We start from the raw sequence: 1,153,433 nt of genomic DNA on the forward strand, positions 1-1,153,433 counted from the left end.
GCAGAGGCACAGGGCAAGGCCGGCCATGCGTAATCTTTTCTTCTCTCACAGCTCTAGCACCAGGCCCCAGGTTCAACCAGGCTCCACCTCCAAGACCTGTTTCTACGGAGATGGTTGCTACAGGTGCAGGACCCATGGATCCACTGAGGGGAGACTGAGACCTGAGATTTCCCCACCCAAAGACACCGGGCCCGCTCGGTATCGGCCAGCACACTGGGAAGATCAGATCTCTGTGCCTGCAGGAACCCCAGCCCCAGGCGCCAATGCTCCAATCCCCCAGGGAGAACCTCCATGTCCACCTACATGTGCAGTTACACCTGCCCCTGCTCGGGCTTTCGCAGGAGAACCTGAGTCAGGTGATAAGCTACCACCCCTGCAAGCAGAGTCTGCCCTGGCTGCTGCCCAAGACTCACACGTGCAGGATGACTGACCCACCCCTGCAGGGAGAATGGGCCCCTGCTCTGGACAGAGACCCAGAGCCCTTTCCAATTCCATTTCTGGAAACACCGAGTCCAGGGGAGGGGTTACTTCTGCATCCTCTGCTATGCCCACGGTCCGGTTCCCCAAGACTGAGAGAATAAGACGCTCACAGCAATGCAAAAGCACAAAGGGGTTTTATCGCTCGCTCGAGCTAGGGCTCATGTCTCATCCAGCGCAGGGGAGTTCTGACAAGAGCCCCGAGCTCCGGATTACACTGCTTATATAGCGTGTCCTCTCGGAAAATTTGAGAAACGGCAGTTTCCGGGTTGGGGGTCGTCTAATTGGTTACCTTCTGTGCAAGGGTTAGGTGTTGGCTTCTGATTGGTTTCCATTTCCCAGCCTGGCCACGGGTGCTGATTTGCTCATGGGTGGTGGGGTGAGGTCAGGGGATTTCCAAAGGCTCTTGGATTCCCAAAAGCTCTTTTCCTGGAACCTTACAAAATGGAGTTTTTCTGTTAACAAAATGGAGGACCTTAGGTCCTTCATGCTCCATCCCTCGCTGCCCCACCCCCTCACCCCCCGCGGATGCTGTCAACTTTCCCTCAGCCAGTGGAGACTGAGTTCCCTTTCCTGAGCTTCTCTTCATTCACTTTCTCTGTATGTTCTTGACTTACACGCTGTTCTTCACAGACTTGTGGACTGTTTTCCTCTAAGTGTCAAGCCATAAAACCCACGGTCGGCGGTACATTTCCAGAGCATTAAGGGCCTTCACAATGCTGCGCAGCCCTCACCACTCTCCAGTTGTTGGGGGCCCTTTCATTCTCCCCGCCCCCACCCTCCACCCCCAGCAAATCCTCTATTCACCTCAAGCACTCCCTGTTCCTCCCTCGCCCCTGACAACCTTCAATCCTCTTCTATCTGAGTCTCTTCCCCTAACCTGGATGTCACCAGTCAATGCCAATGAACAAAATCATAGTAAAGGGGGTGTTATTAGACTCCACACATATTTTACGAGTAGACTTGGGAATTCTTGGTTCTCTATTTCCTTTCAGGCACCCTTTGTGTATCGGAAAAGGGCAGGGCAGGTGATTTCAAGATTCCATCGGCAAAACGAGACCCTTATGGCAAATAATCTCCAGCTGGGCACTACTGTCATGCGACGTCTCAGCCAGAAAAGAAACACTGAACTCTTCCTCAGGCACAAACAAAGTCACCAAAAGAAGCCAGGACAGACAGTGGGTAAAAGGAGCACATCAACAACCGGAAAAGCGCTGTCTCAACCTCATGACACAAGGCTAGAGGAAGACCCAACATCCTTGTGGACCAAACGCACTCTGGAAAATCAATCTACAGTAAAGAAGACAAGCAAGCTCTGAAGTTGCAAGAAGAGGCAATGCACACGGCCAGCGCAGCCTAGACCTGCAAGCTAGACCTGAGAGTTCTAGCCTAGGAGACATGGCCCAGACGTTGCATGGGGAGGCAGTGCACACGGCCTGACCACTCCGAAGAGAACACGCACCAGCCAACGACAACCCTTTGGAGACAGCAGTGACGGTCATCCCCGTGGGCCGTGTCTGGACTGCTGACAGCCTTCCCTGGGCAGCCCACGAAAGACCAGATCCCCAGCATGTCCACAAAAGAGGGCTCCCGGCAGGACCCTCCAGGGGCCTCCGGGACATCTCCTTAGCTGCAGTGGCGGATTTCAGATGGGCTCTCACTTCACCTGCGCTGCAATGGATCCTGTCAGGGTCAACGCCCACCTGGGGGCCCCAAAGGCAAGGTCGCAGAGGCGCCTGAGACACCAAGTCCTTTCAGCCCCTCCTCACTGGGATGCCTAAGGCTGTGGCGCCCAGAGGGGAGAGCAGCACTCGCCTCAGAGGGCCCCACCCTCTGGTCAGTGCTGGAAGTGCAGGCTGCACCTCACTCCCCTTCACAGGGTCCCTGTTGGCAGCACTGGGTCAATCTACTACAGGGCAGAAATCCAAACTGAAATGCAACCACACCTCCCACAAGGCCTCCAAAAGTGTGCAGGAGCGATGAACTGAAAAACGGAGGGGGTGACATGAATGCCGATGGAAACTGGACACTTTACACCAAATTCCCTTCAAATTTTCCTGAGACCTATTCTCCCTGCCAACCGGCTCACAAATCCAGAAGAAACTCGACCAGAGGCTAGGCATGAGCTTTCAGTCTTCACACACAGTACAGAAAGGCAGGGCACAAAAGGGCGATCCTGCCGACTGTGTAAAATCAAAGGTCTCTGCTCTGCTAAACACCTTATGAAAAGACAGCAAACGACACGTCACACACTGGCAGACACATACTTCCAAACGCACAGCTGATAAAGGATTTGTCTCCAAAGAGAACACAAACAAGGCTCCTAAACCGAGAGAAACGGCTAAAGGGACAGCAGGCCAAGAAAGGTACATGGAGAGTAAACCGAATGATGCCCAGCACCGAGGGCCTGAGAAACCCCGTCTAGCTTTGTGTCAGGGACCTCGGCAACGGACCCAGGAAATGATGTCACTTCCCGCAACAGAACCCAACAGAACCCGGAACCTGGGTATCCAGGCCTCCACAGCGGAGAAGAGCCCCCAGCCAGACTGCTCGCTGCCAAGATGTTCTGCTGTTTGCCCCTGCCCACAGGCCGAGGCCTCAGCAGACCTCAAAGGGAGAGTGTGTGGGAACGCAGAAGACGCTGGCTCAGGGACCACCTCCCCCCGCCCCCACGCCGGGCGAGAGGCATCTGGCCTTTTGCCCAAAGGAACAGAAAGGGAACACGGGAGCCCCAGGCCGGGCCAGGCCACCTCTCCCGTCCCACCCGGCTAACACTGAGTCCTTTCTCTGTGAGTCTGGGGATGGGTTTTCTCGGGGTATGTCTGCCTCAAGCAAGCCCAGGCAGATGGGGGTCACAAGCCTGTGGGCCGGGTGTGTCCACACCCCAGGGGAGAGCGGGCACGGCGGGATGGGGAGAGTCCAGCCAGCGCCGGCTGCCCAGGCTGACCTCACACCCTCACGGAGTCTCCACCCACCCCGGGGCGGTACGGGGGTGTCACAGCAGCCATGCATCTCTGCTCATTCTGGAAGCAGAAGTTCGACTGTGCAGAAGCAGCAGCCACACTGGCCAGGCGCAGCTTGCCAGCAGGGCTGACTGACGGTCAACGTCATTGCAGAGCTTCCCACTGGATCTGGCCGATGAGGGAGACATCCCGACCACCACCCCCCCGCCCGTGAGGCCCAGTGCAAGCTCCAGGTGAGCGTGCCCGAGGAGGGGTCAGCCCACTGGGAATGAAGAGAAAGCAGGCAAGGCCTGCTGCCCAGATACCACCCAGGACACACCCCGGGGACCAGTCTGAGTCTGCGACACGCCTCGGCACACCCGGCTCTGACCCAGAGGCTCGAGAACCCCTGCCTCTGAGGCAGGAGGAGGACCTGGCGCCCAGCACGGCAGAGCACACAGGTGAGGAGGCTGGGCCTGTGCATGTGAGTGTGTGGGGAGGGGGTGCTGACCTACACAGCGTGGGGTACCCCAGAGCTGGGGCTGGGCCGGGACCAAAGGCTGGCCTCACATCACCCATCTTTCACACTGCAGTCCCAGAAGGCATCCTATTGTGACTTCCTCGAGTGGGACTTGTCTTCAAAGTTCAGGGAAGAATTCTGTCTGCGCAGAGGCACAGGGCAAGGCCGGCCATGCGTAATCTTTTCTTCTCTCACAGCTCTAGCACCAGGCCCCAGGTTCAACCAGGCTCCACCTCCAAGACCTGTTTCTACGGAGATGGTTGCTACAGGTGCAGGACCCATGGATCCACTGAGGGGAGACTGAGACCTGAGATTTCCCCACCCAAAGACACCGGGCCCGCTCGGTATCGGCCAGCACACTGGGAAGATCAGATCTCTGTGCCTGCAGGAACCCCAGCCCCAGGCGCCAATGCTCCAATCCCCCAGGGAGAACCTCCATGTCCACCTACATGTGCAGTTACACCTGCCCCTGCTCGGGCTTTCGCAGGAGAACCTGAGTCAGGTGATAAGCTACCACCCCTGCAAGCAGAGTCTGCCCTGGCTGCTGCCCAAGACTCACACGTGCAGGATGACTGACCCACCCCTGCAGGGAGAATGGGCCCCTGCTCTGGACAGAGACCCAGAGCCCTTTCCAATTCCATTTCTGGAAACACCGAGTCCAGGGGAGGGGTTACTTCTGCATCCTCTGCTATGCCCACGGTCCGGTTCCCCAAGACTGAGAGAATAAGACGCTCACAGCAATGCAAAAGCACAAAGGGGTTTTATCGCTCGCTCGAGCTAGGGCTCATGTCTCATCCAGCGCAGGGGAGTTCTGACAAGAGCCCCGAGCTCCGGATTACACTGCTTATATAGCGTGTCCTCTCGGAAAATTTGAGAAACGGCAGTTTCCGGGTTGGGGGTCGTCTAATTGGTTACCTTCTGTGCAAGGGTTAGGTGTTGGCTTCTGATTGGTTTCCATTTCCCAGCCTGGCCACGGGTGCTGATTTGCTCATGGGTGGTGGGGTGAGGTCAGGGGATTTCCAAAGGCTCTTGGATTCCCAAAAGCTCTTTTCCTGGAACCTTACAAAATGGAGTTTTTCTGTTAACAAAATGGAGGACCTTAGGTCCTTCATGCTCCATCCCTCGCTGCCCCACCCCCTCACCCCCCGCGGATGCTGTCAACTTTCCCTCAGCCAGTGGAGACTGAGTTCCCTTTCCTGAGCTTCTCTTCATTCACTTTCTCTGTATGTTCTTGACTTACACGCTGTTCTTCACAGACTTGTGGACTGTTTTCCTCTAAGTGTCAAGCCATAAAACCCACGGTCGGCGGTACATTTCCAGAGCATTAAGGGCCTTCACAATGCTGCGCAGCCCTCACCACTCTCCAGTTGTTGGGGGCCCTTTCATTCTCCCCGCCCCCACCCTCCACCCCCAGCAAATCCTCTATTCACCTCAAGCACTCCCTGTTCCTCCCTCGCCCCTGACAACCTTCAATCCTCTTCTATCTGAGTCTCTTCCCCTAACCTGGATGTCACCAGTCAATGCCAATGAACAAAATCATAGTAAAGGGGGTGTTATTAGACTCCACACATATTTTACGAGTAGACTTGGGAATTCTTGGTTCTCTATTTCCTTTCAGGCACCCTTTGTGTATCGGAAAAGGGCAGGGCAGGTGATTTCAAGATTCCATCGGCAAAACGAGACCCTTATGGCAAATAATCTCCAGCTGGGCACTACTGTCATGCGACGTCTCAGCCAGAAAAGAAACGCTGAACTCTTCCTCAGGCACAAACAAAGTCACCAAAAGAAGCCAGGACAGACAGTGGGTAAAAGGAGCACATCAACAACCGGAAAAGCGCTGTCTCAACCTCATGACACAAGGCTAGAGGAAGACCCAACATCCTTGTGGACCAAACGCACTCTGGAAAATCAATCTACAGTAAAGAAGACAAGCAAGCTCTGAAGTTGCAAGAAGAGGCAATGCACACGGCCAGCGCAGCCTAGACCTGCAAGCTAGACCTGAGAGTTCTAGCCTAGGAGACATGGCCCAGACGTTGCATGGGGAGGCAGTGCACACGGCCTGACCACTCCGAAGAGAACACGCACCAGCCAACGACAACCCTTTGGAGACAGCAGTGACGGTCATCCCCGTGGGCCGTGTCAGGACTGCTGACAGCCTTCCCTGGGCAGCCCACGAAAGACCAGATCCCCAGCATGTCCACAAAAGAGGGCTCCCGGCAGGACCCTCCAGGGGCCTCCGGGACATCTCCTTAGCTGCAGTGGCGGATTTCAGATGGGCTCTCACTTCACCTGCGCTGCAATGGATCCTGTCAGGGTCAACGCCCACCTGGGGGCCCCAAAGGCAAGGTCGCAGAGGCGCCTGAGACACCAAGTCCTTTCAGCCCCTCCTCACTGGGATGCCTAAGGCTGTGGCGCCCAGAGGGGAGAGCAGCACTCGCCTCAGAGGGCCCCACCCTCTGGTCAGTGCTGGAAGTGCAGGCTGCACCTCACTCCCCTTCACAGGGTCCCTGTTGGCAGCACTGGGTCAATCTACTACAGGGCAGAAATCCAAACTGAAATGCAACCACACCTCCCACAAGGCCTCCAAAAGTGTGCAGGAGCGATGAACTGAAAAACGGAGGGGGTGACATGAATGCCGATGGAAACTGGACACTTTACACCAAATTCCCTTCAAATTTTCCTGAGACCTATTCTCCCTGCCAACCGGCTCACAAATCCAGAAGAAACTCGACCAGAGGCTAGGCATGAGCTTTCAGTCTTCACACACAGTACAGAAAGGCAGGGCACAAAAGGGCGATCCTGCCGACTGTGTAAAATCAAAGGTCTCTGCTCTGCTAAACACCTTATGAAAAGACAGCAAACGACACGTCACACACTGGCAGACACATACTTCCAAACGCACAGCTGATAAAGGATTTGTCTCCAAAGAGAACACAAACAAGGCTCCTAAACCGAGAGAAACGGCTAAAGGGACAGCAGGCCAAGAAAGGTACATGGAGAGTAAACCGAATGATGCCCAGCACCGAGGGCCTGAGAAACCCCGTCTAGCTTTGTGTCAGGGACCTCGGCAACGGACCCAGGAAATGATGTCACTTCCCGCAACAGAACCCAACAGAACCCGGAACCTGGGTATCCAGGCCTCCACAGCGGAGAAGAGCCCCCAGCCAGACTGCTCGCTGCCAAGATGTTCTGCTGTTTGCCCCTGCCCACAGGCCGAGGCCTCAGCAGACCTCAAAGGGAGAGTGTGTGGGAACGCAGAAGACGCTGGCTCAGGGACCACCTCCCCCCGCCCCCACGCCGGGCGAGAGGCATCTGGCCTTTTGCCCAAAGGAACAGAAAGGGAACACGGGAGCCCCAGGCCGGGCCAGGCCACCTCTCCCGTCCCACCCGGCTAACACTGAGTCCTTTCTCTGTGAGTCTGGGGATGGGTTTTCTCGGGGTATGTCTGCCTCAAGCAAGCCCAGGCAGATGGGGGTCACAAGCCTGTGGGCCGGGTGTGTCCACACCCCAGGGGAGAGCGGGCACGGCGGGATGGGGAGAGTCCAGCCAGCGCCGGCTGCCCAGGCTGACCTCACACCCTCACGGAGTCTCCACCCACCCCGGGGCGGTACGGGGGTGTCACAGCAGCCATGCATCTCTGCTCATTCTGGAAGCAGAAGTTCGACTGTGCAGAAGCAGCAGCCACACTGGCCAGGCGCAGCTTGCCAGCAGGGCTGACTGACGGTCAACGTCATTGCAGAGCTTCCCACTGGATCTGGCCGATGAGGGAGACATCCCGACCACCACCCCCCCGCCCGTGAGGCCCAGTGCAAGCTCCAGGTGAGCGTGCCCGAGGAGGGGTCAGCCCACTGGGAATGAAGAGAAAGCAGGCAAGGCCTGCTGCCCAGATACCACCCAGGACACACCCCGGGGACCAGTCTGAGTCTGCGACACGCCTCGGCACACCCGGCTCTGACCCAGAGGCTCGAGAACCCCTGCCTCTGAGGCAGGAGGAGGACCTGGCGCCCAGCACGGCAGAGCACACAGGTGAGGAGGCTGGGCCTGTGCATGTGAGTGTGTGGGGAGGGGGTGCTGACCTACACAGCGTGGGGTACCCCAGAGCTGGGGCTGGGCCGGGACCAAAGGCTGGCCTCACATCACCCATCTTTCACACTGCAGTCCCAGAAGGCATCCTATTGTGACTTCCTCGAGTGGGACTTGTCTTCAAAGTTCAGGGAAGAATTCTGTCTGCGCAGAGGCACAGGGCAAGGCCGGCCATGCGTAATCTTTTCTTCTCTCACAGCTCTAGCACCAGGCCCCAGGTTCAACCAGGCTCCACCTCCAAGACCTGTTTCTACGGAGATGGTTGCTACAGGTGCAGGACCCATGGATCCACTGAGGGGAGACTGAGACCTGAGATTTCCCCACCCAAAGACACCGGGCCCGCTCGGTATCGGCCAGCACACTGGGAAGATCAGATCTCTGTGCCTGCAGGAACCCCAGCCCCAGGCGCCAATGCTCCAATCCCCCAGGGAGAACCTCCATGTCCACCTACATGTGCAGTTACACCTGCCCCTGCTCGGGCTTTCGCAGGAGAACCTGAGTCAGGTGATAAGCTACCACCCCTGCAAGCAGAGTCTGCCCTGGCTGCTGCCCAAGACTCACACGTGCAGGATGACTGACCCACCCCTGCAGGGAGAATGGGCCCCTGCTCTGGACAGAGACCCAGAGCCCTTTCCAATTCCATTTCTGGAAACACCGAGTCCAGGGGAGGGGTTACTTCTGCATCCTCTGCTATGCCCACGGTCCGGTTCCCCAAGACTGAGAGAATAAGACGCTCACAGCAATGCAAAAGCACAAAGGGGTTTTATCGCTCGCTCGAGCTAGGGCTCATGTCTCATCCAGCGCAGGGGAGTTCTGACAAGAGCCCCGAGCTCCGGATTACACTGCTTATATAGCGTGTCCTCTCGGAAAATTTGAGAAACGGCAGTTTCCGGGTTGGGGGTCGTCTAATTGGTTACCTTCTGTGCAAGGGTTAGGTGTTGGCTTCTGATTGGTTTCCATTTCCCAGCCTGGCCACGGGTGCTGATTTGCTCATGGGTGGTGGGGTGAGGTCAGGGGATTTCCAAAGGCTCTTGGATTCCCAAAAGCTCTTTTCCTGGAACCTTACAAAATGGAGTTTTTCTGTTAACAAAATGGAGGACCTTAGGTCCTTCATGCTCCATCCCTCGCTGCCCCACCCCCTCACCCCCCGCGGATGCTGTCAACTTTCCCTCAGCCAGTGGAGACTGAGTTCCCTTTCCTGAGCTTCTCTTCATTCACTTTCTCTGTATGTTCTTGACTTACACGCTGTTCTTCACAGACTTGTGGACTGTTTTCCTCTAAGTGTCAAGCCATAAAACCCACGGTCGGCGGTACATTTCCAGAGCATTAAGGGCCTTCACAATGCTGCGCAGCCCTCACCACTCTCCAGTTGTTGGGGGCCCTTTCATTCTCCCCGCCCCCACCCTCCACCCCCAGCAAATCCTCTATTCACCTCAAGCACTCCCTGTTCCTCCCTCGCCCCTGACAACCTTCAATCCTCTTCTATCTGAGTCTCTTCCCCTAACCTGGATGTCACCAGTCAATGCCAATGAACAAAATCATAGTAAAGGGGGTGTTATTAGACTCCACACATATTTTACGAGTAGACTTGGGAATTCTTGGTTCTCTATTTCCTTTCAGGCACCCTTTGTGTATCGGAAAAGGGCAGGGCAGGTGATTTCAAGATTCCATCGGCAAAACGAGACCCTTATGGCAAATAATCTCCAGCTGGGCACTACTGTCATGCGACGTCTCAGCCAGAAAAGAAACACTGAACTCTTCCTCAGGCACAAACAAAGTCACCAAAAGAAGCCAGGACAGACAGTGGGTAAAAGGAGCACATCAACAACCGGAAAAGCGCTGTCTCAACCTCATGACACAAGGCTAGAGGAAGACCCAACATCCTTGTGGACCAAACGCACTCTGGAAAATCAATCTACAGTAAAGAAGACAAGCAAGCTCTGAAGTTGCAAGAAGAGGCAATGCACACGGCCAGCGCAGCCTAGACCTGCAAGCTAGACCTGAGAGTTCTAGCCTAGGAGACATGGCCCAGACGTTGCATGGGGAGGCAGTGCACACGGCCTGACCACTCCGAAGAGAACACGCACCAGCCAACGACAACCCTTTGGAGACAGCAGTGACGGTCATCCCCGTGGGCCGTGTCTGGACTGCTGACAGCCTTCCCTGGGCAGCCCACGAAAGACCAGATCCCCAGCATGTCCACAAAAGAGGGCTCCCAGCAGGACCCTCCAGGGGCCTCCGGGACATCTCCTTAGCTACAGTGGCGGATTTCAGATGGGCTCTCACTTCACCTGCGCTGCAATGGATCCTGTCAGGGTCAACGCCCACCTGGGGGCCCCAAAGGCAAGGTCGCAGAGGCGCCTGAGACACCAAGTCCTTTCAGCCCCTCCTCACTGGGATGCCTAAGGCTGTGGCGCCCAGAGGGGAGAGCAGCACTCGCCTCAGAGGGCCCCACCCTCTGGTCAGTGCTGGAAGTGCAGGCTGCACCTCACTCCCCTTCACAGGGTCCCTGTTGGCAGCACTGGGTCAATCTACTACAGGGCAGAAATCCAAACTGAAATGCAACCACACCTCCCACAAGGCCTCCAAAAGTGTGCAGGAGCGATGAACTGAAAAACGGAGGGGGTGACATGAATGCCGATGGAAACTGGACACTTTACACCAAATTCCCTTCAAATTTTCCTGAGACCTATTCTCCCTGCCAACCGGCTCACAAATCCAGAAGAAACTCGACCAGAGGCTAGGCATGAGCTTTCAGTCTTCACACACAGTACAGAAAGGCAGGGCACAAAAGGGCGATCCTGCCGACTGTGTAAAATCAAAGGTCTCTGCTCTGCTAAACACCTTATGAAAAGACAGCAAACGACACGTCACACACTGGCAGACACATACTTCCAAACGCACAGCTGATAAAGGATTTGTCTCCAAAGAGAACACAAACAAGGCTCCTAAACCGAGAGAAACGGCTAAAGGGACAGCAGGCCAAGAAAGGTACATGGAGAGTAAACCGAATGATGCCCAGCACCGAGGGCCTGAGAAACCCCGTCTAGCTTTGTGTCAGGGACCTCGGCAACGGACCCAGGAAATGATGTCACTTCCCGCAACAGAACCCAACAGAACCCGGAACCTGGGTATCCAGGCCTCCACAGCGGAGAAGAGCCCCCAGCCAGACTGCTCGCTGCCAAGATGTTCTGCTGTTTGCCCCTGCCCACAGGCCGAGGCCTCAGCAGACCTCAAAGGGAGAGTGTGTGGGAACGCAGAAGACGCTGGCTCAGGGACCACCTCCCCCCGCCCCCACGCCGGGCGAGAGGCATCTGGCCTTTTGCCCAAAGGAACAGAAAGGGAACACGGGAGCCCCAGGCCGGGCCAGGCCACCTCTCCCGTCCCACCCGGCTAACACTGAGTCCTTTCTCTGTGAGTCTGGGGATGGGTTTTCTCGGGGTATGTCTGCCTCAAGCAAGCCCAGGCAGATGGGGGTCACAAGCCTGTGGGCCGGGTGTGTCCACACCCCAGGGGAGAGCGGGCACGGCGGGATGGGGAGAGTCCAGCCAGCGCCGGCTGCCCAGGCTGACCTCACACCCTCACGGAGTCTCCACCCACCCCGGGGCGGTACGGGGGTGTCACAGCAGCCATGCATCTCTGCTCATTCTGGAAGCAGAAGTTCGACTGTGCAGAAGCAGCAGCCACACTGGCCAGGCGCAGCTTGCCAGCAGGGCTGACTGACGGTCAACGTCATTGCAGAGCTTCCCACTGGATCTGGCCGATGAGGGAGACATCCCGACCACCACCCCCCCGCCCGTGAGGCCCAGTGCAAGCTCCAGGTGAGCGTGCCCGAGGAGGGGTCAGCCCACTGGGAATGAAGAGAAAGCAGGCAAGGCCTGCTGCCCAGATACCACCCAGGACACACCCCGGGGACCAGTCTGAGTCTGCGACACGCCTCGGCACACCCGGCTCTGACCCAGAGGCTCGAGAACCCCTGCCTCTGAGGCAGGAGGAGGACCTGGCGCCCAGCACGGCAGAGCACACAGGTGAGGAGGCTGGGCCTGTGCATGTGAGTGTGTGGGGAGGGGGTGCTGACCTACACAGCGTGGGGTACCCCAGAGCTGGGGCTGGGCCGGGACCAAAGGCTGGCCTCACATCACCCATCTTTCACACTGCAGTCCCAGAAGGCATCCTATTGTGACTTCCTCGAGTGGGACTTGTCTTCAAAGTTCAGGGAAGAATTCTGTCTGCGCAGAGGCACAGGGCAAGGCCGGCCATGCGTAATCTTTTCTTCTCTCACAGCTCTAGCACCAGGCCCCAGGTTCAACCAGGCTCCACCTCCAAGACCTGTTTCTACGGAGATGGTTGCTACAGGTGCAGGACCCATGGATCCACTGAGGGGAGACTGAGACCTGAGATTTCCCCACCCAAAGACACCGGGCCCGCTCGGTATCGGCCAGCACACTGGGAAGATCAGATCTCTGTGCCTGCAGGAACCCCAGCCCCAGGCGCCAATGCTCCAATCCCCCAGGGAGAACCTCCATGTCCACCTACATGTGCAGTTACACCTGCCCCTGCTCGGGCTTTCGCAGGAGAACCTGAGTCAGGTGATAAGCTACCACCCCTGCAAGCAGAGTCTGCCCTGGCTGCTGCCCAAGACTCACACGTGCAGGATGACTGACCCACCCCTGCAGGGAGAATGGGCCCCTGCTCTGGACAGAGACCCAGAGCCCTTTCCAATTCCATTTCTGGAAACACCGAGTCCAGGGGAGGGGTTACTTCTGCATCCTCTGCTATGCCCACGGTCCGGTTCCCCAAGACTGAGAGAATAAGACGCTCACAGCAATGCAAAAGCACAAAGGGGTTTTATCGCTCGCTCGAGCTAGGGCTCATGTCTCATCCAGCGCAGGGGAGTTCTGACAAGAGCCCCGAGCTCCGGATTACACTGCTTATATAGCGTGTCCTCTCGGAAAATTTGAGAAACGGCAGTTTCCGGGTTGGGGGTCGTCTAATTGGTTACCTTCTGTGCAAGGGTTAGGTGTTGGCTTCTGATTGGTTTCCATTTCCCAGCCTGGCCACGGGTGCTGATTTGCTCATGGGTGGTGGGGTGAGGTCAGGGGATTTCCAAAGGCTCTTGGATTCCCAAAAGCTCTTTTCCTGGAACCTTACAAAATGGAGTTTTTCTGTTAACAAAATGGAGGACCTTAGGTCCTTCATGCTCCATCCCTCGCTGCCCCACCCCCTCACCCCCCGCGGATGCTGTCAACTTTCCCTCAGCCAGTGGAGACTGAGTTCCCTTTCCTGAGCTTCTCTTCATTCACTTTCTCTGTATGTTCTTGACTTACACGCTGTTCTTCACAGACTTGTGGACTGTTTTCCTCTAAGTGTCAAGCCATAAAACCCACGGTCGGCGGTACATTTCCAGAGCATTAAGGGCCTTCACAATGCTGCGCAGCCCTCACCACTCTCCAGTTGTTGGGGGCCCTTTCATTCTCCCCGCCCCCACCCTCCACCCCCAGCAAATCCTCTATTCACCTCAAGCACTCCCTGTTCCTCCCTCGCCCCTGACAACCTTCAATCCTCTTCTATCTGAGTCTCTTCCCCTAACCTGGATGTCACCAGTCAATGCCAATGAACAAAATCATAGTAAAGGGGGTGTTATTAGACTCCACACATATTTTACGAGTAGACTTGGGAATTCTTGGTTCTCTATTTCCTTTCAGGCACCCTTTGTGTATCGGAAAAGGGCAGGGCAGGTGATTTCAAGATTCCATCGGCAAAACGAGACCCTTATGGCAAATAATCTCCAGCTGGGCACTACTGTCATGCGACGTCTCAGCCAGAAAAGAAACGCTGAACTCTTCCTCAGGCACAAACAAAGTCACCAAAAGAAGCCAGGACAGACAGTGGGTAAAAGGAGCACATCAACAACCGGAAAAGCGCTGTCTCAACCTCATGACACAAGGCTAGAGGAAGACCCAACATCCTTGTGGACCAAACGCACTCTGGAAAATCAATCTACAGTAAAGAAGACAAGCAAGCTCTGAAGTTGCAAGAAGAGGCAATGCACACGGCCAGCGCAGCCTAGACCTGCAAGCTAGACCTGAGAGTTCTAGCCTAGGAGACATGGCCCAGACGTTGCATGGGGAGGCAGTGCACACGGCCTGACCACTCCGAAGAGAACACGCACCAGCCAACGACAACCCTTTGGAGACAGCAGTGACGGTCATCCCCGTGGGCCGTGTCAGGACTGCTGACAGCCTTCCCTGGGCAGCCCACGAAAGACCAGATCCCCAGCATGTCCACAAAAGAGGGCTCCCGGCAGGACCCTCCAGGGGCCTCCGGGACATCTCCTTAGCTGCAGTGGCGGATTTCAGATGGGCTCTCACTTCACCTGCGCTGCAATGGATCCTGTCAGGGTCAACGCCCACCTGGGGGCCCCAAAGGCAAGGTCGCAGAGGCGCCTGAGACACCAAGTCCTTTCAGCCCCTCCTCACTGGGATGCCTAAGGCTGTGGCGCCCAGAGGGGAGAGCAGCACTCGCCTCAGAGGGCCCCACCCTCTGGTCAGTGCTGGAAGTGCAGGCTGCACCTCACTCCCCTTCACAGGGTCCCTGTTGGCAGCACTGGGTCAATCTACTACAGGGCAGAAATCCAAACTGAAATGCAACCACACCTCCCACAAGGCCTCCAAAAGTGTGCAGGAGCGATGAACTGAAAAACGGAGGGGGTGACATGAATGCCGATGGAAACTGGACACTTTACACCAAATTCCCTTCAAATTTTCCTGAGACCTATTCTCCCTGCCAACCGGCTCACAAATCCAGAAGAAACTCGACCAGAGGCTAGGCATGAGCTTTCAGTCTTCACACACAGTACAGAAAGGCAGGGCACAAAAGGGCGATCCTGCCGACTGTGTAAAATCAAAGGTCTCTGCTCTGCTAAACACCTTATGAAAAGACAGCAAACGACACGTCACACACTGGCAGACACATACTTCCAAACGCACAGCTGATAAAGGATTTGTCTCCAAAGAGAACACAAACAAGGCTCCTAAACCGAGAGAAACGGCTAAAGGGACAGCAGGCCAAGAAAGGTACATGGAGAGTAAACCGAATGATGCCCAGCACCGAGGGCCTGAGAAACCCCGTCTAGCTTTGTGTCAGGGACCTCGGCAACGGACCCAGGAAATGATGTCACTTCCCGCAACAGAACCCAACAGAACCCGGAACCTGGGTATCCAGGCCTCCACAGCGGAGAAGAGCCCCCAGCCAGACTGCTCGCTGCCAAGATGTTCTGCTGTTTGCCCCTGCCCACAGGCCGAGGCCTCAGCAGACCTCAAAGGGAGAGTGTGTGGGAACGCAGAAGACGCTGGCTCAGGGACCACCTCCCCCCGCCCCCACGCCGGGCGAGAGGCATCTGGCCTTTTGCCCAAAGGAACAGAAAGGGAACACGGGAGCCCCAGGCCGGGCCAGGCCACCTCTCCCGTCCCACCCGGCTAACACTGAGTCCTTTCTCTGTGAGTCTGGGGATGGGTTTTCTCGGGGTATGTCTGCCTCAAGCAAGCCCAGGCAGATGGGGGTCACAAGCCTGTGGGCCGGGTGTGTCCACACCCCAGGGGAGAGCGGGCACGGCGGGATGGGGAGAGTCCAGCCAGCGCCGGCTGCCCAGGCTGACCTCACACCCTCACGGAGTCTCCACCCACCCCGGGGCGGTACGGGGGTGTCACAGCAGCCATGCATCTCTGCTCATTCTGGAAGCAGAAGTTCGACTGTGCAGAAGCAGCAGCCACACTGGCCAGGCGCAGCTTGCCAGCAGGGCTGACTGACGGTCAACGTCATTGCAGAGCTTCCCACTGGATCTGGCCGATGAGGGAGACATCCCGACCACCACCCCCCCGCCCGTGAGGCCCAGTGCAAGCTCCAGGTGAGCGTGCCCGAGGAGGGGTCAGCCCACTGGGAATGAAGAGAAAGCAGGCAAGGCCTGCTGCCCAGATACCACCCAGGACACACCCCGGGGACCAGTCTGAGTCTGCGACACGCCTCGGCACACCCGGCTCTGACCCAGAGGCTCGAGAACCCCTGCCTCTGAGGCAGGAGGAGGACCTGGCGCCCAGCACGGCAGAGCACACAGGTGAGGAGGCTGGGCCTGTGCATGTGAGTGTGTGGGGAGGGGGTGCTGACCTACACAGCGTGGGGTACCCCAGAGCTGGGGCTGGGCCGGGACCAAAGGCTGGCCTCACATCACCCATCTTTCACACTGCAGTCCCAGAAGGCATCCTATTGTGACTTCCTCGAGTGGGACTTGTCTTCAAAGTTCAGGGAAGAATTCTGTCTGCGCAGAGGCACAGGGCAAGGCCGGCCATGCGTAATCTTTTCTTCTCTCACAGCTCTAGCACCAGGCCCCAGGTTCAACCAGGCTCCACCTCCAAGACCTGTTTCTACGGAGATGGTTGCTACAGGTGCAGGACCCATGGATCCACTGAGGGGAGACTGAGACCTGAGATTTCCCCACCCAAAGACACCGGGCCCGCTCGGTATCGGCCAGCACACTGGGAAGATCAGATCTCTGTGCCTGCAGGAACCCCAGCCCCAGGCGCCAATGCTCCAATCCCCCAGGGAGAACCTCCATGTCCACCTACATGTGCAGTTACACCTGCCCCTGCTCGGGCTTTCGCAGGAGAACCTGAGTCAGGTGATAAGCTACCACCCCTGCAAGCAGAGTCTGCCCTGGCTGCTGCCCAAGACTCACACGTGCAGGATGACTGACCCACCCCTGCAGGGAGAATGGGCCCCTGCTCTGGACAGAGACCCAGAGCCCTTTCCAATTCCATTTCTGGAAACACCGAGTCCAGGGGAGGGGTTACTTCTGCATCCTCTGCTATGCCCACGGTCCGGTTCCCCAAGACTGAGAGAATAAGACGCTCACAGCAATGCAAAAGCACAAAGGGGTTTTATCGCTCGCTCGAGCTAGGGCTCATGTCTCATCCAGCGCAGGGGAGTTCTGACAAGAGCCCCGAGCTCCGGATTACACTGCTTATATAGCGTGTCCTCTCGGAAAATTTGAGAAACGGCAGTTTCCGGGTTGGGGGTCGTCTAATTGGTTACCTTCTGTGCAAGGGTTAGGTGTTGGCTTCTGATTGGTTTCCATTTCCCAGCCTGGCCACGGGTGCTGATTTGCTCATGGGTGGTGGGGTGAGGTCAGGGGATTTCCAAAGGCTCTTGGATTCCCAAAAGCTCTTTTCCTGGAACCTTACAAAATGGAGTTTTTCTGTTAACAAAATGGAGGACCTTAGGTCCTTCATGCTCCATCCCTCGCTGCCCCACCCCCTCACCCCCCGCGGATGCTGTCAACTTTCCCTCAGCCAGTGGAGACTGAGTTCCCTTTCCTGAGCTTCTCTTCATTCACTTTCTCTGTATGTTCTTGACTTACACGCTGTTCTTCACAGACTTGTGGACTGTTTTCCTCTAAGTGTCAAGCCATAAAACCCACGGTCGGCGGTACATTTCCAGAGCATTAAGGGCCTTCACAATGCTGCGCAGCCCTCACCACTCTCCAGTTGTTGGGGGCCCTTTCATTCTCCCCGCCCCCACCCTCCACCCCCAGCAAATCCTCTATTCACCTCAAGCACTCCCTGTTCCTCCCTCGCCCCTGACAACCTTCAATCCTCTTCTATCTGAGTCTCTTCCCCTAACCTGGATGTCACCAGTCAATGCCAATGAACAAAATCATAGTAAAGGGGGTGTTATTAGACTCCACACATATTTTACGAGTAGACTTGGGAATTCTTGGTTCTCTATTTCCTTTCAGGCACCCTTTGTGTATCGGAAAAGGGCAGGGCAGGTGATTTCAAGATTCCATCGGCAAAACGAGACCCTTATGGCAAATAATCTCCAGCTGGGCACTACTGTCATGCGACGTCTCAGCCAGAAAAGAAACGCTGAACTCTTCCTCAGGCACAAACAAAGTCACCAAAAGAAGCCAGGACAGACAGTGGGTAAAAGGAGCACATCAACAACCGGAAAAGCGCTGTCTCAACCTCATGACACAAGGCTAGAGGAAGACCCAACATCCTTGTGGACCAAACGCACTCTGGAAAATCAATCTACAGTAAAGAAGACAAGCAAGCTCTGAAGTTGCAAGAAGAGGCAATGCACACGGCCAGCGCAGCCTAGACCTGCAAGCTAGACCTGAGAGTTCTAGCCTAGGAGACATGGCCCAGACGTTGCATGGGGAGGCAGTGCACACGGCCTGACCACTCCGAAGAGAACACGCACCAGCCAACGACAACCCTTTGGAGACAGCAGTGACGGTCATCCCCGTGGGCCATGTCAGGACTGCTGACAGCCTTCCCTGGGCAGCCCACGAAAGACCAGATCCCCAGCATGTCCACAAAAGAGGGCTCCCGGCAGGACCCTCCAGGGGCCTCCGGGACATCTCCTTAGCTGCAGTGGCGGATTTCAGATGGGCTCTCACTTCACCTGCGCTGCAATGGATCCTGTCAGGGTCAACGCCCACCTGGGGGCCCCAAAGGCAAGGTCGCAGAGGCGCCTGAGACACCAAGTCCTTTCAGCCCCTCCTCACTGGGATGCCTAAGGCTGTGGCGCCCAGAGGGGAGAGCAGCACTCGCCTCAGAGGGCCCCACCCTCTGGTCAGTGCTGGAAGTGCAGGCTGCACCTCACTCCCCTTCACAGGGTCCCTGTTGGCAGCACTGGGTCAATCTACTACAGGGCAGAAATCCAAACTGAAATGCAACCACACCTCCCACAAGGCCTCCAAAAGTGTGCAGGAGCGATGAACTGAAAAACGGAGGGGGTGACATGAATGCCGATGGAAACTGGACACTTTACACCAAATTCCCTTCAAATTTTCCTGAGACCTATTCTCCCTGCCAACCGGCTCACAAATCCAGAAGAAACTCGACCAGAGGCTCGGCATGAGCTTTCAGTCTTCACACACAGTACAGAAAGGCAAGGCACAAAAGGGCGATCCTGCCGACTGTGTAAAATCAAAGGTCTCTGCTCTGCTAAACACCTTATGAAAAGACAGCAAACGACACGTCACACACTGGCAGACAAATACTTCCAAACGCACAGCTGATAAAGGATTTGTCTCCAAAGAGAACACAAACAAGGCTCCTAAACCGAGAGAAACGGCTAAAGGGACAGCAGGCCAAGAAAGGTACATGGAGAGTAAACCGAATGATGCCCAGCACCGAGGGCCTGAGAAACCCCGTCTAGCTTTGTGTCAGGGACCTCGGCAACGGACCCAGGAAATGATGTCACTTCCCGCAACAGAACCCAACAGAACCCGGAACCTGGGTATCCAGGCCTCCACAGCGGAGAAGAGCCCCCAGCCAGACTGCTCGCTGCCAAGATGTTCTGCTGTTTGCCCCTGCCCACAGGCCGAGGCCTCAGCAGACCTCAAAGGGAGAGTGTGTGGGAACGCAGAAGACGCTGGCTCAGGGACCAACCCCCCCGCCCCCGCCCCCACGCCGGGCGAGAGGCATCTGGCCTTTTGCCCAAAGGAACAGAAAGGGAACACGGGAGCCCCAGGCCGGGCCAGGCCACCTCTCCCGTCCCACCCGGCTAACACTGAGTCCTTTCTCTGTGAGTCTGGGGATGGGTTTTCTCGGGGTATGTCTGCCTCAAGCAAGCCCAGGCAGATGGGGGTCACAAGCCTGTGGGCCGGGTGTGTCCACACCCCAGGGGAGAGCGGGCACGGCGGGATGGGGAGAGTCCAGCCAGCGCCGGCTGCCCAGGCTGACCTCACACCCTCACGGAGTCTCCACCCACCCCGGGGCGGTACGGGGGTGTCACAGCAGCCATGCATCTCTGCTCATTCTGGAAGCAGAAGTTCGACTGTGCAGAAGCAGCAGCCACACTGGCCAGGCGCAGCTTGCCAGCAGGGCTGACTGACGGTCAACGTCATTGCAGAGCTTCCCACTGGATCTGGCCGATGAGGGAGACATCCCGACCACCACCCCCCCGCCCGTGAGGCCCAGTGCAAGCTCCAGGTGAGCGTGCCCAAGGAGGGGTCAGCCCACTGGGAATGAAGAGAAAGCAGGCAAGGCCTGCTGCCCAGATACCACCCAGGACACACCCCGGGGACCAGTCTGAGTCTGCGACACGCCTCGGCACACCCGGCTCTGACCCAGAGGCTCGAGAACCCCTGCCTCTGAGGCAGGAGGAGGACCTGGCGCCCAGCACGGCAGAGCACACAGGTGAGGAGGCTGGGCCTGTGCATGTGAGTGTGTGGGGAGGGGATGCTGACCTACACAGCGTGGGGTACCCCAGAGCTGGGGCTGGGCCGGGACCAAAGGCTGGCCTCACATCACCCATCTTTCACACTGCAGTCCCAGAAGGCATCCTATTGTGACTTCCTCGAGTGGGACTTGTCTTCAAAGTTCAGGGAAGAATTCTGTCTGCGCAGAGGCACAGGGCAAGGCCGGCCATGCGTAATCTTTTCTTCTCTCACAGCTCTAGCACCAGGCCCCAGGTTCAACCAGGCTCCACCTCCAAGACCTGTCTCTACGGAGATGGTTGCTACAGGTGCAGGACCCAGGGATCCACTGAGGGGAGACTGAGACCTGAGATTTCCCCACCCAAAGACACCGGGCCCGCTCGGTATCGGCCAGCACACTGGGAAGATCAGATCTCTGTGCCTGCAGGAACCCCAGCCCCAGGCGCCAATGCTCCAATCCCCCAGGGAGAACCTCCACGTCCACCTACATGTGCAGTTACACCTGCCCCTGCTCGGGCTTTCGCAGGAGAACCTGAGTCAGGTGATAAGCTACCACCCCTGCAAGCAGAGTCTGCCCTGGCTGCTGCCCAAGACTCACACGTGCAGGATGACTGACCCACCCCTGCAGGGAGAATGGGCCCCTGCTCTGGACAGAGACCCAGAGCCGTCTCCACTTCCATTTCTGGAAACACCGTGTCCAGGGGAGGGGTTACTTCTGCATCCTCTGCTATGCCCACGGTCCGGTTCCCCAAGACTGAGAGAATAAGACGCTCACAGCAATGCAAAAGCACAAAGGGGTTTTATCGCTCGCTCGAGCTAGGGCTCATGTCTCATCCAGCGCAGGGGAGTTCTGACAAGAGCCCCGAGCTCCGGATTACACTGCTTATATAGCGTGTCCTCTCGGAAAATTTGAGAAACGGCAGTTTCCGGGTTGGGGGACGTCTAATTGGTTACCTTCTGTGCAAGGGTTAGGTGTTGGCTTCTGATTGGTTTCCATTTCCCAGCCTGGCCACGGGTGCTGATTTGCTCATGGGTGGTGGGGTGAGGTCAGGGGATTTCCAAAGGCTCTTGGATTCCCAAAAGCTCTTTTCCTGGAACCTTACAAAATGGAGTTTTTCTGTTAACAAAATGGAGGACCTTAGGTCCTTCATGCTCCATCCCTCGCTGCCCCACCCCCTCACCCCCTGCGGATGCTGTCAACTTTCCCTCAGCCAGTGGAGACTGAGTTCCCTTTCCTGAGCTTCTCTTCATTCACTTTCTCTGTATGTTCTTGACTTACACGCTGTTCTTCACAGACTTGTGGACTGTTTTCCTCTAAGTGTCAAGCCATAAAACCCACGGTCAGCGGTACATTTCCAGAGCATTAAGGGCCTTCACAATGCTGCGCAGCCCTCACCACTCTCCAGTTGTTGGGGGCCCTTTCATTCTCCCCGCCCCCACCCTCCACCCCCAGCAAATCCTCTATTCACCTCAAGCACTCCCTGTTCCTCCCTCGCCCCTGACAACCTTCAATCCTCTTCTATCTGAGTCTCTTCCCCTAACCTGGATGTCACCAGTCAATGCCAATGAACAAAATCATAGTAAAGGGGGTGTTATTAGACTCCACACATATTTTACGAGTAGACTTGGGAATTCTTGGTTCTCTATTTCCTTTCAGGCACCCTTTGTGTATCGGAAAAGGGCAGGGCAGGTGATTTCAAGATTCCATCGGCAAAACGAGACCCTTATGGCAAATAATCTCCAGCTGGGCACTACTGTCATGCGACGTCTCAGCCAGAAAAGAAACGCTGAACTCTTCCTCAGGCACAAACAAAGTCACCAAAAGAAGCCAGGACAGACAGTGGGTAAAAGGAGCTCATCAACAACCGGAAAAGCGCTGTCTCAACCTCATGACACAAGGCTAGAGGAAGACCCAACATCCTTGTGGACCAAACGCACTCTGGAAAATCAATCTACAGTAAAGAAGACAAGCAAGCTCTGAAGTTGCAAGAAGAGGCAATGCACACGGCCAGCGCAGCCTAGACCTACAAGCTAGACCTGAGAGTTCTAGCCTAGGAGACATGGCCCAGACGCTGCATGGGGAGGCAGTGCACACGGCCTGACCACTCCGAAGAGAACACGCACCAGCCAACGACAACCCTTTGGAGACAGCAGTGACGGTCATCCCCGTGGGCCCTGTCTGGACTGCTGACAGCCTTCCCTGGGCAGCCCACGAAAGACCAGATCCCCAGCATGTCCACAAAAGAGGGCTCCCGGCAGGACCCTCCAGGGGCCTCCGGGACATCTCCTTAGCTGCAGTGGCGGATTTCAGATGGGCTCTCACTTCACCTGCGCTGCAATGGATCCTGTCAGGGTCAACGCCCACCTGGGGGGCCCAAAGGCAAGGTCGCAGAGGCGCCTGAGACACCAAGTCCTTTCAGCCCCTCCTCACTGGGATGCCTAAGGCTGTGGCGCCCAGAGGGGAGAGCAGCACTCGCCTCAGAGGGCCCCACCCTGTGGTCAGTGCTGGAAGTGCAGGCTGCACCTCACTCCCCTTCACAGGGTCCCTGTTGGCAGCACTGGGTCAATCTACTACAGGGCAGAAATCCAAACTGAAATGCAACCACACCTCCCACAAGGCCTCCAAAAGTGTGCAGGAGCGATGAACTGAAAAACGGAGGGGGTGACATGAATGCCGATGGAAACTGGACACTTTACACCAAATTCCCTTCAAATTTTCCTGAGACCTATTCTCCCTGCCAACCGGCTCACAAATCCAGAAGAAACTCGACCAGAGGCTAGGCATGAGCTTTCAGTCTTCACACACAGTACAGAAAGGCAAGGCACAAAAGGGCGATCCTGCCGACTGTGTAAAATCAAAGGTCTCTGCTCTGCTAAACAACTTATGAAAAGACAGCAAACGACACGTCACACACTGGCAGACAAATACTTCCAAACGCACAGCTGATAAAGGATTTGTCTCCAAAGAGAACACAAACAAGGCTCCTAAACCGAGAGAAACGGCTAAAGGGACAGCAGGCCAAGAAATGTACATGGAGAGTAAACCGAATGATGCCCAGCACCGAGGGCCTGAGAAACCCCGTCTAGCTTTGTGTCAGGGACCTCGGCAACGGACCCAGGAAATGATGTCACTTCCCGCAACAGAACCCAACAGAACCCGGAACCTGGGTATCCAGGCCTCCACAGCGGAGAAGAGCCCCCAGCCAGACTGCTCGCTGCCAAGATGTTCTGCTGTTTGCCCCTGCCCACAGGCCGAGGCCTCAGCAGACCTCAAAGGGAGAGTGTGTGGGAACGCAGAAGACGCTGGCTCAGGGACCAACCCCCCCGCCCCCGCCCCCACGCCGGGCGAGAGGCATCTGGCCTTTTGCCCAAAGGAACAGAAAGGGAACACGGGAGCCCCAGGCCGGGCCAGGCCACCTCTCCCGTCCCACCCGGCTAACACTGAGTCCTTTCTCTGTGAGTCTGGGGATGGGTTTTCTCGGGGTATCTCTGCTTCAAGCAAGCCCAGGCAGATGTGGGTCACAAGCCTGTGGGCCGGGTGTGTCCACACCCCAGGGGAGAGCGGGCACGGCGGGATGGGGAGAGTCCAGCCAGCGCCGGCTGCCCAGGCTGACCTCACACCCTCACGGAGTCTCCACCCACCCCGGGGCGGTACGGGGGTGTCACAGCAGCCATGCATCTCTGCTCATTCTGGAAGCAGAAGTTCGACTGTGCAGAAGCAGCAGCCACACTGGCCAGGCGCAGCTTGCCAGCAGGGCTGACTGACGGTCAACGTCATTGCAGAGCTTCCCACTGGATCTGGCCGATGAGGGAGACATCCCGACCACCACCCCCCCGCCCGTGAGGCCCAGTGCAAGCTCCAGGTGAGCGTGCCCAAGGAGGGGTCAGCCCACTGGGAATGAAGAGAAACCAGGCAAGGCCTGCTGCCCAGATACCACCCAGGACACACCCCGGGGACCAGTCTGAGTCTGCGACACGCCTCGGCACACCCGGCTCTGACCCAGAGGCTCGAGAACCCCTGCCTCTGAGGCAGGAGGAGGACCTGGCGCCCAGCACGGCAGAGCACACAGGTGAGGAGGCTGGGCCTGTGCATGTGAGTGTGTGGGGAGGGGGTGCTGACCTACACAGCGTGGGGTACCCCAGAGCTGGGGCTGGGCCGGGACCAAAGGCTGGCCTCACATCACCCATCTTTCACACTGCAGTCCCAGAAGGCATCCTATTGTGACTTCCTCGAGTGGGACTTGTCTTCAAAGTTCAGGGAAGAATTCTGTCTGCGCAGAGGCACAGGGCAAGGCCGGCCATGCGTAATCTTTTCTTCTCTCACAGCTCTAGCACCAGGCCCCAGGTTCAACCAGGCTCCACCTCCAAGACCTGTCTCTACGGAGATGGTTGCTACAGGTGCAGGACCCAGGGATCCACTGAGGGGAGACTGAGACCTGTGATTTCCCCACCCAAAGACACCGGGCCCGCTCGGTATCGGCCAGCACACTGGGAAGATCAGATCTCTGTGCCTGCAGGAACCCCAGCCCCAGGCGCCAATGCTCCAATCCCCCAGGGAGAACCTCCACGTCCACCTACATGTGCAGTTACACCTGCCCCTGCTCGGGCTTTCGCAGGAGAACCTGAGTCAGGTGATAAGCTACCACCCCTGCAAGCAGAGTCTGCCCTGGCTGCTGCCCAAGACTCACACGTGCAGGATGACTGACCCACCCCTGCAGGGAGAATGGGCCCCTGCTCTGGACAGAGACCCAGAGCCGTCTCCACTTCCATTTCTGGAAACACCGTGTCCAGGGGAGGGGTTACTTCTGCATCCTCTGCTATGCCCACGGTCCGGTTCCCCAAGACTGAGAGAATAAGACGCTCACAGCAATGCAAAAGCACAAAGGGGTTTTATCGCTCGCTCGAGCTAGGGCTCATGTCTCATCCAGCGCAGGGGAGTTCTGACAAGAGCCCCGAGCTCCGGATTACACTGCTTATATAGCGTGTTCTCTCGGAAAATTTGAGAAACGGCAGTTTCCGGGTTGGGGGACGTCTAATTGGTTACCTTCTGTGCAAGGGTTAGGTGTTGGCTTCTGATTGGTTTCCATTTCCCAGCCTGGCCACGGGTGCTGATTTGCTCATGGGTGGTGGGGTGAGGTCAGGGGATTTCCAAAGGCTCTTGGATTCCCAAAAGCTCTTTTCCTGGAACCTTACAAAATGGAGTTTTTCTGTTAACAAAATGGAGGACCTTAGGTCCTTCATGCTCCATCCCTCGCTGCCCCACCCCCTCACCCCCCGCGGATGCTGTCAACTTTCCCTCAGCCAGTGGAGACTGAGTTCCCTTTCCTGAGCTTCTCTTCATTCACTTTCTCTGTATGTTCTTGACTTACACGCTGTTCTTCACAGACTTGTGGACTGTTTTCCTCTAAGTGTCAAGCCATAAAACCCACGGTCGGCGGTACATTTCCAGAGCATTAAGGGCCTTCACAATGCTGCGCAGCCCTCACCACTCTCCAGTTGTTGGGGGCCCTTTCATTCTCCCCGCCCCCACCCTCCACCCCCAGCAAATCCTCTATTCACCTCAAGCACTCCCTGTTCCTCCCTCGCCCCTGACAACCTTCAATCCTCTTCTATCTGAGTCTCTTCCCCTAACCTGGATGTCACCAGTCAATGCCAATGAACAAAATCATAGTAAAGGGGGTGTTATTAGACTCCACACATATTTTACGAGTAGACTTGGGAATTCTTGGTTCTCTATTTCCTTTCAGGCACCCTTTGTGTATCGGAAAAGGGCAGGGCAGGTGATTTCAAGATTCCATCGGCAAAACGAGACCCTTATGGCAAATAATCTCCAGCTGGGCACTACTGTCATGCGACGTCTCAGCCAGAAAAGAAACGCTGAACTCTTCCTCAGGCACAAACAAAGTCACCAAAAGAAGCCAGGACAGACAGTGGGTAAAAGGAGCACATCAACAACCGGAAAAGCGCTGTCTCAACCTCATGACACAAGGCTAGAGGAAGACCCAACATCCTTGTGGACCAAACGCACTCTGGAAAATCAATCTACAGTAAAGAAGACAAGCAAGCTCTGAAGTTGCAAGAAGAGGCAATGCACACGGCCAGCGCAGCCTAGACCTACAAGCTAGACCTGAGAGTTCTAGCCTAGGAGACATGGCCCAGACGCTGCATGGGGAGGCAGTGCACACGGCCTGACCACTCCGAAGAGAACACGCACCAGCCAACGACAACCCTTTGGAGACAGCAGTGACGGTCATCCCCGTGGGCCCTGTCTGGACTGCTGACAGCCTTCCCTGGGCAGCCCACGAAAGACCAGATCCCCAGCATGTCCACAAAAGAGGGCTCCCGGCAGGACCCTCCAGGGGCCTCCGGGACATCTCCTTAGCTGCAGTGGCGGATTTCAGATGGGCTCTCACTTCACCTGCGCTGCAATGGATCCTGTCAGGGTCAACGCCCACCTGGGGGGCCCAAAGGCAAGGTCGCAGAGGCGCCTGAGACACCAAGTCCTTTCAGCCCCTCCTCACTGGGATGCCTAAGGCTGTGGCGCCCAGAGGGGAGAGCAGCACTCGCCTCAGAGGGCCCCACCCTGTGGTCAGTGCTGGAAGTGCAGGCTGCACCTCACTCCCCTTCACAGGGTCCCTGTTGGCAGCACTGGGTCAATCTACTACAGGGCAGAAATCCAAACTGAAATGCAACCACACCTCCCACAAGGCCTCCAAAAGTGTGCAGGAGCGATGAACTGAAAAACAGAGGGGGTGACATGAATGCCGATGGAAACTGGACACTTTACACCAAATTCCCTTCAAATTTTCCTGAGACCTATTCTCCCTGCCAACCGGCTCACAAATCCAGAAGAAACTCGACCAGAGGCTCGGCATGAGCTTTCAGTCTTCACACACAGTACAGAAAGGCAAGGCACAAAAGGGCGATCCTGCCGACTGTGTAAAATCAAAGGTCTCTGCTCTGCTAAACACCTTATGAAAAGACAGCAAACGACACGTCACACACTGGCAGACAAATACTTCCAAACGCACAGCTGATAAAGGATTTGTCTCCAAAGAGAACACAAACAAGGCTCCTAAACCGAGAGAAACGGCCAAAGGGACAGCAGGCCAAGGAAGGTACATGGAGAGTAAACCGAATGATGCCCAGCACCGAGGGCCTGAGAAACCCCGTCTAGCTTTGTGTCAGGGACCTCGGCAACGGACCCAGGAAATGATGTCACTTCCCGCAACAGAACCCAACAGAACCCGGAACCTGGGTATCCAGGCCTCCACAGCGGAGAAGAGCCCCCAGCCAGACTGCTCGCTGCCAAGATGTTCTGCTGTTTGCCCCTGCCCACAGGCCGAGGCCTCAGCAGACCTCAAAGGGAGAGTGTGTGGGAACGCGGAAGACGCTGGCTCAGGGACCAACCCCCCCGCCCCCGCCCCCACGCCGGGCGAGAGGCATCTGGCCTTTTGCCCAAAGGAACAGAAAGGGAACACGGGAGCCCCAGGCCGGGCCAGGCCACCTCTCCCGTCCCACCCGGCTAACACTGAGTCCTTTCTCTGTGAGTCTGGGGATGGGTTTTCTCGGGGTATGTCTGCCTCAAGCAAGCCCAGGCAGATGTGGGTCACAAGCCTGTGGGCCGGGTGTGTCCACACCCCAGGGGAGAGCGGGCACGGCGGGATGGGGAGAGTCCAGCCAGCGCCGGCTGCCCAGGCTGACCTCACACCCTCACGGAGTCTCCACCCACCCCGGGGCGGTACGGGGGTGTCACAGCAGCCATGCATCTCTGCTCATTCTGGAAGCAGAAGTTCGACTGTGCAGAAGCAGCAGCCACACTGGCCAGGCGCAGCTTGCCAGCAGGGCTGACTGACGGTCAACGTCATTGCAGAGCTTCCCACTGGATCTGGCCGATGAGGGAGACATCCCGACCACCACCCCCCCCGCCCGTGAGGCCCAGTGCAAGCTCCAGGTGAGCGTGCCCAAGGAGGGGTCAGCCCACTGGGAATGAAGAGAAAGCAGGCAAGGCCTGCTGCCCAGGTACCACCCAGGACACACCCCGGGGACCAGTCTGAGTCTGCGACACGCCTCGGCACACCCGGCTCTGACCCAGAGGCTCGAGAACCCCTGCCTCTGAGGCAGGAGGAGGACCTGGCGCCCAGCACGGCAGAGCACACAGGTGAGGAGGCTGGGCCTGTGCATGTGAGTGTGTGGGGAGGGGGTGCTGACCTACACAGCGTGGGGTACCCCAGAGCTGGGGCTGGGCCGGGACCAAAGGCTGGCCTCACATCACCCATCTTTCACACTGCAGTCCCAGAAGGCATCCTATTGTGACTTCCTCGAGTGGGACTTGTCTTCAAAGTTCAGGGAAGAATTCTGTCTGCGCAGAGGCACAGGGCAAGGCCGGCCATGCGTAATCTTTTCTTCTCTCACAGCTCTAGCACCAGGCCCCAGGTTCAACCAGGCTCCACCTCCAAGACCTGTCTCTACGGAGATGGTTGCTACAGGTGCAGGACCCAGGGATCCACTGAGGGGAGACTGAGACCTGTGATTTCCCCACCCAAAGACACCGGGCCCGCTCGGTATCGGCCAGCACACTGGGAAGATCAGATCTCTGTGCCTGCAGGAACCCCAGCCCCAGGCGCCAATGCTCCAATCCCCCAGGGAGAACCTCCACGTCCACCTACATGTGCAGTTACACCTGCCCCTGCTCGGGCTTTCGCAGGAGAACCTGAGTCAGGTGATAAGCTACCACCCCTGCAAGCAGAGTCTGCCCTGGCTGCTGCCCAAGACTCACACGTGCAGGATGACTGACCCACCCCTGCAGGGAGAATGGGCCCCTGCTCTGGACAGAGACCCAGAGCCGTCTCCACTTCCATTTCTGGAAACACCGTGTCCAGGGGAGGGGTTACTTCTGCATCCTCTGCTATGCCCACGGTCCGGTTCCCCAAGACTGAGAGAATAAGACGCTCACAGCAATGCAAAAGCACAAAGGGGTTTTATCGCTCGCTCGAGCTAGGGCTCATGTCTCATCCAGCGCAGGGGAGTTCTGACAAGAGCCCCGAGCTCCGGATTACACTGCTTATATAGCGTGTTCTCTCGGAAAATTTGAGAAACGGCAGTTTCCGGGTTGGGGGACGTCTAATTGGTTACCTTCTGTGCAAGGGTTAGGTGTTGGCTTCTGATTGGTTTCCATTTCCCAGCCTGGCCACGGGTGCTGATTTGCTCATGGGTGGTGGGGTGAGGTCAGGGGATTTCCAAAGGCTCTTGGATTCCCAAAAGCTCTTTTCCTGGAACCTTACAAAATGGAGTTTTTCTGTTAACAAAATGGAGGACCTTAGGTCCTTCATGCTCCATCCCTCGCTGCCCCACCCCCTCACCCCCCGCGGATGCTGTCAACTTTCCCTCAGCCAGTGGAGACTGAGTTCCCTTTCCTGAGCTTCTCTTCATTCACTTTCTCTGTATGTTCTTGACTTACACGCTGTTCTTCACAGACTTGTGGACTGTTTTCCTCTAAGTGTCAAGCCATAAAACCCACGGTCGGCGGTACATTTCCAGAGCATTAAGGGCCTTCACAATGCTGCGCAGCCCTCACCACTCTCCAGTTGTTGGGGGCCCTTTCATTCTCCCCGCCCCCACCCTCCACCCCCAGCAAATCCTCTATTCACCTCAAGCACTCCCTGTTCCTCCCTCGCCCCTGACAACCTTCAATCCTCTTCTATCTGAGTCTCTTCCCCTAACCTGGATGTCACCAGTCAATGCCAATGAACAAAATCATAGTAAAGGGGGTGTTATTAGACTCCACACATATTTTACGAGTAGACTTGGGAATTCTTGGTTCTCTATTTCCTTTCAGGCACCCTTTGTGTATCGGAAAAGGGCAGGGCAGGTGATTTCAAGATTCCATCGGCAAAACGAGACCCTTATGGCAAATAATCTCCAGCTGGGCACTACTGTCATGCGACGTCTCAGCCAGAAAAGAAACGCTGAACTCTTCCTCAGGCACAAACAAAGTCACCAAAAGAAGCCAGGACAGACAGTGGGTAAAAGGAGCACATCAACAACCGGAAAAGCGCTGTCTCAACCTCATGACACAAGGCTAGAGGAAGACCCAACATCCTTGTGGACCAAACGCACTCTGGAAAATCAATCTACAGTAAAGAAGACAAGCAAGCTCTGAAGTTGCAAGAAGAGGCAATGCACACGGCCAGCGCAGCCTAGACCTACAAGCTAGACCTGAGAGTTCTAGCCTAGGAGACATGGCCCAGACGCTGCATGGGGAGGCAGTGCACACGGCCTGACCACTCCGAAGAGAACACGCACCAGCCAACGACAACCCTTTGGAGACAGCAGTGACGGTCATCCCCGTGGGCCCTGTCTGGACTGCTGACAGCCTTCCCTGGGCAGCCCACGAAAGACCAGATCCCCAGCATGTCCACAAAAGAGGGCTCCCGGCAGGACCCTCCAGGGGCCTCCGGGACATCTCCTTAGCTGCAGTGGCGGATTTCAGATGGGCTCTCACTTCACCTGCGCTGCAATGGATCCTGTCAGGGTCAACGCCCACCTGGGGGGCCCAAAGGCAAGGTCGCAGAGGCGCCTGAGACACCAAGTCCTTTCAGCCCCTCCTCACTGGGATGCCTAAGGCTGTGGCGCCCAGAGGGGAGAGCAGCACTCGCCTCAGAGGGCCCCACCCTGTGGTCAGTGCTGGAAGTGCAGGCTGCACCTCACTCCCCTTCACAGGGTCCCTGTTGGCAGCACTGGGTCAATCTACTACAGGGCAGAAATCCAAACTGAAATGCAACCACACCTCCCACAAGGCCTCCAAAAGTGTGCAGGAGCGATGAACTGAAAAACGGAGGGGGTGACATGAATGCCGATGGAAACTGGACACTTTACACCAAATTCCCTTCAAATTTTCCTGAGACCTATTCTCCCTGCCAACCGGCTCACAAATCCAGAAGAAACTCGACCAGAGGCTCGGCATGAGCTTTCAGTCTTCACACACAGTACAGAAAGGCAAGGCACAAAAGGGCGATCCTGCCGACTGTGTAAAATCAAAGGTCTCTGCTCTGCTAAACACCTTATGAAAAGACAGCAAACGACACGTCACACACTGGCAGACAAATACTTCCAAACGCACAGCTGATAAAGGATTTGTCTCCAAAGAGAACACAAACAAGGCTCCTAAACCGAGAGAAACGGCCAAAGGGACAGCAGGCCAAGGAAGGTACATGGAGAGTAAACCGAATGATGCCCAGCACCGAGGGCCTGAGAAACCCCGTCTAGCTTTGTGTCAGGGACCTCGGCAACGGACCCAGGAAATGATGTCACTTCCCGCAACAGAACCCAACAGAACCCGGAACCTGGGTATCCAGGCCTCCACAGCGGAGAAGAGCCCCCAGCCAGACTGCTCGCTGCCAAGATGTTCTGCTGTTTGCCCCTGCCCACAGGCCGAGGCCTCAGCAGACCTCAAAGGGAGAGTGTGTGGGAACGCGGAAGACGCTGGCTCAGGGACCAACCCCCCCGCCCCCGCCCCCACGCCGGGCGAGAGGCATCTGGCCTTTTGCCCAAAGGAACAGAAAGGGAACACGGGAGCCCCAGGCCGGGCCAGGCCACCTCTCCCGTCCCACCCGGCTAACACTGAGTCCTTTCTCTGTGAGTCTGGGGATGGGTTTTCTCGGGGTATGTCTGCCTCAAGCAAGCCCAGGCAGATGTGGGTCACAAGCCTGTGGGCCGGGTGTGTCCACACCCCAGGGGAGAGCGGGCACGGCGGGATGGGGAGAGTCCAGCCAGCGCCGGCTGCCCAGGCTGACCTCACACCCTCACGGAGTCTCCACCCACCCCGGGGCGGTACGGGGGTGTCACAGCAGCCATGCATCTCTGCTCATTCTGGAAGCAGAAGTTCGACTGTGCAGAAGCAGCAGCCACACTGGCCAGGCGCAGCTTGCCAGCAGGGCTGACTGACGGTCAACGTCATTGCAGAGCTTCCCACTGGATCTGGCCGATGAGGGAGACATCCCGACCACCACCCCCCCGCCCGTGAGGCCCGGTGCAAGCTCCAGGTGAGCGTGCCCAAGGAGGGGTCAGCCCACTGGGAATGAAGAGAAAGCAGGCAAGGCCTGCTGCCCAGGTACCACCCAGGACACAACCCGGGGACCAGTCTGAGTCTGCGACACGCCTCGGCACACCCGGCTCTGACCCAGAGGCTCGAGAACCCCTGCCTCTGAGGCAGGAGGAGGACCTGGCGCCCAGCACGGCAGAGCACACAGGTGAGGAGGCTGGGCCTGTGCATGTGAGTGTGTGGGGAGGGGGTGCTGACCTACACAGCGTGGGGTACCCCAGAGCTGGGGCTGGGCCGGGACCAAAGGCTGGCCTCACATCACCCATCTTTCACACTGCAGTCCCAGAAGGCATCCTATTGTGACTTCCTCGAGTGGGACTTGTCTTCAAAGTTCAGGGAAGAATTCTGTCTGCGCAGAGGCACAGGGCAAGGCCGGCCATGCGTAATCTTTTCTTCTCTCACAGCTCTAGCACCAGGCCCCAGGTTCAACCAGGCTCCACCTCCAAGACCTGTCTCTACGGAGATGGTTGCTACAGGTGCAGGACCCAGGGATCCACTGAGGGGAGACTGAGACCTGTGATTTCCCCACCCAAAGACACCGGGCCCGCTCGGTATCGGCCAGCACACTGGGAAGATCAGATCTCTGTGCCTGCAGGAACCCCAGCCCCAGGCGCCAATGCTCCAATCCCCCAGGGAGAACCTCCACGTCCACCTACATGTGCAGTTACACCTGCCCCTGCTCGGGCTTTCGCAGGAGAACCTGAGTCAGGTGATAAGCTACCACCCCTGCAAGCAGAGTCTGCCCTGGCTGCTGCCCAAGACTCACACGTGCAGGATGACTGACCCACCCCTGCAGGGAGAATGGGCCCCTGCTCTGGACAGAGACCCAGAGCCGTCTCCACTTCCATTTCTGGAAACACCGTGTCCAGGGGAGGGGTTACTTCTGCATCCTCTGCTATGCCCACGGTCCGGTTCCCCAAGACTGAGAGAATAAGACGCTCACAGCAATGCAAAAGCACAAAGGGGTTTTATCGCTCGCTCGAGCTAGGGCTCATGTCTCATCCAGCGCAGGGGAGTTCTGACAAGAGCCCCGAGCTCCGGATTACACTGCTTATATAGCGTGTTCTCTCGGAAAATTTGAGAAACGGCAGTTTCCGGGTTGGGGGACGTCTAATTGGTTACCTTCTGTGCAAGGGTTAGGTGTTGGCTTCTGATTGGTTTCCATTTCCCAGCCTGGCCACGGGTGCTGATTTGCTCATGGGTGGTGGGGTGAGGTCAGGGGATTTCCAAAGGCTCTTGGATTCCCAAAAGCTCTTTTCCTGGAACCTTACAAAATGGAGTTTTTCTGTTAACAAAATGGAGGACCTTAGGTCCTTCATGCTCCATCCCTCGCTGCCCCACCCCCTCACCCCCCGCGGATGCTGTCAACTTTCCCTCAGCCAGTGGAGACTGAGTTCCCTTTCCTGAGCTTCTCTTCATTCACTTTCTCTGTATGTTCTTGACTTACACGCTGTTCTTCACAGACTTGTGGACTGTTTTCCTCTAAGTGTCAAGCCATAAAACCCACGGTCGGCGGTACATTTCCAGAGCATTAAGGGCCTTCACAATGCTGCGCAGCCCTCACCACTCTCCAGTTGTTGGGGGCCCTTTCATTCTCCCCGCCCCCACCCTCCACCCCCAGCAAATCCTCTATTCACCTCAAGCACTCCCTGTTCCTCCCTCGCCCCTGACAACCTTCAATCCTCTTCTATCTGAGTCTCTTCCCCTAACCTGGATGTCACCAGTCAATGCCAATGAACAAAATCATAGTAAAGGGGGTGTTATTAGACTCCACACATATTTTACGAGTAGACTTGGGAATTCTTGGTTCTCTATTTCCTTTCAGGCACCCTTTGTGTATCGGAAAAGGGCAGGGCAGGTGATTTCAAGATTCCATCGGCAAAACGAGACCCTTATGGCAAATAATCTCCAGCTGGGCACTACTGTCATGCGACGTCTCAGCCAGAAAAGAAACGCTGAACTCTTCCTCAGGCACAAACAAAGTCACCAAAAGAAGCCAGGACAGACAGTGGGTAAAAGGAGCACATCAACAACCGGAAAAGCGCTGTCTCAACCTCATGACACAAGGCTAGAGGAAGACCCAACATCCTTGTGGACCAAACGCACTCTGGAAAATCAATCTACAGTAAAGAAGACAAGCAAGCTCTGAAGTTGCAAGAAGAGGCAATGCACACGGCCAGCGCAGCCTAGACCTACAAGCTAGACCTGAGAGTTCTAGCCTAGGAGACATGGCCCAGACGCTGCATGGGGAGGCAGTGCACACGGCCTGACCACTCCGAAGAGAACACGCACCAGCCAACGACAACCCTTTGGAGACAGCAGTGACGGTCATCCCCGTGGGCCCTGTCTGGACTGCTGACAGCCTTCCCTGGGCAGCCCACGAAAGACCAGATCCCCAGCATGTCCACAAAAGAGGGCTCCCGGCAGGACCCTCCAGGGGCCTCCGGGACATCTCCTTAGCTGCAGTGGCGGATTTCAGATGGGCTCTCACTTCACCTGCGCTGCAATGGATCCTGTCAGGGTCAACGCCCACCTGGGGGGCCCAAAGGCAAGGTCGCAGAGGCGCCTGAGACACCAAGTCCTTTCAGCCCCTCCTCACTGGGATGCCTAAGGCTGTGGCGCCCAGAGGGGAGAGCAGCACTCGCCTCAGAGGGCCCCACCCTGTGGTCAGTGCTGGAAGTGCAGGCTGCACCTCACTCCCCTTCACAGGGTCCCTGTTGGCAGCACTGGGTCAATCTACTACAGGGCAGAAATCCAAACTGAAATGCAACCACACCTCCCACAAGGCCTCCAAAAGTGTGCAGGAGCGATGAACTGAAAAACAGAGGGGGTGACATGAATGCCGATGGAAACTGGACACTTTACACCAAATTCCCTTCAAATTTTCCTGAGACCTATTCTCCCTGCCAACCGGCTCACAAATCCAGAAGAAACTCGACCAGAGGCTCGGCATGAGCTTTCAGTCTTCACACACAGTACAGAAAGGCAAGGCACAAAAGGGCGATCCTGCCGACTGTGTAAAATCAAAGGTCTCTGCTCTGCTAAACACCTTATGAAAAGACAGCAAACGACACGTCACACACTGGCAGACAAATACTTCCAAACGCACAGCTGATAAAGGATTTGTCTCCAAAGAGAACACAAACAAGGCTCCTAAACTGAGAGAAACGGCCAAAGGGACAGCAGGCCAAGGAAGGTACATGGAGAGTAAACCGAATGATGCCCAGCACCGAGGGCCTGAGAAACCCCGTCTAGCTTTGTGTCAGGGACCTCGGCAACGGACCCAGGAAATGATGTCACTTCCCGCAACAGAACCCAACAGAACCCGGAACCTGGGTATCCAGGCCTCCACAGCGGAGAAGAGCCCCCAGCCAGACTGCTCGCTGCCAAGATGTTCTGCTGTTTGCCCCTGCCCACAGGCCGAGGCCTCAGCAGACCTCAAAGGGAGAGTGTGTGGGAACGCGGAAGACGCTGGCTCAGGGACCAACCCCCCCGCCCCCGCCCCCACGCCGGGCGAGAGGCATCTGGCCTTTTGCCCAAAGGAACAGAAAGGGAACACGGGAGCCCCAGGCCGGGCCAGGCCACCTCTCCCGTCCCACCCGGCTAACACTGAGTCCTTTCTCTGTGAGTCTGGGGATGGGTTTTCTCGGGGTATGTCTGCCTCAAGCAAGCCCAGGCAGATGTGGGTCACAAGCCTGTGGGCCGGGTGTGTCCACACCCCAGGGGAGAGCGGGCACGGCGGGATGGGGAGAGTCCAGCCAGCGCCGGCTGCCCAGGCTGACCTCACACCCTCACGGAGTCTCCACCCACCCCGGGGCGGTACGGGGGTGTCACAGCAGCCATGCATCTCTGCTCATTCTGGAAGCAGAAGTTCGACTGTGCAGAAGCAGCAGCCACACTGGCCAGGCGCAGCTTGCCAGCAGGGCTGACTGACGGTCAACGTCATTGCAGAGCTTCCCACTGGATCTGGCCGATGAGGGAGACATCCCGACCACCACCACCCCCGCCCGTGAGGCCCAGTGCAAGCTCCAGGTGAGCGTGCCCAAGGAGGGGTCAGCCCACTGGGAATGAAGAGAAAGCAGGCAAGGCCTGCTGCCCAGGTACCACCCAGGACACACCCCGGGGACCAGTCTGAGTCTGCGACACGCCTCGGCACACCCGGCTCTGACCCAGAGGCTCGAGAACCCCTGCCTCTGAGGCAGGAGGAGGACCTGGCGCCCAGCACGGCAGAGCACACAGGTGAGGAGGCTGGGCCTGTGCATGTGAGTGTGTGGGGAGGGGGTGCTGACCTACACAGCGTGGGGTACCCCAGAGCTGGGGCTGGGCCGGGACCAAAGGCTGGCCTCACATCACCCATCTTTCACACTGCAGTCCCAGAAGGCATCCTATTGTGACTTCCTCAAGTGGGACTTGTCTTCAAAGTTCAGGGAAGAATTCTGTCTGCGCAGAGGCACAGGGCAAGGCCGGCCATGCGTAATCTTTTCTTCTCTCACAGCTCTAGCACCAGGCCCCAGGTTCAACCAGGCTCCACCTCCAAGACCTGTCTCTACGGAGATGGTTGCTACAGGTGCAGGACCCAGGGATCCACTGAGGGGAGACTGAGACCTGTGATTTCCCCACCCAAAGACACCGGGCCCGCTCGGTATCGGCCAGCACACTGGGAAGATCAGATCTCTGTGCCTGCAGGAACCCCAGCCCCAGGCGCCAATGCTCCAATCCCCCAGGGAGAACCTCCACGTCCACCTACATGTGCAGTTACACCTGCCCCTGCTCGGGCTTTCGCAGGAGAACCTGAGTCAGGTGATAAGCTACCACCCCTGCAAGCAGAGTCTGCCCTGGCTGCTGCCCAAGACTCACACGTGCAGGATGACTGACCCACCCCTGCAGGGAGAATGGGCCCCTGCTCTGGACAGAGACCCAGAGCCGTCTCCACTTCCATTTCTGGAAACACCGTGTCCAGGGGAGGGGTTACTTCTGCATCCTCTGCTATGCCCACGGTCCGGTTCCCCAAGACTGAGAGAATAAGACGCTCACAGCAATGCAAAAGCACAAAGGGGTTTTATCGCTCGCTCGAGCTAGGGCTCATGTCTCATCCAGCGCAGGGGAGTTCTGACAAGAGCCCCGAGCTCCGGATTACACTGCTTATATAGCGTGTTCTCTCGGAAAATTTGAGAAACGGCAGTTTCCGGGTTGGGGGACGTCTAATTGGTTACCTTCTGTGCAAGGGTTAGGTGTTGGCTTCTGATTGGTTTCCATTTCCCAGCCTGGCCACGGGTGCTGATTTGCTCATGGGTGGTGGGGTGAGGTCAGGGGATTTCCAAAGGCTCTTGGATTCCCAAAAGCTCTTTTCCTGGAACCTTACAAAATGGAGTTTTTCTGTTAACAAAATGGAGGACCTTAGGTCCTTCATGCTCCATCCCTCGCTGCCCCACCCCCTCACCCCCCGCGGATGCTGTCAACTTTCCCTCAGCCAGTGGAGACTGAGTTCCCTTTCCTGAGCTTCTCTTCATTCACTTTCTCTGTATGTTCTTGACTTACACGCTGTTCTTCACAGACTTGTGGACTGTTTTCCTCTAAGTGTCAAGCCATAAAACCCACGGTCGGCGGTACATTTCCAGAGCATTAAGGGCCTTCACAATGCTGCGCAGCCCTCACCACTCTCCAGTTGTTGGGGGCCCTTTCATTCTCCCCGCCCCCACCCTCCACCCCCAGCAAATCCTCTATTCACCTCAAGCACTCCCTGTTCCTCCCTCGCCCCTGACAACCTTCAATCCTCTTCTATCTGAGTCTCTTCCCCTAACCTGGATGTCACCAGTCAATGCCAATGAACAAAATCATAGTAAAGGGGGTGTTATTAGACTCCACACATATTTTACGAGTAGACTTGGGAATTCTTGGTTCTCTATTTCCTTTCAGGCACCCTTTGTGTATCGGAAAAGGGCAGGGCAGGTGATTTCAAGATTCCATCGGCAAAACGAGACCCTTATGGCAAATAATCTCCAGCTGGGCACTACTGTCATGCGACGTCTCAGCCAGAAAAGAAACGCTGAACTCTTCCTCAGGCACAAACAAAGTCACCAAAAGAAGCCAGGACAGACAGTGGGTAAAAGGAGCACATCAACAACCGGAAAAGCGCTGTCTCAACCTCATGACACAAGGCTAGAGGAAGACCCAACATCCTTGTGGACCAAACGCACTCTGGAAAATCAATCTACAGTAAAGAAGACAAGCAAGCTCTGAAGTTGCAAGAAGAGGCAATGCACACGGCCAGCGCAGCCTAGACCTACAAGCTAGACCTGAGAGTTCTAGCCTAGGAGACATGGCCCAGACGCTGCATGGGGAGGCAGTGCACACGGCCTGACCACTCCGAAGAGAACACGCACCAGCCAACGACAACCCTTTGGAGACAGCAGTGACGGTCATCCCCGTGGGCCCTGTCTGGACTGCTGACAGCCTTCCCTGGGCAGCCCACGAAAGACCAGATCCCCAGCATGTCCACAAAAGAGGGCTCCCGGCAGGACCCTCCAGGGGCCTCCGGGACATCTCCTTAGCTGCAGTGGCGGATTTCAGATGGGCTCTCACTTCACCTGCGCTGCAATGGATCCTGTCAGGGTCAACGCCCACCTGGGGGGCCCAAAGGCAAGGTCGCAGAGGCGCCTGAGACACCAAGTCCTTTCAGCCCCTCCTCACTGGGATGCCTAAGGCTGTGGCGCCCAGAGGGGAGAGCAGCACTCGCCTCAGAGGGCCCCACCCTGTGGTCAGTGCTGGAAGTGCAGGCTGCACCTCACTCCCCTTCACAGGGTCCCTGTTGGCAGCACTGGGTCAATCTACTACAGGGCAGAAATCCAAACTGAAATGCAACCACACCTCCCACAAGGCCTCCAAAAGTGTGCAGGAGCGATGAACTGAAAAACGGAGGGGGTGACATGAATGCCGATGGAAACTGGACACTTTACACCAAATTCCCTTCAAATTTTCCTGAGACCTATTCTCCCTGCCAACCGGCTCACAAATCCAGAAGAAACTCGACCAGAGGCTCGGCATGAGCTTTCAGTCTTCACACACAGTACAGAAAGGCAAGGCACAAAAGGGCGATCCTGCCGACTGTGTAAAATCAAAGGTCTCTGCTCTGCTAAACACCTTATGAAAAGACAGCAAACGACACGTCACACACTGGCAGACAAATACTTCCAAACGCACAGCTGATAAAGGATTTGTCTCCAAAGAGAACACAAACAAGGCTCCTAAACCGAGAGAAACGGCCAAAGGGACAGCAGGCCAAGGAAGGTACATGGAGAGTAAACCGAATGATGCCCAGCACCGAGGGCCTGAGAAACCCCGTCTAGCTTTGTGTCAGGGACCTCGGCAACGGACCCAGGAAATGATGTCACTTCCCGCAACAGAACCCAACAGAACCCGGAACCTGGGTATCCAGGCCTCCACAGCGGAGAAGAGCCCCCAGCCAGACTGCTCGCTGCCAAGATGTTCTGCTGTTTGCCCCTGCCCACAGGCCGAGGCCTCAGCAGACCTCAAAGGGAGAGTGTGTGGGAACGCGGAAGACGCTGGCTCAGGGACCAACCCCCCCGCCCCCGCCCCCACGCCGGGCGAGAGGCATCTGGCCTTTTGCCCAAAGGAACAGAAAGGGAACACGGGAGCCCCAGGCCGGGCCAGGCCACCTCTCCCGTCCCACCCGGCTAACACTGAGTCCTTTCTCTGTGAGTCTGGGGATGGGTTTTCTCGGGGTATGTCTGCCTCAAGCAAGCCCAGGCAGATGTGGGTCACAAGCCTGTGGGCCGGGTGTGTCCACACCCCAGGGGAGAGCGGGCACGGCGGGATGGGGAGAGTCCAGCCAGCGCCGGCTGCCCAGGCTGACCTCACACCCTCACGGAGTCTCCACCCACCCCGGGGCGGTACGGGGGTGTCACAGCAGCCATGCATCTCTGCTCATTCTGGAAGCAGAAGTTCGACTGTGCAGAAGCAGCAGCCACACTGGCCAGGCGCAGCTTGCCAGCAGGGCTGACTGACGGTCAACGTCATTGCAGAGCTTCCCACTGGATCTGGCCGATGAGGGAGACATCCCGACCACCACCCCCCCGCCCGTGAGGCCCAGTGCAAGCTCCAGGTGAGCGTGCCCAAGGAGGGGTCAGCCCACTGGGAATGAAGAGAAAGCAGGCAAGGCCTGCTGCCCAGGTACCACCCAGGACACACCCCGGGGACCAGTCTGAGTCTGCGACACGCCTCGGCACACCCGGCTCTGACCCAGAGGCTCGAGAACCCCTGCCTCTGAGGCAGGAGGAGGACCTGGCGCCCAGCACGGCAGAGCACACAGGTGAGGAGGCTGGGCCTGTGCATGTGAGTGTGTGGGGAGGGGGTGCTGACCTACACAGCGTGGGGTACCCCAGAGCTGGGGCTGGGCCGGGACCAAAGGCTGGCCTCACATCACCCATCTTTCACACTGCAGTCCCAGAAGGCATCCTATTGTGACTTCCTCGAGTGGGACTTGTCTTCAAAGTTCAGGGAAGAATTCTGTCTGCGCAGAGGCACAGGGCAAGGCCGGCCATGCGTAATCTTTTCTTCTCTCACAGCTCTAGCACCAGGCCCCAGGTTCAACCAGGCTCCACCTCCAAGACCTGTCTCTACGGAGATGGTTGCTACAGGTGCAGGACCCAGGGATCCACTGAGGGGAGACTGAGACCTGTGATTTCCCCACCCAAAGACACCGGGCCCGCTCGGTATCGGCCAGCACACTGGGAAGATCAGATCTCTGTGCCTGCAGGAACCCCAGCCCCAGGCGCCAATGCTCCAATCCCCCAGGGAGAACCTCCACGTCCACCTACATGTGCAGTTACACCTGCCCCTGCTCGGGCTTTCGCAGGAGAACCTGAGTCAGGTGATAAGCTACCACCCCTGCAAGCAGAGTCTGCCCTGGCTGCTGCCCAAGACTCACACGTGCAGGATGACTGACCCACCCCTGCAGGGAGAATGGGCCCCTGCTCTGGACAGAGACCCAGAGCCGTCTCCACTTCCATTTCTGGAAACACCGTGTCCAGGGGAGGGGTTACTTCTGCATCCTCTGCTATGCCCACGGTCCGGTTCCCCAAGACTGAGAGAATAAGACGCTCACAGCAATGCAAAAGCACAAAGGGGTTTTATCGCTCGCTCGAGCTAGGGCTCATGTCTCATCCAGCGCAGGGGAGTTCTGACAAGAGCCCCGAGCTCCGGATTACACTGCTTATATAGCGTGTTCTCTCGGAAAATTTGAGAAACGGCAGTTTCCGGGTTGGGGGACGTCTAATTGGTTACCTTCTGTGCAAGGGTTAGGTGTTGGCTTCTGATTGGTTTCCATTTCCCAGCCTGGCCACGGGTGCTGATTTGCTCATGGGTGGTGGGGTGAGGTCAGGGGATTTCCAAAGGCTCTTGGATTCCCAAAAGCTCTTTTCCTGGAACCTTACAAAATGGAGTTTTTCTGTTAACAAAATGGAGGACCTTAGGTCCTTCATGCTCCATCCCTCGCTGCCCCACCCCCTCACCCCCCGCGGATGCTGTCAACTTTCCCTCAGCCAGTGGAGACTGAGTTCCCTTTCCTGAGCTTCTCTTCATTCACTTTCTCTGTATGTTCTTGACTTACACGCTGTTCTTCACAGACTTGTGGACTGTTTTCCTCTAAGTGTCAAGCCATAAAACCCACGGTCGGCGGTACATTTCCAGAGCATTAAGGGCCTTCACAATGCTGCGCAGCCCTCACCACTCTCCAGTTGTTGGGGGCCCTTTCATTCTCCCCGCCCCCACCCTCCACCCCCAGCAAATCCTCTATTCACCTCAAGCACTCCCTGTTCCTCCCTCGCCCCTGACAACCTTCAATCCTCTTCTATCTGAGTCTCTTCCCCTAACCTGGATGTCACCAGTCAATGCCAATGAACAAAATCATAGTAAAGGGGGTGTTATTAGACTCCACACATATTTTACGAGTAGACTTGGGAATTCTTGGTTCTCTATTTCCTTTCAGGCACCCTTTGTGTATCGGAAAAGGGCAGGGCAGGTGATTTCAAGATTCCATCGGCAAAACGAGACCCTTATGGCAAATAATCTCCAGCTGGGCACTACTGTCATGCGACGTCTCAGCCAGAAAAGAAACGCTGAACTCTTCCTCAGGCACAAACAAAGTCACCAAAAGAAGCCAGGACAGACAGTGGGTAAAAGGAGCACATCAACAACCGGAAAAGCGCTGTCTCAACCTCATGACACAAGGCTAGAGGAAGACCCAACATCCTTGTGGACCAAACGCACTCTGGAAAATCAATCTACAGTAAAGAAGACAAGCAAGCTCTGAAGTTGCAAGAAGAGGCAATGCACACGGCCAGCGCAGCCTAGACCTACAAGCTAGACCTGAGAGTTCTAGCCTAGGAGACATGGCCCAGACGCTGCATGGGGAGGCAGTGCACACGGCCTGACCACTCCGAAGAGAACACGCACCAGCCAACGACAACCCTTTGGAGACAGCAGTGACGGTCATCCCCGTGGGCCCTGTCTGGACTGCTGACAGCCTTCCCTGGGCAGCCCACGAAAGACCAGATCCCCAGCATGTCCACAAAAGAGGGCTCCCGGCAGGACCCTCCAGGGGCCTCCGGGACATCTCCTTAGCTGCAGTGGCGGATTTCAGATGGGCTCTCACTTCACCTGCGCTGCAATGGATCCTGTCAGGGTCAACGCCCACCTGGGGGGCCCAAAGGCAAGGTCGCAGAGGCGCCTGAGACACCAAGTCCTTTCAGCCCCTCCTCACTGGGATGCCTAAGGCTGTGGCGCCCAGAGGGGAGAGCAGCACTCGCCTCAGAGGGCCCCACCCTGTGGTCAGTGCTGGAAGTGCAGGCTGCACCTCACTCCCCTTCACAGGGTCCCTGTTGGCAGCACTGGGTCAATCTACTACAGGGCAGAAATCCAAACTGAAATGCAACCACACCTCCCACAAGGCCTCCAAAAGTGTGCAGGAGCGATGAACTGAAAAACGGAGGGGGTGACATGAATGCCGATGGAAACTGGACACTTTACACCAAATTCCCTTCAAATTTTCCTGAGACCTATTCTCCCTGCCAACCGGCTCACAAATCCAGAAGAAACTCGACCAGAGGCTCGGCATGAGCTTTCAGTCTTCACACACAGTACAGAAAGGCAAGGCACAAAAGGGCGATCCTGCCGACTGTGTAAAATCAAAGGTCTCTGCTCTGCTAAACACCTTATGAAAAGACAGCAAACGACACGTCACACACTGGCAGACAAATACTTCCAAACGCACAGCTGATAAAGGATTTGTCTCCAAAGAGAACACAAACAAGGCTCCTAAACCGAGAGAAACGGCCAAAGGGACAGCAGGCCAAGGAAGGTACATGGAGAGTAAACCGAATGATGCCCAGCACCGAGGGCCTGAGAAACCCCGTCTAGCTTTGTGTCAGGGACCTCGGCAACGGACCCAGGAAATGATGTCACTTCCCGCAACAGAACCCAACAGAACCCGGAACCTGGGTATCCAGGCCTCCACAGCGGAGAAGAGCCCCCAGCCAGACTGCTCGCTGCCAAGATGTTCTGCTGTTTGCCCCTGCCCACAGGCCGAGGCCTCAGCAGACCTCAAAGGGAGAGTGTGTGGGAACGCGGAAGACGCTGGCTCAGGGACCAACCCCCCCGCCCCCGCCCCCACGCCGGGCGAGAGGCATCTGGCCTTTTGCCCAAAGGAACAGAAAGGGAACACGGGAGCCCCAGGCCGGGCCAGGCCACCTCTCCCGTCCCACCCGGCTAACACTGAGTCCTTTCTCTGTGAGTCTGGGGATGGGTTTTCTCGGGGTATGTCTGCCTCAAGCAAGCCCAGGCAGATGTGGGTCACAAGCCTGTGGGCCGGGTGTGTCCACACCCCAGGGGAGAGCGGGCACGGCGGGATGGGGAGAGTCCAGCCAGCGCCGGCTGCCCAGGCTGACCTCACACCCTCACGGAGTCTCCACCCACCCCGGGGCGGTACGGGGGTGTCACAGCAGCCATGCATCTCTGCTCATTCTGGAAGCAGAAGTTCGACTGTGCAGAAGCAGCAGCCACACTGGCCAGGCGCAGCTTGCCAGCAGGGCTGACTGACGGTCAACGTCATTGCAGAGCTTCCCACTGGATCTGGCCGATGAGGGAGACATCCCGACCACCACCCCCCCCGCCCGTGAGGCCCAGTGCAAGCTCCAGGTGAGCGTGCCCAAGGAGGGGTCAGCCCACTGGGAATGAAGAGAAAGCAGGCAAGGCCTGCTGCCCAGGTACCACCCAGGACACACCCCGGGGACCAGTCTGAGTCTGCGACACGCCTCGGCACACCCGGCTCTGACCCAGAGGCTCGAGAACCCCTGCCTCTGAGGCAGGAGGAGGACCTGGCGCCCAGCACGGCAGAGCACACAGGTGAGGAGGCTGGGCCTGTGCATGTGAGTGTGTGGGGAGGGGGTGCTGACCTACACAGCGTGGGGTACCCCAGAGCTGGGGCTGGGCCGGGACCAAAGGCTGGCCTCACATCACCCATCTTTCACACTGCAGTCCCAGAAGGCATCCTATTGTGACTTCCTCGAGTGGGACTTGTCTTCAAAGTTCAGGGAAGAATTCTGTCTGCGCAGAGGCACAGGGCAAGGCCGGCCATGCGTAATCTTTTCTTCTCTCACAGCTCTAGCACCAGGCCCCAGGTTCAACCAGGCTCCACCTCCAAGACCTGTCTCTACGGAGATGGTTGCTACAGGTGCAGGACCCAGGGATCCACTGAGGGGAGACTGAGACCTGTGATTTCCCCACCCAAAGACACCGGGCCCGCTCGGTATCGGCCAGCACACTGGGAAGATCAGATCTCTGTGCCTGCAGGAACCCCAGCCCCAGGCGCCAATGCTCCAATCCCCCAGGGAGAACCTCCACGTCCACCTACATGTGCAGTTACACCTGCCCCTGCTCGGGCTTTCGCAGGAGAACCTGAGTCAGGTGATAAGCTACCACCCCTGCAAGCAGAGTCTGCCCTGGCTGCTGCCCAAGACTCACACGTGCAGGATGACTGACCCACCCCTGCAGGGAGAATGGGCCCCTGCTCTGGACAGAGACCCAGAGCCGTCTCCACTTCCATTTCTGGAAACACCGTGTCCAGGGGAGGGGTTACTTCTGCATCCTCTGCTATGCCCACGGTCCGGTTCCCCAAGACTGAGAGAATAAGACGCTCACAGCAATGCAAAAGCACAAAGGGGTTTTATCGCTCGCTCGAGCTAGGGCTCATGTCTCATCCAGCGCAGGGGAGTTCTGACAAGAGCCCCGAGCTCCGGATTACACTGCTTATATAGCGTGTTCTCTCGGAAAATTTGAGAAACGGCAGTTTCCGGGTTGGGGGACGTCTAATTGGTTACCTTCTGTGCAAGGGTTAGGTGTTGGCTTCTGATTGGTTTCCATTTCCCAGCCTGGCCACGGGTGCTGATTTGCTCATGGGTGGTGGGGTGAGGTCAGGGGATTTCCAAAGGCTCTTGGATTCCCAAAAGCTCTTTTCCTGGAACCTTACAAAATGGAGTTTTTCTGTTAACAAAATGGAGGACCTTAGGTCCTTCATGCTCCATCCCTCGCTGCCCCACCCCCTCACCCCCCGCGGATGCTGTCAACTTTCCCTCAGCCAGTGGAGACTGAGTTCCCTTTCCTGAGCTTCTCTTCATTCACTTTCTCTGTATGTTCTTGACTTACACGCTGTTCTTCACAGACTTGTGGACTGTTTTCCTCTAAGTGTCAAGCCATAAAACCCACGGTCGGCGGTACATTTCCAGAGCATTAAGGGCCTTCACAATGCTGCGCAGCCCTCACCACTCTCCAGTTGTTGGGGGCCCTTTCATTCTCCCCGCCCCCACCCTCCACCCCCAGCAAATCCTCTATTCACCTCAAGCACTCCCTGTTCCTCCCTCGCCCCTGACAACCTTCAATCCTCTTCTATCTGAGTCTCTTCCCCTAACCTGGATGTCACCAGTCAATGCCAATGAACAAAATCATAGTAAAGGGGGTGTTATTAGACTCCACACATATTTTACGAGTAGACTTGGGAATTCTTGGTTCTCTATTTCCTTTCAGGCACCCTTTGTGTATCGGAAAAGGGCAGGGCAGGTGATTTCAAGATTCCATCGGCAAAACGAGACCCTTATGGCAAATAATCTCCAGCTGGGCACTACTGTCATGCGACGTCTCAGCCAGAAAAGAAACGCTGAACTCTTCCTCAGGCACAAACAAAGTCACCAAAAGAAGCCAGGACAGACAGTGGGTAAAAGGAGCACATCAACAACCGGAAAAGCGCTGTCTCAACCTCATGACACAAGGCTAGAGGAAGACCCAACATCCTTGTGGACCAAACGCACTCTGGAAAATCAATCTACAGTAAAGAAGACAAGCAAGCTCTGAAGTTGCAAGAAGAGGCAATGCACACGGCCAGCGCAGCCTAGACCTACAAGCTAGACCTGAGAGTTCTAGCCTAGGAGACATGGCCCAGACGCTGCATGGGGAGGCAGTGCACACGGCCTGACCACTCCGAAGAGAACACGCACCAGCCAACGACAACCCTTTGGAGACAGCAGTGACGGTCATCCCCGTGGGCCCTGTCTGGACTGCTGACAGCCTTCCCTGGGCAGCCCACGAAAGACCAGATCCCCAGCATGTCCACAAAAGAGGGCTCCCGGCAGGACCCTCCAGGGGCCTCCGGGACATCTCCTTAGCTGCAGTGGCGGATTTCAGATGGGCTCTCACTTCACCTGCGCTGCAATGGATCCTGTCAGGGTCAACGCCCACCTGGGGGGCCCAAAGGCAAGGTCGCAGAGGCGCCTGAGACACCAAGTCCTTTCAGCCCCTCCTCACTGGGATGCCTAAGGCTGTGGCGCCCAGAGGGGAGAGCAGCACTCGCCTCAGAGGGCCCCACCCTGTGGTCAGTGCTGGAAGTGCAGGCTGCACCTCACTCCCCTTCACAGGGTCCCTGTTGGCAGCACTGGGTCAATCTACTACAGGGCAGAAATCCAAACTGAAATGCAACCACACCTCCCACAAGGCCTCCAAAAGTGTGCAGGAGCGATGAACTGAAAAACGGAGGGGGTGACATGAATGCCGATGGAAACTGGACACTTTACACCAAATTCCCTTCAAATTTTCCTGAGACCTATTCTCCCTGCCAACCGGCTCACAAATCCAGAAGAAACTCGACCAGAGGCTCGGCATGAGCTTTCAGTCTTCACACACAGTACAGAAAGGCAAGGCACAAAAGGGCGATCCTGCCGACTGTGTAAAATCAAAGGTCTCTGCTCTGCTAAACACCTTATGAAAAGACAGCAAACGACACGTCACACACTGGCAGACAAATACTTCCAAACGCACAGCTGATAAAGGATTTGTCTCCAAAGAGAACACAAACAAGGCTCCTAAACCGAGAGAAACGGCCAAAGGGACAGCAGGCCAAGGAAGGTACATGGAGAGTAAACCGAATGATGCCCAGCACCGAGGGCCTGAGAAACCCCGTCTAGCTTTGTGTCAGGGACCTCGGCAACGGACCCAGGAAATGATGTCACTTCCCGCAACAGAACCCAACAGAACCCGGAACCTGGGTATCCAGGCCTCCACAGCGGAGAAGAGCCCCCAGCCAGACTGCTCGCTGCCAAGATGTTCTGCTGTTTGCCCCTGCCCACAGGCCGAGGCCTCAGCAGACCTCAAAGGGAGAGTGTGTGGGAACGCGGAAGACGCTGGCTCAGGGACCAACCCCCCCGCCCCCGCCCCCACGCCGGGCGAGAGGCATCTGGCCTTTTGCCCAAAGGAACAGAAAGGGAACACGGGAGCCCCAGGCCGGGCCAGGCCACCTCTCCCGTCCCACCCGGCTAACACTGAGTCCTTTCTCTGTGAGTCTGGGGATGGGTTTTCTCGGGGTATGTCTGCCTCAAGCAAGCCCAGGCAGATGTGGGTCACAAGCCTGTGGGCCGGGTGTGTCCACACCCCAGGGGAGAGCGGGCACGGCGGGATGGGGAGAGTCCAGCCAGCGCCGGCTGCCCAGGCTGACCTCACACCCTCACGGAGTCTCCACCCACCCCGGGGCGGTACGGGGGTGTCACAGCAGCCATGCATCTCTGCTCATTCTGGAAGCAGAAGTTCGACTGTGCAGAAGCAGCAGCCACACTGGCCAGGCGCAGCTTGCCAGCAGGGCTGACTGACGGTCAACGTCATTGCAGAGCTTCCCACTGGATCTGGCCGATGAGGGAGACATCCCGACCACCACCCCCCCCCGCCCGTGAGGCCCAGTGCAAGCTCCAGGTGAGCGTGCCCAAGGAGGGGTCAGCCCACTGGGAATGAAGAGAAAGCAGGCAAGGCCTGCTGCCCAGGTACCACCCAGGACACACCCCGGGGACCAGTCTGAGTCTGCGACACGCCTCGGCACACCCGGCTCTGACCCAGAGGCTCGAGAACCCCTGCCTCTGAGGCAGGAGGAGGACCTGGCGCCCAGCACGGCAGAGCACACAGGTGAGGAGGCTGGGCCTGTGCATGTGAGTGTGTGGGGAGGGGGTGCTGACCTACACAGCGTGGGGTACCCCAGAGCTGGGGCTGGGCCGGGACCAAAGGCTGGCCTCACATCACCCATCTTTCACACTGCAGTCCCAGAAGGCATCCTATTGTGACTTCCTCGAGTGGGACTTGTCTTCAAAGTTCAGGGAAGAATTCTGTCTGCGCAGAGGCACAGGGCAAGGCCGGCCATGCGTAATCTTTTCTTCTCTCACAGCTCTAGCACCAGGCCCCAGGTTCAACCAGGCTCCACCTCCAAGACCTGTCTCTACGGAGATGGTTGCTACAGGTGCAGGACCCAGGGATCCACTGAGGGGAGACTGAGACCTGTGATTTCCCCACCCAAAGACACCGGGCCCGCTCGGTATCGGCCAGCACACTGGGAAGATCAGATCTCTGTGCCTGCAGGAACCCCAGCCCCAGGCGCCAATGCTCCAATCCCCCAGGGAGAACCTCCACGTCCACCTACATGTGCAGTTACACCTGCCCCTGCTCGGGCTTTCGCAGGAGAACCTGAGTCAGGTGATAAGCTACCACCCCTGCAAGCAGAGTCTGCCCTGGCTGCTGCCCAAGACTCACACGTGCAGGATGACTGACCCACCCCTGCAGGGAGAATGGGCCCCTGCTCTGGACAGAGACCCAGAGCCGTCTCCACTTCCATTTCTGGAAACACCGTGTCCAGGGGAGGGGTTACTTCTGCATCCTCTGCTATGCCCACGGTCCGGTTCCCCAAGACTGAGAGAATAAGACGCTCACAGCAATGCAAAAGCACAAAGGGGTTTTATCGCTCGCTCGAGCTAGGGCTCATGTCTCATCCAGCGCAGGGGAGTTCTGACAAGAGCCCCGAGCTCCGGATTACACTGCTTATATAGCGTGTTCTCTCGGAAAATTTGAGAAACGGCAGTTTCCGGGTTGGGGGACGTCTAATTGGTTACCTTCTGTGCAAGGGTTAGGTGTTGGCTTCTGATTGGTTTCCATTTCCCAGCCTGGCCACGGGTGCTGATTTGCTCATGGGTGGTGGGGTGAGGTCAGGGGATTTCCAAAGGCTCTTGGATTCCCAAAAGCTCTTTTCCTGGAACCTTACAAAATGGAGTTTTTCTGTTAACAAAATGGAGGACCTTAGGTCCTTCATGCTCCATCCCTCGCTGCCCCACCCCCTCACCCCCCGCGGATGCTGTCAACTTTCCCTCAGCCAGTGGAGACTGAGTTCCCTTTCCTGAGCTTCTCTTCATTCACTTTCTCTGTATGTTCTTGACTTACACGCTGTTCTTCACAGACTTGTGGACTGTTTTCCTCTAAGTGTCAAGCCATAAAACCCACGGTCGGCGGTACATTTCCAGAGCATTAAGGGCCTTCACAATGCTGCGCAGCCCTCACCACTCTCCAGTTGTTGGGGGCCCTTTCATTCTCCCCGCCCCCACCCTCCACCCCCAGCAAATCCTCTATTCACCTCAAGCACTCCCTGTTCCTCCCTCGCCCCTGACAACCTTCAATCCTCTTCTATCTGAGTCTCTTCCCCTAACCTGGATGTCACCAGTCAATGCCAATGAACAAAATCATAGTAAAGGGGGTGTTATTAGACTCCACACATATTTTACGAGTAGACTTGGGAATTCTTGGTTCTCTATTTCCTTTCAGGCACCCTTTGTGTATCGGAAAAGGGCAGGGCAGGTGATTTCAAGATTCCATCGGCAAAACGAGACCCTTATGGCAAATAATCTCCAGCTGGGCACTACTGTCATGCGACGTCTCAGCCAGAAAAGAAACGCTGAACTCTTCCTCAGGCACAAACAAAGTCACCAAAAGAAGCCAGGACAGACAGTGGGTAAAAGGAGCACATCAACAACCGGAAAAGCGCTGTCTCAACCTCATGACACAAGGCTAGAGGAAGACCCAACATCCTTGTGGACCAAACGCACTCTGGAAAATCAATCTACAGTAAAGAAGACAAGCAAGCTCTGAAGTTGCAAGAAGAGGCAATGCACACGGCCAGCGCAGCCTAGACCTACAAGCTAGACCTGAGAGTTCTAGCCTAGGAGACATGGCCCAGACGCTGCATGGGGAGGCAGTGCACACGGCCTGACCACTCCGAAGAGAACACGCACCAGCCAACGACAACCCTTTGGAGACAGCAGTGACGGTCATCCCCGTGGGCCCTGTCTGGACTGCTGACAGCCTTCCCTGGGCAGCCCACGAAAGACCAGATCCCCAGCATGTCCACAAAAGAGGGCTCCCGGCAGGACCCTCCAGGGGCCTCCGGGACATCTCCTTAGCTGCAGTGGCGGATTTCAGATGGGCTCTCACTTCACCTGCGCTGCAATGGATCCTGTCAGGGTCAACGCCCACCTGGGGGGCCCAAAGGCAAGGTCGCAGAGGCGCCTGAGACACCAAGTCCTTTCAGCCCCTCCTCACTGGGATGCCTAAGGCTGTGGCGCCCAGAGGGGAGAGCAGCACTCGCCTCAGAGGGCCCCACCCTGTGGTCAGTGCTGGAAGTGCAGGCTGCACCTCACTCCCCTTCACAGGGTCCCTGTTGGCAGCACTGGGTCAATCTACTACAGGGCAGAAATCCAAACTGAAATGCAACCACACCTCCCACAAGGCCTCCAAAAGTGTGCAGGAGCGATGAACTGAAAAACGGAGGGGGTGACATGAATGCCGATGGAAACTGGACACTTTACACCAAATTCCCTTCAAATTTTCCTGAGACCTATTCTCCCTGCCAACCGGCTCACAAATCCAGAAGAAACTCGACCAGAGGCTCGGCATGAGCTTTCAGTCTTCACACACAGTACAGAAAGGCAAGGCACAAAAGGGCGATCCTGCCGACTGTGTAAAATCAAAGGTCTCTGCTCTGCTAAACACCTTATGAAAAGACAGCAAACGACACGTCACACACTGGCAGACAAATACTTCCAAACGCACAGCTGATAAAGGATTTGTCTCCAAAGAGAACACAAACAAGGCTCCTAAACCGAGAGAAACGGCTAAAGGGACAGCAGGCCAAGGAAGGTACATGGAGAGTAAACCGAATGATGCCCAGCACCGAGGGCCTGAGAAACCCCGTCTAGCTTTGTGTCAGGGACCTCGGCAACGGACCCAGGAAATGATGTCACTTCCCGCAACAGAACCCAACAGAACCCGGAACCTGGGTATCCAGGCCTCCACAGCGGAGAAGAGCCCCCAGCCAGACTGCTCGCTGCCAAGATGTTCTGCTGTTTGCCCCTGCCCACAGGCCGAGGCCTCAGCAGACCTCAAAGGGAGAGTGTGTGGGAACGCGGAAGACGCTGGCTCAGGGACCAACCCCCCCGCCCCCGCCCCCACGCCGGGCGAGAGGCATCTGGCCTTTTGCCCAAAGGAACAGAAAGGGAACACGGGAGCCCCAGGCCGGGCCAGGCCACCTCTCCCGTCCCACCCGGCTAACACTGAGTCCTTTCTCTGTGAGTCTGGGGATGGGTTTTCTCGGGGTATGTCTGCCTCAAGCAAGCCCAGGCAGATGGGGGTCACAAGCCTGTGGGCCGGGTGTGTCCACACCCCAGGGGAGAGCGGGCACGGCGGGATGGGGAGAGTCCAGCCAGCGCCGGCTGCCCAGGCTGACCTCACACCCTCACGGAGTCTCCACCCACCCCGGGGCGGTACGGGGGTGTCACAGCAGCCATGCATCTCTGCTCATTCTGGAAGCAGAAGTTCGACTGTGCAGAAGCAGCAGCCACACTGGCCAGGCGCAGCTTGCCAGCAGGGCTGACTGACGGTCAACGTCATTGCAGAGCTTCCCACTGGATCTGGCCGATGAGGGAGACATCCCGACCACCACCCCCCCGCCCGTGAGGCCCGGTGCAAGCTCCAGGTGAGCGTGCCCAAGGAGGGGTCAGCCCACTGGGAATGAAGAGAAAGCAGGCAAGGCCTGCTGCCCAGGTACCACCCAGGACACACCCCGGGGACCAGTCTGAGTCTGCGACACGCCTCGGCACACCCGGCTCTGACCCAGAGGCTCGAGAACCCCTGCCTCTGAGGCAGGAGGAGGACCTGGCGCCCAGCACGGCAGAGCACACAGGTGAGGAGGCTGGGCCTGTGCATGTGAGTGTGTGGGGAGGGGGTGCTGACCTACACAGCGTGGGGTACCCCAGAGCTGGGGCTGGGCCGGGACCAAAGGCTGGCCTCACATCACCCATCTTTCACACTGCAGTCCCAGAAGGCATCCTATTGTGACTTCCTCGAGTGGGACTTGTCTTCAAAGTTCAGGGAAGAATTCTGTCTGCGCAGAGGCACAGGGCAAGGCCGGCCATGCGTAATCTTTTCTTCTCTCACAGCTCTAGCACCAGGCCCCAGGTTCAACCCGGCTCCACCTCCAAGACCTGTCTCTACGGAGATGGTTGCTACAGGTGCAGGACCCAGGGATCCACTGAGGGGAGACTGAGACCTGTGATTTCCCCACCCAAAGACACCGGGCCCGCTCGGTATCGGCCAGCACACTGGGAAGATCAGATCTCTGTGCCTGCAGGAACCCCAGCCCCAGGCGCCAATGCTCCAATCCCCCAGGGAGAACCTCCACGTCCACCTACATGTGCAGTTACACCTGCCCCTGCTCGGGCTTTCGCAGGAGAACCTGAGTCAGGTGATAAGCTACCACCCCTGCAAGCAGAGTCTGCCCTGGCTGCTGCCCAAGACTCACACGTGCAGGATGACTGACCCACCCCTGCAGGGAGAATGGGCCCCTGCTCTGGACAGAGACCCAGAGCCGTCTCCACTTCCATTTCTGGAAACACCGTGTCCAGGGGAGGGGTTACTTCTGCATCCTCTGCTATGCCCACGGTCCGGTTCCCCAAGACTGAGAGAATAAGACGCTCACAGCAATGCAAAAGCACAAAGGGGTTTTATCGCTCGCTCGAGCTAGGGCTCATGTCTCATCCAGCGCAGGGGAGTTCTGACAAGAGCCCCGAGCTCCGGATTACACTGCTTATATAGCGTGTTCTCTCGGAAAATTTGAGAAACGGCAGTTTCCGGGTTGGGGGACGTCTAATTGGTTACCTTCTGTGCAAGGGTTAGGTGTTGGCTTCTGATTGGTTTCCATTTCCCAGCCTGGCCACGGGTGCTGATTTGCTCATGGGTGGTGGGGTGAGGTCAGGGGATTTCCAAAGGCTCTTGGATTCCCAAAAGCTCTTTTCCTGGAACCTTACAAAATGGAGTTTTTCTGTTAACAAAATGGAGGACCTTAGGTCCTTCATGCTCCATCCCTCGCTGCCCCACCCCCTCACCCCCCGCGGATGCTGTCAACTTTCCCTCAGCCAGTGGAGACTGAGTTCCCTTTCCTGAGCTTCTCTTCATTCACTTTCTCTGTATGTTCTTGACTTACACGCTGTTCTTCACAGACTTGTGGACTGTTTTCCTCTAAGTGTCAAGCCATAAAACCCACGGTCGGCGGTACATTTCCAGAGCATTAAGGGCCTTCACAATGCTGCGCAGCCCTCACCACTCTCCAGTTGTTGGGGGCCCTTTCATTCTCCCCGCCCCCACCCTCCACCCCCAGCAAATCCTCTATTCACCTCAAGCACTCCCTGTTCCTCCCTCGCCCCTGACAACCTTCAATCCTCTTCTATCTGAGTCTCTTCCCCTAACCTGGATGTCACCAGTCAATGCCAATGAACAAAATCATAGTAAAGGGGGTGTTATTAGACTCCACACATATTTTATGAGTAGACTTGGGAATTCTTGGTTCTCTATTTCCTTTCAGGCACCCTTTGTGTATCGGAAAAGGGCAGGGCAGGTGATTTCAAGATTCCATCGGCAAAACGAGACCCTTATGGCAAATAATCTCCAGCTGGGCACTACTGTCATGCGACGTCTCAGCCAGAAAAGAAACGCTGAACTCTTCCTCAGGCACAAACAAAGTCACCAAAAGAAGCCAGGACAGACAGTGGGTAAAAGGAGCACATCAACAACCGGAAAAGCGCTGTCTCAACCTCATGACACAAGGCTAGAGGAAGACCCAACATCCTTGTGGACCAAACGCACTCTGGAAAATCAATCTACAGTAAAGAAGACAAGCAAGCTCTGAAGTTGCAAGAAGAGGCAATGCACACGGCCAGCGCAGCCTAGACCTACAAGCTAGACCTGAGAGTTCTAGCCTAGGAGACATGGCCCAGACGCTGCATGGGGAGGCAGTGCACACGGCCTGACCACTCCGAAGAGAACACGCACCAGCCAACGACAACCCTTTGGAGACAGCAGTGACGGTCATCCCCGTGGGCCCTGTCTGGACTGCTGACAGCCTTCCCTGGGCAGCCCACAAAAGACCAGATCCCCAGCATGTCCACAAAAGAGGGCTCCCGGCAGGACCCTCCAGGGGCCTCCGGGACATCTCCTTAGCTGCAGTGGCGGATTTCAGATGGGCTCTCACTTCACCTGCGCTGCAATGGATCCTGTCAGGGTCAACGCCCACCTGGGGGGCCCAAAGGCAAGGTCGCAGAGGCGCCTGAGACACCAAGTCCTTTCAGCCCCTCCTCACTGGGATGCCTAAGGCTGTGGCGCCCAGAGGGGAGAGCAGCACTCGCCTCAGAGGGCCCCACCCTGTGGTCAGTGCTGGAAGTGCAGGCTGCACCTCACTCCCCTTCACAGGGTCCCTGTTGGCAGCACTGGGTCAATCTACTACAGGGCAGAAATCCAAACTGAAATGCAACCACACCTCCCACAAGGCCTCCAAAAGTGTGCAGGAGCGATGAACTGAAAAACGGAGGGGGTGACATGAATGCCGATGGAAACTGGACACTTTACACCAAATTCCCTTCAAATTTTCCTGAGACCTATTCTCCCTGCCAACCGGCTCACAAATCCAGAAGAAACTCGACCAGAGGCTCGGCATGAGCTTTCAGTCTTCACACACAGTACAGAAAGGCAAGGCACAAAAGGGCGATCCTGCCGACTGTGTAAAATCAAAGGTCTCTGCTCTGCTAAACACCTTATGAAAAGACAGCAAACGACACGTCACACACTGGCAGACAAATACTTCCAAACGCACAGCTGATAAAGGATTTGTCTCCAAAGAGAACACAAACAAGGCTCCTAAACCGAGAGAAACGGCCAAAGGGACAGCAGGCCAAGGAAGGTACATGGAGAGTAAACCGAATGATGCCCAGCACCGAGGGCCTGAGAAACCCCGTCTAGCTTTGTGTCAGGGACCTCGGCAACGGACCCAGGAAATGATGTCACTTCCCGCAACAGAACCCAACAGAACCCGGAACCTGGGTATCCAGGCCTCCACAGCGGAGAAGAGCCCCCAGCCAGACTGCTCGCTGCCAAGATGTTCTGCTGTTTGCCCCTGCCCACAGGCCGAGGCCTCAGCAGACCTCAAAGGGAGAGTGTGTGGGAACGCGGAAGACGCTGGCTCAGGGACCAACCCCCCCGCCCCCGCCCCCACGCCGGGCGAGAGGCATCTGGCCTTTTGCCCAAAGGAACAGAAAGGGAACACGGGAGCCCCAGGCCGGGCCAGGCCACCTCTCCCGTCCCACCCGGCTAACACTGAGTCCTTTCTCTGTGAGTCTGGGGATGGGTTTTCTCGGGGTATGTCTGCCTCAAGCAAGCCCAGGCAGATGTGGGTCACAAGCCTGTGGGCCGGGTGTGTCCACACCCCAGGGGAGAGCGGGCACGGCGGGATGGGGAGAGTCCAGCCAGCGCCGGCTGCCCAGGCTGACCTCACACCCTCACGGAGTCTCCACCCACCCCGGGGCGGTACGGGGGTGTCACAGCAGCCATGCATCTCTGCTCATTCTGGAAGCAGAAGTTCGACTGTGCAGAAGCAGCAGCCACACTGGCCAGGCGCAGCTTGCCAGCAGGGCTGACTGACGGTCAACGTCATTGCAGAGCTTCCCACTGGATCTGGCCGATGAGGGAGACATCCCGACCACCACCCCCCCGCCCGTGAGGCCCAGTGCAAGCTCCAGGTGAGCGTGCCCAAGGAGGGGTCAGCCCACTGGGAATGAAGAGAAAGCAGGCAAGGCCTGCTGCCCAGGTACCACCCAGGACACACCCCGGGGACCAGTCTGAGTCTGCGACACGCCTCGGCACACCCGGCTCTGACCCAGAGGCTCGAGAACCCCTGCCTCTGAGGCAGGAGGAGGACCTGGCGCCCAGCACGGCAGAGCACACAGGTGAGGAGGCTGGGCCTGTGCATGTGAGTGTGTGGGGAGGGGGTGCTGACCTACACAGCGTGGGGTACCCCAGAGCTGGGGCTGGGCCGGGACCAAAGGCTGGCCTCACATCACCCATCTTTCACACTGCAGTCCCAGAAGGCATCCTATTGTGACTTCCTCGAGTGGGACTTGTCTTCAAAGTTCAGGGAAGAATTCTGTCTGCGCAGAGGCACAGGGCAAGGCCGGCCATGCGTAATCTTTTCTTCTCTCACAGCTCTAGCACCAGGCCCCAGGTTCAACCAGGCTCCACCTCCAAGACCTGTCTCTACGGAGATGGTTGCTACAGGTGCAGGACCCAGGGATCCACTGAGGGGAGACTGAGACCTGTGATTTCCCCACCCAAAGACACCGGGCCCGCTCGGTATCGGCCAGCACACTGGGAAGATCAGATCTCTGTGCCTGCAGGAACCCCAGCCCCAGGCGCCAATGCTCCAATCCCCCAGGGAGAACCTCCACGTCCACCTACATGTGCAGTTACACCTGCCCCTGCTCGGGCTTTCGCAGGAGAACCTGAGTCAGGTGATAAGCTACCACCCCTGCAAGCAGAGTCTGCCCTGGCTGCTGCCCAAGACTCACACGTGCAGGATGACTGACCCACCCCTGCAGGGAGAATGGGCCCCTGCTCTGGACAGAGACCCAGAGCCGTCTCCACTTCCATTTCTGGAAACACCGTGTCCAGGGGAGGGGTTACTTCTGCATCCTCTGCTATGCCCACGGTCCGGTTCCCCAAGACTGAGAGAATAAGACGCTCACAGCAATGCAAAAGCACAAAGGGGTTTTATCGCTCGCTCGAGCTAGGGCTCATGTCTCATCCAGCGCAGGGGAGTTCTGACAAGAGCCCCGAGCTCCGGATTACACTGCTTATATAGCGTGTTCTCTCGGAAAATTTGAGAAACGGCAGTTTCCGGGTTGGGGGACGTCTAATTGGTTACCTTCTGTGCAAGGGTTAGGTGTTGGCTTCTGATTGGTTTCCATTTCCCAGCCTGGCCACGGGTGCTGATTTGCTCATGGGTGGTGGGGTGAGGTCAGGGGATTTCCAAAGGCTCTTGGATTCCCAAAAGCTCTTTTCCTGGAACCTTACAAAATGGAGTTTTTCTGTTAACAAAATGGAGGACCTTAGGTCCTTCATGCTCCATCCCTCGCTGCCCCACCCCCTCACCCCCCGCGGATGCTGTCAACTTTCCCTCAGCCAGTGGAGACTGAGTTCCCTTTCCTGAGCTTCTCTTCATTCACTTTCTCTGTATGTTCTTGACTTACACGCTGTTCTTCACAGACTTGTGGACTGTTTTCCTCTAAGTGTCAAGCCATAAAACCCACGGTCGGCGGTACATTTCCAGAGCATTAAGGGCCTTCACAATGCTGCGCAGCCCTCACCACTCTCCAGTTGTTGGGGGCCCTTTCATTCTCCCCGCCCCCACCCTCCACCCCCAGCAAATCCTCTATTCACCTCAAGCACTCCCTGTTCCTCCCTCGCCCCTGACAACCTTCAATCCTCTTCTATCTGAGTCTCTTCCCCTAACCTGGATGTCACCAGTCAATGCCAATGAACAAAATCATAGTAAAGGGGGTGTTATTAGACTCCACACATATTTTACGAGTAGACTTGGGAATTCTTGGTTCTCTATTTCCTTTCAGGCACCCTTTGTGTATCGGAAAAGGGCAGGGCAGGTGATTTCAAGATTCCATCGGCAAAACGAGACCCTTATGGCAAATAATCTCCAGCTGGGCACTACTGTCATGCGACGTCTCAGCCAGAAAAGAAACGCTGAACTCTTCCTCAGGCACAAACAAAGTCACCAAAAGAAGCCAGGACAGACAGTGGGTAAAAGGAGCACATCAACAACCGGAAAAGCGCTGTCTCAACCTCATGACACAAGGCTAGAGGAAGACCCAACATCCTTGTGGACCAAACGCACTCTGGAAAATCAATCTACAGTAAAGAAGACAAGCAAGCTCTGAAGTTGCAAGAAGAGGCAATGCACACGGCCAGCGCAGCCTAGACCTACAAGCTAGACCTGAGAGTTCTAGCCTAGGAGACATGGCCCAGACGCTGCATGGGGAGGCAGTGCACACGGCCTGACCACTCCGAAGAGAACACGCACCAGCCAACGACAACCCTTTGGAGACAGCAGTGACGGTCATCCCCGTGGGCCGTGTCTGGACTGCTGACAGCCTTCCCTGGGCAGCCCACAAAAGACCAGATCCCCAGCATGTCCACAAAAGAGGGCTCCCGGCAGGACCCTCCAGGGGCCTCCGGGACATCTCCTTAGCTGCAGTGGCGGATTTCAGATGGGCTCTCACTTCACCTGCGCTGCAATGGATCCTGTCAGGGTCAACGCCCACCTGGGGGGCCCAAAGGCAAGGTCGCAGAGGCGCCTGAGACACCAAGTCCTTTCAGCCCCTCCTCACTGGGATGCCTAAGGCTGTGGCGCCCAGAGGGGAGAGCAGCACTCGCCTCAGAGGGCCCCACCCTGTGGTCAGTGCTGGAAGTGCAGGCTGCACCTCACTCCCCTTCACAGGGTCCCTGTTGGCAGCACTGGGTCAATCTACTACAGGGCAGAAATCCAAACTGAAATGCAACCACACCTCCCACAAGGCCTCCAAAAGTGTGCAGGAGCGATGAACTGAAAAACGGAGGGGGTGACATGAATGCCGATGGAAACTGGACACTTTACACCAAATTCCCTTCAAATTTTCCTGAGACCTATTCTCCCTGCCAACCGGCTCACAAATCCAGAAGAAACTCGACCAGAGGCTAGGCATGAGCTTTCAGTCTTCACACACAGTACAGAAAGGCAAGGCACAAAAGGGCGATCCTGCCGACTGTGTAAAATCAAAGGTCTCTGCTCTGCTTAACACCTTATGAAAAGACAGCAAACGACACGTCACACACTGGCAGACAAATACTTCCAAACGCACAGCTGATAAAGGATTTGTCTCCAAAGAGAACACAAACAAGGCTCCTAAACCGAGAGAAACGGCCAAAGGGACAGCAGGCCAAGAAAGGTACATGGAGAGTAAACCGAATGATGCCCAGCACCGAGGGCCTGAGAAACCCCGTCTAGCTTTGTGTCAGGGACCTCGGCAACGGACCCAGGAAATGATGTCACTTCCCGCAACAGAACCCAACAGAACCCGGAACCTGGGTATCCAGGCCTCCACAGCGGAGAAGAGCCCCCAGCCAGACTGCTCGCTGCCAAGATGTTCTGCTGTTTGCCCCTGCCCACAGGCCGAGGCCTCAGCAGACCTCAAAGGGAGAGTGTGTGGGAACGCGGAAGACGCTGGCTCAGGGACCAACCCCCCCGCCCCCGCCCCCACGCCGGGCGAGAGGCATCTGGCCTTTTGCCCAAAGGAACAGAAAGGGAACACGGGAGCCCCAGGCCGGGCCAGGCCACCTCTCCCGTCCCACCCGGCTAACACTGAGTCCTTTCCCTGTGAGTCTGGATGGGTTTGCTCAGGGTATGTCTGCCTCAAGCAAGCCCAGGCGGATGTGGGTCACAAGCCTGTGAGCCGGGTGTGTCCACACCCCAGGGGAGAGCGGCCAGGGCGGGATGGGGAGAGTCCAGGCAGCTCGGGCTGCCCATGCTGACCTCCTCAGTGGGGTCTCCACCCTCCCCGGGGGGCGGGGGAAGTGTCAGAGCAGACATGCATCTCCACGCATTCTGGCAGTAGAATTTGGGCAGAAGGAGCTCCTCGCCGGCAGGGCTGACTGACGTCTCTGGCATTGCAGAGGTTTCCCCTGGGTCTGGCCAATCAGGGGGACTCCCCGTCCACCTCCCGGAGGGATGGGTCAGACCACCACCCCCGCCCGTGAGGCCCAGTGTAGGGCCCCGGTGAGCGTCCCCACAGAGGGATCAGCCCACTGGGAATGAAGAGGAAACAGGCAAGGCCTGCTGCCCAGAGAGCATCCGGGACACACACCAGGGACCAGTCTGAGGCTGCCACAGGGCTCGGCACACCCGGCTTCAACCCAGAGCCCCGAGAACCCCTGCCTCTGAGGCAGCAGGAGGACCTGGAGCCCAGAACGGCAGAGCACACAGGTGAGGAGGCTGCGGCTGTGCATTTGAGTATGTGGGAAGGGGGTGCTGAGCTACACAGCAATGGGTCCCCCAGAGCTGGGGTTGGGCCTGGACCAAAGGCTGGCCTCACACCACCCATCTTTCACACTTCATTCCGATAAGGCATCCTATGCTGGGTATTCTTTTGGATTCTCTGGGAAGCTTTGTATCCTCAGATACGCACATCACAATGCTCGCCATGGTAACCTTTTCTTCTCTCACAGCTCTAGCACTGGCCTCTAATTTCAACCAGACTCCACTTACAAGTCCTGTCTTTACAGCAGTGGTTGCCTCAGGTGCAGTACTCAGAGATCCACTGAGGGGAGATCGAAACCTGAGACTTCCTCTCCCAAAGATACGGGCCAGCTCGGTACTGGCCAGCACCCTGGGCATATCAGACCTCTGTGCCTGCAGGACCCCCAGCCCCAGCACCGATGTCCCACCATCTCAGCGAAAACATCCTCCTCCACCTGCACCTATACCTGCTCAGGCTTTGGCAGGAGAACCCAAGTCAGGGGATGAATCACCACCTCTGCAGGGAGAGGCCCCCATGGCTCCTGTCCAAGACCCAGATGCCCACACTGACTGACCCACTACTGCAGGGACAACGGGCCCACTCTCTGGATAGAGACCCGGAGCCCTTTCTGGAAACACCTCATCCAGGGGAGCAGATGGCTCTGCAGCCTCCATCCCTGCCTGCTTCCTGTGGATGCCATCAACTCACTCCCCACCCAGGGCAGATTGAGTGCCCTTTCCCTGTGTTTATCTTCATTTCGTTTGTTTTCAGCTTTCTTGTGGTTTTTTTTATTTGGCTTTATGTATTTTTTCTGCTGTTTTTGTTAATAAATTTTACCTTAATTGATGCAATTTGGGAATATTAAGACCTTCACAATGCTTGTAATCATCACCACTGTCTACATTTGCACCTTCTCATTCCCCCCACTTCCCAGCAAAGCCTGGATTCATGTCAAGCACTGCCCATTCCTCCCTCCCCCACCTGACAACATTTCGTCTTCTTCTTTTCTCCATTTCTTCTTCTCCATTTCTTCTCCATTTCTTCTTCTTGGGGTGTCTGCAATCAATGCCGATCACTGAAATGACAGAAAACTGGATTTTTTTCTGACTGTGAAAGTTATAGTCATAGTCGCTTAGTCTTGTTAGATTCTTTGCAACCCCATGGATTTTATAGTCCATGGAATTATCTAGGCCAGAATACTGGAGTGGGTAGCTTTTCCCTTCTCCAGGGGATTTTTCTGACTTTCCACCTACTGTAAGACTAAAGTTGAGAATTCTTGTTTTATTTCTTTTGAGATAGGCTTTGTGTATCTGAAAGGCAGTGTAGGTACCTTCAAGATGGCATCTGCAAAATGAAGCCCTTTCAGCAAATGTGGTCAGAATCTCCAGGTAGGCATTGCTGTTTTAAGTGTGACATCTCAGCCAGAGGGAGATGCTGAGCTCCTCTAGCACAAACAAATTCACAGAGTAAGCCAAGAAAGAGAGCTGGAAAAATGAATCACCCCAATAACCGAAAAGCGATCCTCACTGGACAAAGCTAGAGAAAACCCAACATTCTATGGCCCAAAAACCCTCTTGGAAATGAATGTTCAGTAAAGAAGAGAGGAAACATGTGAAGGTCCAAGGACAGGCCATGCCCATGGCCAGTGTAGTTTAGAGACGGCCTGACCGCTCAGATGAAGACACACGGCAGTGTAAACCCTCTGCAGACAGCAGCGATGGTCATCACCGTGGTAAGTGTTCAGTGTGGTAACAACCTGCCCCGGGTACCACACGAGGGAGCAGACCTGGGTCTCTTCCTCTGCCCCCACACCACTACTTCATGAAGGCAGGTCAGGTGCTTTCGGGACCTGCCTGCCTGTCTGGCTCATCTATGAGCTGCAACCACTTCCAGGGTAGCCTTCACCTTCTCCTCTCTGTTCACCATGATCCTGCACATCATGGGCCTTCAGAACCTTAGGAGACTCATGCCATTCCCATTATAGCCAGAACACTCCCCAGGCATTCAAACAGCTGTGGAGTCACTTTGGCCCAAGCACTGGTTCCAGAACCCTGGAGGCTACGACAGCCTCTACAGTGTGAAGAGTGAGGTCTCTTTTTACAGAGCTTCTGGGCTGTCAGATCTGAGCTGTTGTTTCATTGTCAGCTCTGTCCCTCCTGTTACAGCCACATGGGCCATGCTGCAGACAAAGGAGCTCAAAAGCTGAGTTTCAAGGGAGGTATGGAAAGGACAGCGATGTCTACAATGTGCTGCAAACTGAGTGATGGTGGAAAAGCCCTGTGGTGTGCAAGTACTCAGGAACAAAGGCCCTTGGCCTCCTGCAGCAGCTCCAGATGGCAGCCCATGAACTTTAGACAGCACATGCGGTCACATGAGGGTGACTCTGTAACTTTCTCAGATATCAAGAGAAAGGGGTCAGTGTATGTGGGAATCTGGAGGATGTGGCGGGGTGGATGAAGGGAGGCGCCCTTCCTCTCTTCAGTGCAAACTGCTTTTGTAAGTCTCAAAGCTACCAGATGGCAGTTACCAAGTCAGGCCTCGACAGTATCCAGTGTGGGCTGGGTGCCATAGCCCCTGTCACATGGATAACCCACACCAGTGGCTTCCCCGAGTTCAAACGGCAGGATCTGGGGGTTCTGTGTGGGTACACACCTCCTTGCTGTAGCCAAATTGCCTGTTTCTCTGAGCACCAGTTTCATCATCTAGAATGAGGACATCCATTGCTACCTTAGCAGGTTGCTATCTTAATCCTGTGAAGACTAATTCGGGTTATCCTAGAATTAATATCTGACCCGAAGAGATATCATCTGAATCCAGATTAAACTGGAGTCTCCCAGTGCCATCTGGCGTTTCTTCCCTGAAGCCAGCCAAAACCCACACACTTGCATTTCCACGGTCTCCACTTAGCCCGCTGGACAGAAAACCCAGCTGGTTCAAACAAGTTGACAGACAAACAGCAGAGGACTCACAGGCAGACGGCTTCCCTCAGGTCTCAGGTGGAGCTCCGGGACCACAGCAGGAACCGGCGCTCTCAATCCCTGGGCTCAGCAGCGCCCTCATCCTCAGGCCGGCGGCTCTGCCCTAACGGGAGCAGAAAGGTCACCAACCGCCCCAGGCCGACTTCACGCCCCTCCCACTGCTGTAGCCTGACCTAATCGGCCCCGCCCCTTCCGGCAGAACGAGAGCGCCTCTTCCCCTTGATTCCAGCCTGAAGCCCGGCCCTGGGCCCTGATTAGTCACTGCCCTAGTCCTGAGCCAATCACAGTGGCCAGGGAGGACGGAACACACGGATTGGCCAGGTCCAGGTCATGCGACCGTACTCTTTAGGACACGTGAGAGCTGCTCACCCTGTGTCAGGGGTGGAGACAGCATGATGCCGCAAGAGCAGGGCTGAGAGTCCAGTCACTGTGTTCTGGGATGTGCCTGCGAATCCTCTCTACGCACCACTTTGTTCTCTGCAGACAAAATGTTCGTGACACACATCTTCCCTTCCCAAGCCCTATTTAACGCACCCTCATTCAAGGGAGCAAGGCCTCCTATTTCAAAATAGATTTGGATATCCTCTGCTAGCCTCTTGGCTTGCTTTTTGTGTCATATTGGAATAATTTATTCAGTCAAAAAACACGTACCGGCACCATCACATTCTGTTCCATGTTTTCAGGACTATTAGCTGTTCTGAGTAATGGGTATGGCCCAGGGGCCTCCCAAAGGGAGTGAATTTTGTCCAAGGAAGCACCTGAGACACTGAATCACGGAATCACTTTGCTGTACACCTTAAACTAACAAGTCATTAAAAATCAACAACATTTAAATTTTTTTAAAGATATTCATGCATCAAAATTGTTCTAAAATTTGTCAAGTTTTTCTTTGAAGTGTTGGTTCTTGGTATGTGCCTAATCTTTGGTGGTGTTATGTGAGGTATGGATTCAACTTCCTTTCCCAACGGATACCAAATAGTCCCCACGGGCCTCCTTTCTCCATTTACATATTATGAAACATTTTTCAAAACCTAAAGTAGCAAGGACTGCAGATCTTTGGTAATTTGCAGAGCACTCCAGAGGCAGGTGTCCTTTTCTGTGTCTTCTCCTCGCATTTGGCCATTGCCAGTTTCTAGTATACACAAGTGCCCCAGAAAGTTATCTGTAGTGAACCATGTATGTTTCTTTGAGGACAGAGAATGTGAGCATGGAGGAGAGACTGAGTTCATAGTGACCACTAACCATGCTGAGCAACCCCAACATTAAGTCTGGCTGAGACTTCCAAAGGCAAGATCTGAGTTTCTTCCTTTGGTGTCTGGATGTGCACAATAAAAGTTGGTGGATTGGGACTTTGGTCTCTGGGATCAGCAGTGTGGATTAATCTAACCAGCAGATTAGATTCACAGCCTGATTTTCCATTATATTTCCACCATGTGGGCTCTCCTGAGCTGGTATGGAGATATTTCTGATACATTTCTGCTAAAGGCCTGAAAGGTAGTCAGTCCTTCTGCTTCCCATCCCCTGCCTTGTCTGTACTTGTCATTTTTAAAAATATAGTTCATTATCAATGTTGTTAGTCCTTGTATCATTCTGACAGTCAGGCACCTGTGGCTTAATAGACCTCCAACTCCCAAGAGCTCTTTGCCTGGTGGAGACATGGAGAACTCAGGGAGTAGCACCACATCACACTAGAGCCTGGACCAGAGAGAAGGTTCTTGACAGGAAGATGCCATCCCTGCTGTTGGGGGGTTTGGGGTTATCACTTCTGATTTTGCATCCCCCAGTCCTTGGTTCAGGCCCCACTTTGAGTTCTGGAAAGAGGTGGCCTCCCTCCCTGACCTACAACTATTATCATTTTTGTCCTGGTCCTGGTCCAGCCCCTTCTGGCTGCCCAGCTCCACATTGTACCCTTGCCCACAGGATGAGGAGAGCCCAGCTCCAGAGAAGTTTCACACAAGGAGAGACTGCTGGAGACACTCCAACCCCCTGGTCTAAATAAGCATTTCCTTTTAGTTTCACAACCCTGGGAGGAGGTACTGGTTTTGTGTCCATTTTGCAGTTGAAATGGTTGAGCCTCAGATCATTGTGTGATTTGCCCAGGGTCACTCAGCAGGTTATGGAGTGAGCAGGGATTTCAACCCAGAATTCCTGTTTCGGAGTCCATGACTGTGCAAGTCGTTCAGCTCCTGGTTTACATTTATTTCAAGATATTTTCTTCTTTTTGATGCATTTGTAAATAGGACTGTTTTTTTAATCTCGCTCTCTCTGATGGTTCAAATCCTATTATCTTGATGAATTTATTAGTTCTAATAGTTTTCTCGTGGAGTTTTTAGGGTTTCATATAATATCATGTCATAATTGAATAGTGACAGTTTTACTTCTACTGTTCTAATGGGGATGCCTTTAGTTTCCTTTTCCTGCCTAATGGCTCTGGGTAGAACTTCCAATACTATGTTGAATAAAATTGGCAAGAGCAAACATCCTTGTACTATTCCTGATCTTTTAGGGAAAACTTTCAAGTTTTTACCTCTGAGTCTGATGTCAGCTGTGGTCTTATATAGCCTTTAGTATGTTCCATGTATAAACACTTTATTGAAAGTTGTAATCGTATATAGATATTACACTTGATCATGAGCTTTTTCTGCAACTATGAGGTGATCATATGATTTTTATTCTTTATTTTGCTCATATGCTGTATGACATTGATTGATTTGCAGATAATGTCATCCTTTTATCCCTAGAAATGATTCCATTTGATTATAGTGTATGCTTCTTTTAATGTATTCTTGAATTTGGCTTGCTAATATTCTTTTGAGGATTTTTGCATCCATTTACACCAAGATCAGGCTTCTCTGCTGGTTCAGATGTTAGAGAATCTGCGTACAATGTGGGAGACCCAGGTTTGATCGCTGTGTCAAGAAGGTCCCCTGGAGAAAATGGCCACCCTCTCCAGTATTCCTGCCCAAAGAATTGTTTGGACAGAGGAGCCTGGCAGGATACAGTCCTGGGTCACAAACAATCGGACATGATTGAGACTAACACACACAATAGTCCCTCTTGACATTCTTTAAATTTAAAATGTTATTTCAGTGAAAAAGTATAGTCAAAGGAAAAATTACACAAGTAAACGAGTCCTTAGAAGCGAATGACCATAAGGCATAACAAATGAGAAAAAAAAAAAATTCTCAAGTAATGACGTTTCATAAGACTTTTAGATCTTCAGAGGAATTCTCTTTAACCTGAATTTAATGTGAAAGCTCTATATTTAACTATAAACCTATTTTGGTATTATATTCCTAGATTGAGACTGAAATTTTTCTATTTTATACAAGATATTAAGGAATAGTGTATAGCTATTAAAATCATATTTTCAAAACCTTTAAGGAATGAATAAGCACTTATATATAGTGGAATAGAGGATGATCCCATATAGTTTAGATGACAGTACAGACTTATTGAGTAAGAGTTTTCAATTTATTTATTTTTAGTTGAGGAATAACTGCTTTACAATGTTTAGTTGCTTTCCCTCATACAACAACATGAATCAGTTGTAAATATATATATATCCCCTCTTTGGTGAGCCTCCCTCCCACCTTCCACCATCCCACCCTTCTAAGTCATCACAGAGCACTATGTTGGGCTCCCTATATATATAGCAACTTCCCACTAGCTAGCTATTTTACATATATAGTGGCTATTTTTCCATGCTATTCTCTCAATTTGACCCACCCTCTCCTACCCCAGATGGGCAGACAAGTCTTTCCTCTGCATCTGTGTATCTATTTCTGCCTTCCAAAAAAGTTCACTAGTACCATTTTTCAAGATTCCATTTGTATGCATTAATATATGATATTTATTTATATCTTTCTGACTTATTTCAGTTCAGTTCAGTCACTCAGTCGTGTCCGACTCTGCGACCCCATGAATCGCAGCACGCCAGGCCTCCCTGTCCATCACCATCTCCCGGAGTTCACTCAGACTCACGTCCATCGAGTCCATGATGCCATCCAGCCATCTCATCCTCGGTCGTCCCCTTCTCCTCCTGCCCCCAATCCCTCCCAGCATCTGAGTCTTTTTCAATGAGTCAGCTCTTCGCATGAGGTGGCCAAAGTACTGGAGCTTCAGCTTTAGCATCATTCCTTCCAAGGAAATCCCAGGGTTGATCTCCTTCAGAATGAACTGGTTGGATCTCCTTGCAGTCCAAGGGACTCTGACTTGTTTCAGTCTGTATCAAAGGCTCTAGATTCATCCACTTCAGTTAAACTTACTTGTATTTGATCCCTTTTAAGGCTCAGTAATATTCCATTGTGTATATGTTCCACAATTTCTTCATCCATGCATCTGTCGATGGATGTCTTGGTTGCTTCCATGTCCTGGCTGTGTAAATAGTGCTGCAAAGAACATTGGGGTACACATGTCTTTTTTCGTATTTTTATCTCAGAGTATATATTCAGGAGGGGATTGTTTGGTCATATGATAGTTTTAGTCCTAGTTTTTAAAGAAATCTCCATAGTGTTCTCCATAGTGGCTGTATCCATTTGTATTCCCTCCAACAGTGCAAGAGGCTTCTCTTTTTCCCATTTCCTGTCCAGCACTTATTGTTTGTAGAATTTTTGATGATGGCCATTCTGACTGGTGTGACATGATACCTCATGTAGTTTTGACTTGCATTTCTCTAATAATGAGCAGTGTTGATCAGGAGAAGGAAATGGCAACCCACACCAGTATTCTTGCCTGGAGAGTCCAAGGTGCAGAGGAGACTGGTGAGCTGCCATCTATGGGGTCGCACAGAGTCGGACACAACTGAAGTGACTTAGCAGCAGCAGCAGCAGTGTTGATCATCTTCTCATATGCTTGTTGGCCCTCTTAATGTCTTCTTTGAAGAAATGTCTGTTTAAGTCTTCTGCTTATTTCTTAATTGGTTGTTTGTTTTTCTGATCTTGAACTGTATGCTCCACCTAGAAACTTTGGTGATTAATCATTTTTCAGTTGCTGCATTTGCAATTATTTTCTCCCATACTGAGGGTTGTTTTTTCATCTTGTTTATAGTTTTCTTTGCTGTTTAAATACTTTTAAGTTTAGCTAGATGCTAAACCTTTGTTTATTTTTGTTTTTATTTCAGCCACTCTAGGTGGTGGGTCAAAACAGATCTTACTTTGATATATGACAAAGAGTGTTCTGCCCCTGTTTCCCTCTTAGGTCTTATAGCTTCTGGACTTACATTTCGGTCTTTAATCAATTTTGCATCTATTTTTGTGTATAGGGCTAAGAAGTGTTCCAATTTCATTCTTGTACATGTAGCTGTCCAGTTTCCCCAGCACTACTTATTGAAGAGGCTCTCTTTTCTGTCTTTTATCCATTGTATATTCTTGCCTCCTTTGTGAAAGAAAAGGTGCCTAAAGGTGCATGAATTTATCTCTCAGCTTTGTGTCTTGTTTGTTTGGTTTATCTTTCTGTTCTTGTGCCAGTAACATACTGTCTTGATGACTCTAGCTTTGTAGTATAGTCTGAAGTCTGAAAAGTTGAAACTTCTAGTTCCACTTTTCTTTCTCAAGGTTGCTTTGCCATTAGGGGTCTATTTTTTCCCATGCAAATTAAAAAATTACATGTTCTAGTTCTTGGAGAAATGTCATTGGTAATTTGATAGGAATGAATGGAATCTGCAGATTGCTTTGGGTATTATAGTCATTTTCACAATATTGATTCTTCCAGTTCAAGAACATCATATACCTGTTTGTGTCATCTTTGATATCCTTCTTCATACAGCATTTCTGTCTGCATGCACAAGTTTTGTCTCTTCAGTTCAGTTCAGTCACTCAGTGGTGTCCGACTCTTTGCGACCCCATGAATTGCAGCACGCCAGGCCTCCCTGTCCATCACCAACTCCCGGAGTTCACTCAGACTCATATCCATCGAGTCATTGATGCCATCCAGCCGTCTCATCCTCGGTCATCCCCTTCTCCTGCCCCCAATCCCTCCCAGCATCAGAGTCTTTTCCAATGAGTCAACTCTTCCCATGAGGTGGCCAAAGTACTGGAGTTTCAGCTTTAGCATCTTTCCTTCCAAAGAAATCCCAGGGTTGATCTCTTTCAGAATGGACTGGTTGGGTCTCCTTGAAGTCCAAGGGACTCTCAAGAGTCTTCTCCAACACCACAGTTCAAACACACCAATTCTTCGCCGCTCAGCCTTCTTCACAGTCCAACTCTCACATCCATACATGACTACTGGAAAAACCATAGCCTTGACTAGATGGACCTTTGTTGGCAAAGTAATATCTCTGCTTTTCAATATGCTATTTAGGTTGGTCATAACTTTCCTTCCAAGGAGTAAGCGTCTTTTAATTTCATGGCTGCAGTCACCATCTGCAGTGATTTTGGAGCCCCCCTCCCCCCCCAAAAAAAAGTCTGACACTGTTTTCACTGTTTCCCCATCTATTTCCGATGAAGTGTTGGGACCAGATGCCATGATCTTCGTTTTCTGAATGTTGAGCTTTAAGCCAACTTTTTCACTCTCCTCTTTCACTTTCATCAAGAGGCTTTTTAGTTCCTCTTCACTTTCTGCCATAAGAGTGGTGTCATCTGCATATCTGAGGTTGTTGATATTTCTCCCGGCAATCTTGATTCCAGCTTGTGTTTCTTCCAGCCCAGCGTTTCTCATGATGTATACTCTGCTTAAGGTAGGTTTATTTCAAGATATTTTATTCTTCTTGCAGTTGTGAATGGTATTGTTTTCTTAACTTCTCTTTCTAATTTATCATTGGTATTATATAGGAATGCAAGGGATTTCTGTGAATTAATTATGTGTCCTGTGCTTAACTAGATTCACTGATTAGCTCTTGTAATTCTCTGGTTCTATCTTTAGGGTTTTTTAAGTATAGAAACAGGTCATCTGCAAACATGTGGAGTTTACTTCTTGTTTTATAAACTGGATCATTTTTATTTCTTTTTGTCTGATTGCTCTGGCTATGACTTAGAAAACTATATTGTATAATAGCAGTGAGAGGGCCCCCTTGTCTGGTTCCTGATCTTAGAGGAAATACTTTCAGGTTTTCACCATCAAGAATAATGTTTGCTGTGGGATTGTCATATATGACCTTTATAATGTTGAGATAGGTTCTTTCCATGCCCATTTTCTAGAGAGGTTTTTTAAAATCATAAATTGGTATTTAATTTTGTCAAAAAGATTTTTCTACATCTTTTGAGATTATCATATGATTTTTATCTTTCAATTTGTTAATATAGTGTCTCATATTTTTTGATTTGCATATACGGAAAATTTTTCACACCCCTGGGATAAATTCCACTTGAACTTGGTGTATGATCCTTCTAATGTAGCATTGTTTTTTTTTTTCCTTCTTGTGTTTTAAGATTTTTGTGTCTATGTTCATCAGTGATACTGTCTTGTTATTTTCTTTTCTGTGTGGTATTTCTGTTGGCTTTGGTATCATGGTGATGGCAGCCTCACAGAATGAGTTTGGGAGTGTCCCTCAGCCTGCAGTTTTTGAAAGACTTTGATCAGGGTGCATGTTAGCTCATCTCTAAACCTTTAATAACATTCTCCTGTGAAGCTCTGGGCTTTTATTCATTGGAGGCTTTGGATCACAGTTATTAATTATTAATTATTTATACATGTTATTAATTATTGATACATAGAGCTTGTGATGGGTGTTAGTGACAGGCTCACTCCCAAGGAAAACGAGTTCCAATTTCCACTTCTCATCCCAGGAGTAGCACTTTGTCTTCAGAAGGAACGTGTTTAATCATAAAAATAAGGACAGCTTTATCTGCATACCACCCATGAGTTGTGATGCACTAATCACATATTGAGGAGAAGGCAATGGCAACCCACTCCAGTACTTTTGCCTGGAAAATCCCATGGATGGAGGAGCCTGATAGGCTGCAGCCCATGGGGTTGCTAAGAGTTGGACACGACTGAGCGACTTCACTTTCACTTTTCACTTTCATGCATTGGAGAAGGAAATAGCAACCCACTCCAGTGTTCTTGCCTGGAGAGTCCCAGGGATGGAGGAGCCTCGTGGGCAACCATCTATGGGGTTGTACAGAGTCGGACATGACTGAAGCAACTTAGCAGCAGCAGCAGTAGCAGCAGCAGTGGATCACATATTGAAATGATAATATTTTTGTATACTAGATTAAAATATAATTTGAAAATTAATTTCAGCTTCTTCAGGTAGATATATTCCTAAGTATTTTATTCTTTTCATTGCAATGGTGAATGGAATTGTTTCCTCAATTTCTCTTTCTATTTTCTCATTATTAGTGTATAGGAATGCAAGGGATTTCTGTGTGTTGATTTTATATCCTGCAACTTTACTATTAGCTCTAGTAATTTTCTGGTGGAGTCTTTAGGGTTTTCTATGTAGAGGATCATGTCGTCTGCAAAGAGTGAGAGTTTTACTTCTTCTTTTCCCACTTGGATTCCTTTTATTTCTTTTTCTGCTCTGATTGCTGTGGCCAAAACTTCCAAAACTATGTTGAATAGTAGTGGTGAAAGTGGGCACCCTTGTCTTGTTCCTGACTTTAGGGGAGATGCTTTCAATTTTTCACCATTGAGGATAATGTTTGCTGCAGGTTTGTCATATATAGCTTGTATTATTTTTGAGGTATGTTCCTTCTAATCCTGCTTTCTGGAGTTTTTATCATAAATAGATTTTGAATTTTGTCTGCTGGGCATACACACCGAGGAAACCAGAGTCAAAAGAGATGCGTGTACCCCAATGTTCATTGCAGCACTGTTTATAATAGCCAGGACATGGAAGCAATCTAGATGTCCATCAGCAGATGAATGGATAAGAAAGCTGTGATACATATACACAATGGAGTATTATTCAGCCATTAAAAAGAATACATTTGAATCAGTTCTAATGAGGGAGATGAAACTGGAGCCTATTATACAGAGTGAAGTAAGCCAGAAAGAAAAACACCAATACAGTATACTAACACATATATATGGAATTTAGAAAGATGGTAATGATAACCCTGCATGCGAGACAGCAAAAGAGACACAGATGTATAGAACAGTCTTTTGGACTCTGTGGGAGAGGGAGAGGGTTGAATGATTTGGGATAATAGCATTGAAACATGTATAAATCATATATGAAATTAATCACCATTCCAGGTTCGATGCATGATACTGGATGCTTGGCGCTGGTGCACTGGGACGACCCAGAGGGATGGTATGGGGAGGGAGGAGGGAGGTGGGTTCAGGATGGGGAAAACGTGTATACCTGTGGCAGATTCATGTTGATGTATGGCAAAACCAATACAATATTGTAAGGTAAAAATTTTAAAAATATTTCAGCTTCTTCCTTTTGCTTTTTAAATGTGACTACTAGAAAACTTAGAGGAAAACAACAGAATGGGAAAGACTAGACATTTCTTCAAGAAAATTAGAGATACCAAGGGAACATTTCATGCAAAGATGGGTTTGATAAAGGACAAAAATGGTCTGGACCTAACAGAAGCAAAAGATATTAAGAAGAGGTGGCAAGAATAGACAGAAGAACTGTACAAAAAAGATCTTCACGACCCAGATAATCATGATGATGTGATCACTAATCTAGAGCCAGACATCTTGGAATGTGAAGTCAAGTGGGCCTTAGAAAGCATCACTATGAACAAAGCTAGTGGAGGTGATGGAATTCCAGTTGAGCTGTTTCAAATCCTGAAAGATGATGCTGTGAAAATGCTGCACTCAATATGCCAGCAAATTTGGAAAACTCAGCAGTGGCCACAGGACTGGAAAAGGTCAGTTTCCATTCCAATTCCAAAGAAAGGCAATGCCAAAGAATGCTCAGACTACCGCACAATTGCACTCATCTCACATGCTAGTAAAGTAATGCTCAAAATTCTCCAAACCAGGCTTCAGCAATACGTGAACTGTGAACTCCCTGATGTTCAAGCTGGTTTTAGAAAAGGCAGAGGAACCAGAGATCAAATGGCCAACATCCGCTGGATCATGGGAAAAGCAAGAGAGTTCCCGAAAAACATCTATTTCTGCTTTCTTGACTATGGCAAAGCCTTTGACTGTGTGGATCACAAGAAACTGTGAAAAATTCTGAAAGAGATGGGAATAACAGACCACCTAACCTGCCTCTTGAGAAATCTGTATGCAGGTCAGGAAGCAACAGTTAGAACTGGACATGGAACAACAGACTGGTTCCAAATAGGAAAAAGAGTATGTCAAGGCTGTATATTGTCACCCTGCTTATTTAACTTTTATGCAGAGTACATCACGAGAAACGCTGGACTGGAAGAAACACAAGCTGGAATCAAGACTGCCGGGAGAAATATCAATAATCTCAGATATGCAGATGACACCACCCTGATGGCAGAAAGTGAAGAGGAACTCAAAAGCCTCTTGATGAAAGTGAAAGTGGAGAGTGAAAACGTTGGCTTTAAGCTCAACATTCAGAAAACGAAGATCATGGCATCTGGTCCCATCACTTCATGGGAAATAGATGGGGAAACAGTGGAAACTGTGTCAGACTTTATTTTTTAGGTCTCCAAAATCACTGCAGATGATGGTTGCAGCCATGAAATTAAAAAACACCTGCCCCTTGGAAGAAAAATTATGACCAACCTAGGTAGTATATTCAAAAGCAGAGACATTACTTTGCTGACTAAGGTCCGTCTAGTCACGGCTATGGTTTTTCCTGTGGTCATGTATGGATGTGAGAGTTAGACTGTGAAGAAGGCTGAGCACCGAAGAATTGATGCTTTTGAACTGTGGTGTTGGAGAAGACTCTTGAGAGTCCCTTGGACTGCAAGGAGATCCAACCAGTCCATTCTGAAAGAGATCAACCCTGGGATTTCTTTGGAAGGAAAGATGCTAAAGCTGAAACTCCAGTACTTTGGCCACCTCATGGGAAGAGTTGACTCATTGGAAAAGACTCTGATGCTGGGAGGGATTGGGGGCAGGAGGAGAACGGGACAACCGAGGATGAGATGGCTGGATGGCATCACTGACGCGATGGACGTGAGTCCGAGTGAACTCCTGGAGATGGTGATGGACAGGGAGGCCTGGCGTGCTGCAATTCATGGGGTTGCAACGAGTCGGACACTACTGAGCGACTGAACTGAACTGAACTGATGCTAATGTACTATGTATTTACCCCAAACTCTCTTCAAGTTCTGCCTTTTGGCTCAGAACCTACTTGATAAACCAGTATGATATACTCAGATATTGTTCCTCTAATCTATGTAAATAAAACTATTTGTATGGTGATCTGCCCTTCTTCAAGATTCAAGTTAATCATTTTATGGCCCAAGATGAACCATTTGGTGCCAAGATTATCCCAAAATGCATCTTATGGGTGAGGGGCCTGGTGCCATTCTGAGTTTTAAGACATTCCTTTCTTTCATTAACAGACTGCTGGTGACTATATAACATCCTGCTGAAGACTAGCAGGGAGGTACTCTTTCTGCCCCCTTCTGATGCCTATGTCAGAAGCTTTCTCTATTTCCTTTATACTTTGATAAAACTTTATTATACAAAAGCTCTGAGCAATCAAGCCTCATCTCTGGCCCTGGATTGAATTCTTCTCCTCCTGGGGCCAAGAATCTCGACATCGTGATTCAACAACAACCTTTCAGGAAGTACCCTGAGATAAACCAAATACGTACTCAGAACCATACAGAGCAAGATGATTGGTCAGAAAACCTGAAAGCAACACTGCATATAAGTGATTTAAGCCACCACAATGGTGAAACATCTTTCTGAGTGAACAGTTTTGTCTATTTACATATATCATTTTTTGACTTAATAAACATTTTACTTGTTTCAGTACTTTCTGCTTCATTGTGGAAATTCATTTCTAGAAAGCCTTGTCACTGACCACTGGTCTAGTGGTTAGGATTCAACTCTTTCACTGCCATTGCCTGACTTCTGTGTCTGGCTGGGAACAGAAACCCTAATTCAGGCAACGCTGGTCAAGGCTTCCCAAGATCAGAAACACTCAGACTCTTTTAGATATCCTCGTGTCCAGGCAGATAAAGGAGTATGAGGGTCCTTCTACCCCAAAACCATCCCGAATCCAGGCCCTAGGGGGTTGAATCAGGATGGGGCTGTCTGGGCCTCTGATCAGCAGGTGAAAAGAAGGGGGTGGGCCAGTCCTGAGGGCAGAGGTTCCCTAAAGTATGTGAGCTATGGTGTCCTGATAGGACTTATTCCCGGGGTGGGCACAGGCATAGCTACCTTGGTTCTCTTTTTAACTGAAGAACCTCTGATGAAGCCATTGGAGTGCTAGGTTCAGAAATCTGGTGGTGTCTCAAACTCTGACACAACAGCTTTACAAGGAACAAGAGCATATGCTTCAAAACCTTCAAAAATGATGATGAGAAAAGTGAAATTCAAAGGTGACCCTGAGGAGCTTTTCCTACAAAGTATACCTTTGCACTCAGCTTTCAGTTTTTTTGCTTGTTCTAGGTTTTCTCTTTGGCCATGCTTCTTGCTGGATATCAGTTTTCCAACCAGGGATTGAACTCTGGTCACAACAGAGAAAGAGTCAGATCCTAACCATTATGCTACCAGGGAACTCTTTCATCATTGGTTTTAAGCATTGCTCTGGCCACCCCGCAAAAGTGAACATTTAGCAACAACTAAGACACCATTTCTCAGATTACATCATGAGAAATGCTGGGCTAAATGAAGCACAAGCTGGAATCAAGATTGCTGGGAGAAATATCAGTAACCTCAGATATGCAGATGACACCACCCTTATGGCAGAAAGCAAAGAAGAAATAAAGAGCCTCTTGATGACAGTGAAAGAAGACTGAAACATTTGGCCTAAAACTCAACATTCAGAAAACTAAGATCATGGCATCCGGTCCACCACTTCATGGCAAATAGATGGGGAAACAGTGGAAACAGTGACAGACTTTATATTTTGGGCTCCAAAATCACTGTAGATGGTGGCTGCAGCCATGGAATTAAAAGACGCTTGGTCCTTGGAAGATAATTTTTGACCAACCTAGACAGCATATTAAAAAGCAGACACATTACTTTGCAAACAAAGGTCCATCTAGTCAAAGTTATGGTCTTTCCAGTAGTCATGTGTGGATGTGAGAGTTAGACTATAAAAAAACTGACCTCTGAAGTATTGATGCTATTGAACTGGGGTGTTGGAGAAGACAATCAGGAGTCCCTTGGACTGCAAGGAGATCCAACCAGTCCATCCTAAAGGAGATCAGTCCTGAGTATTCCTTGGAAGGACTGATGCTGAAGCTGAAACTCCAATATTTTGGCCACCTGATGGGAAGAACTGACTCATTGGAAAAGTTCCTGATCCTGGGAAAGATTAAGGGCAGGAGGAGAAAGGGATGACAGAGGATGAGATGGTTGGATGGCATCACCAACTCAACAGACGTGAGTTTGAGTACAAACTCTGGGAGCTGGTGATGGACAGGGAGGCCTGGCAGGCTGCGGTCCATGGTGTTGCAAAGAGTCTACATGACTGAGCAACTGAACTGAACTGTTTATAATAGTTTTACTTAAAATAGTCAAAACTTGGTGGGTAAAGAAGCAATTGCTCAACAGATGGACAATTTATGTCTAAACAATGCAGAATTCACTTAATAAGGGAATGAACTGCTGATACCCTTAAAATTAATAAATATCAAAACATTATGCTTAGAAATCAAAGATGACAAAAACAAATGGAGAGATACACCATGTTCTTGGATTAAGTGAATCATATTTTGAAAATGACTATACTTCCCAAAGCAATCTAGAGAGTCAACACAGTCCCTATCAAATTACCAATGGCATTTTTCACAGAATTAGAACAAAAATTTTCACAATTTGTATGGAAACACAAAAGATCCTGAATAGCCAAAGTCATCTTGAGAATGAGAAATGAAACTGGAAGAATCAGCCTCCCTCACTTCAGATTATACTACAAAGCTACAGTAATCAAGACAACATGACAGTGGCACAAGAACAGAAATAAAGATCAATGGAGGCTGAAACATAGAAGACGATTTTGATGTCTTCCAAAGAAGACATACAGATGGCCAAAAACCCATGAAAAGATGCTGAACATCAGTCACTATTCTGTCAATATTAGAGAAATGCAAATTAAAACTACAAATGAGGTATTATCTCACACAAATCACAACGGCCATCATCAAAAAATCCACAAACAATGCAGGAGAGGATGTAGAGTAAAGGGAAACCGCTTGTACTCTTTCTGTGAAGGTAAACTGATATAGCCACTACGGAGTGCAGTATGGAGGTTCTTTAAAAATCTGAAAATAGAACTATCGTATGACACAGCCATCCCACCACTTGGCTATACCCTGAGAAAACCATATTTTGAAAAGACACATGCACCCTATTCTTCATGGGGTTGCAAGGAGTCAGACAGAACTGAGCAACTAAGCACAGCATATGAAATCTAGAAAAATGGTACTGATGAATCTATTTGCAGAGCAGAGAGGTACACACATAAAAAACAAACTTGAGGACACAGCAGGGGAGGGAGAGAAGGGGACAAACTGAGAGAGTAGGACTGACGTATATACACTACCATGTATAAAATTAGCACAAATTACTAGAGCTCATCAATGACTATAGTAAAGTTGCAGGATATAAAATTAACACAGAGAAATTCCTTGCATTCCTATACACTAACATTGAGAAGACAGAAAGAGAAGGAAGTTAAGGAAATAATTCCATTCACCATTGCAACAAAAAGAATAAAATACTTAGGAATATATCTACCTAAAGAAACAAAAGACCTATATATAGAAAACTATAAAACACTGGTGAAAGAAATCAAAGAGGACACAAATAGATGGAGAAACATACCATATTCATGAATGAGAAGAATCAACACAGTGAAAGTGAGTATATTACCCAAAGCAATCTATAGATCCAATGCAATCCTTATCAAGCTACCAATGGTATTTTCCAGAGAACGAGAACAAATAATTTCACAATTAGTATGGAAATACAAAAAAGAAAATCCTTGAATAGCCAAAGCAATCTTGAGAAAGAAGAATGGAACTGGAGGAATCAACCTGACTTCAGACTATACTATCAAGCTACAGTCATCAAAACAGTATGGTACTGGCACAAAGACAGAAATATAGGTCAATGGAACAAAATAGAAAGCCCAGAGATAAATCCATGCACCTATGGACACCTTATCTTTGACAAAGGTGGAAAGAATATACAATGGAGAAAAGACAATCTCTTTAACAAATGATGCTGGGAAAACTGGTCAACCACTTGTAAAAGAATGAAACTAGAACACTTTCTAACACCACACAGAAAAATAAACTCAAAATGGATTGAAGATCTAAATGTAGGACCAGAAACTATAAAACTTCTAGAGGAAAACATAGGCAAAATACTCTCTGACATAAATCACAGCAGGATCTTCTATGTTCCACCTCCCAGAGTAATGGAAATAAAAGCAAAAATAAACAAATTGGACCTCTTTAAACTTAAAGGCTTTTGTACAACAAAGGAAACTATAAGCAAGGTGAAAAGACAGCCTTCAGAATAGGAGAACATAATAGCAAACGAAGCAACTGACAAAAAAATCTCAAAAAATGTGCAAGCAGCTCCTGCAGCTCAACTCTAGAAAAATAAACAACTCGATCAAAAAGTGGGTCAAAGAATGAAACAGACATTTCTCCAAGGAAGACATACAGATGGCTAACAAAGACATGAAAAGATGCTCAACATCACTCATTATCAGAGAAATGCAAATCAAAACCACAATGAAGTACCATCTCACGCTGGTCAGAATGGCTGCTATCCAAAAGTCTGCAAACAATAAATGCTGGAGAGGGTGTGGAGAAAAAGGAACCCTCTTACACTGTTGGTGGGAATGCAAACTAGTAGAGCCACTATAGAGAACAGTGTGGAGGTTCCTTAAAAAACTGGAAATAGAACTGCCATACTACGCAGCAATCCCACTGCTGGTCATACACACCAAGGAAACCAGAATTGAAAGTGACACATGTACCCCAATGTTCATCGCAGCACTGTTTAAAATAGCTAGGACATGGAAGCAACCCAGATGTCCATTGGCAGACAATTGGATAAGAAAGCTGTGGTACATTTACACAATGGAATATTACTCAACTATTAAAAAGAATACATTTGAATCAGTTTTAATGAGGTGGATGAAACTGGAGCTTTTTATACAGAGTGAAGTAAGTCAGAAGGAAAAACACCAATATAGTATATTAACACATATATATGAAATTTAGAAAGACGGTAATGATGACCCTAAATGTGAAGCAGCAAAAGAGAAACAGATATAAAGAACAGCCTTTTGGACTCCATGGGAGAAGGCGAGGGTGGGATGATTTGATAGAATAGCTTTGACGCATGTATATTACCATATGTGAAATAGATAGCCACTCCAGTTTCAATGCATGAGACAGGTTGCTCAGAGCCGGTGCACTGGGATGACCCTGAGGGACGGGATGGGGAGGGAGGTGGAAAGGGGGTTCAGGATGAGGGACATATGTACACCAATGGCTGATTCATGTGAATGTATGGCAAAAACCATGACAATATTGTAAAGTAATTAGCCTCCAATTAAAATAAATAAATTTACACACAAAAAAATATGAACACCATGGACAGCATAAATAAGCAAAGTGTTATACATTTATTTCTAATGAATGTTATAATGAATAGAGACATTTCCTTTTCAGGAAAAGACCTGAAGATTAATGGAAATAAATTAAGGAAATTTAAAAACAAACAAAAATCAACAACAGAAAACTTACTATGCCAAACAAAATATGTCAGATACAAAGGGAAATACATGAACCAATCTGTATAAAATCCTTGAGAAGTAGATCTAATCTCTGGAGATCAGCAGATTATTGGCTGCCTGGGGTTGATTGAAGTGGTTGGGAAAGGGACAAGAGACTATTTTGGGTGATGGATAAACTCTGTATCTCTTACATATATAGGTAACCCTCAAACAACACAGGTGTGAACTGCACAGGTCCTCTTACACCTGGATTGTTTTCGATAAATACATACTATGATATGACCCATGGTTTTTGAATCTATAGATGTGAAGCTGAGGCTACAGAGGGCTGACTGTTAAGTGTACACATATTTTTTGACTACATGGAGGATCTTAATACTTTTTTGCTTTCAAGTAACTAAATTTTCTAAAGGGAATGGTGCTCAGAGATGCAAATTTTTACATTCATCTCCACCTGCCTAACCCCCATCTTCATGCTGATATCTAAGAGATGCCTCAAGCTCAGGCAAGTCCACATCCGTGACTTGTCCCTTCCCATCTTTTCCTCCAGGGGCCTTCCCCATAGTTGTCACTGCTTCTTGTTTCTCAAGTCCAAACAACGGTGTCATTCTTGGCTACTTCCTTTCCACCAATTCCAGATATGAAGGCATGAATTGAAAAATAAAGCAATTCTGTACTTCAAATGTATCTAGTCCTTCCCATATATGAGCACTTGCTTTATTACACTACTATTACCAGTCAGCAGTGAAGTGGATTTTAAGTCAATGGTGCTTTATTAACTGCCCATGTAGATGAAATAAAATCAATCCAACAAAAGTCAGTTCCAAGTGAATAGTGAATCTAAATGGAAGGCAAGAAAAACCGGAAGATGACATGGGGGAATATCTTCATGATCTCAGATAGGCAAAAATCCAAGGATGGGAAACTGCTGTGTTCATGCTGTATCTCCAATGTAGATGCCCAGTATTTACAGAAGGAACATAAAGGAAAGCGCAACAAGATCTGTAGACATCTACACACATGCAAGTACTTGGGTCATTGTGAAGACACACAGTGTTCTGAATGATCAGATTGAATGTTAGAAATGTCACTTCTTATTAGTCTAACATCGAATGCAATCCTAATTAAATAACATTCAGGCTGATTTTTCAGGATAAACTGAATCTAAGCTTCACATAGAAAAACTGAGCAAGAATAACTCAGGGAATTCCTGAGGAAAAAAAAAAATCAGGTCAAGCGATGAAGGGTGATAACAACTACCAGGAGATAAGAAAGATTTTAAAGCCACAATTATTATCATTTTGTTGAAGAATCCAGGCCACTATATAGGACAAGGTGCATTATTGGCTCATGAACCACTACTGAAAATACTGCCTATTATTAAGCCTCCCCATTCAGAGATCTCAGAAGTGTGAAGACACCTCTGCCTTGGACTGGCCTTGCTGCATAGATTTTCAGAGAGATGAAGAGAACAGTGAAAAAGCCAGATACAGACTCTCAAACATGCATAATTTTAGAAGAATATTAACATATTTCAGATAGTTGGGAAAAGGGAGATCTTTTCTTGACTGATAGAAAACTAGGTAGTCATCTAGGAAAGAATATTTTGTCTCACACTTTATACACACACACACACACACACACACGCACGCACATGCACACATACACACACCCTACAGCTGGCCCAAAGGTGTGCAACCAAAAGCCAAGAGACAAGCAGTTGGATAGAAACTAAGGGATAACAATTATTAGATTATCAGAATAGGAAAGGCCTTTCCAAAGAGTCAAGAAGCCACACAAACTGATAATCTGCATAAAAACGAAACCCAGTGGTGAGGCCAACCCTGTCCCAGAATTGAAGTCAAAACACAAAAGGAAAGCTGGGAGGTAGCCTAGCCCCTCGCCCCAACCCATTGTGTTTTCAGGGTCCTCATGTCCCCAGAACCCCACCCACATGGCTGGTGCTGTTCCAGTTTATGGGATCTCAGTCAGTTCCTAGAAGAAGAGGGTCACTTTATATAGAAAGCAGGTTGAACGGTGTCGCCAAAAGATGTGTGCCCCAGAAACTGTGAAGGGATCTTGTCTGAGAAAAGGGTCTTTGATATCAATAAACTTGCTCCACAAAGGGCTGCTACCAAACCATCAATTTGTTAAAATCTTTTTTCCCAAGGGACCGATGTGTGAAGGGCAATAAATCAAGACTCAGTAAGCCAAGACATGCCTGCACTTAGTGCAGCCTAGAAGGACGCCTCTGTGCCCCTTACCCACTGACCTCACAGAACAGGATCATTCAGCATTGCAACACTGAAATCTTTTGGAGCTGGTCTATGCTCTGCCTCCCCTGATGACCTACAAACTCTTCTGCTTTTAAGGGGACTTAAAGTAACAGCTCTATTGAGATAAAATTCATATTAACATACAATTCATCCATTTAGAGCTTACAATTCAGTGGTTTTTATTATATTCAAAAATAACCGCTACATTATGTAATTTCAGAAACTTTCATCACCTCAAGATGAAAACCAGGGACTTCCCTGGTGTCCCAGTGGTTGAGAGTTTACCTTATAATTCAGGGGACTTAGGCACTGGAATCCCAGATGCCATGAAGCAACTGGGTCTATGCCACAAAACTACTGAGGCCTGCACACTCTGGAGGCCATGCGACACAACTGGAGAGTCTGTGAACCACAGCAAGGGGTCTGGCAAAATGCAGTGAAGATCCAACATAAGACTCGACAAAACCAAATACTTAAAATTAAAGAAAAGAAACATCATAGTTAAGACTGTTTAAAATTTTATTATTTTTATAGAAAGATTTTTAAATTCTAAAAGGTGCTCTACAATTTTCAAAAGTTTCACACGATTTCACCTTATCTCCTACATTCCCATAATAATGTTTTTTTCTACCCCACCCCTATATTGCTCTCCCCACCACTACATTTTATAGATATACAAAATCATGAACTCTGAAAAATATATGCAAAAAAAAAAACTAATGTAGTGTGCCATCCTAACAGGGCAGGGTGATGCTTGACTTCCCTAGTGATTAGTGAGGCTGAATATCTTTAACTTGTTAGACATTTGTGTGCCTCTGGAGAAATGTCTATTTAACTTCTTTGCACATGTTCTAAACAGGTTATGTTCAGTTTTAGGAGTTCTCAATGTAAGAGGTATAAATCCCTTATAAGATGTGATATTATCACACTAGACTTAATGTTGCTCAGCATGGTCAGTGGTCATTATGGACTTAGCCCCTCCTCCATGCTCATATCCTCTGTCCTCACAGAAACATGCCTGGTTCACTACAGAGAACTTTCTGGGGCACTTATGTATACTAGAAACTGGCAATGGCCAAATGTGAGAAGAAGACACAGAAAAGGACATCTGCCTCTGGGGTGCTCCAAAAATTACCAAAGATCTGAAGTTCTTGCCACTTGGGATTTTGAAAAATGCTTCTTAATATATAAGTGGAGAAAGGAGGCCCATTAGGATGATTTGGTATCCATTGGGAAAGTAAGTTGGATCACTACCTCATAAAACACCACCAAAGATTACACACGTACCAAGAACCAATACTTAGAAACTTGACAAATTTTAGAACAATTTTTGATGAGTGAATATCTTTTTTTTTAATTGAGGTATTGTTGATTTTTAATGATTTGTTAGTTTAAGGTGTATAGCAAAGTGATTCCGTGATTCAGTGTCTCAGGTGCTTCCTTGGACAAAATTCACGCCCTTTGGGAGGCCCCTGGGCCATGTCCTCTAATCAGAAGACAAAAGAATCCTGAAAACAGAGAGCTGGAAGTGGTGGCGCTGAGCGGAGGGAGGGGAGGGTTGACTGAATAAATTATTCTAATATGACACAAAAAAACAAGCCTAGAGGATAGCAGAGGATCTCTAAACCTATCTTCAAACAGGAGGCCCTGCTCCCTTGAAAGTGGTTGCGTGAAACTGCGCTTGGGAAGGGAAGTATGTCACGAGTATTTTGTCAGCAGAGAACAAAGTGGTGTGTGAAGAGGATGGGCAGGCACGTCCCAGGCCACTGAGCACACAGACACAGTGACTGGACTCTCACCCCTACTCTTGGGGCATCGCAAAGTGTCCCACCCTTGACACAGCTCAAAAGTAAGTCCTGGAGAGCGGTCATATAACCTGGATCTGGTCAATCAGTGTGTTCCATCATCCCTGGCCACCGTGATTGGCTCAGGACTAGGGCAGTGCCCAATCGGGGCCCAGGACCGGGCCTCACGCTGGAATCAAGGGGAAAAAGAGCGCTCACTCTGCCGGAAGGGGCGGGGCCGGTGAGGTCAGGCTATAGTAGTGGGAGGGGCGTGAGGTCAGCCTGGGGCAGTAGGTGACCTTCCTGCTCCTGTCACGGCAGAGCCGCCGGCCTGAGGATGAGGGCGCTGCTGAGCTCAGGGATTGAGAGCGCCGGTTCCTGCTGTGGTCCCGGAGCTCCACCTGAGACCTGAGGGAGGTCGGCTGCCCGTGAGTCCTCTTCTGCATGTCTGTCAGCTTTTTTGAACCTTGCTGAGTTTTCTTACAAGCTAGCTAAGTGGAGACTCTGGAAATGCAAGTGTGTGGATTTTGGCTGGCTTCAGGGAAGAAATGCCAAATGACACTGGGAGACTCCAGTTTAATCTGGATTCAGGCGATATCTCTAAAGGGCTAGATATTAATTCTAGGATAACCCAAATTAGTCTTCATAGGATTAAGATAGCAACCTGCTAAGGTGGAAATCGATGTCCTCATTCTAGAGGATGAAACGTGCTCAGAGAAGGGGACATCTTGGCTACAGCAAGGAGGTGTGTACCCACACAGAACCCATAGATCCTGTCATTTGAACTCAGGGAAGCCACTGATGTGGCTTTTCTCTGTGACAGGGGCTAAGGCACCAGCCCACACTGGATACTGTCCGGGCCTGACTTGCTAACCGGGCCATCTGGTAGCTTTGAGACTCACAAAAGCAGTTTGAACTGAAGAAAGGAAGGGCACCTCCCTACATCCACCCCACCACACCCTCCGAATTCCCACAAACCCTGACCCCTTTCTCTTGCTTTCTGAGGCAGTTACAGAGTCATGCTCATGTGACCACATTTGGTGTCCACTGTTCACAGGATGCCATCTGGAGCTGCTACAGGAGAGGCCAACGGCCTTTGCTCCTGAGTACCACTCTTCCTTTGGACCTTGGGGGCCCTACTCCCCACTTGCACACCACAGGCCTTTCCAAGTATTGTGGGGACCCTCACTTAGTTTGAGGCATGTGGTATCCATTGCTGTCCTTTCAATGCCTCCCTTAAAACTCAACTCCTGAGCTCCTTTGCAGTGTGGCCCACCTGGCTGCTACCAGATGGTCAGAGCTGACAATGAAACAACAGCTCAGATCTGACAGCTCAGAAGCTCTGTAAAAAGGGACCTCACTCTTCACACTGTAGAGGCTGTCATAGCCTCCAGGGTTCTGGAACCAGTGCTTGGGCCACAGTGACTCCACAGGCGTTTTATTGCCTGGGGAGGGTTCTGGCTATAGTGGGAATGGCTTGAGTCTCTTGAGGTTCTGAAGGCCCACTGTGTGCAGGTTCACGGTGAACAGAGAGAAGAAGGTGGAGGTGGTCTGCCCTGGAGGTGGTCGTGGCTCATCTCTGCTCCCTCGTGTGGTGCTCAGGACAGGTTGTACCCGACTAAACACTTACTAACACGGTGAAGACCATCACTGCTGTCAGAAAAGGGTTTACACTGGCATGTGTCTTCCTCTGAGTGGTCAGGCCGTCTCTAAACTACCCTGGCCATATGCACTGCCTCTCCTTGGAACTTCCCGTGTGTTCTGTTCTTTGTGGAACATTGATTTTCTTCAGGGATTTGGGCCACAATGATGTTGGGTCATTCTCTAGCCTTCTCTCATGAGGAATGCTTTACCAGTTAAAGTTGTGGTTTCTTTTTCCAGCTCTCTTTCTTGGCTTTTTTTGTGAGTTTGTTTGTGCCACAGGAAGAGCTCAGCATTTGCCTTCTGGTTGAGATGTCACACTTAAAACAGTAATGCCTGCCTGGAGATTATGACTACTTTTGCCAAAAGGGCTTCATTTGGCCCATGATATCTTGAAAGTAACTACACTGTCCTTTCAGATACTCGAAGGTACTTCAAATGAAACAGCAACAAGAATTCTCAAATGTAGTTTTACAATATGTGGGGAGTCAGAAAAAACTACTTCTATCATTTCACTGATAGTCATTGATTAGGGACACCCAGAATATAGGAAGAAATGTAGAAAGAAAAAGATTAACGTGTGTTCAGGGACAGGGAGAATGACGAACAGGGACATGAATACGGGATTTGTTGGGAAATGGGGTGGAAAGATTGAAAGGGTCTGACACTACAAAGTGGTGATGGTTACACAGCATTTTGAAAGTCCTAAATGTTCCCAAATTGCAACAATTATGATAAAATTTATTAATAAAAATGTAATGAAAAAATACAGAAAGACAAAAAAAAAAAAAAAAAAAAGCAACACAAGTTCCAGAAAAACCAAATGAAAAGACTCTCAGGGGAAGGGAACTCAATCTCCCCTGGGTGGGGAGCGAGTTGATGGCATCTATGGGGGGCAGACAGGGATAGAGGCTGCGGAGCCAGCCCTGCCCTTGGACATGGTGTTTCTAGAAATGGAAGTGGAAAGGCATCTGGGTCTCTGTCCATAGCAGGGGCCCACTCTCCCTTCAGGGGTGGGTCAGTCATCCTGGGAGTGTGGGTCTTGGGCAGGAGCCAGGGCAGACTCTCCCTGCAGAGGTGGTGACTCATCCCCTGACTCGGGTTCTCCTGCCAAAGCCCGAGCAGGTACAGGTGCAGGTGGAGGTGGATGTTCTCGCTGAGGGGGTGGGACATCGGAGTCTGTGGCTGGGGGTCCTGCAGGCACAGAGATGCCATCTGCCCAGGGTGCTGGCCAGTACCCAGCTGGCCCAGTGTTTTTGGGAAGGGAAGTCTCAGGTCTCGATCTCCCTTCAGTGGATCCCTGGGTCCTGCACCTGGAGCAACCACTGCTGTAGGGACAGGACTTGAAAGTGGAGCCTGGTTGACTTTGAAGGCCGGTTTTAGAGCTGTAAGAGGAGAAAACATTACCCACAGGCCAGCCTTCTCATTGCATATCCAAGGACAGAAAGCTTCCCAGAGAATCCAAAAGAATAGCCAGCATAGGATGCCTTCTCGGACTGCAGTGTGAAAGATGGGTGGTGTGAGGCCAGCCTTTGGTCCAGGCCCAGCCCCAGCTCTGGGGGACCCCTCGCTGTGTAGCTCAGCACCCCCTCCCCACACACTCATATGCACAGCCCCAGCCTCCTCACCTGTGTGCTCTGCCATGCTGGGCTCCAGGTCCTCCTGCTGCCTCAGAGGCAGGGGTTCTCGGGGCTCTGGGTTGGAGCCGGGTGTGCTGAGCCCCTTGGCAGCCTGAGACTGGGCCCCAGGCTGTGTCCTGGGTGGTGTCTGTGGAGCAGGCCTTCCTTGCCTCCTCTTCATTCCCAGTTGGGCTGACCCCTCCGTGGGCATGCTCACCTGGACCCTGCACTGGGCCTCAAGGGCAGGGGTGGGGTGGTCTGACCCTTCCCTTGGGGAGGTGGACAGGGTGTCCCCCTCATCGGCCACATCCAGTGGGAAGCTCTGCAATGACAGTGACCATCAGCCAGCCCTGCTTGGAGTTTTCTAAGCTGGGCCTGGCCAGTATGGCTGCTGCTTCTGCCCACTCGAACTTCTGCTCCCAGCAGAGACGTGTGTCTGCTCAGATACCCACCCCAGATGAAGGAGACCCACCTGAGAGCATGAGGTCAGCCTGGGCAGCTGGCGCTGCCTGGACTCTCCCCATCCCGCCCAGCCTGCTCTCCCCTAGGGTGTGGACACACCCAGCCCACGTCCGCCTGGGCTTGCTTGAGGCTGACACACCCTTAGAAACCCCTGTCCACACTCACAGGGAAAGGACTCAGGGTTACCTGGGTGGGACGGGAGAGGTGGCCCGGCCCGGCCTGGGGCTCCCGTGTTACCTTTCTGTTCCTTCGGGCGAAGGGCCAGAGGCCTCTCAGGGGGCCCCTGAGCCAGCGTCGTCCACGTTCCCACACACTCTCCCTTTGAGCTCTGCTGAGGCCTCGGCTTCTGGGCAGGGGCAAACAGCAGAACATCTTGGCAGCGAGCAATCTGGCTGAGGGCTCCTCTCCACTGTGGAGGCCTGGATACCTCGGTTCTGGGTTCTGTTGGGTCCTGTTGCGGGAAGTGACATCATTTCCTGAGTTCGTTGCTGAGGTCCCTTACACAAAGCTACCGAAGGGAACCTCGGGGTTTCTGACTGCTCACCCACCCCTTAGGCCATGTGCAGACACAGTGACTACCACACAGCCCACCCCTCAGCCTGGGGAGGCTTGGGTGCAGCCAGGGCCTGAGCTCTGAGGACACAGCCATTTTCAGACCAGGCTCATCCTTCTCATAAGTGATATGGCCCTGGATAAGCCATGTGCCCCTCAGGGTTTCCCCAGTCTCTCCATCTGCAGGGTGAGGGTCATTCTCTCATCTACTGCCTAGGTCTTTTGGCCTACAAACAGCTCCAGTGCCTGTTCAGCCTGTGGGCTGGAATCACATGGAGCTCATGCACTGACTCTTCACAGAGGAAGGATTCAATACAGGGCTGACATAGCACAGAACGGGGCAGAAACAGGCCCACATGAGCTCTGGGACCTGGGTAAGGCACTCACCTTCCTGCCTATTTCAAGTGGGTGGACCGAAAGTAAGACTATGCCATCACCCTCTCTATATACAAATTTCTGGTCCTCTTATTAGCATTCATTAAGCCTGGTGTGTCTATATCAGGGCTTCTTTCCTTAGATTGTATTGAATATTTAGGCTCTTTCGTCTTTCCATACACAGTTTGGAATTCTTTCTTTTAATTCCATGAGAACGTCCCTTGGTATTTTAATAGGAAGAGCATGAAAATTATTAGCTTGATATCCCAGTTTAAAACATAACTTGAGACAGACAATTGGATTAATATTTAGAACTAGTTCTGGGATATGTGAGCTAAAGGCAAAATAAAGAAATGGGTTCCATAAAGGGAGATATCACTCAAGCAAGTCCAGGCACGGGATAGTTTTAAACTGCAATACTAACTGTATAGATGTACCTGTTTTAAAGATTTTTAGGGGGGTTCATGTTTGGGAACGCATGTAAGAATTAAAGATTTAAAAAAATAATAATAAAAATTAAAAAAAATAAATAAAGATTTTTAATGCTCTCTCTCAATTGCTCTATTCTCTATTGCCATGCAGAGACTCTACTTATATATGCCTGATACCCAGCTTGCTTGACAAATGCTCAGCCCTGAAACAAATGATAAAGTCAAATGATAAAAGAAAAAAGAGAGCAAATAAAAACATGAATATCCAGGAATTCTCTGGTGGTCCAGGTGTGAAGACTCCACGCTCCCAAAGCAGGGAGCCCTGATTCAATTCCTAGTCAGGGAACTATACCCCATAGACCATGACTGAGACCTAGAGCAGCCAAATAAAAAATAAATAAATAAGTAATACAAATGCCACATACAGCATAAAAAAATAACAGGTATCCATATATTTCTGATAAATGTTATAAAAACTGGGGACATTTCCTTTTCAGGAAAAGAGCTGAAGATTATTAGAAATAAATTAAGGAAATTTAAAAACAAAAAACAGAAAATATATTATGCCAGACAAAAGAAGTCAGACACAAATGAAAACACATGATCCAATTTTTATGAAATCCTAGAAAATAGATCTAATCTCTGGAGACCAGGAGATCATTGGCTGCCTGGTGTTGATCAGACTGGTTGGGAAAAGGACAAGAGAAGATTTGGGGTGATGGAAACATTCTGAATCTTGCCTGTGGTGGCTGTACATGGGTGTATGTATGTCAGAAATCAATATACACTTAAGTTTTATTGCATGTAGACCATACTAAGCTCATGAAAAGATGCTTAACATGATATGTCACTAGAGAAATGCAGTTTAAAACCACAATGAGAAACCACCTCACATCTAAGATTGCCTCAGTGTAAAGATCAGAAGCAACAGCATATAATAAGAGTGGGCGGGACTAACAAGTGGTGGGAGAATGTGGAGACACCGGAACCCTGTGCCTTGCTGGGGAGAACGGAAGATGATGTGGCCACTGTGGAAGAGTTCACAGATTCCTCAAAGAGGTAAACTTACCACATGACCTGGCAATGCTACTCCTAGGTCTCTACCGGAAAGGACTGCCAGTAGAGTCTCCAAAAGATACTTGCACATGAATAGTCATATCAGCACCATTCACAACAACCAAAAGGGTGATGCAACCCAAACATTCATCACTGGGGCAGTGGATAAACAAACTGTGTTACATACACAGTTACCCCTCAAACAACACAGATTTGAACTGCACAGGTCCACTTACAACTGGATTTTTTTCAATAAATACATACTATGACATGTCCTGCAGTTTTTGAATCCAAAGAAGTTAAACCGAGGTTATAGAGGGCTAACTGTAAAGTGTCCACAGATTTTTGACTACATGAAGGGTCTTAATACTTTTTTGCTTTCAAGAACTAATTTTGTAAAGGGAATGGTGCTCAGAGATACAACTTGATACTTTCATCTCCACCTGCCTATCTCCCATCTTCATTTCGATGTCTGAGAGATGCCTCAGTGTCAGCAGGGTCCACAGCCATGACTTTCCGCCTCTACTCTGTTCCTCCAGGTGTCCGCTGCACCATAGTTTTCACCATTTCTTGTTTCTCAGGCCAGAACACCAAATAACCATTTCATTCTTGGATCCTTCCTTTTTCACCAACTCCAGACATGAATTAAGTTGATTCTGTCTTTGAGATATATCTAGTTCTATGCATATATGAGCACTTGCTTTATTACACTACTATTACACTGGTGCTACTAGTACCAGTGACTTCCCTGATAGCTCAGATGGTAAGGAATCTGTGTGCAATGCAGGAGACCCTGGTTCGATTCCTGGCTTGGGAATATCTGCTAGAGAAGGGATAGGCTACCCACTCCAGTATTTTGACCTAGAGAATTCCATGGGCTGAACAGTCCATGTGGTTGAAGAGTCAGACACAACTGAGTGACCTTCATTCATTGACTCTCTGACTCAGTACCAGTGAGCAGGGAAGTAGATTTTAAGTAAATGCTGCTTAATTAATTTCCCATCTAGATGGAATAAAATCAATCCAACAAAAGTCAGTTCCAAGTGAATAGTGAATCTAAGTGGAAAGGTAAGAAAAACCAGAAGATGACATAGGGGAATATCTTCATGATCTCAGGTAGGAAAAAGCCCAAGGGCAGGAATTTGTGCCTCTGTGTTCATGCCGCACCTCCAGTGTAGATGCCCAGTATTTACAGAAGGAACATAAAGGGAACTTCAGCACCGTCTGGAGGAAATGACACACATGCAAGCATATAGTGTTCTTAATGATCAGATTGAATGTCATATAAATGTCACTTCTCATTAGTCTAACATCTAATGCAATCCTAGTTAAGAACCTTTCAGATGGATTTTCAGGATAAACTGATTCTAAGTTTCACATAGAAAAATGAGCAAGAATACCCAGGAAAGCCCTGAGGGTAAAAAAGCCAGGTCCAGTGATGAGGTATGATAAGGCCTACCAGGAGATAAGACAGATTTTAAAGCCAGGTTCATTATCTTTTTTTTTTTTTAAGAATCCAGGCCACAACTATTAAAAGTTCCATCATCGACTCAAGTACCATTACAAAAAACACTACTACTAAGACTCTGACTTCTTAGATGCCTCCCGATTCAGAGATCTCCACTCTTTTTTAGTTTCTTGTTTCTCACTCAGATCATTTATTAAGAGTGAAGTTGGGTCACCCTATTTATGCTTATGCTGCTGCTGCTGCTAAGTCACGTCAGTCGTGTCCGACTCTGTGCGACCCCATAGACAGCAGCCTACCAGGCTCTTCCGTCCTTGGGATTCTCCAGGCAAGAATACTGGAGTGGGTTGCAATTTCCTTCTCCAGTGCTTGAAAGTGGAAAGTGAAAGGAAAGTTGCTCAGTCATTTGTGACTCTTAGCGACCCCATGGACTGCAGCCTACCAGGCTCCTCCATCCATGGGATTTTCCAGGCAAAAGTACTGGAGTGGGGTGCCATTGTATGCAGCATAAAAAGTAGATCAGTCGGTAAAGAATCTGTCTGCAGTAGACCCAGTTTCCATTCCTGGGTCTGGAAGATCCCCTGGAGAAGGAAATGGCAACCCACTCCAGTATCCTTGCCTGGAAAATCTCATGGACAGAGGAGCCTGATGGGCTGCAGTCCATGGGGTCACAAAGACTTGGGCACGACTGAGCGACTAACACTTACTTACTTAACCCTAAAAGTCACATACATACTGAGAGTGTTAATAGCCTCTGTAGGCTGGTCAGAGGTGCCCAAGTGGCAGGAGGAATTAAAACTGCTATTGGTGGACTTTTTTTTATTCCTTTTTTCTCTTAAAATTCTGTGTTGTCATGACAATACCTGCTTCTGCCTGAACTTAACTTTCTTTGAAGTCTTGAGCTTACCAATGCATTTTTCTCCTGGAAATATCTTCCTTAAACTATGTTAATGTGTTTTAAAAAAAAAAAAACAACTACATATTTGCTTGGAAATCTGCTTTTCTTCAAGATTCTGGTCAACTGTTTTATGGCCAGGCATGGCTCAGCTTGTACCAATGCTGTCTCAAAATGAATGTTGACGGTGAGGTGCCTGGTGCAACTCTCAGCTTAGAGATGTTTCTTTTCTCTAATGAGCGGCTTGCTAATAGGTGTATAACTCCTTGCTAGAAACTAGCAAGGGGGCACTCTTTTTGTCCCCTTCTGATGTCTATGTCAGAAACTCTCTATGTCTTTTATACTTTAATAAAACTTTATTACATAAAAAGCTCTCAGTGGTCAAGCCTTGTCACTGGCCCCAGATCGAATTCCTCTTCCCTGGAGGCCAAGAATCCCGGTGTTGTTCACAGCTCATTGCAGCAATATTTCAATACTAAAGAGATCCTTCCAGAACTAAGAGTCTTTCAAAAGTTCAGAGCCATAAATCACAAAATGAAAATACATATGAACCCCCTAACTTGTGTGGCTTCACAGGTGGCACTGGTGGGTCAGGAAGATACCCTAGGGGAGGGCATGGCAGCCCACTCCAGTATTCTTGCCTGGAGAATCTCATGGACAGAGGAGCCTGGTGGGCTACAGTCCATGGGGTCAAAAAGAGTGGGACACAAGTGAAGTGACTTTGCACTCGTGAACCCTAATTTGTCAGGAAATTATTGTCACAGACATTATGAGGAGGCCTGAAATAGAAGTGGTTACAAAATGAACAATAAAAGCAACAAATTTGTACCCCTGAACACTCCGATAGGCAGAATAGATGACAGACATATGAAACAGGAGATATACCCAAGCTCTGTCATTGGGTATATCTTGATGAACACAAAGATGTGTTCATTAAGTGAAGGCCATGGAAGGGCTTGTGTTTGAAGATGCAAGCTCAATGAAAAAGCTTCCTGTAGACATGCCTACACTAAAAAAAGTGCCACCCTGCCCCTGTCTGGATTCCACTTCAAAAAATGGGGTCAACTTCACCCTCCCTAACCAGAAACATGGAAACTGTAATAAAATGGAAGGAACACAAAGGCACCCCTGGTGTACCCGCTCCCCAGGGCGTGATCCGAGCTTACCTGTCCTTCAGTCCAGCTGCCTTTCTCGCCAACAGGGGTGGGACGGCTAATGGCAGGGCTACAGAGCTGTATCTGCTTAAGTCTGGGTCACCTGAATGACCCGCCTGAAAGGGTGAAGTCTCAGCCACAGACCTCAGATCGAGTTTATGTCATGAACGTTCAGAGTCTAGGACAACACATTTCCCACCAGGATGGTGGAACGTTGGACTTTAATCATAGGCTGCTCTATTCTCCCCTCCCATTCATTTGGCAACACTCAACTGCCTTCCCAGCCTTGAGTCCAGCAAGTTGTTTCAGTCTCTGAGAGCCAGGCTGGCCTTGGGAACCTCTGCTCAGTGGCAAGGTCTAGATGACCTGATGCACCCCTACAGGCTGGGTTATGGCTATGCTGCATGTCAGGAAGTGGATGAGCACCAGCCAGGTCAGGAGGGCAAGAGGCTGGTCCAGATGATGCCCTGGTGCCTGGGCAAGTCTTCTTGAATTTCAGTTTCCCCATCTCTGAAAGTCAATGACCAGTTTCCCCAACACCAGTTATTGAAGAGACTGTCTTTTCTCCTCCATTATGTATTGCTTTTAATTCTGCATTTTAAGAAAAGCTCTTAGCTATTAGCCTAGCCCACCTTCACTGAAAACCTATCTATAATCCACATTAATGTGTTTTTCAATTATTTTAATTCATTTTGATGCAATGAAATTTAATACAAAATTTATTCTTCTTGGATACACCTTTCATTGAAGAGTGTTTGTGGTTCTTGTATTAGAAACATATTTCCTGTCTGGCTTCTGACAGATGATACTTGACACAAGTAATTATTATGCAGGGAACAGAAATCAGTACACATTACTACAGAGGAAAGTTTGGAACAGGATTAAAGCGACTTTCATAAAAATGAACTTTCCCAAGATTTACTTGGGCCTGGGGAGGGAGGCTAAAATGTAACACAGTTGTTGCTATTTTGGTCTATGAAATTCCTTTACTGTTTCATTTCAAAGTATTAAGAAAAATACCACCAAATAAAACAGTGTAAGTCAGAAAGAGAAAGACGAATATTGTATATTAATGCAGGGGTATGGAATCTAGAAAGATGTTACTGATGAACCTATTTGTAAGGCAGAGATGGAGATGCAGACATAGAGAACAGGCTACAGACTTGTGGACACAGTGGGAGAAAAGAGGTGGGGCCAACTGAGAGAACAGCATGGAGACATATATATGACCTTATATAACCCCAGGGCAAGTGGGAATTTGCTCTGTGACACAGGGAGCTCAACCTAGTGCTCTGTGACAACCTGGAGGGGTAGGATGGGCAGGGAGAAGGGAGGGAGTTTCAGCAGGAAGGGGACATATATATACCTGTGGCTGAATCATGCTGAGGTACGGCAGAAACCAACACAAGATTGTAAAGTAGTTGTTCTCCAATAAAAAAAGAAAGAAACCTGATGTGGTAAACACAGAATTAAAGGCTACTGAGAAAGAGAGACCATATTGCCTTTTTATTCTAGGAAAACATTTACTGTGTTAACATTTTCACTGCTATGATATCTGAACAAGATTCAAGTAAACCCCTTAGACTGACCTTCACATAGCAACATTATAGGAGACAAAATCTACCTTTTTTTTTTAAATAAAGATACTAAAAAGTGAAACTTTACATTCTTTAATATCCATAAAAATTTCAACTTGTTTAAATATTTTTTCTTTATTAAGAAAAGTATAAAATATTCAATTCTACATTTTAAACACTATTATTTTAAGATTCAGATATCTCTTCATACTGCCAGCATGTTTCCAATACTTGCACAGTACCTTAAATAACTGTAACTCTGAAAAATCTTGAAGTCTGAAAAATAAAAAAACACATATTGAGGTAGTGTGCCATCCTAACAGGGCAAGGTGATCCTTGACTCCCCTAGTGATTAGTGAGGCTGAGCATCGTTAACTTGTTGGACATTTGTGTGTCTTTGTAGAAATGTCCATTCAAGTCCTTTGTGCATGTTCTAATCCGGTTGTTTATGTTCAGTTTTAGGAGTTCTCTATGTTATAGATATTATTCCCTTATGTGGTTTTCTCCATTGTTTATTCATATGGCTCTGTACTGCATATCTGCGTCCAAGGGAACTGGATCAAGGGGTGTATGGGGAATTCCCTATTTGTTCAATGGTTACGACTCAGTGCTTTCACTGCTGGGGACTGGGTTCAGTCCTCTCAGGGAACTAAGATCCCACAACCTGCAAAGCATGGCCAAAAACCAAAATAAAACAAAAATATATTGCAATATATTTACAATTAATACACTGCCACCTAATTGCTCAGGTGTAAGAGGTTACAGTAATTTACACTTCCACCAATTCCATTATATTCCATTATATGCTTACTGGTCTCTCCAGACAACTTAAAAGATTTTTTCTCACTTTTGAATTAATAATTCTAAGATACATTAACTAGAATTTAGGGAACAGATAAAGAATAGAGGCGTGGGGCATGTGTGTGGTTGTGTCCAACTCTGTAACCTCATGGACTGTGCACCCCGCCAGGCTCCTGTGTCCATGGAATTCTCCAGGCAAGAATAATGGAGTGGGTAGCCAGTCCCTTCTCCAGGTATCTTCCCAACCCAGGAATCAAACCTGGATCTCCCACAATGCAGGTAGATTCTTTACCATCTGACCCACAGGGAAGCTCAAAAGTTTCATGGAATTCTCCAGGCAAGAATATTAGAGTGTTTATCTGTTTGCTTCTCCAGGGGATCTTCTCGATCCAGGGATTAAACCTGGGTCTCTTGCATTGCAGGGAGATTCTTTATCATAGGCCCCCAATAAAGAATAAGACCTGACTTATTATGTTAATGGATCTTAGAGATAATGCTTATTGTAATAAACACACTAACAAAACCTAGCTAAGGAAAATAGGCATTTGAAAGTCTGTGAGCTTTTCAAATTTTACCTTTTTTAGTAGGCTGGTACCACTTTTCTACACAGACATTAATGATAAAACTTCCTGGGTTTTCCTTGAGGTCTTCCCCATTTGTTTTCTGTTTCTTTTTTCAGTTTATTTGCTTTGTATCTCTCAGCCATTGAGACAAGATCCTCTGGGACACTCTGAAGCCAATAAATGTCTTATTAGAACTGAGATGATTCCTTTAACATATCAGCTTTTCTATAACATGCTAAAATGCCTCCAAATAGTCAGAGAATCTCCACAGTTGATTGCAGATACCTTCCAAACAGAATGAAATGTGTCCTCTGCATAGTCAACACTGAATTTTCAAGGTATAACAACCAGTCTGGTGGTAAAACCCCCTGTCAGTAGGTACGCAGCCCTCCTGCTCACATGGCCCTTCATCTGCTTCCCAGTGCCTTTATCTGGTGCCATTTTCTCCTCTCGAGGAATGAGGACGTGCCCTGCTTCCTCTACATTCTCCAACCTCCACCCACTGGGCTCTTCCTCAGCAGCGTTCAGTGATGCTCCTCCACATTAGAACATGCTCCCCAGTTATACATTATATTATATCATCATATTATATTATAGCACCTCATCTTTGCCATGTTACGACCCTCAAAACACACATTAATTATTTGCTTAATATCTGTATTCCCTGATAGGCTGTAAGGCCCAGTACTTAGAATAAATGAAACTTGAACCTTATAGAAAATAGAGTTGCATATTCTCACCTGATTTGCTCTTTCTAGAATATTAATTAATTCACCAGCAATCTTCCAATCATTTCTAGTGATAAGGGTAATAGATACCCCGGTCCTCCTTCAAGGGGGGGAAAAGTTAACGTAATTTTATTTATAATTTATAGTAATGATTCAGGTAGCAAAATTGAATAAAACTATAGCAAAACATCAATTATTTCACAAGCCCAACCATGTATGATGCAGTAAGATTTAGCCATTCAGACAAAGAAGATGTAGTACATATATACAATGGCTGAATACTACTCAGCCATAAAAAAAGAATGAAATAATACCACTTGCAGCAACATGGATGGACCTAGAGATTATCACAATAAGTGAAGTAAATCAGACACAGAAACACAAATATCATATGGTATTATTTATACGTGGAATCAAAAATGATACAAATGAACCTATCTCTGAAAGAGAAACAGAATCACAGACATAGAGAACAGACTCATGGTTGCCAAGAGGGACAGATTTGATGGAGAAATGGAGTGGGAGGTTGGGGATAGCAGTGGACGCTTTCACACATAGGATGTCTTACAGCTAGTTCCTACTGTATACAGCACAAAGAACTATAAATATATTCAAAATCCTGTGATAAACCATAATGGAAAAGAATATTTAAAAAGTATATATATGCATCACTGAATCACTTTGCTGTACAGCAGTAATTAACAAAACATTGTAAATCAACCACTTCAGTTTTTAAAAAAACATTTAGGCACTGAAATAGCAATTTGGGATCTAATCTTCAGCTGATCAAACAGCACATCACAGGAGTTTTATGACTCGGCTCAAAGAGAGAAAGCAAAGATCTTCTTTTTCAAGGTAAGGACAGTCTGTGAGAAGAATGAGGGGTATCCCCAGGGTTGGTGGGCAGGCTCCACAGACTTACCCTGCTCTCCCAGTACGTCCCACTCTGTGGACATATTCTTCAATGTTTCGGGGAAAATCATAATTATAGACATGCGTTACATCATGGACATCAAGACCACGGGATGCTAAATCAGTAGCGATCAGTATTCGCACTTTACCTGCAGAGTGAAACCCAAAGAATACAGACACATTCTGGTACAAACCAACCCAAGACATACCTGTCCCCTATTAGCTAATCAGGTGAAATATTACTGCTTTGAATATTAAAAATACTTAAGGAGAGTGCATGGGGAAAGGGTTACTTAGTCTTTCTTTTTTCTGGCCACAGGCATGTGGGATCTTAGTTCCCCAACCAGGGATGGAACCTACACCCCCTGCATTGGAAGTTAAAGAGTCTTAACAACTAGGCCACCAGGGAAGTCCCTACTTCATTTTTTTTTTATTGTATAATCATGCATTTTATTTTAGTTTAGTTTAGTTTTTTATTTTTTAAATTTTAAAATCTTTAATTCTTACATGCGTTCCCAAACATGAACCCCCCTCCCACCTCCCTCCCCATAACATCTCTCTGGGTCATCCCCATGCACCAGCCCCAAGCCTGCTGCATCCTGCATCAGACATAGACTGGCGATTCAATTCTTACATGATAGTATACATGTTAGACTGTCATTCTCCCAAATCATCCCACCCTCTCCCTCTCCCTCTCCCTCTGAGTCCAAAAGTCCGTTATACACATCTGTGTCTCTTTCTCTGTCTTGCATACAGGGTCGTCATTGCCATCTTCCTAAATTCCATATATATGTGTTAGTATACTGTATTGGTGTTTTTCTTTCTGGCTTACTTCACTCTGTATAATCGGCTCCAGTTTCATCCATCTCATCAGAACTGATTCAAATGAATTCTTTTTAACGGCTGAGTAATACTCCATTGTGTATATGTACCACAGCTTTCTTATCCATTCATCTGCTGATGGACATCTAGGTTGTTTCCATGTCCTGGCTATTATAAACAGTGCTGTGATGAACATTGGGGTACATGTGTCTCTTTCAATTCTGGTTTCCTCGGTGTGTATGCCCAGAAGTGGGATTGCTGGGTCATAAGGGAGTTCTATTTGCAATTTTTTAAGGAATCTCCACACTGTTCTCCATAGTGGCTGTACTAGTTTGCATTCCCACCAACAGTGTAGGAGGGTTCTCTTTTCTCCACACCCTCTCCAGCATTTATTGCTTGCAGATTTTTGGATCGCAGCCATTCTGACTGGTGTGAAGTGGTACCTCATTGTGGTTTTGATTTGCATTTCTCTAATAATGAGTGATGTTGAGCATCTTTTCATGTGTTTGTTAGCCATCCGTATGTCTTCTTTGGGGAAATGTCTATTTAGTTCTTTGGCCCATTTTTTGATTGGGTCGTTTATTTTTCTGGAATTGAGCTGCATAAGTTCTACTTCATCTTTTTTAACTGCTGGCAATTTACAACAGAATAGATACCACCATCCAAATGGTTCATTAATCATGTCAAAGATATACACCTTTCAGGTAAATTAAGACAACCATCTCCCACTGCAAATTCTTACCTTGATATCCAGGTTTTAAACATGGGTTGAAGAAAGAGAATCTGATTAACATTTAGAGCTAGTTCTGGGATCTGTTAGCTGAAGGCAAATATTAGACATGGGTTCCATGAAAGGTGGTATCACTCAGAAAGACCAAGCATTGGGCAGTTTTAAACTGCAGTATTAACTGTATAAATGTACCTGTTTTAAAGCTTTTTAATGCTCTCTCTCTATCACTCTGTTCTCTATTGCCATGCAGAGACTCTACTGATATACGCCGGATACCCAGGTCACTTGATAAATGATCAGCCCTAAAACAAAAAATAAAAGTCAGGGGTCTAACTGCTTATTTGAATACCACAATCAATTCATTACTGTTATCTCCCCTGGCAAGAGTCTGAAGTAATGTACATATTTTAAGACATACACCCTTCCCTCGTTTGAAATGATTATACAAATAGAAACAATGCTAAAACAAACACATGACTGATGATTTCAATGTAAAAAATATACTCACACAGCTTTCCGGCTGACAAATATTATGACTTTGTCCTTGGGAGACATGCTCTCGATGAAAGCTTGGATATGTGATCTTTTCTCATCTTCTGTGGTGACAATTATATTTTGTGTCACGGTACTTACAGCCTAAAGGATTCACAGATCATAGTACATCAACATTAATGGGCAAACCCCTTAATGGCTCAAAATCCATCTTACTTCTGTCATTGGTTAAATGTTTTAATAAACTGCCAGCAGAAAAAAAATGGCAAGTTCTTCCAAAAAATCTCCCGTTCCTACTCAAGGATTTAGAGCTTGGTCTTTGACTTTTACCACTTAGTTACCCAAGATAAGCTTGGAATTTCGAATGCTTGTCAATGAGCTGAAAGCAACTGGTTGCTATCATTTGAAAAGGAATAACCATGGGTTGAGGCCAAGCTTACAATAACCATTGCCATAAATTATGGCTATAGCCTTTCCAATGTTCAGCTTATGACACTAAGAGCTTCAATTAAGTACTGTGACAACTTAATACAAAATTTCCAAATATCATTGTTACCATTTTTCTGCCCCCAAGATGAAATAGTTTCTGAAGACTTTATCCTGTCTTTTGTGAAATCTAATAAAATAAGCCTAGGCAACAACTTGTTATTAATTACCACTGATTTAAGTAAAAGGTCAATTTTCATTAATAATTAGTTAAAAGGCCAATTTCAATTATGAAGTGAAAGGCCAATGAACTTTATAATGGCAAAACATTTACAAAATTAATAAGATATAAATAGTAATTAAAAATAAGCTTACGACTAGATCCAAAGTACCAACATACACAATCATGGGCTCTTTCAAATAAGATTGTGCAAGTCTACGAACAGCATATGGCCATGTTGCACTAGAGATAAAATGTAATACAAAAATGTTAAAATGCTTATTAGGAATAAAACATTACTAAGTTTCCCTAAGAATGCTATGAACCAAAGTACCCAGGAAAGACAAACAGTACTTTTTAATGAGGCTGACTTCACAGAAAATATATGGTTCATAATGAACTGCTCAAAGAAGCTACTAGATTAAATCTTCAAATAAGTTTAATAGGTTTATAAACAAAAGTTGAAGGAGAGGTATACCTTTCCCATCTACGGGGACCTAACATGAATTCAGGTGTTAGATTAGTTTTCTCTTGGCCTTTATAAATGGTAAAAAAATAAAAGTAAAAACCCAGCGTTTTTCATACATTGTGTGCGTGTGCGTGCGTGCGTGCGTGCGTGCGTGCGTGCGCGCACATGCGCGCTCTCAGTCGTGTCTGACTCTTTGCAACTCAATGGACTGTAACCCGCCAGCCTCTTCTCTCCATGGGATTTTCCAGGCAAAAATGCTGGAGTGGGTTGCCATTACCTACTCCAGGGTGTCTTTCCAACCTAGGAATCAAACTTGAGTCTCTCGCATCTTCTACATTGGCAGGCAGATTCTTCACCACTGCACCACCTGGGAGCCCTTTTATACGTTGTCGGCAGACAAAACCAAGAGCTTGAGCCAAATAAAAACATTTTAACTGCAATGATGATTGGATATGTAAATTCAGATGTTTCTTCAGTCATATATTATGAAAACAACCACCTTCTGTACTTTAATACTAATTAACAAGGTTTACTTAGGAAACAAAATGAATAAATTTAGTGTATTTCCCCACTTATATACTCTTCCTTGCCTTAGTTTATCCTGGCTAAAAAGTGTTCTGTGATCAAATATTCACCTCTAAGGACAGATGGTTACTTTTTCCAATCTGAGACCCCCTATAGAACAGTTTCCCCAGGATGTTTTCATAAAAATCTTATTTTTAATTCAGGAAACCCAATAGTCATTGTTAAACTGTTGCATTGAGTTGCTATACTAAGTGATAACATATCTTTCCCCAACAGATCTCAAAATACTTTTAAGTAAGGCTCTAATATCAAATGAATTCTGTTCCACTGGTTCTACTTTGCAGACTGGCAAATTAAACATATACCTACCTTGTCATAACTGTCTGCCTGTCTGGACGTACATCTAATAAAATCTTCATTATCTGGGGTTCAAATCCCATATCCAGCATTTTGTCCGCTTCATCTAATACCTGCATTAGAAAGGGCCAGATTAGGGGAATTTCCTGGTGGACAAGTGGTTAAGACTCTGTGCTTTCACTACTGAGGATGTGGGTTCAGTACCTGATAGTGGAACTAAGATCCTGCAAGCCACACAGCAAAGCCAAAAAAGGGCTAGATTAGATGTGGACGGTAGCTAACGTACATGTTCTTTCCCTATGAATATTAAGATAACTTTCTCATTTCCTCCACTACCTGAACTATGTGTACTTGCAACACCATTGATTTGACAACATGTAAGTTTCTAAATATATTCAATGAAAATATAATTTAAATGTCTAAAGTATTCATGCGGAATTCTTTTGTACTTATCTGTATTTTCCAACATTTATAAAATATTAAAATGGAATTATCTTTAAAATGTGTATTTTAACAAACTAGAGGGAATGAGAAGCATTCCTAGGATTTAAAACTATTATGAAATGGATAGCCATTCTAAAAGGTTTGATGAGAGCTTCTTCCTCCCAGAGCCCCAAACCCCTGCTCCAAGATTACCAGGTAGGTTATGCTTTTCAGGTACACAAAGTTATTCATCTGTAGATCATGGAGTCTTCCGGGAGTGGCGATGATAATGTCTACACCTTTTGATAAGTCTTTTATTTGTCCATCTCTATCGCCACCACCATATATACAAACACTTAAAAAAAATACAGAGGTTCATGTTCAGGTGAGGAATACCCCTTCACAATTCAAAATCCCAACGAACCTAAGCCCATTTGGGGTATAAAATTTTAAAAAGTATATAAATCAAAAGTATCAGGCTAAGTATAGTCCTGGCCCCTTTCTGAGAATGATCCATAGCCATCAACCCACACTGATGTGTCCTACAAGGTCCATGTTCAAACCCTCATTACCTGACCCCGCCACCCCAGCTACAGTTAATTTGAATGAGGGGTAATCAATGCCTGGCCACATACTGAGCCAATGACGTCTCATTATGTGTGAAAACAATGAAGAGGATGTCTAAAGCTACAGAGGATTAAAATGCTGGTTCAGGGATGGCCAAAGAAAGCAACTCACCTTTTAAGACCTCTGTATGAGTATTCAGAGCACTCGGCATCCACCTGCAGAGCCAACTCTCGAGTTGGGGTGAGGACTAACATGCCAGGCCCGTTCCTGGCTCTTTGGAGAAAAAGCACATCAGTATCCATCTCAGGCACACAGGACCTTCGTCCAGTGCCTTCAAAATTGGCAGCAATGAACATCTAAGTCATCAACATGCACCTCTCATAAAAAGTTGAGAAATAAAAAGAAAAACAGCCTGATCAAAGAATCCTAGAGCCCAGACACGAGCCTTCTCATGGAACACAGCCAGTGCTTTTCTGTGTCAGACATTCTCAGAGGACTGTACTGAACACGGTCATTGGAATAAACTTTCCAACATCTCACTGTGAAGACTTGTGGTGGATATTACCTGCTGCTTCCTGAAAATGTTTCATCGATTTACATCCACCCACACAACAGAAAGTGATTTTTCTCTGAGATGAGGCACTGCCCTTAGACCAGAGCAATCAAACATTGCATTTTTTGGAATTCTTATCTACTAAACCCCTAAAGAGTACCCAGATGTAGAAATTCTTACACAGGTTGGGAGTCAATATGAATAAATCCAGGCATTAAGTAGGACAATGTCTTCCCTGTTCCAGTCTGGGCTACTCCTATCAGATCTATTCCTTGTAGGATGATTGGCCACGCCTGTGACTAGAACAGAATGATACATATTAAAATAAAAAGTACATTTCTTTCTGTCAAGTATTCCTCCTCTCCCAGTCCCAAACTTCTCAACATTTTGAGTGCTAGGCGGTGGTGGATGTGCTGGGAGGATGCTTCTAAGAGACAGCTGTCCCTGGTGTTATAAGTTCAAATGACCAGAAATTGGCAGGGGGAAGAGGGGAAGCCAGTGAAATGTTAGAATTAAAGAAAGCATACCTGAATTGGTGTTGGCTTTTGAAAACCTGCCTTTTGAATATTTCTCATAACTTCAGGGTAACAGTGAAATGCATCCTCAAAATTACAAGTAGGGTTAGGAAGAGGACGTTTCTCACCATCTTTCAAGTCATCACAAATTATATTATAATTTTCCTTCCTTTAAGAATATAGAACAAGGATTAAGGATTAGTGGCTTTGATCACTTTACTCTCCAAGCAAGAAATTTTTTCAAACATTAAGGGCATATCTAGGAATTCAAAGGCAACTGATTGAAATCAGACTGTTGGTTAAATTATAGTAAAAAAGTAATACAAAAAAGAAGCTAGTTCATCTTTTTTTTACCAGAACAGTTCTAGAGAAGAAAAATAATTACATTGTATGCATGAAAGCCAATGAAAATTTCATGAAAAGGTTGAGAATAGAAACTGAAAATTATATGCTTCATGAATCAAAGTCAGATTTGGCAAACACCTGAGGGCCTATAACATTTCACTCATATTTCCTTAATTAATCCTCAGCAATCCTTTGAAGTGGGAATTACTCTCATTGGACAGATGGTCTTTAGTTATTTGTCCATTGTCAGAGCCCTACCTCAATCCTAGAATAACTGCTCTGTCTGCTGTACCATACTATCTTAGTTTTATAAAAGATATTAACAGGAAAAAATGTTACCATTAGGACTTTTAGTTCCATATAATAAAGATTTAAAAGTAAGAAATTATTCTATTATTCAGATATCAGATCAATTTCTTATGATTCTCAACAGTTGTAGAAATAATTCTGTAAAATTACTGCTGAATATGACAAAAACTAACCATGCCTCTCTTTAAATTTAAACATTAAAATTCAGTTCCTCAATTATATGGGCTATATTTTAAGTGTTTAATAACCATATATGGATAGTAACTACTCTAGATACGAATACAACCCATTTTCCCTCTTTGCCAAAAGTTGTACTGATTAGCAATCTCTAATATGTGATTTCAGACGCAACCAAGTTTTTTTTGAATATGAATAAAGTTTCAAATGCAATCATTTAAAGTCTTTTCTAAGTGAGCTAATTTACTAGCCTAATTCTACAAATACTCACTAAAAAGTATTAAAACTAACCCACCTCCAATTGTCTACTTGTTCTTGTGACATTGAACTTGTTTTTTCTGACTCTATGTAAAAGTTTTTCTTAACTGGAGGCAAACCTGCAGGAAAAAAAAAAAAAAAACAAAATTTAAACTTCGATGAGTAATGAGAATTCACATTTTACTGTCATTTATTCAAAGCAATAGAAATCAAACTAAAATATATATCAAGTTCACCTTGCAGACATGGGGATTTTAGATAGTTGTTCTATACTTTGCCAACCTCTAGGAGATCTCCAATTTTGGTTTGTCTTTCAATTACATTTTTCACCCAAGAAAGAGATCTTGAATAATTAAATACAAAATAAAATAAGCCATGCTTTACAAGACACTCAGTCATCACAACTGACAAATCTTTTCTCATAGCAGATTAATTCTTTGCTTTGAAGATCCATCCCATTAGTGTTAAGGAATAAAATATTTACCCTTATTCTATACTCTGAAGCTACTTTGTTTTCTTTTTTAAATGCTCATCAGGACTCCACCAACTTAAATCCTTTTTCTGTCTCCTGCTGCTGCTGCTAAGTCGCTTCAGTTGTGTCTGACTCTGTGCGACCCCATAGACGGCAGCCCACCAGGCTCCCCATCCCTGGGATTCTCCAGGCAAGAACACTGGAGTGGGTTGCCATTTCCTTCTCCAACCTCTGCCCCAAATCTTCTAATACCTGTGTTGTGATGGCACTGGACAGGCTGACCACCGTAGTCACATAGTAATGGTCACTGCTTAACTTTAAATAAATGGTGTTTACTCTGAAATTCAATGAATAATATGGAACATTATACTTCATACGTAATTCCAAGTGAGAATTTAAAAAAATCTGTTTCCTCAAGAACTGTATGTACTTTTTAAATTTTTTCTCCCTTTTATTTTGCCCTTCTTGGTTAAGAAACTCCAAGATCAACTTTTGCTCAGTCACAGCAAAAGGTTAACTTACAGTTGGCAGGTTTACTCACTTCATTTCCTTTTGTCCCAATTTTCTAATTTTATTAAACTTGTGCAGTGAATTATCTCAAAGAAGATGAGATACCAAATTTTAACCTCCCATTTATAACATAAACCACAACACTGACATAGAAACTATCATGCCCTAGGCACTACTTACAGCATTTCAAATTCTACTGTCATTTTGCATATAGATTTAATTACTAAGAGCAACACTTTTTTACAGAGGCTGCTGCTGCTAAGTCACTTCAGTTGTGTCTGATTCTGTGCGACCCCGTAGACAGCAGCCCACCAGACTCCTCTGTCCCTGGGATTCTCCAGGCAAGAACACCGCAGTGGGTTGCCACTTCCTTTTCCAGTGTATGAAAGTGAAAAGTGAAAGTCAAGTCGCTCAGTCATGTCAGTCATGACTCTTTGTGATTCCCATGGACTGCAGCCCACCAGGCTCCTCCATCCATGGGATTTTCCAGGCAAGAATACTGGAATGGGTTGCCATTGCTTTTGCCATTCACAGAGGCTAAAAACCTCAATTAAGAGGAACAACAATATACTATAGAAAAATGCTGGGATCCAGCACTAACCTGCCCACTTTTTCTCATTCCATTTCAAAATGTTTTCTCGGAATTTATCCCAATCAATCAATTTCTGCTCTCCTGAAACATCCTTCATTGCATCTTTTCCATCCGAAAGTTGGACAGCAGCAACACCTGTTAAAAAATTCCGCATCAGTTTCCAAACAAACCCTACCAATATAAAATCCCAAGCCATTTTACAATTTTCTGTTTTAATAACCCAACAATAATAATGCCTGAAACATAAAATTTAGGAATTTAGTACAACAGTGCCATGACAATTCTGGTCATGGTTTTTCAGTTATTTACTTCAGATTTCTGAAAGGCAAAAAAAAAAAAAAAATACTGGGGAAGATAAAAAGCATGAGAACCTAGTGTTTGCTAATAAATCACACATCACTAAATCTTTATAATATTCCCGTGTGGCAGATGCTACCCCAAGTAAACAGAGGAAATAGTATCTTAGAGGCTTTTTAGAGGTACTTTCCCAAGAAACACCAAGATGCAAGGTTGCTAGCTGAATATACAGCTCTCCTGGAAATGGCTTAATAATGGCTTTCTCTCTAGTCCAAGTATATTTGAGATTTTTAAAAATATCAAATACTTCAGTTTTCAAAGTTAGTCACATTCCAGGGAAATGACCATAGACAGGAGGCTAGGACTAACCCTTGCTCTACTATCAACAGCGAAGTGTATTAAAAGGTTACTCTGTTTTACTCCAAAGTAAAACTGCTAGACTTAACTACAGATATTAAGTGTTTCAGTTTGAGGAAAAGTATTCTGGATTTCACAGAAAAAAAATTCCTTCTATAACATACTAGATTTAATGATGGCAAGCCAAAGCTTTGTTATCAGGAAAAACAGCTATAATATGGCTTATGACACTGAATAAAACATTTAAAATTTTACAGGGCTCTAGGGGGCAAAACAGACTTACCAAGTTTGGGTTCTGTTTTGTATTCTTCTTGTTTTTTAACAAGATCATCTATCACTGTTTTTGCTTTGCACTGCATTGCCTTGGTGCCAAAGATTCTTACTTCTGCTTCAGGACACCCTCTTCTTATCTAGATTCAAGGGGGAAAGCAGGTGAGACAAGTTCCCTTACCATTCCTCCGGCACTCAGTCTCATGTAGTATAAAAATGTAAAGGAAATACAGGATTGCCTTCAATCACCATCTAAGACATAATGAATAGACTACAGCTTAGATGAGTTCTTAAAAAGAACTATGAAAAACTTTGTCAACTTATCCCACCATATGTTAATAACAGGACAGAAATTAGAGTTAGGAATGACTATAAGTCATCCTCTTTAATGATTTAAGAACATAGAAAATTTACCTGTATTTTCGTGTATGTTGAGCTCTGGATCTCTTTTATATTTGACCCACCACGACCTGTTTTTAAAATAAAAGAATTTTTAAAAAATGAAATCAATTACAGGGAACCTACTACCTACTCTGCATAAAGAACCTTCTCCAGTTCTTCCCAAATCATCCAAACAAAGGCTCCCAAGTTTCAATAATCACATTCAGTTTGTTAAAGGGGAAGCAGAAGCTTTCTATTCCAAATTGTGTGGGTGACAGGAGGCCCCTTTCCCTAGATACAAAGAATTCATCATCAGCCTAAGCAAAGACTAACTGGATAAAACAATGTAGATAAACTGGAACCCTTACACAAAACCAAAAAATTCCAATTAAAAAATGTTCAAAGGTCTTGAATAGACCCTTCTTTGAAGATTTACTTATGACCAATGCATGTATATAAAAATGATTAAATCATCAGATATGCAAATCAAAACCACAATGACGTATTACCTGTTAGAACGGCTCATCAAAAAGACAAGGGTTAACAAGTTGGTGAGGATATAGAGAATGGGAACCCTTGTGCACTGTGGACAGGAATGGAAATTGAGGCAGTCACTATGGAAACAGCACGCAGATTCCTTTAAAAACTAAAAATAGAACTACCTATGATCCAGCAATCCCACTTCTGGGAACTTCATACACAAGCATTGAGGGACTTCCCTCGTGATCCAGTGGCTAAGAATCCACCTGCCAATGCAGGGAACACGGGTTCCATCCCTGGTCAGGGAAAATCCCATATGCCTCAGAGCAAGTAATGAGCCCATGCACCACAACTAATGAAACCCAATACTCTACTGAAGCCTGCAACAAGCCAAGAGGAGCCCTCACTCTCCACAACTAGAGGAAGTCCCCACATAATCAAAACTAAATTAATTAAATATATTTTAAAAATCCTTTTGAAAAAAGAATCAAAACTAGGATCTCAGGATGATAGCTGCATTCCCATATTCATTTCAGCATTATTCGCAATAGCTTAGAGGTGGAAATAACCTAAGGATCTATGAACAGATGCCTGGATGAAGAAAATGTGGTGTATGCGTACACTACAAGTTTTCAGCCTTAAAAGGAAATCCTGCCATTTGTGACAACAAAGATAAACCTTGAGAGTGAAATGAGACAATAACAATAACAACAACAACAAAAAAGACCCTGCATATTCCACTGCTGCTGCTGCTGCTGCTGCTGCTGCTAAGTCGCTTCAGTCGTGTCCGACTCTGTGCAACCCCATAGACGGCAGCCCACCAGGCTCCCTTGTCCCTGGGATTCTCCAGGCAAGAATACCGCAGTGGGTTGCCATTTCCTTCTCCAGTGCATGAAAGTGAAAAGTGAAAGTGAAGTCGCTCAGTCGTGTCCGACTCTTCCCAACTCCATGGACTGCAGCCCACCAGGCTCTTCCATCCATGGGATTTTCCAGGCAAGAGTACTAGAGTTGGGTGCCATCGCCTTCTCCAATATTCCACTTCTACAAGGTGTCTTATGTAATCAAACTTACAGAAACAAAGTAGAATGACAATTGCCCGAGGGATGGGGGTAGGGGGGATGATGAGGAAACAGGTGAATGGGGAAATGAATTTTTAATAGGCAGATTCAGTCATGCAAGACGAAAACCTTCTATAGACCTACTACAAAAATTTGTTCTCACAGTCAACAATACTGTAAGTGTATGTTGTTTACCACAATTCTTAAAAGGGGGGAAACCTTAATTCCAATCATTTCTAAATGCTTTTCAAAAACGGATTTGTAAGACTCAATATATACGGAGAAAAACAACCCTGTTTTTCAGCAGATAAATCATACTTAAGTTAATACCCTACACCTTCTTATCTAAATTGGCTGTCTTCTTTGTTGTTCACTGCGGGGTAAGCTGCCAAAGATTTGATCTTTTTTCCCAAAGATTTCATAAGCCTAAGAGTTGGCTCTCCCAAGTCACAGTCTCTATAAACTATCACCTAACCTGCCTCTTGAGAAATCTGTATGCAGGTCAGGAAGCAACAGTTAGAACTGGACATGGAACAACAGACTCCTTTTCCAAATAGGGAAAGGAGTATGTCAAGGCTTTATATTGTCACCCTGCTTATTTAACTTACATGCAGAGTACATCATGAGAAACGCTGGGCTGGAAGAAGCACAAGCTGGAATCAAGATTCCCTGGAGAAATATCAATAACCTTAGATATGCAAATGACACCACCCTTAGGGCAGAAAGTGAAGAGGAACTAAAAAGCCTCTTGATGAAAGTGAAAGAGGAGAGTGAAAAAGTTGGCTTAAAGCTCAACATTCAGAAAACGAAGATCATGGTATCTGGTCCCATCACTTCCTGGCAAATAAATGGGGAAACAGTGGAAACAGTGACAGACTTTATTTTTGGAGGCTCCAAAATTATTGCAGATGGTGACTGCAGTAACGAAATTAAAAGACACTTGCTCCTTGGAAGAAAAGTTATGACCAACCTAGACAGCATATTCAAAAGCAGAGACATTACTTGCCAACAAAAGTACATCTTGTCAAGGCTATGGTTTTTCCAGTAGTCATGTATGGATGTGAGGGTTGGACTATAAAGAAAGCTGAGCGCCGAAGAACTGATGCTTTTGAACTGTGGTATTGAAAGAGACTTGAAAGTCCCTTGGACTGCAAGGAAATCCAACCAGTCCATTTTCTAAAGGAGATCAGTCTTGAGAGTTCATTGGAAGGACTGATGCTGAAGTTGAAACTCCAATAATTTGGCCACCTGATGCGAAGAAGTGACTCACCTGAAAAGACCCTGATGCTGGGAAAGACTAATGGCAGGAGGAGAAGGGGACGACAGAGGATGAGATGGTTGGACGGCATCGCTGACTCCATGGACATAAGTTGGGTAAACTCCGGGAGTTGGTGATGGACAGGGAGGCCTGACGTGCTGAAGTCCATAGGGTCGCAAGAGTTGGACACGATTGAGAGACTGAACTGACTGACTGAACTGATCAACTATCAGTTGCACTCAACGCCATCATTTTAGCAGCAAAGTACGTCAGAAACCTCGGGGTGGGGCTGGGGGAGGGGACTAGCCCGCTCGCTGGCAGGTGACTGGAGGCGAGGTGGGCGGGGTGGGAGTGCCGTAGGCCCCGCCCCGCCCCGACCAGCGCCCTGCTATGCTCTCACCGATCACGGCGCCCACGCAGTCGTTCTTCAGCTTGAAGGAGAGCGGCGGTACTCGAATACCCGCGCCCTCGGGCTGCTGGAGGCCAAAGGAGCCCCTCTGGCCTCCACCCGCGCAGGTCCTTTGGCCTCTTCCACCGCCTTGGCTTGGCTCCTCCGCCGGCCTCGTATCCGGAGCCCGAGGCAGCGCCTCATCCCGCCGGGAAGCAGCAACCCAGGAGGAGGCGTTGGCGCCGGTTTCCTGCCGAGACATGGCTCCGCGAACAAGATCCGGCCCTGCACCCTCGGAGTGCCGTCGAAGGCTGGTCCTGAGGGGCCGCCACGCAGTCGCGGCTCCGGCCCTTGCGCGCCGGCGCCCCGCCCCGGCCGCCTCCCATTGGCGGGTGCCACGCCCTGAGCGGGGCCGGACCAATGGTCTCCCTCCGTTCTTCGCCCCCGCCGATGCGCGAGCGCCGACAGCAGGCCGTGCGCCCGCCTCTGGTGCCTTGGGCCTTCCGCGCTCGCACGCGGCCTGGCCGCCGCGAGGATCTGCATCTCAGTGATACAGACGCAACAGTCATGTTCCCAGTGTTTTTGTTTTTGAAAGCATAATGCACAAGTGTTTAATTATCCCTATTTGAATGGTCTTATTTCTGGAGAATAGCAAGATATTTTGTACTCTTTACATTCTTTAAAGGCTTCCACAGGTTTTGGCAAACACACGTGATCCTTTAGAGTAGTTCTAGGTGTGTCAGTGGACTCAGAATCAACCTACCTCACCAGCGCTTTAAGACGCGTTTAAGGTGGAAGCCATAGCACTCTGCAACTTGCCTAAACTGATGGGGCAAAGGTCCAGGGGGCCGCCAGCTTCTTCCAAGTGGTTGGAGCCTTGCATCAGGCCTGCGAGACACTGGCAGTGCTGCAGTCCAGAGATGTGCCCAATCTCATGGGTTAAAGTCTTACAGACTTAATGAAGATAGTCTGACTTGTTCATATTATTCCTTTATTATCTTTTTTTCTTCTTTATTATCTTTTTAAAGTTAGTGGAATCTGCAGTGATGTCTCATCTTCAACCCATTTATGATACTGGTAATTTGTATCTTCTCTTTTTCTTAGTTTAACCTGGCTAGAGGTTTACGATTTTTTATCCCCCAAAGAACCGGCTTTTGGGTCCATTGGTTTTCTCTTTTGATTTCCTGCTTTCAATTTGATTTTCACTCTTTTATTATTTCTTTTATATTGCTTACTTTGGATTTAATTTGCTCCTCTGTTTCTAACTTCCTAATGTACAGACTTAGATGACTGATTCTAGACCTTTCTTTTCTAATATATGCGTTTAAGGCTATATGTTTCTATCTAAGCAGTTTTCACTGTATCCGACAAATGTTGATGTGTTTTCATTTTCATTTAGTTCAAGGTGTTGTTACCATCAGGACTTCCTTGGTGGTCAAGTGATTAAGACTGCACTTTAGGGCAGGGGCCCAGGTTCTGTCCTTGGTTGGGGAAGTTCCTCAATGCCTCTGGATACAGGAAAAACAAACAAACAATAAAAGCCAAAAACTATTGTTCTGAAACCAAACTTGAGTCCACTCACCTGCCACACACCAAAGCCAATCTACTGACCCTGGGTTATGGTTAAGAAAATTAGTGTTTGTTTGTGGGGCACCAAGTAATAGAGAGGAAATGACCCCTGAATACACTTCGGAAGGACTGATGCTGAAGCTGAAGCTTCAATACTTTGGCCACCTGCTGTAAACAGCTGACTCATTGGAAAAGACCGTGATGCTAGAAAAGATGGAGGGCAAAAGGAGAAGAGAGCGCCAGAGGATGAAATGGTTGGATGGCATAACTGATAGGATAGACATGAGTTTGGGTGAACTCTGAGATATGATGAGGGACAGGGAAGCCTGCATGCTGCAGTCTATGGGGTTAGGAAGAGTTGGACATGACTTGATGACTGAACGAGAAGTAAGGAGAATAGGCAGCTCATGCTTAAAAGGCCTGAACTCCCTGATGACTTTCAGGGCAGAGTTTTTAGAGGCAGTATTTGGAGTGAAAGCTGAGGCTTGTGGAATTTCTCACTGGTTGGTGGTGATATAATGGGGTGTTTTGGGAATCTTAGTCATAACCTTTTGGTTCCAACCTGTCTGGGATCTACACATATTCAGCATATTGTCACCATCCTCCAGCTGGGTGGGGGTATCTTGGTTTCTGCATAACGCTCAAAGATGTTTCAGACTGTTAACCTATATCTCTTGAAGAGGACCTGGACCTATTTTATGGCTGACAAACTATTCAGGCTATCTTGCTTAACTGCTGGTTCTGGTCTTAACCAAAGTCCTGGTTCCTCCTCTAGGAACAAAACAATATGCCCCTTTGAGTTCTTGTGGAGGGACTCAAGCCCCACCCGGGTGGAGGATGGTAAATTACAGGTGAACAGACGATTCCTAGAGTATGACACTGATACCTTACCACCAACCAATCAGAAGAAAGTCATACACCCTGCAGTCCTCACTCCAAATTTTGTCTTTAAAATCTTTCCCCAAAACCATAGGGGAAGTTTGGGTAATTTGAGCCCAAGCCACCCATTCTCCATGCTTGGCCCTTGCAATAAATCTTTCTTTGTTCCAAAGAGATATTTTGGTTGTTTGGCCTCAGTGTGCTAGGGCACACAAACTTGGGTTGAGCAACCTAGGCATGTCTTTGTATTCAAATAGGCTTCTTATAGACAACATAACTGTTGTGTCTTGTTTCTTGATCCATTCTGACAATCTCTGACTAAACTGACCACTTTAACATTAATTGATTGCTGAAATAATTGGTTAATATCTGACATATTTGTTACTATTTTCTGTTTATTGCTGAGCTTGGTTACAGCTCAGGAGCTTTATTTGGTAAACAAAGGATAGGACACCCCCAAAGCATGAAGTGGGCTAACCCTGAAGGAGCGGCATCAACCTGTCTTGGCTCCCTCTTTTTATACTTTTTGTCTCCTGCCTTGCAAGCCTGCCGTATCATCACCAATCAGGATGATAGCGTAGAAGAGGGTGTGTTTGTTTCACCTAAGTTTTCCACTCCTGTCTGGGAAGTTTTCCCTCATTTCCTTTTCACAGGTTTTTCTCCTTTCTTCATTTTGAACTCCTTTTTCTATTCTAACTACCTAACATTGCCATTGTCCTTTATTCTTGTTTTTGAACTTTCATTCTTTTCAACATTTTGTGGTTTTAGTTGTGCAAATGAATTTTATTTTCTCTATCTTAGTTGAACAATTATTTAGCTTATTTTTAATTGAGTTGTTTTATTATTGCAGTCCATGGAGTCACAAAGAGTCGCACACAACTTGGCGACTGACTGAACAAAAATAATTTTATTGACTTTTAACCATTCACTGTCTAGTTTGTATACAAATCCATTATTAGAAATGTGCATTGCAAATAGTTTATCCAAGTGTGTGGCTTGTTTGTTTGTTTTTCTTTAAACAGTGTTTTTCACAACAAAGTTGTGGTTTTTTTTTTGTTTTTGTTTTTCCTGCACTGTGAGGCTTGTGTGATCTTAGTTCCTGACCAGGGATCGAACCTGGGTCTGGCAGTGAAAGTGCTGAAGTCCTAACCACTGAGCTGTGAGGAAACTCCCAGAAATTTTTATTAATTTTTATTATTTTACTTTCTGAAGGATTTTCTTCACTTTGTTCTGCCATATAAAGGCGACATCTACAAACATTTAAAGAAGAAATTGTACTAGTGATCTAAAATCTCTGCCAGAAAACAGAAGCAGGGAGGATAGTTCCTAATTGAGACCAAAATTACCCTTACACCAATATGAACACCAAAGTTGAATATGGGTTTTGAGTGGTAATGATGTGCAGATGTGGGTTCATCATAGTAACAAATGCACCCATATGGTGAAGGATGCTGATGGAGAGGGAGGTCCTGAGGGAGGGGTGGAGGCTTGCTGCTAAGTCACTTCAGTCGTGTCCGACTCTGTGCAACCCCATAGACGGCAGCCCACCAGGCTCCCCCATCCCTGGGATTCTCCAGGCAAGAACACTGGAGTGAGTTGCCATTCCTTCTCCAATGCATGAAAGTGAAAAGTGAAAGTGAAGTCGCTCAGTCCTGTCCGACTCCTAGCCACCCCATGGACTGCAGCCTACCAGACTCCTCCGACCGTGGGATTTGCCAGGCAAGAGTGATTGGAGTGGGTTGCCACTGCCTTCTCCAAAGGGGTGGAGGGTTAATGAGATGTATATGGGAAGCCTCTGCACTTTCTGCTCCATTTTGCTGTGCACTTAAAATTACTCTTTTAGGTCTATTTTAAGTGGAGCTTTGTGTCTGTCCAGCTTCCCTTTTTTTGTTTTGTTTTGAATTATCTAATTCCTTCCCCTTGGGTGTTTGATTAGGAAAATTAACATTCTGATACTGTTTTTTCACTTGGTGAGAGATGGTGAAGAAAGGGACATCTAAGATATTAATTCCAGATAATATAAATCCTTGTACTTTTCTTATATTTGCATTTTAAATTATTCATAAAATACAGCAGAATGCATCCCCACCCTATCTGTGACACTAAGCCTTTTGTAATAACCAACCAGGAATTAGAAGGGCCTTCACTTAAGCAAATAAAAAATCGGTATGATTATGCGGACTTAAGGTGAGGTCTGTCACCTACTTGCCCCCTCTAGACATGGATGGAAAAGGAACAAAAGGGTGAGTTCAAGCATGCTTTTGACCTGAAAGGCCCTGGAGGCTGCACTTTCTTCAGACAGAAATGTGTCCATTGGTTCACACATTGACCTGGAGTATGACAGGTGACACTGACTTCCAGCTCTGGAGTGGGGCAGGGACTTGTCCTGCTCCAAAGGCAAGTGGTGAACTAGCACAGGTCTGCCAAAGTCATACCTGGGCCCTTCTCCACTGCCAAATGCTCAAGCCTCCCAAGTCCGAGGCTGAGAAGCTGTGTGGTGGCCCAGCTGCCAGGGTGGGGCTAGAGGTCACCTCTGTATCAGTCCTAGGACTCAGCAGGGTGAGGAGCCTCTCTCCTACAAGGGGACTCAAATATTTCCTAGTCTCTTCAACACACAGATGAGCAATTCTACTCGAATTTCGGCACACACCAAGGTGAGAACTCAGTGGGAACTGTGATTTTGGAAAACAGACCCTGTAGGGCTTAATTCGTCACCTGGACCAGGGAGAATCATACTGTCTCATAGAGACAGTACCTACCACCAGCTGGGTTCTTCTCATTTAGTTCTTAGAAGACTCCTGTGAGGTGGGTGTGCATGTCTCCATTTCACAGATAAAGAAACTGAAATTGTGGGGCACTGTACTTGAGGCCCATGGGGAGGTGAGGCCCAAGCCAGGCTTGTCTGCAGTGCCATTTTTCTGGCTCAGTTGGTAAAGAGTCTGCCTGCAATGCTGGAGACCTGGATTCAATCCCTGGGTCAGGAAGATCCCTGGAGAAGGAAATGGCAACCCACTGCAGTATTCTTGCCTGGAGAATCCCATGGACAGAGGATCCTGACAGGCTACAGTCCATGGGATCACAAAGAGTCGGACTTGACTGAGCAACTTATACTTCTGTTTTGCCTCTCAGGACCCATGGCAGCATGATTCCAGCTTCAAACTGCAATTGCTGTACAAAGAAAAAAACTATTGTCTTCCTCAGGACAGCTAAGTGTAGTTTTAACGTCATTATAGAATTAGTGGGTTCATTACATATGATTTCAAAAAATAAAAAATATAACCAAGAGATAAATTTATTCCTTCCAAATTTTTTAACCAGGCAAACATATGGAAATTCTGGAAACTGGAAACCATATATTAAAATTTGCACTCTGACTTTCCCCCTTAAATTTTATAAAACAGCATTTTCCCATGTGGTTAGGCATATGATTCTTCACTATATACTTTTCTGCTTATAATTTGTCTTTTGACTTCATATTTCAGAGACAAGGCATAGGTGAATTTTTTTTCCAACTTAAAGTTATAATTCTATATAATTTAGTAAAAACTACCACTGTTCTTTTATAATGACAGCATTTGGAGGATGATCTAGAAGTTCCCCTTTACCCTCAAATTATATAAACTTTGATCTATATACTCATATAACATTGATTTTAAAAAAATTATATTGCCATGTAGTTGATTTACAATGTTGTTTAGTTTCATGTGTACAACAAAGTGATTTAGTCATATATGTATAAATATTATTTTCCAATTCTTTTTCCTATAGGTTATTACAGAGTATAGAGTTCCCTATGCTATAAGTAGGTCCTTGTATATTATATATTTTATATATAGCAGTGTGTATATGTTAATCTCAACCTCTTAATTTATCCCTCCCCCCCTCACCTTTCCCTTTTGGAAACCATAAGTTTGTTTTCTAAATCTGTGAGTCTGTTTCTCTTTTTAAAAAGTATATACATATTTATACATACTTTCTCTGGGCATATATTAATATCTGGAGAAAACCATACTTCAAAAAGATACATGCACCGCTATGTTCATTGCAGCACTATTCACAATAGCAAAGACACAGAAGCAACCTAAATGTTCATCAAACTATGAGTGGATAAAGAAGATGTGGAACATATATACACAGTAGAATATTACTCAGCCATAAAAAAGAATGAAAAAATGACATTTGCAGCAACATGGATGGACCTAGAGATTATCATACTAAGTCAGACAAAGACAAATACCATATGATGTCATTTATATGTGGAATCTAAAAAATGATACAAATGAACTTATTTACGAAACAGAAACAGACTCTAGCATGGCTTTTTATTTTTTGTCTTTATTTTTGGCCACACCATGTGGCATGTGGTACCTTCCCCGACCAAGGATTGCACCTTCCCCGACCAAGGATTGAACCCACACCCCACGTAGCATAAGCACGGAGTCTTAACTGCTGAACCACCAAGGAAGTCCCAGAACTGATTTGTAAAAGATGGAAAATATTTTTGTTCTTTCTGGGGGAAAAAAAAAATCATTTGTGTATATCAAATAGTCATCCATGTTTGTTTTCAAAATGTCCCTTCACTGGTTTAAAATAAGTTTAATTATGTGCCATATACACACATACACATGCATTGCTGTACTTCTGGGCTTCCTATTCTGTTCCACAAAGGCAAGGAGACTGACATGAACTTGTATTTTCAAAGAATGACTGGATGCTCTATGCACAATATGCTTTAAGGATGTAAAGATTTTAGAAAGTTGTAATTTAAGCAGCTGTAAGTCCACAAGAAAGTGATTACAAAGGATGGTGATGGCGTGGACTAGTTTCTTAGCAGTGGAGGTCATGAGAAGCAGTCCTATTTGAGATTTATGTTGAAAGCAGAGCTTACCTGATTTATTTAGAGTTGTAAAATGTGACAGACAAAGAACTGTCAACCTGGTAAATGGGGGTGGCCTTTACTGAACAAGAGAAAACTAGGGGAGGGCAGATGCTGGGTGCAGGTGAAATGAGGGATGCGTGTTACAGTGCAGGTGCCAGATAGAGAGCTGGATATGGTAAATGTTTTACTTCCCTATGATTCTTTGTAGCTTGACACAAAGTTGCAAAAGGAAAAAAAGCAATATCTGAAGAGAGTGAAATGTGTTTGTGATTTTCGAACTAGTAATTCCACATCTGGGATTCTTTCAGTTTTAATGGAAATATTCATAACATGCAAAGAAGTTTTATGTGCGTAGATAGTAGTCATAGCAGGAATTTATTGATTATTTGCTATTTGCTTGACACAATTAAGGGCTTTAAATGCATGAATTCATTTAATCCTCACAACTCTAAGATGGAAGGACTTTTATCACCACCACCCCCATTTATTGATGACAACTGAAAAACGGAGAGGTTAGACATCTTGCCCAAGGTTGCACCCAGCTAGCGAGTGTAGCTGGACTCAGAGATTGTACCACAAAGGGGAAGTGGAAGTGGAGTAGGCTCTGGGATTCAGAGCAACTAGTCATTGTTTTCTGCAGAATGTCACAGGCAGTCTAAGTGTGCAAGTACATCGTCGTGCATAGTAATTATCTGTTGAACTAGGAAAATAGTGTGAGCTGGAAATTGTGCTGAGTTCTCTGCATGCAATGTTTATTTAATCTCCTAAAGGCTCCTACAAGTATCACTATTTTTACTGTCCACATTTTACAGAGGAGGAAGTCGAGGAACAAAGAAGTTACATACACTTCTCCAAGTCACAAATCCAATAAGCAGCAAGGGTAGAGCTGAAATGCACATTTTTCTATTCCTTCCATAAACATTTCATGCCAGGAATGTAGTAGGCATACCTAGAGGTAGAAGACTTGGTCTCAGTTCTCAATGACCTACACCCTATCTGAGCAAACAAAAGCAGATCCAATTGTCCTTTTGATCCCTTAGTCCCAGAGGCTCCTGTGGACTGAGTTGGAAAGCCCGGGGCAGCACCGCCAGGGGCAGGCGGGGCCAGCGCAGAGCAGTCCTCCAGGAACACTTGGGTCCTACGTACAGGGGCTCATCCGCTCGCAACAGGCACACCCTTGAGAATCCCGGCACCCTGGCACCAGGTCTGGCCTGATACTAGGTTACTGGGGTGGTCCAAGCCTTGCGCCAAAAACCCCAGGGCCCCCCTGACCCGGGGGCTTCGAGGGTTCCCACGGGCTGTGGTATCCAGAGTCCACTGTGGGGACACTGTGGGGGCCTCGTCCCAAGAGGAGGAGTATTTATCTGTATTCATGTGTCAGGCACACATCGACCTGCGCCTCCTTCTCGACTGGTTCCAAGGAGAACACTTGTAAAGCAAGTGGTCTTCGACCTGCCCACGGAGCAGGCGGAAGAGATCCTAGGTGAGTTCTAGGCGGGGCACGCTCCACCAGGCCCTCTCCTCCACCTCCCGCGCTCCCAACCTCGGGTACAGTCGTTTTCCCGCTCCCAGAGCAGTCCTCGCCGAGCTCACAACCCAGGCACCAAATCCTGCACTTCAAGCAACTGACCGAGATCCCGCTGCAAATGCAAACTCTGGACCCCATGAGCCTGGCCGGGATCTCGATTTTCCTGCCGCCCTAGAGACAAGCTCAGCCACTGTCCTTTGCAGAAGGAGGCAACTGCTCCTCACCTGAATGTGAGAAAGGGCTGCGCGCTCCCGGCCTCTGGGCAAGTTGAGGACTAGGACAGGTAGGGTGGAGACAAACTGGAGCTGTGGCCTGAGACGGCAGCCCTATTCGCCTTTCCGCGAGGTGTTGGGAGCTTTCCAGGGTTCACGATTACTCCCTCACTCCACCCTGCGCGCTCTGCCAGGGGGAAACAACTCCACAAGGTCCCTGAAGACCTCCTGCAAGGTAAGATGGAAGGGGGGAAGTCGGTGTGTCCCTCTGCCCCGCTCCCACTCTCCTGTGTGTGCTCACTCAGACAGGTCTGCCTCCTTGCAACCCCATGGACTGTATGTAGCCCGCCAGTCTCTTCTGTCCATGAAATTTTCCAGGCAAGAACACGGGAGTGGGTTATGCCATTTCCTCCTCTTCCGGATCTTCCAGGGACTGAACCCGCATCTCTTAAGTCTCCTGCATCATCGGCAGGCGGATTCTTCACTACTGCTGCTACGTGGGCAGCCCCTTATAAAAGACTGTAGACATTTAAGGGAAAGATTTGTCTGTCTTGTCCTCGCCTGAGCCTGGTGTCCCAGTTGCTCCCACCCTCCCTCCTCTGGAAGAGCAGCGGAGGGTTAAACCGGTCTCCTGGTGGGAAGGAGACAGAGAAGGCCCGTTGGCCGCGTCTGATCCTCCCAGATCCTCTGGTCGGTGTAGTTCTCCAGGCTCTTTTGGTTCACGTCCAGTTTTCCGGCCCTTGGGCTATGCTGACAGAATCCCATGCCTGTGAGGCAGATCGGTTTAAAGAGAGTCCCGGACTACTTCGGGCAAGCCTGGGCTCCTGGGAGCCAAGGCCGGTAGCCAGGGCCCACCAAGCCGTAGTTCCCAAATGCCGTTTCCGTCTATAGGTCAACTGGAGAAATTCCCGATCTTGATGTGGGAGCGGCCCGGGTTCAGCGGAAGCAGTCACGAGCCTCCAACGGGTCTCAACGTGGACGCTCCCTGCAATGGTCGCGTGCCCCAGGGAGGCCTCAGGGCCCCGGGTTGCCCACTGGCCACTGTTGAGGGGGGAGGTTAAACACAGCCTCATTCCAGGGCTAGGAGTGGCATTCCGCTCCCCGGCTCTCAGATCTTGAGACTGGTGTGTAAAATGAGGAACCCGTTTTTAAAGCCGGGTCATGTTCCTGCTAAGTCACGTCAGTCGTGTCTGACTCTGTGCGACCCCACAAACGGCATGATGACTCCAGGCCAGGCCTACCTCTTCTCTCCTACCCTTGACCCCAACCTCTAGGGAAACCACTTTCCCTCCAGCCCGTCAGAACAGAAACGCCCTTTTTTAACTCTCAGATCAGCGGGGAGTCCTAAGTAAATCGATTTGCATTAAGAAACAATGAAACCCAAAGCAAAGCCGGGACCTGCGAGCACTTGTTTCCGACTTACTGGGGGCCCGTACAGCTGGATTTGGGGCTTGTAGTCCGCAGCCAGGCTCGCCCCGCAAAGGGCCGGAGGCTTCGAGGGTGCCTCGACAACACGATTCAGTTTCCTCCCAGTCTCGAGGGCTTTCCTGGCCTCCTCCAGTCTGAGCTGCCTGCACAGAAGAGCAGCCAAATTAGAATCAGAAGCACGTGATATAAAGTTTAAAACATGAATGCGACCTCCACATCCCACAGCCCTGCAAAAGGCCAGGAGGCCCCAGTTCCTCCCGCAGGCAGAACTCGGTCCACACGCGGGGTGTACTGATGAACGCTAAATGGTTCTCCCGGAGAGTCTCGGTTCTCAGAGGCGCAGAAGTCAGCTTCAGGCGCTTTTCGGGGAGACAGGCAAAAACTTACCTTCCCACACAGACTTACAAAGAGGCCTGTCCCCTACCCACCCCAAGCCTCTCTCTTGCGTCCTGGCTGCATCGATACCACTTGACCAACACCTGGATAATCCATTGTGTCCTGGAAGCACCTTGGATCTCTCTAGATGAGTGCTGAACCAGCGCTCCGTTTGGGGGAGGAGACCCCACCCGGGCCTGAGGGAGGAGGAGGGATGGTCCGGGAGGCCAGGAAGCAGGCGGCAGCAGAGCTTTGAGGATGTCCCAGCAGCACCAGCAGGCTGTGGTCGGTATGGGGGGGGGGTAGGTACCCCGGGCTACATCTTGAATAGGCAATAGGAGTTTTGACCTGCTCCTGCTCTTAAGTGAAAGAGGCTGTAATACGCCCAGTACTCATGGCTAGCTGTTGGCATGTGGCTCTGCGGGAAGGTGCAGATAGTGACAATGAAGTTGTGGAGGTGAGTAGATGGTAATCAGCTGAGCAAAACAAGGTTCTGACTGGAATTGCTGTCAGAATGATTCAGAGTTGGATGGTTATATAAAGAAATATAAACAAGAGACTTTAGAATCAGCCTGGGGTTTGCTGTTATCTTCAAAATGTCCTTATATTTTTGTGATTCTAATAATCTTGGCTACTTTTACTGAGAGTCAATATTGGCTAATATTTGTTGAACACCTTGTGAACCAGGCACTGTTTTTAAAAACTGCTATGTATTCACTAACTTAATCCTAACAGATATTATAGGTACTATTACCCTCTTATTACAGCCATGGACACAACTAGTAGTTGGCAGAAAATGAATCTAAAACCAAAGCGGTCTGTGTTCAGAGCCCACATTCAGCTGCTGTGCTATTCTATAAGGGTTCAGTGCACTGCTAAGTCGCTTCAGTCGTGTCCGACTCTGTGACCCTATGGACAGCAGCCCACCAGGCTCCTCTGTCCACAGGATTCTCCAGGCAAGAATACTGGAGTGGGTTGTCATTTCCTGCTGCAAGAAATCTAATGATAATTGAATAATTCCCCATTCTGAGCTACTGTTGAAAGCGGCCCTGGGCACCTACGCGGCTCTCTAACCATGTACCATATTCTCCTGCTCAGTCTCTCGGTTCAAACACGGACGGAAAGCTGGGTCTTTAAATCTTCTGGCTATTTAGAGCTCTGTGAGGTATCAGTTTGCTCCCACCGCTCTCCCACCGCAGAATCCCTGCAACCGATAGAAGTAGCCTGATTAGGAGGACAGGTGTTCTGGCTCCGGGAGCCACCGCCTTGGGCAGAGCCCCTTCTCGGCCTCCAGGCGTGGCGGAAACTGCCTGCCCTCCCGGCCCGGCAAAGCGGCTGGGCTGCCAGGACTGGGGGAGGTGGAGAAGCGAGGACCCAGTGGGTTCCCCACAGCCCCGGGGCGGAGAGGCAAACGAGGCCTTTCTGGGCGTGATGGCAGCCACTCACCGCCCAGGGTCAGGTTCCCTCCGGAGAACAGCTGCCCGGTGAAGGCAGCTGGCGAGCAGGTGGATTGCGAGGGGGTGCTGCTCGTGTCTGACAAGGGCAGATTACCTGGGTCTTATGGGTGAGGATAAGAGCAGGGTGCCATCCTGTCCACAGCTGAATTGAACACAGAGAAGGTAGTGAACTCAGCTGTCAGAGAAGAATTCAGCACAAGTGAGTAAGCACTCAGTGAAATAGAAATATTTCTTTCCTACAGCAATGTAATCATATCTATGGACTAGGCTAATAATGCTTTTAAATATTTATTGACTTAGGCAAGTAGCTAGATCTTGCTTTCCTTAAGGTTATGTCTTCCACAGTTGATTAAGTTTTCTCAGCAGTCTTTGAGGGGCGGCCTGGGGACAGAGAGCTGACACAGACTCTGAAAGCCCCATCCCACGTGACCCTATGCAACATGCTTTCTCTCTTCCGGGCTTTTTCCTACCTCGTTCTTAATTCTTTTGCTCAGTATTAATTTTATTTTACTTTTCCCTTAACCATCAGCTCTTGGTGTAATACAAATGCTCAACCACTTAGAATTTCATTTACAGAAGTTATCTATTCCGTATTTTGTCTTGGAGTTGCTCTTTTTCTAAGATCATGTGTTCACTTCACGGTTCCTGTATTTCTTCCAATTATGAAAGACTGAAAGCATTCAATATTGGACTCTAGAGTGCAAGATATACCATTGAATATGTTACTGCTGCTGCTGCTGCTAAGTCGCTTCAGTCGTGTCCAACTCTGTGCGACCCCAGAGACGGCAGCCCACCGGGCTCCCCCATCCCTGGGATTCTCCAGGCAAGAACACTGGAGTGGGTGAATATGTTACTAGCTATATATATATATAATTTAAATATTTAAACTTTAAATTCTGTACCAAAACTATTCCATACCGAAACTGAGAACTATAGCTGTTCGCAGCTATAAGGGAAAATTAAAAATACTATTCATAAAAAGCCTTAAAAACATGGCAGATTTAAACACACAGCATTTCATCAAAAATCCTGCCAAAACCTCTCGAGTGACAGTAGTTGAACCAATTAGCATTCCCACCAAAATGAAGACTTTCTTGATTATTCAGGCACACAATCCAGGGTGTTACTGACCGATTATTTATGAGAACAGTCAGAGCAGTGTCCCCATTGGTTGTTGTTCAGTCACTATGTCGTGTCCAACTCTTTGCAATCCCGTGGATGGCAGCACACCAGGCTTACCTGTCCTACACCATTTCAGAGAGTTTGCTCAAACTCACGTCCATTGAGTCGGTGATATCATCCTCTGTCACCCCTTTCTCCTCTTCCCCTCAATCTTTCCCAGCATCAGGGTCTTTACCAATGAGTTGGCTCTTCACATCAGGCAGCCAAAGTATTGGAGCTTCAGCTTCAGCATCAGTCCTTCCAATGAATATTCAGGGTTCATTTCCTTGAGGATTGACTGGTTTCATCTCCTTGCAGTCCAAGGGACTCTTAAGACTCTTCTCCAACACCACAGTTCAAAAGCATCAATTCTTCAGCGCCTAGCCTTCTTTGGGGTCCAAGTCTCACATCCATACATGACTATTGGAAAAACCATACCTTTGACTAGATGGACTTATGTTGGCAAAGTGATGTCTCTGCTTTCTAATACACTGTCTAGATTTGTCACAGCTTTTCTTCAAAATTTTTTAATGTCATGGCTGCTGTCACCATCTGCAGTGATGTTGTAGCCCCCGAAAATAAGATCTGTCACTGTTTCCATTTTTCCCCATCTAATTGCCATGAAGTGATGGGACTGGATGCCACCCCATTGGTAGGAACCACACAAATAGAAAAGACTGGAAGAAACCTATCACTAACTTTGGCAGAAGTTACTAATTATACCATGTCTGCTATAGATGGAACAGAGATCAGTTTCTCAACTCACTGGCCTGAGTAATGATGGACAACTGCATTGCTTTGGATTCCTTATTGGCTGGTCATGGTGCTGTCTGTCATTGCTCATACTTCTTGTTGTAGTATGTGGTCAATGAAACAGGCAAGATGGAATGGCTATGACTCTCATGGCCTATTGGGTTTGTTCTCTTGGCCTAGCTGGAGCAGGTGGGATACTGGTTCCAAATCTTTTTACAGGAATCAGTAGTTGTTCTTGTTTTTATCTTAGTGGTCATATGTTGATCCACTGTAATTGTTAAAGATAAACCAAAGTGGAGGCCGAGGCCACAGTTTGAATACACCCCTAGACCAAACACTGAAGAGTCATTCAACTAAAACTTAGAACTGTTCTGATTTCCCTGAAATGCTGACTCTGACCTTAAACAAAACTTAAGCTTTATTCATGTTGTTATAACCCAGCTAATCAACTACAGTTAACAAAGTGAAATCCTCAGTCATGTTTGACTCTTTATGACCCCATGTACTGTAGCCTATCAGGCTCCTCCATCCATGGGATTCTCCAGACAAGAATACTGGAGTGGGTTGCCATTTCCTTCTCCAGGAGATCTTCTCAACCCAGGGATTGAACCTGGGTCTCCTACATTGTAGGCAGATGCTTTACCGTCTGAGCCACCATTAGTGCTCTAGAAAGAGTGTAAGTTTCTGGCAATTACAATCACAATACATGGTTGTTCTTCCTCATGCTTCACAAGCTAAGCTGTAACTGCTCAGTGTGGAGCTTCAAGCCTGTTTCTCACTCAGTAAAAAGTTCATCTCAAGTAAAGCTCTCTGAATTTTCTTTTGAAACATTCTATCCAGAGTCTGAAGTGCTTCTACATTCATCCTCTCATCATATGATCTCCATGATGATAGAACAAAAAGGGCAGGCAGATCTTGCAACACAGTTGACCATGAAGACAGAGAAGCAATCTCCAAGCAGCGAAGATCTGGGTCTTCAGCTGTCTCTGAATTCGCCTACCTCCAGTACATGAGAGAATAGTCAAAGCAGGGACCAGGAGTTTAAATATACAGACAATGGCCAGACCAAACATAAAAACGGAATTCTGATTCACATTCTGCAGCACTCAGTACAGGAAGACAAACAATGCCTATGACAATCAACACAAGAGGCCAGGACTTGATTAATGACTAACAGCTTCACTCATTTTCCTTTGGGATCAACTGAGACCCAGCTGGGAAAGTCAAATATGCACCCCTACTCAATCACATACAATGTTCTGCTTCCAGTTAGCCCACCTACAGTTTCCCAGGCCAAGACCTCTTCCTTCAGGCATACCTATTTTTCATTTTATATAAACTTTTCCCTCTCCTCTGTCTGCTTTTGAGACTCTGCCAACACAAATGATGGTAGCTAACTCCATTGCTATAGCAACCTCTTAATAAAAAGCCTTCACTTGTTCCCATTTGGATGATCTTTATTTCCCCACAAGATAATCCATGAGTTGATATTTTTTTGAAGTTGTGGGACTAGTATTATTGATCATTCATTTATGCTATCCTCTCTACCTTTATATATGTTTGAAATTTCCCACAGTAAAAAAATTAAAATATTTCAAAAATGTCAGGGTCATTAAATAACAACAACAGCAGAGACTGATTCTATATTAGTTAAAAATACATTATTGGAAAAAAAACTGGGAAATCGAAGTTGGATCATATATTAGATAAGAGTTTAGACTAATGTTAAATTTTCTGAGTGAACAATTTTACATGGTTACATAGGAGAATGTCTTTGCTTTTAAAAGGTAATGGTGAAGTACTTGAGATAAAGTCATGATGCCTGCCACTTACAGAATTTCATGAAAAAGTATGTGCAGGTAAAGAGAGAAAATAAACTAAACAAAACATTAACAACTAGTGAAACTCAATGAAAGGTATAGAATGTAAATTTAATGTTCTTATATTTTTTTCCATTGGTTTAAAGTTTTTCAAAACAAAAAACTTGGTGGGAAAAGAGCACTATAAAATACATGTATTAGGTTGCTACAAAAGTAATTGTGGTTTCAGACCATGCACTTTAAACCATAAGTATGCTCAAACATCTTTATTAATCAAAATAGGAAGCATTACAATCAACACATTTTTGCCAATGAGAAATAAGTTTATTTCCGTAGCATAAAAATCTGAGCTTCAGAATTCGAAGAGCTCTTGGAAAGGATTTTCTGCCTCCTGCTAGTTGTGGAAGTGTTTTCTCTGCAAAAAGTTGTCAAGATGCTTGAAGAAGTGATAGTCGGTTGGCGAGAGGTCAGGTGAACACAGTGGATGAGGCAAAACTTTGTAGCCCAATTCACTCAACTTTTGAAATGTTGGTTGTGTGATGTGTGGCCAGGCATTGTCATGGAGAAGAATTGGGACCATTCTGTTGACTAATACTGGCTGTAGGCATTGCAGTTTCTGGTGCATCTCATCGATCTGCTGAGCATACTTCTCAGATGGAACACTTTTGCTGGGATTCAGAAAGCTATAGTGGATCAGACTGGCAGCAGACCACCAAACAGTGACCATGATCTTTTTTTTTTTTTTTTTTTGGTTAAAGTTTGGCTTTGGAAAGTGTTTTGGAGCTTTTTCTCAGTTCGACCACTAAGGTGGACACTGCTGATTATCATATAAAATCCACTTTTCATCACATGTCACAGTTCAATCAAGAAATGGTTCACTGTTGTTGTGTAGAATAAGAGAAGATGATACTTCAAAATGATAATTTTTTGTCAGCTCATGAGGCATCCACTTATGGAGCTTTTTCATCTTTCCAATTTGCTTCAAATACCAAATGAGGGTAGAATGGCAAACGTTGAATTCTTTGGCAACTCCTCCTGTAGTTGTAAGGGGATCAGCTTTGATGATTGCTTAACTGGCCATTGTCAACTTCTGATGGCGAGCCACTGTGCTCCTCATCTTCAAGTCTCTCCTCTCCTTTGCAAAATTTCTTGAATGACCACTGCACTGTATGTTTTGGCTTAAAGCTCAACATTCAGAAAACGAAGATCATGGCATCCGGTCCCAGCACTTCATGGGAAATAGATGGGGAAACAGTGGAAACAGTGTCAGGCTTTATTTTTGGGGGCTCCAAAATCACTGCAGATGGTGATTGCAGCCATGAAATTAAAAGACGCTTACTCCTTGGAAGGAAAGTTATGACCAACCTAGATAGCATGTTGAAAAGCAGAGACGTTACTTTGCCAACAAAGGTCCGTCTACTCAAGGCTATGGTTTTTCCAGTGGTCATGTGTGGATGTGAGAGTTGGACTGTGAAGAAAGCTGAGCACCGAAGAATTGATGCTTTTGAACTGTGGTGTTGGAGAAGACTCTTGAGAGTCCCCTGGACTGCAAGGAGATCCAACTGGTCCATTCTGAAGGAGATCAGCCCTGGGATTTCTTTGGAAGGAATGATGCTAAAGCTGAAACTCCAGTACTTTGGCCACCTCATGCAAAGAGTTGACTCACTGGAAAAGACTATGATGCTGGGAAGGATTGGGGGCAGGAGAAGGGGATGACCAAGGATGAGATGGCTAGATGGCATCACTGACTTGATGGACGTGAGTCTGAGTGAACTCCGGGAGTTGGTGATGGACAGGGAGGCCTGGCATGCTGCGATTCACGGGGTCACAAACAGTCGGACACAACTGAGTGACTGAACTGAACTGAACTGGGCCAAATGTGTTGTTGATGTTGTGAGTTGTCTCCACTGCTTTACAACCATTTGAATTCAAATAAAAACTCTTCACTGGAAATTTTGCTTTTTTGTCTAACATCATTTCAATAGTGGAAAATAAATATAAAATAAACAGCAAGTAATAAGTCATTAGCAAAAAAAGACAAAGTGAGAAATGTGCATTAAAATGATATATAACAATCATATTTATTTAAGAATGTATTCCAATATCAAATGGCAAAGTTCAACAATGCAAAATTGCAATTATTTTTGCAGCAATCTAATAATATTACAAGAAAAGTAAAAGCAAAAATTCTCACATTCTTACCTCAGTTCAATTCAGTTCAGTCGCTCAGTCGTGTCCGACTCTTTGTGACCCCGTGAATCGCAGCACGCAAGACCTCCCTGTCCACCACCAACTCCCGGAGTTCACTCAGATTTGCGTCCATCGAGTCAGTGATGCCACCCAGCCATCTCATCCTCTGTCGTCCCCTTCTTCACGTCTTCTTAATGGAAACATGAAAGTGAAAGTCACTCACTCTTGTCCAACTCTTTGCAACCCCATAGAATATACAGTCCATGGTATTCTCCAGGCCAGAATACTGGAGTGAGTAGCTGTTCCCTTTTCCAGGGGAACTTCCCAACCCAGGGATCGAACCCAGATCTCCCCAAAATTACTAATAGTTAACTATATAGGGAAGGAGGGGACAGGATAGATAAGAGGGGATTGCAAACTAGATTTTTCAGAATGTACACTAACCATAATATTTTTAAAATGTACTCTGTAAGTTATTGTTATATTCTAAATAGCTTGTCAGTAATGATTTTCATTTCTTACTTTGCCTGAATATTATTTAGTAGGGTGGTATAATATCTCCTTATTTATTAATTTATCCATCCAGGGGAACCAGTATGTAGTTACTGTTTCCAGATGCTCCTAAGGATTAGAAGACTGTCTTCAACTGTTCAGAACACAGCCTTTATTGCATTCGTTTCCTACATGATTGCTTCTAGTCTGAATGATTTAATATCACCTTACTAGTTCATTCTCCTCATTTTGACCACTTTTTTCTAACTATCTGTGAGGTACATTTTGATATTATTATTTGGTACAAAAAGAAACACATGCTTTGTTACATTTTTCATTATACAGAGATTACATCTTGAGAACTGAAGATTACATGAAGTGAAGAACAGAGATTCTCAATGAGAAATTACAAAACCAGACACTCCCTGGTGGTCTAGTGATTAGGATTTGGCGCTCTCACCACCCTGGCCTGGGTTTGATTCCCCATCAGGGAAGCCTGTCTTCAAGATTTCCTGTTGGCTCAGATGGTAAAGAATGTGGAAGATCTGGGTTCTATCCCTGGGTTGGGAAGATCCCCTGGAGGAGAAAATGGAAACCCACTCCATTATTCCTGCCTGGAGAAGTCCATGGACAGGCTACAATCCATGGGGTTGCAAAGAGCTGGAAACGACTGAGCATCTAATACTTTCACTCACATACTTTATTGACTGGACCCAAATACTCTCAGAATGGTCATTCCAGAGATAAGCAAGAGAAAATGAAAGCAAGTGCAGAAAGTTCAAATAACTCGTTTTCAGTCACACCACTAGAAAATATTAGAGCCAGTATTCAAGTCATGCTCTCTCTCCCACCAGTCAGAGTCAAATCAGCAAGCTTTAAAGGTATAAAATGATGGAACTGATTCACCTTGGCAGATTCAGCTAAATCCTAAAAACCTTGCAATTCTGTTTTGAAGCTGACACGGATCAGCTACTAAAACTCAAAGTTCACCAAGTGTAGGAAACAATGTGCATTCTCTGTATAAGACTGCAAATGACTATACTTCCAAAATAAAACTAAATCAGAAATAAACTTTGCCATCCAGATGGGAATGCCAAAGGAATTTTTCATGACCTTGCCTTTCTCAAGTATGTCTTGACCTAATAATTAACTACCACAAACCAGCCTTGTGGCTAACTCATGCTACATGTAGGAGTCTGAAATTTTTCAGGGATAGAATTTGAAGAGGCCTCAAGTTGGATGCATTCTGAAGAGAATGGCTCAAGGAAATAGATTAATAATTTATAAAAAGATGAAATTATATCTATACTATGCCCAGCTTAAAAAATTAACCCCAGGTGGTTCAAGAATTTTAAAGTTATGGTAGAAACGTGAGCATTCTTAGTGGAAAGTATAGAGAATGCCTTTAGACCTCAGGGCAGAGCAGAACTTAAGAAAGACACAATGAACTTACCTTAAAGACTGATAAATCTGACTATATTAAAATTATGAACTGTATTCCTCAAAAACATCTTAAAAAAGGTGAAAAGACAATTTAAACTAGAAGACATTCACAGTATACATGATTGAAAAATAATTAGTAAGATTGAGGGAGAATACATGAAAAGGAGAACTTACTCATATTACTTTATATCCTCAAGGCTTTTTTTTTTTTACAATATGCATGTATTATTATGTTCATTTAAAAAATTAAACTGAAATAAAAGTATTCAGTAAAGCTAGATTCAATATCTCCTCTTGGATTACTGTTAGGCCTAGATGATGCAGATGAGGGAATTCAGTACATTAATACCATCCCCCTTACGTGAATAATCAACATCTTTCATTAAAAAGATGTAAAAAAAAAAAAAAACACATCCTAACTAATTGTAACTATACAGTCGTTTGTACAGCAGATGCTATCTATACAACAATTACCAAGCAATACTTGTAGAAATGCACTATGAAAAGAACAGGAACACGCGCGGGCTACTCACACAACCTTCAGGACAATAATTTCCTGTGGGGAGAGAGGTAAGGTCTCTAGTGGCATCTGTTTTAAAGAAGAGAGAAGGCAAATGCGGGAAATATTAACATCTTGTTAAATGAGGCGAGGGGAGGGGGTACATGAGCATTAAACAACTTTTTAAACTGTGAGAAATCTTCACAATTTAAAATTTTAACTAAAATTAAGAACACTGAGAATACATGTTCATCAGTACTCGCTGTTTGAGGATTTTGGAAGTAAACGACTGTTGTCTCCACTTGCTACATCTCTTGGAACGGCCATTGCCTGATGACTGCATTTTAGACACGATGCACTTGTAGAAATGATTCTGAAGCGGCAACAAACCAGAGTCAGAATATAAGAGAGAAGATACGGATTCCAGGAGCCCGCCCGCGGACTGGCCCGACCGGGCCTGGACGGGACCCCACTTCATGCAACCACACGATCCGGAACTACGGACACCTCGGTTTCGGCCATTATTCGCCTGGCGGCGCCTCCCAGAGCCTCCAGGGCTCCACGGTGAGACGACGCTAGGGGACCGCGCGGCGCATATGGGGGAGCTGCAGGCGCCCGAATACCGGCGCAAATCCGCGCCCCTGGGCCGCGCTGTGGCTGGGCGCACGCGCACCGGAAGGGGCGGGGCCGGCCGGGAGCAGTAAATGGCCCAGGCTCCGCGCCTCCTCGAGTCCCGTGGGAGCTGCTCTTCTCGCCTGTGGTTGGAGCATGGTCGACGACGCCGGCGACTCCGAGGCCCGCGGGGACAGGCTGCTGGGGTTCCCGCTTCCCTCGCCACGGGTTCGCATCCGGCCGTGGTGGTTTCCTGCGCAGGATTTGAGGAATCCGCTGGTGTTCTTCCTGGAGGCGTGGCTGGCCGACTCGATCTTTGGTGTGCGACCCTGGGCCTAGCGGGCCTCTCAGAGCGGTCGAGGGCCCCGAGCCGCGCCGGGTCCCAGGCCGTCACGTCCCGTCGTGGCCAGCGTGTCCTGCCCCTCACCCGCACTCTTCTCCGGCTTTCCTTTCGTTTTCAGGCCCAGACCGAGCCTTGGTTCCAGAAATGGAGTGGATGAGCCAGGCCCTGCTGATGGTGGACGCTGTTGACGCTAGGAACATGGTCGAAGTCACCGTGTTCGCGCGGCCGGCAGTCCAGCGTCAGGTGAAGAGCGTGCTTCTGAGCCAGGCGTCAGTGCACCGGGAGCAGCGCGCCCGAGGTGAGGGGCTTGGCACACACGCCTGGGAGGAAGGCAGGGGGAACTGCCTGGCCTTACCTGACTTCCTTCCAGCCTCTCGTCTTCCCCAAACTCCTTGCAGTGTCCCAACTCCATTGTGCTGGTGATCCCTGGGCCTCCCTTGAGAGAGGAGTCCAAGCAGGACCCTGAGAAAGCAAAGCTGAGATGTACATTCAGACACCTACCTGCCGGTGCTGGCCTCAGCTTCGTCAGCCCACTAATTTCAGATCCTAGGTTCAGAGCTTCCGGCCTGAGAAATGATACTGCCAGCACACCCCTTCCCCCTTGGAGGAGGAGTTTGAAACCCAGCATTTTTCCTTATCCAGCTGAGAAGATGAAACAACTCGAGGAATTCCTGAAGGCCCAGGCACCGGGTCCCCAGGTGCCCCAGCATCCTGTTGCATGAATGTTGTCGGGAGCGTGAGAACAGTCCTGCTTCTGCTGCTAAAGAGAAGCAAATATCCTTAAATCTCTGCCTTTTTCCCCTGTGTGTCTTGATGAAGTATAGTGGTTTGATTATTTTGCTTCAAACCTGAGTTTGTGCCATTCTAGTTAATAAATTCATTTTTGTCCGAAGGCATAAAGATCTTTGCTTACTCAAAATTAAGCAAATTTATAAAAGACTGTTCATTCATGTCTTGATGTGAGAGGTGGGTAAAAGGCTATTAGGTGATGGGTTTCTTTTTTTTTTTTTTTTCTTAGTTGTTACCATTTTGAAGCTATTAACCCTTTTATGATTTTTATGGTCAGACTCAGGCCCTTACATGCAGAGGCCAGAAATGCAGGGTCAATCAGCTTTGAGTTTCTTTTGCATGACTTGTTCTCAAACTTTAAGAATCATCTTGAGAACTTTCTGTAGCACAGCTTCCTCAGCCCCTTCTGCCCTGATTCTGAGTCAGTACATCAGGCCTGTGAATTTGCATTTCTAACAAGCTCTTCGGTAATGCCAGTGCTTCTCCGATGAGGCTCTCCCTTTTAAGCTAGTATTTGGCTTCAGAATAGCACTCAGTGTGCCATGTGTTTTCTTAGAGTGGAGTCTCTGACCTCAAACACGGGAGGACATTTCAACACGCAAGCTGAGGTGATCAGCATTCCTCTCTTCTGCTGGGGCTGTAATTCAACAGAGGAGCCAGGGTCCAGGGCAGCTGGTACACTGAGTGGTGTCCTTCCAGCCAGCTGTCTCCCCACTTCCTCCCCAAGCAGGTGTCCTGCATGGGCTGAGTTGTTTTTCTGTTACCTGAACAGTGATGTGACCAATCTGTGCAAAACAGCCCCAACCCCATGCTGCTTCCACTTTCAGGAAGCAGAATTGTTGGAGGAATGATTGCCAAGAGCTCCATGGTTTCAGACACAAAGTTGTAATTAATTCAGCTCTGGCAGTTTCTTCACCCCTTGGCAGTAAGGGATAGTAGCACTTTGCAAGGATTTTAAGTACACACACACAAATCTTGGGCTTCTCAGATGGGACAGTGGTAAAGAATCTGCATGCCAGTGCAGGAGACACAAGAGACGCTTGTTTCATCCCTGGGTTGGGAAGGAACAATGGCAATGGTAATATTGGAACAATAGCAAATGGCAATCTGGTATTCTTGCCTGGAAAATTCCATGGACAGAGAAGCCTGGCACCCCACAGTCTATGGGGTCACAAAGAGTTGGACACAACAGCCCTCCCCCCATTCACCCATACACATACACACATATGCAGGCATTAACTTTACTCTTAGTAAAGTCTTCTTTTATCCACACTCAGAGTCTGCAGTGAACCTTCTTTTATAAGCGTATAATAGACTGCAGCCTTTAGATTAAAAGACACTTGATCATTGGAAGGTAAGCTATGATAGCCTAGACAGCATACTAAAAAGCAGAGACATCATCTTGCCAACCAAGGTCTGTATAGTGAGAACTGTGGTTTTTCCAGTAGTCATGTACAGATGTGAGAGGTGGACCATAAAAAAGGCTGAGTACTGAAGAACTGATGCTTTTGAATTGTGCTGGAGAAGATTCTTGAGAATCAGCTGGACTACAAGGAGATAAAACCAGTCAATCATAAAGGAAATCAACCCTGCATGTTTATTGGAAGGACTGATGGATGAAGCTCTAATACTTCACTACCTGATGTGAAGACCAACTCATTGGAAAAGGCCCTGATTCTTGGAAAGATTGAAGGTGAAAGAAGAAGGTGGCAGAGAATGAGATAGATAGCATCACTGATTCAGTGTGCATGAATTTGAGCAATCACTCGAGATAGTGGAGGACAGAGGAGCCTGGCATGCCACAGTCTGTGGAGTCGCAAAGAGTTGGACATGACTTAGTGACTGAACAACAACACGAATCTTTGATTACAAGTGATATTGAACATTATTCTACTTTGCTTCACATTTTTTGTTAAAAGCTTTTTACATTTTTCTATATTCTTTCCTGTCATTACTTCTTTCAACTCTGAAGATAAAGTTTTTTATTTGTATAAGCTTTTATAACAAATAATGGTCCATTAAAACCAATATTGTCCACCCCTTTGCTGCTCAAGATTTTTGCATACAAAAATTTTATTGTATGTAGTTAAACCGATTACTATTTTCTGTGTAATTTTCCCCTCATCCTCACCTTTTACAGTTAAGCTTAGAAGTGCCGACTTTTTCTCCTTTTGTAGAAATTTGATCAATACTCCTACAGGTATTTATTAGTGGGATTTTTATAAAAACTTTTGGATGTATTTTGACTATTCAACATTTAGAGGAAGAAGGTTATGCTTTAAACTTATTCCAATTTTCCAAAAATTATCCAAAACTAAGTTACAAAATGATCCTGTTCTCTATTCTTTATACACATTGACATGTTGAAGCCCTAACCCCAGTACCTCAGAATGTGACTTTGTTTGAAATAGGGTCTTTAAAGAGGTGATTAAGGTTAAATGAGGTCATCTGTGGGCCAGTATGACTTTCATTAATAAGAGGAAATACAGATACAGGTATGTGTATGACCAAAGGAAAGATCAGGTGAGGCCACAGCAAGAAGGCAGCCATCTCTGTAAGCCAAGGAGAGGGGCCTCAGAAGAAACCAAACCTTCTGACACCTTGAGCTTGGGCTTATAGCCTCCAGAAATACTCATTTTAAATAAAATAAGATACTTATTTTATTTGAAAAAATAAGTATCTGTTGTTTAAGCCACCTTGTCTGTTATTTTGTGATGGTAGCCCTAGCAAAATACTGCAATATTCAATATCTGAGGAGTAGTTGGCTCTGTCATTCTAATTTTCAGAACTTGGAAGTAATTCTAGTTATATATGTATTGATAAGAGATTGCGTCACATACCAGACCTTGTGGTAAGCATAGGATGTTTGCAGCCTCAGTAAATTGCTGAGGTCACGCAGCTAGGATGTGGTGATGCGTGAGATGTGAACCAAAACGTTGATTCTAGCATCTCACATCTCTATTATATTTTTCTCCATGGTTGAATTTAGTCCCATTCTCTTTGTGTGCATGCATGTTTTAAGAGGAGTTAGGATACACTTAATTTGTTAAGAATCCATAGTATTTGTTACTCTATTAAGGGACAAGACAATTTTTTTCTAACATGTTGCCAGAATGGAAATACCTACTAGTACCATGTTCAAAAATAGCATTGTTGGTTTTTCTGTTGACGGACATACTTACATCCTCAATATTTTTAAATAAAGGTGATATATAAAGTATTAAAGTAATTACAAAATCTCACTGTTCATATAGTCCCTTTAAGAAGTTTTCTATTATTCCAAATATTTTTCTGTAATTTTAGTAAACATTTTATTGATGTAGAGCATTCCATTCATACCAAAGCCATGTATATCCACAGTGTGAAAAGATTCATCAAACAGAACACATCCATTAAGCCAGTAGCCAGAGGGGAAAAAGGCATTAGTTACACTCCAGAAGCCCCTGCTTGCATCCTCCCCAAGGATAACTACTGTTGTGACAACTATAATTGGACTCATTGTAAGACTTGTTCATGTTGCCAGCAGTTATATTTCCATTGTATGAATAAACCTTAACTTTAGTTTTCCATCCTGTTGATATGTACTTTGATTGTTTCCCATTTGAACTTATAACAAATAGAGCTACTATGAAAATTGTACATAACTGGGCGCATACATATGTGCATTTCTATTGAGTATATATCTAGGATTGAAATTGCCAGGTGATAGGGTGTGTGTAAGTTCAAGTTGTCAAGGTGACTGGACCAATTTCCATTCCTTTCAGCAATGTATGAGACTTCCAGTTGCTCTACATCTTTGTCAACAATTTTTATTTTAGAGAATTTAGGTATTAGTGCTATTGAACTGCAATTTTTAAAAATGCACTTAGTTGGTTGCATAATATAAAAATGTGAGTGTACAATTTACTTTCTTTTTTAACAAACTTTTGAGTTGTGCCACCATAAACACAGGCCAGCTTGGAACTTTTCCATCACTTTACAAAGTCAGTCATCACTCCTGCCTCCAGCTCCAGGCAGTCTGCTGTCTGTCTCCACTAAGTCACATTTTCTGGACATTTAAGTATTGATAGAATAATATTCTGTATAGTCTTCTGCATCTGTCTTTATCTAGTTGGAATATCTCTGTTTTTTGAGTGGGGGATTTAGCCCATTCTGCTGCTGCTGCTGCTGCTAAGTCGCTTCAGTTGTGTCCAACTCTGTGCGACCCCATAGACGGCAGCCCGCCGCGCTCCCCCGTCCCTGGGATTGATTCTCCAGTCAAGAACACTGGAGTGGGTTGCCATTTCCTTCTCCAATGCATGAAAGTAAAAAGTGAAAGTGAAGTCGCTCAGTTGTGTCCGACTCTTCGAGACCCCATGGACTGTAGCCTACCAGGCTCCTCCGACCATGGGATTTTCCAGGCAAGAGTACCGGAGTGGGGTGCCATTGCCTTCTCTGATTCTACTTTAATGTAATTATCAATATGGTTGGATTTGTCTGCCATTTTGCTTTGTTTCCTATCATGTCTTTTTTGTTCTTTTCCTCTTTCATTATTTTATGTTAGATAAATTTTTATTTATCATTTTAACAATACTTTAAAGAGATTTTCCCCCTCTGTTTTACCTTAGGGATTATAAAAATATTAACTTATTATGTCCTGCTTCACATTAATGCAAAGGGTGGAAGGAGGAAGGAAAAACAGCTGAATAAGTGAAGACACTATATTCTTGGCTAGCAAAGTCCAGGGTTGCACATTTGTGGTCGGTCTTCTCAGAACTCAGTGCAATTCCAGTTATAATCACAACTACCTTTTTAGGTGCTGAGGCTATAAGATGAGAGGCTTTTTTAGAGTCTGATTTTACATGTGCTTCAGAAGGACCTGAGAAGGCTGTAATAAAGTTTTTCCTTAGGGTCTAGTGAAAACTTCTGATGCTGTATGTAAATAGTGAAAATATATATTAAACTGAAGCATACAGGTGGACATAGCAGAAGTAACCTGTCACTTATGCTCCATAGCTATATTCCCAAGATTTCCAGAGAATGCATAAACAGCTGACATTGTAAATTTTGATAGCTCTAGTGAGCCCACTGAAAGACACCCTCCACACTAAATGATTCGCTACCAACCTGTTTGCACTGCCCCTAAAGTGTGCAAGCAGGATTCACTGTTCTCAAGCAATCTGCTTTTATCTTTTTCTCTCTCACAAATCCTGTTGTTTTTTGGTTCTTCCTCATGGTTAGATCTAGGTTGTGTATTTTTGGCAAAACTATTGGGTAAATTATACTGTGTCTTTCACAGTGCCTCACATCAGGAAGCACATGTTTGGTTTCCACTGTTAATAGTGATATTTTAAGATGCCTTGTTTTGATCAAAAGTGTGGCGTTAAGGACTTCTGATGAGGGAAATAGTGAAACAGTGCCAACCTCGCACAGCCGAGCAGGAGGGCCTGGCAAGGCTGTTATGTGAGCGCCATGGCTAGCTCAGGCGTTTTCCAGTCTGTCAACGGCGAAACTTTTTCTTTGGTGCCTCTAGTCAGCCTGTTCAAAACCTGTTTAGGCTGACTTTTTTTTTTTTTACTAACCCTGTCATTTTACTTGCAGAAATGTACAAGTCACTGTTTCCAGAATTCTTCAGGATTAAAAAAAAAACTTTTTAGAATTTAAGTAGAGTTGATTTAAAATATTATGTCAGTTTTAGATGTACAACATAGTGGTTCAGTAGTTTTACAGCTTATACTCCATGTAAAGTTATTACAAAATAATGGCTATATATTCCTGTATGGCACAAGAAGAGACTCTTGTTGCCTATCAATTGTATACATAGTAGTTTGTATCTCTCAGTTATATTCCCCTGTCTTGCCCATCCCCTTATCTCATCCTCATTGGTAACCACTAGTTTGTTCTCTATATCTGTAAGTCTATTTCTGTTTTGTTATATATATTAGTTTATTTTTTAGATTCCATAGACAAGTGATCACAGTATTTTTCTCTGACTTAACTCACTAAGCATAATACTCTAGGTCCATCCACGTTGTTGCAAGTGACAATTTCATTCTTATGGCTAAGTAATATATCATTGTGTATGTTTGTACCACATCTTCTTTATTCATTCTTCTGTTGTTGGACAATTAGGCTGCTTCCATATCTTGGCTACTCTAAATAGTGCTGCTGTGAACACTGATGTTGGTGGATCTCCAGTTAGGAGGATTGAAGGATGCAAGTAGAAATTAAAGGCAGCAGTTTGTAATTGAGTAATTTGGGAAACTAATCAACCTCTAAGGGGAGGGCTAAATGAAACTGTAACCATCCTCAGGAAAATCAAGCTGCTAGAAGGAGAAAAAAAAGGTGTATACAATTATGTAAAGTCCAAGTTAAACTGTTGAAAAGTGTGTACTACTTAGAGTTGGAGGGGAGGGGAGGAGGGGAATAAACAATGAGTCTTAATTCTTCTCTGATGTAGCCTCAGTTGGACCTTTCAGTCTGTATTGAGTCTTAAATGTTTAGAGCTCACTCAGCCTTGGCTTCCCTTGGCTCTTCTGAAAATAGTTAATAAAATATTTATAAATTCAGCTTTGCATCTTTATTCCCTCATAAACCAAAAGCTTATTTAAAATTGGAGTGGTCATTAGTAGTGACTAGAGGGTCTATGACAGACATACCACTGCCTGCTCTTTAAAATTGGGTTTCCTTGTATTTTTAAAATGAAAATTTCATAGCACCAAATTGATTTGTGCTTTGATTCGTGGTTTTTTTTTTTTAATCCTAAAACCCAGCTGTTAACAGTTTACTTCTAGTGAGGGGACCAGCATCCCAGTAGGCAGCCAGAAACGGGAAGCCAAACTGATTAGAGATGTTGTATACCTTAAATTTACACAGTGTAACAGGTCAAGTTACATGTTGAAAAAGCAAGCGTGTTCCAGAAAAACATCTATTTCTGCTTTATTGACTATGCCAAAGCCTTTGACTGTGTGGATCACAATCAACTGTGGAAAATTCTGAAAGGGATGGGAATACCAGACCACCTGAACTGCCTCTTGAGAAATCTGTATGCAGGTCAGGAAGCAACAGTTAGAACTGGACATGGAACAACAGACTGGTTCCAAATAGGAAAAGGAGTACGTCAAGGCTGTATATTGTCACCCTGCTTATTTAACTTCTATGCAGAGTACATCATGAGAAATGCTGGGCTGGAAGAAGCACAAGCTGGAATCAAGATTGCTGGAAGAAATATCAATAACCTGCGATATGCAGATGACACCACCCTTATGGCAGAAAATGAAAGAGGAGTGGAAAAAGTTGGCTTAAAGCTCAACATTCAGAAAACAAAGATCATGGCATCTGGTCCCATCACTTCATGGGAAATAGATGGGGAAACAGTGGAAACAGTGTCAGACTTTATTTTGGGGGGACTCCAAAATCACTGCAGATGGTGATTGCAGCCATGAAATTTAAAGACTCTTTGGAAGGAAAGTTATGACCAACCTAGATAGCATATTGAAAAGCAGAGGCATTTCTTTGCCAACAAAGGTCCATCTAGTCAAGGATATGGTTTTTGCAGTGGTCATGTATGGATGTGAGAGTTGGACTGTGAAGAAAGCTAAGCTCAGAAGAATTGATGCTTTTGAACTGTGGTGTCGGAGAAGACTCTTGAGGGTCCCTTGGACTGCAAGGAGATCCAACCAGTCCATTCTAAAGGAGATCAGCCCTGGGTGTTCTTTGGAAGGACTGATGCTAAAGCTGAAGCTTCAGTACTTTGGCCACCTCATGCGAAGAGTTGACTCATTGGAAAAGACCCTGATGCTGGGAGGGATTGGGGGCAGGAGGAGAAGGGGACGACAGAGGATGAGATGGCTGGATGGCAACCCTGGCCTCACGGCTGGGCTGAAACCAAGATTTCCCGTCCCATGTCACTTCAAGTGGAAACATCGCAGGCTTGGAAGGTTTTCCCATGAGGGCAGACTCGCGGACCCTGTAGGTACCTCACCTTGCAAAGCCCGGTGCTCACGGTGAGGGAGCACCAGGGAAGCTCCTGACCAAGGCGGGAGAGATTGAGGCCCCAGGCGGGTGGAAAACTAAGAGCTCTCACCTGTGTATGGGTAGGGGTCCTCCCAGGTGGTGCTAGCGGTAAAGAACCCGCCTGCCAATCAGAAGACGTCAGAGATGCAGGTTGGATCCCAGGGTGGGGAAGATCCCCTAGTGAAGAGCATAGCAACCACCTCCAGCATTGATGTCTGGAGAATTCCATGGAATGAGGAGGCTACAAGTCCGCAGGATAGTAAAGAGTCAGACAAGACTGAAGAGACTTAGCACACATGCATCTAGATCGAAAGCAGTCCAGAGTGATAGCTGCTGCTGGAGAAAGGTGCTTCTCCCTCCACATCTCTCTGCCAGTTATTAATAACAGACGTTAGGGAAATTTGATTCTTTATTAGAACTCTTCAGATTCGTGTTTGCAAACCTTTAACAGGGAGTGGCGGGGACCAGGGAAACCAAAAATCAAAAACGCACACCATTCTTTTCTCAGCTTCTGCAGCAGAACTGGACTTAGGAGAACAGGGTTCCAGGAGGGGCTTTCACTTGGACCTTGCCTGGCTCTCTTGCTTCTGAGCGCGGAACGCCTTCAGAAACTCGTATCTGGATCCTGTGTAACTTCGAGGAAGCTCTGGGTTCCGGCTTCCCGGGCTGCCCCGGGGGACCGCTGGGTGGCCGCCTCGCGGGCTGCGCCGGGGGACCGCTGGGTGGCCGCCTCGCGGGCTGCGCCGGGGGACCGCTGGGTGGCCGCCTCGCGGGCTGCGCCGGGGGACCGCTGGGTGGCCGCCTCGCGGGCTGCGCCGGGGGACCGCTGGGTGGCCGCCTCGCGGGCTGCGCCGGGGGACCGCTGGGTGGCCGCCTCGCGGGCTGCGCCGGGGGACCGCTGGGTGGCCGCCTCGCGGGCTGCGCCGGGGGACCGCTGGGTGGCCGCCTCGCGGGCTGCGCCGGGGGACCGCTGGGTGGCCGCCTCGCGGGCTGCGCCCGGGGACCGCTGGGTGGCCGCCTCGCGGGCTGCGCCGGGGGACCGCTGGGTGGCCGCCTCGCGGGCTGCCCCGGGGGACCGCTGGGTGGCCGCCTCGCGGGCTGCCCCGGGGGACCGCTGGGTGGCCGCCTCGCGGGCTGCGCCCGGGGACCGCTGGGTGGCCGCCTCGCGGGCTGCGCCGGGGGACCGCTGGGTGGCCGCCTCGCGGGCTGCGCCCGGGGACCGCTGGGTGGCCGCCTCGCGGGCTGCCCCGGGGGACCGCTGGGTCCCAGTCTCCTGGACTTTCTCGGGTGACAGCTGGGTCGCCGCCTGCTGGATTGCGCTGGGGGATCGCTGGGTCCCAGCCTCTCGGGCAGCGCTGGGGGATCGCTGGGTCCCGGCCTCTCGGGCAGCTCTGGGGGATCGCTGGGTCCCGGTCTCCTGGACTTTCTCGGGTGACAACTGCGTCGCCGCCTGCTGGATTGCGCTGGGGGATCGCTGGGTCCCGGCCTCTCGGACAGCTCTGGGGGATCGCTGGGTCCCGGTCTCCTGGACTTTCTCTGGTGACAACTGCGTCGCCGCCTGCTGGATTGCGCTGGGGGATCGCTGAGTCCCAGCCTCTCGGGCAGCGCTGGGGGATCGCTGGGTCCCCGTCTCCCGGGCTTTCCCGGGTGACAGCTGTATCGCCGCCTGCTGGATTGCGCTAGGGGATCGCTGGGTCCCGGCCTCCTGGACTGCGTCTGGGGACTGCTGGGTGGCCGCCTCCCGAGCAGGAGCCTTCTCAGAGCCTGGAAGAAGAGCAAAGAGAGGAAGTCGCACCTGTGTCCCATGCGTCCCACAAAGGGGGTTATCCGTTCGGGCTGCAGGGCTAGGGATCCGAAATCTGAGAACAGGAGGTCAGTTCGCTCTTCTAGATCCCTTGCAAAGAGGAAACCCTCTCCCAGGAGAACTAAAAGGATAAGACCACTGCCCAGGCACAGCCGGGAAGCATCAAGACTTCTCCCAAGAACCCGGGGCCTGCCTAGGGTGCCTTTCATGGTTCCCATCCGCGTACTTCGCGCCCGGAGCTGACGGTGATAGTCAGCCAAGTTCATGATCATCTTGGATACATCCTGCTGGTAATAAGGCCGGCCAAATATCAAGATTTCAGCCTCGCCGTTCGGGTCCCACTGATGAACGTGAAGCAGGGTCTGTGACACACACTCGACGTGCGGGATGTGCTCTCCACCCCGGCCTGTGCGGGAAGCAAAGACGTCGTTAGCAGCGGGGGCGGGGGCGGAGGCAGCAGCAGGGGCGCTGGAAGGCAGCCCGGGCCGCAGGAGGGGCCTGCTGAGGACGCGGCCACCCCAGGGCCGAGAGGCGGCCTTGGCTTCCCTTCTCGCGCCCACTCACCGAAGATCGCTTCCACCAGCCAGGCCTCCAGGTGAACTGCCTTCGGGCTCTTCAGGTACTCGGAATGAAACCAGTAGGGCCGCTTGGTGAGGTTACCAAGCACCTCGAAGAGCGTCCCTTCTCGCTGCTCCAGCTGAACGAGCGTCGGAAACCGCCAAGGAGCAGCCATGCTGTGGTCGGCCCACCGCACAGCGCAAGAGCAGCCGGCGCTCCAGCATTTCTAGGGCCTTTGGCCGGTGACGCCCCACCCCGCGCCCTTCTCATTGGCTCGCAGGCCTCGCCTCGCAAACCCGCAGCTGCTGCTGCTTCCCGGCGGGCTTCCTAGGGCTCGCGCCCGGGCGGCGCTTAAGCCTCCCTCTTCCCTGCGCGCCGCGAGGGCGGCCACGTCCCGGAAGCTGCTGAAGCCATAACGGTGGACTCAGGCTGGGACCGTCCCAGAGATGTTAGGGAAGAGCCCACATCGGGACGATCGCTTTCAGAGGCGCGAATCCGTATTTGCAGAGATCCAGGTGCATTTTGGGGGGCTTCCTTGGTGGCTCAGCTGGTAAATAATCCGTCTGCAATGCTGAGACTTGGGTTCGATACCTGGGTTGGGAAGATCCCCCGGAGAAGGGAAAGGCTACCCACTCCACTATCGTAGCCTGGAGAATTCCATGGAGTCGCAGAGTCGGACACTACTGAGCGACTTTCACTTTCAGGTGCATTTTTTCGTGGCCCAGACGGTAAAGAATGTGCCTGCAATGCGGGAGACTCGGGTTTGATCCCTGGGTTGGTAAGATCCTCTGGGGAAAGAAATGACAACCCACTCCGGTGTCTTTGCCTGGAGAATCCCATGGACAGAGGAGCCTGGTGGGCTACAGTCCATGGGGTCACAAAGCGTTAGATGGATCTTCGTGGCCTCGTAGGCACACGCAGGTGCGTTTCAGACAGTTCTAAGTGGACCAGTTTAGCATTCGTGAGGGGTTGGAATAACTTTTTAATGGAAAAATCTAATTAAAGACATCGGAGAAACAAAAATCTGAAGGAATGTAAAAGGTATTCAGAGGCCAAAGTAAGCCCCCCACTTCCTCCTGAACCCTGTCCCTCCCCAGATGCCACCGAATTTCCAGCTTCTGCCTTAACTTTTGAGAGATTGCTGAACACACCCAACAGTGCATGGTCCACGTGGTTTGGATCCCAGAGGAAAATCCCTTGAAACTAACACTATTATACCTCCATTTCTTGATTTTTTGGTCCAGCTTAAAGCATTACCTATTAACCACTACTTGGGAAGATGAAGCTACACAGCTTTCCCATCAGTCACACATTAGTCATTCAGTCAAGTCCAACTCTTTGTGACCCCATGGACTGTAGCCCACCAGGCTCCTCTGTCCATGGACTTCTCCAGGCAAGAATACTGGAGTGGGTTGCCATTTCCTTCTCTAGGGGATCTTCCTAAGCCAGGGATTGAACCCACTTCTCCCGCACTGTAGGCAGACTCTTTACCCACTGAGCCACCTGGGAAGCCCTTCCCATCAGTAGTTGGGTTATTGTGCTCAGATCCAGTGGTTGGAGGTCCTCAGGATTCAGGTAACCTCCTTCTTGTGTGCTCCATGGGAGTTCTGAGGCCAAAGAAGTCCATGAGAAATTCACAGGTGTCTGACAGGGTCTAAAGTCTTGAGACCTAAGCTGAATATGAACTCGGAGCTAAAGAAGGGCAAAATCCATTCCAAGGGGTCAAGGGATAGAGTTAGAAACTTCTGTGGGAAGGCAGAGCAGCTAAGTGAGCATATAACTGAAACCCAAGGATCTGGGCTCCATAGCCATCTTCTCTGGAGGTTATGAAGTCATTCACACAGCAACTAGGAACTGACATGTTAGGTCCTATCAATCTCACCTACAAGAATACAGTTCAGGAAGCATCCCCATGAAAATCTCTGGCGTGCATTCTCTTTCAGTATCAAAATGCTATAGGATGATATTTGTATTCCTTAGTTGGCTTACAAGGGTCCTGTCAGTTCTGTGTATGTTATTGTCACCTGTGTGTGTGTGTGTGTCTTGAGATCTTTTACTTCTTTGAAGTTTCAGAATCGGGTATAGAAATGTTTAAGAGAATTGAAACCATAGTATTAGTCCTTGTATTAAATAATAGCCTCTCATTTATGTAAAATCGTAGAATATGCAAGCTAATCTATAGTGATAGAAGTCAGAGCGTGATTGCCTAGGGATGGGGTAAAAAGGGAAAGGGACTGGAAAGAGACACTAGGGTAGGCTCCTAGTGTTGGAATGATGCAATGGGCATTATCTTGATTACTGTGGTGGTTTCACTGGATGAGTCTATATGTCAAAATTGGTCCAATTCTACACATTTAAATATAAGCAGTTTAGGACATCCCTGGTGGCCTAGTGATTAAGAGTCTACCTGCCAATTCCGGGGACATGGGTTTGATCCCTGCTGCAGGAAGATTCCACATACAGCTAAGCTCTTGCACCACAACTTTCCCATTCCAGCTCTAGAGCCCATGTGCTGCTCATGACTAGAGAAAGCCCACAGGCAGCAATGTAGATGCATTGAAGCCAAAAAGAAATAAATAAATAAAGTATAAGCAGTTTTTTTTTTTTACTTTAGTTAATCTCCAGTGGTTTTAAAAAAGGAAGGAATCCATATATTGGGATAGCAAAAAAGATCATCTGGCTTTTCTGTAACATCTTATGTAAAAATCTGAATGAAGTTTTTCACCAACCCAATACATAGTGTTTTATGTTTCTGTAATATTTTAGATAATTTAACATATTAGACAGATGATTTTGTAATTCCAATTTAAATTATATAATTAATGGGTTTATATGTGTGACTTTAAAATGAAGTCCTAGTTTATATTCAATATACTAATGTTTTATGTATTTGATTTGTAGAAACTAGTAATTCAGAATGTGAAAGTGTTAGTTGTTCAGTTGTGTCCAACTCTTTGTGACTCCATGAACTATAGCCTTCCAGTCTCCTCTACATGGAATTCTCCTGGCAACAATACTGGAGTGGGTAGCCATTTCCTTCTCCAGGGGATCTTCCCGACCCAAAAGTTCTTCTTATTTGATTACTTTGCAATCATTTTGCCATGTATGAGGATGTTTAGTTAATTAAATTTGTCACTGATGCCTTATTTCATTCAGAAGCCATTAAACATAACTGTTAAAACTTTCTAAGCTCATAAATATCATAGTAAGTTTTGAAAATAGAACAAAAGATTAAGAAGGACTGGTGGTTTGGTTTTTCAGTTCAGTTCAGTTCAGTCGCTCAGTCATGTCCGACTCTTTGCGACCCCATGAATCGCAGCACGCCAGGCCTCCCTGTCCATCACCATCTCCCGGAGTTCACTCAGACTCACGTCCATCAAGTCCGTGATGCCATCCAGCCATCTCATCCTCTGTCGTCCCCTTCTCCTCCTGCCCCCAATCCCTCCCAGCATCAGAGTCTTTTCCAATGAGTCAACTCTTCGCATGAGGTGGCCAAAGTACTGGAGTTTCAGCTTTAGCATCATTCCTTCCAAAGAAATCCCAGGGTTGATCTCCTTCAGAATGGACCAGTTGGATCTTCTTGCAGTCCAAGGGACTCTCAAGAGTCTTCTCCAACACCACAGTTCAAATGCATCAATTCTTCAGCACTCAGCCTTCTTCACAGTCCAATTCTTACATCCATATGTGACCACAGGAAAAACCATAACCTTGACTAGACAGACCTTAGTCAGCAAAGCAATGTCTCTGCTTTTGAATATACTATCTAGGTTGGTCATAACTTTACTTCCAAGGAGTAAGCATCTTTTAATTTCATGGCTGCAGTCACCATCTGCAGTGATTTTGAAGCCCCAAAAAATAAAGTCTGACACTGTTTCTACTGTTTCCCCATCTATTTCCCATGAAGTGATGGGACCAGATGCCATGATCTTCGTTTTCTGAATGTTGAGCTTTAAGCCAAATTTTTCGCTCTACTCTTTCACTTTCATCAAGAGGTTTTTCAGCTCCTCTTCACTTTCTGCCATAAGGGTGGTGTCATCTGCATATCTGAGGTTACTGATATTTCTCCTGGCAATCTTGATTCCAGCTTGTGTTTCTTCCAGTCCAGCGTTTCTCATGACGTACTCTGCATAGACGTTAAATAAGCAGGGTGACAATATACAGCCTTGACGTACTCCTTTTCCTATTTGGAACCAGTCTGTTATTCCATGTCCAGTTCTAACTGTTGCTTCCTGACCTGCATATAGGTTTCTCAAGAGGCAGTTCAGGTGGTCTGGTATTCCCATCTCTTTCAGAATTTTCCACAGTTGATTGTGATCCACAGAGTCAAAGGCTTTGGCATAGTCAAGAAAGCAGAAATAGATGTTTTTCGGGAACTCTCTTGCTTTTTCCATGATCCAGCGGATGTTGGCCATTTGATCTCTGGTTCCTCTGCCTTTTCTAAAACCAGCTTGAACATCAGGGAGTTCACAGGTCACATATTGCTGAAGCCTGGTTTGGAGAATTTTGAGCATTACTTTACTAGGATGTGAGATGAGTGCAATTGTGTGGTAGTTTGAGCATTCTTTGGCATTGCCTTTCTTTGGGATTGGAATGAAAACTGACCTTTTCCAGTCCTGTGGCCACTGCTGAGTTTTCCAAATTTCCTGGCATATTGAATGCAGCACTTTCACAGCATCATCTTTCAGGATTTGACACAGCTCAACTGGAATTCCATCACCTCCGCTAGCTTTGTTGGTAGTGATGCTTTCTAAGGCCCACTTGACTTCACATTCCAAGATGTCTGGCTCTAGATTAGTGATCACATCATCATGATTATCTGAGTCGTGAAGATCTTTTTGTACAGTTCTTCCTTGTATTCTTGCCACCTCTTCATAATTTGAAAAAATATTAATTTTCAAAGAAGTTTTTAAATTAGAAATTACAAATTTCTAATTTTCTAAACACTCCTTTGGGTGCACAGAATTCACTCTCGCAGAAATCACTCAGTAACTTTTACTCTGGTCCTCCATCTTACCTGCACACATCAGACCTGGTATCCTGACGATTCACTATACAATTCTGTTAGATCAGTATGCAAGTCTATATTACTACGGCCTTATAAACAATATTCATAGCTATATAGAGTTTATTGCAATTTCTAGCAGCAAGTTTTGTTTTTATTGATGTTATGAATTGAATTTTTGTTCAAATACTACCTTTGCTTTTTTCAAATGCTTATTTTTCTATATACTCCTTCTTTATTCCCAAACTCTCCCCAACTGTGTGTCTCCCCAGTACTTCCAGGCCCTTTATTGATTCATCCTGACAGTATTGCTCCTTCAGTCTTTTTTTCACAAATTTGAGGTGTAGCTGATGTAAAATGTATAAGGTACAGGTATACAATGTAGTGATTCACAATGTTTAAAGATTCTACCCAGCTCCTGCAGACTTAACCAATTTTATCTAAGCCAGCTGCTCTCTGGGACCTGCTGTGGATTACTTACCACCTACTGTTGGACCCCATGACTTACTTTTTGCTGTTTTTGTTTATTTTCATATTTTATAGCAGTATTGATAGCATTCAGGCAAAAGTATTAAACTGATATACATATTGTCATCTTCAAGATGATCGTCATGATATCTAGTGTAAATTATCTCTTTCTTTCTATTTTTCTACTGTTTATGATTACTTTCCAGGATTCTGGGGATGAGCTAACTGAATTCCAAGAAGGAAGCAGATAATCATAAGCAAGCTGAAGAAAGAAACAGACACTTGCAAGCTGATAATGAGACTGGAATATGAAGTGGAAGTATTCAAAATAATTGTGGTAGTAGAAGCTGGTGTCTAATGTTCTGGGTTAGTTAAAATGAGAAATACATTTTTCAGGTAGAGTTTAAGAGCAATGGGCAACAAAAAGATATAAAAACAGCTTTCAAGTGAATTTTTGAAATGAGATGTTTTACTTCATGGAACGAAGGGAAAGGTGGTTTAGCGTTTAGGAGTTCTCTTGGAAGCCTCACAGCTGGCAAATTTCTCCCTATAATGTTTCTAGATATAATATTGCAGTTCCTTGTAATTCTCAATGGCCATCTGAGTATTTGCCAGATAGACTGCTTCATTCTGAAGTTCTTGAATATTGTACCTAGATGTGAAATACGTCATTTTTTTAAGTTATTGTTCATTGTCTCCTCAGTTTGGGGAGTCCAGTTTGGGTTAAAATATTAGTTTTAGAATTTTGGAGAGTAAAAGGATTAACCCCTTTCTTTGCTCTTCACTACCAGCCTTGGTGAAATACTTGGGAGTGTTTCTGTGTCCAGGGTATGGGTGGATTTGGAGAAAGTGGGGGAGGTCAGGTAAGGTTGGGGAACTTGGACTCAGCTGCAGGCTACACGGGGCTCCCTGGCTGCATTCACCTTGAGAACCCCGAGTTTCCCCCACCAAGTACAGGATCTTTGAGACAATGGTTTCATTATTTTAGTTCTCTTCAGAGAGAGACATCCTTACATTCTGATGAAGCAAATAAATCCTCTGTCATTTCCTGATGAAGAGTGCATGTCTGAAAATATTGTCATTCTATCTGCCCAGTTAATAGGACATCTGGCTATATAACTTCTTGGGTGGAAATCATTTTTCCCTCAAAATCTCATTCTTTGCTTCATTGTCCCCTAGCTTCCAGTGGTGTTTTTGAGATGTTTAGGCCTTTCTGATTTTAATCTTTGGGAAATACTTTAAAATTATTTTGTTCATCGTTTTTCCCCTTTTGTTTTCTAGAATCCCCGTTATTCAAAAGTTGGCTTTGAGACCCCAGTGCTCCCTTTTAAAAAAAAAGTTTTATCCCTTTTCTTTACACTGTTTTTGGTTGCCTGGTAAGCACGAAAACACTACTTGGAAGTGGGAGCGTGCGGGTTTTTCTCCGCTGGACCTGCACTGAGGGTGATGTGCGGGCTCCTTGGATTTTCCTGCCAGGTTCACCACTGAGTGGGCTGTCCTGGGTTCCTTGGAGTGTCCCACCACTCACAGTGAGTCCCTGCACTTAGAGCCAGTGTCCCAGACAATTTTCGAGGTGAATGTGAAGACAGGCCACAGTATTTATGACCATCGACTTGGCTGGCCCTGGAACCCCCACCTCCGTCACACAGAGCACGGGGGTGAGGGGTTGGCTCCGGCTAGCAGTGTGGCCAAGGGAGGGAGGGGACAGGAATCGGTCCCCAGCCAGAGCCCACTCCCAGCCTGAACAAGCAGGCCTCCAGAACCCCGGGGGTCCCCTGGGCGGGACACTGCTGGCCACAGGGAGATTGAGGGACCAACCTGATTCTGGTGATGCTTCTGGGCCAGTGTGGCCATTGAGTTCTCTTACTGCATCTCTATCTCTTGAACTGGTCCTTAGGGGCATGTATTTATTTCCCTCCTTGTTTGAGACCGAAGGAAAACACTTCTCAGGTAAGTTTTGCAGTGTGCAGGCAGGTGGTGCTAGTGGTAAAGAACCCACCTGCAAATGCAGGAGATGCAGGAGTCCTGGGTTCGATCACTGGGTGAGGAAGATCTCCTGGTGGAGGGCATGGCAACCCATTCTTGCTTGGAGAGTCCTATGGACAGAGGAGCCTGGTGGACCATAGTCCATGGGATGGCGAAGGGTTGGAGAAGACTGAGCAACTGAGCATGCACTATTAGTAGCAGGACCAGCCTAGAGTGGGTAGAGACTTCACAAAGTCCAAGGTCATGAGAAGGGTGGACTTTGACTGAACTTGGGACATACCAGTGGAAAGAAGCTCTCTGCTGCCCAGTGTGTATTACAGTTCTTATATGTTTAAATACACAGTACCTTTAACCCACTCATTTAGATGGGGACAGCTTAAGAAAAACTCAAGAGAAAGACACAGATAAACAGTTCCAAATAATTTGAACATTTCAAGGAACCTGTTTAAAAATTTAGGAGACCTGGTAATTATGATATAGATCTACATTTATAGGGATGTAAAAAATATATATGTTTGTAGTCTAGTAAGTGAAAAAAAAAGGAAGTTGTGAAACAACATGTATACTATTACTGATATTAAATAGACATAATTAATGCAAATAAACAAGAAAAAAAAAAACAAAACAAACCCTAATGCTCCCTCCCCTTTAGGTTTCCACTCAAATGCAAGGCTCTATGCAGCATTCTCAGGACACAGTACTAGTGATCTCTCCCTCCTTTCCCCTGTTTTACATACTATGTTTAGCAACATGTTATCTCTTCCTGGCCACTAAAAACTTAAACCCCACACGGATGAGCATCCTGGTCTCTCTTATCCCTATTGTGTCCCCAGTGCAGAGCAGGCACTCATCTGCAAGCACCGCGAGGACACGAATCTTTGTTTGTTTGTTCACTGATGCAGCCTTAACATCTCGAATAGCATCTGCATGGAGGAGGCACTGGGTCTGTATTTGTTGAAGAACACACGTCCCAAATGGCAGTTTCCTCGAAATCTGGTGTGTTGCACCTACTGTTAACAGGACTTCTCTGAGTGGAGAAGACATCTATTTGTACTTGGTTAAATTCCAAGGGTACTGTTACTAATTATATGCAATAAGACTTAATATTGCCTCAAAATTAAGCAACTGCTTCCATAGCTATTAAAATAGAATTTATTAATTTAGCTAAGTGTTACTGAAACTTTAAATGCCTTAACATTAATATATGTAATCAAATTTTCATAGATTTTTCATTAAAATATCAAATCAAACATAAATGTGTTTTCAAAGCTTAAAAAGCAGATTACAAACAAATCAGGATGGTTGTAAGGTTTATTATCACAACTATACTTAAATATATTTTCATGCACCCATGAAGTTAAATAAGTTTCATGTAGCCACGAAATTAAAAGATGCTTGCTCCTTGAAAGAAATGCTATGACAAACCTAGACAACATATTGAAAAACAGAGACATTGCTTGGGCGACGAAGGTCCATCTAGTCAAGGCTATAGTTTTTCCAGTAGTCATGTATGAATGTGAGTTGGACTATAAAGAAAGCAGAGTGCCAAAGAATTGATGCTTTTGAACTGTAATGTTGGAGAAGACACTTGAGAGTCCCTTGGAAGGCAAGGGGATCAAACCAGTCAATCCTAAAGGAAATCAGTCCTGAATATTCATTGGAAGGAATGATTCTGAAGCTGAAGCTCCAGTACTTTGGCTACCTGATGAGAACAACTGACTCATTGGAAAAGATCCTGATGCTGGGAAAGATTGAAGGCAGGAGGAGAAGGGGGTGACAGAGGATGAGATGGTTGGATGGAGATTATAATGTGGGTAGGTAAAGTCATGAGTATGGACAGAACTCCCTAGGGTGAATGAGGCAGAGAGGGGAAAAAGGAAAGAGAATGGGAGACCAAGAAAAGCATCAAGTCAGGAGTGTCAAGAAGGAGCAGAAGAAAATCAGTAAAACAGGATAAGAAATGTGAAAAGGAGTGTTGGATTAGATACACAGGGGCCAATAGGAAACTATCTAGAGCAATACTGTCCAATTGAAACATAATGTGTGACACGTAATTTCTAATTTTTCCATGACTACAGTACAAAGAAATGTGAAATAAATATTAATAATATATTTCATTTAGGTCAGCATATTTAAAGTGTTATCATTTAAACATGTAACCAATATAACTTACTAATGAGATGTTTTGCTTACATTGTACAGTGCAGGTCTAGAGAGAAAGAATTCCACTGAAATGCAGAGGCAGGTGCCACAAAGCATTAAGGAGTTAGTGTGCTTCACAGGAGTATGAATTGTTTTTCGGAGGAATTTGGGGAAAAGGAAGGCTGTAGCCCGGGTTACAGGTGGAATGGGAGATGAGTTGAAAGCTGACTATTTTAGGATGAAGCACGTTTCCAGACTGAGGAAAGAAGTCATGAGAGAAGAAAGGACTGTTGAAGCAGGTTCTGCAGAAGGAGCAGGGGGCAATTGGGTCAACTGTGATATAGGGTTTGGCTTTGGATGTGGTCAGGGAGATGTGGGAGGCAAAAAGGCTAGTAGGCGAAAGGAAGCTGAGGAAATGCTTAGATGCCACCACTCTATGGGAGTCTCCTAAGATACGCCTTGTAATGGTTAGTTTCATGAATACACTTGGTTTGCCTATAGTGAAAAGTGAAGTCGCTCAGTCGTGTCCAACTCTTTGCGACCCCATGGACACCAGGCTCCTCCGTCCATGGGATTTTCTAGGCAAGAGTACTGGAGTGGGTTGCCATTTCCTTCTCCGGAGAACTTCCCGACCCAGGGATCGAACCCAGGTCTCCCACATTGTAGACAGACGCTTTCCGTCTGAGCCACCGCTTGATCTTAGCCAAAAGGCCAAGAAGCAGTAGTATCCAGCTACTTATTTAAATACCAATGTAGTTGTTGCTGTGCAGGTATTCTGTAAGTGTGATTAACATCTACAATCAACGGATTTTAAGTAAACAAGAGTATCCTTGATAATATGGATACCCTCCAGAGGAGAACAGGTTTCCCTGCAAAAGAAGGAATTCGGTCACGTCAGCTCAATATTTCAATAATTTGTACATGTACAACTCCGTGGCATTGAATGTTTCCATTACAATGTTCTGTAATCTTCACCACCCAAAACTTTAATCATCCCCTGCCATCCTGCCCTACAGATTTCAGGCCTGCCAAATGCACAATTGCATAAGCCAATTCCTTGAAATAATCCTGTGTGTGTGTGTGTGTGTGTGTGTGTGTGTGTGTGTGTGTGTGTGTCCCCTTCTGGCTCTGTTTCCCTGGAGAACCTGAACTGATGTGCCCCTTCACTGGACTGATGGCCTTACATTCTCCAGCAACACCTTGTGCCTCCTGCTTCCTGCTGCTGTTGCTGCTGCTAAGTCACGTCAGTCGTGTCCGACTGTGCAACCCCATAGACGGCAGTCCAACAGGCTCCTCGGTCCCTGGGATTCTCCAGGCAAGAACACTGGAGTGGATTGCCATTTCCTTCTCCAATGCATGACAGTGAAAAGTGAAAGTGAAGTCGCTCAGTCGTGTCCGACTCTTAGCGACCCCACGGACTGTAGCCCACCAGGCTCCTCCGTCCATGGGATTTTCCAGGCAAGAGTACTGGAGTGGGGTGCCGTTGCCTTCTCCGCTCCTGCTTCCTAGTACCTGTGATACCACTTTGCAATTTCCTGCTTTGTCTTCCTTTCCGTCTTCAGGACAAAGACTGTCTTTAAGAACTATCTTTCAACAGCTCACAAAATGCCTGTCATAGTGGAGGCACTAACCGACTTTTTTGATGAGTGATGGAAGGGTTTTAATTTCTTCTATAAGGGAAGTAGTTTTCAGACTGTGAGTGAGGTCATGGGCGTAAATGAAGGGAAGTTTAGAAGGAACTGGAGCTTTTGTCCTCATCAAGTACCCAGTCTTGTCAAAAACTTGACTTCTTCTGAGAGAATCTTTTTCTTTTTTTCCTATGGAAATTTTATTTTTAAAGTTGATTTATTGATTATAGTATTGACTTATAACATTATATAAGCTTCATGTGTACAATATTATTATTTCTTCTGCATACCCTAGAGTGTGCTGTGCTATGCTTACTTGCATTAGACTCTTTGTGACCCCTGCCAGGCTCCTCTTCCATGGGGATTCTCCAGGCAAGAATACTGGAGTGGGTTGCCGTGCCCCCCTCCAGGGGATCTTCCCAACCCAGGGATCGAAACCAGGTCTCCCGCATTGCAGGCAGATTCTTTACCATCTGAGCCACCAGGGAAGCTCAAGAATGCTGGAGTGGGTAGCCTATCCCTTCTCCAGGGGAACTTCCTGACCCAGGAATCGAACTCGGATCTCCTGCGTTGCAGGCAGATTCTTTACCAGCTGAGCTACCATGGAAGCTCTGCCTTACAGTGTGCTCACCACCAAAATTTTAACTTCCATCTATCACCATACAGCTAGTCCCCTTTACCCATTTCACCCTACCCTACTCCTACCTCTTTGGTAACCACTATTTTGTTCTCTGTACCTACCTGTTCATTTTTGTTTGGTTTGGTTTCTTCATTTATTTTATTTTTTAAAAATATTCCCCACGTGAGTAAAATCATACAGAATTTGTCTTTCTCTGTCTGACTTATTTCTCTTAGCATAATACTCTCAAGGTCCACTCAAGTTGTCATAAATGGAAATATTTCATCTTTTTTATAGCTGAGTAATATTCCCCGAACTCCAGGACAGGGAGGCCTGCTGTGCTGCAGTCCATGAGGTCACACAGAGTCAGACATGACTTAGCAACTGAAGAACAACAACAAATATTCCATTATATATATATAGGCTGCATATACATCCATTGATGAGCACATAGCTTGTTTTTATATCTTGGCTATTGTAAATAATACTGTGATGAACAAAGGGGTGCATGTGTCTTTTTGAATTAGTGTTTTTTTATTATTTTTTTGGATAAATATCCAGAAGTGGGATAGCTGGGATAGCTGGATACCTCCAGCTTTGTTCTTCTTTTCCTCATGATTGCTTTGGCTAATTGGCATCTTTTTGGTTCCATATACATTTTAGAATTTTTTGTTCTATTTCTGTTAAAAATCTCCTTGGGATTTTTATAATGATTGTAATGAGTCAGTCGTTTGCTTTAGGCAAAGTATGGACATTTAAACAATATTAATTCTTCCAATCCATAAGAATACGCTTTTCATTTATTTGTGTCTTCAATTTATTTCAACAGTGTATATTAATTTTCATTGTACAAATCTTTTACCTCCTTGCTAAATTTATTCCTAGATGTTCTCTTCATTTTGTTGTGATCGTATATGGGATTATTTTTTTAATTTCTCTTTACACTAGCTCATTGTTAGTGTATCGAAATGCAACAGATTTTTGAAGGTTGATTGTGTACTGTACTCGTTTCATGTATTATTTATATCAGTTTTTAGATGGAGTCTTTATCTAAAATCATGTCATCCACAAATAGTAACAGTTTTACTTCTTCCTATCCAATTTAGATAGTTGTTATTTCTTTCTCTTGCCTAATTGCCCTGGTTAGGACTTCTAATACTGTGTTCACTTTTAACGATCCAGCTTCGAATACCAGCAGGGCATAATGGTGTGTGGCAGCTAAAGAGGGGTCCCTAGATCAGGACTCACAGTCAGACAGAGTTTGAGATTTTTTTTTTTAATTTTGATTTTATTTAAAAAATATTTATTTATTTGGCTGCACTGGGTCTTAGTTGCAGCATGTAGGATATGGCATTTAACTTGTGGCATTTGAACTCTTAGTTGCAGCAAGTGGGGTCTAGCTCCCAGACCAGGCATTGAACCCTGCCCCCTGCACTGGGAGTATGGAATCTTAGCCACTGGACCACCAGGGTAGTCCCTCTGATTTTATAATGTTATTTAAACTTTTTTGAGATAAGTGTAGATTCACATGTAGTTATAAGAAATTTGACGCAGTTGTAGTATCTTCCACACACTCTTCCTCAGTTTCCTCCCAGTGGTAACATCTTGCAAAACAGTGTCACAGCCAGGGTGCTGACCCTGAGATAGTCAAGACAAACATCTCGCCCTTTTATAGCCTCCCCTCACCACACCTCCTTCTCAGGTTCTCTGGTGGCTCAGATGGTAAAGAATCTGCCTGTAATGCAGGAGACCTGGGTTCAATTCCTGGGTCAGGAAGATCCCCTGGAGAAGCAAATGGCAATCCATTCCAGTATTATTACCTGGAGAATCCCATAGACAGAGGAGCATTATGGGATATCATCCATAGGGTAGCAAAGAATTGGACTTGACTGAGCAACCTTCACTTTCTTTCCACTTCCTTCTGGCCCCATTCCTCTTCAGTTACTGGCAACCACTAACCTGTTCTTCATTTCAATTTTGTTATTTCAAGAATTCTATATAAGTGGAATTATATAGTGTGTCAACTTTGAAGGTTGGCTTCTTTTTCCCACTCAGCATAATTCTCTGGAGATTCATCCAGGCTGGTGCTTCCATCAGTGGTTTCTTTTTTCTTGCTGACTAGTAGTCTACGGTATAAATGGACTGCAGTTTTGCAATCCATTTATCCATTCACTTGTTGAAGCAACTGTGTTGTTTCCAGCTTTTGGCTATTACAGGTAAAGCTTCTATGAACATTCATGTGCAGGTTCTGGTGGGGACATCTGTTTTCATTTGGCTTAGGTGTATAGCTAGGAGAGGAATTTCTGGGTCCTGCGTTAACTCTATGTTTAATCATTTGCAGAACCACCGGATTGTCTCCAAATCTGCTGTACCATTTTACCTTCCACCAGCAGGGTATGAGTGATCTAGTTCTCTGAATCCTCATCAGCTTTGAGGTTGTCTATGCTTTTTTTTATCTTAGTAATTCTGATAGTTGTATACCGTTTTGACTCATGTTTCCCTAGTAGTAAATGATGAGGAACATTTTTTCATGTGTTTATTAGCCATCTGTATATCCTCTTCACTGAAGTATTTTTGCTTATTTTCTAATTCAACTGACTTTTTAACACTGGGGTTTTGAGAACTCTTTGTATATTCTTGATATTAATATTCTGTTGGATATATGATTTGGAAATATTCTCAGTTGTAGTTGCATTTTTTTAAAAGTTGCATGTGGAATGTTAGTTCCCTGATCAGGGATTGAACCCATGTTCTTGGCAGTGAAAACACGGAGTCCTAGCCACTGGAACATCAGGAAATTCCCATACCTTTTCATCTTATGAACACTTTTTTACAAAACTTTCAGGTGAGGTCCAATTGATCAGTTTTTTTTTTTTCTTTTATGGATCAACTTTTTGGTGACAAGTCTAAGGACTCTTAACTTAGCCTTAGTTCCCAAAGATTTACTCCCATTTTCCTCTAAAGGTTTTATAGCTTTACACTTTACATTTAATCTGCCAATACTGCACAGTCTCAATCACTATCGCAGTATTAATCACTATATAATAATAATTAAACTAAATCAGGCACACTGAAGACTTTTTTCCAAAACTGTTCAACTAATAGTTCTTTTGTGTTTCCATTTAAATTTAAAAATAATCTAGCCTACAAAAGAAGCTTGTTAGGAATTGCATTAAGCCTTGGAGAGAGCTGATGGAGGACCAGATGGAAGCAAAGCGGGTTCTGAGTCTCTGAAGACCAGGAACATCTGAGACAGAGAGGAAGCAGTGAGGAATTAAACATGAGGCATTGCACATCTTTGGAAGCACACTGGTTCCTAGAGCCTGAGAATACAGGTGTACCTGAAAGGCACAACACTCTTTGGAGATTGCTAACCAGTTTCCCCAGGCCTGTGATTCCTGCTTTAACCACACCATTTTCTTTTCCTTCTATTTAAAATTTTTTTTTAAATTTTATTTTGAAAGAAAGTAAAGTGAAAGTGTTAATTGCTCAGTCACTTCTGACTCTTTGCAATCCCATGGACTGTAGCCCATCAGGTTCCTCTGTCTATGGTATTCTCCAGGCAAGAATACTGGAATGGGTTGCCATTTCCTTCTCCAGAGGATCTTCCAGACCCAGGAACCGAACCCGGGTCTCCTGCACTGCATGCAGATTCTCTACCATCCGAGCCACCAGGGAAGCCCAATTTTATATTGGAGTATTGTTGTTGAGTTGCTCAGTCATGTCCGGCTCTTTGCGACCCTAAGTCTTGCAGCACATCCCTGTCCTTCACTATCTCCCAGAGTTTGCTTAGACTCACGTCTATTGACTTGAAGATGCCATCCAACCATCTCATCCTCTGTCATCCCCTTCTCCTCCTGTCCTCAATCTTTCCCAGTCAGGGTCTTTTCCAATGAACTGGCTCTTTGCATCAGGTAGCCAAAGCATTAAAGTGTCAGCATCAGTCCTTCCAATGAATGTTCAGGGTTGCTTTCCTTTAGGATTGACTGGTTTGATCTCCTTGCTGACCAAGGGACTCTCAAGAGTCTTCTCCAGCATCATGGTTCAAAAGCATCAATTTTTTGGCACTCAGTCTGCTTAATGGTCCAACTTTCACATCTATACATGACTACTGGAAAAACCATAGCTTTGACTATACATACTTTTGTCATTAAAATGATGTCTCCATTTTTTAATATGCTGTCTAGCTTTGTCTTAGCTTTTCTTTCAAGGAACAAGTGTCTTTTAATTTTATGACTGCCCTCACCGTCCATAGTGATTTTGGAGCCCAAGAAAATAAAGTCTGTCACTGTTTCCTTTTTTCCCCCGTCTATTGCCATGACGTGACGGGACTGGATGCCATGATTTCATTTACTATACTCATATTGGAGTATAGTAGATTTACAATGTTGTGTTAGTTTCACTTTCTACCTTTTGAATCAGGTATCAACGTTTTAAAAATGGTAGATTTCACACACAAAAAAACAGAATACCTGGCAATTCAGGATCCACATCCCTGCATGGCAATTGATTAACAGGAGTGAATAATCTCCTTTTCCTTTTTGGACTGGAAGGAGGGACCTGGCTGGGGAGTGGGGTTGGGTAAGGCAGGCTGTTTAAAGGATCCTCTCCAGTTGAAAAGGGATGGAGCCCAGCACATGCTGCTATACGGAGCTTGAGACAATGTGCGCTAGAAAACTACCTCACACTTTTCTATTGGTTGGTTTTTATCTTCTAGAGGCGGTCTTAGGTGGACAGTTGAGGTATCTATAGGACCACCGCCTTGGTTCTCAAAATGTGATCCATTAACTAGCAGCATCAGCACTACCCAAGAAACTTAAAAATGAAGAATCTTAAGGTCTGCCCCAGACCGACTGAACCTGCATCTCAGTGAGATCCCTAAGAGACTCTTCTGTACATTCAAGCATTCAAGTACATACATTTTCTTCAGATGTTCAAAGGACATTTTGTTTTTGAAAAGTAATCGGTCGGTAAATGGCCGGAGTATTAAAAATTCTCCTGCCCTTTTATCTCTATTTCCTTCAATGTCTTTGTATCTATAAAGGAAACACTCTCAAATACGGTTAATGAGTCTAATGATTTATCCTGTTTTGTTCAAGGCAGGATACAAGTGGAAGCCAACAACATCTGATAGTAAAAGTGGATTGAGTATACCGTAGACGGAACTGTAAGAAGCAACATAAAATCCTTTGTATATAAGATACAGAGTTCAATCCATTCTGTGGGAGAGTTCTCCCCAGACTCTCAGATCGTCCCCTCAGGCAGTTTGCAAGAAGCAGAGGCAGTGCGCTCCGCTCCTGGAGGGTTACATTAAGATCCAAGAAACAGAAAGGCCCGACAGTCGTGAGGGTCTGGAAGCAGCAGAGGTTGGGCAGTGGCAGAGGGGGTCTCTGTGTGCCTTATTGCTCTGGAGTCGGAATCCAGCTCTGGGGGCGGCTGCGTGGCACCTGGGGAGGCGGGGTCGCTCTGAACTGTGGCGTGGGACTGGCTCGCCCGCCCTGGTCTTCCCAGACCCGCCCCACCCCCGCCCCGGAAAGAGCTGGTCTTTTCTGGGTCTGCACAGGGCCAAAGCCAAGACAAAAGAAGTTGAAATGGAAGCGCGCCGGCTCCCGGGCACCCCTTGTCGCGGGAACTGGGTTGGCGCTCAGGGGTGGCGGCAGCCCACGCGCTCACGAGGTCTCTGGGGATGCAATCGGGGGCGTCCCTGTCGGAGCCCGACTTCCGCGGGAGAGCTGGGTGGGGCTTTTCCCAGCGTGGACCTGGAGTCTGGGCCCCTGGTCCCGCCGTTACTGGAGTTTCAGTTCAGTTCATTTCAGCCGCTCAGGGGTGTCCGACTATTTGCGACCCCATAGACTGCAGCACGCCAGGCCTCCCTCCGTGTCCATCACCAACTCCCGAAGTTTACCCAAACTCCTGTCCATCGAGTCGGTGATGCCATCCAACCATCTCATCCTCTGTCGTCCCCTTCTCTTCCCGCCTTCAATCTTTCGCAGCATCAGGGTCTTTTCAAATGAGTCAGCTCTTCGCATCAGGTGGCTAAAGTACTGGAGTTTCAGCTTCAACATCAGTCCTTCCAACGAACGCTCAGGACTGATCTCCTTTAGGATGGACTTGGAGGTAGCTGTGTTTTGAGCTGTGCTTTGGGCTGGCTCCAAGGGCTCCACTCAGCCCTCCCTGAGCCGGCGCTTTGCAGGGCGCGGCTCCCCGCTCGCTCCCCTGTCTTCGAGTTCTTCCCAAGGGGCACTACGTACTTCGGGACTCGACGGGGGCACACCCCTGTGTCACGCCAAGGTTACCACCGTCGGCGCCCGTGGAAGGGCGGGGGCCGAGCGTCTGCAAGTTCCCGCTGCGGGCGCCAGAACAGCGTTCCGCCAGCTCCTCCACCCGCGTCTCCTACCCCCAACTCTGCCCGCCCGGGGAGTCTCCGCTCGCGAAGGCCCAACCAGTCCTCGGGGGCTAAGGAGCTGGAGCCAGGAGGCACTTCCGGACGCACCCACCCCGGGAGGTGCGCAGGAACCCGCCTGCGCGGGGCCGCGGAGATGGAGCCTGTGCGTTCCCGGGGCTGGGCTCACGGAGACGAGGTGCAGGCGCTGGGCGAGTTGCGAGCGCTCCGGGGCGCATCCGCAGGTGAGGGGTCGGGTTTGCTCAGTGCTGGTGAGTGTGTTTCCAGCCACAAACGCCAAGTTCCTGGGAGGTTGTGCCCCGCCTCCGCCGGGCGGCCTTGAAAAGGACCCAAAGGCTGGGCTAGACTTTTAGCACAGGGGCGGAGGGAAGGGGAAGATGGACTGATCATGAATACCTGGGCCTGGGGAACTGCGCCCAGGGCCCGGCTGAGGTTCTTTGGCCAAGGAGCTAGCTGCCCGGCCTCTCTCAGGAAGCAGAGGACGGAATGGGTGTCTCTGGGACGGCCTTTCATGTGGCAGCGGCCCCAGGATTCTGCAGACTCCTCTCCGTTTAACTCTGATGAGGGACCCTGTGGACTGTCTGGGGACAGGGCCCAGTCACAGGCTCTGGGGTCTCCTTGCGCTCACACTGCCATCCAAAGGTTGTACGGCTGGAAGTCCAGGTGGAGTTGACCAGGGCGCGCCCTGAGCTTCCAGAAAGCCCAGAAGGGCCTTGGGCACCTCTGGTTCGGTGTACCTGGCACTTACCTGAGACGGTGGAGGGCATCACAAACTCCCTGCCAATGCCCACTGTGCACCTTCCCCACCCACCAGTCAGCCTTACTTAGTGGGAGAGAGGAAGCAATCCCTTCTGCTTTAAATGAAAAGCTGCTGGCTGACAAGGTTGGGGTTTGAGAGTGAATTTTAAGTGGTTGCCTCTCATGTGTACTCACAGGGCCAGGCTGGGAAGCTAAAGGTGGGCCTGGAGACACATAAACAACTGCTTCCCGGGAGATAACAAAATTAAGATAGGTCTCCCTGTCCCCCAGACAAGAAGGAGCTGGTGGCACCTTTTTCGAGGAGGGCCAGGGAGGGGGAACCTAACTCCCCTTAGTAAATCACCCTACTCTTCCACTAGGGATTTGAATCAGCAATTCAAGGTTCAAATATGTAAATAAGAAAGTAATCCACAGCCACCTCTTCCAGTGGCAAAGCCGAGGGCTGAGCATCCTTGATAGGAATGGGGAAAGGGGTGCTTATAAACGACACACCTGTGCCGATTCTTAATGCTGCACAAACTCTTTTAAAAGTACGTTAGTCATTACTGTTCAAAATTGATAGTACCGAGTTAAGAACAAAAAACCACGATGTGAGAGTTGTAAGTTAACTTTTATTTGGAGTAAAATATGAAGACTATAGCCAGAGAGACAGCATTTCAGACACCTCTGAGAAACTGCTCCTGGGTTATAGTCTTTATTTTGCTCCAAATAAAACTTGACTTGCAAGTCTCACATTGTGCTTAAAAAAAAAAAAAAAAAAGTCAACAGTTTTACAGCAACCATGAAGAAGGGACCCAGAGTGGACGTCTCGCCTTTGCTTCAACTCTACAAAGAACTGGAGCCTTGGTACTAGCAGAGGCCTCTTGTACCCATCTACCTCCTCGGAGCGTCCAGACAAATTTGGGTGAGTCTCCTCTGGTTCTTGGATCTCTCATGTTGGTTGATGATCCTGGGTTTTATTTGGCAGTAAATAAATAAATAGGTAGGTACCTGCCTTCTTCCATTGAAAGATACTGGCAAGGGCCTGGTTGACAGATACCCAGGAATATACACCCAATTGAAAGATACTAGGGGAAGGATTGAAATATTCAGGGGAACACCTACCCAGTGGAATGATACTGGTTGGGGCTTGGTTGAAAGAGACTGGAGAATATCCATCCAGGTGAAAGATATGGGTGGTACTGGTTGAAATATACCCAGGTTTGCTCAGATGTAGGAGACTGATTTGGAGAAGGCAGTGGCACCCGACTCCAGTACTCTTGCCTGGAAAATCCCATGGATGGAGGAGCCTGGTAGGCTGCAGTCTGTGGGGTGGCTAAGAGTTGGACACCACTCAGCAACTTTACTTTCACTTTTCACTTTCATGCATTGGCAAAGGAAATGGCAACCCACTCCAGTGTTCTTGCCTGGAGAATCCCAGGGACGGAGGAGCCTGGTGGGCTGCCATCTTTGGGGTTGCACAGAGTCGGACACTACTTAAGTGACTTAGCAGCAGCAGCAGGAGACTGATTGGTCTGTGCTGATTGATTTGATGCATTTCCTCAGTTTGGCTGCTGTAATAGAATTCGTCTGGATAAAAATAAAGATATTACACGAGACCTTTGCTCCAACGAAAAGGGGACAGCTCCCTGCAGCCAGTTACAGCTTTCTTAGGTGATTGAGAAATTTACAGCAGTGGTGGAGACAGAGACCTCATACCATGCAGTGGTCCCATAGGAAAAACCACATATTAATTAAAACACTTGATCCTCAGGGGGTCGTGAATAAGAATTAAGTATTCAGCCATCCAAGACCCCATGGTGCTCTCAGAACCGCCAAAGGGAGAAACCAATATGAAGGCTGAAACTACTCTCGGGTGATAAGCTAGAGGAGTTGAACTCACAAGCAGCATGCTGACCTGCCACATTTCTGGGTGGGTCATTTCAGTAGTAGATTTTATCTGACAAATTCAACTGAAAATTGGAAATTGAGCCTCTCAAACAAGGAAATAAGGCGCATCACAAAGCCAGAAAGCCACTAACACTCCAGCCAGGTTTATGTACATGCAAAACTCATACTTGCAAGTATATACTTATTTGGGGAAGTTATACTGAAGAAGATCGCAACCTAAAATGGCCCAATTTGGGGGTTCTTTTGATATTCTAAAATTGCTATTTTTGTGTGCACAGTTAGAAAAAGCTGGCTGTTAAGATCAAACACACTGAATGGAATGCTTCCTTTAATTAGTATCTAAAAGCTTCCAAGAAAGGAAATGCTAGAGTAACTTCTTTGCAGGAAATAGTAAATTGCTTGAAACTGTATCAAACTAAATAAGGCTGTTAGCACTGTTTCTGACTTGGTCTCTCCCTCTGCTCTTGCTCACATCCTCTTCTATCTGAATTGCATGGCCCAGGTGCTATTTCTTTTTCTCTTCCAACAACTTTTCCGCCTCCTGCTGCTCCCATTTCCCCAGTAAAGGGGAAAAAAAAATCAGAATTGATTATAGCTCTCTTTAAGGAGAAATCTATTACAGGGAGAGGTGAATCATCCTTGGTGCTTATGAACACACCCTGGACCAGAGCAGAACTTAGAGCTTTAGCCAAGGAATTTCCTGATCTGTGTCAGGGTCCACTGGGATTTGCTAAGGAATCTGAGTTAACCATCTGGACCTACCAGCCTGGGTTGTCAGATCCTTATCAATTAATACAACTGTTAGCTTCTGAAAGCAAAGCAAGGGAATGAATAAAGAAAGCACTATGGAAAGATCACTTAATGGATTTGAACCACTTTCATTCTCACCCTGATTGGAAGAAATTAGCTCAGAGATTACTCGAATTTATCCCAGAGTGTTTTTCCCCAAACAGTGGACTAGACAGAGATTCAACAGTACAAGCAAAAGTCAGATGAATGAATTCTGGACTGTTATGAAAGGTTTGAAATTAACTTTTAAGCAACTTGCTTCCCTCACACCTGAATCATTTTCTAACCATCAAAACAATCCTTCGCATAACCCTGCCTTTTTAGAAGGCATAGATGAAGATTTGACTACTCTAGTCAAAAGATACACTCTAGGTTGGTCCAAGTTACACATAGATGACCTTGTTACACTGGCTGATCAACTTTTCAAGGTGGATCTATGAAAATTATGAACTTTCAGTTGCACCAATTAAGTACACAATGCCAGCTGAAGGTTAACTGACCCTTGTTTAATTCCCAACCAGTAGAGAAAGCTAGGTTGGAGGAAAAACTAATTCTGATCCTTGAGGGATAAGTCCTGTTAGAGAACCTGATTTTTTTCTACCTGTGCCTTGAGACCAGCGCTCTCAGGATCATCTATGTTGTCTAGATCATCTCTAGTTCCTGAGACTAGAGGCAGGGGAGATGATGGAAAAAAATTTTAAATTTAACTCATTCCCTTTGTTATTTATGACTAGTGAGTTTCATACTGTGACAGCTGATTCTGACTAAGAGAAAATGAAGCTATGAGATTTGTTGTTGTGTCTGTCTGGAAATATGTGTTTCAGTATGTGTCTTTGGATAATCTTGCTGAGGTTAATTTGTAAATGAACTCTATTTAATTGGCTTAAGAAAAGTAAATACTTACAAATCAACAATTCTAGATACAAAAGATATTAAGCTAAATGAATTTCAGGTTCATGTGGACTGAGAAATATTCAGTATTAATACCTGGTATTCATGTTTAAGTTTTTTGATCTAACTAATATAGAATGTCTTTAGAGTCATGCACATTAAGTATAAGACTTTTATTGTGCCTAGGTTTACATCAGCTAAATAAAACCTTGCTATATCTGTTACAAATTTGTCAGCAAGGAAAGTAATTCACCTGTGGAGAAACTTTTAAGGAAAGAAAATGCAAATGAGAAAAGTGTTTTGGGTGAATTCTTTAGGAATAATTATATTTTAGGAAAGTCTACTTAAAAATAATCTCTCCAGATATTAAAAAACTTGAAAATTAGATTTGTGCTAAAATAAGTTAAGCAGTGGAAGATTTGTGGGAAGTGGACCCTGAGAAAAGAGTTTTGTGTGTGGTCAGGACTAAGTTTAAAATAAATTAACTGAGTAAATGAATTTTAAAAATAAGCTGGTGCAAAACTTGAAGTTGACTTTTCTCTCTAAGAGGACAAGTTTTCTTAAAATGTTGAACTACTTTGATAACAGATTTGAAGTTTCTTTACTTTTTTCCCCCCTCAGTCCTATAGCAATAACTTATTTTTCTTCAAATGTCAATTTTTCACAGTTTCAATAGTGCAGCAGCAAATTATTCCTTAAAGAAAATTGTGGTCTGTAGTTTAAAACATCTTAAGAGAACTAGAGATAAGTTAGCAAACTTCCAGCACTACATGCAGTTTGGGTAGGGTGGTTTTACCTCAAATCCCAAAGACTGACTGTGGGAACTTGGGGGCAGAGGTTATCTGTGGGATGACTGGGAATTCCTCAGCGCTTCCCACCTACCAGGGGATTCTCCAGCACTCGCCTTCTGTTTATTGGTCCCTGACACTCCCAAGAGGTTTGATGGAGGAAAAAAAAACAAACCCAACTGGTACTGCATAGAGGAGCTTTTGGGAGACTTAAGAGCAAAGCAGAAAGGGTGAGGCCAGCCAGGAGGTTTTGGTTTAACAGAGTTAATCCAGAAGTTGGCACAGCTGGTGTGATTGATAATGGTGTCCTCCATATACCCGCTTAAAGCTGTGAGTTGAATGCCCGGCTCCTATTCTAATAAAGCCTTTTGATATTTTTGACAACCAACTTCCATCTATGTTATTTTTTAGGAGCCTTATAGTTTTGCATTTTACATTTAGCATTTTGATCCATTCTGAGTTAATTTTTGTGAAGGGTGTAAGGTCTGTCTAGGTTCCCTCGCTCGTTCTTTGTTTGTTGAAAAGATTATCTTTTCTACATTGTGTTGCCTTTGCTCCATTTGTCAAAAATCAGGTGAGTCTATTTCTTGACTATGTTCATTGACCTATTTGTCTGTTCTTTTCAGATCCCATGCTGTCTTGAATTACTGTAGCTTTACAGTCTGTCTTGAGGTCAGGGAGTGTCAGTCCTCTGACTTTGTTTTTCTGTGTCTTGTTGTTATGTTTCTCAGTAGTTAGGTAGATCATCTCATATACTGGTAAGTAACTTATTTTCCTTCTCTGTGAATTGCCAAGTCATGTTCTTTGTCCATTTATCTATTGGGATCTCCATCGAGTATTTTTTTTTTGGAAGAATATCAATACTTTGTGGGGTTTTTTTGGTGTTCAAGTATCTTATTCAAGTCTGTCGTCCATTTAATAACTTTGTGATATCATTTTCTAATTTCTTTTCAATTGAGATAATTGACATATAACACTAATTTCAGGTGTATGTCATAACGATTTGATATTTGTATATTTTGTGTAATGATCATGACAAGAAGTCTAGTAAACATCCATCACCACACATAGTTACAAAATTTTCTTAAGAATTTTGAGATCGCCTCTTTAGCAATTTTCAAATATGGAGTGAAGTGAAGTCGCTCAGTTGTGTCTGACTCTTTGCGACCCCGTGGACTGTAGCCCACCAGACTCCTCTGTCCACAGGATTCTCCAGGCAAGAATCCTGGAGTGGGTTGCCATTCCCTTCTCCACGGGATCTTCCTGACCCAGGGATCGAACCCAGGTCTCCCACACTGCAGGCAGATGCTTTAACCTCTGAGCCACCAGGGAAGCCATTACATTATTATTAATTATAGGGCTTCCCAGGTGGCTCTGGTATAGAATTCAGCTGCCAATATAGGAGACACAGGAGACATGGGTTTGATCCCTGGGTTGGGAAGATACCCTGGAGTAGGAAATGGCAACCCACTCCAATATTCTTGCCTGGAAAATTTCATCAACAGAGGAGCCTGGTGGGTTGCAGTCCATGGGGTTGCAAAGAGTTGGACATGACTGAGCAAGTGAGCATGCATGCATGTTATTAACTATAGTCACCATGGTGTACATTGCATCTCTAGGATTTATTTTATGACTGAATGTTTGTACCTTTTAACTACTTTCACCCATTTTCCCCACCCTACCCCCACCTTTCAGTTTAGTTCAGTCACTCATTCGGGTCCGATTCTTCAGCATCCCAAGGACTGCGGCACTCTAGGCTTCCCTGTCCATCACCAACTCCTGGAGCTTGCTCAAATTCATGTCCATCGTGTCAGTGATGCCATCCAAGCATCTCATCCTCTGTCGTCCCCTTTTCCTCCTGCCTTCAATCTTTCCCAGCATCAGGATCTTTTCTAATGAGTCAATTCTTTGCATCAGGTGGCCAAAATATTGCAGTTTCAGCGTCAGTTGTTCCAATGAATATTCAGGACTGATTTCCTTTAGGATTGACTGGTTTGATCTCCTTGCAGTTGGAGGGACTCTCAAGAACCTTCTCCAACACCACATTTCAAAAGCATCAATTCTTTGGTGCTCAGCTTTGTTTATGGTCCAACTCTCACATCCATACACAACTACATTAAAAACCATATCTTTGACTAGACAGACCTTTGTCTCTGCTGTTTAATATGCTTTCTGAGTGACATGTTAAATAGTCCACAGTTATTCAGATTTCCTCATTTTGACCAGCTGTCGCTTTTCTATCCTAAGACTCCATCTAGGATACATTACCTTTAATTGCCATTGTCTCCTTAGGCTCCTCTTGACTGTGACGTTTCCCCAGACTTTCATGTGTTTTGACGACCTTGGCAGTCTTGAGGAACACTTGTCAGGTGTGCTGTCAGATGCCCCTCTTGTAAGCTGTGTGATTAGGTTAGATCAGAGGGATACGTTTGGGAGGAAGACCCAAGATGTCCAGCGCGATCTCCTTCACAGTCTGCGGGTTTCCTTCCCTCTGGACACACTGTTTCAGGTCCAGGAGTGCAGGTCTTACCGCCCCTAGCGGGAACCCTAGGCTCCGCCCCGGGGCTGCAGGTCTCCTCCAAAGGGCAGATGGTTTCTCTGGCCGCGGGAGGGAGAGCCGGGCCTGAGAAGGCTTCTAGAAGGCTGGCGGCTTTGAGGACCGCGGACTCCTCTGAGCCGGCGTGGGTTCCATTCTTCAGTCTCTCCCCTTCATCCCATGGCCTGATTTCCAGATTCCTTATGCCTGTCACCCAGGGAGCCCTACCCTGGGCGGCGTCCCGGCTCGCCCCCCACCCCGCCACCTCGTGGCACGCTTGGGGTGGCATACTTGAGCCTGGTGGGCCTAGGGGTGTTTTCAGGGACCCTTGGACAGCAGAGGACCCCCTAGCTCTTAGCCGGCGACCATCCCTGCACCTGAGCTTCTGCTTCGCCTGGCAGACCACACGGAGCCGCGGCCGGAGGATGGGTGCTGCATGAGGGATGCTAGGCGCTGGAGGCCCGGGACGCGGGTCCGGGCGCGCGGAAGGGGCGGGGCTGGGCAGCCTAAGAGGCCGCGCTCGCTCCTGACCGCCCTGCCCCATGTTCCGCCCCGAGTCCCTCCTGCGCCTGGCGCTTCGTAGCGCCCAAAGACTGAGAGGGGTTAGAGGCGCCGATCACATCCTAGAGGTCGTTTATGTCGAGCTGTGGATGTTACACGCGTTGTTTGGTGAGTGAGCCCGGAGCTCGCGCCCTCTGAAGTCCTGCAGGCTGCATCTCATCCCGTGCGCCCCCGTTACTCCTGGTTTGGGGGTGGGGGTTAGGTCCTTTGTCCAGTGTCCCTGAGGTTTCCTGGAATCCTAGACCGTCCAGGGGCCGGTCTGGGCGGACTCACCCAAGGGCCCCTTTTCCTCCGTGACCCGAACCTCGCTTCCCAGGCCAGGACAGCGAGATGCTGGCAGCCTTCTACGCGTGGTTCAGGGTCTCCCTCGTGGTCAGCGCAGCCCCAGGATGTGGAGTCCTGGTCTTCATCATCGGACCGCCCCTTTACCAGTATGTGACCAAGTTCCTCATCGTGGCAATGTCTTTTCAGCTTCGGATCCGCCGAAATCGAGGTGAGGGGTTTCAGGAGCTCTGGCCAGGAATGCTTCCTTCGGCCAGCGGTCTGGGTAGGTGGACCTCCCTCCGGTTCCTTAGTCTGAGGTCCTGGGACAGTTCTGAAAACAGCCACTCAGTTAAAAAAAACCCCGGCGTGGGTCCTGAGTAGGGAGAGCGAATGGCCTGCGGCTAGACACGCAGATGAAAACCTAGCGCATCTGCGACTCCAGGTGAGAGCCCGGGGCAGCATCCTGAGGGGACGTCTCCCGCCAAATCTCCCTGTTGGATCTGCCCTAGCGCTTAGATATCCGAGGACAGCAGGACCAGCAGAATCAGCATCACCCGGGAACTTGTTAAAAATGCAAACTCTGTCCCCCACCCAAACCCAGAGAACTGGAATCCCTGAGAGGGGTACCAGGCAATCTGGGTTTTCACAAGCCTTCCAGGTGATTCTGATGGACCTCACAAAGCCCGCATTTGACCAGTCGCTTTCTTTTTAGCCAGAGCTCGGACCAGACAGCTGCTCAATTCTACGCGGGCCTGGAGGCGCTAGGGTTAAGGCGGGGCCGACCCTGGCCCCCTAATCCAGAAGACAGGGCAACCACAGCTTGCGCCAATGCTGACCTGGAGGTCTGGAGGCCAAGGCTCCATCCAGTTCTCTTAGCACCATGAAAGATGCCGATGAGGGTAGGGATGGGAGCACCTGTTCTTAATTCTGTCCCTTATGAGTGACTGCAAGCTCAATCTTTTAAGGAAATTTTCTTTGGTTTTATAATAAATGATCTTTGTTGATTTCCTTCCTGTCAGTGTTCTTTCCAGGTCATGATGGAGAAAAGAAAACAATTTCTGGGAGTACAACCCACCCCCACCCCCAACTCCCACTCTGGATGGAGCTCTCCTTTCCTGCCTGGGTCCCTACCTGGAAGAGTGGGGAGCTCCAAGGAGGGAGGTGCCTGTTGTAGGGGTGCTGCTGAGCAACCCAGGCAGGTAAGGACGAACAGTTGCTCCTTGGTTTGTGTGCCCCCAGCTCTCTGCCAGCTTCTTCAGGAACAGCTCAGTTGCAGCTGTGAGCTCTTAGAAGCCAGTTGAGAGTGAATTGAAATGTCTCTGGAGTCTGTCTTGTAGATTGGTTTGGTAAGCAGAACCAATGTTCCTGGATAGTTAAACCTGGGCAAGTTTTGTTGAGGTGGGGAACACAGAAATATTTGGCAATGGAGAGGGCATTGGGTCAAGGGTGAGTTTATTACCTGCTGTAGGAGGCCTCAGGATGCTCCCTGGAGAGATTCCCTCTGCCTGAAGAGAAAGAATACTCACTCCTACCTGTACCTTCTTTGATATGATTATTAAACAGAATTAATAGTAATCTAATAAAATAACACTAAATTCTTGTTACTACCTTCATAACTAATAAACCCAAACTTATGCTTTTACAAATATAATTTGCTAAAAATTTTAAATGATTGAATATATTGAATGAAACTTGCAACATTTGATTAAATCAGAATTTAATGTATTAGATTCTCTTAAATGTCAAAAACATCTACAAGTAGCTAGAACATTCAAAAAACAGACTTTTTAAATCTGAAAGCTGAAGGGTCAGGTCCTGTTCTGATTTAGATGTGTGATATTATCAATACTCAAAACAATGACATAAGATAGGTCTTTGGATTATTCCCTTGAAACTCAGGCACAGGGAAATAAGCAACCTGTGTGTGGTCACACAGGCCATGAGCAGGTCCTGTTCTGATTTAGATGTGTGATATTATCAGTACTCAAAACAATGACATAAGATAGGTCTTTGGATTATTCCCTTGAAACTCAGGCATAGGGAAATAAGCCTGTGTTCACATAGGCCGTGAACAGAAGAGTTGAAAGTGGCGTCTAGTGTCACTTGCCCCTTGATCATTATAGTGAGGACAAAATAGATTATAACAGTCTCATTAAAACTAGTTAGAGACATAATAATATCCTGACTTTAAAATGAGTTTCTTCATTATTTCTATACTTATCTTAACACCTGAGTGGGATGCAATTTGCTCTATATATTCTGAGAGTGCAATAATATTACCAGGAAATACATTCATGCTTTCCTTGGGTTACAGTCAAAACCATCACAGACTGTACATGCTGGTGTTGAATGGATTATGGAAGGAAACTGGAGCTCCGTTCACAGTCTAGTTCTGTGAAACCCCAGCTAACCGTTAGGCTGAGTGCCTTTTAGTAGTGAAGTCTAGCAAGCCACTCATTATGTCTTCAACTTTTCATAGATTTTCTATAAATTTATTTTAATTGGAAGTTAATTACTTTACAATTTTCATAGATTTTACTTAAAACTTTAGGGAATATATAACACATGCCTAGGGTTGAAAATTCAGAAGATGCAAAAGTGTATGTGGTGAAAGGTGAGGCTTCCTTCACTTCCTGACCCTCAGTCACCCAGCCTCTACTCAGATGTTATCTCTGTCTATATGTGCATACTTTATACATACATATATGGATGTAGCTTCATGTGTAGCGTGTCCTTCTGTTGCGACTTGTCTGATGCTTTTTCATGATTAGATGCCAATGCAGTGCTGGGAAGGAGGCCACAGAGATGTGATCACGTGTCCTTATGACATTATATCTGGGGATGAAGGATGTTGTGTGAGCTGCTGGTGGTGAAGGTAACCCTGATCACTTGGCTAAGAAATCATTTGCCTGGATTCTCCACTGTAAACTCGCTGTTTTCCTCCTTGTAATTACTAAGTATTTTGGAAGAGATAGAGTTGTTCCAGAATGGTTTCTGTGGTGTGTCCTTTCAATGTGTATGTGTGTGTTAAGTCACTTCAGTTGTGTCCGACTCTCTGTGACCCAGTAGACTGTACCCCACCAGCCTCCGCTGTCCATGGGATTCTCCAGGCAAGAATACTGGAGTAGGCTGCCATGCCCTCCTCCAGGGGATCTTCCCCATAGGCCTCTATACATGTGCAATAGCACTAAGAAAAATGTACATACCTTAATTTTAAAATACTTTCTTGCTAAAGTATTTTGTCCTGGGGGAAAAATTATATCTGGAAGACAGTCCTCTTCTCTTCTGTCTCCTGCATTGGCAAGTGGGCTCTTTACCACTAGTGCCCTGCCCCCTGGGAAGCCCGTCAATATGTATACATCCTTTTAAAAATTGTGTACACGTCCATCCTTTTTGGCACCACAAGGTGCTAAAAATTCCAAAGAAATACGTTTATAAATGCCTATTTTATTTATGCATATATATTTTAATATGACAATGCATTTCACATATCGATCTGTTAATTTTGGAGATTATTCCACATCTGGACATATACAAATAAGCCATTTAAAAATGCTGAATAATATTCAGTGTATAGATGTTGTATGACATATTTTTATTAGTCTTAGTTGATGTTAACTTTTAATCTTTTGCTACAATAAGCAATGTATGTGAGAAGACATTTGTAGGATGAATTCCTTCCTAACAAAGTGTTCATTGTTGGGTGTTTTTGTTTTTTGATACTTGGCCATTCCTGGAAATATCCGTTTTTTTTATTATGAAATATAATACACAAGTAGAAAAGTGCACAAAGCATGAATGTAGAGGTCAGTGAATTATAACAGTGTGATTATCCATGTAGAAACCATCAAGGTTTAAAAAAATAGACCAGTGTCCACAAGCACGTGGGCCCGCCCATGTGCCCTTCCCAGGCGCTCCCCTTCTTAACAAAATCTTAGGATAATCGCTTCCTTGTTTTTATTTGTAATTTTATCATCTCAGCATTCATTCCTAAACATTATATGTAACTTTTACTTTATGGAAAAGTAGAAAAGTACATGTTGCATGATTTCAAGTCCATTTTTTTGTATTTGCGTTCACTTTTGGGCTTCCCCGATGGCTCAGATGGTAAAGAATCTGCCTGCTATGTGGGAGGCCTGGGTTCAATCCCTGGGTCAGGAAGATCCCCTGGAGAAGGGAAAGGCTACCCACTCCAGTATTCTTGCCTAGAGAATTCCATGGACAGAGGAGCCTGGTGGGTTACAGTCTGTGGGATCACAAAGAGTCGGATACGACTAAGTGACTGACACTTTTTTGTATTCAGCATGCTTTGTGAGATTTATCCATTATGTTGCCTGAGCTTGTGCTTCATTCATTTTTCTCGTTATACAGTATTTCCTTGTGTAACTGTACCATGTCATTCATCCATTCTAATATTGATGAGTTCCCTCCTCCTCCCCGCCACCCCAGTTTCTGGCTATTATAATAAATGCTATAGTGAACATTCTGTACTTATCAGCTCAGGCTACCACCACAAAACACCACAGACTGAATATTTAAACAGCAAATTCAGTTTCTCACAGTTCTGGAGACTGGATCCTAATGGCCTTGGATGAGCTGGGGAGGTGGCGGGCTTGGGGAGGGCCATGAGACTGTTTTGGGGTCTCTTTTTATAAGGACACCAGGCTCCCCCTCATGACTTCACGTAACCCTAATGAGCCCGTATCTCTAGATACAGTCACATTGGGGGTAGGTCTTCAATGTAGGACCTTTTGGGAGAGACATAATTCCATTCAGAACAGTCTCCCAGGACACACACACACTATTTTAGCTTTTGTCTTTGGTGTATAATTTATAGGCATGCATTGTTTTATTGTGCTTTGCTTTATTGCGCTTCAAAGATACTGTTTATTTGCAAACTGAAAGTTTGTGGAAACACTGCTGTTGTCAGGTAATGATTAACAGTTTTTAGCAAGAAAGTGTTTTTAAATTAAGGTATATACTTTTTTTAGAACGATGCTATTGCACACGTAGAGAAGTATACATGGAACATTTATATGCACCAGGAAACCAAAACCATGTGTGTGACTTGATTTATTGTAGTATTTGCTTTATCACAGTGGTCTGAACCAAGTATTTCTGAGCTCTGCTTGTACCTAGAATTTAATAGGAAATCGTAGTAATTTAATTATAGATTTCCACACAGAAATACAGAGTCTTTGTACACTTTCCCCCAAGCTTGCAGGGCCTGGAAGCACCGATCCCCCACACACGGATCTCCTGGACAGGGTCACTTTCCCCTCCCTGGTCCTCAGCCTGTGTTCTATCTGCCAGTGACAGCCCCCTCTCCGCGCCCCCACGCCCTGGCATTGTTGTAAGTACAGACGGCTTCCTGGAGGAAGGTGTGTCACTTTGCAGCCTGTCATCTCTGAGCTGGCACTTGAGCTGCGGCCATGCTATCACTTCGTGTGCCTGGCAGCTCCCTGCAGCTGTGGCATCTGATGGGACCAGGGGTCCCTGGCCGTGTGTCCCTCCTGCTTCTTCTGTGCCATAAGGTGGGTGCCTGGGTTGGAGGTGGTGTTACCCAGGTTCCTGTATTGGTGATGCTGGCTGAGCTCCTGGGGGCGAAATCCCATCTGGAAAACACACCTCTTCCTGTCAGAACAACTTGTTGCCCTTTTCAAGAGGAAAAGGGGGTCCGATGTAGTCAGCTTTCCCCTAAGGGGCGGGGTGGTCTTCTTGGAGTGGTGCCGTACTGGGGACTTAGCTCGGCTCTGTGCTGACAGGACTAGCACTTGGCAGGGGCGGTCACAAGACCAGCCTGGGTGACCGGGAGCCAGGCCGCACAGGCCCACACACAGCATCACTCGCTCCTCCCGGGCTGATCTCTCCACGTGAGCACTACCACGCTGTGGAGGCCAATGACAGCGACCAGCACCAGCTCCCAAGCTGGTTAGTCTGCCTGGCCTGGCAGGTGGGTAACAAACACCAGAAAAGCATGCCTACACATGCATGGATCCAAACACTTACCTCTACCCAGACCTCCTATTTCCTGGCCGCCCTTTGCTGGTGGGATGGACGTTTTCCCAGTTAATAGGGAGGACATTGCCACTGCGTATGAGGCTATATGTGTTTTAACTTTGGCCACTCAGCACAGTGGTTGACCAGGGGCACCATCTGAAGTTCTTGCTCTGGGGGGACTTACCCCTCAGTCTTTAATGGCCACCCTCATGCAGCCAGAGGTGTGAGCAGGGGGATGACGGGGTCTCTTCCAGCAGCTGCCTGTGCCTTCTGGTCCTTATTGCTGACTCTCCAGCCATACCACTCACCCCCGCTATTCAACTTCCATCTCATGAGGGACAGCTACATGGCCCACCTGATCTAATGACCTGGTGGGTCTGAGAGGACCCAGCTCCCGGATTCTGGGTGTGTTGCATGGTCACGTGGTACCCTACAGCCATCACCAGGGCCAGCATGCCAGGAGTGCTTTTCAAAAGGTGTGTGAGTCTGCAGTGCAGATACTGTGGCCCAGGCCCATAGGGTCTGCGTTATGACGTGCCCGCTGGGGTTTGCTATCAGCTCCAAGTGGCGTTGTTTCCCCACCACTGATACCCCACACTATAGGATCTGCAGGGCTGCCTGCATCACAGCCTGGACCTGCCAGTCCTTTTCTGCTCTCAAGTCCCCTAAGTGGAAAGTGAAAGTGATAGTCACTCAGTCGTGTCCAACTCTTTGTGACTCCATAAACTATACATTCCATGGAATTCTCCAGGCCAGAATACTGGAGTGGGTAGCCTTTCCCTTCTCCAGGGGATCTTCCCAACTCAGAGATCGAACCCAGGTCTCCTGCATTGCAGGCAGATTCTTTACCAGCTGAGCCACAGGGAAGCCCAAGAATAGTAGAGTGGGTAGCCAATCCCTTCTCCAGTGGATTTTCCTGACCCAGGAATCGAACTGGGGTCTCCTGCATTGCAGGCAGATTCTTTACCAACTGAGCTATCAGGGAAGCCCCAAAGCCTGTTAGAAATGCAAGTTTTCAGAACCCACTCCAGACCTACTGAGGTGTGGGGGTAGAGTGCTATTGTCTGGGTTTTAACTTTATTGGAACTTTCTTTAACTTTCTGCTGATGGAGTTGTGCCAGCTTCAAGTGTGAACATCTCCGTTATACACTGGGAAGCAGGAGCTGGAAGACGACCACCAGGTGGGCTATGGCTCCAGTGGACCCATGTGGGCAGGACTCCAATTGTCACCTGCCTCCCACAGGTGCACATTCCAGGAGGGGGGCCATGAGGAGCCCGTAGGTATCAGTGTCGTCTAGGACTTTGGGTTGAGTTGCCTGTGATGTTTGGGCATTTCTCTTTTTTGAAGGTCCATTACCTGCATAAGTGACAGGTTCCTCAAGCTGAAGGAGGAGGGAATCATCATCTACAATTGTCAGTGTTCCCAGGTCCTTCCTGGAGGTCAGTTTGAAAACTGGCTTTAGGCTGGAAGCTGGGCAATAGCAAAGCTTTTTACTGTGTCTCTCACCCTCAGCCTCCTGGTCACCTAGCTTGATATTTTATGTACAGACTACACAGTATCCCTAGAGATGCCATATTCCATCCACCCCTGGATGGAACCTTGGGCCCTTGGACCTGGCCACCCACAATTGCATCTTCCTGGCTTCTGAGGGCTGAGTGGCATCTCTGGGCCTCTGTTGTTTGGAGAAGGTGATCACCACCCCAAATGCCCTCAGAGACCTTAGTTTAGCATGGCACCTGAGCCACTTCCATTACCTTACACAGAAACCTTTCTTTGTAAAGTTCTAGTCTCTCAGCAAGTTTGATTAGAGTGCAGTCTTGTTGTTTATATTCACTATACTGTGTGTTAGAACTCTGTGGCTTATTTACTACTCATTATAGGTTTGTACGTACCCTTAAACAGTATCTATCTTATCCCCCAGCCTCTGGTAACTAGCATGTCACTCTGTTTGCATGAGTTTAGGTTGTTAAAATTCCCCACCTGTGGGACTTCCCCGGTGGTTCAGTGGTTAAGAATCTACCTTCCACCGCAGAGGATGTGGATTCAATCCTTTGGTTGGGGAACTAAGATCCCACATGCCATGGGGCAACTAAGCCCTCGTGTTGTAACTAGAGAAAGCTGGCATGTGCAGTGAGGACCCAGGGCAGCAAACAATAAAAAAAGAAAATAAAATTTCACATGTAAGTGATACCATACAGTTCTTGTCTTTCTCTGTTTGACTTATTTCTTTTAGCATCATGTGCTGTAGGTCCATCCACAGTGTTGCAAATAACAGGATATTCTTCTGTCTCATGGCTGAATAATATTTCATTGTTTACACCACAGCTTCTTTATCGTTTGATCCACTGGTGGGCACTGGGGTTGGTTCCATATATTGGCTACTGTGAATAGTGCTGCAACAAACATGTGAATGCACCTGTCTCTCTGAGGAGGATTGTGTTCTTTTTAATGGCTGAATAACATTCGATTGCCTGACTTTGTGCTTTTTGATTCTTTCTTCCATCTTTGGTACCTGCTGGGCTTTACACTTTGCTTAGTGTGATCTATTGTTTTCTATTTCTGGGAGCCATCCTAGTAGTAAGATTGCCTTTCAGGACCCTTGGCAGGCATGAAATCCTCTATCTTGCAGAAGTGCTTGCCAATGGATAAACTCTCCCTAATCCAGTCCTCATTGAAGCTGAATCAAGATTGCTGGGAGAAATATCAATAACCTCAGATATGCAGATGACACCACCCTTATGGCAGAAAGTGAAGAGGAACTAAAGAGCCTCTTGATGAAAGTGAAAGAGGAGAGTGAAAAAGTTGGCTTAAAGCTCAACATTCAGAAAACTAAGATCATGGCAACTGGTCCCATCACTTCATGGCAAATAGATGGGGAAACAATGGAAACAGTGACAGACTATATTTTCTTGGGCTCCAAAATCACTGCAGATGGTGACTGCAGCCATGAAATTAAAGGACACTTGCTCCTTGGAAGAAAAGCTATGACCAACCTAGACAGCATATTAAAAAGCAGAGACATTACCTTGTCAACAAAGGTCCATCTAGTCAAAGCTATGGTTTTTCCAGTAGTCATGTGAGAGTTGGACTGTAAACAAAACTGAGCACCAAAGAATTGATGCTTTTGCACTGTGGTGTTGGAGAAGACTCTTGAGAGTCCCTTGGACAGCAAGGAGGTCAAACCAGTCAATCCTAAAGGAAATAAATCCTGACTGTTCACTGGAAGGACTGATGCTGAAGTGAAAACTCCAGTACTTTGACCACCTGATGTGAAGAACTGACTCATTAGAAAAAAGACCCTGATGCTGGGAATGACTGAAGGCAGGAGAAGAAGGGGCTGAGAGAGGATGAGATGGTTGGATGGCATCACCGACTCAATGGACATGAGTTGAATAAGCTCTGGGAGTTGGTGATGGACAGGGAGGCCTGGCATGCTGCAATCCACGGGGGTCACAAAGAGTCGGCCACGACTGAGCAACTGAACTGAACTGAACATCCAATCTTATGTTCTGCCTACTCTTCATCAGATACCATCAGCATCTCATCTGTTGCATCATCTCTAGGCTCCTCCTGGCACAAGCTGGCTGGTTTCTGTAGCAGCTTAACAGGTAGCACGTGCCCAGCCAGGCTGTGATTAGTTATTGGCTTACAGCCTGTGGGGCAGATCTTGGGAACTTGGAGGGAGGCACATGTTTTCTCTGCTCAAGTAAGTGGAAGATGTTACCTTTTAATAAGGATGGAGGGCTGGGCCATTCCTGCAGGCTTGGAGGAACTGAGAACACAAAGATTTTCTGGGGCATCAACCCAGACATCAGATCCCATGGGTTTTAAACCTTGGCAGAACCATCCTTCTTGCAGTGGAAGCTGCACCCTGGAGCTCAGCTACTGTCCGTGGTTGAAAGCCTGGCCTCAGCTTTCTCTGCTCTCCTGCCACATGTGAGAACCTCTTTTCTGGCAATGAGGCTTCTGGCACTCACACTTGCCTATAATTGTGTGAACTGCATTCAGCCTTTCATTGGTTTCCTAGAGCAGACGCTCTCAATGTGTGGTACCCCAAGGCAGTATAAGCACCACCTGGGAATTCATTAGGGCTTCAGATTATCAGAACCCACCATGTAGCAGACAAACGCTGTGGGCTTGGGATGCCCCAAATTTACTCTTGGTCAGAACTTCAGTGACTCTTAACAGAGTCCTAATTCCCCTGTCGCCCTATTTCCTTGACGTTGAACATAGTTCACCTTGACCAGGATTGGACATCCCCAACTGGATCATGACCTGTGCTCTTGCCAGTGAGGGGTTCAGGCAGTGGTGCTCTAGCATAGAAACCCATCCTATTGCCTGCTGTTTGGGGATCACTTCTGACATGATTATTGCAGATAATTATGGAAGCAGATCTGACATGCATAACGTGCAGATGTTGGTTAGAAAGTGTTCCCAGGTCCCGCACCAGTGGAGGGAGGAGGCAGGGGGGGCAGAGGGGATGTTGGGCTTAGATGTGGGCCAGGTGGTAGTGTTAGCCGGCCCGCAGCCTGCCACCCCTGCCTGGTCAGGTATCAGACTCAGGATGCCTCCTGGGGAAGGGGAGGCGGGGGGAGTGCAGTGGAAGGGGGCAGGGATGCCGTAGGTGGGGGCCGGCCCGCATGGGCAAGCTCTTTCCAGCTGAGGTCCAGCCGCGGTGCTGGCAGAGGAGGGCTTTCTGCTTCATGCTCTCCCCTCAAAAGGGATTCACTCTTTTTTTTCTTTCTGGTTGCACCCCACAGCATGCAGGATCTTAGTTCCCTGGCCAGGGATAGAACTCCACGCCCCCTGAATTGGCAGCATGCAGTCTTAACCACTGGACCCCTAGGGAAGTCCAGGCTGGGGTTCATTCTGGAAGGATGGTTGAGTTGACACATTTCATAACTAAGCACCCATCTGGAGTTTCTTCCTTCATCTGGGACAAAGATGGGCCTGATAATGTGGCTCTAGCAGAGCCTAGAGAGTGAAAGTGAAAGTGAAGTCACTCAGTCGTGTCTGAATCTTAGCGACCCCATGGACTGCAGCCTACCAGGCTCCTCTGTCCATGGGATTTTCCAGGCAAGAGTACTGGAGTGGAGTGCCATTGCCTTCTCCAACGGCAGAGCCTAGAGAAGTGACTGTCTATTTCAAGTGCAAATGAGGGAAGGTGTTTTCATCATCCAGCTCTCTTCCCAGTCCTACATTGAATTTCTGTGTTGCCCATGGAAAGATATTCTTGAGAGCAGAAGTGAGAGAGCAGTGTGGGTTATTACCTAGTCATCACCAATGTAATTTCATGTCACCTATTCAAAGAACTTTTGGGGACATCTCTTTTGATGTATTTCTGTCAGAGTTCTAAGTTTTTCCTTTGTTGAATAAAAAGCAAACAAATTGATTCATCAAGGATAAGCAAGAACCAGGGTCTCCCTCCTGGAGACATTCTGGGGCTCTGGCTTTGGGACAAAGCTGGGAGCAGGTGTGGAATTCTCATGGGCTGCTCACAGGAGTTTTAAGTTTCCCCTTCCTGAGAAGACAATTAGATAAATGTTGTGGTTTTGCTGAATCATGTGAATAAATAAGCTTATTCAGTCTTACTTTTACCTATCCCCTCTATAAATATGGTTCAGTTCAGTTCAGTTCAGTTGCTCAGTCGTGTCCAACTCTTTGCGACCCCATGAATCGCAGCACGCTAGGCCTCCCTGTCCATCACCATCTCCCAGAGTTCACTCAGACTCATGTCCATCGAGTCAGTGATGCCATCCAGCCATCTCATCCTCGGTCGTCCCCTTCTCCTCCTGCCCCCAACCCCTCCCAGTCTTTTCCAATGAGTCAACTCTTCGCATGAGGTGGCCAAAGTACTGGAGTTTCAGCTTTAGCATCATTCCTTCCAAAGAAATCCCAGGGTTGATCTCCTTCAGAATGGACCGGTTGGATCTCCTTGCAGTCCAAGGGACTCTCAAGAGTCTTCTCCAACACCACAGTTCAAAAGCATCAATTCTTCAATGCTCAGCCTTCTTCACAGTCCAACTCTCACATCCATACATGACCACAGGAAAAACCATAGCCTTGACTAGACGGACCTTAGTCTGCAAAGTAATGTCTCTGCTTTTGAATATACTATCTAGGTTGGTCATAACTTTTCTTCCAAGGAGTAAGCATCTTTTAATCTCATGGCTGCAATCACCGTCTGCAGTGATTTTGGAGCCCCCAAAATCACTGATAAGAAGCCAGTCTTATCAATTACGCTTCCAGCTAGTTCTGTAAAATTAACAGGAAAGGCTTCTTGCCTCAGAGTTTTAACACTCTTTCCAAAAGCACTCCAAATTTCTGGAAGTGTAATTGATAAGATTGGCTTTTACCTGGTGGCTAACTCTGGGATCATCTCTTGGGACTAAGAATTGAGCACATTTGGAAATGTACTTTTCTAAAAAGTATTATGAAAAAAAATCATAATAAGCCCACAAGAGGGCATGAAGGCCAATCCATCAGGGGCAATACAGGGTCTTTGTCAGGGCTGTGGGATTCTTGCCAAGGCTTTTACGAAAGTCAATAGAAAGTGACTCTTGTCTTTCTTTTGCAGGAAGGGGGACCCCTTCCAGGGCCCAAAAGGGGGCTCTTGTCTAATGCATGTGAATGAATTATCTGAGGAGACACACATGCTGACAAAGCAAGAGACTTTATTGGGAAGGGGCTCCTGGGAGGAGAGCAGAAGAGTAAGGGATCCCAGGAGGACTGCTGTGCCACGTGGCTCACAGTCTCAGGTTTTATGGTGATGGGATTAGTTTCCAGGTTGTCTTTGGCCAATCATTCTGACTCAGGGTCCTTCCTGGTGGTGCACACGTTGCTCAGCCAAGATGGATGCCGGCGAGGAGGATTCTGGGAGGTGGCTGGACATGTGGCTTCTCCTTTTGACCTTTCCAGTTGGTGGTGGCTTGTTAGTTCTGAGCTCCTTATCAGGACCTCCTGTTATAACTCACAAATGGCCAGGGAGAGTGGTATCAGTCAGCGTGTTTCCCATAACTTTCTACAGCAAAACAAGCCTCATGGAAATTTAAAGAGAGTGGGATGTTTATATAATGCAAGGATTCCTTAAGGAGGACAGTCAGGAGAGTGAAGGAGCTCATGTTCCTGGAGAGAGGGCAGAGTGGGAGCAGGCCAAGGGTCTCACACCCAACCTGGCTATTTCCAGAGTTCCAGCGAGGATGCCTGGGTGGGTGGAGGGGGCTCCCAGGGTGAGGGGAGCTGCTGATTCCTCCTTATACTGCAGTTACCGGCAAGAATGAAACAAATGAGGTAAGCATTCAACTCCAAAAATTAGAGGAAACAGAATCATCTTAAGGAAACAACAATTAAGGAAATAAAATGATTAGAGCAAAAGCCAGTGGAATACAAAACACAAATAGGAAAACCAAAGGCAGAAGCTGGTTCTTGAAAAAAATTAGTAAGAGAGGAATCCATATTGATACAAATAAATGATTGAACCAATAAGTGACAGAGAATAAACAATCGCTTGCAGAAAATTTACAAGTAATTTATATAGATCCTCTGCCCTCCAGGAGGTGGAACCTGACTACTTCTGCTTTAATTAGGTGTGGACACACAGTGCTGCTGCTGCTGCTGCTACGTCGCTTCAGTCGTGTCCGACTCTGTGCGACCCCATAGACAGCAGCCCACCGGGCTCCTCTGTCCCTAGGATTCTCCAGGCAAGAACACTGGAGGGGGTTGCCATTTCCTTCTCCAGGACACAGAGTGACTGACTTCCAAATCTGCTCTCTGCAAAGGAATGTGTGTGTAACTTTCCAGTGGTGAAATCTGACAAGCTTACCTTGGCTAAATGATCAAGGTCAACATCAAGAGAAGTCATGTTGATGATACACACATTTGATATTATGTGATGGCCAATACTTCTCCAGTTTCTTTCCCCAAACTCACAACTCCATTTTAACCATGAGAAAAACAGGAGACGTATGTCAATAGAGGGCTATCTTATAACATTCCTGACCAGTACTCCTTAAGATGATCAGGGTAATAAAAAACAAGGAAAGTCTAAGGAACTGCAACAGCCAAGAGGAGCCTAGGCTGACACAATGATTATACATAGTTTAGGACCCTGGAATAGGAAAAGGATAGTAGGTAAAAATTAAGGAAGTCAGAATAGTGTGGACTTTGCTAAGTCACTGTTGCTAAGTCACTTCATTTGTGTCCGACTCTGTGTGACCCCATAGACGGCAGCCCACCAGGCTCCCCCATCCCTGGGATTCTCCAGGCAAGAACACTGGAGTGGGTTGCCATTTCCTTCTCCAATGTATGAAAGTGAAAAGTGAAAGGGAAGTCGCTCAGTCATGTCTGACTCTTAGCGACCCTATGGAATGCAGCCTACCAGGCTCCTCCATCCATGAGATTTTCCAGGCAAGAGTACTGGAGTGGGGTGCCATTGCCTTCTCCAAGTGTGGACTTTAGTTCATGATAATTATAGGTACTGATTCATCAATATGTTAAAAGCAAAACTGGTGCAACAGACTATCAGAAAGAGAAACAATTTCACAATCACATCACAAGGAATTAAATACCTAGCAATGAAAGTGAAAGTTGCTCAGTTGTGTCCAATTCTTTGCAACCCCATGAACTATACAGTCCATGGGATTCTCCAGGCCAGAATACTGGAGGGGGAAGCTGTTCCCTTTCATTCCCAACCCAGGGGTCAAACCCAGGTCTCCTGAATGGCAGGCAGATTCTTTACCATCTGAGCCACCAGGGAATCCCAAAACTACTGGAATGGGTAGCCTATCCCTTTTCTGGGGGATCTTCCTGACCCAGGAATCGAACTGGGGTCTCCTGCATTGCAGGTAGTTTCTTTACCAGCAGAGCTACTAGAGAACCTTATCGAAGGATATAAAAGACATGTACTCAGAAAACTGTAAGATACTGATGAAATAAATTGAAGACTACACAAACAGATGGAAAGATATATTGTGTTCATGGTGTCAAAAAATTAATATTGTTAAAGTGACCATACCACCCAAGGCAATATACAGACTTAATCCCTATCAAAATATGACTTTTTTTTTTTTTTTTCACAAAACTAGAACAAGTAATCCTAAAATTTATACAGAGCCACAAAAGACTCCAAATTGCCAAAACAATCCTGAGAAAAACAAAGCTAGGGCAATAAGTTTCTAGACTTCAGATTATACTACAAACCTACAGTAATCAAACAGCATGCTGCTGCTGCTAAATCACTTCAGTCGTGTCCAACTCTGCGTGACCCCATAGACGGCAGCCCACCAGGCTCCCCCGTCCCTGGGATTCTCCAGGCAAGAACACTGGAGTGGGTTGCCATTTCCTTCTCCAATGCATGAAAGTGAAAATTGAAAGTGAAGTCGCTCAGTCATAGCCGACTCTTCGTGACCACATGGACTGCAGCCTACCAGGCTCCTCCACCCATGGGATTTTCCAGGCAAGAGCACTGGAGTGGGTGCCATTGCCTTCTCCACAAACAGCATGGTACTGGCACACAAACAGACACATGGGTCAGCGGAATAGCATGGAGAGCCAAGGGGAAAATGCAGGCACCTATGGTCAGTTAATTCGTGACAAAGGAGGCAAGAATGTACAATGGGGAAAAGACAGTCGCTTCAACAAGGAGTGCTGAGAAAACTGGACAGCTACATGTAAAACAATGAGATTGGAACATTCTCTCACCCTGTATACAAAAATAAACTCAAAATGGTTTAAATGTAAGACACGAAACCATAAAACGTCTACAAGAGAACATACGCAAACAATCTGACATAAACTGTGGGAATGTTTTCTTGGATCAATCTCCCGAGGGAAAAGAAAGAAAAGCAAAAGTAAAGTAACAGGACCTGATCAGACTCAGATATGCAGATGACACCACCCTTATGGCAGAAAGTGAAGAGGAACTAAAAAGCCTCTTGATGAAAGTGAAAGAGGAGAGTGAAAAAGTTGGCTTAAAGCTCAACATTCAGAAAACAAAGATCATGGCATCCGGTCCCATCACTTCATGGGAAATAGATGGGGAAAGAGTGGAAACAGTGTCAGACTTTATTTTGGGGGGCTCCAAAATCACTGCAGATGGTGACTGCAGCCATGAAATTAAAAGATGCTTACTCCTTGGAAGGAAAGTTATAACCAACCTAGATAGCATATTAAAAAGCAGAGACATTACTTTGCCAACAAAAGTCCATCTAGTCAAGGCTGTGGTTTTTCCAGTGGTCATGTATGGATGTGAGAGTTGGACTTGAATAAAGCTGAGTGCCAAAGAATTGATGCTTTTGAACTGTGGTGTTGGAGAAGACTCTTGACAGTCCCTTGGACTGCAAGGAGATCCAACCAGTCCATTCTAAAGGAGATCAGTCCTGGGTGTTCTTTGGAAGGAATGATGCTAAAGCTGAAACTCCAGTACTTTGGCTACCTCATGCGAAGAGTTGACTCATTGGAAAAGACTCTGATATTGGGAAGGATTGGGGGCAGGAGGAGAAGGGGACGACAGAGGATGAGATGGCTGGATGGCATCACTGACTTGATGGACGTGACTCTGAGTGAACTCCAGGAGTTGGTGATGGACAGGGAGGCCTGGCGTGCTGGGATTCATGGGGTCGCAAAGAGTCAGACAGGACTGAGCAACTGAACTGAACTGAACTGAATCAGACTCAAAAGCTTTTGCACAGCAAAGGAAACCACTAATGAAATGAAAAGACAGCCTACAGAATGGAAGAAAATATTTGCAAATGATAAAGCTCACAAGGGGTTAATATCCAACTCAATTAAAAAAATAAACCAATCAAAAAACCAGCAGAAGACCTCAACAGACATTTTTCCAAAGGAGATAAACAGACGGCCAAAGGCACATGAAGAGATGCTCAACATCACTGATTATTAGATAAATGCAAATCAAAACAACAACAAAGTATTTCACACCTGTCAGAATGGCTATTATAAAAAAAACAAAAACAAAAACAAGAAATTACAAGTGTTGGCTGAAGATGTGGAGAAAAGGGAACCCTTGCATGCTATTGGTGGGAATATAAATTGATGTAGCTACCGTCGAAAACAGTATGGAGATTCCTCAAAAATTAAGAACTAACATATGGTCAAGCTATCCCATTTCTGGGTATTTATCCAAAAAATATGAAAAGATACACCCTGATGTTCATAGCAGCTTTACAGTAGCCAATATACAGAAGCAACCCAAGTGTCCATCAACAGATAAATGGATAAAAATAAGATGTGGTTCATATATACTATGGAATATTCAGTTCAGTTCAGTTCAGTCGCTCAGTCATGTCCGACTCTTTGCGACCCCATGAATCGCAGCACGCCAGGCCTCCCTGTCCATCACCAACTCCCGGAGTTCACTCAGACTCACATCCATTGAGTCGGTGATGCCATCCAGCCATCTCATCCTCTGTCGTCCCCTTCTCTTCCTGCCCCCAACCCCTCCCAGCATCAGAGTCTTTTCCAATGAGTCAACTCTTCGCATGAGGTGGCCAAAGTACTAGAGTTTCAACGTTAGCATGATTCTTTCCAAAGAACACCCAGAACTGATCTCCTTTAGAATGGACTGGTTGGATCTCCTTGCAGTCCAAGGGACTGTCAAGAGTCTTCTCCAACACCACAATTCAAAAGCATCAATTCTTTAGCGCTCAACTTTCTTCACAGTCCAACTCTCACATCCATACATGACCACTGGAAAAACCATAGCCTTGACTAGATGGACCTTTGTTGGCAAAGTAATGCCTCTGCTTTTCAATATGCTATCTAGGTTGGTCATAACTTTCCTTCCAAGGAGTAAGCATCTTTTAATTTCATGGCTGCAGTCACCATCTGCAGTGATTTTGGAGCCCTGAAAAATAAAGTCTGACACTGTTTCCACTGTTTCCCCATCTATTTCCCATGAAGTGATGGGACCAGATGCCATGATCTTCGTTTTCTGAATGTTGAGCTTTAAGCCAACTTTTTCACTCTCCTCTTTCACTTTCATCAAGAGGCTCTTTAGTTCCTCTTCACTTTCTGCCATAAGGGTGGTGTCATCTGCGTATCTGAGGTTATTGATATTTTTCCCGACAATCTTAATTCCAGCTTGTGCTTCTTCCAGCCCAGCGTTTCTCATGATGTACTCTGCATAGAAGTTAAATAAGCAGGGTGATAATATACAGCCTTGACGTACTCCTTTTCCTATTTGGAACCAGTCTGTTATTCCATGTCCAGTTCTAACTGTTGCTTCCTGACCTGCATATAGGTTTCTCAAGAGGCAGGTCAGGTGGTCTTGTATTTCCATCTCTTTCAGAATTTTCCACAGTTGATTGTGATCCACACAGTCAAAGGCTTTGGCATAGTCAATAAAGCAGAAATAGATGTTTTTCTGGAAACCTCTTGCTTTTTTGATGATCCAGCGGATTACTCAGCCATAAAAAGAATAAAAGAATTCCATTTGTAGCAATATAGAGAATATTATACTTAGTGAAATAAATCAGAGAAAGACATATTGTTTGATATCACTTATATGTAGAATCTAAAATATAATGTAAATGCAAAAAAAATACAAATACTGTTACTCTATATACCAAAGAGAAACAGACACATAGACATAGACAACAAATATGCAGTTACTAAAAGGAATAGAGGGGGAGGATAAATCAGTAATATATAATTAGCAGATACAAGCTATTATACATAAAATAGATTAGCAACAATGATTTACTGTATAGCACAGGAAATTATATTCAATATCTTGTAATAACCTAAAATAGAAAATAGTCTGCAAAAATACTTAATCACTAAGATGTATACTGAAAACTAACACAACATTGTAAATCAACTATATGTTAGGAAACAAAAGAAAGAGGGCCCAATAATAATGGATTAATCACGTGTTCTGAGAAATCAGCTACCCTGCAAATTTGATCCCTCACCTTCTGAGAGATGACTATTTGGTTGACCATTCTAACTTAAAGAAAATGCAAACAAGCCAAGTTTTCAATGATTGTAATAGACCAGATCAATACATAGAATGACAAAGACAATATCATCACCAAAACAAACTTTACAGCTTTACTGAGACAAAGAAGAAACTTGAAGTCTCAAGAATAGAGCAAGTGAATATTGACTATAGAAAGCCTGGGCAACCCAGGTGGTTCCAGCTGAAAACTGCCTGCTCCCCCCCAACCCCCAGGTACTCCCAGGAAGCTGGGGTGGTGGTGAGGGGGCCTGAGAAAAGATGGGCTCGGCTACTCCTAGGGGCTTCCTAGGTGATAAAGAACCCACCTGCTAGTGGAGGAGACCTAAGAGATGCTAGTTCCATCCCTGGGCTGGGAAGATCCCCCAGAGGAGGGCATGGCAACCCATTCCAGTATTCTTGCCTGGAGAATCCCATGGACAGAGGAGCCAGGTGGGCTACAGTCCATAGTGTCGCAAGGAGTTGGACACGACTGAAGCGACTTGGCATGCAAGCACTGCCACTCCTAGTGCTGGTGAGGGCAGAGCCCTGAGCTCTTCTAGCAGTAAGAATAGCCCACGTGGCAGGGCCAGGCTCTGGGAGCTGTCCTAGGTGGATATTACAAATCAGCATTTGTAAGAGTCCATGTGATCAGGTCAGCCTAGGTACACAGAAGGTTACAAAGAAGAGCTCCCCCTGGCAGGTGGCAGCTCTTTGCTGAGGCCTGGGACGAAGCCAGGCCTTTCTTCCCTAGAACCCCCCAGAGTCGTGCCCTAGAGCCAGAGGAGCCTCCTGTCCCCTCGCCTTGCCCTGTGCCTTTGGGCTGGTGACTAACATGGCCCATTCCCCTGAGAGCTGCACCTACTGCCAGAGACAGTTTCCTCAGCCTCCGCTGTCCATGGACTTCTCCAGGCAAGAACATTGGAGTGAGTAGCCATTCTCTTCTCCAGGGGACCTTCCCGACCCAGGAATCAAACCCTGGTCTCTTGCACTGCAGGCAGATTCTTTACCATCTGAGCCACGAGGGCAGCCCAACCCCTCTGTACAAAGCCGTATTCTCATGTCTTGTTTGACCTTAATTCATTTCTAATTAAACATTAGTCAACCAGAGTCTTAAAAATTAGCTAGAGTATATAATTTTGTGGGTCTCCTACAGGGTCAGATGAGAATACTATTAGAATTAGTAAGACTATTAATAAGAACAAAGCAATCAAGGGATCCTCAACTTTGTAGTTTGGATGAAGTGAAAGTTTGCTGTAATTGGATGGGATTTTTGTTGGATTACTAGACTCTGTTTCATGAAAGATTAGTAGTTAATTGACTGCTAAAACTGCAGTTTAAAAAAAAGGAGGATAAAATGGAAGGCAAAGAATCGAATGAGGACCAGAATCCTCCTTTGATTCTTTTGACTAACTTAGTGCCAATGGGAGGAATGGCTAAAACAAAATTTAACATAACTGTTTCTCCTCAAAATGACATTTATACAGGTAACATATAAATGCTATGGCTACTGAAGAAACAGTACACTGATTCTGATGTTCATAATTCTAATAATATGTAAAACCCACACTGCAGGGTTCTTGCTACATGAATAAATAAAAAAAGAACATGGAACCTCCATTTCCATGGGAACAGATAATCCTTAGATTGTTTATATATTGGTACATATGACTTGTATTTCATGTATAATGAATTGCTAGAAATAAATATGTTGTGATTTCATTTGCAAAAGTAAATACAAAGCAGTGGGAATTTCATTATGATATTTGATGGGGACGGTAGCTCAATAAATGCACTGTTAACAATTATGATTAACATCTTGAATTTTCACATGTTGGTCATTACTGTCCTTACAGTCAAAACCCGATGATTTTTTCATTTGATCGCCATGTTTCTATTCCATGTAAGAATATTGATGACATTCATTGCATTCTGTTGTTTATTTTATAAGGGTTTTTTTTTTTTCAAAATCTTCATAAATTTGTAGTGGGCTTGGATTTATTAACATGGTAGAATTAGTTGTGATGTTTTTAATGAATTTTGATGAGTGATTTTGGGTATTTTTTTTTAATATATAGGGTAATTGTTTGTAGTGTTTGGTAATGCAACAGCTATAGCTACTAAGCAAGACGCTGAGATTTGAGTTAAAAAATTGTCTTAGGTATATTTCCTGTCTGTAATGATGGAAATACAGATTAAAATCACAATGCAATATTTGTTCACATTCACCAAACGATTATAATCAAGATCAAAATATTAATAGCAATGTAGAAAATCAGAAATCTTACACTTTGCTTGTGGATATGGAAAGTACAGACTATATGTACAATAGTTTGGCATTTCCTCAGAAAGATAAAAATATACTTAGTGTTTACTTCACCAACTCCACTTCTGGATATACACATCAATGAACTGAAAACAGATGTTTAAACAACAACTGGTACACAAACATTCATAGCAACATTATACACTATAGCCCAAAGGTAGAACCATTTCAACTGTCCATCAGTGGATGAATGAATATGCAAAATAAAGTACATGCAAAAGCTTCAGCGATATTCTACCATACAAAAGATACAGTGAAATGGTGTATCCACTGTGCAAGACATTACAGAAATTCCTCAAAAACTAACGAATGAAGTTAACATACAATATGTCATTTCCAATTCAGGTTATGTACCTAACAGGTTTGAAAAAATGGGCTGAAAAAAATAAACATTTCTACATTCATAGTCACAACAGCATTATTCACACTGGCCAAAAAATGGAGGGAATCCAAGTGTCCATGGACAGACAATTTCATAAACAAACTGTGGTATACACACAATGAAATATGATTCAGACTTTAAAGTAGGTAATTCTGACAATGCTACAATGTGGATGAGCCTTATAGTCATTATGTTAAGTGAAACAAACCAGACAAAAACAGGACAAACATCCTGTGATTCCGCTAGTATGAAATAGTGGAATCATCTCAAACAAGTCAAGTTCAAAGACAGAAAAAGCAGAAAATGATTCCCAGTGGTTGAAAAGAGTTGACGTTTCATGGACGCAGTTTCACTTGGGGAAACTAACTTCCCATGACATCTCTGAAAATTGTTATACAAATAATAGGAAACCATATGCAATCAGATAAAAGTAGAAAGAAATTTTACAGCTTATACCAAATTCACTCAAACTTCTCAACAGACAAAATGCAAAGCTGTATCTATGGTACCTCAGTTTTGCTTATGAATTTTAACAACAACAACAAAAAAACTAAAGTCTATCCAAAAAAAGATATAAAATACATAGTGAAGTCGCTTAGTCATGTCCGACTCTTTGCGACCCCATGGACTGTAGCCCTACCAGGCTTCTCCATCCATGGGGTTTTTCAGGCAAGAATACTGGAGTGGGGTGCCATTTCCTTCTCCAGGAGATCTTCCCGACTCAGGGATTGAACCCGGGTCTCCTGCATTGTAGGCAGACGCTTTACCGTACATAACATGACCTTTAAAAAGTTAAAAATTTAAACTCTGTAAAAGACCTTATTCAGAAAACCTGAACACAAGCCACAAAGAGATACATTTACAAAATACAGAGCTGATAAAGGGTTGTCTCAAATAATACTGAAAAAATCTGGAACAAACAACGTCATTAAAGATGTATAAATCTGAACACCTGGCCAAAGAAAATAAACACAGCTAGTAAATAACCATATCAAAAATACTCAAAAATCATATATCATTAGGAAATTACCAATTAAAACTACAGTGAAGTACCAAACTGAGGGGGAGCAAATGCTACCCAAAATACAGCTCTTCAGCGTGAGAATTACTTGGACCCATATATATATTTTTTTAAGAGGACACATGATCGTCTCTGAAACTCAAATCAAGATGGCTCTTCTGTGAGTCACATATGCAAGAGGAATCTCATTTCAAAGGAAGTTTGTCTCTACACTAGATAGAAGGGGGACAGTCTTGTGAAACTCTTTACCAAAAGGAAAGGCTAAGACGCAAATCTGCAAAACAACCATACCCTTCCTTCCTTGTTTTTATTTTTTTAATATTTCTTTGTTTGTTTATGTGGCTGTGCCGGGTTGACCTTCCTTCAGGCAAGCCAGATATTTAGCTGTGACGTGCGAACTCTCAGCTGTGGCATGTGAGATCTAGTTCCCTGACCAGGGATTAAACCTGCATCCCCTTCTTTGGGAGAACAGACTTAGCCACTGGACCACCAGGGAAGTCCTTGTTTTGTTTTTAGATTAAGATGGTATCTAAGGTGATATCCTGGGCCAATTTCAAGCACTGACTCAATTTCCAGGGCTTCTTCAAATCACACACAAGGGACACATATTACTAAACTCGTTTGCACAGTGAAGGTAGTTCATACTACAACACTGTGTGCTTACAATGGTTTAAATGGTAAATGGCATGTTATCTAGTTTTAATTACAATGGAAAACAAAGAATGTAGTATTGATACATGTTACAACATGAATAAACACTACAAACATCTTTAGTGAAAAAAAAACCATTCAGAAAATGCCACCCAGATCACATATTCACCTTGTGTGCTTTAAATTCACAAGGTTGTCCAAACGACCCAAAATCTCAGTGACACTGCAAACAGAAACTAGTTGAGGATGGGAAAAAAGATATATTTGTACACTTGGACAACTGCTGAAAGCGGAAGTGGGCCTGTGAATTACATTATAATGTGGAAACCACGTAATTTCCTGATTTCGGTGGTTATGTGCTGGTTCTGCAGGAGAATGACACCCATTTTGAATAAAACACATGGAGTATTTTAGGTGATGTGGTAAATGTGAGTACTTTTTACCATTATTAGGAGTTTTTTGTACATTTTCAATTACTGGAAAGTAAATTATTTATCAAAACAACCATGTCAATACACAGAAGAAACTCATAAAATACAAGCATGAAACTTTCTTATAGAGGCCAAGACTTAGCTAGATCAAGTTCAAGGGAAGTTGTGATGCTCACTGCCCTTGCAGGAGTCTACACTGTCAAGAAGCACTGTGAGAAGACTCTATTAGTAGTCATCATGCCTTGGGTCCTCTGGATGATCTACTGCAGGAGAAACAGAGTTTACAAATAAAATTTTCCGCATAACTTCTCAAAAAGTTTTTAGAATATATTCAGTAAAGTTTAATTATTTGAAATCAATATACAAAAATCAGTGGTGTTTGCATACACTCATAATAATCAGAAACAAAAACTAAGAAAATCTAATTTATAATTGTTTCAAAAAGAATAAAACATCGAGCAACAAACTTAACCAAGGACATAAAAGATCAGTAGTCAGAAAACTAGAAAACACTGATAAACTGAAGAAAACACAAATAAACAGAAACATATTCCATGTTTAAGCACTGGAACAATGAGTAATTAGACTGTCCATTCCAACCAAAGCCATCAGCAAATGCACTGACTGCAATCACAACATAATATCCAATGGCATTTTTCATAGAAATAGAAATATTCCTAATGTTAACCTGCAACAACTAAGGACCTTGAACAGCCAAAAAGACTCTGAGAAGAACACACCTGGAGGCATCTTCCTCTCTGACTTGAAGCTACATCCTGGAGTTGTAGTAACCACAACGGTGAGGAACTGGCACAAACATCAACACACAAACTACAGGAACAGAACAGAGGCTCAGGAAAAAAACCCACATGTGCATGGCCAGTTAGTTCAGGAAAATCAAGCCAAAAACTTGCAAAGAAGAAAGGACAGTCTTCTCAAGAAACAGTGACCACCCTACACTAAGGAACATCACCTGTCATCCTGTATATTATCAGTGAGTTAGTTCAGTTCAGTCACTCCCTGTCCATCACCAGCTCCCAAAGTTTATCCAAACTCATGTCCATTGAGTCAGTGATGTCATCCAACCATCTCATCCTCTGTCATCCCCTCCTCCTCCTGCCTTCAATCTTTCCCATCATCAGGGTCTTTTCAAACAAGTCAGTTCTTCGCATCAGGTGGCTGAGTTTCTAAAGTATTTAGCCACCTGAGTTTCAGCTTCAACATCAGTCCTTCCAATGAATATTCAGGACTGATTTCCTTTAGGATGGACTGGTTGGATCTCCTTGCAGTCCAAGGGACTCTCAAGAGTCTTCAACACCACAGCTCAAAAGCATCAATTCTTTGGCACTCAGCTTTCTTCACAGTCCAACTCTCACTTCCATACATGACTACTGGAAAAACCATAGTTTTGACTAGATGGATCTTTGTTGGCAAAGTAATGTCTCTGCTTTTTAATATGCTGTCTAGGTCATAACTTTTCTTCCAAGGAGCAAGCGTCTTTTAACTTAATGGCTGCTGTCTCCATTTACAGTGATTTTCGAGCCCCCCAAATAAAGTCTGTCACTGTTTCCACTATTTTCGCATCTATTTGCCATGAAGTGGTGTGACCAGATGCCATGATCTTAGTTTTATATATTATACAGGAATCTAACTAAAAACACACTATTTTCCACATGGAGCTCTTTCCCTTCTGAGTCCTCTGGGATGGACCTCCGGTCAGCACTTAGCTGGACACAGGAAACTACTTCGTCCTCATTTTTCCCTCTCGCAGCACCTCCTTGCTGGTGGGTACTGAGGCAACCCCGCTCCTCTCAGCTTGGAAGCAGCCGGGATATCCAGAAGCCTGAGCCCTCACGGTCCTGAGGAGACAAAGCTCCTGCCGGCTGCTCACGCAGCCAAGTCTGAAGGCGAAACGTCCTGTGCCCGCAGCTCAGAGCGGGGCTTGGCGCCCCCTGTGGGCCACCAGAGCAGAGCGGGCGGCACCGCGCTCGCAGACCCCAGAGGGCTCACGCAGAACCAGCTCTGCTGTGAGCACTAAGACTGGAAACCCAGACTGAAATGGAGCTGAATACCTCCAGACCCTTCTCAAAACGAGGCTAAGAACAATTAAAAACTCTGTTGAATGCAGCCATAAAAAGGATCGCATTCGAGTCAGTTCTCATGAAGTGGATCAATCTAGAGCCTCTTAAACAGTGAAGTATGTCAGAAAGAGGAAAACAAATATCGTATATTAAAGCATATATATGGCATCTAGAAGGATGGTACCGACGAATCTGTTTGCAAAGCAGCAATGGAGACGCAGACATAGAGAACAGACTAACGGACAAGGGTGGGGAACGGGAGAGAGAACAGCATGGACGCACCAACGTGTGTATACAGACAGCCAATGGGAACTCAGTGCTCATACTGAGCTGTATGACTCAGGGAACTCAAACTGGGGCTCTGTCATATCCTAGAGAGGTGGGAATGGGCAGGAGGTGGGAGGGAGACTCGTGAGGGAGGGGACATATGTACACCCATGGTTAATTCATGTTGATGTATGACAAATCAAACCAATATTGTAAAGCAATCATCAATCACTGTATAAAAACCATACGGAATGAAATGAACATAAACACAAACTTTGCAACTGACACCACCATTTAGTTTAAAAATATAAATATTTTAGAAAATAACAAAAGATCTACGTGACTTTTGGTCTGGTGATGGTTCTAACACACACCAAAAAAGTCAACTGACCAAATTTTTAAGATAAATTAATGAAAACACTGACATTTAAAAATTTATACATTCACTCTGTGGAGGACCTTATTCAAGAAAACCAAAAGACAAACTGTCAAGGGAACCACTACCTACCTGCCCTTGCCAGGCACCAGAGAAACCACTTGCAGGAGTCATCTTACAATAGGAGGTCCTGACAAGGAACAAGGATCTAACAAGCTACTACCAACCAGAATTCAGGAAAGGTCAAAAGGAGATAGGAGACTCCAGTCCAGAGGTCCTACCAACCTCCCAGGATCCTCCTCACTAGAATACATCTCGGCTGAGCGATGCGTGTGCCCCCAGGAAGGATCCCAACGCAGAATGACTGGCCAGAGACAAACCAGAAACTAACCCAATAACCATAAAACCTGAGACTGTGAGCCATGTGGTGGAGGCTCTCTTTCCCTCACGCTCCTGCCTTCCACCCCGGCAGCCCTTCCCAATAAAGTCTCTTGCTTGGACAGCACTCGTCTCCTCGGACAATTCATTTCCAAGTGTCAGACAAGGACCCACTCCCAAGCCCTGGAAGGGGTCCCCCTTCCTTCATGAAAACCACAATCCAGGAGAAAATATCTTCAAAACACTGTCTTGCAGAGAAGGAAATGGCACCCACTCCAGTATTCTTGCCTCAGAAATCCCGTGGACAGAGGAGCTTGGTGGGCTACAGTCCAGCAGCAGGGCATTTTGAGGGAGGAAACAGTCCAGGAAAGCTGGGGCGCTCACCGAAGGCCCCAGAGCTCTGGATGGCACAGCCAAAACGGACTGATGACTCCCAGCTCCCAGACCTCTTGATCCTGGCCTCTCTCACCACATATGTGTGTGGGAAATTAGACTCTAAAACATGCTGAGAGCTTTCCCAGGGGCTTAGTGGTAAAGTATCCGCCTGCCAGTGTAGGAGATGCAGGGCTGATGCCTGGTCCGGGAATATCCCTTGTTCTGGGAGCAACTAAGCCCACAACTATGGAGCCTGTGCTCCAGGTCCGGGAAGCCTCAGCTATGGAGCCTGTGCTCCAGGTCCGGGAAGCCTTAACACTGAGCCCACGCGCTGCAACTATGAAGCCCTGAGCCCTACAGCCCGTGCCCCCCAACGAGAGAAGCCACTGCAGCCAGAAGCTCGCACAGCACTAGCTATGGCCCGTGCTCGCCGTAACCAGATAGAGCCCACACACGAAGACCCAGCACAGTGCAAAATATGAAACTGTTTCAAAAAGTGCATATCTGATAAAGAATCTGTACTCAAACGGTCCAAGAACGCTAGAGCAAACAAACCCATTAATAACTGGTGAAGTCTGAAACAGATACCCGGCCACAGAGGAGACACTGACAGTAAACAATCAAACAAAAACATGCCAAAGATCCTGGCGCAGTGCGTGCACAGCCCCCTTTGGAAGACAGTTTTTTCAGTAATCACAAGGGCCAAGCACTGAGTTCAATACATGACAAGTGGTGGAAGCCAGGTGTTTTACCGTTGGAATGGGAAGTTACAGATAAACAAAAGGAAAGGTTACAAAATTCATGTCCCAACGGACCAGGTTGGAGACATCATCATAAATTACCTTTAGCTGAATGTATTCAAAGTTAATCTGGAATACATGTATGTATTTCCATGTATTGTCAGCTGAGCATATTTACCTCCTACATGTATGTTTTTAATATCATTCTCTAATAAAGGGAATAGGAAACTTCCCTGGTGGTTCAGTGGTAAAGAATCTGCCTACCCATGCAAGGGACACAGGTTTGATCTCTGGTCCTAGAAGATTCCATATGCCTGGGGCAACTATGTACCACGTACCACAACTATGGAAGCCTACACGCTCCAGAGCCCAAGTTCTGCAACAAGAGAAGCCGCTGCAATGAGACGCCCAGGAGCAGGAACTGGAGAGGAGCCTCTGCTCACTGCAGCTACCCTGTGTGCAGCAACAAGAGCCGGCATAGCCAGAAATAATTTAATGTTAAAAAAAAAAAAAGAACAGAAACTCTTTAAAGAAATGACAGAGACTAGGATTAAGACAGTAAATACACGAGCCAGGATAATCTTAAAGTTTGAGAAGGTAAAGAAAGACAAAGCAAAAAACCCACAAAGAGAAATGTTATATGAAAAAAAGAGCCAATGGAAGTAGTTCTCAATAGCCAAATCAGAATAAACTAAGCAACCTAATAATGTAGTGCCGGATTATCACCAAATTTATGATAAACTATCAAGTTGTCCAAACTGATAAAAATAGAGGATTACATTGTTTTGCCTGTATACACTAGAAACTAATAATCTGAAAAGGAATTTAAAAAATAATTCCCTTTCAATAATGCCAACATTAATAAAATACTTTGGAATTGATGTAATGAGGATGCCAAGACTGGCACACTGGAAATTATACACCATGGCTGAAAAAAAGTCCTAAATAAATGTAAAGATATTCCATAGTGATGGAAAGACTTAAGATGGCAATACTGTGTAATGCATCTTCAATCTGAAATGAAGATTCAACATGAATTACAAAAGGTCTTTAGGAGGAAATACACATGCTGACCCTAACATACACGTGGAATTACAAGGGGCTCCAAAGAGCCAAAACAATCACATGAGTCTAGAGTACAAAGGTCCTTTGTGTGTGCTGTGCTAAGTCGCTTCAGTCATGTCCAGCTCTTTGCAATGCTGTGGACAATAGCCCGCCAGGCTCCTCTGTCCATGGGATTCTCCAGGCAAGAATACTGTAGTGGGTCGCCATGCCCTTCTGCAGGGAATCTTCCAGACCCAGGGATGGAACTCCTGCATTGGCAGGTAGGTTCTTTACCATTAGCGCCACCCGGGGCAAAGGTGCATAGATGGAGATCAGGGAAACCCAGTGAAGAGAACGGACTCAGGATCAGGAAAGGAAGAGAGAGAAGGAGGCTCCTATCACATTCGGGGAAGCCCAGCAGGTAGTTCTGAAAGTGGAAGAGAAGAGGAAGCAGACTGGAGCTGTGTCGAAGATGAACGAGGGAGCTAAAGCAGGGGCCCCCAACCTCTAGGATCTAACGCCTGACGATCTGAGGTGGAGCTGAGGTAATAATAATAGAAATAAGTGTTAGTCACTCAGCCGTGTCTGAGTGTTTGTGACCCTATGAACTGTAGCCCACCAGGCTCCTCTGTCCATGGAATTCTCCAGGCAAGGATCCCGGAGTGGGTTGTCATTTCCTTCTCCAGGAGATCTTCCCAACCCAGGGACTGAACCCAGATCTCCTACATTGCAGGCAGACTCCCTACCCAACTGAGCCAGCAGGGAAGACCATAGAAATAGAAACAGAGCTCACAACAAATGTACTGTACTTGAATCGTTCCAAAGCCTTCCCCCACCCCTGTGCATCAAGAAATTGTCTTCCACAAAAACACCCGAAGTCAAGGAAGGAACTTCAAGTGTAGTCAGCTATCCCAGGTTGCTGGCTTAGGGAGATGCTGAAGCAGGGGCATCCCAAGAGATAGAGCCTCCCTTGCACTGGGTCCTCAGACCTCCAATAGCCTTGGAGATGATGGGAGAGATTTGCTTCTTTCTTTTTTAAAAAATATCCTTGGGGGATAAACTTAAAACCTTTCTGTTACAGTCCTCCTAATAACAGTTCTCTTTCTTTACTGATCTGTGAAGTTCCAACTGCAAAGACCACTGTTCTAATATGCCTCATAGTGTTGCTGACACTATGGATATAATTATGTGAAACTGAACTTATTCAATAAAAACTAAGAAGCATCTGCCCTGTGTCCGGCACTCTCCTAGGGTTGGGGATATGGCGAAAATGCTCCATAAGATGCACAGCTGGCAGGCACATTCTTTAAAAAAAGCCTTTTACATTTTACCCAATAGTTTATCCTCAGTGTCAACACTTGCTGATTAATGACCATGCTGAGTAGGAAGCTCATTAAAAATGCAGGAGCCAGGGTTCCTGGATGGATATGCCCTTCTCTCTTGGCCAGTCCTCTGCCCTCTCTGGATCTCAGTATCCTCACATGCAAAAACATGGACATCTGACTATAATTCTTTCCTGGAACCCAAGCCTATTGAGGGGGACAGGAAATATCACCCAGGTCTACTCTAAGGCCTGGATGATAGATCAGACTTAAAGAAATGAGATTGAAAGAAAAATATGTCATTACTGGTTTTCAGTCAAACAGACAAATAACAATGAAGGAAGGAAACCTTGGCCCTGTGGGATTTGCCTGGGGACCTAGTCTGGGAAATTCTTATATATCACAAGAATGCTCTGAGCTGGATTTCCACAAACAAGAATAGCCATGCAGAGGACAGTCCAACAGAGCTCTGTGCCCATCAGCCACAGGAAGAGACTGCCTCCCGACAGCCAGCAGCATTTACAAATGACCTCCCATGGCCTTTGCCAAACTATAGGGGCACCTCTGGGTTTCCTGCTTCCTTCCCTTTTCTTGACTCTTTTTTCAAAAAACGCACATTTCATAGAATGCCACAGTGGAAAGGAAATAGGCCTTCAATTTTTAGACCTCAATTTACAAAAAACTTCAGAGGTTCTAGGAGTTTTGCTTTTAAATCAAAGGACCACGTAATTTAAACATTTTAAGCGTTCTAATTATTCAGTTACAAGACACCAAACTCATTGCACAGGGTCCCCGTGGAAAGGCCCCTCTCGGCGGGACAGCCACTGCTTCCACCTTGAAAGGGGAGCAAGGTGCCCTTCTCCCGTCTCTTCTGCCTGGGTGGCCACCAGGTTTCCAGGGTGCAATTCGGGGACCCTTCCCTTTCCCATCCCAGCAGGTGGCCAAGGGCCTGCTGGGCTGCAGAAGTGCCTGAAGCAGGGCTGGGCCAGCCGGCCAGAGTGGGGGTTTCGGGGACCCAGCAGGTGAAATCACCAAGCAGGATAAACCCCTGGACTTCCCAAAGGCCAAGAGTGACTCTCAGAGCAACGGCCCCTCTCAGGGTCTGCAGAGACCTCGCTGGGGGCCCTAGGCTGCTTGGGAAAACTGCGCAGGACAGAGCTTTATGTGAGGGGGTAGGCTTGGGAATGTCCTCAAAGCCTTTACCCCAAAGGTGAGCCCTTTCTGTGACCACTAGGTTAGGGGGCTCGGAGACTGTACCAACAGGGGGTGATACGTGGTTCCCTGCTCCATCCTCTGCCACCTAGCCCCAGTCCCCTTGCCTGCGGTCCGCACCCCTCTGCTCCACTCACAGATGCCAATCAGGAGCTGGGATCCCACGAAATGGGCACTTGCAGCAGCCGCCACCTGCTGGCTCCTGAAACCCCTGCCAGTTCACCTGGGACCCACTACAGGAGCTGGGAGGAGACGCCCAAGTGGGTGCCAGGTGCCCTCCACCCCAGTGCCCAGTTCCAGGAGAGGCGGAGGGGAGAGACTGCCGCGGATTCCCCCCCACCCCTCAGTCCACTCCCGCACTGCACTGCCGGGCTGGGGCACTTGGGGCCTGGGCAGCAAGGAGGAAGCGGCGCCCCTGTAATGCCACTAAGGATGCCCAGGTGACCAAATTTCCTCCTGACGGAGACCATGCCAGGCTGGGCTCACTGAGACCAGTGGTGCCCAAAGGACCGATCGCCTGGTGGACCTGGCTTGGGCCAGGGTGCACTGCAAGCCCCTGCAAACACACACGTTTTTCAAGGGAAAAAAGACTTGAATAGACCTTTTTGTATGTCTTCACCAGATAAGACATACAAATGGCCAACAAGCAAGTAAAAAGATGTTAAAGATGTAAATGCAGATTAACACCATAATACCATACCCTCCGACACCAGAAGGCCTACAACCGAGAAAATGAAAACTAGCAAAATGTTGGCAAAAAATGTAGAGAAATTGAATAGTTTCATGGGCAAATGAATAAGTTGTGGAGCTGGATGGTGAGAATACGTGTACAGCAAAGTGAGTATAGTTAATGCTACAGACTGTACATTGAAATGGTTTAAATGCTCAATATGATATATTTCTAATTGCCATGAAAAGATGAATGAAGCAGTTATGATACCTGTTACAACATGGATGAGCATTGAAGAGATTAAGTCAAATAAGTCATACTCAAAAGTCCACCCAGGTCCTAATCATCCTGTGTGCTTTAAGTCCACAAAGGTTTTGAAAAGGAGGGACAGTGTTACCAGTAGTTGCAGAAAAAGAAAATCGAATCAACGTGGGAAAAAGACTTCCATATAGCTGGGGCAAGGGTGAAGGTTGAAGGGGCCAGTGGATAGGATTATAAGGTGGAACCAGGAAATTTCCTTTTTGGGGGTCCATGTGCTTCTTCCCTGGTAGGGTATCCCAGTATGGGGTAAAACACACCAGAGCATTTTATGTGATATGGCAAATGGGAGTACTTTGTACTGCTGCTTATGCTTATTTATACCCTAGGAATGACTGGAAAGTAAAAATTTTCAAAAGAAACATGTCAAAACCATGCTGTAAAAAAGTGGAGAAGACATCAAATTTCATTACAGAGGAAAAGCTTTAAGCAGATTCATTTAACCAGAAGTGGTGATGTGCCCCCAGTTCCCAAGCTGGAAGTTCATATTTCAGGCCGGATATTCTTTGCCTCACGTTCCTGGGCTAAAATATGGATAAATTCATATTACAAGTTGGAAACTCTGCGGGCTGAAAGGTGGACAAAAGTCCTTTTCACATTATACTATTCCTGAACATTTTACTCCTTTCAGGAGAATTTATTTACATATTCTCATCTAAGGTAAGGTTCACAGAAACACAGAGAAAACTGCCATAAGAAATCACATTTAGTTTCCATCTAAAATAAGACACAGATGGACTTATCTATGAAAGAGAAAGAGACTCACAAATCCAGAAATGAACGGATACCTGTGGGGATTTTGTTGTGGGTATTGCCAGATTGAAATAGAGATTAAAAAATAATTTCATAATTATTTAAGTTTCTTAAAAATCACTATGTATAATTTAAGAATAGTAATAGGATATCATATGCAGCAGAGAGAAATATAGCCATGATTTTTCAGTATCTTTAAATGGTATAATTTTATTCCATGAAAATATTGAATCACTGTGTTGTATCTCAAAGCAAACAGAGTTATATGAATCAACTGTATCACAACTGAAAAAGAAAGAGTGGATGGATGGCTAAAAACACAAGAAATAATCAAGAATGAAGGTTCACAAAATAAAAATGGGAAGTTTAGGAATAGAAACTCCCATCAATAAATTAATTTGGATGGGATTACTCAAAATCTCCATTGGTTCTTCCACTAGAAAGAACAATACGGAGGATCTTTAGAAAATGAAACATGGAAGTGCCTCAGGAAACAGGAATCACGTGTCTGGGCACACAGACAGGGAAAAGAAACATTTTCAAAGACAAGGGTACCCATGCCATCCCTGCCAGACTGGTTTCCAAAGGAAGGAGACTGCTGCGACCTAAGTGGACAAGGACACAGGAATGAATAAAGAAAATGGGTTCTATACACACAATGGCATGTGAGTCAGCCGTCAGGAAGAGTGACACAATGCCATATTCGGGCACCAGCAAGAAGGCAGAGCTGGTCAGAGCAGGTGAAGTCAGAGAGACAGGGAGCGACAGTAGAACATGAGGTCACTCGTTCAGTTCAGTTCTGTCGCTCAGTCGTGTCCGACTCTTTGCGACCCCATGAATCACAGCACGCCAGGCCTCCCTGTCCATCACCATCTCCCAGAGTTCACTCAGACTCACGTCCATCGAGTCCGTGATGCCATTCAGTCATCTCATCCTCTGTCGTCCCCTTCTCCTCCTGCCCCCAATCCCTCCCAGCATCAGACTCTTTTCCAATGAGTCAACTCTTCGCATGAGGTGGCCAAAGTACTGGAGTTTCAGCTTTAGCATCATTCCTTCCAAAGAAATCCCAGGGCTGATCTCCTTCAGAATGGACTGATTGGATCTCCTTGCAGTCCAAGGGACTCTCAAGAGTCTTCTCCAACACCACAGTTCAAACTCATCAATTCTTCGGGGCTCAGCCTTCTTCACAGTCCAACTCTCACATCCATACATGACCACTGGAAAAACCAAAGTCTTGACTAGATGGACCTTAGTCGGCAAAGTAATGTCTCTGCTTTTGAACATACTATTTAGGTTGGTCATAACTTTCCTTCCAAGGAGTAAGCGTCTTTTAATTTCATGGCTGCAATCACCATCTGCAGTGATTTTGGAGCCCCCAAAAATAAAGTGTGACACTATTTCCACTGTTTCCCCATCTATTTCCCATGAAGTGATGGGACCAGATACCATAATCTTCCTTTTCTGAATGTTGAGCTCTAAGTCAACTTTTTCGCTCTCCTCTTTTACTTTCTTTTACTTTCATCAAGAGTCTTTTGAGTTCCTCTTCACTTTCTGCCATCAGGGTGGTGTCATCTGCATATCTGAGGTGACTGATGTTTCTCTCTCTCCAGCTTGTGTTTCTTCCAGTCCAGTGTTTCTCATGATGTACTCTGCATAGAAGTTAAATAAGCAGGTGACAATATGCAGCCTTGATGTACTCCTTTTCCTATTTGGAACCAGTCTGTTGTTCCATGTCCAGTTCTAACTGTTGCTTCCTGACCTGCATACAGATTTCTCAAGAGGTAGGTCAGGTGGCCTGGTATTCCCATCTCTTTCAGAATTTTCCACAGTTGATTGTGATCCACAGAGTCAAAGGCTTTGGCATAGTCAAGAAAGCAGAAATAGATGTTTTTCTGGAACTCTCTTGCTTTTTCCATGATCCAGCAGATGTTGGCAATTTGATCTCTGGTTCCTCTGCCTTTTCTAAAACCAGCGTGAACATCAGGGAGTTCATGGTTCACGTATTGCTGAAGCCTGGCTTGTAGAATTTTGAGCATTACTTTACTAGCATGTGAGATGAGTGCAATTGTGCAGTAGTTTGAGCATTCTTTGGCATTGCCTTTCTTTGGAATTGGAATGAAAACTGACCTTTTTCCAGTCCTGTGGCCACTGCTGAGTTTTCACTTGTAGGTGGATTCTAAAAATGGATATGTAGGAACTCTTTGAGCCAAGATAAACAGTTCACAGACTTAGTGAAAAACTCATCTCTCTTACTGTTAGCAGAGAAGACGGTGTTGGGCATATAGAAATAAGCTACTTGTCTAACATGTGCACACTACTATTTAGAAAATAAGCCCCAAGGACCTACTGGGTAACACCAGGAGTGATACTCCACTTTCTGCCATAATCTGTACAAGATCATTCCTGAAATATAGCATATACACATCAATGTGTGAGAGAATCAAGTGACTATAAAAAAAAAAAAACACCCACTGACTTGTAATTCGCCTATATACTCAAGTTCAAATAACTAGATAAACAATAAATATAGAAACACATGCTGACTCTGTTTCTCCTCATCCCATGATTACCTTGGCTGGTATATCTCTGGAGACTGGGGAGGCTTGAGTCCCAGGCTGGACTGTTTTGGGGCTCAGGGTCTTGGGAGGATATCCAGGCAATGTGACCCCATGACATTTCTGGAGTGCCTCTTGTCCTCCACAGGAGCCCTCAATCTTCAGTACAAGCGAAGTAAATGAAGAAACATATATGTATTCAATAGATGATCCAAAACAAGCTACTGAATAGCAAGTGGACGTTTACTGAACACGCTATAATCACCTAGATGAGAGCAAGAACTTGAAAGAGAGTAGATAAATGTTCATCCATGAGTGTATCAAGTTCCTGTACAACTGAAACACACATAAAATCACAAATCACTTCTATTCCAATATAAAATCACACTGAAATGACTGAGGGGTCAGGGTAAATGCGTGGGGCTGAGTAATGCTGCTGTCTTGATGCCATTTTCTGGAACAGCAGCTTGAAAAGCTGTGCTGATGAACACTGAGTATTCTCAAGGTCAAAGGGTCTGGAAGTCAAAAAACAGCGGATCTCAACAAACGTCCTGGCGGTGGTCATCAGAAAACAATTAAAACAGGGCCAAGTTACAGGAAGCTGCATCGAGAGGTGACCCGAACTCACCCTTGAAATGAAGACGCATGAAAAGAGGTCAATTTTCACTAAACATGAGAAACGCATTTTGAACCCACAGGAAGGAAGCACCTCAAAGCACTCAGAATGGCCGCTGTCAGAAGCTTGACAAACCCCAACTGACGGAGAAGGCGTGGAGAAAAGGCATTATGATGCTGGCAATAGACGCTGGTAAGAGACACTATGAAGGATCGTGGGAGGCTTATTAAAATAAAGAAAATGAGAATGAGGTTCGAATACTCTCTAACACCATACACAAAATGAGCTCCAAATCATAAATATATAGAGGATAGGAGGGATTCTATAAAAGTCTTAAGAAAAAAATATAGACAGGACATGTGATGATATAAACTATAAGGTCTTTTTGGGTTTGTATGACTTCATCGCGAGATCTTTTGAAATCCATCTCCTAGAGCAATGGGAAATAAACCAAACCCAGGAAAATGCAACCTGCTTCAATTTCAAAGCAGGTGTCCAAAAGAGGAAACCTTCAGAAATGAAGAAGGCAACCCAGAATGCAAAGAAATATTTACAAACCAAGATACTCACAAGCAATTCATCTCCAAAACCAACAAAAAGCTCACAGTGTGGTAATATTTCAATAAAGTGGATTCCGTAAAAATATTGCATCCTTCTGCTGTTCGGTTCAGTTCAGTTGCTCAGTTGTGTCTGACTCTTCGTGACCTAATGGGCCACAGCATGCCCAGCTTCCCTGTCCATCACCAACTCCTGGCGCTCACTCAAACTCACATCCATTGAGTCGGTGATGCCATCCAACCAGCTGATCCTCTGTCGTCCCCTTCTCCTCCTGCCTTCAATCTTTCCCAGCACCACGGTCTTTTCTGAGGAGTCAGTTTTTTGCATCAGGTGGACAAAATATTGGAGTTAAAGCATCAGTCCTTCCAATGAATATTCAGGGTTGATTTCCTTTAGGATGGACTGGTTGGATCTCCTTGTAGCCCAAGGGACTCTCAAGAGTCTTCTCCAATACCACAGTTCAAAGGCAGAAATTCCTGGGTGCTCAGCTTTCTTTGTGGTCCAGCTCTCACATCCATCATGACTACTGGAAAAACCATAGCTTTGACTAGACGGGCTTTTGTCAGCAAAGTAACGTCTCTGGTTTTCAATATGCTGTCTAAGTTGGTCATAGCTTTTCTTCCAAGGAGCAAGCATGTTTGAATTTCATGGCTGCAGTCACCATCTACAGTGATTTTGGAGCCCAAGAAAATGAAGTCTGTCACTGTTTCTATTGTTTGAAATATTGCTTGAAAATTTCCATCTATTTGCCATGAAGCGGTGTGACCAGATGCCATGGTCTTCGTTTTCTGAATGTTGAGTTTTAAGCCAACTTTTTCACTCTCACTTTCATCAAGAGGCTGTTTAGTTTCTCTTTGTTTTCTGCCACAACTTTCCCTAAAGTGAAAGTCGCTCAGTCGTGTCCGACTCTTTGTGACCCCATGGATTATACAGTCCATGGAATTCTCCAAGCCAGAATACTGGAGTGGGTAGCCTTTCCCTTCTCCAGAGGATCTTCCCATCCCAGGGATCGAACCTAGGTCTCCCTCATTGCAGGTGGATTCTGTATCAGCTGAGCCACAAGGGAAGTAGGACTGATCAGTGCTGCCACCCTGTGGACAATTTTTGTAACTAAAATTTAATCTCTGGTGTTCACTGGCACCTCAGTTCACAAGGGCTGGGATTCTGTTAATGACAGATGCCCTCAGGAAATGTCCCGGGGAGTGTGTTGGAGAAATAACTCCAAGCACGCCTGACTTTCAGGAACTCAATTGTCCAAATTAAAGTGTCTTGACACCAAAGGAAAAAAAAAAAGACAAAATAAACTTCTATTACAGGACAAGATGCTAACTAAGGATCCCAAATTCCTGCCTGAATGCCAATGAAAATGACAATGGGGAATAAAACCCACCGGTCCCAATCACCATCATCACAAATCTACAAACAATAAATGCAGGTGGGAGCCCGGAGGAAAAAGAATGCCTCTAAGCTCTCTGTGGGGATATACACTGGCAACAGTCAGCTTGATGGACAGTCTCTAAATGCCTGGAAAAAATAAAAACCACCTCAGATCAAAGCTGTGATGTGACAGCCCCACACCTTGGCCTTCTGAGGAAGCCACTGATGAAAACGTGCCTGCATCCCACGTACAGTGCAGCACTGCTTCTGTTCCCGAGTCCTTGCTCGCTCTGCTCGCAAGACAGGCTGATGAATTCCAGAGAGGAGAGGTTGAGGCAGGGAAGAGGCTTTAATAGAGGAGCTAGCTGACCGAGAAGATGTGAAAGAACCATCTTCTCAGGGCCTGGTTGCCAGGCTCTTTTACGGATCAGAGATGAGTGGGGAGGTGAGGAAACAAAGTTAAAATCCTTACAAATGTCCCCTAGAATGGCGCGCCTCAGGCAGGGGAATGTGTTAGTTTCACTTTGAGAGGGTAAAAGGTCAGTTTTTCATTCCAATCCCTAAGAAAGACAATGCCAAAGAATGCTCAAACTGCCACACAGTTGCACTCATCTCATGCTGGCAAAGTAACGCTCAAAATTCTCCAAGCCAGGCTTCAACAGTACTTGAACCGTGACCTGCCAAATGCTCAAGCTGGATTGAAAAAAGGCAGAGGAACCAGAGATCAAATTGCCAACATCTGTTGGATCATTGAAAAAGACACAGCAGCAATCTAAGTGCAAAGCACAGATGCACGGATAAAGAAGATGGGATACCTAGACATAATACAATATTACTCAGCCATTAAAAGGACTGAATAGTGACATTTCCAACCACAGGGAGGAACAGATAAAGAAGACGGGGTACCTAGACATAATACAATATTACTCAGCCATTGAAAAGGACTGAATAATGATGTTTCCAACCACAGGGAGAAAAGTAGAGGCGGTCATTGTAAGCGAAGCAGGGGAGGCAGGGCAAGAAGAGATTCATGCGGTATCACTTCTAGGTGGAATCTGAAAAATGGAGACAGATGAACTTCTTTGCCAAAGAGAAATGGCCTCGCAGACTTACGTTCCCAAGAAGAAAGTTATGGTTCCCAAGGAGGAAAAGAGGAGGGCAGGGAGAAATGAGCTGGTTCAGATTAACATACACACACCTACTCTTTATAAAATCATCCACAAGGACCCACTGCATAGCACAAGTAACTCTCTGTAACACTCTGTTATAACTTACAGGGGAAAATAACCTGAAAAAGAACATAGATATGGCTAGCTATAAATGAATCGAGCCCCCCATCACCCATCACTGTGCTCAGCTGCTCAGTCACGTCTGACTTTTTGCAACCCCATGGACTGTAGCTGGCTCGTCTCCCCTGTCCATAGAATTTCCCAGGAAAGAATACTGGCGTGAGTTGCCATTTCCTTCTCCAGGGGATCTTCCTGACTCAGGGATCGAACTTGCATCTCCTGCAGCTCTCACATCTCCTGCATTGCAGGCAGATTCTTTACTGCTGAGCCACACCAGGGAAGACCCACTCATTATTAAATAAATGCTAATCAAATCTACACTGAGGAATCCACTCCCACCGGTCAGAATGTCTACATGAGAAAGATCTCCCAAGAAGAAGTGCTGCAGAGGACGCAGGGAAAGTGGAATTCTCCTACGCTCTGAGTGGGGATGCGCAAGGGTGCAGCCACGATGGAAAACAGCATGGAGGTTCCTGAAAAGAGTACGCAGAGGAGCCATGGGATCCAGCAACCCCAGTTCTGGGCTCAGATCTGGAGAACATCACAGTTTGAAATGACACTTGCACCCCTGTTTTCAGGGAAGCCCTATTTACAATAGCCAAGACATAGAGTCCACCGAAATGTCCAGCGACAGGAACGTGAAGACTGAGTGGTCCGTCTATATACTGGACTACTCCTCAGGCTCTGGGGTGGAATCAGGATGGGAGAATGTGGGCCTCTGACAAGTGGTCTGTCTATAAACTGGACGACTCCTCAGGCTCTGGGGGTGGAATCAGGATGTGAGAATGTGGGCCTCTGACCAGCAGCTGGTTGGAAGAAGGGAGACCAGTCCCAAGGGCAAAGCGTTCCCTGAAGTCTGTGGACTCCAGTGCCCTGACGGACTTCACCCCCAGTGGGGATGTGGGCAGGGCCCGAGCCCCTTTGATGAAGCCGCAGCAGCACTGGGCTCAGAAGTCTCCTGATGGTGTCTCAAACTCTGACACCGTGTTTTACAAAGGAACAAGAGAATGAAGCTGGGCCTCTGAGCGCCAGTCCATTTGACTCTGAGTTGCTTCCAAAAGACCACCACCACCTGCATGGGTCTGGCTATGACCCACCTGGCCTTTCCTCTTCCTTCCAGTGATGGCTCCAGTGACATTTCCCGCCTGGACCCCCCTCCCAGGCCAAATGCATCTGTCCATCCACTGCCTCCCCATCTCACCCTGGGGGCTAACAGGCCCCTCGAAGGACTGCGATCCTGCTGCTCCCCATGCCCAGGAGGCAACCCCACCTTCCCAGACTGCTGGACCCAGACACCTGGTATAACCAAGCAGGAGCCCATGGGGCCTTCCCAGGACACACCCCGCCGTCCCTTCCTCTGCTATAGCTCCTCTCTGAAGTATGGAGAAAACAGTATCTGATGCACGCTCCCTGAGTTGTTTGACTGATGCTAAACCCCACACTAAATGGAAGAAGTTAAGCTGATGAGCTCAAGTTACTTGATGAGCATGAACATGTAGCCCCCAGAGCTTCCAGTGCCTGAGAATTTGTGAGGTTAGCCACCAGTTACCTCACCAGCCAGAGAACCACGCACCAGCAGATCACATAATCTGCCCCCCTTCCTAGCATGGCCTGTACAGTTGCTTTGCTGAAACCCTCCAGGGAGCTGAGGGTTTAGCGCACAGGCCACCTGTTCTTTCTGTATCGGTACTTCTGTAATTATCGCTTCACTTTCCTTCACCACAACCTGGCGTCAGTAGACTGGCTTTACAGAACTCAGGCGTGTGGACCCAAGTTTGGTTCAGTAACATGGGCGCCTCCCAGGCTCCCACTTCCTTGTGCCCCAGTGACTGTCAGCACTTCCTCCAGAGTCCATGGCCAGTGCCCTCACTAATTCTCCTCTACCCCTAATCCCGTGGTTACGCATTACATCATGGTATTGATGATATCCAGAAGAGCCAGCTATGCAAGGTAGACACTTCTGGACTTGACACTGGGCCCCTTTCCATGGGTATGGTGGAGTGACTGTTCTCATGGGCCCGATGGTGGGAGAGCTCACCTTCTTTCTGATGAAGCCAGGCCTTGATTCTTTTCAGGTGATTCCATGTCTTCATTCTCCCCAGACCCCCACCCACAAGGCTGCTGTCTGTGCCAGTCTCATATAGCTTTGGTACTCTCCTAAAATGAGCATGATTTTATACACAGATAATGCACTTCCCTGGTGGCTCAGATGGTAAAGAATCCACCAGCAATGCAGGAGACCTGAGTTTGATCTCTGGGTTGGGAAGATCCCCTGGAGAAGGGAATAGCTACCCACTCCAGCATTCTGGCCTGGAGAATTCCATGGACAGAGGAGGCTGACAGGCTATAGCCCATTGGTCACACAGAGTCAGGCACAACTGAGCGATTTTCACTTTCAATGGGTTGAATGGTGGCCCCAAAAGAAGTGTCCCCCCAGAACATGTGAACAAGACTGTATCTGGGAATAGGATCTTTGTAGATGCATTTAAAGATATTGAGGTGACCATCTTGTGTGTGGGTAGCCCTCAATCCAATTAGCAGGTTCCTGAAGGAAATGGCAACCCACTCCAGTACTCTTGCCTGGAGAAACCCATGGACGGAGGAGCCTGGCGGGCTACAGTCCATGGGGTCGCAAAGAGTCGGACACGACTGAGCGACTTCACTTTCAATTTTCACTTTCATGCATTGGAGAAGGAAATGGCAACCCACTCCAGTATTCTTGCCTGGAGAATCCCAGGGATAGAGGAGCCTGTTGGGCTGCCGTCTATGGGGTTGCACAGAGTCGGACACGACTGAGCGACTTCACTTCACTTCACTTCATTTTGTAAGAGACAGAAGAAGGGAGACACAGACACAGAGGACAAGTCACATAATGAGGAAGGCAGAGATGAGGGGGAGGGGCCACAAGCCCAGGGACTCCTGGAGCCCCCGAAGCTAGAAAAGGCAGGAAGGACCCCATCCTGGAGCCCCTGGAGGGCTGCACCACCTTGATCTCAGACATCTGGTCTGCAGGACTGTGGGAGGATGAATTCCTGTTGTTTTAACCCACCCAGCTTGGGGTCATTTGTTAGAGAAGCCACAGAGCAGCCACACAGACCCTGCTCTGTAGGATCCTAGAAGTATGGGTTACAGAGTCGGACATGACAGAATCAACCCTGCATGCATAGACACGAGATGTTTTTTTGTCTTGTGGCAAAAACGCTCTGCCCCAGTGAAAGTTGAGTGTGAAGGTGGCGCAGCTGCTTGGCTTGTGGGGACCCTGGTGATGGCGAAATGTGCAGGAATTGCGCCCCCCCCCCCAACATACACACACAGGAGGTATGGCCCTACTGAGTCTGTTTTCAAGCCTCTTGCAGCTGGCGATCAGAAGGCCTCTTTGGCCAGTCTTTCTGTGTAGCTCTGCCCGTCCAGGCACTTAGAGGGCCCCCTTGCCTGGGGTCCTTCTCTGTTGTTCAGCACGTCAGGCACATAAAGGGGACCCCCGGCTGGAGTCCTACTCAATAGATTGGCACGTCAGGCGCTTAAAGGAGCACCCTGGGTGGGGTCCTGCTCTGCTTCAGTGTGTCAGGCGTTTGTTGGGTCAGCCTCTCTTTTTTTCAGCTGCCAATGCTGGCAGGTGGGGGGAGAGAGGCTCTGGTGATGGCTCCATCCCCTACACGTGACTCAGCAGTATCGCCTTGCTTTCCTCCACAGGCATTTCCCACCACAGACTCCTCCCTCACATCCCCTCAATCTGTCTCTCCACAGTCCACAGCAGCCCTTGCCCTGGGATTACTCCACAATCCCTAAACTCCAGTTCCCAGCTGCTGCACCTTCCAGGGAACCCGTACCCCTGTCTGGGGTGTGTGTGGCTGCAGCAAAGACCGTCTGAGTCTCATTCCATTTAGGCTGCCACAGATCACCTGTTTCACTCTCAGCCTTAAATGTTTCTCCTGTGACTCAGACACTTGCCCCGCTGTGGGGACTGGACCCCTACTTCAGTTTCCCCACCTGCTGAGGGCAGGTCCAGTCTTACTAACACTCCCATTTTTTCCCCTAGTTCCTTCATCCTACTGAGTTTTGCATGGGTCTATGTGTTCTTTTCTGCTGGTCAGGTACTCCTCTCCGCTCTCAGCTGGTGCTCTGCATGCACGTCTGTGTCTGGAGGTGTATTCCTGATGTATACCTGGAGAGAGATGCACTCCACGTCCGCCTACTCCTCCGCCATCTTGTTCTCCTGTGTACTAAGGATTTTATAACAACAATGTGCCCTGCTTGAGGACAGCTTCTCTTTCTTGAAAACGTTCTAACTAATCCTGTTATCTTAAAATGTATATTATGGGAGTGTCTGGTAAGATCTTTCTATTGTTAGTTCTAATCCTGTCGTCTTAAAATGTAAATTGTGGGAGTGGATCTAGTAAGATCTTTACAACCTTGAGACATTCTTTTGATTTATTGTAATAACCAATTAAAAAAGTATATAGCTCCCTTGCTAAGACTAGCAAACGGGGGCACTCTCTATCCCCCTCCTGCTCTCTGTGTCAGAAGATTTCTCTGTCCCTTTTTCACTTTTATAAAACTCTGCTACACAAAAACTCTTGTGTGATCAAGTCTGGTCCCTGATCCCAAACCTAAATCGTCTTCATAAATCACGAATCCTTCACTGTAAGCTATCAGTTTTTCCGAGTTAGTGGGATGCCACCTCCTTTTTACATTTGTTTTTATTCTTAATGTTGGGTCATGGCCAATGGTTGGTGTGTCACTTAATATAATGATCGAGTTAGCATTGAGCAGTAATGTGAAGAGATCTTAATTCCCTGCCCAGGAACTGAACCTGGAAAGTCCTGGATGAGAAGCAGGAATCCTTACCACCAGACCAGCAAGGACTAGAGGTTACAAGCTATTTTCCCCCAGATCTTTGCTCCCAGTGAAAAATGTTTTTACCATGGAGGCAGAAACTGGAAGTTCAGTTCAGTCGCTCAGTCGTGTCCGACTCTGTGCGACCCCATGAATCGCAGCACGCCAGGCCTCCCTGTCCATCACCAACTCCCAGAGTTCACTCAGACTCATGTCTATCGAGTCAGTGATGCCATCCAGCCATCTCATCCTCTGTCGTCCCCTTCTCCTCCTGCCCCCAATCCCTCCCAGCATCAGACTCTTTTCCAATGAGTCAACACTTCGCATGAGGTGGCCAAAGTACTGGAGTTTCAGCTTTAGCATCATTCCTTCCAAAGAAATCCCAGGGTTGATCTCCTTCAGAATGGACTGGTTGGGTCTCGTTGCAGTCCAAGGGACTCTCAAGAGTCTTCTCCAACACCACAGTGCAAAAGCATCAATTCTTTGGCACTCAGCCTTCTCCACTGTCCAACTCTCACATCCATACATGACTACTGGAAAAACCAAAGTCTTGACTACATGGACCTTAGTTGGCAAAGTAATATCTCTGCTTTTGAATATACTATCTAGGTTGGTCATAACTTTTCTTCCAAGGAGTAAGCGTCTTTTAATTTCATGGCTGCAGTCACCATCTGCAGTGATTTTGGAGCCCAGAAAAATAAAGTCTGACACTGTTTCCACTGTTTCCCCATCTATTTCCCATGAAGTGATGGGACCAGATGCCATGATCTTCGTTTTCTGAATGTTGAGCTTTAAGCCAACTTTTTCACTCTCCTCTTTCACTTTCATCAAGAGGCTTTTGAGTTCCTCTTCACTTTCTGCCATGAGGGTGGTGTCATCTGCATATCTGAGGTGATTGATATTTCTCCCGGCAATCTTGATTCCAGCTTGTGTCTTCCAGCCCAGCATTTCTCATGATGTACTCTGCATAGAAGTTTAATAGGCAGGGTGACAATATACAGCCTTGATGTACTCCTTTTCCTATTTGGAACCAGTCTGTTGTTCCATGTCCTGTTCTAACTGTTGCTTCCTCTCCTGCATACAGATTTCTCAAGAGGCAGGTCAGGTGGTCTGGTATTCCCATCTCTCTCAGAATTTTCCACAGTTTATTGTGATCCACAGAGTCAAAGGCTTTGGCATAGTCAAGAAAGCAGAAATAGATGTTTTTCTGGAACTCTCTTGCTTTTTCCATGATCCAGTGGATGTTGGCAATTTGATCTCTGGTTCCTCTGCCTTTCAAAAACCAGCTTGAACATCAGGGAGTTCACGGTTCACGTATTGCTGAAGCCTGGCTTGGAGAATTTTCAGCATTACTTTACTAGCATGTGAAATGAGTGCAATTGTGCGGTAGTTTGAGCATTCTTTGGCATTGCCTTTCTTTGAGATTGGAATGAAAACTGACCTTTTTCCAGTCCTGTGGCCACTGCTGAGTTTTCCCAATTTGCTGGCATATTGAGTGCAGCACTTTCACAGCATCATCTTTCAGGATTTGAAACAGCTCAACTGGAATTCCATCAGCTCCACTAGCTTTGTTGGTAGTGATGCTTTCTAAGGCCCACTTGACTTCTCATTCCAGGATGTCTGGCTCTAGATGAGTGATCACACCATCGTGATTATCCGGGTCATGAAGATCTTTTTTGTACAGTTCTTCTGTGTATTCTTGCCACCTCTTCTTAATATCGTCTGCTTCTGTTAGGTCCATACCATTTCTGTCCTTTATCGAGCCCGTCTTTGCATGAAATGTTCCCTTGGTATCTCTAATTTTCTTGAAGAGATCTCTAGTGTTTTCCAGTCTGTTGTTTTCCTCTATTTCTTTGCATTGATCACTGAAGAAGGGTTTCTTATCTCTTCTTGCTATTCTTTGGAACTCTGCATTCAGATGCTCGTATCTTTCCTTTTCTCCTTTGCTTTTCGCTTCTCTTCTTTTCAGCTATTTGTAAGACCTCCCCAGACAGCCATTTTGCTTTTTTGCCTTTCTTTTCCATGGGGATGGTCTTGATCCCTGTCTCCTGTACAATGTTACGAACCTCATTCCATAGTTCATCAGGCACTCTATCAGATCTAGGCCCTTAAATCTATTTCTCACTTCCACTGTATAATCATAAGGGATTTGATTTAGGTCATACCTGAATGGTCCAGTGGTTTCCCCTACTTTCTTCAATTTAAGTCTGAATTTGGCAACAAGGAGTTCATGATCTGAGCTACAGTCAGCTCCTTGTCTTGTTTTTGTTGACTGTAGAGAGCTTCTCCATCTTTCGCTGCAAAGAATATAATCAATCTGATTTTGGTGTTGACCATCTGGTGATGTCCATGTGTAGAGTGTTCTGGAAGTTGTTGGAAGAGGGTGTTTGCTATGACCAGTGCATTTTCTTGGCAAAACTCTATTAGTCTTTGCCCTGCTTCATTCTGCATTCCAAGGCCAAATTTGCCTGTTACTCCAGGTGTTTCTTGACTTCCTACTTTTGCATTCCAGTCTACTATAATGAAAAGGACATCTTGTTTGTGTGTTAGTTCTAAAAGGTCTTGTAGGTCTTCATAGAACCGTTCAACTTCAGCTTCTTCAGTGTTACTGGTTGGGACATAGACTTAGGTAACTGTGATATTGAATGGTTTGCCTTGGAAATGAACAGAGATCATTCTGTCGTTTTAGAGATTGCATCCAAGTACTGCATTTCGGACTCTTTTGTTGACCATGATGGCTACTCCATTTCTTCTGAGGGATTCTTGCCTGCAGTAGTAGATATAATGATCATCTGAGTTAAATCCACCCATTCCAGTCCATTTTAGTTTGCTGATTCTTAGAATGTCAGCGTTCACTCTTGCCCTCTCTTGTGTGACCACTTCCAATTTGCCTTGATTAATGGACCTGACATTCCAGGTTCCTATGCAATATTGCTCTTACAGCATCGAACCTTGCTTCTATCACCAGTCACATCCACAACTGGGCATTGTTTTTGCTTTGGCTCCATCCCTTCATTCTTTCTAGAGTTATTTCTCCACTGATTGCCAGTAGCATATTGGACACCTACCGACCTGGGGAGTTCCTCTTTCAGTATCCTATCATTTTGTCTTTTCATACTGTTCATGTGGTTCTCAAGGCAAGAATACTGAAGTGGTGTGCCATTCCCTTCTCCAGTGGACCACATTCTGTCAGGCCTCTCCGCATGGCTTAGTTTCATTGAGATAGAAAAGCCTGTGGTCCTAGTGTGATAAGATTGACTAGTTTTCTGTGAGTATGGTTTCAGTGTGTCTGCCCTCTGATGCCCTCTTGCAACATTTACCATCTTACTTGGGTTTCTTTTACCATTATTAGAGACACAGCATACCAAGTGGGAGAGCACATAGAGAATGGTTTGTTAAGACAGAAGCGAGGCAGAGAAACGGTGTGGGGCCCCTCTCAAGGAGGGTGAGTACAGCAAGGAGGCAGTTAAGTCATTTATACAGGGCAGCTCTTCCGGGTCTTTGTCTTCCTTTAGCCCTATTATCTGCTTTCTTTTCCCGCACCTGACCTACCCTGGGACACACCCCTGGGTGCAGACTCACCCCTCAGCCAAGATGGATCCCAAAGTGAAGGTTTCTGGGAGGACCAAGACTTATCAGGGCCTGGCATTATCTCTTGAGTTCTGCCTTTCTGTGCATGTGTAGCGTCTCCCTGTCCCATAAGATTAGGCAGAGGAGGCATTAATCCTTCACTCACACGGGCTTTTGCCCGCCCCCCCCCCTTTGTCCTTGCCATGACTGTCACCTTAAGGCGTTTACAAGAGACAAACGCTAGCTATTTACTCTCTGTTGCTACTTCCATTTCAGAGGGCAAACAGGAGGCGGATTGTGAACACCTAGACTGAAGCCCACCTATTTCTTCTCTCAGAAATGCTAACTTGTAAGCATCCAGCCTGGAGTCCATTTCTTGTGTCCCATGAAATTCCTACAGGAGACCAGTTATAAATGTCTAATCTGGAGCCCATCTAGCCCCTACATCAATAACACACTACAATCAACAGACAGTGAGACTCGGGGTCTGTTGGAAGTCAGATTCGCTGCCACTGTGGTCCCAGCTGGTTCCATCTGAGAAGCTTCCTCTCTTCTCTCTAGACCCTTTACCTTAAAGACTTTTGTTATGTCCCGCTAAAGGTGTGAACAGGGCTAAATGGTTGTGAACAAGGACACTCTTATTAAAGGAGGTCCCAGATGCTGCTACAGTACCCCCTGATCCTTTCCTGAGACTACTGAGTGGAGGCGGCATTCAGGCAGCAGGGCAGACAGCTTGCTCTGGATGCTCCTGTGGGGAAGGGGTGCACAGCAACAGGGGCTCAGACTGCAAACCCCAGAACCACTCATATATCGCCTCCAAAACCACTCCTGGAGTGGCAAGAAGGGGTGTCCCACCTACTAGAAATGAAGGAAGGGGTGGAGTTTGCAGGGTTCCTGGAGTGTCAAAGAGAAGGGGTGTCCCACCTATTGGATGTGGAGGAAGGGGCAGGGTCTACAGGGCTCCTGGAGTGACAGGAAAGGGTGTCCCACCTACTGGACGTGGAGGAAGGGGTGGGGTCTGCAGGGCCACCTCATCTCGGGACCTGCGGCGAGGCTCCAGGGCTCAGCACAGGCTGGTGTTCCCACAGCTGAGACAGCGGGGAGGCACTGGTCACTCACCTTGCATCCTGCCTCTCCTCCCTCGAGGGTGTCTAGGGTGTCTCTTCCCCCAGCGATGAAGGGTGGAACCCTGACAGTTACCTCCACCCCTGTCCCCTCAGGGAAGCTCACTAGACACTTGGCTCCCGGCTGGAGGCTGGTCACGTGGTGGTATCTGCCCTCACCCTCCAAAACGCCAGTGCCCAGAAGGGGAGCCGGGGCTCAGCATGAGCCTCAAGGTTAGTGCAAACAGCATAGGTGTAGGGGGCTGCCCCTAATGGGGGGGAAGGCTTTAGATCAGGGCAGGGAACTTTCCACCAGCTGCATGAGCTTCCTGGGGCAGCGGTGACAAACAACCACACACAGATGCTCCGAATAACAGAAGCCTGTCCTCTCAGTCCTGGAGACCAGATGTCTGAGGTCAGGGTTTCCCAGTGCTGCAGTCCCTTCCAGCCAAGGGTGCTTCCTGCCTCTTCCAGTTTTTTGAGCTCCCGGCATCTCCGGAGCCCACACTGTTTCACTGTTTCAATGTGTCCAAAGTGGTTTGTGAAGTTTGATGCTGGCGATTTCTCGTTGGGCGATGTTCCATATGTGGGTGGTGGTGGTGGTGGTTTAGTCACTAAGTCGTGTCCAACTCTTGCGACCCCATTGACTGTAGGCTGCCAGGCTCCTCTGTCCATGGGATTCTCCAGGCAAGAATGCTGGAGTGGGTTGCCATTTCCTTCTCCAGGGGATCTTCCCTACCGAGGGATCAAACCCTGGTCTCCTGCATTGCAGGCTGATTCTTTACCAACTGAACAATGAGGGGAGCCCCAGTGTGGGTAGACGTGTTGAACACGATCGAATAGACATTAACTGAGAACAATCAACATTACACCATGCAGGAGATAGATGACATACTCAAATACCCAGCTCAAGTGTTGAAAATCGTTTGCATTAACCTGGTTAGATTAATCACTTTGATGTTTGGGCCTGCAGCCCTCCACCATCAGGTTTCACTCAGCTCCCAGAGTGTCCCTTTCACAGGAGAGATTTATTTCCTGCTTCCAAGGAGACAGACAGGAGATGGAACCTTTAACCTTACCCTTGAATTGAGCCCTCTAACATGAAGTTGGGGATGGGAGAAGAAATGGCCAATTTCTAGGACCTGCAATGGTCTTTTTTTTTTTTTTTCTTTAAACTTTTCACTAGCTTTGCCTGTTTACTAGGATGTGGGTCAAAGTGGTTCTTCGTGTGTTCACAATTTACTCACTTCAGAAGCCGCCTGGAACCATCAGAGAAACCGTGGATTTCAGAATAGCTAATCAGAAACCCAATGTTCATTATTCAGAATTGTTTACGTTTTTCCTGGAGTAAATAGTTACTGGAAACACAACGTAAATAATAAAACTTAATCCCTCTACACTGTAACATTTAACATGGATTCACCTGGGCTTTATTTTTTTACACACCAACGTGAGCATCTGCCCCTTGGTGCAGGCAGCAAAACCCTTCAGTGAGCTCCTGCGAGCTGTGTGAGAAGTAGGAGCATTTTGTCTGCATTTAAAACACACTAGGCTCGGTATCAGGAATTCACAGGTATTGCGACTCTTAATTATCTGAGCTATCTGTGTTACCGACCCTGGTTTGCGTTCCCCATAGTGCATGTGTGCTCATGTTCGGCTCTCTGTGATCCCACGGACTGTAGTCCGACAGGCTGCTCTGTCAGTGGGGTTTCCCAGGAAAGCATACTGGAGTGGGTTGCCACTTCTTCTCCAGGGGATCTTCCCGGCCCAGGGAAGAGGAGTTAGGATGTGTCCTGTGGATCAAAGGTAAAGGGGAAGAAGTAATGAAACACAAGCCTTTGCGTGTTTGGTGTTTCTCCCGGTCCAGTTCTGTTCAGTGCAGTTCAGTCGCTCAGTCATGTCCAACTCTTTTCGATCCATGGACTGCAGCACGCCCTGTCCGTCACCAACTCCCAGAGCTTTCAAACTCATGTCCATCGAGTCGGTGATGCCTTCCAACCATCTCATCCTCTGGCGTCCCCTTCATCGCTCACCTTCAATCTTTCCCAGCATCAGGGTCTCTTCCAATGAGTCTGTTCTTCGCATCAGGTGGCCAAAGTATTCCACTCTAATTGAAAATCCACGCGCAGGCTTTTCCCTGAGGCGCTGCTTGCCCAAGAAACCAGAGTTGAGCATGAAGAGCTGCTGCCGCCTTGTGGCTACATCCAGTAAAACAACCTTAAAACCTGTTCTCAAGGAGTCTTACTATTCAAAAGGCCCCTGGTGGTTTAGTCACTCAGTCGTGTCCAACTCATTGTGACCCCATGGACTGTAGCACACCAGGCTCCTCTGTCCATGGGATTTTCCAGGCAAGAATACTGGAGTGGCTTGCTATTTCCTTCTCCTGGGGAAATTCCCGACCCAGGGGATTGAACCTGCATCTCCTGCATAGCAGGCTGATTCTTTACTGGCTGAGCCACCAGAGAAGCCTAATTTTATTCAAAAGGCCTGAGAGGCTGTAAATAGCACCTGCCCTTCAAGTAATGTCCCTGGGAAAATCATCAAAAAAGAATTCAAAGTGGAACCCAATTTCAAGAGGTACATTGTACTCACACTGTCTAAAGTCCAAAACGCTTGGGAACATACTTCATATGACTGCCTCCTAAAGTGAGACCCATCAAACCCACCATGAGGGATCATCCCTCACACTGCTCAGAAAGACTAGCATTAAAAAGATCTATTGAAACTAAGTCCCACAGAGGGCTCAGAGAAAAAGGAATCCTCCTTCCCTCTTTGCTGGAATGTAAATGGGTACAGGAAATATGCAACGCAGCATAGGATTTCTTAAAAAAACTGACACAAAAAAACTAAGCATAGGAGAACCTCCTGTGAAATGAAAATACCTCCTGCCATATTAATAAACAAGAAATGTCACAGCCATCAACAACTTCTGGCCTCCAAATGTGAACGAGGGCTCCCCAAACTGCGATCCTGCAGATGCTGCCACCCCATCACGGTGATTGCTGAGGAGCTGGAGGAACGCAAGAAGCAAGGTGAACAAGGAAACGCAATTCGCCCCAGATAGCTGAGATGCATACAAATTCAGCGAGCCCAGAGGCTTGCACCTTCCCATACACAGAATGCTAAATCCTTCAATTTGATACCTGATCTTTGATATTCAGAGTGCCTGCTGCCTTTGTTGCAAATTTTCATGTAGCCTGACTTAACCCTTCTGACTCCTTGCAGCAGTTTTCTCAGAGCTACTGAGATGCTATCTCCTGGGCTCAGAGTCCTAAACATTCCCACCAAATAAAATAACTCCTTCCAGTCTGTGACTATAAGTTGTAGCCGACACTTCTGATTGGGCTATCCCTACTCTTCCACTCCGGGGCTTAGATCCAGAGAAAATCAGAATTCGAAATGACACGTGCACTTCTGTTTTCAGGGCATCATGGTTTACAAGAACCAGTCAGAATGGCCATTGTCAAAACCTCCAGAGACAGTAGGTTGTGGAGATGGTGTGGACAACAGGGAACTCAGCTCCATTGAGACTGAGGATGGAACTTGGTAAGAGCCATGGTAGACGACACTGTGGAGGTTCCTCAAACCATGAAAAACAGGATGAGATGGGAAGACTTGCTAACACTATACACCAAAAGAAACTCCAAGTAATATAAGGTTCCAAGTATAAGCACAGATCCTAGGAAATTCTGGAGGAATATTTCAGAAGGACACACTTTGCCATCAATTACATCAAATACTTTTTACATGCACTTCTTAGGATAATGGAAAATAAACCAGAAATAAGAAAACAGGACCTAATTAATCTCAACAGCTTTTGCACAGCGAAGGAAACCCTAAAGGAAAGACAAAGACAAACCTCAGAATAGGAAAAATATTGGCAAAGATACCCACAATGAATTGGTCTGCAATGCACTCAAAGAGCTCATGCAGCTCCATCAAAAATACAAAGAACCTCCCCGCGGGGGCTATTATTTTGTTGAAAGTTTTCACTTTCATTTCAGGTTCAAAGGATTTGTTAACAAAATAAGCCACTTGTTCTATACAAATAAATAATACCAATATTTATTAGAGAATCATCTAGCTGACTTTCAATATACTAACATTAAAAGAAAAGAGAAATAGAAACAGCAGAGGATACGTCACCAAATTGGGTTTTGACCAACATGCAGACTCAAAGAGTGCTGGGAAGTCCCTTGTCACGCACATTTGGAGTCCCAGTTGGGGAGAGGTCCCAGGCCGTAAGTCTGCTCTCTGGGTGAGAGTTTAAAGATTGCAGTTCAGAGTTCCTGCAATTAATCCCAGAATGCAAACTGATATCTTCATCAATCTGTGACCAAATTGCAGCTCTTGTTTCATGTTAGTGCTATTTATTTTGTCTTGTAAAACTAGTAGGCCAGCTCCCATCCAGGGGCTCAACAATCTCAAGATTTGTCCCTTATTTTATCTGTCTATTTTTAAAAGACATCTATTTTAAAAGACACTTGCTCCTTGGAAGAAAAGGCATGACCAAACTAGATAGAATATTAAAAAGCAGAGACATTACTTTGTCAACAAAGGTTCAGAACAGTTCAGTCATTCAGTTGTGTCTGACTCTTTGCGACCCCATGGACTGTAGCACGCCAGACCTCCCTGTCCATCACCAACTCCCGGAGTTTACTCAAAGTCATCTACATTGAGTCAGTGATGCTATCCAAGCATTTCATCCTCTCTTGTCCCCTTCTCCACTTGCCTTTAATCATTCCCAATGTCAGGGTCTTTTCAAATAAGTCAGTTTTTCGAATCAGGTGGCCAAAGTATTGGAGTTTAAGCTGCAGCATCAGTCCTTCCAATGAATATTCAGGACTGATTTCCTTTAGGATGGACTGGTTGGATCTCCTTGCTGTCCAAGGGACTCTCAAGAGTTTTCTACAACTCCACAGTTCAAAAGCATCAATTTTTCAGCACTCAGCTTTCTTTATGGTCCAACTCGCACATTCGTACATGACCACTGGAAAAAACCATAGCTTTGACTAGATGTACCTTTGTCAGCAAAGTAATGTCTCTGCTTTTTAAGATGCTATCTAGGTTGGTCATAGCTTTTCTTTCAAGGAGCAAGCATCTTTTAATTTCATCGCTGCCATCACCATCTCATTATTAGAGAAATGCAAATCAAAACTGCAGTGAGATATCACCTCTCACTGGTCCCAGTGGCCATCATCAAAAAATCTAAAAACAATAAATGCTAGAGAGGGTATGGAGAAAAGGGAACCCTCTTGCACTATTGGTGGGAATGTAAACTGAGGCAGCCACTACAGAAGACAGCATGGAGATCCCTTAAAAAAATTAGGAATAAAACTTCGATATGCCCCAACAATCCCACTACTGGGCATATACCCTGAGAAAGCCATAATTGAAAACGACACATATATCATTGCAGCACTATTTACCATAGCTAGGACATGGGAGCAGCCTAGATGTCCATTGATAGATAAATGGATAAAGAAGTTGTCTTACATACACACAATGGAATTTTACTCAGCCAGAAAAAGGAATGCATTTGAGTCAGTGCTAATGATGTGAATGAAAATAGAGCCTATTCTGCAGAGTTAAGTATGTCATAAAGAGAAAAGTAAATGTCATACATTATTGCATATATATGGAATCTGGAAAGATGGTACTGATGAACCTGTTTGCAGGACAGCAGTGGACACACAGACATAGAGAACAGACTTACGGACTTTGGGAGTAGGAAGGAGAGGGTGGGACTGATGGAGAGAGCAGCATGGACACGTATACACTAGCCTAGATAAAGTAGATGGCCACTGGGTATTTGCTGTATGACTTAACTCAAACCAGGCTCTGTGACAACTAGAGGGGTGGGATGGGGTGGTAGACGGGAGGGAGGCTCACGAGGGAGGGGACATATGTACACCTATGACTGAGCGATGTTGATGTATTGCAAAACCCAACACGATATTGTAATTATCCTTCAATTAAAAGGAAAAATTATATCTTAAAAAAGTGGAAAAGAAATGCTGGCTCCATTCCCCTCAGGTATGGTGACCAAGGCTGGTGTGACATCCCTGGAGCCTGGGTAGGCTTGGGTCCCAAGGCTGCAGTATCCTGGGTCTGAGGGAGTCCCCTGGGTGCCTAGTCCCTGGTGACGTTCCCACCTCCAGCCTCCTTGCTTAGGGTCACCCCACCTACAGGTGACATCACTTTCCACAGAGCGGTGTTGCAGGAATTGGGACATGTCCAGGGGATGAAAGGTAAGGGAGATAATGTCATGAAACACAAGAAGCCTTAGGTGTTTCTTCTGGAACATTCTGCTCTAAGTGGCAATCCAGGAGAAGGGCTTTCTCACAGGATAGGGGCACTCATGGCTGATTCATGTCAATATGTGATAAAAACCATCACAATATTGTTAAGTAATCATCCTCCAATTAAAAATAAATTAATTTAAAAATAGTCCCTATTTTACTATTTGTTTATTTTTTATTTTTAGCTGTGTCTGGTCTTCCTTGCTGCACTCAAGCTTCTCTAGTTGCCAAGAGTGGGGGTTACTTTTCACTTCATTGTGCACGCTTCTCCTTGCGGTGGCTTCTCTTGCTGCGGAGGGAGCATGGAGCTCCAGGGCCTCAGTTGTTGTGGCTGCGGGCTTCACTGCTCTGCCACATGTGGGATCTTCCTGGACTGCCAGGGACTTCTCTATAATACCGCATTTTTACATGTCAGAAAACCTGCCACTGAGGAATACCAGTTCATTCAGGACCTAAGGGTAATTAATACATATGTAAATGCAGATCAAAATCATTTTGGTGTAAAACCTTGAACATATGAAGATTAACCTGTCAGTAACACTTCAGCAAAGCTGGGAAATCATACCTGCCCCCATGCACTCCACTCCGCTTCCCCACCAGATGTGGAAATTCACGTGCAATAAAAAGGAGGTGTAATTGTCCATATCGGAAGCTGGGTGCAGGGTGCTGGCCAGACACTCAGTTCCTTTGTCTCCCCCCTTGCCCCCTCCTGCTGTGTCGGCTTCATCTCCAGACAAGTTGCAGTTTTTCCCAAATCATATCTAATCATAACCACCAGGAGAAGAAGAGGAAGGACAAACTTCTTTTTGGTCTATTTTAAGAACATTTTAGGCTTCACCTCATTTCAAAACTGGAACACACAGCTATTTCCTAAGTTGATCACTGGCAGCGAAATGAAATTATCAAGAGTAATCTAAGCTGATCAACTGATAATGTCATCACTATAGGATTTTGTTTTTTCTTTACTTTGAAGCCATCTGGGAGCTGAAAATGTTGCTATTGTCAGTCAGAAGTAGAGCTACTGAATAAAAGGTTAATTTCCCTGAGCAGCCTGGGCACCAGAAGCTTTCTGTTTCTAATAGATTGCCTATTTGCTTCAGCACCTTCTGTGACACTGTTAGTGCAAATCTGTGTGCCCAACACAGAGTGAGACCAAAAGCAGAGAAAGATTTGAAGCAGAGAAAGCTTTATTGCAGGGCAGTGAAAGGAGAAGAGGTGGCTCATGCCCTAAAAACCCGGAGCTCCCTAAAGGGCTTTAGCAAAACATTTTTAAAAGCCAGGGGAAGCGGGGGTGCAGGGTGTGTGATCAGTCTGTGCACAATTCTCTGACTGGCTGATAGTGAGGTCACAGGGTGGTGTCACAGGAGTTAACATTATCAGTTCTTAGGCTCCAGGAGGCCTGGGGCTATGTGCTCATGGTCATTAAGTAGTTAATGTCTTCCATTTGCAGGGGGGTTTTCACACCTGTGACTTCCCTTGTGGCTCAGATGATAAAGCATCTGCCTATAATGGGAGAGACTGGGGTTCGATCCCTGGGTCGGGATCTCCTAGAGAAGGAAATGGCAACCCACTCCAGTACTCTTGCCTGTAAAATCCCATGGACAGAGGAGCCTGGTAGGTTACAGTCCATGGGGTTGCAAACAGTCGGACATGACTGGGCGACTTCACTTTCACATCTGTGAAACAACCCAGGAAATGTGCATCAAATACTGTTATCTGGGAACTTCAGAGAGTAGCTACAGCAGAGGGTATAGGGGGGCCTGTCCTGGCAAGGCTCTATAGGGTCCTGTTTGGTTACAATTTCCTCAATCTTCAGGAGAACACATTTTGAACAAGAAAAGAAATAAAGGTTCAGATAGGAGGTTAATCGTAAACTTGATAAAGGCACCACATTGATGATTGATGGCATCTGAGTCTGACATGGCTACTCCATTTTTACTTCCAAAAGCATTTCTCATCTCAACAGCCAAAGAAGATGTCATCATCAGTAATTTTAATGGTTTTCTATATATGAGAAGATGCAAGACTTTGGACTTTCTTCTGAAAATATCTAACTATCTGAAGGCCTGTTCTGCTAATTATTTTTCCCCTGAGCACGGAGTACCTCACTCCTGATCTCCACCACAAACTCCTTTCAGGGGATGCTGAAGGTCAGCAGCTGCAGTGGCGAGGAAGACTTTGCTGTTCAGTCACTCAGTCGTGTCTGACTCTGCACCTCTGTGGACTGCAACACAACAGGCTTCCCTGTTCTTCACCATCTCCTGGAGCTTGCTCAGACTCATGTCCCTTGAGTTGGTGATGCCATCCAACCATCTCATCCTCTGTCATCCCCTTCTCCTCCTGCCTTCTATCTGTCTCAGCATCAGGATCTTTTCAAATGAGTCAGTTCTTCACATCCACGTGGCCAAAGTATTGGAGCTTCAGCATCAGTCCTTCCAATGAATATTCATGACTGATTTCCTTTAGGATGGACTGGTGGGATCTCCTTGCAGTCCAAGGGACTCTCAAGAGTCTTCTCCAACACCGCAGTTCAAAAGCATCAATTCTTTGGTGCTCAGCTTTCTTTATAGTTCAACTCTCACATCCATACATGACTACTGGAAAAACCATAGCCTTGACTATACGGACATTTGTCAGCAGAGTAATGTCTCTGATTTTTAATATTCTCAGTCACACATTTGTTAATGTAAGAAACGATAATTTTATAAGATGGGCAATATAGGTTGTTTGTTGTTGTTCAGTTGCTAAGTCATGTCTGCTGACTCTTGGTGACTCCATGGACATAAATTGTTGCAAATATCTTCTGGTTTGGGCCATATTTGGGAGGGGATATATTAATTCCTTCTTACCTGAAGCCATTCAGAGGTGGGCTGAGTCAGGATGTTCCTGTGAGCTGAACAAAGGTATTTTAGCTTAACATTCAAGCATGGGGATAGGGTTGCCTGAGGCGGTTCATTATGTATGCTTTAAGCTGTAGGCAACATCCCTTTAGTGATCAACTTGCAGCAAAAGCAATAGTATACAAAGGTTAGAGTAAAAGAAACAGATCTAATATGGAGTCAGACTTGTACACTATGACAGTTCCTGACTCTCAATGTCCATTCCACAGTTTTGTGGGGAAAGGGGTGATGACCATTCTTGGCTACTTCCTGCTGTACAGGGGCAATGAAGAGTGATCGTGGATTGGAACTGATCAGCCTTGGGCAGGGAATATTCCTTAGAATCTTTAATAAATAACACAATTCTCTTTCCCTCTTTATCTACAATTATTTGAACCTGATGAAACCCTTGGCGCTGCTGTTATGTAATTTGTAATTGGACTTAGGCTTTGGGTTCCAGTTTCCATACTTCTCTATTGATTTTAACTTTCTGACTGTGTCATAACTATACTTAGGGGGAAAGATTTCCTTAGGAGAAACACAGATTAAAAGCCAGTAATACTTTAGGCAAAAATTTTTTAACCATATTCATCAGTTTACTCAGTCCTATATGACTGATCCTTTTTACTAACATTTATGAATTTGGAGTTTCCATTAATATATCTTACCTAGTTTAACAGTATGATTTAGAAGTTATCAGAAACCTAGTTTTGTCAAAACAAACTGTCTATTATTCTTCTTGAAGATGTAGCAGTTTTGAAAAGTATCAACTTTGCTGACTGTGAATGAGAAAGGTCTTAAAAAGGCAAAGTTAAAGATGTGATTAGAAGTCTTTTTGGCAAGCAAAGATGTTTATCTAAGTTGTTACATATAACATTGTAAGATAACAGCTAAACTTATAACATTATGCCAGAGCATATACAAATTTCAGAAGCTTTATATAGTTTCTAGAATGTCTGTATTAATAGCATTTATTTGTACCATAAAATGGCTTATCACTCACTTCACAATGCTTTCCATGTAATTTAGCATACCAATCAATTCTAGTCAGTTTACTATGTATGCGTGCTAAGTCACTTCAGTCACGTCCAACTCTGTGTGACCCTACTGACTGTGGCCTGCCAGGCTCCTCTGTCCATGGGATTCTCCAGGCAAGAATACAGGAGCGGATTGCTGTTCCCTCCCCCAGGGGGTCTTCCTGACCCAGGGATCTAACTTGCATCTTTTGTCTACCTGTATTGTCAGGCAGGTTCTTTACTACTAGCACCACCTGGGAAGCCCTTTCTGAGATGCCTCAAGGGCCCTCTGAAGCATCCCAAAGCTAGCCAAAGTAAACAAACAAACAAACAAAAAACCACTTTAGAATTTGATAGGAAATTCATCAAAAGTATCAAAAAGTTTTAAAATACATTTGGTCATACAGAATCATAGGTCACTGTGAATATTTAAGAACAAATACAGATCACTAAAAGGCAAGGAAATCTACACAATCTGTTATTAAAAGCTTCTACTAAGTAACTTTATTCTAAGTAAACTTGTTCTGTTAGCAAAGCGGAAACAAATCTAGTCCTGCACAGTCTAATTACTTTTAATAATAAAATTCACTTACTCAATTAAGCTTAATCTAATCTCAGCCCAACTGTGCATAAAACTCCTTTTTCCTCAAAATGTACATCCCACATTTTGAGTAAGATGTATCTACTGTATAGTGAAATGCTTTATTATTTTAGTAGCTGCAATTGCATATTTAGATTAGAATCCCCAACTCTTAAAAACTTTAATTTTTAGTGGAAACCAAGAGGCAAGGAATTGTTACCAAAATCTGGGCTTCCCTGGTGGTTCAGAGGTTAAAGCATCTTTCTTCAATGCGGGAGACCTGGGTTTGATCCCTGGGTCAGGAAGATCCCCTGGAGAAGGAAATGGCAATCCACTCCAGTATTCTTGCTTGGAGAATCTCATGGACACAGGAGCCTGGTGGGCTACAGTCCACGGGGTCTCAAACAATGGGACACCACTGACCGAGCGACTTAGAGATGAGGCAAGAGGTAGATGGACACCCTGGGGGAGTAATTTGAATTCATTGCCTGAGGACAGAAACTCCAAAATATAAATAGCAGGACAATTGAGAGAGGAGGCTGAGTCCTGCCCAGATAAAAGATAAAGCTAGCTCAAAAAGGGAACATCTTAATCAACACTCCACCACAGGTGAAACCAACGCAGTAGGGAAGGATACCCTGGTGTCCTCAAACATGAGCCCTGTATTCACCAAAGATGTCTCAGCTGGTCATTGCAAGCACTGACGCATAAGAAACACATGGTCCCACGAAGAATCAGATGAGGCGTAGCCCCCAGTTCCACCTCCTTTCCCAGACAGAGGCTCCAGAGTGGCCTGGCTCCCAGAAAAGGAGGGACCATGAGTGGCTCACACGTACACGGCATGCATAAAAGCAGCTAAAGCTATAGCCACGTGATACACATACAAACAACAGCTACAGCTATAGCCAAGCACACAGAAAAATCAGAGGCGGCACAGTCTAAAATTCCACTTCTGCTCCCAGATGGAGGCCTCCAAACAGACTGGCCTGGATCTTGAAAGAGAGCAGACCCAGTGCTCACCTGCCACGAAGGAAGCGGCCCAGACGGAGTGGAGAGCATTCCCACCCAGCGCAAGCGAGAGCAGCTCACCTCCGGACAGTGCGTCTAGACGGCAGCCCCAGAGGTTCCTCGGCTCCAGACAGCTTCTCGCCGCGGGTGGCCAGCACCCGTAGGCAACTGTCCCTCGGAGATCCGCAGAATGAAACGGGCTCTGACAGCTGCGCGGAGCTCAGGGATTATTTTATCTTTGTCTAAAGAAAGCTTTCAAGGTTCTGACAGGACCACATTGTTAACACTGTTATGCAAACATCCTCATCACAGGACAGATGGAAACAGGAACAGTCGGAGGCTGGCACTTGAAAATAGCCGCAATGAAGTACTTGGCAGCTGGAGCCTCTTGTGAGGACGTGGTCCTGTCGAGCTTGCCCTTCCGTCTGACAGCAGAGGGGTGGCCCCGTCTAGTTAGATCGCTGTGTGTTCCCTCTTTTCTTCATTTCAACCTGTTCTTCTGAGGAAAGGCAATCCTCAGAGCTTTCTTTCTCAGAGGAGAAAGAAGCGTGTGAGGGCTTAACGGGAAAGTTCCATGGAGGCGGGCAAGGAGAGAGAGACTGGGTGTGGGGTCGGGGAGAGAGGAAGGGAGGGGAGGAAGTGGATAGGATGGCCCTGCAAAGGGTTCCTCGGGGGACGCCTGCATCATCGCATTGCGTGTCTCACGTCGACTGGAAAAAAATTGCGCAACATAAATGTGGAGAGGGATGTTTTATTTTGCGGACAAAATTGAGAACTACAGCCTGAAACACAGCATCTCCAGTCACTCTGAGGTACTGCTCTCAAAGAGCGATGGGAGGAACCAGGATATGGAGGAGACTTGAAACAAAGACCAGGTAGTTAGGAACATCAAAAGACTGCTGCTTAGTGAGAGAAAAACCTGGCATCTCAAGTTAAGGGATTTATAATTTGTTTCTTGGTATGGAGAGATGCAAGAGTCTGGGACCACTGAATTCATCTCTTTGATATACATCCCGGCTACCTACGGCTAGCATCCTGTGCACCATCTTGAGTCCCGTCAGGGTGACCCCTGGGGGTGGCTGCACCCACTGAGGGCTTGACGGTGGGCAAGCTGTTTCCACCCTAGGTTCCCTCTAGGGCTCATCACGGGCGGTCCTGGTGGCTGTAATGTGCTGGGTTGACGACTACACCACCTTTTGTTTACTGATGTGGCAGGTGGCATTTGTTTCGCTGATACTTACGGTGGACCCCACTGCTCCCTGGCTGGGTGTCATCTCCTACCATAAAAGCCCAGGTTATCAAGAGGAGGGTACTGAGGGCCAATTCCAGTGAACAAATACCACTGAGGCAACCACCCCACCTGCAGGAAGGACTGGCCGATAGGCCTCGGTCTCCATGGCTCTCCCAGCAGACAGTCTGAGGGCACCACCTCTATCCTCTGATACACAGGCTGCAAGGAATCCCCCTCTCCCTGGGGGAGTTTATGTCCTGCTTCTAGGGAGATAGGCGGGATCAAAATGACCCTCTTCCTGTGTCCTGGAGCCTGAGAGCAGGAACTACCGAAGCCCGTGCACCTAGAGCTTGCGCTCTGCAACAAGAGACGCCACCATCACGAGCACCCAAGCACCTCAGCGAGCGGGTAGCCCCCGGTCTGCACAGAGATAAAGCCCAAACGCAGTAATAAAGATCTTTCTCAGCTGAAAATAAATACAAAAATAAAAAGGAATGTTTAAAAAAGTCCCTCTTGCCTCAGACATTTCTTAAATTACTTTAATTAAAAATAGTCCAAGTGCCATGATGGCATATTTTGCCCCACCCTGAACCTCAGGATGACATGAAGTAGGTAACTTCAGACAATAAAACAAGGCACACCTTTGAAATTGGCACCCACCTGTCCTTTTGCTCTATTATAATTATACTTTGGTGCCCCCTGGAGGTGAACTGAAAATTTGGAAAACTCAGCAGTGGCCTCAGGAGTGGAAAAGGTCAGTTTTCATGCCAATCCCAAAGAAAGTCGGTGCTAAAGAACATTCAAATTACTGTACAAACTACTGTATTGTACATGCTAGTAAGACAATGTCCCAAATCCTTCAAGCTAAGTTCAACAGTATGTGAACCGAAATCTTCCATATGTACAAGGTTGATTTAGAAAAGGCAAGAGGAACCAGAGATCAAATTGCCAACATCCATTGGCATGTGACTGTGTCGATCACAACTGTGGAGAATTCTTAAAGAGATGGTAACTCAAGATCTCCGTACTGTCTCTGAGAAACCTGTATGCAGGACAAGAAGCAACAGTTAGAATGAGACATGGAACAAGTGACTGGTTCAAAATTGGGAAAGAAGTACGTCAAAACTTTATATCATCACCCTGATTGTTTACTTTATATGCAGACTGCTCCATGCAAAATGCTGGGCTGGATGAAGCAGAAGCTGGAAGCAAGAGTGTTGGGAGAAATATCAATAATCTCAGTCATGCAGATGTCACCACCTAATGGCAGAAAGCGAAGAGGAATTAAAGAGCCTCTTGATGAAGGGGCGAGTGAAAAAGCTAGCTTAAAACTCAGCGTTCAAAAAACAAAGATCATGGCATCCGGTCTCATCACTTTATGGCAAATAGATGGGAAAAAAGTGGAAACCGTGGCAGATTTTATTTTTTTGGGTTCCAAAATCACGGAGACAGTGAGTGCAGCCATGAAATTAAAAGACACTTGCTGCTTGGAAGGAAAGTTATGACAAACCTAGACAGTTTATTAAAAAGCAGAGACATCGTTTTGCCGATAAAGGTCTGTATAGTCAAAGGTATGGCTTTTCCAGTACTCATGCATGGATGTGAGATTTGGACCATAAAGAATGCTGAGTGCCAAAGAATTGATGCTTTTGAACTGTGGTTTTGGAGAAGACTCTTGAGAGTCCCTTGGACTGCAAGGAGAGCAAACCAGTCAATACAAAAGGAAATCAACTCTGAATGTTCATTGGAAGGATTGATACTGAAGCTGAAGCTCCAATACTTTGGTCACCTGATGTGAAGAACCAACTCATTGGAAAAGACCCTGATGCTGGGAAAGACTGAAGGTGGGAGAAAGGGGTGAGAGAGGATGAGATAGTTGGATGGCATTAAAGACTCAATGGACATGAGTTTGAGCAAACCCTGAGAGACAGTGAAGGACGGGAAGCCTGGTGTGTTGCATTCCACGGGATCGTGAAGAGTAGGACACGACTGAGCAACTGAACAGCAAAAACAGGTGAACTGAAAGGCTGCATGATGCTTTCCTGTATCTACAGGCTCGCCTCCAAGATACTGTGGATTTGGGTATAGACCACTGCAATAAGGTGAATATCACAATAAAGTCACACAACCTTTTTGGTTTTCCAGTGCATAGAAAAGTTATGTTTACACTACACTGTAGTCTGTTAAGTGTGCAATGCCTCTATGCCTCTGTGCGTGCACGCTCAGTTATGTTTGATTCTTTGCAACCCCATGGACTGGAGCCCACCAGGCTCCTCTGTCCATGGGATTCACCAGGCAAGAATACTTGAGTGGGTTGCCTTTTCCTCCTTCAGGGGATCTTCTTGACCCAGGGATGTAACTTGTGCCTCATGTCTCCAGCATTGGCAGGGGGATTCTTTACTGCTGGTGCCTCCTGGAAGCCAAGTGTGCAATCAGTTCAGTTCAGTTCAGTCAGTTTTTCTGGCTCCACACGCAGGAGTGGGGTTGCCAGATAACATGGTGACTCGAGCTATAAGTTTTTAAGGGACCTTAAAACTGTTCTCTAATCCTGTTCTCTGCAGTCGCTGCCTAAGGTACTTTTTTTTTATGTGGACAACATGCTTCCATCTGAGTATTATGAAATTTTATCTTGTGTATACGGAGTAACTTTTAGAGACTTTCTAATTTTAAAACACCTAATCCTACAGAAAACTGCTTCTCTGAGAAAGAAGCTCAGAGATCTAGAATGAGGGAAGAATGGACTATTCAGCAGACCTTGCAAGAAGCCTGGCAAGGTAACCAACTCCCCCTTCATCTCTACTCTGGGGGCTCCCATTCTAGTGGTAGGAATAATCCAACAAGAAAAGGTGGTCTAAAATTTGTCTCTGATCAGAAGCCACAGATCTCTGCTCTGGTCCAACAAATTAGTTTAACTTAGTTTCATGTTGGTTATGGATGAGGGCACAGTCTTTGTTTCCTTCTTGGCCAGCTAAGAAGTTCATTTTACTTCCAACAGTTTTTCCAACCTGGTTCACTATTGGCCAGGTAGAATAATTCGTGACTGGTTAACATAAACGATGGGGTTTTCCAGGTGGTGCTAGTGGTAAGGAACCCACCCATCAGTGAAGGAGGTGTAAGAGATGTGGGTTCTATTGCTGGGTCAAGGAGAGCATGGCAACCCACTCCAGTATTCTGCCTGGGAAATTCCATGGACAGAGGAGCCTGGTGGCCTTTGGTCCATAGGATTGCAAAAAGTTGGACATGACTGAAGTGACTTAGCACGCATGCAAAATAAAAGCTGATCTGGCTTTCTAGAACAGATCCAGATGGAATGGAACATGATTTCATGGCCTGGTTTTGAACTCTAATAGACTCTTTCTTTTGCAACCTATTAGTAGGAATTATAATTACTTTGTTTCTAGTAAGAACTTGTATCCTGTCTGATCCTAACTGCTACTGTGCAGTCATAATCTTTTAAAATAATTCAGTGTCTCATCTTGCAGCCAAGGGCACATGGGACTAACCAAAGTGGAGAAACAGACTGTGTTCTCCAGATAACCATGTGGTCAATGGATTCTGATGATGGGATAGTGCAAATCTGGACCCTGTCAATAAATGTCCTCTGTCTAAAAAAGGAGACTGAAAATTAAAAAAACAAAAAAAAAAAACAAAAAACAAAACCAACAGACCCACAAGTTGCAGCAGGAAGTTGGCAGATAAACTCTAACATTTCCTACCAAACATTAATATCTCCTGCAGAATGTTTCACCAGTCAAGACCAATCAGTGACTGTGATGAAGGAGGTGTTGAAAGACCACTTACTTGGTAACTAGGTTTGAAACCAGACAAAGAAATGACATTCTGCAATTAAGACCAAGCAATCTCATTGCTTCTGAAAAACTGTCAAGATAACCACAAATTGCCCCATTTTTACAAAACTGGTCTGCTTATCTAAATGCTCTTAGAGTCATACAGCTGAACCTTATGATAGGCTCCCTCCCAGCCACCTGAGAAAGAGATTCTGCGCTCCTCTCTCTCGGTGCAGGAGACTGAACGGCCCACTTTATCGGCTGGCATGGCCCTGTGTTTGGAGGTTTGCGTGCCCCACAACTCACACATTGATTTGCAAACCTCTAAAGCCATGGTATTAGGGGTGGGGCTTTGGGAGAGTTCCTCCAGATGAAGAATATGAAGGTCCTTCTGAAAGACCCCAAAGGGCTTGCTCGCCGCTTCAGCCACATCAAGACAGAGTGAAAAAGAGGCCATCTGTGAACCAGGGAGATGTCAGTTCGGTTCCTTTTCTCAGTCGCATCTGACTCTTATGCATACCGATGGACTGCAGCATGCCAGGCTTCCCTGTACTTCACCAACTCCCAGAGCTATCTCAAACTCATGTCGATCGAGTCCGTGATGCCATCCAACCATCTCATCCTCTGTCATCCCCTTCTCCTCCTGCCTTCAATCTATCCCAGCATCAGGGTCTTTTCCAATGAGTCAGTTCTTCCCATCAGGTGGCCAAAGTATTGGAACTTCAGCTTCAGCATCAGTCCTTCCAATGAATATTCATGACTGATTTCCTTTAGGATGGACTGGTTGGATCTCCTTGCAGTCTAAGGGACTCTTGAGAGTCTTCTCCAACACCGCAGTTCAAAAGCATCAGTTCTTCAGCACTCAACTTTCTTTATAGTCCAGCTCTCACATCCATATGTGACTACTGGAAAAACCATAGCTTTGACTAGATGGACCTTTGTTGGTGAAGTAATGTCTCTGCTTTTTTAATATGCTGTCTAGGTTGGTCATAGCTTTTCTGCCAAGGAGCAAGTGTCTTTTAAATTTATGACTGCAGTCACCATCTGCAGTGATTTTGGAGCCCAAGAAAATAGTCTGTCACTGTTTCCACTGTTTCCCCATCTATTTGCCATGAAGTCATGGGACCACATGCCATGAACTTAGTTTTTTGAATGATAAGTTTTTAGCCAGTTTTTTCACTCTTCTTTTTCACTTTCATCAAGAGGTTCTTTAGTTTCTCTTGGCTTTCTACCAGAAGGGTGGTGTCATCTGCATATCTGAAATTGTTGGTATTTCTCCTGGCAATCTTGACTCCAGCTTGTGATTCATCCAGCCTTGCATTTCACATGATGTACTCTGCATATAAAGTAAATAAGCAGGGTGACAACATACAGCCTTGATGTACTCCTTTCGCAGTTTGGAATCAGTCTGTTGTTCCATGTCCGGTTCTAACTGCTGCTTCTTGACCTGCATATAGATTTCTCAGGAGGCAGGTCAGGTGGCCTGGTATTCCCATCTCTCTCAGAATTTTCCACAGTTTATTGTGATCCACACAGTCAAAGGCTTTGGCATAGTTCACAAAACTGTAATAGATGTTTTTCTGGAACTCTCTTGCTTTTTTGATGATCCAATGGATGTTGGCAATTTGATCTCTGGTTTCTCTGCCTTTTCTAAATCCAGCTTGAACATGTGGAAATTCATGGTTCACGTACTGTTGAAGCTTGGCTTGGAGAATTTTGAACATTAGTTTGCTGGCATGTGAGATGAGAGCAATTGTGTGGTAATTTGAACATTCTTTGGGATTGGTATGAAAACTGACCTTTGCAGTCCTGTGACGACTGCTGAGTTTTCCAAATTTGCTGGTATAATGAATGCAGCACTTTCACAGCATCATCTTTTAGGATTTGAAATAGCTCAACTGCAATTCCATCACCTCTACTAGCTTTGTTTGTAGTGATGCTTCCTAAGCCCCACTTGACTTCACATTCTAGAATGTCTGGCTGTAGGTGGGTGATCATACCATCATGGTTATCTGGGTCATGAAGATCTTTTTTTGTATAATTCTTCTCTGTATTCTTCCCACCTCTTCTTAATATCTTCTGCTTCTGTTAGGTGCATACCATTTCTGTCCTTTATTGTGCCCATTTTTGCATGAAATGTTCCCTTGGTGTCACTAATTTTCTGGAAGACACCTCTAGTCTTTCCCATTCTATTGTTTTCATCTATTTCTTTGCGTTGATCACTGAGGAAGTATTTCTTATCACCCCATGCTATTCTTTGGAGCTCTGCATTAAAATGGGTATATCTTTCCTTTTCTTCTTTTCTCAGCTATTTGTAAGGCTTCCTCAGACAGCCATTTTGCCTTTTTGCATTTCTTTTTCTTGGGGATGGTCTTGATCACTGCCTCCCATACAATGTCATGAACCTCTGTCCCTAGTTTTTCAGGCACTCTGTCTATAAGATCTAATCCCTTAAATCTATTGTCACACTCCAAGCCAGGCTTCAGCAATACATGAACCATGAACTTCCAGATATTCAAGCTTGTTTTAGAAAAGGCAGAGGAACCAGCGATCAAGTTGCCGACATCTGCTGGATCATGGAAAAAGCAAGAGAGTTCCAGAAGAGCATCTATTTCTGCTTTCTTGACTATGCCAAAGCCTTTGACTGTGTGGATCACAATAAACTGTGGAAAATTCTGAAAGAGATGGGAATACCAGACCACCTAACCTGCCTCTTGAGAAACCTATATGCAGATCAGGGAGCAACAGTTAGAACTGGACATGGAACAACAGACTGGTTCCAAATAGGAAAAGGAGTATGTCAAGGCTGCATATTGTCACCCTGCTTATTTAACTTCTATGCAGAGTACATCATGAGAAACGCTGGGCTGGAAGAAGCACAAGCTGGAATCAAGATTGCCGGGAGAAATATCAGTAACCTCAGATATGCAGATGACACCACTGTTATGGCAGAAAGTGAAGAGGAACTCAAAAGCCTCTCGACGAAAGTGAAAGAGGAGAGCGAAAAAGTTGGCTTAAAGCCCAACATTCAGAAAAAGAAGATAATGGCATCCGGTCCCATGACTTCATGGCAAATAGATGGGGAAACAGTGGAAACAGTGTCAGACTTTATTTTTCTGGGCTCCAAAATCACTGCAGATGGTGACTGCAGCCATGAAATTAAGACGCTTACTCCTTGGAAGGAAAGTTATGACCAACCTAGATAGTATATTCAAAAGCAGAGACATTACTTTGCCGACTAAGGTCCATCTAGTCAAGACTTTGGTTTTTCCAGTAGTCATGTATGGATGTGAGAATTGGACTGTGAAGAAGGCTGAGCGCCGAAGAATTGATGCTTTTGAACTGTGATGTGTGAGAAGACTCTTAAGAGTCCCTTGGACTGCAAGGAGATCCAACCAGTCCATTCTGAAGGAGATCAACCCTGGGATTTCTTTGGAAGGACTGATGCTTAAGCTGAAGCTCCAGGACTTTGGCCACCTCATGTGAAGTGTTGACTCATTGGAAAAAACTCTGATGCTGGGAGGGATTGGGGGCAGGAGGAGAAGGGGACGACCGAGGATGAGATGGCTGGATGGCATCACAGACTCGATAGACATGAGTTTGGGTAAACTCTGGGAGTTGGTGATGGACAGGGAGGCCTGATGTGCTGCAATTCATGGGGTCGCAAAGAGTCGGACATGACTGAGCAACTGAACTGAACTGAACTGTATAATTGTAAGGGATTTGATTTAGGTCATACCTGAATGATCTAGTGGTTTTCCCCACTTTCTTCAATTTAAGTCTGAGTTTGTCAATAAGGAGTCCATGATCTGAGCCACAGTTAGCTTCCAGTCTTGTTTTTGCTGACTGTATAGAGCTTCTCCATCTTTGGCTACAAAGAATATAATCAATCTGATTTCAGTATTGACCACCTGGTGATGTTCATGTGTAGAGTCGTCTCTTGTGTTGTAGGGAGAGGGTGTTTGCTATGACCAGTGCGTTCTCTTGGCAAAACTCTGTTAGCTTTGGCCCTTGTATTCCAAGGCCAAATTTGCCTGTCACTCTTGACTTCCTACTTTTGCATTCCAGTTCCCTATAATGAAAAGGACATCTTTGTTTTTGGGTGTTAGTTCTAGAACGTCTTGTAGGTCTTCATAGGACCATTCAACTTCAACTTCTGCAGCATTACTGGCTGCAGCATAGACCTGGATCACTGTGACAGTGAATGAGTCTGCCGTGGAGATAAACAGAGATCAGTATGAAAAGGGAGCTCTCACCAGACCCCAAATCTGTTGATGCCTTGATCTTGGGTTCCCCAGCCTCCAGGAACGTGAAAAAGACATGCTTGCTGTTTATGAGCTCCTAGTCCGTGGCAGTTTGACACAGCAAACAGTCTGACACAGTGCCTGCCCACAACCAGGAAGGCCACTTGGAAACTTCTGCTTCAGCACCTTCTACCCCTCAACCCTGCCCTGGTTCACACCAGCATATCTGCTCCAAGATCCTTCAGATTAGAATGAAGATACTGTTGAACTCCTGGGCATCAGAGAGGTAAACACAGATCAGATCATTCAATTAGGGTGAAGGGTCTGGGAAGAGCACAGGAGTTGGGAAGGGTTTCCTTGAGAGGAGCTGTGGGTGAGGCCCACCCCTCTGTAGGGCGGGTTGTTCAGTGACAATGTTTAGTGCCTCCCTGGGTTTTTCCTGATTCCTCTGAGCCATGCTAGGATAAGTTCCTGGATTTCCCGCTTCAGAGCCAGCGGGGAGAGTAGCACACGGAGCTCAAGCCGCAGTGGTGGACTGCGCTGGAGCGCTTTACCTTCCCTTTGGAATTTTACCCCGAAGGGGACCAGGAAGAGCTCATCTGGGGAGAGGGGTCCCTGCCCTGCCCTTTCCTCGTCTTTCCCCTCCCCGCCCCCAATATATCCCAGGGCCCTCCCGCAGCTCATTCCCCTGCCCCTCCTCCCTTTTCGCCCCCTCCTCCAGGCCACCTGGACGCTGACCTGCTCCTCCTCGGGGCGCACAGCCAGACCTGCATTCAGCGGGAAAGGGGTTTCGCAGCCACGGGCCTGACGCGCGTCCTCCTCGTGGCTTCGGGGAGTCGCGGCAGTGGCTGTTCCTCATGGTCTGGAGCGTCGGCAGCCGGGACCCTGAAAGCCGGGGCCGAGGTGGGTGACCCTCGACTCGACGGTCGCCTGCATTGCTGGGTGTCCGGGTGCCCCCCTTCTCTCTGCCCCCCCAAGCTCCGGGGGAGGGGGTGCCATCGGGGAGGGATGGAAAAGCCCAGGAGATGCGGCCAGGGAGGGGCGGAGGCCCCGGGCCGGTGACACCCTCAAGGTCCCCTCGGGGTCCCGGCCGGCCGGGGGGGGGGTCCGGTCTCGCCCCGCGCTCTCCCCGCAGGCCTCGAGCTGCTGCAGCTGGTCCGGGGAGCCAGCCGCTGACCACCCGCAACCTGGCCGCAGCACCCGGCCGTCCTGCTGGACGCGCGGGGCCTGTTCCCGTCCCACCGGGGAGGGGGCTCCATCCCCCTTAGGCCCTCCCAGGCCTGCTGTTACCGAACGTTTGGTTGCAGACCCCTTCAGCTTTCATTCTGTGCGTCAAAGGGCCTTGACCTCTGCTGGGCAGTCGAGAGGCAAGGAGGCGTCTGAGGAAAGACCCTACAGGCAGGACCCGAGGTGGAGTCTGTGGTTCATCTTTGGCCCTCGGAGGCCTTCTCGGCACATTTTGGAGATTCACGGAGGCTCGGGTGTGTGAGAGAGGTGCAGTCCGCCAGCATAGATCCAGGGAAACGAGTGGCCCCACGTGCCAGGCCTCTGGGGTGCGCTCCCTGTGGGTGAACGGGTTTGGCGCAGGAGGGCCTCCGGGCGAGTCTGTCCGGAAGGCGGAGGTCTCCGGGCTTGCGGCCCAGGGGAGGGAAAAGGAGCAGGAGAGGAAACTGCTCCCCGGTTGGTCTGGGGGGTGGGGTGGGGGAAGGATGAAAACGCGTCCTTCTAAAGAAGGTCCTTTTCTGGAAGGACCCTGTCCGGTAGACACAGGAGGGGAGAGAGGCGGCAGTGCAGACAGAGGCAGACGGTGGTCCACCCCAGCAGCCCGGGAGGTGGGTGATCAGGCGCTGTTCCCGATGCCCAGCCGTTGGCAGTGAGGCTGAAGGGCTGTTTCTCGGAGCAAAAGAACCCGAGGTCCCTCAAGGGATGAATATGTTGCCTAGCAGGGTTTCCTAAGTTTCCGTTCTAGAACTTTCTAAGATGCCAAATCCACGTTTGTATCTTGACCACCCGTTTGGACTGTGACAGAACTCCAAAGAGTGAGTTTTGAGCGGTTTATACCAATGATGGCAGATATGCGACTGCTGTCATGTTCAGGAATGAGAATGGTGGGCTAGTCTAACCAGCCGTCAGCCAAGGGTTTATATATCCCAATGGGTGCCCTCCCCCTTAGATGTGATCCGGGTGCTGTGTGCTGCCACCTTGTGGACGATGAGAAGAACCACCGGTGCTTTCATCCTGACCAGGAGTCAGCAGGCAGGATGGGAACCTTAGTGATGTCACAGAGCAAATTGTACTCTGCGTGGAGCTACTCACCTCTGACCTTCAGTTATGGTGGATAATAGGATGTCCTCGGGTTTTCTCGAACCTGCAGCCAAATTCATCCTGATAGGTTGCCTGTGGTCGGGTGGTGAGGGTTAAATTATGTTACACCTCTGAAGCATTTGTTGGTACACTGGGCAGTCACCAACCATGAGTTGCTAGGTTTTTTAACTTTTTTTTAAATTTGGTGTTTTCTTAATTTGCAATGTTATGTTAGTTTGCAAGTGTACAGCAATGTGACTCCATTTATAATGTATGAAGTATATATATATAGACTGGTTTTCACAGTAGGTTATTATAGCGTATTGAATAGAGTTCCCTCTGCTACACAGTATGTCTTTGTGTTTTTTTTTAAATTTTGTTTACAGTTGTGTGTACATGAGTTGCTCTTTAAAGTCTGGAATCCCAAGACTGGAGGCCAGTTCTGACTATGTGCTTGGCATTGGTAGGATATAAAGAGAACTGGAGATCAGGAATGTGGTTTTTATGGGGTTCAGGGGCTGGGGAAGGGAGATGAAACCCTTTTTTCTCCTTGGAACTCACAGGGACATGTGAGCAGTCGGGCCTCCTGGTGAAAGGGCCAAGCCTAGGTCTGGGTACCACCTATAGGATCTGAGCCCACGTGTTGGGGAAGGCGGGAGGGACAGAGGGGAGGGATGCTGAGGCCCAAGGGAGGGGACAAGAGAGGGGCTGCTGCTCCCGGTTCTGCAGAAACATGATTACTCACTACCTGGCATCCATTAATTTCTTCTTGATTCTCCTTTGGAAAAGCCCAGAGAACTCTGGGAGAAGTGACAGACCAAATCTGTGACACGTGGTGAGTGAAGCATGAGGGTTACACCCTTCTTGAGAGAAAGGCCTCTGAGATGGGGGTTGGAAGCGCCTGAAAACAGACCAGGACATTCTCATCCATTCAGGGTTCTCGAGCACCTCAGCCTGCAGGGTCTGGTGGGAGGACCTGGGGAATATTTTGAGATGCCCTTCCCCCCTCAAGAAGTTCGTCTGGGGCATTGCAGGTGACTCTGGGCCCAAGTGAGACACTTGGAGCTGATGTTCAGGGCAGGAGATCCATGGTTGGGAGGGGTCCCTGCGTTAAGAGCAGAGGTCACAAAAGAGACCACCTTGGGAGGGAGTCGGGGGCAGAGAAGAGAGAGGCTGGTGATGGGATCTGGGAACCGCGACCATGGAGCAAAGAGAACAAGGAGCTTGGGCCAGTGACTCGGTCTGATTGACCCACTGGATCAGAGACAAACTTGGGAGCAGTTTTAAGAGGAAGGAAGAGTGTTTGCATAGCTGATCGCCCGAGAAAACCAAGAGGGAAGTGCTTCTAAGCAGTCATGCTGACCAGGGCAGAGCTGGCTGTCTGAGGGCTGGACAGATGTGGCTTGACTGTCCTGCTGGCTGGGGGACAGATGCTGGGGAAATGGAATTACCTTCTACAATTTATTGATTGTCGGTTCTAAAGTGAAGGTGAGATGTGGAGATAAAGAGGAAGGTGAAGTCTTGACTTTGCTGGTCTCGGGAGAGGCTCCTTTCTGTTTACAGGGGAAAAAACTGAGAGGGAGGTGCCTCAGATGTGAAGAAAGAGGGGATTGGGATCCAGAGCAAGAGAGCTAGTCTTCACTGGGCACGAGTTTCCATCCTGGAATGGCAGAGGCCTCCCCACCCCAAGTCCTGAAAAGTGGGGTGGTGCTGGATCGTGGCCCAAGGGATTCGGTGAGGACATTCTGGTGCTCCAGAGCATCTGTTGACCTGGGCTGCATTTGATGTGAGGTTGTCACCACTCACTTAGGGGCTGCACCAGGCGAAGGTGTGAACACCTATTTCTTGAGGTCATGGAGTGGGCAGGGGTTGGCAGGGCAGGAAGGCAGTCACACTCAGGAAGGCAAAGGAGAGGAAAGAAGAAGCAAGTGATGGACAGAGATGAACATCTCTAAAAAAGGAAAAAGCTAGTAGGCGAGAAGTGAAGGAAGTAGGTGACCGTGGGTGGGAACCCTGGACCCCAAGGCTTACCTACCCCAGAGCACACTGGACTTGAATTAGGCAACAAAACCGTGATAGGAATGAAGCGAGCGGTGGAAACAGGCAAAGATATATGCCACACCAGTGTGCCTTTGAGTTATCTATTTATTTATTTATTTGACTTCCAGAGCAGTGCATGCACCTAAAGTTTGCTTTGAAATGTAGTGAAAACGTCAGTAACTTGGAGTTAGGTAAACCAGAGGGTAAAGTCTTATTTTAATTAATTAAAATTTTTTTTAATTAAAGAAGCAATTTAAGTGGTTGAAACCAGGATGATGAAAGTAACCACTTCAAGGTCTGGGAACCTACTTGTACAAGTGATGAGGGTGGGGTAATTGTATGTATATTTTGCTTTTAAGCTGGGGTGAGAGATGCTTTAACATAGGTGTGAAGGTGTGTGGAAGCTGTTCACATTTTTGAGTTGGTCAAGCAAGCACATTCCGTGTTTACTTGTTAGTTTCACTAGTAAGTGTCACCTCCCAAAGGTGACGGAATAGGCAGGGACCTGCCTGAGCCAGTCGGAGCTGCGGCGGAGGGGAGGCCCCTCAGGTGACACCCGTTCCCTCACCTCCCTCCATCTAAAGCATCTTTCTTAGGGCTTCCTGGCTTTGTGATCCAGAGTTCCAACATTTTGAAAAGTGAAAGTGTCAGTCTCTGAGTTGCGTCCGACTGTCTGTACCCCATGAACTCTAGCCTGCCAGGCTCCTCTGTCCATGGAATTATCCAGGCAAGAATACCGGAATGAGTTGCCGTTTCCTTCTCCAGGGGATCTTCCCCACCCAGGGATCGAACCCGAACCTAGGTCTCTCGCATTGCAGGCTGATTCTTTACCATTTGAGCCATGAAGGAAGCCCCCACCATTCTGAGCCGCTTTTCAAATCAAATGATTGCACTGGAATTCATCATGGACACAGTGCAAAACTGCCAGTGGAACAGGGGGTTTTTCTTTTTTTGGGGGGGGGCAGAAGGGTAAGACCCCTTTCGGGAGTGCACCCCTCGACCCCCATCTTCTCAGCTTCCCTGGTGGCTCAGACGGTAAAGGCTCTGCCTGCAATGCAGGAGACCCAGGTTCGATCTCTGGGTCAGGAAGATCCCTGGAGAAGGGAATGGCTACCTACTCACTCCAGTATCCTCACCTGGAGAATTCCATGGACAGAGAAGCCTGGCGGGCTACAGTCTGTGGGTTCGCAAAGAGTTGGACACGACTGAGTGACTAACACTTTTCCACCTCCTCACTGGGGAGCACCGGATAGGTGTTAATGGCCATTCTGAGCAGCTGGGGCTCCAGCATTTGGGCACGTGCTGGTTCCCACTTCTTATCACTTATTTAGCAAACCCTTTCATTATAGTTAACATAGGGCTTACATACGCTGGCATCTGCTTTGATATATCAAATAAAAATGTATAAAAATATACAAAAATAAATATTCAGTATGATATCAAATTAATTTTTCTTATGATACCCTCAACAACATCTGCAAATCTTTCCCATCCCAGAGTATCAATGATTTCTTCATCGACATTGAGAAAAGATAATTTTTTTTTTTCGGCTGCACCATGAGGCATGGGGAATCTTAGTTCCCTGACCAGAGATCGAAACTGTGCCGCCTGCATTGGAAGCATGAATTTTGCAAGAAGATAATTGTTAATTTCAACTCCAAATCTGCTTGACCTACTGGGACCTAGTCAGTTCAGAACCAACCAGTTGGTACCAGATGAAAGTAGTCACACTAGCTGTTTATAGATATCTTTTTAATGTTTTACTTTAAAACAAATAATCCTGGTAAAAGAGAGCAAAGGAAATTACATTTGAATGGTAGCTTGAAATGGATATGATATTCCTGATTTATTTGTTTTCAGGAAACAAGACAACTGCATTGTCATATGTGACTTCCAGAACTGCTCACTTAAATGTACATAATTAAATTAAGTTTCTCTTACAAAAACACAACCATGTCATTTTAAGGCAAAAAATATCAGCTTCTGGGGAGATAAGGTAACATTTATTGTATTTTCTCAATCTGGATGAAGTGACCTATTCATTTAGTTGCTCAGTTTCATCATTTCTTATGGTTTTGCTTTGCACACAGGCATGAGAATGAGTCACATTGTGCCTGATTTCCTCCTCTCTGTGAGACTTGTTTTCTGGCAAATTAAGAACTTTCAGAATCACTGAGTCAAGGGGAGGTGAGAAAGGCACCTTAGAACAAGAGAGAAAGACTGAAAAACTCAATCGAGCGTCTTTTACTTTAAACAAAACTTGCTATCTACAGATGTTAATTTAGTTGAACAAAATGCAAACATTTAGATCAGACGGAGCAAAATCTTTTTAGTGAACCTCGTAGAAGGGATGTTTGCCATGAAGGGCTAGCTTGCTCAACCCTACGTACCGGAGGTGGCAGATGGCCGAGGCCTGAGAAAGCCAGCGGTCAATCAGCACTCAGCTAATTGTGCTTCGAGACACTGTCTGGGGCTGACGGAAGGGGCTTTGCTAAGTGTAAGGGAGAGACCCCTCTCAGCTCCCCCGACAGGAACACAGCAGACACAGCCCTACAGCTTCACACAATATAACAGGCTTTCGACATCCAAGAAGTTTTGTGCTGGAGTAAGACAGACACAAAATGGTCATGGCTTGGGTGTGTGAATGCTTCTCCCAGCATGGTTTACCACATCGGGCTGTGATGAACCGTTGGTCATGGGTTTGGGTTTGTTTCTGAATCTTCCATCTTCAGCGATGCCAGATGGACTGGGCTGTGTCTGAGGCCTAACGGGGCCTAAGGCGGGGTCCTCAGTACATTCAGAGTTCCTGCTGCCAGTGGGGTTTGACCCGGACAGAGCGTGTCTGAGACTCAGTGCTACCTGAAAGTTCCGTCCTCTTCTTCAAGTGATACCTGGAGATGGCCTGCTGGCATGGTGAGGGGTGAGTGTGTGTGTGTGTGTGTGTGTGTATGTGTGTGTGTGTCTGTGTTCTCGTGTACAACCTCCTTTGGAAGATGGATCACAAATTTGGAGACATGGCTAGATGAAATGCTGCATTTAATAATTTGACAAAAATTTTATGTTTTGAAATACAAGAAGTGGCTTAAAGAGTTTGAGAACATCTTTCAAACCGGAGTGTAAAATGGATGCGCTCTCTTCTGCGAGTCTCCAGCAGCCAAGTGGAACCTGAAGTTTGCATGCCAGGAGTGTGTGCAGGAGCGTGTGCGAGGATCCAGGTGGAATGAGAGGAGGAATCCTTCCAAATTTCAGTGCTTATCAAAAAAGGACAAGGGTTGAGATGTGTATTGGAGGTGGAGTGGAGAAGTTGCTTACTTGGGGGAGGGAGGCTGGTGAAGAGAAGCAGGAAGCCCACAGCCTGTGGAGGAGAAAAACAGGGGGTCTGGGGTGGAGAAAGCAAGTTGGGGAAGAGAGTGTGGGAGGGACTCGGCAGGTGTCAGGGCCTTGTCTTGCCTTTGGGTGGCTGTTGACGGCCCTGATCCATCCCCTGGCTGCTGGAAAAGTTATCCTGGAGGCAGCAATATCAGGCAAGGAGAAAACTCTTTTTAAGTTTTCCTGTGGCTGGAGTTTAATCCACCTGCTTTCTCACTTCCCCTGGCCCTTGGGTGGTGCTGTTACCTTAGCTGAAATTCTGACGGTCTGGGGTTGCTAACAAGTGGTCAGCTTGGCTTGCTTTCTGGTAGAGATATTTCTTAATTTGTTTCCCTTGGTCTTTTTGGCCACCATGCTGTATTATTCAGTGTTTTGATTTGCAGACCCTGCCAGGGTTACCTGGCTTCTGACTATATGAGCTTGTACCAGGAAACTGAATCAACCATTTTTCAGAGCGGGGGCGGGCAACATTCTTGGAGAGAATAGAAAATGTCCACTACAGTATAAAAAGTAAAGGAGGTTTAGTTTTAGCCTTTCATATGCAAAATGTATGACATGATAGCAAAACACATTCAGGGCATATTAAAAAATAAATACCTTGCAAAACTCTCTGCTTATATATAAGAATAAGGGGTGTTTAGGTAGTTGAATTCCCTAACAATATTTGTTTTTTAAAAAAATCAAGTTCTTTTCTTTTGGTTTGTTTCCCTCCCTCTCATCACCCTGGAGGAGGAGGTCATTTTCTTGAGCATCACTGATTTCCTGGTGTTAGGATTCTTTCTGAGCCATTTCCATCTCTGTCTCATGTCTCCTCCCCGAGAGCCTGCCTGGCTTTCAGCCTCGTAGGAAGAGCCCCTCACAGGCCTTCTGTAGGCAGCTTGCAGGCCTGGGCAGGGCCACTGCCCAGGGCTCAGCCCACCCCCATGTGCCATCCACTCCTTGGGACTCAGTTGTTGCGTTGCGTAGCAGCTGATAGAGCCGTCAGGGAATTTGTTTCCATGAAGTCAAAGGTGTCAAAGAGTCAGCCTATTCACCCCACTGGCCCTGAATTTCATTATTTGCACATTTTCTAACTGAAGAACATTCTTGTCATAAAAAACAAACAAACAAAAAAAAACCATGAAAATGATGTGCAAAATTGCTGGCCACAGCGTTAAGTCACCAAAAGCACACAACTTGACATTCAAATTACACTAGTGATAAAATGGCTGGGTAGGACAGGTTGGCATCTACACCTTGAACAGGCAGCCGTGTCTGATACCCCGATTCTGTGTTACGGGCGACTTGTTAGCAGCTGTCGATGACGGTCACTGTGTCACCTGTACATTATGGCCACAGTTTGAAAAGGAATGCTGCGTTTTATCACCAGCAGAAATGCCTGACATTTGAAGGCGTCAACAGCCATCATTTCAAGACACAGAGTTCGATCTTCTAACAGAGCTGACTTTGACGTTTCACAACCACCCCTGCAGCATGAGCAGGGTCGGTGTCTCGGGATTCTTAACTCAAGGTACCTTACTGAGCGAGGGGCAATGTCGTACCCTGAAGTTCAGCATCCCCTAAACATGCATTTTCATGCAATTGAAAGATAACAGGCTTAGGAACTGCCTTTCATGTACTTCCTGATTTTTGTGGGTTCAACCTTTGAGAAGGGCTTTCCAGAGAGTTCATGCAGCGATGTGTATGGCTAAGGGGCGGCCGGGCCCGGGGGTGGGGGGCAATCGGAGGCCTCATTTCAGCCTCACGTGTGGCCGGCCCAGGGCGTCGGCGCCCCCCGCCGCGGGACAGGAGCTCTGAGATGATCGCGACCGTCCAGTCCTGAGAGAGTCCGGCGCCGGGGCGGGCTCCCGAGCCGGCGGCACCGCGTCCAAGGCGTCTGTCCCAGTGTCCTCCGGACCCGCTGCCTCTTCATCACTGATAAACAACTTGGATTCCCGCCACTTGGGGTAAAACTCTTGGCTGCCCCTGGAGCCGCTGGACTCGCTCCCCGACAGCTGCACGTCCAGGTCCTCGGTGGACCGGGCCAGGTTCTGCGCCGACACCGAGCGGCCCGGGTCCTGGGGCACCGCGGGCCGGACCGACAGCAGGGCCGCCCCGCCCAGGTCCAGGCTCTGGCGCAGGGAGCGCTCCTTGGCCGGGAGGCGGTCCTTGGCGGCGGCCAGGCGGGCGCTGAGCTCGGGGAGCGCCTCCGGGGCTCCGGCGGGGCCGTGGGGCAGCGGCCCGAGCACCGGCAGCGCGGCCGGGATCTGCAGCGTGGCGGGGGCCGCCGGCCGGGCAGCGCCCACCGCCGCCGGGGGCGCCAGGCCGCGCGGGGCCGCCGGGCCGTCTCCCGGGCTCCCGGGCGCCGGCGTCGGCGCGGGGCTGAACGCGTAGAGCGCCTGGGCGCCCAGTTCGCCCGGCGCCAGGATGAGCTGCAGGCCCCGCGCCAGGCCCGCGCTGGCCGAGCGCGGGAGGCCGCCGCCCGGCGCCGGGCCCGACAGGTCCCGGCCGTCGCCCGGGCTCTGGTAGTCCGACGTCTGTTCACATTCGAAGGGCGGGCTTGGGAAGGGGGCCAGCGCGAGGGTCGGAGCTGAGCCTTTCCGCAGCACCTGCTGGTAGATGTCCAGCAGGCAGTCCAGCTTGGCCTCGATGGACTGGACCTGAAAGAGGGGAAAACGTGCACCTGTTCACAAGAGTTTAAGGACTGAAGTTAGGCTGCAACCACTCGGCAGGTCCCGAGTGCCCGGCATTTCGCGGCCTTGACTCAGGACCCGCTTGGGACGCGCGGTCCAGCCGCGGGGGTGGGAAGGGAGGTCTTGGGGGTGGATGCTCTGGCCTTTGCCTGTCTCCACCGGCACCCTTCTTCTCCCCATTCTTTAAACGTGATGTTTTCAAAGACCGTATAAGCCCCTTTAGAAAGGAAACTTCCAGATTCCCCTGCCCATCAGGTTACCCTTCCTCAGCCTCTTCCATGAGGACATTCCCGTACTCTACTGTGCAGCAGGGAGCTAATTCTGTAAGAAACGAAGACCTAGATACGGGGGCTCCCCTTAGCGGCCCAGTGGTTAGGGCTCTGTGCTTCCACTGCAGGGGGCACAGGTTGGATCTCTGGTCTGGGAGGTAAGATCCACCCACCTCCACTCGGCAAAAAAAAACAAAAACAAAAACCACCAACAAAAAAACTCCACAATACAATCCCCTCCCTCCCAACCCTAGATCAATCTAGGCAATTCTAAATTTTAAAATATAGGTATCAAATGCTTGGCATGTTTATAATTAAATCAGAGGAGCATTTTGACTTTAAAAAATTGTCTTTGTATGAGAAGATACTCACTCTCAGGGTCAACAAATATTCAGTGCGTCACCACAGTTATAATGTATGGTTTGTTTGTTTTTAAGAATGACCCAAGAGAGAGACAATGAAAATAACCAAAACACAAATTTAAAAAGTAGATTTTATTATTCTACTGTTAAAATCCATAGTTGTTTAAAGTTCAAGTATTAATAGATGAGAGGAAATTTTCTATTCCTTCTGCGGAAATTCAAGTGTTTTGGAGAACATGGTCTATGCATGAAGAAAGTTTATTTGCTCTTTCTTGATTTTATTCCTTTTAAAATCAGTCACTAAAATACACCCAATTGCTTATAACCAATTTTGATTAAAAAATATTCTGGCTACTTCACTCCTATTAGAATGGCTGTCATCCAAAATACAAGAGACAACAATGCTGGAGAGGATGTGAAGAGAAGGGGGCCCTGCCTCAGTGTTGGTTGGAGGGTAAATTGGTGCAACCACTATGGAGAACAATATGGAGATCCCTTAAAAAATTAAGAATAGAGCCACCGCATGATCCAGCAATTCCATTCCTGGGCACATACCCAGAGGAAACAAGAAATTAACTCAAAAAGATATCTGCACCCTGTGTTCATACAGGCACCACTTAGAACAGCCAGAACATGGAAACAAGTGTCTATGGCAGATCAATGGATAAATAAGTTGCGGTGTACATGTATATATATACAATAGAATATTATTCAGCCATTAAAAAAAAAACTGAGGAAATCCTGCCATTAGCAGCAATATGGATGCACCTTGAGGGCATTATGCTATGTCAAATAAATCACACAGAGAAAGGTGAATACTGGATGATACCAGTTAATATACCTAAAACAAAACACACACACACACACACACACACACACACACACACACACACAATCCCCAAACACATGGGAAAAAAGATCAGGCTTGCGGTTGTAAGAGGCAGGGGGTGGAGGGAGGGAAATCAGAGGAGGGTGGTCAGGAGGCTCAAGGTTCTAGTTATAGAAAAACAAGTGCTGGGCTGTGATTCACAAAGTGATAACTACAGCTAATACTGCTGTGTGGCGCACAGGAAAGGTGTTAAGAGAGCAGATTCTAAGAGTTCTCGTCACAAGGAAAACAACTTGTTTTCTTTGCTTTTCTTTCTGTTGTGTCTCTGTGAGATGATGCATGCTGACTAAGCTTATTGTGGTCATCACTCACAGTTCATGTAGGTCAGACCGTTGTGTTATATGCTTTAAAGTTATACAGGGATATACGTCAACTTTATTGCAGTAAACTGGAAAAAAATCTGCCTAAGACCTTAGGCAGTTTAGTTGAGTTGTACCTGTTTTTCAACTTTGACCACCCGGCCGAGCATACTGAGGTCGTCCGTGGCCTCGTGTTCTGCGGTTATTTTCTCTCTGCTCTTCTTGTCTGATGTGATTTGTCCTTTTCCAAGAATTTGATCCACACTATCAGAAAGAAAGATCCGGTTATGAGTGTGAAAGGTGGAGGCTGCCCCAAACCAGAGGAAGTGTTTTGGAAAGAAAAATACAATTATCTTTAATCTACATAAGAAGAAATAAAATGAACTTCTTCCAGTTGAGATAGTTATTTTCTTCACATGGAAATTACACAAGGTTAATTTTCTCATTATTTTAGGCCGTGATGAAATCTATTATGACTGAGCTTCTGGAGGCAAACCTGTCCTAAACTACAAAGTAATTTGTCTGTTTCCACCTCTGATCAGGCATTTCCTGAATTCAGTCACTTAAAATATGACAAAATCATAATTATTTCATGTTAGTAGAACAGAACATTTAGCTTTATTGACTATGCCAAAGCCTTTTACTGTGTGGATCATAACAAACTGTGGAAAATTCTTCCAGAGATGAGAATACCAGACCACCTTACCTGCTTCCTGAGAAATCTGTATGCAGGTCAAGAAGTAACAGAATCAGACATGAAACAACTGACTGGTTTCAAATTGGGGAAGGAGTACATCAAGGCTGTGTATTGTCACCCTGCTTATTTAACTTAGATGCAGAGTACATCATGTGAAATGCTGGGCTGGATGAAGCACAAGCTGGAATTGCTGGGAGAAATATCAATAACCTCAGCTATGCAGATGACACCACCCTTATGGCAGAAAGCAAAGAACTAAAGAGCCTCTTGATGAAAGTGAAAGAGGAGAGTGAAAAAGTTGGCTTAAAACTCAACATTCAAAAAACTAGGATCATGCATACAGTCCCAACACTTCATGGCAAATAGATGGGGAAACAATGGAAACAGTGAGAGACTTTATTTTTTGGGACTCCATAATCACTGCAGATGGTAACTGCAGCCATGAAATTAAAAGACGCTTGCTTCTTAGAAGAAGAGCTATGACCAACCTAGATAACTTATTAAAAAGCAGAGACATTACTTTGCCAACAAAGGTCCATCTAGTCAAAGCTATGGTTTTTCCAGTAGTCATGTATGGATGTGAAAGTTGGACTACAAAGAAAGCTGAGTGCTGAAGAATTGATGCTCTTGAACTGTGGTGTTGGAGAAGACTCTTGAGAGTTCCTTGGACTGTAAGGATATCAAACCAGTCCATCCTAAAGGAAATCAGTCCTGAATATTCACTGGAAGAACTAATGCTAAAGCTGAAGCTCCAATACTTTGGTCGTCTCATGCAAAGAACTGACTCATTGGAAAAAACCCTGATGCTGGGAAAGATTGAGGGCAGGAAGAGAAGGGGATGACAAAGGATGAGGTGTTTGGATGGTATCACAGACTCGATGGACATGGGTTTGGGTAGACTCCAGGAGTTGGTGATGGACAGGGAGGCCTGGAGTGCTGCGGTTCATGGGGTTGCAAAGTCTGACACAACTGAGCGACTGAACTGAACTGAGTAGAACAAGTCATTTAAGTGAACATTTATTATATATCTGATATGTGGAGATGAGAAAGCTATCGTCTCCATCTTGGGGATTCTAGTTGAAGGGTATATATACACCACATAAGTGAGAAACTCCAGATTAGCTCTGCAAATTCTGTAGTGGTTGAACTTTATAAAAACATTGGGAGGCAACTATACTCAAGATTTTGTAACAACCTATAAGGCAAAAGAGGCTTCCAAGGTGGCGCCAGTGGTAAAGAACCTGCCTATCAGCACAGGAGATGTAAGAGATATGGGCTTGATCCCCTGGGTCAGGAAGATCCCCTGGAGGAGGGCATGGCAACCCACTCTAGTATTCTTGCCTGGAGAGTCCCATGGACAGAGGAGCGTGGTGGGCTATGGTCCATAAGGTCATAAAGAGTTGGATATGACTGAAACGACTTAGCACACACAGACAAAGGAAAAGAGTCTGAAAAACGTAGATATATATGCTGTATAAGTGAATCACTTGGCTGCACACCTGGAACTAATACAACATGGTAAATCAAATATATTTCAATAAAAACAAACAATAAAAAACATTGAGCAAACATATGTCAAGTGGAAAAACTGTTGTTTGTAATGCTTTAGCACTCTCTCCTGGTCGGCTGATTTATGGAAGGTATCAATTTTAAGTTTAAAGATATTTCACTTTCAAAAACATTAATTCCTTCACCCTCAGAAAAATAAAACTTTACCAGAAATACGAGAAAACCATAAATAATAATGGAAATAACTGGATCTTAATTTACATTGAACTTTTGTTTTAAATGATTAATGGATACTATTTATATAAACTATTTCCACAATTGCAATATGAAATGAAATTTAAAGTGCAGATTTTACAGTGTATTTTAACTAGTGACCCTATCCCTATGAAGAAAAATAAAACAAATCACATTTGTAATTAAAAAAAACAAAAGTTAAAACAAAACTTTAAAAGGTAAGGAGAAAAAAATAAAAACAGCCTGGATGGAAGGGCAGTTTTGGGGGGAATGGATAGATGTATATGTATGGCTGAGTTCCTCTGCTGTCCACTTGAAACTATCACAGCATTGTTAACTGTTTATATTCCAACATAAAATAAAAAGTTAAAAAAAAATTTTAAAAAAAATTAGAACAAAACGAGCAAGCAAACAAACAAAAACCCATTGGGAGTCCTAGAAAAGACTTGGAAGACCTTGGCCACTTGGTGAGAGGTTGTAAGAAGATCACAGGTGAGTTAAAACAATTTCCAAGGAGACTTAATCAGTCTACGTTGGAATTAATTTCTTCCCTTTTGTGTATTTTAGAGCTGAATTATCAGGAATACTGACTGCACTTCCCAGCTTACTTTGTGTGCACAAAAGTACAGGCAACCATGATGTCTAATCTACTCCACTGCAAGCTCCACCAGGACTGGCTTATCTGTTCATCTTTGTGTGTCCAGGGTGCCCAGTGCATGAATGGGTAAGTGAAAAATGTGCGATTTCCATAACTAAGGTTTTAGAAGTCGACAGGTGTTTTACTGAGGGCCTAGTATATGCCTCACACTGTGCTAAGTGTGCCGTGTGCATGAACACGTGTTGAAGACTCGGTCCCTGTGTTTGAAGAACTGTTCAGTTACCAGGCTGGTAATTTGGGCCTGGTTGTGAAGCAAGACAAACTGAACTGACTAAATATTTTGGCTTCAAGATAACACAATCAAGCACATGTTTAGAGGAACATACTCATTTCTTTCAGCCGCCCGAGAGGATGCTCACTGGAAAGATGGCGTGTATCCAGCCTGTTGCAGAACAGGGATGAAGGGACAGGCCCAGGCTTGGTTCAGGGCCAGGGGAACAGACGTGCCCCCGGAAGCAATACAGAAGCCAGTACACAACCTCAGGTTCTCTGCCTGGCCTCTCAGTGCAGGATCCCACCAGGAGGGGCGTGATGGTGCCCTGCAGGGGACTCTGCGCGCCACGCAGGGGCAGAGGAGGGAGAGGTCTGTCTTTGTAGGCTGGATGGTGGGTCAGGCTTAAGAAGGAGAAAGACTAGCTTATTTCTAAAGGACATAGAGGATTCAGGCAATAACAAAATGACATCAGCAGCCACTTTGAATGTTGCGCAAGCACTCAGGCCCCTGCTTTAACTCATGCAGTCCCACAACAGTCCTCTGCGGCCACCGCCAACGCCCCCATTTCCATAGGTGAGACACTAGACGCAGTCCATACTTAAAGTTGTTTTTAGTGCCTGATTTATATTTAAATAGAATCTACATTTTAACACAGAAGTCCGGTTGTCCACTAAAAACAAGTCAGAAACATGGAATTCAAGAATCTTCCCTACTTTGGAGAGCTGACTCCAAAGTTTCTGTGCCTGTCCCCTTAGAACAGGTAACCTTCGAGTTGCTCACCGTGTCTGCAGGCTTTTAATCCTGCACAGCATGTCCAGGTGACCAGCAGAGTATTGTTCGATGACATCTTTTACATCGTATGGGCGCAGTGTTTCCTTAAACTTCCGTTTTGCAACATGAAACTTCATAATTCTGTAAGAGTGATGTATTACATATTAATCTTTGTAACTTCCCTAAAAGAAGTTACCCAAACAGCTCACTAACATACAGAGGAAATGCTGGAGGAGGAAAGTCATGCATGAAGTTATTTTAGGTTTCTGCATCTGCAGAAATGCAACAGGAAAGCCTGAGGTTATGTGAACTATCTCCTGTGAAGCACACCTTGAGAGTAGAAAAATACACTACAAAAGAGTTGTTGTTTAGTTGCTAAGTCACGCCCAACTCTTTGTGACCCCATGGACTGAAGCCCTCCAGGCTCCTCTGTCCATGGGGTTCTCCAGGCAAGACTACTGGAGTGGGTTACCATCTCCTCCTCCAGGGGATCTTCCCGACCGGGAGACTGAATCAGCGTCCCCTGCGCTGGCAGGCAGATTCTTTACCACTGAGCCACCAGGGAAGCCCACAACAGAAGAGACTAAATATTAATACTAAATCTTGCACCTTTTTAAAGTCCACTGAAACCCTGAATTAAAATTTAATTAAAAATGCAATTCTAGTCACGTGACACCCTCCACCCCAGCCAGCGGTCCAAGATATAAGGTGGTGTTGCTGCTAAGCTGCTAAGTTGCTTCAGTCGTGCGAACCCATACGCGGCAGCCCACCAGGCTCTGCCGTCCCTGGGATTCTCCAGGCAAGAGTGCTGGAGTGGATTGCTATTGCCTTCTCCAATGCATAAAAGTGAAAAGTGAAAGGGAAGTAGCTCAGTCATGTCCGACTCTTAGCGACCCCATAGACTGCAGCCTACTAGGCTGCTCCATCCATGGGATTTTCCAGGCAAGAGTACTGGAGTGGGTTGCCATTGCCTTCTCTGAAGGTGGTGTTAACCACCCTATAAAATTTAAATGTTGTCAAAATGGTCTTTTATATAGGTATATGCATTTTGGAGATGCAGATATGCTACAGAACTCAGTTCTCTCTAGGGAAATGTACATTTGTATAGAAATTTATGAAAAATTTGCTTCATAAATTATTCCTGCAGAATACTGCTCAATTAGCTACCTAAGTTCTTTATGTTTCAAACATAACACACTCATCACCTAAGTTGGATGTCTAGACTTTTCAGAATCAGAAGTCTTTTTAATTACAATGCCTAACCACCAACATGGACTCATGTTTTAAAACAATATTTTATTAAGACATTTCATGACGCCATGAATAGCTAAGCTGCCTAAGATAACCAGTTGCTACAACAACTTGATATAATTCCTGGAGAAAGCAGAGAAGCATAGCATTTTATTGCATCTGTGTACCCTTACTGCTGCTGCTGCTGCTAAGTCACTTCAGTCGTGTCTGACTCTGTGTGACCCCATAGAGGGCAGCCCACCAGGCTCCCCCGTCCCTGGGATTCTCCAGGCAAGAACACTGGAGTTGGTTGCCATTTTCTTCTCCAATGCCTGAAAGTGAAAAGTGAAAGTGAGGTCACTCAGCTGTGTCTGACCCTCAGCGACCCCATGGACTGCAGCCTAGCAGGTTGCTCCATCCATGGCATTTTCCAGGCAGGAGTACTGCAGCTATATGTGAAACTGGTTGGTGTTTATTCAACTATTAATTGGATCATAGACTCCTGTTATCACACTCATGGGTCCCCGCCTGGGAATCAGTCAGCTAAGCTCTCTGAACCAAAAGGTATTGCTCCTTGGTGGAAACTGGTATGATTGGGAAGAAATGCAGGTTTAAGTGGAAAATTGCCTATCCTAAATGACAGCTGATTGCAATGAATCCAAGTTGTTTTGTTGGTTATTAAGCCCCAAACTCGATCCTATAATTTACTATTGACTTCAGAATGACTGTATTCTAATCATTGCTGAATCATTTCTTTTTTTTTTTTTTCTTTCCGCCTTTTTTTTTTTTTTGGCCTGCACCACTTGACTTTCAGGATCTTAGTTCTCCGACCAGAGATCGAACGCATACCTACTGCAGCGGAGGCAGGGAGTCGTAACCACTGGATAGCCAGGGCATTTCCAAATCATTCCTGAATCATTTGTTCTTAATGCTCTTACCCTCTTCCTCAGCCACATTGGTTTTCCTTGGCCTCCTGGGGAAACATCACACTGCTTAGCACATCCTATAAGGCTGTTGATGGCCTGGCCTCTGCGTACCTCTCTCCTGATTCTTATCCACTTCCTCCTTGGAACTTGTGGGACCACAAACACATCACTCAACTGCATACCACAACTGTCTGTGTATGCTTTTTCCTCTTCCTGAAATCCTACAAGATCGTTAAGACTCAGTTCTAACACCAGTTTTAATAGAAACTTCTGCCATTCTTTCAAAGTAGTCACTGGTCTACTAACCTTTATTAATAAATTCTTGAAATACAACTGCTTCTGTAATTATTTGCTTATATATCTGCTTGCCCCAGGCCGTATGAGGTCCCTGAATGCAGGGAGGAATGGTTTGTTTGTCTGGAGGCTCTGATGGCAGCTCCCTGGTGAGGGGAGGGAGTGACGGACTAGGGGGAGAGCGCCCACCTCCTCTCTCCAGACGCTCATCCCTTGTCCCCATTTGTCTGCATGCAGGCCTATGCCAGCCCTTCTGGATTCTCGAGGAGATTCACTGATGGCAGAGGCTGTTTTCCATCCCAGCATCTCAAATGAGCCCTGGCAAGGATCAGAGACGGCTAGGGACCAGCTCCTCTCTGGTTGTACAAAGCTGTGTATGTTTTTCTGTGACAGGGAACACTCCTGAGATCTTCTGAATAAAACAGATCTGAGTTCTTCCAGGCACATTTCAGGCAGAGCTTAAGGCGTTGACTCTGTTTCATGAATACAAAAAAACTTGCTAAAGTAAAATAAATGTTTATTCATTAATACTTAGGGCTCTGATTCAGCAAAGAATTCTTTAAATAGAACTGCTCCTGAAAATCATGAAAATATAATATTCTTTTCCCTTAAATTACTAATATAACTAGGATTTCAGAGAACAATTAAATCGCAAGTAATAAGATATCATTATGTGGAAGGAGAAAGGAAAGCAAACACTGAAAGTAAGGAAAAAATGACACAATCATTACCCAGTAAGTACCGAACGTAGAGAGAGAGAGAGCTAATAGCAAACTGAAACCGTCCAGGGCAAGGATGGGGAAAGCCTGGTGACTGAACGAAATTTATATATCATAGGGCCATCAGGAAAACAGGGATGAACACATGCGGCTAAAGTCTGAATAGAGTAAAACCTTAGCTTTCTGTCCCTAGGAGATTGCTACAGACGCTTGTGAAGATCCTGAGTGCCAGGCTTGGTTCAGGGGACGTGCTCCCTGGAAATCACGGCCATCGTGTGATGGCTCTTTCTGAGCAAAGACCCTGGTTGTGAAGGTGGGTGATTTGAGATGTTTATACCATCCAGACACCTCGGCTTCCTTCCCTCCACCCAATCCCCTCTCTCTTGCCCCAGGGACTGGACTTGATTTTCATGGGTGAAATCAGAAGGAAGAGAGTGGAAAACCTGGGAGACTGAGCTAAGCCCCCTCGCTTCCCTGGAGACCCCAGGACAACTCAGATGGCTTCTGTCTCTACCATGTCATGAGCTGGACCCGAGGTCCCAGGGTTCCCATCTCCTGGACATGGAGCTGGATGGTGGGATGTGAAGGTCTCACCCTCCCCATCCTCACATGGGTGACTCTCCCACTGCTGTGACCTTGCAGGACGGCTGGCCCTGCACTAAGCCCTTTATCTCCACGATGTTGCATGAAACCCTAAGAATTTTCCACATTTAATATTTGGGTCAAGTGAAGGCTCAAGAGGTAGGGGAAGCCATCCCAGGTCACAGAAGCAGTACCAGGTAGAGTTTGCAGATACCCAGGCCCAAGCATTTACTGTCCTACTAAGCTGGAGCCACTGGGTCGGGCCGGGCAGGCACACTTGTTCAGGTTCAGGAGAACGTTTGGCGGTCCAATCACATTCTCCTGCATCCTCTGTGTGTCTGCTGACACTATCACAAGTAAACTAGAGGCCATGTTAGTCTTGTCATCTCACCACCAACTGTTGTCTTCTTGGGGGTCCAATTCACTCTGCCCTTGAACTGGCCCCCTTCACTCTCTCAGAGGGCCCCTCCCAGGAATTAGGCCATATCCAGTGTGGGTTCCCCTATCCCTAATTATGGCGTTTCCAGTAGTCATGTATGGATGCAAGAGTTGGACCATAAAGAAGGCTGAGCACTGAAGAATTGATGCTTTCAAATTGTGCTGCTAGAGAAGACTCTTGAGAGTCCCTTGGACAACAAGGAGATCAAACCAGTCCATCCTAAAGGAAATCAACCCTGAATGTTCATTGGAAGGACTGATGCTGACGTTGAAGCCCCAATACTTTGTCCACCTGATGCAAAGAGCCGACTCATTGGAAAAGACCCTGATGCTGGGAAAGATTGAGGGCAGGAGGAGAACAGGCCAGCAGATGATGAGATGGTTGGATGGCATCACTGATTCAACGGATGTGAGTTTGACCAAATTCCAGGAGATGGTGAAGGACAGGGAAGCCTGGCATACTGCAGTCCATGCGGTTGCAAAGTGCAAAGAGTCAGACACAACTGAGTGACTGAACAACAACAATAGAAGTTTAATATGATCTACGAATTGCCTGATAGGAAGGAGGGTTTGAGCAATCATTCTAGAGTGAAATTAGAACCTTTATAATGCATGAAATGATTACGATGACAGTACTGCCAGGCAGTACTCTGTAGTATAACAGATGGGGACTCTAGTCAGCTCCATTTTGCAGATAAGCAAACTGAGGCCTGAAGAAGTTAAGTGACTTGTCTGAAGTTAAACAGCATGTCAGTGTGGGATCTGAACCAGTGTAGCTCCAGCGCTGAGCTCTTAATCACAATGTTCTACTCTTGTCTTAGTATTAAGATGTTAATATTTTAACACAAAATAGCAGCAACAGAAACGATACTTTACATGAACTGCCTCTTCAGTCTCATGCCTAACACATAGCAGGTACTGGATAAAATTTTGCCATGTGAGTGGCTTGTTCTTTCCCGCGTTGTTGGAAGGGCCTTGGAGACCAAAAGGTGGGCCGGTAGGTTACTGTCTCACTGCACTCTGGGAGCTCACACTGCAGCAAACTGCAAAAGACCCTCAACCTAGCATCCTCACTGCTGGGGGTGCCTGAGCGGGCCAAGAGTCCAGAAGGAAGTTCCTATTGCAGCGGACATGCCCCGGCATGACCACGAGAGGGAGCAAGAGATTCACCACAAACCTAAACTGGCCCCTGGCTTGAAAAGGGAAGAAATCTGCTCAAGCAGTTCTCTGAGCACGAAGAAATCGCCGCAGCAAGTTAAACTCCGAGTGGAGTCTAGCTGTATATACACCCGACACACGTGCACTTATAAGGAAGGTGCATTTGTTGTGCTGCCATGAGTCACAAAATCTTGCAAAAGTCTTGTCTCCGGCCCCTTAGGTCGGGGTTAAAAACCCTGCGCGTGAATATGCAGAGATGAGACCAGGAAACAGACGCGGAGTGACTGTGGCCACCACCAGACCGACGGATAGGCGGGCAGCAGCCAAACCACGTGCGGGCGGAGGGCTCCGATGAGAGGCGGTCTCATTGGCTCTAAAGACAGCAGCGTCCCCATCAAGCCGCTTAAAACAGGCGGGTGCCCGCTCCCACCTCCAGAAACGCCACTTAATTGATCCAGAGACTTTATAAACCTCCTCTGGAGATTCGAACCTGTAGCCCGGTTAAGCACTACTGACAGGAGGCGGAATTGCGGTGGGGGTGGGGCAGAGTGACCTCAGCGCCCCACCTCCCTGCAAAGGAGTGAAGGCGCATTTGGGTATCATCCGACTCACACAGATCAGGTCCACGAGGTGGTGTGAACCGCGGGCCTGGGTGTCAGGCCTGCAGTCAGAGCGCAGTGCTTCCTGCCCCACTCCCCCCAGGGAAGACCTTAAGTCCCACCAGGAGCCAGCCAACACTTCCCGTTAGCTTCTCAAGGGCTGCCTTGGAAGGGAGAGGATATGCCTGGCGATGGAGCCATTCATCCTCACAACAAACACTCACTGAGCTCCTGTTAGTGTGTGCAGGGGCCCTGGCTCCACTGCGAGGGAGTGTAGAGCCCAAGAGGCCTGTAGGACCAGCTGCTCTCAGTCTCTCCATCTCTGGGGTCTCAGTGGAGGCCACAGTGCCTGTGGCCGGCAGCCCTAACGGGACTCAAGGGTCCCATGTGCCCAGAGCCTGGGCAATCTCGATGAGCTCAGGGTGGCTGCTTCCCTGAGTGATGCCAAAGGATGCTGGTGAGCGGGACCGGGTCATTCATTCCTCACTGGGCGCTCCTGATGTGCCAGGCTTCACGCTGGAGGCCAGGGGTCACGTAGGAGGGTCCCAGACACACAAGAGAGCAGCGTGTAGCCCAGATTCTTCCCGCTCTGCAACCCCATCTCTGGAGACAGATGACAAACTTCTCTGGGCTCAGAAATGGCCCATCGTATTCCAGATCTTATGTTTTTGGTGTGGATTTTCACCGGTGCACTGTGCGGACCTCCTCTAGTGACCTGCATTCCACATCCACTTCTTTCCTGGTTTGGCAAATTCAGTCCCCTGACTTGTTACTCCCATGAGAAGTGCAGCGTCTATCTGTCTGGGGCTCATCTTTGAAGTGACCCAAGGCCTCTGTGAAAATGAAATCTCTTTCTCTCTCTAGCCTTTTAGAGACTGGTCATTTTGTGGTGGGGGCTGATCATGGAACAGATTCGACTTCTAGACAACTAGGCCCGCGGAAGTTGATAATTTGGGTTTCCACTGAAGGTGTGTTGATCACTTGTTTGGATGGTTCACTAATGTTATTTTCCTGTTAACATAGAATCATGATTTAATAATACATTCTGCCTTCGTGTATATGGTATCTAGACTTTGAAACTCTTTAAAACTAGTTGTAGAATTGTACACCAAAACTCCAGTATTCTTGCCTGGAGATTTCCACGGACAGAGAAGCTTGGTGGGCCATGGTCCACTCACAGAGAGTCAGACACCACCGGGTGACTGACACTTTCCTTCTTACTTTTCACACCGAGACTCCTTCACCCTCCTGTCATCTCAGACAGGGCTACCAGCCAGTGACTAAGGAACTCCAGGCGTGAAGAGGAAGCACTGGTCAGTTTCATTTCTTGCTGTCAGTTCTTGATAGACACATAAATCAGCTCCACTATACACAGTCTACCAGATGTCCTCCCTTGAGGGGAAAGCAGATGCCTCACTTGGCTGACTTAGGGGTCAGGGAAGTTTTAGGGTCACATTGTTTCCACCACTGGGAATAGGGTTTTCCTTCTAATGCTTAATATTTCTTTTTTTTTTTTTAAAGGGAGACTCTTTCTCTTTTTTGGCCACACCATGTGGCTTGTGGGATTTCAGTTCCCCGACCAGGGATTGAGCCCAGGCCGTGGCAGTGAAATCTTATCTACTAGGCCACCAGGGAACTCCCTCAGTATTGTTGCACACTCAAAGTCTAGTAGGTTCTTCTGTTCATAGTGTTTGGCTTTCTTTCAGAGAGGTAAGAGTAGTAAAACCCAAGCAAGAACTTCTGGATCCAAGCCAGTCTACAAATGGGTAACTTTCCTTCCTAGAATTTTGTGAACACTAATATGGTAACCATGGATACACTGGGGAATTTCATTTTCCTGGGAATTAAAACCCTACATAAACTTTAAAGTTTGAAACAAATAAATAAGTAAACAAACTGTCCATACATGTTGATTACTCTTGAATCTTTTTGATCTTGGTAATGAATAGGAGATTCAGTTTAAATTATACCAAAATAAAAGGTTAAAAATTAGATGCTGCAAAGTAAGTGCATTTTCAGTGAACACACTGGTTTAATGCAGCCTCAGGGCAAAATGTGGCCACAAGCAATTATCTTCAAAACAGAAACAAACAAAAAGAATATTCCAGGGAGGATATTAGCTGATTAAAAAATCTGTGCTAAATGATTCATAAAATGTTCCCTAGCAGCATCCTGTCCTGTCACGTGTCAGACTTGGCTGGCAAGAATGTCTTCCTAGTGACTTGCAAACAAAGTCTCATCACCTCTGCTAAAACAGCCCAGATGCCATCGGCAAAGTTAAAGAGCTGGTCATGATTAAACAGCTTGCGGGTTTTAATAAAAACCCTCAATGGCAGACATGTGCCTCTTCTTCTCTATTTGTGGAGTATATTCTCGTCTGAACTTTGAAGTGAGATTTAAGGATGCGGAGTTGAGAATGCATTTTAGAGGCTGGTAAGAGAACCTTCTTGCCTAGAAAATCCCATGGATGGAGGAGTCTGGTGGGCTGCAGTCCATGGGGTCGTAAAGAGTCTGACATGACTGAGCGACTTCACTTTCACTTTTCACTTTCATGCATTGGAGAAGGAAATGGCAACCCACTCCAGTGTTCCTGCCTGGAGAATCCCAGGGACGGGGGAGCCTGGTGGGCTTCCGTCGATGGGGTCGCGCAGAGCTGGACACAACTGAAGCGACTTAGCAGCAGCAGCAGCAGCAGCAGCAGCAGCAGCAAGAGAACCTGTGTGCCTTTGAGAATAGAAGAACCCAGGGCGAGAAAACTGGGAAACCTCCTGGTTCAACCTGGGGTTAAGATCAGGTGTGATCTCCACACCCTACTCAGAAATTGACAAGTCATCTGGGGCTCTTCTCTTGGCTGATCAGATCTGAGCAATTTCAGAAGAGCTGATGAGTCTTTGCTAGTTATATTCTTGACGCCTCATCTATGTTCCTACTGGGGAGAAAAATTCTAATAAAAAAAATTGTGCTTACAATCTGGCTCCAACATTTTGGCCTCTATTGAAATTTTCTCCAAATTTCCAGGTGACCTCTTTGTTGCTGATTTCCAAGGACCTTGTCCCTCTTTCTTTTCTTGACCTCTTAGAGTTTAACCACAGAGAACCCTGCCTCCTTCTCCTAAGGCTCTCCTCACCCCTCCTCTATTCCCCTTCCTGGTCCCTCCATCTGGTTGCCCCAGCTTTGTCTCGGTCAGCTTCTGTTCTCTTCCGAGGTTCTTTACAGTTTGTGAACCTGGATTCAGTGTGGACCATGCTCTCTCCAGGATGCTTCTGGAAGCCATCCATATTAGCACCAACGACGACCAAGTCTGTCCTAGTTCCTAGCTGTCTCCTGGGCTTCACATTCAGGGGTCCACCTGCATGCTGGGCCCACCCTAGCCCCCAAAGACACTTGCAACCATGCACGGCACGCCTCTTTCCCACTCCCAGCTGCCCCTGACTCAGCATCAGGGCGTCTCATCGACTCCTCCCACTCCATTCCCTCCTCTCCAACCACTAAATATCCGGTCTCCCGTTATTGTTTACATCGAAGAGCCTTGACGCCCAGTTGTCCTTTGCATCGGAAAAGCCTGGGCCTCCACCCTCTCTTCTTTTCACCGTGACTGTGACTCCGCCCCCGCAAGCCCCAGGGTTTGTAACAGAGTGTGTGCGGTTGCTCAGTTATGTCCGACTGTTTGTGACCTCATGGACTGTAGCCCGCCAGGCTCCTCTGTCCATGGGATTTTTTTTTTTTTTCCAGGCAAAATACTGGAGCAGGTTGTGATTTCCTACTCCAGGGGATCTTCCTGACCCCGGGATCAGAATGGGAGTCTCTTGCGTCTCCTGTTTGGGTTACGACTGTGCCACCTAGGAAGCCCTGTAACAACCAGCGCCTCCTCTTTGCAGCCTGTTTTCCCGCTGCAGTCAGAGTCCCTCTCCCACGTGCTTAGGAGGGTCACCTCCACACGTGGACGCCCCTCGCCTTCCAGGGCGCTGGAGGCCTCCTGCTCCTGTGGTCTGGCCTCGCCTCCCCGCATCATGTCCTCCCAAGTTCTCGGTCACCGCAGTCGCCCAGACACACACTCTGGGACCACACATAAGCCCCTCCCAGTTCTCTGCAGGTCATCTTCCTTCTTACTATGTACCACGGCGAGGAGAAAGTGACTATTTCAGTGTGTTCGGAGGTTTGTGTGGGTGGAGGAGGAGGAAGAGAATTGTGTCCTGGACTCCTGGGAGGGGGGCTTTGGGGGGTTGCAGAGCACCCCGAGGAGCTCATGGCTCGCGTCCTTTAGCTCCGAGTGGCAGCATTGCTCTGGGTGACTCCTTAGCACAGGGCATGGTGAGGGGGTAACTTTAAGGGGAAATAGAAGGCACCTAGGGAAGTGGGAGCAGGCCGACACCAAGATGGGAAAAAGAAGGGCTTCTTTCACACAGCAGGCAGCCTTGACCCAGCAGGGGGAGCTCCCAGAGGAGGAGATCTGGCCTGAGCAGAGTGTGGGCTGGTCCCCAGGGAGCCCAGAGCCCCGGTTAGGATGCTCGCCCAGTGCCCTGGGCCCTGCAGGTGGGAACCCCTGTGATCCTCACCACCACAAAGGTCGGCACTGTCCCCAGCCCAAGTCACCCACGAGGAGGGAAGCTCACAGGGAGGTGATGCGGGTTGCCCCAGGTGGCACAGTGCTTGTTTCCTGGAGCACCTTCCTGAGTACCCTAGGGCCAGGGGAGAGGGGCGAGGGTAGAATGAACCTGTGGGGCCTGGTAAAGTCAGGGTGCAGTTTCACCTACAGACGGGGAGCTTGGGGTTAGCAGATGCAAACTGTTATATTTTGTTGTTCAGTCCCTCAACGGTGTCTGACTCTGTGACCCCATGGCCAGCATGCCAGGCTTCCTTGTCCTTCACTATCTCCTGGTGTTTGTTCAGACTCAAGTCCAGAGAGTTGGTGATGCCATCCAACCACCTTATCTTCAGTTGCCCCCTTCTGCCTTCTAACTTTCCCAGCATCATGGTCTCTTCCAATGAATTGGCTCTTGGAATCAAGTGGCTGAAGTATTGGAGCTTCAACTTCAGCATTAGTCCTTCTATTGAATACTTAGGGTTGATTTCCTTTAGGATTGACTGATTTGATCTCTCTCTCTTAAGAGTCTTCTCCAGCACCACAGTTTGAAAGCATCAATTCTTCAGCACTCAGCCTTCTTCATGGTCCAACTCTCACATCTGTGCATGACTACTGGTAAAACCACAGCTTTGACTAGATGGACCTTTGTTGGCAAAGTGATGTCTCTGCTTTTTAATATGCTGTCTAGGTTGGTCATAGCTTTTCTTCCAAACAGCAAGTGTCTTTTAATTTCATGGCTGCAGTCACTGTCTGCAGTGATTTTGGAGCCCAGGAAAATAAAGGCTGTCACTACTATATACAGGATGAATAAACAATAAGGTCCTACTGTAAAGCACAGGGAACTATATTCAATATCCTGTGATAAACCATAATGGAAAAGAATGTGGAAAAAAGTGTATCTATATAGGTGAGTCACTGTGCTATACCCCAGAAATTAATACAACATGTAAATCAACTATACTTCAATAAAAAATGCACATTATAAAAAAGAATCTTTGAGTTTTTACCCCAGACCTCATTTATCATCTAATTATCTGGAAGGCTGGTTCCATCCAGGAAATGAGAGGTCACGTCTGTGGGAGACAGAGTGAGCGTGGAGCTGTTTAGGTCGTGACCCATTCCCAGCTTCTGGGCCGTCTTTCCTCTGCTCACTGAGCAATCGCCTCCGCCTTGTTTCAGTTCTCCTCACAAGAACAGGCTGCACTGTAATTCTGATTCATTTCTTGACGAGGGACAGAAAACATGGTTATGTATACAAGAACCACAGGTGCTGAGGATCTCATTAGGAGCGGCCTTGATCCTAGATGTGGTGATTCTATGAAAAAATACAGTGAGGAGCAGGCAAGGGTTTCCCCTCAAGTTTCTAACAGACCAAGCTGTTGCCCAGCCACCCGGGCCTGTATATGGGGCGCCTGTGCTGTCTTGCTGAGTACATCTGAGAATTTATCCAGCCCGTGCCGCTACAACCATCTCTTTTGTATTTTTAAAAATGATTTTCCAAGAGCTTTTTATAAATGTAGAGTTTTACTGACTATGACTTTTAACATTTGTTATTTCAAATACATGAAAGTTTAGTCACTCAGTTGTGTCCGACTCTTTGTGACTCTGTGGACTGTAGCCCACCAGGCTCTTCTTGTCCACAGAATTCTCCAGGCAAGAATATTGGAGTGGATTGCCATTATTCCCTTCTCTGGGGGATCTTCCCAACCCAGGGATCAAACCTCGGTTTCCAGCACTGCAGGCAGATTCTTCACCATCTGGTGAGCGTATCTTGATTTGGGGGCGAAAACTGGCCTCAGACTCACACTTACACAGTGTTTGCACTAAGTCAGTGCAAGCCTGCAAGGTGAGCCAGGGAACGTGCTCAGATATTCCCAGATGTCTGATGTTGCAAGGAATATCCGGATAATTAATGGCTTAGTTTTAATTTGAAAATTTTGATATTGTGCTTGAGAAAATACTTTGTGAACAGTGATAGGAAACCTGGTGTCTCGCCCCGTGTCATGGGCTGACTTGTGTCTGCCTCCCACTCCCCCCAGATTCCATGTCAAAGCCCAGGGCCTCAAATGTGGCTGTGTTTGGAGACGGGGTCTTTAAAGAGGTAGATAAGTTAACATGAGACGTTAGCAGAGACCTGAACCCACACTAACTGCTGTCTTTCTAAAGGGAGATTTGGATGCAGACACATACAGAGGAAAGACCGCACGAGGATACGATGAGGAGGTGGCTGGCTGAGGCCATGGAGAGAGGCCTCAGAAGAAACCAGCCCCGACGGGTCTTTGATCTTGGACTTCAAGCCTCTAGAACTGTGAGAGGATAAACCTCTGGTGGTTACGCCCCTGGGAGGGTGGTGCTCTGTCTTGGCAGCCCTAGCACGTGGATATACCATAATACAGGGAACCCTTGACCAACACACGTTAGAACTGCTTTGGTTCCTTTATACATAGATTTTTTTTCGAATAAATATATTGAAAATCTTTTTTGAGATTTTTGACAATTTGAAAAAACTCAGATGAACCATATAGCTAAAGATACTGAAAAAATTAAGAAAAAGTTAGGTATGTCATGAATGCATAAAACATATGTAAGTATTAATCTGTCTTTGGGGCTTCCCTGGTAGCTCAGCTGATAAAGAATCTGCCTGCAATGCAGGAGACCTGGGTTCAGTCCCTGGGTTGGGAAGATCTCCTGGAGGAGGGCATGACAACCCATTCCAGGATTCTTGCCACGGACAGAGGAACCTAGTGGGCTACACTCCATGGGGTCACAAAGAGTCAGACATGACTGAGTGACTAAGCACAGCACAATCTGTCTTTACCTAGACATGAGTAATATTTAATATAAAATTAATAGCATGTTAGCTTTCTTACTGTTTTATAACTTCACTTTCAAAGAATTTCAATACTGTACAGTAGGCCTCTATCTCATAATTGGAGAAACTGCATATCAGCTTACAAGCACAGGGAAGTTGTTTTTAAATCTCATAGAGTTTCAATACTGTATTATGAACCTGATGTGCTGTGTGCCATAAAAATTTTAATAATGAGTCATCCATTAGTGTATAAGGTAAGCTACCATGAAGCAATCATATTGCTGCTTCTTCATCATCAATGCATGAATTGCTTTACCTGTAAATAAACATAAATAAATATGAATTGTTTTTTCATAATATCTTTTCATTTTGGATGTCCATATAACATTTCCAGTGTTTTGTATGAGACAATATTGTAGGTACAGGGAAATGATTCATCTGTAAACCTATTTATAATACAGCTCAATACTGTAAATGTATTCTCTCTTCTTTGTGATTTTCTTAATAATATTTTCTTTACTCTAGCTTGATTTTTGGTAAAAATACTGTATATGTTACAGGTATAAAATATGCATTAATTGGCTGCTTATATTACAGATAGGGAAGCCTTCTGGTGAAGAGCAGGCTATTGGTAGTTAAGTTTGTGGGAAGTCATGTAAGTTACATGCAGATTTTCAACTACATAGGGAGTTGGCACCCCTAACTCTGCGGATCAAGGGTGAATTGTACAATGAAAAGAGAGTGTGTAGTATTTTCAAGAGTTTATCAATTTTCTTGTTATCTGTTTACTTCCCTGCTAATTTCATTTTTATATTTGGAAATTAATTTATATGAGTGGATGCAAAGAAACTTAACAGTGTTTGAATTAAATCATTAACAAGATACAGAATTTTTGTTAAAAATAAGTTCAGTCTTCTCTCCCAGAGATGAGTTTGAAAATGCATTTCCAACAACCTCATGCACTCCAACTAAAAATATTTTGAAAAAAATCTGTGGCAAGCCTGGAGGAACTAAACAAAGTATTTTTCTGTCTTTTAAGGCATAGCTTGGAAATGTCTAAGAATAGCTGCTGTTCACTACTATAAAAAATGATGTCATTCATTAAAAAAAGAAAGTCTCCAAGTGCATTTAGGTAATGGAATTGAAACAGGGGAAAAGAGGCAGGGTACAACCTTTAAAATAATGACATGGTCATTCTTTCTATAGTGTTAGTCTCTTAGTCGTGTCTGACTCTTTGCAATCCCATGGACTGTAGCCCACCAGGCTCCTCTGTCCATGGGATTCTCTGGGCAAAAGTACTGGAGTGGGTGGTCATTTCCTTCTCCAGGGGATCTTCCCGACCCAGGGATAGAACCTGGGTCTCCTGAATCGCAGGCAGATTCTTTACCATATGAGTCACCAGGGAAGCAAGCTATGGCCATAGGGCTTGACTAAAACTGGTAAGAACCAACTGGGTCCAAGATGGTGGAAGATTCGACTTTTAGAGGACCTAGAGCCTCACTATATGCTTACTGTAATATATTAGCTAAGTGACACACCCCCAGGCACCCCGAGAATTCTGAGGTCGACCATCAAAGAGCAAAAAGTGGGTGGTGGCCCAATTCCTGGAAATCTCTGCCCCTTCCCTAAAATAGTTGGAATAAATAGCCCATCGGCTCCTGCTCATGAGCCTATGAAGTTACTCAGCACATAAAAGCTGACCATCCCATATTTCAGGGCCTCTCGCCTTTTGAGATGGCCTACTCTCTATCTGTGCACTGTGTTTCTCTCTAAATAAATCAATTTCTTACCTTGCTTACCTAGACTTCCCTGGTGGCTCAGATGGTAAAGCATCTGTTTCCAGTGCAGGAGACCCGGGTTCAACCCCCAGGTTGGGAAGATCCCCTGGAGAAGGAAATGGCAATCCACTCCAGTACGCTTGCCTGGAAAATCCCATGGACAGAGGAGCCTGGTAGGCTACAGTACATGGGGTCAAAAAGAGCGATTTCACTTTCTTCAGTTCAGTTCAGTCACTCAGTCGTGTCCAACTCTTTGCGACCCCATGAATCGCAGCATGCCAGGCCTCCCTGTCCATCACCATCTCCCGGAGTTCACTCAGACTCATGTCCATTGAGTCCATGATGCCATCCAGCCATCTCATCCTCGGTCGTGCCCTTCTCCTCCTGCCCCCAATCTCTCCCAGCATCAGTCTTTTCCAATGAGTCAACACTTCGCATGAGGTGGCCAAAGTACTGGAGTTTCAGCTTTAGCATCATTCCTTCCAAAGAAATCCCAGGGCTGATCTCCTTCAGAATGGACTGGTTGGATCTCCTTGCAGTCCAAGGGACTCTCAAGAGTCTTCTCCATCACCACAGTTCAAAAGCATCAATTCTTCGGAGCTCAGCCTTCTTCACAGTCCAACTCTCACATCCATACATGACCACAGGAAAAACCATAGCCTTGACTAGACAGACCTTAGTCTGCAAAGTAATGTCTCTGCTTTTGAATATACTATTTAGGTTGGTCATAACTTTTCTTCCAAGGAGTAAGCGCCTTTTAATTTCATGGCTGCAGTCACCATCTGCAGTGATTTTGGAGCCCCCCCAAATAAAGTCTGACACTGTTTGTACTGTTTCCCCATCTATTTCCCATGAAGTGATGGGACCAGATGCCATGATCTTCATTTTCTGAATGTTGAGCTTTAAGCCAACTTTTTCACTCTCCTCTCTCACTTTCATCAAGAGGCTTTTTAGCTCCTCTTCACTTTTGTCTCTCACTGAACTCTTGCTGTGATGAGACACCAAGAATCTCAGATTCACCAGGAACAGAATCCAGATGAATTTGGAGAGTGACCTTAATCATCTTATTTTCAAAAATAACTAGAAAATGTCAGAGGCTTAATAAATACTAATAACTGAAAATAAGAATTCCTACTTTCACCCTTTGTGAATGTAATCATACTATTTTACATGCTGTCATCCTTGCAGTGGAATACGTATTTTTTTGTTACACATTTTTATTTTAATTTGTCTCTTAGGAAAACTATTATTATTAGAGCTACTGGAAAACAAAAGGGATGTTCAAGTTGTTATGTTAAATAATCAAACAACCAAAAGAAAACAAGGAAAATGCCAAAAACAGAGTCGCCATTTCTGAGATGAATAATAGATGGTTCACACTTGCAGTCAGTAACATACATCTAAAATCCTATTTCAGGTGAGCTGTGGGCGGTGGGCGTGTTCTAGCAAAAACATTCCAGTCAATTGATGTTCAGTTTGTTATATAATGAAGCTCAGGAAAAGGACACTTTTGCATATGATTTAGGGACTTTTACTTGCAGACTCCTTTTCAGAATTGCTGATTGCATTGGTTAGTCCTTTAATTCTTAGATATTAAAAGTTCTATCATAAGTCAAAGATTTCCAATTAAGTTATTAACTACTGAGTGTAGCTATTATGTTTCTATAGAAGCAAACAATTTTAAATGGAACTGAGAGGTTATTAAAAACAAAAAACAACCCACTAAGCAGAATCAGGAAACAGGGAAGAAAAACACCACATCAAGAGTTACGAAGTAGCAAGCAGAGAGCTTCCGAAATTCACAAAATGGAAAGATGTGTAAATTATAAAGTCCTGTTAAAAATAAGAACCAGAATGAATTCTGAAAAGCAAGGAAATTCTGCAAAGAACTTTTCAAAAATCAGTCAGGTTGTAAGAGCAAGGTAGAACAAAATAAATTGCAAGCTGCTGCTAAGGCGCTGAGTTGGCAGAATAAACCCATTTCATTTTTTTTTTTCCCCTCACAGCTCAAGATTCTTTGTGTAAATTGTAAGGCAAAAGCAAAAAGCTTCAGAAGGTCTAGGGAAATGACACAAATTGGGTTAAGTATGACTTTTAGGAAACTTAATCTGCTCCCCGGAGATAAGATTTTACTGTATTTGTTGCAAATTAGACCAAGGGTCTCTGACGGCTGTCATGACAGATGGAAAGAATTTCAAGGTCACTTGTAGGCCAGCAAGTCCTGGAGAACTTCCCGCAGTGATGGGAATGCACTGTGTCTCTGCCCGGAGTGGGAACCGTGGCAGCGCGTGGGCCCTGAGTGCTTTACGTGTTGGCCACACCACTGATGAGCTCTGTTTTGCATTTTACTCCATTGTTGTGTCATGCCATGGGCTCAGTCATGTCCGACTCCTTCTTCAGCCCTATAGACTGTAGCCCGCCAGGCTCCTCTGCCTTTGGAATTTTCCAGGCAAGAATACTGGAGTGGGCTGCCATTTCCTACTTCATGGGATACTCCCAACTCAGGGCTTGAACCCATGTCTCTTGTGTCTCCTGCATTGGCAGGCAGTTTCTTTTCCACTGGTGCCACCTGGGAAGCTCATTCCATTGTAATTAATTCGCATTTGAATTACCTCGTGTGACTGGTGGCTACAATGTTGGGCAGTGCAGGAAAGATCCTTTCCATCCATCTAAAGGAGGCCGCAAATAGCATTTATTATATATCCTTGGGTTTTCTGGGATTAAATATTACCCAAGGCTTCTGGGATCCCCAGGGGGCAGTGTGAGCACATAACTGCCCAAACTAGGAGACTTTGAGAAACACAAGGAATGTCAGTAATGGTCACGAAGAAACAAGAGGCCCAGGGCACGCAGGTGCCCTACCACTGGGGTGTTGCTTGCAGGTTCTGGAGGGAAGTGACCAGGCTTAGCTTCACTTCTGTGTGAGCTGTTGCTACAGGTAAAATTTTAGCACCTTCTGGACAAACATTTTCATCATATCATAGGTTTTGTCCCTGCAAATATTTATTAATATCCAAATCTTTATAACTCACCTTTACTCTCCGAGACAACCTTGACCACAGAGTACAGCAATGACTAACAAGATGTTCAAACCAGCAATGCAAAATCAATCACGCTGACGTCTGAGCTCAGACCAAGTACCTAGGTAGCTACACTGGGCTGGATAGTTTCAGCCCTCCCCAGGCTTCCTGGTAAGAGGCAGGAGAAGCCAAAGAGAGCAGAGGTATTCTATTTTGCAGACAGCCACTCGGCATCTGCCACAGATGCACATTCTCCCAAAGGGACTGAACTTGGCAGGCAGAACAGCAGCAGCTCATTTAGTGTGGATCCTGGATTCTTTGTGGAAGTGGGTTCTGGAGATACAAGTTGCTTTGGACACACTCTCAATTTTCCACCATCAGGAAAGAATATGTACCATGGTCAGACTTTACAAATAAATTTCGGCAGGACAGTTGCAACTCCCTACAAAGCACTCAGGCTCCCCATGTTCAGAACTCAACCTGCTTTGAAATAACAAAGAGAGACTATTCTTTGACACAAAGTACAGAACAGGGATTGAATCATCAATCATAAAAATAATTTTAAAAATTCAGTTGTATCTATACACCAAAGCAAGAAATTCACACGATAAGCCAGTTCTCATATGATCCATCTGGAACCCGGCCTGGTTTTTCAAATTCCACTCACCACTTATAACACATCTCATGCTGAACACAGTCAAGTTCTGTATTAAAAAAAAATCTCACAATTTAATAGGCATGTGGATGAACAGGAAGAAAGAAAGGAATTATTCTGAGAGATCCCCTGGTGGCTCAGCTGGTAAAGAATCCACCTGCAATGCAGGAGACCTGGGTTTGATCCCTGGGTGGGGTAGATTCCCTAGAGAAGGGAAAGGCTACCCATTCCAGTATTCTGGCTTGGAGAATTCCATGGACTGTATAGTCCATGGGGTTGCAAATAGTGGACACAACTGAGTGACTTTCACCTGCAGGAAAGAGAACTTAGCAATACAGTGATTGAGACAACGAGTGGGAGGTCTCAGAATCATTTTGTGAAACATTGTCACCAACCTGATTGCCCGAATGACGGTTTTCAGCGGTGGGGTGAGGTCCTCCACGGACACGTCGCACTGGCATCCTTTGTCATCGTACACATCATCGGTGCCAAGTGCTGTGTCAGCTGTAGGAGAAAAGGGCCAGTTAGATGACAGCACAGTGGTGATTTAAAACTCGTTCCCCAGTTGGTCTTTCATAGGGATGGGAGCCTCAGAGACTCGGCTTATAAATCCACACATGTGAGGCTACCAATTGCTTTCCCCAATATTATCCTTTCTCCTTTTCCTGCAAGCTCACCCATTTCACATGACTTGACATGACTACCCTTCTGAACTGTCTACCAGGGGACATGGGGCATTGGCATCCTTTCTTCCCAGCAGTGGTGATGGATTTGTGCTTATCCACATTGCTCTTTTGCTCAGTTCTTTTGAAGCTAATAGCCAGAGTTTAAAAAGCAACTGTTTGGAGTTAGGAAGCGAGGTTTTGGACATTTAATGAACTGGCAACTAGACAGAGGTTGAAGCCCACATCGTGACCCCAGGAGCTCCGCACCCTGAATGAGGGTGCTGAGCATCTGGCTCCCTGCCAGTTACTCGACATGGGCAGAGCTGGCTGATGACAGCAGGGCTGAAGCTGAGAACAGGGTCTCAGACGGGATAAGAAAGTCCATGCCTCAGAAACTGGGCAAGACAACTTTCGGTTTAATTGCAAAGTTTGGAAAAGGAAGCAGGGTTACAATAAACACCAGTTAGTCAGGGCTTATGAAATTAATAAAGAATAGTCCCTTGGACAGCAAGATCAAACCAGTCAATCCAAAAGGAAATCAACCCTGACTATTCAATGGAAGGACTGTTGCTCAAGCTGAAGCTCCAATACTTAGTCCACCTGACGCGAAGAGCCGACTCATCTGAAAAGACCCTGATGCTGGGAAAGATTGAAGGCAGGAGAAGGGGATGACAGAGGATGAGATGGTTGGATGGCATTACTGACTCAATGGACATAAGTTTGAGCAAACTCCAGGAGGTAGTGAAGGACAGGGAAGCATGGCATGCTGCAGCCCATGGGGTCTCAAAGAGTCAGACATGACTTGGTGACTGAACACCACCACCAAGGGACTGAAACTGCTTTCTGTCACCTGGTCTGCTCCGTGATCATCTGCTACATCACAGAAGAAGGGACTTTGAAATGGGCTGTCCTGGTCAGGCTGTAAGCCCTGAATGACTGTAAGAGGCCCATTTATTAGAGCAGTGCTCACATCTGGAACTCAGCTGGTGCATCACTCAATTCAGTGAGACACTGTGTGTTTACTTGGTTTATTGTATGCCAGGAATGGAGTAGGGGGAAAAGATGCAGATGAGTCTTCACAGCTTGTTTATGGTCCCTCTGGCCTTCTGGCCCCCAAGCTTCTTCCTAAGGGGGTTCTCCAGAACCATGACCTCACAATAATGATCATAATAACAACCACTTGCTGAAACGTATGCCAGGCACTTAGACAAAACTTCTGCATGTGTTAGGTTTTTTATTTACAGCAACTGGACAAGTTGGTGATGACAAGCCTGATTTTTAGATACTGAAATCAAGGCTCCGAGAAGGTAAGTGCCTCATTTGAGGCCTCAGCAGTGGTCAGTGGAGCTGTTGTTGTTCAGTCTTTAAGTCGTGTCTGACTCTTTGTTGACCCTGTGGACTGCAGCACACCAGGCTTCCCTGTCTATCACCAACTCCCACAGTTAGATCAAACTCATGTCCATCCAGTCAGTGATGCCATCCAACCATCTCATCCTCTGTCATCCCCTTCTCCTCCTGCCTTCAATTTTCCCCAGCATCAGGGTCTTTGCCAATGAGTCAGTTCTTCCAATCTTGTGGCCAAAGTATTGGAGCTTCAGCTTGAGCAACAGTCCTTCCAATGAATATTCAGGGTTGATTTCCTTTAGGATGGACTGGTTTGACTTCCTTGCAGTCCAAGGGACTCTGAGAAGTCTTCTCCAGCACCAGAGTTTGAAAGCATCCATTCTTTGGTGCTCAGCCTTCTTTATGGTCCAATTCTTGTCCCCTGCATTGCATCAGCAGTGTCAGGACACACACAGGGGGCAGCGGAGGCAGCCTGAAGTTCAGGAGAGCTCGCGGGCACAGCCTGTCTCACTGGCTGGGGGACCCTCAGCGTCTCTTCGTGGAAGAGGGCCACCCTTCTAATGAGAAGGTGCCCATCGACTCTGTGTCGATGGCTGGTTCTGACTCATTGACACCTCGAGGGCAGCTGGCCCAGTTTGCTTGGTTGACCTATTAACCCACATAACCACAGCCCTGTTCACACACAAACTTCATGCCTGAGATTAAACAACATCCTTCCAGGAACTTTCCACATTTCTTCCTTCAGTTTGATCCCAACTTGCTCTTAATTGGGGGCAGTGGGTGGAATGTCTTGCTCCCAAATTTATGTCCACTCAGAACATTAGAATATGACCTTATTTGGAATAGAGATCTTTACAAATCTTCGGCATTGCAGGCAGATTTTTTTACCAACTGAGCCACAAGGGAAGCCCCCAGAGAGTCAAATAGCATAAAAGTCAGGGTCCTTTCATTATTATGAGTTAATGGAAAACTTTTAAAGCAGGTAGGTGCTGTCACAATAAGCACAGATGTAAACAGAGTGAGACTATAAGGTTCACACTGAATGCAAGCGGAACTGGGAATATCTCTGACGATGATAAGACAGCCTTCTCCACCCCCATGCTCGCCCCCGGTGAGACTTTCCGTGTCTCTCTGTCTTGATTAGAACAGGTTGGGCAGAGGGTGGGCGTCACTGTATCCAAGGCATCTCATTAGGGAATTTCATCACACCACTTACAACTTGATTATTCAAGACATAAATGAAGCTCTTGATTAAAAAAAATAGTTTTTCTTTTTGCAAGTTTGGTCAGACCAAACTAATAGGAAATAATCTTTACTGGCATGTGTTGAAGCAAGGGCTGAGTTAGAAAAATTCCCCCTTTATTTCAAAGCCACAAAAATGGGGGGAATGCCATTATTCTGATTCATAAGTGTCTTGAGGTGTCCATATTCTTTTGAGTGAGGTCTTTGTCATGATTCCTAGAGGATTAAAACTCTGCCTGACCTCTGAGGCCCTGGATGTGGGGCGCTGAGCTTCCAGCCACAACTGGTTAGGAGCCATTCGATGACACCGCTGTTCCTCTACCCTGACGTTTGGGGAATGCGGTCGTGGGAACAGGAGCTCACATGAGCAGATCTGAAAACCCCCGTCCTTAAGGACCATGTGCCAGCAGAGTGAGGTGCCCCCCACGCTCTGCTACTGGTAACTGAGCCTCCCATATCTTGAAGGCCTGCCCCCTGCACGTCTCATCTGTGCTGGGAGGAGAAGAAGCTGGAAACATAATCTTCTGTCTCTCCCACCTGCTCCGTCTCCTATTAATTAGCAGGTTCAAGATCTACTTTCAAATACTCTGTTCCCCCATATTTTGGAAACTGTATTCCTTAGTTTTTGGACAGAACCTTTGGGACCTTATAGACTAAAGAGAGAGAGGCATAAAGAGAGCATTCTGGAAGCTTCTGCTACATCCAAAGACCATTTTTTTCCCGTCCCACCATAAATGTTGTCATCAAGAGGCAGGTGTTTGTGTAAAAAAAGAACTGACAGTTTCTAAGTTCTTTATCTTGGTCTTCTGCTCTTATGGATTAGATTTCTTTTACATTGCCTGATGAAATGATTACAATAGTTTTCAACCTTGGCTGCATCTTAGACTCACCTGGGGAGTGTTTAAAAAAAATCTCAATACCAGGACAGGCTGGAACCTAGGCCTCAGAGTGTATAAAAGCTCGCCAAGGAATCTGTGTGACTGGATGTGGAGAATGGTGCCCTCCGTGACCCCCAGCTGGAGCCTAGGCATGTGACTAGTCACCTTCAGACTCAGACTCACCCCCACGTCTCCCCTTGCACTACTGGTGTATTTCGCACAGTTGAGACAGTGTGGGTGCTTCCCAAGACAACCGGAAAGGGTCACATCATGAAAAACAGAAGAAGAAATCCCTTACAAACTGGGGACTTGGGAACAAGTTTCACCGTCTTTTTGTCCAGCCTGGAGGTCTCTGAGTTCCGAATTTTCTAGCCACTGTTTTCCACCCTTCAGCCTTTGAGACTTGCTCTTCCGGGCATGACTCTGCTCTCTTTCAAGGCAGTCATTACAGTTTCACACACAAGGAGCTAGCTATATTGTGTCCAGAGATCAAAATAAGACCAAAGTGTCACAACCTAACAGAAAATATTTGTTTCATCATGTGCAGGAAATGATAAGGGCCTGATGTTTGGTCATTAGGAGAAATCATAAAGGGGACAGCAGACAGCCTTGGTCATGAATGCAGAAAATGTTACTACGTGAAATGGTCAATTATAAAGCAAAGGAAAGTGCTGATGAGGAAAAAGTTAGAAGCTATAAAAAAGCTTAATATTTATAATGTATAAGGAAACATATTTGAACGGATTACAAACCAACAGTAGCAAAAAATGGCAGAAAACTTTTCAACCTAATTAGAAATTTAAAAAAAATTATTTGAAGGTATGGACTTATATCCATCGAATAGTAAACGAACAGCAAAGAGTTTAAAAAAGTTAAGATCAGCAATCTTATAATTTATTACAGTTTATCATCAGAGAAATGATCTTCGGAAAATAATTTCAAAAAGAAAATAAAGATAGGGCTTCCCTGATGGCTCTGTGGTAAAGAACCCACCTGCCAATTCGGTTCAGGAGACACGGGTTTGATCCCTGATCTGGAAGATCCCACATGCGTCAGGGCAACTTGGCCCCAGAGCCAGAACTCCTGAGCCGGAGCTCTAGAGCCTGGGTGCCATGAGGACTGAGCTCACGTGCTACAGCTGTGGAAGCCTGTGCTTCACAACAAGAGAAGCTGCTGCAGTGAGACAGTCCCCCTCACCACAACCAGTGAAAAGCCTGCGCAGTGATGAAGAGCCGGGGCAGCCAGGAATAAGTAAAATTAAAAAAAAATAAGGACAACGTAATAATGACAGAGGAGGAGATGGCTGGACAGCATCACCAACTCAATGGACAGAAGTCTGAGTAAACTCTGGGAGTTAGTGATGGATGGGGAGGCCTGGCGTGCTGCAGTCCATGGGGTCGCAAAGAGTTGGACACGACCGAGCAACTAAATGGAACTGAGCTGAAAAATGTTTATTGCATTATTGCCTATTATAGAGAGATAGTTATATAAATTTCAATGGCCCAAATAGGAATCCATAAATTATAGTATTTGACCATGATGATGTACTACACAACTATGATAAGAATAATTATGAATAGTATATGATACTATGAAAGTATCCGTAAATGTTTAGTAAAATTAAAATATGAGACCAAATCCTCTTGCTGATGAGGACTATGTACAGTGATATATATAAAGAAAACAAGCTATAAGTAAACATGTAAAAATGAAATTAGCTGTGTCAGGGCATGAGATTAGAGGTGATTTACAGCACTTTTAAAATTCTTTATGGAATTTAAAGATTTTTTTCCATCACAAAAATAATATATGGTTTTTGAAGAGTATTTGAAAAATAGGAAAACAATCAGAATGAAGAAAACAAAATCTTCCCAAGTTGCAGAACTTACAGGAAATCACTAGTGTAATATGTTTCTCATAGTAAAAATGTGAGGGCAACAAGTTCACAATACACTTCAGAAATTTAAGTGGACCATGTAATGATTCTATTTTACTGCTCTATAAGGAACAAGCATTAAAATAGCCACTATCAACTAATTTATTACAACTGGTTATGAATTATAATAGATTTTCCAAGGGTTCCTTCCTTGCTACTTGTCTTTTGATTACCTCTTCCCCACTCTCACTTCCTGACATCTTAAATATCATCCTAGAGTCTCCACTTTAGGCATGTGCTAGTTCTCAGGCATCGCCTTTAATTTCGCTAGAGTTTAGAATAATCACCTGAGCCCTGATGCCCAGGGCACAATTTTATTTTGCTATGTCCTTGGTGGGGACCTTTCTTCTGTTCTCTGCTGCGTGCTGCTAGGCCCTCAAGATGCCAATAAGAACTCCAGAAAAAAACCAAAACAAAACCAAAACTCCAGATGATATATGTTTTGCTCTAGACTTTTGCCTTTTCAAATAGTTTTTGGTTTTCTCTCATTATGACAGTAATACATGCTTACTCCAGAAACTTCAAAAATTTGAATTTTAAATTAAATCATGCAGAATGAGAAACATTTGTTTATAGCTCTAACACTCAGACAAATCCTATTAAATTTTGGCCTCTTCCCTTCTAGGATCTTTTCCTTTGCATCAACTGATGTTTAACATCAAAGTCAATTCCTCAGCACAGATTAGAAGTTGAATTGCTGGTTGCCATGAAAGGGGGAGCTTTGTTTTGGTAGCTCGAAAGCCCTCATTCAGCCTCATCTTATTACATGGAGTTTCGTCTCGTGCTGCAACCATACCGGATGACACACAGTTCCTCAAGGTACTGTCTGAGCATTATTACCTGTGGCTGCTCTCCCAAGGGCCACCCTCTGCATGGCCCACTCTCCTTTCTTTTTTTTTTTTTCTTGGCTAGCAATCTGTGGATGCTCAATTTGCAGTGGACAGATGATTCTATACAGGGAGCACCAGAAAAGCAAGAAGCATCCCAAAATGAGAAGAAAGAGAAGAATGTCAGGATACTTATAATAAATCACTTACATTTCAGCATGCATAGAATTTTTGTGCCATGCTGAAAACTAGAATTCGATTTTGCAGTTTGCTTAGCCACTTCAGTAATCTCATACTCTTTGTGACCCTGTGGACTGTAGCCTACCAGGCTCCTCTGTCCATGGGATTCTCCAGGCAAGTATACTGGAGTGGGTTGTCATGCCCTCCTCCAGGGGATCATTCAGACCCAGGGATTGAAATGGAGTTTCCTATGTCTCCTACACTGGCAGGCAGATTCTCTACAACTAGCACCACCTGGAAAGCCCGTTTGCAGTTGAGCAATTCCTATTTAATTTGAGTTATCTGAAGCAAAGAGAGTGAGGGCAGAAGGGCAGAGTTTGAAACCTCAGATCCAGCTTTCCAACTACGAGCCTTTCAAGAGTCTTCTACATCCGGGAAATGTAGCCTGACCCCCAAGACTGACTCTGCCCTGTCTCCTGTTCTGGGTACAAACTCTTATATTTCTTATTTTATTGCTGTTAACAAGCCCCTTTCCTTCGCAGACAGTGAGCTGTGAGGGCAGGGACCACATTCTTCACCCCATGCATCCATTGTCCCTATATCTTCTCATCCAGGTCCCTGCTGCCCCCAGAACACTCAGGGACATGTTTGCTTTGTGAGGGAAGCATTTCCTTCTGACTTCAATAAAGTCTGGATGTAGGAATTTAGGACTGGACTTAGGCCTGTCATTCTCTGGGTCCTTGTGTGTGGGATGGTGCACAAAGATGAGCCGTACTTTAAGATAACACACTGATGGCATATACTGTGCACATTTTAGAGACTCAGGAGCTGCAGCTCCCTGTGAGAAATGACGTAGGTGGGACCTTTAAAATTGGGCTGGAGCAGCCATCCTGGGAGAACTGCCTCACATCCTGATTTCTGACCTGGTGAACTGGGCTGAACTGACAGCATCCCAAGAAGTCAGCAAGGATGAGAAAACCACCCATTGAGGGGATTTATGAAAATGAATGTTTATCTTGTGGCCATTTTGCCTGACTATTCAGTGGAGTGTGAATCTAGTTTTGCTTGTAAGCACCAAGTGACTCTTCTTAAAAACAACCTGCCTCATCATCTCTTCTATTTTTTCCTTTTCATTAAAAATCCCGATTTCATCAGGTCTTTTATAATCAGGTTACTATCTGTGTTTTCACCCAAATTTTGTTGTTGTTCAGTTGTTAAGCCATGTCTGACTCTTTGCTATCCCATGGACTGCAGGATGGCAGTCTTCTCCATCCTTCACTATTTCCCAAAGTTTACTCAAATTCATGTCCATTGAATTGGCGATGCCATCTAACCATCTCATCCTCTGCTGCCCCCTTCTCCTTTTGCCTCAGTCTTTCCGAGCATCAGTCTTTTCTAGGGAGTCCATTTTTCACATCAAGTGGCCAAAGTATTGGAGCTTTAGCTTTAGCATCAGTTCTTCCAATGAATATTCAGGGTTGATTTCCTTTAGGATTGACTGGTTCAATCTCCTTGCAGTCCAAGGGACTCTCAAGAGTCTTCTCCAGAACCGCAATTCAAAAGCATTAATTGTTTGGTGCTGAGCCTTCTTTATGGTCCAACTCTCACATCCATATATGACTACTGGAAAAACCATAGATTTGACTGTACAGATCTTTGTTGTCAAACTGATGTCTCTGCTGTTTTAATATGCTGTCTAGGTTTGTTATAATTTTCTTTCTTTTTTAAAAAATTTATGGCTGCAGTCACCATCTGCAGTGATTTTGGAGCCCACGAAAATAAAATCTGTCACTGCTTCCACTTTTCCCCTTCTATTTGCCATGAAGTGATGGGACCAGATACAATGATCATAGTTTTTTGAAAGTTGAATTTTATGCTGGCTTTTCCACTCTGCTCTTTCACCCTTATCAAGAGGCTCTTTAGTTTCTCTTCACTTTCTGCCATTAGAATGGGATCATCTGCATATCTGAGGTTGTTGATATTTCTCCTGGCAATCCTGATTCCAGCTTGTGATTCATTTAGCCCGACATTCGGCATAATGTACTCTGCATATAAGTTAAATAAGCAGGGTAAATAAGCCTTGATGTACTCCTTTCCCAGTTTGGAACCAGTCAGTTTCACGCCTGGTTCTAACTGTTGCCTCTTGACCTGCACACAGGTTTCTCAGGAGACAAGTAAGATGATATGATATTCTCAACCTTTTAAGAATTTTCCTCAGTTTGTTGTGATCCACACAGTCAAAGTCTTTTGAGGAGTCAATGAAGCAGAAATAGATGTTTTTCTGGAATTCTCTTGCTTTCTCTATGATCCACTGAATGTTGGCAATTTGATCTCTTGTTCCTCTGCCTTTTCTAAACCCAGTTTGTACATCTGCAAGTTCTCAGTTCACCTACTGTTGAAGTCTAGCTTGAAGGATTTTGAGCAGAACCTTGCTAGCATGTGAAATGAACACAACTGGATTCTAGTTTGAGCATTCTTTGGCATAGCCCTTCTTCGGGATTGGAATGAAAACTGATCTTTTCCAGTTCTGTGGCCACTGCTGAGTTTTCCAAATTTTCTGATGTAATGAGTGAAGCAATTTAACAGTATCATCTTTTAGGATTTGAAATAACTCAGTTGGAATTCCATCACCTCCACTAACTTTGTCTGTAGTAATGCTGCCTAAGGCCCACTTGACTTCACATTCCAGGATGTCTGGCTCTAGGTGAGTGGCCACACCATTGTGGTTATCCAGGTGATTAAGACCATTTTTGTATAGCTCTTCTGTGTACTCTTGTCACCCCTTCTTAATCTGTTGTGCTTCTGTTAGGTCCTTACCATTTCTGTCTTTTATTGTGCCCATCCTTGTATGAAATGTTCCCTTCTCTTCTTGAAGAGATATCTAGTCTTCCCCATTCTATTTTGTTCCTCTATTTCTTTGCATTGTTCAACTAAGGAGGACTTCTTATCTTCTTTGCTGTTCTCTGGACTCTGCATTCAGCTGGGTGTATCTTTCCCTTTCACTCCTGCCTTTCACTTCTTTTCCTTCCTTAGCTCTTTCTAAAGTCTCCTCAGACAGACACTTTAGCATTTTGCATTTCTTATTCTTTGGGATGGTTTTGGTCACTGCCTCCAATACAATGTTATCAGCCTCCATCCATATTTCTTCAGGCACTCTGTCTACCAGATCTAATCTCTTGAATCTATTAATCACTTACACTGTATACTCATAAGGAATTTGATTTAGGTCATACCTGAATGGCCTAGTGGTTTTTCCTACCTTCTTCAATTTAAGGCTGAATTTTGCAATATGGAGCTTGTAATCTGAGCCGTAGTCAGCTCCAGGTCTTGTTTTTGCTGACTGAATAGAGCTTCTCCATCTTTGGCTGCAAAGAATATAATCAATCTGATTTCACTGTTGACCATTTTGTGAGGTTCATGTGTAGAGTCATCTCTTGTGTTGTTGAAAAGGGGTGTTTGCTATGATCAGTGTTTTCTCTTGACAAAATTTTGTTAGCTTTGGCCCTGCTTCATATCCAAATTTGCCTATTACTCCAGGTATTGCTTGACTTCTTACTTTCACAGTCCAGACTCCTATGATGAAAAGGACATTGTGTGTGTGTGTGTGTGTTAGTTCTAGAAGGTCTTGTAGGTCTTCATATAACACCTTCAGCTTCATCAGCATCAGTGGTTGGGGCGTAGACATGGATTACTGTGACGCTGAATGGTTTGCCTTGGAAGCAAACCAAAGTCATTCTGTCTGTTTTCAAGTATTGCATTTCAGATTCTTATGTTCATATGAGGGCTACTCCATGTCTAGGGCTTCTTGCCCACAGTATCTACAGTATCTACAGTAGTAGATATAGTGGTCATCTGAATTAAATTCACCCATTCCTGTTCATTTTAGTTCACTGATTCCTAAGATGTTGATGTTCACTCTTGCCATTTCCTGCTTGACCATGTCCAATTTACCTTGAATCACAGACCTAACATTCCAGGTTCCTATGCAATATTGTTCTTTACAGCATTGGATTTTGCTTTCACCACCAAACACAGCCACAGCTGAGTGTCACTTCTGCTTTGGCCCAGCTGCTTCATTCTGGAGCGATTAGTAACTGCCCTCCAGTAGTGTGCTGGAAAGCTTCCTACCTGAGGGGGCTCATCTTCCAATGTCTTTTAATCCTGCCCATCTCGCTGCCAATCTTGCAGCAAGAATGCTGGAGTGGTTTGCCATTCTCTACTCCAGTGGACTATGTTTTGTCAGAACTCCTCACTATGACCTTCAGTCTTGGGTAGCTCCTGATAGCATGGATCATAGTTTCATTGAGTTATAGAAGACCCTTCACCACTACAAGGCTATGGTCCATGAAGGGGGACATACCTGAATACATGTACCCAAATTGCAATTCTTTGATCCCTTTTGTTTTCCTGTTTTTTTTTTTTTTTTTTTTTTTTTAAGGTTGACATCCATAAGGTTAGATGACTTGTCAAGACACAGAGTAATTAAGGGTAAAGCAGTCCTCTGAAAATTGAGATCATGTCTCCCTGGGCACCAATCTCCTGATTTTTTCCAGACTAAAAGTCCAAAGCTTCACCAGGCCTGGAGGATCCTGAGTGCTGGCTTCTCCTCTACCTTCTCATCAGCTCCCTCCAGGAGAGCCTTCTCCAGACCTGGGGTTGCTCCCTGCACTTCACACCCTGGGCTCCCTTTGGGGATGCTCACTCCAGATGGCCTGGGAGCTCCCCCACTCCCAAGGCCTGTGTTTAGCCTCATGTCTCCAGGAGGACCACTCGGACCACCTTACCCAAGGCTTCTTGCTACCCCCTCCACTCATCTGTAGCTCCTTAGTCACCTTACCACCCCCCCCCCCAACCCCACATAGCACTTGTCACCTTCCAACATACTAAAGAATTTACTAGTTTGTGTTGATTTTGTATCTTCCTGTGCTAAATTGCTTCAGTTATGTCTGACTCCGTGTGATGCCATGGACCATAGCCTGCCAGGCTCTTCTGTCCATGGGATTCTCCAGGCGAGAATACTGGAGTGGATTCCCTCCAGTGGATTCCCATGCCCTCCTCCAGGGGATCTTCCCTACCCAGGGATAGAACCTGTGTCTCTAACATCTCCTGCATTGGCAAGCATGCTATTTACCACTGGCGCCACCTGGGAAGCCTGGAGTGCAATCTTGTTCTCTGGTTATCTCAAGAGCCTGGGGTGAAGGACAGGGTTAAGCAATCTAGTATTTACTGAGGCGACAAGTAAGAGTGAGTGATACCTCCAACTCTGAAGTCTGACTGATCACATAGTTTAGCTCACCAGCTAACCTCTGGATTTTTTTTTTTTTTTGTGATGATCTCTCATGACTAGATACACTTTTGAGATCCTACTGTGAAAAACAAAAAAAACCCAAGTTTTCCTCATAGCATTTAATCGCTATAGGATTTTAAAATAGGATTTTCTCCCAGTGATACACAAAAATATTTGAGGTAAAGTAAGTTCAAAGTAAAAGAATGAATAACTTCTATAGCAGAACTCAGGAAATATCTGTTGAATAAATACTGTATACTGAGCTTTTATTTTAGGTTGAGATGCAACCTGTCAGTGCACTTTCAATTCTTGAGTCTATAAATTTACAATCAGTAAATAACAGAAGAATTTTACGGTCAGTACAACAAGCAAGAGCACATCCTCTATATTCACATAACAAAGAAGCCCATCCTTACTCACTTTCCCCTTCAAGAGCAATCTCTGGGAATGGAACGTGAATACATTACAGTGACGCACACTGAGAATTCATGTGGCACCTATGGATCCTTACTTCCTTATGCTTTTCCAAATGTGATTTTTAACCCAGTGCTGTACAGTGTTAGTACTGTAGGGACAAAGTGGGAGCTTTCAGTCCTTTGACTATTGTTCGCTCCATTCTGAATCCTAGGAGATTTGGAGTAAATAGCTGAGAAGTGAGATTTTATTAAAAATTAGGACATCACTTCACTGAATTCTGATAGAAATAAAACATAATGCTATAAGGAAACTGTTCCACTTGTGAACATATTCTCATGAAATTTTTTTCTAGGCTGTATAGTATTAGGAAAAAGTTTGAAAAAAGTTGCTTTTATTGAAAGAAGTTCCAGTATTCATATCTGTTGCCATTGACATATATTGGTTTCAAAATAAACTATCCTTGCCCTATGAAGCAATATTCTAGTTAAAGAGCTAATTTTAATATTTTGAACAGGTAATTGCATTTTCCTATATATTTTTACCAAAGTAGATGCAAATGCTGCTAGCACAATTGAAGATTATATATTGATAGAGAATACATAATTTAGTTGTGCTTGATGTTTGTTGTATTTTTTTGTGTTATAACATTCTCTATGTGGAGGGGAAAATTTGGGACCAAAAACAAAGTTTTTAATACCCACAGCAGAAATGACGAGATACACTCAAATACACTAGCAGAGAAGGTGCAGCTTACTCTCTTTTTCCTGCCTAAAAACAGTTAGATCTAGATTATTCTGTGACTACCACATTCTGAAAAGTATGGCTGTATATACCATGAAAATGACTGTATATACCTTCAGCTCCGTAGAAGACTTTCACAGTAAAGAGAAAATACAATTGGCCTTTGACTGGACCTGACAGCTTTGCTGTTGGCATGGCCTAGCATCAGTTTCCAAATCTGACTTTCATATACAATAAGAAGTACAGATGCATGCACACGGAAGACAGAGGTTCCTTCTGGATTAAGACAGCAGAATGAGTGCACACATCCAATTTGACTTCTCTGAAACTCTCATTAAAAGTATAGTGATGAGATGCTTTTTAAAAAGACATAACCCAGTCTATGTCTGACGCAGGATGCAGCATGCTTGGGGCTGGTGCATGGGGATGACCTAGAAAGATGTTATGGGGAGGGAGGTGGGAGGGGGGTTCATGTTTGGGAATGCATGTAAGAATTAAAGATTTTAAAATTTAAAAAATAAAAAACTAAAATTAAAAAAAAAAGAAAAAAAAATAAAGATAAAGATAGTTTGGCTTATCCAACAAATGAAAATTTATGTCTGTGTATATATGATTTTGTAAGCATTGTAAAATATATTTGAGAAACAAACAAACAAAAAAAAGACATAACCCATAACAGGAAGAGAAGAGGCAGCAGCCACAGAATTTTGAAAGTAGGAAGGCAGATGGGCAAGCTGGGTAGCTGGCGAGCTGACCCCAGAGAGAAACCCCAGCTAAGGCTGGGAAAAGCTGAGAAGCAACAACACTCACATCTCAGACCAGTCAGGACCTGCTAGAACCTGCAAGGTAACTGGGATGAGGAAGGTGGTGTGGAGTCTGCCGGATTCCACTTCTGTACCGCAGGATACTGGCTGCAGGGCTTCAAGTGAGGGGCCGTCGGGGGTGGGTGTCTGGTGACCATATACAGCCCAGATGTAGAGAACCCACTAGCAACTGGTCAAGATCACAACAGCAGCAGGATCTCACCTCCAGGTCGGAGTCTGGAGAAGTTCCCTCTGAGGACTCTGTCCGGCTCAAGAAGAAAGAGTTGAAGGTAAGTGACAGACTTTATTTTCTTGGCTCCCAAATCACCGCAGACAGTGACTACAGCCAGGAAAATAAAAGATGCTTGCTCCTGGGAAGAAAAGCAACGACAAACCTAGACAGCGTATTAAAAGGTGCAAAAGTCCGTAGAGTCAAAACTATGGGTTTTTCGGTAATCATGGATGGAAGTGAGAGTTGAACCATGAAGAAGGCTGAGCGCCAAAGAATTGATGCTTTTGAACTGTGGTGCTGGAGAAGACCGTTGAGAGTCCCTTGGACTGCAAGGAGATCAAACTAGTCAATCCTAAAGGAAATCAATCCTGACTATTCATTGGAAGGACTGATGCTGAAGCTCCAATACTTTGTCCACCTGAGGCGAAGAGCTGGGAAAAGGCCCTGATTCTGGGAAAGACTGAAGGCAGGAGGAGAAGGAGATGACAGAGGATGAGATGGTTGGATGGCATCACTGACTCAAGGGACATGAGTTCGAGCAAGCTCCAGGAAATGGTGAAAGACAGGGAAGCCCGGCATGCTGCAGTCCATGGGGGTGCAGAGTCAGACATGACTGAGCGACTGAACAACTAACCTCAGAGGTTTCCCAGGAAAAGACTGACCCAGATCAACCCACAGAGAAGGTCAAGCTGACCGACACTGGCCATATGCTGAGAAGTTCTAGTCACCCTTGTGCGAGCCAACACTTCAGTATGAGAAAAAATATCTGTGGTATTAGTGAATTCAAAGAGATCAAAATCAACCCAAAATGAAGTAAAAGAAAACACTGTCATTAAAATCTTCACAGAGATAAGGTAGGATACCGTATGTATGAAACAAGAAAAAGCGACACAGTAAACAAGGACAGCAACAATGAAGAACCTTAGAAATGACAGGTTTGGATGATAAAGTTGACCAGAATGTCCAGAAAATAGAACAAAAAGACAAAGAAGTAGAAAATGGGAGAAGGAAGTCAAAGGGCCAGTCCCCATACCCTGCCTCTAAATGATGAATTTTCATGAGACAGCAGAGAAGATGAAGGAAGAGCTCATTAAACACACACACACACACACACACACACACACACACACACACACACACACACCATTCTAGAACGGATGGACATGATTCACCAGTTTGAAATGAACCCTTGAATCTCCACTGTAGTAGACAAAAATACACCCATACCAGGAATTTCATTATGAAAATTTACAACACTCGGGTAAAAGTGGGTTGTACAAAATTCCAAACATAAAACGAGCAACATCCACCACTGGTCACCTTCAAATATCACAATGGCTCTGGACTTAATAGTCCTGAAAATGAGCATATCAGGGTGCAATGCCCTGAAAATTCCAAAGGACATTAGTTCTGGTCGAAAAGCATGTATCAAGTCAACCTCTCAAGCAGCAAGAGGATGGAAAAAAGTCATTTTCTGACACGCAAGATCTCAAACAATATTGCTTTCCTTGTGCTTTTTCTCCAGAAGCCAGGAGGACCCCATGCCGGAGGGGCGGCAGCCAAGAGGAGTTACCCCATGTCCGAGGTCAGGGACAGTGGCCGAGAATGCCAGGCTGCAATGGTGCAGGAATCAGCAAACTGAAATGGATTGGAATGGGTGAATTTAACTCAGATGACCATTATATCTACTACTGCGGGCAGGAATCCCTTAGAAGAAATGGAGTAGCCATCATGGTCAACAGAAGAGTCCGAAATGCAGTACTAGAATGATCTCTGTTTGTTTCCAAGGCAAACCATTCAATATCACAGTAATCCAAGTCTATGCCCCAACCAGTAATGCTGAAGAAGCTGAAGTTGAACGGTACTATGAAGACCTACAAGACCTTTTAGAACTAACACCCCCAAAAGATGTCCTTTTCATTATAGGGGACTGGAATGCAAAAGTAGGAAGTCAAGAAACACCTGGAGTAACAGGCAAATTTGGCCTTGGAATACGGAATGAAGCAGGGCAAAGACTAATAGAGTTTTGCCAAGAAAATGCACTGGTCATAGCAAACACCCTCTTCCAACAACACAAGAGAAGACTCTACACATGGACATCACCAGATGGTCAACACCGAAATCAGATTGATTATATTCTTTGCAGCCAAAGATGGAGAAGCTCTTTACAGTCAATAAAAACAAGACCAGAGCTGACTGTGGCTCAGATCATGAACTCCTTATTGCCAAATTCAGACTCAAATTGAAGAAAGTACGGAAAAGACCATACTAGACCTTTCAGGTATGACCTAAATCAAATCCCTTATGATTATACAGTGGAAGTGAGAAATAGACTTAAGGGACTAGATCTGATAGATAGAGTGCCTGATGAACTATGGATGGAGGTTCGTGACATTGTACAGGAGACAGGGATCAAGACCATCCCCATGGAAAAGCAAGGCAAAAAAGCAAAATGGCTGTCTGGGGAGGCCTTACAAATAGCTGTGAAAAGAAGAGAAGCAAAAAGCAAAGGAGAAAAGGAAAGATACAAGCATTTGAATGCAGAGTTCCAAAGAATAGCAAGAAGAGATAAGAAAGCCTTCTTCAGCGATCAGTGCAAAGAAATAGAGGAAAACAACAGAATGGGAGACTAGAGATCTCTTCAAGAAAATCAGAGATACCAAGGGAACATTTCATGCAAAGATGGGCTTGATAAAGGACAGAAATGGTATGGACCTAACAGAAGCAGAAGATATTAAGAAGAGGTGGTAAGAATAAACGGAAGAACTGTACCAAAAAGATCTTCACGACCAAGATAATCACGATGGTGTGATCACTCACTTAGAGCCAGGCATCCTGGAATGTGAAGTCAAGTGGGCCTTAGAAAGCATCACTACCAACAAAGCTAGTGGAGGTGATGGAATTCCAGTGGAGCTATTTCAAATCCTGAAAGATGATGCTGTGAAAGTGCTGCACTCAATATGCCAGCAAATTTGGAAGACTCAGCAGTGGCCACAGGACTGGAAAAGGTCAGTTTTCATTTCAATCCCAAAGAAAAGCAATGCCAAAGAATGCTCAAACTATCGCACAACTGCACTCATCTCACATGCTAGTTAAGTAATGCTCAAAATTCTCCAAGCCAGGCTTCAGCAATACGTGAACCGTGAACTTCCAGATGTTCAAGCTGGTTTTAGAAAAGGCAGAGGAACCAGAAATCAAATGGCCAACATCCGTTGGATCATGGAAAAAGCAAGAGAGTTCCAGAAAAACATCTATTTCTGCTTTCTTGACTATGCCAAAGCCTTTGACTGTGTGGATCACAATAAACTATGGAAAATCTGAAAGAGATAGGAATATCAGACCACCTGACCTGCCTCTTGAAAAACCTATATGCAGGTCAGGAAGCAACAGTTAGAACTGGACATGGAACAACAGACTGGTTCCAAATAGGAAAAGGAGTACGTCAAGGCTGTATATTGTCACCCTGCTTATTTAACTTCTATACAGAGTACATCATGAGAAACGCTGGACTGGAAGAAACACAAGCTGGAATCAAGATTGTCGGGAGAAATATCAATCACCTCAGATATGCAGATGACACCACCGTTATGGCAGAAAGTGAAGAGGAACTCAAAAGCCTCTTGATGAAAGTGGAAGAGGAGAGTGAAACCGTTGGCTTAAAGCTCAACATTCAGAAAATGAAGATCATGGCATCTGGTCCCATCACTTCATGGGAAATAGATGGGGAAACAGTGGAAACAGTATCAGACTTTATTTTCAGGGGCTCCAAAATCACTGCAGATGGTGACTGCAGCCATGAAATTAAAATATGCTTACTCCTTGGAAGGAAAGTTATGACCAACCTGGATAGCATATTCAAAAGCAGAGACATTATTTTGCCAACAAAGGTCCGTCTAGTCAAGGCTATGGTTTTTCCAGTGGTCATGTATGGATGTGAGAGTTGGACTGTGAAGAAAGCTGAGCACTAAGAATTGATGCTTTTCAACTGTGGTGTTGGACAAGACTCTTGAGAGTCCCTTGGACTGCGAGGAGATCCAACCAGTCCATTCTGAAGGAGATCAGCCCTGGAATTTCTTTGGAGGGAATGATGCTAAAGCTGAAACTCCAGTACTTTGGCCACCTCAGGCGAAGAGTTGATTCATTGGAAAAGACTCCGATGCTGGGAGGGATTGGGGACAGGAGGAGAAGGGGACGACAGAGGATGCGATGGCTGGATGGCATCACTGACTCGATGGACGTGACTCTGTGTGAACTCCAGGAGTTGGTGATGGACAGGGAGGCCTGGCATGCTGCGATTCATGGGGTTGCAAAGAGTCGGACACGACTGAGTGACTGAACTGAACTGTGCTTTTTCTCAAGAATGTCCTGGATAATGTACCCCATCAAAATGGGGATGTAATCCAAGAGTGCGGACAAGCCCGGTGCAGTAGACACAGCAGGAATCACAGGATGAGGATGAAGGAGGCCCTGGTGGTCACTGTGGGCCAGGTGGAGGGGTTCCATCCAGGTAGGACTGGAGTGACCTGTGCACATTGATAGCAGTCAGTGCTACGCCTCCCTTCAAGAAAGACAAAGTCATGGGCTCCTGTAGGTTGGACCCACAGTTTAGAAGAAAATCAGAAGGAAGCCAGAGCTGATGTCTGCAGCAGGCTTGGCAAGCAGCCAACCCAGCTGAAAAGAGGACAGGGTGTCTGTGAAAAACCATAGAGGAACTGGGCCATTTAGCTGACACAGTGGACCTTGCAGACGTTTTTACTGAAGGATGATGAAGATGTGGGAAGAGTTATGAAAGCGAAGCCGGCAAGAATTAGGGCATTCATTTACCATTGGAAAGGCAAGTAGTAGTAATACAACATAATACTCAGGCATAATGTAAATGCTGAGTTTTAACTTAGAAAAACTTTTGGAATGATGGCAGGCTCTGCAGAAGGGAATTAGTGAAAAAAAAAGAGCGAAACCTTCATTTACTAGAATTTTAAGTTAATAGAAAATATTCAAAATCGATTAATCAGAAGTTAGTTGCATGCACCTACTATTGAAAAAAAGATATTGGTAAGTATCAGAAGAAACAATGGAAAAATAGTTCCGGTTGCTTCCGGAAAGGAGGTCTGCAGCGTAGGGTGGGAGAGTTGAGGCAAGTGGGAGGGCTCTTTACCTCTGTCCTGATATAAACAGCTTATGTTGTTTGACTTTTATCATTTTAAACCTGAGATTTTGTTAGTCGCAACTGCAAATTCAAGCACGTAATTGTGGTCATAAAATGGCAACCCACTCCAGTGTTCTTGCCTGGAGAATCCCAGGGACGGGGGAGCCTGGTGGGCTGCCGTCTATACAGAGTCGGACACGACTGAAGCGACGCAGCAGCTGCAGCAGCAGCAGTTGCAAAAAGTAACCCTGGGCTCCTGTGTACCCTTTACTCCATTTCCCCCAGTGATTAACATCTTGCAGAGTTGCAGCGCAGGCAGGATTCTCACACTGTTATAGTCGTGATATGGCTCCATCACCACCAGGAGTTCCTGTGCTGACCTTTAACAGCCTTGTTCTCCCTCCCATCACTCACTCGCCATGACTCCTGGCCACCACTAATCTCATTTCCATTTCTACAATTTCATCATTTCGAGAATGTTACATTAATGAAATCATATAGTGTGCAACCTTTTGAAACTAGCCTATTTTCTACTCAGCATAATTCCCTCAAGATTCAGGCAAGTGGTGCACAGCAAAAGCTTTTGCACCTTTAGAGCTGGATACAATCTTTGGTACATGGGTACCAGAGTCTGTTTAACCATTTACCTACTGAATAGCATCTGTGTTGCTTCTAGTGTTTGGTTATTATGAATAAAGATGCTATGAACATTGATACACACGTTTTCTGTGAATAAAAGTTTTCATTTCTCTGGGATAAGTGCCTAAGAATACAATTTCTTGGTCATGCAGTAATTGCACGCTTAGTTTTATAAGAAACTACCAAGCTGTTTTCCTGAAGGAGTGTATCATTCTACATTTCCACAAGCAACACACGAGAACCCCTTCCTCTGTATCCTCCCCAGCATCTTCTGTTATTGCTACGTTTTATTTAGGTTATTCTGATAGGTGTGTAGTGATATCTTCTGTAGTTTTAATTGGCATTTTCCTAGCAGCAAATGAATATAAACATCTTTTCATGTGGCATCTTATTTGACATCTCTATACCTTCTTCATCGGAATGTCTGTTTCTGTCTTTTGCTCCTTTTTCTAATGCAATTTTTCTTTTCTTTTCTTTCTTTCTTTTTTTTTTTTTTTACTGCTGAGTCTTGAATCTTCTTATCTATGTGGGACATACAATGTGTAAATCATTTCTTTCAGCCTGCAACTTGTCTTTTCTTCCTCTTAATAAGGTAGTTTGCAGAGCAAACATCTTAAATGTTCATGATATCTACTTTGTTAATTTTCTTATCATGGGTTGTGGTTTTTTGCTTAGCTCCAGATCCTGAAGATTTTCTCTTCTGTTTTTTCTAAAAATCCTATAGCCTTATGTTTTATGTTTAACTCCATGATTCATTTGTGTTAATCTGTATTATTTGACTTTTATAACTAGGCAAATTTATTACTTTGGTAAAATAAGAATTCTTTGAAAAATATCTCAAAGGCTCAAAAAACATCTAAAAGGCTCATGAAATAGTATGGCTCCCACTACTTGTGACACATCTTATTTCCTGTTCTGTCTCACCCCACCCATTTACCCCAAATCTCTCCACCTGCCCTGAGTGTGACCTCACAGCCCTCCATCGTAGACTGGAAAGGCCTGAAGACATAGCCTTTTCATCTGGTTCCCACTCCCAGTTTTCCTGTTCGTTGTTGTTCAGAAGTCATGTCCAACTTTTTATGACCCTATGGACTGCAGCACATCAGGCCTTCCTGTCCTTCACCATCTCCCAGCGCTTGCTCAAACTCATGTCCATTGAGTCAGTGATGCCATCCAACCATCTCATCCTCTGTCATCCCCTTCTCCTCCTGCCTTCAGTCTTTCCCAGCATCAGGGTCTTTTCCAATGAGCTGGTTCTTCAAATCAGGTGGACAAAGTATTGGAGATTCAGCTTCAGCTTCAGCATGAGTCCTTCCAATGACTATTCAGGGCTGATTTCCTTTAGGATGGACTGGTTTGATCTCCTTGTAGTCCAAGTGACTCCCAAGAGTCTTCTCCAGCACTTCAGTTTTCCATCTCTTTCTTATTTCTTCTTTTATAACTTCTCCATCATCAGTTCTATCTCAGATGTTTAAAAAAAATCACCCACTGCTCTTTGGCACAAAAGATAAAAACTCTTATTTGTCCCTTTCATGTTCTTCCCTACCATGTGACATAGAAGTGTGTGTGTGTGTGTGTGTGTGTGTGCAGTCTCACAAAAGTTCTAAGTATGAAGGTGGCTCCACACCATCTGAAATAGTTCCAGCCTGGGGAATAAGGGTCACTCTTGTGGCTTTCTCTTTGAAGTTTCCACAGTCACCTCAGAATTAGGACACCACATCCCTATTCTTCCAAAACTGCATTCTTCCCCCCTCCTTCCCCGTGGACATTTTATCAGCAATCAGCACTTCATTCACATTTATCACTGCTGGGAAACAGGATCTCTCACCTTCCTGCTCATCCTACTTTAACGCAAGTCACAACCAATTTTAGGCACAAATATTACAAAACTACATTCTTGTAACCTCCTAAAGTATGATATGAGTTATCTTAACCTTCAGTACAAACTCAGCACACAACTGATGATTCCCAGGAAGGTAAAACGTACTATGCACAATGCCTGCCGACCACGGGAATCTCAAATGGGGAATTCAGTCAAAGTGGTAATCTATGTTTACCAAAAATCTGTGTTTACTAACCAGCACTCTTGCAATTCAGAAAACCTGATTTTTGTTGTGTTTGTTCTCAGGCTTGCTAATTAGCAACATTTGGAAATACTAATTTACCTTAATGAGAGATCCATTATGTAAAACACTTGAGCACTTTCTCTGTAAGATCAAAGATCCCTGTCATGCTGATTGAGTAGATAAATCATGCATTATCAGCATCTTAAATTATGTTAACTATGATACAAATTTCTCTAAGATTCTCTATTAAGGATTGTCAATTAACCTTACTAACTGGCAAGCAGAAATGCTGGCAGAATTTCCTGGATAGCTCCTGACACTTAATTAAAAGAGGTCTTTCTGCTTTGTGTGATGATTTGAAGCACTGGAGAGTTAAACAATGATTAACATTTTTTACTGCTGAAATTGCTGATCACACCATAATAATGCCTAGCTAACTGCCGATATAGAGAAGATGAAAAAATACTTTAAAAATTCTCTTTTAATTGCACAGGTTACTGTATTCACCATCTTTATTCAAAGGGTAACACTGGAGTATGTTTTTGTACTTCTTTTAAAGTTATTGCAACTATAAGGCAATACAGGATTTTCATTATTTTAAAAATCACTCAAATACCATTTATTGAATACCCCAGCATTCAGTGATTCAGCAATAAGCAATTTTAATAATAATATCACATCCTGTGGTTCAGCAATCTCATTTGTGTGGGGGCTTTTTATAATCCCAAAGCAATTTCTATCAAGAGGGTGCATGGATTCACTCCAAATAAATATTAAATCATTTACTTGTTCATTATCTGTTAATTATTCACTCACAATAAATATTTTTTATTTTGAGCAACTATTATGGGCCATGTACTGCTATATAGTAAACTATTATGTCCTATAATATAGTAAACGACCACCTCTCTTCCAGAACAAATGAACTATTTCTGTCATCTTAAATAAAAGCAATGATCCATGATAAAAAATAGTCTGAGATAAAATAAGGATGACTAATTTCTTTCTGTGATTATATAAATTATTTAACAGGAAGACTCCTAAAACTCACTATAAAGAATAGAGATATAAAGTTTGTATGATCATATAATTTTAAACTTTCATTTGTCATTGATAGGGTTTCCGTGGTGGCTCACATAGTAAAGAATCTGCTTGAAATGTGGAAGATGGGTTTGATCCCTGGGTCAGGAAGATCCCCTGGAGAAAGGAATAGCTACCCACTCTAGTATTTTTGCCTGAAAGATCCCACGTACAGAGGAGCCTGGGGGGCTACAGTCAATGGGGTTGCAAAGAGTCAGATACAGCTGACTAACACTTTCACTTTCTTGCCATTGATAGAAATTGCCATCAGGGACTCCTCTGGCAGTCTAGTGGTTAAGAATCTGCCTTGTAATACAGGGGACTTGGGTTCAACCCCTGGATGGGGAACTAAGATCCCACATGCTGTGGGCAACTAAGCCCACATGCTGCAACTACTGAGCCTGTGCACTCTAGAGCCCACGCTCTGCAAGAGAAGCTTATAGCACAGTTGAAGGCTGAAGGCAGCCAGAATTAAAAAAAAAGAAAAGAAATTGCCATTAAGTATTGGAAGAAATGAAGATGAAAACATGAAAATTAATCAAGGCCAGGATATTAACTGATTAAAATTAATGTCGAAATTAGCATTAATGAATTAACAAATAGTAGCAATACATTCAATGCATTGAGGACCTATTCTGTCTTGGGCAAGAATATTGCATGCATTACATCACTACATCTCATTAGAACACCAACAAGCCTATTAGGGAGGTTTGTTCCTTCTACTTTAGAAAAAAAAATGAATGCAAGCACAGTGAGGTTAAGTCAGTGGCCTCCTCTCAGCCAACCTTGTGGGGGTTGTGGCATTTGAGACAAGTTCTCTTTTATTCCAAAACTGTGTGTTTAACCACTGTGTTGGATTAATTTAATTTTCATAAAAAAAATTCTTGAGAACTCACTGTACTCAATTGAAGATGATACCTAGCAGAGGGCCCTGTGGGGCTCCTGGGCACCAAATCTTTCAGTGTCCCCCATTTGTTGATTATAGGAAACAGCCTTCATTCAGCCTCTGGGAGTTCCAAAGGGCAGATTCAAGCAATGCTTAACTAGGGAAGGGGGCAGAGACAGCAAGGGAAGAATACTCAGGAAATAACAGCGCAGTCTTGGGGCAAGGTCCTGATTCCCCCTCCAGGGATACAATATTGTTGAGCTGTTTTGAAGGCACTGAAACTCTCACTAGGAAGGAAAAGCTAACAATTAATGATGGTGTGCTGCCAACAAGCATGAACACCCTAGACCTGAAGGAACCTGAAGGTTGGTGATGCTGACTCCCAGTTACCTCACCATCAACCACTGAGAAAAATGTCCACAAGCCAATTATACCTCCTTTGAACTATGACAATAAAAACTTCTCACTACCCGCTCAAAGTGGGGCACAGTTTTTGGAGACACGAGCCTGTTGTGTTCCTTCTTTGCTTGGCAAAGAAATAAAGCTGCTCTCTCCTCTTAAATTCTATCTCTCTCTATTTAGCACTCATGTACTGAAGAGTGTACTAGGTTTTGGTAACAAAAACAAAGACGTAAACCTCACAGCTTTGTGAAAACATAATTTTTTTTAAACCCATACACACACATATCGACTTTTGTAGACTTTTCTAGTTTCACCAGTAAGTCTCAGTGTTTGCAATAAAAGCAAGGTACGTTTGTAGTCAAGCAGGACTGCCTTTTTTGGAACAAACATTCGGGTAATCCTAGAGAAAGTGAAAGTGAACTTGCTCAGTCGTGTCTGACTCTTTGCGACCCCATGGACTGTAGCCTGCCAGGATCCTCTGTCCATGGGATTTTTCCAGGCAAGAATACTGGAGTGGGTTGCCATTTCCTTCTCCAGGAGATCTTCCTGACCCAAGGATTGAACCTGGGTCTCCCGCATTGTAGGCAGATGAGGAGCCAAGGGATTATAAGAAAACAAAGGCCAACCAGACGCAGGTAATTGAGACAGTCGTGATCCATGCCTACTGACATGGTCTCAGCTGGCCCTGAGCACAGTAAAATAACTGCACTAGGTCAAACTGGAAGAGGTCAATGGATGGCTCCTGCCATTCTAGACTAAGGCAGGCAGTACTTCACTTCAGGGAGAAAGATTCTGAAACATGGCAAAGCGACTTAAAAGAACTTACTTAATCTAACGTACAAAAAGATGAACTCTGTTTCTTTTGAACCATATTCAGAGACATTTGACTTCAATCAAACAGCCATGGTTTGCTGTGGCCCAGCAAACAGCAGAATTACAAATCTGCATTATTTATTAATCAAATCTGTTGGGGAATTCAAAACAGATCTGGTAAACTGTCCTCAACTTTCAGTTCTTATTCGGCGAGCAGTGACACTGCCAGGAAATGCCAATGTGTCACCACTGGTACCATTTGGATGATCTTGGCTGGAGATGGCAACATTTACATGTGGCCTTTCAAAAAATAATGGGAGTTACTGATGCATTACCTTGACATCTGAAAGGATGGGTAAGACTATTTATAGTTTATATAATGACTAATGGGGTATGGCCCAAGCAGATTTGCCATATTAAAAACAGATAACAAAGCATCTGACTAACATTGAACTTACAGCTGATTTAGTCCACATTTCACGTGTTCACTCATTTGTGATATGACTTAAGTGAAAGAACTCCGCTGAGCAGCCCAGCAGCACATGAAGAGCTTTGGAACCATACCTCAGTGCAATTCCAAACCCTGACCCCCTATTTAGCCTGAGCTACATAGGCAAATTATTTAGATTTTCTGAGTCTCAATTTTTTCTTATCTGCAAAATGGCTGTGTGGGGGTTGAAGGAGCCAATAGATGGGAAAGGCTTCATCAGCGCCTGGCATGTATCAGGTGCTAAGGATGCTGTCTTCCTTCTCGTTCCTTCTGAGGTTCTGGAAGTGGAGGAACACATGGTGATCAGACATCAGCTCTGTGTTTGCAAAACCAACTGCACATAAAAAGAGTGGCAGGTGGTGAGTTGCAACACTGGAGCCTCTTTCACTGGACTCCATGTCAGGCCGTCCTGTGACCTGTGACCCTGAGGATGCAGCGACATCACTCTGTGTGAGTCTTAAGCAGAACTTGCAGGTTCTGATCTTGCTCTTGTAACGGAGAACAAGCTTGACTCCATCTTGGATCCATTTCCTTTACTTGAACTTTTGTATTCTATTGCTTTTGCTTAGAGTTAAGAATGTTGCCTATAGCCTGAAACATTCAGAAAGAGCCCATTTTCAAGACTCTGACCTTAAGGGTATAATACTTTTCCATTCACGAAGAGACAAGGTATTGCAGAACAGAGAATAACATTTGTCTTGTTGGAGGTTTACAGGACATCGTGACCTGACCTGGCTTCCCTTGTGGTGACACTAATGGTAAAGAATCTGCCTGCAAGTGCAGGAGACGCAGGAGACACAGGAGACACGGGTTCAGTCCCTGGTTGAAATGGAGGAGGAAATGGTAACCCACTCCAGTGTTCTTGCCTGGAAAATTCCATGTGCCGAGGAGCCTGGTGGGCTACAGTCCGTGGAGCCACAGAAAGTCGACATGACTGAGAGATGAAGCACTGCATCGTGACCTGATTACATGGACAGCTGCAAGAACAAAGATTTCTGACACCAAGATGTCTGCACAACATCTCTCCCTCACCTGCCTTTAAAAATGCTTTGTGAAACATTTCAAGGAGTCTGGGGCCTTTGGAGGACATGAGTGACATGTTCTCCTTACCTGGCCCTGCCATAAACCTTTCTCTGCTCCAGACTCAAATGTTTCAGTATTGTTTAGCTTCACTGTGCATCAGGCACACAGACTTCTGTTGGGTGACACTCTCTAGGGAACCCAGCACCATGAGAACCAGCTGACCTGCTGGAGACTGGGAGACCTCATGCAGCAGAGATGGGTCCTGCCAGCAGCTAATCCCAGGTGCCCAGGTGAGTCCAGCCAAGCCCAAAGTGCTGCCCGGCAGAAGTGCAAGATGAAAGCCGGATGCTGTTTTAAGCCACTACGCCTGAGAAGAAAGGACCATTTTGCTTGAAAATGCAAATGTAAGATGTCATGAGGTCGTGACATTTTTCGATCAAAGCACAAAACCATTGGAACACAGGTTCAAAACAATTTGGGGAAAGCTTAGTCACTGGCTCTGACAGAATGATGTACACCAGTTGCTACTGTGCAAGATTAATGAAAGATGCAAATCTCTCACCAGCGGGAATTCAGGATTTCATGTGCAAATGAATCTTTGTCACTAGAGGTACAGAGATTAATTTTCCCCAGGCAATATTTTTCTGAGGTTTCTATATTTTCAGAGTTTAGGAACTGTTGTTATGTATTGTACATGGCAACAGAGGAAAAGGATGGCAAGAGAGAGAAGCTGGGAAAAACTTGACATTGAAAATCAAATAAAAGCAATTTACAATAATTTGAACTTCATGCTGCATATACAGAAAGCAGAGCCTGGGTAACTTGGCATTTTCCTGGGTCAGCCATTGAAAGGGTCCTGGCCTTTTCTTGTTCTTTCTTTCTTTTTCACCCAGTAGAACACTCCATGAGAGCAATTAAATATAATTTTAAAATTGTGTCATATTGGCTTCTCTTTGTGGAGCAGAAAACTAAGTGTGCCTTTGAAGGAAATAGTCTGAAATATACAAATGAAAAATCACCATGCAGTTCAAAAGTGCTTCCCTTACCTAAGGGATAAATTCGGTGATTCGTGTAATAGCTAACTTTGCACTTATTTTGTGAAAAATGTGAAGGCTGCAGAGTGAGGAAGATGCCTTCCCCCAACACAAGTGCCAATCAGCTGTAACTGGGGAAGGGCTGGTGGTAAAGTTTACAGACAGATGGGTCACATCCACTCAGGTGGCTCCTTCAGTGCCCAGCAGAATGCCAGTCCTGGGCAGTCCCCCCAAATTCAGGTGACTTGAATGGAACCCCACCAGCTGAAGGGAATTCAGCACCCTATGAAGGGTCCACCTTGAGACATGTGCACACACACACACATTATGACAGGTGGGGTGCAGGGGACCCACTTCTTGGGAAATCCAGGAAGTAAAGAGACAGATCAGGGTTCCTGGGGGGAGAAAGCCATGCAAAGTGCTTTCCTCTGAATCAGAAGAGATGAGGCCAGGTTGGGACAGCATCCCTCGAGAGAGGGAGAGGATTTTCTCTCTGCCAGCTGCATGTCACAAAGACATCGAGGAAACAAATGGAGAGGCTGATGTGGGGAAGAGATGAGACTTGTAGGCAAGCACTGTAGTGATCTGGGGACAATCTCCCCACCCCCAGCTGAGCCCTGAGATGACATCAGGACCAGTGAGGGCTTGACTCTGTCTGAGCCAGAATCACTCATCCAGGTTGCTGCTGGCTCCTGACTTTGGAGTGGTATTTGTTTGTAGGACTTGCACAGGACTTGGGGGAAACAGAAACCTCATTCTTGGAGGGGACACATAAACTCTTGTGTGCACCAGGACTCAGGGGAAAGGAGCAATGACCGCATGGAAGACTGAACCAAAACTACCTGCTAAGTACTATATGGTCTCCTTCAGAGGCAGGGGGTGGCTGTGGTCCACTGCAGAGGCAAGGATAATGGCAGCAGCAGATCTGGGAAGAGCTCACTTGTGTGAGCCTCCCTGAAGGCTGCCATTAACCCCACTATAGAGTCTGTAGGCTCCAGGGCTGGGTTGCCTCAGGCCAAACAGCCATCAGCGGGGGGAACATAACCCCATCAGCAGACAAGTTTTATGGAACATGACCTGCCCACCACAGCAAGACCTGGCTCTACCCATCACCAGTTCCTCCCAGCAGGATGCTTGCACAAGCTTCTCCAACAGACTCATCCACCAGAGGCAAGACAGCAGAAGCAAGAAGAACTACAATCCTGCTGCCCATAGAATGAAAGTCACAATCAACAAAGTTAGACAAAATGAAAGTGCAGACAATTACATCCCAGATGAAGGAATAAGATAAAACCCCAGAAAAACAACTAAATGAAGTGGAGATGGGCAATCTGCTGGAAAAAGAACTCAGAATAATGATAGTGAAGATGATCCAAGATCTCAGAAAAAGAATGGGGACAAAGATTGAGAAGACACAAGAAATGTTTCAAAAAGAACTAGAAGAACTAAAGAGCAAACAGACAGAAATGAAAAATAAAATAACTGAGGTGAAAATTATACCAGAAGGAATCGATAGTAGAATAACTGAGGCAGAAGAATGGATAAGTGACCTGGAAGACAGGATGGTGGAAATCACTGCTACAGAACAGAACAAAGAATGAGAATGAAAAGAAAGGAAGACAGCCTAAGATACCTCTGGGGCACATTAAACATACCATCATTCACTTACAGGGGTCCCAAAAGGAGAAGAGAGAAAGGACCTGAGAAAAATATTTGGAGAGATAATAGCTAAAAGACTTTTCTAACATGGGAAAGGAAACAGTCAACCAAGTCCAGAAAGTGCAGAGAGGCCCAGGCAGGATAAACCCAAGAAGGAGAACCCTGAGATACACAGGAATCAAACTGAAAAAATCAAAGACAAAGAAAAATATTAAAAGCAACAAGGGAAAAATGACAAATAACATACAAGGGAAATCCCATAAGGTTACCAGCTGATTTCCCAGCAGAAGCTCTGCAGGAAAGAAAGAAGTAGTATATTTAAAGAAGGGGTATATTAAAGAAGGGAGTGATATACTTTAAATGGTGCAAGGGAAGAACCTACAACCAAGAATACTCTACCCAGTAAGGCTTTCATTCACATTTTATGGAGAAATCAAAAGCTTTAAAGACATGCAAAAGCTAAAGAGAATTCAGCATAACCAGAGCAACTTTGCAACAAATACTGAAGGAACTCCCCCAGGCAGAAAAGAGACTAGCAACTTAAAATAAACTTGTACATATATACACTTCTATATCAAAACCTCATGGGAACAGCAAACCCAAAAACCTCAATAGATAAACATATAAAAAGCAAAACACAACCCCGAACAACACGAAGGATGGCCATTAAACCACAAGAGAACAAAAAAGGATGGGGAGAAAAACAACAAACCCAAAACAATTAAGAAAATGGCAACATGAACACATATTGATAATTACCTTAAATGTAAATGTAAATGGATTAAATACACCAACAAAAGACACATACTAGCTGTATGGATACAAAAATACGGCTCATATATATGCCACCTAAAAGAGGACACATGCAGATTGAAAGTGATGGGATGGAAAGATAATTCCATGCAAGTGGAAATCAAAAGACAGCTGGAGTAACAATACTCCTATCAGACAAAATAGAAGTTAAATAAAGACTGTTACAAGATATAAGGAAGGACACTACATGATGATCAAGGAATCAATCTGGTGACAATTGTAAGTATATATGTACCCAATATAGGAGCACCTCAATATAAGGCAAATACTAACAGCCATAAAGAGAGAGATTGAGAGTAACACAATAATAGAGGGGGACTTTAACATCCCACATTCATCAATGGACAGATCATCCATGTACAAAATCCACAAGGAAACACAGATCTTATATGACACATTAGACCAGACAGACTTAATAGGTATTTATAGAACATTTCATCCAAAAACAGCAGAATACACATTCTTCTCAACTGGAACATGGAACATTTCATAAGACTACCACACACTGTGCCATCACATTAGCCTTGGTAAATTTAAGAAAACTGAAATTACATCAAGTATCTTCTCTAATCACATGCTGTGAGATTAGAAATAAACTACAAGGAAAAAACTGTAAAAACAAAAACATGTGGAGAATAAACAATATTCTACTAAACAACCAATGGATCATTGAAGAAATCAAAGAAAAAAAAAAAACACCTACAGACAAATGACAATAAAAACACAATGACCCCAAACCTATGGGATGCAGCAAAACAGTTCTTTTTAAAAGTATTTATTTATTTGGCTGTATCAGGTCTTAGCTGTGGGATGTGGGATCTTTGTTGCATCATGTGAGAGCTTCTGTTAAGTGCATGAACTCTCTGTTGTGGCTCACAGGCTCATCAGTTGCAGCATGTGGGCTTAGTTGCTCCACAACATGTGGGATCTTAGTTTCCCAATCAGGGGATTGAACCCAATCCCCTGCAATGCATGGCATATTCTTAACCCCTGGAATACCAGGGAAGTCCCAAAAGTAGTTCTAAGAGGAAAGTTTATAGCAATAAAAACTTACTTCGGGAAACAAGAAAATCTGCAAATAACCTAGTCTTATACCTAAAACATCTGGAGAAAGAAGAACAAACAAACCTTCTAACGTTAGTAGAAGGAAAGAAATCATAAAGATCAGAGCAGAAATAAATGAAATAGAGACCAAAAAAAAAAAAAATTTTGCAAAGACCAATGAAACTAAAAGCTGGTTCTTGGACAAGGTAAACAAAGATAAACCTTTAGCCAGACTTATCAAGAAGGAGTCATATTAATAAAATTAAAAATGAAAAAGGAGTTACAACTGACTCCACAGAAATACAAAGCATTACAAGAGACTACTACAAGCAACTGTATGCCAATAAAATGGACGACCTGGAAAAAAATGGACAAATTCTTAGAAAGGTTCAGTGTTCCAAGACTGAATCAGGAAGAAAAAACAAAACAAACAAAAAAACCACCACTACGCACAGACCAATCACAAGCACTGAAATTGAAACTGTCATTAAAAAACTCCCAACAAACAAAAGTCCAGGATGTTCACGGGAGAATTCTGTAAAACATTTAGAAAGGAGTTAATACCTATCCTTCTCAAACTCTTCAAAAAATTCCCGAGGAAGGAACACTCCCAACTCATTCAATGAGACCACTATTACCCTCATACCAAAATCAGACTAAGACACCACAAAAAAGAAAAATACAGGTCAATATCTCTGGTGAACATAGAAGCAAAAATCCTCACCAAATACTAGCAGTCTGAATCCAGCTACACATTAAGAGAATGATACACCATGATCAAGTGGGATTTATCCCAGTGATGCAAGGACTTTTCAATTTCAGAAATGAATCAATGGGATATACCACATTAATAAATTGAAGAATAAAAAACCATATGATCATCTCAATAGATGCAGGAAAAGCTTTCAACAAAATTCAGCTCCCACTTATGATGAAAACTCTCTAGAAAGTAGGCACAGAGAGAACCTACCTCAACATTATAAAGGCCATATATGACAGACTTAAAGCTAACATCATACTCAATGGTGAAAAGCTGAAAGCATTCCTACTATGATCAGGAACAAGATAAGGATATCCCCTCTTGCCACTTTTATCAAACATAGCTTTGGTAGTCTCAGCTATAGGAATCAGAGAAGAAAGACAAATAAAAGGAATTCAAATTGGAGTTAAACTGTCAATGTTTGCAAATGACATGATACTATACATAGAAAACCCTAAAGACACTACAAGAAAACTACTGAAGCACATCAATAAATTTGGTAAAGTTGCATGATCGGAGAGGGCAATGGTAACCCACTCCAATATTCTTGCCTGGAGAATCTCATGGACAGAGTGGCCTGGTGGGCTACAGTCCATAGGGTCGCAGAGAGTCAGACATGACTGACGTGACTGAGCATGCAAAGTTGCATGATACAGAATTAATACACAGAAATCTCTTGCTTTCCTATACACTAACAATGGAAGATCAGAAAAAGAAATTCAAGAAACAATCCCATTTAACTGTTGTAACAAAAAGAATAAAATGCCAAGGAATAAACTTACTTAAGGAGGCAAAAGACCTGTACTCAAAAAACTATAAGATATGATGCAAGAAATCAAAGATGCCAAAACAGAGGGAGAGATATACCACGTTCTTGGACTAGAAGAATCAATATTGTCAAAATGATTGTACTACCCAAGGCAATCTACAGATTCAATACAATCTCTACCACATTACCACTGGCATTTCCCCACAGAATTAGAACCAAAAAATCTTAAAATCTGTTTGGAGACACAAAAGACCCCAAATAGTCAAAGCAATCTTGAGAAAGAAAAATTGAGCTGGAATAATAAGGCTCCTTGACTTCAGACTATACTACTGAGGCTCCCTGACTTCAGACTATACTACAAAGCTGTAGTCATTAAAACACTATGGTACTGTCACAAAAATAGAGATCTACAATAGATCAACAGAGCAGGATAGAAAGCCCAGAAACAAACCCACATACCTATAGCCAATTAATCTACATCAAAGGAGGCAAGATTATATGATGGTGGAAAAACGGTATCTTCAACAAATGGTGCTGAGAAAACTGGACAGGTACATGGAAAAATAAATAAATCAGACCATTCTTTATGCACAAAAATAAGTTCAAAATGGATTAAAGACCTAAATGTGAGACTTGATACTGTAAAACTCCTATTAGAAAACATAGGCAGAACACTCTGACATAAATTGCAACAATATCTTTCTTGATCTGTCTCCCAGAGTAATGGAAATAAAAACAAAAATAAACAAATGGGATGTAATTAAACTCAAAAGCTTTTGCACAGCAAAGGAAATCATAAACAAAACAAAAAGACAGCCCACATAATGAAAGAAAATATTTGAAAATGATGTGACTGGCAAGGGATTAGTATCCAAAATTCACAAATAGCTCATGTTGCATATTATCATCAAAACAAACAACTCAATCAGAAAATGGGCAGAAAATCTAAATAGATATTTATCCAAAGCAAAAAAATAGATGGCCAAGAGGCAATGAAAAGTTGTCCAACATCACTAATTATTAAAGAAATGCAAATCAAAAGTACAATGAAATAACACTGCACACCAGTCAGGATGGTCATCATTATAAAGTCTGCAAAGAAGAGAGTGTGGAGGAAAAGGAACGCTCCTACACTGTTGGTGGGAATGTAAATTGGTAGTCACTATGGAGAAGAGTATATAGGTTCCTTAAAAGACTAGAATTACCATATGATCCTGCAATACCACTGGGCATGAAATACACATCCAGGAGGCATGTATCCAGAGAAAAATACGGTCTGAAAGGATACATACACCCCAATCTTCACTGCAGCACAAGTTACAATAGCCAAGACATGAAAGCAACCTAAATGTCTATCGACAGAGGAATGTATGAAGAAGATGTGGTTGATATATACAATAGAATATTACTCAGCCGTTAAAAAAGAGTGACATAATGCAATCTGCAGCAACATGGGCAGACCTAGAGACTGTCATATTGACTGAAGTAGGTCAGGCAGAGAAAGGAAAATATTGTATGATATCCCTTATATGTAGAATCTAAACAGAAATGATACGAATGAACTTATTTACTAAATAGAAACAAACAGCAGACTTAGAAAACAAAGTTATGGTTGCTAGGGAGGAAGGATTAGGGTGGGGGAACAGATAGGGAGTTTGAGATGGACATGTACACACTGCTATATTTAAATGGATAAACAAGGTTCTCCTGTAAAGCACAGGGAAGTATTTTCAACCTCATGTGGCAGCCTGAATGGGAGAGGGGTTTGGGAGTGAATGGATACATGTATGTGTGGCTGAGTCCTTTTACTGTGTACCTAAAACTATCGTAACATTGTTAATTGGGTATACTCCAATATAAAATGAAAAGTTAAAACAATAAAATCTGGATCCATAGAAAGTGGAAGACGTGGCTTAAAGTTGTGCTCAGAGGTCACTTGGCAGCTTAGAGTCTACCAGAAGGAGGAGGCAGAATCTACCCATAACTCATACCTTAAGCATGGAGCTATTTTCTTCTACCAAGAGGAACCAAATATAATTTTCCCTGTCACTGCAGGGTGGCAACAAACATTGGGTAAGAGCCTAGAGAAATCTGGACAGAAATCCTGTTCTATGATACAGAGTACTTAGATTAGAATAGAAGGCCAGGGTGATCTCTAGTCTGATCAAAATAGAGATGCATTTCCCCAGTAATTAGAAATGAGGAACTGGCATTTTACAACAAGAACTGGAAAAAGCAACCTTACCAGAAATACAATAACTACTTAGTCTCTTAGAGTCTATAAGCAGAGATTGAAAGGGCCTTCCTCTTCCGGCTCCCAAGAGAAATAAGAACCACGGACACAGACACAGACCTTGGGGGACAGGAGGAATGCAAAACCCACAGGGGAGGAGTGGAGTCTGTCTCTGGGTGGAGAAGGGACTGGCTGAATCAGACAAATGAGAAAAGAAATCCAGGGACTGGAACTGAGGTCATTCCGCCAGGTAACCATGTTCACCAAATACTTGGTGAAAGATGGAAAGTGTGTTTCAGATTCCTACTAAATACCCTCCAGGCTCTTGCATAAAATTACGCCAACCATTAAGCTGGGCATAGACTGGACTGTGGACTAGTTTCCAGACTATGGATCCAGTCATTTTCAAGAAATCCTTTCATTTGGTCATGAAAGAAAACCCTTAGGCTTTGTTCTGCCAGGGTCCAGCTGAAGCCCTGAGGGAATATCGCCTTTATGAGAATTAATTCTGTCAACACGATGCAGAGCCGTCATCAGGTAATTTCAGGAAGTGCCAGGGCATATCATGTATTGTGGAAAATGATAACCCGAGCCTAGCAAAAGCTGGGCCATCAGTGCAGAGAGTCAGGAAAAAACAGTAAGTGCAGTGTTGTGTTTGGCATTTTGTGGAAACACCAAAAATGTCATCTAGGGAGACTGAGAAACACACGAGGGAGTAGATGCTGTTGCAGAAGAAGCATAGACGAGGCTCAGCATTAAACGAAAGCCCTGTGTGCGTGGACGAGTCAGGGACAAGAGACTGATGGCCTGTGACTCACACCAGTTGGAAGAAAACGTCCCACTGTGCGGACAGGAGCCTGCTGGTTGAGGCTGGTGGCCGAGTGCTGAAATGCTTCATTTCTGTCAGTGTCCCACGGACCTTACATGGATGATCTCAAACTAGAAGGAGATGGTGGGCTGGGGGCCCAGGGAACAGAAGTTAAGGAAGGGAGGAAGGGGAGGGACTTTTCTATCTTCAAGAGGAGTTGAGAGCAGTGCATTTTTTTTCTTTTGCTAATTGCAGGTGAGACCTGATTGGCTGTCATTCACCTGAAGGGGAAGAAGGGGTCCTGGCCAGCAGCTTGGGGGGTGAGGCATCAGGGGCTGGTGAGGGGCTGGTGAGGGAAGCACTACCTCAGGTTTCCCTGGGTGGCAGCGGCGACAGGAAACGCACAGCCTGGGCTGGTGTGCTATTTAAATTTGATTCATGTCAATGTATGGCAAAAACCACTACAATATGGTAAAGTAATTAGCCTCCAATTAAAATAAATAAATTCATTAAAAAAAATAAATTCGAATTCATTTGTTTTTTTCTCAGGTTTCCCTTTACCCACCTTGTCCTGCTTTTGAAATACCAGGGAGTTAGGCTGGTCTGCACTCATGGTCTCATGAAGATTAGGTGATGGAAGAAAGGATGAAAGAGCAATAATAAGCAGAAAAATCTGGCCTTCAGACACTCAGAGAAACGGAAGTGACAGAAGGGCAGAATATTTGGGAGGAAACATGTTCAGAGGCATTCTGCCTCCTCACCTTCACCACAAAGTGGGAACCGTTTCTTGGCTGCCTCTGACACCACTAGAGGTTTCCTTCCGAAAGCCAGTCTCCAAACGCATAGCTTCACATCTCTTCAGTCACCCCTCCTGCCCCACCTCTTGACCCTTGGGCCACAGGGGACTCTGACCCCAGACCCAGAGCCCACCCTCCTCATCAGCGGTCATTTCAGGCATGAGACCGGATTCTACAAAGAGAGACGGGAATAGACAGTGTTCCTCACAACCCAGGCCGGTCCCCTCCTTGCCTCTCAGTGTCGTGTGTCGAGAAGGTTCTTGTGGGTGTCTTGCTCCCAGCCTGGGGGAAGGCAGCACCCAGACTACAGCTGGGCAGAGGAAAGGGAGACTAGAAAGAGCCCAGAGAAGGGGAGCCAGGGCATGCGCCTCCTGGCTGGGGGCTGCTCTTTTCCCTGTGGTGTTGATTACACATTTTATTACCAGTTAAGGTAACTGAGCTTGCTTCTCTTGTGCCACGGGCTTCCCTGAGAGCTCAGTTGGTCGCCTGTAATGAGGGAGACCTCGGTTCAAATCCTGGGTTGGGATGCTCCCCTGGAGAAGGGAAAGGCTACCCACTCCAGTATTCTTGGGATTCCCTTGTGGCTCAACTGGTAAAGAATCCGCCTGTACTGTGGGAGACCTGGGTTTGATCCCTGGGTTGGGAAGATCCCCTGGAGAAAGGAAAGGCTACCCACTCCAGCATTCTGGCCTGGAGAACTCCATGGACTGGATAGTCTGTGGGGTCACAAAGAGTCGGACACAACTGAGCGACTTTCACTTTCACTCTTGTGCCATGCAGTCAAGTGCACCCTGACAGGTACCCTGGCTTGGGGGCCAGAGAAAGGCAGCAGAGGAGGAGCAAAGAGCTTGCAGCAGGGCCTAGAACAATAGAATGGGCCGTGGGCACCCCACGACTGGAAGCATTTCCCATCTTTTGCCCACCCAGCCTCCACTCAGGGGACCTCCACACGTCTCCTGCACAGGGCTGCCAGTCTTTCTCACAAACATCTGGTGAGGACGCATCTCCCAGAGTGGCCAGCACCGCCCTGAGGATCACCCACAAGACCTAATACTTCCCCTTGAGCAGAGACAAGGTCATACACGTTGAGACATGCTGGTTACATGTGTAGCATGGAAGCAGATTTTTTAATGCTCTACAGGGTGGATCCAACTGCAGCTCCATCTTATCTCACTCCAGATTGCCCTGCCCTTAGAGTCACGTCTGAAAGGCATTCCCAGCACAGTGGGGTCTGTCACCAAAGCCTCTTTGATAGCAAACTAGTTGCCAGAAACCTGGGCTTAGCGCTTCCTAACTTCATTCTTTGGGTTCAGGCTGCCTGGTGCTCGGTGGACTTGCTTCTGCCATGTTTCGCGTGCTCATCATCTGTGTGGACCACCATCTGTCCCCTGACACCACCTCTTGTATCTGGAAACAGATCTCAGATGGCCTCGTGGTTGTCCCCTGGCCTGGGTAAACAGACACAGGCCAGATGGCTGTGGCCCTCAGCCCCTTCCAGATGCCTGATTGACACAGAGACAGGTCGTTGTTCCCAATTTGCCAAACCCTCCACTTTCTGAAGACGATGCAGTTCAGAAGTTGGGCAGTTCAGGCTGGGAGAAGGGTGGGTGGGCCAGTGGCAAAGCTGAATGGTTTCTAAGGGATCTGGCCAAGTGAAGATGGGAAGAGCAATAGTGGGGAGAAGGGGAAATGAAAGATGCTTTAGGGGAAACTGTTAGATATGACATCCAGGGTCCAGCTGCGAATGGGTCCCACAGGAGGAAGGAAGGTAGACTGGAGGTGCCCCAGGCTCCCCGTTCATGGCTGTTAGGTCTGGGCAGGTCTTAGGTCCCCCATTCACAAGACAGAGGTCACAACATGTCTCCCTCATGGGGTACTGACAGAATTAAGGGAAACCATAGAAGTCAAGCATTTAGAACAGTGCTGGCCAATAAATGTCACTTTCATCATTATTCTCATACATTGAGATACCATATAGTTTCTAACCCACTTAATGTTTTTATTGTATTTTTAAAATGAAAGTTGTACATATTTTAAAAGTACACCATGATGATTTGATATACATACACATATAGTTAAAGGAAGTTGTGGCATAAATTATGCAGTGACTCAAAGCCAGGTCTCCCGCATTGCAGGCAGATGCTTTACCGCCTGAGCCACCAGGGAAGCCCAGGGGAGTATTACTCATCCTTAAAAAAGAAAGACATCCTGCCATTTGCAACAACCTGGATGGACCTGGAGGACATTATGCCACTGAGATAAATAAGACACAGAAAGAAAAAAAAAAAAACACAGCTCACATTCATTATATATGGAATCTCAGAAAGTCACAGCCAACCTAATTTTTTAGATTATGTGCACTCATCTCACATGCTAGTAAAGTAATGCTCAAAATTCTCCAAGCCAGGCTTCAGCAATACGTGAACCGCGAACTTCCAGATGTTCAAGCTGGTTTTAGAAAAGGCAGAGGAACCAGAGATCAAATGGCCAACATCTGCTGGACCATGGAAAAAGCAAGAGAGTTTCAGAAAAACATCTATTTCTGCTTTCTTGACTATGCCAAAGCCTTTGACTGTGTGGATCACAATAAACTGTGGAAAATTCTGAGAGAGATGGGAATACCAGACCACCTGACCTGCCTCTTGAGAAATCTGTATGCAGGTCAGGAAGCAACAGTTAGAACTGGACATGGAACAACAGACTGGTTCCAAATAGGAAAAGGAGTACGTCAAGGCTGTATATTGTCACCCTGCTTATTTAACTTCTATGCAGAGTACATCATGAGAAACGCTGGACTGGAAGAAACACAAGCTGGAATCAAGATTGCCGGGAGAAATATCAATCACCTCAGGTATGCAGATGACACCACTCTTATGGCAGAAAGTGAAGAGGAACTCAAAAGCCTCTTGATGAAATTGGAAGAGGACAGTGAAAACGTTGGCTTAAAGCTCAACATTCAGAAAATGAAGATCATGGCATCTGGTCCCATCACTTCATGGGAAATAGATGGGCAAACAGTGGAAACACGGTCAGACTTTATTTTTTTGGGCTCCAAAATCACTGCAGATGGTGACTGCAGCCATGAAATTAAAATATGCTTACTCCTTGGAAGAAAAGTTATGACCAACCTAGATAGCATATTCAAAAGCAGAAACTAAGGTCCATCTAGTCAAGGCTATGGTTTTTCCAGTAGTCATGTATGGATGTGAGAGTGTTGGACTGTGAAGAAGGCTGAGCACCAAAGAATTGATGCTTTTGAAGTATGGTGTTGGAGAAGACTCTTGAGAGTCCCTTGGATTGCAAAGAGATCCAACCAGTCCATTCTGAAGGAGATCAGCCCTGGGATTTCTTTGGAAGGACTGATGCTAAAGCTGAAACTCCAGTACTTTGGCCACCTCATGTGAAGAGTTAACTCATTGGGAAGGACTTTGATGCTGGGAGGGATTGGGGGCAGGAGGAGAAGGGGATGACAGAGGATGAGATGGCTGGATGGCATCACTGACTCAACGGACATGAATCTGAGTGAACTCCAGGAGCTGGTGATGGATAGGGAGGCTTGGCGTGCTTCGATTCATGGTGTCGGACATGACTGAGCGACTGAACTGAACTGAAGAAGCTTAAATACTATTGACTGGCTAAAGGAACATTTCTATCTCTTATTATTATTCATGAGGGTTTCCCTCATAGCTCAGTTGGTAAATAACCTGCCTGCAGTGCAGGAGACTTGGGTTCAATTCCTGGGTCAGGAAGATCCCCTGGAGAAAGAAATGGCAACCCACTCCAGCAGTCTTGCCTGGAGAATCCCTCATACGTTATTGGTCAAAATAAATTTGCTATGGCAACACTACCCTAGTTCCTTATAGTTTTTCTTCCTTTTGCTTTTTCTAAATTTCTGGTGCCAACATTTGCCTGTTACTTTCCACTTCTCAGGTACACATGGCTGTGGAATTTAAAATTGTGCCCTTTTAAACTGTAACATGAAAATTTAATCAAAATTATAGCAAATAAAAACACATGGACTGCCGGGCGCCAGCGTGAGGAACTCCGCCCATGGCAAAGGTCATGAGGAAGATGGCTTTGGCATATGCAAAGGCGGGATCGAGCCTCAGGAAACCCTCTGTTACCGAGCATCAACCCTCAAAACCAGAGTCTGCCTACTTTATTGTTTTATGCTCTCACCTACACCTCTGACTTTATGGGAGGCTATCCCCCATCCCCTCTCTCAGAGAAGGAGTTAACCTACAGCTCCAGTTAATAAAAATTCCTGAGCATGACAAGAGTGTTTCAACTTACGAACTCCTCTGAAGGTTATCTAGCCTGCCTGTACAGGTTCGTCTGGCCACATGTGATTGTTTACAGCCTCCCAACAGTGAGAGGCATGAGATGTTTTAGAGTTACTAAAGGCAGATTCTTTTAGGAAGTTAGAAATTATCAGTATAGTGGGTTGATTAGGAATTATATTGGTGAAGGGTTTTTCATTTGTTGAGCCAATATTTGCTGCCAAGTCTCCATATTCCCTGCGCTTATAATGAATGTAACTAGCATATAGAAGAAATAAGTATTAACCTCTAAGATTAATCATGTTAACCTTAGGCTAAGTAAATTCCTTTCTTAATTGTAACCCACTGCACCCTCACCCTATAGGAATGAAACTATCTGGTACCTTCGGAGGGTGGTGCTTGGTTTAAGAAAAATCACCCCTGGAATATAAGTTTTTTGGTTGACTGACCATTATCAGAAAGAAAGGATCATAAAATGTTAGCAGGCCTCATGGCCAGAAGATGATGTAAAACCCCTAAGACCTCTTTGTATACATTTATATGAAGCACCTGATTTTGATAAAGGTCAGGACTGCTGACCCCTGCATGACTTCAAAATTTCCATTTGTCTCTATGTGTAACAAAAGGTATATAAGCAAACCTGAAAATAAAGAAATTGGATCTGTTTCTGGAAAGACTGATTCCCCCGTGTTGTTCTTTCTTGTTCTCCTATTTTCTGGCTGAATTCCCATCTGGAGTGTGGGTGCTCGCTAAGCCTGCTAATTTTGCCCTGGCTTTTAAGTTCCAAGCAAGAGGGAGCCCAAGGCGGGGCACCGTCCGATATTCAAGTGGGCGCCGGTGGCCTACGTAGGTGGTGCAAGCTTCTTGTCTTGAAGCTTTATTGGTATCCCACATAAACCAAGTTATTCAGCCTCTTTTTCTCCACTAATTTTCCTACTAATTTCTTTCTAATCTCCCTCTATATCTTTAATTAAGCAATTAATTCCTAGAAATTAATGCTGACTTCGTCCCCGCTTCAAATTACCCTGGATCCACTGGGGCTGGGCCCTGGCAATGGACTATTTAATAACCTTTTGTAGGAGTTATTAAGTTATAAAAATAGTATCATCTGTAGTAAATACGTACCCAATGCACAACAGGTATATCAGCTCTCTGAGCATACAGTGCAGTGAAGCACATGTGTGCTCAGTCATGTCTGACTCTTTGCAACCCCATTGACTATAGCCTGCCAGGCTTCTCTGTCCATGGGATTCTCCAGGCAAGAAGAGTGGAGCAGTTTGCCATTTCCTTCTCCAAGGGATCTTCCCTATGCAAGGATTGAACCCATGTTTCTTGAGTCTCTTGGATTGTAGATGGTGGATTCCTTACCACTGCAACATCTGGAAAGTCCTCTGTAGTAAAAGGTATCAATTTTGGCAGAAATTGCTAAAATTTACATGGCTTCCCTGGTAGCTCAGCTGGTAAAGAATCTGCCTGCAATGCAGGAGACCCTGGTTTGATTCCTGGGTGGGGAGATTCCTTGGAGAAGGGATCAGCTACCCACTTCAGTATTCTTGGGCTTCCCTGGTGGCTCAGATAGTAAAGAATCCACCTGCCATGCAGAAGACCTGGGTTTGACCCTTGGGTTGGGAAGATCTCCTGGGGAAGGGAATGGCTACCCACTCCAGTATTCCAACCTGGAGAGTTCCATGGACAGAGGAACCTGGTGGGATACTGTCCATGGAATCACAAAGAGATGGATACAACTGAGAGGCTTTCACTTTTTCAGTTTCAATTTCATTAAGATTTACAGATTAACCTCAATTTCTTTTTTTATGTTATCTTTCAGTTACAGGCCCAATATTTTTCAAATGTAACTTATTTAATAACTTCAAGGCCACTGTAAGTTTTTGTTTTTCTTACTGCTATTCATCCACTTTCCCTGAGCTGTTAGTGGGCACTGAAATACCTAAAATATGTAAAGGAAAAAAAGAAGTAGAAAAAAAGAGCCCCCAAAGTAAATGAGCAAAGAGATCTGAAATAATCAGGAGCTGGATGCAGTATTATATATTATTTTCTATGATAAGTGGATTTTAGAAATACTTAAAACCTGGAAAGGCACCATAAATGAAAATGTATAAATTGAAGTCTACATTTATTTGATAGCTACTTCAGTTTTTTTTTTTTTTTTCTATAAAGAGAATTTCTCTGTTCCCAAGGTCTAATGTTGAGGTGAGTCAGAGGTCATGGTTCTGGGCTGCTGGGTACAATAAGGAGTCGGGGGTCACAGTCTCTTGTGAATAGGTGGGCAGCAAAGCTACTTCAATATGACAGCAGTTGGCCTCTGGTTACTTGGGGAACTCAGGACCAATTCAGTCAGGCATCAACCAGGGAAAAACAATTCCTTTCTAACCAAATGGAAATGCACTTATACAAAATGATGCATAAAGTGGATGGTGGGAGATCTTTCCAATTTGGGATCTGGAGAGTAAAGGACTTCTGTTTCTGTCTGACCTCTGAGGCATTTTTGCAGTAACTTGAAATAGTGTGATGGACAGAGCTGACTCTAGGAATCCTTGAAAAATGCTTTCCCTCTGGCCAAACATGCAAGGAGAATTCATTTTCCATCTGGATTGTATGACATTTATATTTAGATGTGTTCAACCAACTGTAAGGACTTCACAGCATGGAGGCGCATGCTTTCTGAAGACATGTAGGAAGGGTGTGGACTCCCTGGGGCATCATGTGTTTCCACCATGTAGGAACCTAGGCCGGGAGCTGCCCCCTTATCCTTTTGCCTTCAATCTTTCCCAGAATCAGAATCTTTTCCAGTGAGTTGACTCATTGCATCAGGTGGCCAAAGTATTAGAGTTGTAGCTTCAGCATCAGTCCTTCCAATGAATATTCAGTGTTGATTTCCTTTAGGATTGATTGATTTGATCTCCTTGCAGTCCAAGGGACTCTCAAGAGTCCTCTCTAGCATCACAGTTCAAAAGCATCAATTCTTGGGCACTCAGCCTTCTTTATGACCCAACTTTCCCATCCATACGTGACTACTGGAAAAACCATAGCTTTGACTAGACAGACCTTTGTCAGCAAAGTAATGTCTTTGCTTTTTACTATGCTGTCTAGGTTTCTCATAGTTTTCCTTCCAAGGAGCAAGTATCTTTTAATTTCCTGGCTAAAGTCACCATCTGCAGTGATTTTGGAACCCAGGAAAATATATTCTGTCACTGCTTTCACTTTTCGCCTTCTACTTGCCATGAAGTGATGGGACTGGATGCCATGATCCTAGTTTTTTGAATGCTGAGTTAAGCCAGCTTTTTCACTCTCTGCTCTCCCTCTTATCAGAAGGCTCCTTAGTTCCTCTTCACTTTCTGCCATAAGTGTGGTGTCATTTGAGGTTGTTGATATTTCTCCTGGCAATCTTGATTCCAGCCTATGATTCATCCAGTCCAGCATTTTGCATGATGTGCTCTGCATAGAAGTTAAATAAGTAGGGTGACAATATACAGCCTTGTCATACTCATTTCCCAATTTTGAACCAGTCAGTTTTTCCATGTCTGGTTCTAACTGTTGCTTCTGGACCCATATACATGCTTCTCAGCAGACAGGGAAAGTGGCCTGATATTCCTATCTCTTGAAGAATTTTCACAGTTTGTTGTGATCCACACAGTCAAAGGCTTTAGCATAGTCAGTGAAGAAATAGATGTTTTTCTGAAATTCCTTTCCTTTCTCTATGACCAATGAATGTTGGCAATTTGATCTCTGATTCCTCTGCCTTTTCTAAATCCAGCTTGTACATTTGGAAGTTTTTGGTACATGTACTGTTGAAACCTAGCTTGAAGGATTTTTGAGCATAATCTTACTAGAATGCAAAATGAGTGAAATTGTATGGTAGTGTGAACATACTTTGGCATTGCCCTTCTTTGGGACTGGAATGAAAATTCCTTTTCCAGTCCTATGGTCACTGCTGAGTTTTCCAAATTTGCTGACATATTGAGTGCAGCACTTTAACAGCATTATCTTTTAGGATTTTAAATAGCTCAGCTGAAATTCCATCAGCTTCAGTAACTTTGCTCATAGTAATGCTTCCTAAGGCCCGCTTGAGTTTACTGTCCAGGATGTCTGGCTCTAGGTGAGAGACCACACTATCATGGTTATCTGGGTCATTAAGACCATTTGTGTATAGTTATTCTGTGTATTGTTGCCATCTCTTTTTAATCTCTCTGCTTCTGTTAGGTACTTACTGTTTCAGTCCTTATCATGCTCATCCTTACATGAAATGTTCCTTTGATATCTCCAGTTTTCTTGAAGAGATCTCTGGTCTTTCCCATTCTATTGTTTTCCTCTACTTCTTTGCATTGTTAATTTAAGGAGGCCTTCTTATCTCTCCTTGAATATTCTCTGGAATTCAGTTGGATATATCTTTCCCTTTCTTCCTTGCTTTTCACTTCTCTTCTCTTCTCAGACATTTGTAAAGCTTCCTCAGACAGCCATTTTGCCTTCTTGCATTTCTTTTTCTTTGAGATTGTTTTGGTCATTGTCTCCTACACAATGTTAGGAACCTCTGTCCATAGTTCTTCAGACACTCTGTTTACCGGATCTAATCCCTTGAATCTATTCATCACCTTCACTGTATAATCACAAGTGATAAGACTGAGGTTATATCTGAATAGAATAATGGTTTTCTTCCATTTAATTCTGAATTTTGCAATAAGGAGTTCTAAGTCACATTCAGCTCCAGGAGTTGTTTTGCTGACTGTATAGAGTTTCTCCATCTTCAGCTGCAAAGAATATAATCAGTCTCATTTCTGTATTAACCATTTGGTGATATCCATGTGTGACATCATGCAAAATGCTGGTCTGGATGAAGCACAAGCTGGAATCAAGATTGCCAGGAGAAATATCAATTACCTCAGAGATGCAGATGACACCACCATTAGGGCAGAAAGTGAAGAAGAACTAAAGAGCCTCTTAATGAAAGTGAAAGAAGAGAGTGAAAAAGCTGGCCTAAAACTCAGCATTCAAAGAACTGAGATATGGCATCTGGTCCCATCACTTCATGGCAAATAGATGGGGAAACAGTGGAAACAATGATGGACTTCATTTTGGGGGACTCCAAAATCACTGCAGATGGTGACTGCAGCCATGAAATTATAAGATGCTTGCTCCTTGGAAGGAAAGCTATCACCAACCTAGACAGCATATTAAAAAGTAGAAACATTACATAACTTTGCCAACAAGGTCCATCTAGTCAAAGCTATGGTTTTTCCAGTAGTCATGTATGGATGTGAGAGTTGTACTATAAAGAAAGCTGAGCGCTGAAGAATTGATGCTTTTGAACTGTGGTGTTGGAGAAGACTCTTGAGAGTTCCTTGGATTTCAAGGAGATCCAACCAGTCCATCCTAAAGGAAATCAGTCCTGAATATTCATTGGAAAGACTAACGCTGAAGCTGAAATTCCAATACTTTGGCCACTGGATGCAAAGAACTGACTCATTGGAAAAGACCCTGATTCTGGGAAAGATTGAAGGCAGGAGGAGAAGGGGACGACAGAAGATGAGATGGTTTGATGGCATCACCAACTCGATGGACATGAGTTTGAGCAAGCTCTGGGAGTTGGTGATGGAGTTGGTGTTGCAGTCCAGGGGGTCGAGAAGAGTTGGACATGACTGAGTGACCCAGATAATCACGATGAGAACCAGACATCCTGGAATGCGAAGTCAAGTGGGCCTTAGAAAGCATCACTACGAACAAAGCTAGTGGAGGTGATGGAATTCCAGTTGAGCTGTTTCAAATCCTGAAAGATGATGCTGTGAAAGTGCTGCACTCAATATGCCAGCAAATTGGGAAAACTCAGCAGTGGCCACAGGACTGGAAAAGGTCAGTTTTCATTTCAATCCCAAAGAAAGGCAATGCCAAAGAATGCTCAAACTACCGCACAATTGCACTCATCTCACACGCTAGTAAAGTAATGATGAAAATTCCCCAAGCCAGGCTTCAGCAATACATGAACCATGAACTTCCAGATGTTCAAGCTGGTTTTAGAAAAGGCAGAGGAACCAGAGATCAAATTGCCAACATCCACTGGATCATGGAAAAAGCAAGAGAGTTCCAGGAAAACATTTATTTCTGCTTTATTGACAATGCCAAAGCCTTTGACTGTGTGGATCACAATAAACTGTGGAAAATTCTGAAAGAGATGGGAATACCAGACCACCTGACCTGCCTCTTGAAAAATCTATATGCAGGTCAGGAAGCAACAGTTATAACTGGACATGGAACAACAGACTGGTTCCAAATAGGAAAAGGAGTACATCAAGGCTGTATATTGTCACCCTGCTTATTTAACTTCTATGCAGAGTACATCATGAGAAACTCTGGGCTGGAAGAAGCACAAGCTGGAATCAAGATTGCCAGGAGAAATATCAGCAACCTCAGATATGCAGATGACACCACTCTTATGGCAGAAAGTGAAGAGGAACTCAAAAGCCTCTTGATGAAAGTGATAGAGGAGAGCGAAAACATTGGCTTAAAGCTCAACATTCAGAAAACGAAGATCATGGCATCTGGTCCCATTGCTTCATGGGAAATAACAGTGGAAACAGTGTCAGAATTAATTTTTTTTGGTTCCAAAATCACTGCAGATGGGGATTACAGCCATGAAATTAAAAGACGCTTACTCCTTGGAAGGAAAGTTATGACCAACATAGATAGCATATTAAAAAGTAGAGACATTACTTTGCCAACAAAGGTCCATCTAGTCAAAGCTATGGTTATTCCAGTAGTCATGTATGGATGTAAGAGTTGGACTGTGAAGAAAGCTGAGCACTGAAGAATTTATGCTTTTGAGCTGTGGTGTTGGAGAAGACTCTTGAGAGTCCCATGGACTTCAAGGAGATCCAACCAGTCCATTCTAAAGGAGATCAGTCCTGGGTGTTCTTTGGAAGGACTGATGCAAAAGCTGAAACTCCAGTACTTTGGCCACCTCATGTGAAGAGTTGACTCATTGGAAAAGACTCTGATGCTGGGAGGGATTGGGGGCAGGAGGAAAAGGGGACGACAGAGGTTGAGATGGCTGGATGGCATCACTGACACGATGGACGTGAGTTTGAGTGAACTCCGGGAGTAGGTGATGGACAGGGAGGCCTTGCGTGCTGTGATTCATGGGGTCGCAAAGAGTCGGACACGACTGAGCGACTGAACTGAACTGAACTGAGTGATTGAACTGAACTGATGTATAAAGCTATCTCTTGTGCTGTTGAAAAAGGGTGTTTGTTATGAACAGTGTGTTCTCTTGACAAAATTTTGTTAGCCTTTCCCTTGCATCATTTTGTACTCCAAGGCCAAACTTGCCTGTTACTCCAGGTATCTCTTGACTTCCTACTTTTGCATTCCAGTCCCCTGTGATGAAAAGGATATCTTTTTCTGGTGTTAGTTCTGGAAGGCCTTTTAGGTCTTCATAGACTGGTCATTCAACTTCTTCAGCATTACTGGTTGAGGCACAGACTTGGATTACTGTGATGTTGAGTGGTTTGCCTTGGAAATGACCCGAGACCATTCTGCCATTTTTGAGACTGAACCCAAGTACTGCATTTCAGAATCTTTTGTTGACTACAAGGGCTACTTTATATCTTTCAAAGGGTTCTTGCCCACAGTAGCAGATACAATGATCCTCTGAATTAAATTCGCCCACTCCTGTCCATTTTAGTTCACTGCTTCCTAAGATGTTGATGTTCACTCTTGACATCTCCTATTTGACCACTTTCAATTTACCTTGATTCATGGACTTAACATTCCAGGTTCCTATACAATACTGTTCTTTACAGCATCAGACTTTACTTTCAGCACCAGACACATCCACACCTGAGTGTCGTTTCTGCTTTGGCTCAGCCACTGCATTCTCTCTGGAGCTATTAGTAACTGCCCTCTGCTCTTCTCGAGTAGCATATTAGATACCTTCTGACTTGGGGCCCTCATCTTCAGGTGTCATATCTTTTTTGCCTTTTCATACTGTTTAGGGGTTCTCACAGTTAACAGGAGTGGTTTTCCATTCCCTCCTTCTCTGGACCATATTTTGTCAGAACTCTTCACTATGACCCATCTGTCTTGAGTGGCCCTGCATGGCAAGACTCATACCTTGACTTATGGAAGCCCTTTGCTGTGACAAGGCTGTGATCCATGAAGGGGTCTATTTGTAGTAGGAGCTGTCAAGCCTCATTAGACAATTCACGTCCACACACAGTGAAGGGTTGTGCCAGCACCAAGATAAGGGGGAGTTTGGGCTAAGGAGAAGGGTTTGGTGCCACCAGCTGGACCAGTGTGGGGACAGGACCAACAGGAGTGCTGCCAATATCCCACCGTGGGGAAGCAAAGAGGCAGTGTCTGAAAGGAGGGCCCGATTTTTTAATAGAAAACCCTCTTCTGCTTTCTTATTACAAAAGCTATACATGCTCACTGTAGAAATAATAGATAATACAAATGAACAAAATAATACATATGAACAAACATAATACAACTATGATGTCACCACTTGGAGGTAACTGTTCATTCACTGTTGCAAACCTCTCCAGAACTTTTACTATAAACACATGAATTTACACACACCTACACACACACACATACACAGCCAAAATGGAATAATTTATTTTTTGTGATCCTTTTAATATTTCAATTATTTTAGACTTATAGCATCTTTTCTAATGTCTGCTACTTCATTATATTGTATGTATGCTACTTCACTTCTAGTATATGGAATTGCTAGTAATGGAATTAGAAATGGAATTGCAGGGTGGGAGGTGTCCGAGCTCAGGCAGATGTATAGGCTTTGGTGTCTTTTGCCAACTTGCCTTCCAGAAATGTGTGTCCATTTATATTCAGCAAGTCTATTTTGAGTGCTCCATAAGCTTTGTTCTGGTAACTCTCAACTCAGCTGTTCATGGGCTTTCAGCCAAATTCCTAGGAAGGAGAGTATGGAAACCAGAGGATGCTGAAAAGCTGTGCCACCAGTGACTCTGGGTACTTGGGGGCTTGGTGTAGGGTATACAGTTGGAAAGATCCCCTGGAGGAGGGCACGGCCACCCCCTCCAGCATTCTTGCCTGGAGAATCCCATGGACAGAGGAGCCTAGGGGTGGGGGCAGTCACAAAATGTTGCACATGACTGAAGCGACTTAGCATGCAGGCACAGTGCTGGGCAGAGAGCCCTTCTCATCTCAGCACAGTGGCAGGTGGTGGGGAGCCTGGGCAGGTGGGAGAGGGGTCAAGTGTGCAGCGCAGAAGGGAGCTGCAAGCTTCATCAGGAGGGACCACATAGGGTCAGCCTCTGGCACTACTTGGAGGGTATCCAAAGGTGTGCAGAGTGGGAGGTGTCTGGAGGGGACTCTGGGGGATCCCCTGAGAGTGGAGGGAGGGCAGCCCCAGGAGCTCTGAATGGGCTGGGAGGGGCCTGGGCCTGAGGGAACCTGAGGTCACTGTGATCATGACCCAGGTTGTTAATTTTATCCCGCGGGCTCTCAGGGCCTGGGAAAATTCAGGTTCTGCCTCGGGGGTGAGCACAGGGGGCGGATGGCCTTTGCAAGCTTTTATGCATTGATGGAAGATGCGATTTGATTTTGGTCCTCTGCCCAGGATAAGAGATCCCAGGGGGCATTCTTAAAAGGAAAGCCAAAATGAAAAAGAAGGTTTTATTTCATAAACGTGGAAATTATATGGCACTCAGTAAAATGTGTTGGCAAAGGAAGCTTCTGCCACTTAATATAGTAAATAAAATAGCTTAATTTCTTTTGGGAGAAGAACTAGAATTCCAGTTATCATTAGATAAGAACTTTCAACAAGACTCTCTCTGAGGAAGATGAGCAGTTGGCCCTTGATGTAGGGAAAAACAGTGCTCAGTAGAAAAGGACCAGCACCTCCACTGAGTCCAAAAAGACTCTGGCCCTTCTTCCTGCATCACAGGGGTCCTGAGCCCCTGGCCATCTTGGTGAGTTTGCAGGTTGGACACTGCACCAGCAGCGTGGTCCTGTTGACCTGACCCTGACCCACCTGAGAAGTAACGCTATGCTGTAGATACCAGAGAAGAATGAACACCACTGTCTCTGACTTTCTTGCGATGTAGATCCAGCTGCCAAACTTGCCTGCAAAACTCAACTTCTGTACACTCGCCCAAGGCAGGCAATAAACTTCCAAGAAAACAAGCAACAAACACACGGTTCTTTCCCTGGGGTTGCTTCCTGCCCTCTTTCCAAGCGGCACCGGGCAGAATCGGCCACTTGGTCCTTGCGTTGGTGTAAAACGTGGTTATGGAGAGACAGGGGTAACTTACCGTCCACCACTGGCTTGGGCTGCGAGCTCTTCAGGCGCAGGGAGGGCCGGAAACGCGTGCGGTCGTTGAAGCTCCAGCTCTTCTGCACTTTGGTGGGGCTGCCCTCAGCCGTGATGTCCGTGCTGGGGGACCGCCTGTCGCCCAGCGACGCCTGCCTGCTCTTGACACTCTGGCCCCGAGGGCTGGCCATGCGCACGCGCTCCTTAAAGCTGAGCTTCTGGCTGCGGGCGACAGGGGCGGCGTTAGTCCATTTCAGGCAGCACCGCCCACCCACCTGCGTCAATGCGCTGATGCAACTGTACACATGATCGACGGATCAATCACATACTGCATTACACGAAATGTTTCTAGCAAGTAGGGGCACAGTGATACATTTCCCCTTGTTGAAAATTTGAGCTGTCTTTAATCTCTCTGCATTCATCTCCAGCCCATCTCATCCCACGGTTTTGCACACCCTTCCTGGATTCAACAAAGGCCTGAGACCTAGCACAGCGGTTTGCGCACCATGACACTGGAAAGACCTCAGAACTGGTTTGGTGTTCGCCTTAGAGACAGATTTTAGCTTTAACCTCAACTTTTGAAACTTAAAAAAAAAAGATATATTTTTTTTTTTGGGGGGGGAGCATATCTCTGTAATTTCTAAAATATTTCTACAGGAAAACAGAGATGACACGCATGCATACATAGTCTACATGCATTTTATATTCCAGGCAAGATTATGACTTCCAGATCCATGCAGTCTCAGAGCAGCTGGCAGCACTGCAGACAGTATTAGACATACAGCACTTGACACCACATTTATTCTTGCTAGACAAAAACCACACAAGGTAGAACAGCTTCAGCTTATAATGAACCAGATGACGGATTAACGGAACGAGATGTTGTGTTCACCAACACAGACTCCTGCTATTAAACAGGTTATTGATTTGCTGTGGCAGCTCCTGGTGAATTATATTTGTTCATGTTCAGTTCTCAGACGCCAGCTTGGCCTGAACTGTGGTTGGTTGATAAAGGAAGTGATAACAAGGCAGCCTCCAGGCCTTCCTGAGTGTGAGTGGGGTATGAGGTGCTGGGAGGGCAGGCTGGAATCAGAGGCCTGGGTTTGGAGGCCTCTCTTCTAACTCGAAGATAAAAATAGCAACGTAGCTGAGGGACTCTTATGGGGATCAGGTGAACTGCACAAAGTTTTGTGTTCTTGTTCATTTATAAAGCACTGTGTTATTCATTACAAAGTGAGGCTGTGGGGAGAAGAATAGATGGGATATTGGGACCGACATATACACACTACTATATGTAAAAGAGATAACTAATAAGGACCCGCTATATAGCACATGGAACTCTACTCAACTCTCTGTAATGGTCTATATGGGAAAAGAATCTAAAAATGAGTTGATACATATAGAACCGATTAGCTTTCCTGTGCAGCAGAAACTAACAAATGTTTTAAATCAACCCTACTCCAAAAATTTAAAGAAAATAGAGTGAATTTATATTTTTATGGAAAAAAAAGTGATTCCCTTATGGAGTGAGAGGGCCAGGGCTCTCAGGCCTGAAGCAGAGGACTGGATGAATCTGAGGCCCACTGTCCAGATGCAGCCTTTGTGGGACATGGAGACAGAATTCTTATGGATAGGGATTCTCTGGGACCACCTGGAACACTTTCTTTTGTGCTTTCCACCATGCCTACTGTCCCCAGCGGCAGCTTGCCAACAGCAAATGTGTTTAGTGGGTCTACGTCTTGTGGCTAACAAGCACAGTAACATTGATTTTTCCATGCCTAGCTGCTTAACAAATGATGTTCTAGGAAGGCACCGTGTTTTCTGTGTGTTTATGTGGAAACGCATCGAGCAGTGGATTACAGTGGTCAGCAGGTCCTGGTCACGACACGCATGCTGGCCATGCAGCTGACAGCTCTGAGCGGACGGGCAGACACAGGCAGTGTTGCTGGGGCGCGTGCAGAGGGCAGGCAGGGCAGGCGGCTCAGGGCTCATTAACACAGGCAGGGGCTTTCTCTGCAGTTGACAAATGTGCGGTTAAATGATGGATTCATTCAATGACAAGAACGTATAAAACTGCATCTTCTTATGCCCAGGCTCCATTCTCCATGTCATCCAAAGCTCACACTATTTAAACAAATCCTCAAAGGGATGGTGCTCAAAGTGCCCACTCTTTTCAAGCTTTTTTCTTTTTTCCCTTAATAGTAGAAACTACAAACCTCTTTTCAGTTTTGGCCATCTGTTCCATTATTTAAGCGTATAATGATCTGGTTCAGGAACGCACCTATGGCACCTCTATTTAGATTAATGAATGGCTTGTCGACAGAGCTGCCGTGACAAGTGGTCTCATTATACTTTAATCCATTACCTTTTCTGGAACTAACAGATGCTAATTACTATAGAATGTTGGGTTTAGTTAATAGCAAATTATTTCTCAAACTTTCAAGATATTTCTCTTTCCTTTGCCAACTGAATGAATAGGAAACTGATAAAACCATTATAAAACCATTTAATATGAAATTTAGTTTTTTAAAAATTTCAGTTGCTAAAAATGTTTAAAAAATCTAAAATAGATATCAGCATTAAATTTACCAATGTTATTTATAATAACAAAAAACTTTGAAAAATACTCATAAAATATTAAAAAATTGTCCCCATAAAACATTTAATATTGTCTTTAAGAATTAACAGGAAATGGAAATAATATTATTTTCTGAATCTCAGTACTACAAGGCATGAGAGTTGATATAAATGAGTTCAGGGTACTTTTTCCCCTTTTGTCCTTCTAAAGTATGTGAATATTTGCCACACCTAATGTTAAAATATTCTCTAGAATTATTTTGAAGTGAATTCAACACATTAAACACTAAATTAGAAAAAAAAATGTTATGTTTCCACTCTTTCTTCTGACATAATATGTCTTCTGACACAGTATGACTGTTAAGAATCCTAATCCAGAACTTTTTAGCCAAGCAATATTTTCTTTTCCAAGCCAAAGATCTGTTCTTGTGTTTTCCTACAAAAAGTTTACTTTCATTAATTTTGGTAGTTCATTTCCCCCTTGCAAATCAGCAGAGCACCTTGATGAGCTTACTATTAAATGGGTTAGGTGACTGCTATTGAAAACACACATTGATTAAAAAAATACTCTTCCCTAGTCCAGGAATGTTTTCGTTCTTTTTCGGCTTTTTTGTGATATCTATGAATGTGATTTTTGAGAAAGGTTTATGAGACACTGTTTTCTTAGGAAGATTGCCAAAGACTATCCCCAAGAAACAAGGAGGCCTCTCTTTGGAGAAAGTAACCAAAAGGTGACTGCAGTCATTGCCGGTGTGCAGCCCCTGGTCCCCGGCCAAGGGCTGTCTTAGGGCAGAAGGCATGTCCGCCCTGCAGAGGTTCTTGTCACCAGAAGCTCGTGTTCCTCAAAAGGTCAGCGTGCAGTCGGCCCCTGGGGGATCCCTGCCATGGAAGGGGTAATCCTCCTGGACTCAGAAAGCTGTAGTTATTGTTACACTTAATAAGGGCTTCAGCCCTTCACAGGATAAGCTTCCTGCAAATTCTCGCCCCTTGCACAATTCGGCAGCGCAGTGGAGCCAGGACAACTCAGTGCGTGCACAGCTCAGCATCGTCCACTGCCAGGAGGGGCCACTCGGACCTGCCTGTTCATCCCCAGGGCGCAGGGGATCCAAGCAGGCAGCAGGCAGCGGGAGGAATACAAGCAGGCTGGAAACCTCATTCAGGAGTCCTCAGAAGAGTGAGTGTGAGCAGGGCTCAGTAGAGGGCGGGGTGACCTGGTCATGCACCTGAGGTTAGTTGGCATTCTCAGATCTCATGTCAGCAGCTGGGATGCTGGTACCTCTGCTTCCATGAGGTGTGTATTCTGAAGAGCTTCTGCTTATGACTACAGACCTGACTAGGAGTGAGGGGGAGACAGCAGCTCGTTACTAGGCGGTCGCAACTGGGAAAGGGCTCAGGGGCTTCTGGTCTTGAAAAACAAAGCCATTTGGCTTCCTCATTATTCATATGCAAGTACATGGACTATTTAAACACCAAGGACAAACTGTAAATTAATTGTGCTGCTCAAAATGTATGCCATGTTCTTAATGGTTAAGTAGAAATAATTAGATTTGAAGCAGGCTTTCTAAATGATGGTAGTCTATGTCTTAGAATCTGCTGCATACAAAAATAAGAGTATAAATATTTTAGGGTATAGAAACCCTTGTAATAAGTAACAGTGCAACACGGTATAAATGATTGAAGAATAAAATATTCTAGAACTATTAAAATCTTTATATGAATCAATGAAGTAGATAACATTAATTGCTGTGAAATAGGGGCTTCCCTGATAGCTCAGCTGGTTAAAGAATCCATCTTGAAATAAAAAAGCTTTTGATTTGTATGAAACCTGAAGCTGGATCGTCGAAAAAGCAAGCGAGTTCCAGAAAAACATCTATTTCTGCTTTATTGAATATGCCAAAGCCTTTGACTGTGTGGATCACAATAAACTGTGGAAAATTCTGAAAGAGATGGGAATACCAGACCACCTGACCTGTCTCTTGAGAAACCTGCATGCAGGTCAGGAAGCAACAGTTAGAACTGGACATGGAACAACAGACTGGTTCCAAATAGGAAAAGGAGTACATCAAGGCTGTATATTGTCATCCTACTTATTTAACTTATATGCAGAGTACATCATGAGAAATGCTGGGCTGGAAGAAGCACAAGCTGGAATCAAGATTGCTGGGAGAAATATCAGTAACCTCAGATATGCAGATGACACCACTCTTATGGCAGAAAGTGAAGAGGAACTCAAAAGCCTCTTGATGAAAGTGAAAGAGGAGAGTGAGAAAGTTGGCTTAAAGCTCAACATTCAGAAAACGAACATCATGGCATCCGGTCCCATCACTTCATGGGAAATAGATGGGGAAACAGTGGAAATAGTGTTAGACTTTATTTTTTGGGGCTCCAAAATCACTGCAGATGGTGATTGCAGCCATGAAATTAAAAGACACTTACTCCCTGGAAGGAAAGCTAGATAGCATATTGAAAAGCAGAGACATTACTTTGCCAACAAAGGTCCATCTAGTCAAAGCTATGGTTTTTCCTGTGGTCATGTATGGATGTGAGTGTTGGGCTGTGAAGAAAGCTGAGCACCAAAGAGTTGATGCTTTCGAACTGTGGTGTTGGAGAAGACTCTTGGGAGTCCCTTGGACTGCAAGGAGATCCAACCAGTCCATTCTAAAGGAGATCAGTCCTGGGTGTTCTTTGGAAGGAATGATGCTAAAGCTGAAACTCCAGTACTTTGGCCACCTCATGCGAAGAGTTGACTCATTGGAAAAGACTCTGATGCTGGGAGGGATTGGGGGCAGGAGGAGAAGGGGACGACAGAGGATGAGATGGCTGGATGGCATCACTGACGTGATGGATGTGAGTCTGAGTGAACTCACGGAGTTGGTGATGGACAGGGAGGCCTGGTGTGCTGTGATTCATGGGGTCGCAAAGAGTTGGACATGACTGAGCAACTGAACTGAACTGAACTGAAGGTGTAAATATAAGGAATTAATTGTCAGATAGAACATGTTCTTCAGAAGTAAATATTCTAGGTTGCTAGTGTGTAAGAAAAAGAGCATTTTTCTTATATTAACTCTTACAATGTGCTTTTCAAAGACTAAATCCTTTCCTTCGATCAATAAATGTGAACAGAAGAAGAGACTATTTTGAAAAACAATTGTTTTTGCAACAACCTAATCTTTCACCGATAAAGACACAAGTTGACTGTGCCAAAAAAAGAAGTCGTTTCCCTGAATTTAGTTTAACAGCCCATGCAGATCATTCACTGCACACAAAAGAAAGACACATAAATAATGGAAAATAAATGCAGAAGAAATAGAAGAGCACGGTGTTTCGATCAGTGTTGTCGCGTTCTCTCCTGAGAGGCACACTTCTCAGAATCTAATAAAGGCAACTGTGCAGAAACAGTTCCGGCAAAGCACCCTGGGGCCCACAGCACAGGATGTCATGTAGTGAGTCTTGCTTATGCTTTAACTTTTAAGACACGCATCTTTAAACTGTCTCACAAGCACCCGTTAAAGCAACTTTAGAGAGTCTCCTAAGAAGTCTGGCAGGGCTCTCTTAATGCCTCATGACCTGCATTAAGGCGGCTGAACTACAAAGCAGGCATACAGTCACTGAGTGTTGAATAAGCAGACAAGGTTAGCAGAGGCAGGGAGATTTTTGGATAATCCCCAAGCCTCTGATGTATGATCTGTCTTTGGAGCAATAAAACCTTAACAGGTAGGAAGAAGTAAGAGCTTTCTCGTACCACTGTGATAGCTAACTCACAGCCTAGTTAGCTTGGTGGAGGTGGCAGAGAGGAAGGTGAGGATGCTGGATGAGCTTACAGGGACATTCTGTCCTTGTAGAGTGGCCATTTATACCCAAATGGAGAACTGCCCAGCTTATAAAGTGAGTGGGAAAAGTTACTCAGTGGGATGATTAATTAGAATAAAATCAGTAGACACCATTTACCACCACACAGGGGATGAAACCTGTTTCAGTGGGAAGATGGAAAGGAAAAAGTAAACAACTGAACGATGCCCAAGAAGCAGTGGTTTGGGTTCAGAAGAGGAACAGGGCAGGGTCAGCGTAGATGGATGGTGATTCACACCTGACCTGGTACCAGGGTCGCTCTTGTTCAGCTAAGCTTGATTAGCAAGCTCTCCTGGAGGCTGATGTGGTGTATTTTTAAAGATTTTTGAATTGGTCACCATCTTGGGACTGGGTGCCTTTCCTTAGCCTGAGGCTGTGCATGAGTTTTTAGAAACCACAAGCTAAACTCCGTGTAGGAAGACAAAATCTTCTCACAAGAAGGTCCTGCAGCAGGGGACTCAGTTCCCCAGGGGTGTAGATGAGTGTGTAGAGAGAGGCCTCATCTACTGTCCTGGCCCCTCGATGGGGGCAGTGCTGGCTGCTGGGTAGACTCTCGTACACCTGGGTCCCTGCCAGGTCTTAGCATGTACAAAGAGGTCCCTTGAGGAAGCCTTTAGGAGATTCCAGGCTCTGGAGGATAACAGGGTTGGCTGCAGTGTATCCACGCTCCCTTATCTGGATCAAGCGGTACAGCTGGAGCCAAAGCACTGTTACCAGCCAGTCTGAACTCGGGTCCAGCACTCGCCAGCCGTATTCTGGACTCAGAGCTGCTGCTTCCAAGGGAGAGTTATCATCAGGATGCACTTCCTTTGCGCACACTTGCTCAATGGAGGGCAGAGTTGTTACTTTCTGGGCTAGTGCTGCTGTTGTTACTACAACCTGTCTGCATCTGCCATGAACACGTCACTGCCCAGGGGGTCGCAGCGGGGGAAGTGAAGGTCACATTAGAGTGGGACTGCCCCTTATTTCCTTCAGATGACTGAAATGCTAACTTTTCATTTTCTCTCTTTTTATATTCCTCCTCTTGACCTCTCTTGTTGGTCTTTTCTCTCTCTTCGCGTCAGGGGTATTTTATTACGCCACCTGAGAAGTGTTTACGGAGCACATTCCCCGTCACAGCTTCACACATGGTGACATCATATGTGGACTGGCCTACAGGAGACCCCAGTGTGTGCCGGCGAAGCGTGAAGAAAGACGTGTGCCGCACAGCAACATGTGGCGTGTTCACGGTGGTTTTTGCCAAATGTTCAAAGACCGCGGAGAAGCTAGACGTCTCTGTGATTCTCTGAGCCAGCAGTGTGGCTCGGGGGAAGTCTGTTCTTTTGTTGCTTCATCACTAAGTCGTGTCCGATGCTTTGTGACCCTATGGATGGTAGCCTGCCCAGCTTCTGTGTCCATGGGGATTCTCTGGGCAAGAATACTGGAGTGGGTTGCCATTTCCTTCTCCAGGGGATCTTCCTGATTCAGGGATCACACCTGTGTCTCCTGTGTCTCCTGCATTGCAGATGGATTCTTTACTGCTGAGCCACCAGGGAAGCCCCAAGTACAAGTCTACAGGGGGGGTGGGTAATCTTTGACAGACTCAGCCCCAACCATGCAGAATAGATCTTAACACTTTAGGTATATGAACATGGTATATGATGTTCAGGTAAACACCGTATAACGTTTTAGTTATATAAATAACACGAGCATCCCAGCATTTAGAACATTTGGTCATAGTCTGGCCAGTTCGCGTTTGGACAGTGGGACGGCAGCCTGACCCCTAGAGTTCTGCCTGTGCCCTCTGCCTCGGTGAGCTTTGGAGAAGGGCAGAGTTGCCGTCAGCCCAGGGTGGCCCCTCACTCACGGCTATGCTGAAGCAAAACCACCACATGATTTACAGATGTCCCCTCTGGGGGCTGAAACCCAGACAGGTGACCTGATTTTCAGGTCATGTCTGCCAAAGAGGGTCTCTATCCTGAGGACTTGGAGACGATGGGGGTCCTTTTTTTTTTTCACACTGACTATAGATTGACAGGCTCCTCTTTGAGATAATCTGTAAATCGATGCCCTCAAGACAAAGAAAACTTCGAATGTCACTCAAGAGACCAAAACGGCACACAGTGACTATGATTTACTTCGTTTGACTTTGTGTCGAGTAGAATATCCACCTAGGAGGAGAGTGTGGTTGGACACAAGGGGCATAGCTGCTCAGCCCACCTCGTCCAGTGTCTAAAGCCCAGTTCTTCTCTTTGAGCACAAATACCTCTAAAGTGAAGAGCAACTCTTTGAGCCACTAAAACTTTCTGGAAATACCACCTGGAGAGCACTGCCGCTTTCTGCTTTTATTCTGTATCTGCCACGTAAAAGAAGCATCTCCAGTGCCAGAACCCATGTGGACTTCCCTACCCGGACAAGTGGGTACGTCCAATCACATCTACCTCTCATCACAAACGAAGGTTTCCTTGCGTCCGTTTATAATCGTTTTAAGTGTTGAGATAACGCAGAAATGGATGACCCAGAGACTCATCACCTCTAGAGAGCTCGCAACTCTGATTTCAGGAGTGAATAGATACATCATGATAAATATATAACGGACATTCATATAACAGCACAAAGCTAATGACACAATCCCTGGACCCCCGTTGGCTCCCCACTCAGGGGCCAGCCCGGGCAGGGGGTGCCTGTGTTTCTTCATTACTGGGATGGGTGGTCATGACTGGAAAAGCCTTGGATCCCTCATGGGAAGGAATCGCAGGGGCTGGGACTCCCTGCTGGTTCTCCTCTGTCCCTCCTCACCCGATCTGGGCTGGGATCCATGCAGCTCTCTCCTTCCGGGTTCTGTTCCCAAACCCAGATCCTTCTTGGCAGTCGCGAACTCAGGTTAAAATGTACTCTTTCAGTTCCTGTTCCCTCTGGGTCTAGCTTTCTACTACTTAATCTGATAAAGCATTTCCTTCTGAGGCACGGAAGAATGACCGTTCAGTGAACTTCATTTGGTGACGTGTCCGGGAGGATTATCTTCTTCCTAACTAAAGGATTAGGGCGCCTGAGTTCTGAATGAGCTGGAGACGTCACAGAGAGCTTGTCCTTACCTCCTGAACACAGTGTTCCTTCCCATCCCCTGCCCCAAACCATGCAATTTCTCACTCTAAAAGAAGGAGCCTGCTGAAGGGAGGAGATCCTATCCTACTTCATGGGATCTGAATACTCAGTCAGACTCTGGGAAAACAGCAGCAAGGAACAACCAAAGACCATAATTATTATTTTTTCCCCAGACTGTCCCATGCTCTGCAGATTGTAAAAAGCACTGAGTGACTTAGGGAAAGATACTCCCAAGGGGGGAAAAATCAATACAACAGCAACCTTTGCAGGCAATCTTGTGAAAGGTCACTTTTAATCACCTTGCATTTGTTGATCGATTTTTCTCACATGAGACACATTTAAAACATAGGTGAGGGGTCAGATTTACCAACAAACACGTAGCAGAACAGAAATTACAGACCTGCTTGAAGCTTCCCCTTGCTCTTTCCTTCCGGTGCGTGCAGACAGAAGAAAAATGATGATACATGGTGAACACATTTACAGCACTTGATAATGACCAAACGAGGGAATCAGGTTCCTTGATTAATCCTTTCTTTTCGAGCAAGAGCCATGGAAGCAAAACACTTCATCATAAACGTATCCAAATTTCTAACTTGTGTTCTTTGTGGCACAGACCCGAGATACTGCCCACATGTGACCGAAAGCTATAGTCTTCATCAACCAAAGTTATCCAGGGTTTAGGAAAAAGTGGTTCTGATCTAACCAGCATCAGTAGAGACTCTTAGAACTGCTGTGCTGGTTACACTGAAGCTGGAGTCCCTGTGGTTCAGGCAGACTCTGGGGCTATTTAATCTGCTTTAGTTCATGTGTGACTGTGGTTTTGTATGTTAATGACTTGTTGAGGCAGATTTGTTTTTTTTTTTTTTGAATGTGAATTCCTTGCAGGAAATTAGGCACATAGCCAATCTAGCTTAGTGTTGGGTGGTCTAATAAACCGTTTTAGCAAATTCGGGTCTACCCAACATGGTGTAGGGCCCCTACTCTTTGTCAATGAGCTGTGTGTCCTTGGGCACATGGTTCACTTTCTTGTGGGTCTCAATTTTCTCATGTACAAATCGAAGGCCTTGAAGTTGAAAAACTCTAAATTCTAACTCCCTAAGGTGCCACGTGGCCCCGGGGAGCTTGATGATCCACACAGTTTCATAAAGTATCTGACTCATTTCCCCAAATAGCACAGTTACCAGTGCTTCACCCCCTGCACAGCCTTCACTCTCTTTGAGATGAAAATCAAGAAAAGTGTTCCTTCCCTAAATCCTTCTGTCATTAGAACAAAACTTTGCAATTGCTAAGACCTCAAAAGTGCATGCAGCGAATGAACTGGATCAGAAAGGAGAGTGTCCAGAAGGTCCGAGAAGCATCTCTGCCCCTGCCCCTCACAGCCGTTCCATCATCCTTCTCCCTGGGATAACGATGAGCAGTCAAGGCAGCCCATGGTGTCTCTCACTGGGAGGACAAGATCCCAGGCTTCGGTCTCTACTGATAACAAAGTCATTGTTGCTGCTCCTGCTGTTGACAATATAATCTCTCTCCTGACCAGCTATTTAAAATCATAGCCTCCAATGCCCCCCTAATTCCTCCTCGACTTTACTTTTTTCTTTAGCTCTTAGCATCATCTACCCTATTACATATTTTGCTTATTTATTTTTACTGTCTCTTCCCAGTATCTCTTGCATTTAGACTCCCTGAGCTCAGCCTAAGATTCTCTTGGGTTTCTTCCTCCACCATTGCTGCATTCCCTGTGCCCAGAGCAGCACTGTGACCAGTAGGTGCTGTAGGGGAGCAGAATGTGGCACCCCAAAATCTGGCACCTCAAAGTGTGTCTCTGGCATGAGGATAAATTCAGGCTGATTATTATTTTCTTTCTTTATTTTAATTGAAGGATAATGACAATATTGTATTGGTTTCTGCCACCGATCAGCAAGGATCAGCCATAGGGATACATATATCTCCTCCCTCTTGAGCCTCAGGATGATTATTTTTTTTAAGAAATAGAAGTCTTAGGAAGTTTTTCTTGTTATCTTTCCCTTAACGACCTAAAATAATTTAGATAAAAGGCCTGTTGCCCCAGAATAGGGCTGTCACCAGAGAGGTCTGTGAGGGCGATGGGCCGGGTGCAGTGGGGACGCTCGGCAGGGCCTGGAGGTGACTGTCTCCACCAGAGTCCTCTCCATGTCCTGCCTTCTCTGCTAGTCCAACCAGCAGAGGTAACTCCTTTACCAGGCAGCTGCTTCCCCGTCTCCAGGTGCACTGCCTTCCTCCCAAACCAGACCCGACCGCCTCCTTCGTCTTCAGCTGAAGGTGGTGTTTAAGGAGAGGGCTTTGGCACTTTTGTCGAGTCACTCAGTCCTCCTGGGTCCCTCTCATGTGAACGCATTGCTAAACACTTGATTTTCTCCTGTTAATCTGTCTCACGTCAACTTACTTCTTAGACCATCTGGAAGGACCTAGAAAGGCAGAGGGAAATCCCTTCCTCCTGGACTGTGCTCAAGTCTGCATGAACCCATGAATGAGTATATGAACTTACCCTCCAGAGATTCTTAACCTGAAACACTCTAGGAAATTCATGATGTGAAGAAGAAGTTTCGATCTGTTTCTTACTACATCACTCTGCAGTCAGCAAGCCAGTTAGTTACGAATGTAAAATCATCCCTCTCAGTCACTGTAAATTAGCCTCCTCACAAACCTACACATTTGATTAAAGCAGGATTGTTCCTAAAGCAAAGGTTCTGAACTTGTCTTCGGTGAGTTTGTAAATACATTAAAACTGTAGGCAAAATTTTGATTTTGGGGCGTTGAACATTTTTCTTGAGAAAGAGTCCATAATTAACCATCATGTTTTCAATGGTTTAACAAAAAACGACAATAACAGCAAGGATTAAGGACCATGCAGTTTGGGACAATAAACTATGAACTGAAGGGAGAGGAGCTTTGCAGTGGCTGTTGTCCTCCTGGGCACACACCTGTCATTCATAAATAAGGCTGAGACCCAGAGGCTCCTGGGGGTCAGGGAGAAGAGAGGGAGGGGAGGGTGCTGGTGGCCACAGTGGGCAGGATGAAGGCAGGTATGTGCACAAATTTCTCCACTCCCACTAAAAATAGGGGAAATCTCAGAAAAAAAAGAAGCCATGGGAGGAAAACAAGAATTTATGCACTGCAAGAATTTGACTCATTACTGAATAGCTTTTCCAGGTTTCAGGATGGCTTTGAAACCAAAAACGGTAGGAAGTGGGAAGCCAAATAATCACACATAATAAAATAATAGCCCACGCTCTCCTGTCACTCGAGAGCCTTCTTCTTTTGTTTTGTTTTCCTTTTTTTTTTTTATCCCACTTGCCTACCTCTTACACATTCCCCAGCAACCTTCCTGGAGATGAGACACACACTTTCTATACAATTCCCGTTTTTGATTCATATATACTCAAGGCACAGATGGCACACCAGTTATATTCCTTTTTTGTTTTAAAATACTAAAACTTTGAAAGAATCTAATACTGAATAAGGGGAATTTCACTGAATTCTGAGATTTGAATGAAAAGTGGATTCTATCCCCACTGAGACTGCGCCCCCTCCAGCATCCTGGGTCAGCACATCTCTGTCGCAGGTGTTGGCACAGGTGTGACCCTGACCTCCCCCGTAGGGTCAGAGGTGACCTTGGCCAGCTCTCATCATCACCTATGGATGTGAACCCCAGGCTCAGGGCAGTGCAGGGAAGCATTGTCACAGATCCCATGAGTTAACAATGGTCCCACAGATCTCCTGGGAGACAGTGGCTCCAGGGAACCAGCTGTGAGGGCTTCCCCAGCTGATTCTCCTGCACTCTGTAAGAAGAGTTTTCTCGGACCATCACAGTCATCAGCTACCTCCAATTCCACGAGGCCCCTGGGACTAAGGCTTTAATGGGCTCTGAAAGGAGACAGCAGGTGCTCAAATGCACTCTGAACAATCCAGGGACTGACCACTAGTCCAGCGGGTGACTCACAGGGAGCCCGTCTCTGGCTTACCAGCTTTGCTAGTTTCACTGAGGATTTCTTTAATCAGATGGTGATTATGGTTTAGTGTGTCAGCTGAACCAGAGTCCAGGCTTCTGGGACTAGGGATTGTTTAGGAATTAAAGATGCTGTGGCAGCCCTCAGTCTGTGCAGCATCTTCCCAGCCGCCTCCCTTCCAAGCACAGGGGGTTGCAACTTCCCTGTGCTGAAGCATAGCCAGGTGACCTGTTTGGCGGAGAACATATGAATGGAGGTAAGGTCTCTTTAAATTTAGAACACTAACCCCAAACTGTACTGGAGTGCTCCCCTCACCTCACTGTGCCCACTTCTCTTGTTTCGTGACTGATGTCTGTTTGATGTGCAAGTGAAGCTCAACACCTGTCCTGTAAGGGGTCCCTCAGGGAGGAATGACCTTGAGGGCCTTAAATGTGCAGACACAATGCTTCCCAAACAGCCTTTTGTTGGGTCAGGTGATGGGGCGCGTTTTAACAGTCACTGGTTTTTCCAGAACCACAGCACTTACCTTAGGAATTCTGGTGGGCTTTATGAAATGAGATGTTAGAAAATAAGCATGAAACAGTAAAAATAAATCTTCATAAAGTTTAGATTCTTTTCACCTTTAAGCCCAATCTGTGGATGGTGAGCAATAATGCTGAGTCCATTCAGTTTTATACCTGAGCTGTTGTTACCAAATAGGTTTGAATTTCAAAAAACAACAGAGAATAAGACACTCCTCGAATCGACAAGTTGTATATATGTGTGTTTATGGGTATGTGTGTGGTTGTGTGTGTGCGGTTTGTTTCACAAACTTAAGGAGACTCAGCTACAGCACCGACTGTCACACTGACACCTACTTGGTGGGGCTGCAGGTGTGCAAGGCCTTCAGGTGCGGCTTCCAGGTTGCAATGGAGACAGATTTCTCATCGGCTGCGTAACTACGCCAAACGCACTGCACACGGCACACATGGGGACATAAGAAAGAAAAAAGAGAGAAGGGGAGAGAATGCGATGAGGAGGAGATAAGCAAATTCATACAGATGAAGCATCTTTTCCTTGTCATGTTCAGCCCGATAAACACCTGAGTTGAAGAAGACTCTGGCATTTTTGCCTAACTGTCATGCATACTCCATCACATCTGAAGAACTGCTTTTCAAAGTAACTCGTATCAAAAGTAAAAGCACTGCAAAGCTTAACACAGGAGTTTTGGGACTGGTTGGGGGGGACATGGGAGGTGACCATGCCTCCTGGGAGCACACACTTCATCACCCCTTGTGAGAAAAAGGACATCCGTAGTCCAATTGGTAAATTAATTAGTAAGCTAGCTGGTTAACTGCTGACCACCAGGGCATGTTAGTGATATACTGAAATCCCTTGAGGCTGAACCACACAGTACTTCTAATGCTAACAATGAAGGCACTGTTAAACAAGGTGGGGCAATGTATTTTCAGGAATATGACCACAAAGCACACAAGGATTTAATGCTGGCATCTAAGAACACGTTCATAGCTCTTTGACATAAAACACAAGCTTGGTCTACTTCACATAATTATACCCCATACATATGATACGAAGTATTTTCAGGTAACTCTCACAAATTGGAGTGTGGGTTAAGACCCCTATTTTGTAAATGAGAAAATAAAGGCTCAGAGAAATCAAGAAGTTAACACAAGGTTGGCAGAGGTGAGACATCATCTCAGGTTGCCTGGTTCTTGGTCTTAGCATCCCTCCCTGGTCCTTGCTGCCTGCTTGGTGACTGGTGTTGGAAGCTTCCCTCTGAACTATCAGTGAGATTGCCTGAACTTACTCGACTACAGAGATTTTGGTGAATTTCTTCCTTTGCAGTAAGTCTGCAAACATCTCTAGGGACCAAGTGTTTAATCTATTCTCCTGAGAGGAAAATTTTAAAGTCATAAATCAAAACATTCTATTTTGCATGGCAAATTCATATAAACAGGTCATAATCCTGCTGTCTGACCCTCATTCATGATTTTGAAACCTACAATGAAGAAAACAGTAATCTAATAATATTCCTTTCCATGAGATGATCATTGAATGAATGTGTGCAGAAAAAAAGACTTAAAATTGATATAACTAATTTGGAAAACTTTGGCCATATTTATTCAAGCTGAAGTATAAATACCCTATAGTACAGCTACTCACTTTTATATCTATATTTAACAGATATGCTTATAAGTTCATCAAAAGAGGTACACTATAATGTTGTAAACAGCACTATTTCTTTTTAACCTTAATATTAATTATCCTATTTATTTATTTATTGAAGTAAATGGCAAATAGATGGGGAAACAGTGGAAACAGTGGCTGACTTTATTTTTGGGGGCTCCAAAATTGCTGCAGATGGTGATTGCAGCCATGAAATTAAAAGATGCTTGCTCCTTGGAAGGAAAGTTATGACCAACCTAGACAGCATATTAAAAACAGAGATATTGCTTTGTGAACAAAGGTCCGTCTAATCAAGGCTATGGTTTTTCCAGTAGTCATGTATGGATGTGAGAATTGGACTATAAAGAAAGCTGAGTGCAGAAGAATTGATGCTTTTGAACTGTGGTGTTGGAGAAGACTCTTGAGAGTCCCTTGGACTGCAAGGAGATCCAACCAGTCCATTCTGAAGGAGATCAGTCCTGAGTGTTCATTGGAAGAACTGGTGCTGAAGCTTAAACTCCAATACTTTGGCCCGGAAAAGACCCTGATACTGGGAAAGATTTAGGGCAGGAGGAGAAGGGGACAACAGAGGATGAGATGGTTGGATGGCGTCACCATCTCAATGGACATGAGTCTGAGTGAACTCTGGGAATTGGTGATGGACAGGGAGGCCTGGTGTGCTGCAGTTCATGGAGTCTCAGAGTTGGACATGACTGAGCGACCGGACCGAACTGAACTGAACTGAAGTTGGTGCATAATATACGGGTATACAATATAGTGAGTGATTCACAATTTTTAAAGGTTTATGTTTCATTTATAGTTATAAAATATTGGCTTGGAGTTCCCTGGTGGCACAGTGGATAGGAATATGCCTGCCGATGCAGAGGACACAGGTTAGATCCCTGATCCGGGAAGATTCCATGGAGCAGCTGAGCCATGTGTCACCGCTTCTGAGCCAGTACTTCAGAATCCGTGAACTGTAACTACCGAGACTGTGTGCTGCAGCTCCTGAAGCCCGAGTGGCTAGAGCCTGTGTTTCGCAACAAGAGAAGCCACCGGCAATGAGAAGCCCCTGCACTACAAACGGGAGTATCCCCTGCTCGCCGAAACTACAGAAAGTTGGCGCCAAGCAACGAGGACCCAGCGAAGCCCAAAGTAAATGAGTAAACAAAGAAATAAAATTATAAAAAATAAACTATCGGCTATATTCCCATGTTGCACAACACAGCCTTGTAACCTATTTATTTTATACATAATAGTTTGTACCTCTTAATCCCCTACCTTTATCTTGCCCCTCCCCTCTCCACTGGTAGCCACTATTAATATGCTGTTCTCTCTACCTGTGAGTCTAACCAGCTCTAGCCCTTTAAAAAAACTGAAGTAGAGTTGATGTACACTGTTGTGTTAGGTATCGGAAAGTAATTCTGTTACACATATATCTAGTTATTTTCAGATTCTCTTCCCATACAGGTTATCACAGAGGACTGCGTGCAGTTTCTTGTGCTATACCGTAGGTCTCTCTTCATCTATTTTCTATATAGTATCATGCATATGTCAGTCCTAAACTCTCAATTTAATCCTGCCCTGCACCTTGCCCCTTTGGTAATCATAGGTTTGTTTGTTTTCCATATCTAAACAGTGTATGTGCAGGCTAAGTTGCTTTTGTCGTGTCCAACTCTTTGTGGCTGTATGGACTGTAGCCCACCAGGCTCCTCTGTCCACAGGATTGAGAGGGTAACAGGCAGGAAGGCCAGGGGTCTCCAAATGGAGGAAACAGCCTGCAAGTGTCAGACATTTTTCTCTCTCTTAAGCGGCAGGAGGAAACAAAGTAGCGATATCTTTTCCTTCTCTATACAAATTTAAAAGGAGGTTTCTCTTAAAATTCTGTGTTGCCATGACACCTGGTTTCACCTGAAGTTAACCAATGCCTTTTTCTTATGGAAATGTTTATCTTAGGCTATGCTAATATACTATGCATTTACCCCAAACTCTGTCTTCAAGTCAGTTCCGCCTTTTGGCTCAGAACCTACTTGATAAACCAGTATGCTATACTCTGATATTGTTCCTCTAATCTATGTAAATGACACTATTTGTATGGTGCTTGCCCTTCTTCAAGATTCAAGTTAATCCTTTTATGGCCCAAGATGAACCATTTGGAGCCAAGATTATCCCCAAATACATCCTATGGGTGAGGGGCCTGGTGCCATTCTAAGTTTTGAGACATTCCTTTATTTCATTAACAGACTACTGATAACTATATAACATCCAGCTAAAGACTAGCAGGGGGTACTCTTTCTGCCCCCTTCTGATGCCTATGTCAGAAGCTTTCTCTATCTCCTTTATACTTTAATAAAACTTTGTTACACAAAAGGTCTGAGGGATCAAGCCTCGTCTCTGGCCCCAGATTGAATTCTTCTCCTATGGGGGCCAAGAATCCCGGCGTCATAATTCAACAACAACCTTTCAGGATTCTCCAGGCAAGAATACTGGAGTGGGTTGCCATGCCCTTCTCCAGGGGATCTTCTGGACCCAGGGATAGAACCCGCGTCTCTTATGTGGTCTCTTGCATTGTCAGGTGAGGTTTTTTTTTTTTTTTTTTTTTTTACCACTAGAGCCACCTGGGAAGCCTTCCTAATAAACCAAAGTCAGGAATGTTTAAGCAGCTGTCAGGACAATGAACAGGGGGGCTGTGGTATGTTAACACAGTGGAGCATCACACAGGAACCATCCACTATAACTATGCCCAACAATGCGGATGAACTTTACATGAATACTGTTGAGTAAGAGAAACAAGACACAGAAGGGTACATACCGTGTGCTTCTACTTCCCCAAAGTACAAAAGCAGGGCAGCCTATCGTTGCTGTTAGCAGGCAGTGTGGAGCCTCCCTGCGGGAGGGGGGACCCTGGGGCCCTGGAGTGCTGGCCTGGTCTGCCCTTCCGCTGGTTGCTGGGGACAGGCAGCGCAGCTTTCTAGGAGCTGTGCTGCCTTCCTCAAGCACCTTATACTTCAGTAATATGCTCCAGAGTGATAGAAAAAAGCGGGGAAATATATAGTAGGACCCGAGGGGTTTTATGTTATTGAGAAAGGTTTAAATAATTGATGCTACTTCCTTGCCCAGAGCCTTCCTCACACAGCTCATGCTGATATAACCTACAAATCTCTCAAGACTTATGCTTTGCATCATGGCATCTTATAGAGAACAAAGCAATTACTGTATCATCTTGAAACATTGATTTTGGCAAATACTGTACAAACACAATCTACAAGTGATATAGAGTAATGAGTAATGACACATGGTTTTATTATTGCAGCCGAAGAATTGATGCTTTCGAACTGTGATGCTAGAGAAGACTCTTGAGAGTCGCTTGGACTGCAAGGAGATCAAACTCGTCAATTCTCAAGGAAATCAACCCTGAATATTCATTGGAAGGACTGATGCTGAAGCTGAAGCTCCAACACTTTGGCCACCTGATGCAAAGAGCCAACTGACTGGAAAAGACCCTGATGCTGGGAAAGATTTGAGGCAGAAGGAGAAGCGGGTGACAGAGGATGAGATGGTTGGATGGCGTCACCGACTTGATAGGCATGAATTTGAACATATTCTGGGAGCTAGTGAAGGGAAGCCTGGCGTGCTGCAGTCCATGGGGTCACAAAGAGCTGGATACGACTGAGTGAGAGAACACCAACTTCTACAGGGAAGGCTCGTGAAGGCCATCCCCACCCACGTGGCTTTAATAAGACAACTTGCATGGAAGGAGTCAGAGGTATGTGAACTCAGATACTTTGGAAGAAGGACTCATGTAGAAGTAAGAAGTATACAGCAGGTCTGAGCATTATTAGATAAAAGTGAAAAAAATCTGAAACAACAGTACGACAAAAAAAAACAAAAGGGACCAAGACATTACCTGCCAATGTTATAAAGAACGAGGGGCAAAAGAGGCCACTTTTAGAAAATTGAACATTTTCTTAAAAATGAGATCTGGCTTCTTACTCTTTTTCTATCAAATTTATCTCAACAGCTAACCTCTATTCCCTCCATTATGCTTCTCCTGAAAATATATTGTAAATGGGAGAACAGGGAAGCCAGTGGGCCCTGCCTGAGGGCTGATGCTAGTCAGCAGTTGAAGTGGCAGCAGAGCGGGTCTATTATTCTCACCCTCCAATACCTCTGTCCTCTCCTCAGCTCTTCCTCAGCTAATCGCTTCTTGGAGCTGAACCCAAGGCGACAGGCATGTGATCCAGGAGCCAGTGCTCCTCTCTTCAAGGCTAAAATGACACGGCGGTTAGCAAGAAATTGCCCTGAGGGACTTAATTTATATGGCACACACGCACTCTCACGGATGAGTCAGCAAGAAGCCAAATGAAAACCAGGTTTACCGTTTACCATGCAACCCGAGGCTTGAGGCAGCCAAACAAGTTCAAACGTTGGTCTCTAATGATGAGCACCATGCCAGTGTAATTATGCTTTAGGGAGGATTTAGTAGTTTGTACTGTCTGGAGTATTATAGCTATGGCACATTTAATTATTTCTGGAAATCTTAATTGTGGCTGATCATCCAAAGGTATAACTAACATGGAACAATTTTTCAAGGTACAGAATTTAAGAAGCTGGAGAACAAAAATATTTAGGGTAAAAACCAGTCATCTCTTTTTCTTCCCAATGTACTTCTTACACATTTTTGTTCTTTAATGGCAATCCCTTCAATTTTTATAGCTTTTGCTTTTAATTTTAAGAATCCTTATTTTAGGGATTGCTCTCATATCTCTTTGAGGTTTTTTAAAATTTTCTTACCATAGAAGATAATGACATAGCCATGTACACGTGTCCCTGTTCTCATCCTACCGACAATTTTTAGTTAATTCTAGTTAACGTTCAGTTATGCTTGCATTACTTGACCACATAACTATGGTTCCTAGCTCAGAAATGTGATGTACCGTTGACTACTATTTTCTTTCCTGTATAATTAATTTTGGCTTTTTGTAGAGTTCAGTTCAGTTCAGTTTAGTTGCTCAGTCGTGTCCAACCCTTGCGACCCCATGGACTGCAGCACACCAGGCCTCCCTGTCCATCAACCAACTCCTGGAGTTTACTCAAACTCGTGTCTATTGAGTCGGTGATGCCATCCAACCATCTTATCCTGTGTTGTCCCCTTCTCCTCCTGCCTTCAATCTTTCCCAGCATCAGGGTCTTTTCCAATGAGTCAGTTCTTTGCATCAGGTGGCCAAAGTATTGGAGTTTCAGCTTCAGCATCAGTCCTTCCAATGAATATTCAGGACTGATTTCCTTTAGGATGGACTGGTTGGATCTCCTTGCTGTCCAAGGGACTCTCAAGAGTCTTCTCCAACATCACAGTTCAAAAGCATCAATTCTTCGGTGCTCAGCTTTCTTTATGGTCCAACTCTCATATCCATACATGACCACTGGAAAAACCATAGCCTTGACTAGATGGACCTTTGTTGACAAAGCAATGTCTCTGTTTTTGAATATGCTGTCTAGGTAGACTTTGTAGAGTTAGTATTACCCTACTTTAATGTATTGATTTGCCTTTATGTATCTATGAGGCAAAACAGCAGTCTAAAATTCTACTCATCAGCTATGTTGAGAAAGCTGTGAGTCCACTGTATCTCCCTGATGACTTGTCCCCAGGCCCGCCCTGAGCTCCCTGGCTCCGCGGCTCTCCTTCCTGTGTGGGATCTCTTGTTCCCTGGATCCCATGTTACCTTCCTCTCTTGGTTCATCTCCTTGTTTTGGAGGATCAATTCAAGCACCTTTTCCTTCTCCTTCTTTTTTGGACTTCTGCTTTATTGAGGCATAGTTGACTTATAAAATTGTGAAATCTTCAAAGTTTACATCATGACGGTTTAACGTACGTATACATTTTGAAAGAATCTCCGTCATCTAGGCAATCCATCACCTCACATATTTGTCTCTTTTTGGTGTGGAACATTTAAGTTCTATAGTTGTAGCAAATTTCAGTTATACAACATGGTTATCAATGACAGTCCCCATGTTTCACATAGATCCTTAGAACTTATTGATTCTTATAGCTGAGAGCTTGTACCCTTTTATCCTATTTCCCCACCTTCCAGCTACTGGCAATCACTTTTTGCTTCTGTTTCTAGATGGACATTAAAAAAAAAACCTCTGGATTCTACATATAAGCGAGACCATGTGTATTTGTCTTTTTGCCTGGCTCTCTCGCTTGGTATAATAACTAGGTCCATCCGTGTTGTTGCAACATATATATATATATATATATATATATATATATATATATATATATATACACACACACACACACACATATATATGTATATACACTGCAAAGAAAACCAGTATGGAGGTTCCTCAGAAAATTAAAAACAGAACCGCCATATGATTCAGTAATTCTACTTACAGCTGTATAGCCAATTCAGGTTAGTTCAGTTCAGTTCAGTTCAGTTCAGTCGCTCAGTCGTGTCCGACTCTTTGCGACCCCATGAATCGCAGCACGCCAGGCCTTCCTGTCCATCACCATCTCCCGGAGTTCACTCAGACTCACATCCATCAAGTCCATGATGTCATCCAGCCATCTCATCTCCATCCCTTCATTCTTTCTGGAGTTATTTCTCCACTGATCTCCAGTAGCATATTGGGCACCTAATGACCTGGGGAGTTTCTCTTTTGGTATCCTATCATTTTGTCTTTTCATACTCTTCATGGGGTTCTCAAGGCAAGAATACTGAAGTGGCTTGCCATTGCCTTCTCCAGTGGACCACATTCTGTCAGACCTCTCCACCATGACCCGCCTGTCTTGGGTTGCCCTGCAGGCATGGCTTGGTTTCATTGAGTTAGACAAGGCTGTGGTCCTAGGTATAGTCAATTAAAGACATGGAAACAACCCAAGTGGCCATCAACAGATGAATGGATAAGGAAAATGTAAAATATATATATTGGCTTCTTGCGTAAGGGTAAATGGTAGGTAAAATGTTGAGATTTTGCATATCTGAAAACGTCTTTATATGACTGTCACACTCTATGAATATTATGGCTGGATAAAAAATTCTACATTGGAAATAATTTTCCTCTACAATTTTGAAACTATTGTTCCACTGTCTTCTAATTTTAAGGTTATTAATGAGAAATCCATGCACTATAGATTCAGAACCCTTTGGGTATGTTCCGCTCAGAAAGCATTTAGGATTCACTTTCTCGCAAGAGTTCTCATATTTCACAAGGGTATCCTGTGAAGCTTTTTGTTATCAGTGCTGAGCCCTTGCAGGGGTGGGGGAGTCTTTTATTGTGGCCACTCCTGTCCTTCAGTTCTGGAGATCCAGAATATAAAATTTTTTTGACAAAATGCCACCTTCAGTTTCCCTGTACTCTTTGTGAAGTATTTATGTTGGCTGAATATTTGATCTCCTGGAGTGGTTATCCAAATTTCCAACTTTTTTGTTTCTTTTTTAACCTCTTTTTATTCTACTTTTCTAGGTTTTCAGTTTTATCTCCTTTTCTGTTTTCTTCTTTTTCTGAAGTCATGTTTTTCATATCTAGGATGATTTTTTTTCAGCATCTGTCCTTCTTTATGACTGCAGCATTACAAAAGACGTACAAGCTCTGTGTCAGTGGTCTGAGTTTACTTTAGGGGCGTCACCTTAGGGTAATGGGATAAAGCCTCAATTCTTTCATGGGAGGGAGCCAAAGTTTCAACACACAGTTTGTTTTCTTTGGGGCCAACTCATTTCTCCAGAACAGCATCTTCTTTTATATATATATATATATATATATGAAATTGCAATTCTTTTCTGAAAGTGTTTTATGTATTTCTTAACTGTGCTGGGTCTTTGTTTCTGCACAGGCTTTTTCTAGCTGTGGTGATGGGGAACTGCTCACTGGTCGAGTGGTGGAAGTGCACAGCTGCTCATTGCAGTGGCTTCTGCTGCTGAGCACAGCCTCTTGGGCACGTGAGCTTCAGCTGTTAGGCACACGGGCACAGCTGCTCCACAGCATGCAGAGTCTTCCCAGGCTAGGAATAGGGCTGGCATCCCCTGCACTGCAAGGGGTGCTCTCAACCACTAGACCCCCAGAGAAACCCTAGAACAGCATCTTCTATCTCTTCCCTCAGGAAAATAAGCCCCCTGTCAGCATTCATTTCACATGCTTATTTCATCCACCTGTCTCTGTTTCCTACAAAGTACCTTGGCTCCACCCTGAACTGGTGCAATCTCTCTAGAAGGAAACTCCTCACATGGAACTTCTGAAGGACCTTGAAATACTAATCCCCAGCCTTCAGAGACATATCTATGAGGCACTGGATACATCCAGTACAGTGGAATTCAGATTCCAGAGCACTGAATTCAGATTCCAACACCAAGGACTTGAGTCCTACCTCTTTCTAGGCTTGTCCTGGGGATCAAGTGACAGAATGGAGTAGAAACACACTGCACCGCAAGAGGCACATCACAAGTCTCAGACATTATTAATATGAGTGGTGACATTGGGTAGGTATTCTAAACATCACTGATAGTTGCTTTCTTTTCCCAGACAGGTCTACTTGAAAGGAAACGTTAACTTAAATGAATCATGCAAAGACACTGATGCAACTAAATTTGTTGCAAGCTGCTGAAGTTTTAAACTTTTATATAAAACCCTGAATTGCTGTTAATTTAGTTGCCTTGCTGTCCGAATGACAGAGCATTCTGGGCCTCTCCAGTGCCCTTTACACAGACAGCAACTCTGGCCCCAAACAGATGAGACTGGTCTTGGCCTTGATGCTTCGTGTGATCAGCAAACCAAGGTAGGTTAATTGGGTAAGAAAATGGATGGATCAGCAAGTGAAGCTTGCTTTTTAATCTAAAGCATGCTTCAAATAAATTCCAATAATCTATAAACAAAGCATAAAGCCCTGACTAGGGGTTACAGCAAGGAAAAACAATGAACATATTCAATAATTTTATTATTATTTTTGAATCTAATAAATTAATTCAAGCTGAATTTGGAAAAGGCAGAGGAACGAGAGATCAAATTGCCAACATCCCTTGGATCATCAAAAAAGAAAAATTTTGCTTTATTGACTACGCCAAAGCCTTTGACTGTGTGGATCACAACAAACTGTGAAAAATTCTTAAAGAGATGAGAATACCAGTCCACATTACCTGCCTCCTGAGAAATCTGTATGCAGGTCAAGCAGCAACAGTTAGAACTGGACATGGATCAACAGACTGGTTCCATATTGGGAAAGGAGTACGTCAAGGCTGCATGTTGTCACCCTGCTTTTCTTAATTTACATGCAGAGTACATCATGCAAAATGTCAGGCTGGATGAAGCACAAACTGGAATCAAGATTGCCGGGAGAAATATCAATAATCTGGAATATCAGTAACAGATGACACCACCCTTATGGAAGAAAGCAAAGAGGAACTGAAGAGCCTCTTGATGAAAGTGAAAGAGGAGAGTGAAAAAGCTGGCTTAAAACTCAACATTCAGAAATCTAAGATCATAGCATCCAGTCCCATCACTTCACAGCAAATAGATGGGGACACAATGGAAACAGTGACAGACTTCATTTTCTTGGCCTCCAAAATCACCGCAGATGGTGACTGCAGCCATGAAATTAAAAGACGCTTGCTCTTTGGAAGAAAAGCTATGACCAACCAAGAGAGCATATTAAAAAGCAGAGACATTACTTCACCAACAAAGGTCCGGCTAGTCAAAGCTATGGTTTTTCTAGTAGTCATGTATGGATGTGAGAGTTGGACTATAAAGAAAGCTGGGTACTGAAGAACTGATGCTTTTGAACTGTGGTGTTGGAGAAGACTCTTGAGAGTCCCTTGGACTGCAAGGAGATCCAACCAGTCCATCTTAAAGGAAATCAGTCCTGAATATTCATTGGAAGGACTAATGCTGAAGCTAAAGCTTCAATACTTTGGCCACCTGATGCAAAGAATTGACTCATTTGAAAAGACCCTGATGCTGGGAAAGATTGAAGGCAGGAGGAGAAGGGGATGACAGAGGATAAGATGATTGGATGGCATCACTGACTCAATGGACATGAGTTTGAGTAAGCTCCAGGGGTTGGTTGATGGACAGGGAAGCCTGGTGTGCTGCAGTCCATGGGGTCTCAAAGAGTTTGACATGACTGAGTGACTGAACTGAACTGAATAAATTAATTACAGTTGGACTGAATAAATTAATTACATTTGGACAGGGCAACAATTGCTTTTTAAATTGGTAGAATCCACTTTGATTTATGAAACTATGATTAGGTTTAAAGGTATTCTTCAACATTTAGAGCTTTTCATTTTAAATTCTGTTTTGTTTAGAATAACACATAGAGCTTTAAGTTATTAAAAAAAAAAAAAAGGATTTTACTCCATTGTTGCCTATCTTGGTACAAGTTCAATTATTGATCACAGTATATGTTACCTTACTCTGTTCCATAAAATAGAAACCTAGAAATTTAAGTAAACTTTGCAATCAGCTCAGCCCCGTTGCTTCCTACGGGTGACATCCAAGGCTGTTCTGGCCTAGCTTTGTATCGCTGTTGGCATAGAAATGCCTCTGGCCCAAAGATTTCTTGCAGGAAATGTAATCTGTTTTCAAGTTCAATTGGAAATTTTTTCCCCCCACAATTTATTAGTTAATAATGATGAGTTAGGCCAGAAATTCCCTCCTATTATTCTCTGTATCTGTCTCATACAGTACGATAGCCAGCATCTGGCTAGTGAACACCTGAGATGTGGTTGGTTCCATCCAGGAGCTGAAATGTAAGCAGCCACCTGCAGCTACTGGCAACTGTGTTGGGGCACAGCTGTCAGCTCTGTCATCACAAGGGATCCGAGCCTCAGAAACTCGGCAGGGGCCTCATATTCCAACAGGACCAGGGATGGCCCAAGATGTTTTCGGACAGAGTCCCCTTTCATATCCACAAATATCAAGGATCTGTACACAGAAGTGTCTACTTTGAACACACGTTGATTGAGAAAATATACAAAATAAAAAAGCGAATAAAACAATTTCACAAGGATCTTCAATAAATTTGATCATTATCCACGCCAACGGCATGGCTGTGCTCCTGAGATCAGGTGTGTGTAACACGTTCCCCAGGTGGACAGGGCTTGTGCTCAAATGGATGCAAGCAACCCAGGGAGTAATTCTGCACTCACAGGCTAGAAAGCATCCTTCAAGAACTGAAAGATGAATACATGAAAGAGGAGTCGAAAGAGAAAAGCAGCAAGGAGAAAAATGCGTTAGACATGTGGGGACACCTTATGGTCAGTTAAGCTCCACAGGGTGGGGGCTTGCTGTTGGGTGTTTTCTGTGTGCTCTGGGGTGCGGACACTCTCCTTCACCACCCGTCATCATTTGGCCTCAGATCTTAAACTCCTGCTATTCAGGGATCTTTCCTTCAGGAAAACAGAGTTTACTGTCTCTTTGGTGCCCCTTTAAAACCTGGAAAGTTTGAATCAGTTCTAAGGAGGTGGATGAAACTGGAGCCTATTATACAGAGTGAAGTAAGCCAGGAAGAAAAACACCAATACAGTTTACTAACACGTGTATATGGAATTTAGAAAGATGGTAATGATAACCCTGTATGCGAGACAGCAAAAGAGACGCAGATGTATAGGACAGTCTTTTGGACTCTGTGGGAGAGGGAGAGGGTGGGATGATTTGGGAGAATGGCATTGAAACATGTATAATATCATATAAGGAACGAGTCGCCAGCCTAGGTTCGATGCAGGGTGCAGGATGCTTGGGGCTGGTGCACTGGGATGACCTGGAGGGATGGTGCCGGGGGCGGGGGGGGGGATGGGAGGGGGGTTTGGGATTGGGAACACGTGTACAACCGTGGCGGATTCATGTTGATGTGTGGCAAAACCAATACAATATTGTAAAGTAAAAATAAATAAATAAATAAAGAAAAAAACCTGGAAAGTTAAAAACTAGAGCCCCTCTGTGGTTCGCATTAGGAGTCACGAAACAGCTTTGTTTAAACACTGACACCCTGATGTCACCACAGAAACAGATGGACTCCCTTCCTGATGTTGCTGAGCCCCTCCTCCCCTCAGCCCACCTCTGCAGGAGGTGCCAGCATCACAGCCACAAGCAAAGGCTGCAGGAGGGCTGCTGTGTTGTGGTCGCTGACCCCCTCGCTCTCCCAGAACCCACAGTGTAAGTGAGAACAACGTGCTTGTTCCTGTTGCGGAAACCACAGCCACCGCCCCAGAGCCTCTGGTTCTGTAGCTCTGGGTCGTCTGCTGCCTGGCAGGGAGGATATTACATAATCATTTCTGCTGTAATTAAATATGAACTCCACAGCATGGATCCAGAGGAAAACATATTTAGTGAAATTTTAACCTGTTTTCCAGGGTGGTTCTGCTCCCCAGAGATATGGAGGAAAAAAGAGAAGCATTCCTTTACTGATGAAGCAAACCCTGAGTTATTGAAAAGGAGATTAAATGCCGAACAACCTATACATTATGAGTTAGCTTCAAGTAAGGTGCTCAAGGGCTTCCCTTGTGGCTCAGCTGGTAAAGAATCCACCTGCAATGTGGGAGACCTGGGTTCGGTCCCTGGGTTGGGAAGATCCCCTGGAGAAGGGAAAGGCTGCCCACACCAGTATTCTGGCCTGGAGAATTCCATGGACTAAGTCCACGTGGTTGCAAAGAGTCGGACATGACTGAGCGACTTTCACTTTTCAATGTGCTCAAACACTGATGGACTCCATAACACCAGTTTCTAAAATAAGTATTTCTAGTTATTGCTGTAGACAGCATTAAAAGTGATCCCCCAAGTACTAAACGTTGACATTCTGAATAAATGTGTTCTTCAGACAGCCACACACACACCTGGCCGCAGAAGGTGAGTACAGTGCAGGCTTTCTGCCCCATCCTGAATGATCAATGGTGTTTCACCAACTAGTTCATGAAACTAGGCCATTCCAGGAGCAGCACGGCCTTGCTAACATCTGTGTGGCCTTTCTTCTTGTTGTTGCTGTGTAGTGGCTAAGTCGTGTCCAACTCTCTGTGACCCCCATGGACTGCAGCCTGCCAGGCTCCTCTGTCTATGGGATTCTCCAGGCAAGGATACTGGAGTGGGTTGCTATTTCCTTCTCCATGGGATCTTCCTGACCCAGGGATTGAACCTGGGTCTCCTGCATTAGCAGGCAGGTTCTTTACCACTGAACCACCAGCAAAGCTCTTGTGGCCTTGCTGGCATGGTTAATGGATGCAAACAAAGCACGGATCATTGACTGAAAATAGATATTACTTTTTCTGTTTGGGAGTGGGGAGCCCGTGACCAAATCCAAGACTGCGCAATAAGTTCTAGCTTCGTGTTTAAAAACAAAACCAAAGGGTAGCTCTTGCAAGTGAGGCCACAGAGAGCATGGTTCCCCACCCAGTACCCCTGCAGGGAGGGCCGTGTTCCTGGGGCACTGACATTTACCTGAATGAGGTTGGCAGCTGGGTTCCGTCTTTTCTCAAAATGTTTCTGGCGGTGCTGTTCTTGTACTTTTAATGCAAAACCTGAGCCAAGAATGCCCTGTCACAAAATACAGAAATAGTGCTTAAAAAAAAATTCCCCCCAAAGCATCATTAAATAATACAAATATTTTAAAAAAAACAACCCTTTAAGAAGAGTCTGAGAAATGACAAACAGTATGCGACCTGTCCATAATCTCATTACTTACTAAACAAACATGATTCCCTCTATTATTATGCCACTGTCCAATGGCAAGTGGTTGGACAAGAAACAGGTCTTGATGTCTGTCCTTCAGGAAATCACCAGGTGCTGCACTCCAGTCTCCTAGGGTGTAGGAGGAGGCCCCACAATTCCAAATAAAAAATGCCTTTGCGTGGCCCTCTCTGTGGCATCTCTTCACACCTAAGTTAGAGAAAACAGGCCTATCCAGTGACAGACGAGGGGGATTTAAAATCGGGAGCTGTTACTGTCTTGTGGATGCGGACTTGGGAGCTATTTTAGCATGCTAATGGCAACTACTACAGTTTATACTTCCCGTTCATGAAAGGGTGGGGGAATGATCTTATTAAATTTTAAGATCTGTTCATGATGCTATAATTCTGCGCCTACCAAAGGAAAGCAAGTGCGGAAGGACAGTTTAGATGAGCCACATAGACACTCAGGCTTGGAGATGTTTCCATTTTGTCTATTTGTCCAGTAAAGATGAGAGCACGGGTCAATGCGAAGCACATACTTATCGTCCCAATTCTTTTTTTTTTAAAGTTGATTAATTCACTCATTAGTTTTTGTTTGTGCTGGGTCTTCATTACTGTGAGGGCTTTCTCTAGCTGCGGCAAGCGGGGGCTACTATCTAGTTGTGGTTCTTTGTCTTCTCATTGCAGTGGTTTCTCTTGTTGTGGAGCGTGGGCTCCAGGCCCGTGGGCTCGAGCCCAGGCTCAGTAGTTGCGGTGCACGGGCTTAGTTGCTCCTTGGCACGTGGGATCTTCCTGGATTATGGGCTGAACCTGTGTCTCCTGCATTGGCAGGCAGATTCTTTACCACCAAGCCACCAGGGAAGCCCCTCTCCTGGGTCTTAATCCTCAGAGTCTTAACACTCGGAGCATGCCTTGCCTTCTTGGTTTTGGCTCACCCATTAGGTCTGGGGGCTGGTGAAACTAGGCCGATCCTTCTGCGTTTATACTGGCTTTTCGGCTGGTTTGCCTTTTTCTGCATCATGTCTCCGTCTGCCAAAATCCTGCTCTCTTGATTTGTCCCCTATTTTCAGTTTGCTTTGGTCTAAATTTGTGGAATCAAGATGCTTCATGCCAGCCTCAGGTCGAGGCTGGCTTCAGAGTTCCCTCAGCTCAGTCTCTGGGCTTTGTCTCTCAGCCTCCACTTTATTGGTGTGGGAAGCAGAGGCCCTCTGCTTTTGAGTCTGGGATTGTACTTGCTAGCTATAAATTATTAGCTTTTTATTAAAGGAATCTAACCCTTAGGTTATAGCCAGGTATCTTACGAGCTGCGAGTCAGTTCCTTGCCGTAGGTAAGGGACGGCTGTTTTTCTTTTCTTTATGTGTTTGAAGTCACTCAAAGATAGTAAGAGCTGTCTGAGGGGGTGGTATGTCTCATCCTGTGATGTGTTAGGTCTCAGTGGATGACAACTTGATGAGGATATTTTGGAGCTCTAGATAACCTTTACTCTTCCTCCTTATCTTGAGGCAGTTTAGTCGCTAAGTCATGTCCGATTCTGGTGACCCTGTGGGCTGTATAGCCTGCCAGGCTCTTCTGTCCATGGGATTTTCCAGGTGAGAATACTAGAGAATTCTCCTTGAAATTCCACAATTCTGAGTACCTCTGTGATGATAACCAGATAATAAATAACTCAGTTATGTTTAAATACAGTTATACACTGATACTATTGCCGTTAATGAGCGGTGACAGACTCCCTCATCAATCAGGACGCACAACTGCACTGTGAAATTAGAAACAACGTCATAGGGTCTGTTTTCCATCGCTCTTTCTCAGCGACTGTCTGATCCTGTCTGAGGTTCTCATCTCACGCAGGTTGTGACTGAACAAACGAAGCTTTATGAAAACCTGGTTTGTAGGGTTTTATTCGTGGATTTTAACATCTCCCTCCATTTAGAGGTTATAAAAATGGCCTTCTGTTTCCAAATCCAAATCAACTCTTAGTTAGTCACAACTCCAAAATTTCCTTCTGTTTCTTAAGACCATTTAGGAAAGATTTATTTATTTTTCTTTTAATGTCATTTTTCATGAAGCTTAAACACACAAGAGACTACGAAACAGCAGAATTTATAGCATATATTTATATTATGTATTTATATTACATGCATAGATGTGTATAATCCACTCATAGGAAGCATAATTTAGTTTTTGTAGAAATTGAATTAACAGCAATGGCTACTATTTTTGAGCATTCATTATGTAAATATGAGGTTCAGAGTTAAATCCCTTTTGGAAAATGAAGACAGGCCCTGCATAACACAAACTGAGCACCTGCCAAGCAAGCTAAAATGTGGTGAAAATCACGCTGGCATTGCTCAGATACACACACTAGTGGATGGCACACGTGGGCTGCAGGCCTCTTGAGCCAGACTGTACATCACAGCAGTCATGACACCATCTCTGCTCATCGTCTGCTCACGGCTCCTGTCCAGTCCTCCGCCATCTCCTTCAGCCCTCAGTTCATATACAGAAACACAGGTCTGTTAAAAATAAAGCCTGCTGTGTAAAACACAGCTAACGTGCCATCCCTTCCAATATCGAGACCGACAGAGACACATTCTCAGAAACTGAGTTTTGTCTTAATTCATTTCCTAAGGTGAGATAATCTTCGAGGTTTTAAGTTTTAGAAGTTCTCCATAAACGTCAGATAGAAATAAGACATCTTGGCAAATATGTAAAATATTTACCCTTGTTATCCTCCAGGTTAAAAGAGCTGATTTGTACCCTGTACTTGGCAAACAGGTTAAAGATATTCTCAGCAAGAGGGAAGCGAGGGTCCGTAGGTGGAGACAGTCCCTCCAAGGCAGTGGGGACTTATGCCACTCATGCTTCTCGGCCGAGAATACAGGAGAACTCTCCTTATCTTGAGGCCCTGGGATGGGGCCTCAGGGAAACAGACCCCAGCCGAGGTGGTGGCTGGCATGCCTGTGTGATGTGCAGGAGAATGCCTCTGTGGTGTACAGGAGAATCCTACTTCCAGGGAAAGACAGGGAAGGTTCTTCTCTTTCTTGGCCCTTTCTTTTCTGGGTGGAAGGCAGGCCCAGCATCCATTCTGACTTTCTTAGCAAAGTGCCCCTGTGTTCCCCTAGTTTCAATCCGACACCACTGCAGCCAGCAAGTGCACTGGACATACTGGTGTTTCTGGCCACCTTTTTTTTTTAAATTTTTTATTAAAGGTAAACATGAACCATCTTTCATTCATTCAGTAAGAACCCAGCACCTACCGTGAGGCTGCAGTGAAATTCTCCATGGTAAAGTCTACTCTGCTTGGCCCTGTGAGGGGATGCTACGGGTGAGTGAGACTTTGATTTCCAACATAAATTGATTTAATTTGCATAAAAAAATCTTAACACTTTATTGGGAAAGCTTCTCAGGAATGATTAATTAGTCTCTGCCCCTTAACCTAACAGCAATACAACTGACTCTGCCATGATGGTCCAGGGTTTCAGGATGGAGACGGGCAACCTGCTGGATGAGATGCAGGCAGTGCTTGGAGATGGCTGACCTTCATGTGAATTGGCCCAGGCCTTTACACCTTTGAACACTTGTCTCTGCTCTCTTCTTACAGGCTCTTTTTTCCGTCCCTTGCTATTATCTCTTCCTGGTGTAGTGTCTGTTCTGCCAGCCTACTTTCACATTGCTGGTTACAATCCTTGAAGAAGTGTGAAACTACAGAACTCACCTTATCAGACTTTCCTCTAAATTAAGCGAAGGTAATGAAAGACTCCGATCTCTCCCGGGAAGACAGCAGACGCTGTTGCCCTGCGAGTGAATTGCCCCGACGTGGCCTCCGCCATGTCTGCGATTCTTCGAGGGATCACATGGGCTGTTACACGTGTGGCCTCAGGATGAGTATTAAACCCAACAGCGACAGATCTTCGGTGCCATCATTTTGGGAAAAAAAGCACAAGACTGCATTTTGCTGTTTGTAAGGTGTTTTCCAGCAGAGAATCTGGCTGTCACGTGGGTGTCTGTTCTACATGGCTGACGTTGTGAATTCACGTGACTCTGAATGGACAGAGGCTTTCTGTCTTTTTTTCCACTTTGTCTCAGCAGGAAACACACATATATTGTAAAAGTTTTCTTCATGACAAACACTTGACTTATGTTATATAATTGATCTTCAAAAACTTTCTTTGGGTGTAATAACTCTTCATATATGACATTAATAAATGTACTCAGGGTCTGTCACGGGCTGACTTGTGTCCAAAATTTACAGGTTGGAGTCCTAATCCCCAGGCCCTCAGGGTACGACCTTATCTGGAGAAAAGGTCTTTACACAAGTGATCAAGTCACAGTGAGCTCATATGGCAGGCCCGAACCCAGTGTGGCTGGTGTCCTTTTTGGAGGAGACTTGGACATGGACAGAGGGAGACACAGGGAGTAGACGGTGTCCATGAGGCCTGGACACATCTCTCCTTTGGGGCCCTTGGAAAGAACCAGCCTTGCCAGCTCCTTGGTTTTCAACTTTCACCTCTAGAACCATGAGAAAGAAAGTGAAGTCGCTCAGTCGTGTCCGACTCTTTGTGACCCCATAGCCTACCAAGCTCCTCCATCCATGGGACTTTCCAGGCAAGATTACTGGAGGGTGTTGCCATTTACTTTTCCAGGGGATCTTCCTGACCCTGAGATCAAACTCGGGTCTCCCACATAGTAGGTGGACGCTTTACCATCTGAGCCACCAGGGAAGTTCCAGAACCACGAGACAATTGAACTATGTTAGGTCAAGCCAGATAGTCTGTGACACCTTGTTACAGCAGTCCTAGCAAACCAACACAATCACACTTGGGGAGCATGAGACCGAACCCAAATTCAAAGTGAGATCTGATACCTGAGCTCATGCATGGTCCCTGGGGACCCTTCTCTGACTTTGGGTGGTCTGGGGTGCAACCACCTAGTCAGCCTGAAGCTGAGCACTGCTTCATGGGAGGGACAAAGGGCTCGGGCAGAGGTGGAGCCCCAGGAACCTCAGCCTGTGGTGCTGAAGGCCCCACCCCCTTGGCTCCTTGGAGGGGTGCCCTGGGGTCTCTCGGGCTGAGGCTGAGAGGTGAGCCTTCCTGTGTCTAGAGCAAGACGGAGGCGCTGGTTCCTTAAGCAGCATGGCGACCACGGCTCTAACACTCCTGCTCCTGGGCTCGTTTCCCCCACGAGGGGTGGAGTGAGCCAAAGAGAGAGCTTGAGGATGGAGGCAAATTGTAATAAATATTTTCACGAACTGCCTTTGAAGACACAAGAGGATAAAACAACCAGAAAGACAGGCTTCATCCACTCAGGGGAAAATAATCAGAAGCTTAAGAGAAGATAAGTGTGCTCTTCATTCTGATACGATACAGAAACTGGTGGTTAACAAAAATCAATGATGACACAAACAATAAATCATCTGACATTTTAAAGACCCTTTAAATCCATGTGCTTCTCACTCAAGTGGATCCGAAGAGGTAAACACTCCACGTGGGCACATGAATCTCTTCAGTAGCTCACATCTCACACACTTAACTGGAGCCATCAGTTTAAGAGGAGGACAGCTTTAACTCTTTATACCTATTTTCAATGTATTAGGAGCATGTTGACTGAGAGGTGATGCCACCTGGATTATTATCAGATCCTAAAGCCCCAGCTGGTAGAAAACTTTTGGGTTAAATGTCTCCAAGGGAAGACCATTTTTATAAATTATCCAACTAGCTATATGTAGAAAAGTCAACATTATATCAGAAAAATGATACCAGTAAACATATAGCTATGTTCCAGGGCATACTGTTTAAAGGAAGCTCATGCTAGTAAACCTCTACAATCCAACTGGAAGTGCTTAATTTTTGCAAAGATACTCACAGCAGGAAGTGCAAAAAAAGAAATGCCCAGGAGTGCGAAGCCTGCTGACAGCAGCCTTCCCAGCCACGTCAGGGGGGTTTTGTCTCCATAACCGATCGTGGTCAATGTTATCTAAAAACAAATAAACAGGACGTGCAGCTTAAGTACTTGAGAGGAAAGTCAGGACTCACGAACAGTTTCCACTAAATCATTATTCAAGCAGTCTGGCTGGCGCATTTTATTACTGTGCTTTAATTTTCCATGACACATAACAGAACCCTTTGCTTAAGGAAGGGAGTAACCTACATACTTGTTCCTCCCTTATAACACGATTTTCCATCTTTCCTAAGTGCATTCAAAGAAAGGCTAGATTAGCAAGTGGATAACCATCAGTGATACAGGAATGATAGCGCCATGGCTTTCAGTTCAGTTCAGTTCAGTTGCTCAGCCATGTCTGACTCTTTGCGACCCCATGAACTGCAGCACGTCAGGCCTCCCTGTCCATCACCAACTCCTGGAGTTCACTCAAACTCATGTCCATCAAGTCGGTGATGCCATCCAGCCATCTCATCCTCTGTCATCCCCTTCTCCTCCTGCCCCCAATCCCTCCCAGCATCAGAGTCTTTTCCAATGAGTCAAATCTTCGCATGAGGTGGCCAAAGTACTGGAGTTTCAGCTTTAGCATTAGTCCTTCCAAAGAACACCCAGGACTGATCTCCTTTAGAATGGACTGGTTGGATCTCCTTGCAGTCCAAGGGACTCTCAAGAGTTTTCTCCAACACCACAGTTCAAAAGCATCAATTCTTCAGCTTTAAGACTGGATCAGTACACAAAACAATAATTTATGTTAATTAAGTCTATCCACTCATTTCCCTGGCAGGCATTTCCTGAAGGCCTGGTGTGTGTAGGGTGCGTGCTTTGATTTGTAGTGGAACAAAAATGAGAGGTGCATGGCTCCTTTCCTGAGACATTTAGGGCATAAGAGGGGAAGTATGTCACACACAAATCATTAAAACACAAAATAGGGCAAGACAGGTATGCTGGAAGCACAAATAATCTGCTGCTCAAATTCAGAGATTAGTACTAGCTTGGGCGAGTTGCAGAAGCTTTGTTGGGAAGATGTCATCATACCCAGGCTTTGAAAGAGGGGTAATATTTTGAGAGATAGAGATGATAGAGTGATCCAGGGAGGGGATACAGATGAACAGCTGCACAGCAGTGGGATAAACAGGGTGGGTTTTGGAACGTGCACTTAGCTGCACTGGAGCTACGCTGATGCTAGACCAGGGAGTGTCTGAGAAATGATCTCTGGGTCTTGTCTCCCTAATGATAAACTGCTCCAGGGGCTGCTTGTGTGCCTTAGAACAGAGTTCTGGCTGTACTCCAGGACAGACGAGGCAAGCCTGACCTGGTAGAATGATGGGGTGATTGACTCAGAACAGCGGAAGTGGGATGGTACGAGGTGGAGCATATCCATTGATCATCCAGAAGGAAGGTGACGACCAAACCAACAGGATTTGAAAATTTCAAGTGAAAAATGTGGCCCCCTAAATAGAAAGACGACAACAAGAAGGAGAGGGTTTGGGAGCAGAGATGAGTGACTTTCAATGACGGCTTTTCAAATATCAGTATGTGGTTGATCAAGACATTCTGTGTGTGTGTGTGTGTGTGTGACCTCAGTCATGCCTGACTCTTTGTAGTCCCATGGACTGTAGCCCACCAGACTCCTCTGTCCATGGCATTTTCCAGGCAAGAATACTGGAGTGGGTTGCCCTGCTCTCCTCCAGGGGATCTTCTCGATCCAGGGATCAAACTCTTGTCTCTAAAATCTCCTGCTTTGGCTGGTGGGTTCCTTACCGCTACTGCTACCTGGGAAGCCATATTAGCAGGGAATTAAGAAGCAGAGCCTGAGTCAGATGTGGGTTTTGGAATCAGGTGCTGGGTGACTGTGGAAGCAAGAGTGTGAAGAAGGGGTGCAGGACACCTCCTCAGGAAACCCATGCGTTTAAGGGGCAGAAGGAAAAGGAAAGCCAGAGGAGTATATTGTTTCAAAAGTAGGGGGCTAGGAACGGGTTATGTAAATGGAAGCTCAATGGAGAAGAGAGCTTCACAGAAGACCAGATGAGCCCTGGTGTCACAGGCTCATGGAAAACAAGGAGAATGAGGACTTAGAGAGTTAGACACAGGGACAGGGTCACCAGCGGTTTCTAACAGCAGCAGTCTTGGTCATGTCACCTTCTCCAGCTTTCGGAGGAGGGAAGCCTTTTGAGAGGCAGAAATGGTAATGGAAGGGACACTTGGTGCTATAAACCCTCCAAAAGCATCCAGCTCAGCTGACCACCCTTCCTAGACTCCCTTCTTGCCTTACTTTCATGGTTTTCCCTTTACATCTTTGTTGTTGCTGTTGCTCAGGCATGTCCAACTCTTTGCAACTCCATGGACTGCAGCATGCCAGGGTTCCCTGTCCTTCACTATTTCCCAGAGTTTGCTCAAACTCATGTCCTTGAGTGGGAGATGCCATCCAACCATCTCATCCTCTGTTATTCCCTTCTCCTCCTGCCCTCAATTTTTCCCAGCATCAGGGTCTTTTCCAGTGAGTCGGCTCTTTGCATCAAATGGCCAAAGTAAAGGAGCTTCAGTCCTTCCAATGAATATCCAGGATTGACTTCCTTCAGGATTGACTGGTTTGATCTCCTTGCAGTTCAAGGGGCTCTCAAAAGTCTTCTCCAGCACCACAGTTCTAAAGCATCAATTCCTTGGCTTTCAGCTTTCTTTATGGTCCAAATTTCACATCCGTACATGACTACTGAAAAAGAACATAGCTTTGACTATATAGACCTTTGTTGGCAAGTGCTGTCTCTGCTTTTTAATATGCTGTTTGTCATAGGTGCATCTTTGGCAGCGTCTTTTACGTGGCTCATCCAACACCAGTCAACCTTCGAATATTAGATTCTTAAGGTTTGCTTCTGGGTCTTTTTCTCTTTTTTGAAAAATTCTGTTCTTCAATTTTTCCTTTCTCTTCTATCTCTTCTTTTCTCTCTCTCGCCAGGTGATCTGAAATGCTCTCAAGATTTAAATGCCATTTTTATGAGGAACACACTGAGTTGCTACCTCCAAATCGGACCACTCTTCTGAGCTCTGGATCCACATTATCTGCAACTGATACTTCTCTTTGGATGCTGCCCAGTCATTTAAACGGAATATATTTAAGACAGAATTTCTATTACCCCTAGCCTGCTGTGCCAATTACATCCCTTCCCAATCAAGAACACCGCTGTCAGGAATTCCCTGAGGGCCCCAGGTTCAATCCCTGGTTAGGGAACTAAGATCTCACAAACCTCGGGTGTGGGCTGCTCAGTTGGAAGCCTCGAGGAACCCTTGCTGCTCCTTCCCCACAGGTCCCTCTCTGAACCCCTCAGCAGGTTACGATGCTCCGATATTCCCAGTCCACTCCCTTCTCTCTATCCTCATGGACACCATGGTAGATCAGGCTCTGTAGCAGCCTCTTTTTTACTATACTTTTCCCAGTTTTATTAAGGGATGGTTGACGTGCATCACTGTTCAACGCATATAGCTTGGCGGTTTGATTTACATTTGCTGTGAAATGATGACCACAGCAGGGTTAGTGAACATCCATCATTCTGCAGAGATACTATAAAAGGGTAACACTTTTCGTTTTGTGATGAGAACTCGTAGGATTTACTCTCTTCGCTTTTCTGCATATCACACAGCAGAGTCACCTACAGTCACCTTGTGGTACTGACATCCCTGGTGTGGGTTTATCCTCTAACTGGAAGCTGGTACCTTTTGACCATCTTCTTCCACTCCAAGTCCCATACCTGCTGTAACCATGAATCTCATATCCTTCTGTTTTTAAAAATTTATTTATTTTTAATTGAAGGATAATTGCTTTACAGAAGTTTGCTGTTTTCTGTCAAACCTCAACATGAATCAGTCATAGGTATACATATATCCCTTCCCTTTTGAAACTCCCCCCACCCCCTCCCCCTCCCACCCCTCCAGGTTGATACAGAGGCCCTGTTTGAGTTTCCTGAGCCATACAGCAAATTCCCATTGGCTATCTATTTTTCCTATGGTAGTGTAAGTTTCCATGTTACTCTTTCCATACATCTCACCCTCTCCTTCCCTCTCCCTATGTGCAAAAGTCTATTCTCTATGTCTGTTTCTCCATTGCTGCCCTGTAAATAAATTCTTCAGGACCAATTTTCTAGATTCCATATATATACGTGTTAGAATATGATATTTATCTTTCTCTTTCTGACTCACTTCACTCTGTATAATAGGTTCTAGGTTCATCCACCTCATTAGAGCTCTCAAATGTGTTCCTTTTTATGGCTGAGTAACATTCCATTGTGTATATGTATCATAATTTCTTTATCCATTTATCTGTCGATGGACATCTAGGTTGCTTCCATGTTCTAACTATTGTAAACAGTGCTGCAATGAACAATGGGATACATGTGTCTCTTTCAATTTTGGTTTCCCTCAGGGTATATGCCTAGGAATGGGATTGCTGGGTCACATGGTGGTTTTATTCATAGTTTTAAAAGGAATCTCCATACTGTCTTCCATAGTGGCTGTATCAATTTACATTCCCACCAACAGTACAAGAGCATTCCTTTTTCTCCACACCCTCTCCAGCATTTATTGTTTGTAGACTTTTTGATGATGACCATTCTGACTGGTGTGAGGTGAGATCTCATTGTACTTTTGATTTGCATTTCTCTAATAATGAGCTATGTTGAGCATCTTTTCATGTGTTTGTTAGCCATCTGTATGTCTTCTTTGGAGAAATGTCTGTTTAGGTCTTTTTCCCACTTTTTAATTGGGTTGTTTGCTTTTCTGGTATTGAGTTGTATAAGCTGCTTGTATATTTTGGAAATTAATCCTTTGTCAGTTGTTTCATTTGCTATCATTTTCTCCCATTATGAGGGCTGTCTTTTCACCTTGCTTATAGCTTCCTTTGCTATGCAAAAGCTTTTAAGTTTAATCAGGTCCCACTTATTTACTTTTGTTTTTATTTCTATTACTCTAGGAGGAAGGTTATAGAGGATCTTGCTTTGATTTATGCCATCGAGTATTCTGCCTATGTTTTCCTCTAAGAGTTTTATAGTTTGTGGTCTTACATTTAGGTCTTTAATCCATTTTGAGTTTATCTTTGTGTGTGGTATTAGGAAGTGTTCTAATTTCATTCTTTTACATGTAGCTGTCCAGTTTTCCCAGCACCATTTATTGAAGAGGCTGTATTTGCCTCATTGTATATTCTTGCCTCCTTTGTCAAAAATAAGGTACCCATAGGTGCATGGGTTTATTTCTGGGCTTTCTATCTTGTTCTATTGGTCTGTATTTCTGTTTTTGTGCCAGTGCCATACTGTCTTGATGACTGTAGCTTTGTAGTATAATCTGAAGTCAGGAAGCTTGATTCCTCCAGCTCCATTCTTCTTTCTCAAGACTGCTTTGGCTATTCAGGGTCTTTTGTGTTTCCATATGAATTGTGAAATATTTTGTTCTAGTTCTGTAAAAAATGCCATTGGTAATTTAACAGGGATCATATTGAATCTGTAGATAGCATTTGGTAGTATAGTCATTTTTACAATATTGATTCTTCCTACCTAGGAACATGGAATATCTCTCCACCTGTTTATGTCATCTTTGATTTCTTTCATTACTGTCTTATAATTTTCTGTATACAGTTCTTTTGTCTCCTTAGGAAAGTTTATTCCTAGATATTGAATTCTTTTTGTTGTAATGGTGAATGGGATTGATTCCTTAATTTCTCTGTATCATTTTTCATTGTTAGTATATAGAAATGCAAGTGATTTCTGTGTATTGATTTTGTATCCTGCAACTTTGCTAAATTCACTGATTAGCTCTAGTAGTTTTCTGATACTATCTTTAGGGTTTTCCATGAACAAATCATGTCATCTGCAAACAGTAAGAGCTTTACTTCCTCTTTTCTGATCTGGATTCCTTTTATTTCTTTTTCTTCTCTGATTGCTGTAGCTATGACTTCCAGAACTATGTTGAATAATAATGATGAAAGTGGATACTCTTTTCTTGTTCCTGATCCTAGGAGTAATGCTTTCAGTTTTTCACCATTGAGAATAATGTTTGCTTTAGGCTTATCATATAGGGCCTATACTGAGGTAGGCTCCTTCTATGCCCATTTTTTAAAAACACATATAAGTGAGATCATACAGTATCTGTCCCTGTCTGACTGGTTGCACTTAGAAGTCAAGGTCCATCCACCTGGCTGCAGTTGGCAGAGTTTCTTCGTTTTCTATGCTGAGTAGCAATCCCCTCATGTGTACAGCACACCCTCCTGTTGACCCATTGTCATGACCCTGAGGTTGTTTCCATGTCCTGGCTCTTGAAGATCATAAGCCGTCGTCTCTCAATTGCCTTTTCTGTTTTTGCTCCTGGTTCTCTTGTTTCCTTCTCCACAGGGGCTATTTTCTTACTCCTCTCTAGAAGCCTTGCAATGGCTATTCACCAAATTCAGAATAAATTCTAAGCTCCTAGCTGTGGAGCACATGACCTCGTCTCCGCGGCACCCCCACACTGCCCTGGGCTTCACTTTGCTCACTGCACTTTGACCACAGTGTCCTTTTTAGCTCCTTGAACAGGCGAGGCCATCCTTCCACGGAGCCCTTGCACAGTGTCTCCCCTCAGCCACTCCCCCTTGCCAGGGCTCCTTCTCATTCTGCGATCTTGTCCTAAGCCTGCTGTCCTCAGAGAGGCCTCCTACCCCCACTGTCCACGGCAGGGCCTCTGGTTTCTCTCTGGCCTGCTCGTTTCCCATCGGCTCTTATCATGAGGGGTGGTCTACTCTGCTTTCCCTTGGGCTGCATTTCCTCAACTGTTTCTTTACTCTTTGTTTTCTAGCATGAAGTTTGCCACAAAATAAGAAGACCTCAGTAAGTGTTCAGTAAACAAATAAAGAACACTTTCAAGAACATTGGTAACAACAAACAGAGTGAGAAACTGGGGTGAGAACTCCTGGGAATCTCTGACGTGAGGTGGGGATTTCTAGGATGGATCTGTGCCTGTCTGCAGAGAGGCCAAGTCTGCAGAGGGGAGCTGGGAGCTTTGTGGGGGGTACCCGAGAAAGGGGCTCCTCTGGTGGCTCAGACGGTAAAGAATTCGCCTGCCAATGCAGGAGACTCAGGTTCAATCCCTGGGTGGGGCAAATCCCCTGGAGAAGGAAATGGCAACCCACTCCAGTATTTTGCCTGGGAAATCCCATGGACAGAGGAACCTGGCAGATGAAAGTCCATGGGGTTGCAAAGAGTCAGACATGACTCGGTGACTAAGCAGCAACAGCGAGCCGAGGGGACGGGCACATGGTGGAGGGCTAGCCTTGGTCGTGTGGATGAACGTATCCTCCACAGGGTGGAGACTGTGTGGGCACAACATGAAGAGGGAGCTGGGCTGGAAAAGCTCACGGTGGCTTCATTACCTGCAGTGAAGGACAAGGAGGATCACCCTTGGGGAGAGAAGGGCCTGGAATGGGGAGGGCTCATTTGGGCTGTGAGGATGTGAGAAAGAACGTGCTCTGCAAACCAGCAGCCAAGCGAACCAGATGCCACCGGCAGTCTCGGAAGGGATTCTGATTGCAGGTAAAACACTCCTGGCTACATCTCATGACACGTTCATAACCGTAAATATGCAGGAAGGAGTTTAATTTACCACAAATTTCTGCAAAAGAGCTTAACCCTTTCCAGTAGTTTATTAACAATAATAAATGGAAGAAGAAATTTCATGGTCTGGTCACAGCAATAATGTTGCATTTCTTTGTCTGCTTTCCATTCCAGTCACACATCTGAGCTGTTCTCCTGGGCCTGGGGCTCTGAGTGGGTTTTAATCTCCTGCCTCCAGACACAGCAAAGCAACCATGTTCTCAGTCCAGTTAAGAGTGCTGCGCCCTCCTTTTGAACTCAGGGCTGCCCCTCTTACAGCGCTGGTAAGGAGGTGTCATGAACCCTGAGAGTCACACCTGGGCTGCATGGGGTGGAGAATGGTGAGACCCTCCCACCTACTTCTTGGGCCACCAGGGCCAGGCCAGGAGGAACTGGAGTGGCCCACAGCCCAGTCTGTAGCAGCCACTTCCTCCACCGGATCTTACAGTCACTGGGCTGTTGCTTGGTTGAGGGCTGAGGGGCTTTTTGTTGATGGTGAGGCTGAGGAAGGATCTAGCACCAGGATGCCAGGAAGCGTGGGCGAGGGTTCGTGTTTTGTGCCTGTGGGGTGGATCATTTTGCTTCCTATGGCTGCAAAGGGGGAAACTGGGCCTCCTGCTGTTATCAGGGGGCATCACACTGACCCTCCTGCTTGACCTGGCTGCCCCCTTTCTAAGGCAACCTCTGGTTGTGCAGTGCTTAGTTGCTCAGTCATGTCTGACTTGTTGCAACTCCATGGACTATAGCCCACCAGGCTCCTCTGTCCAGAGGGATTCTCCGGGCAAGAATACTGGAGTGGGCTGCCACGCCCTCCTCCTGGGGATCTTCCTAACCCAGGGATTGAACCCAGGTCTCCTGCACCACAGGCAGATTATTTACCATCTGAGCTACCAGGGAGCTGCATTCCATCAAACCATCCTGAAAGAGGGCTGCAGGAAAGTGAAAGTGTTAACCTCTCAGTCATGTCCAACTCTTTGTGACTCCATGGACTGTAGCCCAGCAGGCTCCTCCGTCCATGGGATTTCCCAGGCAAGAATACTGGAGTGGATGACATTTCCTTCTCTAGGGGATCTTCCTGACCCAGGAATCAAGTCTTGGGTCTCCAGTATTGCAGGCAGATTCTTTACCTTCTGAGGCACTAGTCTGCAGGAAGGCTGCTGATTTTCCGGGCTCTTAGGTCAAGCTGTCTTTGAGGTACCCCAGTGCAGTTACCTTGTGTTTCTTCCCTTTCCCCAGTAACTGGAAGGCCCTGGGAAGCTTTCTCAGTTGGTCCTTTGCACATGAACTGAGTATCCTTTCGGGGTCTCCGCTCCCACACTTGTGCTCAGCAATGCACCCACTTCTGTGTTCCAGAAGCCACGTGCAGCTCCAGTGATTGAGCTGCAGTTAACTGGTCTAGTTTGGATGTAAAGCTAGATGAAGGTGGGGTCACAGAAAGCCCTGAAGACACCCTCTTCCCTGGGAGCTTCTGGCAGGAATTACCTGCTTATAGTTGGCATCTGTGATCTTAAGAAGTTGGCAAAAATCAGGCCTGGAGGAAATCCACTGTACTGAGTGTCATTCCATTTTCTGACTCCTTCCAGAGCCCCTAGGATCTATGCTCTTAACATCTGCTGGTTAGTGAAATTTTGAAAATTTATGTATTTATATATATATTTACTTATTATTGATTCATACTCATTGACTTTTGACTATGAAATGTCATAAAGTTTTGAATTCAAACAATTAAAAGATACACTTTTAAAAAGTTCCAGTATCTCTTTTGGACTCATTTCGACCCCATGGACTGTAGCCCACTAGACTCCTCTGTCTATGGAATTCTCCAGGCCAGAATACTGGAGCGGGTAGCCATTCCCTTTTCCTGGGGATCTTCCTGACCCAGGGATCAAACCTAGGTCTCCTGCTTTGAAGGCAGATTCTTTACCATCTCAGTCACCAGGGAAGTCCCTAACCAATTAAAAAACACATTTTTTAAAAGTTCCAATATCTCTTGCAGTGTTGTTTTAGCAAAATAATACTTTAATTGGTTGTCACGCTTCATGCCTAGAGGTGGAAGCCGGCAGACCAGCCTGACGGGAATGGTTGGGACCAGAAGGACAGGCCTGCATCCCCTGCGGCCTCATCAGGTGAGCTTGGTGGTGCCTGCGGGTTGTGCTGTCCTTCCAGGTGGACATTTACTGGAAGGGCTGCAGCAGGTGGGAGCAGCTCAGAGGAAGTTTTGCCTTCAACTGCAGTCATGCAGGTAAGGAGAGATTTTCTGAAAGTCTTTGGGTTGCAAATATTGGCAGAAAGGAGTAATGGTAGCAAAGTCGGAGGTCTGCTCCAGGCCCCTTAGTGGGTTCAACAATCAAGTGTTTTCTCCCTCAGGAATTATACTGCAAAACAAATGTAAACTCAGGTCCAAGCTTTCCTCAATATTTTTCTTTAATGGGAGGCAGGTGCTGTGTTCAGATTATAATTTAGACATAGGTTAAGCTACAGTTAATTGTTTGTTTTCAATAGCACAATTAATTGGAGACCAGGAGATATAAATCTACCTTCTTTTCTTCCAGCAACAAATCAACAGATATTTACTGGTCTGGTTTTGAGAACACAGGTATGAATAGCTGTTTATAGCTAATGCATTTATGTGAGCATATTAAAATAGACTATTAGTAGAATTCCACAGTACAGTATAATTTCCCCCTAAGGGGGGGGTCCCTTTAAAATTATTTTTATTTTATTTAATCTTTTTTTCTTCCAGTTTTACTGAGATATAATTGACACACAGCTTTGCAGAAGTTTAAGGTGCACAGTACAATGCCCTGACTTGAACACGTCATGAAATAATTAACACTATAAGTTCAGCGAACACCCATCATCTCATATAGATACAGCATTAAAGAAATGGATATATATATTATTTTTAAAACTCTTAGGATTTACTCTGTTAGCAACTTTCATATATAACGCACAGCAGAGCTCATTATACTTACTGCATGGTACATCATATCCATGGCACTTATAGCTGGAAGTTTGTGCTTTTTGACCATCCTCATTGAATTCCTCCACCTTCCACTCCCTGCCTCTGGTAAACACACATCTGGTCTCTTTTTCTATGAGTTTATTTGTTTGTTTTGAGCCATAATTGACCTAAAGCCCTTTGTTAGTGCCTGTTACACAACACAGTGATTTGGTATTTCTATAGCATTTTGAAACCATCACCAAGGTAAGTCTAGTTACGATATCACCATACAAAGACATTGTACAGTTACTGGCTGTATTTCCCACACTGTACCCTCTATACTTGGGACTCACTTAGTTTTCACCTTTCAGTCTCCCTCACCTATTGCTTCCCTCTCTCTCCTGCTCTGCCCTCTGGCAACCACCTGTTTGCTTTCTGTATCTGTGGCTCTGTCTCTGTTTTGCTGTGTTGGCATGTTTGCTTTGTATTGTAGCTTCCACATGTAAGTGAAAGGATATGGTATCTGTCTTTCTCTTTCTCACTTATTTTGCTGCGTGTGATAATCTCTAGGTCCATCCATGTTGCTGCAAATAGCATCATTTCATTCTTTTTTATGGCGGAGTAATATTCCACTGTGCATATAACCATATCTTTATCCATCCATGGGTTGATGGGTCCTTAGGTTGCTTCCATATCTTGGCTATTGTAAACAGCACTGCTATTGTAACTCTTTGCTATTGTAATAGAATATGAGGTGCATGTATTTTCTCCAGCTAGTGTTTTTGTTTTCTTTAGGGCAGAATTGCAGAATCATGTGGTAGTTCTATTCTTAATTTTTTTTGAGGAATAGCTGTATTGGTTTCCATAGTGGGTGCACAACTTACATTCCCTCCAGCAATTCCTAAGGGGTCTCTTAAGGGGGAAGATTCCTGTCAACAGTTGTCAACAACCTCCTTCTCCCTCCCCACTCTTTCCTTCTCTCTGCTCTGTTTCTCTTCTTTCTAGTCTCTTTTCTTCCCTCTTCTCTTCTCTTAGCCCAAGTAATCTCTTGGGCTACTTTCTGAGCATAGGTAGTCATAGAATCTATGAAGTTAATTTTGACATTTGGTCATCTTGAACTAGTAGGTCAGAAAGATTTTCAGTCTTTACACATTGGAAACTCCATGGCGGTGGCATCGCGAAACTCAAGCTCTGCTGTGGCAGGGGCTCAGGGCATTAGCACTCCCTACTTGTTCTCCCAGGCTTGTGGTCAGATAAGCAAGAACAGTGGCAGTCACAGCTATCTAGCATTGGATAAAGTGAATCCACACGTCCTAGTCTCATTTGAAACACAGAGCAACTTTGTGTTTGGGTACTATAATTTTTTCAGTTTTACAGCAATATTAAACAATTGCTTAATATCACATCTCTACTAACACTAACGATGGGGTTGGAACCCTGGTCTCCTGACTATAATACTGTGTTGTTTTTTTTTTTTTAAATACAGCATGTGCTCAGTACTATTAGAATAACACTGAACAAAAGTGTCCAGAGTTGCACGTGTGCCAATTTTAAGAACAGATGTCTTAGGAAAGAGTTCTCCAGGGATTCATGCCCAATATACCCCATAAATGCCCCAAAGGTAGGCATGGGGCTTGGAGAGGTTAATAACCACTAGACTGTATGGAAAGCATCGCCAAGGGTGTATGTCTCAGTTTTCACTTGGTTGTTAATAATCCTGAATAGTTGGAAGTAAAACTTCTGATTCCATCAGGTCACACGTTGGTAGTAAGGAACACTTTTATTTGTGGTACCAGCAGACTTACTGAGTCAGAAACCGATAGCTTCTAAGAGGTGGCAGAAAACACTAGGTCCTGGTAAACCTGATGGAAGGGGGGTTGATTCTCAGAAAGGTGACAAGTGTCATCAAGGACAAGGGTATCCTTCCTCTTTCCACAAATTGGCACCGTTTCCTACTCTTAGATTTTGTAGGGGGATGAATTCATGGCATACATATGGGCTGCATGACCTGTTGAGTGTGCATTACATACCGAGCCTTCCATATTGTTGCTTGGGAAAAGTGTGAGGTCTCTAAGAGCACATTCTAGGACTAACTGGCCAACACCAAATCCTCTACATGCCTAAAGGAATCATGTCAAGCACAGGTCTCAGGTGGAGGCTATATTCAGAGTAGGTTTATACCTCAAGAGTAAGTTCATACTATCTGCTGCTGTTGCATCTTTAAAGAAAACCCATAACACCATCTTCAACACAGTAAGAGTGGTTAAATTAAAAAAAGGACAAGTTGGCCTTCAAGGATAAGGTCATTACAAGGCAAAACTACTTTAGGAGGATGGGATCTTAAGTTACTTCAGAATAAATCTAAATCAAATCAAAAGGAGGGAAGATAATAACAGGAAAGAAGGAGCTCATAATAAAAAATGAATCCAGGAAAACCTGTTCTTTGATTACTTCAGAATAAACCTGAAGTAACTGAAAAGGAGGATAATACTAATAGGAAGTGATGTTAAGCAGAGCTCCGCTATGCAATCAGAAGACCCTGTCCTCCTATAGCTGCCTGGCCTCAGCAACATTCGTCATCAATGCCTCTTCAGTTGCTCATTCAGAGTCCAGAACATTGTTCACTGAAACCTTGATTCCCAAAGCCCTTCTTCCCTGAAGCTGTAGGTTTGTTCTGAAGGTCTGTCAGGAAGGGCATTGGTCTCTGCTCCTTTGCTGTAGAGGTTCACCATATCCATTCATGCAGCCCCCATCTGTGGTTGGGTACCTGTCAGGGGCTTAACACCAGCCCTTTCTATGGACTATGGGCTGAATAGTGTCATCTATTATTATGGGAAGAGTTTCCAGGGACCAAAGTTCTCTGAACTGCTATTGCTTTGAGCAGTGCTGATCACACTACGCATTCCTCCTAAAGTTGGTTTGGGAAAAGTATCTTCTTCATGGAATAGTTTTGCATATAATATTTGGAATTCACTGAATGCTGTATCCATAGACTATAAATTGCATTTTAAATTATATATCACTACTTCAGGTTTTTTTCTTTTTTTAATAAATGGGGATTTCTTTTTTTTTCACCAAAGCCCAGCACTAAGAAACTCATCAAATCAGGATTCTTTCATTTCCTTCATTCCCCTATATTCCGGATGTTTCCTTAGTTAGCAAGGTATGCATTACATGCAAGATGGACAGTTTTAACTAGAAAGATTTCATTGAGGTCTTCATTAATACATAATAAAACATAGAGTATTCCATGGGCTTCCCTGGTAGCTCAGCTGGTAAAGAATCCACCTGCAATGCAGGAGACCCCAGTTTGATTTCTGGGTCAGGAAGATCCCCTGGAAAAGAGATCGGCTATACCCTCCAGTATTCTTGGGCTTCCTTGCTGCCTCAGCTGGTAAAGAGTCCGCCTGTAGTGTGGGAGACCTGGGTTCAACCCCTGGGTTAGGAAGACCACCTGGAGGAGGGCGTGGTAACCCATTATAGTATTCTTGGGATTCCCTGGTGGCTCAGGTGGTGGAGAATCCACCTGAGTCGGGAAGATTCCCTGGAAGAGGGCATGGTAACCTATTATAGTATTCTTGCTTGGAGAATCCTCACGGACAGAGGAGCCTAGTGGGCTACAGTCCATGGGGTTGCAAAGAGTTGGACACGACTGAGTGACTAAGCACAGTGGAGTATTCTATATTTGTTTTACTTCATTTTGGAGACCTAGTATATGTTCTTATAAGGACAGAACTAGTAAGTTCTCTTGTTTGCTTTTTATGGCTTTAGACAATTTCATTAATGAGTTAGTTAATATCAACAAACCCACTGTGGACCAACAAGGCCTTTTTTTTTATTCCTAGAAGCTCAGTATCTTAGAAAATTTTTGCTTCTGTAGTTAAGACTAGTTTTTTTTTTTTTTTTTTTTAGAAAGAGATATAATTCGGCCATTCAAAGATTCTGCTAAATACAGATTCAGTTCAGTTCAGTTCAGTCACTCAGTCGTGCCTGACTCTTTGTGACCCCATGAATCGCAGCACGCCAGGCTTCCCTGTCCATCATCAACTCCCAGAGTTTAGTCAAACTCATGTCCATTGAGTCAGTGATGCCTTACAGCCATCTCATCCTCTGTCGTCTCCTTCTCCTCCTGCCTCCAGTCCCTCCCAGCATCAGTGGCAGTGAAGCGAAAGTCACTCAGTCGTGTAGAACTCTTTGCGACCCCATGGACTGTACAGTCCATGGAATTCTCCAGGCCAGAATACTGGAGTGGGTAGCCTTTCCCTTCTCCAGGGATCCCTTGGTTGATCCCAACCCAGGGATAGAACCTAGGTCTCCCGCTTTGCAGGCAGATTCTTTATCAACTGAGCCACAAGGGAAGCCCAAGAATACTGGTGTGGGTAGCCTATCCTTTCTCCAGGGAATCTTCTCTACCCAGGAATCGAACCAGGGTCTCCTGCATTGCAGGCAGATTCTTTACCAGCTGAGCTACCAGGGAAGCCCTAAGTACAGGTTAAACTTCAGTCGAATAGCACTGCTGTGCTGAAATCAATGAATAGATGCTGCTTTTCCCTGAGAGGCACAGAGATGACCTTTGGAAACCTGCTACGTGGGTTATTCTGGCAAAGAAACAAGCTGGTGACTAAGTACATGGAGAGTTTCCCCCACACACTCAACACACAATGCAGTAGGCAGGGGTTAAGTAGGAAGGAGAGTAGTAGGAAGATGGATGGAAGGCTAGAGAGGTGCCAGGTGGATGCACCAGCAGCTGCACCTCAGTACAGAAGGGCGCCCACGGGTCTCAGTCATTCAGCCACATTAGGATTTTCACAGCGATGCAGAAACTAAAATTCAAATCGCTGTCTTCCCCTTGCTGGCTAGAAAAACCTCCTTTTCGCTCAGTTTCCTCAGTTTATCCCCACTATGAGTCATACATTTTCACTTGTTCTCAACACATACAAAGTATTTTAGGCATGTCAGATGACAGCTCTCTTCTGGGTTTTCCACTTTCCTTCTTTCAAAGTGGTCATTATTGCTTGTGGGGGAGGGCAAGGAGTCGGAAACCAAATTATGAAACAACAGGATGCTTTGTTATCAGTGACACAATCTTGTAGACATTTAGCTCTGACAATCTAAGGAAAAAGAATCTTAATCTTCAAACGACTATACTTCTGATTCTTACTCATTTTATTGCTGCTAGGCTATACCAGGTTCTGCTTACTTCAAGCCCTGATGAGTTATCCTCGTCTTTGATGACAATTCTAGTTCTCACTGATGAGCTTCTGACAAATAGGGGAAGAGCGCAGCAGTGAGCTCCACGGGGCAGACTGGCTAACAAACTTACTAATGCTTCAATCATAGTTTAAGAAGATGATGCATTTTTATTTTGGCAACAATCTAACACTCAAGAAATATTACAAGTGCTTTATAAGACAACAAGTTTGCTGGACCAAAGAGACTCTTCAGACAACTCTAACTGCTGTTGTATTTTCACCCTTTTGGCACATATTAAGGAATAAAATAAAAAGAAATGCAGTTTACACATTGTATAAAGCATTCCTTTATCTTAAAACATTCTTATTAGGGTACACAATTCAATGACTGCTTAATAAATTCTTTACAATAGAAAGACTTTGCTTCAGTGCAAAACTATGTGTTGTTTAGAGTATGTTCTTCTAGGTTATCGATTTCTGATTTGATGGGGTGGGGGGGCAGACTCTGTACCTTTCATGGCCTTTGAGCTATTTTAGGATTGTGTAAGTTGCAGCAGGAATGCAAAATAATTCTTGTCTATAGATATGTAAAGAAATTCTGTCTGGTGGGGGCGCCTCTGACTTCCTGCTTTCACTGTGGAAGAAGCCAGGTTTGCCTCTGTTTGCAGATTCAATACTCCTAATCTTTACACACTTCTGTTCTGTGGATAGTCCTCTGAACTGGCTGTAACATCTTCTTAGTTCCTTCACTGATAATGACTTAAAATATTTACACATGCTTTATTTTCTATGTGTACGAGAGTCATGTTTTAACTTTTATTTGTTTGGAAAACCATCCTTTAACAACAATATAAAGGAAAAAGAGTAGAAACATTTGAAACACAGTGTCTGTAATCTCTGATCTCACAGATGGTTACCACTCTTTTCTCTTTCTCTTTTTGTACCACAGTTTTACTCATAGCTTTTGTTCAGCTACTATTTCTTTTTTTAAAGCCTCAGATAAACTTTCTGATGAGTGACAAACAACACAACAATTTGTACTTCAAAGCTGCGCTCCACAAAGTTAAATAAGTGAGCTCGTGAACATTTTAATCAAGGTTAAAAAATTATTCATTTTTATTTTGCAACAGACTGGCACGCATGAAGCAGTAAGTTGATTTGTAAGAGAACTTTGTTAGACCTAAGCCGGTGAGGCAACTCTTCAGATAATTAAAAGTGCTGCGTATTTGCACAAAACTAACTTCCCTTTTGGAAGTTCTTTTATAGTTTTACTGAGACCACTCATGGGAATCACTGCACTGTATTCAAAGGAAACATCTCACAACATCCCATAAATAAAACCGGATTTTCCCACTCACCGTGCCCCACCAGAGAGCATCTGCGTACGTAGAGAACTCCTTATTAGCATCCTTTTCCACCAGATAGACAAGGAAAGACGAAAAAATCAGAACCAAAAATCCTATGTACCAAGCTGTGATTAATTCCTAGATATAAAAAGAATGAGAGATGTTTTAGAGGTGAAAAATACTCGAAACACAAACAAAAACAAAATCTAAGCATGATTTCATGTCTTTGACTACTGCTTGGGTATGGTGGTGGTGGTGGTGGTGGTGGTGGTGGTTTAGTTACTAAGTGGTGTCTGACTTTTGCGACCGCATGGACTATAGCCTGCTAGGCTCCTCTGTCCATGGGATTCTCCAGGCAAGAATACTGGAGGGGGTTGCCATTTCCTTATTCAGGGGATCTTCCCGACCCAGGAATTGAACCCGGGTCCTGCATTGCAGGCAGATTCTTTACCGATTGAGCTATGAGGGAAGCCTTATAGATATAAAAAGAAAGAGAGATTTTTTAGAGGTGAAAAATACTTGAAACAGGAACAAAAACAAAATCTGAGCATGATTTCATGTGTTTGACTACTGCTTGGATATTTATGGTGACTTTTACATAATCCACATTGTGTCCTCGCATGGCTTTAGTCAGTTTCTGAAAAGCCCAAGTTTGCTTTCGAAGAGTCTGGCGACCAGGGCGGCCGCGGGGGCGGAAGGTGCGAGCTCACCTTGCTGTGCGCGTAGACCACGGAGCCCAGCAGCTTCCAGGTGCCGCCGCGCCGGTCCATACGCACCATGCGCAGGATCTGCAGGAAGCGCAGGCTGCGCAGCGCCGACGTGGCGAAGATGTTACCCTGAGTTTTGGCAGAAACGACCGCTATGGAGGCGATGAGGACAATGGTATCTGAAAGAAACAGGTTGAAGCAGCCGTTAAGTCGCACAGCCAAGAGGTTTTCGTTTCCCAGAGAGGATTTCAGAACGCGTCACTTTGGCCCTATCCGGGGCCCTGGGAGCAGGACTTGAGCTCCAGGCTGGCGGCTGCCACGTGAGCTCTGTGACGGCCGAGGAGCGGAAGGTGGAGGACGGGGCCTTCTGCTGACTCGTTCTTACCCCTCGGCCATTCTCTGCTTTAGCCATCCTGTTTGGACCACTTCCTGTTTAACTTTCGAAGACCTGGACGTGGCCTTCAGAAGGTCTGGTGCTCTGGGGCGCTTAGGGGCTGGGGGCACCCTCCACTGCAGTCCTGGCGTCACGGTTGGAGGGGGGTGTCCTGCCGGCAGGAGCCCCAGCCCCAAAGCTTCCCCGATGATGCCGTGGAGGCATCATCTAGGCTGTGAAAGTGCTGCTTGGCACAATGGTTTCCTGTTTTCTTGCCCCCAAAGCTTGTCGCTCCTTCCTACAAAAATTCCACTTCTGTTGTTGTGTCTGCAGCTTTGCAGACTGAAAGAAAGGCCTCAACTAAGCTAAATACTTCAAGCGCTCTGGGTAGAGTCCTTTCTAAACTGCTGTCAGTCAGTTTTGTGTAACTTCTGCACTCAAGTTAATTGACATTCCGTTTGTTATAACAGAGGAGGCAATTGTACACACTGTGCATGGGAATGGAGATTTAATGTCTGACATATTGACATTTGGCTTAAACCATACCTGCTAAAAAGAGCAGCTAAGGAAAGCACAGAAAAGACAAAGGAGGACTTAATCGCTCCAAGGGTAAATATTGGAGTGACGGAAAGTAGCTTTGAAGCGGGAGGAGTGAAGTGGGATGAATAGCCTCCAATGGCGATTTTACGGTAAGTCAGCTTGACCTGCTCATCCTCAATAAAATATCCTTTCTGCGCCAGGTGGGCGTGCAAGGCCAGGCAGCAACACTCAGACCCCTCAGGGTGCAGCATTTACTATGTTTCTGTGGTCCTCAGGGTTAACCGCTGAGTGAATGTGGATTTTTCATTCAGCCCAGTCCTTCATGCTCGCAGGAAGCTCTGGCCCCTGGATGTGGACTGTGAGGATCTTTAGAGTCACTCTCCTGGTGCCCTCTTGGGTCACGACTTGGAGAGAGGGTTGGAGGTTGGCACACAGGTCAGTGGAAGGCATTTCTACTCTTAGATCTGTAGGCTGAGTGAGTTTGTGGTTGGGCCCACAGCCAGCCACAAACGAATCCTTTTCTTTTTCTCTGTAGCTATTGGAGAGGAGAGGAAAGTGAATATGTTAATACAAACACCAGGCACATTAAGTGACTAGAAATCAGTTGCAAAGCAGAATGTACAGTGTAGTCTTACTTAATAAAAAATACATTATACAACTAGGAAAAACATGTGAGGATATACATAGAATATTAATTCTCTCTATGGGTAGAGAGGCGGGATGAGAATGTGGATAAAGGACTTTTCACTTTTGAAGTTATTAATTTCATTAATCTTGGCGTTTTATAACAATGAAAACATCTTTTGAAATCAGGAAAAAAACTTGAAAAAGAGTTACGTGTGAAAACATCTCGGTTTTCATCATTCAGAGGGATTTTCTTCTGAGACAAGTGGTTTATAGACAAAGAAACATTCCTTAGATGGCCCTGCTGGACATACATAATGCTTCTGTTTCTCATTGTAGTACTGCTTCCTCACAAGTGTACAAAGAAAAAGAGACAATACCCTACTTACTATGCTAAAATATTAGAAATAGTTGAAATAAATAAATGACTAGTGTGGGTGCAGAAAACACAGACTTGAAATTTACTTTGCGCAGGCATTTTCCTTAGTGTGACGTTTTTTACAAATGTCATATTATTTTAGTCCTTGTAACACCAATATCGGTTAGATATTCTAGATGGAAAACGTGAAACACAGAAAACACATATTGTATCAGTCTTAAAAATTAGCTATAGAGCGGTTACACTACAGCACAAAAGTATGTTTTTAGTGACAAAACCTAGAGGGAGTAAGAGAAGCCCTGTAGGTCTGAGACAGTTTCAAAACCTATGCACACAGTGAATCATAAACTAAAGATTTTAGGTCACAAAATATGCAAAGGTAACCACAGATTTGATTTAACACCCTTATTGTAATTCAGATCAGAAAGTCAGAATTCAGTGAAATGAAGTCATAAGTGAGCAACCAAATGGCATGGTGAGTCAGCAACAAAAACACTTCTGCTTGGGTTATAGTCATCGGCTGGAGTTTTGCTGTCGGTATATCTAGAGATTTCCCAGGTTAGTATTTTAGAAGTTATGAGTACTTTTGTCTTATTTTTATGTAATGTATGTATTATTTTTGTAGTCCATTACTTAGGAGACTAGAGCTTCCACAAGGTTGGATACTTGTATCCCAAGTACCTAGAACAGAGCAGGCACTCAGTAAATGTTTACAGAATAAACTCAAGTTAATAAACATTTAAAAGTAGCTTGAGCTTTCTTCTCTTACCACGTCAGTGGCTTAATAACTGGAACATCAATCAAAAATACTCTTAAGTTAATCAAACCAGCACAGAATTCTACAGCAATGTAATAATTTATAGCCGTCATTCACTGACATTTATAAAAAGCAATACTCACTAAGGTTTACCTTTTAGAAGTATGGGTAGGTGTGGCCTTTAAATATGGCCTCACAGGAGGCTCCTAACTGCCCTCCTCTCACAGAAACACCACATGAGCAGCTACACATGCAGAAATTCCCTCTGGAGGAAATCCAGAAAGAGAACGCTCACATCAAAACAGCAGGAGAGGCTGAGACGTAGTCACCATAAACCCCACTCCTAACATAGTGCCAGACACACAGGAGGGACCTCAAACTCCTAGTTTCTCCCTGAGAGACTGAGAGTTTGAACCCCACATTTAGCACCCCAATTTTTAAGTCTCCTACCAGGGGGATAGGTCCCCCAACCGCCTGGCCCTGAAAGCCGTGAGGCTGGCATCCATGAGACACACGCGGTAGCCGACAGGAAAGCAGGCGTCAGTGAGCGTGAGCCCGGGGCTGTAGCAATGCCCATCTCCCTGTCTTTTCCTGAGAAGATTCTACTTGCCTCCTTTACAAGCTACTGCCACAGGTCAGGCCTCTAATTTAGATGCATCTGGAGAGTGACTGCAGTTCTCTCCTGAGGTCACAGGAGCCAGTGGACATATCTCCTGCCCTCTCCCTCTGGCCTGCTCCAATTTGCCAGTCTCCTTCTCGAGGAGTTTTTATACATATCTGGTGGCCCAGCTTTTGAGGCTGCTGGGAGAAAAACCCCTGGATCACTTGGCTTTGACAGCCAACAGGGCTTGCATCCAGGAGTCCTACAGGGCTACAGCAAAGAAAGTTCTTGATGGGTTCAGGACCCCGCAGTCCCCCGCCCCCACCTCATGGCTATATATTAGTAACTGGGTCCAGCACAGAGGGAACTGGAGAAGGGAATGGCAACCCACTCCAGTGTTCTTGCCTAGAGAGTCCTGTGGACAGAGGAGCCTGGTGGGCTGCTGTCCGTAGGGTCGCACAGAGTCGGACACAAATGAAGCAACTTAGCGTGCACTGGAGAAGGAAATGGCAACCTACTCCAGTGTTCTTACCTGGAGAGTCCTGTGGACAGAGGATCCTGGTGGGCTGTGGGGTCGCACAGAGTTGGACACAACTGAAGTGACTTAGTAGCAGCAGCAGCACAGAGGGAGCAGGTGAAATGCCCACCTCCCAGTTTCTCCCTGGATAGGGTCTAATCACATACTTTCCCAGATGCTGCCTGAGGGTCCAACTTCCAACTGGCATTCATCCAGAAGATGACTGTGACCCTCTACTTGAGACACTGATGAGTCTTGGCACATATTTGACCACTGGGAGCCACTAAGAACACAGTGGTTAGACAATTACAAACGTTTCAGAGACAATGAGAGGCTAAGGCTAGGCTAATTGATGATGTTCATCTCCTATACAAGATCTGTCAGTCAAGACTAGCACAGGTGGCTAGTTTTATCTGATGCACAGAAATTAACAGAGAGTCAAGGAAAATGAAGAAATAAAATAATATGTTCCAAACAAAAGAACAAGACAAACTCCCAGAAAGAGATCTTAGTGAAACAGACAACCTGGAAGAAATAGTTAACTTACTAGAAACATACAATCTAACAAGGCTATATCAGGAAGAAATAGAAAATTTGAACAGGCCAGTCACTAACAAAGAGAAGGAATCAGTAATCAAAAACCTCCCAGTGAACAAAAACGTCCAGGACCAGATAGCTTCAGTGGTGAATTACATCATCTGAAGAATAAATACCAATTCTTCTCAAACTCTTTCATAAAAAAAACAGAAGTAGAGGAAGCATTTATGAATTCATTTTACAAGGTCAGTATTACCCTAAAAGGCTTCCCTGGTAGCTCAGTTGGTAAAGAATCCACATACAATGCAGGCAACCGCCTGCAATGCAGGGCACCTGGGTTCAGTCCCTGGGTCAGAAGATCCCCTCTGGAGAAGGAAATGGCAACCCAGTCCAGTATTCACGCCTGGAGAATCCCATGGGCAGAGGAGGCTGGCAGGCTATAGTCCATAGGGTCGCAAAGAGTCGACTGAAGTGACTTAGCACTAGCACTAATCTAATATCAAAATCAGACAAGGTTTTGGACCTTGTCCGAAGATAAAAGTACACATCCGTGATGAACATAAATGTAAAAGTCCTTAACAAAATCTTAGGAAACTGAATTCAACAATACATTAAAAGGATCATATACCATGATCAAGTAGGGTTTATTCCAGGGATGCAAGGATGGCTCAGTATCTGCAAATCAGTGTGATACACCACATTAACAAAAGAAAATTAAAGTGATATAATCAACTCAATAGATGTAGAAAAAGCATGTGACAAAATTCACACACTTTCATGATAAAAGCTCTCAATGAAGTGGATATAGAGGGAATGTACCTCAACATAATAAAGGCCACAAAGCAAGCCCATAGTGAACATCATATTCAGTGCTAAAAAACTGACGACTTTCCCTGTAAGAACAGGAACAAGTTCAGGATGCTCATGCTTGCCACTTTTATTCAATACAGTATTGCAAGTCCTAGTTAGAGCAAGTAGGCAAGAGAAGAAGTAAAAATCACTCAGATCGGAAGGGAAGAAGTAAAACTGTCATTACTTGCAAATGACAAAGCATTATGCATAGAAAATCCTAAACATTTGACCAAAACAAATGTTGGAAATAATGAATAAAGTTGTACAGCACAAAATAAATAATTCAAAAATCAGTTGTGCTTCTACACACCAACAACCATTTATCAGGAAGAGAAACGGAGAAAAAAGTCCCATTCATAGCCACGTCAAAAAGAATAAAATATTTAGGAAGGAATTAAACCAAGGAGGTGGAAAATCAGGTCAGTGAAAACTACAAAACATTGATCAAAGAAACTGAAGAAGACACTAATATGGAAACATACTCCACACTGATGGAACAATTCATATTATTAAAATGTCTGTACTACCCAAAGCAACGATTCAATGCAATCTCTATCGGATTAAAGTGTTTTTTTCTCCCCCCACAGAAATGGAACATTAGTTCTAAATTTGTATGGAATAACAAAAAAAACCCTGAATAACCAAAACAACCTTGACAAAGGAGAACGAAACTCGAAACATCACACTTCCTCACTTCATATTATAATACAAAGCTGTAGTATCAAAATGGCATGAAACTGGCATAAAAGCACACAAAGGTCAACGGAACAGAACAGAGAGCCCAGAAATGAAGCCACACACATATATGGACAATTAACTGATGACAGAGGAGCCAAGAATACACAGCGGGGAAGGGAAAGAGCAGTCTCTTCAATTGATGGTGTTGAGAAGACTGAACAGCCACATGCAAGAGGGTGAGACTGGACACTATCACATGCCGCTCATAGTAATTAACTCAAAATGGATTAAAAACTTGAATGTAACACCCGAAACTATAAAACTCCTAAACGAAAACAGGGGGTAAGCTTCTTGACATTGGCCTTGGCAATGATATTTTGGGTTTGACATCAGAAGTGAAGGCAAGAAAAGCAAAAATTAACAAGTGAAACTATAGCAAACTGAAAACTTCTGTATAGTAAAGGAAACCATTAACACAATGGAAAGGCAATGAAAGAGAGAAAATGTTTTCAAATCACATAGCTGAAAAGAATTTAATATCCATAATATACAAATAACTCATACAACTCAATAGTAAAAAAAAAAAATTAAAAATTGGGCAGCAGATCCAAATAGATATTTTCCCAAAGAAGACATACAAATGGCAGATGTATTGAAAAGGTGCTCAATATCACTGATCATCAGGGGATGAAAACCAAAACCTGTTAAAATGGTGATTATCAAAAAGGTAGGAGATAACACGTGTTGGTGAGGGTATGGAGAAATGAGAACGCTTCTGCTTTGCTGGTCAGAATGTAAACTGGTGCAGCCACTATGGAAAACAGTATGGAGGATCCTCAAAAAATTAAAAATAGAACTATCAGAGCAATCCTATTTCTGGGTTTATATCCAGAGTTAACTAAAACAGGATCTTGAAGAGATACCTGCATCCCCACGTACATTGCAACATTATTCTCAATAGCCAAGATATGTAAGCAAGTTGTGTCAATGAATGGATGAATAAATAAAGAAGATCTATCTATCTTTATTGAAATATTGTTCACCATGAGATAGAAGGAAATGCTAATGTGTGCAAAAACATGGACTGACCTTGAGGACAATAAGTCAACTGAAACAATTCAGATAGAGAAAGATAGATACTGTATATCACGCATACGTGGAATCTCAAAAAGTAAAACTCAAAGGAACGGAGACTAGAATCATGGACTGGAGGAAAGTAGGGGGGAGAAATGGGGAGAGCTTGGTGAAAGATTACAAACTTCCACTTATAAGGTGAATGAGTTCTGGGGATCCAATGTAAAGAAGGGTGTTTATAGTTAATAATGCTGTATTATATATATGAAAATTGTTAATAGAGTGAATCTTAAATGTTACACCACAAAAAAAGAAATGGTAATTATGGGAAATGATGGAGTTGTTAACTAATAATCACTTTGCAGTCTACCAGTTCAGTTCAGTTCAGTCGCTCAATCGTGTCCAACTCTTTGCGATCCCATGAATCACAGCACTCCAGGCCTCCCTGTCCATCACCAACTCCCGGAGTTCACTCAGACTCATGTCCATCGAGTCCGTGATGCCATCCAGCCATCTTATCCTCGGTCGTCCCCTTCTCCTCCTGCCCCCAATCCCTGCCAGCATCAGAGTCCTTTCCAATGAGTCAACTCTTCGCATGAGGTGGCCAAAGTACTGGAGTTTCAGCTTTAGCATCATTCCCTCCAAAGAAATCCCAGGGCTGATCTCCTTCAGAATGGACTGGTTGGACCTCCTCGCAGTCCAAGGGACTCTCAAGAGTCTTGTCCAACACCACAGTTCAAAAGCATCAATTCTTCGGTGGTCAGCCTTCTTCACGGTCCAACTCTCACATCCATACATGACCACTGGAAAAACCATAGCCTGCACAAGATGGACCTTTGTTGGCAAAGTAATGTCTCTACTTTTCAATATGCTATCTAGGTTGGTCATAACTTTCCTTCCAAGAAGTAAACGTCTTTTAATTTCATGGCTGTAGTCACCATCTGCAGAGATTTTGGAGCCCCCCAAAACATAAAGTCTGACACTGTTTCCACTGTTTCCCCATCTATTTCCCATGAAGTGATGGCACCAGATGCCATGATCTTGGTTTTCTGAATGTTGAGCTTTAAGCCAACTTTTTCACTCTCCACTTTCACTTTCATCAAGAGGCTTTTTAGTTCTTCTTCACTTTCTGCCATAAGGGTGGTGTCATCTGCATAACTCAGGTTATTGATATTTCTCCCAGCAATCTTTATTCCAGCTTGTGCTTCTTCTAGTCCAGCATTTCTCATGTACTCTGCATAGAAGTAAAATAAGCAAGGCGACAATATACAGTCTTGAAGTACTCCTTTTCCTATTTGGAACCAGTCTGCTGTTGCTTCCTGACCTGCATATATGTTTCTCAAGAGGCAGGTCAGGTGATCTGGTATTCCCATCTCTTTCAGAATTTTCCACAGTTTATTGTGATCCACACAGTCAAAGGCTTTGGCATACTCAATAAAGCAGAAATAGGTGTTTTTCTGGAACTCTCTTGGTTTTTCAATGATCCAGTGGATGTTGGCAATTTGATCTCTGGTTCCTCTGCCTTTTCAAAACCAGCTTGAACATCTGGAAGGTCACGGTTCATGTATTGCTGAAGCCTGGCTTGGAGAATTTTGAGCATTACTTTACTAGCATGTGAGATGAGTGCAATTCTGTGGTAGTTTGAGCATTCTTTGGCATTGCCTTTCTTTGGGATTGGAATGAAAACTGACCTTTTCCAGTCCTGTGGCCACTGCTGAGTTTTCCAAATTTGCTGGCATATTGAGTGCAGCACTTTCACAGCATCATCTTTCAGGGTTTGAAATAGCTCAACTGGAATTCCATCACCTCCACTAGCTTTGTTGGTAGTGATGCTTTCTAAGGCCCACTTGACTTCACATTCCAGGATCTGGTTCTAGGTGAGTGATCACACCATCGTGATTATCTTGGTTGTGAAGATCTTTTTTGTACAGTTCTTCTGTGTATTCTTACCGCCTCTTCTTAATATCTTCTGCTTCTGTTAGGTCCATACCATTTCTGTCCTTTATCAAGCTCATCTTTGCATGAAATGTTCCCTTGGTATCTCTAATTTTCTTGAAGAGATCTCTAGTCTTTCCCATTCTGTTGTTTTCCTCTATATCTTTGCATTGATCTCTGAGGAAGGCTTTCTTATCTCTTCTTGCTATTCTTTGGAACTCTGCATTCAGATGCTTGTATCTTTCCTTTCCCCCTTTTCACTTCTCTTCTTTTCACAGCTATTTGTAAGGCCTCCCCAGACAGCCATTTTGCTTTTTTGCATTTCTTTTCTGCGGGGATGGTCTTGATCCCTGTCTCCTGTACAATGTCACGAACCTCAGTCCATAGTTCATCAGGCACTCTATCTATCAGATCTAGTCCCTTAAATCAATTTCTCACTTCTGTACAATGTCACGAACCTCAGTCCATAGTTCATCAGGCACTCTATCTATCAGATCTAGTCCCTTAAATCGATTTCTCACTTCCACTGTATAATCATAAGGGATTTGATTTAGGTCATACCTGAATGGGCTAGTGGTTTTCCCTACTTTCTTCAATATAAGTCTGAATTTGGCAACAAGGAGTTCATGGTCTGAGCCACAGTCAGCTCCTGGTCTTGTTTTTGTTGACTGTATAGAGCGTCTCCATCTTTGGCTGCAAAGAATATAATCAGTCTGATTTCGGTGTTGACCATCTGGTGATGTCCATGTGTAGAGTCTTCTCTTGTGTTGTTGGAAGAGGGTGTTTGCTATGACCAGTGCATTTTCTTGGCAAAACTCTATTAGTCTTTGCCCTGCTTTATTCCGCATTCCAAGGCCAAATTTGCCTGTTACTCCAGGTGTTTCTTGACTTCCTACTTTTGCATTCCAGTCCCCTATAATGAAAAGGACATCTTGTTTGGGTGTTAGTTCTAAAAGGTCTTGTAGGTCTTCATAGAACTGTTCAGCTTCAGCTTCTTCAGCATTACTGGTTGGGGCATAGACTTGGATTACTGAGACATTGAATGGCTTGCCTTGGAGACAAACAGAGATCATTCTGTCGTTTTTGAGATTGCATCAAAGCACTGCATTTCGGACTCTTTCGTTGACCATGATGGCTACTCCATTTCTTCTGAGGGATTCCTGCCCGCAGTAGTAGATATAATGGTCATCTGAGTTAAATTCACCCATTCCAGTCCATTTTAGTTCACTGATTCCTAGAATGTAGACATTCACTCTTGCCATCCCTTGTTTGACCACTTCCAATTTGCCTTGATTCATGGACCTGACATTCCAGGTTCCTATGCAATATTGCTCTTTACAGCATCAGACCTTGCTTCTATCACCAGTCACATCCACAACTGGGTATTGTTTTTGTTTGGCTCCATCCCTTCATTCTTTCTAGAGTTATTTCTCCACTGATCTCCAGGAGCATATTGGGCACCTACTGACCTGGGGAGTTCCTCTTTCAGTATCCTATCATTTTGCAGTCTATAAGCACGTCAAATCAATAGATTGTACACCTTAAACTTACACCATGTTTATGTCAATTTCATGTCAATAAAGTGGAGTGGAATTTGGGTAGAACAATTTAAGCTGCACAAGTAGCTATTTGTCTAAAATGTTTTTCTTTTTGCAACATAGGAGCATTTAAGAGGAGACAGAACATTTTAGTACACTGTAGCAAACAGAGACAGCCTTGAGGCTCATTGGCTTCAGCTTCCTTTGTTCATCTCTTAGTGTGTGAAGCAGTTAATTAAGGGTCAAGCATTGTCTTAGACACTTGCATTAAAATAAGTATTCATTCATTCATTCATTCATCTGATCGTCAAACTGTTGCAAATATTTATCATGTCCCATCCGTGTACCAGGCATTGCTAAATGCTTTATGTGCACCAGTGTTGTCAAAGGGGAAAGTCTTCCTCCCGGGGGCATTTTGCAATGTTTGGAGATGTATTTGGTTGTTGTAACTGGGAAGGAGTTGCTACTGGCACCTAGTGGTAGAGGCCAGGGTTGCTTCCTAACATTCTGCAATGCCTGGAACAACACTCTGGGGGGTTGGGGGGCGGGAAATGACCTGGTCCCAGTGTCAGTAGTGCCAAGGTTGGAAAGCCCTGCGGCCCATCATTTCATTTAGTCCTCCAAACAGTGCCATAAAGCAGACAGTATCATTGCCATGTCCTCCTTAAAAACAAAGAACTGAGGCTTGCGGGGCTCAACTAGTCAAGGCACAACACCTACAAGTGGCTGTGCTGGCCCTTACCTGAGTCCCGAGCTGTGCCCTTGAGAGTCATGGCGCATCACTCCTTGGATAATGAAAATCAGGGTGAAGTAAGTGCAGGGTTTGTGGTCGGGGGAGGGAGAAAGGGGTCGGCTGCAAAAGCAGGTGGAAACTAGAGCAAGAATAAATTTGTCATTGTATAAAGTGCTCACGAAAGAGAGAAATGCTGGGAAATTAAAGCAGAAATAAATTATATTAAAAGAGACAGTACTTTTATGGATAAGTCCACAGAAAATGGAGTTAGAGAAAGAAATAAAGTGCTAATAAACAAGAAGAAGCACCAAATGGCATGGAAAAATAAAAAAACAAGTAATCTTAATTTCAAGCTCCTAAATGCCCCTCCCACCAGAAACAATTTTGGAAGTGGGGAAGAAACAATTATTGATTATAATTATCCCATTAGAAATGTGGAATAGAGGCTTACATGGTATTAGGAAGTAGGCTCACATACTCACTGAATCACTTAGTGATTTATGGATTAATTCTTGAGATTTGAGGAGACTGCAGATTTGAACACTGAAACTTTGCTCTAGTATTAGCAAAATCAATACAAATTGATCACACTGGGCCCTGGGTAGAAGGGATTAGTCACTGAAACACTGAAAAATCCTCATTATAAGGTGGATTCACATCCAAGGTTATCCTGTTATGGAGTGACAGCTGGGTTAAAGCAACATTTGAACTTGGAGGCCTGTTTTGTTGCTACAATTACATGACACAATTCACCTATTAGGGAGTATATTTTAGTACACTTGGCTTAATTTAAAATCATAAAGGGAAGAACTAAATCAGATGTATAAAACAATGCACAGATGAACACTTCTAAACTAGTAATTATTAGGAGAGAGAAATTTTCTAGAGGCAAATCACAAAGAGGGTTCATCTTGACATTTATAATAGATTAACTGTCTGGAGACTTTAGGCTTTAAGGTTTTTTGTAAATTATGACAGTGTCTCAGAAAGTTTCCTGTAACAGCTAACATTAATTTCCCCTTGCAATGTAAGCTCATTTCATCTTGTTGCCTCTGGTCAAAACAGAATTGCAGCAAATACTACATTCCTGGTGATTCCATCCTCTCTCACCATGTTTTCTGTTCTAATTCCTTGAGCTCTTTTCAGTAGCGTCACTATAAGCTAAACTTTGGAATAGCTGCTGTAAAATATCAAAAGTTTAGACATAAGTATAAGGTAAGAAGTGCTGGCGGCTGCAACTGGTGCACATAGCGCAGCCGAGAGGAGCTACCCCACGTCCGAGGTCAGGGGCGGTGGCTGGGAGGAGCTACCCCATGTCCGAGGTCAGGGGTGGCAGCTGAGAGGAGCTAGCCTGAGTCTGAGGTCAGGGGTGGCGGTTGAGAGTGCCAGGCTGCAATAGCGCAGGAGCAGCAGAGAGGAGCTACCCCATGTCCGAGGCCAGGAGCAGAGGCCGGAGGGAGCAACCCCACATCCAAGGAGCGGTGGGTGCGCGGGCACCCGAAGGCCTCGAGGAGCTATTCCACGTTGAAGGTCAGGAGGGGTGGTGGTGAGGAGGTACTCCTCGTCCAAGGTAAGGAGCATCAGAGGGCAGACACACTGAAACCATACTCACAGAAAACTAGTCAATCTAATCACACTAGGACCACAGCCTTGTCTAACTCAATGGAACTAAGCCATGCCCGCAGGACAACCCTAGACGGGTGGGTCATGGTGGAGAGGTCTGAAAGAATGTGGTCCACTGGAGAAGGGAATGGCAAACCACTTCAGTATTCTTGCCTTGAGAACCCATGAACAATATGAAAAGGCAAAACGATAGGATACTGAAAGAGGAACTCCCCAGGTCAGTAGGTGCCCAATATGCTCCTGGAGATCAGTGGAGAAATAACTCCAGAAAGATGGAGCCAAACAAAAACAATATCCAGTTGTGGATGTGACTGGTGATAGAAGCAAGGTCTGATGCTGTAAAGAGCAATATTGCATAGGAACCTGGAATGTCATGTCCATGAATCAAGGCAAATTGGAAGTGGTCAAACAAGGGATGGCAAGAGTGAATGTTGACATTCTAGGATTCAGCAAACTAAAATGGACTGGAATGGGTGAATTTAACTCAGATGACCATTATATCTACTACTGTGGGCAGGAATCCCGTAGAAGAAATGGAGTAGCCATCATGGTCACCGAAAGAGTCCGAAATGCAGTGCTTGGATGCAATCTCAAAAATGACAGAATGATCTCTGTTTGTCTCCAAGGCAAATCATTCAATATCACGGTAATCCAAGTCTATGCCCCAACCAGTAACGCTGAAGAAGCTGAAGTTGAACGGTTCTATGAAGACCTATAAGACCTTTGAGAACTAACACCCAAACAAGATGTCCTTTTCATTATAGGGGACTGGAATGCAAAAGTAGGAAGTCAAGAAACACCTGGAGTAACAGGCAAATTTGGCCTTGGAATGCGGAATGAAGCAGGGCAAGGACTAGTAGAGTTTTGCCAAGAAAATACACTGGTCATAGCAAACACCCTCTTCCAACAACACAAGAGAACACTCTACACATGGACATCACCAGATGGTCAACACCAAAATCAGATTGATTATATTCTATGCAGACAAAGATGGAGAAGCCCTATACAGTCAACAAAAACAAGACCAGGAGCTGACTGTGGCTCAGACCATGAACTCCTTATTGCCAAATTCAGACTTAAATTGAAGAAAGTAGGGAAAACCACTAGCCCATTCAGGTATGACCTAAATCAAACCCCTTATGATTATACAGTGGAAGTGAGAAATCGATTTAAGGGACTAGATCTGATAGATAGAGTGCCTGATGAACTATGGACTGAGGTTCATGACATTGTACAGGAGACAGGGACCAGGACCATCCCCGCAGAAAAGAAATGCAAAAAAGCAAAATGGCTGTCTGGGGAGGCCTTACAAATAGCTGTGAAAAGAAGAGAAGTGAAAAGGAGGAAAGAAAAAAAAAAAAGGAGGAAAGGAAAGACACAAGCTTCTGAATGCAGAGTTCCAAAGAATAGCAAGAAGAGATAAGAAAGCCTTCCTCAGAGATCAATGCAAAGATATAGAGGAAAACAACAGAATGGGAAAGACTAGAGATCTCTTCAAGAAAATTAGAGATACCAAGGGAACATTTCATGCAAAGATGGGCTTGATAAAGGACAGAAATGGTATGGACCTAACAGAAGCAGAAGATATTCAGAAGAGGTGGCAAGAATACACAGAAGAACTGTACAAAAAAGATGTTCACGACCAAGATAATCACGATGGTGTGATCACTCACCTAGAGCCAGACATCCTGGAATGTGAAGTCAAGTGGGCCTTAGAAAGCATCACTATGAACAAAGCTAGTGGAAGTGATGGAATTCCAGCTGAGCTATTTCAAATCCTGAAAGATGATGCTGTGAAAGTGCTGCACTCAATATGCCAGCAAATTTGGAAAACTCAGCAGTGGCCACAGGACTGGAGAAGGTCAGTTTTCATTCCAATCCCAAAGAAAGGCAATGCCAAAGAATGTTTAAACTACCACAGAATTGCACTCATCTCACATGCTAGTAAAGTAATGCTCAAAATTCTCCAAGCCAGGCTTCAGCAATACGTGAACCGCGAACTTCCAGATGTTCAGCCTGATTTTTGAAAAGGCAGAGGAACCAGAGATCAAATTGCCAACATCCGCTGGATCATTGAAAAACCAAGAGAGTTCCAGAAAAACACCTATTTCTGCTTTATTGAGTATGCCAAAGCCTTTGACTGTGTGGATCACAATAAACTGTGGAAAATTCTGAAAGAGATGGGAATACCAGACCACCTGACCTGCCTCTTGAGAAATGTATATGCAGGTCAGGAAGCAACAGTTAGAACTGGACATAGAACAACAGACTGGTTCCAAATAGGAAAAGGAGTACGTCAAGGCTGTATCTTGTCACCCTGCTCATTTAACTTATATGCAGAGTACATCATGAGAAACACTGGACTGGAAGAAACACAAGCTGGAATCAAGATTGCTGGGAGAAATATCAATAACCTGAGATGCGCAGATGACACCACCCTTATGGCAGAAAGTGAACAGGAACTAAAAAGCCTCTTGATGAAAGTGAAAGAGGAGAGTGAAAAAGTTGGCTTAAAGCTCAACATTTAGAAAAGGAAGATCATGGCATCTGGTCCCATCACTTCATGGGAAATAGATGGGGAATCAGTGGAAACAGTTTCAGACTTTATATTTTGGGGGGCTCCAAAATCACTGCAGATGGTGACTACAGCCATGAAATTAAAAGACACTTACTCTTTGGAAGGAAAGTTATGACCAACCTAGATAGCATGCTGAAAAGCAGAGACATTACTTTGCCAACAAAGGTCCATCTAGTGCAGGCTATGGTTTTTCCAGTGGTCATATATGGATGTTAGTGTTGGACTGTGAAGACGGCTGAGCACCGAAGAATAGATGCGTTTGAACTGTGGTGTTGGAGAAGACTCTTGAGAGTCCCTTGGACTGCAAGGAGATCCAACCAGTCCATTCTGAAGGAGATCAGCCCTGGGATTTCTTTGGAGGGAATGATGCTAAAGCTGAAACTCCAGTACTTTGGCCACCTCATGTGAAGAGCTGACTTATTGGAAATGACTCTGATGCTGGGAGGGATTGGGGGCAAGAGGAGAAGGGGACAACCGAGGATAAGATGGCTGGATGGCATCACGGACTCGATGGACATGAGTCTGAGTGAACTCTGGGAGATGGTAATGGACAGGGAGACTTGGTGTGCTGCGATTCATGGGGTTGCGAAGACTCAGACACGACTGAGTGACTGAACTGAATTTAACTGAACTTTGTCCAAATGACCTATAATAAGCCTTTGCTGCTTTTGTAATGAGAATAAGTGGAATTATTAGTTATTTAAAATAGAAGCTATTGGCCCAGGACGGCTGGCCACCAGCCAAGTGAGTCAGTGGTGAGAAGGGGTGTTTGCTGGTGTCCCTGGTATACGGTCTTAGGGTGCTCAGCGAACGGAATCGATTCCAGCCCGTCTCCATAATAGCCTTCTGTGGAGGTTCATCAGTGTGGACCTAGTGAGACAGCCCAGGTCCTCCTAGTGCTGTCCTTTCCAGGGTGTGGACCCTCGGGCCTACTGACCTTGCCGAGTCTCAGAGTGTTCACTTAAAAGTAGGGAACAGAGCCATTTTCCCCTAGGGCGGTTGTGGGGATTCAGTGACGTAATACACAGAAAGCCCGTGTCTGCCTCATTGTGCCTGACAGCAGGTTAATGTCTTGGCTTAAAACAATATTTTACACAGACACACACACACACACCACACTTTACAGATGAGTAAATTGATACCAAGAAGTTTCAAGAATCGTATCCAAGGTATTAGCTAGTACATGGGGCCAAGAATCAAAGCCATGGTTTTGGCTTTTTATATATCTGGTTCTAAAGTGCTTATACTTTATTCCATGCTTCCTTCTTGATAACTTTTCTCTTGTAAAAGGATCAGTAAACAGGGATATAGGCAAGGCTTAAATGTGAAAACCCATGGAGTAAAGGATTACTAAGGGTAGGGAATAAAGCTACTTGTAAATGGTGAACATTCAGGTAAATTTAGAAGAAATATTATATTAACCATTTTTTTAATCCTTTAGGTTGTCCCAATAGGACAGAAGACTAACAGAGTAGTGGTCAGCTATCCTGTCTACATGGACAATTTCTGCATGAATTTGTAAGTTTTCAGTGTACCATCAGTTCAGTTCAGTCGCTCAGTTGTGTCCAACTCTTTGGACCGTGTGGACTGCAGCACTCCAGGCTTCCCTGTCCATCACCAACTCTGGGAGCTTGCTCAAATTCATGTCCATTGAGTTGGTGATGCCACCCAACCATCTCGTCCTCTCATCCCCTTCTCCTCCTGCCTTCAGTCTTTCCTAGCATCAGGGTCTTTTCCAATGAATCAGTTCTTTGCATCAGGTGGCCAAAGTATTGGAACTTCAGCTTCAGCATCAGTCCTTCCAATGTATATTCAGGACTGATTTCCTTTAGGATCGACTGGTTGGATCTCCTTGAAGTCCAAGGGGACTCTCAAGTATCTTCTCCAACACCACAGTGTACCATGCCAGATGCTTTATTGCAAACAGAACATCCAGACAAGGAGGAACTGAAACTTTGTGGCCTCATTGAATTTTCCTTGTGAATCCAACATTCTAACCTCTCAAAAGGAACAGAGATGTAAAGTATTGAAGCATAAGAGGCTTGAGCTGTGCTTGCTTCACCATCAGTTCTCTTAAAGCCGGATTCTCTGTCTTCACAGTGAGATGGACTGAACTGGGAAGGGCCCAAGATGCTTCCTGACTCCGGTTTCTATAACTCTAGGCAATACATTCTTTCTTCGGAGACTAAATGGTTCAGTGACGAAGCATCAGCAGGAGTTTTGGAAATGAGCTTTCTTAAGTGTTAAGGCAATTCATTCATTCAGGCAGTAGTTCACCCATCAAACACCTTTCAGCGCATGTCTATTATGAGCCAAACACAGGGGATGGAGCAGTGAAGAAAACAGATGTTTTTCTGTCCTCAAGGAGTTAATGTTCTGTAACACAGTGTAGACTGATATTGTCCAAATGAATAAGGGCAGAATCCAAGATCCAGGTGCGACAGAGAATCCTGAGAGATAGCAAGCAGGGCAAGGGGTGGGGTCACAGGGTAACAGGTCACAGGGGTGCTTTTGGGTCTGGGGGGATGTCTCAGAGGTGATGTCATATGAATCCAGGTCCAGTGCAGTGATGGGGTGGCCATCGCCCCATCTGGGGGGAGGTGCTCCAGGCAGGAGGTGCAAAGACCCAGAGGTGGAAGTGTGGTCACATGCTTGAGGGGAGGTGAGGGGGTGGCTCTGGCCCAATCAAGGCAGCTTTAGGAAGAGCTTTAGCTGTCCTTCCACGTGTGGTGGGGTCGGGGTGTGGGATCAATCACACTTGTGTCTTCCAAGGTCATTTTGGTTGCCTTTGGGAACCAGATCCAGAGGGGGCTGGATGACATGAGTGGAGGTCACAGGGCCAATTAGGAGGCCACTGGCGTGGTCCAGCCCGAGGGCGAAAGCAGCCTCAGAGGAGCCAGGGGAAATGAGGAGGACCCAGGCAGGGGGCGGACTTGGGACGTGAGAAGGAGGAGGTGTCAGGACCCACTGCAGGGCTGATCGTGGGGTCTGACACAAAGAAGGGGCTCTGAGGGTGACTTTAGGATTTCTGGCCTGAGAAACTGGGTGGGTAAACTGGCCTGTCGGCTGAGGGGGGGGCTGTTGTCAACAGAGGAGGCAGAAAGGGGGGCTCTTGGAGGGGTATGGGTAACAGGGCTGCTTGAGATCCCTCCAGACACCGGAAGACAGTGCAGTGAGGCTGGAGCGTGGGCAGAGGTCGGGGGTGCAGACTCAGTGTGCTGAGGTCTGATCTAGGCCTGCAGTGCCACAGGACTAGCCTCACACTGGACCTTCCGCGGCACAGCGTGACCACAGACATCTCAATTCAGAGGTGGGTGCAGCTGGGAGGATGTGCGGAAGCTGTGCTTCTGTGTTTATGAAGCAGGGAAGAAGCATATGTCCTCTGAGAACTGCTGTGAATGAGCAGGAGGCAAACACATCCTACTGAAGGCACCCCGAGGGTCCTGAGTAAATCATCTGGGTGTAATCCCATGAGCTCTCCATCCATCAGGAGGATGAAACGTCAAGAGTATTTCTGGATGATTCAGAATGTGTTCCAGGGCCGTGACCTGTTGGCCTTATGTGGTGTTCCTTTATATAGAAAACACGAGAAGGAGTTTCAGAAACCGCAGTTTTGCACACATCTGAGGAAGTCGTGTAAAACCATCACCTGGTACCTATTTTCATGCCCACCAGACGGCAACCCTGCAGTCACTTCCAACTCAGCAGGGCCCACACCGGTATTTGACTACAAGTCTAAAAAAAGATTTGGATTGCCACCAATGAAAGGTCAGGGCTGAAACTTCTGCTGGAATTCCCCTTTGCCCCATGATGAAATCTGATGCTCGGATATCCTCTTCAGTGTGGTAACCTGAGTGTTTATGCACCAAGAGCGAAACAATGATGTCATTACAGGTGTAACTTTACCAAGTGAAAACAAAATACCCAGCATCCCTTTTGGTTCCTACTCTAAGGCATTACATGATCCTGACTCTTCGACTCTTGGCAGCCAGTTGTGTTTACTAGCATTGGGAAATGTAATTTTTCTTTGACAAATCTGATACTTATTTTCAGATGGCACACAGGTTTTGATTAATCATCACCTACTACTAAAATTTCTGAAAGCATGTCCTCCGGAAGTTCTTTGAACAGACTGCTATTTGGATTTTGCAGGTGGAGATGCCATTTCAGTAACCAGATGTCAGTAACCAAAAGACACCTGTGGGTGGGAACTGATTTTGAGTACCATCCAGGGATTTTGAGAATTACCCAGTACACTTGACTTTCAGTCTTTTTCGAGGCACTAAATAAGATTTTTAGAAATAAGAAATAGATACAGTTTAGGCTGCTGGATAATCCTTAGGGATAAACACTGGGGTGTGAAAATGGACTTTTCCTTCTGTGAAGAATGAAAAAAAAAATAGTGCTTTAAAAGAGTGAATTTGAGTAAATATAAGCCATAAATAAACACTTGACACGCATACTTTTGAAAATCCTACTTGTTGCCATGTGCAGATTATATCCATCTTTTTAGGGGGATTATTAGTCAAATGGACCATGATTAATTACAGACCTAAGTTCCATCTTTAATGATCAATGCTTGGCAAAACTCATCCTTGTTGGCACCAGATAAAGGGCAGGTTTTAGAACTTTCTAATTTCATATTTGCTTTTATGAAGTCTATAAAGTATACTGCTGTTCTTATCTGTGATTAAAAGGAAAGAAATGGAGTTCAAGGCTGGTATAAGATGCAGAATAAGTTATTCCCAGAGACAGGGTTAGAACTCATGGTAATGACATGAGCCTCAGCTCTGACTGTGGGACGAGTTGGTTCCCGACAAATCCCGAAGTCATGAGGATGGATCCCACTCTGGGCTCTCTTTCTTTTTATTATCAATCCCTTCCCTACCATCAAGAGCTTTTTGAACAAGACATGCTCTATTTAGAGGAGAACAAAAAACAAGGTTTATTGAAAACATGTGGTGATACCACCTTGGGGACACATCGGGACAGAAAAAAATGGTTTCAGATGTGCACACTTTAATGTTGTGACCAGTAAAGATTCCAGAAAATCACAGAAACTTGATAAGAGGTGGATTCTGAAGTTACACGATGGCAAAGTCCTGATGATTAGCGACACTACTTTGATCTTCACATTCCAAACACAGATTCAGAGTCTGTGGTAGGAGCTAAAATCAACTATTTCAAACATTTTGTAAAGGCAGAAGTAAAAAGTTTGAGAAAACAGTAGCAGAAGATTACCCTGTTGAGGAGCCTGTAATTACAAGCATGAAAAATAAGCACTTTATTAAAAAATCACATTCACATGACCAAATGAAGCAACTACATTAAAAAAAATACAGGCAAAAATTATCTTTCTGAAAACTCCTGTTAACTGAGGTAAAGGTGCTACCCTTTCCTTGCATTGCTCGGATAACTGCCACTGTTCTGCTTCATTCTTTATATCATGTTCACCTTGTGTATGTATAGGGTGGGACTGCGGGGGAGATGAGGTTGTGCAGGTGAATGCCTCATAGCTTGCGACTGTTTTGAACTTTTTATTCACTCAATACACACTTATTGTGGTCAGAAGCTGCTGGGACCTGGGCTTTTGATAGTAAAAGGCATAGGCAGGGTAGACGAGACCAATGCCCTCCACCCACACGGAGCTGAAAGGATAGCTGGCAAGATGGACTGAGGAGGTCACCACAGCCAGGGTGGTGCCTGTTCAGATGGCAACAGGGCAGGCGCAGGGAACCTGGTTCAGGGCTGAGGAAGCCCTTCTGGGGGAAACGTGGGTTAAGCACAATGAACAGCCAGTCAAAAATAAAGCTACAACCACCCCTCCACCTCCTGCCCTGAATATCCTTCAGGGACTGTAACACAGCCATTTCTGAAATGATCACATCTAAAGAGCTCTAGATATGATCATTTCAGAAATGACTGCTACGGACAGAGGAGCCTGGTGGGCTACAGTCCATAGGTACAAAAAAGAGTAGGACAAGACTTGGTGACTAAACGATGACAAAGAAAGACCTCTAGACTCAAAAATACCTACAGTGGTTCCTTCCCCTACTCCTCCTCTTTTAAAATGAAATTTATTCTTATTAAAGACACGTGGACTCAAACTCTAAGAATTTATTAGTGAGGGAGATGATTTAAGAAAAAACAATCAACAAAAAACCTAACAAGAAGTCTTACTAAGTTGGTAATTGTTTCTGATTGTCAGTTCCAGGATTGTTCACTTTGTTTCTATTTAATATCTTTAGCTGAACATTTTTATTCTGAAAAAAATCTTCCATTTTTTTTTACAAATAAATGGATAAATAAATAGCAATGTATCTACCTTATTTTTCTCTTACACAAAATGTAGCACACTATGTATGTAATATTGCAGCATTTTTTTTTCTTTCAATTAATACATCTTGGGTCCTTCCGTATCTAACCAAAAGATCATCTTTATGTGTTCACAGTTTATTCAGCTCTATTCACTACTTACTACAGATTGATGAGACTGTCAGGAAGGAGAGTTCCTGGGGCACAGAGTAAACTCCATGCAATTTTGGTAGCAGTGACACTTTCCATAAGGGTGACGTCACTGTGCATGCCTGCTTCCTCACCGTCTCACTAAAAAAGTAACTGAATTTTGCCGATCTGACAGGTGAGGAAATGCTGCCTTTTGTATTTCTTATGAGCGAGACTGTGTTTACAAGGCACATGGGTATTTCTTTTACTGGGAACTGTCTGTTCATATCCATTTGCTATCTTTTATTTTCCTCTGGGTTGCTGGATTTTTCTTCTGGATTTCTAGAGCTGCTTATAGTTTAAGATGATTAGCTTTTTGTCTCTGATAGGTGTTGTACATATTTTCCTACATTTGTCTTTTAACATTGCTTGTTTTACTTTATCATACAGTATTTTTGATTTTATGCAATCTAATTATATCTCTAAAAATTTTTCTGTAGCATAAGTTTATCAGTGTTTTCTTCTATGGTCTCTATATTTTTAGTCACAGTTAAAAAACTAAAAAGCCTCTTGATGAAACTGAAAGTGGAGAGTGAAAAAGTTGGCTTAAAGCTCAACATTCAGAAAAGGAAGATCATGGCATCTGGTCCCATCACTTCATGGGAAATAGATGGGGAAACAGTGGAAACAGTGTCAGACTTTATTTTTGGGGGGCTCCCAAATCACTGCAGGTGACTGCAGCCATGAAATATGACCAACCTAGATAGCATATTCAAAAGCAGAGACATTACTTTGCTGACTAAGGTCCGTCTAGTCAAGGCTATGGTTTTTCCTGTGGTCATGTATGGATGTGAGAGTTGGACTGTGAAGAAGGCTGAGCACCAAAGAATTGATGTTTTTGAACTGTGGTGTTGGACAAGACTCTTGAGAGTCCCTTGGACTGCAAGGAGATACAACCAGTCCATTCTGAAGGAGATCAGCCCTGGGATTTCTTTGGAGGGAATGATGCCAAAGCTGAAACTCCAGTACTTTGGCCACCTCATGCTAAGAGTTGACTCATTGGAAAGGACTCTGATGCTGGGAGGGATTGGGGGCAGGAGGAGAAGGGGACGAGGGAGGATGAGATGGCTGGATGGCATCACCGACTCGATGGATGTGAGTCTGAGTGAACTCCGGGAGTTGGTGATGGACAGGGAGGCCTGGCGTGCTGTGATTCATGGGGTCGCAAAGAGTTGGACACAACTGAGTGACTGAACTGAACTGAACTGAAAAAGACCTTCCTGGTTTCAAGATTATATGACAATTTATCCATTTATGCCATCCAATATTTATTTAAATCTTTGATTTATTTAGAATTTATCTTGGAATATGATAAGAAAAATATGGATCCAACCTGATCTTCTTCCAAATGAGTAATTAGTTGTTCTAACATCGCTTAAACCCAGAGTGGTGTTGGAGCTGAAACTGATGAATGTGTGGGGTTGTTACTAACTTTTGAGAAAATGACTTTGCTGTTGATTATGATGGAAGATTCACTGGGAGATTTTGAGAGGGGTTTTGAAGGTTTTAAGAATAGTTTTAAGAGTTGCGTGTATGTTTTTTTTTTTTTTAAAGCTACACTATTATCCTACAGTCTCATTCCTGGGCAAATATCCAGAGAAAACTCTACTTCTAAAAGATACGCATACCTCAATGTTCATAGCAGCACTATTTACAATAGCCCAGATGTGGAAGCAGCCTAAACGTCCATCAGTAGAGGGATGGATAAAGAAGATGTGGTGTGTATACACGATGGCATGTTACTCAGCCACAGAAGAGAGTGAAGCAACGCCACTGCAGCAGCGCGTGTGGATCTCCAGATGATGCTACTGAGCAAGGTGAGTCAGACAAAGGCGAGCATCAGACGGTGACACTTATGTGCGAATCTGAACAAATGATATAAAGGTACTTATTTACAAAACAGAAATGGACTCAGTCCCAGAAAACAAATGCATGGCTACCACAGGGGAAAGCGGGGAGGGGTAAATTAAGAATGTGGGACTCACAGGCACACACTACTGTATATAAAATAGATAAGCTATAAGGACCTGCTTATAGAATAAGGAACTATATTCAGTGTCTTATAATAATCCTTACCAGAAAAGAGTCTAAAAAAAGAATAAATGTATTCTTATATATGGGCTTCCCTGGTGGCTCAGACGGTAAAGAATCCACCTGCAATTCAGGAGAACTGGGTTCGATCCCTGGGTTAGGAAGATCCCCTGGAGGAGGGCATGGTAACCCACTCCAGTATTCTTGCCTGGAGAATCCCACGGACAGAGGAGCCTGGCAAGTATAGTCCATGGATGGATTCACAAAGAGTCAGACATGACTGAGTGACTAAGCATAGCACAACATTTACATATATATATATATATATCTGAATCACTTGGCTATATACCTGAAACTAATAAATCATTGTAAATTACACTTCAATAAAAATGGTTAAAAAAAGAATAGGGGATTTTTGAAAGGTGTGGGATCAGGGAGAACAAATGTTTGTTTACATTACATCAGGACTATGATTATTGGGTCCAAAGCTTGGTGACAGCTTTAAGCATTTTATACTGAGGGATTCAGATTTGAGGCTTGATGTGATTATAAGTATCCTGTAGCACAGGGGTCCCCAACCCCTAATGGACCAGTACTGTTCAGTGGCCTGTTATGAACATGGTCACACAGCAGGAGGTAAGTGATGGGTGAGCAAGTGAAATTTCATCTGTGTTTACAGACACTCCCCATTGCTTGCATTACTGCCTGAATTCTGCCTCTTGTCAGATCAGTGGCTGAATTTAGATCCTCATAGGAGTGAAAACCCTACCGTGAACTGCGTATGTGAGAGACCTAGGTTGAGCACTCCTTTGAGAATCATCTTGAAACCATCAGTGAAAATATTGTCTTTCATGAAACTAGTCCCTGGAGCCAAAAAGATTGGGGACCACTGCTCTAGCAGGAAAGTATAATTACTATTTGTTTTAGTAAAATTTGCTTGAATAAGGATTTCCTACTAAGTAAAGTTAGATTTAGGTAATGGTCCTTCAGGAATTTGTACAGTATTGGTTTTTTACATTAATTAGTTTCTCAACACTTCATCTACATAAACATCAAATTTGCATTCATTTATTAGAGCATGAAGAACTGCTCCTTAATGGACTATATTTTCACTTATTTCTTGACCCAAGTAATCAAATATGAATTTCAGAAACTTCTGCTTATTAGAAAATAATTTTCATAGAAAAATAGAAGTAGAAACACATTTTCTATGAAAGTAGTGAATGTCATTTAAGTCAATATGGATGTAATTTACTGTCGTGAAGTATTCTAGGTATTTCTGTATTTTAAAAGAAATAGCTAGACACTGGAAACAGTTTGGTAGCTTCTGATAAAGCCAAACACCATTGGAGCCAGTAACCCCACTCCTGGGTATCTATCCTAAAGAAATAAAAACTTATGTTCATACAAAGCCTCTACATAAATGTTCATGGCAGCTTGATTTATAAATAAAAACAACCTGACCATCTGGTCATCTGGCCAGATGACCTTTAACAGGTAAATGGATAAACTGTGTAATCCATCGCATGGAATACTAGTCAGCGATAAAAAGGACTGAACTACTGTTATTTCCAATGACTTACATGGATCTCAAGAGTATTATGCTGACTGAAAAAAAAAAGCAATTTTAAAAGATTGAATTTGTATGTGTGTGTGTGTGTGTGTGTGTAGTGGACTTTTGGACTCAGAGGGAGAGGGAGAGGGTGGGATGATTTGGGAGAATGGCATTGAAACATGTATACTATCATGTAAGAATCGAATCACCAGTCTATGTCCGATGCAGGATACAGCATGCTTGGGGCTGGTGCACGGGGATGACCCAGAGGGATGTTGTGGGGAGGGAGGTGGGAGGGGGGTTCATGTTTGGGATCACATGTACACCCGTGGTGGATTCATGTCAATGTATGGCAAAACCAATACAGTATTATAAAGTAAAGTAAAGCAAAAATAAAAAGTTAAAAAAATGAAAAATAAAAAAATTAAAAATTAAAAAAAATAAATAAAAGATTGAATTTATGAGTGTATGGTTGCATTTACACAACAACCTAAAAATGACAAAATTACAGTGATGAACATATCAGTGATTCTCAGGAGCTGGGATTTTTTTGGGAGGAGTGACTTTAAAGGGATAGCACCTCGAGTTTGTTTAGGGGGTGGGAAGGATCTGTATCTTGATGGTGGTGATGGTTCAGTTAACTGTATCCTGCATCGGACATAGACTGGTGATTCGATTCTTACATGATAGTATACATGTTTCAATGCCATTCTCCCAAATCATCCCACCCTCTCCCTCTCCCTCTGAGTCCAAAAGTCCACTATACACACACACACACACACACACAAATTCAATCTTTTAAAACTGCTTTTTTTTTTTTTTCAGTCAGCATAATGTGGTAAAATTTCACTGACTGCAGGCAGAGACTGGTGAAATCTGAAGAAGGTTTGCAGTTTAGTCAGTAACACATCCAATCCACTTCCTGTTTTTGGTAACTACACTAAACTCACGTGAGATGCCATCAATGGGGAAGCTGGCTGGAGGATAGTTGGGTGCAGAGCAACTCTCTCTACTCTTTTTGAAGCTTTTAAGTAAGTCTACAATTATTTCAAAATGAAAAGTTGCAAAAAAAAAAGGGGGGGCAGATCTTAGGAAGAGACTGCTGGGGAAAGGAACTGCATTTTTTGATACTAACATCTATTTTCTTCTTGGCTTGTTTCCAATGGGCACAGGACCCAGACCTCATCACATGGTTTATTTATTTCTTCCTGTTGCATTGCACGTGAGTGACACAGGGGGATAACATGGTACCATAGAAGTATGTCCTGAGCATATCTCACTCTCTTGCTCTTTTTTGTTGTTGTTCTGACTGTTTTGCTTATATGCAGTGTGACCCTTGATAAGACCATTAATCTAAGGCTCATGTTTTCAATATGTAAAATGGAGATCATCATCTTTTTCAATTTTAATGAGAAAGTCAATCGTAAAGGAAATCAACCCTGAATATTCACTGGAAGGAGTATGCTGAAGCTGAAGCTCCAATACTTTGCTACCTGATGCAAAGAGCCAACTCATTAGAATAGACCATGATGCTGAGAAAGATTGAAGGCAAAAGGAGAAGGGGACGACAGAGGATGGAATGGTTGGATGGCATCACTGACTAAATGGACATGAATTTGAGCAAATACAAGGAGATAGTGAAGGACAGAGAAGCCTGGTGTGTTTCAGTCCATGGAGTCACAAAGAGTTGAACATGACTGAGCAACTGGACAACAATGAGGGTTATATGAGATAGTTCATAAATATGATTTATACTTTAAACCATAAAATTTTGTGTTCATGTAACATCAAGTAGCCCAAGTTCTAACCTCCTGTTATATTCAGCTTTAAAGGCAGATTTCTTATCTAAACACACCTCTTAAACTATTGTCTGTTTTGTAATGTGTGTGTAGGAAATAGACAATAGATAGTCCAGCAAGTTCACAGCCACCATGGATTGGTGTGAAAGTAATCAAAAGTCAACAATGAAGCAAAGGCTCACTCATCTCTTGTTTCAAGGAAGGTGGTGAGTTGAGCATTTAATTCAAAGTGCTTGTTTCTTTTGACCCAAAGGAGTGTTGAGGGGAAACTATGCACTCTTTTTTGCCTCTTATGATTATCGTTATTTTTTTTAAAAAGATCTATAAGTTTTATTTCTGACAAAACTGTGGTTCTGCAGCATTTTCAAGTTGAAGCTTTACTTATGTGTCAAAGTGAGAAGAATCAAGCAGTCCTTTGCCAGCTGTGGCCGTGGCATCAGGATCATCTCTCACGGCAGGAAAATTGCCTGGAACTCACTGGAAAGCTGCATCTCAACAGGAAGTTTGCTGATCTACAACACGTGGGCTCCTACCAACCTGCTAATAAACTCATTTTTCCTGCTCCCTTGTTATTCTTCCGTGTGTAGATTAAGTGGATTATACTGTAATTAAATTTGACTCTCCAGAGATGGTGTGTTAGAGCTGGGAGCCAGGGGAAGTCAGCTTTCTGCCCCAGCCCTGTGGCTGACTTGGGGATTAAGCAGGGAGCACTCCCTTCATGGAGCCTCAATTTTACTGTTTCTTGTGAGAGAGAGGCAATGTCTCAGAGGGACACAGTGTTGCTTGATGAGCTCTATCTTCTAACTGAGCTCCGAATTACGTTATAGGAACATACTCTTTGAAGAATTAAAGATGCATTTATACTGCAGTTGAGCCTCTTAATAGGGATGAAGCTTTAAAATCTAATTTTAAAAGCCGCCCACTACACAGCACATTATCCATGCTCTCAAATGCTGTACTCAGCTGTGCACGGGGCTGCTCGCTCTGTGGTATTTATTAAAAATAAAACACAAGCCCTGCAAAGATGTGCCAGGAACATCTCCACAGCCGCACACAGGGGCTGAATTGCACAACTTCCACTGGGGTGAAAGGGGCTCCTGCTGGCAAATTCCAAGCAGCACTCAGAAAACTGACCTTATAGAGACAGTAATGCCTCCTATTGATCATAAGTCTTCAGATAACAGCTCAACGCAGCAAGGGACCATTTCTCAAAGGAAATAAATCATCTTTAATGAAATAAGTCTGCCTCACAGCCATCACTGAGTGGATGATGCAAAGTCCTTCGCTCAGAGGCCCCCTGGGAACTGCTTCCTGGTGAGAGTTTCCAAGGGGAATGTGAGAGCTCTCATCACATTCTCCCAATTCCTGCTGCTCACAGGAAAAACACATTTTCTTTTCAGTTTGGACATTTCATGTTTCTATATAGATGGGCAGGTACATAGATGTAAGGGTAGATACACAGATGGGTCAAAAAGTCAGAGGGACAGGTTTATATTTTTCTGGATGGATAATGATTTATATATTCCGATATGGAGTTCAAACAGGCATAGACAGATGACCAAGAGACCCAGGGCCTTATATAGCTATACTTCTTGTTGCCTGATCAAAATGTTGTGTTTTTAACCTAAATATTTATCATTAGGCCCAACAGTCATCTATTGGACCTCTGCCTAGTGGCCCATCTTAGACCCTGCTTCATCTCAGGCAACTAGATGGCCTCATGTGGCCCCCGCGGCCCCTGGGAGTGGCTGTCTGTCCATCACCTTCCACACTGAGCTCACTGAGCTCTGGCCACAGTGACCATGTGTCTCTGCCTGGTACAGGCCAAGCTCCCTTGGTCTCAAGAACCTTTGCATTGCTTGCTCTCCGGCCTGGAAAGACCTCTGCCCACATCGTTTCATCAATGGCTCCTGTAATACTCAGGTTGACTTGAGTGTCCACTCCTTAGAAAGACTCCCTTGGGCCACTCAATCTAAAGGAACTCCTAATCTCTCTGTTTAGTTTCTTCATTGCACTCTCTGTAGTTAACACTATCTCGTTTTTCAAAAGTATTTCTGCATATTATTCTTCTCTGTCCCCTGGAATATCAGCTTGACGGGAAAGAGGACACTGCCCATTTAGAGCAACATAGCATCCCTGGCACTGAGAACCACACTTGGACATAGTATAGATGTTTGGTGGGTGACTGAGCTCAAAAGCCAAGGGACCTTTCTCTCCTTTGTTCAGTCGGTCATGGTGTTCTACACCCTTCTGTCCATGACTCCTGCCTCCATCAGCTTTGTTCTAAATCAACATAACTAGTCTCCTCCCTGCTCCAAGGGCACAGGCGCTCCTCCGCTTACAGGCAGGGATCGTGTTTTATTAATCATTGTGTCATTGGCACCTAAGATCTTGTTTGGCACATTAGAAATAAATGCTCTGTCTGTGAGTGAATTTTCTTATGTAACATTTGAAGGTACAGGATATTAGCACCATGTATCACAGTGCTCCACTCAGGTTTATTGAAGGAATGGGAAATAATCTTTAGTTATTCTTTTTCTCCAGGCATATTCTCCCTATGGCCCAGACTTATGAGCTAATCAAGCTATATGACACTCAAATTTGCACACCAGGTCAAGTGACCTAAACAGGTCTCCAGCAGTCTATAGTATGAACTACATGTGAATGCATTTCTGAGAATGATGTCATTTACCTGGAGACGTCTCAAGTTAGGACACACCCAGGGACCTCAGGAAAGCCTTGCTCCGGAGGCCATGCAGTCATAGAAAAGGCCAATTCGTCTACTTCAGAGCTTAATTTCTTCTTTCGGTTGGAGAGCAGCAACAAGTAACCTGATCTAATTGAAGTAATAAGGCTAATATTTAAGGCTGATATTGATGCCATTTTGTGAAGTCTGACTTATTATTCAAAGAGTTTAGGTGACAAATGATAACATTTGTATGCAACTAATGGATATTACAAATGTAAGTTGATGACAATGGACAAGGCTGATTAAATTCAATTTAAAAACACTAATAAACAATAAGAGCAATATTCTCACAGTTGGGTCGTGTGGTACTCTGGGGAGTAGATACCTGGTCATTCTCCTGGGTTCCTTGTACAGAGCTCCTAGACTTTGGGATCTCTGGCATGATAAATGCCTGTCATACAATCATCAGATGACTGTTGGCTAGGGGTCCCTATTCAGCTTCCTGCATACCAGGAAGACCCGGGACCTCCTGGGAGAGAAAGAGTTCAGTCACCAATAGCCAGTGACCGACAGACATGCTTTTGTAGAGACAGCGCCACAGCTATCTCTAAAGCGTGGGGTTTGGTGAGCATCTGGCGGACACACAGGTTCTGGGAAGTGGGGCTCTTGAAGGGGCCCAAAATCTCCATGTTAGACAGCCCTCTGCCCCAAATATCTGTCCAGTGCATCTCTTTCACTTGGCTGTTCTCAGATTGTAGCTTTTATAATAAATATAAAAAATATAATGTGATATAATGTACAGCAGTTTCCTGAACTCTGTGTCATTCTAGCAACATGGGGGGCTACTGGAAACCCTAGATTGCCATCGGCCAGGCAGAGTGTGTTAGCTTGGACACCTCTCTGTGGCTGGTGTCTGAAGTTGAGGAGGGAAAGTCCAGTGAGACTAAACCCTGGATTGGCGGGGTTTCATACTAATACCAATTGTTAGTGTCAAAACTGTATCGAGTTGTTGGCTCAGCTGGTAAAATATCCACCTGCAATGCAGGTGACCCTGGTTCGATTCCTGGGTTGGGAAGATCTGCCGGAGAAGGGATAAGCTACCCACTCCAGTATTCTTGGGCATCCCTGGTGGCTCAGATGGTAAAGAATCCACCTGCAATGTGGAAGACCTGGGTTCAATCCTGGGTTGGGAACATCCCCTGGAGAAGGGAACTACTACCCACCCCAGTATTCTGGCCTGGAGAATTCCATAGACAGAGGAACCTGGTGCACTATAGTCCACAGTGTTGCAAAGAGTCAGACATGACTGAGCAACTTTCACTTTCAAGGGTATACAGAAAGTTGGAGAACTGGTTGATGTGAGGGAAAATCCCACAGATTTGATGTCAAAAGTGTTGTGAGTAAAAGGAGCTCATCAGGTAGGCTTATTTTTCTAGACTGAAATCCTAGTTCTTTCACCATCTTTCTAACTGTGGACAAGTTTCTCAAACCTTATCTGACTTCCTCATCTTTAAAAAGGATATTATAAGACTTCTGCAGGATTAAATGAGACAGTATTTACAGTTCAAGAGCAGCACCGATAGAGCAGCAAATTTCAATAAATATCAGCTATATTCACTATAGAGACTGAAACGGCTTTATAGTTCTGTAGTCAAGCAAGTCAAGAAAGTCTAACAGTCCTCAGATGGTCCAGTTAATCCCATGGAGATGACCATATGCATGGAGTTTGGACATCCAGACACAGAAGGAGGCAGAGAAGAGTACACAGCTGACAGGAAACAACCCAAGAGAAATAGCTTTCAGTAAAGGGCAGAGATTAGAGGGGGAGAAAATGAGCGCAGCTGAAAAGAATGTCTCTTGTAATGAAAGACGGAGAGGCTGGAGAGGTAGAAAAACGGTGCCTCAATCATCAGTTTAGGGGCCAGTGGCATCCAAGTGTCTCTAATATAGCTTCCCAACACATTAGCAGCTGAAGCTGTTTTCAATAAGATGAACTCGCAGATATATTAGAGTGGCCTTGGCTGTGTGGTTGATTTTAATAAAGGCTCCAATTTTGTTGTAGCTAGGGAAGACACTGGTTATTTTTTTCTCATTAAAAAAATATATACATTTGCTAAAAGGCACATGTGCTCAGCTAATGGGGGACACCTCTGTGCTCTGCTTTGCCTCTTTTGTCTTCCTGTGGAAATAATACACAGAAGGAGAACTGCTAAAACAGCAATTAAAAAATCAACTTATATTTAGCATCAAGTACTGATCCAAGGTTAATCACAGGCTAGTCTTTTCTGCTTTCCTGAGATGACTGAAAACTACGGCCTTGTTCCATCTGTCTCTAGAAGGAGTTACCAGGGATCCAAAAAGTCATGGTTACAAGTAACTTGTTGACATTCTAACACGTCAGGCTCATTATCATAATCTAAGCAGCAGTCTTGGGTACGTTTGCAATTTTCAGGCAGGTCATTAATGAAAGCTGGGAAAGGAGTGACTGTGAGCTCACTCTTTGAGGTTATTTACACGTTCTCTATGCGGAGGCCACTGAGTGAATGAGTTGTGTTTGACAGTAGAGAGATCAGAAAAGAAATCAGAAAGTCCAGACAAATGAGGGCAACTCATCAGTCATCCACACACACATTCAACTCTTCAAGTAGCACAGTGATTACTGGCCACAGCTGCAGACATGTTATTCCAACAGCGTCTTAGGTGAGAGATGTAACTTGGAGGCACGCTGCTGCTAAGTCACATCAGTCGTGTCTGACTCTGTGCGACCCCATAGACGGCAGCCCAACAGGCTCCCGTCCCTGGGATTCTCCAGGGAAGAAAACTGGAGTGGGTTACCATTTCCTTCTCCAGTGCATGAAAGTGAAAAGTGAAAGGGAAGTCGCTCAGTTGTGTCTGACTCTTCGTGACCCCATGGACTGCAGCCTACCAGGCTCCTCCGTCCATGGGGTTTTCCAGGCAAGAGTACTGGAGTGGATTGCCATTGCCAAATTGAAGGCATAGATATAAGAATTTTGCAATTCAAGATAAGCTTTTACCAGTTTTCAAACTCCCCAAATCAAGGAGAGATAAATCAGTTCGGTAAAGAAAGAAAGCATCTAATTTTTAAAAAATGAATAGATTTTCCTTCCCTTTGGTTACAGATGTCTAAAAGATGTTTTTCAAACACAAGAATATAATGATTTTATGTTTTCTTAAATCAACAATATTTGGAAATGCTCTGGCTCCCATGCAGGTGTGGGGAGTGGGCAGGTCAGGAGGGAAGTTACGATTCCCTGGGAATGAGCCGGTGGGCCCCATGAACCAACCTGTGTCCAAATAGGATCAACTGGTCTGCAGAGCTCAGTCTTGCCCAAGGCGACAGCTGAAGGGGCTTTGCTCTGCTTCAGCTCTATTTTACAGGGTGCTCTCAGAAGGCATTCCCCACCCTGCAGGCACACAGGCTGCCAGTCTCCTCGGGGCCCTTTCTTGAATGCCCAAGCCTTCTGAAAATGTTTGGGTGTGCGGCATGTTCAGAATAACCAGATCTTACAGATATGTGGAGTCTTGAGAGAGCTTAGCTACATCGCCAAACGCACAGCAGTTATCAGCACATCTTAGTCCTTTAATCTCCCTCTTCCTGTCTTGAATCCTTCTGGGACTTGGTGCAGCACGTGGTTCTGAAGATGGAGTCGTGTCACCTGTAACCCGGCCACCTTTAGGCCTGTCAGCAGTGGCCTAACAGATTCAGTGCGATGTGCTGCAGGCGTGGCTGTAGTGGGCAGAGGAGAGATGACACCTCTTTGTCCACTTTGCCCCAGTCAATTAGGTCAAGCAGGGAGATCCAGGGCTTACTTTACATTGCGATTGCTCATTTTACCCCTGACATCAATCATTTTTTATGGCCCTATTAAGCATGGCTTACAAAGGGCTTCAGGAGCCATTTGGGATATGCTGCTGCCTTCCAGCAGGTGACATTTGGTTCCTCTGTGTAGGTTACATCTTACCCACCTGGTCCAAAAGAGTCACATCTGAACACGTTTCACTATTACGTAGGTTCAGCTGGACCACGAATCAAATCATTACACATATATCAAATAAAAGACAGAAGTGCATAGTTACCTTAAGTGTGACTACAAATATTGCTTTTGTTCTAGTGGGTGTTCATTATATGTTTATCTGCGAGGTTTTCTTCCAAAGAAGCTGATTTGGTAGAGGTAAAATAACAAACGAAGAAAAGGCCTGAAGCAGTAACTAAGCTCCAAGCACACCTACACCACGTCAAACAGAATCTGTAAAGTCACAGCTGACAGGCCTAAAGGTGGCTGAGTTACAGATGACACAACACCATCCTCAGAACCACATGCTACACCAAGTCCCAGAAGATTCAAGAGAGGAGGAGGAAGGTTAAAGGACCAAGATGTGCCACTGTATCTGCAGCTGAGAACAGCTATCAAAAGGCAGCAAACACATGGGAAAGAACCCGCTCTTTAGCTTAGAGGCCAGAAATACACTGGCATTGCCTCTGGAATTGGAATAAAACCAATTTTTCAGTCAGTTCAGTTGCTCAGTTGTGTCTGACTCTTTGTGACCCCACGGACTGCAGCACGCCAGGCTTCCCTGTCATCACCAACTCCTGGGGCTTGCTCAGGCTCATGTCCATGGCGTCAGTGATGCCATCCAACCATCTCATCTTCTGTCGTCCCCTTCTCCTCCTGCCTCCAATCTTTTCCAGCTTCAGGGTCTTTTCCAAGGAGTCAGCTCTTTGCGTCAGGTGGCCAAAGTATTGGAGTTTCAGCTTCAGTATCAGTCCTTCTAGTGAATATTCAGGACTGATTTCCTTTAGGATTGACTGGTTGGATCTCCTTGAGTCCAAGGGACTATTAAGAGTCTTTTCCAACACCTCAGTTTAAAAGCATCAATTCTTTGGTGCTCAGCTTTCTTTATAGTCCAACTCTCACATCCATACATGACTACTGGAAATAGCTTTGATTAGATGGACCTTGGTTGGCAAAGTAATGTCTCTGCTTTTTAATATGCTGTCTAGGCTGCTCATAGCTTTTCCTCCATGGAGCAAGTGTCTTTGAGTTTCATGGCTGCAGTCACCATCTGCAGTGATTTTGGAACCCCCCAAAATAAAGTCTCTCACTGTTTCCATTATTCCCCATCTATTTGCCACAAAGTGATGGCACTGGATACCATGATCTTAATTGGATGCCATGATCTTAATTTGCTGAATGTTCAGTTTTAAGTCAACTTTTTCACTCTCCTCTTTCACTTTTATCAAGAAGCTCTTTAGTTCTTCTTCCCTTTCTGCCATAAGGGTGGTGACATCGGCATATCTGAGGTTATTGATATTTCTCCCGGCAATCTTGATTCTAGCATGTGTTTCATCCAGGCTGGCATTTCGCATGATACACTCTGCATATAAGGTAAATGAGCAGGGTGACGATATACAACCTTAATGTGCGTCTTTCCCTATTTGGAACCAGTCTGTTGTTCCCTGTCCAGTTCTAACTATTGCTTCTTGACCTGTGTACAGATTTCTCAGGAGGCGGGTAAGATGGACAGGTATTACCAACTCTTGAAGAATTTTCCACAGTTTGTTGTGACCCACACAGTCAAAGGTTTTGGTGTAGTCAACAGAACAGAAGTAGATGTTTTTTTCTGGAAATTTCTTGTGTTTTTCATGATCCAACAGATGTGGTTCCTCTGCCTTTTCTAAATCCAGCTTGAACATCTGGAAGTTCACAGTTCACGTACTGTTGAAACCTGGCCTGGAGAATTTTGAGCATTACTTTGCTAGTGTGTGCTGCTGCTGCTGCTAAGTCACTTCAGTCGTGTCTGACTCTGTGCGACCCCATAGACAGCAGTCAACCAGGCTCCCCCGCTCCTGGGATTCTCCAAGCAAGAACACTAGAGTGGGTTGCTATTTCCTTCTCCAATGCATGAAAGTGAAAAGTGAAAGTGAAGTAGCTCATTTGTGTCCAATTCTTAGCGACCCCATGGACCACAGCCTACCAGGTTCCTCCATCCGTGTGATTTTCCAGGCAAGAGTACTAAAGTGGGGTGCTATTTCCTTGTCCATGCTAGTGTGTGAGATGAGTGCAATCATGTGGTAGTTTGAACATTCTTTGGCAATTTTTAATTGGTTTTAAAGCCTGAAACGGGACATTCCTGCAGTTAGCTGTGAACCAACTTTATCCTATAGAAGCTGAATGAGTCCTGCTAAACTGTTTGCCTTGTGAATTGTTTTGTTTGGGTCCCTTTTAGTACTGGAAGGTCTTGTGCCATAATTTTGCACTGAGCTACAGTGTTTCGTGGTGTAGCTTGAGTGGGGATTCAAAAAGAGAGGAGATCTCCAGAGAAAAACCAAGTGCCTGCATGGATGTGCCCTGGGGGCCAGGTGGGCCCCTCGGGGGCTGGGAGCTGGTGCCCAATTTCCTCTGTACTTTATCTGGCAGAAGAGGGGCATTTGGACAAACAGACTGCATTAGTGAAGGCCGAGCAAGGTGTTTTAAGGTTGATGTAGCTTAGAATTGCACTAGAGTCACTTCTGTAACTGCGGTGCTTTGGAAGCAGTCACATTTCCACAGAGTCTGGTTGAATGAATGGAGGCTCTTGAAATATGCAGGTGTGTGGGAAGCCCACCCGCTTCCCCATGCTCAGGACATGTGTCCAGGACGTGCACACAGCTCTGGCATGAAAGATGGAACAAAGGATTCCTCTGACAGTCCCGGTGGAAAGGGTTTCTCCACTTCCTCCTTAAGAACTGGGTGAAGAAGGTACCTAAAGATGCTCAACCATTTCTGAAACAGAATGGAAAACCCTTTGTTGATGAGGAGCTTAGCCTAAACTAGCTTGTAACTAAAACCCCCAGTTTCTCAGGTTGGAAACAGTGGAAATAAGGACCCCACCAGGAACTTCCAGCATCTGGATTTGAGTGGCTGCCAAGGAAGTAGGAAGGAGAAAAGAGCAAGGAAAGCAAATGTAACTATTGAATAACAACTACAACATCCACAATTACAAGAAGCTACGGTACACAGGGTTTTACTATTCTTCCCCCAAAGGAATAAAAACATTCTATTTTTTAAAAAAATAGGTCAAATTCTTCAAAAATGTCAGTGTTGTAAAAGACAGAAAGGCTGAGGAACTGTTCTAGATAAAAGGAGACTGCAGAGACCTGATGACTAAACACCATGTGTGACCCTAGACTGCACGGGAAAATGCTACAAGGGCATTATTGGGTCAACTGGCAAAACCAGGATACAGCCAGCGGATTGGATAAGGGGTTGGACTAACATCCAATTTAAGTACAGAAGATTATGCAAACTCATAGTCTTCTTTTTGAAAATCCATACTGAAATATTTAGGGATAAAAGGCCATGATGTAGGCAGCTTACTTGAAAAAATAATTAAAATTTGAGATATAATTGACTAAAATTTTCAATTTGATGATACACTTTAAAATATATCACTGCGAGGTGCCAGATCTTAACTCTGGAACTTTTTATAGTTTCAGGCTGGCACCCAGGTGACTGGGATCTCTTTGGAGCGACAGCAGCCAGGGAGTTGTAGAGATGTGATATTTGTTCAGGGACTGTAGGGTGGGGAGCCAAATTTCAGAGGGGAAAACACTTTATCAGGTCTCATGGTTACAGTGAGTATAATAAGCCATGCATGTAATTATTCTTGAGGCCTGCTCATAAGTCAGCTTTACCAGGACCGGTACACTTACATGTTTCAGCTGACCGACAGCCTGAAAGCAGTACTGCTTACACTGTACAACAAAAATAGATCCCATACTTATGGAAATCAATGCTTCCCCTAATTCAGAGTGATGCTCGAGAACCGTGTATTTTAGCACAACTCAACTTGACATGAGGGTTCCAGAGCCAGGCCCTCTGGCTCAGTCCCAGTGCCACCACTTACTAGCTGTGAGACTTTTGCAACTCACTCCACCTCTCTGTGCCCCAGCCTCTTCATCTGCAAAACTCGGACAATGAAAATACCTACCTCACTGAGCTCTGAAGCGGATTAAATGAATTAGCACGCTCAGATCACAAGAGAGCCTGGCCCATGGTGAAGAATCCATGAATATTAACTTTTAACATAAACCAAATGTAGTAATACCAGAGGCAGAAGAAGAAAAGGATGTAGTGTCCCAAACCTGGGCTTCCAGGACTCTGATACTCACCTATGACACAGAAGGGCTTTCGAGCGAATCTCAGTCTTCCCTGCCATCCGCGGTACCGGCAGCAGCAGCCTGCAGACCAGATTCGAATGATGAACTCCAAACCAAAGACGACGATCATCACGAATTCCTGAAACATCAAACAAGGCATGTCAGGGAGAGGCATTACCGAGCAGACCAGAGCAGGAAGCTCCATGGGTATTATACAGTCAGGCACTTCATCTAAAACATCTGGTTGTTAAAGTCGGAAGCTAACATTTCCTTTTCTCCAAATCAAGGTAAACCCAGAGAACATCGGAACCCCACGTTGTTTCCTAGTGTGGAACACTATTCCTCTTCAAGTCTCTAATTTCTTGCAAATTTAGGAGTCAGTTTTAATTCTAAAAGTGCAGCCTGAATTACAGATTCCTCTTGCCTGGTATATGCAGTCCCTTGGTATCCCCAGGAAACTGGTTTCAGGACCCCCTGGACACCAAGATATGTGGATGCAAGTCTCTTATGCAAAATGGAGTAGGGCTTGCATATAATCCATGCACATCCTTGCACATACTTTGAGTCATCCCTAGATTACTTATAATACCTAATATAATCAAAAGTTTTGTTAACTGTTTCTGGCACACTGTTCACATTTTGCTTCTTGGGAATTTCTGTTTTTTTCCCAAGTATTTTTGGTCTACGGTTGGTTGAACCTGTGGATGTGAAACCTGGAGATAAGGAGGGCTGACTACATAGTTCAATTGCCCTTAGTTACCCAGTAACGTGAAATATTTGAAATGAAAGAGTGAACTCCAAAAATACAGTTTACAGTTTTACAGAAAGCAGATCCTCATTTTGCTGCAAGGAGTGACTTAATCCCTGAGCTCTGAGGAGTTGTTCTGAGACAGAGAGGTAAATATTTAGGAGTATAAGGAGTTCTTTTGTTATGATGTAAAAAATCTCCTTATAAGACAGCAAGTTTTGACAGCGTTATCATGTGTAGCACACACATCCTTTGCCAGAAATGAGATCCTAAAGCCTCTAGAGATGAAACTTGTTAATTACTAGGCTGCCCTTTGGTGAGAGCTGCCTAGAAAATAACACTTGTTCCAGCAGAAAGGCTTTGAGGTTTTCTAGGAAGAGTTGTGAGTGAACCCTGGAAAAGGCCAACTAAAGAGGCTCATTAAATAGTGGGTCACAGAATGTAAACCACTGGAATTTGTTAAGAAAGTGTCTCTGGAGCAAATTTTTCATAGTCACCTTGTCATTCCTTGACTGAGGCAGGCACAGAGTTTATCAACATTTGTTTTCCTTTAAAAATAATATTTCCCTTTTTTGTTTTTAAACAAGTTTTGACTCAGCACTTAAAATGTATTAATAGAACAGTATTTATTAATTGAGGCTTCCCTGGTGGCTCAGGTGGTAAAGAATCCACCTGCAATGCAGGAGACCTGGGTTGGGAAGATCCTATGGAGGAGGAAATGATAATCCAGTATTCTTGCCGGGAGAACTTCACGGACAGAGGAGACTGGCAGGCTACAGTCCATGGGGTTGCAAAGAGTCAGGCATGACTGAGCGAGTAACACACATACACAGTTATTAGTTGATCTTTGTTATAACTGCTTAATATAAAAGTTATACATGCTCTTTATTAAAACCTCTAAACATCACAAAAGTGTTGAACGTAGAAAGTGAATGTCCTAATCTACTCTCCATCCTCCCGCCCCACGTCCCAAGACAAAAGCCATTATCAGATTTAGAAAAATGGCATTTTTGTTGCAAGTTTCAGGGAAATGTCTGTTTCTTCAGTTAGAGTATGTGATGATATGCTACACTTTTAAAATGCCTAGTAGAGATACAGCATTCTCTCCTTCCGTTATTTTGCACTAAGTAACCCGCAAATATTTCTCATGATGGGAGATAAATCTCCAATATTATGGCTACTACTTACAGTGACTTAACACTGAAAGTGAAAAGTGAAAATGAAGTCGCTCAGTCGTGTCTGACTCTGCAATCCCATGGACTGTAGACCTCCAGGCACCTCTGTCCATGAGATTTTCCAGGCAAGAATACTGGAGTGGGTTGCCATTTCCTTCTTCAGGAGATCTTCCTGACCCAGAGATTGAACCTGGGTCCCCCGCACTGTAGGCAGATGCTTTACCTTCTGAGCCACCAGGGAAGTCCTGCCCATGGCTAAATCTCCACAGATGATTTCATGCAGATAACCAAAGCATGGTCAGCACACACTCATTCAGGATATGAGGGTTTTGTTTTGGTTTTCTTTGCTTTAGTTTTCAGTATATATCTAAGTGGCTTCCTTGGTGGCTCAGACTGTAAAGAACCTGCCTGCAATATAAGAGGCCTGGGTTCGATCCCTGGGTCGAGAAGATCCCCTGGAGAAGGGAATGGCTACCCACTTCTTGCCTGGAGAATTCCATGGACAGAAAAGGCGGGTGGGCTACAGTCAAAGGGGTCACAGAGTCAGACATAAGTGACTAATGCTTTTTACACTATATATCTAGGTAGTTGAGTTTATTCACTCTTAAGGCGTATGAAGTGCCATGTTAGGGAGAGCTGGGGAGGCAAGGCTTCTTTCAATCTTCCTCTATCCTCACGCAGAGCCTGTTGACACCTGTCGAGCCTGTGCTTAGTGGCAAGTCTACTTTTATCCCTGTCTCTTCCTCCTACTTGAGCCAGGGAGTCTGGTGCTCTACTGGTGGGGGGTTCTATTGTCAGGGATACTAAGAAAACTCAAATATGGCCTGAGCAATGAGGCACTACCACATAAAGGTTTTCCTTTTCCATGGGAATAGCTGCTACCAGTAGATGTATGGCCAATATTCTTTAGAACAAAGAATATTAGAATAAAGTAACATTCTATTAGTATAGTAAGGTAGGACCTCAGTAGATCTATAGTCAATATTTTTGAGAATAAAGGCTATAGGAATAAAGTAACATTCTATTAGTATAGTAAGGTAGGCCCTCAGTAGATATATAGCCAATATTTTTGAGAACAAATATTACTGGAAAAAAGTAATATTCTATCAGTATAGTAAGGTAGGTCCTCATTGAATTATTTCTATGTTGTATCCTGAGGCAGATACATTATAGATTTACTCAGGGCCACTTGTTCAGGAATATTGTTTACTGATTTTTTTTTTCAAACAACATTGGGAAAAAGCCTTCATTTCCAAATAAAACAAGAGGAAGTTGTAATTGGATTTTACTACAAGGTCACAGTTTCTGCCTTGGAGGAGTAAGACTGGGGTCAGAACTCTCTCCTACTAGAGCATTCCTTCGTCTTCTTTATGAGGGCCTGGTTTTAGACTTGGCAAACAGTAACCTCAAGCTCTCTGGTCACCAAGGGAGCATTAGTGAGGGGACCGTGGAACACTTCTCTTCACAACCCAGAGCTGCAGGCCATGAGAATGTTCCCTTCCAAGACTTGAGCTCATTTGATTGGGAGCAAAAGCACGAAAACCATTTTGACCAGATTTTGTCTTTTGTTTCATGAAACTTCTATCTTATTTCAATTAAAAGGAACAAAGTTCTGTGGAGAAAGAGAGGGAAAGTATTATAAATCTAACCGAACTGGAAGGGAATGAAATTGGGAGAAGATCACCTTTTTTTTGCCCCTTTTTCATTTCCAAGCTTTGTTGAGGTATAATTGGCAAGTAGAAATTGTGTATATTTGAGCTGTACATACACACAATGTACAAATACATGAGGTCCTAATGTATGTATACATTGTGAACTGATTACCGTAATCAAGCTAACATATCCGTCACCTCACATAGGTAATATATATATGTATTTTTTTGGTGATAGTGAGAACACTTAAAATTTAATCTCTTAGCAAATTTCTAGTACACACTAAAACTACTGTTACCTTCAGTTAGCGGGCTGTTCATTAGGTCTCTAGGACTAATTCATCCTGCATGACTGGCAGTTGGTGCCCTCGCTCTAGTGTATCTCTTTCCCCTCATCCTCTAGTTACTGGTAGTTACTCTACTCTGTTTCTTGAGTTCAACTTTTTAGATTCCACATATAGGTGAGATCATGCAGTACTTGTGTTTCTGTGTCACACTTATTTCATTTATCCTAATGTCCTCCAACTTCACGTTACTGCAAATCACTTTAAGACTGACTAATATTCTCATATGTTTCTGCCAATGTATCTATCTATCTATGTCACATCTTCTTGGTCTGTTTGTCCATTGATGGACACTGAGGTTGCTTCCATACCTTGGCTACTGTGAATAGTGCTGCAATGAACATGCAGGTGTGAATATCTCTTTGAGATCATGACTTTATTTCTGCTGGATTAGATGGTAGTTCTAGATTTAATTTTCTGAGAAACTTCCATACTGTTTTCCACAATTTACATTCCAACCAGTAGGGTAGGAGGGTCCCCTTTTTTCTTCATCTTCATTCACACTTGTTCTCTTATGTCTTTTTGGTAATAGCCTTTCTAACATATGTGAGGTGATATCTCATTGTGGCTTTGATTTGCATTTCTGATGATTAGTGATGTTGAAGATCTTTTTGTATACCTGTTTGGTCATTTGTATGTTTTCTTTTGAGAAATGCCTATCCAGGTCCTTTGCTCATTTTTAAATCAGGTTATTTAACTAATTTTTGTTATTGAGTTATGAAATGTCCTTATATATTTGGATATTAACTTCTTATTAGATATTTGGTGTGCAAGGTCTTCTCTCATCTCAAAGGCTGTGTCTTCACTCTGTTGATGGTTTCCCTTTATGCACAGAAGATTTTTACTTAGATGCAATCCCACCTGTTTATTTTTGTCTTTGTTATTTGTGATTTTGGAGTAATATCAAGAAAACCATAAGACAAATACTATATGATATCACTTACATGTGGAATCTAAAAAATAAAAATAATCAGTGAATATGACAATAAAGAAGCTGACTCACAAATACAGAGAACTAACTAACTAACGGTTATCAGTCAGGAGAGGGGAAACAGGAGGGATAAATGAGGGGAAGTAAGAGGCACAAACTACTAGGTATAAAATAAATAAGCTACATGGATATATAGTATAGGTACAACAAAGGAAATAAGCTGATATTTTATAATAACTATAAATGGAATACAACCTTTAACAATTGTGAATCATGTTGTACACCTACATTTTATATAATATTGTATATTAACTATATCTTGATAAAACCCCCCAAAAACACATTGCCCAAACTAATGTCAAGAAGCTCCTTCCCCATGTTTTATTTTAATAGTGTTATACTTTCAGTTCAGTTCAGTCACTCAGCTATGTTTGACTTTGCCACCCTATGGACTGCAGCACACCAGGCTTCCCTGTCCATCACCAACTCCAGGAGCTTGTTTAAACTCATGTCCATCAGGTCGGTGATGCCATCCAACCATCTCATCCTTTGTCGCCCCCTTCTTCTACTGCCATCAATCTTTCCCAGCATCAGGGTCTTTTCCAATGTGTTAGATCTTTGCATCAGGTGGCCAAAGTATTGGAGTTTCAGCTTCAGCATCAGTCCTTCCAATGAACACCCAGGACTGATCTCCATTAGGATGGACTGGTTGGATCTCCTTGCAGTCCAAAGGACTCTCAAGAGTCTTCTCCAACACCACAGTTCAACAGTATCAATTCTTTGGTGCTCAGCTTTCTTTATAGTCCAACTCTCACATCCATACATGACTACTGGAAAAACCATAGTTTTGACAAAATGGACCTTTTTTTTTTTTTTGCAAAGTAATGTCTCTATTTTTTAATATGCTGTCTAGGTTGGTCATAGCTTTTCTTCCAAGGATCAAGCATCTTTGAATTTCATGGCTGCAGTCACCATCTGCAGTGATTTTGGAGCCCAAGAAAATAAAGTCAGCCACTGTTTCCATTGTTTCCCCATCTATGTACCATGAAGTGATGGGACTGGATGCCATGAACTTAGCTTTTTGAATGTTGAGTTTTAAGCCAGCTTTTTCACTCTCCTCTTTCACTTTCATCAAGAGGCTCTTTAGTTCCTCTTCATTTTCTGCCATAAGGGTGGTGTCATCTGTGTATCTGAGGTTACTGATATTTCTCCCAGCAGTCATGAGTATACTTTCAGGCCTTACTTTTAAGTCTTCCACCCATTTTGAGTTAATTTTTGTACACTGTGGTGGATAAGGGTCCAATTTCATTCTTCTAAGTGTGGATATCCAATTTTCTCACTCATGATAAAAACTCTCAGCAAGTTAGAACTAGAAGTTTGCGCTCTCAACTTGATAAATGTCATCTACAAAACCATTAGAGTTAATGTCATACCTAATGATGAAAGAGTGAAAGCTTTTCCCAAAAATCAAGAACAAGGAAAGATGTTAGTTTCATCACCCTTATTCAACATAATTGCATACTATAGTCACTGCAATAAGGCAAGTAAAAGAAATAAAAGGCATGCAAATTGGAAAGGCAGACATAAAAAGTCTATATTTGCAGATGCATGATTGTCTAAGGAGAAAATCACAAGGAATTTATCAAAAACCTCTTTGAACTAACCAGTGAATTCAGTAAGGTTGTAAGTTATAAGATCAACATACAATAAGCAAACACATTTCTGCATACTAAAAAAAATGTGGGGAGCAATATTTAAAAGCATAATATTATTTATGACCATTCCAAAGGAAATAAAATGTTTAGCTATTCATTTAACAAAATCTGTACAGGATATGCATACTGAAAATTACAAAATGTTGATAAAAGAAATTAGAGAAAACCTAAGTAAATGGAAATGCCATGTTCAGTAATTAGAAGGTGCAACATGATAAAGATGGCAGCTTCTCCCAAATTGATTTGTAGTTTTAATGAAATTCTTATCAAAATCTCAGCAACTTTTTTTTTGTAGATGTAAATAAACTTATTCTAAAGTTTATATGGAAAGGTACAGACTCTAAAATAGCTTACAAAAAAAAAAAGAAAAAAGAAAAGAAACGAAAACTCCCAAGAAAGAGAAAAAAGTGGGAGGAATTACTTTATCTGATATGAAAAACCTCTATGTAGCTCCAGAAATCCAGATTGTGTGGTCTTGGCAGAGGGACAGACACACAGAGAATGATGGAACACAAAAGAGAACCTAGAAATGTATTCAGACAAATATGCTCAATTGATTATTTGACAAAGATAAAAAAGTAGTTCAACAGAGGAAGAAATAGTCCTTTCAGTAATCAGTGCTGGGGCAATTTGACTTCCAAATGCAATGAAATGAACCTCTATATCTCACACTTTATACAAAAATTGATCCAAAATGGATTATGGGCTTAAGTGTTAAAACCATAAAACTTCTAGAAACAAAACATAAGAGAAAATATTTAGGATTTAAGCTAAGAAAAGAGTTCACAGACTTAACACCAAAAGCATAAGGAAAAATTGATAAATCAGACTTGTTCAAAAGTACAGGATGAAAAGACAAGCTATAGACACACACACACACAGAATATTTGACAAAGGACCAGCATTGAGAAAATATAAAAACTCTCAAGAGTTAACACCCATCCTTCTGAAATTCTTCCAAAAATCATAGAGGAAGGAGCTCTCCCAAGTTCATTCTATGAGGCCACAATCATCTAGACACCAAAGTGAAACAAAGACATCACACACACACACACACACACACACACACAAATTACATGCCAATATCACTGATGAACATAGATGTAAAAACCATCAACAAAATACTAGTAAACAGAATCCAACAATACATGAAAAGGATCAGGCATCACAATCAACTGGGATTTATTCCTGGCATGTGAAGATTCTTCAATATATGCTAATCAATGTGATACACCACATTAATGAACTGAAGAATAAAAAGCATATGATCATTTCAGTAGATGAAGGAAAAGCTTTTGACAAAATCTAACACTCGTTTATAATTAAAAACTATTCAGAAAGTGGGCATTGAGGGAACCTACTTTAACATAATAGAGGTCATATATGACAAACTCACAGCAAACATCATTCTCAATGGTGAAAAACTGAAAGCATTTTTTCTAAGATCAGGAACAAGACAAGGATGCCCACTCTTGCCACTACTATTCAACATAGTTTTGGAAGTCCTATCCACAGCAATCAGAAAGGAAAGAAATAAAAGGAATTCAAATTGGAAAAGAAGAAGTAAAAGTGTCACTGTTTGCACATGGCCTGATACTACACATAGAAAACCCTAAAGATGCTACCAGAAAACTAATAAAGCTTATCAGTGAATTTGATAAAGTTGCAGGATACAAAATTAATACACAGAAGTCACTTATATTCCTATGCACTAGTAATGAAAGAGGAGAAAGGGAAATTAAGAAAATAATCCAATTTACCATTGCATCAAAAAGAATAAAATACATAGCAATAAACCTACCTAAGGAAGCAAAAGACCTGTACTCAGAAAACCACAGGATGCTGATGAAAGAAATCAAAGATGACAGAAACAGATGGAGAGATATACCATGTTCTTGGATTGGAAGAATCAATATTGTCAAAATGATTATACCACCCAAAGCAATTTACAGATTCAATTCAATCCCTATCAGATTACCAATGGTATTTTTCACAGAACAAGAACAAAATTTTTAAAAATTTGTTTGGAAACACAGAAGACCACAAATAGCCAAAGCAATCTTAAGAAAGAAAAATGAAGCTGGAGGAATCAGGTTCCCTGACTTCAGACCATACTACAACGCTACAGTAATCAAAACACATACACAAACATAGAAACATATAGAAATACATATGAAAAGAGAAATATAGATCAGTAGAATAGGATAGAAAGTCCAGAGATAAACCCACAAATAAACTGATCTATGGAGAAGGAAATGGCAACCCACTCCAGTGTTCTTGCCTGGAGAATCCCAGGGATGGGGGAGCCTGGTGGGCTTCCGTCTCTGGGGTCGCACAGAGTCGGACACGACTGAAGCGACTTAGCAGCAGCATGGTCATCTAATCTATTATGACAAAGGAGGCAAAAATATACAATGGAGAAAACGACAGTCTTTTCAATAAAGGATGCTGGGACAGCTACAAGTAAAAGAATGAAATTAGGACATTCTCTAACACCAAATAAAAATAAACTAAAAATGGGTTAAAGATGTAAATGTAACTCTTAGAGGAAAACATAGGCAGAACATTCCTTGACATAAATTGTAGCAAGATCTTTTTTGATCCACCTCCTAGAGTAATGAAAATAAAAACAAAAATAAACACATGGGACCAAGTTAAAGTATTTTGCACAGCTAAACTGAAACTGAAGTTGCTAGCCAGGGAAACCATAAATAAAATGAAAGACAATCCATAGAACAAGAGAAAATATTTGCAAACGAGTAACTGACAAAGGATTAATTTCCAAACAATGCAAACAGTTCATAGTGCTCAAAATTAACAACAACAACTACTCAGTCAAAAAATGGGTGGAAGATCTAGAGATTTCTCCAAAGACGACATACAAAGATGTTTTAAAACCACAAGAAAACATGCTCAGCATCACTAATTATTAGAGAAATGCAAATCAAAACTACAATGAGGTATCACCTCATAGCAGTTAGAATGGCCATCATCCAAAAAATCTACAAACAATAAATGCTGGAGAGAGTGTGGACAAAAGGGATCCCTTCTACATTGTTGAAGAGAACATAAATTTTTATAACCATTATGGAGAAGAGTATGGAGTTTCCTTTAAGAAAACGAAAAATAGAGCTTCCATATGATGCAGAAATTCTACTCCTGGGCATATATCTGGAGAAAGCCATAATTCAAAAAGACACACACACTCCAGTTCCCAGCAGCACTATTTACAATAGTCAAGTCATGGAAGCAACTTAAATGTCCATTGACAGAGGATAGTATAAAGAAAATGTGGTATATATGTATATATATGCAGGATGGAATATTACTTAGCCATAAATAGAATGAAATAATGCCATTTGTAGTAACATGGATGGACCTATAGATTATCATACTAAGTGAAGTAAGTCAGATAGCAAAAGATAAATAATACATGATATCACTTAAATGTGGAATTTAATAAAAATGATACTAATGAACTTATTTAAAAACCAGAAACAGACTCACACACCTCAAAACCAAACTTACAGTTATCAAAGGGGAAATGTGGGGGAAAATGATAAATTAGGAGAGTGTAATTAACATATACACACTTGTACTATATATAAAATAGGCAACTGACCTAGATGTTCATCAACAGATAAAGAAGCTGTGGTACATATATACAGTGTAATATTATCCAGCCATGGAAAGGAATGAATTTGAGTCAGTTCTAGTGAAGTGGATGAACCTAGAGCCTGTTATACAGAGTGAATTAAGTCAGAAAGAGAAAAAGCAAATATTGTATACTAATACATACATATGGAATCTAGAAAAATGGTACTGATGAACCTATTTGCAGGGCAGGAATACGGACTCATACATAGAGATCAAACTTACGAACACAGGCGGGGAAGGAGAGGGTGGGATAAATCGAGAGAGTAGCATTGAAATATATACATTACCATATGTAAAATAGATAGCTAATGAGAAGTTGCTGTATAACAGAGGGAGCTCAGCCTGGTGCTCTGTGACACCCTAGAGCAGTGAGCTGAGGTGGGAAGTAGGAGGGAGGTTCAAGATGGAGGGAATATATGTATACCTATGGCTGATTCAATAGGCTTCCGGGTGCCTCAGATGATAAAGAGTCTGCTTGCAATGCAGGAGACCTGGGTTAGATCCCTGGACTGGGAAGATTTCCTGGAGAAGGCAGTGGCAACCCACTTCAGTATTCTTGCCTGGAGAATTCCCTGGACAGAGGAGCCTGGCAGGCACCCATAGCATCACAAAGAGTTGGACATGACTGAGCAACTAACACATACATGGCTGATTCGTGTTGATGTATGGCAGAAACCAACACATCATTAGAAAGCAATTATCCTACAACTAAAAGTAAATAAATTTAAAAAGATAACTCATAAGAACATGCTGTATAGTACAGGGAATTCTACTTTATATTTTGTAATAAACTATCTGTGAAAGAGCTGAAAAATGAATGGATATATATATATGAAGTGAAGTGAAAGTTGGTCAGTCATGTGCAACTCTTTGTGACCCTACATTCCATGGAATTCTCCAGGCCAGAATACTGAGGTGGGTAGCTGTTCCCTTCTCCAGGGGATTTTCCCAACCCAGGGATTGAACCCAGGTCTCCCGCATTGTAGGCGGGTTCTTTACCAGCTGAGCCACCAGGGAAGTCCATATATATATGTATATCTCATTTACTTTGCTGTACACCTGAAACTAACACAACATTGTCAGTTTAAAAAGAAATATAAAAATCCTCAAAACTAAACAGTAAAAAATAATTCAGCTAGAAACTGGGCAAAAGAAAAGAAAATGATGGATGGCAAATGAACACATCAAAAAATACTCATCATCAGCAAATGAAAATTAAATTAAATTTGGAAAATGTAAATTAAAACAAGATAACACCACACATCTATCAAAATGGGTAAAATTAAAAATAATGCCAACACAAACTACTGGGGAGAATGTGCAGAAACCTTATTTCTCAGGCATAGCTAGTGTGGATGTGATATAGCCTCTCTGGAAAGCAGCTAGACAATTTCTTTTGTCTTTATAATTTATTGACAATTTCTTTTAAAATTGCATACTACTTGACTCAGTAATTGTACTCTTGGGCAGTCATACCAGAGAAGTGTAAACCTACGTTTGTACAAACACCTGTACATGCAGGTTCATAGTGGATTCATTCATAATGACCCAAATCTGAAAAGAGCCCAGATGTCCTGACCATAGGAATGGTCAAACACGCTGTAGTCCATCCATATCATGGAATACTACTCCATGGTGAAAATGAACCAACTATTGACACACCAGACAACTGGATGAATCTCGGGGGGAAGGGGCTTAGTGGAGAAAGGCAGTCCCAAAGGTTACATGCCATGTTATTCTGTCTACATAACACTTTTCAACTGAAAGATTTTGGAAGTGCAGAACAGATTAGTGGTTCCTGGGAGCTGGGGGATGGGGGGAGGATGGAGTATGGTGGGGAAGATCACGTGGGTGTGGTTACTGAAGGACGACCTGAGAAACCTTCACATTGACGGAGCTGTTTGGTGTCTTGACTATTAGCAGAGTTAAAACTGTACAGAACTAAATACCCTCATACAAACACATCTACATAGTCACCTATACACACCCCATGCAAAGCTGGGGTAATCTGAGTACGATCTGTGGACTGTATCAATATTATCCTGGTTGTGATATTACATTATAGAGAAGCTAAGTATACATAGGATATCTCAATATTAGTTCTTATGACTATGTGTGGGTCTACAATTACTTCAGAAAAATTCAGTTAAAAAAAGTCATTGCTTGTCATCTAGCTCAGGGGGACAGGCTCCAAAAAGGAAATGTTCTTTGTCAAGTCCACTGATGGATCTGACCTCACTGTGTTTTGGTTTTATGGCTCTAAATGACCCTTTGTATGGGTCTCCTTATTTTATTTTCAAATGAGTTAAAAATACAAACATTCATCATGCTCATTTGAAATGGTTTCGATCTGGGATGAAGTTCTCCTGACCTTTTCAAGGCGACCAAGACACAGTTTCTGGTGCCTCTGCCGCTGTACCTCAGAATAAATCAGCTCATTTTCTCTGGCTAGCTTTTAATTTAAATAAAATGCCCTGTGTTTACTCAAATGGTTGCTAAAGACATTAGTGAATAATAATCAGAATACTTGACCTACTAGGAGGAAGCCTGTGATGTAAAGCTGGTGTTAATAACTGTGGTTCTGTGTTTCTATTCTTGCAGTTGCTTTGTGAGTTACTCAAAGAGATTTCCTCACTCCAGTACTCTTGCCTGGAAAATCCCATGGATGGAGGAGCCTGGTAGGCTGCAGTCCATGGGGTCGCGAAGAGTCGGACACCACTGAATGACCTGACTTTCACTTTTCACTTTCATGCATTGGAGAGGGAAATGGCAACCAACTCCAGTGTTCTTGCCTGGAGAATCCCAGGGATGGGGGAGTCTGGTGGGCTGCTGTCTATGGGGTCACACAGAGTCAGACACGACTGAAGCGACTTAGCAGCAGCAGCAAAGAGATTTTAGGTGCAGATTGACTGATTTTTTTTTTTTACAAATTCAGAAGCCTAACAGCTCATGTTCTCGTTGTTTTCTCATTAATTAACAGCATGGTTCATTAAAACACAGTGACCTTTGTCTAATCTACAAGCTGTCTGCTGTGACCATTAGTTATTTCTGTTTTCATGCCATCAAATAGCATTTTTTGTGAAGATGATACACTGACATTGTAAACCCCATGACATTTGCACCAATTCTTGAAGAGCTGTGGCTAATTAGACGTAGAAAATTGGAAGTACTGCCCTTATTCTGAATATCAACATCATCACTTTCCAGCTGTCTTTGCTCTGCTTTTTGTATGTATACTTTAAGTAATACAGGGCTAGCAGGCCAGCATGCCTCCTCATACAATCCCTACAGGGAAAGGATCTGTGATGTCAATGGAGCTGTAAATTGTAAAGAAAGGCAGCAGTCAGAAGGGGTGCAGTTATAATTCTTTGTAATCTGGAAACCCCTATTAGTGTAACACTGTAGGGAAAGAGCAAACTAGCAAAGATGGCGGTGGTCACGCTACTTCACTCAGTGGCCTTTTGCTTTCACCCCACATTTTGTAACGATTATGTAACAGCTGAGATGACTTAGAGCACTGTGTATGTGGGTCACATGGTACTTGCTTGGCCACGGGCTACTTTTGTCCTGTAAGCATATATAAGCTCGACCTGGTAAAGCCCTCGGGGCTATGTTACGGCTGCATTATGGTGGTGAGGCTGCATTATGGCTGTGTCCACTGGGTCAACCACAAAGGAGAGAATACAGCATGTCTGCTGCTATGGCTGCTGTGCCAGTCAGGAGAGAATAAATGTGTCTGCAGTTCCTACGATTCCTTGAGTTTCCTTCCAGCTTCCCTGCTCACATCTTACCTACTCTGGGTTCAACGGACAGTGCCAACAGTGAGATGCAGTGAGATGACTGGCGTAGTCGGCAGGATCAGCGAGACAAATACGTACTGAGGAAATGAAGTTAGGATCAAGTAATGGCACAATGCTGAAATTGGAGTGTGGAAATAAAAATACAAAAGTAAATCATCTTTTGGATTTTCGTCTCTTTGCAGGGCAGAAAAAGACCCCAAACCCAGACTTACAGACTCTTACCCGGAGGCCATCATGCACCACCATCAGCCTAGTTCGATTTCACATTCTCTTTACTGTTGAGGGGATGGTATGTTAACTGTTAGTGAATTGGAAGAGATGGGAGGCAATGAATGTTTTTACCACAGGGATTGATTTGACTTGAAGACAGGATCACGCTTATACTGGGGATGGTGGTGTGGATGTGGCAGCATTCACTGAGGAGACACTGAGTGGGGTGAGCAGAGGAGGGGCATGGAAGTGGGAGCAGAATGAGGATGAGGCACTGGTGGTTGAGATGGTTTTGAAGCCAGTAACTGGGCTGTGCCTCACTGGCTGGGATCGAATCCTTAGGAAGACTCTGGAAAATGAAATTGTTTCAGGACTACCAGGAAAATTTAGGTTTCTTCCTTGCTGGTTTTTTGATCCTTCAAATTTCTCTATACATAACTTATCCTTTCAAGTTTCCCACATTTTAAAAAAATTAATTTATTTATTTTAATTGGAGGCTAATTACTTTACAATATTGTGGTGGTTTTTGCCATACATTCACATGAATCAGCCATGGGTGTACATGTGTTCAAGTTTCCCACACTTTTAAAATTAAAATCCCTATCTGAAAAATGATTCATTTATTCACATTTATACACTGATGTTCATTTATTCAGAGGTTTCTCAGAGGGGCACGAGGAAGGGAGTAGTTTGAAAAGGTCCCATCCCAAATGCCAGAATCATATTTTGTTGCCTAAGAAGGACCAGGGGCAGATTTTCATCAGGTGTTGGGGCCACACAGCAGAAGGTGGGTGCCCCTGTGCTGGGGAGTCAGGACCAGATGACATTCTTCCTAGTTGCTGGGGGGAGACCTTGAGGAGGACACTCCCTATAGTGAGTTTAGACACTTAACGATGGGCTAGTTGCTGTCAATTGCTGCAATGCCTGCCTGATGTGAGGGAACCACCAAGGGACCCTTCTGGGTTCCCCCTTCACCTTCTTAAAGTCACAGTAACATCAGAACAAAGCATGCTTAGGCCCTGGAGGAGGATGGGGTCTGTCTGCAGGACACAGCACAGCGGTGCTCTCTACTGAGGCGCCCATGTTGGTGGTACATGCAGTGGAAATGAAAGACAGCCTTACCCATGGCTTTTTGGTCCTCCAAACTCTAGCAAAATTACACATTAGTTTGTTTAAGGTTTATATACAGGTGTGTCTGTATGCAGCCGTGTGTGTACAGACGGAGTTAGAACAAAAACACTGAGGCATGAGTTCCAAGCTAGAAAAATTGGAAACAGCTTGCAGCACGTTGAACTGAACCCAATTTTCATTCTGCTAAGGTTTTGCCAAATTATCACAAAAGAATCAGTTCAACTTGAAACTGAAGTTAGAAGTCCGGAATCGGATTGAAGTGGGAACACCAAGAGTTTCCCAAATGAGTGAAATCAAACCATGTTTTCATTTGATTCATTTTGGTAATTTGTTAATTTATCATTATCCTATAGGCTTTTCTTTCTCTCAAGAACTATAGGAACTTACCTTCAAAGAATTTAAAATTTAAATGATTATTAATAAACACCTATATATGATAGAAACTCTCCAGAAAGTGGACATAGAACCTACCTCAACATAATAGAGGTCATGTATGACAAACACAGCAAACATCAGTCTCTATGGTGAAAAACCGAAAGCGTTTTCTCTAAGATCAGGGATAGGAAAAGGATATCCACTCTCACCACTACTATTCAATACAGTTTGGGAATGGCAATCAGAAAAGAAAAAGAGATAAAAGGAATCTAAACTGGAAAAGAAGAAGTAAAACTGACACTTTTTGCAGATGACATGATACTATACATAGAAAACCCTAAAGATGTTACCAGAAAACTAATAAAGCTCAATGAACTTGGTAAAGTTGCAAGATACAAAATTAATACACAGAAATCACTTACATTCCTATACACTAACAATGAAAGATTAGATGGATATGACTTCGTCAAAAAGAATAAAACACTAGGGAGTGAAAGACCTGTACTATAAAACTATAAGTACACCATGCTTACAGTATACTACAAAACTATAAGATGCTGATGAAAGAAATCAAAGATGACACAGATGGAGATATACCATGTTCTTGGATTAGAAGAATCAATATTGTCAACATGACCATACCACCTAAAGCAACCTACAGATTTAATTCAATTCCTGTCAAATTACCAGTGACATTTTTCACAGGATTAAAACAAATTAAAAAAAATGTATGGAAATGCAAAAGACCACAAATAGCCAAAGCAATCTTGAGAAAGAAAAATGGAGCTGGAGGAATCAGGTTCCTTGACATCAGACCATATTCCAGAGCTACAGTAATCAAAGCATACACACAAATACAGAAATATGCAGGAATACACACAAAAACAGAAATACAGATCAACGGAATGATACAAAGTCCAGAGATAAACCCACACACCTATAGTCATCTGCTGCTGCTGCTGCGGCTAAGTCGCTTAATTCATGTTCAACTCTGTGTGACCCTATAGACGGCAGCCCACCAGGCTCTGCCTTCCCTGGGCTTCTCCAGGAAAGAACACTGGAGTGGGTTGCTATTTCCTTTTCCAATGCATGAAAGTGAAAAGTGAAAGTGAAGTCGCTCGGTCGTGTCTGACTCTTCACGACCCCATGGACTGCAGCCTACCAGGCTCTTCTGTCCATGGGTTTTGCAGGCAAGAGTACTGGAGTGGGTTGCCATTGACTTCGCCAATAGTCATCTAATTTATGACAAAGGATGCAAGAATACACAATGGAGAAAAGACAGTCTCTTCAATTAGTGGTGCTGGGAAAAGTGGACAACTACATGTAAAATAATTAAATTGGAACACTTCCTAACACCATACACAAAAATAAACTCAGAATGGATTAAGGACCAAAATATAGGGCCAGATACTATAAAAGTCTTAAAGGAAAACATAAGTAGAACACTCTTTGACAAAAATTGCAGCAAGATTTTTTTGATCTACCTCCTAGAGTCATAAAAATGAAAACAAAAGTAATCCAATTGAACCTAAGTGAAAGGAAACTGTAGCGAAATGAAAAGACAGCCCTCAGAATGGTAAAAAAGCATACTTGAATACAAAGCAACTGACAAGGGTGTGATATCCAAAATATACCAGCAGCTCATGCAGGTCAATATTAAAAACAAAACACAAAAACAACCCAATCAAAGAATGAATAGAAGATCAAAATAGACATTTCTCCAAAGAAGACATACAGATGGTTACACATTTGAAAAGACGCTCAATATCATAAATTATTAGAGAAATAATAAACCCAAAACTAAAGCTAAAGTGTTTTGCAAACCAAAACTAAAATGGGATATCACCTCACAGTGGTCAGAATGGCCATTATGAAAAAGTCTACAAACAATAAATGCTGGAGAGGGTGTGGAGAAAATTAAACCTCCTACACTGTTGGTGGGAATGTAAATCGGTGCAGCCACTATGGAAAACAATGAGGAATTTCCTTCAAAATCTAGAAACAGAGCTACTGTATGATCTAGTAATCCCACTGCTGGGCACATATCTGGAGAAAACCATAATTTGAAAGGATACATGCACCCCACTATTCACTGAAGCAATATTTACAATAGTCAGGACATGGAAGCATTGTAAATGTCCGTTGACAGAGGAATGGATAAAAAGATACAGTACATACCTACAATGGAATACTACTCAGCCATAAAAAAGACAAATGAAAGCCGTTTACAGCAACACAGGTGGACCTAGAGATTATCATACTGAATGAAGTGAGTTGGAATAAGATGACTGTTATATGATATTGCTTATATGTAGAATCTAAAAAAATGAATTTATCTACAAATAGAACTAGAGTCACCAGATACAGAAAACAAACACGGTCATCAGTGGGGAAAACTGAGGGAGGGGTAAATTGGGAGAGTGGGATTGACATATACACACAACTATGGTGGATCAGAAGGTAAAGAATCTGCCTGCAATGCAGCAGACCTCAATTCAATCATTGGGTTGGGAAGATCCCCTAGAAGAGGGCATGGCAACCCACTCCAGCACTCTTGCCTGGAGAATCCTCATGGACGGAGGAGCCTGGCAGGCTAAATTCCAGGGGGCCATAAAGAGTTGAACATGTCTGAGCTGCTAAGCACAACACAATATGTATAAAGTAAATGACTATTAAAGACCTTGTTCTCACAAGTAGGAGATTCCCTACTTTCCAAAGAGATGCCCCTCCCTTCTGCGTTTGGGGCATTTGGTTTGTTTAGTATGACCAGCTGCCCTGTGACAGCTACTTCACTGGTAAGGGTTCTGTTTTTCATGAGTCACTTTGCAAGTGTATACTGAAGAGCATAGCGAGGCAGGACACCAAGGTGAGCAGCATGTCTGTCCCCAAGAGGAGGTTTCAGTCTGTTTGGGATGATAAGATATACTCATGAGAAAACTCATATTTGAGGTGCTGTGAGGTCACCCAGTGCACTAATTCCCTCTCTATATGCCTCTTGAAGTTTCCTTAGGTTCAAAACTTTAGCTTCAGCAAGCACTAATTTGCATACTGCTTTATCAATCCATTAAAATCACTGTTCTGAGAAAGAGCTAGCTAGAAGAAAAATTGGAAGGAACTAATTGGCCCGTGGTTTTTTCCTAAGCTGCCTATCCAGCATTATTGACACTAATTGCAATTGCAGAGTGGCTTGTCACCACGAGATGTCTGGTGTCAATGGGCTTGTTCTGATAAATCTAAACTGGAGGACATTAACAGTAATTACCAATCTCACTCTTATGATTTATAACGATTTTGTTTTCACTGGGGATCATGTGTTGAGATCTCTCCTCTTCTTACTATCTCACTAGAACAATAGGATTTTTTCACCATTGGCTAAGGAAGGTTCTTAAGACAGGCTGGGAAAATAAAGAGACAGTGAAGGGCAGTGTATTCCTTTTATTTGAACACATTTTAGGCAGAATCCCGAAATGTTTTGGTTTGTGAAGGACATGGAACTTCAGAGTGGAGCCACTGTGTCTCCTGAAGGCCCAGCAGAAGCAGCTAGGGTTTTATTTACTCAGGAACAAGGAGGCAGAGGCTGTGCTGATGGAGGGAGTACCCTGAGACCCTCACGGTCGAGCTGTCCAGGGAGACAGTGCTCAGCTAGCTGGCAGGTTGTGAGAATGCGGCAGGGTGATGGGAGGGGGGTCCACCAGGAATCAGACACCTTTTTGCTTTCCTTCCATACCACGCCACTAATAGAAGTGCGTATCAGCTTTCTGTTCAATCTCTGATAAACACAAAATGTTAGTTATCTCCAAAGTAAATCCATGGCACTGTAACAACATTCCATTAATAACACTCTTTGAGTGGAAGAAAAATTTCAAGTTTTCTGCTCTTTTGAACATTCAGATCTTCAAAAAATCAAACTTATGCAAGATCATTTATTTTTATAACTTCGATTTTATTAACCATGTGAATCTTCACACTGTATCCTTTAAGAAGCCTGTCATGATTCTGAAATGTTTACTTACATCTCTAATTATCCATCGGAATCATTCAAGGCCTGTCATGCTGTAAATCAAGTATGTTGTTCTTAAGTTGGGAAGATGAAGAGCCTGTTCCTTGACAAACTTGAATTAATTTACTGAGAGCCTCTGCCTGTTTTTCCTTTGAATCATTAAGCAATAGGGTACTAAAGCATGTGTCTTCTCTGCTGCTTCTGCTGCTGCTGCTAAGGCGCTTCAGTCGTGGCCGACTCTGTGCGACCCCATAGACGGCAGCCCACCAGGCTCCCCCGTCCCTGGGATTCTCCAGGCAAGAACACTGCAGTGGGTTGCCATTGCCTTCTCCAATTATGTCTTCTCTACCCCGGGCTTAATAAAAACTAGAGTTGAGAATAAAAACAAGAAGACTACTTGGAAGATTTCCAGGTGTTTCAGAACACTGACTTTTATGATCTCTAAGCATACGACATAGCACAAGGAGGTACTTATTGATTTGATTTAAAGGTGAGTTATCCTGACAACTGATTTCAAGGAATCCTTCGGGGTCTTGCTTGTTTCTATAACAGTGCATGCCTCCGCTGTGTCATTCACCAGGCCGTGTTCCTATCCTCGTCTGTTCTTCTGGTCTCCCTGATGGCGAGATGACACCTCCTCTTCTGCATCTAGCATGCACCTCAGACAGAGATGGGTCCTGTTGTACAGAATCATCTCTCTTACTTGCCCTCATTGTGATTTCTGCCAAACGTCTCTGTTCCCATCGTCAGCATAGCCTAATTAATACACTGCTGCCTGCTGGTTCCCCATCACACACACCTGCCACACAACCTCTGATGAACAATGGCCCCCATCCGCCTGACACATCACCATCCCCTGGACTGACAGGGAAAGTCACCCAGGGTTACAGGGGCCTGATGGGTCATAGTAACGTGTAACACTGCTCTGCTCTCCTGCTCTTTTCTTCGGTTGCAGATGCCATCCTCTCTGGCAACATGACGCTTGATTTGGAGACTCGTGGTAACTGAACCACACGTGAGAGGATTGATTCACAGTGTGAACTAATAAGGCATCCTGTACACAGTTAGTGACCAAAGCTGTGGAAATACAGACCCATGAACTTGTCTGGACTTAAAGTAGGCCCTTGAGTGAAAATAACAGTCTATTCAGAAGCAAGGCTTTGCCCCTCAAAGAATGCTCGGAGGAAATACCCTCCTTGCCACTGTCTAGGCAGCATGGAAGCCTGAATGGAGGGAATGCGACACAGCAGTCATTGGACCCTCTCTAGAATCTAGACAGAGGAATTAAAGCAGCGAAGTGTGAGGAGAGCAAATTTACTCAGTGAGGGGTGGAGGGTGGGGCCAGGGTGAAGGGTGGGGCCAGGCTGGAGGGGCTAGGTGAATCAAGGAGGCCCTGGGAGTTTCCTTGGCTGCCATGGAAATGGTTCTCTTCTCTGGTCTGCATCCCCTTTTCATCCTGGCTCATCTTCCAGACAGATCCATGAGGCCTCCAGTGAGGAAGGGCCATCTGGGCCCCTCAAGGCAGCCTCACTGTGCACGCTCTGGTCATGGCTGAAGACACACTGGTACCGTGTGCAGGTGTGGGCGTGGGGGCGCTCATCTGCTGCTCCCCCGCCCCCCGAGAGGCAGAGCAAAGAACTGTATTAAAGCGGGAATTTACACTCCCCTCCCCCATAATAAAGACTGTTTAAGAGTCACTGCAGGTAAGGTTTTCAAAGACTAACATATATATATATATATTTCTATATATACCCCAAATCAGCACCTTATTAGAGAACAGAAATTGCTTATAAATACTGTGAAAGTCCCTATTTTCACTTCTTCTACTACTTTGCTTATCTGCATACTAAATACAGATCCAGTGGAATCTTATCTTCCTCAAGAGCATAAATACAGTTCAGCACTTCCATTTATACTCCACTAATTCAAAATTTGTGATAATTCTGCTAGAGTTTGGGTAACACTTATTTTGTACCATTTTAAAAAAGGATTTACTTGGCAAATTAAGAAGAGAAATAAGAGGATAAAAGAGGAAGTTTAACATATTTAAGAGGAAATCATTTTCAAGATCCTTAATAGAGCTTTTTTTGTATTTAAACGATTAATGGAATAATTACAACCAAGCCATCTCATTAATTAAAGGAAACCCAGCAGGGTCTTTATTTGGCAACTGTTTGTTAGCAGAAATATGCCTCCTCCCAACTCTAATTACCCCCTTTCAATCATTGTGATTGTTTCCCCAACATGGAGGCGATTGCTCCAACCAGCTCCTTTATAAGATGCATAAAGCCCTATGTGAACACGTGTCAGTCTGTCTCACATGTGCTTTACGTGATCACAATCCCTGGGATTGTTGGGAGAAGCCCTGGCCCAGGAAAGGTGCACAAGAAGGTGGGATAAGAAGGAGGGTCTACAGTTGACCCCACGATCTGAGACTCATTTCCACAGCCTTGCGTCCCCTGTCCTGTTATGAGGGTACATGTTCTGTTCTGATTTCCTCACATCTCTGTATGACCTGCCCCAGTAGATAGCCTATTGCCTCTCTCTCCTGGATACCAGCCCTTGGACAATGAATGGGCTGCTCTTTCCCTTCCAACACAGTCCCTTGATCAGGTCACTGTCACTCACTAGGATCACTCATGTAGTCACAGTTGGATGTTTAGGAAAAAGTGCAGAAAATGGAGATTCCACCGTGTTTCATTCATTCATTCATTGGCGAGCATGTGTCAGAAGCATGGAGGAGCCCGGCCACATGTCAGCTGTGTGACTTTGGACAAGTTAACTAACCTCACTGTGTCTCACTTTGCTTTTGTGTATAATGGAGGTAAAACTCCTTCTTTATAGGGTTGTTACCAGGGTTTAAATGACTTAATATTTGTGCACTGCTTAGGACAGTGTCTGATGCATACTACTAAATAAAATAAATTCATTCTTTCAATGTTTATTGAGTGTTTCCTATGTGCCAAGTAGTATTCCACATGGTGGAAATACAGAAGTGACCCAAGAGTCAAAAATCCTTGCCCACTCTATGCCTGCTTGAGGAGGCAGAAAATAATCCTAATAAATAATCATGCTTTACCACTAGGAGGTGAGTGCTGTGGAGAGCTATAAAGGCAGTGCTGGGCAGGGCAGGCAGCCAGCCTCCTGTAGGATAGCAGGCCAGCTTTGCTGCACGGCTGGACATGAGGAGGTGTTGGATGGGAGAGGCTGCTAGGTTGGGAGAGGCTCCGATGCAGCAGCTCAGAAAGTGAGTGGATGGGGAGTGGGAGGGAGATGCAGGGAGGGGAGAGGAGAAGACAGGGTGGAAGGGAGCTGAGGGCTAGACTGTGGAGGGGCTCTCAGGTCCTCTGAGAGGAGTGGGGGTCTGCCCAGGGCCAGAGTCTCCGGGAGGCCTGGCTGTGCTGTGTCCTCACACGGTGGCTGTGGCCATGCACCAGGTTTTGTAGGGATGAGAGTCTTTCTGGGAGGAACTGGGTGCCCACAGGGGTCCAGGCAGGGGCACTGAGAACTGGGGCAGGACCCACGTCCCATGTGTCTCTTCCAGGCAAGAGGAGAGGAACGCAACTGCAAGCTGAGAAGGCTTCCCTGCCACCTGCGACAGCAGAAGCCTGAGGCTGCGAACGGGTCATGCCCTCAGGAGAGGGTTTCCCACACGATCAGTATCCCCAAGCGGATGCTACTCTGCCCACACTGCCTCGCTCTCGGTGCTCACTGCGGCCCTGAACTGACAAGCTTCCGGGTGGCTCCCAGGCAGTGAGAAACAGTGTGAGATGTGACATCATTTATTGGCAGAAAAGGAAAGAAAAACAGCAGGAGGAAAGAATCATCTCATATTTGATTTTTATACTTTCCAAGATAAATTTAAATAGAAATTTATTTAATGCATGAAATGTTTTAATTAACTCCTTGGTTCTGTATTTAATACTTTAATTGAAGTCTGAGGTTAAGACACAGCGATCTGATATTTTATCATTACAAGATAACACTGTGGTAACTTTGGTGACCTTCCATCACCATACAAAACTATTACGATGTTATCGACTCTGTTTCCTGTGCTGTACATTATATCCTGCGACTTATTTACTTCGCAACTGGAAGTTTGTATCCTCTTAATCCCCCTCATCTATTTCACTCATCCCCCAATGCCATCCTCTCTGGCAACTGCCAGTTTTTCCTCTGAGTCTGCTTCCGTTTTTTTTTTTTTAAATTTTTGTTTTTAGATTCCACATATAAGTGAAATCACATGGTATTTGGCTTTCTCAGCCTGACTTATCTCACTTAACACAATCCCCTCAATGTTCATCCAAATTGTCACAAAAGGCAGGATTTCCTTCTCTTTTTTACAGCTGAGTAGTATTCTACTGTGTGTATATCTATCTACTTTATCTAGCCATCATTTATCTACCTCATACTTTTACCCATTCATCTATCAATGGACACTTGGTTGCTTCTATATTTTGCCTATTATAAACAATGCCACGAATTATCGTACAGGTGCATATATCTTTTTGAATTAGTGTTTTTGCTTTCTTTGGAAAAATACCTGGAAATGGAATTGTTGGATTATATGGTAGTTCTACCTTTAATGTTTTTAGGACCCTGCATACTGTTTTCAACAGTGGCTGCACCAATTTACATTCCCAACAAGACTGCATTAAGGTTCCCCTTTCTCCACGTCCTCACACAACACTTGTCATCTATTGTCTTTTGATGACGGCCATCTTGACAGCTGTGAGGTGAGATCTCATTGCGGCTTTGATTTGCATTTCCCTCATGATTAGCGATGTCGAGCATCTTTTCATGTGTCTGTTGGCCTCTGTACGTCTTCTTTGGAAAGTGTCTATTCAGGTACTCTGCCAATTTTTAATCTGGTTAGTTGTTTTCCTGATATTGAGATATATGAGTTCTTTGTATATTTTGAATGTTAACCCCTTATCAGACATATAATTTGCTTGCCTGGAGAATCCCATGGACAGAGGAGCCTGGTGGGCTACAGTCCATGGGGTCGCAAAGAGTCGGACACGACTGAGCGACTTCACTTCACTTCTCCATTCAGTAGTCTGTTCTTTCATTCTGTTGACTATTTCCCTCACCATGCAGAAGTTTTTTAGTCTGAGATATTATTTGCTTATTTTTGTTTTTGTTTCCCTTGTTGGAGGAGATGTATCCAAAGAATATTACTAACATTGATGTCAAAGTACTTATTCCTTGTGCTTTCTTCTAGGAGTTTTGTGCTTTCAGGTCTGACATTTAAGTCTCTCTCATTTTGAGTTTATTTTTGGATATGGTGTGGAAAGTAGTTGTGATTCTTGTGCATATAGCTGTCTAGTTTTCCCACAACCATTTTTTGAAGACATTGTCTTATTCCTATTGCTGATTCTTGCCTTTTTTTGAGTAGATTAACTGACCATATAACTATGAGTTCATTTCTGGGCTCTCTGTTCTGTTCTGTTGATCTATGTGTCTGATTTTGTGCTAGGATCATACTGTTTGATTACTGAATCTTTGAGGTATAGTTGAAATGAGGGAATGTGATACTTCAGGCTTTATTTTTCTTCCTCAAAATTGTTTTGGTTAGTCAGAGCCTTTGTGTTTTCACACAAATTTTGGAATTAGTAGTTCTGTGAAACATGCTAATCAGAATTTTGTAGAGATTTTACTGAATTTATAGATTGCTTTATATAGTCCAGGTATTTTAACAATATTAATTCTTCCAATCCATAAGCAACATATATCATCTAATTTGTTTCTGTCATCTGAAATTTCTTTCATCAATATATTATAGTTTTCCTAGTACAGGTATTTTATCTCCTTGGTTAGATTTATTCATAAGTACTTTATTATTTTTGATGCTATTGTAAAATGGGATTGTTTTCTTAATTTCTATTTCTGATAGTCCTTTGTTCATTCAGTTCAGTCGCTCAGTCATGTCCATATCTTTGTGACCCCATGGACGGCAGCACATCAGGCTTCCTTGTCCATCACCAACTCCCAGAGCTTGCTCATTGTTAGTGTATTGTGTATAGTTCATTGTTAGTGTATAGAAATGCAACAGATATCTATACCTTAACATGTATCATGCAACTTTACTGAACTCACTGCTTAGTTTTAACAGTTTTTTTTTTTTGATGGCCTCCTTAGAATAGTCTAATTATGAATAGTCTAATTATAGTATCATGACATCTCTAAATAGTGACAGTTTTACTTTTTCCTTCTCATTTGGATTCCTTTTATTTCTTTTTCTTACCAGATCAGTATGACTTGGACTGCCAATACCATGTTGAATAAAAGTGGTGAGAGTGGGCTTGTCTTGTACCTGATCTTAGAGGAAATGGTAAAAGCTGTGGGTTTGATATATTGCATAAGACTCTTGAGAGTCCCCTGGACTGCAAGGAGATCCAGCCAGTCAATCCTAAAGGAAATCAGTCCTGAATATTCATTGGAAGGACTGATGCTGAAGCTGAAACTCCAATACTTTGGCCATCTCATGAGAAGAACCAACTCACTGGAAAAGACCCTGGTGCTGGGAAAGATTGAAGGCAGGAGGAGAAGGGGATGACAGAGGATGAGATGGTTGGATGGCATCACTGACACGATGGACATGAGTTTGAGTAGGCTCCGGGAGTTGATGATGGACAGGGAGGCCTGGCATGCTGCAATCCATGGGGTTGCAAAGAATCAAACACGACTGAGTGACTGAACTGAACTGAATTGAACTGAGGGTTCTATGTGGCCTTTACCAGGTTGAGATACATTAATCTTTGTTTCATTAGATAGCCTTGTATAAAATTCCCTCTTAAAGCGCTTTTGTTGAATTCCATAGAGTTTGAGTTTTTGCATTATCATTTTCCTTTGTCTCCAGGTGCTTTCTGATTTTGTCCTTGATTTTTTTCAGTGATACACTAGCTGTTCAGTAGCACACTGTTTAGTCTCCATGTGTTTGAACTTTTTGAAGTTTTTTTTTCTTCTTGCAGTTGATTCCTATTTTTGTATCACTGTTATCAAAAAGATGCTTGATATGATTTCAGTGTTCTTAAATTTATTTAGACAGTTTTTGTGGTCTAGCATGTGATCTATCTTGGAGAATGTCCCATATATACTTGAAAATGTGTATTCTAATGCTTTTGGTCAAATGTTCCACATATATATCTATAAGTCTGTGTGATCTTATGTATCATTAAAGGCCAATATTTCCCTATTAATTTTCTGTCTGGATGATCTGTTCATTAATGTAAGTGGAATGTTGATGCCTCTCTACTGTTATTACTCTCAATTTCTCCCTTTATGTTTGTCAGTTCTTACTTTATGTAATTAGTTGCTCCTTTCTTGAGTGCATACATATTTATAATAGTTATAGCTTCTTGTTGGATTCATCCCTTTATCATCATGTAATGTCCTTCTTTTCTGTTGTTAGTCTTTGCTTTAAAGTCTATTTTGTCTTATATGAGTACTGCTACCCAGGTTTTTGGAGAAGGCGATGGCACCCCAGTCCAGCACTCTTGCCTGGAAAATCCCATGGATGGAGGAGCCTGGTAGGCTGCAGTCCATGGGGTCGCGAAGAGTCAGACACGACCGAGCGACTTCCCTTTCACTTTTCACTTTCATGCATTGGAGAAGGAAATGGCAACCCACTCCAGTGTTCTTGCCTGGAGAGTCCCAGGGACGGGGGAGCCTGGTGGGCTGCCATCTATGGGGTCGCACAGAGTTGGACACGACTGAAGTGACTTAGCACCCAGGTTTTATTTCCATTTCCACCGGCATGAAGTACCTTTTTCCATCCTCTTCACTTTCAGTCTGTGTGTGTCTTTAGAACTGATGTCTCTTGAAGGCAGCATATATATGGGTCTTGTTTTGCATCCATTTAGCCACTTTGATTGTATAGCATTTACTCTATTTACATTTAAAGTAGTTATTGATGACTATATATTTACTCCCATTAGTTCATTGTTTTTTGGTTATTTTTGTAGTTCTTTGTTTTTGTAGTTCTTATTTTTTCTTTTTTTCATCTTTGCTCTCTTTCTTTGTGATTTAATGACTATCCTCAGTGTTATGTTTCAATTCTTTTCTTTCTCTCTCCATTTTTGGCATGTGTATCAGTTATAGATTAGTGGTTTGTGGTTACTGTGAGGTTTATTTACAACTATACCTTTATAAATGTATATGATTATGTGGGTGATCACTTGTAATGCATTCTAAAACTATGTAATTTTACCTCCCTCTGTGGGGTGCATGGACCCTTCTTTTGTTGTAGGATCAACTACGGGGGTGTGCTGGTATACAGCAGCTGGCCCTTATACCTGTTGGCTGCAAGGCTCTGCCTCATGCCTAAGCCTCTGACATCAAGTCTTCATCACATACTAAGCAATAAATATCAATAAAAGAGTTCAGTCACTGGCATCAACATCTGCATCATCAAAACAATTTCAAAGGAAAATAATTTTTAAAAATTGTTAAAGTTTTAGCTTACCTGAATATATGTAAACTTTTTGTCATCAAATGATAGCTAAGAATTAAAAAAAATCAAACTTTGGGATTTTCAGGAGGCAAGATGAGGAAAACCAAAGAGAAAAATTAATTGCTTGGGAAAATCTCCAGGAAAAATCCATCTGAAATGAAGGATTATTCTCTCTTCATTTTGTAATATTCAGAAATATAGAGGCATGAAATAAAATTTCGAGATGATTTGTTCCTAACAAGAGCCAGAATTCATTTTTATGTTTCTACTGACGACCAACAATTTTATTTTTTTAATCATAAGGTGGAAATTTTTAACAACTGTGGTGACTAGCCACTTTTTATGATTGACATTTCAGATGAACAAAATCATTATTTAAGTGGGTTCTCTTTCCATTAGATAGAAAAAAAAATCACCAAAGCCAATAAGCACACTCAACTTGTGTGAACATGCCCCAGTCTGAGGATGCTAAGATCCTAGAAGCATCCTGCATGCCAGGGTCACCCACTACCTCCTTTGCACAGCTCAGCACTTCTGAGCTCCTCAGTGCTCAAAGATTCCAACATTTAAGTCACATATCAATAAGCCATATGCTTTCATTAACATCTGGGGCACTCAACATTTCGTTGAGAGATGGGGACAATAGTACTATTTTATCCCTAAACTCTTCAATAATATTCTCACCTTATGGTCACTCCTTTACACTCAGCTCTGTCCTCCACTGTTCCCTCCCTATTCCAGTGACCTTCCAAGGTGCAGGCAGAGTTATTTTTCTCAAAAACAAATTTGATGAGGTTATTGAGCTGCTTATAGACCTCGCATGGTTTTCATCACTTACAGCATAAGTTCCAAATGACTTTAGTTTAGAAAACCAGGTTCTTCTCTGTCTGGTTCTAGCCCTTCTCTGAGCTCTGTCTGTCTACCGGAACCCTAACAATTTAGCCAGACTGATTCAGATCTTTGTGACTCTAGATCTCACTTAAAGGTCCCCACCTCTGGAGCCTTCCTCATCTTGCAGTGGAGAAACAGTCACATCTTCTGTTGTAACCAGTGGTTCTTTTACACATTTCTATTATGTCATCATATTTATGGTTCAAATCATCTTTAATTCTGCTTACTTTTTGTTCTTTTACTCACTTTTGATTCTTTCTCTCTCCAGACAAGACACTTGGTCTTTTAACTCAGAATATTATTTGAAATTTTACTTTAAATTGAAAGTGGGAGAAAACAGAATAATCCAAATGAGATTAGGGAGGAAACTAGGGTGTAGAGCCTAGAACATAGTAGGTACTAAAGAAATGCTTTTTAATGTACGTTTTTAAAAAAATTGTGTCAAAAGTGAAATATAAATAATGCTTTGCATGAGGTCTAGGAGAGAGTGATGAAAACATCTTAGTTTGAATAGGTGCAGTTGATCTAAAACACTATTGTAGGAAGCTGTTTAGAAGCATTAGCTCCTATTGCTTTTGCCTCTAAAGATCATTAGCGAAGGAGTAAGTCACTGGTAAATGAATTTATAATTAAAATATGTTAGTGTTGAGTAACTGACTGGGTCATGGCAATAATTCTCTCTTAGCACATAACCCTATTCATTTTTAATGTTGGCTACAGACTCATATTATATGATTATTCTTTAATGTTGGTGATCAGCTTGCTTTGATATTAGGCAAGAGTATTTGTTTTAATAACATAAATATTTGATGATCCCAGATTCAGAAGGGCAACTGAAGCTCAGCAGAAGATGAGGATGAGTGGGGAAAAAAGAGGCAACAATTAACAGATAATCATTTTATTTTAGATCTTGAAACTTGTGCCTAACACTACTTAATCATACTTGCCTCTTTACAGATCTTCCAAAGGATGAAAAATTGTTTTTGGAATTTTATACTGCTAAAATTAAAAGATTAATTAGAGCCAAGGTATTTTAATATCTTCATGGAGGCACTGAATTTATACACTAATATCTGGATCTAGTCATTTGTTTTGCACAGTTGATAGTTTTATTTTGCACCTTTTTTCTCCCGGTCATTGAGCACCTTTTTGTTCCAGACATTAGGGTAGGACTGATGAACAGGGCAAGACCCATTCTTTTTTTTTTTTTTTTTGGCAAGACCCATTCTTAAGGAGCCTGCATTATGGGGACAGAAACCACAGTCACGAATAAGCAAAAAAAAAAAAAATCATGATAATGCTATAGAGCTGACAAAACAGGCTGCATGTGGAGTATATAACCAACTTCTTTGGGCTGGGCAGCTGGGTCACATGTGTTTTGAGCACTTGCCACTTGCTAGGCCCTGTGGTACAAACTAGGAAATACAGAGATTACTAACATAAGGTCCCAATTTTTAGGTAGTTTTCTGTCTAGCAGAAATGAAATGTTTGGAAATTGATGATCTTACTGGATACCATAAACGCTGTTATAGACCATCCACTGCTATAGCCTGTCCTCTGGGAGCTGTTCTGTATCCGAGAACACAGAGGGAGGAAATGTAACAATTCCTGGGGAGGGCAGGTCAGGGTAAACTTCCAGGGAGTGGGTGTGAGACCTAACAGGTGTGTAAGAATTACTAAGGTGGTGGTAGAACAGGGAAGTTGTATAAACTGGGCTTTCAAGTAGAAAAAGTTCACTTATGAAAATACAGAGGCAGTGTTCCTGGAAAGCGTCAATGGTTCGCTATTGCTGGAGTATAAAGTGTGACTGTGTCTGTGAATGTGTGTGTGTGTGTGCCTGTTTACACACATGCACACAGGTATGCATGCACATGATGCTGCTTGTGTGGACACCTTTAAGGGTAATCCATCCAGTACTCTTGCCTGGAAAATCCCATGGACGAAGGAGCCTGGTGGCCTGCAGTCCATGGGGTTGCTAAGAGTCGGGCACGACTGAGCGACTTTACTTTCACTTTTCACTTTAATGCATTGGAGAAGGAAATGGCAACCCACTCCAGTGTTCTTGCCTGGAGAATCCCAGGGACGGGGGAGCCTGGTGGGCTGCCGTCTATGGGGTCACACAGAGTTGGACACGACTGAAGCGACTTAGCAGCAGCAGCAGCCGCAGCATGTAGAAATAAGCCTAGAGAAACAGGAAGGACCAGAGAGATGTGGGAAGAAGGTCATGTGTGGCAAGGTTAAGAACTGCATCTTCTAAGTCTATAAATTATTTGGAATTTTACTTTATGTTAAAGGCAGAAAAAGATAGAACATAAATGTTATAGATTTTACATACTGAGAAGGTGTCAAAATCCATAGAATTAATGTGAAACATTAGGTTTATTGCTATTAAATCAAATTGTCTTATATTTTAAATAAAATATTCTCAATTTTCTCTATTGTAACAGTCTTAAAATTTGTTTTTATTTGCAGAAACATTATTTTTCTATCTAAACTGCATACAAATTTCCTTTATTAAAATTTTGACTAATTAAAAAAATTGTGAACCTTTCATGAACAGGTTTGTAAAGCTTAAAGATTTAATATAGTTTGAGAAAAGGGAGAATAAGAAACTTTGGATGAAGAATAAACCATCATCTGACACAGGTTTTTATCCCTCTGGTTCATCTGACCTAAGAATGACATCTCCCATGTCACCCTATGACTTAAGGACACACTGATGCCTTTCACTTAAAAAGACCATTACATCAAGCAGAATGCAGCATGTATTTCTGGACTAGCAAATGGATAGTCTTATCTACTTATACCAACTTTTTTGCCACAGTGCAATAAATGAATTGATGAAATGCTGGATAAGGTGTGGAGAAAGAGAAACTCTCCTACACTGTTGTTGGGAATACAAATTGGTGCAGTCACAATGGAGAATAGTATGAAGGTTCCTTAAAAAACTAAAAACAGAACAAACATATGATCCAGCAATCTCACTTCTAGGCACGAATGTGGAGAAAACTCTAGTTCGAAAATATACATACACCCTTATGCTCGAAGCATCACTATTGACAATAGCCAAGACATGGAATCAACCTAAATGTCCAATGACAGAGGAATGGGGTGCGTATATACAATGAAATACTATTTAGCCATGAAAAAGAATGAAATAATGTCATTTGCAGTGACTTGGATGGACCTCAGGATTATGATACCAAGTGAAGTAAGTCAGAAAGAAAAAGGCTTAGTTATATGATATCACTTATATGTGGGATCTGAAAAGAGATACAGATGACCTTATTTACAAAACAGAAATTGACTCACAGACAGAAAACAAACTTGTGGTTATACAGGGGAAAAGAGGAGGAGGGATAAATTGGGAATTTGGGATTAACATATATACACTATTATATGTAAAACAGATTAACAACAAGGACCTATTGTATAACACAGGGAATTATATTCAACATCCTATCACAAACACAATGAAAAGAATAATATATATGTATATATACATATACACACATACATATATGTGTATATATATAACATAACTGAATCCTGAAACATTTTGCTGTACACTTGAAACTAATGCATTACTTTACCAACAAAGGTTTGTCTGTTCAAAGCTATGGTTTTTCCAATAGTCATGTATGGATGTGAGAGTTGGACCATAAAGAAAGCTGAAAGGGAAGTCGCTCAGTCATGTCTGACTTTTTGTGACCTCATGGACTGTAGCCTACCAGGCTCCTCCCTCCATGGGATTCTCCAGGCAAGAGTACTGGAGTGGGTTGCCATTTCCTTCTCCAGGGGATCCTCCTGACCCAGGGATTGAACCCAGGTCTCCCACATTCCAGGCAGATGCTTTAACCTCTGAGCCACCAGGGAAGCTGAGCACTGAAGAATTGATGCTTCTGAACTGTGGTGTTGGAGAAGACTCTTGAGAGTCCCTTGGACTGTAAGGAGATCCAACCAGTCAATCCCAAAGGAAATCAGTCCTAAATATGCATTGGAAGGACTAATACTGAACTGAAACTCCAATACTTTGGCCACCTGATGTGAAGAACCGACTCGCTGGAAAAGACCCTGATGCTGGGAAAGATTGAAGGCAGGAGGAGAAGGGGATGACAGAGGATGAGATTGTTGGATGGCATCACTGACACAATGAGCATGAATTTCAGTAAACTCTGGGAGTTGGTGATGGACAGGGAGGCCTGGCATGCTGCAGTCCCTGGGGTCTCAGAGAGTTGGACACGACTGAGCAACTGAACTGAACTGAACTGAAACTAATGCAACATTGTAAATCACCTATACATCAATTAAAAAATAAATGCACTGATGAAAAGCCAGGTTTTAGGTAACCTTGCTCCATAAAAAATCAGGCCTTATGATAAAAATAGAGCTAGGCCTTTCTATCTTGTTCCTTTGGTCTATATTTTTGTTTTTGTGTCAGTACCATACTGTCTTGATGACTATAACTTTTTAGTATAACCTGAAGCTAGGAAGCTTGACTGTTTCAGTTCCATTCTTCTTTCGCAAGACAGAAAACAGCCAAATTCTGTAAAGCAATTATCCTTCAATAAATAATAAATTAATTAAAAAATTAGAACTAGGGTAAACCACTCTGATGCTGGGAGGGATAGGGGGTGGGAGGATAAGGGGACGACAGAGGATGGGATGGCTGGATGGCATGATTGACTCGATGGACATGAGTTTGAGTGAAATCTGGGAGTTGGTGATGGACAGGGAGGGCTGGAGTGCTGCAATTCATGGGGTCACAAAGAGTCAGACATGACTGAGCGACTGAACTGAACTGAACTGAAATCACTCGATCCTGTGGAACTTTCACAACAGATTTAACATAAACAACAAACCTAACAAGATACCAGTACAGTTAAAAAGACATGTCAAGTTCTAACAGGGAGGTGCTGTGAAAGTCCTGGCCCTCACTCACATCAGTGTGGAGAGAGCCTGATGGGGGGTGTCAGGAGGGTTCAGGCCACTGGGTTTGGAGACAGGGGCCTCGCATCACAAGGCACAGGTAGAGAGGTGCAGGCTTCTCACTAAATATGGTGCTAAAGATGGATCCCTTTTCTCTTGTGTGGTTGCAGAGACTGGAGAGAATCATGTGACGGGCACTTCCAAGGCAGAGCACGTGTCCAAAACAGAGAGCAATGTGACTGCACCCCTCCAGGCTTGCTGTATTCAGCCCAGATCATGTGCTTTATACTCATCATGATGTGGGTGCGTGCTGTGGTGTCCAACTCTGTGATCCCATGGAATGTAGTCCACCAGGTTCCTCTGTCCATGGAGTTTCCCAGGCAAGAATACTGGCGAGGGGTGCGGTTTCCTACTCCAGGGGATCTTCTCTATGTTCAGCTGCTGCTATTTAGGAAAACTCATCTATAACTTCCATGTTACACTGACATCATTACCCAATTGATCATCACGTGCTAAGTCACTTCAGCTGTGTCCAACTCTCTGTGTGACCCTATGGACGATAGCCCATCAGGCTCGTCTGTCCATAGGATTCTCCGTGGACACGGGTTGCCAACCCAAGTCATGGTTGCCATAACCTTCTCCAATTGATCACCACATCTGAGGCAATTTGCATCACGGGACTGTGAAGAAAGAGAACTGCATGTGCATAATACTCAAAACTCTCCACCTGATTTAAGTAGAAAAATGGTTTTGAGGAACTTCGACAGACAGGTGGGGACTGTAAGTGTCAAGTATACAGCTGGCATGTCACATGGATAGTGCGTCTGGCTCAGAGCATTCCCAGGAGGTGCTGAGTGAATATTCCATGGGTGAATAAATGGATGACTAGATAGATGAGCAGCTTTAGGTCAAGATGTCCTTCAGGATGCAGAGGGGCCTTAAGGAATCATTTGTCCTCTGAACAGCCTGGCTGGATGCTCCCTCTTTCTGACCCCAGCCTACAGCTCTTTTCCTGGGCTCTACGAACAGACAAGCCTCCCAACCTGCTCACACATCGCCTGCATGAGCGCGGGGGCCTGCTCATCTCTGCCTGGCTACAGTGACCCTGAGGACACAATTATCCACTGCAGGGGACCCCAGGCCAAAGCCAGAAAGTGACTGAGGAAGGAGCTTGCAGGAGAGACTCAGACCGGTTGACCAAGTGGGGCCCCATACTCACAGATGTGTAATCAAGTCACAAGTTCCCCAGTTATTACCATCATGATCTCGAAGAGGCCAAAGAGGCAGGAGGCTCCCCATCTCCTGCCCGCAGTGTGCAAGATGCCTTCTGATCAGGCTGGGATTGCTCTCTTCTTTTTTTAATTTTAATTTTTCTTTCTTTATTTTTGGTTGCACTGGGTCTTCCTTGCTGAGCACAGGCTTTCTCTAGTTGCGCAGAGCAGGGGCTGCTCTCTGTCGTGGTGGGCTTCTCTTGTTGCCGAACACAAGCTCTAGGTGCACAGGCTTCAGTAGTTGCAGTGTGCAAGCTTAGTAGTTGCAGCCCGCAGGCTCTAGAGCATGGTCTCAGAAGCAGTGGTGCACGGGTGTACCACTGTGCAGTGTGTGAGATCTTCACAGATTAGGGATTGAACTCATGTCCGCTGCATTGCAAGGAGGATTCTTTACCACTGAGTCACCAGGGAAGTCCCTGTTCTTTCCTTTGAAGGCTGCATTTGATGGTGATAAGTACCTGATTCCATCTGATTAAAGAAAATAAAGTTCAGGAGAGTCAGGGGTGGGGAGTGGGGGCCAGAGTGAGTCCTCCCTCCTGCCTGACCACCCAGGGCTGGTGTTCCCCTCAATCTGGGCCCCACCCAAGGGCATCTTTGTTGAGGTGCTTCAGCTCCCGAGAGGAGGGCTTCTAGGCTTCTCCTTTCAGCACAAATCGCCTGCAGCCTCCAGTAAGGCACAGCTGGAGGGCCTGTGACACCTGCAAGTCTCACTTCTGTTTTCCATTTTCCATTATGATCTGTGGATTCATTATGATTTCCAGCCCCAGAGGAAGTCAGGCCTGCAGCCTTCTCCTGGAATCCAGCCTGTAATGCTGTTTGTCAAACAGCCATCTATAGCTTGGAATTTTTTTCTCTACTTTGCAAAAGCACTGATGTGTCTTTTTACCTTAATTGTGACCCCTGATGTAGGCCTGCAGGGGAAAGAAGACCCCCATATTCCAACTCAATATTCAATATCTGAGTGGGATGTAGGTTGCATGGGAACAGGGGCTACCTCATTGATTCCAGCTTTGGGTTTATATAGTTCCAACCCCAAATTCCCCATGTAAGGGTGATCAGTAGACCTATATTGAAAGTAGCTTTTGGTAATCACATCTGTGACTTTCATGAGAAATCAATGACTTGAGATAGGTTTATTCCCTCATGTCCATATACCTTCAGTTCAGTTCAGTCACTCAGTCGTGTCCGACTCTTTCAGACCCCATGGACTGCAGCATGCCAGGCTTCTCTGTCCATCACTAACTCCCAGAGTTTACTCAAATTCATGTCCATTGAGTCAGTGATCGGAGAAGGCAATGGCGCCCCACTCCAGTACTCTTCCCTGGAAAATCCCATGGACGGAGGAGCCTGGTAGGCTGCAGCCCATGGTGTCGCTAAGAGTTGGACACGACTGAGCGACTTCACTTTCACTTTTCACTTTCATGCATTGGAGTAGGAAATGGCAACCCACTCCAGTGTTCTTGCCTGGAGAATCCCAGGGACGGTGGAACCTGATGGGCTGCCGTCTATGGGGTCGCACAGAGTCGGACACGACTGAAGCGACTTAGCAGCAGCAACAGCAGCAGAGTCAGTGATGCCATCCAACTTCTCATCCTCTGTCATCCCCTTCTCCTCCTGCTTTCAAACTTTCCCAGCAGCAGGGTCTTTTCAAATGAGTCAGTTCTTCCCATCAGGTGGCCAAATATCTTAAGTGGGTATTAAAAAATGTCAAATTAATCCATTTTTCTTTCATCTCCTAGTTTCATCATTTATTCTTTATAGACCCATGATCTCAAGGCTTTTCATTTTTCCTCTGTCAGTCAGAGGCTGTAGACAGGAATATGCTAACGGGTCTGCTACTAGGGCAGGGTGGTGTCTAACTCATGTCTGGGACTCCAGTCCCTGGGCTGGAAGGTAGGAAGCACTTCACATTTATCTGAATTAAAACTGCAGTGAATTAAGGCACCAGGCCTGGAGCAATGAGGACAGGAGGGAGGCAGGATCCAAAGAAATTTCTGGAAATCCATGGAATTACACAGGATCAGAGACCAACCGGAACATCCAGAACCGGGGTACACAGGTCAAAGGAAGATGTGGGTCTAAGCCAGAGAGGCAGTGAGGAGACCAAGGGTAGATGAAGAGCCTAGACAGGCAGGGAACATTTGAAACGGGGTGTACCCTGCAAGCAGCAGAGGGTCTCAGTTCTCCCGCAGCGGTCTGCGGGGCCCTGTCCAACCACACAGGATTTGCAATTTGTATTCCTCTAGGGGCCATGTCCTTGGTTCCAGTCCACCCCTACCCTGGGCTTATCAGACCTCACATCTGCCTTGTAGTCCATTAGGTTTTCTGTTATTTTCCATCAGGTTTTCCACGAACGATGCTGATGGTTCCCAGGGAGCTGCCCCTTTGTGACTCCCCTGCTCCATCCAGTTCTTCTAAGTCAGGCGCTGCATCAGGGTTTAATTTTGGTGCCATATCCATGAGAGAGTGAACGTTTCAACATTAATCTTGTGCAGTTAAACCATCAGCTGTCTTTTCTCATCAAAGAAGATTTCTTGATAACTTGCCACCAGATCCCGCTTTACTAGGCGTTGCTGCTGAGTCAGCGCCCACCATGCCTCAGTTTCCCCAGCCTACATCACCCTCTCCCTCAGCTGGCCTGGTCGTCTTACCCTCCTGAGGCTCAGCTGGTGAAGTCCTGCCAGGGCTCTTACCCTCCCCGCTCCATCCACCTGAAAAGCTCTTTCCTCTAATCCCTGCAGGGCTGGCTGCCTCACCTCACTGCAGCCTCTGTTGTGAGTCTATCTTTCTTGGCAGACCTGTATGAACACACAATTGAAACACTCCGTAATTATCTATTCCCTTTTATTCCTACTGTTATTTTTAACACTTGTTTTGCTAACTTGTCTACTCTATGTTTTCCATGAGGACAGAGATTTTGCTGTTTTGCTTACTGGTCGTCCAGTTTTGCTGTTTTGCTTACTGGTTTTGTACACTGATCGTCCCCCTCAAAACCTCATCCATGCTGGGAGCTGTGGAAACACTCTGGCATCCATGGAGAAGGGAGGAGACACACCTTCAGACTTGGGTGCTGCAGGAAGTCAGAGGGAAGAGCCCGTTCATTCTCCGCAGGAGGAGGTGTCTAAGCAGGTCTCAAATGATAGAAATTATTGAAGCCTGGGACCATGGTAAGACAAGTTGCTGCCCCTCCTGGACTCTGCTATTTTCTAGGCCTCCTCTAGTGCTTCCAACACCACCATGTTCCCCACCGCGCCTCCTGCTGAATAAGCTTCTGTGATTAGAGGACACAGCTGCTGGCATCAGAGTGGCCAGGCTCAGGGCTGCTCATCATGTCAAGACACAGAGCCGCGTGGAGCAGGTCTGTGACACACGCTGGACACCCTGATGAAGACCCCGGCATTCACATCTCGGGAGCATGGAAGGTCTTGGCTGCCTTAATCGCGGGTGGAGACATGGCCTTGATCGGGCATAATTCAACGTGAACAACTCTTCCCTCTGAATCTCAAGTACGTTTCACAGAGTGCCTCGCCTACTCTGTTATCATCCTCAGCGAAGATTCAGTGTAGGTGTAAACCGCTCCTGCTTTTTCTTTTCAGTCATCAGCAGATTGATGAGGGTCATTAGTCTCCATGAATCATTTTAAAGTTTGCGTTTGCCGTGATGAAAGACAAGCAAAGGAAAATAATTGCAGTTTTCAGTGTGCCTTGGGATCTTCTGCTTGCTTTCTGCGGTACATGACAGGGATGTGATAAACAGAAAGGAGCATCGCTCATTCCTCACTTTTGATCATTTCACATCTTCTATCCACAGAAGACTGAAGACCTTTGAATGGATCCCTGTCCTGACGTTGTTATCCTGTTTTGCAGTGTCCATGCCAGCCTTTAAATGTAAAGATGCAATGTCATCTTGTATATCAAATCTACGTAATTTTATGTGTAAGTGTTTCTACTTTGGAAGGACTGGTAAACGTTTCTGGGGCTGACTTTCCCTCTGCCAGTAGGATAGATGGGAAATGGTAGCAACATTCTTCAGTACAGTGTTATATAATGGGTAGTTTAAAGTGATTAAAAAAAGAAAAAACCCACATGTACCCACATTAGAGGAAGAAAACAAACATGTAACACAGATTAATTATGTAGTTATTAGCTTTTCAAGGGGACTCTTCGCTTTACAAAAGGATTCACTACAGATTTGCTTTAAATAGTAAGCTCCACTAGTGCATTGAGGATACAATTAGATCTGCCTAAATTGGATTTGTACACATTTCAGGAACTGATTCATTGTGCGCAGAAACAGCAAACCCGTGTTTGCTTTGCGACATGGAGCACAACCAGCAAATATGCATATGCTCTATCCAGAAGGTGCCAAACAGCCAGATGTTTGGGAAAGCCTGGATCTCTGACCGTGTGTTTGAGTTATGTCCAGATGCTCAGCACAATCCATTGTGGTTGGGAGTCTTTCCCACACAGGAGGAGGAAAGTGAAAGTGAAGTCACTCAGTGGTGTCTGACTCTGCAACCCTATGGACTGCAGCCTACCAGGTTCCTCCATCCATGGGATTTTTCCAGGCAAGACTACTGCAGTGGGATGCCATTTCCTTCTCCAGAAGGAGGGCAGAGGAGCAAATACACTGAGACATTCTCTTCTTGCTGAAACTAAGAATGATGTTCTTTTTACTGCATATGGGTCAGCCATCTTAGAAATGATCACCTTCAATGAAAATTTTGCAAATGATATACATCATTTTCATTAAGAGGAGAGGTCATCAGGGGAGGGTGTTGCACGAAATATGTACAAATCATCAACACGTTGAAGAGTTTATGTTTAAAGGCCAAAATGAATACTTTAAAATTAATGTGGAAGACAAGAGGTTATCCAATAGAGAGGAATTGGGCTCCAAGCAGCATTGCTATTAAGAAGGTGAGATATAGATGCAGAAACATACAAACTGGAACAAAACTTTCCACACTAGTTTAACTGAAAACAGGAGAGCTCCATTCACCAGCAGGTGCTCAGGTCATCTGCACAAAGGAGCCGGGACTGTTGGCACCCCAGATGCAAGCTGTTGATTGTTCACCAAATCGGATTTGTAATTTTTGATACAAAGCACTGCTAGTGGCGTGAAGGGATACTCCCGTTTGTGACAACTTTGTAAACAGACCCTTTAAGAAAAAAGAAATGAATTTAACCTAAATAAAAGGGTTTCAGGACTCACTCTTGGCATATGTGGAACCACAGGGAAGACTTGGATGGCAGAGCTTCCCTGAGCGACAGCAGACTCACTGGGCTAACGTGTTGGTCTCAGCTGAGGGGGAAGAGAGTGCGAGGTGGCAGCTGGGTCTGGGGCGCAGCCTGAGCTCTGCCTTACACTTCGTGTGGTAAAACGGGAGGAATGATGCTCATATTGCAAGTTTTCAAAAATGTCTTTTGCTTTAATAAGAAATCAGTGAGCCTGATATGTGAAAGGTAGTTAAATGCTAGTTCCATTTCAGTTCTGACCAGCTTTTTGTTGTCCTTGGTGCTTTGCTCTGTCCTCTTGAGCTCATAGGTTCTGTCCTGGGTGTGGGCCAAGTAAGCCTGTCCCCCAGACCCTTGCTGTCCCTCACCACTGCTCCACTTGCCCATTGACAATGAAGGGAGAGCTTTAACAGCCACGAGCACGGTCATCAGGCCCATTCACCAGGGAACTATAGCAGTCAAAATCTGTTTCCTTCATCACCAAACACAAATGGTTATTGTGCACAAGAGCCAGGCCTTAAGTGGGCATCAGAGTCACTTCTGGGTGGAGGGATAAGTCGATGCAAAGAGTTGCTGTAATGTACAGTGTTTGTGGTGAGAAAACTCTTGCAAATACAGTTTTTTTTTTTTTACTATTAGGAAAGTATGATATGTTCCCAAATGCATCCCTTTTCAAATATTCCTGGTTCATTGGCCCCCAGCAGGCCCCACTGCATGTCGAAGTGGAGTGACCATCATATTTGGTGCCTTCTTTGCACTGAGCTTAGCACTGGGGTTTAATCCTCACAACAGCTTTATGAAGCAGTTGATGTTATTACCCACTTTTAACAGACGAGGAAACTAAGGCATAGAGAAGTGGTTCTCTAAAATTACTCAGCTAAAAAGCGTTAGAAGTGGAATTTGGAGTTCTGACTCCAGAGTCTACATCACACTCTTCATTCTGGGCTCCGTGGTCCCCATTTGGCTTGTAACCAAGGCCAGTAAGCTGCAGGTTTACACACAGCAGGCGAGTGCAGTTCTGGATGACAATGGCCAGATTTTCCCCTTGGGGTGGGGGACACAGTGGAGTACTCCAAGGGGACCCCGGGAGATGAGGAGGTTGTGGCCTGTCTCTAACTTGCTGGTGCTCTCAAGGAAAATGTGAGAGTCAAGAAGGGCCATGGGATGCTTGTCTAGGGACCAGTTTGCGTAAAGGTGCTCCCTATCAGACGCGTGAATGTCTTTTACTTGCCAGAAACAGAATTATTTAGAATGTGGGTATATCTACTGAAATGTTAAAAAAATGAGACAGAGTTATGGAAAAAATACACTTGTGACATGTGGTTTATATATATATATATTTATATATATAAATTTACTCCTTTGGTGTTGTATTTGTGACCAAAAATATAAAAAAGTGACTTTATTATAAATTTTTGCAAACATTTAAACACAAACTTTGGATGGAAATTCTTCAGACACGCATCATCTTGGGAACTAAAAACATTGCCAGTCAGAATTGTGTTCTATGAATTCTGTTTGATTAGATATTCAGAGGGTCGACAGACTTTGAAATCAGATTGTTTTTAAAATACATGCAATAAGAATAAATACAATATTCTCCAAGTAATTAAGATTTCTCTTGCCTTTTTTCAGTATTCTACAACTGACTGAACTTTTATAATATACTATGTTAACTAACTGTGAAAAGAATTATTTATATGCATGCTTTTCCAATTATTACTAAATAAAAATAAAAAAAGTAAAGGTCATACTTGGTATTTTTGTTCAAATAAAGCACAGTCTTTGGAGAAAACAATGATGAAAAGAATAACATCAGTAAAAGCTTAGACCTGCAACACAGTCCAGTTATTTTCAGGTGGGTTTTAATATTGTACTTCTGTTTAAGTATACCTTGACAGTTTATCACTAGAGCACAAAAAGAGGAGACCTTCAGAAAGCCAAGTAGCAACAGCTTTCAGAGACTATCTACACTGCTTAGTACAAAGGCCACATGTACATAAAAGGACTGGTTTCAACTTTGTCAGAGCTACAGGCATTTGAGATTGAAGGATACTCCTACACTGTTGGTGGGAATGTAAATTGGTGCAGCCATTACGGAAAACAGTATGGAGGTTCCTTAAAAAACTAAAAATAGAACTACCATGTGATTCAGCAATCTCACTCCTATCTGGAGAAAAACGCAATTCAAAAAGATACATGCACCTTAATGTTCACGGCAGCTCTATTTACAATAGCCAGGATCTGGAAGCAACCTAAGTGTCCATTAACACATGAATGGATAAAGCCGATGTGTATACAGTGAAACAGTATAACCATAAAAAAGAACGAAGTGATGTCATTTGCAGCAAAATAGATGCACTCAGAGATTATCATACTAAGTGAAGGAAGTCAAAGAAATATCATATGATCGTGCTTATATGTGTAATCTAAAATATGATATAAATGAACTTATTTACAAAACAGAAACAGACTCACAGACATAGAAAACAAACTGATGGTTATCAAAGGAGATGGGGAGTGGGGAGCGGGACAGATTAGGAGTTTGGGATCAGTAGATACCAACTGCCATACACAAAATAAACAACAAGGCCCTACTTGTTGCATAGCACAGGGAACTATATTCAACACCCTCTAATAAACCATAATAGAAGAGAATATAGGAAAAAATATATATATATTGGAATCATTTTGCTATACACCAGAACTAACACAACACTGTAAATCAACTATACTTCAGTTAAAAAATATACAAATGAATATCAAAACTGTCATGTTGAGTATAAGAAGCCAAACACAAGACTCTGTATAATACCTCATTCCTTCGCTCAACACAATGACATACGTAATTTCATATATATGACGTACTTTGTTATACAGCCCTAAGCAACTAATACACATGACACACAATAGGTGTTTGTCAAAACTCATGAAAGTAGACACTTAAAATGCATGCTAATTATTCTGTGTAAATTGTATCTTAATAGACTTGATTAAAAACAAGGGAATTGGAGAAAAAAAAGACTGAGGGATAAAAGAAGACTTACCAATGGCCAATGGGTACACAAAAAGCCCTCGACACCACTAATCGTCAGGGAAATGCAAGTCAAAACCACAGTAAGATTTCACCTCACACCTGTGAGAATGGCTGAATGAAAAATCGAGGGATCAGTGTTGAGGAGAATATGGAGAAAAGGGAACCCTCCTACACAGTTGGTTGGTTGGAATGTAAAATGGGTGCAGCCACTGTGAAAGACAGTGTGACGTTTCCTTATAAAACCAAAACCAGAATTACCATGTGATCCAGCAACCCTACTCCTGAGTATTTATCTGAAGGAAATGGAATTAAGGTCTCAAAGAGACCTCTGCACCCCCATGTTCACCGCAGCACTGGTCACAACAGCCAGGACCTGGAGACTATCTACCCACGGTACATACACATGAAAATGGAATACTATTCAGCCCTAAAAAGAAATCTTGACATTGTGACGGCATTGGCAGTTCTTACGCTAAGTGAAATAAGCGAGACAGAGAATATGGCATGATCTCACTCACACGTGGGATCTAAAAATCAAAACTCCCGACCTCACAGAAACAGAGTAGCGCGACTGTGCAGGCGGGGTGAGGGAGATGGGTGAAGATGCTCAGAGGATATGGGCTCCCTATTACAAGACGAATGAGTTCTGAGGGTCTAACATGCAGCGTGGTGACTGTAGGTAATATCCTGTACTGTATATCTGAATGTTGATAAAGGAGTAGATCTTCAGCATTCTCATCACACAGACACACACACACACACACACACAGAGGTAACCATGTGCATGATGAAGTGTTAACTAAATTTACTGTGGCAGTCATTTTGCAGTATATATGTATATAAAATCATCACACTATATACGTCAACTTACACAATATATGTCACTATATCTCAATAAAACTGGCAAAAACAATGAGAGGTATAAAACATCTACATTTTTATATATTCACATACACTTTAGTTACTGAACTCTGGTTAGTTGTCTACTGCTCAGGAAATTTTAAAAATCATGACATTAACCAGCTTTTGCCTTTTTAATAGCATACATAGGTTTCTTTGAACTATTTAGAAACTCTTTAGCAAGGACTGAATTGCTCAGACCACTTGGTGTATGAGGCTAAAAGCCCACTTTCTACCCCAGTGGAACCCCTGGAAATGGAACAAATCCCCAGTGGGCTCTTTAGCCTATTTGCTGTCTGCCCGGGATTTAAAATAGTAACCTTGATGTTAGCAATATATTGCTGAGTACAATTCGTATGGAAACAAATTGGAAAAGATTCATTCCAGGTTCGAAAGTGATTTCTCCTTCATGTAGGATGGAGTCTGGATGAAGGCTTGGTAACTCCACGCACAAACCAGTCTCTGACAGAGCAAGGTAAAGAGCAGCTCTCCAGGTTATATGAGTTGACGCTTTTCACTTCCTGCCTTCAAGGTAAGAGTACTCTCCTTTATAAAATGTTCACTGCTGTGGATAACCAATTTCTGTTTATTAGGGCACACAGTCATCTTACTCCAGCCCCCTCTTTCTATCTTTCCCTCTCTAGTCCACCAAATTTTATGGAAAAGTAAGTTGTTCCAATTTATAGCTCATTCAGACAGTTTTGAGACTGTCAAGTCTGATACTCTGGGACATGGTGAGTAGGTCAAAATGGATGTAAATGAACCAAACTTTCAATCAGCTGTGATTAAATGAACCAAACTTTCAATCAGTTGTGATTTAAGTATACAGTGCTATAGTTCAGTTGTAATAGAATGGATAAGAGCTGAAAAGGCCCAGAATAATTCAGACTAAAATATCTTGTGGTATTTTTCCATTTTAAAATGAATTGAGCAATTCTCTCTGGTTGAGGATTGACAGCATAATAGAAACAGAGCAAACTGCAGAATATTTCACCAGGTAACTGCATTAGCAGCAAAATTCATAATACAGTCTGTTGGTTGAAGAAGAGCATGAAGTCTTCTGTTTTCTTATGAGGTGCTATATTCTCACAGTTCTTGGCCAATTATAGTAGCTATATTGCCAAATTGTGGTTATCAGAAAACACTGTCTAACCTGTAACTTTTAACAATATTATGAGAGACTGCATGGATGCTGATTCTCCTTGTAATTAATTGTGGGGGAGAAACATAATTAAAACTGCTTCCAAATATTGCCTTCTATTTAGGAGGCAACAATCACATAAGATACTGCTACATAACAGCAATCTGGAATATTTCCATGTATTCTAGAGGACTGACTAAAGATTAAAAGAGCGGGCAAACGTTTCAGTGACATTTGAGACTTTCATACTGCACAGAAACTCTTGTTTTTCCTAGAGATATCTTTTTGCGGGACAAAATGCATTGCATAAATATTATAGACAGTCCACATATTATGTAAACTTTACGTACACATTTGTTTTTATGTTTCACTTACCAGAATCAAGAGGCAACTTGAAGCCAATTTGGTGTGCTCAGGGATGGTGGAAAACACTGACAAAATCAAGCAACCAAAGACGAGGAGAAAACTGTAAAACAACAAAATAAGAGAAATCCGATGAGAACCTGGCCTTAGGATGACAGACTTAATTTATTTCTAATGGATAAAGTACAAGATCCATTTGAACTGACATTGATTAAATTGTAAAAGCTCTAAAAGTGGCTAGCCATTTTAAATATCAAAGTACAATGTGATGTCCATTGCACGTGGGGCTCCTTTGTAACTTTATTGATGAGGGGTGTGTGTGTGTGTGTGTGTGTGTGTGTGTGTGTGTGTATTGTGTGCTATGCTTAAATGTCCTCCCTTGGCTAGGAATCTGTAAATTTCCTACCAAGAGCTCTCCTGAGCAGGCATCCTGAAAGGCTCAGAAGTATGTTTTGCTTTCCTGTTTGGAGCACAAACTGTAGCCACTCTGCTGTCAAAGGAGCAGACTCACCCTCCTGTTTGGCAGCTTTGGTGAATCGTCAAGCGTTCTGAGTGGTTACTAAGCCATTGGCTCCTTTTTGGAGTCCAACATTGCTCCCGGATTCTCATTTGTCATTTCTTTATTTTAATAATAAGAACAGAAAGTGACTTCTTCTACCCACATGCTTTCCATTCCTTTCCGGTCAAACCCTTACAGAAATGCCCCCCTGCCCAGCTTCATTTGCGCTGTAGTGACAGGGAGCATGTCTACCAGTCAGTTTGCAGGCATTTTGATTCCTAGAAATACTGAACCTCTGGGGCCCCAGGGTGGGAAACCAAGTTCTCAAAGTAAATGTCTAATAAAACTGGCAGGCTTTGTTTTAACGTTGAAAATTTACTTATCCTGAAATTTGGAAAAAAAAAAAAAAATCCCAATAGCTGAGCTACTTGCTCTAAGTCATATTTTTTCACTTTGAAAATAATTTGATTATACATAGCTATATTGCCAAATTGTGGTTTTCAGAAAACACTGAACAATATTATAAGAGACTGCAAGGATGCTGATTCTCCTTGTAATTTATCGTGGTGGAGAAACAAAATTAAAACTGCTTCCAAGGATTGCCTTCTACTTATGAGGCAATGATAACATAAAATACTGCTACATAATAGCAATCTGGAGTGTTTCTTTGCATTTTAGAGGACTGACACATAATTTCATCTCTTACTCAACAATCTCCTTTAAAACATCAGCTCTGTGTTCTTTAGCATCGTGTGGATCTAGCCTTTGCCCCCTCTTGTCTTCCCCTGACAAGTCTGCATGTCTTTCTATTACACTGAACTGGGGCTCCCAAGAGTTCAAAGCCAGGGATTGGTGACTTATGGACAAGGGACAAATCTGGCCCTAATGTCTGTTTTTGTACATAAAGTTTTATTGGCACACAGCCACACTCATTCACTTGTGTATTGCCTATGGCTGCATTCATGAAAAACTGCAGAACTGAGATTTGTGTCCTAAGCATGAGGCTGGGATGTTTACTCTGTAGCCTTTAGAGGAAAATTTGCTGACTCCTGATTGATACCAAGCATTCCTTCTTTTTCTTTAATTTTTATTTTTACTTTATTTTACTTTATAATACTGTATTGGTTTTGCCATACATTGACATGAATCCGCCACGAGTGTACATGAGTTCCCAAACATGAACCCCCCTCCCACCCCATATCATCTCTCTGGATCATCCCCATATCATAAGAGACTACTATCAGCAATTATATGCCAATAAAATGGACAATGTGGAAGAAACGGACAAATTCTTAGAAAAGTACAACTTTCCAAAACTGAACCAGGAAGAAATAGAAAATCTTATCAGACCCATCACAAGCACAGAAATTGAAACTGTAATCAGAAATCTTCCAGCAAACAAAAGCCCAGGTCCAGACGGCTTCACAGCTGAATTCTACCAAACATTTCGAGAAGAGCTAACACCTATCCTACTCAAACTCTTTCAGAAAATTGCAGAGGAAGGTAAACTTCCAAACTCATTCTATGAGGCCACCATCACCCTAATACCAAAACCTGACAAAGATGCCACAAAAAAAGAAAACTACAGGCCAATATCACTGATGAACATAGATGCAAAAATCCTCAACAAAATTCTAGCAATCAGAATCCTTATTTCTATACATCCATTTCGGTCCAGAAGCGAAGTGGAACTGCTGCTAATTACTCACATTCAGAGGTTTCCTATAAGCAAGACACTGTGCTAAGTCCCTTTCACATGCACTTTCCACATTATCCTCTCAAATTTATGGAGCAGAAATCTCATTGCTCCTGTTTCGTAAACATGAAAACTGACCGGAAGAGGTTTCGAGCACTGTCTGTCCTGGGGTCACCGAGCAGTGTTGCTGAGGAGCAGGGAGGATAGCAGTGATGGTCTGGCAAGACTCTTGGAGGTTGGCGGGGGGTGGGGGGGGACTTCTCTCTCTCTTCCCACTGAGAGGGAAATAGTTACCACTCTGAATAGCAGAAGCCTTCAAGAAGGACTTCAGGGAAGGACGCTACTAGGGAGAAAACTTGGTGTCTGAGTTAATAACCACTCATCATACTTTTGACTCATGTACTTCGTGATTCAGGATTCTTTCAATTCTACTTTCAGTTGGCCCTAACAGACTGGGAATTGTAAACTAGAAATCAAATTCCAGCACACCTACACCTTGAAGTACTCATCCTTCATGAATGAAAGTGAAACCCAGGGATCACTAAAGTAGCTCGGAGGATGATATGGCATCACATACAGACAGTGACAGATGTTTCCCTGGTGAGTGACTGCTATCTATAGATGCCTCCCGAGTCCAGGGTGAGCCAAAAACATGCAGAGCAGCAAGCAGGGGATGGCTCAGTCACGAAGACACCGTCTCCTCCAAGAGCATCTCAATAGTGGCTTCATGACCCCCATGTGTATTTTCAAAACAGACCTACATCACTAGCCCTTTTGCTAGTGCCTTCTTCATTAACAGCTGGGTGTTGCTTAATCTTTTTCCTTCAGGTCACTACTTTGCCCATTCTCTCTCTTGAGCTGATCTTACCCTCCTTTTTAACACGAGTAGTTTCTGTACTAGAAATCTGTTATTTCTATGGGAGCCCAGCTGAAGACAGAAAACCAAAGACCTCCACTGCTCTGGCTGCCCAAGAGGATATGGATGAGCAACTACATTTATTAATTCCCAAATTCCTTCCTTCCTTCAACCATTCATCCACTTGTCCAATCAGCAAATACTGATCAAGCATATGATACTAGGCTGAGTCACAGGGATATAACAGCAAACAAGACTTTCTTTTTCTGCCTTGGCAGAGTTTATGATCTGTTGAGGCATACAGGGTAGCAAACAGATGTAAAAAGTAAATGAAAATTCTGAGTGATGACTGCAAAGATAGGGAAGATGCAGGGGATGACAGGAGCATACGGGAGAGGAGGAATCGCACGGGGCTGGTTACTCGGTTTGTGGAGTTGGTGCACAGTGAACATGTAGGGACCCTTTGTTAAAGGTTATGCAGAATTTCAAGGCAATGACAGTGGAGCATGACACCAAGTGTGGCACCCTTGGGTTCTGGGCTCCATGAGACTGCACAGGCGGCACACCTACAAAGTCAGACCTGGGGTTTGGGAAGACTTCTTGGAGCAGGCAAGGACTGAAACGAGCCCTGAAGGCCCAGGAGGGTTGGTCTGCATTATGGTTGTGTGGCTGGGGAAAGGGATGCTCTAGGCCATTCAACTGCGTGGGTGAAGGCCAGGTGCTGCTGCTGCTGCTGCTGCTAAATCGCTTCAGTCGTGTCCGACTCTGTGCGACCCCATAGACGGCAGCCAAACAGGCTCCCCCATCTCTGGGATTCTCCAGGCACGAACACTGGAGTGGGTTGCCATTTCCTTCTCCAATGCATGAAAGTGAAAAGTGAAAATAAAGTCGCTCAGTTGTGTCCAACTCTTAGCGACACCACGGACTGCAGCCCACCAGGCTCCTCCATCCATGGGATTTTCCAGGCAAGAGGACTGGAGTGGGGTGCCATTGCCTTCTCCAAGGCCAGGTGCAAGCATCACCAAAATTCACTAATTAATCAACAGGGTAGAGTTAGTGAACTCCTTCTAGCTAGCTTATTCTTTGGTGGTTCATGAAAAGTGTAAAGCAAGTCATTCCTGCAACTTCATTTTTTTTTAACATAGGAATCATCTTGGCTCCATTGAAAGCATGTACTGAGTACCCTCCATGAAAAACACCATGCCAAGCATAACTGAGAGATGAGAATAAACCAAAGTAGACCCTATCCTTAATGAGCAGTGTAGGGAGTAAGGGGAACACACAAGACAGTCATCATGAAGGCAGAGACAGATACATGCTGGGAGAAATATCACAGGGCCTGAAAGGAAGTGCCGGGGTGGGGGTGGGGGTGTTCTGTTCAGTTGGGAGATGTGGAAGCATGTCAAGAAAATCTCCAAAAGTGGGTGTTTCTGGAGCTGGTCTTTGAAGGAAAGGTTGGGCTTTGACAAGAGAAATTTCTGGAGAAACACATTCCAGAAGGAGAGTACAGTAGGAGAGAGGCAACAAGCCAGAAAATGGATGAGATAAAGTATCTGCTCCCTGTTTCATGGAACAAGAAGTTACTGAGTTTAACTGTAGCATGGATGGGACAGGTGGCTTGAACTGGGAGTCTGTGGCCATGATGGATAATACTTCAGGGTCTGTCTTTAGTTCAGCAGACAGTGGAGGCCACTGAACAGGAAGTAGCCTTTGTTTCTGAACAGGAAGCTCATCTCATCAGAGGTGCCCTCTGGGAAGATCAAGTCAGCAGCCACGTGCGTTAGGACGTCTCTGAGTAGCTGAGAAATAGGGTCAGGAGTAATGGTGACTTGGGTTAGGCTGAGAGCTTGCTGGCAGAAATGAGGCAGCTGGAGGGATGTTGTGAAAGCAGTAGCTCTCTCACTTGGTAGCTCTTGGCATTGCAGGTAGAGTTTGGGAAGGGGGTGGGGGCTGAGAAATCCAAGGTCTCCATCCGCACTTACTGGTGACATTCTTAACAAGTCAGGAGGGGAAAAGTCAGGGAGTGAGGAGGAAAACGAGATTCTGAGAAGACCCAATCTTGGACACCCACATGGAACTGTGGGTCTGAATCTTGGGCACAAGGTCTGGCTGAGATACAGGAGTGCCCTCCTCTGGGAGGAAGCGAATGAACAGAGAGTGCAGAATGAGCACAGAAGGTTTAAATGGCATCCAGGCTAGCTGGGGACACTTCCTGATCTTGGAGAGTGGCATCATGGGAGCAACAGACACACGCTGCTGTGAAGTAGCTCTGGGTGGCCCTGCCAGAGACAGAGCCCTTGGCTGCAGAAGCACTGGGCCGACAGCATCCCCCCCGAGGGGACTGCCTGCACTGCTGGGTCTGAGTGTGGCTCTGCTGACCTCACTGCTCCTGAAGGTCCCAAACACCCGTGTGCAGTCTGAAAACGACCCTACTCCACCTCTCTGCAGGCTGGATAGAAGTGGGAGCAGAGGCAAGAGTCACTGGACATGGGGGGTCTTTATCTAGGGTATACAAGTCCCCAAGGGGTCTGTAGGTAGAATTTCAGGGAGGGGTGAATGCGGATGGGAAAAATTATATCTTTGTCACAAATCATGGAAAAAAAAAACCATGATGGTATCATCAGGACTAAAACACCACGATGATATCAGCAGGACTCATGAATCTGTCACTCATAGAAACCACATATATTTTCAGACCCCATTCTACAGTTTTAGATGAACCATTTGTGTTTCACCTTAAATGTTGATTTTGCCTCATCACTATTTCAAGATTATGGTAGTTATTAGACCCACTGATGGGAATTGTTTTTTCTTTTTTTTTTTTTACCTCATCAATAAAGAAGCATATGTATAATTCTATCAGACACTTTAATCTTTTAATAATAGCATTTCAAGTTTAATTTTTTTCTTTGGTAATCATCTTCATTTTATGCATTTAAAACATTTTTCTGAGGAAAAGCTCACAGGCTTTACCAGACTGCTGAAGGTTCATGGCACACAAAAATTAGAAACCTGTGGTAGGAGATGAGTCAGGGGCTGGGGAGTGGAAAATGACCTGTTAGGCATGGGTCACCAACTTACTCAGGAAATGTTTCTTTTTTTTAATCCTAGAGCATTTTAGATATTTATTTTCATGTATTTAGTCCTAATTGTTTATTTTCCCCCTACAGGTAGATTTTAAAATAATTTTTTAAAAATATGAATATTTTTTCTCTTATAATTAATTGTGTAATATCATAACATCTGTATTCCTAGAAAATCATTCTGTAACAACTATTGGCTTTTACTTTGCCTGAAGCAACCATCTATATCTTGTTTCTTAGGAAATTCACTTTGATGTGGACTTTCTGTCCTTTAGAACGCACAGATTATTATAAGAGGAAAAGAAGGGTATTTATGATACAAAATATTGTCAGTTGAAAGACCTCTATGTTTATCCCAGAAACCTACCATCAGCTTTTGTGGGCTTAAATTAGCCCAGTTTGTCACATTTACTGTGGTGCGTGCATGCTCAGTCCCTTAAGTCGTGTCTGACTCTTCACCATCCTGTGACTATAACCCACCAGGCTCCTTTTACTTTGGGAGAAGGGTCTACTTGGAAATAATGTGGGTGTTTGTGCAATAGATGACGTCTGTGACTTGGGAAGCCAGTTTACGCTTTGAGCAGGGGTTCATTCGGGAAGAATTAAAGTGATGGGAGAAATCTGTATGCAGGTCAGGAAGCAACAGTTAGAACGGGACATGAAACAACAGACTGGTTCCAAATAGGAAAAGAAGTGCGTCAAGGCTGTATATTGTCACCCTGCTTATTTAACTTCTATGCAGAGTACATCATGAGAAATGCTGGACTGGAAGAAACACAAGCTGGAATCAAGATTGCCAGGAGAAATATCAATAACTTCAGATATGCAGATGACAACACCCTTATGGCAGAAAGTGAACAGGAACTAAAAAGCCTCTTGATGAAAGTGAAAGAGGAGAGTGGAAAAGTTTGCTTAAAGCTCAACATTCAGAAAACAAAGATCATGGCATCTGGTCCCATCACTTCATGGGAAATAGATGGGGAAACAGTGGAAACAGTGTCAGACTTTATTTTTTGGGGCTCCAAAATCACTGCAGATGGTGACTGCAGCCATGAAATTAAAAGATGCTTACTCCTTGGAAGAAAAGTTATGAGCAACCTAGATAGTATATTCAAAAGCAGAGACATTACTTTGCCGACTAAGGTCCGTCTAGTGAAGGCTATGGTTTTTCCTGTGGTCATGTATGGATGTGAGAGTTGGACTGTGAAGAAAGCTGAGCACCAAAGAATTGATGCTTTTGAACTGTGGTGTTGAAGAAGACTCTTGAGAGTCCCTTGGACTGCAAGGAGATCCAAACAGTCCATTCTGAAAGAGATCAGCCCTGGGATTTCTTTGGAAGGAATGATGCTAAAGCTGAAACTCCAGTACTTTGGCCACCTCATGCGAAGAGTTGACTCATTGGAAAAGACTCTGATGCTGGGAGGGGTTGGGGGCAGGAGGAGAAGGGGACGACAGAGGATGAGATGGGGGGATAGCATCACTGACTGGATGGACGTGAGTCTGAGTGAACTCCGGGAGACGGTGATGGACAGGGAGGCCTGGTGTGCTGCGATTCATGGGGTCGCAAAGAGTCGGACACGACTGAGCGACTGAACTGAACTGAACTGAACTGAAAGTGATGGGAAAATAACGCAAGTCATGCAACATCGTTCACACAAACACACACCTCAGCCCCGCAGGGGCTGCGGTGAATAACATGGTGGAGAAGGAGAAGAGGGGCTGAGGGAGACAGCATGCTCTGAGGCGGCTGAGCTCAGCCAGCAGGCCGACTTAGAGCACAGGCTTCTGTGGTGCAGCAACCGCACACTCCTACCTAGAAGGTGCTCTTGGCAAGGAGTTTGGGGGATGATATGCTTTCCACGCGTAACTGTCCATGTGAGTCAAGTATGTAGGAAAGTTCTGGGGTAGGGTGATCACAAATGTCTGAAGGAACTCGAATTGTGGAATTAAAGAATGACAACAGGAAGTAGATAGGAAGTTTTCAAAGAAAACAGTTCTTTAGAAGAAACTTCTGAAGGAACTTCAACCCTGCCTCTGACTTCTCGTGAATTTCTCAGTACTGCCTTATTAGAGTGTGTATCTGAGGCAAGACCTCAAGGTGCACAGTGAGTCACAAGGCCCGGAGCGCATGCGACGGGATCAGCGGCCACAGATGACCTGCCCGCTGCCACCACACTTGTCTGAGGAAGTGCTGCCTGAGAAATCTGGAAAGAAGGCTGAGAAATCTGCCTAAGGAAACTGGAACCCAGTGTTTTGTTTTTTTCCCTTTGGCATCCTAAATTTGCCTTTATTTCTAAACTTGGCACTTTGCAAATGTCCTTCTTGTATAATTTTTCCATAAAAGGGCATTTTGCACATGAAATCTATCCACCACATGCCCTAACTTCCATTGCAAAGCAATGGAAATTAAATACATTTTTGGTGTCTTTAAAGGTGGTTTGGTGTCTTTAAAAGTGAGAAAACTCTGTAAGGCTTGTGTTTTGAAGACAAGTGAAATCCCATGATCCATCAAGCTAAAGCACCATCTATTGCTTCTGGGGAAAATGCTGAGGTTTTACTTTAAGAAGGCAGTAATCTTTCAACATATTTGTCTCCTTGCCTTGGCTGCTATGAAGCTTGGTGGTGAATTTGTGACTTGGTAGTAACGGCACAGATCCTTCTGGCAAGGATTAAGGATTAATGTCACTCCTGACTTCTTTAAATTATCCTATCGTCTCACCTTTACTATATTACTTCAGTCACTGCGTATTTACTGGCACTGCGCACTTTGGCATGGTCTGTGCTTAACAGGGCCTTCAGTTTAGTGGGGCCACAGACCTTCGCTTATTTTTATCCACTTATACCATATGTGTTTTGTTAGCAGCCTCGAGTACTTTCTGGATGATGCAGGGTATCCAGGGTGTACTTCATAAAGATATGATTTTGTCCGTAACTTCTCTTTCCTTGAAATAGAAATATTAATGCAGCCTAAAATTGTACTCTTTTTAAAGAAGCAAATGACACCACCGGTTCAAATTTAACAATGTAAACTAAATCTAAATTTCTCTCACTTAAATTTCTGAAAAGCTTACATTTACTGCTTTTACATTTTATTATGTTAATCTTGATTCATTTATTCCTAACATGAACTACCAACTCCCTACTCCAAGAATCCCCAAATGCACCGTGCTTGTCTTCAGAGGGAACAGAACACCGTTTCCTAAAGGGCCCGAGGCTGCAATTCGGAAACCATCAGTCAGGCCCTTGCCTCGGCGAGCTCTGTTTCTGCGTCCTTTCCAGGAGACACCGAGACACAAAACTAGTGTAGACAGTCAAGAAATAATGAATTTAAAATAAAAACAAAACCAGTCTTCCTACTGTCGTATGTTCATGCATGAAGCCGGACATTCTATTTGATATTTGGTATGGTTTCCCTGTTGCATTTTCCTCTGCAAATAACATCAACTGGAATTCTTATTTGCTTGTTCATTTTAGTCTCTTCTGCGAGAAAGTAAGCTCCACGAAGGCAGGAACCTTCTCTCTCTGATTTGCTACTAACCACTAACTAGAATCAGGTCTGGTGTAGGTACTAGTAAATTCATTTACTCATACAACACATATTACTCAGAATTTGCAATGTGCCAGGCAGCGTTCTTGGTGCTGAAGGCACCGCACTGTATAAAATAGACAAAAATCTCTGTTGTAGGATAACCGGGTTGCAAACAGTGTCAACAACTAAAACGCATATGTTAGAGAGTGATAACTGCTAAGGAGGTGGAAAACCCCTACACAAGCAGGGGAGGACAGGGTGGAGATGAAGTTTGGACAGAGTGCCCAGGAAGGTCTTATTAAAAAGGTTAACATTTGAATTTCACAAGTGATAGCCCTGACCCATCAAGCCGAAGCAGCGGCACACTTGGAATTCAGCCTGGCGCAGGCCTGCTTTTGTCACGCCAATTTCCCGTCTTAAAAGGTACGGTTCCTTTCTCTTGTTGTCACATCCAAACTCCTTTGTTAGGGTTTTAAGATCCCCACCGGAACATTAACTCCACCATTTTCCAGAGAGACCCTCTGGGCAGCTCTGTTTCCGTTCTATTTTCTGCACGACATCATCTGTAATGTAATAATGGGAGTAATAACCAAACTACATCCTTCCGCAAGCTGCTGCGTCTGAGTCAGTCAGTCACGTGGCAGCTGGTCCCCGCCCAGCCACCGCCCCCCCCACCACCTCGTCACCCCCCGCCTCTGCCCCGTCCATACACCTCACTGCATCTCCCCTAGAACTGTTTTAAAGACTAAAAGAGGATGCATCAAACTCAGAGTTGGTGTGTTTTAACCTAAAAACCAAGTATTTAAATACCAAATTGAGTTAAAAATGCCAACTGAGCATCCCACTGACACACAATTGCTACACAATTTCCACCAGTTTTACTAACAAGGATGAAATCATGAAAAGAATTAAAGTGACTGATTATTTAAAACCCCTGCTTATAAAGGAAGCCATCTGAAAACGTCTCACATGTAGCAATGCCCAGCGGGGCCTGAGGGGCTCAGGTCACCTCATGCTGTGTCTAGGTGAGCCCACGTGAATGACAACGTGACCTTGGGCTGGAACTTCTGTGACCACCTTCCCCAGGCTTACTAGTCACAGTGCCTTCCTGACATACAACAGCCGTGGGCAGCTGGACCTCCGTGTCCAGTCGCTCATTACTCCAGCTTCTGGAAAGGACTTGAGGCTGCTCTAAGTTAACGGGCGGCAGCACTGAGAAGCTGCTGGGCTGCAGCCTGTACCTGGGAAGGAACCTTGGTGGAATTGACTAGACAGAGATTCTCCCTTAAAATGAGCTCCAAGAACTACAGGCCAGATTGCCATGCTGATGAACAGGCCACATGCGGTTGAAAAGGCCTTAGAAGAATAACATGCTAATTACAGTCATGAAAGAAGTAAAAGTTGTTTGCGAAGGTTAAGAAAGAGACAATGTTGTACAATCTATGTGAATGTGGCTTTCAAAGGCATCTTTTCAAGAGGTAATTTTGGGGCTGACATCATGGAAAATGATCCAGACTAATAGTTTTGATAATATGCACCCATGTGAATTAAATTTTCCATGCTTTGTTTCAAAAGGTCTGTTTATGCAAGAAACTGAGCTATGGCAAAGGTTGAAAACATATGTTAAACGATGTTTGACAATAGTTGTCTGGCCTGAATGATTTTTCCATAAAAGAAATGGTTAATATAGTAGGCAAATAATAACTTAATTATTGCAATTTTCTATGAATATATGATAATAGCCATTACATTATCTGAAAATGAGTAACAGAAATTCTGAAGTAACTTAAATATTTTTACTGGGAACAAAGTGAAAGGGGATAAAAATAGGCTTTAAATTTATTTTTCCCTGCAAGCAAAAAGCTATTTTAAAGTACTATATTTGATAATAAAAAATCAATTATGAATTTGGTTTCTTTCAACTGATTAGACCCATATGATCCACTTACTTTAAAAACAGACTTTCCTTGAAAGGTTTCCTGAGAGCAATCACATTACATGGGAAATCTCAGTGCAACTCTTTGTTACAAATAAGCCAAAAAGACCCATCACTTCCCATGAAATGAGAGTATTAAGCTTCGCAAAATAAAAACTTTCAACCAATGGAGCCAGGTTATTCTATGGGGGCCATGGAGTGGGGAATTGCTACTGATTTTCTCTAGTCTATTTGGCCTACAGAAATAAATTTTTAAAGTGACTAAACTAGCAGTTAAGTTTAGTACCCTTGGCAAGTTAAGTACCCTTGGCAGTAGACTTTATGATGTACAACATCAGGAAAAACTAAACCCAGCAGACAGATGTTTCCAGAGAGTAATAACCATAAACTTTGAAACTACTGCGCATGTAAGTACCTGCCCAAGGGGTAAGGAAGATACCTTTTTCTTTGGGGACTGGCCTACAATGGTTCTTGTGGCTCTTGGTGACCCAGGCTGAAAGGAAGTTGAAAGCCAGCATTATACTGACTGGAGCTGCTGAAGAGTTTATGGAACAAAACAAAAAGAGTTTATGGAGCAAAGTTGGAAAGTAGTGGACAGACTGTACAGAACATTCCCACCTCTAAAAATATATTTGCAATCAGTTGTAAAAACTATAGACACTCCTCTGGGGCTGCTAAGTAAGTAAACATGTCTGCTTTCTCTTTCTGTTTCTATGTAAGTAAACATCAAGAACATTTTTTGTTTACAAAGCATTGAAGTTGGTGATTCCACGTATATGATAAACAAAACTGAGGTGAGTGTGGTCAAAAGGGTGGAGCAGGAAAACCCTGAGTTCACCTTCCCCCATGGGCACACCAAAATTACAGCTGTTTACACAGCAACTCTCCACAAAAACCACCTAAGGACTAGCAGAAAAAATTTCCCACAACTAAAGATATAAAGAAAAAAACCACAAGACGGGTAGGAGGGGCAGAGGTACAGTTTGGTCAAGACCCACACCCTGGGGTAGACGGAACAAACAGGAAGACGATCACAATTGTAGAGGTTCTGAATCCCACGTTGGGCTCCCAATCTCAGGGACCTTGCACTGGAAAGACAGGCCCCCACAACACCTAACATTAAAGGCCAGTGGGGCTTAGGCATAAGACAGCCAGAGGACTGTAGGAAACAGACTCTACTCTTAAAGGGAGTGTAGAATATCTCACGAGCTCCGAGTCCAAGTTCAGAGGCAGTAATCTGAAAGAAGCCTAAGTCCTAGCTGCTTGCTGATCTCAGAGCAATGCCTAGAGAGGCAGGAGGCCACTGGGACTCCCCCTGGTGACACAGATGCTGCAAGCAGCCATTCTAGGGAGATCATTTTATCATAAGGACACTGATGCAGGCACGCACCAGTTGGAGTTTTTCTTCCAGCCTATTAGCACTGGGCGCTTACCTGCCTCCTAGCAGGCCAGAACCGAACCTGGGTTCGCTGGTTCCCACAGTCAGTCCTGGTGGGATCTGGCCCTGCCAACCAGTGGACCAGTAGTCACTGCACAGTGCAGGGCCTGGTAGCTAACTGGCCACCTGATGGGATGAGCTGACTCATTGGAAAAGACTCTGATGCTGGGAAAGATTGAGGGCAGGAGGAGAAGGGGGCAACAGAGGATGAGATGGTTGGATGGTATCACCCAAACGATGGACATGAGTTTGAGCAAACTCTGGGAGACAGTGAAGGATAGGGAAGCCTGGCATGATGCAGTCTATGGAGTTGCAAAGAGTCGCGCATGACTTATTGATTGAACAACAACAACTACATATACAATGGAATATTATTCAGCCACAAAAGGCATGCATTCTTGCCATTTTGACTAAATGGATGGACCTATAAAGTATTACACTAAGTGAAATAAGTGAGATGGATAAAGATAAGTATTGTAAAATTTCATTTATAGTTGGAATCTAAAACTAATAAAAAATACAGAAATAGACCCAGATATAGAGAACAAACTAGTGGCTTGTCAGAGAAGAGGAATTGGGGTAATGAGTGAGACAGGTAAGGGAGATTAAGAGGTATAAACTTGCAGTTATGAAATAAATAAAGCATGGATGTGACATACAACATTTGGAATATAGTTGATAATACTGTAATAAGTGTACGGTGACAAATGGTAACTAAACATACATGGTGATCATTTTGCAGTGTATAAAAATATTGACTCACTATGTTGTACACCTGAAATTAATATAATACTGTAAGGAACGACAGACTGGTTCCAAATAGGAAAAGGAGTACATCAAGGCTGTATATTGTCACCCTGCTTATTTAACTTATATGCAGAGTACATCATGAGAAACGCTGGGCTGGAAGAAGCACAAGTGGAATCAAGATTGCTGGGAGAAATATGAATAACTTCACATATGCAGATGACAACATCCTTATGGAAGAAAGTGAAGAGGAACTAAAAAGCCTCTTGATGAAAGTGGAAGAGGAGAGTGAAAAAGTTGGCTTAAAGCTCAACATTCAGAAAACGAAGATCATGGCATCCAGTCCCATCACTTCATGGAAAATAGATGGGGAAACAGTGGAAATAGTGTCAGACTTTATTTTTGGGGGCTCCAAAATCACTGCAGATGGTGACTGCAGCCATGAAATTAAAAGACACTTACTCCTTGGAATAAAAGTTATGAGCAACCTAGATAGTATATTCAAAAGCAGAGACATTACTTTGCCAACAAAGTTCTGTCTAGTCAAGGCTATGGTTTTTCCATTGGTCATGTATGGATATGAGAGTAGGACTGTGAAGAAGGCTGAGCGCTGAAGAACTGATGCTTTTGAACTGTGGTGTTGGAGAAGACTCCTGAGAGTCCCTTGGACTGCAAGGAGATCCAACCAGTCCATTCTAAAGGAGATCAGCCCTGGGATTTCTTTGGAAGGAATGATGCTAAAGCTGAAACTCCAGTACTTTGGCCACCTCATGCGAAGAGTTGACTCATTGCAAAAGACTCTGATGCTGGGAGGGACTGGGGGCAGAAGGAAAAGAGGACGATGGAGGATGAGATGGCTGGATGGCATCACTGACTCGATGGATGTGAGTCTGAGTGAACTCCAGGAGTTGGTGATGGACAAGGAGGCCTGGCGTGCTGTGATTCATGGAGTTGCAAAGAGTTGGACATGACTGAGTGGCTGAACTGAACTGAAGGCAATTATCCTCCAATGGAAAAAAACAAAAAGAGCCACAAACACAAAAAGTGAGACGGAATGTGACTGTGTCTAATTTAACATTATATCCTTCACTGACAGTTCTAGAGATGTTTACTTTAATTCTGTTGTTGTTGTTTCAGGTGCATAATTGAAACTAATACATATTAAGTGGTTATGGAAAATTTAAAAAAAACAGTGAAAGTGGTTAATAGTTGATCATTTTGCTCCAAATCTTCAGTTTTCATGGGCGTCCATCCTTTATCTTAAAATGGAAATATATTTCAGTTTCTCCATCAGAAAAGTGACAGTGATGCACTAAAGAAGCCCTACTATCCTCCTCAATGTAAAGTCTAGTTGTTTCTGTATACTCTGATGTTTCTGCTTCTATTCTGAGAGCAGTGGCAGGAAGGCTGTGCTAATGAAGAGCCAGAAATGTTTATGATTCCTAGGCCCTTCAAAATACACGCGGCTGGCAGGGACTCAGAAGTATCACCTGCAAAGTCTAGGGAGAAAATATATTATTTCCTCTTCTTGCCATAAGAGAATCTAGGCTATGTCTTTTCCCACTAGTTATTTCCCTTTGCAGTAGAGGAAGGGAAAGAAGAAAGATTTACATCAGAGTTTGGCAAACTTTCCTTGTAAAGGACCAGGTCATAAGTATTTCAGACTTGGCGTGAGCCATAAGGTCTTTCTTGGAACTATTTAGCTCTGCAGTTGTAGCACAAAAACAGCCACAGACAATACTCAAAGAATGGTGTGGTTGTGTTCTAATAAAACTTTATTTACAAAAGCAGGCAGTGTACCAGATTTAATGGACAAAGGTTCTAATGTTTTCTTTCCACTGAGTAAAATAAAATTAGTTTTTAAAATAAAAATTTTTAGGTATGGATCTTCTCTTCCTAACTAAAAAGTTTATAGCCCTATCAATAAAGTATGACTGTGATAGACAGTAATCTATAGCCGCTAAACAATAACTGAAGGCCATGTGCTGTTGAAAGCAGGATACCTTTTTTCTGCTTATTTGGGGTATCAGTGAGTGAAGATGATTCCTTTTCAGTTTGATTTTCATGAACCAAGGGAGTTTGTTCAACTAACTAGTGTTGGATTATGCATTTTAGAAAGCCTGGATTTTAGCTTAGCTTCACTACTTCCGAGCTTGGGACCTGTGATGGCTAACCTGTGATGTGTCAGCTTCACTGGCCACTGAGTGTCTAGGCTGAAAATACTATGTCTGGCTGTGTCTGTGAGCTCGGCTGCAGGTAAGATTAGCATTTGAACTGATGGACCAGTAAAGTAGACAACCCGCCCCATTGTGGGTGCACACCATCCAGTCTGTTGAGGAGGAATTCACCCTCTTTTGTGCCTCGTTGCTTGAGCTGGGATATGCACTTCATCTCATCTCTTCCTGCCCCTGGTCTGGGGTTTATATCAATGCCATTAGCTACCCTGGTTCTCAGGCTTTAGGAATGAACCACACCATTATCTTTCCTGGGTCTCCAGCTTGCAAATGGTAGACTATGGGACTTCTCAGCCTATATAATCACATTAGCCAATTCCTCACAGTAAATATTACATTACATATATATTGCTGCTTCTGTGCTGTGCTCAATTGTGTCTGACTCTGCGACTTCATAGGTTATACCCTCTATGAGATTTCCCAGGCAAGAACACTGGAGTGAAGTTGCCATTTCCTTTTCTACGGGATCTTACTGATCCAGGGATCAAACCCACATCTCCTGCATTGGCAGGTGGATCCTTTACGCACTGAGCCATCAGGGAAGCCTAAAAAAAAATATATATATATATATATATATATATATATATATATATATTTATATACACCCACACACACATCCATCCTCTTGGTTCTGTTTCTAAGGAGAGCCCTAATACAGAACTGTTGGCCAAATCTCTTATTTCCTTTGTGCTTTGATTTTCTCATCTGCAAGATGAGAAGCCTAATATCGGCCATGCTGAGGTAGGACTTGATTATATGTGTGATGAAATGAACATACTGTACAAATACATGGGACTCTTGAGAGGATTATGAAGTCCTTGAGAGCAGGCCTTCGTCTTACTTCTTTGAGTTCAAGAAAAATTCATTTAATACCTACTAGGTGCCAGCATTACCCACCAGATCCTTATACAAAGAAGCCACTGAAATAATTATTCATTGACTTGTATTAGTTAAAAGCTATATTTAATAGCAAAGAGAGATTCATCTATTCATTAGTGAAAAACTGAAGGCCTTTCAGAGACTACGTTAGATTTCTGAAAGAAGGAATCCAAAAACCAGCTCTCTGGCAAGGCAACTTACATTCAGATAGTAGTAGCAGAGCTAAGTGAAGGTCGTTACAGTCGTGTCCGACTCTTTGTGATCCCATGGACTATACATGGAATTCTCCAGGCCAGAATACTGGAGTGGGTAGCCTTTCCCTTCTCCAGTGGATCTTCCCAACCCAGGGTTTGAACACAGGTCTCCCACCTTGCAGGTGGATTCTGTAACAGTTGAGCCTCAAGGGAAGTAGCAGAGGTACGGCTGTGGGAAATGGTTATAGAGAAGAATTTTTTTACCAGTAGATAGGAAGGCAGTGCAGCCTTTCAAACCACAAAAAAGCCATAACAAACAACTGCTCCTGTTTCTATGAAAATATGTCTGTTATAAAACTCATTAGATTATATTTAGCACCTCCTGTGAAGTCTAATTCTCCTCAACTGGGTAATTAGGGTTGGTATTACTGAAACCACATGTGGAGAAAACCACTGCAATTTTCTATTTTCAGATTGTTGTGTCAATATTGTATACATGTGCGTATGTAATACACACGTGGCAATCCATGGAAGCTGGTAGTTATTCTGATTTTTAATCACAGTGGGGGCCAACAGAGAAGGAAATACAGGGGACAAAATAGGAATAAGTGTGCTGGAGTTATTAGGGAGTGAATATTTTCTTGATAGCATTTGTCCTAGAGACAGTCTTCTATAAAAGCCTTTAGCACTCCTGTCAAGCAGTTCAGTAGACATCAGGTAATCAGAGGCTATTCTATCTGGTACCTGAATTTCTGGGATCATCCAGATGCTCTTAGACAACATTAAGAGTCACAGAGATGGTGACAGAAGACAGAGGAGGGAACAACAGTATCTGTGTCTATTATACTCAACCCAAGAACCTCCTCTGATCTTTTAAGTCTGAGAATTTGCTGAACAAGAAGTAGATAAGCATATAAAGATGCCTATAAGTAATCAGCCTGTCCAGTAATGTTTAGGAGACAGAGAGAGATACAGAGTAGAATGAGCTAGAAGTGGGGGAGACCAGAAAAATCCTGCCCCGAACTGCAAATGTGACAGAAGCCGCAGCGCCCCCTGACCCCACCGCTGGCAAACTGTCTGCCCAAGTGAGGAGCCAAGCTATAGGGCTATGTTTATAGATGTAAGACACAATTGCCATTACTGGATTTCAGGGACAATCAAATTTCTGCAACTTTACATGTTATTCTTGTTATCCTTACACTTTGCTGCATGTATGTGTGTACATTTATATACACTCAAGTTATAAAAACAAAAGTGCGAATATATCGTTTTCCCAGATTCAAAAAAATCCCTTTCACAATATCTTAGGAAGATGAATGGAAACATGGCTTTCCAAGCAGACAATAGTTATAAAATAGTTCCTCTGTTTCAAGGGTTTTCAGTTCAGTTACTTTCAAACTTGGATATGTTTTCAGATCAAAAACGCACCTTGTGCTTTAGGCATAAGTAGCTAATTAAATGCTAAAGGACACTTTAAAATAAGGTGCACTTGAAAAAAATGAATATATTGAAATTGAGGAGGAATTGTAAAGTTCAAATTGGCTACTTTTTGCTTGCTCTTCGGTTTATTAGCTTCAAGTATAAATTCATCACATATTGATTGGGTTAGCAGCCAAGCCTACGCTGTTTTTCTTCATCCCTGCAGTAGCACCCTTGAGAGAGGCATGAACTCTAGGTACTAACTACCTTGCAACACCAGCTGACCTCACTGTTTCAACATTTTTGGCCAAGATCGTGTATTTGCACCTGTTTGTAAATATTGTATGTGCATGCACATAAAATCACAGAAGTAAAGATATAAACAAGCACACAAATAACACAGAAATGTGTAACTTAGCCAAAGTTCCTGGTAATCACTGTTGGCACATTTGCCCATTGCCCTCGCAAATGATCAGTCAACAGTTCGGGAGACAGAACCTGAGTTTTCCCTTTCTCACCTCAGCCCTCCACTGTTTTCAGCTACACTTCTATTTCATGCTAAATCCCACCTCCTGAAATGCTTTTCTTCACCAGCCTACGGCACAATGATTTTTCTGTTCTCCACACCCACAGTGCTTTGAGTTTGCATTCATACAGTCACCATAAAATATCTTTGGAAGCTCGGAATTTAGAATTTCCCCAACTTTTTGCAGCTGAATGCCACTGTCCCAAAAGACTTCCACAGGTCCAACCCTTGAAACTGTTTCTCTGTTAAAGACAAAGGGAAAGCTGGGTGCAGCAGGAAAACACAGGGTTCTTTACCATGAGACATGGGGGTGGGGAATCGTGGGTACTTGGGGTTCCTCATCACTAGATGCGAGGGGAATGCTGGATTCAGTGTGAATACCCAGGGCTCCTTATGGTGATATGCAGAGGGAACACGGGGTCCAGGTGAAGTACCTGAGGTTCATTATCAAGAGACTTAGAGCTGTTCGGCATGTAATGTGAATGGTGCGGCTGGGGTAGCTTTTAGTGTCCCTGCGTCTAAAATCCTGATGGAGGAACTGCAACTTGTCAGTCCTCCTGTTGCAAGCCTAAGTGACCCTTGTATCTCTTTGAGCATAATGGGGCTAACTCCACATTCTTGACAGCAGAGAATACATTCTTTTTTTTTTTTTTAACATTTTACCTTTTTTTTTTTTTAAATTGAACAGTTTATTCCTTTAGAGACCTTGTAGTGCATAGCATGGTCTGAAGGTACTAAAGTACCTCCATATTATCTGTTGAATGCTTCATAGAGTTAAAGGAAAATAATGAGAAAGGAATGAAAAAATGTATCAAAACATATGTGCTAAAGGCTTTCACCATACTTTTTTCTTATTAATTTATCTTTAATTAATAAAGGGATGTCTTTTGTTTAGAAATAGATGTTAAATTTATGTAATGTCATTATCTTCCACTGTGCAGACCAAAAGTCACAAAGCGGACGGGACTTGTTATCACCTTGCTTAGAGAACTCGAAAAATGTGTTGACTGAAATTTTTAAAGGGCTTCCCTGGTGGCTCAGTGGTAAAAAATCCATGCACCAATTCAGGAGACACAGGTTTGATCCCTGGGTTGGGAAAATTCCCTGGAGAAGAAAATTTCCTGGAGAAGAAAACAGCAACCCACTGTTCCCTGTTCCTTGCAGGGCAAGGAATGTGTTTTCTCCCAAAGAGGTAATAAAAAGGAGGAAATAAAACCCTAAAATTAATACCATTAGGTTTATAGTATTCCATTTCCTATGTGTGAAAGGAGACTTTCATCTTAATTGTGGGTTTTCTCCCTTGTCACTGCTGAAGGGAGCCAGTGCTGAAATTCTGCTCCATATAATACAATGCATAGTAGGAGAAAAATACTGTACCTTACTTATATCTTTGTTCTTGTATATCTTCTTCTGACTACTACAAGACATGAAACAAATCAGTTCTCATTGTTTAATTTCACCAACTCTTTCCAAAAACAACAGTTCTCTAAAGCACAATCAAGTTGGTTTTATTGAGATCAGCTGTTGGTAGACCCTGCCAATCACCCGCACGGGATACTGAGTCACTGGGGAAGCACTGGGCTCTGAACGCTGTACAGAATACATTCTTCTCAAAACATTTCCTTTGCATTATTTCCAATGGTGCCTTGATATACCTGCTCAGCATTCAGGTTTCAAACTGAACACAATTAAGTTTCTGTTTAACTAATGAAAGTTAAGCTTTAGTATAAGCCTTTTAGTGTCATCACAAAACAATAGAAGGGTAACTTTCAAAATATTGCTTGGTTTCCTAAAATGAAAAGATAAGCTAAAATTTCGGATCTAAGTTAATCAGGAATTTCTGACTTCTAATTATAAAATGTGCATAAAATCATGAAGAAGAAAGGTCATATGTTTACAAACTAACAATTTCCCCTGGGGCTTGAGATGAAACCTCTAAGTAGTAAAAATGTCTCCTCTCCTCTGCAGTTGGCCTCCAGAATCACAGAAAGGGTGATCTGATGGGGGCATGCATTCACAAGATGTACAGGCAGCACCTCCCAGCTCTGCCTCAGCATACGGCTTTGAGCAGTGTCAACTACAAATTAGCACTTGCCATTGGCAGTTGCCATCTACCTCTTGAAGGATTAAATCAGTGCTGCTGCAGCTGCTCATTTTTTTTTTTTCAACACCCCTGAAAGGAGTGCAGGGTAGAGAGCAGCAATGAGGCACTCTGGGCTTGGAAGAAAAACTGGCAAGATATGCCTTCAGGTAGATAGATGTTTTCAGCAGCTGATTTTATGAGCCCAGTTCTTGTAACTCTTCATATCTAGAGAAGCACTAAAATCCTTTATGGTGACAACTGCTCCTCGTGACTAGCAGAAACCTTCACAACACTAGCAGAAACCTCTGCAAAAAATGTGTGCTTGACTGCATGCACTCACCCTTCACTAAAATCATATATATGTATGTACTGACCTCTCCCCCTGCCCCTGCCTCTTTGGAGCACTTTCTCAGAGCTATCTGAAAAGCTGTCTCCTGGGCTATAGTCCTCATTTTCCCTCAATTAAACTTAATACACGACTCTCGTGTTGTGCATTTTTTTTTTTAAGTTAGCAGTGAACACCCTAACCTCTCTGGGCTTGGCATTTCCCTTCTGTGGAAGCACAGGATGGCTGGCATAAGCTCAAACATCATTTCCAGCTAAATCAAATCCATGACAATAACTCCATGTGAAAGCATGCTTTAGCCTCTCTCAAGACATAAAGTGTATTACTCTCTATTTATTGATACATAAGGCACCCTGCTAGGTGTTGCAGTTCCAAAGCCTTGAACTACATAGTATTGACTTCAGTTATGAGCCTTTCCTAAAATTTTAAATGAACAGTGTCATTTAAATGAAACTGAGCAGGACATTGTGGGGCTCCTGGGTGTGGAAGTCTTCATTTCTCCCATTCCTTACTGTGGGAAACAGACTCTAGCCTCTGTAACCTTCCCTGAGTTCCAAACAGCAGATTCAAACAGTGGCTAATCAGAGAAGGGAGGGAATGCAGAGTCAAGGAAGGAGTAGTCAAAAAACCATCCGAGGCCAGAAAAGGGACCAGAGAAACTCGTCAAGATCAGGAAGCCACCTGAGGCCAAATTAAAGGAGGGCAGTCCTGTGCTATGCTGGGCTTACCTGGTGAATCAGATGGTAGAGAATCTGCCTGCAATGCGGGAGATCCCAGTTTGTATCCCTGGGCAGGAAGTTCCCCTGGAGAAGGGAATGGCTTTACCACTCCAGTATTCCTCCCTGGAGAATTCCATGGACAGAGGATCCTGGTGTGCTACAGTCGATGGGGTCTTAAGGAGTTTATTGCTATAAAACTCCTCACTAAAGCCTCCCAGGTTGGGGCACAGCTCTGAGAGCAGGAATCTGCTCTGTCCCCTTTGCCTGGCAATGTAATAAAGCTATTCTTTAATGCTTCACCCAAAATTGTGTCTCTGAGATTCAATTTGGCACTGGTGAACAGAGGTCGAGCTTTCAGCATCAATGATGTCTAAATCCAATAAGTTAAACTTCAATGCAGTCTGATTGTTGAAATTTGGAGGAAAAAATATGCATGGTTTACAATTCTGGAGACTCCTGGGCTACCTTCTTCCTGCACATTGTTTGAAGCTGTGGGTCAGTGGATAGTACAGCAGAAATGTGCTCAGATGACACGCCTCACCTTTACAGTCAGGCTGGGATGGCTCACAGTGAAATGCTGGGAAAGTGGCTTCCAGTAAAGGGAAAGGATATTTGGTTCCTCTTGTTGTTTGTGGTAGTTGTATGTTTTATGCAGTTCCTGTGAACAGTGGGTCAGTGAGTCCTGAACCGCTGCCCAGAAGGAAAGGAGACTGACTCCTGGAGCTCTGGTCATGAACCTTTCCCATTACGCAGTCCGTAACTTTGCGTTACCTGTGTTACTGTTTCGAGATGCCTCACTTAATGCGCGCTGCTTATTCACTCGCACTGAACTCCTAACCAGCAGCAGCACAGCTGATGACTGAGGGAGGCTTATCTCATTCATGGCCTTTCTCCATAGGGCACATCAAAGCTCTCTTGGGATAGAACCCTAGACTGCACTTCAGCACCAGCCTGGGGGCCATTTTAAATAGTGAAATTATCAACAAAGTCACAATAACGTGAAAAATGTCATAGCAAGTAGGCCATGAGAGGAATACAAGGTTCAGTCGAGCCGTGTCCCACCTCAGCTGGAGACATGCACCTTGGAGACGAAAATCCTTCCTGCTCCACCAGCGACCAGAGAAGCGCCACAGGGACTGACTTGTGTCTCAAAACTAAATTGTAGTTAGCAAATCTATAAACAAGGAACTCATGGGTAATGATGATTGACTGTGTGTATAAGCTGCACGTAAATTCAAAATATGAAAATAGCTAAACATAACTTCCTTTATTTAAGAAGCAAATAATGGGATTACTGTCATCAACTCATGTAAAATAGGAGTCTAAAAAGAACAGTTTCTTATAAATATGGAGTATACAAAATCAAGAAAATATTTATAGTTCACATAAAATAAAATATTTCTGTACCTTCATGGGAACAGTGGAAACTGTGGCAGACTTTATTTTTTGGGGCTCCAAAATCACTGCAGATGGTGACTGCAGCCATGAAATTAAAAGACTCTTTTACTCCTTGGAAGAAAAGCTATGATCAACCTAGACAGCATATTAAAAAGCAGAGACATGACTGTGTCAATGAAAGTCCATCTAGCCAAGGCTATGGTTTTTCTAGTAGTCATGTATGGATGTGAGAGTTGGAGTGTAAAGAAAGCTGAGCACCAAAGAATTGATGCTTTTGAACTGTGGTTGGAGAAGACTCTTGAGAGTCCCTTGGACAGCAAGGAGATCCAACCAGTCCATCCTAAAGGAAATCAGTCCTGAATATTTATTGGAAGGACTGATATTGAAGTTGAAACTCCAATACTTTGGCCACTTGATATGAAAAGCTGACTCATTTGAAAAGACCCTGAGACCCTGATGCTGGGAAATATTGAAGGTGGGATAAGAAGGGGACGACAGAGAATGAGATGGTTGGATGGCATCACTGACTCAATGGACATGAGTTTGAATAAACTCTGGGAGTTGGTGATGGACAGGGAAGCCTGACATGCTGCAGGCCATGGGGTCACAGAGTCAGACATGACTGAGTGACCGAATTGAACCCTCTTGCTTATTTTCACTGTGGATGAAAGTTTTAGAACCAATAAATATACAGGTATTATGACATGAAACTCTACGGTGGCTGCAAGGACTCAGAAACTGGAGGTAACGAAAGGCTTCCTCATAGTGCTGATTGACCTGAATCACCTGGCCACATGCTCACAGCGATCCACAAACCGTTGTAAAGGGCAGAAAGAGGAGTAAAATGAGCCACTTAGATGATACTGTTGTTCTTAAAGTTTCACAGTGCACACTTAAGAGCCTATCAGGGAACAATTCCAGTGACTGAGTCCATTGATTGAAGAAGTACAGAGCTGCCAAACACCCACCCCGACTTGAGAACTAATGTTGTAAACTGGCCAAGACAACACTGTTGTAATCTATTTAAGTGGATATCTGTTCTTTTTAATTTTCCCAAACAATGGATAATTGTGGGAACACAAACACGACACTGAAACTCATCATGACTGACTTGACAAAGAATATAAGCTGCCATCTTAAAAATGAGAGCTGTGATTAAAGCCACCACGATCTAATTGGAGGTTTCAAATTCAGCCTTTAACAAGAGTGTTTTCTACTCTCATTTAAGTGATGTATATTCACTGAACAAGACTCCTTTAAGATTTTAAGCATTTTCATGCTATTAGAAGTGCAGAAATAAACTGTTTTTTTTGTGGTGTTTAGTAGGAAACAATAATCATATATTGAAATAAATAATAAGTTTAATTCCAATAAGACTAAGGAATTCTACATATTGTTCTGTGAAAAACAGGAGTTAAAATATATTAAATCATACTTCACTCCAGCTTTTAAAAAATTTATTAAAAATAAATTTATTTATTTTAATTGGAGGTTAATTACTTTACAATATTGTTTTGGTTTTGCCATATTTTTGCCTGTTTTAGGTCTTTGTTGTGGTGTGGGTTTTCTCTAATTGTGGAGAGTAGGGGCTATTATTTAGTGCTGTTCATGGGCTTTGCTGGAGAAGGCAATGGCAGCCCACTCCAGTACTCCTGCCTGGAAAATCACATGGGCGGAGGAGCCTGGCAGGCTGCGGTCCATGGGGTCGTTGAGCGTCGGACACGAGTAAGCCACTTCACTTTCACTTTTCACTTTCATGCATTGGAGAAGGAAATGGCAACCCACTCCAGTGTTCTTGCCTGGAGAATCCCAGGGACGGGGGGTCTGGTGGGCTGCTGTCTATGGGGTCACACAGAGTCAGACACGACTGAAGCGACTTAGCAGCAGCAGCAGCAGCAGCATGGGCTTTGCACAGGCTCAGTAGTTGTAGTGCAAGGGCTTAGTTGCTCCATGGCTTATGGGATCTGCTGGGATCAGGGACTGAATCCATGTCTCCTACATTAATAGGCGGATTCTTTGCCACTGAGCCACAAGGGAAGACCTCACTCAAGCTTTAAATAGATTATTCACAAATATGAGTTTCATATATGTAACGCATGTATTGCATTGTGGTCCAGCAAAGAGGTGCTTTTCCCATCTCCACTGGATAACTTTCAGTTTTTTAATAAACAAAGATAAGAAGCCCTTCTAAAATACATTACTTTAAACCAGTTTTACTGTTCCCAAAAGAGACTGACTGCAAAATGTCTGCAAATATCTCCAGTCACTTAAGCTCAACCAGTTACAGAATGCTTTTTCTTCTGTAAACATCTAAGTTAACCTTTGGGCTTTCCTGGTGGCTCCAATGGTAAAGAATCCGCCTGCAATGGAGGAGACTCGGATTCAGTCCCTGGGTGGGGAAGATCCCCTGGAGAAGGGAATGGCTACCGTCTCCAGTACTCTTGCCTGGAGAATCCCATGGAGAGAGGAGCCTGGCGGGCTACAGTCCACTGGGTCACAAAGAATGGAACATGACTGAGGGATAACGCTAATACTACTACTAAGTTAACTTTTATTTTTGAATAATATGTGTAACATTTTAGTTTGTAAATGTTAGAATCTGGATGAAACTGTATCTCCTAAGATATAGATCTCATTGCTTTAGAGAAAAAATAAAAATAATGTCTTTAGAATGATTCTAAATGCTCAGGCGACAAACTCTGGAGATGCAAGATCGTGTTGTATGCTGTTGAGCGTCACGTCGTAACACAGCTACCGTCCTGTGCAGGGACCGGGTGTGGCCCTGAGAAGTGGTAAAATTAGCTCTGTCCAGTCCAGGCTCTCTGAGCCGCACAGCTGGAGGCTGCCATCAGCTTCTTACGAGCCTCTCGGGCTCCATGTTTTCTCTCCTGACATGTAGGCAATAAACTGCCCCTATATCCTCCTTTGAACTTTCTCCCTTCCAAGAGCCTTCAGGGGCCCCCGCTGTTCTCTTAAACCCAACAAGGTTTTGCCTGCCTCCCAAGCCTTGCTCTGTCCATTTTCTGTCAAGCCTTCTTCTCCACACATAAGATTCTTTGGCTGGTCTCCCCATTTTCATGCTCATTTGGCCTCTTTTCTCAAGTTCTTACCTGAAATACTTTCTATCCCATCATCTCAGTCCACCCCTAACCCTGCCAACTCCACTTCTCCCGTGCTCCCCTCTCCACATTCCCCATCACCTGGTATAATGCCAGTGGTCTTGCAGAGTTTGAAGTGAATATGTATATATGTATATGTTATTATCTAACTTTTCATTTGTATCATTCTGGTCCATAAGGAGATGACGAGGATCAGCATCACCATGTTTTACAATTTCTGGTTCACTAAATTTCATTAGCACTAGAAGTGAATTACAATGGAAACAGTGAAAGACTTAATTTTGGGGGCTCCAAAATCACGGCAGATAGTGACTGCAGCCATGAAATTAAAAGACGCTTGCTCTTTGGAAGAAAAGCTATGATCAACCTAGACAGCATATTAAAAAGCAGAGACATTACTTTGCTGACAAAGGTCAGTTTAGTCAAACCTATGGTTTTTCCAGTAGTCATATGTGGATGACTATATATGGTTTTTCCAGTAGTCATATATGGATGACTATATATATATAGTTTATACATATATATACTATGGATGACTATGGATGACTTTCTTTATAGAAAGAAAAGAAAGCTGAGTGCCAAAGAATTGATGCTCTTGAACTGTGGTGTTTGGAGAAGACTCTGAGAGTCCCTTGGATTGCTAGGAGATCCAACAAGTCAACCCTAAAGGAAATCAGTTCTGAATATTCATTTGAAGGACTGATGCTGGAGCTGAAACTCCAACACTTTGGCCACCTGATGGGAAGAACTGACTCATTGGAAAGGACCCTGATGCTGGGAAAGATGGAAGCCAGGAGAAGGGGACAACAAAGGATGAGATGGTTGGATGGCATCACTGACTCGATGGACATGAGTTTGAGCAAGCTCCGGGAGTTGGTGATGGACAGGGAAGCCTGGCGTGCTGCAGTTCATCAAGTCACAAAGAGTTGGACACCACTGAGCAACCGAACTGACTGAATTAATTAATTAATAAGGATAGTCACATTTTTTGCTTCAAATGATAACATATCTGTATAAAGTAACTGACTCGGGACATTGGAATAGAAAATTGAGGGAAACAAAATTATTTATGTAAAAGTTTAGCAAGTGAAAAAATATGGAGGTAGTTGATAAATATTTTTATAAATAGACATCATGAGTAGTTTAAAGTTTGTCTTAACGGCCTACTATCAGATCCAACTGTAGGTCCATTGGCCCCCCGGCTTCCCCTCCCCCCATGTTGTCAAGCTTCTTTCACTGTGACCCCATCTATCACAGATGAAAACTCAACGTACAAAATCATATGCATCAAAGCATTCCTTTCACTCTGGTCCAAGGCTGGCAGGCTTTCAAAAATCCTTACCAGTGCAAAATCACTCTATATTACATTTATTTGTTTTAGAGCATTAGATGAAAAGAGCTATTGCTGAAAGTTTAGCTAAAAAGTTAAACACACTCAAGACACTTCCCACACTTTTGTGCTCTGGAATGTCATTCCTGTAATTAGATTTGAATTGGATTGTGAATCTCCTAGACCCTCAAGTTTATAAGTAAGCTTTTATTCACCAATAATTTCAGTCTGAGATTTTCCCAATTGAAACAATCATAGGATTCATGTCAATGTATGGCAAATCCAATACAGTATTATAAAGTAAAATAAAGTAAAAATAAAAATTTAAAAAACATAAAACTATTGCTTGTCTTATAAACTCTGAAAATGAAAGTGTGATTTATTCATTCCTCCTCATTTATGAAGAAGCATTCTTGTTTTCCTTAACATTTCTGCATCTCAGGGCTGCCCAGAATATTACATAACCAAAATAACATTGCTTGTTACTCTTCAGATGCAGATGTGCTGTACTAACTAAATCTTGTCTCCTAAAATATGTTCATGGCATCCTTAACTGGTACACAATTCTAGAATTAAAGGTGTGTTGTTGAGTGCCTTTGTAGTAACTGTATATATGTGTGTTTTCTAAAAATACAGAAACCTGAAACTTGACTGGGAGCTTTGTTCCTTGGAAAGTTCCTCAGCTCCAGCAACTGGTAAGCATCTTCCTTTTCTTGCCCAAATATGACAGTTAGTGTTAATTTGATGCATATAAATTAAATAGCAAATATGAGACAGCAAAAACAAGAGCCAAAAAGGCCCTGGGCAAGATTCCCAGGCAGAGAGTCGAGAATTCAAGCTCTGATTTGCAGGATCATTATTGCCCAGACCTTGCCTGAAAGCTAAGCGCATTTTATTCTGCTTATCCATGAAGGCTCTGCCTCATAACAGGACCAGAGATTTCTAAACTCATTTTCTCTTGCAAAAATATCTGATTTAAAGTTCACATTTTCAAATGGGAAAGCAAAGTAGGAGCTGGCTGGCAGCATCCTGAGTGTACAATGTAACTCAGGAGTACAGGAAAAAAGAGGAAGACAAGCACAGTTTTAAACCCAACTCTTCATTTTTCCTGCAGCAAACAGGTTTTGTGTTTGTTTGTTATTAGTAAAATGAGTCCCAGCCATGGTACACAGATGTTAACGTCTCTAATGTAGCATTAATGATGATCACCATGGGTTTTCCTGTTTTCAGATAATGTATGACACTTTGATGTAAGAAATGACATTTCAATAGTGCCATTAGGACAATTCTTCCATGATGCTGATGGAACTGTTACCTGATTCTTGACTTTAATATAAAGCGTGTTTAACATCAATCTAACACATGTATGGATGTGAGAGTTGGACTGTGAAGAAAGCTGAACACCGAAGAATTGATGCTTTTGAGCTGTGGCATTGGAGAAGACTCTTGAGAGTCCCTTGGACTGCAAGGAGATCCAACCAGTCCATTCTAAAGGAGATCAGTCCTGGGTATTCATTGGAAGGACTGATGCTAAAGCTGAAACTCCAATACTTTGGCCACCTCATGCGAAGAGCTGACTCATTGGAAAAGACTCTGATACTGGGAGGGATTGGGGGCAGGAGGAGAAGGGGACCACAGAGGATGAGATGGCTGGATGGCATCACCGATTCGATGGACGTGAGTCTGAGTGAACTCCAGGAGTTGGTGATGGACAGGGAGGCCTGGCGTGCTGCAATTCATGGGGTCGCAAAGAGTCGGACAAGACTGAGCGACTGAACTGAACATATATTTATTATGTGTCCTCACATAATAGGGTTTTCATATTTTGTTGTACCTTAATATATCAGCACGAAATATATTATTATAAATTCCCTTATTACACTGTTCAATAGAGGTAATATTTGGCTTTAACAGCTGAGAGACAATTGAAAGCACATTGTGATAGAGGAGAGGGTTTTGTTGGGGCCCACGGGTGTGTGGGGAGAGAGTATAGTGTATGTTTCTGGGGTTAGACCTCACATGAAAAGCAGCAGTGTACATAAATTGAACACAACAGTGGCTTTGTTTTCCTCCTAACTCTCTGAGTAGGTTCTTTGAGACCACATCCATCCTTGATACTTGATTCCAACAGATTGACCCCTCATTTTCCAATGGGTCAGCCTGGGGTCTGGGTGGAGAGGTGGAGGCACTGAGCCCCTCAACTGCCCATTTGTTTCTGTTACCTTCAGACTGTTCTCTTGTCACGGTTAGCAGAGGCTTCACGAGGGAACTGAGTTCACAGAACATTATTCAGAACTCAAGCGTCCACTGGCTAAACTGGAAGCCTCTCATTTATTAAAAAATCATGGAGCACCTCTTAGGTGCTAGGTACTCTGTGTTGGGCCCCGGGTCAACATCAGCTCATACAGCACATAAGACCCTAAGAAATCTAGTCAAATGATTCAGTAATTCTAAAAAAGGGTTCAGAAGTTTTCTTTTTCACAGTTCGGGAGACTGAATATTGAAGAATTAGTAGAAAATTTGAATGATTTGGGGAAGGAAGATGAGAACAAGGATGAACTATTTTTCTGGGGAACCCCCTTATGCATGAGAAAAAGGCCAAACAGGCGATTAAATCCACGCCATGGGCAATACAAATGCTAAGAGTAAAACATTTTTAAATGAACCGTCCCTTAGCTCTGCAGCAGGATGGCTGAGACATTTAACAATGTCCTAATTAGCATCTCTGTGACTAGACAACCCTGGCTTTAGAAATGGAAGGCCGTTGGGCTGCATATTAAATGGTAGAATTCAGATAAACCTTTAGAATTCACAACATATTAGTCTATATTTTTACTACTCTAACTTTCCGTGATGATTCATTGTAATGTAAAACATGGGAGTCAACTGATATACCTCCTTCAAGCCTCAACTCTCAAAGGAAGCAAAATCTTAAGGACAGAAGTAAAGGTCCTCAATAGAAAACAAACTTATGGTCACCAGACGGGAGGAGGGATGAACACATTAGGCATTTGGGATTAACATACACACCCTACTATACATAAAATAGGTAAAATACAAGGACCTAATGTATAGCATAGGGACTTCAACTCAAAAATCTGCAGTAACATGAGAAAAGAATCTGAAAAAGGATAGGTATGTGTATATGTAAACTGAATCACTTTTCTGTTCACCTGAAACCAACGCAACATTGTAAATCAACTATGTAAAGTGTTAGCCCCTCAGTCGTGTCTGACTCTTTGTGACCCCATGGGTTGTAGAATTCTCCAGCAAGAATACTGGAGTGGGTTGCCACTCCTTTCTCCAGGGTATCTTCCCAACCCAGGGATTGAAACTAGGTTTCCTGCATTGCAGGCAGATTCTTTACCATTTGAACCACCAGGGAAGCCCACTCCAATATAAAACACAATTTTAAAAAAATTGCAAAAAAGAACGTCCTCATCAGCATTTCAATGGGTTTAGAAATGGAAGATCATCCAAGCCGTACATGAGAATTATCCAGTGAGTGTTTAAAAACATTCACATTTAGGCTTCATCCAAAGATGAAGACAGCCTAGACTCCTTGAGGGTGGGGCCTGGGTACTGAAATCTTACAGAATTTTCTATGTAAGCACAGAGAGGGCTGAGACCCAGGGCTCTAGGTCAGCCCTCACTCACCTCCAAGCCTGGAAAGCCCAGGTACACAAGGTTAAGTGAGGCGCTTTAGATCACACTGTTGAGCAGGGGCAGAGCTGAGCGTCACATCCATTTCTGGACACTGTGATGCAAGCTATCTGAACACAGGGCTTCAAACACCTGCTTTTGTCCACAGTGACTTTTGAGGGACTTTTGGGTGATCTGCCAGCAGTCATTCTATTACACATTCAAAACGTCTGACATCACGTAAAATGTCGAGACGTCAAAAGCTCACCTTGGTGGGAATGGGGAAAGCCAGAGTCCCAGGAGTCCAGCCTGCCCTACCCCACCTCCTGCAGAGTATCTTTCTTCTCATCAGTTTAATATACAGGTTTTCCCTGTAAGGTTTCATGTCAAGAAAAAAAAAGCTAAGAGGGACCATAAAAAACACCAAAGTCTTCACTGTACCCTCAAGGAGTATGTTGAGTTATTGTTTAGAAAATGTGCAAATTATGGCTGGTATCCTTGAAAGAGTATTTATGTATGAGAGAGGGATAGACATTAAAGACATTATATGTGCCTGTATAACCTAATCACTTTGCTGAACACCAGAAACTAACAGAGCATTGTAAATCAACTATATGTAAAAAAAGGAAAAACCCAAACCCAGTGTTTTGTGTTTTGTGAAGTGTGTGTTTAATACTTGTCAACTTCATTCCCTTGTCTGTGCAGGTAGTTGATGAGTTGTAGCATGGGAAAGTTTCTATGAAATGATGACATAGGCTGATAGCTAAAGAACTTAGCATTTGAAACATTTAAGAGTGGCCTTTTTTTGATAACTATTGTTTTTGTGTCGTATCTTTAGAAAATACAAGCTTAAGGAGACCCATGCTTTTATGCTACTTTGGTTCATCACAATGTTTCTGAATTACAAAAAGCTAAAATAATTATTTTGAGGTCATTACTATCTGAGACACTATCCAAGAGCCGGATCTTAATTCCTTCCACATAAACCCATACCATTCTCCAAGTAACCCAACCAAGCTAACGTGGATTAAATCACCTATAATATGCATTGCCTTCTTTTTATTAGAGGCACTAATTTCCTACTTGTACTTATAACAGATTAGAGTGAGCCTACAATTTGGAAACATTCAAAGCAATTAACAATGATTTAAAAGGCAAAAGGACAAAATTACCTGGCATGAAATACATCAAAGTAATCTACTTGTTCAATTTTTTATTTAATCAATGGCCTCCATTTGACTTTTTGTATTAACTTTAAAGAAGTGTAAACCAAAGAGTTCAGAAGGCCCTTGGCTGGTTTATTCATGTTCTGTCATCATGTTTATGTTTCCAGGGTAAATTTAAATTTCACAATTACTCAGACTACACAATGATAAGTATAGACCGGGGGCTTCCTTTAGGAGGGATGCTTGTGAGTGATCCTGCTCAGGGCAAAATAAAGGGATGAAAAAATCATGGAACAACTGCCTATGAAAATAACCTAAACTAATGCTTGGATCTGCTTTAGTCTGCAACTTGCTGCCAAATTTCCAGGATGCTACCAACTTCACTGCCTTTGAAGAACTCTGCCAAGAGGCTTCTCCTATCTGTAAGAAGAAAACAAAGGGAGACCTTTTCCATGAGCTCAGAACAAATCTCAAGTTAACAGGATCCAGATAACAAGGCTGCAACAGCTGACAAGACTGGGAAAGTGTGGGAGACGATGGGATTGTGTGTGTGTGTGTGCACACACACCCACAGCGTTGTGGCCCCGGATTCCCCCAGGTTCAATGCCATGGTTTGCTCTTCCTTCCAAGCACTGTGCTCATTAAACAGATGTCAGACACAACCTCATCACTGGTTTGAAACCAGCCATTCACACCAGCCTACTATGCTAAGTGTGTCTGGGAGAAGGATTACATTTCTAGAAAGGCGCTTTTTATCACCTTGTCATGCTTTCAAGTTAACCCCCTGCCACTCTTTAATACAGATGAATATTTTCTATAACGGATGAGATAGATTAACAAAAAAGGTTATTCTTACTTTATCAGGAATGAGAGTTTCCTCCACAGATACACACACACACACACACACACACACACACATGCACACACACAGTCTTGGAAAAATCTTCTGAGAATACAATTATACCCTAATTCCTTGTTCACAAAAGTATAACTGAATTAATAACACTTCTTTAAGTGGATACACTTTCATAGGAAGAAAATTTTGGTTTAAAGTCAGTTGGCTGCAAGTCAGGGTGAAATCCACTTAGGAAAATGTTAACTGATCAAGGTTTTAATACAAATGTATGTGTCTCTACTGGATAAAAAGTGTGTCAGAAGTTATAATGAAAGCTCATTACTGGGCTGGAAGACCTGTGGAGCAGGTTTCACTCACCTGGTCAGCCCTAAAATCTATTTGCTCTCAGGACTATGCCTGGAACACAGAATCCCTCAACACATAGTCACTGAGTGGATGGATGGCAGGATCTTGGGGATGAGCCCCTTGCAGAGTGGTCAGGAAGCAGTCATCCATTTGAGAGTACATTCCTGGGTCTCCAGAAGAAACAGAAGATAGGGTGAGAAGACAAGCCTGCTTCTGGAATTTACAATCTAGATGTAGCATATGAATTTATGACTTTTGATTTAAAACAATAAAATTGGCTTATTTAAAGGAAAATAAAAAGCCTCAGTTAAAGAACAGTTTTGGGGACAATTTTTTTTTTAACTTTACAATACTGTATTGGTTTTGCCATACATTAACATGAATCCACCACAGGTGTACATGAGTTCCTAACCCTGAACCCCCCTCCCATTACCCTCCCCATATCATCTCTCTGGGTCATCCCAGTGCACCAGCCCCAAGCATCCAGTATCCTGTATCGAACCTAGACTAGCGATTCGTTTCTTACATGATAGTATACATGTTTCAATGCCATTCTCCCAGGGACAATTTTTTAAATCAGGAAATAAAGATCTTGACCCTAAAAAAAAAAAAAAAAAAGAACAGTTTTGGCAGGTGGATTAAAAGGGAATGAATCGTAGAGACAGATCTTCAACTGTTTTGCTAATAGAAAATTCCTGAGAAGGAAGGAGTTACTATTAAGTGGAAAAGAAAATTTCAAAGAAGATGAAATCTGATAATTTGGCTTAGAGTCTCACCATGTCTAACTCCAGTTCAAGCTGGTAAATAATTTACAAAATGGACTTAGGTTTAGAACTCAGCATTGCTGTAAGAGGCCAATACATTTCTGTCAAATTTCCAACTTTATTTAGAGGATTTCACATCGCTGTAGAAATAAGTTCTTTCTAAAATTTTGCAGTTGCAAGACAGATTCTAGAATAAAGGGCTCTAGAAGGAGAAGTTCTGTGTACATTACAAGAAGTATGCAGTGCAAGATCTTAGATCGAATCTAGCATTGTGTCCAGTAACATGTCTTTCCAATGATGTACGTGTATTTGTGTCTGTGTTGGCTTTCTGTGTATTTGTATACATGCACATGTGCGTTTTCTTGGAAAGTATCCTTTGAAGTCAAACTTTCAAGTTGAGTCCTTCATGTAACACAACAATGGCCTTTATTCAGAAATACTTTCTTAATCTCACTGAATCCTTCTTCTTTGCCTGCATTTCACCACCCACCCTTCTAACTTACTTCAACTTGGCAAACTTACAACAGTCATTTTCTTCTCAAGGACAAATTGTTCTTAAGTAATGACTTCGGTTGTCAGGCACAAACACTATCTGTTCACATCTCGCCCCAGTTATACAAGCCAAACTACTTAATTTCAGAGATATGGCCCACATTTTATTTGGTGAAATATTAACTACGTTTCCACCCAGTTCCTTGGATCTCTCTTTTAATTTAATGGATTAGGATAGAATATGAAGTTCTAAAAGTACATTTCTCTGAACTCTTCAGGAATGAGGTCAGCTTTGTCATGTATTAAGAACTAAGCTTCGCCCTTTGTTCTAGGTACATCATCCTCAACCACAGAAGCTATTTGCTCTCAGGGATGTTCTGTAGGAAATGGGAGTGGATTAGCATCAAAGCATAAAAGGTGAGCACAGGTGTATATTTTCATGTTTACTGACAGGATGCATGTTTTAGAGGAGGACATGGGTTTCTATTTGAGAAGGCCCAGGGTTTAAATTAAGGAAGAATAATTTTTGGCTAAAGAGGATATCAGAGGAACAAGGAGTTGAAAATTTGAATCATGGGGAGAGTCCTTCTTTTACTCCAAGTTCAAACCCTTCCTTTGCGTGTAAAAATACTCAGGTTCTCAACACTGGTTTTCACGATGTGGGGAGCAGCATGTTTGACGAACTGGAAACCAGGCTCAAAGTTTGCAGAAAAACAATCTACATTCTCAGAGCTAAGAGGCAGCAACAGAAAAGGCTACAAAAGATTGTTTGAAGGTCTTGGAATTGGATATCTAATCTAATCTGCAATAGGGAACTTGATTTCACACGACCTTTTGTAGAGTGCAAAAAGTTACATTTGGACGATCAATCCTGATGACATCATCATAGGTGGAAAGAGTTAATATTTGAGTTTTCCCTCCTACGATATGGGCTTCTTCCAAGCTCTGAAAACATATTCTGAGAATTCAAGACGGATCATGCCAGTCTGGGATCATTCGACTGCCCCAGCCCTGGAAACCCACTCTCCCTTCATGGCTTCTGAAGGACACACAGCTCCGGACCAACCGCCTGCAAGGTGTGGCCAGCCTGGCTGCAGGCATGAGCGTCCTGGCCATCCCTGCCAGCAGGTGGTGCCGGGCACGCAGCTGGCTCAGCCCCAGGACAGGCAGGACCCAGTGCCACCTCGGCTCCTGCAACTAACGGGAGACCAGACACAGCATCTTGCCATCCTGGGCGTGTTTCTTTCATGCACCTCACAGGTTGGCAATAATCAGTTAGGATTTTCTGCCCGATTTTTGACTAAATATTTTAGTTCTCTTTCTTGTGAAGCCATAGCCCCATCAACTGCACTCAGTGACGCCAATGGTGCTCTGAGTCCAGACAAGTGAACCATGGAATTCTGGGTGACAGATTATCTTTTTAATCAGTTTGTTTACTACTGGCTGCTAGTGGCCTTTCTATTGAATACAGATGACTATCAAAACAGACTCTGAAAAAAAAACAATAAGGGAAAAAATTTTATAGGGCCCTTGAGGGCATAATTTTTAGTTTTGCTTAGCTATTCTTGATTTTTAGTGGTCTGACTTACCAGGAGAGTTGTTTAAAAAATAAATATTCAAAAGAAATATCTGTGTTACTCTTATACTAATTGTGCTCCTGAAAGAACAAAAGCAAATTTCTTACACCTCCTTTAAAAAGAGCGAAGTTTTGAATAAAAAGATTGGCAATTTTGACTAAAAAACAATCTGAGAAAGTCTTTTTTTTTGGGGGGAAAAAAAAAAGAAAGAAAAGTTCTTATTTTCCCCTCATGATTAAATATGGCATTAAATTGGTAATCATTTTTCAAAGCAAATTTAGTTTATTGGGGAGAGGGCAGGGTAAAGCAAACATTACCCTTGTTCCCCAGGATAATTTTGGTGAGAGTACCAGCTAGACTTATTCCAATTATGATTTATGAAAAAATGGCAAGAATGGTTTATTAATCACTACAGATGTGTCTATTGATAATCCATTGGACAAATGTGCCAAAATTGGGTACTGATAAGTGAAAATGAATACAACATAAAACTTTTAAAGCTATGCCACTTTTGTTAAATTTCTTCTGTTCATTTTGTAATACTGACACCATAAAATGCTCATGGCGTTAACAACTCAGGAAAATCTCACATTGCCAAATGTTGATGCTTCATAATCAATTTCAAAGAAAAGGGAGAGATATAAAAGACCTGGCTATTTACAGCTGTCCTTGCCCATCACGACGTCCGGAGTCTCTGCTCCAATGTGGGGACCTGGGTGTCCTGGTTGGAAATATTTGCCACGTGTAATCCTATTCTGCATTGTTGGACTCCAGACCGTGAAAAACAAGTATCACTGTATCTCCAAGAGAAGAAACAATACTTCTACCCTTCACATGTTCTCAGAGAGCACACAGCAAATGATTTGTGTAATGTTGTAGAGAATTAATATTATATGCCAGCGAGGCTTTAACTTTCTGACTTGGAGCACACTTTAGAGAGAGCCAAAACCTGTGTCTGAATTTTAACTGTACTGTGTTAAAAATACAAGTGCTCCTTTCTGCTTTTTCTGAGTCAATATAGGTAAATACGGGTACTGTCAATGAGAAGCAGTTTTGATCCAATAGCAATGCTAATGAGCAAAGAGAGAAAAGAACAGTAAAATGGAAAAGTGGTGAGGGGTGGTGATTAAATGAGGCTGTGTATGTGCATTTAAAACTGTTTAAGGCCGCTTAAAACTTCCATTGATCCACACATCTGCTATCATCTCCTCCTACGGAATTTCAAGAACATAATGCTGGTAACACTGATTATTAAAGTAACTGTGTATAAAATCTTCATCTTTCTTGATAAAACAGACTCAGGTCTTTTCTGAATTTGTTTAAAGAAAACTAAAAGGAACTGTTAGCATGGGTTTATTTGTATAACAAAAAATTTAGCTACATTGGTATGGCTTTAGGAGTTTTTATATTGTATTCATTTTCACTTTCCCTTCAAATCCAATATGCGAAGTAGCTTAAATACTGAAATGCAGACAATAACTCAAGAGAATATTTTTCATAAATATAAAAACATTACTTGGGATAACTGGGAATCTTATAAAGATAGTATACTATTAATCTCCACTTGCTCTTTTCTCTTAAGACCTTGAGAGGAAAAATTGGTATTTAAAATCCATTAAGAGGAAAGAAAAGATTATCCATTCCACTTGAGAAAGGAAGCCAAAACCGAATAAAACCCAGCTTATATGGTGATCAGAGAACCAGTTTTCTGCTCACGCCTCACAGGGAGGCAGCCAGCAAATTCAGAACAAGTTATTCCCATGATTCTAGACTGTGAAGTATGGTAACGACAGGTCAGTTGTATTTGCAAGCCAGCTGGTTTTAGAAAGGTCTTGGCTGTTTGTGAAGTCAACCCACTTGTTTTTTTTTTTTTTTTTTAATATCGTAAGAATGACCCCAGGAACAGTAACAATTTTCCTTCAAATTTGTGGTATTGGCAATCAAAGTTCAGTCCAGCAATTATTTTAAAATTAAGGACCTGACTGTCATGAAATCTGACCCTGATATAGTGGGGAAAGTTGATAATTGCTTTTTAAACTGATGTGGTACTGCGGTAATTGATTTTTTGGTGTTCTGGGAAAACCCCAGATGTTGGTACCTCTTCATAACTTCGTGTAATTGGACCCTTAGGACTTTCAGGAAGCTTTTAGAAAAAATGGTTGTTTATATTCTTACCATATGTAAATTGTAAAGAAGCCAATGTTCTAGTTAAAGGATTAAGTATAAGACAAAATGAACTACAAACTATTTTCATGTAACTTATCATATAGCTTTCCAAGTAGACCTTTCCTCTGAGGCTTCAATGATAAATCTCATTATTTAATATTTGACAAAGAAATGTGGCTATTACAGATAGAATGATGAAGGCGTGCCACGGAGCTTCTTTATAAGATAAATCTCATTGTTTTGCTTCTTGAAGTACAGACAGATAAGACAGTGTTTCTGGATGAGGTGAAATTGTATCCATTAGGATTTTATACTAAGACTGAGAAAGTCTTTAATACTTTCATTTAGGTTTCATTAGAGACACTTCCCTGACCTTGGACATCCTAATCAGTACAGAGTAGGTTCATGCCCTGTTAAATACTCAAGAAGTCTCATGTCTCAGCTACATCTACCAGGCCAAACCCCACCCTATTACTATGAAATATGGGATGTAATAAATATTATTTGATGATGATGACAACTTTAGATGCTCCAAACTTTCCCGCCCAACTTAGCGTCCAAAGAGCAAATTAAAAACTGCTTGACCTCAGATTTGCAATATGAAACAACGCCTATTTAATATTCAAAGCTCAGGAGAAACAGCATATCAAATGCAGAATATTTATTTGCTTTAAAATTTTACCTGTTTGTTTTCTGAACATCATTATTATTAATTGGGATCCATGAGGACCTAAGAACAAGGCTCTGACAGCTCATTCATGCATGTGCTGCAGTTAATGCCAAGGTTCAAGGGCTATTGTGGATGTTCGTTATCTGGGAACTCAGTTAAAATGATCACTGGTGGGAAATTCAAAGCACATAACCCAGGGATATGAAGAGTCGTAAAACTCTGCCTGGCGGAGGCCGCTAGGCCACCAGCCTCCAAGTCTGGACACTGGGCTTGGTGACAGCTTGCACAGCCTCTGCATAAACCTGGCTGGTTTCATGTTCACTTGGAGAAAATGAGAGGAGGGAATCTTCCTCCTTTGTATATTGTAAATGAGACAAGTGTATTTCAGATACTTTAAGATTTCCATATGCCAGTAGTTCTAGAATTGATGCATACTTAGCAGCAGGATCAGGCACTGCCAATCAACAAGTCCAGACTGACTTCTTTTTCTCCTTGCTTTGCCAATTAAATTTAATAGACATTTACTAATGAATAAACAAATGTGCTTGGTGTTTTAGAAGGACTAAACTCAAAGTCATACAAAATATCTAAAGCCTTTTGATTTTTTTCCACTTTCTACAAATGGATACAAAAATGTTCCAGGTCAGTACATTTCTATTGAAGTTACAATGGCTAGTGAGCTATTAAATAAGAAATGTCTTGCTTCGCTTGTATTTCAGTTATGTTTTCCAGCCCAAACTCTGCTCTTCTGGGAACTACAGTGAAATATTATTTGATGGGTGCTACCCAGGTGGCACTACTGGTAAAGCACCTGCATAAGGGACAAGGGCTTGATCCCTGGATCAGGAAGATCTCTAGGAGGAAGGCATGGCAATTCACTCTAGTATTCTCGCCTGGAGAATCCCATGGACAGAGGAGCCTCATGGGCTACCGTCCATAGGGTCACAAAGAGTTGGACATGACTAAAATGATGCAACATGCATGCATGCACTATTTGATGAAGATGGTGACTTTAAAAGGTGTATCATATGTTCCCCATCCTGAACCTCCAATTAAAATAAATAAATTTACATTTAAAATAAAGAAGTAAATAAAATGAACAATAAAAATAAATAAAAGGTATATCATGACATGGATGGGAAAGTTGCTAATCTCATCTATGCTGATTACATTCTTTTATTCCTTTTAATGGATCATCAAGTGATTTGTTAACAAGGAAATACTTCATTTGATAATTGACTGAAAATAATTGTGGATTGCAAAGAGGGAGACGGTGGGATGATTTGGGAGAATGGCATTGAAACATGTATAATATCATATAAGAAATGAATCACCAATCTAGGTTCGATGCAGGATACAGGATGTTTGGGACTGGTGCACTGGGATGACCCAGAAGGATGGTATGGAGAGGGAGGTGGGAGAGGGGTTCAGGAGTGGGAACTCATGTACACCCGTGGCGGATTCATGTTGATGTATGGCAAAACCAATACAGTATTGTAAAGTAAAAAATAAAATAAAATTAGAAAAAAAATAATTGTGGATGGTATTAATTCAATGGTTTTTTGAGGAATTACAAGCAGGCATATAGAGATACTTCTTTCTGCTATTATTGTTGTGATATTTGTGACACCAGAGTCTATAAAGACAGTTCATAACCTCTTTCTTCTTTGAACAGCAGTGGTCTTGTAATCACAGCTATGATATCTTCTCAGGTAAAATACTGTGATTTCACAAAATACACAAGGCCTTTGGACACTGCCTGTTTCTGCTACTGCAGTGAATTTGGGCCAGATCCATGACTTTCCTGAATCTCTGTTTTCACGTGTTTAAATGAGGTTCAAATGTACTTATTTCCAGGGCTATTGCAAGAGTTAAAGAAGATTTAGTTCAATTCAGTTCAGTTGCTCAGTCATGTCTGACTCTTTGTGACCCTGTGGTCTACAGCACACCAGGCCTCCCTGTCCATCACCAACTCCCAGAGCTTGCTCAGACTCATGTCTATCGAGTTGGTGATGCCATCCAACCATCTCATCCTCTGTTGTCCCCTTTTCCTCCTGCCTTCAATCTTTCCCAGCATCAGGGTCTTTTCTAGTGAGTCAGTTCTTTGCATCAGGTGGCCAAAGTATTGGTTTCAGCTTCAGCATCAGTTCTTCCAAAGAATATTCAGGACTGATTTCCTTTAGAATGGACTGGTTGGATCTCCTTGCAGTCGAAGGGACTCTCAAGAGTCTTCTCCAACACTACAGTTCAAAAGCATCAATTCTTCAGCACTCAGCTTTCTTTATAGTCCAACTGTCACATCCATATATGACTACTGGAAAAACCAAAGCTTTGACTAGATGGACCTTTGCTGGCAAAGTAATGTCTCTGCTTTTTATTTATTTATTTTCTTTTTAAAAATATATAAATTTATTTATTTTAATTGGAGGCCAATTACTTTGTGCTGCCTAGGTTGGTCATAACTTTTCTTCCAAGAAGCAAGCGTCTTTTAATTTCATGACTGCAGTCACCACCTGCAGTGATTTGGGAGCCCCCCATAATATAGTCTCTCACTGTTTCCATTGTTTTCCCACCTATTTGCCATGAAGTGATGAGACCGGATGCCATGATCTTAGTTTTCTGAATGTTGAGCTTTAAGCCAACTTTTTCACTCTTTTCTTTCACTTTCATCAAGAGGCTCTTTAGTTCTTTATCGCTTTCTACACTAAGTGTGGTATCACCTGTGGATCTGAGGTTATTGATATTTCTCCCAGCAATCTTGATTCCAGATTGCACTTTATCCATGCCAGCATTTTGCATGATGTACTCTGCATATAAGTTAAGTAAGCAGAGGGACAATATACAGCCTTGACATACTCCTTTCCCAATTTGGAACCATTCTGTTATTCCATGACCAGTTCTAACTGTTGCTTCTTGACTCACATACAGATTTCTTAGGAGGCAGGTCAGGTGGTCTGGTATTCCCATCTTTTTAAGAATTCTCCAGTTTGTTGTGATCCACACAGTCAAAGGCTTTGGTGTAGTCAATAAAGCAGAAGAAGATGTTTTTCTGGAACTCTCTCATTTTTTTGATGATCCAGCAGATGTTGACAATTTGATCTCTGGTTCCTCTATCTTTTGTAAATCCAGCTTGAACATCTGGAAGTTCACGGTTCATGTACTGTCGAATGATAACTGATCTTTTCCAGTCCAGTCCAGTACATAAAGGAGATTATGTTAAATTTTTGAGTGGTCAATGTACATGAGTTTCCTTTCTCCCTGTCATATCTTAAGGCTAGGTCATCGAATTGCAGAATAAAGAAAACTCCTCCTTTAAATTTTTAGAGAAATAAAATTTCTATAAACTTTTCAATTTCCCTTCAAATGATAAAATGACTAAAGAATCATCTTGAATACTAATATTTTATAATAATGAGTTGTTTTTTCTTGTATACTCAAAGGATATCATCTGATATGAAGTCTCCCCTAATGCAGCTAATCATTTCACAAGATACTGACAATATGAGAAAATGGAAGATTTGTTAAAAAACTAAGTACACAAAGGAAACAACATAAGCAAATAAGATGAGCATCAAATTCTGTTCTCATGGCTTTGAAATCCTCAGTTGTTGCTTTTCTCCAGCAGTGATGGGGAGAGCAGGCTGACCTGTGACCTACCTCTTCATAGTCACCAGAGAGAAACAAGGCCAGTGCATTCTCTCCATGGATGTAGTTCTCAGAGATCCTGAAATGCCTTTCCTTTTTTTTTTTTAATTTATGGAAGTTAAGTTGATTACAAGATTGTGTCAGTTGCTTCTGAACAGCACAGTGAATCAGTTATACATACATGTAGTCTTTGCTAGATTCGATTCCCATTTAGGTCACTATAGAGCTTTGAGTAGACTTGCCTGAGCTATACGGTAGGTCCTTATTAGTTATCTATTTTATGTATAGTAGTCTGTAGATGTCAATCCCAAACTCCCAGTTTATCTCTCCCCACCTTTCTTCCAGTAACCACAAGTTTGCTTTCTACATCTATGACTCTGTTTTTGTTTTGTAAATAAGCTTATTTGTATAATTCTTTTTTATATAGATTCCATATATGAGTGAAATAAAAATTAGAATGAGGTATCACCTCACACTGGTCAGAATAGCCATCATCAAAAACCTATAAACAATAAAGCCTGAAGAGTGTGTAGGGAAAAGGGAGCTTTCCTACACTGTTGGTGGGACTGTAAATTGGTGCAGCCCTATGGTGAACAGTATGGAGGTTCCTAAAAAAATAAAAATAGAACTGCCATATGATCCAGCAACACCCAGTTCTCAGAAATCCTGAAATGCCTTCTCTTTCTTTTTCTTAATATTTGCTGGAGTATAGTTAATTTACACTGCTACATATATCTGGAGAAAAACCATTGATAAGATACATGCATAACAGTGTTCACTGCAGCACTGTTTACAATAGCCACGACAGGGAAGCGACCTAAATGTCCATCAACAGATGAATGGATAAAGAAGATGTAGTACGTATATACAATGGAATATTACTCAGCCACGAAAAAGACAAAATAATGCCATTTGCAGAAATATGAATGGACTAGAGATTGCTATATTGAGTACAGTAAGTCAGAGAGAAAAAGATAAACATCATATGATGTCATTTAAATGTGGAATCTGAAATGCCTTTTCTTAAGCACTTGGGGGAAAAGTTAGTGACACAGCTGGTCATGACCTATGTGATACATCACTTTGATAAAGTCCCAAATGCTTAATCGTGGAAAATTTCAGTTTTAGTCGAGGTGCTGCTTCCCAGGATTGATGGCTATAGTGGCAACTGAGTCAATGGCAAAATGATTTACTGCGAGAATCCCATGGACAGAGGAGCCTGGTGGGCTATAGTCCATAGGGTCGCAAAAAGTTGGACATGATTGAAATGACTTCGTGTTCAACTTTTTGTGACCCTATGGACTAACAGCCTGCCAGGCTCCTCTGCCAATGGAATTCTCCCAGTAAATCACCACAGATGGTGGTTGCAGCCCTGAAATGAAAAGACACTTGATCCTTGGAAGAAAAGTTATGACCAACCTAGACAGCATGTTAAAAACCAGAAACATTACTTTGCTGACAAAGGTCCATCTAGTCAAAGCTATGGTTTTTCCAGTAGTCATATATGGATGTGAGAGTTGGACTGTAAAGAGAGCTGAGTGCTGAAGAATTGATGCTTTTGAACTGTAGTGTTGGAGAAGACTCTTGAGAGTCCCTTGGACAGCAAGGAGATCAAACTAGTCAATCCTAAAGGAAATCAGTCCTGAATATTCATTGGAAGGACTGATGCTGAAGCTGAAACTCCAATACTTTGGTCACCTGATAAGAAGAACTGACTCACTGGAAAAGACCCTGATGCTGGAAAGGATTGAAGGCAGGAGGAGAAGGGGAAGGCAGAGAATGAGACGGTTGGATGGCATCACTGACTCGATAGGCATGAGTTTGAGCAAGCTCTGGGAGTTGGTGATGGACAAGGAAGCCTGGCATGCTACAGTCCATGGGGCTGCAAAGAGTCAGACACGACTGAGCAACTGAACTGAACTGAAGTGACTTAGCACAGCACAGCACAGAAGTGCTACGACAGCCAGGACCCTGCCAATATAGTTTTCTGCTGAATGTCCTAGAATAGGTTCTGGAATATGGCCAGGCACATAGTAGATGTCTTATCCCTATGTATTAGGTGATTTGTAGAAAAAAAATAGAAGTGAATGATTTAAAAAAAATTGACATGACTATTTCATACTCTGGTGTGTGAAATTATAGAAACAAAAAAGATGTGATACATTTCAGTATATGTTGACCCCAAGATAACCTTACCAAATCCCATGAACATAGCTAACTACGGTGTAAAAATATTAAAATTTTTGTGACCTTTAATATATTTAATGCAATAAAAGAAACAAAGTACTGTAAAATAAGGTTTAAAATTTTTAGAAACCAATAATAGTAATTTGTGTTCATTGAATATTTATTAGAACCATACCATGATCTAAGTGGTTTATATAACATATATAAACTCATTAAGTAAGATCCCTATATTGATGTGTGCATCAGGCATTGCAGGGCAGTGGCTGAAGATAGACTTCCAGGGTAGACAGCCTGGGTCTCAGTCCAGACCCCGGCACTAGGCTGCCTCTGGGCAAATTGTTTTACTCCCAGTTTCTCAGTTTCCTTATCTGTGAAAAGAAAATCATAGAGCCCATCTCATACAGTTGTTGTGATTATATGCATGGTTGATCCCAGATCAATACAAGACATGTGCCATCTATCTGCCATCTCTCTCTCTGCCTCTCTTTCCCCATTTGTCTGTTTTTGCACAGAACATGCCTGGTGTAAAGAAGGAGCTACGAAAGGGTGAGCAGTCACTGTGTATTATTATTTTCATCCCCATTTTGCAGAGGAGGAAACTGAGGCACTGAGAAGTAACTTGCTCAGGACCCCATGGTTGGTAGGTACTGAAGGCTGGAAATAGCTAGTTTAACACTACAGCTTATGCCGTTAACCTTGATGCCAAAACATCTCCTCAAATGAATGTACTGAAAATGCAGCTAATTCGTGCTTCGTAAAAAACTGATCCCAGAATTTATTCAATGATTTTCCAATGATACTTTGACACTCCTTGACTAGCATACCATTTTGAAGATTTCTGATAAATAAGTACAGGTGTTTCTGAAGGTTATTAATAAAAATATGCTGTTATTAACAGTTGCCTGATTATGAGCCAACACACAAGAAAATGACTGCTATTTTTTTTTGTAATTTTGAATTCAAAATTGGTAGTAACTAAAAATAAACCTCATCTCGGTGAGACCTGCTTTACATTATTTGACACTAAAAATCTCTTAGTGTTCATTCCCATCTGAGGTGACAAGTCCCCACAGGAGCTGTAGCTGAGGTTGTTTTCAGGCAGATTCTGTATGGCTCACGGAGGGACAGGTTATATTTCAGTGACTGTGTAAGGCTGGAACTTCTGAAAACAGCTGAGCCAAACTTTTAATGAAAAAATAATAATCATGTGGGACAGTAATACATATCACTAAGAAGGCAGATTGTGCTTAAGGGTGAAGGAGGGATTTCCTTTGTGGTCCTAGAGGTTAAGAACCTGCCTCCCAATGCAGTGGACATGAGTGCAATCACGCACGCTGCAACTAAGACCTGATGCAGCCAGAATAACTAAACATTATTAATATTATTATTTTAAATAAGAGTGAAAGAGAAGACTCTGTATTTGTTTAAACGTCCACATATCTCTTGCGTCATACTCACGGTATGATCATGGAAAAGACAAAACATATCGATGATCAAATTTCCAAATCTCACCTCAGAGTAGTTTAACTTTGTAAGTTTAAACTGCCTGTGAAACCTGGCTGAGTGTGTCAAATGTATTACTTATAAAGACTGAAGCTTCAAAAAGGTCTTTTTCCATTAAAAGCAACAAGGATTACCCCTCCTAAAATTAGCTAAATAGGCGTCTACACAGTAATGCAGGCCAAGGTTGAAGTGATGACCTCTATGGCTGATTTAAATGGCCATTTTAGTGCTACACGCTACCTCAACTGCTGGCGTTTCACGGCACATTTGAACCCCTACCGAAGCACAGTGAACATTCAAAGAAAAATGACTTTAAAGGAACCTGTATTTCTACTTGGAAAACTCAACTGTACTTTCGCAGCTTCAAATCTGTATTCAAAATTTCCCCAAATAATTTGAAAAGTTAGAGGAAGTTAGTATATGGAAAGCAGAACCTCTTTGCAACTGAGGTTATGATTCCTTTAACTCAATTATCTGTCAATCTCTTTAATTTTTTTCACCTGTAAAATATATTTTTGAGTGTCTTCCAGACGCCTACCTGCCAGCTGCAGAACTGAGGTGTCAAGAATGACTCCACATCTCAAATCTTACAATCATAAAACTCTTGACAAATGTTTGGCTCTGTAGGGAGACTCCCATGGACAGAGGAGCCTGGTAGGCTGCAGTCCATGGGGTCGCTAAGAGTCAGACACGACTGAGCGACTTCCCTTTCACTTTTCACTTTCATGCATTAGAGAGGGAAATGGCAACCCACTCCAGTGTTCTTGCCTGGAGAATCCCAGGGACAGGGGAGCCTGGTGGGCTGCCATCTATGGGGACACATAGAGTCAGACATGACTGAAGTGACTTAGCAGAAGGGGATAATTAGTGATAATTATATTTACATGAATTTATGTAGAAGAGAAATAGTTTTAATTTTAATATTCCAGGTCAATTAGTGAATCAATATATATTTTGAAAATGAATGATTCTCTAAGTGAAAAAGAAACTCTTGTTTAGAAGTGAGTCACAAGCTACTGTCTGGTTACAAGCAAGACAAAGTGACTTTTTGCTAGATGTTATGACATTTTCCCCCAAATCTTTCCAGTGCATCACTGGAAAAAAAATACAGGAAGATGAATGAAGAGGGGCACAAAGAAAGGAAAAACAAACAAAAGAAAATAACAGGAAGGAAGTTTAAATACTAGGCAAGGGACAGGAGCTACTATTGTTGAGATCTACCCTAGTCCAATCACTTGATAAGTATCTCAGTTTGGCCTTGTGAGAACGTTGTTAAACAGATTTTGGAACTTGTTCCATAACGCAGCACCCAACCCCAGCACCCCTTAAGTTATACCACATTTCCTTTGCCCATTGAAATGCCCGTTTCTCTGTGGCTTGACTGTGAGCTTGCTCCATGTGCAGGTATAGCACACAGGTAACTTCCCTGAGAGCTCAGCTGGCAAAGAATCTTCTTGCAATGCATGAGACCCCGGTGCGATTCCTGGGTCTGGAAGATCCGCTGGAAAAGGGATAGGCTACCCGCTCCAATATTCTTGGCCTTCCCTGTGGCTCAGCTGGTAAAGAATCTGCCTGCAATGTGGGGAGACCTGGGTTTGATCCCTGGGTTGAGAAGATCCTCTGGAGGAGGGAAAGGCTACCCACTCCCGTATTCTGACCTGGAGAATTCAATGGACTGTATAGTCCATGGGGTCACAAAGAGTCAGACACAACTGAGCGACTTTCAGTTTCACTTTCCAGTAACACTTACAGAATGTTTATCACATGGCAGGTACTTTTCAGAACAGTTTGCTTAGACCACCTCATTTCATCCTCCAAACGGTACTGTTACTGGTCTCGTTTACCTAGGCTGAGAGTCACTGAGTTAGGATGTGCCGAGTCATGACTCCAACCCAGGAAGCAGAGACTCAGAGCCTCGGTGCTGATCATGGCTTCTGACTGCCCCCTTGTGTGGAGCAAACATGTGACTTGTCTGAGTGCCCACTTTTCTGGCCAAAATGGTCCAGCTGTACATCTATACCAATGTCCCCTCTTCCCTCTCTGGGGCACTGACTGACAGCTCGGAGTATCACAGAGCTCTCATCATACCTGGTCGCACCCGGCCTGTCTTCCCAGTGGCCTGAGGACCACACCACCTGGGAGCGGACATGAGAACCTAGGTTCCAGAGGCGCCAGGGGACGGACGCATGCCCCAGTCAGACGAGATTCTGCCCAGACTGCACGACCCCATGCTGGGGATGGAAGCAAACAGGACTGGGCAAGAGATTCTTCTCGCTGAAACTTTAATACTTCGACTGAAATGATAACCCTTTCAATAAAAATGCACACATAATTCAGCTGGATAAATTGGGTCCTCTGCTAGGCCACAAAGTTGTTAAGCTTTTCTGGGGAAAAGTTGGCCCCATTTGGTTCTTCTTCAAACCTGCACTTCTCTCTGCCAAGCTACAGGCTGAATTTTGGATATGTTTCAGAATGTCAAAGAGTGCTTAAGTTCAAAGTGGATTTAAGTCCAGGGAGGTTACAATAGGAAAAACTGAGGCCCAGAGGACGGTTTAAGATGAATGAATATTTCTTTCAAGCCTCTCTTTCAGAGAGAAAGACACCGCAGAGAAAACATTTTTCACGAGCTACTCTCACATTTAGCTACCAGTTTGGGAAACTCAGGAAGTAAATTTGCTCTTACTCTTTTTACTCATTTTGACAGAAGTGAAAAGGCCCACCTCTCTCTGCTAAAGGGAGCTCATGCCTATGAAGTTGCTGGGGCCCAAGTACCAGGTCTCATCTGGGAGATGTCCACAGGCTTATGAGGTTTAGTGCCAGAGATATCATCTGACTTTATAAGTTTGCATCAATGTTAACTAGGTAATAAGGCCCATAAGTGCTTGCTGCGTGGATGAGGGAACACACAAACTGGTCAGCGAGCAGGTGTGGGCTCCTGAGCATGGGGTGGGTAACTCAGGCTGGAAGGATATGACCTCCAGGGGCAGCCCAGGGGTGGACACAATGGAAAGTTGTCTCTCCAAGCAGGATTTATCTCTTAGTGGAAAAGGAGATCAGGGGCTTAGCAGATAACAAAGACAACTGCTGGAAATAAAAGAGAACATGGAAGAGGTGGGGTCCAAATTCAAACCTGAGTGAGGGAGTCCTTCCCACCTTCCTAAAGCAGAAAAGTGTCTCTGGAGACAGATAGCACAGTCTGGAATCCCACTCCCTCTTTCTAAGCAGAGCAGAGTTCCCAGCTGGGTTGTGTCTGGGGTTGCCACTCACCCAGGCCCTTCTGTTCTGTCTGACCCGTGATGTTGTAAATGGCAATTCTACAGTTATTAGCACTTTAACAGAACTGTGCAACCATCATCACAATCTTATTTCAGATCATTTCTATCACATTTGAGGGTCTTCACACCCATTCTCACCCCTAGTCCCCAGCAACCACTAACCTACCATCTGTCCTGTTCCCTCTTGAAGCCCTGCGCCTGGGGAAACATTAACTGCCTGCTGCAGCCATGAAATTAAGAGACGCTCACTCCCTGGAAGGAAAGTTATGAGCAACCTAGATAGCATATTCAAAAGCAGAGACATTACTTTGCCAACAAAGGTCTGTCTAGTCAAGGCTATGGTTTTTCCAGTGGTCATGTATGGATGTGAGAGTTGGACTGTAAAGAAGGCTGAGCGCTGAAGAATTAATGCTTTTGAACTGTGGTTTTGGAGAAGACTCTTGAGAGTCCCTTGGACTGCAAGGAGATCCAACCAGTCCATCCTGAAGGAAATCAGCCCTGGGATTTCTTTGGAAGGAATGATGCTGAAGCTGAAACTCCAGTACTTTGGCCACCTCATGCGAAGAGTTGACTCATTGGAAAAGACTCTGATGCTGGGAGGGATTGGGGGCAGGAGGAGAAGGGGACGACAGAGGATGAGATGGCTGGATGGCATCACTGACTCGATGGATGTGAGTCTGAGTGAAATCCAGGAGTTGGTGATGGACAGGGAGGCCTGGTGTGCTGCGATTCATGGGGTCACAAAGACTCGAACATGACTGAGCGACTGAACTGAACTGAACTGAATTGAGGAGCTCCATAGGGTTGCAGAGAATTGGACACAACTGAAGCAACATAGCATGCATGCACGCATGCAGGAACTCCACAGAAGTTTGTTCAATCAAAGTCTTCTTAACTAGCTAAAGGGGCACTAGGTTCAGGGCACTTTCTAAGGAAATCCAACTGTTTTCCGTACACCAAGTGCTTGAACATGGACTCACACTTCATTAAAACAACTTGGAAAGTGGTCAGCACAGGATTTGCTTTCTGAGGATGAAAGACGAACATAGAGGAATCAGTGCTATGGTGCCACCAGCCCTGCCGAAGGCAAAGCTGTGCCTTTGACTCCACGGCCAGTGATCACTCCATGCCAGACAAAAGAGGTGACAAAATGTTGGGATCTGGCTGCTACATAAATATATTTGGAAATTTTACTGAAAAGAAAACTTCCCACTATTTCCCGCCTTGAATGTGTTTGAAGTAGTATAACAAAAAATATTTTTACCTCAAAATAAGCTTTATAGATGCTAAATAACACAGAGACCTGAAGAAATTATGTAGGGTTTCTAAGAGCACACATTTTCGGGTCATCTGGCTGAGTTCAAGAGTGTGCAACTCTCCCTCACCACCCCCGGACTCTTTGGGTGGCTGGCTGTACAACCTCACCCTTCATTTTGGGTGAGGAGGTGTGATTTACACACTTCTACAATCATAGTGACACAGGGAAAGAATTATTAAAAGGTGTGCAAAATAAAAGAAAATTGCTTTTGGTTAAAATATACTTTTTAAACTTGATCAAAATTATCCTATTTTCCTGCATGTGTTTTACAAATGTAGAAGTCTATAGCAGAAACAAGCATGCATGTGCCAGGTCGCTTCAGTCATAAATATGATAGGTGTTCAGTGGTTTCAAACTCTTTGTGACCCCATGGACTGTAGCCCACCAGGCTCCTCTGTCCGTGGGATTCTCCAGTCAAGAATACTATAGTGGATTGCCATTCCCTTCTCCAGAGGATCTTCCCGACCCAGGGATTGAACCCGGGTCTCCTATGTTGCAGGCAAATTCTTTATTCTCTGAGCCATCAAGGAAGCCCAGAAACAAACATAACTTCCTTTAAAAGTGGTCTAGTTGGTGCACATCTGTGGAGGTTTGCTTTCTTGTCCCTCAGGGCATATTCTTGTTGGTTCAAGCAAAGGCTAACATAGTTTCTTGCCTGAAATGACCTGGGCTTCAGATGGCAGCTAAATGTGTCCTGGCCTCATAGACTATCTCCCAGGACTTTCAAGTCTTATTGCCCTGAATATCCCATCAAACAAGGGGAGGGAGAACTTCTCTGGACACCCCAACCCATAATTCCCCCTTTATAGAGCATTATTATAAATTACTACAATAAAATTTTACTTTTCTCCTTTAACATTCCAGTTTGTCTGTATAATTCATCAATATGAGTAGTTATTTTTATGAGTTGGCTTATTTTGCATGTGTTCTCATCTCCTCAGGGATGCTTACAGCCCCAGTTACAGCTACAGTCTTATCCTAATTATGCAAAATGTACAATTGAAAATGTGGAACAGAAATGAGTAATAATAAGATGAAGTCAGAGAATTTGATAGTTGAAAGTCACCAAATCTAAGGATAAGGAACTTAGGGCCAAGAGAGATTAAATAATATGTAGGAATTAAAGAGGAAAAGTGTGAAAGGGAAAGTGTTAGTTGCTTTACAACTCCAGGGACTGTATAGCCCGCCAGGCTCCTCTGTCCATGGAATTCTCCAGGCAAGAATACCATAGTGGAGAGCCATTCCCCTCTTCAAGGGATCTTCAAGACCCAGGGGTTGAATCCGAGTGTCCTGCATGGCAGGCAGATTCTTTACCATCTGAGCCACCAGGGGAGACCATAGAGAGGCAAGCAGAGGTTTTGACCAAACCTAAACAGCCTCTTGATGAAAGTGAAAGGGGAGAGTGAAAAAGTAAGCTTAAAACTCAACATTCAGAAAACTAAGATCATGGCATCTGGTCCCATCACTTCATGGCAAATAGATGGGGAAACAATGGAAACAGTAAAAGACTTTATTTTGGGGGCTCCAAAATCACTGCAGATGGTGACTACAAGCTATGAAATTAAAACTCTCTTGCTCCTTGGATCAATGATCAATGCAAAGAAATAGAGGAAAACAATAGAATGGGAAAGACTAGAGATCTCTTCAAGAAAATTAGATATACCAAGGGAACATTTCATTCAAAGATGGGCACACTAAAGGACAGAAATGGTATGGACTTAACAGAGGCAGAAGATATTAAGAAGAGGTGGCAAGAATACAACAGAAGAACTGTGCAAAAAAGATCTTCACGACCCCGATAATCACAGTGGTGTGATCACTTACCTAGAGCCAGACATCCTGGAATGTGAAGTCAAATGGGGCTTAGGAATCATCACTACAAACAAAGCTAGTGGAGGTGATGGAATTCCAGTTGGGCTATCACAAACCGTAGAATATGATGCTGTGAAGGTGCTGCACTCAATATGCCAGCAAATTTGGAAAACTCAGCAGTGGCCACAGGACTGGAAAAGGTCAGTTTTCATTTCAATCCCAAAGAAAGACAATGCCAAAGAATGCTCAAACTACCACACAACTGCACTCATCTCACATGCTAGTAAAGTAATGCTCAAAATTCTCCAAGCCAGGCTTCAACAATATGTGAACCATGAACTTCCAGATTTTCAAGCTGGTTTTAGAAAAGGCAGAGGAACCAGAGATCAAATTGCCAATATCCACTGGATCATTGGAAAAGCGAGATAGTTCCAGAGAAACATCGACTTCTTCTTTATTGACTATGCCAAAGTCTTTAACTGTGTGGATCATAACAAACTGAAAAATTCTTCAAGAGATGGGAATACCAGACCACCTTACCTGCCTCCTGAGAAATCTGTATGCAGGTCAGGAAGCAACAGTTAGAACTGGACATGAAACAAGAGACTGGTTCCAAATTGGGAAAGGAGTACGTCAAGGCTGTACATTGTCACCTGCTTATTTAATTTATGTGCAGAGCACAGCATTAGAAACACTGGGCTGGATGAAGCACAAGCTGGAATCAAGATTGCTGGGAGAAATATCAATAACCTCAGATATGCATGTAACACCACCCTTATGGCAGAAAGTGATGAAAAACTAAGGAGCCTCTTGATGAAAGTGAAAGAGGAAAGTGAAAAAGCTGGCTTAAAACTCAATTTTCAGAAAGCTAAGATCATGGCATCCAGTCCCATCACTTCATGAAAACAGATGGGGAAACAGTAGAAATAGTGACAGATTTTATTTCCTTGGGCTCCAAAATCACTGCAGATGGTGACTGCAGCCATGAAATTAAAAGTAGCTTGTTTCTTAGAAGAAAAGTTATGACCAGCCTAGACAGCATATTGAAAAGCAGAGACATTACTTTGCCAACAAAGGTCCATCTAGTCAAAGCTGTTTTTTCCAGTAGTCATGTATGGATATAAGAGTTGGACTATAAAGAAAGCTGAAGGAAGGTGAAGGAAGGTGAAGTCGCTCAGTCGTGTCCAACTCTTTGCGACCCCGTGGACTGTAGCCTACCAGGCTCCTCTGTCCAGGGGATTCTCCAGGCAGGAGTACTGGAGTGGATTGCCATTTCCTTCTCCAGGGGATCTTCCCAACCCAGGGATTGAACCTAGGTCTCCCGCAATGGAGGCAGATGCTTTAATCTCTGAGCCACCAAAGAAAGCTGAGTGCTGAATAATTGATGCTTTTGAAATATGGTGTTGGAGAAGACTCTTGAGAGTCCCTTGGACAGCAAGGAGATCCAACCAGTCCATCCTAAAGGAAATCAGTCCTATATATTCATTGGAAGGGCTGATGCTGAAGCTGAACTCCAATACTTTGGCCACCTGATGCGAAGAACTGACTTAGCAGAAAAGACCCTGATATTGGGAAAGACTGAAGGCGGGAAGAGAAGGGGATGACAGGATGAGATGGTTGGATGGCATCACCAGCTTGATGGATATGAGTTTGAGTGAGCTCTGGGATTTGGCGAAGTACAGGGAAGCCTGGCGGGTTGCAGTCCATGGGGTTGCAAAGAGTTGGACATGACTGAGCAACTGAACTAAACTGAGGAATTTGCTACAGAATTTATATTTTAATAATTAATTAGATTTATTAAATAAAAACATATTATACATATAACTGAATTATACAAATATACTTTATACATTATATTTAGTAAAATATAATAAACAGATCTGCTATGATTAGAATATCAGTTGTAAGAGCCTGAAGAAATGGTACATTTATCAGCTCAAATTTGCATGTGACTCATTTTAATACAAGCCCCCATTTTATGGTCCTTTCTTTCATTCTAAGAAAACCTGTCAGGTGGATTTAAAAAAAACATATTTATTTTAATTGGAGTCTAATTACAATATTGTATTGGTTTTGCCATACATCAACATGAATCCACCGTGGGTGTACACGTGTTCCCCATCCTGAACTACCCTCCCTCCTCCCTCCTCTTACCATCCCTCTGGGTCATCCCAGTGCACCAGCCCCAAGCATCCAGTATCATGCATCGAACCTGGACTGGTGATTTGTTTCTTATATGATATTATACATGTCTCAATGCCATTCTCCCAAATCATCCCATCCTCTCCCTCTCCCAGAGTCCAAAAGACTGTTCTATACATTGGTGTCTCTTCTGCTGTCTCGCATATAGGGTTATCATTACCATCTTTCTAATTTTTGAATTAGCTTCATGGTTGAAGTACCTAATCTTTCATTCATCCATTCATTTTATAATAAATATGTACTGAGTGCCAGTGATGAAGCAAGCACTGATCTCTACTCTGGGATGAAAACCAGAATAAGTCAGATGGGTTTCCTGGCCTTTTGGAGTTTATGTTACTGAGGAGGCAAACCGTGCACAATGAATCAATCAGTGAGATAGAATTCCTTTTAGTGGCACGCACAACGGAAACAACCTAAGCGTCCATTGACAGAAGAATAGGTAAAGACGATGTCATACATATATCCAATGGAATATTAGCCATAAAAAACAAAATAATGCCATTTGCAGCAGCATGGACCTTGAGATTATTATACTAAGTGAAGTAAGTCAGACATAGAAAGACAAATAACATGTAATATCAGTTAATAAGTGAAATTCAAAAAATAATCCCAATGATTCTGTATATGAAACAGAAACAGACTCACAGATGTAGCGAACAGATTTGTGGTTGCTGAAGGGGTGGATGGTAGGGGAGGAAAGGAGCGGGAGTTTGGGGTTAGCGGATGCAAACTGTTATTCAGAGGATGCATAAACTGTAAGGTCCTACTCTAGAGCACAAGGAGCTATAGTCAATATCCCAGGATCAACAATAATGGAAAATAATATGAAAAAGAAAGTATGTGTAACTGAATCACCTTGCCATACAGCAGAATTAACACAACATTGTGAATCAATGATACTTTAATTGAGAAAAAAAATAACCCAGGGCGATAAGATGGGAACCAGTAATGGCAGTGGGGGAGGGGACAAGTGAAAAAGAGAAACAGGCAGACTTGAAATATTTTAGAAGAACAGACAAGATTTACTGATGGACTGGATATGGAACAAGGAAACAGGAAGAATCTCAAATGCATGTTGTAAGGATAAGCAACTGAGTGGAAGATGAGGGCTACTGAGACATGGGTCACTTTCTAGTGATCTAGAGGCATCATCTTAAGGGCATGATATCAAGAGATCTCCTGTGGCTGTGCTAAATTTCAACTGACTATCAGACAAATAGGGTTTCCGTGATAGCTCAGTTGGTAAAGAATCTGCCCGCAGTGTAGGAGACCCTGGTGTGATTCCTGGGTTGGGAAGATGAACTGGAGAAGGATAGGCTATCTCCTCCAGTATTCTTGGGCTTCCCTTGTGGCTCAGCTGGTAAAGAATCCGCCTGCAGTGCTGCAGACCTGGGTTCAATCCCTGGGTTTCGAAGATCCCCTGGAGAAGGGAAAGGCTACCCACTCCAGTATTCTTGGGCTTCCCTTGTGGCTCAGTTGGTAAAGAATCCGCCTGCAATATTGGAGACCTGGGTTCAATGCCTGGGTTGGGAAGATCCCCTGAAGAAGGAAAGGGCTACCCACCCCAGTATTCTGGCCTGGAGAATTTCACGGACTGTATAGTCCATGGGGTAGCAAAGAGTCGGACACCACTGAACGACTTCAACTTTCACTTTCATCAGACAAATAAGTGGAAATGTCAAGGAGTCCTCTAATCATATGAGCCTGAAGGTGAGGTAAGAGATGCAGCAGCCACTAAAAGGTGGGCACTACCCTCCTAGCTGTGGGCTTCCCTGGTGGCTCAGAGGTTTAAGTGTCTGCCTGCAATGAGGGAGACCGGGGTTTGATTCCTGGGTCAGGAAGATCCCCTGGAGAAGGAAATGGCAATCCACTCCAGCACTCTTGCCTGGAAAATCCCATGGATGGAGGAGCCTGATAGGCTACAGTTCATGGGGTCGCAAAGAGTCAGACACGACTGAGCGACTTCACTCACTCACTCATCCTCCTAGTGAAGTGAAAGTCGCTCAGTCGTGTCCAACTCTGCGACTATACTGTCCATGGCATTCTCCAGGCCAGAATACTCCAGGCCATCCCCTCCTCCAGGGATCTTCCCAACCCAGGGATCAAACCCAGGTCTCCCACATTGCAGGCCAATTCTTTACCAGCTGAGCCACCAGCTGAGCCTCCTAGAGTTGAGATTTAATGACAAAGCATCCACAGGAAATTTGAAACTAAAGGAAACCTGATGCTGTGTCCTGGGTCAGTCCTAAGTGTCAGTCAGCTGTGTTCACTTGCTCAATCATGTCCATTTCTTTGCAACCCAGTGGATTTCAGCACACCAGGCATCCCTGTACTTTACCACCTCCTGGAGCTTGATTAAACTCACATCCATTGAGTCAGTGATGCCATCCAACCATCTCATCCTGTCATCCCCTTTCCCTCCTGCCTTCAATCTTTCCCAGCATCAGAGCCTTTTCCAGTTTGTCAGCTCTTCCTATCATGTGGCCAAAGTATCGGAGCTTCAGCTTCAGCATCAGTCCTTCAGTGAATATTCAGGACCGATTTCCTTTAGGATGGACTGGTTAGACCTCTTTGCAGTCCAAGGGACTCTCAAGAGTCTTCTCCAACACCACAGTTCAAAAGCATCAATTCTTTGGTCCTCAGCTTTCTTTATAGTCCAACTCTCACATCCATACATGACTACTGGAAAAACCATAGCTTTGACTATATAGACCTTTGTTGGCGAAGTAATGTCTCTGCTTTTCAATATGTTATCTAGGTTGGTCATAACTTTCTTCCAAGGAGTAAGCGTCTTTTAATTTCATGGCTGCAGTCACCATCTGCAGTGATTTGGGAGCCCAAGAAAATAAAGTCTGTCACTGTTTCCATTGTTTCCCCATCTGTTCTCCATGAAGAGATGGGACCAGTTGCCATGATCTTAGTTTTTTAAATGTTCAGTTTTAAGCCAGCCTTTTCACTCTTCTCTTTTATCTTCATCAAGAGGTTCTTTAGTTCCTCTTTGCTTTCTGCCATAAGGGTGGTGTCATCTGTATATCTGAGGTTATTGATATTTCTTCTGGCAATCTTGATTCCAGCTTGTGCTTCTTCCAGCCCAGCGTTTCTCATGATGTAATCTGCATAGAAGTTATATAAGCAGGGTGACAATACTCCTTTCCCAATGTGGAACCAGTCTGCTGTTCCATGTCTGGCTCTAACTGTTGTTTCTTGGCCTGCATATATGTTTCTCAGGAGACAGGTGGTCTGGTATTCCCATCTCTTGAAGAAATTTTCACAGTTTGTTGTGATCCACACACAGTCAGAGGCTAAGTGTAGTCAATGAAGCAGATATTTTCTGGAATTCTCTTGTTTTTTATATGATCCAGTAGATGTTGGCATTTTGATCTCTGGTTCCTCTGCCTTTTCTAAATCCAGCTGGAACATCTGGAAGTTCTTGGTTCACATACTGTTGAACCCTAGCTTGGAGGATCTTGAGCATGACCTTGCTTGCTAGCATGTGAAATGAGTGTAATTGTGCTGTAGTTTCAACATTCTTTGGCATTGCCCTTCTTTGGGATTGGGATGAAAACTGACCTTTTCCAGTCCTGTGGCCACTGTTGAGTTTTCCAAATTTGCTGACATTTAGTGTAACACTTTCACAGCATCATCCTTAAAATTTGAAATAGCTCAACAGGAATTCCATCACCTCCACCAGCTTTGTTCGTAGTGATGCTTTCTAAGGCCCTCTTGACTTTACACTCCAGGATGTCTGGGTCTAGGTGAGAGATCAGGTCATTGTGGTTATCTGGGCCCTTAAGATCTTTTTTGTATAGTTCTTCCATTACGGTTGCCACCTCTTAACATTGGCTACCTCTGTTAGGTCCATACCATTTCCCAAGTATAGAAGAAAGTTAGAGAAGAGGAGCCACTGAAAAGGCCGAGAAGGGTTCTTCCAGCAAGGAAGAGAAAACCAGGAGATTGTGGCACTTCAGAATGTAGCAAAGGAGGGTTTACAGAAGGTGGCTAGTCATTTGCAGGGGATCCTGCCCTGAGGCGAGTGTGAGGAAAACAGATAGATGCCAGACAACTGAACTGAGAGATGTGAGGCTTTTGAATTTGGCAAAAGTGGAGACAAAAGCTCAGTGGGAATGGATTGGAGTGAATGGAGGCTAAGGATATGGAGGCAGCAAGTGGAGATCATTCCTTTGGGGAGTTTTGCTGTGAAAAGGAAGCGAGAAGGAGGAGAAATCTGAGATCTATTTTGCTTTCTTTCTTGTTTTTAACAGGAGATCTGTTGATAAGAATGTTGCAATAGAAAGGAACCAACTAAACCTGCAAAGGAGACAACTTGATGAAGCTATCCTGAGCGTGGGAAGTAAATTTAGCAGGGCTGTGAGAACCCAGTGAGACAAACGGCCTACCACTTCCACTGACACAACAGCCTCACCATCCTCACCATCCCCATCGTCACCATCTCCCTTCTCCTCACCGTTATCTTTGTCATGCCCATCATCAGCACCACCGTCATCATCATCCTCACCACGGTCATCGTCATTATCATCCTCAGCATCACCCCCAGCATCACCCCCATCATCACTGTTGTTATCACCATCTTCACCATTGTCATCGTCATTACCAACATCATTGTCAGCACCATCAGCACCACAATTATCATCATCGTCATCTGTGTAGAGGTTCTTATCATTTACTTGGGGCCTCTGTATCTGCTCAACGTGGAGTATTCTGTCCCCAGATCTTCACCCAGAGGTTATCCAGTCTTCATTTCAAATGTTACCTCCGTGGATAATCCCAGTCACTCAAACTAAAAGAGGACTTCCTGACACTCTATTCCTAAACACCCAGCTTTATTCCTTATGGTATTTATGACCATCTGGAATTATTTTTTTATGGGAGATCTATAATACATTTATTTGTTTATTTATTGATCAATTTAATTGCCTCTTGGAAGAAAAATTTCTATGAAATCAGGCACACTGTCTAAAGATTAGAGCAAAGATTTATTTATAGTAAGTGAATTCACTCACTTATTTATAGTGAAAGTGAAAGTTGCTAAGTTGTGTCAGACTCTTTGAGACCCCATGGACTGCAGCCTGCCAGGCTCCTCTGTCTGTGGAATTCTCCAGGCCGGAATACTGGAGTGGGTATCCATTCCCATTCTCCAGAGGATCTTCCCAACCCAGGGATGGAACCTGGGTCTCCCGCATTGCAGGCAGATTCTTTACCATCTGAGCCACCAGGGAAGCTCAAGAATGCTGGACGGGGTAGCCTATCCCTTTTCCAGGGGATCTTCCTGACCCAGGAATTGAACCAGGTGGATTCTTTACCAACTGAGCTACCATCCTTTACTGTTATTTTTATTATTGGCAGGACATTTGTGACCACAATACAACCAATTTAAAGAAAGAAATAGTTTGTAACACAAACAGAATGCAATTGAATACACTGTACTTTTGAAGCATGATTTTTCTATATTTGTTTTTGAGAGAAGTCTCAATACTTTAGAGCTATGGAGTAGAAGACAAGTACTGGCCAACTCCTTAGACCTGGTGTGAAATAACCAAGTTGAATTAATTACCTGTGACCCAACACAGACAATCATTAGCATGGTCACAGGCAAGGCATGATCTCCAGAAGGATGAGTGTACGGCTGCCACTCCCCTACCCCAAGCTGGGAGCTCACCCTGTAAGTTTCATGGACCGGAACCAAAGGCATCCTCTTTGAACAGATGATAGAAACTCACCTGACTTAGGGATGAAACATTCTGGTCAGGAAAGATTAATCTCACAACTCCCTTTGACTCTCATTTACAGTTTTCATAATACCTCCCAAGATAAACCCTAATCTAATTAAAATTTTTAACTTAAATTCTTAAGATACTTAACATAGTAAATTCTGTCCAGAATTCTTTCCAATCTGAGCATCTGAAGGTGCCTTTCATTTAACATAGTCCAAAATATGTTGACTCATTAAAATTCAGATTTTTCTCCCTTCTTGCTGCTTTGTTGAGGATATTTACTCTAGAATGGCACTGCATTTGTTTTTTTCATGCTGAAATCTGTTTTAAACCAAATTACTGTTTGTGTTTCATATAATTCATAGTCAATTGACATATTCTTAGTTAAGAAAAACAATGTTATATGTAATTCATGACAATTAAAAAAAAATTACCTGGGCATTCTAAAAAGTAGTTTTCGTGTAAAATAAATTACAAAAAAACTGCAATGCTAACAAATAAACCATATAGGAAATGAATTCCAGGAAGCAACAACAATTTAAAATGCAAATTTATAAAATTTGTCTTAAATTTTATACCACATATAATTCACATTTAGTGTAAGATACAGAAGCACTTTTAGCTATTTGATATGATGCAGCTTGGGGCTTTTCAACATGATAATTGCTAGGGCGACATGGGTCTTAAGATGACAGGCAATCAAGAGGCTATATATGAAAATGAACAATAAAGGACAAACCCTAGGAATTGGTAAGGAAAGAATAGCAGCTTTCTCTTGCTCTCCTTAATGTCTGTTTTTATGTAAGCATCTATTATAATTTTAAATTTAGGCTTTTTTAAAAAAAGGCTAAGTGATGCTGCATACAATTAAGAGTCACATGTTTTTCTGCTCCTAAACCAACTGCTTTCAAGTCTGATAAAAAATAATCTAAGTAAGATACCTTTTTGCTGCTTCTTGTTTTTTCAGACATTATTTACGAACTCTTATGAGAATGAGGAGATAGCTCCCTTTCATCTCATTTCCTGGCCCCCTCATCACACATACACACACACACACACACCCGTACAACACACACATATCCTCACCACACACACACACACACACACCCTCACCATATACATACAAACACACATCCTCATCACACAAACACACATACCCTCACTACCCACACACCCTCATCAAACATACACACACTCTCACCACAAACACACATAGGCATACACACCCCCGCACACACACACACTTCCTGTGCCACAGCTCTCATTCTCTTAATAGAGAGAACTGGGACACACTTTGGTGGAATTCATGTTCAGAGTTTCTATTAGGCTCACACAGTCCTGTCCTCAGGGTGGAGCCTCCAGGATGACAGAGCTCCACGAGCTGGTTGGCGTCTGTGGGGAATTTCTCCCCCAGCTTGTCACCTCACTGGGGTCAAATCTTCCTTTCAGGCTATGGAAATTCCCCAGGGAAGGCATTTTCAGTACCTGGGATGGGGATGTAGTCCTTTTGGTCAGGGTTTTGGAGTTGGGATGTGTTAACCACGGGCTTCCCAGGTTGTGCTAGTGGTAAAGAACCCACTTGCCAATGAAGGAGATGCAGATTCAGTCCCCAGATGGGGAAGATCCCCTGGAGGAGGGCGTGACAACCACTTCAGTATTCTTGCCTGGAGAATCCTATGGACAAAGGAACCTGGTGGGCTATAGTCCATAGAGTTGCAAAGAACCAGACATGACTAAAGCAACTTAGCATGCATGCAGACGTGTTAACCATCTCCCTGCCTGTTCTCAGTACACTATCCTTCCCCCTCTCCACCAGGGTGCTGGGACCATACCACAGTCTGCATTTCTCCAGTATTCTTAGCATGGGGGAGGGTGAGCTACCTGCTATGTGGACTTGGAGGGATGGCTCTGGGGTCTAATGGCTGCTTTAACAAACTTACGAGAAGCTTTCTGTCTTAGCCTCTTCCTTTCCGCGTCCAGAGGAATGTTTTGTCCACGTCATATTATAATCCCCTCGCTCCGTGGCTCTCGCAGCTGCTTTAGGGTTTCACTTTCTGTTAAATCAGTTACCACTTGTCCATATGCTTTCCAGCCTTGTTTGTGTTCTTTTTTTTTTTTTAAATTCCTGTGTCCTAGTGTGTTAAGACCTTTTAAAAACTCTTTACATTCAATTTATTGGGATTTCAGAAAGGGATCAGAGGCGAATGCATGCATTCAATCCACCATCTTGATTCAGACATCCTGAAATCTGATTCTTCACAAAGGTGTTTTAAATTGCATTTAAGAAAAATATAGGTTTTAATATGAGATATTCTACTAGGAGAGTATTAGCACAGTATATTGACCAACATGATGCAGATTGTGGGGAACAGACTGATGGAATAAAAAAGTAAAATTTTGCTTTAATAAAAGATGATTTCTATTGTTTAAAAATGTTATTTGGAATAATCTATAGGAATCCTCTCTCTAAACACAAACTTTAGTATCCAATTAAAAGTGGGCCATGGGAACTATATTCAAAATCTTATAATGGAAAAGAATCTGAAAAAGAATATGTATATGTGTGTGTATAACTGAATCACTTTGCTGCACACCTGAAACTAATATGACATTGTAAATCAACCATACTTCAATTAAAAAATGAACCAAATGTAAATTGGTGCAGCCACTATGGAGAACAGTATGGAGGTTCCTTAAAAAATGAAAATCATAGCTACCATATGATTCAGCAATAACACTCTTGAGCACATATCCAGAGAAAACCATGATTCAAAAAGATTCATGAACCTCGTTCACAATAGCCAAGACATGGACGCAAACTAAATGTCCATTGACAGATGAATGGATAAAGAAGATGGGATACATACATACAGTGGAATATTACTCAGCCATAAAAGTGAAATTATGCCATTTGCAGCAATATGAATGGACCTAGAGCTTATCATACTAAGTGCAGTAAGAAAAAGAGAAAAACAAATATCGTATCACTCATATGTGGAATCTAAAAAAGTAATAGAAATGAACTTATTTACGAAACAGAAATAGACTCACCGACATAGAAAACAAACTTATGACTACCAAGGAGGAAAGGTGGTGGAGAAGAGGGATAAATCAGGAATTAGGGAGTAACAGATTCATACTATTATATATAAAATAGATAAACAATAAGAATCTACTATATAGCACAGGGGTCTCTACTAAATATTTTATAATAACTTAGGAAAAGAATCTGAAAATATATATAATTGAATCTGTTTGTCATATGCCTGAAACTAACACAACACTGTAAATCAACTATTTAGTTCAGTTCAGTTCAGTCACTCAGTTGTGTCTGACTCTTTGCGACCCCATGAATCGCAGCACGCCAAGCCTCCCTGTTCATCACCATCTCCCAGAGTTCACTCAGACTCACGTCCATCGAGTCCGTGACGCCATCCAGCCATCTCATCCTGGGTCATCCCCTTCTCCTCCTGCCCCCAATCCCTCCCAGCATCAGAGTCTATTCCAATGAGTCAACTCTTCTCATGAGGTGGCCAAAGTATTGGAGCTTCAGCTTTAGCATCAGTCCTTCCAAAGAAATCCCAGGGCTGATCTCCTTCAGAATGGACTGGTTGGATCTCCTTGCAGTCCAAGGGACCCTCAAGAGTCTTCTCCAACACCACAGTTCAAAAGCATCAATTCTTCGGCGCTCAGCCTTCTTCACAGTCCAACGCTCACATCTATACATGACCACAGGAAAAACCATAGCCTTGACTAGATGGACCTTAGTCGGCAAAGTAATGTCTCTGCTTTTGAATATACTATCTAGGTTGGTCATAACTTTCCTTCCAAGGAGGAAGCGTCTCTTAATTTCATGGCTGCAGTCATTTTGGAGCCTAAAAAAATAAAGTCTGACACTGTTTCCACTGTTTCCCCATCTATTTGCCATGAAGTGATGGGACCAGATGCCATGATCTTCGTTTTCAGAATGTTGAGCTTAAATTGAAGAAAGTAGGGAAAACTGCTAAACCATTCAGGTATGACCTAAATCAAATCCCTTATGATTATACAGTGGAAGTGAGAAATAGATTTAAGGGTCTAGATCTGATAGACAGAGTGCCTGATGAACTATGGACTGAGGTTCGTGACATTGTACAGGAGACAGGGATCAAGACCATCCCCATGGAAAAGAAATGGAAAAAAGCAAAATGGCTCTCTGGGGAGGCCTTACAAATAGCTGTGAAAAGAAGAGAAGCGAAAAGCAAAGGAGAAAAGGAAAGATATAAGCATCTGAATGCAGAGTTCCAAAGAATAGCAAGAAGAGATAAGAAAGCCTTCTTCAGCGATCAGTGCAAAGAAATAGAGGAAAACAACAGAATGGGAAAGACTAGAGATCTCTTCAAGAAAATTAGAGATACCAAGGGAAAATTTCATGCAAAGATGGGCTTGATAATGGACAGAAATGGTCTGGACCTAACAGAAGCAAAAGATATTAAGAAGAGGTGGTAAGAATGCATGGAAGAACTGTACAAAAAAGATCTTCATGACCCAGATAATCATGATGATGTGATCACTCATCTAGAGCCAGACATCTTGGAATGTGAAGTCAAGTGGGCCTAAGAAAGCATCACTCTGAACAAAGCTAGTGGAGGTGATGGCATTCCAGTTGTGCTGTTTCAAATCCTGAAAGATGATGCTGTGAAAGTGCTGCACTCAATATGCCAGCAAGTTTGGAAAACTCAGCAGTGGCCACAGGACTGGAAAAGGTCAGTTTTCATTCCAATCCCAAAGAAAGGCAATGCCAAAGAATGCTCAAACTACCGCACAATTGCACTCATCTCACATGCAAGTAAAGTAATGCTCAAAATTCTCCAAGCCAGACTTTAGCAATACATGAACCGTGAACTCCCTGATGTTCAAGCTGGTTTTCAAAAAGGCAGAGGAACCAGAGATCAAATTGCCAACATCTGCTGGATCATGGAAAAACAAGAGAGTTCCAGGAAAACATCTATTTCTGCTTTATTGACTATGCCAAAGCCTTTGACTGTGTGGATCACAATAAACTGTGGAAAATTCTGAAAGAGATGGGAATACCAGACCACCTGACCTGCCTCTTGAGAAATCTGTATGCAGGTCAGGAAGCGACAGTTAGAACTGGACATGGAACAACAGACTGGTTCCAAATAGGAAAAGGAGTACGTCAAGGCTGTATATTATCACCCTGCTTATTTAACTTCTATGCAGAGTACATCATGAGAAACGCTGGGCTGGAAGAAGCACAAGCTGGAATCAAGATTGCCGGAAGAAATATCAATAACCTCAGATATGCAGAGGACACCACCCTTATGGCAGAAAGTGAAGAGGAGCTAAAAAGCCTCTTGATGAAAGAGGAGAGTGAAACAGCTGGCTTAAAGCTCAACATTCAGAAATCAAGTATACTTAATAAAAAATAAAATTTCAAAAGTGGACCATGAAGAACATTGTTCATGATGTAGTTTGTCTATTTTTGTATAAGGATCAGGCGTAGTCCTGATAGTATGAAAAGCACATATCAATCCTGCCACAGTAAAAGTAAACCGCAGTCAATGGTCACCCGACTAGAGAGAGGAAAGACAGCAGATAAATGTGGAGGTTCATGGCTCTGTTGCGTAACCAAGTTTGACTAGACAGTGATTACAACTGTGTTCGTATGAGCATCACTTTACAAGTATCTTTTATAACGTGTTAAGATATAGGACAGCTTGAGACAGCATTTCATCAAAACAAACACACCAATGGTTTACTCATTTATTGCCTTCAGTCACTTCCACAGCTGGTATGAACATTTGTTAGGTCACAGATTAACAGAAGCAAGAGTGTGTTGCAGTAATTAACTTATGCAAGCAATCGATGGAAGCAACACATGCATGAACATTCTCACCCGGTAGTGCATATGGTTAATTACAGTTTGACATAAATTAGATCTATTTAACCTAATTTCAAGGACCATTGGCAGCTTTTTGTGAAATGCCCATATGTCCTAACTAAGGTGATTAACTGCAATTTAGTAATGACCTCTGGAAAAAAATAGCCAAATCTTCATGGTTTATTACTTGGTTAGCAGCAAACATGGCTCAAATGCTCTGTTTGCTTTCAAGGTGATTCAAAAAGTCAAGACTGGATAAAACACAAAGAAGCCAACTCAAGGGATCAGTCTCTCTGGAAATAATTGATACATTTTTATACTTAAAGAAAAATTTTTCTTTGTTAATTGTAAAATTATAAAATAGACCATAATTGCTTCTCCCAGATGCAATAGACTTGAATTGCTTTAAGTAAATTGCTTGATGTCTGTTTCTCTTTATTTACTTTCTAAATATGATTCCACAGATAAATTAATACTTGATGTGGCCAAGGTATGTCATGCTATTCTACATAAAGACCCCCATTAACTTTGTGAAATGTAGGTTCATATTTTTATTATGAATTTAATATTTTATTTTTCTTATTATGCACACTTTTCTGCAAAGATGATTTAAAACAGCATATAAAAATGGCCACAGATCTAATGAGATCAGTGCAGAATAAGAAATCAGATGTAAGAACAGGAGGGCAACACGAATTGTTACTATTCATAGCAGGTATGACTATGCCTCAGGCTTCACACTGAACTTACTAATACTCAAGACAAAATGTTTCCCCAACAAAAACAAAAAAGTAAGTTAAATGACATACATTTCATCTAAGAAAAGAATCAAATATGGCCCCTGCCCTTGCTGCTTCTTGTCGTAAGGCTGTGTCTAATGTGAACAGCTACCAAGTGTGTTCTTGATGTCCTTCCTTAATCATTTTGTCAACATTTCTGCTTCATCAAAACTATAGTTAACAAGTTGTACACACTCTGAATTATCCTAGATAAGATGAAAATTTGTGATGCTCTGGGTTTTGCATATTCTTATCCTGAGCCACTCTCCTATGCCCTATTAAACGTCTGTCTTAATCTAATGTATCCTAGTTACACCCAGCAAAACTCAGGGTTTGCAGTTTAAAGTTTCATGAAACACATGGAGTTGGTTTTGCAATTTCAAAAGGTAAAATTTTAACTAATATACTTCATATTTGAATAAATAAGAGACCATGCCAGAGACGTCCTGGCGCCCAGACAAGCGAAAGCGCCGTGCGCGGCGGTGACGTTCTGTGCCTGGGGTGGCTTGTGCAGTTCATGCTGTGCATCTGGTCTTACTCCACTGAATATTTATTTTCTCTGCCCTTTGATTAACTGACGCAAGCTTTTATCCCTCCTTCTGCATCCACATCAGTGTGGCAGTCAATCAGTCATTACCCTCAACTCCTTCCTATAAACACAGGAGGGGCCTCAGTTTGAGCACCACATTCTACCACTCAAACTTCTCAAGGCATGTGGGAGGAGAAAGGATCTCCTGTTTATGGTTCTACAACTAGACAACCTCAGTTATGAGTCAACATTTATGAAGTTATGTTTTTTAAAATATTGCTTCCATAACTGATGGATTATATGATCACAAGGGTCCTCCTAAACTCATATCCACGTGCCCCTCATGGAGCTCTGGACACAGGACTGAGGACTGGGATCATGCCTCAGGATGCTCTTGGAGTATCTGGTGGCAATGACCGAGTCTCATTTATCCTTACATCTCCAATACTAAGTCAAAGTGCCTGGCACAGCATGTTCAATAAATGTTGGTTGATTAAGAAATTAATAAATGAAAAACCAAAAGCTTATGGCACCCACAGAGTAGGAAACTTTGTTAGGAATATTACCAGTTCATCCTAATGTCTATTTTCCAAGGCAATTAGAATAACTTTTCTGCAGTGATACAGGTTTAGACAGACATCAGTTAGAGTTTACTCTCTATCTATATTATCTATCTAGGAATTTCTTTTTTTTTCTACATTAAGCTTAATTTGAAAATAAAATGAAGGCTTCTCATGCTACCATGGATCTAAAATATTCCAAGCCTTCTGTTTGTATTCTCTGATGTTAAAATTAACTTCAGTTCAGTTCAGTTCAGTTCACTCGCTCAGTCGTGTCCGACACTTTGCGACTCCATGAATCACAGCACGCCAGGCCTCCCTGTCCATCACCAACTTAGCCTACAATTCATAGGGCTGCAAAGAGTGGGATACAACTGAGTGAATAACACTTTCAAGGAAATTAAGAAAATTTCCTTTAAGGTGGTTAAAGGATAATGGAAAGTTATTTAATGGTAAGAGTCTTCCTATGGGGAAAATATATTAATACAAATATAATCCATGGAGTGATTATGAAGCACACACTGGAATCTCCAAGGTTCCTCCGGGTCTTTTTGGAATGGGTTCTTTCAACTGTATATAGTCCTCATAACATTGAATGCTTGCGCATATTTTAGATCATCCTTTCCCTAAATTCAGTGAAGCACCCAATACAATTTTTGACCAGTCAGACTGGCTAAAAGCAAAGTTGTATTTCTGATTTAGCCAGTTAACTAAGAATATCACAAGCTAAGAACTTTGCAATCTTTTGTGTATCCAAGGAATCGATTCATGTTAGAAAGATTAACGTGAAAGCTTTGGTTTCTTCTCAAGTAAACTTATCTATCTGCATTCCTTTGTTTTATTGGGATAAGATTGACATAAACCACTGTATTATTTTAAGCTGTATGACATAATGATTTCATACACATACACACACACACAAATTGTAAAATGATCCCCACAATAAGTTTAGGTAACATGCATAGTTACAAAGTTTTTCTTATGATGAGAACTTTTAAGATCTGTTTCTTAGTAACTTTCCAAGGTATATTTGAAGCAATTTCATTGCTTAAAGAGTTCTAAGCAATATATATGTTTTAACATTCCATTTTTTAGATGCTTTCTCCTTTTCATGTATTTATTTCCTGGACTAAATCTTTCAAGGTCATCCTTTTCTTCCTCTGATCCTTTGAAGTTCTCAGGTATAGGAATGGGAACAAGGTTTATTGAATAGCTGTGACCAGGAATTGCACCTGCCTAGAGGGCTGTGAGTTCCGAATCACCAGCTCAAAAACAGGTGGAAAAACATACCCGCATTGTTCACCTATGAATGACTGCAACTTAATATCAATATATTCAATTAAAGTAAGACAAATTCACTGGGTCCCAGCTCAAGATGGCAATGTAGCGAAATCCTGAGCTTCTCTCCTCTCATGGATGCACTGAGTCTACAGCTATGCATGGAATGGTTTCCTTTTTAAAAGAACTGAAGTCCGGCTGAGCGATGACTCCACACAGAGCGATGGAGAAGAAAACCACATGGAGGCTGGGCCTCCTCTTGCCATAAACCCTGCCTCTTGCCCAGTGACGGGAGCTCCTCCCTAAGGAGCCGAGGTTTCGAGCCCCAAATGGGGCACCTTGACTTTTAGGACCTGTGTCTGAGCCCCTTAAACATCTAACTTTGAGAACCAATGAGGCTTCTGTCCTGAGAGCAAACAACAAACAGCTCTTAAAGGGCTTGTGTGCTTGAGCTCAGCTGCCCCAGGGCCCAGCTTAAAGGCAGCTGATCACGCCCAGCTCAGAGTGAAGTAGGCTCAGCTGCTATAGTAAAGAAGGCCCTGAGCTGGCGTCTGGCTCCACTCAGCACACTCCTGGAGCCTGCTGGCTACTCTCCTGGGTGGAGACAGGTGGGCGCCATCCCCATGCTGTCTCCTTGCTGTTTCGGGGGGAGCACCCACGTGTCTGGTTCCCTGACGTCTGTGGTCACCACCAGGTGACACCGCTCAACTGCCTTGCTATGGAGGTCAAGAGGGCTTGCATTCCTGGTCCCATGAGACTCTGATGGTTGGTGTTTCCCCACAAGGAGTCCATACTCCTGTCTGGTCCCCTGCTATTTGCTGCTGCCTAGGGACACCCCTATGTTGCCTGACTGTGGTGGCCAGCAGGGTACTGTAGGACCACAACCAGTGGAGAAAGGTTTTTTAAACAGCTGTCTCCACCAGAGCACAGCAGGAGGCAACAGACCCAGGAAGCTGGTCTTTCAGTGAAGAAGGCTGATTTGCTAATCCTCATGGCTGTGGTCCAAGGGGTAGGCTTCTAACTATTCACACATCTGGGGCTGACTGTAATCCTTTTCAGAGACCTCGGAAGGTGGGTAATATCTTCACCCTCTCCCTCTGCTGGGCCCCAGGGTAGTGTCTCCTGGTGGGGAGCTGTATATGTGACTGGGGCCCGGGTTTTTAACCTGTGGTGCCCCAGTTTTGTGGCTGGCTCTGGTGGCTGGTCGGCGGGGGGACTTGCATTCCTGGGCCCCATAGGACTCTCCTTCAGAGAAATGTTTCTCAAGAGACTCCCACCCCCAGGGCACCCACCTCCCCAGGCCAAGTCTTTCTGGGAAGGAGGCCTCTCTGCCATCCTGGAACTTCAGGTTTGGCCCATATATCTAGTGGTGACAGAGTGGATCTCAGGAACACAGGCTCTGGATGCTGCCTTGATGCCCTCCCTCTCTCTTGCTCCAGACTGCTGGTGTTTATCAGAAAAGAGCTTATATATTCCTCTGGGGCCCCAAGTTTTTGCAACTGCCACCAGGGTCACCTCTATATTTCCTGGCTTGGGTGGCCAGTGGGACTTACACTAACGGTCCTACAGGACTGCATTTATTTTAAATACATACTTAAAAAAAAGTTGTTGCCTGCCTGAGGCTCTGTCTTCCAATCAGCCTGAATGAAGTGCTGAGATCCTTTCATTAGGGATACTATCAGGTCTTGGGTTAAGTTTAAGGGATTAAGGGTTAGTTGCTCAGTCATGCCTGACTCTTTGCGACCCCATGGACTGCAGCCCACCAGGCTTCTCTGTCCATGGGATTCTCCACTCAAGAATGCTGGAGTGGGCTGCCATTTCCTTCTCCAGGGGATCTTCCTGACCCAGGGATTGAACTTAGATTCTTTACCAACAGAGCTACAAGGGAAGCTATCACGTCTTGGCACACCCTCAACTACTATGAACCATTGACAATGTAATAGGCTCTTGGAAAATCACAAAGATGTGAGAGAAAAGAAAGAGCTGAGGCAGGATTGAGTGACAAGGTTCATCTCCTATATGAGGCCACTCCTTCAAGGCTGGAAGAGGTTGGTGTTTCAACTACTATAGAAGCCAAGACAGAGTCAAGTACAATGAAGAAACAGAGGAATATTTTCCAAATGAAAGAATAATATAAAACCTTAGGAGAATACTTTAATGAAAGTGATGTCATTTACCTAAAAAAGAGTTCAAAGTAATGGTCATAAAGATGCTTACCAACCTGGGGAGAAGAATGAATCAGGTCAGTTAGTTCAGTTGCTCAGTCGTGTCTGACTCTTTGTGACCCCATGAATCACAGCACGCCAGGCCTCCCTGTCCATCACCAACTCCTGGAGTTCACTCAGACTCACCTCCATCGAGTCAGTGATGCCATCCAGCCATCTCATCTTCTGTTGTCCCCTTCTCCTCCTGCCCCCAATCCCTCCCAGCATCAAAGTCTTTTCCAATGAGTCAACTCTTCTCATGAGGTGGCCAAAGTACTGGAGTTTCAGCTTTAGCATCATTCCTTCCAAAGAAATCCCAGGGCTGATCTCCTTTAGAATGGACTGGTTGGATCTCCTTGCAGTCCAAGGGACCCTCAAGAGTCTTCTCCAACACCACAGTTCAAAAGCATTAATTCTTTGGTGCTCAGCCTTCTTCACAGTTCAACTCTCACATCCATACATGACTACTGGAAAAACCATAGCCTTGACTAGACGGACCTTAGTTGGCAAAGTAATGTCTCTGCTTTTGAATATGCTATCTAGGTTGGTCATAACTTTTCTTCCAAGGAGAAAGCATCTTTTAATTTCATGGCTACATAACCATCTGCAGTGATTTTGGAGCCTAAAAAAAATAGTCTGACACTGTTTCCACTGTTTCCCCATCTATGTCCCATGAAGTGATGGGACTGGATGCCATGATCTTCATTTTCTGAATGTTGAGCTTTAAACCAACTTTTTCACTCTCCTCTTTTACTTTCATCAAGTGGCTTTTTAGCTCCTCTTCACTTTCTGCCATAAGGGTGTCATCTGCATATCTGAGGTTATTAATATTTCTCCCAGCAATCTTGATTTCAGAAGAATGCATGAACTTCAATAAAGAGATGGAAAACATAAGAAAGCACCAAATGGAAGCCACAGAGCTTAACAATGCACTAATTGAACTGTAAACTACACCAGAAAGACTTAAGAGCAGACTAGATGAAGGCATGAAATTAAAAGACACTTGCTCTTTGGGAGAAAAGTTATGACTAACCTAGACAGCATATTAACAAGCAGAGACATTACTTTGCCAACAAAGGTCCATCTAGTCAAAGCTATGGTTTTTACAGTAGTCATATATGGATGCGAGAGTTGGACTGTAAAGAAAGCTGAGCACCGAAGAATTGATGCTTTTGAACTGTGATGTTGGAGAAGACTCTTGAGAGTCCCTAGGACTGCAAGGAGATCCAACCAGTCCATTCTAAAGGAAATCAGTCCTGACTATTCATTGGAAGGACTGATGCTGAAGCTGAAACTCCAATACTTTGGCTACCTGAGGCAAAGAACTGACCCATTTGAAAAGACCCTGATGCTGGGAAAGATTGAAGGCAGGAGATGAAGGAGTCGACAGAGGATAAGATGGTTGGATGACATCATGGACTCAATGGACATGAGTTTGAGTAAACTCCGGGAGTTGGCAATAGACAGGGAGGCCTGGTGTGCTGCAGTCCATGATGTCGCAAAGAGTTGGACATGAGTGAGCAACTGAACTGAGCTGAACTGAAATGAGATGAAGCAGAAGAAAGCATAAATCAATAGAAGACAAGATAATGTAACTCATCTAATTGGGGCAGTACAAAGAATGAAAAAAAAAAAGTGAAAATGGCTTAAGAGACTACCGTGACAATGTCAAACAGATATTCATATCATAGGGCCCCCAGAAGAATAGATGGAGAAAGGAAAATAAATTTTATTTGAGGAAATAATGCTAAAATCCTCCTTAACTTGGGGGTAGGAAACAGACATTTAGATCCAGGAAACCTAGAGAGTTCCAAATAAGATGAACCCAAAGAGATCCATATACCAAGATACGTTATAATCCAAAAATTAAAAAGTTAAAGATGAGAAAATATTAAAATGAACAAAAGAAAAACTACTTGTTATGTATGAGGGAACCCTCATGACTATCAGCAGGTTTTCAGCAGAAACTTTGCAGCCCCATACAGAGTGGCATGACATATTCAACACATATATATGGAATTTAGAAAGATGGTAATGATAACCCTGTATGTGAGACAGCAAAAGAGACACAGATGTATAGAATAGTCTTTTGGACTCTGTGGGAGAGGGTGAGAGTGGGATGATTTGGGAGAATGGCATTGAAACATGTATAATATCATATGTGAAACAAATCACCAGTCCAGGTTCGATGCAGGATACAAGATGCTTGGGGCTGGTGCACTGGGATGACCCAGAGGGATTGTATGGGGAGGGAGGTGGGAGGGGGGTTCAGGATGGGGAACACGTGTACACACGTGGTGGATTCATGTTGATATATGGCAAAACCAATACAATATTATTAAGTAATTAGACTCTAATTAAAATAAATTTATATTAAAAAATAAAATAAATAAATAAAATAAAATTTTTTTAAAAAGTGCTGAGAGAAAATAAAACCTTCCAACCAAGAATACTCTATCCAGCAAAGTTATCATCCAGAATTGGATGAGAGAGAGTTTTGTAGACAAGCAAAAGCTAAAGGAATTCATTACCACCAAATTAGCCTTACAAGAAATAATAAAGGGACTTCTTTTAGCCGAAAGACAAGGGTGCTATTTAGTAATAAGAAAACACTGGAAAAGTAAATGTATAGTAATAAAACACTGGAGTAATCACTTATAAAGCTAGTATGAATGTTCATAGACAAATTAATAAAAATAACTAGGAGTAAAGTAATTAGTTAAGGAATGCTGCTGCTGCTGCTGCTGCTAAGTTGCTTCAGTCATGTTGACTCTGTGTGACCCCATAGATGGCAGCCCACCAGGCTCCCCAGTCTCTGGGATTCTCCAGGCAAGAACACTGGAGTGGGTTGCCATTTCCTTCTCCAATGCATGAAAGGAAAAGTGAAAGGGAAGTTGCTCAGTCATGTCCGACTCTTAGCGACCCCATGGACTGCAGCCCACCAGGCTCCTCTGTCCATGGGGTTTTCCAGGCAAGAGTACTGGAGTGGATTGCCATTGCCTTCTCCAAGTTAAGGAATACATGAGACAAAAAGGTGTGAATAAAATGTTGATCTGTAGAGTAATAAATTCATAAATGTAGTACAATCCTAGATAAAAATTTAATTAATGAGAACAATAAAGTATGCAATGTTAATGAAAGGTACAGGCTATGGTTAAGTTGGCATTCACACTATTCGCATCATGATTTCTAAATATTTTCTTCTCTCTTTTTTTTTTTTTCGCCATACCACAAGGCATGTGGAAAGCGTAGTTCCCTGACCAGGGATCAAACTCACAGCCTCTGCAGTGAAGCCCTGAATCTTAACCATTGGATCACCAGGGAAGTCCCATTTTATTTTCTAATAGGGACAAATTAGCCAGATTTTCATCCCTTCCTCCCAACTTATCATCCATTTTATCTAGATGAAATGATTATATATTTTGAGACACTGGATTTATTTGCAATGCCTACTGTCTTAGTCCCATTGTCACCTATTTGGCTTAAAATTCTTTGTAGAAATCTCTAAGCTCTCCAGAGTCAGATGAGGCCACATGAAACAAACAAACCATAAAATAAGAGATCACTTGCTTCTTTGATTTGTAGTATACACAAAAGTTTTTCAAAGTGAGATATAAACAAGTTGTATTTCCTAAAAAAAATTTAAACTTGTTATAGTTGACATATCTGAGGATCTCGGTGGAACTTAGTCCAGGGACATTTGCCACATATTAAAACTACAGAATTCTGAGTTATAAACATTTTAGCATTTCCACATGGCTAATAAAGAACCACAAAGTACTACTGAAACTGCTATAAAATTTCCTGCTGTGAGACCAAAGTTTGTAGAACTTTGTAGCTAGTTTGTAGAACTCAATTCCTTGTGTCAATGTTTTCTGAGGCTCAGGTTTTTTTTTTTTTTTTAATTAATGAAATCTCTGAGTCCTGACTGTCTTAACACTTACCAAGTGGCTATGGTCTTGGAAACTTGTTGCATCACATCATTTGACCCTAAATATTTTCAATTAAAACATTTCAATAAAATATTTTCCTTAAAATGCTATACAGAAGAGATTTTGAACTTTCACAGTTAGAAATATACTCCCCCCCCCACAAAGAATTAAAAGCATGATTCTAAGGAACATTAGGGCTGTTGGCACCTCTTATATATTTCTCATTGTCTTTTAACATAGTTTGGGGCTTAGGAAACCAGAAGTAATAATTTTAGTTGAAAATATGTGATTTCCAGAAACCAGAATACAGTGTAAAAAGAGAAAGAAGAGAAAGGAAGAAGTGCCTCAGAAGACACTGTGGACAGATGCTTCTCATAAACAATGTGAGCAGATTGGTTTTTAATAGACAGTGTAGCTTTTCATGAGCTGGTAATTTCTTGCAGCAGTAATATTAATTAATCTTTTTCTATGCAGTGCTGGGTCCCAAACCAACACAACTCTGTGGGCAGAGCAGTTTATCATCTTCCCCAGCAGTTAGAGAAATGAATGAAGGTGGATCCCTGAAGGCAAAAGAGAGAGCCCGCCGACACGCCATCTCTGCTCTTACCAGTCTCTTTTCTGAAGGGGACACTGTAGGACTGCGCCGGCTCAGCCACGTGGCTGAGACGCAGCTTCTTTTCGCTTTCTGCCATTTCTCTTGCCTTTCCATGTTTGTTTCTGCCAGGAGAGATGGAGTAATCTTTACCCACCATCCACAGAATCACACATCTAAGCATGGAAGTGTCAAATCTTTTGTGGACTTCTGACTACAGTTCAGGGCTTCCCTAGTTCCAGTAGTCATGTATGGATGTGAGAGTTGGACTGTAAAGAAGGCTGAGCGCCAAAGAATTGATGCTTTTGAACTGTGGTGTTGGAAAAGACTCTTGAGAGTCTCTTGGACTACAAGGAGATCCAAACAGTCCATTCTGAAGGAGATTAACCCTGGGATTTCTTTGGAAGGAATGATGCTAAAGCTGAAACTCCAGTACTTGGACCCCACATGCAAAGAGTTGACTCATTGGAAAAGAGTCTGATGCTGGGAAGGATTGGGGGCAGGAGGAGAAGGGGACGACAGAGGATGAGATGGCTGGATGGCATCACTGACTCAATGGATGCGAGTCTGAGTGAACTCTGGGATTTGGTGATGGACAGACAGGGAGGCCTGGCGTGCTGTGATTCATGGGGTCGCAAAGAGTCAGACATGACTGAGCGACTGAACTGAAGTGAACTAGTAGCTCAGATGGTAAAGCATCTGCCTGCAGTGCAGGAGACCTGGGTTCGATCCCTGGGTCAGGAAGATCCCTTGGAGAAGGAAATGGTAACCCACTACAGTCTTCTTGCCTGGGGAATTCCATTGAAGAGGAGCCTGGCGGGCTGTAGTCCATGGGGTCACAAGAGTCGGACAAGACTGAGAGACTAACACACACACACACACACACACACACACACACAGAGTACATTTCATATGAAATACAAAGCCTCCGTCTCAGCTCACAAGGCTCTGTGCTATAGACGGCTGTTCCCTGCAGCACTACCTTGTCTCAGTCTGCAAGGCTCCAGCTGAAACCTTTCCCCTGGGTTCCCTGAACTACTGAGCAAGCTCCTCCCTCCCACAAGCTATTCTCTACCCCAAATCCTCCTCCCTCCCCGCCTGGATGATACCACCTTCAAATTTCAATAAAGCCACCTGGCTTTTTCTTCCTTCTGTGGTTCCGTTTCCTTTAAAGCTTATATCATGAGTTCTAATTGCATGTGTACATTTGGGTATTTGTTTTTCGTTTGTTTCTTTTATAATCCTAGTGTCATATAAACTCCATGAGGCCACGCACCTAGGCTGTTTTGGCTGGAACATGCCAGAAGAGCCACTGGCACACAGTAGGCACTCCGTTAAAGAATGGTTGGATGCATAAGGACATGGTTATTTGTAGATCTAGTCTCTTTTAAAAAATTAATTAATTTATTTGACTGCTTTGGGTCTTCGTCATGGCATGTGGGATCTGTTTTCCTGGCCAGGGATTGAACCTGGGCCCCCTGCATTGGTAGCATGGAGTCTTAGGCACTGGGCTACCAGGGAATTCCCTTGTAGATCTATTCTGATGATGTTGGTCTCTTAGGAATATATTTGGCTGGCCAGGAAGATCGTTTGGTTGGGAGAATGGCATTGAAACATGTATACTATCATGTAAGAAACGAATAGCCAGTCTATGTTTGATGCAGGATACAGGATGCTTGGGGCTGGTGCATGGGGATGATCCAGAGAGATGATATGGGGTAGGAGGTGGGAGGGGGGTTCATGTTTGGGAACTCATGTACACCTGTGGTGGATTCATGTCAATGTATGGCAAAACCAATACAGTATTGTAAAGTAAGATAAAGTAAAAATGAAAAGTAAAAAATAATAAAAGACACATTTCATTTTCACCAAGAATTATTTTGAGACAACATATTCACCATTTTGTTCCAATACCTTCTGCCATTTTTCAGGTGACTTCATAATTACATTTTCCCTCAAATTTTTTATCTTTTTTGAGCAAAGAGCTATTCCAGGTATCCTTTATAGTCTTCCAGGGAATACATTTTTTTTGTCCATTAAGAGAATTTTGTGAAGATCAAAATAAATGGAAATCCATAGGTATAATGTTTGGAGAATACAGTGGATGAATCCAAACTTCCCAGCTAAGCTGTAACAGTTTTTTTGCTGGTCATCAAAGAAACATGTGGTCTTGAGTTATCCTGATGGAAGATTATATATTTTCTGTTGACTAATTGTGTACACTTTTCATTGAGTCTGCTTTCAGTTGGTCTAACTGGGAGCAGTACCTGTTGGAATTAATTCTTTGGCTTTCCAGAAGGAGCTCATAATAGAGTACTCCCTTCCAATTCTACCATATACACAACATCGCTTTCTTTGGATGAAGACCAGGCTTCGATGTGGTTGGTGATGGTTCACTTCGCTTGTCTCATGATCTCTTCTGTTCCACATTACTGTACAGTATCCACTTTTCATTGTTCATCACAATTTGCTTTAAAAATAGAATGTTTTCATTGTGTTTAAGTGAGAAATTGCATGCGGAAATACGGTCAAGGAGGTTTTTTCACTTAACTTATGTGGAACCCAAACATCAAAGTAATTAACATAACCAAATTGGTGCAAATGATTTTCAGCACTTGATTTGGATATTCTGAGTATGTTGGCTACCTCCCTTGTGGTATAATGTTGTTTCTTCTCAATATCTTGATTTGATCTCTATCAACTTCAACTGGCCTATCAGACTGGAGTATCATCCAGAGAGAAATTTCCAGCATGAAGCTTCCAAAACCACTTGTGACACATTCAGTCAGTCACAGCACCTTCTCCATACACCGCACAAAGCTTTTTGTGTTTCAGTTGCATTTTTACCTTTCTTGAAATAATAAAGCATAATGTGACAAAAATGTTGCTTTTTTCTTCCACCTTCAGTTCTCAAATGGCTACACAATAATTCACCAATTTTGATAAGGGTTTTTTTTTTTTTAATGCACACTGAAATGACAGCTGTCACAATACAATCTAGTGGCTCAGATGGTAAAGAATCGGCCTGCAGTGCAAGAGACCTGGGATCAATCCCTGGGTTTGGAAGTTCACCTGGAGAAAGGAATAGCCACCCACTCTAGTATTCACACATGGAGAATTCCATGGACAGAGAAGCCTGGTGGGCTATAGTCCATGGGGTCGCAAAGAGTTAGACATGACTGAGTGATTAAAACACACACACACACACACACACACACACACACACACAGGCTGCTAGAATCACAGAAAGAGATGAAAGAAATCCAGCCCCCGCCCCCTCCGCCAATGTACTACAAGGACTGTATACCCCTTAGCCTGTCATTCATTTTTATGCATGATCATCCACTCTTCATCAAACCCAGCAGAACAGCACACAGGTCTGTTTTTCTCTCTTTTTTTTTTTTTTTGAGTCTTCATTTCCATATGAAGGGTCTCAGGTCCTGAGAAATTTATATTAAAGCAATTTATGTGCTTCCCCCCCCCCCGTTAATCTTTGTTAGTTTATTTTTCAGACCTAGTCAGGGACTCTAGGAAGGTGGTGAAAACTTTTCCCTCCCCTCCAGGACGCCCCCTCCCCACCGGTAGTCACTTTATCTCATTTTGAAGAGCTTACTAAGCAGTTTTGACCTTTATATAATTACTGACTCCATAGTAACACGACATTAATTTCAGCTCAGAAACAATTGCTAATTACGCTTTATGGTTTCAAAAAACCTGTCATGAATTCATATCTCAGGTACATGGGAAGTTGTTTAAAAAGAAAAGAAAAGAAAATGCTAGTAAGTCTCAGATAAGCAAGTTATAATTAGAAGATGAACTACAAGAAAAAGACAAAGATGAACTTCAGTATAAATAGTCAGTATAAACAGTATAAATATTTCCCCAATGAGTGTTTTTGATATTACCTATGAAGTATTAAAAACTGTTCTAATTTAGTAAACTGTGATTGAATTATATTAGTACATTTTTCCAAACTCATCCTGACCTGAAAAGGAAACCTCTGTGTTCAAAATCGAACCCACAGACAAAAACTGTGTTTCTAGGTCTCTTTTATTTGAAGATCATGTAAGGAAGTAGAGTAGCATATACTAGGTAACTAAAGCACAAGTAGGGAGTGTGCTCTAGTCTACTAAGTAACCCACCAGAAATGATGGCCTTCACTGTATGCTTAGAGTCCTTAGGAGGCTTATACATACAATAAGACCACCAGTATGGAGTCAGTCATAATACAGAACTGGGGCTGGGTCCTCTGATACTGTCTGAGTGAACTATTAAACCATTGCCATTGTCTAGTAAGCTGTCAATGGAGGGATTTTTCTGGCATTTTTTTTCCCTGCAAACTGCCCCCAACCCCAGACCCTTTCGGAGGGACATACTTTGAAAGTATCAACAGTTTCCAGCTGAAGGATCCATGTGTCTTAAAATTTTCTTTACATCCTTAACTGACAAAGTTACTACCCATATTATGGTCACAAAACCAATTTAGGTTCAGTGATTCAGTGAGTTTTGAATTCTTGATTCCCAGTTTTGATTTGCTCCACTTGGAGACTGACTGTCAGGATGTTCAATTCAAGGTTCCCTAGGATGAAAGATTAGCTAACAGATTTTGAGTATTTAGTAATAAGTACTTACTAAGATTCCCTGGTGGCTCAGATGGTAAAGTGTCTGCCTGCAATGCAGGAGACCCAGGTTCGATCCCTGGGTTGGGAAGATCCCCTGGAGAAGGCAAAGGCAATGCACTCCAGTACCCTTGCCTGGAAAATCCCATGCACAGGGGAGCCTGGTAGGCTACAGTTCATGGGGTCGCAACAGACATGACTGAGCAACGTCACTCACCTCACTTCACTTACTAAGCATTATATTTATTAAGAATTTAATGTGGTTTATTTAGCTCATGCAGTTCTTGGTACAGCCTAGAGTAAGAGAGTCTCTTATGTTTCTGTCTCTGCAGATGCACAAATGGAAGCACACAGAGATTCTCACGTTCCAGCAAGATCCTAAGTTCAGTAACAAGCAGAGCTGAGACTTCACCCACAGTTCCCGGCCCCACCGTCCTGCTCTTTGCCAGTCACTGACCACCTGGGGCTCCAGAAATGCCCCGGACTTCTGTTTCTTGCTGGTCTCCCACTTGTCCCCAAACATAATGTGCTGTCCACCCCAACCCCATGGGCTTTCTAAACGTGCCATGCATGAATCTTTGTTCTCACATTTGACCACTGGTTACAGGAAATGGTTGACCCAAATATTCACGTGTAGCCAAACCACTATGCTTTAAAAAAAGAAAACATACTACACATAAATATAAAAAGTACTGGCTAAGATTTAGTAAGAAAAATATTTCTAAAAGACAGACTGGAATCGGGTGAAGAATTGGGACCATTAACAGTGTTCTGAGCAAAAATGTAGAAGGTAGAAAAGGCAAAGGACATCGGGCTTTTTCTTCACTGAAATGAGCTTCAGGGAATTAAAGCTTATGATTTCTGGATTCTGAAGTAACATCCGAGGTGCAGGGAAGTCTTTAAGAAGTAGCTTTCTCTGCCCCATTAGCAGCAGAACGAATTGGGAAGTGTAAATGACCCACACAGGTCACAGCTGGTCTGACGGGTGGAGTCCCGCTCCTGTCACACTTGAGGGGTCAGATTTCCATTAAAAAATATATATATATATATATATATATATACATATATTTATTTATTTATTTTTAGTTGAAGGATAATTGCTTTACAGTACTGTAGTGGTTTCAGCCATATATTCACACGAAACAGCCATATATTCCCTCCCTCTTGAAATTCCCTCCTACCTCCCACCTCCTCCCAGCTATCTGTGTTATCCAGAGCCCAGGTTTGAGTTCCCTGAGTCATACAGCACATTCTCACTGGCTATCTGTTTTACACATGGTGGAGTATACGTGGTGGTCCATGCTGCTCTCTCAATTTGTCCCTCCCTCCCCTCCCCCCGTGTGCACAAGTCTGTTCTCTGTGTCTGGGTCTCCATTGCTGCCCTGCAAATAGGTTCATCAGTACCATCTTTCTAGATTCCAAGCATGCTTCAGTTGTATCTGACTGTTTGTGCCCCCACGGGTATAGCCTTCCAGGCTCCTCTGTCCATGGGATTCTCCAGGCAAGAATATTGGAGCAGGTTGCTGTGCCCTCCTGCAGGGGATCTTTCTGAACCAGGGATCGAACTCTCATCTCTTATATCTACCCGCATTGGCAGGAGAGTTGTTTAGCACTAGGGCCACCTGGGAAGGCCCTATATTCCATATATCTGTGTTACTATATGATATTTGTTTTTCTCTTTCTGACTTACTTCACTCTCCATAATAGGCTCTAGGTTCATCCATCTCATTAGCACTGACTCAAATTGTTCCTTTTTATGGCTGAGTAATACTCCCTTGTGTATATGTACCACAGCTTCCTTATCCAGTCATCTGTTGATGGACATCTAGGTTACTTCCATGTCCAGCTATTGAGAATTGTGCTGCAATGAACACTGGGATACATGTGTCTTTTTCAATTATGGTTTTCTCAAGGTATATGCCCAGTAGTGGGTCTGTTGGGTCATATGGTAGTTTTACTTTTAGTTTTTAAAGGAATCTCCACACTGTCTTCCATAGTGGCTGTATCAATTTACATTCCTACTGACAGTGCAAGAGGGTTCCCATTTCTCCACATCCTCTTCAGCATTTATTGTTTGTAGATTTTTGGATGATGGCCATTCTGACTGGTGTGAGGTCATCGGTCTGACCACCTCCTATATTAATGGAAATAAAAATCAAAAATAAACAAATGGGGCCTAATAAAACTTAAAAGCTTTTGCACAGCAAATGAAACTATAAACAAGGTGAAAAAAGCAATCCTCAGAATGGGAGAAAACAATAGCAAATGAAACTTTTTCTAAAATATACAAGTGGCTCATTCAACTCAATACCAGAAAAACAAACAGCCCAAGCTGTGGTACATATACACAATGGAGTATTACTCAGCCGTTAAAAAGAATTCATTTGAATCAGTTCTGATGAGATGGATGAAACTGGAGCCGATTATACAGAGTGAAGTAAGCCAGAAAGAAAAACACCAATACAGTATACTAACACACATATATGGAATTTAGAAAGATGGCAATGACGACCCTGTATGCAAGACAGGGAAAGAGACACAGATGTGTATAACGGACTTTTGGACTCAGAGGGAGAGGGAGAGGGTGGGATGATTTGGGAGAATGGCATTCTAACATGTATACTATCATGTAAGAATCGAATCGCCAGTCTATGTCTGACACAGGATACAGCATGCTTGGGGCTGGTGCATGGGGATGACCTAGAGAGATGTTATGGGGAGGGAGGTGAGAGGGGGGTTCATGTTTGGGAACGCATGTAAGAATTAAAGATTTTAAAATTAAAAAAAAAAAAGTGGGCAAAAGACCCACACAGACATTTCTCCAAGGACACACAGATGGTTAACAAACATGTGAAAAGATGCTCAACATTGTTTATTGCTGCTGCTGCTGCTAAGTCGCTTCAGTTGTGTCCGACTCTGTGCGACCCCACAGACGGCAGCCCACCAGACTCCCCCGTCCCTGGGACTCTCCAGGCAAGAACACTGGAGTGGGTTGCCATTTCCTTCTCCACTGAATGAAAGTGAAAAGTGAAAGTGAAGTCTCTCAGTCGTGTCTGACTCCTAGCCACCCCATGGACTGCAGCCTACTAGGCTCCCCCGTCCCTGGGACTCTCCAGGTAAGAACACTGGAGTGGGTTGCCATTTCCTTCTCCAAGTGCAAATCAAAATTACAAGGAGATAGCACCTCACACGTTCCTTTGATTAATTAGTGGATGAGGGGGACCCTGGTGCTGACACAGGCACACAAGAGGGTGAGGAGGTGGACATCGAGGGCCTCAGGGAGCAGTTAGGATAGGATTCTGGGGACCTGTGCCTCCCCCTGGCCACACACTGACAGCTGGAAATGGCCAGTGAACTCACATGGAGCATGCCCGTGCTGGACAACAAAGCTCAGGCACAGACCACACAATGGGTCTGCCACTACCAGCAGGCCTTTTTGATACCAGTCCTTTCTCTGAAAAACAAACCCACCTAGGACAGTTTGTCAAAATCTGGGCATCTAACTGAAGTAATTAATAAGCTTTCACTTTCTGACTTTTTTTTTTTCCCCCCCAGAGAAGATGCTCAACAGAGTAACTAAAAGATGGAGCCAGACACCTGGGTGGGATTCTTGATTCTGTCATTTGTTAGCTGCTCAGTTTGGGGGACTTCTCTGGCTCCTTGTTCCCTCACCTGTAAAATGGATGAAATAATGATGTCTACCTCACAGGCTTGCCATGAAAATTAAATGAGTAAATGACTGAAAAGCATTTGGAAAAGCACCTGACATACATGAGTTATGAGCACAACTACTCAACATATGCTCGTTGTTGTTATGATGACAATTTATGTCAGTATTGTTGGAAACTAGGCATAGCAGTGGGTAGAAATAGCTACGTTGTGGGGTTCCTGTCTCACCAATAACCTTGGCCCTTACAGCCTGCAGAAGGGGCAGGTCCCAGAGACCATATAAATATTCTGTGCCTGCCTTTTTCCCCTTGGTTGCAGAATCACTAGCCCAGAGGCAAACACCTGATCCAGGGCCAACTAGTCCTTCAGTTGACCATGGATACTCAAGTCATTTGGGGAAATGTTTTATAGAATCAGGGCCAACATCAGGCCAATGCCATGTGATTTTCAGTACTCTGTGTTAACTTGAACTTGTTGACACGGGTTTTATTTTTCCTGTAACCTATTTTACAAAGTCACAAATAATATACCCGCCTGCGTGTGTGCTAAGTCGTGTCTGACTCTTTATCATGTAAAACTCTTAGTGACCCCATGGACTATAGTTTGCCAAGCTCCTCTGTCCATGGACGTCTCCAGGCAGTAATGCTGGAGTGGGTTACCATGCCCTTCTCCAGGGGATCTTCCTGACCCAGGGATTGAACCTAAGTCTCCTGTATTGGCAAGCAGGTTCTTTGCTACTAGCACCACCTGGGAAGCCCAAGTAATGCACCTAGGGACCCACTGAATAGATAGGACCCCCGAATTTTCCCTGGAGGCTATTTGTCCCAGGTATCATCATGTACTTATCCCCGCCCCCCGCACTGTCTTCATTGGTTTGGTTGGGTGCTCTAGGGGAAGGAGCTGTAAGCGCCCAGTTTCTCTGGCAACTCTGATTGGGAACTTGGCAGATGGCATTTTTCTCCATTGCTCTGACTCCCTCCCCCTCACCCTGTTCTCAAAGATTTGGAAGGAACAGAACTCACCTCTCCCCATAAAAGAACTCTCTCTCATGACTCTGAAACATATTCACAAAAATGGTTAATTTCTTGTTCAGAGATTTTTTTTTTTATTCCAGAGATCATTAAAATAATAACCACCTCAACGAGGTTCTGCCAGTTAAAGACCATCCAAAGCATCTTTCAAGGATACACAGCTTTACAAAATACCTACAGATGCTGGTGGAAAACAGTAGTACCATCCTTAACTAGATTCGGCTTGGGTTTAAACAGAGTCAAGCAGGACTGAGAGATTTTAGGCTGCTACTGTGCTCTAGGAATCCTTAAGAAACAGAGAACCCAATGTGGAAAGCTGAACCTAGATCCATGGTTCTCAGTCAAAGACAATTTTGTCTGTCTACCTCCTCCACCCTCCCTGGGACATCTGACAGTGTCTGGGGACAGTTTTGATTGTCACAACTTGGGGAGTGGAGGGGTCACTACCGAATTGGTGGACAAAGTCTGCTCAACATCCTACAAAGCACAGGGCAGGCACCTACAACAAACAATGGCTGCCCCAAATGTCAGTAGTGCTGAGAAAGAGAAATCCTGGTCTAGATTAGAGTAACTTGACCTGTCAATATCAGCAGTGACTTGAGGAGGTTGTTCTGGGCTTCCCTGGTGGCTCAGATGGTAAAGAATCCACCTGCAATGTGGAAGACCTGGGTTTGATCCATGGGTCAGGAAGATCCCCTGGAGAAGGAAATGGCAACCCGCTCCAGTACTCTTGCTTGGAAAATCCTATGGGTGGAGCATCCCGGTAGGCTACAGTCCATGGGGTCGCAAAGAGTCAGACACGACTGAACGACTTCACTTGGGGCAGTAGGGTGGGAGGTAGAGGTGGGAGCAGGCTCCCTTCCACAGCTTTCTTTCCCAGGGCACAATACCTTGTGAAAAGCTCTAAAATCTTCTAGAAACTGTGCCATAATAAATTTCCTGAACGTCTCCAATGTCTCTAGTGCAAGGGGATGCTTTTTTTCCCCCAAATCTCTCAGTCCTATTATAGTTATTCTTTCAAAACTGAGCCCCCTCAGGACACTCCCCTGTCACCTCCTCTGGACCATGTCTCCCTGAAACCCTGGCATGTCATGGAGTGGTGGCCCTCTGAGATGCCTGGAAAAGGCATCTTCACCAGGGCCAGTATAACCACTGCTCATCCCTCCCTCTGCAGAGAGGCAGTTGGCTTTCTCTGGCTAACCACTGGGGCCAGTCAGCTGTATACAGAAAAGTGATGTTCCCAAGGATCAGGCGGCTCTTGAGAGATATTAAGCATTTGACATTTCCCCCATTTTCTTCCAGCTTAAATGAAATAAAGCAGGACCATACTTACAATCTGCTCCTTAATATGTGTTATGGTCAATTTTTTTTTTTGGTAAATAAAAGCAAACTGATTCAATCAAATCTTGCAGAAAACTGTAGTTGTGTAGGAAAACTCTTCTGATTTACGGAAGGGTGAGGTACTAGAAATACCAGATTGTATGGCACTGAGGTAAAGAACCCGCCTGCTGATGCAGGAGATAGAAGAGATTTGGGTTCAATCCCTGGGCCAGGAAGACTGCCTGGAGGAGGAAATGACAATGCACGCAAGTATTTCTGCTTGGAGAATCCCGTGGACAGAGGAGCCTGGTGGGCTACAGTCCATGGGGTCTCAAAGAATCAGATATGACAGAAGCTACTTAGCTCATGCACACAAGGTACTAAAGGGAAGCATCCATGTACATCACGGTGGAAATGACCACAGGAAAACGTTTTTCCTTTCAGACTGGGGAAGGCTGACAGCTAAGACCAAAGGCAGGAGAACTCAAGCGGGATGCAGGCTCGTTCATATCCCTGGGTTCTTAGGAGGTAGCGGGTCCACAGAGCTCTCCCAAGGAGGGCGAATGGTCCCTATACCATGGCCCTTGTGCATCTCCTACTTCCCTGTATCATCACGCAGGCCCTGTTGTGTGGTCGGTCCCTTCTGCCTCACTGACACCTCCCCTGAAAGTTCTAAGAGAGCATGTGCTAGCTAGCATCAGTTTCACCTTAAATATTTCCAGGCAAGCATGATATCTGGAAGTTACTGGGTTATGGCTGCATAATGCTCAGGGAAAAGCTTGAATTGTGTTTTCTTTGTATTAGGAATTAATACCCATCACTAATCCTGGATAAACAATAAAGTGGCTGGAAAGAAAACATAAAATGAGAAATCGCTGCCATAGAAACTGCCGACGATTGCGTTGTCACTGTTTTTTGGAGTTCTGTGAAAGAGCTCAGTTTTAATTATCTAACATTAAAAAAAATGAGTTTTCTTTTAAAAAAACTGACTCCATAGCTAAGTCTCAGTTCCCCAAGATTAGCTATCAGGGATAAAACCAAAGCCACTGAGTAACCAAAGTCTAGCGTGTGTGTGTGTGTTAGTCACTCAGTCGTGTCTGACTCTGCAACCCCATGGACTGTGGCCCGCCAGGCTTCTCTGTCCATGGGATTCTCCAGGCAAGAATACTGGCATGGATTGCCAATCCCTTCTCCAGGGATCTTCCCAACCCAGGGGTGGAACCCTGGTCTCCTGCATTGCAGGCAGGTTCTTTACCGTTTGGGCTAGTCTGGGGAGGAGGTCAATTAACGAATTTGTGTGTGGGCTTTGTTTGCACTTGAATTTCTGTGCAAATCCTGCCTTACCTCAGGACCTTGATCCTGCCTGTGATCTTTAGAAGTGTCTGCATGTCACAGACCTTACATTTCAAGTCAGATTCCTTTCTATGTGCTAATATTCCAGCAGGATCTTTTTATATAATTATACATGCTTAGATGGGAAAGCAGAAGTACAGTGAATGAATTTGTCACTTTTCTAATGATTAGAAGTTTTTTGACAGCAATTAAAATTTAGTCTGTGTTTCTGTGGTTATACGTGTGTACAGTTGAAGTACATCATCACACAGAAAAAAGGTCTGCTTTTCATCTTCTTTACCCTTTAATCTTCAAGCTCTTAGCAGAGACACATACATTTCTTATTTTAAAGAAATAATGTTTCATAAAATATGAACACTTAAGATTGTATCTGCTATTTTCAGGGAGATTCAAGGAATAGTTATTTTAGGGGAATTCAAGAAAATTGCTCAATATATATGGAAGCCACTTGATCAATTTTTCTGATTTTTTGCGGTCTTTTTTTAGACACGCAAAAAAAAATGTGGATTTTCTTATTTGGGAGCAAAGAACCAACGGTTATTTAATCTTTTTAATATAAATTTATTTATTTTAATTGGAGGTTAATTACTTTACAATATTGTATTGGTTGCTTGGGGCTGGTGCACTGAGATGACCCAGAGGGATGGTACGGGGAGGGAGGAGGGAGGAGGGTTCAGGATGGGGAACACGTGTATACCTGTGGCAGAATCTTTCTAAATTAAGAGGTAAAGCATCTTTGAAGCCAGACTGTATTATCATCAGCCAAACTCTACACCCCTCTTAATTAAAACAGACACCCCTGTAGCCTCACAGTTCTTCCTCCAGTCTAACCTAAATACATGTTACTGACACCTCTGGCTACTTCCTATTATGCCTCAGTAGTTAAATTAAAAAAAAAAGAAGAATAGATTTGCATTTTTGCTGCACTTTTTTTTTTATACTAAAATCAAAGTATTAAGTCATTCCTTTGGTATCTTGACTACATAACCCCAGCTCCTCAACCTCTTCTAAATTAACAGGTTCTATTTTCTGATTCTTGCATTATTCTAGTATCTTTCCTCTCCCAGCTTCTTGTGAAAAGGTAGAGCAGCAGAAAAGGCAATGTTCTCAACCAGCGAGTGGGGTGAACAAGCCAGGGACAGCTGGCCAGGCGGGATGATCCGGTCTGGATTCTGTGTGTTTCCTTTGACTAGGAGACCTGCTGAGTTGCAGTTTCCAGAGGCTCCACCCCGCTCTCTGCAGGTACTTAAATCCAGAGCTGCCCAGTCCCAGCTGGAGCCTGAGGGCAGGGGGTCAACTCAGGCTCTCCTGAGGCCACTGCTGCCCCTCCCCGCCAACCTGGCCTCATAAAACACTCTCCTCCACCAAGAAACTAAGATTCCTCAGCTCTTTTGTGCCTTCTTTTATCATTGCATTGGGAGTTCTCCTTTTTAAAACCCGCTTTCATTGTGCTTTATATTTGTTTTTGTATTTTCACATTTTTCAAATGGGGAAAAGAACCCCGTGGCCTGGCAAATGTGGCTGTGGGAATCTGGCCCTTCACACATGAGACCAAATCTCTATATGTACTTCCCCCCATCCGCACCAACAGGTGAGTTCACACAGGTGACCTGGTCCTGGAAGACAGCACCTCTGTGAGCCCTGACAGCCCCACCCCTGAAGTGTGTGTGTGCATGTGCGTGTTTGTGTGTGTCAGTTGCTCAGTCACGTCCAACTCTTTTTGATCCTAGACACTGTAGCCTGCTAGGCTCCTCTGTCCATGGGATTCTCCAGGCAAGAACACCAGAGTAAGTACCCATTCCCTTCTCCAGGGAATGTTCCCAACCCAGGGATCGAACTGGGGTCTCCTTCATTGCTGGCGGACCCTTTACAGTCTAGGCTACCAAGGAAGCCCCCCGAAGGGCCTACTTCAGGTAGTAAAACACATTTGCAGGGCAAAAATTATCCTGTTTCCCTTTCCCCATCAATGAAACAAGCTTATATATCCTTCCTAGTTTTTCTCTAGCACGTTTACTTTATTTTTTGCAGTTTTTATTTTATATTCCCTGATGGCCCAGTGGTAAAGAATCCTCCTGTCAGTGCAAGAGACTCAGGCTTTATTGCTGGTCTTGGAAGACCCCCTGGAGAGGGAAATGGCAATCCACTTCAGTACTCTTGCTTGGAGAATCCCATGGACAGAGGAGCCTAGTAGGCTATGGTCTACAGTGTCGCAAAGAGCTGGTAATAACTTAGCCACTGAACAACAACAAAGAGCTCATTAACAGGGCTGTGTTAGTTTCATGTGTACAGCAAGGAGATTCAGTTCTACATATATATTTATTGAACAGCATTCCCTCTTTGATACAGTCGATCCTTGTTGGTTATCTATTTTAAATACAGTGGTGTTCTAGTATGTTTATTATTCTATTTTATAAAGTTCATCCTTGGCCTAGCTTGGACTGAGTAAATAACCTCTCCAGATGCCGCCCGGACAGGTCAGTCTCTCTGCTCTAAACTGCTATATTCTAAGTCCTTGACCTTCAAGCACAAGTAAAAATTGAAAGTGTCGGTCGCTCAGTCATGTCCGACTCTTTGCACCCCCATGGACTGTAGACCACCAGGCTCCTCTGTCCATGGAATTCTTCAGGCAAGAACACTGGAGTGGGGATCCATTCCCTTCTCCAGGGGAGCTTCTTGATCCCCAGGTTTCCTGCATTGCAGGCAAATTCTTTACCATCAGAGCCATCAGGAAAGCCCCTTAAAGCACGAGGCCCCCTTCAAGTCCCTTCAAGTTTGAAGGCTCTATAGGAAAGTAGTTGTATTTTATGCAGCTGTGAGTTAAGAAAGCACAACACAAAATTACCCAAACTCTCTAGGGCTTCTGAATGAGATTTTCTAATCACAACAGCATCTGGGTATCCTTGGAAAATATCTGCAGACATTGATGAGATAACTAATGTTGGTTTTCCAGTAGCGTTGTTTAACAGTGGATGCACACAACCCTTGCACACACAACAGGGACCCCTGCTCCAGGGAATAATCAAGTTGAAACGTACTGTTCAACTCTCATGTTGATCCAATGCCGTTGATTCAAGTTCAGGTCCGAATTTCTGTAATTTTACTGCAGGGAATGCATTGAGAATTTTCCAAACTTGTCAGGCATCAATACCACCACTGATTAAGATCTAACTGGCATCTACTGGTAGGGAGAAAAAAGAAAGTGGAAAAACACACCTGGAATTTCCGAGTGCTGCTAATATCCCAAATATTTCCATTAGCGTTTTATCTAAATTAAATTAAGCTTGAAGTTTAGATCATGAATGAAGAATGAAGAACCATGCATCGTGTTCAGAAAAGTTAGACAACTGGTACACAGTTGCCCAACTGAAGGTTCCATGACTTGAATTTATATCTGAATTAGTGTAACCATCAAGCCTGAGCATTTTGCACCACATGAGGCTACAAACTTCTCTGATAAATTTAGCATAAAGAAAACACTTGTGGCCATTTCTGGGAAATCACAAACAGTTCTGAAACTAAGCAAGAGGGATCCTGGATTAACGAGGAGGAGGCAAGCTGTATTTTCAAGTGAAGTATCTATAAACTTAGTAAATAGATCTAATCCATTCATGGTCATTAGGAAAAAGTTATGCATTAATATACTCATCAATTCTTCTATGTGCATAGCTCTGTGTTGCCAACAACATGTAATTCCCTCCAGTCACTATTTTCAGTGATGATGAGTATTTTGGCTCCTATCCAAGCTTAATCTGTCAACATTTTAGGATGAGAATGCCATCGGTTGATAAAGATGCTCTGCAGCCACTCACCAGGTGCGCACCTGCTTACTCTCATGTTTGCGCTCCAGCCTCTTCCTCTCCTAGATGTCAATTATTAGAAATCTTACGTGTTTGGACCTTGCTGTGAATAAAGAAAGGAAAATGTGCCCTGGCAAACGGGGAAGAGTAAAATGCATGGGCAAGCCTTCCAAAGCACAGAAGCCATCAGCAAAACTGCCAGCTCAGAAGTAACACAACTTCAGTGGTTAGAGTGCAGCATCTCCAAGGAAAGCAAACTGCCAAAAGGATAATGCTTTTCTGTCTAACAAAATACAAGACCTCCTTTGCCCTGGATTCAGCCTGCAGCATGGATGTTCTTAGGTTCGCAGACTCGTATTGGAGACTTCATTCTAGGGCAGACTCTATGATGAGCCACATGCTGGCCCAGTGAACCCTTTCCTTACTTGGATTTCTGCAGCAGCAGGACTGGTCTCTCCACCACAATACACTCAGGACTCATCCATCCAACCCCTCTTATTGATTGGGCACTATGTTAGGCACTCGTCCGACTCACCACTCGCATGATGGACCCGTCCTTTCCCATCCTTCACATGAAAGCCAGAATGATTTTTCTCAGACCAAAATCGAGTCATGCCATTTTGCTGCTGTGAACTCATCTTGGGCTTCCCCTTGTCCTTGGGGTAAAGTTCAAAGCTTCTCAGTCAGTGTAGCTGGCAATGCTGTTCACACCTAAACTCGGCAGAGCTAGAGTCACAGGTGCAGGCCTTCCCTCCCCAGGCCAGTCCCACCCAGTCCTGCAAAGATCCGAGACAAGGTGTGTCTTCCATTTAGAGCTTCTTGTGAGGAGCAGTTGATGAGAAGTTGATTAGTCTCTACCTGCGTCAGTTCTGCTCATGCTGTAGGTACTAAGTCACATTTGCATTCAGCACTTGACATGTATTTTACTCATATTGATCAGTTTATCATGTAGGAAGCTGCCTGGGGACTCAGAACTTTCAAATTTAGAGTTCAATGGTATGTGAGTAAGAGGATAGGAGGTCTAGAGACAAGGTGAAGAAGCAGGCTTAGAATAGTACATAGGGAATAATGAGTTACCAGACTCAAACAGATAAAAAAAATCCTTTCCATTCTATAAGAATGATTATAAACAAAAAATTTAAATATTAAAATGTCTGCACAGTGTTCTTGCCTGAGAAATCCCAACAGAAGAGCCTGGAGGGCTAAAGTCCATGGGATTGCAAACAGTCAGACAGGACTTAGTAACTAAACAATAACAACAACATATTAATCAACTATTGAGGTGAAGAGTAATAGGTAGGAGAAAGCTTCACAGGTGATAGTAATAAAGTTTATTATTCCATATATAAACATTGATAGAACCAGAGATCAAATTGCCAGCTTCTGTTGGATTATAGAAAAAGCAAGAGAATTCCAGAAAAACATCTATTTCTGCTTTATTGATTACACCAAAGCATTTGACTGTGTGGATAACAACACACTGTGAAAAATTCTTCAAGAGATGGGAATACCAGATCACCTTACCTGCCTCCTGAGAAATCTGTATGTAGGTCAAGGAGCAACAGTTAGATCTGTACATGGAACAACAGACTGGTTCCAAATCGGGAAAGGAGTACATTAAGACTCTATATTGTCACCCTGCTTATATAATTTATATGCAGAGTACATCATGTGAAATGCTGGGCTGGATGAAGCACAAGCTGGAATCAAGATTTCCAGGAGAAATATCAATAGCCTTAGATACGCAGACAGCACCACCCTTATGGTAGCATGAGAAGTGGAATTAAAGAGTCTCTTAATGAAAGAGAGTGAAACAGGTGGCTTAAAACTCAGCATTCAGAAAACTAAGATCATGGCATCTGGTCCCATCACTTCGTGGCAAATAGATGGGGAAACAATGGAAACAGTGACAGACTTTATTTGTTGGGGCTCCAAAATTACTGCAGATGGTGACTGCAGCCATGGAATTAAAAGACGCTTGTTCCTTGGAAGAAAAGCTATGACCAGCTTAGACAGCATACTAAAAAGCAGAGACATTACTTTGATGACAAAGGTCCATGTTGTCACAGCTTTGGTTTTTCCAGTAGTCGTGTATGGATGTCAGAGTTGGAATAGAAAGAAAGCTGAGCACCAAAGAATTGATGCTTTGGAACTGTGGTGTTGGAGAAGACTCTTGAGAGTCCCTTGGACTGCAGGGAGATCAAACCATTCAATCCTAAAGGAGATCAGTCCTGAATGTTCATTGGAAGGACTGATGCTGAAGCTGAAACTTTAATACTTTGGCCACCTGATGTGAAGAACTGACTTCTTTGAAAAGACCGTGATGCTGGGAAAGATTGGAGGCAGGAAGAGAAGGGGCCGACAGAGGATGAGATGGCTGGATGGCATCATCGACTTGATGGACGTGAGTTTGGGTGAGCTCCGGGAGTTGGTGATGGACAGGGAGGCCTGGCGTGCTGCAGTCCATGGGGTCGCAGAGAGCTGGACATGACTGAGCGACTGGGGACTGACTGACATAATCTGTGTGTGTACTGGCAGATGGTTTCCTTTTCTATCTCTGTCATTGCTGAACAATAAGCGTAGACTTAACTTTAAAGGTTTTACTTCCCGAGTTGTAAGATGAGAAGGTAAAAGAGATGAACTTTAATCTCACATCCAACTCTGGATTCAACACTTTTATTGGCATTTTATTCGAAATGTGTAAGGAATAAAAACAATGATATCTAGTGCTTAGTGTCATAAGCGATCAGCAGATTAGCTTATGGTAAATACTATTCCTGCAATTCAGGTTTATTACCATTATGTAGCAGTGATGAGCCATATCATGCAATTCAAGTAAAAAAGTGATTTCTATCTGGTAAAGGGATTTACATATTTTCTTACAATTTATTATTAAAGATATGACTCTGCATCAAGAAAATTCAGCAGGGTTTAACACTAAAAGAATAATCTGGAATTGTGCTCACTGACGATCACCTTTTACTATAGCCACTGAATATAAGCTTGCCATCTGGAGTTCTGATGGGATGTCCTAGACCTCTGATCTTACCAAATGGAAACTGTCTGTGATGGTCAGTTCGGAACTGTTTACTTTCTGTATTAGCCACAGCAGGTCTATTTAGAAGAGCCCAGACATCCTTTTAGATATCTTTGCTTTACATAGTTTGTCTTCAATATTGAGGAAACTAAGAAATATCCAAGTAGGTGCACGGTGTCTTTCACACAGGAGTATTGTTGTCACCGCAGTCCTAAGGACCCTGCTCTGGACTAGTCACAATGCAGGCTGGTTGTCTATGCATCTAAGGTGACTTAGCCTCCATTCATGAAAACAGTCTGCTGTTGGCCAAATATCATCATTCTCACTTTGGAAAAATTTACATGTAGTGCTTTAATGTTCCATCAGATTGATCAAGGAAAAGCTTGGAAACTCTTACATACTATCCTCTGATTTGATCTTTTCTTTAATTTTGCTCTTTCTCTTCTGTTTTAGTTCTAAAACCTCATTCAGTATCACACCTCATTTCTCCTCTGTCTGCCCCAAAGACATTTTCTCTAGAGAACACAATCAGTTTTTGCTTGATATTTCTCACAATCATTAAATCTTATTATCTGTAACTTTCTTCCTTACATGTACATTTTTCTTTTGAGAGATTTAAAATCTGGCTATGCCTCAATAACTTAACCCTTTTTTGGAAACCTCCCCAGGAAATATTACAGCATTAATTTTAACACATGCAAGATTTAAAACATCATCAGGATGTGTAGGATTTTTCTACTTTATGTACCAATTTCATAAGAATATTAAATTATGTGTATATATATATTTTAATTGCAGGCAATGAGGAATATGTGTGAAATTAGATGTGTTTTTCTCAACTTACATAAAGAATGTTGAACAGGAGGGTAAAGTACAGGTGGTATATTCAAATTAGCCAATCTCTTTAACTTTAAAAAGGAAGATAGAAAGGTTTGTAAGAATTTCTTCACTCCCTGATTCTTGTCCAGGCTCTGAAATTAAGTAACCTTTAATATCATCGTATATCAACTTAACAGAGTCTTGGTTCTGCAACATGAATTTTTTCCTCCACTCCTTTGATCTCCTGTTGTTGAATAATTCACTACAGCTTGTTGCATTCAGTGCTACTCAAAACCCTCTTCAAGTTCCAAAAAGCTTTTCTTAATTTGAGAAAGTCCATATGCTTAGCTTCTGTTGATAAATGCTTTCTGGAGACATAGTCGAATGGAAATGGGTATGGAAAATCTGCTGTGGATAAATTATATTCTTTCACATATTTTTAAATGGCTAGGGGAAAATAAAGAATCCAAATTCTGGGTGATAGAAATGTTAAACAAATGCACATACTAGGTAAAGCACTTGTGGAAGAAAATGTCTTTGTCATCACATTTCTATTAAACATTACTGGCTCAGACAGGGCTATGTGGTCCTTTCATTTTCCAGTACAAGAAAATGCACGTATCTCTCCTGAATGAGGATGAGGAAGTACTATGACTCTGCCTCTAGGGGCCAAGGGATCCATAACATGGGAAGGTATGAAGGCTGTAAGGCACCACGATTAATGGCATTCAGGAGCTGCGGAATCAAGCTTAGCTTTGCCACTGGTGGCTTCATCTGCCTGATCCAGTCCCTGCTGGGGATTCTTCATCCTTACCCTCCTGCAGTAAGATGTCAGCCTGGCTCTCAGGCAGCTTTAGAACCAATCTGAGGGCGAACAATGCTCAGGATATGTGTTATTGAAAAGATTGCGTAGAAAGCAATTTAGGAGACTTGTCTAAAAATAATACTGTGACAATGTTCCCATATATTAAAATTTCAAAGGTCACGATAATTACTTGTCATGGTTCACTGTATGCACTAATCACTTAGGAAAAGAAAAGCCTCCTTCTCCACTGGTGTCACAATGTGGAGGTGCTTAGAAGTAACTACAGGGGAAAGACACCACTAAGCCTTTATTCTCTAACAACATGGGTTTCACGGACTATGTCTTCTAAGTGACCTCCTTCTAAAACTCACCTTTTATAAAAAATTTTTACTTGATTGCTTAGAACTCTGAACTATCTATTTTGTGCAAAAAGGTTTTAGTTCAGAACCTCTATTTCAAGTGAAATATAATAAACTGACTTGTCATAAACTGTTCTGAAAGTTCACATTTTTATCAAAATATAAAGTAGAAGAGGGTCTGCAGTGTCATTAGGGTATATAAACATGTCACAGAAGTAAAAGAGATAGTTGGGAATGAAACATACACAAAGGTCATTTTACTTACAATGAAGGAAATGTCACAGTTAGTGGGGAAGGGAAAGATTAATAAATTACAGGACGGTGGCTGTTTATGAGGCAAAAATAATGTTAAATCTCTGACTCACATAGTTCACCAACAAAAAGAAATTCAACAGATATTGGGGCTAGTTATAAATAACCCAAAACATTCTAAAAAATATAAATTGTTAATATAGAAAATCAATAGGAGGGTGCATGTGCAAAATAACACAGTAGAGTGCCATCATCAAAAAGTCTACAAATAATAAATGCTGGAGAGGGTGTGGAGAAAAAGAAACCCTTCTACACTGTTAGTGAGAATGCAAATTGGTACTGCCATTATGGAGAATGGTATGGAGATTCTTCAAATAACTAAAAATAGAGTTACCATGTGATTCTACAATCCCACTCCTGGTCACATATCTGGAAAAATTCCTAACTCAAAATGTACATACATCCCAATGTTCATAGTAGCATTATTTACAATAACCAAGACATGGAAACAACTTATCCATCCATCAATATATGAAAGTATAAACAAGATGCTTTATACACAATCACACACACAGTGGAATACTACTCAGTCATAAAAATGGAATCATGCCCTTTGCAGCAACATGGATGGACCTAGAGATTCACATACCAAGTGAAATAAGTCAGATAGAGAAAGAGAAATATCATATGATATCACTTATATATGCTATCTAAAAATAGGGTACAAATGACAAGATAGAAATAGAATTACAGATATAGAAAATGAGCTCATGGTTACTGGGGGGAAAGGGTAAAGTTAAGAGATTGGGATTGACATATACACACTAATATATATAAAATAGCTAATAAGGACCTGCTGCTGCTGCTGCTGCTAAGTTGCTTCAGTCATGTTCGACTTGGGGTGTTTTATGTGTTCTATGGGGTTCTCTGCAGCCCCATAGACAGCAGCCCACCAGGCTCCCCTGTCCCTGGGATTCTCCAGGCAAGAACACTGGAGTGGGTTGCCATTTCCTTTTCCAATGCATGAAAGTGAAAAGTGAAAGTGAAGTCGCTCAGTCATGTCTGACTCTTAGTGACCCCATGGACTGCAGCCCACCAGGCTCCTCTGTCCATGGAATTTTCCAGGCAAGAGTACTGGAGTGGGTTGCCATTGCCTTCTCCAATAAGGACCTGCTGCTGCTGCTGCTGCTGCTGCTGCTGCTGCTAAGCCGCTTCAGTCGTGTCCAGCTCTGTGCGACCCCATAGACAGCAGCCCACTAGGCTCTGCTGTCCCTGGGATTCTCCAGGCAAGAACACTGGAATGGGTTGCCATTGCCTTCTCCAATGCATGAAAGTGAAAAGTGAAAGTGAATTCGCTCAGTCATGTCCAACTCTTAGCGACCCCATGGACTGCAGCCCACCAGGCTCCTCTGTCTATGGGATTTTTCAGGCAAGAGTACTGGAGTGGGGTGCCATTGCCTTCTCTGTAAATAAGGACCTACTGTACAGTAAAGGAAGTCTGTAATGGCTTATATGGGAAAAGAATCTAAAAAAAGAGTATATATATATTTATATATAACTGGTTTACTTCACTGTACACTTGAAACTAATATAGCTCCAGTAAAATTTAAAAAGATAATAATGCAAATGAATCTATATAAAAATTAGAAATAGACTCACAAACCTAGGAAACAAATTTATGGTTTCCAAAGGGGAAAGGGCGGGGAAGGGACAAATTAGCATTATACAATAAACCAATACAAACCACTCTACATAAAATACATAAAGCAACAAGGATTCACTACACAGCATAGGGAATTATACCCAAGATCTTATAATAGCCTCGAATGGAATATAATCTGCAAAAAGCAAAATCACTATGCTGTACACTTGAAACTAACACGATATTGTAAATCAAATACACTTCAATAAAAGAAGTTATATTGCTGTGAGACCCAAAAGAATATACTGAAATCAAAAAGGTAGATCTCAATCTGGTTTGAAAATATATAGTGCTGTTAACAATTTGTCACAGGTACAGTCTACAAACTCCTTCAAATGTTTAAGACAAACACTGTGGTCCCAATTAGTCAACAGGCTATTAGACAATAGCAGCCTTACAAAGGAGGAAAAAAGACAGGTGAATAGGTTTGACTTGCCTAGTAATCAAAGTGACGTAAATGAAGAAAAATAATGTATTTTGTTATCAAAATAAGAAAACATGATAATCAATTATATACACTACTGCTGAATATATGTAAAGAGTACAAGTCTGTTTTCAAAGTAATTTGGAAATACATATCATGTGCCTCAAAAATACTCATGCTGTTTCATGTAAGAGTTAACTATTATGAATGTATCTTGATAAATAATTTGAATAAGGAAAGCCTTATGCATAGCGATATTCATTTCAATATTATATGTAAGAGAAAAATAATCTTAAGTGTCTCAAGGAAGAATGATGGTTGTTGAGAAATTTCAGTACAGGTTAACTTGAACAGTATATAGTTATTAAACATAACTTTTGAGAAAGACATGAAATATCAGGAGAAATTGTTGCTGGAATGTAAGAGAAAAATCAGGACACAAAATTATTTGCTCAATAATAGATGCATAAGAAAACAGACATTCCCCCTCATTGCCATTATTCATTAATAAACAAAAACATACTTTGCACACACTTTAAATTAAATAGCAAATTGTTACTACTTTATCATTTATCATTGAAGAAGAACAAAATATTCCAGGAAACTATTACTACCTTACACTATACTGGTAGTATGGTCAGGAGAGACAAGGTTTTTGATGTGTAGACGGGACAGAGAGAGCCTCTTTTAAATAAAGCCTTATTATCAGGTAAGAGTACTCCCTGTGTGCTGTGTTGTGCTTAGTTGTCAGTTGTGTCTGACCCTTTGAGACCCCATAGACTGTGGCCCGACAGGCTCCTCTGTCCATGACATTCTCCAGGCAAGAATACTGCAGTGGGTTGGCATGCCCTCCTCCAGGGGATCTTCCCAACCCAGGGATCAAAACCAGGTCTCCTGCATTGCAGGTAGATTCTTTACCATCTGAGCTAACAGGGAAGCCCCCTAAGGAATTTCATTTAATCTTTAAGTTAATCTTAGAAAAATTTCCACTCATCCTCTGCCTCCCTGCCAAGAGTCATGAACTTTGGCCGTGACCCTGGGTCTCCTCACATTTCAGGGTCTCTCCTGGTGCAGCCTCTTTGTCTCTTATGAGACAAGGCTGCACAAAATGTTTATACATTTTGTGCTTTCTTTCTTCTTTTCTTTCCTGTTCTTTTTTTTTTCCTTTTTTAATCTCTTCCCTTGGTTCTATTTTTGTTAACTCCCATAACTCTCTAAAGGGTCCCCAGCCTTTGTTGTTTGGGGTTAAGGTTTGTGTAATCTCTTAGTTGACCAAGAAAGAAGAAACCAACATCAGTTTCAGCTCTGACAGGCCTTCATCTTCTTACAAAAATCTTCAATAACTCCCATGACAGGTACAGTGAAATTCTGATTCTTTTTTTAAAATTGTTTAATTTATTTATTTTAATTAATATATTTTAATTGGAGGCTACTTACTTTACAATATTGTAGTGGGTTTGCCATACATTGACATGAATTAGCCATGTGTGTACATGTGTTCCCCATCAAAAGAACATTTGAACACTGAGTAAATTCCACAAAACAACTTCTGAATGCCGGCAGAGGACATCAGGCACCCAGAAAAGCAGCCCATTGTCTTCGAAAGGCGGTAGGAAAAAATATAAAAGTCAGGAAATTCTGGTTCTTTTCTCCCACATCTTGGGCACCAACGTGAACGGATCTGACACGCTCACCGTCTTTCACACCTGGAATACTATGCATTTCTCACTAGCTTCTGCTCGCTGCATTGAGTGTCTTATTCTTCTTTCCATTTTTCTTGGAACGACCTCCTAAGCTGCCTGTCATTCCAGAACATGGGTTTAAGAACTCACAGGGAAAAAAAAGAAAAGATGCAGCATTCCTCAGTGACAGAATTCTAAAGGAGATTTCCTTGACAGTGACTTCTACAGTACTTCTAAAATATTACAACACTTCCTGTACATTTCTGAGAGGATGCTTGGTGACCAGGACATAGCTGAGGGTGCCAGTGACTACTGGGGGAGGGTGTGCCTAAGAATTCTAGCAGCATCATTTTTATCTCTTGGGAGAGTTTAGGGAATTTCAGGCACTCTAAACTTTAGCTGACTGCAATTTAGCATTCAAACTATCACACTAAGAATAAAAGTGAGTGTTTTTAAAATTTATACCAGTAAAACAAGTGAGAAACAAAACAGTCTTAGACAAATTGTTATTGCTTCTTACTGTGTATCTGTTAAAAATACAGGCTTCTGGATTTCTGAGTTTCTGAGTATGAGTCCCAGAGCCTGCACTTAAAAAAAGACTCGTTAGTTTCTTATCAATTGATATTTGAAAACTCCTACTTGAAAAGGGTTGTTTTTTTTTCTTTCTAACACCTAGGTATTTCTTGGTGATTCTCTATAGAATATTCCTCTAATATATAATGGAGATCAGCATCAACATATTTTTTAAAGTATTCTAAACAGGGTGCTTTTTGGGTACAAAATGCATACAGACTTGAAACTTGCTTTCTGGCTGACATTTTCAGCAAAGCTTTTATACCCACAATAGGTATTCAATTTAAAACCTTGATTTAAATACTGTAATTTAGAAGCATTGTTTTTTACTACTTTTCAGGGCAATTATATAACATTTCAATTACAATATAATCATCTTTACCAATTCTTATTGGATACATTATTGTAACTTACAAATAACATTGTTTCAATTTAATAGACTCACTAAAAAATAACATTGTTTCAATTTAATAGACTCCCTAATAAATGAACTATCAGAACTCAAAGCACCTCTACATTGAGGAGACCATATGTTTTGTAACTCAAGCACATTGTTTTAAAATAAATGAAAAATTTCTGCAGTGTCTGACCCTTTAGAGTTTGGAATTTGTCCAACTCACCTAGTAAAGATCTTACTGAATTTTCTAATAAGTAAGTAGTTTTCTGAAGTAGATACAAAAACTTTGAGTTGTTAAGCTTTATAAATCCCTTGAGAATTAACAGACTGTTTTGGATGTAAGATAAAAGCCTCAAAAGTCCTTTATCCATTCTTGAAAAAGACTAACAATTTCAATATATGAATACATAGTTATATATTAAATAAATGCATCAGACCTATTACAAGTAGATTATAAATAAAATTTGTGTTCCTTTAGAGAACCTTCATAACTGCATGCTGTCCTTTTATTCTTCTAAAGATCCTGCTCTCTCTCTCTGCCCACCACTTAAAAAAACAATAAAGCTCTCAATAGCATATATGTGAATTGCTCATGAGATGCACGGGCAGAATTCCTGTCGTTTGTAGCCCAGCTCAAGTTTAACTAGCATATTCTGTGTTGGTTCTTGACCCAGGACAAGCATCCACATCATCATGGAATTTTTTAAAAATATGAACTCTGGAGAGGGGCTGGAGAAAAGGGAAGCTTCCCGCCATCGTCAGTGGGAATGTGAATTGGTGCAGCCACTATGGAGGACAGTGTGGAGGAGTGTTTTGTTGTGTATGTGCTTTCAGTTGCTAAGTCATGTCTGACTCTTTGTGACCCCATGGATTGCACACGTCAGGCTTCTTCGTCCTGCACTGTCTCCAGGAATTTGCTCAAATTCATGTCTGTTTAGTCAGCGATGCTATCTAACTGTCACACCCTCTGCCACCCCCTTCTCCTTTTGCCTTCAATCTTTTCCACCTCCAGAGTCTTTTCCAAGCAGTCGGCTCTTTGCATCAGGTGGTCAAAGAATTGGAGCTTCAGCTTTAGTCCTTCCAATGAAGGACTGGTTTCCTTTAGAAGTGACTGGTTTAGTCTCCATGCAGTACAAGGGACTCTCAAGAGTCTTCCTCAGCACCACAACAAACTAAAAATAGAGCTACCATATGATCCAGCAATCCCACTCATGGTCATATATCCAGAGGAAACTCTAATTTAAAAAGACACATGCACCCCAATGTTAAGAGCAGCACTGTTCACCCCGGCCAAGACATGGGCTCATCAACAGAGGAATGGGTAAAGGAGACGGGGCACACATTCACAATGAAACGTTACGTGGCCACAAAAATAGTGAAATTATGCCATTGGCAGCAACATGGATGGACCCAGAAACGATCATACTAAGTGAAGGAAGTCAGACAGAGAAAGAAAAATATCATATGATATTGCTTATCAATGGAATCTTAAAAAAGTATACAATAACTTATCTACAAAACAGAAATAGTCCCACAGACACAGAAAACAAACTTATGGTTACCAAAGGGGGAAGGATAAATCAGGAGTTTGAAATTAAAACATATATACTACTATATAAAAAAATAGACAAGCAACAAGGACCTACTTGGTCCTTGCACAGCACAGGGAAATATACTCAATATATTGTCATAACTTATAGTGGAAAGAAATCTAAAACCTGTATATGTGTGTATAACAGAACCACTTTGCTGTATACTTAAAACTAACACAACACTGTGAATCAACCATACTTCAGTAGAAAAACAAAAAATAAACTCTGAACCCCACCCTCAACCTCCCGAGTCTACACGCGTGTTCTCATGGGAATTGCAGGTGACAAGCAGTGCCTGCCCTTCTTCATTAAGGAGGAAACCGCTGATGGCAGTTGGCATGGCTTAGCTGACAGTATCTGATTGCTTTAGAGTTTAGGTTTAAGTTTCCGGGGGAAGATCCAACTCAAATCCCTGTCTGAACACAAGTGGGTTGTGTAACCATGGTACTTACTTTCTGAGTTTAATTGGTACTCTGAGGGTATCATACCAAATTCAAAATGTTAAGTTTTTGGTACTCAATATAAGACAATCAACCTAAAATACCCGAATTTCCTTCAGCGTAAAACAAACTTTCTTCTTTAGCCTCTAAAAGGAATGATTTTATGTGAGTAAAATTCTTCACACAATATCCTTATGCTAGTTTTCACTTCATCTGACAGTCTCCATGAAAAATAAAAGCAATCAACCTTATCCCACAAGAACTGTCAACCAAGACAAAGAGGGAAATTCATTTCATCTCAGGATTTTCTTTATAAAGAAATTTGCTTTTGGTCCTTTCTCACCTTCAGAATAAAAACTTCAGTCAACCTTTTGGAAACAATTTGCATATGGTTTCTAACAAAGACGTTAGGACAACCTCTCAAAGCTCAGTGCCACTCAGGCTGCTGAGCAGGACACAGATCCCCAGAGGTAAGGTTGATAGCTGTTGAGTTGAATGCTAGCCAAGAAGCAGGAAAACATCAAGGCACTGGGTAACTGATGTCCTCATCAGTTTTCTAACTCTCTTCCTCTTAAAATGTGATAATGTTAATCCCATGGGAGGGAGAGCCGTGTGTACAATACGTGATTCCTAGGATGCATCAAGGGCAAAATGTTCAAGTGTCAGAATAATTGCTTTGACTCATTGAAGTCAAGAGAAGACAGAGGTTCAAGGGACCCTGCTTCTTCCCGGAACACTCTTCCTTCTGATATTTATGCAGCTTATTTTCTCACTGCCTTTCATGTCTTAGTCGAGATGACTAAGTCCTTTTTAGCAAGACTGTTCACTGTGATCACCTACTTAATCCCTGTTTGCTCAGGGACTTTCCAACTCTCTACCCTTTTGAAATGTTTCCACAGCACTTAGCACTTTCTAAAGTCCTTAAGTTACTTGTGTATTCTGTTCACTATTTCCTCCTACACACACGCAGAATACACATGGACTGCGGGCTCCAAGCAGGCAGGGATTTTTCTTCTTTTGCTCACTGCCATATTTCTGATGCCTACAAAAGGGTGTCTGGCTTTAGTTGGTTGCTAAATATCGAATGAGGGGGATAGATGGGTAAATGAAGAAGCCTTTAAGAATGCAAGCTGACAGGAAAGCAGGGCACACCTTAAATGGCCAAACGAGGAATATCACCAAGGCTAGGGCGACCAGGAGATGGTTACCATCTGGGAGAACTGAGGCTCACACTACGTGGACTAACAGTGGCATCAGGGTTGTGTCACTATGTCAGCGTTCCCCTGATCCCAAGACCAGATGCACTTATGGGTCATCACAGCCCCATTCTGGGCCGCCACGCTGAGGCCACCAGAAGAACTCAAACCGAAATCTGGTCACGACACTCATCTGCTTAACATCCTTCACTGGTCTCAGTCCTTTTAGGGTAAAGTCTAACAAAGTGCGTGAAACTCCTACTTGTGGTCCTCCACTTTCTCCTCAACACTGCCTGCCTTCTGAGCACTGAGTTGTACCCAGGTATTCATTGGAAAAGACTCTGATGCTGGGAGGGATTGGGGGCAGAAGGAGAAGGGGACGACAGAGGATGAGATGGCTGGATGGCATCACTGACTCGGTGGACGTGAGTCTGAGTGGACTCCGGGGGTTGGTAATGGACAGGGAGGCTTGGAGTGCTGTGATTCATGGGGTCACAAAGACACGGACATGACTGAGCAACTGAACTGAACTGAACTGAACCGAACTGACTTGCGGTTTTTCAAAAAATGCTGTGTTGGGGCAGTTGCTTTCTGTTATCTGTTTTACCCTGTTTATCTGGCCAGCGCCTGGGATCCCTCAATCCCAGCACTAGAATCAGCTTCCTTCCATAATGCCTTCTGGGAGTTGCTGAGGATGCCTGGCTACACTTGACTTTTAGCATGCTGGATTTGTCCATTTCTTTTTGCAGTTCTGCCAGTTTTCAAAGTTTTGTTTTGTGCATCAACCCTCTTTCTCTCTCACAATGTTTTTTCTTTCAAAGTTACTTTTGTCTGCCTTTAATATACTTATACCAACTTCCTTTTGGTCAGTTTTCTCGGTATATATTTTCTCATAATAATTTTCTTTTCAGTATTACTGTGCTATATTTTTATAGGGAGTTTTAAAAAATCTGTCTATATTTGTCTTTTAAGTAGAATATTTGGTCTATTTTATTAGGTTAGCAACCTAGCTGCTATGTGTTTTCCAGTGTTTCAGTCATTGTTACTTTCTAATGTTACTTTTAGTCTTGTAGATTAGTTTTTCTGTCTACTAGCTTTTGAATCATACTCTTGAATTCTATTATTTCAGTGCTTACTCTAACTTTTAATTTGCATATTTAACTTAGAGTTTAAATTGAGTCAGTATATTTACCCTCCTTTGGAATAATACCAGGGCCTTTGAGCACTTCACCTCTGATCACCACCCCCAGTAAGAACAACTGATGTATCTGTTACCCAGGTTTTAAATTATTTTATTTAATGTCCAAATTAATGCTACTTTTAATTATTTGCAGCCAAAGATTGCTTAGATTTACCTTATGCTTTGCTCACCATTCTTTTTTACATCTCAAATCTTCCCTTGAAGAAAACTGTCCTTCTTTTTTGAAACAACTTTATTCTGATAATTCCCTCAAAATGTATTTACTATTGTTTTTTTGGTAGTTTTAATACTACGAAGTTAGCTTCCCCCCGCCCTCTGCTGCATTGCTTATCTCTACCTAATTATGCTTACCATTCTTCCTTTTTATTTTTAGGCAAGATATGTCTTCTGGGATAATTTGCCTTTTTATTTAAGTATATCTTTCCAAAAATACATATGTGAGAGTGTCTTGGTAAGAAATTCTTTTGTTTTAGCTTTTTACATTTTTTTGGAATGAATAATAATGAAATTGTTTTGCCTTTCTTCTTGAAATACATATTAGTCCAATTATACTTGTCAGTAATTTGTCCCTCAGAATTTTAAAATCATTATTCCATTGTCTTCTCTGTTGCATTATTGTTGTTGAGAAGTTTGTTATAGTCTAAATGTCATTCCTTCTTAGGTTATTTACTGTGCTCTTGATTTGGGCTTCTTATAAGAATCTTTTATCTTGTATAGTTTGTCTATAATGTGTATGGATTTCTCTGTTTTATTCATTTTGGGATAATGTGGCTACTTAAATCAGAAAGTTGGCATCTTTCTCCAATTACAGAAATTTCTTAACAATAATGTTCTGGAATATTTCCTGTTTGCTACATTCCTTATTCTTTCTGGAATTCTGATGAAATGCACCTCAACCCTTCTTTCTAAACTGTTCATACTTTTCCCCTTAGTACTACATTTCTTCGTACTTGTATTCTACTTCACTAATTCATAGGCTGTGTCTAAAATCCTGTCTCATGGTTATTACACACACAACATACACACTCACATGAAGACATTCCATACACATCCTGAAGTTCTGTTCATTCTTCATTCAAATAAAATGCCTGGTTATGTTTAATCTTCCTTAGTCATACTTGTGGAATCCTCTTATTTCTTTAAACAGATTTACATGCCTATTTTATATTTTGAAACACCAAAGATACAATACCTGGAACGTCTGAGGGTCTGATTCTGGCATTTGTTTTTTCTGTTTACTCTCATGTCCACTCACACTCACTCAGGATATAATGCGAAAATTCCTGGAGTCCTGGAGGGTTTGCTTTTTCTTTTGTCAGGTAAGAACTTAAATTTTGGAAGAACACACTCACACACACACGCTTCCTGTAAAAGCTGGCTTGTCATTCTGAGTAGAGACTTTTTTATTCCTCGAGTGAGAGCCATTGCTATAACTAATTTCTTTAGTCTTGGACTTTGCAGAGTGCCTGTCCCTCCCCATTTTACTATTTCTTCATGGCAGCTGTCCTTACAGAGTTCTTTCTTTGCCTGGGACACTCCCACCAGCTCCCTAGGACTTGCTTCCTTTCCCTGTGTAATTCAGGCTCTTGGCCACTAAGCATTGCAGAAGCATATGGCTGATGCCAACTACCTTCTCTATGGACTTATGATTTCACCTTACTTTTGGTCTTTGATGAGCTCCTTGACTTTATTACCAGTTCAGTTATAGACTTCTAAGTGACATTTTAGGAAGGATTTTCAGGGTACCTGTTCTATCATTATTGTTAGAAAGTAAGTCCCTCTTTCAGTACTCTGAATTATTCATTGGATAGCATTTTTTTTCTTTTGTAAATGGCAATGAACTTTTTTATCTATCCAAGTTGATCATGCTCATCCTGGCCGCAGGAACTGTTTCGTACCATGTACTAATTTATTCAGTCAGGAAATATTATTCAGTTTCTATTATTAACTCTTCACTGATGTGTTATTAATTGTATATACAAAGGTGATCTAAATTGAAGTTGTCTAACAACATAAAATAAAAAATGCTAATGTTTGTTGAATCATTTCTAGTTCAACAAATGGCCTATTGTTCTGATAAGTGCTTTAGTTTATTATATGATATTAATCTTCACAGTTACGCAATGAGTTTGCCATTATTGCTATTTCCTTCCAAAGACAATAGCACTGAAGCTGAGAAGAGACTCGTATGTGTTGAGAGAAGACAGTGCCAATTTATGATAAGCTGGTCATGATGCAGTTTTAAAATTTTTAAATAATCTCTTACTGTTGAATTCTTTCAGTGATTGCCTGCTGCTGGAGACTCACCATTATACACAGGTTTCAGAGATTCACTTGAACATAATTGAAGGAAAGTGGGGAGGTATCCTTGAGGATGGACCCAGCCACAAGTGCTAGATTATGTCCTGTATCAAAGAGTAAGTAACCCCAGGCAGGAACATCATTCCAACCACAGTATAAAACATTTTGCTAAATGAATTCAAACTTCTGTTCTTTTACATGTATCAGAATTTTTAACTGAGTCATATCTTCAAATACCTACTTCATGTGGCAGAGATTTATCTCATCATATAACTTTTGGGAAAATGAAGAAGATATATTGGATGTGCCCTTAATGGTATGGGCTCTTCATTCACATCACACAATGGCACTAAATCTCCGTGCAATATGTGGCTGCATGTGATTTTTAGCAGGCTTGTAGTTTGTCTAGTCTCACTTGTGACTTACACGTAAAGACCCCACTCCGATGACTATGTCTTTTTCTAGATTCTCATCCCTTCCACCCTTTGTTCTCTACACTTCCTTATCTTTCTCTCGTTCTCACTCACTGCCTGCTGTGTGATGAGCTGCACCATAAGAACTTCCTGCAGGTAGCAATGGGAGCTTTCTGTTCCACCTTCCTGCATCCCTGGGCTCTATGCACAAGCAATGCTCTCTTTCTGACATTATCTTGCCCTGTTGCTTGCAAATGCTGTATTCTGAGGGCATTTCCCCGCCCCCTCCCCGCCCCCCCCCAGTCAGCTCTATCCCAAGTGTATTTGTTTCATATTGGATTCTTTTTGTCTTTTTATTTTTTCACTAAACCTTTAAAAATTTTAGCTCTGAATTTTCAAAAGGAGTTTATACAACTCAACAATGGATGCTTCTGTGGTTTTTAGTAGAGCATGAGTTCAGCAGGAAAAGTAGTCTAAGCAGGATTTTTGATGTTGTAGTTTCTCACTTTGTTTTACAAGGATGGTATGCCAGAAAACAAAACAAAACAAAACAAAACACATTGTTCATTTGCAAAAGGAGCCATCAGTTGTCCTAGAAGGAAATTGTGGTACAAGTAAATAGAGAAAAAGAGTGTCAGAGAAAAAACAATCACCTTGTGGAACATTTTGACGAGTGCAGAGAGCACAGGTGCTGTTCTTTCATCAGATCTAATCAGACCTGGAGGGCAAAGGAGGAAGATTGGTGAGTCCAAAGCTCACCACTGCTTGAAATCCCATAGAAGAGTAGGTTTTGGATGAATTTTAGACTTGTGATTAATTACAGACCAAGAACTGCATGAGTCATAACTTGTTAGTCACATGAAAACTCTAAGTCAAATTGAAAATACAGATTTTTTTTCCCACATGGAAAAGTAAAAGTGGTTTCTAACATTAACGAGCATACAGCTCCTACGATGATGCATAGACTGCTGTCAAGCTTCCTTCAGTTCTTCAGAGAAACATCTCACAATCAACATAAACCCAACAGAATGCAAGAGAAATGAATTAAACCACCCCTAGAATATGTACAGTGTGTGCTGTGGAGAGAAGAAAAGAACAATAGGAATATGCCCAATATTCACGATTACTCAAACAGTCTCATAGTGAATTTTAAAAGTACTGATCTTTAGAAAAATGAATATCTGAAAGTTAAAGACAAGCCAATTAAAAGTATCCACCTTTCTGAGTGTTTAACACTATACAATATTAGTGCCTTTTGCTTTCCTTGAAGATGTTAACACTTGATGGATTCTCTCATTTCTCTCCACAACGTCTGACAGAATTTTTCTTGATTTTTATGACATCTTATGTATCCAGAATGGCAACCCACTCCAGTATTCTTGCCTGGGAAAATCCCACGGACAGAGGAGCTTGGTGGGCTACAGACCGCGGGGTCACAAAGAGTCAGACACGACTGAGCAACTAAGCACAAGCACACATGTATCCAGAAGTTTACCTAGGTCAAACCAGAGGGACAGGGTAGAGAGGGAGGTGGAAGAGGAGTCAGGATGGGGGGACACATGTATACATGTAGCTGATTCATGTTGATGTTTGGCAAAAACCATCACAGTATGGTAAAGTAATTATCCGCCAATTAAATTAATTTTAAAAAAAGAGAAAAAGAAAGATTTGCTGGGAGGTGGGAGGGGGGTTCATGTTTGGGAACACCTGTAAGAATTAAAGATTTTTAAATTAAAAAATAAAAACTAAAAAAAATAATTAAAAAAAAAGAGTATGTCTTAGTTGCTGACTGCGCCGTGTTCAGCATTACTAATAATTATGCAAATGAACCTTAGTACCACCCACATCCACTTGTAACATGAACCTCTCTCTGTACAGTAGGACAAAAATTGTCAGTAGTGCTGGACTTTTAATATTTAAATTGGGATATTTTGGCTTTTGAAGTGGCAATCATATATTTTTATAAAATTATTACTTAGGAATATGGGTATACTTCTAGTTTTCTATTCTATTCACTAAAAATATTAAGTGCATGGCCAAGCCTCCGTAGAAATTCATCTGTCTCTATCCTTCTACCTCTTTTATCAGTGGCCACATAATCAAAAAACTAAAAAGTAAAGAATGAATTGCAGAATCACCAGCTGGAAAGTGTATTAAAGTTAATCGAATTTATTCCTGGATTTTATCCCAAGTATCATTTTGCTTACAGTTTTATTTGTAACACTTCTCTTATTCTGCCTGAAATTACAGTTAATCTCATGTTCATTTATCTGTTTCATTATACTGAAATCTCATTCAGGAAATTGTGTCTTTAGGTATTTTTTGAATGGCTCCTCATGCTCAGCACATAATTGGTGCTCAAGAATTATTTGTTAAGTGAAATCTAAGGAATATGGGTTTCTATCCTGTTTTTAAAAAAATCTCCAGAGAAGATAATCAGAGATATAGCCAAGAAGGAAGAGAAAATGAGTTTAAAATGATGTATCTTGGAGATACAGTTCATTACCTCTATTCCTATTCTTCACAGAACAAAAGGAATTTGCTGATTCTAAGGGAGGATTCTGGGGAGAAAGCCTGAATTTGTATCCTGTAGCCACCAATCCCTAGCTGTATCAGCATGAGTCAGTGACTAAATTTCTGTAGAACCCATTTTCTTATTGCTAAGATGGTGCTAGTAGCAGTTACCTTCCTCACATGGTTTGCCTAATGATTGAATGTGATACAAATACAAAATATTTAGTGCAGTTACTTAGATGCAGTAATACTCACTTATAAATGCAGGCTATCATCATTACTGTGGGTTTCCCTGGTGGCTCAGATGGCAAAGAATCTGCCCTCAATGCAGGAGAGCTGGGTTTGATCCTTGGATGGGAAGATCCCCTGAGAAGAAAATGGCAACCCACTCTAGGATTCTTGCCTAAAGAATCCCACAGAGAGAGGAGCCTGGTACGCTACAGTCCATGGGGTTGCAGAGAGTCAGACATGACTGAGAGACTAACACACACACACACATCATCATCATCATCATCACCATCATTACTACCATCATCACCACCATTCAACTGGATTACCACAATCAATACTTTAAAATATATTTAGTTCATTAATTCCTTTCTGTTCCATCAAACTTGATTCAAAACTGTCTTTTTTTGCCCTTTGCCCCTTAAATGCTATCAATCCTACCATTTAACATTGTACTAGAAACACTAGCCAAAGCAATAAGGCAAGAAACTGAGTTGGAAAGTTAGAGAAAAAAAGATGACATGGCCAATATATTTGATCACCTATAAAGAAAGCAAAATTAAAAGATTCTTGTTCCTTGGAAAGACATTACTTTACTGACAAAGATCCGTATAGTCGAAATTATGGTTTTTCCAGTAGTCATATATGGATGTGAGAACTGGACCATGAAGAAAGCTGAGCACTGAAGAATTGATGCTTTTGAATTGTGGTATTGGAGAAGACTCTTGAGAGTCCCTTGGATTGCAATATCAAACCAATCAATCCTAAAGGCAATCAGTCCAGAATATTCATTGTAAGGGCTGATGTTGAGGCTGAAGCTCCAATATTTAGCCACCTGTTGCATGCAAAGAACTGACTCATTGGAAAAGACCCTGATACTGGGAAAAATTGAGGGCAGGAGGAGAAGGGGACAACAGAGAATGAGGTGTTTGGATGGCATCACCAACTCGATGGACATGAGCTTGAGTAAGCTCCAGGAGTTGGTGATGGACAGGAAAGCCTGGAATACTGCAGTCCATGGGGCTGCAAGGAATCAGATATGACTGAATGACTGAACTGAACTGAAATGAAACAAAACCAAGATAATATAAAACTGTCTACTGAAATTAGGTATGCAATTCAGCAGGGTGGCTGGCTGTAAGACTAATTTATAAAAAGAAGTAACATTTCTATATGGTGATCCACACAGTCAAAGGATTTGGCATAGTCAATAAAGCAGAAGTACATGTTTCTCTAGAACTCTCTTGCTTTTTCCATGATCCAGCGGATGTTGGCAATTTGATCTCTGGTTCCTCTGCCTTTTTGAAAACCAGCTTGAACATCTGGGAGTTCACGGTTCACGTATTGCTGCAGCCTGGCTTGGAGAGTTTTGAGCATTACTGTACTTGCATGTGAGATGAGTACAATTGTGCGGTAGTTTGAGCATTCTTTGGCATTGCCATTCTTTGGGATTGGAATGAAAACTGACCTTTTCCAGTCCTGTGGCCACTGCTCAGTTTTCCAAATTTGCTGGCATATTGAGTATAGCACTTTCACAGCATCATCTTTCAGGATTTGAAATAGCTCTACTGGAATTCCATCACCTCCACTAGCTTTGTTTGTAGTGATGCTTTCTAAGGCCCACTTGACTTCACATTCCAGGATGTCTGGCTCTAGGTGAGTGATCACACCATCGTGGATTATCTTGGTCATGAAGATCTTTTTTGTATAGTTCTTCTGTGTATTCTTGCCACCTCTTCTTAATATCTTCTGCTTCTGTTAGGTCCATACAATTTATGTCCTTTATTGAGCCCATCTTTGTATGAAATGTTCCCTTGGTATCTCTAATTTTCTTGAAGAGATCTCTAGTCTTTCCCATTCTGTTCTTTTCCTCTATTTCTTTGCATTGATCGCTGAGGAAGGCTTTCTTATCTCTTCTTGCTATTCTTTGGAATTCTGCATTCAGATGCTTGTATCTTTCCTTTTCTCCTTTGCTTTTCACTCCTTTTCTTTGCATAGCTATTTGTAAGGCCTCCCCAGACAGCCATTTTGCTTTTTTGCATTTCTTTTCCATGGGGATGGTCTTGATCCCTGGTTCCTGTACAATATCACGAACCTCCATCTTAAGAAACCTCTTGAGAAACCTATATGCAGGTCAGGAAGCAACAGTTAGAACTGGACATGGAACAACAGACTGGTTCCAAATAGGAAAAGGAGTACGTCAAGGCTGTATCTTGTCCCTCTGCTTATTTAACTTATATAAAGAGTACAGCATGAGAAACGCTGGGCTGGAAGAAGCACAAGTGGAATCAAGATTGCTGGAAGAAATATGAATAACCTCACATATGCAGATGACATCACCCTTATGGCAGAAAGTGAAGAGGAACTAAAAAGCCTCTTGATGAAAGGGAAAGTGGAGAGTGAAAAAGCTGGCTTAAAGCTCAACATTCAAAAAATGAAGATCATGGCATTTGGTCCCATTACTTCATGGCAAATAGATGGGGAAACAGTGGAAACAGTGTCAGACTTTTTTTTTTTTCGGGGCTCCAAAATCACTGCAGATGGTGACTGCACCCATGAACTTAAAAGACGCTTACTCCTTGGAAGAAAAGTTATGACCAACCTAGACAGCATATTGAAAAGCAGAGACATTACTTTGCCGACTAAGGTCCGTCTAGTCAAGGCTATGGTTTTTCCTGTGGTCATGTATGGATGCGAGAATTGGACTGTGAAGAAAGCTGAGCACCGAAGAATTGATGCTTTTGAACTGTGGTGTTGGAGAAGACTCTTGAGAGTCCCTTGGACTGCAAGGAGATCCAACCAGTCCATTGTGAAGGAGATCAGCCCCGGGATTTCTTTGGAAGGAATGATGCTAAAGCTGAAACTCCAGTACTTTGGCCACCTCATGCAAAGAGTTGACTCATCGGAAAGGTCTCTGATGCTGGGAGGGATTGGGGGCAGGAGGAGAAGGGGACGATAGAGGATGAGATGGCTGGATGGCATCACTGACTCGATGGAGGTGAGTCTGAGTGAACTTTAGGAGTTGGCGACGGACAGGCAGGCCTGGCATGCTGCGATTCATGGGGTCGCAGAGTCGGACAGGACTGAGCAACTGAACTGAACTGAATGTTTTTATATAGCAAAAAATAGCTAAATATGAAAAGAAAATAGAAAAAAACACTATGGCAACAAAACATTTCAGTTTCCAGGCACAAATATAGTAACACATGCATGGGGCTGCGATATTTATTGTTATTCACGGAAGACCAGAATGAATGGCAGTCTAGGTTAAACGCATGGATAGGAAGATACAATATTTTCAGGTAATGTTTCTTTCAAAGTTTTCTACAAATTCTGTTAATTTCTATGCAAACCATAAGTGGTTTTTTTGAAGAGGGTGTAGACTAACAGAGTGATTTAATTATCATATCAAAGAGTATTAGTCCAAGACTACTGGAAAAAAAAAAGAGAGAGGGAAGAGTTTCTCTCCCAGGTGGTTTAAATATACAGTAATCAAGAGGATTGGTGGGCGCAAGGATAGACAAAAAGTAGATCTGTTCAAAGAGTAGTGTCCAGAAGCCCACTCACATGTATGTATGCATATGGATCTTGTTGTATCTCAAGAAGGCATCACAAATCAGCAGAGAAATAGGAAAATGCACAATGAGTATTGGAATAACTGCCTTTGGAAATAAAACCAAAATGAATACAATAGATAAAAATGACTCCAAATGATTTAAAGGCTTAAATGTGGAAAAAGAACTTTAAAAAATCTTGAAAATGTGAATACCATTATTGTATCACAGTAATAAAGGATATCTTATGGAAGTGAAAGTTGCTCAGTCATATCTGACTCTTTGCAACCCCATGGACTGTCCATGGAATTCTCCAGGCCAGAGTACTGGAGTGGGTAGCCTTTCCCTTCTCCAGGGGATCTTCCCAATCCAGGGATCTAACCCAGGTCTCCTGCATTGCAAGTGAATTCTTTACCAGCTGAGCCACAAGGGAAGCCCAAGAACACTGGAGTGAGTAGACTATCCCATCTCCAGCGGATCTTTCCAATTCAGAAATTGAACTGGGGTCTCCTGTACTGTAGGTGGATTCTTTACCAACTGAGCTATCAGGAAAGCCCATGAATTACCTATATTAAAATACAAAACTTCTGTACAATAAGAGATATCACAAAGCTAAAAGTATCTGAAAATATATACTTAACATATATAACATGATAAATATTTAGAACATACAAAATCATTTAGAAAAATACATAGTAGTAATGGGTAATTGGAAAAGACCCTGATGCTGGGAGGGATTGGGGGCAGGAGGAGTAGGGGATGACAGAGGATGAGATGGATGGATGGCATCACTGACTCGATGGGCATGAGTTTGGGTGAACTCTGGGAGTTGGTGATGGACAAAGAGGCCTAGCATGCTGCGATTCATGGGGTCACAAAGAGTCAGACATGACTGAGAAACTGAACTGAACTGAACTGAACTGAATGGGGAAGGATAAGACAGGAAATTCCTTAAGCAGGAACGCCAAATGGCAAATAAAGATGCTTAACAGAAGATGCTCAATCTCACAATCAAGGCAGTGAAAAGCACAGCAATAATGCAGAGTAATTTTCTATGATCAGAAGTGGAAAAATTAAAACATCTGACAATGTGAGGTACTGGTGAGAACAAGTGGAAATTGAAAATCTTATACCCCCTGGTGGAAGTGAAAATTGTCAGCCCACTTTGAAGTGTAATTTATCAATATCTCGTACAGTTAAAAGTGAAGAGTGAATAACCTAATAGTTACATTTCTAGATATAGAACCTAGAGCAACTTTAGCACCTGGTAACAGAGACCTATTTAAGAATATTTGTTTACAGCATTGTTTCTAATAGTGAAAAAAAATTAGAAACACTAAATCTCATGGATAAATAATGATATAGTCATGTTAGGGATTATGATATATATATATATACACACAATATCTATATGATTATATATAAAAATATAATATAGATATATATGGAAAGTCATTGAAAACATACATATACAAAAATGAATGTAAAATAATGTTTTATCTAAGGAAAGAGAAGACACAGTTGAAGCTAAGATGGAGAGAGGAGCTAAGCAAATCATTTCTAATTATACAAAGTTTAGGCATGCTCATAACTTAATCATATAATTGGATATAGCTTATATGATAGATATATTCAAACTTGTGAAATCATGGTAGTATAAAAGGAAAAAGAGAGATAAGGCATTTTATATTAGGACACATTTTAAGCAGACATTATTTATAAAGGTCTGTTTCATAAGCATCTTTAAAAATTGAATTTAAAGTTAAAATGAACTTCCTGCAGTTCACATAAACTTCAAAAAATATCTCCAAGCTCTGTTAAAATGCCACCATGTCTTCCTTCAGTTCCCATAAATTGCAATCTGACATGCACCCCTGATACCCAGATTTTGGCGTCTTTGTTCCATAAAGGGAGCCAGGAATCCTTGAAGAGTAGTTGATTCCCTGTAAAGGGTAGGGAAGATGAAGTTGTATTTGAAATGCATAGCTCTTACCAGAAAGTAAGAATGCTTTCAAAGATGTCTGCAGACAGTACTGCAGGAGAATGTGCCTCCAGAGGTGTGACAATCATAGGACCAGAAGAGAAAATGAAGATTTGGTCAGAGGCCTGAGTTTATAATATTGCTCAAAATGAGCAATAGAAGAGAGGCATCTGTGGATTTCCAGTATCTACAGAAGAGAGAGATATCAGCTACAAACTGGCACTTGCCATCTACCTCTACAAGGATTAAATCATGTGCTGCTGACCTTCCACATACCCTGAAAGGAGTTTGGGGTGGAGAGCAGAAATTACACACTCTGTGCTGGGAGAAACACTGGTAGGGCAGGTCTTCAGATAATTAGATATTTTCAGAAGCTGATTTTATTAGCCCGATTCTTGTACCTCCTCATATCTAGAAAAGCACTGCAGTCCTTCATGGTGGACTGTTCCTCATGACTAGCAGAAATGATCCCTAGACTAGTAGAAATCTTCTGGAAAAATATGTGCTTGATTGCATGTATTCCCCCTTCACCAAAACCACATACATACTGACCTACCACCCTGCCTCTTTGGAGCAGTTTCTCAGAGCTATCTGAGGTGCTGTCCCCCAAGCCACAGTCTTCATTTTGTCCCAAATAAAATGCAACTTTCAAGTTGTACACTATTTTTTAAGTTGACAAATATAGCAACTGAAACTATGTAAGTGTACAGTATTTTATTTTCATCAGTCCCACTAGGAAAACTCAGAGGGTAAAACTTTAAGGAGGAAGCTTTGTTAAAAAGTTGAGTATGAGATGCTAAGGAAAAAATGGTTAAGGATGACCAGTCAGGAATGCCCATGGGACGCACTGTGAGAAACCTTTCCTCAACAATAGGACAAGTGACCCCTAGCAGGAGGACCTACCCCAACAATCACTAGCTCTGTAGCACAATATAAGAAAGCACACTTAGGTTCTTATTTGTTGGTCTCAAATTTCTGACCAGCAGTCTAAATCTATAAACACATCAAGGTCCTAATTCTACAATCTGTAAACTTAATCTCTAGTCGGCCACACATCTGAGGTGGTATGAGGGAGATGATAAGTAACAAGCCAAATTCAGCATCACTTTTATATTATATGCGAGTATAGTAATGACTTGTGATCACTTTGTTAATTGGTATTTATGCTGCTTTTTAAAGAGAAGCACATATAGGAATCTAACAGGAAGGATTTGAGATTTTCATCAAAATATTTAGGAAAACTTAACTCTGTGATCAGTATTTATATACTCAAGACAATCTGACTTCTTAGAACCATCCATTTAGATTTACTGTATGTATAAGCAGCATTTGAATGCTTAGGAAGATTTTATTTTGTTTTAATTTCCTTATGAGTATCTGAAACTCTGACTTCCTTGATATTTAAAGTGCTAGAAAGAATCAGCTTTATCATATTTGAGGTTTTGTTTAAAATGTTTAAGAGAGTTTGCTTAAACTTTCTGCAAATGTTTTTAAGAATTTAGGAAATTTTAGTGTACCAAATGCATAAATAAATTGAATATTAATTCAAATATAGGATACAGGAACAAATACAGGGTAGTATTTTCACTTATTCACAAAAATGCTACTTTAAAAAATAGATTTATAAATTTACTTTGTAATCTTATGAAAAGGTAGGCTTTACAATTAAAATTCTATTAAACAGGATATTAATTTAAAGAGAAGTAACTAACTATAGACATTCTTTTTTGTATACAAAAGTCACCTCTTATTTTTATCTATAAAATAAAAGTAAACATTTGTATTTATTTCCTAAATGTAAAAATTATATTTTAATATAATTGCTTATATTAAAAAAGCAATTGACTAAGTTAATTGAGAAAAGCAAGTTACAGAGAGTATTTAACATATGATGCAATTTTTATAAATGAAGAAAAATAGCAAAAATTTCATATATTATATATGGATTAACATACAGAGAGCAATAAAAAGTATGAGGATGTGAACTGAGAGGAGAATGCAACAGGAAAAGTTTTACTGAGGTTTATTGTCAAAAAAACTAAGATAATCATAAGCAAATGTTAATATTTGTTTATTTTTGGCATTCATATTGGTAATAATTTTACTATTCATTGTGTTTTTAAGTTTCCTCAATTAAAATATCTCTAATGTAAAGAGTCAACAGTACACTCAGTTCAGTTCAGTCACTCAGTTGTATCTGGCTTTATGCGACCCCATGGACTCCAGCAGTCAGGCTTGCCTGTTCTTCACCACCTCCTGGAGCTAGCTCAAACTCATGTCCATCGAGTGGTGATGCCATCCAGCCATCTTATCTGTCATCCCTTCTCCTGTCTTCAGTTTTTCCCAGCATCAGGGTCTTTTCCAATGAGTCAGTTCTTCCCATCAGGTGGCTAAAGTATTGGAGCTTCAGCTTCAGCATTAGTCCTTCCAATGAATATTCAGGACTGATTACCTTTAAAATTGACTGGTTGGATGTCCTTGCAGTCCAACGGACTCTCAACAGTCTTCTCCAACACCACGGTTCAAATGCATCAGTTATTTGGCACTCAGCTTCCTTCATGGTCTAACTCTCATACCCATACATGACTACCAGGGAAACTATAGCTTTGACTATAGAGACCTTTGTCGGCAAAGTTATGTCTCTGCTTTTTAATACGCTTTCTAGGTTGGTCATAGCTTTTCTTCCAAGGAGCAAGCATCTCTTAATTCCTTGGCTGCAGTCACTGTGTGCAGTGATTTTGGAGCCTAAGAAAAATAAAGTCTCTCACTGTTTCCATTGTTTCCCCATCTATTTGCCATGAAGTGATGGGACCAGAGGCCATGATCTTCATTTTTAGAATGTTGAGTTTTAAGCCAGCTTTTTCACTCTCCTTTTTCACTTTCACCAAGAGGCTTTTTAGTTTCTCTTTGCTTTCTGCCATAAGGCTGGTGTCATCTGCATATCTGAGGTTATTAATATTTCTCCCAGCAATCTTGATTCCAACTTGTGCTTCATCCAGCCTGGCATTTCCCATGATGTACTCTGCATATAAGTTAAATAAGCAAGGTGACAATATACAGCCTTTCCCAATTTGGAACCAGTCCGTTGTTTCCATGTTCTAACTGTTGCTTCTTGACCAGCATACAGATTTCTCAGGAGGCAGGTAAGGTGGTTTGGTATTCTCATCTCTTTAAGAATTTTCCAGTTTGTTGTGATCCACACAGTTGAAGGCTTTATGCAGTCAATAAAGCAGAAGTAGATGTTTTTCTGGAATTTGCTTGCTTTTTCTATTATCCAATGGATGTTGGCAACAGTACACTAAAAACCAATAAAAAAAGTAAATTGGACATAGACCTGGGCTATTTAAGTATATTAGCTATGAGGTTAATGTCTGAATAATTAAAATTATAAAAGTAAACATTTGCATTTAAAAGAAAACAACTTGTTTAATATCGTATAAGAAATGAATCGCCAGTTCAGGTTCGACGCAGGATACAGGATGCTTGGGGCTGGTGCACTGGGATGACCCAGAGGGATGGTACGGGGAGGGAGGCGGGAGGGGGGTTCAGATGGGGAGCACATATACACCCGTGGTGGATTCATGTTGATGTATGGCAAAACCAATACAATATTGTAAAGTAATTAGCCTCCAATTAAATAAATTAAAAGAAAAAAACTTAAGGCTGAAAGAAACAAAATTTAAATGGAAAAAAAAAAAAGAATGAAAAAGCTTCTACCAAGATGTCTCCCACGTTCTGAATTGTGAGTGATGAACAATCACAGTGACAACTTGAGATTTGTTGTGTTGTTTCAAGTAGAGGGGACAAAATAATATGTGTTTGAAGAAAATAAGCACTGGTGATGGAACGTGCTATTTCCAATAAAACTAGGAAATAAATCATAAGCGACTGCAGTAGAAACTCCAACATGGAGAAAATTTATCTGCCAAAATCTAAGTGAAATGATTGATGTATTTCTGTGACATTCACAACACTTTTCATGGAGAATTCATAGTATTGGGTAAAATACTCAGTTAAATTTCATTGTGATGCAGAAATCACGCATCTGAGATTTTGTGTGAGCCAAAACCAGAGGATTTTGGGCCACAGCAGCCTTCACGACAATGATACTGTCATAGTGAGTGGCTGTAACAGAGCTTTTGTGCAAATGTTTCATTATCTGCCTTAATCAAAACAAGGTTCTGAGAGCTTTCTCGCTGCTTCTAAACATGAAATCCATCGCTAATGGGCAAAGACTTTTCACTGGTGAAGACTGTCAAGGGGATGTGCAATTCCAGGGCCAGATTCCCCAGTATTTTCATGATGGTAGCATTGTTGGAATAGCTAGGCATAGTTTTATTTGAAGAAGATCAAATGTGACTACAAGTCCTGCTATTTGTTTGTTTTTGAGAAATCTGTCTTTCTGTTTTGCATAAAAAATATATTTTTTTTCTGGTAAACTTTTAAAGACAAGTATTTCTAGGGAATATAAAACTTAATGAAGCCTAAGGGCTATGGATTCAGCTAAGGGTTGAGTTAGTGTTTTTGCTTGCTAAGTGGTCTATGAGACTTATTTGTGTCTGCAGTTGGAGATGGCTGAATTATGGTGGCAACAAGGCAGGACAGTGATGTGGGATACCCATCAGTGTTTGGTTTGTGGCAGACAATGAGAGGTAGCTACTAGACTATGCTGTTAGTGTTTATTTTTACGATATTGTTTAATCAAAAGCCTATCAACTTTTTTTCTTCTCATTAAATTACTCCCATTAAACTTGAGAAATGTTATATTTTTCTGTCTTGGGTTTAGTTATTTTAGTGATTGAAATGAAAATAAATTTCCATGAAAAATCTCACTGCATGATTACTAAATAATTTGCAATTAATAGCTATGTTGATAGACCATATAGGGCCTAGAACTATATTTCCCAACATTTCTGCAACACAACCATTCTACTCAGTTGGTAAGATGATGATATTTACTTTTTCCAGGTGAATGAATGTGTTCACCTATTTTTTTTTTCTAAAAGAACTGCAGCAACCAAACCTATATTTAGCTTATCTAATTTCATTAAATTGATGATAACATTTTCTAGAAATATAAAACTATTAGGCTCTCTTATTTCCCTTCTCTAAATACAGCAAAGCTGAATTGTTTTACATTATTTTGAGAGAATTTTTTATTGAAGGATAGTTGATTTACAATGTTGTGTTAGTTGTAGGTATACAGCAAAGTGATTCAGTTATACATATACACATATGTGAGTACAAATAGACAGATACTCTTTTACAGATTATTTTCCCTTATAGATTTTTTTTTGGTCACAACATGTGGCAGGTAGGATCTTAGTTACTTGACCATGCCCCCTGAAGTAGGAGCATGGAATCTTAACCACTAGACCTCCAGGGAAGGCCCCCTTAGAGGTTTTTACAAAATATTGAGTATAGTTCCCTGTGCTATACAGTAGGTCTTTGTTGCTTATCTATTTTACATACAGTAGTGTGTATATTAGTAGTGTTCTAATCATAAATTCCTAATTTATTTCTCCCCCATTCCCCTTTGGTAGCTAGAAGTTTTATATTAAAATATTTTTCCTACCAAGTAGGAGGAGTCATTCTCATTTGAGTTAAGTAACTACGATTTTTAATGCTTAAGTGATATCATAATCAAGGCACTACATATAATATCAGCTGACTTTAGGGGTACCCTATGTAAAATGAGGAGCTTTAATCCAAAGATACATTTTCAGAGTCTATATATCACCAATGCCGGGAAAGATTGAAGGCAGGAGGAGAAAAGAATGACAGAGGATGAGGTGGTTGAATGGCATCACCAACTCGATGGATATGAGTTTGAGTAAGCTCTGGTAATTGGTGATGGACAGGGAAGCCTGGCTATGCTGCAGCCCATGGGGTCACAAAGAGTCATACCTAACTGAGTGAGTGAATTGAACTGAACTGATACATCACCGAGTGTCATGGTTTAAACTGTCTTCTGTACCATCATGCTATCAATACACTCAATGACTGTTATGAAAGCTTCATGAAGAATATATACATCCCAGGTGGCTCAGATGGTAAAGAATCCACCTGCAATGCAGAAGACCTGGCTTTGATCCCTGGGTTGGGAAGATCCTCTGGAGAAAGGAATGACAACCCACTCCAGTATTCCTGCCTGGAGAATTCCACAGACAGTGGAGCCTGGCAAGATATAGCCCATGGGGTTGCAGAGTCGCACACAACAGAGCAACTAATGTCTTATTATGTAATGTACTTAGATACTTGGGAAATTTAATTAAATCCCAAGATGGCTACTAATATGATTAAGGAGAAAGAACAGCAAGGCTTTTCTAAGCCAGTTAAAGCCATTGTGCCGGCTGCTTACTCAGTAATAAATCACATCTGATATCTGGAAGGAGAAATACCTTGTAAGCATTTCTGTTCTTTTCCTGTCCATAAAAGGAAGGAAGATTGTATTAGGATAAGATTTCTGATGGAATCAAAGGAAGTCTCATCCAGACTGTGCAGGTACCCACAGAAGTGCTTTATTTAGTGGAGTTTGAGGTTGTTTTTGCAAAAAGAGGGAGGGGGGTTCAGGATGGGGAACACGTGTATACCTGGGGTGGATTCATATTGATGTATGGCAAAGCCAATACAATATTGTAAAGTAATTAACCTCCAATTAAAATAAATAAATTTATTTAATAAAAAAAGAAAAAATGATGCTATACTTCAGGGAGGGCATATTATGTTTGTGGTGGATATAACATAGAACCATAAACTACAATCGTTTTTAAATTACCTGAGCTGAAGAGCATAACTTACAAGCTCCAATTAAGTATAAACAACAACAAAAGTCCATTAAACTTTTAAGTATCACCTCCAATTGGTACGTTTTATTTTAGGTTTAATAATATTGATGCCAGAGAGAAAAGATGAACAGAAAAATTATCTGTATATAAATGATCAATAGAGGATGAAAACTTGATCCCTTTTAGAGAAATTGAAAGCTATTATAATTCTAGGAAGATTTAGATTAAAAGGAAAGGAGATTCTACCTCTAAGCATGTAAGCATTTCAAGAAACCTGTGAGTTCTGTCATTTCTGGAGACAATGTAGAACAGTCACAGATGTCTTTCTGATTTTGTTTTAGTAGAAGAACTGGTTGTTAAGTCTACAAGGAGTACATAGGATTTTCCAAAACCTGTATGAATGAATGACTGACTCTCTATAAAAATGACTTGGTGTAAAATAAGGATGCTGATTTTAAGATTTTTTTTTTTCAATTTTGGTCACAGAATACACAATCTGAATACTCAACCGAGATGGTAGTAAAGAAGAGCATTTCATTAGGGGAGCTTTGAATGCAGACCTCCTTGTTTTTGCACAAATCAGGAAATGAAACATGCCTCTCCTGATAAAGTGAAGGCTCTGCTGCTGGAGAGCTTGGCTCCAGGTCCTGACTGTGTGACTTTGGTCTGGTTATTCAACCACACTGGGCTGTAAAACAGGGTTAATAGTGCCTGTCTAAGTGAGGTCTGGACATGGAACAACAGACTGGTTCCAAATAGGAAAAGGAGTACGTCAAGGCTGTATCTTGTCACCCTGCTTATTTAACTTCTATGCAGAGTACATCATGAGAAACGCTGGGCTGGAAGAAACACAAGCTGGAATCAAGATTGCCAGGGGAAATATCAATAACCTCAGATATGCAGATGACACCAGCCTTATGGCAGAAACTGAAGAGGAACTACAAAGCCTCTTGATGAAAGTGAAAGAGGAGAGTGAAAAAGTGGGCTTAAAGCTCAACATTCAGAAAACAAAGATCATGGCATCCGGTCCCATCACTTCATGGGAAATAGATGGGGAAACAGTGGAAACAGTGTCAGACGTTATTTTGGGGGGCTCCAAAATCACTGCAGATGGTGATTGCAGCCATGAAATTAAAAGACGCTTACTCCTTGCAAGAAAAGTTATGATCAACCTAGATAGTATATTCAAAAGCAGAGACATTACTTTGCCGACTAAGGTCCGTCTAGTCAAGGCTATGGTTTTTCCTGTGGTCATGTATGGGTGTGAGAATTGGACTGTGAAGAAAGCTGAGCGCCAAAGAATTGTTGCTTTTGAACTGTGGTGTTGGAGAAGACTCTTGAGAGTCCCTTGGACTGCAAGGAGATCCAACCAGTCCATTCTGAAGGAGATCAGCCCTGGGATTTCTTTGGAAGGAATGATGATGAAGCTGAAACTCCAGTACTTTGGCAACCTCATGCGAAGAGTTGACTCATTGGGAAAGCGTCTGATGCTGGGAGGGATTGGGGGCAGGAGGAGAAGGGGACAACAGAGGATGAGATGGCTGGATGGCATCACTGGCTTGATGGATGTGAGTCTGAGTGAACTCCGGGAGTTGGTGATGGACAGGGAGGCCTGGCATGCTGTGATTCATGGGGTTGCAAAAAGTCAGACACAACTGAGCGACTGAACTGAACTGGACTGAAGTGAGGTTTCAAGAATAGGAAGTGAAATCCTTCATGCTGAGCTCTTGGAAAACTGGCTGGCACAGAGAACTTGATGGACAACAGTCCTGACTGCTGTTTCAGAGCAGTAACTCCCAACATTGTGTTTTCACTGAACCTCACAAGTCAGAGCATGTCCATAGATGCCACACTCCCTGCAGGTTCACTGCCATAGAAGCTTCTACAGTCTTCCTCACTCATGACAAATATCGTATCGGAAAGCAAATTAGCAAAGAGACCTCATTCAGAGATGACTCTGACTCTGTTTTAACTTAAAATAAGAAATGATTTTAAAACCTCAGCACCTGATTCCATTAACAAGCTAACATGACAATACATGTCCCGGTAGATTAAGACACAGTTCTGCTCAGAATTTCTTCTGGAAATTAAGGGAAGAGAAAGGTACTGAGGTTACAGTTCTGGATAAAGCCATTCACTGGTCATCAGTCATGATCAGTTTCTATCCCATCTGTTCATCCATCCACCTGTCTCTCCATCTGTCCGTTGATCTACCCACCCATTCTTCTATCCATCAGGTCTTTGCAGAAAATCTACTTGGGGCTGAAAATACTGAAGGAACTTCAAGAAGCTTGCATGCCTCATTGGAGTCCTAGGTTCCTTTGCTTTGCTATTGTTCTTGGTTTGTCTTGCTTTGTGTTTTACTCTTTAGGGGGAACTTCCTATTTTGGCAGAAGGAAGGAGAGTAAAATTTCTCCTAGTAGGCTCATAATGAATTATCTTTTCTTGTGGTTTATTGAATTTCTTCATAACAGCTGTTCTAAATTCTTATCAGTTAGAATACAATTTTCAAGACTCTGTCTCAGAAAATAAAAATCTGAGGCTGCAGACGAATTCCAGCTCAACCCCAGAGTCTGCTGGACAGAAAGTATTATTGAACAAATACTCAGAAGAGTGGGAGGAAAAGGAAGAGGCATGCCTCTTACAGAATCAGAGTTCATGACAGGTACCTAGGGCAGTTTCTTTGATCTTCTTCCAGCTTTGATTATTCTGTATTTAGTGAACCAGTGAGGTGGCTTTTGGTTTACATTTAGGCTAAATATTATTCTTTGTGGGTTAATACAGTAAGTGTACTTTAGAATATTTTTGTTTAAATTTGCTTGTTACTGCTACAGCAGACTTATTACACTTAAAGTAAAATCAATCTTTAACTTTAGTGGGTAGCTACTTCTTGAACAATTGATTCTACCTCAAGTTTGTTTACTTAACATATTAAATGATGAAGGAACAGGCAGTCATATTCTCACAGTATTTCCCACATGTAGATGTAAATGTACCATAAAGACTGGGATAGAACAGAAAAAGGGGAATGTTAAGAATCTATCTCTGTTTGTTTCCCAGAAGTTCCTGCTCTGCTTTTCATGGTCAGTGGAACAACACGTTACATGGTCACATAAAAATTGGAAGTCTAACCACAGAAGTGATACATAGTTAAATGACCCCTAAATTTTCTCTAAGATGCATGGCGATGATTAGGAGGACAAGGGTCAGGCACTCAGAACTCTGCCTTTGGTGCAGGACCAGCATCAATGACTGCACATGACTGGACATATAGGCAGCAGGCAGACCAACCCCGCGCCAGTGTGTGAGTTCTCAGGACGTCCACTTGGAAACTAGAAAACTTCTTCTTTTCAGAAGTATAGCTCACAGATGGTTAAAACAAAAAAGGGAAAATTAACACAAGAGAAAGTTAAAGCAGCAAGAAATAATCATCATCCTCTTCTGTTAAGTATTTGACTTTAAGAAATCTGTGCATTATTTATAGACTAAATCATCATCATTATGATGATATATGCAACATATGTGAATTACTGGATTATTTGTGCAAGGTATAATTTTTCCCCTGGGTATAAACTTTTGACCTGGTTACATAAAAGGGCATTCAAAGAAATAATACAGTATTTTCAGGACAATAAAATGATGATAAATGTCCACTGCTGGGCATACACACCGAGGAAACCAGAATTGAAAGAGACATGTGTACCCCATGTTCATCGCAGCACTGTTTATAATAGCCAGGACATGGAAGCAACCTAGATGTCCATCAGCAGATGAATGGATAAGAAAGCTGTGGTACATATACACAATGGAGTATTTATTACTCAGCCATTAAAAAGGATATATGTGAATCAGTTCTAATGAGGTGGATGAAACTGGAGCCCATTATACAGAGTGAAGTAAGCCAGAAAGAAAAACACCAGTACAGTATACTAACACATATATATGGAATTTAGAAAGATGGTAATGATAACCCTGTATGCGAGATAGCAAAAGAGACACAGAAGTATAGAATAGTGTTTTGGACTCTGTGGGAGAGGGAGAGGGTGGGATGATTTGGGAGAATGGCATTGAAACATGTATAATATCATATATGAAACGAGCCGCCAGCCCAGGTTTGATGCATGATACTGGATGCTTGAGGCTGGTGCACTGAGACGACCCAGAGGGATGGTATGGGGAGGGAGGTGGGAGTGGGGTTCAGGGAGGGGAAACCTGTATACCTGTGGTGGATACATGTTGATGTACGGCAAAACCAATACAATATTGTAAAGTAATTAACCTCCAATTAAAATAAATAAATTTATATTAAAATGATGACAAATGAGTCTAATAATGAATGATGGCTTTAAATATTTGGATGCATTTTAAGAAAGATGAGGAATGTATTATATTTTATTATATTTTGTCAGCAAGGAATAGCAGGCTTTTCCTGATGTCATGGTGGCCACAACAGAAACCAGGTTATCTGACTCAATGATGTAATAATTATACCAGGATTCCAAATTTTAACATGAAAAAAAAAGTCTAAGAAAATTATAAGCAAAATGCCAACAATTCAGAAATAGTTGTACTTTCCAGAAGAAGCACAAGCAGGTGAAAGTCTGATGTGACCAATTTGATGCTGTGGGCTTTTCAAGGCAGCAATTTTGGCAAGGGAACATTTTGATATGCCCTAAACTATTAAATTCTCAGCTTCTTAAAATGCCAGGTTCTTTGCACAGAAATGATCCCCAATCTTGCCTGAGCCTCGTCACCCCACTCCTGCATTAACTGTCTAGGCACATGGAGCTCATGTCTAGCCTTAGCTACCCCATGGAGGGTATCTTAAAGGATGCACATGTCTTATGTACTTGAAACTCCACCCCCTCCAAATTTTTGTTTTAAATCTTATATCTTAAAATGACTGAATGTCAAAAAGACTGTCAAAATCTTCTGTCTTCAGAAGTGTCATGCTGGTCAGAGATAAGTGAGGAAATCTGAGGAAGAAAAAGCCCTTCTGAATTTATCTCAAGTACGTGTAAAAATGGAAAGACGCAGTGCAGAACAGTCCACATATTACTATAAACTCAGAGGTCTTCAGGATCGGGAAATATCTGGAAAGCCTGCAGTGTAGACAGGAATCCTGCACTCAGGTTATGCACACACAGCTGGTCCCTGCTCCCCTAGGCTGCTCTCTCTCCTGCTAAGAGTCACCAACCCTCCCTCTCACAAGTCCTGGTGCACCTGAGCATGACCACTAACTGGATATTTTCCTACATCTGAGACTAAGCCCTGGCCAGAAGCTGGTTCCTGACACTCACTTGTGCTTGAATCTCTATTTTCATTATCTTCTTGGGACATGGGGGCTGTCCCCTCTCCAGTGGCACCTCAGAACACATTATCAACTAAAATTGATTTTTATATTTTACGTTTTTATTTTGTTAGTTAACTCATCCTTCAGTTCACACAGTGTCCTTGCTGCTGTTGCTGTCGTGGTGAACATATTTAGGATTTACTCTCTCAGGGACTTGCAAGTACAGCACACTGTTGCACATTAAATCCCAGAATTTCATCCTCTCACAGTTGGGAGCTTGTGCCATTGGACCAACACGGCCTTGATCCTCCAGCCCCCAGCTCCTCGCAGCCACAGTTCAGCCTTTTACAGGTCCCACATACAAGTGATAGCATGTGGTACCTGTCGTTTTCTGGCTCATTTCACTTAGCATAATATCCTTAAAGTCCATCCATACTGTTGCAGATGGCAGAATTTCCTTCCTTGCATGGCTGAGTAACATTCCATTATATTCATTTCCCAAATCTGCTCTATCCATTCACCTGCCGACAGACACTTAGGTTGTCTTTGTGTTCTGGTGATTGTGAATAACGCTGCCGTGAGTGTGGGAGTACAGATATGGCTTCAAGATCCTGCCTTCACTTACTCTGGATACATGCCCAGGAGTGGTATTGCTGGCTCTTACAGGAGTTCTATCTTCAATTTCTTGAGGGTCCTCCATACTGCTCTGCATCGTGGCTGTACCAATTTTCATTCCCATCAACAGTATATGAGGGCTCCCTTTCCTCACACCCTCCCTGGCATTGGAAGACCACCTTCTATGGGAGTCCTGCCAGCTTCAGACATTATGTTTCTGATGTTGATGTATAACTGTTCAGCTATAAACCTGGAGCTTCCTGGCTCCTGTCTCCCCCATGACCATGCTCCAGCTATGTGTTGGCCTGTGCCAGGCAGACCACCCATCACACTGCTCTCTGAAGGCAGCATGACATCTGCCAGAATCTGTTTGCTCTGGTGTAGAGAGGCCCATTTTAACAGCCACTGCCAGTGTCAGAGGGAGGGTCGGGTCCTGCCTTCCCAGACGACCTTGGGGAACACACCAAGGGCTCTGCATCTCAACTCGAACATCATTCCCAGTAAGCGCTCATCTAATTGCGGGAGTCTGAGGGGTCCAAGGACCCACACGTTTTTGAGGAAGTACCTTTTATCTTATGAACACCAATAACTAACAGAAATGGAGATGGAAATGGCCACCCACTCCAGTACTCTTGCCTGGAGAATTCCATGGACAGAAGAGCCTGAGCAGGCTAGAGTCCATGGGGTCACAAAGAGTCAGACATGATTGGGCGACAATCACTCACTCACTCAGCTAACAGAAACGGCTGTTTCATACAAGAATTCTCCAGTTATTGGGTAACTGCTATTCTGTTCTGTCTGCAATTTCTCTTCTTTGGGCTAAACATCTCTACTTCCTTCCATGATTTCTCTTCACAAATGTTTCAGGTCCCTTCACCTCTCTGTTGACTTTGGAACATGCTTCCATTTATCTGTATTTTTCTCGAGTGTACTACGAACCAGACACAACACTGCAGGTTGGTTTCACCGCAGTGCAGTGAATGGAGTTCTAATTCCTCTCGTTCTGCAATGTTGTGGCTTCTTTGAAATCAGTCACAGATGGCAGCGAATTGGAAGAAGCTGGCAAGAAAGAGTCTGAGCTTTAAATACCAAGTCCTCTAAGGTAAATAACTACCCAACAGAACAAAACCAAAGTTATGATTTCTTAAGATCATTTCTTAAAAAGGAGTGTAAAGAAAGTTGTCAGTTACTCTGAGAAAGAGCTAAGCTAGTTTTGTGTAATAAATCTGAATAGATTAAGGTTTACTAGCTCTGTTGTTCTTGTTTAGTTGCTAAGTCATGTCCATCTCTTTTGTGACCCCATGGACTGTAGCCCGCTAGGCTGCTCTGTCCATGGGATTCTCCAGGCAAGAATACTAGAGTGAGTTGCCAATTCCACCTCCAGGGACTTCCCTCCACAAAGTAAATGCTGACTGAGTATATATTTTCAAACTATCTTCCTTCAAGTTCCATATATACACATAAATTCAATTACTAAAATAACACATCATCTGAATTCTGAAACTGTTCTCCTGCTTTTAAAGTGATGGACTGATGACTGGATGTGTGGCAAGGACTGAACTAATTAAACTGTCTGACCAAAGCGTGGTTTGGAGGCAGACGTAAGAGTCCAGTCATTAACACAAACATTGGTATCACTTTTTGTGCTTTTAAGGTAGATTAGACTAAGATCCTCATAGAAGAAGCCCAAAAGAGAGGTGAATGAAGTAAATAAGGTTTTGGGAAGGAAAATGGGCATGACGGGGAGATTCCAAGGTAGCATAACAAAGCTGTAAACATGTTTACAGTCCTGACTATCATTTTGCACTGCTTGACATCTGGCCACATTACCTAATTCATCTGAGTCCCAGTATTGTTATTTATGAAACAGGGTTAATAAAAGTTTTTGTTAAATATATATAATGAAAAGCTCCCAGGATACACTAATATCTTCAATATACTAACACACTAATATATTCAGTAAAATGTTTGTTATTATCTGTGTCCCAGGAAAGTTGACACAGGCAATATGGTGCCTGGAAATGTCTACAAGAGTGGGTAGCTGGGTTGAGATCTTTAGTTAATAAGTTTTGTTTGATTCCAATGCTGGTTAGAAACTCTAGCTTTCTTTTTTTTTTTCACTTTAACGTGATGTGCTGTACAGTTTCTGTCAGCACACACAGGAGAGCTGTGTACAGCAGTCCTTTTCTGAAGAAAACCAGTATTTCTCTCTCTTTTTTTCTTTATTCTTTTATTAAAATTTTTTAAAATATAAATTTATTAATTTTAATTGCAGGTTAATTACTTTATAATATTGTATTGGTTTTGCCATACATCAACATGTATCCCCCAACATCCCTCATTACACATTCTGGGGACCTAGACATTAACCACCCCCCCATCCCACACACACACAGCACACAGTCAGAGTTAAATGACTGCTATTGACTGATCTGATGACCTGGAATCCTCCTGGATGAAGGTCCACACTCATAGAAGATATTATGAGTGATCTCCAGTTGTCAGTTGTGAAGAGTGTAACCAGGAACTAAGTAAATGATATGTCCTAATTTCAACACACTGTTGGCTTTGGAATCCGGGCCAAGTTTTCATGACAAGTCTCCATCTGGCATCCCAGTCGTGCTGGTTTTCTGGATGGGAAAACATCCTGTCCAGGATCCCTTATGATCAAAAGAACTCAGCATGGGGATTAGCCTGTCAAAGAGATAATGCACTGAATCCTACAGGGCATAGGGTTGTGACAGGGCCATTGTGTGAGTCTGAGACAGGTTCAGTATTTTGTAGTGAATCTACTAATTCCACTTGATTCCTTTAATTATGATGGATGAGGGAGATTATATCTATGAGATAGTTTGCCCATTAATGTTTTGCATTTTGGCCAAGACTGTCTATCAAATACTTTTTTATGAGGACTTTTAGAAATACTTGCTCTTGAATGCAAACACAGAAAGGAGAGTGAGAACAAAATGGCATGAGAGAACTTGGGGTCAGACACAGAGGATATGAAGTTCAGATCAGGTTTGCACGGACAACTTGTAGGTTTCAAGGTAAAGTTACTTCCCCTCCTTTAGCATCCAGTTTTCTCATGTACAGAAAAGGGGTTACAATATCCACCTCCACAGATGTTGTAAGCGTCTCATGAAGAAATGTTAAGTAATGTAACAGAGACCCAAAAGGTAGAAGGTTCTCAACAAGTGTTTCCTAGATCAAAGGCATGAAATGTTTCTCACTGGTGGTTTTTCAAATAGCAGTAACTTTGAAAGTGAAAGTGTTAGTTGATCAGTTGTGTCCGACTCTTTGTGATCCCATGGACTGTAACCCACCAGGTTCCTCTGTCCATGGGATTCTCCAGGCAAGAATACTGAAGCAGGTAGCCACTCCATCTCCAGGGGATCTTCCCGATCCAGGGATCAAACCTGGGTCTCCTGCATTGAGGATAGATTCTTTACTGTCTGAGCCACCACCCAAACCCCAGTAACAACTTCATAAGCCACTAGTGGAAACAATGTTCAAATATCAGTTCAGATAGGAAAAGCTCTGTATAACTCTTAGAATTCTAGTCTTCCCATTTATATGGAATACATATCAGATCCTCTGATTGAAGGTGTCAAGCATCTGAAACAAACAAGATCAAAACTAGAATTTTGTAATTCAAAATTTATAGAAATATATAAATGAAAAAGAAACGTAAGTAATTAAACTTTCAAATGATGCTTTCTGTAACTGTACAGAATTTATATTTCTACACTATAAGTTATGTTCAAAACTTCATGAAGATGTTTGGGACCCTGTGTGTATGTGTGTGAAACTAAGTTATGTATAGTTGTTATTACTGATAGAAAGTAGTATTTTAAGATAATTCAGCTTGGCTTTGTAAAGTCAAATTCATTCAAGCTTGGGCTACTGCTAACATTTCAATGTTTAATAACTGTCACCTTGTGAGACTATCAGATTATTTTGCAAACAACCAGGCTAACATCTCAGGGGAAAAGAAAGACAAACAGATAAAAGGAAAACGAGCAGCTTAACTAAGGTCAGGTGCTGACCCAGATTTTCTTAGTGAGTAAACACTGCTTCTGGGGGCAGACTTTGGTAGTATGGAATTGGCATTAGGTTATAAAGGATAGTACTAGGATAGCCATTTGTAACTTTATTTAAAATTTATTTTACAAATAAATTTGCATGTACTGCACCTCAAGCAGATGTTAAGTACAAGAGAAGGGGCATAGTAATGAGGAAACTATAAGTCAAGCATACAAGGTGAGAATGATAGTTGAGATTGAGATACAAGCATTTATGCATGTGGGCAGCAGGGTGTGGACCTATCTTTGACATCTGAGTGTTTCATGGAGGCTGCAGCCACTCTACAGTGGATGCAGACACAGTCTGTCTCCTATTAGGAGAAAGTGGTGATCAAAAGAAAGTTCACAGTAATAAATGATACTTGTTTTTCTGTTTCTGACTTACTTCACTCTATATGACAACAGTATGTGAGCCGTGAACTTTCAGATGTTCAAGCTGGTTTTATTTATTTATTTTTAAAAATAAATTTATTTATTTTAACTGGAAGTTAATTACATTCTTGTATTGTTTTTGCCGTACATCAACATGTATCTGCCATAGGTATATACATGTTCCCCATCCTGAACCCCCCTCCCTCCTCCCTCCCCATACCATCAAAGGCAGAGAAACCAGAGATCAAATTGCCAATATCAGCTGGATCATCAAAAAAGCAAGAGAGTTCCAGAAAAACATCTACTTTTGCTTTATTGACTATGCCAAGGCCTTTGACTGTGTGGATCACAATAAACTGCGGAAAATTCTGAAAGAGATAGGAACACCAAACCACCTGACCTGCCTCCTGAGAAATCTGTATGAAGGTCAAGAAGCAACAGTCAGAACTGGACATGGAACAACAGACTGGTTCCAAATCAGGAGAGGAGTAAGTCAAGGTTATATACTATCACCCTGCTTATTTAACTTATATGCAGAGTACATCATGTGAAATGCTGGGCTGGATGAAGCACAAGCTGGAATCAAGATTGCTGTGAGAAATATAAATAACTTCAGATATGCAGATGACACCACCCTATGGCAGAAAGGGAAGAAGAACTTTAGTTCTTTAGAGCCTCTCTTTAGAGCCTCTTGATGAAAGTGAAAGAGGAGAGTGAAAAAGTTGGCTTAAAGCTCAACATTCAGAAAACTAAGATCATGGCATCTGGTCCCATCACTTCACGGCAAGTAGATGGGGAAACAATGGAAAGACTAACAGACTTTATTTGTTGGGGCTCCAAAATCACTGCAGATGGTGATTGCAGCCATGAAATTAAAAGATGCTTGCTCCTTAGAAGAAAACCTATGACCAACCTAGACAGCATATTAAAAAGCAGAGACATTATTTGACCAACAAAGGTCCATCTAGTCAAAGCTATGGCTTTTCCAGTAGTCATGTATGGATGTGAGAGTTGAAGTAGAAAGAAAGCTGAGTGCCGAAGAATTGATGGTTTTGAACTGTGGTGTTGGAGAAGACTCTTGAGAGTCCCTTGGACTGCAAGGAGATCCAACCAGTCCATCCTAAAGGAAATCAGTCCTGAATATTCATTGGTAGGACTGGCACTCAAGTTTAAACTCCAATACTTTGGCCACCAGATGCGAAGAATGGACTCATTGGAAGAAACACTCATGCTGGGAAAGATTGAAGGTGGGAGGAGAAGGGGACGACAGAGGATGAGATGGTTGGATGGCATCATCGACTCAATGGACGTGGGTTTGGGTGGACTCCGGGGGTTGGTGATGGACAGGGAGGCCTGGTGTGCTGTGGTTGATGGGTCGCAAAGAGTTAGATACGACTGAGTGACTGAACTGAACTGAACTTACAACACAGAATACTTGTTTTTGTGTAATATGAATTTGAATGTTTGATATTTTGAGATGTAATATTTTGCTACCATATTTATCCATAGATTTAAAGAAGTTTATTTTTTTAACTAGACACCCTAACAAAATTAAAGAATAAAACTTAAAGAAGTGTTTGCTACATAAACAATTATACCTATATCTGGAAGAAGCTAATGGCCTACTTTGCTGTCCAGATGGAATTTAATAAGTCTTCTTTGGGTCCAGTCCACCTATTCCCGCTTATCTAACATTGAGCTATTTTCAAACATTAGTTTTAATTAGTTCCTAGAATTGTTGTGTAGCTGGCTCCCTTAGCAGGTAAATTTGCCTTTCCCTAAGTCTTTTAGAGTCTTTTCAGTAAAGTGCATAGGGTTTAATGAGAAAAAAAATTGTGCAATCATATGCAAAAACAGGAAATCTAAAAATGTGAATTTTAGGAATGCAACACTGAGAAAAGACAATGGGATCCAAGAAACATTCCCCTGGGTTGGGAAGATCCCCTGGAGAAGGAAAAGCTACCCACTGCAGTGTTCTGGCCTAGAGAATTCCATGGACTGTATATTCCATGGGGTCTCAAAGAGTCGGACATGACTAAGCGACTTTCACTTTCAAAGAGGGTATGATTTGTGGTGTTAGGCTGACTGACACATCTCGCCTTCTGAGGACAGGCTTGTTGGATTCTCTTTGTGTTGAGTTCTCTGGTTACTTCTCTGAAGGATTAATATGTCTAAAAGGGCCTGGAAAAGCTACAGTCTCTCTGTGGGTGTTCAATACAGAGGTACAAACAACGAGACCAGGAAGACTGATTTATCCAGAAGTCTGGGGTATGTTTGACCTCTATTCCAATCCGCCACCTTTAAGACATGCCTGCTTGCTGAGAAATGCACTCTTTGCACATCGTAGAGAGTGTTCAAACACAAAAAATCATGTGAGTCAATCAGCTGCCATGAGCCACTTGCAGTTTCTAGCCTGCATTCTCCAGAAAATAACACCACTTCTCTTTTTTTGGCTATGAGCCTATGAATAACAGCGTAAAGGTATTTAGCTGAGAGGGGAAAGAAAAAACACACACACACACACACAAACTTGTGACTGTCTTTAGATATAAAGAGACATTGGTTGGGTTTTCCCCGAGCCTAACAGAGTCGCTGAAAGGCTGCTGCCACACTGGCGTGAGCTCACGAAACACTGCAAATTAGCACCAACATGTTTTGAAAGCTATTTGCTGAGCATTTCTAAAGTTATTAAATATCTAAACAGAAAGACTGTAGGAAAGCAGAGAGAAAGCCAGCCACGCACTACTGCACTCCCTGGTCCAGAGATCAATGCATCTTGAGGAGGTTACAAACACTGGGTCAGCTTCCCTTTTCGATCCAGTAGATGTGACATTACTGCCCAGTCACTGGCTCCTCCTTAGAGAGGCTGCTTTTCCTGCTCCAGGACAGACCCCCTGGCCCAGAACAGTCCTGCACCCCCATAATCCAGGGCAGGCCTCCCCTGCCCAGGAGAGGCCCCCAGCTGGTCACCGTCGACAGCTGATGGGATTCTGCTGATCTGGGGCTAGACTGTCAGCGCCTGCCTGGAACTGAGTGTCAGGATGATGGGAGTCAGTTATTTGCCTGCATGGGTTTGGTTTGAGAGTTCATGAAGAGTTGGAGCCAAACTCAGCACCACTGCAGCCCACAGGCCAGGCAAGCCCAGGATCTCAGGGTGGGTGGGGAGGCATGGGCAGGCAGGACAGGGGGGCAGAGGGAGAAATAAGGGTGGGCACGGAACCAAGGGCCCACCAGAGATGAGCTCCTTGAGCTGGTTGAACTGAGTTTCTCGATCTGACAACAGCAGGTGAATGCACATTTTGTGGGACCTGAGACATAAACCATCTGGGGGGCCTCTGTTCAGAAGAAGCCTTCACAATCAGGCTGTGAAACTCGGTCCAGGCCTGAAGCTCAGTGACTCCACCTGCACCTCGGCTCACAATCGAGAGGCCTCTGACAGAGGCAGTCAAAACCACACCGGGGGCTCAGAGGGCGTCAGGGCTGAGTCTCAGGGAATCTCTCTTAGAGACCCTGAATTTGGGACAATCTGGTGAGTCCTCCTGGCCACTGAAGTCTGGAAGCCTGGGGCACTCCAGGCACTCCTGGCACTCCAAGGGTGACACCCACTAATTCATCTCACTCTCCCCATGCCCTCTCTGGTTCTCTGACTTTTTCAACTTTGCTGCTGGCCCTCTGAGAATTCACTTGTATTTCAAATTATCCTTTAAAGGGATCTCTGATGTTTATTTTCTGTTTTGGGAATTTTGCTGGTTGGTCTGCCTAGTTGAAACCATCTGCTTTCTTCTGGGTCATTATTAATAAAAAGGGAAATTTCTGAGGCACATACTGTGTTCCTGTTTGGCTGCTTCTCCACTTGGGCCCTTCCAAGAAAGATTTCCAATGATTTCATGGCTACCCTCTACTTAGGATTACTCATAATCCGATGAGCCTGGGGATACTTTAGGAGACTGAGTAGTAATGCTTATGCTACTGTCTGAAAAGGGGAGCTCTTTACCCCGATCTGCTTCACATGAAGCTGCTAGTATTGTGTACGTCAATACCAGTCTCCGTGAAATGAACAGAAAATTCAACCAAAGGGAAAACCACTCCAAGTGGAGTCTGATCCCTCTTCCCTCTCTCTATGCCTCAAAATACACACACACACACAGACACACAGAGACAGAGAGGAAGACAGACACACAGACTACAGAGCCGTGAGGGCAGCAGTGAGCCAGAAATACATTACTACTAACACAAAACAGAATGAAAGATCACAGGAATTGAATTCATATCCTAGTGTATGAAACACGACGTTTTGAAGGAAGAATTCTACCTGGAAAGCATGGATTTTACAGGGAATGTGTGTACTCTTTGATTGACATTCTGACAGTGGAAAACAAATAAATGGATTCTGTTAAAGTCACTAATCCTGAAAAAATTTTTAGAAAGAGCAAAATAATATGCACAGGGATGCATATTAATTAATTTTTAGTTTTGCATTAAATGCTTTCCACAGATTGTTTCATATAATCCTCAGAACTGAGTATTATTATCCTCATTACTTGGCAGATGAGGAAATTGAAGGTTTGAAACGATAAGTAAGTAACAAAGTCAGTCAAACTCACTCACTGAGCAAGAGTGACTGTGAGACTCCATTGCCTGGATGTCAGGGCTTTTAAAAACCATTTTTGCCCAAGGAAGGCCATGCACTTTGCAAAGATCTTGTCAAAATGATCAGTTGGAACTGAAGTTTAAAGCAGACTGGAGCTTAAGTATTTGCGACATTCTGCTACCTTGCAGGTGGCACTTCTGAGGAACGCAGGAGAGAACAGAAAAGGCGGTGAGGCTGTGGAAGGGTCACCAGGTGTATGACACTTAGCGTTGTAAACCTCAGATCATTTTGTCTGAGGACTTGTCTTTCTTTCTCCCTTGGACTTTGGCTTTTCAGAAGAGGGCATCATCTTGCCTCTGTGTCCTAGCTAGTATCCGACACAGAGAAGGAGGTCAATAATCACTTACTGAAGGCAGAGACACAAGAGGAAAAAAAGATTTTTTTTGATCCACAAGAATCCAAAATGGTAAAAATACAGTAGAAGAGGAAGACAAACAGGTTTTTCAAAATAAGTGAGGGAGGCAGGCACAAAGATACACAAATGAGCACAGAGCCTAGATGTTTTAGGAGAAGCAAAGATAAAATCACCTGGGAAGGAGCAATGAATGATGAAGTAAATGTGAAAGAAAAATTGAAAAATGTGGGTAAAATAATCATAAATTGTCAGTGATTTCTATATACAAAAATTAGAAAACTTTTGTTACCCATGTTTTTAAAAACCCAATATTATTTCTACCGTAAGACTCTTTGAGTGCCATTGATGGGAATTTTTTCTTACAACATTTTGTAGAAGGCTAGAAGGCCATAAGTGATTAAAGGGCTTCCCTGGTGGCTCAGACAGTAAAGAATCTGCCTGCAATGTGGAAGATCCCTGGAGAAGGAAATGGCAATCCACGCCAGTATTCTTGCCTGGAGAATCCCATGGACAGAGGAACCTGGCAGGCTACAGCCCATGGGGTCGCAGAGTTGGGTAAGACTAAGCGACTAACACTTTCACTTTCATGTGGTTAAAAGGAACATTTTGTGATTACTATAGGACTCTAATGTAATAAACTTTATTATCATAAGAGAGTCTTGAAAATTTTTAATGAGGAAGTTTATGCACTGAGTATATAAGCCTCAAATTTATAAGGCATAAATGTGCTTAATCTGAAGGAAGAGGGAATGACAAAACACCTTAATTTCTTTCTTTAATTTTGAAATAAGTATAGACTTACAGAAGTTGCAAACGTAGTATTGAGGGGTTCTGTGAACACTTCACTAAGCTTCTCCCAATGACAGTCTTAAGTAACTACAATACTTCATCAAAATCAAATTGACCCTGGCAAAATACAATTAATTAAACTGTAGACACAACTCAGACTTCACCAGTTTTCATGCTGTCTTGAATGTTTGTATATGTAAAAATCACATTTCGAAGGTTACTACTTTCAGAAGACCTGGGAAATTTAAATATGAGACACATCGTGGTCCAGCACACCACGGCTCACAGCTGTGGTGTGGCAGACCGGTCATCTGAGGAGGCCTTACAAATAGCTGTGAAAAGAAGAGAAGGGAAAGGCAAAGGAGGAAAGGAAAGATATCCCCAACTGAATGCAGAGTTCTTTCCAAAGAATAGCCAAGAGAGATAAGAAAGCTTTCTTAATTGAACAATACTAAGAAATAGAGGAAAACAATAGAATGGGAAAGACTAGAAATCTAGTCAAGAAAATTGGAGACACCAAGAAAACATTTCATGCAAACATGGGCATAATAAAGGAAAGAAATGGCCAGGACCTAACAGAAGCAGAAGAGATTAAGAAGAGGTGGCAAGAATACACAGAAGAACTGTACAAAAAAGATCTTCATGACCAAGATAATCATGATGGTGTGATCACTCACCTAGAGCCAGACATCTTGGAGTGCAAACTCAAGTGGGCTTTAGGAAGCATCCCTATGAACAAAGCTAGTGGAGGTGATGGAATTCCAGTCAAGCTATTTCAAATCCTGAAAGATGATGCTGTGAAAGTGCTGCACTCAATATGCCAGCAAATTTGGAAAACTCAGCAGTGACCACAGGACTGGAAAAGGTCAGTTTTCATCCCAATCCCAAAGAAGGGAAAAGCCAAAGAATGCTCAAACTACTGAACAATTGTGGCCACCTCATATGCTAACAATGTAATGCTCAGAATTCTTCAAGTTAGGCTTTATCATTCTGTGAACTGAAAGCTTCCAGATGTTCAAGCTGGGTTTACAAAAGGCAGAGAAACCAGAGATTAAATTGCCAACAATTGGATTCTTGGATTGGATTCCATCAGATCATAGAAAAAGCTAAGAAATTCCAAAAAAACATTTACTTCTGCTTCATTCAGTTAGGTTCAGTTCAGTCATTCAGTTGTGTCCGACACTTTGTGACCTATGGACTGCAGCATGCCAGGCTTCCCTGTCCATCACCAACTCCTGGAGCTTGCTCAAACGCATGTCCATTGAGTCAGTGAAGCCATCCAACCATCTCATCCTCTGCTTCACTGACTACACTAAAGCCTTTGACTGAGTGGATCACACAAACTGTGGAAAATACTTCAAGGCATGGGAATACCAGACCACCTTTCCTACATCCTGAGAAACCTGTATGCAGGTCAAGAAGCAACTGTTAGAACTGGACATGGAAAAATGGATTGGTTCAACAGTGGGAAAGGCTATATATTGTCACCCTGCTTATTTAACTTCTATGTAGAGTACATCATGCAAAATGCCAACCTGGATAAATCACAAGCTGGAATCATGAATGCTGGGAGAAATATCAGCAATCTCAGATATGCAGATGATACCACCCTAAAGGCAGAAAGTGAAGAGGAATAAAGAGCCTCTTGATAAGGATGAAAGAGGAGAGTGAAAAAGCTGGCTTAAAACTCAACATTCAAAAAACGAAGATTATGGCCTCCGGTCCCATCACTTCATGGCAAATAGATGAGGAAAAAGTGGAAACAATGTCAGATTTTATTTTCTTGGGCTCCAAAATCACTGTGGATGGTGACTGCAGCCACAAAATTAAAAGACACTTGCTCCTTGGAAGAAAAGCTATGACAAACCTAGAGTGTATTAAAAAGCAGAGACACCACTTTGCTAACAAAGGTCTGTCTAGTCAAAGCTATGATTTTTTCAACAGTCATATACAGATGTGAGATTTGGACCATAAAGGAGGCTAAGCACCGAGGAATTGACGTTTTTGAACTGTTGATGCTAAAGAAGACCCCTGAGAGTTCCTCAGACAGCAGGCAGATCAAACCAGTCAATCCTAAAGGAAATCACTCCTGACTACTCACTGAAAGGACTACTGCTGAAGCTAAATCTCCAATACTTGGGCTACCTGATGTGAAGCACCAACTCATTGGAAAAAAACCCTGATGCTGGGAAAAATTGAGGGGAAGGGGGCAATAGAGGATGCAATTGTTGGATGGCATCATCAATGCATATGAGTTTGAGCAAACTCAGGGAGCTAAATGAATGTCCGGGAAGCCTGGAGTGCTCCAGTCCATGGGGTTGCAAAGAGTCAGACAGGACTTAGCAACTAAACAATAACAAAAACAAAGAGGTTAAACTCAGGAAAAATTTAACGTGTCAGGAAAACAGCTTTTTTCCTTGAAAAAGCGGTATCAAGTGACAGAGACATAGGAACATTTGTTTTATTGAGGAAATGCAAATTATCTGAAATAAATTTCTATGGACAAAGACATACAGATATTAAGAATAAGACATTATCATTAAGATCATTACTCCAAACACATGGGTGATCAGATTACAGCTATAAAGTGAAAGTGAAGTTGCTCAGTCGTGTCCGACTCTTTACCACCCCATGGACTGTATCCAGGCAAGGGTACTGGAGTGGGTTGCTATTTCCTTCTCCAGGGGATCTTCCTGACCTAGGGATCAAACCCGGGTTTCCTGCATTGCAGGCAGATGCTTTACCGTCTGAGTCAAAAGAGAACTTTAAAAGGCTCACGGGCTTCTACATTTTCATAGCTATTAAAATGTGTATTCATAAACAACAAGGTTTTCTGTATAGCACAAGGAACTGTATTCAGTGTCCTTTGATAAACCATAATGGAAAAACATACGCAAATCTGAGTGAACTCTAGGAGATGGTGATGAACAGGGAGGCCTGGCGTGCTGTGATTCATGAGGTCGCAAAGAGTCGGACACGACTGAGCGACTGAACTGAACTGAACTGAACTGATAATCACTTAAATGTATAGTAGAATTTAATACATTCAAATCAAGTGCGTGTCAATAAAATAACATTTTAAAACTGTCTCTGCCAAGCTACAAAGTGTCTACACTTCATTCTTTCCAGCATAGCCCACCTTCTGCCATAGAAGCTGAACTTGCTTCCTCGAGCTTCTTTGCATTGAGTCATGGACATGCAATCCAATTTTGGCTGACAGAAGTGAAAGGAAAGTATGCTAGAGAGCATTCCAGGAAAGAATATCTATGGATTAAAAAGGAGAGAAAGAGATTGAGAAACAGGAAAAAGATAAAAGCCCTCTCCCCCTTCTTGCTATTGATGTTCTATGAGGACAAGATGCCCAGATATGTAGCAGCCTTCTTGTCACCATGAGGTGAGGACTAGAGAGTCACAGAGAAGCTGAATCCCAGGTTCTGCCTACTGAACTAACTTTAGATATAGACTGTCTGTGAACTTCTTGTTTTGTGATCAAATAAAACGCTATTGTTTGGTCAAGTGTGACCAGACTCTTGCTTGAGAGCAAAGCACTTTGACTGATTCAGTTGCTAAGATCTCTGGAAATGCAGTAGCACTTGCTGAACAGTAGCCAACATGCCACTAAACAGTCCCAACACGACACTATGCCCTTTGTTCAACATCCCCTCCAACAAATTTCTTGTTGAATACACGGACTATAAATGACCAAAAGCCAAGAATGAACCCATGAATGATGGTTCCATCTTGGAGACAGACAAGAATCCAGAAGGAAGTTTTGTTTTTATATACTCAAAGAGTTTATGATTTGGGAGGTGTTGGTGTTGAAGGCAGATGTGAAAGGGAAATGGAGTAATAAAAAATAAAAATGTCAATGTGCATCTGAAGACTGTTTGTAAATATGTTCAATGGCTAAATATATGTTTCAACTATAGAATCTAGAAATATTAGAGATTGGCTCTTTCTTGAAAGAGAAAGGCCATTTTCTGGCTTTATGGTTATAAATGATTCAGTGTGCATGCTACGCAGTTATAATAGACATACACATTAAGTGGGTCTGTGATATTTCCTCTCCCCTGAAAGGAGGAAAAGAGGATAGGAAATTCTGCAAATGTAGGAAAACCACTCCAATTTGGACGAGCAATGGTATTTCTCTCCAGAAATGCTGTTCTTGCACTTTCACCAGAAGTTTGCACTCTTTTGGAGAAAGAAGCTGCATGTATTGAGAAAGGGTGGTTTAAGACCGTTAATCTTAGATGATGCTGTAGAGGGGCAGGACACAGCCAATAGAAACCACTTTCTTCAGTGGCTGTCATGCACCTAACAAGCAGAGAGAATTTCATGATGGTTGGCAAAGCTGCCTTGTATATATTTGATACAGAAAAATTATCAACTATAGGTCGGTATTAAAGCACCATCACCACCACCACCAAAAGGTCTCTATGACTTCTCTGGTGGCTCAGTTGTTGAAGAATCCTCCTGCTATGCAGAAGACCCAGGTTCAGTCTATGGGTCAGGAAGATCCCCTGGAGAAGGAAATGGCAACCTACTCCAGTATTCTTGCCTAGGAAATCCCATGGACAGAGGAGCCTGGCGGGCTACAGTCCATGGGGTTGCAAAGAATCGGACATGACTGATCTACTAAAGCTCCACCAACCACAAAGATCTGTATCTGAAAACTTTGTTTATTCATAAATGAATTTTTCAAAGCAAAAGAGTATTTCAAAGTTAAATGCATAAGAAAATTATAGATTAATTTTATTCTGATGTATCATCCATACATAGTTCTGTTAGCCATGGTTCAACTCAAATTCTCCTTTTTGTTAGTTCCCCAGACTCTCAAGTCCTTACTGTCCGGTTTCCTTTCCTGACTCACATCATTTTCCACTCAGCTACACTTTCCTCACTCATTGCTGTGTGATGCAAGTTCTATGAGAGAGAGTTTTGTAAATTTTGTCCTCTTATGCAGCCCAAGGGTTTGCCCAATGCCCAGACCATGGTTGGCTTTCAGATGTTTATTGAATAAATTAAGGAATCTATGTTATCCTCTAGTTAAAAACTCTTTGAGTGGGTCCATGTAATTCTGTATCATCTCCTGCACTCATTGTGGTAGACTCTGAGGAAATAATTGTTAATAAGCAGACTGAATGATTTAAAACATATGGAGAGAATTCCCATTATTTCAGGTCCCAAGTCAGTGTCTTGGTCAACAAAACTACCATTGCTTTCTCTCCCTGAACTTGTAAATATACAAAGAAAGAAAGAAACAAACAAAAAAATCATGCAGATTATTTCACCGGCAAATGCCTATTTATACTCTAAAATTTTAGCTTTATGCTGAAACCAAAATGCAGATTATCCAGGTCAATATGGTGACAATTGCAAAGGCTCCATCTTATAAACATATTTGATACTTAAAGTGGAAGCCACCAGGGTCAGAAGTGCACAGAGTCGCAAAATCACAAAGTGACCTTAATAATCAAGGGAAAGTTATGACTGACTGTGATATTTCAACAGTTTTGTCAAAACACTCAAAACTCTCTCCTCATCAGTTATATAGGGAAATAAAAGAGAGTAAAACTTTGTTTTTTAGTATCAGTTCAGTTGCTCCATCGCGTCTGACTCTTTGTGACCTCATGGACTGCACACGCCAGGCCTCCCTGTCCACCACCACTCCAGGAGTCTGCTCAAACTCATGCCATTTAAAAAATATATACACTATAATTTGAAACCCTAGAAGGACTTCCCAGCTAGCTCAATGGTTAACAATCTGCCTGCCAAGCAGGAGACTTGGGTTCAATCCCTGGGTCTGGAAGAGCCCCTAGAGAAGTGAACGCTAGGGCACAGCAACCCAGTCCAGTATTCGTGCTTGGGGAAGTCCATGCACAGAGGAGCTTGGCGGGACCACAGAGAGTCAGGCAACACTGAATGACTAAACAATGACAACAACAACAAAACCTTAGAAATGAGAATTGAAGTGTCTTATTTCATTGTAAGAAAACATGAGCACTTTGAATAGTTTTTTCTGTTTCTGCTGGAAACATCACGCCAGCTTCTGGCCTGGGCAGGGCCTCCTAAGAGGAGTGGCCTTGGCAATGGACTTATCTGTCACCTCTGAGAGGTAACAGAGGCGACAGGTGCATGTGTGCACTGAGGATGCTTAAGATCTACTCAATGAAGTTTTTTAAAAAAGAGAGAGAGTTACAGGGGCTGGACACTTCCTCACTGGGAGATCAGGAGCCCCTCAGGGCTTCCCAGGTGGTACTAGTGGTAAAGAACCAGCCTGCCAACGCAAGAAATGCAGGAGATGTGGGTTCAGTTCTTGAGTTGGAAAGATCTTCTGGAGGAGGGCACAGCAACCCACTTCAGTATTCTTGCCTGGAGAAACCCATGGACAGAGGAGCCTGGTGGGCTACAGTCCACAGGGTCACAAAGAGTCAGACATGACTGAAGTGACTTAGCATGCATGCATGCCTGATCTTCAGGGGGAGCATCTGTCCCTGGTCTCTGAAACCCCAGCACGAAGCGGGTGTGAACAGTCACACTGCCTGGGGCGGCGTGGAGCCACCTGCACACTGGCTGTGGGGACTGATGCACTGCAAGGGGCTGGCCTTATGCACACTCTCTCCTCTTGCTGCAGGTAAGTGCTCTACCTCTTGCATCCTTGTCTGTCCTCAAGGATCTTGAATCCCGCTCTTGTCTTTCCCTGGGTGGCACTTACCTGCCTTCTAACCTTGGCCACATGGCCTGGGTCACCCAGTGGATGGTGAAACACGTACAATATGGAAAAAAGCATTTTTTCTATGCCTTGGAAAATCATTACATTGCTTTCTAGGTTTGGGTCAGTGGCCAACATTTTTGCTCTTTGCACTTTCACGGAATGAAACATCGAGAATTCCTTTAACGTGAATGTTGTTTGTTGGTCTCACTTTCTCTGGGTCATCTTCATCTTTTCCACACCCTCCCACCTTCCTCCTGTAGGTTGACAGTTTTGCTTTCCTGAAGTTTACATGGAATGGGGAGGCATCAACAATCCCACAATCAGCCATTTCTTTCATAATTCTATTTATGTTGGATTTGAATTTTACTCCTGGCATTATTACTTTTTATTGCTTGGCTGGATTTTCATTTTTGTTGATATTTTTATTGCTTGGTTTTGCATATATACATGCAGGCATGTATATACTACATATGCTTTGCAGTCCAGGATTTGGCAAAACTATGATTGGCCTACTTTTATTATTACTTTTTCTTAAATTATACATCTTCCAACTATGTAAGAACTTTTGTCTAAGTGACTAAAATTCACATAGTGAATCTTTGAAACTTTTAAGGGAAGAGGGCTCCCTAAATGTTGTCACTCATCTTGAAACATTATGGTAACAACAAAAAATTCAGTGAGTAGATATATATGAGAAAGGTTGTGATCTAAGCCAAAGTTTCAACTGTATTAACTTTTCCAAAGACCTGTCTTTAGAATTCCTGAAGAGGATGAGGAAAGAAGCCAAAGGCAAAACCAATACAGTATTATAAAGTAAATAATAATAATAATAATAAAATAAAATTAAAACAAAACAAAACAAAACAAAAAGAAATGATAGAATTTTTAACCGAAAAAGAGACACCATTTGTATGCAGCTGCGTCTAATAAACATACTTAAGATGCTCATTCAAAATCAAAACAGTTAGTGTGTACACTTTCCTCAAGTCATGAAGAACCAAACCCCTCATTTTAGCTTCTTTGGGGAGGAATAGATATGAGTTACATACTGTAAACTGAATCCTGTCTTATACTCATTAGTAAGCAAATCTCAAGGTAAACTCAAATGTACTGACAGATTCAAAGCAATATTTTTAGTTAAGATTTTCAGAAGATAGGTCTTGAGTTCAAATTTACTTTCTCATCCATACCAGAAGTGGAACTCTGCATGGTGAATTGTATCTCTCAGCTGGTAGCATTCATAATTTCTACAGTTTATTATACTTCTAATTCAAAACTACTTACTTTCAAGTTCTTGGTTTCCATAATAGTATTTATTTCCCAGGGTCTAACAAGAGCTAAAATTTCACCAGAGTGTCTTCCCAGACTACATTAAGCCATATAAATATTATAGAATTATTGGAATAAATGAAAATATTTAACCAAACTGAATAACATACTTGTATTCTCTCTTTGTCTAGATCATGGTACATAAAATTAAGACCTACTTAATGACTGTGAAGTGAATTTTATGTGTATGTGTTAGTATTCATATTGTCAGAAATGAAGATTACCTATCTTTACTTGAATTGTTTTACTAATTGTTTTATTTCTAAAATCCAATATTTTAGTAAAATAATGTGCTTAATTAAACTAAGATTTTATGAAAATTTTCCTCAGTTCAGTTCAGTTCAGTCGCTCAGGCATGTCTGACTCTTTGCTACCCCATGAATTGCAGCACGCCAGGCCTCCCTGGCGGTGCTGGGAGGTGATGCCATTCAACCATCTCATCCTCTGTCGTCCCCTTCTCCTCCTGCCCTCAGTGCCTCCCACCATCAGAGTCTTTTCCAATTAGTCAACTCTTTGCATGAGGTGGGCAAAGTACTGGAGTTTCAACTTTAGCATCATTCCTTCCAAAGAATATCCAGGACTGGTCTCCTTTATTTTTATTTTTATTTTTTTTTTAGTTTTTTATTTTTTAAATTTTAATATCTTTAATTCTTACATGCGTTCCCAAACATGAACCCCCCTCCCACCTCCCTCCCCATAACATCTCTCTGGGTCATCCCCATGCACCAGCCCCAAGCATGCTACATCCTGCGTCAGACATAGACTGGCGATTCAATTCTTACATGATAGTATACATGTTAGAATGTCATTCTCCCAAATCATCCCACCTTCTCCCTCTCCCTCTGAGTCCAAAGGTCCGTTATACACATCTGTGTCTCTTTCCCTGTCTTGCATACAGGGTTGTCATTGCCATCTTCCTAAATTCCATATATATGTGTTAGTATACTGTATTGGTGTTTTTCTTTCTGGCTTACTTCACTCTGTATAATCGGCTCCAGTTTCATCCATCTCATCAGAACTGATTCAAATGAATTCTTTTTAACGGCTGAGTAATACTCCATTGTGTATATGTACCACAGCTTTCTTATCCATTCATCTGCTATGGACATCTAGGTTGTTTCCATGTCCTGGCTATTATAAACAGTGCTGTGATGAACATTGGGGTACATGTGTCTCTTTCAATTCTGGTTTCCTCGGTGTGTATGCCCAGAAGTGGGATTGTTGGGTCATAAGGTAGTTCTATTTGCAATTTTTAAAGCAATCTCCACACTGTTCTCCATAGTGGCTGTACTAGTTTGCATTCCCACCAACAGTGTAGGAGGGTTCCCTTTTCTCCACACCCTCTCCAGCATTTATTGCTTGCAGATTTTTGGATCGCAGCCATTCTGACTGGTGTGAAGTGGTACCTCATTGTGGTTTTGATTTGCATTTCTCTAATAATGAGTGATGTTGAGCATCTTTTCAAATACACAAACCTATGGACACCTTATCTTTGACAAAGGAGGCAAGAATATACAATGGAGTAAAGACAATCTCTTTAACAAGTGGTGCTGGGAAAACTGGTCAACCACTTGTAAAAGAATGAAACTAGATCACTTTCTAACACCGCACACAAAAATAAACTCAAAATGGATTAAAGATCTAAATGTAAGATCAGAAACTATAAAACTCCTAGAGGAGAACATAGGCAAAACACTCTCAGACATAAATCACAGCAGGATCCTCTATGATCCACCTCCCAGAATTCTGGAAATAAAAGCAAAAATAAACAAATGGGATCTAATTAAAATGAAAAGCTTCTGCACAACAAAGGAAACTATAAGCAAGGTGAAAAGACAGCCTTCTGAATGGGAGAAAATAATAGCAAATGAAGCAACTGACAAACAACTAATCTCAAAAATATACAAGCAACTTCTGCAGCTCAATTCCAGAAAAATAAACGACCCAATCAAAAAATGGGCCAAAGAACTAAATAGACATTTCTCCAAAGAAGACATATGGATGGTCTCCTTTAAAATAGACTGGTTGGATCTCCTTGCAGTCCAAGGGACTCTCAAGAGTCTTCTCCAACACCACAGTTCAAAAGCATCAATTCTTTGGTGCTCAGCTTTATTCACAGTCCAACTCTCACATCCATACATGACCACAGGAAAACCATAGCCTTGACTAGACGGACCTTAGTCGGCAAAGTAATGTCTCTGCCTTTGAATATACTATCTAGGTTGGTCATAACTTTCCTTTCAAGGAGTAAGCGTCTTTTAATTTCATGGCTGCAGTCACCATCTGCAGTGATTTTGGAGCCCCGCAAAATAAAGTCTGACACTGTTTCCACTGTTTCTCCATCTATTTGCCATGAAGTGATGGGACCAGATGCCATGATCTTAGTTTTCTGAATGCTGAGCTTTAAGCCCACTTTTTCACTCTCCTCTTTCACTTCCATCAAGAGGCTTTGTAGTTCCTCTTCACTTTCTTCCATAACGGTGATGTCATCTGCATATTTGAGGTTATAATATTTCTCCTGGCAATCTTGATTCCACTTGTGCTTCTTCCAGCCCAGCGTTTCTCATGATGCATTCTGCATAGAAGTTAAATAAGCAAGGTGACAATATTCAGACTTGACGTACTCCTTTTCCTATTTGGAACCAGTTTGTTGTTCCATGTCCAGTTCGAACTGTTGCTTCCTGACGTGCATATAGGTTTCTCAAGAGGCAGGTCAATTGGTCTGGTATTCCCATCTCTTGAAGAATTTTCCACAGTTTATTGTGATCCACACAGTCCTAGTCTCTAGTTAATTTTTATCAGCCATTTTATGCTCCTTAAACTTTTACATTTCAAATAGTCTTACCTTATCTTGTTTAAAATGCTGGATCTTCAAAAAATATTTTGGTTCTCCAAGACATAGATTCATATTTTCCTATTAAAAACATGAACTTGATTTGAATGTTTAATCCTGGTGAGGCTTAGTGAGAATATAATAATTTCCACTGGGTGAGGCTTGGTGCTATTTCTTTTCTAATGCTTGATAACTGATGAAAAAACAATAGCTGCTGATGAGTGAGTGCTTATGTGGCACTTTTCTGTTCCTCTGAATGAAGGAAGAGTGTCATTATCCATGGTACAAAGTGTCAATATCAAGAGCTGTTTGCTCAGTGAGGCCAGGGACATTGAAAATGATAATTACATCTTTTCTTCCTCAAGGCCATCTAATTACAATAGAAAAAATTTGAATCCATAAATAACGATTCTCATCTGGCATGATAAAATTAATCTCCTTACTCTGATCACATATATGTAACATGCTTTTATTTGTGTTTTATATATATATATATTTCTTTATCTATATAGATACACATGCACATGTATTTTTTCTCTTGCCAATTTCTTAGCAAATCATTTAGACATAACATCTGCACACTTTGACACTATAACAGGGTTGGATAGAACACATGATCCCTTAGGGACTGAAGTATGATAAAAGAATCCTTTAACTTATATTCACACAATTATTCTCTCTTTAAAGAATCAATCATGGACACTGGAAACTGCTTTTGATTACTTAAAAAAAGACTTTGACAGAATTTTAGAGCAGCATTGAATGTTTTCTGTATGTACCAATACATATTAACAGTAAAAAGAGACATTTGCATAAATTGCTGCTGCTGCTGCTAAGTCGCTTCAGTCGTGTCCGACTCTGTGCGACCCCATAGACGGCAGCCCACCAGGCTCCCCCGTCCCTGGGATTCTCCAGACAAGAACACTGGAGTGGGTTGCCATTTCCTTCTCCAATGCATGAAAGTGAAAAGTGAAAGTGAAGTTGCTCAGTCGTGTCGACTCTTAGTGACTCCATGGACTGCAGCCTACGAGGCTCCTCCAGCCATGGGATTCTCCAGGCAACAGTACTGGAGTGGGGTGCCATTGCCTTCTCTGGATTGCACCAATTAAGGCTACATAATTTCCTGAGTTTTGCCACCATGGACAACATTCTGATCATCTCATCTTTAGTGTTGTCTCAGTAAAGTGTGACTAAAAATATTCTTTACAGACTTCCCTGGTGGTCCTGTGGTTGGGAATCTGCCTGCCAGTGCAGAGGACATGGGTTTGATCTCTGGTCTGGGACGATTCCACAGACCTTAGTTCCACAGAGCAGCCAAGTCAGTGCACCACAACTACTCGGCCTACATTCTAAAGCCCATGTTCTGAAACAAGAGAAGCCACTGCAATGAGAAGCCTGCATGCCACAGCAAACAGCAGCCCCTGATCCCTGCAAGTAGAGAAAGCCCATGTGCAGAAATGAAGAACCAGGACAGCCAAAAATAAATACATTAAAAATATATATTCTGTGCATAACAGGAGCTGGTTAACTTGAAATTTCAGTACAATCAGATTGAAAGAGATCATTTATTGACATTCATAACACCTTTCCCCCCTCTTTTTCTAACTTTATTAGTTGGCACAGGTTGCTTTTCTACTGCATTGCAAAAATCTGTATTACATTTTAGGAGAACTCATTTAAGAATCCAATTTAAATCCTGAGTATAATGTTGCATGAAGATTTTAACAAAAGCGCTCCTGTTGTACTTTTGCTTAGCAGGTCACTGTAACCTCCCTGCACAGACAGCTCACTACAAAGCAAGCATCGCCACACTCCTATCTTGAGCGGTCCTGGCTGGAAGTGGGTTACACAAAAGGCACACGCATTCCATCCAGGAAGCATAAAGTCGGTTATGCATGCCATTTTACTCTAACATTTTAGCGTACATATCATGCAACTACACATTTCTCTAGTGTCTCTGTTTTACAAGAAACATGGGAATATACTGGGCTTCCCAGGTGACGCTAGTGGTAAAGAACCCACCTGCCAATGCAGGAGACCTGGGTTAAATCCCTGTGTTGGGACGATCCCTTGGAGGAGGGCATGGCAACCCACTCCAGTCCTCTTGCCCGGAGAATCCCATCCACAGAGGAGCCTGGTGGGCTACAGTTCATAGGGTCACAAAACTCAAACATGACTGAAGTGACTTAGCAGGCAGGCACGGGAATATATAAAAGTAAAAAAAAGTAGAAATTGAACTCTGGGGCTGGAGGCACTGCCTGAAAAGGTCCCACTAATGGGTGACTTTGATCAGCTACATGTAGATTGAGAACCTGATCTTCACTGAAGGTTGCTCTTTTCCATGAATGTTGACTAATCTTCATTTCTGCTGCTCAACACAAGGGCACAGATATCTGACTGGGTTGCATATCAGCCAGGCTGCCCCCCAGAATGGCACAAAAATTATATGCCAACATGCAACCTACACTTGAAGCACATTTTTCAGTGTTGCCTGAGATCCTATTTGATGTTTAGATTAGAAAGAAGGCTTAGAATCATTCAATCTCAAAGTACTTTTTACAGGTTTAAAGGTACAATATTGTCCCTTCTTCATTTTCACTAAAGTCTATCAGAAGGAGAGGATAAACTGATATGAAGACTCATTAGAAAGAGACATTCACCCAATAATTTTGTTATGATAGGCCAGCAGGATGGGCTGTTTTTGAGGTGTATATACCACTACCTTGGCCACATTCGAGCTACCACCTTGATGTCGCTAGACGTGAAGTTGGGAAAAAGTTTAGTTCAGTTCAGTCGCTCAGTAGTGTCCGACTCTTTGTGACCCCATGAGTTGCAGCACACCAGGCCTCCCTGTCCATCACCCACACCAGGAGTTCACTCAAACTCACATTGAGTCAGTGATGCGATCCAGCATTCTCATCCTCGGTTGTCCCCTTCTCCTCCTGCCCTCAGTCCCTCCCAGCATCCGAGTCTTTTCCAATGAGTCAACTCTTCCCATGAGGTGGCCAAAGTACTGGAGTTTCAGCTTTAGCATCATTCCTTCCAAAGAACACACAGGACCGATCTCCTTTAAAATAGACTAGTTGGATCTCCTTGCAGTCCAAGGGACCCTCAAGAGTCTTCTCCAACATCACAGTTCAAAAGCATCAATTCTTCAGTGCTCAGCTTTCTTCACAGTCTAACTCTCACATCCATACATGACCACAGGAAAAACCATAGCCTTGACTAGATGGACCTTTGTAGGCAAAGTAATATCTCTGCTTTTCAATATGCTATCTAGGTTGGTCATAACTTTCCTTCCAAGGAGTAAGCGTCTTTTAAGTTCATGGCTGCAATCACCATCTGCAGTGATTTTGGAGCCCCCCAAAATAAAGCCTGACACTGTTTCCACTGTTTCTCCATCTATTTGCCATGAAGTGATGGGACCAGATGCCATGATCTTCGTTTTCTGAATGTTGAGCTTTAAGCCCACTTTTTCACTCTCTTCTTTCACTTTCATCAAGAGGCTTTTTAGTTCCTCTTCACTTTCTGCCATAAGGCTGGTGTTATCTGCATATCTGAGGTTATTGATATTTTTCCCAGCAATCTTGATTCCAGCTTGTGCTTCTTCCAGCCCAGCGTTTCTCATGATGTACTCTGCATAGAAGTTAAATAAGCAGGGTGACAATATTCAGCCTTGATGTACTCTTTTTCCTATTTGGAACCAGTCTGTTTTTCCATGTCAGGTTAGAACTATTGCTTCCTGACCTGCATATAGGTTTCGCAAGAGGCAGGTCAGGTGGTCTGGTATTCCCATCTCTTTCAGAATTTTCCACAGTTTATTGTGATCCACACAGTCAAAGGCTTTGGCATAGTCAAGAAAGCAGAAATAGATGGTTTTCTGGAACTCTGATGCTTTTTCCATGATCCAGCAGATGTTGGCAATTTGATCTCTGGTTCCTCTGCCTTTTCTAAAACCAGCTTGAACATCTGGAAGTTCATGGTTCACGTACTGCTGAAGCCTGGCTTGGAGAGTTTTGAGCATTACTTTACTTGCGTGTGAGATGAGTGCAATTGTGTGGTAGTTCGAGCGTTCTTTGGCATTGCCTTTCTTTGGGATTCGAATGAAAACTGACCTTTTCCAGTCCTGTGACCACTGCTGAGTTTTCCAAATTTGCTGGCATATTGAGTGCAGCACTTTCACAGCATTATCTTTCAGGATTTGAAATAGTTCAACTGGAATTCCATCACCTCCACTAGCTTTGTTCGTAGTGATGCTTTCTAAGGCCCACTTGACTTCACATTCCAAGATGTCTGGCTCTAGGTGAGTGATCACACCATAGTGATTATCTTGGTCATGAAGATCTTTTTTGTACAGTTCTTCTGTGTATTCTTGCCACCTCTTCTTAATCTCTTCTGCTTCTGTTAGGTCCATACCATCTCTGTCCTTTATCAAGCCCATCTTTGCATGAAGTTTTCCCTTGGTATCTCTAATTTTCTTGAAGAGATCTCTAGTCTTTCCCATTCTGTTGTTTTCCTCTGTTTCTTTTTTTTAAATATAAATTTATGTGTTTTATTTGGAGGTTAATTACTTTACAATATTGTATTGGTTTTGCCATGATCACTGAGGAAGGCTTTCTTATCTCTTCTTGCTATTCTTTGGATCTCTGCATTCAGATGCTTATGTCTTTCCTTTTCTCCTTTGCTTTTCACTTCTCTTCTTTTCACAGCTATTTGTAAGGCCTCCCCAGACAGCCATTTTGCTTTTTTGCATTTCTTTTCCATGGGGGTGGTCTTGATCCCTGTCTCCTGTACAATGTCATGAACCTCAGGGAAAACATTATCCTATAACTAAATATCCCTTCACAGGGACATAACAAGGAACTTAGACAAGAAAATTAGAGTTGGACGAGTTTTGAATATTTATTAATTTTACTTTAAATGTATTTTATGTATAAATTGATATATTTAAAATTTAATAGCGTGTGTGGTTGCCAGCTGGCTCACACACGTGCATGCTCAGTCACTCAATAGTGTCCAACTCTTTGCGACTCCATGGTCTGTAGAACAGTAGGCTTCTCTGTCAAGGGATTCTCCAAGCAAGAATACTGAAACAGGCTGCTATTTCCTTCTCCAAGCGATCTTCCCAACCAGGATATCGATCACATGTACTTCCTATACTGGCAGGGGAATTTTTTTTAACCACCGAGCCACCTGGAAAACTCCAACCGGCTCACAAAATTCCTAAAAATTTAACATTCAGCCCCTCCTAGTTGTTGTGAGCCATGTTTAGCACATCACTGGGTAAGGAGACTTTCATTATTTCATTTCATACAAATATAGTGAAGTGTGTCTTAGGCTTAAATTATTGTTTGCATTCTTTATAGTTTTTGTTACAGAGTTCATTGTAAACATTATTAGAACAGTCACAAAGGAACTTGATATTTACTAAAATTTTTCCTGAAGCAAAACAAGAAATGAAAGGGAGAGCTTATTATCCAGCAGTATATACGTATATGTCTATTTATATAAGCAGTGAAAAGCCACCACTTCCCTATAGGTATAGTCCATCATTTATCTACTATGGAGACATACAGATTAATATGGTGAGAATCTATCTTCATTGGTCTACATTTGAATATAAACTGTGTTCTGGAAAAAGCATCTTAATTATTTTCAAGGAAACTAACTCTATAAAATATAATTTTATAAACCCATTCATAAATATTCTTAACTTTATTAACATGTATAGATACCTTTTAAAAAGTATTAATTTCTCCCTACAGTATTTACAGAATAATTTTTATTTTATGTAACTAACTATGGTGAGTGGAAAAAAATTAATGAGTCTCAAATTGATTGAATATGTGTCAAAAATGGGGTTTCGCTGGTTGCTGCTGCTGCTGCTAAGTTGCTTCAGTCGTGTCTGACTCTGTGTGACCCCATTGACGGAAGTACCAGGCTCCCCTGTCCCTGGGATTCTCCAGGCAAGAACACCGGAGTGGGTTGCCATTTCCTTCTCCAATATATGAAAGTGAAAAGTGAAAGTGAAGTTGCTCAGTCGTGTCTGACTCTTTGCGACCCCATGGACTGCAGTCCACCAGACTGCTCCATCCATGGGATTTTCCAGGCAAGAGTACTGGAGTGGGGTGCCATTGCCTTCTCCATCGCTTGTTGCTTAGTGGTAAAGAATTTGTCTACAATTGAGGTTCAATCCCTGAATCATGAAGATCCCCTGGAGAAGGAAATGGCAACCCACTCTAGTATTCTTGCCTGGGAAACCCCATGGACAATGGAACCTGGCAGACTACAGTTCACGGGGTCACAAAGAGTTGGACATGACTAAAAAAAATAAAATAAAATCTGCCATCTACCTTAGGGTAAGGGCATATATTTTGCCATTAACATACCGATTTACTCAAAAAGTGAACGTTTCCATAAATTGCAAGCAATGGCAATAATAATGTAGATGTTAAGAAAGCAAATGGGAATAAAGCTTTACCCAGAGAATTATGATATATTATAAATTGAAGGACCAGTAACCAGACTTGATTAGCTCATAGGAGTCTTTGTTGAGTTGGTCCCAGATTAACAGCTGGAAGTGAGCTCTGGCCCTGACTGCTGAGTGCTAATTAATACCACTTGCTGTCAACACTCATTACAAGAGGCACAAAATTGTATTTTTCAAAAAGTGTCACTGAACTAATAATTTCAGATGGATGTTGACAACCTTAAATAGCAGAGGTTTTTAGCAACTTAAGAAATAAATATGCAAGATTTCAGCAAGTCTATTTAAAATGTGCATATGAATTATTTTATAATGTTTGAAATAGTTGAAAAGGTGATAACAATATGATCTTTAACCTGATAATACATCATTTTAATGCTATGATGTCTTCATTTATTATGGAATTCAATAGGACTTTAAAAAATTTTAATTTCAACTATATATGGACTAACATCTAAGTGATCAACTATTTTTGGGTTTTGAACATCTTTGAAAAAAATCTTCCTGAATGTAAGGAATACCTGTTAGTCAAGAAGAAAGTGCTTTTTAAAAATTTTAATGTATCATGAATCATGAAGATTTGAGGCACTTTACTTGAAAGGGATGAAAGAGGTTAGGAGACACTTAGTCCGTGTAAAATACAATTTGATCTTTGCAGTCTTATCTTCTACTGGACCATGAGTCATGGATGTGTATTAATAAAAGGCACATCAGCTGTCGCACAATGAAACAGCCCCAGGCAAGCATCTCCCAAATAGGAAAACTTGGCTTATTAGAGAAGTTCTGGATGTAGGCTGTGGCCTGGAAAGGCTGCACACTTCCGTGTTTACACAACACATTCATCTGAGGATTTTGCAAACTTTGCAAACACACATTTGTTAATTTTCACAGCACCTCCAGGAACCAGGCAGTGTGAAAGAGGATCATTCGCACAAGAAAGCTGGGAGGTGAGTTTGTCAGGAGTCACAGTGAAATTGATAGAGTGATTTTGCTGTGCATTCATAGGTGCTCAATAAATACCAGTAATGGAGCCGAATCAGAGCCTGAGCTAAGTAGTCACCGCTTTCCCTCTTCCTCCCTTCTTTCTTCCCTCCCTCCCTTGCTTCCTCCTTTTCTTCGTATTTTCACACTATGAAAGTTAATTCTTTTTGCTCAAGGGATCATATTGCAAGCATTAAACCAAGTGTGGCCTTTGATTCCATGAGAAAACCAGCAAAAGTTCTTAGTTTCAAAAAGCACACTCAGCAGACTGATATATTTAGATGCAGAAAAATGTTCTTAAATGTTAGTGTTTAAAATTCTGAGTGTTTATTATAAATTCAAGGATGTGGAGACTCTGGGGTTGTCTGTGAATCTCTGGAAATAGAACTCCCATGAGTGGGGATGAGGAAGCTCCTGAGAGGGTGAAGAGGACACAGGAGGGTCAGTGGTTGGTCAGTGGACTCTCCCACTGCTGAGGAAGGGCTGTCCTGAGAGTGATGGATACGCAGCTTCACCATCTGATTTTAGAACTGCAGAATCTTCCCATCCCCTCTCCTTGGCCCCTTTCCTCAGAACCTGTCTGTTGAGCATTTGGTGTTAACTCCTGTTTCACTATTAGTGTTCCACATGCCTGTGTAGAGCTTCATGGCATTACCTTAAGACTCCCTCTGCTTCCCACGGATCTGTTTGAGAACAGTGCCTCTGGAGGAATCTAGAAGCATCTGCCCCATCTTACACATTTTAACAGCATCGATCCTGGATCATTGTTCTTCCAGTTACTTGAGTATTTAATGATTGCTTTGGGAACACTTAGATTTAATAGTTCAAATTTCAAATTCTGTTGGCTATCTGGCTAGTTAAATTGGACCACTCTTCTTCCTTCTTTCACTCAATACATGACTGGCTGTCTTACAGTGGAGCAGACTCAGAAAACATATTTAATCTCATCTATCAGATATCTGAAGTCAGGAAGGGTGTTCTTATAAGCTGTGTGCTGCCATTTTCCTTTGGTGGGATGGATTATTTGAGTTGCAAAGCCAGGTTAGAATACACCTTTCTTAATTCCTTCTAGAGAAAATTTCTATCCATTAGAAAGAATTTATTTCTAATCTTGTTAACAAAGTACATTTGTGATGAATAAATCAGCACTGATCAATGTAAATGTTTATCAACATTATTAATACAAACTTTTCACTACTGAATTTAATGAATATTAGAAGGTTGTCCTGAGCGTTTTTCAAGAAGAACTTACATGAGGAGGCCACACTGGCCCTTCAAGTGGTCAGCAAATGTCACAGCCCCAATGTCCTTGGCCCCTCCTGAACATGGGCTACACTGCTTTCAGATTCTTCCACTGCAACTGGGTGATTTTCACTGGGGGGTTATCTCTCCTGGTTCTTTTCTATAGAGACACAATACCAGAAATTCATGCTTCTCCTCAGATAGTCCCTGCTTATGATGATATATAATACTGGTTATACAATTAAGTTTAATTTAAACTTCTATAGCTATTTCTAAGCTATAGCTTCCTCTAAAGAAGGAGCTGGCATTCTTTCTGCATTTCAGAGATGGTTTGCAAGTCTCTGCTGACTCACTGGTGAAGAATGTGGGTAGGGGGAACAGATGCATTTCTTGGTGGCAGAATTAAGCTGTATTTTCCTTCTTTAGAAGTTTCTTAATCTCCAAAATATACAAGCAACTAATGCAGCTCAATATCAGAAAAACAAACAACCCAATCAAAAAAATGGGCAGAAGACCTAAACAGTTCTCCCAAGAAGACATACAGATGGTTAACAAACACAGGAAAAGATGCTCAACCTCACTCGGTATTAGAGCAATGCAAATGAAAACTACAATGTAGTATCACCTCACATGGGTCATACTGGCCATCATCAAAAAGTCCACAAACAATAAATGCTGGAGAGGATCTGGAGGAAAGAGAACCCTCCTATACGGTTGGTGGGAATGTAAATTGAGACACCACTATGGAGAACAGTATGGAGATTCTTTAAAAAACTAGGAATAAAACCACCATAAGACCCAGAAATCCCACTACTGGGCATATACCCTGAGAAAAGCCTAATTCAAAAAGACACATGCACCCCAATATTCATTGCAGCACTGTGTACAATAGTTAAGAAATGGAAGCAACCCATTGACAGATGAATGGATAAAGAAGTTGTGGTACATATATACAACAGAATATGACTCAGCCATAAAAAAGAACACAATCAAGTCAATTGTAGTGAGGTGGATGAACCTAGAGTCTATAATACAGAGTGAAGTAAGTCAGAAAGAAATAAACAAATGTCACATATTAACACATATATATGGACTCTAGAAAAAACAGTACTGATGAACCTTTTTCCTGGGCAGGAACAGAGACACCGATGTAGAGAATGGACTTTTGGACACAGAGGGGAAAGGAGAGGAGGGGACACATTGAGAGAGTAACAGTTACATATATACCCTGCCATATGTAACAGAGAGATAGCTAGTGGGAAGCTGCCGCGTAGCATAGGGAGCTCAGCTCAGTGCTCCGTGATGACTTACAGAGGCGGACGGGGTGGTGGTGGGAGGAAGGCTCAAGAGGGACGGGATGTAAGTACATGTTTAACTGATTCATTTTGCCGCACAGCAAAAAGTAACACAGCACTGTAAAGCAACTATATTCCAATTAAAAATAAATTAAAAAAACAAAATAAACATTTCTTTGTGGGGTGCAAATACTAGAGGTGAATCACGTGGCAAACTGCCGTTAGCTAGCACTTTTCTGACATCTGGCACAGAACAAGAATTGAGATCCAGGAAGAAATGAGGGTGCCATTTCATTGGGAGATAAAATAAGGGGAGATTGATGGGGGCCTAATAGGGGTTCAGAAATCAAACTTTCTACTTTGAGGTTTTGCCCAAGACCCACTGCCTTCTGCTGGTAAAATCCTTCAATCCTCCCCTTTTTCTCTAAATCATTGTGCCACCTTCTTACCGTCACCACGAAGACTGAACTCAAGGGCAAGGGGTTTCCCAGGATCCCCAGTCTTGTAACAGCCTGGAAGAAGGACAATCAGTCTCTTTCCCACCGCCTCACCCTCTGCTCCAGCCCTTACTTTCCAACAGGGGGCGGACCTCGAGCAAGGCACGGGTTTTCACACTTGGATCTTCAAAGAATGAGGCCCATTTTGGTCTTGTTGAAAAAACTCATTTATCTAAATGAGCAGGAACCCAACCAGGGCTTCCAACCGAGTGGACTAAACCTTTAAAGCAATTCCTTCATTGCTCAAAATGATTTGGGAAGTGATTAAAGTGAACTGTGACAGAATCCCTATGAATACCTTGGCTCTGCACATTTTCACACTGAGAGGATGAATCTGACTCTTCACAGCCAGAAGTCATCCAGAGCCAACTCTGGTGAGGAAGCTGACCACGCAGGGGGAGTCTTTTTAGTTGGAAAATACGGTGGGAATAGAAAGCCACTTGGCTAAGTCATGTGACCTGTATGCTGACTTAAAGTCAGTCCCCGAGGAGAGTGCTGTAGCTGTTCTGAGAATCCGGGGCAGCACTGGTGCAAGACCTGAGACCAGGGGTCTGTTCTGAGCCTGTGGAAGCATAAAATCGATGACCTGTAACATTTGTTTGAAAATAAGCCTTGTCACTTTACTGTCAAACATATTCTACTGCTGTCTGATGTCTTCCTCCAGGCATCTTCCTCTTCATTTATTTATTGGCTCATTTAACGAGGATTTGCTCATCTACATTCTGTTGATGTTAAGAGAAATACCCAGAGTCAGATTGCCTGGGTCCAAACACCACTCTGACACTTTGGGTTGTGCCACCTTGGGCAAGGATACCTATACTTTCTGGCCCTTGGACACCTCAGCCATGCAGAATATGTATAGCATGAGTCCTGCTGAGTGATTCAGCGATCAATGCACTCACTGCCTGGCGCCCATAGGAAGGACTTCACCAATGTCAGACATCAACTAAGTTTTCCTGTAAACTACTCACTGTGCTGCTGAAATTCCTGGTTTGGGACTGAAATGAATCATAATACTAATGAATAAGCTTAAATACATTCAATAAACATAATATTGAAATAGGCAAGAATACTGGAGTGGGTAGCCATTCCCTTCTTCAGGGGATTTCCCGATCCAGGGGTCAAACCCGGGTCTGCTTCACTGAAGGCAGATTCTTTACCATCTGAGCCACCAGGGAAGCCCTTTCAAACAATACCACTTTGATTATTTATTTAAACTTTAAAATCCTCTAAAAATATTCACAGATTTATCTGGGTAATTATACCAGTGACCGAAACATAACTTGTATGACAATGGTAGATAAATGACAGCTATTTAAAATTCATATATGCTAATGGCCCTGAAAAATCCTCATTAAAAGCCACTGATGCTTTAATCTGAAAGCTCTTAGCATTTCAACTGTAAAAAAGCACATTACCTTCACATAACAATATTGAGGTATGAGCTACAGAAGAACATTTTGCATGAAATCCCATTACTATTCTTCTGGAAATGTAGCACATTGACCAAGAGTGGATAGTTTCACTTATCAAATAATAAGTGAGATGGTGTTCTAATAAGACGCCCTCAAGGATGCTGAGAGCCGAACTCCTATGGCCAGAATCTACGTCTGACTCGTGGAAATGGGATGCTCTGCTGTGAAATTCAGTAGCACAAGGCTGGAGTCTTTTTCTTTGAGTTACCAAGGACTGACGTCCACTCTCTTTTCCCTTGTATGTGTTTCCACATTTATAGTATCCATTTCCTTCACAGAAACAACGCGTCTGCATTTCTCACCAAGTGGGCAGATGTAGAAGTGCCCTCTGGTTAAGAGAATGTTGAAGAATAATAAAGCCTTTCCATAAGGTTTTCGAAACAATAGTTTTAAGAAGGATCCCACCAAAGGTATGATTTCCCAGTTATTTTGGCAGTTGCAATTATAGTGCCTTGGACTTAAATGCTTAATTAGGAGCCTTTGGAAAGTTTCATGTCAAGCTAAAAATATTTCTAATGTACACTCTCTGCTTACTCAAAGCTGTGTGGAGCTGTAATTTACAAAGGAAACTTGTTTCTTTAATTGTTGTGTCAGTCAGCACAAGCACGGGGGGCAACCCAGCATGATCGTGTTTATATTTAGCTGTGCCAGTGGCCGTGAAATGTTACAACCTTCATAGTTTAGGAAAAGGTTGGGGACATTATTTCCATATAACTGATTGCTTCACAATTTGTTTTTTTCTCTAAGTATGTACTTGGAAGAATTTTTATGTCGGATCCTTGCTTTTTTCTTTACAAGGTGCTTTACAAGGTTGGGTTAGTTTCAGGTGTACAGCAAAGTGACTCAGTTATAGATATATACCTATTCTTTTTAAGATTCTTTCCATTACAGGTTATTATAAGATATTGAGTATAGGTCCCTGGGCAATACAGGGAACCTTGCTGTTTATCTATTTTATAAATAGCTGTGTGTACATGTTAACTCCAAGCTCCTAATTTATTCCTGTGTCCTCCTCTTTGGTGACCATAGGTTTGCTTCTTGTTGAGGACTTTTACTTCTGTTCTTACAATTTTCCTTCCCTTCAGAGTGAAGACTTGAAGAAAGTTTATAACTCGATTCCCATATTTTGTGTTACAGTGAATCATCACAGAAAGTTAGATTAACAGAAAATTTACACTAATATGTAGCATATGAATTATAGAGGTTTATTTTATCTGAGTTCTATTTTTATACTGTCTTTGGTTTCTAAAGAATATGTTTCATTTTGGAATAAATGTAGAGAGGAATAAACTGAAGAGAAGTGCGTATTTTCAGGATGACTCACCTATTTGCCAAATGTGAGAGGAGAGAAGAGGAAAAAACAAAGACAAATGAGCAAAGAACAAGGAAGGATGCCTTGGGCTTTCCCAGGACTCCCTGGCTTTCCAGCCTTGCACATCCATGACGCAGCCTTCCCCGGGAGCTGTTCTCATTGGATGAGCTCCTCCTCCAAGTACGGGGGCCTGAGTCACGTCCATGCCAGAGATTTAGATGGCTATGGGCTGTCAGCCCAGCTTTGCCATCTCCAGCAAAGCTGGGAGATGGACTACACAATATTGCTGAGAATCGGGGTCCTCCTCAGAAAATGGGCATGACAGGAAGTGTTCACAGGTTGTCCAGCCACACTTATGAGCCAGCGTCTGCACGCGACACCTCCTCGGGGAGTTACAGTTGTTAATTCTTCTTGTGATCATGGCAGTTGCTATCTACAGCTGGAGGAGACACTCTCCAGCTATCATGTAAAGATGTGCCAAAGAAGCATGGAGACTTGGCAATGAACTTACAAAGAGAGAATGGGGTTTCGCTCTCTTTCTGGAATTCCCTCCAGCAGATGATGTTCACACCTCAGGTCAGGCTAAGTCCCACGCCCCAGTAACTTTCAAGCGCTATTTCTTAGAGCTGACTCTCCTCCCCTCAGAAAACTTTTTGGCCTGATCTCTGATGAACTTCTGCTTTATGATGTGTGGTAGTCTCTAGTTTGTGGAATTTCATTTATACTATTCAGTGAGTTTTGATTAAAATTATTTTTGTACTCAAAAACTAAAAATAAAAACAGCAAAAGACACAGCAATTCCACTTCTGAATATATATAAAAAATAGCAAAACACAAATTTAAAAAGCTATATATACCCCAATACTCAGAGCAGCTCTATTTACAATAGCTAAGATGTGGGAGCAACCTGAATGCTTATCAGCAGAGGACTGGATAAAGAAGATGTGGTCCATACATACAACAGAATATTACTCAGCCATAAAAAGAAAGAAATAATGCCATTTGCTGCAATATGGACAGACTTGGAGGGTATTATGCTAAGTGAAATAAGTCAGACAGAGAAAGGCAAATATTGCATCTTATAACTTACATATGGAACCTAAAAAATATAAAATTAATAAAAGAAACTAGTGAAAGCAAATATAACAACAACAAAAAAAAAAGCAGAGTCACAGATACAGAGAACAAACTAATGGTTACCGGTGGGGACGGTGGAGGAGGGGCAATATAGGGGTAGTTTAAACAGTACAAACTATTAGGTATAAAATTAATTAGCTACAAGAACAAACTGTACAATGCAGGGTATATGGCCAATATTTTATAATTTTAAATGGAGTATAATTTTTAAAATTGCACGTTACAGTATCATATACCAGTAACATGCTTCTGAGCTGTGGTGTTGGAGAAGACTCTTGAGAGTCCCATGGACTGCAAGGAGATCCAACCAGTCTATTCTAAAGGAGACCAGTCCTGGGTGTTCTTTGGAAAGAATGATGCTAAAGCTGAAACTCCAGTACTTTAGCCATCTCATGCAAAGAGTTGACTCATCAGAAAAGACCCTGATGCTGGGAGAGATTGGGGGCAGGAGGGGAAAGGGGATGACAGAGGATGAGATGGCTGGATGGCATCACTGACTCAATGGACGTGAGTCTGAGTGAAGTCCGGATATTGGTGATGGACAGGGAGGCCTGGCATGCTGTGATTCATGGGGTCGCAAAGAGTTGGACACGACTGAGCGACTGAACTGAACTGAACTGATATCAGTAACATAATATGGGACATCAACTATACTTCAATTAAAAAAAAAACCTAAACTAAATATTATTTTTGTATTTTATGTGTATTATTCAAAGAGGTAAGATGATGGCAGTTAGGGACCCCTGGACAACTAAGAGACAAAAGCAATCTTCTAAAAATTATTAACATTTTAATACATTTGTTTTATGCTGTATTTGATTTAAATATCAACATCCTTTTAATGTTTAATAGTAACTGCAGTACTGTATAGAGTTACATGCATGCATACATGCTCAGTCACTCAGTCGTGTCTGATTCTTTGCAACTCCATGGACTGTAGCCCACCAGGCTCCTCTGTCCTTGGGAATTCCCAGGCAAGATCACTGGAGTGGGTTGCCATATCCTCCTCCAGAAGATCTTCCTGACTCAGGAATCGAACCTGAATCTCCTGCGTGTCCTGCATTGCAGCCGGATTCTTTACCCACTGAACTACCTGGGAAGCCCTGTCTGTATAGGATTAACCTATTATCAAAACAAGTGGGCATATGTGTTCTACATCTTTTATGAAATAAGTACTGGAATTCAGTGTTTAATTGGTGCCCTGCATATAAATGAAAGAAAGGGCATTTTCTTACTTAAGCGGTTTGAAGGGAAAATCAGGTGTAATATTGGCAGAGAGAGAGCTTGGGGTTTATGGTGAATAAAAAAGAAATATGGCACTCAGCCTGTAACAATTATAGTCCTAGGAGGGATAAAAATAAGAAAGAATGTGGAAATCTAGAGATATTTCTTTCAGTATCCTAAGTGTTATGTAATAAAGATCTGGTAGAGAGTGACGTGCTTCTAAGACAGAAGAAGGATGAGGACATGTCCATGACACAGTCATAAATAAAGTGGGAAGAATGGGTAAACACAATTTAAGAAGGTCTTTTCCAGCTAGATGTCTTCCCTGTTAGCTCTGTTGGTGAAGAATCCACGGGCAAAGTAGGAGACCCTGGTTCAATTCCTGGGTTGGGAAGATCTGCTGGAGAAGGGATAGGCCACCCACTCCGGTATTCTTGGGTTTCCCTTGTGGCTCAGCTGGTAAAGAATCTGCCTGCAATATGGGAGACCTGGGTTCGATCCCTGGGTTGGGAAGATCCCCTGGAGAAGAGAAAGGCTACCCATTCCAGTATTCTGGCCTGAAGAATTCCATGGATGAGTTCATGTGGTCTCAAAGAGTCAGATACAACTGAGTGACTTTCACTTTTCCAGCTAAATAGAAGTTTTGACTCAATTTAAGTAATAAGTACCTGGCTGGTCTTCACCAACAGAAGTATACAATCAAAACAGAATTTTTACAAAATGAATAGTAATTATGATAGTCTTACAAAAAGCAATCAGTGAGCAATATGCAAGGTAACTGGAAAGAGGGATTACAAGATGTGGTGCCAGCTTGCAAGCTGTGGCTGCAACAGGCGGCAGCTCATTTAAGGTGGATTTGCTCAGCAATTTTGCATTAAACATTGCCATGGATTACTCAGTAAGTGATGGAAAAATTCTCTCTGAATTACTTGGAATTGGGGTTGATTTCTCAATTATTTGAGCGTTGTAGGTGATTATTTCAGAGAAGGTAAGAACCAGGGACAAAAGGAAAACACAACGTTTGAATCTGTGTAAAATGTCACCCGTTGGCTTTCCGGTATGACCGTGTCAATGTAACTGCATGTTTGTGTAGCTTGTTCTCTCAGGGCTGCTGCAGACAGCGGGCTATGACTGCCTGAGCCTCAGGAATCTGTGTGAATTGTAGCCTTCAGGAATTTACCTGTTATTGCAATAACTTTGCAATGTTATTACAATGTTTCTGGAAAATGGAAGTACAATGTTTTGTTCCATGAAATCAATGGGAAGAACAAGGTCCTAAATGAACCTTTTGCAAGAAACTATAAATTCTGGTCAAAATACAGAAATAACTACCTGAAGTCTCTGAAGAGTGAACACAGGTAGGGATATTCTGAAGGGAGTAAAGACCTGGAGGAGGAACTAGCATGAGCTGTGTTCCAGGCTTTTGCAGCCTTACCTTAAGGGTCTCTGGGGCCACCTGCAGAAGGAGCCATAAGAGAGAAAGTGAGAGTCTATGAAGGGGACCCCAAAGCATGGGCAGATTCTGCCCAAGACTCTTCCTAGGCCGTGAAGCTGTGTGTACAGGACATAGCTGAGACACATTCAAGGCAAGCTGGGCTACTAGCCAGTGCAGGCGAAACAGCTGGCAGCATGTGTCTAACCAATCACCACTGACAGAAAACCCTCCACACCCTTTGGAGGAACATAATGGAATGCAGAGTCTCCACAACACAATACTCACAATGTCCAGGACACGATCCAAAATTATGTGAGAAAAAGTGACAACACATGACCCATTTCCAAGGGGAAAACAGCCACCAGATGCCAACCCTGAGATGACACAATTGTTGGAATCCTAAGACAAAGATTTTAAAGCAGTCATTATAAAACACTCAATTGATAAAACAAAATACTCAGGCAAAAATAAAATGATAGTAAACTATCTTGGGGGGAAAATGAAAAGTGAAAACCAGCATATTACAATGATTTCTAAACACATATAAAAAGTATCTGGAGAAAAGGGTGTCTTTTTAAAATTTTTTTACTGCACAAATGCACTGAACGGGCTGCCCATCAAATTCATATTTCTGGAAAATACCTAAAGCTTATTGCTCTTGGAAGGCCATAAAAATAGTCAAAACTTACCCAGGAAAAATTACTTTCATTAAGTCCTTGGAATTAGCCTCATATGACAAGGGAGCTAAAACATAATTTAGCAATGCTAGGTGAGAACTAAAACATGCAAAATTTCCACTCAGTTCCATATTCTACAGACTTCCAGGAAACAGAATAAAGAACATTTATGAAGAGAATAATAGTTATGCAAAGTGGCATGAAGTTAATTTATCACAAATTTTTGGTCCGTAACTATTCTTTCAAATGTTGGTGATTTTTAGGTTGTATAATGAAATAATATACATTAAAATGTATATTTGATGAAAAGTGAAAGTGATATAATCTGTGACCAAATATTTTATCTTCTTTTATGAAGCTATGGTTTGTATCTGTAGTCACACCAATGTGGTAAGAATATTTGTGGATGATTATGGAATTTATTCACTGATTTCTTTTTATATAGTATTGTTTTGTTTATCTCTGCAGGGAATACAAAGGTCTATTTTGTAAGCTGATTTGATGAGAACCTTCTAGCGTACTGTACAAGAAACATAAGAAGCAAAGGAATTCAATCAGTCATGTGCTCAAGAGGAAAGTTACTAATTCTGATGCCTTATGCAGACAATTTGTGCTTGGAGAACTGACTGGGAGCTCTCAGAAAACTTGCTGGCTGTGGTCAGCATGATCAGTCTCTTCTTAGCCACATTAAACCAGACAATAGCATATTCTCCAAATATTACAGGTATCAAGACACTTATATGATTTCTCACATTAACTTTGTTAGGATTAATAATATGAATGTTTTACACTGGCAAAGGAAACTGTTGTAAAGGAAACCCTGTAATATAAACTGAGAGGCAAACTTTATTTCTTCCTTTTCTAAATGATTTTTTGGGGGGGCTCAAGGGATATATACCCATATTTTTACTGTAACCATTCCCATGTATCTTTTCTCCAATGAGGATGGAAGTTCTTTAATACTCATAACTGTGTTACTCTTGTTACTCTTGTAACTCATAACTGTGTTACGTTTCTCTGACATTTCACATTGTACCTTGCATGAGTATTAAATATGGAAGCTCAGAAATAAGAGATATTTATATAAAATTAGGTCTGGACAAGTAACTTGAACTGCCCAAACTAGAGTTTTCTCATCTACCCTGTAAAGGTTTGTATAAGACAGAGCAGGTAAAGTGCATATATTAAGACCTGAAATATAGTAAGTATTAAAAAAAGGAGCGATTGTGCTTATATTATTGTACTTGGTAAAAAAAGTCACTGGATGAATGACCAAATGAACAATGACACAATTTCATTAATGTGAATATTTTGTCTCATTATGACTTCAAAAGATGTGGTAAATGGTTCATTTGTAGTTTTGCATAAAAAGTGAACTAAAACACTATTTGGCAAGCGTAGGTGAGAACTGAAATATGTAAAATTTCCACTCAGTTCCATATTCTCACAGACTTCCAGGAAATAGAACATATAACAGCATTGGTAAACAGAATGCCTGTTGTGAATGTGATGAGCAGATGAATCTTACAATCACTTATCAGCACTTAGAAACTTTAACACATTATCCCAAGTCAAAGGGTAAAATGGAGGATGGAAATATAAAGATGAAAAGACATGATCTTGTTTTGAAAAGGTTTCATTTAGTAACTGAAACAATAGATTATTGGTTTAGACAGTGGTCCCAGACACTGGGACCTAGCTAGGGATTATAAAATAAACCATGCAGTATAAAAATGTATGTATACATAAACATGAGCTTCCCAGGTGGCTCAGTGGTAAAGAACACACTGGTGATGCAGGAGATGCGGGCTTAATCCCTGGGTTGGGAAGATGCCCTGGAGAAGAAAATGACAACCCACTCAAGTATATGAATTTGAGCAAACTCTGGGAAACAGTGGAGGACAGAGGAGCCTGGCATGCTGCTGTCTATGGGGTCACAAAGAGTCACAACTTACTGACTGAACAACAATGATACATAAATGTATATGTATATGCATATATACAGAAGGAAATGGCAACCCACTCCAGTATTCTTGCCTGGAAAATTCCATGGACAAAGGAGCCTCGTAGGCTACAGTCCATGGGGTTGCAAAGAGTCAGACACGACTGAGCGACCTCACTTTCTTTCTTTCTGTAGCTCCTTTTGGAGAAGGAAATGGCAACCCACTCCAGTATTCTTGCCTGGAGAATCCCATGGACAGAGGGGCCTGGTGGGCTGCCGTCTATGGGGCTGCAAAGAGTCGGACATGAGTAAGCAACTAAAGCACACACATACACACACAAAACTTGTTTTGCAAACTTCCTTTACTTCTGCTTTAATAAATATACTCTAATTTTAGATACTTATCTGAGAGTCAGAAAATCATCAGTTTATGCCCCAAAGACTCATTATCTGCTTTGCTATTTGTCATTTAATACATGCTCTGTTTTTAAGATTCAAGCCCATTTTGTTAATAACGTGCAGCTTGACTAGACATTGTAATGAGTCCCAACACTTTTCTCACTTTCTGATTAGACAGTCACCCAAATCTCAACTCACATCGAATTACATGGATAGTGAGGAACCCAACAGAACAGAACATAAGCACAAAAACAACGGGCAAAGAGAACACAAACACCCCTACCAGACTGGTCAGCGATTTGCTAATACATGGTTAACAACTGACTCTAAACAAAACACATGACAAAGCCCTGAGTAGTAGCATTTGCTACTTTCTGTGGCATAAATTCTCCATCTCTGACTGATTGCAAGCTGCCTGTGTAAGACCAATGAAAGCAGAATTAGGGAGAAAAGTGCAGTAATGCACTATTATACTGTCTGCCCACCAGAAAAGTATGGTGGACATAAACAACCTTGAGAGTTATAACAGTAAAGCATAGTAAACAATTAGGACATAATGGACTCAGAGTTTCTATGGCCTTTATTTTTAATGTAATTTATTTAATTTTAAGTTTATATAGCTTAATTGTTAATAGACGCCAAAGTACAAAATTCCTGAAAATTCTTTGTTGGACTTTGGTGAGCCAGTATGAGCCGGCAGCACACCCAGCATGTAGTGCAGTGTTCAAAGGCAGGGCATGGGAGCTAAGGCTAGACTCAGCCATCTCTGGGCATTACTGGTCCAATAACCTAATCAACCTTCACCTCAGTGTTCTCATCTATGTAATTACAGTACCTACTTATAGAGCTGTTGCAAAGATAAATTAAGGAAATACCTGTATGACACATAGTACAATATCTGAAACATAATATATTCACACACTATATTGTTTTAAATTGTTACTACCACAATACATTACCTGTAAAATGACTCTGTTCATGCTGAAATAAAAACACCTTGAAATTTTACTGATATGAAAACATATTTCTTATTTTGTGATGTAGTAAGAGACAGTCAGTTTTGTTTCCTAGACAGCAGATGGCAATCTGCTTCTAGAAATCGAAGGGGGGAAAAAACAAGTCTCAAGCAATATGATTGATGCTGTAATTTATAAGTTGGTTTGAAAAGAAGAAAGGGATTCTCTACATTCTGTATACATGTGCAGTAAGAGGCTTCACCTTAGATAATAATTTTGGCTAGCTGAGAATCAGACTGAAGTTGGATCCTGAGGCTACCTCTAGGCTTGACAGGAGAGAGCACTTTAATATATAAATAATAGTCATTGTATTTAGTGACAGGGAGGAAAGAAACCCTTAAGTCCATGCCTATAAGTTTTGTATAAAATTTATATTGTACACTTCTTGCAAAGAAAAGGAAAAAAATTCAACACAGTCCTGAGTTTGAGACATATTTACATATTTGAAACAGAGGTTGACTGAAATATGGTGATGCCTTTATAAAAAAGATTTCCACCATTTATGGTCATAGAGTAAGAAGCCAAACTAGCTCAGTCCAGCAGATTTGGGGGGGGGGGCACCTGGAAAATGATATAAATCAAATGGGACTTGGAATCAACAGAAAAATCAACATTCCACTTGAAAATCATTCAGCAAAAATAGTGATGGTGAAGTGTCATTGGTGACATGTGTTGATGGAAGTTATGAAAACATTCTAAGAAAAGATTATAGGGTTTGCTTTGGCTTTCCACACAGTGGGACGATCCTATCTCCACATAAAAGAACCAAGATGAGTGGGGTTTTGCAGCAGAAGGTCAATTCCAAAGTTTCCTTAAGGGAATAGGGTAGAATCTATGGAGTCTTGGCCTTATTACCAAGAGGTACTTTATGTTTTGTGGGATGATTCTGACAGATATCTTGTTGCCAGGAACAGTTTCCTCAAATTATAAACACCAATGCCTTGGTCCTCTAAGTATCTTCCAAAGTGCTCTATTTAGAGTCCCTACTTTTCCAAGTTTCTCTTGCCTTGAGAATCTCATGAATGGTGTGAAAAGGCAAAAAAGATATGACACTGAAAGATGAACTCCCTAGGTCAGTAGGTGCCCAATATACTCCTGGAGAAAAGTGGAGAAATAGCTCCAGAAGGAATGAAGAGGCTAAGCCAAAGAAGAAAAAACATCCAGCTCTGGATGTGTCTGATGGTGAAAGTAAGGTTCATTGCTGTAAAGAAAAATATTGCATAGGAACCTGTAATGTTAGGTCCATGAATCAAGGTAAATTGGAAGTGGTCAAACAGGAGATGGTAAGAGTGAACATTGACATTTTAGGAATCTGTGAACTAAAATGGACTGGAATTGGTGACTTTAATTCAGATGACCATTATATCTACTACTGTGGGCAAGAATCCCTTAGAAAATGTAGTACCCCTCATAGTCAACAAGAGTGTGAAATCCAGTAATTGGGTGCAATCTCAAAGATGACAGAATGATCTCTGTTCATTTCCAAGGCAGACCATTCAATATCACAGTAATCCAAGTCTATGCCCCAACCACTAATGCTAAAGAAGCTGTAGGTTCTATGAAGACCTAAAAGACCTTCTAGAACTACCACCAAAAAAAGACCTTCTAGAACTACCCCTATGATGATGTCCTTTTCATCACAGGGGACTGGAATGCAAAAGTAGGAAGTCAAGAGTATCTGGAGAAAGAGGAAAGTTTGGCCTTAGAGTAAAAAATGAAGCAAGGCATTTTTTGTTTGAGAATGCAAAATGGTCATAGCAAAGAGTTTTACCAACAGAATGCACTGGCCATAATAAAACCCTCTTCCAACAACACAAGAGATGACTCTACACATGATATTAGCAGATGGTCAATACCAAAACCAGATTGATTATATTATTTGTAGTTGAAGGTGGAGAAGTTCTATACAGTCAGCAAAAACAATACTGGGAGCTGACTGTGGCTCAGATCATGAACTCTGTATTGCAAACTTCAGATTTAGATTGAAGAAAGTATAAAAAACCACTATGCCACTCACGTATGACCTAAATTAAAACCCTTATGATTATATACTGGAAGTGACAAATAAAGGGATTAGATATGATAGACAGAGGACCTGAAGAACTAAGGACAGAGGTTCATGACATTGTACAGGAGGCAGTGATCAAAACCATCCCCAAGAAAAAGAAATGCAAAAGGGCAAAATGGTTGTCTGAGGGGGTCTTACAAATATTTGAGAAAGAAGAGAAGTGAAAGGCAAAGGAGAAAAGGAAAGATATACCATTCTGAATGCAGAGTTCCAAAGAATAGCAAGGAGGAATAAGAAAACCTTCCCAAGTGATCAGTGCAAAGAAAAAGAGGAAAACAATAGAAAGGGAAAGATGAGAGATATTTTCAAGAAAATTAGAGATACTAAGGGGACATTTTATGCAAAGTGGCACAATGAAAAACAGAAATAGCACGGACCTAATAGAAGCAGAAAGTGTTAAGAAGAGGTGGCAAGAATACATGAAGAACTATACAAAAAAAGATCTTAATGACACAGATAATCATGATGGTGTGATCACTCATCTAGAGCCAGACATCTTGGAGTGTGAAATCAAGTGGGCCTTAGGAAGCATCACTACAAACAAAGCTAGTGGATGTGATGGAATTCTGGCTGAGCTATTTCAAGCCCTAAAAGATGATTCTGTTAAAGTGCTGCACTCAATATGCCAGGAAATCTGGAAAACTCAGCAGTGACCACAGGATTGGAAAATGTCAGTTTCATTCCAATTTCAAACAAAGGCAATGCCAAAGAATATTCAAACTACAGCACAGTTGCACTCATTTCACATGCTAGCAAAGTAATGCTCAAAATTCTCCAAGGTAGGTTTCAACAGTACATGAACCAAGAGTTTCCAGATTTTCGAGGTGGATTTAGAAAAGGCAGAGGAACAGGAGACCAAGTTGCCAACATCTGTTGGATCATAGAAAATGCAAGGGAATTCCAGAAAAACATCTACTTCTGCTTCATTGACTATGCTAAAGCCTTTGACTGGGTGGATCACAGCAAACTGGAAAATTCTTGAAGAGATGAGAATACCATACCACTTTACCTGCCTTCTGAGAAATCTGTATGCAGTCAAGAAGCAACAGTTAGAACCGAACAAGGAACAATGGACTGGTTCCAAATTCGGAAAGGAGTATGTCAAGGGTGTATATTGCCACCCTGCTTATTTAACTTCCATGTAGAGTATATCATGCAAAATGCCTGGCTGAATAAAGCACAAGCTGGAATCAAGTTTGCCAGGAGAAATATCAATAACCTCAGATATGCAGATGACACCACCCTTATGGCAGAAAGTGAAGAGGAACTATCCTTCGATGAAGGTGAAAGAGGAGAGTGAAAAGACTGGCTTAAAACTTAATTTTCAGAAAACTAAGATCATGGCATCCGGTCCCATCACTTCATGGCAAATAGATGGAGAAACAATGGAAACAGAGTCAGACTTTACTTTCTTGGGTTCTAAAATCACTGCAGATGGTGACTGCAGCCATGAAATTGAAAAATGCTTGCTCCTTGGAAGAAAAGCTATGACAAACCTAGACAGCATATCACAAAGCAGAGATATTACTTTGCCAACAAAGGTTGGTATAGTCTAAGCTACGGTTTTTTCAGTAGTCAGGTATGGATGTGAGAGTTGGATCATAAAGAAGGCTGAGTGCCAAAGAATTAATGCTTTTGAACTGTGGTGTCAGAGAAGACTCTTGAGAGTCCAGTGGACTGCAAAGAGATCAAAACAGTCAATCCTAAAGCAAATCAATCCTGAATACTTATTGGAAGGACTGATGCTGACGCTGAAGCTCCAATACTTTGGCCACCTGATGCGAAGAGCCGTCTCATTAGAAAAGACGCTGATGCTGGGATAAAATGAAGGCAGAAGGAGAAGGAGATGACAGAGTACAAGATGGTTGGATGGCATCACTGATTCAATGGACATGAGTTTGAGCAAGCTCCAGGAGATGGTGAAGGACAGGGAAGCCTGACATGCTGCAGTTCATGGGGTCACAAAGTTTGGACACAACTGAGCTACTGAACATCAACAACTTTTTAAAAACTCATTTATCCTAGGAAAAAGACAAAGTTGTCCAATCTCACCACTTTTACTCAACATCGGTTTGAAAGTCCTAGCCACAGTAAACAGACAAGCAAAAGAAATAAAAAATATCCAAATTGAAAATGAATAAGTAAAAGTGTCACTGTTTGCAGATGACATGATACTGTACATAGAAAATAAAAGGTGTCATCAGAAAAATATGGGAGTTCATTAATGGATTTGGTAAAGTTGCAGTATATAAATCTAACACAGAGAAATCTCTTGCATTTCTAAGCACTAAGAATAAAAAAATCAAAAAGAGAAATTAAGGAAGCAATCCCATTTATCATTTCATGAAAAATAATTAAATAACTAGGAATAAACCTTAAGGAGGCAAAGTACATATACTCTGAAAACTGACTCTGATGAAAGAAAGAAAAGATAATACAAACATAAGGAAAGATATACTTGGACTGGAAGAATCAATATTGTTAAAGTGACCATACTATCCAAAGCAATCTACAGATTCAATGAAATCTTTAACATAAAACCAATGACATTTTTTACGGAGCTAGAATGAAAATATTAAAAATTGTATGGTAGTATAAAAAATCCCAAATAGTCAAAATAATCTTGAGAAGGAAGAATAGAGTACTGATTGCCTGCCATTGACCTGATACGGAGAAATCAGTCTGCTTGACTTCAAAGTACATGAGAAAGCTCCAGTAATCAAAATGGTATGGATCTGGTACAAAAACAGATACATATATCAGTGAAACAGGGTAGAAAGCCCAGAAATAAACTCATATTCTTATGTTAAGTCTACAACAAAGGAATGAAAAATGTACAATGAAGGAAAGATAGCCTCTTCAGTAAGTGGTGCTGGGAAAACTGGACAGCTACATGTAAAAGAATTAAATTAGAATGCTCTTTAATACCATATACAAAATCAACTCAAAATGGATTAAAGCCCTAAATGTAAGACTGGATATTAAAACTCCTAGAGGAAAACATACACAGACATCTTTGACGTCAATCACAGAAATATCTTTTTGGATCCAACTCTGAGTAATGAAAATTAAAAACAAATGGGACCTAATTAAACTTAAAAGCTTTTGCACAGCAAAGGAAATCATAAACAAAACTGAAAGATAACATATGGTCTGGGAGGAAATATTTTCAAATGATACTACCAACAGGGATTAATTTTCAAAATATATAAACAGTTCATACAGTTTAATATCAAAAAAGACCAAACAACCCAATCAAAAAATAAGCAGAAGACCTAAAATGACATTTCTCTAAAGAAGACATACAGATGGCCAACAAGCATATGAAAAGATGCTCAACATTACTAATTACTAGATAAATGCAAATCAAAACTACAATAAGATTTCACTTCACACCAGTCAAAATTGCTATCATCAAAAACTCTACACATAATAAATGTTGGAGAGGGTGTGGAAAAAAGAGAGCCCTAGTACACTATTGGTGGAAATGTAATTGGTGCAGTCACTATGGAGAACGGTATGGAAGTTCTTTAAAAAACTAAAAATAGAATTACCATATGGTTCTTTAATCCCACTCCTGAACATATATCCAGAGAAAGTCATACTTCAAAAAGATACATGCATCCCAATGTTCACAGCAGCAGTATTTATAATAGCCAAGACATAGATAAATGGATGTACATATACACAATGGAGCATTAATCAGCCATAATAAATGTAATAATGCCATTTGTAGTAACATTGATGGACCTCGAGACTATCATACTAAGTGAAATAAGTCAGAGAAAGACAAATATCATATGATACACTTACACGTGAAATCTAAAATATAATACAAGTGAACTTATATATGAAACAGATGTAGACCCAGACATAGAAAACAAACATGGTTATCAAAGGGGAAATGGTGGGAGGGATAAATTAGCAGTTTGAGATTAACATATATACACTACTAATATAAAACAGATAAACAATGTGATCTACTATACAGCACAGGGCACTATACTCAATATCTTATAATAACCTATAATTGAAAATAATCAGAAAAACAATATATATATTTAATCTGAATCACTTTGCTGTACACCTGAAACTAACAGAACAGTTTACATTTACTATACGACAATAAAAATGCAAAAGAAACTTTAGAAAAAGTGATTTATCTTACATACATACTTTTTTAAAATTTATTTTAATTGGAAGTTAATTACTTTACAATATTGTATTGGTTTTGCCATACATTAACATGAATCCATCACAGGTATACACGTGTTCCCCATCCTGAACTCCCCTTCCACATCCCTCCCCGTATCATCCCTCTGGGTCATCCCAGTGCACCAGCCCCAAGCATCCTGTATCATGCATTGAACCTGGACTGGCAACTCATTTCATATATGATATTATACATGTTTCAATGCCGCTCTCCCAAATCATCCCACCCTTTCCCTCTCCCACAGAGTCCAAAAGACTTTCTATACATCTGTGTCTCTTTTGCTATCTCGCATACAGGGTAATCGTTACCATCTTTCTAAATTCCATATATATGCTCTAGTATACTGTATTGGTGTTTTTCTTTCTGGCTTACTTCACTCTGTATAATAAGCTCCACTTTCATCCACCTCATTAGAACTGATTCAAATGTATTCTTTTTAATGGCTGCATAATACTCCATTGTGTATATGTACCACAGCTTTCTTATCCATTCATCTGCTGGTGGACGTCTAGGTTGCTTCCATGTCCTGGCTATTATAAACAGTGAAAAATATGGAATGCTTCACGAATTTGCGTGTCATGCTTGCGCAGGGGCCATGCTAATCTTCTCTGTATCATTCCAATTTTAGTATATGTGCTGCCAAAGCAAGCACTTACATACATACTTTACCATCAAAGGAATATCCACAATACTCCAAACTGAACCTCTTACAGGAATATGTGCTACTTCTGAGCAGTACAGGAACTATCAATTTATCCTTATGTAAGAGAAACCTATATGCAGGTCAGGAAGCAACAGTTAGAACTGGACATGGAACAACAGACTAGTTTCAAATAGGAAAAGGAGTACATCAAGGCTGTATATTGTCACCCTGCTTATTTTATATTGTCACCCTGCTTATTTAACTTCTATGCAGAGTACATCATGAGAAACGCTGGGCTGGAAGAAGCACAAGCTGGAATCAAGATTGCTGGGAGAAATATCAATAACCTCAGATATGCAAATGACACCAGCCTTATGGCAGAAAGTGAAGAGGAACTAAAAAGCCTCTTGATGAAAGTGAAAGAGGAGAGTGAAAAAGTTGGCTTAAAGCTCAACATTCAGAAAACGAAGATCATGGCATCTGGTCCCATCACTTCATGGCAAATAGATGGGGAAACAGTGTCAGACTTTATTTTTGGGGGCTCCAAAATCACTGCAGATGGTGACTGCAGCCATGAAATTAAAAGACGCTTACTCCTTGGAAGAAAAGTTATGACCAACCTAGATAGCATATTCAAAAGCAGAGACATTACTTTGCCAACAAAGGTCCGTCTAGTCAAGGCTATGGTTTTTCCAGGAGTCATGTATGGATGTGAGAGTTGGACTGTGAAGAAAGCTGAGCACCAAAGAATTGATGCTTTTGAACTGTGGTGATGGAGAAGACTCTTGGGAGTCCCTTGGACTGCCAGGAGATCCAACCAGTCCATTCTAAAGGAGATCAGTCCTGGGTGTTCTTTGGAAGGGCTGATGCTAAAGCTGAAACTCCAATACTTTGGTCACCTCATACGAAGAGTTGACTCATTGGAAAAGACTCTGATGCTGGGAGGGATTGCGGACAGGAGGAGAAGGAGATGACAGATGATGAGATGACATCACCGACTTGATGGACGTGAGTTTGAGTGAACTCCTGGTGTTGGTGATGGACAGGGAAGCCTGGCGTGCTGCAATTCATGGGGTCGCAAAGAGTCGAACATGACTGAGTGACTGAACTGAACTAAACTGAAAGGGTAGGTACTTTGCAGTCAATTCAAATCTCTTTTTCTATACTGAAGTACATTTAGTAAAATATTTTTTTCTTTCACTTTTAGAGCTTTAAAAACATAGTATAGATAACAATGTAACAAACTTTTATATATTCAGCCCCTAAAGTTCCAAATGTTCACATGTTGTCATTTTGGCTTCTGATCTATTAATTTGGCTATAAAAGAACCAGATAACTTTTGATAAAACTGAGGTCCCTCTTTTTTTCCCAGCCCATCTCTCTGCTTCCCTCACCAGACACAATTATTATCATAGATCAGGTGTGTATCTTTTCAGCCTATAAATTTATACTCTCATTACATTCCTAATCCATAACCCATCTATAGTATTGTTTAATGCTCATTATTAAATTTACATGGTGATATAGTTCCATATGCTATTTGTAACTTGCTTCTTTCAGTCATTCATCTTAATCTTTTTGTGATCTGATGTTGAAAATTATATATATATAGGTCATTTCTGTATTTGCTATGTAGTTATTCCATCACATAAATATTCTATGTTTTACATTTTCTTGGAAAAGAATATTTCATTTTCCCTAAAAGCAGTCCTGAAAAAAAAAACAGGTAATTTATCATCTTCAAAAACATTATTGGTTTCAATTTCTAATTTCAAATTTAGTCCAGTGCAGAAAATCTAGAAATCAATCAAGTGAATAACAAACAGAATCTTCTCCAATCCATTTAAAGTATTAAGTGAATATTGACATTCTATTAATATTTTGATATGGGGCTTTCTAAGGATACATACATTTACAAAAAATGACACGCCAGTGCACGGGCCACTTGTCAAAGGGTTCATGAATATTTTGATTCTTTCACATATTCTTATTCTGATTTGATCACAATGAATTTAAAAAGGCATCTATTGAGAGAAGTTGCAAAAATAAAGTCATATTTCCAAGTGCAGAATCACTGAAAGCCTGGGCAATGCACCGGTGAGCAGGCTAGGGGGTCGATGGCAGGCAAGCTGCACACAGACACGGTCTTCATTTCCCCTGTGTACCTGCTAACACCCTCACAAGGGTGACCATGTGTGAACTCCTTCCTGGTCTCCACCAGTGGTTTTACATGCACACGTTAAACTGAAATTACTTGAAAAAAAAAAAAGGATGCTTGCTTGTTTTGGTGTTAACAATTCGGTACAAAAGTAACATTCTTTATTTTTACTTTTATACACTAATACTTATATAATTTGGTACTAAGTCCTCTTAAGATTCCAAAATGAAAGAAAGCCGCAGCACTATTCATAATCATAGCACCGTTACTCACAACTGTCCAAAAATGGAAATAATCCAGAAATCTATCAATAGATGTAAATGTGCACAAAATGTGTAATATACACACAACAAAATACTATTCAGACATAAAAATCAATGAGATTCTGATGTATGTTCAACATGGATGCACCTTGAAAATATATGCCAAGTGAAACAAGCCAGCCACAATAGGACAAATACTGTATAATTCCATTGATATGAGGTCCCTGGAATAGCCAGATTTACAGTGACAGGAAGGAGAAGAAGGGGGAGCAGGCCCCAGGAAGGAGAACAAGTGAGGTTACTGAGTAGCGGGAACAGAATTCCAGCCTGGGATGGTGACCAAGTTCTAGAGTAGGATGGGGCGATGCTTACCCAGCACTGTGAATGGATTCCATGCCATTGAATTGTACACTTAACATGGAAAACTTTATGTTATATATTTTACCAAAATAAAAAAGAGAAAATCAATCATTCTAAGCGATCATACAAAGCTGGCATTTTTACATTGACTATTTCATTATTTTTTGGTGGGGCGAAACATGATGGAAGAGTTGGAGGCTCCAGTGGGAGAGTCTGTTTTCTGAAAGGATTTCTATTTTTCAGTTCTTGCAGGAGAAGAGAGCCTTTGGGAGACAGTGTTTGTCTGACTAAACAAGATATTGAGGGGATTTTCCCTTAGCAAACACAGAGCAGGATTTTTTCAGCCTCGGCACAACTGACATTTTGGTCCCAATAAGTCTTCTGAAGGGGCATCCTGTGTGCTCAGGATGTTCACCAGCTTGCCTGGCCTCCACCACCTGTACTTTTAACAAAATCCCAGCCCTGGCTGAGAACCCTTGCTGTAAAGCCACTTAAAACAGAAACAATAGTGAAAGCCAGAGCTGGCCATTAAAATTTGGGTAAAAGGTATTAAGACCCTGTTCTCTGTGATTCTTTCAAATGCCTCCTCATCTGTCACTACACAAATGGTAAGCCCCTCAGCCCACACTTGGGGTTGTCCACAATCTGTCTGCAAATTAGTCCTACCGCCCACCACTTTCTCAGAGAAACCTTCTGTCTCATGAAAACGTGCCTCATTTCAAACACCTATTCACTCTCTCACAACATGCTTTTTATCACATCTTCCCTTTGCCTAGAATTCCCAGGCCTTCTCCTCCCCTGATGGGACTTCTATTTATATTTGATGTCTTTGCTGCTGGTTCAGATGCCACCTCCTCCCTGAATGCTTCCTTGATTCTTCGAACCAAAGTATCCTTTCTCTTGGAAGCCCGGTGGCATCTGCTAAATGGCCTAACCTATTCACGTGGCAAATCCACACTGCACAATTTGGGGTGTATATCTTACGAGTTAAAGCCTCTCCTTCAGTTCCTAGCACCGGGACTTCCACATAGAGTGTGTGTGGTGGATGCATGAAAGAGTTACAAGGGGAGAAAGAGCGAGATTTCTAACTATTAAAACGTCATTTGCAAGCGAATCAAAAACCAATACAATATTGTAAAGTAATTAACCTCCAATTAAAATAAATACATTTATATTAAAAAAAGAAGGCTCCTTTACCAGGTTTGTGCCACAGAAATGCTTCCAGCCCCAAACAACTCATCCATCTAACTACTGCATGAAATTCAACTTTAAAAGTTGAATTTAAAAGTTACCTTTAAAAGTCCTTTGTTTTTGTGAGTTTTTTTTTTCTTTTTTCAGATTTTAAGGATGTATTGAAATAAGCAGAGGCTAGTTAATAAGAGTCTCTCTTTAACAAGCCCTTAGCAGACTGTTGTAGGGTCCCTGGGGATGAGAGTATCACTGGAGAACCATGGTTCATGGGAAGGAGAAGCAAGCCAGTGAGACTAGATGCAGGACACACCACAGCTGGACTGATTTACCATGAGTGTATTATATATATACATGCAAACATACTTGTATGTATAAATATATATCTAGCAATGCATAGATATGTGTGTATGTATATATATATGTATTTATTTTGTGGGTTGTATTAAAAGAAGGAATTAAAAAGAACTTAAGATCACAGCAGAAATACTGAAGAGATAATATGAAAGATAAATATGCTCATTTTTAGGCAGATAGGCATTTATGACAGCTGAAATAAAAGCCTTTTTTTTTTTCCTGTTAGAAGCAGGACATATTTCTTTCTATTCATTACTTCTTATAATATTCCTGTAGCTTCAGAGGCAAAAGACTGGTAGAGAGACACCGACTTTCACTCTTTCTAAGCTACAAAAAAATGACTGTTGTTTCTAAATTTAGCTCATTATAATTATCTGGTTTTCCCCCAAACGTGCCTGACTTGCCTGATTAGTCTAATCAGGGGCTCTAATGACTAAACTAAGGGGAAGGATGGCTGGCAACTAATGTATCCCTGGTGTCATATATGAGGATATATCTCTGTGGTGGTTACAGCAGATTAAACTGGTGTTTTCACACTGCAGGCGTGTATTCTACAGACATACCCTGAGCTGGTATATGCAAACCATGGTCCCCCAGAACCAGAGCTCCTGGCAGGATGGTGGAAGCTGTGGTGGGACGTGGAGGAAGAGGAGCCCAAGATTCAGTCAGGCAGCTGTGAGGCTCCCTGCACAGCAGCCACCTTGACCCTGTGGAGGCAAGACATCTAGGCTGGCCTCCTAGATGCTAAACAAGCCTCCTTCGCTTGCTGACTCAGCCTGATTGAGGCTTTCCATCCACAGTCAAGGATAAAGCTTTCCACAAGAGCAACTGACTTCAACATACAAGTGACTGGTGTCATTCATCTATTACTCATTTGTTCATTCATTGCACACATGTAGAACCCATGTGCGCCAGGGGTGGTAGACAAACAGGAGCGACCCTTGCAAATGTCTTCCAGTTGCCCAGGAAGGAGGTGCCTGGGCTAAGTGGACCCCCAGGGTTCACATATTAGCCAGACCACCAGGTCACTTAGGCTTCTATCAAGGGCTGAACCATAAGGCCAGGCGGTTGATGACTCTAATTTAAGCTGCATTTACCACGCTCATCAGACGAGTGAGCCTGTGAGGACAGCACCTGCTGATGCTTCTGCCCCTAGTCTGCACCCAGCCACTCCTGTTGCCTTCGACGCTGCCCTTTGCCAGCACAATTCCAATTGCTGAGGAAATACATACAAAACAGACAGAAAGCTTCACCCTCAGCATTTGAACATTCCAGCAAGGGAGCCAGATGACAAACACACTGTGTAAACACATAAAACACACAGGACTTCCCAAAGAGTCAGTGTGATGGAAAAGCAGGCATCAGGAAAGGGGCAGAGTGCAGGGAGCCGGGTATGGGTCACCATCCCTTTGCAGAAGCAGATTTGGAGGGAGAGGGGGATAAAGAGTCCGAGGGCCTAGAACCTTTCAAGGTTGGGGGTGTGGAAAGTCAAGAAAAAGAGGAGGACCAGGGGTGCATCAGGTCAGCATTGGGGGAGGGCTTGCATTTTATTTTCCCCCAGGCTTCCCTTGTAGCTCAGCTGGGAAAGAATCTGCCTGCAGTGTGGGAAACCTGGATTCGATCCCTGGGTTGGGCAGATCCACTGGAGAAGGGAAAGGCTACCCAATCCAGAATTTTGGCCTGGAAAATCCCATGGACTAGTCCATGGGGTTGCAAAGAGTCAGACATGACTGAGAGACTTTCACGAATAGGGACAGAGTGATGCTTCACTTCATGTCACTTCTGGCTGCTCCTAAAACCAGGTATAACATTGCCCAGAGGTCCTCTAAGATGCTGCAGTTGATGAGGGGTCTTCATTTGTCAAGGTGGGTCCCTCTCCATCCCTGCCACCCAGCGATGCTCTGAGGATCAAAGGAGACAAAAGCTTTGAAAGGAACTTTGAAAACAAGGAACGCTGTCCATGTTGGCAAGAGAACATCACTGCAGAACTGGGCTAGAAATAAGCAGGGTGATGATTCCTGTATCCAAACATCACTGACTACAGTAGAAAGATGAGAGAGGGAGGGAGAGAGAGATGGAGAGATGGCCAGAGAGATGGAGAGATCAAACACAGGCTTGATTCCTCATGAACCTAAGTGCCAACCTGCTTGTCAGCTGACTCTTCTTTCTCCCTTCCTCTCCTACAGGGGAGAGCTCCGTTCCTCTGGTGCAATTTTGCTCCTGAACCATTTGACTGCAAAACCCAGGCTCCATTCTAGGACAAAAATACTGACTTTATCCTGTTAAGTAAATGTGTAAATTGAAAGGCAGGCTAATTTTGCCACCTCTCAAATTACTCAGGCAATAGAGATTAACAATAATTGCCAATTAGAAGAGAAGGAACATGGATGAGAAAAATATGTCTCTTAAGAACACATAACAAGGGTCAAGATTAAATAATAGATTAATGAATAATTTTATGCAAGAAACAAAATTAATAATTTCCTAACAGTAACAGTTTTGTTCTTTAAAAAAATCAAAATATTCATTATTTCATAGATGCCCTCTAAATTTATTAGAGAGCAAGCATTGATAAATTTGAAAACTATTTCTTTTGCTCAGTTACTTCTAAAACAGTAGGTAGGGAGTCTGCAATTAGTTTATGATTCATAAACTTCAAATATTAGTAATTATTTAGAAAAGGAAACTAATTTTCTTAAACAACATGAAAGCTAAACCTTCAATTTTTATCTCATTAGACTGTGATCCATCTTTAAACATAAATTACAGAAAGAACGTTAAACATAATACTTATTAATAGAAATAATTTACAAAAGTTAAAATGAATCTAACAAACACACACGGAGGTATTTTACGTATTATGTACTATGAAGGAAACTAATCATAAGTGTCTATTGACAGATGAATAGATTAAGAAAATGCGGTACCTATATGCGATGGAGTACTATTCAGTTATAAAAAAGAATGAAATAATGCCATCTGCAGCAACACGGATGGACCTATAGATTATTATAGTAAATGAAGGAAGTCAGAGAAAGACAAAAATCATATGATACCACTTATATGTGGAATCTAAAATATGATACGAGTGGATTTATTTACAAAACAAAGACTCATAGACAGAGAAAACAAACTCATGGTTACCAAAGGGGATAGCAGGGGGGGGAGATAAATTAAGAACCTGGGATTAACTGCTCCACACTATATACATAAAATAGGTAAACAGTACTGTCCTACTGTAGAGCACAGGGAACTATATTCAATAACTTGTGCTAATCATAATGAAAAAGAATGTGTATATATAAAGTGAAGTCTCTCAGTCACGTCTGACTCTTTGTGACCCCATGGACTGTGGCCCACCAGGCTCCTCTGTCCATGGGATTCTCAAGGCAACTGGAGTGGGTTGCCATTTCCTTCTCCAGGGGATCTTCCTGACCCAGGGATCAGCCCGGGTCTCCCGCATTGCAGGCAGATTCTTTATAGTCTGAGCCACCAGGGAAGCCCTCTGTGTGTGTGTGTGTGTGTGTGTGTGTGTGTGTGCATGCGTGTATATGTATATAACTGAGAGCTTCCCACGTCGCACTAGTGGTAAAGAACCTACCTGTCAATGCAGGAGACATGAGCGACGCGGGTCAGATCCTTGGGTCAGGAAGATCCCCTGGAGCAGGGCATGGCAACCCACCCAGTATTCTTGCCTGAAGAATCCCATGGACAGAGGAGTCTGGCGGGCTACAGTCCATGGAGTCGCAGAGTCAGACACGACTCAAGCGACTTAGCACACACACACACACGTATATAGTTGACTCATTTTGCTGTACACCCAAAACTAACACACTGTAAATTAGTTATATTTCAAGATTTTTTTTTTAATAAAAGGGATCATAGACAAATGTGGTGGATGAAGTAGATCGAAGCAATTGATCTGAAGGCGGCCTGGCTTCACTGGGTGAAATGTATTTGGGTATATTGTGCTCACCATTCACAGTCTACCCATTACATTTGGTTTCCCAAGTTAATTAGAGGGTTCTTTTTTCCCATCTTCTCTACTTTTGAGGCCTTGAGTCAGCACGCGATTTGGCCATGGGGTGCAGCCTTTGAGGTATGGTCAGCTTACAAGAGGCCTGGGTCAGGGGCTGGGGCACCTGGCACCTGCCAACAGCACGTGGTGCTCCTCCCCCAGCTGCCACTGGCTCACAGCTGGTTATGGGGGACAGTGTTTGTGCCCAAACACCAACAGTGAGAAGAAACACAGGCAGAGTAAGAACGTCCCTGGGAGAGCCTTTTGGAAATGTGACATATTCTTACATGTGAAAATTTTAGGAGGTTCCGATAAGTACCTAGGTGGAATGGATTTGGGCATTTTCATGAGAAAAGATCTTGTTCATTTTTTACTGCTACATACCATCAGTATGAATGAACTCTGTGTATCAGCAGTAATCTGATGTGCAACCACCAGTTTGTGTTAAAATGTCAGAAATATTCTCCCATTAAAACAGCACAGCACAATGCTCTATACTTCATTAAGCAGCTGCTTGCTGTGATTGTAAGAAGCAACTTTCCTTTCTTCATTTGGATATTAATATGGTTATTTTCAGTTCAGAATGTGAAAAGTATTAGACACAGGTTCAAATGGACAAGGAAGTCGAGTTGGGAAGACAGAATAATGCCTGTTAAAGAGGTCCATGTGCTAATGACCAGAACCTGTGATGCCACCTTACATGGCAAAGAGACTTTGGGGAGGTGATTAAACAACGGCTTTTGAGATGAAGAGACTTTCCTGAATTATCAGAGGGGCCCAATGCAATCACGGGGGTCCTTGTGAGAGGGAGGAGGAAGATCTGGGGACATGGGTTCAGGAGCCAAGGAATGAAGGTGGCTCTGGAATCTGGGACAGGAAGGATGTGGGTTCTCTCCTGGAGTCTCCAGAAGAAAGGCACCTTGGCCAACTCCTGATCCTAGCCATGGGACATTTTGGACTCCTGACCTCCAGAACTGTGTTGTTTCAAGCCACTAAGTTTGCAGTTATTTGTTACAGCATAAATATGCAGTAAACACAGGATTTATACACTGATTTGCTCTCCCATTTTCTAATAAGCACTACAGGCTCAGTAAAAACAGAAGATAAAATGTGTGTGTGTGTGTGTGTGTGTGTATGCTCACACTCAGTTATGATTGACTCTTTGCAACCCCATGGATTGTAGCCACCAGGTTCCTCTGTCCATAGAATTTTCCAGGCAAGAAAACTGGAGCAGGTTGCCATTTCCTTCTCCAGGGAATCTTCCCGACCCAGGGATCAAGCCTGCACCTCCTGCACAGGTGGTTTCTTTACCAGCTGAGCCACTGGGGAAGCCCAAGATAAAACTTCAGTTCAGTTCAGTTCAGTCGCTCAGTCGTGTCCGACTCTCTGCGACCCCATGGATCACAGCACGCCAGGCCTGCCTGTCCATCACCAACTCCCGGAGTTCACTCAGACTCACGTCCATCGAGTCAGTGATGCCATCTAGCCATATCATCCTCTGTTTATTTAAGGATAAAAACCAAAGACGTAGAAGCACCTGCCAGTTCTCAAATGCACAGCTTAAGAAGCCACTCTGGGAGCTTCTGTGGATGTCCCTCCGTTGCGATCTGTCACAGGTGATTTTAAACCCTGGGCACAGGGTACAGACCATACTTATGAACATAGCTCAGCAGACACCCCACAAGAAGAGGTGGCTGGAAAATTTTCTAAGGAAACTTTGGCACATGATTCTACACTTAATCAACCAGTAAAAATTTTATTACAAACATTCTTTGTGGTTTGTGGAGAGTCTATAGATAATGCAGTCACCCAGATGACCTTGCATCTGAGCAGGAGCTAAGCAGGTGATAAGGACGGAATGTCTGTGTCCCCTCAGACTTACATGCAGAAGTGCTAACCCCTGTGATGGCATCTGGAGGGAGACTATGGGAAGTAACTGGATTCCAATAAGATAATGAGGGCGAGGCCCTCACAGCTGGATCAGTGCCCTTACAAGCAGAGGAAGAGAGAATAAAAGTGCTTCTGCCATGCAGAAATACAGCTTAAGGCACAGTCGTCAAGTGAGTAAGACCCAGCTGGTACCTTGATCTTAGACTCTAGAGAAATCAGTTTCTGTTATTCATGCCACCCAGTCTATGGTCTCCTGTTACAGCATCCAAGAAATAACGATGTTTCCAATGAGGAAAGGTCACATTGGTGCTGAAGAATGGGGAGATTCAGGAGGCTGCAACCTCAGTCACCTTGGGAATGTGACGTCTCCCCAGACTGGTCAAGAAAGGGCGCGTGCAGGAGGTGGATTTTCCTAGACTTCTTGAGGGAAAAAAAGAGGGCGTCGAGACACATGCTCTCTGCTTTGGTCTCTGGGATTGAGACTCACCAGGAAATGAACACCTTTCCTGAGATTACAGAGAAAAGGCGGAAGTCATGCAAGGGGCATCTCAGTGATGAGACCCTGAATGTAGAGACTGAAACTCCCTGGTCCTAGTTTATTTGGCCATAAGAAGCATTGCAAGAGACACAGAGGGAAGAACTCCAACGTATGAAACAAAGCTTCCTGAAGGCAGTCACGACAGCAACACTCAAGTGCTTCAGTGAGAGGGGACAAAGGTCTCAGAACATGAGAAAAATGGTAAAAGAGGAGTATGGTGTCCAGGGAGAAAATAAGTGGTTTTTAATAAAGTAGAAGTGAAAGAGATAGAGGGACGATTTGAGAGAAGAGTAATGCCAGAAATGACCAGCTGTTGAGAGATGTGGAGAAAACTGTAATATATCTCTTAAAAAATCCCTCAAAACTTCATGAGTAGAGACTCTGCAATAAACACGCTTCAGAAGGAGAGATAAATGACTGTGGCATTTCAGCTGTGATGGAGTATTTAGCTCCAAATGTCTCCCACAATGACAGAACATAATCCATGAAACTCAGTTACAGACAATTTGAGAGGAAGACAAGTGGACCTGTCCCTCAATTATAAGCCTGCTGCAGTCGAGCTTGAGAAGAAGGGCAGTGTGTCCAAGTGTGCAAGTGCTACAGACGAGAACCAGAAGCCAGGACTGAGCTCTGCTGCCCTTCCTGGAGGGGCTGCAAGTGGCAGAGGGTCTGGGAAGGCCTATGGAATGGAAATTGTGGTAGAGAGCACTTTTGTGGGCAGATGGTGAATTGTCTAGAACACTCATGTTGAGCAACTCTGAAGAATATTTTCACCACCATTTACGGAGTGCAGTTTTGAGCCCACCACGTCACTGACGTGGGTCTCACCATTACTGGAAGCTTATCTTTCTCTCCATCCTCATCACAGCCAACCACACAGGCACTGGGGGGCTCCGTCGTTTACCTCTTGGCCCTAGTGCCATCACAACACTCATACTCCCTTTCTTGTCTATGAGCTGCTCTTCCCCAGATGCCCAGCTAAAATCAAGCGACATAATGAAATGGAGCTTTTCCACATTCATGAATGTGGTCATAGCGGTATTAGTGTTAGTTGCTCAGTCATGTCCAACTCTTTGCAACCCCGTGAACTGTTGCCCACCAGCTTCCTCTGTCCATAGGGTTCTCCAGTCAAGAATACTACAGTGGATCGCCATTCCCTTCTCCAGAGGATCTTCCCAACCCAGGGACTGAACCCGGGTCTCCTACGTTGCAGGCAGATTCTTTACCCTCTGAACTACAGGAAACATGCTCATGCCTTTTCCCAACAGTTATAAGATGCACACATCAGACACAACTTGGGAAATGAGTACATTACATGACTACTATAAAAAGCTGCATTCTTAAACACTACATGTGCCCAGCTCTGAGAGTCCCCGGGCACCCAGAGACAGGAAAGGGTAGAGGACAGTCCCACTCAGGACAGAGGAAAGGATATCATCACCAGACATCATCATTTTGGTGATGTCTCCAGGTGGCCTATGTCTTCTTTGTGCGTCTTGTCAATGATTTGCTGCCAGAAAGAGCAGAAACCTGCCATTTTCTAGGAACATTTCCCCAGGTGGCCCAGTATGTCTTTTGGGTTTGCAATGTATCTTATTCTTTCTACTATAGATAAGGGAGCTATTCAAATATTTGACTTATCACATAACATATCTACTCTTTGGAATGTATGTATGCATTCATAACCTATCAAATCTACTTTAAAAAGTAAGGAAAGCCCCTGATGATGATGTGTAATGGGTTAGTAGTTAGTTAGCAGTCTCCTCAGTATTCCACCCGCCCCCTCACCCTTGAAAAGATTTAAGGTAAGTATGTAAGAACGCAAACTTTGACCTTCGACCCTCTGGGTTTGAATCTCAGTTCTCACTACCTAGTGTCCAAGTGACTTACCCTCCCCAAGCCAGGATTTCCCCATCAAGCCAGGTAATGATGGGGAGGGATTCAAGGTGGCAGGGAGTAGGACATGGAGCTCATCTCCTCCCCCAAATACAGGCCATGAGAACAGTGCTTCTCATGCACTCAGATGCCCGGTCCTGTCCAACTCTTTGTGACCCCGTGGACTGTGGCCCACCAGGCTCCTCTGTCCATGGGATTTTTCAGGCAAGAATACTGGAGTGGGTTGCCCTTTCCTCCTTCAAGGGATCTTCCTGACCCAAGGATTGAACCCACGTGCTCTGTTTTGGCAGGTGGATTCTTTACCCCTGAGCCACCTGGGAAGTCTTCATGAGAACAGTATATGCCCTCAAATGGGAGCCGTGAGGAACTCTATGTGGTCAACCTGAACTTGCACACGCTTTGATAAGGGGAGTTGAGAGGTATCTCACTCAAAATATAGAAGGAGACACTAGTCTAATGGGTCTGTGCTGGTGTAGGGAGGAGGGGCTCCAGGGCCTGGATGTGCAGAGTGGAGACAGGAGAGGGGGCACATGCCCGCCAGAGGGGCCTCCGTAAAGGGCATCAGTGAGGCACCAGGCAGAGGACAGGATGGGAGCAGAGGGACCAGAAAGGAAGCCAAAAGAGACCGACGAGCAGGAACCAGGCATAAGAATCAGAACCAGCTGTGGCTACCATGGGCAGACAGATGTGGAGCTTGAGTCACCTACAGAGAAGCTCCAGAAGCACCAGGCCAGCGATGAGCTGATGAAAGATGATGTGTGAGGAGTTACTTCATGAGTAAGACTCACCAGGGGACATAGCTTCCTTCAATGTACCAACTATGGAGGCCTGGACGATGGGCTAGATGGGGGGTGACAGGGAGACAATTGTTCTTGGACTTAGAGAACCATCCACAGGGCCCCAGCAGCTTTACTGAGTATTCGTGTGAGCTTGTCCTCACTGGAGTTGCTTTTGGAATATTAGATAATTCTTAATTTTGCATAGTCTTGGAGAATAATCTCTTGTTATCACATCATTGCAAACTTTTTTTTCCCAATATGTAGGTTGTCTTTTTGTTTTGTTTATTGTTTCTTTTACTGTGCAAAAGCTTTTGAGTTTAAGTAGGGCTCATTTTCCCTTCATAGACCACAGCCTTGTTGGGGTAAAGGGGCTTGCATAACTCAGTGAAGCTATGAATCATGCCATGCAGGGCCACACAGGAGGAACAGGTCACAGGGACGGGTTTTGACAAAATATGGTCCACCTGAGGAGGAAATGGCACCCACTCCAGTATTCTCGCCTGCAAAACCCCATGGACAGTATTAAAAGGCAAAAATAAATCACTCCAAAAGATGAGCTCCCCACCCCCCGATCCAGAGATGTCCAATATGCTACCGGGGACGAGTAGAAGGCGATTACTAACAGTTCCAGAAAGAACGAAGCAATTGGGACAAAGCGGAAATGACGCCAAGCTGTGGACGTGTCTGATTGTGAAAGTAAGTCTGTAAAGAATGATACTGCATAAAAATCTGCGTTACTAGGTCCACGGATCAAGGTAAATTGGACATGGTCAAGTGGGAGATGGCAAGAATGAACATTGATATCTTAGGAATCAGTGAACTAAAATGAAATGGACAGGAATGGGAGAATTTAATTAAGATGACCATTATATCTATTATTGTTGGCTAGAATTCCTTAGAAGCAGAGTAGCCCTCAGAGTCAACAACAAAAGAGTCTGAAATGCAGTATTCCAATGCAATCTTAAAAATGACAGGATGATCTCAGTTCATTCCAAGAGCAAAGTATTCAGTATCACAGTAATCCAATTCTATGCCCAACCACTGCTGCTAAAGAAGCTAAAGCTGACCAGATCTATGAAGACCTATGGGGCTTCCCTAGTGGCTCAGATGGTAAAGAAACTGTCTGCAATGCAGGAGATTCAGGTTCAATCCGTGGGTCAGGAACATTGCCTGGAGAAGGGAATGGCTACCCACTCCAATATTCTTGCCTGGAGGATTCCATGGAAAAAGGAGCCTGATGGGCTACAATCCATTTGGTCACAAAGAGTCAGACAAGACTGAGTGAATAACACTTTCACACACACTCTCACATGAAGATCTGCACCACCTAAAACTAACACCAAAAGAGATGTCCTTTTTATTATAGGGGATTGGAATGCAAAATAGGAAATCAAGCACTATCTGAAATAACACACAAATATGGCCTTGGAGTACAAAATGAAGCAGCACAAAGGCTAACAGAGTTTTGTCAACAAAACATGCTGGTCATAAAAAATACCCATTTCCAACAACCCGAGAAATGACTCTACACATGGACATCACCAGATGGTCAGCACTGAAATCAGGTTGATTACGTTCTTTGAAGCTGAAGATGAAAAATCTCTATACAGTAAGCAAAAACAAGACTTCAAGCTGACTGTGGCTCAGATCATGAGCTCCTTATTGCACAACTCAGACTTAAATTAAAGAAAGTAGGGAAAACCACTTGGCCATTCAGATATGACCTCAGTCAAATCCCTTACAACTATACATTGGAGGTGACTAATAGGTTAAAGGGATTAGATCTGGTAGACAGAGCGCCTGAAGAACATTGGACTTCAGTTTGTAACACTGTACAGGAGGGAGTAACCAAAACCATCCCAAAGAAAAAGAAATGCAAGAAGGCAAAGTGGTTGTCTGAGGAGGCTTTACAAAGAGCTGAGGAAAGAAGAGAAGTAAAAGGCAAGGGAGAAAGGGAAAGATGTACCAAAATGAATGCAGAGTTCTAGAGAACAGCAAGGAGAGATAAAAGGGCATTTTTGAATGAATAATGCAAAGAAACAGAAGAAAACAATAGAATGGGAAAGACTAGAGATTGCTTCAAGGAATTTGGAGATACCAAGGGAACATTTCATGTAAGGATGGGTACGATTCTTTAGGAGAGAAACAATAAGTACCTAATAGAAGCAGAAGATATTAAGAAGAGGTGGCAAGAGTACACAGAAGAACTATACAAAAAGGTCTTAATTAATGACCCAGATAACCATGATGGTATGATCACTCACCTAGAGCCAGATATCCTGGAGTGTGAAGTCAAGTGGGCCTTAGGAAGCATCACTATAGACAAAGCTAGCGGATGTGATGGAATTCCAGATGTGCTATTTCAAATCCTAAAAGATGATGCTGTTAAAGTGCGGCACTCAATATGTCAGCAAATTTGGAAAACTCAATAGTGGTCACAGGACTAGAAAAGGTCAGTTTGCATTCCAATCCCAAAAAAGGGCAATGCCAAAGAAAATTCAAACTACTGTTCAATTAGACTCATTTCACTTGCTAACAAGATGATGATCAAAACCCTTCAAGCTAAGCTTCAGCAGTACGTGAACTGAGTACTTTCAGATGTACAAGCTAGGTTTTCAAGAAGCAGAGGAATCAGATCAAATTGTCAACATTCGATGGGTCATGGAAAAAACAAGGAAGTTCCAGAAAAACACCTACTTCTGCTTCATTGACTATGCTAAAGCCTTTGACTGTGTGCATCACAACAAACTGTGGAAAATTCTGAAGGAGATGGGAATGCCAGACCACATTACCTATCTCCTGAGAAACCTGTATGTGGGTCAAGAAGTAACAGTTAGAACCAGGCATGGAACAAATGACAAGATCTAAACTGGAAAAGGAATATGACAACACTGCATATTATTACCTTGCTTATTTAACTTCTGTGCAAAGTATATCATGTGAAATGCCAGGCAGGATGGATCAACAGGTGGAATCAAGATTTCTGGGAGAAATATCAACAACCTTAGATGTGCAGATGATACCACTCTAATGGCAGAAATTGAAGAGAAATTAAAGAGCCTCTTCATGAAGGTGAAAGAGGAGAATGAAAAAGCTGGCTTGAAACTGAACATTCAAAGAACTAAGATCAAGGCATCCTGGTGCCATCACTTCATGGCAAGTGGGAAAAAGTGGGAACAGTGACAGATTTTATTTTCTTGAGCTCCAAAATCACTGTAGATGGTGATTGCAGCCATGGAATTAAAAGATACTTGCTCCTTGGAAGGAAAGCTATGACAAACATAGACAGCATATTAAAAGGTAGAGACATCACTTTGCCAACAAAGATCCATGTAGTCAAACCAATGGTTTTTCCAGTAGTCATGTGTGAATGTTATTCTTGGACTATAAGGAAGGCTGATAGTCAAAGAAGTGAAGCTTTTAAATTGTAGTGCTGGAGGAGACTCTTAAGAGTCCCTTTGGACTGAAAGGAAATAAAACCAGTCAATCCAGTAATGGAAATCAACCCTGAATATCCATTGGATGATCTGTTACTGAAACCAAAGCTCCAATACTTTGGCCCTATGATGTGAAAAGCTGATTTATTGGAAAAGACCCTGATGCTGGGAAAGACTGAAGGCGAAATGAGAAACTGACAGCAGAGGATGAGATGGTTAGGTAGCATCACCTATTCAATGGATATAAATTTGAGCAAACTCCGGGAGATAGTACAGGACAGAGTAGCCAGGTATGCATGCTACAGTCCATGAGTTTGCAAAGCATTGGACACAACCTAGTGACTGCTCAACAACAGGGACCACTTTAAAAATTTCCATTTATTCTAGATGGTGGATTGAAAACCATTGCTGTAATTTTTTTCAGGAGAATATTCTGCCCATGTTTTCCTGTAGAAGTTTAATAGTGTCTATTCTCACATTTTGGTGTTTAATTCATTTTGAGCTTATTTATGGGTGTGGCATTAAAGAATGATCTAATTTATTTATTTTTTTTACACGTAGCTGTCCAGTTTTCCTAGCACCATTTGTTGCAGGGACTGTCTCTCCAGCATAGTGTAGTGTTGCCTCCTTTGTCACAGCTTAATTAACCATAGGTGTGTGGTTAATTTCTGGGTTTTGCATCCTGTTCCATTGGTCTACACTTTCTTTATTTTGTGCCATACCATACTGTTTTAATGTATGTGGTTACCGTAGCTTTGTAGTATACTCTGAAGTCAGGTAGCCTCATTTCTTCAGTTCTGTTTTTCTATCCAAATAGTGCCTTGACTAGTCAAGGTTTATTTATTTATTTATTTTTGTCTCCACACAAATTTTAACACTTTTTGTTCTAGTTCAGTGAAAAATGTCATTGGTTGTTTGATAGGGATTGCATTGGGTCTGTAGAAAACAGCTCATTACACTTAACAGCATCAAAACAAATCAATCAACAAATGGGCAGAAGGCCTGAATCATTTCTCCAAAGAAGACATACAGATGGCCAAGAGGCAAATGAAAAGATGTTCAACATCACTAATTATTAGTTAAATGCAAATTAAAACTACAATGGGATATCACCTCATATCCGTCAAATTTCTGTCATCAAAAAATCCATAATCAATAAGTGCTAGAGAGGTTATAGAGAGAAGGGAGCCCACCTACACTGTTGTTGGGAATGTAAATTGGTACAGCCACTATGGAGAATGATATGGAGGTTTAGTTAAAAAAACTAAAAACAGAGCTACCATATGGTACTGCAATTCCACTACTGGGTATATATCCAGAGAAAAACATGATCTGAAAGGATACATGTATCTCAGTGCTCACTGAAGCACTGTTTAGAATAGATAAGGCATTGAAACAACCTAAATGTCCATCCACGGAGAGATGGATACAGAAGCCGTGGCACATACACACAGTGAAATATTACTCAGCATTTTACAAGAATGAAGTAAGGCCATTTGCAGCAGCCTGGATGGACCCAGAGCATGTCATACTAAGTGAAGATAGTCCGACAGAGAAGGCGAAAGATCCCATGAGATCCCTATATGTAGTATCTAAAAAGAAAAGACACAAATTCACTTACGTATAAAACAGAAAAGGACTCGTAGAGAACATTCGGTTGTGAGTGGGGAAGAGTATGGGGAAGGGATAGTTGGGAACTGGGGGATTGGACATGTACATACTACTGCATTTAAAATGGGTAACCAGCAATATCTACTGTATAGCACCTGTAACAATGCTCAATGTTATGTGGCAGCCTGGATAGGAGGGGTTGGGGGAGAATGCTCAGTCCCTTCACTGTTCACTTGAAACTATCACAACATTATTAACTGGCTGTACCTTACTACAAAATTTAAAAAAAAATAGCCTTGGAATAAGCATCAAGGTAAATTGGAAGTGGTCAAACAAGAGATGGCAAGAGTGAAGATTGACACTTTAGAACTCAGTGAACTGAATAGGACTGAAATGGGTGAACTTAATTCAGATGATTTTATATCTACTACTGTGGGCAAGAATCCGTTAGAAGAAATAGGGTAGCTCTCACAGTCAGCAAAAGAGTCTGGAACGCAGTACTCGGGTGCAATCTCAAAAATGACAGAATGAGCTCTGTTCGTTTCCAAGGGAAACCATTCAATATCACAGTAATCCAAGTTTATGCCCCAACCACTAGTGCTGAAAAAGCTGAATTTGAACAATACTTTGAAGACATATAAGACCTTCTAGAAATAACACACACACACACACAAAGATGTCCTTTTCATCATAGTGGACTCAAATGCAAAAATAGGAATTCAAGCAATATCTGGAGAAAAAAGGAAGTTTGGCCTTGGAGCAAAAAACGAAGCAGGGCAAAGGCTAACAGAGTTTTGCCGAGAGAATGCACTGGTCATAGGAAACACCCTCTTCCAACAATACAAGAAACAATTCCACACATGGACATCAGCAGGTGGTCAATCCTGAAATCAGATGGGTTATATTCTTTGCAGCTGAAGATGGAGAAACTCTATACAGTCACAAAAACAAGACTTGGCGTTGACTGTGGCTCAGATCATGAACACCTTATTGCAAAATTCTGACTTAAATTGAAGAAAGTAAGGAAAACCACCATATCATTTAATTAGGACCTAAATCAAACCCCTTATGATTATACACTGGAAGTGACAAACAGATCCAAGACATCAGATCTGATAGAGTTCCTGAAGAACTATGGATGGAGGTTCGTAACATTGTACAGGATGTGGTGGTCAAAACCATCCCCAAGAAAAAGAAATGCAAAACGGCAAAATGGTTGTCCAAGGAAACCTTACAAATAGCTGAGAAAGAAGAGAAGTGACAAGCGAAGGAGAAAAGGATGATATATCCATCTGAATGTAGAGTTCCAAAGAACAGCAAAGAGAGATGAAAAACCTTCCTAAGTGATCAATGCAACGAAATAGAGGAAAACAATAGAAGGGGAAAGACTAGAGATCTCTTCAAGAAAATCAGAGATACAGAGGGAACAGTTCATGCAAAGATGGGCACAATAAAGGGCAGAAATGGTATGGACCTAACAGAAGCAGAAGATATTAAGAAGATGCAGCAAGAATACACAGAACTATACAAAAAAGATCTTAATGACCCAGATAACCATGATGGTGTGATCATTCACCTAGAGCCAGACATCCTGAAGTGTGAAGTAAAGTGGGCCTTAGGAAGTATCACTATGAACAAAGCTAGTGGAGATGATGAAATTCCAGCTGAGCTACTTCAAATTCTAAAAGATGATGCTGTTAAAAGTGCTGTACTCAATATGCCAGAAAATGTTGAAAACTCAGCAGTGGCCACAGGACAGGAAAAGTCAGCTTTATTCCAATCTCAAAAAAAGGCAATGCCAAAGAATTTCAAACTACTGCACAATTGCATTTGTTTCACACATTAGCAAAGTAATGCTCAGAATTCTCCAAGATAGGCTATAACAGTACATGAACCGAGAGCTTCCAGATGTCCAAGCTGAATTTAGAAAAGGCAGAGAAACCAGAGGTCAAATTGCCAACAGCCATTGGATCATCAAAAAAGCAAGAGAATTCCAGAAAAACCTCTACTTCAGCTTCATTGACTATGCTAAAGTCTTTGACTGTGTGGATCACAACAAATTGTGGAAAATTCTTGAAGGGATGGGAATACCAAACCACCTGACTTGCCACCTGAGAAATATGTATGAAGATCAAGAAGCAACAGTTAGAATTGAACATGGAACAATGGACTGGTTCCAAATTGGGAAAGGAGTACATCAAGGCTGCATATTGTCACTCGGCTTATTTAACTTACATGCAGAGTACATGACGCGAAATGCTGGACTGGATGAAGCACAAGCTGGAATCAAGATTGCTGGGAGAAACATAAATAACCTCAGATACACAGACGACACCACCCTTATGGCAGAAAGCGAATAAGAACTAAAGAGCCTCTTTTTTTGTATATATAAATTTATTTATTTTAATTGGAGGTTAATTACATTACAATATTGTATTGGTTTTGCCATACATCAACATGAATCTGCCACAGGTATACACGTGTCCCCATCCTGAGCCCCCCTCCCTCCTCCCTCCCTGTACCATCCCTCTGGGTCATCCCAGTGCACCAGCCACAAGCATCCAGTATCCTGCATCGAACCTGGACTGGCGATTCATTTCATTTATGATATTATACATGTTTCAATGTCATTCTCCCAAATCATCCCCCCCTCTCCTTCTCCCACAGAGTCCAAAAGACTGTTCTATATAAAGAGCCTCTTGATATAAGTGAAAGAGGAGAGTGAAAAAGTTGGCTTAAAGCTCAACTTTCAGAAAGCTAATATCACAGCATCTGGGTCCATCACTTAATGGCAAATAGAAGGGGGAACAATGGAAACAGTGACAGACTTTATTTTCTTGGGCTCCAAAATCACAGCAGATTGACTATAGCCATGAAACTAAAAGACGCTTGCTCCTTGGAAGAAAAGCTATAACAAACATAGACAGCATATTAAAAAGCAGAGACATTACTTTGTTGACAAAGGTCTATATAATCAAACTTATGGTTTAGCCAGTAGTCATGTATGGATGTGAGAGCTGGACCATAAAGAAAGCTAACTGCCATAGAATTGATGTTTTTGAACTGCAGTGTTGGAGAAGACTTTTGAGAGTCCCTTGGTCATGAAGGAGACCAAACCAGTCAATCCTAAAGGAAATCATTTCTGAATATTCTTTGGAAGGGCTGATGCTAAAGCTGAGGCTCCAATACTTTGGCCACCTGATGCAAAGAACTGACTCATTGGAAGAGACCCTGATGCTGGGAAAGAGTGAAGGCAGGAGGAGAGGGGATGACAGAGGATGAGATGGTTGGATGGCATCACCAACTCAATGGACATGAGTTTGAGCAAGCTCTGGGAGTTGGTGATGGACAGGGAAGCTTGGCGTGCTGCAGTCCATGGGGTTGCAAAGAGTTGAACATGGCTGAGCAACTGAACTGAATTGAAGAATTAATAGCTTTGATTTTAGTAGTGACTTTATTTTAAAAAAATCGCTTCAAATTACGAAAAAATATGAACCCAATGATGTGATGTCATGATTTCATTTTAAAGTTTTGGTATTTTTACTAACAGATTTGCAATTTTTACCAGCTTTATCACCAGATGAATATTAATTGCCTGTTTATATCATGCACATATCTAACTACTCAGATTTTCAAATCATGAAATGATGGACATCAACTGTCATAGAATGAACAAATTCATAGACATTAACTCTCTTCAGAGTGTGTGGCATATCTAACAAAGCACACACACATATCCAACTGAAGTAATACAGGGAAATAGGAAACAAGTCAACTAATTCTTTATTAAAACCTCTGGCGTTGAAACATGTATACTATCATGTAAGAAACGAATCGCCAGTCTATGTTCGATGCAGGATACAGGATGCTTGGGGCTGGTGCACAGGGATGATCCAGAGAGATGATACAGGGTGGGAGGGGGGTTCATGTTTGGGAACACATGCACACCCGTGGCGGATTCATGTCAATGTATGGCAAAACCAATACAGTATTGTAAAGTAAAATAAAGTAAAAATAAAAATTAAAAAATAAAAACAAACCTCTAAAATCATTGCCAGCACATCAAGGTCGAGAGACTCACCCACCAAGTGCAATATGACACTTCTGGAAAATACAAATCAGATATAACACATCTGTTATAACTAATGCATATAGTTTAATAATGTGAATATTAATGGCAACGTTTATGTAAATTTCAAATTCACTGATCTTAGCTTTCACAAGCCCAATAATCGAAACAGCCACATATGCACTAGGAACACAACTAAAATGAACAAAACTCAGAAAAATACCCTTCCTAAATGTTTCTTCCATGCAATATACTCACTTTGAATAATAAACAAATACAGGTTCTTAAAATTCTTAAAGTCTCTTTACGGTAATAATGCAGTCTGTATTACTTAGTGTCCATGAAATTTATTGAATTGTGAGATTATAATTTTAGAAAATGGAGAGAGCAAGTCAATTTTTAAAATCATCCCAAAGATACATATGAATTCTCAATGGGTCTTTTATCAATCAGCATTTCTTCACATTCAGCACAAGTTTAAATAAGACTGTGTGAATGCTTATTCACAAATTTTCCTAACTCTTGTGATGAAATAGGCTATTCTATACTCCCTGTGAGTTAAGCTTCATTCAAACCGAGCACAAATATTTTTTAAACATTTAACTGATGACTGTAAAAACATAATAATATGTCAGTTTAACGTGCCCTACTGATTTATAGAAGGGGCACTGATTGATTTGTCTGCATCATTCAGTGGGGTCTTGGGGACCTTGGAGCTCTCTTCCCGATTATAACCAGGAGGCTGACATTGGACACTCCAATGTTCCAGTCCAGCTTTAATTCTGCTTCCATGATTATGCTCAATTTTAATGCATTTTCTGAATTACTGTCTCTACTTTTAGACTGTATTTTCATCTGCCTTTGTACTTGTGCTCCAGCAACATGGTGGTTTCATATTTTTAGAACCCAATTTTGAGTAACATATACTCAAGTAAACGCTTGAGTTTGACGGTCTTTGGTATTTAAAACGAATATACTAGATCGTTTTTCTCATATGAACTGAGTCTTCGTTAAATTAGGATAAACTGTACTGTACCCCCACTATTCCTCAGTTACATACAGAGTAGTAAGTGGGAAGACATGTCTTCACCATTTCTATTAATGCTGACAATGTTTATTGTAATAATCACATTTTATACACACAATGGAATACAACTAGGTCATGCAAAGGAATGGAAGATGCCACTTGCAGCAACATGGATGGACCTAGAGATTATCATACTAAGTGAAACAAGTCAAAGACAAACACCATGATACCACTTATGTGCTATGCTCCGTCACTTCAGCCATGTCCGAACCCGCAGTCCTATGGACTGTAGCCCGACAGGCTCCTCAGTCCAGGACATTGCCCAGGCAATGACATTGGAGTGGGTTGCCATGCCCTCCTCTATACCACTTATACATGGCAACTAAAATATGACAGAAATGAACTCATCTATAAAACAGAAACAGGCTCACAGACAGAGAGAACAGACTTGTGGCTGCAGAGTGGAGCGCGGATAGGGGAGGGTTGGACTGCGAGTCTGGCATTAGCAGATGCAAACTATTACATAAAGACCGGATAAGCAACAGAGTCCTAGTATATAGCCCAAGGAATATATTCAGTATTCTGTGATAAACCATACTGGAAAAGAACATGAAGAAAATGTATATATGTGTATAACTGAATCACTTTGCTATACAGCAGAAATTAACACAGTGCCGTAAATCAACTATACTTCAACGAAATAATGAAAATAACCACGTTTATTATAGCATTTGAGTGTGATTTTAGGATGGTGTGGTCTATATATTGGTTCTTAGTTGTAGCATTAGGCAGATCTTTATTATACCTTCCCCAATATTTTACTCTGAAGCAGTTCTTACTCAGCATTGGCAATAAACATGTGTCAGCAGCTCCTGAATGATACCCCAAATATCCTTCTTTAGTTCTCAGATCCACAAAATACTTGTATCGATTCCTACCTTTTATATACAAGACAAGTTTAGGAGGACCTAACCCCTTGCTGAAGGCACAGCTGAGAGTCTGAGTTCCTTTTCTACCTTGAGGAGCCCTTGAGGAGACAGTCTGTTCCTCTCCTGTTACTGAGAGGTGTCCCAAAGGAGGATAGTAAAGTCATTCCGTGGGCAGGCCGGCCACATTTCATGGGCCAACACGAGGCTGGACCCTGACACAGCTCCCCCAGCCCAGGGGCTCTGCTCACGGCCGGTTCCTAGCTGCAGGGGAGACACATCCAACCCCAACCTGTGAACAGGAATCTGTACCCACAGAGCTCAAAACACTGGGACTCACAAGTGTGTCTTTGATCTCACAGGCTATCCCTCGCTTTGGGATCTTTCAGTCCTCACCGCTACTTTTCACAATCAATCCCTAAGGTGTGTGGGGTCCTTTCTTTCAGTTTATAGTTCTGTTGCAGTCTCCATGTTTTTACAAAGTTACTCCAATTTTACTCTTTCCCTCAACTGCCAGGTGAAGTTGATGCCATCTAAGGGAGTGGAATTAGGATCATTCAAAGATCACCATCCTCTCAACATCCTGATACAAGTTTTCCCAGCTCAGGGCTTCCACGTCCTGCCAGACAGCCCTCCCAGATCTCCTACTGGATCTCCCAGCGTGTCTTTCAGGGACATTACTCTTTCACCCTCATTAAGGGTCACCGGTTTCCTTTAGGTCACCAAACTCAGCATCTGTTCTCAGGCTCCGTATTTATTTTCAACAATACAATTCTTGTCTGCACCTTTTCTCCTGCTACTCTCTGCCCTGCGACTTCCTCGACGAGTAAAGGTCTTCACTCCACTGTTCTCCCATCGCCTCTTGTAGGTTCTTGCTCTGTGAAGGGGAGTGTCAGTCAAGGAGAGTCTCCTGTCCATGGGCACTTCCTCCCTTGGCAATTAATTCCAGGGCTTCAGCATCTTCTATATTTGAAGGATCTGCCCACTGGAGATCACTCATGAGTCCTGGCTTTGAATGTCCTGCCAGAACCTTCAGCCTCATAGATCACCCCCTTCCCTGTCAATCCAGCACTGCCTTCTGGACTGCCCGCTCAGTGCTGGCACCGTTGTCTGCCACTAGCACTCAAAATGTATAGCATCAGTGTTGTCTCCCAGGTTCTCTGATCCCCTCCTTCCTAGGCTCATTGCCAGATGAGTCAATACTTACTCTTGCTGTGTTCAATACCAGAAATTTTCTGGATCATTTTAATAATCCATCCCCCTGAAGCACCTTGGGTCCTCATAGCCTAGAGAATCAAATTTCCAAGCCTAACATTCAAAGTCATGATTGAACTGGAGCCTAACTACTTTTTGACCTCCTTTCTCACCACTTTCATTTCATGAAAATAAACTGCTCACAATTACACCCCTGTGTGCTAAATCTTCCTGCCTTACAGCCTTTGCGGGTGGGGCATCTGCCCACAAAGCCACACATCCTGCACATTACTGGGGACTCCATTTTTTCCTTCTCTCTCTGGAACCCCACTGCAACACTCTTGCCTGGAAAATCCCATGGATGGAGGAGCCTGGTGGGCTGCAGTTCATGGGGTCACGAAGTCAGACATGACTGAGTGACTTCACTTTCACTTTTCACTTTCATGCATTGGAGAAGGAAATGGCAACCCACTCCAGTGTTCTTGCCTGGAGAATCCCAGGGACGGCAGAGCCTGGTGGGCTGCCATCTATGGGGTCGCACAGAGTCGGACACGACTGAAGCAACTTAGCAGCAGCAGCAGCAGCTGCAGAATTTTGCATCTCTTAGGGCACCTTTAGAAACTTGGTTTTAACATTTAATTGTAATTTCTCATTTTTATTTGTTCTGAGGACAAAAAGTAAGGAATGCAGACTTTCCAGGTGCCAGGTACGTGTGAGGTTCTTTGGATGTAAAGTTCCCAGGTACACATCGTGCGTTGCCTTCCTGACTGTATAAGCTTCATGAGAATAAAATCTATGATTCTTTTCTGGATCTCCTAAAACACACAGCACCAGGATTACACACACACACACACACACACACACACACACACACACACACACACACGTCATTTAAATAGATGAACCAAAGCTGAATCCCAAGCTTCCTGACCATGGTCCTCTCTCCCACCCCACCCCCTTCCTATGCACACCTGTGCTTGCTATCCACTCTTGGATTTCTGAATTCTGCTGACAAGATTCCATGTGAAAGTTCATGTAAAATTATGAACATCATGCCACATGGTTTCATGCTTAAAACTCTAAACAAGCACTCTCTTCTGCTTTAAAAGAAACACATACAAAACCAGTCAAGGAAAAGTCACACTTCTGCACTTCTTGTTGTGTGGGGGACTGGGTTGGCATTTTTTTACCTTTGCCAAAGAACAAGATAAAGGAAGGCACACCTCCACACGGAGGTGTTCCACATGAGGCAGCCTCCGGATTTCAATTTAAAAATTAATTTACTGCAAAGGATTTGGCAGCTTCCCAGGTGGCGCCAGCTATAAAGAACATGCCTGCATGCATGCAGGAGACATAAGGGATATGGGTTCAATCCCTGGGTCGAGACGATCCTCTGGAGGAGGAAAAGGCAGCCCACTCCAGTATTCTTGCCTGGAGAATCCCATGGAGAGAGGAGACTGGCAGGCTACAGTCCACAGGGTCGCAAAGAGTCGGACATGATTGAAGCAAGTTAGCATGCAAGCATAGAAGGAAGCAAAGACCCTCGAAAACACTCTTGATGGAAGGAAGCCACATAGAAGTTAATGAGTTCAACAGCAAAGATGGAGCTCAACAGACAATACCATGCGAATATGCTAACCCCCTGGCTCAGGTGATGCTCTTCACAGGAGTGAGCTGGGATGCTTTCTAGTATCCAAGGAAACTTCTCAGGACTCTGAGATTAGCAATAATTTTACATTTATTTTAAAGAGGCAGACACAGGGCTGAGGAAAGCTTGAGGCATCTTCCTGAAGTGGCACGATGAGTAGGTAGGAGAGCGGCAGTCTGAAGCCAGGCAACCCGAGCGCAGTGGAGGTGCGAACCGTCCCACAGCCGAGAGCCGAGGGCTGCAGGGGATGGAGCTAATTCACCCCAGGGCCCATCTTTCCTACAGGCACTCTTGTCCTGGGGCGGGGTGGCTCTGAGGTCCTCCACCAGGAACTGGGCATTTCCTGCCTCTTTTGCTGAATAATGCTTGGTGGTCCACACCCTGTGCTTCCTCTCACCTGGTCCCCACCCCACAGGGCTGAGCATCAGTGGCCACTGGGCTGACGGGGCAGCAGCTGTATTGGTGCCCTCTTTCCTGCCTGGCTCCATGGGCTCTGGTGACCACAGCAAGAGCTCCAGGTCAAGACAGTCAGTGGTCCAGGATGTGAGGACCTGCCCCTGCTGCTAAGCATCTGGTGCAAGGGGGCATAGGAAGGTGACTGAAATGAGAGTCTTCACTTTCAAAGGTGGTACAAGAGGTACCTTGAGATACCTGATAATTGCCATCTGATAACTACGAGAAATAGAGGAAGAGGCTCCAGGAGATAAAGGTTATTTCTCTCTTGTACCCCAGGCACAAGCATAGACAAGCAAAACACTGAAAAACCTTGTAAACTCATACGATTGTTACCCAACACTAAGTGGGCTTCAAACATCACTGTTTCCCCCAGTGGGCCGACCTCATTCTCAGGATGAGATCTTCACGCTGGGAGGATCCTAGACGCAAATCTCTGCAAAGCAGGCTATTTAAAAATTTTTGTTTCATTTAAATATGTAATTCTCAGACTGTTTACTTTAGTTACAGGTAGCTAATAAAACAAATGCAATGAACTACAAAAATGAAGCAGACAAAACACCACAATTCCTTATTGACGAATACACAGTATCAGGTGGTGCAGTGGTAAAGAATCCACCTGCCAATGCAGGAGATGCTGGAGACCTGAGTTCAGTCCGGGTTGGGAAGACCCTCTGGAGCAGGGAATGGAAACCCTGGTAGGCTATAGTCCATGGACTTGCAAAGATGTGGACATGACTGAGGTACTGAGCAAACACACACACACACGTGCAATTATATATAGGCTGGATAAACAATAAGGTCCTCTTGTATAGTGCTGGGAACTATAGCCAATGTTCTGTGATAAACCAGAGTAGGAAAAGCATGAAAAGAAATCACTTGGCTATACACCAGAAACTAACACAACATTGTAAGTCAACTATACTTCAACAACAAAAATAGCATCTGTAGGTAAAGAATAAAAAAGAAAAAAAAAAAAGACAAACCTTAGAATGCTTGATTTCACCAGGAAAGCAATCACATTTAGAAGGTTTTCAAAACAGTATACACAATATCATAATATTATCTTATAAGTAAATTCTCACTAGGTTATAAGTCACCTAGGGAAATAAGCATGTTGGTCCATTTAAATAAAAACAAATTAGAAAATTAAAAATGCCCCTCCCTTAACTCAGTAATTCTTATGACAAAGGTTCTGGGCTCAAGCCTGGCATGAGGTTTATTTTGTAGTTTTCTCTCACTTGTTCCTGAAACTTTTGCAAGGTAGCCATGGGATCAGAAATGAAACTTGGGGACAAGTATTAAGCAGTTCTCAGTGGTCTTCCCTTTGAAGCCAGTCCAAGCAGCCTCACTCCTTTCTGTGAGAAGCTAACCAGTCTCCCTGCTTCCATACTGAACCAGAAGTGATAATCCTCGGGCAAAGTGGCTTTTTAGCTCTTTCTCAATGATTCTTATCATGACAGTTTCAAGTTAGCTTCTGCACACGATTTTAGCAGCATGCCTCTAATAGAATACCCGGGGATGGGGTGGTGTGGGGGTGTGGGGAGGGATTATCATTCAGTGAATTCTGACAGCAAATGCTTTTCAGCAGAGTATGAATGGCATCCTGTGGGGGCTCTGTTTAATGTGCTCTCAATCAGTAAACAAGACTTCAGCACCTATTATGGGTAACATGTTCTGTGCACCATAGGAGGAGGGGTCTCAGGATACTGGACATGGGTTCCAGGGATAAGGGGGTCCCTGGAACTTAGCAGCTAAAGGCTTACCATCCAGAGGAGTAGAAAGACTCATCCTTCAATAATCCTAATACATGCTGGCCATAAGATATGCCATGGGAATGCAAAAATGTAACTTGGTTAAATTCTTGAGAAAATGTAAGAAAACTGATGGTGGAAGAATGTGTCCTTTCTCAGTAGGAAAGAGATGTCCACATATATTTATCATTTACAGTATATTTATCCACAAATGCAGGAAAAATAAATTATGATCCTTTCCCAAAAGAGGATGCATAGAATCTGATTAGCTGATGACATTCAAATGAACCTTCTTGAAATTCTCTAGCATTTGGAATTTATTAGAGTTTCTGGGATTCAGGAAACATAAGCAAAGGATTCTTCTGGGAAGAGAAGGAGAGGAAAAAAAAATTCTCCCTCCACAAGTCTTCCTTTCTACCAGAAATATGCTTTTCAGAACTGAGTGTCCACAGAATTTTCCTTTGCTTCAATCTTTGCCCGGGGAATTATCATGGAAGCTCGGTGTCAACTGTGGTAGCTTATTTTGCACTTGGGTTCTGACCTGGCACTTTGAAGCCACCTGGCGAAGTCTGGGCTTGAGCAAAGCCATGTGCAATGATGCCAGGCTTGACCTTTAGGCAAGAAGATGTTTTCTGGCCTTTGTATAAACCCATGGAAATGAACCTCATCTGTTTCTACAAGTGGATGCTCTGTAGGAAGGAGCGCTAGATGTCCAGGTTAGCTGGCAAAAAAAAAAAAAAAAGTTATCGTGTTGCTTTAGAAAATAGATACTAACCCTTCTCAGCTGCAGCTGTGGAAAATAATGTTAACCTGGTGTGTCAGGATGAAAAGCATGTGTTTATGTTTCAGATTTTTTTCCCCTGTCTCCATTCTTAACCCCCCAATAATGCCCAAGCATGCCAAAAGAGGCACTTTATTTTTATAGCCAGGCTTACAGAAAGCCGATGGCACCTGAACCACTTCTCCCCTCTAATTGCTGATGGTCGTAATTTCTACCACTAACATTATAGCAGCTGGGACTGTGTGCAATAGTGAGCATTGCCTTTTTTCATTTTCAAACCCAGAAAAAAAAATAAGAGAACGTGTTCCCTTCAGAGTTGGACAGTGAGAAAGTTTGCTCTCGCTGCTCCTATGATAGGAAAGGAAAAAAGATTTCTGCTCTTTTCAGATAACCAGAAACCGTAGTCTTCCAATTCCCAGAGGAACTCTGTGCCCAGCAAACCAGGATAGGATGTGCATTCTGTGTCATAAAATGTCACAGCAGCTCATGGTTTAGGTCTGTGCGCTGGGTGGTTTTCACCTCGCATCACACAGCAAAGAATTCCTTTAAGCAACACATTAAAGAATACGGCTGGAAACGGACAGTCTCTTTGCTTGAGTGGCAGAGTTTACCAAAGAATTCAGAAAGTGAACAGGAATACATCTGGAGAAAGCATGCACACGGACGGTGTGACATCCTGGTGAGGGGACATTTAGCTGTAGAAACCGCAAGGACTGATGCTCTATTTCAGACCCAGGGAAACGACAGACATGGTTGAGGGCGTAACAGCTACGCGATCGGAGCTTGTTTAATGACGTGTTAGCTGAAGCCTCAAGTGCAGTAAACGTTTACTGCCCAGAGCGTATAATGAAGCAGTGGGCAATGCCTTTCATCAGAGGCTGTTTCTCAATCAGTCAGGGCCCATTAACGGTCACAATAGAGGAAAACAGAAACTGTGACCTGTACCTCTAAAAATACTGCTTATTGGCAACTGCTCCCTGGAAGAGGTATTTTGTGTTCATTGGAACCGTGAGTGTGTGAGTGAAATTTTCCAGCAGTTCACAAAAATCCCCAGACCGCATCAAGGGCACATCTGTGAACTTTAGAAAAAAGTGAAAATCCAGGGAAGAATGAGAAAGCAATCAGTCTCTTATGCGACAGACTGCCTGTTACTAAACCCTCCTTTGCCTTCACATTATCAGGAGTAAACGGTAGGGAAGCGATCTCTGTGCGTATTTCCAACAGGTGTGTCCAGCGCCCGCCCACGTGGTTTGCTGGTTACACATGCGCTCTTTGGGTGCAAGGTTTTGCCTGGTCAACATGGCCGTGACTCAGCATACGTGGTGTCACTTTTGCAATTGCTGTCACTCTCTATCCTGCTCAGGAAATGCTCCTCTGTCACTCCAAGGCACAAGACATAAAAATAATAGACAAAAGGAGCCTTTGGTTTCTCTACCTTTATATCAGTTTATTTTAGGAGGATACTAACAAGAAATACACCAAGGAGATGGCTAATCCGAAGGGCCTGTGCCTCTTGACATCATCCCCTCTTCTGCCAGGGACACGGAGGCTGAACAGGTGTGTGTTTTATGTGGTGGATGTAGGCACCCTCACTGAATATTTCAAACCAAACAAACAGCTTCCATATGTGGCTGCCAGCCCGCCCGCTCCCCCACTATGCCCATCCCCCGCAGGTGAATCTGCTTCCTGCTTCCTATCTTAACTGCGGATTCAGTCATTTGAAGTAGAAAACTCAGAATTATATTCAACAACTTCTTCCTTAGCTTTTCCTAAGGGTCCCTCAAATCAGCCCACTTCTCTCTATGTCCCCTGCCACTAGCCTGGACAAGGCCACCATTGACTCTCCAACTTCCATCCCCTGTAAACTCTTACAGCCTCCAGAAGGATCTTTGTTGGACAAGCATTTGGTTTTCTGCACCTCCTGCTAGCGCTTCCTTAGCAACTTATTACTGTCAGGAAAAAGCCCAGGATAGTAACATTCTTACCTCCCACCTCCTTCCCCACTGCCTTTCTACACAACAGTCACAGGGAATTTCTTCCACTTACCCCCAAGGCACCTGTTCTCCTGCACTAGTGGCTTCTTCTGCCTGGAATGCACTCCTGCTCAGAGCATCTCCTCCTCACACTGCAGGATCCACCCCACGTGTCACTTCTACTGGGGGTTTGCCTTGGTGGGAGCCAAAGAAGGGGAATGTTGGCTGCACATCCCTCTTAACTGTGTAAGGGTAATGATGTACTTCTGTGGTGTGTAAGCTCTGGTTAAAGTAGCGAAAGTGTTCATCTCTCAGTTGTGCCCTCCTCTTTGGGACTCCATGGTCTATAGTACACCAGGCTCCTCTGTCCATGGAATTCTCCAGGCAAGATTACTGGAGTGGAGTAGTCATTCCCTTCTCCAGGGATCTTCCCAACCCAGGGATCGAACCCAGCTCTCCTGCATTGCAGGCAGATTCTTTACCTTCTGGGCCACCAGCAACACCAGCTAGGAGACCTCACAATTGCCTGAGACCTACTGGCAGCAGGTTTGGGATGTGTCCTGGGCAGCACTTTCATAAGGTGGCTGTGGTGCCAAACATTGAGGACCAGCACCCCAGCTCAGAAGGAATCAGGGTAGAAGACAATATGTCAAGTAGAGGAATAATTTCAAAGAACAAAAGATGTCGTTAGGGCCTCCTTGGTGGTCCAATGGTTAAGAATCTGCATGCCAAGGTGGGCAATATGGGTTCAATCCCTGGTCTGAGATTCCACACCTCCTGGGACAACTAAGCCTGCGTGCCACAACGATGGAACCTGCGCCCTAGAGCCTGTGCACCGCGACAAGAGAGGCCACCGCAATGCAGAGCTGTGCAGTGGAGACTAGCCCCACTCACCTCAAGGGAGAGCCCTCATGCAGCAGTGACAGTCCAAAACAATTAATTTTTAAAAATGTTGACATTAGAACACAATTTATGGGTTATAATTTAATACATTTTATCTCCCACTCAGAGAAAAATGATTACTGTGCTAATCAATTATACCTTTGAAACATCTATTCAATTGCTATATACAGAGTAAATACTAAATAAACACAAGGCAAAAATAAAAACTTATGGAGTGCTTACTACGAACTGCTTCCCTGGTAGCTCAGCTGGTAAAGAATCCTCCTGCAATACAGGAGACTCGGTTTGATTTCTGGGTCGGGAAGGTGCCCTGGAGAAGGGATAGGCTACCCACTGCGGTGTTCTTGCCTGGAGAATTCCATGGACTGAGGAGCCTTTTGGGCTACTGTTCATGGGGTCACAAAGAGTTGAACACCACTCAGCGACTTTCACTTTCATTTTACTTTCACTTACTATGAACCAAGTCCTGTTGCATAAATATCATATGTATTAGTAAGAGGTAGTTGGTACATGAATTCAGATATGCTGACATCAAAACACGCATTGCTTGAAAACTCACTCTGTGGACTGATTTAAAGAATTAAACTGTAGGGTTTCCTGACATCAAATATAAACAGACACAGAAAAAATAAATAATTGGAGTCGAGCACTGTATCACACACATGATTGAGATCATTCTCACTGGCAAATCTCATGAAAAATTCTACTTACGGAGTAGAATGTTTACTCTGTATAGGAAACAGAATTGCAAACTGTAAAGCCATCTATAGATGTATTCCCATACAATGGAAAATAAAGCTAAAATTTTACAAAACAATTAAAAAGAAGAAAATAAAACTATAATCAAAAATATAAGGTAAGGAGTTAGAATCAATCCAGTAAAAGCCTGTAGAACAAAAAACTGGAGTTAAAAATAGTGACAGATAAAGTAAAGCAATTGATATAGACTCAGTGCTTAAGCACCCTCAAAGGTCATCTCAGGATGACTCGTATTAGAAATAAAACTTTGTATGAATATTCCTAGACTCCAAGATATTTTGGCTGATGCCTCTCTAACTAGGCTTCCCTGGTGGCTCAGAGGTTAAAGCATCTGCCTCCAATGCAGGAGACCCAGGTTCGATCCCTCGGTTGGGATGATCCCCTGGAGAAGGAAATGGCAACCCACTCCAGTATTCTTGCCTGGAGAGTCCCATGGACAGAGAAGCCTGGTAGGCTACAGTCCACAGGGTCGCAAAGAGTCGGACACAACTGAGTGACATCACTTTCACTTTCACTTTCTTTAACTAGGGAATTAGATATTTGTCCTGCATTTCTCATACTGGTAATTTGGTTGGTAGGTTTATGACTGGTTGCTTCCACTACTGTTTCCTCAAGCTGGTCCCATTTTTCCTCCCTGCTCTATAAACTACTGAACTGGAGCTCACAAGACCTTCTTCCACGTGCACCCCAAGCACTTAAGGGCAAGAGCAACACATGAAAAAATGATGAGTACCTATCAGTTTAGTTCAGTTTCTCAGTTTCGTCTGACTCTTTGCAATCCCATGGGCTGCAGCACGCCAGGCTTCCCTGTCCATCACCAACTCCTGGAGCTTGCTCAAACTCATGTCCATCGAGTCAGTGATGCATCCAACCATCTCATCCTCTGTCATCCCCTTCTCCTCCTGCCTTCAATCTTTCCCAGCATCAGGGTCTTCTCTAATAAGTCAGCTCTTCTCATCAGGTGGCCAAAGTATTGGATTTTCAGCTTCATCATCAGTCCTTCCAATAGGACTGATTTCCTTTAGGATGGACTGGTTGGATCTCCTTGCAGTCCAAGAGACTCTCAAGAGTCTTCTCCAGCACCAGAGTTCAAAAGCATCAATTCTTCACTGCCCAGCTTTCCTTATGGTCCAGCTCTCACATCCATACATGACTACTGGAAAAACCATGGCTTTGACTAGATGGACCTTGTTGGCAAAGTAACGTCTCTGCTCTTTAATATGCTGTCTATGTTGAATATTTAAGGATGAACATAAAAGGAGAAAGCAAAAAGACATAGCCTCTGTCCAGCTCAAAAAGACATAGCCTCTGTCCAGCTCTGTAAGACTCTTAGAAAAACCACACGATCATTAGGAAGAAATAAATAACCAAGAACAAACAGGATGGAAAAGGGCTACTTCTCATTAGTCTGTACTAAATTCTTTTAGATTCTGAGTGCTTATACCCACAAGTATGATGAGGTAATTCACTGATCAACAGATGTACCTGGCAATTAAGTCTTCTTTTAATATTAACATTTCCATATTTAATCTCATGTCACTGTGAAAGGGCACACCACATACCACATTACTGAAGAGCTCTTATGTAAATTCTTTTTCAAAACTCACATTTATACTTGTACTTGAAAACCTACCCCTACTCTGCTACACAAATAGATTTTATAAATAAGACTTTGATCAAAGGAGTGGTGAAAGTATAAACTATAATTTGCTTACAACCCTTTAACAAATCAGTTCTATAATGTGTGTGGATACAGACTTTGGAACAAGCAATATTTATGCTAGAAATCGATCCAAAACAAATAATCTGAGATACACACACACACACACACACACACATACAATGGCTTTACTACAAAGGTATTCACAACTGTAAATTTTGTAAAAGTGAAAAGTTAGAAATAAAATGTTAATCAGTAGGGAAATACCACACAGGAAATTATTCAGTTCATTCACTCAGTCATGTCCGACTCTTTGCGACCCCATGAATTGCAGCACGCCAGGCCTCCCTGTCCATCACCAACTCCCGGAGTTCACTCAAACTCATGTCCATCGAGTCAGTGATGCCATCCAGCCATCTCATCCTCTGTCGTCCCCTTCTCCTCCTGCCCCCAATCCCTCTCAGCATCAGAGTCTTTTCCAATGAGTCAACTCTTCGCATGAGGTGGCCAAAGTACTGGAGTTTCAGCTTCAGCATCATTCCCTCCAAAGAAATCCCAGGGCTGATCTCCTTGCAGTCCAAGGGACTCTCAAGAGTCTTCTCCAACACCACAGTTCAAAGGCATCAATTCTTCAGTGCTCAGCTTTCTTCACAGTCCAACTCTCACATCCATACATGACCACTGGAAAAACCATAGCCTTGACTAGACAGACCTTTGTCGGCAAAGTAATGTCTCTGCTTTTGAATATGCTATCTAGGTTGGTCATAACTTTCCTTCCAAGGAGTAAGCGTCTTTTAATTTCATGGCTACAGTCACCATCTGCAGTGATTTTGGAGCCGAAAAAAATTAAGTCTGACACTGTTTCCACTGTTTCCCCATCTATTTCCCATGAAGTGATGGGACCAGATGCCATGATCTTCGTTTTCTGAATGTTGAGCTTTAAGCCAACTTTTTCACTCTCCTATTTCACTTTCATCAAGAGGCTTTTTAGTTCCTCTTCACTTTCTGCCATAAGGGTGGTGTCATCTGCATATCTAAGGTTATTGATATTTCTCCCGGCAATCTTGATTCCAGCTTGTGTATCTTCCAGCCCAGCGTTTCTCATGATGTACTCTGCATAGAAGTTGAATAAGCAGGGTGACAATATATAGCCTTCACGGACTCCTTTTCCTATTTGGAACCAGCCTGTTGTTCCACGTCCAGTTACTAAGCCATTAAAATGGGTTTTGTGAAGAATTTTCAAGAAAACAGATAAATGACTAATTGCAAAGTTAAATGAATGTAAGGGCTTTCCTGGTACCTCAGAGGGTTAAGAATCCACCTGTAATGCAACCCAAGTAGAATATAAAGTGAAAGTGAAGTCGCTCAGTCATGTCCGATTCTTTGCAACCCCATGGACTGTAGCCTACCAGGCTCCTCTGCCCATGGGATTTTACAGGCAATAGTACTGGAGTGGATTGCCATTTCCTTCTCCAGGGGTTCTTCCTGACCCAGGGATCAAACCCATGTCTCCCGCATTCTAGACAGATGCTTTGCCATCTGAACCACCAGGGATATCCCCAAATGGTCAAAACACACACATTCAAGAAAGATCAGGAGAAAATATGGCAACACGTTAGAAACAGAGGTACTCAGTATGTGGAGTTATGAGCAAATTTTGTTCTATCTTTCTTAATTTTCAAATTTTACCCAATAAATGAATTTTACTTTTTCAGCCAGTAAGGCAAGTGAGCAACCCTATTTTCAAGAGCATCAGATAGATGGTGACCAACCCTTTCCTCAGGGGCATATCACCATTTGCATATTTGCCTGTTTTATTTCTCTCATGGACTGGCTCCACTGACATTACTGGGAATGATGACTGTGTCTCCTTTTATGGTAAAAAAAAAAAATGTATAGTTAAACAATTAGTTCTATCTGACAAGTATCCAATCAATGTCAAGGGGAAAAATAAAGAAAACACTCTTGGAACCTTCCGTTTCTGTCTGGGCACGTGAAATTGTTTACCATCACAGGAGTAGTCAATAAATGAAAATTACAGAAAACCATCAAAGGAAGAGGCAAAGTCACAGTCCAAGATGTTTCTGGCTCACTTCTGCCTGGACCCCTGGTTACCAGCTGCCTCAAGGCAAGAAATAAAGACCCACTATGCAATATCATAAGTAGAATTGGTTCATAATGCTTTTCAGGCCTACTGTATTCTTCTACTTCTATGTATATTCATTCTATTAATTTCTGAGAGTTTGATATTGAAACTCCAACTAAAAACCTTATTTTATGTACTTAAACATTACTACATATAGTGGAACTACATGTAACTTTGCTCTATATTTTCCAAGTATCTTATAAATGTGTTATTTTGACAATTAAAAAAATCCAGAGCAAAGACACGTACAGTCCTATGAATGTGACTAATAAATGCTTTTGCTTTTATTCAAGAGTCCAGGTTTTATAAATGCTATGTTTTACTCCACCCCTAAAATGCATCTACTTAAGGCTGTTAAAGTTATCAAGGCATGACTACTAGGCTTATACATCTCACAAACAAAAGCATTAGTTCTAAGAATAAGAAGAATCTTGGGAAGACCTCTTCAGGAGAATAAAGAAGATGAGAAGGTTTGCAGAATTAAGCATTTAGTCAAGGACTCAATTAAGTTAAAAAGTACCTGTTGATAGTAAGTAGGACCAGTACTTACCAGTGACTACTGTCTGTGAACACACTAGGAATATCTGTTTCTTTTTTCTCTTTTTTTTTAGCAAGCATATAAAATATTCAAAGCATTAGCACAATGCGGCCAAAGCTCCAGAATCTGGGAGGGGAAGCTGGTGTGAGACTAATTTATAGGGCAGATTGAATGCCTGCAGGGACTTTCTGGTGTGGATCCACTGGGCAGACTCGCTCTACTTTTAGAAACTGAAACCGTTAAGCATAAACTCTAGGAAAAGCCTGTGACAGTTAGATCCCTGCAGAAATGCACGCACTTGGCAATTCCCACACCAGATGTGGGGCATGTGGCTCTGAAGGCTCAGTGCACAGGCAGCGTGGGGTTTTTTTCCCCTGTCAAGTGTTTGCTCCTAGTCCAGGTTTTATCTCAAGTTCACTACATGGATTTGGATATGCAAAAACATTAAAATTTTGAAAATAAACCTGTACACAATGCTAGTCTACCCGCCCTCCACTCCTGAAAAGAGTGTCTTTTGAAACAGAGGATTCAATGAGAGCAGACGATAAGAACATAGAGATTCTGTCCAAGGCAAATATGGAGCATGATTCGCCCAAGACTGGCCTCTGTGGTGGCCCCAGGGAGAATGTTAGGGGATTTCTCTGGTGGTCCAGTGGTTAGGACTCTGTGCTTCCACTGCTAGTGGTAAAGAATTCGCCTGCCAATTCAGGAGTCATGAGAGAGGTGGGTTCTATCCTTGGGTCATGCCCTTGGAGGAGGGCATGGCAATCCACTCCAGTATTCTTGGTTGGAGAATCTCATGGACAGCGGAGCCTCGTGGGTTACAGTCCATAGGGTCGCAGAGTTGGACATAAGGGATGTGTCTTACATTGCACACATAGGGAACTAAGATCCGGCAAGCCACATGGTCAAAAGAAAAAAAAGAAGAAGGTTAGAAGGTCAGGTCCTGTTGCTAGAGACAGAATAGACACCCTGGGGAAATCCCTTAAAACAGCTCAGTGATTATCTGTGGGGACTTTAATGCTGGTGCAGCCTGGGGGTCGGCAGGCTAGGGAGAGGTCCTGAGAAAACAGGCTCACTCACTCTGACAGAGAGGTCCTGGTGGGAGTCCTGCCATTCAGCAGAGATGCATATGCAAGGAAGACTCTTACATGGAGGAGAGGCTTCAGGAGGCTGAGCGCCAAGACAGGCATGGGGCAGTGTCACTGCCTGGGTTGCCACTGGGGGTCTGAGTCTGTCTCTGGTCTGTTGCTAACCAATACGTGCATTCTTAGACCCTAAGAGGACCACTCTCTGTGAATCCTGAGGCTCTTTCTAATCCAAATACCTTTAACAAAACAAAATAAAACAAAACCAGAAACAAATACATTTATTAAAAGCATCTTGCTCAATGGTGAAGAAAGGCAGATTTAAAAATGATCTAATCAAGTACTTTCCTGATGACTTAGTGGTATAAAATCCACCTGGCAATGCAGGAGAAATGGGTTTGATCCCTAAATTGGGAAGATCCCTAATCTGGGAAGAAGAGGAGCAATTAAGCCCCTGTGCCGCAACTACTGAGCTTGGGCTCTAGATCCTGCAAGCCACAACTACTGAGGTCTGTATACAAACCCTAGAGCCCACACTATGGAACAAGGGAAGTCCCTGCAATGAAAAGGCCATACGCCGCAGCTCGAGAGCAGCCCCTGCTCACCACAACTAGAGGAAAAGCCTGCACAGCAAGGAAGACCTAACAGCCAAAACTAAATAAATACAATTTAAAGGCGTCCCTGGTGGCTCAGATGGTAAAGAATTTGGCTGCAATGCAGGAGACCTGGGTTCCAGATCTGGTTTGGGAAGATCCCCTGGATAAGGGAATGGCTACCCAATCCAGTATCCTTGCCCGGAGAATTCCATGGACAGAGGAGCCTGGCGGGCTACAGTCCATGGAGTCGCAAAGAGTCAAATATGAAAGGCCTGACAACAAGGTAAACTTGTCGCCACAAGTCAAAACTAAATAAATAAAATTTAAAAAAATTATCTAATCAATATAAACTTTGATTCAGAAATACACAAAAAGTCCATCTTTAGAAATATGTCTTTCTTATATTCATCTTCATGACCAAAACTATAGCTAATATCAATAGAATTTGTAAGCTAAAATAATGCTTACAAATGAGGTCAAGTTTTGCTTTGTCTGCCTTAGGGATCAGTGGTTAACTTCATCAGCACATTCAATTCGAAGAGGATTGTTTATTTTGTTGAATAAAATGTTTGTGTAAACTGAAATTGCTACCATTGTTCTGCTGCATAAGGGATAAAGAGGAGAAATAAGATTCTATTAATTTTTTAAATATAAATATATTTATTTTAATTGGAGGTTAATTACTTCACAATATTGTATTGGTTTTGCCATAAATGAACATGAAGCCTCCAACGGTATACATGTGTTCCCCATCCTGAACTCCCCTCCCTCCTCCTTCCCCATCCCATCCCTCTGGGTTGTCCCAGTATACCAGCCCCAAGCATCCAGTATCATGCATTGAACCTGGGCTGGCGATTAGTTTCATATATGATATTATACATGTTTCCATGCCATTCTCCCAAATCATCCCACCCTTGCCCTCTCCCACAGAGTCCAAAAGACTGTGAAATTCAAGCTGTAGATTGGGGAGTATGGCTGGGGCGGAACTGAAGGTGAGCACCGCTGATAATGATTTTTGAGTCTGACTATTGAGATTCTATGATCTAAAGCACTGATGATAGGGTGCTAATAATCGAAGAAAATCATTTTTCTCACCTGTTTTAATCTGAATTATTTTGGATGGCCCTAAAACACAGTCATTAGGAAGTTTTTACATAATACCTACAGTTAAATAAAATCAGAAATATATATATATATATTTTTTTTTTTCAAAGAAGACTTGATACTTCTTCAGCATCACCTAAAGGCCACAAATCTAAGTCTTGGTTCTGCCACAGAGACGAGCCTGATGAGGCTGCCTTGAGGGCCAAATGGGACCTGCTCAAAGAAGGCTGGTTTTCATTTTCAATCAAGAGCAGAAGCCAGGGCCGACCTGAGGACTCACACCACCGACCAGGACTGTGCCTGACTCATACCCGCTTCTCACTCACTCCAGCTCTGTAGTCCGCATATTTGACCTCCGGACAAGTAACCTGACCATGCTATAGAGAATACAGATTCTGATTCCTTTGTGAGTGGAAGTGATTAACTTAGTTAAATTTACAAGTCTATTTCTTTATTGAATTTATGAATATAATTTAAGTTAGTGAAGTTCCTGGTTTCAGCCACTATGGAGGACAGTATGACAGTTCCTTAAAAACCTAAAAATAGAGCTACTGTATGATCCAGCAATTCCACTCCTGGGCATAAATCCAGAGGAGATGAAAACTCTAACTTGAAAAGATACATGCATCCCTATGCGCATAGCACTGTTTATAATACCCAAGATGTGGGAGCAACCTAACAGTCCATCAGCAGAGGAACGGATAAAGATGCGATACATATGTACAATGGAATATTACTCAGCCATAAAAAAGAACGAAATGATGCCATTTGTAGCAAGACACATGGACCTAGTGATTATCATACTAAGTGAAGCAAGTCAGAGAAATATCATATGATATTGCTTATATGTGCAATGTAAAATATGTTACAAATGAACTGATTTACAAGGCAGAGTCACAGACATAGAAAACAAACTTATGATTACCAGACAGAAAGAGGGGAGGGATAAATTAGGAATTTGGAATTTGGGATGAGTATATATACACCTCTGTATATAGAATAGATAATTAACAAGGATCTATTGTATCGCACAGGGAACTCTGCTCAATGTCTTGTAATAGCGTATAATGGAAAAGAATCTGAAAACGAATAAACCATGTGTGGGATGTGTTTTTAAATTAACAGTTATTCACACAAATGGAAGAGCATGTGTATATACGTATGTGTACATGTAGATACATACACAGATATATACGAAGGTCTTACATTAAATATACACAAACAAGTGGCTATGTGGGAAAATGGGATTGAAAATAGGAGATGAAGTGGAAAAACACAATTTAAAATATTAAATATTCTATATTAAAGAAAGGCAGTCTTTGGGCTAACAATGCCAATGTGCCCTGAACTGAGGGTTTGATCAGTCCTTTCTCGTGCCCCTGCCTGGCAATAATTACATTCTGTACTATAACACGTCTTAGTTAAACCTCATGCCTGACTCTGAAGTATCAGCTTAAAAGATATTTTCAAAAATGTACACTGACTGCAGTTCCTTACATATTAGGATGAGAGGTATCTGGACATACTTGTGAACTTTCAAACACATTCCACTAATGTGAAGTGTATTCACCTCTCAAGGCCTGGCTCAACTTCCAAAACAGTCTTGCTCTGTTTTTGAATGATTAGAGAATTCACTCTCCAAATCATTCACTGGGGATCATAGAATGCTATATATTGTTATTTTTAGTATTTCATGTCTTGCATCCCATCTAGGCTGTAAATTACTTAAGATCAATGATGTTTACATTTGTTTCCCCATAGTGACTGGTTTACTGTCTTGCACGTGGTGACATTCTTATTTCGGCACTCTAACACTGATTTGTGGCAACTAATAATGAAGATAGGAAGTATAGTTCTAACAAAAATGATTATACTAAGAGTTTTAAAAATTGTAAATAGAATCCTAGCAACTGAATCGTGCTGCTGCTGCTGCTGCTAAGTCACTTCAGTCATGTCCGAATCTGCGCGACCCCACAGACGGCAGCCCACCAGGCTCCCCCATCCCTGGGATTCTCCAGGCAAGAACACTGCAGTGGGTTGCCATTTCCTTCTCCAATGCATGAAAGTGAAAAGTGAAAGTGAAGTAGTTCAGCCGTGTCCCACTCTTAACTGAATCCTAGTAAATAGTAAATATGCTGTTTCTTTCTGCCAGAAATATTAGTCAAACTTCTATTTTTACTTTGCTATTATTTATTTACACCATAATCTATGTTGTAGCTAGTGAAATAAGCCACTGTTCTACAAAATTTTAATAAACTTCTCAACACGTAATATATCCCATTCACACAATCAAACTCTCAAGTAAACTAAATAATACCATTATAATAACCTATTAAATATATAGTTAAACTAAATGGCTGAGCTCAGACAGCAAATTGGGATGTAATTATAACAATATAATTATAACAAATGATATCTACGCTTAAGGTTTTAATATATAAAAAATTGACATAGTTCAGAATCATCATGGATTTTTATTTGTTACGCTGTTCTGACAAACTTGAATAGCTAATAAACAGCTAATAAAGGTGAATTTAGGATTAAGTTACTTTGATGCAGCTCTGCTGTGATTCAGTGAAAAATGTTTCTGTTGTCAAAAACAAAATCAGGATTAAAGTGTATTAACAATATCATGTCTGCTCTGTATACTCATTTCCCTGTTTAAGCTAAGGACTCATCTGCCTGAGGATAATCTCATTATATTCAATGAACAGATTCAGCATCAGCTCTTCTTGCCCTTTAATTCTATTACAGTTTCTGTTTGTATTTCAATTCTTGACCTTTGCAAATTTTAAAATCAACATTTCCGGCAAAATTTAATTTTACTGTTTTTAATATGATAGACACCTAATTATGTTGAAACCTTAAATAAACTTCTGTAGGTCAGAAAAAATCAGTTTGATGTCTTCCCCATCATTTCAGAGTCCCACTTAAGATGGACATGCCTCTGGAATAAAGAGGCTGCCAGTAAGGAGGCCAGGCTGTGCACACACGCTCTAGGGCTAGGACGCTCTGCATTGCTCTCTCCACATCCCTCAAAGCTGATTCCCTCTGATGACAAGGACAGTGCCATGACTGTGACCGCAGGTCCAGGGTGCTGCAGGTACTCTTCAAGGTCAGATCACCAACCTGGATCAGCTCTAATGAAGGAATCAGTTGCAGACACAAATGGTGCCCTTGGCTCCCTCTGGTCCCTGCTTGCTCTGAAATGTGACACTGGCTTCCTATTAAGGTCTGAGCTGTGAGAATTTGTCCATTGGGGGTTTGTTTTTATATTTCTTTTAAAGGTATATGTTTTCTGAAATGAACACATATACATTTACAGAGTGATTATTTTCTGCTAACAGGGCACATCAACTGTACTTATATATGATCATGAGGAAAAATAGTATCAGAAGATACTATTTCTTTACGTTGGTGGCTCAGTGGTAAAGAGTTTTCCTGCCAACTCATGAGACTCACAGAGAAGGCAATGGCAACCCACTTCAGTGTTCTTGCCGGGAGAATCCCAGGGACGGGGGAGCCTGGTGGGCTGCCGTCTATGGGGTCGCACAGAGTCGGACACGACTGAAGCGACTTAGCAGCAGCAGCAGCATGAGACTCGGTTCAATCCCTGGGTCAGGAAGATCCCCTGGAGAAGGAAATGGTTACCCACCACACGCTACAGTATTCTTGCCTGGGAAATCCCATAGATAGAGGAGCCTGGTGGGCTATAATCCATGGGGTCATAAAAGAATTGAACATGACTTAATGACTAAACAACGAAGTATCAGAGGAACCAAGAATATAAAGAAGAAAAAGTCAATACACATCTTAGACTAAGTAAGAAGTTACAATCAAAATAAGACTTTAGAAATGATAGCATAGCCGGGAAGTGAAAAAGAGATTTTTTTTTTTAATGGAAACTTTTGATAATCCCTGAGGTCTAGTTAGGTGCCATTCCTGAGATATCTTTGGGAGATATCAAAACACTGAAAGCTTTTAATAAAATTCTGATTCATATTTTACATCATTCCTCTCCAGCATTTTGCTCTGCTGGAAGATAATCAGCTCTCTCAATTAGCAGAACCGAATTTAAAGATGAGCAAATTCTCAAAAATTACTTAAATTGATGGTTTGCAACTACATAATTTACAAAGTCTCTTCAGTTCTAAAATTCCATCATTCCCTAACTATTCATTCTTATGTCTCAAAAGAAAGATGAACAAAATTAGGATTTATGTAACTGTCATATAAGTAAAACAGATTTTCTCAAAATCTGGCTGTTCCTCTCGGGTTGGGCTGCCAGTACTTGGAGGACATGCAATCTCATCTTCTCCAATTTTGATGCATTTGGCCCATGTTCTGCTGGAGTGGAGGCTCCTCCCTCAATGAAGACACATAACCTTGGCCTGGGCACCAGCATCATCATTTCACCCCCTGCCCACAGAATTTGTTTCATGGGTGTGTTACCTGAATTTTTTCAATAAGACACACACTCCCTTTGAAAGTTTTTGGGAAAAGAATATTTCACTCTGCTTGGATAAGGAAAATTTAGGTAAGATGATTCTGTCAACCCACATGTTCAAAGAGTCTACTTGGAGTTAAGTCCATTCAGAGGAAGCACAGTAGAGACCAGAAACGGAAAGAGAGACAGACAGACAGACACCAAGCCAGTAACATCTGAGTCCCTGTGTCCAGCTATGCTGGAAGTCAGGAATACTCTAGGGCTTTCTGTTAAGTGAGCTAGCATGTTCCTTTTTGCTTCAACCAGTTGTATTGGGTCTCTACATCTTGAAACGAAAGGAAACCTAAGAGAGAGGGGTTTGTAAAGATGGAGGTTGTGCACCTCCGGTTTCTCTGCAGTTGGTGCCATGCGCCCCCTTTGCAGCACAGGCACCCTCTCTCCTGAAATCGGCCCTTCTCACTCTGTTCTATTTCTTCTTTAGGCAATCTGCCTCCCGTCAGTGAAAAAGGAAGATGCACAGATATACACGTCTCATTAAGTACTAACCTGTAGCCTTACCTTTGCATTTTAAAAAGAGAGCAACCCATCACCTATTCAAAACTGCAATATGCTTAAGTTGGCAATTATGAAGTGTTATATACTAAAATAATTTTCAAAAGCTTAAAAATGCCTTGACAGTCTCTTATGTCTCAGAAAGACCCTCTTCTGTCAGTCTTCAAACATGATATCAAAGACAGAGTCGAACTGAATTCTGATAAGCTTCAATTTTCATACAGTATTTTTTTAAAATTTTATCAGATTTACAACTGACATCTCTCTTGGGCTCAGCCTCTTTTCTCTCTCTCTCTTTTTTTTTTTTCACATTCTGGTTCACTTTAGAAATTTAAATTTTTTGTAGTTTCTAAATGCCTGGGGTTTGGCTCAGTGGATATACCACTTTTGAAGCAAATCCACAGCTAAAAGTGGGTAGAAACATATGTGCACCATTTCAGTGTTCATGTATCAAGGGTGGATGTGTCCCGGAAGCTATAAATAGGAAGCACAGTGCTGGGTGTGCGCTGACATTCATATGCATATGAATTCTTGCCTGCATCTACCAAGATTTTTTTTTTTCAAATTACATGATAATACTTCTTTGTGAAATTTTCATTAGCTACCATAAATCTGGCTTTGAGACTGTCACTTATTTAATAGAACTTTCAAATAATTTTAACATCCCAGCAACATCAAGAATATTCATCTACTCATTTCCTCATGTTCTCTGCTTCCCATGTATCAAGAGATAGCTCCGACTGTACCACTCCAGTGCCAGGAGACTCAAAGCACAAACAGCATTTCTCAGCATCGTAAAAAAAATGAGATCATGCCTCTGAGGGGCTGGGCACAGGGCCTGACACACAGCAGGAGTTGAAATTAAGGTCAACTCTCCCACCTGCTTTTCCTGCCTTTTATTTCTTTGCACTAAAGTGCAGGCACACAGCAGCCCCCTTCTTCTAAAGGAGTGATGCATTTTAGAATTGATCTTAACTTGATCTCCCTGGTGGCTCAGACTTTAAGGAAACTGCCTGCCAAGCAGGAGACCCAGGTTCAATCCCTGGATTGGGAAGATCCCCTGGAAAAGGAAATGGCAACCCACTCCAGTATTCTTGCCTGGAGAATCCCATGGACAGAGGTGCCTGGAGGGCTAGTCTATGAGGCCACAAAGAGTTGGACATGGCTGAGTGACTAACACACACACACACACACACACACACACACACACTTTTTCTCACCTGACCAAAATTATTTTACAAGGCCCTGCTAACACCCTGAAATGAAATTCATAAGTAATTTGCCTAACTACAATCCCCCCTCCCTAAGTCCATAATATAAAGAAAACACATAAGGAAATGAATTAACAATAAAAATATATTTCCATAGGTCAGTGTTTGAGCAGGATATACTTGATTAGAAGATACCATTCCATAGTGGATGGTGGCACTTAGACACAGACATCCCTGACCATAACTGCTGTAAATGTCTAACTGTCCAGGTGAGTTTCATTGGCAACTCCACTGCTGCAAGCCGTGTTGACATCTATGGCATAATTTTTTTTTGGGGGGGGTGGAATATAAGCCACCTCTTTACAAATAAAACTAACAATGGTTGTTTCTTGATTTACACAGTAGTTGAATTCCTGAAAAATTAAGTATTACAATTGTGTGAAATTACTTTTATGTCTATTTGCAAAATGGAAGTAAGCTTAACTTCAGGTGACTACAAACAGGCTTTCTATCTACAGAAATGTCCAGCAGGATTTCAAAGTGCAAATATGCACTGCAGACAGACAGAATTTCTGATCTCTGCCTAGACACCGTGACAACTGGAAAGCATCTCACCTATATATAAAAAACTCTCCCTGGTGTGGGGGTGATCCTATCCCTACTGAAACTTTTTAGAGTGACACGCTCTATTTCAAACCACATCTTTAGTAATAATAAAATATTTGCCACATATGAGAAAATATTCCGGTGGTGTTGTCCATTGCAATGAAGACATCACCCGTGTTCCTCTGCATTCCTGTATATGTATGGATAATCTCCCAGTTCTGAGTTTGCTGAAATGGCCTTGAAATAAAGACATTAATTACATGCTTATTTGGAGACAATAAGCTTCCTTTGCCAGAGTAATTGGAACCCTGTAGTTACGTTCTCCTGATTATTACACAGTAGCAACAAGTTTTCAGGCACATAAAACACGACAGGCAGGTTGAGTTGCAACGGCATCTCGAAGTCAATTGGGAAAAAAAAATCTAAATTAAAAGAAAAAAAAACACATGAGCAGTCATTGAAATGTTCTGATTCATGACTTTGTGATTACCAGAAGACATCCATTTTAAGAGCCATGTTTATTTAAAGATCTATTTCATTCAAGAATTGATTTACTTATAAGACACTTAGAAAATAATTGACTCCAAAATACTCTACAAGAAGATATCTCTAATGTGTATGTTATTGTGCTTCAAAAGAATGACATAGTAAGACCTTCCTGTATCAAAGCAGAAACAACTGCAACAAGAAGCTTGAATTTAAAGTGACATTTTGCAAAGGTTTCATGATCAGTGATATTGAGAAATAAACGGACATGGTACAAGAGAAGGGTTCTGAGACACTGAAAACAGAACAAAAGAAACAGAATTTAAAGATTCTTATAAGGGAAAACATGGGAAATAGATGGGGAAACAGTGGAAACAGTGTCAGACTTTATTTTTCGGGGACTCCAAAATCACTGCAGATGGTGACTGCAGCCATGAAATTAAAAGACGCTTACTCCTTGGAAGAAAAATTATGACCAACCTAGATAGCATATTCAAAAGCAGAGACATTACTTTGCCGACAAAGGTCCGCCTAGTCAAGGCTATGGTTTTTCCAGTAGTCACGTATGGTTGTGACAGTTGGACTGTGAAGAAAGCTGAGTGTCGAAGAATTGATGCTTTTGAACTGTGGTGTTAGAGAAGACACTTGAGAGTCCCTTGGACTGCAAGGAGATCCAACCAGTCCATTCTGAAGAAGATCAGCCCTGGGATTTCTCTGGAGGGAATGATGCTGAAGCTGAAACTCCAGTACTTTGGCCACCTCATGAGAAGAGTTGACTCATTGGAAAAGACTCTGATGCTGGGAGGGATTGGGGGCAGGAGGAGTAGGGGATGACCGAGGATGAGATGGCTGGATGGCATCACTGACTTGATGGAGGCTGGATGGCATCACTGACTTGATGGACATGAGTCTGAGTGAACTCCGGGAGATGGTGATGGACAGGGAGGCCTGGCATGTCGCAAAGAGTCGGACACGACTGAGCAACTGAACTGAACTGAACTGATAAGGTAAAACACTAGCTTTTACTGTAGAGCCACAAATGTATTCAACAATTTAACTCACCACTGTGACTAAGAATAAAACAGCGGTTTATACTTATAGCATGGAAATAAGTTTGTTTTGTGGCAATCTTCATTTAGACAGTATGTTATATTAATTTCTCTTTCCCACAAAAATATAGAAGCTTTCCTTTATGGGATACTAGCCTTTGAAAATGACTGATTTCCAAATAGTTGAATTTACAAAAGCCACTCAGCAACCAAGCAGAGGCAGGAATCATTTGCTATGACCTTCTTTTTTGAGATTCCTTTGTAAAATTTATTTATTTATTTTAACTGGGGGATAATTACTTTGCAATATCGTGATGGTTTTTGCCATACATCAATATAAATCGGCCACGTGATGACTTTTTGAACCAGGGAGAACAGTGCGCCTTTCTGGAAGCCAATATTTTAAATATTTTCCCAAGTTACATGGATGTGCTTGAGATGGGGGAGGGCATGGTGGCCGGAGAAGGGACTTAGAACATCTCCAAGTGTGAAATCAAGGGAAGATCTCCGTCCTAATTTCCCGGATACTTGCCTAGCTGGTGTCACACTGTTATCATTCAGTGTGTGTGAGTGTATGTGCGTGTGGGGGGGTGGATGCCAGTACTTGTGAACACGCAGACACACACACACCCCCTCTCTTATGCCCTGTGGCCCCTCTGCTTCCTCTCACATCCAATGTGGCTACACTGGGGATTTATGAAAACCACATCTTCTGTCCAACACGCTCTTCCTCCAACTCGTTGCATGGGTGGGTTCTTAGCCCTGAGACCTCAGCCCAGATGTCACTTCTTAGGAGAAGCCCTCCCTGACCCTCTATGGAAGACACCATTCTCACCCATTGCCAGTCATTTTTATCTTGGCTTATCTCCTTTACAGCACTTAAAAAGATCGAAGGAACATGGATGGGCCGAGAGGTTATCATACTAAGCAAAGCAGGTCAGAAAGAGAAAGACAAATGCCGCGTGACATCACTTGTATGTGGAACCTGAAATCTGATACAAATGAACCTGTCTGGGAAACAGAGTCATAGACACAGGAAACAGAATTGAGGGTGCCAGGGGGGAGGTGGGTAGGGGAGCGATGGGTTGGCAGTTTGGGGTTAGCAGGGGCAAACTAGAATACAAGATGGACAAATAGCAAGGTCCTACTGTATACACAGGGGACTGTGTTCAACATCCTCAGATAAACCTTAATGGAAAAGAATTTTTAAAAAAACAACTGCATTGATCTTGTTTGTTGACTATCTGTTCACTGATGATTCCACTACTAGAATGCAAGCTGCTGGAGGGCAGAGTCTCCGTTTCCTCTGTTTACCATTTTACTTTCAGACCTGGAACAACTCTTGGCATTTAGAAGACACTAAAGAAAAAAAAATCGTTGTTGAATAAGCAAAGATTGAATATAATTCTTTGGACCTAAAAGTTCTGTCATTCATCTTCACTTTAGCATTCCCAGATAGGGATAAATGACACAGAGATAAATGACTAAACGAGTTATTTTCCTGTGTTGACTATGTGGCTCAAAGTGATGCGAAGTTGCTATGACGCACCATCAGCTCACGGTGGTTCATGTGATGAACTCTGGCTTCTCTGGGCTCCTCACCTTCTCAAGTACACAGAGGACCTGTCCTACCCTAGGAGCCTTTCTTGTGATGACTCTCATCCTACAGAGAAGCAAACAACCTAGACCTCAAGGAAGAATAAAGGAAAGCTTGTTAAGGTTATGATGCTAAGCTCTAAAGGTATGGCTTTAAGTTGGTAAAGTTTAAATCAACATGTAAAGGAGCTCTGGAGAGACAAGTATGTCAAACATTTATCCTGACACGTGTCCATCTGACCTGGACACTAAGATCCCTTCCACACCATAGTATTCTCTTCTCCTGCACTGGGACCCACCCAAGTTCATCATAACAGGGCCTTCTGTGAAACACAGGCACATCCTGCTAACACTCCTCTCCACCGTTGGGACCCTTCCACCGAGAACCTCCTCCAAAGAAAACAAAAGAAAATGAGAGCCGCACACTTAATTTATCACAGAAATAGCCCCATAAAGCCTTCCTGAGATGCCTTAGATGATTTTGAGTACAATCTGTAACTATCGGGCACAGCCTGTGAACATTTCAAGTTCACCTTTCCATGTGTCTTTCTCTAGTTTTCTAAACAAAGAGAATTTTGCCATAGAGTTAATGAGATCACTTGCCCAAATCAATTGAGATAATAATGTCTGCAGGGGAAAAATAAATCATGGCAGATGGAGAGTTGTACAAATATGGGCTTCTATGTTAGGGAAGGAAAAGAAAGATTCAGAGATTGTCTCTGATTAGAGCTCAGCTCCTGGCTTGGCCACTCACTACTTGTGAGGCCTCAGTAGGTCTACTGACCTCTCTCTGTGTGTCAATTTTTTTTTTCATTTTAAAAACAGGGGCCATAACATGTGGGTACAAGCGGGGAAGGAGAGAGTGGGATGAATTGGGAGGTTGGGATTGACATATACACACTACCCTGTGTAAATTCATAGCTCGTGGGAAGCTGCTTATAACACCAGGAGCGCAGCTGTGTGTTCTGTGATGGCTCAGATGGGTGGGATTGTGGGGCCGGGTGCGGGGGGAGTGGGAGGGCTCTCGAGAGGGAAGGGTATACGCATACACATAGCTTACTCATGCTGTTGTATGGTAGAAACTAATGCAACGTTGTAAAGCAACTCTACTCCAAAAAATGAAAATAAAATTTTTATTGCATTAAAAAATAAAAAAATGGTAACCGTGGTGAATTAACCTCACAAAACAGATCCCATGGTGAAAGAGTTACTATACCTAATTATGAAATGTGCTAAATTAAGAAACGAATTAAACATATACTTCAATGTTTCTATCACTGTTCCTCTCTTGGTATCTATACATTTAAATTAATTTAATCACTATCCCATGTACTCAGTCCTGCAGTTGTGTCTGACTCTCTGTGATGCTACAGACAATAGCCCGCCAGGCTCCTCTGTCCATAGGATTTTCCTTTCAAGAATGCTGGGGTGGGTTGCCACTTCCTCATCCAAGGGATCTTCCCCACTTAGGGATTAAACCGGTTTCCCTGGGTCTCCTGCATTGCAGGCAGATTCTTTACCACTGAGCCACTGGGGAAGGACACCAGAGGGAGGTTTTTCTACATGTCAAGAAAACTGCATATGCTAAGTTTTAGGTTTGGGAGTAGCCTGGACACTGATTTGAAGAAGAAAACCCTGGGTTTGAGCTCTGGGTCAGCAGAGGGCACTGGGCCCATTATTCACCCTCTGGGCTGTGTCTCCCCTCAGGTGTAACTGAGGGTGGGCTATCTCTCCCCTTGAGTGTCCATAGAGGGTGGGACGGCTCAGTGGCTCCTGAGCGGGACTGCATGCACCCTGGTATCATTGGGAAGATAAACCAGGGGATGTCTGATTCCTCCCTCAGACCTGGGCCAGGCGGGGCTGGGACCTGGTTTTTAAATTAAACTCCAATTAAAATAAATAAATTTATATTTTTTGAAAAAGCATCTCTTCAGGTGATTATGATTTGACTGTACAGAAACAGGTCAGGTCAGGGCCCCAAACCCTGGTCCATGGAGGTGATGGCCAGGCCAGAGCTCCTGGCACGCCTCATTGCAAATGGATGGGGCATCTCAGGTATTTATCCACCAGGCTCAGAATCTTGTCACTGGCATCAGGATTCTGAAGCAAATCAGCTTTAGGACTCTGAAAAAAATCAGGTATTTCTTAGTCTATGAGGTTGAAATCTAGACTCTGGGTGATGGTAAAGTTAATAAGACACATGCCTAATTTCGGGGAACTGACGGGCCTGAGGACTTTCCTTCATGATCACAGCCACGAATTCTGCATAGCAGATATTTATCAGGCACAATTAGCTAGTTTTATAATAAGACATTATTTATGCTCTAGGGCAGTGCTGTCTCACATGACAGCCACTGAATTTATATATGCCATAATCATAAAATGCACATGGGATGCTGAAGATTCCATGTGCAAAAATGAAGGCAAAATAACTTATTCATAATTTTTATATGAAATAATAATCCCAATACTTATTATTCCCAACAACACCCAGTTACTTAAGAGATTTTTAAACTCACAATAATTTAAAAAATAATTTTATTCTTTCATCCAATCATTTTATTGTATGTGACAGCAACTCGGTGTAAAAACACAGAATCATAATGATAAATCATCTATTTTTCTGATATTTTATGGCTAATATTTTGTTGTTTGGGTATTTTCATTTTAGAGTAATTCCTTTCCAGGGACGCACTTATCAAATTATATACAATGTGAAAAATATTCTCAGACGTTTATAAGTTGTTTTAATTTACCTGCATTATTGAACTACATTGTTTGCTTTCTTTAGATCTTGGAGATTTATTGTCATTACAGTCCAGATCATGTTACATATGGTGAAATTGTGTGTGTGTGCATATCTTGTATTTAACTATTTAAGCAGTATTATATGTACATTAATAAATAAAATTACATATTTTATTTATAAATTTAAAAAGGAATGTAAAATAACTTGTTAATAATTTATATGAAATAATTTTAATGTTATGTCATAATAATACTGATATAAAATTTAATAAACATGACTTAATCCAATGTTTTTGATATATTAGTTAAAATAAATATATTATTAAAATTAATTTCACCCATTTCTTTTTAACTTATCGAATGTGGATACTGGAAAAATTAAAATTACCTGTGGGGCTAGCATTACATTTCTATCAGGCAAGAGCTGAACTGTGCTAAACCCAGGGCTTTGGCAGAGCTCGAAGTACGGTGGGCTCCACGCAGCTGTCTGCTGGGCAAAGGATGGTACCCTGACAGAGTGGCCACCGTGGAGCAGCCCAGACCCCCACTGCAGAGGAGACGCAAGCAGACCCTGAGGAGCCGATGGACGGGAAGGCTGAGTTAATCAGGGGCCAAGGAGGAGGAGAGATGAGGCGAGCAGGCAGCTTCTTCCGGCCCTGTCTCCTCCTCTTCCCTAGCCGGCCATGGTTCCCGCTCAGCAGATCCGCTCCACCCCACCTCCGGCCTTTGTCAAGGGAAGCTCTGCCCCCAGAAGCACGCAGGGCGGGGGGACTTGGGCCTCCGCCTCCCAGCAGAGAAGACGGCCTGGTTACATTATACAACCTGTGTGTTACTCAGCGGCGTGAGAACAGAAACCCTTCATTACTTTATTTTTTTAAACTTTATTTTCGGCTGTGCTGGGTCTTCATTCCTGCAAGGGCTTTTCTCTGGTTGCGGTGAGCGGGCCGCTTGCTGGTCGCGGTGCAGGGGCTTCTCATCGCCGCGGCCCTTGTGGTGGCACACAGGCTTAGTTGCTTCGAGGCATGTAGGATCTTCCTGGGCCAGGAATCGGACCGAGTCTCCTGCACTGGCAAGCACATTGCCATTGGCAAGCAGATGGCTCTTTACCACTGAGCCATCACGGCAGCCCTATTTTTTTAATTAACTTTTATTGGTATATAGTTGCTTTACAATGTTGTGTTAGTTTTTATTGTACAGTAAAATGAGTCAGCCATACATGTATACACACACACACACACACATATATATATATATATATATATATATCCCTCTTTTTCAGAGTTCTTTCCCACTCAGGTCACCATAGACCGTAGAGTCTGTTGTGCTACACGTATGCACTGCTGATATTACGGATGTGTGCATCATCCCTCAGTCATATCTGACTCTTTGCAACCCCTTGGACTGTGGCCTGCCAGGCCCCTCTGCCCACAGAATTTTCCAGGCAAGAATACTGGAGTGGGTTGCCATTTCCTACTCCAGGGGATCTTCCCAATTCAGGGATGAAACCCAAATCTCTTTATGTCTCCTGCATTGGCAGGCAGATTCTTTACCACTGTATAATACAAATAACTAATGAGAAACACTTTCAGTTCAGTTCAGTTCAGTCGCTCAGTTGTGTCCGACTCTCTGCGACCCCATGAATCGCAGCATGCCAGGCCTCCCTGTCCATCACCAACTCTTGAGAAACACTTTAGAAGATGGAAAAATAAAGTAGAGCAGTTGGTCAGTGGCCTCTGATCACCATCCTCTTTGCTAGCTGATGTGTTGCTCTCTACCTTGTGGCCTTTGACTCTCATAATTTCTGCTTCACTTTGCACAGCCAGTCACTCAGATACAGTGTAGCTTCAGTCCCAGATGATCACAATAAATAGGAATTTATTTATTTAATGGTACTTTGCTTCCTAGTACCATTTTGTCTACAACACAATGTACATACCTTAATTTAAAAATATTTTATTGGTAAAAAAAGTGCTAACCATCGTCTGAGGTTTCAGCCAGTCATGGTAGTAACATCAAAGGTCACTGATCACAAACAACAAGGTCCTGCTGTCTAGAACAGGGGACAATATGTAATATCTTGTAATGAACTGGAACAGAAAAGAATATGAAAAAGGACATGCATGTATCTGTATGCATGTGCGTGCTCAGTTGCTGAATCGTGTTTGACTCTTTGCAACCCCATGGATTGTAGCCTGCCAGGCTTCTCTGTGCATGGAATTTCCCAGGCAAGAATGCTGGAATGGAATGCCATTTCCTACTCAAGGGGACCTTCCTGACTCAGGGATTGAACCTGCATCTCTATGTCTCCTGCATTAGCAAGCAGATTCTTTACCACTACCACCACCTGTGAAGTCCATATGTGTGTGTGTGTGTGTGTATCTCCTTTTTCTGTACACCAGAAATTCAGAAATTAACACATTATAAATCAACTATACTTCAATAAAAAGGTCACTGATCATAAATCACTATAACAAATGTGATAATAATGAAAAAGTTTGAAATACTGTGAGAATTATCAAACTGTGACACAGAGATTCAAAGAGAGCCAGTGCTGTTGGGAAAGTGGTGCTAACAGACTTGCTCAAAGCAGGGTTTCCAGCAACTTTCACTTTGTAAAAAATGCAATAAAATGAAGGGCAGTAAGACGAGGTCTGCCTGAATTCTTTTCCTTGAACTGTTTGCTAGTTTGGCCTTGACCCACTGCGGCTGATTCTAAATCTATAACCATCCGTTTCTCTCAGTGCTGCTCTCTACCTTTGAAGCTGGAAAACTAAGTCCCCAAGCTCTTGGTCTCCCTGAAGGTAATGTTTTCCATGTAACTCCGTTCTAGCCAAAGGCATGTGGGCAGGAATCCCTGGAGAAGGATCTCTCCCCATGAAAAGGCCAAACCTTGTTAGGAACCCGTTGGGCCCTTTGCCACTTGACTGGAATGCAGTTGTGAGGCTGGAGGTGAAGCAGCCATCTTGTGATCATGAGAAGACAAATATGAGGATGAAAGACTGAGGACAGTGGAGTAAATAGAGCTCAGTCTTTAAGGACATTGTGGAGGCTTGACTTCCTTCAGGTTTCTTGTTTCAGAAAAACAAATCCTGAACCTGATAGGCCACTGTTAGTCCAATTTCTATTGCCTTCAGCTATAATAATTTTTACTACTACAGAATGATTATTTATAGCAATATCATAATAAATTTTTTTTTTTTTTTTTTTTTGGCTTTCTGGAAATCCCTCAGTGACCTAGCCTCTCTCACATTTTTCCATTTTCCACCCGGTTGCCTTTCTCCTCTGCCCTCTCCCCACTCTCCTCCCCATCACATCCTGCCTCACCAGATTCAGAACTCCAAGGAAATGCAGCATAAAAGAGAAACAAAGCACTCCTCTGGAACACATGCAGCACTGAGGCCCCAGCACCCACTGCTCCCCTCCCCGCTTCCCCAAGCAAGGGGTCCATCTGAATCCTTGAGTGTCAGGGCCTCGGAGGCTGGGTGAACTTGCCACCAGCAGTGCAGAGGGGAGGGGGTGGTGGCAGTGCCCCAGGCTGGCATGCCGGTCTTAGTTCCCGTGTGCTGAGCCCTGGGGCACCACAGGACATACTTCACCATATCCCGACTGTTCACGGTGACACAGGCTTTTGTGTTCTGTGGTGAACCTGCACACGCCCTGCCAGCCCAGCAGAGCCGCCAGGCTCTAGTTAGAAAAGCATTCCTTCCCACAGATAAGAAAAAGCAGCCTGCAATCCAAAAACAGCCTCAACAAAGGGAAATTGAGAAGACGCCCAGGCAACAGCACAGGGACATATGAACTCAGAGGAAAATGTCTTTTTCCCCCTGAGCTGTTTACTCAGAACTTTCTAAGTAACCAGGTGACATGCATAATGTTGATGCAGCTAAGGTCTCCACTTTTCCTGCAACACGGTGGTATCTACTCTCTTTCTCCAATTTCTTCACCTGGCAATACATACCCTGGATGTTTTGGGTGAAATAAGCCTCTCTGGTTTTCTATAAAAGGCCATATGAGATCAGATGTAGTGGGAACATGCAAAGGCCCATGCCCTAGCTGGGTACCTTTACCCGAAACTTTACCTGAAAGCCTTTTGCACATTTGAGCTCAGTTATCTTATTACATAATCCAAATTGTTCCCCCCAGCCTGATATTTCATCGCAGACCACTCCTGTACTATGATGCCATCATACACAAAGCGTACACATACACACAGAATTTCCAAGTGGGTATTTTTGTCATAAACCCCAGAAAGCGTACCTGGAATCCAGCAGTTCTTTCTGAGAGTCTAATTTACTGGCACGTTTTCTAGGCCAGCGTTAGAAATGGTCAGCTTCTGTTTACCCCTTACCTCTCTACATGCCGGCCTGAAGGACGTCACTTTAGGATGTGCCTGCTGTCCCTGACTCACGGCTGCCTTTGTCCCTACAGAGCTTGAAGCCATCTTTCCCGGCGTGACCTGGGATTCTGTTCAGGTTAGCAGTGAAGGCCCTGCTTCTACTCTGTCTCCATTGACTGGTCACGTCTACTGAGGTTTCGTTCTCTCCATCCTCCGCCCTGTGGTTCTGGGAAGCCTGCCCAGAATCAAGGACTCCGTCAGCGAGCACACTCTTGAGCAGCACCAGGCCCAATGCTTGAAATCACAGAGGATGTACCGAGTAAGGCAGGTCAGAGTCTGTAAGTCCAGACAGACAGACGATAGACCAATGAATCCAAGAACCAACAAGAAAACTCAGGGATGTGTTAAAATCGACTAACTGGAGCTCCCCAAGGAGGGGATCTGAAGCTTGAGAAGAACCTCATCTCTGACCTTAGGATCTGTGGTCTGTCTTGTAATGTTTTCAATTCATCAAACAACAACTGCACAGACCTTGCAGGAATGGATCTGAATGGGGAAGTGGTGCCTGCTTTGTTACTGGGTATTTGGTTTCTGGAGAACAGGACAGCTCTTTACCTTCATGTACATGCTGCATGCTAAGTCACTTCAGTCCTGTCTGACTCTTTGCGACCCCATGGACTGCAGCCCACCAGGCTCCTCTGTCCACGGAACTGTCTAGGCAAGAATACTGGCGTGGGTTGCCAGCCCTCCTCCAAGGGATCTTCCTGATGCAGAGAATCAAACCCGTGTCTCCTGCATCTCCTGTGTCGGCAGGTTCTCCACCACCAGCACCACCTGGAAGCCCATGTACGTCCATATGCACATGCAACCCATGATACTCTAGCTCGTTGGAAAGCCTGAAATGAGCAGCACCATCTGGAGTCAGGGTGGCGGGTGCAGAGTAGGGGAAGCGCTCTGAGCACAGCTGCTTGATCCACCACGTCTCTCTCTTTACAACATCAGGCTGCACGTCCAGCTCTTGCAGGAGGGGTGTGTGTGCGTGTGCGTGTGTGTGTGTGTGCGTGCGCGTGCAGGTGTCTCTATGACTGATGAATCCGAGTAGGCAGCCCCAGAAAACCTCTAATACATTTACATCCAGCTTTTCTCTGTGAAAAATGAATGGTAAACAGAACCAAGCCCAGAGCATCGGGGAAACCGGTAACCAGTATAAGTGATGGGTCAACAAGAAACTGGTTTGCAGAGGAAAGGATAAATGATGCAGAGTTAAAGTCCATGCTACTCTACTGGTAGAATTTAAGCCAATTTTCACTCCTTCTGTTATGTAGGAGTGATGTCTCGATTTTCTCCGGCCAGCTCTGAGATTCTGTGTTTGCCCATTGTGGAAACCCAGTCTCTCTAATACAATGTGAAGAAGCCCCCTTTGTGCTTGGTTGCTCACGTTGCTTATTATGGGCTTCACAAACAGCTCTGATATATCCAGTCTTGAACAGGAGAAGACTCAATCAGCACCTGGGTCAGGGCAAAAGTCAGGCCTGAAGCAGACACGAGCAGTTTCATACCCTTTTGCAAGCACAGAAATTAGTGTCGTGGTCATAAAGTAAATCTTCACTTCACATTCTTACAGGCTAGGTTAAAGAATTCTGTTTTTAGAACCCAAAACATTTAAGGTGTGACAAGAAGATGAAGGTGGAAGCAAGATTCATCCCAGGGAATCCAAATAGGGTTGTCTACTGGGTGTTCATGCATGCTCAGACCCTTCAGCCCTGTCTGACTCTTTTTGATTCTATGGACTTTAGCCCTTCAGGGTCCTCTGTCCATGGGATTATCCAGGCAAGGATACTGGAGTGGCTTGCCATGCCCTCCTACAGAGGATATTCTTGACCCAGGGATCCAACTTGAGTCTCTTGCTTTGCAGGTGGATTCTTACTACTGAGCCATGGGAGAAGCCCATTCTACTGGGAAAGCGTTGGGAAATATAATGAAGGTGTCCTCAGGAGAGCATCAGTCATTAAGGGTCTGTCCTTCAGAAACCATTCTCTTATTTGGACACTATATATATATATATATATATATATATATATATATATATATATCCCTAATAACCCTAAGTGGAAATTTCTGTAAAGAAAGATTTATTAGTTTCCTAGGGCTGCTGTAACACATTACCACTAATGCCTGGGTTAAATACAACAGAATTTTGAATTCTTCCAGTCTGAAGTTTGAGAAGAGGCACCAGCAGTTGTTAGTCCTTCTGAAGGCTCTAGGGCTGAAGTCTTTCTTGCCTCTTCCTGGCTTCTGTTGGGTCTGGCAGTCCTTGGCCATCCCTGGCTTCAAGTCATGTCATCCCAAGTTATCTCCATCCAACATTCTTCTCCATGCATCCTCTTCTCTCCTTACAAGGACTCTGGTCCCTGGAGTTATGGCCACCCTGCTCCAGAAAGACCTCATCTTAGCAACTAACTAGAACTTATTTGGTGGCTCAGATGGTAAAGCGTCTGCCTACAATGCAGGAGACCTCGGTTTGATCCCTGGGTTGGGAAGATCCCTTGGAGAAGGAATTGGCAACCCACTCCAGTACTCTTGCCTGGAAAATCTCATGGATGGAGGAGCGTGGTAGCTTACAGTCCATGGGGTCGCAAGGAATCAGACACAACTGAGCAACTTCACTTAGCAACTAATCACATCTGCCAAGACACTGACCCTGGTTCAAAATCCAGTCCCATTCTGAGGTTCTGAAGAGGTGTGAAATTTGAGGGGGACTCTAGTCAACTCATGACAGGTATCATGAGATCCATGTTTAGATACAAACAGCAAAACTATGAAAAATAAGGAAAACTTGGCCCAGACCTCAGACCTGGGGCCAGTCCTTGCTTCCCTGCTGTTGGCATGGTCCTGAGCGTCTGCTTTCCCTGCCTCCGCCGGCCTGCCTCTGTCCAAGTCTTCCTCTGCCACACTTTAGCCACACTTCAGCTTTAAGACCTTGGTGAGTTACTTAACCCAGCAGTGCCTTGGTTTCCTCACATGTGACATGAGATTAACTATACTCACTTATAGAGCTTCTGCAATGATTGCATCATGGAATCTGCGTCAATCACCCACACAGTACCTGACCCAGAGTAACTGACAGCTCACCGCTTTGATAATGATCAGTCTCTCTGTTGTATTAGCAGACACAGTCCATCCTGCCTGTTACCAGCACGGCCATGTTTCTGAAACTGAAATCTGATGTCCTTTTCTGTAAGACTTTACATGTTTTCCAGCTGATGTCGAGCCAGAGAAAGTTCTCAGCAGACACCACATCTGTGACATCTAATTCCACATCTCACCCGCCCCCACCCCACACTCAACTGTCCCCCAGCAGCCCAGGGGCACTGAGCAAGGATGAGCCCTTTCCTCATGCCTCCTTGCCTCAACACCAAAAGCCCCCGCATGTGGTATATCTACCTGGTGACCACCGACCTGTGCGTCTCTGATATCAGCCCAGGAGGAAGATATTTCCTGAAAGTAGCCAAGGGCCCCTGGTTCCCACTGAGCCCACAGTCTCTCACATTCACTCGAGATTATTTATTGATACAACTTCATTTTTTCCATAAGATTTCCTATGGGTTTTATCTTCCATGCCCAACTGGTTCCTTTTCCTGCCTGCTTTTTTCCTGTTCCATTTCTATCTGCTTTCACCTAATGTTTCTTGCTATTTTTAAACAATTTATTTTATTGAAGTAGAATGGATTTACAATGTTGTATTCATTTTTGCTGTAAGGCAGAGAGATTCAGATACAAGCTTTCATATTCCTTTCCATAAAAATGTTCTATCATAGGATGTCAAATACAGTTACCTGTGCTATATATAGGACCTCACTACTTATCTGTCCTATAGTAATAGTTAGTATCTACTAATCCCAAACTTCCAATCCAGCCCTCCCCTAAACTCCTTCTTCCTGGGCAACCACAAGTCTGTTCTCTAAGTCTTTGAGTCTGTTTCTGTTTTATAAATAAGTTCATTTGTATCATTTCTTTTTAGATTCTGAATATAAGTGATATCATTTGATATCTCTCTTTCTGAGCCTGACTTATTTCACTCAGTGTGACAATCTCTAGGTCCATCCATGTTGCTGCAAATGGCATTATTTCAATCTTTTTATGGCTGAGTAATATTCCACGGTATATATGTACTACAGCTTCTGTATCCATTCATCTGTTGATGAACATATAGGTGGTTTACATTTGACATAACTTCTTTTGTGGATGAAAAGTTCCCTGAGGCAAGGCAAAAATGTCATATTGTCACTCTGACTCCTTGGAGGAAATCAAGCATTTGATGAACAGCATACGTTTGATGTTGGTGCTCTGCCTTTTTACCAGGCGTACAACCTTGGAGAAGTTTCTTAGTTTGCAAATTAGGGTAATAAATGTATTCATCTAGTGGGGCTTAGGTAATGTTTGCAATGCATAAAGCTGATAATTTATTAAGGGATACATAATAAATGCCTTTAATATCCTACTGAAGGGAAGTGAAAGTTGCTCAGTCACGTCTGACTCTTTGCAACCCCATCGACTATACAGTCCATGGAATTCTCCAGGACAGAATACTGGAGTGGGCAGCCTTTCCCTTCTCCAGGGGATCTTCCCAACCCAGGAATCGAACCCAGGTCTCCTGCAAAGCAGGCAGATTCTTTACCAGCTGAGCCACAAAATCCTGTTACCTGAGCATAATTGGAAAAAAAAACACAAAAACATACAAGTCTGGAGATCTTTGCATCAACCATTGAGTCTCCCATTTTAACAGGCTCAGTTTAATCTTCTTTACTTTTATACTTTTTTACATTATTTGGCTTGCCTGCACACCTTTATCCAAACTCTCACTGCTCTCCCAGGACTCTACTTAACTTCATTCTCAGATGATGACCCTAGTAGGAGTACTAGAAAAGTTACATACCAATAAACAAGTGAATAAAAAGTCTGAAACAAGACCTTCATCTCCCTACTTCCCCACCAGCCTTTCCGGGACACACACACACGCATACACTGAAACACATACATGAATATATTCATTCTTCCTCCTTTCTCCCCCTCCCCTTCCTCCGTTCCTTCCCTCCAGAGAAGGATATATTCCTTTACAGCTGGGTGGCAGCCCCTCTGGCTGAGTGCCCCTCGCATCTGGCCTCTCCCCCTCCAAGGTTCTGCCTTACACACCCTCTCTCTTAGATACCTTCCCTTCTGGAGGGTGTCTTACTAGCAGTGTAGCCTATAAATATACTCCCTTTCATGAATCACAGCCTTGTCATGCCAAAGGAGCTTGCATAACTCAACAAAGCTATAAGTCATGCCATGAAGGGCCACACAAGAAGGCGGGTCATAGTGAAATGTTCTGAAAAAATGTAGCCCACTGGAGGAGGAAAGGGCAACCCACTTTAGTATGATTGCCTGGAGAACCCCATGAACAGTATGAAAAGGCAAAAAGATATGACACTGGAAGATAAGCCTCCCGAGTCAGAAGATGTGCAATAAGTTACTGGGGAAGAGTGGAGGGCAATTACTTATAGCTCCAGAAAGAATGAAGCAGCTGGGCCAAAGCAGAAATGACACCCAGTGTGGTTATGTCTGGTGGTGAAAGTAAAGTCTGATGCTGTAAGAAAAATATTGTATAGGAACCTGGAATGTCCATGAATCAAGGTAAATTAGATGTGGTCAAGCAGGAGATGGCAAGATTGTCATGGACATCTTAGGAATCAGTGAACAAAAATAGGAGATTACCATTATACATACTACCAAGGGCAAGAATCCCTTAGAAAAAATGGAGTAGCCCTCATAGTCAACAAAAGAGTCTGAAATGCAATACTTGCGTATAACTTCAAAAATGACAGAATGATATCACTTTGTTTCCAAGGCAAATCATTCAACATCACAGTAATCCAAGTCTATGCCCCAAGCACTGATGCCAAAGAAGTTGAAGTTGACTCGTTCTATGAAGGCATAAAACACCTTCTAGAATTAGCACCACACACAAAAAAAATGGCCTTTTCGTAATAGAGGATTGGAGGGCAAAAGTAGGAACTCAAGAGATACTTGGAATAACAGGCAAGTATGATGTTGGAGTACAAAATGAAGCAAGGCAAAGGCTGACAATTTTGTTTAGAGAACACACTGGTCAGAGCAAACACCCTCTTTCAACAACACAAGAGATGACTCTATACATGGACATCACCAGATCCACACCAAAATCAGATTGATTTTGTGCTTTGCTGCTGAAGATGGAGAACCTCTATATAGTCAGCAAAAACAAGACCTAGAGGTGACTATGGCTCAGATGATGAGGTCCTTATTGCAAAATTCAGGCTGAAATTAAAGAGAGTAGAGAAAATCACTAGGTCATTCAGGTATGAACTCAATCAAATACCTTATGATTATACAGTGGCAGTGATGAATAAATTCAAGGGATTAGATCTGGTGGACAGAGTGCCTGAAGATCTATGGATGGAGGATCATAACATTGTACAGGAGTAAAACCACCCCAAAGAAAAACAAATGTAAGAAGGCAAAGTGGCTGTCTGAGGTGGCTTTACAAATAGCTGAGGGAATAAGAAAAGCAAAAAACAAGGGAGAAAGGGAAAGGTATGCCCAACTAAATGCAGATTTCCAGAGAATAACAAGGAGAGATAAAAAGACCTTCTTAAATTAACAATGCAAAGAAATAGAAGGAAAGCAACAGAATGGGAACAAGTAGAGATCTCTTCAAGAAAATCGGTGACATCAAGGAAACATTTCATGCAAGGATGGACATGATAAAGGATGGAAATTATAAGGATCCAAAAGAAGCAGAAGAGATTAAGAACTGCCTAGAACACAGAGAAGAACTATACAAAAAAGGTCTTAATGACCCAGTTAACCATGATGGTGTGGTCACTCACTTAGAGCTGGACATCCTGGAATGTGAAGTCCAGTAGGCCTTAGGAAGAACTACCATGAACAAAGCTAGGGGAGGTGACATACTCCAGATGAGCTATTGAAAATCCTAAAAGTTGATGTTGTTAAAGTGCTGCACTCAATATGTCAGAAAATTTGGAAAACTCAGTTGTGGCCACAAGACTGGAAAAGTTAATTTTCAATATAACCCAAAGAAAGGCAATGCCAAATAATGTTCATACTATAATACAATTGGGCTTGATTCACATGCTAGCAAGATTATGCTCAAAATCCTTCAAGCTAGGCTTCAGTAGTATGTGAACTAAGGACTTCCAGATGTATACGCTGGATTTAGAAAAAGCAGAGGAATCAGAGGTCAAATTGCCAACATACACTGGTTCATAGGAAAAGCAAGGGAATTCTAGGAAGACATCTATTTCTGCTTCATTGACTACGTTAAAACCTTTTAACTGTGTGGATCACAGCAAACTGTGGAAAATTCCTAAAAAGGTGGGAATACTAGATCACCTTATCTAGTATAGAAAAAGGGTGTTTCTCAGGTCTTCTGAGAAACCTGTATCCAGGTCAAGAAGCAACAGTTAGAACCGGGCATGGAACAACAGACTGGTTCCAAATTGGGAAAGGAGTATGAGAAGTCTGTGTACTATCACCCTGGTTCTTTAACTTCTGTGTAGCGTACATCATGCAAAATGCTGGGCTGGATGAATCACAAGCTGGAATCAAGATTGCAGGGAAAAATATCAACAACTTCAGTTAGGCACATGGTATCACTTTAATGGGAGAAAATAAAGAGGAACTAAAGAGAGGAGCCTGGTGGGCTACAGTCCATGGGGTCACTTTCATGCTTTGGAGAAGGAAATGGCAACCCACTCCAGTATTCTTGCCTGGAGCCTAGTGGGCTGCCATCTATGGGGTTGCACAGAGTCAGACACGACTGAAGCGACTTAGCAGCAGCAGCAAAGAGTCTCTGTTGAGGGTGAAAGAGGAGAGTGAAAAAGCTGGCTTGAAACTCAACACTAAAATAACTAAGATCATGTAGGAGATGCATGAGGCAGGGAACCCAAAGCCAGTGCTCTGGGACAACAACCCAGAGGGATAGGGTGGGGAGAAAGGTGGGAGGGGATTACAGGATGGGGAAGGAATGCATGTATACCTGTGGCGGCTTCACAGTGATGTAAGGCAAAAACCATCACAATATTATAATTATCCTCCAATTAAAATAAATACATTAATTAAACAAACTAAGATCATGGCATCCTGTCCCATCACTTCACTGCAAATAGAAGGGAAAAAGTGGAAGCAGTGACAGATTTTTATTTTCCTAGGCTCCAAAATCACTATGGACAGTGACTACAGTCATGAAATTAAAAGACACTTGCTCCTTGGAAGAAAAGCTATGACAAACCTAGACAGAGTATGAAAAAGCAAAGATACAACTTGCTGACAAAGGTTCATATAGTCAAAGCTATGGTCTGTCCAGTAGTCATGTATCGGTGTGAGACTTGGACCACAAAGTATGTTGAGTGCTGAAGAATTGATTCTTTTGAATCGTGGTGCTAGAGAAAACTCTTGGAGAGTCCCTTGGACTGCAAGGAGATCAAATCAGTCAATTCTAAAGGAAATCAACATTGAATATTCATTGGAAAGACTCATGTGGAAGCTGAAACTCCAATACTTTGGCTACCTGATGAGAAGAGCCAACTCATTGGAAAAGACCCCAATGCTGGGAAAGATTGAAGGCAGGAGGAGAAGCAGGTGGACAGAGGATGAGATGGGTGGATGGCAGCACTGACTCAATGGACATGAATTTGAGCAAGCTCAGGCAGATAGTCGAAGACAGAGGTACCTGGCATGCTGCAGCCCATAAGACTGCAAAGAGTTGAACATGACTTAGCAACTGAGCAACAATATACTAAACAGCTCATTCCAAATAAAACAGACAGCAGCCAAAGAATCTTCCTTGGGTCTGCGTCTGGAAGTTTTCTTGCCTTTCTCTTTTCTCATCCAATTTTTCCAAAACAATCCAGAAAACCAGTCCTTTGTTTTCATCACCAACTTCACTGAAGTCAAGGATAATCACTCAGCTGAAACCACCCTCGCTAAAGTCACCCATATCCTTGATGTTGCTGGATTCAATGAATATCCTTGGGCACTGTTGTCAGTGGCACTTTTCTTAAATTCAAGGCTATTGATCATGCTTTCTAAAACCATCAAACTTCTGTGCTCCGGGACATGATTTTCTTCTAGTTTTCCCAGTAGATTTTTTTTTTACCATTTCATTGAAATTTCTGTTGGAGACTTTTTTGTTGTTGTTCTAAGCACTGTGACTTAGAGACTGGCTTCCTTGGCCTGCCCATCTTTCCACTATTCTCCATGGGAAATGGCATCATTTCCATGACTACTTTATCAGCATCAACTATGCCTCTCATAAGGGTAGTTCTTCCCCAAATCTGAGAGTTGATTATCCTGCTGTCTTTTGAATTTCTCTGACTGAATGCTCAAAGGCATTTTAAATTTTGCTTGTTTAAAGTTTAACTCTATCTTTCTTCCTGTTCCTCTCCCCACATTCTCTATCTTACAGGCAGGTCAATCATCCAGTCGCCACAGCCTGACGTGAGATACCTCAGGGAGGGATTCAAGGCAGTGCCTCTTTTAGGGTACACAACTGTTAGGGCAGCCTCTCTGGAGCTTTTGGAATGAGGACAAAAGCTTTAGAAGCAAATCCTCTTGACTCTGCAGAGAATCACCTTGAAGTTTTCTCTTGATTCTGTGGATACAGGGTAAGAAGGCCCCTCTTTTCCTAGGATGAGTTTTATTTAAAATGCCTTGTCAAACTGCTTCACTTGCTGATCTTCAGAGCTGTTTCCTGGGTGGAGGTGGACACAGTGGGTTCACAGAGACGAGGGATTTTCCACGCTTTTTGGCATCTTCCAAAGACCTACGCTACGATGAGTTACAACCAGCACCTTCATGCACTGTCCCCACTCACCCCGCCCAGCTAATCGATCTTCAATCATTTTCTTTCTCTAATATTCTTTTTGTGTGTGTGGTTTGCTTTTTAAAACTTTTTTTTTCTTACATTGGAGCCTAGTTGATTAAGAATGTTGGTGTGATAATTTCAGGTGTACAGCAAAATGATTCAGTTACACATATTTATGTAACTATCCTTTTTCAATTTCTTTTCCCTTTTAGGTTGTTACATAACATCGGGCAGAGTTCTCTGTGCTACACAGTGGGCCCCTGTTGGCCATCCATTTCACACATATCTGTGTGTGCCTGTCTTGAACACACCTCCTTTTCTTCACACTGACATCTTCCTAAACCGGCTCTTGGCAGTCACCACTCCCACAGAACTTCCCAGGTCCTTAGTAACTAGTATTGTCCTGAACTCCATTCTCCACAAAGCTATCCAAGTGATCCCGAATTAAAAACTGTTCAATAAATGTCCACATCTTGTAGGATAAAAACTGTGCTCATTAACTGGCACAAACCCTCCCCTGTCCTCAAATTCGTAGCTTGCCCCTGCTTCTTGCCTGCACTAGTCAGTAATGGCAGGAGGTGCCGTCTCCCCCGTGACAGATTACTCACCTCTTCCCCTCTAGCTGGCATAATCAATTTTGCTCTGAGTACCCATCCCCTGCCTCTTCACCTGTCTAATCTTGCCCACTGTCCCAAGGCTCATGTGACACCCTGATGTGTCAGGTGGCCTGCCTGTCCACCTCTTTACTGCTTGCTGCCATGCTGAACCTGGTTCATCATCCCCACCCCTGTTCATCCTTCTGGGGTGACACTCTTACTCATTTTTCTATCTCCAGCAGCTGTCAGAGCTCTTAAAATTAAAAAAAAAAAAAAAACTCAGTAAATACTTGTTCAACTGAACAGGTAAATTCCAGCTCTCCTGCCAATTTATGATGACCCAGGGCAAGTCCAAACTCTTTGGCACTCTGTTATTTCATGTAACCTGAAGGAGTTGAACTAATCTTTTAAATGTCTCTTTCAGCTCCAATATTCTATGATGCTTCTATTATATTTGCTGAAAACGTGTACTGGAGTGGAAACTTATTTTTAATAGTCCATAATTACTAACAAAAACACTCATTTCATCATTCTGTTCTTCTGTATGAAGCTTAACATTTAAAGAGTTTAACTTAAAATATCTCTGAGTGAGTTATAGCACATAAGATCCCCACCTTCATGTGCTGAAGTAAACAAAAGTAATTCACATTCATAAAGTCTAATCACTAGAAATGCATTCAGACTTGTAAAGAAAGCAATTTGGTGCTGGGTTACATTAGTCTTTGTTGTCTACTTTTGTATTTCCTTATTGCTAGTAACTTGATTCCACAGATTATGCTTCCAAATTTAGGACCCAATGATTCTTTTCTTTTAAGTAAAGTTTTATTTTGTAATAATGTTTTTCTTTTTTAAAGTATAATTGTTTTACAATTTTGTGTTAATCTCTAATGTAGAGCAAAGTGATTCAGTTATACACACTATATATCTATATATAAATATATATATATCTATATATAAATATATATATATCTATATATAAATATATATATATATATATATATATATATAGTGCTGAAGCTGAAGCTCCAATATTTTGGCCACCTAATGCAAAGAGCCAACTCATTGGAAAAGACCCTGATGCTGGGAAAGACTGGGGGCAAGTGAAGAAGGCGGTGACAGAGGATGAGATGGTTGGATGGCATCACTCACTCAATGGAAATGAGTTTGAGCAAACTCAGGGAGATAGTAAAGGACATTGGAAGGCTGGTGTGCTGCTGTTCATGGAGTTGCAAAGAGCTGGACAAGACTTAGCAACTGAACAACAACAAATTATTTTTCAGATTCTTTTCTGCTATGGTTATCACAGGATACTGGATATAGTTCCCTGTGCTATACAGTAGGACCTTGTTGTTTATCAATTCTATATATATAATAATTTGCATCTGCTAACCCCAAACTCCCAGTCCATCCTTCCCCCAACCCTTCCACCATAGCAGCTACAAATCTGTTCTTTATGTCTGTGATTCCATTTCTGCTTCTTAAATATGTTCGTTTGTGTCCTAGTTTAGACCCCATATATGGCATTTGTCTTTCTCCTTCTGACTGACTTCACTTAGTCTGATAATCTATAGGTCTCTCCATGTTTCTGAAAATGGCATTATTTCATTTTTTTATGGCTGACTAATATTCTAATGTATATTTGTATGACATCTTCTTTATCCATTCATCTGTGGATGGACATTTAGGTTGTTCTCATGTCATAATTTCAGATTTACAGAAAAGTTGGAAAGATAGTATACAGAGTTCAGCTTTCCTTATTTTTAATATCTTATGGTAGTAGAGTATGTTTACCATAATTAATGAGACAATATTGATATACTCTTGAAGAAGGAAACTGCAACCCACTCCAGTACTCTTGTCTGGAAGATTTCATGGACGGAGGAGCGTGGTAGGCTGCAGGCCATTGGGTCGCAAGGAATCAGACACGGCTGAGCAACTTCAGTTTCACTTTATTGATATACTCTAATTAATTGCAGCCTATCTTTTATTTAGATTTTCTTAATTTTTACCTAATATCCTTCTTCTCATCCAGGATATCATCTGTGACATTTAGGTATTACATTTCCTCAGGCCCTTCTTGGCTCTGACAGGTTCTCAGACTTCCCTTGTGTTTGAAGAAATCTTGGTTAGCTATTTTGTGGAACGACCCTCAGTTGGAGGTTGTCTGATATTTTATTCATGAATAGAGTGGAGTTACAGGCTTTCGAAGGGGGACCACAGAGGTAAAGCATCATTGTCGTCACTCCATGATAAGAGGACATACTATCAAGATGACTCATAAGTGATTCAGGGATGATGTTGTCCTTAATCACCTGCTAAGGCAGGATCTGTCAGGTCTCCACACTGAGAGGTTACTCTTTTCCCTCCTTTTCATGCTGCACTCTTTGGAAGGAAGCCACTGTGCTCAACCTACCCTTGGGGCCTGGGGAAGAGGGAGGCACTGGTGGTCCACCTTTTCCAGGGTGGAGTGTTTACAAAAATCATTTGAATTCTTCCACAGGGGAGATAGGCCTCCCCTCTGATCTATTAATTTATTCAACATTTATTCTTATTAGCATGAACTTATAGATTGTGTGTTATTTTGGAACATCAAGCTTACATTAAACACTGATAGAAGTAAAAGGAAAAGAAAGTAAACAGGAAGCAGGAAAGGAGACAGGGAGCCAAGGGGCACCGCCTCCATTATCCTTGCTAAGTCGCTTCAGTTGTGTCCGACTCTGTGCGACCCCAGAGACTGCAGCCCACCAGGCTCCCCCGTCCCTGGGATTCTCCCGGCAAGAACACTGGAGTGGGTTGCCATTTCCTTCTCCAGTGCATGAAAGTGAAAAGTGAAAGTGAAGTCGCTCAGTCCTGTCTGACCCTCAGCGACCCCATGGACTGCAGTCTTCCAGGCTCCTCTGTCCATGGGATTTTCCAGGCAAGAGTACTGGAGTGGGGTGCCATCGCCTTCTCCGATTATCCTTAGACTAATACAAAGCTCTGCAGCTGAGTCAAGTCTGTACAGTAACCCCCACTGCAGCGCAGCGCACCCACACGCACACCACAACTAACCCGGCAGCTGGAGGAACCTTTGACACCGCTTAGCTTCAAGGAACAGGACGCCATTGGTCCCCGGAACCCGCCACATGCTCGCTCCTTTCACTTATTGCGGCCTCCGCCCCAGGGTAACCAGGAACTTCCAGTCCAATAGCACACGTCAGTTTTGCCTGCTTCTGAATTTCACACAAATGGAATCATATTACATGTTGACTGGTTTCTGGTGTCTTCTGGTGTCTGACTTCTTTCACTCAATGTTTTTCGAAGGGTGGAGTTGGGGAGAGAGTCACCGCACTTTGCATGTAGTTGTAGATTATTCCTATTGCTACATAGCAGGAAAATGTATTATGTAAATACCCCACAATGTAGTTCCTTATGTGTATTTGTAGATCTTTCTCAAAGTTGTATCCACAGTGCTACTAACCCACATGTATTTATGCTTTGGGGCTGATGCGGATTTGGTAGTTTCCCACTTGTGACAATTAAGGAGTGCCACTGGGGACATTCAGGTACATACTGGATGGGTTTATTATTTTATACCCAAAATGGAATGTTGGATCATAGGATGTAACTACGACTACTTCAAGTAAACAGTGCAGTTTTCCAAATGCATCACACCCATCTGCATGCTCATCAGAGAACGTGAGAGGTCCATTTGTTCCACATCCTCGACAACATAAGAATTGCTTGCCTCTAAATCCTTGTCTGCATCGTAGAATGCTGTTGGAGCTTTATTTTTTACTTTCCTCATAACTGATGAGACTGAGAACCTTTCATATATATATTGGCCATTTGAATATTATCTTTTGTGGTGTTCCTTTTGTAAAACTTTCATTCAAGAATTTCTTGACTTTTTTTCTATTGAGTTTGTCATTTTCTTTTTTTTTAAATTTATTTAAAGGATGTGTGTGTGTGTGTGTGTGCGTGCACGCACACATTTATATATTCTGGATATGAGTCCTTTGTTGAACATACGTATTTCGAATATTTTCTGCTACTCTGTGGACTGTCTTTTGCAATCTTAACAGTGAATTTTGATGACAAAATTTAAACATTTAAATGCAGTCTAATTTATTAAACTTTTAATTTTTGTTACCACCTTTTGAGTTCAGTTTGCGAACAATTTACTTATTCAGAAAGATGTTCTAGAACAGAGGTTGGAAAACCATGGCCTGAAAGCCTAATTTATTTTTGTAAATAAAGTTTTATTGGCACACACACAGGCTTATTCCTGTCTATGTGGTCCATGGCTGCTTTTCTTTTTCAACAGCAGCGAGCTGAGTAGTTGCAACACTATATAATCTTTGAAATCTAAAACATTTGCTGCTTTGTCCTTTAAGGAAAGTTTACCAACTCTTTTCTAGAAGTTTTCTTTTCTTTTTTCTCTTTTTTTTTAGCTTTACATTTAGAAATGCAATTCATCTGGAACTGATTAGAATTTATTTCTGTGTATGTTGTGATAAGGGGTCAAGATTTGTTGTTGTGTTATTTTTTCCCACAAGGCTATCCAATTCACCTGCAGAGCTTATTAGGAAAAACAATCCTTTTCCCACTTTATGACAGCGTCATCTTTGTCATGAATCAGAGGACCTGTAAGTGTGGCTCTGTTTCTGGACTCTTTCCACTGATTTATTGCTGTCTGTCCTTACACTAATACTGCTCTATCTGAAGTTCTACGGTTTTATGACAGGTGCTATATTTTGTAATGCATATCCCCCAAAAGACCTGTAATATTTAAGTACACGTGTAGCAGAGCACCCTAAAAGCAAGGAAAATGAAATGGATGCACATATGTGAATGATGGTGCCTTTCTACTTGAAATAATCAATGACTTCACACTGAAACGTTCTTGATTTAAACATAATTCAGGTCACTGCACCAGTTCTAAAAACAAAGTAATTTTTTGTAGATTATGATTAGTGTATTTTATTCCTTTCAAAAATGTAATATTTAGTTCCATTATATTTCATTCTTTTCAGACTTCTTCCTCAGATACCTAAGTCACCACAGAAACTTCTCACAAGCAGATCTTCTCCTGCAGATCAGCAGGTGAAATGTGTCCAGTCCTCCCTCTGGGCTAACACCTGCCTTTCACCTGGAGAGCTAGACCTGCTCATCCTATCTCTTTCCTCTTTTCTCATCGCTTTTCTTCTTGGACTGTAGATAATAGGATGATTCCACCTGATATAACTACCAACACTGTCTACAATTTATTTCTTTTGGAAAAAAATTTTTTTTTCAAATAGGCCATTAAAATTGATTCTTAAACCATACCCTCCATTTGCCCTTCCTCAGTCTGTTGCTGAGTTGGTATTGAGAGGGTCTCTGTGCTGCTGGGTCTGTTCACAGACTTACTGGATTCTGTTTCTTTTCTTGAACATGGTTTAAAAATGTATATATATACTCCAGGAAAGCCCTCTCTAGCAGAGTGTGACAGAAGGGGTTCACCTGTCAGCATGGTGCCTAAAAGTAGTTTTTAAATCATCTGCTGACTTCTCGCTTCAATCCAGTTAACAGCTGTTAGGTCCTTTGCATCTCACAAGTCTGTTGAACTTTTTCTGTTGCCTCATCTTGAAATAAACCAAGAGAAAAGCACATCATTTAGCTTCCTGTGCTTTATCCACACTGCTTTCAGGCAAAACCATGATGTAAGAAGTTTCTGAGTGTAGGACTGCATTTTAGTGTATTTTTTTTTCTTTTCACATGTCCTGTAGGTGGCTCACAATGACCAGGACGGTTGACATGGTTCTGTGCATTTCTATAAAGTATTCGCAATGATTTGTACAATGGTTCTCAACCTCCCTGCACATGGAGCTCATCTAAAGAGCTTTTCAAAAATTTGTGCTTAAGAATCACAGAAAAAGAGAACAAACTAGGGGTTATCAGTGGGGGGAGTGAAAGTGAAGGTGTTAGTTGCTCAGTTGTGTCCGACTCTTTGTGACCCCATGGACTGTAGCCCACCAGACTCCTCTATCCATGGAATTCTCAAGGCAAGAATACTGGAGTGGGCAGCCTTTCCCTTCTCCAGGCAATCTTCCCGACTTAGGGATCAAATCCAGGTGTCCTTCATTACAGATGGATTCTTTACCATCTGAGCCACCAAGGAAGCCCCCAGTGGGGGTGGGGGAAAGTACAAACTATTGCATGTAAGATGGGTTCATGGATGGATTGTGCAACATGGAGAATAGAGTCAATATTTTGTAATAACTGAACATGGAAAAGGAAATGAACCTTTAAAAAACAGCATTTTAAAACTTTAAAAAAATCAGTGTTTAGATCTCCCTCTAGAGATTCCAATTTAACTGATACCTGCTGAAACTTAGGAATTGGTATCTTCTTTAAAACCCTCTTCAGATGATTCAAAGGATTGAAGAATACAAGTAGAGTTTTACATTTCATAGTGTATCTGTGAATTTATATTTGATCATGCTTAGATTTATTTTAATATTTTGTAATTCTATCAACCAACCCAGAACACAGCTGTTACCTAAAAGGTCGCATTTTTATTACAAACATAGCAGTAAACATTACATCATTGATTTTATTCCTATATTACTTTCAGAAATGCCAAATCACTTTTGCAGAGATCAACCAAACAGAGAGTACATGCATCTGTTTTTTACCCACGTGCTGCTATGCCACAGTATTTCTGCTTTACTTTAAAATTATTCCACTCTGTTCTATTGGTAGTTCATCCTTTTCTGATCACTGCATGAATGGAAATAGGCAAGGAAAAGTATTTCAGGAAGGAGGAGAATTTGGGGAGTTTCTGGCTAGGGCCAGTGACAGGAGACATGCTATCTGGGAAGCCATCCTTCTCCACGTGGTGAAACGCTCTCCTCTCCTCGTCCAGAGTAAGAACTGTAGGCTGAAATCCAATATACAGCTCCGGCAGTGAAATGGACAGTGAAATATTTATACATGTAAACCGTGTAAGATGGCCCCAGATTGGGACCTGATGAAAGGGAACCCAAGATATTACACACACACATACAACGGTTTTGAAAACAAAGCAGCTACAAAGAAGCCCATGAACCTCATGAACCACTCAGTCTGCCTTGCTTCCTATCATGTTGGGAAAAGCGTTCCAGATCTTAGCCAAGGTTCATCACTTCTCCTCACAGGCTACAAATCCCATCTTCTCTCAGAGACTTTTCTAACCCCTCTGTTCCCATATCTTCAGTGGATCCTTCTGTACCAGAACAATTTCATCAGAGAACAAAGTTGTTCTAAAATAAAAGAAAACAAGACAGAGAAATAAAAGCAGCAAAGATCCCCCTAACTGAACCCAGCTCCTGTCCATATCTCCACCCAACTTCTAAGCAAAATCCCTTGCAGAAGCTGCAGGTTATCTTTTCCTCTGCAGCTCTTTTCCTCCATCATTCCAGAGGGCCTTCCCCTTTCAACTCCACCAGGAAGGCTCTTCCCTAACTGCTGCCAAGTTGGCACACTCAGCAGCCCACTCCCTGGTCTCTTTGTATTTGACCTTTCTGCGGCATCTGACCCAGCTAACCCATCTGTCCCTCTTCCGAGAAGTCCACTCCTTCCAGCTCCCAGGACAACGCATCTCACTAGCTCTCCTTCCAGGATGCTGCCTTGCTGCTCTGCTTTTTCTCCTTTAACTAACTTTTTTAGTGACAGTTTTACTGGGATGTAAGTCATATACCATATAGTCACTCATTTCAAGTGTATAATTCTATGTGGGTGTTTTTTTTTTTTTTTGGTATATTCAGAGTTGTGCAAACATGGCTACAATCAATTTGAGAACATTTCATCACCTCAGAAGAAACTGTATGCCTTTAGGTAGTCATTTCTCATTCCCTTTTAACCATCTCCCTCCGACCAGCCTGAGGCAATAGTTAACCTACCTGCAGGAAGAGGTATTGGATTTTTGTCATGTTCTTTTCCTGCTTATGATATACACATGTGATTTTTCTTCTCTTGCCTACAGGTGTGATGATTCACTGACTTTTTGAGTGTTGAAGCAGCCTTACATACCTGGCATACCTGGGATACTTGGTTGTGGTGTGTAATTTTTTTTTTACACATTGTAGGACTGGGCTTGCTAATATTTTATTGGAGAATTTTGTATCTGTGTTCCTGAGAGACATGGGTCTGTAGTTCTCTTTTCCTGTCGTATTTTTGTCTGATTTTGGTATTAAGGTAATGCTGGCCTCTTTAAAAACAGTTAGGAAGTAGTCTTTCTGCTTCTATCCTCTCAAAGATACTATAGATAATTGCTATAATTTCTTTCTGAAACATATGGAATTCACCAGTGAACGCTTCTTTGCCCAGTGCTTTCTGTTTTAAGGTTATTAATTATTTACTCAATTTATTTAATAGGTATGGGCTTAGTCACATTATTTCTCCTTGTGTGAGTTTTAGCAGATTGTGTCCTTTAAGGAATGGGTCCATTTTTCTACTTTAAGAAATTTTTGTGCATCAGATTGTTTATAATATTTTATTTATATCTTTAATGTTAATGAGATCCATAGTGATGTCTCTTTGAATTCTGATATTAGTTATTGTGTCTTCTAATTATTTCTCTTTGTCTGGCTAGAGGCTTTTTGATTTTCATTGTTTGAAACAACTGGTTTCCGGTTTCACTGATTTTTTTCTATTTCTATTTTTTCTATTTTTCTATTTTCTTTTTCTATTGGTTTCTGTTTTAATTCATCAATTCCTTCTCTAATTCATATTATTTAATTTCTTCTCTAATCTCCATTCTTTCTTTGTAGATTTACCTGTTCTGGATATTTTATATAAATGAAATTATGTAATATGTTGACTTTGGTGGTTCTATTTTCAAGGTTCATCCATGCTGTAGTATATATCAGTACTTCATTCCTTTTTATTGTTGAAAAATGTCACATTTTACACCACATTTTATTTATTCATTCATTAGTTGGTGGACATTTGGGTTGCTTCCACTTTAGGGCTGTTATGAATAATGCTGCTTAAATATGAACATTCATATTCAAGCTTTTGCATGGATGTACACTTTCATTTCTCTTGGGTATATAGCTAGAAGTGGAATTACTGGGTTATGTGGTAGCTATTTTAACCCTTTGAGGAACTGCAAGACTGTGTTTTCCAAAGTCTGTGCCCTATGTTATCTTCCTATTAGCAGTGTATAGCAGTTTCAATTTCTCCATATCCTTCACCAAACTCACTATCATCTGCCTTTTCATTGGCCTTCCCAGGTGGCACAAGTGGTAAAGAACCTGCCTGCCCATGCAGGAGACATAAGACACGCCGGTTAGATCCCTGGGTCAGGAAGATCCCTGGAGGAGGGCATGGCAACCCACTCTGGTTTTCTTGCCTGGAGAATTCCATGGACAGAGGAACCTGGCAGGCTTCAGTCTATAGGGTTGCAAAAAGTTGGATAAGACTGAGTGACTAACACTTTTTATTGTAGCCATGCTGTGCTATACTGCTGCTGCTGCTAAGTCACGTCAGTCATGTCCGACTCTGTGTGATCCCGTAGACGGCAGCCCACCAGGCTCCCCCGTCCCTGGGATTCTCCAGGCAAGAACACTGGAGTGGGCTGCCATTTCCTTCTCCAGTGCATGAAAGTGAAAAGTGAAAGTGAAGTCGCTCAGTCGTGTCCGACTCTTCGCGACCCCATGGGCTGTAGCCTACCAGGCTCCTCCATCCATGGGATTTCCCAGGCAAGAGTACTGGAGTGGGGTGCCACTGCCTTCTCCCCTGTGCTATACAGTAGGCCCTTATTGTTTATCTATTTTATGTACAAAAGGCAATGGCAACCCACTCCAGTACTCTGGCCTGGAAAATCCCATGGTCGCTAAGAGTCGGACACGACTGAGTGACTTCACTTTCACTTTTCACTTTCATGCATTGGAGAAGGAAATGGCAACCCACTCCAGTGTTCTTGCCTGGAGAATCCCAGGGACGGGGGAGCCTGGTGGGCTGCCGTCTATGGGGTCTCACAGAGTCGGACACAACTGAAGCGACTTAGCAGCAGCAGCAGCAGCAGTCTGTATATATTAATCCAAAATTCCTAGTTTATCCTCCTCCCCTGCCTTTCCCCTTTGAATGAAGTTATATACAAATAGAAATAGACCCATAGACACAGGAAACAAACTATGGTTTTCATAGCCCTTATCTTGACCTGATATCCTTTCTTCCTGATAATTGTCTGCCTTCCTCCCCCATCCCCAACTAGAATATAAGCCATGAGAAACGAGGATGACTGTTTTCCTTATTTGACACAGTATCCCCAGCACCTAGTACAGCAGTCGGCATATATCAGGTGCTTAATATTTATTTCTTGAATCAATGGTTTATATTTTTTATATTATCTGATAGCAAACACCATTTCATAGTTAGAGCAGTATATTTTGGTAAATTCCCATATAATTTTTTTGCTTGTCTTGTCATTCATTACAAATGAGTACAATTTTCAGTTGGGACAAATTTTTTAACTAAACTAGCAGCGTGCTTCCTCAAGATTAAGTGTCACACATCCTCAACAGCTGCCTGGAATTCTAAGTGGATCTTGCAAATGATGGCTTGTTTTAACTAGGTTTTCTCCTCCTTACTAGGAAGCTACTATTAACAAAATGATCATAAGACCTTCCAGTTGAACTGTAACTGAGAATCAGAGTCACCTATAAAGGAAGCTCTTGATTGCCCCCAGCCCTGTATTCATTAGTGTTGCATATTGAGATGGAGAGAAAGTGAAAAGAGATCAATGACTTTCCCAAGGACACAGGGCCGAGCGTTCAGCCCATGTTTCTCCTTCCTCCCCAGACGTCCTGCTCTTTCTACAACAGGACAGGATCACCCATCAAGGGATTTCTTGGAAACACGGAACAGTAAAAACACACCTTCCTCCGCTTCAGGTTTTCTCTCTCTTTACTTGCAAAACCTTTACTAGGACACTATGGAATTCATTAAAACTTTAAAAAATTAAAGCATACAGAACTGAAAAAGAATACTCTGGAATTCAGAGAACTGGCTTGAGCCTTCATTTTGTAACAGTAATGATAGCAGAGGTAATGGACCTGAAATGAACACTTTTCTGATAATACAGTTTGTAAAATATTAGAATTATAAGAATTTACATTTTAATTACTCAGTAATTTAAAAAAAATCTGCCATTTGCAGTAACAAGGATGGCTCTAGAGAATATTATGCTGAGTGAAATGAATTAGACAGAGCTAGATAAACAGCGTACGATATCACTTATATGTAGGATCTAAAAAATAGCACAAATGAATATTCATGCAAGACACAAACAGACTCACAGACATAGAAAACAAACTTGTGGTTACAAAGGGGTAAGGAGGGGAGCTGACAAACTGGAAGTTTGGGATTAACAGATACAAACGACTATATACAAAATACATGAGCGACAAGGATTTACTGTATAGCCTAGGAAATTATAGCCATTATCTTATAATAACCTATAATGGAATGCAGTCTGCAAAAATACTGAATCACTATACACTACACCTGAAACTATATGATACTGTAAATCAACTATACTTTGATAAAAGATGATTTATATTTTTGGAATTCTGATATGAAAAATCTTGATATAAGACAAGAGATGGCACCAAGCATGACTTATAACTGACACTTAATACATTTATTTAAAGGAAGGATTTATTGCAAAACACTGAAAATTTGCAAACTTTTGGGAAAGAATATGACAGGAGATGAGTATACGTGTGGGAGAAAGACGAAAAATAGGTTCTTGAACCTGTAATTTAAACTCCCACTCTGTTTCTTGCAAATGTCTACACGGATAGTGTTTATAGTAACTCATCCCTTTAAAGGCAACACATCCTGCCTATAGGGCTATTACGACTGTTTAAAAAATAGTTAATGTAAGCTTGTTGATATTTTTCAATGTGCTGTGGAAGTGACACCTCCAGGGACCAGGGCACCAGCATATTTAAAAAAATTAGCAACAAGGTATATATTTATATGAAGGGTAATTTTAATGTTTGTAATAAATGATATTACATCCTTCACAATTCATAGGTAACTAAAATCTATCATTTATGGAATGGACTTTCATTACTGTTAGATAAACACAGTTGATTCTGGATAATAGCTCATCAATATAACTGTGTAGAGATTTTTGGTGTGTTTACTACAAGCATCACTAAAATGGTTCAGTGCTACCGAATTAGCTTTATAGCTTGGGAACATGAGATTAAATGTTCAAATCCCATTTAAATGACAAACAGAGGTAATTTAGCAGAAAGCGTGAAAAGCAAGTTTAACTCAAAAGATGAGTGTAATGTACTCACTTAAGGCATTCCTGAGACATAGCAGTGAATGGAATGCATTCAAGCAGCATCCCACAACGTGTAGGATTACTCACTCATGTAATCACTACTCAAGTCCATCCTCCTCCTATTTGGACAATAGGTTGTGTTTATTCTGGGGTCTGGACAATTTGCCCAGCTTTGGCTGCTAATCTAAATAGGCTTCCTGGAGGATTCCAACAGGGTCACATTCCTGGGCCTCACCGCATTGCCTCTTGCCCCTGATGTTTTCCAAATTCTCCAGTGTCAAACACTGACCGCTGTGGAAGGTAACGACTGATTGAAATGATGAATGAGCTTGTATCACATCTTTAAAGGTGTTGTTTGCAGTCCAGGGACAGGAGCCTCTAAATTAGAAGCACACTAAGGTGACCCAGCCAGTCAGAGGTGAAGGCTTCTCCTTCTCCGCTCCCTACGCTTTCTCACTGAATTAAATCTGCACCTTGACACTTTCACAGCTGTAAAGTTACAAGACAAGCACTTTTTTTTTCTCCTGACTGTACTACCCTATTCTTTATTTCCCCAAGAATCCCATGGACAGAGGAGCCTGGCAGGCTGCAGTCCATGGGGTCGCAAAGAGTGGGACACGACTGAGCGACAGAAGAACAAAATAACAATAAAAGTGATTTTTACGGATATTCAGAATGCCAGCAGGTATGTTCGGTGGACTGGCCCCTCTAACGGGTTCTCTCTGATGGACGGGGAATACCTCCCACAGGTGAAACTGGAAGGAGGAAAATGTACCAGATCAACCGGGACCCAGCTCTAGTGACGAAGAGGGGGTGCAGTCTTGCCGCCGCTGTGCAGGGCAGGAAAACCAGGCCTCCCCGGAGTCTGGCTTTGGACACTCCAGATACTGTCTAGGAATCTTGAGGACGCCTGCCTCAGTTTCCAACCACTCCTGCTGCTGTTGGTGGTATCTTCACCGTAACTCCTCCCCACTTGGGGAGAGCTAACTGCATCCCTTTGCCAGTTCTAACTCAAACACATAAATACTAAGCAAGAAAACACACCTACTGGAGGACTACAAGACAACGGTTAGAACCAGAAGTCTAATCAGCCGCAGAAGGACATGAAATGACCTTTGGAGAATATGTATATCATTCAGTAATCCTGGAAGCATTCTGGAAACGTTTTACTTGATAACCTTTTATGCTCATCCTTGTGATGATGAAATCTTATTTATAAGGATGTGTGTTGGTAGGTACTTAAGAAGCATGTACATAAGTTAATTATTATTTATAATGCAGCTTAGAAAACACATTATTAGAAAGCAGGCTAAAGAGGCAAAGATAGGAAAGAATGAAGCTGAAAAAAATTTTTAAAGACTGTCAATTAGTCACAAAATTAGTCATAATTTTTATCTGCTGAAACTTATGCATAAAATACCCTCTAATTTTACTGTACTCTTGAGTTTTGCAATTTTTAAAACAGATTCTTATCTCAGAATCTGTAAAATGATAGTGATTACAGATAGTTGTTTTGTTAAAGCTCTTTCCCCAAAAGTGTTCTAATTCCAAAGGGAAAGGGGCAAATACATTGACCATTTCTGGCCCTTCATATACATATATATATATATATATATATATATACACATACACACACACACACACACACACATATATATTTTACTTTATTTTACTTTACAATACTGTATTGGTTTTGCCATACATCAACATGAATCCGCCATGGGTGTACATGTGTTCCCAATCCTGAACCCCCCTCCCACCTCCCTCCCCATCTCTCCGGGTCATACCAGTGCACCAGCCCCAAGCATCCTGTATCCTGCACCGAACCTAGACTGGCGACTCATTTCTTATATGATATTATACGTTTCAATGCCATTCTCCCAAATCATCCCACCCTCTCCCTCTCTCACAGAGTCCAAAAGACTGTTCTATTATTTTCCATCTGAAAGTGAACAGAGTAAGACTGCCTCAGGGCTAACTAGCAATATCATATTCCATGCAGACCTTATATGCTTTAATTCTCTTAGTTCCTCAGAGCTGATAAATGCATGCAAAAAGGGGACTCCCAAAATGTGACAACACAGAAGAGGGAGACTATTATCACAGATAAACATATAGAACAAATTATATAATAAAATCTGGCCATGATCATGGACTCCTACTAGGAGTTAGAAACTGGTTACAAAAACTAAAAGCATGAGCACACAATGTGAAACGAGGCAGATGTGTTTCTTTTTTTGCTGTTGAGCTTTCCTTGTGAAATTTTTTTTTTTAATTAAGTACAGTCACTGCTGTACTGTTTTTCCCTTTCAGATGAGCAGATCAGATAAGCAGGTGCCTTTAGGGTTTGGTTCATCGGTCCTGACAATAGATAAAGTCTTAGGTTATGAAGAAGAGTGATGTGTAAGCGGGCAGAAGTATTCACCCAATAGCCAGAGATGAAATAATACCTACCTTTGTAGCCCAAAGGGTTTCCATGGGAATCCTGTCTATATTAGCTTTGGCAGAGACATGTGGCTATTTTTAGAGGATTTGAAAGCCACTAAGAATGACTTTCACTTTTATTCCAAAACTGATCTGGTATCTAGGTTATGAACCCTTTCCCCTTCTGCACACATGCACATACACACATGGACACACACACACACACACACACACACACTCCTGAAAAAGCAATTATATTCAGCTTGAACTTGGGTGCAGCTGGGAATCCAAAGCCAAGTCCCCGGTTCTCTTTTTCCACATCGTTCAGGTGCTGACAAGCCTGTCTTTTTAATTAACTCTAATTGCTCCTAAAACTGTACCCAAGAGGACTTACTATCAGATTGAAACCTGGAGACTAGCCCACTTACACTTGGGCCTTTCCTGATACAGCGGGAGTGAAGGACCTGGTTGATCTGTTGATTAATGCAAGTTACTGATTATGGACAAAGCCCAATAGGATGAAGGGAAAGGCTCTCACCTGGAAAGGTACTCTCTTTCCCATGACTATCTCCAGGAGCCCAGAGACATCTGTCTGCTCTGCCTCCAGTGAGGACCCAATTATCTGACATCTTTTCTACTTTCTTCTTTTTCTTCCAATCATACATTTAAGTCTCACTGGCACTAGGATAAAAAAAAAAAGACTGGGGTGTGTGTGTGTGTGTGTGTGTGTGTGTGTGTGTGTGTGTGTGTGAGTGTGTGAACCTTTGTCCCTTTACTTGTATTATGCTTCTTTTACTTTAGTTTCTTATCTTTATTTTTATTGAAGTATAGTTGCTTTACAATGTTGAATTCTTTTCTGCTGTATAGCACAGCGAGTCAGCCATAGGTATACATATATCACTTCTTTTTTAACAAGATGATAAAATTTAGGATGCTTATATTTCAGTGGTGTTTAGCACGGTGAGCATGGTTAGCTGTGAGCATGGTTAGCTGGCGGTTTCCCCAGTAGTGATGGGCTCTCTCTAGTGATGGGCTGTCTCTGGAGGCACCATCAGCAGGTGACCTGTGATTTTATATTTTCATCCAAACCATATTTTAAGAAAAAGGCATGAAGTGGAACTGTTTGAGGTAAACTGGGAGGCATGATTACCTACCCACAGAGAAACAGCCCTCTGTTCATGTACAGGGAAGACCTGGGCGATGCCTCCACGGCAGACCGTTCCCAAATCCTCAACCGCAAGATCACTGTTGTGTAGGGCAGCTCAGAGACAGGAAGAGGCAGACTATTCTTACACAAAGCTGAACTCAGATACGCTCCTCCTTCAGTCTCAGCCACGATCAGCTTGAATTGATCGCTCTTCTTTCTGCCATAATTCAGTTCAGTTTAGTTCACTCGCTCAGTTGTGTCCGACTCTTTCTGACCCCATGGACTGCAGCACGGCAGGCCTCCCTGTCCATCACCAACTCCCAGAGTTCACTCAGACTCATGTCCATTGAGTTGGTGGCACCATGCAACCATCTCATCCTCTGTCATCCCCTTCTCTTCCCGCCCTCAATCTTTCCCTACATCAGGGTCTTTTCAAATAAGTCATAATTATTCTGCCATAATTATTCTTATGCTTATAACTGAAGTGGGAAAGAGCCTTGGAGAAAATGCACTTTTGTTTGCTCAGATTGATGTCTTTTGACTTCAGGCTCACAGCACCAAAATGGATAGGTCCATTTTGGGACTGAGACCCATCTCTTCCTTCCCTGAGAGGAATCGTAATGAAGACGTCACATTTCTCCTAAGGATTTGAGGCAAGTGGCTCAGCGCTGGAAAGCCAGGTCTCCTGAAGAAAGAAGCATCACAGGTGCTTTTGATCTCCTTCTGGCTTTAAAGCGTTTTTGTCTGATAGAAGGTTCTCGAAAGTCAAAGGTATTGCTTCCCCAGTTATTCAACCTCAAGTTTCAGTAGATTCGCTCTCATAATCATTCACTGAAATGTCTGGCCATTCTGGGCAATGTTAATAACTTCTTACCATACATTCATTCCTTTGGTTGTTTCCTTAGGCCAACAGGGCCTCAATCTGACTCATCTCCTTTCTACAGATGCATAACTTACTAATTTTTCCATAATGGTAGACTAATGGAAAAATTTTAATGTAAATACATTCGCAGGACAAAAGGCACAATCTAAATAACTGAATACATTCAGAGATAGGCACTGAGTTACCACATGACAATTGCCCTAAATTGCATTCCTTTTCCTTGGCTGGTACACACACCTCTGCTCGCACTTTCCTTATTGCCAGCTGGTAATGTCAGAAGTTCTGGCCTCAGCTCAGGCTCCAGCTCTGCCCTGAAGTCTGGTCTGACCTAAGCTCCTTGTAGTCAGGTAGCTGTTGAAGACACAGAGAGAAAATTTACACCTGTTCTCCTGAACCCTCCCTGGGTTTTCTGTGGCTACAGATTTGGTAAAGTATGATTTTTCGGACAAGTAAGTAAAATCATCTAGTAAAAATATCTTAAGATCCTGAAAATGATATAAAGACAGAGGAAAGACAAAATAACAATAGTTCTAAATAGTATAGCTTTAAAATGCATACACATGAACAATAAAACAGAAAGGCCATTGCTGATGAGAGAAACCAGGGCTTGGGGGAGGGACGGGGTCACACATGGAGTTCCACTTTCACTTCTTAAAGAAAACTTCAGAAGGCTCAGTTCTGAGGTCATAATCCTCTAAGCAGTCTCCTGGGGCTGAGAGGAGGGGATTCTACTTTAGACTCTTCCTGCAGCATCATCCTCCTGTGATGCTCTCTACAGGGCTCCCCTGCCTGGGGTATCCAGGGGCCTCTGTGCATGCTGACTCCCTGGAGCCTGGCACAGCCTCCACCCTAGGGGCCCTGTCTGTGCTGAGTTTCCTGATCCCCTGATCAGACCAGAAGGCACTTCAGAGCAGAGACTACACTTCTGCAGTGGGTGAAAGACCTGGTCTGTGCCTGAAAGATGAATATTTCTTGATTTACTCTGAATCCAAGGCTAAGCCTCTCAAACACCAAAAAGAGTTAATTGACATGCCTTGTAATGTCAGAATTAATTTTATTTTCTTCTGTTCTTAGAAATAGATTTAATTCAAGTATTAGTTTCCTCATTACATTGGTTATTATGGTGGCAAATTCTAAAAAAAAGGAAAATAGTAAAGGTATATACACAAACGAATGCATGCATTTTTCCGTAAAAGATAGCTTCAGCACACACTGATCAGGCAATATGATAGCAACAGCATTCTCCTAGGGCGCCTTACTCAGCAAACTTCGCTTGCTCTCTCACTGCTGCTATAGTTTAATCTGATTTACAGTTTTTAAAGGGCTAACGTATGAATATGCTCCATGAAAAACTCAATTTGAATGCTCTATTACAGTCCAATGGTTTCCCTTTATACTAATTCAGATACAACGTTACATTTCTTCATAACATTTCACCCAAGCATAAATGAAAATTAAGTTACTTCATAGGCATTAACATTATTCTTTTTATTTTCATTATTACCTTCCATACACTTAGATGGGATTTTTCTGGTGGCTCAGTCATAAAGAATTTGCCTGCAATGCAGGAGACATTGGTTTGATCCCTGGGTGGGGAAGATGCCCTGGAGGAAGGCATGGCAACCCACTCCAGTATTCTTGCCTGGAGAATCCCCATGGACAGAGGAGCCTGGCGGGCTACAATCCATGGGGTCGCCAAGAGACAGACATGACTGAAGCAACTGAGTATGTGCGCACACATGCCTAGAAGACAGTTTTCAATATGCAGAAGCTGGCCTTGATTCTGATATAATAATACATGAATATTGAGAAAGGATTCTGCAACTTTTTTTCCTATGCAACAACAACAGATTCAAGAAATTAAAAGCAACTATTGTTTTTTAATGGATTTAATTTACTTTTATCAAGTATGTGTATTTAAACTAAGTACATATAAAGTGAAGTGAAAGTCACTCAGTCATGTTTGACTCTTTGCGACCCCATGGACTATAGAGTCCATGGAATTCTCCAGGCCAGAATACTGGAGTGGGTAGCTGTTCTCTTCTCCGGGGGATCTTCCCAACCCAGGGGTCAAACCTGGGTCTCGTGCATTGCAGGTGGTTTCTTTATTGTCTGAGCCACTGGGGAAGCCGAGAGAAGAGGGTGCCTCCCAATAAAGCGGTAGGAAGAAATTCGCTAAAATTCTAGTGAATCGTAGGGGATGAGCATGGACTAATGTGTCAGCTGGGGACTCCACACACAGGGGAGTCCACACTTGCTCATCAGCTCTTCTCCATGGCTTCCATCTGGTGCTCCTGAAAAGCCTGGGAGCAGGTATGAGAGGGAGGTCCAGCCGAGGCAGAAGCCTACAGGTGACCAGCTAGGGGACAGGCCTAGAGCCAGCAGAAAAAGAAAAACACTGAAGAAGAGAAGGAAAATTAAAGAAAGTTCTTCAGACACCAACACACGTGATACCAGATGGAAACCTGAAGCTATCCAAAGAAATAAACAGTCATGGAAGTAGTAAAATGAAAGTACATATGAGAGATATCTTCTCTCACTTTTAAAGATAATCTATAAAAAAGAGAAAAATAAAGAAAATCTGATAAATTTTAAAGATAATTTGACTACTTTAAAGCAAAAAGAGCAACAATGTATTGTGAGGTTTCTGAATAGAAGTAAACTGATGGTAACAAAAACAGAAGGATAGAAGGGAGTAAATGGGGTGTAAGTTAAAAGTTTTCATGTTATAGGTGAAACATACAAAGCTATTGAAAGGTAGCCTTTCATAAGTTAAAGATGTTTATCGTAAAATATAGAACAAGCAAAACATTTTAAAAGAATAACAAATAACGCACCAATAATAGAGATAAAATAGAATCATCAAAAACATTTAATTCCAAGATAGGAAAAAAATAAAAAATGGAGAAAGCACATAGAATTAACAGAAAACAACTAGAAATATTGTAGATTTAAATCTACCATAGCAATAATCACATTAAATGTAAGGGTTCTAAACATTTTAATTAAGAGATAGAAACTGTCAACTTGAATTAAAGAATGTCTCAACTATAGGATGTGTACAGAGCATACTTTAACTATAGGGACACAGATAAAGTGAGAGTGAAGGCATTAGTTGTTCAGTCATGTCCAACTCTTTGCAGTGCCATGGACTGTAACTGGCCAGGCTCCTCTGTTCATGGAATTCTCCAGACAAGAATACCAGAGTGGGTAGCTATTCCTTTCTCCAGGGGATATTCCTGACCCAAGGACTGAACCCAGGTCTCTGGCATTGCAGGCAGACTCTACCATCTGAGCCACTAGGGACACAGACAGATAACAAGGGATGAAAAATATGTCAAACAAACTCTAATCAAAAGAAAGTTGGATGACTATATTAATATAAGAGAGTGTGCTCTGGAATAAGAAATGTTACTATGAATAAGAGGAACATTATGTACCTAGATAGCATATTGAAAAGCAGAGACATTACTTTGCCAACAAAGGTCCATCTAGTCAAGGCTATGGTTTTTCCTGTGGTCATGTATGGATGTGAGAGTTGGACTGTGAAGAAGGCTGAGCACAGAAGAATTGATGCTTTTGAACTGTGATGTTGGAGAAGACTCTTGAGAGTCCCTTGGACTGCAAGGAGATCCAACCAGTCCATTCTGAAGGAGATCAGCCCTGGGATTTCTTTGGAAGGAATGATGCTGAAGCTGAAACTCCAGTACTTTGGCCACCACATGCGAAGAGTTGACTCATTGGAAAAGACTCTGATGCTGGGAGGGATTAGGGGCAGGAGGAAAAGGGGACGACAGAGGATGAGATGGCTGGATGGCAACACTGACTTGATGAATGCGAGTCTGAGTGAACTCCGGGAGTTGGTGATGGACAGGGAGGCCTGGCGTGCTGCAATTCATGGGGTTGCAGAGAGTCAGACACGACTGAGCAACTGAACTGAACTGAACTATGCAACGATAGAGTTCCATTTTTCAAGAATTTATAAAAATGTGAAGCAAAGCTTACAGAGCTGAAAGGGGAGGTGACAGGTTCGTAATTACAGGTGTCTGCACACTCTTTGCTCAGCCATCCACAGAACAAGGACTCAGCCACACTGCAGAGGCTTTAAGACCACCTTCAGCCACTTGACCTAACATCAAACCACAGCACTCCTACCCACACCAAGAGAATGCACATAACATGTACATTGAACATTCACAAGTTAGTCCCTCATGGCTCAGCAGTGCAGAATCTGTCTGCAGTGCAAGGGACACAGGAGACATGGGTTTGATCCCTGGGTCGGGAACATCCCCTGGAGGAGGGCATGGCAACCCTCTTCAGTATTTTGGCCTGGAAAATCCCATGGACAGAGGAATCAGACGGGCTATAGTTCACAGGGTCGCAAGGAGTCAGACACGATTGAAGTGGCGTAGCACAGATGCACGTACGAAGATAGTCATATTCTGGGCCTTAAAACATATGTGGATAAATTATAAACATTTGGAATTTATAAGTAGGATGTTTCAAGCTTGTCACTATTGACAATTATAACCAGGTAATTTTTGTTGTTGTTGTTATTGGAAGAATTCCTGTGCAATTCAGACTGTTTAGCAGCATTCCTGGCCTCTACCCTCTAGATGCCAACAGCAAACCCTCCTCCTCTTCCTAGCTGTAACAATCAAACATGTCTGCAGACATTGCCAAAGATCCCCTGGGAGGCAAAATCATTCCCAGTTAAGAATCACTGATATAAAATATGTTCTCAAAATACAACAAAAACCCAGTGGTACAAAAAAGATAATATATTATGTCAAAGTGCTTTTCTCCTAGAAATGCAAGATTGATTCAATATTCAGTGACTAACAATAGCTGTACTACTAATAATACAAACATCTCAGTGGCTGTGGAAAAAGTATTTGACAAATTTCAGTATCTTTATAATAAAAACCCTCAGTAAGCTAGGAATAGAAGTAACTTCCTCAACTTAAAAAAGGGGACTCATAACAAACCCACAATTAACATCACACTTACTGAAGAAAGAATGAAAGCTTTCACCTAAGATCAGGAACATGGCAAGTCTCTGCTCTCACGACTCCTATTCAGCCTTGAAGTAGCAGTTCTAACCAAAGCAATTAAGCACAAAAAAGAAATAAAGCGTATGTGGATTAGAAAGTAATAACTCAAAGTGTCTTTCATTTGCACACCACTTGATGTATATGTAGGAAATTTCAAAGAATCTACATAATTTATAAAGAAACCGCTAAGAAGATGAAAAGTCATAGATTCTGAGAAAATATTCACAGAACATATATCTAATTAAAAACTCTGCCATTCAGAATTTATACAGAACTCTTACAGTGAATAATGAAAAACAAAGAACTCATTTAAGAAATGGGCAAAATATTTTAAAATACTTCACCTAAGCAGAAAGATGGGTGGCAGGTAACATGTAAACATGCTCACCACCCATTGCTATTAGAGGAACAAAAATTAAAACTACAGTAAGACACCGCTATACAACAACAAAAAAGACTAAATTTTTAAAATCTATCTTCAACATGTGCTGGTCTAGACAAGGAGCTACTGAAACTCTCACCTTGCTGACTGGAATGTACAATGATAGAGCCACTTTGGGAAAAAAAGTTGGCAGTTTCCTCTAAATTAATATGCATTCCCTATATAACACAAGGTTATTTATTCTACATATTTATCCACATAAAATTACTCACAAAGACCTCTCTGAGAAGGTTTATAGCAGTTTTATTCATAGTCACCAAAACCTAGGAATATATTAGTGTTGGACTTCTGTAGAAGATTAAAAGGTCCCTAAATGAAACAAACAGTATAGAAAGGGGCTAATCCCCTGCATGGATCACAGCTCCATCATGGCGAAGGGTCTGGTGTAACTCAATTAAGCTATGAGCTATCCTGTGGAGGGCCACCCAAGATGGACAGCTCATAGTGAAGAGTTCTGACAAAACATGGTCCACTGGAGGAGGAAATGGCAACCCACTCCAGTATTCTTGGCTATAAAACCCCATGAACAGTAGGAAAAGTCAAAAAAATATGACACCGGAAGATGAGCACCTCAAGGTCGGAAGGTGTTCAATATGCTACAGGGGAGGAATAGAGGGCAATTACTAATAGCTCCAGAAAGAATGAAGTGACTGGGCCAAAGTGGAAATGATGCTCAGCTGTGAATATGTCTGGTGGTGAAAGTACAGCCCAATGCTGTAAAGAACAACACTGTGTAGAAACCTGGAATTGTAGGTCTATGAATCAAGATAAATTGGATGTGGTGAAGCAGGAGATGGCAAGGGTGAACATTAACATCTCAGGAATCAGTAAACCAAAGTGAACAGGGATGGGCACATCTGGAAATGCAGCACTTGGGTGCAGTCTCAAAAAGGACAGAATGATCTTGGCTCGTTTCCAACTCAAACCATTCAGTATCACAGTAATCCAAGTCTATGCCTCAACCACTGATGGTGAAGAAGCTGAAGATGACTGGTTCTATGAAGACTGACAACACTTTCTAGAACTAACACCAAAAACAGATGTCCTTTTAATCATAGGGAGTTGGAATGCAAAGTAGGAAGTCAAGAGCTATCCAGAATAACAGCAAGTTGGCCCTTGAAGTAGGGCAAAGGCTAACAGAGTTTTGTCAAGAGAACATGCTGGTCATAGCAAACACCCTTTTCCAACAAACCAAGAGATGACTCTACACATGGATGTCATCGCATGGTCAATACTGAAAACAAATCAGTTTTGTTCTTTGTAGCAAACGATGGAGAAGCGCTATACAGCCAACAAAAACAAGACCTGGAATGGCTCAGATCATAAACTCCTCATTGCAAAATTCAGGCTTAAATTGAAGAAAGTAGGGAATACCACTAGGCCATTCAGATGTGACCTCAATCAAATCCCTTATGACTATACAGTGGAGGTGATGAATGGATTCAGAGGGTCAGATCTGGTAGATAGACTGCCTGAAGAACTACGGACAGAGGCGTGTTACAATGTGCAGGGGGCAGTGACCAAAATCATCTAAAACAAACAAACAAAAAAAAGCAAGGCAAAGTGGTTCCCTGAGGTGGCTTTATAAATAGCTGAGAAAAGCAGAGAAGTGAAAAGCAAGGGAGAAGGGGAAATATACCCAACTGAATGCAAAGTCCCAGAGAATAGCAAGGAATGATAAAAAGACCTTCTTAAATGAACAATGCAAAGGACTAGTGGAAAACAATAGAATGGGAAAGATTAGATATCTCCTTAAGAAACTTGGAGATATCAAGGGAATATTTCATACAAGGATTGTCACAATAAAGTACAAAAAGTTAAGGACCTAAAAGCAGCATAAAAGAATAAAAAGGTGGCAACAATGCACAGCAGAACTATACAGAAACAAGTCTTAATGAGCCAGATAACCACAACAGTGTGGTCATTCACCCAGAGCTGGTTATCCTGAAGTGTGAAGTCAAGTGGGCTTTAGGAAGCAGTACTACAAACAAAGCTAGTGGAGGTGATGAAATTCCAGCTGAGCTATTTAAAACCCTAAAGGATGATGCTGTTAAAGTGTTGCACTCAATATGTCAACAAATTTGGAAAACTTGGGTGTGGCCAAAGGACTGGAAAAAGTCATTTTTCATTCAAATCCAAAGAATGGCAATGCCAAAGAAAGTTCAAACTATCATACATTTGGGCTCAATTCACATGTTAGCAAGGTTATGCTCAAAATTATTCAAGCTAGGCCTCAGCAGTACCTGAATAGAGAACTTCTAGAAGTATAAGCTAGTTTTGGAAAAGGAAGAGAAACCAAACTTCAGCTTGCTAACATTTGCTGGATCATGGAGAAAGCAAGGGAATTTCAGCAAAATATGTACTTCTGCTTCATTGACTACACTAAAGCCTTTGACTGTGTGGATCACAATAAACTGGAAAATTCTTAAAGAGATGGGTGTACCAGACCACCTAACCTGTCTCCTGAGAAACCTGTATGCAGATAAACCAGCAACAGTTATTAATTGAACTGGGCGGGGAATAACTGACTGGTTCAAACTTGAAAGAACGACAAGGCTGTATATTGTGACCCTGCTTATTTAAGTTATATTCAGAGTACATCATGTGAAATGCCAGGCTGGATGAATCACAAACTGGAATCAAGACTTCTGGGAGAAATACGAACAACTTCAGATATGTAGATATTACCACTCTAATAGCAGAAAGTCAAGAGGAATTCAAGAGCCTCTTGATGAGTGGGGAAGAGAAGAATGAAAAAAAACTGACTTAAAACCCAACATTCAAAAAACTAAGATCATGGCACCTAGTCTCAGCACTTAATGATAAGTAGAAGGGGGAAATGTGGAAGCAGCGACAGATTTTATTTTCTCGGTCTCCAAAATCAGTGCAGATGGTGACTGCACCCATGAAAATAAAAGACACTTGCTCCTTGGAAGGAAAGCTATGGAAAACCTAGACAGTGTATTAAAAAGCAGAGACATCACTTTGCTGACACAGAACCATATAGTCAAAGCTATAGTTTTTCCAGTAGTCATGTACAATGTGAGAGCTGGATCATAAAAAAAGGCTGAGTGCCAAAGAATTGATGCTTTCATATTGTAGAGCTGGAGAAGACTCTTGAGAGTCCCTTGGACTGCAAAAAGAACAAACCAGTCAATCCTAAAGGAAATCAATCCTGAATATTCACTGGAAAGACTGACGCTGAAGCTCCAAAACTTTGCCCACCTGATGCTAAGATGTGACTCATTGGAAAAGACCCTGAAGCTGGGAAAGATTGAGGGCAGAAGAAGTGGGCAACAGAGGATGAGATGGTTTAATGGCATCACTGACTCAACAGAATTAGAGCAAATTCCAGGAGACAGTGAAGAACAGGGGGGCCTGGCATGGTGCAGTCCATGTGGTCACAAAGAGTTGGACAGTACTTAGCAACCAAAGGACAGCAGAGTTTGAATTCTGCTCTATTCAGCAATTCAGTATCAGAATAAAGAAAGGATTGAAAAGTAACCGTAAACTAGATTTACCCCATGATTTCTTTTCCAAAATCTCAGTTTTCTCCTGTTATCCTACATATTATAAATTAACATTCGACATCATTTATCTGTTTCAATAACAAATGAATTAAAAGCTTTCTTACATGAAAGCAAATTTTCTGTTTTTAGCAAGTAAGAAAATGCATCCAATTTTAATTTATAAATAACCTTCACAATGGTGCACACTTTTCCTGTCTCATCAAAAACCATGCCTCTAGCATCTAGAAGAGTCTCGATCAGTCGATTCTTCCCTTTCTGCCCTTCATCACTGTGTATATTTGCTATGCTCTATTTCTGATAAAACCATGAATTCAAATGAGAGCACTATGAGGACCAGAAACACAGTGTCACAGATTGCTAGCACAGAAACAAAGCTTCCAGATCCCCTCATCCAATTTTCTACTTGACACATACCAGCTTCCCAGTTTGTCAGAATGAACTGTGTGCCCAACAGGATGGAGACGACTCATGCAGGTGCGGGGATCCTATTTATACGTGGACCGTGGCAGTGCTCAGGCTGCCAATGATGCCCATATCAGTGGGTGTAGTGGGGCCTGAGTGGAACTATTATGTTCTTAAATCCCTGGCTTTTGCTGCCCTACTCATCTGCTTCGAGATAGAGTTATATTTTGAAGAAAGCAAAAATAGAAAAAAGCTATTTTCTTTGCCTAAAATCCTCTCATTTCTTTTACTTGTCAATGCCTACTCATCCTCATCTGATAGCTTAAATGCCCAAGGCTATTTTTCCCACCCTGGCATTAGAATCATCCTCTTAAGCACTTAGTACTAACTTGCATTCTGTCTTGTAGCACACAACTTGATTTTGGTGAAGCATTTAGTTTGTAATTAGTGTTCGTTCTTTAAAAAAAAATGTACCTCCCAATACCAATAATTTAAAATCTATCTCCCAACTCAAATATAAGCTCAGCAAGAAAAAAGGACAATGTCTCTCTGGGTGACAACTGTTCATCCAGGACCTGATTCTGTGTCTTGTTCAGGGCATACATTGAGCAACCCTACAATTTTTCACTAAACAGTTGCTGCAGGCTTCAGAAATAGCTTAGCTCCTGTATGCAATAAATATCAAAGCCCAAGTCTCAAAGAAAAAGTAAAAGATATGCCTTTGAAATCCAGCTCTACCATTTACTTGCTAATGATTTGGGGAAGTTTATGTAAACATTCCAGCCATAATTAATCCTTAATGGGAATATAACAACAATTAATGGATAGTTTTGGTTCAGTCACTCATTCCGTCATGCCCAACTCTATGAAACCATATGGGCTGCAGCCTGCCAGGCTTCCCTGTACATCACCATCTCCCGGACCTTGCTCAAACTCATGTCCATTGAGTCAGTGATGCCATTCAACCCTCTTGTCCTCTGTCATCCCCTTCTACTCCTGCCTTAAATCTTTCCCAGCATGAGGGTCTTTTCCAGTGAGTTGGTTCTTCACATCAGGTGGTCAAAGTATTGGAGTGTCAGTCTCAACATCAGTCCTTCCAATGAATATTTAGGACTGATTTCCCTTAGGACTGATTACTTTGATCTCTTTGCCATCCATCTGGTCCCATCACTTCATGGGAAATAGATGGAGAAACAGTGGAAACAGTGTCAGACTTTATTTTTTGGTACTCCAAAAGCACTGCAGATGGTGACTGCAGCCATGAAATTAAAAGACACTTACTCCTTGGAAGAAAAGTTATGACCAACCTAGACAGCATATTGAAAAGCAGAGACATTACTTTGCCAACAAAGGTCTGTCTAGTCAAGGCTATGGTTTTTCCAGTGGTCATGTATGGATGTGAGAGTTGGACTGTGAAGAAAGCTGAGCACCGAAGAATTGATGCTTTTGAACTGTGGTATTGGAGAAGACTCTTGAGAGTCCCTTGGACTGCAAGGAGATCCAACCCGTCCATTCTGAAGGAGATCAGCCCTGGGTGTTCTTTGGAAGGAATGATGCTGAAGCTGAAACTCCAGTACTTTGGCCACCACATTCGAAGAGTTGACTCATTGGAAAAGACTGTGATGCTGGGAGGGATTGGGGGCAGGAGGAGAAGGGGACGACAGAGGATGAGATGGCTGGATGGCATCACAGACTCAATGGACGTGAGTCTAAGTGAACTCCAGGAGTTGGTGATGGACAGGGAGGCCTAGCATGCTGCGATTCATGGGGTCGCAAAGAGTCGGACATGACTGAGCGACTGAACTGAACTTTGCCATCCAAGGGACTCTCAAGGGTCTTCTCAACACCACAGTTCAAAAGCATCAGTTCTTTGGCACTCAGCCTTCTTTATGGCCCAACTCTCACATCTATACATGACTACTGGGGGAAAAAATAGCTTTGACTATACAGGCCTTTGTTGGAAAAGTAACATCTCTGCCTTTCAATACACTGTCTAGGTTTGTCATGGCTTTTCTTCCAAGGAGCAAGCATCTTTTAATTTCATGGCTACAGTCACCATCTGCAGTGATTTTGGAGTCCAAGAAAATAAAGTCTCTCATTGTTTCCATTGTTTTCCCATCTATTTGCCATGAAGTTATGGGACTGGATGCCATGATCTTAGTTTTTTGAATGTTGATTTTTAATCCAGCTTTTTCTCTCTCCTCTTTCACTTTCATCAAGAGGCCCTTTAGTTCTTCTTCACTTTCTGCCATAAAGGTGGTGTCATCTGCATATCTGAGGTTATTGCTATTACTCACAGCAAGCTTGATTCCAGTTTGTGCTTCATCCAGTCCAGGATTTCTCATGATGTACTCTGCATATAAGTTAAATAAGCAGAGTGACAATATACAGCCTTGATGTACTCCTTTCCCAATTTGGAACCAGTCTGTTCTTCCATGTTTGGTTCTAACTGGTGCCTCATGACGTGTACACAATTCTCTAAGGAGGCAGGTCAGGTGGTCTGCTATTCCCATCTCTTTAGGGATTTTCCACAGTTTGTTGTGATCCATGCAGTCTAAGGCGTTAGCCTAGTCAATGAGGCAGAAGTAGATGTTCTTCTGGAATTCTCTTGCTTTTTCTGTGATCCAACAGATGTTGGCAAATTGATCTTTGGTTCCTCTGCCTTTTCCAAATCCAGCTTGAACATCTGGAATTTCTCACTTGTTTCATGTACTCCTGAAGTCTGGCTTGGAGAATTTTGAGCATTACTTTGTTAGTGTGTGAGATGAGTGCAATTGTGCAGCAGTTTGAACATTTTTTGGCATTGTCTTTCTTTGGGATTGGAAAGAAAACAGACATTTTCAAGTTCTGTAGTCATTGCTGAGTTTTCCAAATTTGCTGGCATATTCAGTGCAGCACTTTCACAGCATCATCTTTTAGCATTTTAAATAGGTCAGCTGCAATTACATCATCTCCAGCAGCTTTGTTTATAGTGATGCTTCCCACTTGACTTCACATTCCAGAATGTCTGGCTCTAGGTGAGTGATCACACATCATGGTTATCTCAGTCATTAAGATCTCTTTTGTACAGTACTTCTGTGTATTCTATAGGCTTCCCTGTTGGCTCAGATGGTAAAGCATCTGCCTACAATGTGGGAGACCCGGGTTTGATCCCTGGGTTGGGAAGATCCTCTGGAGAAGGAAATGGCAACCCACTCCAGTATTCTTGCCTGGAAAATCCCATGGACAGAGGAGCCTGGTAGGCTACAGTCTATGGGGTCGCAAAGAGTTGGACACAACTGAGTGACTTCACTTTCACTTTCTGTGTATTTTTGCCACTTTTTCTTGATATCTTCTGCCTCTGTTAGGTCCTTACCATTTGTGTCCTTTATTGTGCCCATCTTTGCATGAAATGTTCCCTTGGTATCTCTAATTTTCTTGAAGAGATCTCTGGTCTCTCCCACTCTCTTATTTTCCTCTATTTCTTTGCATTTATCACTTAAGAAGGCTTTCTTATCTCTCCTTGCTATTCTTTGGAACTCTGCATTGAGATAATTATATCTTTCTTTCCTCCTTTGCCTTTCACTTCTCTTCTTTCTCAGCTATTTTTAAGGTCTCCTCAGATAGCCATTTTGACTTTTTGCATTTTCCCCCCCTTGGGGATGGTTTTGATCACTGCCTTCCTGTACAGTGTTATGAATCTCTATCTATAGTTCTTCAGGTACTCTGTCTATCAGATCTAATCCCTTGAATCTATTTGTCACTTCCACTGTATAATCATAAGGGATTTGATTTAGGTCATACCTGAATAGCCTAGTGATTTTCCTACTTTCTTCAAATTAAGTCTGAATTTTGCAATAAAGCATTCATGATCTGAGCCACAGTCAGTTCCAGGTCTTGTTTTTGCTGACTGTATAGAGCTTCTCCAACTTTGGCTGCAAAGAATATAATCAATATGATTTTGTTATTGACCATCTGATGATGTCCATGTGTAGAGTCTTCTCTTGTGTTGTTGGAAGAGGGTGCTTGCTCTGACCAGTGCACTCTCTTGGCAAAACTCTGTTAGCCTGTGCCCTGCTTCATATTATACTCCAGGGCCAAACTTGCCTGTTACTCCAGGTATCTCTTTGCTTCCTACTTTTGCATTCCAGTGCCCTATGATGAAAAGGACAACTTTTTTTGGTGTTAGTTCTAGAAGGTTTTGTAGGTCTTCATAGAACTGTTAACTTCAGCTTCTTTGGCATTATCGTTTCAGGCATAGACTTGGATTACTGTGATACTGAATGGTTTGCCTTGGAATCGAACAGAGATCATTCTGTCATTTTTGGGATTGCACCCAAGTACTGCATTTTTGACTCTTTTGTTTACTATGAGGGCTACTCCATTTCTTCTAAGGGATTCCTGCCCACAGTAGTAGATATAATGGTCATCTGAGTTAAATTCACCCATTCCAGTCCCTTTTACTTCACGGTTTCCTAAAGTGTTGATGTTCACTTTTGCCATTTCCTGTTTGACCACTTCCAATTTACCTTGATTCATGGACCTAACATTCCAGGTTCCTATGCAGTATTGTTCTTTACAGCATCGAACTTTACTTTCACTACCAGTCACATCCACAGCTGTGCATTGTTTCCTCTCTGGCTCCGCCTCTCCATTCCTTCTGGAGCTATCTGTCCACTCCTCTCCTGTAGCATTATGGGGCACTTACTGACCTTTGAAGTTCACCAGTGTCATGTCTTTTTGTCAGAAGATATGTGTCATCAGAAGTTCAGTGTCATACCTTTTTGCCTTTTCATATTGTTTATGGCATTCTCCAGGCAAGAATGCTAATGTGGTTTGCCATTCCCTTCTCCAGCGGACCACATTTTTTCAGAACTCTCCACCATGACTTGTCCATCTTGAGTGGCCCTACACGGCATGACTCACATTTTCATTGAGTTAGACAAGGTTGTGATCCATGTGATCACTTTGGTTAGTTTTTTGTGATTGTCTTTTTCATTCTGTCTACCCTAGATGGGTGAGGATGGGGGTATATATCTATCTGTTCTAAGGACAGAAAAGGTAGCCAATAGAAGTGTAAATAGTTTTTCACTAAATCATAGAGATGTCTCACTCAATCTTAATTACATTTTCAGAGTATCTTTTGATAAAAGAAGACAAAGTACCAATTTCTGACTCAGGAATGAATTTATTAATGTGAAAACTGATGATATTCAACTGTTACTGGTTTTTAAAAGTGGTAATTTCAAATGAGTTAAACTGTTTGATGACTTTATATTCCAAGTTATATATTTTCACTGTATTATCCTTTTTATAATGAATGTGAATACGCTTTGATGACAGAAACACTCAACTCACCAAACATCATTTCATGTTCCCATTATCAACAGGAATCATCTTAACTCCATAGGGTGTTATTAAGTCGCCTCAGTTGTGGCTTCAATCTACATTTTCATCCATATTTTCTAGCTCTCGTTTCCACCCTGAGTCCAGACCTCACCAGATGCTTCACTATCTGCATGCACCTATGCTTTCCTGAGCCTGTGCCTCAGCTCATACTGGACCCACCCCTTAGAATTAGTTTCCAACATTTCTATCAAAAGCACTGTCTATCTCTCAGGATCCAGTTCAAATGTTGTTTATAACTCCCCCTCTATGCCTTTACCTCCCCCACCTCTGCTGTGGATAATCCTTCTTGTATTAAAGCTAATTTGGAACAGTGTTTTTCTTTCTTTTAATTGAGCCAAATTGTAGGCTCCTTAATGGGGTAACAACAGGTCAGCCATTGTTTTACGTGCACTGCCAGTTCTCTCCAAGTGAAGATTTAGAATATCTTTGGTCATTGGCATCCTTTGAAGGTGTATATTGTTGAGTGGTATTAATTGATGAAAGTCACTAAATAAATGTTGAGGGGTGGAAGTGGGAAGATTTAACAGGACAGTCTTTTTTAGGATACTATAAACAGGTGAAGGGATTTATTTCCAGCAAGTTACACCCCTGGCATCCTTATGGATTTGCTTATAAGACACAAAATAAGTATAAGTGTGACCAATAGATCAGGTTTTTTTTTTTTTAGAATTATGTATCTATTTAATTCAGAGCCTTTTAATTCCAAATTCACTGATTTTAATGTATCAAAAAGAACTGTACTTGATCATAGGGTGGCCTTTGCATTCTGAATTATCTGTGTTGCGGCTTTTTTAATCAAATGGATTTAAAAAGCCCCACATTGAGGCAATATAAAAAACACTTCAACTGAAAAAAAAGAAAAAGCTTATTACTTTTACTTATGATTCATTAATGGTGATAGCTCACCCTATGACCAATATCTACCATCATCTAGTTTTATTGTTCACAAAATAATCCCAAAGTATTAATATATCAGTAACTCACTGAGGGTTATCTGATATGAGTAAACTTTAAGCTGTGCTGTTTCCAAGCCTATATATTGAAATGGAATATTTTCCCTTTTGAAAACTAGTTTGCACTTGGTTTCTAATGAATCTTTATTACTAAATACTTAATCATCAGACTTCAAAGATTGCTTATTTCCAGGGCATTCCTTCATGCTGGATATAAGTAGTGCATGTGAACTCACAAAACACTCTTTTAGGAAATGCATTCGAGAATTTCTTTCCAATGTTTGTGGAGGACTCAGTGGAGGCCAGGTTATTTTCCTCTCAGTCACTGAAGTTTCCCCATTTATAAAAAGTATGTAGAATTTGCCATGCAAGTTATTCTGAATACCATTTTGATAGCAAGGAATACAGACCAAGGTATTATGAAGGCTAACTCCATGGTATTTACTTTTCAAATTAAAATTATAAGTGATAAATTAATTATGGGTTTAAAAAATGGTTTTGCCTTTTTGGATAGTGTCATTATTATAATTATAATGGGACCATGAATGGTGAGTATTTCCTTGACAGGCTATATTAATTTATATTTGCTTTTAATTAGATGATGCTGAAGAAACAACAGAAAAACACCCTATGAAAAGAAAACTCAAATGACTCAATGATATGTCAAAACAACTCTAATGGGATTACATAAATGGAAATGAAAATATAGAAAAACATTGTGGCCACTAAGAGCTTGACTGTGTTTGAACCATCTCCCTGCCCATTCTCAGTGGAATGGAAAGCAGGGCACAGCAGGAGAAATAAAATGTAATGAAGTTCAAATTCGTCCTTTTGGCTCCTTGTGAGCAGTTGGAGGAAGTGGTTGAAGGTGAGTTTTAACAGCAGGGATTGAAGTTTACAGAATATTAATGGTTTTAATTTGCCCACAGGATTTCATGAACAGGGGTATCTGAGGATTAAGCGAATGACTGATGTTATCCAAAGCATATTTCTGGATGAGAATAATTCCTACCTTCGACTAAAAAAATAAGCACCAAAGTGAAAACACCTCATGACCAGGTGGCTTTAAACTATAAACAAAAATCATTCTCTCTAATTGGCTGGAGAAGTCGGTATTCTGTTTGAACTTTTCGCAGAACCTCAATCTAAATATCAGAGTCAGGACTTGCCTTGGAATGAAAATGCTTGGAGTGTTGAGAATTCCTTTTGTAGTTTGATTCAAACTTCTCTGAATTGCAAGGTTCTGTCATGGCAATGAGCAAGGAGGAGAAATATGAAGAGGAAGAAAATAAATCTGTAATTTAGATTTGTTTGAGATCCAAGTGTCAACTCCCTTTATTCAAGAGTTGAGTCATGGACAAACCACCAGTGGTCAGGGAGTGGGTGAACCATGGTACATGTGCTTCTAATAAAGTCAGACTATGCCATTTTAGAGCCTTGACTTCTTCTGAATGAAGTACATTCATGTGTGAACGTGTCGGAGCCAGTGGAGGGAAAGCATGAACTTTCCCTGGCACACTGCACTCTTAGGATTTGCCTCGATACAACACTAGGGCCCTCTTTTTCCCATTGAGCTCTCCTGGCCAGTCTGTGGCATTGACAGGGGCTGTTTGTCCTAATCTGCTGTGCTCTCCATTATGGCAATCTGTTTACAAGCTATTTAAGGACATCTGCCTGATTTAAGGAGATTTTTCCCCAAAGTAATCAATAAAATCATTTTTATTAGCATGGGCCTCATATCTCTTGATGAAGGTGTAAACATCAGCTTAAAAAAACTGTGAAAGAGTAGTGTAGGAATTTAGTCATCTTTCAGTTATAGTCAAGTCATATCAGCTTCACAAATTTTAGTGTGTGTTCAGCTCACTTGAGGATCTTATTAAAATGCACATTTTTCTTTAATTTTTATGTTTAAAATGTATTTTACTGACGTATAGTTGATTCACAATGTTGTATTAATTTATGCTATACAGCTAAGCTATTCTTTTTGATATTTTTTCTTTTTTATATTTTTTCTAGTATGGTTTATCACAGGATAGTGAATATAGTTCCCTGTGCTATAAAGTAGGACCTTGTTTGCCCATTTTGTATATAATAGTTTGTTTAAAGTGTAGCTTCTGATTCACTAGTTTTGGGATGTGACTCAAGTTGCTCATTTATAATTGGCTCCCAAGTAAAGCTCCCTAAACTGAGGACAGGTCCATATAGAAAAGATAAAATAACATAATCCTTCAGTTCAGTTCAGTTACTCAGTCGTGTCCGACTCTTTGCGACCCCATGAATCGCAGCACGCCAGGCCTCCCTGTCCATCACCAACTCCCGGAGTTCATTCAGACTCACGTCCATCAAGTCAGTGATGCCATCCAGCCATCTCATCCTCTGTCATCCCCTTCTCCTCCTGCCCCCAATCCCTCCCAGTATCAGAGTCTTTTCCAATGAGTCAACTCTTCCCATGAGGTGGCCAAGGTACTGGAGTTTCAGCTTTAGCATCATTCCCTCCAAAGAACACCCAGGTCTGATCTCCTTCAAAATGGACTGGTTGGATCTCCTTGCAGTCCAAGGGACTCTCAAGAGTCTTCTCCAATACCACAGTGCAAAAGCATCAATTTTTTGGTGCTCAACCTTCTTCACAGTCCAACTCTCACATCCATACATGACCACAGGAAAAACCATAGCCCTGACTAGACGGACCTTAGTCGGCAAAGTAATGTCTCTGCTTTTGAACATACTATCTAGGTTGCTCCTAACTTTTCTTCCAAGGAGTAAGTGTCTTTTAATTTCATGGCTGCAATCACCATCTGCAGTGATTTTGGAGCCCCCAAAATTAAAGTCTGACACTGTTTCCACTGTTTCCCCATCTATTTCCCATGAAGTGATGGGACCGGATGCCATGATCTTTGTTTTCTGAATGTTGAGCTTTAAGCCAACCTTTTTACTCTCCTCTTTCACTTTCCTCAAGAGGCTTTTTAGTTCCTCTTCATTTTCTGCCACAACATAATCCTTAGGAGACCTCAAAATCCATACTCATCTCCTTCTTGGCAGGATTACATATCATCTTTCATTATTATAATTAAAAGTGTTTGCAATCCTGTTAGATAGAATCAAGTCATTTCACTCCTTTGGGCAATCGCTACATTAGTATATATAATGTATGGTATATGTTAATTTCACATAGTAATATAGTTTGGAGAAGGAAATGGCAATCTACCCCAGTATCCTTGCCTAGAAATTCCATGGGCAGAGGAGTCTGGTGGCTACAGTCCATGGGGTTGCAAAAAGTCAGACATGACTGAGCACATCACACCACACACAATATAGTTTAATACAAAAGGATGCTCTTGGGTCTCAGCTTATAGTCCTCCCCACCACCTTCAGAGGATATGTTCCAAGACCCACAGTGGATGTCCAAAACCATTAATAGTGCTGAACTCTACACAAACTGTATTTTTCCCTATAAATACATTCCTATGATCAAGTTTGGGCTTCCCAGGTGGCTCAGATGGTGAAGAATCTGCCTACAACGAGGGAGACACAGGTTCAAGCCCTGGGTCAGGAAGATCCCCTGGAGAAGGGAACGGCAACCACTCTAGTTTTCTTACCTGGAGAATCCCATGGACAGAACAGCCTGGCAGGCTACAGTCCATGGGATTGCAGCAATATGACTGGGCTACTAACACACAATAACGTTTAACTTATAAATTAGCATAGTGAGGATTAACAACAATAGCTAATAACATTAAAAATATATATATATATAACAATATACGTTCATAAAAGTTATGTGCAAAAAGATACAAAACATCCTATTGTACAGTCTTCAGCCTCCCTGTGCTGATGTGAGAGGATAAAATGCCTGTGTGATGAGGTGAGATGAGTGAATGATACGGGCATTGTGACTTAGTGGTAGGTCACTGCTAACCTTTAGGTGATAAGTCAGAAGGACCATCTCTTTTGAGCGATTCTGGATCAGGGAGACTGGATCATCATCAGTGGTTGGGGATCTCGGACGGGATGACACAAGATTTCATCACACTACTCAGAATGAGTGTCCACCTAAAATTTATAAATTATTTATTTCTGGAATTTTCTAATTAATATTTTAAAATCATAGTTGACCTCGGGTAACTGAAACAGAAGAAAGGGAAACTGTGGATAAGGGGGGTGGGAGGGACCACGGTATGATCTGGCACTGTTGGGTCTTGGTTTATTATCCTAAATGGCATTTTCTGTTTTTCTGTTTCCTATATGTAAAATTATATTAATGTTACTTTGAAAGAAAAGATGGTATTCCAAGATTTTGCTTAGACTTATTTTAAAGCGTTTAGCTAACTGTATCCAATGTAAAAGTTGAAAAGCAAGACGGGAAAGCAATTTTAAGTATCTTCACTAAAAGCAGTGCAATCCTTATTTTCTTTTACCTTTGCTTCACATTTAGTTCAATGACAGCTACCATTAGTATCTGTCAGAGATCCCTGGTGGAGGGAAGGAATGACTCACCCTTTGTCACTGGCATGTCTCCTCTGGTTCATCTGAACCGCCTCCTGATGCTTTTGAAAGGAAGGTAAAAGTTTGACAAGTCCCACCAACAAAATTATGAGAAGGAGAACTGCTTCCAAGGAACCAGGTCACAGGACATGTAAACAATGATGCAGAATTTTAAATAATGTGGCAATCAGAAGCACAGGGAGTTGTCTTAATGAAATTAGTCTGGATTTTGAGGCTGGGAGAGGGGGCATTCCCCAGGGTCTTGCAAACAGTGTGCTACAGAATTACAGAAAAGCTTCAATAGTGCCATCGCTGTGCATTGAACTGTGTCCTTCCAATAGAGGTTAAGTCCTAACCTATGGTGCCTGTCAAGCAGATTCTGTTTGGAAACAGAGGCTTTGCAAATGTAATACAGTTAAAATGAGGTCACGATGGGCTTTAAATCCAGTGGTTGGTGTTCTTAGGAGAAGAAGAGAAAAACCTAAAGACAGAGACACAGAGATATACAGGAGAGACAGAGGGGAAATAGCCAGGTGACGACAGAGCTGGATCAGGGCTGGATCAGGGCTGGAGTGATGTGCTACAAGCCTAGAAATGCTGAGGACTCACAGGCATCCCTAGAAACTGGGAAGAGGTGAGGAGACTCTTCTCTGGAGCCTTCAGAAGAAATACAACCGTCCCACACCTTGACTTCAGACCTCTGGCCTCAAAACCATGAGAGAATAAAATTCTGCCATTCTAAGCTACTCAATTTGTGATAATTTGTTACAGCAATCCAGAGAAAAAATACAACCACATCTTTTAAGAAGAGTTGGAAATTCACTGTGACTAACATCGAGGAGGCACATAATTTTTGTCTCCAACAGCTGCTTTAATTTCACTGCAAAATGTAAACTCGGTTTAAAGAGACCATGGCTGCAATTCTGCAAACATAGGCTCTCTCTCTCTCTCAGTTGTTCAGTCGTGTCCAACTCTTTGTGACCCTTTGGTCTGTCCATGGGATTTCCCAGGCAAGGAGACTAGAGTGGGTTGTCATTCCCTTCCCAAGGGATCTTCCTGGAGCAGGGATTGAACTCACATCTCCTGTGTCTCCTGCATTGCAGATGGGTTCTCTACCCACTGAGCCATTGGGAAAGCCATAAACATAGGCTAAAATGTAGTAAAACTAAGGAAAAGTTGCAAGTACCCTGACCAATCCTGACCTTGGCTGCTGCCATTGGAGGAGGATCCTGGACTTTGAAGAGTCTGACAGTTACACTCAGTTGATGAAAACATTTAATCTTTTATTGATCTGATACTATAATGAATCACTAAGTCTAGAGAGCACAATTCAAGCAATTAAATGATCAGAAGTGACAAAACAAGTGTGAAGGACCAATAATTTCTCAATTGATCTTTCCAGGTTTAAGGAGCCACAGTGTGCATTAGCAATGGACCTACTTTTCAAAATCTCTCCCACTGTAGAGTTTTAAATGGCAAAGCAATAAGACCAAATGCAGGAGAAGTGGAGACAGAAAAGCTGAGTCACTGGATTAAAAGGTCTTGATATTTTAGCAGAAACAACATAAATGTGCTCATTAAGAATAGCCCAGAAATCAGAATTTTTGTGTTGAATTTTTCTTCTTTGTATTTTAGCTCATCCTTTCCTCTCCATAAATTCATGTCCCTCCCATTTTTCAGTATCCAATTCTTAATTGGCGATTCGCAAAAAATCTTCCCAGTCCCACTGAAGGAGTCCTTAACAAGTGTGCTGACCCTCTCTCTGTCTTACTGTTTCCCTAATATATATGTATGTATATTTCTAGCATGTATATATATATATATATATGTATAATACATATTATGATGTATTTCTAGTATATATAATAAAATATGTATATTATATATAAAGACATGTGTGCCTGCTCAGTCATGTCCAGTTCTTTGTGACTCCATGGACAGTAGCCCACTATACAAAGACACTTCATATATATTTCTAGTATATATAAACATATATACCATAATATATATATTTCTAGTATATAAACATAAAATAGTCCTAATATATATATACTCCTAGTATATATATTTCTAGCATATTTTATATATACATAAAATATTCCTAATAATGGTGTGTATGTCTCAAATCTTGAGTGCACATTTATACAATTCATAGTAGAAAATTACATAACAGTCCTCGCTACCATTTTGAGACAAAACTCAACTTGTATCAGGATAAACAAGCTACCGTTCCAGGTTTAAATACGTGCAATAATTATTAGAGCTCATCACTGATCACAGTGGTGCCTGCCCATCTCCTTATAGACCTCTGGTGGGCCAGACTTCCCCACTCCTTGTGAAGTGTTTGTGGCCTTGGACTTGCCTTGGCCAATGAAGGTGAGCAGAGTTGGTGGTGTGTCCTGTCCAGGAGGAAGGTTTAAGCACAAGGACATAATTGCCGGCAGCTTCTCTGGGCTGGTGGTTGTGGAATCACAGGTTGGTTGAGCATCCATTGGCCTGGGTCTTGGGGTTTAAGGGTCCATCAAGCTCCTGCAGAAGAGCACATGAGAGGGAAATAGGGGTTTGCTCTTCAGGCCACTGAGATCTGAGGCTTTGATTTTTTTTTTGTTATTGCAGCAAAACCTTATCATGAGGGCAGCAATAACAAAAATTCATACAATGTCCAATACTTTATTTTCCCTTCAGTTAGGATTTATCCATGAGGTGGACAGGGTACACCAGAGAGAAGATTAAGGCCACAGCTCTGGTAAGAATACAAAACAGAAAGTCGCATCAAGCTCCAGTGTCTTTCCTTTATAAGCTGCTTGTAGAAGATACAAAGTGAACACAAGCATAGACCCAAGAGATCCCTAATGGGATCAGGATTTTAAAAGGGCATATGTTTATTGCAGCATAATACTGGTATGGTCACTACTAGAGATGTTAATAAATTGAATCTGTAAAATTGCCATTAGGCTCTGTTTTCATTTATTATAATGGAAAACAAAAATGGACCTGTATTTACAACAAATTTATTTTAAAATTTGAATTATAAAGCTGTGTGGTAATGTTAGACTAAACTCCATTAAAATTCTATTGACATAATTAAGTTGAATTTTAATAACTGAAATAATGAACAATACTTAATGACATGCATTACTTATATTAATTATAAATATTTCATTAATTAAATTTAATAACATTTGGACTCATCACCAGTCCAAATGTTAATAGACAAAACTATAGCTTATTTTTAATGCTTTTATGTATATAGTTACACTTCTACTGCTACTCCAAACTTTGATCTTTAATTTTTCTAAGTATTTAATGATCGTTGCTACATGACCTGAAGTCGAGTCTGCATTTTAGATCAAGGTACATCTAAAGTAATTTAAATGATCAAAGGTGTTTGACGAGTCATGCAGAAGCTAGACAGGGCCGCTTTCAACATGGGTCGTTTCAAGACAAAAACATTACAGGTTAGTCTTACCCCTGAAAAGTGTTTTAGATCTGTTGACTGATATTTTTCTCTAAAAAGCAAGAATATTTCAGCTTTCTTTTAGTTACAGTATAAGGGACATGAACAGAAACAGGAGCCCACACTCCAAGTCCTGAAAGACATCAGAGCAGACTTGGGGCAGATAAGACAGCTGCATCCATTGGGTACGTTATGTTCGCTTCTGTATTTGCACTTGACTAAGTCTCTCACAAAAATTCCAACTCAAGGGCATGGCCTCAAAAGACCTCCACCGGGATTGTTTCTGTAGTATATAAACTCAACTCACCTGCTCATTAGGAATAGTGAATCTTCTAATAAAATCACTGAGATACGATGTAATGATTATTGAATTGTGTATGAAAAGCATTAACTTTAGTAACAAAACATATTACGGACTAATCATGAAGATAAGTAACCAGACACTGGTTATAAGTTACCTGGCAATCTTGAGCAGATCATAGTTAGAGGACTGTGGTTATTTATATCTGATGCTGTGAAGAAAGCTGATCTCCTGGAGGACAGCTGATATAAATAGCAGTAGAGAGAGAAGCAGGCAAGTCACACTTGTATACGTGATCAAGTAGATCAAGGAGAACTTTTGCAACCCTTTTGAGCTTTGAAAACTACTTCTAAGATTGTATTGGGATGGCATCTATTATACAAGGGCAGTTTTATTGCATTATGTTTTAAGAGAAATATTTTGGTAACCTTTGAGTTGCACTGCATTAACATTCAAATTACAACAAAGGATACTTACTAAACCTATCTTCTAACCAGCCTTCCATCACTTATGTCCCCCACCTCCCCAGGAACATTTCACACTTATCCCCTCCACCAAATTGCTCCATGAATGTCTGACAACCTAGAATTCATCCACAAGTCATGAACCTTCAGTTGCTTCCCTGATGTATTAAAGCATCTGAGAGCCAGTGGCATGAATGGTGTGAATGGTGGGGTATGAGGGGCATTGTGTGGGAACAGGATGGGGCATGGGGGGTGGCAGCGGATATAAGTGGCCCCTAAAATTTCAACCAGAAGATCTCATCCTTCAGAGTTAGTGGATAATGGAATTAGGTTTTTCTGCCTCTCCAGCAACTGCCAGATTTCCTGTCCTTTGCCGAGGACCTCTTTAGAGACTCGCTTCAGCAAACTGTATTTGCTCGGGTTTGGTTTCTTCCTTGCTGATCTGTGAGTCTTCCTGAAGCATTCTTAAATTCTCACTGCAGCTGCATGGGTTAAGCCAAGTCTCCTCTTGTTTCTGTGCCTTTGTAGCGTAGGAAGACCCTAATCATGTGTTGTTAGGTATGTTTTCCCTATTCTAGTACTCCCAAGTTTTGCTACTTCAAGTGAGGTCTGCGGATCACCTGGGGAGCGGTTAGAAATGCAAATTCTTGCCACTCCACCCCTCTGTCTTGCTGCATCAGAACCTGCATTTTAACAAGATGCCCAGATGATTTATACTTATCACACAGTTTTGAGAAATGATGCCGCATGAGACATCTGGACTCCTGCTTTGCCTCTGAGAGTCTGTCGTTCATCCTCGAGCCTTCCTTACAGGTTGACTCTTAAACGAGGTGAAAAGTTGAGGGCTGCCATGATTCGGTGAAACCAGTCTTTCTGGTGACCCAGGACTATTACTGGTCTCCTGGTGACCCAAGACCCTTTCCTATTAGAAAAGCCACAGCAACGGAAACATTGCAGGGGCTTGTGTGACACTCAAGACCTTAGCCTTGGAGATCCCTCTAGGAGGCCATTAACTGGGCAACCATATATTCAGGAGGTAGCTGAAGTCCAGTGCACTCCCAATTCAAGATTCTTGAACATCCCAGCTCATTATCTCCCCTCTTACAGAAAGGACTAGCACATTGGTGACCCCACCCAAACGCCCATCAGAGACCTCTTCCCTAACTGACCATGGAGCTAATGCCAGACTCACACTCTCAAGCCCTTCTGGAAGGAAGCACCCAACTGTTGCTGCTGCTACACCATTCATCACACTGCAAGCCTGGGAACCGAGCTCCTCAACTATGAATGTAATCTCTGACGTCACAGCACTCCAGAGCAAGTACTGAGTCTCTCTCCCCAGAGACAGAAATGCCCAATTCTGGCATCGGTGAAGTCATACTTAGGAGAAAAGGAAAGGGCTGGGCAAGGACACAGAGCTGATGGAATTCAGCAGTTAAGATCCCCAGGGTTCTATTAGAGTCCAAGGTATCAGATGGGACCACTCGTTTGTTGACACTTTGAGCATACAGTTCTGCTTCCTAGAACTTTCCTTCCATCTGTGTAACTGTGCTCAGAAAAGCCTTCATCCACTTTTAATCCTCTACTCAGAACACCCTCCCCCTCGTGGGTTGGTAAACAGGGGTACATTCCAACAATAACATCGTCATAAAGCTGCTCCTTGCGCTGGTCTTTCACTGAGAATCTCGCATTAGCCCTTCGGCCTTGGAACAGTCCTGTTGACTCAGATGACCTTGACAGGCTGCTCTGTAGCTCCCAATACAACAGCTGCTGTGGCCAGCCTGTCACTGACAGCGGATGTCCAGTTACTCACTAGCAGGGAAGTTTCTCTCAAGACAAACGGGTCCTGGCAACTACTCTGAGTCTCCTTCCTCCTCTCAAAGTGATTCAGATTTGGTCTCCCTTCATAGCCCTCCCCCAGTCTGCTTCTCTACAAGGCCATTCATCCACTATGATCAAGTCATCTTATTCATTTTGTGTTTCCAGAGCCTTAAACTGGCAAATGTGTGCTCTGTTGTCTCAGTCATGTCCAACAGTGCGACCCGTGGACTGTAGCCCGCCAGGCTCCTCTGTCCATGGGATTCTCCAGGCAAGGATACTGGAGTGGGCTGTCATTTCCTCCTCCAGGGGATCTTCCTGACCCAGAGATCGAACCTGCGCCTCCTATGTCTCCTGCACTGCAGGTGGGTTCTTTACAGACTGAGCCACCTGGGAAGCCCAAACTGGCAAATGAGAGACACTCAATAAATACTTGCGAACTGAAGGCAACTGGAACATAAAAACCAGAGATGCTACTCTATCCAGGACAGAAATGGGAACATTTTGAGAAGGCTATGGGATTACTGTGGGCTTCCCTTGTGGCTCAGTTGGTAAAGAATCTGCCTGCAGTGCAGGAGACCTGTATTTGATCGCTGGGTTGGGAAGATCCCCTGGAGAAGGGAAAGGCTACCCACTCCAGTGTTCTGGCCTAGAGAATTCCACGGACTGTATAGTCCATGGGATCACAAAGAGTCGAATACAGGAGACCTGTATTCGATCACTGGGTTGGGAAGATCCCCTGGAGAAGGGAAAGGCTACCCACTCCAGTGTTCTGGCCTAGAGAATTCCACGGACTGTATAGTCCATGGGATCGCAAAGAGTCACGATTGAGTGACTTTCACTTTTACTTTCCTGGGATTACTGTAATAAACAGTGAAGTGAAGTACAGTGAAGTGAAATGAAGTGAAGTCGCTCAGTCGTGTCCAACTCTTTGGGACCCCATGGACTGTAGCCTATCAGGCTCCTCCATCCATGGGATTTTCCAAGCAAGAGTGCTGGAGTGGATTGCCATTGCCTTCTCCAGGGGATCTTCCCGACCCAGGAATCAAACCCAGGTCTCCCGAATTGCAGGCAGATGCTTTACCGTATGAGCCACCAGGGAAAGTCAATAAACAGTGGGAAAAGCTATTTATCTGGTAAGTACTTCAGTGTTCTGGTGGCCCACTCCCTTCAGTCTGCTGAGACAGTGAGCTGAGAACCCAGATAAGCTGTTCACAGACACTCTGTCCCACAAAAACAGATCACACTTTGTGCCCCTACATTTGGGGTAATTTGTTACACTGCAGCAGATAACAAATACAACAGTCTAAGCTTATAGTGCCATAAATATTCTTAAAATACAAGAGCTAATTTTATTTTCTTATTTTATAGATTCATAGTGTATGAAGTTGACGCTGAATGACATCAATTCCTAGGAACAGAAAACAGCAGAAGAGCTGCTGTGAGAATTAATAGCTTCTCGGGCCCGAGTTCTCGGCTCACTGAACACACCATCTGCAGCTCTCCTCCTCTGATAGAGAAACAAATTATTTAGGGGATTTGATGTTCTTTAAATGTTGTGCTTGTAAGGGTGGCATCTATATTATCACTTCTGAGGAAGAATAGGTTTTAAAATGAAATTTAGTGGAGCGCAAAAGCTCCGAGTTGCTGCTATGAAATGAAAGGAGTTCAGAATCAATAGAGACCAGGCAGAAGGAAACCAAATGAGCATTGAGTAGAAAGGTTGTTGAAGGAAGAGGATGCAGTGAAATATAAATTTTTTCCTTCTGTCTTACTTTTACTGGTCTCATGTAATACATCACAAATGGTGGTTTCTCTCCTCCACATGCAGCGTTATTGTCAGCCTTTTTCAGCAGTTAGTCCATGGAAATACCCACTGGAGAACTGATTTCTACAATTTCCCACAATTTTCATCATTCTTACAATTCTTATATTCATTTGTAGATTCTTTTTTTAAAATGTTTTAAATAGACTTTCTTTTTAGAGCTGTTTAGGTTTACAAGTTGAGCACAAAAGAGATTTCCCATGTAGGCTTTGCCCTGACCCATGGACAGCATCTTCCACTGGCAATATCCCCACCAGATGGTCCATTTATTAACAACTGATGAACCTGACTGATGAACTGATGAACACTGACTCGTCATCTTTACCCAGAGTCCATAGTTTACATCAGGGTTCACTCTCGGTGATGCACATTCTATGGGTCTGAACAAAGGTATAATGGGATGTGTCCACCATTATCGCATCATACAGAGGAGCTTCACGGCCCTAAAAATCCTCTAGGTCCCCGCTACTCATCTCTCCTCCCCCAGTCCCTGACACCATTGATCTCTTTACTGTCCCCAAAGTTTTTCATTTTCCAAAATGTCATATAGTTGGAATCAAACAGTAAGTATGTAGGTAGTCTTTTCAGATTAGCTTCTTTTATTTGGTAATATGGACTGCAGTTTCCTCTGTGTCTTTTTATAGCTTGATAGCTCAATTCTTTTTAGTACTGAACAATACTCCAGTGTCTACATCTACCATCGTTTATTTACGCATTCACCTACTGAAAGACACCTTTGTTGCCCTAATTCCTTTTAAATATCTTTTTTTCCTGTGCTACCATGCAATTTCTTGTACTTTACTATAGAAAATAATAAATTAAATACAAATAATAATAAATAACGTTATAAATAACAAATTATTAAAGAAAATATTTTGTAATAAGTTTAACGCAATAGCAGAACCAAAACTAATTAAGAAAGTAAGGTTTTCCAAGGGCTGTGTAAATTGAAAGTCTTATGAGTTTATTTGCATACAATTTGATATATATTGAGAAATGCTGAATAGCCTCAGTTGAGAACCTGAAATGGAATGTAATATTCTGATATATTGATAGACATTTACGAACTAAATTATTTCACACAGTAGAATATCTGGACCCTGGATGGAGTCTCTAAGAAGCAAGCCTCCAGGTAGAGGTGGGGGTTGTTTCAAGTCTGAGCAACATAGATATCAGATGTCAATGTCCTCAATCTTCTCTCATTGACAGGTTATATTTGCCTCTTCGGCAACAATTTTCAAATATCTTTCACTAGATTGTAAATAATACATTTTCTATTCTCCATCTCCCTCCCCTTATCCTCCACACATTCAAAACTAAGACAAGTTTCATGAAACAGTAGTTACTGATACATATTGTGGTAAAGTAAAAATACAATAAAGTCACTACTATATGTGATTTCATTGATATTTAAATAAGAGGAAAATTCCCCAGTTCAATAATAGAAAAATAAACAAGCAGAAGCTATCACACTGCTGTCTATGCACCAAATCTACATCAGCCCCATCTACAAGACCCGCAGGATGAAAACTTCCCCCCAACGCCCACCTAAGCTCTCCCTCAGGACCCTGCGGGAAGCTGCTCCCAAATCTGGCCAATTTAGTGGCTTGTGAAGAGAAAAAATATCATCTGTGTTTTTTGAAAGCCTTTTGAATCCAAAGGCATAGACTATCTCTTAATCCTCTCTATGAGCCCTGTACAAACCGTGCCCTTTGGGGACTACATTTTAACTAATTACTGAAGTGCTTAAATTCTAAAGACGAAAAAGGGAACATGAGGTTCAGTTCCTCTGGAAAACATTTTACAGTTAAAACTACAAGCCCAAAGCAGTGATTTCCAGCTCAGATTTTGCTCAACACTATGTTGTCTAAAAACGATCCTAAAAGGTGAAAAATAATCAAATATGCTCATTTTATTCACTTTCCTATTTTCCTCTCAGTATTTTCCTTCTCTGCAATACACTTGAAGAGAAAATTTAAAAGAGAATGTTACTCATGCTCTCAGGGACCAGAAGTTTCCTTGGCATCCCATCTCCCATCCTCCTTAGTAACAGAAATTCTGTTTCCTTTAGAGCAGTCCCTTGTACAGATAAGGATAGGATGAAATGAGAAAGAGTAGGGTTTCTGAAAGGTCATAGAAGAGGTTGACTCAGCTTGGGGTTACATAATTTTGCCCTGTTGCTTGCCCTTATGCCTGAAAAGTACATGATAGCTGCCATCTTGAACCACAAGGCAAATTTGAAGATAGAAATCACACACTATTAACAGTAGCAGAAAAAGAAATAAGGCTCTTGGATCACTGATATTTATGGAATTATCACACCAATGTTGGAGTGCCAACACCCAGAACTTATGTAGAACAGAGAAATAAACCTCTACCTTATTTAAACTCACTGTTATTTGGTATAGTTGTTAAATGCTGCCAAACCTAATTGAAACAAATTCTAAAATCCATTTCCTTTTTGCTTATAAATGACAATTGTTCAGTCTTGTGTGGATTTTCTAGCTTTCATTGTGCTTTGCCTGGTGGCTTTTGCTGGAGAACATGACAAAAGCTAGTTAGCCACCTAGTAGGCAATACCTTCCCAACTGCCCCCTCATTTCACTTAAAACTTTTACCTACCTTCTTACAGCATTTATCTATCTGTTTCTACTAATCCTGTAGGAATCTGGATGTAGAGACATCTACCAAGCCCTTCCTTCTCAGCTTCATGTATGCAAAGCCATAAGAAGAATCTAAAAGAACTTAATGATAAACATGCTAGAACCATATGAAGAAAACTTTTTAAATGCCTCTAAAGGACATAAAAGGCAACTTGAACAATTAAAAACATATACTATGTTCTTGGATAGAAAAACTCACTCTAAAGACCTTTGTCTTCTCAAAGCTAATGTGTGAATGTATTAATAACTGCACCCAAAATAAGTCAATATTTTTTTTCCAGAACAGAATAAGTTCATTCTGAGGTTTATATAAAAGAACAAGAACAACAACAACAACAAACCAAGAACATCCAGGGAAATTTGGGAAACACTGAGGAATAAGTAACTCTATCACCTATCATGAAAGTTCAGTCGTTAAACCAATATGGAACCTACATGCCTGAATAGACATGTAAAATTTTTAAAAAGGTTCACATATAGATACCAAAATATATAGAACTTTGGCATATGATAAAAGTAGCATTTCATATCTGTGGAGACAAGATGGACCACACGAAAGCTGGTGTGGACAACTGGGTGAACGTGAAAACGTTAGTCACTCGTCATGTGTGACCGTGGGGTCTTTGCAAGCCCATGGGCTGTAGCCTGTCAGGCTCCTCTGTCCATGTAATTCCCCAGGAAATAGGCAAGAATACTGGAGTGGGTAGACATTGTCTTCTCCAGTGGATCTTTGCAATGCAGGGATTGAGCCCAGGTCTCCCACAGTGCGGATAGATTCTTTACCATCTGAGCCATCAGGGAAGCCCGGTGTTAGACAACTGGGTAGCCCATGCAAAAAGAAGCTGGGTCTCTATCTCATGCATACACCAGAATAAGATCCAAAGGGATCAGAGGCTAAATGCTAACAAACAAAGCAATAAAATTATAAGAAGAAATGTAATTGAGAATTTTTTAAAATAACTTTGGAGAAAGGCTTTTCTATCACACAAAACCTAGCAGCCACAAAAGAAAAATGCATAAATTAGACCATGTATTAAAGAAAAACAAAATTCTAAAAAAATTTTTTGTAAAAAAGAAAAAGCTATAATAAAAGTCAATATATATGAAGAATATTTGTAATTTCAATAACCAAGAAAAGGACTAATTCCGTGGTATACATGCAGCTCCTTGGTCAGTATCTACTAAAGGCCCTAAGAGAAAAATCCAAAAACTCAATGAAACTTGATCTCAGTCTAAAAACAGTTAATGTTTTAAACAATACAAAATAGCTCTCAAATACATGAAATAAGTTATTTCTCATTTATAATAAAAGCAATGCAACTTCATTCTTCAGCGAGGAAATTGGCCAAACTTCCTATAAGGCTATAGCTACAGAGGCTCTCTTTGTATTATTGGTGGGAGCAATATTGTTAGAAATGTCATCAAAGGCAATTTGATAGTTTTTTTTTCAAAATTATAAACTCATAAACACTCTGACTCAACATTTCCACTTTCGGATTTTTTTTTCCTACAAATACATTTACTCACCAATGTCTAACAGACATGTATGATTATTCATTGCAACATTATCTATAACAGCAAAATATCTGAAACACCCTACGTGTTCTTTATTGGGGGACTGACTTTAAATTATGATATATTCATTAAACAGAATAAAATACAGCTCTAAAAGAGAATAAGGGAGCTCTTTATACTGACATGGAAAAATATATATGGTATGTTAACTGGAAAAAAAGAACACTGTGCAATACTTATATATACTACTATTTTTTGTTTAAAAATGAGAAGATGATGGAAAAATATTAGGGAGTAGATTGTTCATTTTAAATCTTTGTATACTATTTTAAATTTAATTTATTGAAGCTTGTATTAACTTATGCTATACAGTAAATTGACTGAATCATACATACATATACACATTATTTTTCATGTTCTTTTCCATTATGGTTTATCAAAAGATATTGAATAGCGTTCCCTGTGCTATACAGCATGACCTTGTTGTTTATACATCTTTGTATACTTTTTGATGTTTGGGCCATTAAAATATATTACCTAGTCAAAAACTAAATAATAAACTATACCAAAAAAAAGCACACTCACAGATACAGTGAACAAACCAGTGGTTACCAGTGGGAAGAGGGAAAAGGGAGGAGTAGGATAAACACTGGGGATTAAGAGGTACAAACTACTGGGTATAAAGTAAGCTACAAGGGTATGTTGTACAACATGGGGAATACAGAGAGTATTTTTTAATAACTGTAAATGATTATAACCTTTAAAGACTGTGAATCACTACATTGTAACCTGTAACTTACATAATATTGTACATCAGCTGTACTTCAATTAAAATTTTTTTCATAAAATAAAGGAAAATATGTATATTACTGAGAATTTTACATTCTGGAGATCTCTATGTGATGCCACATTAAGGAGGCATAAAAATGTCAAAAATAAATTGAAAGGAAACTCTTTTTTTCTTTCCTTGTCTTAAAAATCCCAATGGCTTCTGAATACATTCACCAAGACAGTAGCTGATGCAACCTCCTTCCCTGCCTGGCTAATCCCCAGAGAGCATCAACACCTCAAAAGGTCAGGGGAGCAGAGGTTTAAATGTTCTTGCCTGGTTGGGCTTTGACACAGCACACTATTCTTTATGTAGCTTCTGATCCAAGGAGGCTCATAAGACAGGTGCAGCTGACTCAGATCAAACTTGCAACCTAAAGCCAAGCCCAGCTGAGGCAGCCCAGATCAGCCAAATTTCTACTGGCCTAACTGTCTTGAGGGGAATAAACAAATGCTTCCTGAATGTCCTGGGGTTTAGGTCATCGATTGCCCAGTGTTACTGTGGTGTGTTCTGTGCTGTCACTCAGTCGTGTCCAACTATCTGCGACCCCATTCTTGGGATTTTCCCAGCAAGAATACTGGAATGGTTTGCCATTTCCTTCTATAGGAGATCTTCCCCACCCCTGGATCAAACTTGTGTCTCCTGCAATGGCATGTGATTCTTTACTGCTGAGCAACTGGGGAAACCCATTATTGAGGGTGGCTGCTCACTAATATAGCAATTCACAAATCTCAAGAATTATTGAAGGAGTAACAGTTCTTAGATGTTTGTCCCAACTCATTTCACAGGCAATTGTTCTAAACCATCGCTATTTGGAACATGTTTACAAAAGTCCAGAAGAAAACCGGAAAATTATGAAATTGCTTCTCAGAAAATCATGAGATGTTGTTTGAGAGGGGGACTGCTGAATACATGAATGCTGTACCTGACTTTAAACCAAAAACATTTCACTTAATATGAGGAAGGTTGTTTATCATGAAAGAAAAGTCTTATATGGTAACTGGAAATCATTACCTCAGAGATGAAGATGACATTTTCTGCACTTTTTATTATGAATTTTGATACACATGAAAAGTAGAAATCTCCAGCCGGAAAGTCAAAATGCGTCTCTACAGAGCTGCTGCTCAGAGGGCTCTCAGCTCATCCTTCCTCTGCTCTGGGTGAGGACCCTGCTGTGCTATGCGGGGACCATGCTTTCATCCGCCTCACATCAAGCAAATGTTTCCCTCTGTGAAAATGGCAGTGCGATGGCAGTTAGCCAGCCGATTAAGATTTTGAGGAGAGTCCCTTTCCCACAAGCCCTGGCAAGTGTGGGCCACACACCACAGAGCTGAAGCCATCTGTCTCCTCTCCCTCTTCCTACCCTCTCTCTCGCCAAGAGCTCCAGTGGCTGTGACAGGTCACCATGGACTGGGTGGGTCACACACGGACATCTATTTCTCATGGTTTGGAGGCTGGAAGCCCCAGATCAAGGGGCAGACGCCTGGAGAATCTGCCTCCTGCTTCTCAGATGACCGTCTTCTTGTGTTTCTTCTCAGGGTGAGGGTTTCTTCACACCCTCGTCTCCTCTCTGAGGGCACTGATCTCTCTCCCTGGTGCCCCACCCACGTGCCCTGATCACCAGCTGACACCCCCATACAGGACACTAGGACTGCAGTGCAGTGTATTTGGGAAAGAGACAGACACTTGGTCCTAATTTTATTCCTCACGGTTCTTCCTTTCCTTCAACCACAAAACAGACTTCAAAAAGGTATTATCTAGTTTTTGTCTTTATTCAAAAACATTTCAGAATCTCTTCTCCACTTAACTTTGCTGTCTAAGCATCCTATCATCTCTCTCTATCTGCAACCCCTGTACTGGCCATTCACCTTTGACAACAATTTAAAAGGTGCCCTGTTTATTTTTCAGGTTGAAATTTATGAAAAGAAGTCACTTGTAAGAAGGTGATAATAATAAAAATATTTTATCTATAGTTTGTAAATACCTGGCTTTCTTTGAAAAATTTAAGGAGTCATACCTGTATTATTAAGTAAAAATTTTGTTTTCAAATTTCTTTTTTTTTTTGGTAAATTATGTGAAATGAGAGTTTTATGTACAATGAATCCACACATTCTGCATATAAATAACTTTGGGAATGAGGTGTTTTGGAAACTGCACTAAATAAGATATGATGATGATGAAACCATTTTTGTTTTTAAATGAACTGTCTGATAAATGTTTGATTTTATAATTTATTTTTATCTAAAATGGGATTATTGATAAGAATAAAAAGTAATTCTTATAGAAGTTATTTTCTTATTATACTTATTAAAGAAAAGTAATATCCTACCACAGACATTACTTTTAAATTAATCAGTGAAATTACTTCCCCAAACTAGCAATCAAGATAATCAATCAGTTTGTGGAAAATTTGTATTACCATAGGAAAAATGATTGCCACTTGACTTTCATTAAATATATTAAGAATGTATACATTTTTAGAATATATGTTTTTATATAGACAAATTTAACCATCATTTTGTCATTAATTAGATTATATTTGATCTCATTAAGAAGACTATTTGAAAGGATAACATGAATCTTCTATTACATGATTTTTTAAATTAATCATTTTAGGGGAAAATTATTAGGAAAAAATCCCTATTGTAGCATACAAATAAATTTTTAACTTAGTCTTTAGAATTGTTTATTAATTTCATCATGGGTGAATTCATATTAGGATTATACTGAGTTGTTTAAATCTGTTGTGCTCTAATGCAACTGTGTCTTAAGTAAAACAGCTTGTATTTCTGCTCTGATGCCTGTGGTAAGTTAAAACTGTATGTTTTCTATTTGACTTCAAATGCCTCTTTTTAACTGAGAGACCCACACCAAAAGGGCACAGATAGACATTCTGTGCCAGCACAACCCGTTGGCTACTCACAAGCCACAGGTCATCAAGTCCATAAAGTAATGCATGCTTGGTTTAGCCCTGCCTCTCACTCCTCAGCCCTGGTTCTCACGCCACATGCAGGCGGACATCACGTTTGCCACTTTGTCAAATGACCTCTCCATTTCTCAGTTTAAATCCACTTGTGGGGTGTGTGAGTGAGTCCCGAGTCAGAATGCCTCTCCAGAGCGAATGAACAGTTCTCTAAGACACTGGGTTAGCAGGCAACGTTTCCAGGGAGAGCCTGAAACCTCTGAGACTGTCTCTTCCGTACAATATTCCAGCAAGAACACACACAGACAGACCATCTCACAGGTCTTGGGAGAAATCCCCAGTTGCTGTTTAGGTAAGTTTAATCCCTTACATTATTTAGAAAATTAAGTCTTTCAATATTAGAGGCCAAAGGAAAAAAAAGAAAAATCGTTAATCTTTCTTTGGTTAAAAATAATAAAAGACAAGGGCTACGTTCTGAGACATATACTTAGTACCTTTAAGTATACTTTTTCTTTATAAAAATTAGTTTTCCTGTCCCCTAGTGTTCTTGTATCAAGTTCCCTTGGTAATATGGGACTATTTATAAAATAAATAAAAATGACTAAATCCAAGTCTCTCTAAAACAATTAGAAGGCAATCGAGGAGAAAGTATCAATACAAATTATATAAACACATACAGAGATAAAAGATTTGCAAATAAGCCCAGGTTTCTAAATAAGAAATCACATCAAAAGAAACTCAATTATTTAAAGATCATATTACAACATTAGCAGTCAAAGGAAGTGCAGAAGATGTAATAGACCTTAATTTTAGCATCGGAGCTCCTGAACTGGCGTTTGAAAAATGAATTCAGAGGAGCTGGGACTGGAGAGCTCTCACTTGCACCAAAATAGCAGGAAGGGTTGTAAGGGGAGGTAATGATGAATGAATGTATTGAATCTCAGGGTTTTTTCTTTTCTTTTTTTTCCAAACTGGTTCTAAAATCTATTCAAAGTGCTGTATTCAAAGTATTTAAAATGCCAAACTATTCATGAGACCATCTTTGATTAAAAAAAGAGAAGAAGGAAGGAAGCCAGGCAAGGAGGGCGGGAAGCAGGCAGGCTTCCTGTATCTCCTGCCCATTGAGGCTGGAGCATCTCTCAACAGCAGGCCTCCCTACAAGCCTGGGAGTCTCCCAGCCCCTAAAACATGTGGTGGTAAAGCACCACATTGGGTATTAGATTCTTAATTTCCTCTCATGTCTCACATGATTGCTTTGTAAAGTAACAGGACTATCAAGACTTATATGATGGAATAAGAAGTAAAAAAGAAAACTAAATACTTAACTCTTACTATATTCCAGGTGCTGTGCCAGGACTTAAAATTTATCATCTTACTGACTCCTGAAAATCAATTTCAATATTATCATCCCCATTCTACAGATGAAAACACTCAATTTCTTTTTTCTTAATTTTGATTTATATTGGAGTATAGCTAATTTACGTTGTGTTAGTTTCAGGTGTAAAGCAAAGGGATCCCATTATACACATACCTGTATCTACTCTTTTTCTGATTCTTTTTCATTATAGATTATTACAGATTAGTGAGTACAGTTAATTGTGCTATACAGTGGCTCCTGTTGTTCATCTATTTTATATGCAGTAGCATGTGTCTATTAATCTCAAACTCTCAATTTATCCCTCTCCCTCACCTTTCCCTTTTGGTAACCATAAACCTATTTCTTGTCTTTTCAGACAGCCAATAACTTGTGAAGCTAGAATCAAAACAGTCTGAGGCTCTCTCATTATACTATTATTACTGATGTTATTGTTGCTATTTTAATGATGATCACATTTACATTCATGGAGTTAACAAACAGAGAAACAAACAAACAAAAACACATTAAAACATAAACAATATGGTTAAATAGCTCTACAAGACAATAATCAGAGATGCACTGAGCGGTAATTCACAGGATGTCCAGCACGTCTGGGTCCCTTCCTCTGGTATAGTCACCAAGCCAGTTCACTTCTATGTGGAGTATCTCTCAACCTCACCTGCAATTACCTACAGAAAAGAATCTGAAAAATAATATTTTATATAATACACAAATAACATATATTATATAACAATAATAAAATATAAACAAATAATCTGAAAAATAATATTTTAATAATATATAAACAAATAACATATATTATATATAATAGTATACAAATAATAATAGTATACAAACAATAGTATACAAACAAATAACAATAATAGTATGCAAACAAATAATAGTATACAAACAAATAACATATTATTTTTCAGATTCTCTTCTGTAGGTAATTACTGTAGATAATTAAAAAATATTGAGCACAGCTTCCTCTGCTATACAGTAGGTCCTTATTGTTTATCTATTTTATTGTAGCGATGTGTGTCTGCTAATGCCAAACTCTCAATTTATAACCCCCTCACTTTTCCCCTTTGCTTTTTGTCTGTGAATCTATTTCTGCTTCATAAATAAGTTCATTTGTGTCCTGAACTTGTGAAACATATATGTGATATCACATGACATTCGTCTTCCTTAGTATGCTCATCTCTATGCCCATCCATATTGCTACAAATGGCATGGTTTAATTCTTTTTTGCAGCTATTATTTCACTGTCTCTGTGCCACGTCTTTTCCCATTCATCCACTGATGAACACTTAGGTTGCTTCATGCCTTGGCTGTTGCGAATAGTGTTGCTAATGAACATGGGGTGCATGTATCTTTTTCAGTTAGAGTTTTCATCTTTTCTGGACACATGCCCAGGAATGAGATTGCTGGATCATACGGTAATTCTATTTTTATGTTTTTAAGGAAACTCAACACTGCTTTCCAAGTAGCAGCACCACTGTATACTCCCACTAACAGGTAGTGAGCTCCCTTTTCTCCACACCCTCTCCAGCATTCATTATTGGTAGACTTTTTGACGATGGTCATTATGATCTGTGTGAGGTGACAGGTTATTGTAGCTTTGATTTGCTTTTTTCTAACAATTACCAATGTTGAGCATCTATTCATGTGTTTCTTGGCCATCTGTAGGACACGGACATCTTTGAGGGGACATTTATAAGATATCATGCAACGTCATAGTGAATGACTCTGTGCCAAACTAGAGGTTAGTGAGAATTGCTGAAGGATATTTAAACAAGGAAGTAGCATGATTAAAGTAACATTTTGGGTCGACTAATCTGGCATTTAAGATTATTCATCTATTGCAATGGATTAGAACACATAAAATCACATTTTGAGTTTGTCATAAAATAAAGATTTCTAGGTCCCTTCTTTGCAGATATTCCTATTTATTGAGTCGTTCAGACCAAGAATCTATCTTTTTAAAAAGACTCACAGATGATTCTGATACAGGTGATCCTAGAAATACTTTGACAGATGCTGGTCTATGACACTTAAACACTTCCATAAATCTACACTTACTCCCTCCTCACTCCACAGAGGGATCATATCAGAATAAAGAAACATAAGGCACAAAAATAAAACGTGTATTTTAACTTATTTGCAAATTTATTTGTAAGATGTATCAAAAGCCTAAATTAATAGCAACATAATGAAAAGTCACTATTTCAAGCATAAGGAGGAAAAGTTACCTGTTTCTGATGAAGGGTAAGAAGACTTCTTAGAACTGTTTTGCATCTCACTTATTGGATGCTTACTGTGGGCCAGGTATTGCTCTATGCATTGCACAGTGTCAAGTCACTTACTTCTCTCTTCATGGTTAGTATTTACATCATTTCATGGATGAGTACAGTTTAGAGGGTCTGAATAGCTGGTACCATATCACACAGCTAGGAAATGACAGCACTAGGGTTTGGCCATTGTCTACATGGCTTATAAATTCATACACTCTTTACTTTGCTCCTTCGTCTCCTGCAGAATGGCAATCTGCAGATTAACTATCCTACTCATAACAGTAAATATAAGTCTACAGTCCCTGACTAGACATCCTTGATTCTCTTTAAGAAAGGGGAGAGATAAGAGTGGAGAAGGGAGAAGTGATGACTAAACTGAAAGTCAGAGTTTTCTCCTGGCGCCTGGCCAACATCTCTGGGCTGCCAACAAAGCTCTTCTTCTCCGTGGTCTGAATTTCTCCAACCTGAAAATAAAAGGACTAGACAAAGTAATGTCCAAGATCCCTTTGTGTTTTACATTTCCAGGAGTTTTATGATGATGACAATTATGAATCACATCAAACACTACACATCCCTCGACTTTGATTCAATCATGGTTTCCTCAAAGAAAGATTTCTATGTATTAGCAGAAAACTCTTTGGCTGAAAAATCACTAAATAAGGAAGAAGTTGAAAAAAAATTACATGCTCGACCTTGCCTAGAATCAGTAGGAACAAAGGGAAAAGGCAATATCCTTTACCACTTATCACTTCTCCCACACATGCAGAAACGTAAATAACACAGTACAGCCTCTGCTCCAAGGAGGCAGAAGTTTCCCCGAAACAGGTGACAGTGAACCTGGTAGCTTCAGAAACCTAAGCAAACACAGAGAAGTCGTTCCCTGGGAGTCTCATCATCTCTCATTCTAGATTCAGTGTGAACAACCGTGAATTCCATTGGCGAGAAAAAGCAGCAAACCTGCCAGCAGGCTAAGAGACTAGGCACTCAGAGCAGAAAAAAGCAAAGGAGGAGAAAGCAACACTACAAAAGGCTAACACAAGGACTTGGAGCTCTGGGTCTGGAGCCCCTGAGCGTGGGGCCCCAGGCGCTGCAGGGGCCAGGGATGACCAGGGGCAGGATAATGACCAGCACTTCTCAGGGGCCAGACAGACAGAAGGCTTTGGATCTCGTGTCTGACGCTGACTCAACTGTACTGAGTCAGCCGGAGTCTGGTTTACACGAGGCTGGAAAGGATGGGCAGGAGGAGGAATATGATACTCTTTGTGAGTCCTTCAGGCTCCTTGGGCTTCAACAGGAGGCCTGGGCCCTTGGGAAGGTGCCTCAGAAGAGGTCCAGACAGCCGCCAGTCGGAGAGGGTTCTTGGGGTGCAGAGAGGGGACCACTGCCGGGTGCATTCCTGAGGAGCTCAGAGGAGGTGAGGGAGGAGCTTGCTAGAGCACCTCTGTTTTAGGCTCCCATCACTATATTTTTTTCTTTTCTCTCTTTCTTTTTTTCTTTTGATTGAAGGACAATGATGATATTATGATGGTTTTGCCACATAGCAATAAGAATTGTCCACAGGTATACACGTGTCTCCTCCATCCTGAAACCCTCTCCCCCCTCCCTCCCCACACTATCCGTCTAGTTGTCACAGAGTACCGGCTTTGGGTGCCCTGTTGCATGCATCAAACTCAGACTTGCTATCTATTTTGCATACGGTAATATACATCTTTCAGTGCTATTCTCTCACATTAGTCCACCCTCTCCTTCCCTCACTGAGTCCAGAAGTCTGTTCTTTGTGTCTGTGTGTCCTTTGGTGTCCTGCACAGAGGATTGTCAGTACCACCTTTCTAGACTCCACATAAATGAGTCAATACACATACTTGTCTCTCCCTTTCTGACTCACTTCACTCTGTATAATAGGCTCTAGGTTCACCCACCTCATTAGAATTGATTCAAATGCATTCCTTTTTATAGCAGAGTAATAGTCCATTGCATATACGTACCACAGCTTCCTTATCCATTCATCTTCCAAAGGACATCTAGGATGCTTCCATGTTCTAGCTATTGTAATTAGTGATACAACGAACCTGTGTCTTTTTCAATTCTGGTTTCATTGGGGTACATACCCAATAGTGGGATGCCTGGGTTGTTGGTGGGAGTGCAAACTGATACAACCACTATGGAGAACAGTATGGAGATTCCTTAAAATGCTGGAGCAAAATTCCCATCACTACTTGAGAAGCTTGGGTGACACTGAGGAGCCCATGTGAGCAGAGTGAGCATGGAGAGGAGAGGCCCTCATGGCTGCAGAGACCCGTGCCCCCTCCTCTGCCCCCTCCCCACCACTCTGCTGACCATGCAGGGTGCTTCGTCTTTGGGGAAGGGAGACCGTCAGGCTTTCACAATGCTTCCCAGAGCAAAGAAAGAATAACACTTTCCATGTGCAAACCTAGCAGAGCAGGAGTGTGAAAATCTGAGTGGGAGTTCAGACTTCTGCTGGTTCAGGCCAAGATTACAGTTCTCCCATTCAGGCTGCCTGTTTCAAGGGGAGGCAGTTCAGTTTTGTTCATCTCTGTGTGCCCCAGAGACCCTAACAAATAGCACGTGCTCAATAAACAGTCTTTGAATGAATGAATGAATATCAGATGAACACTCTCTCCTCTGATGCCAGTAGCGTCTTTTTCCCCCCACTGACCACAATCTACATCTTCGTTGTGAGCTACTGTATTTCTTATGAGCCTTTTTTTTCTTTTTTTTTTTTTTTAGAAAACAAAGCTAGAATATTTTTACATTTCAACACAAAAGGAGCAACCGATAAAATATAAGCATGTACAAAAGCAGGCCCACCATGGGACTTCTACTGGGAAGCAGGGAGAAACTGGCCTTTTCTATCCTTCCTTACCCGGGTACACCCTGGAATATGTGAAAGGATTTCAGATAAGACTGTCAGAAGGAGCAGAAGGGAAGAGTCTCAAGACTTGCCTTAGCTCTCAAATCTCCAAGTGGGAAAAAAAAAAAAAAAAGGCAAGATACAGATAAGGCAGCTGCCGCTTAATGCCACCAACTGCTGAGGGAAGACTGGCAAGCTGCACAAGCAGACCAGCAAAGGCGGAGGCCGACATCTGTAACATAATTAACTATGCAAACCCTCTTAGGGAGCAGTTCCAAGCAACACTTGCCTAAGATCATGGATGGCAAAAGGGATTCAGGAAAACTAAATGCTGGCTGCCAGGGTCACCTGAGTGTCTCAAGAGAGCCACTCAGTGAAAACTTTTAGCTGCTCTTTGTAACTATTCTCCAAAGTCAAGGTGAAAAAACCAGGGCTGCTCCATGCACGAGGCCTAGTATCCCCTAGAGTGGCTGTGGTCAGTGGCCCAGGGCATGAAACGCAGGCTTTGCCCTCTACAGACTTACGGTTGAGGACTGGCCATGTGATGTTTGGTGGGAAGAGTCAGTGGGGCCCCAGGGCAGGCCTCCAGCTTCTGCTACACATGCTGCACAGTCAAAGCTGAGCAAAGATCTACTCAGCAAATGGATTTGAAGAAACAAAGGAATGGCTGAAATGCCTCCGGAGTGCTACGGATACTGTTTCTGCTTTTAGTGGAGCTCCTTTAAGTACAAAAACAAAAGTATTCACCCAGCAGTTTAGAGAGATGCTAAAAAATGGAGAGGCAGCCTCGTGGAGGCTGCCTTAGAGATGCTGTGGAACCAGACTTGAAATATGCGGGTAATTCTGAGACAAAGAGCCCTCCGCCTACAGCCCTCATTAAAGACGGTTCCCAAAATGAGTTCCTACACTGACCCTTTATAGGTGTCATTTTCTGAAAGCATCTGTCACCCAAGATCGTTTTCCAGTGACATATGACTTGGTAACTCCTGGGAAGCCCAAGGTGAGCAACAATGGGGTTGCAACAGGCCATACACAACCCTGGTGGGAGAAGGTTGAGTGTTAGGCATCCAGATGGTCTGGATTCACTCAAAATGATAACCAGCACTCTCTTCTGTGATGCAATTTATGAAGCTCGTCAGATTATGCCTGTAACACCCCAATTCCCTGAGCTCATGACTCACTCTTTTTAAAAAGCAGAAACAGTGCTCACAGACAACTTACACTATCTTTAAGTATACTCCTTCCCCACTAGAGCACAGACTGCTCAGGCACTGGGTTTTGTTTATGGCTATTTTCCCAGTCCCTACAACACTCTTTGGTACTTACTAGGTGCTTAATAAATATAAGGTTGATCAAATTCATAAATGAATTTAAATTGCTGTTCTGAAACAGCATAGGGAAGACAAGAGCTAAAGGGGAACAAGAGGTTTATGGGTCACTTTACGAGTATGTGTCCCTGAAACCTCTTCTCAAAAGATTGCTTTTGTTAAAAAACAATTTTCTCTTTGTCTCACCAAAGTTGAACATTTCTCTCAAATGCCAAGAAGTCTAACATGACAAGGTATGTGTCTGACAGCTGCCATCTGCCCCAGACAGTAACTGAACACCTATTGTATCCTGGGCACTCTGACAGCCACACACCAGTGAACCAAACAGACGTGGGCTGATTCATGTCATAAGAAAATACATTTAATCCTGAGGCTACAGAGCCAGACTTTACAAAATGTGGTGCCCAGGATTAATCTGTAGAAAGGAAAGCTTCTGTTCAAAGTCACAATTAAAACTATATAAAAAATAGTAACCAATAAGGACCTATTGTAGAGCATATGGAGTTATACTCAGTATTTTGTAATAACTTACAGGGTAAAGGAATCTGAAAAAGAATATATATCTATCATCTGTCTATCTAACTGAATCACTTTGCTGTACATCAACAACACTGTGAACGAACTATACTCCAATAAAAGATGATGAAATTGTAAAAGTAACAAAGATCATGGGAGCATCTCCGATGCAAGGTCTCAGCCACCCCACTGCAAAAACTCAAATGAATATTCAATTAAACAAATTGTAATTTTAAAAAATTTCTTTGGAAATATGTCCCATTCTTGGTATAAATTTTATTTGGAGAGCCTGTGAAAGGTCATTTGAAATTTCCTGTGATAAACAATATAAATAACGTGGGTAGCAACACTTTTCATGGCAAATAGATGGGGAAACAATGAAAACAGCGACAGACTATTTTCTTGGGCTTGGGCTCCAAAATCACTGCAGATGGTGACTGCAGCCATGAAATTAAAAGACGCTTGCTCCCTGGAAGAAAAGCTATGACCACCCTAGCACATTAAAATGCAGACATTACTTTGCCGACAAAGTACATATAGTCAAAGCTATGGTTTTTCCAGTGGTCATGTATGGATGTGACAGTTGGACCATAAAGAAAGCTGAGTGCCAAGAATTGATGCTTTTGAACTGTGGTGTCAGAGAAGATTCTTGAGAGTCCCTTGGACAGCAAAGAGATCAAACCAGTCAATCCTAAAGGAAATCAGTCCTGAATATTCATTGGAAGGACAGATGATGAAGCAGACCCTCCAATACTTTGGTCACCTGATGCGAAGAGCTGACTCATTAGAAAAGACCCTGATGCTGGGAAAGATTGAAGGCAGGAGAAGGGGATGACAGAGGGTGAGATGGTTGGATGACATCACCGACTCAATGGACTCGAGTTTGAGCAAGCTCCGGGAGTTGGTGATGGACAGGGGAGCCTGACATGCTGCAGTCCATGGCGTTGCAAAGAGTCAGACATGACTGAGCGACTGACTGAACTGCACTGAACACCACTTGGAAACAAGATGCAACTATAACATTAGGAATTTTTGTATGGTTAAAAATTAGTCATAAAGGCAAATCCAAAAGAGGAGTTCTAAAATAATTTTGAACAACAGTAGTATTATTGGAATATGTGGAAAGTTTATCATGGTGTCTATTAACTTCCATTGTCTTATTTAAATGTATGTGTTCTTGACTCTCAGTAATTTTTTTGTTGGTTTACAGTGTTAATGTCTGCTTTAGAGCAAATTGATTCAGTCATGTGTGTGTGTGTATATATATATATGTATGTATACTTTTTAAAAGTATTTTTTCCGTTTCCATTATGGCGTATCACAGGGTATTTGCTACAGTTCCCTGTACTATACAGAAGGACCTTGTTGTTCATCCGCCTTATTTATAATGGTTTGTATCTGCAATCCCACATTCCCAACCCATCCCTCCCCACCCACCCCCTTTGGCAACCACAAATGTGTTCTCTGTGTCTTTGAGTCTGTTTCCATTTCATAGATAAGCTAATTCGTGTCATATTTTAGATTAAATCTCAGGATTTTATACTTACACTTTAAGGCTCCATTCCTAAAAGAATAATTTTTATTCATCACCATATTATTATTTTATTATTTTTCCCTAAATAAATCACTCATAGGACATTGCTGCAAACATTTAAAAAATACATCCTTAAAAGTGAAACATAATTTTAATAATAGGGTTATAATAAACTACTAGCATAGAAAATGTATTAAAATTTAAAATACAATGGAAACTGTCCCGGAGAGGGTCTACTAGAAATGAAGATCTGGCTTGCGTTTGATCAGATCTGGTATTTTAAAATCAATTTAGTATTTTTTTCCCCACAACCAGTTCCTTATATCATTTGCTTTAAGTTTTAGGTCTTTCTTCCAAACAGACATATATAGCTTGTAATCTATTTATGTCAAATCCCAGGTAGTAAGGCTTCTTGGTGTTTAAATACCATTTACAAGTTCTTTGGACTAGGTGTTTCATTAATTAGGTGACATTAATAAAACTGTCATAAGTCATTACAAATATAGCAGTGCATTTTCTTTAAATATGTATACATATGTTATTAAAATATTTGCATTAAATGAAAGATCAGAAGGTATATAAATGGTAAAGAGCACAAGAATTTTATGTTTGAGAACTATTTGTGAGATGTAAACTTATTAGCTATCTTTTAATTTGCTACAAATTACTGAACTAAAGTGTTCTGTGTGAAAGTATCTACTTTTCAAAACAACTCCCTACAAATTCTACTACATTATTTTGTCTATGATGCACATAAATATCATGCTTCTAGATGCAGACTCTATGTGATGAGACAAACACTCTCTCCTATTTGTCTTTAATGTATTTCATACTTAACAAACTATGAGTTCTCATTGTCTTGCAACAGGTGCATAATTATGATCTCAAACATATTCTCATGATTTTACATGTAAAGACATAAAAGTAATTTTACCATAAATTAGTCATGAACTTCTAAGTTCTGATATATCTTATGGAGGAAAATTATTGTATGAGATGTAAAATTTCACAAGGCAAGTGAAAAGCTGAGACAACATTAGAATATTCAGATATTGGGAAATTGTCACCCTTTGTAACAACTCAGTATGAGAATATCATTATAATTCCATAATACTTGATTATCTAGTTACCGTTAAAATACCAAACAGAAAACCAAATATTATTTTTAAGATATTTTATAACGTCATCTTACAAATGATTTCCCATTTTAAATTTAAATGTGTCTATATATCAGAGTGGGCTTCCCAGGTGGTACCTAGTGGTAAAGAATATGCCTGCCAATGCAGGTAGACTTGAGATGCTGGTTTGATTCCTGGGTTGGGAAGATCCCCTGGAGGAGGGCATGGCAACCCACGCTGGTATTCTTGCCTGGAGAATCCCATGGACAGAGGAGCCTGGCAGGCTGCAGTTCATAGGGTTTCAGAGTTGGACACTACTGAAGTGACTTAGTGTGCACACACACACACACACATACATACATAAAAGTGAGCAGTTACAGAGGATGAATAATTCTATTCTATTCTAACGTACAGCCTGGTGATTATAATACAAGTCTTCCTTAACTTATGCTGGAAAGTCCCAAGAAACCCATCATAAGTTGGAAACATCAAAATTCATTGAATACACCTGACCTACAGAGTGTTGTACTTAGCCTAGCCTACCTTAAATGCACCCGGGACACTTACTTACATTAGCCTAGTTGGGCAAAATCATCAATAAAAGGCCTCTTTTATAATAAAGTGTTGAATAGCTCATTTAATTTATTGAATGCTGTACTGAAAGAACATTTGTCAGTGTACGGGTGGCTCACCCTTGTTATCCGGTGGCTGGTGGGGAGCCCCTGCCCAGGAACAAGAGACATTGTTGGACCGCAAATCACTAGTGCCGGAAAAGATCAAAACTCAAAATCCCAAGAGTAGTTTCTACTGAATGCACCTTGCTTCTGCACCACTGTAAAGACAAAGAACTGAACCATTGTGAACCAAGGACCATCTGTATTCTACTGTACACTGAAAATCTACTAAGAGAGTGGATCTCAGGTATTCTCAACACACACACACACACACACACACACACACACACACACACAGGTAACTGTGTGTGAGGACATGTATGGCTTTGCTGGTTTGACTACAGTATTCATTTCACTCTGTACAGCTAGCTTCTGTACAGCTAGAACTGTACAGATACCAATTCTTCTTTGGTATCCATAGGGGATTTGTTCCAGGACCTAGCACAGATACCAAAATCCATGGATACGTATATAAAGCCTTTTCTATAAAACGGCATAGTGTTTGCATATAACACACACACGCATGTGTGCGTGCTAAGTCACTTCAGTCATGTCCAACTCTTTTGTGACCCCGTGGACTGCAGCCTGCCAGGCTCCTCTGTCCATGGGATTCTCCAGGCAAGAACACTAGAATGAGTTGCCCTGCTCTCCTCCAGGGATAACACCTGCATATCTTCCCATATATGTTAATTCATCTCTAGATGACTTGTAACACCTAATACAGTGTAAATGCTGTGTAAATAGTTGCTGATACACAGAAAATTCAAGTTTTACTTTTTGAAACTTTCTGGAATTCTTTGACACCCATGAGTTGGGCCATAGATAAGGAACTCATGAATATCGAGGCCAACTGTGTATGTATAACAAAATATCATGTTATAGCCTTAAATGTATACAGTTTTTTGTTTAAACAACAACAAAGTAGCAACAATATTACGTTGGTCATGGCCTCAGCTGGGCAGAGGGTCCGTCCTCTTTACCTGTTAGGGAGGGACCTGTTGAGAATCAGCTTCTTCTGTTTGGTCCTCTTTTCATCCTATATTCAGGGTCTTGTGTGAAACCTCTGCACCAAGGAAGCCTTTGTAATACTCAAAGGGCAAACACTTACTGGGAGCCTACAGGTCAACAGTTACTGTTTGCAAGTGAAGGTAAGACCCCTGGGGGCTTGACCTGGGGATTTGGGCTGGGTTGGGGAAATCTGATTTGTACTTGAACACCTTGAGAGCAGGAAAGCACTCTTCAATGATCCAACTGGTGGGTGGGTCGGGGAGGCTAGGTAGGAAGCTAGGTAGGTACGTTGGTGGGTAGGTAAGTGGGCTAAGGAGGTAGGTGGACATGTAGGGAAGGAGGTAGGTGGGCAGGTAGGTAGGTAGGTAGGTATATAGATGGGTGGGAAGGGAGGTAGGTAAGTGAGCAGGGAGGTAAGTAGGTAGGTGGTTAGGGAATAATCAATAGGTAGGTAGGTGGGTGGGTGGGTAGGGAAATATGTAGGTCAGAGGGTATGTAGGTGGGTAGGGAGGTGGGTGGGTAGGTAGGTAGAAGAATGGCCTTAATCTTCACACTCACCCTACAATTTCCCACCTAAAACTGACCACTTTAGGGATGAATTACTTTCTCATTTACTTCAATCCAATTAAATAACTATTTATTAGTACATTATCTGGCAAGTGCTTCTTCATCATAAAACATATTTACAAAGCAACTTTGGTTCCAATAGAAAGACAGGATATTTAATGATCGGAGCAAATACTATGTTATTTAGTTAAATTGTATAATTTTAAAACTCTTGCCTGCATTTAAAAAGATCCACCTAGTTTACAAAAACAATTAATCCTCTCACTGAGACCGTGTTTTTCCTTTGCAACATGTATTTTTGTTTGTTCATTTCTTTTATTATCTTCCATTACAAAACTGTTCCTAGCATTAGTTTATTCTAAATATGATAGTAAAACTCCACAAGATTTATAGCCCAGACTCCCTGGTGCTCATGAATATGATCCTTAGAATATGAAGGAAAATCACGTTTTTGCTGTTTTTTAACTGACCTGACACCAGCGGTTCTCATTTAGAAGCCGATAGAAGTCAGCCTGTACTAAAAGGATTCTGAGACAGAGTTGACAATTAAGCTCAGTCATTAGCGAAAGCAGACCAGCTCTCAGATAACACCCAAGGCTACCACTCCCCGCACTGATTATAAAGAGCTTTGTAGGTCCTTCTGTCATCAGCAGTATTAGGCATGGAGACACAGCCACCGCTCCGGAGCCCCATCAAAGACAGAAGGGAAGTGAGAGAGTTGGCCACGTGGCACAGACCATTCCATGTGGAGGAAGCATCTCCCTTCTGACTCTGAAGACAGTGTGAAGCTTCCTGGCAAGTGGAGTGTAAGACTTCCTCTGTGGCTACAGCTCAGAGACATAGAGCATCAGAGAAGCACAGCACAGCAGTCAGTGCTGCTGTACCGCTGAGGCGCCCACCTCCAGCGCCCGCCAGACGGAATCTTGGGACGTGTTAGAAAAACATTATTTGAGATGAACTTGAAACCTCAAACAGGTAATCAGGTAGAAATGAAGTCTTACTAATAAGTAAACAAATTAAAAAAAAAAAAAAAAAAAAGGACTTACCAAGCATGTAGGTTGCTAAGGCTCTCAGAATGGCCTGCCCAGCATGTACCCATGCTCGTACAGAGGGATGAATGGAGTGTGTGAGCAAACAGAAGAGGCTGGGGCCTGCCCAGGATGGCAGCTGAGGGCTCACAGCTGAGCTGACACTTTAGTTGGGTTTCTAAGAATGAATGGGATTTTAGTACATTGTAAGGGGAGAGGCTCCTTGGAAGGAAAGTTATGACCAACCTAGATAGCATATTCAAAGGCAGAGACATTACTTTGCGAACAAAGGTCCGTCTAGTCAAGGCTATGGTTTTTCCAGTGGCCATGTACGGATGTGAGAGTTGGACTGTTAAGAAAGCTGAGTGCCAAAGAATTGATGCTTTTGAACTGTGGTGTTGGAGAAGACTCTTGAGAGTCCCTTGGACTGCAAGGAGATCCAACCAGTCCATTCTAAAGGAGATCAGTCCTGGGTGTTCTTTGGAAGGACTGATGCTAAAGCTGAAACTCCAATACTTTGGCCACCTCATGAGAAGAGTTAACTCACTGGAAAAGACTCTGATGCTGGGAGGGATTGGGGGCAGGAGGAGGAGGGGACGACAGAGAATAAGATGGCTGGATGGCATCACCGACTTGATGGACGTGAGTTTGAGTGAACTCCAGGAGTTGGTGATGGACAGAGAGGCCTGGCTTGCTGCAATTCATGGGGTCGCAAAGAGTCAGATACGACTGAGCGACTGAACTGAACTGAACTGAAGGGGAGAGAGGTGTTCATTCCAGTTGGAAGAATGAGATGAAAAAAGGCAAACCCAGAATGCAAATTTCATAAACACCCATTCCAGAAGCAACAACAGGGACAATGTGCAGAGTCTGTGGTGAGAGTCTTGAGAACTGTCTGGAAAGGAGCTAGAAAAGCAAGAGAGTTTGCGGCAATTATCTTGAGATTACATTTTATTCTCCTGTAAACAATGAGGCTGAACATTTTCAAGAAGGGCAGTGATGTGAGCTCTTTTTTTTTCTGTAAAATCAAGGGCCCCAAGGGGGTGTGGACTAGAAGAGACACATGAAATGCATTTGACTATTGTTTCTTTACTGATGAATTAATGTTCACATCAGTGCCTTGTTACCTTAACAGATCTCAACTGACAGCATGGAATACAGACTAGACAAGAGAGAGTCTAAGGCCCAGGGGACCTCAGCTAGGCCCTGCACTGCTGGGAGAGGGAATGACCCCATGAACCAGGGCAGGAGCCACGTGGTGCGGAAGATGGATGGGGAAGGCTGGTAGAGGCAGAATGAACAGAGCCGGGCTGGATGTCTGAAGGAGTGAGAGGAATGTGTAAGTCAAAAGAACAGGCAGGCGGTGGTGATTCTTTCAAAGAGAAGAAGGTGAGAGGGTTGGATGTTGGAGACACCTTGAGTTCAAAGTGCCTGCTGGCTCTTCAGGTGGAAACATCCACCTGGAACTGCAGTTCAGAAGGAGTCAGCTGGAGATGCCAAGCACCAAACTGCGCCTGGATTTCAAATGTGTAACTTCATAGCAAGAACTTCTCTTGAGACTAAGATGTAAATTCAATCCACAGTTTTGCACTTCCTTCCCTTGTAGTTCAGCTGGTAAAGAACCTGCCTACAATACGGGTTCTTTACCAGCTGAGCCACAAGGGAAGGAAGATCCCTGGGTTGGGAGATTCCCCTGGAGAAGGGAACAGCTACCCACTGCAGTATTCTGGCCTGGAGAATTCCATAGTCTGTATAGTTCATGGGGTCTCAAAGAGTTGGACATGACTGAGTGACTTTTCACTTTTTCCCTTTCCTGTCAATACATTTAAGCATCTGTTCCTTTATTCACCCCGTAAAGATTACGGAGCACCTACACTGGACAGACTGATGCTGAAGCTCAAGTTCCAATACTTTGGCCACCTGATGCAAAGAGCTGACTCATTAGAAAAGACCCTGATGCTGGGAAAGATTGAAGGCGGGAGGAGAAGGGGGTGACAGAGGATGAGATGGCTGGATGGCATCACCAGATCAATGGACATGAGTTTAGATAAAATAGTTGGTGATGGACAAGGAGGCCTGGCGTGCTGCAGTCCACGGGGCAGGAAAGAGTTGGACATGACTGAGCAACTGAACTGAACTGAACAGTACTGAGGCAGAGTTTTGGAACTGGAGCTGATGGCCCTGTTTTGGAACAGATGGTCCTGTTCTCAGGTAGATTATCTTTGAAGGAAAGAGTGACTAAGGCCAAATAAAGTAATAAGCATATAATAAGATTTCACTCATTATTAGAGAAATGCAAATCAAAACCACAATGAGGTACCACTTCACACCAGTCAGAATGGCTGCGATCCAAAAATCTGCAAGCAATAAATGCTGGAGAGGGTGTGGAGAAAAGGGAACCCTCCTACACTGTTGGTGGGAATGCAAACTAGTACAGCCACTATGGAGAACAGTGTGGAGATTCCTTAAAAAATTGCAAATAGAACTACCTTATGACCCAGCAATCCCACTGCTGGGCATACACACTGAGGAAACCAGAATTGAAAGAGACACATGTACCCCAATGTTCATCGCAGCACTGTTTATAATAGCCAGGACATGGAAACAACCTAGATGCCCATCAGCAGATGAATGGATAAGAAAGCTGTGGTACATATACACAATGGAGTATTACTCAGCCGTTAAAAAGAATTCATTTGAATCAGTTCTGATGAGATGGATGAAACTGGAGCCAATTATACAGAGTGAAGTAAGCCAGAAAGAAAAACACCAATACAGTATACTAACACATATATATGGAATTTAGGAAAATGGCAATGATGACCCTGTATGCAAGACAGGAAAAAAGACACAGATGTGTATAACGGACTTTTGGACTCAGAGGGAGAGGGAGAGGGTGGGATGATTTGGGAGAATGGGAATTCTAACATGTATACCATCATGTAAGAATTGAATCGCCAGTCCATGTCTGACGTAGGGTGCAGCATGCTTGGGGCTGGTGCATGGGGATGACCCAGAGAGATGTTGTGGGGAGGGAGGTGGAAGGGGGGGGTCATGTTTGGGAACGCATGTAAGAATTAAAGATTTTAAAATTAAAAAATAAATAAATAAATAAATAAAAGAAAAATAAAATAATAAAATGCAAATTTACCAAAAAAAAAAAAAAAAGATTTCAAGTAGGAGAACTGTATTGAAGAAACCAAAACAGGGAGGAAGAGGGAGAAGTACTCTATAACCTAAATATTTACAGTTTACTATTGAGATTTAAATCAAGGACTAATTAATGACTTTTCATCTTAGACTTTCCACTGCAGATGGGAACATGTGAAAGCCAAGTGGATTATCCACTTCAAAGGAAAGGTCACTTAGATGCCAAGGAAAGCTGAATTTCTGCTGAATATCCTCGATCTCTAGCTGGAGACCTTGACCCCAACTTAGATGCTCTCCTAGGGCTATACAACTTTGCTCTAAGGAAGGGAGTCTGAGCTAAAGGAACTAGGATCTGAAGACGTATCCTCACAACCCTAGGAATTAAGTACAACCAGTACCGAAATATCTTTTTCTCCCCTGAATCAGTCTATCTTTTCTTTTCTAGAAGGTATACAGGTGGTGAAATAAAATTTATTTCTTTACCACCCCTCCAAATCTAAATTGTTACTCATTGAGGGTTATCCATGTAGCAATAAAGTCTGTGTCATGCAGAAGGGACAGGGGAGGGAGGAGACTGAACTTTCATACAGAGAGGAGACACTAGACGAACTCTTCGAGAAAAGTTACTGGAATTCTGTGACTTGAGTATGCCTTTCTGCAACTGTCACTATGCTCACAGTTTAATGCAAAGAATGATGAGGTCATTCTACCTGCCCAGGCTGGTGTCCAGGCTTGGAATGTGTCAGAGATAAGCCTTCCAAGATGGTTCCTGAAGACCCTTATCTAAGATAAATCTTACACCTAAGAAGTCAAATCTTCTCTGATGCAAAGATGGATAGCAATGATACTAACAAACACGTTCAAGTATTTGAAAGCCCATCTGGTTGTGAAGGTGGAGAAGTGTGCATTCATGAGCTAGGCTTGCCTGGCATGCCGCTCTCTGCAGAGACAGGCATGCCTTCCTCCTAGGAAAGCCCTGTCCTCTGGCTTCCTGTGCGTCGAACTGCAGACTTCTTCCTCTCCCTCCTGGCTCCATTGCTGCTTATCTGTAAGTTCGTGCTCTTCTTCCCGGCCTGTAGTGTTGGCATTCCCCAAGGTTCCACTCTAGACTTGTTTTCTCATTTTCAATTTTCTCCTTAAGTATTACCTAATGAGAATCTATTCATTCATTCATTCAGCAAATGTGGACCGAGTGCCTCCTATATATCAGCAATGTTCCATGAGCCTGGGACATATCCGTGAACAAAACAAAGACAACATCTGTCCACTGGGAATTTACACTGGAGCAGGTTCAACTTACTCTCTCTTTATGCCGGTAACCTGGAGTTTATATGTCCAACTTCCATCTCTGAGCTCCAGATTCACCCACAGGCAGATTCTCTCTGCTTAGATATTTTAGAAGCATTTGTCAACTACAAATTGGCGCTTGCCAAGGACATTTGGCATCTGCCTCTACAGAGATTGAATCCTGTGCTGCTGCAGCTGTTGACTTTCGACACACCCTGAAGGGGGTTCAGGGTGAAGAATGAGGCACTTTGTGCTCCAGGAAAACTGACAGAATAGGTCTTTAGATGGAGAAGGCAATGGCAACACACTCTAATACTCTTGATGGAAAATCCCATGGATGGAGGAGCCTGGTGGGCTGCAGTCCATGGAGTCACCAAGAGTCGGACACGACTAAGTGACTTCACTTTGACTTTTCACTTTCATGCATTGGAGAAGGAAATAGCAACCCACTCCAGTGTTCTTGCCTGGAGAATCCCAGGGATGGAGGGAGCCTGGTGGGCTGCCATCTATGGGGTCGCACAGAGTCGGACACAACTGGAGCAACTTAGCAGCAGCAGCAGCAGCAGCAGCAGCAGCAGCAGCAGCAGCAGCAGCAGCAGATCTTTAGATAGATATTTTCAGGAACTGATTTCATGATGCCAATCCTTGCATCTCCTCATATTTAGAGTAACATGAAATCCCTTCACGGTGACATCCACTCCTTGTGACTACCAAAAAAACTTTTGTAAGATAAGTGTTTCATTTCATTGAACTCCCCCTTCAGCAAAACCACATATATTGACCTCCCCCCACTGCCTCTTCAGAGCAGTTTCTCAGAGCTATCTGAGATGCTGTCTCTCAGCTGCAGCCCTCATTTTGCCCCTAATAAAACTTGCAACTTGTGCATTTTTTTTAAGTCAATACATCTCAAATTCAGCATGTCCAAATGGCAACTGGTCAGGTTTGGGCATAAAATTACGAGTCCAGTGTTCTCCACCTCAAGAATAATAATGAAGTCCTTCTGTCCATAAAACCCAGAAATGTAGTAAGCTTTGTCCTTTCAGCTCCTTCCATAAATACCAATCCCCTTTTCTCCATCTTGACTGCCACCATTTTAGTCCAGTTTCTTCATTTCTTGGAGGCCTTTGGAGCTGGTCTCCTCAACCTCACTCTTTCCCTCATCACATCAGCCCCTTCGAGACAAAGGCCAGACTTTTTCCCAGAGACCACGAGGCCTTGTCTGATGTGAATCCCTCAGCCCCCGTCACATCGGCATCTACTGTTCTCATCTTTGATCTCAGAGCTTCAGCCACAGGGTTTTCTTCCAAGTTCTTGAACATGCTATGTGCTCTCAAAATGTACCAAACACAGGGCTGTGTGTCCAGCACACAGTGAGGACAAATGAAGCAAACCATGGGAGTCTGGAGCACAGAAAGGTTTATTTCAGGGCAATGCAAGAACAGGTAGTTTGTTCCCACAAACCCCAAACTCCCCAGTGGTTTCCAGGGAGCTTTTATAAGCAAAATTTGGGGTGAGGGCTGCAGAGTGTGTGACTTTCTTCTGATTGGTTGGTGGTGAGGTGACAGGTTAGTGCTCCAGGAACCTTGTAACCTGTTGGTAGCCTGAAGTTACAATCCTCCACTTGGATGGGGGCCTGAGTCCCTCCAGAGGAACTCAAAGGTGTATTATTATGTGTGTCCCTTGAGGAGGAACCAGGACCCTGCCCCAAGCCTGTACTATTGTGTCTTGGCTGCTCCTCTTTTGTTTCTACATCCCCTCACTTCCATGAGACACCTAGAGTAACAGGCAAATTTGGTCTTGGAGTACAGAATGAAGTAGGGCAAAAGCTAATTGAGTTTTGCCAAGAGAAAGCACTGGTCATAGCAAACACTCTCTTACAACAACACAAGAGACGACTCTACACATGGACATCACATATGACATCAGATGGTCAATACTGAAATCAGATTGATTATATTCTTTGCCAGAGATGGAAAAGCTCTATATAATCAGAAAAACCAAGACCGGAAGCTAACTGTGGTTCAGATCATGAACTCCTTATTGCCAAATTCAGACTGAAATTGAAGAAAGTAGGAAAAGTAGAGAAAGACCATTCAGGTATGACCTAAATCAAACCCCTTATGATTGTACTATGGAAATGACAGATTCAATGGATTAGATGCGATAGACAAAGTGACTGATTAACTATGGACAGAGGTTCATAACATTGTACAGGAGGCAGGGATCAAGACCAAGTCCAAGAAAAAGAAATGCAAAAAGGCAAAACGGTTGTCTGAGGAGGCCTTACAAACAGCAGAGAAAGGAAGAGAAGTGGAAGGCAAAGGAGAAAAGGAAAGATATACCCATTTGAATGCAGAGTTCCAAAGAATAGCAATGAGAGATAAGAAAGCCTTTTTCAGAGATCAATGCAAAGAAATAGAGGAAAACAATAGAATGGGGAAGACTAGAGATCTAGTCAAGAAAATTAGAGATAACAAGGGAATATTTCATGCAAAGATAGGCACAATAAAGGACAGAAATGGTATGGACCTAACAGAAGCAGAAGATATTAAGAAGAGGTAGCAAGAATATACAGAAGAGCTATACAAAAAAGACCTTTATGACCCAGATAAACAGGAAGGTGTGATCACTCACCTACTGCTAGACATCCTGGAATGTGAAGTCAAGTGGGCCATAGGAAGCACCCCTATGAACAAAGCTAATGGAGGTGATGGAATTCCAGTTGAGCTATTTTAAATCCTAAAAGATGACGCTGTGAAAGTGCTGCACTCAATATGCCAACAAATTTGGAAAACTCAGTGGTGACCATAGGATTGGAAAAGGTCAGTTTTCATTCCGATCCCAAAGAAAGACAATGGCAAAGAATGCTCAAACTACCCATACAATAGCACTCATCTCACACACTAGCAAAGTAATGCTCAAAATCCACCAGGCCAGGCTTCAACAGTACATGAACTGTGAAATTCCAGATATGCAAGTTGGATATAAAAAAGGCAGAGGGACTAGAGATCAAATTGCCAACATCTATTGGATCATTGAGAAAGCAAGAGTTCCAGAAAAACAACTACTTCTGATTTATTGCCTACACCAAAGCCTTTGACTGTGGGGATCACAACAAACTCTGGAAAATTCTTTAAGAGATGAGAATACCAGACCACCTGACCTGCCTCCTGAGAAATCTGTATGCAGGTTAAGAAGTAATAGTTAGAAATGGACATGGAACAACAGACTGCTTCCAAATCAGGAAAGGAATATGCCAAGGCTGTATATTGTCACCCTTTTTATTTAACTTTTATGCAGAATGCATCATTCGAAATATTGAGGTGGATGAAGCACAAGCTGGAATCAACATGGCTGGGAGAAATATCAATAACCTCAAATATGCAGATAACATCACCCTCATGGCAGAAAGCGAAGAAGAGCTAAAGAGCCTCTTGCTAAAAGTGAAACAGGAGAGTGAAAAAGTTGGCTTTAAACTCAACATTCAGAAAACTAAGATCATGGTATCCAGTCCCATCACTTCATGGCAAATAGATGGGGAAACAATGGAAACAGTGACAGATTTTATTTTGGGGGCTCCAAAATCACTGCATTGGTGACTGCAGCCATGAAATTAAAAGACGCTTGCTCCTTGGAAGAAAGGCTATGACCAACCTAGATAGCACATTAAAAAGCAGAAACATTACTTCACCAACAAAGGTCCGTCTAGTCAAGGCTATTGTTTTTCCAGTAGTCATGTATGGATGTGAGAGTTGGACTGTAAAGAAAGCAGAGTGCTGTAGAATTGATGCTTTTGAACTGCGGTGTTGGAGAAGACTCTTGAGAGTTCCTTGGACAGCAAAGAGATCCAAACAGTCCATCCTAAAGGAAATCAGTCCTGAATATTCATTGGAAGGACTGATGCTGAAGCTGAAACTCCAATACTTTGGCCACCTGATATGAAGAACTGACTCATTAGAAAAGACCCCGAGGCTGGGAAAGATTGAAGCCAGCAGGAGAAGGGGACGATAGGGGATGAGATGGTTGGATGGCATCACTGACTCAATGGACATGAGTGAGTTTGAGCAAGTTCTGGGAGTTGGTGATGGACATGGAAGCCTGGCGTGCTCCAGTCCATGGGGTCACAAAAAATCGGACAGAACTGAGTGACTGAACTGACCAACTGACCTACTTCCATGATTAGTAACTGTTTGAATCTGCTCTTTGTTATTCACATAGGTCTAGGAGGCAGAGCCTTTACCTTGCAAATAAGGAACTGGGGACAGGGAAAGACCTTTACACCCCGATGGACCCCCCGCTGGGTCTTGCTCAGCTTGAGTCTCTGCACATACTGTTCCTTTGTGCTTCAGTTCAAGTGGTGAACTTCTACTCCTCCATTTTCCAGCCTAAAGTTCACATCATCAGGGAAGCTGTACAACTCTGACGTTACTTCCATAGTGAAACACTAAGGGTGGGGTGGCTTAAACAACAGAAATACTCTGTCGCAGCTCCGGAAGCTGGATGTGTAAATCCAGGTCTGGTTTCTCCAGGAACCACATGCTCAGCCACTTGCCTGGTGCGTCATCTGTCACATGGCCTGTTCACTGTGTGCATGGACCCTTGGGTTCTCATCCTCTGCTTTTAAAGACACAAGTCCTGTTGGCTTAGGGCCCCACCCTTCTGACCTCATTTCACTTTAATTACCTCTTTAGAGGCTGTATCTCTAAATGTAGTCACATTGGAAGTTAAGGCTACAACCAGTGGTGTTAGGGACCACACTCAGTGTTGAATAGATGCCCCCCTAAATCTCCAGATCAGGTTAGGCCTCCACTTATCTGTTCTGTAACATCTTCTCTTTGTTACAAAGCACTTTCCTCAGTTTGTAATAATCAAAGCTGTTTGGCATGCATGACATTTTACCCCGTCTGCTTCTCAACCTCATCCTCTCCCCTCGCCCCGGCCCTCTATTGCTGGTCCCCCAGATGTTAGGCAGTTTCTGCCTGGAAACCTCCTTCTATGGCTCATCCCCCACTTCATCCAGATCTCTGTTCAAACACCACCTGGAGAGGCTACCGCTGAACTCCCATGTCTCTAAATATATTACCCAGCTTCCAATTCTTGTGCACTGATAGAGCTTTAGTTTTTCATAGCAAAACCTGCCATGAAAATGTCTATTGTTTTGTTGTATGCTAACTCTATTAAAATGCATATGTATATGTATATAGAGCCAAAATGTAAGCTAACTAGGTTTTGGCACACATCTAGAACAGGCATGGAACACAAGAGACATCCAATACATATTCTTGAGTGAAGAAATGATTGTATTTACTAATGCAATTCTTTGCTTCTTATCTTTTTGCCCTATCAGACTGTAATCCCTGTCAAATGGGAGGAATTCTGTTATGATCACCAGTAACCAGTCACTGAAGTGCCTAGGTACACTGGTACCAGTGGTTAGTACATGGTAGATCTTAGTAAATATTTGCCGAATGAAAAAATAAAAACAGAAGTAGTGAAAGCTTATCTATGGAAAACATCTTGAAACAATTTGTAGAAGATGAATAAAAGTTGTGACATGTCTGGCTATTTCACAATTCATTTTGATTCATCAGAGGTGTATCTCAATTTACACATGGCTTTCCAGGCCCAAATCTCTTTTAGGGGTCATAAAACTACCATTAGAGGGCTAAAAAATTACAGGAGAATGAGAATAACATTATTTTTATTTCTAGAAATGTTTTCAAGAACCAAGTGTAATATCAGATTATTATTTATTGGATATTCTTTTAGTTTACTAATGAATGCAATTCCAGGACCAAGTTATGTGAATATTCTGTATGGACTGAAATGGTCTTAAAAACAAGGCAATAAAAATACACATTCAGAATGGCTCTTCAAACCAGCAATTTTTAAAGTGAATATGTTCTTTACATGTGTTTTATTTTTGGAGATTCTTAAAGTAAAACTGATTAATATAATATTAAGATAATACACTATTTTATAGTTTGTTAAGAGTAGGTGTAACTTAGTAAAAAAAAATCTATATGTGTAATAATTGAAGCTTTTTAGAGAATTATGTTCTTTCTCCTCCAAAATCTCCTGGTAAGAAGCTGACTGCTTGTTGACAAGTATACGAACCAAAAATCAACTACACTTATGGTTATTTTGATTTGTCCCTTCATATAGAGGAAAGTTTGAGAAAATTGTGTAACTTTTTAATATAACTTTTTAATTCCTTTACAATAAGTAAAACTCTAACCAATTTGTCTTTAAGAACATCTAAGTGGTTTTCCTTTTTATATTTCAAATAAATTCTGTAAATGTTTTCTACCCTCACTCCCTTTGATTTCATATCTTAATGTATATAAAATATGCACTGATAAGCAAAATTGAAAAAAGTAGAAATTTTGAATGCATTGAAATTTGGTTGTAATTAAAATTTAAACATAAAAAATATTTTGGGGAATGGATGATGGGCAAAATAAGGGAAGGGGATTAAATGGTACAAACTTCCATGTATAAAATAAATGTCACAGAGATGTGATGTACAGTCTAGTAAATATAGTTAATAATATTGTTGTAACTTTTTATGGTGACCAGGAGATAACTGCACTTATGGGGATCTTTTTTTAATGTATAAAAATGTCAAATCACTATGTTACGTATCTGGACTAATATAATAAGTCAATTATACTTCAATAAAAATATGTTGAACAGAGGAAAAAAAACTTACTGTAGGAAATAATATGAGTAAGAAAGGGTAAAACATCCTTGCATCCCTGAAATGAACCCTACTTAATCGTAGTGAATGGTTCTTTTAATGGATTATTGAATTCCATTTGCTAATATTTTGCAGAGGAATTTCACATTTAGGTTCCTTAGGAATATTGACCTGTAATTTTCTTTATTGTAATGTCTTTGTCTGACTTTGGCATCAGGGTAATGTTAGATTCATAAAATGAGTTTGGAGATATTTCTTCCTTTGCAATTTTTTGGATTAATTTGAGGACAGATATCAACTCTTCTTTTAAGGTTTGGTAGAACTGACCTGGAGAACCATCTGCACCAGGATTTTCATTCGTTGAGAATTTTTTGATCACTTTTAACTTCATTATTATTCATCAGTCTCTTCAGATTTTCTATTTCTTCATGATTCAGTCATAGAAGATTGTATGTAGGTGTCAAAACTTGTCCATTTCTCCTAGGTTGTCTAATTTGTTGGCATATAATTTTCATAGTAGCCTCTTATCCTTTCTATTTCTGTAGCATCAATTATAATGTCTCCTCTATTATATCTGATTTTATTGTTTTGGGTGCTCTTTTTTCTAGATGAGTCTGGCTAAAGGTTTTTCAATTTTGTTTCTCTTTTCAAAGAACAAGCTTTTAGTTTCCTTTATCTTTTCTATTAATTTTTCAGCCTCTATTTCATTGGTTTCTGCTCTGATCTTTATTTCCTTCTTTCTACTAACTTTACACTTTCTTTTTCTTTTTCTAGTTCCTTTAAATATAGACTGTCTATTTGAGACTGTTCTTATAGGTCTGTATTGCTATGAACTTCCCTCCTAGAACTGCTTTTGCAGTATCCATTAGATTTTGGAAATTTTTGCTTCTATTTTCATTTGTCTCCAGGTATTTTTATTTCCTTGTTTATTTCTTCAGTGACCCATTGGTGTTTAGTAAGTATATTGTTTCCCCACGTGATTTTTCCCCCCAGTTTTCTTATAACTGATTTCAAATTTCATACCATTATAGTTGGAAAAGATGGTAGATATAATTTCAATATTCTTAAAGTTATTGAGACTTGTTTTATAGCCTAACATGTGATCCACCAATTCTACTATGGATAAGTATATGAAGAAAATGAACACACTAATTTGAAAAGATATATGTACTTCTGAGTTCATCACAGCATTATTTATTATAACCAAGATATGTAAGCAAATCAACTGTCCATTGATAGGAAAACAGATAAAGAAGGTGCAGTATATATTCACATGGAATATTATTCAGCCATAAAAAAGGAAGGAAGTAGTGCCATTTGTAACAACATGAATGAACCTTGAGGGCTAAGTGAAGTAAGTCAGACAAAGACAAATACTGTATCATTTCAGTTACATGAGGAATCTAAAAATCAAAACAGATTAACAAACAAAACAAAAAAAGAAACAGACTCACAGACACAGAGATCAACCTTCTGGTTGCTTGCAGTGGGAGGGGGTGAAGGGTGGGCAGGTAAAATGAGTGAAGAGGATTAAGAGGCACAAACTCTCACTCATAAGGTAAATAAGTAACGAGGATGTAACGTACAACATAAGGAACACAGTCAATAATATTACAATAATTCTGCATGGTGACAAATGGTAATTAAACTTATTGTGGTGGTCAACTTGTATAAAAATATTCTAAATCACTATGTTACCCACAGAAACTAATATAATGTTGTATGTCAATTACATTTCAATGAAATAAAAAAGGATAAAAATCACTGAAAAAACAAAAGGTTCAAAGATCAAAGAGTAAGTTGAGGAAGAATAAAGCTACTGTCAAAGGATGAAGGTGATTCCTACTATGCTTCAATAAATATAATGTAGATTCAGTTTATCTGATTTTATTGCATGGCAGCCATATGAGGTGTTTAAGAACTCAGTTTCCAAATCATCTTGGGATATCTCTGGAGTACTTGTTTGATCTTCCATAAATAGTGGGAGGAAAAGGGTGAACTGCATATAATTGTGTCTCGTGACTGAATCCCTAGAGGTTCTTTCTTTTGAGGAAATACATGAACTCCTTGGTTATTTGCAGTCAGATGGAACATCTACTTAAGTAGGATTTCTTAACTTCAGCACGACTGACACTGGGAGGTGGGGATAATTCTTGGTTGTGGGGCTGTCCCATGGACTATAGGATGTTTAGTAGCATCCCTGGCTTCTGTTGGTAAGATGCCATAGGACCTTTCCCTAATTGCGACAACCAGAAATGTCTTCAGACATTACCAAACATCCTCTGGTGTTGCTGATTGAAAACCACTGACTTCATAATGACTGTTGTAATCTACTCAATACATGAGCATTCACTGAGTACCTGATAAAGTTTCTGTGCTCTGCTGCTGCTGCTGCTGCTGCTAAGTCGCTTCAGTCGTGTCCGACTCTGTGCGACCCCACAGACGGCAGCTCACCCAGCTCTGCTGTCCCTGTGATTCTCCAGGCAAGAACACTGGAGTGGGTTGCCATTTCCTTCTCCTACTGGGAATTAAAAGAGGAAAAAGACATGGCTCCTTCTCTTACAAAGCTGAGTCTGAGCTGCGGAGACCACTTTACTGGAGTGGTCTCTATAAAACAGAAAACACTTATCACTAAGGTATACATGGAGTGTATTGGCAATAAATATTTCATTGATTTAAGAGATATCAATATGGTGGAGAGAGGTGGGGGAAATTTCTGGAAAGCATGCCTGGGGCATGGGTTCTGACGACTGGATTGGATATAGAAAGTCACAACTAAGAGGGAACTGCTTTTTTTGTGTCATGAAAAACATGTACATTTGTAAGGGGTTAAAGCAGAACCAGGTGAGATGAATGTGAGAGAAATCAATGAATGAAAATGTGGAGAGAATTCTCTGGGAGCTGACAGAAGGCAGCTCCTTTCAAAATATGACAGGATGTCAATTGAGGGAAAATGGAAATCTCAGTTACAAAGAAGGTCAGTTTCTTAAAACGTTTGGCTAGATTTTGAAGAGGGGATGTGTTTTCCTCAAAAGTGGTCTCAAGTCCTGGCTGAGCAGTTTGAAGATGCAGCTTAAGACTGATCAAAGAGATGGAGGGGGAGGTCTGAATCTTAAACCAGGAAGAACTACAATTTGCGAGCTGAGTTTGGTAAAAGGTAAGAATCAGACTTTGTCCTGGCTGATGAAGCAAATGTCCAAACATTGCTGTGAACCCTGAATCCCTGTCCACTTGCCCTGGACAACTATTAGGAAAAGTTTTCTTGATTCGGATTTTATTAAGAAGTTCTATGGTTGCTGAACCATTAAACATGTTCATATAAAAATGATAATTTGTATCTGTTTATATTCTGTCTTAAACTATTATCAGGTTAATGAAAAATTTAAATCACAGGAGATTTCAGGATCATGGAATAAATTGAATATTCTTAAGCACTTTATCTTAGCTATAATTCACCTCAAGGGATATTTTTGGCTTTTTAAAATATTATTCATTTCAGTGGATGAATACAAACTTTACTCCAGTTCAGTTCAGTTTTCAGTTGCTCAGTCGTGTCCAACTCTTTGCAACCCCATGAACTGCAGCAAGCCAGGCCTCCCTGTCCATCACCAACTCCCAGAGTTCACTCAAATGGAGTCAGTGATGCCATCCAGCCATCTCATCCTCTGTCGTCCCTTTCTCCTCCTGCCCCCAATCCCTCCCAGTATCAGTCTTTTCCAATGAGCCAACTCTTCACATAAGGTGGCCAAAGTATTGGAGTTTCAGCTTTAGCATCAGTCCTTCCAAAGAACACCCATCAGAGGGAGAGGGAGAGGGTGGGATGATTTGGGAGAATGGCATTGAAACATGTACACTATCATGTAAGAATTGAATCGCCAGTCTATGTTCGATGCAGGATACAGCATGCTTGGGGCTGATGCACAGTGATGACCTAGACAGACGTTATGGGGAGGGAGGTGGGAGGGGGGTTCATGTTTGGGAACACATGTACACCCGTGGTGGATTCATGTCAATGTATGGCAAAACCAATACAGTATTGTAAAGTAAAATTAAGTAAAAATAAAAATTAAAAAAAAAAAAAGAACATCCAGGACTGATTTCCTTTAGCATAAACTGGTTGGATCTCCTTGCAGTCCAAGGGACTCTCAAGAGTCTTCTCCAACACCACAGTTCAAAAGCATCAATTCTTCGACACTCAGCTTTCTTCACAGTCCAACTCTCACATCCATACATGACCACTGGAAAAACCATAGCCTTGACTAGATGGCCCTTTGTTGGCAAATTAATGTCTCTGCTTTTGAATACGCTATCCAGGTTGGTCATAACTTTCCTTCCAAGGAGAAAGCATCTTTTAATTTCATGCCTGCAGTCACCATCTGCAGTGATTTTGGAGCTCACAATAAATAAAAACTTTACTTCATTTCCTACTAAATCCAGGCATCTGATCCCATCACTTCATGGCAAATAGATGGGGAAACAATGGAAAAAGGGATAGACATTATTGTCTTAGGCTCCAAAATCACTGTAGATGGTGACTGCAGCCATGGAATTAAAAAATGCTAGCTCCTTGGAAGAAAAGCTATGACAAACTAGACAGCATTTTAAAAAGTAGAGATGTTAATTTGCCAACAGAGGTCCATATAGTCAAAACTATGATTTTTTCCAGTAGTCATTTATGGATGTGAGAGTTGGACCAAGAAGAAGGATGAGTGCTGAAGAACTGATGCTTTTGAACTGTGATGTTGGAGAAGATTCTTGAGTCCATTGGAGTGCAAGGAGATCAAGCCAGCCAATCCTAAAGGAAATCAACCCTGAATATTAATTGGAAGGACTGATGCTGAAGCTGAAGCTCCAATACTTTGGCCACCTGATGAGAAGAGCTGACTCATTCATTAGAGAAGACCCTGATTCTGAGAAAGACTGAAGGCAGGAGGAGAAGGGGACGACAGAAGACAAGATGGCTGGATGGCATCACTGACTCGACGGACATGAGTTTGAGCAAGCTTGGGGAGTTGGTGATGGACAGGGAAGCCTGGCGTGCTTCAGTCCATGGGGTTGCAGAGAGTCAGGCACAAGTGAGCGACTGAACAATAAAAATTATTTAATTAAAAATCTGAAATACATACACATGTGTACACAGGCATACACACATATAATCAAAGCCCAGATGATGCCGGCTGGGAAAGGAAGAACAAACTCATAAGGACAACTCCATTATCAATACAAATTGATGCTGATTCTCATTCATTTAGTTAGAGCTTTCTGCCTTGATATTTAAAAATGTTTCAAAACTGGTTCCATAGTCAGATAGGCAACATCTGTCAGATTCCCAAGGTCACATTTTGCAATAGAAATGGTCAATACTTTCCAAAAATCAGGTGGCTTTGTGAATATACATACAGATCTAAAAACCACTAACGAAGTAGCTAACTGACATTCCTAGCTGGAAACTCTAGTTGGAACATATGCCTAAGTGGGTGTACATACAAGCACACAGACCCATGGTCTACATAACCATGATACTTAAAGTTTATCTCTGTCCCTAAAGTGGAAGCCAAGAAACAACTAAGTTAGCTTTTCCCTAAAATATCTTAAGAATCATACAGGTAGAATGATTGTGTTGGTGTGGGAGTCTGCATCTTTTTGAATACGAATGAGCACAGAAAATTATTACATGTGGTTCTAAGCACAGTTCTTTTGACAAGAAAGGAACTGATAAAGATGACACTTAATCATCAATAATGGTGTGGATTATTATAGAAAAAGTATTCTGTTCTTTTTCTGAACATTTGCAATAATCACATTCTCCTTTTTTGGTTAAATTACGCCTTTTTTTTAAGGTGTTTATTTATTTATTTAATCTTTGGCTGCATTACATGGCACGTGGGATCTTAGCTACCGACCAGGGATGGAACGCGTGCCCCCTGCATTGCAAGGCAGAGTCTTAACCACAAGACTACCAGGAAAGTCCTCACGCCCTGGTCTTAATTTAGACATCATATGAAGGTACCTTGATGCTTTCAAGCCTATTATCATACCCATTTATGGTCGTGTGTGATTTTAGGAATTGATTAAAAGTATCTATTGCCTACAAAGTTGATGTGCTTTCTTATCTACTTAATCCAATATCAAGAAGTGCTTTGGGCTGGGGAAAAGTATTGAACAAGTGGTTATAGTGTTATATTCATAAACTGATTAAAAAACACAAATATGTGTATTCAGACACACTCATGCACACATACACATTCACATAGATTCTCATATTTTTGCAATTATAGGGAAACACATATATATGACTATATTACAGAATATAAAATAAATACTTTGGAACTATTCTCACAAGGCCATGAGCAAATAGCATCATTATCCTAGTGACTGTATTACATTCCATACAATCATCTACATGACATTTATTATTTCTGTTGTATTTGTTTGGTTACAAGTCTCTTACATGCCCTGAATTTCAAATTTCTGAGGAATGATAGTTATGATTCATCTCATCATCCCAAGTGTCTATCACAGTGTCCAGCAAACAGAAAATCCCCAGTAATGTGTTATGGATGAGTGAATTTATGTGTTTTTTGATTCTTACCTTAGAACAAATATCTTTTAAATTTCAATTATAACAAGATGTTTTCTAAAATATTAAAATTTTCAGAATTTCTCAGTGTATACGGAAGCATTCTTTCCATGTTTTTACTCAGATTTTAACACTTCTGCTTTAATGAAAGTAAAGCTAATAATAGCCAGATTTATGGTGGCCAATAAGATGCTTCTTTTTTGAACCACCCAATAACTCATTCTAAAAAGAAAATACAACTGCACTTTGAGTGGCATTCTATCAAATTTAATTTTGCAATGTTTAATGCTGCCTCCTTTTGCCAAAATTCCAAGGCAAATTGACCAAACGTTTTATGCAATTGACATTTGTCAAATGCTTACTGCAAAATAATTTCTGTAAATGTTAACACCCCATTTTAATAGTTTGCAATTCCTTTTTTTAACTTTCTCCACAATAATCCTTATTTTTTTAGTAGAACAGCAATGCTGCTGCTAAGCTGCTTCAGTCGTGTCCGACTCTGTGCGACCCCATAGACGGCAGCCCACCAGGCTCCTCCATCCCTGGGACTCTCCAGGCAAGAATACTGGAGTGGGTTGCCATTTCCTTCTCCAACATTAAAAAAGAATAAATTTTTTACCTTATTCTCGGCTTCTTATTTTGATCATTTATTTCAGGGAATTTGAGCCTGTCAACATTGTAACAATATAACAAACTAGCTCTCGAATTGAAGTAATTAAGGCATAAAGTCTGACAGCTCTTTTTGTGCTAAAAATTAGAAATGATAATTGCTTTGAAAATACCCTCTTACTTTTTAAAGGGGCCATGGAATCCTGCAGGAGGAGAAATTTAGTTTTATAGATTTTCATTTCTCTTATTGGCTGTGCTTTATCTAAAAAATACTTTGACATTAAAACCTGTAGGCATATTTTAAAGAAAAGCTGCACAATTAAAAGCACTTCTCCTTTTTAAACTGTACTTAATTTAAACACTCTTAGGAAAATACAAAGCCTTCAGAGGTATTTGAAGAAATACTGGTATTTCTATTAGTCTGTGAAGGCAATTCTACCATCTATATCTTGGCGAAGTATGTCTGCCCTATACATACTTATCAAACACTGATAAAAGTGGTAAATAATTTCAATATGAAGACACAGGCAAGGTTAGCTTCTGTATTTAAACTTGGCTAAAGACTGATGGACACACAGCAAATTCTAATGATCTAGGAGATCGCCTTACAACTTAACCATCAAAACTGAGGTGAACAAATAGTTATTTAGGACACCCCAGGGTGCAAGGATCAAGAAAGTCGCCACCTATGTGGTCAAGAAAACTGATGTGGATAGGGTTTAAATGGACCCAAAACAGAGAAAATTACATTGGGTAGAAGAAATAGATGGAGCAAAAGCAGAAAGACAGAAAAGAGCAGAAATCACTGGAGAAACGCTGACCAATTCAGTTCATCTTGGAGCTGAGACACCAAGAAATAGTCAAGTCAGAAATAACCTGAAACCACTCAGCCATTCTGTAGGCCGTGGAAGCTTCTCTTTGCTTTTGAGCTGAGGGTCACAACGAAACTGACAACTGTAACATTTTCCCTGTAAATAACTTTTGTATGTATTGTAGTGGCACTGTAATCATCTCTAGCGCAATAAACTTAACAGAGAACAGGAAGAAAAAGGCAAAGAAACAGCATGCTTACACAGCATCATCAAATCAAAAGATTTGCAAAGGAACAGAGTCAGAAGTCAGAAACATAAAGATCAAATAACAGCTTTCCATGTTTATAAAGATTTTCAGATACAAAAATTATAATTCTGAGCAAAGAGGAAAAACATTTTATATCAATGCAACTTTTTCATCGCTCGCAATAATTATTTTCGGAAAAACTAAGATTAACTTTTTCAAAAGCAAGAATGAAATATATGAAAAATTTACACTTATGTTTCCTTTATATTAGGAAGGAATATGCTTAAATTAATTTAAGCAAGTTCCTTGCTTAAATTACAAAGTTGCTATTGGTATATATGATTTATATGTGATTTTATTTTTTGGAAATTGTTAAATATATCATACTGAGCAAAGAAAGTCATTACTGCAGTTTCCTAAAATAATTGACTGAGCATTTCGTAAAGACCCCTCTACAGGCTTCCCAATGGGTCATCTCTGAGAAATGAGAAACAGGGTGATTTATAAAGACATTGAAGAATATGCATATTGCTGATGTGTTATTTTAAGACAAATAATGTCTTAAAATATTGTACTATATTGTACACTATATTGTACACCTGAAACTAAAATCACATTGTATGTCAACTATACTCCAATCAAAAAAACAAAATGAAAAAAAGACAAATAATAGATTTGCAATACTTCAGTTTGGACTTTATGTGTATTAGAAGACAATATCTTTGATTTTAATCATTCTACAAATATAACAAGAAATATTTTTTGATAGACTTGTGTTGGCTACATTAAAAAAGAATATAGGTACTAATCTTCCCCCTAAACTAATTATAATATGATGAAAACATATCTAAAAATGTGATGCTCCCCAGAATAGAAACTATTGAGAAAATTTTAAAAACACAATTAACAGCTTACATCATGCGCAGTTGTATGCAGAGGGAAGTAAGGTAGGATTCACTTATTTTCATTAGAATAGCATGACTTGGCCATATTTTGTAAGGCACCCAAAAATGTGGTTTAAAATACTGGTATCTGAAAACAGCCATAATTAAACCATTTATTGGATTTGTCCTATTGTAAAACCTTACTTTAAGAGAAAATCTCTCAGAATGAGCAGTTTTCAACTTTCACAAGAACAGCAAATATATCAGATGTCCTGTTTCTGGGGAGCCACTTCCTTTGCAGGGCCCGGTACATTCTTGAAATCTAGCTGCAAATTAAAACACACATCACAAACAGAACTGGTTAATTGGGAAAAAAATATGCTGAAAAACTATCAGAACCAGTGATGAGACACTTTAAAACACCATCACACATCTAAACCACCTGAACTTGCCAGTTTCTATACTGAACTGGCTTCCTTGCAGAAAATGAAGGCTGTGGACCTTGGTTCTGGCCAAGTGAAATATTTTTAAAGGAACGGTTTAACTAGATGTTTTCATCACTTCTGGTTTGGCTAGCGTAGTGTGACATTGTTCTCATCCCCTAAGTTAATCCATGGAGGGAGGCAGATTTACTGACATGACAAAACAACGTGGAGGGCAGTAAACGGTCAAGGGCCTCCAAGCCTACATCTGGAGGAGGTGACCCTCTACAAAAGAAAAAAAAGAGTCAGGAAAGAGAAGGATAAGAAGGGGAAGCCTGGGCAGAAGGGAGGATGGGCAGGTGGACACAGCTCGCATTCAGAGTCACAGGTCTTGGCAGACAGAGGATGGAGGTGGCGGCTCCGTGTGCAGGGACTATGGTCTGTCTGTGTCCTCATCAGTGCGTGTCCTCTGTCTGCTGGTCCTGGGGTCAGGGTCAGGGTGGGGGTCATTGCAGGGCTCCAGCAGGGGGTGACAGCCCCAGATCTCGCCCTAAGTAGACCACCCCATGGCTGTGCGAGGGTCCAAGTGGAAGAGGAGCCACCCTCTCCTGGAGACAGGCTGGGCAGGGTTGATCTGCGTCAGGTCAGAGGTCACAAGGATACAGAGGAGGAGAAAGACTAGTAAGTACTAGTAAGACTAGTAAGACTAGTAGGGAGCCAAGACTGATTCTTAGGAGATGAAAAGGCTGAACACTTGGAACCACAATAAATAAAAAGAATGACTGTTTTTCGCTTGGATCTGCCAAAACTAAAGCTTTACACAGTGAAATCTTATTATAAAGTCATCACTTTTTTTTTTTTTTAATTGCCATGAAGTCCTGACGGGAGGCTGTTTGTCCATCACTTCCACTGTTCTGCATGAAGAGGTGGCTTGCTGGGGGCATGGGACCGCGACAGCCAAATTTACCTGATGTTTGCACTCTGTCCTGAGACTGAGTCTTACAGTATTTCCTGAGGGTAGAATAACACAAAGGGAGCTTTTGTCCCTTGAAATTCAGAAAAGTACCTTTCTCTTTGTCAACCGTGGCTATTTTTTGCAACATTCCAAGAATTTAATATTTTTTTTTTTATCACTTGCAAAACTACCTGTGTTTAAACCCTGTTACATACTCCTTAAAAAAAAAAAAAGAAATCTGTATTTCCATAAGCCTGGCCAACCATTCAGGAACGCCCACCTTTATTTCCCTTGAGCCATATGATCCGATGATTGCATTTGGCGTCTAAAGCAAAATTGTCCAAGCAGCGCTTCACATTGCTACACAGATTCTAGCATTTATCTTCGCTCAACCCCATTCTCACCCTCATAATGTATCTTCATTGAAAAGGCATTAGTTTGTGAATATTGGCTTTTCTCTGGAAGAGTGTTCTACAGATGAAGAAGAGCAGCCAAGGAAAAATACTGTATTTGCTTTTAATGAGTCTTTAATTGTAATGTTTTAAATTATTCTATAACATCTAATGTGGAAGGAATTTAACACAATTTAACAGTCTTAATACTGATGTATAGTATATAACCCAGAGCTTATTTAGTGTAACAAAAACCCAGTCCATAACACTCTTTTTTCCTTCCATATACATGAAACACAAAATAATTCTCAGCTACAGAATTTATAATACTGTCTATTTATAAAACTGCCACATATTAAATTAATTCTTGAATAGTAATTTATTTGCTGATATCACAATATTTGGTATTTGCTATTCAGAAATGGAAAAAGAGGGGGCCTAATATAGTATTTTTTGAGTTTATACCAAGTGGAGTTTGTTTCAGAAGGTTTGAAGTTAGGGCTTTGTAAATTTTAGTTCTTTAGTGCACTATTTTACTAAAATGAGTGAAATTACCTGGGACAAAACTGTGGTTCAGAACCACAGCATTAGGTATTGTCTTCTAAAAGCAGAAACTGTAAATAAATCTGACAAATAACTTAAAAAAAAATAAGAAAAACAAAAACTTGAACATGAGAGAGGTGAATGGGTCTGAGCAGAGCAAAGACCAAGATGATGGTGATGAGGTTCCTCAAGTCTGGGTTAGCTCGGTGAATGCAGGCAAGGGGCTGGACTCTGAAAGCACAGAGAACTGCGCTTGTTTCTCAGCTTTGCCAGCTCCTTGTGTGAGTGACCAGAACATTCAAAAGTGTCAATAATAATAATGCCTATTATGGCTGTTTTGGTTAGTGAAACAGCTGATTTTAGTATCTTACATTTATCGAAGGCTCACTCTACTGTTGTAACTGCTTTATGTAAATGACCTTACTGAATTCTCAAACAAGCCCTTGAGACGAGTCTAGTTATTACCTCCATTTTACAGATGAATAAGCAGAATAGGGAATAATCAATAATGCATGAAAAGTCAGGGATAATGAACAGTTTTAAGTACAGTGCTCAAAACACAGATTCAAAAATGTCAACTATTTTGCTCAAGGAACTTTAACCTAACAGTGTAGGTAACAAGGAGCATTTCTGCATGAGAGCATTTAAGTCTACTCTATATTAAATTTTCAAATTAACCTAAGTTCAAATTAGTCATTTCATCTCTCAGCATAAACCAAGCTAAGTGGTTAAGAATGAAATTTATGTGGTTAAAGAATGCTTATATTAAATAAACCTTAAACTCATCAAATTGTAAATTCTCTAGGTTAATAGAACCATTGTTTCTTTTTCAAGTGCAATAATTATCCAGCTCACCATGAAGCCAGGGGTTTGGCAATTCTCTAATGACCTTGATGATACAGGTAGCTAAGTAGGATAATTTAACTCTCAGAGTAACAAAAAATATGACCTACATCATTAATTTTAGAGGTCAAGAGAAGACTGCAGCTGTCACAGATAAAGGAAATGTTTCAATGCCTATTTGGCCACTAGAGCAGTTTGCAAATCTCTAAGCAACAGTTTGTCACCGTTTTCCCAATCTTATTTTCACACATCATTAGTTGCAATCTGACACAGTCACCTGATAAATAATATTTCATGCCACAAAGACTAGAGCAAAAATTTTTCTCTTCCCAACTTCCTCTAAATTTTCCAATTCTGAAATGCATCTTGGATTACAGTTTTCTTTGCTGCCCTCACCTGCTTTCTTTGCATATAGTTTAGAGAAAAATGTTCTTCCAGGAAAAAGCCTAGAATTTGTATTCCAAATTTCGGCAGCAGAAGCTGCTGAAATAAACACAGCTGTGACCCACCATGAGTTACACTGGATCCTCTGACTCCTCTACATGACCCTTCCTCTTCACCCCTGCATCCCGCTAGTTCCCTTCTCATTTCGAATAGCACCCACAGATGCATTGTTGCAAGAAGTAGAAAATGAGCGAATAGTTCGAGTGGCCGATAAAAATAACTATTCTTATAGAGCTGCTGAATCAATACTCTGAAATACTGTTTCACAAGGAAAATGTCAATCAGTGGTCCTTGAGTGGAATAAAACTACAAACTAAACCCTGCTTGACTTAATGATCACTTGATTTTGCAGAATGGGTTAAAGAAAATATTCCATCAGCTTCACAGGGATGAAGACAAGACATGAAAACGAAGGATAAAACCACAATCAACTGCAACGCTGAGGCTTTGGAAGGGGCCGTGGAAACCCAGTTATCCTCCTGGTCAATGGACTTTATCACCATAGTTACTAACGTGTGCACTGAAGTGTCAATCATTGCGTAGGGCTAAAACTACTACCTTCCAAACTATGGATGTGCCTTTCTTCCTTATGCGATAGATGTATTCCTGAAGCACTGAAAATAAGGTCAGTGTATGGAATTATACTCAAGATATCATGAGTGTCCCTATGCAAGGATATTTATAACTGTAAATCCTGGCATCCTTCTATTTTAAGCTTATGCTTTAATATGCCAGGTTTTCTTAAATCAGAGAACTGTAAATAACACTACTGTAAGGGACTTCTTTGGTTGTGATCCAGTAATAGCATCGAGTATACAGGATCCGGCACAGGCAGAGTATAAGAGTTGCCCCCCAGCACTGCAGCAAAGCACTGGCTAATCCTTGCATCTTCATTCTCTCCTCACTGAACATCACTACCAGCAAGAACGGGAGCATTTGAAGGTCACAGGTACTGCTAAGCATGATGCCAATATTCAGGCCCCAGGTAGAGACATCCACACGGTCCCTGAGAGGCTTCCTGGGATACCAGAGGCCTGGGTCCCACCAGCTGATGCCTGCAATATTGAGGACCAACTGTGAAATAACTGTGGTTTTAAGAAAGGTTGAAAGAAAAGCCTTAGGAACAGTGAATATAAATATCTCTCTCCAAATCAAACCTTAGGGCGCTAGTTTTAATATCCCAGTTTATTAGCTCAGAATTTGGATTCCATATAAGCTATTAAAAGATTCAGCGCTTCGAAATATGTTACGTGGGGTTCTGGCCATGGTGTGCAGTGTAAACATCAGTGATGGATGGTCAGTCCTGTAATTCTATAATGTGGATTTATTTCCTTGATAGTCATCAGGTTAGTTTCATTTTCCTGGAATCCTTCCTTCTCTCCTCCAAAGAAAAATTTTAACTCCATTAGGTCCCTGCTCTTGCCCCCTAGAAAATCCCTTTCTCAGAAAATCCTTTTCTCCATTACTAACAGGGTCTCCCGGGGCTTCCCAAGTGGCTCAGTGATAATCAGCTTGCCAATGCAGGAGATGCAGGGCTGGATCCCTGGGTTGGGCAGATCCCCTGGAGGAAGAAATGGCAACTCACTCCAGTATTCTTGCCTGGAAAATTCCATGGACAGAGGAGCCTGATGGGCCACAGTCCAAGGGGTTGCAAAGAGTCAGATATGACTGAGCTTACAGGCAACAGGGTCTTTTCCTAACAAACGAGACTTTATGAACTGAACCCAAATGGCCCTAAGGTTCAAATGACTTTCAGTGGCCAAATCTACTATAACCTTTGCAGTTTTCATCCTGTTGGGCTCCTTGGTAGCATCTGGCAGCCTCAGAGAATCAGTCGTCCCAACCACACCTTTATTATCTCTAAGTCAGCAACCATTCAAGTCAGCCTGTCTCATGAAAAGCCAAACTTGATACATTCCCCATCTTGCTACTAGAATTATTCCTTTAATCCCACTTCTGGGCATACACACCGAGGAAACCAGAATTGAAAGAGACACATGTACCCCAATGTTCATCGCAGCACTGTTTATAATAGCCAGGACATGGAAACAACCTAGATGTCCATCAGCAGATGAATGGATAAGAAAGCTGTGGTACATATACACAATGGAGTATTACTCAGCCATTAAAAAGAATTCATTTGAATCAGTTCTGATGAGATGGATGAAACTGGAGCCAATTATACAGAGTGAAGTAAGCCAGAAAGAAAAACACCAATACAGTATACTAACACATACATATGGAATTTAGGAAGATGGCAATGACGACCCTGTATGCAAGACAGGAAAAAAGACACAGATGTGTATAACGGACTTTTGGACTCAGAGGGAGAGGGAGAGGGTGGGATGATTTGGGAGAATGGGAATTCTAACATGTATACCATCATGTAAGAATTGAATCGCCAGTCCATGTCTGACGTAGGGTGCAGCATGCTTGGGGCTGGTGCATGGGGATGACCCAGAGAGATGTTGTGGGGAGGGAGGTGGGAGGGGGGGTCATGTTTCGGAACGCATTTAAGAATTAAAGATTTTAAAATTAAAAAAATAAATAAATAAAAAATAAAATAAAATTTTAAAAAAATGCATATTAAAGAATTATTCCTTTAAAAAACGATCACACCTCTTCTCTTAAAAGATGTGATGACTCCCCTGCCTGGTGGACAAAGTCCAAGTATCCCAGTCTGGCAGACAAAGCCTCCACAGTGTGTCTTTATGTAACTTTCTAGTTTCAATCTTTACCGCTCCTCACCGGAAACCTTTCCCACGCTGAAGCAGTGCTCCTTCATCCCTTTGAATTTTTGCTCTACTGACCGTATTTCTAGGACCAATGCCATCAGGACATACACAAGTTCTTACCCAGGTAAAAAGATTCATTTAAAATTAGGACTGTCTTAGAAAACAGAGGCTGTTCCTGGTGGTCCCTACAGGGCCCTTTCCCTTCTTCATCTGTTAGAAAATGTCAGCAACATCCATGCTGGCATAGAATGTATTTGCAGAGTACTGGGTCAAGGAACCCAAATTCTAGACTCTCCTCTCTGGGAGGAAGAATCTTCCCTAGTTATCTTCTTTAACCAACAGTTTGGTCCCAGAAGTGGAGAGGAAGGAGAGAGATGGGCAGATAAATGAATAGACCAGTTGGATGAGCCTTGATGATGAAGGAAGTGACCGGGCAGCAGGCAGATGCTCTCGCAGGTCCACAAGCTCAATGTGACTTAGGGAACAGTTCTTTTGTGTCGTCTGCATTCTTACAGCATCTAGTTCATGCTTGATTATGGCTCACAATATACTAATCTGTCATTTCTTGATTCTTTGTCATTTTCCTAGGCGTTTGAGACTCCTAGCATGGAGCAGATGCCAATAAGGGAGTAACAAGCTCACGCTTTGGGACTAGCAAGGCCTAGGATACAATGAAGAAGTGTCTTTAAGATTTGTTTTTTGGAATCACAGCAATGGTTATATTCAAGCAACACAATCTGGCCAAAGAAATTATGCTGCTATAAACACATCCCGTGAAGCCTTTCTCATTAAACCAGTATGCTCAGGAAACAATTTTCCAAATAACATAAAGCAACAGTGATGGTGCAGCTATTTGTGCTCGAAGACACAAAATTAAAAGTTGATAAATACCACCTGATGCGATTCCATCAGAAGCTCATTTGCATTAAAAAAAAAAAAACTCCACTAAGAACCAATGACATACATTTATGTTACAAACAGAAGTCTTGATCCAGGAAAGGATGCAGATTTTCTGCTACGAGGGAAAGAATGCAGAGTGCCCAGGAGAGAGGACATCTGTCCAAAATGCCAGGCAGTGAACAAGAAAGCACTGATAGGATTTCTCTTTCTGATTTTCACATCTCTCAAATTCCTGATTATATTCCTTTCCTCATATTTCACATTTATGCGACTGCTTTCCCTGCAATTTGGTTCTTTATTTAGCTCACAAAGTAGGCTTTATACTAAGGAGGTAGAGTGTTCATCTTTTGGCGTCAGTACCCGTTGCCCTTAGCAACCTCACTTGAAAGGAAACCTTATTTTCATCTGGTGATGCAAAGTAAGACTGAAGGGTCAACTGCAGAGCAATTGTGAAAGGCAGGTCTCAAGCTGGCAAATCGCTCAGCACAAGCCCCTCTTTCATTTGGATCATTCCAAAGACATTGGGAGTTTTGTTCACAAATATTTCATAAATCACAGGTTTTAGACATTGGCTTCTAAACAATACTTGCAAAAAGATATTTACAGTCCAACTTGAAATCTCTTTATTGAAACTATGAAGAGAAACCATATAATTGACCCAAGTCTGAGGCAAACAGATAGGTAAAAGGAATAAATATTCAATTCAGATATAGTATGTCAAATGCTCTGAATCTGTACTAATTTTGAATTCACTGATCTTTCTAACTTTGAGTTCAAGCTTCTAAGAACCTATGCGAAGAATCAAAGCCAATTTGCTGCCTGTTATTAGTTTAGACTTATAAATTCAGTGATAGAACAGCTAATAATTTTGAATATTTTTGAGTCATTATCTGATATATGACAATTGTTAATCTATTTCTAAGGAAAAATAAGGGATAAATGTAATTTTCACTCTTTGAAGCCTACTTATATATAACTCATGTATAGTACTCTAAATGATACCTCATATATACTGTACATTGACATTTTCCTTATGAGTCAAAGGATGAAAAAACTGCAGACTAAAAATAACAATAGTAATAATAATAATACACTTCTACTATTGTGGCTTAAGACAGGGGCCCCCAGCCCCTGGGCCCTGGGCTCTTTCCTTCTATGACCTGTTAAGAACTAGGCCACATATACGGCAGGAGGTGAGCAGTTGTCTTCCACGAAACTGGTCCCTAGTGCCACAAAGGTTGGGAACCACTGGCCTAAGAAATCTAAGCTATCAGGCTGTTGGGCAGTTTTGGCAACAGGAAGACGCCCTGGTTATTGCTAACATCGACTTTTTACATTGTTTAAGTTGATTCAGTGCAACTATGTATGACAAGCTATTTTATTTATGCTTTGTCCACAATCTTTATCCACAAGCCTAGTTTAGGAAACACAGTTAAGCAGGAAGGTAAGGCAAAGAACAAACAGAAACTAATGCACAGAGAATTGGAAGGGGGTCAAAAATTTAGAGAAACAATTGTAAATATGAATATGATGAAATTATACTATTGAGCATAAGAGTGTGGCTAGGTATGTCTGTGCAGCAAAAAGATTCCATAGAAAAAGAATGTTTTCCCACTTTTGCAAGATATTCCAGCTAAATTTTGAAATCCCATGTTACAAATTTAATCTTGTAGTCTTTAACTCTTTAGTAACTCTTGAAATTAAAACTAAATCAGTTACTGAATCAGATACTGTCCACTTACTACTGGGTTTAGCTGTTTTTCATTTTTCCTTCAGCACTTAAGTTGAACCAAAGATGGTTGTTTTCCAAACTTATGTTTACCAAAGGAGGAAATGTGTGGGGAGGGATAAATTAGGACTTTGGGATTAACATACACACATTACTATATATAAAATAGACCATTAACAACAACCTACTGTATAGCACAAGGAACTCTACTCAATATTTTGCAATGACCTATATGGAAAAAGGATCTGAAAAAAAATGGATATACGTAGATGTATAACTGAATCACTTTGCTGTACACCTGAAGCTAACATAAAATTGCAAATAAACTATACTTCAGTGTAAAATAAAATAATCCACAGAGAATAAAGCAGTATTCATAGTGGAAAAAAATGGGTGTTTTCAACTAAAACAACTAAATATAATTAAACTACTTTAAAAATCTACGTAATATCATTGAATTGTAGTGCATTTCTTGTATGTAAACTTTTCCTCAACAACATTAATTACAAAAAATAAATATAATAAGCAGAGATAAATAATTTGCTCAATACTTCATAAACACGGAGGGCTTCCCTGGTAGCTCGTCAGTAAAGACTCTGCTTGCAGTGCAGGAGATCCGGGTTCAACCCCCGGGTTGGGAAGATCCTTTGGGGAAGGAAATGGCAACCCACTCCAATATTTTTGCCTACATGAATATATACAGTCTTCGAATTCTTATTTGAACACAACCTCTCAGCTGCTGTAAAGTCAGCACCTCTGAAGTTTCTCTCTCCGATGTGACTGGAATCCCAAGGAATGGACTCATCCCAGAGCATTTGACTCTGCTGTCAAAGATGCTGCTCTGGAACCTTCACCCACTGGGATGCTGCCATCTTTCTGAGTGGATGCTCAGACCTCTCACCTGGCCTCCCTTGGAACAAACCATTACAGCTGTGAGAGGCCAGGACAAGCTTAGGGGTGCTCCCTGAGACTGAAGACCCTCTCTTTCTGCTGTTCCACTTTTCCCACATGAAGGCCAACTCCATTTCCAGTGGAGTGGACTTGAGGGGCACTGCCTCCCTGTCTCGGGCCCACTCGTTCTGCTACAACCACTGACATCAGAGAGCACCACACATTTGCAGGGTCTATATTCCTACCAGAGAGCTCCAGGGGCCGTCTCTAGACTTCAAACCTCAGAATTAATTGTTGACAGACCATCAGTAAATTAAGTTCTGGCTTCAAGAAGCTCAAATGAACAAAAGATGTATAATGACTTAATGAGACATTTTTAACAGTCAAACCCTTCAATTATTTTTATTGCTATAATGTTTCTCTCACTGTCAAGAACTGTTTTCACTTTATGTGTACCCTGTTTTGACATGAAATATTTCTGGAGGTGATAGTATTCAGTAACCTTATATTTTTGGCAACTCAAGGACAATGAGAAGATATGCCAAGAGATTAAAATTTTTAAAAGCTCACTTTTTGCAATCATAGAATTTTTTCATTGCTGTATACCACTGAAGCAACAGATGGATAACTATCATAAAATCTAAATATTTTAATAAATATGATGTAATTTTAATAAAGTGTTTGAAGAATGACACTAAGTGTGTTCTGAAAAACTATTGTGTTTTACTTGTTGTATATGATGATATCTCACCTATTCCAGATAACTTATCCAGAAACTTCAAGTGTATTGAATGTTGCTGAAAATCAACCATAATTTTAGAAGATCTAATGACAGGGATTAGAGATCTACTTAGATTTACTAGAGGTCGAATAAGACTGTATTCTGTTACAAATTTGTTATCAAGAAAAGCAACATAATGTGGAAAAAACTTTTAAGGGAAGTGTCTTCAGTAAAGGAAGCTGTGAAAAATGAAAAACTACTGAAATAAGTGAGCTATGTATGATCAGGGGCTTCCCTGGTAGCTCAGCTGGTGAAGAATCCCCCTGCAATGCAGGAGACCTGGTTCAATTCCTGGGTCGGGACGACCCAGGAGGACGACCTCCTGGAGGAGGGCAGGGAAACCCACTCCAGTATTCTTGTCTAGAGAATTTCCATGGACAGAGGAGCCTGATGGACTACAGTCCATGGGGTTGCAAAGAGTCAGACACGACTGAGCAACTAAGCACAATAACAGGGAAAATTGATGGCACATGACCCTCTTACATTTAATTGTGGGAGAGACATCACACTGTCACAGGGATCTTGTCACTTCAAGTGTTATTCTGATCAGTATCTTTACTGGAGAAGGAAATGGCAGCCCACTCCAGTGTTCTCGCCTGGAGAATCCCAGGGATGGGGGAGCCTGGTGGGCTGCCATCTACGGGGTCGCACAGAGTCGGACACGACTGAAGTGACTTAGCAGCATCTTTACCTGAGCTCCCAAGCAAGACATGTTATGAAGAACAAATGATTAAGTATAGACAGAAAGTAATGCTGGAGTAAACCCTTGGATCCCCGTCTGGACTTGGACAATGGAGATGGCAGAAAGCTCTTAAAAGAGTCACCTTCATGGCCCAAGTTACCTGGGAGGTCTTGAATGACCCAAGGAAGGTTCTGTGCTCTGCAAAATGGTTCTTATGTATTTATTTTGACTGCATTAGGTCCTCATTGCTGTGCATGGACTTTCTCCAGTTGCTGAGTGGGGCTGCTCTTCATTGGGGTGCTCAGCTTCTCAATGTGGTGGCTTCTCTTTGTTGCACCAGCTCTACAGTGCTGGCTCAAGAGTGTGGCACGCAGGGTTAGCTGCCCTGCGGCGCGTGGAACCTTCCGGGACCGGGGATCGAACCCAAGTCCCCTGCGCTGGCAGGCAGATTCTTAACCACTGGACCACCAGGAAGTCCCTAAAAGACATTCTTGATGTTACTTCTGAAACTTTTTTCTCTTGCCCCATTTTCTTTTTCATGCTGTGTGTTTATTTGGTTTGGGCCTGATGTATAAACAATCAGAATGGAGGAGGGACAAAGTCTATGCCAAGAAATGCAGCCCGAAGGGAAATGTTTTTAAAGCACCATGTAGAGGAGGAACAGAGCAATGTCTGGGCTCTGATAATAATGCCCTGGGGCTGTGTATGGGGCAGAGGCTGGTCTGTATAAGGCGGGGATGAAAGTTTTTGGAAACTTTCATTATCTGTCAGAGTGGACAGAGTTTACCAGGCCACACAGTTAAGTAACACCTTAGGAAGGGACCTAAATGCTTGGTCACTGCAGCCTCTCAGTCCACGGAGTGCAGGAGTGGCTGAGAGGCTAGGGTCTCCTCTGTCAGGGACTCCAGGTGTCGGGGGCAGGGTTGGGGGGAGCATGTAGTTTCTGCTGGTGCAAAACAGGAGTTCCTGAAATTAGAAGACGCTTACTCCTTGGAAGAAAACTTATGACCAACCTAGATAGCATATGGAAAAGCAGAGACATTACTTTGCCGACTAAGGTCCATCTAGTCAAGGCTATGGTTTTTCTTGTGGTCATGTATGGATGTGAGAGTTGGACTATGAAGAAGGCTGAGCGCCGAAGAATTGATGCTTTTGAACTGTGGTGTTGGAGAAGACTTTTGAGAGTTCCTTGGACTACAAGGAGATCCAACCAGTCCATTCTGAAGGATCAACCCTGGGATTTCTTTGGAAGGAATGATGCTAAAGCTGAAACTCCAGTACTTTGGCCACCTCATGAGAAGAGTTGACTCACTGGAAAAGACTCTGATGCTGGGAGGGATAGGGGCAGGAGGACAAGGGGACGACAGAGGATGAGACGGCTGGATGGCATCACGGACTCGATGGACATGAGTCTGAGTGAACTCCAGGAGATGGTGATGGACAGGGAGGCCTGGAGTGCTGTGATTCATGGGGTCACAAAGAGTCGGACACAACTGAGCGACTGAACTGTACCTGACAAAGCAGAGAAACTGAGAGGTCACATGTGATGACCCTGGTCCGGAACAGGCTGGGGGGCGGCGGCTGGGAGAACCAGTGGGCAGAGAAGACTTGCAGGAAATGACATCAGAAGCCTTTGTGTTGATATCCACTGTACAGGTCGCTATAAACTCCCTAAGCCTCAGTTTCATTATCAGCAAAATAAAAGTGCTAAAATCTTACCCTATAGCTAAGGTTTTCTCTGAGGACAGAAAGTGATGATTTATGTGGACATGTTAAAAAAAAGAGAGAGAGAGAGAGAAAGAGAGAGAATTGTTAAGAACAATTACAAACCTAAGCTCCAGGCAATGTAAATCTGTACATTTTAACATGATCACTCAGCTCATCATGATTGTCACTTAACTAATGAGCAGCTAAACAAACTGGAGACAGTTCAAAGACAGCCAAGCCCTGTTAGCAGAAGCCAGGTAAGAGGAAAGCAGGATGCGTCTCACTAGAAGCTTGAGTCAAGGCTCCCCTGGAGCCCAGACTCCAGCAGCAGATTGGGTGTGTGGGGGTGTCTCCTCCTCTAACCACAGGTCTCTCATGATGCGGTTTTGCTGAGCACCCAAAGGTCTGGAGGGGAAGGCTTGTCTTCCCAGCGCAAGCCCTTCAGCGTGAGGGCTGGTTTCTGCTCTCACCATCTGCGTGAACGCTAATTGCTCTTAATATCCCTGCTTACGGAGCTGTGATAAAGACGCCCTGCAGACCTGGTTGTACAATGGAAAGCAAATCAAATCAAACGTGGAGAAGCAAGCCTTTTCCATCTGCTGCATCAGGTCCAGGTGGACACTGTGAGGTCTGCGGTCAGTTGTGGTTGGGGACAGAGCGGTCCCTGGCAGGGGTTCACACTTGGTGGGGATGCACTTAGACATGGGGCAGCCATCAGCTCCTTCTGTCAGCACAGAAGCTGGGGCGTGGCCTCTCACTTCCCCTCCTTTCTCTTTGGCAAGTGTGAGAAATTAGTGGTATCTTCCCCTTTCCACCTTGGTATTCCACCAATTAAAGAATCACCGGAGCTCAGAAGCACTTCCCACTCCATCTCCTTCCTTATAGCAAAGTCAGAGGTACCAGGGGTCATTCACTCTCCACGGGAATCGCTTCAAACAGCTTATCTTCTTGGTTCCTTAAAGAGACAGACAATTTAATAAAAACCGTCAAGCGGGAGGGGTGTACGGGCAGTACTTTGGGGGCTAGGGCATTGAGGGGGCAAGGGATGAGGGAGGGACTGTCAGAGCAAAGAGCGACAGGGCTTCTTAAGGAAGGGAGGTGAGTGGGTGGAAGAAACCAAGAGGATTGGGGGTTGGGGTCAAAAGGAAAAGAATCCATGTCCTGGTTTGTAAACTGGAAATAATCAGAGAATCAGAGCAGTGCTAGAAGTTTGGACGATGACGTCCTCTGGGCGCAATCGCCCAGCAAGCCCTCATGCCTGCTTCTCACCCTTCACGCTGGGGTTTCCCAAACACGCAGGATCCGTGTGTTCTCTGCGATACCTAATAACCACACAGGTCACTCCGCGTGCACCGTGCGCTACAGAAGCATGTAATGAGACGAGCAAAGCTTCACCACCACTCCACGTTTTTTTACTCAAGCTCTTTGGTGCACAATTAGTAAGCAGTATTTTTAGAAGCTTGTGATTTGCAGTAAGTAATTGTAGCCTAGAACTCTTTCTTCTATTGCCACTCGCTAAGCACCCACTTAAAGTATCAGATCACGAAACTCACATAAATTGAAATTTATGTTTCCTTTTGGTTATCTGGGAAAAATCCAACAAAGACAATGAGGGGAACATAATGCTAATTTCTACTCTTGGTTTCATAATACTACATTGATTATTTCAGGCTTAATTTGGTGCACAACAATTAAAAGAGGTATTTCCTCTTATATTGAGTTAATGTGGATTTTTGCGGGGTGTGGTTTACAACCAATGAATTTATACTATCAAACGTCAGGCAAAGGAAGGAAAAACAAAACTAACTTGTGAAGCCATTTTCATAAGAAAACAAATTCTCCTGTTCTCTTTTGCCTGAATAATGGAAGTCAGGGTTTTTCTTTCTAAAGGTTCATTCTTTTCACAAGCAAAGGCAAGAGTGGCATTGTCCTCCAGTGGCAAATTAGCATGGATTGCATTCTTGCTCCTAATCTTCAGATTTTTAGTATGAAAAAAATATATGACCCAAATATACATCAGTTAACTAATAGACCAATAAAATATCTATCCATACAGTGGAGTATTATTTGGCAACAGAAAGGAATTACATAAACACTAATCATGCTGCACCACAGGTGGGCCTTGAAGACAGTATGTGAAGTAAAAGAAGCCAGACCCAAAAGTCCACATATTGCATAATTCCATTTATCTGGTTAATAAATGGCCATTACAGGCAAATCCCTAAACAAAGAGAAACTAGATTAGAGGTGGCCTAGGGCAGTGGCGGTGGTGGGAGGGGTGGGGAGTGAGTGCAAATGTGTATGAGGTTTCCTTTTGGAATGAAGAGAATGTTATAGATTTACATAGTGATGATGGTTGTACAACTCTGTGCATATCCTAAAAACCGCTTAATTTTATACTTTAAAGGGAGGAACCGTGTGGGTATGTGAATTATATCTTAATACCCTACATGGAACATTCTTGCCTGTCATCGTCATGATATTCCAAAACAAATATTCACTGCAAGCTTACCTTGTGGGGTTCAGTGAATTCTGGAGTGAGAATGCATTAGAAAAACAAGTTTAGAAATCTTTGTATGTAAATCTCAAGTTGGTTTCCATAGTTTTATCAACAAAATTTCCTGCCAATTTTGAAAAAAATTGCCTTGGGTGATTCTCTCCTTTTATTGGCTTTTCTCATAGGATAAAAGAAGGGCTTTGCATTTCTTTTTTTGTTTTTGTTTTTGGAATGAAGTGGAATAAAGATGGAATTAAGTAATATATTGTGTCACTTCCTGAAAGCAGCCGAAGATCAAATGTGGAACATACCCAAAATGGGAGAAAAATACTTAATAGCACACATTAATAAAAAAAAAAGACCTTGCAAATTAAATGCTGTTCCAAAGACATCCTAACACTTACTGTAGCATCACACACACATGCTAAGAAAATGCCACGTTTTTATTTTAGTCTTCTAGCAAACTAATACAAAGAAGTTTTCCAGATAAATAATAAGAATAATGTAATTTTTTAAAAAAACATACACACACATTATAAGCAGTGTCACTTTTGTCTTTCTTTTCTTTTTATTGAAGTGCAGTTGGCTTACAATGCTGTATTAATTCCTGCTGTATAGCAAAGTGACTAAATTATTTATCTTTATATTATTTTCCATCATGGTATATCCCAGTATACTGAATATAGTTCCCCATGCTGTACAGTAGGACTTTGTTGTTGACCCACTCTATATATAATAGTTTGCATCTGCTATTCCCAACCTCCCACTCCTTCCCTTCCCCACTTTTTCATTTCTTAATGAAATGCATTTGGGGGTATGATTAATACTAGATTTTATGTATAATGTGCAGCAATGTGGCTTTAGGAGCACAGCCCTAGGGTCAGGCTGATTTGAATCCTGATGCCCCCACTAATGCCCTTGAGAAAGTATCTTAATTTCTCTAGTTCTCAATTTCTCCATCCATGAAATAAGGATGAGGACACAGGGTTGAGAAAATTCAGTATGATACTTTTAAAGCGCTTAACATGGTGCTCGTTTGGGGTTGAATTAATGGTGTTATCATCATCTTTGTCTTTTCCTTGGCATTGCTTAATGTTCTTTTATAGGGTCATTTCTTATTCCAGTGACTTTTCTGATAGAATCCCCAGATTTCAGCCAGAGAAGCAATGACACAGACCAATTCAATCCCATAGGGAGACACTTTCTTCTGTTTTTCTCAAAAATTCAAATTGTAATTCCAAGAAACCACTGATCCTTTTTGCTAATAGGCCTCAAACCACAATTTCATCAAGTCTTTTTTTTTCCATAAACAAAGCCAAACATAATATCTGGTTCATCTGATTACACACAGAGGAGCTGCTATCTGAGTACTGCCCTATCACAGACGATAATGGCAGTCATTACTAACCACCCGGAAAAACATCACCTAAAGAAGACATGTGGTCTCCATCAACATAATGAAAAATGAAAAGGACAAAGCAAGGCTACGCCTCCCACTGCATGTGTTCATGTCTGATGAACAGTTCAGTAGTGTTACAGCCAGTCAACAAGTCGCTCCGAGGTACTCACTGTGTTCTGCACATGATGGGTGTCCAGAATAAAAGTGGTCTTCACTTGAATTCCCTAGTTATTGTGCCAGGTGTCATAGATACAAACTAAGGTTAAAATCTGGTCCCTTCCCTAAACCTTACTCTGAAATGCACCATTTTCAGAGCAAAGCCATTGGAAAGTGCTTCAAAGACAAGATAAGGTTTAGTCCAGGGAAAACAACTTCAGTAAAATGTTCCTGCCAGATACATTTATTCTTTGTGACATCACAAATGGATCACATTCCAAGATAAATTTAAGTAGTTTAGAAAAATTTGTGGTGTGCCAAATAGCTAGTAATCTTTACTACAAGATGCCTCCCTGTCAAAAAAAAATTATTTTATGCTATCCTAACATCCTCATTCCCGAGGTTCCCCATTTCTCTGGGAACCATCCCGCCTGCTCCATCCCTGGAGCTCCTCTCTTCAGGTGATCTTAAACCTAAGGCTGGTGCTGGTGTTTCTGGAGGGCAGAGCCTGGAAGGATTGGCATGCAAGCTGGCTGCTGATGGGCCCGAAGTGAGTAACCCCCTGGCCTGTCACATGTCACAGCTGGGGAGTGGGGCCATGGAGACTTCAGAGACTAGTGTGACGGGTGTGCATCTGAGCCCATGAACCAGGTTTTGGGTGAGCAGTTGTTAGGAGACAAAAGGAACTGAGACTCCAATACTGAACTAATTTGATTTAGAAGCTGAAGGAGATAAGCCTTAAACATTTCAGAGCTTGTTGTGGAAACAGACACACACACATACACACACACACGTGTCCACACATAGACACGTACACAAATGAAACCAAAAACAAAGCTGAAAAGAGAAAATACTAACCAAAAAGCAATTGTACCCAAGACCTAACTACACTCTGCTATCCAAAAAACTGCTTTGGATTTAGGTGAACAAGATCTCCTAACATGCAGTTCTGTGTAGTATACCAGGCTTTTGAATGAAAACAAAGTGAAAGATTTGGACACATCAATTTCATCTCCAAATAAGAGGATTTGAAAATCAGAATTTGATGACGAATCAGGATAAAGTCAGTGTAACAAAAATTTTACCAAGATTTTAAAGAAAATGTCAAATTTACGGGAAGAAACAAAAACAAGATACTAAGGAAAAGATGAGTGACAGAATTTTTTAAAAAGTCATGCTGGCTCATTTATGACAAAACTGCAGTAGAAAAAAAGAAATAGTCAGATTTATTTCTCATTATCAGAGTCTTACTTTCTATCATGTCCAAACAGAAATCCTTAATATTCTGTTTTAATCTAAAATCTTACTCCAGAAATTCACTTTGCAAGCTACGGATATGGCTACCCTAGAGAGTATATGTGTATTCAGTCGCTCAGTTGCGTCCGACTTTATGATCCCATGGACTGTAGCTCACCTGGATCCTCTGTCCGTGGGATTTCTTAGGCAAGAATATTGGAGTGGGTAGCCATTCCCTTCCTCAAGGGATCTTCACAATCCAAGGATCCAACCTGGGTCTCCTGTATTACAGGTGGATTCTTTACTATCTGAGCAGCCAGGGAAGCCCATATTATACTATATACTATACTATCTATATATTGTTTATATAGTGTATGTATATATATATATGTCTATAATACTATATAATATACTAGAGAATGTATTAAAAGGCAGAGACATCAATTTGCTGACAAAGGCCTGTATAGTCAAAGCTATGTGTTTTTTTTTGTTTGTTTTTTCAGTAGTCCTGTACGGATGTGAGAGTTGGATCATAAAGAAGGCTGAGTGCTGAAGAGCTGATGCTTTTGAATCGTGGTGTTGGAGAAGAATTTTGAGAGTCCCTTGGACAGCAAGGAGATCAAGCCAGTCAATTCTAAAGGAAATCAGTGGAGGGACTAACACTGAAGCTAAAGCTCCAATACTTTGGCTACCTGAGGCAAAGTGCTGACTTACTGGAAGAGACTGATTCGGGGAAAGACTCAAGACAGGAGGAGAAGGGGGTAACAGGGGATAAGATACTTGGATGGCATCACCCACTAAATGGACATGAGTTTGAGCAAACTCCAGGAGATAGTGAAGGACACGGGTTGCTGCAGTCCATGGGGTCACAACAAGTCAGATGGGACACGGCGACTGCACAATAACAATGGCTGCCCACCTGCTTCTTGGACTTGGCAGAAAACAGAACTATGCTGTTTTTCCTATGTCATCTATGACTCCACACTGACTCAGTGTAATTGAGTTTATGAAAGAGTGAAATATTTTGTAATGGGGCCTTTATTCCATTACTTCATGAGAGAGGAAAAGAAAAAAAAAAAACACCACACACACACAATATTTCAACAATCCAGGAAAAAAGAGCACCACTTTTCCATGTTTTGGATGTAGCGCATCCTCACACTCGTCTTCTGCTCCTAGTTCATATGCTCGGAGATGTCTCTGTGCTCAAGAGAAGTAACTAACTCTTTCCCTGAAAACTAAATGGGCTGGCCTAACTCAAGGCCAGTTACTCAGCTCCCATGAGTAACCCCCAAAGTCAGAAGATCTTTGTACGAGGTAGTAAAATCACATCTATCAGAGCAGCTGCAGGGACAAGAGGCTCTGAATTTATGTAAACCATTATATAAGGAGCAATGCAGTTTCAAAATCAGTAAGAGGTTCAGAACTGGATATATTTTAAAAACAAAGGAAAGATTACCTGAGTAGACTTTGTTAGACTGTCAGCGATTTACTCCCTCAATTCCAAAGTGGATCGATGCTTCAAAGCCAAGGATCTCATCTCATAAAATCACCACCCTAGAAATTGACAGTATGAGGCAACAGGAATATAAAACCCTAAGGCTTAGTTTAAAAGAATCTCCTACGGTGGAACACAGGACATAAATTCCACAAAGGCAGAGTGTCACAGGGGGTCATTCTGGAAATGTGTGACACAGATCTTCAGAAACTGCCAGGAAAGTTCAGTTGTTACCTCACAGGCAAGTCTCACCACCGTCCAGTCGCTCCGTCTGAACCACTGACACTCGGCGTCAGATGGCTGCTGCCTGTCTGGGTGAGAGACGAGGCTGGAGGAGCAAGTGCCGGGCACGAGGGCCTGAATGAGGGCTGAATCAGTGACCCACAGGCAAGGCTGACTTTCCACAGCACAGCAGGAGGCACGGAGTTTTAACCTAAACACTACTCCAACTCTAGGATAAATCCACAGAACTTAGAGCTCTTTCTCCAAATCTCCCTGAGAATACAACTTTTAAGTGCACCAGATGACAATTAAATCATTTGTTCCAATGTCCTTGGATAGGAAGTACAATTACCTTGAAAATTTAACAGATTTAAGTTCCTAGCCAAGCTTTATGTGTCCTTAACAGACTTTTGGATATTTACTACTAAAAATCAAGGGGTTCTCAGGCACCAATATATAATGACTTCTGGGAGATATAAACAAAGAAAAAGGTTTGTTTGATTTGGGTTTGGGTTTTTGTCCCAGAAAAATCTGAGCAAAGCAAAAAAAAAAAAAAAAAGAAATTACTACTGTGTGTGTGTGTTTTTTTTTAAAGAATTAAACTACAGTACCTTTCATAGCAAAAGATATAAAGCACACCACAGAAAAGAACTTTCTTCAAAATAGTCTCTATGTAACATCACTTTAAGTAAAACTTGAGGTAGCACCTGTCCAATTATGGTCAAGGCATATTTCCTCACTGATCAATAAGACACACAGAGTGATGCTGCAAACCAGAGAACCAGGAACAGTTGACAGCAAAGCCTTACTTAGACTGTCAAAGGACAACTGGCCACACCTACTCCCTACCTTTTTAAGGACCTCTGTTTAGCATCTCTTCAATCTATCCTCCAACTCAACCGATTCAACAATTTATCTCTAATTATTATCCAGGCCTTGGGAAGGTAGAAAATATTCTCTCCTAAAAAGCAAAAGAGAACACTGGAGATGGCAGATAGATGGTAGACAGATACCGAAATATAAGTCGATAAGGATGCAAATATAAATAGATCGATCTCTGTAAATAAGTAGAGATAGACGTGAATGATTACATAAATGTTATTCTGTGCTAGGTCACTCAGTTGTGTCTGACTCTTTGCAACCCCGTGGACTGTAGCCTGCCACGCTCCTCTGTCCATGGGGATTCTCCAGGCAAGAATACTGGAGTTGGTTGCCAGGCCATTCTCCAGGGGATCTTCCCAACCCAAGGATCGAACGCAGGTCTCTGGCATTGCAGGCAGACTCTCTACTAGCTGAGCTACAATGGCAGCCCAGTTACATAGACAGATAGAGAGAAAGATATGTAAATACAACTAGCTAGCTAGATATATAGATAGATAGATTTTCCTTTCCTTGTTTCTAAAAAGCATCTGAGGGACACTTACTATACATTGCATCATTTCAATGTTCAAATCTTCAAAGACAGCTTATAAGAATGCGGCTTCCGTGGTGGCTCAGAAGGTAAAGAATCTGCCTGCAATGTAGGCGACCTGGTTCAATCCCTGAGTCAGGAAGATTCCCCTGGAGAAGGGAATGGCTCCCCACTCAAGTAGTTTTGCCTGGAGAATCCCATGGACAGAGAAGCCTGTTGGGCTGCAGTCCAAGGGATCACAAAGAGTCAGACAAGACGGAGTGATTAACGCTTTCATTTTTCACTGGAATACAATTAATAATTTGTCAATCCCTGTCATGTAAACATATTGTAGGAAGACTGGTTGAAGTTCTAGAAATAAAAAGCTGAGTCATGTTAAGCTCTTCCTAGAGTTGAAGTGGAGAACAGGCTTATGACCATCTGGTTGGCTTTCATACAGATGAAAATGCTTTGCCCCGGCTTCTGCTGTCCAGAAAACAACATCCAGTGGCTACTCTGGCAGCCCTTTCAAATCACTGCTCCACCAAAGGAAAGCAATCAGAAAGCTGCACATCTGGAGGACGTACTTATCCAGCTCACCCACTTTCAAAGGTAGGAGATAAAGGCTGGCAATGCTGATTTCCATAGTCTAAAGGGATAGCAGCGTGTGTCCTAGAAAAGTCTCCCTCCTAGTCCTTGGCTTCCTCCCTCCTCCCCTCCCCTCTGCTCCTCCAGGCTGGACCCTCACCTCCCTTAACCCCTCCCCTCCCCACCCCTTTCCCCACGTCCTACTCCATCCCCTTTCCTTGTCTTCTCCCCCAACCTAACCACTTCAAATGAATGCAACCTTGGAAATAAGTAGGCTTTACCACTTACTGTAATCATTGAGTACATTCTTTGCAACATTTAAAAAGACAAATGGAACACTTGACTCTTCAAGGAGACGAATACACTTGCTGGGTTGTGTATTCTGTGTGTGACCTTCCATGTTGGTTTGTTTTTCTGTAAGTCAACAGTCTTCACCAGGACAATCAGAAGGCCCCTTGCTCACAAACCCAGTACCAGAAATTCACAGAGAGGCACAGAACCCCAAGCCCAGAGGGAGCCCCGGGTCGGGGGAGCCAGGTCCCTGACTCCAGGCCGAGGTCGAGGGTCCCCCGCCAGGGAAGCAGCTGCCACAAGTGGGGTCTGCAGCCTCCCAGAGGGAAGTCAGTTCTACTTGGCAGCAACTCTCAGTGCGGCAAGGTTGTCTCCTTTAATCCGCCTCGCTAACTCACGCCCAGCTTCCCCATTCTGCTCATCATTGCCCACGCTCTGGAGGAGTTTTCAAGGTAGCTTGGAGACGAGACTGGATTACCCGCTTGCTTCTCCTTCCTGCACAGTATCCACAGGTCACTGAACCTTTTCACAAGTGCTTTTCCTTACTTCTAAGACTTTTTTAATGGTAATGCTGATATCAATTCCTAAGACTTTCACTATCAGCCTTAATTATGAAACACAACAGTGATAAATATTAGAGACTAATCACCCTTACAGAAGTGAAATAGTGAGGGGAATAAATGTAGTGCTTACAAAGTCCTTTTTCAGCCAAATTCTTCCAGCTCTGACAGACGACTACTATTCTTCTCAGATGAGGAAACTGAAGCCCCAGGCGGCTGTCAGATGGTCGACTGTGCAGCCAGGCAGTGCCAAAGACTGACCCAGGATGCGGGGCTTCTGACACAAACCTCTTATACTTTTTATTTCTAAAGATACTAGGCTGCTTATCTGTGACAAAATCTGTGATACATTCATAGGAAATCTTTTGTCTATCTTCTGTTAAAAAAATTACTATATATGTGTATATATATATGCTAACACTTTTTAGAATGTATATACCTATGTATATCTCTATCTGTATATTTATATATCACCACAAAGAAATATTTCCTGCTAAGGATCTGCATGCTCGTGTGCTCTGCCATCACGAAGTGGATTGTAAGGAAGCTGGTTGTCATGGTTACTTTGATAATCCTAATACACTTTGCTATGTATTAAGGGGAAAATACTATATATTGTATAAAATTGATGCTATTTCTTGAGTAAATAATATTAAAAAATTTAAACCCAAGAGGCAGCCAATTTTAAAGTCATGAATAAACATGTGTTCACTGTCATTATCTTTTCTCTCAAGAGAGCAAAACTCAGGAACACAAAGGTATGTGGCTTGGCCCTAAGGTTCAAGACCAGCTGAGTAATCCCAGTTACTGGGACTTTATCTAAATGCTGGTAATGAAACTGTGAGAAACCCTATTCTGACAATAAACAAATCTTAAGTCTCCACACAGCTCTGCAAGCCCTCACTGTGGATTCCGCTTGAATCTCAACAGCATCCCTCCTCCTCTTGGAAACTGACTCACTCAGCTTTCTCAGCATAAACATGGTCCACTCGTAGAGGCTGAAAGCTGTGTCCCCCTAAAACTCATCTGTTGAAACCCCAGTCCCAAATGAGACTATTTGCAGACAGGGTCTTTACAGAGGGAAATAAAAGACAGATTTCAGAGCCCAGAATTAGGTGCTAGTGTAACAAACACCAAAATATGTGGAAGCAGCTTTGGACCTGGGTGACAGGCAGCAGCTAGGATAATTCTGGGGTGCAGGCCAGAGAAGTTCACAATGGCCATCAATGGATCACTGGTACAACTACGGGTGTTAATGGCAATTCTGGCGGGAGCTCAGGAAGATAAGAGGTAGAAGGAAAGCTTTCTTCTTAAAGCAAAAGTGTTAATCTCTCAGTTGTGTCCAGCTCTTTGCGACCCCGTGGACTGTAGATCCCAGGCTCCTCTGTCCATGACACTCTCCAGGCAAGAATACTGGAGTGGGTTGCCATTCCCTTCTTCAGGGGATCTTCCTGACCCAGGGATCGAACCGGGGTCACCTGCATTATAGGCAGATTTTTTTTTTTTTAACCATCTGAGCCACCAGGGAAGCCCTTTCATCTTCTCAGGGGATACATGAATTATCAAGTACGGAATGTTGGCAGAAATATGGAAAGTAAAGGCCACTTTGTTGGGGGCTCAGACAGAAATGAGGTACAGGTTATTAGAAACTGGGGAAACAGTGCCCTTGTTATAAAGTAGCAAAGAGCGTGGTAAGCTATGGTCTTGTGTTTTGTGAAAAGGTAGAAATTGTGATTGATGAGGCTAGATATTCAGCAGAAGAAATTTCTAAGAAAAGTATTGAAGGTGTGGCTTGGATCCTTCTGATTGTTTATCACAAAATGCGAGAGGAGAGAGAAACCAAAGAAAGAACTGTTAGGCAAAAGGGAAGATTTGGAAGTTGGGAAAATTCACAGCCTCTCCAAGGAAACACTTGAAGTGTGGCAGCCTTAGTGTATCTATCAGAGAGAGGTAGGTTTCCAGCTGGAGAGGAATTTTGCCTCAGGATGAACCACGCTTTGACTCTTACCCATGTCTGTCTCAGGTGATTCACAAATGGGACTTTGGATTTCAGACTTTAGAGTTGGTTCTGGTCAAGGTGAAGCCTTTTGAGACTGGTGGGATGGAATGAATGTATTTTGTATGAGAGAAAGACATGAACTTGGGGTATCTAGGGGTGGAATGTTATGGATTGAATGTCTGTGTCCCTCCAAGTCATAAATTGAAGCCCCAGCTCTCAATGTGATCTTATCTGAGGGCTGGGCCTCTGCGGAGGTAATACCGTGAAAGTGAAAGTGAAGTCGCTCAGTTGTGTCCGACTCTGTGACCCCATGGACTGTAGCCCACCAGGCTCCTCCCTCCATGGGATTCTCCAGGCAAGAGTAGTGGAGTGGGTTGCCATTTCCTTCTCCAGGGGATCTTCCCAACCCAGGGATCGAACCCTGGTCTCCCACATTCCAGGCAGACACTTTCAGGTCTGAGCCACCAGTTACCTTTAATTAGGTAGTAGTCATAGCATACAGCCCTGACCTGACAGGATTAACGCCTTTATGTGCTACGTGCTAAGCAGCTTCAGTCGTGTCCGACTCTTTGCAGCCCCATGGACTGTAGCCCACCAAGCTCCTCTGTCCATGTAAGTCTCTAGGCAAGAAGACTGGAGTGGGTTGCCAGTTCCTTCTCCAGGGGATCTTCCAACTCCGGGACTGAACCCCCATTTCTTACCTCTCCTGCATTGGCAGACGGGTTCTTCACCCCAGCGCCACCTGGGAAGCCCATTGCAGCGCTATTCACAATAGCCAATCCATGGGAGCAACCTAACCGTACAGGGACAGGGGAAGGGGTAAAGAAGACGAGGTGTACATACACAGTGGAATACTACTCAGCCCTAAATAGACCAAAATAATGTCATCCGCAGCAACAGGGATGAACCCAGAGATTGCTATACTGTGTACCAGAAAGCCCGACAAAGAGGCCAGGACTCTGATCAACAGGCACCTGATCTGCGACTTCCAGTCCCCAGAACTGTGAGAAATTTCATTTGTATGGTTTCATCCACCCAGCCCATGGGATTTCCAAGCTGATGAAAACAGTCACCAACCTCAAAGTAATGCAAGGCACATTCTCTGCTTCTATAAATGGGATTTTAATATGTCCCATGACCGTCCTTCTGGGAAACATGGCACAGATATCTTATTACTGGTGATGTTAGTATTCATCAGCTGGTTAACGTGGTATCTTCTGGGTTTCTCCACTATAACGTGACTATGTTTTCCCTTATAATTGATAATCACCTTGATGGGGGGATACTTTGAGACTATGCAAAAATCCTGCTTTTCTTCCAAATTTCATCTAATCCATTTAGCATCCGTCAGCAGACCTTGCTAGAAACAATTGTTTTTGTAGTGCATACCTAGTAGTGGGGTTTCCCTGGTGGTTCAGATGGTAAAGAATCCACCTGCAATGCAGGAGACAGAGGTTTGATCCTTGAGTCAGGAAGATCTTCTGGAGAAGGGAATGGCAACCCACTCCAGTATTCTTGCCTAGAGAATTCCACAGAGAGAGGAGCCCATGGGGTTGCAAAGAGTCGGACAGGACTGAGCAACTAACACTCACTCACTCACCTGCTGCTGCTGCTGCTAAGTCACTTCAGTCGTGTCCGACTCTGTGTGACCCCATACACAGCAGCCCACCAGGCTCCCCCGTCCCTGGGATTCTCTAGGCAAGAACACTGGAGTGGGTTGCCATTTCCTTCTCCAACGCATGAAAGTGAAAAGTCAAAGTGAAGTCGCTCAGTCATGTCCAACTCTTAGCGACCCCATGGACTGCAGCCAACCAGGCTCCTCCGCCCATGGGATTTAAATTTTTCTTCCTTCTTTTGATCTGTCAGTTTTCAAGACAAACTGATAACTGTATTCCTCTGCAGAGGCACAAAACACCTGAGTTTTCTGCATGTGGAGGTGAGAGGTGAGGTCAGAGAGTGTCTAGGAGGTCAACACAAGTCCAGCAGGTGCTTATGGGCATCCATGTCCAGAGCAGAGACAGACACCAGGCACAAGTAGCTTCTGTGGCTGCCTTAATTTGATTGATGAAGTCCATCACACCCCTTCTCACTCCATTTTATCGTGTGATTCCATTTTGGGGCTGAGCAGCCTGAAGCTTTGTTGTAAATGCAACTGAAAATAGACGGTGGGGGAATGGGAGAAAAGACATCAGCTCCTCACCAGAAGCTGTGTCTTCTTTAAAGAAAAAAAAATTTTTCATTCGTTTCTTAATGAATATTTGCTAATGTTACAGTAACTCACATATTTTTAAAGTTGTAATAGTTTATTTGGTGATTGATCTCAGTAAATATTTTAGGAATCTTCATCTCACTGTATTTGGAGAAGGCAATGGCACCCCACTCCAGTCCTCTTGCTTGGAAAACCCCATGGATGGAAGAGCTTGGTAGGCTGCAGTCCATGGGGTCGCAAAGAGTCAGACACGACTGAGCGACTTCACTTTCACTTTTCATTTTCATGCATTGGAGAAGGAAATGGCAACCCACTCCAGTGTTCTTGCGGGGAGAATCCCAAGGATGGGGAGTCTGGTGGGCTGCTGTCTATGGGGTCGCACAGAGTCGGACACGACTGAAGCAACTTAGCAGCAGCAGCAGCAGCATCTCACTGTATCAATGAATAATGTAATACCATATTGTGGAAGGTGAAAACAGTAACCTAAAAATTATAAATTTCATTCACCGTTATATTACAACTTTACCTGATACTTTTCTTAATGGATTTTCTGCCACTTTATTGTTAATTTTACAATAATACACTTTAACAGTTTTAAGCATAAATGTTCATAATAAAATCATTATAAGGAAGTTATTATAGTTAGTTATTAAAATGTGTCTCACATTTTCATGTTAACAATAAAACTATATTTCAGATCACTTTCTAGGATATTTGAAAATATTTAGAATCTTTTCATATACATATGTATAATTTTAGTACTTTATTATTTGAAAAATGATAAATAACTTTAAAGGCATAAATAAGATTTAAACTTATGTATCTGAATTGATTCAAAATTGTTAATCATTTACCAACCTATTAATGTTTGTGAAAAATATTAAAATTTCCTTCATTTTTAAATGATTTTACTTTATGACACTGACACTCATGATTTGAGAATATCAAGAACTTAGGATAAGGTTTGGCTTCCCCACAAATAAATAAGTAAATTTATTTCATTTGTTATATTCTTTTTATAAACTGCTCAAATGAACAAATATAAATTTAGAGTTGGAATTTCATTAAGGACCTTGATATTATGACATAGGCCTCTATTTCTTTTTTCTTTATTATTATTCGCTTGTGAAAAATGAATGGAATTTAATTTTACATTTTTAAGTGTAGAAATAACCTTATCAAATCCTTGAAGATTCCCATGCATATAAGGGGTGATCATATCAGAAGCTGTAAAATTGTTCTTATTGTATCCTATGCCTGAATTCATTTATGGAATTCCTAGTTTGGAATTGTTTCCTTTAATTTTGATTATGGAAACAAAGATGAGTCAGTAGAGCCAACAGTAGTGAGGAATGTGGGTGATGGGTTAGGGATGCATTCGTGATGAGAAGTCAAACGATAACTGAAATCCTTTTGTGATTCACTGAGTGACTAAGGCAATTCTGATACAATCCCCCAATGGTGTGGCCTCTGGGAGATGCCACCCATAGGTGCATAACCACTGGCACAGAGCATACCCTCTCACAAACAGCTCTTGCTACTTTGCACCAGTGAGGGTAAACAAGGGGAAATCTGGAACTGTGGGCTTTCCATGAAAAATACAGTGACATGGAAAAAAAAACATATAGATATATATATATACATACACACACACATACACACAGTGATATAGAAAGGAAGAAAGTTGACTGCCTGCTTTGGGCAGTTACCCTGCTTCTAAAGACCTCAGAGAAGCCCCGATTCTGAAAATGGATTCTTACTTAATGGCTGATCTACAATGTGAATAATCCACACTGAGCTAATTACAGGCTTATAGAAATTCTACTGATTCTCTTTCCAGAAATACATGGCAATTCTTGAGGGGATCTAAATGATGACAACAGGGCCTGAGACTCTGGTAATTTGTAAACATCACACTACAAAAATGAACTTTGTCCCCAAATTACAATCTTACAATAAAATATTTTAATGGTTGCAATAGGTAATATATGAATGCTATCTAATATAGCTGCAATAGGTAATATATGCAATAGATAATACACGCAATAGGTGAAAAGGGGAACATTTTTAATTTATAGGCAAGACTTCACTGTATATTTTAAGACTCTGTCTTATTCTCAAAAACAAAATGCTTTTATCCTAAAATATATCTGTATGTAGTACAGGACAGTCCGTCAACCTATCTAATACAATTTCTATGTAGACAACCACTTCATGTTTTTAGCATTCTGGAGAGATTTGTGAGATTATTGACAGACTAACAGAAATAGTGACAGTAACAGTTGTATATTGTCACCCTGTTTATTTAACTTTTATGCAGAGCACATTATGAGAAATACTGCCCGGATGAAGCACAAGCTGGAATCAAGATTGCTGGGAGAAATATCAATAACCTCACATATGCAGATGACACAACACCTAGGGTAGAAAGTGAAGAAGAACTAAAGAGCCTATTGAAAGTGAAAGAGGAGAGTGAAAACGTAGGCCAAAAACTCAACATTCAAAAAACTAAGATCATGGCATCCGGTCCCATCACTTCATGGCAAATAAGTGGGGAAATAATGGAAACAGTGACAGACTTTACTTTTTGGGCTCCAAAATCACTGTAGATGGTGACTGCAGCCATGAAATTAAAAGACACTTGCTCCTTGGAAGAAAAGCTATGTCCAACTTGGACAGCATATTAAAGATCAGAGATGTTACTTTGCCAATAGAAGTGCACCTAATCAAAGCTATGGATTTTCCAGTAGTCATGTATGGATGTGAGAGTTGGACTATGAAGAAAGCTGAGTGCCGAAGAATTGATGCTTTTGAACTGTGGTGTTGAGAAGACTCTCAAGAGTCCCATGGCCTGCAAGGAGATCCAACTGGTCCATCCTAAAGGAAACCAGTCCTAAATATTCATTGGAAGGACTGATGCTGAAGCTGAAACTCCAATACTTTGGCCACCTGGTGCGAAGAACCAACTCACTGGAAAAGACTCTGATGCTGGTAAAGATTGAAGGCGGGAGAAGGGGAAGACAAAGGATGAGATGGTTGGATGGTATCACAGACTCGATGGATATGAGTTTAAGCAAGCTCTGAGTGTTGGTGATGGACAGGGAGGCCTGGCATGCTGCAGTCCATGGGGTCACAAAGAGTTGGACATGACTGAGGGACTGAACTGAACTGAACTGAAAGATAACATTGTTCCACAGATCACGGAGCTTATTTCTTAGTGTCTCTTCACACTGGACTACAGTTGCATTAAAGAACTACGTAGAATTTATCACAGGACCATAAGGTGGATCCAAAGACAGATTTTCCTTTGAGAAAAAAGGAATGTGAAATTATAAATATACAACTGAGAAATTAAATTCAGAACTTGCAAGGGACTGGTGAGTAAGGGACTCTGAAAATTAAGGTTCATTATCTTTGTGATAAATTTGTCTCTCTCTCTCTTATATACATATGTCTTTGGAAAATGTAAACACTTTGTCTTTTTTTCCCACATCAGAAGTGTTCTTCCATGAACCTTAGGGTGCCCAGTATCAAACCAACATATATTTGGTTCTTTTGTGTCAGCTCCATATAAGCCACCACAAGGACAAGTATAGCATTATTTGCCACGTCCTTTGCCCATTGGACCAATCCCCCATCTGCCTGCTTCCCTGATGTCAGAGACAGTGACAATGTACAAGGCTTTGTTCTCATACCACTTTGGGGTGTGATGATGTAAGGTTGACCTCCAGTGAGTTTGCTCTTAGATCTTGTGAAACCAGAGAAGTTCCAAAGACTGAATTCTAGAGAAACTGCACCACTTCTGTTGGTACTGGGGGGCCCTCCAAGGACCTGTGTGTAGGAGGAGGAGGAAATTCAGGGCCATTTTGCAGGGAGGATGACGGGAGAGTGGGGCTTCGGCTAAAGTCAGCAAAATGTATGGTCCTGAAGGGGCCAGAGGCTCGCCACCCTAAAACTGTGGGGGTTGTGACCCCTCCGTGCTTGTGGCAGCCACTACCGATGAGGGGACAGCCCAGGAGGGTGGACACTCTGGAATGGGAAATGGGGGACAGGGGCAGAGGGCAGGGAGAGGGTTCAGATGAGCCTCAGCAGAAGAAGGAATATTTTGAAACCCCTGACCTGAAAGGATGGCCCTCCAGAAACGTATCACGCTAAATACCAAGTATGATTATAATTGCTGTGGTCACTAAGCATAGTCAAGGTCTTCACATCTTTTGACAAAACTTAATGTAATGAAACAATAAGCCGCCTTGAAAATATGGCTGTTTTAATGATCAGGCCACTCAACTGTACCTGCTGAGTTCCCAGAAGGAAGATCTTTAAAATAGTTCATCTTGACAGATTTTTAAAAGAGCACATGGAAACTCACCAGTATTACCCTCTGAGCTTCTCTAAGTTTGGAGAAACTTTGACAATGATTCTAGATCATCACATTTATAAATTTTAGCTGTCAAAGCAGCCTTGTTTATTTTTCTTACACCAATATTTAGGATGGTTTAAAAACAAAACAAACCAGTAACAATCAAAAGGCAATCTCCAAAAAGGATGAAGAGTGAGCCAAAACATTGTATTTGCTAAATGACACCACGAGCCCTTGCTAGGGTAAGAGAAAAATATCCTGTTAGGTACATAAAACCCTCTTTTCCCAGGAGGTAACCTGAGTTTTTGATCACTTGCTTGTTTCAGAGTGATTATTTGTGAACATTATTTAATTTTTAATTTCTTTTTTGTCTCTCATGGGCTTTGTGTAATGTTATCTACCTGGTAGCTGCTCTACACCTGCCTTTCAATAAATAAAAACTTTCCAGACAAAAGTTATTTATGTCACCACATCACCACCATCCTTCTTGAATGGCTAAAAAGAACAAAATAGAAGTTAAATACAGATTCATTTCTACACAGGGAAAGGACAAGATTCCAGACTTTTCCTCTCATTCCTAGAATATAAGTGTCGATTTTTTCACGGGGAACATTTTTAATCATTAAAAAAGACTAAGCAGTAATTGTGACTAAAGAAAATGAGTTGATTGGTTATGACTGTTCTCAAATGCACACAAGGCTCGGGACACAAACCTGCTAAAGAGAGAAGTAATGATAAATATCGCTTTCCAAATAGGAGAGAAATAGGAAGAAAGATATGAATGTGGCCCTTCTATGGAGTTAGCTACTCTGATGTGATGGACGCAAAAAACCACAGAATATAGGGGCAGCCCAGGCTTCATCTCAGTAAGTTTATTCTAGCCCATGATGAGATTTGATAAATCCAGAAAAAAAAATAGCATGTATGTGTCAGGAAGTATGCTACATGTTTTCCATGCATGAAGCTGTAAAGAACAAACGCGAGAAGATTCAATAACTGGACAAGAAAAGAAAAGCTAGCACCACTAGGTAAGTATCAGGTCCATCTTTAAACCTAAGCCTTTACGTCCCTAAAGCGCATTTGATCACTACACTAGTAACCCAGAATGGTCTATGTGTCATTAAAAATACAGAACAATATCAAAACGATTATCAAGCCTACATCAATGCAAAAGAGCAAAGTCATATAAATGGGAAATAAATGTAAAAACACTGATCCCTATGGAAAGAAAAATCATCAATGTGCTTTTAACTATGTTAGGATAATTTGATAATATAATGAATGGTGGGTTAACTTACATTTTTCCAAGAGTAAATCTCAATTTCAAAATAATTCCTCAAGGCAAGCTTTCACTTTTTATTACTTTGATTCTATAATTCAGCACCAGTGATCATGCCCCATCAGTTGATAAGCCTGCATGGTAAGACTAAAGAAAATTAAGTTTTAAAAGTATATTTGGATGGATAATCATGCCAATTTTACAGTGTCCTCAATTCAATAAATTCATGATGTGTGATTATTACAATTTAAAGAGAAATATTAATCACTTATGCAAAATTTTCTGATTCTAAAACTATAGGGACTGAAGAACATATGAGTGGCTTAGCTCTTGGCAGGGGAGTCCGTCTCACTGTGCATTATGAGTTTCCTTTTGACAGTCATTTAGACATGGCTATGTTAATAGATATTGGAAAAAAAGAAATATATTAGGACTAGCTAGAGGATGATATTTATATTTGCTTAAATTTCATGGAAAATTTGGATGTGATTAAAATTTTTTCACCCACAAAAAAACAAATACTGTATACCAGTACATATATATAGAATCTAGAAAAATGATGCTGATGAACCTATTTGTAAATAGGTGCTCTGTGACAAACCACAGGGATAGGATGGGGTGGGAGCGGGGAAGGAGAGCCATTCAAGAGGGAGGGGACACACGCCCGTGACTGACTCATGTTGACGCATGGCAGAAGCCAACCCAATGTTGTAAAGCAATTATTCTCCAACTAAAAACAAATAAATTTTAAAATGAGTTGCTGATACATTTTTAGCAATGTTTTTCATTATATGCCATTAGTGAAGTTATAATGATTTTTATTCCAATCATCATTATTAGTCTGATAAAATACAGTAATACTATACTACCCAACTGAACTAAAATTGTTCCTTATCTACAATTGCATTTATTTTAGTTCCTGCTAGTTCTCATAAAAAATGGAATTTATTCATGAATTTTTTTGAGAATAGCATTCATCACTTATACACTCACATCTCACCTTAATGAATAATGACTTTAAAAATACTGGGATGGGAAGGAATTTCCTGGCTGTCCAGCGCACTTTCGCTGCTGAAGATCCCTTAAGCCACACAGTGCAGCCAAGAAAAAAAAAACAAACCATATATATATATATATATACATATATACATATACATATATACATATATATATATATAGTGACTCTGAAAAAGTCAACCTTAATACCAGGATTCCAATAAGAACTAAAGTGCAAGGTGAGTGTTAGAACCAGCAGTAGTAACTTAGCAAGACCAGAAAAGCACTGATGCCATCAGTGTCAAGAGAAATACTGGGCAGCGACTCAGGATGCTTCCAAGGACGTCGTAAATAAACAGGATGCCAAGAATCTTCATCACAAAGTTACACTTCAAAATATGTCATGATCATTGCTGTCTTTCTTCATTGATAAAAACGGATTATCAGATAGGCCTTGTTTATAACAACCACAGCATGTGAAAGAAGAAGAACAAAAGGAAGGAGAGAAAAACTGAGCTTAATTTTTTACGGTCCCTGCTCTGAATCTGACTGCTTCAGTGTAAAACAAGCTAAGCCAACTCACTCTCGGAGTGATCTTTAGAGAGTTGTTTCATCCTGTTTTAGCTCAGTTTTCTTACGTATAAGACAGTGGTGACAATAAGAGATTGAGCTCAGGATGAAATGAGAACAGGCAGCATACTTCAGCACGGGCTGGGCTACGTGGTAAGTGATCAACACAGGTTAACTTCAGGTATTTTGATTGTGTTCACAACATGGCAGTCAAGTCATGGGAGGGTTTTCAACAGAGGACATACATGCTCTAACTCAGGTTTTAAAGAGAAATTGAAAGTTGCTCAGTTAAGTGTGACTCTGTGACTCTACAGACTGGAGCCCACCAGGCTCCTCTGTTCACGAGATTCTCCAGGCAATAATACTGGAGTAGGTTGCCATTCCCTTCTCCAGGGGATCTGCTGGACCCCAGGACAGAATCCAGGTCTCCTGCATTGCAGGTAGATTCTTTACCTTTTGACCCACCAGGGAAGCCAGGTTTTAAAAGGTTCACCCAAGCTCTGGTGTTGAGAACAAACTGGAGGGGATAGGAGCAGAAGCAGGGAAATATACCTAAACAGCCATGGCATTAACTCCCATCCTGAGGCTAGAGCCCATGGTACCAAGTGGGAGGTTACAGAGCCATCAGGAAGAATGGCCTCATCGACAGGGCTCGAGGCTTGAGGAAGAGAAGAGACAAGTAGTCAAAATTGTTGATTTGGGGTTTTGTATTTTGTGGAGGAGGTTATGGCTTGTTTGCTGGGCGTCTTTGTTTGCTTCTGTCTGAGTCACCATGAGGATGGAGTCTCAGGCGTGAGGTACCCAGATGGGATGCTTACTCAGGTGCAGGTTGGGATGAGGCGATGAGGACCACCAGGAATCTTGTTCTGCACATGTTCAGGGAGAGATGCCCATCAAACATCCACATGGAGAGGTCAAGGAAGCAGACGAAAAAACAAGAGAAGAGGTCAGGACTGAAAATTCCAGTGTTGAGTCACCACTGATTAAATTACGTTGTCAGGACTGAGACTCAAATGTGAGACATCAAGGAGAAAGAAAGCCAACCCAGGTGGACCGTTAACCACAAGGTAGCTAATTTCTCCCTCAACAGGAATTTTTTTAAACCCCTAAATGATCAGAAGCTGTGTGCATGACACATGTTGGCACTGTCTGGATGGTGTTGAATATGTCTGGAAAACTCACACACTTTCAAAGCCTGAGGCCACTGTATTAAAAAAAAAAATCACAATTCTAAGAAATGTCTATCAGGAAATGTGTGCATTTGAGTAAGAACACAGGAAGTGGTCAATACTCAGGCAAAAGAGTTGTCACCAGCTCTCAACTGTTGATCCAAGGATTACTAATCATGGCTTAGTTGTAAGATTCAAACACCAAAATAACTCTCCACAGTTCAAATGGGCAGCTGGCTGTCGTCCCTAAGAACTTAGCATTTAGTCAGCCAGTTCCTAGGAATTAAGGAGAAAAATCAAATCTGGAGCTGAGAGCAGCCCAGTGAGGAGAAATCTGCATTCCACCGCAGGTTGTCAAGGTGTGGAGGAAGCACAGAGATTGTCAGTCACTGGATTCATGCAGTCCTGGGAGACTTCCCAGAGGAGGTAGCTTTTCAGAAGGTGGAGCTTGCGGACTGAGGATGTGGAGTGGAATAAGACCCTAAAAGAGGTGTGCATGATGAAGAACCCATGTCCACGGGCTTTGCTTTGACCCCTGTAACTGTCCTATTTTTTAACACTGAACTGACTTCATATTACTAAAATTGAAGTAACTGACTCTTTAAGTTGACAAAAATAAATGTACCTGGTGATAAAACACACCCACTTATTTTCAAAGGGTCCTACGTGGGCATTTATTCTTTCAAGACAGATATTTTGAAATGTAGACGAAAACTTTGCCCATGACCTCAGCACAGTTGAGAAGGACTCAGAGGTTCTGGGAAAGCAACTTGGGTGGCTCATCCCACCTCCTGGCCTGCAGGCACCCCAGTGCCTCCATGGCTGGGACTCATCTGAATCTAAGTAGGGGATTAAAGTGCAAACTTCCAGAGAGGTCTGGTGATATTTACATCTTAATGTCACCTGCGTGCTTTGGACTCTGAGGACCTTCTCAAGAGAAGGGAAGGTGGAGAAGTTGCAAGGGTAGATATAGAAAACTTAAACTAATGTCGCTTTATAGGGTGCATTAAATTCTCTAGTAAAATCCTAGCAATTATACAGGTTTGTTATGTATTTATATTAAATGTAAAAGTTGTGACTACATCATAAATCACTCGCAAATAAGCTATGAATTTCTACAGACAAAGGCCTTTATTTGAGGGAGAAGTTTCCTAGCCTTGGTTGTTTTGCAAAGCTAGGTCACTAAGAACCTCCTGGAGCCCCAGAAGTGAACAACCCCATTCTTCCCTCAGGCTCATGCCCATGTCAAAAGTTTCAGATTTAAAACAAGTTATCTTGTTTTGCTCTCAGAAAGTACATGATCAGACTTACTTCTGTTTCATAGAAAAAGGGCCCAGTTATCAGTTATGGTGAGTTAATGAGATCAATTTTGAAAGAGAAAGAGAAATAATACTAAAATCCATATTACCTTTCTAAGACTTCTCTCAGTTAAAACATGACTCAATTGCTCACTGTATTTAGCAGAGGCTAAAAAATGTGTGAAATAATTTTTAATCGGGATCTTTATTTATTTATTTTTGGCTCTGTCATTTTATTGAGCTTTAAATTGTCCCATGATTCATAGGATTTTGGTTAAAAAATAAAATAATTTATTTGAGGATATTGTGTAATAATGTCCCAAGGCACCTGGTGATGGAGCCAAATGTCCCCTGCATGCTGTGGGTCCAAGCTCACAGCATCATGGCCAGAGCTGAGGGGCTCAAAGCTGACAAGCACGCATGTGGTGGTGAATCCCTCATGGAACATAAAGATCAGGAAGATGAGTCTAGGATGTTCACTTGATGCATAAATGAAAAAAAATTAAACTTGCTTGTCATTAGCCAAAAGGATGAGAAGAGCAAGTCCAAGACTGACTGACTCACTATCTGAAAGCAGCTCTCTTGCCCCTTTTCTGTTCGCTCATTTCTGTTCGCCTCTATCTTTGAAAGACCCTAAATACAAAAATGAGATCACTAATCAACTGAAACTAACTCCTGACTTACACTTTCCTGAATGCACACCATGCCTTTTCTAACTTGTTGATTCTTTTTGCAAATAAAAAGGTGAAGAATGAAGCCATTTTTTAAAAAAGAAAAAGACTAACTCCCACCGCCAACAACCCAAGCCCTAAGCAATCCTTCAGGAGATCACGTGGACAAGAAAACATCTGAAGAGAGTGTGCCAGTTTGCACACAGTGGAGAAAGATACAGACTCCAACCTCCTGCCTCGATGATTCACTGAGATTGTTTCCCCTATCTTTCCCTTTAAAAAGTGTCAAGGATGAAAAGAATCTTGGGAGTCTCAGAACATGAGTCCACCTTCTCCCCAGGTTGCCAGCTTTTCCAATTAAAGTGCCTTTCCTTCCTATGGACGCTTGCCTCTCAGACTATCGGCTTATGAGCAGAGAGCAGTCGAATGTGGTTTCCATTACACACTGACTTTTGTTTTATTGTTATTTGTGTTAGAAGTTTATTAAACGCATAACAATCTTGCAAAGATGTAATAGGTGAATAAATGACATGATGTCACTAACTAAATGCTCTTTGCATGAAGATTCTTTCCTGAGTAGGAAACTAGTCATGAAAAATAAATACAATAATATGTTTTCAAGCATGCCACTTGCTCTCAATGGAACACCAGGTAGAGATGCATTGAGTGATGAACCCGGGAACAGATATGTGATGTCCAGGCCACAGCAAGGGAGAGAAGCAGTTGTCTTTCTATAGTAACTGAACACCTCTAAAACTCCTGGGGCACTCAGTTCCTAGCACCATGCTGTCTTCTGTAGGCCTGAATCCCCAGTGGAACTTGGCCATGTGGGGACCGAGGACAAACAGACTAGAAGCAGTGACCAGTGTAACTTAGTATGCGCTGTCTGACCAGAGAAGGTAAGAAGAGCCCATTAATACAGATCAAAAGAGATCTCTCTGGGCAAAGTTCACCTGTGCGAAATCAGGGCACAACTCTGACTGCATCAGATAGCTGAGGGCAAAGTGGAAAATTAAAAACCACCCCTCAGACAGGTGCATGCGCTCTTGGGAATCCCACACGGAATGTTCCCCGTGGTTGGCATCTCGGAAGAGCCCTCTGTTGGGTCTTCCCCTTTTCCTTCCATTCTTTTCAGGCTCCTGTGGATGGCAGAGCTATGACCACAGGTTCTGGACAATTTCCTTCCTTCCCCTGAATTCACTGCCTAGCACAGCATGCACTGCTCCCATCAGTCCTGAAACCTCTGCTCCAGCAGCATTCTTTCCCCATTCAGAATCCAACAAGGGCTCCCCACCACCTCCCGAATCAGCCACAATCTCCCCACACCACACATTTAGCATTAGGGGTGCCTCCACCTTCCACTCCACCCTAATCTCCTACCACCCCCACAGTTATGATCCTTTTCCTCCAGCCAGCTGGATAGCCATCGCCCAGGAGCACCAGGCATCAAGCCTGTCTCCACGTCTTGTTTACGTGGTTCCCACTGCAGGAACACGGCATCACTCTGTCCCTATTCCTGAAAATGAAAGTTGCTCAGTCGTGTCCAACCCCCTGGACTCTACAGTCCATGGAATTCTCCAGGCCAGAATACTGGAGTGAGCAGCCTTTCCCTTCTCCAGTGGATCTTCCTGACCCAGGAATCGAACCAGGGTCTCCTGCATTGCAGCAGATTCTTTACCAATTTAGCTATCAGGGAAGCCCCATTTTCCCCTAATTCTACTTTGTCCAGGAGATTCTTCTTGTTCCCTCTCAACCAACCGGGCTCCTTCTCCTTAGAATCTGCACTGTCCTTTGAAAATGCCTCAAGGTGACCCACACACTCTCCTTCGTGTCAAGGTTATCTATATAATTGACTTCTTACACTTGAAAACTGCAAGCTTGTGGTTTGCTCAAACATGGGCAGTCAGTACAGATTTGTTGGTCTGAGAACCCAGCAGGATCTGAGGTCATTTTGGTGATAGATGGCATTGTTGGTTGGGTTACAGAGGTCAAAGTCTATCAGTGGATTCTGAAGCCCCTTCCCCAATTTTCCCCTTCTGCTTACTCATAGCCTCTGAGACAAAACATCCAGTGTTTTTCTTTAAAAGAAAACTTGTGCTACTAAACATAACAAAAGAAGGAAACCTATTATCAGAAATAGGTCTGGTTTACTACAAATGATGCAGAAAATTGCAGAACTAAGCATTTTAGAGCATTTGAGCAACGCATGTTCAGGATTCAGGCAAAAGCATTTTCCATTGTTCACTGAACAACTGTTTCAATACCTTCACTTTCATGAAAACAATGATTTCATACTACAATAAGTGGATATATGTAATCACCTTCATAGGTAAATATGGTAGATATAAGCCAAGAATAATCCATTTTTATCCTTACTTTCTATCACTGTAACTTATAAGGATCATCATAAACTCTAAAACCACATTTGACACCTGTAACGGTCATTCTCCTGAACACTCATCATTCTCCAAAGCCTCTCCTCTCCTCTTGCAGGCTCTCATATGATACATCTTCAGCCTCTGATGCTGGTCCTTGGTAATTCCTCCCTCCACCTCCTCCCCTATTTATGTTCTTCCAGCAACGCCTCTGGACTGGCACAGTGATCCTCACTCCTCACTCACTCAGGAAACTGACTCACAGACTTACACACTTCCCTCCCAGGTTTCTCCCCAGATTACAGCACCTAGGACACAGTCGGTCCACAATAAAACAAGTAAACAGCAGCAGGAACATGAAGGCTCTGGTCCAATCCATGAGATGGCGGCAATACATCTTCACCGCAGGGACCTTCTATTGGGTGCAGCTCAATGGATCCCAAACATGACTCAGCATTTCTTCTCTCCCCTGCAGGACCCTCAAACCTACAGACTCCCTTCTATTCCTATTTTTATATTACATGGTCCCCAAGTATGGAGTCTCTTCTGTTTATTTCCTTTCTGTCAACTTCATCTAAAATATTGATTTTTTTATTGTTACATCTCTAAGGCATTATTCTGTACTCTGTTTATGGAATGAATTCAATCTATATCTACCACTGCCCAAGTACTTACTACATGCCAGGCACTGAATAGAGCTCATATACCGTCTTTTTATTAATTTTTAAAGTTACTCAGTGAGAAGATGCTACTATTATTTCTATTTTACAGATGAGAAAGCAGTCTTTCGAATATTTATCGAGTATCAGTATATGCAATTGTATATGAAACTATCTGATTTCCAGGCTTATCTAAGTTTCCAACACACAGTTAAATATGTGATATCTATATTTTATTTTTTCCCAGAACATTTTCTCTAATAAACATTTGGAAATAGTTGTCTTGAAAAGAATATTAAGATAATGTCACTTTACTTGTATAAATAATTATCTTTAGCAAGAGAACCAACTGTTTTTGTAGCCACATTTAGCAATAGGAATTGTTATTTAATGCATATTTACACTGGCAAAATAGAATGCCGTATTTGTAAATATGTTATTCAGACACTGACAGTAATGCAGCAATTCCAAATAACTATTTTTAATAAACAATACAATGACCACAACTATAAAATAATGGAGCTGATAAAACTTGCCAATACAGTAAACACGCAAAAAAAAAAGGGGGGGTGGTTAAAAGCTGTTTTGGATACCATCTACTATCTTCTTCTCTTTAAATAATCTCAAAGAAATTAACATCTACCAAATAAATTTCCCTGAGATGGAGATGAAACTATGCAAACAGACACTGAAAATATACTCAAATCAAGGGGGACTCTTAGAGCAACAACTGAAGCAGCAGGGGCCTCATTCGTGTCTCTAAGAGACATAGTAAATGGCTTTTTCCAGTGATTCTGACAACTGCAGGCTGATAACCAAACACTGACAGACAGACTCTCAGACATGGAAGGTTCAGAAAGTGTGGTGGCTGAAGCATCTTGTAATGAAAAGCCAAGGGAAAAGGCTCTCTTTTAAAACAAATTAAAACTACTCTCACGGAATAAACAAACTCCAGTGAGCCCTGCTGCTCTGATTCTTATCATTCGCAATGCCCGTGACTGTCTGTGGTGCCAACGGCCCAGGGCCCAGGATGCTACGGGTGCCCACACAGAGAGGGACAGAGGGACCAGGCCCCAGTGCACGGAGTCACATGACCCTGGACAAGTCCTCCTCGCCATCCTTGTCTCCCAGATGAGGAAGCAAGGCCTGGAAGTCTCCTCCTTTAAGCTCCTCTCAGGGCAGCCTGGGAAGCAGAGCTGAACTTTATCTTCTGACCAGGACTGTGCTGCCTTATCCTCTCATGGAGCTTCTTTTCAGGGTCAGAACCGAACACAGCCATTTTCATTCATTCATTCATTCATTCGCTCTTTCTCGTGTTCTTTTCCATTATGGTTTATCATAGGCTATAGGTCCCTGGGCTACAGAATAGAACATTGTTATCTATCTGTCCCATACATGATAGCTTTATCTGCTAATCCCAAACGCCCAGTCCATCCCTCCCCTACCCATCTCTCCTTTGGCAACCACAAGTCTCTTCTGTCTGTGAGTCTGTTTCTGCTTCAGGGGTAAGTCCATTTGCTTCGGATTTTAGATTCCACATATGCATGCTAAGTCGCTTCCATCACGTCTGACAATTTGTGACCCTGTGGACTGTAGCCAGCCAGGCTCCTCTCTCTGTGGGATTCTCCAGGCAAGAACACTGAAGTGGGGTGCCACTTTCTCCTCCAGGGGATCTTCCCTGCATCTCTTACGTCTCCTGCATCGGCAAGCAGGTTCTTTATGAACTACCGCATAAGTGATACTATATGGTATTTGTCTCTCTCCTTCTGACACTTAGTACGAAAATCTCTAGGTCCATCCATGTTGCTGCAAATGGCAATATTTCATTCTTTTTTTTTTTTTTTACTGTTTAGTAATAGATTACAGCAATTTTGATGTTGATCAGGGCATCTTCCTGTGAGCAAGGTGAGAGGAGATAGAGGTAAGCTATGAAAGGCTCAGTAAAAGCCCAAAGGATCCAGGTGTAAACAAGTCCTCTTCCTTCCCTAAACCACACTTAGAGACCTGGTGGGGAGACTGCAGCGTTCAGCTCCCTCCTGCTCCCACCCAGGGTGCTAGGAGCTCTGGAGCCATCAGTGGTGAGGAGAGAGGGGAAGGAAGAGGGGAGAGGGGTGGGTTCAGGAGGGGCAGGACTGGAGAAGGGGACAGAAAAGCAGAGAGGGCCCCAAGGCATAGAAAGTGATTCAGAGGAGTCAGTTTCCCACTCCGTGAAGCACATAATTAAAACTTCTTCACCTTCTGAAAAATCTACTAATATAGACCACGACTACAAAGCCTCTCTCTCTCTCTTTTTTTGTTTTAACGTCTGTCCCAAGCATTTTTGAAATTGCCTACATGTTACTGAATATTTTATGTTTGGTCTCCTTTCCACATTCTGGTGGATAGTTATTGTTCAGTCACTAAGTTGTGTCCAACATTTTGTGACCCCATAGATTGCAGCATGCCAGGCTTTCCTGTCCTTCACCATCTCCTGGAGTTTGAGGAGGATTGTAGTGTTGTTCAATCTCTGTCTGGTATGGTGGTCTGGACACAAGGGTCCCATGAAAAATAAAAATAATGCGCTGTGAGATTCCATGTGAGTGTGTGCACTGGAGCAGAATGAGAATGTAATTAAAGGGGATGGAAGACGCTTACAAAAATCAGTTTCTTACCCTATCCATCCCGCCAAAAAAATTAAAAAGCCCTACAATTCTTGAATAAAATATAATCTGAATTTAACTACAGCATTATAAAGAACCTTATTGGGTATAAGTTTTTTAAAATGTCATTGTTTCCTAAAGTTTGATGGAAAATTTTTCTTTCCCTTAAAAATAAACTAAAATACCACAGACATTTCCCAAAAATTCCAGCTGTCTGCTTGCTGTCCCTGTGTCTCTGGAGCTATTTTATTTTTCTTCCATTGGTATTTTAAAGGTGTAGCTTTGATATGTAATACTATTTTAAAGAGTTTAACAGCATTAAGATTCTTTTTTCAAAGTACTAGCAGTTTATTTTCACATAATTGAGTACACATTGCAAAATTACTGTTTTAATTGGAAAACCTTCTTTACTAGTTAAAAACTGTCATCTCAATGAAAGAGTATACTTTGAAATCAAAGGAGAGTTCAGTCCAACAATCTAACAAGCATACTAGTGTAGGTGTGAGCGTGAAATTTTGCAAGGGCCAGACATAGGGGGAAGTAATTTTTAATTTGTAAACTCCAAGAATCCTTCTAGTAAAAATATTTTTACATACTACCACACCCAATGTACTGCATTTTTTCTTCTAAGTTATTTTTCCCCACTGAAGCCATCATAACCTAACTATATTTCTTTCTAAATACAGAGCCTCCTTCCATCCATCCATCTTTCCATTTATTTAATTAAACTAAAAGTGCATGCATTTTGTACCCTCCAGGCACCTGGCCCTGTTCTAGACACTAGGAAACAGAAATAAATAAATACTCTTCCTCCTCTGGAGAACTTTACAGAGCAGATTAAAGGGTAACCAGGTCATTATAGCACAGAGAGAGAGCAGCCCCATCAACTGAATGGACAGCAGGTGTAGACCACCGGCTTGAACCTCACCTCTTCCTTCACTTCACACTCCAGGGACAATCTATACCTCACAAACACAGTTCACAACATTCTCTGTCCTGCCTCTGACTTCTGTTCCCCACGAGATTAGTGAATGCTCATTTCATCCTCATAATACATTGCTGTTCCCTCGGTTTCCTCCCTTAAAACTGTAACCACGTGAAGGCAGGGACCATTCATACCTCCAGTGCTCATCACAGAAACGTGTGAAGAATGAATGAAGGACAAAAATAAGCAAACAAGACCCCATGCTGAAACATGTCACCCTGCCCCTAATACATACACCCATCCCACCCCCCACAACGAAGATCTACTCTGGTTTTCCTTCTGCAACGGTAAGAATTTAAAATATTTTCTCTTGTAAATGGATTTTTCCCCCAGAGGGCAAACCATTCATTTATTCATTCTCCTGGCAGAGAAAAATAGTACACTGTCGAAATGTCTAAGCCCGTTTGAAAATATTTTGGAATTTCTGGTTTCATTCCCTTGCTTTTTACACAGCTATATAAATGTGGACCTGTTCTGAAAGTCAGCTAGAAACACACATTTCAAGGTGTTTGCAGTACTTTTTTCCCCCTTTTTTTGCATTTCATTTGGCTGGACAGTTGTTTAAATTGTGGTGTAACCAGACTGTACCTATTTATACTAGCGATTTCAAAATAGATGTTGTGAGTCACTGGTTTTAGATACCGTAGCTGGTTGGCCAGTTCAGAGGGAAAAAATGGTTAGTGTAAAGTATTAGAACAACAATGACTAGATGAATTCTCCAAGAAAGAAGAAAAAGGAACTTAGTTTATATCTCACTGAAGTGCATTTTAATTGTCCAATCAGACTAACAATCATATAAATATGCCATCAGATGAATGAAAGATGGATGCTATGAAAGAGTCACTAAAGTATTTAAATCATGAATAAAAATATATGTCAGAAAAAAAAAAAGTAGTACTTGTGATGAGAGACTATGTTAAACATATTTGGATACCTCAGTCAACCTGCAATATTTATTCAATGAACCCAGCTTCTGGGATTTTATTCCTATTTGCCACCTGGTGAATAAAAATGTGTTAAGTTCATGTTGTCTGTGACCTTTTACTAAAAATGTCATTCCTTACTCACATTCTGCATTGGTGGTCAGAGGCTGATGCCAAGAATATGCTTGTCATCCGAGCTCCCTTCCCATGTAAACTTTAGGCTCTCTTACACCACCCAGATGACTGTGCACAAGGCGACAGACGAGCTGAAGAATTTCCTAAGCCCAGTAGCTTCGTTCTTTAAAGAACCTCCCAAGAGCCATCGTGGAGCTATTAGAGCAAGGACAGATTCTGTGCATTCGGGTCATCTGTGCTCCAAGACAACTAACTAGCAGGCTATCTAGGTCAACGCCTAGCAGCACCAGCCCTTTCCTGAGCCCGCAGTCCAGAGTCCCGTGCAGTCACAGAAGCTGCAGCATGGTTGTCTTCTCTGGAGGATTTGGCCACGTCTATCCAAGGCAATGTGTCTCCACAGAGGTCCTGAAGCAAGGATCTCAGATGGCTCAGGTTCTGAGCTTCTGGAAAGATGTAATCATGTGTTTATTTATGTACATACATGTGACTCATAGTATTTTTTTTTTTCATATTCTGGCAGATGCCCTGGCCCCAAATTGTTTGGAGTGATAGCCTCTGCAATGGAAGAACTGGCCACAGGGTCCTCAGAAGCTCTATGCCCCACCAACCCGTGCAGGCCCCTGCAGGCCAGCCCAGGGCCTGGCCTCAGACGTGGCCGCCTCCAGGCTGCACTTGTTAGTCTGGCCACAGGACGGGGTGCTGTTACTGCACCACGGGGTGAATTTCACTCCCTGGACCAATGTAACTCTGCATAAGGCAACTGAGGAGCTCAGAGCTCAGAGCGGGTCCTAATCCACCCCATTCGGCCTGGGAGATTCCTTGAGGGTAACCAGCCATACTACCTTTCTTTGGAATTGTCTCCCTAAAAACATGCCTGGGCTCTTCTTTTCTCCTCTGAGATATTTCAAAAAGAAAAGGTCTGAGAATAATAAAATACATGTGACTCTTTCCGTCACCCATTCTGCTGTATTTCCTCCATGGTTAGGTTTTCTGTTTTGTTTTGTCTTGTTTTAAAGAAGAATTATAATATCCAGAAATAGCTGAAATCCAGCAAAACCTCTTGAATCCCATTTCCTTCTTTCTTTCTCCAGATTTACAAGCTATCCTTGTAGCTATTACTCTAAAATATTTTTAAAAATATTTACACCACATGTGCATGCTAGTCTAAGCAATATACAAATACTGGTTTCCATGGTTGCCTTTTCTTATTGGAGTACAGTTGATTTACAATGTTGTGTTAGTTCCAGGTGTACAGCAAAGTGATTCAGTTATACATATTTATACATTTATGCTCTCTCTCTATATATATATGTGCTCTTTTCAGATTCTTTTCCCTTATAGGTTGTTATTAAGTATATAGCTCCCTGCGCTATACACTAGGTTCTTGTTGGTCATCTATTTTACACATATTACTGTGTATCTGTTAATTCCAAACTCCTAATTCATCCCTCCATGTTTCAAAATGCCATATAGTTGGTCTCATTCTATAAGAATGTTCCGCATCTTAGTTTTGGCTCAGTGATAGATTTGAGATTCATTGATATTGATTCACATAGCTCGGGTTCATTTCTTTCAACTATAGGATGGTATTTTATTGTCTGATGACCCTGATTTATTCCCTGTATGGTCATTACCAGTGATGCTGCAGTGGACACTCTAACACTACTTCGTGCGTCCACCAGCACGACACCCCAGGGTGCACCCTCTGTCTCTACAGCAGGAAGCAACCCCCTCTTCTCCTTGTGGGAAACACGACTGTTTTTCTAAGACCAAAGGCTCAGCCTCACCCATGTCCATACCCACAGTGCTGGCATGTGCGTCAGCATGTTCAAAGTGAAGTCGCTCAGTCGTGTCCAGCTCTTAGTGACCTCGTGGACTGTAGCCCACCAGGCTCCTCTGTCCATGGGATTCTCCAGGCAAGAATACTGGAGTGGGTTGCCATTTCCTTCTCCAGGGGATCTTCCCGACCCAGGGATCGAACCCAGGTCTCCTGCATTGCAGGCAGACGCTTTAACCTCTGAGCCAAAGTGAGCTACGAGTAGTTACTCAATTCAGTCACTGCTGATTTCCCTGGGTGGTCGTTGTCAGTGTGCCTGGGCCAACATTCTTACCAGGTTGCTTCCGTTTCCTGGGAGTGAGTCTTGTTCCATCCTGTTCTCATTCATCAAACTGTCTTTCCCAAGTTCTTTCCATTGAATAGGTCTTCAACATTTACAGAATGACTGAACAGATGAAAGTGGAAATGCTAATTTCATGAAGCGCCATTGATGTTACATTCAAGTTTTCTGAGAACATGGTTCCCATCCACTACATCACGTGATTGTTCCACTCAACCCAGTTGATTGTGCTTAACGTCAATACTGGAGTCTAAAGGGGATCTGTCGTTGTTCAGTCACTCAGTCGTGTCCGACTCTGTACAACCCCATGGACTGAAGCTTGCCAGGCGTCCCTGTCCTTCACAATTTCCTGGAGCTTGTTCAAACCCATGTCCATTGAGTTGGTGATGCCATCCAACCATCTCGTCCTCTGTCGTCCCCTTCTCCTCCTGCCTTCAATCTTTCCCAGCATCAGCATCTTTTCTGGTGAGTCAGCTATTTGCATCAGGTCGCCAGAGTACTGGAGCTTCAAAAAGGGGATCTATTAGGAACTTAGAAATAAGTGAATTAAATTTGCTTCATGATGGACAAACACATATTGGTCTCTATTTTTCTAAATTTTTTATTCTTATACAATCTTTAAAGGTTACTTTCCATTTACAGTTATTATAAAACAAAACATTGACTATATTCCCCATGTTGTACAATACTTCCTTGAAGCCCGTCTTACACCTAATAGTTTCCTCCCACTTGCCTACCCCTGTCATGCCCCTACTGCTTCCATTTCCCCACTGGGAACCACCAGTTTCATCTCTACAGCTGAGTCTGCTTCTGTTTAGTTATATTCACTGGTTTGCTGAATTTTTTAGATTCCACATGTAAGTGATACATAGAGTATTTGTTTTTCCCTAACATTTCATTTAGCATAATGTTCTCCAAGTCCATCCATGTTGCTACAAATGTAAATTATTTATTTTTTATAGCTGAGTAATATTCCATTGAACACATGTACCACTACATCTTTATCCATCCTCTGTTGATGGACACTTAGGTTTCTTTCATGTCTAGGCTACTGTAAACAGTACTGTAATGAACATTTGTGTGCATGCATCTTTTTGAATTACATTCCCTGGTGGCTCAGCTGGTAAAGAAGCCATCTGCAATGTGGGAGACCTGGGTTCGATCCCTGGGTAGGGAAGATCCCCTGGAGAAGGGAAAGGCTACCCACTCCAGTATTCTGGCCTGGAGAATTCCATGGACTGTACAGTCCATGGGGTTGCAAAGAGTCAGACACGACTGAGCCACTTTCAATTTCAGCGTTTTTTTTAAATGCTCATAAGGACTGGAAGCCTTGGGGACTGGAGCCCCCAATCCATCCCAGCATCAGAGTCTTTTCCAATGAGTCAACTCTTCGCATGAGGTGGCCAAAGTACTGGAGTTTGAGCTTTAGCATCAGTCCTTCCAAAGAAATCCCAGGGTTGATCTCCTTCAGAATGGACTGGTTGGATCTCCTTGCAGTCCAAGGGACTCTCAAGAGTCTTCTCCAACACCACAGTTCAAAAGCATCAATTCTTCGGCGTTCAGCCTTCTTCACAGTCCAACTCTCACATCCATACATGACCACAGGAAAAATCATAGCCTTGACTAGATGGAAATTAGTCGGCAAAGTAATGTCTCTGCTTTTGAATAAACTGTCTAGGTTGGTCATAACTTCTCTTCAAAGGAGTAAGCGTCTTTTAATTTCATGGCTGCAGTCACCATCTGCAGTGATTTTGGAGCCCCCAAAAAATAAAGTCTGACACTGTTTCTACTGTTTCCCCATTGATTTCCCATGAAGTGATGGGACCGGATGCCATGATCTTCGTTTTGTGAATGTTGAGCTTTAAGCCAACTTTTTTACTCTCCTCTTTCACTTTCATCAAGAGACTTTTTAGCTCCTCTTCACTTTCTGCCATAAGGGTAGTGTCATCTGCATATCTGAGATTATTAATATTTCTCCCGGCAATCTTGATTCCAGCTTGTGCTTCTTCCAGTCCAGTGTTTCTCATGATGTACTCTGCATAGAAGTTAAATAAACAGGGTGACAATAGACAGCCTTGATGTACTCCTTTTCCTATTTGGAACCAGTCTGTTGTTCCATGTCCAGTTCTAACTGTTGCTTCCTGACCTGCATACAGATTTCTCAAGAGGCAGGTTAGGGGATCTGGTATTCCCATCTCTTTCAGAATTTTCCACAGTTTCTTGTGATCCACACAGTCAAAGGCTTTGGCATAGTCAAGAAAGCAGAAATAGATGTTTTTCTGGAACTCTCTTGCTTTTTCCATGATCCAGTGGATGTTGGCAATTTGATCTCTGGTTCCTCTGCCTTTTCTAAAACCAACTTGAACATCTGGAAGTTCACAGTTCATGTATTGCTGAAGCCTGGCTTGGAGAATTTTGAGCATTGCTTTACTAGCATGTGAGATGAGTGCAATTGTGCAGTAGTCTGAGCATTCTTCGGTATTGCCTTTGTTTGGGATTGGAATGAAAACTGACCTTTTCCAGTCCTGTGGCCACTGCTGAGTTTTCCAAATTTGCTGGCATATTGAGTGCAGCACTTTCACAGCATCATCTTCCAGGATTTGAAACAGCTCAACTGGAATTCCATCACGTCCACTAGCTTTGTTCGCAGTGATGCTTTCTAAGGCCAACTTGACTTCACGTTCCAGGATGTCTGGCTCTAGGTGAGTGATCACACCATCGTGATTATCTGAGTTGTGAAGATCTTTTTTGTACAGTTCTTCCATGTATTCTTGCCACTTCTTGTTAATATCTTCTGCTTCTGTTAGGTGCATACCATTTCTGTCCTTTATCGAGCCCATCTTTGCATGAAATGTTCCCTTGGTATCTCTAATTTTCTTGAAGAGATCTCTAGTCTTTCCCATTCTGTTCTTTTCCTCTATTTCTTTGCATTGATCACTGAAGAAGGCTTTCTTATATCTTGTTGCTATTCTTTGGAACTCTGCATTCAGATGCTTATATCTTTCCTTTTCTCCTTTGCTTTTTGCCTCTCTTCTTTTCACAGCTATTTGTAAGGCCTCCCCAGACAGTCATTTTGCTGTTTTGTATTTCTTTTCCATGGGGATGGTCTTGATACCTGTCTCCCATACAATGTCACAAACCTCATTCCATAGTTCATCAGGCACTCTATCTATCAGATCTAGGCCCTTAAATCTATTTCTCACTTCTACTGTATAATCATAAGGGATTTGATTTAGGTCATACCTGAATGGTCTAGTGGTTTTCCCTACTTTCTTCAATCTGAGTCTGAATTTGGTAATAAGGAGTTCATGATCTGAGCCACAGTTAGCTCCTGGTCTTGTTTTTGTTGACTGTATAGAGCTTCTCCATCTTTGGCTGCAAAGAATATAATCAATCTGATTTCGGTGTTGACCATCTGGTGATGTCCTTGTGTAGAGTCTTCTCTTGTGTTGTTGGAAGAGGGTGTTTGCTATGACCAGTGCATTTTCTTAAAACTCTATTAGTCTTTGCCTTGCTTCATTCCACATTCCAAGGCCAAATTTGCCTGTTACTCCAGGTGTTTCTTGACTTCCTACTTTTGCATTCTAGTCCCTTATAATGAAAAGGACATCTTTTTGGGTGTTAGTTCTAAAAGGTCTTGTAGGTCTTCATAAAACTGTTCAACTTCAGTTTGTTCAGTGTTACTGGTTGGGGCATAGACTTGGATAACTGTGATATTGAATGGTTTGCCTTGGAGACGAACAGAGATCATTCTGTCGTTTTTGAGACTGCATCCAAGTATTGCATTTTGGACTTTTTTGTTGACCATGATGGCTACTCCATTTCTTCTGAGGGATTCCTGCCCGCAGTAGTAGATATGATGGTCATCTGAGTTAAATTCACCCATTCCGGTTTAGTTCGCTGATTCCTAGAACGTCGACATTCACCCTTGCCATCTCCTGTTTGACCACTTCCAATTTACCTTGATTCATGGACCTGAGATTCCAGGTTCCTATGCAATACTGCTCTTTACAGCATCGGATCTCGCTTCTGTCACCAGTCACATCCACAACTGGGTATTGTTTTTGCTTTGGCTCCATCCCTCCATTCTTTCTGAAGTTATTTCTCCACTGACCTCCAGTAGCATATTGGGCACCTACTGACCTGGGGAGTTCCTCTTTCAGTATCCTATCATTTTGCCTTTTCATACTAACAAGAGTATACATCATAGAAAACAGGGTTTTCTGGCCTAAGCCAGAGAGTGCATGGCTTCAGTTCTGAGGGCCATAAGGTCACTCTTGTGACTACTCAACTCAGCTGATGTAGAGTAAATAGTCATGGATAGCACACAAGAAATGAGGCATAATGGTGCTCCAATAAAATTTTACTTTTAAAAACAGGTAGCAGGTGAGCCTTCACACTGGTCAGACTGGCCAGCATCAAAAAGTCTACGAATAATAAATGCTGCACAGGGTGTGGAGAAAAGGGAACCCTCCTATACCGTTGATGGGAGTATAAATTGATGCAGTCACTGTGGAGAACAGGATGGAGGTAAAATAAAGTTATCATATGATCCAGCAACCCACTCCTGGGCATATATCTCTAGAAAGCCATAATTTGAAAAGATACATATACCCCAGTGTCCACGGCAGCACTATCTATAATAGCCAAGATAGGGAAGCAACCTAAATGTCCATCAACAGATGAATGGATAAAGAAGATGTGGTATAGATATACACTGCAATAGTTAGTACTCACTCCTAAAAAGAATTAAATAATGCCATCTGCAGCAACATGGGTGGACTTGGAGATTATTATACTAAGTGAAGTCAGACAAAGATAAATAACATGAGATATGAGATATCTCTTATACATGGAATCTAAAAAAAAAAAAATGATGCAAATGAACTTATTTACAAAACAGAAATAAACCCACAGGCACAAAAATCAAACTTAAAGTTACCAAAGGGGAAAAGAGGGAAGATAACTTAGGAGTTTGGGATTAACATACACAGGAGTGAGTGAGAGTCGCTCAGTCACGTTCGACTCTTTCAGACCCCATGGACTGTAGTGCACCAGGCTCTTCTGTCCATGGAATTCTCCAGGCAAGAATACTGGAGTGGGAAGCCATTCTCTTCTCCAGGGGAATCTTCTCTGACCCAGGAATCAAACCTGGGTCTCCTGCGCTGCAGGCAGATTCTTTACCATCTGAGCCACCAGGGAAGCCCCAACATATATACCCTACTATACATAAAACAGATAACCACAGAGGATGTACTGCATAGCACAAGGAACTCTACTTGATATTTTACCATAACATATAAGGAAAAAGAATCTTTAAAAAATTAGACATATATGCATGTATAACTGAATCACTTTGCTGTCCACCTGAATTTAGCACAACACTGTAAATCAACTATAGACCAAAAAAAATAAAATCAGGCAGCAGGCTGGATTGGAGAAGGCAATGGCACCCCAAGCCAGTACTCTTGCCTGGCAAATCCCATGGACGGAGGAGCCTGGTGGGCTGCTGTCCACGGGGTCGCTAGCAGTCAGACACGACTGAGTGACTTCCCTTTCACTTTTCACTTTCATGCGTTGGAAAAGGAAATGGCAACCCACTCCAGTTTTCTTGCCTGGAGAATCCCAGGGACGGGGGAGCCTGGTGGGCTCTCGTCTGTGGGGTCACACAGAGTCGGACATGACTGAAGTGACTTAGCAGCAGCAGCAGCAGGCTGGATGTGGCCCCTGGGCTGTGGTATGCTACCCTTGGCCTAAGCACTGTCGGTCTCAGAAGGGAGGCATCTACTCACATCCCTTATACAGACTCAGAAGAGGAACAAGCTATGGTCCCTGGTCCACAGGGCTGGCTCAGCATCTGACCGTCCTGTGATTACACTCACCAAGGCACCTTCTGATGATGGGTTGGTGCTGCACCTGACTCTGCCTTTAGGAAGAGAACTGAACAGCTGTGCACATTGGTGGACTCTAAGTCATTAGAGAGTTTTTAGGGCTAAAAAACAAGGACGCAACTCAGTTCAAATGCAGCTCAGGTGGACAAGGTCATCAGTGCTCAGGGACATGCTGGATGGTGATGTATAAACAGGATCAAGCATCCAGGCTGTGCACTTGCCTGAGGGCAGCAGCATCACCTATAATAAACACTCACGGGACACAGACTTAACCAATCAAGGAGAATTCATCCCAGCTAGTTGCCAGCTGGAAGCATCCTCAGAAACTCCAGAAAGCTCTGACCCATTTTATTGTAGGCTCCTGTGTCCAGATGTGGCTATAAACGATGCAGGCCAGAAGGTGTCCAAATGCTTCTTCCTAAAACCTAAATCTGGTTTTGCAGATACAAGATCAGAAGTAACTACAGTCTGCTCCTGTCATGTGTAACTGGAATAGTTAATAAGAAAAGTTAACATTTGATAAATCTCCCTATTTTTATTTTTAGAGGCCCATACATTCACAAAGTTTGTTCTTAAAATAAACTCACCATTTGTTGCTAAAGTTATTCTTTACAAGCCTGTTAACTCTTTTTTTTTTTTCAAATGAAGAGGTGTTTTCACACATTTTGATTATATTCATGTATATGCATACAAACATCTTTAAAAGACAGCATTCTCAATGTTTGAGAAGAAATACAGTGATGGACGGAATACTGTTGGCAGAAATCCAATTACAGATAAATCTGAATGATTTTAGATTACAAACTAACATTGGACAAAGGGCAACAGTCCACGGGAGACCATTAAAACTAATGAATCCCAAGTATAATTAGATGTGGGCAGGCCTCACACATTTTTTTTCTTTACCGGTCATCAGCTCTGCTTCAGCCTATTTTTTGGTTCGTTTTTTAATTTTTTAAATTAATTATTTTAATCAGAGGCTAATTACTTTACAATACTGTGGTGGGTCTTGCCATACATTGACATGAATCAGCCATGGGTGTACATGTGTCCCCCATCCTGAAGCCCCCTCCCACATCCCTCCCCATCCCATCCCTCTGGGTTATCCCAGTGCACCAGCCCTGAGCACCCTGTCTCATGCATCAACCTCGGACTGTAGATCTATTTCACTTATGATAATATACATGTTCCAATGCTATTCTTTCTCCAGATTGTTTTTAACCGGGGTTAAGGTAAATCACAGGAAGTGCCTGGGGGAGAGGGAAAGTCTCCTGATTAATTAGAAAGAAAGCCTTTCAGGGAGGTTACTTTCTAGTCAGGCTTTCACAGGTAAGTAAAAGAAAAGAACAGTGTGATAATATGCGAGGAAGGAAACACCACACAAAATTAAACTTTCTTGTTTTCTAAAGTTACAAGGTATTAATGACAAGATTTTAAAAAATAAGCCGAAAAGCCACACACAGGATCTGGGACAAGCCAGAGAAGGATGCCCTTGACTTCTGGACGTCCTGGGGAAGGTGTGGTCAAAAAACAGGGACCTGTCACCTCCTCTGCCTCTAGGAGGGCAATCTGAAACTGGGATCTACTTGGAAGGAATTTCCGTGCATGTGTCACATACCACCTGATAGCTGCCGTTCCCTCATCCGTACTGTTCAAGTTGTTTCCTATTTGCCAAGCTTCCATTCTGATGGCCTGTGGTAAGAATTTCAGCAAGAGCATTTACAGACTTCAAGTGCCCTGGCATCCAGGCTCCCCAGGGTGAGGGGAGATGGGTGATATTCTGTAATGCAAAGCACCCAGGGAACTCATAGTCAGAGTGTCACGCTCAGCATTTGTAAAACACTGTTCATCTGCAGAATTATACTGCCCAGTTTTGCCAAGAGGCTGACTCAGTGGGTATTCACTCTGATAAATTTGGCTCCAGTAAGATCCTGTCCCTGGAGCTCCTTGGAGAATGCACATGGCTCGCTGCGAGCACAGAGGCAGAAGTGGGACAGGAGCAGGGAGGACAGAGAAGGAAGAGGTGTGTGTATGGACACAGTGAAAAGAAACAAAAAGAACTCACAAGGGCCACAGAGTGTGGCCACAGAAGGTGCCCCATCCATCCTGTTTAACAGAGATCACTTCTTAGGAGCAGTTCCTTTATCCTTCTATTTGTACGTGTGCACATACGTTGCCAATCCTCATGACTCACACTTTCCAAGTTTGTGAGTCTGCCTCCTCCTAACATTTATTTGTGACTCCAGCCTCAGTGCTCACTGGGCATTCACGGTCGTGTGGGACGCGCAAAGGGGGGCAAAGAAACGCATGCTCCACTGAACAAGGAGATTCTCTGCCTTCTGGTTTCACTCAAGTTGTAAATGAGTGAAATCCATCTTAGCCTCTATTTAATGTCATGATTTTTGCACTTTGGGGGGCTTTGCATGTGTGTGTGTGAGTGTGTGTCTGTCTGATTTTGTCATTTAAAGTGGCTCCACTATAGTGCTGAGGCACTGTCCAATGTCAAGTGCAAGAAGACGGTCATGTGCTTTATGAAACAGAGCAGGACCCTGCGGTCTTGCCCTCCGAGTCCTCGGCCTGCCTTTCGTCTGTGGAAAACTTTAGCTAAAAAATAAGTTTGATCAGAGAAGTGAGAAAATGCAGAGACAAAGGGAAACAGTCAAAGAAAACCAAGTAATGCAACAGTTCGGTCAATAAGTAAAGTCAAGGGCCTTCCGTTCCTCTTCAAAGACTACAAATAAGCTTCTGAGCCATGTCCTGTGAGCAGTCGTGTACACACTGAAACCCCGGGGGAAGAAGTCAACTACATGAGGACCAGTCTGTAACCGTGACAAGAGGTGCCACCATTCTGAGCACTGACCTCAAGGAAAAGGGAAGAAACTGACCCTGGGACTGATGCTTAACTGTACTTAAAACAATCAGGATGACACTGATCAGACCAATTTCAAGATGACCATCAAAGCTGACTGTGCTGTTTCTGCATGCCGCCCCCTCCCTCAGGCTATAAAAGTTCTTGCCCACTGATTGCCAGTGGGCAGGGGAAGTCGGCCTCTGGACAGGTGTCCACCCTCCACATATCCCCTCATCCCCACCCCAGCTGCTGACATCCGAAATAAAGCAAACTTTCCTTTTCACCAACCTGGCCTCTTTATTGGCTTTAGTGTGAGGAGCAGCAAGACCCCACTTTTCGTTACACTTCCAGGAAAAAAAAATATATATATATATATATGGGCTTCCCTGGTGGCTCAGAGGTTAAAGCGTCTGCCTACAATGCAGGAGACCTGGGTTCGATACCTGGGTCAGGAAGATCCCCTGGAGAAGGAAATGGCAACCCATTCCAGTATTCTTGCCTGGAGAATCCCATGGACAGAGAAGCCTGGTAGGCTACAGTCCATGGGGTCGCAAAGAGTCGGACACAACTGAGCGATTTCACTTTCACTTTCATATGTATATATATATACACACACACACACACACAAGGTAAGCGTCATTCAGATATGAATTACAGTGCTTTTGGTTATGAGGTGAATGTTAGTGAATCAACTGTATATTAAATAATGTGTCTTTAAGCAGAAACACACATAAACCAAGGTTATGTGTGGATCAGTTATATATGTATGTGACCAAAGGCTCCAGGAGCCTAACCCTATGTTTCTGCTGGGAGCAATGATTCAGTATTTGCAGTGACTGCAGCAGCCAAAACTACCATGGAAAATGAGAATCCACTGTGTGTGCATTTTTTGTTAATTTATAAAAGTAGATCTTGTATACACTACACATACTGGGTTATGCCTTGACTTTTGCACCTAATTCATTTAAGAAACCATGTCATATATCCTTAGTTCCTTCTTTTCAAAGAATGTAAAGTTTTCCCATGGACAATTTTCCCATCATTGATTATATTGGTGCTCATGATGGAGTTTTAGGCTGTTTTTTCTTTTTTTTTTAAAACAAAGCAAAACAAAACAACACTTCAGGGAAAATTCTTAGGCCTACACCTTTGCAAAGGACACAGATATCTGAACGAAATAAAATTCTGGCCTCTGTAATAAGCATGTAACTTTTGTGGCTGTATTTAAGAGTCATCAATTTCTTAGGGGACTCACAGTACTATACAGGCCACAGTGTGGCCTGTGGATTTGATGAATGGCTCCCACAGTGGGGATATTTCGCAAATGTCCCATGATCAGACTTTTCTTGATATGTAAGGTCAGAGTTTATTAACCGCAGGGTCCCTTTATCTGATAGGAATCTGCTCCATGAGGAAAGGCGGCCTCTGTAATGTGCTCTCTGTTTGTGGCACCAAAGCAACCCTCCTCTCTAAGGAAAAAAGCAAGGACCACTTGACAGGGAGAACCCAGCCTCCTCTCTATCTGCGCCTCCCGCCCCAAACCTGCTGTGCTGGGCAGTGAACGAAGCAGCTCCAATCAGGACCATAAGGAGGGGGATCTGCTGCCCAAGAAAGGATGCCCCAGGTATTTAAAGGCCACAGGAGTAACTTAGGACGTAAAGAATTGTTAGACAGAGGGGCTATATGTATACACATGGCTGATTCACTTTGTTGTACAGCAGAAATGAACATAACATTTTAAAGCAATTATATTCAAATGAAAAATTAAATATGAGCCCTTCATTTCCTCCAATCACGTCTCTGCCTCAGAATTTTCTAGCTAAGCAGAAGGTGTCTGAAGAAGCACCAACAGGACACATCAACCTCCTAGTGTAGGTACATGATTCATGCAAAAATGGCATCTCTAGGCCAGCAAAGCAAACCCCACCCAAATTCCTTTCTCTTCAGAATTCATTAATGAAACCATTAGAAACCACTAGCTTTCTCATGACAATATGAACTATAAAAAGCATGCTAGATAAAGACGAAGGAACACCAGGAGGGTGGAAAGCAAGTTTAACTTAATTTTACCCATGCACATTAAAAGAAAGACACTGAACTTGCAAAGCTGGAGATGTACCTTTCCTTTCATGAACGTGGCAAGGATTTCCAGAAGTGAGATGGTCACCTCACCCTGATGCTCCTTCCTGGGTCTCACTGCCCTGGTCCACACCCTCCTGCACAAAAGCAGGGCGCTGGGCTCATACATGTACAGCTGTATAAGCTTTTCTGAATTTCTGGGTGAACACTTTTGCTTCCCTTCATGAATTTATCAAGTGTAATTAAATTGTGCGTGTGTGTGTGTGTGTGTGTGTGTGTGTGTGTGTGTGCGCGCGTGCGTAAGAGAGACAGAGACACAGAATGAGGAGGGGCTTTTGGATCCTCGTAGAATGTTTACATGTACTTTTACTCACTCCAACACCCTCCGATTCTGAGGATATTTCTCACAAAACTGTCCTATCTTGAAAGAAACCACAGTGCTGCAACAGTGGTCCACTAAATACTAACACTAAGTACTAAGTTGTTTCTTATCTGCTCTCTCCATATACTAGAGTCCTTAAAGAGCTATAATATAGGGTTTAACCCCCTAAAGAGACCCCTGCTTCAGAATTTGACTTCTTAGGGAGAAATAAATGTCATAAAAATAACGTCTGTTGCTAGCTTTTAGGAATTTGTAACAGTGGAATATTTTCTGTATTAATATATAGAGAGAAAAGGTACTAAAATGCAGTTAAAAGAATACGTTTCATATTATAGTTGAGCAAACAGCAGTATTAGAAATGTCACTACTCGTGTGTTTTTGTTTTTTCTACTGAGGTATCGTTGATTTCAACAGTGTGTTGGTTTCAGGTGTACAGCAAAGTGATTCAGTTATACATACTTATCGGTGCTTTTTCAGACTCTTTTCCATTATAGGTTACTATAAGGCAGTAAGTATAGTTCCCTGTGCTTGTTGGTTATATATACAGTGTGTGTAGGTTAACCCCAATCTCCTGATTTATCCCTCCCATTACTCATGTTTTAAAAACCACAGAGAACTTTCAGTAGAGGGACCTCGGCAGATCACCAAACCTACGACTGAAGTCATTTTTGTAAGGGTGTTGGGGAGGCTCTGGAAGTAAGTGTTTGGTGTGAGCTGTCACTTATCTTTTCTGCAGCCACAGTTTTCCCAGCTAAGAAAGAACAGTGTTAGCATAGGTCAGCAAAGGTCCTTTCAGCTCTGTGATCCTATTACTGAATGTGTCAAAACTGTAGTCCCTGACAATTTTTCCAACCTTGAGCTCTAAGAATACGCTTTTATCCATAGATTCAAAAATAAAGACACTGTAAAAAAAAAAAAATCTTTTTGTTAGCACAGAGAGCTTGTAGAGACAACAGGAAATCTCTTGGTATATAATTCTGGTATCAAATACAGTGCTACTGCAAATTAAGTAATAGGCCATGTTAATTCATTTGTTCAGTAAATGTGTGCTTTTACATGTGCCTGTTATTACAGAGAGGAGCTTTCACACCTGCACCTTTACACATTTACCAGGTGGTCAGGCCCTGACGGGTACAGGACTTGCCGGAGGTCGCTCTAACATTTTCAGAGCACCCTCCTTCACGTTACCTGAGTTGCCAGCTGTGGGTCACAGATCCATCTGCCTTCTAAGTCTCCCTGGTGCCACTGTTGAAGAGACCTTGGGATCAAACGTGCAGAGCCTCCGAGCTGGTCCTGCCAAGCCCACCATCCCAGACTCTTCCTTATCAACACTCTTCCTCTCCCTCCAGCACCCTGGTTCTCTCAATTACATCCACATTTCCCCAGCTGGGGTGGGGAGGCGAGGGGTTCCCTAGGCTTTTATACTTGTATAGACCTCCAGCTGCTTGGAGAAATAAACATTAAGCTTCCTCTGTTGCTACCTGATTCTACCATTCTCCCTCTCTCTTTGGCCATTTAATTGCCAATGACCCAGCCAGTCTGTTTCCCCTACCCCTTCCCCAGCTGCCCTTATCTCAAGCCCTTCAGCACTGCCCCGCCCTCACCTCGGGCTCTCTTCTCTTCAGGACTGCAAGGCTGCTCCTCCCAAGACTTCCCTGCCTCTCTGGACACCAAGCTCTCTCCAGATACAGCTTCCAGACATCCTTCCCCTAAGGGTGCCTTCTGAGGTGCTGATCACTGTGCCCCCGCCTGGCCTGTCACTGGGTTACTCTGTCCCTTTTCCCAGGATGTGATTCCTTCCCCGTGAAACCCGTGACCTCAGAGCATCTGAGGCTGCAGACCTGTCCACTCCAAAGTGGCCCAGGCTCCCTCCAGGGTCTGCTCCCTGCCCCCACTCTATGCTGGCTACCTGCATCACTGCCTTTTCTTATAGTTACATCTTCATTTCTACTCCTTTTTTTTTAGAAGTTGATTTTAAAACTTTTTTGACGCATTTGTATTTTTATTTAGGTATATTTGATAGGCAGTATTAGTTTCAGATGTACAATATAAGACATTCAATATTTTTATAGATTACACTCAATTTAAAGTTATTGTGAAATATTGGGTATATTCCATGAGCTGCACATCTTTGAACCTTAATTTTATACATAGTGCTTTGTACCTTTTAATCCCCCACCTCTCTCTTGCCCTTCCCCAGCCCTCTCCCCACTGGTATTTTCTGTTTTGGTAACTTCAGTCACTTTTAAAACATTTTAGATTCCACATATAAGTGAAAACTTATAGTATTTGCCTTTCTTGAATATCCTCCATATCCAGCCATGTTGCTGCAAATGGCAAAATTTCATTCTTTTCCTTTATGGCTGAGTAGCACTGCATTTTCGTGTACGTGTGTGGGTGTGACATTTTCTTTATCCATTCATCTGAACATGTGGGTTGCTCAAAATGGATGAAATACCTAAATGTAAGACAGGAAACAATAAAACTCCTAGAAGGAAATAGAGGCAGAATACTCTTGGACATGTCTTAGAACTTATTTTGGGGGGACCTGTCTCCTTAGCAAGAAAAACAAAGCAAAAACTAAATCCAAATTAGACCTAATTAAAGTTAAAAGATTTTGCACACCAAAGGACACCATCAACCAAACAAAAAGACAACCTAACAAATGGCAGAAGATGTTTGCAAATGATGTGTCGCATAAGGGATTCATATCCAAAATGTATAATTCCAATGTCTAAAAACAAACAGCCTAGTTAAAAAACAGACAGAAGACGTGAATACACATTTTCCTGAAGAAGATATACAGATGGTCAACATACACATGAACACACACTCAACATCACTAATCATTAGAGAGATGCAAATTGAAGGCGCCATGAGATACCCCGGGTCAGAATGGCTGTCATCAAAAAGACAGCCAATTAGGAAGATGGCAATGACGACCCTGTATGCAAGACAGGGAAAGAGACACAGATGTGTATAACGGACTTTTGGACTCAGAGGGAGAGGGAGAGGGTGGGATGATTTGGGAGAATGACATTCTAACATGTATACTATCATGTGAATTGAATCGCCAGTCTATGTCTGATGCAGGATGCAGCATGCTTGGGGCTGGTGCATGGGGATGACCCAGAAAGATGTTATGGGGAGGGAGGTGGGAGGGGGGGTTCATGTTTGGGAATGCATGTAAGAATTAAAGATTTTAAAATTTAAAAAATAAAAAACTAAAATTAAAAAAATAAAAAAAATTTAAAAAAATAAATAAATAAATAAATAAATATATTGTGCCAAAAAAAAAAAAAAAAAAAAAAAAAGACAGCCAAAACGATAGCTGTTGGAGAGGGTGTGGAGAAAAGGGACACTACACAGTCGGCGGAAATGCAAACTGCAACAACCACTATGGAGTGCAGTGTGGCAGCCCCCTGAAAAACTGAAGACAGAGTGACCAAATGACCCAGGAGTTCCAGCCCTGGGTGTATATTTGAAGGAAATGAAATCACCAGTTTAAGAAGCCACACGCACCTCAATGTTCATAGCTTCCTTTTCTTCCTTACAATACTCTCGGCCCCTTGCAGTCTGTCCCTGAGACTTGGTGGATAGTGCAGTGCCCTTTTCTTTCTCTTCTTTCTTACGCAGACTCACCCCCTCTTTCCCCCTCTCCTCCCCAAACACTGCTGTTGCTGCTGCTAAGTCACGTCAGTCGTGTCCGACTCTGTGTGACCCCATAGACGGCAGCCCACTAGGCTCCCCGTCCCTGGGATGCTTCAGGCAAGAACACTGGAGTGGGTTGCCTTTTCCTTCTCCAATGCATGAAAGTGAAAAGTGAAAGTGAAGTCACTCAGTCGTGTCCAACTCTTAGCGACCCCATGGACTGCAGCCCACCAGGCTCCTCCATCCATGAGAGTTTCCAGGCAGGAGTACTGGAGTGGGGTGCCATTGCCTTCTCCCTCCCCAAACACTAGTATTCCCTAAACTTCTCTCCTTACATTCTTCTCTAACCGCTTTCATCTCATCACCATAACCCCTACATTGGTAACTAGTGACCCTCCTCCTCTCTCTCCCAAAGTTCAAACAGGTTCAACAGGCTCAAACAGGTTACATGCTCACCCGTGTGCCCCATGTCTTCCTGAAACACAACCCAGCATCTTTGCTTAGTCACAGTTGTATCTGCTTGAAACCTTGAAACCTTGGGATTCTTTCATCTCTTTTGTTGACCAAACATCGATCCAGAGCTAAGAACTCTGCTTCTCCCCTTAAACTCTCTGCTGTGCTCCCCTCCTTCACATTCCCAGCACTGATGCTCCAGTCCAGGTCCTCATGAAGCTATGTCTCTCTCTGCACCTCCCAACCCTCAGGTCCTAACTCTCAAGCAACCACCAACTTCACAAGGGGCTCTACAAGTAAGTATAAAAAACACACAATGGTTTTATTGTGAATGGATCTCTCAAATGCATTATCATGTGCTTTGGAAATTTATATTAAGGCTGCAATGTGGAAAGGGACTTTGGATCAAGAACAAACCCTCCTCCCCCCAAATTTTTTTTTTCAGGTAATGGCCTTTAACCTTTTTTGGAGGAAAAAAGAATGTTCTCTCATTAATGACAATTGTTAACTATGGTATCTACCTTTGAATTAGAGGAGTGTTCTGTTTTCTCCAGCAAAATGTGATAGCTTCTTAACTGTTCTAAGAGGTTGTCTAGGCTACCTCTTTTGGTGCCATCTATAAACTTTTTTTTTATTATCACTTCCTGCCCTGAAGCCTGGAATAAAACTTCATACCCATGAGCTCTGGTAAACAACACTCCATGGCATGACCCAACTAGTTTGGGAACAGTCATTTGTAAAGTAACTCATCACGTCCAACACTGGGAGCAAAAGTTCTGGATTCATGTAAGGGAATCTTCCCTGCTAAAGATAACTTCCCCTTTCAGTAGAATGACTACAGTCTCTTTCACTGGGTAGAGGAAGCAAAGGGTCAGTGAAGCATGGTCCCACCAAACTGGTGACCTGGATGACTGTGGAAAAGTCAACACTATTGGCACAAATGTGATTTGCATCCTTTTTCCTTCCCTTGTGTGTCTCCTGTCCTACCTTTGGAAGGTCTGCAGGCCATCTCAGGTGGCACTAGAGGTCAAGAACCCGCCTGCCAATGCAGGAGACATATCAGACACAAGTTTGATCCCTGGGTCAGGAAGATCCCCTGGAGGAGGGCACGGCAACCCACCCAAGTATTCTTGCCTGGAGAATCCCATGGACAGAGGAGCCTGATGGGCTGCAGTCCACAGGGAACACAGAGTCAGACACGAGTGACTCAGCACAAGTTGGTTCCTTTGTGCTGATTCTCAACCATCTCTTTGGGTTTATTCTTTGGTGGATCCGAATCTAACGGATTTATCTGCTTTTCTTCTATGGAAAAAAACTTGGATGCCAATTTGAATTTTTTAGCTTGGAAATAATTTTGCCCCTAAACACAGTGATTGTCATTTCTGCCAAGTGTCAAGGACCATGTCAACACAGGAGTAGAGCAGATGCCCCTTGGGTTCAAGATCTTATTTTGAAGGTGATAAATGTGTTCCCCTAAAGTCATTTGGGACCTACAGCCAGACATCCTGGAATGTGAAGTCAAGTAGACCTTAGAAAGCATCACTGCGAACAAAGCTAGTGGACGTGACGGAATTCCAGTTGAGCTATTTCAAATCCTGAAAGATGATGCTGTGAAAGTGCTGCACTCAATATGTCAGCAAATTGGGAAAACTCAGCAGTGGTCACAGGACTGGAAAAGGTCAGTTTTCATTCCAATTCCAAAGAAAGGCAATGCCGAAGAATGCTCAAACTACTGCACAATTGCACTCATCTCACATGCTAGTAAAGTAATGCTCAAAATTCTCCAAGCCAGGCTTCAGCAATACGTGAACCATGAACTTCCTGATGTTCAAGCTGGTTTTAGAAAAGGCAGAGGAACCAGAGATCAAATTGCCAACATCCACTGGATCATCAAAAAAGCAAGAGGGCTCCAGCAAAACATCTATTTCTGCTTTACTGACTATGCCACAGCTTTTGACTGTGTGGATCACAATAAACTGTGGAAAATTTTGAAAGAGATGGGAATACCAGACTACCTAACCTGCCTCTTGAGAAACCTATATGCTGATCAGGAAGCAACAGTTAGAACTGGACATGGAACCACAGACTGGTTCCAAATAGGGAAAGGAGTATGTCAAGGCTGTATATTGTCACCTTGCTTATTTAACTTCTATGCAGAGTACATCATGAGAAATGCTGGGCTGGAAGAAGCACAAGCTGGAATCAAGATTGCCGGGAGAAATATCAATAACCTCAGATATGCAGATGACACCACCCTTATGGCAGAAAGGGAAGAGGAACTCAAAAGCCTCTTGATGAAAGTGAAAGAAGAAAGTGAAAAAGTTGGCTTAAAGCTCAACATTCAGAAAACGAAGATCATGCCATCCGGTCCCATCACTTCATGGAAAATAGATGGGAAAACAGTAGAAACAGTGTCAGATGTTATTTTTCTGGGCTCCAAAATCACTGCACATGGTGATTGCAGCCCTGAAATTAAAAGACGCTTACTCCTTGGAAGGAAAGTTATGACTAATGAAAACAGCATATTGAAAAGCAGAGACATTTCTTTGCCAGCAAAGTCTAGTCAAGGCTCTGGTTTTTCCAGTGGTCATGTATGGATGTGAGAATCGGACTGTGAAGAAAGCTGAGCGCTGAAGAATTGATGCTTTTGAACTGTGGTGTTGGAGAAGACTCTTGAGAGTCCCTTGGACTGCAAGGAGATCCAACCAGTCCATTCTGAAGGAGATCAGTCCTGGGTGTTCACTGGAAGGCCTGATGCTAAAGCTGAAACTCCAATACTTTGGCCACCTCATGCGAAGAGTTGACTCATTGGAAAAGACTGATGCTGAGAGGGATTGGGGGCAAGAGGAGAAGGGGACGACCAAGTATGAGATGGCTGGATGGCATCACCGACTCGATGGACATGAGTTTGAGTGAACTCTGGGAGTTGGTGATGGACAAGGAGGCCTGGCGTGCTGCGATTCATGGGGTTGCAAAGAGTCAGACACGACTGAGCGACTGATCTGAACTGAACTGAAAGTCATTTGCATTGACATCCAACTTCCTTTTCCATTTAATGGAGCAGAACAGAACAACAAGATCTAATCATCTGACATGGTACCTTTAAAATTAGTATAATGTCACTGTGTATTTCTGTCAGCTCACTGTAAATCTAGTTCAGAAATACATCTAAAATAATCAAGAGCACCTTAGAGACTGCAGTGAACACACATTCTTGGGCACTTGAATACTGAATAAATGAATGAAAGAATGAATGAATCCTGGCCTCATGGAAGGCAGGACATAATATCTTCCCTCCATGTACTAGAATAAAGAAAGCTAACAAGAGTAGAAATTTAGAATATCTACTGAAGATAATGGGCCTTTTTATTTCACTTAAAACAACAACAACAAATTTTGGTTTGCATTATTTTCTGTAAGTCATTTTGGGGAAAAAAAGTAACATCCCCAAAGTATTATGAAGCAGCATTGGGTTCATGTCTATTTTTAAACATACTTGGGAGCAAATTGAACATACTCAGAATGTTTTATTAACCAGAACATTTAGCTTAACTACTTTAGTTACTGCTCTTTGGGAATCAGTATGATCAGTGGGAGCTCCTGGGTTTGGTTTCTGTGTGGGATGCACTGCACAGAACGCCCCACCTGCACAGCGAATGGGCACCCAGCTTCAAAGATCTCCAAGGGGCCAAGAGAGGCGGCTGACAGCAGTTCTCTGTGGTGACTGTACGATAGCCTGAAAAGTCCTTTAATGGGATCAGTAGCTAAATGATACTGGAAAAGGGCCAACCTTTGCTTTTATCCTGTCAACTCAGAGAGGTGGGTTTGCAGCTCAGTAAACACATATCCTCCTGAAGTAAAAGTTCCTTGACAGAATAAGCTGTCTTATTCCTGCTCAGTCTCTGTAGTTCCTGTGTAGTTCAGGTCCTTACAAAAAGCTTGAGGTCACATTATTGAACAAATACTGATCAAGTAACATTCTAATACAAATGGGAAAGCTGAGAAAGGTACCCAGTGACTGAAAATCATGGGAGAAGAATCCAAATTCTCAATCTCATCCAGTCCCTCGTTCACTCAGTTTAGAGAAACAGGAACCCTAAACTTGGCATCCATTCCATAAAGACTATAGGAATAGCTTTCACAAAGCCTATGCTTCGGAAAAATTCCCAACTAGAATAAGTACAGGTGGTTTTCCATGTCATATGCAATCCTCTGACAACTTGCATCTTGAGTCCATACTTTAATCTCCAATTAAAGAGGAAAACTGCAGCTCTCTGTTGCCAAATTATAGATCTATTTCTTGGCTCACTGAGAAAGGAAACTGCTAACGACTGTAAACAGTCTGTGTGATAATTTTTTCTTCTTACGGAAGTATAGTGGACATCCAAAGTATGTCAGTTTCACGTGTATGGTGTAGTGATTTCACAATCAAGTACATTATGAAACGACCACTAAGTCTAGTCCCAGACTGTCACTACATAAAGTTATTATAACGTTATAGCCTATATTCCTCATGCTGCATATTACATCCCATGAGTTACTCATTCTATAACTGAAAGTCTGGACCTCTCATCCACTTCATCTATTACACCCAGCTCCCTGCTCCCTGCCCTTCTGACAACCACTGGTTTGCTCTGTCTATATAAACCTATTTCCATTTTGTTTGTTCATTTGTTTTGTTTTTTAGACTCCACATTTAAGTGAGATCATGTGGTATTTGTCGTTCTGACTCATTTTACTCAGCTTAATGCCCTTAACATCCAACCCTATCACTACAAATGGCTGAGCAATATTCCATTTTATATACATATATATATATCACATCTTCTTTGTCCATTCATCTATTAATGTACATGTGATGAATATTTTTAAGTTAATTGCTATTTAACTCTATGTTACATATTAACTCTAAACATATTTTGATTTCTTTAATATGCCTTTTTCTACAATAATTCCATCAGAAATAAAAAATAACCTCTAGTTTATCAGTTATATACAGTAGTGAACTTCCAAAATGGAAAGCACAATTTTTTAAAAAATTATTCACTGCATCTCTGATTACTCCCAGATTTCAGAAATAATAGGTATATATTAGAAAGCCTTAGAGCAATTTTAAGGCTTCACTCTCTGATTTCTTCAGAAACCTGAGCCTAACTAAAACCCAGGAAAAAGAGTTTTCTCTAAGCCTCACGTCTTTCTAGAGGCCTTGGTTAATTGCTGCAGGGCAGTGAGTACATTAGGTGGCCCAGTCTGCTCATGCAGGACACTCCTGCAGCCTGTAAGGAATTGTAAGGTCAGCGCATCTCCTGATTAAGAGCAGACAGCTTTAAAAGGAAGAGAAATCAAATAATACAATGTGGTAAAAAGAAATGAGGAAAAACCTCATTCCAGAAATCTGGATGCCAAGAGAGGAGGAAAAAAAAAAAACCAAAACCCTAGGAGCAGTTTAATTTGAGGAAAGATGACGGGACAAATGAAGGAAAGAAAAGAAGAAACATCAAGGGCTTCCCCCATGTGCATGAAGGAGGGGAGCATGGAACCTAAATGGAAGACATCTATACTAGTGGGAAGAAAACACAAGTATCCTATTAGTTTCATGGAAGAAAATGCTGTAGAATCAGTTTGTAGCCAATAGGTCTACCTTCAGCCATTATGAAATGTAAACAAGCAATTGCTGCTATTTCACATGAATTTTAGTTACTTGCAATGAGAGGATAAGTTTGAAATATGTTTATAGGAAATGCTATTTAGAAATTTTTATAACAATATGGATTCTTAATATAAGTGGCTCTACAATTAAAACTAGTGGAACTTAAGGAAATTTCTCTTTGAAAACTAAAATGTTATAACATTCAAATAGTCCTCCTGGTAGCAATAAACTAGGTAAATTTTGATGAAAAACAAAAGGATCAAAATCTGGGCTTGATGCCATAGGAGATAAAAAAAAAAAAAGGTACTTTGGTTTCTTTAGACACAAATTATTTGTGAAGCATTAAACAATCCAATTAGAAAGCAATACAAGAATGTAATTAAGGAGTAAAATACATGGTCCAAATAATAAAAGCTATGGGAGGTAAATAAAAGGAAGGAAATAAGCCAGAGCTATCAAGAAAAACTTTATGGCAAAAATAAAACTTGGGCTGGTTAGAATTTGGAGACAGAGAAACAAATATTGCTAATACTAAAATAATTATTTTGCATATACTATATTGCTAAGAGCTATACCAGACCCCAGAGCCATTTTTAAATTATACCATACACATGAAATGAGGGGCCTGCGCCCACAAGTACTGCCCACGATCAGGATTCAGTGGTAAGGATGCAGGCTCTCAGTCAGCCTGCCTGGTTCTGAGTCCTTCCTCCAGGAACTCGGGGGCTGACTGTGGTCAGGTCACCATCACTCCCCTTGACTCAGCATCCTGGGTTCACTGTTACCCAGTGAACTTCCTTGTGGTCAAGGTCTACATCACTCTGCTTTTTGAACCACCAGCTTTGAGCACATTCAGCGGTACACACAATGCCTGCGGGTGTTCATCACAATTCATCATTTAAATAAAAAAGAGAAATTATGACATGATAGTTCATGATGCTGTGGCTGAAGCTCCAATACTTTGGCCACTGGATTCAAAGAGCTGACTCACTGGAAAAGACCCTGATGCTGGGAAAGACTGAGGGCAGGAGGAGAAGGGGGTGGCAGAGGATGAGGCGGTTGGATGGCATCACCGACTCAATGGACAGGAGTTTGAGCAAACTCTGGGAGATGGTGAAGGACAGGGCACGGAAACCTGGCCTGCTGCAGTCCATGGGGTCGCAGTCAGACACGACTGAGCGACTGAACAACAACAACGTGATTATAAAGGATCATCCCGCCACGGACTGAAGAAGGAAGAGAGCTTCTCAAATTACCTCCCAGGTACTATAAATGGAAGCAACGGACACTATGACTAAGTGTGTAAAACAGTTTTTTCTTTATACACAGTTAATATCTTTCAAAGTATGATATAAACTCTGGATGATCTTTTCATTTCTATTGCATTTTATTCAAATGCCTTACTTACTTGTAGAGGAGCAAAAATAAGGTAAACGTAAATATTTGCACTAACAAGTTGTCTGCTAGGATAGAGTGTATATGGAATACATGTGTGCAGATATAGACAAAGATTTAAAACGGAAAAAGTGCAAAGCATTTTTCAGTTTATAAACAGATGACTTCAGTAGCATTTAGGAAACTGATCACAAAGGATCAAAAGATCGCCTAAAACTCTGAGAGCCATCAAGCTATTTAAAAAATTATGAAAAATGCAGTTGTGTGGCCAATCTGTCTTCCCTGCTGAAACCAAATAACACTTCAAATAGTATCCATGAAACGGCTGAAGCAAAAGAAAATTGTAATAAAAACATCTACCCATCGTTAAACACAACTGGAAGCTGCGGCCGCCCCGCAATTGTGCTTCACGCAGTTTCAAAGGGGCCGGCTGGGTGAAAACTTGCTCTGCTGAGCTCTCACCTGCCAAAATAGCCATTTGCAATTAAAAATTAAAACCACTGGCACCTGTTCTTCGCAAGCAATTATTAAAAGACGGCTGGCTACCTTCCTGGCTTGTAGTGGTTTCTGCATCAAGACTTCATGCCATTTTGAAATATTCTTCTCTTACGTTTCATTTCTCTCAGGCCATAAAGTTCCCAAGACTAAGATTTTAACACTTTCAATGTTTCTAATTGTAATATGATCCTCGAATACTACAGCATTGTTTCAATTTCTGAAAACAGATTGATTTGAGCATTTTATGTTTTATTATACATGTACATTTTATTATACATATATATTTTATTAAAATGTTACTAGATTAGCAGGGCGTAAAGCAGTGTAACTTGTACAAGGCCTCACTGTATTTAAGGGAAATCAGTGGTTTTTTAAAGAATTCAGGAGCAAAAATAAAATGCAAACATCAATTTCCGCAGACAGAGGCTTAACTCTGAACAGAATACATATGTAAATAAAAAAGTCACTCATCAGGTCTGTTTGAGCCCTGACACAGGGAGTGGCCGAGAGAGTCAAATTCCATCTTCCTCCAGGAAACCATCCGTGTATTTGGGGGCGGTGCGGGGTGTCAGTAAGGGCTTCAGTCTGCAAGCATGAAGTATCTTCTATGTGGGGACACGAGTCTGTGTGCAGGTGACAGAGAAGCAGACAGAGAGCCTCCCCCTCCCCGTCCCCCTTAAGAAACTGGGCAGAGACAGGTCACAAACAGACCCTTCCTCCTCTCCTCCTCCGGGGGTCGGGGGGAGTGGCGTCATCTGTTTAATGCCTCAGAAAGACCCCCTTGGCTGCTATGCGGCCCACAGAGCTCACCAGGAGTTAGGAGTTAATGCGAATAATTAGGAGGTGGCCCTGCAGCTCAGAGCTGAGGAAGGGAAATTTTGATAAGATCATGTGGAAAATCTGAAAGCCGTGGTGTGGGGAGTTAGGCTAATCTTGATCTCAAAGACACTACATTGCTAAGTGCTAAGTTCTTTCAGCTGTGTCCAGCTCTTTGTGACTTCCCCCCCTGGACGGTAGCCCGCCAGGCTCCTCTGTCCATGGGATTCTCCAGGCAAGAATACTGGAGTGGGTTGCCATACCTTCTTCCAAGGGATCCTCCCAACCCAGGGATGCGTCTCTTAGGTCTCCTCTCTTGGCAGGTGGGTTCTTTACCACTAGCGCCACCTGGGAAACCCTCATTACTGAGTATGGTTCAGTTCAGTTCAGTCGCTCAGTCATGTCCGACTCTTTGGGACCCCATGAATCGCAGCACGCCAGGCCTCCCTGTCCATCACCAACTCCCGGAGTTCACTCAGACTCACGTCCATCCAGTCAGTGATGCCATCCAGCCATCTCATCCTCTGTCGTCCCCTTCTCCTCCTGCCCCCAATCCCTCCCAGCATCATGTGATAATAAAGTCTTGTCCTATTTTAAACTATTAGTTTAATGCTATATTAACAACAACAACAAAAACTATTTGCTGCTTTCAGTATTAAAATCAGAATTCAAATGTAAGAAAAGAGAAAGTATCAAGTCGCTCATTACAAATACTCCTTCCCCTTTGGATAAGACTTCAGACCCTCACCACCTCCACTACTGTGGCTGCGTCACAAACACTTCTGGGACTGCTTCACAGATGGGATTTGGAAACCCAGGAAGGTGAAAGTACCCATTCCAAGTCACAAAGAGAATTAGTGGGAAAGCTGGAAGCAAAGCATAAGACTTCCTACTTCCGGACCCATACCTTTCTCCTTGAAGTGAATCATCAGTATCTTCAGTTCAGTTCAGTCGCTCAGGCACATCCAATTCTTTGGACCCCATGGACTGCAGCAAGAAAATCACAAACGCTGGTAATTCCTTCAGCTCTGCTTCACTTTGCAATTGCTCTATGGAAAGTTTCCAAGGAAAATGATTTACTTACTGGTAAAGCAAGCTTATGAATTGTGGTGTTGGAGAAGACTATTGAGAGTCCCTTGGACTGCAAGGAGGTCCAACCAGTCCATCCTAAAGGAGATCAGTCCTGGGTGTTCACTGGAAGGACTGATGTTGAAGCTGGAACTCCAATACTTTGACTACCTGATGCGAAGAGCTGACTCATTTGAAAAGACCTTGATGCTGGGAAAGGTTGAAGGCAGGAGGAGAAGGGGACGACAGAGGATGAGAAGGTTGGATGGCATCACCGACTCAGTGGACATGGGTTTGAGTAAACTCCAGGAGTTGGTGATGGACATGGAGGCCTGGTGTGCTGCGGTTCATGGGGTCACAAAAAGTTGGACATCACTGAGCAACTGAACTGAACTGAAAGCAAGTGTTTATGGAGGGTCTGCTATATACAGGGCATCTTGCTAGGTACTTCGGACTCAGAGATCTGTAGGAGATTTTCTGCAGGGGAAGTTCACCCTCTCAGAGGACAGACACACCAAGTAGCTAACAATGACCACATGGCCTGGCAAGCACCACAGTAATGACATTCCCGGGGCCGGGGAACCTGAGACAAGAAGCACCTGCATTAACCTGGCATCTGGGACATGAGCCCAAGAGAGGTGATCTTTGAACTGTGTTTTGAAGAAGCTGTAGGAGTTGGGCAGCCAGAGGGTTAAGGAGTAAGGAAAACCCCAGGGAACAGTGAGAGCAAACACTGTCTAGCAGAAGACACAAGACAGCAAGGCTGGGGCTTTGGGGGGATGCGTTAGAGATGAGACATGAAGGGGGGCACAGGCCACCTCAGGAGGGGTCTTGGGAGTTAATGAGTCTGGAGTTAACTTACACTCCTGTCCCCACCTTCCCAGCGCCCAGCCATCCCCAACCCGCTTAAATCCCGTGTGTGATGTCATCTCAGTGAAGCTGCTTCAGCAAATGCCATCAGCGACCGCCTTCATCACTAGCCAATAAAATCCTAGCACATCTCTTCTAGTTATTTCTGCAGCAGCGGAAACACCAACCACGGCTCCTTCCTGTACACGTCTTCCTTCCGCTGCTTCAATGAAAAGAAAGTCTCTTGGCTTATTCCCCCGGCCCTGAGGTCGCTGTCACATTTCCCCAGGTCTTCTGTGAGCTCTTAACCTGCCCTCCACTGCCTGCCGGCGGGAGGTGCTCCCACCCTGCCCTCCACCTGTCCTCGGCCCACTCTGCATCCCTGGGCTAACTCACTCCTCCTCTTGATTGCTTTCACCAGCACAAAGCTGCTGGCAGCTTCCAAATCTAAATATCTGCTCTAGACATCAAGATTCTGCTCCAGATTTGAAAAAGCAGTCCTTCCTTCAAATATATTTTACTTATTTTTGCTCTCTTCTTGACATAAAATGACAGGTGCTGGCTGCTGGTCTAAGACTCGATGCACAGAAACGGGGAGCAGCAGGTTCACTATCACGTGTTTATCCCTTGCAGTCTCCCCCCGAATGACTTACAAACACTTAAGACTCACTGAGTGCAAGTCTGAACTCATCATGTTCCCTGGACCTGTTCTCTCATCCTTTGTCCCGTATCTTAGTGAATGGTACTTCTGTTCCCCCAGTCACCCAGCTCAGAGTCATCCTTCTCATTTAGAGTGATGAAAACACTCTGAGTTCTACCTACTTAACTGTTTTCTAATTAAATCCCTCCTTCTTGTCCCCACGGTTGCTGCCTGAGCTCCTCAGGAAGTCATCTCTCACCTGCCTGTAACAGAGCAAGGCACGATTCAACAGACATCGTTGAATCCTGTTCCACAGACATCCATGAATTTATGGATAAAAGAACACGAGAATGAGTGGGAAAGTTGGCCAGTTGCTGAAAACTTCTCACCAGCCACATCGGTTCTCTCTGGTACCTTTCAATCCACTGACTGAACCAATGAAAGCCACATCTTTCTGAAATTCCTATCTGACGACATCATCCCTCTGATTATCAGCATTCAGTGGCCAGTCGTTCCTACAGGATGAAGACTAGATTCCATGGCTGGCATCGGAAGTCACCCAAGGTCAGGGACGTGTGTTATTGCTCTGCCCTCTTTTCCTGAGGTTGTTCTCATCCTATAAATACTCCCCAGTACCCGGAACTACTGACATGATTCCAATTCCACATCTTTTCCTATGCTTTTCCCTCCAGCAAGATGGCTCGCCGCACTCCCCTCCCACCCTTGCTTTCACACCTGAGATTTAACTAGTCATTTGCTAAAACTCAGCCTGTGCTTCACTTCCTCTCTGGAGCCTGTGCTGAGCTTTCCACCCTGGGCTCCACTTCTCCCTCTTCCTACAAGACTCGGTACTCGCTCCTAGAACAGCAGTATTTCACTGCTGTTCACAGGCTTACACTCACCCCCTGCTGGAATCTTTTCCCTTCTTAAGAATGGAGGCCCCCACCTTATTAACCTGGGAATTAGCAAAATGGAGATTCAAATATTTGCAGATGGATTGGTAAATAAATGGATGAATAGATGGAGAAGGGTCTTGGAAAGATTACAGCAAGGAGATAATGTGATAAGATGTGCATTTTAGGAAAACACTTTGCTGTCAGAGCAAAGAGCTGGAAGGATCATAACACAATCAGAATATTACAAAGAATCCAACGGAGATGTACAGAGAAACAGACAGGGAGAGTAGCAGTAGCAAAGGAGAGAAGGGAACGGATCTGAAGAAAAAAAAAAAAACTTATAAAGTGAACACACAGATTTTACTGTTTGTATGGGTGGCCAGCAGGAGCAAGCTTGAGAAAAGTGAAGACATCAAGAATGGCTTCTAGGTTCATCAAGAATGGCTTCTAGGTTCCCAGCTTACACATAAAGTATCTATACATTCTGATCCATAGCATTAAGCCAGGCAAAGATACACCACAAATTAATATATGGAGCCAATCATGCATTTGGCTTCCCTGATAGCTCAGTTGATAAATAATTCACCTTCAATGTAGGAGACCCCAGTTCAATTTCTGGGTCAGGAAGATCCAGTAGAGAAGAAGGGTTAGGCTACCAACCCCAGTATTCTTGGGCTTCACTTGTGGCTTAGCTGGTAAAGAATCTGCCTGCAATGCCGGAGACCTGGGTTTGATCCCTGGATTGGGAAGATCCCATGGAGAAGGAAAAGGGTACCCATTCTAGTATTCTTGCCTGGAGAATTCCACGGACTACACAGTCCATGAGGTCGCAAAGAGTCAGACACGACTGAGTCACTTCACTTTCTTTCACTTTCTATTAAACTAAAGGGCAGCTGAAAACAGGAAGCTAGAAAACATAGTTGCCTGGTAAATCCTAAATTATCATAAAAGAAGAGACTTTCCTAATCTCCAGTGATTCACAAAGATGGGAAGAAAGTATTTATAGCAGGTCATCTCTTGCTCTTTCCAGCCATCTCATCAGCGGGCTGGGGATACACACACACACACACACACACACACACACACACACACTTGAAACTATGCTTTATACCATTAAAATACCATTACAATCATGCTTTTTGCGTATTTAACAGAAATGTCTCTTTATCAGAAGCATAACTTTAAACATACTTTTCTTGCTTCTTGGCAATGAAAACACAAATCAACAGAGTAAATCCATCCCTGAAGTATACACCTCATTCATCACAGTACACTTGTTCTTGGCAAGAACCATAATGTGCTACAAAAACTGTTATTAAAGTAAGATTTGGGGATTCCCAGGTTGGCAAGGAATTAGTTACTTGCACTGCTTTAGGAATTGTTTTCTTATAATTTCTTTTATTATTAATGGTCTTGTTAGACTTATAGTTCAAAGTAACTTTCCTTTATGAATCTAATGTATAAAGCCCAGCTATTCGCAAGCTTACTTAAATCATAAGTGGCCTGTCCTCCTAGGCCAGCTGTAGTTGTGCACAACCTCCCAGAAGATGATTCCACTTTGCGGCAACATGAGTCTAGCACCCCCTGCCCCATCACTCAGTCATTAGTTTCAGACTCTGGAAATTACTAATTCAAAAGTTTACAATAGCATGTGGTATTGATAAGTACACAATTTGTTTTGTTTCTACCACTAAAGACACTGGCTGACTGATAAAGATTGATGAGTAGAGAATTATTCAAACGTGAACCTCTTGAACAATCATTTGTCAAAAATTTACGATTCTGTAAGGCCAGAAAAACCTGATATATCCTAACACATTGAAAATAAAACGTTGCATTACAAGAAGCCCTCATTCATGTTCAAGGGTAACACTTAGCAAATACAAAGCATGAGCACTAAGCAAGGTTGTCTCTAACCCTTTCTGAATATACAATACATAAACCTACCAAAAATCCAAGGCCGCCAAGTAGCATCATATTGTAAAATCAGAGTTATGAATATTCTGAGCAAACTCTTGTAAAAAAAATCATCTTCCATACAGTATATACTTTGTTGCCAAACTGAGCACAGATCATATTGCTAAATGTTTTAGTGGATTCTGATAGGTCAAAATAATGTATCAGGCTCATCAGGTAATAGGACTAATTATATATCAACTCAGAGTGGATGAACATGTAAAGTATCAGCAGCGCTTCTCTAAGACTAGCATTTACTACAGTAGCCACATTTAAGGAGACGTGAGTCTTGCAAACATTATACTTTTGATGTAATAATGATCCTACACAACTTTCTCCGTGTGTACGTTGTAAGATGGAAAGTTGGCTGGAATATTCTGCCTAGTGCTAGATGTTCACATCAATCTGGGACTGTAAAATTTTCCAGACACCAGCGCCCCACAGATTGTAGACTCCACCAATTTCCTGACTACTACGTGGTAAAATTCCAGGCTCACCTATTTACAAAACCAGCCCCTTCCTCCATGTTATTTCAAAAGTGTTTCTGGACTTGATGCCAATCCTCCATCTCAGGTGAGAGCTGTGTTTCGATGACATGCCTCATTTCTAAAAAAGCACCTAATTCATGTCTTCCAAACCTTTTTTTTTTTTTTTTTTTACTAGGAAACAAGGAACCTATCCGGGAGTGCTTGCAACTTTCTCTACTGGCCTCCCAAGACTGAGACCTTCATATTCCATTTTGACAAAAAGAAGCAGAAAAGGGGAACGACAAAGAGGAGAAAAAAAGAAGCAGAAAAGAAAAGATGAAGGTGTGACGGCATAAAAACTACTGTAAAATGTCCACAGAAACGTACTTCTAACAGGAGATTGAATGAATGGACGTTGTGGGAAAAACAGTAGTAAACTTTAAAGCCACTGAAAGGTTTTAAATGCCTCAGGGAAAAATAAACATTTGCTTCCAATCATTTTCTCATTAAGCATTCTCTGCTAGATGGTGAGGCTTACTTAACACGCACACGCTCTGCTCCAAACCACCAGTGCCAACTTCGCCCACTGCCTGATCCCAGTCCCGGGCGGGCCATGTGCCCCGCACCTCTGCCCGCGCCCCTGCGCGCCAGCGCCAGACTCCACGCCGGCCTCGGCCTCGGCGCCTGAGCAAACATCACCTCGCCTGGCCCTGCTCGCCTCCTCCAGACCTCTGCCACCTCTGCGACAGGAAGGATTACTTGCACGGAGAGATTTTCCGTTAGCTGCGGCTGAGGTCTGCGAGGCGTGTTTCCGGGCGCGCTGGCAACCTAGCTGCTGTCCCCACGGCGCAGTGGCCTCCCCAGCTCCGCCCCGGACCAAGACACAGGCCTGCGCCTCGCCTCTCTGAGCCGCGTCTACCCCGCCATCACCTCCTAACCTCTCCAACACTCTCCCAAGCTCCACGCGGACACACGGTCTCACGCGCCTTTCTCAGCTCCCGGGCGCCCCCCTCGGTTGGAACGGACGCATCTCGGGACCTCATCGCTCCCAGTTATCCGCGCAGCCCGAGTCCCGCGCCTGCCCGGCTCTGTCCCTGAGCGCCCAGAGCGGCCGGGAAGCTCATTCGGTGCCCCACGGAGAAGTCTCCGTCTGCAGGGGTGAGAGGGTGGGGCTCAGGGAGGTGGCAGGCGCCAGGAGGGAGACCCTACACACGTGCAAAGAAATAAAACCCACCACGTGCGCGCGCGCGAGCGTGTGGGCTCGTGTATGTGTGTGTGCGCGTGTATACGCGCGCGGCCGGCCAGGGCGTGGGCGCCGGGCTTCTCGGGGGAGCGGGCGGGAGGGTCCCCCCGGCCGCCGCGGTGCTGGGGGCGCGAGCGGGGGACGCGGGTACTCACACGAACGCGTGGTAGACGAACGCCCAGCCGCGGGGCCTCTCCAGCACGTTGTACAGGTAGTTCTGCAGCCGCCGGTACTTGACGTTGCGCCGGCAGCTTTGGCCGCTGGTGTAGGAGAGCGGCTTCCCGAGCAGGCTCATCCGGGCGCCCTGCTTGCCCCGCCGGCTCTCCCGCAGGCCGCCGCCACCCAGCGCCGCCGCGCGGGTGCCCAGCAGCAGCAGCCCGTCGCCGCCGGCGGCCGCCGAGTTCAGCAGCGCCCTAGCCCGACCCGACTCCACATCCTTCATGCCGCCGCCCGTGCGCCCCCCGCCCGCCGCCGCCGCCGCCGGCGCGCCGCTCCTCACCCAGAGCCCGGCGGCGCCGCCCTCCTCGCCGCCCGCGTGCTGGCGGGGCATGGCATCACCGCGGGCACCGCGAGGGGGGCCCCGGCGGAGGGGGCCGCGGCCTCATGCGCGCCGGCCGCTTTCGAGGAGGGAGCCGCCCCCGACGGGGCGCCCGGCGGCCCGCGAGCTGCGCGCCGGGGGGCGGAGAGGGCGCGCGGGGGAGGCGAGAAGTCCAGGTGTCCAGTAGCCTTCAGCTCCTGAGGCGAAATCGGGGCGTGTCGCGGGGGTGTCACTCCACGAAGGCTTCTCCAGCCCCTCGGTCCCCGAGGCGGAAACTCCCTGCTGGCGAAGCGCCCCCGGAGCTGGAGAGGGAGCTCCTGCGCGCGCACGCCGGGTCCCAGGCTCCCCGCGCCCGAGGGGACCTGCGGCACCGAAACCCCTGTCAGGGACGGGAGTTCAGGGTATTCTCCCCGGGGCTTCGGAGCTGCTGGAAGGTGCGCCCGCCTCGTACGCACAGGAGGAAAAGGAGAGGCAGGCTCCCTTTCCTCCCGCCGCTGCACCGCGGCGCGGGCTCGTCCCGTCGTCCTTCCGCGAGGGGTGTGCGCGGGAACGGCCCAGCCCTGCCCTCCAGGTACCAGCCAGTCCACGAGCGCGCCGGCCCAGGCTCCGGGCGGGGGCGCTCGGATCTCCGCGTTCAGGGTGCAGCCCCGCGGGACGCGGCTGCCTAGCCGGCGAGACGGGCGCTGGGCATCTCACCGCCGCAAACTCCTCCGGCTTGCGGGCTGTGACTTTCCATCCCAGCATCAGATAGAGGAGCTGGACATCCTTGCCAGCCGGGGGTGGGGTGCGGTGGGGTGCGTCAAAACTCCGCTTCTCCGACTGGCACTGGGCTGTGCCTGACAGCGGCGCGAAGCAGAGGAAAACAGACCGGGTCCCTCCGTCAAGAAATTTGCACTGAAGTCAGAGAAAGTCATAAGCAGGCGAAGTCTCTTGGCGGCGGCGGCGGCAGCCCCTGAGCCTGGGGGCGGGGGGAGAAACCCTGGAGGATGGAGAGTCCAGGACCCCAACTTCGCTGGGTCCTCTCCCCACCCCTCTCTGCTGCCACTTCTCCCGCCGCCTCCGACGCAAGAGCGGGCCTCCCCAAACCCCCTTCCCCCTGGGGTAGGAGGGAGGCCGCCCAGCGTCTGGCCTTCAGCGAGACAGCGGCGTTAAAACGCATGAGCCGCTGTGCGGGAGACGCTGAGAGGAAGCTGGGCTTGGGAACTTCTATCCAAAGAGTGGAACCCCTCCCCTCCCCCTCAAATAGGAAGGAAATGATCACTAGTTAAACTGAAGGAAGAACTGGGGTTCCACCGCAAAGCCAGAACAGATGGTTCCGAGATAGTGAGTCCCAGTGCCTTTTTGCTTCCAGAAGCCGAAAGCCGAGGCGTGAGTCCCTTGTGAGCTGCCCCCGGCTCTGGAGATGCTCTGCCAGCTCCTCCGTGTATGCACACGCGTGGCGGCTCCGGTCTGCCTCGGGCAGCGGCCGCACGGCCCCGCTGGCCCTTTCCTTCTTCCTGTCATCTCTGCGATGTCCGCGCAGCCCACTCGCCGGCTCCCGGCCGCCGGCGCGACCCCGCACCCCCTCCCTCCCGGTGCCCGAGCCTGGCGGCCGCGGGCTCTTCCCGGAGGCGCTCAGTGCAGCTGGCTGCGGCGCCACGTGACTGCCCCCTAATTCACTTCCACCCGCGTGCGCGCACACACGTGGAAGGGCAAGGGGGCGGCCTAGTGCCCCCAAGGTTCAGGCCAAAGGAGAGAGCGCCCCAGAGCGAGCGCTCCAGTCCTAGGGCCGAGCTAGGACCAGGCGGAGCGCGAGGGAGTTGGCGTCGCTATATTTAGACTCCCCCCGGAGTTTCCGCGCAGGGCTTTCAGGGTGAAAGATCTAGAGGCTTAGAAGGATTCGTGTGCACGCTTTCAGCGTGAAAATCTTGGCTTTAGTGCAGGCAGGAAAATGAGAAGCATTTCGCCTTGAACGAGCAGTTTTCCTTCTTGCACACTTTACCCCATCCCACTGCAAAGGTCAGGTCCCTTGTCTCACTGGCATTGTTGGGCCCAGCGTGCTAGCTGGAAGGTTTGGGAAGGCGGGACAGATTTCCAGGAAAGAACCAGTTGCCTGACTTCTCATGGGTGCTTTCCTGAGTGTGTGGCAAGGTGGGAAACCGAAATGTTGATTAGGCAAATGCGTAACACTTTAAAGTAGCATGAAAGGTGGTGATCAGCAGAGGTTTAGAGCTGGGAAGGGCCTTTGAGATCGGTTCTCTGGTTTTCTAGAAATTGAGACACCCCAGAGGGGACCAGCCCAAGCATTCACAGGTGGTTGGTATGAGAGTTACAGGAACCCAGCAGCCTTGCCTCTGGGTTTCCTATCCCTTCCCTTCCACATCTTACACAGAGCATGTACTGAAACGCAGGTTTCCCAGATGGCGCTGTGAAGAACCTGTCTGCCAATGCAGGAGACTTAAGAGACCGGGGTTCAGTCCTTGGGTCTGCGAGAGCCCCTGGAGGAGGTCACGGCAACTCACTCCAGCACTCTTGCCTGGAGACTATCCCATGGACAGAGGAGCCCGGGGCTACATGGCATAGGATGTCAAAGAGTCAGACACGACTGACTGAGCAACTGAGCACGCAGGCACACTGAAGAGCTCATGGCTGTATTTCAGTATCTCTGCAGGCTCCCTTTGAAAAGAGAGGTTTAGCCACAAACTCTGACACCCCGCCTGAGAGTGCTGGGAAGGAAAGGCCACGTGAGGCTGCACACCTCTTCTAATGGCTTCCCCGTGTGTACCTAGCTTCTTCACTACCAGCTAACTTCTCTCAAAAGGCAGGAATTAACTGTTGGAAAAACAGAGTGCTGTGATCAAGCTTTTTTTTTTCTGTTTCTGTGCCTTTGAACACAGATGTTGCTAGGAAACTGCCTTTCTTTTGGTTGAAATATTAAAATCTAATATCAGAGGAGAGGGTAGACAAAGAGTGAAATGATATAGCTGTGTATATTCCACCTGTAATGTTACTTTAGAGCCTTACCAAGAGGTAGAAAGGTAAAAGACAGCCGTCTTTTCCAAAGCAGGTGTTTATTTCTAGTGTAGAGCACATGAGCTGATTTCACTCCCCATCCTTTGGAGGTGGGTGTGCTTTCAACTATTGTGAGATGTCTGCTTGAAACGTATGACCATGGAAGGTTTTATTATCTGAAGTCTACTTAGAGATGGTTTGCACTGAAAATAGCTACTAGAAATATTTTACTTCAGTGTGTTTTCTATGCCATTTTATTTTCCATCTGAAGGGTGCTCTAGAATAGTAATATGGAACATTCTATACAAGAGCTAGAGGCTCTCGGGAAAGACTTTCAAGGCAGAGTAAGCAGTTGTGAGCTGGTTTTACAGAATACCCGTGACCACATGGCGCGCCCCTCTCCTTCTCTGGACCTGCCCAGCCCCCTGTCTGTTCAGGCCCTACCACCTTTACACACTTCACATCGAGTCGTGGTCATGGTTCTGATCAACTCACAACTGATGGAAGTGCTACTCTTTTGTGTGATGTGGATGCTTTTTGATCCACTGTGAAATGCCAGGTCAACCAGAGTGGTGGTAATAAACAGAATCCTCAAACCTTAGAGCAAAAGGGACATTTGCTGATGAAGAAATGGAAAACTATTGTTGGCTGCTTGCCCAAGACTCAGCTGTTTGCCTTGGAAGAAGAACTGAAGTCCCCTAACGCCTGAGTGGAATGCCTTTAGGCCAGGCCACCCTTTCCCTTAGCTTTTATTTCCTCCTGTCAAATCAGAACCAAACCTACAAGCACAGCGACTGTAATTGTGTTTCTTAGGTATCTCATAACCATTGATTCAGTAAATCCGATTATTTCAAATGTGTCAGCATTGTGGACCACAGTATCATTTTTACTCCATCGAGGATTCTTAGAGATGTGATGCTGAGATTCTCTATATGTTTTACCAAGGGACAGAAATTAGGAAACCTGGGGCAACCTGGGGCAATGTCAGAGATCATAAGAACCTGCCAGTTGACATGAAGGTGCCTACACAGCAGGGACCCATCCTAGCCCTGCCCTCAGTAGGTGAGGCATAGTCCCTTCAGAGCAGCCTCTGCCTAGGGGTGCAGAAACAGTGCAGGTGTGAGTGGACAGGGGTGTGAAGAGAGGCTGGTGGGAGGGGCGCAGACAGAGCAGGGGACAGGCTCAAAAAGTCTCGCCATGTTCATCCCAGCAACCATCAAAATTTATTTTCCTAGGGATTACTAAAATTGTGTGCCAGTTACCACTGTCCAAGCAAAATAACAGCAGATATGCCATGCGTTTACTTCGAGCAGGGCACTGTGATTAACAAGAACTATTTCACTTGATTCTGACCACAGCCTCACAAATGAGCACTACAGGTTTATAAGGAAGAAAGTGAGGTTGTGAGAAAGTTAATACTTTTTCAAAACTAATGAGAAATTGAGTCTGAATTCAAACTTATGGTTATTTCATGAAGAAAAACAAAACAAAAGCCACAGAAAAAAAAAACAAAACCAGATTTTAAACTACTAGACTATATTAACTTTTGAAATAGAAAGCTTTAGCCTATTATCACGGTAATATATCTGACTGTTTTTCCTTTGAAAAGGGAAGTGTTGGCAAGTTTCTAGTAGCTGTTTCATAGCAGGACTTGAGATTTTATTCTAAACACAGAATTAGTCTCGATACCCCTCTTCACTTTTCCTGAAGAAATAAAAGCTTATGTATAGAGATTTGTCTTTTGTATTGAATATTTTTAAACAGTTCCAAATCATGAAGTAACGATATCTTGGAATTATGCTTACGTTTTTATCTTTTTCCTAACACTACCTTCAGTTTTATTCACAAAGTCCTATTTATCATACTTGGCTATACCAGATTTCTGTTTTCTTCCTTGTTATGTTTGTATGGCTGCACTCCTGTCTTTGGGCCAACTACTTAAATGCTTCTTCCTGGAAGTAATTTGAATACAGCAATTTGCTCTTTCTAAGATATACATTTAGAAACTGTGTGAAGAGATTGATACCGAAGACAAACCTCTCGTTTGAGGGAGTGTCCGGGGAAAATTCCGTTATAATTCTGTGCCCTCTAGTGGCACTGACATTTTACCATAACCTTTATCAAAGAGAAATTAAGAAAGCACTCTTTATGAATCACCCCAAACCTTTTCATCTCCTCAGCAAGCTATCGTTAATCATCAGGTATGAGCTAGTTGGAGCGGGTGCAGATGAAAAATGTCTTGATTCTTAGGTGCATGAGCTGAATAGTAATTCTAATGTGACGGGTTCCCGGAGGTTTTGCACCGGATCTTACAAGAAGCTGGAGAGGCTTTCCTGAAGGATGCAAGGGCTGGGCTTCCTTGAGGAAGAGCTGGACTTCGGTGGCACATCAGGGCAGGCTGTTCAAAGAAAAGTTAGTTGAGAACCTGTGAAGGCCAGGCACCCTTTGAGAGTGACAAGTGGCTGAATTCTCTTGGAGCCCAGGGTGCTTCTGAAGGTGTTATGGTAAGGCAGGGGCTCCACAGCTGAGAGTCTCAGTGGGAATCTAGGGATTGTGTTCTGACTTGAGCAGGGAGCCCCTGAAGAATGTGAAACAAGACACTCTACACGTTCCTATTTCCATGTGCAGAAAAGCTCTGAATATTAGCTAAGTTTAATGGGGGTGGAGGGGCAGGGAGCGTGGCTTGAGCACTCATGCTTGGCACATACTGTTCCAAACTGGGATTCAGAGATGGCATGTCTTTGGTGGAAGGTAGTGATGGCTGCCAGTCCATGGACAGGTGTCCAGCCAAACCTCCAGTTTGCAGGCCTGAGTCTCTGGATGATGAGTTGTGTTATTTACTGAACTTGGAAAGACCATCTGGTACAGCCATCTGCAGTGGGGGGGTGGGGGGCGGCGGGATGGTGGTGACTTCAACTTCACGTGGACTATGGCCTGCCTGCTGAGATAGCCCAGTGGAAATGTCCAGTGAGTTAACAGGTCTGCAGCTCAAGAGGGAGCTGGGAATCAAAATTTGAGAACCACCAACATGTATGTAGGGGTGTGTGTGTGTGTATGTGCCCAGTCACTCAATGCAATCCCGTGGACTGGAGCCCACCAAGCTCCTCTGTCTGTGGAATTTTTCAGGCAACAATACTGGAGTGGGCTGCCATTTCCTTCTCCAGGAGATCTTCCCAACCCAGGAATCGAACCTGCGTCTCCTGCGTATATATACACATAAAAAAGATGCAGCCACCATATATGATGAAAGTGATGAGTTGGGATTAGATTACCTGGGAAATATGTAGATTGGCTGGAAAAAAGAAAAGGCCTGAGGACCAGAATTGGAGGGGGTGCTGCTCAGAGCCAACATTGAAGGTAGGGGAGGAGAAAGGAGAATAGGAAGCTGAGTAACCCCTGAGGACCACTAAGGACCACTGCCTCAGCAGCCATAAAGGAAACTTCGACAGGGAAATGCTGGACAAAGATAATGGAGATAGGATTTGACCACAAGCAGGTCATTGGGAGAAGCTGTTTCTGGGTTTTGTTTTCCTTGCAGAATTTCTTGTAGAGCGAGAAATCAGGTCAGAATGGGCAGGAAGGAATTCAGAAGTGAGACAGTGACGTTAATGATTCTGGAGGGGAGGAGTGAGGAAGCAGCAGGCCAGGGATTTGCGTTTGACCAAGATTCTCAGCATAACATGATGCTGACTCACGAGACCCGAGTGGCTGTCACAGCCAGGCACACAGGTCCTCTGGCTGAGTCTGAGCTACTGTTACACTGACAGCATTTCACTCCCAGCTGGGAGGTCTGAGACCACTTGGACGTCTGTTGATTTTGCTCCGTACTTTTAGAGCGTTTAATAAAAACTATCACTTTTCATTTCTAACATTTCCCCCAAAGTTTAATTTAATGTATATACATTTTTCAGGCCTAGTTTTACCTGGAATAAAGATGCATGTTGGATGAATGATGTAGTTTTGATTTTATTTAAAATGAAAGGTTGCAGAACTGACCAGATCGTTCAGGGAAAACTGTCTGTTTATCTCTAATAACTCATAGATATTCAACACAGTTTTCAAGCAGTGGTGCTGAGACCAATGGAACGGATGCTGGAATCTTTCAGACAAGTCAGGAGTTGGCAGGGGTGGGCATCCAAGTTCCTAGAGTTTTAACCAGAGATCTCTCTCTCTCTCTCTCTCTCTCTCTCTCTCTTTTAATATGAGGCTTTTGAGTACAAAGTTAGGCTAACAGAAGGTGTGTTAAAATTATTTTTAAAAGCTGGTCCTGTTTTTTTGGGCTGTTTAGGGTCATGCTTGCTGCCTTTTTGAGTCATGGTTACAAAGTGGGACGAGTCACTGCCCACAGAGGCAAAAGGGAAGATAAGGAGAGCCAGAGCTGACAGCCAAGACTCTGACCACCCTGGGATCTGCAGCTTGTAGCTAAGCGGCTCTGGATTCTGCAAAATGTTAGGATCCAAGTGCTACCAACTGACACTGGGCCTTATGTAGGAATCCTGAAAGGAAAAAGAGTTCATGTAACAGGTGAGTGTCCTGAAAAACAGATAGAGGGAAAGTGGGATTGCAATCAAGTCGTTTTAGTTTTTGTTTTGGAAAAAATATGTTTTGCTACTCTGGCAAAAGATTCTGATGAGATACAATGTAATAAGGTCAATGAAATAGAGGGAGCAAACTTTGGGCCTTCTCAAAATTTTTGGTTTTGCTTTAGCTTGTTGTTTTGTACTGAGACTGAGGCATTTTGAGAAAAAAGGGGACAAAGTTGAAAATTGTTTTAAGGAAGAAGGTTATTTCCTGATGTGGATAAAAAGACTAAAAATGAGGAAGAAACTGGGGGCCATAAGACCCAATGTTCTTTTGGGTGCTGAGAATCGGAAGTGGACCAATAATTACAATAGAGGTGGGGGGCTGGAAGGACTCTCTTTTGTTTATCTACTTATCTGAATTTTTTAATTGAAATGCAGTTGATTTAAATGTTGTATTAGTTTCAGGTGTGCAGCGAAGTGACTAAGAGAGAGGGGTAGATTCTTGTCCAGATTCCTTTCTTTATAGGTTACTGAGTATAGTTCCCTGTGCTAGACAGTAGGTACGCACTGTTTATTTTATATTGAGTAGCGTGGCCAATATTACTTTTAAACTGGTCAGAATTTGGAGTCAGGAAAAACTTCCAAGCTATGGGATCTGGGTTCCTGACTGAATTACTGAGTTTCTCTGTCTTCCTTTCTTTCCTGTTTAAGGTGGAATAACTGTATCCTCGTCAGAGAGCTTTTGTGAGGATTAAATGAAGAGCTGATTTGAAGTTTTAGCAAAGCTCTGACAGTAAGTCTGACCACTACTGCTAGTGATCACGGTCTGCAAGACTCCCCTCAGGTCCAGTTTGTGACTCGCCCTACAATTGGAAAGCAGTAGCTAATGAATTTTGTGCAACGTTACCATCTGTAATTTTTAACATTATGATGTTAAAAATGATTGAGAAAACAAATAAAAGTAATAGAACCATGAACTTGTAAATGGATTTTTTTTTCCCCTGGGTAAACCTTCAGATAACCCAGAAGTAAAACTATAAGTTTGTAGATGACAGCTTTCCATGAACTATTTGTGAAGTTTAAAAAGCAAATGAAGGAGGCACAGCTGATAATTACTAGGCTATGTATTCATTTTTTTATTTAACAATACTTTATTGAAGGAGACTAGATGTAATTAAACCTTTAACACATACAGCTGTGAATATTATTCTACTTTTAATAGCAATATTCAAGTGGTAATGGGTGTTTAATTCTTTCACTCTAAAATATATGTGACATTTTAGATGTCTGGTGATAGGTGCTGAATTAACTTATGATTCTGAAGTTTAACAGAACTTTGAGAATTTCGTGAAAGTCTTAGCAAAACTCTGAAAAGCATACCTATAATTTTTCAGATAACCTCTGCAACAATTCATATAACCTGGAGCTTATGGATTCCAGATTAAGTCCTTGGACTGTATTCTTAAAGGAATGAATTTTACAAAGGTTCTCTGGAGGCTGTCTTCAGGATGCTTTGTACTGGGAGCAAAGGAGTAATTTGAGTAGCAGGCACTTTCTTGCACTCCATGAAATAGCCCTTCCTATTCCTCAGGCTGCAGTTAGGAATACATTTTAAACCCGAGAGTATGATTGTGTGTGTGTGTGTGTGTGTGTGTGTGTGTAGGTTAGTGTATGTGTATATGGGCTTCCCTGGTGGCTCAGAAGATAAAGCATCTGCCTGCAATGCAGGAGACCCGGGTTCGACCCCTGGGTTGGGAAGATCCCCTGGAGAAGGAAATGGCAATCCACTCCAGTATTCTTACCTGGAGAATCCCATGGACAGAGGAGCCTGGTGGGCTACAGTCCACGGGGTTGCAAAGAATCAGACACGACTGAGCGACGTATGTATATATAAACAAATGTAAATATGGTTTAATGTAATTGCAATTCGATGCTTTAAAATATTGCCCACCAGCAAACACGTCTGCCAAGAACCATCTATTCCTGCAATAGAAGGGAAGATTATGGGCCCATCTAGGGCTTCAACTCTGATAAATGGATCACAATCATTTCCATGCTTAAACATTCCTTTCACTCTTGACTAATGCTCTGACATGGGAAAGCATCAGCTTTGTTATTGAAAGTGGCCTCCAGAAATGAAAGCCTTGATGTTGTGTCTTAGAGGCATCCCATTACTGGTTTCCCAGCCTCCACTTTGCCAGCTGCCTGCCCGCTTACCCGCTGGAGCCTCTGGATCACCTCCACTGCAGCATTCCTTTAAGGCATGGGTTTTGTTTTTGTCTTTTAAACACTTTTCAGTTTATTTTATGAAACCACAGTAAACCCAACACCATAATTAAATAAGATAATTAAAATAAAATTTTACACCATTTATTTCATAAACAGATATATTTATTATAATAAAAATATATGAATACAGCCATATATAAAATATATATACATCAATACCAAGTGAGATAAACTAAAAAATACAAGAGTGTATTAACATTCAAAAGTAAGTAAATTCTTTCTCATAAACCAAAGGAAGCAAAGGAAAAAATAAACAAATGGGACCTAATTAAACTTAAAAGCTTTTACATCACAAAGGAGGCCATCAACACAATGTAAAGGTCACAGATTGAATGTGGGAAAATACTTGCAAATGATATAACTGATAAGGGCTTAATATTCAGGATATATAAACAGCTCACACAACTCAACATCAGAAAAACAAACAGCCCATTTAAAAATGGGTAGAAGATTTGAACAGACACTTTTCCAGGGACAACATACATATGGTCAACAGACACATTGTAAAATGCTCAACATCACTAATTATTAGGGAAGGATAAATCAAAATCACAGTGAGATATCACCTCACACCTGTCAGTGTACTTCTACCACTAAGTCACTTCAGTCGTGTCCGACTCTGTGCGACCCCATAGACGGCAGCCCACCAGGCTCTGCCGTCCCTGGGATTCTCCAGGCAAGAACACTGGAGTGGGTTGCCATTTCCTTCTCCAATGCATGAAAGTGAAAAGTGAAAGTGAAAGTGAAGTTGCTCGGTCCTGTCCAACCCTCGGCGACCCCATGGACTGCAGTCTTCCAGGCTCCTCTGTCCATGGGATTTTCCAGGCAAGAGTACTGGAGTGGGGTGCCATCACCTTCTCCGACCTGTCAGTACGGCCATCATCAAAGAGAGCATAAATAAATGTTGGCAAAGATGTGGAGAAAAGGGAAGCCTCGTACACTGTTGTTGGGGATGTAAATGCAACCACTGTGGGAAACAGTATGGAGGTTTCTCACAAAACTAAAAATAGAACTGCCATATGACCCCAGCAATTTCATTCTCGAGTATATATCGGAAATAAATGAAGATACTAATTCAAAAAGATCCATGCACCTCAGTGTTTATGGCAACACTATTTGCAATAGCCAGGATCTGGAAGCAACCTAAGAGTCCATCCACAGGTGTAGTATACACATACAATGGAGTACTGCTGCTGCTGCTGCTAAGTCGCTTCAGTCGCATTTGACTCTGTGTGACCCCATAGACGGCAGCCCACAGGCTCCGCCGTCCCTGGGATTCTCCAGGCAAGAACACTGGAGTGGGTTGCCATTTCCTTCTCCAATGCATGAAAGTGAAAAGTCAAAGTGAAGTCACTCAGTCGTGTCCAACTCTTAGCGACCTCATGGACTATAACCTACCCGGCTCCTCCGTCCATGGGAGTTTCCAGGCAAGAGGACTGGAGTGGGGTGCCATTGCCTTCTCCAAATGGAATACTACTCGGCCATAAAAAATAAGGAAATTTTGCCATTTGCAGTAATATGGATGGAGTTGGAAGGTATTATCCTACATGAAATAAGTCAGAGAAAGACAAGTAGTGTATGCTATCACTTATATGTATAATATAAAAAATCAAACAAGTTAATGAGCATCACAAAAACGTAATAGACTGAGAACAAACCAGTTATTACCAGTGGGGAGTTGGAAGCGGGAAGGGGCAGGACAGAGGGAGAGAATGAAGAGGTACAAACAACTATGTATAAAATAAACAAACTGCAAGGAAATTTTGTGTAATATAGGGAATATAGCTAATATTCTATATTAACTATACAGTATAAACTTTAAAAGTTGTGAATCACCATATTGTACACCTGTAACATACAATATTGTACATCAACTATACTTCAATTTAAAAAAAATGAAAAAGTAAATCATTCCATCAGCAAAAAAAAAAAAAGATCATACAATCATCTAGAATGAATGTTTTAAAAATTCAGTAAAATTCAACATCTCTGTATTGACAACTACAAAACAAAATCCTTAACAAGATAGTAAGCATAAGCAGCCTCCTTAATTAGATTAGGCTTTTATGTTATGAATGAGCCCCTCCTATTGTCTTGTAGTGGCTTCTTCTTTGTCTTTGGAAGTAGAAGATCTTTTTTGGTAACTTCTGGTCTTTTTTATCAATGCTTGTTCTGCCGTTAGTTGTGATTTTGCTCTTTTTATGAGAGGAGTTGAACTTAGGTTCTTCCACTATGACATCTTGTCCCACAGATGTCAGGTTAAGCTTTTGAAAATGAACTTATAGAAAATATATTAATATAGAGATCACTGGGTAGGGAAGTTCCCCGGAAAAGGAAATGACAACCCACTCCAGTTTTCTTGCCTGGAGAATCCCATATATAGCCACATATATGGGATATGTATATACACACACATACATACACATGATCCTCTCCTACTGCCTGGCTCTACAACATGACACTTATAGTTCTCCACCTGGGCCCCTAATGGGCCTCTCAAACTTCTCCTCTATGATATAGCTTTTACATAAGCTCTAAACTCCATTTATTCTCTCTGTGTAATGTAGCTGGCAGTTCACTGTAATTTTTCTAAAGCTAAAACTTTAGAGCAGAGTTTTATACATAACATGAGATGATACGGAGATGATCTTCAACTGTACATAACATAGACTGACAGAAAAATGATCTAAACTTGATAATCCAAGGCCAACTAATATACTTTTAAATCATGCATTCCTCTATGAACTCTTTACACTAGTGATGACTTTGCTCATGAGAATTGCTCACAATTCCTGGAGACATTGTTGGTAGGCGCAGTGCTGGTGAGAGAGGTGCTGGGAGGCATTGCCATGGTGTTTTGGGGGTAGAGGTCAAGGGTGCTGATAAACGTGACAACACACAGGACAATCACCACAACAGCTACTTCTCCCAAAACGCCAGCAGAGCTGAGGATGAGAAACCTCACTACAGAGAGGCCTTTTAAGCCAGCCTTTGAATATACTGAGGAAAGGAATTTTTCTCCTGTTATCAGGTAATATATGTTGGTGTACAGACCATCTATTTCTTTATTTAGAATTTCAGTTTGTAGTATGTGCCTGAGGAAATGAAGCTAGATATTCATAAAGAAACAATTATTCCATTCAAAATAAAATATTTCAATGTCTACAACATCAGAGAAAGTAAATAAGTAGGCATGTCTGTCAGTAATATTCTAGAAAATTAGAACAATATCAGTATTATTTTTACCTAACAATTAGCACATTTTCTGCCTCTATCACGGAAAGGAAATAGGCAGTGAAAGAGTCTTGAAGCAAATGAACTGCCAGTTGGCTCAGGGTTCTGAAGGCACTGTGAGGCATTCTTCCATAGTTGCATTATGGTATAGATCCTTGAAATGATGCCACAGATTTATTCAAGCTTTATCTAATTCCACATAAATTTATACAGGAGTCCTTTGATGGTAATAAAATGCCAATGAGCAAAGTAAAATAACTGCCGTTTGTATCTCGCCTTTCACCACTTTCCTAGAGATATTTTATGAGAGGTTCAAACACGGACGTTTGGTCTGAGTCAAACGTCATTTTAATGTAAGCATTTCCATTGTGGATTGCTACATCTTTTTTGAGAATTTTAATAAAAACATATCTTTTTTGTGGTAATCATAGCATTATAAAAGCTACATTGCTGCTGCTTCTGCTGTTAGTCACTTCAGTCATGTCCGACTCTGTGCAACCCCATAGACGGCGGCCCACCAGGCTCCCCCGTCCCTGGGATTCTCCAGGCAAGAACACTGAAGTGGGTTGCCATTTCCTTCTCCAATGCAGGAAAGTGAAAAGTGAAAGGGAAGTCGCTCAGTCGTGTCCTACTCTTTGCGACCCCATGGACTGCAGCCGGCCAGGCTCCTCCGTCCATGGGATTTTCCAGGCAGGAGTACTGGAGAGGGGTGCCATCTTACATTAAACTGACAACATTTCTCTACTTCAAATAACAATATATGGATATGCTATAGTGGCTAATAATTTTCTCATGTAACAGTGGTCCTGGGTTAGAAAGAAATCTGTCAGATGGGAAAATACTGGAGCGAATGAAGCGACTGCATTTTCTTGCTGCCATGTTAGTCATGAATACATTTACCTATTTTTTTTTTCACAGCAAAGCTTGTTTTTTAACTTTCTTTTCTGAATCGAAGATATGTTCTATAGATAGTATTCAGTTCAGTTCAGTTCATCACTCAGTCGTGTCTGACTCTTTGCGACCCCATGAACCACAGCGCGCCAGGGCTGCCTGTCCATCACCAACTCCTGGAGTTCACTCAAACTCATGTCCATCGAGTGGGTGATGCCATCCAGCCATCTAGTCCTCGGTCGTCCCCTTCTCCTCCTGCCCCCAATCCCTCCCAGCATCAGAGTCTTTTCCAATGAGTCAATTCTTCACATGAGGTGGCCAAAGTACTGGAGTTTCAGCTTTAGCATCTTTCCCTCCAAAGAAATCCCAGGGCTGATCTCCTTCAGGATGGACTGGTTGGATCTCCTTGCAGTCAAGGGACTCTCAAGAGTCTTCTCCAACACCACAGTTCAAAAGCATCAATTCTTTGGTGCTTAGCTTTCTTCACAGTCCAACTCTCACATCCATGCATGACTACTGGAAAAACCATAGCCTTGACTAGACGGAGCTTTGCAAAGTAATGTCTCTACTTTTGAATGTGTGATCTAGGTTGGTCATAACTTTCCTTCCAAGGAGTAAGCGTCTTTTAATTTCATGGCTGCAATCACCATCTGTAGGTTGGTGCAAACAAAATTGCAGTTTTGCACTGTAAATTTTAAATCATTATAACTAGGGTCAAACATATCTTTACTAGTCAAAATAAGAACCATTACAATCAACATATTTTTGCCAATGAGAGATCAGTTGTTTTTATTCCTGCAATGTAAAAATCTGTGCTTAAGGATTCGACAAACTCTTGCAAAGCATTTTCTCCATTCTACTGGTTGTACAAGCATTTTCTCTGCAAAAAGTTGTCAAGATGCTTGAAGAAGTGGTAATCAGTTGCTAAGAGGTCAGGTGAATGTGATGAGAGAGAGCAAAACTTCATAGCCCCGTTCACTCAACGTTTGAAATGTTGGCTGTGCAATCTGTGTTCAGGTGTCATCATGGAGAAGAACTGGGCCCTTTCTGTTGACCAACGCTGGCCACAGGCCGTGCAGCTTTTGATGCATCTTGCTGATGTGCTGAGCATACTGCTCATATGTAATGGTTTCTCTGGGATTCAGAAAGCTGTAGTGGATCAGACTGGCAGCAGACCACCAAACAGTGACCATGATCTTTTGTTTGGTGCCAGGTTGGCTTTGGGAAGTGCTTTGAGCTTCTTCTCAGTCCAAACACTCAGCTAATCATTGCTGGTTGTCATATAAAATCCATTTTTTTGGTCACATGTCACAATCTAATCAAGAAATGGCTCATTGTCGTTGCATATAATAAAAGAAGACAATACTTGAAAATGACACTTTTTTTGATTTTCAGTCAGCACAAGAGGTACCCACTTACCAAGTTTTTTCACCATTCTGATTTGCTTCAGATGCTGAATGACTGTAGAATGGTCAACACTGAGTTCTTGGGGAACTTCACGTGTAGTTTTCAGAGGATCAGCTTCAATGACTGCTCTCAGTTGGTTGTTGTCAACTTCCTATGGCCAGCCACCACGCTCCTTACCTTCAAGTCTCCCGTCTCTGTTGCAAAACTTCTGGAACCGCCACTGCACTCTATGCTCTTTGGCAGTTCCTGGGCCAAGGGCGTTGTTGATGGCGCAAGTTGTCTCTGATCCTTTACAACCCATTTTGAACTCGAATAAGAAAATTACTTAAATTTGCTTTTTATCTAACATCATTTCCATGATGTTAAAATAAATTTAAAATAAACAGCAAGTAATGAATCATTAGAAAAAAACACAAGGTGAGAAATGCAGGTTAAAATGATGTAAAATATAACCACATTTGTTTAAGAATGTATTCCAACATCAAATGGAAAATTTCAACAATGAAAACTGCAATTACTTTTGCACCAATCTTAGTATTTATTTTGATGTGTGCATATTCAATTGCTCAGTTGTATCCAATTCTTTGCGACCCCATGGGCTGTAGCCCACAGGCTCCTCTGTCCATGGAACTTTGCAGGCAAGAATATTGGAGTAGGTTTTCATTTCCTACTCCAGGGTATCTTTCTGATCCAGGGATCAAACTTGGATCTCTTCTGTCTCCCGCATTGGCAGGTGTAACTCTTTCCCATTGCACCCCCTGGGAAGACGCACACGCATATACAAGTTGGTTATGGACACACAAGTGCATAGGACCTCTAAAATATTAACTTTATTTCTACCATCACTGATCCACTAAGTTTCTTAAGCTTCCTTGCTCTGGAAAAGAGAGTCACTCCTTGAAGAAAAATAAAACTGTTTCTCAAATTTGAATTATAAAATACTCCTGTTTCTTTAATGCTCCTTAAATGAGGTTCCAGTTTTGGTATAAATAAAAACGACGTAACTTATGCTAGATTTTTTTTCTGCTATGAATTATACTGGAAAATCAGAGGATTTATTGGATTAGCTTAAACCATACTTTCTCTATTTAACATACAAGTAAACAGCACATGATTTAGTCTCTTCATCCCTCACTTTTTCTCACTTTCAAAATAGGAGACAATTACTGGGAGATGAACTAAGTTTTATAATCTCTGCAAAGTTCCCTGCACCCTATCAGTGCTCTGTCAATGTTCAAAAGCTTATAGATGCCTCTAGTTTATGGGAAATATGGAAAGTATTTTAGGAAAAATATTAAGAGTTACACCATGTTGATGTTTACCTATTTATTAAAAACTTTTTTTCTTGAAAAGGAACCTGGTTAAACAGCAAGCCCAATATTGCTCAGTCATACAGATTCAAATGTTTTTAGTTGCTCCCAAACTGAAGTAAATATTCAATAAATGTTCATGTACATGGATCTAAATAGGCTGAGTTTCTCCCTCCTGTTCTATGTTTTTCCTTTTTTTTTTCTTTTTTTTAAACATTTTATTCTAATCTCCCAGCTGCTGTCTCCATATCCGGAATGAGCTATTAGTCCAAAATGGTGAGTGTTCAGATCCCTTTATTACTATTCCCAAAGCAGAAATTGGGGGCTGATAGTCACAACTAAACACAAGTTTCTTACCTCCCTTGGGACACTGAGATGCTTGTTTGTCTCTAGTATTTTATAGAAACATCAATCACAAGCAAACATAATTTCCAAGATAAGCAAACAGAAGAAAGCAAACTGAAAGAAAGACATAGCAGGGAATTTGATGACATTTTATATTGTCTGTCTTCAGGGAAAGGTCACAAGAAACTGGATTTTATTTCATCTTCTTTTCAAGGGAAGGAAAAACCACCATGTGGTACTGTCAAGTGTCCCAGGTTCCATGGAGAAGATCTTCTTGAGGGGCTTTTATGAATTCAAAGGCAACAAAAATGGAAACAACTTAAACTGAAGATGCTAGGTGATCACAAATGTTTGTTGAATAAATATAAATACCTTACTTTTTTCCTCAGAGACAGGTGTTATGTGTCAGATAATTATTGACTTTTTAGTGAACAGTGGAGAGCAGATGTTTTTACACACTCAATATACAGGTGGTGCTAGTGGCAAAGAACCTGCTTGTAAATGCAGCCGATGTAAGAGACGTGGTTTCAGTCCCTGGGTGGGGAAGATCCTCTGGAGGAGGGCATGGCAACCCACTCCAGTTTTCTTGCCTGGAGAATCCCACGGATAGAAGAGCCTGGTGGGCTAGCACAACTGAAGCACCTTAGCACACAGCACATATACTTTCATCCTCAGACATAGGCATTATATGTCAGACAATTAATGACTTTTTAGGGGACAGTGGAGAGCAGATATTTTTATACACACACATATACACTCATATATACGCTAGCTGGAGTAATAAGGAAACATGCCTTTGATGTTCTGTGATGATATCATGAAAGAATTTCCAGCCTGATCCAGCCTCCCTTGGGGGCCAAAAACTAGTGACAATAAGAATTCTGACAGGTGAGTGGACATACCACTTTGAAGATATTTGTCCAGTTTAAGTGAACTTGAAATTCAGTTTTCACAGGTGTTAGCTTGGGGGCAGGTAGTGGCAGGTGGCAAAACTACTCAAGGTCAGGGTCACATAGATGCTGCTCCCTGCACAGGACCTCAGTGCATTAAGTCCTTGACTATAGAATGAATTGGAAGAACACCGAATAAAAATTACCTGTTTTGAAACTGGCATTAGGTTCATGTGAAAGGAAGCTTCTCCATTTGTTCTTAACAAACCAGAGCACAGCATTTGCAGACAGCAGGCCTGTCATCCAAGTGGCTCACAAAGGCTGTCAGCAGTCTTTCAGTGTAAAGGTGTCCTCTGGAGCCTGGAAGAAATGAATGCAAACATACCACCCACCATCAAAGCCTCAAGGAATACGAGCAGATGTCACGCAGAGAAAAGCGGCTTATTGTCAAAACTGCCAACAGTCAAGAAAACAGGACAGCAGGAAGGTGCACCATCTTAGTAAACAGCTGAATCAAAGGTGCAAAACTTCCGGATATTGGATTTATCAGACAGACAGTAAAATGACTGAGTTGAGTATTCTTAAAATATTTCCTTTTAAAAAGAGAGTTTTAATGTATAGGAAAACTACTATAAACTTTAAACTTTAAAATCAGGCTTGAAGAAGAATACATATAACTGTCAGAAATTAAAAAAATAAATTGAAATAAAATTGTGGCTAGATTTAATGGATAATTAGCTATTTCATGAGATTATCCAGATGATGATGTGCCAGATGATGGGTCTCAGAAATTTATTCTTAAAGTAGGACAGTGAGAAAATATAATAGAAAAGAGATGGGTAGAAGAGAGAAAAAAAAATCTAATATAATTCACATATTTGGAGTTCTAAAAATAGAAGTGAAAGAATGAGGTAGTAGCAAATTTGAAAATAATCAGGCTAACAATTGAGAAAACAGTGGAATGATTTAGTGTGATGAGAGAAAGTATATGTCAATCTAGAATTATATAGTGAGCAAAAATAAATTTGAAGAAACAATGAAGAAAAAGAAAAAAGCATACTGTCAGATGAAGAAAAGTGTGAGTTTGTCACAAAAGATATACATTTTAAGAAATTCAAAAGATGGATTCCAGACAAAAGGAAACCAATTTTATATGGAAGGTGCCCAAAAGAATGGAAGACAAAGAAAGCCATAAATATGTGAATATAAACAGCATTAGATGCACAAACAACACTTTTTTTTTCTTTTTGTTTAAAGAGGGTAGAACTATGATAGTCAATAATTACATATAAATCAGGAGCACTTGATCAGATTGAAAGGTTTAATAAGATCATTGTTTAAAAACAGTGAAAATTGTAATTTTGGATTTTGATACCTAGGCAGGTTGGAAATGCTAAGGTAACCAATGAAAGACTAGATGTAAAAGGCTTAAATTTCAAATCCATAGAGAGAAAAATGACAAAGGAAACCTATCCAATCAATATTTTGGAAAAAGTAAAACAAGCAAAATAGAAACAAATAAGATGGGATACAGAGAAAGCACAAAAATAAGATAGTAGAAATCATACAGTTATCCCTCCTGTATGAGCTCTCAAAAGTTAGGTATTTGTAATAATGACTTGCATATGTTTCATCAAAAATTATTATCCAAAATGAAAGCCAACTAACATGTATCTACATATATATCAACAAAAATGTTAAGGTCTGTGTAATTTCAGTAAAGAAGTTTTCCTGTTCTTGCAGAAGTATCTTCTCTGTTTTTCCAATAAGGTCTAATCTCTTGCTAATATTATTTTCCTGTGGGTTTAGCTTCTAGTTGTTTCTGTCGGTTACCTAGGGGCACTAACTCCTAGATCCAATTTAGATAGTATGCCTACCATGTTTAACATGTGATTTCTCTGTTTAGTTCTACAACAGTACTTATTCATTATTAAGCATAGAGTCAAGATAATATGCATTCAATACTCCACAGAATAAACACACAGTATATTCAATAACATCCATTAAGTACAAACTGGTTAGATAAATTGGGTTTAAAATGTTACTTACAATGCAGAAATCTTTCGTGCTTTGTTACATGAGTTTCAGAGTCTTTTAGTGATGTCTGGGGAAATTGATCTCATATTTTGTATTATTATTTTTCCCTAATTTTATTTGCAAGAATATGAAGGTACTATAAAACATAATTAAAGCTTCATTTAGAAGACCAGATTTTTAATCTTAATTAAAAAATAAAAGACTCACCTAAAACTTCAGGATACAGTTTGAACATGGAAGGGTAGAACAAAGACACATTCAGAAAGAAAAAAAAGACACATTCAGCAAGCAATAGTTTAAAGTGAAACTTTGTAAATGGCAGACAAACAGATATTAAGGCAAAAAAAAAAAACTAATAGAGGTAAAAGGGTAATTATAAAGTCGAGAAATATTTCAATTTACTAGCAAGATTTAAGAGTTTAATTTGTAAATGCCTGTTTAATAATACACTCTTTATGCATGAAATGAAAAGGATGAAAAACATATTAATACATTATCAGAACTGGGAAATTTGCCTGGTGACTGGCAAGACAAGACACAAAATTGTGAGAGTATAGAAGATCTGACTACCTCAACTAACAACCTTAACAGATCAATTGCAAAACATTCAGCTGTTCAAGGGCACTTAGAACTATCATGAAACTAACCACGTAGTGTGCTGGAAAGCCAGATTCACCAAACATTAAACAACTAAAGGGTTGTTATTGAATCACGCAAAGACGCTGGGATTCTTGGCCTCCGGAGGAGACGAATTCAATCTGAGGCCAGAGACAAGGCTTGATCGTTCAGAGCTTTTGTGTAATAAAGTTTTATTAAAGTATAAAGGAGATAGAGAAAGCTTCTGACATAGGCATCAGAAGGGGACAGAAAGAGTACCCCCCTGCTAGTCTTCAGCTGGATGTTATATAGTCACCAGCAGTCTGTTAATAAAAAAAAAGGAATGTCTTAAAATTCAGAATGGCAGCAGGCCCCTCACCCATAAGATGCATTTTGGGATAATCTTGGCACCAAATGGTTTATCCTGGGCCATAAAATGATTAACTTGAATCTTGAAGAAGGGCAGATCACCATACAAATAGTTTCATTTACATAGATTAGGGGAACAATATCTGAGTATAACGGTACTGGTTTGTCAAGGAGGTTCTGAGCCATGAGGCAGAACCTGACTTGAAGACAGAGTTTGGGGTAAATGCATAGCACATTAGCATAGCTTAAGACAAACATTTCCATAAGAGAAATGCATTGGTTATCTCTAGGTTTGAGAATAGTTAACTTCAGGTGAAACCAGGTGTCATTATGGCAACACAGTATTTTAAGAGACTGCTACTGCTAAGTCACTTCAGTCGTGTTTGACTCTGGGCTCCCCCATCTCTGGGATTCTCCAGGCAAGAACACTGGAGTGGGTTGCCATTTCCTTCTCCAATGCATGAAAGTGAAAAGTCAAAGTGAAGTTGCTCAGTCGTGTCATGGACTCTTAGCGACCCCATGGACTGCAGCCTACCAGGCTTCTCCGTTCATGGGATTTTCCAGGCAAGAGTACTGGAGTGGGGTGCCATTGCCTTCTCCGATTTTAAGAGAAACCTCCTTTTTAAAGAGAAACCTCCTTTTAAATTTGTATAGAGAAGGAAAAAATATCGCTAGTTTGTTTCCTCCTGCTGCTTAAGAGAGATAAAAATGTCTGACTCTTGCATGCTGTTTCCTCCATTTGGAGACCCCTGGCCTTCCTGCCTGTTACCCCCTCACAGCTGGGGTTATGTAGGACACATGCTCTGACCACAGTGGGATTGTCAGAAATAATTAACAAGATAAGGCAAAACTAATACATTTAGCAATTTAACATTTCTATCATAGGTCAAGTAAGAAATCATGAGGAAAGTCACCTAGTCCATGATGAAAGTTACCATACTTAGGTAATGAAAATGCTGTATATCAGACTCATGTGATGAAACTGATGTGGTTCCAGGAAGGATTACAGAGTTTTAAATCATTATGTTATAAAATAGAAAAGCCTCAAATTAAATGACCTTAAGAAATTAGACAAAATCTGCATTCACCTCCAAAAATAGGGAATAATAGATGACTGCAAGGAGATCCAACCAGTCCATCCTAAAGGAGATGGGTCCTGGGTGTTCATTGGAAGGACTGATGCTGAAGCTCCAATACTTTGGCCACCTGATGCGAAAAACTGACTCTTTGAAAAGACCCTGATACTGGGAAAGATTGAGGGCAGGAGGAGAAGGGAACGACAGAGGATGAGATGCTTGGATGGCATCATCGACTCGATGGACATGGATTTGGGTGAACTCCAGGAGTTGGTGATGGACAGGGAGGCCTGGCATGCTGCAGTTTATCGGGTTGCAGAGTTGGACACGACTGAGCAACTGAACTGAACTGAATAGAAAGAAAACAGACACACAATAGAGAGAATAAACAAAGCCAAAAATTGACTATTTGAAATAAATAGCAAAACTGACAAACTCTGGTAAGACTGAACAAGGAAAAAAAGTGAAAAAATTAATATCGATGAAAAGGGAGGAGGGTATAACTAGATATTCTGTGTAGTTTAAAAACAATTAGTTAATATTCAAATATTATTCTAATGAATATAAAATGTTAGATAAAATGAACAAATTCTCAAAAATATAAATTTAACTTTCAGAAAAATGGGACAAAAAATAGAGTTTTCACTAGGAAGAAACTGAATCAGTAGTTAAAATTCTCCCCTCCTGTGTACCTTCCCAAAGAGGCTCAGATATTTTAATTCTAATTTCCATAAAACATTCACTAGATTAATTAATTCCAGCCTTACACAATCTATTCTAAAGTATAGAAGCAGAGGATATATTCCTAGCTCATTTTATGTGACACTTTTTACCTTGATTTCAAAATATAGATATTACAAGAACATTATGGGTAAAACTAACCTCTAAAGAATAATTGAGTAAATTTAGCAAGATTGCTGAACACACAAAGCAGTAAAATCTTAAATCATACCTCTATACATTAGCAACAAAAAGGTAGAAAATAAAATCAAACAAATATAACCTTTACCATATTTAAAAAATTAAGTATCTAAGAATAAATTATCAAAAAGTATGCAAGCCATTCATGGAGAAAATGTTTAAATGTAATAAAACAGCATTAACTAAGACCTAAATACATGAAGAGAAACACAGTGTGTATAGTGTGGAATATATATTGAAAAAATCAGCTTTCCCTTTAGTAAATCTGTAAAATGAATGTTATTGTATCAATAATAAAATGTCCAAGGATTTTGGCTTGTTTTCATGTACACTTTATTGTAATGAAACTTATTAAACCAATGTATTCTAGAATTTAAGAGCTTGAAGTCCAAAAGAGCTGATATCTAGTCATGTCAGACTCTTTGCGACCCTGTGGACTGTGTAGCCCGCCAGGCTCCTCTGTCCATGGGATTCTCCAGGCAAGAATACTGGAGTGGGTTGCCATTTCCTTCTCCAGGGGATCTTCCTGACCCAGGAATTAAACCTGGGTCTCCCACAATGCAGGCAGACACTTTACCCTCTGAGTCACCAGGAAAGCCCTAAAGAATAATTACTAAAGTCTAATAATCAAGCCAGTGAACAAAATAGAAGAGGGCCAGAAACAGAAATGAAGCACACAGAAACTTGATGATGATAAGTTGGCATTTTATATTAATGGAGACAAACAGACTCTTAAAGGGAAAGGATTGGGATAGTTATGGGGAAGATGAGCTAGGGCCTAAACCCAGCACATAAGTAATTACCAATTGATGTGCTGATGGAGAATATCTTTATGCCCACAGCATAGAGAGGGCTTTCTAAAACAAGGTCCTTACGTGAATTAATGGATACATTTAAAAGAAAGAATTTCTGCTCAAAATATTCCTAAGTTAAGACAAACCAAATTCAGGAAAAAAATTAGAGTTCAGGATGTATAAAGAAATCACCAAAATCAACAGGAAGAAGACAAACAATCTAATAAAATGGGCCCCAAAATGAGAAAAAGTAAAGTCATTTCTCTTGAGAAAAACAGGAATCCAGAAAATATAAGATGTTCCATCTCACTAAGACTCAGGTGAATGGAAATATAAGACTGTAATGAGAAGTTCATTCATACCTGCTAGATGCTTTGGCCTTTAGTATGGAGCCAGCAAACTACGATGTGCTCCTGGTAGACGTAAGTGTGAACTGGAATCGAAAATATGTTCAACTGTGTTGAAGACACACAAATTCTAGGACCTATAGATTTCCACCCTTGTCTCTATTCCTAAAAACCACACTCACAAGGATCCCGTGAAATGTGAATGAGAATGTTATTAGAAGCACTGCTTGTCACCAGAGAAAAGCTGCACACAACCCAATAGTCGAGTGAATCAACAAACTACGGAATATTGGTAAAAGGAACCAGCATATGACAGGAAAATGAGTGAATTATAACCAGATTCAATATAGAAGAATCTCAGGAGCAAAAAGGCCACATTCAAGAAGACACTTGATAATTCCATCTGTATAAAGGACTGAAGTAAACAATGGCGCTTCCCTGGTGGCTCAGATGGTAAAGAATCTGCCTGTAATGCAGGAGACCCAGGTTCGATCCCTGGATGGGGAAGATCCCCTGGAGAAAGGAATGGATACCCAGTCTAGTACTCTTGCCTGGAGAACCCTATGGACAAAGGAACCTGGCAGGCTACAGTCCATGGGGTTGTGAAGAGTCAGATATGACTGACCGACTAACACACGCACACACACACAAAGTAAACAATATGCTGCTTGCATATTTATGCTAGGCGACAACCTTAAAAAGCAAAGAAAAGATACAGGAAATATGATGGTTATCTGGGCTAGAGGGGAGGCCAAGACTCAGGATGGCATGGGAGACCAGCTCAGGTCTAGAAAGAGGTGCGATGCTGAGTTGTAGAACAGAGGGTGTTTGTCCACATAATGCATTGTTACTTTTGTATTTCACATATATTTGATTCTTCTTCCTGGGATCCACACAATATTTAATGAAAATAATGGAAGAAAACTACCTTCATAGGTGCTGTGAGGCCACTCACATCCATCCTATGGTAACTGGAGATCTTCTAATCCTTTATCGCTTATGAGACATCCGTATGTAGCTGAGAACATCCCTGGTCTGGCAGAGTTCATCTGACTCCAAATAAGTCCACCCTGGGGCAGCTTCTTAAATATATTTTCTCAATGCAAAACCATCTTGGCAAGGAAAAGAAATGAGCAACAGGCGGATGACAGCACAAAAATCATTACTATTCTCCACCTCCTGAAGAATGTGGTGAATAGAGAGTTAAAACCCTGGAGGACAAAGTACAGCACAATCGTTGAGTGAATTTGTTGTCTGGGGATATATAACTATGGTTAACTGGGACACACTTCCAGACGATAGGGAAGGGGACTGAATCTCAGACATTCCACATCATCCTGTGTCTTAAACTATACTTCTTTTTACATGAAAAACATCTTACTGTTTTCAGTGAACATTATGAGCTACTAACTACTGCTGTTTTATTTTTACAGTTTATTAAATAGGAAGTTCCGGGTTTTTTATTTTACTTTTATGTGGGGCTTTATATTAGTGTGATTTTAATTGTTTCTCTCCTCAGGAAGCTTACAATCTATAATTCTTCACTTAGGTATAATGACTGACCAAGGAGATGCATTTAAATGGCACTTAGCTATTGCCTTCATAAAAATTAATTTTTTATTAATTTATTTTTATATTGAAGGATAATTGCTTTGCAGAATTTTGTTTTCTGTCAAACCTCAACATGGATCAGCCATAAGTATAAATATATCCCCTCCCTTTGAAACTCCCTCCCATCTCCCTCCCCCTCCCACCCCTCTAGGTTGATACAAAGCCCCTGTTTGAGTTTCCTGAGCCATACAGCAAATTCCCGTTGACTATTTATTTTACATATGCTAATGTAAGTTTCCATGTTACTCTCTCCATACGTCTCACTTGCTCCTCCCCTCTCCCCATGTCTGTAAGTCTATTCTGTCTGTTTTTCCACTGCTGCCCTGTAAATAAATTCTTCAGTAACATTTTTCTACATTCTGTATATATGCGTTAGAACACAATATTTATCTTTCTCTTTCTGACTCAATTCACTCTGTATAATAGGTTCTAGGTTCATCCACCTCATTAGAACTGACTCAAATGTGTTCCTTTTTATGGCTGAGTAACATTCCATTGTGTATATGTACCACTACTTCTTTATCCATTCATCTGTTGATGGACATCTAGGTTGCTTCCATGTTCTAGCTATTGTAAATAGTGCTGCAGTGAACAATGGGATACATGTGTCTCTTTCAATTTTGGTTTCCTCAAGGTATTTGCCTAGGAGTGGGATTGCTGGGTTATATGGTGGTTTTATTCCTAGTTTTTAAAGGACTCTCCATACCATCTTCCATGGTGGCTGTATCAATTTATATTCCCACCAACAGTACAAGAGAGTTCCCTTTTCTCCACACCCTCTCCAGCATTTATTGTTTGTAGACTCTTTAATGATGGCCATTCTGACTGGCTTGAGGTGATATCTCATTGTAGTTTTGATTTGCATCTCTCTAATAATGAGTGATGTTGAGCATCTTTTCATGTGTTTGTTAGCCATCTGTATGTCTTCTTTGGAGAAATGTCTGTTTAGGTCTTTTCCCCAATTTTTGATTGGGTCATTTGTTTCACTGGTTTTGAGTTGCACGAGCTGCTTCCATATTTTGGAAATTAATCCTTTGTCAGTTGTTTCATTTGCTATCATCTTTTCCCATTCTGAAGGTTGTCTTTTCACCTTGCTTATAGTTTCCTTTGCTGTGCAAAACCTTGTAAGTTTAATCAGGTCCCACTTGTTTACTTTTTTTTTAATTTCTATTACTCTAGGAGGTGGGTCATAAAGGATCTTGCTTTGATTTATGTCATTGAGTGTTCTACCTATGTTTTCCTCTAAGAGTTTTATAGTTTGTGGTCTTACATTTAGGTCTTTAATCCATTTTGAGTTTATCTTTGTGTATGGTGTTAGGAAGTGTTCTAATTTCATTATTTTACATGTAGCTGTCCAGTTTTCTAAGCATCATTTATTGAAGAGGCTGTCTCTGTCCTATTGTATATTCTTGCCCTCTTTGTAAAAAATAATGTACCCATAGGTGTATGGGTTTCTTTCTGGGCTTTCTATCTTGTTCCATTGGTCTGTATTTCTGTTTTTGTGCCAGTACCATACTGTCTTGATGACTGTACCTTTGTAGTATAATTTGAAGTCAAGAAGCTTGATTCCTCCAGCTCCATTCTTCTTTCTCAAGACTGCTTTGGCTATTCAGGGTCTTTTTTGCTTCCATATGAATGGGGAATTTTTTGTTGTTCTAGTTCTGTGAAAAGTGTCTTTGCAATTTGATAAGCATCACATTGAATCTGTAGATTGCACTTGGTAGTATAGTCATTTTCACAATATTGATTCTACCTACTCAGGAATGTGGATTATCTCTCCAACTGTTTATGTTTTCTTTGATTTCTTTCATCAGTGTCTTATAATTTTCTGAACACAATTCTTTTGTCTTCTTAGATAAGTTTATTCCTAGATATTTAATTGTTTTTGTTGCAATGGTGAATGGGATTGATTCCTTAATTTCTCTTTCTGACTTTTCATTGTTAATATATAGAAATGCAAGTGATTTTTGTGTATTGATTTTGTATCCTGCAACTTTACTAAATTCACTGATTGGCTTTAATAATTTTCTGATACTATCTTCACAGTTTTCTATGTACAGGATCATGTCATCCGCAAACAGTGAGAGGCTTACTTCTTTTCTGATCTGGATTCCTTTTATTTCTTTTTCTTCTCTGATTGCTGTAGCTAGGGCTACCAGAACTACTTTGAATAATAGTAGGGAAAGTGGACACCCTTGTCTCGCTCCTAATCTTAGGGGGAATGCTTTCAGTTTTTCACCATTGAGAATAATGTTTGCTGTAGGCTTATGGCCTTTGCTATGTTCAGGTAGGTTACTTCTATACCCATTTTTTGAAGAGTTTTAATCATAAATGGGTGCTGAATTTTCTCAAAGGCTTTCTCTGTATCTATTGAGATGATTGTGTTGTTTTATTCTTTCAATTTGTTAGCGGTGTATCACATTGATTGATTTATGTATATTGAAAAATCCTTGCATCCCTGGAATAAACCCAACTTGATCATGGTGTATGGGCTTTTTGATGTGTTGCTGAATTCTTCTTGCTAAAATTTTGTTAAGGATTTTTGCATCTATGTTCATCTATGCCTATAGTTTTCTTTTTTTGTGTTGTCTTTGTCTGGTTTTGGTATCAGGGTAATGGTGGCCTCATAGAATGAGTTTGGAAGTGTTCCTTCCTCTTCAATTTTTTTGAAAGAGTTTTAGAAGGATAGGCATTAGCTCTTCTCTAAATGTTTGATAGAATTCTCCTGTGAAGCCATCTGGTCCTGGGCTTTTGTTTTTTGGGAGATTTTTAATCACAGCTTCAATTTCAGTGCTTATAATTGGGTTGTTCATAATTTCTATTTCTTCTTGGCTCAGTCTTGGAAGATTGAACTTTTCTAAGAATCTGTCCATTTCTTCCAGGTTATCTATTTTATTGCTCTATAGTTGTTCATTATAGTCTCTTATAATCCTTTGTATTTCTGTATTATCTGTTGTAGCCTCTCCTTTTTCATTTTTAATTTTATTGATTTGATTCTTGTCCCCTTTTTTATTAATGGGTCTGGTCAACGGTTTGTCAATTTTGTTTATCTTCTCAAAGAATCAACTTTCAGTTTTTTTAATCTTTATTATTGTTTCTTTTATTTCTTTTTCATTTATTTCTGCTCAGATCTTTATGATTTCTTTCCTTCTACTAATTTTTTGTTGTTGTTATTCTTTTTCCAGTTGTTTTAGGTGTAAAGTTCAGTTGTCTATTCGATGTTTTTCTTGTTTCTTGAGGTAGGATTGTATTGCTATAAGCTTTGCTCTTAGAACTGCTTTTGCTGCATCTCATAGGTTTTGAGTTGTGTTTTTATTGTCATTTTTTTCTATAAATTTTTTTATTTCCCCTTTTGATTTCTTCAGTATCCTGCTGGTTATTTAGAAATGTATTGTTTAATCTCCATGTGTTTGTGTTTCTTATAGTTTTTTCTTGTAACTGATATCTGGTCTTATAATGTTGTGATCAGAGTAGATGCTTGATATGATTTCAGTTTTCTTAAATTTACTGGGGTTTATCACCCAAGTTGTAGTCTATCCTGGAGAATGTTCCATGTACACTTGAGAAGTTGTATTCTTCTGCACGTGGATGGAATGTCCTGAAGATAACAATGAGATTCTTTTCATCTAATGTATCATTTAAGACTTGTTTTTCCTTTTGATTTTCTGTTTTGATGATCTGTCCCTTTGTGTGAGTGGGGTGTTAAAGCCTCCTACTATTATTGTGTTGCTGTCAATTTCTTCTTTTATGTCTACTAGTGCTTGTCTTATGTATTGAGGTGCTTCTGTGTTGGGTGCATAGATGTTTACAATTGTTATGTCTTCCTCTTGGATTGATTCCTTATGTAGTGTTCTTCCTTATCTCTTGTAATCTTTATTTTAAGGGCTATTTTGTCTGATATGAGGATTGCTACTCCAGCTTTCTTTTGCTCCTCTTTTGCATGGAATATATTTTTCTATCTTCTCACTTTCAGTCTATATGTGTCTTGAGGTCTTAAGTGGGTTTCTTGTATACAGCATATATATGGGTCTTGTTTTTGTATCCATTCAGCCCGTCTGTGTCTTTTGGTTGGAGCACTTAATCCATTTTTGTTTAAAATAATTATTGATATATATGATTTGGGAGAATGGCATTGAAACATGTATATTATCATTTAAGAAACGAATCGCCAGTCTATCTTCGATCCAGGATACAGGATGCTTGGGGCTGGTGCATGGGGATGATCCAGAGAGATGATATGGGGTGGGAGGTGGGAGGGGGTTTCATGTTTGGGAACTCATATACACCCGTGGTGGATTCATGTCAATGTATGGCAAAACCAATATAGTATTGTAAAGCAAAATAAAGTAAAAATAAAAATTTTTAAAAAAGAAAAAGAAACACACACAAAATAAAATAAAATAAAATAAAATAATTATTGATATATATGTTCCCATTGCCTTTTTCTTAATTGTTTGGGGTTTATTTTGTACGTCTTTTTTTCTTCTTTTTTTATTTCTTGACTATGTAAGTCCCTTTAACATTCATTGTAAAGCTTGTTTGGTAGTATTGAAGTCTCCTAACTTTTCTTTGTCTGAAAAGCTTTTTATTTCTCCATCAATTTTTAATGAGATTCTTGCCAGGTACAATAATCTTGGTTGTAGAGTGTTCCCTTTCAGTGCTTTAAATATATCTTGCCATTCCCTATTGACCTGCAGAGTTTCTACTGAAAGATCAGCTGTTAAACGTATGGGGTTTCCCTTGAATGTTACTTGTTGCCTTTCCCTTGCTGCTTTTAATATTCTTTCTTTGTGTTTAGTGTTTTTTAGTTTGATTAGTATGTGCCTTGGCATGTTTCTCCTTGGGTTTAACCAGTATGCAGCTCTTTGTGCCTCTTGGACTTGATTGACTGTGTCCTTTTCCATGTTGGGAAATTTTCAACTATAATCTCTTCAAAAATTTTCTCATACCCTTTCATTTTCTCTTCTTAATCTGAGACCCCTATAATTTGAATGTTGGTGCATTTGATATTGTCCCAGAGGTCCCTGAGACTATCCTCAGTTCTTTTCATTCCTTTTACTTTATTCTGCTTTTCAGAATTTATTTCCACCATTTTATCTTCCAGCTCACCGATTCATTCTTCCTCTTCAGATATTCTGCTATTGATTCCTTCCAGAGTATTTTGAATTTCAGTAATTGTGTTGTTTGTCTCTGTATGTTTATTCTTTAATTCTTCTAGGTCTTTGTTAATTGATTCACATATTTTCTCCACTTTGTTTTCAAGACTTTTGATCATCTTTGCTATCATTATTCTGAATTCTTTCTCAGGTAGTTTCCCTATTTCCTCTTCATTTATTTAGCTTGTTGTGTTTCTAGTTTGTTCCTTCATTTGTGTAGTATTTCTTTGCCTTTTCATTTTTTTTAAACTTATTGTTTTTGAGGTCTTCTTTTCTCAGACTTCAAGGAAAGTTAAATTCTTTCCTTGAAAAAGGTTGAATTTTTTCCTCCTTTTGGTTTCTGCCCTCCTAAGGTTGGTTCAGTGGTTTGTGTAAGCTTTTTATAGGGTGATATTTGTACTGAGTTTTTGTTTGTTTGTTTGTTTTTCATCTGATGGGCAAGGCTGAGTGAGGTGGTGATCTTGTCTGCTGATGATTGGGTTTGTATTTTCACTTTGTTTGATGCTTAGATGCAGCCTCTAGCACAGGGTGCTACTGGTGATTGGGTGATGCCAGGTCTTGTATTCCAATGGTTTCCTTTGTGCAAGTTCTCATGATCTATTACTCTCTAGGGTTAGTTCTCTGGTATTCTAGGGCCTTGGAGTCAGTGCTCCCACTCCAAAGGCTCAGAGCTTGATCTCTGGTTGGGAACAAAAATTCCACAAGTTGTTTGTTATGGCATTATGTGAGATTAAACTAGATATCCAAAAATGAGAAACCAAAGATGAACCCCGGACAAATGGCAGTTACAAAATGATGAAAGTAATAATTAAAATAATGGAATATCCACATATACACACGTGAGCAAAGTCAAAACAGTTCTAAATAAATAAAGTACAATAGACTGACTGGCAAACAAAGGAAACAAAAATTGTATTTACCAGTTAAAACAAAACTAACTAAAGCACAAACTGGAAACAAAACTAAAGCAAAATGTGAAGTGGGTTATAAAGCAATGAAAACAAACTAACAAATATGTTGAGAGGAAATGAAAGAAAGAAAAGAAAGCAAGAATAGGTATGCAAAGTTAAATAGAGGTAGATGAAGAAGATTTATATACATTAAAGATTAACTACAAGGGGAGAAGAACAGTCAGAAAGGCAAACAAAGGAACAAATGTAGAAAAGTATAATAGGCTTAAAAGAATTAAAATTATCAAAAGATAAAAGAATAAAAAAAGAAGAAGAAAGAACAAAAGCCCAATGTAGAGGCAGAGGTTTATAACAACAATAAAAATGTGCCAGAATATACACATGTACAGATACACCCATAAGCAAAATCTAAATAGTCTAGCAAAAATAAAGTACAACAGATTGATCTGGTGAAGAAAGGAAACCCAAAATTATATCTACCAGTTAAAAACAAAATTAAATAAAGCACGAAGTAGAAAACAAAACTAAAGCGAGGTGTCAATTAGGGAACAAAGCAATGAAAATAAAACTAAGAAATATGTTGCGAGGAAAGGAAAGAAAGAAAAGAGAGAAATATTAGATATGCAAAGTTACATAGAGGTGGATGAAGATTTGTATACATTAAAGATTAACTGCAAGGGGAAAAGAATAGTAGGAAAAGCAAACAAAAGAATAAATGTAGAATAAATAATTATAGGTTTAAAAATTACATAAAGAGAGAGGCGGGGGAAGGAAAACTCCACAGAACTGCAAAAGCCCAACATAGAGGCAGAGGTTTATAACAACAATAAAAAATGTGACTGAGGGAAAAACATAGCTCAAGAACTTAATTGGATTTCAAAGTGCCATTAAAATCAACCACTATAACAGAGAGGGGGAAAAGGAAAAAAAGAAAAGAAAAGAAAATCCAAAAGAATCTATAGAACAAGTGAAACAATAAGAATAATAAAAGTTTTCCTTGAGTCACTGCTGTCAGAGTCCTTTGCCTCACTGGGAGTCACAGTCCACCTCACCTCCTTGGGATGCCCTCCAGCACTGTGCTGATCTCTGGACCTTCCATGGGGGCAGCTCAGATTCTAATTTGGTTCTACTCCTGTGTGTTCTTGCCTTCAGTGTCCACGGAACTAGTGCATTTTCTTTTGTGGGAGCTCTCAATGTCCTTTAATATATTCCATAGACCCAGAGTCTGCCTAGTTAATCTTGTGGATTTAATCTGCAGCTTGTACAGATGGTGGGAAGGTTTTGGGTCTTCTTCCTTGGCCACACTGCCCCTGGGTTTCAACTGTGGTTTTGTTTCCACCTCTGCATGTGGGTCGTTCACTGGGATTTGCTCCTGAGGCTGCCCTGGAGGACTTGGGTTTGCCCCAGTGAGGGCCAGGTATCTAAGTGGTGTAGCTGCTTGGGTCGCAGGGGTTCTGGCAGCACCAGGTACTCAGGGGGGTTGGTGACTAGGGCAGCAGGAAATATAATGCTCTAGAAGGGTATGGCAACCAGTATTGGCCAATACACTCCAGTATTCTTGCCTGGAAAACCCCCGACAGAGAAGCCTGCAGGCCAGCCTACAGAGCTGAAGAGTTGGACAAGACCAAACAGACCCTGCACGCATAGATGCAAGACTTTTCTTTTGTCTGTGGCAGCTCTGCCTCAGTGAGAGCTGAGCATGAAGGTGGCATAGCTGCTTGGCTTGTGGGCACGCTGGTGGTACCAAGTGTGCAGGGACACGGACTGCCTCCACAGCAGGAGTTATGGCTCTATCTGATTCTTTTTTTGAGCCTCTTATAGCTGGCAATCAGAGGGCCTATTTGGCCAGTCTTTCTTCATAGCTCTGCCCGTCCAGGCACTTAGAGGGCTCCCTTGCCTGGGGTCCTTCTCTGTTGTTCAGCATGTCAGACACATAAAGGGGCCCCCCTGGCTGGGGTCCTACTCTGTAGGTTGGCACATCAGGCATTTAAAGGGGCACCCTGGGTGGGGTCCTGCTCTGTAGTTCAGTGCATCAGGCGTTTGATGGGCCAGCCTCTCTGTTGTTCACCTACTGATGCCGGCAGGTGGGGAGAGAGAGGTTATGGTGATGGCTCCACTCCCTATGCGTAACTCAGCAGTATCGCCTTGCTTCCATGGCTGCCTGGCTTTCCTCCACAGGCATTTCCCACCATGATCTCCTCCCTCACATGCCCTTGATCTGTCTCTCCGTGGTCAACAGCAGCCTTCGCCCAGGGATTGCTTTACAATCTCTGAACTCCAGCTCCTAGACGGTGCATCTTCCAGGGAACCTGTGTCCAGGGTCTGTATGGCTGTGGCAAGGACTGTCTGATTCTCATTCCATTTAGGCTGCTACAGATCAGCTGATTCACTCTTAGCTTTAAATGTTTCTCCTCTGACTCAGACACTTGCCCCTCTGTGGGGATCGGTCCTCTGCTTCCATTACCCCACCTGCTGAGGGCAGGTCCAGTCCCACTAACACTCCCATTTTTTCCCCTAGTTCCTTCATCCTACTGAGTTTTGCATGGGTCTATATATTATTTTCCTCTGGTCAGTTACTCCTGTCCACTCTCAGCTGGTGTTCTGCATGCACGTCTGTGTCTGGAAGTGTATTCCTGTTGTATCCGTGGAGAGGGATGTACTCCATGTCCACCTACTCCTCCACCAGCTTGTTCTCAAAATTTAATTATTTTTAATTGGAGGCTAATTGCTTTACAATATTTTGTTGGTTTCTGCCATATATCAACATGAATCAGCCTTAGGTATATGTATGTCCCCCTCCTCTTGAACAATCCCTCCAAGCTCCCAGTCCTTCCCATCCCTCTAGGTTATAGGACAGAACATCTGATTTGAGCTCCCTGCATCATACAGCAAATTTCCACTGGCTATCTGTTTTATATATGGTAATGCATATGTTTCATTGATACTCTCTCAATTCACCTCCCCATCTCCTTCCCCACCTGTGCCCACAAATCTGTTCTCTATGTCGGCATCTCCATTGCTGCCCTGCAGAATGGATCTGCAGTGTTGCTGTTGCTTTTGGAAGTTGCACTGCCTGGTAGAGAGATGCCTTCACTTAATTGTAGATCAAGGTGAGAAACTTCCTGTTTATATTCTTATATATACCTTCTTATATTTATAGAGATTTTCCTGGAGCTCACCAGGCAACTGAAGCCAATCTAATGAAGCAGTACTAATTTTGACCTTTCCTTTTAGCTAACTGGAAGGCACAGTTTTTAAACTAAAGGAAAAAAAAAAAAAACGGATACACTATTTTAAATTCAACTGCCTGAAAACTTTTAGTAGTAAATGAACTTGTGTGATTAATACAGAAAATAAGTCTTCTTTTCTTCAACTCCATACTCCACTCTGTGTTTCAGCTGTCCTTGTGCCAAAAAGCTTTGGCAATCTGCACATCTTTCTTTTTCTTTTTTTTTTTTAACCTCAAAAGTAAATAACAAAACACAGACTCCATGGTTTTGTGGTTGATTTTACAGAATATTATGGCATGGATAGCTGTGACAAAATTCTCCCAAATTTTCCTGCTCCCACAAGTGGATCTTTGGAATACTCCCATCTCGTATATGTTTGTGCATGTATGTTTTATTTCTAAACTCGTCCTACATTCAGTTCAGTTCAGTCGCTCAGTTGTGTCCAACTCTTTGCGACACCATGAATTACAGCACGTCAGGCCTCCCTGTCCATCACCATCTGCTGGAGTTCACTCAGACTCACGTCCATCGAGTCGGTGGTGCCATCCAGCCATCTCATCCTCTGTCATCCCCTTCTCCTCCTGCCCCCAATCCCTCCCAGCATCAGAGTCTTTTTCAATGAGTCAACTCTTCGCATGAGGTGGCCAAAGTACTGGAGTTTCAGCTTTAGCATCATTCCCTTCAAAGAAATCCCAGGGCTGATCTCCTTCAGAATGGACTGGTTGGATCTCTTTGCAGTCCAAGGGACTCTCAAGAGCCTTCTCCAACACCACAGTTCAAAAGCATCAAGTCCTTGGTGCTCAGCTTTCTTCACAGTCCAACTCTCGGATCCATACATGACCACTGGAAAAACCATAGCCTTGACTAAATGGACTACATTAACAGGATTCAAACTTACAAAAATATTTTTAAAAATGATGATTAGTGGTCCTCAGAATACTGAAATGGTAACTAAAAAAGCTAGATGAAATGTTTACAATTTTTCTAAAAGCTAAAAGAGCTAACAAGATAATGAAGAATTACCTGGCCAAAATTAGGAGAAACTGAAAATTAAGAAGGTTAAGCTGAAAACTAAAAGCTGCTTTTAAGGGTATTTGTCTATTGAAAGAAACAGCTGTGGAACTGAGCTCTGGTTTTGGCAGCCTCCTGAGGCAAAGGGATAGACTTCAGAAGTCAATTCCTACCCAAATGCAGAGTCTGAAAGGGGCTATAGCCTCTGAAGAAGGAGTGAGGCAGAAGGAAAGAAGTCCTTACTTGCACCTTCCTCAAATGACGCTCTCATAGTGCCCCCAATCCACTGGTGAAAGCAAATGAAAACCTTCTTTTGAGGCCTTGAATTATTCCTGCAATTATTTTGTTTTCAGATATGATGATCAGACACACAAAAATGAAGATATCATTAATTAGAACCAGCAAAATACACAACAGAAAGATTATAATGAATTCAGATATAATATTTAAATTAACAAGCATATAGCATAAGATGACATAGTTACAAACTAAAAATATAAAAAAAGACATAAGAAATAAAAATTATTTTAAGAAAGATACTGATTTAAAAAATCAATCTTCTCATCCTAAAACTGTAAGTAAAATTAAAAATTCAATGTAAAGCTTTAACAATTGAATACAAATAGCTGAAAAAATTAGTGAGGTAGAAGACAAGTTGGAATAAATTTTCCAGAAAGCAGCATCAAGAAAAGATGGAAAATGCATAAGACACCCTGAGAAACACAAAATATAGACAGAAAAGACCTGAAATAACTGGGGTAGGAATTCACCATATGGTTTGTCCCTCTAGACCAAGGAGGCCATGGAGAGAGGTGTGTGTGGTTATAAAAAGGCAACAGGAAGTATACCTTTGGTATCGGGGCTCTTCCATATCTTTACTGGGATAAGTGAAGTTGCTCAGTTTTGTTCGACTCTTTGCAACCCCATGGACTGTAGCCCGCCAGGCTCCTCCATCCATGGGATTTTCCAGGCAAAAGTAGTGCAGTGGGTAGCCTTTCCCTTCTCCAGAGGATCTTCCTGACCCAGGGATTGAACGTAGGTCTCCCGCATTTCAGGCAGACTCTTTACTGTCTGAGCCACCAGGGAGACACTATATAAAACCAAACACAAGTACAGGTAAAACTGGAGTGACATGAATAAGAACAGAGGATTGTACAAATGTTAATGCTGGTTGTTGAACTTCTACAAAACTTTTAACACTGGGGAAAATTCGGGAATGTGGACAGGGAGATCTCTCTGTATTATTTCTTACAACTGCATGTGAATCTACAGTTATCACAATGAAATTTGAATAAAAAAAGAAGCAGACATCTTGACACGTGACAACGACAATGCAGAATTCCTAAGGCAAAGAGAAAACCTTAAACACAGCAGGAGAAAAAAGAAAAAAGGTAGATGACCTCCAAGAAAGAGCCCAGCAGCTTGACTGCCAGCTCACTCCTTCATGCAACCAAGGATGCTAGAAGCCAGTGGGAAAATGTTGTCAACATTTTGAGATATATAGCTGGCAAAGTTATCCTCCAAAATGGAGGTAGAATAAAATAAGGAGACACCTTCAGAAACACACAATTTGAAAGTGCTCAACACCCCACAAAACTGTATTAAAGACAAATTCTAAAGGATGTATTTTGCAGGAATAAAGATGATCTTTGATGAAACATTTGATACCTACAAGGGAGTAAAAGACAATCAAAGTGGTGTTAGTTCATGAAACTTGACAAGTTACCAGATATCTCAACTGAATATCAAGACTTAGTAACATTAAGACAATGTGGAATGATTAAGATAGCCCAAGGGGAATAGAAGAGAGAGCCTGGAAACAGGATTAAGAGGTGTAGATCATGTGTCTCTTTAAAGTAATTAGCCTCCAATTAAAATAAATACATTTATATTTAAACAAAACAACAAAAAAAGAGGTGCAGATCAACGGGAAAGTCTGTCCTTTATATAAACAGTGCAGGAAGTAGTAATAAGTGTGAATCTGGGAAAATATACCCATGGGTCCCTCTCTCACACCATTAACAGGTGGATGAAGCACAGAGATAAAGCTGCTGGAAATAAATTTGTATAATATATTCATGACATCTGGGAAGGGAAATATTAAATAGAACGCAAAGAGCATAAGACAAAAAGGAAAATATAAAAATTAGGACTATGTTAGAATTACAAATTTGCTCATCAAAAAGTATTATAAAAATGATTAAAAGACAAGCCAGAATGGGAGAAGATATTTGCTGAGCTATAGAGGACTCATATCCATAACATACAATGAACTCATACAAATCAGTAAAAGGGAGAAAATCAAATGGGAAAAAAAAAAAAAGAGCAAAACACAGACATTTCCCCAAACAAGTAGTCCTAAAGGCCAATAAACCTTTGTAAAAGTGCTGGACTTAGTTTATAACCAAGGAAGTGTAGGTTAAAATCATAATGGGATAACAATACCCCCACTGATCACCACCAGATTAGCAAGGTTTGAATTCTCAAGACACAATACAAGAGAAAAATAACTCAGTTTTAAAATGGGAAAAATCTTTTAACAGACACTTCACTAATAGGTATTTGTGAAAAATACAAACTTTCAGTTATGAAGGTTGAATAAGTACCTGAGATCTACTGTACAACAGTTAGCAAGGCAGTATTAGACACTGTCTGATTATTGTTGCCATATGAAAACTCTTGAAATTTACAGTACTGTAAAAAAAGCTTTATTCAGAATTGTTTTGGCTGTCTAGGTCCTTTGCATCTCCACATGAATTTTAGAATCAACCTATGAATTTCTACTAAAAATTTCTTCAAGGATTTTGATTGGGACTGAGTTAAATACAAATCAATTTAGGGACTTCCTGGCAGTCCAGTAGTTAAAGACTCCACATGTCCAGTGCTGGGGGCATGGGTTCAATCCCTGGTCAGCGAACTAAGTTTTTACACGCCACACAGCAGGACCTATATATATATATCTATCTTTGGGTGGAACTGACGTCTTAATAATATTGACTCTTCCATATATAAGCCTGATATATTTCTCCATTTATTTATGTCTCCTTTAGATTTTTAAATGTTTTCAATAATAATGTTTTAAACATCTTCTGTTAAATATATTCCTAAATATCTCATATGCTGATGCTAATGTAAAGATATTATTTATGAACTTTTTGCATTTTGCATATTGACCTGTGAGTGTGTGTGCTCAGTCATGCCCAGTGCTTTGTGACCCCATGGACTGCAGCCCGCTCGGCTCCTCTGATCATGGAATTCTCCAGGCAAGAATACTGGAGTGGGTTGCCATTTCCTTCTCCAGGGATCAAACCTGCATACCCTATGTCTGCATTGCAGGTGGATTCTTTTCCTGCTGAGCCATTGAGGAAGCCAAATGCACTGACTTAGTATCCTGAGATCTTGCTAAATAAGATCTTACTTATTATTTTGAATCACTTTTTATAGATTCTTTGGGATTTTCTACATAGAATGTCATGTCTTCTATGAATAAATACAGTTTTACTTTTTCCAAAAAATTATTCAGATGACAAGTAAGTACATGAAAATGTGCTCAACACCACCAGTCATTAGACAAATACCAATTAAAATCACAACAAAACACAACTACACACCTATCCAGAGGGCTAAAATTATAAAGCCTGGCCACACCAAGATGCCAGTGTTGGTGGGGATGCAGAGGTTTTGGAACTCTCATACACGACTAATAAAGATGAACTTTTGTAGCTTTACATGTATATTGAAGTCAGAATTATCTGTCTCCTAGTTTCACTAAAAAGTAGATGTCACAGTTTTGTTGCTTTTCTGTTTCTCAGTGGAAGAAGGAATGCTGACTTTCACAGCCTCATTCATCATGAAACATTCCTTGTATTTTTAGGCAGATCGATAAGTAATTTTGAAAGGTTGATTACAAGTCCCTTTCTAATTCTAAACTTAAGTGGTTCTACTGGATTTATAATGCTATTATGTAACAAAACAGAGTATTTCTATGCTGCTTCTTATATTATGAAAATGAATCTGATCCAATTTATTCTGTAACAGACAGGGGATATTACAATCAGAAAAATGAATGGTAAGGGGAAGCAAAGCAGTTATACCATCATAAAGATCTAGTACAATAGACAGAAGGGAAACCACACAGACATCTCATCCAAGGCATGGGGCTGTTTGAAGGTTTCTCAGTCAGAAGAGGGAGAAGGCAATGGCAACCCACTCCAGTATTCTTGCCTGGAAAATCCCATGGACGGAGGAGCCTGGTAGGCTGCAGTCCATGGGGTCACTAAGAGTCGGACACGACTGAGCGACTTCACTTTCACGTATCGCTTTCATGCATTGGAGAAGGCAATGGCAGCCCACTCCAGTACTCTTGCCTTGAGAATCCCAGGGACAGGGGAGCTTGGTGGTCTGCCTTCTATGGGGTCGCACAGGGTCGGACACGACTGAAGCGACTTAACAGCAGCAGCAGCAGCAGTCGGAAGTGTTTAAATAAACATAAATAACATAAATAATATAAACATAAATCCCACAGCAGATTTATGGAGGAGCTGGAGGAAGTTGCCCACCCATTTTCTGAAGGCCTACGTCTTCTTCCTGGAAAACCCCAGGGGGAAGCTGAGGGTCTGCTCTTCTTATGGGATTGATCTGACGTTTAATTCCTGGGCTTTGAACAAAGCATGAATCCAAGAGGGCCTAGGAATGTCTTTCCACATTTCTACTGATAGATATTGGACATTTCATGCTTGATAAAATACTAGGAAATAGTCTCTGGGAAGCAATTTGGATTTCAAGAGTCTTTCTTTGTTTGTTTGTTTTGAGCCGTGATTGCCCAGAGATGCTCAGCTCTACTCCTTCACAGGAAATCCTTGATTTCTTTTCTGTTTTATTATCCCAACCTGTTCCTGCAATTTGTATCTTTATCTGCCTCCTTTGTTTAACTAATTTATTCCTAGCCCTTTTCAGTCTTCTGTGGAATGTCTTCTCTCTTCTGAAAGGCAGAAAAGAAATAGGAACAAGGAGTTGGTGTGCAGGAGGATGTGGGTTGTTGGTCTGAATGGGAAGGCAAATGGGGAGAAACGGGAAGAAAGGCTGAATTTCATGTAGAAGTGTGGCCTAGATGGGGTAACAGTGACATGAAATGCTTCAGGATAACGTAGATCCTGATTCAGATTAGATGTTACATATGTCAGGCTAGAATTAAATCAATCTAAAGGAGGAAAACTGAGCCCAAATATCAGCTCTTTATTCTTGATTAGGAACAATCATTGGCAGAAACCCATGAGACACCCTGGGTCTAACTCTGACTTTTATGTAGCTTAGCTCTCTTGGTATTTGTAGGTGTAGTTCTACAAGAAAGGAATATATTTTGGAGTGCCAGTGGACTTGGGTTCAAACATTAGTTTCACTACTGCTGTCTCTTGAGCAACTATGGGTTTAATAATGTCAAATAAAAGACTAGAAAAAAAATCGTAGGTGCACTAAACCCTTTCCAGCCATAACAGGTGAGCTAATCGGCCCATCACACAGCTGTGGTGGGCCTTACTCTGCATGTGTGGGGATTTTGCAGGCATCACCCTGCCCACATGGTGGGTTCTTATAATGCATAACCTCCCATGAAAGGAAACTCATCAAGTCATCATAATGTAGAGATAGTGGGTTTCACAGATTCCTTGCATCCAGAAAAAGAGGTGTCAGGTAAGCACAAAAGCTTGAGTACTGCACAAACCATGATAAAGAGAGATTCAGGACACACAGAATATGGTAGTTACCTCATGGTTTCATTAACTATTAAGTACAAAGTCTTAGAGCAGATATTCTAGGTATTCTAGGCCAAGAAGTGCTCTTTTTCTAATCATTTTGGGGTTCAAGTGACCAGGGTTCCTAGGAAGAAGTACATTTAGGCTTCCTTTGAACATTGTGACTTACGTCTCTATCACACACAAAATAAAATTTACAATTCTCAGTGACTGAAAAAGAAAACCTAAGCATTATTTTATTTACACGTTGATTACGAAAGATTTCAATCAACCTAGTCTATTGGCTTTTAGAAATAATAACTGACACTGTGTTTCAAGAGTCCCTACAATCCTAAGTATTTTTTGTGATTTATTTGTTATTGCCTTGCAGAGTTTTTGGTCATATTTGTCTTTGCAGCCTTTTATTCTAATGCCTCTAATTTCTTTATCATTTTGCAACTGTGATTCGTTTTATGCATAATTAAACACCTTTTGCATTAGTACACTGTCTGCTTCATTTCCAACATTGAGGAAATGGCTTGTGTGCTTTTACAGAGGCTATGATCTTAATACACTGCAGGGAATAGGATTCTTGGATTCGTTATTTGCCAGCTGAGGATGGTCTTTAGACAGGGTGAAAGAAAGGGATAATTCTCTGGAATAAAAAGAGACAAGCCCAAGGAACTGTTACGGTGTATCTGTTGAGGGCAATTAGTTTAAGAGACAAAGACTGTGACAGTCATCTCTGGGCATTTTATACCCACATAACCTTGACTGCTGAGGACTGAACTATGTAATTATCTCAACAGAGCATGTATCATCATGCTTTTTACAGCAAGTGTGAACATCTAGCTGAAACGTTGCACTTTCTAACCCTTGCAATGAAGCAGAGAACAGTCCCCAAATGAGGTGAGGCTGGAAGAGAAGCCCCTAAATTAAGGACTCACTTCAAGCAGTGCACATCCCTGAACCTGAAGGACAGCAGGACCCTGGAGTCAGAAATAGTGGACAGACTGGAACCAGGGTAGACACAAGAGCTCAGGTTTACCTGGCAGCCTCCCTAAAACTCACCAGGTCTCACAGAGATGAATTTTGTTTCAGAAAAAGACAATATAAGTAAGAAAATAATGTATCAAATGTTTATAATTAGTTATACGGCATGTGTCAGTCTTCAGAAACTTTACGGACCAAGTTTTCAAATGGGACATTGGTTAAGAACGTGCAGGGCTATGCCCTTGGCTGCGACTCCCCTGTTACAGGAGCTAATCTAGTCACAGGCAGATGCTTCCCTCCTTTAGGTAGCATTAACTATCACTAATGCTATCACCTGGGCTGCCCGGGTGGCACCAGTGGTAAAGGACTTACCTGCCAACGCAGGAGACATAAGAGACACCGGTTCAGCCCCTGGGTTGGGAAGATCCTCTGGAGAAGGAAAAGGCAGCCCGCTCCAGTATTCTTGCTGGAGAATCGCATGGACAGAGGAGCCTGGTAGGTCACAGTCCATGGGGTCACAAAGAGTCAGACACAACTGAAGTGAGTTAGCATACACCCATGTAGCTTTAGCAGTACTATAGTCTTTAGAATAATGGGCTCACCTATTTTTTTCTCTCCTTATCTGTCTTTTCTTAGCTTAAAAATAAGCCATTTAATTAAAAAAATATGAATATTTCTCAGTAAACTTTATTAGTGCCATTAAATTATTTTTGCTGCTTCCAAATATGATCCTTTTTTTTTTTAACTTTTCTAGGAGCAAGCTGAAAGATAATAATGGGTTCACTTTGCTTTTTAAAATTTTTATTGAAATGTAGTTGACTTACAGTGTTGTGTTGTTTCAGGTATACAGTAAATGGACTCAGTTATATACACATGTATATGCAGATATATATTCTTTTGAAAATTCTTTTCCATTATAGGTTATAATAAGATATTAAGTATAGCTCCCTGTGATTAATAGCCTCACTACAGATGAGCTGAAGCTGATACTACTGATATGTATTAGAGGAAATTATTACTCATGGACTTTAAAACAGAAGAAATAGAGTACATTCAGGAATTATTTTTAGTATAAGAATCATGAAACTAATCATTATTTTCAACTATTCTAAGACTTTTTCAAAAGAATTTTCCATGTCAGAATGCTGTTGTGGTGTGTTTTTCCACACGTGGATTGTAAATTGATAGACATGGTGTCCTCACTTTCTACATCCACTAGCTCCTATTAACCTGAGTGGTTCCCCTACAGTAGCTGGAAGCATGCAGCAGATGGCACTAAGAACACTTAGCAAAGCAGCCAGGAAGAGGTCTTCCTTCAATTGCTCTTCAGGGTCAGAAAATTGCCTGAAAAGTGAGATACACTAGCTAACTGAACACAGACTTCTCAAGATAAGTTACAAACTAGGACTACAAGTTTCACACACTGTCCTCTCAGCTCAGGACTTTTGGGATTCAAAATAAACATAGAAGTGCTGCCACATGGAGCTACCTCATGAGCCAGAATATCGTGGTACTTACTGAAATGTGAGCTTTCATAGCCATTACTTTTTCATTGTCAGATTAAACACATCCATTTAACTCTGTAAACATAAAAGACAATGTACGTACATTTATGTTCCACGAAGAAGAATGATTCATACAATAGGCGTTGAAGCAGATATCTGTTGCCCACGTTGTCATTTTCTTCCTTCTTTCTCTGATTCCCACTGAAGCAGAGCTGTGGGATTTTCTTGTCACAAAAGTACTCTTATTCTCTACCTGGTGCTTTTCTTTAGGAAAATGATACTTGTTGAAGAATTGGACTAAGTCATGATATCTTTCAGTTCAGTTCAGTTCAGTTCAGTTGCTCAGTCCTGTCCAACTCTTTGTGACCCCATGAATTGCAGCACGCCACACCTCCCTGTCCATTACCAACTCCCAGAGAGTTTGCCCAAACTCATGTCCATCAAGTCGGTGATGCCATCCAGCCATCTCATCCTCTGTCGTCCCCTTCTCCTCCTGCCCCCAGTCACTCTCAGCATCAGAGTCTTTTCCAATGAGTAAACTCTTTGCATGAGGTGGCCAAAGTATTGGAGTTTCAGCTCTAGCATCAGTCCTTCCAAAGAACAACCAGGACTGATCTCCTTTAGAATGGACTGGTTAGACCTCCTTGCAGTCCAAGGGACTCTCAAGAGTTTCAGTTCAGTTCAGTTGCTCAGTCATGTCCGACTCTTTGCGACCCCATGAATGGCAGCATGCCAGGCCTCCCTGTCCATCACCAACTCCCGGAGTTCACTTAGACTCACTTCCATCGAGTCAGTGATGCCATCCAGCCACCTCATCTTCTGTCGTCCCCTTCCCCTCTTGCCCCCAATCCCTCCCAGCATCAGAGTCTTTTCCAATGAGTCAACTCTTCGCATGAGGTGGCCAAAGTACTGGAGTTTCAGCTTCAGCATCATTCCTTCCAAAGAAATCCCAGGGCTGATCTCCTTCAGAATGGACTGGTTGGATCTCCTTGCAGTCCAAGGGACTCTCAAGAGTCTTCTTCAACACCACAGTTCAAAAGCATCAATTCTTTGGCACTCAGCTTTCTTCACAGTCCAACTCTCACATCCATACATGACCACTGGAAAAACCATAGTCTTGACTAGATGGACCTTTGTTGGCAAAGTAATGTCTCTAGTTTTAAATATGCTGTCTAGGTTGGTCATAACTTTTCTTCCAAGGAGTAAGCATCTTAATTTCATGGCTGCAGTCATCATCTGCAGAAAAATAAAGTCTGACACTGTTTCCCCATCTATTTCCCATGAAGTGATGGGACCAGATGCCATGATCTTTGTTTTCTGAATGTTGAGCTTTAAGCCAACTTTTTCACTCTCCGTTTTCACTTTCATCAAGAGGCATTTTAGGTCCTCTTCACTTTCTGCCATAAGGGTGCTGTCATCTGCATATCTGAGGTTATTGATATTTCTCCCAGCAATCTTAATTCCAACTTGTGCTTCTTCCAGTCCAGCATTTCTCATGCTGTACTCTTCATATAAGTTAAATAAGCAGGGTGACAATATACAGCTTTGACGTACTCCTTTTCCTATTTGGAACCAGTCTGTTGTTCCATACTTTAGATGCCCACTGATATACAACTGGAAATTTTTGAGCATTACTTTTCTAGTGTGTGAAATGAGTGCAATTGTGTGGTACTTTGAGCATTCTGTGGCATTGCCTTTCTTTGGGACTGGAATGAAAACTGACCTTTTCCAATCCTGTGGCCACTGCTGAATTTTTCAACTTTGCTGGCATATTGAGTGCAGCACTTTCACAGCATTATCTTTTAGGATTTGAAATAGTTCAACTGGAATTCCATAACCTTCACTAGCTTTGTTTGTAGTGATGCTTTCTAAGGCCAACTTAACTTCACAGTCCAGGATGTCTGGCTCTAGATGAGTGATCACACCATCGTGATTATCTTAGTCATGAAGATCTTTTTTGTACAGTTCTTCCATGTATTCTTGCCACCTCTTCTAATATCTTCTGCTTCTGTTATGTCCATGCCATTTCTGTGCTTCATTGAGCCCATCTTTGTATGAAATATTCCCTTGGTATCTCTAATTTTCTTGAAGAGATTTCTAGTCTTTCCCATCCGGTTGTTTTCCTTTATTTCTTTGCATTGATTGCTGAGGAAGGCATTCTTATCTCTCCTTGCTATTCTTTGGAACTCTGTATTCAGATACTTATATCTTTCCTTTCCTCCTTTGCTTTTTGCTTCTCTTCTTTTCAAAGCTATTTGTAAGGCCTCCTCAGACACCCATTTTGCTTTTTTGCATTTCTTTTCCATGGAGATGGTCTTGATCCCCATCTCCTGTACAATGTTGTGAACTTCCGTCCATAGTTCATCAGGCACTCTATCTATTAGATCTAGCCCCTTAAATCTATTTCTCACTTCCACTGTATAATCATAAGGGATGTTCAAGCTGGTTTTAGAAAAGGCAGAGGAACCAGAGATCAAATTGCCAACATCTGCTGGATCATGGAAAAAGCAAGAGAGTTCCAGAAAAACATCGATTTCTGCTTTCTTGACTATGCCAAAGCCTTTGACTGGGTGGATCAAAACAAACTGTGGAAAATACTGAAAGAGATGGGCATACCAAACCACCTGACCTGCCTCTTGAGAAATGTATATGCAGGTCAGGAGGCAACAGTTAGAACTGGACATGGAATAACAAACTGGTTCCAAATAGGAAAAGGAGTACGTCAAGGCTGTATATTGTCACCCTGCTTATTTAACTTATATGCAGAGTACATCATGAGAAACGCTGGGCTGGAAGAAGAAACACAAGCTGGAATCAAGATTGCCGGGAGAAATATCAGTAACCTCAGATATGTAGATGAAACCACACTTATGCGGAAAGTGAAGAGGAACTAAAAAGCCTCTTGATGAAAGTGAAAGTGGAGAGTGAAAAAGTTGGCTTAAAGCTCAACATTCAGAAAACAAAGATCATGGCATCTGGTCCCATCACTTCATGGGAAATAGATGGGGAAACAGTGGAAACAGTGTCAGATTTTATTTTGGGGGGCTCCAAAATCACGGCAGATGGTGATCGCAGCCATGAAATTAAAAGACGCTTATTCCTTGGAAGAAAAGTTATGACCAACCTAGATAGCATATTAAAAAGCAGAGACATTACTTTGCCAACAAAGGTCCATCTAGTCAAGACTATGGTTTTTCCAGTGGTCATGTATGGATGTGAGAGTTGGACTGTGAAGAAAGCTGAGTGCCAAAGAATTGATGCTTTTGAACTGTGGTGTTGGAGAAGACTCTTGAGAGTCCCTTGGACTGCAAGGAGATCCAACCAGTCCATTCTGAAGGAGATCAGCCCTGGGATTTCTTTGGAAGGGATGATGCTGAAGCTGAAACTCCAGTACTTTGGCCACCTCATGCGAAGAGTTGACTCATTGGAAAAGACTCTGATGCTGGGAGGGACTGGGGGCAGGAGGAGAAGGGGATGACAGAAGATGAGATGGCTGGATGGCATCACCGACTGGATGGACATGAGTTTGCGTGAACTCCGGGAGCTTGTGATGGGAGGCCTGGCGTGCTGCAATTCATGGGGTCGCAAAGAGTTGGACACGACTGAGTGACTGAACTGGACCTAGAATACACAACTGATCCATAGATATAAACTAAAGTAGTCTAATGTCTTCAATGGGGGAAAAAAAATATCAAGCAAATTCTTGGGTCAGTGTTTTGCTTTTTAAGATAACCTGTATCATAGTTTAATTTGTTTTCTATTCACAGTGTACACTTACATCATTTTTTGTCCACAGATAAACTTTTATATAAATATTTTTTCATCAATAGCCCATATGATATACATATGGATATGAAAATCATAAAGTGCAATGAATTTTCAAATGCACATATTATACAATGGGGAATAAATCACTTTTTAGTCCTTTTTTTCAGTAATTGAAACTTTGTTTAGAGAAAGTAAGTTTATTCAGGGCTATGGAAAAGTGAAGCTGGACATTTTGGTGAATCTGCATCATACAGGGACATTCTATCTCCATGGATGGTCTGTGGTCACAGTACTTGGTTATTCCCTTGGCCTGTGTCATCCTTAACTTCTAATAGTCATAACATCTTTTCGTGTTTTTTTGCTAAGAGATTGAAAATTTCAATCAAATTAATTTTATATCTAATATGTAAATGATGAAACTAAATATGGCACCTTCTGTAAAGGAGAGATGGGCAGTGATTCAGTGTTGGCTCACTTCTTTATGGAGGAATTATCCCTTCCAGGATGATCGTATAGAGGGAGGGGGGAAACTGTTGGTTGAGCAGGTTGGAGTCCCCTGAGAGGGCTATTTATCAACCTGTGGCACCAGTGTAATTCAATGGTCATCATTTCTTGAATTCTAAGTCTTACCGAACTCAGGTTTGGCTGCTCACCACTCAAAAATGATATCTGAGAGAGACATATAAGTTGGTAGACAGGAATGTTGCTTTTAATCAGAATGCTGGCTATCTGGAGAGAAGGTGCACTCATTTCTGGAGTCCAACTCTGAAGATTCTGCTCAGCTAGGAAAGTTTTTAAAGGGAAATAGGGACATAATCTAAGTTAAACAAGGGGATCAGGGGTCAGAGTCATGGCCATCCCTCTACTATCTGCAGGCTAGTTTGCAGGCTTGCCTGTTTCTCATAATCTTTCTTTAGATGCTGTCTTAATCACACAGTTTGCTCACAAGATTGCTGAACAGGAAGCTAAGGAATAGATCTTGTCATCAGTTGATAAAGATGAACTGACAGGTGCGGCAAGGTATTGTATGATCAAAACATTGACAAGTGGGCTTGGGCCTGAGATGCGGAGAGCATAAGATTTCAGGTCAGTGTGACAAGACAAAGGGACCTCCTGCAGGGAGCTCTTGCCTGCCTAAAGCTGCTTACATAAGAACAGGTTTAATTATTTCTGCCAGCCCTAACATGCATATGTTTATCAGGATACCACCTGCTTTTGAAGGACTATAATACTTCCTATTTCTAGCAATGAGCTTAGCAATCTCCTCTGCAGATAGTCTTGCCAATGTTGGCCAGGATGAATGAAGATTCTGGTGGGTTTTTTTTTTTTTTTCATTTAGGATTTTTCAAAAGAATATTTCTTCTTTGCGTGGAAAGTTTTAATTGTCTAGGGCAGAATTTTCCAAATCCTCTTCCATAGAGTACTAGTATTTCTCAAGATGTTCATATGTCCTATGCAAAAATATTCACAATAACGTTCCTTTTAAATGTATTTTTTCCCTTTGGAACACTCCAGGAAACAGGGCCTTTTATACACTAGGTATTCAGTTTCTTTTCTTTTTTTTTTTTCCCTTTCACTTTTATTGATATATAATTGCTGCTGCTGCTGCTGCTGCTAAGTCGTTCAGTCATGTCCAACTCTGTGCAACCACATAGATGACAGCCCATGAGCCTCCCCCATCCCTGGGATTCTCCAGGCAAGAACACTGGAGTGGGTTGCCATTTCCTTCTCCAATACATGAAAGTGAAAAATGAAAGTGAAGATGCTCAGTCATGTCTGACTCTTAGCGACCCCATGGACTGCAGTCTACCAGGCTCCTCCGTCCATGGGATTTTCCAGGCGAGAGTACTGGAGTGGGGTGCCATTGCCTTCTCCGGATATACAATTGACATACTATCAATTCACACAGTACAAGTTTAAGGTGTATAGCGTAATGATTTTACTCATATACATCTTAAAATGATAAACACAGTATGTTTAGTGAATATCCATCACCTCATTAGATAAATTAAAGAAAGGAAAAAAAGATTTTTTTCTTGTGATGAGAAATCTTAGGCTTTACCATCTTAACTTTGATATATCACATACAGCAGTGTTAATTATATTTATCATGTTGTACATCACATTTCTACTACTTATTTATCTTATAACTGGAAATTTTTACTTTTTGATGTCTCCATCCAATCTCCCCACCGCCACACACCTTCCTGTGTCTGGTGACCGCAAATCTGACCCCTTTTGCTATGTGTTTGTTTCTTTGTTTTTGAAGTCTAACTGACCTACAGCATAGTGATTTGATATTCGTATCCATTTCACAATGATCACCAAGAGAAGTCTATTTACCATATGTCACCATACAATGATAAATACTTAGTCATCGACTATATTCTCCACACTGTACATAGCTATCTCTCAGTTTCTCTATCTAAGGTTATTTTAAATTGATCTCTAAGTTGGAATGTATTTTACTAACCCTTCATTTTTACTCCCCTCACCCCACATTTACTGTTTTATACCTCCTATTTTACATCTTTTTGTTTGGTGCACCCCTTAACTTATTACGTATATTGATTATTTTTACCACTTTCGTCTTTTAACCTTCCCACTAGCTTTATAGGAAGCTGATTTACTACTTTTATTGTATATTTGCCTTTACTAATGGAGTTTCCCTTTGATAATTTTCATGTTTCTAGTTGTGGCCTTTTCTTATTCACTTAGATGCGTGCCTGCATACATGTGAAGTCAGTTCAGTTGTGTCCAACTCTTTGAGACCCTATGGACTGTGTAGCTTGCCAGGCTCCTCTGTCCTTTAATATTTGTTATGAAGCTGGTTTGGTGATGCTAAATTCTTTTATCTCTTGCTTGTCTTTGAAGCTTTTGATTTCTACACCAAATCAAAATGAGGGCCTTGCTAGGTGGAATATTCTTGGTCCTAGGTTTTTCCTTTCATCATTTTAATTATATCCTGCCACTCCCTTCTGGCCTGCAGAGTCTTTGCTGAAAAACCAGCTGATAGCCATGAGGAAGTTCCCTTGTATGTAATGTGCTACTTTTCCCTTGCTCCTTTTAAGATTATCTCTCATCTTTGATTTTTTCCATTTTAATTATAATGTGTCTTGGAGTGTTCCTCTGCAGGTTGATTCCTTTTGGGACTGCGCTTTCTGGACCTGGATGTCTGGTTTCCCAGGTTAGGGAAGCTTTCAGCTATTATGTCTTTAAATTTATCCTCTGCCCCTTTTCTGTCTCATTTCTCCTTCGGGACCCTTAGAATACAAATGTTCACACACTTGATGTTGTACCGGAGGTGTCTTAAACTGTCCTCATTTCTTTTCACTCATTTTTTCTGTTCTGCAATAGTGATTGCCACTAACTTTGCCTTCTAGCTCTCTGCTCAGTTCCTCTGTATCATTTAGCCTACTGTTTTTCCTTCTAGCGTATTTTTTATTTCAGTTATTGTAGTCTTCACCTCTGCTTGTTTTTTTTTTTTTTTCCTAAGTCTTAGCTGAAGAGTTATAACTTCTCACTCTGTCCTTCCATTCTTTCAAGTTCTTTGAACATCTTTGTGATCATTTCCCTTAACTCTCTTTTGGGTAGATTATTTACTCCACTTCACTTAGCTCTTCTAGGGTTTTATCTTATTCCTTAGTTTTGAACATGCTCCTGTGTTGTCTCATTTGGTCTGATTTGCTGTTTTTCTTTCTATGTATCTGGCAGTTTGTTTTCCTTGCAGAGGTGGCCTTTGTCAGAGACATGCTGTGTCCCACTGGTGTGCTCCCCCCTGGTCACTAACGCTGCATGCTCCAGCGGAGCCCCCTGTGCGGCTCTATGGGTCCTTCTGTGTGGTGGGCTGACGACTGTGGGTGATCCGGGAGGAGTGTCTGGGCCCTTGGTCCAGGTCACTATCAGGCTGTGCCTTGCGCAGAGGTTGCCAGTCAGTAGTGGTTGGGGCCAGGTCATGAACCTGCCACCCGTGTGGCCCCAGGGGCCCCAAGCCTAGTGCTGATTCGCTGGTGGGTAGACCCAGTTTCTGGAGTGGATGGCTGTGGCCTGGGTGTTACGGATCTCATGGGTGGGTGATGGGTTGAGCTAGTTCCTGACATGGTTGAATGCCAGGTCTGGGTTGGCCCACTGGTGGGCAGGACTGGGATCAGGCATTCCTATGGGCTGGGTCCTGGTGTGCCAGCCTTCAGGGCTGCAGTTATCCTGGGACTGGTGTGAGAGGCATTTGCTCTAAATGTTAGAAAAAGCTCAAGATAATGGTATATTTGTTTTTATCATTATTCTAGACTCTAAGAAAAATTCCCAACAGTATTTGGAAGTCAAAAATTTGAAAGTCACAAATGAAAGCACGTGACACATGCTGCTTGGCCAGTGTGCTAAAGCAGAGGCACTGTCCACAAATTCCTGGGTGCTGGAAGTCCACCTTGATCTGCTCATTCTGTACCTTCCTGTCTTGTACCTTTAACACAAGATGGTGACATTTTCAATGTTTAAGGTATTATGAAATTGTCACATTATTAATGAGTTCCTGTTGGGGCTCTGTCAATATATCATAATTTAAAAATAGTTTTGGGATCAAATAAGATGAGATATGCACCTCTAGAGAGCAATTGTACAGTTATCACTGGTCCATGAATAACAAAGTCTGCACATTATTTAGAGAGAGAAAACATGAACAAAAATTTTTGCATCCTTTATGATAAGTAGTGGTTTGTATACATATAATAAAGTCATTATTTTCAGTGTTGCCACAGTTGGGTGATAACATTTTCAATTTTAAATATGAATATACAGAGAATAACTGGTATTGTTACTTAAATATTTTTATATTAATAAACTTCATGTTTTAGCCCAGTTTAAGGTAAAGCAAAACGAGCAGAAAGTACAGTGAGTTCTCATATATGCTTTGCCTTCACTGTCAACACCCTGAACCATAGTGGTACCCTTGTCACAATGGATGAACCTACACCGGTACCTTGTTATCACCCAAAGTTCATTGTACACAGTAGGTTCGCTCTTGGTGGTATATAATGACATATAGCCACCATAATATAGAATTGTTTCACTGCCTCAAATTCTTCTGTACTCTACCTGTTCATCTTCCCTTCCCCATTACCCATGGCAACCTCAATCTCAATCCTTTTGCTGTCTCCATAGTTTTATCTTTTCCATAATGTTTTAAAGTTAGAATCATACAGAATATAATCTTTTCAGACTGGCTTCTTTCACTTAATATGTGCATTGAAGCTTCCCTTGTGTCTTTTCTTGGCTTGATAATGCATTCCTTTTTGGTGCTAAGTAGTATTTCATTGTCTAAATGTATTATAGTTTATTTATCCAGTTTCTTACTGAAGGATTTCTTATTCTTTATTTGGTTTGAATATTAATGAAGTTTAACTTACCAGTTTCTTCTCTCACAGATTGTGTCTTTGGTATTATATCTAAAAATTCATTGCCATACTTAAGGTCACCTCAATTTTCGTTTATGTCATATTCTGGGAGTTTTAAACTTCTACATTTTAACTTTAGATTTATTATCCATTTTAAGTTAACTTTTGTGAAAGATGTAGATCTGTGTATAAATTCATTTTTTCTTGAAAGTGGATATTCAGTTGTCCCAGCATATATTTGTAGAAGATATCATCTTTATTCTTTTGTCCAAGATCAGTTGACTATATTCATAATGGTCTACTTCTGAGCTTTACATTCTGTTCCATTGATCTGTTTGTCTCTTCTTTTGCTAATGAGCATTGCAGCTTTGTAGTAAGTCTTCCCTCTTCATGGATCACAGCCTTGTCATGAATAAGGGGCTGGCTTAACTCACTGAAGCTATGAGCCATGCCATGTGGGGCCACTCAAGACAGATGGATCATAGTGAAGAGTTCTGACAAAACATGTTCCACTAGAGGAGGGAATGGCAAACCATTTCAGTGTTCTTGCCTGGAAAACCCCAAGAACTGTATGAAAAGGCAAAATGATATGACAATGGGAGATGATCCCCCCAGGTCAGAAGGTGTCCAATATATTACTGGGGAAGAACAGAGGGTAATTATCAATAGTTTCAGACAGAATAAAGGGGCTGGGCCATAGCAGAAAGGATGCTGAGTTGTGGATGTTTCTGGTGGTGAAATTAAAGTTCAAGGCTGTGAAGAACAGTACTGCATAGGAACCTGAAATGTTAGGTCCATAAATCAGAGTGAATTGGATGTGTTCAAACAGGAGATGGCAAGGGTGAACATTGATATCTTAGAAGTCAGTGAACTAAAATGGACCGGAATGGGTGAAGATGACCATTATATCTATTACTGTGGGCAAGAATTCCTTAAAATAAATGTCAAAAATGAAAGAATGAAAGAATGATCTTGATTCATTTCCAATGCAAACCATTCAACAATAATTCAAGTCATGCCACAATCATTGATGCTAAAAAAAATGAAGTTGACTGGTTCAGTGAAAACCTACAAGGCAAGAATACTGAGTGAGTTGCATGCCCTTCTCTAGAGGATCTTCCTGACCCAGGTATCGAAACTGGATCTCTTGCATTGCAGACAGATTCTTTACCGCAGAGCCACCAAGGAAGCCTACAAGACCTCCTAGAATTAACACCAAGTAAAGACGTCCTTTCCATCATAGGGGATTGAAGTGCAGAAGTAAGTAAAATAAAAAGTAAGTCTTCAAGTTGGGTAGTGTCAGATTTTGACTCTGTTCTTCTTCTTCAGTATTGAGTTGGTTATTGTTTGTCTTTTGCCTCCCCATATAAACTTTAGAATCAGTTTATCAACATCCACAAAATGACTTGCCAGAACTTTGACTGGGATTCTTGCATATCTACAGGTCAAGATGGTAAGAACTGACATTGTGACAATATGGTTTTCTATCTATGAACATGGAATATCTCTCCATTTATTTAGTTCTTCCTGAATATCTTTCTTCCAAGCCTTGTAGTTTGCCTCATGTAAACCTTGCACATATTTTGTTAGAAGTATACCTCGGTATATTTTTGAGTTCTAGTGTAAATGGCAGTGTGCTTTTAATTTCAAATTTTACTTGTTCATTGTTGATATATAGGAAAGTGATAGACTTTTGTATATTAATTTTATATCTTGTCATCTTGATAAAATTGCTTGTTAGTTTCAAGATTTTTTTATTGTTGTTATATCATCTGAAAACCAAACCAGTTTTATTTCTTCCTTCCCCATCTGTACAGTTCTTTTTTCTTTTCTTGTCCTACTATATTAGCTAGGACTTCCGATATGATGTTGAGAAGCACTGGTGAGAGAGGACATCTTTTCTATATTCCTAATCTTAGCGCAGAAGTTTTGAGTTTCCCACCATTCATAATGTTAATTAAGGTTTTTTGTAGATATTCTTTATCAACTTGAGGAAGATCCCCCTTGTTCCTAATTTGCTGCGAGCTTTTGTTACAGGTGAGAGATGGATTTTGTCAAATATTTTTTCTGCATTGATTAACATGACTGTAATTTTTCTTCCTTAGTGGGTTGATGTTATCTGTTACATTAATTGATTTTTTGATGTTGAACCAGACTTGCATAACTCAAGTAAATCTCACTTTGTGGTGGTGTACATTTTTTTTTTAATATATGCTGGATTTGATTTTCTAATATTTTGTTGAATATTTTTATATCTATGTTCATGAAGTAGATTAATCTGTAGTTTTCTTTCCTTGTAACATTTTTGTCTGGTTTTGGTATCAAGATAATGCTAGTTTTATGAAATGAATTAAGAAATATTCCATCTGCTTATCTTCTGGAAGAGATTGAGAAAATTGGTGTTGTTTCTTCCTGAAGTGTGTGGTAGAATTCAGCAGTAAAATTCAATCCTTCTTGACCTGATGCTTTCTGTTTCAGAAGCTTATTAATTGATCCAATTTCTTTAATAGCTATATTTAGACTGTCTATTTCTTCTTGCGTGTTTTTAACATATTGTGTAATGTAAGGAACTGGTCTATTTCATCTGGGTTATAAATTGTGTGGGCACAGAGTTGGTCTTGGTCCCTCTTTACTATCTTTTTAAAGCTCAGGGTAGCTGTGGTGCTATGGCTCTTTCACTTCTAATTTGTGAAAGATTTGTGTCTTCTAAAAAGAAGTCTGGCTTATTAATTTTGTTGATTTTTCCCAAAGAAATAGCTATTTTGTTGTTTATGCTTTGATGTCTTATTTTAAACTTCATTTATTTCTGCTCTAATTTTTCTCTTTCTTTTCTTTTTTGCTTGATTTGGATTTAATTTGTTCTTGGAAACATAAAATATTTGATTTTAGGTCTTTCTCTTTTTTTAAGGCATGTATTCAATGCTACAAATTTCCCTCTAAATAGTGCTTTCATGGTATCTCACAAATTTTGATAAGATGGTTTTATTTTATTTTCATTTTGTTCAAGATATTTTAAAATTTCTCTTCTTATTAATTCTTTGAACCATGTGTTAAATAAAAGTGTGGTTTTTTTTTATGTCTAAGTATTTTGAAATTTTCCAACTATCTTTTGTTATTTATTTCTAGTTTAATTTCACTATGGTCTGAAAGCAGATGTAGGATTTCATTCTTTTAAATGTGATAAGGTGTGATTTATGGCCCAGAATGTAGTCTATCTTGATGAATGTTCTGCGTAAGTTTGTGAAGAATGTATATTCTGTTGTTGTTGGATAAAGTTGTCTATAGGTGTCTATAATATTCAGTTTGATAGTACTGTTAAACTACGTCATTTTTCATTTGATGCCTCCTATATCCATTAATTTCTAAGAATGCTAGTCACTTCAGTCATGTCTGACTCTTTGTGCCCCCATGGACTGTAGCTCATTAGGCTCATCTGTCCATGGAATTCTCTAGGTAAGAATACTAGAGTAGTTGCCATTTCCTTCTCCAGGGGATCCTCCCGACCCAGGGATCAAACCCATGTCTCTTGTGTCTCCTACATTGTCAAGCAGGTTCTTTGCCCCTAGCGACACCTGGAAAGCAATTTCTGAAAAAGGAGTGTTAAAGTCTCCAGTCCTTGCAGTTTTGTTTCTTGTATTTTGATGCTTTGTTGTTAAGTGCATATACACAAAAGATTGTTATGTTTTCTTGAAGTATGCACTCTTTGACACGATGCAATGCCATCTTTATCCTTGATTTTTTCCCTTGTCCTGAAGTTGGCTCTGTCTGAAGTTAATATGGTTATTACTCTCATTTTCTTTTGATTGCTGTTTGCATGTTTATCTTTCTATATTTCTTTCCTTTTAATTTATATGCATATTTATACTTAAATTTGATTTTTTCTATACAACATATAGTTGAGTTTTAATTTTTTACTCACTGACAATTTCTGTCTTGTAACTGGTATATTTAGATCATTGACATTTAAAGTGACTACTGATGCATTTGGATTAATATCTACTATATTTGTTATTGTTTTCTATTCATTGTTCTTGTTCTCATAAAGATTTTTTAACTTGCCAAATAGCACTTTTACTATAATGTTATGCTTTTAAAATATCTTTTTAAAATATCTTTTCTCTTACCCACTGGTACCTTAATCATTGGTCTGTCATACAGATTTGAATTCAGGTTCCTTTTTTCAAGAGGGGAAATTCTCTTAGTTTAGAAATATGTTTTCCATGCTTGTGCTTTTGTGTTTGTAAAAACATTTCAGGAGGAATTTGGGCGCATTAACTATAGTTTGTACTTCAAAATGCCATTTTACATTTCCATTTTAAGTGCCTAATTGTTAGTTAAAACTAATTTATGTTTCTATTCTAAAAAAAGAATGTGTCTACTTGGTTTCTAATCTCTTTGGCTTTGCTTAAAAAAAAAAAAAGCAAGAGCCTATACTTTGTATTTACCCAATAAACCACCATGACATCAACAGTCTTTTCAAAATTTTAAAAAATAAATAAATAAATAAATAAATAAATAAAATATCATTGAAGGTATTGAAAGCTAGTTAGGACTATGTCTTCATAGTTGAATTTTAGATACCATGGAAATATTTAGAGTTAACTGTGCTATGTAAATTTTAGAAAGTCAGGCTTTGTTTTCAAGAAAAAAAACTAGAATGGGAAACATGTAATTTCCCATAATAAATTTGAAATAAGTCACAGATTGAGGAACTGCAGGTAAGTATATTTTCTCTGAAATGGGTATCAATTTCCCCTTTAAATGTTTCAATAGGTTTATTTGTTTTTAGCATGAGGCTTGTTGGGTCCTTCTAAAAACAATACAATTTATGATGGTTTTCAGAAATTTTATTCCCACTAAAATTTATTTTAAAAATCATCAACTTGAAAGTCACTAGTCTTCAAAATAAAAAATGACACATTTTGCTCCACCTCTGTTATGTAATAGTGGACTATATTTTGGTAAAAATTCAGTTTTTATTTTAATCTAAAATATACTTTTGTATACAAGTTGTATCTGGAAAAGACGAAGAAATCAGTGGCTTCCCTAACTCTTCCTTTTTCAACTGTTTTGTTGTTGCTCAGTTGCCAAATGTTGTCCAGCTATTATTGACTCCATCAATTGCAGCATGCCAGGCTTCCCTGTCTTTCACTATCTTCCTGAGTTTGTTCAAACTCATGTCCACTGAGTCAATGATGCCATTCAGTCATCTCATCCTCTGTCACCCCCTTCTCCTCCTGTCCTCAATCTTCCCCAGGATCAGGGTATTTTCCAATGATTTGGCTCTTGGCATCAGGTGGCCAAAGTATTGGAACTTCAATTTCAGCATCAGTCCTTCCAATCTATATTTGATTTCCTTTAGGAGTGACTCATTTGATCTCCTTGGAGCCAAGAGATTTTTCAAAGGTCTTCTCCAAAAGGAACCCTCTTGCACTATTGGTGGGAATGTAATACAGCTGTAATATAGCTACTATGGAAGATGGTATGGAGAGTCCTTTAAAAACCTAGGGAAAAAAGCCAGCATATAACCCAGAAATCTCACTCCTAGGCATACTCTTAGGAAACCAAAATTGAAAAAGACACATGTTTCCCATTGTTCATTACAGAACTATTTATGATAGCTAGAACATGGAAGCAACCTAGATGTCCATCAACAGATGAATGGATAAAGAAGTAGTGGTACACATACACTATGGAATATTACTCAGCCATAAAAAGGAATGCATTTTAGTCAGTTCTAACGAGGTGGATGAGCCTAGAGCCTATTATCCAGAGTGGAGTAAGACAGAGGAGAACAATAAATATCATATACTAATACATATATATGGAATTTAGAAAGATGATACCAAAGAATTTATTTGCAGGGCATCAGTGGAGAAACAGACATAGAGAACAAGGGAGAGAGGACATGGGGAGAGGGGAGGAGAGGGTGAGATGTATGGAGAGAGTAACATGGAAACTTACATTACCATATGTGAAATAGATAGCCAACGGGAATTTGCTGTATGGCTCAGGAAACTCAAACAGGGACTCTGTATCAACCATGATGGGTGGGATGGGGAGGGAGATGGGAGGAAGGTTCAAAAGAGGGGATATATGTATACCTATAGCTGATTCATGTTTTGGTTTGACAAAAAACAACCAAATTCTATAAAGCAATTATCCTTCAATTAGAAAAATAAATTAAAAAAATAAAATAATCACAAATTAAAAAAAAAGAATATTAAGACATAACCAAGAAAGTTTTATCTCAAGAATGGAAATCTAAAATAAATTGTATCAGTATTAAATACATACAACAACAAAAAAGAGTCTTCTCCAGTGTCACAGTTCAAAAGCATCAATTACTCAGTGCTCAGCCTTCTTTACGGTCCAATTTTCACATCCCTACATGACCACTGGAAAAGCCATACCTTTGACTAAAGGGACCTTGGTTGGCAAAATGATACCTGCTTTTTAATACACTAAGTTTTTCATAGCTTTTCTTCCAAGGAGCAAGCGTCTTTTAATTTCAAGGCTGCAATCACCATCTGCAGTGATTTTGGAGCCCAAGTAAATGAAATCTGTCATTGTTTCCACTTTTTTCCATCCATTAGCTGTGAAGTGATGGGACCAGATGCTATGATCTTAGTTCTCTGAAAGCTGAGTTTTAAGTCAGATTTTTCACTCTCCTATTCCACCTTTATTAAGAGGCACTTTAGTTCCTTTTCATGTTTTGCCATTTAGGTCGTGTCTGATTATCTGAGATTATTGATATTTCTCCCAGCAATCTTGATTCCAGATTGTGATTCGTCAAACCTGGCATTTCCCATAATGTACTCTGCATATAAGTTAAATAAGCAGAGTGACAGTATACAGCCTTGACATACTCCTTTCTTAATTTTGAATCAGTCTGTTGTTCCATGTCTGGCTCTATTAGTATAATTATGTTGTTTTTGTAATGGTAAGATGATGCATTTGAGAGGAGAGAGATCTTTTCTCTCTTAACCTGAAGAGATTATATATATATATATATTTGTAATATATATTCAAATATTTTTTTGAAGTTTTTGATTTGATTAATTCAATTTTATATTCTTAACATTACTGCCAAAATCCCATTTATGTAAACAATGTATTTAGCATATTAAATGGGGAGATCACTAATAATTTTTTAAAACAAGTTTAACAAATGGTAATTAAAGTTTGTTACATTTTTGCACACAAAGCAAGTGTGAATTAATACTCAATTTGCTATCATTAATGGCATTGACCTCACATGACTATGATTACCATGATTATTCGGTTTTCATTCTTATATTTTAGAAACATAAGCTGAGTTTTGACAAAACTTTTCTTTGTGTCTCGAGAATTTTAGAAATGGAACAAAGATCATATTCTCATTATTGTTGATGTCTTGAGTAGCTAATGATCCTTTAAGACTAAGGATAACTTTCTCTTAATTTTTAAGGGACAAAAGGAAGACTGCAAAGGATTAGAAACTGTTACATATGGTTGATTCACAGTGTTGTACAGCAGACAGTAACATAACATTTCAAAGCAATTATGTTCCAATAGAAAAGACCATGTACTGCTATTTTACATTCTGCTGTGCGTAGTAAATGCATGAACAATGCGTGTTGTTCATAGTCTTTGAACAACAAGATATGAAGAGCAGATTTGAGTCCTAAAAGAGCACTCACTCCAAAGCTGCTGCTTCAGATGTGACACTCTTGGGAGCTCCCAAATGCCCAGTCACTTTCCACTCTGGCGTTTACTAGAGAAAATCTCACAGCACGTCTGACTGTGCTTTTCCATCCCCAGTGACTCTCCAAGGCCAAATGACATTGTTGGCCAGAACAATTCTCAGTATTTGTTTTCCCAAAAGTTTTTCACACTCCTGAGTTCAATAAGGACACACAGTCATGGTCTCTGCCCTCAAGGAGCTTCTGTGTATCCAGGGAGACAGACACACAGACAACCAACCAACCAGGGAAGTGAATGCCCTGCTCTTGGTGGGAACACAAGGGAGGAAGCCAGTTGTCCTGGAATAATTAGAACACCTTTCACAGATGAGATTCTTGACCATTGAATTCATTCCTCAGAAAATGTACCAGAAAGAAAGGGGAAAATTTTTTAGAAAGCACACTAACACAAATCTATAGACTTACAAGATGGTTCAGTTGATTATTAGAAATGACCTCTAATATGGTCATTAGGAAAATTAAGAAAGATGTTCAGTGCTGAAAGAAAGGGAGCTACAACTAGAACATTCAGGTAGAAGGTCTCATTTCTTCTCTGCCAGTTACTATGTTCTAGTAAGTACCAAAATCATCAAATAACTTGAAAATGCTGGCACTCTAGCTGCCATTTGAGTACTAATTAAGTGTAAGGCATAGTGATATTTATTTTGCATGAGACATCCCAATTATTTCTGTAAACATCTCTTACAGTTATTTCTATCTCATAGCTGGAAAACAGTTAAGATTAGTAAGGTGGAATAAACTTCTTGAGGTCACATGCTATGAAAGAAATCCACTCTATCTGATTCCAAAGTTCATCCAGGCCCTTAGCTTCATTGCATAGTCTTCCTTGTACAACAGATGTTCTAGAAAGAACACCAAGTCACCTGGACTTACCTCACTCCTAACTTCCAGAAGGAAGCACTCAGAGTGGGGCTTAGCACAGAAAGATTCTTCTGAGATGGAGTTTCAGAGTGTTTACTTTGCTGGTATTTTTTAAATTGATGGAGACCACCAAGTACTTTTCCCTCAGTGAAAACTAAGATGTTAGTTTCAGGGGAGTATGTAATTTCCTCAATTCTGTCTCATCACAACAAAAATTTGAAGCAATGAATGTTAAAGCCCTTGGACAGACCATGTCTCAGCTCTTGGACAGGCCATGTTACAGCTCCGTGTTACAGCTCAGTTTTATTCAGAAAATAAAAGGAAAATACATCCTAAAGGCATGAGTGCATGCCAACCCAAATGACTCAAAGAGGAGTGAGAGCGAGAGAGAGAGTGAGAGAGAGAGAGCAAGCCCCGGCCCTTTGGCTCCTCTATTTATGTTTTTTTTTTTTTCCTCCCTCTGGGCCTGCCCTATGGAAATTGGGCTAGCCAGGAGAGCTGTTTGTTCTACCTGAGGTTCTCACTCTGGTCCTTGGACCTTCCTTTGTTCTATTTTTGTGGACTTTTCCCTTCCTTGTCTTTTAGCCACCACTATCCTGGACTCCTTTTTCCTATTCTAACTACCTAACATGAGCAATCCCTGAAATTCAGTTTCATAATCTAGGAGCAACTCACTCCTTTTGGTTTGAGCTATAGGATAGTCTCCTGACATCCTATTTTCTTGACATGTGACTACAAAATCCTAACCTACACAGGTGGAAACTGATACTCTGGGTCTCTACCCTGAAGATCCCACTGGTTATTTGCTTCTGTTTTTAATTCTTGGAATCTCTATCAAGCTAAGACTTCTGCTTTGTTAATAACTGCAAACTGTCCAGGTGGGGAAATGGAGGATGGGGGATGGGGGATGGGGGATGGGGGACTATCGATTTTGGCTGAGAGTCTTCCTGATAAATAACAAAGAGAACTTGTGCTGGCAGCCAGGGTGTTTCTGTCTTGATCTGCATGTCTGTGGTCCACAGGCTGCAGGAAAAAGTGTCTGACTCCCTTGTGGTCAGTGGAAATGTCTGGGTCATAGAAGGCCAGGTGGGCATCGGCCAAATGCCTGACTTCTGGGACTGGTCAATGTTCCTCCTTAATAGGTAATTCCTGTTCCTTCTGAAAATATTACTCAGAAACACATCAGCCAGGCACATATCTCATGAGGTTTTTATTTTACAGAGTGGGTCATGGTTCTGTGTTGGAAGGAAAGTGAATTCACCTGTTTCATACCCAACTGAATATCAAAAGGAACAGTTCTAATGATGATTGGTTTCCATGGAAACTGCTTGACTTTTTCTTGCTGTTAGATTAGTATTAAAAAGGCAATAGATTCCAATTCTTGATTCACATTTCCTATGAAAATTAAACTGTAAACCATCTTATCTAAAGTTTTTGGTTTAGAGATATAGTTGAAGCAGGAAATGAAAAATAGTAATATCCTGAAGATCTCCATGTTCATGGACAAGTTTCAGCAAGTCTTATATGGAGCACAGAGAAAATGATTTTTTTAACATTAAACTTAAGAAGCAAAAAGGAAGAATCCATGGAAAACTTTTGCATCCAATATTCACAGCATGCATATTAACTTGTAAGCAAAAAGAAATTATGGCAGAATTTTTTAAAGATTTAATACTGTAGAGATTATTTTAATATATTTTATATATTCAGCAATGCAGTGACTACATGTGCAAACCTCCTAACTACATTTTTGTCTTTGTAGCACTTGCACTTTATTATAAATGAAATGGAATCTCAATCCAGATAATTACCACAATATGGAACAAGCACCTCTAGGCTTGTAACTCATATAAATTTGGATTTTGATTACTGAACCAGAGGCTCAATGTATGTACCTTTAAGTTATTACTCATTCATAACTCATGAAATAAAGGTTGGGATGCTATAGTGTTCTTCTGTTCTTATGTATTAGCAATAAACATTTAAGATGGACACTATAATAACAAGCATTATAAATTATAAAACATTTCATTAGAGAAAATAACTTAACAGTATCATTATCAATGCTAATATCATGACTATTCAGAATAATGCTATACAATTTTAAAATAAACAGTGATAAAGTCATTTCTTTCAGAGTATTATTACCTTACAGGGTAAAATTAGTAAACATTACTTTATCAAACACTGAGATATAAAACTAACACTTTGTCTTTATTGAGGCAGTCACTGGGAAATAAATTATATTTCTTCACTTAAATATTTGAAGTGGAAAAAGAAAAGATGAGAACCTGATGATACTTGTTCTAGCTCGCAGTACAAAGAGTCAGGGTACAGAAGTCTGAGTAATAGCAAATCAACCATGAGTCTGAACAATTTCTCTTTGGCTTGTGTCCTAGTACCTGGAAATAGGCAAATACCCAACAGTTACACTTCCCTTAGTTTCTGTTCCCTTAACAGTTTGATAAAATGATATTCTTGGTAAGTTTTCCTTCACTATCAGCAGAACATTGTCCTCTGACTCTAAAGAGAAGGCATGAGGGATTTACCTCCTGCTTAGGAGCTAAGAGTAAGTGTCCACCCCACCTTGCATAAGGCATATGGTAGAGCCTTCATGGTACAACAGATCCCAGGCTACTGAGCTGTAACGACCCCCTTTCCCATGGTCCAGCATCCTGGTCTACAGTGAAGCAGGTGGAGACATTTGGAATACAGCTGGTGCATGGAACTGAGCTCCAGGAGAGGGACCTGGTACAGGCAGGAAGAGTTGGTTTTCCTTGGAGGGTAATCGATAATGTTGGGCAGAATGAGCTAGCCCTACAGGGTGCACAGGTGCTGAATGAGAAAAGTGGAAGGTCAAGAAGGGACCCTGGGAAACAGCAAGATGACAGGTATGAGCCACAGCAGAAAGTCACTGGGAGCACTGGGAGTACAGGACAGTTAGCATGTTTTACAAAAAGGGGAGAGGGTATAGTTTCAAGCATGGTACGCTAGTCACAGAATCAAATGGTGCAGGAAGATGAGCATTAAAATGATTGTGGATGTGTCAGTAGAAGTTAACTGATGATCTTGGCAGGTGCAGCCCGAGTGGATGGTAAGCGTGGAGGCTAGAATGAAGTGAATTAGATGCGAGGCTTTGGTGAAAGCTAGCTTTGTCTCTGCTGGCATCAATTTCTGGCTGTTATTTCTACCATAGAAATGGCAGGAGGAGAAACAGAATAGCCAAGTGACACAGCTCACAACACGGTCACCTTCAGTTCAGTTCAGTTCAGTTCAGTTCAGTCGCTCAGTTGCGTCCAGCTCTTTGCGACCCCATGAATTGCAGCACACCAGGCCTCCCTGTCCATCACCAACTCCCGGAGTTCACTCAGACTCACGTCCATCGAGTCTGTGATGCCATCCAGCCATCTCATCCTCAGTCATCCCCTTCTCCTCCTGCCTCCAATCCCTCCCAGGATCAGAGTCTTTTCCAATGAGTCAACTCTTTGCATGAGGTGGCCAAAGTACTGGAGTTTCAGCTTTAGCATCATTCCTTCCAAAGAAATCCCAGGGCTGATCTCCTTCAGAATGGACTGGTTGGATCTCCTTGCAGTCCAAGGGACTCTCAAGAGTCTTCTCCAACACCACAGTTCAAAAGCATCAATTCTTCGGCGCTCAGCCTTCTTCACAGTCCAACTCTCACATCCATACATGACCACTGGAAAAACCAGAGCCTTGACTAGACGGACTTTAGTCAGCAAAGTAATGTCTCTGCTTTTGAATATGCTATCTAGGTTGGTCATAACTTTTCTTCCAAGGAGAAAGCATCTTTTAATTTCATGGCTGCAATCACCATCTGCAGTGATTTTGGAGCCCCCAAAAATGAAGTCTGACACTGTTTCCACTCTTTCCCCATCTATTTCCCATGAAGTGATGGGACCAGATGCCATGATCTTCGTTTTCAGAAGGACTTACTTAATTTTTTTTAACACTAATGCCTGGGTCTCACCCCAAAATAGTTAATCTGAATCTCTGGGGAATGGGACTCAGATATTGATATTTTAAATAGCTTCCCAGCTGACTTGATGGTTAACCTAAAGTTGAAGACCACTGGATTTATTAACAAGAATATGGGTTTAGAATCAGCATTAGTTTAAATGTCATTCTCACTAAATATGGGAATTTCAGCTTCCTTAGAGAAGTAGGAAGAATAATAGCATCTTCTTCATTGGGTTGTAGAAGGATGCAGAGACTTAAGGCACCTAGAGCACCGGGGCTGGCACTGTTACTGGCTGCTGTTAGTACTGTTTGTATCATTAACACAGACACTGACCTCCTGGTTCCTCCACCCTCTGGGACAGCTCTCTCTCCCTCTATGATATTTGATATTTATATCTCATGTGGGGCAGTCAGGCTGCTGAGCACGCTTCTTTGAGCATAAGAACAGCTGTGGTGGGAGGCTTGGTGTCCTCTACCTGACTCTGAAGTTCCTGCTGGCATGCTTGGAGTCAGCCAGAGAGCTGGATGTCAGGTGTCCATCTGACAGCTGGGCCAAGGGGGCCTGGACTACTTCTGTGACCTGCTGTAAGCACTGCACCAGAGCAGATGTGTGCTTATATGAGCAATGGAGTGGCCAACCAATGGGTAAAATATAGGCTCTTCTCTTTACTAGGAGCTTTCCTGGTGGCTCAGCTAGTAAGGAATCTGTCTGCAATGTGGGAGACCTGGATTTGATACCTGGGTTGCAAAGATCCCCTGGAAAAGGCGATAGCTACTCACTCCAGTCTCTGGCCTGGAGAATGCCTTGGACTGTATAGTCCATGGGGTCGCAAAGAGTCAAATGTGACTGAGTGATTTTCACTTCACTTCTCTTTACTAGAGAGAGAGAAAGAGGAAGTACATCTCTTTGTAACTGTTGCAGGGAGAAGCCAGTTCTGACTCTGTGTTAGAAACTGCTTCTTTGACTTGTTTTTTGTTGCCTTTGTTATTACAATCATACATAATAGCCTGACTCAGAGGACCCTGCCCCTCTGCCTGACTATTAAACAGCCTTTGTTTATCTCTTAAAGAGATAATCTTACCCCGCTGACCTATAAATAGTTACAACAAAATGAAGAGATTAACTCATCCTTCTGAATGCTGGCCCCTCAGGGGAGATGTTTTGCAAGACTGAAGAGCCTTTTTACTTGATTTATCATGTCTTTCCCTCTCTATTCTGCCTTTTGACTTTAATTCCTCATTGCTTCTCTCTGAATCGATAAAAGAACCTGGGATCCAGACCCCAAGATGGTTACTTTGAGACATGAGTCTGCCGTCTTCTCAGTTTGCCTGTTTTCTGAATAAAGTCATATTCCTTGCCTCGATACTTCATCTCTTGGATTCATTTGGCATGTTATGTGGCGAGCAGAGCAAGCTTAGACTTGGTATAATAATAATCACACATAATAATCAAGACATGAAGAGTCAGAGTTTCAGGCTTTACTGTTCTTTCCACATCACTGACTCAGCAATTCCACTCTTGCTTATGCCTGATAATTGCCTCCTGCTCTTTCCCTGGTGGCTCAGATGGTAAAGCGTCTGCCTACAATGCAGGAGACTTGGGTTAAATCCCTGGGTCGGGAAGATCTCCTGGAGAAGGAAATGGCAATCCACTCCAGTACTTTTGCCTGGAAAATCCCATGGATGGAGAAGCCTGTTAGGCTACAGTCCATGGGGATGCAAAAAGTCAGACACGAATGAGCAACTTCACTTTCACTTTCCAGCACTAGATGTGTCAAAAGCTTTTTGCTTGATTGTTGTTCTTGCTGTAATTTTACATATGCACCTTGGGCTTTTCTCTCCAAGGCCAATCATAGAAAGGTATGATTCCTTCAGGGAACTGGATAGGATTTCAAGCCACTCTTCATTTTCCAGACTGCATTAATGTCACCTGTGGTCACACCTGTTGACTAAAAAGATACACAACATTATTTGGGCAAAATGAGGACTGTAGCCTGGAAGACAGTACCTCAGATAGCTCTGAGAAACTGCTCCAAAGAGGTAGTGGGGAAAGATCAATATGTAAGATCTTGGTGAAAAGGCAGTTCAGTGCAATCAAGTGCTTACTTTACAAAAGGTTTTCTGCTAGTCTTGAGACACCAATGTCACCGTGAGGGGATTTAGTGCTTTTCTAGACATGAAGAGATGCAAGGATTGGGAACATGAAATCAATTCCTAAAAACAGCTAACTATCTAAAGACCTGTTCTACCAATTTCCCTGGAGCACAGAGTGCCTCACTTTCCACGCTGAATTACTCTCAGGGGGTGCTGGAGGTCACCAGCTGAAGCACCACACAGTTCAATCTCTGCAGAGGCAGATGGCAAATGCCCTTGTTGTTGTTGTTCAGTCACTGGCAAATGCTCTTGGCAAGAGTCAATTTGTAGTTGACACACCCTATGTTCTGGGAGACCATATATTTTATGTTCTCTGTCATTGCAGTGGATTGATAAGCATTTGGAAATGTTTGCCAGATGATGGTGACTGCACAGCTCTGGGTTTCCTTTCTGGTTCACTACTCTTAGGTCTTACCTTGACCACCACTGTCAAAGCAAAATTTGTCCTGGAGAAAGTAAAAAAGGCAAGGATGATTTTATTCAAGTCTATTGCAGTGTAGGAGAGAGCCCTCAGTCTGAGCTAATTTCTGCTGAAACACAAGGCCTGAGTGTTGTTAAGTGCTAGGTGAGCTGGTGAAAATGTGCACCTGAGCAGGTTAGAGGATGGGCTGAGCAACAAGATGTGTGTAACGTTGAGTTATTCCTGAGTTTTCAAATGTTTGTCTCTGTGACTACACCCTCTGAGTTTGTCAAGCTCCCTTAGTCGCACAGGGAGATTAGTCAAGGCATATCCTGATGAGCACAGCAGCACTATGCCACCAAATTTGGAAAACTCAGCAGTGGCCACAGGACTGGGAAAGGTCAGTTTTCATTCCAATCCCAAAGAAAGGCAATGCCAAAGAATGCTCACACTACCACACAATTGCACTCATGCTAGCAAAGTAGTACTCAAAATTCTTCAAGCCAGGCTTCAACAGTATGTGAACCATGAACTTCCAGATGTTCAAGATGGATTTAGAAAAGGCAGAGGAACCACAGATCAAATTGCCAAAATCTGTTGAATCATCGAAGAAGCAAAAGCATTCTAGGAAAACATCTACTTCTGCTTTATTGACTACCCTAAACCCTTGACTGTGTGGATCACAACAAACTGTGGAAAATTCTTCAAGAGATGGGAATACGAGGCCACCTTACTTGCCTCTTGAGAAACCTCTAAGCAGGTCAAAAAGCAACTGTTAGAACTGGACATGGAAGAACAGACTGGTTCCAAAGAAGAAATAAAGAGCCTCTTGATTAAAGTGAAAGAGGAGAGTGAAAAAAGTTGCCTTAAAACTCAACATTCAGAAAACTAAGATCATAGCATCCGGTCCCATCACTTGAAGGCAAATAGATGGGGAAACAATGGAAACAGTGACAGACTTTGTGTTTGAGGGCTCCAAAATCACTGCAGATGGTGACTACAGCCATGAAATTAAAAGACACTTGCTTTTTGGAAGAAAAGCTATGAGCAACCTAGACAACATATTAAAGAGCAGAGAGTTTACTTTGCCAACAAAGGTCCATCTAGTCAAAGCTATGTTTTTTCCAGTAGTCATGTATGGATGTGAGAGTTGGACTATAAAGGAGGCTGAGGGCCAAAGAATTGATGCTTTTTAATTGTAGTGTTGGAGAAGACTCTTGAGAGTTCCTTGGACTGCAAGGAGATCCAACCAGTCAATTCTAAAGGAAATCAGCCCTGAATATTCATTGGAAGGACTAATGCTGAAGCTGAAACTTCAATACTTTGGCCATCTGAGGCAGAGAACTGACTCATTGGAAAAGACCCTGATGCCAGGAAAGATTGAAGGCAGGAGGAGAAGCAGGCAGCAGAGGATGAGATGGTTGGATGGCATCACTGACTCAATGGACATGAGTTTGAGCAAGCTCCAGAAGTTGGGAATGGACAGGGAATCCTGGCATGCTGCAGTCCGTGGGGTTGCAAAGAGTCAGACATGACTGAGTGACTGAATAGAACAGAATTGAACTGATCCTGATGAGCACGTTTCAAAGGGTGGCTCCCAGGTCCTGGAGAAAGACATTCTGAGGTAGTAAAATGAGGGAGGGGGGAGAGATTGAAAGGAGATTTACATCTCTGAGAGGCAGAGAAGAAATTTACATGTTTTCTAAAATAAATGCTATCAGAAAAGGGGGTCAGGTTCTAGGGTCAGGAAGACAGTGGGGGCAGTGCTTTAGTTCCTTAGCTATGTCCATCTCTCGTGACCCCACTGGCTGTAGCTGGCCAAGCTCCTGTCATGGTATTTCTCCAGGCAAGAATCCTGAGTGGGTTGCCACTTCCTTCTTCAGGGGATCTTCCTGACCCAGGGTTTGAACCCACGTCACCTGTGTTGCAAATGGATCCTTTACCACGGAGCCACCAGGGAAGCCCCAGGAAGACAGATACCTGCTCTGATGTTTCAAGCCAAGGGGAAAGTGAGAGTATCTTGGTCACCATGTTTTATTTTATTTTTTAAGTTTTTTTTGGTTTAATCTCTTTCTTAACGTCAGTTCATTTAACCTCTCTTGATTCTGGTTTTAGTTCTGATTTTATGCTGTTGTTTAGTCAAAATTTTATTTTCCTGATGTATATTTCTAAACATTTTTGGAAAATTGTATTAATTGGAAAAAATACATTAGTTTAAAATCCCACGCATGCCAACACACACACATACAGTCTTCAGATTTGGAAGAAATCTTAAAATTAACCTAACATAATCCCGAGTTAGATATTTGTTTCCTTTACAGCATTCTACCTTAGTTTACTTATCTCTAGGGAAGATACGTATTAGCTTAAACTCTTCCTTTCTTTGGCCATGCCCTCACCATCAAAGAGAAAAATGTGCAAATTTAGCTCACTCTTCACATGTGAATCCCTGAAATAACTACACATGGTTTACCTTTGGTTTCCGTTCACTGTGGCATCGTCTCCTTTTTGGTTTGGGTGTCCTCTGTCCCTTTTATAAGATTGGTTCAAGACAATTCTTTAACCTGATTGTTTTCTTCAACATTAGGATGTTGCCCTCAGGAACAAATGCAAGATTTCTCAATGACCCATTCACAGTAGGAAACAGTTACCTCATTTTTGATCCTATTCTTGCAGAAATAGATATCATTTCGGGTATGTTTTCTTTTCACATGCACTTTTTTTTTAAACTGTATATTTAAAACATATATGTTGGACTTTACATATACTCCTATTGAACATATTTTGTTGGATTTGGTCCACTGTTCTACCTTGTCAAGACCATTGGAATATTAGCTGTATCCTGCATTTTCTCAGCTGTTTTTTTCATTTTCATGTAACCTACTACACTGATAAAACTTACTCTTGCTTCATCACAGGAGTCTGAAAAGACCCACATCCCCCAGTGAACCAGCCCTCAGAGGTCTTGGTCATTCAGAGGTAAAAGTTGCCTAGGGCAGCCTCATCTGCATTTATCTATTCTGCTTCCTAAATATACCTAATGTGCTTGCTCTTCTACAAGTCTTTGTTATTTTCTGATTATTGTAATAAACTTGGTTTTTAAAAATAAAATGATTTAAAAACAATTTTAGTGGATTCTTCCTTTCAATTTGTTCTTCAAAACCCTCATGGCATTTGTGGGCACTTATTCCAACTAAAACACATAGTTGAAATAGTATTTAAGGAAATCCATGTGGTCTATCTGAAAAGTTTATAGTTTCTCTGGGGAAAAAAATTGTTAGAATTATTTTTGGTAAAAAATTGTCATTTTTACACTTGTAAACAACCAGGAGACAGAAGGGCCCAGTGTCCTTTGCTTGATTTCTCTGGCAGACTGTCTTCTCTGCTTTCAATTCAGATAGAACAACATTTTAAAGCATGAGCCTTTTTATATCGCCCATGTAATTAGTGTTCAGACATGAATTTTCATACCTGGGATATTTCTGAATTGACATTCTATGGATTTATTTGGGAGTGTTACAAAATTTTTGGATGACTTTTAAAATGTTTATTATGTGATATTTTATGCATATCAAGACACATAATGTGTAAGCTATGATTCTAGAAATACAGTAAATACTCACTACTCAGTTTAAGAATGAGAATGTTCCTAAAGTCATTGTGATTTCCCATAATGCCTCCTACTGCCTTCCTTCTTGCAGGCAACTTTCATCCTGAGTTTTATGTTAAGCATCTCTTTCTTTTAAAGAATATTATTACCACGTTTATAAGTATCCCTAAAAACAGATTTAGTTATGTTTGCTTGTATATTTTCATTTTCAAAAATGAGACAAACACCAGAAATGCTTTGACATCCATGAGGCCCAAAATGAAGATATCCACAACAAATTCTTTTAAACACCTGAGCCGACTGCACCCTGGTTGATCTGCTTTTGCTTGGATCCACCATCAGTTAAGAAGAGGCTTTTGAAAACTACATATTCTATACTTCCTACTCACCAAAGCACTTCTTCACTTTTGCTGCTTGGAAAGTTACATGCAGTATATGTAATAATTATGCTGGTGTTAGCAGCACTGTGCATATTAAAAAAATGAAAGCGTATTTATTTCAAGTTTTGACATAACAATGACTTTTTGACCATTCTACCTGAAGGAATATTCAAGTGTTTTTGCAAGTGAAATAATTATACTGTTATTTATAACATGATTAAGCTGACTGTAAGTAATAAGTGTTAGATTTCTGGTACAGAGTCCATGGCTAGTCAAGGGTCTCTCATCTGGATCTTGTAAAGCCCTGTGGTCTTTTTTACAGGGTCTTTATTCTTCTTGATCATCTATTGGCTCCTCTGTATTTAGGTTATCCTCCCTCCCACTTGAATTTTGCCTCTCTCAACACTATCTTTCCCTAACCCACTCTTCTTCACATCATGTCATGTCTATCTCTACACATCTCTCACTCCTGCTTTGTCCAAGATGCAGAATAAAGTTACATTCTGGCTGTTATAAATGCAGATTGAAACCTTCTGAAGGAACTCTGGTCAGATCTAAAATAAGTCATGTGATCACAAGGAGAGAGATGCAAACACTTCAAGGATGGGGTGATACAGAGATAGACACGGGGAAGTGAGATGGAGAGATGGTGGATGTAAACTTTTAGTACCAGATGAAAATAGAAAAGAAAATTAATTTTAAAGGAAATCTACACTAACCATTTTTGAAAAACAGACTTAAACTGATTTGTTTGCAGTCTGCATTGAAGAACCCTTGTTCTGGACAATTGAAACTCAAGTTTGGTTTTCTTATTTATCATGGATTGTTTGGTCAGGCTTACTCATGAATAAGGCCACCTAATTGTTTCAGAGCTTGCATCTATCTAGTAACACAATTAATTGGTAATTCTGCTTGCATTATCCTCCTACAATCTATGCATTCAAGGCATCCCTTTAAGTAGACAATAAATTCTTCTTAACAGGATAAGACTCTAGGACATCTAGTCAAAATTAATCTCTTGGGTATTAAATAAACACCCAGGAGAGGTGATTGCTGAGGCAGTAAGAAATGAAGCTAAGGTTCTGTCAGAGCTCTCATTGCTGCTGCCAAGATTCCATCCTCTTACACTGAACTGAATCCTACATGATCTTCTACAGGCTCAGCTTCTAAGGACTCAGCTTTGAGTCCTTTCATTTTACTTTTTTATTTTTTTAAATTATTTTTATTGGAGTATGTTTGATTAACAATGCTGTGTTAATTTTAGGTGTATAGCACAATCTATTCCCATATAGGTCATTGCAGAATATTGAGTAAAGTTCTTCTTAGTTATCTATTTTATATAGAGCATATATATACATATAGTTATATAAAGGTATCTATTATATACAGTGATCTCCTAATTTATACCTCATCCCTTTAACTCTCTGCTAGCCGTAAACTTGTTTTCTCACATTTGTGACTCTATTTCTGTCTTGTAGATAAGCCCATTGACAGATGAATAGATAGAGTTATGGCACATGTATACAATGGAATACTACTCAGCCATGAAGAAGAGCAAAGAAATGTTATTTACAACAACCTGGGTGGACCCAGAAATTGTCACACAGAGTAAAGTCAGAAGAGAAAAACAAATAAGATATGATATCACTTACATATAGAATCTTTAAAAAAATATGCGTTAAACTTATCTGCAAAGCTTTGAGTCCAGGAAGCACATCAGAGCCAAAAAGTAACCAGGATTGGTGACAGGTCAGATCCCAGGTGAAGTTTCTGTGTCATTGATTTTATCGGGAATCTGAGAACTAGGACTCCCAGAAAAAAAACATGAAATTTACACTTTTACGAAGGAGAGCAATTTTCAAGTGTGGCTGCCACTGACCTCTACTCTCTCTAGCCAGAAGTCTCTGGTTCACTGATATGGAGAGTGACTGCCCTGAGCCTGAGGTCCTGGAATATCCACTGATACAGAGTAATCTTGAGTCTTTTGAATAGGAGGGAAAAATGATGGCCAGAGGAAGCCCCCAAAGTTGATGTTTCTCCAATTTGAGTGTGTTACCAAAAGGTATGTGTGTGGTCTGGCTGCTCGCCCCTCAAAAGCCAAAAAACAGGCCAGGTTGGTGGAAAGAAAAGTTTGCTTATTTCAGAAGCTGAAAACTGTGGAGGGAGAGGGTGGCAGATGGCCGTTCAAAGGCTGACTCCCAGTGGAGTCATGTGGGCAACCAGTGGGGCAAGATGTTTTACAGAATGAAGTGGAGGGGGGTTACTGCCTGCAGAAACAGCGCAGTCATCTCTGACAGTCATTTTCAAACTGGTCATCAGTAGTCTGACCAGCATCATCTTGGTTGTTTTAAGTACAGCTAACCTTCAGTTCCAGGGTCCATTTGTCCCCATTTCTTTGCAGCCAGTTCTTGGAATCGTGGCAGCTTAAATCTTGGGCACAATCTGGTTATCATGTAGCTAACTTTCCTGCCTGGCCCTTTAGTATCTGCAAGATACTGCTCACAGGATATGGCTCAGAATATTATCTATAGCCCTTGAGAAAGAGCTAAAGGTCCTTGACTATGCTTAATTCCTACATTATTATTATTATTTAGTCTCTTTTGACAGTTTCCCTTTGTTTCCACATTTCTCAGTTCTCTGATTAAACTTATTCTTTGACTAAAGTTTTCCATAGGCAAAAGGCAGGCAGAAGACATGGGGCAGGCCTGCTGTTTCAAAGGCCGCTGAACCTGAAAGGAAATAAACTTTCATAGTACCTGGGCAAACATTTGAAAATTACTAGACATATTACAATAAGGATAATAATAAAAATGTACCTTTGTACTACTTTTTGTCTTAATGATTAAAGCAAATGTACAGTGTATGTTTGTTAGTTGCTCAGTCATGTCCAACTCTCTGTGACCCCATGGACTGTAGTCCACCAGGCTCCTCTGTCCATGGGATTCTCCAGGCAAGAATCATGGAGTGGATTGCCGTTTCTTCCTCCAGAGGATCTTCCCGACTCAGGGATTGAACCCAGGTCTCTGGCATTGCAAGCAATTGCTTGATTCTTTGAGCCACCAGGGAAGCCCAAGCTTGGGGTTTATGTGAAAGTACATACTAATGGCATGGACCACAAGTCCCTTAAAAGTCTATGATCTAACAGATTAGGTTAATAGTTCTAATTCCCCAGGCAGTTACAGAATGGTCAAAGAGACCAGGAAAATATGATCGAGAAAGGAAAGTTCTATCCACAGGCTTCACCCATAGGTTTTCAATCACTCTCACACACAGAGACAATGTAGAGTTAGTAAAATAAGGCAGAAAACGTGTATACTGAGAAAGCAGAGGCTAGAGCTCTGAGCGTTCTTATCTTGTCCTGAAGATCCCAGACGAGCCCCCAAGATGATAGTTTATGGTGAACAATGTCGGATTTGTGATCTCTGAAGAAGAAGATTAAGCTTTGGGATCAGGGACCAGACTTGATCACTCAGAGCTTTTGTCTGGCAGGTTTTATTACAGTGAAAAAGGACTTAGAAAGCTTCTGACATAGACATCAGAAGGGGGATGGAGAGCCTATGTTGAATAGGCTACAAACAGGCTGTTTTGGTTAGAATAGAGTTCAAATTGGGCTTCCCCCAGCAGCTCAATGGTAAAGAATCTGCCTGAAATGCAGGAGTTGCCAGAGATGTGGATTTAATCCCTGGGTCAGGAAGATCCCCTGGAGGAGGACATGGCAACCCACTCTAGTATTCTTGCCTGGAGAATCCCATGGACAGAGAAGCCTGGCAGGCAAAGAGTTGGCACAGGACTGAAGTGACAGCATACACACACACACACACACACACACACACACACAAAGTTCAACTAAAGTCATGTATAGGCCAGAATGACTTTCCTATACCTCAATATCTGAAAATTTCTTCCATAATTTTCCCCTTTTAATTGAAATTCCTTTCATAGGAAGCATTGGTAATCAATATATTTTCCCAGCATTGCTAGAGTGTTTCATTTGCCTTTTCTGGGTCCATCCATTTCTCTCTGTATTAGTCCTCCTTTTTGTTGATATATTTGCCTAGTTGTCCACGTTGGGGGAAACTAATCAGATATCATGAACAGGCTCAGAGGTGTATTAATAGGGAAATGCTTTATACATTTTAGGGTATATATTTTATTGTTCACATCCAATTGTCACACAAACATTGTACATGTGCTTTAAGCGGTAAACTTAAAACCAGCAGTGCTACACATCATGAATAGTTACACTCCGCGACAACTTTGAAAACTGAGTGTTTGCTCCTCAGCCTTGTCTGACTCTTTGTAACCCTACAGACTGTAGCACTCCAGGTTTCCTTGTGCATGGGATTCTCCAGGCAAGAATACTGGAGTGGGTTGCCATTTCCTTCTCCAGGGGATCTTCCTGACCCAGGGATCAAACTCAGGTCTCTGGAATTGTGGGCAGATTCTTTATCATCTGAGCCACCAGGAAAGCCAACATCATGGGTAGTTATACTCTGTGCAATTTTACTGGACAATTTTCCTTCTTGAACTCTAGGGTTAAAAGTATGGTTAGAAACAAACAATTACTTTCCCTTAGAAATCTCTGTTATCAAAATCAGATCAATATTCTAGAACTTTGTTTTCTTAACAGAATGAAAACAAAACAAAAAACAAATTCAGTCTTGTATCAGTTTATTGTCAATAACAAAATTCATGAACACAATTAAATTCAGTCTAATATTAATTTTGACAATGTACAAAATTATTTTCGATAAATAAAACTAAAAACAAGAAAAAAAAAACCTAAAAAACAAAAAACAAAATTCTTTTCTCAAAGATCCTTTCTCATAAGTCTTTTTTTTAAAAAATCATTTTCTGGATCCAAATAAATTTGTCCTGTATTTTCTCATCCAAAACCAAACAACTGTAGGACAAAGTCATCTTTTTTTTTTTTTTTTTGCCAAAAAATCCCCATTCTTTATACTTTCTCTTAGCCAATAACACATATCCTACTTGTTTTAAACACAGAAATGTTTTCCATGTCAGTTTTATATACCACGATTTTTAACCCACAACTTGAAGATCTTGACAAAATCAAGAAACGAGTGATTGAAATGTTACACCAGCATTTTCTGATTGGCAAGCTGAAGAACATATTCCATACTTCTAAAAACAAACATTTCTTCACAGAATAATTTTCTCTAATAATATATCATGCATGTTTAATAAATCCAAACACTTTTAATTTTCCTCTTGGTTTAAAAGCAGACAAAAGTAGGTAAAATTTGATTTGTTTGATTTGCAAGCACTTATATGCTGCTGCTGCTGCTAAGTTGCTTCAGTCGTCTCTGTGCAACCCCAGAGATGGCAGCCCACCAAGCTCCCCTGTCCCTGGGATTCTCTAGGAAAGAACACTGGAGTGGGTTGCCATTTCCTTCTCCAAGCACACACACACACACACACACACATATATATATATATATATATATATATATATATTTAATTTAAATTTATTTGTTTTAATTGGAGGCTAATTACTTTACAATATTGTATTGGTTTTGCCATATATTAACATGAATCCGCCACGGGTGTACACATGTTCCCCATCCTGAACCGCCCCCCTCCCTCCTACCTCCCCATACCATCCCTCTGGGTAATCTCAGTGCACCAGCCCCAAGCATCCAATATCATGCATAGAACCTGGACTGGTGACTTGTTTCATATATGATATTATACATGTTTCAATGCCATCCTCCCAAATCATCCCACCCTCTCCCTCTCCCACAGAGTCCAAAAGACTGTTCTATACATCTGAGTCTCTTTTGCTGTCTCGCATACAGGATTATCATTACCATCTTTCTAAATTCCATATAAATGCATTAGTATACTGTATTGGTGTTTTTCTTTCTGGCTTACTTCACTCTGTATAATCGGCTCCAGTTTGATCCACCTCATTAGAACTGATTCAAGTGTATTCTTTTTAACGGCTGAGTAATACTCCATTGTGTATATGTACCACAGCTTTCTTATCCATTCATCTGCTGATGGACATCTAGGTTGCTTCCATGTCCTGGCTATTATAAACAGTGCTGCAATGAACATTGGGGTACACATGTTTCTTTCAATTCTGGTTTCCTTGGTGTGTATGCCCAGCAATGGGTTTGCTGGGTCATAAGGCAGTTCTACTTCCAGTTTTTGAAGGAATCTCCACACTGTTCTCCATAGTGGTTACACTAGTTTGCATTCCCACCAACAGTGTAAGAGGTTTCCCTTTTCTCCACACCCTCTCCAGCATTTATTGCTTGCAGACTTTTGGATCGCAGCCACTCTGACTGGAGTGAAATGGTACCTCATTGTGTTTTTGATTTGCATTTCTCTGATAAAATGAGTGATGTTGAGCATCTTTTCATGTGTTTGTTAGCCATCTGTATGTCTTCTTTGGAGAAATGTCTATTTAGTTCCTTGGCCCATTTTTTGATTGGGTCGTTTATTTTTCTGGGATTGAGCTGCAGGAGTTGCTTGTATATTTTCGATATTAGTTATTTGTCAGTTGCTTCATTTGCTATTATTTTCTCCCATTCAGAAGGCTGTCTTATCACCTTGCTTATAGCTTCCTTTGTTGTGCAGAAGCTTTTAATTTTAATTAGGTCCCATTTGTTTATTTTTGCTTTTATTTCCAGTATTCTGGGAGTGGGTCATAGAGGATCCTGCTGTGATTTATGTCAGAGTGTTTTGCCTATGCTCTCCTGTAGGACTTTTATTGTGTCTGATCTTGTGTTTAGATCTTTAATCCATTTTGAGTTTATTTTTGTGTGTGGTGTTAGAAAGTGTTCTAGTTTCATTCTTTTACAAGTGGTTGACGAGTTTTCCCAGCACCACTTGTTAAAGAGATTGTTTTTTCTCCACTGTATATTTTTGCTTCCTTTGTTGAAGATAAGATGTCCATAGGTGTGTGGATTTATCTCTGGGCTTTCTATTTTGCTCCATTGATTTATATTTCTATCTTTGTGCCCATACCATACTGTCTTGCTGACTGTGGCTTTGCAGTAGAGCCTGAAGTCAGGCTTCTCAAGATTGCTTTGGCTATTCGAGGTCTTTTGTATTTCCATACAAATTGTCATATTATTTGTTCTAGCTACATGAAAAATATCATTGGTAGCTTAATAGGGATTGCTTTGGGTAGTATACTCATTTTCACTATATTGATTCTTCTGATCCGTGAACATGGTATATTTCTCCATCTATTAGTGTCCTCTTTGATTTTTTTCACCAGTGTTATAGTTTTCTATATATAGGTCTTTAGCTTCTTTAGGTAGATATATTCCTAAGTATTTTATTCTTTTCAATGGTGAATGGAATTGTTTCCTTAATTTCTCTTTCTGTTTTCTCATTATTAGTGTATAGGAATATAAGGGATTTCTGTGTGTTGAATTTATATCCTGCATCTTTACTATATTCATTAATTAGCTCTAGTAATTTTCTGGTGGAGTCTTTAGGGTTTTCTATGTAGAGGATCATGTCATTTATATTTTTTAAGGTCAATTAAAAGGATCTCCTTGACAAATTAACCTCAGCAATATTATGTAAGGACAAAAACACATATTGAGACACACAAACATCCAGAGACCTCATTTTTTTTTCATCTTATTGCATTTCGTGGATTAGGATTGCAATTAAGCTTATCAGTTTATGGGTAATAGTCAGGATAGTTAAGTTTACACTCAATTTTAAAAGGCTTTCCTCCTTTTATAAAGTGTTTTCTTAGGTTGAAGTTCTATGATTAACCCCAGGCTGGAATTCCAGGCAAAGTGGACTGTGTTGGTATTTCAAGGACATGATAAATGTTATCTTCAAGTTTTCTCCTAGGCATATTTTTGTTTTCTCAGGATCTGAAAAATGCATTTTATCAAGTTAGCTTTCCCTAACTGCATATGCAAAAAGAACCTGCCTTTGTGTTTTTTAGTTTTATCTTAAGCAATTCTCTCCAGAGTCTAAGGAATACTGTTACCACACACTGTCTAAAAATAGCTCATCTTTCTTTTTCTTTTGTCATTTTATAGCTAAAATTTTTCTCAATGAATAAAACCTGAATTTCACATTTTACATAAGGCAACAGAAATAACAATCACACAAGTGGAATACACGCTTACATAAAAAATGACGAATCTGTCACAGACACTCTCCAAGGGTGACTGGTACAGAGTCCCAAACAAACATTCCCCAACACAAACAATCTTCAGTGGTAGTCAGAGATCAGAACCCAATTGACAGAAATGCCCAGGTGTCACTCAGTGCTCACAAACAGTCCTCACAGCAGACAGATGTCACAACCAGTTGGTAAAAATGCCCAAATTGCAGGCAGTGCTCACAAAAGGTCGTTAGCATCAGACACACATCAGGACCAATTGCCAAAGGTGCCCAAACAGTACCTCATGCCCCAGACTGTTCTCAGCATCAGATACACATCAGACCCAACTGGCAAGAATGCCCAGATAGCCCTGGTACTCATACATGGTCCACAATGGCAGATAAACATCAGAACCAACTGGCAAGAATGCCCAAATAGCGCTAGCACTCACAGATGGGAGGGCTGCCCGTGTGTGCATTGGTGGACTTACCCAGTCTGTGGAGCTCATGAGCTTGTCCCAAATGCAAGTTTCCATTTCACCAAGGAAAAGCGTAAGTCGGCAGCCAGTGCCGAGAAGGGGAGAAATAGGGAGGATCCTCAAAACAAATGGTTTTGGCGATTGCTGAGAACATCCTTCAAATTCCCTACTTGGGCTAGCTAGCCACAAGCAGCAGGCTCATATATTTTCCTAGTCATAGTTCTCTCCTGGAAACCCCAGGAGAGTCAGGTGCCATGAAAGCAGAGGAGCCAGCAGTAGCCAGCCCCACGTTGGGGGCCAAAATCCATTACCGAAAAAGTGTGTGGGGTCTAGCTGTTCACCACTCAAAAGCCAATAAGCAGGCCAAGTTGGTAGAAAGGAAAGTTTGCTTATTTCAGATGCTGGCAACTGGGTGAAGAGGGGATAAGGCAGTGGTCATCTCTCCGAAGGCTGACTCCACATCCTCCCACCCCCTACCCCCCTTGCACTGCTAACCAGTGGGGCAAGAGCTTTTATAGAGAGAAGTTGGGGAGGTACTACACACAGAAACAGGTCCTGCTCCATTTCAGATGTGCTTATGACTCCCTTGGAGATCTTGCTAAAATGCAGATTCCAGAGCTACTGATAGAGTGAGTCAGGTGAAGGGGCAGGAAACTGCTTTCCATCCAGCTCCCAGGTCTCACTACTCTGACATTTTGAGGGCTAAACTTTGAATAGAATGGCCTTAAGTAGTCCCTGTATTAATGCCATCAGGAAATGAGAACAGCTTCAGTGAATACTCACAGCCAAAGATCCGACCCCTGGAGGGCTGTCCGCACACAAGTGGAATGGTAGCAAAGGCACTCCTGTCCAACAATTAAGATTGGCAGAGCTAACTCTGGAAGTCAGTGTGGTCAATGGCAGAGACGGGTGCTTTTCTATTGGGAGACAGCACCCTGAATGAATAGATGAGCAAAGATTCTGACCCCAAATAGGAACCCCAAGCACAGAGTCAGGGGCAGCTGACGGCAATGAATGAGGGCCACCCTGGCCATGCCCACCAGGGTGAGTGGCCCAATATGACTAAGATCCTGGCATCCAAGGGAACGGGGCAGTCTGGGTTCAAGACTCACACTGTAGCCTCTTAGCTGCATTCCTGAGAAATTCCTTGGCCTTTCCACATTCATTGTTTTCCATATGTATATAGAAATATTAAAAATACCTCGTCAGGGTGCTGTGAGACACATAAAAACACTTACCACCATGCCTGACACTTAAGTGCTCAATAAAGATTAGCTTCTATGCTTCAAGGGCTTCCCTGGTGGCTCAGATGGTAAAGTGTCTGTCTGCAATGCAGGAGACCTCAGTTCGATCCCTGGGTCTGGAAGATCCCCTGGAGAAGGGAACGGCAGCCCACTCCAGTACTCTTGCCTGGAAAATCCCACGGACGGAGGCTACAGTCCATGGGGTCACAAAGAGTTGGGCTGAGCAATGTCAATTTCACTCTCTATACTTCAAGCAAGATAAATTTTGCCTTTTATGATACCTAATGACTTTATTAGAGAAAGCAATGGCAACCCACTCCAGTACTCTTGCCTGGAAAATCCCATGGGTGGAGGAGCCTGGTAGGTTGCAGTCCATGGTGTCGCTGAGAGTCGGACACGACTGAGAGACTTCACTTTCACTTTTCACTTTCATGCACTGGAGAAGGAAATGGCAACCCACTCCAGTGTTCTTGCCTGGAAAATTCCAGGGACTGGGGAGCCTAGTGGGCTGCCGTCTATGGGGTCGCACAGAGTTGGACATGACTGAAGTGACTTAGCAGCAGCAGCAGCAGCAGTGACTTTATCAGAAAAAAGACTTTCTTATGCACCTTATTGTGACACAGGAGCTGGAGATTTTTTTTTGCAAGTTCATTTGATCAGAGCATATAAATTACAGTAAATCCCCTACATACCAACAAGTTCTGTTCTGAGAGCACATTCGTTATGACCAGTTTGTTCATAAGTCCAGCAAAGTTAGCCTAGGTACCCAACTAAGACAATCAGCTATATGCTACTGTACTGTAATAGGTTTATAATACTTTAAACACAGATAATACATAAAAAACAAACACAAAAATAAGGAAACATCTTTAATCTCACAGTACCTTTCAAGGTACTATACAGTACCTTGAAAATACAGTAATACAGCACAACAGCTGGCATACAGGGGCTGGCACTGAGAGAACAGGCAAGAAGAGTTACTGACTAGAGGAGAGAGCGGAGGTGGGAGATGGTAGAGCTGAAGGATCATCAGCAATAGGAGACAGAGTAAAAGCTGCAATTTCACTCAAATGGTTGTTGATGCCATGGATTCTGACTCCTTACTGTGATCCTTTGATACCTGTGTAGTAGCTCTGTTTTTTTTTTTCCTCTTCATGGATGGCAGGGTAGCACTGATTTCATTCTGAATGGCTGCTGCAACCTTCATGTACCACTTGGGTCTTGTAACTCAAAAACGGACAGCACTTCCTCAAATAAAGAAAATCTTGCCATTTCCTGGATTCTGAATCTCTTCAGTTCTTCAGTTCCTTCATGTTCTCCTTGTCTCTCTTCATCCTGTCTCTGGGTCTCCAGTTCCTGGAGCTTTTTATCAATACCAGTACCAGTATTACCAGTGGTTTTATGCTTGCTTCTAGATATCCTGTAAATAAGTAGGGGAACAACTAAGCCATTCAGGTAAGACCTAAATCAAATCCCTCATGATTATATGGTGGAAGTGACAAATAGATTCAAAGGATTAGATCTGATAGACAGAGTGCCTGAAGAACTATGGACAGAGGTTCATAAAACAGTACAAGAGGCAGTAATCAAAGCCATCCCTCCAAAAACGAAATGGAAAATGGTTGTCTGAGGAGGCCTTACAAATAAAGAGAAGAGAAATGAAAGGCAAAGGAGAAAAGGAAAGATATGCCCATCTGAATGCAGAGTTCCAAAGAATAGCAAGGAGAGATAAGAAAGCCTTCTGAAGTGAACAGTGAAAAGAAATAGAGGAAAACAACAGAATAGGAAAGACTAGAGATCTCTTCAAGAAAATTAGAGATACCAGGGAACATTTCATGCAAAGGTGGGCACAATAAAGGATAGAAACTGTATGGACCTAACGAAGCAGGAGATATTAAGAAAAGGTGGCAAGAACATAGAAGAACTATACAAAAAAGATCTTACTGACCCAGATAGCCATGATGGTGTGACCACTCTCCTAGAGCCAGATATTTTGGAGTGTGGAGTCAAGTGGACCTTAGGAAGCATCATTATGAACAAAGTTAGTGGAGGTGATGGAATTCCAACTGAGCTATTTCAAATCCTGAAAGGTGATGCTGTGAAAGTGCTGCACTCAATATGCCAGCAAATTTGGAAAACTCGGCATTGGCTACAGGACTGGAAAAGGTTAGTTCTCATTCCAACACCAAGAAAGGCAGTGCCAGAGAATCCTCAAACAACCGCACAATTAGACTCATTTCACATGCTAGCCAAATAATGCTCAAAATTTTCCATGCTAAGTTTCAACAGTATGTGAACCAAGAACTTCCAGATGTTCAGGCTAGACTTGGAAAGGCAGAGAAACCAGAGATCAACTTGCCAACATTCGTTGAATAATAGTAAGAGCAAGAGAGCTCCAGAAAAATATGTACTTCTGCTTCATTGAGTACACTAAAACCTTTGACTGTGTGGATCACAACAAACTGTGGAAAATTCTGAAAGAGATGGGAATACTAGACCACCTCAGCTGCCTCCTGAGAAACCTGTAGGTAGGTCAAGAAGCAACAGTTAGAAGCAGATATGGAACGGCAGACTGGTTCCAAATTGGGAAAGGAGTATGTCAAGGCTTTATATTGCCACCCTGCTTATTTAACTTATGTGCAGAGTACGTCATGGGAAATGCCAGGCTGGATGAAACACAAACTGGAATCAAGATTGCTGGGAGAAATATCAGTAACCTCAGATATACAGAGGACACCACCCTTATGGAAGAAAGCGAAGAGGAACTAAAGATCCTCTTGATGAAGGTGAGAGAGGAGAGTGAAATATCTGGCTTAAAAATCAACATTCAAAAAATGAAGATCATGGCATCTAGTCCCATCACTTCATGGCAAATAGACAGAGAAACAATGGAAACAGTGACAGACTTTATTTTCTTGGGCTCCAAAATCTCTGCAGCCATGAATGCAGAGATGAATTCATGACTGCAGCCATGAATTTAAAAGATGTTTACTTCTTTGAAGAAAAGTTACGACCAATCTAGACAGCATAATAAAAAGCAGAGACATTGCTGACAAAGGTCCATCTAGTTAAAGCTATGGTTTTTTTCAGTAGTCTTATAGGGATGTGAGAGTTAAACCAAAAAGAAAGTGCTGAAGAATTGATGTTTTTGAACTGTGATGTTGGAGAAAACTTTTGAGAGTCCTTGGGACTGCAAGAAGATCAAACCAGTCAAACATAAAAGAAATCAATCCTGAATATTCATTGGAAGGAATGATGCTGAAACTCCAATACATTGGCCACCTGATGTGAAGAGCTGACTCATTAGAAAAGATCCTGATTCTGTGAAAGACTGAAGGCAGGAAGAGAAGGGGAAACAGAGGATGAGACTGTTGGATGGCATCACTGACCCAGTGGACATGACACAGAGCAAGCTCCTTTAGATGGTAAAGGATGGGACGTCTGGCGTGCTGCAGTCTGTGGGGTAGCAAAGAGTCAGACACAACTGAGCAACTGAAAAACAACAATTCCTGTATGCTATACAGTACTGTACGGTAAATTAAAAAACAACAACAACAACAACAGCCACTTGTAGAGGATTCACACACATGACAATGTATGCCAGACATACGAACTAACTGATTGGACAAGAGAATTGTGATTGGACAAGAGAAACATGGTCTCATCTTTGAAAGTTTGCAATCTGAAGGTTCATAGGTAGGGGACTTATTATTAAGATTAGTTCAGTCACTGTTTTGTGACAGTAACCAGGTAGTAGCACAAAACAGTCATACAATGTTTCTTCTAAGTTATTTCTCTAACTTGGGGGTCGGTTTCATCTCACGGACTAACCAGTTCCAACAAAGTAAAAATGCTGGTCATTTTTGACATCCTGACTCCCTTATCTCTTTGTTGGTGGATTCTCACAAGCATCAACTAGACTCTGAGTTCCCTGGGACTATGTGCTGCATTTATTCATTATTCATTCTGTTCTGTGCTATCTGTTGTACACAATCTAGTCTTATTGCCATGGGAATAGCAGTTCAAAGACGAGAACCTCTTCAGTTCATTTCAGTCATTTCCACGGTTAGTGTGGTGGCAGGTTGATTCTGCCTTTGATGGTGATGAAAAGGAAAAGAGGCACTCATTTAATAAAGTGACTGTTCTCTGCTCAACTTTCTTTACATCTTTTTGTGCCTCAAATTTAGCAAATGAAACATTCATTCCCAGAGATAATCTGAAATACAAGGTTGGCTGTCACATGCATGATTGATTCTAAACATATGCCCAAGTCCTTCCTATCAGGCTGAACCCAGGGCAACAAAACACGCTGCAAAAAAGACTTTCCTGTCATCAGCAGGTATACTGTCATCTTTGACTTAACTCTCAGATTGTAAGCAAGCAGCTGCTGGCAAGAGATCACAAACAAAACCAATCTGTGTTTCCCACATGTCTTGCCAGGGAATGTGTCTCTCAGAGTTGTCATTCCCCTTCACCATCTCTAGACTTTGACTTTCTGTCCCCTCCTCCCAGCCATATTCAGTTTCTTGTGTCCATTTTTGCATCCATCTGCCCCTCTCTGGTTTCTGTGGTTGAGCAACGAGTCATGGAAACTACTAAAGACCTGTCTCTCCCGACTTGTCCACCAGCCATATCCTGTTACGTGTCTGTCTTTCAGCTGCCCTTAGGTCACAATATGCTTTTCCCTTCACCTACTTCAGTGCTATTTCTCTTGTTTAATTACCTTTCTTTGAAATTGCCAGCCCTTGCTTCCATTTCTAATTTAATTTTTTAAATTTCTTTTTTTAAATTTAGTAATTTAGCTAAGAGATAGTGTCTCCCTTTCTTATGACCTGAGTAATGGTACAAGGTGCTAACTTTAATTAGTGCAAATCAATATTTCAAACCCATTTGGTCATAAGGTCATTCTTCTGTCTCCCAAATAGCAACAGAATATAGCACAGATTTTCAGGGTTTATGTACAAAATTTGATTTCCAATTCACTTCACAATCATGCTATTTTCTAATTTGGGGATGTCTGCTGCTGCTGCTAAGTCGCTTCAGTCATGTCTGACTCTGTGCGACCCCATAGATGGCAGCCAACCAGGCTCCCCCGTCCCTGGGATTCTCTAGGCAAGAACACTGGAGTGGGTTGCCATTTCCTTCTCCAATGCATGAAAGTGAAAAATAAAAGTGAAGTCTCTCAGTCGTGTCTGGCTCTTTGCAACCCCATGGACTGCAGCCCACCGGGCTCCTCCATCCATGGGATTTTCCAGGCAAGAGTACTGGAGCGGAATGCCATTGCCTATATCCAATTTGTAGAACTGATCTCCCAATAGCTTAAATTGAATGTCACTGGAATATTGGCTAAGTGCCAGTTCAAATGTGACATGGGTTGGAAAACCACAGCCTGTGGTCAAAGCTGACCTGGCATATGTTTTTGTAAATAAAGTTTTATTGACACAGAGTCACATTTGTTTGTTTATGGATTATCTGTGACTGCTTTCACACTCTAGAGACTATGCCCTGCAAAGCCTGAAATATTTTCTATCTGACCATTTAAAAAGAATGTTTGAGCACTTGTGGACTACCCCACACACCAGGTCTGGAAAATGACCCTGGTTACATTTCCAGGCAAAGTTTATCAGATATTTAGTCTGATGTTTGAAAATCTCTTTTCCCTCAATTTGTGAAAATCACAGGTCACATACTAACTCATAGAAAAGGCTAGATTATTTTCAGAGATACCACAAAGGTATTTGGGATACAAATGGGTTGCCAGATAAAATACACAGGACACTAAGGTAAACTTGAATTTCAGAATAATTATAAATAATTTTTTGGCATATGTATGTTCTAAATATTGCATGAGGACATACTTATACTGAAATTTTACTTATTTCTCTGAAATCCAAATTTAACTGGACATCTTGTGCTTTTATTTACTAAATCTGGTAGCCTTCTCTTTATAAGGATGAAAAGAAGAACAACTGAATAGATGTTGAAGCAGCATCTACAGGGCACCTTGTGAAGCTTCTAGTTCATTAGCACCTTCTGATATATTGTCTGGTCACATTTCATAGCTCTCCAGTTTATATTCATGTTTAGAATGAACATTGAGAGGTTTCAATCTTTAAACCCAGGCTTTTGGCACAAGTGGTCTGCTTTCTGACTCTGTAATTCATGCTGTTTATTGGCAGTTTAAAAATTTAATTGTCCATCACATTTTAGGAGTAAGAGCAATTTTTCAATACAGATTGAAGTGAATTATGCTGTACAACTTCCTATGTTTGATTTAGTCACAAGGGGAGAGCGACAAATAGAAAGTATGCAAAGTAAAGATTGAGAGAATTCACAAGAGTCCAGTTCTAATAATGATCCATCTGTAAGGAACAGTGTTAGAGGTTTAACTGTAATTCAGAAATGCTGGGGAAAGCAGTTTGCTAACTGAAAAAAACAAAGATTAGTTAAACAGAAAAGTAATATATTAAAAAATTCTATATTTGAAACAAGCTTTTGCTTAGGAGTACCTCAGACCATTTAATGACATTTAATGGACTCCTGGGATGGTTTTCTTTCTGACACCAATTTTACTTTTCTAGCTGATTTGCATGTAAGAAAACATATTTATATACAATGATCAGTGGGTTCATCCCAATTTAAGTCATTACTAATTTACTGAGTCATTTTAAGTCAATAACTGCATGGTTTTATTTCTCCATTTCTCATTTGAAGAATCTACATTAGAAGGTTTTGAAGTTTCTTACTTGGTCTAAAACAACTTCTATTACAATCCTGTGCACATTATATTAGACTGTGGTATCTAGAGCATGTCTAAAATACCAAAATTATCAAATGAGATGTGAAAACTGGCCCAAATTCAGGAAATATGACAGCATCAGTAGGTAGCCTCTATAGATGAGTCTGAAAGAAAGAAAAGTGAAAGAGTTAGTCGCTCAGTAGTGTCTGACTCTTTGAGACCCATGGACTGTAGCCTGCTTGGCTCCTCTGTCCATGAAATTCTCCAGAAAAGAAAATGGCAAGGATGGGTTGTCATTCCCTTCTCTAGGGGACCTTCCCCACCCAGAGAACAAACCCAGGTCTCCTGCACTGCGGGCAGACTCCTTACTGTCTGAGCTCCAGGGAAGCCCCAACAGATGAGACTGGTCGTAGTGGTGGTTTAGTTGCTCAGTTATGTCTAACTGTTCACAACACCATGGACTATAGCCCTCCAGGCTCCTCTGTCCATGGAATTCTCCAGACAAGAATAGTGGAGTGGGATGCCATTTCCTTCTCCAACAGATGATACTGGTTCCCATCAAATTGGACCAGACCTGTTTAAATTAGATGGAACACTGGTTTAATATATTAAATTTGTCTACTTCTAATATATGCTCATGTAATATTTGTATTCCTGAAATTCTATTCTTCTCTTTATAACTATTTTGGCTTTCTGTTAATTTGTAAAGTTTAACAGAAAATTTTAATTGATAGTAATTTCTACTACATGGTACCTTGTTTGAAAGTGAGTGCCATATAAAGAAAAATCTGTTTTCTGTGGGGTTTGGTATTAGTATTCTATTAGTTAGATATAAAAAATACACATGAGGTATGTTAAAGACTGGAGGGGAAATAAATGACCCAGTATGCTTATTCAGAAATTGTTATTTAGGATAATACAACTAGGATTGTAGAGATGATGACGTGTGTTTTCCATCTTAACCATTTAAAAATATATATATAAACCTAAGAAAGTGAAAAGAGTATGTAAGTCTGCTAAGGTTAGCTTATATGTCTTCTAATACTCCCCTTTTAAAAATAAATTTTTAACTTGAAACATTTCCAATAGGCTAAAATTGTCTCTGCCACCACTCTAATTTTTCTCTCTTCACCCTCCTCCTTTGAGATAAGTACTACTGTCGGTTTTGTGTGGGTCTTTTCAGAGAATTTTTCAATGTATTTTCTCACAGAAATTTGACTTTGTTTTCTGTATGTGCTAATAAGTACAACCTGCTGTGTTTTCAGGGTTGAATGGGAAATATGTGCTGCTGCTTAAGACCTTTTGAATTGGGCTTGATTATCAGAATGAGCAAAGCTACACTGCAGGGTCACATCAGGGCAAGGGGTGTGTGTGTATGTGTGTGTGTGTGTGTTTGTGCAGACACATATGCCTGTTATATGTGCTGCTGCTGCTGCTGCTAGTCGCTTCAGTCATGTCTGACTCTGTGTGACTCCATAGACAGCAGCCCACCAGGCTCCCCCATCCCTGGGATTCTCCAGGCAAGAACACTGGAGTGGGTTACCATTTCTTTCTCCAGTGCATGAAGGTGAAAAGTGAAAGTGAAGTCGCTCAGTCGTGTCCAACTCTTAGTGACCCCATGGACTGCAGCCTACCAGGATCCTCCGCCCATGGAATTTTCTAGGCAAGAGTGCTGGAGTGGGTTGCCATTGCCTTCTCCATTATGTGTGCATACACACAAATGTACATTTGGTTCACAAACTACTCTGCATCTTGGTTTGCTTATTTACAACCAATATGATAATTCAGAACATCACTACAGTTTGCTCAGTTCATGTGGTCTCTGGTCTCTTATCCTTAGTGCTAACATGGCTGAAAAGATGACTATATGACAGGACTTCTATTTTTCCACCATGATGTTTAGTTATAGTTTTTGTTTATGGAATCTAACATTGTTTATAAAAGCTGCACACATACTAGTTTGCTCAAAGTAGATCCACTCATTCCTCTTCCCATTCATTTAAAAATAAATGAATTTATTTATAAAACAAGAACAGGGGGGAAGGTCCAGGGATGTTGATTATCCTTTCACACCATTGATGGTCATTTCTTATCAGGTTTGAATGACTCATTTGGAGTTAATGCCATTAAATCCCTCTGTTCTCTTTGTTCTGTGTCTAACTACAACCCCTCACTACACTGAACTTAGTGAACAATGCTGATAATTCATATATGATTTCTTGTAACTCTATGTTTTAGGGCCAAAAATTAAGTTCAGCTACTGTGAGTCTGTGATAGCTCAGTTTCTCTTTCTTTCTCAAAACTGAAATTTAAAAATTCAAAAAGATACATCCATGCCAGTGTTCACAACAGGATTATTCACAATTACAAAGACATAGGAGCAGCCTAAGTGACTATTGACAGAAGAGTGAAAAAGAAGATGTGGTACATATATACAATGGAATACCACTCAGCCATAAAAAAGAGTGAAATAATGCCATTTGCAGCAACGTAGATGGACCCAGAGAGTATTATACTAAGTGAAATACATCAGAAAAATAAAGACAAATGTATGATATCACTTATATGTGAAATACACAAAATGATAAAAATGAATTTATTTATAAAACAAGAACAGACTCACAGCCATAGAAGACACACATGTGGTTACAGGAGGGAAAGTGGAGAAGGAGGGATGAATTAGGGATTTGGAATTAAGGTGGCTCAGTGGTAAAGAATCTGTCTGTTAAGCAAAAGACATGGGTTCGATCCCTGGGTCAGGAGGATCCCCTGGAGAAGGAACTGGTAACCCACTCCAGTACTCTTGCCTGGGAAATCCCATGGATAGAAGAGCCTGGCAGGCTATAGTCCATGGTGTTGTAGAAGTCAGACAGAACTTAACAACTTAGCATGAGCATGATACATTAAAAAAAAAAAAAAAATGACAAGGACCCACTGCATAGCACAGGGAGCTATACTCTATATCTTTAATAAGATATAAGGGAAAATAATTTGATTAAGAATATATTTATATTTTAAAAAGAATATATATATATTTGATAAAAATGTGTATATATATATATATTTATTTATAAAAGTGATATCCCAACCTAGGGGGTTGGGATGGGGTAAGAGGTGGGAGGGAGGTTCAAGACAGATGGCACATAAGTATACCTATGGTTGATTCATGTTGATATATGGGAGAAACCAGCACAATATTGTTAAGCAATTATCCTCCAATTAAAAATGAATTAATTAGTTTTTAAGAAGTGACATTCCTATGTAAACACTGATCGTCACTACTTGGTGAAGGTATCTTGTTTCTGATTTTATGGGCATTGGTGTCCAGCTTGCTTCAGCCAACCTCATTGTTGCTGAAAGTGGGGTGCTGCTGCTTGCTGCTCTAGAGCCAATAGAGGCCAGGCTGGTGGAAAGGAAAATTTGCTTTATTTTAGATGACAGCAACAGGGAGGAAGGCAGCCTTCTGTGCAAAGGTCGACTTCCCCCACTGCCCCCTCACTGCCAATCAGTGGGCAAGAGCTTTTATAGACAGAGGGAGGGGACTACATGTAGGAATAGTACAGTTAGCTCTGACAGCCATTGAAACTGGCTGTCTTGAAATTGGTCATCAGTGATTAAATCAGTGTTATCTTGATTGTTTTAAGTACAATTATTCTTCAGTTCCATGGTTTTCATTTCTTTGAGGCCAGTTTTCAGAACTGTGGCAGCTTATGTCATGGCTAGTTCAAATTGCCAACATCTGCTGTATCATGAAAAAGCAAGAAAGTTCCAGAAAAACATCTATTTCTGCTTTCTTGACAATGCCAAAGCCCTTGACTGTGTGGATCACAAGAAACTGTGGAAAATTCTGAAAGAGATGGGAACACCAGACCACCTGACCTGCCTCTTGAGAAATCTGTATGCAGGCCAGGAAGCAACAGTTAGAACTGGACATGGAACAACAGACTGGTTCCAAACAGGAAAAGGAGTACATCAAGGCTGTATATTGTCACCCTGCTTATTTACCTTATATGCAGAGTACATCATGAGAAATGCTGGACTGGAAGAAACACAAGCTGGAATCAAGATTGCCAGGAGAAATATCAATAACCTCAGATATGCAGATGACACCACCCTTATGGCAGAAAGTGAAGAGGACCTAAAAGGCCTCTTGATGAAAGTGAAAGAGGAGAGTAAAAAAGTTGGCTTAAAGCTCAACATTCAGAAAACGAAGATCATGGCGTCCGGTCCCATCACTTCATGGGAAATAGATGGATAAACAGTGGAAACAGTGTCAGAATTTATTTTTGGGGGCTCCAAAATCACTGCAGATGGTGACTGCAGCCATGAAATTAAAAGACGCTTACTCCTTGGAAGAAAAGTTATGACCAACCTAAATAGTATATTCAAAAGCAGAGACATTACTTTGCTGACTGAGGTCCGTCTAGTCAAGGCTCTGGTTTTTCCTGTGGTCATGTATGGATGTGAGAGTTAGACTGTGAGGAAGGCTGAGCGCTGAAGAATTGATGCTTTTGAACTGTGGTGTTGGAGAAGACTCTTGAGAGTCCCTTGAACTGCAAGGAGATCCAACCAGTCCATTCTGAAGGAGATCAACCTTGGGATTTCTTTGGAGGGAATGATGCTAAAGCTGAAACTCCAGTACTTTGGCCACCTCATGGGAAGAGCTGACTCATTGGAAAAAACTCTGATGCTGGGAGGGACTGGGGGCAGGAGGAGAAGGGGATGACAGAGGATGAGATGGCTGGATGGCATCACGGACTCGATGGACGTGAGTCTGAGTGAACTCCGGGAGTTGGTGATGGACAGATAGGCCTGGCAATTCATGGGGTTGCAAAGTTGGACACGACTGAGTGACTGAACTGAACTGAACTGAAAGACAGACATGGATCAACAGACTAAAGAGTTCAGAAATCAATAAATACATCTTTGGCCAATTGTGCCAAGATCTATTAATGTGGGAAAGAAAAGTTTTTAATTTGCAAAAACTGTATATTCATATGGAAAAGAATGAAGTTGGGTCTGAAAGGTTGTTGTTGAATCATGCAAAGATGCCAGGATTCTTGGCTCCCAGCAGAGAAAAATTCAATCCAGGGCCAGAGACGAGGCTTGATCACCCAGAGCTTTTGTGTAATAAACTTTTACTAAAGTATAAAGGAGAAAGAGAAAGCTTCTGACATAAGCATCAGAAGGGGGCAGAAAGAGTACCTCCCTGCTAGTCTTCAGCTGGGTTATATAGTCACTAGCAGTCTGTTAATGAAAGAAAGGAATGTCCTAAAACTCAGAACGGCAGCAGGCCTCTCACCCATAAGATGCATTTTGGGATAATCTTGGCACCAAATGGTTCATCTTGGGCCATACAGTGATTAACTGGAATCTTGAAGAAGGGCAGATCACCATACAAATAGTTTCATTTACATAGATTAGGGGAACAATATCTGAGTATAACATACTGGTTTGTCAAGGAGGTTCTGAGCCAAGAGGCAGGACCAATTTGAAGACAGAGTTTGGGGTAAATGCATAGTACATTAGCATAGCTTAAGAAACATTTCCATAAGAAAAAGGCATTGGTTATCTCTAGGTTTGAGAATAGGTAACTTCAGGTGAAACCAGGTGTGATTATGGCAACACAGTATTTTAAGAGAAACCTCCTTTTAAGTTTGTATAGAGGAGGAAAAAAATATTGCTAGTTTCTTTCCTCCTGCGGATTAAGAGAGATAAAAGTGTCTGACACTTGCAAGCTATTTCCTCCATTTGGAGACCCCTGGCCTTCCTGCCTGTTACCCTCTCAGATCCCTACCTCATATCATGTAAAAATTAACTCAAATGTTTATATAACGGAAAATATAAAACTATAAAACAATAACAAATAGGAGTAAATCATGATATTGGACTTGGCAAAGGATGTCTAGATGTGACACCAAAAGCAGGACCAGCAACAACGACAAAATGGATAAATTGAAATTTATCAAAAAGAAAACTTTTGTGCATTAAAGTACACTGGTAAGAGTGAAAAGACAACTCACAGTGGGCGAGAAAGTATTTTCAAATCATATTTCTGATCATTCCTTCCAATGAATATTCAGGGATAGTTTCTTTCGGGGTTGACTGGTTTGATCTCCTTGCTGTCCAAGGAACTCTCAAGAGTTTTCTCCAGCACTGCAGCACTCCAGTTTGAAAGTATCAATTCTTTGGAACTCAGCCTTTTTTATGTGGTCCAACTCTCACAGCCATACGTTGAATACTGGAAAAATCATAGCCTTGACTATACAGAATTTTGTCAGAAAAGTGATGTCCCTGCCTTCTAATATGCTGTCAAGGTTTCTTCCAAGGAGCAAGTGTCTTTTAATTTCATGGCCACACTCACTGTCGGCAGTGGTTTTGACCTGAGAAAATAAAGTCTGTCACTTTCCATTTTACCCCATCTATTTGCCATGAAGAGATGGGACTGGATGCCACGATCTTAGTTTTTTGAATGCTGAGTTTTGTCAGCTTTTTCCACCTTCCTCTTTCATCTTCATCAAGATACTCCTTAGTTCCTCTTTCTTTGCTACCATTAGGGTGGTGTCATCTGCCTATCTGAGGTTGTTGATTTTTCTCCTGGCAATTTTGGTTCCAGCTGGTGCTTCATTCAGCTCGGTATTCCTCATGATGTACTCTGTATATAAATTAAATAAACAGGGTGACAATATGTAACCTTGACATACTCCTTTCCCAATTTTGAAGCAGGCCATCATTTCACGTTCAGTTGCTTCTTGACCTGCATACAGATTTCTCAGGAGATGGTCTTGTATTCCCATCTCTTTAAGAATTTTCTACAGTTTGTTGTGATTCACACAGTTAAAGACTTTAGCATAGTCAATGAAGCAGAAGCAGGTGTTTTATTCTGGAATTTCCAGGCTTTTTTTTTTTATGATTCAACAGATGTTGGCAATTTGATCTCTGCTTCCTCTACCTTTTCTAAATACAGTCTGTACAATTGGAAGTTCTCAGTTCATGTACTGCTGAAGCCTAGCTTGAAGGATTTTGAGCATTACTACCTTGCTAGCATATGAAAGGAGTGCAATTGTGTGATAGTTTGAACAATCTTTGATGTTGCCTTTCCTTGAGACTAGAATGAAAACTGACATTTTCCTGTCTTGTGAGCACCGTTCAGTTTTCCAATTTGCTGGCATATTGAGTGCAGCACTTTCACAGCATCATCTTTTAGGAATTGAAATAGCTCAGTTGGAATTCCATCACTTCCACTAGCTTTGTTCATAGTAATACCTCCTAAGGCCCACTTGACTTCACACTCCAGATGTCTGGCTCTAAGTGAGTGACCCTATCATCATGGTTATCTAGGTCATTAAGATCTTTCTTTCTTTTTTTGGCAATTTTACCCTGAGCAATTTCACTTCATTTTAAAAATTAATTTTTTATTTTAATTGGAGGCTAATTACTTTACAATATTGCAGTGGTTTTTGCCATACATTGACATGAATCAGCCACAGGTGTACATGTGTCCCCCATCTCAAACCCCCTTCCTATCTCCCTCCCCATCCCATCCCTCTGAGTTGTCCCAGTGCACTGACTTTGAGTGACCTGTTTCATGCATTGAGCTTGTTTTCCTCTATTTTTCTGTATTGTTTGCTTAAGAAGACTTTCTTATCTCTCCTTGCTATCCTTTGGAACTCTGCATTCAGATGGATGTATCTTTCCCTTTCTCCTTTGTCTTTCATTTCTCTTCTTTTCTCAGCTATTTGTAAGGCCTCCTCATACAACCATTTCAGCATTTTGCATTTCTTCTTCTTGGGGATGGTTTTGATCACTGTCTCCTATATAATATGATGAACCTCTGCCCATAGTTCTTCAGGCAATCTGTCAGATATTATCCTTTGACTTTATTTGTTGCTTCCATTGTATAATCATAAGGGATTTAATTTAGGTCTTACTGAACGGCCTAAAGGTTTTCCCTACTTTCTTCAGTTTAAGGCTGAATTTTGCAGTAGGGAGCTGGTGATCTTGAACCACAGTCAGTTTCAAGCTTATTTTAGCTGACTGTATAGAGCTTCCCCATCCTTGGATATAAAGAATACAATCGATCTGGTTTTAGTATTGACCATCTAGTGATATCCAGGTCTAGAGTCAGCTCTTGTGTTGTTGAAAGAGGGTGTTTACTATGACCATTGAATTCTCTTGGCAAAACTCTGTTAGCCTTTCCCCTGCTTAATTTTGTACTCCAAGGCCAAACTTGCCTGTTACCCCAGGTGTCTCTTGACTTCCTACTTTTGTATTCAAGTCCCCTGATGAAAAGAACATCTTTGGTGTTTGTTCTAGAAAATATTCATAAAATCATTCAGCTTTTTCAGCATTAGTAATTGGGGCATAGACTTGGACAACTTTGATGTTGAGCAATTTGACTTGGAAACAAACAGAGATCATTCTGTCATTTTTGAGATTGCACCCTGGTTCTGCATTTCAGACTCTTTTGTTGACTATAAGTGCTACTCCAATTCATCCAAGGGATTCTTGCCCACAGTAGTAGATACAAGGGTCATCTGAATTAAATTTTCCATTCCCATCCATTTTAGTTCACTGATTCCTAAATTGTTGATGTTCACTCTTGCCATCTCCCCTTTCATTGTCATCAGGGAAATGCATATCCAGTTCACCAAACATAGCATTTTAGCTCTACTAAGTTAGCCATGATTAAAAAATGGAAAGTAAATATTGATGCATATGAGGAAAATTTGAAACCCTTGTTCATTGCTGGTGGGAATGTAAAATGATACACCTCCTATGGTAAAATTTGGGAGTTCCTGGATAGCGCAAATTTAGAATTGCCATATGACCCAGCAATTTCCCAAAGAATTTAAAACATGTAAACATGTGATCAAACATTTGTGTAAGGATGTTCAAAGCAGCACTATTTGCAATAGCTGAAAATGGGGAAAAAGTCAATGATTAATAAATTAATGAAAAATGTGTTCTATCAATATAAAGGAGTATTATTCAGTCATAAAAGAAATGGAATAGTAATACATTCTGCAACATGGATAAAGCTTAAAAGTATGACGCCTAATGAAAGAAGCCAGACACAACACACTATCTATTGTCCACATATAGTTTTATTCACATGAGAGTCCCAGAAAAAGCAAATTGTTAAAGACAGAAAGCAGACTAGTGGTAGCTAGTGGCTGGGGAAGGGAGGATGAGTGATTTCTGATGGTACCTGGTCTCCTTTGGCAGTGATAAAGATGTCTGGAACTATACAACCGAACATTTGAATGTACTAAATACCATTGAATTGTACTCTTAAAATGGAAAATTTTATGTGGTATGTATCTACTCTTTAAAAGTTCATGGCACAATTTATATATATATGACTATCAACTATAAAATTCTATGATTCAAACTCTGATTCTATTTCTACTCTAGTGTTATCTTAAACATCAAGACTTTGGATGTCAGAACATCTTTGGTTTTTCAACACTTATAAATGTGTATGCGAACCTAGAATTAAAAGGTCTAGTAACATCAATAACATCAATCTATATCAACTGGGATGTTTCCACACAGATATATGTATGTGTGGCAGGGTGTATATTTCTTGAGATGCAAAGAGACCATGATGATGACTCATCTTGAGATGAGCATGAAGATCATAATCTTGAAGAGATTTCAGAGAAAAACCACTGATATTATTAAAGGATAAGAATGCTGAATTTGTGAGAAGAGATGTCTAGTAGAGAGTAAACTGAAGAGTCATTTAATAGCTGGAACTGAGTACTGTGTTAAATGTAACAACTTGCAGAAATAAGAGAATGCTATAGCAAGTAAAAGCTAGAGAAAATGCTAGATTTTTTATGGTTATCTTGTATTCTGTTTTAGAGATATTTTAGTAACCTATCTCAAAATGTGGAAGGCCAGGTGGGGCAGGTGTGGTGGTTATGTCATGGCAAGAAGCTTCTGTGAGAGTGGCGAGTAGCAAGCATCTATGCCTCCTTATCTCATAGATTTACAATGATTTTGACTTTCTAATGGTCAAAGATAGGAAAAGCAATTATTCGACTTTCCCTCACGCATGCTTAGTTGATCAGTCATGTCTGACTCTTTGTGATCCTTTGGACTGTAGCTTGCTAGACTTCTCTGTCTGTGGGATTTCTCAGGCAAGAACACTGGAGTGGGTTGCTATTTCCTCCCCCAGGGGATTTTCCTGACCCAGGGAGCAAACCCATGTCTCCTGAGTCTCCTGTATCTACTACATTGCAGGCAAATTCTTTACCCACTGAGCCATTGGAGAAACACCCACTTTCCTCCAAATATTTTCAAATCCCTTTGGCACTTTTCTTCACATGTGTTAACAGAAAACCTTAGTAACTAGGAGGTAGACTAGAGTAGGACAGGTGGGATTGAAGCCATGATTATAGAAGAAAGAAGCTTTTTTTAAGAGTCAGAGATGATAAATACTATAAATTTTTTTTTAAAGAAATTGTGGTTTTTCTTTGGAAACCTTTAACTAGGATATATTCTAACTTATAAAAATAATTTTACTATCATTTTTATTGACAGGAATGAATGGATTACATGACTACTCAAGTTTCATTTAAGTGATGAAAGGGAATCATCTTCTCCTGATCATAATGCTCTCTAAATTCACAAATTCATATAACAGAAGAGCTCTTGAGACATGATTTAAATATTTTTACAGCCTTAACTTTATTCATTTTTGTGGAGAGGTACTATTACTAGCATAGTCAGTACCATGATTATAGGTGACAAACATATTTTATCACTTCAGAAAAAAACATGAAATTCATCATCAGCTTGGGAAACCATAGAAATATATCATCAAAAGTGGAAAATCTCTGCTATATGTGGTGTACAAGCCACCAGACTGAAAAGAGTCCCCTAAAAACCATCCTGATGTGCAGAATAAATTGTCCCTTCACAATATTGTCAACGCTTGGATTAAATATAAAAGCCAGTCAGTCAGTCCATTCAGTCACTCAGTTGTGTCCAACTCTTTGCGACCCTATGGACTGAAGCATGCCAGGCCTCCCTGTCCATCACCAACTCCCGGAGCTTGCTCAAACTCATGTCCATCAGGTCGGTGATGCCATCCAACCATCTCATCCTCTGTGCTTCCCCTTCTCTTCCTACCTTCAATCTTTCTCAGCATCAAGTTCTTTTCCAATGAGTTGGCTTTTGGCACTAGGTGGCCAAAGTATTGGAGTTTCAGCTTCAGCATCAGACCTTCCAATGAATATTCAGGACTGATTTCCTTTAGAATTGACTGGTTTGATTTATTTGCAGTCCAAGAGACTCTTCAGAGTCTTCTCCAACACCACAGTTCAAAAACAAAACTTCAATATAAAAATCAATTTATATCTAAAATCTACTTTAAAATTTTAAATATAAAAGTAAATAGATGAAATGCAATTGAAGTACTCCAATTGATGTTTATTTAAAATTAGAATAAAATGTTCTCATTTTGACAACAATGTATATTAGATATACTAAAAATTCCTTCAGCTATCACTTAAATGCTGGATTTAAAACAAACAAACAAACAAACAAAAGAAAAAAACATCTTTCTAAATGCTCAGCTGAAAGAGCCAGAGAGTAAAGGAAAAGTCAAAAGTAGGAAGGAAAAGGCAAATCAGAAATCCAATGAAGTAAGCAATCACTGAAGCCGTGTCTGCTCTGAGTATCTTTCAATTTTGGTTGGTTGGTTTAGTTGCTAATTCATGTCCAACTTTTGAGACCCCATGGACTGTAGCCTGCCAGGCTCCTCTGTGCATGGGATTCTCCAGGCAAGAATACTGGAGTGGGTTGCCTTTTCCTTCTCCAGAGGATCTGTCTGACCCAGGAATTGGACCCGGGTCTCCTGTATTGCAGGCAAATTCTTTACTGACTGAGCTATGAGGGAAGCCCCTTTCAATCTTTAGTGACCTAGAAATGAGCCCCACACATGGTACTAGTGGTGAAAGGTGGCTGAACTGTACAAAAGGGACATTTGGATTAGACATCCAATTATAAAGCCAGAGAGGCCCTAAAGGGCAACACCCAGGCTTAAAGGGTGAATTACATAAATGAGCTTTCCTCCCACAGATTTGGCTGTTGATAGAAAGGGGAAAAATGCCTCAAGTGTGGTTGAAGACAAAATGCTCACTGTTTAGTTCTTTCAAAAACAAAAGAAGAATTTAGTTTGAAGTGATCCTGAACTGGAGGATCCTTTCCCATAGTTAACAAAAATCAAGAACTTGAAAGTTAAAGTAAATAAAAACTTTCCAGGAAATAAAAATATTAAATTCAGATCTCAGCATATAAAAAAGGTACCAACCAATATTGAATCCATGTTAAGAAAAAAAATAATAAAAACAGGTAAAAACCAAAAGCCAGCTTAGGAGAAGGAAGAAAAATTGCCCTGTAAAATCAAGAATCAGAATGATTAGATGTAAAATATAAAATGAGTTTGTTTAATATGTTTAAGGAAATAAAACAGTACAAAGAATTCTATTCACTGCTCTGTAATAACCTTTATGGAAAAGGAATCTGAAAAAGAATGGATAGGGACTTCCCTGGTGTTCCAGTGGTACAGAATCAGCCTTCCAATCACGGAAGGTGAGTTCAATTCCTGGTCAGGCGACTGATTCCATATGCTGTGGAGCAACTAAGGCTGTATGCCACAACTACTTAACCTGTGCCCAAGCCTGTGCCCGAGTACGACAACTAGAGGTGCCCTGCAACAAAAGATCCCACATGATGCAATAAAGATCCAGCATACCACGACTAAGACTTGGCACAGCCAAATAAATAAGTGAACAAATAAAAAAGAGTGGATATATAGGTTTAGCTGGTTCACTTTGCTGCAGTGCAGAAACTAACACAACATTATAAATCAACTATACTTCAATAAAAAATTTTTTTTAAATGAGAGGAAGAGTCCTTACAAAATCATCAGAAATGAACAGACAGAGATACTGTTTCTGGCAGTGGTGGATTATCTTGATTTGGGCTAACACTACTGCAGAACACATTTACAAGCTCTTTACAAAATGCTACATTAAAAAGCAATTATTGATGTCTATAAGAGACCCATCTCAAACCAAGAGACACATACAGACTGAAAGTGAATGGCTGGAAAAAGACATTTCATGCAAATGGAGATCAAAAGAAAGCAAGAATAGCAATACTCATACCAGATAAAATAGACTTTGAAATAAAGGCCCTGAAAAGAGACAAAGAAGGACACTACATAATGATCAAAGGATCAATCCAAGAAGATATAGCAATTATAAATATATATACACCCAACATAGGAGCACCTCAATACGTAAGACAAATGCTAACAAGTATGAAAGGGGAAATTAACAGTAACACAATAATAGTGAGACACTTTAACACCCCACTCACACCTATGGATAGATCAACCAAACAGAAAATTAGCGAGGAAACACAAATTTTAAATGATACAATGGATCAGTTAGCCCTAATTGATATCTATAAGACATTTCACCCCAAAACAATGAATTTCACCTTTTTCTCAAGTGCACATAGAATATTATCCAGGATAGATCACATCCTGGGCCATAAATCTGGACTGGGTAAATTCAAAAAAATTGAAATCATTTCAAGCATCTTTTCTGATCACAATGCAGTAAGATTAGATGTCAACTAGAGAAAAAAACTAGCAAAAATATAAATATACAGAGACTAAACAACATGCTGCTGAATAACCAACAAGTCACAGAAGAAATCAAAAAGGAAATCAAAATATGCATAGAAACAAATGAAGATGAAAGCATGACAAAACCTATGGGATTCAGTAAAAGCAGTGCTAAGGGAAAGATTCATAGCAATACAAGCTTACCTCAAGAAACAGGAGAAAAATAAAATAAATAACCTAACTTTACACCTAAAGTAACTAGAAAAGCAACGAAGAACCCCAAGGTTAGTAGAAGGAAAGAAATTATAAAAATTAGGGCAGAAATAAATGAAAAAGAAACAAAGGAGACTACAGCAAAAATGAACAAAACTAAAAGCTGGTTCTTTGAGAAGATAAATAAAATAGACAAACCATTAGCAAGACTCATCAGGAAAAAAAGGGAGAATCAAATCAACAAAATTAGAAATGAAAACGGAGAAATCACAGACAACAGAAATCAACAGACAACACAGAAATACAAAGGATCATAAGAGACTACTGTCAGCAACTATATGCCAATAAAATGGACAACTTGGAAGAAATGGATGAATTCTTAGGAAAGCATAACCTTCCAAAACAGAACCAGGAATAAATAGAAAATCTTAACAGATGCATCCCAAACATGGAAATCTAAACTATAATAAAAAATCTTCCAACAAACAAAAGCCCAGGATCAGATGGCTTTACAGGTGAATTCTACCAGAAATTTAGAGAAGAGCTAGCACCTATACTACTCAAACTCTTCAAGAGTATTGCAGAGGAAGGTAAACTGCCAAACTCATTCTATGAGGCCACCGTCACCCTAATACCAAGACCAAACAAAGAATACTACACAGAAAAAAGAAAACTACAGGCCAATATCACTGATGCAAAAATTCTCAACAAAATACTACCAAACAGAATCCAGCGACATATTAAAAAGATCACACATCATGACCAAGTGGGCTTTATACCAGGGATGCAAGGATTCTTCAATATCTGCAAATCAAACAATGTAATACACCACATTAACAAATTAAAAGATAAAAACCATATGATTATCTTAATAAATGCAGAGAAAGCCTTTGACAAAATTCAACACCCAATTATGATAAAAACTCTCCAGAAAGCAGGCATAGAAGGAACATACCTCAACATGCTGCTGCTGCTGCTGCTAACTTGCTTCAGTCATGTCCGACTCTGTGCAACCCCATAGATGGCAGCCCACCAGGCTCCCCCGTCCCTGGAATTTTCAAGGCAAGAACACTGGAGTGGGTTGCCATTTCCTTCTCCAATGAATGAAAGTGAAAAGTGAAAGTGAAGTCTGTTAGTTGTGTCTGACTCTTAGTGACCCCATGGACTGCAGCCTACCAGCCTCCTCCATCCATGGGATTTTCCAGGCAAGAATACTGGAGTGGGCTGCCCACGCCTTCTCCCACTTCAAAACAATAAAAGCCATATATGTAAACCCACAGCAAACATTATCCTCAATGGCAAAAAATTGGAAGCATTTCCCCTAAAGTCAGGAACAAGACAAGGATGCCCACTCTCACCACTACTATTCAACATAGTTTTGGAAGTTTTAACTATAGCTATCACAGAAGAAAAAGAAATAAAAGGAATCCAGATTGGAAAAGGAAAAGTAAAACTCTCACTGTTTGCAGATGACATAATGTTCTACATAGAAAATCCTAAATACACCACCAGAAAATTACTAGAGCTAATCAATGAGTTTAGTAAAGTTTCAGGATATAAAATTAATACACAAAATCCCTTGCATTCCTATACACTAACAATGAGAAAACAGAAAGAGAAATTAAGGAAATAGTCACATTTACCAGTGCAACAAAAATAATAAAATACTTAGGAATAAATCTACCTAAAGAAACAGAAGATCAATATATAGAAAACTATAAAACACTGATAAAATAAATCAAAGATGATGCCAATAGATAGAGAATTATACCATGTTCTTAGATCAGAAGAATCAGTGTAGTGAAAATGAATATACTACCCACAGCAATGTACAGATTCAATGCAATCCCTATCAAGCTATCAACGATATTTTACAGAACTAGAACAAATAATTTCACAATCTGTATGGAAATGCAAGACCTCGAATAGCCAAAGCAATCTTTGGAAGAAAAATGAAACTGGAGGAATCAACCTGTCTGACTTCAGACTATATGACAAAGCTACAGTCATCAAGACAGTATGGTACTAGCACAAAGACAGGAATATAGACCAATGGAACCTAGTGGAAAGCCCAGAGATAAATCCATGCACCTATGGATGCATTATCTTTGAAGAAAAGGCAAAGATATACAGTGGAGAAAAGACAATCTCTTTAACAAGTGGTGCTGGGAAAACTGGTCAACCACCTGCAAAAGAATGAAACTAGAGCATTTTCTAACACCATTCACAAAAACAAACTCAAAATGGATTAAAGATCTAAATGTAAGACCAGAAACTAGAAAACGCCTAGAGGAAAACAGAGGCAAAACACTGTCTGACATATATCACAGCAAGACCCTCTATGACCCACCTCCCAGAGTAAAGGAAATAAAAGCAAAAATAAACAAATGGGACCTAATTAAACTTAAAACCTTTCGCACAACGAAGGAAACTATAAGCAAGGTGAACAGACAGCCTTCAGAATGGGAGAAAATAATAGGAAATTAAGCAACTGACAAAGAATTAATTTCAAAATATATAAGCAGCCCATGCAGCACAATACCACAAAAATAAACCACCCAATTCAAAAAATGGGCCAAATAACTAAACAGACATTTCTCCAAAGAAGACGTACAGAATGGCTAACAAATGTATGCAAAGATGCTCAACACCATTCATTATCAGAGAAATGCAAATCAAAACCGCAATGAGGTACCATCTCATGCCAGTCCGAATGGCTGCTATCAAAAAGCCTACAAACAATAAATGCTGAAGAGGATGTGGAGAAAAGGGAACCCTCCTACACTGTTGGTGGGAAGTCAACTAGTATAACCACTATGGAGAACAGTGTGGAGATTCCTAAAAAAAAACTGAAAATAGAACAGCCAGTTGATGCAGCAATCCCCCTGCTGGGAATACACACTGAGGAAAAAAGAACTGAAAGAGACACATGAACCCAATGTTCACTGCAGCACTTTTTACAATAGCTAAGACATGGAAGCAACCTAGACGTCCATCAGCAGATGAATGTATAAGAAAGTTGTGGTACATATACACAATGGAATATTAACCAGCTATTAAATAAAATGTATTTGAATCAGTTCTAATGAGGTGGATGAAACTGGAGCCTGTTATACAGAGTGAAGTGAGCCAGAAAGAAAAACTTCAATACAGTATATTAACACATATATATGGAATTTAGAGAGATGGTAACCATGGCCCTATATGCGAGGCAACAAAAGAGACAGAGATATAGAGAACAGATTTTTGGACTCTGTAGGAGAAGGGGAGGGTGGGATGATTTGAGAAAACAGCATTGAAACATATATATTACCACATGTGAAATAGATGATCAGTCCAAGTGCAATGCATGCAACAGGTCCCTCAAAGCTGGTGCACTTTGACAACCCAAAAGGATGGGTTGGGGAGGGAGGTCGGAGCGGGGTTCAGGATGCAGGACACGTGTATGCCAGCGGCTGATTTATGCAAATGTATGGCAAAACCCACCACAATATTGTAAAGTAATTAGCCTCCAATTAAAATAAATAAATTGATAAAAAAAATAAAAGCAACTATTTGAGCCTTGAGCCTGTGCCCTGTAACAAGAGAAGCCACTGCAGTGAGAAGCCCGTGTGCCACAACAAAGAGCAGCCCCTGCTTGCCTCACCTAGAGAAAGCGCATGCAAAGCAACAAAGACCCAGCACAGCCAAAATAATAAATAAATATTAAAAAATTATTATGTGAGAAACAGAGAGTGAATTGCAGAGGAAAAATGACCTATGCGTAAGATCATGTAGCCTTAATGTAAGCACAAGTAGAGTCACCAAGAAGAGAGGGAATAAAGCAGAAAAATTACGTCTCCTTAGGCTGCTTTTGACCATGACTGTTTCTCAGACTTTGCTTGTGTTTGATGACTTTCAAAGTTTCAAGCAGGACCAATCAGGTATTTTGTAGACTGTCCCTCAGCTGAGACTTTTCTGATGTTTTCCTCATGATTAGAATGGATTTATGTGTTCTTGAAAGGAAGACCACAGAAGTAAAGCATCATTTTCTTCACATTATATCAAGGGTGCATGCTATAAACATGACTTATGATTGTTGATGTTGAGCTTGATTACTTGGCTGAAGCACTGTTTATTAGATTTTCCACCATAAAGTTATACTCTTCCCTTTATACCATACTCTGAAATAAAATCGCTATGCACAGACCACATCTAAGCATTGGATTGAGAATCATGCTCCAGGTCGAGGTAAAGTAAAATATTTTATATTTTTCTGCATGAAATTTTTGTCTCTTTTCCCATATAATCATTTATTAAGTAATTTATGTATATTAGCATGGACTTAACATATTTTACATTAGTGTTCTAATACAATTCTATTCCATTTATTTTGTTGCTTAAATATTCTTGCTTTGACATCCCTTCTGTGTTAGTTTCCTAGAGATACTGTAGAAAGTGCTAAAAACTTGGGAGCTCAAAGCAACAGACTGTATTCTCTCACAGTCTGGAAAAAACAGGTTTGAAATTAAGGTGTTGGTATGACCATGCTCCCTCTGAAGTCTGAAGAACCCTCCTGTCTCTTCCAGCTGCTGATGGTTACTGGCAATCCTTCCCATTCCTTGGATTGTAGATTCATCGTTCCTAATTTTGTTTCTGTCTTTATATAACATTTTCTTCTCTGTTTCTCTTTAGCCTTGTGTTCTTAGAAGGACACCAGTCGTTGAACTTAGGGTCCAAACTATTCATGGATGACCTTCTCAAGTATTTTTGGATTACAAATTAGGTTACATTCTTAGGTCCTATGTGAACATGAATTTTTGAGTAACACTATTTAACTCATGACACCATCACCATGGAGGATTTTTTTTTTAAAATTTCTTAACATTCTGACATTATAAGATACTTCAGGATCATGTTATGTATTCCTTGCCTTAGTCCTAGAATCAGCAATTAATTTCTCCATAGAATCCTGGATCCTTTTACTTGAAAATGTACTGGAAACCAGGATATGGGTGCTAGGAATGAGTGTTATCAGAGTGGTGCTGTCCCTAGGCTCATCTAGCTGGCAGCACAAGGGAATATGTTTGTATGCTAACCACTGTGTGCACACCTATGAATGCTTATGCAACATTTAGCAAGTATATTGAATTTAAAGTGATCCTTGAATATTATGGGTTTGAACTGCACTGGTCCACTTACGGGCTTCCCAGGTGGCTCAATGGTAAAGAATATGCCTGCTAAAGCAGAGATGCAGGAGACTCGTGTTTGATCCCTCGGTCAGAAACTTCCCCTGGAGAAGGAAATGGCAACCCGTTCCATTATTCTTGCCTGGAAAATCCCATGGACAGAGGAGCTTGATGGGCTACAGTCCATGGGGTCACAAAGAGTTAGACTCAACTTAGTAACTAAACATGACATGGGTCCCCTTATAAGTAATATTTTTCAATAAATAGATTGGAAACATTGATGGATATTTCCAACAATGTAAAAACTTGTAGACAAACTGTATTGCATACGAATATCAAAAAAGTTAAGGAAAATGTATATCATATTTTTATAAAATGTTTGTAGATATTAGTTTATTATTTACTACAGTAAAACACAGGCAGTCTATACAAAAGTTAAATTTATGAACATGTATGCATAACAACAATAAACTGTGGAAAATTCTTCAAGAGATGGGAATACCGGATCACCTAACCTGCCTCTTGAGAAATCTGTATGCAGGTCAGGAAGCAACAGTTTGAACTGGACATGGAACAACAGACTGATTTCAAATAGGAAAAGGAGTATGTCAAGGCTGTATATTGTCACCCTGCTTATTTAACTTATATGCAGAGTACATCATGAGAAATGTTGGACTGGAAGAAACACAAGCTGGAATCAAGATTGGCGGGAGAAATATCAATAACCTCAGATATGCAGATGACACCACCCTTATGGCAGAAAGTGAAGAGGAACTAAAAAGCCTCTTGATGAAAGTGAAAGTGGAGAGTGAAAGAGTTGGCTTAAAGCTCAACCTTCAGAAAATGAAGATCATGGCATCCAGTCCCATCACTTCATGGGAAATAGATGGGGAAACAGTAGAAACAGTGTCAGACTTTATTTTTGGGGGGCTCCAAAATCACTGCAGATGGCGATCGCAGCCATGAAATTAAAAGACACTTGCTCCTTGGAAGAAAACCTAGATAGTATGTTCAAAAACAGAGACATTACTTTGCCGACTAAGGTCCATCTAGTCAAGGCTATGGTTTTTCCAGTAGTCATGTATGGATGTGAGAGTTGGACTGTGAAGAAGGCTGAGTGCTGAAGAACTGATGCTTTTGAACTGTGGTGTTGGAGAAGACTCCTGAGAGTCCCTTGGACTGCAAGGAGATCCAACCAGTCCATTCTGAAGGAGATCAACCCTGGGATTTCTTTGGAAGGAATGATGCTAAAGCTGAAACTCCAATACTTTGGCCACCTCATGCGAAGAGTTGACTCATTGGAAAAGACTGATGCTGGGAGGGATTGTGGGCAGGAGGAGAAGGGGACGACCGAGGATGAGATGGCTGGATGGACGTGAGTCTGAATTAACTCCAGGAGTTGGTGATGGACAGGGAGGCCTGGCGTGCTGCGATTCATGGGGTCGCAAAGAGTTGGACATGACTGAGCGACTGAAATGAACTGGACTGAGCTGAACTGATGCATAACAATGCAGGCTCAGCATGGCACCATGACATCATCCAGTTTAGAGAAATGTAACAAATAGAGCGATGCAGTACTACTTCATAAACTGCATACAATTAACTGTGATATGTAATCTATTACTGTCATAATTTGTTGGCTCTGCCCATTGCTGATACGTTTAGCTTAGATGTCTTGAGTTTCTGCTTAAAACATAATGTTACACTCAACATCTCAGCGAGAGCAGTTCATCTTTCTAATAAAGTGAGTATTGCAGTAAAAAATGATTTGGGGGCTCTTGAATATTTTCACCATGTTTAGTGCAATGCCGTGAAGCTTGAATAACACTGGTAACCATGTGAAATACCACTAGTGATGGTGGACCTTCTTCCAAGAAACAAAGTCATGACATTACAAGAAAAAGTTGAATTACTTGAAATGGACTGTAGATTGAGGTGCACAGCAGTGTTTGTTGCCATTTCCAGATAAATAACTCAGAGTAGGGACTGAAACTGTCACAGCAGCTGTGCTGGCAGGTATGAAAACTTGTACTTTTCTTTGAATATCTTTCTATTGAGCATTGAAAATGCAGCTTTTCTGTGAATATAGAATTGTTATAAGAAAGACCTACCTGTAGACTCTAATATAATTTGAGAAAAAGCAAAGTATTATATGACAACTTAGAGTAGAAGAAAAATGAAAGAGCTAAAGCTGGATTTGAGCTTCCCAGTTAGCTCAGTGTTAAAGAACCCACCTGCCAATGCAGGAGACATAAGAGACAAAGGTTCAATCCCTGGGTTGGGAAAATACCCTAGAGGAGGGCATGGCAACCCACTCCAGTATTCTTGCCTGGAGAATCCTATGGACAGAGAAGCCTGGAGGGCTACCATCCATAATATCACAAAGAATCGGACACAACTGAGGCAATTTAGCATACATACACATGCAAAGGATGGCGTGATAACTTCAAAAAGAAGTTTGGCTTAAAAATGTCCAGAGAACAAAAGAAGAAGATTTTGCTGCCCAAGAGACAGCAGATAAGCACCCAGACAGATAAGAAAGTCATTGAAGAGAATGGGCATCTGCCCAAATAGGTTTTTGATGCAGACAGAAGTGCCCTATTCTGGGGTTGGGGGGTAGGTGGGGAGAAAGTGTCATAAAGGACATGTGTTGGTAAGGATGAGAAGTGAGCACCAGGATTTAAGTCTGGACAGGATAGCCTGGCTCTACCATTCTGTTGCAAATGCAGTTGGATTTACGGTCAGGACTGCCCTTATGTGTGAAATTGCTAATCTCCAAATCTTAAAAAGAAAAGATAAACAGCAGGTGCTAGACTTCTGATTGGGCATCAAGACAGCCTGGATGGAAACGCTTTTTCTGGATTGGTTCTAAAATGTACAAGATGCAGAGAAAGCAGTGAGCAGAGGTAAACTTATAACATAGATCTCCATATTAAAAGGAAGAAAGAACTCAAATTAATAACAATTTTCTCCTGAAAGAAACTAGAAAAAGAAGAGCAAACTAAACCCAAATGAACGAAAAGAAGGAAATAATAAAGATTAGAGTGAAAATAAATGAAATAGATAGAAAATATAAAAGACCAAAGTGAATAGAACCAACAGTTGTATTTTAAAAATAATTGAAAAATTAACATACCTTTAGCTGTCGATCAAATTACTAAAACTAGGAATGAAATAGGAAACCTTACTACCAATCTTCTACTAATAGAAATAAAACAGATGATAAGGGAATGCTATTTTTTAATGTTTTTTACTTTTAATTGGAGGGTAATTGTTTTACAAATTGCACTGATTTCTGCCATGAAAAAATGAAAGTGATAGTTGCTCAGTCATGTCTGACTCTTTGCAACTCTGTGGACTGTAACTTGCCAAGCTCCTCTGTCCATGGAATTCTCCAAGCAAGAATACTGTAGTATTTCATTATTAAGAGGATCTTCCTGACCCAGGGATCAAACCTTGGTTTCCTGCATTGCAGGCAGATTCTTTACATCTAAGCCACTTACACCAACATGAATCAGCCACAGACATACATATGTCCCTTCTCCCTTGAACCTCCCTCCCACCTCCCACCTCATCCAACTGGTGCTCTGTGACTACCACAGGGAATACCATTTCATGAACACTTATATGCCAGAAAATCTGATGTCTTAGACAAAATAGATGAATTCAGAAAGACCAAAATTAACTCCGACTCAAATGACATAGAAACACTGAATAAAGCTACAAAACATAGAGAGATCGAATCAGTAATCAAAAACTATTCACAAAGCAATTGCCAGGCTCATGTCTGCCTTTCTGGCTGTTGAGTCCTTGCTGACAGTACCACTGAATGTTGCTCTTCAGTGTTATGTTACATAGTGCCATAGTACATAATTTTGACTAAACTAATACTGTTTTTCCGATAAATTCTGTTGTTTTTAGTGTGTGACTCTGCGAAGCATAAGTTTTTTGTTTTTCAGGTTTTCTTTGAAGACTATATAAATACCTACATCTATTTTCTAGAATTTTTGTGAAGGCTAAGTCAGATGGTAAACATTCAATGCCTAAAACACTCCTGGTGTTCAATGAGCATTATTCAAGTTCTTACATATTATAAGGATGACTTTTTTCCTAATGAGATTTTTTGTCATTGTTGATTTTTGGTTTCCTGTTTTCCACAATTGAGTATGTGTTACCCTAAAATTATAGAAACACATCATTTTGTAGCAATTCTCTTCATGAAGATAATGGATGTTTAACAGTCGATGTCTTCTTTGGAGAAATATCTATTTAGTTCTTTGGCTCATTTTTTGATTGGGTCATTTATTTTTCTGGAATTGAGCTGCATAAGTTACTTGTATATTTTTGAGATTAGTTGTTTGTCAGTTGCTTCATTTGCTATGATTTTCTCGCATTCTGAAGACTGTCTTTTTACCTTGCTTGTAGTTTCCTTTGTTGTGCAGAAGCTTTTAAGTTTAATTAAGTCCCATTTGTTAATTTTTGCTTTTATTTCCAATATTCTGGGATGTGGGTCATAGAGGATCCTGCTGTGATGTATGTCAGAGAGTGTTTTGCCTATGTTCTCCTCTAGGAGTATTACAGTTTCTGGTCTTAATCCAGAAACTGATCTTTAATCCATTTTGAGTTTATTTTTGTGTATGATGTTAGAAAGTGTTCTAGTTTCATTCTTCTACAAGTGGTTGACCAGTTTTCCCAGCACCACTTGTTAAAGAGATTGTCTTTTCTCCATGGTATATTCTTGCCTCCTTTGTGGAAGATAAGGTGTCCATAGGTGCATGGATTTATCTCTGGGCTTTCTATTTTGTTCCGTTGATCTATATTTCTGTCTTTGTGCCAGTACCATACTGTCTTGATGACTGTGGCTTTGTAGTAGAGCCTGAAGTCAGGCAGGTTGATTCCTCCAGTTCCATTCTTCTTTCTCAAGAATGCTTTGGCTCTTTGAGGTTTTTTGTATTTCCATACAAATTGTGAAATTATTTGTTCTAGCTCTGTGAAAAATATCATTGGTAGCTTGATAGGGATTGCACTGAATCTATAAATTGCTTTGGGTAGTATACTCATTTTCACTATATTGATTCTTCCAATCCATGAACATGGTATATTTCTCCATCTATTAGTGTCCTCTTTGATTTAGTTTTATGTATATAGGTATTTAAAGATGTCTAACAAACACATGAAAAGATGCTCAACATCACTCATGATCAGAGAATGCAAATCAAAACCACAGTGAGGTACCATTTCACGCCAGTCAGAATGGCTGCAATCCAAAGGTCTACAAGCAATAAATGCTGGAGAGGGTGTGGAGAAAAGGGAACCCTCTTACACTGTTGGTGGGAATGCAAACTAGTACAGCCACTATGGAGAACAGTGTGGAGATTCCTCAAAAAATTGCAAATAGAACTGCCTTATGACCCAGCAATCCCACTGCTGGGCATACACACCAAGGAAACACCATTGAAAGAGACATGTGTTCCCCAATGTTCATCGCAGCACTGTTTATAATAGCCAGGACATGGAAGCAACCTAGATGTCCACCAGCAGATGAATGGATAAGAAAGCTGTGGTACATATGCACAATGGAGTATTTCTCAGCCATTAAAAAGAATACATTTGAATCAGTTCTAATGAGGTGGATGAAACTGGAGCCTATTATACAGAGTGAAGTAAGCCAGAAAGAAAAACACCAATACAGTATACTAATGCATATATATGGAATTTAGAAAGATGGTAAAGATAACCCTGTATGCGAGACAGCACAAGAGACTCAAATGTATAGAACAGTCTTTTGGACTCTGTGGGAGAGGGTGAGGGTGGGATGATTGGGGAGAATGGCATTGAAACATGTATAATATCATATATGAAATGAGTCTCCAGTCCAGGTTTGATGCATGATACTGGATGCTTGGGGCTGGTGCACTGGTACGGGAAGGCAGGAGGGAGGGGGCTTCAGGTTGGGGAACATGTGTATACCCGTGGTGGATTCATGTTGATGTATGGCAAAACCAATACAATATTGTAAAGTAATTAACCTCCAATTAAAATAAATAAATTTATAATAAAAAACCTCACATTTGAAGTAAGGTAAGTTTATTACAAATAAGACATTATAGAAGCTTGGATTGAGATTTGAGGTTAATTAGAGTGAACTGTGAGAACACGGTAGGGTGAAAAATCTAAAGAGATTATCACATTAAACCCAACCCAACATGTAGGCCTGGAGTTGACAAGTCGGAGACAGCATGAGTTTTAGACACCATCACAGAGGGAAGATCTTTTCATCATAGAAGAGACAATGGTTTAGAAAATGCAAAAATCATCAAAACAATTGATGCCCTATTGACAAACATGAGAGTGAAAATCCATTTTGGTCATGAAAATACTTTCTGCAATGTTTGGAAAACTTAAATGAAATTTTTAAGGAATAGAGAGAATGTGCTTCTGTGAGTACCTACAAAGAATTTTATTTGGCATTGGAAATGACTAAGAGGGGCCCAAAGATTTCAAATCTGCCTTGCTGGAGGGCAGGGCAAGCCTCATCGTAGCTATTGAAATGTGTTGGTCTCTGAGGAAAGAGGTTCAATTCAAAAGTGTTCTGTGATCACCAAAACTCTTGAGGAGACATTCACAAATCTTTTATGCTGATTAAAACATCAGGGCTTCCCTGGTGGCTCAGATGGCAGAGAATCTGTCTGCAATTCAGGAGAGCTGGGTTTGATCCCTGGGTCCTGAAGATCCCCTGGAGAAGGGAATGGCAAGCCACTCCAGTATTCTTGTCTGGAGAATCCCATGGACAGAGGAGTCTGGTGGGCTACAATCCATGGGGTTGCAAAGAATTAGACACAAGTGAGTGACTAACAGTTTCATGTACACAGAACACACAATCAATACACAAAGTTCAGATGATGATACCACTAAGCAGATTCAAGTCATGGCAAAATTAGGGAGAAATGTACCAAAACTGTGGACTATAAGTTTTACCTATATTTTACAAATGAAACTAAACACTTCAGTCTTTAAGAATATTGTCCACTTAAACTTCATATATGACTTCTCTCACTTTTCAAGGCATTACTTTAAAAATAAAAATATATTTAGTTTGAGGGCATGTCCTATTAGTTTTGATACTAGAAAGTTTATTTTGTCCTTTGTTTAGTTGGTTTTGTAAATTAACCATATTCCTGCATTAGTCTCAATCTCACCAACAACCCAGGCTAACACTAGATTAGAGTATTAAAAAAAAAGCTAACACTAGATTCAGAGTATCTGTGAGTACTTTACATAATGATGGAAACCAAACCAGGAAAGTCTACCCATCCAGCCACAGTAAAAGAAATGCAATGGTTGCCAAAGAAAGTATGTGAGCATACACTGGCAAAGACAAAGGAAGGGTGGTGGGTCCCAACGGTCCCAGGCCTGAGAGCCAAGAACTCAGAGTCTTTCTCATCTACTCTCCCAGGTGGGAACTGGAGAACGAGGGCCCATGCCTACATCATCTGTTAGCATCATTCACTTGGTTATGCTGCCATCTGAGGAATCCTCCGCTTGTGCCTGACCCTGACCACATTCCCCTACTCTTCATGACATAACCTTGAAGAAACAGAAGAGAAGGAGATAGGTTGTCCTCACAGGACAAAAATTTTGAATTGAGTCTGGCTTTTTCAGTCTCCCTGCAAAGGGAAGTTTTGACTTTGCCCATCTGACTCCTTCCTGCAATCTCTGAGAAATGATCTAAAGATGCTCAAGCCACTTTTTGGACCAAAGTGATAAGAAACAAGGCTGACAGGGAGCAGGCAATCAACTCAGAGACATAAAGAAAAGTAGAGGTTTACAAAAATCAAGAGGGGAGCCAGGGCTGGGAACAGAAGGGTTCAGGAAAGGGATTTGGGGGGATTTAAAGAGAGACACTGGAGCGACACTGCAGGAAGGTGTTTGGGAAAGACAGGGAACATATATTTGTATGGACAAATTCTGACTTAACCATGATTTGACTTATAATTTCTAGACTTCGCAGTGGTGCAAAAGTGATACACATTCAGCAGAAACCATGCTTTGAGTTTTGAATTTCGATTTTTTTCCTGGGCCAGTGGTTGTAGTACGTCCTCTTTAGTGATGCTGGGCAGTGGTCCACAGCTCCCCATCAGCCATAAGATCATGAGGCTGAACAACGGACACACCAACAACACTTCTGTGCCCAGACGACCATTCTATTTTTCACTTTCAGTATAGTCTTTGATAAATTACATGAAATATTCAACACTTCACTATAAAACAGGCTTTATGTTGGCTGATTTTGCACAACTGTAGGTTAATGTAGGTGTCCTAAGCACAGGTACAGTAGGCTAGTCTAAACTATGATCTCCAGTAGGTTTGGTGCATTAAATGCATTTTGACTTGAGATATTTTCAACTTGATGCTGCTGCGGCTAACTCGCTTCAGTCATATCCAACTTTTTGTGACCCTATGGACTGCAACCCTCCAGGCTCCTCTGTCCATGGGATTTCCAAGGCAAGAATATTGGAATGGGTTGCCATTTCCTTCTTCAGGGTATCTTCCCAACCTAGGGATCGAACCTGCGTCTCTTACATCTCCTGTATTGGCGGGGCGGGGCGGGGGGGGGGGGTCTTTATCACTGGCACTACCTGGAAGCTTGGTGCATTAAATGTATTTCAACTTATGATATTTTCAACTTACATTGTGTTTGTTAGGATATAACCCCGCCACAAGTTGAGGAAGATTTGTATGCTACTTTAAGTCTATATATCTGGATCCTTTTCATCATCTTAGAAAAATCTGAGTAAAGACTTTGAGAAAAGATAAAAATTAAAGAAATATTTACTGGCTGTTTTGATCTTTCTTTGATCAGAACATTGCTCCAAGACAGAGCTATGTGGGTCTCCAGGTTCACAAGCTGGTACTGGAGATAGATAACAAAGACCTGAGTTATGTTAGTGTTTAGTGAAAACAGTTATGTTTAGTGTTAGTGTTTAGTGAAAACAGCTGAGTTTCTCAACCAGCGGTTTCTCCACTTCCACAGCTTCAGTTTATTTATATCCTGCTTCACTTAGACAATTGCAAATCCCCTTTCTTCCATCTTCCTGTCCATCTGTCCTCATTCTTGTTCTATAGTATAGTCTAACTAGGCATCTTAGCAATTTCCTGTCCAACTCTCTTCATTTACCACCTCAGTGGACCTCAACATGAGATGATTGCACTATTTCAACAGCTCCCCAGGGTTCTTTGTGCATCTGCCCTAGTGGTTCTCTTGGGAGAAACTTCAGACTATGGTTTGGCCGAGTTGCAAGCAGCAGGGTTTTTGGAATGTTAGGCATATGGAGATATCAGCTTTTTTCCAAGGATGGTCTTTAAACTCAAAAGGACATCTGGGATTCCAACCAAATAGGCAAAGTAAAAATTTGATAAAGTAGTAGGAAAAAAATCTGTTAGAGTTTAAAAAGTATTCCTGTTGAGGTACTTCTTTGGTCAGTTTACTGGGCAGTAAGAATTGCTCCTGCCAGAACATACACAGCTAGATTGCTGCAAAGTAGCTGGAGAGCTGTCCTACCCAGGGCTGGTCCTGGGACGCACTTCCCGAGAGACAGTTCAGGCTGTCCTTAAAGGAGGGGGTCCTCTGGTCTCTGACATGACAGGACCTAATATCTCACAGGGCAGAAGCTGAGCTGTTGCCCCTGAGAAATGACCTACCTTCTGGTAGCCAAGCTCAGCTCCTGTGCTCAAGCCAGTCCTCACCACTTTCCACATGCAAACGTGCACTCAACTCCACCACCCATTGTTTAAGGGTGATTTAAAGAGTTTAAAACTCCTGGAAAAATAGACCTATCTCCTCACATATTTTTGTTTGGAAGTAATTTTGACTAATCTCAGTATGTTATAAAGGTTAAGAAAATTAAATGGGGGCTAAAACCCTGGAGACCTGAGTCAGTCAAGCCCTCATCTAATCTGCCCACAAATATTCCTTGAAAACCCATAAGGTGTCAGGCAGTGAGGCCTTTCTGGAGGCTACAGATACAGCGATGAATGGACATGCATAGGATGCCCTGCCCTCTGGGAGGATACAGACTAGTGAGGGATTTAGCTAAGTTAATGGGTACACATAGTGCATACATACCATGTACCATAAGCCTCAAGAACACCTTACGTGAGTCAGGATGGGAAGGACCAAATGGACTAGTGTTAAGAGAGGCATGATAAACCGAGATGTCTGGTGTTTACATTTCTGTGCAGTCAGATCTCAGCAGAGTTTATCATTGCAGCGTATTTAATGTTTTATTGTATTTTACATCTTTATTCACCCACACATGCATGTTATTTTCCAGATATTAGCATGCATTCATTTATTCATTCAGTACTCACTGAATGCCTCTTATGAGCCAGGCACTACACTAACATACCAGGGATTCTGCTGTGAAAAGGGGATTGAGATTTTCCTGGGAAATAGTTTCTAGAGGCCTCAAACTCAGACTGTGCAGATAAGTGAAGCCAGTTCAGTTGACTAAAGTAGGGATGATGAAGACTCACTAACCCTGACAGAGGCTTCTCTGTCTATGGTGTTAAAATTCAGCTTATTAAGCAACACTGAGTCACTGACAGGTTACCAGTGGGAGGCTGCAGCAGGATCAAGAGAAGTAGCTGTTTCACACTTAGAATACAGAGGGGGTGTCTATGATGCAGCTTCTGGAGGAATTTTAAGTCCCACAGACAAACATGGGGATAGTAGAAAGACAGGAGTTCTGGGGCCCAAGCAGCTCTAATCCAGCTGTCTACAGTTGGCCCTGAATCTTCATTGTCAACTATAAAGAAAGGGTCAGTGAATGCAAATCAAAACTACAATGTGGCACCACCTCAAAATGGCCAGAATGGCCATCATAAAAAAATCTATAAATAATAAATGCTGGTAAGGGTGTGGAGGATAGGAAACTCTCCTATGCTGTTAATGGGGATGTAAATCGATGCAGCCACCTTGGAAAACAGTAGGGAGGTTCCTTAAAAAAACTAAAACTAGAACTACCATATGACCCAGCAATCCCATTCCTGGGCATAAATCTGGAGAAAACTCTAATTTGAGAAGATACATACACCCCAATAGCAGCATTATTTACAAGAGCCAAGACATGGCAATAACCTAAATATCCATTGACAGGTGAGTGGATAGAGAATGGTACATATATACAATGGAATAGTACTCAGCCATAAAAACGAATAAAATAATGCCATTTGCAGCAACATGGAAGGACATAGAAACTGTCATACTAACTGAAGTAAGTCAGGCAGAGAAAAACGAATACCACATGATATCACTTATATGTGGAATCTCAAATAGAATGCTAATGAACTAATCTACGAAACAGAAATAGACTCATGGACATAGCAAATAGACTTGTGGTTGTCAGGGGGAAGGGGAGGGGGGAGGGAAGGATTGGGAGTTTGGATTAGCAGATGCAAACTATTATATATGGAATGGATAAACAACAAAGTCCTATTGTATGGCACAGGGAACTATACTCAATATCCTCTGATAGACCATAATAGAAAACAATCAGTGGTATTGGCAGTGTACATGCGCTCAGCCCTGTCTGACTCTGCAACCCACAGACTGTAGTCCTCTGGGCTCTACTGTGTGTGGAATTTCCCAGGCAAGAATATCAGGGTGGGCTGCCTTTTCCTACTCCAGGGGACCTTCCTATCCCAGGGATCGAACCTGCGTCTCTTGCATCTCCTACATTGGCAGATGGATTCTTTACCAGTGCACCACTTGAAAAGAATTAGTGAAAGAAAATATATATTGTCTATATGTGTGTGTCTATAACTGAATTACTTTGACACAGTAGAAATTAACAGAACAGTATAAATCAACTATACTCAATAAAATACATTTTAAAAAGATAAAGCATCACTGTATCACCTTTTCCCAAGGTCTTACTTCTCCCCACTTACCTGATAAGATTATACACCTGGGAGCTGAAGCAACTTCACTTTTATGTCCTTAATGTAAGCTTCCAGTGAAAGAAGAAATTCATTAGAAAAACATAAAGTATAATTAAGATTATGATGCTGCTTACTGCAGTAAGAAATATGAAGCAATAGAAAATCTTCTCCAGGTAGAGGACAAGGAGAACTTCAGACTCTGAGAGTGGCGTTGAAGGAGGATCCATCAGAGCTCCTGGTTATAGAGGGGAGGTGCAAGCTCTGCACTGTGAGGAGAGGAATGAGGTGGGACTTTACATCCAGGAGGAACAGAGAGGCAGCCCCAGGACAAAGCACATGCTGTGCCCCAGAGCAGTGGTCCAGACCATGGGACACAAACAAGCTATCAGTTGCCCAGGGAAGACAGGCTGGCTGCACATAGCCAGGGCTCAGCTGTGGGACACATGGGTGTAGGGAAGTGCCAGGGGATGGCAGAGCCCTGGCAAGGGCCACAGGTCCACTTCCCAATGCCTCTCATCCTGACTACTGTGGGAATCAGAACAGTCCTGATGCAGAGGGAAGAAGCCCATGGCTGGGAGCAGAGGTGGGGAGCCTCCCTCACTTGCGGTTGTGGCCAAGGACGTCGGCAGGGTCAGCAGCAAGGTAGGGTACCCCCATGAGCCGTGTGGGACCCTCTGGATGAGGGATGATGACATGATGGTGACATGTGCTGCTGAAAAGCCCCAGCTGCCACCCCTTGCTCAGGGGAAGTAATCTTAGAAATGTGGTTTACACACACGATCTTCTGTAAGACCCACATCACAAACAAAACAAGTGCACTGAGCACTTTCTCCACTTTCAGAGAGTTTTCTGGAGACTTTCCTATCCCTTGATGTCAGAGTAGCATTAGCCAACCTGGGCATGTATTTCCCACTCCATCTCGTGGTGGTAAACTTCCAACTACCTCCCACTTGTGAAGGGAAAAGAGCAACATGGGTTTTCACGAGTAATTGGTTTGATATGTAGTACGTTGGAAAATAGCTATACATTCCATTAGAAAATTACATACATTTGCACAAGAGACACATTTTGGGTGAATACATAAAGCTTAAAAGTAACTAAATAATCACTCCATACTGTGTTGGCAAAGGGGCTTCCCAGGTGGCACTAGTGGTAAAGAACCCACTTGACAATGCCAGAGACATAAGAGACACAGGTTCAGTCCCTGGGTTGGGAAGATCGCCTGGAGAAGCTCATGACAACCCACTCCAGTATTCTTGCCTGATGAATCTCGTGGACAGAGGTGCCTGACAGACTATAGTCCACAGGTTCGCAAAGTCAGACATGACTGAAGCAACTTAGCATGCACATACTGTGTTTGCAAAGATACAGTTTTTCTAAAAAGATCTAGGTATAAAGTGAAACTTGAATAAATAATGTTTGGTGGATATAGGATTGTTGCTGTGTATTTATATTTGCATTTGAAAACCAAACTCTTGGGTAGCTTATAGTCCAAACTCAGCCTTTCAATAGAGGTGCACTCTTCAGGTCAATTGCCATATCAGTATCGTGTTAAGCAAAGGTGTTATTAAGTAAACACACATCACTTTTCCTCCCTGCAAAAGCCTCCAGTTGCTTTTTTAACATTAGCTTCCATATCTTGCTCATTTGCCTTTAAAGCACTGCTACAGCATTTTCTGTTTCTTTGCAGAACTGATTGCAGTGCATGGAATACTTAGAGGTTAGCATCAAATTTTATCAGGAATCGTTTTTCATAAGGAATGAAAACATCATCTCTCCTTTATACCCTTGTTGTAAATTCTGAAGTGTTGCCTAAAGCAATTTATATCCATGGTTTCTTCTATGGTTGAACAAGGGTAACTATACACTGAGTTGGGAATTCCTTTCTCCATGCATTTCATAGTTTCTATTCTTGGGTACTAGCTAGCTTATTCTGCTTTACAATACTTCTCTTAGCAGATTCCTCAGATTTATCACTTATAAACAGAGTAATTTCCTCATACATATATTGACAGATCAACAGTCTCAAACAAGCAAGGAACAAACTTGCTACATATGTTCATCTCACCACAGATGCTTCCCCCCTCATTTTGGTGTTTTAAAGTCATCAAATATTAATAAATGCACTTGTGAATGTTCTTAACATATGTCTCTAAGATAACCTGATTTTGTACCAAAATTCATCTTCACTAGGTTTACAAAATCTTTATATAGGCAACTCTTTTTTAATAAAACAAATTCTTGTGGGTGACATAGTACCATAAGCACAGATTGCTAAAGACAGAGAAGCAAAAAGGTTGATCAGCGTGGTTTAGATTCAACCAACTACATTGAAAGTCTTATAGCCAAATAATTGCTATTTAAGAAATTCACAGCTGGGGGCAAGACCACAGTGGTATGGGCTGCTGACTCAAATGATGCTGAGACTGCGTATCTGGTAAACTGTCAGCCAAACTCATTGTGATCGACAGGCCAATGTTAATAGTCAGGTTAGGACCTGCTGAAGACTCATGGGCAGCATAAACATCAGCAGCCTTTCCTGCGTTTAGAAAGGATAAATGATTTTCCCCCAGTGATGCTCTACAGAGCGATACTCTGAGAAACATGATGAACACACTTTCCTGAACAAAGTCAGCCCACCATACAATCAAAGTAAAGCAAGGCTTCAAGCAAATAGTTTATGGTAAGAAATGGGGATAATAGGCAGTTGTATTGAATTAAAAGCTCAAGGCTTGCAAACGAAAGACTCAATTTGGGCCCCAGTTTCATATTTAGTAGTTGAGAGATCTTCTCCAGACCAATGTCCCAGGGAGAGTGTGGCCAGCCCTATCTGGCACACAGATGAGAAGTCACATCACTGGAGATTCGACTCCCCTCCTATGTTGTGTGTGAGATGATGCTTTGGCCACATTACCATTGAATTCCTGAACTAGACCAAGCCGGTTCTTGATAAGTGGTGCACTTTACCTACTAGTGGGCTTCCCTTGTGGCTCAGCTGGTAGAGAATCTGCCTGCAATGTGGGAGACCTGGGTTCAATCCCTGGGTTGGGAAGATCCCCTGGAGAATGGAAAGGCTAACCGCTCCAGTATTCCAGCCTGGACTGGATAGTCTATGGGGGTCGCAAAGAGTCGGACATGACTGAGCGACTTTCACTTTCACTTTTAGCTACTAATAACAGGTTTCTCAGTGATGCTTGATTTATTTTATTTTCTGTCCTTCCCTGATGCATTCAAGATTACATGTAATGGAAATTGCATGGTAAGGGGGAAAGCATGGGGGTACAGAGTCCAGGGGTTTCTTAAACCCTTAGTCTGTGATTCAGAGCTTATCCATCTTGTGATTCACTCCTTACATCAACCTTATCACCCTTAGTTTCTGAACGAGGAAACGAGGAAATACTTAAAAAGTTTGTATGGCTTGCCAAATTAACCGGTATTGGAAACAGTTAATAATTTGAATGCACATGATTTGATTCTACAGTCCTTGCTATGATCTGCAGCCCTCCTGTGAAATGGGGATCACAGTTGATACAGAAGAGCTGTGGGAACAGAAGTCAGCCATGTCACCCCAGACTAACCTAGGAGTTCATCCAAGACTTCTAGGGTCCCTGCAAACAAACATTTGGGAGATGAAAGCTAGACAAATTCCTTCTCTGTCTTTCCCTGAGATCCCTACTGAATTCATGCTCTTCCGAAGGGGATCTGCCAGTGGACCCTGAATTAGGATGGGTCAGTTCCGCACACCAGGATAGCCACCACCAGCGGTGACAGAAAGGAAGGGCTGTTATGATTCAGGTAAGTAACAAGGACTTTTATTAAATAACAGAGATGATGTCACCCCATGAAAGCTCATGGCTATGAAACCTTTCCTCTTAGTGTCCATAGAAAAGAACCAGTCTTCATCTCTCTGAGTTTAGCTTTGGCTTAAACCTATGGGGTTAATAGTTTAAGCTGACTTTCAAAATTCCTTCTAAATCCTTGTGACACTGCGATCCTATCCATGTTTAATGATAACTTTTCTTTAGCAAACCTTTGAAAACAAGCCCTTTTATTATTAAACTTGCTGGGATCACCAGAAAAATTTTAAAGAGTAATGAAGTTTTGACCGAAATTTCCTGTAAGCAATCCCAAAATGTACATTTGTGTTTATGTACATAGGAACTAGCTTAATTCCAATCGAACTGGGTGAAAAGTATCCTAAGACACTCAAGATCTGGTAAATTGTATTTTGGTAACAGATGTTGTTGTGACAGTTTTAAAAACGTGATTACATTTGAATGTCAAGACAAGATGCAGCTTTGGTGGTGGAGTTTGAGATCTTTTATAACAAACGCTGTCATTCTAGTCCTGTTATTGCAATGTATTGGTGATACTGATATTGTTACTATTGTTTTTATGGATTATCAGTTTTGGGTGTTGCTTTTGAAATCTTCTGAGATTTTATTCTCAATGAAGATGTTTTCAATATGTAGGGGGAGAAAACTTTGGAGTAAAAGCTCTCTAGTAACTAGTCAGATTTTTTTTTTTAATCTCAAAATTTTCTAACTTATTTTTTTAAACGAATTTATATTGGAGTGTAATTGGGGCTTCCTTCATATGTCAGCTAATAAAGAATCTGCCTGCGATGCAAGAGACCACAGTTTGATTCGCTAGAGAAGGGATAGACTGCTCACTCCAGCATTCTTGGGCTTCTCTGGTGGCTCAGTTGGTAAAGAATTTGCTTGCAAAGCGGGAGACCTGGGTTCGATTCCTAGGTTGGGAAATCGAAGTTTTGACCGAAATTTCCTGTAAGCAATCCAAAAATGTACATTGATGTTTATGTACATAGGAACTAGCTTAATTCCAATTGAACTGGATGAAAAGTATCCTAAAACACTCAAGATCTGGTAAATTGTATTTTGGTAACAGATGTTATTGTGACAGTTTTAAAAACGTGATTACATTTGAATGTCAAGGCAAGATGCAGCTTTGGATCCCATCCTAGAGGAGGGGATGGCAACCCACTCCAGTATTCTTGCCTGCAGAATCCCGTGGACAGAGGAGCTGGCGGGCTACAGTCCAGGGTCACAGAGAGCTGGACACAGAGTGACTAAGCATAGCACAGCTGATTTACAGCATTGTGTTAGTTTCTGTTGTACAGCAAATGAGTCAGTTCACATAGATCCACTCTTGTTTAGACTCTTTTCCTGTAAATGTCATTACAGAGTATTGAGTAGAGGTCCCTGTGCTATATTGCTGCTACTGTTTGATCACTGAGTGGTACCTGACTCTTTGTGACCCCATGGACTGTAGCCCACTAGGCTCCTCTGTCTATGGGATTTCCTAGGCAAGAATACTGGAGTGGGTTGCCATTTCCTTCTTCAGGGGATCTTCCTGACCCAGAGATTGAACCCACATCTCCTGCTAGGCAGGCAGATTCATTACCTCTGAGCCAACTGGGAAGTTCCCTGTGCTATACAGTAAGTTCTTATCAGCTATCTATTTCATCTATAGTAATGTGTAGATGTCAAATCACAATCTCCCAATTTATCCCCTTCTTTTAAAATAAAATCATTTATTAATATTTAATTCTAACTAGGGAAGGTTAATGGGCTTGTCATTGTGGTTGTGGTGGTTTAGTCGCTTCTTTGTCTCCGACTCTTGTGACTCCATGAACTCATCAACTCTCAGGTATGAATACTGAAGTGGGTTGCCATTTCCTTCTCCAGGGGTTCTTCACAACCCAAAGATTAAACCTAGATCTTCTCCATGTCGGCAGGCTCTTTACTGGTGAACCACCAGGGAAATGTAATACAGAAATAAAGATAATCGATTGTACTTGGAAGGAGTATGTACACAGGTCAGCTTTTCCAGCTTCACGGGAATGGTAATAATTTAGGGGCTGGTTTGCAAATCAGTGGAGGCATACAGTTGTTTTCCTTGACATGGATGTGAACAACCCACAATATTTACAAATGTGCTTTTTTGATTTAGGGCATTGACAACCTTTGTTAAAATGCAAATATTAATTGATGTTCTGATGTTTTAACTGTTGTTGACATTCATACCTTAACTCAAATGCACATAAAATGTTTATTTAGTAATAGACCCTGCTTTTAGGAGGACATTTTACATGGGCTATATCCTGTCAGTTTGAATGTGTGTGGAGTAAAGAAAGGTCTGCAGTGTGAAGGGTTTCCTGGTGTTGAAGGATTCAGGTTGGACATTCAGTAGAAGGATGGTAGTTGGGATGAACATACTCTCTCATTTTCATGGACAAGGTGTAGATGCTGGAAGTGATACAATGCAGAGAGGAAGTGCAATGAGGCCTAATCTTATCTCCTTTCCCTGGAGTAACTCAGTGCTTTTAAATATAAACATGTCAAATAGTCACTGCCCTCACCCAGGAAACTGATCTATGTTCCCCGTAGTGATCTGGTGTCTTTCTCCCTAGAACTTGGACTCATTGATTCTAACTTTGTCTCCTTAGACCACACAGAACTTGGTTTAGAGTCAAAAACATGGAGAATTTGGCTTTGTTTTTGTAGAGAGAAGCAGCAAAGACATGTTTAAAAGATATTCAAAGAACGCTGGAATAAAAAGAATCTCCATTTGTATTCATCCAGCTGCTCATAATGAATAACTGCCCCAGCTGTGTCCACCACTGTGTAGGTCAGTATGGCTTTTGAGGACCTGAGAAAGTGATGGTGTGTCTATAAAAACTCAATAGTGTTGATAAAAGTTCCTATTTCTTCCCAGGTTTTAAGCAAATGGTTGAGAGGGGTGACTATTTCAGAATCTCAGGCTCGAGTCATGGGGCCAGAGTGCCTATGCCCAAAAGAGAATGGAAAGTTTATTGGACTGATCTCAATCCAGGTTTATTTCTGTAGAGACATGATGAAAGATTCTGTCTCATCCTGGTTCAAAAATTTAAATAAATTGATTTACAAAAACACATCAATGGCATATTAATCAGATTCATAACTTAAAAAATTAGAAAGAATAATTAATATATTGACTAAAGAAGCAGGTTTCAAAAAGAACTTTAAAAGACTGGAATGTTTGGGTAAGTAGAAAATAAAGACATGTAAGAGGTCTAAAGGCAAAGTTATGTGTTTGGGTTCAGAAGTCAAGTTGCACATTTCTAGGATAGGGGACATTTGGCTTAGCCGACTGTGAGCTCAGTGAATAAGAGCAGATGTGTTCACTAAGAAAGCTCCTGAGGTTTAGGCTGGGTTTATAGAAAGTGCCTAAGTGGTCTTGCTGGAATTTTGTGTTGATTAGACCTCAACAGGAATCATCTGTTCAAAGAGAGTTAAAGAGCTTCCTGTTGGGGCTCCAGAGGGAGGTGTTTGGAATAGCTTAGTGGTCTAGGAATCAGAGCCCACCCATGTCATTGGAGAATGGGATGAAGGCTTTGTTAGGAGGCATATCATGAGGGGCCCTTGAGTACACTATTTGCTCACAGAAAATGGACTCCATTTCTTTTGGGTGATGTAAGGAGGTAAAATGGGAACCCATGAGTCCAAGTTTTAGGGATAAAACTATTGGCTCACTACTAGGAATGTTATAGATGAGGAGGAGGCAGCTTCTTGGGTGGGGGAAGTGGTTATTTGATGTGTTGATCCTTAAAGGCACTGAGTTACTCCAGGAAAACCAAAAATCCAAGGAAAAAGGCAGTCTTTGGCAATGGTGTTTTCCATTGTTAGAGGTGGTTTGAAATAGTCTGAAAGATCAATTTTCAGGGATGTGGTTATATCTGGGGGCCATTTATGCCCTCCCATCCTGAATTTCTGGGAGATTTTTCAAGCGGAGAGTCTGAAAAAAGGTAATTGCTAAACCGTGTTTAAGGAGAAAGAGTCCCTTTCATGTAATTTGTTCCTGTGATCATTCTCCTAATTTTGATCTAGTGAGAAACCACAATCTTCATGTGTAAATAAACTTTCTTTGACATTTGCAATGCACAATTCTATCTCTCAAAATACATATAGATGTTGTAGCATTTGAAGCACTCCTGAACGTTTCCAAGCCAGATCTCAGAGCTCTCCTTCACTTTCCGCACATTATTTGCCTCTTTGTAGCCACACTCCACTTGGAACAGAGCTCTGAAAGGTAAAACTTTGACTTTACAAATGAGGAAAGAGTCTATAAACTATACCTCTGTGACAATGGCTTAAGTTCTGTGCACAGCATTTCACTTGATGTTGAAAAGACCTCACCACAGGGCACAACACAATAATTTTAGAATTCTCTACTACTGCAGAAAAGAAGGGAACAGTGTGGGAGTAAGATTTCTTTCTGAGGAGGGAAGAAAAACCAAAGGAGGAAGGAAAAATAAAAATGCTTCTCAAGAACTTAGAGAATTGAAAAAGTGAGAAATACTGAGTGAGACAGGAATGAAATAATAGGAAATCATTCCAGGAGCTGAAAAGCACTAAAGCTTTTTAAGATGCCCTTCCAAGATGGGGGATATATTCTGAGTCCAAAGCTTATCTGTTTTTTTGCGTAGTGTGGTTGCTGAGGTGAGTGAAGTGGTCATAAGATTTCTTATCCATAAAGTGGAGGAGAAACTTTGGTGTTAGGAATCTCATCTGAAAGGTACTGAACTTAAAGACTATTAGCAACCAGTTCCTCTGAGAAGCCATATTCCATCATGTTCTCCTCTCAATAACCTGGCTGCTAATAGCTTCCGCTTAATAATTGCCTTTATAACTTTTTCAAGAGTCTAAAGAAAGGGTAGAGAAAAGCATGTGAGGACTCAAAATTCCTCTTCATAAATATTTTCTAGCTGCTGTTAGTCATCGTCACCTCCTTCTCATCGCACAGCACCTCCTTCAGTGTCCCGCACACATGCACAGTCACAAAATGCTTTTGTTGACTGATTCTGCAGAAGGTAAAAGCCTATTGCCAGGACAGCTTGTTCACATTCAGAGTTTTGCCTCAAAATATAGCCTTCGGTTAAATTCACTGGGGAAAATGCCTGTGGCCGGCAGTTCAGGCAAAGATAAAAAATCTTCAACTTGCTGAAGATTGAACGTGGGTTGGGTTTTGGTCAGCCTTGAGCTGGGAAGTCTCTTGGAACTAGTGACTACTTAAAAATTGTCTCTTGGGTATGGAAGGTTTTCCCTTCTCACTTCAGGGAGAGGGAACATGTCTCCCCAGGGACAGGCAAGCTCTACGATGTGTGAGTGTGTGTGCGTGTGAGAGAGAGAAACAGAAAGAAGGGAGAAAGAGGGGAAGCATATTTTGGCTTTTAAGGGTCAATTTCTGTCTGTGTCTGCAACAGGGGTCAAGTTTCTCTGACCACTGGTGAGATGGACAAGCTTTAATCACTTCTTTCAAATGAAGGCATTGTCAGATTTCCCTCCAGGCTTCTGCAGAAATGATCTCAACACAGGGAGGCCTGAGAGAACTCTTTCCAGAAATTATGGTGATGACCTTGTCATTTGAGTTAGAAAGGGTTAATGAATGTCCCCCTCCTCCTCATTCCTAGGGAAGAGGCCCCGGTATCACTGAGTGGTCTCTGTCACTGGCACCTCCAGTAGAAACTCCCATACTTACACTGGAGATATTCCCATTGATATTCCTTTCAGTGAGTTGGAAAGCAGATACTTCCCCAGTTCTTCAAGGTTCCAGTTTCCAGAGCCTCTTGATTCACCATCTTCAGAAAATGAAGCATAGTCTCCTGTGCGGTGGCCTGAGAGTTTGGGTGCCCACAAAGCAGAGCAACAAGGCCCAACAAGGCCTTCAGGACTGCTGTGACCTGGCACAGAATGCTGATGCCCCATCACCTGGGACCAGCCTGTGGTTCAGGGTCTGTATAAACTGTGATTCAGGGTCATCTACCCAGGCAAGGTAGAGACAGATCGGATGATCTATCCCCACTCCTGTTTCCTGTTGATTAGAGAAGTGCCCCAATCTCCCCTCTCCTGTGTTAACCTTCCTGACTTTTGAGTTGTGTGTGTGTGTGTGTGTGTCTGTGTGTACCAAGTAGCATCCTGCAACCCTGCACCAAGCAGAGAGGCTCCAAGGCAATAGGCTGAGGGGTGTGAGTTTTGCCATAAGGTAGAGTGCTGGAAGACTGCACTAACCTAAGTGGGTCAGATGATCCCTCAGCAGCTGGAGCAAGGAGATGGATGAGGCTCAGAGGAGCTCAAGTGTCAGGAGAAGCATCAGATAAGGACCAGGGCAGGAGACAGGATTCCACACAACAGCTGTTTAGCTTTTTCAGTCCCTTTCATGCCCCTTCTTTCTGGAGACTCAGGTGTTCCTGATTCCTGCAACTTCCTGCGGTTCTGCTGGGACTCTTGCTTCTCCTCTGGGCTGAGCAGTCTCCTCATTGTGAATCCATTCCCATCCCCCTACTTTTTCCATCATACAGAAGGAGTAGGGGCAACAGATGCTTCCTACTTTCAGTGAACATAGCATTTTCCTTTTCTTCTTCTGGGATAACCAGTCATTCTGGTTTGCCCTGATTGCCCTAAACTCAGCAACTGAAAGATCATTGTTTCAGGAGACTTCTCAGTTCTGGGCAAAACAGCCTGGTGATCAACTTATATTGCTTTGAAGTGAATTTTTTTTTTTTGGTTTTTCAGAAAAGGGGCATAAATGCCTTTACTTGAACATCTTAATCTGAAAGTCCTTTTAATCTCATTATTCATGAAGATTTTTATCTTTTTCTAACTTTTTACTAGTAACTTGGAGTGGGGAGAAACCATTAGGGACAGCTAGGCAGACACAATTGTAAACCACAACCAGAGAGACAAACATATGAATTACCAAAGGTATAATTTGCCTAAAAAATAATTATCAGTAGATATATTGACATCTGAGGCTATATTAAAAACTGTTTCACAGAAAGAAGATTTTGCTTTGTGAATCAAATTATCCTTTAGATATAATGATCTTGTGAAATGACCTTGAAGCTAAAAGTTCCATATTAATGCTTACCATTAAATATAGATATTATTAATTTTTTATAAACCATATTTTTTTAGGGTGCTCCAGAGAACCTCCAACCAATCAACATGCACAGATATATATGTGTGTTTGTGTGTGTGTGTGTGTGTGTGTGTGTGGAGAGAGTGAGAGAGGGGTTAATTTATCATAATGAACTGGCATGCGCCATTATGGAAACTGACAAGTCTCACAATCTTCTGTCTGCAATGCAGAGACCCAGGAATCCAATGGTAGGTATTTCCATTCTGAGTCTGAGACCTGAGAACCAGGAGAGCCATTGGTATACATTCCTGTCCAAGGGCAGGAGAAGACAGTGGTCCTAGCTCCAGTGTCAGGCAGAGAGGAAGAATTTCCTTCCTTCCCAGTTCTGTTCATATGCCTGACAGGCTGGAGGATACTCACAAACATTGGAGGGGCAATCTGCTTTACAGTTTACAGATTCAAACGCTAATACCCTCATGGATATACTCAGAAATCATATTTAAACAGCTGTCTGCCACCCTGTGGCCAAGTCAAATTGACACATAAAATTAACCATCACATTTCCACATTGCTTTACGCGCCACGACATCTTTGCATTGTCTTCAAAAATTTCTCCTTTATGAACAATTTCCGGCACTGTGCCCTTGCCTCAAGAAGAAAGTCAATGATGGTGATGACTCTTGGACTCCAAAGCCAGCCAGGTCTTATATTATGCCTTGGCAGTGCATTTTAATTTTAAAAGCAATTTTGAAGAAATTTTTATTGCCTTATTTGAAGAAAAAAAATTAATGCAGTATTTTCGGGAAGGTTCAAGACAATAATAGTCATCAGTATCTTAAGAAGAATCTCTTTTTGCAATATTGATATAAGTTTTCATTTACCCCTACCATGATAATAATTTGATTTAAAGAGGATTGGTATTCCTGATATGTTAATTCTTATGAATTATGGCTTAATTCTAGCCATCTTATTTGTAAATTCAGATTCATGAATTATTTTTAAGAAAATAACATGTATCCTTCTTAATTTTTGATTCCCCCTTTTATGAAGTCTTTTTTAAAAATGAAGTCTTTATCTCTTTATTAAATTTTGTACCTTTTAAGATGTTCTATCCAATAGGCATTGTTTATGTTAATCTGACCTTTACAAGGACAATTTATTGATGTATTGATCCTGCCAAATATGGGGTAATATTGCTAGATGCTTTTTATCATCCTATTGTTTCCAAAACAGGATCTTATTTTCAAATAAGCTAACTAAAATTTTTCTTTCAGTTTTACTAAGATATACTTGACATCCAGCATTATATAAATTTAAGGTGTACAGCTTAATAAGTTACATATATCATGATTATCAAAATAAGTTTAGTGAGTAAGTTTAGTAACATCAATCATGTCATGCAGATATAGCACTGAAGAAATAAGAAAAAAAAAAACAACCTTTTTTCTTGTGTTGAGAACTCTTAAGATTTACTTCTTAACAGCTTTCAGATATCATATGCAGGCAGTATTAATTATACCCAGGGAATTCTCAGGTGGCACTAGTGGTAAAGAACCTGCTTGCTTTCCTACAGGAAAACTGAGAGACACCAATTTGATCCCTGGGTTGGGAAGATTCCCTGGAGGTGGTATGGCAATGCCTCCATTGTTCTTGCCTGAAGAATCCCATGGACAGAAAAGCCTGGCGGATCACTGTCCCTAGGGTCACAAAGAGCTGGACACGACTGAAAGGAGTTAGCATGTACATGCACGCACCTTACATCCCTAGTACTTTTCTATCTTATAACTGGAAGTTTGTGCCTTTTGATACCTTCCTCCAATTCCCCTTCCCCCCACCTCCTGCCTCTGGCTACCACAAGTCTAATCTCCTTTCCTATGAGTTTATTTGTTTCAATTCAGTTCAGTTCAGTTGCTCAGTCAAGTCTGACTCTTTGCAATCCCATGAACCGCAGCACACCAGGCCTCCCTGTCCGTCACCAATTTCCGGAGTCTACCCAAACCCATGTCCATTGAGTTGGTGATGCCATCCAACTGTCTCATCCTCTGTCATCCCCTTCTCCCTCTGCCCTCAATCTTTCCAATCATCAGGGTCTTTTCCAATGAGTCAGTCCTTTGCATCAGGTGGCAAAAGTATTGGAGTTTCAGCCTCAATATCGGTCGTTCCAATGAACACACAGGACTGATCTTTAGGATGGACTGGTTGGATCTCCTTGCAGTCCAAGGGACTCTCAAGAGCCTTCTCCAACACCACAATTCAAAAGCATCAATTCTTCCGTGCTCAGCTTTTGTTATAGTCCAACTCTCACATCCATACATGACCACAGGAAAAACCATAGCCTTGACTAGATGGACTTTTGTTGGCAAAGTAATATCTCTGCTTTTTAATATGCTGTCTAGGTTGGTCATAACTTTTCTTCCAAGGAGTAAGCATCTTTTAATTTCATGGCTACAGTCACCATCTTCAGTGATTTTGGAGCCCACGAAAATAAAGGCAGCCATTGTTTTCCCTGTTTCCCCATTTATTTCCCATGAAGTGATGGGACCAGATGCCATGATCTTAGTTTTCTTAATGTTTGGACTTACCTATTTTGCATTTGGAAGTTTGCACTTCTTAATCCCTCTCACCTATTTCCTTCCTTCTAAATAAGATAATTAATTATACATAGCAAAATTTTCTAAGAAATTTCAAACACTTATATTTGTAAGTTATATTTCTTATTTTATAATTGCCTTGATCTCATTATCATTCTTAAATGACTTTGATATTTAATTGTGACAGCAATATACCTGGAACCCTTTAGTTTGCAGACATTGTGGATAAAAAAAAAAAGAAACAAACAAAAAAAAACAGCAAAAATGGGAAGCCCTGCAGACAAATAGCAGTAAAAATCCATAGAGACGTTGCTGTGTCTTGTGTTTCTTCATCAAATCCCATAAAATGGATAAAAGCGATTTTGTAACCCCATAAAACAGTTCCATTAATCAAATCCATTTAATTCGGTAACATCCTCTAGGTCTTTATCTTAATTTTATTTCTGAAGTAAAATGAAGAAAACTTTATGGTTATTGTTCTAATAGGCCTGTTTGATCTTGGCTTGCAGAGGCAAATTTATTTCTTTTAGAATTTTGCATCTTTTATCTATTTTATGGGATTTGATGAAGAAACAGAAGACACAACAATGTCTCTACAGATTTTTTACTGCTGCTTGTCTGCAGGGCTCCCCATTTTTGCTGATTTTTTTTTCATCCACAATATCTGAAGACTAAGGGGTTCCAGGTATATTGCTGTCACAATTAAATATCAAAGTCATTAAAAAATGATAATGAGATCAAGGCAATTTTGTTGTTGTTCCATGTTGGAATACAGAGAGATGTTGGATTCACCAGTAAAACAGCAACAGAAAAGTGCTCAATAATAGTGACAGAGGAACAGTTGGTGATGGGAAGTACCTTGCCTGGAGCCTCATGAAAAGCAAGGATTTATTTCCCCTTTACCTGATCTTAACTTCATTTCCAATAGACTATATCATTAGGTGTTAAACAAAACACGGGTTCTGATTCACACATCCTACAATGTATAGCCTTCCCAGAAGTAATTTTTTCTCTCAAGTGACTGCATTGGAAAGTTAGCAGCTGACCAAAAGTCAGATACCTCACAGATGAGCCATTGCCTACTAAACAGCATGAAAAATTCTAAATGGCATGGAAAATTTTATTCAAACCAAGACAAATAAAACCAGCTTGATATTCTATCTTTGGAACCTGAAATAGGTGAGTAACAGGTATCTTATAAATGACCCTCACCTTTAAAAAATACCTTTTAGCCTGTGGTTACTATAAAATTTATAATTATACTTATCAAGAGAGAATAGACAATCCAAAAAAAATTATATTATTTATCAGTATATAGTACCTATTATTTCAGTAGAGAAAATAAGGATTATTTGACAATCAATAATATTTACTATTTTCCATAGTAGATTATTCAATGAATATTGCCAGTATAGTCTCATGCTTGTGATATTGCAAATAATATAATTGTTATAAGAGAAACTACTTCAAGACGCTGTTCAAAGGAACCACAGGGAAAGGCTCATGTAGAGCAGACTCCGGATTGATCCCATCCTGATGCTAACAGCCCTCCAGTTGTTGCAGCACTCTAGAAAAGTGATAGTAGGAAAAAGGCCTGGGCATTCAAAGCTATTAAAAAAAATACCCTCATCAAAACTGATATCTTTTGTCTGTGAAACAGACTGTTAAGAGGATAAAAAAATCAAATTACAGACTGAGATAAAATATTTGCAAGTCATGTATCTGAAAAAGGACTTGTATCTAGATTATACAAAGAACATTCCAAATTTAACAGTAAAAAGCTAAATGATTCATTAAAAAAATGGGCAGATGGCATGACCAGACATTTCACCAAAGAGGATATACAGATAGCAAGTTAGCACATAAAAAGATGCACCTTATAATTAGCAATTAGAGGAATACAATTTAAAATCATATTGAGAAAAATCTGGGTTTTCTTTTTGCCTCACATCCCTAACTGTGTGCCAGGAACTCCAATGGGTGCAGATAAAAACACAACAAAAGAAAAGAAAAGAAAAGAAAAAACCCTAAGGAAAGCTTTAAGGTATAGTGCTGACAAAGGTCTGTCTAGCCAAAGCTATAGTTCTTCCAGTAGTCATGTATGGATGTGAGAATTGGACTATGAGGAAAGCTGAGCACCAAAGAATTGATGTTTTTGAACTGTGGTGCTGGAGAAGACTCTTGAGAGTTCCTTGGACTGCAAGAAGATCAAACCAGTCAATCCTAAAGGAAATCAACACAGAGTATTCACTGGAAGGACTGATGCTGAAGCTGAAACTCCAATACTCTGGCTACCTGATGCGAAGAACAAACTCACTGGAAAAGGCCCTGATTCTGGGAATGTTTGAAGGTGAGAGGAGAAAGGGACAATTGCCGGGAGCCAGCGTGAGGAACTCCGCCCGTGGCAAAGGTCATGAAGAAGGAGGCTTCGGCATACACAAAGGCGGGATCGAGCCTCAGGAAACCCCCTGTTCCCGAGTGTCTACCCCCAAAACCAGAGTCTGCCTACTTTACTGTTTTATGCTCTCACTTACACCTCTGACTTTATGGGGAGCTCTCCCCCATCACCTCTCTTGGAGAAGGAGTTAACCTACAGCTCCAGTTAATAAAAATTCCTGGGAGTGACAAGAGTGTTTCAACTTACGAACTCCTCTGAAGGTTATCTAGCCTGCCTGTAGGTTATCTAGCCACATGTAGCCACATGTGATTGTTTACAGCCTCCCAACCATGAGAGGCACGAGATGTTTTAGACTTACTAAGGCAGATTCTTTTAGGAAGTTAGAAATTATTAGTATAGTGGGTTGATTAGGAATTATATTGGTGAAGGGTTTTTCATTTATTGGGCCAATGTTTGCTACTAAATCCCCTGCCCTTATACACATTAATGAATATAACTAGCATATAGGAGAAATAAGTATTAACCTTTAAGATTAATCATGTTAAACCTTAGGCTAAGTAAATTCCTTTCTTAATTGTAACCCACTACACCCTCACCCTATAGGAATGCAACTTTATCTGGTACCTTCGGAGGGTGGTGCCTAGTTTAAGAAAAAATCACCCCTGGAAAATAAGGTTCTGGCTGACTGACCGTTATCAGAAAGGGCCATAAAATGTCAGCAGGCCTCATGGCCAGAAGATGATGTAAAACCCCTAAGACCTTTTTGTATACATTTATATGAAGCACCTGATTTTGATAAAGGTCAGGACTGCTGACCCCTGTGTGACTTTAAAATTTCCATTTGTCTCTATATGTAACAAAAGGTATAAAAGCAAATCTGAAAATAAAGAAAACAGATCAGTTCCTGGAAAGACTGATTCCCCCATGTCGTTCTTTCTTGTTCTCCATTTTCCTGGCTGAATTCCCATCTGGAGCACGGTGCTCACCAAGCCTGCTAATTTGCCCTGGCTTTTAAGTTCCACGTGAGAGGGAGCCCAAGGCAGGGCACCCTCCAATATTCAAGTGGGTGTCAGTGGCCTACATAGGTGGTGCAAGCTTCTTGTCTCGAAGCTTTATTGGTATCCCATGTAAACCAAGTTATTCAGCCTCTTTCTCGCCACTAATTTTCCTACTACACTATTTCTTTCTAATCTCCCTCTATATCTTTAGTTAAGCAATTAATTCCTAGGACGCTGACTCCGTCCTCACTTCGAATTACCCTGGAATCACCGGGGCTGGACCCCGGCAGACAACAGAAGATGACATGGTTGGGTGGCATCACTGACTCGATGTATAGTTGGTGATGGACAAGAAAGCCTGGCATGCTTCAGTCCATGGGGTCTCAAAGAGTCAGACACCACTGAGTGACTGAGCTGATTGACTGAAGGAAAGCCTATCCTCTCAAACCAAAGGAGAAGAAGGGGAAAAGCCTAGAAAGAAATAAGACTTTCAGACAATAGCCTCCATTCCTACTGCAAACAAATACCATGGACAAAGCTGGGACTGACTTCCCATCCTTGTAGCAAAGGCAGAGTGGTGAGCCTAAATGTCCACCCTGGTGAATCTGTACCATCTTGCTCTCTTTATCCTTGGGGTGGAATCACTGGAAGCCAGAATTTTATCCCTTCCCAAAGTTAACAAGGCCACCACACCCTCATGGTGTCAGTGGAGGTCATGTCAGTGGGAGATATTCTTCCCTGTCAGGTCAGGGTGGTGTCACTAGAAGCTAGTGATAAGCCTGCAGTCCCACACCCACCCACCAGCAACAAGGATTCCTTCTGTGGAGAGTCAAATGTGGCAATGTGAGAACACAATCCTTGTTGGTGGATCATGAAATCATGCCTCTCTCTTCCCTCTGGCATAATGTCAGAGGAGGTCTCCTAAAAGGGATGTTTTAAATAATCTACAGAGTCTCATAATAATAAAAAAATATTCACATACAACAGAAAGTAATCTCTAATACCTAGATATAGAAAATACCTATCTTGAACAAAAAAAAAATCAACAGATGAAAACACACAAAATGATGAAACAACTTATATTATATGACGGGGTGTTAAATAAGCCAATTTAAAAATGTTTAGACAAGCTTGACATAATTGAAACAAATAGAAAGTATCAACAAGTAGGGTTTACAAAAAAATAATAATAATTTAAATACAAGATATAGAAAAAGAGCCAAATAGAACTTTTTAATTGTAAGGTACAATAACCAAATACATATAAGTTGATGGGCTTACAGCATAAAGAAGATGACAGAGGAAAGGACTTGAATATAAAACAACGTAGATTTCTCCACATGTAAAAAAAGAGAGAAAATGAGCTGAAAATATGAACCAAATCTCAGACATGTGTGGGAGCTGTAACGACTGATCTTACATGTGTGCTATCAGAGTCTTAGAAGGAGAGAAAAGAGAGAGTGGGATTTTAAAGTATTCAAATAAATAAAGATGAAACTACCTCAAGTTGAACCAAGGACATAAATGCACAAGTTCAAGAAGCTGAGAAAATGCTGAATAGGATAAGATCAATGAAATTAATGCCAGGACACATCATAAACAAACTTCTAAAAACTGAAGACAAAGAAAAAGAAATATCAAAAGCATCAAGAGAGACACAATAAACTTCCCTACAAATTAAAAACAATTTGAATAATTGTGAATTTCACACTGGAAACCATGGGGCCAGAAGGAAGGGAGATAATTTTTTTCAACTGTTAAAAGAAATAAATGTGAACACAGAATTTTATATCCAGTAAAAATAACCTTCAGGAATGAAGGAGAAATCAAAACATTCTCAGATGCATAAACTCTAAGAGAATTTGTTGCCATCAGACCTAATCTAAAAGGATGGCTAAATGATATATTCTAAACAGAAAGGAAATAATAAAAGAAGGAGTCTTAAAACAAAAGAAAAAAAGAAAACTAAAAACAATAAAAAAGCAATAGACTTTTCTTTTTATCTTGAATTTTTGAACTTATATTTTATGATTGAAGCAAGAATTATATCATTGTATATATGGATGTGAGAGTTGGACTGTGAAGAAAGCTGAGCGCTGAAGAATTGATGCTTTTGAACTGTGGTGTTGGAAAAGACTCTTGAGAGTCCCTTGGACTGCAAGGAGATCCAACCAGTCCATTCTAAAGGAGATCAGTCCTGGGATTTCTTTGGAAGGAATGATGCTAAAGCTGAAACTCCAGTACTTTGGCCACCTGATGCAAAGAGTTGACTCATTGGAAAAGAGTCTGATGCTGGGAGGGATTGGGGGCAGGAGGAGAAGGGGATGACAGAGGATGAGATGGCTGGATGGCATCACCGACTCGATGGACGTGAGTCTGAGTAAACTCTGGGAGTTGGTGATGGACAGGGAGGCCAGGCGTGCTGCAATTCATGGGGTCACAAAGAGTCAGACACGACTGAGCGACTGAACTGAACTGATGCATACAATGTGCATAAGAAAATATTTGAGACAAATATATTATAAATGAAGGAAGATAAAGTGACAGAAAGGGAGGTAAGTTTTCTATACTTTACCAGAACTGGTAAAATGACTGTGACAAGTTATTTATACATAATTTATTTCTACATAAATCACTATGAAAACTATTCAAATAAATACATTAAAAATACTATAGATAAATAAAAATGATAGACTGAAGAATTTCAATATAACCCTCAGGAAGGCAGCAAAAATAAAACAGAGAAATGAAAAACAGAAAGAAAAATGGAAAACAAAAAGCAAAATGCCAAAATTGTTTTAAAATATAAATAATCTCAAAATTCTCCAAGCCAGGGTTCAACAGTATGTGAACCGTTAACTTCCATATATTCAAGCTGGATTTAGAAAAGGCAGAGGAACCAGAGACCAAATTGCCAACATCTGTTGGATCATCAAAAAAGCAAGAGAGTTCCAGAAAAACATCTACTTCTGTTTTATAGACTATGCTAAAGCCTTTGACTTTGTGGATCACCACAAACTCTGGAAAATTCTTAAAGAGATGAGAATATCAGACTACCTAACCTGACTCTTGAGAAATCTGTACACAGGTCAGGAAGCAACAGTTAGAACTGGACATGGAACAATAGACTGGTTCCAAATATGAAAAGGAGTACATCAAGGCTGTATATTGCTACCCTGCTTATTTAACTTATATGCAGAGTACATCATGAGAAATGCTGGCTGGATGAAGCACAAGCTGGAATCAAGATTGTCAAGAGAAATACCAATAAACTCAGATATGCAGATGACACCATCCTTATGGCAGAAAGTGAAGAACTAAAGAGCCTCTTGATGAAAGTGAAAGAGGAGGGTGGAAAAGTTAGTTTAAAACAACATTCAGAAAACTAAGATCATGGCATCACTTCATGGCAAATAGATGGGGAAACAGTGGAAACAGTGACTAGCTTTATTTTTGAGGGCTCCAAAAAATAAACTCACTGCAGATGGTGACTCCAGGCATGAAATCCTTTCTCCTTGGTAGAAAAGCTATGGCCAGCTTAGACAGCATATTTAAAAACAGAGACATTACTTTGTCAACAAATGTCTGTCAGATTAAGGCTATGGTTTTTCCAGTAGTTGTGTATGGATGTGGGAGTTGGACTATAAAGAAAGATGAGTGCCGAAGAATTGATGCTTTTGTGGTGTTGGAGAAAACTCCTGAGAGTCACTTGGACTGCAAAGAAATCCAACCAGTCCATCCCAAAGGAAATCTGTCCTGAATATTCTATTGGAAGGACTGATGCTCAAGCTGAAACTCCAATACTTTGGCCACCTAATGCAAAGAACTGACTCATTGGAAAAGGCCCTGATGCTGGGAAAGACTGAAGGCAGGAGGAGAAGGGGACGACAGAGGATGAGATGGTTGAATGGCATCACTGACTCAATGGACATGAGTTTGAGTAAACTCTGGGAGGCCAGGCATGCTGCGATTCGTGGGGTTGCAAAGAGTCAGACATGACTGAGCAACTGAACTGAACTGAATCACATTAAATGCAAATAATATAAATGTACCAATTATAAGACAGACCCTATTGGTAGGGTGGTTTAAAAAATGTATAACTCAATTATATGCAATCTACAGGAAACTCAGGCTTGCCAAGTGGTGTTAGTGGTAAAGAACCTGCCTGCCAATGCAGGAAACATAAGAGAGGTGGGTCTGATCCCTGGGTTAGGTAGATCCCGTGAAGGAGGGCACAGCAACCCACTTCAATATTCTTGCCTGGAGAATCCCGTGGACAGAGGAGCCTGGCAGGCTATAGTTCATGGGATTGCAAAGAGTTAAACACAACTGAAGCAGCTTAGCACACACAGGCATAAGAAACTCATTTCAACAATAATAGTATGAGTGGGTTGAAAGTAAAAGAACTGAAAATAATATGCACAAACATCAATCAAAACAAAGCCTAAATGTCTATATTAATATCAGATAAAGTATACTTTAGAAAATCATGAGAAATAGAGAAAATTGTTACATAATAATGACCTCAGTCTAGCAAAAACTCTTGGCCATCCTCAATGTGTATCCATCATACAACAGACCTCTACAATATGTGAAGCACAATAATGATAGAAATAAAAGAAAAAATCCAGAATTATTGTTAGAGACTCCACTACCCACTTTTTAAGAATTAATGGGAGCCTGGTGGGCTGCAGTCCATCAGATTGCAAAGAGCTGAACACGGCAGCACACAGAGCAACTAGAGAGAAAACCACTAACAACGTAGAACTCAACAGCACCATCAACCAACAGCATGCAATTGACCTTCAAAGACACTACACTAACAGCAGAATTCACATTATTTCAAGAAGCCACAGATTTTGCATGCTATATCATACCCTGGGTTATGAAATTTAATTCATCAATTTTAAAAGACGTAAAAGCATTCATAATGTGTACTCTGGCCACAGTGGAATAAAATTCCAATCAACAACAAATGTATTAATGGGAATATATGCAAACCCTTAGAGGCTAAGCAATCTATTTCTAAATGATTGATGGGTCAAAGAGGAAGTCCCATAGGAAATAAGAATACATCAAACTGAATAAAAATGAAAAGAACCCAGCATATCAAAATCTGTAGGACACAGCTAAAACAGTGCTGAGAGGGAAATTTCTAACATTAAATGCTTACATTCAAAAATTAGAAAAGTCTCAAATAATAATCTAAGATTTTTATAGTAAGAAATTCAAAAAATAAGTAAAGTAAGAATAAGGAAGGAAATACTAGCAGGGGCTTCCCATGTGGCACTAGTGGTAAAGAACCCCCCTGCCAATGCAGGTAGGTGTAAGAGATGCAGGTTTAATCCCTGGGTCTCCTGGAGGAAGGCATGGAAACCCATTCCAGTCCTTTTGCCTGGAGAATCCCATGGACAGAGGAGCCTGGCAGGCTACAGTCTATAGGGTCGCAAAGAGTCAGACAGGACTGAAGCGACTTAGCATGTATGCACGCAAACAACAGCAGACTTTCCAAGGAATTAAAAGCCAAAAAAAAAAAAAGAAATCAGAAAATTGATGAAACCAAAAGCCAGTTCTTTGAAAAGATTGATACAATTAACAAGCCTCTAACAAGGCTGACATATTTTTTAAAAAGGACACAATTTACCAATATCTTGACAGTGAAATTAGTATTTCTTCAGACCCTGCACACACCTAATGTATAAAACTGTTATGAGATATAATACCAGAATGGCTAAAATAGAGTACTCTGAAAAGACCAAGTGTGGGTGAAGATGCAGAGAAACTGAATCACTCATATGGGGCTGGAGGAAATGAGAAATAGTACAGTTATATTGAAAAAAAATTGACAAGTTTCTTATAAAAATTAAACATACATATACTTTATGATGCAATAATTACACTCAAGAATTTATCCCAGAGAACTGAGAATTTATGTCCATACAAATACTTTAGTTCTAAACAAATGTTTACAGTAGCTCCATTTCTAATAGCCAAAAATCTTGAAACAACTTAGATCCCCATACAAACTGTTAAAATAATCCAATTTAAAAATGGGCAGAAGACCTAAGTAAACACCTCTCCAAACAAGACATAGAGATGGCCAACAGACATGTGAAACATGCTCAGCATCACTATTAGAGAAATGAAAATCAAAACTGCAATCACTTAGAGAAATGCAAGGTAGTAAGTACTACCTTACTTCAGTCAGAGTGGCCATCATCAAAGTTTATAAATAATAGATCCTGGAGAGGATGTGGAGGAAAGGGAGGTCTACATTGTTGGTGGGAATGTAAATTATTGCAGTCACTATGGAGAACAATATCAGTTCAGTTCAGACGCTCAGTTGTGTTCGACTCTTTGCGATGCTGTGAATCACAGCACGCCAGGCCTCCCTGTCCATCACCAATTCCTGGAGTTTACTCAGACTCATGTCCATAGAGTTGGTGATGCCATCCAGCCATCTCATCCTCTGTTATCCCCTTCTCCTCCTGCCCCCAATCCCTCCCAGCATCAGGGTCTTTTCCAATGAGTCAACTCTTCGCATGAGGTGGCCAAAATATTGGAGTTTCAGCTTCAGCATCAGTCCTTCCAATGAACACCCAGGACTGATCTCCTTTAGGATGGACTGGTTGGATCTCCTTGCAGTCCAAGGGACTCTCAAGAGTCTTCTCTAACACCACAGTTCAAAAGCATCAATTCTTCAGTGCTCAGCTTTCTTCACAGTCCAACTTTCACATCCATACATGACCACTGGAAAAACCATAGCCTTGACTAGACAGACCTTTATTGGCAAAGTAATATCTCTACTTTTCAATATGCTATCTAGGTTGGTTATAACTTTCCTTCCAAGGAGTAAGCGTCTTTTAATTTCATGGCTGCGTATCTGAGGTTATTGGTATTTCTCCTGACAATCCTGATTCCAGCTTGTGCTTCTTCCAGAGAACAGTATAGAGGGTCTTTAAGAACACTAAAAATAGAGCTACCATATAATCCTTCAATCCTACTCCTGGGCACATATCTGGAGAAAACACTAATTCAAAACGATGCATTCACCCCAATGTTCATCGCAGCACTATTTGAAATAGCCAAGAGGTGGAAACAGATTATTGGTTTAAGATGATGTGCTATAAACATCTATCTATATATCTATCTAATATAATATGGATAGATTTACAAATTGTCCTACTTAGGGAAGTAAGTCAGAGAAAGCCAAATATCATATGATGTCACTTATATGTGGAATCTGAAAAAATAATACAAATGAACTATTTACAGAAAGAGACAGAAAACAAACTCAGTTAGCAAAAGAGAAGGTGGGGGAGAGAGAAATTAGGCAGATGGGATTAACATATAAACACTGCTAGACACAAAATAGATAATCCACAAGAACCTACTGTATAGTAGAGGAAACTCTGCTCAATATCTTGTAATAAACTATATGCGAATGGAAAGGAATCTGAAAAATAATATACCCATATAAGAATAACACAGCCATGTTGCTGTATACTTGAAACAAACACAACATTGTCAGTTAACAATCAAAAATTGAAGTGCAGAAAATTTGATCCAAATCAGTCAACCCATTCAAAAGTTAGTAGGAAACAGACAGATAAAACACTAAAAGGTCCAACTGATTTCACTGTGTTCAATCAATATTTTTGCCCTTTCCAATTCAGCAGGAAGCCTTCCTTTAAATATTATGTAAGCTAAGAATGTCTGAAAAAGTGTTTGATTTTACCACACACTGCTAACTGAAAATTAACCACAAGGAGGTAGAAGTCAGAATATTCAACAGTAAATTTATTTCTCTTTTCCAAATGAAAACAGTCTTTTCATGTGGATCATGTTTAAAAAATACTTTAAAATTTATATATGAAGACCTTAAGTGCATTTTAGTTTGGTTTTTAGTATGTCCCATATCCCAATTAATGATTCTTTTATTGGGTTAGAGAGATTTTTGATAGAGGTTCAGAAACAATAGTATAGGGTGCTGACAAACGATGACAGTTTAGTTTCTGACTTTAAAATATGAAGCATTTGATCTTATACTATAACAAAGGAGCCCCCCTTTTTTAAATTTCTAAACTGCATAGATAAATCTCAAACCCAGAGGTCAAGAGTAATTCCTCCACAGACAATGTTGGTAAAACAAACTTTTTCTTTCAAAACAAATTATCCAACATTCATTAAGTGCCAGATACCACGTTAAGTGCTGCTGCTGCTGCTGCTAAGTCACTTCAGTCGTGTCCGATTCTGTGTGACCCCATAGACGGTAGCCCACCAGGCTCCCCCATCCCTGGGATTCTCCAGGCAAGAACACTGGAGTGGGTTGCCATTTCCTTCTCCAATGCATGAAAATGAAAAGTGAAAGTGAGTCTCTCAGTCGTGTCCGACTCTTCTCGACCCCATGGACTGCAGCCCGCCAGGCTCCTCCGCCCATGGGATTTCCCAGGCAAGAGTACTGGAGTGGGGTGCCATTGCCTTCTCCGCATTAAGTGCTGGAATGTGTCAAATTACATGAAATTGTTCATATATGACCTAGGGAATCTATGACCTAAAAGCAACAATTTCTTGCAATCTAGTGGGAATGAAAAGCAGTTCTTTCCATTAAGACGTCACGATTTAATACAAGAAATTTAAGAGTACACAAAATTACAACTGGAGTGGCCTCTGGAAAACTTCCCTGTAAAAGTGCTGAAGCTGATTCTAGAAGGATGAATAACAGGAGCAGGTGGAGAAGACACATGAGAAAGAAAGTCTTTTCTGGGGGAGAAGTGTTCACAGATAAACCCAGGATCTAGGAGACAATGGGGAAAGTTGAATCTCCACTGGAGAGAAAGCATCAAACCACAAAGCCTCTGATGTGGTAAGATTTTTACTGAGGACAATTGGGAAACATTAAGTGATTACAGTCAGGGGAGTGCAAGGGAAGGTTTTTATCTTAGGAAGATCCCTCTAGTGGCAGTGTGCATGTTTGTGGGGAGACACAGGACTGGAGGCTGGGACTCACACAGAAGTCACTGTACCATGTGGGTGAGATGTAAGTGATGAAAAGATATATACAAGCAATGGTGGTAGAAATGGTGAGAGGATGCCAAACCCAGGAAATCAGGAGTCCTAGATGGACCTCATGTAGGATGAGTCAGAGGTGGAAACCAAGAGGAGATTTCTGGCCTGGGAAAGATACTGGCCATATCTCAGTAAGTAAACCTAGACAGAAAATACAGAAGGTGTGGGGGTTGTGTGGAGGCAAGGAAGAGAGTAATAAATTCAGTTCTGCATGTCCAAGCGGACACACGTGGTTGACAGCTTAACATTAGGCTTCTGATGCCACAAAGGAAATTTGAACTGGAAGTGTAGACATCAGAGTCAACAGCATAGAGATTATAATTAATCTCTATGGGATTAACTAGGGGGATATCTAAGGTGTCCAGGAAAAGAGTCCAGCCAAAGTCAAAGGTGAGGTGCTAGCAAAATGAACACCAAAAGAGTGGACAGAGAGGGAAGGCCCAGAGAGGAGACAAGAGACAGAATTTAATAACAAGAAGAGTAGTTAATAATATCAAAATGCACGGCAGATTGTGATTAATGACAGGACCTCCTTTGCTACTCAGAAGCCATTTTTCACCTGGGTGGACAGTCATGCCTATGAAGGGTCGGGGATAGAAGCTAGATTACAGAGGGTTTAGGAGTAAATGAATAACAAATGAAAAAGCAGATGTGTGTTTAGTCTACTTAAATAAGACCAAATGCTTCTTTATATTTTGATCACAAAGTAATCAGTCAGTTCAGTTCAGTCACTTAGTCATGTCTGACTCTTTGCGACCCCATGGACTGTAGCATGCCAGGCTTCTCTGTCCATCACCAACTCCTGGAGCTTGCTCAAACTCTTGTCCACTGGGTCAGTGATGCCACCCAACCATCTCATTCTCTATGGAATATGCTCACTATTCAGGGAAAGAGGGGGAAAATTCAGATGTTAAAAGAATCGCTTCTACCTTCAGAGAAGAACACCAATATTTAAATTTTAGTGCATAGTCTTCCAGAATTTTCTTCTGCATGGAAAAAAATGACATATATATAGGGTATATGTATATCTATATGGGGTATATATATTACGTATATATATTACAGACAGTATATGTATAAATGATGTATATATAAATCATATATATATATATACACATATATATGGTATATATACAAGGCATATGTTTTTGGCAAGTTCTGTCTAATAATCTTCTTGTATAATAATGTAATAATAATCTATAATGTGGGCTTCCCTGGTGGCTTAGATGGTAAAGAATCTGCCTGCAATGCAGGAGACCCAAGTTTGATCCCTGGGTTGGGAAGATCCCCTGTAGAAGGGACTGGCTACCCACTCCAGCCATGGAATTAAAAGACCCTTACTCCTTAGAAGAAAAGCTCTGACAAACCTAGACAGTGTATTAAAAAGCAGAGACATTATTTTGCCAACAAATGTCTGTAAAATCAAAGCTATGTTTTTCCAGTAGTCATGTACGAATGTGAGAGTTGCACCATGAAGAAGGCTGAGTGCTGAAGAACTGTTGCTTTCGAACTGTGGTGTTAGAAACGACTCTTGAGAGTCCCTTGGACAGCAAGGATATCAAACCAGTCAATCCTAAAGGAAATCAACACAGAGTATTCCTTGGAAGGGCTGATGTTGAAGCTGAACCTCCAATACTTTGCCCACCTGATGAGAAGAGCCAGCTCATTGGAAAAGACCCTAACGCTGGGAAAGATTGAGGGCAGGAGGGGAAGGGGGTGACAAAGGATGAGATGGTTGGATGGCATCACCCACTCAATGAACATGAGTCTGAACAGACTCTGAGAGACGGTGAAGGACAGGGAAGCTTCATGTGCTGCAGTCCATGGGGTCACAAAGAGTCAGACACAACTGAGCAACTGAACAACAACAATTTTTAATAGTCTAATATAATAATCTAATTTGCATATAAATGATGTATATATTAATCTTGTGTATATATATATATACACACATATAGCGTATGTGGGTGTATGTGGGCTCAGTCCTTGGAAGAAAAGCTCTGACAAAACTAGACAGCGTATTAAAAAGCAGAGACATTATTTTGCCAACAAAGTTCTGTATAGTCAAAGGTGTGGTTTTCCCAGTAGTCATGTATGGATGTGAGAGTTGTACCATAAGGAAGACTGAGCCGTTGCAGTCATTTCCAACTCTTTGCAACTCTATGAACTGTACCCCACTTGGCTCCTCTGTCCACGGAATTCTCCAGGCAAAAATACTGAAGTGGGTTGTCATTTCCTCCTTGAGGGGACTTTCCCATCCAGGGATCGGACCCCCGCCTCCTGTGCCTTCTGTGTTGGCAGGTGGATTCTTCACCACTGCGCCCCCTGGGAAGCCCCTAGGTGTATACATATTGTATAAGTCTTTTAGGAAGTTACATCTAGTAATCTACTTTTATTCCTTAAGATATCAAGAATATGCCAGGACACAGTTTGCCTTACATTTATTCATGTGATCTGACCGGGTTCTCTGGATGGGCCAGGGTGATTTAACTCTTCCACAGTGCTGGACATTTCAGAGCTACCTTCTCACGGACCTACATGCTCACCCTCCATCCTCTGCTTCTGTCTCTACTTGTCCTCTGACTCTGAGCACAGCTGGTATCTAGAGACTTCCCCTCACCTGCCAGTTAGGGAAAGTGATTTTTTGTTGTTGTTGTTGCTCACACGTCTGACCTAAAAAAAATTCTATTTAGTACAATTTGTGTCTATAGAGCTCTAGGCTGAAAAGGTGTTCATCTCCCAGAACTGCTGGGAGTTGAATTCCAGCCCAGGATACTGCTTTGTTACCTTCCAGTAGTCACAAAACAAAACACACAAAGCTCATGCTTAGGATTCTCTCTCCTTTCAACATGCCCTGACTTTTCTGGGTGGTTTTTAAAACCTTGAATTTGTTTGCTCCTGAATGTTAGAATTGAGGAATTCTGAAGTGATGGATTTTAATTCATGGTTCTGGCTGTGCAGTGGCCTCTTTCACCTAGAGACTTGGCATCTTTTATCTTTGAAGCTTTATCTTCATCTGAATTGTTTCTCTAGGTTTGTTTTCTCTCGTGTCTTCAGTCCCTTGGTTTTGTTTTGTTTCCTATTGTATGTTCTGGGAGAATTCCTTCCCTTTCAATCCACTTCTGACATTTTGGGCAGCAGTGATCATTTTAGGTGAGAGCTCATTTTAACTCTCTAGTTGTTTCTTTAGTAACTTCCTATTCTTGTTTTGTGGATGTAATTCCTTTAGACTTCTCTGAGAATAATTAGCCTTTTGTTGCTTCATTTTTAAACTTGATTATTGAGTTTGTTTATTTTGATCATTCTATCATGCTTCCTAAGTGCAGTTTATTCTATCTCTTGAGGCTTCTGGTGTATCTTTGTTGTTTATTTATTTATTTTTTATAAATAAGCTGGTTAAAAAGCTGATTAGTAACTTTCTGTGTGTGGACAGGGCTAGCAGACAGGCAAACACTTTAGAGTAATGGGAGGCTGCGGAAGGGCTGGGAACCCAACTTTAGCTTTCTTACACTGGAGAAATTTTAGAGAAGCTGTTTTCTCTAGGATTGTTCAGCTTCTTTAAAGAGTATTCCTCTAGCCTGGTAAATAGAAGCATGCTTCTGAGTGGGCTTCACATGGAGGCTGGGGGGATGACAGTGTAGGACTGTCCCTGGTCCACATAAGCACTTTCTATTCTCCCTCCTCTTTTCAGCTTTGTGACTAACTTTGCCTTCAATTGAATGTAGCTTTTTCAGTCCAAGCATTGCCTGCTTTCTGCATTACAGATGAGTTGAGACTGTAAGCTTCTCTGTGTGTCACAGGCTAGAGATTTCCTCTGACCTAATTCCCAGTTACCACTTCTCAACCTCTTTTATGAATTCCATAAATTTGCTAAAATGTCTCATCTCTTTATGACCCATCTCCTCTTTTCTTTTTCCCCCTTAATCATGAGTTCATAAAACTTTAATGGGGGTGTTGGACATGAGATATAACACATCTTTAATCACATGTCTCCCAAGTGCAGTTTATCCTGTCTGTCTCTAGTTTATAAACTTTATGAAGGTAGGGCTTATGGATGTTTTCACTGCTGTTTTCCTGTGCCTATTATAATGTCAAATAATGTCTTAAAACAAAGTTATTGAAAGAGCAACTAGGATTGGTGAGAACAGGGATTATGCAAATGCAGAAATGAAACCATTGCCTTTAACTCACATCTGAAACATTAATTGTTTAAAAAAATTTTAAACTATTGAATCAAATTTTAGAACATTAAGAATGGATACAACCTGTCTTTCGTAAAGTGCACAGAAGAATCGTTCTCAGCTGCTTGTTTCTGTATAATGAAAAGGGCGATGCTGGAGCAGGGGGTGTGGCAAAGGACTCAGCGTCTTCTGGCGCTGCTGTGGTTTAGAATTTATATCTGCTTGTGTGTGTTTGTATGTGTGTGAGTGAATGCACGTGTGCATCAGACATGAACACACACACGTGATCCATTTCCCCCCCTGTCATATTTACTGTGTTTTTTTTTAATAATTACATTTTTAATAGAAGGGTATGTGTTTATAATATAGTGTTATTTTCAGGTGAAAGCAAAGTGATTCAATTATGCATAGATGTGTGTATATATATATATTTATCTTCACATTCTTTTACCTTACAGATTATTATCAGATACTGAGTATAGTTCCCTATACTATACAACAGATACTTGTTATTTATCTATTACATGCAGTCGTGTGTATATGTTAAACCCAACTCCTAATTTTTCTCCCCCTTTCCCACCTTCCGCTATAGCCTTTGGTAACTATAGGTTTGTTTTTTACACACCGTACATTTTTGTGGCTTTTCTCTGAATGCCCTCTGCATTCACTATGCACTGAACTTGCCAACCATGGCCTTGCCGACTCGAGTGCTAACTGAAGCGTTGCTTGGAACTGGGAGACACAGCTGTACTGCGGATCCTGGCGGGCACAGCTGTCCTCTGCAGGCTCCTGAGTGGAGTACTCACACCGTGAGGACCAGTAGCGGCCCAGTCATTTTAATCACGGTTTCCTGAGTGTTGAGCATCCAGTGCCTACTTGTAGCTCCTTCACTCATTCATCAAATACCTATGACTTACCTACTATTTAAAATGCAAAAGGGAATTTGTATGTGTATATTAAATGTGACAAACAGCTATATAAAAATGCTGATGTATGGCAAAAACCATCACAGTATTGTAATTATCCTCCAATTAAAATAATTTAATTTTAAAAAACAAAAATAAATTTAAAAACTTAAAAAAAAAAAAAGAATAGCATGGGTGAAGGGACCCGATTCTGTAGTAGAGAACACAGACTCCAAAGCTGAGCAAAGCTGGCGTCACAGAGATGGGTGGGGGTGAGGGATAGGGGTAATGAGGGGGAGGAAGGGGAAGAGGGAGGGCAGAGGAACGAGAAGAGGGAGAAGGGAGGAGGGAAGAAGGAGTGGGGAGCATTGTGGCTTGCAGCTATGGGATCACTTAAGTATCAGTTCTAGGGAATAGGGATTTGGACACAGCATAACAATCTAGACCCTCAGAGAACACTGCGAGCAGGTCTGGACAAAACAAGTTAATTGCCTGCATGGATACAGAGTTGCCAAGAGGATCCCAACAGCTAGACTAAGCCAGGTTGGTTTTCAGCCTGGCTTTTTTAGAAGTGGTGGTATTAATGGACCCAGCTACAGGGAAATGGGAAAAAAAGAACAAAGAAAATAATACAAAGGCTGGCATAGAAGATTGCAAAATGCATTAAATAAACTGGCCTTTTTGGTCTGTGTTCTAATTAAAAAGATAGAGTAAGCCTCTTATTTCTGGTGTTGGAACTCTCCCTCAGTAATCATGGTCTCAGATCCCTAGAGAAATGAGCTTAACAGCGGGGTTTCAACCAGCAGAGAAAAGAAGGTGGCGATATGACAGCTCACGCTCCGGCTGACAGAGTAAACTTTGGCAAAGACATCATCTGAAAACTGAATGTGTCTCCATACTCTAGTGGAGAAGGAAGTGGCAACCCACTCTGTATTCTTGCCCGGAGAGTCCTACAGAGAGAGGAACCTGGCAGGTTACAGCCCACAAGGTCACAAAATGCCAGACATGACGGAGCAACTAAGCACTGCAGGCCACACTGTGAGTCTCGCTCAAATGACAAATGGGAAATCCAATTTGCACAATTTCAGGGATTCTTTACTACGAAAACCCTGCCAGGCCACCCTGCTCTTATGTCACTGTTACCCAAGACCAGGCTTGCCCCTCTGCAGTAAAGTCTGTTTTAAGGCACTTGCCCCCCACAACCACCCCAGGCCTCGTTCTCACCCCAGGACAACCTACACAGTAAGATAAGGGGTGATGAGATTATCTAGACAAAAGGGAGACACAAGCCTGAGCATGTGAGCCTCACCCTCCATCTAAAGCTCTTGGAATCTTCTAAGAGAGCAGCACATGCCTGCCAGCCATTTTTGGTGGCTGCTGAGAGGCTGGAGAACAAGTTGGATTTGACGCGAAGTTGGCAGGGGAGTGAGTTTACTGCATGCCAGAACCAAGCTCCTGAAAGATCTCGACAGCCTGAAATGATGGGCCAAATGTAATAAGATGAAACAGAGCAGGAAAAAAAAGTCTGTATTTTGGTCAGAATTCCAAATCAAAAAGCACAAAATGACAGAGATTCGCTTGAAAGGCAGCTCTTCCCAAAGACTTGAAGACTTCACTCTGAATGGTGTCAGTGAGTCAATCGTGCAAAACGTTTGACCTAAAACTAAATGCAATTTTAGGCATCGTTGAGAAAAGTCTATTATCTAGAATGCTTGGGATGATAGCTCTGATCTGTTCAAACAGAGTCACCCCCCTCCCCCCCATTCAGGGGAGTGGAAGGCTCTTTCATTTACGAAAACCTATTCATGGCCCACTGTGAATGTCATATGTGACTTATGTCGGAGAGAAAGTGTGATGCTGGGAAAGGTAAGTGTTCTGGATAATAAATTAATGAGGATTTTCTAGGAGAAAGATCTCTGTAGGTGGAGATAAGGATTAGCAATAGTGTGGCAGGCTGGGGACTAAGGGAAAAAAAAAAAAAAGATGAGTGTGAGCTTTCTCATTGGAAAAAAGCCTGAGATTTCAGGACTGCTGTTTAAAACTAGATGGTTTTCTGTTCTGAATTATAAGTTCCCCTTAAGTCCCCAAATCTTCATTACAGGTCAGTAACAAACAGCAGGTTTGTGTTTGGTGAAACGGAGGGTGGACTTTTGCTTGTGGGGGCAGCTGGCAGCAGACTTAGGAAGCAGGATAACACCAAGGTGGGGATTTTGCAGCAGAGATTGGAACAACAGGTCACAAACTGCTTCTGAAACCAATCACTCCCATTCCTGGATGGATTTATAGAGATACCATCCAGCTTGCTAGATTTCACATGGCTTGGGTTTTTAAAATTATTTTACATTATGTGATCAAAGTGAAAGGTGATTCTGGAAGGACAGACAACTTGGGAAATTGAGCTGCATTTGCATACTTGGGGTCTCTGCAGGTGGATGATGAGTTTTTTCGCTGGACTGTGCTTTTCTCAATTGCATCTGTTGCATGCTGCTTGAATACAGAAATAACTCAGATATCTGTTGAATGAATTAGTGAGAGTCCTGCATTCGGTATTCCAAGGATAGTGTCACGTAAACAGAAATTGCTAAAATAAGAGCCTGTCGTCAAGAAGCCTGTAGTCCTATAGGGGGGTCATTCATTCAACTACTTGTTTATTGAGACATTTTTCTTAGCATTATGGTTATGTAAAGAAACAAAACATACAAGGTCTGTATGCTCATGGAATTTAACTTCTGGGTGGGGGCACACAGGTAAGAAATAAACAAACCAATGATGAAGACAAACATTCAGCAGAGACGGGTGCAATGCGGAGAGCTGCAGTGGTTCAGAGGGCAGAGAATCACAGAGGGGCTGCAGTTGCCTGGGTGGTCTGGGGAGCCTCCCTGCTGATTTGAGTTGTAAGGTCAGTAAGAATGATAGGAAGGAGCAGCCACATAAGGACCAGGGGGTGGAAGCAAACCTTCACATGAACATGAGTTGCCCATAGACCAGCAGCCCGTGAGAGACATCAGGGGTGGTGGGGAGTGGCCTGGAGGAGACGGCAGATTTACATACCCATCAAGTAATGTGAAGTCCAGAGGGAAAAATTGGATTTCACTCTGTGAGCTGTGTGAAACAGGGGTAGGGTTAGGCACTTGACTGTGGTTATGAGAGTAGAGACAAAGAGAGTCCTACAGTATGATAAGTGCTCTGATAGAAGGACCGGGCAGCCACAGGGTGTTGAAGGAAGATCCAGTGGCTGAGGAGCTGTTGGGAAGGCACGTGCCACCCAAAAGTGAGCCAGACAGTGAGGAAGAAAAGAAATAGGGGCATGAAGTGTGTTCCAGTCAGAGCTGGCTGAAGTATAGCTTTGTCAAGGGACATAAAGGGGCACATTGTTGATGACAGAGGTGAGCGGTGACTGGATTAGGAAGGATCATTCACACCTTGCTAAGATGTTCATATTCTTGCCCAAAGGCGATAGGCTGACAATACAGGATTGTGGTCAGAGGATTCTCATGGCTGGATGGTACTGTAACTCGAATACCCAGCGCAACATGAAAGCACATTGTGTGTGTGTGGGGGGGTGCACTCAGTTGCTCAGTCACATATGCCTCTTTGTGACCCCATGGACTGAAGCCCACCAGGCTCCTCCTATCCATGGAGTTCTCTAGGCAAGAATACTGGAGTGGGTAGCCTTTCCCTTCTCCAGTGATCTTCCCGACCCAGGGATCAAACCCAGGTCTCCTGCATTGTAGGCAGATTCTTTACCATCTGAGCCACCAGGGAAGACATGTTGAAGATGGGCAAAATCAACCTTCTGTCCAGGAGGCCAACTCTGACGCTGTAATTGGGAGGAGAGGTAACAGTGGTCTGAGCTGAGACCCTGGGAGGGAAGAGAAAGAAGTGTACGGATGTGATAAATAATAAGCAAGTTAAAAAATATTTTGGGCCCTAAGTAGATGGTGATGTGATTTTCTAAAGGGAGATAAACAGAGAAGAAAAGTTTATGGGAGGGACTTAAGGGAGGATGGGAGATGGCATGAAGGATGTAAGGACTGTGAGATACTTGTGGGATAGGATGCGGGTGTGTCCACAGGCAGTGAGCCATTCAGATAGTGCTCCATGGTCTCTGGTTCCAGGAGAAGCCTGGGACCATCAGCAAGCAGGTAGTGACCAAGACTGCAGAGGTGACTCAGGAAAGGTGTGCCTTAAGGAAAGAGGCCACCCAGGGGAACAGAGCTCAAAGGAGCACGGGTATTTCAGGGATTGTCAGAGGGAAGGGGCCTCAGGAGGCCAAGTAGAAGAAACTCCTGGAGAGGCCGGAGTTGAGAAGACCTTCCCACAGAGTCCAGTGACCGGAGACTTTCAAGGAAATGGAGGTCAAGAATATAATTTTTTTCCAGAGACATCAAGCCAGGGCTGAAAAGTGTCTTCAGAGTTTAATAATAAAGGGATAGGTGATAAAAACTGTTAAAGTAATTTCACTGAGGTGGCCGTGGGTAAGTTTCTAAACAGAAGAAGGATGTCCGAGCAGGATGCAGAGCAGGACGCTGAGGTCCTTGCCTCCCATGTCCTCCATCTGCCTTGTGTCAGTGGGAAAACTTTAACCAAAGAATAAATTTAATCACAGAACTGAGAACATGCAGAAACAAAGGGTAACAGTTCAACAAAACTAAATAACAGTAGTTTAATCACTAAGCATAGTTAAGAAGTTTTGCTCCTTCTCAAGGACATATAGATAATATTCTGAGCCATGTCCTTCGAGCTGTCTCATAGATACTGAAACCCCCACCAAGTGGAGGAAGTTAGCCACATAGCGATCAGACTGTAACCATGACAAAAGCTGTCACAGTTCTGAGAACTACCCTCAAGGAAATGGGAAAAAACTGACCGTGGAACTGCTGATTAATTGTGCTTAAAATGATCGAGGTGATACTGACCAGGCCACTGACCACCAATTTCAAGTTGACCACCAGGGCTCACTGTGCTGTTTCTGTATGTAGCCCCCTCCCCCCATTATCTTGTCCACTGATTATCTGTGGCAGGAGGCAGTCTTTGGACAAGTGTCTGACCCCCACTTCCCCCAGCCCAACTGCTGGCATCTGAAACAAAACAAACTTTCCTTTCCACCATTTGGGTCTCTTTACTGGCTTTGGAATGGCAAGCAGCAGGACCCCACTTTCGGAGGAAAAATGAGACTGTCCTCCCAGAACTATGTGTAGTCCAGTACCATGACTTGCTCCACAGGGTTTGCATAATGAAAATCCAAGTCCAAGAATTTGTTTAAGATTTAAAGAGTCATAGCTAGTAATTTTATAATATTTAAGTATAGTAATTACTGCCTTTTTACTTCAAAGTAAACAGACATAATAGTTAAAGGATTATAGCCAAAGAGGTCTAGTCTCAAAGAAACCAGTGATATTTCAGATTGCCAATGCAATAAAATGTTCCATAATACATATTTTCATCTTTTTACTTTGAAACAATTTCAAACATGGGGAAAAGCTGCAAGAACAGAAAAAGGGTAAGTGGATGACATAATGTTTCATCACCCTATGTACTTCAGTGAGTATTTCTTATAAATGAAGACATTACCTTCTGTTACTACAAACCATACATATCAGGAATTAACATAAACATATACCACTCCTGCATAATCTCAGACCTCATTTACATTTTATCAAACTATGTCTTTTAAGAGAAAAGATCCAATTCAGAATCACATATTGTATCTAGCTGCCACATCCATTTAAGTAATAAAAGGAAGTAAGGTCTTAGTCACTCAGTCTTGTCTGAATCTTTGTGACCCCATGGACTGTTACCGCCAGGCTCCTCTGTCCATGGGATTTCCCGGGCAAGAATACTCAAGTGGGTAGCCATTCCTTTCTCCAGGTGGTCTTCCCGACCCAAGTCTCCTGCACAGCAGGCAGATTCTTTACCATCTGAGCCACCAGGGAAAGCCACATCCCTTTTGCTCTCCTTCAATCTGGGACAGATCCTCGGTCTTACTTGACTTCATTACCTTGGCGCTTCTGAAGATAAAGGCCAGCTGTTTTGTAGAATGTCCCTCAGTTTGGGTTTGTCTTGTGTTTCCTCATAGTTAGATTCGGAACACGGATTTTATGTCTTGTAGGAGTACCCCAGAAGCGACACTGCATTTGTCTCGTTGCATCCTTGATTTGATTTGTCCTTTTGGTGATTAATGTCAATCGTTTGTTTAAAGTGCTGTCCACCAGCATTCCCTATGAGAAAGTTACCCTCTTTCTCTTTGTACTTTGTACATATTTAGTGGGAAGATCCCCTGGAGAAGGAAATGGTGATCCACTCTAGTATTCTTGCCTGGAAAATCCCATGGACAGAGGAGTCTGGTAGGCTACAGTCCATGGGATCACAAAGAGTCAGACACGACTGAGTGACTGCACTTCACTTCAGTGTGTATGTACTTTGAGATTGTGAAAGTATGAGAGATGGCCTCATCAAATATTCAATTAATTAACTACTAATTTATGGAAATATGAGCTCATGGATTCTTATTCTATTTGATCTTATAGCCTGTTGCTATTCTTAATTATTTTCTCCTGGTTTCAGCCAGTGGGAGACTTTTCAGGCTCGCTTCTGTGGCTTTGGATGTGTCTTCATTATTCTTGAGCGCTTGTTTATGACATAGCAAGATGGCCTGGGATTGCCTTATACTTTCCCTGCCCAGCCTTGGATTCAGTCATTGCTTCAAGAAGCCCTTTTAAGGGAGAATTGCACTTAGTAAACAAGATCTGGGTGCTAGGTATTTTAAACACAGACACACAAGCACACACACACTGTGATGTTAATTCTATGTGTTAATGTAATGGAGTTCCCAGTCACTTGGTCACACTTAATTCTGGATGTGTCTGTGAGGGCGTTGGGTGTTTTGGGTGAGACTGGCTTTTGAAATAGTGGCCTGAGGAAAGGAGGTTGCCCTCTCCAGTGTAGGAGCCTCATCCAATCAGCTGAAGATCCAAACAGAACAACTCTGACTTTCCCACAAACAAGGGGGAACTCTTCCTGCCTTTGAACCAGGACATCCATGTTTCCTACCTCTGGACTCAAACCTAAACCTCAACTCTTCCTGTATCTCCTGTATCTTGAGCCTGTGGCCTCCAGATGGGAACCACACTAGCAGCAGTCTGGGGTCCAGCTGGCCAAGTGCTGGTCCTCAGACCTGAAGCCTCCGTGATCACTTGAGCCAAATTCAAACGATAAACCGTAAAGAGGTGTGTGCATGTGCGCACACAAACGTACACACAGACATCTTATTGCTCCTGTTTCTTGGAGAACTCTAATACACACGCTTATATCTGCATCTATTTCTTTTCTTTTAACTGTATTTTACTTTACAATACTGTATTGGTTTTGCCATACATTGACATGAATCCACCACGGGTGTACATGCATTCCCAAACACAAACCCCCCTCCCCCCTCCCTCCCCATAACATCTCTCTGGGTCATCACCGTGCACCAGCCCCAAGCATCCTGTATCCTGCGTCGGACATAGACCGGCGATTCGATTCTTACCTGATAGTGTACATATTAGAATGCCATTCTCCCAAATCATCCCACCCTCTCCCTCTCTCTCTGAGTCCAAAAGTCCGCTATACACATCTGTGTCTTTTTTGCTGTCTTGCATACAGGGTCGTCATTGCCATCTTTCTAAATTCCATATATATGTGTTAGTATACTGTATTGGTGTTTTTCTTTCTGGCTTACTTCACTCTGTATAATCGGCTCCAGTTTCATCCATCTCATCAGAACTGATTCAAATGTATTCTTTTTAGCAGCTGAGTAATACTCCATTGTGTATATGTACCACAGCTTTCTTATCCATTCATCTGCTGATGGACATCTAGGTTGTTTCCATGTCCTGGCTATTATAAACAGTGCTGCGATGAACATTGGGGTACATGTGTCTCTTTCAATTCTGGTTTCCTCGGTGTGTATGCCCAGCAGTGGGATTGCTGGTCATAAGGCAGTTCTATTTGCAATTTTTTAAGGAATCTCCACACTGTTCTCCAAAGTGGCTGTACTAGTTTGCATTCCCACCAACAGTGTAGGAGGGTTCCCTTTTCTCCACACCCTCTCCAGCATTTATTGCTTGCAGATTTTTGGATCGCAGCCATTCTGACTGGTGTGAAGTGGTACCTCATTGTGGTTTTGATTTGCATTTCTCTAATAATGAGTGATGTTGAGCATCTTTTCATGTGTTTGTTAGCCATCCGTATGTCTTCTTTGGAGAAATGTCTATTTAGTTCTTTGGCCCATTTTTGGTTTGGGTCGTTTATTTTTCTGGAGTTGAGCTGCATAAGTTGCTTGTATATTTCTGAGATTAGTTGTTTGTCAGTTGCTTCATTTGCTATTATTTTCTCCCATTCAGAAGGCTGTCTTTTCACTTTGCTTGTATTTTCCTTTGTTGTGCAGAAGCTTTTAATTTTAATTAGATCCCATTTGTTTATTTTTGCTTTTATTTCCAGTATTCTGGGAGGATCCTGCTGTGATTTATGTCGGAGAGTGTTTTGCCTATATTCTCCTCTAGGAGTTTTATAGTTTCTGGTCTTACATTTAGATCTTTAATCCATTTTGAGTTCATTTTTGTGTATGGTGTTAGAAACTGATCTAGTTTCAAAAATATGGAACGCTTCACGAATTTGCGTGTCATCCTTGCGCAGGGGCCATGCTAATCTTCTCTGTATCGTTCCAATTTTAGTATATGTGCTGCCGAAGCGAGCACTCTGCATCTATTTCTATGTTATCCAAATATGTTGAAAAACATGACTTCATACCAATATCTCCAATTTCAATGCCACAGGATTCATTCTAGTTTTCTCTCTTTCCATTTGTGTTCCCCCTTCTCTAACCTTAAGAAACCTGGCCCCCACCACCTTGACATATTTCCCTCTTGGATGAGACTCTGCATGACCAGTGAGCATCGCCGCTGCCCCCTTCCCCCATCTCCCCACATCGGTGGCTTCCTCTCCCTGCCCGGGCTCAGATGCCGCTTGCAGAGCTGTCCTCACTGCCATCCCCACTTCAGTCATCCCCCTGCCCACTCAGGCACTACATCTAACTGGACAGTGAATTATGTAAGTCCCACCACCACCGTGTGGATGCTGCCCACCTTGGGCTGCATGACCTCCTACACAATATTTTCTACAATATAGAAAATCCCCTAGAAATAGTTTTGGCATATTTAGGTGCAAAAAATTCTAATCCATCTGAAATGCAACAATACCTGTATGAATATGGAATCACACACCCTCCTCTTTATACTCCTTTCAAGCCTTCAGAGGTAGTTACTGTTGTTCAGTGCAAGTCTTTGTGATCTCATGGACTGCAGCAGGCCAGGCTTCCCTGTCCTTCACCGTCTCCCAGACTTTGCTCAAACTCATGTCCATTGAGTCAGTGATGCCATCCAACCTCTCATCCTCTGTTGCTCCCCTCTCATCTTGTCCTCAATCTTTCCCAGTATTAGGGCCTTTTCAAATGAGTCAGTTCTTTGTATCAGGTGGCCAAAGTATTGGAGCTTCAGCTTCAGCATCTGTCCTTTCAATGAATACTCAGGCTTTATTTCCTTTAGAATTGACTGGTTTGATTTCCTTGCAGTCCAAGGGACTCTCAAGATTCTTCTCCAACACCACAGTTTGTAAATATCAATTCTTTGGTGCTCAGGCTTCTTTATGGTCCAACTCTCACATCTGTACATGACTACTGGAGAAACCATAGCTTTGACTATACAGATCTTTGTTGCCAAAGTGACATCTCTGCTTTTTAATATTCTGTCTAGGTTTGTCATAGCTTTTCTTTCAAGGCACAAGTGCCTTTTAATCACAAGGCTACAATCACCATCTGCAGTGATTTTGGAGCATATAAAATATAAAGTCTGTCATTGTTTCCATTTTCCCCCCCATCTATTTGCCATGAAGTGATGAGACTAGATGTGGCTGGTAATAACATCATCCCGATAGCCTCAAAACATGTGAAGGGGACCCCATACTATATTTTGAAAAGTAGTGTTCTAAACCTCACTCATAAAAGATGAGTACTTAGATTTAGAATTCATGTCAGCTGTGCTACTATACTTAGCAGAATGGTAGGATAGAAATTTAATTTTAACAAATTTCTCAACACAACTTAAATCTTGTTTTGAAATACAAATTATTTAAAAGTAAGTCCTTTATTTATGTAAGTTGTTTTTAAAATTTTCAACTTAAAATATTCACAATTTTAGTCATTAAGGCATATATATAATGATAAATATCCTCATTTCTGGTATAGTTCTTGTGACACTTTTTTTCTTTTAAGAGAAGAATGTTTCTATAGAGAAATTCTGGCAAAATGTTTTTAACCGATTATACAGAGTGAAGTAAGCCAGAAAGAAAAACACCAATACAGTATACTAACACATACATATGGAATTTAGGAAGATGACAATGATGACCCTGTATGCAAGACAGGAAAAAAGACACAGATGTGTATAACGGACTTTTGGACTCAGAGGGAGAGGGAGAGGGTGGGATAATTTGAGAGAATGGCATTCTAACATGTATACTATCATGTAAGAACTGAATCACCAGTCTATGTCTGACGCAGGATACAGCATGCTTGGGGCTGGTGCACGGTGATGACCCAGAGAGATGTTATGGGGAGGGAGGTGGGAGGGGGGTTCATGTTTGGGAACGCATGTAAGAATTAAAGATTTTAAAATTTAAAAAACTAAAAAATAATAATAATAAATAAATAAAATTAAAAAAAAAATCTTTTTAATCATCCTGAATGTTTGCTCTTTCATTTAGAAAACAATGAACACTCTCCTTTATTGGGCACTGAAATGCTGACATATGAAGTGTAATATCTATTGCTTTTCATGAGGCAACATAATGATTGGTTGATACATGCTTCTCAAGATTAAAGAAGAAACATTGCAAATTTCCTCACCAAATATTATGGTGATATGAGAGCTGTACATGATTTATTCCAAGTAATAGAGTCATCTAGAAATGGGGAAAAAAGGGGAAGAATATTCTAGAATGATTCTTCATATAAACATGAAATTGATTCCTACAACTGGCTTCATTTCGAGAACACTATCCCTTACTCATATTTTGTAATATTTTGGTAAGAAACAAACAAGAAATTATACCTAGTGGGAAAGGAGAGCTATCAGAGGGCTCTGTCATGACAGGAACTATGATTTACATTAGGCCTAGAAGACAGAAAATGCATATCCAGTGATTGCAAATCCTGCTTCACGTTTTAGCTTGCTTCCAGTGATTTCAGTGTGTGTGAAATATTTCCCCATATTCTCATCAAAAGCTACTTGCTGTCATTAAAAGTAGTATGGCTTTGGCAGTGGTGATCAATTAATTTTTAAATCCACGATTTTTGAGTAGACCTAAAAGTTAGAGAAATTACTTATTTACTTTTTACATGCAGCCTTAATTATTTACAGAAGCTGTGTGAATACAAATCTGGGTAAATTAAATATAGCAAAAATTTTAAAACAGCATTTTCCAAAATAAGTCACAAAGTAAACTGAAGGGCTTAAAGCCAACACTTACAAAATCAAAGAGGGGTAGAAAAAATATCAAAAGGGTATATATAGTAAGGGGAAGTACTTATTTTGTAAAATTGTAATTCCCATATTAAAAATGATTGAATGATGGAGAATTTGTGATATAAAGTGAATTTTTGCTGTTGGTTGTGTTAAAAAAAAAAAGTCTTGAAAGTCATTCTGTTCTGGGCATCCCAAGGTGAGGTTTCTACACTTACCTCTTCATTCTTTCACTCAGGCTCCAATTCTGTTTCCTTAATGGGTATGTGTGTGTGTGTGTGTGTGTGCACGCGTGCACATACGTGCTGGCACACACATTTCTCTCAAACTTTGTAAGACACTTGACACACGAAAGCACTTATTCATTTTTCAATATTGTAACAATTATTAGTCCTGGTTCTGCAAATGCTAGTTGCTAACTTGCTGCATGTCCCATACAGTGGTTGTTCTTAGGGGGTCAGAGATCTGTTTTCCTCTGATCTTGGGAGGGAAAGACAGAACACAGGATCACAGTGAATGGTAACCTGAGTGTCCTAAAAATTGATGGATAAAGTAGAATGACGGGGTACACGTGGGCCTGACCCTAAGGATATTGTGCACAGAAGTGATATTAGAACAGGACTATGGGGAAGAGGGGCAGTCCCACAGTGAGGCAGAGAAAGCAAGTGCATGGACATGACCTTGTTGCAAAACTGCAGAACAAGGAACCGTTACAGCTGGTCTTTGGGGAGCAGGTGGTTGTGCTTGGATGCAGCTAAAGGGCCAGGGGGCACAGTCCTAAAGGAGCTGTTTGCTGTACTGAGATGCTAGGATTTTTATCCTAAAGGCAATGAGGAAATCCTGCTTTTGAGATTTTGGGGCACAGAAGTGACACAATCAGTCTTCATAATAGAAAAACTTGGACTGGAAAGATTGATTGAAGTAGATGGAAGGAAGTGTGAGCTTCCTCAGGGTAAGCTTATTATACCAGAGATGACAAGGGTGTGGATGGAGGCCCTAGAAGGGAAGGATGAAAGGAAAGCAGGTGGATTTGAAAGAGGTTTAAGAAGAATAGGACTTTGTGACTGGCTTGTGAAGGGCAGGAGGGATGGGGGGTAGGCATCGGGGGAACTAAAGTGAGTGGGTTATGTTAACCTTCTCTGAGACAGTAAACACAGGTAAGGGGTAGATTTGGGGAAGTCTGATGATTAAATTCTGATATGTGGATTGGAGTTGGTGGTAGACTGCCTCTTGGAAGTATTTAATATGGGGTGGATAGATGAGGATCCCAAAAGCATGTATTAACTGAATAAATATATGAGCAGCTAGATGTGAAGGTGGAAGGCTAAGGACCAGCACCAGCAGTTTTGGAAACTCTGATTTGGAAAAAGAGAAAATGGCCTACAGATAGATTCTGGGGAGTAGTGGTACTGCTGGAGCTTGGAAGGAAAAGGGAAGAAGAGGCAGAATGGCGGGGTTCTGCATCATCTTGGTCTAAATGTGAATTTTTAATTTTGAGACATAGCATTTTTCTAAGGAACAATACACATATAGTGTATTATGTGAGGTCAGCTACTTTGCTCAACTGTAAAGCTCAACATTCAGAAAATGAAGATCATGGCATCTGGTCCCATCACTTCATGGCAAATAGATGGGGAAACAGTGGAATCAGTGACAGACTATTTTTGGGGGGCTCCAAAATCACTGCAGATGGTGACTGCAGCCATGAAATTAAAAGACGCTTACTCCTTGGAAGGAAAGTTATGACCAACCTAGACAGCATTTTAAAAAGCAGAGGCGTTACTTTGCCAACAAAGGTCCATCTAGTCAAGGCTATGGTTTTTCCAGTGGTCATGTATGGAGTGAGAGTTGGACTATAAAGAAAGCTGAGCGCCGAAGAATTGATGGATTTGAATTGTGGTGTTGGAGAAGACTCTCAAGAGTCCCTTGGACTGCAAGAAAATCCAACAGTCCATCTTAAAGGAGATCAGTCCTGGATGTTCATTGGAAGGATTGATATTGAAGCTGAAACTCCAATACTTTGGCCACATGATGCAAAGAGCTGACTCATTTGAAAGGACCCTGATGCTGGGACAGATTGAAGCCGGCAGGAGAAGGGGACGACAGAGGATGAGATGGTTGGATGGCATCATCAACTCAATGGACAAGAGTTTGGGTAGACTCTGGGAGTTGGTGATGGACAGGGAGGCCTGGCATGCTTCAGTCCATGTGGTCGCAAACAGTCAGACACGACTGAGCAACTGAACTGAACTGAAAGTCCTCCAGGTCATATTGGTGTATGGATTTAAAGAACAGATATTTATAAACCATGACAGGACTCAGAAGAGTTTCAGACACACAGGCACCCTGGGTTATTGGATGCTTTCACATTTTGAAGCTGTCTAAGTGTTAATCAGGAGGAAAGAGATTTGAATTGACAGGGTTGGAAATCCAGGCAACAAACCAAAAGTGTTTGCATTGATGGAAAGCGGCAGCCTGTGCGCACGGTTGCTATTGAAGCACCCACAGATCGTATGGAATGCAAGAATGTAGCTGTTGCAGAGTGGCAGTCTTCAGTCAGTCTTGTCAGGAAAACTGGGACTGATTTTCAAACCTCTCAGAAAGTACACTGAGAAAACACTTGCCAGCATTCAGATACTCTTCAATATTGTGAGAACCAATGTGTCTTTTCAATTTTATCTTCAAAATCTCTCTCAAAACTGTCCTGTGTTTTCTCTCCAACGGTGCCCCCTAGGACAAGCCACTACCCCATTGACCTCTCTCTAGCTGGACTGATCTAGTACCTTCCTCGCTGTTCTGACATCATTTTTACACCGACTTCCACGTGTGTTCCCTGTACATTAGCCAGAGTGATTTTGCAAGTGGAAATCTGATTATATCATCCTTCGCTTAAAACTTCAGAAGACTCAAACCCTTGCGGTCTACACACTCCTTTATGACCTGGCCCCACAGAGCTTCTTCCCCTGTGCGCTGTGTTCTCGATTTTGGGGGCCTTCAGCATGTGATGTAACCAGACTTTCATCCTGCGTCACTCGGTGCAAAAGCCACTTCTCTAAGCCTGCAGATTGGGCTGAATGGGCTCTGAAACTTTCCTTTATAAAACAGAGTACACTTTGGACTGACGAGTGTATTTGTGTAAGGACACGAGTGATGCCTGTCATCCACACTGGGCTGGAAGCTCCAGACGTCCAGGGGCCACCTTCACCTTATTCATCTTTGTATTCCAGCACCTCGTGCAGTACTAGGAATATGGAGGGGCTCAAAGACACTTGGATGAATGGAGCCTGGGGAGGAATCAGCTGAGTTGGGGTCATGTGTGTGTCTGCCAGGAGGAACTGAGTCCTTTATGGAACCAACCCCAGGGTTTGCTAGTATTATGTTGTCCTGGCTATCCTGCCAACTGGAAAAATAATGGAAACTAGCTTACTGAAAGGAGAAGGCAATGGCACCCCACTCCAGTACTCTTGCCTGGAAAATCCCATGGACGGAGAAGCCTGGTAGTCTTGCCTGGAAAATCCCATGGACGGAGAAGCCTGGTAGGCTGCGGTCCATGGGGTCGCTAAGAGTCCGACACGACTGAGCGACTTCACTTTCACTTTTCATTTTTGTGTATTGGAGAAGGAAATGGTCACCCACTCCAGTGTTCTTGCCTGGAGAATCCAAGGGACGGGGGAGCCTGGCGGGCTGCCGTCTATGGGGTCGTACAGAGTCGGACACGACTGAAGTGACTTAGCAGCAGCAGCAGCAGCTTACTGAGATGGCATCTTTATTGAGAAGTTTCAGGATTGAATGATGTCTGTGGTCCTTCCAGTCATGAAAAATTATCACTTAATAACACATTAAATATGATGATGTCTTTATACTTAGAGTGTTTGTACTCAGTAATACGCTTTTTCGGCATTCTCTATTATCTGCAGGCCATATTTTTAATCAATGTTTGTTTTTCATATTTGGGGAGTCTTTAATAAAATACATTAAATACAGGATCAGAAAATGCTTTCCTGGCAGGGAGAGAAGAGCTTAATGATTTAGATTACATTTACGCAACTATAAATTGTCCTAATAGTATCCTTTGCCTTGAATTGGCTAAAGTAAAATTTGAATTGTGCATTCTGGATGAAAATTGCAAGTGTTTGTGCATGTTACAATAAAGAACCCTCTTGAGAAATAGCTAATACAAAATACAATATAGTTACTAATTATATTAAAAATTTAAATATGTGGTAGAGAGTACAAGTTACTAAACTCATTAAATTGTACCTCCACTTATAAATTTTTAAACATCCTTGGCACAGGAGGTGAGCTGATAGCAAAGTGTTCTGGGGCAGTGGGGTTTTCATCTCCAATATCCATCTTCCTTGTGGAAAAAGCCTCCAGTTTAAGTTTAAGGTTCTCCTCCATCCTCATTGTTCTAGGCCAGATGGACCTCCAGCCTCAGCTCTAAAGTGGAACGTTAGGGTGACAAAGGCTCAGGTCTAATAGGGAATTGTGCTGTCATAACTGATTGAGGGATGGGCATGTGATCAGACAGAATATTGAGAGAAGAGTAGATTTTCTTTCCATTAGACTTGAGGTTAGAAGGATGTGATGCCATAGCGGCTACAAACATCTTGCTTCTATGGGAGAAGAATCCACAGGGTAGAGGAATCTACAGGGAAGGAGAATCCACAGTGAGGAAGAAGCCACAGAAAGGAAAAATCCACATAGAGGAAGAATCCACAAGGAGGGGGAATCAACATGGAGGAAAATTCCACATGGAGGAAGAAACCAGAGGAAGAGTCTCAGTTGTGTGAAGACTTTTCCTAAAACTGACCGTCTTTGCCCATGTCTTCAATAATGTGGACCATTGGATTCCCTTTGAGTTTTTTTTATCCTTTGTGAGATTTATCTTTTTCTTTTTGGGAGGCACTTGTGACTCGGAGTGCTAATTCTGGTGCTTTCCTGAATTTTTACCAGGAGATGAATTTATACCATGAAAGCATTAAATACTCATTGATTCAGGAGACCTATGAAATTTGTAAGGTACTTCTTGGGTCTTTCACATCCTTGGTTTGGAGGATTTCTGTAACTTTAGGAATAACTTCTTGAAAGAACTATTTTTCCAAGGGAAAAAAAAGGTTTTTATCATTGCATGAGAGTTATGCACTGTGTAACATTATTCAATTTTAATTAGAGAATTTTTTACTTCAGGGCATTCGACTAGACCAAGTGACTTGTTCCTGCATATTAGCTGTGAAGATGGCACAATTCAATATTGTATTCAGATAAATCTTAAATTATAATGTCATGAATATACTTGCTTTTAAAGAACTTAAAACTGAAACACCTCAAATGCCAAGGAGCTTTAGGAATTGTTTACTAGTGGCTCATGCTTTCTTGTTTATGCCTTTTAAGAAAATAGTGGCAAAGCACTGCCATCCTCAGTCTATTTTATGCCTAATCAAATCCAGGTTGAGTAGGTTGATGATGTATTTTTAGGTAAAGTTTGAACATGTAGAAAGATGTACTCTCTTGCTTTGGAGGAGAAAGTGAATTTAGTGGATGAGAGACTAAGATGCCAGCATGGTAGGTATCTGGTAGCCAAAGGGATCCTGTTGCAGCATGGAAGCAATGTACAAGCGTCAGGAGGAAAAGATGGGTTTCCATTGTCTTCTAGAAATAAGAAACAATTACTGTCTGGAGCTGTCTTCTCTAAACAAAATTGTGTCTTTCTGAGTAGATGGACTTCCCTGGAGTGGTTCCCACTCACATTCAGGTCCATTCGTCTACAGGCAGCCAGACTTTGTAGATGCCCCATGTTTACGAGCAGGCAGGGCTTGCCAGGGACTCCCAGACTCTTCCACAAAAGCTGCCCCACTCTTCAGTCAGGCAGCAGCAAGCTCTCACTCTCCTTAGCCCGGTCTGGATGTGGCAACATTTTGTTTCCACCTGGGGAGAGAAAAGTTTCTACTGAAGGGCATGAGCAAAGAATAATTGTGTTAGAGAAAGAGATTTGAACATTCTCATGTGATGTTCACACTCATCCTTTCTACAGTATCTATATTTTCACATCTGTAAACACAATAGTTCCCCTGGAGAAGGAAATGGAAACCCACTCCAGTATTCTTGTCTGGGAAATTCCACGGACAGAGGAGTCTGGCAGGCTACAGTCTGTGGGGTCGCAAAACAGTTGGACATGACTGAGTGACTAAAAAACAACAAAAAATCACAGCAGATACAAAGGTTAATCTGTCCTGCACATCACCTCTGGTGCATCAGCTCACACCAAAGAACTGCTCAGTGTAGTGAGTCTGCCAGAACAGACTCCAGGAGTCAGTTCTAATCTTATCTTTCCCTGGAGCCAAGACACTGCCTACACAAACACTCTCATGAATGTTATTTATTGAATGACCTGTTGGGGAAAAGAAAAAAAAAAAAAAGACAAAACAGTAGTCACCTCATGGATCATCCAGTTAAGAATTTTTAAGTTTATTGTTTTCCTATATATATTTGCTTCACTTCTTTTTTCACTCTGTCTCAAGCATCACTAGGGGAGAAGATGTAACCCCACTTAAGGCATCAGATGCTGGTTGTTTTATAAGTTAAAAAAAATCTATTTCTGTGATCAACACATTTTACTTAGTCAAGCTCTCACCTCATATATATCCAGAGTATAAACATTTAGACATCAATATTTTCATTATTAGCAGTAATGAAAATACTGTCATTTATGATTTGTTTTAAATATGAAAACACTGTCAGAAGCCAGTTTAGTGATTTTCCATACCAATTCTCTGAGAAGTGTTAGTGAGAGAGAAACATTTATGCTGAATCTTAGCCATGTGAAGAATTGTTCTTATTATTTTCATTTTTTTTTGGAGAGTTTAATTATAAAATTGAGTTGGAAGGAGGGGTGTCATTTTTATGCTAGTTAGAAAAGATCAGTCTCTTCCACTCAAGGAAAAAATTTTTTCTCAGATCAAGAGGAAATAAATGCACCCATATGTATATTCAGGGCTGCTAATAATTACACTCTGGTCTGAAAGAAATTGTGTGTTTTTGAGAGACAAAACTGAATTAGCAAAATGAAAAAAAAAAGAATTTCAGTTTTTTGAAATCTGGACAGTAAATAAGAAAAGATACTCGTTATTATTGAACTGTTGCTTCCTCTTATTTTCTGATTCATATTTAATCAATTCAGCTGTTTGATCCTCTTTCTACTAAGTATTTAGTGATTTACAAATAATGTTTACAAAATGTAACCCAAATGGACCTATGTTCCATTTGCAGTGTGAGAAATCTTGTTGAATAATGGTGTTACTTAATGTATCTGTTGACAAACAAGATGTTCAAATACAACTGTGAAGTATTCTGTTTAATAATTTAAAATACTGTCTCAAAGAGAGCTGGAAGGTACATCTCTGCAGAGAAAATTTTTCTTAATGTCCTCCCATCCTTCTGGCAGTGTGGGTATTTATAAAGTATGTCTAGAAATATATACATGTGTGTCTGCATGTGCACAGATACACATAACGTTAGAGGAGCAGATGTATATTATGCAGCCGTAGGTCCCAGATTTTAGATCTCAAAAACAATTTTAATATGAAACATTTCTTCTCGTTTCCATAGTAGTTGAAATCAACATGTCCATTGATTAAGAGGATAAAAGCCGCCTAGGATTAATGTATGATGTTACGTACTCATGTTCTTTGTTTATCACAAGGTTATCCACATACTTTGATTAGCCATGGCTCATAGGTGCATGAACTGCTCTATGCCTTGTATTTCACCTGTGACAATGTTGTTTGTGCATGAGAGTCACAGTCCACTTGGAATAACCCAGTGCCCACCGAGGTTCGTGGTGTCTGTGGAGTCTGGGAACAGCTGCTGAAGAGTGACATTCGAGCATTTCTTTTTGAGGGCTGTCGGGATGACTTCCAAGAGATTCAATAATGGAAAAAATGATAAACTCAAAAAGCAAGCATGAACTCTATATTGCCTTTTACGTTTCTTAGAACATACTTCTTCAGATGTCAGTTACTTAGAAAATTCAGCGCTATTTCCCTTGTTCACTGTGACTGTCACCGAGTTTCACCAGGAGCATGGGTAGAGCTATTCCTGGAATCCATGGAAACTGCAATGACATAGACGGAAATGTGGGAGGTGGGGAGGGGGACGGATGAGATGTGGGCGAGAAGGACAGGGAGGCAGGCTTAGAGTAGATGCTTGACTTGGTATTCCTGGTTTGTAAGTTTGTGTTTGTTGATCTAGAATTCATAGGACTCTGGTCATTTTCAGGGGCTGACACAAGATAAATCAGTAACAAAGAAGAAGCAAGAATGCCCATCTTTTGAAGTTATTTTTCTGGAAACAGAATGGTCTCATATTCATTTATCCATTCTTATGGTGATTTTCTTCTAGTTTTTATGCACTGAGGATTTTTCTTAATTTCAGTAGCCCAACTTCTCTTCTACCAGCTTTTACTATGTCTTGATAAAAGCCAGTTAAGTCTACCTGGGGACAGTATTCTTTTGTTGTGTTTCAAACACAGAGAGGAAGCCACATTTTACAGCTCAGTAGGATTATGACTTCTTTCACGCTCCAGAATGTTAAATATTTATATTGTTGTTGATTGTTCAGTCATAAGACGTGTCCGACTCTTTGTGACCCCATGGACCCTCCAGGGTCCTCTGTCCATGAGGATCTTCAGGCAAGAATATTGGAGTGTGTTGCCATTTCCTTCTCCAAATATTTATATTAAATTGATTAAAAATGTTAAACTATCAATGGAACCAAACCAGCTTGCTGCTGCTGCTGCTAAGTTGCTTCAGTCGTGTCAGACTCTGTGTGACCACACAGACGGCAGCCCACCAGGCTCCCCCGTCCCTGGGATTCTCCAGGCAAGAACACTGGAGTGGGTTGCCATTTCCTTCTCCAATGCATGAAAGTGAAAAGTGAATGTGAAGTCACTCAGTCGTATCCGACTCTTAGTGACCCCATGGACTACAGCCTACCAGGCTCCTCCATCCATGGGATTTTCCAGGCAAGAGTACTGGAGTGGGGTGCCATTGCCTTCTCCACCAAACCAGCTTAGTAGAGTTTAAATGTGCCCATCTTAAAATCCAACAATCCCTCTCCAGTGTATAAATGCCTGAGAAACTGTCTCATGTGTGTACCAGGAAACAGATAAATGTATGTTCCTAATAGCAAAACAAAGCAAACAGAAATAACACGTAGACTTATTAATAGTAGAACAGATAAATAAATTGTAGTGTTGATATATTTAATACCATGGAATACTACTAATCAGTGACAAAGAAAAACCCCATAGCTACATCCTCTACATAGACGAATTTAAAAAGAAAATAAAACGATGGGAAATGAGAGCAGCAAGGTGTGAAGAATGCATGTAGTATGATTATTCCATTCATACAAACTTCAAAAACAGGCAAAATCAAAAGCTTCCGCAGTGGTATATACAAGAATGGCAAAATTGTAAAGAAAAGCAAGGGAATGATTAGCACAAAACTCAGGTTAGAGGTTAGCTCAGGCTTCCCAGGCGGCACAGTGGTAAAGCGTCCGCCTGCCAATACAGGAGACACAAGAGAGCTGGGTTCAACCCCTGGGTCAGGAAGGTCTCCTAGAGAAGGAAATGGCAACCCACTCCAGTAATCTTGCCTGGAACATTGCCTGGACAGAGGAACCTTGCAGGCCACACAGTCCAGGAGGTCGCAAAGGGTTGGACACGGCAGAACAACTGAGTATGCACGCACACAGGAGGATGGGTAGGAGATGTGATCTGCGAGCGGCTCATATGCTAAAGTGCTCCTAACATAACATGTTTTAAGATGGATAATGTGGATACATTGCACTTAAATGTGTGATATGCCTGTGTGTATATTTCACAATTTGCAAAGAACTTCCAAGAGGAAATGTGCCAAAGGACAGTTTGAGATCACTAGCAACCAAAAACTTCTATGATTAAAATGGGTGGAGACTTTTCCAATACTAAGTGTTAATCACTCAGTGCTGACTGACTCTTTGAGACCCCATGACCTGTAGCCTGCCAGACTCCTCTGTCCACGGAATTCCCCAGCAAAAATACTGGAGTGGGTACCCATTCCCTTCTCCAAGGGATCTTCCTAACCCAGAGATCGAACCCAGTCTCCTGCATTGCCTTTTTATTCTCTGAGCCACCACGTATAATGGGTGGAGACTTTTCTGTAGTATTCCCTATCTTAACTTTTATTAAAAACTAAGAATTCTAGTGGGCTTGCTGTAGGTTTTACTATTTTCACTCTGCTATTTAGGATGTAATCATTTGAAAAGTTCCTTCTTCTACAAAGCCTCGTACTCTCTCATCAGCATGCGTCCGTGCTCAGTCATTTCAATCGTGTCTCTTTGCAACCCTATGGACTGTAGTCCACCAGGCTCCTCTGTCCATGGGAGTCTCCAGGCAAGAACACTGGAGTGAGTTGCCATGCCCTTCTCCAGGGGATCTTCTGGACCCAGGGATCGAACCTGCAGCTCCTGCATCTCCTACATTGCAGGTGGATTCTTAACCCACTGAGCCACCTGGGAAGCCCATACTCTCTCATATTAAAAATTCTTTTTTTTATTGGAGTACAATTGATTTACAATGTTGTGCTAGTTTCTGCTATCTGACAACATGAATCAGCTATTTGTATACAACTATCCCCTGCCTTGAGCCTCCCTCCCAGTCTAACCCCCATCCCACCCATCTAGGTCAGCACTGAGCACTGAGCTGAACTCTCTGTACCAAACAGCAGGTTCTCTCTATCGATTTTACACGTGGAAGTGTATATGTGTTGCTGCTGCTCTCCCAACCTGTCCTACCTCTCCTGCCCGCCTGGGGCCTCATGTCTCTTCCTTACATCTGGATCCCGCTTCCTGCCCTGCAAATAGGTCCATCTGCACCACTAATATATATGCATTAATATACGATATTTGATTTTCTCTTTCTGACTTCACACCGTATGATAGAATCTAAGTCCACCCATGTCTCTACAAATGACACAGTTTTGTTCCTTCTTATGGCTGAGTAATATTCCGCCATGTATACATACCATATCTTCTTTACCTGTTCATCTGTTGATGGACGTTTAGGTTGCTTTCCTGTCCCATCTACTGTAAATAGTACTGCCGTCAACATTGGGGTACAAGTATATTTTTGAATTGTGGTTTTCTCAGGGTAAAATCTATAAGTAATAAATGCTGGAGAAGGTGTAGAGAAAAGGGAACCCTTCTACACTGTTGATGGGAACGTAAATTGATGCAGCCACTATGGACAGCAGTATGGAGGTCCCTTAAAAACTAAAAATAGAACTGCCATATGACCCAGAAACCTCATATTCATCCTTCAGTGGGCTCAGGAGGACAGCCTGCACATGGGGAGTGAAGAATTCTAGCAGCATGTACTTCATCGGTAGAGTGACGCCAACTGTTGTTGTTTAGCCTCTAAGTCTTGTCTGACTCTGTGCAGCCCCACAGACTGTACCCTGCTAGGCTGCTCTGTCCACAGGATTTTCCAGGCAAGACTGTTGGAGTGGATTGCCATTTCCTTCTCCATGAGATCTTCTCAACACAGGGATTGAACCTGCGTCTCCTGTGTTGGCAGATGGATTCTTTACCAGCGAGACAATGGTGATGATGACAATGGTGATTCGTTACCAGTGAGACCAGAGTGACACCGCTGATGTTTCCCAAATCAAAACTTGACCTAAGGCTCAAGTTCAGAAACAACAGGCTGAGCAATTTTTTAAAGGTCAGATGGAAGAAGTCTGGATAACCTGAACCTTGTATGTTTGAAACCTGTTCCAGGCCATGGAAACGCTCTATGTTCAAAAGAGGAAGTTCTTAAAATGTTCTCATTCGATCTTCTAATCTTACAGAAGAGAAAACTGAGGCCAAAAGAAGATAAAACTGCTATAAAAATTACTCAGTGAGTTAGCAGAGGGAGAGACGTAAAAAGGTCCCCATTTAACCTACTGCCTGGCTCTACAGTCTGGTGATTAAGCTTGAGCCCTGGGGTCAGGAAGACCACTCAGTGATAGCGCAGCCTGAGTCTTAAAATATAACCCTATGAGACGGTGATAATTATAGTTCTTATTACGTGGGGTTTGTTTAAGGATTGAATGAGGTCATATACATAGAGCATTTATTGTACACAATACTTGACTCTCAGTAAGTGCTTGGCAGTGGTTTATTACTATGAGCAAAAAGCAGAAACATTGATTTCTAGTCAGTTTTGAAGCAGTTATTGGTTTGTACATGTTCTATAAAGCATGTGACAAACTGTTCACATTTTCCTGATTACAAGGAAAGGACCTTTTTTAAATTTCCTTCTAAAATCCTATTATATGTTACATACAGTAAACTCAGACACACCTGGAGTTCAAGTTATTATCTCCCATTGATCAGCCTGTCATCTCTTCTGAGCTTCAGATTCTTTCAATTATAATAATATGCATGGCAAGATTGTGGGAAGATGAGATGAGGTGATTGCTAAGAGATGCCTGGGATACTACGCATGGACAAACATTTGCTTCTTTTCATATATTCTTCATAAATCACCCTTCTATCATAGTCAAAGAAGGAGAAACTCTCAAGGCAGAGTTGTAGCATTAACGGTAGAGAGAGGAACTTGAAATCTACAAGGCACAGCAGAAATATTCACCAGCATTATAATATCTAGGCTGATGTGTGCCTTGCACACCATTTTAACCTCTTATTTGCTAAAAATGTTCCTGCCAATTTATTGAGTAGTATTTTTCTTGAGGTCAAATTATTCATATCCAAATGGAGATTTATAGGAAAAGATTTTTTTGTCAGTATTATTTTACTACCATGCACAAAATACTTTTGTCCACTCAAACAGTGTTTTTAATTTCATCCAAAAAATGAAAGTCAGACCACAACAAAGTGTGTTAAGATCATAACAGATCACAACCTACACATATATCTTAAGTCTGTAAATGTATCCTAGTTGCAACATTTAAGATACAAAAGTTACAGTACTTATGAAGAATATGTTGACAGAGTGTATGCCCTATGATTTAACATCAAATATGAATATCAGAGAGCTCCCCAGGTGGCAGCAGTGGTAAAGAACCCACCTAGCAGTGCAGGAGATGTAAGAGATGTGGGTTTGATACCTGGACTGGGAAGATCCCCTGGAGAAGGGCATAGCAACCCACTCCAATATTCTTGCCTGGAGAATCCCATGGACAAAGGAGCCTGGTGGGCTACAGTCCATAGGATCACAGAGTCAGACACAACTGAAGTGACTTAGCAATTACGTCCATGCATGAATATCAGGGCTTATCTGAATTACTGGGGATACTTCAGTCCTATGATTGTCGCACAACCAAATTAGTTTTGAAGAACCATCTTTGATGGCAAAAATTCATGAAATCACAGCACCCCAGGCAAAGAAGAAACTGTAGACTTCATCTGACCAGGACCTGACTTTCCAAGTGTGCAAGCTGAAAACTTCAAAAAGCAAAATAATGTGTGTCAGTCACCAATAAATTACATGAAGAATCAAGATTGTATGGGGAATTCAACATCTAGCCTTGGAGCGTCTGACAGTCCCTGAGGCCATGCAGAGGTTATGCCAGAGGAGGGCTTTCCACATCAAGACACTTCTTATCTTTTCAAGTTATGAGTTGAGTACTGAGTAGTGGATGGATGAAAAGAAGGCTAAGTTCAGTTCATTTCAGTCTCTCAGTTGTGTCCGACTTTTTGCAACCCCATGAATCGCAGCACGCCAGGCCTCCCTGTCCATCACCATCTCCCGGAGTTCACTCAGACTCGTATCCATAGAGCCCGTGATGCCATCCAGCCATCTCATCCTCGGTCGTCCCCTTCTCCTCCTGCCCCCAACCCCTCCCAGCATCAGTCTTTTCCAATGAGTCAACTCTTCACATGAGGTGGCCAAAGTACTGGAGCTTCAGCTTTAGCATCATTCCTTCTAAAGAAATCCCAGGGCTGATCTCCTTCAGAATGGACTGGTGGGATCTCCTTGCAGTCCAAGGGACTCTCAAGAGTCTTCTCCAACACCACAGTTCAAAAGCATCAATTCTTCGGCGCTCAGCCTTCTTTACAGTCCAACTCTCACATCCATACATGACCACAGGAAAAACCATAGTCTTGACTAGACGGACCTTAGTCGGCAAAGTAATGTCTCTGCTTTTGAATATACTATTTAGACTGGTCATAACTTTTCTTCCAAGGAGTAAGCGTCTTTTAATTTCATGGCTGCAGTAACCATCTGCAGTGATTTTGGAGCCCCCAAAAATAAAGTTTGTCACTATTTCCACTGTTTCCCCATCTATTTCCCAAGAAGTGATGGGACCAGTTGCCATGATCTTCGTTTTCTGAATGTTGAGCTTTAAGCCAACTTTTTTGCTCTCCTCTTTCACTTTCATCAAAAGGCTTTTTAGCTCCTCTTCACTTTCTGCCATAAGGGTGGTGTCATCTGCATATCTGAGGTTATTGATATTTCTCCCGGCAATCTTGATTCCAGCTTGTGTTTCTTCCAGTCTAGCGTTTCTCATGATGTACTCTGCATAGAAGTTAAATAAGCAGGGTGACAATATACAGCCTTGACGTACTCCTTTTCCTACTTGGAACCAGTCTGTTGTTCCAAACATCAAATAGGTGTCATCTTGAACAGGCCCTAGTTATATGAGTTTCCCGCCCCCTCCCCCACTCCCAGTTTAGTCCTAATAAACTAGTCTGGGAGTAAAACTGGTAGGAGAAATACCATGTTGGACCACATATCCAGTGGTGACTCCAAACATTTGTGGTTTGGGAAAATGAAAGGGAAATGTATGAAATGGATCAATGGTCAGATGCTAGGGAGTCAAGCTAGGTAAGATGGATACAACTACAGAGAAGAAGCTGTGACATTAACAGCTAGTATATTAAAAACACCTTTCAAATGGGACTTCCCTGGTGGCTCAGTGAACAAGACTTCGTGCTCCCAAGGTAGGGGACTTGTGTTCAATTGCTGGTCAGGGAACTAGATTCCACAAGGCATAGTGAAGTTTGAAGTACTCACAGGCAGGAAATAAGACCTAGCACAGCCAAATAAATAAATATAAAAAACTAAAAACACCTATTGAGTATCTGTCTGTGGAAATTAGCTTAGATAAGTACTTAGAAAACGAATACAATAATAATGTAGTTAATGAGCATAATACTGTGTTCCTCTAAAGGAATCAAATAGTTCACATGATGTAAGGAAAGAGGGGATTCTGGCCTTAGACATTCATCTCTCTCTCCAGGGATTTGAAAGATGATTTAAAGATTTCCTTTTCCCTCTGTTTCTCATCCCATTTCCTCTTGGTAAGCTTGTCTCATTATCTCTACACATGGGGATAATCTAAGTCATAGTTCTATAGCTTCTGACCCAAGAGGAAAGAGGCTGAGCCAAAGGGGGGTCGGGGGGGGGGACCCACTTGCAGATGTGAATGGGGATGGAAATAAAGTCCAATGCTGTAAAGAACAATATTGCATAGGAACCTAGAATGTTAGATCATGGATCAAGGTAAATTGGAAGTGACCAAACAGGAGATGGCAAGAGTGAAAATCGACATTTTAGGAATCAGTGAACTAAAATGGACCATAATGGGCAAATTTAATTCAGATGAAACCATTTTATCTACTACTGTGGGCAAGAATCCCTTAGAAGAAATAGAGTAGCTCTCACAGTTAACAAAAATGTCCAAAATGCAGTACTTGGGTGCAGTCTCAAAAGTGACAGAATGATCTCTATTCTTTTCCAAAGCAAATCATTCAGTATCACAGTAATCCAAATCCATGTTCCAACCACTAATGCCAAAGAAGCTGAAGCTGAATGGTTCTGTGATGACCTATAAGATGTTCTAGTTCAGTTAAGTTCAGTTCAGTCGCTCACCGTGTACAACTATTTGCGACCCCATGAATCACAGCACGCCAAGCCTCACTGTCCATCACCAACTCCCGGAGTCTACTCAAACTCATGTCCATCATCTTCCCTGGTGGCTCAGAGAGTAAAGCATCTGCATAGAATGCAGGACACCCGGGTTCAATCCCTGGGTCGGGAAGATCTCCTGGAGAAGGGAATGGCAACCCACTCCAGTATTCTTGCCCCCCTTCCCCCCAAAAAGGGGCTCAAAGACGTTCTAGAACTAACGCCAAATAGATGTCTTTTTCATCATAGGGGACTGGAACGTAAACGTAGGAAGTCAAGAGATACCTGGAGTAACAGGAAGGTTTGGCCTTGGAGTACAAACTGAAGCAGGGCAAAGGCTAACAGAGCTTTGCCAAGAGAACACACTGGTCATAGCAGACACCCTCTTCCAACAACACAAGAAACAACTCAGCACAGGGACGTCACCAGATGGTCAATACCGAAATCATGTGTGTTATACTCTTTGAAGCCGAATATGAAATTAAAAGACCCTTACTCCTTGGAAGAAAAGCTATGACCAACCAAGACAACATATTAAAAAGCAGAGACATTACTTTGTCAACAAAGGTCTGTCTAGTCAAGGCTATGGTTTTTCCAGTGGTCATGTATGGATGTGAGAGTTGGACTGTGAAGAAAGCTGAGCACAGAAGAATTGATGCTTTCGAACTGTGGTGTTGGAGAAGACTCTTGAGTGTCCCTTGGACTGCTAGGAGATCCAACCAGTGCATCCTAAAAAAAATCAGTCCTGAATATTCATTGGAAGGACTGATGCTAAAACTGAAACTCCAATACTTTGGCCACCTGATGCAAAAAGCTGACTCATTGGAAAAGACCCTGATGCTGGGAAAGATTGAGGGCAAGAGGAGAAGGAGACGACAGAGGATGAGATGGTTGGATGGCATCACTGACTCGATGGACATGGGTTTGGTAGAACTCTGGGAGTTGGTGATGGACAGGGAGGCCTGGCGTGCTGTGGTTTATGGGGTCGCAAAGAGCCAGACACAACTGAGTAACTGAACTTAACTGATGGAGAAGATCTATACAGTCAGCAAAAAATGACCAGGAGCTGCCTGTGGCTCAGATCATGAACTCCTTATTGCCAAATTCAGACTTAAACTGAAGAAGGTAGGGAAAACACCTAGACCATTCAGGTATGACCAAAATCAAACCCCTTACAATAGTGTAAGTGACAAATAAATTCAAGGGATTAGATCTGATAAACAAAATGCCTGAAGAATGATGGATGTAGGTTCATAATATTGTACAGGAGAGAGTTATCAATACTATATCCAAGGGAAAAAAGATACAAAAAGGCAAAATGTTTGAAGAAGCCTTACAAATAGCTGAGAAAAGAAGAGAAGTGAAAGGCAAAGGAGAAAAAGAAAGATATATCCATCTGAATGCAGAGTTCCAAAAAATAGCAAGGAGAGATAAGAAGGCTTTCCTAAGTTATCAATGCAAAGCAATAAAGGAAAACAATGGGAATGGGAAAGACTAGAGATTTTTTCAAGAAAATTAGAGATACCAAGGGAACATTTCATGCAAAGATGTGCACAATAAAAGACAGAAACAGTATGGACGTAACAGAAGCAAAAGATCTTAAGAAGAGGTGGCAAGAATACACAGAAAAATTATATGAAAGAGATCTTAATGACCCAGATAATCATGAAGGTGTGATCATTTACCTAGAGCCAGACATCTTGGAATGCAAAGTCAAGTGAGCTGTAGGAAGCATCACTATGAACAAAACTAACAGAGGTGATGGAATTCCAACTAAGCTATTTCAAATCCTAGAATATGATGCATTGAAAGTGCTGCACTCAATATGCCAGCAAATCTGGAAAACAGCAGTGGCCAAGGGACTGGAAAAATTCAGTTGTCATCCCAATCCCAAAGAAAGGCAATGTCAAAGAAAGTTCAGCTACAGCATAATTGTACTCATCTCATACACTAGCAAAGTAATGCTCAAATTTCTCCAAGGTAGGCTTCAACTAAAAACTTCCAGATGTTCAAGCTGGATTTAGAAGAGGCAGAGGAACAAGACATCAACTTGCCAACATCCGTTCAGTTCTGTTCAGTCGCTCAGTCGTGTCCGACTCTTTGCGACCCCATGAATTGCAGCACGCCAGGCCTCCCTGTCCATCACCATCTCCCGGAGTTCACTCAAACTCATGTCCATCGAGTCGGTGATGCCATCCAGCCATCTCATCCTCGGTCGTCCCCTTCTCCTCCTGCCCCCAATCCCTCCCAGCATCAGAGTCTTTTCCAATAAGTCAACTCTTTGCGTGAGGTGGCCAAAGTACTGGAGCTTCAGCTTTAGCATCCTTCCTTCCAAAGAAATCCCAGGGTTGATCTCTTTCAGAATGGACTGGTTGGATCTCCTTGCAGTCCAAGGGACTCTCAAGAGTCTTCTCCAATACCACAGTTCAAAAGCATCAATTCTTCAGCGCTCAGCCTTCTTCCCAGTCCAACTCTCACATCCATACATGACCACAGGAAAAGCCATAGTCTTGACTAGACGGACCTTAGTCGGCAAAGTAATGTCTCTGCTTTTGAATATGCTATCTAGATTGGTCATAACTTTTCTTCCAAGGAGTAAGCGTCTTTTAATTTCATGGCTGCAGTCACCATCTGCAGTGATTTTGGAGCCCCCCCCAAAATAAAGTCTGACACTGTTTCCACTGTTTCCCCATCTATTTCTCATGAAGTGATGGGACCAGATGCCATGATCTTCGTTTTCTGAATGTTGAGCGTTAAGCCAACTTTTTCACTCTCCTCTTTCACTTTTATCAAGAGGCTTTTGAGTTCCTCTTCACTTTCTGCCATAAGGGTGGTGTCATCTGCATATCTGAGGTTATTGACATTTCTCCCGGCAATCTTGATTCCAACTTGTGTTTATTCCAACCCAGCGTTTCTCCCAACCCAGCGTTTCTCATGATGTACTCTGCATATAAGTTAAATAAACAGGGTGACAATATACAGCCTTGACGTACTCCTTTTCCTATTTGGAACCAGTCTATTGTCCCATGTCCAGTTCTAACTGTTGCTTCCTGACCTGCATACAGATTTCTCAAGAGGCAGGTTAGGTGGTCTGGTATTCCCATCTCTTTCAGAATTTTCCACAGTTTATTGTGATCCACACAGTCAAAGGCTTTGGCATAGTCAATAAAGCAGAAATAGATGTTTTTCTGGAACTCTCTTGCTTTTTCCATGATCCACCGGATGTTGGCAATTTGATCTCTGGTTCCTCTGCCTTTTCTAAAATTAGCTTGAACATCAGGGAGCTCACAGTTCATGTACTGCTGAAGCCTGGCTTGGAGAATTTTGAGCATTACTTTACTAGCATGTGAGATGAGTGCAATTGTGCGGTAGTTGAGCATTCTTTGGCATTGCCTTTCTTTGGAATTGGAATGAAAACTGACCATTTCCAGTCCTGCGGCCACTGCTGAGTTTTCCAAATTTGCTGGCATATTGAGTGCAGCACTTTCACAGCATCATCTTTCAGGATTTGAAACAGCTCAACTGGAATTCCATCACCTCCACTAGCTTTGTTCATAGTGATGCTTTCTAAGGCCCACTTGACTTCACATTCCAAGATGTCTGCCTCTAGATTACTGATCACATCATCATGATTATCTGGGTCATGAAGATCTTTTTTGTACAGTTCTTCCATGTATTCTTGCCACCTCTTCTTAATATCTTCTGCTTCTGTTAGGTCCAGACCATTTCTGTTCTTTATCGAGTCCATCTTTGCATGAAATGTTCCCTTGGTACCTCTAATTTTCTTGAAGAGATCTCTAGTTTTTCCCATTCTGTTCTTTTCCTCTCTTTCTTTGCATTGATCGCTGAAGAAGGCATTCTTATCTCTTCTTGCTATTCTTTGGAACTCTGCATTCAGATGCTTATATCTTTCCTTTTCTCCTTTGCTTTTCACCTCTCTTCTTTTCACAGCTATTTGTAAGGCCTCCCCAGACAGCCATTTTGCTTTTTTGCATTTCTTTTCCATGGGGATGGTCTTGATACCTGTCTCCTGTACAATGTCACGAACCTCATTCCATAGTTCACCAGGCACTCTATCTATCAGTTCTAGGCCCTTAAATCTATTTCTCACTTCCACTTCATAATCATAAGGGATTTGATTTAGGTCATACCTGAATGGTCTAGCGGTTTTCCCTACTTTCTTCAATTTGAGTCTGAATTTGGCAATAAGGAGTTCATGATCTGAGCCACAGTCAGCTCCTGGTCTTGTTTCTGTTGAGTGTATAGAGCTTCTCCATCTTTGGCTGCAAAGTATATAATCAATCTGATTTCAGTGTTGACCATCTGGTGATGTCCATGTGTAGAGTCTTCTCTTGTGTTGTTGGTGAGGGTAAAGTGAGAGAATTCCAGAAAAACATCTTCTTCAGCTTCTTTGACTACACTAAAACCTTTGACTGTGTGGGTCACAGCAAGAGATGGGAATACCTGACCACTTTACCTGACTCCTGAGAAATCTGTATGCAGGTCAAGAAACAACAGTTAGAAACAAATATGGAACAACGGACTGATTCCGCATTGGGACAGTAGTACATCAAGACTGAATATTGTCTCCTTGCTTCTTTAACTATATGCAGAGTAAATGTGAAATCCAGACTGGATGAAGCACAAGCTGGAATCGAGCTTGCTGGGAGAAATATCAATAACCTCAGATATGCAGATGACACCACCCTTGTGGCAGAAAACAGAGGAACTAAAGAGACTTTTGGTGAAAGTGAAAGAAGAGAACGAAAATTCTGGCTTAAAACTCAACTGTCAAAAAACTAAGATCATTGCATCCAGTCCCATCACTTCATGGCAAATAGATGGGGAAACAATGGAAACAGTGACAGACTTTGTTTTTTTGGTATCCAAAATCACTGTAGATGGTGACTACAGCCATGAAGTTAAAAGACTCTTGCTCCTTGGAAGAAATGCTGTGATCAATCTAGACAGCCTATTAAAAAGCAGAGACATTACTTTGCCAACAAAGTTCCATGTGGTCCAAGCTATGGTTTTTCCAGTAGTCATGTATGAGTTGGACCATAAAGAAAGCTGAGTGTCGAAGAAAAGTAGAGACATTACTTTGCCAACAAAGTTCCATGTGGTCAAAGCTATGGTTTTTCCAGTAGTCATGTGTGAGTTGGACCATAAAGAAAGCTGAGTGTCGAAGAATTGATGCTTTTGAACTGTGGTGCTGGAGAAGACTCTTGAGAGTCTCTTGGACTGCTAGGAGATCCAACCAGTCCATCCTAAATTAGATCAGTCCTGAATATTCATTGGAAGGACTGATGCTGAAGCTGAAGCTCCAATACTTTGGCCAGCTGATGTGAAGAACTGACTCAATGGAAAAGACCCTGATGCTGGGAAAGATTGAAGGCGGGAGGAGAAGGGGATGACAGAGGATGAGATGGTTGGATGGCATCACTGACTCAGACATGAGTTTGAGCAAGCTCTGGGAGTTGGTGATGGACAGGGAAGCCTGGTGTGCTGCAGTCCATGGTGTCACAAGGAGTCAGACATGATTGAGTGACTGAACTGAGCTGAACAAGAAGAAAGAAAAGACTTGTGTCACCAATATGTAAAAGTTCTAGCAAAGTGTTCTGATTTGCCCTGATTGGGTCATGTAACCAAAGTTTGAACCCATAACAGAAACCGAGAGTATAGAGTATTTTGATTCTCACACATCCAATATAAGTGGCCAGAAATTGTGTAAGAGGCCAGCTCTGTGAAGGCAAGTGATTTGAGTGGGAGAAGTAGTTTTTCAAAGGAGTAAAATAGAAGGAGCATATTTTAATAGGAGAGTGGATGCTGGTCATGTAAAACATGAAATTGAACAAATTGTTTGTACTTTTAAAGTCTACTTTCAAAGAACTCACCAGTCAGTAAGGACAGACAGATGGTGGCAACCCAGTGTTAGAGGTGTTGTGGCAGCAATGCACAAACAGGCCTGTGCATGCAAGGGTAGATGAAATGTCAATAAGATTTAATACAAGTCTTAAGAAATGAGTAAGATTTTGTGCCACAGAGAAGGGGAAACAAATCTGAAGGGGAAGAATATTCCAGGTGAAAGGAGAAGGCAATGATACACTTATCTTAACTGCTTAATAGGCAAATCCATAGAGACAGAAAGTGATTGCCAAGGAAAGTGAGTGCTAATGGCTTTGGGATTTCTCTCTGGGTGCTTAAAATGGCCTGGAATTATATAGCAGGGATAGTTGCACAATTTTGTGAGCATATTAAAAATCTGATTTATATTTTTAAAGTATTAATTTCCAGGTATGTTCATTATACCTCGATAAAAATAAATTTATACCAGGAATGACTGTTTAGCATCAGTAGATATTAAGGAAGAATCACAAAGAGGAGTGTGGGAAAGGTGAATGTGGGCCAGCCTTGAAAGGCTGAGTAACGTGTGCCAGGATTAGGGGGATGCAGAAATTTGTTGTTGTTCATTCTCCAAGTCATGTCTGACTCTTTGTGACCCCATGCACTGTGGCACTCCAGTCTTCCCTGTCTTTCACCACCTCTTGGAGTTTGCCCAAGTTCATATCCATGGAATCAGTGATACAGAAATTAGGGGGTATGAAAAAATTCAGTAATTAAGATAAACAATATGTTCATGCATTTTTTTTAGCAAGTTAAAAAGTGTGAAAATCCATGGTAAACAAGATATCAAAATTTAAAATGAAAACATGATGATTGGCAGTGGGGAATTAAAGATTCTGCAGAAATATAACTGACCATGTTAAAAGTTTAGACAGAGAGATTTTCAGTAACAACAAAGACCAGACTTAGAAAGCAAAGATGGGGCAGAACCCTTCTTCACAGGCTATTAGGAAGTCCCAGGAGACATAAGGAGTCCTCACGAGCATTGCTCTGTGCTACCTACCTCCTGTCCAGCCTGGAGGGTGAGCCTCCCAGGATTCTCTGCAGTGTTCCTGATCATGGGAAGAGAGCATCCTGTTTTGTACCCTTATTCCTATGGCAGGACATTTTGTATTAACTTAAAAAGCATGTTGAATAATTAAATAATGAATGAATTGATTACCAGTTAGAGTGTGTGTGTGTGTGTGTGTGTGTGTGTGTGTGTGTGTTAGGGGTTAGCAGTGGGCTACAAAGTGTTACCAGTTCAACCTGACCCTCAAGCAAACAGCCAGATAAAATGGATGGTTAGCAGTACATTGGTGATGTAATTAAATAAGAGGAAATTAAAGTTAGCATCTGATGAATTTACTATCATAGTAACCGGCCAAAGACAACGATACAAAGCTTCCAGGCTTTTGATAGAAAAGATTGTGTCCCAGGAACTTGAAGAGAGTCAGGGTGTCATTGATGCCTGCATGAATCCAAAGAACATATTCAGAGATGCTGCAGAGCAGAGAGAGCACTGTTGGTCTTTTCTTACCCTAAAAATAACTTGAAGGTGTGTTTCAACTGATCAGGACCTCACACCAAACCTAAGTCCAACAGCAGAAAATTCATAAACCATACAAATAAATGTGAACCTCTCACTCTGTAAAAAAACTGTAAAAGTATAGAAAAGAGAGGGGAACATTTGTTAAAAACTAAATGTAAATGTTAAAAATAATTTACTAATGTAAGATAGAAGTAATGAAATGGTAATAGGCTATATTTGAAATAATTACACTAAAAAATACTGAAAATACAAAATGTAGAGAAGAGAAAAATGGTCTTAAACATACTTGGCTCAAGCATTCAAAAGATAGCAATTCATTTTTGTATCTAGTAATCAGAAAAAAAAGAAGTTAAAGCTACATTTATAAGAAGCAAGTTTAAAAGTCAGCAAAATGAAAACAAAAGTATACAGCTTTCAAAATTGTAGGAAAAATCAGAACAAAGGAACAAACAAGAATAATTCATATATTAAAAGAACAACCACAAAGAACTCTCTAGAAATAAAAAGAAAAAATTAAAGAACCAAACCAGATGGCTTAGAAACAAATGATAGAAGCTTTAATATTTGTTTTAAGAAAAATGTGAATGGGTCACATATTTCAAAGAAACAAAAAACAAAAGGAAATCACTTACACTGAGTTAGAAACAATACCCACTGTTAGGAAAGCTTACAAAATATACTGAAAACTATATCAAAAAATTAAATATGAGATGGTAGGTAAATAAAAAGAAAGCAGCAGTTAATATAAGGCAAAAAATAACTAATGCAGGATGAAAAATGGCAATTATGGGACTAAAGTAATTGTTCTGTTGACCAAGATTCCAAATCATTACATAGATGTAAAATTTTTGTGAATATTAATGACTGAACACTTCACATCGAGACACATAAAGAAAAAAAAAAGCACTGAATAACAAAAGACATCATGTGTAAAAACATAGACCTGGAGAGATTTTTAACATTTCCCTTGATCTTTGACTAATTAATGTGGCAAAAATATAAGCATTTAGGATACACAAAATCTAAATAGTACAAATAATAAAGCAGAATAAAAGATTTATATTGAACTTTTACTGTCTAGAGAATGCATCTTATTTTCCAGTGTCTACAGATCATTTAAAAATTCTCAGTCCGAAAGGAAATCTTAGTAAATTCCAAAGTAGAAAATATTTATTCCTACAGTAGGACATTTTGTACTAACTTAGCATGTTGAATAAATGCATAATTTTTATTTAATCATATTAAGATTATTATTTTAATCTTATTTAAATAAAGATTAAATGTTTAATATGATTAAATGCAATTTAATATGATTAAATGAAAATAGAAATATATTAATATTTTTTATCAAAGTATAATTGACATACAACATTATTTTAAAGTGTACAGCATAATGATTTGACATACAAGTTAACAAGATAACAAAACTAGTTATACTCTGTCATACAAAGTTACAAACTGTACTTTCTTGTGGTGAAAACTTTGTATATTTACACTGACAAGCTTTCAAATATGTACAATAACATTACTGACTATATACCACACTGTACGTTACATCCCATAACTCCTTCATTTTATATCTGGAAATATGTACGTTTTGATTTTCTTCACCAATTTCACCCACTCCCAGCCCCCAGTCCTCACCCCACTCCATGCAGCCAACAATTTGTTCTGTGCATTTATTAGTTTAGCTTAATTTTGTTTGTTTGTTTTAGATTCCACATATTAGTGAAATCATACAGTATTTCTCTTTTCCTGTCTGGCTGATTTAGCTTAGCGTAATACCTTCAAGGTCTATCCATGTTGCTATTCGTGGCATTATTTCGTTCTTTTTTTCTGGCTGAGCAATCTTTCGCTCTGTATATGCAACGCATATTTATCCATTTATCTGTTGAGGGACATTTAGATTGTTCCTATATCTTGGTTACTGTTAATAGCATTACTAAACATAGGGATACAAGTATCTTCTTGAACTAGGGTCTTCATTTTCTTTGAATTATGGTAGTTTTGTTTTTAATTTTTTGAAGGATCTCTATACTGCTTTTTATAGCAGCTGGATCAGTTTACATTTCCACCAAAGTGCATAAGTGTTTCCTTTTTTTGGCAGAATTGTAGATACTTGTTATTTCTTTTCCTTTTTATAATAGCCATTCTGACCCATGAGAAGTAATTTCTCATTGTGGTTTTAATTTGCATTTCCCTGATTAGTGATGCTGAGCATCTTTTCATATGCTGGGTGGCCTTCTTTATGTCTTCTTTGGGAAAGAGATTTAGTTTTTTAAAGACTTAATGATAAGAAAACCAATAAGCTAGAACTTTTAAAAATTAAATAGTCTATGTTCAATACAGGATACAGGATGCTTAGGGCTGGTGCATGGGGATCCAGAGAGATGACATGGGGTGGGAGGTGGGAGGGGGGTTCAGGATTGGGAACTTATGTACACCCATGGCTGATTCATGTCAATGTATGGCAAAACCAATACAGTATTGTAAAGCAAAATAAAGTAGAAATAAAAATTTAAAAAAATAAAACTTAAAAAAAAAGCAGGAAGAGTAAAAAAATATATATATAATTAATTGATTTATTTTAATTGGAAGATATTTACTTTAAAATATTGTGATGGTTTTTGCCATACATCAACATGAGTCAGCCGCAGGTATACGTGTGTCCCCCGCTTCCTGAACCCCCCCTCCACTTCCCTCCCCACCCTATCCCCCTGGGTTGTCCCAGAGCACTGGCTTTGAGTGCCCTGCTTCATGCTTCGAACTTGCACTGGTCATCTACTTTACACATGGTCATGTACATGTTTCAGCGCTATTCTCTCAAAAGGAGACACAGAAGCAGACTTTGTTTTTTAAAAGGAAATCTGCTGAACATTTCTTGGATTGTGAGCAAATTAAAATGATAGACTTTTCAGAAATCATCAAAGGAAATATTGTTTAAAAAGTTTATAGCAGGGAGCCAAAACTATAATCAGAAGAAAATATATGATTTAAATTGTGTGTGTGTGTGCTCAGTCAGCCCCATGGACTGTAGTCCGCTAGGCTCCTCCGTCCATGGAATTTTCCAGTCAAGAATCCTGGAGTGGGTTGCTGCTTTCTGCTCCTGAGAGTCTTCCCATCTAAGGGATGAGACCCGTGTCTCTTGCATTTCCTGAACTGGCAGGCAGATTCTTTACACTAGGGCCACCAATTATTTCATTATTAATAAATAAGAATAAGTAAATGAACTAAACATCTATCCAGGAAACTATTTTTATAAAAGCAAAGGAAAGTGGGGAAAAGGAATAATAAAGACAAAAGCAGACACAAAAATTAAGAAAAAGTAAAAGATCTGATCAATAAACTTCAAAGGTCTCAAATAAACAGTGATTAAAACAACTGACTCTTTAGAACAGAAAATCAAGAAAAAGAGAAAGAAAACCATATGAGCTGTAAGAATAAAATGTATTAGATAACCACAACTTGAGAGCTCATAAGAGTTTGGGGAACATGAAATGTTTAAATGACTGATTAATGCAAAAAAAAAAAAAAGGTAAAATAGATGACATTCCTAGGGAAACTGGTTTACACAAAAGAAAACAGAATAGGCTATAAACCCAAAAGGAATGAAAATCAGTTGTTTAAGAACTTCCTCTTCAAACATTTGGGCACAAACAATTTTATAGGTAGGTTTTAATTCGAAGAAAAGACGGTTCCTACAGTGAGTTTATTCCCAAACATAGAAATAGAAGGAGAATTCTCTATTATTTTTATCAAGGTATTGTAACCCTGGTATCAAAATGTGATAAAAGCAGCCTAATTTGAGAGTCTTATGAACACTTATGAACATAGTTATAGAAGTTCATCATCTGAAAAGTAAGATATTTACCCTTTATGCAAAGCAGACACAGTTCCAAATGCTCCCATACTTGTAAGAGACAGGGAAAGTGTTTTTATTTCTTTTAAAATCAGAAAGATTAAGTCAAATAAAATGCCCAATACATAACATCAACATATGTATCTCTGTGCCAACACAGATAAAAATTATATGCATATTTTGTGCTATGCCTCCCATCAGAGGCAAAGGCGAAAGCTGCCCAGGGCCTTGAAGGTCATCGTGGGTCTCCCTTACTTAAAAGATGGTTCATGACCGTAGCTGATATTTGGCCTCAGCAAAACCACACCGGGGAGATTTCTCGGTAATTGAGCAGCGTGAGAATGAGTCTCTGTATTGAGACTGATTTCCTCATTCACACTCTTACTATTTCCTCCCCATATGTTATAGGGTCTTTGCAGGCTGACAATTATTCTTTGTAAAAAGAAACACACATACACAAATGTTTCAATTCAGAGCACAGGAGGGATTCACTGGGTTCCCCTCAAGCCTGCAGTGTGAGGTAAGGGTACATAAAGATGGGCTCATCCCCCCAAAATGTTGCGTCTCAGTGGGGTGGGAGGTGGAGGAGCAGGGCCACAGAGTTCTGCCTTCAGCCCAGCCTCTGAACCAGAGCAGGAGGAGGGAAAAGGAGATGCGCTGTTGTCTTTCGTACCTTCCACGTAGTACCCCCATCATCATTCGGAAGAATGTGTCTTTCACCCAGAAATTTAGACATGTAAGTCTACAAAGCATCAAGGGAAGCACTTGCTCTCACAATTCTGAAGCAAATACAAAATACAGAGAAAGAGGTACAGTTTTAAAGGCACAGTTTTTTTTGTTTTTTGTTTTTTTTTTCCTTTAGGAATAGTATTATGCTTGGAGTAAAAGTAATGGTGATTTTTGCTTTTTTGAAAAAGACCCTGATGCTGCTGGGAAAGACTGAAGGCAGGAGGAGAAGGGGACGACACAGGATGAGATGGTTGGATGGCATCACTGATGCGATGGACATGAGTTTGAGTGAACTCTGGGAGTTGGTAATGGACAAGGACGCCTGACGTGCTGGGGTCCATGGGGTCGCAAACAGTCCGACACGACTGAGCGACTGAACTGAAAAGTAATGGTGTTTTTTTCTTTGTTGAAATTTGACGTTTGATACTGGAACACATTCTTAAATGAATGTGATTATGTTACACATCATTTTTTAAATTAATTTTTAAATTATTAAAAAAATAAATTTATTTATTTTAATTGGAGGCTAATTATTTTAAAATATTGTATGGGTTTTGCCATACATCAACATGAATCCACCATGAGTGTACACGTGTTCCCCATCCTGAACCCCCCTCCCACCTCCCTCCCTGTATCATCCCTCTGGGTCATCCCAGTGCACCAGCCCCAAGCATCCTGTATCCTGCATCGAACCTGGACTGGCGATGCATTTCTTATATATTACACATGTTTCAATGCCACTCTCCCAAATCATCCCACCCTCTCCCTCTTTTTTATTGAAGGATAATTGCTTTACAGAATTTTGTTGTTTTCTGTCAAAACTGAGCATGAATCAGTCGTAGATATACATCTATCCCCTCCTTTTTGAAACTTCCTCCCATCTCCCTCCCCATCCCACCCCTCTAGGTTGATACAGAGCCCCTGTTTGAGTTTCCTGAGCCATACAGAAAATTTCCGTTGGCTATCTATTTAACATATGGTAATGTAAGTTTCCATGTTACTCTCTCCATACATCTCACCCTCTCCTCCCCTCTCCCTATGTCCGTAAGTCTATTCTCTATGTTAATGTTCATTTCTTGCCTTATGGTTTTTAGCTAATGACTTATTACTTGCAGTTTATTTTAGACCATGGAAATGATGTTAGACAAAAAGCAAATTCAAGTGGTTTTCTTATTTGGGTTCAAAATGGGCCATAAAGCAGCAGAGCCAGCTTATAACATCAACAACGAATTTGGCTCGGGAGCTGCTACCGAAGGCACAGCACAGCAGTGATTCAAGAAGCTTTGCGAATGAGAGGAGAGCCTTGGAGATGAGAGTGCAGTAGTTCACCACTGGCAGCTGACAATGCCCAGCTGAGAGCAATCATTGAAGCTGATCCTCTTACAACTCAATGAGGAGTTGCCAAGAGCTCAACGCTGACCATTCAATGATTGTTCGGCATGTGAAGCAGATTGGAAAGGTGAATAAAGCTCAATAAGTGGGTGCCTCATGAGCTAACCAAAAAACTCAAAAATATCATTTTGAAGTGTCATCTTCTCTTACTCTATGCAACAACAACAAATCATTTCTTGATTGAATTGTGATGTGCAGCAAAACCATTACATCTAAGAAGCATGCTCAGCAAATCAATGAGATGAACTAAAAATTGCAATGCCTGAGCTGGTATTGGGCAACAGAAAGTGTGCAGTTCTTCTCCCCAGCAATGCCTGACTGCACCTCGCACAACCAATGCTTCAAAAGTTGAATAATGTATAGAACAGACTTTTGGACTCTGTGGGAGAGAGAGAGGGTGGGATGATTTGGGAGAATGGTGTTGAAACATGTATACTATCATGTAAGAAATGAATCGCCAGTCTAGGTTCGATACAGGATACAGGATGCTGGGGGCTGGTGCACGGGGATGACCCAGAGAGATGATATGGGGAGAGAGGTGGGAGGGGGGTTCAGGATTGGGAACTCATGTACACCCGTGGCAGATTCATGTCAATGTATGGCAAAACCAATACAGTATTTAAAAAAAAAAAAAAAGTTCAGTGAATTGGTCTACAAAATTTTGCCTCATCCACCATATCCACCTGACCTACCACCAACATACTACCACTTGTTCAAGCACCTCAACAACTTTTTGCAGGGAAGATGCTTCGACAACCAGCAGGATGCAAAAAATGCTTTCCAAGAGTTTGCTGATTCCCAAGGCACAGATTTTTACTCTACAGGAATACCAAACTTACTTCTTATTGGCAATAAAGTATTGATTGTGATGGTTTGTATTTTGAGTAATAAAGATGTGTTTGAGCCTAGTTATAATGATTTAAAATTCACAATCTGAAGCCAAAATTACATTTGCATTGCCCTAATATCATTAACATCTTTCACCCCCAGACCCACAATTATAATTTTGTCTTTGATCCTTTTCTCCTAGATCACTGCTTTTTCATCATATGTGTAAAATCAGATTTTCTCTTTCTCCCTCCCTCCCCAAAAGTCCTTATGTATCTTAAATTATCTGTGATATTCTCTAAATTCTTACAGGAGGAGGGAATTGCCACTAAGGAAGCAAAAAGGATGTGTTATAAGCCCATGGCAGGGGGGGGTGGTATGGTGATCCTGAAGCTGGTTTTTAAAAGACAAGTAAGAATCAACACAAGATTATAATCCAACTATACTTCAATTGAAAAAAAAAAAAAAGGTGAGTCAGAAGTGGTTCAGCATTTCGGTCTTTAAATACAGCAGGTGAAGCAGCTGTGTGTGCAACAAATAGAAACTAAGGTCTTAGAAAATGTGTCCTGTATTCAGAGTAGTAATAATAACACTTAACTTTTCAAAGTTGCCATAAAATGCTTTTTATTTATTCATATTTATTATTATTTTTAATTTTTATTTTTACTTTATTTTGCTTTACAATACTGTATTGGTTTTGCCATACATTGACATGAATCAGCCACGGGTGTACATGAGTTCCCAATCCTGATCCCCCCACCGCCACCTCCCACCCCATATCATCTCTCTGGATCATCCCCAAGCATCCTGTATCCTATATTGAACATAGACTGGCGATTCGTTTCTTACCTGATAGTATACATGTTTCAATGCCATTCCCCCAAATCATCCCACCTTCTCCCTCTCCCACAGAGTCTAAAAGTCCGTTCTATACATCTGTGTCTCTTTTGCTGTCTCGCATACAGGGTTATCATTACCATCTTTCTAAATTCCATATATATGTGTTAGTATACTGTATTGGTGTTTTTCTTTCTGGCTTACTTCACTCTGTATAATCGGCTCCAGTTTCATCCACCTCATTAGAACTGATTCAAATGTATTCTTTTTAATGGCTGAGTAATACTCCATTGTACATATGTACCACAGCTTTCTTATCCATTCATCTGCTGATGGACATCTAGGTTGCTTCCATGTCCTGGCTATTATAAACAGTGCTGCGATGAACATTGGGGAACACGTGTCTCTTTCAATTCTGGTTTCCTCGGTGTGTATGCCCAGCAGTGGGATTGCTGGGTCATAAGGCAGTTCTATTTGCAATTTTTTAAGGAATCTCCACACTGTTCTCCATAGTGGCTGTACTAGTTTGCATTCCCACCAAGAAAGTGTGCTATGAGCCCTTAGCAGAGGGCCAAATGTACAGCAGGTGCTCAAGAAGCAAATAGTATTACCAAGATCAGCAAAACTGGCATCAGACAGAAGAAAATCTGTCAAACTAAAATCTCTTTCACGTAGTTGCTCCCAGTTTATGAATTGATTTTATGTAAATACCTTGCACATGTTTCTCTCATGTTAAAATTCTGTGGAGGCCAGTATTTCTGTTCCTATTTTTAAAACCTAGTAAACTAAGATTAGGAAAATGTAGATGACTTGTCCAGAATCACACAGGCTCTTTTATTCCAAATCCTATGGATTCTTGCCTGTAACCTGTCACCTGTCATAATTTAAAAAACCTGTTTAGTACACATTAGGGAGCTTCCCAGGGGGTGCTAATGGTCAAGAATTCACCTGCCAATGCAGGAGATTCAGGTTCAATCACTGGGTCAGGAAGATTCCCTGGAGGAGGACATGGCAACCCATCCAGTGTTCTTGCCTGGAGGATCCCATGGACAGAGGAGCCTGGTAGACTGTGGTCCATGGGGTCACAAAGAGTCAGACATGACTGACATGACTTAGCACAAATGCACACAGCACACATTAGACGTTGCTTCTCTGTTGTTGGAATCATCACCCCCTCCCACTGTCTGTCAGTTTCCATTGATTAGTTGAAGACATTTGGTAATGACTCCTTTGGAATATTTTGTGTTCTTTTTTTCACAAAGGCATAATTTAATTCTTAACCAACAGCATAGTATTGCAACTTTTGCTAAAATGGTAGATTCTAGATAAGTGTTGTTTTAGAGTTCACAGTGCAGTAGAATTAGGGGTAATTTTTGTATCTCTACTCTCTTTGTTAAGTTATTCTAAAATAAAATTGATATACCGCTAACACTTTATACATGTACACGTCATACAAAGCTCCTAGTAGATAAAGAAATTTCCTTTGTATTTGCAGGACTTATCATATCACTTTTGTGTATGTCAGACACAGTAATGTCAATACTTTGATTGCAAACTAGAGCTGTTGCTTCACTATATATTATTGCTATCTTTTTCATCTTCATTGCCTTCTAGGTGTTGATTGTCAATTTTCCAACAGTGCTAAGAATACTACTGGTTCACACAATGGCATTCTGGCTTTAAGTGAAGGCCCTGACTGACCATGTGAGCAAGAGATGACAATGTGAAGGATTATGCTCCAAGAAAAGGCAACTGGCAGCTAAAAGCAAATCGCTGACTTATAGCCTGTTGCTTGTTCAGTTACTGGAAACGGTGGCGAAAACTAGTGCAAGACCTCAGCATAATGGTTGAGTCAACCTAGGGCGAGTGTGGAGTCAGACCCATCAGATTCAACCCACCTGGTTAGATAAGCACAATTTACTTCTTTCAGTGAAAGGAAACTACTTCTTTTTCAGAGGCTGGAAAGCAAGGAGCTTCATGCAAAGAGGAATGAGAGCAAAAGGCAGGACCTCAGAACAGCTGCTCAAAGTCAATGAACTGAAGGAATAAATCTAGGCAATCGAATCTAAACCAGATTCAGCCACAAAACTGAGGTGGGTCCACAGGCAGTGGCCACGCTGAGGAAGCAGGAAGATGATACGTGCCCCAGAGCACCGCTGTCCCTGAAAGCTGTGCGTTCTGATTCTGTGAGGGCAGCTGCTCAGGTGTGAGGCTCAGATGTCTGGAGCCTGAGTCTTAAGGCATAGAGCTGCTTGGTGATGTAGAAGAGAAGATGCACCCCAGTGACATCTATTAAAACGTGCTCATAGTGGAAGGTCCTCAGCTCTAGAAGCCCGGAAGATCCCATGTCTATTGAAGGCTGCGCACAGCAGTAGCTAGATTTGCTCACTGGATTTGAGCTACGAGGCCAGTAAATCCCACAACCTGCCACAGAAGCCCAGAGCTATTCAGCCTGATTCTGTCTTCTTGATCTGTAGGAAATAGAAGATGGAAACCTCAAAGGGTTGTTTCCCCCTCCTCTCCTGTTTCCTGAGGGGATGGGTGCTGTCAGCTAAGCTCCAGTGTTTAATTGGTCCTTGTGCAAAGGGAGCCCAGTTCTGCTGGAGAAATGCTCTGAACAGGCCCTGGAAACAGGAGCTGTGGCCTAGAGTGGATCTCGGTGCCGGATCAGAGCATGGAACCCATAGCCATCCCCTGGGTGTGCTCACGCGACCCTGGAAGGGACAGCCAGGTCCTCAGGACTGGTTAATTACCCAGTTAGATGCTGGGCATGCCCTTGTGTGTTTTCAAATGTGTGTCATGTTCTCCTTTTTCTTTGACATGTTTCTATTCTGGATCATTAAAAAAAAAGACTTCTCTTCCCCCCTTCCCTTCCTTTAAAAACTGTTCGGTTCTTTCCTAAGGTGGTTGTGCAGCTAACATATGTTGAGCCACTGCCTGACTCATTATAAATAGCCCAGCTTCACGTGCCTGCCAGCAAGGAACACAAACAGGCCAGCGTCCGGTAACCCGCTGTGTGTTCTCAGCCTTGCGGGGACTCAGGCCTACACTGTGAGCCTTCATGTATTCTTTTACAGGCACGCCTGGATTTTTCCACACGCTTCAAAATCACAACTTTCAGCTACAAGTGAGAACTCACTGCCGTCCCACAAACCAAACCTTGTCAAAGACAACTTTTTCTCTCTTATCAGACAGCTACGATTAAAAAAAAAAAAAAAGTTGACTTTATTAAAAAAATTATTCTCAATTTCTTATATAAAGTTTTGCTCCAAGAATGCTGTAAACTGGAGCTCTGGTAACTCTTTCTAAAAAGGGATATATAGTAAATATTTTTGCCTTTGTGGGTCATAGGGTCTCTGTTGCAACTCCTTTACTTGGCCATTATAGCTTAAAAACAGCTACATAAATGTACAGGCATGATTATGTTCCAGTAATACTTTATTTATACTATATTTAATATTTATTTATTTATGTTCCAATAATACTTTATTTATGTTCCAATAATACTTTATTTATTTATTTATATGAAATTTGAATTTCTTATTATTTTTAAGTGTCATAGGGTATACTTCTTTGTATTTCTTCACCAGCCACTTAAAAAATATAAAACTTGCTCTTAGTTTGTAGGCCTTATGTAGATGGGCAGTGGGCCAGTTTTGGTCCATGAGCTGAAGTTTGCTGAACTCTTGCTATTAATACATTTGTTTCAGTTTGAGAAAGCTTTTGCTGTACAGAGATATTAGTGAGATGACATTGCGGCTCTATGGAGTGTGTGTGTGCTAAGTCACTTCAGTCATGCCAACTCTTTGTGACCCTACAGACTGTAGCCCACCAGGCTTCTCTGTCAATGGGATTCTCCTGGCAAAAATACTGGAATGGGTTGCCATTTCCTCCTCCAGGGAATCTTCCCAACTTAGGTATTGAGGCCACATCTCTTATATTTCCTGCATTGGCAGTCAGGTTCTTTACCACTAGTGCCACCTGGGAAGCCTGTAGCTCTATGGAGATAGTATTTACTTCCTATGAAAAAGCTGTAAGAGTACCAAGAATCACCCTGAGGACTACTAGCAAACTATTGAGAAACTGCATTCAATCATCTCAACCTCTTGAGCACTGTGAATGGCTAGTGTCCATTACTTGAATTAATCATTAGATGACATTTTTGGATTATAACCAGAGATTACTTTCATGAAGAAGTTTTGGGATTAATCTTTCTTAAGTTAAGCACAATCCTGATAAAAGTGAAACTTGCCCTGTCGATTCATCAGCTATGTCTCCATTCCTTCAGCCCCTCCTCCAGTGGTTTTGATTTTAAGGGAAATAATTCTTCCTTTTACTGACAGCATCTTCCTTCTGACTTAGCTGAAGCCATCAGGGAGAGTGAGGGTCTCTGTATGAGACAAAGTTTGATTACAGCATGACTAACGTAAATGTTCCTGCAAATAATAATACACATTGCCTTTGCCATATTTTTAGCTGGCCTCACAGTTCTTGGTCAACAGGCCTATTTCTAGATTCCAGGAGATAACAATTTGAAAATATTTCCAGATTGTGATAGTATGGTTCAAGGTAATAGTAGCTAAAGACAATTCCACTGAATTCTACAAGAACAATTCATGGTTGTTATTATATAAACAAGGAGACCATTTGGAGAAAACAAGTCAGTTTATTTCCAATGCAATTCATTTAACTTCATTTACTCAAGACAACATTCATCTTTACATTCTTCCCAAGAATTAAAGAAATTGATATCTTACCCTGAGCTAAGCAGGGGTGGGTATACATTTCTTATCAGTATTCATTACTGTTGGGTGCGATGTGGGACTCCCAAGAGGATATATAAGTTTGGTATGCATGCTTTGTTTTTAACATTGGAAACATACATTTTTCTCCTCTCCGATTTTCTCTGCTTTAAGGTTGTCAATTATTTTTTAAGATTGCTGGTCTTATATGATCATAATAATCATTCACTCCAAAAATTGATCATTCACTTCAAAAATTGATCATTCACTTATATGAGAATAAAGTTCAAACATCTCAGCCAGTCACTCAAATGTCTCCATAATTTGATGATCCTGGGTACCCGCCCACCTCTGATCTTCACTATGTCCCTTTTGTTAATTTTGATTTGAATTCTGGGTGACTAAAACTGTCACTGTGGGGGTAATTGCCTCATGTCTGAAGCTCTCCAGCTTCCGTCCTAACACAGGTATTGAGACATGCACTGGCCCACGTTTAAAAGCAAGCAGAAACATGCAATCTCTCTGCTGGGCATACGCACTGAGAAAACTAGAATCGAAAGAAACACGTGCTTCAAAGTTCATTGCACTGTTTACAATAGCTAGGACATGGACGCAACCCAGATGTCCTTCAGCAGATGAATGGATAAGGACGTTGTGGTACGTATACATTATGGAATATTACTCAGCTAAATAAAAAAGAGTGTTTGAGTCAATTCTAATGAGGTGGACAAAACTGGAGCCTATTATGCAGAGTGAAGTAAGTCAGAAAGAGAAGCACCAATACAGTATATTAACACGTATCGATGGAATTTAGAAATACAGTGACAACAATCCTACATACAAGGTAGCAAAAGAGACACAGATATAAAGAACAGACTTTTGGGCCACGTGGGAGAAGGTGAGGGTGGGATGATTTGAGAGGATAGCATTGAAACATGTGTATTACCATGTGTGAAATAAATGACCAGTGCAATTTAATGCATGAAGCAAGGCACTCAAAGCCGGTGCTCTGGGACAACCCAAAGGGATGGGATTGAGAGGGAGTTGGGAGGGGGATTTAGGCTGGGGAGGCACATATGTACCCATGGCTGATTCATGTCAATGTATGGCAAAAACCACCACAATATTGTAAAGAAATTATCCTCCAACTAAAATAAATAATTTTTTTTTAAGTTTCAAAGACTTTTACAAGGAATTGGTTGTGTGATCTGAGGTAAGCTAATTCATTGTTTTGCACATTGGTGTGCTGGACTGCAAGATACAAACAGGGTTGAATGACAACTAAGCATAGCAGTGTGATTGAATAAGAAATTATTGTTATAAAGACTGATAGTTTAAATAAATTGATTTTGTAATGTTAGCCTAATAGAACTTAAAAACAAAAGTGAAATCTATATCCTAGTTAATTACTTAACCTTAGAGTTTGCGCAATGTGTTCTTAGTACCAGTAAGAGAAGTGCTTGGGGACTTATGACATGTGGGTTTATAATCTTCCCTGCCCCAAGTAGCCCACCAACATCGCTGACTCTGCTCCTGTGAACACTGTGAGTGAGTGTGCCTGTGGTCACAAGCATAGCTACCTCTCACCTGCTCGGTCATGTATGTCTGGATCTGTGGTGCTGAGGAACAAAGTACTCCCTGATGCTGATGTGCGTGACAGCGGCAGGGTCACTTAGGGTTTCTGCTGCTCCACCCCAGAGCCCTATGGGGAACCGGTTAATGCCTGAGTCTAATCTCAACATCACATTGTTCTTTAAAATTCAGGTCATATTAGGGTTCCCTGGTGGCTCAGACGGTAAAGAAACTGCCTGCAATGCGGGAGACCCAGGTTCAATCGCTGGATTGGAAAAATCCCCTGGAGTAGGAAACGGCAACCCATTCCAGAATTGTTGTCTGGAGAATTCCATGGACAAAGGAGCTTGGCAGGCTACAGTCCATGGGACTGCAAAGAGTCGGACATGATTGAGCAACTAACACACACATAGAGACATCAGAATTTTGACTGAATTTCAATATTTTTAAAACACTCTTATTTAATACCAGAGTACAGTTGATTTACAATGTTGTCTTAGTTTCAGGTATACAGCAAAATGATTCAGTTCTACATATACATGTATCTATACTTGTTTTAGATTCTTTTTCCATATAGGTTATTACAAAATATTGAGTGGAATTTCCTGCACTATGCAAGAGTTCCTTGTGGATTATCAATTTTATGTACAGTAGTGTTTATATATTAACCCCAGACTCTTAATTTATCCCTCTCCCACCCTTCCTCTTTGGTAACTATGTTTGTTTTATATGTCTGTGAGTCTGTTTCTGTTTTGTGATAAGTTCATTTGTATCCTTTTTTTTAAGATTTAATAAAAATTGATTCCAATTTCAATATTTTGAAATTATACATGTGTTATATATTTACATGACTGCACAGATGTTCGTGTATACACACACACACACACACACACACGTATATTTATTCAAACACACATGCAATTAAGAAACACAGCAAACTCCCAAGACTCCTAAGTAACTTTTCATTTCTATTCCTGGCTACTAAGCATCTAATGATAAGAAAAAGTTCTATCAGCCAGATCTTTAAGACTATTCCAATATGTTTTTGACCTTAGAATCAATGTAGACTATGTATATCTTTCCTCTAATTTTATTTCCATGTTTTTATTTCAAGCATGTTTCTTAAGGAAATCACGTCTATTCTTTTTCCTCTTGACAGCACATTCTCACACTGTAAGTATTCTCCTCACATTACATTTTTAATCCAGTTACATTTATGGACTCATTGCTATTTTTAAAAAGACATGTTTGGGGGGATGGCAGAAAAGAAGCATAAAAATACTGATTTCCTTGAATTTTCAGTCTTTTTTTTTTTCTATATGTTGAAAATAGCATTTTTTCCTTTGAGGGACAGAGAAAAAGAGAGGAAACTCTGTATTCTCTAATGGGCTTCTTAATGAGAACTTTTTCCGGGAAAAGGGAAGAGTAGCTATAGGGCTGCAGCAGGGGACCTTGAGGGTCTGCAGCTCTGGGCAGGGGCCTCCATTTAGCACATTACTTGGGATAGATCAGCCGTTCCTTCCTCTTTTCTTGGTGAGATGTTTCTGGACAAGTCGTTACATAAACAAGTTTCACTGATCAGGTATTGCCTGTACCACTTTCCAGATGTTCATTGTGACAACAGGCTGTGGGGATCACTTTAGTCCCCTACTTTAGAAGTGCCTTTACTGGGCATGCTACCCCATGGGGTATGGGGAGAGATGCGAGCAAAACCTTTAACTTTCTGCCTCAGGGGCTGAGTCAGGGTGGTTCAGGGAAGTGAGATTGGAAGCCTGCATTGTCCTCATCTAATGGTGATGCCCCTGCAGTGCACTGGGGCTTTTTCTCATAGAAGTGGTCTCACTTCCATCCAGAGGAAACATCCTGACTTTAGTGCCTCTGTCAGGCGGAGGTCTGAGGATCATTCTACTGATTCTGAGGACTTGCTGGGACCCAGAAACTTCTGTGGGTTGCTCCCCTAGAATTTCCCCTGCCAGGGGGCTCTACTTGGTACCTGGGTGCTTAGCAACCTCCTAAGATATCTTAGATTTCATCATTGGTTTCTGCTGGTCTCTTCTCATGTTGACCTAGGGGCCAGTGGCTGGGTGGGCAGCGAGAGAGTTTGTCCTCTGAACTCCTCGGGGCTGCTTAGCTCCTCCAACCACAGCTGATCTCCCATGAGCTGAGAGAACACAGTCAAGACTGAGGCTGGAACAGAGAAGGGGAGGATGAGCTAGGCTTCCCCAGTGTCTAGTTACATGCTGCTCCATGTGCTTCTAAGCAGGGTCCTGCATACAAGCAGAAGCATCCACAGAAGATTTGACCTATGACTGTTATTTTGGATTTAGATGTAGGGGTAAACAGAAACATTTATTACAGGGGACAGTTTGTGGAGGAAAAACTGAGAGAAGGCCATGTGGATTTTTAGGCAAAATGGGGGGAAAATGTGACGACACTTCATCTTGTTAATAGCAAGAGAGACTACATCACTTGACTGGGAGGATAAAGAAATGTTCATAGGAGATGGAAGAATGTGTGAATTAAGCTCTGAAAATTGTCGTGGGTGGGGAAAGATAAAGTCTTCTCTGCATTTAACAATGCTTTTTATTCAGAGCAACTCACCAAGTGATGAAGGGTTACTGATGACTGACCTCAAAGTCACCCTTAAGGTCGCCATTGCTTTGCAATCTCTGCCAGACATCAGTTGAGATGACTTCAGTGACCATTTTGGAAGTTTGATTTTCATGTTTCTCTGTAAACCCACAGGGTGATTACTGTGATGTGAAAATTCAGCACACTAATAACTAGTTTCCCAAGTGACTTCCATGCTTCTGACAGACTCCAGATTTCTCAATTTCATCATGTCCACAGATTCACTTTTGATGGGAAAAGATTTTCTCAGTAAACTGTATTAGGACATGTTGTTTGCACAGTTTTATTATTTTCATGGGAAGCCTTCTGAGGCTTGATGAATTACTCTTGGATAAAGGGAGAAGAAAAATAATGTGTGTAATTTCAATAAACTACTCCAAGTAGAAACATAATCCTTATCTTATTTTCAGTGAGGGAGCATGCAATGGGAATTGATTTCATCATTTTCCATGGGGTTCAAAATAGAAAAATAAACACATGAACATTTGTTAGGATAATCGTCTGGTGATACTGATGATGTTCAGAAAAGGAAATGGCAATCCTCTCCAGTATTCTTGCCTGGAGAATTTCATTGACAGAGGAGCCTGGTGGGCTACAGTCCTTGGGATTGCAAAAAGTCAGATATCAGTGAGTGACTAACACTTACTAGTGATATTTAATTAGCAGATTAAAACAGATTTTGACCTGCGAGTACAAGTTAGAATTCCAGAACGTTAGAATTGAAACAGAACTTGGGGTCAATTGAATCAGGGAAGTGAGCTGTTATGGTCATACAGCAAGTAGAGATAGCCTGAACTCGCTGAAGATGCGATGAGAGCTAGCTCATCAGAGATACTGCTCATAGCAAACACCCTCTTCCAACAACACAAGAGAAGACTCTACACATGGACATCACCAGATGGTCAATACCAAAATCTGATTGGTAATATCATTTGCAGGCGAAGATGCAGAAGCTCTATACAGTCAGCAAAAATAAGACTTGGAGCTGACTGTGGCTCAGCTCATTAACTCCTTATTGCAAAATTCAGACTTAAATTGAAAAAAGTAAGGAAAACTACTAGACCTCTAGTCCATTCAGATATGATCTAAATCAAATCCCTTAGGATTATACAGTGGAAATGACAAATAGATTCAAGGGATTCGATCTGATAGACAGAGTGCCTAAAGAACTGTGGATGGAGGTTCATGACATTGTACAGGAGGCAGTGATTAAGACCAAGCCCAAGAAAAAGAAAAGCAAAAAGGCAAAATGGTTGTCTGAGGAGGCCTTACAAATAGCTGTGAAAAGAAGAGAAGTGAAAGGCAAAGGAGAAAGGGAAAGATATACCCATTTGAATGCAGAGTTCCAAAGAATAGCAGGGAGAGATAAGAAAGCCTTCCTCAGTGGATCAATGCAAAGAAATAGAGGAAAACAATAGAATGGGAATGATTAGCGATCTCTTCAAGAAAATTAGAGATACCAAGGGAACATTTCATGCCAAGATGGGCACAATAGAGGACATAAATGTTATGGGCCTAACAGAAGCAGAAGATTTTAAGAATAGGTGGCAAGAATACACAGAAGAACTATACAAAAAAGATCTTCATGACCCAGATAATCACGGTGGTATGATCATTCACCTTGAGCCAGACATCCTGGAATGCAAAGTCAAGTGGGCCTTAGGAAACATCACTATGAACAAAGCTGGTGGAGGTGACGGAGTTCAAGTTGAGGTATTTCAAATCCTAAAAGATGATGCTGTGAAAGTGCTATACTCAACATGCCAACAAATTTGGAAAACTCAGCAGTGGCCACAGGACTGGAAAAGATCAGTTTTCATTCCAATCACAAAGAAAGGCAATGCCGAAGAATGTTCAAAGTACTGCACAATAGCACTCATCTCACACGCTACCAAAGTAATGATCAAAATTCTCCAAGCCAAGCTTCAACAGTATGTGCGCCATGAACTTCCAAATGTTCAAGCTGGATTTAGGAAAGGCAAAGTAACCAGAGATCAAATTGGTAACATCCATTGGATCATCAAAAAGGCAAAAGAGTTCTAGAAAAACATCCATTTCTGTTTTATTGACGACACTAAAACCTTTGACTGTGTGGATCACGACAAACTGTGGAAAATTCTTCAAGAGATGGGAATAGCAGACCTCCTGACCTGCCTCCTGAGAAATCTGTATGCAGGTCAAGAAGCAACAGTTAGAAATGGACACGGAAGAACAGACTGGTTGCAAAGAAGAAATGAACCTCTTGATGAAAGTGAAAGAGGAGTGCAAAAAGTTGCCTTAAAACTCGATCAGAAACCTAAGATCATGACATCCGATCTCATCATTTCATGGCTAATAGATGGGGCAACAATGGAAACAGTGACAGACTTTATATTTCGGGGCTCCAAAATCACTGCAGATGGTGACTGCAGCCATGAAATTAAAAGACATTTGTTCCTTGGAAGAAAAGCTATGACCAACCTAGACAGGATATTAAACAGCCAAGACATTACTTGGCCAACAAAGGCCCATCTAGTCAAAGCTATGGTTTTTCCAATAGTCATGTATGGATGTGAGAGCTGGATTAAACTATAAAGAAAACTGAGCACCAGAGTGTTGACACTTTTGAACTGTGGTGTTGAAGACTCTTGAGATTCCCTTGGACAACAAGGAGATCCAACCAGTCCATCCTAAAGGAAATTAGTCCTGAATATTCATTGGAAGGACTGATGTTGATGCTGAAACTCCAATACTTTGGCCACCTGATGAGAAGAACTAACTCACTGGAAAACCCTGATGCTGGGAAAGATTGAAGACAGGAGGAGAAGGGGACAGCAGAGGATGAGATGGTTGCACAGTATCACCGACTCAATGGACATTAGTTTGAGTAAGCTCTGGGAGTTTGTGATGGGCAGGGAGGCATGGCATGCTGCAGTCTATGGGGCCACAAACAGTCAGACACGACTGAGGGACTGAACTGAATTGAAATGATCAGAGATGGGGGGTTACAGATAATGAAATAGCAAGCCCTTCCTCCTCATCTTTTTCACCGATTTCACTAACTTAAAGGGGGTGATCTGAAAGCACTGAGACAGAGTAAGGGAGGCACTCTGCTCATTTCAAGATCTATTCAGGGCACTGTGTGTGGTGTAGTGTGAAAAGAACTTAAAACTGGTATCTAAGCTGAAATCTTTCATTCCCTAGCTGATGCTGAAAACTCTGTGTCTTGTATACTGATACTGAATCGAATCTCAGAGACAGAGTTTTGGTGAAGTAGAAAAGAATAATTTTATTGCTTTTCCAGGCAAAGGGGGACACCATGGGCTGTGCCTTGAAAGACTGGAGGGTTTGGTAAGGAGTTTACAGCAATGGTTTCAGGGTGGAGTTGCTGATGAGGATCAGGGTGTCTATACGGTTTGCACTCTTAATCTGGCCTACTTAGTTTTTTTTTAAAACTAAATATTTTAAAAAACCTAAGATCATGGCATCTGGTCCTATCACATCATGGCAAGTAGAAGGGGAAAAGGTGGGAGCAGTGACAGATTCTCTCTTCTTGGGCTCTAAAATCACTGTGGATGGTGATTGTACCCATGAAATTAGAAGATGCCTGCTTCTTGGCAGGAAAGCTACGACAAACTTAGACAGTGTGTTAAAAACCAAAGACATCACTTTGCAAAAAAGGCCCATCTAGGCAAAGCCGTGGTCTTTCTAGCAGTCACATATGGTTGTGAGAGCTGGACCATAAAGAAGGCAGAGCACCGAAGAATTGATACCTTCCAAATGTGGTGCTATAGAAGACTCTTGAGAGTCCCGTGGACAGCAAGAAGATCAAACCAGTCAATCTTAAAGAAAATCAATCCTCCATATTTACTGGAAGGACCAATGCTGAAGATGAAGTTCCAAAATTTTGGCCACCTGATGTGAACAGAGCAGCTGACTCAATGGAATAGACCCTGATACTGGGAAAGATTGAAGGCAGAAAGAGAAGAGGGTGACAGCACGAGATGGTTGGATGGCATCACTGATGCAATGAACTTGGGCAAACTGTGGGAGGCAGCGATGGACAGGGAGGCCTGGCGTGCTGCAGTCCATGGGTTGTGAAGAGTCAGACACGACTTGGTGACTGAACAACAATGTGACCTCAGGTGGTCTCCTGATGAGCCTCTTGAGCTTATCAAATTGTGATTTCTGAAATGAAGAATGCTGACATCTTCCATTTTGTTGGGGGAATTAAGGTCTGTAAAGAACTCAAAGATGGTGTTACATGTATCCCTTGAGGTGGAACTAAGACCCTGTCCCAAGGCTGCAGTACATAATTTCTTGGCTGCTCTTCCCTTGTCTCTGCATCCCTTCCCTTCCCTTCCCTGAGTAGCAACTGCTTTGTAGCAATCTGCCCTTTGGACTTCAGGGAAGGTCATGGAGACTGTTTCCCACAAACGAGAGACAGAGGGCAAAGAAAGACTTCCATGCCCAGGAGCCCTGCAGAGTCCTGCTTGGTTTCATATTCACATAGTATTTAGAATTAGTGTTAATTAGTAGTTGATTGTGGTCATCCCACTGTCCTAATCCAGAGGCAGGTTGATCTCCCAAACTGCTTCCTCCTCACGTGTCCTTATACCTGGATTCTCCTCCGTGATTATTTGGTGAGATGATGCTATGTGACTTTAAAGTCCAAGTCATAAAGGGTGGCCAGCCTCCCTACCTCTGCTGGGTTGTTTGTCTGAAGATCAGCTGCCCTGCTGTGAGAGAAGTGCAGGTCGCTCAGAGAAGCCACTTGTAGGTAGAAGTTCTGGATGGAAATTCGGCAAAGGTTCCAGCCAACAGTCAGGTGTGTGAGAAGGCCTTTAAGATGAAGCCAGCTGCTGCCACCATCTGACTGTAGCTGCATACAGGTCCCTGGACAAGAACTGCCAAGCTGAGCTCAGTTTCCTTGCCAATGAAACATAAGAAGAAAATAATACTGGAGTTTTAAATGGTTAAGGTTTTGAGGTGTTTTTTTTTTTTTTAAAGAGATAAAGAGAAGGGTACTCCTAGAAATGGGATGTTGGTTGAAATTTAAGTTATTGTTATCATTTAAAAGGAAAAACAAATTTGTACTCAATAAGACTCACAGTCTACCACAAAGATAAACTTTGATTTCAAAGAAAATGTGAATTAAAAGCAAAACTCATATGGCTGAACCAAAACCTGTAGGTAAGAGAAGGCATAATGGTGGGGAGTTGGGGGGAACAGTCAGCAACATTTTCTAAACTTAAAACCCTGGGTTATGTAGATTCAAGTGTTACTATGTAAATATCTCTGTACTTGCTAAAAAATTAGGCAAGGTGACCTTACTCATCTTTTCCATCTCTAACTTCTGTCATTTTGTCTTTGTCATGTGGGTGTTCAGTTTGCTGAAAAAGCCAGATTTCAGAACAGCTTTCTTTCAGAAATAATGTTTTTTTAAAGTTAAGGGGGAAAAAAAGCTTGCCACATTGTAGAAGTGGCAGTTATAAAAATAGATTTAAAATAAATTGAAAATTCATAGCATTGTGCTGCAAAAGACACTGAAGACTGAATTACAAAGTAAAATGAACAAAGTGGGCTTTTGACTAAATGAGTAAGCCAGGCTCCTTACAGGATGATCATACGTAGGAAATGGATAAAGAGACTGAAAAATAAGCGAAGAAAACACTGCCTGTACAATGCTAGGGTTCAGTTCATTTCAGTTCAGTTACTCGTGTCTGAATCTTTGCAACCCCATGGACTGCAGCAGGCCAGACTTCCCTGTCCGTCACAAACTCCCGGAAATCATTCAAAATCATGTCCATCGAGTTGGTGATGACATCCAACCTTCTCATCCTCTGTTATCTCCTTCTCCTCCTGCCTTCTCCTCTTCCTTTCCAGAATCAGGGTCTTTTCCAATGAGTCAGTTCTTCGCATCAGGTGGCCAAAGTATTGCAGTTTTAGCATCAAAATCAGTCCTTCCAATGAATATTCAGGACTGATTTCCTCTAGAATTGACTGTTTGGATCTCCTTGGAGTCCAAAGGGACTCTCAAGAGTCTTCTCCAACGCAGTTCAAAAGCATCAATTCTCCAGTGCTCAGCTTTCTTTATGGTCCAACTCCACATCCATATATGACTACTGGAAAAACCATATCTTTGACTAGATGCACCTTTGTTGGCAAAGTATTGTCTCTGATTTTTAATGCATTATCTAAGTTTGTCATAGCTTTTCTTCCAAGGAGCAAGCATCTTTTAATTTCATGACTGCGTTCACCATCTGCAGTAGTTTTGGAGTGCTAGAAAAAGTCAGTCACTGTTTCCATTTTTTCCCTCTCTATTTGCCATTAAGTGTTGGGACTGAATGCTATGATCATCATTATTTGAATGGTGAGTTTTAAACCAGTTTTTTCACTTTCCTCTTTTACTTTAATCAAGAGGCCCTTAAGTTCCTCTCTGCTTTCTACCATAAGGGTGGTGTCATCAGCATATCTGAGGTTATTAATATTTTTCACAGCAATTTTGATTCCAGCTTGTGCTTCATCCAGCCCAGCATTTTACATGATGTAATCTGCATATAAGTAAACAAACAAGGTGACAATATACAGTATTGATGTATTCCTTTCCCAATTTGGAAGCAGATCTCTCTTCTTTGGAACTCTGCATTCAGATAGGTACATCTTTTCTTTTCTCCTTTGCCTTCTGCTTCTCTTCTTTTCTCAGCTATTTGTAAGGTCTGCTGAGAGAATCATTTTTCCTTTTTTCTTTTTTTTTCCCTTGGGGATAATAATGATTGCCACCTCCTGTACAATGTTATGGAGCTCCATCCATCATTCTTCAGGTATTCTGTCTGTCAGATCTAATCCCTTGAATCTATTTCTCACTACGACTGTATAACATTACGGAATTTGATTTAGGTCATACCTGAATAGTCTAGTCGTTTCCCCATATTTTCTTCAAATTAAGTCTCAATTTGGCAATAAGGAGCTCATGATCTGATTTGCAGTCAGTTCCTGATATTGTTATTGCTGACTGTATAGAGCTTTTTCATCTTCGGCTGCAAAGAATATAATCAATCTGATTTTGTTGTTGACCATCTGGTGATGTCCATGTGTAGAGTCTTCTCTTGTGTTGTTGGAAGAGAGTGTTTGCCATGACCAACGTGTTCTCTTGGCAAAACTCTGTTAGCCTTTGCCCTGCTTCATTTTGTTCTCCAAGGCCAAATTTGCCTGTTACTCCAGATACTCGTGATTTCCTACTTTTGCATTCCACTCCCTTATGATGAAAAGGACATCTTTTTTGGTGTCAGCTCCAGAAGGCCTTGTACGTATTCATAGAATTGTCCAACTTCAGCCTGTTCAGCATGAGTGGTTGGGGCATAGACTTGGATTACTGTGATATTAACGGTTTGCCTTAGAAGTGAACAAATCATTCTGTCATTTTTGAAAATACACCCAAGCACTGCATTTCAGACTCTTTTGTTGACTATGCAGGCTACTCCATTCCTGATAAGGGGTGCTTGCCCACAGTAGTAGATGTAAGGGTCATCTGGATTAAATTCACCCATCCCTATCCATTTTAGTTCACTGATTCCAAAATGTTGATGTTCTCTCTTGCCATCTCCTGTTTGACCACTTCCAATTTACCTCAATCCATGGACCTAATATCCAGGTTCCTATGAAATATTGTTCTTTATAGTATTAGACTTACATCATCAGTAACATCCACAGTAGGGCTTTGTCTTTGCTTCAGCTCAGCCTCTTCATTCTTTCTGGAGCTATCTCTTCACTCTTCACTAGTAGCACCTTAGGCACCTACCTACTTGTGGAGTTCATCTTTCAGTGTCATGTCTTTTTGCCTCTTCATACTGTTCATGGGGTTCTCAAGGCAAGAGTACTGAAGTGGTTTGCCATTGCCTTTTTCGGTGGACCACATTTTGTCAGCACTCTCCATCAGAACCTATCCATCTTGGGTGTCCCTACAAGGCATGGCTCATAGTTTCATTGAATTACACAAGACTGATTCATGTGATCAGTTTGGTGAGTTTTCTGTGATTGTTGTTTTCATTCTGTCTGCCTTCTGATGAATAAGGATAAGAGGATACTAGAACTGGGCAAGGGTAAAATAAGAATTGTAGAAAGTAAATCTTGAGGTATAAGGCAGGGGTTAGAAAAAGTGTTAGTTGCTCAGTCATGTCCAACTCTTTGTGATCCTATGGACTGTAGTCTACCAGGTTCCTCTGTCCATGGGATTTCCCAGGCAAGAATACTGGAGTGGGTTGGCATTCAACTGGGTTAATTCCTAGCTCTAACATAAAGAACATGGAAAACTGTGGTTGGAAAATGCAGAGACATGGAAACAAGGATGAATCAAAACAGTTTTGTACTGGTAGGAAGAGGCTAAGGTGGAAAACCAAGGGGTTTGAACCTACTTGCAAGATGAGGGCCTTCCTGGTGGCTCAGTTTGTAAAGAATCCACCTGAAATGCAGGTAGACCTGGGTTCAATCCCTGGGTCAGAAAGATCCCCTGGGGAAGGAAATGGCAAACTCCCACAGTATTTTTGCCTGAGAAATCCCACGGACGGCGGAGCCTGGTGGGTTACAGTCCATGGGGTCACGAAAGAGTCAGACACAACTTAGTGACTAAGCCACAGCCATATAATATGAGTGGACTTTCCTTCTCTCCCCTTATCCCACCCTCTATCCTCAGACACACGTGAGCACCACGCATTTTTAAAGAGCAAAAGTGACTGCATGTCCCTCACTTATATTTGCACAGATGGAACAATAATTCATCAGTCTCTGAACATGTCACTAGCACTCCCTAAGCAACGGCTGGTGGGTGACCTTCACTGGATTGAATTCTAATTAGGCTGAGTGCTTCACTGAAGTTCCTTTGTGAACAATTACTTTTTGCTCACTTAGCATCTTCCCAGCATGATGATAAGCCCTTTGGAAGGATGCAGAGGTCTATAGCTGTTGAGAGTCTAGTTATCACCTAACTAAAGAGACAGTTTAATTCATAAAACACATGAGCCCTGGAAAACCCAGGAAGGTTACTATGAAGAATGGAGTGGGTGGAGTTTAAAGTGTGGGTAAGAGGAGACCGAGAAGAAATTGTCCCTGACAAGGGGTTGCTCCACGCCTGGTGCACAGTGGCTGCACACGAAGTATTTACTGAAATAAACGCACAGTAAAGGCAAAACATACCATCCTGTGCTGGCTGGTATCCGGGCCCAGCTAGAGATGCAGTGGTGGAGGTGGATGTCCACCTGGGCATGACCTGCTCGAGGAGGCCTGGGAAGGGAGGGAGGCATTCTTGTCTTGGTAGGAAAACGGAAATCAATAGATGCCTGATTCTCAGGAGTGGTCCCCCTAACAGCAGAACATGAGGTGGAACAGAACAGTGAGGCGGCGCCAATTTCACCCTCTCCCACCTGTCAAGCACGTGTGTCCTCCCTATTCAGCTGAAGCAAGAAACCGGTGTCATAGGGGAGGGGGAATGTGGAGGGGGCATGTCTGTAAGAATATGATGAATGAATCCCTGTGAAAAAATTACTGAAATCACTAATGCAGATGGCTTTTCTGTCCTCAAGGCGACACGGAGCCTAAACAATAAGATGTTTGCCTGAGTTGTGTTCTAGGAGGTTGGAGTCAGACACATGCAATTCACGCTGAGCCAAAGAAGACTGGATGGACCACAGACCTCCAGCTGGGCCTGCGAGAATGTCCTCTGTGGGGACCCTGACATCAGTGGGCTAAAAAGCCCCCCTCGAATGCTGCTAAGCACCTCCATTCCTGAACATGCAGAGGTCTGCAGCTTAGTTACACTTGCACCGAATAATGATTACACACCTTTACCGAACCACGTTCCCCACGCCCCCCACGCCCCCCACGCCCACATGGCCCTGCTTCTTTATTCTTATCCTGTAAATCCCTCAAGACCCTGGGCTCGGGGAGGTGGACCTGAGACATCTTCTCCTGTCTCCTCCCTCAGAAGCCATGAGAATTAACCCCCTCTCTGCTGCAAACGTCGGCATCTCAGCATTTACCGGTAAGACAAACCTGGTCAGGTAACAGAAGCCCGGGGGCACCTGGCTTTGTGTGATTCCAGGTATGTGGATGGGGAGGCTGAACCAAAACTGGCAGAAACAGTACTAGAAAGTATGTGAGGTGAAGACTTAGAGCTCGAACGATGGACCACATGGGAGTTATTGTAACGGTAGGAAGTTTACCCTCTGGATGTCATGATGTTTACCAAGAACCAGGTTTTCTTGTCAGAAGAGAAAAATAGTCCTACACCTAGCTTTAGCCAGGCCAGGAGGGACATACCGTACTTAACAAACCTTAGCAGAGTAATTTCAGCACTAGAAATTCTGCATCTCTGCTGATCCAGTACATGTCTGGTACTGGGGATAAGAACTTATACCTGCATTTTCACTGGAATATCAGCAAGGTTCTGTGGGCTCTAGAGACAGTCTGCTTTGATTTGAATATATTGATTCGACTTACTAGTCCTGTGACTTTAGGCAAGCTGCTTAACCCCTGTGCCTCTCTTTCCTCGTCTGACAGTGGGGACCATTCAGTATGAGGTTATAGTGAGAATTAAACGTAATTACAGTAAGGTGCTTGTAATAGTACTTGACTCATGGGTTGTGTTGCATTGCATGTGTGCTTAGTCATGTCCAACTCTTTGCGACCCCATGGACGGTAGCCCACCAGGCTCCTCTGTCCGTGGGATTCTCCAGGCAAAAGTATCAGAGTGGGTAGCCTTTCCCATCTCCAGGGGATCTTCCCAACCCAGGGATCAAACCTGGGGCTCTTGCATTGCAGGCAGATTCTTTACCATAGGAGACTCCAGGGAAACCCCCATAGATAGTGATCAATACTTTTTTTGGCCATGATCCCCGGCATTGGGGTTGTTGGTTCCCCAACCAGGGTTTCCACCCATGCCTCACACTCTCCTTGAAAGTGTGAATCTTATCCAGTGGGTCACCAACGAAGTTGCAGTAGTGATCAATTATCAGCTACTATTACTATTAACTTTGTCTTTTTGTCTCTTTTTGCCTATAAGAAGAACAAATTATTACTATCTATTTTTCTGTGGTAGAATGGCAGAGAAAACTTGGTGGCTTGTCTTAAGTAACATGATGAATTACTTAGTAACATTCAGAAAGAACTCCCTTCTCAAATCCTATTGGGAAAGAGAAACATATTTTTATTTTTTCTGGAGAAAAGTTTTAAAAAATACACATAAGAATAGGGTCATAAATACAAGAGCTGAACAAAATAGAATCATAAATAAATTACTTGCATTTTGCTTTTCCTGTCTGAGAAAACCTGAGCAATCATTTTCCTTTCTATTGGAAAGGACGTCTAAAAGGAACCAGACACACAAGGACACCGAGATGTCTGTACCTACAGTAAAATGAATCACAGTGGAAAAGGATGCTGTCTGCCAAAAGGCTCTGGATATTGTTTTCATTATCCAGTTATTTTCTATGTAAAAGCCACTTGTGTCTTGGAGTGGACCTTGTCATCTGAAAAGTACTTCATCTTATTGTATTTCCAAAGATTGAAGTGAAAATTGTTGCTTTTGGGAAACAGCCATCAGGAGAGACTGGTCTGCCTTTAAAAGCCTGGATCCATTTGCCTCCTAATAGCAGTAAGTCCCTTCCCCATGTGGCAGGTTCTGCAACCCCTAGAAGCTAATACTAATCTAATCATCACAGAAACAATCATATCTTCAAAGTTGTGTGCACACATTTGCTCATCGTGTAGTCACGTATAACTGTCAGCAGCAACCTTGCAATGTTTGTATAATTTTTCTTTTACAGACAGGAAACCGAGGCTACAGAGGTTAAGTCTCTTGTTCATGGTTCACAAAACCAACCAGGGGAGGGGATAAGAAGTCATTTCTACTTGGCTCCTTAGTTCCTACCTCCTGGTTACTGGCACCCTCAGGGGACATTGTTCAAACCCTATCATTCAAAGTAACAGAAGACATCATAAAAATGGAGTGGCTGCATTCAGGGATTCCTACCTGAATTTGGGCAACTGAAAACAGCATTCTCGAGACGTGTCCTGTCACTATGCTCCGTGCCATCTGGACGTTATTCAATGTCACAGGAACTGGTCTAATGCATGTCTGGTTTGGGGAATTACTGGGAATTCAGTGTTTGGGGCTTTGGTGTCTCATTTTCTTTACTTTAATATGGCATGCCCAATATTTGGACACCACAGTGTTGTACATGTGTTATTAATGCATAATGAAATGACCTTTTTTAAAATTAATTTTTTAATTGAAGGATAATTGCTTTACAGAATTTTGCTGTTTTCTGTCAAACCTCAGCATGAATCAGCCATAGGCATACATCTGTCCCCTCCCTTCTAATTTTCCTTCCCATCTCCCTGCCCACCGCATCCCTCTCGGTTGATACAGACCCCTGTTTGAGTTTCCTGAGCCATACAGCAAATTCCCGTTGGCTATCTATTTTACATGTGGTAATGTAAGTTTCCATGTTACTCTCTCCATACATCTCACCCTCCTCTCCCCTCTCCCCATGTCCATAAGACTATTCTCCATGTCTGTTTCTCCACTGTTGCCCTGTAAATAAATTCTTCAGTACCATTTTTCTAGATTCCGTATATATGTGCTCAGTTCAGTTCAGTCACCCAGTCGTGTCCAACTCTTTGTGACCCCATGAATTGCAGCACGCCAGACCTCCCTGTCCATAACTCTTTCTCTTTCTGACTCACTTCATTCTGAGGTTCTAGGTTCATCCACCTCATTAGAATGGACTCAAATGTGTCCCTTTCATGGGTGAGTAATATTCCATTGTGTATATGTACCACTACTGCTTTATCCATTCACCTGTTGATGGACATCTAGGTTACTTCCATGTTCTGGCTATTGTAAATAGTGCTGCAGCGAACAATGGGATATGCATGTCTCTTTCAATTTTGGTTTCCTCAGGGTATATGCCTAGGAGTGGGATTGCTGGGTCACATGGTGGTTTTATTCATAGATTCCCATACCATCTTTCATAGTGGCTGTATCAACTTATATTCCCATCAACAGTGCAAGAGTGTTCCCTTTTCTCCACACATTTTCCAGCATTTATTGTTTGTAGACTTTTTAATGATGGCCATTTGGACCAGTGTGAGGTGATATCTTGTAGTTTTGATTTGCATTGCTCTAATAATGAGCGATGTTGAGCATCTTTTCATATGTTTGTTAGCCATCTGTATGTCTTCTTTAGAGAAATGTCTGTTTAGGTCTTTTTCCCACTTTTTGATTGGGTTGTTTGTTTTTCTGGTGTTTAGTTGTATGAGCTGCTTGTATATTTTGGAAATTAATCTTTTGTCCATTGTTTCATTTGCTATCATCCTCTTCCATTCTGAGGGTTGTCTTTTCACCTTGCTTATAGTTTCCTTTGCTGTGCAAAAGCTTTTGAGTTTAATCAGGTCCCACTTGTTTACTTTTGTTTTTATTTCCATTACTCTAGGAAATGGGTCATAGCGGATCTTACTTTGATTTATGTCATTGAGTGTTTTGCCTACTTTTTCCTCTAAGAGTTTTATAGTTTCTGGTCTTACATTTAGGTCTTTATTCCATTTCAAGGTTATCTTTGTGTATAGTGTTAGCTGCTGCTGCTGCTAAGTCACTTCAGTTGTGTCCGACTCTGTGTGACCCCATAGATGGCAGCCCACCAGGCTCTCCTGTCCCTGGGATTCTCCAGGCAAGAACACTGGAGTGGGTTGCCATTTCCTTCTCCAATGCATGAAAGTGAAAAGTGAAAGTAAAGTCGCTCAGTCGTGTCTAACTCAGCGATCCCATGGACCACTAAGCCTACCAGGCTCCTCCGTCCATGGGATTTTCCAGGCAAGAGTACTGGAGTTAGGAAGTGTTAAGAAGTGTTCTAATTTCATTATTTTACATGTAACTGTCCAGTTTTCCCAGCACAATTTATTGAAGAGGCTGTCTTTGCCCCATTGTATAGTCTTGTCTCCTTTGTCAAATATTAGGTACCCATAGGTGCATGGGTTTATTTCTGGGCTTTCTCTCTTGTTCCATTGGTCTATATTTCTGTTTTTGTGCCAGTTCCATACTGTCTTGATGACTGTAGCTTTGTAGTATAATCTGAAGTCAGGAAGCTTTATTCCTCCAGCTCCATTCTTCTTTTCCAAGACTGCTTTGGCTATTCAGGATCTTTTGTGTTTCCACATGAATCGTGAAATTTTTTGTTCTAGTTCTGTGAAAAATGCCGTTGGTAATTTGATAGAGATCACATGGAATCTGTGGCTAGCATTTGGTAGTATAATCATTTTCACAATATTGATTCTTCCTACCCAGGAACATGGAATATCTCTCCATCTGTTTATATGATCTTTGACTTCTTTCATTAGTGTCTTATAATTTTCTGTGTACAGTTCTTTCATCTCCTTAGGTAAGTTTATTCCTACATATTTAATTCTTTTTGTTGCAATGGTGAATGGGATTGATTCCTTAATTGCTCTTTCTGATTTTTCATTGTTACTATATAGAAATGCAAGTGATTTCTGTGTATTAATTTTGTATCCTGCAAATCCTAAATGCACTTATTAGCTCTAGTCATTTTCTGTTACTCTCTTTAGGGTTTTCTGTGTACAGTATCATGTCATCTGCAAACAGTGAGAACTTCACTTCTTCTTTTCTGATCTGGATTCCTTTTATTTCTTTTTCTTCTCTGATTGCTATAGCTAGGACTTCCGGAGCTATGTTGAATAATAGTGGCAAAAGTGGACAACCTTGTCTTACTCCTGGTCTTAGGGGGAATGCTTTCAGTTTTTCACCATGAAATGACTTTTTGTATAAAAGTTTCTTTTGTATGTTGGGCACAAAGTAAAACTGACTGTTTGCAACAGTGTTAAGCTAAACATGAACTCCCAGATTAAAAAATAGTGATCTCAAATAGTACCCTTTGAGACTGTTTTCTAAGGAACAGTATTGAATGTAGTTATTCATTATAGATTAGATGGTGCCTTGCTAACACCAAACTCTTCTTTTCCGAATGCATTATTTATTTGCTGACATTAAATTCTATTTTAAAAAATCTGTCTTGGCTTATATATACATATATAAAATAAAACAAAAATTGGATATAACTACACTGCTGTGTTTATTTCAGCAGAGCAGTGTTGGAAAACTCATAGGCAAACTCAGCTGGCTGTTTTTTTCCTATCCCCAAGCAGCTGCTTTTAAAAATTCTAGGAACATATAAAGTAAAGAAAGAACAGGAGAGATTTCAAATTCTACTTGGTTAACTGGATTTTTTTTCTCTTTGATAGTATTGCATGGTGCCAGGATTTGTTCTTTCACTTTTTAAAACTTTATGCAACTCTATTTCCAGTTTTTTAAGGAATCTCCACACTGTTCTCCATAGTAGCTGTACTAGTTTGCATTCCCACCAACAGTGTAAAAGGGTTCCCTTTTATCCACACCCTCGCCAGCATTTATTGCTTGTAGATTTGTATAATATCATATAAGAAACGAATTGCCAGTTCAGGTTCGATGCAGGATACAGGATGCTTGGGGCTGGTGCACTGTGATGACCCAGAGGGGTGGTATGGGGAGGGAGGTGGGAGGGGGGTTCAGGATGGGGAACATATGTACACCCGTGGTGGATTCATGTTGATGTGTGGCAAAACCAATACAATATTGTAAAGTAAAAAAATAAAAAAAATTTAAAAAGAAACTTTATGCAACTGAGTGCAAAAGTTATGGTCTTTTTTGACATACACTGATGTTTAGAAAAATTAACCATATACTGACTATAAAATTAACCATATGGTAGCTGTAAAATGTGTCTCAACACATGTAAAGGACTGCAGTATAACAGACAAATAAGTCAGACATGGATAACAACCATAAAACTAGGACATATCCATATGATTAGAAATTCAAGAAATTATCACATAAATAACACATGTCTCAAAGAAGAAATTATAAAAGATTCAGTAATATTTCAAATTGAGTAATAAAAATGTAAGATTTCATAACTTGTGAAATGTTGGTAAATTATTACCGAGAGGATATTTTATTTTAAATGCATTTATTAGAAAAGAAGAAATTATGAAAATAGGTCAAATAAGCAACCATCTCAAGAAGTTATTGAAAGAAGAGCAAATTAAGCAAAGGGAAGTAAAAGGAAGGGGAAATTGTGCTAATTTCTTTTTCCTTTACCACAATATCACAGATGGAAGTTTGGTTTTTACCTTAGATCTTAGCAACCTCAGCCTATAATTTTCTTACTTTCACATTTTTCACTTAATGGAAGCACTTTATGGCTTCTCTTTGGCATAAACAAATGGCCAGCATCCATATCCATGCACATCTGGGTGATTATTAAGTAAAACAAGGATCCCGTGAGAGTAAGCCCTCTGAGACTACAAAAGCTGATGTGATAACCAAGTGCTCCTGTGTCCCTAATGGTGGGATGTTCGGGACAAGGGGAGATTCCTGTCCTGGAAAGGACAGAGCAAGACTCATGACAAGTCCTGACACTACTCAGAGTGGTGCACAATTTAAAATTTATGAATGACTTGCTTCTGGAATGTTCTGTCCAATATTTTCAGATTACAGCTGACCTTAGGTAACTGAAACAATAGGAAGCAAAACCACAAATAAAGGAAGAGTCTGTCCCTGTTATTAAACTTGTTTGTTTCTCTCCTGTTAACTTCAGTTTTATTACAGAGGGCCTCAGCCAAGAACCTTAGGAGGATAGAGGGAATATTATTTTTCTCCCCCACAACATTATTAAAATTGTAAATGTCTATTCATCCAAATACCATAGTAAGGATAGCTAGGGCGAGAAAATACACATGCTACATATAGAACTGTCTACAGGTACACACCTAAAATACATTGATCCACAATCAAAAAGAAAGAAAGAAAAGTGGACAAAATTCGCTTCAGAAGAGAAGAAATTCAAATGTGCAATAAATGTATAAAAAGATGTTCAAACCTCATTAGCCATCAGAGATACGCAGACAAAAGCAAACTGTGATGCCACTACACTACACTATATTAGTGAATTTAAGAAGACTTTACTCCTATAGAGCAAATGGGAATACTTTCTACTAATGAGAGAAGTATAGCTTGATAACCTTTTGGACAAATACTCAGGAGTTTCTACTAAAACTAATATATTATTACCACATGATTAGCAATTTTACTCCCAGATGCACACCCTACAGAAATGCAGGCTTGTATACAATGCGGTCGTTCTTCAAGAATATCCGCAGCCGCACTGATGGTTGCAGATCCAAACTGGAAACAACCCAAATATTAACCAACAACATAATGCTCTGTATATTCCATTGTACAACTTAGACAGTCAACTATGTATCCACACAACAATATTACTGAATCTTAAGTGCATAATACTAAGCAAAGAACATAAAAGAACACGTATTACATGATTTCATTCAGAGAAAGTTAAAAACAGGCAAAATTAAACTATATTACTTAGGAATTGACAGTTAAGTAGTAAAATTTTAAAGAAAAATCAAGGAAGTGTTTCTAATGAAGTTCAGAATTTGGTTCCCATGGGTGTGGGAAGAGTAGGGAAGAGACAGAGAGGAATTTCAGGGATATGCTAGTAATATTTCCTGTATTTTTCACCTGAGTAGAGTTATAGAGGTTTTTAATTTTTGCTTTATATTTTAATAATCTGATAAATTATGTTGCATATATTTATTCTGTTTCAAAATAAAATTGTTCTTTAAATATAATATTCCAAGGAGGAATAAATTCTCCTGTACTCTCTAGGTTTTTCTGTCTAGTCTAAAAGTTAAATTGACATGAGATGGATTAACAGGAGAAAATCAAACAAGATTTTAATAGCATGTTCACATGGAGAGACCCAGGAAAACTGAGTAACTCCTCAAAATGTCTGAAACCTTGACCTTAAAAACCACCTTAACTAAAGACGAAAGAGGATGTTGGGGTGGTGGTTTGGGACTTCAGAAGGAGGATGGCAGTTCATATAGAGATGAGGAAGCAGAGGTCTGGTAAACAGCTGTTTGCTGGGTCAGCCAAGACAAGGGGGCACAGAAGAGGAATTTTAACATACTTTGCTAGTTCCTCCCTGTCTAAACACCCAGATCCTTCTGTAGTAGTCTATGTTGACATCTCCTTTCCTGAACCAGCTTCCCTGTCTACATTCTTTAAGTCAGTGAAAGGGAAGGTCAAATGTTCTTCCAGATTCTTCAGGCCCTTAATTGTTTTAAGCTGAAAATAAGCTAAATGCCAGACACATTTTGCTGTGGCAATTTTTGCTCCTCCACAAATGCATACTAAAGCTGAACAATATTAAACTTCACTCCAGATAAACATTTACTAAGGACGGAATGTCTATTTTATAAGCAGATAAGTTAGGGAGTACTAGGAGATAGAGAACCAGGAATGGTTTTCTTGACATCAGTTCAGTTCAGTTGCTCCATCGTCTCTAACACTTTGTGACCCCATGGACTGCAACACCTGTCCATCACCAACTGCCAAAGTTGCTCAAACTCATGTCCATCAAGTCGGTGATGCCATCCAACCATCTCATCGTCTGTTGTCCCCTTCTCCTCCTGCCTCCTGACAACAGATGCTATCATTTTGATCTCTGATTCTTCTGCCTTTTCTAAATCCAGCTTCAACATCTAGAAGTTCATGGTTTGTGTACTATTGAAGCCTAGCTTGGAAAAATTTGACCATTACTTTGCTAGCCTGTGAGATGAGTGCAACTGTGTGGTCGTTTGAGCACTTTGTGGCATTGCCTTTCTCTGGGATTGGAATGAAAACTGACCTTTTCCAGTCCTGTGGCCACTGATGAGTTTTCCCAAATTTGCTGGCATATTGAGTGCAGCACTTTCACAGCATCATTTTTTTAGGATTTGAATTAGCTCAACTGGAATTCAATCTCCTCCACTAGCTTTGTTCATAGTGATGCTTCCTAAGGCCCACTTGACTTCACATTCCAGGATGTCTGACTAGGTAAACGATCACACCATCATGGTTATCTGGGTCATTAAGATCTTCTTCTTTTTTTTTTTTTGGTATAGTTTTTTTCTGTATTCTTGCCACTTCTCCTTAATATCTGCTGCTTCTATTAGGTCCATACCGTTTCTGTCCTTAATTGTGCACATCTCTGGATGAAATATTCCCTTGGTATCTCTAGTTATCTTGAAGAGAACTCTATTCTATCCCATTCTGTTGTTTTCCTCTATTTCTTTGTAGGATCACTTAGGAAAGCTTTCTTATCTCTCCTTGCTATTGTTCAGAACTCTGCATTCAGATGAATATATTATTCTATTTTTCCTTTGGTTTTTGCTTCTCTTCTTTTCTCAGCTATTTGTAAAGCCTCCTCTGACAACTGTCTTGCCTCTTTGTGTTTCTTCTTCTTGGGGGTGGTTTTGATCACTGCCTCCTGTACAGTGTTACGAATCTCCATCCATAGTTCTTCAGGCACTCTATCAGATCTAATTCCTTGAATCTATTTGTCACTTCCACTGTATAATCATAACGTATTTGATTTAGGTCATACGTGAATGGTCTAGTGGTTTTCTGTATTCTTTTCAATTTAACTCTGAATTTGGCAATAAGGAGTTCATGATCTGATCCACAGTCAGCTCCCGGTCTTGTTTTTTGCTGACTGTATAGAGCTTCTCCATCTTTGTCTGCAAAGAATATAATTAATCTGATTTCGGTACTGACCATCTGGTGATGTCCATGTGTTGCAGGAAGGTGGACTCCTTCCAGGGCCCGAAACTGGGCTCTTGTCTAAGACTCAGGAATGAATTGTCTGAGGAGACACATGTGCTGGCAAAGCAAGATATTTTATTGGGAAATGGCACCTGGGTGGAGAGCAGTAGGGTAAGGAAACCTAGGAGAACTGCTCTGCCACATGGTTCACAAGGTCGGGTTTTATTGTGATGGGATTAGTTTCTGGGTGGTCCTTGACCAATCATTCTAATTCAGAGTCTTTCCTGGTGGTGCACGCATCGCTCAGCCAAGATGGATGCTAGCGAGAGGGATTCTGGGAAGTGGACAGACACGCAGCATCTCCTTTAGACCTTTCCCGAACTCTTCTAGTTGTTGGTGGCTTATTAGTTCCGTATTCCTTATCAGGACCTCCTGTCATAAAACAACTCATGCAAATGGTTACTATGGTACCTGGCCAGGGTGAGCAGTTTCAATCAGTGTGCTTGCCCTAACACTTGTGTAGAGTCATCTCTTGTGTTGTTGGAAGAGGGTGTTTGCTGTGACCAGTGCGTTCTCTTGGTGAAACTGTGTCAGCCTTTGCTCTGCTTCATTCTGTACTCCAAGGCCAAATCTGCCTGTTATTCCAGCTATCTCTTGACTTCCTCCTTTTGCATTCCAGTCTCTTATGATGAAAAGGATATCTTTTTTGGTGTTATTGCTAGAAGGTCTTGTAGGTCTTCATAATATCATTCAACTTCAGCATCTTCTGCTTTAGAGATTGGGTATATACTTGGATTACTGTGATGCTGAATTACTGTGCCTAGGAAAAAAACAGATCATTCTGTCATTTTTGAGATTGCACACAAGTACTGCATTTCAGACTCTTTTGTTGACTATGAGGGCTATTCCATTTCTTCTAAAGGATGCTTGCCCAGTAGTAGATATAATGGTCATCCGAATTAAATTTGCCCATTCCAGTCCATTTTAGTTCACTGATTCCTAAAGTGTCAACGTTTACTCTCGCCATCTCCTGTTTGACCATTGCCAATTTACTTTGATTCATGGGCCTAACATTCCAGGTTCGTATGCAATATTGTTTTTCTACAACATCAGCCTTTACTTCCATCACCAGTCACATCCACAACTAGGCATTGTTTTTGCTTTGGCTCAGGCTCTTCATTCTTTCTGGAGCTATTTCTCCACTCTTCTTAAGTAGCACAATGGATACCTACCAACCTGGGGAGTTCATCTTTCAGTGTCATATCTTTTTATGTTTTCATACTGTTCATGGGGTTCTCAAGACAAGAATACAAAGACAAGTGGTTTGCCATTCCTTTCTCCAGTGGATCGCATTTTGTCAGAATTCTCCACCATGACCCATTGATCTTGGGTGACACTACATGGCATGGCTCATAGAAAAGTCATTTTGCCCAAGACATCTTAGGATCTAAGAGTAGCTGCAATGCTTACCCTTCATCAGATCTCAGTAATTAATGATCTTAGTGGAACAAAGGAATACAGGGACAGAGAAAAAAAGTCAAATAGTAGTGCAGTCATAAAGCAGAGTACAAGCTTCCCTAGTGCTCAGATGGTAGAGAATCTACCCACCATGCGGGAGACCTGGATTCGATCTCTGGGTTGGGAAGATACCCTGTAGGTGGGCATGTCAACCCACTCCAGTATTCTTGCCTGGAAAATCCCCAAGGACAGAGGAGCCTGGTGGGGTACAGTCCATGGAGTCACAAAGAATCAGACAGGACTGAGCAACTAAGCACAGCACACAAAGAAGAGTACTAGTTCCTCTGGAAGGAATACAGTACATAAAAACTTATCTTTGAGTTCTATAGGAACTGACTCCCACCCAGGTGGAGGATGAAAGGATGATGTTGAGCTTCCTGATTTCAATCAAGTCAAGCTTGGACTCTATCAACCTTTGCTCCAATCCTATGCTGAGCTCTTCTCTGCCTCCTCAACACCCCACCCCCACTGCCATGAATATGCATGTATGCTTAGCTTAGCACTTCCTCAGTTTTGCAGTTCTGGGAGTTACTGCTTTGGGAAAGATATCCAGTGTTTTCCTTTTTTGATGCAAGTAATAAATCCTTCTCCCACTGCAGGCTCAACACCCACCAAGAGGCAAATCCAGTTTTCCAATAATAATTCCACCCTTCAAAATGAAAGTCAGAGGTTCTTGATAATTTTTAATAGAACTTTGCATTCTGCAAAAATGTTGCTTATTATCCTGTGCAAAACTTTTCTTTGGACACTCGCAGCCTAGCTTTGCTGAATATCTTCTTTTGGTGATGCATTATCTATCTCTGCTAAACACCTGAGTGGAATAAAGTATTTCCTATCGGCGAGCTTAGATTTTGGTATTAAGGATTCAGAACTCTCAACTAGTGCAAAAAATAGTGGAAAAATGGCAACCGAAAGCAAAGAACTGTTAAATACTTATGAGAACAGAAGATAATTTATGTAATAAAAATAACTTTTGAGTGTTCATTCGCATTTACTTAATAACTCAGCATATTATAAAAACTGAAGCACTTCAGCTAGCATTCTGATTCTTCCTAGACATATAATAAAGCTGAATACGGAACAATTCACTAGTGGAATTTGCCAAAGTGCATTTATTCCAAAGGATTTATTGAATGATTTCTGTGTACCCTGCACTGTTCTCAATGAGCAGATGATAGCAACATACAAAGCAGTCAAAATCTGTGCTTTCTAGGAGTTTGCATTTTCATTTGGAAGACAGGTAAGAAACAAATAGTTATAATCTTATCAGGCAGAGAAAAGTGCTATGAAGACAAATAAAGCAAGGTAGAGGGGCAGTAAGGATACCAAACCAGGTGGAGTAGAATGCTGAAAGCTGGTCTTGGTGTCATCAGTTTGCTGGTTTATGAGGTGGATGAGGGCAATTTCTCAGAAAGCAGATGTAGTTTGCAATGGTGAGAGTGTCTGCAGAAATATAGAAGGCTGGGTGTTCCCCACGTATGGAAAAGCTTAAAAAAAATTCTGCATATGGGGAAAATTTCTATGAGATTCTCCAATGCATTGGAAGAAATAAGCTAGTAGATCATTCACCTCTTTCAATTCAGACTTTCCATTAACTAGTTTCAAGAAGAGATTCTGGGTCTCATTATATTCATACAACATATGGAGATTTTTATTTCCTAAGGCAAGAAGTTGGGAAGTACTACACAATTCAGGAGTTGGCTAAAAACTTTTATTCTCTTATTTTTGAGATTCTTTCTCAATTGTGCACTTTCCTTATTCCTGACTGTAAAAGAATGGTTAAATTGAGACTATTAAGTTATTTGTAGAGGTTTGAGACCCTCGTGTGCTGGACATCATTGTCTTCAAGAGTGTTCAATTATCTTTATGTTTGAATGCAGTAGAGGAGTAAAATATATTTTACCCAGGACCACCCCCAACTAGTGTCAGCATGATCTCTGTAATAATGTCTCCCCCTTCTCTCTAAAACCAGAGCATAGCAAGTATAATCAAACATATAAAAGTGCTTTCAAAATCTCATTGAGAAATTTTTTAAATATTTTAATGAATTTATTTTAATTAGAAGATAATTACTTTACAATATTGTGATGATTTTTGCTATACATCAACCTGAATTGGCCACAGTTTTACATGTGTCCCCCCAATCCTGAATCCCCTTCCTACCTCCCTCCCCACCCTATCCCTCTGGGTTTTCTCAGAGCACCAGCTTTGGATGCCTTTATAGTCCATAAGTTTAGCCCTTGTTGAAAGACTTGGAAGTAAAGCACATAAAATTTTGAGAACTAGTTCAGTCACTCAGTCGTGTCCAAATCTTTGCAATCCCATGGACTGCAGCACACCAGGCTTCCCAGTCCATCACCAACTCCCAGAGCTTGCTCAAACTCATGTCCATTGAGTCGTAGATGCCATCCAACCATCTCATCCTCTGTCATCCTCTTCCCCTCCTGCCTTCAAACTTCCCCAGCATCAGGATCTTTTCCAAGGAGTCAGTTGTTCACATTGGGTGGCCAAATACTGGAGTTTCAGTTTCAGTACTTCCAATGAATATTCAGGACTGATTTCCCTTAGGATGGACTGGTTTGATCTCCTTGCAGTCCAAGGGACTTTCAAGAGTCTTCTCCAACACCATAGTTCAAAAGCATTAATTCTTTTTTTTTTTTTCCCCCTAGAGGAAAGCATTTTTTTTTCTTTTACTTTCTTTTACTTTACAGTACTGTATTGGATATGGCAAAAGCATTATTTCTTTAGTGCTCAGCTTTCTTTATAGCCCTACTCACAGACTGATTCCAAATGGGAAAAGGAGTACATCAAGCCCTGCTTATTTAACTTATATGCAGAGTACAGCATGAAAAACGCTGGGCTGGAAGAAGCACAAGCTGGAATCAAGATTGCTGGGAGAAATATCAATAACCTCAGATATGCAGATGAAACCACCCTTATGGCAGAAAGTGAAGAGGAACTCAAAAGCCTCTTGATGAAAGCAAAAGAGGAGACTAATAAGAGTTGGCTTAAAACTCAACATTCAGAAAACTAAGATAATGGCATCTGGTCTCATCACTTCATGGGAAACAGATGGGGAAACAGTGAAAACAGTGTCAGACTTTATTTTGGGGGGCTCCAAAATCACTGCAGATGGTGATTGCAGCCATGAAATTAAAAGATGCTTACTCCTTGGAAGGAAAGTTATGACCAACCTAGATAGCATATTCAAAAGCAGAGACATTACTTTGCCAACAAAAGTCCATCTAGTCAAGGCTATGGTTTTTCCAGTGGTCATGTATGGATGTGAGAGTTGGACTGTGAAGAAAGCTGAGCACCAAAGAAATGATGCTTTTGAACCATGGTGTTGGAGAAGACTCTTGGGAGTCCCTTGGACTGCAAAGAAATCCAAGTAGTCCATCCTAAAGGAGATCAGTCCTGGGTGTTCACTGGAAGGACTGATGCTAAAGCTGAAACTCCAATACTTTGGCCACCTTATGTGAAGAGTTGACTCATTGGAAAAGAATCTGATGCTGGGAAGAATTGGGGTCAAGAGGAGAAGGGGACGACAGAGGATGAGATGGCTTGATGACGTCACTGACTCAATGGACATGAGTTTGAGTGAACTCCGGGAGTTGGTGATGGACAGGGAGGCCTGGAGTGCTGAGATTCATGGGGTCGCAAAGAGTCGGACACGGACTGAACTACTGAACTGAACTGAACTGAACTCACATCCATACATGACTACTTGAAAAACCATAGCTTTAACTAGATGGACGTATTTTGGCAAAGTAATTTCTCTGCTTTTTAATATGCTTTCTAAATTGGTCATAGCTTTTCTTCCAAGGAGCAAGCATCTTTTAATTTCACGGCTACATTCATCATCTGCAGTGATTTTGGAATCCAAAAAATAAAGTCTCTCACTATTTCCATTGTTTCCCCATCCATTTGCCGTGAAGTGTTGGGACTAGATTCCACGATCTCAGTTTTCTGAATGTTGAGTTTTAAGGCAACTTTTTCACTCTCCTCTTCCACTTTCATCAAGGGGCTCTTTAGTTCCTCTTCATTTTCTGCCATAATGCTGGTGTCATCTGCGTATCTGAGGTTATTGATATTTCTCCTGGAAATCTTGATTCCAGCTTGTGCTTTATCTAGCCCAGCATTCACATGATGTACTCTGCATATAAGTTAAACAAGCAGGGTGACAAAATACAGCTTTGACATACTCCTTTCCTGATTTGAACTACTCCGTTGTTCCATGTCCAGTCTAACTGTTACTTCTTGACCTGCATACAAATTTCTCAGGAGGCAGGTAAGGTGGTCTGGTATTCCCATCTCTTTAAGAATTTTCCACAGTGTGTTTTTCACGCAGTCAAGGGCCTTGGCATAATAAATAAAGCAGAAGTAGAACTGGAACTCTCTGAGAGTTCTGGAACCCTCTTGCTTTCTTGATGATCCAACGGATGTTGGCAATTTGATCTCTTTTTAGGTATCATTTACTTTTTAGCAAGAGTCAGACTGATACTGCCACATCTTTCTTGGAGACTTTTCCACGGTTTAACTATAAGTGTAAGTTCTGTTAGGAAAAAAAAATTAGAAAACAATGACCCATATCTAATTTTTTTAGTACTTAATAGATAACACTAAATGCCAGTATTAATAATAATGAGTAGCCAGTTGTTTTAGACAACTGTTTTTAAAATAATTGGTACCTTAATACATTCTTAAGTTTACTAGTAAATAATTGGTACCTTAATACATTCTGAAGTTTACTAGTGCTGACATATGTCTTTGTTCTTAACAGATTCTCAAAAGTGACTGTCACCCATTTGATGTTCCTATTGCTCTCCTTAGTTGCTGTGTTCATGTGAGATAAAGGAAAGCAGATGATGTAAAAGAAGTGGTTACTATTTTCAGTGAATAGTGTCTGATGTGTGATTTTTGAAAGAAATCAAAATTTTCCTTAGTAAGAAGCAGTCTTGTAAACATTTACTGGAATCTGACTAATGCTGGACTGATCAACGTTATGAGAGGGAACCAAAAAGAACTGTCCTGAAGCAGATTATGAGAAGCCTCCTGCAGGAAGCAAAATCTTCCACCCCAAAGTGTGTCTCGTTGGCATGAGGACTAATTTAGGCTGATTATTTTTAAAAATCAGGAAGCTTTTCTGGCTTTGTTTTTGTTTTGTTGTTGTTGTTTGTTTGCTTTCCCTACCCCTTAACTGCCTAAAAGAATGTTAAAAAAATAATAATTAAAAAGGGTTTGTTCCCAGAATAGAGCTGTCACAAAGAGGTCTCCAAGGAATGAGGGCCAGATGAGGTGGGGAGAACTCCGCTCAGTGTCCCCTTGTCTCTGCTGGCCCAGCAAACACTCATTTACCAAACACCTGTTTTTTCCCAACTCCATGTGAATTGCCTTCCTCCCTCTGCACCCCAAACCACTCCTCCATCATCCTCCTTTGTCTTTAGCTGAAGGTAGAATTTCAGGAGTGGGTTTCTGCATTTTTATCCAATTATTTAACTTCCCTGTGTCTCTCTCACGTGTGAAAGTGAAGTGAAAGTGTCAGTCACTCAGTCCTGTGATCCCATGGACTGTAGGCTCCTCTGTCCATGGAATTCTCCAGATAAGGATACTGGAGTGGGTATCCATTCCCTTCTCCAGGGGATCTTTCCAATACAGGGATCGAAGCCAGGTCTCCTGCACTGCAGGCAGATTCTTTACCATCGGAGCCACTAAAGAGGTTTCCTGGATCTCTCCCATTTGTACATGTAATTAAGCTCTTGTTTGATTTTCTCCTGTTAATCTATCTCATGTCAGTTGAACCCTGAGACCAAACAGAAGAACAGAAAGGCAGAGGGAAAATTTTCCTTCCCAAAAGATGGTATAACTGGAAGGATTCAAGTTTACTAGATGAAAGGTACTTGCCCTGAGGCTGCTGGAGCTCAGAGATCCTGGGACAACTGACAAAAGCCTCCCTTTTCTTATCTTTTCTAAATTTAGATCAGCGAGAGAAAGTAGTTTTGGAGTTGGTTCCTGGAACTTGGCAATGCCAGTAAGTTTGGTAGAGCTATTGATCCTTTTACTCCCATAGGTGATCACTGCGTTTCTTCGTCTCTGTCTGTTGTGCCATCTATCTTGTTCTCTGCCCTAAGAGGTTGATACTAGGACCAAGAGAAGATTAGCTCTGGTCTCTGCCACCAGGAAGGTGTGTGTCTGTCTCAGTACGTGTTTCATGGTCAGTCAGATAGACCAGGATTCTGAGCAAATGTAGCCAGTTGTTCAGAGGCACAGGTAACAACTCTCAGTGGAGTTTACTCTCAGGGGACCCAGTCCATAAAGGGCCTTTGTCATCTCAAAGTGATGCTAGCACTACACCATGCTTAACACCTGGGCAACAAGACTGTTGCTTTCTTCGGCTGTTTGGGGGAGTGACCTTTCTGGATTTCCTGAGGGCTACATCATTTGTGCTCTGTTGTGAAATACCTCGTGTCTTTATTTAAGTCATAAAAATCTCCTTGGTTTGATTCTTAAGATCTTCCTCATCAATAGACACATAATGGATCCTTTGAATTGGAAAACCTTCTATTAATAAATTGGTAATTTTTTAGGCTCTCATGGTAAATAGCTGTTTTATTGGTACTTATGTAAAGACTAAATTAAAAGGTGGATACAAAGAAATATAAGAGCTAACCCAGAGAACTTGCTTAATTTAAAAAATGGTTTGGAAAACATTATCAAGTTTGGATCTAATAAAATCATTAGGTTAATTAATAAGAGAATGGGAAGAAGCCGAGGGGAAAGTCAAAGGACTCTTTCCAACAGATGGAAATTTTTACAGTTATTAAGAAATACCATAAATAAAACAAATATTGAAAGAGGTGGGACAAAGAGGAATCAGGAAGGGAAGAGTCCAGGACTCATCTCAGCAGGTGGAAATGTTTAGATGGTTAACAAGAAATGGGCTGAGTGTAATGGACATTGATGGTATAGACTGAGTGAGCAAAAGGGGCCTAGACATACCCTAATATAAAAGGGTTCCCAAAATGTCCCCTCTATTTACCCCAGTTTGAAGAAATTTTTAAAGCCTAAGGCAAAAAGTACTTTGAAAAATGACCAGAAATTGCTTAAAGCAGCAGAGAGGTCAATGAATCAAGGTAAGTTTGACGAAAGAGCTAGGGTCCCCTGGCTCCTTCCCTCCACCTCCATGGGTTCATGGGGACCCATGGCTTCTTGAACTGTCTGTCTCTCTTTAGTTGCTAAGTCATGTCCAACTCTTGCAACCCCGTGGACTTTAGCCTGCCAGGCTCCCCTCTCCATGGGATTCTCCAGGCAAGAATATTGGAGTGGGTTGCCCTTTCCTTCTCCAGGGGATCTTCCCAACCCAGGAATCGAACCCAGATCTCCTGCATTGAAGGCAGATTCTTGTACTAGGAGAAGATAAATTGCTGAGGGGTAAAGAGGAGGAATTTCTAGGATGGCTTCAGGCAGCAGCCTCATGAACTGTGGTTACAAAACCCACTGGTGGGGCCCTGACTTGGGATGCAATCACACTGAGAAAAGGAAAAGTGCAGGGTTGATAGGATGACAGAGGTTAGAATGTTCGTGCTGTGTGGGTGTTATGTGGAGATATTAGGCCAGTGTTGCCTCCGTGATTTATGGGACTAAGTATTAATGTCTGGCTGGGAATGCTTCCCCAGCTCAGAATGTAAGACTGAGGCTCACCAGTGGGGTCCTGGTTAGAGGTGTAAGAGGCAGTGAAATTGAGGTGAAAGGAGAAAGGTGGTTTATTTGGACACACTCGTAAAGTGGTTGTGTTTGTTTTACCTGGTTGTATTGTAGGGACAGACATCGTGTCTCACTGGGAATGTGTCCCCTGCCTGCAGTTGTCAAACAGGGCATAGAACTCTGCACCTCAGGTGAAGTTAGCTGAACTTGAAGGGAGCCAGCAGGGTTGCCGGAGTCCCCTGGATGTGAGGTGGAGCCTGGGGCTAGTGGTGGTGGTGGTGTTCAGTCACTCAGTCGTGTCCGACTCTTTGCGACCCCATGGACTGCAGCAGGCCAGGCTTCTCTGTCTTTCACCATCTCCCGGAGCTTGTTCAAACTCATGTCCATTGAATCAGTGATGCCATCCAACCATCTCAACCTCTGTCATCCCTTTCTCCTCCTGCCTTCAGTCTTTCTCAGCATCAGGGTCTTTTCAAATGAGTCAGGTCTTTGCATTAGGCCAAAGTATTAGAGCTTCAACTTCAGCAGCAGTCCTTCCAATGAATATTCAGGATTGATTTCCTTTAGGATTGACTGGATTGATCTCTTTGCAGTCCAAAAGTCTTCTCCAGCTCCACAGATCAAAAGCATCAGTTCTTCAGTGTTGACCTTTATGGTCCAACTCTCACATCCTCACACAACTACTGGAAAAACCATAGCTTTGACTAGATGGACATTTTTTGGCAAAGTAATGTCTCTATTTTTTAATACACTGCCTAGGTTTGTTTAATACACTTGTGGTCAGAGTCTAATATGGGAGGTGATAGAGGCTTTTAGCCACTGGGGGAATTGCTCTCTCAAACTGTGCTCTGGAACAAAGGGCCATTGTTGAATGCCTAGTGAAGACTGTTTTAGATGTGCTAATTGAACCCTGAATTTCTAGAACATAGAAATCTTTCCATTTCCCTTTTAGTTGGAAATCTTCTCCCTGATATGAAGAAGCAAATTAAAGAAAGCCTGGTTGGATGGGCAGGACAGACTTTTGATATCTCTTACACAGCAGCCCCGTTCTTTAGAGGAATTAAAAGCAACTGTCTTTGTCTTGCAAATGTCTACAAAATCAGAAAATATATACAGTCCACAGTCACCTAAGACTAAGCCCAGTAAACAGGAATGGGAGAACCTGCCACCAGGAAAACAAACAAACAAACATAAATAGAGGGAAAGACACCTTTTAAAAAGTACAAACTACTGGGAAATTCCCTGTGCCGAAAATCTAGCCTATAACTTCCTTGAGATTGTTTTTCAGGGACAAATATAAATCTTAAAAGTTCTTTCCATAAAAGTAAAGAACCTTGGTCATCTGAGCAGATGAGCTTAACTTATTCCAGCCATTGTTTATAAACTACGATTTAGTCATGTCTAACTCCTTGCAGCCCTATGGACTGTGTCCTTCCAGGCTCTTCTGTCCATGGGATTCTCCAGGCAAGAATACTGCAGCGGGTTGCCGTGCCCTCCTGCAGGGGATCTTCCTGACCCAGGGATCAAATCCACATCTTTTACGTCTCCTGAATTTCCACGCAGTTTCCTTGCCACTAGTGCCACATGGGAAGTCCATTTATAGACTAGTGAGTTATATACCATAAGTATTATATTTATATCTGATTCATGACTAAGGTCTTAAAATGAAATCTCTGATTGCATCTGTCCGTATGGCTATGTATGTACATTGCAAATAGGGCCTTTTTCTACTCTCAGATGGTATTGACAAAATCACTGTAAAATAGCTTAACTGGCTTAAAAGTAAGTGCTTATGAAGTAAATATTTCTAAATCTCAGATGTGTTATAGAAATGAAACCAAATGGTTTTCAATTTCATGTGATCTAAGTTTAATATTTAATAAGTAATAGCAAATTTAAGGTTGCTAGTTTAAACAAAATACACATGTCTTTAATCATCAGTGAGAAATGGAGTATTTCCTGTAACAAGGATGTTACAGTCAACAGGGAATTCTGCCCTCCGTATGTGAATGTCTCCACCCTAAGGGCAATCAGGAAGGAGACTAATACCTGCTCTCCAGCAGACATCAGGCTGCAGCCTCAGCCTAAGGTGAGCACTGAGGAGCTAAAGATGTGAAAAACACAGGATACTGGCCCAGGGTAGCTGGGAGGAGTGATTCCAGTAAGCCCAGACTCTTGTGTCTTTCCATACATAAAAAAGTACTAAATTCCTTAAGATATATGGTTTTCTTTAATTCACAAATATACTTCTGATGTTCAGACTACCTGCCCTTTGTGGCAAGTTTCTATATAACCTGACTCCTCCCTGAGGAGCAGTCCTCTCAGGGTTACTTGAGATGCTGCCTTTTGGGCATGAAGCTCTAAAAATTCCCACCTCATAAGACATAACTCTCGACTTTTAGACTGTGACTATTTTTTAAGTTGACATCAACATTAAGAGTAATATTATCTTCTATCTCAGTTTTGTTGTTGTTGTTGTTCAGTTGCCCAGTTCTGTCCCTGTGACTTTGTGACCCCATGGACTGCAGCATGCCAGGCCTCCCTGTCCCTCACCACCTCCTGGAGTTTGCCCAAGTTCATGTTCATTTACTCAATGATGCCATCCAGCCATCTCATCCTCTGACACCCTCTTCTCTTTCTGTCCTCAATCTTTCCCAGCATCAGGGACTTAACAATTAGTTATCATCTGTGTGCATCGGATGACCAAAATACTGGGGCTTCAGCTTCAGCATCAGTCCTTCCAGTGAATATTCAGTGTTGATCTCCCTTAATACCGACTGGTTTGATCTCCTTGCTGTCCCAGGGACTTTCAGGAGTCTTCTCTAGCACCATGGTTCAAAGGTATCAATTCTTTGGTGTTCTGCCTTCTTTATGATCCAGCTCTCACAATCGTATGTGACCACTGGAAAACCATAGCCTTGACTATACGGACCTTTGTCAGCAGAATATTATCTCTGCTTTTCAACACACTGTCGAGGTTTGTCATTGCTTTCCTGCCAAGAAGCAATCAACTTCTGATTTCATGGCTGCAGTCACCATCCACAATGATTTTGGAGCCCAAAAAGAGGAAATCTTTCACTGCTTTTACCTTTTCCCCTTCTATTTGCCAGGCAGTAATGGGGCCAGATGCCATGATTTCAGTTTTTGGTTTTTCTTTTCTTTTTTTTTTAATATTTAGTCTTAAGCCAGCTCTTTCACTCTCCTCCTTCACCCTCGTCAAGAGGCTCTTTGGTTCCTCTTTGCTTTCTGCCATTAGAGTGGTGTCATCTAACTTCACTAAAAAGTCAAGTGAGCTCATATTATCCATTATAAAGTTTGCCAACAGATGAAAAAACATTAGCTGGAAGTGATGATTGACTTTATCTAATATCTCATGAAATTTTCATAGGTTATATAAACAATTGTTGAAAGCAAATAAAGTTAAGTAGATATAAATTAGACCCCTAAAAATGGTTTTAGATTAAACTTTAAAAAAATTAATGTATTATAGTTTATATGTACTTAAAAATAGCTTTCAAGACATTTTTGTTAGAGAGCTTAAAATTTTGCTAAGATGAGTTAAATTATAAAATAAAAAATTAAATTTATTGACTGTCTAGCTCATTTCCAAATAAAACATAATGGTGAAACATTAAATCAGTAAGCATAGGTATAACTACTTTTGGCTTCTTAGTACCAAAAGAGTAAAGGTAAATTTGGGCTTAATAAATACATGTTTTGTTTTATTGAAAGATTGTAGTTTGAAATAGTCTGTATCTGTAGAATTATAATGCATTTATAAACTTGCCAAGTCATAAAATGCTAATGTAAAAGGCAGTTTACAATTGTTTACTTCTTAGTTAAGGTTTCTAAAGGTTAAGATTTCCAATTAATACATGTATTAAAGCTACTAAAGATTATGTGAAAAGCATCTCTGTATTTAAGAAAAGTAAGTTGTACTTTTGAGTAAGAAAGTTATGAGAAATGGAAATGCAATTTGTCATGGGAAATAAAAATGATCTTCCCTAAAATAAGGTTAGCTATTTCAAGAATGGGGGGTGGGGGGAAGAACAAGGGATAAGCTAAAATGGAAATACAATGTTGTAGGAGGTTTGTGGAAAATGAATCATAAGAAAAGAAATATAATAAGGAAAGAATAATAATTATTCTGTTTAACCTGTTTTATTAACCTGACATTATAACCTGAATTATTGAATAACCTGATTTAATAACCTGAATTATTCCTGTTTAACCTGGCTATGACCAAAAGGAATCTAATATCAAAGTAACCCAATGTAAAATTAGAATTTGGTTTTCTTTCTGTTAAAAGGACAAAAGTCTACTCTTAACAAAAAAATTGTAAAACATTTTTCTTTACCTTTCAGTAGTCTGTCTAAAATAACCAGGGTTAGGCGTGTGTTGTGTTTTATCAAAAAGATTGAAGGTGGGAGGAGAAGGGGACAACAGAGGATGAGATGTTTGGATGGCATCACTGACTCAATGGACATGAGTTTGAGTAAACTCCAGGAGTTGACGATGGACAGGGAAGCCTGGTGTGCTGCAGTCCATGGGATCACAAAGAGCCGGACACAACTGAGCTACTGAACTGAACTGAACTGAACTGATGTTTTATCAGAATAATTTCATATGTTGTTTTTATCAGGTCTTTGATTACTTGAATCTTTTCGATATTTAAAGAGTTAAGGCTTTTTACTACTATTTAAATTTCTGTAATGCCTGTGAAGTTGGTCATTTTGCATAAACTGCTTTGCAGTGAACTATGTTATTTCTTAACCAAGAGTTCTTCTTAACCAAGAGTTTTAAGACCATTTTGATATTTTTGACAAAATTTCCCCAAATCAAATTTTAAATGAAATCTTATTGACCTGAAATTAAGTTTGGGTTTTCCAGAGGGATCTTAGAACAATTGAAAAGATTTGTTTTCTTTCCTTATAAAAGAGAAGTATTAATCTAATTAGGCTTAGGTGGTATTTTAAATTATATGGTAAGCATGGTCAAATAATGATAAACCTCCCTATGTTGAATGGGTAAATGTTATTAATTCAAATGTCCTGGAAATTATATAAATTTCCTCAGATTCAGATATGTCTTGGCTTAATGTTATCAGTCATAATTCTACTTATTTTCTTGTGATTTTGTGTGTCAAAGAAATAACTAAGTTTCTGTGTCAATTGTATTATAATGAATCAGATCTTTTACCAGCCATTTTAAGTCATTTATAGATGGCTACTGTTACAATCTGATGCTTTTGCAAAAATGTTTTATCTTCAAGAAGATTCATAAAAAGGGCTTTTTGATAAATACAGGTTTCTGATAACTTTCAGATTATACCACTGAACTGGGTAAGAAATTACAGAATTCTAATAAAAAAACCAGTGGCTTTGTAAGCTATTGACAAAAGATCAAGATCAGTGAGAATTATTTACATAAGACTGAATGAATTCATGAATATAATTTTTATGACTTTTTGCTGAAATATCACTGGGATTTTTTTGGGGGGGTTTCCCACTTTACTTTCTTAATTGAAGGATATTTGCTTTCTAGAATTTTCTGATTTTCTATCATACATCAACAAGAATCAGTCATAGGTATATCCATGTCCCTTCCCTCCCATTCCCCTCCCCACCTCACCCTTCTAGATTGTCACAGAGCTCCTCTTTGAGTTCCCTGAGTCGTACAGCAAATTTCCATTGGCTATCTATTTTACATATGGTATTATAAATTTCCATGTTTCTTTGCAACCCCATGGACTGTAGCCTACCATGCTCCTCCGTCCATGGGATTTTCCAGGCAAGAGTACTGGAGTGGGTTGCCATTTCCTTCTCCAATCATAAATTTCCATGTTACTCTCTCTGTACATCTCACAAAATCTTTCCTCTTACTAACTATGACCTATAACAATTTGATAAATTATACCTTTGTATGTAGAACTGAAACATTTATCTTTTTATCCCTACTTGATCACTCTAGAATTTGGAAACTCTTAGCATGTATTATTATGTTCTTGACAATATACTTAATTTTATATGTTCACTATGACAGAACATAATTGTCACTATTGGTCACATTACCAAGGCTTTCACTGAAATGCCACATTTGAGAGACGAATGCATGGACTCAGATATGACCAGTCAGCTTTAAGAAACTAAGGATGACTTTATGGAGCCAAATTGCCCCTTGGGAAAAAACATGCAGTGGTATTCCTTACAGGATTCCTAGTAGCCTTACCAGGTGAGTAAGGAAGGTCATTTTCTAATAGGAGAAGGAATCTTGGGACATTTGGGGATCACAAGAAGAGAGGAATTTACTCAAACCTATGGTTATTGCAGGCAATTCTGATGGCATTCTTTGGCTTGATTTCCTGGCCTTCAGTTCAGTTCAGTTCAGTTCAGTCGCTCAGTCGTGTCCGACTCTTTGCGACCCTATAAACCGCAGCAGCCAGGCCTCCCTGTCCATCACCATCTCCCGGAGTTCACTCAGACTCACGTCCATCGAGTCAGTGATGCCATCCAGCCATCTCATCCTCTGTAGTCCCCTTCTCCTCCTGCCCCCAATCCCTCCCAGCATCAGAGTCTTTTCCAATGAGACAACTCTTCGCATGAGGTGGCCAAAGTACTGGGTCTTCAACTTTGGCATCATTCTTTCCAAAGAAATCCCAGGGTTGATCTTCAGAATGGACTGGTTGGATCTCCTTGCAGTCCAAGGGACTCTCAAGAGTCTTCTCCAACACCACAGTTCAAAAGCATCAATTCTTCAGCTCTCAGCCTTCTTCACGGTCCAACTCTTACATCCATACATGACCACAGGAAAAACCATAGCCTTGACTAGACGAACCTTAGTCGGCAAAGTAGTCTCTGCTTTTGAATATACTATCTAGGTTGATCATAACTTTTCTTCCAAGGAGTAAGCATCTTTTAATTTCATGGCTGCAGTCACCATCGGCAGTGATTTTGGAGCCCTAAAAAATAAAGTCCTGGCCTTAAGAGACATCTAAAAGTTCAGTTTGAAAATTCCTTATAAAAAGTTCCAGTAACGTAGTTTTTTTTTTTAGACCTATATGAGCAGTTACTATTCTTGCTGGAGTTATGCAAATGATCAAGCCAGATTTATTGAAACTAAACTTTTTTCAAACAAATTAGCTTTAATTTGGCTATCTTTGGTAAAAATAAGAGTAATTTTAGAGAAAAAAATGCTTTTCAGTAGAAACTGTAATAAACAGTCATAGATAATAGAGTTTAGGTCTGTTAATTGTCTGTGAGATTTTGCTTTTCCATCTGTAAACTGGTCTGAATCCTGAATTTTTCTAGTTTCCTAAAATATTTAGCTATAGCTCTCCAAACTAACATTTCCAATTTTTCTCCAACTTTTGATTTAGAATCATAGAAAATTGAAGACTCACTTATCCTGAAGCCCTGAAAACTGAAGCTGGACTACATGAAATAAACTTAAGAGAGAGCACCACAATAGCCCATGTTTTGACAATCTTTGTGCCTTTTGCTGTGTACCCAGCTCAGAAAGTTTATCCTAACATCAATGACATCACGAGAGACATTCAAACTACAGACCAGGAAATTATGTCAGATGGTCACTTTCTACCCTCACTTCATCTCAAGATGCTTCAAGCCTGACATCTAGAAATGTTCTTGATTGAGAGTTCTCAGGACTCCAACAATGGATTGTAATTTGCTCCAATCACTAACTGTTGTTTTTCTTTGGTTTTCATAGAAACGCATCTTTTTAAAATTTGCTTGCACCTTATAGGCCTAGCTTTGGAAGCCACCTGACTCATAGCCTCCTGAAACGAATATAATTGTATCGATTCATTATCAGGACTATGGGGCTGACTTAGTGAGGTGGAACAATCTACCAACTCAGCTTCTGGACTGTGAGGCTTCTTGGAGAAGTTTCAAAGGCAGGACTGTAAAGGAGCAAAATTTGGCACCACAAAATATATCTTTTTGGCATGAGGATTAATTTATGCTAATTATTTTTAAGAAACAGAGGACTCAGTAAATCTTTCTTTTTACCTCTCTCTTAAATGCTTACAGAATTTGGATCAAAGAATAGTTCCATCACCTGGGATGGAGATGCTGTGGTATGCTGTGGTGGGGGAACCAGCAGGTTAGAGTCCACTCTGTATCCCGGGGTCTCTGCAGGGAGCAGAAAACACCTGCTCTATCATCTCCATGTGAACTGCCTTCCTGCCAGCTGAAGTCCCAAACTCCTACCCCAACACCTTCTTTTGTTGTTAGCTGAAGATTGCATTTAAGGTGAGGATTTCAGCCTTTTCAGCCAGTTACTTAGTTTTCTTGGGTCTCTGCTATGTACTTATAAGTTAATCCTCAGGCCAGCCAGACCTAGAAAGTTGGAAGGAAATACTTCCTTCCCAACAATTCTGTAGCTTGGCTGTCGACAGGTGTACAGGTTATGCAATGCCATCTTTCCATGTGTGCTCACTTGTGTCTAACTCATTGTGGCCCCGTGGACGGCAGCCCACCAGACTTCTCTCTCCATGGAATTTTCCTGGCAAGAATACTGGAGGGGGGTGCCACTTCCTACTCCAGGGGATCTTCCTGACCCAGGGATTGAAACTGCACCTCTTGTATCTTCTGTATTGGCAGGTGGATTTGTTACCACTAGCACCGCCTATGGCATTACTAACTTTGTACACATGGCTGCTCTGGCTTGTTGAGAAAAAAAAAAAAAAAAAAAAGCAAAATCCTGGGCCCAGAAGGAAGGTGTTTAAGATAGAAAGGAACCAGCCTAAGAACAGAGGCACTTTTGCTGCACTGGCAATGCCCCCTTCCCCCAGCGGTAGAGAAGCTTGGAAATGACCTAGACTTGGGGGACAAAATCTGCTAATGCAAAGCAGTTCCATTAGAGGTCAGGTGAGCAGGTGATTCTTGCATAAAATGCTATGGTATCTGGAGAGTTTGACTGTTTTTGCAATCTCCCAAGAGACTGGGAGGTGAGTAGATTTCTTCGTAAACAGGAACCTGAAAATGTATCAACACAGAATTGGAGATTATACTGAGAATTAAATTGAAGTCTTGCATCCTGCTCACACCTTCAGATTAAAACGCTCCAAGTGAGGCATTTGAGGATAACAGAGAACAAATCCGTTTGAAAGCAAATAGGTGCTTTCTCAGGACATAGCACTGGGCACATCGCAACCTTTGGGCAATGAATCAGACTTGAGGTTTTCCTACAGCCAGAAAATGTGCTAGAGTTCTGGAGTTTTCAGTTTCTGACAACAGAAAGCATATAAAATTATCTCTAATTTAAAAAATGCCTAAATTAAAATGGCAGCAAGGTTCTGTCACGTGAATGGCAGAATCGTAAGCCTTCAATGACTCTAAAAATGATTTATTCTATCCATGTGAAAACTACTGCTTAGAGCAAAGACTTAGCACATACTCTTGATTAGTTCTCTGTGGGGATTCTAAAGATGTTTGTATCAAGGAAAATGTGCTGATTTATTAATAAGGTAACAAGAATTTTGTTGTTAGAAGGGATATTATGAACTATGTAGTCAAATATCCTTGACTTTCCAGAGGAAGGAACTGAGACTCAGAGAAGTTAAAAAATGAAGCAAAACAGCATGAGTTAATAGAAGAGGTAAGAAGAGAAATAGGATTGTGAATTTCCTATTTAGCATGATGCTAGGTGGTTGAACTCTAAACTCAAATCCTCTAAGCTACACAATGGGTGGGTGTCTTTTTTTTTTTTTTTAACGTGAGAAAACATCAGTTACTAAGCATATAGCCATCACATTTAAGTGGGCAATAAGAGATTTACTATAAAAGTCTACAACTGTTTTAAAAGTTTCTTGTATAGAGCAATAACATACAAAGGACTAGAGATCTAAACTTGCCCTTTGTAGGAGGAGTAACTTGGAAATCTGGAGTCAATTTCACTTAGAATAAGACTGAGAGCTAGTGACAGCCACCAATTTAAGTTCTCATTAGAATAAAAAATTTTGATTTGTGTGACTACAGCTCTGCAGTATTGGTTTAACTAAGATCAGGTAGATAATAGACAGGGAGACAGAGGAGAAGCAAGAGTTGGGATAAGATGAGAACCATAGAAATGAGATAGCGTTTTACAGATTTGTAAAGCCACTGAGAAAATAAGAATCTCTTCCTTAGCTGATAAACATTTCCTGTTATTAAAAAAAAAGTCAGGTAACCAAGGGTAAGAACACTGAACAGTCATGACGTTAAATTATGAAAATGAATAAGCTATTGGCTAAAGTAGGCTGACTTTTCTGGATATTGTGTAACCCAGAAGCCTCTGATATCTTGAAATTTTTAATGAAATTTGAGCTCTATGAGAAAAGACATCCTATTTTTGTGAATGCGGAGAAATTGGAAAGTCCAGGAAAGATTAGTATGAACTGAGCACATCTTTTTATGATGCTGATTAAAAAAAAAAAAAAAAAGCTTTCCTTGATGAGCCTCTTTCCCTAAGTCACACACTAACATCTTAGTCTCAGGCAAGGAACCAGCAGAGAAGTAGTCAAACCTCCTCAGCGGTCCTTTCCCCAGATTCACCTGACCTGACCACAGCCTGGTCCACAGCTCCCTTCTGAGTCCCTCAGGTCACACGGGGGCTCCAGGAAATTCAGAGCAGAAAGGAGCAAAAAGAATGAAGGGCAAGAAACTATGTCTTACCAAGGTAATTTATCTATACTATAAAGTCATAGGATTGATGTTCTTATTGATCATTGGATGCAGCTTTGGACTAAGTATAAATATATTTCCTACGGAACCATGTACAAGGATAGTACTCATCTGGACAAGAAAGTAGGCTAAATAAAAATGTTCTCAGTACTGTAAAACGTGCGAAAGAACTGATCCTTGACACAACTGAGTTACAACCATTGTTCTTTACACATTTGTATTCTTCTGTAAATGTAGGCCTAAGAAGGGAGGGTGTCTGGTGTATTATTTCAGGATGGAAATCAGCGATTTAGCTTGGCCGTTGTTCAAATGAAAGCTTTAAGGACTTCTTATTGTGAAGCCATATGGGAAAAGGGCTATGAGATGACAAATTGATTCCGGGTTACACAAGCACATTTATTGTAATGTCCAGTATATTTTGCATAACATCAAGATGAAGGTACAAAGTGATACCACTAATGCTAAATGAGATGAATATATAAGAAAGCTGAGTTTTTTTTAAAACAAATGATCAGTTTCTTGCAACATATGTCTGCATGAGAAAAACATGGAAACAGACCCTTCTGCATTTATTGGTCAAAAAACAGATTTAGTCACCCTAAGACAGGCTTATCTTAAAAAATTGCAGAATTTTTTTTTAAAAAGAAATTTATTGAAGTGTGCTCTGCTGTGCTTAGTCACTCAGTTGTGTCTGACTCTTTATGACACCGTGCACTGTAGCCTGCCAGGCTCCTCTGTCCATAGGGATTCTCCAAGCAAGAATACTAGAGTGGGGTGCCATTTCCTTCTCCAAGGAATCTTCCCAACCCCGGGACTGAACCCAGGTCTCCCACTTTACAGGCAGATTCTTTACCATCTGAGCCACCAGAGAAGCCCAAGAATACTGGAGTGAGTAGCCTATCTCTTCTCCAGGGGATCTTCAGAACCCAAGAATCAAACCAGGGTCTCCTGCATTGCAGGTGGGTTCTCTACCAGCTGAGCCACCAGGGAAGCCCTTATTGAAGTATTGTTGGTACTACGTTAGTAATAGTAATTTCAGGTGTGCAACAGAGTGATTCATTATTTTTATAGATTAGAATCCATTTAAATTGTATTATAAAATATTGGCTAGATTCCCTATGCTGTGCAATGTACCCTTGTAGCTTATTGATTTTATTCATAGTAGTTTGTATCTCTTAATCCCATACTCCTATCGTGTCCTTCCTTCTGCCCCCTACTTTCCCCATTGATAACCACGAATGTGTTTTCTGTGAGTCTGTTTCCGTTTTGTTATACTCATTCATTATTTTTTTTTAATAGAGAGGGCTTTTAAAAATTCTACATATACATGATAACACACAGTATTTATCTTTCTCTGTCTGACTTATTTCACTATGCATAAAACCCTCCAGGTCCATCTATGTTGCTGCAAATGGCATTATTTCTTATATATATATATAAGAATTTATATATTTATATTTATATTTTTCTTTATCCATTTATCTGTCAGTAAGTACTTGAGTTGCTTCCATGTCTTGGCTATCGTTAGTAGTGCTTCTACGAACATTGGGGTACGTGTATCTTTTTAAATTAGAGTTTTCATTTTTTTTCCAAATTTGTATCCAAAAATGTAATTGCTGAGTTATATGGTGTGTGTGTGTGCAAAGTTGCTTCAGTCATGTCCAACTCTTTGCAACTCTATAGACTGAAGCCCACCAGGCTCCTCTGTCCATGGGATTCTACAGGCAAGAACAGTGGAGTGGGTTGCCATTTCCTTCTCCAAGGGATCTTCCCAACCCAGGGACTGAACCTATGTCTCTTATGTTTCCTACTTTGGTGGGCAAGTTCTTTAACACTAGCACTACCTGGAAAACCCCTTAACATTGAAACTATTTTCTCCTATTCAGTATATTGCTTTTTCATTTTGTTGATGGTTTCCTTTGCTGTGCAAAAGCTTTAAGTTTCTTTTGCTCTAGGAAACAGAGCCAAAAAAATATTTTGATGATATATGTCAAATAGTGTCCTACCTATGTTTTCCTCTAGAAGTTTTATGGTTTTCATTATTATATTTAGGTCTTTAATCCTTTTTGAGTTTATTTTTGTATATGGTGTTAGTGAATGTCTTATTTCATTCTTTTCATCCTAGCTGTCCACTTTTCCCAGCACCACTTCGTGAAGAGACTTTTGTCTCTTGTATATTCTTACCTCCTTTGTCACAGATTAATTCACCAAAAGTATGTGGATTTATTTCTGGGCTTTATACCCTATTCCCTTGATCTATATTTCTACTGTTGTACCAGTACCATACTGTTTAGTTGGCTATAGCTTAGAATTATAGATTGAAGTGAGGAAATATGATTCCTCCAGTTTTGTTCTTCTTTCTCAATATTGTTTCGGGTATTCATGGTTTCTTGTGCCTCCATACAAATTTTAAAATTATTTTTTCTGGTTTTGTGAAAAATGTCTTTTTTGATAAGATTGCATGGAATCTGTGACTGTCTTGTGTACTACAGTCATTTTGACAATATTGATTTTTCCAATCCAAGAACACTTTCAGTTCAGTTCAGTTGCTCAGTCGTGTCTCACTCTTTGTGACCTCATGAATTACAGCACGCCAGGCCTTCCTGTCCATCACCAACTCCTGAAGTTCACTCAAACTCACATCCATCGAGTCGGTGATGCCGTCCAGCCATCTCATCCTTTGTTGTCCCCTTCTCTTCCTGCCCCCAATCCCTCCCAGCATCAGAGTCTTTTCCAATGAGTCAACTCTTCGCATGAGGTGGCCAAAGTGTTGGAGTTTCAGCTTTGGCATCATTCCTTCCAAAGAACACCCAGGACTGACCTCTTTTAGAATGGACTAGTTGGATCTCCTTGCAGTCCAAGGGACTCTCAAGAGTCTTCAACACCACAGTTCAAAAGCATCAATTCTTCAGTGCTCAGCTTTCTTCACAATCCAACTCTCACATCCATATATGATACTGGAAAAACCATAGCCTTGACTAGACAGACCTTTGTTGGCAAAGTAATGTCTCTGCTTTTGAATATGCTATCTAGGTTGGTCATAACTTTCCTTCCAAGAAGTAAGCGTCTTTTAATTTCATGGCTGCAATCACCATCTGCAGTGATTTGGGAGCCCCCCAAAATAAAGTCTGTCACTGTTTCCACTGTTTTTCCATCTATTTCCCAGGAAGTGATGGGGCAGGATGCCATGATCTTAGTTTTCTGAATGCTGAGTCTCAAGCCAACTTTTCCACTCTCCTCTTTCACTTCCATCAAGAGGCTCTTTAATTACTTCTTCAGTTTCTACCATAAGGGTGGTGTCATCTGCATATCACTAATTATTATATAAATGCAAGTCAAAACTATAATGAGATATCATCCCACAATGGTTAGAATGGCTATTATTAAAAAGGAAAAAAATAAGAAATTTTGAGGAGGATGTGGAGAAAATGGAACCTTCTTGCATTGTTGGTGGGAACGCAGATTGGTGCAGCCACTATGAAAAACCGTATAACAGTTCCTCAAAAAAGTGACTACCTCAAGGTCCAATGATTCCACTCCTGAATATTTATCCAAAGACAGTAAAAACACTAATTAGAAAAGATATGCACCCCTATGTTCATTGCAACATTTTAAAAAATAGCCAAGAGATAGAAGCAATCTAAGTTTCCATTAACAGATATGTGTGGATAAAGAAGTTATATACATACATATAAAATGAAGTATTATTCAGCCATAAAATAGAATGAAAACTTGCTATGTTTGGAAACATGGGAAAATCTAGACTGTACAATACTAATTGAAATCAGTCAGACAGAGAAAAACAAATGCTGTGTTATTTCACTTACACATGGAATCTCAAAAACAAAACAAATAAACAAATATAACAAAACCGAAACATTTACAGATACAGAGAACAAAACGGTTGCCAGAAAGGAAGCAGGTGGGGGAGGAAAGAAATAGGTGAGGGAGACTGAAATGTACAAGCTTCCAGTTGCAAAATAAATGTCACACATATGAAATGTACAATGTGAGGAATCAAAAACTGTAATATTTTAGTACAATAACAGGTTGTAGCATAATATTGTGGTGATTGTTCTAAAGTGTATAAAAATATCAAATCACTATGTTCTGTAATAGGAACTGACAGAGTGTTGTAGTTCAATTATACTTGAAAAACAAACAAACTCAGAGAAAAAGGGACCAGATTTGTGGTTATAAGAGGCAGGATTTGGGAAGACAGGGGACTGGATGGAGGTGGTCTAAAGGCACAAACTTGCAGTTATGAGATAAACAGGTACTATGGATATAATGTACAACATGATGAATATGATTAACACTGCTGAATGTTATATGTAAAAGTTCTTAAAAGAATAATTCCTAAGAGGTCTCCAGGCTGGCCATCATAAGGGCTTCTCTCATAGCTCAGTCGGTAAAGAATCCGCCTGTGATGCAGGAGACTCTGGCTTAATTCCTGGGTCAGGAAGATTCCCTGGAGAAGGGAAAGGCTAGCCAGTCCAGTATTCTTGGGCTTCCCCTGTGGCTCAACTGATAAAGAATCTGCCCACAATGCAGGACACCTGGGTTCGATCCCTGGGTTAGGAAGATCCCCTGGAGAAGGGAAAGGCTAGCCAGTCCAGTAGTCTTGGGCTTCCCTTGTGGCTCAGCTGGTAAAGAATCCACCTGCAATGTGGGAGACCTGGGTTCGATGCCTGGGTTGGGAAGATCACCTGGAGAAGGGAAAGGCTAGCCAGTCCAGTATTCTGGCCTGGAGAATTCCATGGACTATATACTCAGTGAGGTTGCAAAGAGTCGAACACGATTGAGTGACTTTCACTTTCACTGGAGGTGTTAACAGGGAGAAAGGCTGTGTTCACCAGAGCATGACTCAGCAGAGTCTTACAGAAAGAGAAGGGCAGTTACAAAGGTGACCACAGTTCAGTGCTTTTCGAGCACCTGGGTGCTTGTTAAAAATGCTGGTGACCAGGCCCCATGTCCATCCTACTAAATCATAATCTCGGCAGTAAAGCCGTGGATCTGAATGTTAACATGGTTCTCTGCTGTTTCCTTGGCCTATCTGCCTTGGGAGCATTGACGCAGACGTGACTCTGCCCAGAATTGCCTGGGCAGGGGGAGGGTCCCCGCATCGGGGCTCTAAACTGTCAGATCATGTGTCTCTCCCCCGTTTTGAGGCCACGCTCACTGGCACCCTCTGGAATTCCGTTTCCACATAGCTCATCTATTGGAGGAATGATGCAGCCAGCATGAGGTTCTGTTCCTTTCACAGTGTTTCTCGTTGCAAATTAAGAGATAGTTACGGTCGCTCTATCTGAGAATCTCTTGTGAGCACTGTTTCTGTGAATTGAAACCCTGAGTCTGTTCAGTTCTTTAATTCTGAGTGTATTGGGCATGTGAACATGCAAGACTGCAGACACCTCAGATGATCACTGTGGGCAAAGCCTTTCTTATATCTCTGGCCTCCTCCCTGCAGTCACTTCTCCCCAATCCAAACATCTTGTCTTTCTCTAATATTTATAATGAATCTGTAGTGGCTTTGTCTGAAGAGATTAAATACTTATAAAATGTTTAGCCAGATTCTTCTGTTTTAGTCGAGCAGGGCTCAAATGACACCTCTTTAAGGAACAGGAAGACAGAATCTAGCTTTTGTTTTTTTCTGTAGGGGGTAGGTAAAATTCTGAAATAATAGTTTTCAACCAAGGATGAATTTGTCCACAAGGAGACCTTTGACAATGTCCAATGATATTGGCAATCTTGGATTCCCTGGAGAAGGAAATGGCAACCCACTCCAGTATTCTTGATTGGAAAACCCCATGGACAGAGGAGCCTGGCAGACTACAGTCCATAGCGTTGCAAATAGTTGAACATGACTGAGAACATACACACACTCACAAAGTGACATTTGTACTTTTCACAGCCAGGAGATATTGATGGTGTCTGGAGGACAGAGGTCGGGGATGCTGCTAAACATTTTATAACACATACATTGGCTCCCTACAAAAAAGAATTATGGGTAATCAAGAACTATTTGTACTTTCTGATCAATTTTGCTGTGAACCTAAAACTGCCCTAAAAAAAATAAAGTCTCTTGTTCAGAAAAGAATTATCTAGCCCCAAATATCAATAGGATCAAGTTTGAAAAACCTTGCCCTGAAGGAAGCAAAAAAAATTAGTTTCCTACTTCCCAACCTACTCCATCCAACCTTTGTGACAATGCCAGCTGCTTTTGTAAGGGACGGCAATTTTGCAAATGAATGTTTCCCAAGTGAGTTCAGACTTGCATTTCTATCTAGAATTTTGATCAGATCAGAAGATGATGTTATAATTGAGTAGCATATGCTCCACGACATCACTTTTCAGACAAAGCCATTTAGCTACAGCACAAATATGATCCATGCTGAGGTGAGAATTGGATTCACTTTTAATAGACATACTTTTGTTAATAGAGGTAAACTGAATTAGAAGTATGAGATGTCAACACATATTGAAATGTGGTCTTGGAGTCTGGTTATGAGGGATGACCTACTTTGTGAGGGTTTCATTTTCTTGATTTCCAGACTCTGTATGTTTCCCCCAGCGCATGAGCCTTCCATCTTGGGGCTCTTTTGGAATGACTTTCATTTGATCTTCTCCCTTATTTAAAAGTATTTCTTTTCTTTTCATTCTATCAGACAGGGCTGACTGCTTCGAGGAAGGGTCTTGTGCCCAAATTGCCCTCTTGCTGGTACTGACCTTTAGTTATTCCCTGATATGATACTCCTATCAGAACAGTACATCTTCTGGAAAAACCCAGTTGGTGAAATTTAGTAAATACTTTGCATGTAAGTTATTTGGATGTAGAGAAATAATTCACTATTTGGGGTCAGCACATCAGTATTTTTTAAACTGGAGAATAATAACTATATAGGATTGTGTTAGTTTCTGGGCGCAGTGAAGTGAATCAGCCACACATATGCATACACCCCCTTCCCCTTGAATCTCCCTCCTTCCCACCCCTCTAGGTCATCGCAGACCACCGAGGTGAGCTCGCTGTGCTTTGTAGGTTCCCACTAGCTATCTATCTGACACGTCAATAATTATCTCAGGTGAAACATTCACAAATTTATTTTGTGTAGTGGGGGAGCTGGGCAAGAAGAGAGGTAAGTTAGGGGTTAGGGATAGAGAATGTAACAGCCAAATCCTGAGCCTCCTCCTTCAGGCCAAGGAGCAAGGAGGCCTGACGGTGTCACCTGTGGCTTGAATGCTTAGCAGTAAAGATGGGGAAAATGGCAAATTCTTCTTCCTAAGGACAAAGCTGAATGAAAGGTGGAAATTAGCTATCTGTTAGTGTTGAAAGATGCCAGCTGGACAGAAGGAGAGAGTCCAGATCAATTAAGTGCAGCTAAAGAGTGAACTCACTGTGCCGATGCAGAGCCTGGTCCATTCCCAGAACGCCTGCACCACCCCCGTTTCCTGTCCTTCTTTGCTTTGCATGCAGTTGTTCGCTTCAGGAACACTCAGTTGCCGACCAGCCTAGGCAGACGCTGCCCACCCTGTCTCCTTCTGTCAGGATGCCTCCACCTCTGTGTCTTCGGTCACATTTGCAGCTGCCGTGAAAATTCGCATGTGGTGAAACTCCTGGTCCTGGGTAGGAGTGAAGATCGCCATTATCTGCGGGATGACAATGTCACTCGCGTTCAGTGTTGTTCAGTGGGGGGCCTTTCTCAGTGGGAGTTTGGTATCCCCTGCACAAACCAGGCAGCCGTGACGCCAGGCTCAGCACGTTGTGCCAGTCACGGAGAGGCAAGTGTGAGATCCAGAATAATTGAAGAGTGATGTGTGTCTCTATAGCAGAGGCTGAGCTCACTGTTGGAAGGGGTTTGTGTTCATATCACATAGGAAAAAACCTCAGATCTTCTTTCCCCTTCTCTCTCCAATTACCAAACAAGCTGTTGGGAAATTTCTCTTCTCTACCTTTGAAACCTGTCTCCAAACTCAATTCCTGTTCGATCGAGTACCTTCTGTTATCTTTTGATCTCTTCAACTGTCCATCAGATGCTCTTGTCTCATTGTGACTTTCAGAATGTTTTTAATTCTCCTTTCTATGCCTTACCTGGGTCAACTAAACCAGATGCCAAGCATCTGCCGAGCAACGAGGGCTTGCTTGACACTTTAAAAATGATTTTAAAGATGTAAGCTTAACAGATCCACAATTTTCCTTTACAAAATATACACGGACACACACACATGCACCCCAGCAACAATAAGGTGCTCTCTTCTCCTTGAAGGAAAAAGGAATATTAGTTCTTACGTCAAATTTTTAAAAGTATGTCTATAGAGGATTAGTATTTTGGTGTCTCAGGGCAGGGTAAAGCATTTCAGCAAATCCCCTGGGAAGAGTGACCCCATTCTATAGATAGTCACTCTCTGAGTAAGCTTTGAAACATTCTGATTGGTGTTGTCAAAGTCAGGGAGTTTTCCCTTCCTTATGACCTAACGGCATTAATCTCCACGCAGAGAGTGGCACGTCTTCAGGATTCTCTCAGAAAGGATGCTTTTCCTTACTCTTCAGTGAGTTAGCACTCACCTCAAGGGTAGGTGTTCAGTTGGCCTTTGGTGGACCCAGACCATGGGATCTTCAAAACCCAAAGAAAATCCTAAACTGGCCAGAGTTCTGAAAATACTGGTCATCTGCATGAAGAACCAAGGTTCTTGGGGTACCACCAGCACATCTCTCTGTGTATTTTGTAAAGGAAAGCATGGATTTGTTAGTGCTTTTGTTGTACATATATACAATGGAATATTACTCAGCCATCAAAAAGCATGAAGTAATGTTATTTGCAGCTATATGGAACGACCTAGAGAGTGTCGTGCTGAGTAAAGTAAGTCCTTCAGAGAAAGAGAAATATTGTATGGCATTCTTTATAAGTGGAATCTAAAAGGAAATGATACAAATGAACTTAACACACAGAAAGAGACTCAGACTTAGAAAGCAAATTTATGATTTCAGGGGTCAGATGGTTAGAGAGTCTGGGAAGGTCATGTACACACTGATATGTTTAAAATGAATAACCAACAAGAACCTAATGTATAACACATGGAACTCTACTCAATGTTAGGTGCCAGCCTGGATTAGGGGCGGGTTTGGGGAAAATGGTTACATGTACACGTACGGCTGACTCCCTTTGCTGGTCACCTGACATTACCACAACACCGTTAATCAGCTCTACCTCGAAACAAAATGAAAAGCTAAAGTTTGAAAAGAAAAAAATGGAAGTCACTGCTGGCCAAAATAAATAAATAACAAAATTCTTAACTGCTAAGTTCAGTGATTCACCCAGTGCTGCTGAGGTCCAGGGGGCTAGAGGATGGGAGCCACTCATGCAATATTTCTCTTTCTCTGTCTGACTTACTCCACTCAGTACGACATTTGAATTGGTCCTGGGAAGAAGAAGGAACCAGTTGGGCCTTGAGTAATGTGTCACAGGACAGCTAAAGATCTGCCCATCAACTCTCTTTAACATAATTTATTTCAGTTCAGTTCAGTTCAGTTGCTCAGTTGTTTCTGACTCTGCGAACCCATGGACTGCAGCATACCAGGCCTCCCTGTCCATCACCAACTCCCAGAGTTTACTCTAACTCATGTCCATTGAGTAGGTGATGCCATCCAACCATCTCATCCTCCGTCATCCCCTTCTCCTTCTGCCTTGAATCTTTCCCAGCATCAGGGTCTTTTCCAATAAGTCAGTTCTTCACATCAGTTGGCCAAAGTATTGGAGCTTCAGCTTCAGCATCATTCCTTCCAATGAACACTCAGGACTGATCTTCTTTAGAATGGACTGGTTGGATCTCCTTGCAGTCCAAGGGACTCTCAAGAGTCTTCTCTAACACCACAGTTCAAAAGCATCAATTCTTTGGCTGTCAGTTTTCTTTACAGTCCAACTTTCACATCCATACATGACTCCTGGAAAAACCATAGCTTTGACTAGATGGACCTTTGTTGGCAAAGTAATGTCTCTGCTTTTTAATATGCTGTCTAGGTTGGTCATAGTTTTTCTTCCAAGAAGCAGGTGTCTTTTAATTTCATGGCTGCAGTCACCATCTGCAGTGACTTTGGAGCCCCCCCAAAATACAGTCTGCCACTGTTTCCACTGTTTCCCCATCTATTTGCCATGAAGTGATGGGACCAAATTCCATGATCTTAGTTTTCTGAATGTTGAGTTTTAAGCCAAATTTTTCACTCTCCTTTTTCATGTTCATCAAGAGGCTCTTTAGTTCTTCTTCACTTTCTGCCATAAGGGTGGTGTTATCTGCATATCTGAGGTTACTGATATTTCTCCCGACATTCTTGATTCCAGCTTGTGCTTCATCCAGCCCAATATTAGAAATGTTTTCTCTTTTTGATATTTTCCCAAATTTTGTACCTACCAACTCAGAGAAAACTAAGTACATTTTAAATTTTTATTATGTATTTTAGTGGCATTTATTGCTTCCTTCTGACTTCCAAGGAATGCTCCACATTTTGCATCAGAAGAGAAACTATTGGTCTTGACTCATTAGCTCTACAGAGAGAGAATTTAGGAGCTACAGAGAAGAGCACCTCTAATCTCACAACCCAGAAGTAACCTCTGCTCATATTTTGGTGTTATTTTCTATTTTTAAATTTTTTTCCTGAAGAATGACTTTTGAATATTTTGACAATTTATCAAGAGATTAGCTAGTATTTTGAATATGTGTTAATATTTTTGTTATGAGTTATGTGTGTGTGCTAAGTCGCTTCAGTCATGTCCAACTCCTTGCAACCCTATGGACATGTAACACACCAGGCTCCTCTGTCCACAGGATTCTCCAGGTAAGAATGCTGGAGTGGGTTGACATTTCTTTCACCAGGGGACTGTCTCAACCCAGGGATCGAACCTGAGTTTCTTAAGTCTCCTGCACTGGCAGGTGAGTTCTTTACTACTATCACCACTTGGGGAGCCCTAATAACCATCCATAAAGACAGTCATTAGTTCATTGTTCTCTGACTGGAAGCAGAAGCTAGAAAAGTTCTTTTTTGAGCTGTGGGTACTCAGGCCTGGCCCTGTAAGCCTGGAATTACATTCTTCCCTGAAGCCCCCACCGCATCTCATAATCATGTCAAAAGTGCTGACAAGTGAAATGGTGACTTCCTAGAAGTAAAATCACCTGCTCTCATGAACAGTTTCTGGAGGTCCTTCAGGGACTTTTTCTTTATTTTTTTAAAAATAAATTTATTTATTCTAATTGGAGGTTAATTACTTTACAATATTGTATTGGTTTTGCCAAACATCAGCATGAATCCACCACAGGTATACACACGTGTTCCCCATCCTGAAACCCCTCTCTCCTCCCTCCTCATACCATCCCTCTGGGTCATCCCAGTGCACCAGCCCCAAGCATCCAGTATCATGCATTGAACCTGGGCTGGCAACTCATTTCCTATATGATATTATACATATTTCAATGCCATTCTCCCAAATCATCCCACCCTCGCCCTCTCCCACAGAGTCCAAAAGACTGTTTCATATATCTGTGTCTCTTTTGCTGTCTTGCATACAGGGTTATCGTTACCATCTTTCTAAATTCCATATATGTTAGTATACTGTATTGGTGTTTTTCTTTCTGGATTACTTCACTCTGTATAATAGGTTCCAGTTTCATCCACCTCATTAGAACTGATTCAAATGTATTCTTTTCAATGGGTAATACTCCATTGTGTATATGTACCGCAGCTTTCTTATCCATTCATCTGCTGATGGACATCTAGGTTGCTTCCATGTCCTGGCTATTATAAACAGTGCTGCGATGAACATTAGGGTACACATGTTTCTTTTGATTCTGGTTTCCTCTGTGTGTATGCCCAGCAGTGGGATTGCTGGGTCATAAGGCAGTTGTATTTCCAGTTTTTAAAGGAATCTCCACAGTGTTCTCCATAGTGGTTGTACTAGTTTGCATTCCCAACAACAATGTAAGAAGGTTCCCTTTTCTCCACACCCTCTCCAGCATTTATTGCCTGTAGACTTTTGGATCGTAGCCATTCTGACTGGTGTGAAATGGTACCTCATTGCGGTTTTGATTTGCATTTCTCTGATAATGAGTGATGTTGAGCATCTTTTCATGTGCTTGTTAGCCACCTATATGTTGATTCTTTAACAACCTCTTACACCAGGTCATTTGGAAATGCCCAGTATTCTTAGCTGCAACATTCCTGGATTTTTAAGGATTAGCAAATTTTCTGTTGGTCACATAAAATGTTAGAAATACATAAACTGATACCTTTTCTGTCCTCAGGGAGGGTGACTCCCTAAATTAGCATCAAGTAGGTCTGATCCCTCACAAGACAGTAAACCTTCCATCACCTTCATAGTCAAATTTAAGGGCTTGCTTTATTTACTTACTATGTTGTTTTCCAAGTGTTGAAAGTACCTTAAAAATGAAACATATAAAGCAGTTACTGTTTGTATGGTATACAGCATAACCGGAAAATTGATGAAAAGGAAATAATTTTTACCATAATTCCAAAATTCAGAGAAAATCACCATTAGACATTTCATGTTTAAATGTTGAACATTTAATGCTATTTGGTACAGATTTTTAAAATTAAATTATCAGATTGATGAGAATAATAAATAATTATCATAAAAAAATAAAAAATAAAAATGAAACATATGAGTTATAAAAACTAGCATGTATTTACTAAGAGGGCATTTGACTTGATAGTGAACCTCTTGCCCCATCCCTAAAAAAGTAAAATCAGCTAGCTTGAAGACACACTATTCTCTGTTGCCACTCTGGGATCCTTGCTTTCTCACACCTGTGCAAGAAATAGGGAATTATTTCCAAGCCTTATTATTGCAGTTCCACCTCCGACAGACACTGCAATCATGTCACTACATGCACTGTAAGGATTTTCACATTTGGCCCAGTTGTCATCTTCTCCTAAACCTGCCAGAACCTGGAAGAATTCAATTTCCAAAGGTAACAAACACAGCCCATGCATGAAGCTGTTTCATGATCAGTTTTCAGTCAAATTACTTTTATCTTATGAGTCCATAATTTTCTTTGAGTTATTAAATGAAAACAATAACTGTGACCTTCCCCTCTGCAACCACACTTTCCAGGTCTTGTGCTCTTACTTTTACCAAATCTGCTTTTTGTTTGATGGAACCTCTGGGTCTCTGATTTCTTTCTGATTTCAAATGATCAGGTCCCTATTGGTTTCCCTTTGTGGCTTATACATGATGACCAAACCGTTACGACTGGTCCGTTCTAAGGACTCAAGGTCTTGCCCACGTGTGCTTTTGTCTGCCTGCTATGTTGTGAAGGAAAGCCCACTACTCTTGTGTTTCTCTCTTGCTCTCTCAGCACTCTGCGTCCACGGGTAGAGGTATTTCCTGTGCACCAGGTGATGTGGTGGTGCTGCTGGCTGTCCAGTGATCTCACTCAATCCTGATGCCATCTACTTGGAGGCAGTGTCAAGTCCCGTGGGTTACTGGCTCAGTCCTTCAACACTGTCCCCTCTAGATGCCAGTCCCGAGTAGTAGATCCCCAGGTTACTGAACACTACAACTTCCCTGCAAACTGGATATTTATATAACCTGCACCCTCTTTGGGTTAGATTATTTGCAGAAGAGCTCACAGATTTCAGACCAACACTGCCATTTACCATTTCAAAGGATGCAATAAAGTTGAGCAGCACAAGGATGCAATACAAAGGGTGAGGTCTGGGACGGTCCTCAGCTCAGAAGTTTCTGTCCCCCTGGAAATGGGGTACATCATTCTCCTGCTACATGGGCATATTCCCCAAATCAGAAGCTTCCCAAACCCAATATTATTAGGATTTTGTGGAGGCTTCATCATGGAGGTTGATCAGTTATTAACTCCATTTCCAGCTCCTCCTGCCATCTCTGGAGAATGGGGGTTGGGCCTGAAACTTCGAAGCTTCAATCACAGCTTGGTCTTTCTGGTGACCAGACACCATCCAGGAGCCACCTAGAAGCCCACCCAGATTCATTTCATTAGAACAAAAGACACACCTAGCTCCTGAGAAATTAAAAGGGATATGGGAACTCTGCATGGGGAACCAGGGAGACCAAATGACACAACCAAAGATGCTCCTAGTGTTCTTATCACCTAGGAGTTTACAAGGGCTTCAGGATTTCTGTGTCAGGAACCAGGGGCAGATATTATAGACAGATAGATAGATATATAGATAGACGGATAGATAGATAATACTTGCTGAGTCACTTCAGTCATATCTGACTCTTTGCAACCCTATGGACTATAGCCTGCCAGGCTCTTCTGTCCATGGGATTTCCCAGACAAGATTACTGGAGTGAGTTACCATTTCCTTCTCTAGGGGAGCTTCCTGAGTCAGGTAATAGATATTTTCTATTATCTTACATATGTGAAGCCAAAGTTCTGAATTAATCATCTATCTACATTTTCTCCACCTATGCCATTTTTTCCTCATCTATTTGCCATGAAGTAATGGGAAATAGTGGAAACAACAGCAGATTTTATTTTCTTGGGCTCCAAAATCACTGTGGATGGTGACTACAGTCACAAAATTAAAAGACACTTGCTCCTTGGAAGAAAAGCTATGACAAACCTAACCAGCATGTTAAAAAGCAGAGACATCACTTTGCTGACAAAAGTCTGTATAGTCAAAGCTATGGTTTTTCCAGTAGTCATTTACAGATGTGAGAAAAGTGAGTAAAGTCGCACAGTTGTGTCCAACTCTTTGATACCCCATGGATTGTAGCCTACCAGGTTTCTCCATCCTTGGGGTTTTCCAGGTAAGAGTACTGATAGGGTTGCCATTTCCTTCTCCAGGGGATCTTCCTGACCCAGGGATCGAGCTCAGGTCTCCCACATTGTAGGCAGATGCTTTTACTGTCTGAGTCACCATAAAGACGGCTGAGCGCTGAAGAATTGATGTTCTAAAATCTTGGTGCTGGAGAAGACTCTTGAGAGTCCCTTGGACAGCAAGAAACCCAAACCAGTCAATCCTAAAGGAAATAAACCCTGAATATTCCTTGGAAGGACTGATACTGAAGCTCCAGTACTTGGCTACCTCATGGGAAGGGCAGACTCATTGGAAAAGACCCTGATGCTGGAAAAGGTTGAAGGCAGGAGAAGAAGTGGGGAAAAGGATGAGATGGTTGGATCTCATCATTGACTTAATGGACATTATTTTGAACAAATTCTGGAAGATAGCAAAAGACAGGAAGCTTGGTGTGCTGAGGTCCCCATAATGATTACCGGTTTCTCCAGACTTGCCATAAAGATTTTAAAATTAAAAAATTTAAAAAAATTGTTTTTTTATAAAGATATATTCCTCACCAGTGAAATGATCATGTCCATGTCCTCTGAAGTCTATATGTAATTTTTTCTATTAACACCTCCCTAGCAGGAGGGCCTAGAGGAGCTATAACATGTTAAAGGTCAGGAAGGGTGGCTGTGAGGAGATACCCTTCTTCCAAGGTAAGGAAGAAGTGGCTGCACTTTGCTGGAGTAGCCGTGAAGAAATACCCCATGCACAAGGTAAGAGAAACCCAAGTAAGATGGTAGGTGTTGCAAGAGGGCATCAGAGGGCAGACACATTAAAACCATACTCACAGAAAACTAGTCAGTCTAATCACACTAGGACCACAGCCTTGTCTAACTCAAAGAAACCAAGCCAGGCCCGCGGGGCAATCCAAGACGGGCAGGTCATGGTGGAGAGGTCTGACAGAATGTGGTCCACTGGAGAAGGGAATGGCAAACCACTTCAGTATTCTTGCCTTGAGAACCCCATGAACAGTATGAAAAGGCAAAAAGATAGGATACTGAAAGAGGAACTCCCCAGGTCAGTAGGTGCCCAAAACGCTACTGGAGATCAGTGGAGAATGATCTCCAGAAAGAATGAAGTTTAGTCCATTCAGTTCAGTCGCTCAGACATGTCCAACTCTTTGCAACTCCATGAATCACAGCACGCCAGGCCTCCCTGTCCATCACCAACTCCTGGAGTTCACTCACACTCACGTCCATCGAGTCAGTGATGCCATCCAACCATCTCATCCTCTGTCGTCCCCTCCTCCTCCTGCCCCCAATCCCTCCCAGCATCAGAGTCTTTTCCAATGAGTCAACTCTTCGCATGAGGTGGCCAAAGTACTGGAGTTTCAGCTTTAGCATCATCCCTTCCAAAAAAATCCCAGGGCTGATCTCCTTCAGAATGGACTGGTTGGATCTCCTTCAGTCCAAGGGACTCTCAAGAGTCTTCTCCAACACCACAGTTCAAAAGCATCAATTCTTCGGTGCTCAGCCTTCTACACAGTCCAACTCTCACAACCATACATGACTCCTGGAAAAACCATCGCCTTGACTAGACAGACCTTAGTCGGCAGAGTAATGTCTCTGCTTTTGAATATACTATCTAGGTTGCTCATAACTTTTCTTCCAAGGAGTAAGTGTCTTTTAATTTCATGGCTGCAGTCACCTCTGCAGTGATTTTGGAGCTCCCCAAAATAAAGTCTGACACTGTTTCCACTGTTTCCCCATCTATTTCCCATGGAGTGATAGGACCAGATGCCATGATCTTTGTTTTCTGAATGTTGAGCTTTAAGCCAACTTTTTCACTCTCCTCTTTCACTTTCAGCAAGAGGCTTTTGAGTTCCTCTTCACTTTCTGCCATAAGGGTGGTGTCATCTGCATATCTGAGGTTATTGACATTTCTCCCAGCAATCTTGATTCCAGCTTGTGTTTCTTCCAGTCCAGTGTTTCTCATGATGTACTCTGCCTATAAATTAAATAAGCAGGGTGACAATATACAGCCTTGACGTACTCCTTTCCCTATTTGGAACCAGTCTGTTGTTTCATGTCCAGTTCTAACTGTTGCTATCTGGCCTGCATACAGATTTCTCAAGAGGCAGGTCAGGTGGTCTGGTATTCCCATCTCTCTCAGAATTTTCCACAGTTTATTGTGATCCACACAGTCAAAGGCTTTGGCATAGTCAATAAAGCAGAAATAGATGTTTTTCTGGAACTCTCATGCTTTTTCCATGATCCAGGAGATGTTGGCAATTTGATCTCTGGTTCCTCTGCCTTTTCTAAAACCAGCTTGAGCATCTGGAAGTTCACGGTTCACGTATTTCTGAAGCATGGAGCCAAAGCAAAAACAATACCCAGCTGTGGATGTGACTGGTGATAGAAGCAAGGTCCGATGCTGGAAAGAGCAATATAGCATACGAACCTGGAATGTCAGGTCCATGAATCAAGGCAAATTGGAAGTGGTCAAACAAGGGATGGCAAGAGTGAACATCAACATTCTAGGAAGCAGCAAACAAAAATTGACTGGAATGGGTGAATTTAACTCAGATGACCATTGTATCTACTACTAAGGGCCGGAATCCCTCAGAAGAAATGGAGTAGCCATCATGGTCCACAAAAGAGTCTGAAATGTAGTACTTGGATGCAGTCTCAAAAATGACAGAATGATCTCTGTTCATTTCCAAGGCAAACCAGATCATTCTGTCATTTTTGAGACTGCATCCAAGTACTACATTTCAGACTCTTTTGTGGACCATGATGGCTACTCCATTTCTTCTGAGGGATTCCGGCCCTTAGTAGTAGATACAAGTCTATGCCCCAACCAGTAACACTGAAGAAGCTGAGGTTGAACGGTTCTATGAAGACCTACAAGACCTTTTAGAACTAACACCCAAAAAATATGTCCTTTTCATTATAGGGGACTGGAATGCAAAAGTAGGAAGTCAAGAAACACCTGGAGTAACAGGCAAATTTGGCCTTGGAATGCGGAATGAAGCAGGGCAAAGACTATTAGAGTTTTGCCAAGAAAATGCACTGGTCATAGGAAACACCCTCTTCCAACAACACAAGAGAAGACTCTACACATGGATATCACCAGATGGTCAACACCGAAATCAGATTGATTATATTCTTTGCAGCCAAAGATGGAGAAGCTCTATACAGTCAACAAAAACAAGACCAGGAGCTGACTATGGCTCAGATCATGAACTCCTTATTGCCAAATTCAGACTCAAATTGAAGAAAGTAGGGAAAACCACTAGACCATTCAGGTATGACCTAAATCAGATCCCTTACGATTATACAGTAGAAGTGAGAAATAGATTTGTGGGCCTAGATCTGATAGATAAAGTGCCTGATGAACTATGGACAGATGTTCGTGACATTGTACAGGAGACGGGGGTCAAGACCATCCTCATGGAAAAGAAATGCAAAAAAGCAAAATGGCTGTCTGGGGAGACCTTACAAATAGCTGTGAAAAGAAGAGAAGTGAAAAGCAAAGGAGAAAAGGAAAGATATAAGTATCTGAATTCAGAGTTCCAAAGAATAGCAAAGAGAGATAAGAAAACCTTCCTCAGCAATCAATGCAAAGAAATAGAGGAAAAGAACAGAATGGGAAAGGCTAGAGATCACTTCAAGAAAATTAGAGATACCAAGGGCACTTTTCATGCAAAGATGGGCTCGATAAAGGACAGAAATGGTATGGACCTAACAGAAGCAGAAGATGTGGCAAGAATAGACAGAAGAACTGTACAAAAAAGATCTTCACAACCAAGATAATCACGATGGTGTGATCACTCATCTAGAGCCAGACATCCTGGAATGTGAAGTCAAGTGGGTCTTAGAGAGCATCATTATGAACAAAGCTAGTGGAGGTGATGGCATTCCAGTTGAGCTATTTCAAATCCTGAAAGACAGTGCTGTGGAAGTGCTGCACCCAATGCCAGCAAGTTTGGAAAACTCAGCAGTGGCCACAGGACTGGAAAAGGTCAGTCCTTCATTCCACTCCCAAAGAAAGGCAATGCCAAAGAATGCTCAAACTACCGCACAATTGCACTCATCTCACATGCTAGTAAAGTAATGCTCTAAATTCTCCAAGCCAGGCATCAGCAATACATGAACTGTGAACTTCCAGATATTCAAGCTGGTTTTGGAAAAGGCAGAGGAACCAGAGATCAAATTGCCAACATCCGCTGGACCATGGAAAAAGCAAGAGAATTCCAGAAAAACATCTATTTCTACTTTATTGACTATGCCAAAGCCTTTGACTGTGTGGATCACAATAAACTGTGGAAAATTCTGAGAGAGATGGGAATACCAGACCACCTGACCTGCCTCTTGAGAAATCTGTATGCAGGCCACAAAGCAACAGTTAGAACTGGACATGAAACAACAGACTGGTTCCAAATAGGGAAAGGAGTACGTCAAGGCTGTATATTGTCACCCTGCTCATTTAACTTATATGCAGAGTACATCATGAGAAACGCTGGACTGGAAGAAGCACAAGCTGGAATCAAGATTGCTGGGAGAAATATCAATAACCTCACATATGCAGATGACACCACCCTTATGGCAGAAAGTGAAGAGGAACTCAAAAGCCTCTTGCTGAAAGTGAAAGAGGAGAGTGAAAAAGTTGGCTTAAAGCTCAACATTCAGAAAACGAAGATCATGGCACCCAGTCCCATCACTTCATGGGAAATAGATGGGGAAACAGTGGAAACAGTGTCAGACTATAATTTTTTGGGCTCCAAAATCACTGCAGATGGTGATTGCAACCATGAAACCAAAAGACACTTATTCCTTGGAAGGAAAGTTATGACCAACCTAGATAGCATATTCAAAAGCAGAGACATTACTTTGCTGACTAAGGTCCATCTAGTCAAGGCTATGATTTTTCCTGTGGTCATGTATGGATGTGAGAGTTGGACTGTGAAGAAGGCTGAGTGCCGAAGAATTGATGCTTTTGAACTGTGGTGTTGGAGGAGACTTGAGAGTCCCTTGGACTGCAAGGAGATCCAACCAGTCCATTCTGAAGGAGATCAGCCCTGGGATTTATTTCTTTGGAAGGAATGATGCTAAAGCTCAAACTCCAGTACTTTGGCCACCTCATGCGAAGAGTTGACTCATTGGAAAAGACTTTGATGCTGGGAGGGATTGGGGGCAGGAGGAGGAGGGGATGACAGAGGATGAGATGGCTGGATGGCATCACTGACTCGATGGACGTGAGTGTGAGTGAACTCCAGGAGTTGGTGATGGACAGGGAGGCCTGGCGTGCTGTGATTCATGGAGTTGCAAAGAGTTGGATATGACTGAGCGACTGAACTGAACTGAACTGCATTTTCCTAACTTTGTATGTATGACTTCTGTCACTAGTTGCAAAAACCAATTTATGTAATATAATCCATTCTATCTCTGTCCTTCTTGGACACAATTTTGAAAGAATGGTGCCATTCAAGGCTCAACATTTCTACTTTCTCACATTTTTTTGCTACTTAGTCCCAGGTCACCATGCCTCTGCTAGACCACATCATCCCTCTGCTCACAAAGTCACCAATCATTTTTCAAGTAACAAATACACCAGCCTTTCTTTCTCCTTCTCTTATCTGACTGATGTCAAGTCATTGATTTTGGCTGCTGGTTTCTCTCCTCTCTCACTCTACCTGGTCACCCTGGAGTCAGCATCTACACCCTCACACTAATGACATCCAGGTCTGTGCCACTTTCAAGCTCCCAAATCAGATCTCCACACTCTGAGCCTCTTTCCCAGGATGTGTCATACAGGCATCTCATATTCCAAAGGTCCAGAAGGAAGCCAGTCATTTCCTGCCTCGAATTTTCTCTGTCTTCTTTGTTTTCCATACTGATGGCTAGTAATGCCATTATCCCATATCCCAAGGTAGAATACCCATTCTGCTTAACCTTGCTTCCCACATGTGCTCAGTGGCTCAGCCATGTCCAACTCTTTATGACCCGATGGACTGCAGTCCACCAGGCTCCTGTGTCCATAGAATTTTCTGCTCAAGAATGCTAGTGTGGGTTGCCATTCCCTAGTCCAGGGGATCTTCCCCACCCAGGGATCGCATCCCCATCTCTTTCATCTCCTGAATTGGCAGGTGGACTCTTTACCATAGCACCACCTGGGAAGTGAAAGGGAAAGTTGCTCAGCCGTGTCCGACTCCTTGCAACTCCATGGACTAGTCCATGGAATTCTCCAGGCCAGAATCCTGGAATGGGTAGCCTTTCCCTTCTCCAGGGGATCTTCCCAACCCAGGGGTTGAACCCAGGTCTCCTACATTGTAGGTATATTCCTTACCAGCTGAACCACAAGGAGAAGCCCCAATTATTTATCAAGTTTATGACATCTCTAACTAATAAAGAAATGTAGATATGTTCTATAGCTTTTGCTTTGAATTTCACCTGTCCCATCTTGTGCAAGATAATGATTGTCTGCTTTTCTTTGGTTGGAGGCTACTCATTTCATTCCAAGTCCTCACAAGCTGCAGTAGATAGGACTCTGCTGGCTAACTCCATCTCCAGAAGGTGAATGATTGATCTAAGCTGGACCAATCAGATGTCTTCCTCTATAAATGTGAACTCTCTCTTCTTGAATAGAGAGAAAAAATGACCGAAATCATTCATTCATGCCTTTGGGTAGACTACCCTCCACTCCTACAGCTCCCTGGGTTCTATCCATACCTTAGTTGTTTAATCATTTCTTCAATGAAGTGCAATAACATCTTCAATAAATTACCTTTTTTTGGTTAACTTTGGTCCATCTGTTCATGTAGCTTGTAACTAAAACATTATTAACCTATGCCTGGAGTTTCCTAAGCATTGGAGCTGTCTTTCAGAAACACAAGGCTGGGCTTATTTCTCTACTTAAATTATTTTGGAGATGCTCTGTCTCCTTGTGAATAAAACTCAAGTTCCATAGTTAGGCACAAACCTTCAATGTCAATGTTCTTCTTCCTTCCCTGTGTTATCTCCCAAACCTCCCTACACACAACAGGAATTCTTGGCCTAGCATCTGTGCTCCAGGAGTCCTTGGTGTTCTGCAGGCTGCAGATTGGCCCATGCCCCTCTCCATACTAGTGGCAAGTGTGGAGACTCCCCTTGCTAATTCTTCTGACACCACTGGATGCATTCCCTGCCTCCCCACCCTGTAATAGTAATACTTTTCAATCACTTGCGAGTGCTGTCAATACTGTGATGTGAGGACTGATCTACATGTCTGTCATCCTATCAGACTGGCAGCTCCTTGATGGCAGACGTGTCTGGCCAAAAAACCCACATGCCTCTGGAGGCACCATCATGAGGCATCTGAAATAAGGCATCTGAGCTTCTTGGGGGATTATGGGGGCTCATGGGGGCCTCCTCAGACCTCAGGCAGGGTCCAGGCTGAGATGCACCCTGACCGAAGGTTGTGTCATGATGTCATGCCTTGGAATAAAATGAACGGAAGGAGTTACGCCCCTAGACACATCAGCAGCAGGAAATGGTGCTTCTCTAAAGTGGAGAAACCTCTGTCTGTGTCAGCTTGGTACTGCAGGAAGGCAAGAGCCCATGGTGTGATCCTGGGGAATGTGAGGAGATGAGGTGAGAGTTTAGGGATAGACGAGAGACTTGTTCAATGGAGAAGAGAACACAAGTGCTTTGAGAGCTTGGGCCACAGATTTATCTTCTGGATAGCAGAAGATTGTACTGTCACTGGGCCTACAACCCCGCCTCTTCTGTAACTGTTGCCAAAGTGACTAGAGAAAAATTTCAAATAGCCCACAAAAGTTATAGCAAACCTAGCCTGTGTTTTAAAAAGCAAAGACATCACTTTGCCAACAAAAGTCCGTCTAGTCAAGGCTATGGTCTTCCCATTAGTCATACACAAATGTGAGAGTTTGACCATAAAGAAAGCAGAGTGCCAAACAACTGATGTTTTTGAATTGTGATGCTGGAGAAGACTCTTAACAGCCCTGTGTACAGCAAGGAGATCAAACAAGTCAATCTTAAAGGAAATCAACCTTGAATATTTGCTGGAAGCTCTGATGCTGAAGCTCCAATACTTTGGCCACCCTTTGCAAACCAGTGACTTATTGGAAAAGATACTGATGCTGGAAAACATTGAAGACATCAGGAGAAGAGGGAGACAGAGAATGAGATGGTTGGCTGGCGTCACCAGTTCAATGAATGTGATCTTGGGCAAACTCCAGAAGATGGTGGGAGATAGTGAGGCCTGGTGTGCTGTGGTCCACGGGGTTACAAAAAGTCAGACATGACTTGGTGACTGAACAACAATTCACCAATGACTGCTAAAAACAGGGAGAACAAGTACTTGGACTCAGGACCCCTGTTGTATGAGAATCATGAGAGATTGGTCACGGGTGTGGAATGGATGAGTGCAGTGAGTCAGTCTGAGTGGAAAGCGGGTGAGTGTGTCACTAAGAACTGAGGAATCCAATCTGTTGAACGGAGGTTAATTAAAATGTGAATCTGGCAAGTACTCACATTTTGGACAGCCTGAAAACTTTTTAAATGTTGCCACTTTAATATGTCCTTGTGTTTTTACTGATTCCTTGTACTGAAATACCATCTGTTAAGCAAACAGTGATAATGAAGTAGAAGAAAGCTTCCCAAACTTTTTCTATTAAATCTGCGTTAAAAACTGTGAAAGCTTATTTTATTTATTTTTCGGCTCTTGCCTCTGCTTTCCAAGCCAATCGCCTTTGGTTTTGCCTGAAACCAATATTTCCAGCTTTATTGTGGTCACTATAAGCAGTGTTTTAACGTCCCCTGTGATGTTGCAAATGTTAACCCAAGTCACTCTTATCTTGTGAAAACTGTGTGCTGTGTTTGGTGCTAAAAACCAAAAGTGGCTCTAAGAGCCTGGTAGGGATGTCCTCCCATATTTTAGCATTTTAAGATCTAACGACAGTGAATTTAGCTTTGGCAGAACACACCATCATCTTTATGGATCTTTCAGAAGTGGCTAATGATGACTTGTTTTGAGATGATTTTTCCTAGTGTCACAGTTTATAAAAATATATATTAAAATAATGTTATAAACACACTAAAATCATAATGTTTGCTGCCAATCTATTACAGAGAAGGAGATTTTTGATGCTCTGCTTTTCTGCAACCTGACAAAACAGAGTAATAAGGGTGCGTTTGATAGAGTGAGTTTGCTGGAGCAATTCATCTTTGGTCTGTGGGAGGCTGCACCTGGCAGAAGTAGAAGGTATTTAAACCTGATAGAATCAGATTGTACTAGGTGCATAGATGTCCCAAGGGAGTTAATATGTTGGGGTTTCAGTATAAAGTATAGGAGATCAGCCAGTTGCTGAGGAAGTGAGATAGGAGCCAAAAGAACCCTGTAAAGACAGGGAGCTGTGCTCCAGAAGGCACCTGCCCTAAGGACTGGTCTAGAGCAAGCATCCTGTCCTTGGTGGCCTCCGCTGACCCACCGACACACACCCTGTCTCCCTTGACCCTGATCACCCAGAGACCACCTACTCCTGGCAGTCCAATTTGATTCCATCTCAGATGTGCCGAAGGGTCTCAGTGGTTTCCCTTCACCTGAATGCTCTTGCTAGTCTGTGAACTATTGTTTGGGAGCAAACAGTGCAATACTGCCATGTGTAATCTGTGTCCTAGGCAGACTGTAAGCATTAGAGGAAGGCTGCATGCTACTTCTGCAGTGTCCACCCCTAGAAACTCCTGAGCCATGTCCAGCACATCCTCATTACCTGAGCTACAGATTCCCATAGGCCTGCTAGAGAGAAGGGAAGGACATCAGAAGGAGAGGACCAGGGCTAGCTAACTGAAATCTCCCTGCAGAGGGGCTGTTGACCTATTCATACAATTTGTTTGCTGATGTTTGACTTTGCACCAATTTTCAGGGAATGTAGAGGAAACAGGAAGTGGAGGTGGTGATGGGAAGCCAACAGGGAAGAATCTTGGATAGACCCCCCCTTCATCCTGGTGACTTTTCTTATGAAAGAGCTCTCTGTCCTAAATATGACTTATAAGCTGTATAGACTCACTGTTATGTGAATGCAGTTTCTTCTGACAACTGCTAGTGCGTGAAATTTGCAGCTTATTTCTAGTTTTCCTTCTTTTTAGCCAAAGCAAGTCGCTGTTAGGTATCTATTTCCTGTAACAGTTATTGCTACCCTTAATCTCTTCAATAAGTTTTACAGGAAGGCATAAATCTACCCAATAGCAGATAAGACAGACACTCAAAGAAATATATAGATATTTATATTTATATTTAAAATATGCAATTTTCAGCTGGGTTGTATTATTTTCTGAAAAAATGTATCTCAATTTATTTGACCACTTCATTTATACGCTTAGTGTTAGTCACTCAGTTGTGCCCAACTCTTTGCGACCCCGTGGACTGCAGTCCACCAGGCTCCTCTGTCCATGAGATTTTCCAGGCGAGAATACTGGAGTGGGTTGCCATTTACACACTACTGTGCATTAATTTAAGAAATAACAAGTAATCTGTTCCGAAAGGTAAACAAATGAAATTTAGGATATTTAACCAAGCTTTTCCGTCCTAAAAGTTGAGAATGCCAAATTTTGAAAGTAAGCAACATGCCCTTCAATTGGTATATTAATGACAAAATTGGTACATTCAAACTATGGAATAAAATTGAAAAATATTTTTACAAAATGAGAAATAGCGCCACCACAAGACAAAGAGAAATGTTAAATGCATATTGCTAAGTGAAAGAAACCAATCTGAAAAAGGGTACATGATGTATGATTCCAGGCCTATGACATTCTACAACAGGTAAAACTGGAGACAGTGAAAAGACTGCTGATTGCCAGGGCTTCACATGGAAGGAGAGAGGGAGGAATGGATAGCATTTTTAGGGCAATGAAACTCTTCTGCAGGAAACTGTAAGGTAGGCACATGTCATCATACTTTTGTCAGAACCCAATGAACGTACAACATAAAAAGTGAACCCTAATGTAAAATGCAGACTTTATTTAATAATAATGTATCTGTCAATACTGGTTCATCAATTGTAGCAAATGTATTAAAACCAGAGTAATGCAAGATGTTACCAATAGAAACTGGGGAAGGGGTGGGGGAGAAAGCAGGTGAGAACTACTGCACTTTCTGCTCACTTTTTCTGTAGACCTGAAATTGCTCAAGAAACCTGATATCTATTAGAAAATAAAGATAGAAGAGTGGTTTTTAAATTTTTATTTTATATGCAATAGGCTGCATTCTTTAGCTATTTTTTTAATCCCTAAGATAATTGAATATCATAAGAGCTAAAGGCGGTATTGGCTTGTTCAGATAAATTAAAATCCAAGTATAAAAATGGATGTTACAATGAACATGCTAAAGAGCCATGTTATCAGATGTAAAAAGCAGTAAGCCCAGAGACATGGCTGATGGCTATTGTCTGAAAATATGCTCAACACACCCAGAATCGCAAATCACCCTCTCTGTATACACCAACCCTTGCCTGCCATCCCTAAGCTAACCTCTCCTTTCCTTCAGCTTGTCTAAGCTGTGAATGGACTTTTGTCTGGGGCAGCAGGGAGCTGATAAATATCTACTGTTTCATCTGAGTGACCAGTCAACATATTTTCAAAAATGATCCTGCCATAGCATTTTGAAAGACTGGTGTGTGTGTGAAAAAAGATTAAGAAAATAGATGCATTAATAAAAGAGTAAAAGATTATTGAAATTAATTTTATATTATTTATGAAGCATTTGGTTTATGCCAGGCACTAATAAAATGATATATAAGAAATTATACAATATTTAGGGCCTTCTCTGATAGCTCAGACAGTAAAGAATCTGCCTGCAATGAAGGAGACCTGGGTTCAATCCCTGGGTTGGGAAGATCCCCTGGAAGAGGGCATGGCAACTCATTCCAGAATTCTTGCCTGGAGAATTCCCATGGACAGAGAAGCCTGGCAGGCTACATGAGGTTACATGAGGTCTCAAAGAGTCAGACACGACTGAGCAACTAAGCACAGCACAAACATTTAATTAACAAACCTCCAAGAAATAAAGAAGATAGTCTAAATTATCTTCTTTATTTCTCATTATAAAGTGTAGCCACTCAGTCATGTGTGACTCTTTGTAACCCCATGGACTGTAGCCCACCAGGCTCCTCTAACCATGGAATTTTCCAGGCAAGAATACTAATGTGGGTTGCCTTTCTCCTCTCCAGGGAATCTTCCTGACCTGGGGATCGAATCCAGGTTTCCTGCATTGCAGGCAGATTCTTTACCATCTGAGCCACCAGGAAGGTCCATTTCTCATTATAACTCTAGAAAATAAGAGCTCTTCTTATCCATATTTTTTGACAAGGACCCTGTGGTTTTCAAACTTAATGAGATTTCCCATCGTGAGACAGAGAAACACCCAGCCAGAATTCTGATCAGAGCCCAAGCTCTTAAAGCAGAGGCCATACTGTCTCATCAAGCCTGAGTTCAGGAAGCTGTGTTGCAATGCATAACTTTGTTCTCATAAATGGAACAGCAAGGAAATAAGTCGAGTGAGAGCTAGGGAAAGAGAGACAGAATCGACTTCATTTCACTTGAAAAGTTATGTAACCAAACACGGGGTCCCACTGCCCGCAGCTCCAAAGTCAATAAAGAGGCCAGGTGCAGGAAAGGAAAGTTTGCTTTATTTTGGAGGCCAGCAATCAGAGAGGAGGCAGTGAAGGCAGGTTTCTGTCCAAAGGCCAACCCCACCCACTAACAATCAGTGCCATGAACTTTTATGGGCTGAGGGAGGGGCTACACGAAGAAGTAGCACAGTCAGCTCTTGTTCATTTTTTAATTTTAATTTATTGAAGGATAATTGCTTTATAGAATTTTCTTATTTTCTGTCAAACCTCAACATGAATAGGTCATAGGTATATATACACCGCCTCCCTTTTGAACCTCTCTCCCCATCCCACCATATGTATAATAGATAGCCAGTGGGAATTTGCTGTATGGCTCAGGACTCACACAGTCAGCTCTGACAGTCATCCTGAAATGGGTCATCAGTGCTCTGATCAGCATCATCTTGATTGTTTTAAGTGCAGTGAATCTTCAGTTCCAAATGGTTTGTTCCCATTTCCTTGAAGCCAGCACTCAGAACTGTGGCAGCTCATGTCGGTGGCTATAGTCTGGTCATCATGGAGTTCCACCTGGTGAGCCTTTCAGTATCTACAAGACAGCTCAAAGCAAATGGCTCAGAATAGTATCTATAAGATCACGAGAAGGAACTAAATGTTCTCGAAAGTGAAGTTGCTCAGTCGTGTCTGACTCTTTGCGACCCCGTGGACTGTAGCCTACCAGGCTCCTCCCTCCATGGGACTCTCCAGGCAAGAGTACTGGAGTGGGTTGCCATTTCCTTCTACAGGGGATCTTCCCAACCAAGGGATCAAACCCGGATCTCCTGCATTCCAGGCAAACACTTTAACCTCTGAGCCACCATGGAAGCAAGGTTAAAGGTCCTCAGTTCAGCTCAGTCATTCAGTCCTGTCCAACTCTTTGCAACCCCATGAATCACAGCATGCCAGGCCTCCCTGTCCATCACCAACTCCTGGAGTTCACTCAGACTCGCGTCCATCGAGTCAGTGATGTCTCCAGCCATCTTATCCTCTGTCGTCCCCTTCTCCTCCTGCCTCCAATCCCTCCCAGCATCAGAGTCTTTTCCAATGAGTCAACTCTTTGCATGAGGTGGCCAAAGTACTGGAGTTTCAGCTTTAGCATCGTTCCTTCCAAAGAAATCCCAGGGCTGATCTCCTTCAGAATGGACTGGTTGGATCTCCTTGCAGCCCAAGGGACTCTCAAGAGTCTCATCCAACACCACAGTTCAAAAGCATCAATTCTTAGGAGTTCAGCCTTCTTCACAGTCCAACTCTCACATCCATACATGACCACAGGAAAAACCATAGCCTTGACTAGATGGACCATAGTCAGCAAAGTAATGTCTCTGCTTTTGAATATACTACCTAGGTTGCTCATAACTTTTCTTCCAAGGAGTAAGCGTCTTTTAATTTCATGGCTGCAATCACCATCTGCAGTGATTTTGGAGCCCAGAAAATTATAGTCTGACACTGTTTCCACTGTTTCCCCATCTATTTCCCATGAAGTGATGGGACCAGATGCCATGATCTTTGTTTTCTGAATGTTGAGCTTTAAGCCAACTTTTTCACTCTCCTCTTTCACTTTCAGCAAGAGGCTTTTGAGTTCCTCTTCACTTTCTGCCATAAGGGTGGTGTCATTTGCATATCTGAGGTTATTGATATTTCTCCTGGCAATCTTGATTCCAGCTTGTGTTTCTTCCAGTCCAGCATTTCTCATGATGTACTCAGCATATAAGTTAAATAAGCAGGTTGGCCATATACAGCCTTGATGTACTCCTTTTCCTATTTGAAACCAGTCTGTTGTTCCATGTCCAGTTCTAACTGTTGCTTTGTGGCCTGCATACAGATTTCTCAAGAGGCAGGTCAGGTGGTCTGGTATTCTCATCTCTCTCAGAATTTTCCACAGTTTATTGTGATCCACACAGTCAAAGGCTTTGGCATAGTCAAAAAAGCAGATATCGATGTTTTTCTGGAACTCTCTTGCTTTTTCCATGATCCAGCAGATGTTGGCAATTTGATCTCTGGTTCCTCTGCCTTTTCCAAAACCAGCTTGAACATCTGGAAGTTCACAGTTCACGTATTGCTGAAGCCTGGCTTGGAGAATTTTGAGCATTACTTTACTAGCATGTGAGATGAGTGCAATTGTGTGGTAGTTTGAGCATTCTTTGGCATTGCCTTTCTTTGGGAGTGGAATGAAAACTGACCTTTTCCAGTCCTGTGGCCACTGCTGAGTTCTCCATATTTGCTGGCATATTGAGTGCAGCACTTTGACAGCATCATCGTTTAGGATTTGAAATAGCTCAACTGGAATGCCATCACCTCCACTAGCTTTGTTCAGAGTGATGCTTTCTAAGGCCCACTTGACTTCACATTCCAGGATGTCTGGCTCTAGATTAGTGATCACACTATCATGATTATCTGGGTCGTGAAGATCTTTTTTGTACAGTTCTTCTGTGTATTCTTGCCACCTCTTCTTAATATCTTCTGCTTCTGTTAGGTCCATATCATTTCTGTCCTTTATCGAGTCCATCTTTGCATGAAACATTCCCTTGGTATCTCTAATTTTCTTGAAGAGATCTCTAGTCTTTCCCCTTCTGTTCTTTTCCTCTATTTCTTTGCACTGATTGCTGAAGAAGGCTTTCTTATCTCTTCTTGCTATTCTCTGGAACTCTGCATTCAGATACTTATATCTTTCCTTTTTTCCTTTGCTTTTCACTTCTCTTCTTTTCACAGCTATTTGCAAGGCCTCCTAAGACAGCCATTTTGCTTTTTTGCATTTCTTTTCCATGGGGATGGTCTTGATCCCTGTCTCCTCTGCAATGTCAAGAACTGCATTCCATAGTTCATCAGGCACTCTATCTACCAGATCTAGGCCCTTTAATATATTTCTCACTTCCACTGTATAATCATAAGGGATATGATTTAGGTTATGCGTGAATGGTCTAGTGGTTTTCCCTACTTCCTTCATTTGAGTCTGAATTTGTTAATAAGG

The 1,153,433-nt window shown here is 42.5% G+C and overlaps 4 protein-coding genes, 2 long non-coding RNA genes and 3 other non-coding genes across 12 annotated transcripts; 4 read left to right on the forward strand and 5 right to left on the reverse strand.

The window, feature by feature from the left end:
* Positions 1–97,597: 97,597 nt before the first annotated feature.
* Positions 97,598–123,425, reverse strand: DDX43 (DEAD-box helicase 43). The gene is made up of 21 exons (XM_069601110.1): positions 123,399–123,425; positions 123,165–123,292; positions 122,929–123,076; positions 122,463–122,626; positions 112,741–112,975; positions 112,451–112,688; positions 109,288–109,343; positions 108,887–109,013; positions 107,959–108,084; positions 106,413–106,494; positions 105,299–105,455; positions 104,952–105,070; positions 104,390–104,491; positions 103,865–104,006; positions 103,241–103,341; positions 102,033–102,120; positions 101,248–101,375; positions 100,932–101,041; positions 99,198–99,336; positions 98,288–98,375; positions 97,598–97,714 (listed from the first exon to the last, which is right to left on the reverse strand). Exons 1-21 carry the CDS (start codon positions 123,423–123,425, stop codon positions 97,598–97,600), a joined length of 2,622 nt encoding a protein of 873 aa, XP_069457211.1.
* A 10,432-nt stretch (positions 123,426–133,857) lies between these two features.
* OOEP (oocyte expressed protein) lies at positions 133,858–134,974 on the forward strand. The gene is made up of 3 exons (XM_069600781.1): positions 133,858–134,054; positions 134,197–134,376; positions 134,721–134,974. The coding sequence occupies exons 1-3, from the start codon at positions 133,892–133,894 to the stop codon at positions 134,798–134,800; spliced, it is 423 nt and encodes a 140-aa protein (XP_069456882.1). The 5' UTR covers positions 133,858–133,891; the 3' UTR covers positions 134,801–134,974.
* An 8,492-nt stretch (positions 134,975–143,466) lies between these two features.
* Positions 143,467–145,399, reverse strand: KHDC3L (KH domain containing 3 like, subcortical maternal complex member). Its single transcript, XM_069601111.1, has 4 exons — positions 145,231–145,399; positions 144,893–145,072; positions 144,587–144,626; positions 143,467–144,433 (listed from the first exon to the last, which is right to left on the reverse strand). The coding sequence occupies exons 1-4, from the start codon at positions 145,397–145,399 to the stop codon at positions 143,467–143,469; spliced, it is 1,356 nt and encodes a 451-aa protein (XP_069457212.1).
* Positions 145,400–242,061: 96,662 nt separating this feature from the next.
* On the forward strand, positions 242,062–261,472 carry LOC138445572 (uncharacterized). 2 transcript variants are annotated; one of them, XR_011258922.1, is made up of 4 exons: positions 242,062–242,491; positions 242,927–243,108; positions 257,417–257,573; positions 260,537–260,981. It is a non-coding gene; the product is annotated as an uncharacterized lncRNA (long non-coding RNA). The 2 variants fall into 2 exon arrangements; XR_011258923.1 differs by lacking the exon at positions 260,537–260,981 and adding an exon at positions 261,180–261,472 and having other exon boundaries at positions 242,361–242,491.
* Positions 248,383–881,109, reverse strand: KCNQ5 (potassium voltage-gated channel subfamily Q member 5). Of its 3 annotated transcripts, XM_069599472.1 has the most exons (14): positions 880,447–881,109; positions 465,989–466,079; positions 420,027–420,153; positions 381,940–382,115; positions 381,242–381,367; positions 364,069–364,179; positions 357,976–358,071; positions 343,239–343,333; positions 332,739–332,795; positions 328,887–329,107; positions 277,684–277,792; positions 258,502–258,633; positions 254,547–254,673; positions 248,383–252,557 (listed from the first exon to the last, which is right to left on the reverse strand). In XM_069599472.1, the coding sequence occupies exons 1-14, from the start codon at positions 880,839–880,841 to the stop codon at positions 251,649–251,651; spliced, it is 2,772 nt and encodes a 923-aa protein (XP_069455573.1). In that variant the 5' UTR covers positions 880,842–881,109; the 3' UTR covers positions 248,383–251,648. The 3 variants fall into 3 exon arrangements, with proteins under 3 accessions (XP_069455573.1, XP_069455574.1, XP_069455575.1); XM_069599473.1 differs by lacking the exon at positions 332,739–332,795; XM_069599474.1 differs by lacking the exon at positions 258,502–258,633.
* Positions 547,756–547,827, forward strand: TRNAC-GCA (transfer RNA cysteine (anticodon GCA)). The gene has a single exon. It is a non-coding gene; the product is annotated as a tRNA-Cys (tRNA).
* Positions 646,144–646,250, reverse strand: LOC138446350 (U6 spliceosomal RNA). Its single transcript, XR_011259287.1, has one exon. It is a non-coding gene; the product is annotated as a U6 spliceosomal RNA (small nuclear RNA).
* Positions 879,902–889,320, forward strand: LOC138445571 (uncharacterized). The gene is made up of 3 exons (XR_011258921.1): positions 879,902–880,206; positions 888,109–888,344; positions 889,055–889,320. It is a non-coding gene; the product is annotated as an uncharacterized lncRNA (long non-coding RNA).
* Positions 889,321–1,040,521: 151,201 nt separating this feature from the next.
* On the reverse strand, positions 1,040,522–1,040,628 carry LOC138446346 (U6 spliceosomal RNA). The gene has a single exon (XR_011259284.1). It is a non-coding gene; the product is annotated as a U6 spliceosomal RNA (small nuclear RNA).
* Between the last annotated feature and the right edge of the window lie 112,805 nt (positions 1,040,629–1,153,433).

The sequence above is a fragment of the Ovis canadensis genome, chromosome 9 (assembly GCF_042477335.2).
Source record: "Ovis canadensis isolate MfBH-ARS-UI-01 breed Bighorn chromosome 9, ARS-UI_OviCan_v2, whole genome shotgun sequence".
NCBI classification, from domain to species: domain Eukaryota; kingdom Metazoa; phylum Chordata; class Mammalia; order Artiodactyla; family Bovidae; genus Ovis; species Ovis canadensis.

What these genes read in the sequence shown, in the direction of transcription:
- DDX43 (XM_069601110.1), bottom strand. Translation starts at nt 123,425, where the DNA reads ATGGATTATCCAGGTGTTGGTCAAGTG. An exon ending in CTCAGGACCAGCCTTCGACG is followed by an intron (nt 112,689 to 112,740) that starts GCACTCCGAGGG and finishes ATGTCTCGGCAG; the next exon opens with GAAACCGGCGCCAACGCCTC. An exon ending in CAAAACAGAACCCAAACTTG is followed by an intron (nt 108,085 to 108,886) that starts GTAAGTCTGTTT and finishes ATTTTTTAACAG; the next exon opens with GTGTTGCTGCTGTCCAACTT.
- OOEP (XM_069600781.1), top strand. Translation starts at nt 133,892, where the DNA reads ATGGTCGACGACGCCGGCGACTCCGAGGCCCGCGGGGACAGGCTGCTG. An exon ending in GCTGGCCGACTCGATCTTTG is followed by an intron (nt 134,055 to 134,196) that starts GTGTGCGACCCT and finishes TTTCGTTTTCAG; the next exon opens with GCCCAGACCGAGCCTTGGTT. An exon ending in CCGGGAGCAGCGCGCCCGAG is followed by an intron (nt 134,377 to 134,720) that starts GTGAGGGGCTTG and finishes TTCCTTATCCAG; the next exon opens with CTGAGAAGATGAAACAACTC.
- KHDC3L (XM_069601111.1), bottom strand. Translation starts at nt 145,399, where the DNA reads ATGGCTGCTCCTTGGCGGTTTCCGACGCTCGTTCAGCTGGAGCAGCGA. An exon ending in GCTGGTGGAAGCGATCTTCG is followed by an intron (nt 145,073 to 145,230) that starts GTGAGTGGGCGC and finishes CTTCCCGCACAG; the next exon opens with GCCGGGGTGGAGAGCACATC. An exon ending in CGGGAGGCGGCCACCCAGCA is followed by an intron (nt 144,434 to 144,586) that starts GTCCCCAGACGC and finishes GCGATCCCCCAG; the next exon opens with CGCAATCCAGCAGGCGGCGA.
- KCNQ5 (XM_069599472.1), bottom strand. Translation starts at nt 880,841, where the DNA reads ATGCCCCGCCAGCACGCGGGCGGCGAGGAGGGCGGCGCCGCCGGGCTC. An exon ending in AAAGCCCTTCTGTGTCATAG is followed by an intron (nt 382,116 to 420,026) that starts GTGAGTATCAGA and finishes TGTTTCTTTCAG; the next exon opens with ATACCATTGTCCTCATCGCC. An exon ending in ACCGTCATTCGGGCAATCAG is followed by an intron (nt 258,634 to 277,683) that starts GTTGGTGACAAT and finishes TCACTCTTACAG; the next exon opens with AATTATGAAGTTTCATGTTG.